At 46.7% G+C, this 1,153,433-nt stretch overlaps 8 protein-coding genes, 7 long non-coding RNA genes and 3 pseudogenes across 33 annotated transcripts; 11 read left to right on the plus strand and 7 right to left on the minus strand.

The window, feature by feature from the left end:
* The first annotated feature begins 51,793 nt into the window (after positions 1 to 51,793).
* SPIDR (scaffold protein involved in DNA repair) lies at positions 51,794 to 389,108 on the plus strand. Of its 2 annotated transcripts, XM_081258205.1 has the most exons (20): positions 51,794 to 52,096; positions 77,424 to 77,579; positions 78,228 to 78,294; positions 83,234 to 83,413; positions 85,904 to 86,061; positions 156,203 to 156,450; positions 172,035 to 172,135; positions 196,493 to 196,706; positions 293,289 to 293,484; positions 294,939 to 295,168; positions 344,858 to 344,998; positions 364,846 to 364,930; positions 365,876 to 366,019; positions 366,111 to 366,170; positions 367,607 to 367,811; positions 369,328 to 369,474; positions 382,568 to 382,661; positions 383,371 to 383,485; positions 383,746 to 383,799; positions 387,837 to 389,108. In XM_081258205.1, exons 1-20 carry the CDS (start codon positions 52,064 to 52,066, stop codon positions 387,999 to 388,001), a joined length of 2,793 nt encoding a protein of 930 aa, XP_081114331.1. In that variant the 5' UTR covers positions 51,794 to 52,063; the 3' UTR covers positions 388,002 to 389,108. The 2 variants fall into 2 exon arrangements, with proteins under 2 accessions (XP_081114331.1, XP_081114332.1); XM_081258206.1 differs by lacking the exon at positions 344,858 to 344,998.
* LOC308629885 (protein FAM136A-like) lies at positions 65,292 to 67,434 on the plus strand (annotated as a pseudogene). Its single transcript has one exon. The product of its transcript is annotated as a protein FAM136A-like (transcript).
* On the plus strand, positions 76,278 to 77,415 carry LOC308629886 (small ribosomal subunit protein eS26-like; annotated as a pseudogene). Its single transcript has one exon. The product of its transcript is annotated as a small ribosomal subunit protein eS26-like (transcript).
* LOC308629887 (mortality factor 4-like protein 1) lies at positions 358,409 to 361,361 on the minus strand (annotated as a pseudogene). Its single transcript has one exon. The product of its transcript is annotated as a mortality factor 4-like protein 1 (transcript).
* Positions 389,109 to 389,247: 139 nt separating the features above from the next.
* Positions 389,248 to 390,344, minus strand: CEBPD (CCAAT enhancer binding protein delta). Its single transcript, XM_081258207.1, has one exon. The coding sequence runs from the start codon at positions 390,290 to 390,292 to the stop codon at positions 389,522 to 389,524; it is 771 nt and encodes a 256-aa protein (XP_081114333.1). The 5' UTR covers positions 390,293 to 390,344; the 3' UTR covers positions 389,248 to 389,521.
* Positions 390,345 to 404,320: 13,976 nt separating this feature from the next.
* PRKDC (protein kinase, DNA-activated, catalytic subunit) lies at positions 404,321 to 568,891 on the minus strand. Of its 9 annotated transcripts, none has more exons than XM_081258465.1 (86): positions 568,731 to 568,891; positions 566,842 to 566,918; positions 566,645 to 566,737; positions 566,277 to 566,351; positions 565,416 to 565,524; positions 564,890 to 565,002; positions 564,699 to 564,798; positions 553,302 to 553,357; positions 553,187 to 553,217; positions 552,543 to 552,700; positions 546,785 to 546,931; positions 545,345 to 545,509; positions 544,504 to 544,672; positions 544,089 to 544,138; positions 543,348 to 543,473; positions 541,917 to 542,066; positions 540,398 to 540,513; positions 539,890 to 540,049; positions 539,112 to 539,198; positions 538,240 to 538,359; positions 537,714 to 537,873; positions 530,586 to 530,692; positions 528,629 to 528,719; positions 527,544 to 527,704; positions 526,730 to 526,882; positions 522,446 to 522,553; positions 519,862 to 520,088; positions 511,752 to 511,846; positions 510,325 to 510,424; positions 509,032 to 509,165; positions 504,955 to 505,206; positions 503,079 to 503,302; positions 502,303 to 502,511; positions 501,872 to 502,004; positions 501,012 to 501,170; positions 500,075 to 500,278; positions 494,346 to 494,531; positions 493,855 to 493,959; positions 492,877 to 493,044; positions 490,026 to 490,153; positions 486,229 to 486,436; positions 482,944 to 483,122; positions 481,615 to 481,783; positions 481,389 to 481,454; positions 480,313 to 480,385; positions 479,194 to 479,342; positions 477,524 to 477,658; positions 477,152 to 477,271; positions 475,148 to 475,291; positions 473,734 to 473,876; positions 473,090 to 473,221; positions 472,021 to 472,132; positions 469,929 to 470,053; positions 469,675 to 469,824; positions 468,660 to 468,833; positions 468,062 to 468,160; positions 466,853 to 467,060; positions 464,661 to 464,832; positions 463,643 to 463,861; positions 460,254 to 460,366; positions 458,505 to 458,636; positions 456,558 to 456,737; positions 454,000 to 454,205; positions 452,008 to 452,146; positions 450,779 to 450,967; positions 449,980 to 450,204; positions 449,112 to 449,220; positions 447,616 to 447,727; positions 427,459 to 427,633; positions 424,574 to 424,748; positions 423,187 to 423,377; positions 422,394 to 422,577; positions 421,810 to 421,970; positions 419,486 to 419,697; positions 418,452 to 418,539; positions 418,221 to 418,364; positions 414,796 to 415,000; positions 413,609 to 413,676; positions 412,854 to 413,074; positions 412,515 to 412,607; positions 410,377 to 410,466; positions 410,122 to 410,193; positions 409,840 to 410,041; positions 409,217 to 409,405; positions 408,486 to 408,625; positions 404,321 to 406,839 (listed from the first exon to the last, which is right to left on the minus strand). In XM_081258465.1, exons 1-86 carry the CDS (start codon positions 568,882 to 568,884, stop codon positions 406,635 to 406,637), a joined length of 12,357 nt encoding a protein of 4,118 aa, XP_081114591.1. In that variant the 5' UTR covers positions 568,885 to 568,891; the 3' UTR covers positions 404,321 to 406,634. The 9 variants fall into 9 exon arrangements, with proteins under 9 accessions (XP_081114591.1, XP_081114587.1, XP_081114586.1 ...); XM_081258461.1 differs by having other exon boundaries at positions 423,187 to 423,380; XM_081258460.1 differs by having other exon boundaries at positions 423,187 to 423,380; positions 510,325 to 510,427.
* Positions 444,432 to 447,595, plus strand: LOC308630072 (myc-associated zinc finger protein-like). The gene is given in 2 exon segments (XM_081258466.1): positions 444,432 to 445,634; positions 445,638 to 447,595. Coding segments are annotated over 2 exon segments (1,377 nt in total). The 5' UTR covers positions 444,432 to 444,497; the 3' UTR covers positions 445,878 to 447,595.
* Positions 568,892 to 570,092: 1,201 nt separating the features above from the next.
* MCM4 (minichromosome maintenance complex component 4) lies at positions 570,093 to 582,181 on the plus strand. Its single transcript, XM_081258875.1, has 17 exons — positions 570,093 to 570,168; positions 570,319 to 570,388; positions 570,513 to 570,602; positions 570,728 to 570,891; positions 570,978 to 571,079; positions 571,916 to 572,011; positions 572,094 to 572,189; positions 573,525 to 573,663; positions 574,622 to 574,842; positions 576,353 to 576,473; positions 576,910 to 577,169; positions 577,514 to 577,879; positions 578,331 to 578,458; positions 579,169 to 579,376; positions 580,193 to 580,421; positions 580,842 to 580,975; positions 581,589 to 582,181. The coding sequence occupies exons 2-17, from the start codon at positions 570,325 to 570,327 to the stop codon at positions 581,679 to 581,681; spliced, it is 2,511 nt and encodes an 836-aa protein (XP_081115001.1). The 5' UTR covers positions 570,093 to 570,168; positions 570,319 to 570,324; the 3' UTR covers positions 581,682 to 582,181.
* Positions 582,182 to 602,568: 20,387 nt separating this feature from the next.
* On the plus strand, positions 602,569 to 633,409 carry UBE2V2 (ubiquitin conjugating enzyme E2 V2). Of its 3 annotated transcripts, none has more exons than XM_081258209.1 (4): positions 602,569 to 602,679; positions 620,699 to 620,847; positions 625,378 to 625,503; positions 632,526 to 633,409. In XM_081258209.1, the coding sequence occupies exons 1-4, from the start codon at positions 602,664 to 602,666 to the stop codon at positions 632,670 to 632,672; spliced, it is 438 nt and encodes a 145-aa protein (XP_081114335.1). In that variant the 5' UTR covers positions 602,569 to 602,663; the 3' UTR covers positions 632,673 to 633,409. The 3 variants fall into 3 exon arrangements, with proteins under 3 accessions (XP_081114335.1, XP_081114336.1, XP_081114334.1); XM_081258210.1 differs by lacking the exon at positions 602,569 to 602,679 and adding an exon at positions 615,684 to 615,708; XM_081258208.1 differs by lacking the exon at positions 602,569 to 602,679 and adding an exon at positions 619,776 to 619,860.
* Positions 633,410 to 652,442: 19,033 nt separating this feature from the next.
* Positions 652,443 to 661,859, plus strand: LOC308604796. 2 transcript variants are annotated; one of them, XR_014013554.1, is made up of 2 exons: positions 652,443 to 660,275; positions 660,489 to 661,859. It is a non-coding gene; the product is annotated as an uncharacterized lncRNA (long non-coding RNA). The 2 variants fall into 2 exon arrangements; XR_014013555.1 differs by having other exon boundaries at positions 660,732 to 661,859.
* A 64,574-nt stretch (positions 661,860 to 726,433) lies between these two features.
* LOC308604795 lies at positions 726,434 to 740,162 on the plus strand. 3 transcript variants are annotated; one of them, XR_014013552.1, is made up of 4 exons: positions 726,436 to 726,559; positions 726,730 to 734,202; positions 735,076 to 735,175; positions 736,295 to 740,162. It is a non-coding gene; the product is annotated as an uncharacterized lncRNA (long non-coding RNA). The 3 variants fall into 3 exon arrangements; XR_014013551.1 differs by having other exon boundaries at positions 726,434 to 726,559; positions 726,730 to 735,175; XR_014013553.1 differs by lacking the exon at positions 735,076 to 735,175 and having other exon boundaries at positions 726,437 to 726,559.
* Positions 740,163 to 823,926: 83,764 nt separating this feature from the next.
* LOC308630096 lies at positions 823,927 to 826,177 on the plus strand. The gene is made up of 3 exons (XR_014017757.1): positions 823,927 to 824,202; positions 824,445 to 824,561; positions 825,442 to 826,177. It is a non-coding gene; the product is annotated as an uncharacterized lncRNA (long non-coding RNA).
* A 22,692-nt stretch (positions 826,178 to 848,869) lies between these two features.
* On the plus strand, positions 848,870 to 853,369 carry LOC308629889. The gene is made up of 3 exons (XR_014017729.1): positions 848,870 to 849,090; positions 851,312 to 851,414; positions 852,181 to 853,369. It is a non-coding gene; the product is annotated as an uncharacterized lncRNA (long non-coding RNA).
* Positions 853,370 to 854,552: 1,183 nt separating this feature from the next.
* Positions 854,553 to 860,649, plus strand: LOC308629890. 2 transcript variants are annotated; one of them, XR_014017731.1, is made up of 3 exons: positions 854,553 to 854,632; positions 857,988 to 858,500; positions 860,306 to 860,649. It is a non-coding gene; the product is annotated as an uncharacterized lncRNA (long non-coding RNA). The 2 variants fall into 2 exon arrangements; XR_014017730.1 differs by having other exon boundaries at positions 857,988 to 860,649.
* Positions 860,650 to 929,393: 68,744 nt separating this feature from the next.
* Positions 929,394 to 939,271, minus strand: CLXN (calaxin). The gene is made up of 6 exons (XM_081258726.1): positions 939,123 to 939,271; positions 934,907 to 935,065; positions 933,862 to 933,966; positions 933,064 to 933,209; positions 932,690 to 932,794; positions 929,394 to 930,007 (listed from the first exon to the last, which is right to left on the minus strand). The coding sequence occupies exons 1-6, from the start codon at positions 939,178 to 939,180 to the stop codon at positions 929,948 to 929,950; spliced, it is 633 nt and encodes a 210-aa protein (XP_081114852.1). The 5' UTR covers positions 939,181 to 939,271; the 3' UTR covers positions 929,394 to 929,947.
* A 99,036-nt stretch (positions 939,272 to 1,038,307) lies between these two features.
* Positions 1,038,308 to 1,041,012, minus strand: LOC308630317. The gene is made up of 2 exons (XR_014017821.1): positions 1,040,600 to 1,041,012; positions 1,038,308 to 1,039,868 (listed from the first exon to the last, which is right to left on the minus strand). It is a non-coding gene; the product is annotated as an uncharacterized lncRNA (long non-coding RNA).
* A 135-nt stretch (positions 1,041,013 to 1,041,147) lies between these two features.
* On the minus strand, positions 1,041,148 to 1,045,563 carry LOC308604832. The gene is made up of 3 exons (XR_014013559.1): positions 1,045,386 to 1,045,563; positions 1,043,579 to 1,043,778; positions 1,041,148 to 1,043,494 (listed from the first exon to the last, which is right to left on the minus strand). It is a non-coding gene; the product is annotated as an uncharacterized lncRNA (long non-coding RNA).
* Positions 1,045,564 to 1,057,875: 12,312 nt separating this feature from the next.
* Positions 1,057,876 to 1,061,484, minus strand: SNAI2 (snail family transcriptional repressor 2). Its single transcript, XM_081258137.1, has 3 exons — positions 1,061,305 to 1,061,484; positions 1,060,074 to 1,060,619; positions 1,057,876 to 1,059,146 (listed from the first exon to the last, which is right to left on the minus strand). Exons 1-3 carry the CDS (start codon positions 1,061,381 to 1,061,383, stop codon positions 1,058,965 to 1,058,967), a joined length of 807 nt encoding a protein of 268 aa, XP_081114263.1. The 5' UTR covers positions 1,061,384 to 1,061,484; the 3' UTR covers positions 1,057,876 to 1,058,964.
* Between the last annotated feature and the right edge of the window lie 91,949 nt (positions 1,061,485 to 1,153,433).

The following is a 1,153,433-nucleotide window of genomic DNA, read 5'->3' on the forward strand; positions in this document are numbered from 1 at the left end:
AAGCTGAGGTTCTGGACTTGGGCATGAGAACAGATGCTGGATTGGGGAAAGCGGCAGATTCCACATCACTGACGGCCCACTGCACAGCTGTGGGATCTGAAGGCCAAGGAAGGAAGGGGCTGATTTAGGGTCAGGGGCTGCAGCCACCCATCCAGTGCTCTTGCTGTCTGGCCACAACAGCAAGAACCTCTTCCTCTTGCAAAAGGCACAGCCCTCCTTGATGTCTCTGGTGGTGGGAGCCCAGGAGTCACACCTGCCCCCTGGCCACATGACTCACCCATCCCCCAAGAACAATACTGCTCATTTATCCAGTCTCCTCCCTCCTTTACAAAGAGCAGAGACTAAATGCTATGGTGGTTAGGAAATTCTTGCTCAATGAAGCAGTGGGAGGCTCAAGGATTATGCCGTATCATGGAATCCATCATTGGCAGCTTTCAGAGACCACATGGGTGCACATGGCTCTCCAAGACCATGCAGCCTCAGTGTCAAACTGTCCACTGGGTGGCCCAGTTGCTCCCGTATCTTTGACTCTTAATGAGTATGAATATCAAAAGTTTGTTACAGCTGGAAGCACAAAGGATTGCAAGGCCATGGTCTGCTGTATATACGGTTGTTGTGTCAGGAGCACACTCAAATGTTTAGATGGTTATTACCTCGCTTGGCAGGCTATGAGCCTGTGAGGGGGAAGCCCTTTTCTCAACCACAAGGATGTTAGTAACTGAAACATCCCAAAGGGCTGTCTGTGCTGCCCAGGTAGCTGTTCAATTGCCCAGCGGCAAGGTCAGCTCAGTAATTGGCCATAGAGACTTGACAGGGACCAGGCTGGCCTGAGCTGGAGGACCACAGATGACTGCCTGGATGGTCAGAGGTCAAGGGCTGTCCTGAGACTTGATGTCTATTGATGCCCACTCAGATGGGACAAAGGATGCCTGCAGTCCCAGGAGGGCCCCAGCAGCCCTCAGGAGGCAGCACCTGGGGGCTGGTAGGTCGCTGCACCAAGTTCTGTATAAATTCATAACATGACCATGGAGTGAGCTCAGTCAGGCCCGTGCTGGACCCGGGCTGCCCAGGCCAAGTGGGGCCAGCACTACTCTTTCCAGTTCTGAGGTAGGAGGAAACCCTGTGGGCTTCTGAGGCCCTAACAGCCGTTGACTGAGGTTGAGGTGGATTTGAAACAGTCGGTGACCCAAGCAGGCGTTTTGTTCTTCTGCTCTCAGGTTCCAGGATGGGGGTAGATAACCAGTGGCCCAGGTGAACCCCACACTCGTGAGTGACCCCGGGCAAGTCCTGTCCATCCTACAGGACTCAGAGGTGTGGGGTTAGGGGGGCCGTGGGCCAGTTGTGCTTAACACTAACCCACTAACCCTAACGCCCAAATCTCTACTGTTCACTCCCTAACCCTAACCTCCTCATCTCTAATCCTAAACCCTAAGGCTCCTAACCCCTAGCCCCTAGATACTCGACCTTGACCTGTAAACTCCTAACCCTTACCCTGACCCTGACTCAGACCATCTAACCTGACCCTCTAACCCTGACCCTCTAGCCTGCATCCTTTAACTCTAATCCCTCAAAACCTGGGCTCAGCTGAGTGGCTCCATCCAGAGGTGAAGCAGGACCTGTCTTTCGGCCCCCACTGCCTCTGCCCTCTCCTCCCCCCAGGAACCAGAAGCCCTGGGTTGTTGGACTCTCCTGACCAGAGGGGCAGCTGCTCCTGGTCTACCTGCGCCCACACTCCCCTCCTCTGGGGCCCTTGGCCTCTGGACTGTCTGACCTTCAGTCCACCTTCAAGAGCCTGGAGACAAATCCAGGTGAGACACCTACTTCATTGGCACAGGTGGGACCTGGTCCCCATCCTCACAGCCCAGCCAGAAAGCTTTGTGCACACTGTCTCATGAGGCTGCCTGTCCCCAGCCAGCTGGAGGGGTTGGGAGTCAGATGGGGAATCGAAGTGTCCTTGAGGTTGGAGTGTGGGCAGGACAGGGTAGGAGGGGCGAGAGGTGAGGTGTCATCATTCCCAAACCAGGCAGGGAGTGTGTGCTGTGTTTGCATTTCGGACAGGGAAGAGTATGTCAGATGGAGGCTCTGAAGTAGCACACCTTGCAGGCCAACCTACTAGGGCAGGTCTTCCCTAAGCCAATGGGTGGCGCAAAACAATGCAACAAACTGTACATATATCCTTATAATGAATCTGGCAACTGGAAATGAAACGTCACAGGTCATGGCAACTGAGACACGAGGAGCCCATCCCGCCCGCCCAGCCTTGCGCAGTCTGGAGGTGGAGCCGGGGTAGGCTGGACAGGCAGCTCCCGGCTAGGGCCTGGGCCGGAGAGCCCCAGGAGGCATGGCAACCCGCAGACCATTTCCAGAGCCCACGGCAGCCGGCAGACGTTCCCTACAGAACAGCCTCGGGCCCTGTGTGTCCACCCTGTACACAGCACGACCCCGTCGACCCCTGGGCCTCATTCACAGCTGTCTGGCCACCCCTCCCCTCACTCCCTGAGTGCCTGAGCCCCCAGGGCCCCCTTGGCCGAGCCTTCTCTGCACACCTGGCTCTCCTGACTATCCCTGCCTCTCTGAGCACACTGTGTCCTTCCCTGGGGTCTGCGGGTCTGGCTAAGGGTTCCCCCTTGACCCCGGGTAGGCACCCCAGCCAACGCTGACGCTTGCCTTTCCTGCAAGATGGCCCCCTCAGTCTCACCAACTCCAAACTGTGTTGCGTTTACTTCTGGGAAAGAGGGAATGAAGAGGAAGCCCCATTCCGGCCTCACACAAGGTGCGTGCTAACCTTGTGGACCCAAGGGACCACCACAAAGAGGCTGGAAGCCTGGCGGAGGCACAGCCCCCACCGTCATCCCTGTTCCTCGGCCCATCTCCTCTCTTCTGCCATCAAACCCCTCAGCCGCCACCAGAGGAAAAATGTGGGCCTAATCCTGTCACTCTGGTTCCAAAACTGTTCTGTCTATAAAACGAACTCAAAGCTAGCTGTCTGGCCACCCTTGCAGCCCCTCTGCGATGCGTCCTCCCCGCGAGCCAGGCACCCAGCCCGTTCCTCTGCCCCCTGCCCCCACCCTCCTCTAGAGCGAGCTCCGTCCACCCCGCTCCTTCAGTTCAGCTCAGCTGCCACCTCCGCTGACCCACCAGCCAGAGGTAACCTCTCCCTCCGCAGACACACCTGGCCTGCAGCTTCTCTGCCCCGCGCCCGGCTGGGCTGAGCAAAGCTGAGAGCACGCGCCTGCTTCACTGTGGACCCCAGGCCCCAGCACGTGGCACAGGCTCAGGGATGTTTACTGGACAGATGGATGACCGTGAGGATGAGCAGGCAGATCACTGACGGTAGTGGGGAGTGATCCTCCTTTTGAGTCTCTACACTTCACCACAAAGTGCTGAGGCCACAGCAAAAGGGAGGGTGGGGGAAGGCAGCACCAGAAAGCAACAACTCCGTGCCTTCATCCCCCCACAGCATGCATGTGTACACACACATGTGCACGTACATGCCCAAGCATACCAGCATTCACACACATGTACACACACACATGAAAAGATGGACTGCAGTCACACACAGGCACACAATCACACGTGCTGCGCATGCAAAAACACGTGCATACACACATGTGCCTGCCTGCACATAAACACACTCACATGCACTCGGGTGTACACAGACCTGTGCACAGACAGCACACACATGCACATGCTTGCGCACACTCACGTAATACACACATACACACAAAAGCTCAGGACATTTCACAAAGTTTGTTTTTGTTTCACCCTCCCCAAGAACGAGGAGACACCAGATGGTCCCTGGGAAACAAAGATGGTCACGGCCCTGCATCTGTCACTGAGGCTCGTTGAAGGCTCAAGCATGCTCTGCCCTGCCCAGTCGTGGGGTACAGACCCAGCCTGCTCAGCTGCCTCAGCCGAGCCTTCCACTGCCCCAGCCGCTCGTGGGAGAAGCAAGTCTGAGTGTCACTTGCAGGTCATGTCTGTGCTACTTCCGGACTGGGGGTCTTGTGTTATCTTGCATGGTATCTTGCTCTGGGCTGAGGCTTACATTTTGCTAACTACTCTTCCATAAGCACTTCACCATATTCCTGAATGCCTATGCCCTCCAGAGGCCCCAGTTCTAGAACCCTGGAGTTGGGAAACAGTCAGCCGTCTCTGTGCACAATCACAAAGCTGCAGTCTGACCCAAGTCCACTTCTTCTATGTCTTAATGCTGCTCCACCTGGGGCTGATTGCAGAGGTGCTGGGTCTACAGTCCATGAAGATCTGGGAGACATGATCCCCCTCTCGCAGGCCTCCACGGACTTGCCTTTGCCTGTTAGTCCAAGTCATGCTCTATACAACATCTCAGTTTTTCTCCTCTAGAAAAAAATATTCCCAGAAGCAGCAGCATCTCTTTAGACCACAGTCAGGATGACCCTCCTGGAATGAGCCTCAATCCTACCTCAACTGGACTATCTCCTGCCCTCTGCCTGACAAGGACCAGGCCTTGGGTGTGGTCAGTCTCCCCTCCAGTCTGACTGGGCCTTCCTGACCAGAGAACCCAGGAATACCCCCCTGAGCCTGTGGACTCAAGCACGTGCTGTGGGAAAATGTGCTGATGCATAAAAAAATGATAGGACTCTCCAAGACCATAAAAAATCACACACAACACAAACCATAAATAACCGCCAGGCTTGTTCTACACTGTGTGAAAACTGTCAATTTTTCACTATACTGGAACACACTCAGAGATGCTCTGGGCCTGGAAGAGCCCCAGGGCCCTGGTGCTGCCCAGACTGGAAAGGGCCTCACAAAGCACCTTCTGGATCCTCACCATGGTGGGATGGGGGATCCAGGGAGAATGCATAAGAAGTGGGTACGGGAGCCCAGCCAAGCTCCCAGGCTTCTGGTGCCTGGAGGGTCAGAAAGTTCCAGAGTATTCCCCTTGCTGAACTTGGATTCAGAGTCCCAGGTGCTCTGTGGGCAGCAGGATCCTCCCATGAGGACACTGACCACCTCCTACAGGCCTCTACCACACAAAGGGTGACCAAACAGAGAGCTGTGCCACAGGGACGCGGGAAGGCCAGGGAGCCTGAGGGAGAGGAGGCGGGAAGCGGCAGCACCCCAGTTGCATGGTCTTCTCGTCCCCGTGGAGCCCCTGCCCTGGTGCACAGTTCACTCCCGGGCTCACCGTGAGTGACGCGCTGAGCAGGCCTTAGTCTTAGCGATGGCCAGATCTCTCGGGCCCTCTGCATCCTGTGTTTGCTGCAGACAGTACACCCTTAGTAACTGCTCAAGTCACGGATCGAGAGGGTCAATGAACGAATGAGCAAGGGAATGAGTGAGCGATGAAGGAACAGAAAAATGGGCAGATGGTGGATCCGCGCTGCCGTGCTGACCCCGAGAACGAAATGTCACAGGTGTGCAAGACTCTCCCACGAAACACAGTCTCCACCGCCTCCTGACCCCAAGCCACTCCCTTAAGGACACGCTTGCTCCACACCCTAAACTGTACCATAGCCCTAGCCCATACCCTAACCCATACCCTAACCCTAACCCTAACCTGCACCCTAACCCATACCCTAACCCTAACCCGTAGCCGTACCCTAACCCATACCCGAATCCTAAAACTAAGGCATACCATACCCTAACCCATACCAACCCTAACCTGTACGCTAACACTAAACCACAACCTAACCCATACCCTAACCCATACTCTAACCCTAACCTAACCCTTACCTAACCCTAACCCTGAACATGACCCTGACCCTAACCCTAAACCTAACCCTAACCCAACACTAACACTAACACTAACCCTAACCCTAACCCGTAACCCTAAACCTAAACCTTACCCTAACCCTAAACCTAACCTTAACGCTATCCTAACACTCACCTTTACCATAAACCTTACCCGTTCGCTAACCCTAACCCTAACCCTAAACCCTAACCCTAACCCGACCCTGACCCTAACCCATACCCCAACCCTAACCCGTGCCCTAACCTTAAACTGTACCCTAACCTGTATCCTAACCCTTATCCATACCCTAAGCCTAACCTGTACCCTAACACATACCCTAAGCCTAAGCCGTAGCCATACCCTAACCTGTACCGTAACCCGTATGATAACCCTAAGCCTACCCTCTTACCCTAACCATCACTGTAACCTTTAAACCCTAACCCCAAAACCCTAGTCTTGACCCTGACCCTGACCCTAACCCTAAACCCTAACTCTGAAAGCCTAAAACCCTAAAACCCTAAACCTAACCCTAAACCCTAAACCTTAATCCCTAACCCTAAACCTAACCCTACCCCAACCCTAACCCTAACTAACCCTACCCATAACTAACACTAACGCTAACCCTAACCCTAACACCTAACCCTGACCCTAAACCTCTAACCCAAAACCTCTATCCATAACCCTAACCCTAACCCTAACCTAACAAAAGCACCGATGCTACTCCTATCTCAGGCCCTGACACTGTCCCTATATAAAGACTTGCTGCTGTCAATATCTATATCCTGACACAATCCTAAGCTTATATCCTGACTCATCTCTTACTGAAGTCCTGAAACTCTCCCTAAGTGAACCTTGATGCTGTTCCTAAGTGAGGCCCCAAGGCTGTCCGTAACAGACACCCCGATAATATCTTTAACCAACACCCTGATGCTGATCCTACAGAGGCACTTGTGGTGCTACTCAGCCTTTCCCGGACACTGTCCCTAGATAAGGCCCTGACGCCGCTTCTAAATAAGACCCTGATGCTCTGAGTAACTAAAGCCCTCAAACTATCCCTTGCTCATTTACTGACATAATCCCTAGCCCTTAACCTGACTTGATCCATAGCTAATGTCCTGCCTCTGATCCGACCTGAAGCCCTAATGCTGTCCCTAACTAAGGCCCTGACTAGTCCTAACTCAGGCCCTGACACGATACCTAACAAAGGCTCTGATGCTACTCCTAACTAAGGCCCTGACACTCTCCGTAACTAAGGCCCTGAACCTACTCCTAACTCAGGACCTGAACATGTCTTTAACTAAGACCCTAATACTGATCCTACAAAGGCCCTGATGCTGCTCTGAAGTCATGACCTGACAGTGTCCCCAGCTAAGGGCCTGACGCTAGGCCTCGCTCAGGCCCTGTCACTCTCCCTAAGTCAGGCTCTCACGCTGTCCCTACCTGAAGCCCTGACATTGGTTCTAAAAATGGCCCTGGTACTGTCAGTAACTAACGTCGTGACACGATCCCTAGATGTTAACCTGACCCTGTCACTAGCTAATGCCCTCCCTCTGATGATAACTAAAGCCCTGATGCTGTGCCTAACTCAGGCCTGAATTTAGTCCCAAGTCCGTGACACTGTCCTTAATTAAGGCCTAGATGCTTCTCCTAGGTCAGGGCTTGATACTGTTCCTAACTAAGGCCCTAACACTATTCCTAACTCAGGTTCTGACACTGTATGTAACAGAAGGCCCTGACGCTAGTCCTAAGGCCCTGACACTACTCCTAACTCAGGCTCTGACGCTAGTCCTAACTAAGGCCCTGACACTGTCCCTAACTAAGGCCCTGACACTACACCTAACTCAGGCCCTCACACGATTCCTTTGAAGGCTCTGATGCTAGTCCTAAGGCCCTGACACTGACCCTAACTAAGGCCCTGCTGCCGTCAATATCTAAAGTCCTGACACTATCCTGAGAATATATTCTAACGAATGTCTTAATAACGTCCTAGAACTCTCCTGATGTAAGCCTTGACGCTGTCCCTAAGTGAGGCCCTGAGGCTGTCCCTAACACAGGCCCTGAGAATGTCTTTAACAAAGACCCTGATGCTCATCCTACAGAGGCAATTGTGCTGCTCCTAAGCCTGGCCTGACACTTTCCCTAGATAAGGCCCTGATGCTGGTCCTAAATAAGGCCCTGATGCTCTGAATAACTAAGGCCTTCAAACTATCCCTCGCTCATTTCCTAACATTTTCCCTAGCCCATAACCTGACTCGATCTGTAGATAATGTCCTGCCTCTTATCCTACCTGAAGCCCTAATGCTATCCCTAACTAAGTCACTGACTACTCCTAACTCAGGCCCTGACACTGGCCCTAACTAAAGCCTTCAAACTACTCCTAACTCAGGTCAGACACTGTCCCTAACAAAGACCCTGACACTACACATAACACAAGCCCTGACATGATGCCTAACAAAGGCTCTCATGCTAGTCTTAACTAAGGCCCTGACACTCTCCCTACCTAAGGCCCTGAACCTACTCCTAACTCAGGCCCTGATCATGTCTTTAACAAAGACCCTAATGCTCATTCTAGAAAGGCCCTAATGCTGCTCCTAAGTCATGCCCTGAGAATGTCCCTAGCTAAGGGCCTGATGCTAGGCCTCACTCAGGCCGTCGCTCTCCTTACGTCAGGCTCTGACGCTGTCCCTACCTGAAGCCCTGACACTGGTTCTAAACAAGGCCCCTGGTACTCTCAGTAACTATGGTATTGACACTATCCCCAGGTCATTTCCTGACACTATACCTAGATATTAACCTAACTCTATCTTTAGCTAAAGTTGAGCCTCTTCTGCCGACTAAAGCCCTGATGCTGTGCCTAAATCAGGCCATGAATTTAGCCCCAAGGCCATGACACTGTCCCTAACTAAGGCCTAGAAGCTGGTCCAACGTCAGGGCCTGATACTGTCCCTAACAAAGGCCCTAACACTATTCCTAACTCAGGCCCTGACACTGTACCTAACAGAAGGCTCTGATGCTACTCCTAACCAAGGCCCTGACACTGTCCCAAACTAAGGCCTAGATGCTGGTCCAAAGTCAGGACCTGATACTGTCTCCATCTAAGGACCTAGCACTATGGCTAACTCAGTCCCTGACACTACCTAACAGAAGGCCCTGACCCCAGTCCTAATTAAGACCCTGACACTGTCCCTAACAAAGGCTCTGATACTAGTCCTAACCAAGGCAATGACACTGCCCCTAAGTAAGGCCTGAGATTACTAATAACTCAGGCCATGACACGATACCTAAGAAAGGCTCTGATGCTGTCCCTAACTAAGGCCCTGACACTACTCTTAACTCAGGCCCTCAAACGATTCCTAACAAAGGCTCTGATGCTAGTCCTAACTAAGGCCCTGACACTGTTCCTAACGAAGGCACTGATGCCACTCCTAACTCAGGCCCTAACACTGTCCCCAATGAAGGGCCTTGTGCAACTCCTAATACAGGCCCTAACACGATACCTAACAAAGGCTCTGATGCTAATCGTACCTAAGGCTCTGACACTGTCCTTAACTAAGGCCTGGACACTACCACTAACTCAGGCCCTGATACTGTCTCTACCTAAGGCCCTGAAACTACACCTACCTCAGGCCATGACAGTGTCCCTAACTAAGGCCCTGACACTACTCCTAACTCTGCCCTGACATTATAACTAACAAAGGCTCTGATGCTAGTTCTAACCAAGGCCCTGTCATTGTCCGAAACAAAGGCGCTGACACTACTCCTAATTCAGGCCCTGACACGGTACCTAACGAAGGCTCTGATGCTAATCCTAACTAAGGCCCTGACACTGACCCTAACTAAGCCCTTGACACTACTCCTAACTAAGGCCCTGATGCTACACCTAACTCAGGCCCTGACACTGTCCTTAACGAAGGCCTTGACACTACTAATAATTCAGGCCCTGACACTTTCCCTAACTGAGGCCCTGACACTACTACTAACTCAGGCCCTGACACGATACCTAACGAAGGCACTGATGGTAACCCTAACTAAGGCCTTGACACTATTCCTAACTAAGGCCCTGATACTACACCTAAAACAGGCCCTGACACTGTTCCTAACAGAGGCCCTGATGCTAGTCCTAAATCAGGCCCTGACACTGTTCCTAACAGAGGCACTGATGCTAGTCCTAAATCAGGCCCTGACACTGTCCCTAATAAAGGCCCTGCTGCTGTCAATATAGAAAGTCCTGACACTATCCTAAGCTTATATCCTGACCAATCTCTTACTAAGTTCCTGAAACTGTCCCTAGGAGAGGCCCTGAGGCTGTCCCTAACAGAGGTCCTGATAATGTCTTTAACAAAGACCCTGATGCTGATCTTACAGAAGTACTGGTGCTACTCCTAAGCCTTGTGTGGACACTGCCCCTAGATAAGGCCCTGACGCAGGTCCTAAATAAGGCCCTGATGCTCTGAATAACTAAGGCCTTCAAACTATCCCTCGCTCATTTCCTGACATCATGCCGAGCCTGTAACCTGACTCAGTCCGTAGCTAATGTCCTGCCTCTTATCCTACCTGAAGCCCTAATGCTGTCCCTAACTAAGGCCCTGACTACTGCTAAATCAGGCCCTGACACTGGCCCTAACTAAAGCCTTCACACTACTCCTATCTCAGGTCCTGACACTGTCCCTAACTAAGGCCCTGACACTACTCATAACTCAGGCCCTGAGACGATACCTAACAAAGGCTCTGATGCTAGTCTTAACTAAGGCCCTGACACTCTCCCTACCTAAGGCCCTGAATGTACTCCTAACTCAGGCCCTGATCATGTCTTTAACTAAGACCCTACTGCTCATCCTACAAAGGCCCCGATGCTGCTCCTAAGTCATGCCCTGAGAGTGTCCCTAGCTAAGGGCCTGATGCTAGGCCTCACTCAGGCCCTGTCGCTTTCCCTAAGACAGGCTCCCAGGCGATCCCTACCTGAACCCCTGACACTGGTTCTAAACAAGGACCTGATACTCTCAGTAACTGTGGTATTCACACTATCCCCAGGTCATTTCCTGACACTATACCTATACCTTAACGTAACCCTGTCTTTAGCTAAAGTTGAGCCTCTTATGCCAACTAAAGGCCTGATGCTGTGCGTAACTCAGGCCCTGACTTAGTCCCAAGGCCTTGACACTGTCCCTAACTAAGGCCTAGATGCTGGTCGAACGTCAGGGCCTGATACTGTCCCTAACAAAGGCCCTAACACTAATCCTAACTCAGGGCCTGACAGTGTACCTAACAGAAGGTCCTGACGTTAGTCCTAACTAAGACCCTGACACTGTCCCTAACAAAGGCTCAGATGCTAGTCCTAACCAAGGCCCTCACACTGTCCCTAACTAAGACCCTGACAGTACTCCTAACTTAGGCCCTGACACGATACCTAACAAAGGTTCTGATGCTATTCCTAACTAAGGTGCTGAAACAGGACCTAACTAAGGCCCTTGACTTAGGAGTAGTGTCAAGGCTTTAGTTAGGGACAGTGTTGAGCCTTAGTTCGGACGAGCATCACAGCCTTTGTTAGGTATCATGTCAAGGCCTGAGTTTGGAGTAGTGTCAGGGCCTTAGTTGGGGACAGTGTCAGGTCCTTAGTTAGGACTAGCAACAGAGCCTTTGTTAGTAATCGTGTGAGGGGCTGAGTTAGGAGCAATGTCAAGGCCTTAGATAGGGACAGTGTGTGTCAGGGCCTTGGTTAGGACTAGCATCAGAGTCTTTGTTAGGTATCATATCAGGGCCTGAGTTAAGAGTAGTATAAGAGCCTTAGTTAGGAACAATGTCATGGCCTGAGTTAGGAGTAGTATCAGGGCGTTATTTAGGGACACTGTCAGGGCCTGAGTTAGCAGTAGTGTCAAAGACTTTGTTAGGGATTGTGTCAGGGCCTCAGTTAGGAATAGTGTCAGGGCCCTAGGTAGGGACAGTATGAGGCCCTGACTTAGGATGAGCATCTAGGCCTTAGTTAGGGACAGTGTCACGGCCTTGGGACTAAAGTCAGGGCCTCAGTTAGGCACAGCATCAGGGCTTTAGTTGGCATAAGAAACTCAACTTTAGCTAAAGAAACGGCTAGGTTAAAGTCTAGGTATAGTATCAGGAAATAACCTAGGGATAGTGTCAAACTTTAGTTACTGAGAGGATCAGGGCCTTGTTCAGAATGAGTGTCAGGGCTTCAGGTAGGGACAGCGTCAGAGCCTGACAGAGAGATGGTCAGAGCATGACTGAGGCCTAGCGTCAGGCCCTTAGCTAGGGACACTGTCAGGGCATGACTCAGGAGCAGCATCAGGGCCTCTGTAGAATCAGCATTACAGTCTTAAGACATGATCAGAGACTGAGTTAGGGAGAGCGTCAGGGCCTCAGTTACGGGTAGCTTCCAGGCCTATGTTAGCGACAACCTCACGGCTTTATTTGGGGACAGCATCAGAGCTGACTTAGGAATAGTGTCAGGACCTTGGTTAGACATGGGTCAGTATATTAGCTCAGTATAGTGTCAGGCCTTTAGTTATTACTATCAGCAGGGCCTACATTAGGGACAGCTTCCGGGCCTTACTTACAGACAGTGTCAGGGCCTTAACAGGACTATTCAGGGCCTTAGTTAGGGACAGCATTAGGGCTTTACGTAGGATGAGAGGCAGGATATTAACTATGAACTGAGTCAGGTTACAGGCTAGGGATAAGGTCAGGAAAGGACCGAGGGACAGTTTGAAGGCCTTAGTTACTGAGAGAACCTGGGCCTTCTTTACGACCAGTGTCATGGCCTTCGGTAGGGACAGTGCCAGGGCAAGGCCTAGGAGGAGCATAAGGGCCTCTGTAGGATCAGCATCAGGGTCTTGGTTAAAGACATTCTCAGGGCCTCACTTAGGGACAAGCTCAGGGCCTCACTTAGGGACAGCGTCAAGGCTCATGTAGGGACAGTTTCAGGACCTTAGTAAGAGATGTGACAGGATATATGCTCAGGAGAGTGTCACAACTTTAGATATTGACGGCAGCAGGGCCTTTGTTAGGGACAGTGTCAGGGCCTGAGTTAGGGACAGTGTCAGGGACTGAGCTAGGGTCAGTGTCAGGGCCTTAGTTAGGATTAGCATCAGAGCCTTCGTTAGGTATCGTGTCTGGGCCTGAGTTAGGAGTAGTGTCAGGGCCTTAGTTATGGACAGTGTCAGGGCCTTAGGAAGGTATAGTGTCAGGGCCTTAGTTCGGACAGTGTCAGGACCTTAGTTAGGACTAGCATCAGAGCCTTTGTTAGGTATCGTGGCAGGGCCTATATTAGGAGTACAACAAGGGCTTTAGTTGGGGACACATTCACGGGTTGTGCTAGGAGTAATGTCAGGGCGTTATTTAGGGAGAGTGTCAGGGCGTGAATTAGGAGTAGTCTCAGGGCCTTAGTTAGGAGTAGCACCAGAGCCTTTCTTAGGAATAGTGTGAGGGCCTGAGTTACGACCAGCATCAGAACCTCTGTTTGGTATCGTGTCACGGCCTGAGTTAGCCGTAGTCTCAGGCTCTACTTAGGGACAGTGTCCGGGCATTGGTTAGGAGCAACAGAGCCTTTGTTACGGACACTGTCAGGACCTTGGTTGGGACTAGTGTCAGAGCCTTCTGTTAGGTACACTGTCAGGGCTTTAGTTAGGAATAGTATTATAGCCTTAGTTAAGGACAGTTATCAGGAGCTGACTTAGAGCATCAAGGCCTTAGTTAGGGACAGTGTCACAGCCTTGGGGCTGAATTCAGGGCCTGAGTTAGGGACAGCATCAGTGCTTTAGTTGCCATAAGAGGCCTGACATTACCTAAAGACAGGGTTAAATTATGATCTAGGTATAGTGTCAGGAAATGACCCAGGTATAGTGTCAACACCTTAGTTACTGAGAGTATCAGGGCCTTGTTTAGAACCAGTGTCAGGGCTTCAGGTAGGGACAGCGTGAGAGCCTGACGTAGGGAGAGCGACAGGGCCTGAGTGAGGCCTAGCATCAGGCCCTTAGCTGGGGACACTGTCAGGTCATGACTCAGGAGAAGCATCACGGCCTCTGTAGGATGAGCATTACGGTCTTAGTTAAAGACATGGGGGCTTCCCTGGTGGTGCAGTGGTTGAGAGTCCGCCTGCCGATGCAGGGGACACGGGTTCGTGCCCCGGTCCGGGAAGATCCCACATGCCATGGAGCGGCTGGGCCCGTGAGCCATGGCCGCTGAGCCTGCGCATCCGGAGCCTGTGCTCCACAACGGGAGAGGCCGGTGTACCGCAAAAAAAAAAAAAAAAAAAAAAGACATGGTCAGGGCCTGAGTTAGGCGGAGCGTCAAGGCCTCAGTTAGGGATAGCTTCAGGGCCTGTCTTAGGGACAGCCTCAGGGATTTAGGGCCAGCATCAGGGCTGACTTAGGGATAGTGTCAGGACCTTGGTTAGAGATGGGTCAGTATATTAGCTCAGGATAGTGTCAGGCCATTAGTTATTGCCGGCAGCAGGGCCTGCATTAGGGACAGCTTCCGGGCCTTACTTACAAACAGTGTCAGGGCCTTACTGATGACTAGTCAGGAACTTAGTTAGGGACAGCATTAGGGCTTCAGGTAGGGTAAGAGGCAGGACATTAACTACGGACTGAGTCAGGTTACGGGCTAGGGATAAAGTCAGGAACGTAGCGAGGGACAGTTTGAAGGCCTTAGTTACTGAGAGAACCTGGGCCTTCTTTAGGACCAGCGTCACAGCCTTCGGTAGGGACAGTGTCAGGGCAAGGCCTAGGAGGAGTATGAGGGCCTCTGTAGGATCAGCATCAGGGTCTTGGTTAAAGACATTCTCAGGGCCTCACTTAAGGACAGGCTCAGGGTCTCACTTAGGGACAGCGTCAAGGCTCACTTAGGGACAGTTTCAGGACCTTAGTAAGAGATGGGACAGGATATATGCTAAGGATACTGTCAAAACTTTAGATATTGACAGCAGCAGGGCGTTTGTTATGGACACTCTAAGGGCCTGAGTTAGGACTAGCATCAGTGCCTCTGTTAGGAACAGTGTCAGGGCCTGTTGTAGATGTAGTATCAGGGCCTTATTTAGGGACAGTGTCAGGGCCTGAGTTAAGTGTAGCTTAAGGGCCTAGTTAGGAATAGTGTCAAGGCCTTAGTCAAGGTCACTGTCACGGCATTAGTTAGGGTTAGCATCAGATCATTTGTTAGGAATAATCTCAGGGCCTGAGTTAGAAGTTGTATCAAGGCCTTAGTAAGGGACAGTGTCAGGGCCTTGGATAGGACGAGCGTCAGAGCCTGTATTATGTAAAATGGCAAGGAAAGTGTTAGGAGGAGAGTCAGGCCCTTAGTTAGGGACACTTTTGGGGTCTTAGTTAGGGACAGTATCACAGCCTGAGTTAGTAGTACTGTCAAGGCCTTAGTTAAGGACAGTGTCACGGCAAGACCTAGGAGGAGCATAAGGGCCTCTGTATGATCAGCATCAGGGGCAGGGTTAGGGGCAGAGGCACGGGCAGAGGCACGGGCAGGGGCAGGGGCCGGGGCCGGGGCCGGAGCAAGTGCTAGGACTAGGGTTAGGGCTAGGGCTTAGGAATACTGTCAAGGCCCTAGTTAGGGTCACTGTCAGGGCCTTAGTTAGGGTTAGCATCAGAGCCTTCATTAGGTATAATGTCAGGGCCTAACTTAGAAGTAGTGTCAGGGCCTTAGTGAGGGACAGTGTCAGGGCCTGAGTTAGGAGTGGAATCAGTGCCTCTCTTAGGAACAGGGTCAGGGTATGCGTTAGCTGTAGTGTCAGGGCCTTAGGTAGGACTAGCATCAGAGCCTTTGTTAGGGACAGTGTCAGGGTCTTGGTTACGACTGGCGTCAGGGCCTTCTGTTTTGTATACTGCCAGGGCCTGACTCAGGCACAGTGTAAGGGACTTTGTTAGGGACAGTATCACGCCCTGATGTTGGACCAGCATCTAGGCCTTAATTAGGGACAGTGTCACGGACTTGGGGCTAAATTCAGGGCATGAGGTAAGTACAGCATGAGGGCTTTAGTTGCCATAAGAGGCTCGACTTTAGCTAAAGAAAGGGTTAAATTATGATCTAGGTGTACTGTCAGGAAATGACCCAGGTATAGTGTCAACACCTTAGTTACTGAGAGTATCAGGGCCTTGTTTAGAACCAGTGTCAGGGCTTCAGGTAGGGACAGCGTGAGAGCCTGACGTAGGGAGAGCGACAGGGCCTGAGTGAGGCCTAGCATCAGGCCCTTAGCTGTGGACACTGTCAGGTCATGACTCAGGAGAAGCATCAGGGCCTCCGTAGGATGAGCATTACGGTCTTAGTTAAAGACATGATCAAGGCCTGAGTTAGGCGGCGCGTCAAGGCCTCACTTAGGGATACCTTCAGGACCTGTGTTAGGGACAGCATCAGAACTTTATTTAGGGCCAGAATAAGGGCTAACTTAGGGATAGTGTCAGGAACTTGGTTAGAGATGGGTCAGTATATTAGCTCAGGATAGTGTCAGGCCTTTAGTTATTGCTGACGGCAGGGCCTGAATTAGGGACAGCTTCCAGGCCTTACGTACAGAGTCAGGGCCTTAGTGATGACTAGTCAGGGCCTTAGTTAGGTACAACATTAGGGCTTCAGGTAGGGTAAGGGGCAGGACATTAACTACGGACTAGGGATAAAGTCAGGAACGGAGCGAGGGACACTTTGAAGGTCTTACTTATCGAGAGCACCTGGGCCTTCTTTAGGACCAGTATCACGGCTTTCAGTAGGGACAGTGTCAGGGCAAGGCCTAGGAGGAGCATAAGGCCCTCTGTAGAATCAGGGGCTGGGGCTAGTGTCAAGCACTTAGTTAGGGTCACTGTTAAGGCCTTAGTTAGGAACAGTATCACGGCCTGAGTTAGTAGTAGTTTCAAGGCGTTAGTTAGGGTCACCGTCAGGGCCTTAGTTAGGTTTAGCATCAGAGCCTTCGTTAGGTATAATGTCAGGGCCGGAGTTAGAAGTAGTGTCAAGCCTTAGTTAGGGACAGTGTCAGGGCCTTAGTTAAGACGAGCGTCAGAGCCTTTGTTATATATAATGGCAGGGCAAGAGTTAGGAGGAGAGTCAGGTCCTTAGGGAAAATGTCAGGTACTTAGTTAGGGACAGTATCATGGCCTGAGTCAGTATTAGTGTCAAGGTCTTAGTTAAGGACAGTGTCAGGGTAAGGCCTAGGAGGAGCATAAGGTCCTCTGTAGGATCAGCATCAGGGGCTGGGGCTGTGGCTGGGTGTGGGGCTGGGGCTGGGGCTGGGGCGAGGGCTTGGGCTGGGGAAGGGGCTGTGGCTGGGGCAGGGGCTGGGGCTAAGACTAGGCCCTTAGTTAGGAATAGTATCAAGCCCTTAGTTAGGTTCACTGTCAGGGCCTTAGTTAGGGTTAGCATCAGAGCCTACGTCAGGTATAACTTCAGCGCCTGAGTTAGAAGTAGTGTCAGGGCTTTAGTGAGGGACAGTATCAAGGCCTTGGTGAGGACGAGCGACAGAGACTTTTTTATGTATAATGGAAGGGCCAGAGTTCGAAGGAGAGTCAAGCCCTTAGTTAGGTACACTATCAGGGCCTTAGTTAGGGACAGTATCACGGCCTGAGTTACTAGTAGTCTCAAGGCCTTAGTTAAACACACTGTCAGGGCAAGGCCTAGGAGGAGCATAAGAGCCTCTGTAGGATCAGCATCAGGGCCTGGGGCTGGGGCTGGGGATGGGGCTGGGGCTAGGGCTTGGGGTGAGGCTGGGCCTGGGGCTGGGGCTGGGGCTGGGGATGGGGATGGGGATGGGGATGGGGCTGGGGATGGGGATGGGGATGGGGCTGGAGCCTGGGCTACGGCTAAGACTGGGCTAGGACTAGGCCTGTAGTTAGGAATAGTGTCAAGGCCTTAGTTGGGGTCACTGTCAGGGCCTTAGTTAGGGTTAGCATCAGAGCCTTCCTTAGGTATAAAGTCCCGGCCTAAGTCAGAAGTAGTGTCAGGGCCTTAGTGAGGGACAGTGTGACGGTCTTCATTAGGTCGAGCGTCAGAGCCTTTTTTATGTAAAATGGCAGAGCCAGAGTTAGGAGGAGAGTCAGGCCCTTAGTTAGGGACACTGTCAGCGCCTTAGTTACGGACAATATTATGGCCTGAGTTAGTAGTAGTGTCAAGGCCTTAGTTAAGGACAGTGTGAGGGTAAGGCCTAGGAGGATCAGAAGGGCCTCTGTAGGAACAGCATCAGGGGCTGGGGCTGGGGCTGCGGCTAGGGCTAGGGGCATAGTTAGGAATAGTGTCAAGGCCTTAGTTAGCGTCACTGTCAGGGTCTTAGTTAGGGTTGGTATCAGAGCCTTCGTTAGGTATAATGGCAGGGCCTGAGTTAGAAGTAGTGTCAGGGCCTTAGTGAGGGACAGTGTCAGGGCCTTGGTTACGACAAGAGTCAGAACCTTTTTTATGTATAATGGCAGGGCCAGAGTTAGGAGGAGAGTCAGGCCCTTAGTTAGGGACACTGTCAGGGCGTTAGTTAGGGACATTATCACAGCCTGAGTTAAGGACAGTGTCAGGGCAAGGCCTAGGAGGAGCATAATGACCTCTGTAGAATCAGGGGCTGGTGCTGGGGCTGGGGCTAAGGCTAGTCCCTTAGTTAGGAATAGTGTCAAGGCCTTAGGCAGGGTCACTGTCAGGGCCTTAGTTAGGGTTAGCATCAGAGCCTTCATTAGGCATAATGTCACTGCCTGAGTTAGAAGTAGTGTCAGGGTCTTAGTGAGGGACCGTGTCTGGGTTTTGATTAGGACGAGCGTCAGAGCCTTTGTTATGTATAATGGCAGGGAAAGTGTTAGGAGGAGAGTCAGGCCCTTAGTTAGGGACACTGTCAGGGCCTTAGGGACAATATTACGGCCTGAGTTAGGAGTAGTGTCAAGGCCTTAGTTAAGGACAGTATCAGGGCAAGGCCTAGTAGGAGGATAAGGGTCTCTGTAGGATCAGCATCAGGGGCTGGGGCTGGGGCCGGGGCTGGGGCTGGGGCTCGGGCTGAGGCTGGGGCTCGGGTTTGGGCGGGGGCTGGGGCTCAGGTTGGGGCTAGGGCTAAGGCTGGGGCTGGGGCTAGGGCCTTAGTTTTGAATAGTCTCAAGGCCTTAGTTAGGGTCACTGTCAGGGCCTTAGTTACGGTTAGCATCAGAGCCTTCGTTAGGTATAACGTCACGGCCTGAGTTACAAGTAGTGTCAGGGACTTATTGAGGGACAGTGTCAGGGCCTTGGTTAGGATGAGCGTCAGAGCCTTTTTTATGTATAATGGCAGGGCCAGAGTTCGGAGGAGAGTCAAGCCCTTAGTTAGGTACACTATCAGGGCCTTAGTTAGGGACAGTATCACGGCCTGAGTTACTAGTAGTCTCAAGGCCTTAGTTAAACACACTGTCAGGGCAAGGCCTAGGAGGAGCAAAAGGGCCTCTGGAGGATCAGCATCAGGGGCTGGGGCTGGGGCTGGAGCTAGGGCTTGGGCTGGGGCTGGGGCTGGGGCTGGGGCTGGGGCTGGGGCTAGGGCTTGGGTTAGTCATGGGGCTAGGATGGGGCTGGTGCTGGGGTTGCAGCTAGGGCTGGGGCTGGGGCTAGGGCTGCGGCTGGGGCTAGGGCAATAGTTAGGAATAGTGTAAAGGCCTTAGTTTGGGTCACTGTCAGGGCCTTAGTTAGGGTTAGCATCAGAGCCTTCGTTAGGTATAATGTCATGACCTGAGTTAGAAGTAGTGTCATGGCCTTAGTGAGGGACAGTGTCTGGGCCTTAGTTAGGACGAGCGTCCTAGCCTTCGTTAGGTATAATGGCAGGTCCAGAGTTAGGAGGAGAGTCAGGCCCTTAGTTAGGGATACTGTCAGGGCCTTAGTTACGGACAGTATCACGGCCTGAGTTAGTAGTAGTGTCAAGGCCTTAGTTAAGGACACTGTCACGGAAATACCTAGGAGGAGCATAAGGGCCTCTGTAGGATCAGCATCTGGAGCAGGGGCAGGGGCTGGCTCTGGGGCTACGGCTGGGGCTGGGGCTAGGGAAAGTGATGGGGCTAGGGCTGGGGCTGCGGCGGGGGCTGGGGCTGGGACTGGGGCTAGGGATGGGGCTGGGGCTAGGGATGGGGCTGGGGCTTGGGCTAGGGCTACGGCCATATTTAGGAATAGTGTCAAGGCCTTAGTTAGCGTCACTGTCAGGGCCTTAGTTAGGATTGGCATCAGAGCCTTCGCTAGGTATAATGTCAGGGCCTGAGTTTGAAGTAGTATCAGGGCCTTAGTGAGGGACAGTGTCAGGGCCTTGGTTAGGACAGCGTCAGAGCCTTTTTTATGTATAATGGCAGGGAAAGTGTTAGGAGGAGAGTCAGGCCCTTAGTTAGGGGCACTTTCAGGGTCTTAGTTAGGGACAGTATCACAGCCTGAGTTAGTAGTAGTGTCAAGGCCTTAGTTAAGCACAGGGTCAGGGCAAGGCCTAGGAGGAGCATAAGGGCCTCTGTAGAATCAGGGGATGGGGGTAGACTGGGGCTGCGGCTGGACTGGGGCTGCGGCGAAGGCTAGGCCTTTAGTTAGGCATAGTATCAAGCCCTTAGTTAGGGTCACTGTCAGGGACTTAATTAGGGTTAGCTTCAGAGCCTACGTTAGGTATAATGTCAGGGCCTGAGTTAGAAGTAGTGTCAGGGCCTTAGTGAGGGACAGTCTCAGGGCCTTGGTTAGGACGAGTGTCAGAGCCTGTTTTATTTATAATGGCAGGGCCAGATTTGGGAGGATAGTCAGGCCCTTAGTTAGGTACACTCTCAGGGCCTTAGTTAGGGACAGTATCATGGCCTAAGTTAGTAGTAGTGTCAAGGCCTTAGTTAAAGACACTATCAGGGCAGGGCCTAGGAGGAGCATAAGAACCTCTGTAGGATCAGCATCAGGGCCTGGGGCTGGGGCTGGGGCTGCGACTGGGGCTGGGCCAGTGGCTGCGGCTGGGGCTGGGGCTGGAGCCAGAGCCGGAGCCTGGGCTACGGCTAAGACTGGGCTAGGACTAGTCCTGTAGTTAGGAATAGTGTCAAGGCCTTAGTTGGGGTCACTGTCAGGGCCTTAGTTAGGGTTAGCATCAGAGCCTTCCTTAGGTATAAAGTCCCGGCCTGAGTCAGAAGTAGTGTCAAGGCCTTAGTGAGGGACAGTGTGACGGTCTTCATTAGGTCGAGCGTCAGAGCCTTTTTTATGTAAAATGGCAGAGCCAGAGTTAGGAGGAGAGTCAGGCCCTTAGTTAGGGACACTGTCAGGGGCTTAGTTAGGGAATATATTACGGCCTGAGTTAGTAGTAGTGTCAAGGCTTTAGTTAAGGACAGTGTCAGGGCAAGGCCTAGGAGGAGCATAAGGGCCTCTGTAGGATCAGGGGCTGCAGCTGGGGCTGGGGCTGGGGCCGGGGCTACGGCCTTAGTTAGGAATATTGTCATGGCCTTAGTTAAGGACAGTGTCAGGGCAAGGCCTAGGAGGAGTATAAGGGCCTCTGTAGGATCAGCATCACGAGCTGGGGCTGGGGCATGGGCTGCGGCTGCGGCTGGGGTTGGGGCTGGGGCTTAGGCTAGGGCTAGGACTAGGGCCTTAGTTAGGAATAGTTTCAAGGCCTTAGTTAGGGTTAGCATCAGAGCCTTCGTTAGGTATAATGTCAGGGCCTGAGTTAGAAGTAGTGTCAGGGCCTTAGCGAGGGACAGTGTCAGAGTCTTGGTTAGGACGGGCATCAGTGCCCTTTTTATATATAATGGCATGGCCAGAGTTAGGAGGAGAGTCAGGCCCTTAGTTAGGGACACTGTCAGGGCCTTAGTTAGGGACAGTATCACGGCCTGAGTTAGGAGAAGTGTCAAGGCCTTAGTTAAGAACAGTGTCAAAGCCTTACCTTCAACTAGCATCAGAGCCTTTGTTTGGTAACATGTCAGGGCCTGATTTAGGAGTAGTGTCAAGGCCTTAATTAGGGTCAGTGTGAGGGGCTTAGTTAGGAGTACTGTCAAGGCCTTAGTTAGGATTAGTGTCAGAGACTTAGTTAGGATTAGCATCAGAGCCTTCATTAGGTATCATGTCAGGGCCTGAGCTTGGAGTAGTGTCAGGGCCTTAGTTAGGGACAGTATCAGAGTCTGAGTTACGACTAGCATCAGAGCCTTGGTTAGGTATTGTGTCATGGCCTGAGTTAGCCGGAGTCTCAGGCCCTACTTAGGGACAGTGTCAGGGCCTTGGTTAGCACTACCATCAGAGCCTTTGTTAGGGACAGTGTCAGGGTCTTGGTTAGGACTGGAGTCCGGGCCTTCTGTTAGGTACACTGTCAGGGCCTGAGTCAGGCATAGGGTTAGGGACTTTGTTAGGGACAGTATCAGGCCCTGATGCTGTCCCTTATAGTCTCAGCTGTCACTAAATAATGCCCCGATCCTGTCCATAACTAAGGCCCTGAATATGTCCCTAAGTGCATCTCTGATGATGTCCTTAACAGCCTGGACTCTCTTCAGGTTATCTCTGAGGCTCTGACACTGGCCCTTCCTAAGGCCTCACCCCGCGGTTGTCCCAGGCTGCTGGGCAGTTTTCTCTTGTCCGCATCTCTGGCCAGCGGCCTGCCATTGGCCACTCTAAGATTCTGCGATGCAGTGGTCCCACGTGGGATGTGCCTGTGTAGGCTCACCTGTGGGAGGAGAGTCATGGCCACTCCGCCCTCCAGGGGACTGCGGCTCAGGGTAGGAATCTCTCAGCCAGTGTCTGGAGAACGGGTTCTGTGTCCTTGTTTGTTGTAAATCCCTTGGAGTTACCTCTAACATTTTTTAAATGGATATCCCCCTCAGGATAATTTGATAATAATTTGATTATATCAATAATCAAATTACTGATAAATAATATAAATTACTTACCACATAAAAATTCAGGAATGACATTATGAGAATGAGCAGGAAAACACTGGATGCCCCCCACCCCCAATGATCTATTACTTGGAGGATTTAAAATTCTAATGAGAAAACACTCACTCTCCTCACCCTCTGGGGCGTCAGCACAAGGCGGGAATCAGCTGCATCCTTTATTTATCCCTCTGATTTTCCAGAACCTTTCCTTCAAGGAGAAATCTCTGGGCTCTGCGGGAGCTGTGAGTGGCGACCATCAGGTAAATCTGAGACTGAAAAGCAAGAGGAAAAGAGATAGAGGAGGAGATGAGAATCGGTGATGGGGAGAAGCAGGGGCATCCCCGTTCAATCGCAGGCCGAGGGTCTGGGTTAATCTCCAACGAAGCTAAGGACCACCAGGATCTGGCCCCACTGGCCTTGTCACCTGGTGTGGGGACTGGGGACAGCCAAACCACCATGGCCACTCTCAGAGAAATAAAGAAGGTGGGAGGGCACCCCGAGAGCCAGATTGAAAATGGTCATGCTGTGAGATAGTAAGATGCCCTTTTCAGAAAAGTGAAGACTGTTCTCTTGGCTCTCAAAGACTTGCAAATACTCTGTGTCCTTCTGGAGGCATGCTGAAGGCTTCAGCCTTTGAGGGCAGTAATGGGAGTGCATCGGGGCTCAACACCATCCAGCACTCACTCACTCCTTGAGGGTGCCGAGGATGACCAGTGACCACCCCTCGGGTGCCGTGGGGCCTGAAATTCCCTGATCACCGAGGACGGGAGGGGCCGCACAGACACTCCACTGGACCACCGGGGGCTTAGCTGGTGGGCTACATACAGTCCTTTATCAGATACATGGTTTGCAAACATCCTGCACCATTTTGGATGGTGGATTATCTTATTCCTTGCTCCTTTTATACACAACTCCTTTTCATTTTGAGGAAGTCTAATTCATCTATTTTGTCTTTTGTTGCTTGTGCTTTTGGTAGATCTAAGATATCATGACCAAATCCAAGGTCATGAAGATTTACTCTCATGTTTTCTTCTACGAGTTTTATAATTTTGGCTCTTGCACCTAGGCCTTTGGTCCACTTTGTGTTGATTTTGTATGTGGGGTGGGGGGAGGTAAGGGTCCAACTTTACTCTTCTGCATGTGGGTATCCAGTTGTTCCACTACCTGTGCTAACTGTTTGGGAGAAAATACCTGCAAATGATGCGACCCACAAGGTCCTAATTCTAAAATATACAAACGGCTCATATAGCTCAAAAAAGAAAAAAAAAGGTCAAAAAATAAGCAGAAGGTCTAAACAGACATTTCTCCAAAGACATACAGATAGCCAATAGGCACATGAAAAGATGCTCCACATCGCTAATTATTAGAGAACGCAAATCAAAACTACAGCGAGTTATCACCTCATAGTGGTCAGAATGGCCATCATTAAAATGTCTAGAAAGAAATGCTGGAAGGGGTGTGGAGAAAAGGGAACCCTACTACACTACTGGTGGGAATGTAAATTGATGCAGCCACTATGGAAAACAGCATGGAGGTTCCTCAAAAACTAAAACTAGAATTACCATATGACCCAGCAATCCCACTCCTGGGCACATATCCAGACAAAACTATAATTCGAAAAGATACACGCACCCCAGCATTCACAGCAGCACTATTCACAATAGCCAAGACGTGGAAGCAACCTGAATGTCCCTCAGCAGATGAATGGATATAGAAGATGTGGTACATATATACAACGGAACATTACTCAGCCATAAAACAGAATGAAATAATGCCATTTGCAGCTACATGGATGGACCTAGAGATTATCATACAAAGTGAAGTAAGTCAGACAGAGAACAACAAATACCATATGATATCACTTATATGTGGATTATAAAATGAGACCCAAATGAACCTATCTACAGAACAAAAACAGACTCACAAATATAGAAAACAGACTTGTGGTTGTCAAGGGGAAGACAGGGGAGAGGGATGGATTGGGAGTTTGGTATTAGTAGATGCAAATTATTAGATATAGGATGGATACGTAAGGTCTTCCTGTACAGCACAGGGAACTGTATTCAATACCCTGTAATGAACCATAATGGAAAAGAATATGAAAAATATGTATATATGTATGTACGTATATTATGAATCACTTTGCTGTGCAGCAGAAATTAACACAACATTGTAGGTTAACTATACTTCAGTATCAATTAGTTTGAAGGCACTTTTATAAATTAGGTCTTAGTTCTCTTGTCCTTTCATCCTGGGACAAATGTATCACAGAAACTAACCTGGATTACTCCCGGATGAACTCATATCACACAGAACTTTAACTGTTGAACAAACCATGAATACCAGTTACACCAGGGGATGTCCTGATCCAATATGAAGTTTGTAAACCTTGTAACAAGCCTGCAGAATCCACTAAATTTGGAAATTCAAACTGAAATGAAGCCACCTATCCCATGACTTCTCCACAACTAGTTATACAACATCAATTGGAAACCATATACAATCAAATGAATGTAGACAGAAACAACTATAGCCTTCCTTTTTTTCCCTTTTAGGTGAAGACGGCATTTAAGGTGATGTCTTGGGCCGTTTCAGGGTGTTACTCCATTTCCTGGGTGTCTGCCATGCACACAGGAGGTACACATGTTAGTTAACTTGTTTGTGCAACTAAATGAAGGTAGTTAATACCACAAAACTGTATACATAAAGTGAATTAAATGCTAAAGTCGTGTTTTGTATTTTTAATGACAATGAAAAAAAAGTGTAGCGCTGATATTTGTTACAAAAATGAACGTTAAAAACATTCTTAGTGAAAAAAGCCATACAGAAAAGGCCCCCTAGATCCCATACTCATCTTGTCTGCTTCAAATCCATCAAGGTTGTCCAAATGAGGGAGAAACTCAGTCATGGTTCCAGAAAAAGAAAACTGGATCAGGATGGAAAAAGACATTTTCATACCGTTCGGACAGTAGGTGAAGGTTGAAGTGGGGCTGAGTATTAAATTATAATGTGGACATCAGGATTTCTTCATTTAGGGGTTATGTGCTGGTGGTGCCTTGGGCAAAACACACTGAGCATTTTGTGTCAAGTGGCAAATGTGAGTACTTTTTGACATTATGGCAACTTTTCTGTACATTTTAAATTACTGGAAAGTAAATTACTTTTCTAGACAACCATGTCAGGATCATGCCAGAAAATGAGAGAAGACAGACATCAAATTTTTCTTACAGAGGCCAAGACTTACCCAGACCACGTTCAACCAAAGTTGTGATACTTATTTCCCTTGTAGGAGTCCGCACGGGATTAAGAGGCACCGTGGGAAGAGTGTATTGGTAGCTACCATGTCGTGGGTCCTGTGGATCACCTGGGGGGCAGTAGAAACGGTGAGATTTTAGTCTTGCAATTGTTCACATTACGTCAAAAAATGTTAAAAAGTAAATTCAGTAAAGTTGCAAAATATGCACTCAATATACACACATCAGTTTCGTTTCTATACACTAATAATGAACCACCAGCAAGAAACATTAAGAAAACAATCCCATTTACAATTCCATCCAAAAACAAAAGAACGAACTATTTAGCAATAAATTTAACCAAGGACACGAAAGACTTATACTCAGAAAACTATAAAGCACTGGTAAAGAAACTGAAGACACAGTAGAAAACAGTATTCCATGCTCATGCGTCAGAAAAATTACTATTATTAAAATGTTTGGGAGAGGGGGAAGATGGCGGAAGAGTAAGACACGCAGATCACCTTCCTCTCCACAGGTACATCAGAAATACAGCTACACGGGGAACCACCCCTACAGAACACCTACTGAATGCTGGCAGAAGACCTCAGACCTCCCAAAAGGCGAGAAACTCCCCACGGGGCTTCCCTGGTGGCGCAGTGGTTCAGAGTCCGCCTGCCGATGCAGGGGACACGGGTTGGTGCCCCGGCCCGGGAAGATCCCACATGCCGCGGAGCGGCTAGGCCCGTGAGCCATGGCCGCTGAGCCTGCGCGTCCGGAGCCTGTGCTCCGCCACGGGAGAGGCCACAACAGTGAGAGGCCCGCGTACCGGAAAAAAAAAAAAAGAAAGAAAGAAACTCCCCACGTACCTGGGTAGGGCAAAAGAAAACAGAATAAACAGAGACAAAAGGATAGGGCCGGGACCTGCACCAGTGGGAGGGAGCCGTGAAGGAGAAACGGTTTCCACACACTAGGAGCCCCTTCGCGGGCGGAGACTGCGGGTGGCGGAGGGGGAAAGCTTCGGAGCCGCGGAGGAGACCGCAGCCACAGGGGTACGGAGGGCCAAGCAGAGAGATTCCCGCACAGAGGACCGGTGCCGACCGCCACTCACCAGCCCGAGAGGCTTGTCTCCTCACCCGCCGGGCGGGCGGGGCTGGGAGCTGAGGCTCGGGCTTCAGTCAGAGCGCGCTGGCAGCGTGAACACAGCCTGAAGGGAATTAGTGCGCCACGGCTGGCCCGGAGGGAGTCCGGGGAAAAGTCTGGAGCTGCCGAAGAGGCAAGAGACTTTTCCTTCCCTCTTTGTTTCCTGGTGCATCAGGAGAGGGGATTCAGAGCGCTGCTGAAAGGAGCTCCAGAGACGGGCGCGAGGCGCGCCTGAAAGCGCGGACCCCAGAGACGGGCGTGGGACGCTGGGGCTGCTGCTGCTGCCGCCACCAAGAAGCCCGTGTGCGAGCGCAGGTCACTCTCCACACCTCCCCTCCCGGGAGCCTGTGCTGCCCGCCACCGCCACGGTCCCGGGCTCCACAGACAACATCCCCGGGAGAACGCACGGGCGCGCCTCGTGCTGACGCAACGTCACGCCGGCCTCCGCCGACGCACGCTCGCCCCGCCTCCGTGCCCCTCCCTCCCCCGCGGCCTGAGGGAGCCAGAGCGCCCGAATCAGCGGCTCCTTTAACCCCGTCCTGTCTGAGCGAAGAACAGACGTCCTCCGGCGACCTACACGCAGAGGCGGGGCCGAATCCAAAGCTGAGCCCCAGGACCTGTGCGAACAAAGGAGAGAAAGGGGAATCTCTCCCAGCAGCCTCAGAAGCAGCGGATTAAAGCTCCGCAATCAACTTGATGTACCCTGCATCTGTGGAATACCTGAATAGACAACGAATCATCCCAAATTGAGGAGGTGGACTTTGAGAGCAAGATTTATGATTTTTTTCCCCTTTCCCTCTTTTTGTGAGTGTGTACGTGTATGCTTCTGTGTGAGATTTTGTCTGTATACCTTTGCTTTCACCATTTGTCCTAGGGTTCTATCCGTCCGTTTTTTTTGGTTTTTGGTTTTTTTACTTAAAAATTTTTTTCTTAATAATTCTTTATTTTAATAACTTTATTTTATTTGACCTTACTCTATTTTCTTTTATCCTCTTTCTTTCTTTCTTTCTTTCTTTCTCCTTTTTCTCCCTTTTATTCTGAGCCGTGTGGATGAAAGGCTCTTGGTGCTGCAGCCAGCAGTCACTGCTGTGCCTCTGAGGTGGGAGAGCCAACTTCAGGACACGGGTCCAAAAGAGACCTCTGAGCTCCACGTAATATCCAACGGCGAAAATCTCCCAGAGATCTCCATCTCAACACCAACACCCAGCTTATCTCAATGACCAGCAAGCTACAGTGCTGGACTCCCTATGCCAAACAACTAGCAAGACAGGAACACAACCCCACCCATTAGCAGAGAGGCTGCCTAAAATCATACGAAGTCCACAGACACCCCAAAACACACCACCAGACGTGGACCTGCCCACCAGAAAGACAAGATCCAGCCTCATCCACCTGAACACAGGCACCCTCCACCAGGAAGCCTACACAACCCACTGAACCAACTTTAGCCACTGGGGACAGACACCAAAAACGACGGGAACTACGAACCTGCAGCCTGCAAAAAGGAGACCCCCCCCCAAACACAGTAAGAGAAGCAAAATGAGAAGACAGAAAAACACACAGCAGATGAAGGAGCAAGATGAAAACCCACCAGACCTAACAAATGAAGAGGAAATAGGCAGTCTCCCTGAAAAAGAATTCAGAATAATGATAGTAAAGATGATCCAACATCTTGGAAATAGAATAGAGAAAATGCAAGAAACAGTTAACAAGGACCTAGAAGAACTAAAGATGAAAAAAGCAACGATGAACAACACAATAAATGAAATTAAAAATACTCTAGAAGGGATCAATAGCAGAATAACTGAGGCAGAAGAACGGATAAGTGACCTGGAAGATAAAATAGTGGAAATAACTACTGCAGAGCAGAATAGAGAAAAAAGAATGAAAAGAACTGAGGACAGTTTCAGAGACCTCTGGGACAACATTAAACGCACCAACATTTGAATTATAGGGGTTCCAGAAGAAGAAGAGAAAAAGAAAGGGACTGAGAAAATATTTGAAGAGATTATAGTTGAAAACTTCCCTAATATGGGAAAGGAAATAGTTAATCAAGTCCAGGAAGCACAGAGAGTACCATACAGGATAAAGCCAAGGAGAAACATGCCAAGACACATATTAATCAAACTGTCAAAAATTAAATGCAAAGAAAACATATTAAAAGCAGCAAGGGAAAAACAACAAATAACACACAAGGGAATCCCCATAAGGTTAACAGCTGATCTTTCAGCAGAAACTCTGCAAGCCAGAAGGGACTGGCAAGACATATTTAAAGTGATGAAGGAGAACAACCTACAGCCAAGATTACTCTACCCAGCAAGGATCTCATTCAGATTGGATGGAGAAATTAAAACCTTCACAGACAAGCAAAAGCTGAGAGAGTTCAGCACCACCAAACCAGCTTTACAACAAATGCTAAAGGATCTTCTCTAGGCAAGAAACACAAGAGAAGGAAAAGACCTATAATAACCAACCCACACACATATGGTCACCTTATCTTTGATAAAGTGGCAGGAATGTACAGTGGAGGAAGGACAGCCTCTTCAATAAGTGGTGCTGGGAAAACTGGATAGGGACATGTAAAAGTAGGAGATTAGATCACTCCCTAACACCATACACAAAAATAAGCTCAAAATGGACTAAAGACCTAAATGTAAGGCCAGAAACTATCAAACTCTTAGAGGAAAACATAGGCAGAACACTCTATGACATAAATCACATCAAGATCCTTTCTGACCCACCACCTAGAGAAATGGAAATAAAAACAAGAATAAACAAATGGGACCTAATGAAACTTCAAAGCTTTTGCACAGCAAAGGAAACCATAAACAAGACCAAAAGACAACCCTCAGAATGGGAGAAAATATTTGCAAATGAAGCAACTGACAAAGGATTAATCTCCAAAATTTACATTAGCTCGTGCAGCTCAATAACAAAAAAACAAACAAACCAATCCAAAAATGGGCAGAAGACCTAGACATTTCTACAAAGAAGATATACAGACTGCCAACAAACACATGAAAGAATGGTCAACACCATTAATCATTAGAGAAATGCAAATCAAAACTACAATGAGATATCATCTCACACCAGTCAGAATGGCCATCATCAAAAAATCTAGAAACAATAAATGCTGGAGAGGGTGTGGAAAAAAGGGAACCCTCTTGCACTGCTGGTGGGAATGTGAATTGGTACAGCCGCTATGGAGAACGGTATGGAGGTTCCTTAAAAAACTACAAATAGAAATACCATATGACCCAGCAATCCCACTACTGGGCATATACCCTGAGAAAACCATAATTCAAAAAGAGACATGTACCAAAATGTTCATAGCAGCCCTATTTACAATAGCCCGGAGATGGAAACAACCTAAGTGTCCATCATCGGATGAATGGATAAAGAAGATGTGGCACATATATACAATGGAATATTACTCAGCCATAAAAAGAAATGAAATTGAGCTATTTGTAATGAGGTGGATAGACCTAGAGTCTGTCATACAGAGTGAAGTAAGTCAGAAAGAGAAAGACAAATACCGTATGCTAACACATATATATGGAATTTAAGAAAAAAAAATGTCATGAAGAACATAGGGGTAAGACAGGAATAAAGACACAGACCTACTAGAGAATGGACTTGAGGAAATGGGGAGGGGGAAGGGTAAGCTGTGACAAAGTGAAAGAGCGGCATGGACATATATACACTACCAAACGTAAGGTAGATAGCTAGTGGGAAGCAGCCTCATAGCACAGGGAGATCAGCTCGGTGCTTTGTGACCGCCTGGAGGGGTGGGATAGGGAGGGTAGGAGGGAGACGCAAAAGGGAGGGGATATGGAAACATATGTATATGTATAACTGATTAAATTTGTTATAAAGCAAAAAATTTAAAAATAAATAAATAAATAAATAAATAACTTTAATAAAAATAAATAAATAAATAAATAAATAAACTACAATGAGATATCATCTCACACCAGTCAGAATGGCCATCATCAAAATATCTAGACACAGTAAATGCTGCAGAGGATGTGGAGAAAAGGGAACACTCTTGCACTGCTGGTGGGAATGTGAATTGGCACAGCCACTATGGTGAACAGTATGGAGGTTCCTTAAAAAACTACAAATAGAACTACCATATGACCCAGCAATCCAACTACTGGGCATATACCCTGAGAAAACCATAATTCAAAAAGAGTCATGTACCAAAATGTTCAATGCAGCTCTATTTACAATAGCCAGGACATTAGGAAGCAACCTAAGTGTCCAACATCAGATGAATGGATAAAGAAGATGTGGCACATATATACAATGGAATATTACTCAGCCACAAAAAGAAACGAAATTGAGCTATTTGTAATGAGGTGGATGGACCTAGAGTCTGTCATACAGAGTGAAGTAAGTCAGAAAGAGAAAGACAAATACCGTATGCTGACACATATATATGGAATTTAAGAAAAAAATGTCATGAAGAACCTAGGGTTAAGACAGGAATAAAGACACAGACCTACTAGAGAATGGACTTGAGGATATGGGGAGGGGGAAGGGTAAGCTGTGACAAAGTGAGAGAGTGGCTTGGACATATATACACTACCAAACGTAAAATAGATAGCTAGTGCGAAGCAGCCACATATCAAGGGAGATCACCTCGGTGCTTTGTAACCACCTAGAGGGGTGGGATAGGGAGGGTGGGCGGGAGGGAGACGCAAGAGGGAAGAGATATGGGAACATATGTATATGTATAACTGATTCACTTTGTTATAAAGCAGAAACTAACACACCATTGTAATGCAATTATACTCCAATAAAGATGTAAAAAAAATGTTTATTGTACCTAAAGTTATCAACAAACAGTGCCAGGAAAACTAGACACCAGACTCCAAAGAACGACAGTGGTCACCATCTACACTGCATATAAAGCTAACTAAAAGCACACAGTATTCCACATTAAACTCTTTCTCTCCTGAGTCCCCTGAAGTTGCACCCCACCCAGCCAGCAGTCAGTTGCACAGGAAGATTCTCCACACTTGCTCATTTTTTCCTCTTGCAGAGTCTCCTCACCAGTGCCTCCTGAGAAAACCCAGCTCCTGTCAGTGTGGACAATGCCTCATGGTCCAGAAACCTAAGCCCTGACAGGAGACAAAGCTCCCGTCTGCTTGTCACAGAGCAAAGTCTGTGGGCAGGGTGCACCTGTGCCCCCAGGGTCAGACAGGTGGGTTTGGCGCCCCCTGTGGGACGTGAGAAAAGTGCCGGGAGTGCCGCACTCACAAACCCAGAGGCCTCATCCGGAAGGCAGTTCTGCTATATATACTAAGTTTGGAAATCCAAACTGAAATGGAGCCAAGTGTCTCACTGTATCTTCTCAAAAATTGGTTAAGGAGCAATTAATTACAAACCATATATAATGAAATGAATGTAGACACAAACTTTACAACTTAAACCAAAATTCACTCAAAATTGCCCATAGACAAATTTAAATTACCAAACTATAAAAATCCTAGACAAAAAAAGATAATCTACATGACTTTAGGTCTGGTGACCTTATTCAGAAAACAGGAAGACAAATCACAAGCTGCAAGAAACTATTTCCAAAACACGTATCTGATAAAGGATTTGTACTCAAATTATGCCAACAACGCCATTAAAATTTAGTAAAGATTGGAACACACAGCTGGCCCAAGAAGATAAACAGGCAGTAAATAAGCATACAAGAATATACTCAAGATGCTGGTGGAATGCATGTACAACCAACTTTGGAAGACAGTTTGGCAGTTTTTTCCAAATCTAAAAAGTCTCACCTTAGGATCCAAGAAGTGTACCTCTTTTATTTAGACAATTGCTTTGAAAAACTGTGTTCAAACCAAAACTAGCATCAAGTAATGCACAGCACCTCTATTCATAACGGTTAAAAACTTAAGATATCAGGATGTCCTTCTGTAGATGAATTCATAAGAAATTAGGGCACATACATGTCAAGGGGAGCAGAATACACCACCCCAAAATATGCCCATTTGACAAAAGGATTATTTTGGACTGGTTAATTTAAGAAACAGCAGACCAAGAAGCATCTTTCAAAACCAAGTAGAGGGCTTCCCTGGTGGCACAGTGGTTGAGAGTCTGCCTGCCGATGTAGGGGACACGGGTTCGTGCCCTAGTCCGGGAAGATCCCACATGCCACGGAGCGGCTGGGCCCATGAGCCATGGCCACTGAGCCTGCACATCTGGAGCCTGTGCTCCGCAACGGGAGAGGCCACAACAGTGAGAGGCCCCCGTACCGCAAAAAAATAAATAAAGTAGAAAATGCTCTTTTAGGAGGTAAATTTACATTTATTAAGGATATCTCCATTTGTAAGGGTATGTCCCTCTTTGGACCAGGAATTGAATGATGACTAAATATTAAGAAAAGCTTGTTGGGACTTCCCTGCTGGTCCAGTGGTTAAGACTCCACACTCCCAATGCAGGGGACCCGGGTTCATTCCCTGGTCAGGGAACAGGATCCCACATGCTGCAATTAAGGGCCTGCATGCCGCCACTAAAGATTACACAGGCCGCAACTAAGACCCAGTGCAGCCAAATAAATAAATGTTTAAAAAAAAAAAAAAAAGCTTGTCAATGAAATAGGCCTGGATGTAAATCTGTGTAACAACCATACCCTTGTTTACTGGGCTTTAACTAATAACATCCCTTAAATGGCTTCCTCCATTCCTTAACATCTTTCTTTTGTTCTCAGCAGAAGATAGCATTTAAGGTAATGGCTTGGGCCATTTCAGGGAGTGACTCAGTTTTCCTGGGTATCTTTCAAGTATACAGGAGGTACGCATGGTATATATTAAACTTCTGATTGTTTTCTCCAGTTCGTCTCTTTTTCATTACAAGGGAGATCTCAATAAAGAACGTAGAAGTGTAGAGGGAAAATTATTGTTCCTCTCATATACATGCAGTGCAATAGTATTCAAAGATGTAAAGGAATGGATCATCAACCCGTGCAAATATATATATATAGATATAGATGCAACTAACACTTACATTGCTAAGTGAAAGAATCCAGTCTGAAGTGCTACACACTGTATGACCTCATTTATATGACATTCTAGAAAAGGTAAAACTGACACTGGTAAACAGTTTAAGGAATATGTGGTTGAAATAGTCCATATGATACTTTAGTGGTGAATACCTGTCACTATGCATTTGTCTACACCCACAGATTTTTACAACCCAACAAGTAATTTACAATCTATTCAAACTTAGCTACTTAGGATATGGGAGTGTCAAAGTCTGGAATACAGAATGTAACAAAGAATCTAACTGATTCAGAAATGTATGGAAAAACTCACTGTTGGTAGTGGGACAAATGGGCTGACCTAAGTTAACTTTGGAAATGTACAGAATCTGTAGGCCAAAGACAAAATGTGCCATGCATACACAGTGGACTCTAAGTTCTTTCCCATGAGGGGTAGTAGCTAACAGTACTGAAACTACTATATCAGTAATCTAATGGAACAAGCACTGAATTTAATAAATGACAAATGGTGGAAGCCAGGTTTCTTACCACTGGAGTGGGATGTTACAGTCAAACAAAGGGAGAAGGTTACGATATCCATGTCATAACAGATCCGGTTGGAGACATTGGTATAAACTATCTTTAGCCTACACATAGTTCCATATGGATATCTTTATAATTATGTGTATATGCATAGGCTGGGATACATGCATGTATTTCTATGTACTGTCAGCTGAGCATATTTAGCTCCCACATGTAAGTTTTTAATACCTTCTCTAATAAAAGGAACAAGGGCTCTTTGAAGAAAGGGCTGATGCTAGGACTGAGACAGTAAATATATGAAGCAGCGTAATCTTAAAATATCAGAAAGTAAAGAAGTACCCAAAATTTTAAAAACCCACAAAAGAAAAATTATGTAAAATGAAAACAGGAGCAAATGGAAAAGGCTCTCAACAGCCAAAGCAAGAATGAACTAAGCAGTCTAATCATGTAGTGCTGGATTCTAACCAAAAGTTTACAATAATCATTCACGTGTCCAAACTGGTAAAAATAAATTACATAGTCTTCGATGAATGGTGTTAAATAGAAATCTCCTATGCGCAAAGCTTCTAAACAATTCATATAGACACTCAGCTGTCCATCAAGGATGTGAAGCTAACACCTCTCTCCTCAAGTGTGGCTTCTGCATTATGACTTCCTCCTAAATAAGACACACAGGATGGACATGGGAAAAAAATTAACCTGTGGGAAAACTTGACAAACACTACTTCAGCTAGGTGACCAAAGTTAAGAATATAAGTGAGAAGTTTCCTTAAGAGCCTGTCCTCTTGATATATAGCGAAGAGGAAGCACTTCACCTCTGTGATCTGCTTTTTCAAAGCCAAGTCTAAACACGACAAAAACACCAAGCAAATCCCAGTGCCCGGCAGTCTATAAAATACCTGACCAGTCCTCCTCCACACTGTCAAGGTCATGGAAACAAGGAGAGTCTGAGCAACTGTCAAAGCCCAGAAGAGACTAAACAGACATGATGACCCCATGTCCTTTGAGACCCTGGAACAAGGAAAGGTATAACAAAGGAACGTGAATAAGGACTTCAGTTAATAGTAAAGTATCAGTATTTGTTCATTATTTGTCATGATTCTGTAGAAAATTAGACAGGAAAAAGTAAACATCAAATAAGAGAAACCTACTGTAACAAACTGGAAACCTAGACTAAAAGGGGGATTTCTTTGTAAAAACACATTACCAAAATGGTCCCTAAATTAAGGAAAACACACAAAGGCCAATTAATCACTGAGGAACCTCTTCCCCTACTGGTTATCCTATCACTGTTCCAGGGTTTCCCTCTCCTGGGACAGGGAAGGAGCAGGGACAGAGATGTCTGGCAGCTCCCCTAGTACATGACCCCACCCAGTGTCTTCACCTCCCCCAGCCACGCCTACCCAGTGAGGACACCTGAGCAAGGGTCAGGGATTATTGATTCAGATGTATCAACCAGGACTTTTTCTTTTCCCAGCGACTGGACACACCTACAGAAGTAAAATAAATTAGTATTTATTGTAAGGGTAGAAATACATTAATACTTGCAAGTGACAAGTTGAAGAATGGGTTTGGACCTGGCAGGTCCAGCGGCTCACACTGTCTCAGTGTGATCTTGCTTCTCTCCAAATCTTTGTCCCGCTCAGTGCCTTTGGGGGACCCCATTCACAGGCACAGTCTCTCTCACTGCCCTTGGGCCAACAGCAGTTCTAGGTTGACAAACACTCACCATCCATTTTCCGAGAAAGAGTTTCTCCTTTTCTTGGATTCCAAAAAGTCATGGGTTTAAATGCCTTTGATCTGGCTTGGGTTACATTCTCATCATTGACCCAACACCAGAAGATGGAAAATGGGACTGGCTAGATGTGGGTTGTAAACACTTCTTCGAGCTGGGTGGAACATGGGGTCATCCTTCTGCAACTGTTTGGCCTGGAAGCAGGTGAGATGTAATACCCAAAGGAAAACTGAGGGACCTGGACCTGAGAACAGATGTTCGCTGGGAGAAAGCAACAGATTCTAAGTCAATGACAGCTCACTGCACAGCACAGAGTCTGACACAGAAGGAAGAAAGGGGTTCACTTAGGGTCAGGGGCTGCAGCTATTTATCCAGTGCTCTTACTGTCCCTCCCAAGACTGCAAGAAGTTCTTTCACTTGCTGAAAAGTCAGGATCATTGGTGGTGGTAAACTCAAGTCTCTTTCCTTGGGCATCAGGTCCTCACATCTCAGAGGCTGGCCCAGAACAGCCCATGTGCCCTCAGAAGACCCACAGACCTCATTCCTGCCCCTGAGAGGTGGGAGCCCGTGAGTTATGCCATCTCCCTGGCCATATTAACTACCCATCCCTGAAAAACAATACTGCTCCTTTTCCAGTTTCTTCTCTCTCCTTTTCTAAGGGAAGAAACCAAATGCTAGGGTGGTAAGGAAACTCTTGTGCAATGAAGTAACGGGAGGCTCAAGAATTATTCCCTGCCATGGAACCCATAATTGGCAGGCTTCCAGAGGCCACATGGATGCATATGGCTCTCCAAGACAATGGCAGTGTCAGTGTAAACCTCCCACTGGGAGGTCCAGGTGCTCCCATATCTTTGATTCTTAATGAATATGCATGTCAAAAGTTTCTAACGACTGAAAAGACAAAGGATTGCAGGGCCATGGTCTGCTGTATGGGTGTTGTGTCAGGGACACACTCCAATGTTTAGAGGATTATTACTTCTCTTGGCAGCCTATGAGGCTGTGAGCGGGAGGCCTTTTTCTCAGCCACATGCATGTTGGTAGTTGAAACTTCTCAAAGGAATGTCTACACTGTCCAGGTAGCTCTTGAATTGCCCAGCATCATGGTCAGCTCCGTAACTGTACGTGAGGGCCTGACAATGTCCAGGCTGGACTGAGCTAGAGGACCACAGATGCCTGCCTGGATAGTCAGAGGTCAAAGGCTGTCCTGCCTGAGACTTGATCATCTATTCATGCCCACTCAGATGGAACAAAGGAGGCCTCCAGGGCCAGGAGGGCCCACCAGCCCTTAAGAAGGCAGCATCTGGGGGCTGGCAGGTCACTGCACCCAGTCCTGTATAAATCCACACGTGTCCACTGAGTGCCCTCCAGTCTGGGCTATGTTGGAACCTGGGGCTGCCCAGGCAGAGTAGGGCCAGCATCACCCTTCCCAGGTAGGAGGGTAGAAGGAAACCATGCATGACTTCTGACACCCTCCCCAATCCTTGACAGAGGTTGAGTTGGATAAGAAACAGTCCGAGACAAGAACAGACATTTCATTCTTCTCTCAGAGCCCAGGACTGGGGGAAGGGAGGCCAGAAAAACAGTTATTGACCTCAGCTCCCTGACTCCTGTTTGACCCTGGGCAAGTCCTATCCATTCTGCAGGCTTCAGAGAGAAGGAGAAGGGAGGGCAATGAGGGCCAACTGTGCTTAAACCTAACTCTAACCTTCACCCTAAGAACCCTGACCTCTAACCGTAACCCCCTAACGACCCTCCCCCCAGACCCCTGAACTCTAATCCCCGACCCTTTAACCACAACCCTCTACCAGGACTCTCCAACAATGACCCATAACCCTAAACCGTGACCCCTGAACCCTCACACTGACTCAACCCCAGGCCTAAAACCTGGCCTAGTGGGTACCGATGGATGACTGTATGAACTCTCAAATAAACCAAGGAATTAAATCTTCCTGACCATGAATTTAGCAATGGTTTCTTAGATTTGACAGTAAAGCCTAAGAAATGAAAGAAAAAAATAGATAAATTGGCTTTCCTCAAAATTACAAACCTTTGTGCATCAAAAGAAGCTATCCAGAAAGGAAGAAGACAGCCCACAGAATGGAAGGCAATACTGGCACATTATATATCTGATAAGGCTCTTTACCTAGAATATACCCAGGACTTTTCCAACTCATCAACAAAAAGACAAACAATAAAATTTTTGAAACAGACAAATGGCTGCATGGACTGCTCTCCAGGCAAGACATACAAACGGTCAACAAGGACATGGAAAGATGTCAAATGTTAGTAGTCATGATGAAAATGCAAATGAAAGCCACAGTGTGATGCCCCTTCACACACACTAGAACAAAAATAAACTTTAAAATCAATTTTAAAATATATAAATAAAAATAACAAAGGTTGGCAACAATGTAGAGAAATTGGAATCCTTAAACGTTACTTGTGGAGATGTACAATGGTGCAGTCTATGTGTACAAAACTTTAGCATTTACTCAAAAATATAAAATATAATTACCATGTGGTTCAACAACTCCACTCCTAGATATATACCAAAAAAATGGAAAACAGGCGTTCAAACAAAAACTTGTACACCAATTATTCATAGCAGCACTGTTAACAACAGCCCAGGGTAGAAAAGATTTAAATGTCCATCAGCAGGTAAATGGATAAGCAAAATAAGGTAGATACACAGCTACATTATTCTGTCATATAAAGGAATAAAGTAAAATTATACAGCCGCTGTGGAAAACTGTATGGTGGCTCCTGAAAAACATGGAAAATGTGTGATCCCTTGATTCCACTCCAGGGTGTACACCCAGAATATTAGAAAGCAAGGACTGGAACAGACATTTGTACCCCATATTCATAGCAATGTTATTCACAATATCCAAAAGGTGGAAGCAACACAACACATCCTTCAACAGATGAATGGACAAGTACAGTGTAGTATATACACAATGGAATATGATTCAACCTTTAAAATTAAGGTAATTCTCACACATGCTACAATGTGGATGAACCTTGAAGTCATTATGCTAAGTGAAACCAGCCAGACACAAAAAAGGACAAACGTTCTATGATTCCACTAGTATGGGGTATCCAGATAAGTCAAACTCAAAGACAAAGTAGAATAAGGTTGCCAGGGGTTGAGATGAGTTCGTGTTTAATGGCTACGGTTTCACATGGGGAAAATGAATTCTGGAGATGAATGGTGAGGATATTTTTACAACAATGTGAATGTAGTTAATGCCATAGAACTGTATACTTACAAATGGTTTAAATGGGGCTTCCTTCGTGGCACAGTGGTTAAGAATCCGCCTGCCAATGCAGGGGACACGGGTTCAAGCGCTGGTCCTGGAAGATCCTGCATGCTGCAGAGCAACTAAGCCCGTGAGCCACAGCTACTGAGCCCTCGTGCTACAACTACTGAAACCCGTGTGCCTAGAGCCCATGCTCCATAACAAGAGAAGCCACTGCAGTGAGAAGCCTGCACACAGCAATGAAGAGTAGCCCCACTCGCCACAACTAAAGAAAGCCTGCGTGCAGCAACAAAGACCCAACACAGCCAAAAAAGAAAAAATAATTTTTTAAAAGCTTTAAAAAAATGGTTTAAATGGTAAATGTTATGTGTTTTTAATCACAATGGGAAAAAATGAATGAAATAATGATCAATGTTACAATGTGGATAAACACTGAAAACATCCTAAGTGAAAGAAGCCATACAGAAAAACCACCCAGATCATGCTCATCTTGTACACTTTAAATCCAGCAAGGTTTTTAAAGTGAGGAAAAGCCCCAGTGATGGTTCCAAGAAAAGAAAACTGGATTCGAATGGAAAAATACATTTCCACAAAGCTGGGGCAGCTGGTGAAAGTTGAAGCAAGTCTGTGGATAGGATTATAATGTGGAAACCATAATTATTCCTCATTATGTGGTTATGTGCTGGTTCCCTGGGAGAGTGGCCCCCCCACTCTCACAGTGTAAACAAACTGGAGTATTTTGTGTATGTGGAAAACTTTATACTGCTTTTAAAGTTTTTTATACACTTGAAATTTACTAGAAAATAAAGTACTTATCAAAACAACCATGTCATACCAAGCCAGAAATACAGACATCAAACTCTGTTATAGAGGCCAAGCCATACCCAGATCCAGTTCACCCACAGTGGTGATGCTAATCACCCTTGTAGGAGTCCACATACTACAAGAGGCACCATGGGAAGATTATATTGGGAACCAGTATGTCTTGGGTGCTGTGGATGACCTGGATGTAGTTGAAACAGTGAGATTTCTGAATTCTAGCTTTCCACATTCAACCACCAAAAACTGTTACAACTAAAAAATGAATTCAGTAAAGCTACAGGATAAAAAAAAGAAAAATCAATGCAAAAAAATCATTTGTGATCCTATACACTGATAATGAACCATCAGAAGAAGAATTTAAAAACAAATTCCACTTACAGTTGCATCCAAAAAGATAACTAGGAGTAAATTTAACCAAGGATGTGAAGGACCTGCACACTGAAAACTGGAAGACACTGATAAAGGAAACTGAACAGACAAAAATAAATGGAAAGGGCTTCCCTGGTGGCGCAGTGGTTGAGAGTCCGCCTGCCGATGCAGGGGACACGGGTTCGTGCCCCTATCCCGGAAGATCCCACATGCCGCGGAGCGGCTGGGCCCGCGAGCCATGGCCACGGAGCCTGTGTGTCCGGAGCCTGTGCTCCGCAACGGGAGAGGCCACAGCAGTGAGAGGCCCGCGTACAGCAAAAAAAAAAATAAATAAAAATAAATAAATAAATAAATAAATGGAAAGATACCCCGTGCTCATGGGTAAAAAGAATATTGTGGAAATATGCATTCTAAGGTGGGACTTCCCTGGCTGTCCAGGGGTTGGGATTCTGCGCGCCCACTGCAGGGGGCATGGGTTCGATCCCTCATTGGGGAACTAAGATCCCGCATCCTGCATGCCACATGGTGTGGCCCCAAATTTTTTTTAATTAAAAAAAATATGCCTCCTAGCCAAATTAATGTACACATTCAATGCAATCCCTACCAAAAGTCCAATGACATTTTCCATAGAAACAGAACAAACAATCTTAAGTTGTGTGTGGAACCACAAAGGACCCAGAAGAGCCAAAGGGACCCTGAGGCAGGAGAATGGGCTGGAGGCATCTCCCTCCCTGACTTCACACTTCATTACAAAGCTACAGTCCCAAAAAGTGTGGAATTGGCACAAAAACAGGCCCACAGACCAGAGGAACAGAGCAGAGAGCCCAGGAATCAACCTACAGGTATGTGGTCAGTTCCTTCACAAGAAAGGAGCCAAGAACATACACCAGGGAAAGGACAGTCCCCTCAATGAACGGTGCTGGGAAAGAACAATACTGCACTCTGTCTACACCACACACAAAAGGGGCCAAAAACCCAGTTTTCCACATCAAGCCCTTCCTCTCCTGGGTCCTCTGAAGACAGACACCCTCAGCGGTCAGCCATGCACAGGAACCTTCTGCTCACTTTTCCTCACCTTTTCCGTCAGTGGCATCACCTCCTGGCAGGTCCTGAGGAGACCAGGCTCCTGTCAGCATGAACTGGACCCCACGGTGTCCCAAAGCTGAAGCCCCAGCGGGTCCTGAGGAGACCCGGCTTCCGTTAGTGTGGACTCGACCCCGGGTGGTCCCGAAGCCCAGCTGTCAGCGTGGACTCGGCCCCCCATGTCCCAGAAGCCAAAGCCCCAGCGGGTCCTGAGGAGACGGGGCTCCTCTCAGCATGAACATGAACAGCGTGATCTGAACAGACGTCCCGCCGAAAAAGATACACAGAGAGTGAAAGTCATACAGAAACAAGCTCAACATCATACCCCATTAGGGAATTACAAATTAAAATCATGAGATATCACAGCACACCTGTTAGGACTGCTAAGCTCCAAAAATAGGACAATACCAATTGCTGGAGGGTGAGGAACAAAAGGAACTCTCCCTCATCGCTGGAGGGATGCATGTGCAGCCACTTTGTAAGACAATTTGGCAGTTTTTTCCAAAGCTAAACAAGTCTCACGTTGGGATCCAACAATCGTGTTTCCAGTATTTAGGCAACTGCTTTGAAAATCTATGTCCAAATGCAAACAAGGGTGCAATTATTCACAGCAGCACTTTCATAATGGCTAAAAACTTGAAGAAATCAGGATATCCTTCAAAAGATGAATGCATAAGCAAATTGGGGTACATCCATGTCAAGGCGAGTAGAATATGCCACCCCAAAATATGTCTCTCTGGCATAAGGATTATTGGCCTGCTTTAAAAAAAAAAAAAAAGGCTTCCCTGGTGGCTCAGTGGTTAATAGTCTGCCTGCCGATTCAGAGGACACAGATTTGAGCCCTGGTCCAGGAAGATCCCACATGCCACAGAGCAACTAAGCCTGTGAGCCACAACTACTGAGCCTGCGCTCTAGAGCCCGCAAGCCACAACTACTGAGCCCGTGTGCCACAACTACTGAGCCCATGTGCCACAACTACTGAAGCCTGCACGCCTAGAGCCTGTGCTCCGTGACAAGAAAAGCCACCACAATGAGAAGCCCACGCACCGCAATGAAGAGTAGCCGCTGCTTGCCACAACCAGAGAAAAGCCTGCATGCAGCAACGAAGACCCAATGCAGCCAAAAATAAAATAATAAATTTATTATTTTTTAATCTCAGAAAACTGAGATTGCCGTATTATGAAGGACATTTACAATAGAGAAATCTCCATTTATAAGGGTATGTCCCTCTTTGCACCAAAAATAGGATAATTAAATCTTAAGTAACTCTTTTCAATGGAGAAGTTCTGACTTAACTGTGCAAACAGTCATACCCTTGTTTACTGAGCTTTGCATGATAACCTGCCATAAGTGGTCTTCCCCCGTTCCCCAGCATCTTTCTTCTGTTTTTAGCTGAAGACGGTATTTAAGGGGATGGTTATGGTCATTTCAGGGAGTGACTCAGTTTCCGTGGTACCCCCCCTGTATTCAGAAGGTATGAATGTTATTAAACTTCTGCTTTTCTCCTGGTAATCTGTCTTTTATTACGGGGGCAGGGGGGACCTCAACCAAGAACCTAGAAAAGTAGAGGGAAAATTGTTTTTCCTCCCATACACCTGCAGTGGAATACTACTCAGCAGAGAGGAATGCACCACCAACCTATGGAAAGACATGGATAAATCTTCAGTATATACTGCTAAGTGAAAGAATCCAGTCTGAGGAGGCTGCACACAGTATGACCGCATTGATGACATTCTGGGAAAGGCAAAGCTACATAGATGATAAGCAGATCATGGGGTAGGGGGTTTGAAGTGTTCCACGTGATACTCTAGGGTGGATACCTGTCACTATGCAGTTGTCTAAGCCCACAGATGTGCACAGCCCAAGGGGCCAATCATAATCTATTCAAATTTAGTTATTTAGGATGTAGGAGTGTTGCAGGATGGAATACATAATGTCACAGAGTCTAACTGTGTTAGAAATATATGGAAACAACTCACTGTAGGGGATGGGGTAAAAGCTGCTGACCTAAGTTACCTTTGGAAATGAATGGAATCTGTAGACTAAAGGCAAAATGGACCGTATATAAACAGTGGGCTTTATTCTACGAAGTTCTTTCCAGGGTGTAGTAGCTAACAATTCTGAAACCTCTGCACATGTAACCTGGAAAGGAGCAATGCACAGATAAATGGCAGATGGTGGGAGCCAGGCTCCTTGCTGTGGGAGCAGGAAGTTACAGATAAGCAAGGGGAGAGCCTCTGCCCTCGTAATCCTGGATCTGGGCTTCCTGGGAGGATGCTGACTGGCTGCGATGTTGACAGATCTTCACGCTGGGAAGACCCTGCAGACATAGGAACTTCACACCCCATCTTTCCACCCATACCTGCTGGAAACACTCAGCCCTCCATAATCAGTCAATTACAGCGTTTAAGACATTCTCACCCCCAGGCAGATAAAGGAGCATGAGGGTCTTGCTTACCACTAAGCTGTCCCAGAATCCAGGCCCTGAGGGTGGAGCCAGGATGGGGGTTCCTGGGCCTCTGAATCCAGGCCCTGGGGGTGGAGCCAGGTTGGGGGTTCCTGGGCCTCTGACCAGAAGGTGAGAGGAGGGAGGAAGACCGGTCCTGAGGACAGAGGTTCCCTCAAGTCTGTGAGCCCAGGAGCCCCAGTGGGGTTCATTCCCAGTGAGGACATGGGCAGGGCCTGCAGTGGTCCTGTGTTTCCCCTGGACCCCTTTGATGAAGCCATGGCAGCACTGGGCCCAGACGTCTCCTGGTGGTGTCTCAAACTCTGACACAGCGGTTTTACAAAGGAACAAGAGAATGGAGCTGAGCCCCTGACGGCCACTCCTTTCTGGCTCTGAGTTGCTTCCACCAGGACCGCAGTCACCTGCACGTAGTCTGCTGTGACCTACCTGCCCCCACTGGCCTTTCCTCTTCCTCCCTGGGATGATTCCCATGACATTTCCAGCCTGGACCGCTCCCCCAGGCCAGACGCCTCTGTCCAGCCACTGCACCCCCATCTCACCTTGGGGGCTAACAGGGCCCTCAGAGGACTGGGATCCCGCAGCTCCCCACACCCAGGAGCAGCCCCACCTTCCCAGGTTCTGAGCCCAGGCACCAGGTGTAACTGAGCCGGACCCTACAGGGCCTTCCCAGGACAGAGCCCTCCCCCACGTCCTCTGCTGTAGGTCCTCTCTGAAGTACCCGGATAACAGTGTCTGATGCACGCTTCCTCAACCACCAAGTGGAAGGAATTAACTACTTGATGATCATGAACAGGTAGCCCCGGAGCTTCTGGGGCCTAAGAATTTATAATGTTAACCGCCTGTTACCTCACCATCAGCCAGAGAATTGTGCACCAGCTGATCACATACCCTGTGACCCCCCTCCTTCACCTGGCCTTTGAAATTGCTTTGCTGAAATCCTTCAGGGAGTTTGGGGTTTTAGAGCACAGGCCACCTGGCCTCCTTGTATTGGCACTTGTACAATTAGAGCTGCACTTTCCTTCACCACACCCGGTGTCAGTAGACTGGCTTTACTGCACTCGGGCAAGCGGACCCACGTTTTGTTAGGTAACACCGGGGTCTCCCAGGCTCCCACCCTCCTTGTGCCCCAGTGACTGTCATCTGCTCCTCCAGAGTCTTGTTGCAGCAAAAGTAGAAATGAAGTTTCCCTTCCCCTGAGAACAAGGAAAACAAAGGGAACAGCGAACAGGCTAGAGAAGAAACATAACCTGGCCTGAAAGAGTTCATCACTCCTTGTTTTACTTTGTCACTCATTTGTAGTAACTAGATTTGTACTTTACAAAGCTAACCTCACTCCCTGACACTATGTATTTTACATTCGGCACCCATCACCCCTGACTCTGTGTGAGTTACATCCCCTGCCTCTCACTCCCTAACCTTATTATGTCCAGCACTTACATTCTATACGCCCCTCATAACAAGTCACCCCCTATAGTTTTTCATTTCAGAAACAAGGTCACCGGCCGATAAACCAGAGGCAAATGGATGCAATTACCAGACTGCTGGACCCCAATTACCGGGCGGCCTGACGCCAGCTATGACTGTTTTGAAACAATGCAAAGGAAAGGAGGAATGCAAGACCTTCACTACTTTGATCCTCATCCCATACCCTGGACTGCGAGAGCCCCACATATAAAATCTTCCCTGATTCTCAAGGAGGGGTGCCCAGTCCTTGAGGTGCTAGCCAGCTGTGTCTTCCCTTCTGCCTGGCAGGAAAATAAAGCCATCTCTCTCTTCCTCCAAAATCCCTGTCTCTGTATTTCTGCTCGGCCTCGGTGCACAGGGAAGCCGATATTTCAACAACAGTCTGTGGCCAGTTCCCGTACTAATTCCCCTCTACACCCACAGCCCTGGCCCAAGCCCGATCTTGTGCCTGGTTCCTCCATCAGGCCTGACAAAGCTCCCTGCCCCACAGTGCGTCTCACATCCCACCCCAACGTGGTCTTTCTGAAGCATAAACGAGACTGTGACCCTCTCCCACCTGTAATCCCCCAAATGTTTCCCCACTTTTGCTAGGGTATCTGCTGGGAGAGACATCTGCCAAGGCCCTGAGGGTCCCCAGCATCCCTACTAGGCTGCTGGCTCCTGGGTTCCCTGACAATGAGCACCTCAGCAGGCCAGAAGACACGGCAGGAAACCCCAGAACTGCTCACCTCCGGAGGGGACTGGCACTGCCACGGCCTGATCAAAGAGAGCAGAGAAGGGCTCCCCTGCTGGGACACAAACTCTGCACGAGTGGCCTCTCCGTGAGCCATTACATCACCTCGTGTGACTTGAGGGAAGGAAGGACCGAGGCACCCTTGGTTCCTAAGGAGGATGGTACAGGCTCAGTCACGTCCCCCCAAATCCACATGCTGAACCCCTAACCCCCAGGACCCAAGGATGTGGCTGTATTTGGAGATGGGATTTTTAAAGAGGTGATCAAGGTAAAAATGAGGTCACTAGGCTGGATCCTAATCCAATAGGATTGATGTCTTACAAGAAGAGATTAGCACACAGATAGGCACAGGGGGAGACCATGTGAGGACCTGGGGAGAAGATGGCTGTCTAAGCACCAGGTAGAGAGGCCTCAGGAGAAATCAGCCTGCAGTCACCTTGATCTCAGCATCCAGGACTGGGAGATAGGTCTGTTATTCAAGCGGCCCAGTCTGTGCTCTTTGTTACGGGGGTCCCGAGCAGACTCACACGCAGGGTAACTCAGGGCTCAGACTGGACAGAGCTCACTCTCCATCTCCCTGTACGTGAGTTACAGGATCCTCAGGGCCTGAGGAGGGGGTCCCTGAGGGGAGGCATGAGATAGAAGATACTAGGCATTAACATGACTGCATTCACGTTAAACGTGCCTGAAGTCCATTCACACGAGATGGTCTTGTCCTGTATGTACATTGGCACCTTCAGTCTGAACTGCAGATCTTTGGCTTCACCACCTCCACTGAGGGCATTAGCTTCACCTGCTGTGGACCGTCTCCTATAGGATTTCCAGAACCACAAAGTGTCGAGGCCTCACAGGCCCCAGAGTCTGTGTGCTACCATCCAGGTGACCCTCACAGCAGAGCTGCACAGCTGCCCATCAGAACCCATTTCCCTTTTTCCTGTTCACGGCTACCCTGAACCTCCCAGCCTTCCCACCCCTTACAGCTGGGACGCAGTGTCTTGTGTTACCAAGGGGAAGGGGTGGAGGTGGTGAGGGCCCTGGCCAGCCTGCATCCTAGGACGGAGGGCATGATGCCCACCTGGTCACCCCATCCTGCTGATTGGAGCCCTCACCTGGAAGCAGGGAGAAGAAACAAGGGGGACAGAGCCTGGGACCTGACCCCCACCTGCCCTGGACTCTCACAACAAGGGAACAGAGACGTCTTGAGCTTCAGCCCAGTTTTGGGAGACACTTTGTTCCAGCAACAAACTTTTGCCTTAAAAGCCAAGGTGCTTTACACACCCCTCCCCAGCTGTCACAGAAAGTCAGGCTTAATCTCATCACACTTTTCTCAAACCCCAGCTCACGCTGAGACCACCTCTCGGGTGATGGTGCTTCAGAGCAGCCCCTTTAAAAGATCCCCGGAGTTCAGCTCTCCCAGCCCTGCCTTCAGTTTAAGGGAGAAGTTTCCTTGACAAACCTGCTCAGTTTCCTTGACAACCAAGCTTCACAATCTCCCAAACTCTCCTCCTTCAGACGTTCCTATTCGAGGCTGGATGAGCCTAAAGTGCCAGTGCTGTCATCATGTGCCAGAGAGCGGCTCCTCCAAGCCCGTAGTTATTGGTTACATGATGCTACTGATGATGAAATCCCAGAAGAGCCAGCTTGGCAGTATAACCATTTCTGGACTCGGCACTGGGTCCCTTTCCACGGACAGAGTGGAGTGGCTGTTTCCACGGGCCCCGTGGTGGAAGAGCTCACCTAATGCAGCCAGGACTTCATCCTTTCCAGGTGATTCCAGGGTCCTCACCCTGCCCAGATCCCACCCACATGGCTGCCATCTGTGCCAGTCTATACGGGACCTTGGTAACCTCCTAAAATGAGGGTTATTTTATACACAGGTAATGGGTTGAATTCTGGCCCCAAAAGATGTGTCCCCCAGAACACATGAACAGGACCATATCTGGGAAAAGCGTCTTTGTATATGTAGTTAAGGATCTTGAGGTGAGGTCATCTTGGGTTAGGGTGGCCCTCAATCCAATTGAGAGAGTCCCTCTGAGAGACAACAGAGGAGAGACAGAGACAGAGAGGAGAAGCCACGTGAACACAGAGGCAGAGACGGGAGGGATGCAGCCGCAATCCTGGGGACGCCTGGAGCCCCCAGAAGCTGGCAAAGGCAGGAAGAACCCTATCCTAGAGCCTTTGGAGAGACTTCTGTCCTGCAACACCTTGATCTCAGATGTCTGGTCTCCAGGACTGGGGGAGGATGAATTCCTGTTGTTTTAAACCACCCAGCTTGTGGTCATTTGTTACAGAAGCCACAGAACGGTCACACAGACCCTACTCTGTAGGATCCCAGAAGTGCGGGTCTCATTAAAGGTCGACAGAGGCTGGATTGCAGAACCCTTAGAGTCAGCATTGCGCCCCAGAAATAGTAAAGCAGAGGCTGGACACCAGAATGTTGAGGGGTCAGTTGGAAGCCCATCCCTAAGGGTGCTGGCTGCACACGGCCTCCCCAGGTTTTTACGCCTGTACATGCTGGGGATAAGTATTTCCATCCTGATTCAGGACCTCTGATGTCACCGTTCACGTTGTTAATTAAGAACCCCATAGTTACACAGATGAAAACCCTATCAGGGCACTTGCTCCAGTGGTAAACAATTCTGAAGTTGGTCAGAGGTGGGGAATCGTCTCCTATGCAGCCAGCAGCCCCCCTGCAAGGAGCGTCCTCATTGCAAAGCTGGGGGACGGTGCTGAGGCGTCTGTGAGTAAACGTGAGCTGAGCCCCAGGCCAGCTGCTGCTGAACTGTTCCCACCCTTCCCAGGTAAAACACCTGAATGTGTGCAAGGACTTGAAAGCCTAGAGGAAGGGCCGTGGAGCCACACCAGCGACAGCACGCAGGGCGACTTGGTGCCTGCAGGCCAGCCAGGGTCGTCCTGGCCCCAGACGCTCTTCTGGAAGCTTTCCATTTCCCTACCTGAGTTATCCCTCCTGTCCCGGCCCCCACTGCTTTTTTCCTTCCTCACCTCTGGCCGGCCTCCGGCTGGCCGGCCAGGTCAGGCTGCCCAGGTCAGCCAATCATCGCCCCTCAGGGGCTCAGAGTTGTAGAAAATGCGCCTTGCTGCACCAGCCAGGTCCAAGGAACAGGTGTGGGGTCCTGAGGGTCAGGATAGACAAGGGGCTGCAACTCTAGCTTGTTTTCTAATCGTTTATTCTGGTCCATGAGTGGGAGACAACTTCAAGAAGACCCTCTCATTAGGAGAGGAGTCAGGGAGAGAAGGGGTGGTGGGTGGAGCCAGGGGCCTGGTGCCCCGGCTGCAGTGGAAGCCTCTGGAAGACCAGGCAGAGGGAGGCCACACAGAGTGATGCCCAAGGTCACAGACCTGTCGGAGCTGCTGTTTGTTAGTTCAGGTCCTGCTCTGAGGTGCTCTGTGTCAGCTCCACCGACAGGTGGGCTGGGGGTGCTCTGCAATGAGGGCTACGTGCACGGTTCCTGTGTGCCCAGCCCTGCCGGGTGCCTGCCCAGGTGAGCTCCGTACGCTGGCAGGGGCCTGACCACGAGAGCCCTGTGGGCTGCTGGGTGCCTGCCCATGTGAGCTCCGTACGCTGGGAGGGGCCTGACCACGGGAGCCCCGTGGGCTGCTGCGTGCCTGCCCAGGTGAGCTCCATACCTTGGGAGGGGCCTGACCACGGGAGCCCCGTGGGCTGCTGCGTGCCTGCCCAGGTGAGCTCCGTACGCTGGGAGGGGCCTGACCACGGGAGCCCCGTGGGCTGCTGGGTACCTGCCCAGGTGACCTCCGTATCCTGGGAGGGGCCTGACCACGGGAGCCCCGTGGGCTGCTGGGTGCCTGCCCAGGTGAGCTCTGTATCTTGGGAGGGACCTGACCACGAGAGCCCCGTGGGCTGCTGGATGCCTGCCCAGGTGAGCTCCGTATCCTGGGAGAGTCCTGACCACGAGAGCCCCGTGTTCTGGGAGGGCGACGTGTGTATGAGCGTCCTCTCTGTACAGCCGGCACAGAGTTGCTTGGCGACTTCCCTGTGGGCAGCGCTGGGATGAGATGAGAACCAGGCCATGCTGCATGTTCCCTGAACCCCTGCCCATCCAGGGTAATGAGGTCAGTAGGCAGGTGCTGGCCATTGTGCTGCGTGAGGGAGGCCCCAAGGGTACCTCTTGTTTCTTCCACCTGACACCACAGACGACCCCCCCACCCCGCCCCGCCCCAGGACAGAGCAGCCAGCCTACCTGGGGCAGGTGGGAGCTCCTGGTGACTCTGCAGGGGAAATGAGAGGGACGGACCAGGCAGGAGGGGGTGGGAGCCCAGGCAGAGCCATGGGGCTCGGGGCCAAGGGTGCCTTTCTGGGTCTGAGCTGGGAGTGGATGTGCAGGTGGTGTGTGTGATCCAGGAAAGCTGCCCTCGGTGACGTGAGGCTGAACCTGCTTCAGAGTGACAAGCCTTCTGGATGATCCTAAAACAGGATAGTGAGACAGATCCTGTTAGAAGAAGGTAAGCGAATCCCCCCAAGAGGAGGCTCTGCGAGCTGGTCCCGGGAGGGGGGTGAAGGGAACAGGTGTGGAAGCTGCGGGGAGTGGGCAGTCCCCCTGGGCGGGCGGCGGGTGCAGACCCCACTCCGTGGCCTCACGTCTGTGCTTCTGGCTGGATTACCTGGCTTCTCGGAGCCTCAGCTTCCCAGTCTGCTCGTGGGGTGATGGTAGCATGGACTGACTAGTGATTTGCTCAGAACAGCGTAGAAAGGGGTCTAGTGGAAATTCCACAGAACACCATCAGTATAGGAATCGCAGGTCCTGTTTCCCGCAGGTCTGTCTGCAGGATCAGTCCGAGCAGACTTGCAGCAGAGCCTGGGGACGGGCTCCGTTTTGTGGGTCCCCCGGTTTCCTGAATCTCGGAAGGAGCAGCTCCAGCGGGCAGTGGCAGGTTCATCCCACACCTGGAAGCATCCAGGCCTCAAGGTCCAGCAGCCCCCGAGCCCTGTGTCTGGGCTCCCAGGAGGCAGAGGGGACAGGCCAGCCTCCTCCTCGGCCCTCTTCCTGCCCAGAACATCCGAGGTCCAGGCCGTTATTAGGGAGAAGAAGCGATTCTGGCGTCTCTGAACTTGAAAACTGCTCTGGATACTAACCCCCTGCTCTCAAGTAGATGGGGAAATAACACCTGTCTCCGGTTATCCACGGCTGCAACCATTCCCTAAGCACCGCTTGCTGAATTCATAGCCCACTTTGGGTTACCGTTTATTTTTATTAAGGCCGGTCCTTGCCTGACAAAGCACACCACGTACGAGCTTTATTTGAAAAACCCCGCGCGGGTTTTTCAGCAGCTCCCTGACCAGGAGCGACGGCGGCGCTGCGGCCAGTCCAGCGCGTGCTCTGCCGGACCCGGGCCCAGTTACAGGCAGGGCGAGCAGCGCAAGACAACCCGGACCTACAGCTGGTGCGGGCGCCCGGTTCCCAGCGGCCACACTCTAGGTCAGTGCCAGGAAGCGTGGGTAGCAGGGAACCCACGCCCCCGAGCGAGCGTCCGCCAATCGCAGAGTGCAGTGCAGCATGGCGCGCTGGGAGGGCGGTGCGTCCGGAGAAGCCCCGCCCCCAGCCCAAGCGTCCGCCAATCGCAGAGCGTGGTGTGTCGCGGCGCGCCGAGTTGGTTCGGCGCCGCGCGGCCTTCCGGCGGCCTGAGGGGGAAGGCACGCTCTGGAGGAGGCGGCGCGCACGAAGATGCCCCGCGGAGGCCAGTCTCATGGCTCAAAGGTAGGCTGTGGGCCTCTGGGCGCCGTCTCCTCGGTCCCCCCACGTCGGCTTCGCCTGCGGGGCGCGGGGCGCGTGTGGCTGGCCCCGGGCTGGTGGGCGGCCGGGGCGTCTGTGGCGTGGACGCAGCCCGCGTTGGAGGCGGGGCGGGAGGGGCCGCCTCCCTGGAGGGCGAGGGTCGCGGCTGCGGGGCGACCGGAGCGGGCGAGCCCGGCCGTGCGGCCCGAGTCTAGCTGGTACTCGCGGGTCTCTGCTGGGCCGCAGCGCGACGGCGGTGTCCTGGGGTCCGGGAGGGCCTGCGTAGCCGCCGCGTCTGCGCCGCGCTGCCTCCCCTGCCCCTTCCGACGCCGGAGCGGGAGTGTCTCGGCCGAGTCGGGCGCGGGGTCCGCCTGGTGACCGCGCTGAGAGCGGCGCAGCTGCGTTCTGAGTGCATTGCGTTTGTCCTGCGTGTGCCCTTTACCTTTTGAAAGCGATTTCTGAGCTCCGCTCTTACCGGCATGCTTGTCTTGTCGTACTGAAAACTGAATGAAAGCAGACACTGACTCCTTTCTTGACTCCTCTTTTCTTACCAAAAAAGTTTCTGAAAAAATAGTCCGCGCACGCTGGTTCAGCCGCCGTCTCACTGCTGTGTCTCCTTGCTCCTGGAATACCATTGGTTGTCACACACGCTGTCAGTTTTGTGACTACCCATTTACGAAGTCCGGGAAGCCCATGACAAACATAACCTAACCCTGATTTCAAAACTACTAAAATGTGAAGAAAGAAAAAACCAAGGAATCAAGGAAGTATGTTAAATTGTTGAAGCCCATGTAACTTGTGAACTTGGTCACTGTACCATTTGACACATTTGCCACTTGATTCTTTTCCTGTATTGCAACTGCTCATTTATTTCTCCTTGCTGCCTTCCTGCCAGGTTCTGACTTCTGACTTTGCGCCTTTTTCCTCACTTTCCAAGTTTGTTCTGGGCAGTCTGACACATTGATGTTAGCTGTCTCTCTGTATGGACGATTTTCAGATGTGTATTTGACCTTTCCCTTGAGCGCGGTTTAAACGCAGTGCACCATGAAGTTGTCATTCTCTCGCCCTTAGTCCCCTGGGCGCCAGCACTTCCTCCTGTGTTGTGCTGGTCTGAGCCTGTTGACACTGATGCTCTCTAATTGGGATTGCAGGGTGCACTTCAGCAGAAACCGTCAGGAGACTTGGAGGAGCAAGGTTCATTCCTCACAGGTCCTGGAGGGTGCATGGTACACCCAAGGACCGCACGGTGAGGTTGGGGGGGGGTGAGACACAGGGAGAGAGGGATGGCACCCCTGGGGTCTGCCTTTATTAGGGTTTGAGGGTTAGGTGTCTAGAGTTTCGGGGATTCATTCTTCGTTGGCTAATTTAAAGCAATAGCAGGGAGGGAGAAGCACGGTCACTCAAACGGTCAGTTATTTAGGTTACCAGGGCTTGTTGAAAGAGGAACTTTCATGGGTGGAGGCAGCCTAGTTCCTTACCTGGTTGTTTTGCAAGTAGCTATGCCATACAGCTGGAGATACTTTTATTCAAGATGGATTTCTTCTAAACCGGATGCCACCTGGCAATCAGATGCTTAATGTCAGGCACTTGCACTACATCCTCACTTAGAAATCTTCATGTTTTTGACTTGATACTCACTTTCCCCCTCGTCATTCTGTCAGTTTTCAAGACCTTATCATAGCACCTGTCATAATCCCTTGAACATATTAGATAACTACCTAATAGATATCTGATGAATGAATGAAAGGAGAACTAGTATAGAAGGTTTGCAAGTATTGTAGGTATGAAGAAACATGGGGAAATACCCTGGTCAGAAGACTTGGGTACGAGTCTCAGCTCTGCAACTAACTAATTTTATAATTCTGGGCAAGCCATGTAGATCTTTCTGGACTCTTAAAATGGAAGTTGATATGTGCCTGAACTAACATGGTAGAATTGGGAATAGTATTGGGAAAGGACTGAGTTGATAAATAAGAAAAGGAAGATGAGACTTAAGTACCTGAAATTGAAAGATGAAGAGGGAAGAGTCAGTGGTGACTCAAAACTTGAACCTGTGAAAAATGCGAAGCTTGGGGAGAGTTCATTGCTTCCTACCTGATGTTAGGATATACAGATACGGGAACCTTAAGGCCCAGGGAGAGATTAGGCTCCAAGTTGCTCCGCGGCTGGGTGTATTTTATTTCTTTCTTCCCTCCTGCCTTTGCCCCCTCACTGTCCTTTCAAGTGCTACGATTCTTATTCCCTCTAAGCTTTGTCTTCTCCCTTTGCTAAATAGCCAAGAACGACCACAGATACTCCCTTTACCTGTCAGTCGCTTACCTTCCGAGATTTCCTGACCCTCCCCTCGCTCTCACAGTTCCTTCTGCCTCCGCAGACTGAATCATAGCTCTCCCCCTTCTCTTTCTCACTGAAAGGAAAACTGTATCTTGGTAAGGTCATAAAAGAGAAATAAAGGAACGCCATATCTTTCTGATGGCACCCTCCTTTTCTACTCCTTCGGGTCCTCATCAGAAAACCTTAGTTTATTTCTGGTGCTTCTTTCATAATGGCAAGGACATAGTAATTTTTAATTAAATGCAGTGTACGTGTCATTTCAAAGAAGTTGTTTCTCTTTCAAGAAAGGGAAACATCGTTTCTTTGAAGCAGGATGGGGAGGAGCCAAGGAGAGAATGAGGACCTGGCTTCTGTCACAGAAGGGGCGAGTATTAGGTAGTAGGACTATTCTTCCTCGGAGACTATGGGGAAGAAGGAGAGCTCAGCAGATGGGAGGTCTGCTGAGCTTTATAGTGGCTTATTTTAACCTTAGGGAAGATGTGACGACCTGCGCCACGATGGTGACAAGGAGAGGTAAAGGCAGGCATGGGTGTGGAACTTGTGTATGTAAGTGTGTGTGTGAGTAGAGGGTTAGGGAATGGTAAGAGTGTTTACCAGCATTGACCAAGGACAGGTAATAAGAAAATATGGGGAGGGCCACTCTCATTTGTGGGTCTTTTCATCCTAGCCTTGTGGGTTGGTGATTGGTAAAGTGAGTTGGTAGAAGGGTAGGAGTCTTAATGCTTGAAAGGAAACACTGACGTAGTTGGCCGTAAGAGTGCAGAATGGCAGGTGAGACATCATGATTAGGAGGAGGCTAGTGGCTGATACCATGACTGGGCTTGAGACTTCGAAGTTCCAGTGATATTCCCAGGTTCTCAACCCGGTCGGAAAGCTCAGCTGCTGTTATGTGCCTTTGTGTGGAAGGTGCACATGACAGTTATTGCTAGACACTTTTGTTAAAGTGAGATAATGCAGAATCAGTGGCTGGAATCTTTATTTCTGGAATTAGACATGCATGGGAGAAAATCCTGACATGTTGCTTACGAGATCTCTGACCAGCACAATATACACAGCATTTCTAAGTTGTAGCTTCTTTGTCTATCAAATGGGGGTAATACCAGTCTTGCAAGGTTGGTATGAGGGTTAAGTGATGAGAACTGCATGAAATGATGTACTGAGCGTATAAGCACTCAATTAACATTAGTGATAATGAAAGCAGTTAATAATAAAACACCATGATAATGAAAGAGATTTCTGGATGAGGACAAAGCTGTTGTTCATCCTCTACTGTTTTGCCTTTTGATTTCTCCGGAATTGCTTCACTCAGTTTGTTGAACAAGGAATAGGAAGAGGGCTTAGTTTTAAAGTTGTTCAGTGGTGGAGAGAGATTCTCTCCTAGTTACCTTGGTAGGAGTACCTTATGGTTCCGGTTTTAGCCCTTGGTAAACCCACTGGATGATTTACCAGTGGCTCTGCTTCTCAGAATTGGACTCCTTAGTACTGATAGCTTAGTCTAGAGGTTGTCGTATCCTTAAAATGGAAGGAAAGGAGAACTAACATTTATTGAAGACTCTTCATAGGTCAGGTACTTCACATATGTATTTCCTGTAAGGGGAAAATATTTTCTTTGAAATCAAAATAATACATGCTTATAGATGAAAGCAGTCGTATGAAAAGATTCTCACGAAAACCAGCAGTTGTTGCCCGGCCCCTTCCTGCACTGAGTCACGTCCCTGAAGGCAATCCCTGCTTAAAATTGAGGTAATCGTAGAATCACAGAACAGTTGTAAGGAATTATAGACATCTCATGTATTCTTCATCCAGTTGGCCACAATGGTAACATTCTGCAAAACTGTAGTACAATATCACCACTAATGTATTGACGTTAATACAACTGTCTTGTTCACATCTCCCCAGATGTGCGTCTGTATACGTGTGTGTGTGTTTAGTTCTATACAATTTTATCACATGTATAGGTTCATGTATCTACTACCACAGTCAAGATACTGAACAGTTTCATCAGCATAGGATCCTTTTTATAATCACACCAACTCCCATTAACTCCCACCCCTAAACCCTGGCAATCATTAGTCTATTCATTATTTAAAAGTTTTTGTCATTCAAAAATGTTATTGGGATAGAATCATACAGTTTATAACCTTTTGACATTGTTTTCCTTATTTTTTTCCCACTCAGCATAAAACTCTTGTCCAAGTTGTGTATATCAGTAGTTTCTTCATTTTTATTGTGGAGTCGTGGTCCATGGAATGGATGTACCACAGTTTCACTTAGCATTTTACCTGTTGAAGTACATCTGGGCTGTTTCCAGTTTCTGGCTATTAGAATTAAGCTGCTGTGAACACTTGTGTACAGGTGTTTTGGGGAACATAGGTTTTTTTTTTTTTTTTTTTTTTTTTTTTTTTTTTGTGGTACGCAGGCCTCTCACTGTTGTGGCCTCTCCCGTCGCGGAGCACAGGCTCCGGACGCGCAGGCTCAGCGGCCACGGCTCACGGGCCCAGCCGCTCCGCGGCACGTGGGATCCTCCCGGACCGGGGCACGAACCCGTGTCCCCTGCATCAGCAGGCGGACTCCCAACCACTGCGCCACCAGGGAAGCCCGGAACATAGGTTTTTATTTCTCTAAGATAAATGCCCAAGAGTGTAATTGCTGGGTCATATCGTAATTTGATGTTTAGTTTTATAAGAAACTAACAAACTTTTCTAGAGTGGCTGTACAATATTACACTGGCAATGTATGAGTGATTCAATTTCACAGATAATAAATTCATGCTTTTAAAGTACAGAATTCAGTGGTTTTAGTATATTCACAAAGTTGTACAAATATTTCTTATTATAGAATATTCTCATCACACTGAAGAGGAACTCCATGGCTGTTAGTAGTCATTCCACATTCTCTCCTTCCCCATCCCCCTGGCAACCATTCAGCTACTTTCCATCTGTATAGATTTGCCTATTCTGGACATTTCATGTAAATGGAATAACATATGGTCTTTTGAGACTGGCTTTTTCACTTAGCCTAACGTTTTCAGGGTTCATCCGTTGTTGTAGATGTATCAGTACTTCATTCCCCTTTATGGTTGAATAATTTTTCATCGTATGGTATACATTAAAAAAATTCCATTCAGCAGTTGATGGATATTTGGATTATTTACACTTTTTGGTTGTTAGGAATGATGCTGCTATGATCATTTGTGTACCAATTTTTGTGAGGATGAAAGTTTTCATTTACCTTGGATGTAAACCTACCAGTGGAATTGATGAGTCATATGGTAATTGTATGCTTAAATTTTGAGGAACTGCCAAACTGTTTTCCAAGTGGTTACATTTTTTAGTCTCACCAGCAAGGAATGAGGATTCTAATTTCTCCGCATGCTTGTCAATACTTGTTATTGCGTTCTTTTGACATTAGCTATCTTAATGGGTAGAAAGTGGTATTTTATTGTTTTGGTTTTGATTTGCGTTTCCCTAATGACTAATTATGTTGAGTATCTTTTCATGTGTTTATTGGTCATTTGTGTATCTTCTTTGAAGAAATGTGTATTCATATTACTTGCCCATGTTTTTTTTTTTTTTAATTTGGCTGTGTTGGATCTTCGTTGCTGCGTGTGGGCTTTCTCTAGTTGTGGCGAGCGGGGGCTACTCTTCGTTGCGGTGTGCGGGCTTCTCATTGCGGCGACTTCTCTTGCTGGGGAGCACAGGCTCTAGGTGCACGGGCTCTAGAGCGCAGGGTCAGTAGTTGTGGCGCACGGGCTTAGTTGCTCCGCGGCATGTGGGATCTTCCCGGACCAGGGCTCGAACCCGTGTCCCCTGCATTGGCAGGCGGATTCTTAACCACTGTGCCACCAAGGAAGCCCTTGCCCGTGTTTTAGTTGGATTTGTCTTTTTATTGTTGAATTGTAAGGGTTCTTTATAAATTCTGTATACAGTTTCCTTACCAGATATGTGGTTTGCAAATATTTTCTCCCATTCTGTGGGCTTGCTTTTCATTTTCTTGATGAGGTCATTTGAAGCACAAATGTTTAAAATTTTTGATGAAGTCCAGTCTTTTTACTTTTTGTTGCTTATGCTTTTGGTGTCATATCTAAGAAATCACTTAGGTCATAAGTCATAAGGGTTTATTCATATGTTTTCTTCTAAGAGTTTCTAGTTTTAGCTCTTACATTTAGGTCTGTGGTTCATTTGGAGTTAATTTTTGTATGTGGTGTAAGGAAAGGGTCTACCTTCATTCTTTTTTTTTTTTTTTTTTTTTTTGCGGTATGCGGGCCTCTCACTGTTGTGGCCTCTCCCGTTGCGGAGCACAGGCTCCGGACGCGCAGGCTCAGTGGCCATGGCTCACGGGCCCAGCTGCTCCGTGGCATGTGGGATCCTCCCGGACCGGGGCACGAACCCGTGTCCCCTGCATCAGCAGGAGGACTCTCAACCACTGTGCCACCAGGGAAGCCCAAGTTGTAGATTTTAATTTCTGTTCTTTTAAGGAGCAAAACCTCTAGAGCATCAGAAAATTCCTATTAAGCAAAGAAAGGCAGCAGAATACAGTGTTGTCTATCTTAAGGATACAACTAAAGCATATATAACCAGAAGATGCAAATAGGGCAGCAGTATATTAAAACAGTTTTGTCAGGTTGCCGGCTTGGTGCCTGGTACATAATTTTGTACTCAGTTTTTGGAATGGACAAATAGTGGAATAGGGTGATGCTTTTAAAAAAATTTATTGTAATGTTAAGACAAATAAAAATGGAGTACTTTTGTAAAGATTGAAACACACATGAACAGTTTCTTAAAAAGTTATGTGTAAGAAAGCTTGTCCAGTTGGTGTAGCTCTAGATTATCTCCTCTTAAAAGCTATGACCGAGAAAAACAGTACATATCATCTACCCAACAACTAATTCATTTATAGAAAGAAGAGAAACATACTTAGTGCCTGAGTTCTGGCCACAATTTTACTAAGATCTCAAAAATATTTATCTTTGAACATTCTGTATAAGTTCCTCCTTATTTTGAACCAGTTTTGTTGAATTCTGCATTCAGTTCTTGTCACTTAGGCATTAAAATAATATAGGTAACAAATGTACACTTATGAGTGTGGAGAAATCCATTAATCAAAGGGAAAACAGTTTTGAGGAGAGGTTAATGAAGAAATCACATTGCAGTAGTTGAAGAATAAAATCTTTGTGTTGACAAATCTCTGTATAAGTATGCTGGGGGAGAGAAGGAGCAAGGGATAGCATGATGGGGTGAGAGAGAGTTTTAAAAAAAGTTAATGAGAAACTTGTGCATGGTTGAATGATGGCCTAAGGGTGGAACAGATTAAGATAGGAAACTTTGGAATCCTGAATGCAGTGTCTCGTGACTGGCATCCTGTTCTTCATGTTGAGGATTTTCTTCTTATAGCCTCAAGCCACTGGGATGTAAGCTTTCTGTTTCTTCCTCAGCCTTTTTAAAAATTCAGTAGAGCCTATAGCATTTTTACTTTTTTACCCAACATTGTGTATTTTACTGCAGCAGAATATTCCAAGCATGTGCAGAGAAGCTTGTTCTGTGTTTAGTTTACCTGTATGGTAAAGCCATACAGGTTGGATTTTTTTTTGGCTGCACTGGGTCTTCGTTGCTGTGCGTGGGCTTTCTCTAGTTGCGGTTAGCGGGGGCTTCTCTTGTTGCATAGCATGGGTTCTAGGCGCTCAGGCTTCAGTAGTTGTGGCGCCCGGGCTCAGTAGTTGTGGCTCGTGGGCTGTAGACCGCAGGCTTAGTAGTTGTGGTGCACGGGCTTAGTTGCTCCGTGGCATGTGGGATCTTCCCAGACCAGGGCTTGAAGCCGTGTCGCCTGCATTGGCAGGCGGATTCTTAACCACTGCACCACCAGGGAAGTCCCTAGAGGTTGGATTTTAATCCAGTGTTCTTGGTGGTGGTTCTCAAACTTTAATAGTGCCTAACTCACCAGGGTGGTTGGTGGGCCTCTCATCACTCAAGATTCTAATTTGAGGTTTGAGTATCTACTATCTCTAAAGGCATACGTGGTGATTCTGATGTGCATTGCCCTTGATTGCATTTTAAAAATTGTGGTCAAATAGAATGAAATTAACTATTTTAACAATTTTTAAGTCTGTGGTCTGTGACATTAAGTACCTTCATGTTGTTCCGAAACTATCACCACCATCCATCTCCAGAACTTTTCATCATCCCAAACTGAAACCCTATACCCATTAAACAACAATTCCTCATTTTCCCCTCCCTGCAACCCCTGGCAACCACCATTTTACTTTATGTCTCTGAGTTTGATGACTTGAGGGACCTAATATAAGTGGAATCATAATTTTTGTCCTTTTGTATCTGGCTTATTTCATTTAGCTTAATGTCTTGAAGGTTCTTCCATGCTGTATCGTGTGTCAGAATTTTTTTCTTTCTTTAAGGCTGAATGTAGTCCGTTGTATGTGTATACCACATTTTGTTTATCATTCATCCATTGATGGACATTTGGGTTGTTTCAACCTTTTGGCTCTTGTGAATGTGGCACTCTGAACATTGTTGTGGAAATGTCTGTTTGAGTCTCTGCTTTCAATTCTTTTGGGTATATGCTGGATCATAGGGTAATTATATTTTTAACTTTTGAGTAGCCACCATACTTTTATCCACAGTGACTGCATCATTAGCATTTCTATCAGAATGTATGAGGGTTTCAGTTTTTCCATACCCTTGCTAGGACTTATTATTTTCTGTTTTAAAAAAAATTTTTTTTAATTTTAACTTTTTTTAATAGTAGTCATTCCTAATGGGTGTGAAGTGGTATCTCATTGTGGTTTTGATTCACAATTCTCTCATGAATAATGATGTTGAGCACCTTTTCATGTGCCTGTTAGCCATATGTATATCTACTTTGGAGAAATGTCTCTTTCAGGTCCTTTGCCCACTTAAAAATTGAGTTGTTGGTCTTTTCGTTGTTGAGTTGTTAGGAGTTCTTTATGTATTTTGGATATTTGTTCCTCATCAGATCTTGGATTGCATCTTAAGAAATGCTGGCTTGGGGTAAGGAGTTTGAATTGTGGAGTCAAACAGCCTTTGTGAACCTTGGCTCGTGTGTAAGTTCCCTTGCATATTAAAACTGCCGGCTACCAATCTAGAGCGATCTACCTCTTTCTTTGGTCTCCCCTTGTCCTCTGTGCATGGGCACCAGTTTCAGACTTCACCTGGGGACTCCTGAGGTCGCAAACCTACAGCGTGTCAGGATTTCTTTCCTTTTTAAGGCTGTGAATAGTTTTTATTTTCATGTACATGCATATTTTGTTTATCCATTCATCCATTGGTGGACATTTGGGTTGTTTCCAGTTTTTAGTTACTGTGAATAATGTTATTTTGAACTTTGACATTTAAACATACATTTGAGGGACTTCCCTGGTGGTCCAGGGGGTACGACTGCACGCTCCCAATCCAGGGGGCCTGGGTTCGATCCCTGGTCGGGGAACTAGATCCTGCATGCATGCCGCAACAAAGAGTTCGCCTGCGGTAACTAAGAAGTCTGTGTGCTGCAACTAAGGAGTCTGCATGTTGCAGTGAAGATCCCACGTGCTGCAACTAAGACCTGGCACAGCCAAAATAAATAAGTAAATATTAAAAAAAAAAAAACCCAAACATCCATTTGAGTCCCAGCTTTCAGTTCTTTTGGGAAATCGAATTGCTCAGAAGTAGAATTGCTAGATCCTATGGTAATTCTATGTTTAATTTTTTGGAGGATCCACTACCATTTTCTATAGCAACTGCATCATTTTGTATTTCTACCAGCAATGCACAGGAGTTCCAGTTTTTTCCATATCCTTGCCAATACTTATTACTTATTTATTTTTTGAGAGTAACTATTATAACGGGTGGGAGTTGGTGTCTCACATTGTGGTTTTGATTTGTGTTTCCCTAATGACTAATGATATCAAGCATCTTTTTATGTGATTGTTGGTCATTTGTATGCCCTCTTTGGAGAAATGTCTATCAGACTTTTACCAAGTTTTAAACTGAGTTGTTGAGTTGTGGGAGTTCTTCATATATCCTGGGTACTAGATTCTTAGTTGGATATGTGATTTGCAAATATTTTCTCCCATTATATGAATTGTCCTTCTACTTTCTGATAATATCTTTTGAAATTCATAAGTTTTAAATATTGATGGTTTAGTTTATTCATTTTTTGTTAACTTGTCCTTTTGTGTTATGTCTGAAACCACTGCTTAGTAACTTCTGTTATTTTTTGTCAGACCCTTGACAGAAATCGTTTGGCCACAGATGTATGAGTTTTTCTGGACTATGAATTCTGTTCCATTGATTGGGTCTATTGTTATGCCCGTACCACACTTCTTTGATTACTGTTATTTTGTAGTAAGTTTTGAAATTGGGATGTGAGTTCCAGTCATGGAACTTTTGTGGTTTTCTCATAGAATCAGGATGAGTTACATGTTTGGTATCAATGTGTGACCATATAGGTGGGTTATTGTCAATCAGGGAACCTCACCTGAGCCTTGGTGTCCAGAGCTTTTACTGGGGCTTTGCTATGGACTGCATATTTGTGTTCTCTATTCCCAACCCCCATTCGTATGTTGAAACCTAATCCTCAATGTGTTAGTATTTGGAGATGGAGTCTTTGAAAAGTAAATAGGTCATGAGGGTGGAGCTCTCATGAATGGGATTAGTGCCCTTATAAAAGAGGTTCCAGAGAGATCCCTCCTCCCTTTAGCATCAGTGAGGAAGTGATCCTTTGCCAGATTTCACCACTAACACTGAATCTGCTGACACCTTGATCTTGGACTTCCCAGCTTCTAGAACTTGAGAAGTGTTTGTTGTTTATAGGCTACCTACTTTATGGCATTTTGTTATAGTAGCCCAAACAGACTAAGGCTCCATTACATAGACATAAATGGCTGATCTCAGTCTTCAGTTCTTCTGTGTGTGACTGAAAGCCTTCACTCTAAATCACACTGTCTTTCTGGTGTCACCAGCCCCCATGCTAACTGTATGGGGTGTGATTAGCCACCACCCTAAATCACATTATTAGACTGTCTGGTGTAACTGAAGCTCTCAGGCAAAGAAAGACACTTCTGTCAGCCATGGAATTCCAAGGGCATAGACATTACTTTCCAGAAGCCAAGGACAAAGGCTAAACTTGTTTGTTTGTTTGTTTTTTGGCCGCTCTGTGCAGCTTACAGGATCTTAGTTCTCTGAGCATAGATCAAACTCAGGCCCCAGCAGTGGAAGCACTGAGTCCTAATCACTGGACCACCAGGGAATTAATTCCCTAGCCTTCCTTTTAGGTGAGGTTAGATTGTTTACTGCATGTTTACTTTTTCAGTCCTTCCCTAATAAGTCTTTTACCCATGGTTGTCTTTTTTTCACACCTTAAGAGCCCATGTTTATAACAAACACAAATCCTCTTCTCAGTCTGCAAATGTCTCTCCCTAATTCACATTCATGTGCCCTCATTTTGAAGTGAATTTGTGATTGCTGCCTTAACTCACAGAGTTACTATAAGGCTTCAATTAGGGAAAGAAATTAAAAAGTGGTTTTTAGAATTAATCTCTGCAACCTTCGTACTGCCTCTGCATGTTTATACTAACTTCTGTTATTTTACGTCTCTGTATTGTGTTTTGTGACAGGTCTAATGATCATATTGATTTCTTGAGGACAGGGTTCATGGTATTTCTCTGTGTTTTCTGTGCTTAAGTGATTACAAGCACTGGTTTGTTGAATTGAGTTTTCAATAATGGTACAAATATATTGAAATTCCATCTGCTTTTAACCACCAGAGTGGCTGCATTTGGTTGTGCAGGTTGAAAACTGCAGTGCGCAGAGGCCCTATACATAGTCACGTCCTGCAAAAGTTGTATATTTATTATGCTACTCTTTTCAGTAGATGGCAATAAAGCATCTTTCCTAATAAAATCAGTACATTATGACAATTTCCAAATATATGGAAGTCCAGTGACTTGAGAAGGGAGTGTTTTTTTCTCATTTGCAGAAAAATGTAGCCCTATTAAGAATATGGTCCTTGGGCTTAAACTAGCTTGAATTTTGATCCTGGCTTTGCTGTTTACAGATACGTGATCTTGAAAAATGTCTTCAACAGTTAGTTTCTTTATCTGTAAAATGGAATTAATACTACTCATTTCACCATAAAATATCACCTAGGATCTATATGAGGTAATAGACATGAAACATTTGCAGTGACGTCTGGCAGCTACTGAATTATCTTAGTCTGTTCAGGCTGCTGTAACAAAAATGCCATAGGCTAATGGTTTATAAACAACACAGATGTGTCACAGCTCTGGAGGCTGGTAAGTTCAAATTTAAGGTGCCAGTACATTCAGTGTTTGTTGAGGGCCCACTTCATGGTTCATAGCCGTCTTCTTTCTGTCCACACATAGTGGATCTCTCTAGTACCTAATATAGGGCACTAATCCCATATAAGGGCACTAATCCCATTCATGAGGGTTCCATCCTTGTGAACTAAGCACCTCCCGAAGTCCTCACCTCCAAGTACCATCACATTGGGGATTAGGTTTCAACATATGAATTATGGGGGGGACACAGATATTCCATCTGTAGCATAAATATTCAGTTTGTGATAGCTAAACGATTGTGCTTCTTTTCATTGGAGCTGGTTTTACTTTAGTAGTGTGTGATTACATAGTTATATCTGAGGTGGTTTACAATTAGGTAAAAGTAATTTATTCAGTTGCATGAGGTCTTAGTTGTGGCAGGTGGGCTCCTTAGTTGCAGCTCGAGGGCTCCTTAGTTGTGGCTTGCCAGCTCCTTAGCTGTGGCATGCAAACTCTTAGTTGTGGTATGCATGTGGGATCTAGTTCCTGGACCAGGGATCGAACCTGGGCCCCCTGCATTGGGAGCGCAGAGTCTTAATCACTGCACCACCAGGGAAGTCCCATAATTAGGTAAAAGTCTTAATTCAGGGGGAGGCAGGCTCGTGCGTGGGAGTCCATGTGGGCACCTGTGTGGCAGGGAGCAGTGCGGGGTCGCTGTGGCGGAGTTGCAGCAGCTCCGGTTGCAGGAGGTGGTGGACTCTATGGTGGTAAGTCTGGAGAGAGAACATCCAGAAGATGCAGGGCCTCATGTTCTGGTGCAGCGCCGCCTGCTGTGAGGGCAGCCAGGAGTCCATGCAGCAAGTGCACCAGTGCATTGAGCGCTGCCATGCACCTCTGGCTCAAGCCCAGGCCCTGGTGACCAACGAGTTGGAGAAGTTCCAGGAGCGCCTGGCCCGGTGCACTATGTATTGCAACGACAAAGCCAAAGATTCAATAGATGTGGGGAGTAAATAGCTTCAGGTGAAGCGGCAGGTGGAGAGTTGCATGACCACGTGTGTGGATGGCCACATGAACCTCATCCCAACCATGACCAAGAAGGTGAAGGAGTGTCTCTCATCCATTGGGAAATAGATGTCTGCTACTGGCCATCGGGGCTGAAGGCAGCAATCTATTTAAAAAGAGGAATGGGGGTTTGGGTTTTCTAAGGAAAGTTTATGAATGAGGAAATTAAGGATGGCAGCAAGTTTAAGGGCTATATCACTTGCCTTTGGACACTGGTTCCTTTGTGTTTGAAACCTAGAAAGTGAAAAAAAAACTGGGGCTAAAATTGGGGTCAGAGATAGCAAGGGAGAGTTTTTGTGAGCCTGAATTTCACGTGGCAAGTGCTTATCCTGGCAACAGGGCGTCTCCCTTGTACCAAATCAGAGCCCTCCAAGGTACCAGATTCTCATAGTACACAGATACCAACAGGCTGGCATGCTTATCTGACCTGATTATTATCCAGTACAGTATGAGGAGAGGTGTTCCTATTCGTTGCCAACCTCCTGTTTACCAGAAGGATCACTACCACATTTTCCACAAACTGGAAATAAAACAAAATCCACGAGGTCACTAATTTAGAATGGGAAAGGGGGCTTCTGGGGCTTTGTTTTGCGTGGCTTTGTCTTATATACAAGGGCATGCAGTTACTTTAAGATGTAGTGTTGATAGAGGTACTTTGGATAAAGCTTTGAAAGGGTGCTTGTAGATACTCATTTCTGACCGTCAGGATGTGGATGCGCATTTCTTAAAATTCTCACACGTGACATCTTTCAGCCTGGAGACCCTGCTAAATTATAAGAAGTGCTGTCACTGGTAGGGGAAGCATGTTGCTGCAAATGGCATTATTTCATACTTTTTTATGACTGAGTAGTATTTCATTGTAATTATATACCACATCTTCTTTATGTATTTATTTGTCAGTGGACATTTGGGTTGCTTCCATGTTTTGGCTGTTGTAAATAGTGCTGCTATGAACACTGGGGTGCATGTATCTTTTTGAATTAGAATTTTCTCTGGATATATGTCGAGGAGTGGGATTGTTGGATCATATGGTAACTCTATTTTTAGTTTTTTAAGGCACCTCTATACTGTTTTCCATAGTGGCTGTACCAATTTACATTCCTGCCAACAATGTAAGAGGGTTCCCTTTTCTCCACACCCCTGCAGCATTTATTATTTGTAGACTTTTTAATGGAATGGCCATTCTGACCAGTGTGAGGTGATACCTTATGGTAGTTTTGATTTGCATTTCTCTGATAATTAGCAACGTTGAGCATCTTTTCATGTGCCTATCGGTCATCTGTATATCTTCTTAGGAGAAATGTTTATTTAGGTCTTCTGACCGTTTTTTTTTTTTTTTTTGATTGGGTTGTTTGGTTTTTCTGTTACTGAGTTATTAAGGCTGATTGTATATTTTGGAAATTAAGCCCTTGTTGGTTGCATCATTTGCAAATATTTTCCCCCTGTCCATAGTTTGTCTTTTCGTTTTGTTTATGGTTTCCTTTGCTGTGCAAAAGCTCATAAGTTTGATTAGGTCCCATTTGTTGATTTTTGTTTTTATTTCTATTGCCTTGGGAGACTGACCTAAGAAAACATTGCTACAGTTTATGTTAGAGAATGTTTTGCGTGTGTTCTCTTGTAGGAGCTTTGTGGTGTCCTATCTTAAGTATTTAAGACATTTTGAGTTCATTTTTGTGTATTGTGTGAGGGAGTGCTTTCACTTATTGGTTTACATGTGGCTGTCCAGCTTAACCAACGTCATTTGCCAAAAAGACTGTCTTTTTTCTGTTGTATGTTCTTGCTTTGTCAAAGATTAAATGACTGTAGGTGTGTGGGTTTAATTCTGGGCTCTCCGTTCTGTTCCACTGATGCATATGTCTGTTTTTGTGGCAGTACCACGCTGTTTGATTACTCTAGTTTTGCAGTATTGTTTGAAGCCTGGCAGGGTTATGCCTCCAGCTTTGTTCTTTTTCCTCAGGATTGCTTTGGCAGTTCTGGGTCTTGCATGATTCCATATAAATTTTAGGATTATTTGTTTTAGTTCTGTGAAGAATGTCACGGGTAATTTGATGGTAATTGCATTAAATCTGTAGATTGTGCTTTGGGTAGTATGGCCGTTTTTTTTTTTTTTTTTTTTTTTCTTTTTGCGGTATGCGGGCCTCTCACTGTTGTGGCCCCTCCCGTTGCGGAGCACAGGCTCCGGATGCGCAGGCCCAGCGGCCATGGCTCACGGGCCCAGCCGCTCCGCGGCATATGGGATCCTCCCAGACCGGGGCACGAACCCGTATCCCCTGCATCGGCAGGCGGACTCTCAACCACTGCGCCACCAGGGAGGCCCAGTATGGCCGTTTTAACGATATTAATTCTTCCAATCCAAGAGCATGGTGTATCTTTCAGTTTCTTTAAATTATCTTCAGCTTTCTTTATCAATGTTTTATAGTTCTCAGTGTTAAGTCTTTCACTTCCTTGGTCAGTTTTATTCTAAGTATTTTATTATTTTTGATGCGATTTTAAAAGGGATTTTTTTTACTTTCCCTTTTTGATATTTCATTGTTAGTATAAAGAAATAGTCAATTCCTGAATGTTAATTTTGTATCCTGCTACCTTGCTGAATTTATCAGTTCTAGTGGTTTTTGTGTGGAGTCTTTAGGGTTTTCTACATATAGTATCATGTCATCTGCATAAAATGACAGTTTTATCTCTTCCCTTCCAGTTTGGTTACCTTTTGTTTCTTTTTCTTGTCTGATTGTTGTGGCTAGGACTTCCAATACTATGTTGAATAGAAGTGGTGAGAGTGGCCATTCTTGTCTTATTCCAGGAATCAGCAGAAAGGCTTTCAACTTTTCACCATTGAGTATTATGTTGGCTCTAGGTTTGTCACAAATAGCTTTTATTAAGTACCTTTTTAACTGATTGTTTTTAAGTTAAAGTCTATTGTAATTTTATTCAGACTTTTCGTCTTCTGAAGAGTAGGCGGGTTAGGCTTGAACTGTAAGTAGAGATTTGGTTAGAGGGCTGTGAGGGAAGGAGGGACAAAGACTTGAACCTGTAGCCTTTGAAGGGGTCTTGCTGATAATCCTGCCTTTGCATGAGAATAAATTTATCACAGTTGGAGTTTATAGGTTGCTGTGCTTCAACTTCTCAACAGTGAGGAAGCAGGAATGGGAAAGAACCAAGGCAAACTCATTGTTTGCTTTTGAGTGGGGAGTGATCAGTAAAATAAAATTGGACCCAGAGTTTGATATATTAGCAGCTGTCATTGTTTTATGTCTTTAAGCCCTTAGATTAAGGGTAATGTCAGTGGAGCCAAGAGTGGTTTTAGGTAGCCTGGCATGGGAACTTGGTTTCTAGCGGAGAAATTTTCCATTTCAGAAAAAAATAAGTTTCAGACTAATGGTATTCTGAGCTGGTGTACAGGGCTAGTGGAAAACAGTTCTGCTTTTCTTTTCAAGTGTTGAAAATTAAATACATCACCATATTTCCAACATTGTTATGTTAAGAAGTTCTGGATTGTTGAGAAGAATGAGAAAAAGAGGGGCTAGATTGCTAGGCATTAGGATTCTAGCATCAGAGTCTTAGAATAGCTGTAGTAAATTAGTCTGGTTTGTTTGAACAGTTTAGGTGTGTGATGACACCAAAACTAGGTGATTATTGTACTGTAAGTTTAAGCCTAATTGTACATTCCAGACATTTACTACTTAACCAAAGTAATCTTAAGTTTGAAAGTATATGAAAATTATACAAAATGTGGCAACTGTTTCCTTTATTTTCTCTGATGACAGAAGAAGAAATGAATTTAAACTGCTACATGATTTAATGCCTTTGTGACCAAAAACTTTAAAACACTGGAATGGCTATGGATTCTTTCCTGAAAAAACTCTTCCATGAGTGGAAAAGATAGTATTGATATGAACTTCCTTAAATGAAGCAATGATTTAGGTGATCCCTAAACTTATTTAGCATATGCTGAAGTTTTTTAGCAGACAAGGGGTAAACCAGCAGGTTCTGGAAGCTAGCACTCCTAGAGTTTGCCACTTGTGGCATGTAAGTTATAAGTGACTCCTGGTTTGGGGGTCACAGAAGACAGAAACCCATGACAATAGCATTCTCTGTTGGGGCAGTGGAGGTGCTATTGGAAGTGCTGACTTCCAACGGAGCGGTTCAAGGACGATGACCGAGGGCTGTGAGAGCACAGGAGGGTTCGAGAAGAAGGCAGAGTCCTTGGGCCACATCCTGAGGGGTCCAGCAGCCAGGCTGCAGAGAGTTGGAGAGACAGCCTGGCAGGGAACAAGGGCAAGGGCAAGGTTGCCTTGAACCGTACAGGCAGTTTTCGGACATTTTGTGACGCTTCGTGAAAATTTATTTTACTTACATGTGTTTTTCTCAGGCGTGTTCTAATACCCTTTATTTTCTTATTTACTAACATCTGTTGTCCCCACATCAGGAGGGTCGGGCTTTCTTAATCGGCATTGCCTGACTGTGAGAAAGGTGAGAAAGCTAGAGCACTGGTTATGGGGGCAGCTCACGGAATAGTGACTTTGACTCTGCAGTAAACTGACCTTTTCCAATGAGTCATTTAATTCCCTTCTTCTTTATTTTTAATGTTTTTTTGAAATATTTATTTGGTTGCGCCAGATCTGAGTTGCGGCAGGTGGGCTCCTTAGTTGGGGCATGTGAACTCTTACTTGTGGCTTGCATGTGGGATCTAGTTCCCTGACCAGGGATAGAACCCGGGCCCCCTGCATTGGGAGCGCAGAGTCTCATCCACTGCGCCACCAAGAAAGTCGCTTCATTCCCTTCTGCTCCTTAAACTGTCTGAGAGGCCGTAGAGTTCTAATCAGTAAGCTGCTTTTTCTTATTTTTCGAGGTTTGAAATATTATAGTTGGTCACTAGATTAAGACAGTATGCTTATGACTCATAGTGTATGAAAATATAAGCATCTTTATAAAAATGTCTGAAGTACGTTCTCATATTAACTCTGCGGAATGTTAATCACCTCTTCTTCTGCCTTCCGTTACGGTGGTCTGTGGTCCTATTGTGTCACAGTATTGTCATTAGTGTCAATCTTATCTTGGTAGTCGTCTTGAGGTAAGTATATTTATTATTCTCCTTTTACTGATACAGAAACTGGATCTTGGGAAGTGTCAGTGTAGCCAGCCAGTAGCTCAGCGGTGACTCAGGCCAGGTCATTCTGACAGCACAGCTTGAAGATGGGAGCTGAAAGGATTCCTGGGCTGCTTGTGAAATTTCCTGGATGTTTCTAAGCTTGAGGAGGATAATAACTCAGGACATTTGGAACTAGGACTAGCCAGGAAAACCAAGGATCTATGGGTAGCCATCACCAAAGTACATTTCTTCCTTTGTTCAGGTCCAAGACAGCTTTCTCCAGGAAACATTCTCTCAATCTATTTTTGAGCTCATTAGCCCAATTTTGGTCTGTTTCTTCCTCCACTCTAATTATATCCTTAGAACCCAAGGTCTTTGAAGATGGAAACTGTCTTTAGCTGTATGCCTTCAGAGGGCTCAGTGAATCATTTCATCTCAGTACGAATATTTACGGAGTATTGTGGTCCAGCTCTTTCAGTAGCTGCTGATTGAAGGCCACCTTCAGCTGGACAGAGGCACAGAAGATTGATGGGTTGGCTTGCAGTTGACAGCATCTGGGCACCTGGGCAGCTCAGGGACCTGACTTACAGTCTGGAGCATGATTTGTGCCTCTTCTTTCTTTCTCAGGTTTCTTCATATTACATGGGACAAGGTGGCTGGCTGCTTTGGGGCCACACCCTTGGCCAAGTTGGGAAGAAGAGAATCTTCTCCAGTGGCCCCACTTAGAAAAGTCCTGGAGAGGGCCTCTGACTGCCTCAACTTGGGTCCCATGGCATCCTTGGACCAGTTACTATGGCCAGGCTGATGTCCTATGATTATCCTTGGCCAGGTTGGGCACCCAAAACTGTGGTGGTGGGAGTGTGTTTTGTCACTAGAAATGTGGATGGATGAGAAGGCTGGGTAGTGAAGTTGCCCTGTAAGCACCTGCTCTGTGGCTGAGTAAACACTGTGGAGAGAGAAATACACATGTTCTAGAGAGCTGTGGCAGGTATTGTTTATGAGGTTAAGTAGATGAAATGGACATGAGTTTAACGCAGCCTGAGGGCTGTGTTTACCCTTAGGTTTATACTTACTGACTTATTTACTTTAGATATTTTAGATTTTGTGACAGGTGTGGTAATAGTCAAGACATTTGCATATTCATTCAAGAGTCATTTAGCGAGTACCTCAGTGGGGAGTGCTGTGCACTGGGGATAAGATGAAGAGGCATGAGACTCCTGCCCTCAGAAGCTCTTATTCTAGGGAAAGGAGTAGATGGGGCAGGAAACAGGCTGTTGTCCCAGAGGGAGGGATTAAGCGGAGGCATTGAGGGATGTTTCATGGAAAAGATGGGCCGGGATCCGTGGCAGAGTTGGAGAGACTCAAAGAAGAGGAGAGGTGATTTCTGGCGAAGAGTTCCATGGATGCAGGTGTGGTGTTGGAAATGCTCCACTTGGCAGCAGCAAGGGGAGTAGAACAGATTGGCTGGGGAAGCAGAAGCGGAGGCTGAAGAGTGCTGTTGAAGGCCAGGATAGTAGGTATCAGAACTTGGGCTCAGGCCCTCGCGTCAGTGAATTTGTGGGAGGGTCTCTGTTGCCACTGCCTGAGCTGCTGGAGGGCAAAGTCTTTCTTGCTCGTCTTGTATCCCTGGGGCCTGGCAGAGTGTCTGCCTGCAGTGGGCACTCAGTACATGTTTACTGACAGACTGAAGATGAGGACATTAGAATTCTGTCTTTTATGTTAAGTTGGAGGGTTCTAGTCCCTAAAGAGTCTGAGTATGGATGAACTCCAGAGAAGCAGAGGACAAGTCAGATGCAACCAAAGCAGTGAGTGACAGGCCTGAGAGACGTTCTGTTGCCAGAGAGAAGGAAAAAACACATGCGCAATAAACTTGATAGGCCAGGCTCTGAGCATCACAGCGCCTACCGACTAGCTGACGTGGTTAAAACTTTACATCTGTTCCTCATATTTGACAGGAACAGATTTGAGAGCCACTGAATCATTGTCTCTGCTTAATGTAGATCAATTTCTGGGTGAAAGAGGGTTGACATCCTTCAAGTATGTGGCTAGAGCCATTGGGATACATTGGGATACATATATTATTCAGATACCCAAGGAAACTTCCTTTTTGGATTGTTAGACGTCTGATTTGTTCCCCAAATTTATTACATGATATCCAAAACAATATTTAGAAATTTTCACTTCTTTCCAAGGGGAGTATCCCACAGATGTATAGTGGAATGCATTTGGTTTTACAGGGAGTAAAGTTTCAAACTGAGGAAATAAACTACATAAGCACGGTGTCCTTGAGAAACGAAAACTTGAGCAGAGTGCCAAGAAGAAGGAGAAGTGGTCTCTGAGGGGCTGACGTGGATGGTAAAGCAGTGAAGCAGAGTTTAACCGTTCTGTGTTTTAATTGGTTGCTTTTTTCTGAAGTATGGTCTATTCAGAGTACAGTCAATCCTCACTTTTCAAAGATTCTGTATTTATGAAATCGCCTACTTGCTCAAATTTATTTGTAGTCCCCAAATCAGTGCTCTTGGTGCTTTTATAGTCATTTGCAGGCATATGTAGAGCAGGGAAAATTTTGAGTCACCTGACACCTATGTTTCCAACCGAGGTCCAAGGCCCCACTCTGTCTGCTTGTTCTAGCTCTCACACTCTCAGCAAGGGCCCTTTTCTTGGTCTTTTTAGTGCCACGTTTTTCACATTTTTGTGCATTGTGTTGGTGATGTCACTGTTTAAAATGGCCCCCAAGCATAGTGCTGAAGTGCTGTCTAGTGTTCCTAAGTGCAGGACATCTGTGATGTGCATTATGGAGAAAGTATGTGTGTTAGATAAGCTTTGTTCAGGCATGAGTTATAGTGCTGTTGGCCATGAGTTCAATGTTAATGAATAAGCTATATATATTAAATAAGGTGTCTTTAATCAGAAACACACAAAAAGTAAGGTTTCACATTGACAGGAACTACGCTGTATTCCCCGAGGAGCAATGGTTCAGTATTTGCCAATTCGTTGTTTTTGGCGACTTTATAGAACATTAACTACTTTGAATAAGGAGAATTGACTGTATTTGTTTCCTATTCTTCTTCCTGGCATCAACCTGGGCTTATATATTTATTTTGTGTGTGTGGCGGGGGCGGGATAACTTTTTATTTTGACAAAATTTCAAACTTACAGGAAACTTGCAAGAATAACATAATGAGGTTCTTTCTAGTGGAACTATAAGTGGGTTAATAGTGTCCCCTGCAAAATTCATGTCCAACTGGAACTTCAAACTTACAGGAAACTTGCAAGAATAACATAATGAGGTTCTTTCTAGTGGAACTATAAGTGGGTTAATAGTGTCCCCTGCAAAATTCATGTCCAACTGGAACTTCAGAATATGACCTTATTTGGAGGTGGGTGTTTGAAGATGTAATTAGTTACTATGAAGTCATACTGCATTAGGGTGGGCCCTAAATCCAGTGACTGGTGTCCTTATAAGAAGCGGAGAGGACACACAGAGATACACACAGGAGAGAATACCATGTGATGATGGAGGTGGAGATTGGTGTGATGCAGCTACAAGCCAAGGAATGCCAAGGATTGCTTAGAGCCACCAGAAACTAGAAAGGGACAAGGAAAGATTCTTCCCTAGAGCCCCCAGAGGGACTAACACGTTCATTTTTGGACTTGAAGCCTCTAGAATTGTGAGAATAAATCTGTTGTCTCAAGCCACTGAGTTTGTGGTAACTTGCTTTGTCAAACCCTAGGAAACTAGTACAGTAACCCTTTATTCTGATTCACCAATTTGTTATTATTGGTCTCTCTGTTTCTCTTCCTCTACATGTGTATATCTATTTTTTTTCTGTACTATTTCAGAGTAATTGAGAGACATAGTGAACCTGTACCCCAAAATGTTTATGTCCTGGGTTAAGGACAGCCCTTACATAAGCGTAGTATAATTACAAAACTAGGAAATTAAAAATTGATGAAATACTGTTACCTAATCAGTCATTTATGCTCAAATTTTATCAGTTGCCTAATAATGATCTGTTTTCCCTGGTCTAAGATCCAGTCCAGGATCATACGTTCATTTTCTTTTCATACCTCCTTAGCCCTTAAGAATCTGGGATAGTTCCTCAGACTTTCTTTGTGTTTCTTGACCTTGCCATTGTTGAGGTGTATAGGCCAGTTATTGTGGGCTTGTCTGATATTTTCTCTGTTTAGATTTAGGGTATGCATTTTTGGTAGTAATACTGTGGAGGTTGTCTTGTATTCTGGTTGTTGCCTCATACTAAGAAGCATTTGATGCTGGTTTACATCAACATTCATGACTTGATTAAGATGGTGTCTGACAGGTTTCTCCACTGTAAAGTTACTGTTTTTACCTTTGGAATTAATAAGTAATTTTGGGGGAGTCATTTTGTGATCATGTATATATCCTCTTCATCCTCAAACTTTTACCCACTAGTTTTAGCATTCATTGATAATTTTCTAAATCCGTCATTTATTTATTTGTTTATATCAATGTAGACTTACAGTCTTATTTTATTCAGTAGGTTATAATCCTTTACTGTCATTATTTATTTGATGCTGGAATGCCCCACATTTGGCCAGTGAGAGCCCCTTCATTCAGGCTCATGTGTCCTTTTTACATGTTCTCATTATTCCTTGGGCACGTTCTCACTCTCTGGCTCAAGATATTTCAGGCTCATTTTGTCCTTCCCTGTCCCATCCCTGTATCACCCACTTGGTTAAAGAGCCGACCTGGGCTGATTTAATGTATTAAAGAGGTATTCTGGAGTTAAAAAAAAAAAAGTGTGTGTGTGTGTGTGTGTGTGTGTGTGTGTGGACTCTGAGTAGGCCAAATGATATTTTCCAATTTCTTTACTGTTCTAGATAACTAAGTGAGCTTTCTCAGAGCTGTCAGATAACTGAATCCTGACAGGTGTATGTGGAGGTTAGCACCTTCTTGAGAAAAGATGCCTCTTCCTCTTGCAGTCCTGCCCCACCATAGGAATTTCTGCATGAGAAGGAACATGCTTAGACCTGTTAAGTATTAAAATACCATCTATGTTATGGCTGGATTTATTTTTATGAATTTGTTCCCTTCTTCCTAGTTAAGAAAGTTTTAATGGTATATTTTAATCTTAATTTATTTTTTTTTAAGTACAGTGGCATTGGATAAGGGATTTTATTTCTGATTAGGTGGTCAGCTCATAGTAGTTGACCTGAATTTGATTCCCAATACAAATCTAAAATTTTCCTTAAAATAAAATGCAAATTAAAAAACTTATAAAGTGAGTATTTGTCTGTCATAGACATTTAAAAAAACAAAACAGGGCTTCCCTGGTGGCACAGTGGTTGAGAGTCTGCCTGCCAATGCGGGGAAAACGGGTTCGAGCCCTGGTCTGGGAAGATCCCACATGCTGCGGAGCAACTAGGCCGGTGAGCCACAGCTACTGAGCGTGTGCGTCTGGAGCCTGTGCTCCGCAAAGAGAGGCCGTGGCAGTGAGAGGCCCGCGCACTGCGATGAAGAGTGGCTCCCACTCGCCGCAACGGCAGAAAGCCCTCGCACAGAAATGAAGACCCAACACAGCCAAACATAATTTAAAAAACAAAACAAAACAAAACAAAAAAACAAAACAAAATAGCTTGAGGAAAGAAGTCAGTGTTGTCACTCTTGCTGGATATAAACTCCTTGGCTCCTTTGGGTCTTCTAGGGTGGAGCCCTTGCCCTTTCTATTTCTGGTGCATTCTCAGGCTGCCTGCTCCCCTTCCTGGTGAACACCAGATGTCTGTGCTCAGTCCTCCTTTGCTCCCTTGCTTCTCTCAGGTTCTTTCCTCTCAGATATGATACCATGCAGAACTTCGGAGTATTCATTGTTTGTCCTCACACGCTTGTATTTTGGAGTTTGTTGTCTAGTTGTGTTGTCCACATGCTTTTGGTTTTGCTATCTCGTGACTCTTTCTTTCTGTGGCGGTTCAGAGACGTTTAAAAACTCTGCCAGTCCTCTCTCGCCTTCTCACTTCCAGGATGACCAAGAAAAGAAGGAACAATGGTCATGCCTAAAAGGGCCACAGACATGTGCAGCCTGTTCGCTGCACAACTGTTCGCGATGTATGCCCAAGGACAAGGCTGTTAAGAAATTCGTCATTTGGAACATAGTAGAGGCCGAAGCTTTCAGTGACATTTCGGAAGCCAGTGTTTTCGATGCGTGTGTGCTTCCCAGACTGTATGTGAAAGTACATAACTGCACGAGTTGTGCCATTCACTGCAAGGCAGTCAGGAATCATTCTCAGAAAGTCTGGAGGGACTAAACACCGTCACCTTGTTTTAGATCTGGGGGTGCTGCCCCACAACCTCCACCAAAGCCCATGTAAGGAGCTAAGTCCTTAAAGACTGAAGAAATACTGTTCTTTGAAAAGACAATAAAATGGAAATTATACTTAAAATAAAATAAAAACTATGCTCTCACCGATGCCATTTCTGGGCTTCCACGGTGTTGTTACTGTATATGTAGTGAAGTTGACTTCACTGTTGTTTTTTTTTCCTTTGAAAACAATTTCTACAGAGAAAAAGAAACTGGGATGTAGAATACCCATCCTTTCCAGGAGAGAGTCCACTGCAGTGCAGACGAGCAGGTCTCAGGACCGTGGGGGCAGAAGCTTCCCTCTCTGAAGCATGGCTCAGGTGTGGAGAAGGATTTCAGGAGACTCCTGAGACTCTGGTAAAGTCATAATATTTTTTTCCCTGAATGCTGAAGGACAAATCTTAGATTCCTGAGAGTTCGGGCCACTGTAATTATATTTCTTCAGAATTCCTTTCCTTATTTTCTTTCAAAACACTGTAATTGGTGTGTTACTTTTTTCTCCTCATCCTTGAATTCCTTAAAAATTGTGGCATAGCAGTATTCACCTTTTTCTGTCATGCAGAACCTTTGTACTTCTTTGTAAGTGAAGGATACGTACTGAAAATGTTCTCAGAAGATGAAACTGTTGAGCATCCTGCTCTTTAAAAGAAGTATATTTATGAAATGCTTATATATTTAGAAACTAATGACAGTGAGATATTCTGGTTAATTTTGGTTTATGTGTCAACTATGAAGTACTCACCATAAGAAGGAGTGCTCACCACTACAGGTTAGACAGCTCAAGGTTGGATAGCTCTCTGTTTAGATTCTGGAAAAATACAAAAATGCACTATAAGTATTTGCTTGGGGAATACTTGTTGGTAAATAAAGGAAAACAGGAATATGTTAAAGGGGTGTAGTATAAATTCTTGAATATTTTATGTAATATTGTTGGTTTTTAGCCCTTGTCACATAAACTACTACATCATCACTAATTATATTATTGTTATCATTATCTGCCTGCAGTCATTAACAGCTGAAAAGAAGACTACTACAGAAAAACACCTTGAATTATCCTCTGGACCCAAGACAGGTAATTTTTTGTTGATTTCTTGGCAGAAAAGGTATAAGGCTAATATATCCTCCTTTGATTTATTTGCTTTCTTTTAAAAAGAAGTTTACATAGTTTGGGTGGACTATATATTCATGGTTAAGAAAACACCCAAACAATGTAAAAAGGTATTTTTTTGAAAAAATCTCTCATCTTTGTCACCATCCACCCCATTTTTTCTGTGTCGTGTAGGTAATTATTAAAATTTTTTGTCTCTTTCCTGGGTTCACTGTTATCAACAGAGCCCAGTAGGTAAGCTCAGGTTCATAGCTGCAGGGTTTTAAAAAGAATCTGATTTGGGAAATAAAATCATGATCTATGATATAAGGACTATACTCCTTAGTCAATGAAATTCTTACTTGGCAAATTAGTTAGGGAAGGCTTTCAGTTACAAATAGTAGGAAGTTGTATTGGAGTGTTTGAAGAGATGGGTTGAATTTATCCCCTGCAACAAGAAGGCCAGGGGGCCAGACTCATTTTGAGTTCTGCTGCCTTATTGTAGGGTTTGTTTTTGCAGTTGTGAGGTAGAAGCTGAATTGTCCAGGCTCAATTCTCAGGAAAAGTATAGGCTTGGAGGATTTTCTCCAAATGAACATTTCCTCTGACAAGGAGTACTCTCCCTAGGACCTCTACCTTTGGCCAGAACCTGTTACATAGGGTCACCTCCACTAAAGAGACAACAGTGAAATTGAGGATTTTAAAACATGTGTGTTGCTGCTCAAAGAAAATTGGGATTTTGTTAGTAAGGAAGAAGAGGGAGTGGATATCAGGGAGGCCACTGGTTCTGCTGCTATACTCAGTTACCCTCTGGGCAGGAAGGGTGAGGGCTTGAGACTTCAGGGATCTCATCTGACCCTGAAGTGGCCTGACTGTATCTTGACTGTGGGGTCTTGAGATAGCAAGCTAAACATGCTGAGCCTCAGTTTCTGCATCTGGAAAATAAGCCTAAGAATTGTGTACCTCATTGTGTTATTGTGAGTTAAAAAAAAAAAACAAACCCCTAGTTCAAAGGTTTACACTTAGTAGGTGCTTAATGGCACCAATTGCTGTTATGTTTGATGGCAAAGAAAGCTATGTGAGAGCCTGCTCAGAGTCCTGCGGAGTGGGGAAGCTTTCTGTGAATAAGAGACTAAACACTTTAAGCTATATTATTCACTAACATTTAAGGGGGTTCTTTTTATGCAATTGAAGAATAAAATTCCCCTAATTTTTTTGATTCATAAAATGCTGTATTATAAAATATCATAGTCTTCTGATGGCACTACAGAATTTAATTTTTAATATTATTAGTGCTGAATGTTGTGATTTTCAAAGATCAATTTAATTCTGATTTCTAAACTGTCATAATGTATGGAAAGAATAGTATAGTTGATCCTTGAATGACTGACATGGGGGGCTGGGGCGCTGACCCTCCACACAGTCAAAAATACGCCTGTAACTAACTTCATAGTCAGCTCTCCTTATCCGCAGTTCTGCATCAGCGGATTCAACCTACTGCGGGCCGTGCCGTACCGTAGTACATGTTTATCGAAAAAAATCTGTGTGTAAGTGGATCTGCGCACTTCAAACCTGTGTTGTTCAAGGGTCGACTAACTGTTATTTTCTTTTACAAATGTGGCCTCTATCTTTTTTTGGAGACTTAAAATTGGTGTAGTCAAATTTACCTTGGGGAGAGAAAGAACTATTAAATAAGCTGCTACCTTGTATTTAATCTCAAAAGGCTCTTTTGAGATGATTTCCCACGCCGATATATTCAACCTAAAACCTACTCTGCAGTGCTGTCTGTTCTGTGGAATGATCAGTAGATTCTCATGGGCCAAAAGAGCTTGTATCCATGTGTAAGTAATTTATTTACAGCATAAGCAGGTTGTTAAGAACAGAAAGTATTGTTAATAATTTAACGGAAGCTTACAAATAGAAATTGATAGACAAGGGGACTCAAGGCATTTCCTAGAACTGGTTCAGTTTAAAAACAGTAACTTCTAACATATTAGTTTAAGACAGGCTATTAACAAAACTTCTAGGATGTGGAAGTAATATTTTTATGAGAGCTGGGAAGCAGAAGTGGGGGAACATACTTTTGCAAAGTGTGCAAAAAAGGGGGAGACTCCATTTCCTTGTTTCCACATCTCTGTTTCCTTACCTGTAAGGCACTGAGAACCAGAGAAGGAAGGGGGAGGAAATGGAGGAGAAGGGAAGGGGTGAGAGAAGTGAGCAAATGAATGTTGGCAAAGGATCTTGCCAGAAGGTTTGAGGGACGTGGAAGAAGATATAAACTTGAAATGAAAAGAGGCTGGAACCTTTGTAGTTAGTGATTTTCTTTAAAAGGCAGAACTTTAAATAAGTGTATTTACCAAGCAAAATGAAACTATGTAATAAAAAGAAGATAGTGTTTATTTTTTTTCTTGAAATACCCTGCAAAATGTGTTCTCAAAATCTTTATTCGTTATGGAGTCAGAAACTCCTTGAGAAGCATTAGTAAATTTTTATGTATGTATTTATTTTATTATTAGTTTTAAAAGTGTCTAGTCAGGTCTTCTGCCCATTTTTTAAAAAAATCTTTATTTTTTTACTGTTATATCTCTTTTTGGCTGCATCAGGTCTTAGTTGTGGCACGTGGGCTCTTCGTTGTGGCACGTGGCCTTCTCTGCAGTGTGGCGTGTGGGTTAGAGTCCGTGGTGTCTGTAGTTTGCGGCATGCAGGCTCTCTCATTGAGGTCCGCGAGCTCAGTGGTTGTGGCACGTGGGCTTAGCTGCCCCACGGCATGTGGGAATCTTAGTTCCCCAGCCAGGGATCAAACCTGCGTCCCCTGCATTGGAAGGCAGATTCTTTACCACTGGACCACCAGGGAAGTCCCGCATTGGTAAATTTTTAAATTATTATTTCTTGATGTGCTTTTCTCCCTGTTGGACCATAGATTTTTTTCAGGGCAGACCCTCTATTGCTCATCTTTATATCTTAGGTGGCTAGGGCTAGGATATGGCTAGGGCTGCCATAATAAAATGCTACAAACTGGGTGTTTTTTTTTTTTTTTTTTTTGCGGTACGCGGGCCTCTCACTGTTGTGGCGTCTCCCATTGCGGAGCACAGGCTCCGGACGCGCAGGCTCAGCGGCCATGGCTCACTGGCCCAGCCACTCCGCGGCATGTGGGATCTTCCCAGACCGGGGCACAAACCCGTGTCCCCTGCATCGGCAGGCGGACTCTCAACCACTGCTCCACCAGGGAAGCCCAAAACTGGGTGTTTTTAACAACAAAAACTTCTTATCTTGCAGTTCTGGAGGCTAGAAGTCTGAAGTGAAGGTATTGGCAGGGTTGCTTCCTTCAGGATGTGCTCCAGGCTTCTTGCCTTGACTTGTAGGTGGCTGTCTTCTTCAAGTGTCTCTTTACTGTGTTTTCGCTCTCTGCATGTATGGTTCTGTGTTCAAATTTCTCCTTTTTACAAGGACAGGTGTCACATTGGATTAGGGCCCACACTAATGATATCACTTTAGACCCTTTCTCCAAATAAGGTCACATTCTTAGATGCTGGGGGTTAGAATTTTAACATATGAATGAGTTTTGGGGGGATACAATTCAGCCTATAACACCAAGTCCTAGCATAGTGCCTAGCACACATTGGTCACCCAGAAATGTTTATAAATACATGGTAACTATTCTCATAGTCTGGCTGATGTTGTTCCTGGAATTTCATTGGAATGAACCTTGATTTCAGGAGCCACCTCTTTTCAGCAAATAAAATGAGTTACTGAGTAATAAATTCCTGGTAGAGGTTAACTATATAAATTATACAGTTAGGTGCCTATAATTTATAGGTTTATGAATTCATTATATAATCTGAAAATAGTGATAACTTTGCTTCCTGTCTTAGACCATTCAGGCTGCTATTGTATATAAGAAAAATACTGTAGACTGGGTGGCTTATAAACAAAAGAAATTTATTTCTCACAGTTCTGGAGGCGGAAAGTCAGGACATTGATCTAGTGTCTGGCGAGGACTCGCTTCCTCGTTCATAGCACCTCCCTGCTGCATCCTCATAGGGTAGAAGAGGCTGGGGATCTCTCTGGGGCTTCTTTTGTAGGGCACTAATTCCATTCATGAGGGCTCCACCCTCATGACCTAATTACCCCCTAAAGGCCACACCTCTTAATACCATAACACTGGGATTTGGCTTCAATATGTGAGTTTTAGGGGAACACAAACATTGAGTCTGTAGCATTCTACTTTTTCCTTTTTGATTTACTTGTCCAGATGCATAATAATGAAAAAGATTGATAATGTCTTTGGCAAGTAAGTACACAGCTTAGTTTTATTAGCTCTTTAAATCAATATGGGTTCTTAGGTTATTGTGAATAGTTTATATTTAATTTTTTATTTTGAAGGATAGACAACTTTAGTAATTCTAGATGTTCATGGAACAACTATTATCTCAAAATAAGTTTCATTAATCAAAGAAGTTTGCTGGTAAGTATTTTAAGCAAACTGCTCTTACCAGGGCTCCTAGTATGGCAAAGGAAGCACACAGAAGCATTCCTATTACAGATAATTATTGGTGTAGTTTGTTTTGTGTTTTTGGTTTTCCTAATGGCTTGATGAAATATTCTATGAAGTTTTATAGTTTTGTAATTATTTGAAGGTTATTTTTGAGTTTTCATTTGTGCTCCAGTCATTTTCCTTGTCTTTTATGACTTTTCTCAATCAGTTTGACTTCTTTTTCTTCTTGTAATTTGGCTTTAATTCAAAGAATCTTAGCCAGGTTGCACATAGACCTTCAGTTCGGAAGATTTGAAGTAAGACATTGCTTTCACTATCATCAGAATTTTGTATATTTGTGACTTCAGCAAAGTAACATGTATAAAACCTCATTTTGATCAATAACCGTATCAATTGGCCATTTTTATATTTTCCCTTTTTCTTTTGCAGAACCTACCACATCTAAGAGTACCAGTGGGCTTACAGCTATAACATGGAGTTCCAGTGGAAGTGATCTGTCAGATGAAGATAAAACAATTTTTAAATCACAGAGAGAGAATGGACATGGTTCTAGAATGGGCAGGTTTTATAGCAGGAATATTTTCTCTCCAGAAGATGGGGCCAGTGAAGGTAAATTGATAATTTTGTAAGAAATTTAGTTTCTGTTATAGATTGGGTTTTAATAATGAAAGAAAGTTACACTCCTTTTCTAATATTGATACTTAGCATTTAAAAAAATATTACTGAGTCCCAGCCTCCCAGCCTTTTAGAAACATTTTCTCATAATATTTATCACAATAACTCTAAGAGATAAGTATTACCAGTATTATTTTTACAGTTAACAACTTAGGCTTGAACATGTTAGAACTGGTTGGATTCCACTTTGGGTCTCTTTGACCAAGCCAGTTCTCTAAAGTACAGGTACACAATAGAGATATTGCAGGTTTGGTTCCCAACCACCGCAATAAAGTGAACGTTGCAGCAAACCGAGTCACATGAATGTTTGGGTTCGCAGTGCACATACAAGTTATGTTTACGTACTACTGTAGTCTGTTAAGTGTGCAGCAGCATTATATCTAAAAAGAAATGTACGTACCCTAATTAAAAGATGCTTTATTGAAGGAAAAATGCTAACCGTCATCGGAGCCTTGATTCAGCAAGTCGTGTATTTTTGCTGGTGGAGGATCTCACTTCAGTGTTGATGGCTACTCACTGAAGGCGGCTGGGGTTGGTGTGGCAGTTTCTTGAAATGAGGCAACAATGAAGTTTGCTGCATCGATCGACTCTTTCTTTCATAAACGATTTCTCTGGAGCTTGCAATGCTGCTCGATAGCATTTTAGCCACAGGAGAACTTCTTTCCAAATTGAAGTCAGTCCTCTCAAACCTTGCTGCTACTTTATCAACTAAGTTTTTGTAATGTTCTAAATCCTTTGTTGCCATTTCAACAGTCTTCACAGCCTCTTCACCAGGAGGAGATTCCATCTCAAGAAATCACTTGCTTTGGGCATTCCTAAGCAGCAGCTCCTCACTTGTTAAGAGTTTTATCCTGAGATTGCAGCAATTCAGTCACATCTTCAGGCTCCACTTCTAGTTCTACTTCTCTTGTCATTTTCACCACATCTGCAGTCCTTCCTCCACTGAAGTCTTGAACCCCTCAAAGTCATCCATGAGGGTCAGAATCCACTTCTTCCAAACTCCTGTTACTGTGGATATTTTGACCTCTTCCCATTGAATGAATCACAGATGTTCTTTTTTTTTTTTTTTTTTTTGGCGATACGTGGGCCTCTCACTGTTGGGGCCTCTCCTGTTGCGGAGCACAGGCTCCGGACGCGCAGGCTCAGCGGCCATGGCTCACGGGCCTAGCCGCTCCACGGCATGTGGGATCTTCCCAGACCAGGGCACGAACCTGTGTCCCCTGCATCGGCCGGTGGACTCTCAACCACTGTGCCACCAGGGAAGCCCCGCAGATGTTCTTAATGGCATCTAGAATGGAGAATCCTTTTCAGAAGGTTTTCAGGTGACTTTGCCCAGATCCATCAGAGGAATCACTGTCAATAGCAGCTATAGCCTTGCAAAATGAACTTCTTAAATAATAAGACTAGAAAGTTAAAATTATTCCTTGATCCATGGGCTGCAGAGTGGATGTTGTGTTAGCAGGCGTGAAAACAACATCCATTCCATTGTACAACATCTTCATCAGAGCTGTTGGGTGACCAGGTGCATTGTCAATGAATATTAATATTTTGAGAGGAATCATTTTTTCTGAGGAGTAGGTCTCAACAGTGGGTTTAAAATATTCAGATGTGCTGTCATCCAGACTTTGTTGTTCTGTTTACAGAGCACAGGCAGAGTAGATTTAGCATATTTCTTAAGCGCTCTAGGATTTTCAGAATGGTCGATGCGCATTGGATCTACTTCAGGTCACCAGCTGTTTTAGCCTGTAACAAGACAGTCAGTCTGTCCTTTGTAGCTTTGAAGCCAGGCATTGACTTCTCCTCTTCAGCTACGAAAGTCCTAGATGGCATCTTCTTCTCGTAGAAGGCTGTTTCATCTGCACTGAAAATCTGTTGTTCATTGTAGCCACCATCATGAATTCTCTTTGCTAGCTCATCTGGATGACCTGGTGCAGCTTCTGCATCAGCACTCACTGCTTGACCTTGCACTTTGATGTCATGGAGATGACTTCCCTCCTTCAGCCTCATGAACCGACCTCTGCCAGCTTTAAAAGGTGCTGTCTTCTGCACCTTCCTCACCTGTATCAGCCTTCGTAGAACTGAGGAGAGTTAGGACCTTGCTCTGGATTAGGCTTTGGGTTAAGGGAATGTTGTTTCTGGTTTGATCTTCTATCCAGACCATTAAAACTTTCTCCATATCAACAATAATGCTGCAGAAACTCTAGAAGAATACAAAAACAACTAATAGAAGTAGTTACCTGAGAATTGGGGTAGGGGTAAGAGTTGGGAGAAATGGGATGTTTATAGATAAGAGTAGGAGTATACTTTCTGCTGTCTTTTAATATATTTTAAAATTGTTGAACAACATGGATCATTTAAAACTGTTGAGGAAGAATAGATGTCAAACACATTAAAGATATTTAAAATTAAAATTGTATTTTTTAGATGATCTCCAGGTTATTGACTGGGAGATAGACAGTGACAGGGAAGATACATGTGATGAATTTGAAGACCCTGAGAGTGTGGCGGAAATATCTGACCGTGCTTCTTGTACAAGCAGTCGTTCTTTGACACCTCCAGAGACTCTACCTGAACTTCCTAAGGTAAGAATGAATTGTTTCCAACTTTCCATTCTGTTTATGGCATTTGTTAGTCACCGCCTTTGGTGTTTTGTTTGCAACTCCTTCCTCAGGGACTACCACTTTTGACTCTGTGGATTATTTTGTTCTTTACCTCCTTTTCTCTAAATAAAATGCTTGTAATGTGCTTTTTTAAAAAATATATATTTATTTTACTTTTGGCTGCCTTGGGTCTTAGTTGCGGCATGTGAGATCTTTTGTTGTGGCGCACCGGCTTCTCTCTGGTTGTGGCGTGCGGGCTCCAGAGTGCATGGGCTCTGTAGTTGTGGCGTGCAGGCTCACTAGTTGCGGCTCGCGGGCTTTAGTTGCCCCGCGGCATATGGGATCTTAGTTCCCTGACCAGGGATCAAACCCGTGTCCCCTGCATTGGAAGGCAGATTGTTAACCATTGGACCACCAGGGAAGTCCCTGTAATGTGCTTTTAAACATGGATAAATACTGAGTACTTCTCTCCTCACCCACTCTCACCTCTGCTACACATGGGACTTTCCCATCCCTCTGTTCCCCCAGGACAGATGTCTCATGGTCTGGTTACATTAGATTCAGCATTATGCAATTCTGAATAATAATATTCATAACAAGACAACTGTTAATTGTGATTTTCCTTCCCAACTTTTCGTTTTTGTTGGAGTTAATCATTTGGGTTTTTGTTTGCCTAGTTTTACTTATCATGAATAAAACTCTTAATTTTACTTATCATGAATAAAACTCTAATTTTTCACCATTGTTCAGTTCTTCCATTAAGATTTTCAGACATAGTAGGCATTCTATTAGTTCTTTAAAAAAAGTTTAAAAAATATTTTATTGAAGTATAGTTGATTTACAGTGTTGTGTTAATTTCTGCTGTATAGCAAAGTGATTCAGTTATATGTATTCTTTTTCATGTTCTTTTCCATTATGGTTTATCACAAGATATTGAATAGAGTTCCCTGTGCTCTATAGTAGGACCTTGTTGTTTATCCATCCTATATGTAATAGTTTGCACCTGCTAATCCCAAACTCCCAATCCTTCCCTCCCCCACCCTCCCCCTTGGCAACCACAGGTCTGTCCTCTATGTTTGTGAGTCTGTTTCTGTTTTGTAGATATGTTCATTTGTGTCATAGTTTGGATTCCACCTATAAGTGGTACCATATGGTATTTGTCTTTGTGTGACTTACTTCACTTAGCATGATAATCTCTAGGTCCATCCATGTAGCTGCAAATGGCATTATTTCATTCTTTCTTATGGCTGAGTAGTATTCCATTGTAATTATATACCACATCTTCTTTATCCTTTCAGCATTCTATTCGTTTTGTTTTTATGGAGAACTGTTTCCCACAACCTCCTAGCCGCTCTGATTTCAACTCAGAGTCCTCTGTGCTTTGTGAATGTAGCCACCCTTGAGTCACCGTTCACAATCTTTTTGGGGAATTCCCTTCACCTCGCTCCTGCATGGAGCAACTTTATCCTGGATTCCTCTTTCTCGGTTGTTACTCTCATTTTGATTGAGCACATCTTCCGGTAGCTTCCAAGAAAGGATTTATGGAAGATAATTTTTTGAGACTTGTCATGTCAGAAGATGCATTCATCACACTTTAATGTGTGATTGAAAATTTATATAGAATTTTAGATTTGAAATTTTTTTTCTTTAGAATTTTGAAGGCATTGCTTCATTGTCTTCTAGTTCCAGAGTTGCTATCAAGAAGCCTGAAGCTCTTCTCACTCTTGATCTTTTAAGTTTTTCTTATTGCTTGTTTTAAACTGATTGATTGTGATATGCCTAGGTGTGGTTTTCTGCTTGGAGTTTGTCAAGCTTCTTGGATCTGTGGTTTGTCTGGGATCCCCAAGTTCACTTCTGGGTTCAGTGATTTGCTAGGAAGACACTCAGAACTTAGCATACAGTCATGCTCACAGCTATGATTTATTACAGTGAAAAGATACAAAAGTAAAATCAGCACTCTTCCAAGAGTCTTTTTCCAGTGGAGTCATACAGGGGATGCCCAACTGCTCCAGCAGTGAGTTTTGACAGTATATGTGCAGTGTTGTCTGCCGGGGGTGCTCATCGGTGACTCAGTGCCAACGGTTTTTATCAGGGGAGCTCTCTGCCTAACATGTGCCAGAATTTCAGTTTTCAGGACAGAAAACAGGTATTCAACATAAGCCATATTGTTTGCACAGTTTAGGCACAGGGAGATACCCTTATCATTTAGGGAATGATGGGAATCATCCTGAAATCTAAGTTCCCAGAGGTAGGCAAGGACCAACATTGTAAGCAGGGCTTTCTAGGGATACCTGTCTCAGGTCTGCTAAGTTAACTCTCCTCTTCACATGGGTTCAAAGGTTTCATCACATTTGGAGAGTTTTTTGCCTTTATTCAACACTTTTTTTTTCTGACTCCCTTTTCCTTTCCTTCTGTGACTCCAATTATATGTATATTAATTAGGCTCCTTGATGTCGTGTCATGTATTATCGACGTTGTGCTCATTTTTTCCCTTCTCTGTTTCATTTTGAGTGGTTTCTATTGCTATACCTTCAAGTTTGATAATCTTTTCTTCCTGTAGTGTCTAATCTGCTGTTAATACTATCCAGTGTATTTGTCAGCTCTAAAAGTTTGATATGTCATTCTATCTTGTCCATGTCTCTCCTTAACACGATCATACATTTGTCTGTGGTTTTTTTTTTTTTTTTTTTGCGGTACGTGGGCCTCTAAGTGTTGTGGCCTCTCCTGTTGCGGAGGACAGGCTCCAGACGCGCAGGCTCAGCAGCCATGGCTCATGGGCCCAGCCGCTCCGCGGCATGTGGGATCCTCCCAGACCGGGGCACGATCCCGTGTCCCCTGCATCGGCTGGCGGACTCTCAGCCACTGCGCCACCAGGGAAGCCCTTGTCTGTGTTTTGAACGTAAAGAGTATAATAGTTGTTTTAATGGCTTTTTCTGTAAATCTGTCATCTGTGTAATTTCTGTGTCTGTTTCTATTGATTGGTATTTGTTTTCATTATGGGTTGTATTTTTCTGCTTCTTTACATGCCCAGAAATTTTTGAGTAGATACCAAATATTTTGAATTCTATGTTGTTGGGTGCTGTATTTTTAAAAAATTTATTTTAATTTTGGCTTTGTTCTGTGGTGCAGTTACCTGGAAACAGTTTCATCCTTTTAGGTGTTGCTTTATGATTTATTAGGTGGGTCTGGGGAAGTACACAGTCTTATATCCCACTACTGAAGCAAGACCTTCCTGAGGTCTGTGTAATTCTCTGAATTATGTGTTTTTTCCAGTCAGGTTAACAGTTACAGTTTCCTGACCCTGTGTGAATAGTGGGCACTGGTCTTCTAATACTTCCCAATGGTTCTTTTGCTGGTCTAGTGTAGCTTCTTCATATGCACATGCTGATCAGTGCTCTGCTGTATCCTTGAGGGGGATGATTGGGGTTCTCTGTGCAACTCTGGCTTTTCTGGTGCTCTGTGCTGTGAACTCCAGCTACTTGTGTCTCCATGGACTCTCAGCTCTGTCTCTTAACTCAGGGAGCTCCCCAGGCTCCACCTCAGTTCTCCCTCCCTACTGTGTGGTTTGGAAATTCTCTCAAGAAAGTAAGCTGGGGCAATTATAGAGCTCAGTTCGTTGTTTCCCAGCTTTCAGGGGTTAGTGTTCTTCTTGCCTGATGTCCCATTCTTGAAAACCATTGTCTTGAAAACCATTGTTGCAAGTATTTTGTCTCTTTTCTTTTCGTTTCTTTTTGGTTGTTTCAGGCAGGAGGATAAATCCATTCCCTGTTATTCCATCATGGCCATCAACCTGATCTTTCCAGGCAGTCCAGCACATGAAAAGATGCTCATCATCATTAGTCATTAGGGACATGCAAATCAAAACCATAATGAGATACTACTATATACCCATTAGTATGGCTGTTATCCATAAATGGGAAAAAAATGTTGAGGATGTGGAGAAATTGGAACCCTTGTGCACTACTGGTGGGAATGTAAAGTGATGCAGCCACTGTGGAAAACAGTTTGGTGGTTTCTCAAAAGTTAAAAATAGAATTACCATATGACCTAGTATTTTGCTTCTGGACATATACCCAAAAGAATTGAAAGCAGGGACTCAGACACTTGTACATTGATGTTCATAGCAGCATTATTCACAATGGCCAAATGGTGGAAACAACCCAGATATCCATCAACAGATGAACGAATAAACAAAATGTGTGTGTATGTATATTGTCTACTAAAAAAATATTCACAGCATAAAAGTTGAGAGTTATATTTTATTCGGCAGGAGTTTTTAGGACTTCAAGCCTGGGAGGCAGCATGTCAGGTAACCCTGAGAGAACTGCTCCGAGGAGGCGAGGGGGGAGCCTGGTTATATTGGAGTTTTGCAACCAAGGGCAGGTGGTTAGAACGTCAAAAGATTATTTTTAATTAAAGAAAACTAGGTATCTCATGTTAAGGAATTTAACACTTTTCTATGTATGGGAAGATGAAAGAGTCTGGGCACGCTGAAATCGTTCCTTTGATGTATACCTCAGCTGTCTGGGGCCAGTATCCTGTGTTTTCATATCCTGAGTTGCCTCAGAGCTCACCACCTCACCATAGGCTGGTGGCTGCAATCACTGATGACTGTGACATCCTTTGTTTACTGATATTCAGTCGGTATTCCATTTCTGAACATGTATGTATATATATGTATATTTTTGTATATATATCTACATATATATATATGTATGTTACTGAACCAAACTTGGGTCCACTTGCCCACGTGTACTAAAGCCAATCTATTGACACTGGCTTGTGGTGAGGGAAAATACAGTGTTTATTGCATGGCGCCCCAACATGGGGCTGAGCAAGGAGAACAGGTGGCTCATGCTCAAAAGACCCAGACTCCCCAAAGGCTTTCGGGGAAAAGTTCTTAAAGACAGGGTGAGCGAGAGGGTTGCAGGGTGCCTGATCAGCTTGTGGACATTTTTCTGATTGGTTGGTGGTAAAGTAATCAGGAGTCACATCAACCTTCTGGTTCCATCCAGTCTGGGGCCTGTGTGCTTATGGTCAGCATGCAGCTCACTTATTCCACCTGGTGGGGGTTTCAGTGTCAGCAGAACAGCTTAAGGACATGGCTCAGCATGTTATCTATAGCTGTTGTGGAAGAACTAAAGGCCCTTCACTTTGTTTAATGGCTAAACTATTATTATTTTATCTTGCTTGACTGTTTTGCTTTGTTTCTCCGTTATCTCACATCTCAAATTAAATTTGTTCTTTGGAACTTGGGGAAGTCCTAGGAGGCTAAAGCTTTCCTACAAACAAGAGGCAGGGTACTCAGCAGGGTCCTGCTCTGTTTCGCGTACAGCAGGCTATTATTCAGCATTCAAAAGGAATGAAATTTTGATACATGGTACAATGTGGATGAAACTTGAAAACATTAAGGTATGTAAATTTTTAAAATTTTTTAATTTTTTTCGCGGTACGTGGGCCTCTCACCTTTGCGGCCTCTCCCGTGGCGGAGCACAGGCTCCGGACGCACAGGCCCAGCGGCCATGGCTCACGGGCCCAGCCACTCCGCGGCATGTGGGTTCCTCCCGGACCGGGGCACGAACCCGCGTCCCCTGCATCGGCAGGCGGACTCCCAACCGCTGTGCCACCAGGGAAGCCCCATGTAAATTTTTTTCTTGGCTTGTTTTTAGGGGAAATATTCTGTCACTTAAGGATATACTTCTCCTTTGAAAGCTGCTGTAAATAACCACTTCTGAAGGACTGTAATGCTGCATGGTAGAGATGCCGGGTGGTAAACTGAGAGTATTTACTAACTCAGCAACCTCTTGCATACAGGTTTTGTAGTGCTTGCAATTCAAGTTTATACCTTGTTAAAATGACAAATTACGGTAGGACACATACGTTTCAGGGTTGCTCTTGAATAATAGAGTTGAGTTATAAGAAGTGAGTGGCAAGCCTCCATAGTTCTCCAAAATGTGAACAGTGTGTCTCTGGGTGGTAGGATTATTGGAGAAGTTTATTTTCTTTTTTGCTATATTTATTTCATAATTTAAAAACAACAAAAACACAACAGTCATTGGCTTTTCCCTCAAGGAAGACAGAGAATCAAATCACGTATAGTGAACATATACTGGGCCTTACATTGTACTAATTGCTTTATGTAAGGGTATTAGTCCCTTTGAGCTGCTGTAGCAAAAATACTACCGACTGGGTGGCTTAAGCAACAGAAAATTATTTCTGACAGTTTTGGAGGCTGGGAAGTTCCACCATCTAGGAGCCAGGAGATACGGTTTCTGTTGAGGATCCATAGCTGTCTTCTCACTGTGTCCTCAAATGATGGAGTGGGCGAGGGGTCTCCCTGGGGCCTTTTAATAAGGGCATTAATCCCATTCAAGAGGGCTACACCTAAAGGCTTCACTTCCAAATACCATCACATTGGGGATTAGGTTTCAACATGCAGTTTATAGCAGTACATTTTCCATTTGAGCCTTAAAACAGTCTTATGAAGTCAATGCTGTTATGCCCAATTTTCAGACAGGAAGCTGTTAGAAAATTATGTGACTGTGACCAAGTTATGTAGTAAACAAGGCAGCTGTGAAACCTTGCAACAGAAGTATTCAGGTGTCGTTTGAATGCCTCAGAATCTACATAGATTGCTTTCTTTCTTTTTTTTTTTTTTTTTTTTTTTTGTGGTACGCGGGCCTCTCACTGTTGTGGCCTCTCCCGTTGCGGAGCACAGGCTCCGGACGCGGAGGCCCAGCAGCCATGGCTCACGGGCCCAGCCGCTCCGCGGCATGTGGGATCCTCCCGGACCGGCGCACGAACCCGTGTCCCCTGCATTGGCAGGCAGACTCTCATCCACTGTGCCACCAGGGAAGCCCTAGATTGCTTTCTTATATTGGAAGAAGCTTGCACATGGGCAGAACTTTGAAAGATATGGTCATAGAAAAGAGAAGATCTTGGCTTACTTTGTATTTAAAAATTCAAGACTTCTCTATGTAGTTTCTCATTAAGTACACTTGTCTTTATTAATAGTCATGTATGTTAAAAATATAACATACTACGTTGTCATTGAAAAGTGACTCCAAAAATGGATTTCTCCAAGCAGGCATTGGGAGGCATTCCTATTATAATGTGGGAATTGTGGTTTGCCTAATCATAGCAGTGTTCTCTATGACCTTAACTCCTGCCTCCTTTTCTTCCTTTTTTTCCTCATACAGGAACAAAGATTCAGTTATTTTCCTTATTTTCTTCAAGCTGCTAACTCTTAAATCTTTTTCTAATGCCCTTGGTGTCCTGAATTCCTTGGGGGTTTCCAGCTGCCTGATGACATCTTTGTGTGGATGTCCTAAAGTTACTGCAAGTCTAAGAGCCTGAAGTCCTGTCCCTCTTCCTTTTAACCCAGGCTCATCCTTTTCATGCGTTTTTGGTCCTAGTTCATCATTTTTCTTTTTCACTGCCTGAATCTATTCATTATCAGGTCATGCAGATTTGGCCTCAAAACCACAGCATCCCCACCACTTCTGCCCTAAATTGGGCCCTTTCATCTGTTGTCCGTTTTGTTTCAGTTGCTTCATAACTGATTTCGTAGCTTACATCTTTTTGTTAGATTCATCTTAGTAAACATTATGACATTATCATTCACTTATTGAAACACTTTCCAATGGTACCCCATTGCCTGAAAGTCAAGGTCCGTGTAACTTGACCTTTACAGTTTAGCCTCAGGCCCTTAAAATGAATGAGGTGGAGTATATACTATATGATTGTCTTTATATAAAATTCTAAAAAGTGCAGATGATTCTATAGTGAGAAAGCAGGTCAGTGGTTTATTGGGAATGAGGGTGGAGGAGATGGATGGATTACAGTGGGACATGAGGAAAGTTCTGGGGGTGATGGAAATGTTTATCTTGATTATGGTAATATTTTCACAGGAGTGTACATATGTCAAAACATTGAATAAATATGTGTAGTTTAGTGTACTTAAGTTTTATACTTCGATAAAATTGATAAAACATTTTGTAAAGTATAAGAAAGATGTAGGTCTATGTGCTGATGAAATAATATTCAAAATACTTTGTTAAATGACAAAAACAGGATATAGAATACTTGTGTAGGAAAATGGAAAGAATGTATGTTTATGTGGACTATCTCTGGATTGAGGAAACTTTTTTCTTGTTTGCTGTTTTGAATTGTGAACCATGTACATATATTGCTTGCATTAAAAAAAATTTTAAAGGACAGTTTACACTTCTGTCCAGAATATAGTGAGAACTTCTACAGAACAGTAAAGAAAAGATAAATAGCCCAATTGAAAATCAGGTGAAGCATAGGAAAGGGAAACCTGAATGACTAATGAGCATGTGAAAAGATGTTCAGTGTCACTAGTTGTATGAAAAGTGCAAATTAAAAATGAGATACTACATTTTCATCAGATTGCCAAAAAAAAAAAAAGTCCGACAGTGCCTAATGTCAGGAGTGTGGATCAGTAGGAATAGTTGCTGTTGGAATGTAAATTGGTACAGCCATTTTGTAATTTGGTAAATTCTAGTAAAGCTGAAGATGTTCATATTTTATCACCCCACAATTTTGTCTTAGATAAATATCCTTAACTTTTTTCAAAATGTGGCTTATGACCCATCATTGGATGCTGTAATTGATTCAATGACTTAAAAATATTGTGGAATAAAATAGACTACATTAGAATGTATGACAGTAAGAGTATTTTTTGTGAAACTTTAGGTTCAGGTTTATTAGTATACATGTGTTGGATCACAATATGAATGTGTTTTACTGTGGTTCTTGACCAAAAAGTTTGAAAGCCACTGTTCAGAGAAATTTTCACATATGCCCGAAGAAGATATGTACAAGAATATATGTCCAAGGACATTTATTTTAGTATTGTTTATAAGAGAAAGAAACGTAGGAAAGTAACCTAATTTTCTGTGCACACATGCAAATTGTGGTACATTTGTATAGTGGAGAGCTGTGGCTACCATTATGGTTAATGCTGAGGAAGTTAGCCAGCTTGCCGAAGGCTATGTGTAGTTTGATGCTACGTTACATGAAGTTTACAAACATGCAGAACAGTAGTACATACTGATAACGGGACAACCTTGGAGAAGAGGGAGGTTTTCGCTAGACCCATTTTTCAAGTCCTAAGGTAAGGTCACTTTGCACCATCATTCCCTACAGTGCAGCTATGGAAATGGGCTTGTACTGTCCTTGTGTTTGTGCTGGGACCATGCTTCCCATGGGCTGGTCCCAGCCATTGACTGAATATGCCAGGGTTGTGACACAGTCGCACAGAACTGCTCGAGGGATGGCTTTGAATTGAAGACAGCATCAGCCAAGCTAAAATCTCCTACAGCTGCGCTGCAGTCAGAGACTCTTCTACCCTGTCCTCTTTCCTTCTCCTCCTCCTTTCATAGTTGTCAGACCTGCGTTGTGGTCTTAAAGTTCTCCTTGACTCCTGCTTTCTCCCTTTTGTCCTTCACAGGTGTTTCCTCCAATAAATCTCTTCTGTAGCTGTTGCTGTCTTGGCATCTACCTTTCAGGAGACTTTAACTCATATATCTGCATACCCTCTGCCCAGTATCTTACAGTCACATCAGCAGTTATTTCCTAATACTTCTCTATACTAATACCTAAAGCCATTCCCTTCTGTTCATTCAATATTTCAAGGAGGTCGGAAGAAGTAAAGTGTGACGTGCAGTTTTGGTAGACTTGCCTCTACTTAACGTTTGTTTGTCTTTGAATTTCTGTAGCAGCGTGCCCTGAGAACATCTGGTGGTGAAGTGGGCCAGTGAGTCTAGGAAGGGGTGGCAGCCAATCAAGGCGTCAGTATCAACAAGTTACCATTGTGGGTAACTTAGTGCTGCTGGAAACCTCTGGAAGCACCAGAATTATCCCACCAGAGGGTCAGGGAAGCTGGGGTATTTATGTACAGATGCCTTCATTCCTTGGCTGAGGGCTGCTCCATGGTGGAGTTGGGAGATAGGAGTTTTTCCTAGTTTTTACAGACTACTGAACAGGTGGAAAAAATGGGTTCCAGCAGCCAGATGAAACCCTGATGCAAAGAAATGGGGGTGTTGGAAGTTGGAAATAGGGCCAGCATCACTGAAGACATAGGGGAGGAGTTGGGCATTGACAGGGTCAGCTACAGTGTTAAAATGAGCCATGCACATTGACTAACATGGAGGGGGAAGACATGCCATAATTAGGAATTTTATAACTATTACTTTGCTCTTCAGAAACAAAACCTCCCTTATATAACTCATGAGGCTATTACTTTTGCCTCTCATGCATCCTTGTAGAAATGGAATATATGGGGGCGGGGAGGATACTTACTCTACAGAAGAACTGTATTTTAACTGAGTGGGAAGCCTTGATTGTAATTCAGGTCTATCTTGAATCCCTTTCCCTGGGCGGAGTGAGGGATGTTTTTGAACTAGGAAACATATGCCTGTAAGCTTGATTCCACCAGTTCTCTGGAATAGAGTTCTACTAGTCCTATGTAAAGGCGACTGAACTCATAACAACAGCAACAGCTAATATTGTGAGTGCTTCTGATGTGGGGCTCTCCTCTAAGTGCTTTGCTGTATACATTAGCTTATTTAAACCTCACAATAACTCCGTGAGGTGGGAGCTATTATCATCCCTGTTTTCCAGATGAGGATTCTAAAGCATGGAGAGATTAAGTAATTTTCCTGTGGTTATAAGTGACTGAACCTAGATTCTAACTCAGGTACTCTGGCTTCAGAGCTGTGGTCCTGACATTGTTACAGTGTCAATTATAGTAGTAGCAATGATAACATTAATAACAATACAATAACCCTGAGTTATTACTATATGCCAGGCACTTTGGTAAGTGCTGATCATGTTGTGTAGATGTAGTTATTAGCCCCATTTTACAGATGAGGGAATCGAGACATGGCCAGTAAATAGCAGAATGAGGTTCCAACTAATGTAGTCTGATCCCAAGTTCTCTTAATTACTTATGTTGTTTTTCTTGCAATATAGAATACTTACATAACTTGGAAGAAAAGCATGATGAAAATCAGAGACCATAACTTCTGTTTGTAATGTTGCCCTTTAGGACATTTGACAAATGTGGTTGATTACTGGTGTCACTTCCTATTGTTCAGTATTGCTGTCTGGGTTTTCAATTTATGTGTCTTCCAAGAACCATTCCTATAGAGGGCAGCAGAGAGGCAGCAGTGGGTTTTCTGTGTAATGCACATTTTTCAGGAAGTGTGAAGAAAATTGGATTTAGGTGAGCTTTGTTATGTAATTCTCTTGTACTTTATGTAGTGAGTCCTATGCAAATACAGGCTTGCAGACTTCATAAATATCAGATAACCCGAGTGAGGTTTGGGTTTTTGTTGAAGATGCGCAGTAGAAGCTGGGTGGCTCAGACAAAATCTGAAAGCTGGAGTTTTAAGAGAAAGCAAATTTGTTTTCCAAATTTGAAATATGGATTCATTGTTATAAAACAGATGTTTTCTTTGTACTCTTAACATTAGGGGCAGAACAGATGATTCAGTGTCTCACAGAATATGGAATATGGAAAAGTTTTAACAAAATTAGAATAAGCAAAATTTTATATTCTTACATGGGAGGATATTTAGAAAGTGATCTGGCAAACTTCAAAAATATTTGTAAATTTAATGAGCATATTTGTAATTCTTTATTTTTTATTTGTTTATATTTGAAAGTTTGAAAGTAATACATTTAATTTCACTTTAATCAGTTTTAATGATGAATTAGAATAAAATGATATGACTAAATATGTACTAATTGTTAATGTCTGAGAACTGTCCAATGTATACAACATGTATAGAGTTGAAAGAATTTAATTAATCAAGATCAAAAGCACACATTTCAGAAACCCTCTCTAAAATATAATTATGTTTGTATAAAAATGACAATTTAGTGCTTGTAAAGGGAAATATATGGAGTTTTTAGTCATGATTTTGTTTGATTATATTTTAAAGATTTCATTGTAGAAACATTACACTTAAGAAACAAATTCATACTCCAGTGTGTTCTTGTGGTAAAAAAAGGAGGACCCTTAGGAGTTGTATTGAGGAGCAGGTATCATTTTTGTTGTTATTTAATATTACAACTTTATGTGCATATATCTATGATCTATCTGTTCATGATCTGATAACATTATAGCATATTTTGGCTTTTATTCTCTTTAAGAAAGTGAGTATGTGCCAATATCATTTGTAGCATCTGTTTCAGAACTTAACATCCTTATTTTTCCACATCTCCCTTCTTAATTGGCGAAACTTGAGCTTATGACATACCAGGACAGGAACTTTGTCTTTTTTTTTTTTTTTTTTTTTTACTATAAATCTTCCTCCTCTTTGGCTGTCACCCTGTCATCCCATTTCCCTTCATTTTCCTTTCATTGCCCAAATTCATCTGTTTTCTGGTATAAGAAGGAGCAGAATAGAAAAAGGACTGCTGTAGGAATTAATATTACACCTGTATAAATTAAAAAATAGTGAGTCATCATAGTGTGACTTTTATAGTCCTCTAGTTTTCTAATTAAAAAAAAAATCCTTAGGAGTTCCACTTTCAGTAATGACGGAGCAGCATGTGTCAGATTACTTTTCTTGCAAATAACAGTGACAAATTCTGGACATACAAAGTGTATTAAATGTATTTTTGAAATAGAGTTTATAAAAATATAAAAAGAATATAAAAATATTTGAAGACACAGTAGAAGGGGAAAACAGCTTGCAGAAACTGGAGGGGTTGACACTTTGAAGATGAGAATGGCAAAAACCAGGAGAGTTTTTCATTTTTCACCGCTTTTTACCCAAGGGCAGGCCCCCATCAGTGTTGTTCAGGGTGGCTAAACTTGGAGAGAAATCACAACACAGAGTTCGGGGTGGCTGCAGGAGCTTAAAAGTTAGAGAGTGTAAAGTAGAACCTCCCAGCGAGAACCACAGATGCTTATAAATCTTACAGGATATAAGAACTACACAGATTTCAGTTGCTTTCCACCACACAGGAGAAAGCAGTGTGCAGAGTGAGTACAGCTGAGTTAACTGCCATTTTAGCAAAAAAGTAAATACTCTTCAGAAGAGCATAATAGAATCCAGAGTCTAGAATAGTCACTAATAATGACCAGGGTACACTCCACATTTATTAGACAAACACAGACACATACACATGTAAACCCAGAAACATGTGACTTATACTTAAGCGAAAAGGCAATTAATTGAGACAGACCCTGATATGACTCATATATTAGAATTAGCAAGTCTTGTAATTCTGTTCTGGGACATAAAGAAAAATATGCACATGATGAATGCACAGACCAAAAAACTCAGCAGAAAAATAGGAATTGGAAAAAAAGAACCAAATGAAAATTCTATAATTAAATGTACAATACCTGAAATAAAAATTCCATTAGATGGGATTACAGAAGATTGGGAAAGAATAAAAGTCAGTGATCTTGATAGATCAGTGGAAATTATTCAATCTGAAAAAGTGTAAAAGGAGATTTTAGAAAATGAGACTAGTCTCAGTGACTGGTAGGACAATGTAAAAAGGTCCAACAACACATTTTTTTCTTTTTTTGGGGGGGGGTACGCAGGCCTCTCACTGTTGTGGCCTCTCCCGTTGCGGAGCACAGGCTCCGGACGCGCAGGCTCAGCGGCCATGGCTCACGGGCCCAGCTGCTCCACAGCATGTGGGATCTTCCTGGACCGGGGCACGAACCCATGTCCCCTCCATCGGCAGGCGGACTCTCAACCACTGTGCCACCAGGGAAGCCCACAACACATGTCTAATGGAGTCCTTGAAGTGGCAGAGAGGAAAAAGTGGAGCAAAAATTTTTGGAAAAATGATGGCTGATAATTTCCCCAAATTGGGGAAAGGCATATATTTACATATTCAAGAAGCTCAGTGAATTTCAAACAAGATAAATACAAGAAAATACATTTAGTCACTTCATAGTCAAGATGTTGAAAATGATAGAGGAAATATCTTGAAAGCATCCTGAGATACAGTGATAACAAATGGTCTCTGACTACTTATCAGAAACAGTGCAGGCCAGCAGGCTACAGAACACGTTTAACGTGCTGGAAAAACAAAAGTCAACCCAAAATTCTATAATCAGTGAAAACAATCATTCAGGAATGAAGGCAGAGACCTTCAAGATGGAGGAGTAAGACGTGGAGATCACCTTCCTCCCCACAAATACATCAGAAATACATCTACATGTGGAACAACTCCTAACAGAACACCTACTGAACCGTGGCAGAAGACCTCAGACTTCCCAAAAGGCAAGAAAATCCCCACATACCTGGGTAGGGCAAAAGAAAAAAGAATAAACAGAGGCAAAAGAATAGGGACGGGACCTGCACTTTGGGGAGGGAGCTGTGAAGGAGGAAAAGTTTCCACACGCTAGCAAGCCCCTTCACTGACGGAGATGGGGATGAGGCAGGGGGAAGCTTCGGAACCATGGAGGAGAACGCAGCCACAGGGGTGCAGAGGGCAAAGCGGAGAGATTCCCACACACAGGATCGGTGCTGACCACCGGCACTCACCAGCCCGAGAGGCTTGTCTGCTCACCTGCTGGGACGGGTGGGGGTTGGGAGCTGAGGCTCGGGCTTTGGAGGTCAGATCCTAGGGAGAGGACTGGGGTTGGATGCGTGAACACAGCCTGAAGAGGGCTAGTGTGCCACAGCTAGCCGGGAGGGAGTCCGGGAAAGAGTCTGGACCTGCCAAAGAGGCAACAGACCATTGTTTCAGGGTGCACGAGGAGAGGGGATTGAGAGCACCACCTAAATGAGCGTGAGCCGTGGCTATCAGTACGGACACCAGAGACGGGCACGAAATGCTAATGCTGCTGCTGCAGCCACCAAGAAGCCTGTGTGCAAGCACAGGTCACATCCACACCTCCCCTCCTGGGAGCCTTTGCAGCCCACCACTGCCAGGGTCCTGTGATCCAGGGACAACTTCCCCGGGAGAACACACGGCATGCCTCAGGCTGTTGCACCATTACATCAGCCTCTGCTGCGGCAGGCTCACCCCACATTCCATACCCCTCCCTCCCCCCAGCCTGAGTGAGCCAGAGCCCTTGAATCAGCCACTCCTTTAACCTAACCCTTCTGTCTGGGTGAAGAACAAACGCCCTCAGGCGACCTGCATGCAGAGGCGGTGCCAAACCCAAAGCTGAACCCCAGGAGCTGTGCAAACAAAGAATAGAAAGGGAAATTTCTCCCAGCAGCCTCAGGAGCAGTGGATTAAATCTCCACAATCAACTTGATGTACCCTGCATCTGTGGAATGCCTGAATAGACAACGAATCATCCCAAAAATGAGGCGGTGGACTTTGGGAGCAACTATAGACTTGGGGTTTGCCTTCTGCATCTAATTCTTTTGTAGTTTTATGTTTACCTTAGTTTAATACTTAGAGCTTATTATCATTGGTAGATTTGTTTACTGATTTGGTTGCTCTCAATTTTATATATATATATATTTTTTTTTTTTTCCTTTTTCTCTTTTTGTGTGTATGTGTATGCTTCTTTATGTGATATTGTCTGTATAGATTTGCTTTTACCATTTGTCCTAGGGTTCTGTCTGTACGTTGTTTTTTTGGGGGGGGGATAGTTTTTAGTGCTTGTTACCATTGGTGGATTTGTTTTTTGGTTTGGTTGCTCTCTTCTTTCATTTTTTAAAATTTTTTATTTTTAACACTATTTTTTAATATTTCATTTTAATAACTTTATTTTATTTTTATTTACTTATTCATTTTTCTTTCTTTCTTTCTTTTTTCCCCCTCCCTTTTCTACTGAGCCATGTGGCTGACAGGGTCTTGGTGCCCTGGCCGGTGTCAGGCTTGAGCCTCTGAGGTGGGAGAGCCGAGTTCAGGACATTGGACTACCAGAGACCTCCCGGGCCCATGTAATATCAATCGGCCAAAGCTCTCCCAGAGAGCTCCATCCCAGTGCTAAGACCCAGCTCCACTCAACAACAAGCAAGCTACAGTGCTGCACACCCTATACCAAACAACTAACAGCCCCACCCATTAGCAGAGCCTGCCTAAAATCATAATAAGTTCAGACACCCCAAAACACATCACCAGACGAGGTCCTGCCCACCAGAAAGACAAGATCCAGCCTCATCCACCAGAACACAGGCACCAGTCCCCTCCACCAGAAAGCCTACACAACCCACTAAACCAGCTTTACCCACTGCGGGCAGACACCAAAAACAATGGGAACTGTGAACCTGCAGCCTGCAAAAAGAAGACCCCAAACACAGTAAGCTGGGCAAAATGAGAGGACAGAGAAATACTCACCAGATGAAGGAGCAAGGTAAAAACCCACCAGACCAAACAAATGAAGAGGAAATAGGCAATCTGCCTGAAAAAGAATTCAGAATAATGATAGTAAAGATGATCCAAACTCTTGGAATTAGAATGGAGAAAATACAAGAAACATTTAACAAGGACCTAGAAGAACTAAAGAGCAAACAAACAATGATGAACAACACAATAAATGAAATTAAAAATTCTCTAGAAGAAACCAGTAGCAGAATAACTGAGTCAGAAGAACAGATAAGTGACCTGGAAGATAAAATAGTGGAAATAACTACTTCAGAGCAGAATAGAGAAAAAAGAATGAAAAGAACTGAGGACAGTCTCAGAGACCTCTGGGACAACATTAAACGCACCAACATTCGAATTATAGGTGTTCCAGAAGAAGAAGAGAAAAAGAAAGGGACTGAGAAAACATTTGGAGAGATTATAGTTGAAAACTTCCCTAATATGGGAAAGGAAATAGTTAATCAAGTCCAGGAAGCACAGAGAGTACCATACAGGATAAAGCCAAGGAGAAACATGCCAAGACACATATTAATCAAACTGTCAAAAATTAAATGCAAAGAAAACATATTAAAAGCAGCAAGGGAAAAACAACAAATAACACACAAGGGAATCCCCATAAGGTTAACAGCTGATCTTTCAGCAGAAACTCTGCAAGCCAGAAGGGACTGGCAGGACATATTTAAAGTGATGAAGGAGAACAACCTACAGCCAAGATTACTCTACCCAGCAAGGATGTCATTCAGATTCGATGGAGAAATTAAAACCTTTACAGAAAAGCAAAAGCTAAGAGAATTCAGTACCACCAAAGCAGCTTTACAACAAATGCTAAAGGAACTTCTCTAGGCAGGAAATACAAGAGAAGGAAAAGGCCTACAATAACAAACCCAAAACAGTTAAGAAGATAGTAATAGAAACATACATATCGATAACTACCCTAAATGTAAATGGATTAAATGCTCCAACCAAAAGACGTAGACTGGCTGAATGGTTACAGAAACAAGACCCATATATATGTTGTCTACAAGAGACCCACTTTAGACCTAGGGACACATACAGACTGAAAGTGAGGGGATGGAAAAATATATTCTATGCAAATGGAAATCAATAAAAGGCTGGAGTAGCAATTCCCATATCAGACAAAATAGACTTTAAAGACTATTACAAGAGACAAGGACGCTACAGAATGATCAAGGGATCAATCCAAGAAGATAAAACAATTGTAAATATTTATGCACCCAAAATAGGAGCACCTCAATACATAAGGCAAATGCTAACAGCCATAAAAGGGGAAATCGACAGTAACACAATCATAGTAGGGGACTTTAACACCCCACTTTCACCAATGGACATACCATCCCAAAGGAAAGTAAATAAGGAAACACAAGCTTTAAGTGATACATTAAACAAGATGGGCTTAATTGATATTTATAGGACATTCCATCCAAAAACAACAGAAATACACTTTCTTCTCAAGTGCTCATGGAACATTCTCCAGGATAGACCATATCTTGCATCACAAATTAAGCCTTGGTAAATTTAAGAAAATGGAAATCATATCAGGTATCTTTTCCGACCACAACACTATAAGACTAGATACCAATTACAGGAAAAAAACTGTAAAAAATGCAAGCACATAGAGGCTAAACAACAAACTACTAGATAACCAAGAGATCACTGAAGAAATCAAAGAGGAAATTTGAAAAATACCTTGAAACAAATAACAGTGAAAACACAATGACCCAAAACCTATGGGATGCAGCAAAAGCAGTTCTAAGAAGGAAGTTTATATAGTAATGCCATCCTACTTCAGGAAACAAGAAACATCTCAAGTAAACAATCTAAGCTTACACCTAAAGCAATTAGAGAAAGAAGAAGAAAAAAAACCCCAATGTTAGCAGAAGGAAAGAAATAATCAGTTCAGAAATAAATGAAAAAGAAATGAAGGAAACAATAGCAAAGAGCAATAAAACTAAAAGCTGGTTCTTTGAGAAGATAAACAAAATTGATAAACCATTAACCAGACTCATCAAGAAAAAAAGGGAGAACACTCAAATCAACAGAATTAGAAATGAAAAAGGAGAAGTTACAACGGACAGTGACTAAATACAAAAGATCATGAGAGATTACTACAAGCAACTGTATGCCAATGAAATGGACAGCCTGGAAGAAATGGACAAATTCTTAAAGAAGCACAAGCTTCTGAGACTGAACCAGGAAGAAATAGAAAATATAAACAGACCAATCACAAGCACTGGTGAAAGAAATTGAAACTGGTATTACAAATCTTCCAACAAACAAAAGTCCTTCATCTGTGACATATTTTTTTACCGTCTCATTTTTCTTTGTTGTTTTTTTTTTTATGAGTGGGATTGTGTTCCTGTCGTACTGTTTGTTTGGCCTGAGGCTTCCAGCACTGGATTTTGTAGGCTATTGGGTAGAGCTGGGTCTTGGTGCTGAGATGAGGAACTCCGTAAGACCTCACTTCAGTGAATATTCCCTGGGGTCTGAGGTTCTCTGTTAGTCCAGTGGTTTGGACTTGGAGCTCCCACTGCAGGAGCTTAGGCCAGCCCTGGGCTTGTGAACCAAGATCCGTCAAGCCGTGTGGGGAGGCAGAAAAAAATAAAATTACCCTAGGAAACTAACAGGTATGTTAGAAAGGATATAAAAATAATAATATAGATGAATCAACAACCGGAAAGTACATCAGTACCACAATAGTAAAAAAAGAGGAGGAGGGAGAAAAAAAAACAAGCGTTGGGGGGAAAGGCCTTCGCTCTGGACGTCGGGGCCTAAGCAAGGGTGAGGTTTGGGCAGTGGGCACGGCCTATGCTTAGGACTCACAGGGCTGGAAAAGACCCTGGGGCCTGTGGGGCTTAGGCTCAAGGAACAGAAGGGGCCCAGGTATGCCCCCCACCCCTGGTCTCAGAGGGCAGGGGACCTCACCTGCGAGCCCAGCAGGCTTCCTGGGCTCGAGTGCTCGGGGCAGATACCCTCCTCTCCTCTCCTGCTCCTCCGGTCTGGGAGGATTCCTTTCGTCTGCCTCTCCTGATCTCCCTGGCCTCCCTCCTATGCGCCCAAGGACCCATGTGGCCTCGAGGGGGCTTTGGAGGGCAGGGTATCTGCCTGGGAGCTCAGCAGGCTCCCTGTGCCTGAGTGGGCAGGGCAGTCGCCCTCTGCTCCTCTCCCATTCCTCCCAGAGGGCCTGTCCTGCCTGCCTCTCCTAATCTTCCCGGCCTCCCTCCTTTGCCCCCAGGACCCACGTGGCCTGGTTGGGGCTTTGGGGGGGTGGGTTACTGGCTTGGGAGCTCAGCACGCTCCCCGGCCCGAGTGGGTCAGACGATTGCCCTCTGCTCCTCTCCCTCTCTTCCCGGAGAGTCCCTTCCACCTGCTTCTGCTGACCTCTCTGGCCTCAGGGACGCAGATCCTGTCTGGCCTCCACTTCTCCCCTGTCAGTCCCCATACGTACTACCTGTTCACTTCGGGGTTCTTCCCATCTCCTTGGGCATCAGAGTCCCCACCCAGTGGCCAGCAGGCGCCCTAGTTTTGGGGAGAAGCTAACTCCTTATTCTTTTTTATAGCTGAGTCGTATTCCATTGTGTGTGTGTGTACCACATCTTCTTTATTCATTCATCTGTTGATGGACACTTTGGTTGTTTACATGTCTTGGCAATTGTAAATAATGCTGCTATGAACATTGGGGTGCATTATCATTTTGCATTAGTATTTCTGTTTTTGGTTTTTTTCGGATATATACCCAGGAGTGGAATTACTGGTCACACAGTAATTCTATTTTTAGTTTTTCTGAAACCTCCATACTGTTTTCCACAGTGGCTGTACCAATTTACATTCCTATGAACAGTGTACAAGGGTTCCCTTTTCTCTACATCCTCGGCAACATTTGTTATTTGTAGACTTATTGATGACGGCTATTCTGATATGCGTGAGGTGATGTTTCATTGTGGTTTTGATTTTCATTTCCCTGATGATTAAGTGATGTTGAGCATCTTTTCATGTGCCTGTTGGCCATCTTCATCACCTTGTAACGAGGACTTTTTAAAAGATCTAGTCAACTTTCAGGTATGCAATACAGTATTTTTAAGTACAGTCACCATGCTCTACATTATATCCCCATGACTTAATTATTTTATTACTGGAAGTTTGTACCTTTGAACTCTGTTTATCCATTTCTCCCTCCCCCTGCTCCCCCTCCTTCAGCCCCTGCCTCTGATAACCACCAGTGTATTCTCTGTATCTGCAGCTTGGATTTTTTTTTGTTCTTGTTGATGCTTTTAAACTCCACATGTAAGTTAGATCCATAGTATTTGTCTTCCTCTAAGTTATTTAACTTACTGCCCTCAAGGTCCATGCATCTTGTTGCAGATGGCCACATTTCATTCTTTTTTAATGGAAGAATAGTATTCTGTTGTATATGTGTGTGTGTATAAACATATCACATCTTTTTAATGTATTCATGCATTGATGGATGCTTAGGTTGTTTCAATATCTTGACCATTGTAAATAATGCTGCAATGAATGGGGCAGGGGGTGTATGTGTGCATATGTCTTCTCAAATTAGTGTTTTTGTTTTCTTTGGATAGATACCCAGAAGTGGGATTGCTGTAACTTTTAATTCCTTTCATGACTTTTTTACTATGTACTTTTTAGCTTCTCAGAGATTTCTCTAAAGCTTAATATGTACATCTTAATTTAGCTGACTCTTTCTCAGGTTATACCAATTTTATTCCAGTGAGATATGGAAACATTACTTCTATATAACTCTATTCTCTTTTACTCTTCTTGTGCTATTATTGTCATACGTATTATATCGGTATATGTTATAAATCCATTAATAAATTGGTATAATTAATGTCTTTTATAGAAGTGGAGAGGAGAGTGTATATTTATAGAGTATTATATGATCTTTCTTAGTTATCATTTTTTGTCCTTTTCATTTGTTCTCATGGAATCACATTACCATCTAGTAACATTTCCTTGGTCATTGCAGCTTTGTTCCCACCTGCCTCCTTTGTATTATTGACAGGTATATTACATTTCTATATGTTATAGGTACAATACAATTATATACATACTATTTTATGCAATTGGTTTTTATATCAGCTAAGAGAAAGAATACACATTATACTTTGAAAAAAAATAGGTAATTACTTTCATTGACACTGTTTTTTTCATGTGGATTTGTGTGGATTCTGAGGTCACTTGCTTTCAGCCTTAAAAGCTTCTGTTAGTATATTTTACAAGGTGAGTCTGATACTGTTCATCAGTTTTTGTTTTCTGGAAATATTTTATTTTGCTTACATTTTTTTTATTAGATATTCATTTTTAATTATTATTTATTTATTTGTTTATTTTTGTCTGTGTTGGGTCCTTGCCTCTGTGCGAGGGCTTTCTCCAGTTGCGGCAAGCTGGGGCCACTCTTCATCGCGGTGCGTGGGCCTCTCACTACCGTGGCCTCTCCCTTTGCGGAGCACAGGCTCCAGATGCGCAGGCTCAGCAGTTGTGGCTCACAGGCCCACTTTCCGCGGCATGTGGGCTCCTCCCAGACCAGGGCTTGAACCCGTGTCCCCTGCATTGGCAGGCAGACTCAACCACTGCGCCACCAGGGAAGCGCCTCACTTACATTTTTGATAGTTATCCTGTAGATAAAAATTTTGGTTGACAGGTTTTTTTTTTGTTTTTGTTTTTTTGTTTTTAACTCAACCTTTGAATATGTCATCTCTCAAAAGTCAACTGTTAATCTTATGAGATTTCCCTTGTACATGACAAGTCATTTTCCTTTTGCTGCTTTTAGGATTTTTTTTTCAACATTTTTATTACGATGTGTCTGGGTGTGGATCCCTTTGTGTTTATCCTACTTGGAGTGTTGAGCTTCTTACATGTGTAGGTTTATGTTTTTAGTTAAATTTGAGAGATTTACGGCCATCACTTGTTGGAATTTTTTTCTGCTGCTCCCTCTCTTTTCTCTCTTTGTATTCCCATTACATGTATTTTGGTACATTTCATGGTATCCCACATTTCTCAGAGAGTATGTTCATTTTTATTTTTTTATCTCTGTTCTTCATATTGCATAATCTCTATTCATCAGTTTCTTCTTCCAGTTTATGTTTGCTATTAAGCTATTCTGGTGAATTTTTCATTTTAGCTATTGAACTTTTCAACCTCAAGATTTCTGTTTGGTTCTTTTGTCATCATACCTATCTTTACACTTAAAAAAATGAGATATAACTGAAAGGCCAAAAATTTACCCATTGAAAATGTACAATTCAGTGATGTTTAGTTATATTTACAAGGTTGTGCAGTTGTCACCACTTTTAATTCCAGAACATTTTTATTATCTCAGAAAGAAAGTTTGCATTGATTAGCAGTCAATCCCATTCCACCCCTTTCACATCCCCTAGAACTTTCTAATCTACATTCAGTCTCCAAGGATTTTCCTATTCTAAACTTTTTGTATAAATGGAGTCATAAATATTTGACCGTTTGTGTCTGGATTTTTTCACTAAGTACAATATTTTCAAGGTTCACTCATGTTGTAGCATTGTCAGTATTTCATTATTTTTTATGGCTGAATAATATTCATTGCACAGATATACCACATCAGTTGATGTGGTTTGACTTTGGGGGGAGCTGTCAGACTGCTTCCATAATGGCTGCACATTTTACATTCCCACCAGCAATTTATGGACACTCCAGTTTCTCCATATCCTTGCCAACACAGCCGTGTCCCTGAACTTTTTTCTTTTTTTAAATTTCTTTAAATAGCCACCCAGATGGGTGTGAAGTGGTATCTCAGTTTGGTTTTTATTTGCACTTCTCTCATGGCTAATGGTTTTGAGCATCATTTCATGTGCTTATTGGCTATTTGTATATCTTTTTTATAATTTCTCTATTCAGTTTCTTTATTCCCTATTTCACTATTCTTTGGAATTTCTATTCAGATCCTTTACCCATTTTTCACTTGGCTTATTTGGGTTTTTACTGTTGAGCTATGAGTTCTATATATTTTGTATATGTAAGTGTTATCAGATACATGATTGGATATTTTCTCCCATATGTGAGTTATCTTTTCACTTCCTTGATACTGTCCTTGGTTGCATAAACGTTTTTATTTTGAGGAAGTTCAGTTTATTTTTTTCTTTGATTCCTTGTGCTTTTTTTGTCATATATAAAAAATTGTGTAATATAGTCATGAAGATTTGCACCTATGTTTTCTTCTTAGAATTTCTATAGTTTTACCTTTTAAATATTGATGTATGATCCTTTTTGAGTAAATTGTTCAGTTGGTGTTAGGTAGGGACAAATTTGTTCTTCATGTGCATATGCAATTGTCCCAGCAACATGTGTTGAAATACTATTCTTTCTCCATTTAAAGGTCATGGTATCACTATCAAAAATCAGTTGACTATATATGTGTGGGTTTTATTCTGGATTTTAAATCCTTTTCCATTGGTCTGTATGTCTATCCTTATGCCAGTTCCATCCTCTCTTGATTAGTGTAGTTTTGTAGTAGACTTTGAAATTGAGAAGTTAGAGTTCCCTAACTCTTTCCCTTTTTCAAGGTTGTCCTGGCTCTTCTGGGTCTGTTGCATCTCCATATGTGTTTTAAACTGAGCTTTTCCATTTCTGTACTCTTCTGCCCCGCTGTTCCCTGGGCAGGAGGGCGTGTTGCCCCATTCCGGTACTGATGTATGGGAGCAGGGGAGCGTTCCACATTGAAAGAGGTTACATCCTAGTCATGATCCACCAGTGACCAGGGCCTGAAGATTTCAGGAGAGGGCATGGTTGGAAGGTGTGTTGCTCTGCTCTTACGCCATGAAATTCCTAACAGTAAATTTCATGTGACCACAAAGTAGATTATCCACACGTTTGCTTACAATGGGTATGACTTGAGGTCTTCAAACAAACAAACAAAATCTAACAACCTTTGAGAGAGTCATTGGAAGTTAGTGTTCACAGGCATTATAATGGAAGAAAAGTGTCATTAGTAGTGATAGAACCGACATTAACTAAATGGCATCAAGGAACCACAGCAGATGTATATTGTTTCAATACGATGTCCTAAGACTGTTGTGAGTAATAGCAGTATTGTTACCTTTCTCTTGGGTGGGCGTTATGAAATTGGTTATGCACATATGACAGTAAAAACCACAGATACGATGTCTGTGTTACACCGTGAAGAATGTTTATGTGCATGATTAGACAATCAATAAACACTAAGTATATGTTTTCTGCCCCATATTCGAAAACTTCATGAAAAAATCACTATAGCTCTCATGGGCCTAAGAATTTTGTAAAATCAATTATTTATTCAGACAGAGGCCTTACAAAAATTATATGCTGAGGACCTTCACATATCCTAGTAGTGGCTCTGCTAAAGCTTACATTAGTAGGTGGAATCCCAGTTGCTGGTGGGATATCAGCCTTGGCATTCTTTTATTCTAATCGATAGCTTACATGGGAATAGGGAATGTTTTCATGAGTAAAGGACAGAGTAATATCAGTTGAGCTTGCATTGTTTTGCTTTAAATAACAATATTATTTATAGTGTATCATCATGGGTGAGTGGGCACTGTGAGGAGTATGAGTGAAAATTTTCCTTAAGTAGATCCGTGAACCTTGTCTCAGTATGAGTGCCTATGAAGGGCCTGAACTGCGTAGAGAAGAGGAACTCTTCTTGTGTTGTGACGTTAATAATTACAACCTTTAATAGATAGGACTTATAGATTTAACACAAATAAACACTAAAGTAGTTTAAAATGTAGTATTTGCTTCTCACTTCTGTTCTAAATATTATTTGTAAGAAATGATTCACCACTCATAATTAATACTGGACTCAAAATCATGGGATTACAGTTTTGGAACCTTAGAGATTTTGTTGGTGCCTTTTTTTTTTTTTAATAAAAAACAAACCAAAAGGGACTTCCCTGGTGGTGCAGTGGTTAAGAATCCGCCTGCCAATGCAGGGGACAAGGGTTCGAGCCCTGGTCTGGGAAGATCCCACATGCCGCAAAGCAGCTAAGTCCATGAGCCACAACTACTGAGCCTGCGAGCCCCAGGTATTGAGCCCACACACCGCAATTACTGAAGCCCGCGCACCTAGAGCCCATGCTCTGCAACAATAGAAGCCACCGCAATAAGAAGCCCATGCACCGTAATGAAGAGTAGCCCCCACTTGCTGCAACTAGAGAAAGCCCGTTCGCAGAAACGAAGACCCAATGCAGCCAAAAGTAAATAAATAAAATAAATTAATTTTTTAAAAAAACCCAAAATATTTGAGATTGGGCTTTGATAAGATTACTCCTTGTGTCTAATTTACCATGGTCCTATTTAGAATTAACCTACCATATTCCTATCAGCTAATCTCTCATGCTCTTACTGAGAACTGATCTACCATGTGCCTATCAAGAACTAATTTACCGTTTCAATTTCAGTGCTTGTGATTGGTCTGTTCATATCTTCTATTTCTTCCTGGTTCGGTCTCGGAAGGTTGTTGAAACTGATTAAAAATCTTCCAGCAGGGCTTCCCTGGTGGCGCAGTGGTTGAGAGTCCACCTGCCGATGCAGGGACACGGGTTCGTGCCCCGCTCCGGGAGGATCCCACATGCCGCGGAGCGGCTGGGCCCGTGAGCCATGGCCGCTGGGCCTGCGCGTCCGGAGCCTGTGCTCCGCAGCGGGAGGGGCCGCATCAGTGAGACGCCTGCATACCGCAAAAAAAAAAAAAAATCTTCCAACAAACCAAAGCCCAGGACCAGAATTGGCTTCACAGGCAAATTCTATCAAACATTTAGAGAAGAGCTAACACCTGTCCTTCTCAAGCTCTTCCAAAATATAGCAGAGGGAGGAACACTCCCAAACTCATTCTATGAGGCCACCATCATTCTGATACCAAAACCAGACAAAGATGTCACAAAGAAAGAAAACTATAGGCCAATATCACTGATGAACATAGATGCAAAAATCCTCAACAAAATACTAGCAAACAGAATCCAACAGCACATTAAAAGGATCATACACCATGGTCAAGTGGGGTTTATCCCAGGAATGCAAGGATTCTTCAGTATACACAAATCAATCAACATGATACACCATATTAACAAATTGAAGGATAAAAACCATATGATCATCTCAATAGATGCAGAGAAAGCTTTTGACAGAGTTCAACACTGATTTATGATAAAAAGCCCTCCAGAAAGTAGGCATAGAGGGAACTTTCCTCAACATAATAAAGGCCTTATATGACAAACCCACAGCCAACATCATCCTCAGTGGTGAAATACTGAAACCATTTCCACTAAGATCAGGAACAAGACAAGGTTGCCCATTCTCACCACTCTTACTCAACATAGTTTTGGAAGTTTTAGCCACAGCAATCAGAGAAGAAAAAGAAATAAAAGGAAACCAAATCGGAAAAGAAGTAAAGCTGTCACTGTTTGCAGATGACATGATACTATACATAGAGAATCCTAAAGATGCTACCAGAAAACTACTAGAGCTAATCAATAAATTTGGTAAAGTAGCAGGATACAAAGTTAATGCACAGAAACCTCTTGCATTCCTATACACTAATGATGAAAAATCTGAAAGTGAAATCAAGAAAACACTCCCATTTACCATTGCAACAAAAAGAATAAAATATCTAGGAATAAACCTACCTAAGGAGACAAAAGACCTGTATGCAGAAAATTGTAAGACACTGGTGAACAAATTAAAGATGGTACAAACAGATGGAGAGATATACCATGTTCTTGGATTGGAAGAATCAACATTGTGAAAATCACTCTACTACCCAAAGCAATCTACAGATTCAATGCAAACCCTATCAAACGACCACTGGGCTTTTTCACAGAACTAGAACAAAAAATTTCACAATTTGTATGGAAACACAAAAGACCCCGAATAGCGAAAGCAATCTTGAGAAAGAAAAACAGAGCTGGAGGAATCGGGTTCCCTGACTTCAGACTATACTACAAAGCTACAGTAATCAAGACAGTATGGTACTGGCACAAAAACAGAAATATAGATCAATGGACTAGGATAGAAATCCCAGAGGTAAACTGACACACATATGGTCACCTTATCTTTGACAAAGGAGGCAAGAATATACAGTGGAGAAAAGACAGCCTATTCAATAAGTGGTGCTGGGAAAACTGGACAGCTACATGTAAAAGAATGAAATTAGAACACTCCCTAACACCATACACAAAAATGAACTCAAAATGGATTAAAGACCTAAATGTAAGGCCAGAAGCTATCAAACTCTTAGAGGAAAACATAGGCAGAAAACTATGACATAAATCACAGCAAGATCCTTTTGGACCCACCTCCTAGAGAAATAGAAATAAAAACAAACATAAACAAATGGGACCTAATGAAACTTCAAAGCTTTTGCACAGCAAAGGAAACCATAAACAAGACCAAAAGACAGCCCTTAGAATGGGAGAAGATATTTGCAAATGAAGCAACTGACAAAGGATTAATCTCCAAAACATACAAGCAACTCATGCAGCTCAATATCAAAAAAACAAACAACCCAATCCAGAAATAGGCAGAAGACCTAAATAGACGTTTCTCCAAAGAAGATATACAGATTGCCAACAAACACATGAAAGAATGGTCAACATCATTAATAATTAGAGAAATGCAAATCAAAACTGCAGTGAGGTATCATCTCACACCAGTCAGAATGGCCATCATCAAAAAATCTACAAACAGGGCTTCCCTGGTGGCGCAATGGATGAGAGTCCGCCTGCCGATGCAGGGGACGCAGGTTCGTGCCCCGGTCTGGGAAGATCCCACATGCCGCGGAGCAGCTGGGCCCTTGAGCCATGGCCGCTGAGCCTGCGCGTCCGGAGCCTGTGCTCCGCAACGGGAGAGGCCACAGCAGTGAGAGGCCCGCGTACCGCAAAAACAAAACAAAACAAAACAAAAAAAAAAAATCTACAAACAAATGCTGGAGAGGGTGTGGAGGAAAGGGAACCCTCTTGCACTGTTGGTGGGAATGTAAATTGGTACAGCCACTATGGAGAGCAGTATGGAGGTTCCTTAAAAAAGTAAAAACAGAACTACCATATGACCCAGCAATCCCACTACTGGGCATATACCCTGAGAAAACCATAATTCAGAAAGAGTCATGTACCAAAATGTTAATTGCAGCTCTATTTGCAATAGGCAGGACATGGAAGCAACCTAAGTGTCCATCAACAGATGAATGGCTAAAGAAGATGTGGCACATATATACAATGGAATATTACTCAGCCATAAAAAGGAACGAAACTGAGTTATTTATAGTGAGGTGGATGGACCTAGAGCCTGTCATACGGAGTGAAGTAAGTCAGAAAGAGAAAAACAAATACCGTATGCTAACACATATATATGGAATCTAAAAAAGAAAAGAAAATGGTCAGGAGAACCTAGGGGCAAGACAGGAATAACGATGCAGACCTAGTAGAGAATGGACTTGAGGATACAGGGAGGGGGAAGGGTAAGCTGGGACAAAGTGAGAAAGTGGAATGGACATATATACACTGCCAAATGTAAAATAGATAGCTAGTGGGAAGCAGCCGCATAGCACAGGGAGATCAGCCCAGTGCTTTGTGACCACCTAGAGCAGTGGGATAGGGAGGGTGGGAGGGAGGGAGATGTAAGAGGGAAGAGATATGGGGACATATGTATATGTACAGCTGATTCACTTTGTTATAAAACAGAAACTAACACACCATTGTAAAGCAGTTATACTCCAATAAAGATGTTAAAAACAACAAAAAAACAAAGTAATTTACCATGTTTCTATGATGGTAGCCCAAGAAAAACAAATATTTGAAGGTGAAAAATTATCCACCATACTTTATATGAAGTTAAGCTATATTTTTCTTAATAATTTCCACACTTTTCTCATTTGTCTGCAGCAGATCAGTAGATCTAATACGGGGGCCTGTGAAAATGGATATTTATTTAAACAACCCACAAAATACAGTCTTTCCCATTTTTTGGACTTATTTAGAGAGATGAAATAAACAACCCATTGTTTTTATTTAAAACAGAACCAAAAAAAAGCTTAAGTTCTATAATTCTTGATGATAACATAACTATTCACATTCTTCTATTGCTGTTTTAATTATTATCCATGGATAAATATAGTCTTTGCATAGTTATAATCTAGTTATGATATTTTATGGGGTTTTTCCCCCAGTTTTTCGTGTTTATCATTTTTATTGATAGTTTTATATTACACCTTCTTTCTTTACTTTACAGCTGGATAAACAGTTTCTAACACAAAGGGGGCTTGATCAGTGAATGCATATGTTTGTGGCATTGTTCTATGTGGCTGGAAGTTCTGAAGGGAAGATAAAACCATGTGTCTCAAAGAAGTTCAGTTTTTGACTTCTTAAAAACATGTGTATTATACATTAATAAAGCAATATTTATTTAACCATTGTTTTCTTATTATAATTAGGAAATTATTATAAAATGTCCGTTTTTCCATGTAGAGTGTAAGTTTTATAACTGGGGAAATTTGTCCTTTTTCATTCAGTACCTTGTTCCCAACCCCAAGTACAGGTATTTGATAAATATTTGCTAAATTATTAAATATTTGTTGGATTGAATTAGCCAGTTTTTTGCTGTTATTAAAAGTGCCTGCATGTAGGTGTGCATGTGTGTATATATACTATATATGCATATATGTGTATATATGAAATACATGCTTATCTTTTTTCTTTTTAATTATTTCCTTAACGGTAAAACCGATGAGAATAGAGACAGGACTGTGAATGAACTTATGCCTTAAAATATTGAACACATTATAAATGTTTTTTGTAACCTCTCCTTGTTTTTTTTTTTTTTTTTCCTGTCATCCATTTGTGTTTTCACATATCTCATTTGGCATCTTGACTATGCTAATAAGTGTTGTCAGAGATGAATGATACACAGACTGTTGTTAGGGAGCTTATGTCAAGTGAGAGATGTAGAAAAATTGACCCAAGCAAGCCCTTAGGAGGAATATTTCATTAGATTGAGAGTGGATTCCAGAGAAGGGGACTTCAGATCCAAGGCAAAGATAAACAGGTAGTAACCAATTGCACATCTTTGACGAAGAATGTGCTGTGTGTTTGCCAGAAGGCAGTGGCCCTCTTACTTTTGATCAACCAAATATTATAGAAGTCTAACTATTTGTATTGAAATTTTGCTCATGAGAAGGATGATTTTGTATAGTTAGGGAGAGATTTCTGCATTCTTATTTTTATGTAGAATAATCTGAATCTTAAAAAAGTTAATGGCGGGGGGGGGGTGCTTCCCTGGTGGCACAGTGGTTGAGAATCTGCCTGCTAATGCAGGGGACACGGGTTCAAGCCCTGGTCTGAGAAGATCCCACATGCCGCGGAGCAGCTAAGCCCGTGCGCCACAACTACTGAGCCTGCGCATCTGGAGCCTGTGCTCCACAACAAGAGAGGCCGCGATAGTGAGAGGCCCGCGCACCGTGATGAAGAGTGGCCCCTGCTTGCCACAACTAGAGAAAGCCCTCGCACAGAAACGAAGACCCAACACAGCCAAAAGTAAATAAATTAATTAATTTAAAAAAAGCATTAAAAAAAAGTTAAAAAAAAAAGTTAAAGGGGCCCACTAATGTATGCTAGTCCCACTTAGGTTAAATCTTAATCATTCCATACCTTCAACAAAGGAAATCTCTGGCTGTAAGAGGGCAAGACCAGGAAGCATCATGGATCAGCCCTATTCCTGAAGATTGGAAGTGGCAGCGTGAATAATTTTCTTTCTTCTTTACATTTTACAGAATGGAGCAATAGTTGTTTTGATAAGTATTTAAAATTTTTTAGTGAACTTGAATTTCTTGTTTACTTTTTTATTTCTTTTGCTTATATTTCTATATACCCATTTGGGGATATATAACATGGAGTAGTTTGCCAGACATTTATGGAGATACTAAAAAAATTATAAGTGCTTTTATAAAAGTATGCGCACTGGGGACACAAAAAGTTGTTTTTCTGTGGGAGTTCTTTTATAATTTTTATATTAGTCAAAGTAATTATTGTTGAGATAAACATTCTATTCTTTTTTTTAAAAAAAATAGAACATTTAAAATCCTTTAATATAGATATGTTACAATTTTTCCAAAGAAAGCAACTTTGACTTAGGGAATAAAAGATTAGCTCCAGTTACATAGCTAATTAGTGGTAGAACCTGATTTGAATCCTGGACTGACTTAAAGCTTCTGCTCATTCGGCTGTGCCTGGTATCTTTTTGCTTATCCCACTTAATTCTCACTATAGTTTCACAAGGTATCTAGTATTATTGTTGTTTTACAGAGAACTAAGCTGAAGACCTGAAAAACAATTAATTTATCTAAGGATTCGGAGCTAGTAGGTGGAAGAGGTAGGATTTAAATTCAGGTCTGTCTGTGTTTGGTATAATAAAAAATATTTCTGGTCCTTGTCCCCAGTTCCTGCTACAAAGCTTTAAAAAGCCTTGGAATTTTGAATGATAGGAGTATCTTTTTTATGCTAATGAGGTAGGCCTCTACATAGCTTTAGGTTGGAGGCTGTTCACCAGCAGGACCACCATGCCTGGAGAGGATTGAGACTTTCAGCTGCCTGACCTTTAGCAGGGCCGGTGATTTAGTCAGTCATTCCTAAGTAACGAAATTCCAGAAAGCTTCTGGACACTGAAGTTAAGGGGCTCCTCCTGGTTAGTGAACACATCAGCATGCTGGGAGGATGTCGGGGCAGAGCCTGCAAACTGCATCTGGGACCCTCCCAGGCTTCTCCTGATGTGTGTCCTTTGTAATAAAACTATAGTTGTTAAGTGTCATACTTTCCCTGAGTTCTGTAAGTTGTTGTAATGAACTATCGCATGTGAGGGGGTTGCAGGAATCCCTGAATTTGTAGTGAGCCAGCTCGGTGACACCTGGGACTAGCAGCTCGTGTCAGGAGTCCAGTCTTGTGGAGGACTAGCCCTCAAGGTGTGGGGTCTGGGCTGTCTTGGGTAGTTAATATCAGAACTGAATTGCAGTGCACCATGTTGGAATAGTGGAGTTGAAACTGTGCTGATATACAGCTTTGCCCTGACATGTTTGCAAACATCATTTCATTGCAAGGCTGTGAAGTAGTGCCGTGTTCCCTTTCCAACTGTAAGTTTTATGTTCTTAAAGATCTCTCACAGGAGAAGAGTTTTTGTTTAAGTAACTTAAAACCTATAGGAAAAACAATACTGGCATGAATTCGGTTGCAATTTAGGGCTTTTTTTTTTTTTTTTTACAACTTTATTGGAGTATATTGCTTCACAATGGTGCAATTTAGGGCTTTTGAGGTATGTAGACATACATGTTTTTTTGTTTATTTTAAAAAACCTTGAAGCAAAATAAAATATTTCACACATTTAAATTAGTATAATAATATGTTTTATAATGCTAAGTTCTGTTTTCTTTTCCATTTTCAAAACTTTCTCAGTTAAAAAATGTTTTACTTTATTACAGGTAATTTTTTTGGAAAGCAGAAATTTATTTTTCTACACGTGAATCTTCATCCCTGGTTTGTTTTTTGTCTAAGTTTTAAATTACTGTTAGCAACAAACTGTTTCCAGAGTCTCCAGTAACTTTTGTCCCTCATATTCCCAACGTAAGGGAATACTGTTATGTGTATCCAGGGAGTTTTTCCAAATTCCTTTTCTAAAGTTACATTGCCACCCATGATAACTTCCTGTCACAGCATATAGAAAGTATCAGTATTATCTCACATGGCTTTATCAGCAGTTCCTATATGAATCTCTTATTCTCCAGTCCCTCCCCACCCCCCTTCTCTATCCTGCCTGCTACCATGGCAAAAAGGACATAAGAAAATCCTTCCTAGAGGTAGGTATACTTTGCTGTATCTTCCTCTGTCATTTCCAGATGGTGTTACCGCTACGTTTTTTGCACTCTGCCTTCTATTTTATCCTCCCCCGCCACCCCATTTCTCGCCCTCCATTCCTATTTCTAATGATCCTGAAAAGGATATTTTATATGAAATTTTGTATTTAGAGAAATTGTTATAGAAGTCTAACTATTTGTACTAAAATTTAGCATAAGGGGCTTTTGCTTAGCTTTGAAGATGTTTCTGTATGTTACTTTCATACAGAATCATGAATCTTAGAGAAGTGAAAGCTCATGGATCCATGATTGATAAGTGGAGGAGGTGTCTGGACAGAGAGAAGATGCACGGTTAGAAACAGAGCAGCCAGCTGCCAGCTCAGGGCTATTTCTTTGGCCTCACTGCTTTCCTCTCTGTAGAATTTCTGCCGTATGTTATCTAATTATGGTGGTAACGTAAGTTAGATTTTCTTCCTCATATTTCTGATTTGTCTTCTGTTGTGCTTTGAAGTAAGTCTGGATTTTGTATTTTTAAAGATAGCTTTTGGTATGCATTGTAAACTCTCTTTCTTACTATTACTTATCTTATGCCCACTGGTATTTCATCATTTACTTATCTTTATTGCAGGTATCTATCTCGGCTGCCTTTCCTTTTCCTCCAGTAGGCTATACTATACTAACATACTTACTGTGGGCATGATCCCTGCATGTGCTTGAAATCTGGTCACATTTTGAAAGAGACGTTTCAGAATATATAGGTAATTTGTAAAAACCATATTTCTCAGTTTCATCTAAAGTTCAGTTGGATTGGAAATTGTTAAGCCATACACACTTCAAGATCATTATCTAGCTGTCCTAACTTTATTGTACTAGTAAATTGATATTAGGAATAATTAAGTGGATGCTATGTTATATGTTGACTTTACACCTAGGAAAAATTTTGAATTGTAGTCTTGTTTTGTTCATTGTTCAGTATGTCTTTTTTTTTTCTTCCTTTAAAAAAATTACCTAATGCAAATACTAGTATTTGAGGAGATAGAGCTCAGCTTTCCTCAGCTGGTTTCCCTAAAAAATTTATCTCCAATATAAAGATGATGGTACTAAAGTTAAGAAACAAATAGGAAAATCAAAGGTTTCCTTATTATTTCTAGTACTTTTGGCTCCAGGTATCTGAGAGTTGGATTTTCTCATATTCAAGAAGAGACTGAGAATCCCTTCATTAGTCTGAGATTTGATTTATCATTCTTGATACCTAGCTCAGAGATTGGCATGTGGTAAATCTTCACCAAATGTTGACTGAATCACGGAATTAATGAAGTTAGAACCAAGTATGTTACAAATCTATCGTGATGGAAACAAATCAGTGGTTGACGAGATTGGGGTAAGGGATTGACTACAAAGGAGAAACGTGAGTTTTCAACGTGAGGGAGCTGTCCTTCCTGCACTGTGGCAATGCATATACAACTCGGCATTTGTTACAACCTATAGAACTGTGAACCCCAAAACGAATTTTACTCTGCACCTTTAAATAAATCAATCAAATAAATCAGGTTGTCAGGGGAACCCAAGACAGAATGCAGACTGTGGTGAATTATGTAACTTCACTCAAAGGTTTGAGGAAGAGGGTACTGATCTAAGTAACTTTGGCTGAATACCCTAAGGCTAAAAACAAAAAGAACTGGATACATACATTGTACTCTAGTCTATGTTTCTTTCTCACAGCTATGACTTAGCAGTTTTGAAAATACTTTGCATGTGTACTGTGTTGAGCACATAAGTAAATATAACTCGTATTGTAGATACTGAGAGCTGGGGGAGAGTGAAGTTACAAATAAGCAGTGGGAAATGCTGACATGAACTCCATGGCTCCGTAATGGAGTTGAGTGTATCAGTTTGAACTTGTGTGCTTTCTTTTTTTTTTAAAAAAAAGTATATATAGATAGGTAGATAGATGCAAGAAAGAAGTATAGAAGTGTGTGTGTTTGTGTGTGTTTGTGTGTGTGTGTGTGTATAATTTCCTGTCTCTTCCACTGAGGGGGCCTAGAAGCAGTGAGCAACAAGTAAACCTAGTGGCCCAGGTCATGGTTTTCAATACTACACTCCAATACAAGGAATCAGGGCTCTTTAGAAAAAAGTGGCTGAATCTGTGGCCAGGGCAGAGAAAACATAAGATGAGCCTGGGGCATCTTTGGTTGTCAGAAAATAAGAAAGTATTCAAAAAAGAGTGTTGGGAGGAATGTCCAAAGGACATATTCAGTCTGTGGCTAAAGCTGGAACAATTGGAGCAGTGAGGTAAGGAATGATAATATTGAATTGTAACCCAAAGAATAAAATAAATATCCATGAGTCCATACTGATACAGATACATGATCGAGTAAATAAATAAATAAATAAATAGTAGAGAAAGAACAACTTAGAAAAGAATTTCAACAAATGTAGAAGGAATGAGGGAAATAGGAAGTCATCTTTAGACCAGAACAATAATAATTGCTGAGGGTAAGATCCATCAGGGAATGTTAAAATCAGTGGGCAAAACTTTATGAGAAACAGGATAAATTTGTATGACTTTAAAATATTTCCCCCCAAATATTTCTTAATTACACAGGGGAAAATAGTACTTCACATGTTGAACCCTGGCAGGCACCCCCTTAACCAAGTGATCAGTGTTACTGACATCGATATCATGTACTCTCTGATGTGTTGAACTGAGGGCCCACCACCACAAAGTTCCTGACTTCTGTCTAATCATGAGAAAATATTATGCAAATCCAAGTTGACTGACATTCTACAAAATACCTGAACAATACTTCTCTAAGGTGCCAAGTTTGAAAGACAAGGAGAGAAGAACCATCACAGATGGGAGGAGAATTGGGAGACATGACAGTTAAATGCTGTGTGCGATCCTGGATTGGATCCTGAAGGCTACATAGAAACTCTTTGTTATTTTTGTAACTCTCCTGTATGTCTAAAGTTTTATCAAAGCAGGAAGTTTAAAAAAAAAAATCCTGCCGTTTAAAACTCTCTTCTTTTAATTGAGGTTGTCATCATCTTTTTAAATTCATGTATATTTTGTAAGCACTGCCCTCACAGATAGGTATATATAGTAGACACGCATGTGTGCACACGTGCACACACACACACAAAAGCAGGGAGGTTCATTTCTCTATCATTCTGTGTAGATGGAATAGTTTCTGAAGGATTATCAGAAGGTCTTTGTATAGAAATTTTATAATTCTTATGCCAAGGCTGTCTAAATTGTTGAAGTGCTTCTCTATAACATGGTGAGAGTATATCCTTATAGCAAATGTATAATATAAATGGTGATTTTATATAAAGTTAACTGATATGGTGTTTTAATTTGTTGGTTAGATGGTCATATCATAGAAATACAGAGTAGAATTGACTTTTTAATTATAGCAAAATTTTAAGCCTAGGCCTACTTCTAGATGCAGTTTTGGTCCATGTATACTTAGTTATCAGTTAGTATCAAGATATTTAGATTAGTTTTAACATTCATCTGAGTCAGTCATATTTGGTTGAAAAAAAGAAGTGTTTATTTGAAGGTAAACCATGCATATTTAAATTCTTTGACTTCCTGGGTTAGTATTAATTACAACTTACTTTAAACATAATTTGAAATAATTATGAACAAATAATTATGTTATAATTTTGAAAAAGTAAGGTTTAAAGTACATTATAGTTTTAAGAGAGTAAGTGTTCAATATTCTTTAACGTTTTACTATGTTGAGAAAAATCATTTGACTATGTAGTTCTGTTTTGATCTGGAGTCTAGGCCATAAAAATATCAGCATCAGAGTTAAAGACCTTATATGCTTGTTTGCTTTGACTTAGACATGGGATATGTGCTGCTGTAAGATGAGAGATCTATAAAAATAGTAAATAATTAAGACTAAAAGCTAAAGGGTTTAAGGGTGAATAAACATCTGTCATTTCGTTGTTGACTTCTGCCAGTGTAGACTGCTGAATGTTTGTGGTTTGAATCTTGTTCACTCTGAGCATTCTAGGACTTGTGTGGGTTTCCCCCATATTAGGAGGTGATTGTGAGCTGCTGTAGTTCACGGTGAGATTGAACTATCCTAATGTTAGACCAAGGATGGCATTTTTGGAGTAGGAGAAAAGGAGGATGGCAAAAACTAAAGGAAGACTAGTGTTTTCTCTGAAAGAAAGTAAATAGACTCGCTGCCACATTGTGTGTTCCTTGCCTTCTCATTTGCATCTTACCTTTGTGGATGAATTAACGTAACCCGTATGGGAATGACATAACTTTGGTACCTCTTAACCTCTTCTGACAGCATCGGGTAAGACGACTGAACCGTGGCCCACATTTTTCTCCAGGGCTTTCTGTGGAAGTGAGTCAATGCATTGTTTCTGGCCTTACTTGCTGTCCCTCCTCCCATTGCCAGTGCCTCAGGGTGCATTGGAATTTTCCAGGTAAATCATTAGAGGAGGAGGCACAGAGGAGGGCCAGGGTGGGGATTCACAGTGTTCTGGGAGGGGCCCAGAGGAAGTGTTAAAAGTGAACCAAATGGAGTAGGAGTTAAAAATTATCTGAATTAAAAATGTACCAAACACTGAAAAGCCCTCATCATATTTAAGTATCTTTTATCATCATATTTTAAAACCGATTAAAATGTGAGCTGAGATTATTTTTAGCGTGGATTTCAACACCTTTCTTTGTGCTTGTGCCAAGAACACAGTGTTCTGTTAAGTCTTCAGTGACGAAGGTTACTGGCTTGCTGCCAGCCAGGGTCAAGTTCATTCAGATAAGTTTCAGTGTAGATTCTAAACTGAGTGAGGAACACTCCTCTGTCTTGGCATGTTAGGTGGGTCTGGAGAATTAGTTGTTTTAAAAACAAGATTATTAATACTTTTGTCTTTCAGGGATGTGGTTTTTATGGCTTCATATACAAACAGTGCTTTTGACACCGATATCACGTTTTTGTCTGTTTATTGACTCTCCGTGTCTGAATTGGTGAAATATCACTGCTCTCTTAACCATACCAGACAAGTATCTAATAGGTGCCGTATGAACTCTACTGTGTCATGTAAGGTGTTGCATTATACTACTGAAGAAAACACATAGTATTCAAAAGGTGCTTTTCTCAGTCACTAATGCAAATTAAAGCTGGAAAAGGTGGATTAGAAGCAAGAAAAATACTATCAAATATCCATCTTTAAGGATTTTATTCATCCTTTCACTCATTGGAATGAATGGTTCTTGCTTAGTTTCTTGGTTTTTTTCTCACTTACAAACTTTGTTTTCCACTGTCAGAAATGCCCTGACCCTGTTGTATTAAAAATGAAGTAAGTATACAGAAAGCTAATGATTAGAGCAGTTTTTTTTAAAATTAATTAATTTATTTATTTGGGGCTGTGTTGGGTCTTCATTTCTGTGCAAGGGCGTTCTCTAGTTGTGGCATGCGGGGGCCACTCTTCATCTCAGTGCGCGGGCCTCTCACTATCGCGGCCTCTCTTGTTGCGGAGCACAGGCTCCAGACGCGCAGGCTTAGTAGTTGTGGCTCACGGGCTTAGTTGCTCCGCGGCATGTGGGATCTTCCCAGACCAGGGCTCGAACCCGTGTCCCCTGCATTAGCAGGCAGATTCTCAACCACTGCACCACCAGGGAAGCCCCGATTAGAGCAGTTTTGCCTGAAAATTATACATTTAAACAATTTTTTTCCAAAACTAATTTGCATATGTGTAAGTGAGTGAGCAAACATATCTTGCCTTATACTAGCTCGCTAGATCCTTGGAAGTTTACTTTTTTTCCTTTTCATTCTAGTATTTAACCAAGGATATGAAGTTTCTGTTGATATTGATAAAGGTTTTAAAGAAGTCTTGCATTACTGTCTGTTGGAATATGTGATTTTGGGGGGTGATGTCTGCTAATATTTCTTTTTTTGTGATTGATCACTGTCTTATTCATAATGCCTTTCTGGAATCTGGCAGGATGCCTTTCCTCAGCTGCTCACCATGCACTGACAGCTTGGCCAGTTAATGGATGACAGTCGCATCACACGTCAGACTTAGGATGATGGGGCATTTAGGTATGGGAACATATTTTATATCAGAAAATAATCAAATGAAGCAAATCATAAATATATGCTTTTACAGGCTTACATTAAGTATTTAAAGCCAAACATGTTAGCAAAAGCTATAATATGAACATCTCTTTCAGGCATTTTTCTGCATGGGTTACTTTCGCTGGGCTTCCAGTAAAGCTTGAACAGAAGAAACTTTTTTTCCCCCATCAAATCTTCCTTTGGCAAAAATACTAATTTATTGCTCTTCCAAGGACCTTTGGACAGTATTAAATGCTGTTAATGTAGATGGAGTATACATAAATTTCTCAGAAAGCCTTAGAATGTTGAATGCTGGAAGGAGTATACTACTTCCTTCCCCTCCTTCCTCAGGAGACATGTCGTAGCGCTAGTCGAAAGCTAGGGTTTGAGTATCACGTCACCACAGTGCCCTTCTTGCTCCCACTGTGTCCTTTGTCATAGCTCCCAGTAAGCACTGCCTTACGCGCCTTCTCCCCAACTGGACTGAAGTTTCCTGAGGGCCTGGATCGTCGTGAACGAGTGAGTAGAGGTAAGACAGGCGGATGGGTAGAGGCAGGGATTGTTTGAAAACACTGCTGGCAAGACTCCTACACTCATGAGTTAAATACCTGCATCTGTGGTGAAGGCAGAACTAAATACAACTGGTTAAACATTCAATTCTCATGAAAATAGAATCGGTGATATTGTATTTTTTATTCTGTATTTATTCCCTTAAATTTCTCTACTTTTATCAGACAAAGTTGAGGGATCAGAGCATGATTTCTCACTCTGAGTATCTGTCATTACTGAAACTTTCATATCATATTGGAGGATACTTAACAAAATATGTGTCCTGATACCATCGGAATTTTTATCTGTGAGAAAAACTAAGTAGAGAAAGATTCTGTACTTAATTAAGGAAAAGAGTTAAAGAAATGAGTGTGTAATAAGCATGCATGATCACATGGCTTGGCCATTTGAAAATGTATTACCAAAATTTCATATGATAATTAAATTCCAAGTGGAGAGCTCATTAACAAAGCTAATGCATCTCGTAGGTTGAACGTGTGGACATGATCCGTATAACGTATGTTTCCAGGAGGAATTGTAATGAAACCGTTCCTGAATGGACAGCACATTTGAGGTGGGTGGGGGCAGGGAAGGCTTGCATCTGATTCCTAAACTAAGACCAGTATATACATAAAGCCCTAGAACACTGGGATGTTGGACTTCAGTTTGTAAAACTTGTACAGGAAGGACATCCGCTAGTATGTGGGTTTCTGACTGGTACACAGAGTCCTAGAGGATCTTGCTTATGCATATTTTTCTCATTCAGTTTCCACAGTGGCCCTGTTGAGGTGGGCATTACTGTCTCTGTTGTGCCTGTGGGAAGATTTGGCTGAGTCTCAAATTAAAACCTTGCCCAGCATTACTCTGCTGGTAAAGGGCAGATGAGGACAACAATGGAATCTTTGATTTAGGTCCTAAGAGAAGAAGAATCTCCTTGTATTCTAATCAGTTTAAGTTGAGTGCTCATGTAAAAGGTTTTGATTCTTAAATAAGTAGGAAATTAAGGAATAGGGGGAAATGTGAATTTATCAACGGGGATTGTAAGGGAACACATTAAACTTTCTATACTAACATGTTTCTTGTTCATCTTTTACTTAGAGTCTTCCATCCAAATTTCTGGGCCTTGACACACCTTGCGATTTGGATCTAAGCGGGGGAAAATCATTCCACTGTGTTTCCACGTCCCAACACCCACTCCCTAGCCACCAGTCAGAACTTGTGCTTGTCTTGCCCGTGTTGGAGACGTCAGCACACTGCTCTGCTTAGTGTGTATCTTATAGTTTTTAAAGATGTCCCACTAGGTTCTAGGGTGTCTACGTGAAAAAAGCACTGAGTGTGGAGGGGTTTAGGAAGGCCAAGAGAAGGAGGACATTTGCCTAAGTCAAACTTCTTTCCTTTATCTTATTTTTACTCCATCATTTCACTTTGGTATGGGCTGCATTCTTTCTGTGGTATGATGGAGCAAGATAGCATTTATTTTCCTCACCATATGATTTCTGCTTCTTTTACTGAGCTGAGCTTCTAAGAAGGAAAGCTCAAAGAGCCTCAAACTCATTTCCATAAATATGTGCCTTTGGTTTTTTTACTTATAAAAAGAGATTTGAAATCTGGAATTTCGAGTTCTGAAAAAAATTTGAGGAGGAAATGAGAAAGAAAGGAAAGGAGATTTCTTATGTGTTGAGGATGTAGTGTTTTTAAGCTGCATTAAGGTTAGTAAATGATATTAGAGGACATTAAATATAAATATGCATATTAAATATAAATATGCGTATTTGTGAGTGTTTACTCACTAAAATGTTCGTGGCTTACACGTATTTTATTCTGACAGTCTTTGCTCTCCACCCTGGTAAGAATTGCCATACTTATTTATCAAATCTGTTAACAAGTAAACTGGGCTTTGGGCAGACCATTTCATTTTATTTTTTAATTTTAAAGAAATAAATATTGAGTGATTATCTTATTTTTTTCCCAAATAACTGTATGTCCAAAATGATAGGTTTACAGGTACGTTCACTCCTGAGTTTGACCCATTTTCCTGTGGTGGCAGGAGACAGGACCTAACACAGATTTTCTTAATTTAAGATTAAGGTTTAAGACTAAGATCTCCTTCTGTCTGCCCCACAGCAGTCTTGTGAAGAGAAGATGATTAAATACATTCACACCTGTGCTCTCTGCAGTTGTCTCTAAATATGGAATGTCATTGGCTTAGATTGTCTCATAAGAATTTCTCAGTTCTAGAGCACTTTCTCACCTTTATATCAGTAGGAAAATTTTAAAGATTTTGTTGTCATGTAATATATTTCTTTCTTTTTTATGGGTTTTTGTCCTGCCCATAGTTATTTATGTTTAAGAAGTTAGGATGGGGCTTCCCTGGTGGCGCAGTGGTTGAGAGTCCACCTGCCGATGCAGGGGACACGGGTTCGTGCCCCGGTTCGGGAAGATCCCACATGCCGCGGAGCGGCTGGGCCCGTGAGCCATGGCCGCTGAGCCTGCGTGTCCGGAGCCTGTGCTCCGCAACGGGAGGGGCCACAGCAGTGAGAGGCCCGCATATGGCAAAAAAAAAAAAAAAAAAAGTTAGAATGTAGGATACACACACACACATACACCTCTTTTTTTTTGAGTTTTCTCTGCATTATTAACTGATAATCACAATAACTTTTTTTCTATAGTCTCTATAGCTGGAGGTAATTAGAATTAATGTTTTTGTATAATTTATTTTCATCTTAAGACATTAACTCTTAGTGTGAGTGGGGTTTCCTGGACATCTGGTAATGAGAATGAGGCATTATACTTCTATAGATTTTTAGTAGAGTTCTGTTTTTATATTATTTGTGGCACATTAGATGAAGAATTCATATCACTTCTGTTATCATTGTGTTGGAACACTGTTAGTCCCAAACGTTGACAGTGGCACAGTCAAGGCGTCTGCTTGTTTGGGAGCCCCAAGTCCCAGTTCTGTGTGTCAGAGCATGTGAAGGAGTCTGAGATGGCCTTCCTTTTTGGCTGTACCCACAGGGGCAAAATCGAAAAGAGAGTTAATGAATACAGTATAGTGATTTTATGTCTTACCTTTTCTTCAAGGATGAAGGTGGGGTATGAATTTGTTTTAATTCTTTCTGTTTTCCTCGAAAATTAACTTAACCGCTGCAGATAAACTTGAGATTAAATCTCAACTTTATGCCTTATAGAGTTTGTATGTGTCCTACAGTTTAGGGTAGAGAGCATCCCACCTCTGAAGAGAGTACAGTAATTGTGGGTGTGTGTGTTTCATGTATTATTTTGTGTCTCAAGAATATATCATAAATGGTAGTTCTCATTTTGGAATGTACCACTAGCTTTCTCCTCCTAGGTATTCTTCCTTCTTCGAAAGATGGATCCTCAGTAATGACAAACCGTAACAGTGTGATCAGGATTGGCTTTCATACTGAATCATATGGACGTATGTATATGTGTAAAACTGTTTGAAAGAGCCTGGAACACTCTTTTTACAGAAATGGAGAGTGGCTTTCCCAGAAAACAGGCAACAAGAATCATTGCTGTGTGGCTGGTTATTTCTCATTAGTCCTTAAGCAGCCAAAGGATATCACTCTCAAATTGTAATTCCGTTTATTCTGCTCATTCTGCTCACCTTGGAGCCTGGAGAAATTTATTCTGCTCACCTTGTTTGCCATTGATTCATCTGTATAGGAACAAGTCCCAGGGTAGGAGGCCTGTGGATGCTTGTGGACCAGGCAAGTGATACAAACCATTAGGGCCCAGAGGGCCTGGCTGAGCACAAGAACTGTTAGTAAGCTCTAGCCAGCTGTTGCCTTGCAGGAGTGTGATTTCAGCACTGCCAGATCCTCTCAGTTTCAAGAGAAGCTATCAATCAGATCTGCCTGTGAAATCTCCCAATTTCTACATGTAGGCAACTAGTTCAAAGAAAAATAAAAACAAAAAGTGAAAAACTCTGTAGGGCAAAAAGCAAAAATGAAAACTTCTCTGCTGGCTGCCAGTTTGCCTCCTGTGCTTTGAAGTATCTTTACAAGTTTGGCTTGTTTAGATTCCACATATAAGTGATACCATGCAGTACTTGTCTTTGTCTGCCTGACTTATTTCACTTAGTGTAATGGCCTCAAGCTCCTTCCATGTTGTCACAAATGGCAAGATTGCATGGTCTTTATTGTGGCATGGGCAGCGTCCTGTGTGCAGTTGCCACTTGTCTGCCCTCGCTGCAGGCCTGTGGCTGTTCTACTGGATGTGCCTTTGCTGTGTACAGCGCAGCGCTTCTAGCAAAAGAAGGAATCCACAAATGTTTGGGCGTGTTACCTCTAAAACTTTTCTTCTGCCAGAGAAGATCAGGTAAACACATATGGGTACTTCTGGAATCATGAAGCTTCTTCTGGAGCATTGAGCTTTACAACTAGCTGTGGATGAATCTGCTCCATTCTGGCAATTACAGAGGTGGCTCTGCCTGGCCTCTTTTGGTACCAGGTTCACACAGTCCACATACCACAGGCAAGGACGGAAGCCTCCTCAATCCCAGAGTTCCCTTCCCCCAATCGGCAAACACTATTGTTAAATTCTTCCAGAGATGTAAGTAAATGTATATGAAGATATGTCCCCTGACCTCTGTAAACAAATGACAGCATACTTGACACATAGCTCTGCACACGAAGTAACACATTTAGCGTGCCCAGACCCTTCCATAGTAGCTCAGGAAGTCTCCTTTTTACCGCTGTGGCACAGTGTCCGCACGTGGTGATACCGTCATCCATTTAGCTATTCCCACGTGGGTGGACTTTCAGATTGTCTCCCATTTTTTACTTATGAAACAAAGCAACCCTTGTGCACATGCAATTTTGCACATGAAAATGCACATTTTTCCAAGTTCTATTTCTCTCCCTACTTTAAAACCTCTTTTGCTATGTGTCCTCGATGTCTAGAAGAAGTAGTTTATTTTCCTAGAATCTTTTTTCCATTTACTCCTATTTTAAGAGTCTTGAATATTATTCAGCGTAAACCTTAAATAAATTGACTTGTCTGCCACTCTGGATTGTTAATCATGCTATTACCTCATTCCTACAGAGACCAGAATGGAGGGCCTACTGTATTAACCTCTGTTTTAAAGATGTTCTTCCAGGCAAGGAGAAATAAAGAGATTATAAAAACAGGTGAAAGATAAGGACTGGAGATGTAGATTGGATCGTGGGGAAAATTGACTTAATTCTCTAGCTTGTATGTGCTGCATAAGATGCTGAGGGATATGGAGAAACACACACACACACGCACGCACGCACGCACGCACACACACACACACACACCCTGTAAAAAACCTGATAGGAGCCAGAGCAAGATAAGGCTAATGCCAGGCGGTATGGGTGAAGAGGTCCTTGAGGCAGGTGGTAGGATGAGAGTGATCAGAAAAGGCTTTGTGGAGCTGACTCCTCAAGGCTAACGCATGTCTGCCTGAGAGAGCAGTGCACAGAGCCTGAGGTGGGACTAGAAGGTGAGGAGTGCAGGCAGCTGACTCTGTGGTGTGGAGTTGGATTACGGGGTTTGAAGTATGAGCTCAGGCCCCAGGGAATGCTAAGTATTGGCCTCTAGCCCTGGCCCCAGGAGCTCCTGTGTCCTTGACTGGGACAGGGGGCTGCTCTGGTTCCCGAGCGGGAGTTCCTGAGTCGGCTGAGTGGGGTGTTGGGGCCTTCCCTGGCGTGTGCAGCGTGGGGCCAGTGTGTGCGTGGACAGGAGGAGAAGAGAAGAAAGTTCCAGGGAGGGGAGTTCAGGTTGGGAGACCAGTGTTTCTAATGGCCCTGTTCTAGACAGAGTATGCTTGGGAATGGAGAGAGCTAGGAGTGTTAAGATTTTATTGATGAATTAGCTTCAGTTCGGCTTGATGTCAAAGAGCACAGAGTAGAAGATAAAATCGCCATGTGCTGAGGCTGATACCCTGGAGCACTGGCTTCCTGCGGGCGCAATGGAAATCTCAGAACGGGTGACTCTGAAGGGGAAGGCTGTTAGTTCAGTTTTATCATGTGAGGTTGAGTGAGATATTCAAATATAAATGTCTCAGGCATTTGTAAAGATGAGTGAATTAGGGATAAAAAAGCAGGAGGCATAGATTTGGGAGTTGTCTATAATTTTTTGGCTTTTGGAATCTCAGGATTGAAAACTAAAATCTTTATATAGAGAGAACCCAAGTACCCAGTTTCTAATCAGTGCCATAAAATTCTTCCTTGATGACAAGTATTTTGATGCCAAGGTTTTGTGTTTTCTTTATAAGTTGTCGTAGGTAGAATTCTAAAATGACCTCTGACATCCTCATTCCCGGCAGTACCCTGCATCATCCCTGCGACGGTGACTAGGATGGTATTTACTCCCATGATTAGGTTTTGTTATGTAGCACAGTGGACTTGAAGACAGGAGTTGATCCTCAGTGGGCCTGACCTGATCCCATGAGCCCTTTAAATCTGGGTCTAGATGTCAGAGACTGAGGAAGTCAGAATTGGAAGCAGGAAAGGGATTTATGTAATATTGCTGGTTCTCAGTTGGAAGAGGCCACAGGGCAAGGTATGTGGCATCATCTAGGAGCTCACAGTGGACCCCGGCCAACAGCCAGCAAGGAAATAGAGACCTCAGTCATAAAGCCAAAAGGACCTGAATTCTGCCAACAAGAAAATGAACATAGAATTGGGTTTTTCTCCAGAGTCTCCAGGGGAGAAGTAAGCCCAGCCATACCTTGATGTCAGCTTTGTGAGCAGAGGACCCAGTTAAAGCGAGCAGGGGACTTCCCTGGCCGTCCAGTGGTTAGGACTCTGTGCTTCCACCGCAGGGGGCGTGGGTTCGATCCCTGGTCAGGGAACTAAGATCCCGCAGGCCATGCAGTGCAGCCACAAGAAAACAAACAAAAAGAACCAAGCAAGACTTCTGGCCTGCAGAACTACTAGCTAATAAGTCTGTGTGACTGCAGTCCCCTGAGTTTGTGGAAACTTGTTACACATGATAGAAAAGTAACATAAAGCTCGTGGACAGCATTCACAGGGCACAGGTAGTGCATGTTGTTACGTAAACCCACACGTTTGAGTGGGAATATGTCAACATAAAGAAGTTAAATATGTCCATGCCTCTCTCTTGCTTTGTCCCAGCTTACCCTTCCCCCTCCCCATATCCTCAAGTCCATTCTCAAGTAGGTCTGTGCCTTTATTCCTGTTTTACCCCTAGGTTCTTCATGACATTTGTTTTTTTCTTAAATTCCATATATATGTGTTAGCATATGGTATTTGTCTTTCTCTTTCTGACTTACTTCACTCTGTATGACAGACTCTAGGTCTATCCACCTCATTACAAATAGCTCAATTTCGTTCCTTTTTATAGCTGAGTAATATTCCATTGTATATATGTGCCACATCTTTATCCATTCATCAGATGATGGACACATATATACACTACCAAACGTAAGGTAGATAGCTAGTGGGAAGCAGCCGCAGAGCACAGGGAGATCAGCTCAGTGCTCTGTGACCGCCTGGAGGGGTGGGATAGGGAGGGTGGGAGGGAGGGAGACGCAAGAGGGAGGGGATATGGGAACATGTGTATATGTACAACTGATTCACTTTGTTATAAAGCAGAAACTAATACACCATTGTGAAGCAATTATACTCCAATAAAGTTGTAAAAAAAAAAAAGTTAACTAGCTGGCAAGAAACTCTGCTGCTGGCATAGCACAGTGAAGGGTCATCTTCACTCTCCCTCCCTCTGGGAGCCCTCGCTGGCCCCCACCCCGGGGTCTGGTTTCGTGCCCTTCTTCCATACCTTATAGCACTTTGTCCTTGCTCCTTCCGTGGCATGTAGCACACTGTTGTAACAGATGATTCCCTGTCCGTAACCAGCCCACGTCTGTCTTCGTGTTTGTGCAGCAGCATCGAGCAGGCAGAGCACTTGTTGTTCGTCAGTGGTTGTGAAGTGAATGAAGGTGAGGAAGGCAGATGGAGATCGTAAGAACACAGTGATTCCAAAGCCAGATTAGAAATTGTGGGATGGTGATATAAGCGGTTATTAACAGAGTCAGGAGGAGTTGAGACGTCGAAAAGGTGGTTTTGTGAGGGAGATCTCACTGTGGAGTGCAGTTCATTTAGAGTGAAACAGTACCAAACAAGATTTCGGAAATTAGGGTAAAAAGCAGGTCCTTGGTGCCTCACATTGTCTTGCAGAGGTGAACATGTTGTGGGTCTTGATAGAAAATCAACGTGGTCACACACTCTAGACAGAGGAAAGAAAGTCACATGTAGTCTTTTATGAAAAACTTAATAGTTTCCTTCTTGTTAATACCACTTAAATATTTTTAAAGCCTATTATTGACTAAAAATATATATGCCATACTGTTTCTTGCTTAATGGTGGAAAAGGTCTGTTCTGTGAATATTTCTAAGCATCAGGAAAAGCATTCTGGACATGGTAAAAAAAAAATTAAAAAGAGATATGGGGGGTGGGATATGAAGTTTCCACTGAGTTTCTGTTGTCTGCAGATGGAGGAGTTAGGAACAACTTCTACCAGAGGTTCCTTAGACCTTATTACGAAAGTTGTATTAAACTCAAAATGATAATTTGTGTTAATTCATTTAATGCCAAAGAACTGACTAGTAGTGTGGTCTTTGTGACTAGGGTACATTTTACAGGCAAGTGGAAATAAACTCTAGAAGTTGCCATTTATTACAGAGACTAGATGCTTATTGTGTGAGGTTTTGTATGTGAAGAGGGCAATGCAGGGCATTGTAAAATGAAGAGGAATGTGACCAGGACTCTTACCGTGTAGGGGCAGATGAGTGAGAGTGGTCTTCCTCTGGCCCTTTAGTCAATATCATCACCAGACGTTTTTCCAGAAGAGCTTTCTGCAAGGAATAGAGGAGAACAGCAGCCCCTAACAGACATGATTTGACTTCTGTGGGTGAACTTTACCCTAAACTGCATTGTCAAAGTTTCAAATTTATAATTAATGATAACCTGAATATACTACGTAAGGTTTTAAATAGATGTGAGACCACAAGTAGTTTCTTCAGTATTTTCTCAAGTTCTTAAGACACTTAATTCTCCCTCTTGACTTCCTCTTCATCTTAGGAACTGCAGTTTCCTTTGTAGGAGCAACTTCTTGCTGGGCACCACTGTCTTTGGCCACTTCTGTCTTGGATGCCCTGTGTTTTCACCCAAAGTCATAACTGCATTGCAACACCAGGCCATTTCATCATCCTGTGAGTTGAGAAAGTCTAGCAGGAAATCACCAGTTGACTGTCCCCAGCACAAGCTTTGTGTTTCTTGGTTGCTGTGTCATGATAGGCAGTTATGAAGGGGATGCTTTGTAGAAAGAACTTCTTTTCTAGGGTATATTTAAGAGTCTCATCATCTGGGGAACAAAATACATGTGGAAAGAAAATATTTTCATCATAGTCTGAAAAAGATCCTGTTCAGGGCTGTTTTCCTGTGGTCATATTAAATTCACTCAAATTTAACAGTGACTCTTTTGGTTTGTCTATCTGCTTTTATGTGTTAAGGTATGTTATGTACACCCTCTGCCCCGCCCACCCCCACCCCCCCCCCCCGGCCATTATATGAGTGTCTTTTCCTTTAATACAATGGAAGGTAATCTCTATTTGTTTTATCTCCTATTCTCTTCTGTTTTCTACACTTCAAGTCTGCTGCGTTCTGTTAATCTCATCTTCTCTGCACAGGAGCTGATTTCACGATTATCTCCTGAAAAGGTGGTTTCCTAGATGTAACAATGGGTCAGAACAGAAGTGGTTAGCCTATCCTATGAGTAGTATCTAAAAATTTGGTTGCGGTCTCCTGGAGGGTCTTTTCGCGTGTGTGACATCTAATTTAGAAAGAAATCTGCTCTCCTCCCAGAGCAGAAGGAACCTCTTTAGTTTCCTTCTCTATTAACTGCAGAAGTGGTGCAAAGTTTATTTCCCCTTTGTTGCTGTTCAGATGGAACAGTTGCACCCAGGGCTCCCAACACTTCAGGGAAAGGTATATAGTGGAAAAAAAATTGATTTCTGCTATTGTTATTTAGAGGTCAGATAAAGAGAAGTTTTCAGTAAGTGAAGTGGTCAGAACTTACTTATCTCATATTCTCTCACAGGAAGTTTCTTTATGCCAGTCTGTACTCTTGGAGCCATGCATACAAAAACCAGGTTAGGCTTTCAAGCTCACAGTCTCAAAGAAGGACAGACATATATACAAATAGTACATAGAAATAGAACTGGGTACAATATGTAGTGGTGGCAAAAAGAAAAGCCCTTTGTGGGTTAGGAAGAACTCCATTGTAGGTACAAGCTAAAGCAATATGGGAACTGTTAATGGTAGACTCGCCGTGGTGGGTGTGTGGGTGCTCACTTCATAATAGATGGTTGGGGTGGGGAGAAGGGTTTCATGGATGATGGATGCTGTAACAAAGTCTTCAGCATTGAATGAGAGTTCGCCAGGTAGAAAAGAAGGAGCAGGGGCATTCCAGGTAAAATAAATAGTATATTAAAGGAAGAAAGAAAAGAAAAGAATTCAGTAATTTGGTGTAGCTGAGTTAGGCCTTTTTATGAAAGAGCAATAGGAAATGAGCTTAGAGAATTAAGATCATGAGGGTACTGAATGCCAAACTGTTTATTTGCCTTTTACTTATGTTTGCAAAAGACAGAGTTCTGCATCCATCAGAACAAAACAAAACTCTCACCTTTCTTGACTGTACTTCCCCTGCAGCTTCTGCCTCATTTCCCAACTCCTGTGTAAAGCAGAACTCCTTGAGACGTGTCTTTATGTTTCTGTCTTTAATATCTCTTCTCTGCCTCTGGTCCAGCTTCTGCCCCTGAGCATGGTGCTGTTCCCCAAGACCGCAGAGTTTCAGTCCAAAGGCAGACTCTTCATTCTCATCCCACATGACTTAGCAGCAGCACTGGTGCTGCTGATCACTTGCTCCTCCTTAAAAACTACAATCAGAGATTTTTTTAAGAGGGAAGAGAAAGAAAACCATTACAGAGTATATATGTTGCTTCATAAAATTGTTGTTTCAGTTGTAGACATACATGTCTTGCCAATTGAAATTTGTGTTGTAGTAAAAAGTTTGAAATTTGCAAAATTAGACAGAGCATGAGGGTTAAGAACGTGGACAGCATGGTTTCAGATGGGCCAGGCTGGGGTTCCAGTTGTCATTGTTCTACCTAGAAGCAACTTAACCTCTTTGGGCCTTCTCTGAAAAAGATTAGGAATAACTCTCTCATAGACATATAGCAAGGATCAAAAGAGATCATGAAAATAAAGCCTCTGGGTTTTCTTCCAAAAAAGCCAAAAGAGATCGGGAGAGCTCCTAAATAGATGGCTCGGTTAGAAATGCTCTGCCTAGAGCTTTCTGGGATGTGGTGGTCATATTTTTATCCCAGCTGCTTGTATCGTTTGCCCTCTGGCTCTGCCGTGCTGACCACAGGACAACTCCCCACAGATGGAGGGCTCCTTATTCCTTCATATTTCTGACCCCTGCTGTTGTCTTTGCTTAGAGTTCACTCTTCTTTCCCAACTCCATCCCTGCCTGTGAAGTATCTACTCAATTTCAAGTCACCTCTTCTGGGAAGACTTTCCCATCAACCTTCCTTGCCCATAAACTTGAGCCCTCGCTCCCTGTGAATCCTCCCATGACCCACATCTACTATAACGCCTATCACTCTTTATGTTACTAATGTTTGCCTTTCTGTTCCTTCTTCTATATTACAGGTTTCTTGAGGCCAAGAAAAATGTTTTATTTATCCTTTGTCCCCAGCCTAGAACAATGCCTGGTACGTGTTATTAATGTTTGTTGAGTGAGTAGGGATAAGAAGGCTTGTAATTTGCTAAGGCAGTGCTGGCCATTGGGATAAGTAAGATAATATACTATTTCTATTCCTAAGAATCTTTTTTTTTTTTAAAGGAGTTCTCATTAGCTACACTCTTTATTTTTTATTTTTGTTTTTAGTTTTGGCTGTGTTGGGTCTTCGTTGCTGTGCACGGGCTTTTTCTAGTTGCAGCAAGCGGGGGCTGCTCTTCGTTGTGGTGCACGGGCTTCTCATTGCGGTGGCTTCTCTTTGTTGCGGAGCACAGGCTCTAGGCGTGAGGGCTTCAGTACTTGTAGCACGCGGGCTCAGTAGTTGTGGCTCGCGGGCTCTAGAGTGCAGACTCAGTAGTTGTGGTGCATGGGCCTAGTTGCTCTGTGGCATGTGGGATCTTCCCAGACCAGGGCTCGAACCCGTGTCCCCTGCATTGGCAGGTGGATTCTTAACCACTACGCCACGAGGGAAGCCCTATTCCTAAGAATCTTATAGTGCTTTTTATATTTCTTCATTTAATTCTCAAGGTAACATTGTGAAGTAGGTATTATTATTCCTCTTTTATAGTTTGAGATATTGAGGCTCAGAATGGTTAAAAAACTTGTCCAGGTTATACCACTAGTAGATACCGAAGCTAGAATTTACAACCGGGTCTCTCTTGTATTTCCCGTATTGCCTAGAGCATTTCTTCATATGTATGTGACAGTGAATTAAGAATTTTTAACTGAGTTAGTGTCAAAAGTGAGCCATTTTGTGCCAGGAACAATAATTTTCCAAATCATATGTGATTTGAAAGAACACAATGTCTAAAATTATTAGCTGGTACTGGGTACTATGCTATGCACAAAGGAGATGAAAAGTAAGAGGTACAACGGCTAGAATTGGAATAAGGGTCTTCGAGAACTTATTCATTAATTATCAAGCTCTAGTGACCTAACTATGGAAAATGGAGGTAAACATGATAGTATTCAGATCGCTGCTATGGCATGTATTCCTGAAATGGTATTATAAAACTTGATTAAAAATCTGCAGCTCATCAGAAAAAGAGTATTTCAAGTAGTATTTCAGATAGTGCTGCTGCTTTTAAAGATAAATGAAGATCACAACCTTCTCATAATCAAAAGGCTTAATTAAAGAAAATCATGTTTGTTAAAAATTCCATAGACTGAAGGTTTGGCCAAGATGGCGGAGTAGGAAGATCCTGAGCTCACCTCCTCCCGCAGGCACTCCAACATTACAACTGTTTTCGGAGCAGCTATCGATGAGGACGATCTAAAGACTAGTGGAAAAGATTTTTCACAGCTAAAGTTAATAGAGATAGAACCACACAAGACTGGTAGGAGGGGTGGAGCCATGGTATAGTCCAGACCCACAGCCCTGGGAGGGCAGCCACAGTCAGGAGGATAATCACAGTTGCAGCGGTTCTCCTCAAGGAGCTCCCCAGCCGGGGGTCCTGCACCAAGAAGGCAAGTCCCCAGAGTGCCTGTCTTTGAGGGACAGTGGGGCTTACTTTTGGGAGAGCCAGAGGGCTGTAGGAAACAGAGACTCTGCTCTTTAAGGGCACACACAAAATCTCACGTGCTCTGAGACCCAGTGCAGGGGCAGTAATTTGAAAGGAGCCTGGGTCAGACCCACTTGCTGATACTGGAGAGCCTCCTGTAGAGGCAGGAGGCAACTGGGATTCCTCCTGGGAACATAGATGCTGGTGGCAGCCATTTTGGGGAGTGCATTCTCCCATGAGGACACTTGGTGCTGGCAAGGGCCGTTTTGGAATCTTCCCTTTAGCCCGTCAGTGCCAGAGGCTTACCCACCCATGAACCTGTCAGCACAAGCCCTGGGACCAAGCAGCAAGCTGCGTGAGGACCCAGTCCTGTCCACCAGCAAGCCCAGGAGTTGGCCTCACCCACTAGTGGGCTAGCACCAGCCCCAGGGCTCCTGGGGCCCAACCCCGCCCACCAGGGAGCTGGCAGCAGCCCCAGGACCCCCCAGGCCATGCAGCCAGTCATGCCAGCACCCAGCCCCAGCTACCAGGATGCTGGCAGCCACTGCCAGTGCAGGACCTGGCAGCCAGCTGGGCCAAGGACCAACTCCACCTACCAGTGTGCCCGCAGTATTCACCTGCCGTAACAGAAGGGCCTATACAGCTCACGTAGGGGCCACCTCTAGAGCATATAGCTCTGGTGACCAGAGGAGGTGTGCTGCAGGGCCCGCCCACAGGACATCTTCAACCTAAGGCCACTCATCCAAGATTAGGGAGCCTAACCAGCCTTTCTACTTAGTACAAAGAAATAAAGGAAAAGAATTAGGCAAAATGGGAAGACAAAGGAAAATGTTCCAAACGAAGGAACCTCGGAAGAACTTAGTGAAGTGGAGATAAGCAATCTACCCAGTTAAGAGTTCAAGGTAATGATTGTAAAGATGCTTACAGAACTGAGGAGAAGAATGGATGGACACAGTGAGTTTAACAAAGAGTTAGAAAATTTAAGGGAGAACCAAGCAGAGTTGAAGAATGTAATAACTGTAATAAAAAATAGGCTAGAAGGAATCAACAGTAGGTTATAGGGTACAGAGGAATGGATGAGTGAACTGGAAGACAGAGTAGTGGAAATCACTCAAGCTGAATAGAAAAAAAAATTTAAATGAGGATAGTTTAAGAGACCTCTGGAACAACATCAAGTGTACTAACATGATACACATTTGCATTATACACATTTGCATTATAGGGGTTTTAGAAGAAGAGAGAGAACTTATTTGAAGAAGTAGTAGCTGAAAACCCTCCTAACCTAGGAAAGGAGAGAGGCATCTAGGTCCTGGAAGCACAGAGTTCCAAACAAGATGAAACCAAAGAGGTCCACACTATAACCCCTAACAATTAAAATGACAAAAAAATAAAGATAGAGAATATTAAAATCAGCAAGTGAAAAGTAACTAGTATGTATAAAGGAACTCCCATAAGATTATAAGTTGAGTTTCAGCATAAATTTGCAGGCCAGAGGAGAATGGCACATATATTCAAAGTGATCAAAGGAAAAAACCTGACAACCGAAGAGTACTCTACCCGGCAAGGTTTTCATTGAGATTTGAAGGAAAGGCAGAGTTTTACAGACAAGCAAAAGCTAATAGAATTCAGCCCCACGAAAACAGTTTTACAAGAAATATTAAAGGTACTTCTCTAAGCAAAAAAAGAAAGGCCACAACTAAAAATATGAAAATTATGAAAGGAAAAAAATTAAAAAAAGATATAAATTGGCCCACTTTGAATATATTTCTGAATTGTTTGGACTTAATTATTTTGCCTTGTTTGTGCAGTTTTGAAGTCTAAGTGTCTAAGTTCTCTTTTGTTTTCCTTCTTTTTATGTCTGTCCAGCAAAAAGAGGATGTTTTCCTGTTTGTCTCCACCTTGGGCCTCTATGTGATAGTTTACTTTTAGATGCGGTCCTCATTTTTAGCTGAGATTTAATCTTCTGATTTGTTCTGGACAACTCATCTTTCGATTGTACCTAATTTAATCAAGGAGACAAGAAAGGCCATTTAAACAGTAGACAACGCCTAATTTTAATAGACGTGGTCAGGCGGATTTGTAGCTAAAACTGGTAGAAAGTTCACAAGGTGTGTAATTCTCTTTATTTTGCTTTGTCTAGTTTAGAAGTTGTATATTTTTCTCTTTTTTGCTTTGGTAAAATAGATCAAGACTTAATAGCTATTAAGAAAACAAACAGGGGCCTCCCTGGTGGTGCAGTGGTTGGGAGTCCGCCTGCCGATGCAGGGGATACGGGTTCGTGCCCTGGTCCGGGAGGATCCCATATGTCGCGGAGCGGCTGGGCCCGTGAGCCATGGCTGCTGAGCCTGCGCATCCGGAGCCTGTGCTCCGCAATGGGAGAGGCCACAACAGTGAGAGGCCTGCGTACCGCGAAAAAAAAAAAAAAAAAAAAAAAAAGAAAACAAACAAAAAAGTTTTTAGAGGCCTTTAAGAAAATAGCTCTAATTGTTTTATGTTTTCAAGCTGTTATAAATTTCTTGTTTAGTTTCTTTTAGGATAGTTGTCATTAAATCAGTAAGCTGTGGATGATGAAGAAAGGAATTTATATAGATTTGGGGCACTTACAAGTATGGTTAAGAGCTTCACACGGTAGAAAAGCTTTTTTGTTTGACCTCATTCGAGGTCATGTATTACCTGAATGGTTAAGGTTCATGTTAATGCTGGTCCAGTGTCTCAGAAATTTGGATTAAATGTTTTTAAGGTAGGACCCTTTCTATAAAAAAGCTCATTTCAAAACCTCTCAGTGATTTTTAGGGGCTTTAATTTTGTTAGGCATACTTAGAGATATTCGTTGAGCAATACTGAATCCAGTTATTGGCTAAATTAAATGTTGTATACTTTGATTGTAAGAACCAGTTGCAGGAAGTTATATGAGGATTCCACAGGAAAAAGATTATCTGTTGCTGGCTCTGAAGCTGGGGGAGGCCATGTGGAAAGTCATGTAGGCTGGCAGCAGCCCCCAGCTGACTGCCAGCAAAAATTCAGGGACCTCAGTCCAAAAACTGCAAGGAACTGAATCTTCCACAACCATGCAAGCTGGGAAGAGGACCCTGAGCTTCACACGAGAAGCAGCCAGCCAGCATCTTGATTTACGCTTGGGGAACTCTGAGTAGAGAACTCAGCCTGCCATTTCTGGACTCTCTAAGTTGGTGGTGATTTGTTACGACACAGTAGAAAACCCAGTGTAGGGGTATGTCAGCCAGTCTAGGGATGCCCAGTGCCAGTGAGCCAGCTTACCCTTGGATTTTCTCTTCATAACTTTTGGTATTATGCTGAGGTCAGAGTGGGTATCAGCAAATACTAATTGAGTTTTAAAATTTATTTCTACTTCCAATTTAGGTGATTTGAATTTTACTTTTATTATAGCATATTAAGGTACATTGAGTGATGAGGAAAGAGTTTTGGTATTCTCCTTTGTTTACTCTTTGTTTTATTATTTTTTAAATCCGTGGTTGTCTTTACCTAGAAAAGAAATTGAGAAAAACCATTTTTATTGAAGCTCAGTTGTTCTGGAATGGGATTGGCAGACTGTAGCTTGCAGGCGACGTCAAGCCCCTTACCTGTCTTTGCAAATGAAGATTGATTGGAACGCAGCCACCCTCACTGGCTTATGTATTGTCTGTGGTGGTTCTCTAAGTCTTGAATATACATTATTAAAAGAAATATATCCAGAGAACTTCACTGGCAGTCCAGTGGTTAAGACTCCACCCTTCCAGTGCAGAGGACGCACATTTGATCCCTCGTCGGGGAACTAAGATCCCACATGCCACACAGTACAGCCAAAAAAAAAAAAAAAAAAATCCAGCCACATCTGATTACCAGGATTGTGTAGACTATTTTGTACCTCTTAAACTCTACTCAAATAATGGAAAGTGTATTAAAATTAATAAAATTCTATAAACTCTGTGTGTCTGAAGTCCCTAAGACCATCCCCAGATTTAGTGATTTGTTGGGAGGAATCACTGGGCTTGGAAGTTGTTATACTTGAGGCTAAGGTTTTTTACAGCAAATGATACCAAGCACAGTCCACAGGGGAGAGGTGTGTCAGGAGCATTTGGGGGAACCAGCCATGAGCTTCCAAGAGTGCTCACCCAGAGGTTGCACAGGACACGCCTAGTCCTCGAGCAATGACTGTAGCAGCACGTGCAGAGTGTAGTAAGCTCACTGGTTCCTGGTGGGGTTTGGTCACACTGGTAACCATGCTTGGTGACTGACTGTAGTGACCAAACCGAGTCCCGCAGAAGGAAAGCAGTGCTCACCATAGATTACATGATTTGCAGAGACCGTCCAGACAGAATAGTACAGTGTGGCCAAGGTACTGAGTGTGCAAAATACTTCTATCAATTTGGATATTCCAAGAGATCAGTTCTCAAGTGCCAGTCAAGGGCCAGTGGGGAAAGCAGCCCTTCTGAGTGCACGTAGTTGGTTCAGCTCAACCGCTGAGTTAACACTCCTGAACACTCCATAGTAAGTGTTCAGAAACATACACAAAATTTTTGCTGGTTGTCAGTGTTCTGCTATACAGTGTTTTATATATATAGTTTCATGTATATATAAAATATTCTGCTAGTTCAACTATATTTCAGATATGTTCTTTTAGTGAATTGATTATTTTGTCAGCATTATCTTTATTTTTCAAGTAAGAAAATCTACATGACTTCATGGATCAAGCCCAGCATAACTTTATAGTATCATGGGTCTTTAAAACTTCACCAAGATAAACATTGTTTTGTTTGAATTTACAGTTTAAACCAAGTATCTTCTTAAGAGTGGACTACTTTGTTGTTTCTAACTTTTAGAGACTGAAACAACCTGGCACTTCTTTTTCATAGTTCATGTTCTTGCATGAACGTTAAAGAGTAATCATTTTCAGAGCCGACTTATTTCCGTAATATTGTTTTAGCTCATTGTGGTCAATAAAATTCCCAACAGTATGTTAAACATTATCTTTTAGTTATTGAAATAATGATGAAATGAGCATTATAAAACATTATACCTTTTAAAATCCTTGATATTAATATAAAGTGCTTGCTGTATCACCTTTATTGACCCTCATGTTATGGAAAAATACACAGGACAAATTTCTTCTTTAGAGAGAATTCATTTTGCCTTCCTTCACTTCATTAGCTGTTGAAATTAAATATGTAGACATATATGTATGTGTATCTGTGTGTATGTGTACATATAAGTTTTCCTCTATTCTTTTGGCTGGCATTATCTTCTAGACAGAGCCTGGTGTAGTGTGTTGAGAATCCTGTGTGGATAGTGGGGATTCCTGAGATTATTCACTTACTTAACTTGTTGTGTGACTCTGGATGACTACATGTAAATCATTTTATCTTCCTCTGTTTCAGTTTACCTAGTTTGCCCTCTTTCATCACGTTACATAAGATGTGGTCAGATGCTACCTGCCTGAAGTCTGATTGGGACCTTTTCAGCTAACCTCTGAAATAATTGCTTTTAATTAATTAATTTATTTATTTATTTATTTTTGGCTGCATTGGGTCTTCATTGCTGCACACAGGCTTTCTCTAGTTGTGGCAAGTTGGGGCTACTCTTTGTTGCGGTGCGCGGGCTTCTCATTGTGGTGGCTTCTATTGTTGCGGAGCATGGGCTCTTGGTGCACGGGCTTCAGTAGTTGCAGCATGTGGGCTCAGTAGTTGTGGCTTGCAGGCTCTAGAGCGCAGGCTCAGTAGTTGTGGTGCATGGGCTTAGTTGCTCTGCAGCATGTGGGATCTTCCTGGACCAGGGCTCAAACCCGTGTCCCCTGCATTGGTAGGCGGATTCTTAACCACTGCACCACCGGGGAAGTTCCTAAAATAATTGCTTTTAGATTTTCTTTACAGTGAGTGTTTTTGGCTTCACTGACTTGTGAACAAGTAGCTAGATACAAATCTCTAAAGAGCAGAATCTATATTTTATTAATCTTTATAGTCCTCCTGCTGTCCAACACTGAGCCTTGCTGTTTCCTGGTTTCAAACCCAAAGCAAACAAGGAGTCTGTGACTTTGATAGTCAATCAGAAATGCAGCTAGGAGCAGACTTGGGCATCACAGGTTTGAGACCAGCCAGCAACCTTGTAAATGGTGGGAAAGGAAACCCATCTGGCATATGCAGAACTGCATACCTCAAAGTCCAAAATAATGGTTATCCATGAGAATAATTGTGAGTTGTCAAGAAAATATGAAATTCTCTTCAGCATATGATATTTTAGAAGATAGAAGTAGAAGAAATTATGGAAAACTACAGCCTCCTCCTAGAGATCACAGTGTGGAAGGATGTATTAAAGGCCCCTGAGAAATCTCAGCACTTAATTTTATTCAACCGTGTTTATTCAAATTGATTTGACTCTGGAGCTCCCTTTTCTCAGAATGCCTGTTAACACCTCCTGGAACCCATGTTTGGAGGGTACACCTTAGGCCCTGTGAGGCTGTGTAGTTGCTTTTCAGTATTCTTGCTTTTGTTTATTCCCTTGTTCCTTAGGGCACTTACCTGGCTTGTTTCCTTTGAAGCCTTCTTTCTACCTTCTCTAGGATCCTCCCTCCATTTCTTCCAACCCATCTCCCCCCGCCCCATTCTGCATTGTGTAGGATTTTATTTTGTTTTGGTTTAGTTTAGTTTTTTTAAATTGAAGTGTGGTTGCTGTACAATATTATATAAGTTACAGGTATACGATGTAGTGATTCACAATTTTTAAACTGTACACTCCATTTATAGTTATCATAAAATATTGGCTGTATTCCCTGTGCTGTACAGTATATCCCTATAGCTTATTTTATACCTAATAGTCTGTGTAGGATTTTAATTCTTTGCCTTGAATAAAAGCAAAGCCTGACTCATAGCCAGCAACAACCTGTGTCTTGCCTCTGGTTCTGTTTGCACAAATGAACAGATTAATCTTTTTGAGTATGCTTTCCTTTTTGCTTCCCTGTTAATTTTGAAGCCCCAGTTTTGAGTGTAGGTTTGAGTTGGATGCCCCTTAGCCTCCAGCTGACAAGGGATACGTGTGCCACCCCTGCCTGGGTCTGCCAGAAGGCCGTGTTGCAGAAAGACGTGGGCTGTGTCTTTTTCTGAACATATTTGAAACAGAGAGAATGGTCAGACAGGTTGTGTCACAGACTGCATCCATATTCCAGTCATATACTGTCTTCCTTGGAGGAAGGGTGCTTTTCTTTCTTCTCCTGTACTCACTCGCCAGGCCATGTGGTCCTGGTTCTGGACGGATCTCTGCTGCGGGGCCCTCCTGTACTTGGGCCTGCAGGCGCTTCTCCACGCTCAGCTGCTGCTCAGTGAACTTGGACTGACCCAGCAGGTTCCTTCTTGAGTGCTGCAGTTTCTCTTTATTGCTCTTTGTCTTAGGATGAGCCTTTGCCCTGCTGTTTCTCATTTCCTCCTTGTGCTCCTCAGAGCAGGCACTTTGGACGTTAAGATGAGGTGGGATGGTGCTTTTGTGAACCCATAAGATGAGGTGGAATGGTGCTTCTGTGAACCCGTGTCGGTATTCTGTCGTTCTCATTGGGCTGGAATTGGAGGTTGGAAACATTTGGTTTGGGGAAGGCAAGCCAAGTGGTTTACAGAGGTGTAACCATGGGTGTAGCTTGTTAAACCTGTTTACCTCAGAAAATATTTTTTTTTTCTTGAATGTGTGAGAAAATCTGTAGCTTTTGTTTCCCTCTTACTAGCTGGCAGTGATTTTCTTTTTTTTTTTTTTTTTTCTTTTTGCGGTATGCGGGCCTCTCACTGTTGTGGCCTCTCCCGTTGCGGAGCACAGGCTCCGGACGCGCAGGCCCAGAGGCCATGGCTCACGGGCCCAGCCGCTCCGCGGCATATGGGATCCTCCCAGACCGGGGCACGAACCCGTATCCCCTGCATCGGCAGGCGGACTCTCAACCACTGCGCCACCAGGGAGGCCCCTGGCAGTGATTTTCATGGATAAAGTTTCAGGCACAAAAAGCTCACCAAGTAAACAGTGAAAGTGTATCTCCTATCAGTAGTTTAAGACTCTGTTGTCTAGAATTTTGTTGCTTTTATTGATTTTTAATCCCAGAAGAAAATAAAATACTGTTAGGAGCTGGGATTCTGATACACTCCTTCCATTCTTGGTGGTTTTGCTGTCCTTTTTCACGCAACCAGTGTAGTTCTTGATAAATAGCCAGTGAACAGCCCACTGTTACTTAAGGAGTGTGTGTGTGTGTGTTTGTGTGTGTGTGTGTGTGTTACGATTCCACGGGAATTTAAAGACCACATGGATAAGGATTCTGGTGTCCCAGCCCCGCCCCCAGTATATCCACTGTACCCAGAATGATTTCTGATATTGACACACAGCAGCATTCAACTACTTTGTTAAACGAATGAATTCCATTTTATAATTATGAGTGGACATGAGGGCATTTGCTAACTAAATTTGTTGGCTTATCAGCTACCAGTACTCTTCATTCCCCTTAATTTTTAAGAGTGGTCTTGGTTTTGGTGGTGTTACTTGTCATGGCTGCAGTGGCGTATCTTCTTCAGCGTATTTGCTGTTGCCCCTACCTTTTAACCTTCTTAAAAATATTCAGTGGTGGTTGTTAGATTTAAAAGCTTCTCAGCTGGCAGGACCTTATACTTCTCTTGTTCTTTCCTTAAAATTCCCCTGACTTCTCATTTGTACTGAGTTGAAGAAAGGGAGGCCGAACCAGGATAAACATGGTGAACTAACTGGTCATAGCCTGGCCCTCGCTGATCCTCCCAGGGCAGGTCTGGGCTGGCCAGTAATTGGGTGGGAAGCCTCGGAGAGCAGAGGCAGTGCTGTCGGGTGTGGCCCTGCCACTTTGCAGGGCTAGCAGGCGCACAAGGTGCTTCCCTGGCCCCACTGGGGACGCCTTCTTGCCTGAGCTGAGACCAGGGCTCGAGGCTTGTGTTTTTGTTTGAGCTGTTTTCTGTCCTGTAATTGGTTATCTCAAGGAATGATTTTAGTTTAGTTACCATGTTCCTTTTGTTTTACCAGCTGGCTGAGTATTTAGCTACAGAGGCATCATCTAAAAATGAAGAGGTTATCATTTATTATTGATATTCCACTGTTGCTCTTGGTGTGACCTTTCTATAAAGTTTAGAATTAAAAGCTTTAAATTCTGAAAGTTAGAGTGGTGTTTCATCTGGCTGATTGGTTTCATTTGCTTTACCCCAGAGGGTCGGTTTAATCTTGCAGCTAACTTCTTAACTTTGTTAGTGGATGCAATTTTTATCCAGGAGGACCCTACACATGTAGACGTTTATACGTGGATTTAGATAAAGATTTGATTTATAGGAATCAGGACGCTTCAGTTCAGGGTAGCTCTTTACTTACAAAACTCTTTCCTGAACATTTCATGAAGAAAATTTGTAGATGGGATTATAGGTAGTAACTTTAGCTTAAAGAGTATCAGATGAATTGCCTAGAACATTATGCTAATTAATTTTTTAAATTAAAAATGTATGATACTTATTTTATTTATTTATTTTTTTGCGGTACGCGGGCCTCTCACTGCTGTGGCCTCTCCCGTTGTGGAGCACAGGCTCCGGACGCGCAGGCTCAGCGGCCACGGCTCACGGGCCCAGCCGCTCCGCGGCATGTGGGATCTTCCCGGACCGGGGCATGAACCCACATCCCCTGCATCGGCAGGCGGACTCTCAACCACTGCGCCACCAGGGAAGCCCTATGATACTTATTTAAAAGCTATTTTTTAAAGAAAAAGACTGATATTGTTGAATATCCACCTATTTAGAAAATTGTAGAATTTTTTTATTCCTGGTTTTCCAGCTGATTACGGCTCACATTTTATCCTTGTGAGCTGTGTGCTTCCCACTTTATCCTTGCTCTCCCCATCGCTCAGATGTTGCGTGCACTGCCAGATAACTGGCAGATTTTAAGGGAGAGACAGTGGGGTCTTCTTATCATCTTGGCTGCACGGTATTATAGATTATTAAAATAAAGAATCCCTAAAAGTAATGGAAGTCGTGGAGCCATTGTGATTCCTACCGTACAGTCTGCAGGAGGTTGTCTACGATGAGGTGGAAGTCATAAATGCACCTTAACTGGGTTCAAGGAGCCCAGAAATTAGAGTGCTGGCGGCCAGCTTGTCCTCATGCGTGTCCTCCATGAGGGCATCTTACAGGTCAATACCTTGGATTGTTTCTTCTCCAGTGGCCTCTTTGCCAAGCAGCTGAATTTCCAGCCTCCTGCTAGGTGGCTCTCTTTGTCTGTGCTAGTCCTGTGATCGTTTAAAACTCCCTGTATTCCAAAGAATTACCTTCTTTCTGCTGTTCTTTGCTCTTGAATGTGTCCTCTATTTCAGTTGGTAGCACCACTATCTTGACTGTCATGAAATTTGGCCTTTCCTAGTGCGTTACTTTAACCAACTGATTCTTTATCTGAAGTATTTTCAGTAGTGCTATTTGATTACCAAACAGTTTTAGAATAATGAATATTAAAGTAGTAGGCTGGAAATGAATGAACACTTGCCAGTGTGCTGAATTACTTTCAGCACATTAAAACACTATAGTAACTGAATTTGCTAGAGCACTTCATCAGTGGGGCTGGGAATGGAAACAAGTCTGAAGGCATGGACTTCATCACTGACTCAGAACAGTCACTGGTACCAAGAAGCCACATTGGAAGGAGGTGAGTGAATTTGCCCCAGTTCATCATTATCCCAAGAAATACATTTAGAACCTGTTTCCCACTGATGACGGGTCATCTGATTTATCTTTTTGTAAGAGAACGTGTGTGCTCTCTACACACACACCCAGTCTGTAGGGTTATGTTGTTACTGTCTCTTGCCTCCCAGGGTGAACTCTAAACTTGCATTTGTCTAGACTTGTCTGTGTATCTTGAATATCCATGGTACTTGGCTGCCTTATGTGCTTTCTCTTCTCTTTTCTCACTTTACCTGTTAAGACTTTTACAGAAATGTCTCCTTTCTCTGATTTCAAGGTCTTTATGGAACTCTGTCTCATTGGATGTTCTCTCTTGCATAACACCTCACACGTAGTGCGTACTTAATACATGTTTGTGTAATGGAACAGTTTCTGTACTTGGAGATACTTAGCAGATGGTTAGTTTTCTTAGATGCAAGTAACAGAAAACAAACGTAGCTAGTTCAATAGGAAAAGTAAATATTTTGGAATCATGCTAATATATCCTGAGGAATCTAAGGTAAAGCTGAAGGGTGAACTGGGCCTCAGGGAGATCTGGGAACCTCACTAGCAGGAACTCACGGATCTTTCCTTTAGAGATTTGTCAGTAGTGTGTCTCAGCTTCTACCTCTCAGACTCTGTATCTCTCAATTCAAGATCTGCAGAATCTGCTTGCCTCAGATCTGGTCAGTTGCCTACCTAAGGCCAATCATAGTAGACACATGACTGTTCAGACATGGGAGACCATCCCTGTGGCTGCTTGGAGGTGGATGGCTGTCCCCCGGTAGAAAGGCAGTTGTTCTCTGAAAGGAGGGGTCAGAAATAAATTGTAACGGATGTCTCCTACAGTGGTATTTCTGACTTCTGGAAACTGAGCCAGTATGGGTTTGGTAGATTGCAGGTGACTTCAGCTGTGGTCCGGTTAGGGTGTTGTCCTTGCCTTTGCTGACTGATTTCATAGGAACTGCTTGCTCATGTCTTAATCTTGTCATTTGTGATACTTAATCACTAATTCAGGAGACTCCTAGTTCTGAAGTTCATTGGGTCAGAGGAGAGAAAAAGAGTCATAATACTAATAATTTTGTTATGTTTTAAACATTAGCAAATTATGATCATAGCTACATAGTCACTCTTTGGTTCTGTGAATTTGACCACTGCAGTATTTTTTCTACTGCAAAGGATCCTAATTTTCTCTTCTGAATTATTTCTGTAAATGGGCTGTAAACCTGAAGAAAGTAATTGTATATGAAAATTTTCAGAGGACACCAGTTGGTTAGCTTTTCCAAAGAAAGCAGGAGAAAATCAGCCTCTCCGTCTGTATCTCTGTGTCTTTCTCTCTCTCTCGTATTTTGCTATGGCAGCCTGAGCAGACCAATACAGAAGGCGGTGCTGAGAAGTGTGGTGCTGCTGTAACAAATATCTTAAAATGTGGAAGTGGCTTTGGAACTGGGTGTGGGTAGAGGCTGGGAGAGTTTTGAGGTGCACAGAGGCAAAAACTGGGATTGCTGTGAAGGGACTGCTAAAGATGATTCTGGTGACAGCTGAGAAAGAAGAGAAATGATTATATTTTTGATACATTTGGTTAAATAATATCATATTAATTTCATCTGTTTCTTTTTATTTTCTTAATATGGCTACTAGAAAATTTAAAATTACATAGCTTTCTTTCATTGGGCAACACTGAAATAGAGCTACATGTACGAACATGGATAAATATAAAAAGATAATATTAATGGAAAAGTAGGTCATTCAGAGTTGTGTTCACAGGATACCGTTTAAACATTTTATATAAAGTTTTGGGCTTCCCTGGTGGCGCGGTGGTCGAGACTCCGCCTGCCGATGCAGGGGACATGGGTTTGTGCCCTGGTCCGGGAAGATCCCACATGCCGCGGAGTGGCTGGGCCCGTGAGCCATGGCCGCTGAGCCTGCGCGTCCGGAGCCTGTGCTCCACAACGGGAGAGGCCACAACAGTGAGAGGCCCGCGTACCGAAAAAAAAAAAATTTTATATAAAGTTTAAAAGCTTGCAAAATAATACTATACAGTATTTATGTGTGTGTGTGGTAGAAAAAGGATAAAAACAGGATGTTAATGAAATGCCAAATTCAGGAGAGAGTTACCTCTAGGAAGGAGGAAAACTAGAACAGGAAGAGAGATATAGGAAATTACAACTGCATCATTAAAAAAACTGAAGAAAAATTTGTATTGTGTTAATATTTGATGAAGGATGATTGGGTAATGAAAACATGTATTTTTTATTATACTTTTCCATGTGCTTAAATTATTTCATAATAAATAGTCAGTATCTCTGATTCTTGAAATATTTCTAGTAGAATTTTTCCATTTAACTAAGCGATGGGAGAGCCAGTGAAGTAACTTGTGCAACTGCAAAACAATAAAATAGCTGCACTGTGATTCAGAACCAAGTCTTTCTTCGTCCAAAACTCATAGCCCTCCTTTCTCATTAATCAGATTCTACAGTATAAAGATAAAATGTAAACTGAAGCTTCTGAACCCACAGGCTCCTCTGACCTGTCTTTGATTCTTCCCTTCTCCTCTCATCCCAGGTACATGCACCTCCGCTTGCCTGCACACAGACACACCATGCACGTGCATTCATGCACACGTGTGCACATGTGCACACCATCTTTGTGAAAGAATGTGAGTTCCTTACTGTCAGGCTGGGGCTAAGACAGCTAGTGTCTGGTGAGCTGTACTTCCTCTCTGTGTCCATGTGAGGAAAGTTCCTCCATGTTCATCAGGATTTCAGGCTTGGGGGAGCAGTTCTAAAATAAAATATGCTGAAGTGTTGCCTCTTGCTCTCTTTTGCTAAAGATATTTGTTATGGCCTTTTGCTTCCTGTTAGAAATGCCTATGTGAAGAATATACATGGTTTCCTTTGCTGACTAAGGCATTAGTTGTCTTTTTGATTGGCTGCTGAAGACATTATTTGTTGTGTTCCTCGTTGTCCTTTACATAGAGATCCTCTTAGGAATCAAAAAAAAAAAAACTTTCCAGAAAATAAGTACAAAATTTAAAACATTTACTAAATGCTTAATGTGTTAGATGTGATTATTTCTCCAAATTGAAGATGAGGAAACAGGCATGGGAAAGTTAAATAAATCGCTTAAGATAACCTGCTGTTGAGGGCAGGGCTGAGCTTGAGATGATGTTGGGGTCATGTCTGTGCAATCTCTTTTTTCTCAAATCCAATCCACTTTTCTGTCTCTTCTCACCTGAATACAGGTTTAATGTTGGTGATATTCGTAAGGTTCCAACCTGAACCTTGTCTTCTTACTTTTACATAATTTCCATGGACAGTCTTTTCTAACTCTCATACCTTCATGCACTGTTTCTGTTCTTATGATTCCTGAACTTGTATCTCCGTGTCATATCCCTTTCTTAAAGCTCCAGACCCATAGAGCCGCTGCCTCTTGGTCAGTTTTACCTCAACTATTTCATAGGTGTTGTAGTATTAACATATCAAAACCATATTTAGTATTAGTAACTATCCCTCTCCGGATATATTAGACATACAATATTTCCTGAATTCCCGTTCTTGATAAATGTACCTCTCTTGCTGCTCAAACCAGGTGCTTGGGGTCTCCTTTGACTCTGCTTTCACTTTCATTTCTAACATCTGGGAGTCCTTAAGTATTGTTATATCTTCTCCTTCCTTATTTTCTTTCTGGTCCACTTATCTCTACTCCCACTTCCCTCACATCTTCTTTATCTCTTGCTTTGATTACGGAAGAGCCTTCTAGCTAGCTGCTTTGCCTACTTGCCCATAGTAGAGTCAGTTCTTCAGAATGTTGTTTGGATGATCATTCCATATCAACATGTGACTTGGTTAGCCCCTGTTAAAACTGCCCGTGGCTCCTCCAGTGCCTCAGAGTAAAGCTGCATGCCCTGCTCTGGTCTGCAAGGTGTTCAGCAGCCCTCTCTCTTCTGCTGCTTGTAGATTTTCCTGCATGTGCTCTGTTCTCTCTGGCCTCATATTTGTGGTCTTCCTGTTCCTAGCCCCGAATGTACTTCCTTCTCTCTCTGCCTAATAACCTACACTTAGCTTTCAGCTTTAGGTGGCAGATCCTGATTCAGGTGGTAGTTCTTTCCTTCTCCCCTTCTCCCTGTGCCCCACCTGGCTTTGTTTTCCTCTTGTTCCCGTAGAGCCTGAACAACACTTCAATTGCAATACTTCCACCGCATTGTTTTATGACTATTTCATTTTGACCTCCCCATCCCCACAAAGCCCTGTGTCCCCTTTGCTTCTGCATGTGAGTCCCCAAAACAGGCCACGTGTAGCTGGTTATTTGTTGACATTTTTCTAGGACAGTGGTTCTCAACTGGGGATGATTTTGTCCCCCAGAGGACATTTGGCAACGCCTGGAGACATTTTGGATAGTCATGACTGGTAGGGCAGGGCCAATACATCTAGTGGGCAGTGGCCAGGGATGCTGCTAGACACCCTGCAATGCACAGGACAGGACCCCACGTTATCCAGTGTGAAATGGCAACAGTGCTGAGGTTGAGAAGCCCTGCGCTAGCAGGAAGCGCAAAACTTGAGAGTACTAAAAGAAAAGAAATTCCATAACAAAAAGATGAAATTAAATTTGGAGTTCTCAAGTAACATATAAAACTTTTCAGGGTTGAGGAACTTAATTTTCAATGTAAACGACCCTGGTTCTTTTTGTGGCCTATTGTTAATATTTATTCGGAAGCTGTGTTTGGGGGAAAACGTGACCCCTGAGCTTATTAATGGGTTAGCAGTATTTAGTAATTAAACACTTCAGTAATGCAGTAATGTAGGCAGTAATGCAGTAATGTAGGCGTGCAACTGAGATTGTGAAAAGGGTAGTGGAACTAAGCTCTTCTTTTGAGAATTTTTTTCATTTACTTTTTCATGTTCTAAATGCACCTGGTAACAGGTGACCTGGTTTTTGGAGGAGGTGTGGGGATGGGTGATGTCCTTTTTAAGCTCTTAAAAAGGTTTTAACTATAAAATCCTCAAAAAAGGCCAAATGTGGTAAACCCTTTGCCTTGTGTGTAGATTAGGAAATGATGAAAACCATAGTGCTAACCAACCTCCACACACGCACACACCCACACCCATGCACACACCGACACCCATGCACACACATATACCCACAAATGATAACCCTCATCCACTTGTATCCTCTTCACTTGTTCTAGCCAAGTGCCTGCTGTAATGCCAGTGACACAGTCCATGCTGACCATCAGTAGAAAGGGCTCCTCATGAGGGTCCCTATAGCTACACTATGAATTGACCGGGTACAGAATCCATTCAACTAAATGTACAATTTACATTTAGTAAATTTAAAATTTAGTGTAGGTATTAAATTAGGAGGGGCTACTGATATAGTGGAAAATTAGAATGTTGAAGGGTAAATTGTTGCTGACATTAGAACAATACGGGACTGACTTGCAAAACCAAGTAATGGAAAAATAAAATACCTACCACACTTGAAAGTTTTAGCATGTGTCTGGGCAAAGACAGCAAACATTACAGAAGAATGTTTTGATTCTTTTCTCCAGGATTGGCTGTTGATATGACTTCTGTTTTATAATCTGGTTTTCAAAAAAAATTCTTACTTATTTGGTAGTTCAGAAATTTGAGTAAAAGAAAGAATAGGAAATGTTAGGAAGAAGACTCAGTGATTCATTCTTTAAGTAGTTCCTGTTGGTATTAGCAGTTTCAAATTAGCCTCTTGAAAATATAATATTGTATTGGAATTGTGTGGGAAAAGTCCATTTTTCGGCTTTAGGTTGGAGACTTCTTTGTTAAATTAAGTGGTTTACACCTGAAGAGGCAATTTTCTTTATAGTTGGCTTTTAACAAATAGTGAATATTATTTACCCCACATTAAAATTCAAAATCTAAACAATACTTTTTTTCCAATAGGTGTTAGATTATAGTGACTAATGGCCATTCAGGTTGGTGTTATGAGTTCAGTTTTTGAGACTGACATATGTGCGGCACATTTCTTTTAGTTTATTGAAGGAAGATTGAGATATTTGTACTGAATTTGGTGGATTCTGTGAGATAGTGCCTGGCTTACAATTGATTTAATCTCTTGTCTTTGGGTATATGGCTTACTTAGTTTGGATTTTGTGTCAAAATAGAAGTTTAAGCTACAGATACTATATCTGCAAAGTTATTTCAATGAATATAGTCATAAGGGAATACAATAATAGGCATGTATAAATGTGAATTTTAATAAAGAGTTCTCCAAATTTAATTGCATTTCTCTTAATTTTTTTTTCAGACAAATCCTACAGAAATTTTAGAGTATTCATCAGATAGTGAAAAAGATGAGTCGGAGAATGTCTTGTTCATTGATTCAGAATCCTCTCACAAATACCACATGGATTTTGGATCAGATGGAAGACAGGTTATGGAGAGACTGATAAACCCGAGGGTAAAATCTACAGAGACCATTTTGCATACACCCCAGAAAGAGAAAAAGCTTCTCAAGACTCCAGAAAATTCAGCAAAGAAGAAGAAGCTTTTAAGGTTAAATTACACCTTTTTAAATACTTTTTTAAAAAAGTTTTTCTCTTTCTTAAAAAGCCCAAATACCTACAATGTTGATTTAAAAATACTTATTTACTTGGGAAGGAAGATTGACAGAATAGAATTATAATTCTGATAAGCAGTTATGGAGTCCTAATTTTTAGAGATTGTTTATGGAATTGTTCATCCTAGTTGAGCATTCACTGTTTCAGTCATAACCAGCTTATGTGACTGTTTTCCTTAATGGAGATTGGTTGTTTGGGTTTATCAAATTTTATTGAGCACCCGTGTTCCAAGTGCTATCTTAGACAATTAAGACAAGTAAAATGACTGTTCCTGTTTTTGCGTAAATTATGTCTAAAAGAGGGAAATAGAAATATAGACTATTGAGATTACTTTTGTGATTGTGGTTGGCCAGGGAAACACTTACAGATGCAAAGACTTATGGGCAAGGATTCATGGGCAAGAAACTGTCTGGTGTGTGTGTGAAGAACCATAGGGGCCAGGCCGTGGAGGGCCCAGCAAGACGTGTGAAGGGGCCTGGTGTTTGCCATGTAGGGGGACATGTCCCAACCCTGTGTTGTACATCATCTCTTTGTGTTTTAAATTAGAACGAAACAGTGAAAACAAAACCCCAGTGAAAGTGAGAAGGAGAACTTGTGGGAAACAGTGCCACAAAAGCTGACTCAGTGGACAGTTTCAAGGAAAAAGGAGTGTAGTAGGAAGTGTAAACATGGCGATGAAGAACACGGTTTTAGATCTGTTTAGGATATGTCTGCGTCAAGGAGGGCAAGTACAATGCACACCAAGGAGAGCCCAATGACACTGTCGGACAGTGTTGGTGGACTGGTGGAGGAGGAGGCGAAGGGCTCGAGTTGTGGAGATGGTGCTGTGACCCCTCTGCTAGAAGCTGGGATTCAAGGCAGGAGAGGGGTGGGGAGCTTAGGTTGCAAGTTTGATCAGGCTTGATTGGGATCCATTGTCTAAAGAGATCGCAGAGAAAAGGTGAGATGGATTTAGAGAATAATAGGGAAAACCCAGTGGAGGCAGAGAGGTTAGGAATAATTACTCTCAGTGTCCAGGAAAGGAAGTGGGAGAGGGAGGCCTGTCTTGAATAAAGGAGTGGAGAGGAGAGTAAAAGGATGTGACCGAGTCTAGTGGGATGGACATAGCATGGTGAGTCAATTGATGCCTGTTCACTGTATTTTTTTTTAACATAAAACAAGACAGAAGGCCTTATGCCCAAAGTGAAGAAGCTACAGCCTCAAATGAATATGGTGATGGTTTGTAATAGTCTCTGGAGAAAACAGGAAAGGAAGCAAATTAAAGGGATTCGAATGTCTTTGTTGAAGTTGATCCTATGCAATTAGAGAAGGTCATGTTCCCAACCCTGTTGGGGGCCTGCTGTGTGCCAAACACTGTTTCATGTCCTGGAGGCACAGCAGTGAACAAAGGCAATGAAAACTCTACCTGTCCTGAGGGGAAGGCTGATGAGGAGCCAAGAAGTAAAGTAGACGTCATGCCAAAAGGAAATAAACTTTACGGAGAAAAAGTAGAAAAAGAGGGACAGATGGCCAGGAGGAAGGGGAGGACGTTTCTATTTTAAACAGGGGATCAGGGAAGCCTCTGAGAATGTGACTTATTGAGCAGCTGGAGGAACAGAGCTGACATTTCCTGAGTTGAGGTAGGAGGGTGGTGAGGGGATCATATGGTTTGGTTTGGTTTTCCTTGGTGGGAATATCATGAGGCTTTTTTTTGGGGAGATGAGTTTATTAGTCTTTTGCTTTCTCTGTACATTGACTGTACAAGTTCTTTTTCACAGTTACCTGGGGTTTGAGTTTTTCATACTTCCAAACAAAAATTGGAGTTTCCCCACTATCTTTGCTGTTTGGCATCAAATGCTTTTATACTTGTATGCATACATTTTGGGGGAGTGTATAAAAGTTTGTATTTGTGTGGTCAATTCTGTAGGTTGGTCGTATTGTGTCAAGTTGTCTCCCAATTACTTTTTTTTTTTTTTTTTTTTTTTTTTTTTTTTTTTGTGGTATGCGGGCCTCTCACTGCTGTGGCCTCTCCCGTTGCGGAGCACAGGCTCCGGACGCGCAGGCCCAGCGGCCATGGCTCACGGGCCCAGCCGCTCCGCGGCATATGGGATCCTCCCAGACCGGGGCACGAACCCGTATCCCCTGCATCGGCAGGCGGACTCTCAACCACTGCGCCACCAGGGAGGCCCCCAATTACTTTTTAAACATAGGAAGTTCTGTATCCTTAGTAATAGTAATCTCCTTTTATACATATTGTGTTATCTTCTTTCAGTTTTATTGAGATTTAATTGACATAGAGCACTGCGTAAGTTCAAGTTCAAGCATAATGACTTGTATATATTGTGAACAGTCATTTACTTGTCTTGTCTTAATTGTGCGGAAGCTTTTTAGTTTGATATTGTTCCACTTGTTTATTTTTTATTATTATTTTTTTGCAGTACGCAGGCCTCCCACTGTTGTGGCCTCTTCCGTTGCGGAGCACAGGCTCCGGACGCGCAGGCTCAGCGGCCATAGCTCACGGGCCTAGCTGCTGCGCGGCATGTGGGATCTTCCCGGACCGGGGCATGAACCCGTGTCCCCTGCATTGGCAGGTGGACTCTCAACCACTGCGCCACCAGGGAAGCCCCTGCTTGTTTATTTTTGATTTTGTTGTTTGTGCTTTAGGTGTCATATCCAAAAAATCATTGCCAAGACCCATGTCGTGGAGCTATTTTCCTTGATTTTCTTGTAGGAGTTTTATGGTGTCAGGTCTTACATTTAAGTCTTTAATCCATTTTGAGTTAATTTTTGTGAATGGTGTAAGATAGGGTCTAGTTTCATTCTTTTGTATGTGAATATCCAGTTTTCCCAGCACCATTTATTGAAGAGACTGTCTTTTCTCAATTGGGTGTTCTTGGCTCCCTTGTCAGATATTAATCGACTGAGTATGCATTTATTTATTTCTGGGCTCTCTTTTCTGTTCCATTGGTCTATGTATCTGTTTTTATGCTGGTACCATACTTTTTTGATTACTATAGCTTTATCTTATAGCTTATCTTGTAATAAGGAAGTGTGATGCTTCCCACTTTGTTCTTTATCAGGATTTCTTTGGCTGTTTGGGGTCTTTTGTGGTTCCATACAAATTTTTGGATTTTCTTTCTACTTCTATTAAAAATTCCACTGGACTCTTCCTAGGAATTGCATTGAATCTATAGACGGCTTTGTGTATTATGGACATTTTAACAGTATTAATTCTTCCAATCCATGAACATGGGATATCTTTCCACTTATTTGTTTTCTCTTCTGTTTCTTTTATCATGATTTTATATATTGAAAATCCTAAAGATTCCACCAAAAAACTGTTAGATCTAATCAACAAATTCAGTAAAGTTGCAGGATACAAAATTAACATACACAAATCAGTAGTGTATCTATAGAGACACTAATAATCCCATTTACAATAGCATCAAAAACCATAAAATACTTAGGAATAATGTCAGCCAAGGAGGTGAAGAAGCTCTACAGTGAAAAGTACAAGACATTGCTGAAAGAAATCATGAGGTTTTTGACTATGTTCAGTTAGACATTATGTATCTGAGTAGGAGTACGAGTCTGGACTTCACATGACAAGGTTGCTGCTGGATGTGAATTTGTAATCTTTAGTGTCCAGATGGTTTTTAGGGCATGAGCTGGGTCATTTCCTAGATCAAATGCACACTGAAAGGAGAATCTGTCACAGAATCTGTGTCTTAGGCACTCTGCAGTGGTTGAGTCACAGAGGAAGAGGCTACTGAGGGAGGAATTAAATCTAAGAGAGCACGAAGTCCTGGAAAGCAGCCAGCTACGACAGATGCTGCTGGGTTTGCACTGTGGAGGACAGGGAATATAGAGCCTTCTCAGTGGAATGGTCAGGCAAAGTCAAATTGCTGTGGATTTAGAGAGAATGGAAGGAGAGAAACTGAAGACAGCATGCATAGAAAATTCATTGTGTGTGTTGCTTTAAGGGATGTAGAGAACTGTTTGCTAATTGAAAGGAATTTGGAGATTGAGATTTCTTTTTTATGAGTGGGAATGAGAGCATATTTTTTTATATATTGATGGGAAAGGTCCTCAGCAGGGGAAAGAGACGATACCTGTTGGAGTTGTGTCTGACTTGGTGAAAGGGGTTTCCAGATGGAGGGGTGTCCTGGGTTAGGAGCACAGTTAGTCCATCCACAGACAGGTGAGAAGGCAGAGTCTCTTCAGGTGCAGGTAGATATATGTGGCAGTGGGAACTCATGCAAGTTCTTGCTGATCACGTCTACTTTCTCGGTGAAATTGGAAGTGTCTTCATCAGCTGAGAGTAAGGAAAAGGAGATGATACTGGAGGAATGAGAAGAGAGAGTAGATGACATGGTCATGCAGTGGGGGAGTGAATTAACTAGGGAATTGCAGTAGGATTGTTTGGCAGGAGTGGTCATCATGAATTGAGTTTGAGACTGACTAGTCAGCATGGATTGAACCGTGGGGCTGCAGATGTGGAACAGAGTGTGGGACTGTCCATTGAGTATGATGAAACCAGTCAGTAAAAGTCCTGAGAGTGGTTGTGATATTGGACCATGAAATCTCGACTGGGTAAGGTCAGAATGAGAACATGCAGGGTGTAGAGCACAGAGATGGGGTTGTACCATCTGGTCGTGGCCTGGGGAGAGGTTGGTCAGACACTTCTGAAGTCACGACACTAGAGGACATGAGCTGAACAGGTAAGAATGACTGGTGCTCAGGAGTGAATTAATGGAGGGAGGCGGTTTGTAACCTTGAGGTTTAGAGGATGACCATGGGCGATGAGTGGCTGAGGTGAGGTGGAGGACACACAGTCTTGGAGGAGAGGACTTCAAGGAATGAGGAGGTTGAGGTATCAGAAGCCTGGCAGGCACTGATGTCAACAAGATTGGTGGCCTGAAGCCAGAAGATAAGGCCTCCAAAGAGTTGCTGGCACAACTGTGGAGGTGCCTTCCCTGGGGTGAAGATGGTCTATGTCCTCTCCTCCCCACCTCCTGGAATATAAGGGAGGTGCAAGATGGCCTGGAATCCTCAGTGAGGAGCAGGACTGCCCCTTCCAGACCCTTCATGCCTGTCAGGTGGAGAGGAGGGAGAAGACAGCTGCTCTTTAAGGTCCCTGCCTCAGGGGAGGAGCAGGAAGGTAAAGAGAATATGCGGAGAGGTTGAGGACACAGGGGTTTTGCTGGCAACTGAAGCAACTCCAGCAATATGCACGTGATTGTTTTCTTCTTGTGATTTCTAAGTGATAACTAAGAGATGTCTACTTTGTGGTTATTCTTTTAAAGTTACTGTGTTGAAATACTAAAAGAGAGGTTGGTGTGATTAGGGTTGTCTGTCTCAGGCATCAAACTGGAAGACTTTCTGTTGACAGTAGGAGGAGCTTTACTGAACTGACCAAAAGGCCCATGATTGGCACAGGATGGCTGTTTGGTGACCTGCTTCAGAAGCAGGGGAAAGGGTTACATGTTTTGGCTCATATGTGTTTAGAGCATCATGTTTTAGAGAGTTAAGAAAATCACTTAGCCTGTTGTCTAGTAATGATTGAAGAAAGAGTTTCGCATTAAGTGTTTGATTTGCTGACGTGAAGTCTTATGAAAATGCTGAGAATACAGACATCTTGATAATTCTCACAGGGAAAGATCACCAACTTTTGTCATAGAAGTTCAACAGGGGGCCTGAGGAAAATAAAACTGCTACTAAGGAAAAAAGCAGGTGTAAGTTACAGATTTTCATTATGTAGCATGAATATAGCAGTGATTAAAAGATTTTTTTTTTTTTAACCTGATAAGGACTAGCTAGCAAGGATCAAGTTAAGTAGTTGGCATTTCAAGGCTGGAGAACACTGGCCCTCTCTCCCTGTGGTTTGCCCCACGGGGAAATGTTAATTCAGTCTCTTTGGGCTTTCTTCCTTGTTTATTTTTATTTTTGATTCATGGCACTGTTTGAGGCATAACTAATGAAAGTCAGTGCAACATTGTTTTGATATTTGAGTTATGTTGTCAATAATAAAGCCATATTACCACAGTCGTACGATCAAGTTTTTTTTCACAGTGTCTATTATATCTGACAGAGAGCAAAACTTGAAAATATTGTATACTATATTTATTTAAATTATTTTTTCTTCACCTAGTTTCTTTACCTAGTATAGCTTATTAAAAATATTATAGGGCTTCCCTGGTGGCGCAGTGGTTGAGAGTCTGCCTGCCGATGCAGGGGACACGGGTTCGTGCCCCGGTCCGGGAAAATCCCACATGCCGCGGAGCGGCTGGGCCCGTGAGCCATGGCCGCTGAGCCTGCGCGTCTGGAGCCTGTGCTCCGCAACGGGAGAGGCCACAACAGTGGGAGGCCTGTGTACTGCAAAAAAAATAAAATAAAAAATAATGATTTTTTTTTCTGGAACTTAGAATGTTTTTGAATCTTTATTCTTTTTCACTTCATGCTTTGTAGAAATGTTTAGCCTTGTTGAATTGATGCCAGTAATCTTTTCAGATACAGTACCAATCTGTTTATTTTATATAAAAGATAATTAGACTATCTTAATTTGGTTAGTGAATTTATCTTTTTTTTCCCACTCCACTGGTGTTTTGGATTTTATCTGTGACTAACTTAGCAGACTATATTGAAAAGAGTTAATTTGGAGGTTCCAGTCCAAGATGGCGGCAAAGGAAGCTCCTGAACTCACTTTCTCCCATAGACATATTGAATCTACAGTTATACTCAAGGCAGTTCCCACTAAAAGAAATCCAGAAATGGAGAGATTGTTATACATCGGGCAAACGAGAAAGTATGCCCATTGAAATGGGTAGGAAAGGCTAAGACATGAGACACCCTTTCACCATAAACCCCACCCCTGGCACAGTGACATACAATCAGTAGGGAACTTGTAACTCCTAGCTTCTCCATGAGGAGCAAAGAGTTTGGATCCAATATCTAGCACCCCAGCTTTTAAGACTTTCACTGGAGGCACTAGCCCCCATAACACCCAGCTCTAAAAGCCAAAGGGGCTTGTGTCCATGAGACCCACGAGACTCTAGCAAACAGAGACATAGTTCTTAATGGGCTTGCTAGGACTCCCCGTCGCTACTCCTCTAGGGCTCAGCACACAGAGCTGACAAAAAACACTCATCTCCCAGTCTTTGCCCAGAAGAGGCCTATTTGCATATGTTAAAAGCTGCTGCCTGAGGATCAGGTTCTACGTTAGCACACATCTAGGGTGCTGACTGCCAGTCTCCTCGGAGACTAGGGAGGCAGCGGGTGCCATCTTCTTGCCCTCCCTCTACAGCACGGTGGGTTGATGGTCTCTCCTAGAAGAGGCTTTTTCACATGTCTGGCATTACCACCCAGAAGAAACACTGCTTGATTGCCTGTCTCTGATGGCCAGCAGGGCTGGCATTTCTGGATCCCACAGGAAAGTAGCAAACAAAGAAGCAGTTCTTTTCTGGCTATTCCCAAAGGGCTCAGCTTAGAGGGAGTAGGCAGAAATGCCTAGCTCCCAGTATGTTCCTTAAATAGGTTTTCCTGCCTACTTTAAAAGCGGCTGACTGAGGGACCAGGTTCCAGTCAGCTTGTATCTAGGTGCTGACTGAGATTCTACCCTTTGGGACACTGATAGGTTTTGGTATACTCTCAACTTCTGGGAGCCACTGAGAACAAAGAAGGCAGCTTGGATGTTCACAAAAGTTTCAGAGAACCAAGAACTCAGGCCAAGCTGAACAATAAGGTTCTCCTAAACACATAGAGTCAAGGAAAATGAAAAATAAGAGGAATATGTTCCAAAAAAAAAAAAGAACAAGGAAAAACTCCAGAAACAGAGCTAATGAAAGAGAGATAAGTGATTTACCTGAAAAGAGTTCAAAATAATAGTCATAAAGATGCTCACTGAGGTTGGCAGAATAATGCATCAACAAAGTGAGAATTGTAAGAGATAGAAGGTAAAGCACCCAACAGAAATCACAAACCTGAAGAATTCAGTAGAGGTGTTCAACAGCAGACTGGATTAAGTGGAAGAATGGATTAGTGAACTCAAAGACAGGGCAGCAGAATTCATCCAAACAGAGGACCAAAAATAGAAAGGAATGAAAAAGACTGAAGATACCTTCAGGGACTTAAAAGACACCATCAAGTGGACCAATATTTGCAGTATAGGGGTCTCAGAAGGAGGAGAGAGAGAGAAACAGGCAGAAAGTTTATTCAGAGAAATAATGGCTGAAAACTTCCCTATTATGGGGAAAGAAACAGACGCCTAGATCCAGGAAGTCCAGAAAGTTCTTAGTATGTTGAATCCAAACAGACCCACACCAAGACACATAAGTAAATAATTAATAGTTAAAGGAGATCATCTTAAAAGCAGCAAGAGAAAATGAACATGTTACGTACCAGGGAACTCCAGTAACACCATCAGTGGATTTTTAGCACAGTGTTGGCAAACAAGAAGGGTATGGCATGATAAATCCAATGTGCTGAAAGGGGGAAAAATGCCAACCAAGAATACTTTACCCAACAAAGTTGTCCTTCAGAGTTGAAGGAGAGATGAAGAGTTTTACAGATATGTAAAAGCTGAAGGAGTTCATTCACACTAATCTAGCCTTATAAGAAATGCTAAGGGACTTCTTCAAGCTGAAAAGAAGAGATGCTAAAGGTAACAGGAAACATGACAGAATAAATCTCACTGGTAAATGTAAATATATAGTTACATTCAGAATATTCTAATGATGTTATGGTGGTGGGTAAATCACTTCTAAATATAGTATGAAGATTAAAAGACAAAAATATTTAAAATAATTATAACTACGATAATTTGTTAATGGATAAATAAGATAAAAGATGTAAATTGTGACATCAAGAACATAAAATGTCATAGTGGGGGAGAGTAAATATATAGAATTCTAGTATGCATTTGAACTTAAGTTGTTTCCAGCTTTAAGTAGACTGTTATAAATATAAGGTGTATTATATAGCTTTGTGGTAACCAGAGTAAAAACCTATAATAGATAACAAAAAAGTTAAAGGAATCAAAACACACCAATATAGAAAATCAACAAATTAAAATGGAAGAGACAAAGAGAAGAAGAAAGGAACAAAGGTGTTACAGAAAGCCAAAAAGCAATTAACAAAATGGCAACAGTAAATCCATATTTATCAGTAATTATTTTAGATATAAGTGGACTAAATTCTCCAATCAAAAGACAAAGAGTAACTGAATAGACTTTTTTAAAAAGAGGCCCAACTAAATGCTGCTTATAAGAGACTCACTTCACCCTTAAGGCCAGAAACAGACTGAAAATGAAGGGATGGAAAAACATATTCCATGAAAATGGAAACCTTAAAGAAAGCAGGGGTAGCTATGCGTGTATCAGAGTGTATAGGCTTTGAACCAAAAACTGTAACAAGAGGCAAGAAAGTCATTTCATAATGATAAAGTCATCATGATGATAAAGTCGTCAATTCATCAAGAGGATATAATAATTGTAAATACTTATTCACCAAGCATAGATATATAATGCAAATTTAACATACCTGAAGGGAGTTAGAAATACAATAATAGTAGGGGACATCAATACCCCACTTTCAACAATGGCTGGATCATCCAGAGAGTCAATAAGGAAACACTGGACTTGGACATACTACATCACATGCATTTAACATACATTTACAGGACATTCCATCCAAAAACAGCAGAATATACATACTTCTTAAAGCACATGAAACATTTCCAGGATAGGTCATATGTTATGCTATAAAACAAGTTTTATTAGGTTTAAGAAGATTGAAATCATGTCAGCCATGTTTTCCGACCACAGTGGTTTGAAACAAAACAATTACAGGAAGGAAGGAAACTGGAAAATTCACAAATAGATGGAGATTAAAAAAACATGCTCCTGAACAACCAGTGGATCAAAAAAGATACCAAAAGAGAAATAAAAAATACCTTGAGACAAATAAAAATGGAAAACCACATACCAGAACTAATATGAAGCAGCAAAAGCAGTTCTAAGAGGGAAGTTCATAGTGTTAAATGCCTACATTAAGGAAAAAAAAAGAAAGATACAAAATGAACAACCTAACTTTACACCTCAAAGAATCAATGTAAAGAAGAACAAATTAAGCCCAAAGTTAGTAGAAGAAAGGAAATAATAAAAATCAGTCGGGAAATATATGATACAGATTGAAAAGACAATAGAAAAGATTAGTGGAAATGATTAATGGTTTTTTGAAAAGCTAAACAAAATAGACAAACCTTTACCTAGATATAACAAAAAAGATAAAAGTCTCAAAACTAGAAATAAGAAGGGAGTCATTACAACTGATATCACATAAATACAAAGGATCATGATAGACTACTATGGACAATTATACACCAACAAATTGGACAACCTAGAAGAAATGGGTAAGTCCTAGAAACATTCAACCTACCAAGACTGAATCAAGATGAAATAAAAAATCTGAACAGACAAACTACTAGTAAGGAGATTGAATCAGTAATCAAAAACCTCACAACAAAGAAAAGTCTCGGAACAGATGGTTTCACTATTTAATTCTGTCTCATTTTCAATGATGAATTAATGCCAATATTTCTCAAACTCTTTCAAAAAATAGAAAAGGAAAGAACACCTCCAAACTCAACACCTCCAAACTCATTTTACATGTCCAGTATTACCCTGATACCAAAACCAGACGGGGACACTTCAAGAAAAGAAAATTACAGGCCAATATCCGTAAAGAACATGGACACAAAAATCCTCAATAAAGTATTGGCAAACCAAGTTCAACATATATTAAACGGATTACATACCATGATCAAGTGGGATTGATTCTAGGGATGCAAGGATTGTTCGGGTCACCTTCCACAAATCAGTCAACATGATACATCATATTAACAAAATGGAGAAAAAAATCATGTGATCATTTCAGTAGATGCAGAAAATGCTTTGACAAATATCAGCATCCACTCATGAAAAAAATTTCAACAAACTGGGTGTTAAGGGAATGTACCACAGCATAATAAAGACCACAAAGTGCAAGCCCACAGCTGATACCATATTTAGCAGTGAAAAGGTCAAAGCTTTTCCTCTAATATCAGGAACAACAAGGATGCCCACTCGTGTCACTTTTATTTAACATAGTACTGAAAATCCAAGCCAGAGTAATTAGGCAAGAAAGAGAAATAAAAGGCATTCAAATATCAGAAGAATTAAAACTTGTTCACAGATGACATGATATTATACAGGAAAACCTAAAGACTCACCAAAAAACTGTTAGAAGTAATAAATGAATTCAGCAAAGGATACAAAAATCAATATAGGCATACTTCATTTTATTATGCTTTGCTTCATTGCGCTTTGCAAATATTGTGCGTTTTTCTTGTTTGTTTTACAAATTGAAGGTTTGTGGCAACCCTGTGTTTCTATGCCATTTTTCTAATAGCATTATTTTAAAATTAAGGTATGTACATTTTTAAGACATAATTGTACACTTAATAGAGTACAGTATACTGTAAACATAATTTTTATATATACAGGGAAACCAGAAAGTTCATGTGATTTGCTTTATTGTGATATTAAATTTATTGTGGTGGTCTGGAACTGAATCCCCAATATCTCTGTATACAAAAATCAGATGCATTTCTATATGCTAACCACAAATCTATCCAAAGTAGAAATTAAGAAAACAATCCTATATACAGTTGCATCAAAAAGAATTAAAATACCTGGGAATAAAGGTAAAAAATATCTCTACACTTAAAATTATAAGACATTGATGAGAAAAATTGAGGAAGACAAAAGTAAATGGAAAGATATTCTGTGCTTATGGATTGAAAGAATTAATATGGTTAAAATGTCTATACTACCCAAAGCCATCTACAGATTGAATGCAATCCCTATCAAAATTCCAGTGGCATTTTTCACAGATATAGAACAAACAGTCCTGAAATTTATGTGGATCCACAAAGACCCCGAATAGCCAAAGCAATCTTGAGCAAGAAAAGCAAAGCTAGAGGCATCACACTTCCTGATTTCAAACTATATTACAAAGCAGTAGTAATCGAAAGACTATGGTATTGGTATAAAACACACATATTTCAATGGAACATAATAGAGAGTCCAGAAATAAACCTGTGTGTATATGGTCAATTAACTTAAGACAATGGAGGCGCAAATATACTATGGATAGATGATAGTCTCTTCGATAAATAGTGTTGGGAAAATTGTACAGCCACATGCAAAAGAATGAAACCGGACCCCTATCTTACACCACACAAAAAAACAACTCAAAATATATTAGACTTTAATGGACGACCTGAAAACATAAAAGTCTTAGATGAAAACATGGGTGGTAATCTCCTTCACCTTGGTCCTGGTGATGAATTTTTGGGATTTAACACCAAAAGCAAAGGCAACAAAAGCAAAAATAAACAAATGGAACTACATCAAACTAAAAGGCTTCTGCACAGCAAAGGAAACGGTCACCAAAATGAAAAAGGCAACCTACAGAATGGAAGAAACTATCTGCAAATCATATCTGATGAGGTTAATATCCAAAATACATAATGAACTCATACAACTCAATAGCAAAAATATCAAAGTCTGATTTTAAAAATGAGCAGAAGAACTGAGTAGACATTTTTCCAAAGAAGACATCCACGTGACCAACAGGTATGTGAAAAGGTGTTCAACATCAGTAATAATCACGGAAATGCAAGTCAAAACTCATTGAGATACCACCTCACGTCTGTCAGAACGGGTATCATTAAAAAGACAAGAGATGACAAGTGTTGACCAGGATGTAGAGAAAAGGGAACCCTTGTGTGCTGTTGGTGGGAGTGTAAATTGCTGCAGCTACTATGGAAAGCAGTACAGAGGTCCTAAGAAAATTAAAAATAGATCTGCCATACTATCCAGCAGTCCCACTTCTGGGAACGTAGTCATACAAAAGGGGTGCAAACTTGTAGTCATAAAGTGAATAAGTTAGGAGGATCTAATGTACACATGGGGTGATGGTTATTCAGAACACTACCTGTACAACTGAAATTTGCTGAGAGTAGAATTTAAATGTTTGCATGAAAAATAAAAAGATAAATATGTGAGGAGGTGGATCTGTCAATTGAGTAAATGGGGGGGGGTCCTGTAACATGCACGCATGTATCCAGTCTCCACAGTGTACACTGTAAATGCTTACAGATTTATTTGTCAAATATATCTCAATAAAATTGAAAAGCAAAAGAAAACAAAAAAAGAGTTAATTTGCATGTATTGTAGCAGAGCCTTCTTGAACCTTTTTTTTTTTTTTTTTAATGTAGGAGAGGTTTTTTACTAAAATTATGATTGTTGACTACAGGTCATGGTGTTTCCATTCTAAGGTGCACCAGCTCAGAATTCCCTGCAGGTATTCTTGGAGCAGAGGTATCCTGTGACCCTATGACTAAAACCAAGGTGGAAATGCAGATTCTCTGTTATGGTTTCAGATGCTCCCGCCTGTGGAGAACTGTTCTGCATTCATTTTTACTCTTGTTTTCTATCTTTCATCCTGTAATTCCTGCAGTTTACTTGTGAGATTCTAGGGCTTGGCATTAACATATACTTCTTTCAGACTGTATATTGTCTTTTTTTTTCCTTCTCTCTAAAGAAATCTCATAAGATTGAAAACCAACATTTGACAAATAATTATCTAAATCATTGTGCAAAGAACACAGTGTTTTGCTTTTTTTCTTGTGTTTAGTATATCGGGTTGGCCAAAAAGTTCGTTCAGGGGTAGGATTAGTTCTTTAAGTAGTACGTATTCTTTTTTTTTTTGCAAACAAACTTTCATTATTCTAGTTCAGTCTTTCACAAACATACTATACAGAGTCTTATATGGTACAAAACAAAGGAAAACATCTCTGTCTATTCAGTTTAACACACCACCAAAATAAAGCAATTAAGACTTTGGGGAATTAAGTAGTAAGTATTCTTGAAGAGGCAGTGGGTACATCGTGCGTCTACGCTTGTACTCTCGGGGCCAGACTGCGTGGCCTGCATCCAGCTGTACCTCAGCAGACGTCTCACCTGCAGTGCTGCACACTCAGTGTCCCTGTCCAGCATCTGTAAAACAAAGATGACGGTGGTACCTCCTTCTGTGGTGGCGTTCAGAGGGGGTGTGTCAATGAGTTACTGCATGTATGACAGGGAGGGCTTGCAGATATATATAAAGTAGAGATTCTTCGGCATATATGTGATTATGATAATGTTTTAAAAATGGCTGTCATATACTGCTTGCACACACATGTATTCAGAAATAATTAGTGCCTGTAGAAAAACAGCCACCTATAGGAAAACAAAGTAGTTGGTAGTGACAATATATGTAATATGTTTTAAAGTAAGATCCTTCAATCATTGTGGAAAGAGCACAGGGTGCAAGTAAAAATCTAACAGAATCAGTAACACCAGTGACTAACATTTCTTGAAGATTTACTAAATGCCATACACTGTTCTCAGTTCTTTTCTGTTTTCAAGAACTGTTTCCTCATCGGGCTAGTTATACAATATTGGAGAAGTTTCTTAACCTCTCTCTAAGCTCTGATTTTATAATGTATGAGGTGGGTATTGATATCTGTTCTTTCTACCTCAAAGGGATATTATTAGAATAAAATGAAATAGTGTAGTGAAATGATCAGTGAACGTAATTTTATGAGGTAATACACTGATAAATTATATAACATATAGTCATAATGGTGGTTAACAGCTGATCTTGATTTCTCTTAAGATCACAGAGAAATCTGTGTTAGAAGCTTCTGACTTCTGAGTATAGGTAGTTTACGAATTTAAGAAAATGTGTGTTTATATGAATTTATAATTTACCTACCTATCTATCTGTTTATCTATCTATCTGTCTAGTCATTGATAGGTCAGGGCTCTCGTGAAGTGCCTGTATGTCCACTGTTAGGAATTGTCTTCCTGTCATATGTGGAAGTTTTCTTCTTTGTATAATGTTGGTATCCTTGCTGTATGTTTATGATTAGTACTCAATTATCTCTGTAGGCCAAGTAATGAGCCCATACCCAAATCCTTATTTGAGTATTCTACCTATCAACAGTGTACAGGTTTTATTCTTGACTACAACTCTGAACCCATTTTACAATTATCTGTTTGCCCATCTGCTGATCAGATTGTAAGGCCCACCATGACATGGCTTGTTGCCTTCTTCGTATCCTTGGCACCTGGTACTTGGCTAGGTAGACAAGGAGACATGTAATCAGGACATATTTATGGAATAAGTAAACTAAGAAAGGATAGTCAGGAAGTTATACTGATCTCAGAGGAGCCCGTATTTCTAAGAATCAGAAAACTGATCTTCCGAGAAATCTTTAAAAAGGAGATTACTAACCTAGAAGGATTTGGCTTCTAGGAAGAGAGTGTATTGCCAAACAAGTTAAAATTTGAATGCTTTATTTGTCCCTGATTGGAGGGTATAAAATATAAATGTACCAACTATTCTGAAGCTTTTCTTTTAACTAAGCTTAATACATTATAATTTGTTGAACAGAGGCGGGCTAGCAGAAAGACTAAATGGCCTGCAGAATCGAGAGAGATCTGCCATTTCTTTGTGGAGACATCAGTATCTTTCTTACCAAAGGACACTTTCAGGTAAGGCTTGCACTGGCATCTGTGAGTAAAGAAAATGCCAGTTAAAGGTATTTTTACATTAAGATATATGAAGTTGATCATCACTGTTTTTACACCTTTTTCTCTAGGTGTCCAAAGATCTGAGCGGGAGGGTTCTACATTACCCCTTTTTCTTGCTCTGTCCCAGTAGCTTTCAGACTTTTGTGACTGTGACTCACAGTAAGCAGTACATCTTACAGCATCTCCCAGTACACACACGACATTCACACACATCACTCTCACACACACACACACACCCCTGAAAGAAACATTTAATAAACAACACTAAGCTCAGTGATGTACCAAAATCCCAGTCTCACTAAATTGGTGCAGGACCCTTCTAATGAGTTGCAACATTACAGTGAATTCACCAAATTGTCAAGCACAGAGCTGAGAGAGTGTCTTCTGGAGGTTGGACTAGAAAAATACCAAGACAAACTAGTGTGCCTGGATCGAAGGGAAAAGATGACCTTTTGTTTGGCTCATTGGCACCAAGTAGCTTATTTGGAATATTCCTTATGTTTTCCCTTCTTTAATTTGGGAATAGAGGGTATTCATGGTATTTAATTATACCATGAATAAAAGACAAAAGCAAAATAAAATGAAAAACCAGAGCCAAAAATTAATCCATTAATTTGAAAATATGAATGTGACCATCTCTAATTTTTCTGTTAGAAGCCTCTATATTTAGGAATTTGGGTTTTGTTTGTCTCTTAGATGAATTTATTTTTCAGATCTGTGAATCCTCCCCTTGATGTCTTATAATAAGTTGTGTCTTTTTCTTTACTTTTGATATAACTCATTATAAACATATATTAGGAAGAACATTTCACTATTTGGTGTTTTGTTTCCTGTGTGGCCTGGCAGAAGAATTTTCTTCTTTCAACATAAGAAAAGTTTTTTCTCGTTTCTATATGTGTATAGCAACTGAATAAATGAGAGAAAAACTTGAAAATATTAAGTAGAGGTAACTCCCTCTCTCCCCAATCCCAAGAACTAAAATTTAGTAAACAGCTGAAATTCAGTGATGGATTTGTTAAAATATTTCTGTAATTAAACTCTCTAATCCTCTTAATTTCCCTGTCAAAAATGAGTATAACTGTAGACCGTTGCCTTATGAACTGTGCTAATAATAAATCAAACTGCATGGGAAGGATGTGCAGCTCTCGGATGACCCTGGGACTTGATAGACTGTGGAAACATGGAAGTACTGTCATTCTGAGGTCGGTTTCACTGCTGCCAGATCTGGAAGTTCAGAAGCAACGGAGAGCAGCAACTCCTCCTCCCCCACTTAGGGTGTGGATGTACCTTTGGGTTTGCACAGTACCACAGTCAGAATCCCATCTTATTTTGTTCAGACTCAAGAGCGTTATTGAGCTTTGGTTAATTTTGAATGACCAGGGCATTGTGTCGGGCTTGATTTTTCCTTCTTCTGATAGGTTTGAGAAATCTAGGAGTTAGTAGTAATTTATGAACCACATCTTGGTTTTTGTTCTGAATATTAAATATAGTATATCTCACTGAGTCTACCTTTATATCCCTCAGATATGAGAAATTATGGTTTACAAAATTAACCTGTAATTGTAATAATTTAGCCTGAGGCCCTTCTTCCCAAGTTTCTCATATTTGAGGAATATTATTTAATTATTCCACAGTTGAGAGGGACATGGAGCCTGCTTACTAACTTGAAATATTTGAGTGGATGTCTTCAACACATCTTTCTGCCTTTTTTTTTTTTTTTTTTTGCGGTACGCGGGCCTCTCACTGTTGTGGCCTCTCCCGTTGCGGAGCACAGGCTCCAGACGCGCAGGCCCAGCGGACATGGCCCACGGGCCCAGCCGCTCCGCGGCATGTGGGATCTTCCCAGACCAGGGCACGAACCCGCGTCCCCCACATCGGCAGGCGGACTCCCAACCACTGCGCCACCAGGGAAGCCCTTTCTGCCTTTTTAAAAAAACCTCTTCATTTGGAGATAATTGTAGATTCACATTAAACTAATGCCATTCTAAGAAATAAAACAGTGGCTTCTTGTGCCCCTCACCTCGTTCCACCAAGGATGACGTTTTTCCTATCTCTAGTACACTGGCACAACCAGGAATTGATCCAGATGCAATTCACCAACCTTATTCAGGTTTTACTAGCTTATATGCACTCGTGTGTGTGTGTTTTGTTTATGTAATTTTATCACCTGGGTAGATTCATGTGCCCATTACCACAGTCAGGATACAGGACACTCATCACCAGGATCCCGCGTGCTCCCTTTTAGCCACCTCTTCCCACCTAATGCCTTGCAACCACCGGTGTGTTCACTATTTCCATACTATTGTCATCTCAGAAATGTTCCGTAAATGAAATAATATGGTATGTAACCTTTGGGGAATTGACTTCTTTTCACTCAACACCATTCCCTTGAGATTTATCCAAGTTTGTGCGTATATCAGCAGTTAGTTCCTCTTACTCTGTGATATGGATGTACCACACTTTGTGTACCTGTGGAGGGACATTTGGACCTTACAAATAAAGGTGCTGTGAACAAGATTTTGAGTGAACAGAGGTGTTTAATTTTCTGGTATAAATGATCAAGGGTGCAGTTGCTGGGTGTTATAGTAAGTGCTTGTCTAGTTTTGTAAGACGTTGCATATTAATATCAAATATTTCAGTGAGTATCTCTAACACATGTTTCTGGCTTTAAGAAAAAAATTTTTTTAACACCTTTAATTTGTGGATTTCAACTCTTCTTTTCTTCCCTCATGGATAGCTTACTTTTCTGGGCTGTTTTGTAACTCTTACTTATAACATTTAATAATCAGTTTTGTTTACCTTGTTAGTACCTTCCAGTACATTTCAATATAAAAGACATACATCTCAAGGTTCTTAAAACTTGAGTAGGGCTTCCCTGGTGGCGCAGTGGTTGAGCGTCCGCCTGCCGATGCAGGGGACACGGGTTCGTGCCCCGGTCCGGGAAGATCCCACATGCCACGGAGCAGCTGGGCCCGTGAGCCATGGCCGCTGAGCCTGCTCATCTGGAGCCTGTGCTCCGCAGTGGGAGAAGCCACAACAGTGAGAGGCCCACGTACCGCAAAAAAAAAAAAAAAAAAAAAAACTTGAGTAAATTTTTATGTGTGCCTATTTTCTTGATTTTTGTTGTAGTTGTTTTTTGTTTTTTTGTGGTATGTGGGCCTCTCACTGTTGTGGCTTCTCCCATTGCGGAGCACAGGCTCCGGATGCGCAGGCTCAATGGCCATGGCTCACGGGCCCAGCTGCTCCGTGGCATGTGGGATCTTCCCGGACCGGGGCACGAACCCGTGTCCCCTGCATTGGCAGGCGGACGCTCAACCACTGCGCCACCAGGGAAGCCCTGTTGTAGTTGTTTTTTGATACACTCAGGAGAGATTGAGCTTTGCTGTTGAAAGAACAGAGAGAAGCATATGTACTGCACATGAAGGCCAATATAGATGTGTGTGTTGGATGAAACAGAAGAGAAGGCAGAGGGTAGACCACTCAGGGCTTGGAGGCCACTATTGGATTTTATTCCAATGTGATGCCTTGCAAATATGCAATTTAAAATATGGCTGTAGAATAGAGAATTGTGATTATAGAAACAAGAGAAAAATATTTCCTAGATTTCTTTTCAGGAACCATTTTATTTCTCTTCTTCCTATTTGAGGGGAAACAGTTTTCCAACACTAGTTTGCCATTTACCTGAATGGCAATGGCCAGTTCCTATTAAGTGATATTCAGAGTATTTCACAAGTTTATCATCTCATTTAATCCTCATAGCTGACCTTCCAGTTAGGTTATCTGATCCTAGTTTAGAGACGGAGAGAATCTGGACAGGCAGGGTCCTGTGTCCTGGCTAGCAGGTGGCAGAGTCAGATTTATATCGAACAGTCTCCCTTGGTGACCCGTGATCGTGGCCTGTCTTGTTCTGGGCACATTGCTGGGAAGGCAGATCCAGGCACTGAGGACACGAGCCCGTGTTGTGCCTGACTTCTGTAGATGTGAGTGTAATGATTCCTTTGTCTGACCTCTGTTTAGTAACAGTGCAACAAATATTTTCACAGTATGTTTGATATTGATGTTTTTAAGACTAATAATAGTTACAGATATTCTTGGATGAAAAAAAAACAGTGAACGGGCTTCCCTGGTGGCGCAGTAGTTGAGAGTCTGCCTGCTAATGCAGGGGACACGGGTTCCAGCCCTGGTCTGGGAGGATCCCACATGCCGCGGAGCAACTAGGCCTGTGAGCCACAGCTACTGAGCCTGCGCATCTGGAGCCTGTGCTCCGCAACAAGAGAGGCCACGATAGTGAGAGGCCCACGCACCGCAATGAAGAGTGGCCCCCGCTTGCCACACTAGAGAAAGCCCTCGCACAGGAATGAAGACCCAACACAGCAAAAATAAATAAATAAAAAGCCAAGCATTTAAAGCCCTTTTGCAAAAAAAAACAAAAAACAGTGAACTTCTTATACTGTTCAGGAAGAGTGTAAAGAGAAAAAAAAGAAAAAAGAAGAAGTGCAACAAAAAAAAAATGATGGGTTTGAAATAAATTATTTTTCACAAAATTTTGGTCGTAGAAGTTCCCTCTAAACTTCAGAAAGAAGAAGGGGGTAGATAAGAAAGGAGGGAAATCAGTGAAGTGCAGCAGCATTTACTGTCATCCAAAGCAGAATTCTCTCTGGATTTCCTTGTTCTTCACCTTGCTGTCATTGAACATGTTGGCAGTCCTCACTGAGTGCGTGTGTGTGAGCACTGGCCTGTGAGGACAGATGTACTTTAGGTTTTTGTGCACGTGTATGTGTTTCAAAAGCAATAAGTGTGTCACCTCGAATTTAGATTGGTGGTATCACAGCAAAGCATGAACCTAGTTATTCACATTGGCATTAGCATTTAATAGCTTTCGGATTAAAAGGATTTTAATTTTTTTTTTTTTTACCATTTTGCCACTGAGTCGTGGTCAGCTGAAACTTTATAAAGTGTAGGCCACAAAATACTGTAAATACCTCTGTCTGTGCCTTTTGCCAGCATTGCTCACCAGCATCCTGATACAACCACATGGGAAATCTTGCGTCCACATACACTGCTAACCAGCCCTTGGGTGTCCCATATAGTTGGCAAACAGCCCCTGTGGGCTCACCTAGATGAAATGCTGAGTTTCCTTAAAATATCAGTAAATTCACACAAGGCTGCCTATCTGCCAGAGAATAATTATTTCCCTATTTTTCCCACTGTGATATTTTCAAAATTATATTCACTACCTTACTGTTTTCCAGTGCCACATTTTATTACACACTCCACTGCCAAAGCTTTTGTTGTTGTTTTGTGGGGTGTTTGCTTTTTATTTGTTGTTGTTTTCTCCTCCAGAGAACAATCTCTAAATTCAGGGGAGGGGAGAATTTGCTGTTTATAATTTCTCCTTGGATTTCTGGGTGCCAGACTTGAAAGTTTTTCTGTGTTTTTTTTTTGCGGTACGTGGGCCTCTCACTGTTGTGGCCTCTCCCGTTGCGGAGCACAGGCTCTGGACGCGCAGGCTCAGCGGCCATGGCTCGCAGGCCCAGCCGCTCCGCGGCATGTGGGATCTTCCCGGACCGGGGCATGAACCCGTGTCCCCTGCATCGGCAGGCGGACTCTCAACCACTGCGCCACCAGGGAAGCCCCAGACTTGAAAGTTTTTCAACCAGGGAAGCCCCAGACTTGAAAGTTTTTCAACCAGGGAAGCCCCAGACTTGAAAGTTTTTCAGAGATGATGCAGGTAGGTGAGATACTGGAGTTTAGACTGATGTAGATAATACAAGTGATGGCTCCCACTGAATGTGCCTCCTGCCAGGCCCTGAGTGAGGAGTGCACACAGCTCTCACAGCAACCCTGCGGAGCTGCACTATGCCTTCCAAATCCTAAAAGTATCCAAACATTTTATTTTCTAGTCCCTAGAGTCAGAGATTATTTGTTAAGTGAAGAAGCCTGATTTGGAGGCAGGAGACAGGGCCAAACTCTTTAAATGTTAAGTTTTTCACTGCTTATTCTTGATAAACAAAGGCTTTTTTTGGGGGGGGGTTGTTTAAGGTCACTTCAATTAGCTAATGAAAAAACACTGATTCTGCTTTAAATTGTATTGTAGCAGGTAAGCAACCAAGCAGTTTCAGAGTGTCTTTTTCTGTGAAATTGTCATGTACATCACTTGTGCAGAGGGACATTTTTTATGTGCCCATATTTCTGTGCTAATTTTAGTTATATGAAATAAATGTTATTCTCCCTCACTGCTAATTTTCTGGTGCTTAGAATCTGGTGGTGGAGATGGGATGGTGGCAAGAGAGAGGCACAGGCAAGGAACTGGACAGTTCATCCTTCGTTTATTCCTTCCACAGGTGTTTATTGACAGCCTGCTGTGTCCCAGACAATGTACACCATGTCACTACACTCATGGAACTTTCATTGTGTTGAGTGAGATAGATGATAAGCAAAGGAAAAATATAGGTACAGGTTGTCACAGTGCAGGATCTGTGAGGCATTGTGGAGGGGCGCTGTGCTGGACAGGCCGCGGAAGAGAGCTTCACATTTACAGTGGATGCCTCCAGTCTCTGTCTAGTTTCCAGGCCAAGATATCAAAGAAATGTGGCTAAAGAGATATGGGACAGTGGTTTTGTTACTTATTAATTTTTGCAAGAAAAATTATAATTTAACAGATTTTGAATAGCCCATATTTTCTTGTTTCTATCTTTTTTCAGTTTTATCGAGAGATATTTTTCAGTTTTCTTGAGATATAATCACTATAAGTGCAAGGTGTAAAGCATAATGATTTGATATACATACATGTATCATCACAAGTTTAATTAATATCTATCATCTCATATACATACAAAAGAAAAGAGTAAGAGAAAATACACTTTTTCCCTTGTGATGAGAACTCTCAGGATCTATTAACAACTTCCCTATATACCACACAGCAGCATTAACTTAGTCACTGTGCTGTACGTCACATCCCTAGTACTTACTTGTCTTAGAACTGGAAGTTTGTGCCTTTGGACCACCTTCCTCCAATTGCCCCTTCCCCCAACCCTGCCTCTAGTGACCGCAAATCTGATCTCTTTTTCTATCAGTTTGGTTTGTTGGTTTTTTTGTTTTGTATGTGTGTTTTTTTAGATTGAAGTGAGATCTCATATAAGTGAGATCATACTGTATTTGTCTTTCTCTGACTTAGCATAATGACTTCAGGGTCAATCCATATTGTTGGAAATGGCAGAACTTCATTCTCTTTTATGCCTGAATAATAACATTCCTCTGTGTGTGTGTGTGTGTGTGTGTGTATGTATGTATGTGATGTATACACACTGGCATAGTTTATATATATGTAGTATATAAATATATGTGTATATCTCACACTTTCTTTATCCATTCATCCATTGATAGACACTTTGGTTATTTCCATATCTTGGCTATTGTCAACAATGCTGCAGTGAACATGAGGGTGCAGCTTTCTCTTTGACATCATGTTTTCATTTCTTTCTGATGTGTTCCCAGAACTGGAATTGCTGGATCATATGGTAGTTCTAGTTTTAATTTTTTGAGGATCCTCCATACTGTTTTCCACAGTGGCTGCACCAGTTTACATTCTCACCAACAGTGCACAAGGGTTCCTTTCTCTCCACATCGTAACCAGCATTTATCTATCTTCTTGATGGTAGCCGTTCTGACAGGTATGGAGTGATAGCCCATTGTGGTTTTGATTTGCATTTCTGTTACGATTAATGGTGTCGAGTATCTTTTCATGTACTTATTGACCTGAATAGCCCATATGTTAAATATTTTTCCACTTGCACAAAATCATTATAATTGAAAGGTTTTTTTTTAAAGGTTATTATTGAAATTCAGTAGGGAGCAGTTTATTTGGTATACATTTTATTCAAGCAGAGAAATATAAAAGTACAATTTAAAGCTTTGGAAAATCTAGGATGCAACAGATTTTTTATTTGAAGAACCTTTACCATGTAAATATTTGCTTTTCTTAAATTATTATTTTGTGTTGAAATATATCACAAAGAAGATAATATAGAAAACATAGACATATACCTTAACAAGTACTTGTAAAGCAAGTATCCCTATAACCATCGCTACTCAATAGAAATAAAGGTTTTCTGTTAATTTCAGGTTTTTTAGTTACTAGAGAAATACAGTGTATTGGTGCCTCATCTCTTTGTTTTTTCATAACAGGTGGCCTTAATATTTTAACTTGTGTGTATTCGTTTTACCTTGTCTCTTATTTCTTTCATTCAAACTTTTATTAAGCAGCAAATGTGGGTTCATCACTGACAGATCTGACTCTGTCATAATCTTATAATTAATTTTTTCTTGCTTATTTAAAATTAATATTAAAGATTTACTCTTTAGAAGGAAACAAAACAGTATTTTACACTTGAAGATGTTTTAATAATGTCTTTAAAATTTTACTTATTGAAGCACATTTTGGAAAATCAGACAAAAGAAACAAAGCCAAAGAGAATAAGGATTACTCTGCCAAGCTCTAAAGGAGAATAACTGCAGTGAGTTCTCCTGGAGAAGGTTGTATTTATACAGTTTCAAGAAAAATTAAAAGATATCATATACTATTCCTTATTCTGATGATTATAATAAAATCTTCAGGATAGTGCTCCTGGGTACTTCTAATGCTTTTAGATTTTCTTCACATTATATAATAGTTTGGAAGTCTTAGTAAATACTATAAAACAAATTGTACAAAAATGTTAACAAAGGTTATCATTGGAAAAGGTGTTGGGACAGGGTCTTAAAAATACGTTCCTCTTATAAAAGAAGAAATTTGTTAAAATCAAATGTATTATTTTCACAATTAGAGAAGGGAGGAGAATGTGAAATGGTAGAGAGTTCCACCCTGACTATAAAATTTATACTTTTGTGTCAGGATGTGAAAAGTTCAATAACGAGGCTGATTTTTCCAGTGAGACAGTTTTCACAAGGCAGAGTGTTAGTTGGCCCTTGCCTCGAGCATAGTTAGCTCTGAGCACTCAGAGGCTTGGTTTCCATCTCCAAGGCCACAGCGGGTTCCCTAGGCACTGCTCCTGGAGCCCTTCTCTCCGTGCATGAACCTTACGTGGGCATCGCTGTGCCCCTGACACACAGGAAGCTTGTAACCTCCAGAGTACCGGCACCCGTGGAGCGGGGCTCACTCGGACTTGTTGGGAATTCGAAGCCAGAAATCTGGCCCCTGCCTCTTTCTCACTGCTTTTCAGGGGCTCCTCTGAGGCCACGGAGCCCCCTGAAATGGGGTCATGTTCCAGACTCCCCACTTGAGTGGTCAGGAGAGGAAGCAGGAACAGCAGGGCAGCCTTTTCTGTACAGCGACAGCAGTGGAGCAGGAAGAGCCAAGACTTCGTGGAGACACGTGTGTCTCCTTACCAGTTACCTAGTTTCTTAATCGCTTTGTTGCGGTACTTTCTCATAATTGAAGAGTGTCTTGGCTTAGGAAATGTTAGGCTGATTCTTTCTACCAAAGCAAGTTAGTTGGTAAACTAAGATCCCTCAATTACTTGAAAAATAATTGTTAAAAGGACATACGGGGAGGACTTCCCTGGTGGCGCAGTGGTTGACAGTCCGCCTGCCGATGCAGGGGACACGGGTTCGTGCCCCGGTCCGGGAGGGTCCCACATGCCGCAGAGCGGCTGGGCCCGTGAGCCATGGCCGCTGAGCCTGCGCGTCCGGAGCCTGTGCTCCGCAACGGGAGAGGCCACAACAGTGAGAGGCCCACAAACCGCAAAAAAAAAAAAAAAAAAGACATACGGTGCTTCCCTGGTGGCGCAGTGGTTGAGAGTCCGCCTGCTGACGCGGGGGACACGTATTCGTGCCCCGGACCGGGAGGGTCCCACATGCCGCAGAGCGGCTGGGCCCGTGAGCCATGGCCACTGGGCCTTCGCGTCCGGAGCCTGTGCTCCGCAATGGGAGAGGCCACAGCATTGAGAGGCCCGCGTACCGCAAAAAAAAAAAAAAAAGACATATGATTTAGTCTAAGTCTTCTAATGTTGAGTGTTTAAAGCTAGGACATGAAGCATGTGGTTAGCTGTTCATTTAATTTGGCTGACTTTTGTCAATATTTTATGCCTTTTAAATCTTTAGTTTCTGTGGGGACACGGGATTGTTTTTTTAACATCTTTATTGGAGTATAATTGCTTCACGATGGTGTTAGTTTCTGCTTTATAACAAAGTGAATCAGCTATACATATACATACGTTCCCATATCTCTTCCCTCTTGCGCCTCCCTCCCTCCACCCTCCTCCCTATCCCACCCCTCTAGGTGGTCACAAAGCACCAAGCTGATCTCCCTGTGCTGTGCGGCTGCTTCCCACTAGCTAGCTATTTTTTACATTTGGTAGTGTATGTAAAGGACATGGGATTTTTGACATAATATGACAAGTTTAAAAACAATGCATGTTTGTTTAGATTTATGAAATGAGAATGACATGAAGCGGGTTGTAGTTTTTTAGTTCAGAGTCTTAGAAAACTCATTTAAAATGTTTTCTTGAACTCCTTGATCTACCTTACTTAACAACCCTTTGCTTCAAGTGAAGGGACACTGCTTGTGACCTACTCAGTGTGGGTCAGCCCCAGGTTGCTGGAGAGGTTTCACGCAGTTCTTTTTCTTAACTTCCCCTTTCCTCTGGGTCAAGGGAGCTGCCTCTGGATTGTCTCCAGCTCCCCTCTGACCAATAAAACCAGAAAGCCAATTAGGGTCTAAGCTTTATTTCCCCCCCTTTTTTTATATCCAGACCCACATTTCGGTACAGCAGTGGTATTTAATATTGTTCTTTGTAGTCGTGAGCAGGAGGAATTCACATTAATACTCTTGAGTTATTTAAGTCAGGAAACAAAATGTGATACTGGTTTGCCCACTGTTAGAGGTGTGATTTCATGTCCCAAATGACTAATTTCCAGTGATCATTTTAAGTATAAGTTAACAGAAGAATACAGAATTCATATGTGACTTTCATAATATCAAGTTATTTCATAACTATGTTAAAAATAATGGTGGGACCTGAGGAACAGAGGAAGGGATACTAATACCAAATTCAACTCTCCAGCTAACGTATCTGTCACCTCTTGGCTGCTTCTGCCACACCCATTTTTAATTCTTTTGAGTTTTTCTACCTAAAAGTATGTAAAATGAGGTTTGGTGAAAAAGCAGAATTAAATGATGCTTTCAGGTTCCCTCTAAATTTATTTAATCTGTGCTTTCTCTGTTTCTTTTTACATGAAAAGAAACATAGTAATTCTACAGGTTGTTTTCTGATAAATCTGAGCTTTAAAAGAATCTTCATTTCTGTTTTCTGTTGTAAATGATCCAAAAGTAAGACTGCACAGTTAGCCCATTCTCAATGAATTATATAGTGGGTAAAACATGGTTCCCGTTGAATTCCACATGTGGTTCAATGAATAAAAATTCATTCATAGAGTTAAATTGGGACCTCATTAATGAGAAAAATTATCTATATGTTCAGAATTCTGGTTTTGACCTTTAGAAAAGTGTTGATATTGGCAAGGCAGGCTTTTCTTTGGCTCGCTCAACCAGTTGTCATTTTTATCCTCCAGCCTAGTTCAGTATCACACTGGCCTTTGTCCGTGCTGTGAAATCTTGTGTGTGTCATCTTAACCTTTTCACCAGTCTAGTTTTCCACACTCCTTCAGCTCATTTTTACTTTCAAAGGGGTTATAATTTCCACTTGGGACGCTGGTGCCTGAAGGAGCCTGCTTGAAAGTGCAAGCCCAGACTTGACTTTCGTTGTCTGCGAGGGAAGATGGTGGGGGAGAGTTGTGGACAGACCAGGCGGCTGCTCCAGTGGCCCAGGAGGCGCGAGTCTTGCTGCAGGAAGGTGGTCTAAGAGTGGGTGGCTGCTTATCTTTCTGAAGAGACTCTGTGGTAAAGTTTTTTGTTAGAAAATAGAAAACTTTTCAGCCTGCAAACAGAATAAGTAAGTCCTTGGATTATTAAAATGCCTTATAAAGTTGGAAACAAATTGGAAACTGCATTTGTATTGTAATAGTGATTTAAAAGAGTAGTCACTTTCAACCCACCCCTTCCATCCAGTGTGACGCTGCTCCATTGCCACCAGTGTGCAGAAGTGCTCATTCCTAATTGCTGTCTTCATGCAGCCTTCACACAGCTGGCTGCCCTTTCTTCAAGGACAGTCTCCCTCATGCTTTGCCTCCTCCCATGTTCATTTTCCTTCTTGGTTTTCTGTTGACTCCTACTTTGTGCTTAGCGTCAACAGGTGTTCCTCAGACTTCTGTCTTGGCCCTCTTCTTGTCCTGTGTCCCCTTCCTGGGTAATCTGGGGTCTCCATGCCACCTCCGCCAGGACTGCTAGGTGGTCTGGTAAGTCTGTCCTGTGGCCTTCCCTGGCCCAGCCTCAGCACTGCCTGCACCTAAGCGTCCTGCAGACCCAGCAGACTCAGCGTGCCCCAGCACCTGCCTGCCCTGGCCCATGAACTGCACAGTCTTAAATTGGGCTTTCTTTTACATTTTTTCAATCCATCCAGTCCCTAGATGCTAGTGATTCTGCCTTAGAACTGTCTCTCAAGTCAGTCTCTCCATTGATCCCATCAATCACTAGTTCAGGCCCCTGTTCCCTTGGGCCTGGATTACTGTGTCAGTCTCCATGTGGTCTCCCTGCCACTGCCCTTTCCTCATTTTCAGACTATCAGAGTCATCATCCTAAGAGGCAAATATGATATCACTTGTCTGCTTTAAAAAATTTCCATTGACTGCCTTTTGTGTCAGAGTAAATATCCATCACTGTTAAAGTCTCTGGTGAGCATACTTGGTCAGGGTCCCAGCCTACCTGACTGGTTATCTCTCACAACCCAACCCCTTGCTGTGCCACCTTGCACCTGTCACAGCGCTACGTACCTCCTTTCTGTATCACCTGTGTCTTTCATGACATATTCTTGACCACTAGGCCTAGTATACTTTTCTTTGTTTGTAGTTATACTTCTGGTATCCTATTGTACTGTAATTATATAAAGTATAGGTAAATCCTAACTCTGCGAAGTGCTACAAGGAAGTGTAGGGCTGACCTAGCAACCTGAGCCATGCCTGGTGACTCAGGATGTGTTTATGAAGTAAATAAATGGTGTCAGTGGTAAATTTTAAAATTCCACGTGACATCAGAGTGCAGAAATGGTCCCAGCTCTGCTGGAAGTGAAGGCCCATGCATGTCACTTGATCTGAGCCTGTTTCTTTACTGAGAAAATTCGGCTTTGTCAACCCTTAGGTGATTGCTGCTTTGGGATTCTGCATTGCCCTTTTACCTGCCCCTGCCCAGTGTTCCCGCGTACAGTCATCCTCAGAGCGCTTCCCCTCAGGGTCCCTGAGTGTTTCACTTGTGATTGCACTCTCTGGTCTCTCCCTGCACACCCTTTGAGAGATGATGACTTTTATGATATCATCTCATTTTAATCCGTAAGTTAATCTCTCTTCTTTTCCCTCTCCTCCCTGTTAGTGTTTGTTACAGTATCCTTGGAAGGAGATAGCGCCTAAGACCAAAATACCTGCTTTTCTTTAGTAGTTGTGAATTCACTGTACTCCTACTGGGACGTGTACTGCTCTGCCTAATTGTAGATGTTGCCTATTTTGACCTAATTTAAATGGACTTAACTGATGAATTAGAAGTTCTTCACTGGAATACCCTTTATTAACAGTTCTTAGAGAGTGAGGGGGTTGAGGGTTGATAGTGGAGGAAGTATCAAGAATGACACGGCAGGACTCCCCTGGTGGTGCAGTGCTTAAGAATCCGCCTGCCAACGCAGGGGTCATGGGTCCAAGCCCTGGTCTAGGAAGATCCCACATGCCACGAAGCAACTAAGCCCGTGCACCACAACTACTGAGCCCGCGTGCCACAGCCGCTGAAGCCTGCACGCCTGGAGCCTGTGCTCCACAACAACCACCACAATGAGAAGCCCGCGCATCACAACGAAGAGTAGCCCCTGTTTGCCGCAACTAGAGAAAGCCCGCGCGCAGCAGCTAAGACCCAACACAGCCAAAGTATAAATAAATAGATAGGTAGATAGATAAATAAATAAATAAGAATAACATGGCAGTAGGGACACCGTGGATTCTATCAGCACATCAGTAAGTGTATCTTCAGTTCTTTTTGCTACAAGATTTACGGTGTGTTGGCCTGGCAGTGGGTATGCTCTTCTCTACAGATGCACGTGCACTTCTGCCCTTCTTCAGGATTGCTTAGAGGAGGGTGGGTATGAGTTCTAAATTCTAGAGGACTCTACTAACAATCCCCGATTAGTAATTTGCTATTTTGTAATTGGGTTCCTAAAATTTTTCTCATCACATTTATTTACTTTTCAGCTGATGTTAAATTTATAAAAATAGAGATATTTAACAGCCATATGACCTTTTTAAGGTACTTTTGGGGTTTTTTTTTGGCTGCATTGGGTCCTCGTCACTGCGTGTGGGCTTTCTCTAGTTGTGGCGAGTGGGGGCTACTCTTCATTGTGGTGCACAGGCTTCTCATTGCGGTGGCTTCTTTTGTTGCAGAGCACGGGCTCTAGGCGCGGAGGCATCAGTAGCTGCGGCACGTGGGCTCAGTAGTTGCAGTATGCAGGTTCTAGGGAATGTGGGCTCAGTAGTTGCAGTATGCAGGTTCTAGGGAATGTGGGCTTCAGTAGTTGTGGTTCACAAGCTCTAGAGCGCAGGTTCAGTAGTTGTGGCACCCGGGCTTAGTTGCTCCGTGGCATGTGGGATCTTCCCGGACCAGCGTTGATATCAAACTCGTGTTCCCTGCATTGGCAGGCAGATTCTTAACCACTACGCCACCAGGGAAGTCCCATACGACCTTTTAAAAGTTGTTTTCAGTGTGATTTTTGGACACCATTTTAATCCTGTTTTCTGAGCCAAAAATATTACCTGCAGTACTATGAAATAAGGTTTTTAAATATGGAAGTTTTTTTAATAAAGAAGACCTTTCTTTGTACTCAGAGTGGAGGGGGCAGTTTGCACACTAGGTGGTCCCATACACACCACACCTTGGAAAAAAAATTGTTTTTTCTTTCTTTCTCTGTATAGCACAGGGAACTTTATTTATTTATTTATTTGCATCTTTATTGGGGTATAATTGCTTTACAATGGTGTGTTAGTTTCTGCTGTATAGCAAAGTGAATCAGCTATACATGTACATATATCCCCATATCCCCTCCCTCTTGCATCTCCCTCCCACCCTCCCTATCCCACCCCTCTAGGTGGTCACAAAGCACGGAGCTGATCTCCCTGTGCTATGCGGCTGCTTCCCGCTAGCTATCTATTTTACATTAACACCTTGGGAAATTTAACGTGTTATAAGCCCCTGTCTCAGCTTGGGCAGCCATGACAAAGTACCACAGACTGGGAGGCTTAAACAGCAGACATTATTGCTTACAGGAGGCTGGAATTCTGAGATCAGGGTGCCTGCATGATCTAGTTCTGGTGAGGGCTCTCTGGCTTATAGGCAGCTGCCATCTAGCTGTGTGCTCATGCAAGGAGAGAGCGAGAGAGAGAGGAAGAAAGAGAAATCCAGCTCCTTGGTGTCTCTTCTCATAGGGACACTAATTCTATCGAATCAGTGCCCCTGTCCTTACGACCTCATTTAACTTTAGTTTCTTCCTTAGAGGCCCCATCTCTAACTATAGGTACACTGGGGGGTTGGGGGGGACTTCAGCATACGAATTTTGAGGGCCAAAAACATTCAGTCTATAACATTCTGCCCTTGGCCTTCCATAATTCATGTCGTCTCACATTCAAAATACATTCTTTCTACCCCAACAGCCCCCAAAGCCTTACTCATCCCAGCATCAACTGTACAGTCCAAAGTTTCATCTAAATATCATCTAAATCAGATAATGGGTGAGACTGATTCATCCTGAAGCAAAATTCCTCAACAACTGTGAGCCTGTGAAACCCGACAAGTTATGTGCTTCCAAATACAATGCTGGGTCAGGTACAGGGTAGACAATCCTGTTCCAAAAAGAAGAGATAGGAAGGAAGAAAGGGGTGATATGTCCCAAGCAAGTCCAAAAACTACCAAGGGAATTTCTAGTAGATTTTAAGGCTCAAAGCCAATGCTCTTTGGTTCTGTGCTCTGGCCTCCAGGTCCACTGGAGGGCAGTGTCGCCCCAGCTCTCTTGGGCCTCACCCAAGGCTCTCTGCAGAGGCGCCACCCCGAGGCAGGGAGGGGCGGCCCTGCCCGCCCAAACCCTAGAGGCAGCCCTACCCTTTGAAACCCAGAGAACATATCAGCCCTGCCCTGGGCCTGTGGGCAGCCCTTATGATCTCTGGATTGCCTTTAGGGTCATCCTTCCCTTTTTTGACGGATGATGCACATTAGCAGAATGGTTCTTTTGCCCTGTAGGAAGTCTAACAGCCTTTCTTCATTTCCTCTGGTTTCTGTCTCCTTCAGTTCAAACTGGCTTTGTTTCTGCTCCTATAATCACATAATCTCTTTATTGAGTGATAGTTTAGCTACACCTTTGGCATCCTCTTCCAAACATGCTCTTTCATTTTTTTGCAGTATGGACAGGCTGAGAATTTTACAAATCTTCCTTTTTGCAGAACAATTCCTTCTTCAGTCCCTCTGTTTTCTCTTGCATTTTATTGTAAGAAGTCAGGAGGACTCAGGCCATACCTTTAACATTTGCTTAGAAATCTCTTATAACTATCTAATCTCACGACTCACATGTTTCATCATCCATACAACACTAAAAAAATTCAGCCAAGCTCTTTGCCATTTTATAATAAAAATTGCTGTCTTAGTTTGGGCTGCTGTAATAAAAATACCATAGACTGGGTGACTTAAACAACAGACATTTATTTCTAATAGTTCTGGAGGCTGGGAAGTCCAAATCCAAGGTACCAGTTGATTTGGTTCCTGGTGAGAGCCTCTTCCTAATTTGTAGACGGCTGCCTTCTGCTGTGTCCTCACATGCTAACAGAGAGATCCTCTCTCTTGTGTCTCTTCTTATAAGGGCACTAACCCCATTCATGAGGGTACCACCTTCTTGGCCTAATTATCTCCAAACGGCCCTACCTCCAGACACAGTCAAATTAGGGATTAGGGTCTCAATATATAGATTTGGGGGGGACATAAACATTCAGTCCATAGCAATCACCTTTCCTCCAGTATCCAATAACTTGTTCCTCATTTCCGTTTGATACCTCACCAGAATCACCTTTAACATCCATATTTCTAGCAAGCACCCCCCAAACTCCTCCAGCCTCTGCCCATTACCCAGTTACAAAGCTGCTTCCACATTTTCAGGTATTTATTATAGCAGCATCCCACTTCATGGTACCAAAATCTGTCTTATTTGGCTTGGGCTGCCATAACAAATTACCATTGATGCGGGGCTTAGACAACAGACATTTATTTTCTCACAGTTCTAGAGGTTGGAAGTTCAAGATTGAGGTGCCACCATTGTCAGTTTCTAGTGAGAGCCCTCTTCGTGGCTTTTAGGCAGCAGCCATCTGGATGTGTGCTCACATGGCCTTTCTTCTGTGCTCAGCAGAGAGATACAGGCATCTCTTGGTGTCTCTTCCTCTAAGGATACTCGCTAATCCTGTCAGGTCAGGGCCCCCCCCTGGTGACCTCATTCAGCCTTACTTACTTTCTTGGGGGCTCCATCTCCAAATACAGCCACACTGTGTGGTTAGGGGTTCAACATATGGATTTAGGGGGGATACAAACATTCGGTCCAGAGTACTCCCTCCTCTGGTTTTGTATGAACTTTGCTTAGGGATCTATTGCCTTCCTGGAGCCTTTGTATGCTTTTTCCTTACTTGGATTTCTTAAAAAATGGGACCTCCTATTGCCCATTCACCCTCTACGGAGCAATACAGGCTACCCCTGCAGAAGAAGTCATGGTGACATGCCTGGTGGTAGCACTGTGACACTGTGACCCCAGGTGGCTGCTCTGCTGAATTCTGTTTGTTCTCATTGCTGGGGACTGTGATGAACAGTACAGCCTCCTGGTTAGTATTATCTAGTCTATTTTTTTTAAGAGTTGGGTTTCGGATTTCTGTTTCATGCTTAGAATGATTGTGGCTTTTGGCCGAGAGTATTTTAAACTGGGTGAAAAGGCCACAAGAACCATGTAGAATCGAGACGTGAAAGCACAGTTGTGTACCGTTCAGTACGCAGCTGTGCTTAAGCAGTGTGTCTGGTCGTCCGTGCCAGATGCGTAAAAGTCGATGGGGGAGCTTAAATGGTCAGCAGTGCTTTTACAGGCCACAGATGTAAATTTCTTCAGAACGTGGCTTTCAGGTATTATAATCTCGACCTCCTGCTTAGAGCGTTATGAATTCTATTGTGAAATTATCTGTGAAATGAACCTCCTGGCAGCTTACAACATTTACTCAGAAACTAAAATTTTGATGTACCAAGAAGCATTAATAATACTTTAATAATGCAGTTAATTAGAGAGTCACTACGTGAATACTCACAGGCACATAACATGGCTGCGTGTTTGGGATCAGTGGTAAAATTAAGCATAGTTGTAACCTTTCAAAAGAAAAGATAGTATAATTGTGTAAAAGTAAGTACAATTCAACTTTCAGTGCATAGTAATGAAAAAAAAACCCAGTGGTACAATACAGTGAATAGAAAAAACATCATTTGGATTTGAGTTTGCACTGTATTGTTTATTTCTTTTTGGAGCGTCACTTGAATTACAGTTTAATTTGCATCCTTTGGGTAAATATCAGAACCAATTGAGGTGACGGAGGTAGGTCAAAACCATCTTGGTTGGCAGTGAAATCAAGAACAGAAAAATAGTCCCCAAAATTCTTTACATCAGTTTGTATTATTCGAGTTCATTCAGCTCATATATATTTTATCGGTATTTATCCAAGTACAGCACAGAGTTCATGATTTAATAGACGAAATTATTCATTTTATGTGTTAAAATCTTGGTACAGTGGTACAGTGATGACATAAAGGAGAGTGATAAACCCTGCTGAATGGAAAAGGAGAATTGTGGTTAGAGAATTTACCTGGGAGATGGTGATGAAATGCTTTCTTAAAGTATGGGTATAGAAACAATTTAAGGATACTTGAGTAGAGCTGTGGAATTTGAGGGTAGAGCAGTGAGAAGTAACTGGTAACAGTGGACAGTTGTCTGGGTTACTCAGTGGTTGGCGCCTGAAGGATTCAGGAACAGAGGTGGCTGTCGTTAAATTTACATGTACAGAGGGTCACTCTGGAGGGCCTTGTGTTAGGGCAGAGTAGTCAGGTACCAGACTGCGGGGGTCAGTTAGGGCCAGGCTGTTGTAATAACTAAGAGGTATCTCAGCCTTAATAAATCCAACACTGATATCATGACACCACTGTTACCCCTGTCCCTCGCCCCTAAAACACACACAGACACACACACACACACACACACACACTCACTCTCTCTCTCTCTCTCTCTCTCTCTCTCTCTCTCTCTCTCTCCCTCTCCTCTGTCTGGACAGGAAGCAGGTGAACTTTAAACTCCCCTGATCTCCATCCCTGACCCTTGCTATTCCTACTCCAATGTGTGTGTGTGTGTGTGTGTGTGTGTGTACATGATGGGTGAGGACTGAGGAAAAATGTATTGGTGGGCACCTGTTGATGATTTGGCCTGAGAAGAGAAAAAGTACCAGTTTAAGAGAATAGTAGGACGGACTTACTTACTTACTTACTTACTTACTTATTTATTTATTTTTTTGCGGTACGCGGGCTTCTCACTGCTGTGGCCTCTCCTGTTGTGGAGCACAGGCTCCAGATGCGCAGGCTCAGTGGCCATGGCTCACGGGCCCAGCCGCTCCGCGGCATATGGGATCTTCCCGGACCGGGGCACGAACCCACGTCCCCTGCATCGGCAGGTGGACTCTCAACCACTGCGTCACCAGGGAAGCCCAGGACATGTATTTTAAATCAAGACGCTTTATGGATTAGCCTGTTAGAATATCTATGAAGATTAAGAGAGTAATAATACCAGGAGGATCCCAAATTACTCTGTGGTCATTGTTTGGATAATGAAGTGGAACAACTTAAAGTTAGTGCAACAATTATGTTATGAAAAGTATTTCATGATAAAAAAATTACAGATGTTTCTGTCTCTATAGGAGGCTGATTTCAGTATTTCTCCCCCCGTACTAACTTGCTTCAACCAGTACTTTCTTTTATAGTTTTTGTTAATTTCTTGTATAGTATTTTTTTGTGTAAGTATTCGTGAGTGTTTTCCTCACAATATATATTAATTCATCAACATAACCCACTGAGGAGGACTGGAATTAACATGCATATAAATGGACCCTAGCCACCTGTATATTTCAAGTAAGTCATTTAAGCCAGGAATCAAAAATATATTTTGTTTTTATATTACTTGCTCGATTCTTTTGTGGCCTCTTGCTCATTTAAAATCAGACTTTTTTTTAGAGTAGTTTGCTGATAAAATAAATCACTCACTCATTCATGCATTCATTCATCAAATGTTAGGCTTTAAGTTAACTATTTGCCATTTTAACTACAGAGTGTTTCATCTGCTTGGCATATGTATGGATAGAAATTACTCGATCCTGTGGTGTATTTCCTCTGTGAATCGTCTGTTCCTGTGTCTTAACCACTTTGGTGCTGTGTTGATATCTGTGCTTTCCATTTGGTCTTCGGGGCACTTCTTCCTCAGCGTTTGGTTTCTGTCAAATTATACTCTTCCTTTTCAGTGTTGAAATCCTGACTGTGCCCAGCCAGCGAGAAGCCTCACTTGAGTCCATTTCTCAACCTGGTGTGCTTTTTCATTTTTTTTTTTTTAACATTTAAACAAGTCCGATGTTTTAGCATAATAAAATAGAGAAAAAAAAGCATCCTCAGTTTCCTGTCTTTAACTGCCATTTACCCTCGAGACACTGCAAGTATAGGACTTGTGAGAATACTCCGTTTTGAGCATAAAATCTGCCAGTAATCCTCTCTAACCTTAAGAAAGTCATATGAGCAACTAACTTGTTCAGTTTTCTTATTTGTCAAAAAGGGAGATTAATATCTTCCTTACCTATTTCATAGGGTTATTGTGGATCAAGTACCATAATAGATTTGAAAATGCCTTGAAAAGTTGGTATTGTGACAGTGACTGATGACAGTGGCAGCCATTATTGTATGGGTGACAGACCAGGCCCTGCACTGTAGGCTTTCTGTTCTCTCTCTCAGTGTTTGCAGTGTTCTTGACTATAGCTGATACTATCTCCATTTAAAAAGGAGGATACTTGTAAGTGTAGGTAAGGTATTTGAGGATTTCAGAGGGAAGGAATAGTAGCCTCTGGCTGAGATTCGGGAGACACTTCCTTGACAACATTAAACGTTGGCTGAGTCTCACAGCATTTATGGAAAACGTTGCCCCACCGTCACAGAATGGCCTTTTATGTTTCCTCCATCTAACTGCAAAACAGCCTTCTTCGTTTGTAAAACCATTATCTCTTGTGCTCAGATTGAAAGCTTGCATTGAATGCGTAACTTGTCTTGGGTTGTCCCAGGCTCTTTCTCCCTCAGAGGAAGAGGAGATTAGCTGCTTACTTTGTGCAGGGAAGGCAGACCACTGGCTTCTCCTCAGGCCTTTGTGGGAGCACGTCCTGTGGGAGGGACTTCACGGTGCTTGGTGGAGAAGTGCTGTTTGCAGCCCTGTGTGCATCCAAGATAGCACTCCCAAACCTGTTTAGTCACCAAGCATGCTGTGGTGATGGTCAAATCACGGTTCATAGTTATTAGGTATTGTCAGGAGTTCTCATAAAAATCTTCAAAGAAACTTCAGTCAGTAGCAGTGTGACTCATCATGGATATATAGGTATTTCTGCTGTAATACTATTTATGTGTTTCTGTAGTGTCTTGCCTTTTGTAAAATCTGTCAGGGTCTATGTGGACTGTAGGGTTGGGGGCAGACTGCTGAAAACCTATATCGCTTTTTAATTTTTTTTATTTGTATTTTTTTGTGGTACGCGGGCCTCTCGCTGTTATGGCCTCTCCCATTGCGGAGCACAGGCTCCGGATGCACAGGCCCAGCGGCCATGGCTCATGGGCCCAGCCGCTCCGCGGCATATGGGATCTTCCCGGACCGGGGCACGAACCCGTGTCCCCTGCATCGGCAGGCGGACTCTCAACCACTGCGCCACCAGGGAAGCCCCTATACCGCTTTTTAATCAGCCGCACATGACAGTAATTGGTTACCCAAAGGGAGAACGGTGCTGCCCAGGCACCACTGGCCGCTTGAACTCCAGCAGGACAGTGGGTGCTGGAGAGCACGGGCCATGGGGCTCTGGACAGTGGCTGCTGCCAGTGGCGGAGGATGGTGTTGGGGGTAACCCCTGAGTACAGGTAAAAGTTTTAAAAATTCCTAAAGTATGTCCAGAAATTTGCCTGTGGCTAGTGCAGTCCCTACCACTAGGACTTTTCCCTTTGCTGCCAGTGAGCTGAACTCCGCCCACTGCATTGCTGCCCTGCCCAGGAAAAACGGGTGTGTTCACCGCAGTGACCCCCACATATCCTGACTTCTTTTCCTGTTCACCAGCTGAGGGTGAGCTACTTTTTATTAAAAAGACACCTGTCGCGGCAGAGCAGGCTGAGTCTTTGCTTCCTAGGCAGCGCTGTTCTTTCCAGTGTGTTTTACTCCCCATAGTGACCAGCCCAGCTGAGCCAGCACAGCTTAGGATGCGCTTGGTCACATCCTTCCCCATTCTGTTTCCTTCTTGCCTTAAGAAACAGTCTCACGATAGACACATACTTAGAAATCATAGTTCCAGATAGTGCTCTGGGGAGATGCCATGACCTTGCTTCATACATGAACGCTTGCTGGTGGCACTCAGAGAGAGGAGGGCGTGGAAAACTTGGGGTCCAGGGGAAAATGACTAGAGAAAAGTGAAAGGGAGAAAGAAATGGAAACGAAATTAAACTATATAACTAAGACGCTGGTACTGTTTAAATGTTAATTTTTATACTCACTGTTAACCAGTTAGCTAAAGTGGTAATGAAAGTCATATTGGTGTCTGTTATTAGCAAGGCACTGTGCCAGACACTTCGGTTTTATCTCATTTAATTCATTTATTTTTTTAACTAAAAAGCAGAGAGTAATAAAAAAAGTGTATTTACTACCTAGAATTAATAACACATATTAATCTTTTGTCATTTTTGCTTCACATATTTTTATAACAAACAATACGGCAGATAAGTTTGAAATCCCCTGGGTTCCCTTCCTGAGTCACACTCCTCTTTCTCGCATGATTCAACAGTTACAACGAGTTTTCTGTGTGTCCTGCTAGTCCATATTTATGTACTTGTATGACATATGTATCTGTAACAATATTTTATTGGTCTTTGTGTTTAAGAAAAATAACATTATGGGTGTTAGGCTGTACGTATCTGTTTACCCCTCTTGTATTTGAGATCTCTCCAAGCTGATATGTACAGATCAGGTCCATTCACATAAGCTTCTGTAGAGTGTCTCTTCCATGAACCCACCACAGTTTACCCATTGGCTATGGACTGGTGCTGCGTTTCCTCCTCTTACAAACAACACTGAGATGTGCAGCCTTGTCCTGATCTCCTGGTGTATGTGACAGAGTTCCTGGGTACATAGCTGGGACTTCCGGGTTATAGGCTATGCACACTCTCAACTTTATTTATCTTATTTAATTCTTAAAAATGTTAATCGAGGCAGGTGGCATGATCCCCAGTTTACACATGAGAAAAATGAGGTGTTGAAATGCTGTGTAACTTGGCCAACTTAATTAATAAGAGACCGAGTGATTGAATCCAGATCGAATTCCACCCATTTAAATCTAGAGCCCTAACTCCCATCAGTCCACAGAAATCCTCAACTTTGAATGTCCACGATCGTTAGAATACTTGCAGCCGGCCAGTCATACTGCATCATTTCAAAGTAGACAATCAAAGCAGGTAATGAGGTGGAGAGGACCCGGTCATACTGCTTTTGTTGTGATTTTTGAAAGGGTTCAAGTTTTGGAGTGAAAACATGCTTTGTGAAGTGATGGATCTGAGTTTTCCGTATGTGCAAGACTGTTTCTTCATGATAGAAAACTGTTTCTTATGTTGCTTAAAATGTATATATTAAATGCAACATACAGGTTATATTGATTTAAAAAAATATGTTATCATGAGCATGTTAGAGTCTGTATTTTACTTTGCAAAGTATCAATATATAGACCATTTTCTCCAGGTGAAGAAAGCTATCTGAAAGTGATTCTCTTTTTCATGGCAATTTTATTCACACTTGGACCATATGTCTTTTAGACTTCATTTTTGCTTTTGCTCTTTTCTTCACCTTCTAGGTATAAAATCTGGTATATTAACTGTGAAAATTCTAGAGCTTCATGAGGAATGCACCATCCAAGTTGCAATGTGTGAGCAGTTATCGGGGCTGCAGGCTGACAGCTCTTCTCAGGGTGGGGGCCCTGGGACTGGCCTGAAGGTTCTCTTCGCCAAGGAGACTGCACGCTGCCTCAGGGGACTTCCACAAGACATCATCCGTATCTACCCTCCCTGGTGAGTGCAGAGAACTGATCCCCACAGTCACCAACTGTGAGTTTGTCTCAAAAGACCTTTTTATCAGGAACATTTTTGTCACTTTATTATACAGTACTGCCAGGGGATGGAGCCAGGATTTGACATAGATTTTATGTAACAGAAGCTCTGAACTGTCTCTGATGGCTCGTTTGTACTTCGGGTAGCAAATTTTTGGTAATTTGGCGCGGGTGGGGAGGTGGTGAGGGAGAAACAAGCACATCAAGATTCCTGCTTAAGTGGTGTGTTGTTATGAAATCTGGCTGTTTTTGTTTTTGTCTTTCTTAGAAATATAATTTTCGTAAGAGTAATTATGTGACAATAGGATAATACACATTAATTTAATACTTCTTTGCTAATTACTTTAGGGGGATAAAAATCACGAATTAAGACATAATAGGGTTTGATCTTCAGGGGCATAAGTGGTCATTAGTGGATCAGAAATTATTTTTGAGGATACCATGTTTGTTTTCTTCTGCATATAGGGTATTAATTTTTACCACCAAAAGAAGAGGGAAGGTTTGAGCAGACTTGTTTTAAGGGCTGTTAATTTTATTGACAGTTTTTAAGTTTCATTCATCTGTTAAATTCTTCGGTTTGAATTCAACTTAAAGATCTTTAAGTTAAACTTCCTCCCCAGAGGAGGGATCTTTTCATTGTGTCCATAGTGACTGATCATCAGTCTCTAATTAAATTCTTCCACAAACAGGCTGAGGATATCAGAGGGTAACTTGCATTACTTTATTTTATTTAAATTTCTAATACATTTTAAAATTGAACAATATAATATACATATAGAATCATACACAGATTATAAGTATACATTTCATCAAGTCATCACAAAGTGAATACATTTCTGTCCAGTCCAAGAAATAGAATGCAGTCCATACCTGAGACTGCAACGCTCTCCCCTTTCCTTCCTCTCCCTCCTGCTCTGGGTGACCATGATCCTGACTTCTGATGCAGTAAACATCTTTGAATGTGGGTTTTGTGCTTCTCAATATATTGTTACCATAATAACTTGTAAAGCTTATAGCTGTTTCCACTGCTGACAGTTTCTCAGCAGTCACGTCAATACCACCGTCAACATTTTTACGACTGCACATTATAATTTCTTTACTCTTTCCATATTCTCAGCATATAGTATATATCCATTGTTTTGCTAACATAAATAACTGTTTAATAGATATTCATATATACGTATTTACATATTTCAGATTATTTCTCAGAGTAGATTTTAGGAACTGTTTTAGTGGATTAAAGGATATACCTTTTTTTTTTTGCTTTTAATTAATTTTTATTGGAGTATATTTGCTTTACAATGTTGTGTTAGTTTCTACTGCACAGCAAAATGAATCAGCTATACATATACATATATCCCCTCCTTTTTGGATTTCCTTCCCATTTAGGTCACAACAGTGCGGTAAGTAGAGTTCCCTGTGCTATATAGTATATTCTCATTAGTTGTCTATTTTATACATAGCATCAATAGTGTGTATGGGTCAATCCCAAAGGGTATACATTTTGTTGTTGCTGTTGCTGCTGTGATTTCTTGATACAGTTAACTGTAAACCTCATAGTAGAGTACCTGCTGCTGGTCAAACTGAATACTTTCTCTTATATTTATTTACTGATGACAGCTTCTCTGTTGCAAATTGTTTTTCTTAACTTTTACTCATACATTCATTGGGGTCTGGGGGATATTCTTATCAATTCATATGTCTGTTTTGTGTAGTAAAACTTTTCTATTTATACAATTATGTTACTTATGATAGCAATTTTGTTTTTTCCTTCCTAATACTTATGCTTCTTTACCTGTTTCATTTCTTATTGCATTGGCTAGAACTTCCAAATCAAAACTTTTTCACTACTGTATTCCCGGTGACTAGAATAATGCTTGGCCTATGGTAGACATTCAGTAACTATATGATTAATGTTGAGTATCAGATAATCATCAAGATGTTGTCAGTCTTGTCATGTTCCCTGTTTGAATGAGAGGATGTATCAATGTATTTCATTGATTTGTACATTCACTAAGAAGCATTTTTTGATGTTTCCTTACTGTATAATAAGCCTTGTGCTAAATACTGGGTAAACAGTATTCACAATGAATGACAAATCATCTCTGCCATTAAGGGGCTCACTTTATGGTGGAAGAGAAAGGTAAAATAAGCATGTGATAAAGACTCTAGGAAGCATAATCATGGAGGTCTGTACAAAGGATGAGAGCAGTGAAGAGGTAAGCATGACTGATAGGTCGGTAGGGGAGACGGAGTGTGTGTGTCCGTGTGTATGTGTACTGGGGAGAGAGCAGACTGAGGTAGCTTCCTGGAGTTGCTGATTCTCTATCTAAGTTGTGAAGGCTAAGTTGGAAGGAGCCAAAGAAGGGGCTGTGAGGGCATTTGCAGTAGAGGAGGCTGAATTAGCAAAGAACAAGAGGCCAGAGTGGCATGGTGTATGCAGGAATATACATAGTGCATATGGATGAAGGGGAATTCCGCAGCAGGCGTGGCAGCAAGTGAGGATGGAGAACATGTGTACAGTGTTAAAGAGCTGGTGTGTTAAATCCTCCCTGCTGTCTAGGAAAGGAAGGATGTGATCTTACCCAGTTTGAAATTTGTGCAGGATAACTTAGAACGAGGCCAGAGTAAAGGCATCCGGGAGACTTTGGGAGTAGCTCAAGTCTGAGGGAAGATGATGACTTGGACTAGGATGGTAAACAGTAGATTCAGTATGTATCTCAGAGTTGGCAGCAACAGGATGTGCTGATGGATTTGATGTGGTTTGTGAAGGAAAGACAAGAAACAAGATTCCTCTGAGTTTCTGGCTTGAGGAAACAAGTGAGTTAGGGCACCATGTAGTAAAATGGGGAGACTTGGGGCAGATTTTGATGACACAGTCAGCAGTACCTCCTTGATACCAGCAATACCTAAAGCCTTGAGTAAACACAAGAGAGACTGTGATGCCCAAAGAGAAACTGTCAGCTGGTCTGGTTTTCAGTGTAACCCACATGTGGTAAGTGCCGAGGTAGAGCCCTCAGGCTCGTTCACAGCTGCTTTTGTTCCTGCTCCATCTCTTTATTTATTTATTTATTTTTATTTTTGCGGTGTGCGGGCCTCCCACTGCTGCGGCCTCTCCCGCTGCGGAGCACAGGCTCCGGACGCGCAGGCCCAGCAGACATGGCTCGTGGGCCCAGCCGCTCCGTGCCATGTGGGATCTTCCCGGACTGGGGCACGAACCCGCGTCCCCTGCATCGGCAGGCGGACTCTCAACCACTGCGCCACCAGGGAAGCCCCCTGCTCCATCTTTGCCACCTGGGATTCTGTGAAATGAAGGAATTGCTAGGAGTAAAGCAGTGCTATAGGTGGAAGGTTTGTTTATAGGGTGAGATTATCTTCCTGTTATGACAGCCAGTCTTTTCCCACCAAAATTACAGAGTGTCTTCAGAGGAAATAAATAGAAAAGAAAACTAATGCAGTGTGAAAATGAAAAAATGAGCACCATGATGGTAATCTGGATAATCTGAAAAACTAGAGGGAGGAAGAGAAAGAAATCTATCATTCATGCTTACATGAGAAAGAAGAAAAAGCAGATGTCAGCTCTTGCTCCTTGGGGCACTTTTCCTTAGGGTCTTCATAGGAATATGACCAAAAGGCTTTGTGCTTAAATAACTTTGGAAAAGGCTGGTTAAATGTGTACTAGTTATTGTATTATAGGAGTGCTTAGAGTATCTAATATGAAAGTGTGCATTATGATTTACAATAGAGGGAAGCAGAAGAAGAGGGGAACATACAAACAAGTGACCACTGTCTTCCTAGTCTAAGAAAGTGGATCAAGAGGGCAGCTAAGGAGAGTGGTGTCTCAAAACATAGCAGAGCAGGGAGTTCCAGGAACCCATACCTCCACCTAAACAGCTGCTGCACAGGCAGGAACCATGTGAAGTAATGACTTTAGAATTCTATGGAGTTGAACATTTGTGGTCTAGGGAAGATTTTGGTAAAGAATACAGGGAGGGGGAAGGGTAAGCTGGGACGAAGTGAGAGAGTGGCATGGACATATATACACTACCAAATGTAAAATAGCTGGTGGGAAGCAGCCGCATAGCACAGGGAGATCAGCTTGGTGCTTTGTGACCACCTAGAGGGGTGGGGACAGGGAGGGTGGGAGAGAGATGTAAGAGGGGGAGGGGATATGGGGATATATGTATATGTATAGCTGAGTTACTTTGTTATAAAGCAGAAACTAACACACCATTGTAAAGCAGTTATACTCTAATAAAGATGTTAAAAAAAATGGGGAATTTCAGCTGCTGATAGCAGCTACTGTCCCACATCACCCATCCCCACAATCCTGGTGCAGAATGCTAGAGCCAGGGTGGGCAGTATATCAGGGTTTGTACTGATTGCTGAATGAAGCTTTGATCACTGAGGCTCTGGCACAGAGACTAGTGGCCATTTTTCCAGCCCCTTCACAGGCTGTAGTGGTTTCCAGGAGAGTTAAAGAGACAGTACATGTCTACCTTCCTGCTGTTTGGAACCAAACATTTAAGTGAATCTTTGTCAGGTCTAGCTGATGACAGAGACAATGAAACAAAAATACCACTTTGCTACACAAGACAAGGAGCACACAACTTACAAAATTGTATGGAAAATTCATAAATGGATGAATCCAGCTCTCAGTAAGTTAAGCTTCAGCAGTCCCTGTGGAATGGAAGAATTAAATTCCCAGAGTTACCCCAAAATAATACTGAAATGTCCAATTTTCAACAAAAATTACAAAATATACAAAGAAACAGGGAAGAATTGGTGCATTCACAGGAAAAAAAAAATTGACATCGCTGAGGAAGCCCAGACATTGGAATTATTAGTCAGACATGTGAAATCAACTGTCTTAAATATTTCCAGTGAGTTAAAGGTTTACTATAGATTAAAAACTAAACGAAATCAGGAAAATAATATGTGAGCAAAATGAAAATATCAGTAAAGATAGAGAAATCATAAAAAGCAAAGAGAAATTCTGGAGCTGAAGAGTACTGGGTTGGCCAAAAAGTTTGTTCAGTTTTTTTCCGTAAGATGGCTCTAGTAGCGCTTAGTTGTCTTTTAACTTCATTCAAAGCAATTTTGTTAGACTGTATGGTGATAGCTGTCATATCAGTGCATTTAAAAAAAAAACTTACCAAAATTGGTGAGTTTTTGTGTAGCCATTTTAATATTGAAGATGGAGAAAAAAAGCAACATTTTTGGCATATTATGCTTTATTATTTCAAGAAAGGTAAAAACGCAAAAAAAGATTTGTGCAGTGTATGGAGAAGGTGCTGTGACTGATTGAACATGTCAAAGGTGGTTTGCGAAGTTTTGTGTTAGAGATTTCTCTCTGGATGATGCTCCGTGGTTGGGTAGACCAGTTGAAGTTGACAGTGATCAAATCAAGACATCAGTTGAGAACAATCAAAGTTATACCACGCAGGAGACGGCCAACATACTCAAAATATCCAAATCAAGTGTTGAAAATCATTTGTACCAGCTTGGTTATGTTAGTCACTTTGATGTTTGGGTTCCACATAAGTTAAACGAAATAAAACATTCTTGACCGTATTTCCACATGCGATTCTCTACTGAAACGTAAGGAAAACGTTCCATTTTTAAAATAAGTAGTGACAGGCAAAGAAAAGTGGATACTGTACAATAATGTGGAACGGAAGAGATAGTGGGGCAAGTGAAATGAACCACCACCAGCCACGCCAAAGCCTGGTCTTCATCCGAAGAAGGTGGTTTTGCTTATGTGGTGGGATTGGAAGGGAGTCCTCTATTATGAGCTCCTTCTGGAAAACCAAACAATTAATTCCAACGAGTACTGCTCCCAATGAGGCCGACTGAAAGCAGCACTCGACAAAAAGTGTCTGGAATTAGTCAACAGAAAATGCATAAGCTTCCATCAGGATAACGCAAAACCTCATGTTTCTTTGATGACCAGGCAAAAACTGTTACAGCTTTGCTGGGCAGTTCTGATTTATCCGCTGTATCCCCCAGACATTGCACCTTCGGGTTTCCATTTATTTTAGTCTCCACAAAATTCTCTTAATGGAAGAAATTTCGATTCTCTGGAAGACTGTAAAAGGCACCTGGAACAGTTCTTTGCTCAAAAAGATAAAAAAGTTTTGGGAGGATGGAATTTGAAGTTGCCTGAAAAATGACAGAAGGTAGTGGAACAAAATGGTGAATACATTGTTAAATAAAGTTCTTGGTGAAAATGAAAAAATGTATCTTTTATTTTTACTTAAAAACCAAAGGAGCTTTTTGGCTAACCCAAATACAATAACTTAAATTTTAAAACTCACTAGAGAGGTTCTACAACAGATTTAAACAAGTGAAACAAAAGATAAGTGAACTTGAAGATAAGACAATTGAACTTATATAGTCTGAGGAACAGAAAGAAAAATGAAAAGACCCTGAGAGACCTGTGGGATATGTCTATCAAATAGAGAAACATGTGCATTATAGGAGTACTAGAAGAAGAGAGGAAACATCAGAAAAAATACTTGAAGAAATAATGGGTGAAACCCCCCTCCCCAGATCTGATGAAAGACATAAATATATGTATCCAGGGAGGTAAGTGATCTCCAAACACAATAAAATAAAAGAGATCCACACCAAGACATATTGTAGTGAAATTGTCAAAATCTAAAGACAAAAACTTTTGAAAGCAGAAATATAAAAGGAACTTGTCATGTACAAGGGATCCTCAATAATATTAAGAGCTGATATCTCATTGAAAACTGTGGGGTCATGGATGTGACTAGAGATTATCATACTAAGTGAGGTTAAGTCAGAGAAAGACATACCAGATGATATCACTTATATGTGGAATCTAGAATATGGCACAAATGAACCTATTTACAAAACAAGCAAACTCACAGACATAGAGAACAGACTTGTGGTTACCAAGGGGGAGGCAGGGTGGGGGAGGGATGGACTGGGAGTTTGGGGTTAGTAGGTGCAAACTGTTACATACAGAATGCATAAACAGGGTCCTACTTTTTAGCACAGGGAACTGTATTCAATATCCTGTGATAAACCATAATGGAAAAGAATATAAAAAAGAATGTATATATGCGTATAACTGAGTCACTTTGTTGTACAGCAGAAATTAACACAGCATTGTAAGTCAACTAGACTTCAATAAAAAAGTAAGTAAAAAGTCTCATTTTGGGCTTCCCTGGTGGCGCAGTGGTTGAGAGTCCGCCTGCCGATGCAGGGGACACGGGTTCGTGCCCCGGTCCGGGAAGATCCCACATGCTGCAGAGCGGCTAGGCCTGTGAGCCATGGCCGCTGAGCCTGCGCGTCCGGAGCCTGTGCTCCGCAGCGGGAGAGGCCACAACGGTGAGAGGCCCGCGTACCGAAAAAAAAAAAAAGTCTCATTTTAAATGGCATTTTATTGATGACTACTAATGCTGAGCCTATGCATACTGTGTTTTTGTATATCATCTTTGAGAATTCCTGGAATAATGCCCACTTATAGGTAATGTGTATCATTTTTATGTATTGTTTGAATTAATCTCCTAACATCTAGTTTAGAATTTTTGCATCTGTATGCATGAGAGAAATTGGCCTACACTGTCCTTTCTTGTAATGTCCCTATTGGTTTCAAAATTATTAGGGCCTTATAAAATAAATTGGGACATGTTTAAAACAAACAAACAAAAAACTGTGGGGTCAGAAAGCAGTTGATGACATATTTAAAACCAGAAAGGAAAAAAAAACAAACCAAACCTGTCAACCAAGAATTATCTCTCTGGTAAAACTACCCTTCAAGAATGAAAGAGAAATTAAGACATTTCCAGATATCAATAGCTGAACGGCATTTATTACCAGTAGACCTACCTTAGGAGAAATACTAAAGGGAGTCCTTCAGGCTGAAACGAAAGGATACTAAACAGCAACTTGAGGACTTCCCTGGTGGTCCAGTGGTTAAGACTTTACCTTCCAATGCAGGGGGTGCGGGTTCGATCCCTGGTCAGAGAGCTATGATCCCACATGCCTCACAGCCAAAAACCAAAACATAAAACAGAAGCAATATTGTAACAAATTCAATAAAGACTTAAAAAAATTAAATGGTCCACATCAAAAAAAAAATCTAAAAAAAAAAAAAAAGAGGCAACTTGAACCCAAGAAAAAATGAAGAACATTGGGAAAAGTAACTACAAAGGTAAATATAAAAGGCAATGTTATTGTATTTTTGGTATTGTTTGTTATGTTCTCTTTCTCCTCTATGATTTAAGAGAAATATTCATATACTTTATAAATCTGTGTTAATGAGAATACAATGTATAAAGATGTAATCTTGGTATTTTCCAAAATAGGTTGTTACACTTTTAAAATAGTAATTGTAATTCTAAGGTAAAAGTTAAGAAAATAACTCAAAAATGTAGACAAAGGGAAAAAATAATTAAAATAGCACAATACCAAAAATAAACCCCACCTAAGTTAAAAAAAGAAAAGCAGTTATGAAGAAACTGAAGAACAAAAAGTAAAACATATAAGGCATACAGAAAACAATAGCTAAATGGTAGAAATAAAACCTTCCTTATCAGTAATCACATTAAATGTAAAACTATGAAACCAAACTATTAAAAGTTAGAGCCTAGCAGATTGGATTTAAAAAAAAAAAAAGAAAAAACCCAGGTTTTATCTATATGCTATCTACAAGAAACTCGATTTGGATATAGGTCACAAAGTGGTTGAAAGTAAAACAAACAAATATATATCTCATACAAATAGTAACTAAAAGAGAACCTGGGCGGATGTATTATTGTCAGGAAAAATAGATTTTAAATTAAAAAAAAAAGGCTATGAGAAATGAAGAAGGATATTATATGTTGGTAAAAGATTCAATATAAGATGTAACAATTCTAAACATACATGTACCTAACAAAGGAGCCCCCAAAATATATGAAGCAAAAATTGAAAGAATTGAAGGGAAAATAGTCAAATCTACAGTAAATAGTTGGAGACTTCAGTATCCCACTTTCAATGATGAACAGAATGAACAGAAGGTCAATAAGGAAATGGAAGACTTGAATGACACAATAAACCAATTAGACCTAACAAGTATGCAGAGAGCACTCTTATCGCAAAACAGCAAAATATATATTCTTCTTAACTGTGCATAGAATGTTCTCCAACTAAACCCAGATGTTAGGCCACAAAAGTTGTTACAGACTGAATTGTGTTCCCTTTAAATGCATATATTGAAGTTCTAACCCCCACCGTACCTCACAATGTGACTATACAGGAAGTCCCCTACATATGACGCATTCGTAAGTCCAGTTTGTTTGTAAGTCCAACAAAGTTAGCCTAGGTATCCAAGTAACACAATCTGCTATATAGTACTGTACTTTAATAGGTTTATAATAGTTTTCACACAAATAACATATCAAAAAACGCAAAAAAGAAAAAACCTTTTTAATCTTACAGTACAGTACCTTGAAAAGTACAGTAGTACAGTACAACAGCTGGCATCCAGGGGCTGGCATCGAGTGAACAGGCAAGAAGAGTTGCTGACTGGAGGAGGGAGAGGCGGTGAAAGATGGTAGAGCTGAAGGATCGTCAATAATAGGAGACGGAGGGCAACCTGCAGTGTCACTCAGGCCTGACATTGGTGGCACAGGTTCTGGTTCCTTGCTGGATTCAATTCTGTCTACCCCCTTGAGAAAACGGTCCAGTGATGTCTGGGTAGCAGCTCTTTTTTTCTCGTCATAGATGACACGGTAGCACTGGATTGCATTCTGAACGGCTGCTGTGACCTTCGTGTACCGTCCCACGTTCGGGTCCTGTGCCTCAAAAACTGACAGTGCCTCCTCAAATAAAGAAAATCCCCTTGCCGTTTCCTGCGTTGCAGATCTCTTCTTAGCACTACCAGCTGCCTCACCGCTGCTTTTACGCTTGCTTCCGGACATCCTGGGTTGAAATAAAGATACTATACCCTATATAGTACTGTTACAGTAAGGCACGCAAAACCACAACCACTTGTAGAGGATGCACCCATATGACAGTGTACACCAGACACATGAACTAACTTACGTGATTGGACATGCAAATGCACGTTAGCATCTTTGAAAGTTTGCAAACTTGAAGGTTCATGTGTAGGGCACTTACTGTACTAATTCCTTGCCCCTTTAGCTCTGTGATGTAGGCTAATTGTAAGTCCAGCCTTCAGGCAGCAACTGGAAAAGTCAGGATATTAGATATGCAGGGGCAAGCTCTTTGATTGCCATGATTCTCCTTTTCCACAGGTGTGACACAGAGCATTAATAGCTATCTCATTGGCTTGTTCAAGGAGATTATGAAAATGTCATGTGTAAGCACCCAGAAGGCTGCCAATAAGTAGTAGCAGCTCAAGAAATGGTATCTGAGGTTGAACTGTAATGATTAAGTTGGAAACACCAGTCAGTGGCATCTGAGTTCCCCACTCGTTGCCTTCTGTTTCTCCTCTCTGTTAGGCACCTCACCCCTCACTTATCTTAACTGCCCATCCCTGGACAATCGCCTCTACCCCAGTACTTCTGATTCTCCACGTACCTAAGTCAGCAGTTCACATTTATTTGTTTATGTATTCTGTCTTGTCCAAAATGGATTTTAAGTGGCCTTAAAAGTATCAGGTTTCACTGAATATGGAAATCTACATGCAAGAGAATCAAGCAAGCAGTGGTAAAGGAGGAGACTTATTCAACACTGAGGCTCAAGGCTCTGCATGCAAACAGATCCAGTACACATAAAAAGTACTGCCACGTCTGGTAGCGATCCCTTAGAAAAGTGTTCTTAGAAGGAAAAGGACACAGCTGTAATATAGAAGTAAAACTAGAAAGTATAGCAAATATAATAACCAGTTGAGTGGGGATTCTTTCTCTTGACATCTGTTTGTGCAAGCTGCCAGCATAAGAGCTCAGTGCTATTCAGTGAGATTGTGGATTGTATAGTGTTTATCGGCTCTCTTATCTTGGGAATGTTTTGAGCATCTGTGAGCATAGTACCTAAATGAGTGAAATGGAGATAAAGATACCTCAAGGGGTATGTTAAACTTAATGAAACAGTGTGTCTGTTACTAGTGTCAGTAAGGTAGTCGCTCAGTGAATTTTAGCTGTTTATTCACATTAATTGCTAGAGCTTTCTACAACACAGATAATTTTTTAAAAAAATCTGTTAGTGATATACTTAATGCAGGAGTACTTTTTAGGATATCTAGAGGAAAGCATAAAAGAGGAATAATTTTAAGCTAATCCTTGTTAACATTATTTCTTTTTGGCTGTCTCTTGATAAGTATTAGGTCGCAATGAGTTTAAAGTTACGCTGCTGACATATTTTCATTCTTTGTTTCACTCAGCGGATATTTTTAGAGTGGCCAGTGCTGGGGATACGATCATGTCAGTACCATAACGGAGTTGCCATTGCAGTAGCGGTGACAGTCCTGTAAGCAGCCAGCCACAGCGTGGTGTGTGGGAGAACGTGCAGAGTCACAATCAGGAGCTCGGGGAGGCAGAGGGAGCCCTGATACAGGCAGCCTCCGGACGGTAGAGCTGCGCACAGGTCTGAAGAGTGAGCAGGAGGGTCCGTCTGGCTAGGATTGGGGGCAGTGACTCCCTCGAGGAGCGTGGAGGAGGCTGATCGTAGAGAGGAAGGTGTGTGGCTGTGGATGAAGCTAGCAGCATCTGGGCCCTGAAGGGCTTGTGCTGTGTGCCAGGTACAGACTTAGTCTGGAAATTAAAGGAGGTAGCGGAGCACTTAATTAGGCCTGCATTTGGAAAATTCACCAGAAATACTGCGAAGAATTAGTTGGAGCAGGGGTGGGGCACTGTGCCTACCGACATGCACACTTCTGAGGAGGTTCTTGCAGTGAGGAGGTGAAGGGCAGCGAAAGGGCTAGCCAGTCCAGACAGCAGCCGTGAGGAGAAGCAGCTGGGCCCTGAGAGTACCAGGAGGATGAGTGGAGGGGAAACAACTCTCTTAGCCTGGAAGTTTGGGTTTTCTAATCTCACAGACGGTAGCACCTGCACAAAGATAGAGAACAGGTGGGACAGACTCAGGATCGTCTCCGTTTCTGGTTAACAGAAATCAGCCAACTGCGTTAAGGTCAGGTGAGCTGAGGGTGATGCAAGTGGGGAGCCTAAGACGTGCGCCTGAACTGAGTGCTCACTCAGCTCTTCCCCTGCTGCTGTAACGAATTACTGTAGACTGGGTGGCTAATGAACAACAGAAATTCCTACTTCAAGAGTTCTGGGGGCTGGAAGTCCAGGTCAGGGCCTGACAGATTCAGTGTCTGGTTAGGACTGTTCCCTGGTTCATCGATGGCCATCTTCTCCCTGTATCCTCACATGGCAGAAGGGGCTGGGGAGCTCTCTGGGGTCTCTTTAACAGGGCTCTAATCTTATTTATGAGGGGTCCACTCTCATGACCTAATCACCTTTCAAAGATCTCACCTCCATCACTTTGGACATTAGGAGGCCATGTGTAAACTTGGGAGGGATACAAACATTCAGCCTACAGCGGCGCCACAGGCATACCTGCAGCAGAACCACGATTGCCCCAGAAAAGACATTCTGGGTGTACTCTCAACACACAGTCACTGTGGATGAAGTCCTTGAGGTTCTACCTGATAAAGTAGTAACATTTCTGAGTGTTACCAAGCACGTATTCCTCCATTAAAAAAGTGATCACAAAAAATACTCATAAAGTGGGATTGCAGTGTGACATCAGATGGACCCACCAAGATAAACTGGCTATAAAATGTACAACTGAATGATTTACCTAAGGTCATCAGCTGTAAACCTGTTGAGTATGGGGAAATATTTACCAAATAAGACAACTTTGGTTTTTCAATAATTGATCTGAAGCCACTTTTAATTAGCAGAGGGAGTAGCTCATCAAGGTCATTCCTAGCTTCTGGTAATAAAATAATATGTGATTTGCTTTTGAATAGTTATTTCTATTTACTTTCGTTGGTGCAACATTCATCTCATCCCAAAGTGGTATAAAGTCAGTGAGATAAAATTTTTAAAAGGATGTGGAACACAGTTTTGTTTTACGTTGCTAGAATGATCTGATCTGTTAGGAGACTGGTTTCTCCTGGCTTTGATGGCCATGTGGGTACAGCTTCTGTCACAGTGTCATAGACAGGTGTCTTTAATGAGCTCTGCAGCACATACCACAACTGACTGAGAGGAGGAAAAGCAATGAGAGCTGCAGTTGATGCTCTTGCTGAGATTTCTCCTCCCGGTGGTACAATTCTTGTGCTGAACAGTGACTAGAAAACAGCCTGAAACTGCCCTGCTCTTCCAGAGCAGGAATGTGAGGGGTCTAGGGCAGTTTGTCAGGAAGGAATTTGGTACAAATTGTAGCCGGAATTTTTAATAAGCTAATAGAATGCAACGTAGGGGAAGTAAGGTTTACCAATTTAAAAAATTGTGCTCAGGAACTGAGCAGCAGGTTTATTCCTAGGTATTTTATTCTTTTTGTTGCAGTGGTAAAGGAGAGTGTTTCCTTAATTTCACTTTCAGATTTTTCATCATTAGTGTACAGGAATGCAAGAGATTTCTATGCATTAATTTTATATCCTGCAACTTTACCAAATTCATTGATTAGCTCTAGTAGTTTTCTGGTGGCATCTTTAGGATTCTCTATGTATAGTATCATGTCATCTGCAAACAGTGACAGTTTTACTTCTTCTTTTCCAATTTGTATTCCTTTTATTTATTCTCTGATTGCCATGGCTAGGACTTCCAAACGATGTTGAATAATAGTGATGAGAGTGGACATCCTTGTCTTGTTCCTGATCTTAGAGGAAGTGCTTTCAGTTTTTCACCATTGAGAATGATGTTTGCTGTGGGTTTGTTGTATATGGCCTTTATTATGTTCAGGTAGGTTCCCTCTACGCCCACTTTCTGGAGAGTTTTTTTATCGTAAATGGGTGTTGAATTTTGTCAGAAGCTTTTTCTGCATCTATTGAGATGATCATATGGTTTTTCTTCTTCAATTTGTTAATATGGTGTATCACATTGATTGATTTGCGTATGTTGAAGAATCCTTGCATCCCTGGGATAAATCCCACTTGATCGTGGTGTATGATCCTTTTAATGTGTTGTTGGATTCTGTTTGCTAGTATTTTGTTGAGGATTTTTGCATCCATATTCATCAGTGATATTGGTCTGTAATTTTCTTTTTTTGTAGTATCTTTGTCTGGTTTTGGTATCAGGGTGATGGTGGCCTCATAAAATGAGTTTGGGAGTGTTCCTTCCTCTGCACTTTTTTGGAAGAGTTTGAGAAGGATGGGTGTTAGCTCTTCTCTAAATGTTTGATAGAATTCACCTGTGAAGCCATCTGGTCCTGAGCTTTTGTTTGTTGGAAGATTTTTAATCACAGTTTCAGTTTTATTACTTGTGATTGGCCTGCTCATATTTTCTATCTCCTCCTGGTTCAGTCTTGGAAGGTTATACCTTTCTAAGAATTTGTCCATTTCTTCCAGATTGTCCATTTATTGGCATAGAGTTGCTTGTAGTAGTCGCTTAGGATGCTTTGTATTTCTGCAGTGTCTGTTGTAACTTCTCCTTTTTCATTTCTAATTTTATTGATTTGAGCCCTCTCCCTCTTTTTCTTGATCAGTCTGGCTAATGGTTTATCAATTTTGTTTATCTTCTCAAAGAACCAGCTTTTAGTTTTATTGATCTTTGCTATTGTTTTCTTTGTTTCTATTTCATTTATTTCTGCTCTGATCTTTATGATTTCTTTCCTTCTGCTAACTTTGAGTTTTGTTTGTTCTTCTTTCTCTAGTTCCTTTAGGTGTAAAGTTAGATTGTTTATTTGAGATTTTTCTTGTTTCTTGAGGTAGGCTTGTATAGCTATACACTTCCCTCTTAGAACTGCTTTTGCTGCATCCCATAGGATTTGGATCGTCGTGTTTTCATTGTCATTTGTCTCTAGGTATTTTTGATTTCCTCTTTGATTTCTTCAGTGATCTCTTGGTTATTTAGTAACGTATTGTTTAGCCTCCATGTGTTTGTGTTTTTTATGTTTTCTTCCCTGTAATTCATTTCTAATCTCATAGCATTGTGTTCAGAAAAGATGTCTGATATGATTTCAATTTTCTTAAACTTACTGATGAAAGAAATTAAAGATGATACCAACAGATGGAGAGATATACCATGTTCTTGGATTGGAAGAATCAATATTGTGAAAATGACTATAGTACCCAAAGCAATCTACAGATTCAGTGCAATCCCTATCAAATTACCAATGGCATTTTTTGTGGAACTAGAACAAAAAATCTTAAAACTTGTATGGAGACACAGAAGACCCCGAATAGCCAAAGCAGTCGAGGGAGAAAAACGGAGCTGGAGGAATCAGACTCCCTGACTTCAGAGTATACCACAAAGCTACAGTAATCAAGACAATATGGTACTGGCACAAAAACAGAAACAGAGAATAATGGAACAAGATAGAAAGCCCAGAGATAAATCCACACACCTATGGTCAACTAATCTGTGACAAAGGAGGCAAGGATATACAATGGAGAAAAGACAGTCTCTTCAGTAAGTGGTGCTGGGAAAACTGGACAGCTACATGTAAAAGAATGAAATTAGAACACTCCCTAACACCATGCACAAAAATAAACTCAAAATGGATTAGAGACCTAAATGTAAGACCGGACACTATAAAACCCTTAGAGGAAAGCATACAAAGAACACTCTTTGACATAAATCACGGCAAGATCTTTTTTGATCCACCTCCTAGAGTAATGGAAATAAAAACAAAAATAAACAAATGGGACCTAATGAAACTTCAGATCTTTTGCACAGCAAGGGAAACCATAAACAAGACGAAAAGACAACCCTCAGAATGGAAGAAAGTATTTGCAAATGAATCAGCAGACAAAGCATTAATCTCCAAAATATATACACAGCTCATGCAGCTCAGTATTTAAAAAAACAGACAACCCAATCCAAAAATGGGCAGAAGACCTAAATAGACATTTCTCCAAAGAAGACATACAGATGACCGAGAAGCACGTGAAAAGCTGCTCAACATCACTAATTATGAGAGAAATGCAAATCAAAACTACAATGAGGTATCACCTCACACCAGTTAGAATGGGCATCATCAGAAAATCTACAAACAGCAAATGCTGGAGAGGGTGTGGAGAAAAGGGAACCGTCTTTCACTGTTGGTGGGAATGTAAATTGATACAGCCACCATGGAGAACAGTATGGAGGTTCCTTAAAAAACGAAAAATAGAATTACCATATGATCCAGCAATCCCACTACTGGGCATATACCCAGAGAAAACCATAATTCAAAAAAACACATACACCCCAGTGTTCACTGCAGCACTATTTACAATAGCCAGGTCATGGAAGCAACCTAAATGCCCATTGACAGATGAATGGATAAAGAAGATGTACATATATACAATGGAATGTTACTCAGCCATAAAAAGGAACGAAATTGAGTCATTTGTTGAGATGTGGATGGATCTAGAGACTGTCATACAGAGTGAAGTAAGTCAGAAAGAGAAAAACAAATATCGTATATTAACGCATATATGTGGAACCTAGAAACATCGTACAGATGTACCGGTTTACAGGGCAGAAATTGAGACCCAGATATAGAGAACAAATGTATGGACCCCAAGAGGGGGAAGTGGCGGGGGGCTGGGGGTGGTGGTGTGATGAATTGGGGGATTGTGATTGACATGTATACACTGATGTGTATAAAATTGATGACTAATAAGAACCTGCTGTATAAAAAAGTAAATTTAAAAAAATTCAAAAAAAATGTGAATTAACAACAAAAAAAAAACTGAGCAGCATTTGGGAAAATGGGTGAAGTCTGTCCAGAGCACTGTGAGAACTGTGCTAGTTTCTTTAGTGTTTGCCATCTAGTTTCTCTTAGTTTGGTTTTTGTTTTGTTTTTTGGGTTTTTTTAATGATGTGTGTTTGTCACCTGGCTTTATTCCAAGGCAGAAAGCTTAAGGTATTTCAAATTCCAAAACATTGTGTCCCACTATGCTTTGAACTTTTAAAGGAATCAGAGTAAAAGGAGAATGTGGCCGTCAGCTTAAACAGGTGAATTCATTTTCATTTGAGGCTCAGGATGGAAGAAGAAGTAAAATAATATCTTGGAGAATTTCTCCCCTTGTTTTACCAGTATTTGCGTTTTGAATCTCCCTAATGAATTAAAATACATCCATTCACTATTAATGGGAGCTGCGTGGTGCCAGATATTGTGCTAGGCAGTGAAGATTCAGAGGTCGAACATAAAAAAAGAGAAGTTGGGTTTAGTATACAAAGCAGAAGATTAGGAAGAAAGTGATTTAAGCAGTTATTTTCTTTAAAATGTTATCAAACAGTGTTCACAGAATTGCTTAAATTCTATATCTAGATACAAACATGATTGTCTCTTAGTGTGAAGGTTAAATATTTGATTAGATGAGTACATCCTAATTTAATAATTCAAGGGGGAAATGTCCAAAATCCCTAGATGTAACAGCATGTGTCATTTTATTAACATGTAAGACTTGTACTTGAAACTCTCCAGTTCTTACAAAGAGGGAATTCTAAGCATTCTGTGCAGTAGTGTTAGTTGTGAGCTGGTGGATGATGTCAAATGTTAAATGGTCAACAGCTTCATTCACGTATTCCTTATTCTTCATTCTTTTTTTTCATTGAAATATGTTTGATGTATAACATTGTATAAACTTAAGATATACATCATGTTGATTTCATACACTTATGTATTGCAGTATGATTGCCATTGTAGCAATAGTTGGCACCTCTGTCACCTCGCATAATTATTCTTTCTTTTTAGTGGTAGGAATAACTAAGTTCAAGTCTCTTAGAAAGTTTGATGATTATAACACCATATGGTTGTCTGTAATCACTGTACTGTGCATTACATCTCAAGGATTTATTTACTAATTGTAAGTTTGTACCCTTAAACAACATCTATCCCACCTACCCACTGTCCCCTGGTAACCACCATTTTACTGTCTGTTTTATGAGTTTGGCTTATTAGACTCCACATGTAATTGATATCATACAGTATTTGTCTTTCTTTGTTTGACTTGTTTCACTTAGTGTAATGTCTTCAGGTTTCGTCCACGTTGTCACAAATGGCAGGATGTTCTTCTTTCTCACGGCTGAATAATATTCCATTGTGTGTGTGTGTGTGTGTGTGTGTGTATGTATATGTACCCACCGTATCTTCCTTATCCATTCATCTGTTGATGGGCACCTGGGTTGTTTCCACGTATTGGCTTTTGTAAATAATGCTGCAGTAAATATGGGAGTGCATATATTTCTTCAATATCATGTTTTAATTTCTTTGGGGTATATACCCAGAAGTGAAATTGCTGGATCATATGGTAGTTCTATCTTGAAGTTTTTGAGGAACCTCCATACTGTTCTCCATAGTGCCTGTACCAATTTACATTCCCACAAATAGTGCAGGAGGGTTCGCTTTTCTCCACACCTTCTCCAGCATTTGTTATTTGTAGACTTTTTAATGATGGCCATTCTGACTGGTGTGAGGTGGTACCTCATTTTAGTTTTGATTTGCATTTCTCTAATAATTATCAGTGATGAACATCTTTTCAGGTGCCTATTGGCCCATCTGTATGTCTTCTTTGGAGAAATGTCTATTTAGGTCTTTGCCCATTTTTTGATTGGGTTTGTTTTTTTGATATTGAGTTGTATGAGCTGTTGTATATTTTGGAAATCATGGGCTTGTCTGATTTTTGAACCGATTTTTAAATTATGTCTTTAGATCTTTGGTCAGTTATTTCCTTTGAAGTAAGCCTTATTATGTGTTGTTTTGTTTTACCTATTAGAAATCCTTATATCATCTAGCACATATTAACTCTACCCCTTTTACTTCCTACTGTTCAACAGATTTAACAGAAAATGGCAGCGTAAAAGATAACCTATGAAGCCAGTCCACACCCCAGACAGGGCAGGGTAATTGCTTCTCCTGATTGAATAAGCCCTGAGTAATACTCCCTGTAGTACCAAGTAGTTCCCCTCTGCCGACCCTCAGCTCCCTGTAGCTGCCACCCTGAAAGCAATCAGCCTAGAGGAAGAGATAGACCATTTAGGATAAGTGGTCACACAAATTACTCCCCAAGGAGGTGAGCAAGAAGCTGAACTCTAAAGACAAGACAAGGGAGTTGATAGACAATACCATTGTTTTTTCTCTACAGAAGAAATTACGTGAAATTTATGTGTGTGTTCCTTTTTCTAAGGAGAGGATCCCTTTACACCCAGTTGTCACGATGGTCTGTGACCCAAAATAAAATCAACAGTTGCTGCTGTAAGGCCATTGAGGCATGTTATAATCATGATCTAAAACCCTTACTCTCCTTCCGATCAGTCCGATGGCTCATGTACATTCTTAGAAGACGTTAGGAGGCTGGTGGGGTAGAGTTGGCGTTTTACCTAGAAAAAGCTCTCAAACCTTCACCCCTCGAACTTGAACCTGGTAAATTACCAAATAGAGCCTCCCACTAAAAATGTTGTTGCTTCTTTACCAAGTTATCAAACTATTTCTGTGATTGTCATTTCCAGAATAATTTGATTCAACTGGTTTTCAAGAATGAATTTATGTGGTTGGAAGTACAGGAGTTTGCCACAAAGGGAAGACAGACTGAATGCCTGGCACATGACCTGACACAAAGAAATCATTAGATAAAAGCGTGGAGAAGAAGTTCCGCTTTCTTTTCACCAAAGTCAGGAGCTGGATAGAAACAGTCGTAGTAATGATAACAGTAACTTTTTTGGTGAGAGCTTATTTGTCTTGTAAGCTCTTTATATACATTAACACTTTGAGGGAAAAGGATGCGTTCCCCCTGCAGCACTCAGTCTGTGGGGTGGGAGGATGGATGTTTGCTTACTGCTCTCTGGAGCTGCTGTGATTGGTTGGTAAGGTTTAAACAAGGTGGCCCAGGTCACCTAGGGTGAGCTCAGCTGCTCTTGTATGTTGTGCCCCCATCACTGGCGCTGCCTCCACCCAGAGCAGAACACGGTAGGAGGGGCCATGACCCTGGCCCCTTTGTCCTCCTGTGCCTCCTGCTGTTGAGTCACTCAAGGCTTGATTGCCTCAGACAGGTGTGGCTGGGAGAGAGACAGTTCTAGACATACAGAAGCCAAGGAGTCAAAACTAGGGGTCAGAAAACTGGTACTAGACACAGTTGTGATCCTTTATTAGAAAAGATTTGCTCTACTGGACAACTATAGAAATTTGAATATGGACAACATTTTAGATTATAGTATTGTAGCAATGTCTAATTTCCTTAATATATTCATTGTTCTGTGGTTTTCCAAAGGAATGACCTTGTTCTTAGGAATGAATACATCCAGTGGTATTTGAAATTAAACGACCATTCAACAAGCTGATTTGAAAGTTTATGTAGAGAGGCAAAAGACCCAGAATAGCCAACACAGTATTGAAGGAGAAGAACAAGGTTGGAGGACTGACACTGCCCGTCATCAAGACTTACTTGAAGAACAAAATCTACAGTAGTCAAGACAGTGTGGTATTGCTGAAAGAGTAGATAGATACATCAATGGAATGGAATAAAGAGCCCGGAAATAGACCCACAGATATATAGTCTAGTGATCTTTGACAGAGGACAAAAGACAATACAGTGGAGCAAAGATAATCTCATCAACAAATGGTGCTGGAACAACTGGAGATACATATGCAAAAAAAATAAATGTAGACACGTGGTTTACATCCTTCTTGAACGTTAACTGAAAACAGAATACAGACTTCTGTAAAATGTACAGACCCCCTAGGAGATGACATAGGAGAAAACGTTGATGACCTGGATGTGGCAGTGACTTTTTAGATGCAACATCAGAGGTACGATCCATGAAAGAAAAAATGGATAAACTGGACATAATTAAAATTAAAAACTTTTGCTCTGTGAGAAACAATATCAAGAGAATGAGAAGATAAACCACAGATTGGGAGAAAATATTTGCAAGTGACAAATCTGATAAAAGACTGTTACCTAAAATTCCAAAGAACTCTTAAAACTCGACAATAAGAACAAAACAAAACAACCTAACTTAAAAATGGGCCGAAGAACTTAAAAGACACCTCACCAGAGAAAATATATACACAGCTGGCAAATAAATACATGAAAAGATGCTGCACATCATGTTGTCAGGGAAGTGCAGATTCAAACAGCAGTGAGACACCACGACATACCTGTTAGACTGGCCAAAGCCCACACACTGACAGCACCAGATGCTGGTGAGGATGTGGAGCAGCGGGAACTCTCCTCATTGCTGGTGGGGATGCAGAATGGTGCAGAGCCCCTGTGGACAGTTTGGCAGTTTCTTACAAAATTAAACATAGCTTGGGCTTCCCTGTTGGCGCAGTGGTTAAGAATCTGCCTGCCAACGCAGGGGACACGGGTTCGAGCCCTGGTCCGGGAAGATCCCACATGCTGCGGAGCAGCTAAGCCCGTGTGCCATGACTACTGAGCCTGCGCTCTAGAGCCCGTGAGCCACAACTACTGAAGCCCGCAAGCCACAACTACTGAAACCCGTGCACCTAGAGCCCGTGCTCCGCAACAAGAGAAGCCACCACAATGAGAAGCCCGCGCACCGCAACGAAGGGTAGCCCCCGCTCGCTACAATTAGAGAAAGCCCGCGCGCAGCAACAAAGACCCAACGCAGCCATAAATAAATAAGTAGGTAAATAAGTAAATGGTCTATTTTTTTAAAAAAAACTTCTATAAAAAAAATTAAACATAGTCTTACCATACAGTCCAGCAGTCATGCTCCATAGTATTGATATTTACCCAAAGGAGTTGAAAACTTATGTCTACGTGAACACCTGCAACTGGATGTTCATAGCAGCTTTATTCATAATTACCAAAACTTGGAAGCAGCCAAGACTTCCTTCAGTAGGTGAATGGATACATAAACTTTGGCTCATCTAGAAAATATAATATTACTCGACACTAAAAGAATATGAACTATCAAGCTATGAACCTTATTGAGGAGGAACCTTAAATGCATATTACTAAGTGAAAGAAGCCAATTAAAAAAGGCTACAGACTGTATAATTCCAATTCTATGACGTTCTGGAAAAGGCAGAAACTGTGGAGGCAGTAAAAAGATCATTGGTTGCCAGGGGTTATGGGAGAAGAGGAGGAGCACAGAAAAGTTTTAGGGCAGTAAAAATGTACCATGTGATGCTGTAACGATGGGTACGTGTCATTCATTATACCTTTGTCTGAATCCATAGGATATGCAACACCAAGAGTGAACCATACTGCAAGGATGATTATGATGTGTCAATGTAGGTTGTAGCAAATGTACCACTTTTGCTGTAGCAAAAGTACCACTCTGTTGTAGCAGATGTACCACTATGTTGGGGGCATGCAGATAATGGGGAAGCTACACATGTGTAGCGGCAGTGAGTATATGGAATGTCTCCGAGCTTTCCCTTCAGTTTTGCTATGACCTAAAAGTGATCTAAAAAAATTAAGTCTTAATAAAAAAATTTTTAATGACCATTATGTCTGTAGTTTACTCTCTGTGGTCGAGCAAAATAATTGTAATAGTAACTAACAACTGCAATGGCAGTAACGTGTATGTGCACATGTATTTGGAAAGGGTGACAAAGCAGCTCTGATGAAAGAAAGGTTCACTGTCCACAAATCTAGGTCAGGAGTGCAAGAGTGCCTTGCATATTTTCTGTAAGTCTGAAAATATTTCAAAGGAAAATATTGAGGCAGAGAGGCTATCATAGAAAGCCACAAAACCTAGTTCCAGAGAGCAAAGAACGTAACTTAGATGGAAGTATGGGAGACTGGGGGTAGCTGCTCAGAGCAGTTTTCTTTGCTGTTTGTCTTGGTGTTCCAGAAGGGCACAGGGCATGGGCTTACAGAGATTTAAAGTAATTTCATATCAAGGTCTCTGAGCATGCAACCACCTGCAGAGACATGGAAAGAAACTAGGCCACAGAAGGCCAGGCAGTATGGGAGGGGGCAAGGCCTCTACCTTTAACCACTGTGACGCCACTCCTGGTTAGTTCCAAGGATCCTTCAAGCCCAGAAGCCCTTGCTCCCTAACCTGGAAAACAAGTAACTACACCCCTGTGCATCAGAGTTGTCCCCTCCCCATGCCACACGTGCAGAAACAGGGCATGATGTGTTACGAGTGGCCCATGCTGCCCACACTGCTACTTGTACTCCTCCCAAGCTATAAAAGCAACATCTTGCAAAACAGATGGGCTTCTCACCAAGGCTCTTCCCTCTGTAGAGGGCTTGGCTTTGAAAACCTGTCAGCTCTTTCATCTCTGAGAAACGGGTCAGCCACAGTGCACTTTAGCCCTGATGAATTCACCTCTTGCACCTGATGATTGGGGGGGGCAGTGGTTAGTATGGAGCCCCAGATCATAAGTGACAAGTGCCCGAGTCCTCACAGACTGTCTCTGCAGGCTGGCTCTGTGATTCCCTTTCTTTTCAACCTTCACTTATTTTTTGACTCCCTGCTTGAGCTGTACAGAGACTTCCAGCTGGTTACCTATTCGCTTTTGGGTCCTTCTTCCTTCAAGCCATTTGTGTCCCACTGCTAGTGTTGCCACAGCCCTGAGATAAATTCTGGAAGCATAGCTTTGGCCACGCTGCCCATCTGCCCAGAAATCTCAGGTAGCTCCTCGAGGTGCACAGGAGTAGAGCCTGCCTCTCAGTGTACAGGTTACGATTCCCTCACTCGCCTTTTCCAAGTGCATTTTCTGTTGCTCTGCTGCTGCTTCTGTGGCCCATTTCATGAACCAATTCAATAGTCCTGGTATTTCCCCCCTCACTCTGCCTGAAGTGTCTTAACTCTTCATTGAAGACATGCTCATGAAGTTTGTTCTGATTCCTTCCAGCTGAATGGGCTCTTTCCAGTGTTGAACCCTTGTGGTTTGTTTGTTTTTTAAAACTAGTGCCTTTCAGGGCTTCCCTGGTGGTGCAGTGGTTGAGAGTCCGCCTGCCGATGCAGGAGACACGGGTTCGTGCCCCGGTCCGGGAAGATCCCACATGCCGCGGAGCGGCTGGGCCCGTGAGCCATGGCCGCTGGGTCTGCGCGTCCGGAGCCTGTGCTCCGCAACGGGAGAGGCCACAACAGTGAGAGGCCTGCGTACCGCAAAACAAAAAAACCAAAAAGCAAAAAAAACCTAGTGCCTTTCATACAACATTTGTCACATTCTCCTTAATTTAAGAGCTGTTACATAGGTTTGTCCTGTCTTCCTACTTTATAGATTGCTAGTGCTTTCAGAGTGGGAATATGGGTATGGCACAGTGCTATGCATAAAACAGATCTTCATTTATAGAATTTGCTATAATTTGGAATGACATTGTAGAAAGACTTATTCCATTTAGGTTTAAAGTTGTTTGTTACTTTTATATCTATAACCAATAAGAAAATCAGAGTTTATGCCACACATACCACTATTAGCTGTTTTAAGATAGTATTTAAAGAGATTTTAAAAATATATTTCCTGGAAAACATTTAAAAAAGAAAATTAATGCTATGGGACTCCAAAATTAGGTTGTTCTTTTAAGTATTGTACTTTATAAACACTTCAGGATCAAACAGGAAAATATTAAATGTGGCCATTTCTTAATAGTAATTTTAAGAAACCTTGCCTTTCTCTTCCTGATACTTTTAAGGCCTATTTATTTTTCAGTATTACTGTAAAATAAAAGGTGAAAACTATGGTACTGGTCCTAGGAGCAGAGGCCTGGAGCCTGGTGAGAGGTCAGCAGGCCCAGTGGTCTCCCCAGTCAGTGTAGGAGTGACGAGGGTCCACTTACTATGCCGAAGATGGCAAAGAAATCCTATTGTTTTTTTCCTCATTGGATTTTAAAATGGTCCATCTAGTGACAACTCTTTAAGAATACTTTTTCATCCAGGAGTTGATATTTTAAGTTTTTGGTCTTTTTTATATTATTTTTGTGGTAAGATTTTGTTCCTTTAGTAGATTGATATTTACTATTTGGAGTTAAAAGCAAAAATCTTTTTTTTTTCCAAGTTAACATAAAGCTTCATTCACTATTAAATAGAACATCCCTTTAAAACAATTTAATGTTCCCTTCAAGAAGCAGACTGGGGAGGAGTAAATTACAGAAGCATTCTTTAAAACTTCATTTTGGAAACAAATACATAAAATGGAAAAGTGTTGTGTATGATAATATATTGATACATGTGTGTCTTGTAGTCAGCTTTTAGGGTAATTCTTACTTATCAGCATCTGCAACTTTGAGAATGATTTTTTCCACGTTCTGTTAGGCTAGCTGTAATTTTGCTCTCTGCCTGGCTATTTCCTGCCTGCTCTGCGATTCCCCACTGAGGGAGGGCCCTTTGGGCCAAGCCTCATCCCGGCGCTGGAACCATGTCCCTCACATGGTCCCTCCTTGACGCCTCAGTGGTGGTGCTCTCCTTTGCCATTTTGCCATTTGTATGTAGCACCAGGTGGATTAGAAGAAGATTCAGGACATGTGTGTCATGGCATCTCTGAGACCAACTGCTTGGGCTCTGTGGTTCATTTTTAGATGGTATTTGCTGTTTGCATTTGCCATTCATTCATTTTCATTCATTCTCAGATGGCTCTGATTTCAGACATGACTTTATTGCTACGTCTCTGCAGTTTCATTTTTTAGTGAAAAAAACTCTCCAAAAGGCTCCTATGGGGGCGGGGAGAGGGGGGACGAATAATAAGGGATGAAGTATTTCTTTGCAGTTTTCCTAATTTTAGAGGTTTTTTTTAGTAAGAATTTAAATTTTCTTTTTAAAGATGTCTTTTAGAATCAGTTGTTTAGTGAGAAGTCCATTTTTAAAAAACACACTTTATTTTTTAGAGCAGTTTAGGGTCCATAGCAGAATTAAGCAGGAGACGCAGGGACTTCCCATTCACCACCTCCCCACACGCCCAGCCTCCCTCATGTCAGTTTTCCCCATCAGAGGGGTGCATTTCTTACAGCGGACAAACCTAGATGGACACACTATCATCTCGCAATGTCCACAGTTCATACTCGGGTTCACTCTGGGTGTTGTACATTCTATAGATTTGAACAAATTTGGAAACTAACAAAATTTTGCAAATTTATATGTATCCATATTTTTAGTGTAGTGTTTTCCAGAGACATAATAGACTCTAATCTATTGTCAGAGTTATCATAAAATGTCTTGTTTTGATGTTTGGACTACTGGTGAAGGACTTATGACCTAGTCAATACTTCCTGTTAGGTTTATATTCCATGCAAATTTTTTTTTTTTTTTTTTTTTTTGCGGTACGCGGGCCTCTCACTGTTGTGGCCTCTCCCATTGTGGAGCACAGGCTCCGGACGCGCAGGCTCAGTGGCCATGGCTCACGGGCCCAGCTGCTCCGCGGCATGTGGGATCTTCCTGGCCCGGGGCACGAACCCGTGTCCCCTGCATCGGCAGACGGACTCTCAACCACTGTGCCACCAGGGAAACCCCATGCAAATATTTTTTTAATTTAATACATGTTAGGGAAAATACTCATATTTTCAAGTTACATTTTTAAAGACTTGTAAGGTAGTGAAAAGTCTTCCCAATACAAGAAGTTATAAATGGGATCTACCCAGGAGCCTAAAAGAGACCTTTTGAACTGAAGAGCAATTTCTAAATTAATTTTTATTAATTTATGAAGGAAATTTACATTTTCTGAGAGGTAGCATTTTAAAATAGAGTATATCAGGGAGTATGTAAATAAATGTTACTGTAAAGAAATTTTTTTTGAATTACATTGAGACTGTGGAAGATTTGCTTAGATTGTCAGTCTTCATGATGACTGAATTTACAAATCACAGTTGACTATCTAATTGGATCACTCCAGACAGAAGGGCCCTCCATAGGCTTCTGGGCTTGAAGAAGTGATGTTGAAAGTCAAAACAAACATTTAGTGGAGTCAGGGGCCAGATGATGTAAATAGAGTCCCTTCCCTGGCCTGGGTATCTTCCCTGGGATTTTGTTGGGTCCTTACTATTTATCTCCCCTCCTCCTCTTGTGAGGATCAAATGAGATTATAGGCCTGAAAATATTTCACAAACTGTGGAGCACAAGTATTTATATTAAGTGGCATGCCACTGTGCGTGGATCTTACGATGGCTGTTGCAGTATGAGGTTAATGGAGACCCTCCTCTCTTCACACAGGTATGCAGGACTTCCCAAGTCCGTGGATTTCTTTCATTTTCACTTGACAGGGTATTTGCTTGCCCTGCTAGTTCTTAGGATTAAAGTGAGATGCATCTTGTTTTTTAGTTCACCTTTGAAAAATTCTTGCATTTTTTAATAGGGTGTTCATTTGCATTATCTGGCCACAACTTATGTTTTCATTCCAGTGAAGGAGAAACGCCGTGGGGCTATGATATTTTTTTCTTTCTTTTTTTTAAAATTTATTTTATTTTTTTGGCTGTGTTGGGTCTTCGTTGCTGCATGCGGGCTTTTCTCTGGTTGTGGTGGGGGGGACTGCTCTTTGTTGCCATGCGCAGGCTTCTCATTGTGGTGGCTTCTCTTGTTGCGGAGCACGCGCTCTAGGCGTGCAGGCTTCAGTAGTTGTGGTACATGGGCTCAGTAGTTGTGGCTCATGGGCTCTAGAGTGTAGGCTCAATAGTTGTGGTGCATGGGCTTAGTTGCTCTGCAGCATGTGGTATCTTCCCGGGCCAGGGCTCGAATCCGTGTCCCCTGCATTGGCAGGTGGATTCTTAACCACTGCGCCACCAGGGAAGCCCGGGCTATGGGTATTCATTGTTACCTTCTCCATTATGAGATGGAGCCATCCCAGGGAATCTGCAACCAACTGTATTTCAGTGACAGTATTTTTCTAAATTTGCTATTTGGAATCTTATCTTGCTATCTTGCATGTATATTACATAGACCAAGGATGTGATCTAGATAGAGAACATGGTAGCAGTCCCACCGCCAAGCACTGTGCGTTTTAGAGCTGATGTGAACCACAAGCATCCTTATAAATGCAGATTGACCCATGTCAAGGAATTGACCTGGCTCTTACCAAATGAGCATTTTATTATATTGTATCCAATTCAGTTGGAACTCATCGTACTGAGAATTTCACCTCACTCTCTTTCCCTGCCCTCTTTGATGGCATAGGCATCATTCACAAGCATTTCAGTAAAACAAGATATAATTTGTAGAGAGGTACCTGAGAACTTCTTTTTTTTTTTTTTAAATTAAGACATAATTAACATGCCATACAACTCACCATCTTAAAGTATACAGCAGTTTCTTAATACGTTCACAGAGTTGCGTGACCGTCACCACAATCAATTTTGGAAAAAATTCATCAAGCTAAAAGGAAATCTCATACCCATTGGCACTCACTTTTCATTTCCCCTAAGTCTCTAGTGCTAGACAACCATTCATTTACTTTCTGTCTCTATGGATTTGCCTTACTGGAAATTGCATATAAATGTAATTATCCAATATATGGTCTTTTGTAAATGGCTTCCTTCACTTAGCATGGTAGCAGGGTTCATCCTTGCAGCATATATCAATACTTCATTGCTTTTTATGGCCAAATAATATCTCATCATATGGATGTACCACATTTTGTTTATCCATTCATCTGTTGATGGACATTTGGGTGTTTATTTTTTGAGTATTATGAATAATGCTACTGTGAATATTTGTGTACACGTGTTTATGCGGACATGTTTTCATTTCTCTTGAGTTTGTACCTAGCAGTAGAATTGCTGAGTCATATAGTAGTTTTATGCTTAAAATTCTGAGGGTCCGCCAAACTATTTTCCATGTGGGCTGCAGCATTTGACTTCTTACCAGCAGGGTGTGAGTGTGCCAGCTTCTCCACCGCCTCACCAGCACCTGCTGCTGTCTTTTGATGAAAGGCATACTACTAAATAGCAAACAGTATTTTGTTGTGGTTTTGATGTGAATTTCCCCAGCGACTAATGATTTTGAGTATCTTTCCATGTGCATCTTTGTCCTTTGTGTATCTTCCTTGGAGAAACGACTATTCATAATGTCCTTTGTGTATTTTTTAGTTGGGTCATTTATCTTTTTATTAGTGAGTTGGGAGAGTTCTCTATATATTCTGTAGTCATGTCTCTTATTAGAGAGATGTTTTACATATATTTTCTCCCATTTTGTGTGTGGTCTTTTCACTTTATGGTGTTCTTTGAGGCAAAAATGTTGTAAATTTTGATCACATCCAATTTTTTATTCTTTTGTCACTTGTGCTTTTGGTGTCATATCTAATAGCCATTGCCCAGTCCAAGGCTATGAAGACTTACTCCTATGTTTTCTTCTCAGAGTTTTTATAGTTTTGGCTCTTACTTTTAGGTCTGTGATCTATTTTGAGTTAACTTTTGTGTATGGATGGTGAAAGAGGCTCATATTCATTCTTTGGCCTGTGGCTATCCAGATGTCCCACCCCAGTTGTTGACGTTTATTTTTTCCCACTGAATTTTCTTGGTACCCTTGTTGAACATCAGTTGACCATAAATATGGATCATTTCTTTTCCATTGATTTATGTGTCCTTTCTTATGCCACTATTGATCTATATGTCTGTCTTTATTCCAGTACCACCCTGTCTTGATTACTATAGTGTAGCTTTGTAGTAAGTTTTGAAGTCAATGTGTGACCCCTCCAACTTTGTTCTTCATTTCAGTGTTGTCTGACTATTGTAGGCCCCTTGCACTTCCATATGAATTTTAGAATCAACTTGTCAATTTCTACCAAAAGGCTGGATGGGTTTTTGCTGAGATTATGTTGAATCTTTAGAGCAATTTGGAGAGCATTGCTATCTTAACAATATTGTCTTCCAATTTATGAATATGAACTGTCTTTCCATTTACTTAAAAATTCTTTAATTTCTCTCAACAGTCCTTTATAGTTTTCCAGGTATAAATTTTGCACTTTCTTTAATTTATCCCTAAATATTTTAATTTTTAATGCTATGGTAAAGGAAACTTTTGTTTTTCATTTCATTTTCACATTGTACATTAGTATTGTGCACAAGTATAATTTTTTTTGTTGACCTTGTATCCTGCAAGCTTGCTGAACTCATTTATTACCCTTAATAGTTTTGTAGAGGAGTCCTTAGAATATACAAGATTATGTCATCTTCAAATAGAGAGTTTTACTTCTTTCTTTCCAATCAGGATGTATTTTTTTTTTCTTTCCCCACTTTCCTTGACTAGAGTCTCTATTATAGAGTTGAATAGAAGTGTCAAGAGCAGACATCTTTGTCCTTTTCTGGCTCTTAGGGTGAAACTCTTCACCATTCAATATGATGTAAGTCATAGGGTTTTTATAGACTCTTTATCAGATTGAGGAAGTTTTCCTATTCCGAGTTTAATGAGTGTTTTTATTGTGAAAATGTGTTGGATTTTGTCAAATGACTTTTCTCTGTCTTTTGAGATGATTGTATGGTTTTTGTCTTTTATTATTTTGATATGGTTGTTTTACATTAATTGATTTTCAGATGTTAAACCAACCTAGCATTCCTGAGATTAAGCCTACTTACTTATGGTATATAATTCTTTTACTATATTGCTGGGTTCAGTTTGCTCATATTTTACTGAGCAGCTTTGCATCTATATTCATAGGTGATATTGGTCTCTAGTTTCTCTTCTTGAAATGTGTTTAATTTTGGTAGGAGGTTACTCATGGCTTAGGAAACCCCCATGCCAGGCCCCCAGGCTCTGGGGGTAGGGGGAAGCAGATACCACCCCAGCCACCACCTGGAATGCCTCATCCTAGACCTCCGGTGGTCATGTTCCTCCCCTCCCAGGGCCTCCATTTGGTTCTCCCTTGGGTTACCCACATCCGTTGCCTCCACATAGTATTCGTAGATCTCTGCCACTGATGCCCCCTCATGGATACTCTGGTCTTCCACGACCCCCACCCTATAGCTACCAGTGGCAGCCCTCCCTCTACCCAGACCCACTCCCTAGCCTCCACTTACCCCTCATGGCCCTCTTCCAGGTCCTCTCCCTCAATAATGTCTCATTCTGTTTTCCCCTGTTATATCCTCCCAATATTTTTTTCAATTCTATGGACCAATGAATGAATAAGCATTTAAATGACACTAGAGAAAATAATTTATGTTGTTGATTTATTGCTGCTGTTCTTACAAAAGGGGAAGGATTGTAATCTAGCCTTTAGAGACAAAGAACAGCCTTAAATTTCCAAAAAGTGGAACATGAAAGCGGAAAAATATCATGAGAATCATTCACCTATAAAATTAAACATTTGGGATAAATTATGCCATCATTCAGGTACAGGTTGAGGGAAATCAATGGAAATCCTAATGATTTCTTTTTACCTGGAATAAATGTGAACTAAAAAAAAAGTTTTAATAAATATGGTGTGCCTACTGATTATCAAATTCACTTCTCACATAACTTGTGTAAATATAAGTATGTAGCTTCACAACATTTGAATCCAAAATGGCAAACAAATTTGACATAGAACAAATCAGAAAGTGAAAATATAGAAGTCATAGTCTGGGAAACCTCATGCTAAACAAAATTATAAAATGATGGTTATTAAGAACTAAGGTAATATTTCAGAATTTACTATATGCTGGGCAGTATTCTAATTCCCTTTAAGGCATTTCATTTATTCAAGAATTCTATGAAGTAAGTATCTAAATTTAACTATTTTACAGGAGAGTAAATGTGGCAAGTAGATTTTAAATTTCTAATCTTAGTTCATTCAAGGAAAGATGAAATTTTGAAGCAAAATAGTGGATTAGGTTTTCTCACGTTTAGAGAGGTGGTTTTTGCTCTGACGAATGATGAGTCTAGATTTCTGTAGGGTCACATTTAGGTGGCAGGCATCTACTGGCCTTATAGATTCAGTTGTAAAGTATTCCCTAATCACTTACTTTCTGGCAGCATTTGTAAAGGGTTGGTATTAACATTTGGTAGAATTTACCAGTGAATCCATCTGGGCCTGGGCTTTTGTTCATAGGAAGTTTTAAAATTACTGACTCAATCTCCTTATTTGTTATAGCTGTTCACATTTTCTGTTTCTACCTGTAAGTTTTGGTAGTTTGTGTCTTTCTGGGAATTTGTTCATATTATTTCATTTGTCTAGTTTATTGTTATAATTGTTCATACTATTCCCTTAGTGTATTCTGTATAATCCCTTTGCTTTCTGTAAAGTTGGTAGTGATTTCCCTGTTTCATTCCTGTTTTTTGCCATTTGAGTCTTCTCTCATTTTTTCATGGTCAGTCTACCTAATGGTTTGTCAGTTTGGTCAGTCTTTCCAAGGAACCATCTTTGGGTTTTGTCAATTTAGTTTATTGTTTTTCCATTCCCTATTTCACTTATTTGTGCCTAATCCTTGCCATTTTCTTCCTTCTGATTGTTTTGGGTTTAGTTTGCTTTTATTTTTGTTTTTTTAATGTGGAAGGTGGGGTTGATTTGTATTCTTGTTAATACAGTTATTCACAAGTAGAAATACTCCTCTGAACTGCTTTACTTACGTTTCATAAGTCTTGCTATGTTGTGCTTTCCATTTCATACCTTTCAAAATATTTTCAAATTTCCCTTGTGATTTCTTCATTGAACTGTTGGTTATTTAGGATTGTGTCGTGGAAAATTCACAAATATGTGGAAATTAAACATGTCTTTGTACTATTGATTTCTAATTTTATTTCATTGTGGTCAAAGAAGTTATTTTGTATGATTTTGATCTTTTTAAGTTTACTGACCACATGGTTTGTCCTGGAGAATGTCTGTGTACACTTGTAAAGAATACATATTCTGTTGTGAAAGCTTTTTATAATTTTTTCATTTAACATAATTAGAAATTTTAATGGCTTAATCTTTCGGTAAGGCTTACTAGGATCATTAGTTCTGCAAGTGTAAAGGCTTGCAGTGTAAATAGTGTAAGTAGACACTGTATGTAAGTACAGTGTTTCCTGGGGTTTTGGAGTATCTTTCTTACAGTCAGTCTGGTCAACAGACACCTGTTGTTCAGGCATCATTCCGTGTCCTAGCTATTGTAAATAGTGCTGCACTGAACCAGGCTAGCAAAGAAACTGCATAAGGCATAGTCTTCATTTGAAGAGCCTGTTCATTATGTTAACTTAACAAAGCGAACTGTGGTAATTACATACAGCACTTCCTTGCTGAAAGAACGCATACATTTGTACAGCACAATGATTTAGAGGTACCCAAAGGAGAGTGAGTAAGCAAGGTGGGTACTGTTTTCTTTTCTGAATTGACTGTAATGTCAAGAATTAACTGTGACTTTCAAGGTTGAAAGAATCTTCTGTATCATTCCACTAGTGAGGAACAAGCATAGTCATTGTCATACGTTCCATCTTGAATAGTTAAGGTCAGCAGTTTTTTTATCAAAGCAACCTGGATTAAATGCACTCATCTATGATTAACACATTGTAATATTCAAATTGTAATTTATAAAGGCAAACCAGAACATTATTGAAAGCTAGCTTTTTTTAAAAAACAGCAATAATTCAAAACAGTGCTTCAGCTGCAATAAATACTTCCAGCGTTTATAAACCTTTCCGTACAGTGTCTAGGAAAATTCCGCATGTTCTGACTAATATAATAAGACCAGATTCCTTGACTATCACTGGAGGCGCATCCTAAACATTCTTTGCTGTGTTCTGGGCTCTTCCTCTGCTGCCTAAGGGAGAAAGTGTTATGTCGACCAGTGGAGGCACGTCTGCCTCACCGACTTCACCTGTGTCGTGAGCGCTCATAGCGTGTGGCCTACTCCATTATCTTTGCTGTGAGCGGGACATAATGAGAAGCATATCTTTTGAAAAAATATTTGTTTATTTATTTATTTTGGCTGCGTCAGGTCTTAGTTTGCATCACACGGCATCTTTCGCTGTGGTGTGTGGGCTCTCCAGTTGTGACATGCGGGCTTAGTTGCCCCACGGCACGTGGGATCTTAGTTCCCCGACCTCGAACCGGCGTCCCCTGCATTGCGAGACAGATTCTTAACCACCGGGCCACCAGGGAAGTCCCGAGAAGAATATCTTTTGTAGCTGTACTTGTATAATTGCCGTGCCCTTACCTAGCTGGTTCATTCAAGTCCCAAATTCAGTGTCTCTTTATTTAGCATTTTGATAGATTCCAGAATAAATAATTTCTCAGCGTGAACCTCATTTAGTGTATTAAAGAAAACACTTGTATTGACCACTAGTAGATTTTTAATTATCATTTAGAAGAGAAGACTTCCATTTTCCTTTAGTAACTTCCAGTATCAGAAATTCTGGCTATTTTATAAGACAAACAACCAAACAAGCATTTATGTGGAGCAGTGAGCACCTTGAAGCTATCTATCCAGGAGATAATCAATAAATGCCTGTTGTCTGATAGAAAGTCATTTTCATAAGACTAAGTACAGGAGATTTGAAGAGCACGTAGCACATCGTTTGTCGGATGCAGGTACTTGGTGACCCACAACGTTGATATGTCACTAAGGGTGGGAGCTCTTAGAAAGTTTGTGACTATTCTATTTCTGAAAATGGATTTATATCATCCGTACGATAAGGTATATGTTTGCTCTAGAGCTGACTGAGAAAATGTCTTACAGTTTTAGGATTGCCTGTGAAAAACACTGTGCCACCCTGGGCCTGTTCTCACTCCTGGTGAGGAAAAGACTGTGGAGGCTCTAGAACCACTTCAGCTTCCTTGCTGGCCATCCGAACGTACTTGGAGAGCAAACAAGCCACTGTTGGCTTCCCCACCCTGCGACTAGAAGAAATATACATGTTACCCCAGAGGTGTATTTATGTGGCTTTTATCACCAGTTCTTTCCACCCTGTCAATGGCTGGTTTGACAGTAAGAAAATAGCACTAATTAGCCAAGAAAACATACAGTGTTCTATGACGGTAGGCATTGCCCCAACTTTAGCCAACTGTGTGTGGTGCCTACCCAGGAGGCTGAGAAAATGTAGCTGGGTCAATGAAAAATTAAAACCTTTTTTGGAAAAAGGAATTAAACCATTTGCACTAATAGTGGAGAATTCAGAAAACAGAGGACATTATATAACACTGTTTCAAAAGCACGGACCTGCCATGACCTAAGTGAAAAAGAAGGTCTAGTGACATAACTAGAATTATGGCCCGGGTTTCCCAGCTGAGAATATTAGCATTTACTCTCTCTGAACCTACAGCTCTTGGTGAATTCCTTTTTTTTTGGCCACACTGTGCAGCCTGCGGGGTCTTACTTCCCCAACCAGGGATCGAACCCATGCCCCCTGCAGTGGAAGCGCAGTGGAATCTATAATTCTGTAACTTGGAGTGAATTGCATGGCTGATAGGCTAATATCACCAACACACCCTATTTAAAATACAGGAAAGGCAGAAGGAATATGATTTAACATGCATAAGTATATAATGACACCCTGAGGAAAGAAGTTTGCATAGGTATGAAGAGTTCTCACTTCCGCAGTGGTTACGGCGCACTCCATGGTCCATTTGCCCTGACAGCCAGAGTCTGGTACCTGGTGTGTTGGATACACTGCACAGGTGCTGGCACAGCATGGCAGCCGAGGAGGCCCAACCAGCGCTGGCTGAATGCATTGTTGTCACTCGTTCCCGACAGAAAGGCCTCCATGTAGTCACCGTGCTGCTGCCCTGTGGCAGGTGACCCCTCAGGGCTGCTGCTGGACCTGGCAAGCTGGACTCTGACAGGTCAGTAGTGGTGTTGTAGCCTTTGCCACCACGATCCTGCCTGTGACCCACCAAACAAGCTCTGGATCTGGCTCTGTAAAGAATCAGACAAGCATTTTTTTTAAAAGTCTTTATTGAATTGGTTACAGTATTGCTTCTGTTTTATGTTTTCGGTTTTTTGGCTGCAAGGCATGTGGGATCTCAGCTCCCCGACCAGGAGTGAACTGCACCTCCTGCCTTGGAAAGCGAAGTCTTAAGCACTAGACCACCAGGGAAGTCCCCAGACAAGTATTTATAGGTGATTTATCATGTTTTCCTGGTTTTTGAGAGTCTCCTCTTTTCCAGGAAGCATTCAGCTGGGACACAGATATTCTCTGTCATTCTTTGTCCTCCTACCGTCTCTCTCTCTCTTTTTTTTTTAATAAAACGTACAAATCTCTTTTATTTTAATTTTAATTTTATTTAATTTTTTATTATTTTTGACTGTATTGGGTCTTCATTGCTGTGCACGGGCTTTCTCTAGTTGTGGCGAGGGGAGGCTACTCTTTGTGGCGGTATGCAGGCTTCTCATTGCAGTGGCTTCTCTTGTTACGGAGCACAGGCTCTAGACGCGTGGTCTTCAGTAGTTGTGGCATGTGGGCCAGTAGTTGTGGCGCATGGGCTCAGTAGTTGTGGCTCACGGGCTCTAGAGCGCAGGCTCAGTAGTTGTGGCGCATGGGCTTAGTTGCTCCGCAACATGTGGGACCTTCCCAGACCAGGGATCGAACCTGTGTCCCCTGCATTGGCAGGCACATTCTCAACCACTGTGCCACCAGGGAAGTCCCCCGACGGTCTCTTTGTCAGCTCTTCCATCATCTCCCTTTCCCCTTTGTGATCATCCGTCTAATCTTTGGTTCTTCATCAAGCAGTTGGGCTTACACTATTACCTGTCTTTGCTACTGGGTCAAATGGACGTTGAGATGTGCCCTCGAGGACTAGTCCCAGCTACCCAGCTAAGCAGTCATGGCCACCCACGAGTCAGTGTGAGCCATACCTCATGCCATCTCTGGCACATTGGACCCAAGATGCACATGAAGCTCTGCTCATCTGTCAGGCCTTTTCTGAGGAGAGCTGCAACGCTATAACACACATATTTCCAGCTGCTACCCCATGTCATATCAGCCCATCTGAAAACTAGGCTTGACTTTTCTCCCTTCAGATTACTTGTCATGCAGACTTTTCCCATGAGGCCATAAGTGTGGGTTGAGGGAAGGATGGTAGGTATGGCAGAAGCAGATAAAGTAAGCATATGTTGCTTCCAGAATCCAACGAGCAATACTATTTGTGCCCCTTTTTTGGTGGTAGTAGATGAAAAGTGCAACATTTTTTCACTTTGGAGGAAATACCTTAAAATGCCCCAGAGTCTAGCACCACTGGAAATTTTACTCAGGGAGCAGCTCCTGAATTTTTCTAGTATTTTTCTTCTATCCACTGGTACACACTTGTATTACCAGCATGTCCTAGGGTACCTTTTATTTCCTGCTAACAGATCCTATCAGTATGATGCCATCTTGTCCTGTGGGGCAGTGAGATGATAATGTTCCTGCAGACTGAGTTATGGTGCAGCACCAGGGTTGACACAGCACCAGGACAACAAGGTGGAAGTACCCTGCTGCCTGCCAGGTGAAAGCAAGTAGCTTTCTGTTTTCTCTGCTGGTTGGAATAGGAAGACACACATGCACATTCACATTTATCTCTCAAATCGGTAGCTGGAAATCAGGTCAGGGAATGGGTTGATTTGCTCAAGTATTGATAGAATCCACAACTGGATCTGCAACAGCAGTGGGACTTGCTCCCTGATTAAGCTTGTGATAATCCGCTGTCGTTCTCAAAGCTTGTCTGTCTTCTGCGGAGGCCCCCCCGCCCGATGCCCACAACAAGAGGTGTGATAGGAATCACCAGCCTGTATCGTTCAGGCCTCCAAGGGTGGTATTAATCTTTGTGATTCCTCAGAAGATGCAGTATTTCTTTCATTGTTATTTTGCAGGGAAGAGTTTTGGATTTCTTTCCAGCTCTTCTGATCACAGCAGTTCTCATTACATGAATCAAGGTGCAAAGGTGGAAGTTCTGCCCATTTCTGAGTATATGTTTCATCTACAAACTCAGAATCTGGGCAGATAATCATAAGAAAAACTCCATTTGTGTTTGTCAGTCATAAAACCTTCAATTTAACCGGTAGAGCACAGAGGTATTAAATCCTCAAGGATCAACATTAGATCAAGGACAGTGTCCAGTAAATCCTGAAAGGTCTAGATTTCCCTTTCTACAATGCACAGTTGTCCCCAAAAATTATACTTCGGGAAAGAGTAGTAAGAAGAGTTAAATGACATGATTATGGTATCAGTGAAGGAGTCTTTCCTAAAGGACCCAGCCACTCTTTGAGTTAGGGGCTCTAGGACGGCTCCTGACTCAGGCTGGGACCCAGAAGAGAGGCCCTGGACATTGTCATGCTTGATCAGACAGGATCTCTGTCACTTACCCTACAGATCGGATGGGAGTTCCTGAGGATTCTCAGCTCTTCTGGTCCTAGATGTCTCTCGTTAACTGTCTTCCACCAAATACCCCTATAGCTCGAATCACACCTTGGGTCCTTTTGGTTCTTCTATGTGCTCTGCCTCTGGATACGTAGCTCCGCTGCCTCAGCTGTTCCTTACCTCGTTGAAATCAGGGAGCCTGTTTCAAGGGCAGCCTCTGCAGTACGGACCTTCTTCCCCACGGCTCCCTGAGGGTAGAGTTAAGAGGTGGGTGAGCAGGACACATGACAGATCTCCTCAGTCTTCCTCTTTCTACCCCTGAGACATTTCTGGCAACTAGATATTCTGATTTCTATTCTGGGCTATTGTTACACCATGCAGAAGGCAGGAAGTTTGAGTTCCTTTGATTTAGGGCTTTTACGGGAGAGTTCCCCTTACAGACAGACACTTGGGCAACTGTAATGAATTCCCAGTTTCATCCTTGGGATGCATTTATTAGTGACATATTACAACATCTAATAGACAGAAGCTAATCAAGTAACTTCCCAGAGTACTTTCTTGTCTGTTTTCTTTTCTCTTCAGATAACCTTCGTGGTATAAGTAGGACTAGATTCTTACAGATGAGGAAACAGATTCAGCAAAGGTAATTAACTTTTCTGGAGGCAGAACTAGGACTAGAACTTACATCCTTCCTTCTTACCTTGTGCTCTTTCTTTCCAACATGGACCTTAATGAGAGGTGGGTAAGTTCACACATGTAATATGGCACACAGGCACACATGCGCCTCTATCCAGGAACTACAGTTTACAGTCATGTTAGATGTTGATTGCTCCTCGTAACAGCATGTATTATTAAGAATATATTTGCAAATACATTAACAAATACTCTTGACAAAAATCTAGGAAGTTACAAATGAAAATTGTAAGAAGATTATGTGTATGTTTGTTTTTTCTCTGTAATATTTACACCTTTCAGTTTCTATCTGTATACAATAATTCTCTCTAGAGAAAATACATCTATTAATTTCTAAAGCATCCTTGACTGGGACTTTCATCTCTTTTTCCTGTGAGAGGGTTTGGAGACAGGTTGTGGGGTTGTTTAATTGAGGAAGTTCTGCTGGTTGAAGCCCAAACTATTTTGTCGTTCACCTTACCCGATCTGCACACTAATGTCTAAGGTGATCGGTCTGCTGGTGATTGTTGTTAAATCACTTTTTTCTTGTTTTTTTCTCCCAAGAAACCAACAAAAATTTTGAATATTAATGGTAAATATACTTCATAAAGCCAGCTCAGTACCCCCCAATCCAACTTAACTATCCATCTTTAAAGCGTAACATGGAGTTCTTAGTGTGATTTAGTGCAGGCCTCAGCTGTTATCTCATTTGAGGGGTTTTGCTGGAGGCTGGAGTTTCCCGACAGCCCTGACCGCAGAGAGGTGGAATGTGGGGCTGACGTCACAGCCGGTCCTGGGAATGTTTTGCATTCCTCTTCCTGGCAGTGGTCAGGTGGCTTCCAGCAAGAATGAAGGATAACAGCTTCCAAAGAAGAAAAAGAGAGAGGAGGAAAAGAACAGTTTATAATCAGACGGTTGTGGGGGAGGCACTTTTATTCTGAGCCAAAACTGAAATTAGAAGCAGATGTCTCACATTCTGATGCTGCACGAATGTTAAATGCATTTTATTAATGACTGTAATAGCTGAGGCATTTGGCTTTTTACTGAACTTAAGTTTTGAAACTCTCTTTAAGAATTGTGGAAAAACAACTTCTCGTAGCTGACATTTTTAACTGCGAAAGCAGCTTTCTGACTGTAAAGGGGGAAAATGGCACACAGAGACATGGGCGCTGTAGTTAATGGACAGGCTGTTTTAAAGTCTGTTAATCTAAAAAATCACTTCTGAAACATAAAATCTCTGTAACCTGTTAATGTATTTTATGTTAATCAAATAATTTCAATCCACTAATTAGGGGAGAGAGATATTCTATTAAAATATCTGCTACAGAAGTTTTTTCCCCCCAAATATTTACACTTCCACTGTTATTTCTGTATATTATGTTACTGGCCAAGTCAGATATTCAAAACAAAACTTAGCAGACCCTTAGTATAATAAACACAGGTCTTCCAAAGTCGTGCAACTCTGCAGTAGTGTGTGCCACAGAAAATTGGACAGTAACTGAGTTCAGTTTTAAACTTAATTTGTGTTTTTCTGTCTTCTAGGTACTGAAGTGCCTTAGTTCAGATAGGTTGTATTGGATTAGCAAATCATGATTTGTCTATGTGTTTTAAAGTAAAATACTTCATTCTTTTTTTTTTTTTTAACAGTGCCTTTCAGTAGATTCTCTCCAGTTTAGGTGAAATGTGTTTGAATACTTCCTGTTATACATTGAAATGGAAAGTTGGCTTCCTGTGTAGGTCATGTTGCTGGTGAGGAATTTCCAGAAATGTGGAGAAGTGCTGACTCATAGTGTACAATGGACTGATCCCACTGCAGTAAGGCTTGAGGGAGTTTTCTGAGCTCCTGGTTGAAGCAAGCAAAATATGCCTGTGTTAATGTGCTACTTTATTTTTAGATGTAGCAGTGGGGGTGGAGGAGAGGCTGTTGGTTGGGGTAAGATCCTTGCTAATAGCTTTAAAATGACTAAAAGTTCTAGGGTTAGGTGTGTGTCTAAATGTGTTTTTCTACAGTCTATTATTGGAGTTTGGAAAACAGGTTGTTTTTGTTATAGTTACCTACCACTGTGCTCTGGGGGGAGGGGTCTTGCCCCACACTTGAACCCCATGCCCTCAGGCTGGGATGGTGACTGGCTGTGGGCTCTGTAAAATGTTAGTGATAGTGGTGCCTGCATTGGAGGGATTGGTCCAGAAAAAGGTCTGTGGTATTGTGTCCTTTATGTCTGTGATCAGGAGTTCCTGAATCTAATGGTAACAGTTTCTTTAAAACTTTAAATATTAGCTGGCAGGAGTTAAGAGAATAACTAGGATTTCTTGCATTTAATGTGCCTGGCTCTGTCCTGGTGGTTTTACATTTGTTAAATTGTCTAAATCTGAAGTTACTGGCTGGGGTTTATTTTTCATTCATTTGGTATGGAGATGTCTGCTAGATTTGGGGGAGAGGGGCTTTCTATAACAAAAATTCACTTCTAAACACAACTAATCTTATAAAGTTAATATATCCCAAATGTATTCATCCATCAATTCCACAGACACTCGCTGAATAACTGCTCTGTGCCAGGCTGGTTCTGCTGGGTGCTGGGTGCTAAGTACTGTAGAAAATGTGCTCCTTGTTCCCTCTTTGAGGGAAGCGGGGTGCTGCAGGCCCAGAGCAGGGAACACGTGTTCATGATTGTGTGCAGCATCCCTTTATGGCTGTTATGGTAGAGTTCTGCAGGTATAGTGAGGCACACGGAAGGGGGATACTCAGATCTGTGCCAAACTCTGTGGGGTTGGTTTCTTTTGATACGATTCTGAGGATGTCAGAGTTGATGGTTGAAAGTAATTTGAGTAGGCAATGCGAAGAAAACAATCTGATAAGGGAGGTGAGGGAAATACTAACGTATGTGTGACAGGTACTAAGACTGCTTAAAAGGAAATTTAATAAACATAAATGATATACTGCAGATCATTTCCTTCGTATATATACATACAGCTCACAAAACAGCATGACTGCCCTTTCTGTCTGAGGTCTGCCTTTCTCACACATTCCTAAAGAGTTTGAATGGCTGTTTGTTAACAAGTAATCATGGAATCATAGAACATGTCTTAAAACTGTTTCCTGTGATTTTGAAGGTTGACAAAAGGAAGAACACGTGTTCTTCCTGTGAGCAGAGCCCCTGCCTTCAGGGAGGCACATGCGGCCCGCAGGGTCGGCCCGCAGGTAAGCCCCACTGAGCAGTCGTTCTGGGCAGCTCTCCTTGTCTCACCTGAACTCCACCCAGTATCACCTTCTGCTAAACAATGCAGAAGGAGTCATTGACCTGTTTTGAGGGGTGCTTATGAGGAATTACGAACAAAATGAAATTCATATTTCAAAATGCAGGTATAGTTCTCTACCTTTCTAAGTGTGTGTTCTCTGATCACGCGGCAGAGAAGACCCTTGCCAACCTCTGCTGGTGGTTGTGTGTAAGAACTGAGTGAGCACCAGCAGGTCGTAGCCATCAGCTCTGATGCTGGAAGTGATGCAGGGGCACCTAGGGCCTGTCACACCATCCACACAGGATCCTCGGGTAATCTACAAAGCCCAGGGCCGGAATAATCACATATATAGGACTTCACATTTAATATGCTTTTTGTCCATTTTTCCCAATTACTCCCTGCAAGTCTAGGTACTAAATTGTGTAAACTACTTTTCTATGCATATCTCGTAAGTGTGTAGAAATTTAATGTTTATTGACTGAATAAATGAAGTTGCTCTACTTTAAGGCAAAAGTACATTTTTTACTCTGTAAACTCTCATGTATATACACACATAATCCATGATACGCTTTTTTTAAAAACTGTGGTAAAATATACATAACATAAAATTTACCATTTTAATATTTTTAGGTATAATCACTGGTATTAAGTACATTCATAACGTGGTACAAGCATCACCAGTATATAGAACTTTTTCATCATCTCAAACAGAAACTCTGTACCCATTAAACAATAATTCCACATTCTGTCTCCCCAGTCACCACCTCCCCATACCCAGCTCCTGGTAACCTCTGTTATACCTTCTGTCTCTGTAAATTTGCCTATTCTAGGTAACTCATATAAGTGCAGTCATACACTGTTTGTCCTTGTGTGTCTGGCTTATCTCACTTAGCATAATATACTCAAAGTTCATCCATGTTGTAGCATGTCAACATTTCATTCCTTTCTAAGGTTGAATAATATGCCGTTGTATGGATGGACCACGTTTTGTTTATTCATTCACCTGTTGATGGACATCGGAGTTCTTTCCACCTTTCAGTTATTGTGAATAATGCTGCTGTGAACATTGATGTACAACTGTGTTTCAGTCCCTGCTTTCAAGTCTTTTGAGTATATATCTAGGAGTGAAAATGGTAGACCATATGGTAATTCTATGTTTAATTTTTTGAGGAACTGTCATAGTTTTCCACAGCAGCTGTACCATGTTGCATTCCCACCAGCAATGCATAAGGGTTCCAGTTTCTTGACATCCTCACCAATATTTGATATTTTCCTTTTTTTTAAAATAGCCATCCCAACAGGTGTGAGGTAGTGTTTCATCCTGGTTTTGATTCACATTTCCTTAATGACTAGTGATGTTGAGCACATGATCCACTTTTAAATTCTGAAATAGCCCCAGTAAACAATTAAAAGTCTGCAGCAAAGATGAAGAGTTCCTCATCAGACCTTCTTTACTCCAATTGCAGCCTCCCCAGCCCACAAACACAGTTTCTTGATGTAATTTGCATCTGTGACTGAAGGCTGTGGCCACTGCTCTCAGGGCTCAGAAAAATAGAAAAGGTTCTTTTCCAATCAGGTAACTGTTGGACAACATGTTCTTTTGCTGCATTTGTATCAAATTCATTAGGTATCCAAAATGATTATGTTCACTTACACTGACTACTTTTCTTAGAAAAACCAAGCTTTTAAAGCTATATGTCGGCATTAAATAATTGGGAAAAAATGGTCTGTGTAGTGAGGACATACTAAAATCATGAAATCAATGAAATGTTTACTTATTTCTCTAGTAATTTTATGGTTTCATTATTTATATTTAATGCTTTATACATTTATATTTAATACTTTAATGTATTTTGGTGTGTGATATGAGGTAAAGATCAATTTTCATATTTTCCAAATAATTTTATCAGCTTCACTTCCTGAATAGTTTTCCTCTGCTGACTCTAAATGCTTCTCTTATCACTCGTTATATTCCTGTGTATCCTAGGACTTATTTCTCTGCTCTGTATTCTGTTGTGTTGTGTTGTGTTGTGTTGAGAGCCTGAAAACCTTGCCATAAATCAGTGCCTTGCTTCTGTGTGTGTGAATAATTTATAAATAGATATGCTTGATTGGGGGACAGAATGTTTTAAAATTTAAAAACAAGGTACACAGTCGATTTCAAAGACAACAACCAAGCTAGTCCATGAACACAACATCTGGCAGATTTTTGAATTTTACTCCTGCCATTGCACTTGAGTCTTGTACTTTCAGCAACACAGATTCATCCCACCCTGCAGGAGGGGTAGTTACTGAAGGACAGCCTGACTTTACTGCAGATACATAACCTCATGCATGGACTTCACTATGGAGGATCTATTGCTTGACACTCACTTTTCTTTGTTTCTCAGTTTTCTTGGGAAACTGTAAAAAGGAATTTTAGAGCAATATGCTTCTTGTAACATACAGGGAGACCTTTTTCTTTTTTTTTCTTTTTTTTTTTTAAAGTACTATATTGATCAACTAGGTCTTTAAGGATCCGTTGGCTTGCTGATGATCATTTTAACATGTGTAAGCCCCAAGAAAGGCAGGGCCCTGTTCAGGTCATCTTTTTACTTCGTATTGATACTGGCAAACGTTCTTTTTAAATTTTTATTGGAGTATAGTTGATTTACAATGTTGTGTTAGTTTTTGCTGTACAGCAAAGTGAATCAGTTATACATATATCCACTCTTATTTAGGTCGTTACAGAGTATTGAGAAGAGTTCCCTGTGCTATACACTACTATATATACTACTATATATGGTGTGTATGTGTCAGTCGCAGTCTCCCAACTTATCCCTCCCCCCATTCCCCCCGGTAACCATACGTTTGAAATTGGCACACATTCTAAGTGTTTGTTTGATATGAATGAAACAAAACTTAAATTGTTGAATTTTGTGCTTATATCAAGCAAGCTGAAGAGTGGTTTGTTCATTTTAGAATTTATCTTGAGAATCTTTGCTCCCTGATTTTTTAGTCTCAGTACTTGGTGCTGGTTCCCACCTCTCCCAGTTTAACCTTTGGCAGCCCAAGACAGCATGTGACAGATGGCATGAAAATTCTTGTTCCTTTGAAAAGAAGCTAATCATATGTCATGCTTCATGTGGGTTATTTCCTTTAATCCCTAATAGAAGTGTCAGGGAGACATTACTATCTTAAATTTGCAGATGGGGAAACTGAAGTCAGGGAGATGAGATAATTTGCTAAATGTCCAGTGCTAGTGAGGCTTGCAGAGCTGTGTGACAGGGCAGGTCAGAGTCCAGAGTGGAATTCTGGTTACCTGGCTTCAGAAAGGCACCCCATCTTTGTCTTAGACTTGCTTTAGTGTTGAGCACACAGAGGGCCTAGGATGTCAAGTTTTCTTGAGCTTCTTGTATTGTAGTCTGTTGATGAGAAGAGAAAATGGTAATGACCTTGAGAAAATTTAAACAAACTGGATGAGGCTCAAAGAGTTTTCTAGGGATGTGGCTGCAGCTTTGCCTTTTCCTGACCTGCTGTGCAATTTCCATATTAATGTGGACGTGGCCTTTGCAAGACTTTGCTGTTTTAGGGGAAAAGGCATGGGTGGCATTTTGAGAATGACTCTTGGATCCAAGCCATCTCCCAGCAGAGAGGCTCCTCAGAGTGGGTGTCACATCAGAGGCAGAGCGCGTAGAATCCAGTAGGGGGGTAGCTGCAGGGACACGGTGAGGGCGACCTCACTCAGTTCTGCTGTGGACATTTGATGAAGTTGCTCTGATGAATAAATAGTAATAACTATCTTCCTTTCCTGACTGCTTTCTCCTTAAGAGCAAGTAATTAAAGCCAGGTATTTCTGTCTTGGGTGCTGTGGAACGTACATTGTTGTAAGTGCAGGAAATACAGAATCTGCGAGGAGGAGTTTAGAGAAAATACCCAGACGTTTTTGTTGTTCTAACAGAGGGGAGATCCATTCTGTATTTGGAAGCATTCCAGTTAGTTTTTGTGGATAGAAATCTAATCGGCAAGATAGGGTAGCATTTTGTGTTAATGAAGGATGCGCCTAGATCTTAGAAATGTATGAGCAGGAGAAGAAGAATTTTAGCCCTAAGAGGATCGTGCTGTTCCTGCCCGCTCCTCCTTAGATAAGCACATGCTTTGACTGTCTGGTCTGTGTGGCACTGTAACACGTGACTGTATGTACCTACGTGTGTTTACTTGCATGGTCTCTGTCCCCAGATTTGTGAGGAAAATAATAATTTAAAAATTCATTTATTTTCCATATATGGTTGTCAGAGGCAGGAAGAGCCGCTGAAGGCTTGTTCAGAGGCAGTGTGGAAGTGCGCGGGCCTGTGCGCTCGGTGGGGGGCTGTTCCCAGCTGCCAGAGTGGCCTTAGGCCGACCAGTCTCCCCTCCACTGTTTGCAGAACTGGCTGGGCTGCAGATGTGTTCATGTCAAAAATCACAAAATACCACTGTGTTGTGTGCACCATATTCTGTTGTTTTCTTTTTTTTAAAAAAAGACAAAACTAGAAAGTATTTATTGAATTTTTAAAACATGATTTAAAAATCCATCTTTATATTATTATTTTTTAATTCTAAAAAGTGTTTTATTTACTGGATGTCCTTGTTTTTGGATAGTTTTTTTTTTTTCTTCCCTCCAGGTAGTAATGTTCTGTTTCTAACAAAGCTCTTTATTACATATTATTTGCGAAATCTACAATAACCTAATGATGTTTCTGCCACATTGTTTTAAAAGCAAGATTTAAAATATAGAATCTTTTAAAGTTTTTTTTGTTTTTGGTTTTTTAAATTTATTTACTTATTTATTTATGGTTGCCTTGGGTCTTTGTTGCTGTGCGCGGGCTTTCCCTAGTTGTGGCAAGCGGGGGCTGCTCTTCGTTGCGATGCGCGGGCTTCTCACTGCGGTGGCTTCTCTTGCTGCAGAGCATGGGCTCTAGGCACGCAGGCTTCTGTAGTTGTGGCGCACGGGCTTAGTTGCTCCATGCATGTGGGATCTTCCCGGACCAGGGCTCAAACCCCTGTCCCCTGCATTCGCAGGGGGATTCTTAACCACTGCGCCACCAGGGAAGTCCCTCTTTTAAGGTTATAAGGCAATTTTTTCTTTCACAATTTGAGCCTTGGTACTAGTTTGGTGTATTTTCACCTAAATTCCATTTTATGAGCTTCCTGGTATTTTATTGAAAACCTGTTTCATTTTATTTGACCCTAACCAGATCAGTAAGATGGAGGCACTGCACACAGGTGGTGTTTGGTAGGATTGTGGCCACAAATGTCAGTTGTGTGGCCTGAGAATCTGGCTTGGGAGTATGGAGATTTGAAAACTGGGCTTAGGGGAAAAGACCTAATGAACACAGAGACTTGGGAGCTGTGGCTTTAACACTTGAGCTGTTGCGACCCCCTTGGTTCAGCCGCCAGCCTCTGCTGGGGTTACCAGTCCAGGGGCTGTTGTCCTTGGACTTCCACTAACTCATAAACATGTTGGTTGGTGCTGCAGATTACATTTGATCCCTGGTGTGAATCAAATTGCACCCAGGTTTGCCACTGTTCTCTCTTTATTACGCCATGCTGTGTAGCCTAAAGATGCCTCTCAGTTTTTCTTGTAATAGTAATAACACCGTAAGTCGACTCAATTGGTTCTGACTTCCTCAGGAAGACAGAAGTGTGGTGTGTGGACACCATCCATAACCTAGTTTCCCAGGGGTTACGGTTTTACTCTTTGACACTATTATGAAGCCTTTGCCAGAATTGTGGGCTGTCTGTTTTCTTGTGTAAAGAGATGGCATCTTGTCCCATGAGACAGCACAGTGAGGGCTGGCACTGGCCTGATTCCCAACCCTGAACCCCAGCAGTGAAAGTCATTTTAGGGATCGGTTCATTGGAATCGACGTCTGAATAGGGTTACCAGATAAAACAGAGGGTGCCCAGGTAAACGTGAATTTCAGGTAAACTACAGGGCATATTCACACTAAAAAATTATTCATCATTTCTCTGAAGTTCACATTTAACTAGCCGTCCTATATTTTATTTGGTAAATCTGGCAACTGTTCACCTGAGGCTGAATTATATAAAATATTAAGAATTCATGCAAAATAATATCCTTGTGGGGATGAGAAACATTGCCCCCTTCTTACTCCTCACTCACACCTTGAAGTTAGGGAAGCCTTTACTCCGTGTTGTCCCTTCTACACCCCCCTCCTGTGCACTCCAGTTAAAATGTTTGTGAGGGGCACTTGGCCCACTGTTTCACATGCCTGGCTTCTGTAGTCAACAATGTCATGTAGCTAAGGCCCAGCCTTGGGCAGCAGGCTGAGGTCCTGCCCTCTCGTGACCCCTCCTGGAACCGCAGACTCAGCACTTGGGTTTGTCCCTGCTCAAGGGCTATCCCTGGCCAGCCAGAGGCACAAGAGACAGGCATGTAAACCTCCTGGCACATTTCAGGGGGTGCCTGGGCCAAAGTAAGTGGGTGTCTTCCTTCCCTCAGGATCTGAGGTCCCGTATTAAGTTATTCAAGTGACACAGAGAACGAGAGGGGGGCTGATATGATGTCAGAGACGGGTCACAGGTTGGAAGGAGGTTGGCGGAATTAAGTAATTATTACTACCTTCTAAGACTTTGATAATCATTATCCAAAGTGGGAAGAGAGAACTCCCGGTCCCTACCAGGGGTGCTGTCTGTGGGAATGCAGATGTTCTGCACAGGGTTTCTAGTATCGTGTGAATAAAGTTTAGTCTTTTACATGGACGTTTTACAGAAGGAAACTTTTATTTCCAAAGGCTGTCATTAAAGGTGTAAAGGCCACGCTGTGAATTAAGGTGACACGCCCTGTTTTGAATTGGATTTCCTGCTAGTTCTGATTGCAGGCATTCTTCCCGGACTAGAGTGAATTCAGTTCCAGTGTTTGCTTGTAAAACTGAATCCAGTCATTGTATTTGTAGTTTGGCTTTCTGCCTGCTATTAAAGTACAGAGCAAACTTCAGCTAGTTACTCCCTATGGTTCTGTGTTCTCCGCAAAGAGCAGGGAAAGGAACGGGGAAAACCCAAAGGGTGACTGAGTTCATTTACATACAGAGCCAGAGGGCAGCTGTGTGCTGCTTCGTCATCACATGCCTCTGTGGAGAATCCTGCTATTCCGTTTACTGGAATAGGAGACAGCCTGAAAACACCCAGGACACAAAAACTGGTCTCTCTCTTTAGGGTTCTCGGGTTAGCATTAGCAGCTGAGGAACGCACTTCTACTGTGTAACAAATATAGGTGAAAAAAATAGAAGGTTTTGTATTTCTCCATCTTTTCAAAGTTTCGTGTATAAAGAAAGAACTATAAGGGAGAGGTCACAAGGCTGGACGGTGGCACTGCTGGTTGGTCCAACCTGACTCTGCCCACTGAGCTGTCCTGGAGGGGCCCCAGATCAACAGACTACCATCTGGATTTGTGGCTAAGATCTGCAGGGCTCACCCCTTCTACCTGGAGTGACAGAAAATATGATTCAGTCTGTTCAGTGTAACTCCAAACAACCCATGATGACACTTGACAAAACTTGCCTGAGTGTGCATTAGAAAGGATTTTTCTTCATTAAACGTGAGGGGATCCAGAAGGACACAAGGGCACCAGCCACCCTGGGTCCCCATAGGACTAAAGTATTTAGAGTCATTCCCCTGAGTTAAACTAAGAACCTCCTAATTTGGGGAAAGGACAGAAAGGGAGGACGGCTGTTCATCTGCTGCTCCAGATCTGCTCCCTCACTGAAGCGGCACCACATGGAGCTGAGATGAGGGGTGTGGAGATGGTGCCCCAGACGTGGTGACACCATGCTGCCCTGGTGACGTTGCAGCTTCTGTATCTCTTGCTGCCCTGAGTGTATTTAATTCTGGTCTGGCCCATCGGGCTAGAGCCAGATTACCTTTTCCTTAGACTTACTTTTCTATAAATGGAAGAGATTTGAGTGTTTAATTGAATAAATATCAGTAAATTATGAGTTTTTTATTAGCGAAGAACTAAGAGCCCTGCTACCTTTCTGCTACTTTGCCAGGTGCTAAGAGAAAATCAGAACATCAGAGACACAGATTTTGGCCACCGGGAGCCTATAGTCTTCTTTTAGATAGAAACCCTAAAACGCAGCAAACTGTCAGCTAGCAGCAGAATGTGGACAAAAAGTAAAAAACCCAGCTTCCTGCTTGGATGTTTTATGGAGATGGTACATTAAACCACATGTGCAGAAATGAAGAAATGGTTGACAAATTTCCCAAAGCTACCGTGGAGTGCTGTAGGGATGGTGCATCCGGATGCCCAGGAAGGATAACGAGATGAGTTTCAAAGGCCAAAGTGAAACAATCAAACACAGGAATTCTGACTTCGTTTCTGGTCGGACATACAAGGAACTTGGAAGTCATCACTCCCATTTTCACAACAAGAAAAAAGCTGAAGAAACAAAATCAACAACTCTTTTAGGTCCAACAGAGAATTGAAGTCATAGGGCGTATACCACTGCCCCCAGAATTAGAGAGACAGACAGGAAGGTGTGGACTCTCAGAAGCGCAGGAGCAAAAACATCCCCTGGAACCAGAGCTGGGGTAGAAGAACCGTACCTGTAGTGGACAGACAGACTGCTGTGGGGACTCAGTGCTTGCGAGTTAAAGACTCCAGGGCCCCTGCCGTGGGTGCAGTTTTGTGAGGTTACCTCCTGGAGTCCTGCCAGGTGCTCACAGTGAAGATCAGAGAAAATTCTCCTCAGGCCCCTGGCACGGAGGGGGAAAGAAACCATTTTGAAAGGCGCCGGGGCACTCTGTGCTTCTTAACAAGTCCTGCCCTCCGGAAACTATTTAACCAGAGCCTCGCCTGCTGGGGTCTTATCAGAGCCCAGCAGACCTGGCAGGGAAGGGAGATACCCAACTCCAGGTTCCTCCAGTCTTCCTGTCTCACCTGAGGGGGCCAGGGAAGCTGAGAAGCTGTTGTGAAGGTCACAGTCCAGAGGCTCAGACTTACTAACAGGCTGAGCCCTAATCATAGGCTCTAGAACATTTTCCCTAACCCCCACACCTCACTACTACTTCAGGGCTCCTGTACAATGTCAGAGGAATAAAACTGAAAGAGCCACACATCTCAGACCTCATTTAAGAAGAAGCCTCGGGACCTCCCTGGTGGTCCAGTGGTTAAGAATCTGCCTCCCAATGCAGGGGACGCAGGTTTGATCCCTGGTCGGGGAACTGAGATCCCACATGCCACGGGGCAACTAAGCCCGCGTGCCACAACTGGAGAGCCCACGTGCTGCAACTACAGAGCCCACATGCTGTGGCGCCCACACACCGCAACTACTGAGCCTGTGTGCTCTGGAGCCTGTGCACTGCAACTAGAGGGAAGCCCGCACACCACAACAAAGAGCCCACGTGCTGCAACAGAAGGTCCTGCCTGCCACAACTAAAACCCGACACAGCCATAATTGAATGAATGAATGAGTGAATGAATGAATATATATATATATTTTAAAAAGAAGAAGAAGCCTCTAGGGAAATGCAAAGACAACAGGGCAGACAAAAACAGCGACACCAGAGAAGGTTTTTGCTTACGATGACTACAGCTACAGCAAGCAGTAAAGATAGTGTAGCTCTTCATCAGGTAAACATAAAGTCTCACGCTGAAGGCCTGCACACCTCAGTTCCTTTGACCCAGGACATCATGTCTGGCTTTCAACAAAAAATTGCAAGGCATTCTAAAAGGCAAAAATCATAGTTTGAAGAAAAACAGAGCAAGCATTAGGACCAGACATAGATGTGGCAGAAATGTTGGAATTAATCAGACTAGGAATGTAAAACAGCTGTGATTAGTATGCTGGGGGCTGTAAAGGAGAAAGTGGACAACATGCAAGAACAGATGGGTAGTGCAAGCTGAGAGATGGAAACTCTAAGAAGGAATCAAAAGGAAATGCTAGGAATCAGAAGCCCTGTAACAGAATGAAGCGTGCCTTTGGTGGGCTCATCAGCCAACTGAAGGTGGCCAAGGAAGCAATCCATGAGCTGGAAGAAACGTCAATAGAACTTCCAAAACTGAAATGCAAAGAGAAAAAAGGAATGATAAAAAGGGAATATAATATTCAAGAACTGTGGGACAGTGCCAAAAGGTGTTTAGGTACAGGTGATGAGAACACCAGAGAAGAAAGACAGAAAGGAAAGAAATATTTGAACCAATGTAATGACTGAGAGTTTTCCAAAATTAGGATAGGCAAACAACTACGGATCCAGGAAGCTCAGAGAACATCGAGCAGGATAAATAAAGCGAAATCTATACCTAAGCATATCATATTCAAATGCAGAAAATCAAAGAAAAAAATCTTGAAAGGGTTCAAAGGGGTAAAAACACTTCACCTATAGAGAAGTAAGGATAAGAATTGCATCAGACTCCTTAGAAATTATGCAAGCAGGAAGAGGGTATAGTGAATTGTTTAAAGTATTGAAAGGAAAAAACACCAATTTCAAATTCTAATCTAACAAAACTATCCTTCAAAAATAAGAAAAAAATATGGGCCTCCCTGGTGGCGCAGTGGTTGAGAGTCCGCCTGCCGATGCAGGGGATACGGGTTCGTGCCCCGGTCTGGGAGGATCCCATATGCCGCGGAGCGGCTGGGCCCGTGAGCCATGGCCGCTGGGCCTGCGCATCCGGAGCCTGTGCTCCGCAACGGGAGAGGCCACAACAGTGAGAGGCCCGCATACCACAAAAAGAAAAAAAAAAAAAAAAAAAAAAAAAAAAAAAAGAAAAAAATAAACACTAACTCAGACAAGCAAAATCTTAGGGAATTTGTTTACATTAGAGCTGCCTTGCCAGAAATGTTAGAAGAAATTCTTCAGAAAGAAGGAAAATGATATAGGTCAGATACTAGGATCTACATAAAGAAAGTAAGAGCATTAGAGAAGGAATAAAGGTTCAATAAAATATATTTCTTAATTCATCTAACCGTTAACAGTTTGTTCCAAACAATAACAGAAAACACGTATTCGGTGATTTTAGCTTATACGTGAGTGAAATGAATGACAGCAGGTGCTATAGAGGACAGGAGGGCGGAACTGGAAACACTGTGTTGTAAGGTATGTGCACCACCCAGAAACCAATGCCGTGTTATCTGAAAGTAGATTGAATGAGTTGGAAATGTATATTGCAGACTCCAGGGTAACCACTGAGGTTTAAAAAGGAAGTATAATTAATATGCTAGAAGAAGAGACAGATGAAGTACCCAGTTAAAACCACAGAAGGCAGAAGGAGCGCAGACAATCATAGAAACAAAGAACAAGAGCAGCAAATAGGAAACTAACAGCTGTGGTAGATATTGATCCTGTACAGGAGGCACTTCAAACAGAAATGGTCTGGGACTTCCCTGGCGGTCCAGTGGTTAAGACTCCGCCTTCCAATGCAGGGGGTGCGGGTTCGATCTCTGGTCGGGGAGCTAAGATCCCACATGCCTCACAGCCAAAAAACCAAAATGTAAAACAGAAGCAATGTTGTAACAAATTCAATAAAGACTTTAAAAAAAAGGGTCCACATTAAAAAAAAAAAACAATCTAAAACAACAAATCAGTGGTCTGAATTCAACAGTTAAAAGACAGAGACTGACAGAGTGGGAAAAAAATAAGATATAAGTATATGTTGTCTATAAGAAACCCACTTTAAATATAAAGACAGATTTAAAGTGAAAGGATGGCACTGTTGGTGGGAATGTAAATTGGTACAGCCACTATGGAAGCAGCATGGAGGCTCCTCAAAAAACTAAAGATAGAAATACCACGCGGTCCAGCAATCGTACTTCTGAAGAAAACAAAAACATGAATTTGAAAAGGTATGTGCACCCCAGTGTTCACTGTAGCATTAGCTACAATGTAGCTAAGACATGGAAGCAGCATAAGTCACCACCAGTGGATGAATGGATAAAGAAGGTGAGTTTATGTGGGAGTGTGTGTGTGTGTGTGTGTGCCGCACACAATGGAATACTCTTCAGCCATAAGAAAAAGAGGAAGTCCTGCCATTTGTGAATACATGGGTGGGCCTTTCAGGCACTGTGCTAAATCAAGTCAGGCAAAGCAAGATAAATACCATATGATTTCACTTATATGTGGAATTTAAAAAGAACGACAAAACAAGCTCATAGAGAGAACAGATTGGTGGTTACCAGAGGCAGGAGGTGGGAATGGGAGAAAAGGATGGGGAGGGTTAAAATTTACAGACTTGCAGTTATAAAGTAAATGAGTCCTGGAGGTGTAATGTACTGGCATGGTGGCTACAGTTAATAACACTCTGCACATTTGAAAATTGCTACAAGAGTAGATCATAAAGTTCTTGTCACAAGAAAAAAAATACTGTAACTATGTATGGTGACCAGTGTTAACTAGACTGATTGTGGTGATGATTTTGCAGTGTATATAAATGTCTAATCTTGTCACACACCTGAAACTAACATAATGTTATATGTCAGTTATACCTCAGTTTTCAAAAAAGTAAATGGATACAAAGAGCTAACACTTTTGAGTAGCTATGTTGATTTCAGACAAAACATTTCAAATTGAGGAAGATTATCAGAGATGAAGAGGAGCATCATATAATTATAAAGAGATCAATTCTGTAAGAAGACATAACACTTCTTAAAAATCAAAATATGTAAGGCAAAAACTGATGGAACTGCAAGGGGAAAGAGAGGAATTCATTGTTACAGAGTTGCTGCAACTTAAATACCTGAGTGATACTCAGGAGAAAGCTCCAGGACCTTTGATGGGAGGGAGCATGGGCCGGCCAGTGATGGAGTGAGAAGGCCTGTGTTTCCAATGGGCAATTCTGAAAGCAGCTTGAGGAATGAGCTAGAGGTGGGCAGAGACCATTGGGAAGACTGTTGTGTGGGACGCCTTGGGGCTGGTATTTAAAGTTGACAACACTCCATCAGGGTTGTTTGGATGAGGAAGAGGAAGGGGTCTAAGACAGTTCCCAGATTCTGCATGGACAGCAGCGTGTTGGTGGGACTGTTAAGCAAGATAGGTAATACTGAGGGCCAGAGAAGACTTCTCATTCCATTTTGACAGGTTCATTTGAAATCCATGTGGTCTAGTCAATTGTTAGAGTCGAATGCACATGAAGTATCCACTCTGGAGATGCAGATCAGCAGGTCGGGCTGGAGCCGAGGGGCACGTGGGGGTGGCAGTTCCGTGGAGTGAGGCTTGTGGGGAGACGTGCAGAGAGGGGAGAGGAAGGAATGAAGGACCTTCAGAGGTGCCAGAGCAGGCGATGGCTGTCCAGTAGCCACGGGAAAGAAAATGGTCAACAGAGAGAGGAAATAAGGAAGTGCCCCTTTAGTTAGGGGTCATTGTGACTGGAGGTGTTTCAGTGGATGCCTCGGGGGAAACTGCACTATTGAAGGTTGAGGCAAACAATTATTCTTTCAAGGAGCTTGGCTAAGAAGAGACCTAAGAAGTGGATGGTGGCTAGCAGAAATCACAGTAAAAAAGGCTTTTTTCTTTCCTTTAACTGGGAGAACCATGGACGTTTTCCCCTGGAGGCAAGAGAACTTTGGATAGGAAGGGATTGAAGATAGAGAAGAGGCAGTGTTACGAGAGAAGGTTGGAGCCAAAGCCGCATTGAGGTGTTTAGTCTTGGACAAGTGTACCGTCTGTTTTCCAAGTCAGGAGGAGGGGGATAGGAGGGCCGTACTTCCTGAGAACAGATGCTATATTTTACTGATCTTTGTATCTCCATCAGCTGTGACGGTGCTTGGAACACGATTGGCGTAAAAGTAATATTTGCTTAATGAATGGGTGGATTGGTTGGGTCTGGAGTTTGTAAGTTGTGGAATTTAGAAACCACGCTTCATCCCCCTGAGATTGGGTGCAGTGCTTTTGCTAAGAGAAAGGGCTTGGGGTTGTGGGGTGAGAAGCTTGAGGGAAATGGTAAAACCCAATAGAGCCTGTGGGGGATTTGCAAAGGGAGCTGACAAGACATAAAAGGAGGTAATTTTGCTACATTGTCTCACTGTGTGACTTTTCTCTAGCACAGTCCAGATGTAAGGACAGAAACAGTAACAAAGGTGAGGGCTGGGTGGGGACTTCGCAGGGAGGAGCAGGGGCTGAGGACCTCCAGCAGAAGTGACTGTCAGAGTCCAGGCAAAGCGAGGAGAGGGAGGCACCAGAAGCAGGCGCTCTGGGGTGGGTGAGCGGCCTCGAGGGCTCTGAGGGGGTGGCGGGGGGCTGCAGAGGTGGGGCGCTAGCACCGCGGTGTGGGCACTTTGACAGCAGCGTTTAGATGGTCATGCGCCTGGCAGTGCGTGAGGATGAACGACTGGATCAGGTGTAAGAACAAAGGTGGGACTCCTGGGCATATACCCTGAGAAAACCATCGTTCAAAATGATTCATGTACCACGGTGTTCACTGCAGCTCTATTTACAATCGCCAGGACATGGGAGCAACCCAGGTGTCCATCGACAGACGAATGGATAAAGAAGACGTGGCACATACATACAATGGACTGTTACTCAGCCATAGAAAGGAACGAAACTGAGTTATTTGTAGTGAGGTGGATGGACCCCAGAGTCTGTCATACAGAGTGAAGTAAGTCAGAAAGAGAAAAGCAAATACCATGTGCTAACTAACACACATATATAGAATCTTTAAAAAAAAATGTTCTGAAGAAGCTAGGGACAGCACAGGAATAAAGATGCAGACGTAGAGAATGGATTTGAGGACACAGGGAGGGGGAAGGGGAAGCTGGGACGAAGCGAGAGAGTGGCGTGGACATATATACACTACCAAACGTAAAAGAGATAGCTAGTGGGAAGCAGCCGCACAGCACAGGGAGATCGGGTCTGTGCCTTGTGTCCACCTAGAGGGGTGGGATAGGGAGGGTGGGAGGGAGATCTAAGAGGGAGGGGATATGGGGATATATGTGTGCATATAGCTGATTCACTTTGTTAGGCAGCAGAAACTAACATACCACTGTAAAGCAATTATACTACAATAAAGATGTTAAAATAAATAAATAAATAAATAAATAAAGGTGGGAAAGTGATTGCAAGGCTGGGAAGAGACCTGACCCCAGAGAAGATTGTGAAGTCCTTCCTCACCTCCCTCCGCCACGCTGTATGATATCTCACCCCACTTCACCCCTGTCACAGGACAAAGGGTCCGATAGTTGTTGAACTTGTCGATTGATTGAAGAAACTATGTACACTGAGGCATTACCTCCACTGTATAGTCACTTTTTATAACCGCAAATTATGAAATGACTAATTATGAAATGCAAGAGCCATGTTCTAGCTGAACTCCCTGCTTTTTAAAAAATGGATTTCTACAAGTCTTAAGGGTCAAAGTGTGAGGAGTTCATGGCAGCTCTTTGGAGATCATTCTGATTCCTGCCCTGCAGTCCAGTGAAGTGGGGTTTGGTATTTTAACAGGCAGTAAGGGCCTTTGCTTTCCTCCTAAAGAAGCCCTTTTTCCCAAGGGAAGCTGTCTGTTGGTGGTTTGATTGTTTATTCTCAGACCTTGAGCCCAGTTAGGACTGTCTGCCAGCAGCTGCATTTTCCCTCCAGGGTGGGGACCCTGTCCGTGCTAGTGCCCTAGACCAACTTCCTCATTATCCTAATCCAGCTTCTAAAGGAAGCAGTTAAAAATTCTGTAGGCCTAAGAGAGAGACTAAGAGGGAGAGGAACGCCTGTGTTTTAGGGACGAGATAAGAATAGAGTCAGAAGAATTGTGCAGAACTAGTGTTCCACACTGACTGCTTCATTCCCCCGGGTTAACGCTTGATCGCAGGTAAATAAACCCCGGGAACTTGTTTGGCTCACTGAATGAGGGACTGTGCTGTGCTGAGATAAGGTTTGAATTTTAAACACTTTTATGGATAATATCATAAAAAGGTCATAAGGATAGCTTACGACCACAATTTTCTAATGAAACAGAGCCAGTAAAATTGTTCTCTAGGTTTCTCCTTTGAGAAAGCCAGCCTTCAGCAGAGGGGAAAGCAAATGTCGGCATTACCCAAAAACCGTTGTGCTGACTTTTTGTATTCAAATAGGGGAAAGAAAGCAGAGGAGTTATTTAAATTTATGTTTAAGTTTTACTTTAAAAAAGTATTCTTAATTAGTATTTCTGTTACTACAGGACGGTTTTTTTGAAAGCTCGCATTCCCAGGGAATGTGTTCAAACAGTGTCACAGTCGTGAGGCTACAGGGAAGTCTTCTGAGCTCTGTTAGTCCCCAGCTCTCCCTGCCCCTGCAGCCGGGCGGGCGTCTGAGGCTTCTCACGGCTGAGGCCGCGAGGCCTGCCGCTGCCGCCGCCTCGGCATCAGGGCCTTCAGAACCAGCGCACCACTCCCAAGGCACACCTCTCACCTGCACGGCTTACGACCGCACCTGGACCACTTGCCACAGTCTATGGCAAGTTTCTTCTGGCCTGTCTTTCCCCTCAGGGTCCCTAGAAAGTAGGTACCTTCAGGTCAGGAACCATCTTAGGAAACTTTGTGTCTGGGAAACAGTAGGTATTCATGAAGTAGTTATTAGGTGAATTAACGGGTAATGGAAATTAATTCTGATGAAATTAAATTAACACTTAACATTTAAATTAATGCTTTTGAAAGAAAATACTACAGACCCATCTTTGTACTGAATTGCATGAATGATGTCATTTAATCTTCACAATAACCCTATGAGTTAGAAACGGGCATTACCCCTTTCTAGTAAGAGAGGAGCTTGCTCAAGCTGGTGCTGCCAATAGCAGGCGACCTGGGCTCCTGTCACAGTACTGTTTTTGAAACAGTTTTAAAGTATAATAAGCAGGAGAATTTTTTATAATACCATACTTAAAGTGATTTTTCTTTACGTTAATGTAAGCAACGTTCAGAATTAGATGTTTGGCAGTTCTTGAACATTTCAGTAAAAGCTCTGAAATGCAGCAATTTTATCTCATTTTTTCACAGTAATTAAAATTATTAGAAAAAAATGCGTTTATGCATATATGTACAGATGCACATGCGTCACATACATACATCTGATCTTAACTGACAGGAGCCCATGCATATTGTAGAAACACCTCTCAAATCAGTTACACTCATGTGTTATATTGGTACAAGGAGCCCTCTTATCAAATGCAGGGCTAGAAAGATCTCAACAGGAAACTGAAGCAAAGTTTTCTTAATTTCTTTAGGAAGAAAATTTCTGTAAGCTTATCATGACTGTCATTTTCTAATGATCAAGGCTATTACAGAGGAATTGCGGGTGGAGTGGGTGGGGTCTCAGATGAGAGTGCGGGTGAGTGCAGACAAGGGGAGGCTCAGGAGACCTCCTGTGAGTGAGAGGAGGGCCGAGTGGTTGGAGGTGAGCAGGGTCCAGGGTTGGGGAAGGCTCACCTTTCCCTTGGAATGCGCAGGACTGTTCTTCTCATTTTCACACAGTGGCCAGCGGCATTTTTTGAAATGTAAATCAGATCATGTCTCTCCCCTGCTTAAAAACCTGGAGGCCTGGAGCTGATGAGAGAAGCACAGGGCAGAGATTTTCAAAGTTTCCTGTGTAAAGATAGTAACTGAAGACTTGCCGGGGGAAGGAGATTGGGAGAGAAAAAGGTTTTGTGGAGACAGCACTTAGGCCTTATCAACAGTGACTTTTGGATGAGAACCTGGATTGCTATCCTTTGTTTTATTCTTATATTTTTTGTACCTTCTTTTAAAAATTTATTTTTAATTAAACCTTCTGTAGTTTGCGATCATTGTAGATTCAGAAGCCGTCGTAAGAAGTAATACAGAGAAATTCAATTTCCCCTAAGGGTAACATCTTACCAAACTACAGTACAGTATAAACCAAGGCTATTGCTGTTGATGCAGTCAAGATGCGGGACAGCTCCAGGACCCTCCTCTTTCTTTTAGGGCCATACCCTCTTTCCTTTTACCCCAGTCCCCTCCTTAACCACTGGCAATTGCTAATCTGTTTTCCATTCTTACTATTTCTCATTTCAACAACATTATATAAATTGAATCATACTTCACTCACATGATTCTCTAGACGTGCATCCAAGTTGTTGCCTGTGTCGATATTTCCTTCCTTTTTACTGCTGAGGGGTCTTCCCTTGTGAGGGTGCACCAGAGTTGTTTATCCACCTGTTCAGGGTATCTGACTCTTGTGAATAAAGCTGTTGTGAACATTGGTATACCAGTTTTTGTGTAAACATATGCATTCATCTCTCTGGGGTGAATACCAGAGTGTAATTATGGGATCTTATAAGTACTTATATGTTTAGCTTTTTTAATAAACTGAAAACTTTTTCAGACTGGCTGTGCCATTGTACATTCCCACCAGCAATGCGTGAGTGGTCCAGTTTCTCCACATCCTCTCCAGTGTATCATGTTGTCACTGTTTTTATTTTAGCCATGTGCATAGTGATAGCTAATGTGGTTTAAATGTGCATTTCACTACTGACACTGAACATCTTTTGATGTGCTTGTTTGCCTCTTGGTGAAATGTATTCGTATCTTTTGCCTGTGTTCCAATTGGAATGTTTTCTATTTACTGTTAAGATTTGAGGCTTCGTCATATGGTCTAGGACTGCAAATCCTTAATCTCAGTTTCTAGTTTATCTTTTCAGCCTCTTAACACGGTCTTTCACAGAACAAAAATTTTTTATCTTAATGAAGTCCAAATTACCAGTTTTCCCGTTTCTGAATTGTGCTTTTCATGTCAAGTTTAACAAGTTTTTGCCTAGCCCTAGATTCCAAATATTTTCTCCTATGTTGTTCTATATTTAATTCAATGATATATTTGGAGTTATTTTTTATATAAGGTATGACACTTATAGTGGAGGTTCTTTTTTTGCCTATGGATGTCTGATTACTTTAGAACCAGTTGTTGAAAGGCTATCTTTTCTCCATTGAATTATTTTTGCACCACTGTCAAAAATAACTTGAACATATGTGTGTGGATCTATTCCTGGGTTCTCTATTATGTTCACTGAGCTGTGTGTATGTCCCTCTGCCAGTACCATACAATCTTGACTATAGAAGCTCTATAATGTCTTGAAATCAGGTAGATCAGTTGTTAGCACTGCATTTTCCTTTTTCAAAACTACTTCAGCTGTTCTAGATAAATATTGCCTTTCCACATAACTTGTAGAATATTTTTTGTCTGTATCTTTGAAAAACCTTGCCGGGATTTCAATAGGATTTATGTTAAACACGTATATCAATTTGGGAAGAGTTGACATCATTACTATATGAAGTCTTTAAATCAGTGAACGTAGTATGTCTCTGCATTTGTTTAATACTTCTTTGATTTCTTTCATCAGCATTTTGTAGCTTCAGCATGTAAGTCTTAAACATGCTTTGTTAGCTTTACACTGAAATATTTCTCTTTTTTTTAGCAATTGTAAATAGTATTATATTTTATGATTTTAGTGTTATTGCTAGTACATAGAAATACAATTAATTTTTGTATGTTGGTTTTGTGTCCTACAGTATTGCTAAACTCATTTATTAGTCCTAGAATTTTTTTGTAAAATCCTTGGGAATTTATACATAGGCAGTCATGTCATCTGCAAGTAGGAACAGTTTGTCTTCCTTTATGATCTGTATGCCTTTTTTTCCTTTCCTTCCCTTATTGCACTGGCTACAACTACTAGTACTATGTTGAAAAAGAGCAGTAAGAGCATACATCCTTGTTCCTAACCTTAACGGAAAACTTTTAGTTTTTCCCCATTAAGTATAATGTTACCTATAGGTTTTTTGTTGATGCTCTTTATCAAGTTGAGGAAGCTTCCCTTTATTTCTACTTTTTTATCCTGAATGAGTGTTGCATCTTTTTATCAGGTGGGTTTTCTGTTGATTTATATGATCATGTGATTTTTCTTCTTTAGCATTTAAAGAAGCATTTAAATGTAGTAAATCATACTGATTGATTTTCAAGTATTGAACCAGCTTTGCATTCCTGGAGTAACCTCATGGGGTGTATGTATTTGTGTGTGTGTGGTGTGTGTGTTTGTGTCTGTGTGTGTGTAAATTTTTTGTTACATATTACTGAATTCTATTTGCTCTTGTTAAGAATTTTTACAGCTGTATTTATAAAGCATAATGGTCTGTAGTTTTCTTTTTTGTGTGTGTGCTGTGTTTGTTTTGTTTGTAGCATCAGGGTGATTCTAGCTTCATGAAATGATTGAGAAGTGTTCCCTCTTCTCTTTTCTGAAAGATCGTGTAGAATAGGTGTTAATTTGTCTTCATACATTTGGTAGAATTCTCCAGTGAAACTCTCCAGATTTAGAGAGGTATTTTGGGGAGTTTTAAAATTACATTTTCAATTTTCTTACTAGTTATAGGTCTATTCAAATAATTATTTCATATTGTCTGAGTTGTAGTAGTTTGTGTTTTCTCAAGGAATTGGTTCATCTCATTGAATCTGTCACATTTATGTGTGTAGAGTTGTGTGTAGTGTTCCCTTCCTCTCCTTTTGATGTCTGCTGAGTTATGTGCAGTCTCCTATTTCATTTCTGATACTGGTAAGTTGTGTCTCCTCTGTTTGTCAGTTTTGCCTAAGAGTTTATTAACTTTATTGATTTTGTCCATGAACCAGTTCTTTGTTTTATTGATTTTCTCTTACTAAAAAATTTCAGCATCATTGATTTCTCTTCTTATCCTGATTATTTCCTCTGCTTGCTTGGGTTTATTTTGCTCTTCTTTTTGTAAGTCATTGAGGAGGGAGTTTTCATTATTGATTTGAAACTTTACTCATGTATGCATTTAATGCTATAAAGTTCCCTCTCAGCACTGCTTTAGCTGCATCTCACCAATTTTGTTGTGTAGTATTTTCATTTTTGTTCAGTAGAGTGTATTTTTCAGTCTCCCTTGAGACTTCCTGTTTAACTCATGGATTTTTTAGAAGTATGTTATTTAGTTTCCAAATGTTTGGAGATTTCCCTGTTATTTTTCTATTATTAATTAGAAGACAGAAGAAGTAGCTTTTGCTTTTTCCTTAAATTAAAATCCAGTAATCAGTATGATAAAGGACAGGTGCATGACACATGAAGTATACAGATTAAGTAAAATTGATAATTAAGTATATATTGCTTAGATATGCTGTGCACATTAACACAAAGAGGGGAAGAATGTAGCTTAAAACATCAATTTTTTATATTATTCTGTTTAACAAAAATGATAAAAAGACTGATTAAAATTATTTTAAGAAACCCACGCCATCCTGTGTATTGAAATATCTTAACTGTACTTTGTGTTTAAATATACATTGCCCAGGTTAAATTTCAAATGCATGAATCCCATAATTTTGATCATTCAGAAATACCAGGTTCCATCTTCCAGCCCTTGGTTTAGAAACGTTAGATAGTCATGATCTAATCTAGGGAACTTATAAGTAAACTAGTGGTATAAGTAGTTTCCTTTTTATTATCTTTTCTCTCTGCTTTGCTCTGACGTTCTCCCACTCTGTCCTTGGGATCATTATTTTATTGTCCTGAAGCACAGATTTCAGAAGACATTGTGTATACACTCTTTTTTTTTTTTGCGGTACGCGGGCCTCTCACTGTTGTGGCCTCTCCCGTTGCGGAACACAGGCTCCAGACGCGCAGGCTCAGCAGCCATGGCTCACGGGCCCAGCCACTCCGTGGCACGTGGGATCTTCCCGGACTGGGGCACGAACCTGCGTCCCCTGCATTGGCAGGCGGACTCTCAACCACTGCACCACCAGGGAAGCCCCTGTGTATGCACTCTTAAGGAACAAAACTAGAAAATGAATCCAGCCATAGCACTCCATTACGTAAAATAACCATTCCGGGGTAAGAAAGACTTGCTGAAGGAATTGAGAAAAATTCATTCCAACATGTATCCGTTGATGCCTACTATGTGCCTAGCACATTTGCATTCCAAATGAGGTGAAAAAAATAGGAGGTGTCATTCCAGTCCCTCACATCACTAAAATCTCATTGGGGGTACGTCCTACAGAAGGAACTGCAGAGATAGGTGCTTGCCTATAGTGATGTGGTCTAGTAATTGGTCCATGAACAGTTTAGTAACATGATAAGAATGTTTTTTTTAAATTTTGTACCCCTGGCAGCTAGAGTATAATAGGGCTCAGATCCTGTCCTCTACACACTGCGTTTGCATGGAGGTGACAATGGCTGGGATTGGGGGTCAGTGCATGTGCACTCTTTGGACTGTATGTGGTCCCATGAAGGGAGACCTTTGGTTTTCTATATATAGCCTGTCTCCTCTCAGTGGACAGTGAGGCATTCTTGAGGGATTGGGTGTCAAGGCACTCTGTGTATGTGAGTTTTTACTACATTTGGTGAAAGTAACAGTAGTGTGGAGAGAACATGACCCCATCACTTAGAGCAAAGCAGTCAGGTACAGTTCTCATCTATCAAGTAAGAACATAACAGCACCCTCTCCACCTTGATAGGGTTGTTATGAGAACTAATAGAGGAATAGAAGCAAAAATCTTAGACAAGCAGAGATGGCTCAGCATGTTCATGAGTTTCACGTGACCACATCCTAAAGCGCCCTGAAGGCCCCACCCGCTCCTGCTGCATTGTCTGTTGTCAGCCAGGGACAGCTTTTGTCTCTGCTAAGCCAGAGGGGACAGCTAATGAAAACAAACCCCTAGGCCTAGTGACCTTGACTGTGATCTGGGGGCAAGCTGACATCCTAGGGAGCTCTGTGTGTGTGTGTGTGTGTGTGTGTCTGTGTCTGAGTCTGGTTCATTCTGCATGATGCTTGTCCCACATGGATTCCCAGCCTGCCTCCACCACTCTGCTCCCACTGGCCTTTGTCCTGGGGAGATACTGGGTATAATCTCGTGCTCTACCTGCAGGATGAGCAGCCTCCCAAGCCAGAACTGTCATCTGGGACCTAGATATTTGGGCTGAAAAATCCTGGCTTTTGTTTTCTGGAGCACATGCATGTTACATAACATATCTGGCCTTCACATTACTTGAAGCATGAAGTCCTCTGGTTAGACATAAACAAATGATGTCCACACTACATGTTGTAATTTAAACCTGTAGGTGAGTGTTTGGGACTAGAAATCACAGGTGGTAGGAATAAAGCTTATTAATTTTAAATTAGAGTTTTTGAATGTCCCCGACTTTGCTCTCTCAACCCAAAGTGTGCACCCTAAAGTATGAATGGGTTGTTTCCCAAAAGTTCCTTTCTTAGAACTTGGACTGCATTTGCCCAAAGAACAGTAATAGAAATCATGTCTCCATTCCCAGGCCAGCTCCCAAAAGTCTATTTCACCCTAATGCATTCTAACATTTTACTGATGATGGAACTTGAGCTTCCCTTACCCACATTTATAACATTATTTCTCTGAGAAAAAGAATTTTGAATCCAAGTTCAGACACTATGGACATAAGTCCATGGGAGTAGGGAGAAAAAGAGGGGAAGGAGAGAATCTGGTATCTGAAGGCTGGCATGTCTTAATAAATTGGAGAAACATTTCTGAACACTGAGACAGGTCTTTATGCCTTCTCTGAGAGGATACCTGTCCAGGCCAGCACTGGTTCTCTGTTCTGAGCTGGTAACAAAAGGGCAGTCTCAGGGAGATGTCAAATGGGCAATGGTGAGGAATAATATCTAAATATTGTCTAAATAATGGCAGATCTGTACATATTTTTGGTTATTTCCTAAATTGGAGGCAGCTGAGAAACTGGTTGTACAATCTTTGATGTATGTTTCTCATTTTTAAAGCATGTTGACTGCATCATTGTCACCATATTTATTTGTAAATAATGGAAGGCGGAACAAACATTGGCTTATTAATAACACTTCCATGTAGCCTGGACGCCACACTACATGACTCTCTTTCAGATTCTTAATTTAGCTTGCTGGCCAGCATGTGTAACCAAACTTTTGAATTCTTTAATTGGTTTAAAGAAGCCAGCTTTATACTTTACTTTGATGCTTCTGTTACTGTGTTGGTACATTTCTAATATTCTTAAAAACAGAAATCTTTAACTTTGACACAAATATTCATATCATGCAAATGTAAAAATTACATTTTGAGCCTTTACGTAACTCCAATTGAACACAAAATATTTTTCCCCCAAAGAGGAAAAGTTCCACAATGTCTTAATTCCGGTAAGATACTAGTAAATAATGAGCAAATTAAGGCTACACTCAGAACTTGTGGATGATTGTTGTCTTTACAAACGCAGTTCTGGATAAGTACAAGCTCTGCTGTTTTTAAACCTAAAGAAGGGTTTGAATTCCACATTAACCTTGTAACAAGCCAGTGAAATATGCACTGGTGTATCTTTGTGCAGTATCTGACCCATGTCTATAGATTCTAATATCCTTTGTGGTTGCTGGTGACGTGGTTTGTTTTAGGCTTTGAGGAATGTTTGCTCTTGTTTATTTCTCTAGTCTGGCACTAGTTTACTCTGGAGTGTTCCTTTAAACAATTAGCTGTATAACGTAAAAGGAAAATAAAAGCAATTTGGGCGTAAAGAGGTGAAAAAAGTCACCTGTGTGAATAGTGGACATTTTAAAATTATACAGTTTTTTGGAATAATAACAATTCAGTACTGAAAAATGTGTTGCATTTAACTACCTATACCTATATTCTAGTGTGCCATCTGACTAAAACTGCATATTATTTTTTTAAATCAATTTTACTCTACCTGGATGTGACTGTCTAACTTAACTTGGCTGTATGCATTCCATTGGAAGCAGGTGCTTTGCACAGCCCAGTTGACCTGAGCCCATTCTTCTTCCTGAGCTTTGGGACCCCATGAGCCATCATCTGGTCGTCCGGCGCCTCTGCTTCCCCATCTATAAAATGTCTGTAGTGGCATAAAGAAACAATTATGTGTTCTTCTAAGTCAGGGTGATCTGACAACTGGGGAGATTTTCTGTGTTCTACGCAGCGGTGGTTGAGAAGACAGGGGTCACAGTACGGGTTGACACAGAAGCATCCCCTGTGCTTGTTTGGAGGGGGTTTAGAGATGAAGCTGGGCGGCAGCAGTATATACTGTTGCATTCATGGGACCTTGTTGCTCCCTTTGTGAAGAAATGAATTGAAGTAAAATACGAAAGAAGTCTTCATAGCAAAAACTATATGGTAGCATCTTATATCTTCCATTTGGGACCCAAATCCAAGGTTTCTCTTTCAGATCAGGTTGACTTTACCAAACACAGAAACTGTGGTTCTTGATTTTATGTAGCCAACTTCTGAAGAATAACATTTAATATAATGTTATTTGTTTAAAAGTAGAATGCTTATTCCCTTTGGGGAAAATAGACACAGATATAACTCTCAAAGTGGTAAAATTTCCTTGCTTATGTTGATAGGCCACACCTGATAAAATTGCAGACGATCTTATCAAAAGTGGTCATTCTTGTTGAGTGCACTAAAGAGTATTTCATAATTTCTCCTGGTATTAACACTCTTTCTTGGACTCTGACGTGCATATGTCAGTGTGAAACTTGACATGTGTTCAACTCTCCTGGTAGGAACTGTTGCTCTTTTACCTTCTTGGGTATTGTTACAATCTTGACTGTCATTTCCAAATCTATCTTTTCACACTTAGTACTGGTAAGCCAAGGGGAAGACCTCCCCACTGGTTGTGCAGATTCTTGGGGCCCAGCATCTTTTCTAGAAGTCTTCAAGTTAGCCACTCAGAGTTCCATTTCTGTGTCTTTAGGGGCTAGGCAACCACGCTTATTCTTCTTTTTCTCATCCAACTTGCAGCTCTTCTTGCATTTAGCAGTTCGCTTGGGATTCTCTCTTCCCTGAAAAGCCTTCCAATTTCAGCCAAGGAGTTCAGACTATATAGGCATTTTGCCAAAAATCTGGGTTTGCTCAGGGACAAATGTTCAAGAAGCCCAGTGTAATTGCTTTTACATATTCCACCAGAATTACAGAATTACACAGCATATTCATATGCCTGTCTGCCTATTAATGATTTTTTTCTTCTTTCTACTTTTCTGATTTTCCCAAGTTATCTACACGGACCATTTATGATTTTTGTGATCAGATAAAACGACTTTTTTTCTTCCTGCTCTCCTGTCCTCCCTTTGTGTGTCTTGGGGTAATCTATCCATTCTTAAGTCTACAGCAACTCCACATTTTACCACTTGAAGAGTTAATATCTGCATGTGTTTTCTTTACTTTTTTAAAAAATTTATTTATTTATTTTTGGCTGCGTTGGGTCTCTGTTGCTGCACACGGGATTTCTCTAGTTGCAGCGAGCGGGGGCTACTCTTCGTGCGGTGCGCGGGCTTCTCATTGCGGTGGCTTCTCTTGTTGCTGAGCACAGGCTCTAGGCATGCCGGCTTCAATAGTTACGGTGCGTGGGCTCTAGAGTGCAGGCTCAGTAGTTGCGGTGCACGGGCTTAGTTGCTCCACAGCATGTGGGATCCTCCCAGAGCAGGGCTCAAACCCGTGTCCCCTGCATTGGCAGGCGGATTCTCGAGCACTGCGCCACCAGGGAAGCCCTCTGCGTGTGTTTTCTTCTAAAGAAATAGGCATTTCACTTTAAATAGTCACTCTGGACTCTGCTGTAAAATGAAACAGCCAATTATTTTGTGTCCAGAGGGTGTCCTTTCTAGGTCTTGCGTTAGATCCACTTAAGGCAGAGTTAGTTCAAACCTAGTTTGTATTCCTGGCTTTGTAATCTTGGTATATTAACCTGTTTCCACCTCCGTTTCTTCACCTTTAAATTTGTGACACTAACAGCACCTCCTTTATAGGATAGGCTTAACAGCTCATCAAGGTGAAGCATGCAGAGTGCCTGGTGCAGTGCCTGGCTGAGGGCAAGTGCTTCATAAAACCTTCGCACTTGGCGGCTTGAACAGTTCATACATTCAGATCCCACTTGAGGTGGCCCCAGGCTGCACGATTAGGGCCTATTAAGTGTTGGTATACCTGCATGGCTGCATATCAAATATAAGTGTTTCTCAGTTCGAGTGTTGTGTTTGTTTTGTAGTTTCCACTTGGAGCATCCAAGCAGAATTACTGTCTCACATCTCGACCTGAGTCCCTACTTTTATCTTTTAACTTTTATACTAGCTTTAAAGGTGATTATTCTACCACTTTGTTTAATTTGGTATCTTAGAGATAATATAGAAAAATGATTTTCATAACTTTAAATATTGAAAAGCTACCTAATTATCCCACTATTATATTAAAACTACATAGATTTTTTTCATTTTCACCTAGTCTTTACTCATTTGTATATTTTTTACTGTTGCAATTAAATTAACCATGCCATATTACATTTTTTACTTAATATTTCATTAAACATTGTATGATTCTATAGTCTTTATATACAGTTTTAATACTTGTATTCCTTCATGTGGCTATCGCATAGATTATTGTTTAACCTCCTGTTAATGTATTAAGGTTTTAGTATTAAATGTTACTAAAAGGAGAATAAAATTTCAAATAGGAAATTCTTTTTTCCATTTGGCTGAAAATTATATAAGCAGTATGTACCAGAATATTATTGATAAGGATCTGATATTTGTACTCATATTTATTTTTTTCTATCTTGAAACTTTTTTCCCCTTCTAATATTAAATGATTTCCTTCTCTGAGTTTTCACATCCATGCACAGGTACAAATAAATCTATTTTCTTTTCCTCCTTGCTGGCTAATATGCAGTTTTAAGTGGGTAGTCGTAGAATTGTAGGACTAGAAAGGACTTGTGGAGTCCAGCTTCTTGCCTCCAGGCAGGGTGATGGTTGCTTGAGGCAGATGAATATCTTTTTTATATCTTGAAAATCTCCTGGGAAAGAGATGTCAGAGCTCTCTGGAGCCATCGTTACATATTTTAAGTCATTTTTCTGCTTTTTTACATTTATCTTAGATCATATTCACTATAGTTTAAGCCACTATCACTTAGTAATAAATTGAGCATCTGCTACATGCAAGAGCCAAATATTATGTGCTGAGAAATATATAAATTAAAGTTGCAGCCCTGAAAGGCTATGCAAGCCACTTTTGGAAATTGAATAGGCTCAAATACCCCAGTAAGGACAGTGGACTTTATTCTGTGTATTGGAGCCATCAAGGATATATTAGTGTAGATGTGACACTATGGAAGTCGTATTTTAATCTGAGGTTCTGGGCAGACAGGTTTCATTTATCACTCACTCAGCAAGTATTTGTAAGACCTGATTTTATTTATACATACCTGGGTATATATAAAGGGAAGACAGAATTTCTTTTCTCCTTCAAAGATTTTAAACACATGACTACATAAATAACTGAAGTGTAAGGCACTGAGTTCCATGCAGGTAATATAGACAGAACAGAGACTGCATTTACTGGTTACAATTAACTCTTGATGGCAGGCTTCCTGGAGAAGGTGGGGATTAAGCTGGTTTGGGAGGATAGGCAGTATGTCTAAAGAATGTGAATTCTGGACTCTGCCATTGCTTCCTACCTAGGAAAAGATTTCCATGCAGATTCCAAATGCCTAGGTGCTCAGAGAAATGGGGAAGTCTGGTAGAAAAGGGCTGGAAATTGGTAAGCTAAGTTACAATCATCACTTTGCCGTTAGTAGACTCTTTGTGTGACCTTTGGACAATTCGCTAACTTCCTTGAAGTTTTGTTTTCTTTTTTTTTTTTTTTTTTTTTTTGGTGTGTGGTATGCGGGCCTCTCACTGTTGTGGCCTCTCCCGTTGCGGAGCACAGGCTCCGGATGCGCAGGCCCAGCGGCCATGGCTCACGGGCCCAGCCGCTCCGCGGCATATGGGATCCTCCCAGACCGGGGCACGAACCCGTATCCCCTGCATCGGCAGGCGGACTCTCAACCACTGCGCCACCAGGGAGGCCCAAGTTTTGTTTTCTTATTTACAGAATGACTAACTCAAACCTGATGACTTATAAGTCAGTTTCTAGCTCTACTGAAGTTCTGTTTGCAAAGTATAGTGGTTATGAGAACGAATCTGACGCTAAACTGCCTTGTGTCCCAGATCAGCCATTTCCTATCTCCTTGATTAGGCTCATTACTCTGCCTCTGTTTCCTCATCTGTAAAATGGGGGGATCCTCATAATACACTCTCACAGAGGGTTGGTATGAAGATGGAGAGTGCTTAGAGTAGTACTTGGCACAGACTAAGTGCTTAGTAAGTATCAGCTAGTTTTGGAGTGAAGTCAGGGCAGATGGCAGAGCAGGAAGCTCCAGGAGTGTGTACCTCCACCAAAACAACAACTGCACTTTCAGAAATGTCTGAGGCAAGTGGTTTGGAACTTTGGGTCTAATAGAACACGTGCAGCATCCAGGGGAGAACTTGATGAAGACGCTGGTAAATTTCAGTAAGTTTTGGTTGAATTCAGCTTTCACACTGTAGCGGCTACCATCCCCTACCCCCAGTCCCATGACAGTCAGCTGTCAGGTGAGAGGCATTCCTCATACAGCTTGCTGGTGCCACGGCAAGCAGTGAGGATTTTGTCCTCCAAAAATGAGGGTTGTGAGTTTTGATTGTTGATTGCTGCTTTTGATCACTGAGGGCATGACAGAGAGGTCAGCCATTGTTTCATCCCACTGTGGGCTGAGGTCAGGCTGTCCAGATATGGGAGGATTTAAGAGACAGAACCTTTTTTTTTTTCCTTTTTTCCCTCCACTCTTGGGAATCAGACATTTAAAGAATCCTTTGGTTAGGTCAGTGGCTGTCTACAGAGATAAATGAAGAGAAACTTTAGTTTCTCATACACAGCAAGAATACACAATTTGCAAAACTAGTTTGGAAGAGTCTAAAAAAGATAGCTCGAGCCCTCAACAAACAAAAGTCATTCCTGAGGAGTGGGAAAATTAGATTTCTAGAGTTACAACAGCATAATACTCATAATATCCAGTTCTAAAGAAAAAACATACAAAGAAACAGGAAAGTGTGACTTCTTCACAGGAAATAAGAATTTGACAGAAACCATCCCTGAGGAAGCACACACACTGGAATTATTAATCAGACTCTTTAAATCAACTGTCTTAAATTTGTTCATTGAGCTACAATAGACCATGAACAAAGAATTAAATAGAATCAGGAAAACAATGTCTGAACAAAATGAAAATATCGATAAAGAGGTAGAAATTATATAAAAGAACCAAACAGAAATTATGGAGCTGGAAAATACAAAACTGAAATGACAAACTCACCAGAGGAATTAAAGAGCACTTTGGAACTGGCAGGGCAAAAGATTAGTGAACTGAAAAGATAAGAAGGTTGAACTTACACAGTCTGAGGAACAGAGAGAAAAAAGAATGAAGAAAAATGAACAGAGCCTAAGGGGCCTGTGAGACACCATCAGGTATAGCAACATACACATTATAGGAATATTGAAAGGAAAAGAGAGAAAGAAAGGGGCAGAGAAACATATCTGAAGGGATAATGACCCAAAACTTTCCAAATCTGAGGAAAGACGTGAATACACATGTTCAAGAGCTCAGTGAACTCCAATCAGGATATACACAGAGAGAGCCACACTGAAACACATTATAGTCAAATTGTCAAAACCCCAAAATAAAGAATTTTTAAAGCATCAAGAGATAAGTGACTTATGTACAAGGGATCCTCAATAAGATTGAGAGCTGATTTCTCATCAGAAATAGTGTTGCCAGGGGCAGTGAGATGACATTTTTAAAGTCCTGGAAGAAAAAAACTGTCTTTCAGGTATATCCTGAAAGATAGTATATCCAGCAAAATTATCTTTTAAGAATGAAGGCGAAATTGAGACATTTCCAAATAAACAAAAGCTGAGGGTGTTCATTACCAGTAGACTTGCTCTATAACAAATGCTAAAGTGGCTCCTTCAGGCTGATATAAAAGGATACTTAAGAGCATCTTGAAACCATAAGAAGAGATGAACACTGGTAAAGGTAACTACATAGGTAAATATAAAAGCCAGTATTTTTGAAACTAATTTAAGATTATTCAAACCAGGTTGTTACATGTTTAAGATGCTAATTGTAATTTCCAAAGTAACTACTAAGAAAATTAAAAATCACAGAACAGGAAAGAAGAGAATTAAAATGATACACTCCAAAAAAATCAACTGAATATTTAAAAAGCAGTAATGGAGGAAATAAAGAATAAAAAAATATATACATAAAAAGAATAAAAAATCATACACATAAAAAGAAGAATAAAAAAACATTTGGAAAACAATTGATAAATGCCAGAAGCAAATCCATCTTTATCAGCAATCACATTAAATGTAAATGAATGAAACTCAACTATTAAAAGGTAGAGATTGGCAGTCTGAATTTTTTTAAAAAAAGGATCCATCTATATATACTGTCTACCAGAGACTCAACTTAGATATTAAAATACAACAGAATTGAAAGTAAAAGGGTGGAATAAGATATTCCATGCAAATAGTAATCAGATGAGAGTGTGGGTGGCTATATTACTGTGAGACAAAGTTGACTTTAAATCAAACAGGTTACAAGAGATAAGGAGAGACATGATATGTTGATAAAAGTTTCAGTACATCAAGAATAGATAACAGTTATAAACATGTGCACCTAAAAAAATGTTCATGGATTGCACAACCGATAATATTATTAAGATGTCAGTACCACCCATAGCTATCCATAGATTCAGTACAATCCTTATCAAAATCCCACTGGTATTTATTTTTTTATAGAAATAGAAAAAAACATCTTAAAATTCATATGGGCCCTGAATAGCCAAAATAATCCTGAAAAAACTAAACTTAGAGGACTCACACTTCTTGGTTTCAGAATTACTGTAAAGCTATAATAATCAAAACAGTGTGATAGTGGCATAAAGGTAGACATATAGACCATGAGTAGAATAGAATATAAAGCCCAAGGTAAACCCTTAAATATATGGTCAGTTGAATTTTGACAAAGGTGCCAAAACCATTCATGTGGAAATGATAGTCTTTTCAACAAACGATGCTGGGAAAACTGGATATCCATATGCAAAAGATTGAAGTTAAAATAGTCAAAGAATATGAATAAATGTTTTTTCAAAGAAGACATGCAAGTGCCAGTAAGAGTAATGGGAATCAGACTACCTCTACTCAGATCTTGGCCCACCACTTATTAGCTGTGTATTCTTAGGCAATTACTGCACTTCTCTGTGTCTCAGGGGGTCTTCTTTGAGGTTAAAGGAGTCAATGAGTTGGGAGGTGTCTGGCACCTAAGAAGCATGAGGAAATGTTGCCTGTGGTTGGTGCTCTTGGTCGCCATCATAAGCTTGGTCACATCGAGGTGCCAGCGTAGGAGTCTGAGCCTTGGTTCCAGTCCTGCCTTTTCACTCATCTGCTCTGCAAATCACAGTCTTCACCTCTAAAATGGAGATAATTCTATGTATCCTACTTTTCTCCCAGGGTAATTATAAGAATCAAATGAGATAATTTAAGGAGAAGTAATTTCTAAAATATTCGTTTAATTAATGTATAAAACATAAACATTATAATAATAAACATTATTATAATTATTAAGCACTACTGTAATTAACATAACAACAATACATGTTATTATTATGGTTTCCCTCTCCTAATAGACTAAGCTTTTTATTGAGTTAATCCTATTCTTATTTGTATCATTTGGTTTACTAATTTCTTGCATAAAATAAGTGCTCAGTAAATGTACTGGAGAAGAATTTAATTGAAATAGTATAAAATTTGAAATTATATAAAATACTTGAAGGTTATTTTGTTTTCCTGAGGTGATGCTGCAGCCTATTTGGAATTAATGTCAATAACCTATTGGGTCTGTTTTGATAAAGATGACTTAGGTAATCTTTACCATTGTATTTATAGCTCATCAGAATGATAGTTTACAACCATAACGTGCAGATATCTTTAACTATAAATTTTAGGGACTAAGAATTCAGTTGATAGATATTATCAATAATAAACTTGTAAAAGAAGATATAAACACTTGTACAATTGATTCCTATATTGTTTCCTTTAAAGATCCACTTTGCAAATGATAACTGTTTTAGAGACAAAAATGAAATAGGAAAAAGACTTCCATTCAGCCGAGTCTGTTCCCTCTTGCACTCTCATATACACGGACTCAGCGTCTCTCCTGGAGCTGGAGCTCTGCCCTCCCGGCCCCCCATAGCCCACTCAACAGAGTCCAGAAAGAGTGGAGCGTTAAACAGTACCCTGTGGACAGAAGGAAATGACCCCATCATTGATGAAAACAAATCCTTATGTGCTTGTCTTTGTATTAGCAAACAAGAACGGTTTAAGTTTGTTAAGTAGAAGATCATTTATATTAATTTTTCAAGTAACAAGTTTAACACAGGTTAGCCTGAAATATAAATGACTTGAGGTTCTATTTAAAATATGTCTAAATTGCAAAGTGGAGCTTCTGCACGGTGAACTTACTGACTGCTTGTCTTGATCATCCCTCTAGGGCTCGCAGAGTGCTGGGTAAGCTTGCACCTGAGGAGACTTGGGAGTGTGGGTGGGTGTTTGTAGCTAAAAGGTATGTTTCAGGCTATGTTACTAACGTTTCAGAACGAAGAGTGGGAAGGGTATGGCACAGTGACTGCTCTGTGGCCGTGTACTCACCTTCAGGTCAGGCATGCTCAGGAGTCCTCTGTGCTGACCTGGGAGCAGCCCTCTGACCCTGCCAAACACTCCCCTGCTCTGCAGCCACGTTTGTGGCACCTGAGACCAGGGCCAGGCAGCTCTCAGGAGGACACATTGTCGGATAGACCAAGTCTGGAGGAAGGTAACAGGAGCAAGTCAGAGGAGAAACAAAGGCCAGGAGGTTTTATCCCCTCCCCTGGATTAATCCTCACTAAGACGGTAGCTTTCAGATAGTTGTAGAGTCTCAAGGGAATTTTTCCTTTTCCTTTTCACAGTCTTACTTTCTAAGGGCCAGAAATTGTATTTTTTTTGTTTCTGGCTCTAGTTACTTTAGTTTTCTCACGGCTGGGTGAAACTCACGTTGGGATACTGTTTGGATTTTAGCAGATGACACACCCTGCTATGGTTTTGCTGTGCCCTGGTTGCTATGTGACATTTTGAGGTTTCTGCCATTCTTGTTTGTCCTAATTTCTTTTCCGTGAAGGTAAGTTGTGCCATTCAAGAGAAGTTGTGCTGCTGCTGCTTCTAAGAATGTTTTGATCCCAGAACATTCTTATTCCTTTTATAATTTAAAGCATGTCCTTTAACCAGTCTTGCACATTTATCTAGTTCAACTGAGGTTGCTTCCATTTGAAGCTAGACTAAGTTCTGTTTATGGTAATAATTAAATCTAGGCTTTGTGATTTTTTGAGGACAGTCTTAATTTATTGATTCACTTATTTTAGTAGTGTCAACTTCAGCTCTTTTGTGATCATTGTCTTCCCAAATTTCTTCAATTGTCATTTAGTGTGAATCCTTTTGGTCTGAATTTAATAAATTTTCTACTGAAATTTTAGTTTGGGACATTTTGTGGATTTTATTTTATTTTTTAATTTAAAAAATATGTGTTTGTTTATTATTTTTTATCATGTGTCTATGCTTTAATCACATGCTATAGATTACTTTAATGACTTGCCTATTTCCAAAGATTGAATGCTTACTTTAATTCTGTATTTGTCAATAATAGATTCCTATCCAATAGAAATTAATCAGTTATAGAGGAAGGTGATGTGTTTTCTGGTTGCTTGTGCCACTTTAATATATTTCTAATACGTAAGGTGTAATCACAATATGCAAATCCCCAACAACAGCTAGGAAAGGTTTTTTTAAATTTAATTTATTTTTTTATATAGCAGGTTCTTATTAGTCATCAATTTTATACACATCAGTGTACACATGTCAATCCCAACCTCCCAGTTCATCCCACCCCCCACCCCACCGCCGCTTTCCCCGCTTGGTGTCCATACGTTTGTTCTCTACATCTGTGTCTCAACTTCTGCCCTGTAAACCGGTTCATCTGTACCATATTTCAAGGTTCCACATATATGTGTTAATATACGATATTTGTTTTTCTCTTTCTGACTTACTTCACTCTGTATGACAGTCTCTGGGTCCATCCACATCTCTACAAATGACCCAATTTCATTCCTTTTTATGGCTGAGTAATATTCCATTGTATATATGTACCACATCTTTATCCATTCGTCTGTTGATGGGCATTTAGGTTGCTTCCGTGACCTGGCTATTGTAAATAGTGCTGCAGTGAACATTGGGGTGCGTGTGTCTTTTTGAATTATGGTTTTCTCTGGGTATATGCCCAGTAGTGGGATTGCTGGATCATATGGTAATTTTATTTTTAGTTTTTTAAGGAATCTCTATACTGTTCTCCATGGTGGCTGTATCAATTTACATTCGCACCAACAGTGCAAGAGGGTTCCCTTTTCTCCCCACCCTCTCCAGCATCTGTTGTTTGTAGATGTTCTGATGATGCCCATTCTAACTGGTGTGAGGTGATACCTCATTGTAGTTTTGATTTGCATTTCTCTAATAATTAGTGATGTTGAGCAGCTTCTCATGTGCTTCTTGGCCATCTGTATGTCTTCTTTGGAGAAATGTCTGTTTAGGTCTTCTGCCCATTTTTGGATTGGGTTTTTTGTTTTTTTAATATTGAGCTGCATGAGCTGTTTATATTTACTTATTTATTTATTTACTTACTTACTTATTTATTTAGGCTGAGCCAGGTCTTAGTTGTGGCACTCAGGGATCTTCGCTGTGGCATGCAGGATCTTTTAGTTGCGGCATGCGTGCAGGATCTAGTTCCCCGACCAGGGGTCAAACCCAGGCCCTTTACGTTGGGAGCTTGGAGTCTTACCCACTGGACCACCAGGGAAGTCCCCATTTTGTGGATTGTACAAAAACATTTTTCAGTTCATTTGGTTTGTTTTTCTCCCTCTTTTCTAGGTATACTCATATACTGTAATCTGTTCATCATATTTTGTGCCATCTCAATTTTTATTTCTCTTTGTGAAATCAGAAGACTGAACCATTAAAATTTTTTTTACATATGAACACTGTCAGCTTTCGTTGGGATGACCTATATTATGTATGTATGGTGAATTAGAATTCCTTTTAAAGAATGCTATTACGTTTCTGCCTTTGTTGGTTTTTAGTGATCTGAATCTAGTTGCAGGTTATTAAGTTATTTGTATGAATAGTTACTGTGATGATTCTTGATAAGGTGGGGTGTTTTGTTTTGTTTTATTTTTTGTGGTACGTGGGCCTCTCACTGTTGTGGCCTCTCCTGTTGCGGAGCACAGGCTCTGCGGCCATGGCTCACGGGCCCAGCCGCTCCACGGCATGTGAGATCTTCCTGGACCGGGGCACGAACCCCGTGTCCCCTGCATTGGCAGGCAGACTCTCAACCACTGCGCCACCAGGGAAGCCCTAAGGTGGGTTTTCTTAATCAACGTTTTATCTCAGTTGGAATAAAAAACCTAGACAACAAGACAAGCTTAGCTGTTTTGACTGCTGTGGTTCTTCAGCTTGTCCTGAGCCAGGTTTTCCTTCAGAGCTTTAGTGAAGGTGACCATAAGGAAAAACCCATTCATTGCTCTGATTCCTGGCTTGTCTTGTCTATTGTGACTTCATCTTTTTGTTTCTAAGTTTCCGTTTTCTTTGAAAGTGGTCTGCATGGTGAGGTTTGTTGTTATAAACATCATACAATTGAAGTAGGCTTTGTTACCTGTGTATTTGGAAAGTCATATGTTTCTGATTAAAAATCATACACCAAAGATTTCTCAATTTTGATAGTAAAAAGGCATCACTTTTTTGTTTGAATAACATTAAGTTGCATTTAAATTATAGTTTTAAATGGTTTGTTACTGGGAAGATACTATTTGAAAGGTTTCTAGAATGGACTAATTTTTATAAATCCAAGATCTTTGAAGAATAATAAACATTGTTAATATAAAGCATTTTAATGTACCAAATACTTTCATATCCATTATTGTCTTAAAATGGTCGAACATAAATGTCATTATCCCCCTCTGCAAGACGAAAAGGATTCTGTTTAGGTGATGCAATCGAGATAATTTGGCTTGTAAGTGACAAAATTGGACTTGGACACAAATCTATAGACTTCACGTTCTTGTTCTACCCACTGTACCAAACTGCTGCTCTGAATAGACAGTTTTTACCTAGAAAGAAGCGTGGAATGGCGTGTTGCGAATTTCTGAAAAAGTGCATATTACTTGCTGACTTGTGACACTGCAGGTGAGATGTGAGGGAGGCTCTGTTAACTCAGTCAGGTGAAGAAAAATGTCAAATTGTGATTTTCTCTGCAGCAATTGAGCTGTGGGCCCAGAGACATTAGGTATCATTTTTATCTTTTTTTTTCTGCTGCATGGAGTGAGATCTTCATTATTAATATGAAGGTGAGAAAGCCCAGCCCTACGTGTCAACAAGTTAAAGCATTGAAATTCCACAGCTCACCAGATGTAATGGAGCTCAAACGAGGAAGTGCTGCTTTCCTACCAGTTCTGGCAAAGCCGGAAGGCTCCACCGAGAAGCTGCCTGCCTCTATGCCAAGTCCTGACAGTGGAGCAGGTGTTCTGTAGGCAGAAAGAGCTCGGTGAAGCCTGCCAGGCGCTTGAGTGAAGATAAGAAGGTGTAATGGTCATGTGTGTTTTTCTAGGAGTAGTAATCCTCAAAGTATGGTGGTGGGACCAGCAGCATCACCTTGGAACCTGTTAAAAATGCAAATTAGGTGGCCCCATCCCAGACCTACTGAATCAGAAACTCTGGGTGTGGGGCCCAACAGTCTGCTTTAACAAGCCTGTGATTCTGATTCATGCTGAAGTTTAAAATGTTCTGTTCTGGAGTCACACGAGGAGATAAAGACTGTAAGATAAAGGTTTAAAACTGGTCTAGGAAAAGTAGTGCTGGCAACGTATGAATACATTTAGTTTTATATTCAGGAGATACCTTATAACTCAGTGCGGAATGATCCTTAAAGATAGAGACCAGTCATAACTGATACTAAGGCATCAGGTTTCTGTCTGCACTATGCACTTCACTTGTTAATGCATATATTTAGATCTTGTTATAAAGATTTCTATTTCTGATTTTCAAGAGACAGAACTGAATAGAGCAGGTAGAATCCTTTACCCAGAAGCCATACCTGTAGGAAGCCCAGCCATAGCATTGTGCTGTGTTACCTAGTGGACTTTAATGAAACAAAGTAGCTGAAAGATGATAGTCTACCTCCTGAGTACTAGACTCACAGCCAACTCTGTAGAGATGATACTGTCATGGCACAAATCTAAACTTAGAGTTAGGTAGACAGACGATAGAATTGGGATGCTGAGGAAGAGATGTGATGAGGGCATGTGGATTCTCAGCTAGTTGGGTTGGATGGGTGGATAGATGGATGGAAGGAAAGATGGATGGATAGATAACAGAGGGATGGAGAGAAGGAAGGAAGGAAAGGAAAGGAGGGAGGGAGGGAGATGACAGAATTGAGATGCTGAGGAAGAGAAGGGATGAGGAACATGTCACCTCGTACTAGTTGGGTCAATTTGGGCGTATTTGAGAGTTACTCATAGGGAAGTGGTCATCGCTTAGTTTATTCAAGTAATGAGGCAGTTTATTGTTAAAGAAAAGATTGATTTAAGTGCTTATTTGTATCTATTAAAGAATACATTTTTATTGTGGAAAAAAGACAATAATGGAAAGAAGAAAATTAAAACTTAACTGTATGTATATAATCCTTTCATTTAAGGATAAATTGCTTAATTTTCTGGTACAGTTCATTCCAGCACTTTCTCCTTACAAGAATATTATATTAATAATATATATGGTCCTACCATCTTGGAATCTCATAGGTCATATAGGCCTGAGTCTGTTTCTCTAATTCAGCAATATAACAGGAGCTCCACCCACAGTGTCATTAAATACATTTTTTTGAATTAGGATTTTTAATGCTATCATTTGTATAGCCTTTTCATGATTTATTTTTCTACTTTTTGTTAGAAAGTTAGATTCTTTGCTATATTTCACTATAATAAATGAGTATGATTAATATTTTAGTGTGTAAGTGTTTTTCTCCACATCTCTGATTATTTCATTGGTATAGATGAAATAACATCTATACCAATAACAGTGACTTTGTCGAGTAAAAGTGTATGAACATTTTTAAGGCCTTTAATTACCCAGTTGTGTATAGAAGTGAATATACTACCATGAACCCAGAGAAAACTAAATTTTTCTAAGATATCTGATCTTCTACTGGAAAAATTGTTAACCTCTAGAGATTTTTAAAATAGCTAATGTATTAGGTACTGTTTTATTTTATTTTTAAATTAAGTTTCTTTTATAAAAATTTTATTTTCTTTCTTTCTTTCTTTCTTTCTTTCTTTCTTTCTTTCTTTCTTTCTTTCTTTCTCTCTTTCTCTCTTTCTTTCTTTCTTTCTTTGCTTGCTCGCTCCAGGTCTTAGTTGCGGCCGGTGGGCTCCTTAGTTGCAGCTCACCGGCTCAGTTGAAGCACGTGTGCTCCTTAGATGAGGCAAGTGAACTCTTAGTTGCAGCATGCGAACTCGTAGTTGCGGCATGCATGTTGGAACTAGTTCTCTGACCAGGGATCGAACCTGCGCCCCCTGCGTTGGTAGCATGGAGTCTTAACCACTGTGTCACCAGGGAAGTCCCTTAAGTACTACTTTAAATAGTAGCTAGTGTGTATGCCAAGCAGTGTATGTACTTGTCTCTTTGTGTGGCTTGTATATTGGAATGTATGTACCTAATCTCGCAGTAACAACATTAGGTAGGCATGATACCCATTTTAGCTATGAAAAAGTTAAAGTTCAGAAATTCAAAGTAATTTGGTGGAGATAAAATAGGCAATAGGTAGCAGAGCTAGAATTTAAACCCAGGTCAGTGTGACATCAGACCGTGCTTCTCCTGCCTTGTTCTCCTCCTTTGCATTTTCTGTTACATTTTGGCAGAAGTTTTGTTACTGAATAAAAGTATGGTATTTGTGCCTTGAAAATAAACGTTACAGATTTTTCCCCTTTAAGTCAGTTAGGGTGGCTGGGAAGAGACTAGCAAACACTATGAAAGGAAAGCCTTAGTGTGAAGGGAAACGGTTCTGCAACCGCACCCCCACCTCCTGCCACAACTCTACTCCCACCCCAGGGGAAAAGCACCTCTGACCTCCTCCCATAGAGAGTCCAGACGGTGCTAAGAGACACCCAGAAGGTGTTGGTGACAAGAAACAGAGACCTGGGGTAAGGAGGTGAGAAACTCACCAACCGAAGCAATGCAAATCAGTCTTTGAAGGTTATCAAACAGTCCTAAGAGTTGGAGGCAGTGCTGGATGAAAACAGGCAAATGTCTTTCAGGGGGACCTTCAAGATGGCAGAGGAGTAAGATGTGGAGGTCACCTTCCTCCCCACAGATACATCAGAAATACTTCTACCTGTGGAGCAACGCCTACAGAACACTCACTGAACGCTGGCAGAAGACCTCAGACTTCCCAAAAGGCAAGAAACTCCCCACGTACCTGACCATGTGGCTGACCGGGTCTTAGTGCTCCTGCCGGGTGTCAGGCCTGAGCCTCTGAGGTGGGAGAGCCAAGTTCAGGACATCGGACCACCGGAGACCTCCCGGCCCCATGTAATATCCATCGGTGAGAGCTCTCCCAGAGATCTCCGTCTCAACACTAAGACCCAGCTCTACCCAATGGCCAGCAAGCTCCAGTGCTGGACACCCCATGCCAAACAACTAGCAAGGCAGGAACACAACCCCACCCATTAGCAGAGAGGCTGTCTAAAATCATACTAAGTTTACAGACTCCCCAAACCCACCACCGGATGCGGCCCTGCCCACCAGAAAGACAAGATCCAGCCCCACCCACCAGAACACAGGCACCAGTCCCCTCCACCAGGAAGCCTACACAACCCACTGAAGCAACCTTACCCACTGGGGGCAGACACCAAAAACAACGGGAACTACAAACCTGCAGCCTGTAAAAAGGAGACCCCAAACACAGTAAGTTAAGCAAAATGAGAAGTCAGAGAAATATGCAGCAGATGAAGGATCAAGGTAGACCCACCAGACCAAACAAATGAAGAGAAAATAAGCCGTCTACCTGAAAAAGAATTCAGAGTAATGATAGTAAAGATCATCCAAAATCTTGGAAGTAGAATGGAGAAAATACAAGAAACATTTAACAAGGACCTAGAAGAAATAAAGAGCAAACTAACATTGATGAACAACACAATAAATGAAATTAAAAGTTCTCTAGAAGGAATCAATAGCAGAGTAACTGAGGCAGAAGAGCGGATAAGTGACCTGGAAGATAAAATAGTGGAAATAACTACTGCAGAGCAGAATAAAGAAAAAAGAATGAAAAGAATTGAGGACAGTCTCAGAGACCTCTGGGACAACATTAAACATACCAACATTTGGATTATAGGGATCCCAGAAGTAGAAGAGAAAAAGAAAGGGACTGAGAACACACTTGAAGAGATTATAGTTGAAAACTTCCCTAACATGGGAAAGGAAATAGTCAAGTCCAGGAAGTGTAGAGAGTCCCATACAGGATAAATCCAAGGAGAAATACGCCAAGACATACTAATCAAACTATGAAAAATTAAATACAAAGAAAAAGTAGTAAAAGCAGCAAGGGAAAAGCAACAAATAACATACAAGGGAATCCCCATAAGGTTAACAGCTGATCTTTCAGCAGAAAGTCTGCAAGCCAGAAGGGAGCAGCAGGACATATTTAGAATGATGAAAGGGAAAAACCTACAACCAAGATTACTGTACCCAACAAGGATTTCATTCAGATTTGACAGAGAAATTAAAACCTTTACAGACAAGCAAAAATTACAAGAATTCAGCACCACCAAAGCAGCTTTACAGCAAATGCTAAAGGAACTTCTCTAGGCAGGAAACACAAGAGAAGGAAAAGACCTACAAAAACAAACCCCCAACAATTAAGAAAATGGTAATAGAAGCAGACATATTGATAATTACCTTAAATGTAAATGGATTAAATGTTCTAACCAAAAGACATAGACTGGCTGAATGGATACAAAAACAATGGGTGGGGTTGTGTTCCTGCCTTGCTAGTTGTTTGGCATGGGGTGTCCAGCACTGGAGCTTGCTGGCCATTGGGTGGAGCTGGGTCTTAGTGTTGAGACAGAGATCTCTGGGATCTTATATTCTGTCTACAAGACACCCACTTCAGACTTAGGGACACATAACGACTGAAAGTGAGGGGATGGAAAAAGATATTCCATGCAACTGGAAATCAAAAGAAAGCTGGAGGGGCTTCCCTGGTGGCGCAGTGGTTGAGAATCTGCCTGCCAATGCAGGGGACACAGGTTCGAGCCCTGGTCTGGGAAGATCCCACATGCCGCAGAGCAACTGGGCCCATGAGCCACAACTACTGAGCCTGCGTGTCTGGAGCCTGTGCTCCACAACAAGAGAGGCCGCGACAGTGAGAGGCCTGCGCACCGCGATGAAGAGTGGCCCCCGCTTGCCACAACTAGAGAAAGCCCTCGCACAGAAACGAAGACCCAACACAGCCAAAAATAAATAAATAAATTTATTAAAAAAAAAAAAAAAAAAAGAAAGCTGGAATAGCAATTCTCATATCAGACAAAATAGACTTTAAAATAAAGAATGTTACAAGAGACATGGAAGGACACTATATAATGATCAAGTGATCCATCCAAGAAGAAAATATAACAATTGAAAATATTTATGCACCCAACACAGGAGCCCGTCAATACATAAGGCAAATACTAACAGCCATAAAAGGGGAAATGGACAGTAGCACAATCATAGTAGGGGACTTTAACACCCCACTTTCACCAATGGACAGTTCATCCAAAATGAAAATAAATAAGGAAACGCAAGCTATAAATGACACATTAAATAAGATGGATTTAATTGATATTTATAGGTCATTCCATCCAAGAACAACAGAATACACATTCTTCTCAAGCTCTCATGGAACATTCTCCAGGATAGATCATATCTTGGGTCACAAATCAAGCCTTGGTAAATTTAAGAAAATTGAAATCGTATCAAGTATCTTTTCCTACCACAACACTGTAAGACTACATATCAATTACAGGGGAAAAATGTAAAAAATACAAGCACATGGAGGCTAAACAATGCACTACCAAATAACCAAGAGATCATTGAAGAAATCAAAGAGGAAATCAAAAAATACCTAGAAACAAATGACAATAAAAACATGACAACCCAAAACCTATGGGATGCAGCAAAAGCAGTTCTAAGAGGAAAGTTTATATCAGTACAGTCCTACTTCAGGAAACAAGAAAAATTTCAAATAACCTAACCTTAAACCTAAAGCAATTAGAGAGAGAAGAAGAAAAAAAACCCCAACATTAGCAGAAGGAAAGAAATCATAAAGATCAGATCAGAAATAAATGAAAAAGAAATGAAGGAAACAGTAGCAAAGATCAGTAAAACTAAAAGCTGGTTCTTTGAGAAGATAAACAAAATTGGTAAACCATATGCCAGACTCATCAAGAAAAAAAGGGAGAAGACTCAAATCAATAGAATTAGAAATGAAAAAGGAAAAGTAACAACTGACACTGCAGAAGTACAAAGGATCATGAGAGATTACTACAAGCAACTATATATGCCAGTAAAATGGACAACCTGGAAGAAATGGATGAATTCTTACAAGAGCACAACCTTCTGAGACTGAACCAGGAAGAAATAGAAAATATGAACAGATGAATGACAAGCACTGAAATTGAAACTGTGATTAAAAACCTTCCAACAAACAAAAGCCCAGGACCTGATGGCTTCACAGGTGAATTCTATCAAACATTTAGAGAAGAGCTAACACCTGTCCTTCTCAAACTCTTCCAAAATATAGCAGAGGGAGGAACACTGCCAAACTCATTCTATGAGGCCACCATCACAGTGATACCAAACCAGACAAAAATGTCACAAAAAAGAAAACTAAAGGCCGTTATCACTGATGAACACAGATGCAAAAATGCTCAGTAAAATACTAGCAAACAGAATCCAACAGCACATTAAAAGGATCATACACCATGATCAAGTGCGATTTATCCCAAGAAGGATTCTTCAATATACACAAATCAGTCAATGTGATACACCATATTAACAAATTGAAGGAGAAAAGACATATGATAATATCAGTAGATGCAGAAAAAGCTTTCGACAGAATTCAACACCCATTTATGATAAAAACTCTCCAGAAAGTAGGCATAGAGGGAACCTACCTCAACATGATAAAGGCCATATACGACAAACCCACAGCCAACATTGTTCTCAATGGTGAAAGACTGAAACCATTTCCTCTAAGATCAGGAATAAGAAAAGGTTGTCCACTCTCACCACTGTTATTCAACATAGTTTTGGAAGTTTTAGCCACAGCAATCCGAGAAGAAAAAGAAATAATAGGAATCCAAATTGGAAAAGAAGAAGTAGAACTGTCACTGTTTGCAGGTGACATGATACTATACATAGAGAATCCTAAAGATGCTACCAGAAAACTACTAGAGCTAATCAATGAATTTGGTAAAGTAGCAGGATGCAAAATTAATGCACAGAAACCTCTTGCATTTCTGCACGCTAACAACGAAACATCTGAAAGAGAAATTAAGCACCCCCATTTGCCACTGCAACAAAAAGAATAAAATACCTAGGAATAAACCTACCTATGGAGACAAAAGACCTGTATGCATAAAACTGGTGAAAGAAATTAAAGAAAGAAAGAAATTAAAGATGATTCTTTCACACTGGTGAAAGAAATTAAAGATGATACAAACAGATGGAGAGATATACCACATGCTGGGATTGGAAGAATCAGTATTGTGAAAATGACTGTACTACCCAAAGCAATCTACAGATTTAGTGCAGTCCCTATCAAAGTACCAACGGCTTTGTTCATAGTAGAACAAAAAATTTCACATTTGTATGGAAACACAAAAGACCCCAAATAGCCAAAGCAATCTTGAGAAAGAAAAACGGAGCTGTAGGAATCAGACACCCTGACTTCAGACTATACTACAAAGCTACAGGAATCAAGACAGTATGGTACTGGCACAGAAGCAGAAATATAGATCAATGGACAGGATAGAAAGCCCAGAGATAAACCCAAGCACATATGGTCACCTTATCTTTGCTAAAGGAGGCAAGAATATACAATGGAGAAAAGACAGCCTTTTCAATAAGTGTTGCTGGGAAAACTGGACAGCTACATGTAAAAGAATGAAATTAGAACAATTCCTAACATCATACACAAAAATAAACAAAATGGATTAAAGACCTAAATGTAAGGCCAGAAACTATCAAACTCTTAGAGGAAAACATAGGCAGGACCCTTTGTGACATAAATCACAGCAAGATCCTTTTTTGACCCACCTCCTAGAGAAATGGAAATAAAAACAAAAGTAAATGGGACCTAATGAAACTTAAAAGCTTTTGCACGTCAGAGGAAACTATAAACAAGACGAAAAGAGAACCGTCAGAATGGGAGAAGATATTTGCAAATGAAGCAACTGACAGAGGATTAATCTCCACAATTTACAAGAAGCTAATGCAGCTCAATATCAGTAAAACAAGCAACCCAATCCAAAAATGGGCAGAAGACCTAAATAGACACTTCTCCAAAGAAGATACACAGTTTGCCAACAAACACATGAAAGAATGCTCAACATCATTAATCATTAGAGAAATGCAAATCAAAACTACAATGAGATATCGTCTCACACCGGTCAGACTGGCCATCATCAAAAAATCTACAAACAATAAATGCTGGAGAGGGTGTGGAGAAAAGGGAACCCTCCTGCACTGTTGGTGGGAATGTAAATTGATACAGCCATCATGGAGAACAGTATGGAGGTTCCTTAAGAAACTAAAAACAGAACTACCACACGACCCAGCAATCCCACTACTGGGCATATACCCTGAGAAAACCATAATTCAAAAAGAGTCATGTGGGCTTCCTTGGTGGTGCAGTGGTTGAGAGTCCGCCAGCCGATGCAGGGGACATGGGTTCGTGCCCTGGTCCGGGAAGATCCCACATGCCGCGGAGTGGCTGGGGCCGTGAGCCATGGCCGCTGAGTGTGCACATCCGGAGCCTGTGATCCGCAACGGGAGAGGCCACAACAGTGAGAGGCCCACGTACCGCAAAAACAAACAAACAAACAAAAAGAGTCATGTACCACAATGTTCATTGCAGCTCTATTTAAAATAGCCAGGACATGGAAGCAATCTACATGTCCATCAACAGATGAATGGATAAAGAAAATGTGGCACATATACACAATGGAATATTACTCAGCCATAAAAAGAAACGAAATTGAGTTATTTGTAGTGAGGTGGATGGACCTGGAGTCTGTCATACAGAGTGAAGTGTCAGAAAGAGAAAAACAGGACTTCCCTGGTGGCACAGTGGTTGAGAATCTGCCTGCTAATGCAGGGGACACGGGTTCGAGCCCTGGTCTGGGAAGATCCCACATGCCGCGGAGCAACTAGGCCCGTGAGCCACAACTACTGAGCCTGCACATCTGGAGCCTGCGCTCCGCAACAAGAGAGGCCACGATAGTGAGAGGCCCGCGCACTGCGATGAAGAGTGGCCCCCGCTCGCCACAACTAGAGAAAAGCTCACACAGAAATGAAGACCCAACACAGCCATAAATAAATAAATAAATAAATAAATAAATAAATAAATAAATAAATAAATAAATAAATAAATAAATAAATTTAAAAAAAAAAGAAAGAGAAAAACAAACACTGTATGCTAACATACATATGTGGAATCAAAGAAAAAAATGGTCATGAAGAACCTAGGAACAAGACGGGAATAAAGACACAGACCTACTAGAGAATGGACTTGAGGACACGGGGAGGGTGAAGGGTAAGCTGGGACGAAGTGAGAGAGTGGCTTGGACATATATACACTACCAAACGTAAAAGAGATAGCTAGTGGGAAGCAGCCGCATAGCACAGGGAGATCGGCTCGGTGCTTTGTGACCACCTAGAGAGGTGGGAGGGAGGGAGACACAAGAGGGAAGAGATATGGGGATATACGTATACATATAATGGATTCACTTTGTTATAAAGTGGAAACTAATATACCACTGTAAAGCAATTATACTACAATAATGATGTTAGTAAGTGAATGAATGAATGAGTGAATGAACCAAAAAAAAACCGACAGTGAGGAACCATCTCACACCAGTCAGAATGGCCATCATGAAAAAATCTACAAATAATAAATGCTGGAGGGGGTGTGGAGAAAAGATAACCCTCTTGCACTGTTGGTGGGAACTTAAATTGATACAGCCACTATGGAGGTTCCTTAAAAAACTAAAAATAGAGCTACCATATGTCACAGCGATCCCACTACTGGACATATACCCTGAGAAAACCATAATTCAAAAAGAGTCATGTATCACAATGTTCATTGCAGCACTATTCACAATAGCCAGGACATGGAAACAACCTAAATGTCCATCAACAGAGGAATGGATAAAGAATATGTGGTACATATACAGAATGGAATATTACGCAGCCATAAAAAGAAATGAAATTGAGTTATTTGTAGTGAAGTGGATGGACCTAGAGTCTGTCATACAGAGTGAAGTAAGTCAGAAAGAGAAAAACAAATACCGTATGCTAACATGTATATATGGAATCCAAAAAAAAAAAAAAAGTACTGAAGAACCTAGGGGCAGGACAGGAATAAAGGCGCAGACGTAGAGAATGGACTTGAGGACACAGGGAGGGGGAAGGGGAAGCTGGGACGAAGTGAGAGAGTGGCATGGACATATATACACTACCAAATGTAAAATAGATAGCTAGTGGGAAGCAGCCGCACAGCACAGGGAGACTGGCTCTGTGCCTTGTGTCCACCTAGAGGGGTGGGATAGGGAGGGTGGGAGGGAGATGCAAGAGGGAGGAGATATGGGGATATATGTATATGTACAGCTGGTTAACTTTGTTATACAGCAGAAACTAACACAACATTGTTAAGTTGTTAAGCAACTATACTCCAGTAAAGATGTTAAAAAAAAAAAAAAAGTAAAGTTTACAGCCACCGCCGGATATGTGATGGTTCTTTCTTTAAATTGCAATTTCCAGTGACCTGTGCCTGAAAAAGGAAATGGTCAAGTCAGAGACTTTTGTTAATCTAGAGAATTAGACTCCTGGTTTATAGAGGAAGTCTATTTCACATTTTATATTCTTCAGTGAATTCATCTTCAGTGTAGTTTGCTGTTCACTTTTGAACGGAAATAAAGTGTTCCTCAACGATGTGTTTATTTGGATAAAAAGGGAATTAGACAAAGTCTACTCTGGGAATTTAAAATAACACACACAGTTATAAATGTCTGTTTTTATCAGTTTTTTTAGATAATGTGGGTATTATTTGGGTAGGAAGCTAAAAGAAACACATTTGAACCCAGGAGATAAATCTTGGCAAATAAGAAGTTGAAAATAAAGGAAATAAAAACCTTAAAAGAAAATAAAAACCTTAAACTTCTTATTTCTGAAATTGGCTTAATTCTTCAGTTTAGAGATATTTTCTAGGACTTATGGTTTTAAATTTTTCTTAGAATAAATGTGACTCTTGGTGAGAGGAGGAGTGCCGTTCACTCTGTAAGTCACTGAGAACATGGGCCGGATAGTTTGGTGTTTTCAAAAATTGACGGCAAACACAGTTAACATTGTCTTGTCACTGACTTGAGTTTCATGCAGGGGTTCAGATGCCGATGTCTGGAGGAGGGAACTCAGATGGTTCAAAGCTTATGCAGTTGCCTCAGAAGTCACTGGGGCATAATAGCCTTTTTCAAATCCAACAAGTTGATCAATCAAGAAGGGTTTACCGAGTAACTAGAATGTGGTTTACTGTCTGCCCTGAGAATCAAAATTCTCAGATAACTGCAGGGAACTTTATGCAGTGCATTCTCTGTGCTGCCCACTGTGGTACTGACCACATCAAATACTAGAAATGTGGCCCCTACAACTCAGGAACCGCATTTTAAGTTTTATTTTATTTCTTTTTATTTAAAATCAGTTAGCCACAAGGGCTGCCTTACAAGCACAGGTGTAGAAGGTGGCTCTGATGTTCTGTTTTCACCAGGGACCTTTTTGCATTAAATTTAACGCCCCTCCATTGCAGCTTGTCACACCGGCCTCCCACATCTCACGCTGTCCTGGTGGCTTCATCTGATCCTGTGGGCCAGCGACCACCGGGCGGTTGTGTCACTCCCTTTCCCTTGCACTGGTCCCTCCAGGAAGGATGCAGGACCTTTCTTGCTGTATCCAAGTGGTGGGTCCCATCCTCCTTCCAAGGAAAAGAACAGACTGGCTTCGTTTTTTAATTCTTTACACAGTTTTTTTCCTATAAGTTAATTTTATTTATTTATTTATTTATGGCTGCATTGGTTCTACTGCAGCACCAATGATGTTTTACTGCACTTAGTTGTTACCTTTGTGTGTGTCCCTGTGTGGACTATAAGCCCTCTCAACTAGCGCCACACGATGGCTTGGCCTCCCCTGTCAGGAAGATGTGTGCACTAGACAGCTTTGTCCTCAGGCCAGTGAAGCTCTGAGTTGAGACTAAATTGTAAACAAAATTGATTAGTTTATCCCAAGTATGTCTTCAGTGGAAAGAAGAATTAAGTCTAGGTTATGATTTTCTGACAACTACAGTTCTTAGTCTGACTTCTTTAGCTAACTAGCCATTAACAGAGGGAAGGAAAGGAAAGAAAGAAAATTCCTTCTATTTGTGTTTGTTTTCTTTAGGTCACTGCATTAATCCCACTAGTCATCTTTGCCACCCACCAAATTTGGACACATTCTTCCTAGACAATAAACAAGCAAATTGATCTGATTTGTGATGTGAAATAAATATTGTTTGTTTTATGAGCTGATAATGGGGTATTTAACACTTTGGCAGTGTTGACAAGTGATAGAAAATGAAAAGATATTTCACTTTGTTTTCCTCTCTGCCCTTGGTGACATTAAAAAAACAGTCTTGTTTCCTGTTTTACCTGCGTTCTGTATATAACACTCTCAGTAAAGAGCAGTGCAAATGGTTCTTCATGAAAGCAGACATTCGGACAAATTGTTGTTTGTATTGAACATACAGGATTCTCTGTTTTTTCTTTTTTTTAAAGTTTCCAAGAGAAACCATAGTGCTTGGACTCCACGGAAGACTGTTACTGTCTAGTTTTTTGTGTATTTTACCATGTGTGTGACTGTCCCACATTGCAGCCCATCCTATTGCCACGGCTGCTGACTTGTCAAGGATGCTCTGAGAGTTTACTAGAAAGTAAACACACACCCTTCAACTTCCTTAACAGAAGAATCACTGTGAGTCCAGCATCATGATGATGTTAACTGGTGTTGTTGGTTGTGATGTGATTTATCAAGTGAGGTTTAACATGTTAGGTTTGTCTTATTTATTTGTTTGTGTGTGTGCGTGTTTGTTCATTTATGGCTTGTTGGGTCTTCGTAGCTGCACGTGGGCTTTCCCTAGTTGCAGCGAGTGGGGGCTACTCTTTGTTGTGGTGCACGGGCTTCTCATTGCGGTGGCTTCTCTTGTTGCGGAGCACAGGCTCTGGGCGCATGGGCTTCAGTAGTTGTGGCACACGGGCTCAGTAGTTGTGGCTCGTGGCCTCTAGAGTGCTGACTCAGTAGTTGTGGCCCACGGGCTTAGTTGCTCTGCAGCCTGTGGGATCTTCCCGGCCCAGGGCTCAAACCCGTGTCCCCTGCATTGACAGGCAGATTCTTAACCTCTGCGCCACTAGGGAAGCCCCTGAGGTTTGTCTTTATTTTTAGTTAGGTCTTCAGAAACACTGGTTAAACTTGTACAATCTTAATCTGAATACGTGCTCTGTAAACTTGCTTTGTGGTCATCACATAACATTTGTGGCAGCAAGCTCAGTGGAGAGGTGGCAGTAGAGTGAGTCCACAGCAGTCAACACTGGCCTGCAGCGTAAAAGAAAGAAAGAGGTCATAGTCCCTAGGAGCAGGACACTGGTGCCATGCATATGGAGGTTGAAAGGCTGGGACGTCCTCGGCCTCCTAACGAAGGAAACAGCATCTGTGTTTCTTCTGCAGAAGCTCAGGGAGGTAGTGCCGAGACCTCTGCTTGTCACATGGAATCTGAGTTGTGGTCATGGCCACCAGGCAGCCCCGCAGGTGCTCCACCATCCCCTTCCCTGTGCCTCCACACACCCTCACCCAGGCAGCCCTCACCTGGTTACCTCTCCTGGGAAACCTTCCCTGTCTCCAGAGGGTCCTCCCTCGGGGTATCACAGAACACCCTTTTCCTTTGCAGTAAACCTGTCCTCTCAGCCTTCTTGTCTCAGACTGGATTCCCAGTCCCCTGCCCCGTGCCTGGCATGTCATAGGTGTTGAGTAAAAACAGCGAAATGAACCAAATGGACTTAGATATGGGTTTTAAGGTCTTTCCCAGATCCACTAGCCTTGCACATCTATTTTGTATAGGTATGTTTTTAATTTGGTTTAACCTTAATAGCCTCAAACAGGACTTTGAATTTGGCAGAACAGAGTTCTAATGTTAGTATGTCTATCTGTAAACTGTAAGGTTCTAAATACACACAGAAATCTTGTGCTATTTTCGTAACTTAGCAGTTAAAATAATATTACTTGATCATATTTTTCAAATTAACTTGAAAGAAAAGGCTGGGCACGTATGATATCTTTCATCCATGCTGCTGTACCAGGACCTTCGCAGTTGAGCCCAGTGGTACCCGATGCTGTGCCCCACTCCTGCCCTCTTGCTTTCTTGAGCCTCTCCTTGCTGACTCTCACTCTGTGTCTAGCTTGCCTCTGTCTCTCCATGTCTCCTAATTGTTATTTCTAGGTTACCATACGTGTAGTCTTTCGGCTTAAAATATTACTATTGCAAATTTGTCTTCTTGGTGGACTGTCCCTTTTAATCATTGTGTGATGTCCCTCTCTATCCCTGATAATTTTCTTCTCTCTAAAGCCTACTTCATCTGATAGTAATTTCAACCATATTTATATTAATGTTACATGATGGGTTTTTCCCCCAGCCTTTTACTTTCATCCTACCTGTGTCTTTTTTTTTTTTTTTTTTGCGGTACGCGGGCCTCTCACTGTTGTGGTCTCTCCCGCTGCGGAGCACAGGCTCCGGACGCGCAGGCTCAGCGGCCACGGCTCACGGGCCCAGCCGCTCCGCGGCATGTGGGATCTTCCCGGACCGGGGCACGAACCCGTGTCCCCTGCATCGGCAGGCGGACTCTCAACCACTGCGCCACCAGGGAAGCCCCCTACGTGTGTCTTTATATTTGAAGTGAATTTCTTGTAGACAGCATAAAGATAGACCATATTTTTTAATCCACTCTGCTAATCTGTCTTTTAATTGCTTTGTTTAGACCATATACACTTAATGTAATTATTGATATATTAGGACTTAAGTCTCCCTTTTTATTTCTCGTTTTCTCTGTGTTGTTCAGTTTTTCATTTCTCTGGGTTTTTCTTTTTTTCCTGGCATTATGTGGGTTGCTTGAACATTTTTTAGAATTTCATTTTAATTTATTTATAACGTTTTTGTGTTGTTATAGCTATGTTATTGGTTGCTCTAGGCATTACATTTTATATGCATAACTTATCATTTTGCCAGTTTGTGTGAAGTGTAGGAACCTTGCCTCTTATGTCCCTTTACTGTCCTCATTTATATGAGTGTCTTAAATATTTCCTCTGCATACATTTAGAACCGTATCAGACAGTGTTATGATTCTTGCTTCAACTCCAAATATAATTTCAAAAGCTCAACAGGAGTAGGAAAGCCTAGTGTATTTACCTGTATCTTTCCATTTTTATTTCTTCTTCCTCACACCTCTTGAGGTTCTGTTCATTGGTTTTTTTTGGTCTGTTTTTTCTTTGTTGTTTATGTTTGGTAATTGCTATTATCTTCATGTTCACTGATCCTTTTCTCTGTCCCCTTCATTCTGCTGTTGAACCCATCCAGTGACTTTTTTTATTTTCATTATTTTATTTCCTAGTTATAAAATTTCCGTTTAAAAAAATCTGTATCTTTGCCAAGACTTTCTGTTTCTTTGCTGAGACTTTCTGTTCTTTCATTTGTCTCGTTGTGCATTTGTAACTGTCACTGAAGCACGTTTGTAATGGCTGCCTTTGAATCTTTGTCAGTAATTCTAATTCTGCGTCATCTTAGCATTGTCATCTAGTCACTGTGTTTTTTCATTCAAGTGAGATTTTTCCTGGTTCTTAGTGTAACAAGTGGTTTTAGATGGTAAGCTGTACATGATGGGTATTATGGTACGAGATCCTGGATCTTATTTAAACCAGTTTTAGGTGGCTTTGTGTGACACTGCTCTTGAGAAGAGACGCTGGGAGGGTGGGGGGCTTCTTATGACCAGGTGGAGGGAGGCGTCAGGATTCCCTTCGTTGTTGCTTCCCGCGAGGCTGCTGCTCACCGCCGTGGAGGAAGGTGGGAGGGCCGGGTTGTGGTGAAAGTACTGACTCTGCTGGGCTGACTGGACCCTGCTCCAAGGGGCGGGGACTGAGGCTTGGTTACGGGAGTGAGGTGTCTCCCCTGTGACAGGGCTGTGAGGGTGAATAATGCCTCGGCTCACACCGGCCCAGCTGGCCTGCACAGACTCCTCATCTCAGCCTGTGGAGGGGCATGTCTGGCCCCCACTTGGGCTTTGCCTGCTGTGTGTGGGAGTAGGTCCCAGCTTTTCTGAGATGTCTGCCAGGGGTAGAGCAGCGACTTCCTAGACGCTTTCTGTCCCACTGGGCCGCCCCTTCCCCGTCCTTCCTTTCCAGGGCGCTTTTGGCTGCACCCATTGCTGTTTCTAGGCTGCAGAAAGGAAGCCCAGGAACGTACTGCGCTGTCTCTCCTTGGGTCCCAGCTGGACAGCCTCCTCCTCTCCCCTTTCAGCTGCTGCTTCTGTTTTGTTTCTGTACAGCATCAGGCACTTCCTTGTGTCTCATGGGAGAAATAGGGGAAAGTGTGTCTACTCCGTCTTCCCATTAACCTTCCTGTTAAGCAGCGCTGCCTGTGTGAGGAATGAGCATTAGGTAGTCTGAGAGGAACCAGGAGCACATTGTCCTATTTCTACTTGAATGTGGGCCATTTCAGTGACTGTGGTCCATTTGGTAGTGAAGATGGAGTTCCTTTGGTGTCTGGTGTCATGTTTTCTGAAAGATGAGAGCTGTGAAGTGTCCGAAGGTCTTTCCTGTAACATTCACTTCAGTGTCGGGCATCTGTGTGCCCCCCTCCAAGTACTTTCCCCGAGGGGCCCTGGGGCCACCGTCCAGCAGCCTGGGAGGCCCCGGGGGAGCTCCAGCTCGAGCACTGCCGCCCCTTCCATCCCCACTCCTGACACAAGACTTGCTCAGAAGAGCAGAGCCAGATGCACTGGCAGCTGCTCTAGGGCTTGTGTCCTTAGCCAGCAAGTCATTGCCCTTCGTGATTTAGCAAGAAGGTGAGGGGAGTCCAGCATTGCAGATAAACTTGTATTTGTATTTCTTTCCCTTTCCAGGCAAAAGCTTATTATCCCAAATGGAAGTTGCCCTGTTATTCTGAATACTTACTTTTGTCAGAAAGTTGTTGCCAAAGAAGATTCAAAAACAACACGTGAAATGCACAGTTGGGACACACCCCTTCCAAGAAGAAGCATCGTTTTGGCCCAGATGTTTAGATTTAAGAGCCTAACAAATAACTCACCTGAAAACCAGGTAAACGATCACTGACTTAGAGGTTTTTTGCTTTGTAGTAATACTGTGTTTAAAGGCTTTGGAATTTATAGAGGTGATTACCTTTGTGTTTGGTCCTTTCCAAATATTCAGCAACTATATATGTAATCTTTAATTTATTAAAATATGAGTTTTCATTTTTTTTCTCTTCTCATAATTGCCTAAGAATTTTATTTAAGCCTCTTTTATTTATTAAAAAAATCATGTTTTTCTTTTTCATAACATCTGTATCCCTTGGGATAAAAAGAGCTGCATAAACTTGAGGTTATACACTGGAGATTGCTTTTTGGAATTTTAGTGGCCCTGAGCCATGGTCATCCACCAAGATGAACTTGGGGAACCACTAAACTTCTCTTGCGGCGGGCACAAAGGACACCCCCGGGACCACTCGGGCTCCAAGTGTCTGACTTCAGTGCGCCTGCCTCAGGGTCGCCTAGTTATCCCAGTCAACGCGGGGGAGCGGAATACTGAGGCTGACAGTGTGAGGGGACATCGGAAAGAAAAGGAAACAGACTTTGAACCTACTTTGTAGGTGTGGAGTTGAGCGGGAGCTCCCTTTGACTGTCACATGTGTCTGGAGAGAATTATGTGAAAAGGAGGGCTGTCTAATCAATTTAATTTAACAGATATAAAGTACAGCTGAAAGCGCATTACTGCTTTAACGTACAGTTTTAGACAGCTATGTGATGTTAAATTCATGAGGTGTGTCTTCGTCTCACGTCAGTGCTAGGGGAGCGGCGGTAGAGCTTAGTGGTGAAGTGTGTGGACTTTGGAACTAGGTGTCTAGTTCGGGTCCTGCCTCAGCCACTTGCTGCTGGGTGACCTTGGGTAAGACACTGAACTCCTGTCTCAGCATTCTCATCTGTCAAACAGTGGTAACGATGCAGCCTGCCTCCTTGGGTTGGGAGGTTAAATGTGTTTGTTACACAGCATCGTATGTAAAGAAAAGGGCTGCAATGTAGGAAGCGCGGAGCACTCTAGAGGTGATGTAATCTTAGTAGGATATTTCCTGGGGTCATAAAGGTGTTGCGTGTTGTTCACAGGAGTGTGCAAAGTGCTGGCACTGCATAATAACCCTAGTCATTCTCTTATTTTGTTTTGTAGTTTGTGCTATTGAGATTGTTACCTCATAAAAGAAAATTTTTTAAATCACCATATAAGGTGTTTTAATAGCAGTACTTTCTCCATGTTTTCAAATCCCCGAGGTGGTCTGTCCTCCTGCCGCTCCCCTGTTCCTCAACTCACCAGGCCTCCTCGGCCACGTTGGTGGCCCGCGTATGGGAGCCCCGCGCCATGGGCGTGCGTCTGTCCTTGTCATTCCTTGAGTGTCCTGCAGTCACACCCGATGCTCAGGGTTCCCCAAGCACATCAGGATTTGGTATGTGGTGTGCCCTCGTGGGTCAGACTGGAATTGTTCCCTTTGCGTGTCTTGCCAGGTTATGTGTGATGGTCACACCACCGTGGGCACAGACTGGACCCTCAGGCACGAACAAGCAGAGCTGGGCTTCCCCGCCCAAGCTCCCCTGAAGGATTCTCTGCTGGATGCAGTCGAAAGCCAAGGAGTTGCCACCTGGTCGGCAGCCGGGGTCCGGGTGGTGGTGCAGAGAGTTTACTCTCTTCGCTGCAGGTGTCAGCAGGCAGATGGCACAGACCCACCTGGAGTTCGGTGAGTGACGAGACACAGGTGCAGGTGCCCAGACTCACCTGGAGAAAGTGGAGGCTCTTCTCAGAGCAGTTTCTTCACTGTATTCACCATGTACATGGGTTGTATTTGTTTGGTTGGTTTTTATTTACATCAGAATTTGGGACACATGGTATGACAGAGGATTTTGTCTATTTGTATAAAAAGTCCTTACTGAAAAAGTTAGTTGCATTTACTTTTACCTTTAATAGTTCATGTTACTGAAAGTAATACAAGCACAATTGGTATTATTATAAGAAAGCCAAGGCATGGTTACATACTTAAAAAGACCACTGCAATAGCTATCAAGTTTTATGTCTTAAAAACCTGAATAAGTAAATGGCAGCTGGTAAATCTGTGGCTCCCAGATGGTGCTCTCTTGGCAGAACTTCTGCTGTGGTGCAGACATTTGTTTACTGCCCTAACCAGTGAGGTGACCGCTGACCACGTAGGAAATATGGCTGGTGGGACCGAGGAACTACATTTTAAATTTTATTTAAGTTGAATTAACTTTATTTTAAAGTTTATGTGGATAGTGGCTGCCTTGGTACACAGGATGGCTAGGTAGCTACGAAAGCAAGAGCAAAACCCGTGATTCAAAGTACTTTGCTCCAACACATTGTGGGAATGGCGTCTTTTCTGCTGAGACTTAGGCTCCTCCTGGTTTTATGTGTTTTCAAGTAGCTATAGACACATTGCTGACTGAGAGTTTATTTATTTATGTCAGACTCTTCTGAGGTTATCTTTCTATGTTAAATTGCCCTCAAAGCAGTAAGGCAGATTTATAACAGAATAGAAATGAAGAGCATAGATTCCAGTTCATCAAACAATCATTTTGTCTCTCTACTATTAGGAGAACACATATTGGAGAAATAGTAATTCACAGTCATCCTATCCTTACAGTGCCTTCTGATGTTTTTCAGAAAGAGCAAGCAGGAAGCACTGCTCTGTTAACTGTGAGTCCTCTTCCAGTGGGCAGCAACTTACTTTAAAGTACCATGAATTTGAACAAGTCCCTTCAGGTGTAGAGTTAGAGAATGTTTCTTTTGGAATTACAGAAAAAATTTATTTTTATTTTGTTTGGAATATGTGTGTGTGTGAAACCATTATATCCATCTTTAGGTTTTAACACGACTTGTAGCTGTCGACCAGTTCTGTGCTAGACTTAAATTTGTGTAACTCTAAATAGGATTACCTGAGACAGCTACAGGTTAGACACAGGTTTGGTCTTGCTTAGCGTTTTTCGCGGTCTGTAGCCGTGCTCGGCTCTAAGGAGGGAATACCGAGTGAGCAGGGCGCGGAGCACCGCTCCAGGGAGGTGGGCCAGCGGGAGCTGAGGCCGCAGGGAGGGGCTCGCGGAGCTGGTGTTGAGCATCGTGCTCCTTGGAGGCCGTCCTCCAGCCCTGCGGTGGCACCTGTTTTACTTGTTGAGCAAAGAGAAGAAATTGGAAGGTAAGCTGCTGCCAGCAGTCGGCGTGGGAGTGCTTTGGGTCCGTGCCTTGTAATACACCCGGGACATATCGAATGAGACTGTGCTCGTGGTGGACTGAAGGCAGGGCAGGCATACCTCAAAAATAAGAAAACAACATTGAGTCATTCAGATGGAATGCGCCTGCGTCGTGGCGGGGGGCTTCTCGTTGCACACGTGAGGCTGTAAACAGAGGCTGGAGGACCTTAGCGCCATTTCACAGGTGAGGAAGTGGGACCTCAGAGAGGTTCTTACTGCTCATAGTCATGCAGGTGGATGAAAGGAAAACATCATGAGGTATAGAATCCCCAAATGACAGTATTGTAGAGAATACGGGAGCTAAAAGAAAGGGAAGAATATTGAGTTAGAACCAAGCTGTGTTTAGAATACAGCTGACCCAGGGGTCAAGTCATCCTGGAAAGCCACTGCAGGAGCTGTGCATGAAAAGGAACTTTTGGACAGAGGCCATAGCGTTTGGCCTTGGGTTTGAGACAAGGCTTCTGAGATGTCTTTGGGGTACAAAAAGGTCTCATTGTATAACTGATCATTAGTTTTTTCTAGATTCATTTGCTATAATAATGATCAGGTTCTCCAGTTTACAAATGACATTAAGATAGAAAGTAACATTACACTTAGCACCCTAGTGATTCTTTGCTGGTGTGTGTAAGGCATCTCCTTGGAGAGTCCCTCAGCAGCATGTGTCCTGGTGTGGACCTTTACACCTGCACGTGCAACACGATACAAGAGGAGACACCATCAGAAGACTTAGGCATATCGCCTAGGTCACCCTTTTCTACTTGAATTCTGCCTGTAACTTCCTGCCCGTCGGTAACTTGGGGGCAGCTGTGCGGTGCACAGAGTCAGTCTTGTCCAGAGGCCCAAGCACAGCGAGCGCAGGAGGGAGATTGAACAGTGAGGGCCGCTCTCCTGCTGTCCCCTGCGTTACCTCACCTGCTTTACCCCAAAGACCTCTCTAGCCAGCAGTGAGCTGAAGACGACTCTGATCACTGTGTATTTTCTACAGTCAGAAATGGCTGCGTCAGAATAAATTAAGGCCTGTGCAAAGAGAGAGAGCGCTGTCTTATGAGACTCTGCTGCCACGGGATTCTCCCTTCCTGCCCAGAGCAGGCCAGGTGCCTCCCGAGGAAGCTGTGGTGACTTTTCTGTCTAACTTGGCACCTTGATCGTATCATCCTAGTGCTCTAGCCATGTCACTTTTATGGGATCAGTAAGAGCTTATCTTCTGGCAGACGGCCCAATTTCTGTCAGCTTTGAAATCAAAAGAAATTTATTTGAAGCCTGCCAATCCTGAAGAGGGGCAGATAGATTCTGTCAAAAGGTTCACATTGGGCTTCCCTGGTGGCGCAGTGGTTGAGAGTCCGCCTGCCGATGCAGGGGACACGAGTTCGTGCCCCGGTCCGGGAGGATCCCACGTGCCGCAGAGCGGCTGGGCCCATGAGCCATGGCCGCTGAGCCTGCACGTCCGGAGCCTGTGCTCCGCAACGGGAGAGGCCACAACAGTGAGAGGCCTGCGTACCGGAAAAAGAAAAAAAAAAAAAAAAAAAGGGTTCATATTCTCTGAGCTGTGAAACATTATCAGAAATACACTTCGGGTTTCAGAAATATAATAAGTAGGAGTCTCTGGTCCGTTGTTCTTCTGGATGACGTCCTTTAACTCAAGCTATTAAAGAAAACATTTCTACTCGGTTTCTCAGGGTGTTATAGGTCAGCGTAACCAACACTAGCTGAAGTTTTATAAACCCCTAAATCAAAGGTAACAAAAAACCAGCCCAGAGGACACTCCCTAAACAGTAAGCAAGGCAGTCTGTTCAGAGCCAAAACACACGTTTATCTAGATCCACTGCATATTGGATGAATATTATATAAATGCATGACTAATAAGACCATAGGCTTTTTTAGCCCAAAGGGAGCACTGGTTTATACTGGAGGAAACTGGGGCCAAGAAAAAGTAAGTGGACTCCCTAGTGACTCCCTCCCTCCTGGCAGAGTGGAATCTAGACCGAACTGCCTTGCTCCCGGTCCATGGGGATCGCCACTAAACATTGCCTTTTTCCCTCCCTTTCTGTGAAACCTTCACTTCCTTTCTCCTTGAGATATTTAACTTAGGGACAAATAATTTAATTTTATCCCTCAGAGATGCACATTCTTTCTAGCCTGTCATTGCAGAAATACTTATTATGGGAGAGAGTTAGTCTTTTGTAAGGGCGTTGAATTCACAGACATGGTCATGCATTTGGACAAAAGCCTGGAGGGGACAGAACCTTCTTACTTAACTGTTTTCTAGTTATCTTGCACTTCAGTTTTATAGAAATTCATTGAGCTGAACTCGGGGGGGAAAAGCACATTTTCCTTCCTCTATACCTTGATGTTATTCTCTTTTCATCTTTTGACCCTTCCTTTAGTCTGTTTTAATATTTCTTCTTTTCACTAAGGAAAAAAAAAAAAAATCCACTGTTGCCCTGGGCCAGACTCTGGGTCTGCATGGTTGACAAAACCAGACATCATTCTGTGCTCATGGGGCATAGTCTGGTGAGGGAGTCCCACACAAAACAATCAAAAACAAATACATTTATGATTTTAAGTTGTGGTCAGTGCTCTGGTAAGGAAAAAGTGGGATACTATGAGAGACCAGTGGAGAAGGGAAAGAATTTACTTTGTGGATTCAAGCGCAGGTGTTCTAAGGCAGTACTATTTAAGTGACACTTGAAAGCTAAGCGGCTGTTAGGTGAAAAGCAGATGAAATAGAGGGAGTGCCCTTGAGAGCTCCAGACAGGAGGGAGATGGTGGAGTGGCCAGCGTGCGTGGGCCATGGGCAGGAGCCAGCCCCAAACAAGGTGTACCCATCTGACAGACACTTCAGCTGTGGGATGGAAAACGGTTTGAGGAAGAGGGGATGTGGAGCAGGGCCCCAGTGGAAGCAGAGAGGCCCGGGAAGAGGCTACTGCTGCATCCAGCACAGCCCAGGCTCCAAGTGTCATGCGGCACCACGGCAAAATGGAGGAATGTTTCTGATGTGTGTGGTGACTTGGTAAAGGATTGAGTGGGGGTAGGGGGGAAGGAAATATTAAGACTTATCCTCAGTTTGAGTGCTTGGTTGAGTGATGGGTCATTACTGAGGTAAGAAAACTGGTTTGGAGGGAAGCTTGAGAATTCAGTTTGGGGCCTGTTTAGTTTGAGATTCCTATGAGACATGCAAGAAAGGATGTCAGATGAAAAGTCTGGATATACAGATCTCACATTCAGAGAAGATTTTAGGTTGGAAGTAAATATCGGGGGGTTTTCAGCCTACAGCTGGTCGGTCTGTATATTTGTACTTGCATTCGTTTTGTTGGCTAATTTGAAGAGGTTACGGTTGTCCATGTGCTAAGTTCCAAAGGCCCTGGAGGGCCTTTAGTGAGAGGCAGATGCCCCAGCCTTCCTCCCTTGACCCCCTTCACAGCTGCTCTGTCCCAGCTGGAAACTGTCTAAAGCCAGGGCAGTGGATGAGATCACATTAGGGAAATCGTAGACACAAAAGAAAGAAGAGATGTAGCGTCAAGATCTAAGGTCCTGTAGCATTAGAGAATGGGTAGGAGAGGGACCACAGAGGAGCCTGGAGAGGAAGGGCTAGTCGTGGCAGGCACTCGGCATTGTGGGATGCCATGTGTGGTAGAGGGCAGCTGACGGGGTGCCTCAGAGAAGCCTAACAAGGTGACGGATGAAGCCATGCGAAGTTCCTGGGTGACTTTATGCACAGGAGTTGCTGGGGGTGGAGGTGGAAGCTAGCTCCCTGGGCATGCAGGAGTGGGTGGGAAGTGGGGAGTGTGGACAGGTTTTGACAACAAAGTTTTGTTGACGCAGAAGGGAGTGAGAATGCCCAGCATTTAACAGCACAGCAGAACTACACTGCAGGCATTCTGTCTCTTGCTTCCAATATTGGGACCATTTTTCTTTCTTCTTTTTTGTTTTTTAATTGAAGTATAGTTGATTTACAATGGCGTTAGCTTCAGGTATACAGCACAGTGATTCAGTTTTGTGTGTATATATTCTTTTCCATATTCTTTTCCATTATGGTTTATTACAAGATACTGAATATAGTTCCCTGTGCTCTACAGTAGGTCCTTGTTGTTTATCTGTTTTCTCTAGTGGTGTGTATCTGTTAATCCCAAATTCCTAATGTATCCCTCCCCCGCTTTCCCCTTTGGTAACCGTAAATTTGTTTTGTATGTCTGTTTGTTTTTGTTTTGTAAATAAGTTCATTTGTATCATTTTTTTTTTAGATTTCAGTATAACCAGTGTTCATAGTGGCACTATTTACAATAGTCAAGACTTGGAAGCAAGCTAAATGTCTGTCAACAGATGAATGGATAAAGAAGGTGTGGTATATGTATACACAATGGAATATTACTCAGCCATAAAATAGAGTGAAATATTGCTATTTACTGCAACGTGGATGGACCTAGAGAATATCATACTAAGTGAAGTAAGTTAGACAGAGCAAGGCAAATACCATTTGTCTTTTGAAAATGCGTTGAGGTAGAGGCAGGTCGTCAGTGGAAGGAGCGGAAGGTCTAGATTCAGACTAGTCTTGGTTCAAATGCTGACTCCCCCACTCAGCAGGGAGACTTGGAGCAGATGATGTTTCCTTATTTGTGAAATTGGAATTACAATACTGTCCATAATACAGGTTCATGATGAGGATTAAATGAGATCACATATGTAAAGCATTTCCCACGGTGCTTCCCATATACTAATAACACTCAGAGGGCGGCTCACTAGCTCTTGAAAAGCAAGCGTGAATACTTTAAAATTGTAAAATAGTGATAAACAACATTGTACAGTAATAGAAACCTAACATAAGCAAAGAAAAGACATCTAGTTACAAATCGGCATTTGTGTTAGTTTTGTGTCTGTTGTCTAGCTGCAGGGAAAGCTTGATTAAAGTGGTTTTACTTCCATGCTTTTGGCCACCCTCACCCTACTCATTAGCAAGGAGTTGAAGCTCATTTACTTTAGAAAACAAACATTTATGTATATTCATGTGTGAACTGTGACCCCTGCCTCTCAGTGATGGAAGTATAGAAGTTCCTCTGTAATAAACACATTTCCAACAATGGCCCGAGTGCCGCGTCCCGTGTTGGACGGTGCTGTTAACTACAGCTGGTCTAGTTTTGTTTTTTATCTGGAACAACTAAAGACATCCCAGACTGCTGATGGTGGAAATGCAGAATGAGGAACGAGCAGGTAGTGGGTGGGATGATTCGAGCCCTTAGTTTGTGTTTGGACAGCAGAGAACAGATTCTTGTCTCCAGCTTGCCAGGGCTCTGTTGAAAAGAAAGTCATCAGCTGTGTGCTCACCAGTCAGGTCTCCAGCTCTTACGAACTTTCACTTTCTTCCTGTTACCTGGTTGGATGATATGCTGGACTCATGTCTCTTTTGTGTGTGTATCAAGATGGAATGGCGTGGTGTTCTTCCTCCAGAGCAGCAATTCATACATGTCAGTGGTGGAAGAGCTCCAAGGGAGGACGGCATTTCCTCCTCATCAGAGGCACACAGGCCGCCCCGCCTGCTCTCCTTTTGCGTCTGCCACACCCACCAGACTGTGCAGTGATTGTATTGACTGACCCGCTCAGCATCACATTGCATAAGGCTGTTATTTTACTTGTACTTTATTTCTTCATATTGTAGAAAAAATGAAATCACTCGTCTTCAATGATTTGAGTATTCTTATCGTGATGCAAAGGTATTATAAGAGGAGAGCATCATTTTTTTAACGTGTCCTCATAAATGATGTCATAGCCCATTCCTTAGGTTTTTCTTAAGGTTTTTCTAGTTAGTCATTAACTCTGTGTTCACGAGTCTTAAATAAACCCTTTACTCTCAGCTTCCCAGCTCTTAACTTTTGCTTATTTCCTCTCTAAAACACCTCTTTTGTGATATCCCAAGGTCATTCAGCCCCATTTTCTTCTGTCCTGTCTTATTGCTGGTAATTCTACTAATTGACATCCAGATCTTTTACATTCTCTGCCATTCCTCCTATTCACATTCTGAATTACTGTGAAGGGTAAAAATAGCATCAAGTCCATGGAATTACAGTTCTAGTCCTCGCTGTTCTTTAATGCGCACACAAACAGGTGTCAAAGTGGGAAGTTGACTGAAAAGAAGCCGAAGGAATCTATCTTACTTCTACCTCTTTTCTTCTTCTTTTTCTTTTTTTTTTTTTTTTTGCGGTACATGGGCCTCTCACTGTTGTGGCCTCTCCCGTTGTGGAGCACAGCCTCCGGACGCACAGGCTCAGCGGCCATGGCTCACGGGCCCAGCCACTCCGCGGCATGTGGGATCTTCCCGGACCGGGGCACGAACCCGTGTCTCCTGCGTCGGCAGGCGGACTCTCAACCACTGCGCCACCAGGGAAGCCCTCCAGCCTCATTTTTACATGTGTGTATCCAGTTGTCCTAGCACTATTTGCTAAAATGACTACTCTTTCTCCATGGAATTTTCTTGGCACCCTTGTCAAAAATCAGTTGACCATACATATAAGTGTTTTGACTCGGAGTTCTCCTCCATTGCTCTATCTGCATGTCTTTATGCCAGCACCACAATGATCTTAATTATCAATACTATACCTTTATAGTATGTTTGGAAATCAGGGAATGTGAGTCCTCTAACTTTATTTTTTCCAAGATTATGTTTGGAATTGTGAGTCTTTTATATTAACACATGAATTTTAGAATCAGTTTGTTAATTTTTATTTATTTTGCAGTAAACCAACTGGGTTTTTGATAGAGCTTGTGTTGAATGTGTGTGTCAATTTGAAGAGAATTGCTGTCTAATCAATACTTAGTCTTTGGATCCATAAACGTGGGATGTCTTCTCATTTAATTAGATCTTTAATTTCTTTCATCAGTGCTTTGTAGCTTTCAGCCTGCAAATCTTGCATTTCTTTTGTTAAATTTATACCTATTTTCTTTTTTTATACTATTGTAAATGCAGTTGCTTCCTTAATTTCACTTCTGATTGTTTATTGCTAATGTGTAGATATGCAAGTGATTTTTATATATTGGCCTGTGTTCTAAAGTCTTGTTGAATTTGCTGTATTCGCTCTCACAGTTTTTAGTGGATTCCTTAGGATTTTTCACACATAAAATTATGCAGTCTTCGAATAAAGATAGTTTTACTTCTTCATTTCCAATCTGGTTGTATCTTATTTCTTTTTCTTTCTTAATTGTCCTGGAAGCGCTTTTAATTGTCTTGAGGCAGAAAAATAGAAATGGCTATTTGAAGCTGTGGTGTTTTCACGGTAGCTCATCTCCCTACTCATTTTCCTCAGTCTCTTGAGGTCCTGTGGAGACTTCACTACCATCTTACGCCACTTGCCTTGTGAAGTCTCTCTTGATTTCCCCCATAGAAATAGTCTCTTCTTCAATGTGGTAGGATGAAAAAAACCCAAATTTTGGAAGCAGACAAACTTGGGTTTGAATCTGAACTCTGCCACCTGCTAGCTCTATGTTCTTGGTTAGAGATCGGTAGACAGGTAGATAGGTAGGCAGGTAGATAGGTAGGCAGGTAGATAGGTAATCTTAACTCTCTTCATTTTCGTAGCAGCCCCATGCAGTTAGCACCGTCACTGTCAGCCTTGCATGGTGGTTTTGAAGATTCAGTGAGATAATATTTATAAAATGCTTGATGCCAAGTAGCCACTCTTAAAACTGTTGGCTTTATGACTATTATGGTCCTTTGTACTGTGGTTAGTTATAGAGGTGTCAGTCTTTAAGGTTGTCAGCTCCTTGCAGGTAAGGATTATGTGTAGGAGTATTTATTATTGCATCTTGTGCAAATATTGTGCCTATTACATATAGCCCTAAATATATTTCAGTTTGATGTATTTCTTTTTGGTATTTATGGTAATTTGTCTTTGTGTATCATTTCTCCCCTTCTAGGTGAAACAAAATGGATCCATTTTCCTACCCTTTATCTCTTTTTTAAGCTTTTATCATTTTATTGGTCTGGTATCAGGTTACAGCTAGCTGATTGAAATTTGAAAGGTTTCAGAGTAGAATCAGAGCTGTGGATAATCTGAAAGCAGTATGTTCATGTTCTTTAAACACTGTATAATACCAACCCCTATCATTGATCCAATTCATATTTGCTTATGAGATTATTTAATGCATATTTAATGAGCTTATTGATAGTATGAAATAGCAGTGAAAGTTCCCTTGTTCTTTTTTTATGTATGAAACCAGTGATACACTTGAAAAAATCAAAAGGAATGGCAACAGCCTAGTGATGTGAGTACAGAAAATTATGAAAATAAAATTTTCACAACAATATGAAGATAGCAAGGGTAATTTTCCAGATTCACAGCCAGATGACTATGCTGTGTGTACCCATAGTTCTAAGTTTGCATCTTAATCTGGCTTTGGTGATTTTCCAGCACCTGTTATCCATCAAGATCAAGAATGGTTTCAAGGTGGCCCTATATAAAAGGCATGGAATTTTCTGCCTGTTCCTGAACTCCTTTCCCTGGAAACTTTTGTTCCTAAAAGCGGCTGGAGACCTCTAATGGTCTGCACCGCCACCCTCCCGTGCCTGCAGCTGTGACCTCGAGCAGTACTGTGGTCACACTAGAACTTTCCTATGAGCCCGGTTGCGGCTCTAATGTGTGCTCTGCGATGACAGCCCAGAGCAGAGCCATGGGAGACAGAGTGACAGCCCGCAACTTGCGGGGGGGGGGGCGGTGTAGGCAGCCAAATGCAAGCACTGAGCACCACGTGCCTCTGCAGCCAAAGATGCACAGACGGGCGAGGTCAAGAGTGAGAGCCAGCTGGGCTGCCGCAGTTCGCTGCCCCTTTCTCCCTGTTCGTGTCTGTCACGTGGACCTGCCTCCCGGCTGCTGCTGGACCCAGAGCGCTTGGGGCAGCCAGCTGGCAGTCTTGGCAGGCTTACCCTCGTTGTGCTCATGGCTTGGCCCTGAAGTTCTAATTAGCTTGAGCCTCCTCAGCCCCATGTGCCACAGAAAACTGCAGCAAACATATCCTCCAAAACCATTCTTTGGAAGAGAGAGACACTGTGATATATGAACAGGGACCCTTGTTTCTTCCAGACCAGTTGGCCTGGCAGTGATATCAATGTTCTGAACCTTCACATTTATTTGCACAGATACAAAAAGAGAGGGACAGATGCAAGGGCATCTAGACAGCTGCTTGTCGTATAGTGAGGACAACGGCCAGGTGTTGTGCGTTCTCTAGTACTTGTCAGTGCTTTTCCGAATCAGCCCATACATACCGTTCTTGAATGTCACTTCTCCCGTTTAACCATCTGAGGTCAAGGACTGTGACTCATCTGGTTTTGGTACAGGACCACGAAGGTAGTGGACATGTAGCAGTATGTGTGGATGGGGAAAAGGAGTGGCGGGTGGGGACCTGAGGACATAGTGTGTGGCTGTGTCCCCTTCTTTACTCAGGACTCACCAGGCTGTGGGGAGGCACCACATGTGCTGTCATTCCTCTAAGGAGACCCACAGGGAGGCTGGTGAGGTCAGAATCGCCGGGAACACTGTGCTTTAGGAAAGGCGGAAGGTGTGACGCTTGGACTCCGGGCCCCTGCAGGGTGGTCAGCGAGTGTAAAGGAGCAGGCGGAGGACAAAGTAGAAGGGCCCTCAGGGAGGAGGCAAGGCGGGAATAAGAGCTGCTCTGGGGTGAGAATGTCCGTAAAGAGAGAAAGAGAGTCCAGTTGAGAACGACCGAAAGATTTCAAAGCATTTGTTGCAATTCCTGCAGCGCTAAGAGAAATCAAGAAGAAATCAAGGAGCCACAGGTAGAAGATGAAAGGATGAAAACCGTATTTAACTAAATGAAACTTAATTAGCTGAGGAGGAAGGGACCCATGATTTGAATTAAAGAAAGAAGAAGGTCTGCGTTGTGCAGGGAAAGCTGGCGGGGTGCGGTGTCCCTTGTCTGGAGTAGCTCTGATTGTCTCACAGATGCTCTGTGGGGTCCTCGGCTGTGTCCTGGCCTGTACTTCCTCTCTCTGCGGTGGAATCTGAACGCAGGTGTCAGAAGTTCCTGCAGGAGGGGACGAGCAGAGAAGACCAGGCTGGTTAAATGTTGGGGAGTGGAAGGAGAAGAGCGAAATAAACGCCAAATTTCCCGATGTCTCATCACTTACACAGCCTTTTGGAAAACTAAGAGGTGGCTTAGGCAGCTTTGCACCTCGAGTCTTTGCCCACAAATAGGTGACAGTGGAACACTGGCTGTGCAGGAGAACCACAGACGTTCTTGGAAGGCCTGTCTTTCTGTGAGCTGTAGAAAAGTGGAAAACTGCACTGACGGCAGAGATACCAGAAAAAAGTTATCTTTAAATCTTTTGCAAGCAAGTAATTCCAATTTTTATTCTGCTCATGAAGGCATCATCTTCTCTTCAGAAAAGATGAGAATGAGAGATTTCCTACGATGATGTACTTTGCACCAGGGTTACTACATTTTTGGTAGCAAGTACATTCATCGTGGTAGACTATCTGCCAATGTTCGTTTATGTTTAAGTTTTGAATTTCTCCCAGGTGCTTCCTAAAGAAGAGTATCTGGTCTGTTTTGGAGGGTGGGTGGAAAGTAGGGGAGAGACTGACCCAAGGATTGAGGTGCAGCAATGAAGCCCCATCCCAGGGGGCTCTTTGCCTTTTTTCCTGGCCATGTGACATCTGCAACTCTCCTGTTCCTTCTGGTTGGAGAGAGCATGCTCAGTTAACATTTAGTAAAAACAACACAAAGAGTGCATATTTGCATAGGGACATGTGTAAATGCCCCCGTAATAAACAGACTACCTGGAAGTTTACATGAGGAGAGGCTGTTTCCATCACTGCCTGGGGAGGAATTTGACATTGTGGGACCGGTACCCTGAATGCCTGTTAGAACAGGTGGATTTTGTGTGTGCACATCACCTTTTCTTTGAAAAGTTTTTTTGATTAAGGTGAAATTCACATAACAAAATTAACCATTTTAAAGTGTACAACTCAGTGATATTTAGTACATTCACAGTGTTGTGCAACCACTATTTCTATTTAGTTCCAACACATTTTTTTTTCTAATGCAGATGGAAACCCTGCACCCATTAGCAGCCCCTCCGCGTAAACCTCCCCAACCCGGCCAGCCCCTGGCAACTGCAGGTCTGCTTTCTGTCTCTACATCTCTACCTGTTCTGGATATGTCATGTAAATGGAGTCATACAGTGTGTGGATTTTTGTGTCTGGTGTCTTTCACTCAGCATCATGTTTTCAAAGTTTGTCCATGATGGAGCCTTTGTCAGTGCTTCTTTCCTTTTTATGGCTGAATAATATTCCATTGTATAGATATATCAAATTTCATTTATCCATTCATCAGCTGATGGGCATTTGGGTTGTTTCCACTGTGGGCTATTATGAATGATGCCACTGTGAACATCTTTCTAGAAGTCTTTCTGTGAACACGTTTTCATTTTTCTTGGGTATATCCCTAGGAGTTGAATTGCTGGGTTATATGGTAATTCTATGTTTAGCTTTTTGAGGAACCACCAGAATATTCTCTGCAGCAGATGCACCATTTCATATTCCCTCCAGCTACATATCAGGGCTGCAATTTCTCCACATCCTCCCTGACACTTGTTATTTTCTTTCTTTTAATAACAACTGTTTTAACTAGTGTGAGGAGATATTTTTACTTCTTCCTTTCCAATGTATTTGTCATCTGTTTCTCGTTCTTACCTAATTGCTCTGGGTAGAATTTCCAGTACAGTGTTAAACACATATAGCAAGAGAAGGTACCTTCATCGTGTTCCTGATCTTAGGGGAACTTCATCTTGCGCCATCAAGTCTGATGTTGTTTGTGGATTTTTCACGTATGTCCCGTGTCAGGTTGAGGAAGTTCCCTTCTGTTCCTAGTTTGTTGAGTGCTTTTATCATAAAAGAGTGTCGGATTTTGTCAAATGCTTTTTCTGCACAGCCTAATCCAACTTTTTTGGGATTACACATCATACGGTAGGGATCAGAGAAGTTTACTAACATGGTGATTCTTAGTAGAGAAGGTGTTGTAACCAAATTATTAAAATAATTGCTTTGAGTCACCAGGTTATGGAACCACTGCTATTCTACTTGATCCTTCTTGGCAATAATATTCTCTGTAATAGGAGTTTACAAACATGCACTTACCTTTGCTTTTTTAAAAATTGATTTTAATACACTTTTTATTTTAGAATAGTTTTAGATTTACAAAGATAATACAGAGAGTTCCACATACCCCATACCCAGTTGCCCCTATTTTTTTTATTGAAGTATAGTTGATTGATAATATTGTATAAGTTTCAGGTGTGATTTCCCCTATTTTTAACATCATATATTATTATGATACAGTATCACATTTATTGAATCAATATTGATACTATTATTATCAACTGAAACTTATACTTTATGCACATTTCTTCCGATTTTCCCTAATGTCCTTTTTCTGTTCTCGGGTCCCATCCACAAACCATACTACATTTAGTTGTCATGTCTTCTTAGGCTACTTCAGACTGTCAGTTTCATAGATCTGCTTTCTTTTGGTGACCTTGCCAGTTGTGAGGATTACTGGCTAGGTATTTTGTAGAATATCCCTTAATTTGTGTTTTTCTGATATTTAGGGTGGTATGAGTTTGGGGAGGAAGATCACAGGTGAAGAGCCGTTTTCCCCACATCATGCCAAGGGCACGTCCTGTCAGCACGACTTATCTCTGCTGTTGCTGACTTGATTACTGGCTGAGGTAGTGTTCATCAGGTCTCTACACTGTAACATTACTTTTTAAAAAATTAACTTACGTTTTAACTCCTGTTTGATAATGTCCTGGGGACAGAGCTAGAGCATTCACTGTACGTCCCTTGGTATCTTAAGAGAGTCTGAAGCAAGAGCATTTGTGACTTTGACAAGCTCAGGGCAGAGTGATGTACGAGCCAGATTCCCAAGTTGTCTTTGAAGTTATTTATTATTCATGTTCATTTATCATTCGTGTCTTGAAGGTACAGAGTTGGGGTTCCTCACCCGCAAACATAGTTGTATGGTGAGAAGAGCATTACTCTGGCCGTCAGAAGACCCGTTATCTCCCTTTAGAAGGTCAGGTGGGAACAGTGGGCCCGTGTTGCCAGGGTATTGTTCGGTTAGGCAACCTTTATCGAGCCTCTTGTGGCACGTCACCCTGCAGGGCAAAAAATGGCATTAACAGGAAAGAAACTAGAGCCCCATCCTAAAATAACTACATGAACAAAAGTCACCTCCGTGCCCAGACTTGCCCTGGATGATCCTCAATGCATGTGGGGTAGGAAACTCTAAGGAGATGAGTGTCATGCCTGTGTCAGGGCATCTGCGCACACACTCTCGGTGCCAGGAGCCTGCGTGGTTGAAGTATGCAGAGCCACGCGTGGTCCTCGGGGCAACTGTAGCATCTTCAGGGTGCGTGACATCCTCAGAGGTTTCCTTTAGGCCACAGTGGACCTTAATGTCACAAGTAAGCTGTAAAAGTTGAGAGTGTGTGATGAAGACAGGAGTTGAAGGCAGGAGATCATGCAGAGTTCAGGCTTTTATGTTTGAGATTTGTGTTTGAATCAGAATTCCTCCCATGTGTCACTTCTGGTTGATTTGTCCAGCTGGGTTTGGTATTTTTTTTAGTTAATAAAATATCTTCCTTTTCTTTATCTTCTGTAGCAGAGGTTTATGTATCAGTGACATCTTTTCTTGTCATCCAGTTCAACCAAAATAATTTAGTTGTTTTTATTTAGTCTTGAAGGAAAACTAAACTGAATTTATTCAAAATCTGAATCACTTGAATTAAAGGTTTTTTTCCCTTCAGGTGCATACATTAACCCAAACCGTAATAAAATACGGCCAAGGATGATAGGCTGGGCAGTGAACATTTTCTAAATTTTAACAGGAGTTAATTTTTCTTTATATATCTGTATTTTTTCATAGTTTAATTTTGTAAACATGTTAGTACTTTTGCAAAAGAATATAAATAAATGTGTTGCTTTTCCATAATTACTTGGGAAGCTATTTAGTACTCTATACAAAGTGTTATTTTTTAAAACCCATATGTATTGTATAGAATTTTTATTTAGTTTAGGTGCTGTTTATTTTGTTGTTTAGTTGGTTTTTGGGGGGTTTTTTTTGTTTTGTTTTGTTTCTTTAAGCATGTTAAGATGTGTTCTGTGGGCCAGACTGTGGTTTGTCTTGGTGAATGTTCCATGTGGGCTTGAAAAGAATGTGTCCTCTGCAGTTGTTAGATGAAGTAGTCTATAGATACCACTTATGTCCAGTTGATTAACAGTGTTGTTGAGTTCAACTATGACCTTGCTGATTTTCTACCAGCTGGATCTGTCCATTTCTGAGAGAGAGGTGGTAAAGGGTCCAGCTGTGATAGTGGATTCATCTGTTTCTCTCTGCAGTTCTGTTTTATCCCATGGAGTTTGATGCTCTGTTGTTAGGCACATACACATTAAGGGTTGTTAGGTCTTCTTGGAGAATTGACCCCTTTATCCTTGTGAAATGTTCTTTGTCTGTAATAACTTTCCTTTGAAGTCTGCTCCGTCCGGAATTAAAGTCGCTTCTCCTGCTCTCTTTATATACGTGTTAGCATGTTGTTTTCAGTATTGTGGTAGCATGATACTATTACTGTGTTATTATGTCAGCATGGAATATTTTTCTTCATCCGTTTACTTTTAATCCACTTTATATTTAAAGTGGTTCTTTTTCTGTCTTTTGTGGCTTAATGGAGTATTTTATATGATAACATTTTCTCTCCTGTTTTTAGCACATCGGTTATGCTTATATTTTTACTTTTTTTAGTGGTTGCCCTAGAGTTTGCAGTATACATTTACAACAAATCCAAGTCCACTTTTAAATAACACGGATCAGTTCTGGGCAGTGTGAGCACCTTATCAGAACAAGACAATCCTGATTCCATCCCCCACCCCATCCCTTGTATCGCTGCTGTCATTCATTTCACTTATGTGTAAACACACACAGGCATGTGTATGTATGCGTAAGAAATATACATAAGCATACATAATCGAATACGTTGTTGCTATTATTATTTCAAACAAACTGTTATCTATTAGATCAATTAAGAATTAATATAAAAGTATTTATTTTTACCTTCACTTATTCTTTCCTCAGTCCTCTTCCTTCATGTAGATCCGAATTTCTGATCTATATCGTTCTCCTTCCCTCTAAAGAACTTCTTGTATCATTTCTTGCCAGACAGGTCTACTGGCAACAGATTGCCCCAGTTTTTGTTTGAGAAAGTCTTTATTTCTCCTTCACTTTTGAAGGATAATTTCACAGGGTACAGAATTCTAGGTTGGTGGGGCTTTTTTCTCTCAACACTTTCAATCTTTCACTCCACTCCCTTCTTGTTTGCATGGTTTCTTAGAAGTCAGGTATAATTCTTACCTTTGTTCCTCTATAGAGAAAGTGGTTTTTTCCTCTGGCTTCTTTCGGGTTTTTTGTTTATTGTTCAGTTTTTGGCATTTATTCCTGCTTGGTGTTCTCTAAACTTCCTGGATCTGTGATTTGGTGTCTGACGTTAATTTGAGTGAGTACTTCAACTGAACGTGGAAATGGAGGTGATGACGGGAGACCCTGGAGGGGTGTCACACAAGCAGATGGAGTGTGGGACTGGGGTTTGGGAGGGGTGGTGATGACATAACGACTCAGAGTCTGTACTGCAAGTTAGCGTCTCAGGCCCCTAGTGTCAGCCCTGCACGTCCAGGGCAAAAACCCTGTCATCCAGCAGAATCGTGCATTGACTAACATTTTCAAGCTATTCAAGGACATGAAAGAAAGGCCGGGGCAACTCCCTGAGTTGTCAGTTGACATTGCAAGTAACCTCATACATTAAAAGACTGGGTTAGGGCTTCCCTGGTGGCGCAGTGGTTGAGAGTCCGCCTGCCGATGCAGGGGACACGGGTTCGTGCCCCGGTCTGGGAAGATCCCACATGCCGCGGAGCGGCTGGGCCTGTGAGCCATGGCTGCTGAGCCTGCGCGTCCGGAGCCTGTGGTCCACAACGGGAGAGGCCACAGCAGTGAGAGGCCTGCGTAGCACAAAAAAAAAAAAAAAAAAAAAAGGCTGGGTTAGGTCAAAACCTGTGATACTATGAAATAATCCAGGCACTGTTTATTTTATTCTTGGCCATGTTCATTTAGCCACACCTAGCAAAGGTAGAGTAGAGAAAGAGTTGTGGGTGCCAGACCCCCAGATTCTTTATGCCACCAGGCAGTGTGGTCTGAGGCAAGCTAAGGATCCTCTGAGCCCCACACAAGTGTCTGTGAGATTAAATGATGGAAGGAATCACCACAGCCCCTTCGAGCACTAACTAAAAGTCTGGGCGTTTTTAGCTGTGTAAAGAATTAGAATAGTGAGCATTTCTTTATCAGATGATTGCTTCCTCTTGGAAAGCAGTCAGTAAGGAATTATTTACATTTACTTAAGAATTTAGAATATCTGATAAAGCATTAATTTATCTCAGATTTGATGATACATTTGCACGACAAAAACTTAAGTACTCATAGTGTGTATGTGTGCTTAAGAAATTGCTCAAAGTACTCTAGCTCTGCTTTTGAAAGTTTTCTCTGCCTCCTATATGTTATAGAGCTAAATTCAAGATCATTCGGAAAATTGGCCTCATGCACTAATAGATCCTGTGGTCCTGCCCTCCCCATCTCTGCTCAGTGGTCCCTGCACACACATCTCTGCACATACTATTCAGTAAACAACTGAGAGAACCAAGCTCAGCCGGTTCATTCACAGAGCGTTTGGAAAGGGCTGTCTGAGCAGCCTTGACACACTGGCTGAAGGGGGGTGAGAGGCAGTGTTGGTGTTTTCATTAGTTCTTTTAATAGCACTGAACCAGCTGTAGCTGGTTAACTCAAGCCTGGGCTCCTATTAGTGTACAGGTCTCTTACGCAGGATAAAGGGCTTCTGATGGAAACAGATTTTGTTTCTCATGATACCACCGACTGTGTTTACGTGAACTCACCCAGTCTGTCATGAGATGTGATTTAAAAGGGTTCCGTTAAAACACAGGAACTCCCGGAGTGCTCTTCAAATCACCCTTGAAAACAAAAATATGGATAGCTTTCCTTATTGAACCAGCCATCCTTCACAGGTCCTGCTTCCCTTGGATGACGCTTTTGAAGAGAGCTAGGATGTTTTCCCATCAGTGTTATAAAAATTGGGTGGAGAAAGTTGTTTTTCCTCTGCCCACAGCAAGGAATCATCATCTTATAGGGGGCAGAGAATAACTTACCCAAGCATGTCTGGATAGGTTAAATAGAAGTGTTTGTATTGCTGTAGGTTTTCAAGGGGTGAACTCTGATGGAAGGCAAGATCTGACTTTTTAGACGTCGTTAACAGCTGGATGGAAATAAATGTGTGTGCGTATATTCATTTCTATCTAGAGGAGTGGAAATGGGAAAGAAAAAACATTTGAATGGAGAGTTGTTTACTGGATTCTTGTGTGCCTTGTTTTGGGGATTAAAGGATAAACCAATTTAGCCAGTGTTCTGAAGTAGCCAAGAATCTGTGAGGCTCAGCTACTTCCTGGATCAGTCTCACCAGAAATTAGAAAATATAGTCTTCTTTTAAACCTGATTTATTGGCAGAAGTGAGCTGAGGCATTTGAAATGATGAAGTCGTGAAAACACAAGGGCTGAGATTCTTCCTGTAACAGTTGTAGCAGCTGCTTGAGGAGACGCAGCCACTCTCACAGGACCCAGAATTGTCCTTGATTCCTCCTGATGCTTTCTTTTTCCCCAGAACAGGGTCTGACAGTCTCAGAGATTCAGTGGTTCCGTTTTTAGGGTGGTGCTAGGGGCTGGACTGTCATCCACCTCACAGGGTTGTTTAGGGGGTTAAATGAAGTAGCAGAGGTGAGGTGCCCGGCTCACGGTGGCACTTCGTTTTGTTCTCATCTTGACAGAGCGGGGCTGGCAAGTGCGGTGTTGTAGGCTGTCCCGGTCCCTCACCTCAGCCTTTGTACTGTGAAAGCAGCTCTGGGCAGGAACGCCGGAACAGATGGGCTGGTCCCAGTGAAACTTTATTTACAAAGACAGGTGGCAGGAAGAATTTGGCCCACAGGCCGTAGTTTGCCAACCCATGATCTATACAAAGAGGCGAATTTCTTTATGTCTTATATTTCCTTTGGAGGATAAAAGAGAATTTTCAGCCAGTGTTTACGATAGTTGTAACTTCCCACAGTGCCCATCAAAATAACACGTGAAGGTGTCAGTATATGCTTACATATTTTTGAACTACATACAAAAAGAATGTGTAAAGTTAAAGTGCTTCATGTATTAATATATTAAGTTTCAGATAAACTAGCTCCTGTCACATGCGGTGAAATGATGTGACTGTAGAAATGTCGGCATTCCTCTGTGTACTTGGCCTTCAGACGCTGAATTACCAAACGGTAGAGGCAGCCTAGCAAACTTAGGAGCCAAAGTAAGGTAAAAACACCCAAACCTTTATACCAGGACTTATGATTTGCGAGTGGGAGAATGAACAAGGGAAAATAGAGAGCCCAAGGAGAAAGTGTAAATCAGAGTATGGGTGGAAGCAGCGCTAATGCAGATTCTGAGAGAAGCAGTGGGGAGTGGGAAGGAGCCCAGGGTTTGTGCTTCCGGCGCCATCCCTGGCGCCCTGCGGTCTCCCGACCCGGGCAGGCGGAGGGCATCGCGGCTTCACTTGCCCTGTGGCGCGCGTGCGGTGCTTCTCGAGCTTCCGCGTCCGCCGGGCCGGGCCGCGGACTCACCTGGCCCACGGGTGGTCCGCGCCCTCCGGGGCAGCGGGACGGGAGGACACGCGGCCGCGTGCCGGGTGCGGGGCGGCGGCAGGTCGCAGAGAAGAGGCGCCCTCTCCTGCGCCTCGTTCTCGTCCCGGCGCTGTGGCCCTGCGCCTGGCCAAACGCTCGCGGCTGAGCCGGCACCACTGGCCCGCCCTTCCGGGGATGGAGACCAGCCCACCGGGTGTGCCCCGTGGGCTCAAAGGCAGGAGAGCAGCGGTCACCGCGCGGGAAGTCACCTGCCGCCCTCAGGGGTCGGCAGGGGTCGCAGCAAGCCTGGAGCCGACCTGGCGTCCCGAGGGGAGGGCCCGAGGCAGGGGAGGTGGGCCCGCGAGTCCCTGGCAGCCTCTGCATGACCCCAGGCCTTGAAACAGTGGGGACAGTGGGGCCAGCAAAGGCCGCGGCCCTTGGCCTCAGGCTTTGAACTTACTCATTACAGTAGATTTGAAGGAAAGTCTTTCCTGGGGTCATACAAACAGTTCTTGAAAATAAGAATTTAGGCTTTTGTCTACAATTACATGGGTCTTACCTCCTCATAATTCTATATTTCATGTGCTAGTTAATGGATTTTTAAAACCACACAAATAGTACTGCATATTTTTAAACCAGAAAGTAGCACAGAAAAGCACTGGATTTAGGAATCATCACAACAGATACAGCAGGGCAAACGGTGAAGGAGTACCTTTGTATCTCAGAAACAGGTTCAGATTTATTTGTTCCGATCATATGAGAAAGGAATGAAGGGCCGATGAAGAATTCTTACTTGAGTTTTCAGGGTTCGCAGCTCCTCAGACATTCAGAGAACCAACATGTGGCTTTCATTTATAATCGTACTTTATTTTCTGGAAGGCCAGTGAAATACAGCTCCTTGATTTATATGAAATTTACTCCGTGACAAGCTAAGCCTTTCTAGTGAGACCAGAATCCAGGATTCAGCCGTTACCTCGGGCTGATCTGAGAGAACTGAAGAGCCAAATGTTTTGTTGCTTTAGATTAGTTAAGTGATGATAACCATGAGCATTTATAATATTATTTTTAAATTGGCCTTGTGAGGTTTTAAGACACAGAACTGAATGTACTGCCAGATATTTTTGCAGGAGTCACAGATGTGAGAGAGAATTCTGCACACACAGCCCCCTCCCCAACACCCAAACAGAACATATTTTGCGTTAAACCCTTTGGAATGGACTATTTTTAGAAAAATGTCAGGGGGGTTAGGAAATGTTTTTTCACGACTTTTTTCATTACATCCCATTAAAAAAGAAAACTTTGCATTTTAATTTAATTGTGAGATGTCCCGTACTGTGACTGATTCTACTGATAGTGAAATGCCAAGTTGAACTACCATCCCATCTGTGTCAAACAAACAGCAGAGTTTTACCTACTCTGAAATTTGAGAGATAACACATGGTACCCAGGCGTGGGCCAGGCTTGGCAGGACTGCACCACAAGCAGGGTTGCTCAACATTGCACTCTGCACTGCTTGTGCTCACAGCCCATCTTGTGCATGAAAGAATGTGACCATGGAAGTGACAGCCTGGTCCATTCATATATTTGTGTACTTTTAACGGATAAAAGCAACATGGTGACATCTATAGAACATTTCAAAATTTGCACTAATAGAAACATTATGCACTGTATAGTCATTTTGTATATTATCTCTAGTCTTTTTTTATAATACGTCTTTCAAGCCGAAATCCTGAAACATTTTGTTCTTAGCCCAAAGAATGTCAGCACACTGTAGGCGTTTTTACTGCCTCTGTGCAACATTTCAATTTGGCTGTGTACACAAGGGAGGAAAAAGGAAACTTGTTTGAGAACCTACAGTATGCCAAGTGCTTGTGTTTTTGTTTGCTTGTTTGGGGGCTATTTAAGCACATAAAATATCCATGCAGTACCTGCCAATGGCACTCTGCACAGCAGTGATGGAAAAGGCCAGCACCTGGGAGAGGTGGGTGTGAGTTTTCCCATTGCTCAGAGGAGACCGCTAACAGGGCAAGAGGCCGGAGACTTGTCTCGGGCAGAGCTAGAACTCAAAACCGAGTCTGTGTGCCTCTGAGCAATTTGCTGTTCTAAATGTAGCAGCCAAGGTATTTCACATTCTGTAGCTACCACTGGTTATAGCATAAGCATGGTTACTCTCACTCACTCTGGTGCAACCTGCACTGGCACTGGCAATAGAAAAACTACAGGTAATATTTTTATTTGAAGTGTGAGCAGTTACTGTCAGCTGTCGGAACAGGTGGCTATAATCTGGTATTTGGAAAATTAACGTTGATAACACTGTTTCTTGATGTCTAGAACATTTTTAAACAAAAAGCCAGTCATGTATGCAGTCATAAAATTGCGTAAACTCTTTGAAGAAGAAAGAAAGTAAAAGTCCCTGAGCATTTCATGTCACCTCTTGCAGCTTCTGGCCATGTGGGTGGCGGTGCTTTTCTTAGGAAAGGGACAATAACAGGGCTAACAGCACCATGAAAACAAGGACAACGCTACTACCTGTTGCTGGACCTCCGTGCCATGCTACCAGATGTGTATGAGATGATTTGAAAGATGGGTTTTTTTTTTTCCTTTTTAAGACTAGACAGGGACATGTTTAAAATAAAAAACAAAACAAAACAAAAACGGTATAAAGATGTGGGAAAGTAGATTTCAAAATGAAGGAAAAAGAGAGAGAAGAAACATCCCTTCTAGTCAGAGATCACTGTGTAGAACTATTTGTATATTAGGACTAAAATGTTACCACTTAGAGCAAACCCAGAAGAGAGAAAACATAGGCCTTGGCTTGAGTGTGTGTGTCCTGTCTTGCCTCCGACGTGTGGATGCGTCTCCCTGACCTTCCTGGGCTGTGTGAGTTAGAGGAGGATGTGGCTGGGAGGCCCGTGCTGTCCTGGGTGAGCAAGCACCATCCCTGACGGGGGTAGGAAGGTGCTGCTGAGACAGATACTCGGCTTCAGGTCTCACTGCTTCTTGTGTCCTGTTGGTCAGGGTTTATGGTGGAAGTAATGGTCATTTTCCTTATTGTACAGCAGAGCCCACAGGTGTATTTGGGGAGTGAATGCTGTATTATGTTCAGTAGAGTTTTTCACATTGTGTTATCTCTGGTAGGTTTTTTGTTTTTTTCTTAATTAGAATTTTTGCTGAGATCATTGGAGAGTCACATGGAGTTATAAGAAGTGATGCAGTGTAGGTTCGTATGTGCTCCACACGATTCCATCGCCACAAAATCCCTTCTGTTGCCCTTTCATAATCACACCCCCTTCCCTCTGTTCCACCTCCCTCCCGCCCCACCCCAGTGCCTGGCAGCCCCCCATCTGTTCTCCCTTTCTATCATGTTCTCCCGTCAAGAATATTATGTAAGTATTGTATAGATGTACAGTGTGTAATCTTTGAGGACTGGCCTTTTTCACGCAGCATGATTCCCTGGGGGTTCGCCTGAGTTGTCTCTGAGTCAGTGGTGTCCGTCCCTTTCTGTTGCTGAGTGTGCTCCTGGCTCTGGACGCCCCGCAGTTTGACCTAGCGTCTCACTGTTGGAGGACTTCAGGGCTGTCATGAACAAAGCATCTGTGAGCGTCCATGTGTACAGGCTTTTGTGTGAACCTGTTTTCGTTTCTCTGGGACAGACGCCCCGGAGTGCAGTTTCTGGGTGGTAGGGCAGTTGCAGGTGCAGTTTGATGAGAAGCTCTCGCACTGTCCCAGGGCGGCTGCAGCGTCTGCCCTCCTGCCAGCCACGTGTGAGGGACCCAGTTTCTGAGCAGTGTCACCCGTGCTTGGCGCTGTCGCTATGTTTTATGCAGCCGTTTTGACTGGTGCTTCTGTGTTGAATTTTAAACCAAGGGTTTTGGATTTTTAATACCTTTTACTTTCTCCGTGTTGGGACATATCTCATGAACTACTTTAACAAGTCTGAGTTTATCTTCTGTGGGTCCCACTGGACTCTAAAGCATCAATATAAGAAATTGTTTCATTCAGGTCTGCATCCCTCACATAGAAAGCAGGGCCAGGCTCAAGTGTGGCTGACGGGAGAGGAGAGGGGACAGAGAGAGAGCTGTCCACTGCCTGCATTCACCAGCACTATCAGCTGATATTCACTAAGCACGTTCAAAGTACACAGCAATACCATGGCTTGAAAAAAGCATAGTGAACTTAAGTTAGAGATGATCTCAGCTAGATTCTCAGCTAGATCCTAGATGCAGAAAACAAAAGAAACTTTTCCACGTACAAAAGTGAGAGAGAAAACTCTTCATGTTCTGAGTCCCTGTAACCCTCCAAGGGAAAACCTCTACTCCTTACCTACCTGAAGTCAGCAGAGGTGTTCACTGCAGGCACTGTTTCTCTTTGAGCGTCATGCTGCCTGCCTGGCGCAGGAGAGCGTGCCCTCACCCGCCCGGGACCTGTGCTGGCGCTGCCAGCTGGATCCTGGTCCTGCAGCGTTGGCTGCCTCGTCTTTCACGAGGTATTATTTGTCGACAGGATTGCAGCCTCTGGTTTCTGCTTTGCAGTTTGTTAGCCACAGAAATGAAATAATGGAGCATTCAACGGCTAGAGGAAAGTTGGCACCATCCATGGGGATAACTAGCAAGTTTCTAGTGAATCTCTTATGTTTCTGGCTGTAAAACTTAAACACCTCGCCCCAGGAAGCATATCTATCACCAGGTAACACTTTACTTGACAAAGTTTGCTCCATCATCGGTTAAAAAGAGCTGCGGAAGAACTCTAAGCAAGCATCAAATATTAAAAAACCAGATTACCCTAAGAAGAGGCTATTTGAGCGAAAATGCCTCTGACCCCTGGGAGGGAGTTAGGAGGCCTGCATGCAGACCCACGTCCCAGGGGGTGAAGATTGGGCAGACACACTCGTTGGCTATCTGTGCGGCCGTGGGCAAGGTAGCCCGTCCACAAAGGGAGCTATTTCCCTGTGCGCATGGAAATTGAGTCAGGAAAGCTTTCTAAGCAATTCGTGAATGCTGTACTGAGAAATGAGGTTAAATCTAAAACTGTAGCAATTTAGAAACATGTACTGTAACAAAAGAGTAAAATAGTCATGCTAGTCAAGAAAAATATTATCCCATTATGCTGTGTGCTTTAAACTTACACAGTGCTGTATGTCAGTTGTATCTCAATAAAACTGGAACAAATAAAGTAAAGCTAAATAAAATGGAAAACTGTTACTCCTTCCCACCCGGCGTAGTGCTGATCACCAAGTCTCTGCTGGAGGCTTCAGCTTTAGGACGACACGACAGTTACCATTGTCCACATAGAGTGAAGCAATGTCTGCCACAGACATATACCACTTTTCGAAAGTATGTAGATGTGATTTTTTTTTTAATTAACTAAAGTTCTTACTTTACTCACATTTCCTTAGATTTTTCCTTAATGTTTTTATTCTACCCCTGGACCCCATCCAGGGACCACATCACATTTAGTGGTCATGCCTCTTTAGCCTCCTCTGGGCTGTGATGGTTTCTCAGACTTTCCCCGTTTTTGATGCCTTGACAGTTTTGAGGGGCACTGGTCAGGTATTTTGAAGAATCCCCTGAACTGGAGTTTATCTGATTACTCAGGATTAGACTGGGGTTTGTGGGTTCAGGGGAGGATGCATGCATTTTCGTCACACCATATCAGGGTGCCTGCCGTCCGCATGACCTGTCACTGTTGGCCTTGATTGCTGGCTGAGGTGGTCTCACTGGGAGGTTACACGTCTCCCCTGCTCACCCTGAAGTCCTTGGAAGGAAGTCAGTCTGTACAGCCGCCCCCTAAGGCGCGAGTTCTGACACCCTCCGTGCCAGGGGAGTAATGATTCAGAGTTCCTCTGCAGAGCAGATTTCTCTTCTCCCTCACTTATTTTTTCAATTATTTAGATCAGTATGGACTCGTGAATTTTTATTTTATATTTGGATTATAATCCAATACTGTTTTACTTACTTTGTTTGCTCAGATTGTTCCAGCTTTGGCCACTGAAGCTCTTTGCGCTGACTCCTTGTCTCTTTGATGTACTCCTGTCATTGTGGGTTTTCGGTTTGGCTTTGCTTTGTTTTCAGCATTTTCTTACTTCCTGACACTACATGATGCTGCAGGCTCATCTTGTTTGTTTCCTGCCCCAGGCCTAGAATCAGCCATATCTCCAAGGAGTTCCTTTTGTTGGAGAATGGTTTTGAGCCACAAAACACAGGAAGGTTAAGAAAATACAAGTTCATTTTAAAGCATTACAGGGTTGCGACCAGCTTCAGTAGTCATGGCCAGATAGAGGCTTCAGAAAGAGGGGTGCTCAGTTCTGGAGTGTTTGATGTGTAGCTCTGACCATGGGCAGGGATTGTCTGTAGCCCAAGGAAAAGGTCCTTCTCTCAAAATTGTTCTCTACATAGAGCTTTCTCTAGCTTTTGTCCTCATTTCTGTCTCTCAGACAGTTTTCAGTGCCACCCTCGGCCTCTCTTTCCGTAGACAACACGTTTCTCACTTAGTGCTGTCACAGGGGTTTCTGGAGGAGCCTCGGTGTCTCTGCTGCGGATCCCGGCAGCCCCCCTCCCTGGTCTGCTTTGCTGGGCCTCTTAGCTACGTGCCAGCGTCACCACGTCCTCGAGCCATTTCAGGGTATTTCTGCACAATAAGGCTCCTCTGAATGGTTTACCGTTTGTTTTATGAGACTCTGGCGCCTAGATGCTATGGTTTCTGTGATCTGTGACTATGGTATTAAAAGAATGTGCATTCTCAAATACTTTTTAAAATATTGTTTGGCTGGATAAAAACTAGGTATTTTAGCTACTGGTTGCCAAATAGTAGGAGCCTTTTTTTTTTAGCATCACAAATACTGTTTTTATGAAAATTTGGGATTCTTAGCTGAGATGTATTTAGTGGTGGTTGTCTAATGAAAATTGTACTAAGCAATAAATAGAAGGAAAGAAAAAATAATCCGGGTACACCCTTCCTTTGTTGTGTGTGTCACTCATTTTCTCAGGATGTGTTTCCATGTAGATATTCTATAGTTCTTGACACGTAAGTAATGTTTTCTCGTAGGGTTTCTCCTAAATCATCCCAGCAATTATATATTAAAAGGCCCAGGTCAAAAAAAATCACGGGGTCTCTGCTCTCAAGGGACTCCTAGTCTAGATACGTGAACTGGTACAGTCCTGATCTCACCTGTCTCTCAGAAACTTACAGTATTCTACAACAGTGAACACAGGTTTGTTTTGTTTATGCTTTTCTTTTTGCCTTTGTGGTGGTCATTCATTTATCCAGGGAAGAGTGTATACCACTCCCTTCCCCCACGATCTACTTCTCGTTGGCATCTGCATAATTGAAGGAGTTAGGCTCCGTGACAAAGGCATCTACTCTGCTTAACATAGACAGAAAGAGGTTTACCACAGGGTTCAGAAAGCTTATAGAAGCTTTGGCAAAAGTGAAGAAACAGACTCTGTGCTGGACCTTTAGGAAAGACTCTCAAAGCAATGCTGAAGACAGGCCACCGTGAGAGCCGCGGCCCCTCCCGCAGCTGCACGTCTGCGCTCCAGCTCTCCACCAACTCCGCAGCCACTCCTGGTGGTGCCTCTTTTCTGCCCTTTGATCCTTCAGAGCAATTGCCCAGACCCTGAGATCTTTGTTAATGTCATGCTTGGCAGCAGAAGTGGCAAAATCAGACCCCTCTGCTTTGACATCCCTTCTGCCTTTGATTGACAGGTCCTAAGTTGCAGGAGGAACTCTAGCTGCAGGGAACCGGAGATGCATAGAGCTTTCTTCCAGCCTCTGGAGTCTAGGAAAGCCCAAAGAAGGGAATTGGAATCCTTCACATCTACCAAAAGAGTTGTAAAGAATCGAAAAGAGAGAAGTAAAAATGTGTGAAAGAAATACAGGCACACCTCGAAGACACTGAAAGTGCAGTTCCAGACCACCACAATAAAGCAGATATCACAATAAAGCAAGTCACATGAATGTTTTGGTCTCCCAGTGCATATAAAAGTTATGTTTACACTGTTGTTTATTAAGTGTGCAACAGCGTTATATCTAAAATAAACAATATACATACCCTAATTAAAAAAGACTTTATTGCAGAAAAAATGCTAACCATCATCTGAGCTTTCATTCAGCAAGTCGTGTATTTTTGCTGGTGGAGGATCTCGCTTCAGTGTTGATGGCTACTCACTGAAGACTGGGGTTGGTGTGGCAGTTTCTTGAAATGAGGCAACAATGAAGTTTACTGCATCGATCGACTCTTTCTTTCATAAACGATTTCTCTGGAGCTTGCAATGCTGCTCGATAGCATTTTAGCCACAGGAGAACTTCTTTCCAAATTGAAGTCAGTCCTCTCAAACCTTGCTGCTGCTTTATCAACTAAGTTTTGGTAATGTTCTAAATCCTTTGTTGCCATTTCAACAGTCTTCACAGCCTCTTCACCAGGAGGAGATTCCATCTCAAGAAATCACTTGCTTTGCGCATCCACAAGCAGCAGCTCCTCACCTGTTAAGAGTTTTATCCTGAGATTGCAGCAATTCAGTCACATCTTCAGGCTCCACTTCTAGTTCTACTTCTCTTGTCATTTTCACCACATCTGCAGTCCTTCCTCCACTGAAGTCTTGAACCCTTCAAAGTCATCCATGAGGGTCAGAATCCACTTCTTCTAAACTCCTGTTACTGTGGATATTTTGACCTCTTCCCATGCATGAATCATGAATGTTCTTAATGGCATCTAGAATAGCGAATCCTTTTCAGAATGTTTGCAGGTGACTTTGCCCAGATCCATCAGAGGAATCACTGTCAATAGCAGCTATAGCCTTGCAAAATGAACTTCTTAAATAATAAGACTAGAAAGTTAAAATTATTCCTTGATCCATGGGCTGCAGAGTGGATGTTGTGTTAGCAGGCGTGAAAACAACATCCATTCCATTGTACAACATCTTCATCAGAGCTGTTGGGTGACCAGGTGCATTGTCAATGAATATTAATATTTTGAGAGGAATCATTTTTTCTGAGGAGTAGGCCTCAACAGTGGGTTTAAAATATTCAGTAAACTATGTTGTAAACAGATGTGCTGTCATCCAGACTTTGTTGTTCTGTTTACAGAGCACAGGCAGAGTAGATTTAGCATAATTCTTAAGCGCTCTAGGATTTTCAGAATGGTCGATGCGCATTGGATCTACTTCAGGTCACCAGCTGTTTTAGCCTGTAACAAGACAGTCAGTCTGTCCTTTGTAGCTTTGAAGCCAGGCATTGACTTCTCCTCTTCAGCTACGAAAGTCCTAGATGGCATCTTCTTCTCGTAGAAGGCTGTTTCATCTGCACTGAAAATCTGTTGTTCATTGTAGCCACCATCATGAATTCTCTTTGCTAGCTCATCTGGATGACCTGGTGCAGCTTCTGCATCAGCACTCACTGCTTGACCTTGCACTTTGATGTCATGGAGATGACTTCCCTCCTTCAGCCTCATGAACCGACCTCTGCTAGCTTTCAACTTCTCTTCTGCACCGTCCTCACCTGTATCAGCCTTTGTAGAATTGAGGAGAGTTAAATCAGCACTAAGTCTGTTTCACTTTCTTACCATTTTGTGTGTTCACTGAAGTAGCACTTTTAATTTCCTTCAAGAACTTTTCCTTTGCATTCACATCTTGGCTGTTCGGCTCAAGAGGCCTAGCTTTTGGCCTATCTTGGCTTTCGACATGCCTTCCTCACTAGGTGTGATCATTTCTAGCGTTTGACTTGAAGTAAGAGATGTGCAACTCTTCCTTTCACTTGAATACTTAGAGGACATTGTAGGGTTATTAACTGGCCTAATTTCAATATTGTTGTATCTCAGGGAAAAGAGAGGCATAAGGAAGGTAGAGAGACCGGGGGAATGGCCGTTGCTGGAGCAGAGTCAGAGCACACATTTGTTGATTAATTTTCCGTCTCGTATGGGTGCAGTTCGTGGCACCCCAAAACAATTACGTTAGTCAACTATCAATGACGACTGATCGCAGATCACCATAGAATAATACAATAGTAAATGAAAAGTGTGAAATATTACGAGAATTACCAAAAAGTGACGCAGAGACACAAAGTGAGCAAATGCTGTTGGAAAGATGGCACTGATAGATTTGCTTGACACTGGGTTGCCACAGACCTTCAGTTTATTTTTAAAAACGCAATATCTGTGAAGCACCATAAAGTAAAGGTCAATAAAACGAGGTCTCCCTGTAGAGGAGAACAACAAAGCACCACAGTCCTAAAATTTCATTTTAGAATGCCATTGCTATGGAATGCAGGGTGGGCAAAAAAAATTCTAGCTTTTAACTTAATGTTCTATCTTTTCAAAAGAATTCAGAGTCCCCAAATTTCTGGATACATTACTTGATAACAAGTATTAAAACTATAAAAATTTGGGATTTCCCTGGCGGTCCAGTGGTTAAGAATCCGCCCCCCAATGCAGGGGACGTGTGTTCGATCCCTGGTCGGGGAACTAAGATCCCACGTGCTGCAGGGCAACTAAGCCTGCGTGCTGCAAGTACTGAGCCCATGTGCTCTGGAGCCTGGGTGCCACAACTAAAGAGAAGCCCATGCGCTGCAACAAAGAGCCCACATGCTGCAACAAAGATCCTGCGTGCCGCAACTAAGACCCAATGCAGCCAAAAAATTAATAAATAAAATAAATTAAATGTTTAAAAAACTAAAATTTTATGCTATAGACTACAACTGTTGAGCTTTGATGTAAACGGGGAATTTAATAAGTAGATGCTGATAATGATAATGGTGGTATGCATAGTTGAGGTGCACTTTAAAAAATTTTTGAAATAAGCAAATCTTAGTTCAGACATATTTCATACATTAAGAAATTAAATAAATAAAATTAATCCGTTTCCGCTTTTCTCTGTGCTACTTGCTGCTCTGGTGCATAAACTTGTGTTATTTCTGAATGTTTTTATAGTCCTGTGATGTCATAAAGTTCATCATAGCTTCTTTCCTGCTTTATATTTGAAGGAATATTCAATTCAACAAATTTACTTGTGTGCCTCTTCTAGATGAGACATTTTTAAAGATTTAATGCTCAGTGGCAGTGGGATTATTAAATAGTTAGTGCTCCAGAGTAATAGTGTTAACGTTTCATAGCTCTTGAAACTCTAGACTAAAATGTGGCGGCACTAAAGCAGACACAGTGGGTGCCATATGTGGCTGAGAGCTGCTAGTCAGTGTTCAGCCTCCGGGGGATAGAAACTAACCCTGCAGGGGAGGGACCGCGGAAGTGGGAACTCCCAGCCCTGGGGCTGTCTCAGCCTCTGCCAGCCCAGCACGTGCAGGACCTGGGGGAGAAGAATGAATTCCCTAAACCGCTTCTAGCTCAGTGGTGAACAGAAATGGGACACCTGCCTGTACTTTGGGGAGATCAAATCCGACCTGACCACAGCCTTTGGGGCGTAAGAGCAGTGGCAGGTCTGCGTGGCAGCGTCAAGCTCAGCGTGGTGTTGTGGCCTACATGGCATGTGCGCGCACGGATCAGCTTCCGTGGCCCTGGCTGAGGAGGCCCCCAGGCGTGCCCGGGTGTGGTGAGCGGTGACCCTGGGGAGGGCCTGTGCCCTGAGCCAGCCCCCTGCTCCACCACTCTCAGCACCTCCTGCAGGGCAGCGTTGTTGCGTCCTCTGAGACTTCTCATGAGCAGTAACTCCTGTGAAATGTTAATGCTTTTCTCATTTTAAAAAAGGTTATTAATAAGAGAGGAAATTCAGTGAAGGTTGAAAAAGCAGCTGTGACTATGTTAGTCTGTTCATGGAAGACTCTAAAAAAAATGTAATTTGGTGGAAGGCAAGTTGTACAAATATTCCCAGGCTTTGTAATTTGGGAAATTATAAAGGTCTTGGAATGTAAGTTATTCATACACGAGGAATCTGGCATATCGAACCTAGAATAGTCTCATTTGTTCTACTTTGTTCTCCTGCAGTGAAAATAACTGCCGCGGTGTCGGTCTTCTCAGCCTGCATCTAACAGAGAGACAGGTGTCAAGGTCTATAAAGGCCTCAAAACGTGGATACTCTGTACACAGCCTGTGGGCGCTTCTCCTAAACAGAGTGCGTTATTGAGTCACATTCAGCCCATATCTACTTACTTGTGATGGAAAATACTAATATGCAGATGATTAATAGATACAATACCCTTTATTTTCTGTTCTGCTTTATGTAGTGTTCTCCATGTTTCTGTACGTGTGATCTTCTGTTTTAGAGAAAGCTGCAACTCCGTAGTTGAAATGTATTTAGTATATTATATACAAAAAAAGCATTTGCCATGAAAACACTTTGAACTGTGTATTCAAAAACATTAATAATGACGAGTGTTATTCGAAATGGAAAGACCTTCCTTCCTGCCCCAAACGGAGGAGTCGGTCGGCTCGATGCTGTCCTGACCTGGTGAGCAATACCGAACACATCCTTTCGGTTTATGAAAGGCTGGTTTTTTCCATGACATGTTTTATTCAACTGTATAAAGTTTGGGGGGTCCTTCATGATAGTCAGTGACATGCAGACGCTTGTTAATCACACTGTTTAAACTCTAAGCACAGTGTCCGTGGAGTTCACATTTCTGGAACCTGTGGGCTCCACCCTCAGTCTGTCCTGGCAGGTCCTTGGCAGTGACTCCTGATAACACCAACGCTGAGTCATGGCCAAGCCAGTGCCATGGGGTCACCGGGGAGCCAGGACCCTGGGGACTACAGCCTCCACTGCTGGCCTCCCTGGCCACCTGCTGGCAAGAGGGTGAGAGCACAGCCAAGCCCAGTGTGGATCTGCACGGAGGCCGAGGTCGCTTCCCTCCTCTTTGTAGTTAAGGGCTCACAGTTGTTTGCTGTTCTTGTGGGAAGTGACACCATGCTGTGTACGGAGGAACCTGGGTGGGGCGTCAAGGTTACCTGGAGTTGCTAGGACAGAAGGGGAGGCCTAGGCCAGAGCCCTTGGAGGAGGGGCCTGAATGAAGAGGCGGAGCCAGCCTGAAAAGCTTCCTGTGCCCCAGGAGCGGAAAGGGAGCTGGCCTGGCGTGGCGGGGCTCTGCGGCCCCAGGGCCCTGACGGTGGAGCCGCCCTGAGGAGGCAGGCGGCTTCCGGGTTCGGGCCTGGGGTGGGTGGGCCTCATCTGTGCTTAGAGAAGAGCGCTTTGGCTGCCCCGGATCACAGGGGATGTGGCGGAGCAGGAACCCAAGGAGGGCTACAAGGCCATTTCAGGAATCCAGACAGGGGAGGCTGTGGTCTGGGCAAGTGTGCTGGTGAGGAAGTGGTGGAAAGTAGAGAGATCCAGGATCTGTTTCAAAGGTGCCGACGGCTGGATGTGCGATGATGGACGGGAGGGGAGTCGGGGACGGTGGCGGGGCTGCTGGTTTGATGGCAGCTTGGTTACAGCGGCGGGTGACCGGGCAGGTGCTGGGTGGAAGTGGAGAGTACCAGTGTGTCCTTGGGATCAAGGTGCCCGTGAAACACTGGGCTGGCGAAACCCAGCTGGATGTGACCGCGCAGCGGGGGAGAGGTGAGGACATGAGAGCCAGGCCCTGTGCCCAGGAGAGAGCTGTCTTCTTTATTCTTCACAAAAACACCATATGATAGGTAACATCTAGCTGTTAGAAGCAGATATTAATGAAAGCCACTTTCTAAAGGTAAAGGGGTTTTCGGGGACTTCCCTGGCAGTCCAGCAGTTAAGGCTCTGCGCTCCCACTGCAGGGGGCGCTGGTTCTGTCCCTGGTTGGGGAACTAAGATCCCGCCTGATGCGCAGTGCAGCAAAAAAAAAAAAAAAATATATATATATATATATATATAGGGATTTTCTCCTTTAATGTAACAGACCAATGAAACAGAAGAGAAAATCCCAAATATATACGGGAATTTCATAAATAATATACATATCTCAAAGCAATGGGGAGAGGTGAACCATGCAGTAAATGGTGTAAGGACAATAGATAAGTCATCTGGGGAAAAAATTGGGCCGGTTTCTTTCAACCCGCACTAGGATAAATTACAAATGGAGCAAAGATTTTAAACATAAAAATTAAAACTGTAATAGTTCAAAAGAAATCGCAGGAAAATTATCTTCAAGTGGAAGTTTTCTAACTGTGACTTAACATCCAAAGGTCCCAAAAGAAAACAGTAATAAATCCTATTAGATCTGCATGGTAAAGTCAAAAGTTAAATGGCAAACTGGGAACATGCCTTTGTAATGTGTAATACAGAGTGTCAGTCTCTCTGATAAACAAAGTGTGCACAGAAATTAATAGAGAAAAATCCTCCAACCCAAGAAGCAAAAGGATATGAACACACAGTTCATAGAAAACAAGAAGCACATGAAAATATGTGTGTCTCATGATAAAAGAAATGCAGATTAACACTTTTATCAAATTTGCAGAAATCCAAAATTTTAGTGACGTCTGTTTGGTGAGGCTGAGGGGAAATGTGCCTTTGCTCTAAATGGTGGAGGGAGAATAAGTTGTCACTACTCGGGGTAGAGAGGCCGTGGGGAGTGTGTGCGTGTGAGTGTGCGTGTGAGTGTACGTGGTGTGCATGAGCAAAAGCATGGATTTTAAGCATGTTATGTCTTTAAGCCAGCACTTCCTCTTCTTGGAATATATCCTACAGGTACACCTGCACACGTATGGAGTACAGGGTTATTCTTTGCCCTGTTGTTTATGATAGCAAATGTGGAAATAGCCTAAATGGTCAGCTCTAGAGGGTTAAAATTAAATCACATACAGTGGGATACTTACTGCATAGCTGTCTATGCTGCTATAAAAAAAAGAATGAGGAATCACTGTGATCTGATACACAAACATCTATGACATTGGTTAAATACAAAAAGTAAGGAGCAGGGCAGTGTTTAAAATGTGCTGTATTCCTTGGAGATATATATATATATATTTATATATATGGTGGTGGGGGAGAGAAAATCGGAAAGGACATGTAAAAAACAACAGTTCATTATCTATGAACTAGGGGGACGGAGGACAAGAATGGGGCGGAAAACTGTCACATACCTCTGTATAATTTTAAATTTTTAATTATATATTAGGAAAATAATAGGACTTTTTATTGGAAACTTTCTTGGAACTTCTAAACATTACAGCTGTTTTGGAAAGCAGTACATAACATATAGCAATGAAGATATATTCTTTAACCCAATAATTCTTAGATATTTAATTCATAAGAAACACAAAAAAAATCACAGATGCACACACTATTCTTCATAGTAGCAATGCCTATAATAATGGAAAATAGAAGCAACCTCAATATTCAGTAAGAGGATGATTATTTAATTATGACGTATTCCGTGATATAATATCAAGCCACTGCATAACATAACGAAGAAGGCCATGTGGAAACATTCATTCAACAGGTATTTTCATGCCTCCTCTGTCACGTATCGTTCTGGGTGTTAGGGACACAGCAATACGTAAGACCAAAAACGAGGAAGTGTATGCACCAATGGAACTTACATTAGATTGGGGAAAACTGGCAGCAATATAAGAAAGTAATAGTGGTTCTGACTTCAAGTAAACCTGGACAAGGGGCTAGTGAAGATCGAGCGGTCGCTACTTTTACAGAAGAATTGAGGAAAGCCTCGCTGAGAAGATAATATTTGAGTGAAAATCCCAAAGGAGGTAAGAGAACAAGCCATGAGGTGTTTGGGGAGAGTGTCCCAGGCAGCGGAGCACGCATGCAAGGCTGTGAGGCAGATGAGGCTGTGTGTTTGCCAGACGGGGGAAGCCAGTGCACGAAGGTCTGGGCGGGCCGTTCCGACGAGGGTCTGGTCACGAGAAGGTCTGGAGAGCTATGGCAGGGCCTTTGATTTTTTTTTTAATGTTTTTTTAATATATATATGGTTGTTCTGTTTATTTATTTATTTTTTAATATTTATTTTGGCTGCGCTGGGTCTTAGTTGCAGCACACGGGATCTTCGTAGCGGCATGTTTAGTTGCGGTGTGCAGAGTCTCAGTTGCAGCATGTGGACTCTTAGCTATGGCATGCATGTGGAATCTAGTTCCCCAGGGATTGAGCCCGGGCCCCCTGCATTGGGAGTATGGAGTCTTACCCCCTGGACCACCAGGGAAGTCCCGGCAGGACCTTTGATTCTATTCTACGTGCAACTCAAAGCCTCCGGAAGGTTTTGTCGGAAGAGGAAGTGCCTGTAAGTGCCATGTGAGAAGCAAGGGGAGCTGTGGATAAAGAGATGGTGTGTCCTGATCAGTCAAGACGTAGAAGGGGCAGGACTGCGTGAAGGATAGGATGTGGAGAGTGGAGGAAAGGGAGGAATCGTAGAAGGATTCGGTGGTTTGGGCCACAAAATAATTGGTGGTACCATGAAAGGAGATAGGAAATGGAAGAGGCTAACAGACTTGGAGAGAGCAAGGAAAATGGTGGGTTTTGTTGTAGACGTGTTGAGTTTAAGGTACCGTGAGTTACAGATGTACAGAGAGAGAGCTAAAATGCACTCTGTGATGTGTAAACTCACAGTTTTCATGATGGCTACATGGATGAATAAACAGATGAATGCGTGCTAACGTGTGAGAGGGTGTGCATGTACCCTTCCCGGCTCTGTCTTCTGCGAGGTCCTGGGACAGTGACGCTGCAGTAGCAATGAGCACGTTTAGGACCCACGTATTAGCTTTTAAATATCTGAGAGAAAGCAGGGCTCCTTGGTGAAATGGCTGATTCCAGGTTGGGACGGGAGAAAATATGAGATGCGCCTTGAACATTTTGTTATGTCAGAAAGAAGGAACGTTCTCAAACAGTGATGGGGACATAGCAAAAGACACAGGAGCCAGCTTGAGAAAAGGCCACCACCAGCCAAATCTGGGACAATCTGAGCATCAAAATGATAGTTATGGATTAGAACCCATTGTATGAGAGTTTGTGAGTCCACACTGTTATTTAAAAAATGAATAAATTGAAAATTTGACAAGGAATAGGATATTTACATGTTTTGAAAGTATCTCCCACACAATGTTTTTTTAATTTCAAAAGGAAAAAGTAACTTACAGTTGAGAAGCCTGACAGGCATTGCCTCAATTAAGTAATCAAACTGAACATCGTCACTAATGGGACCTACTGAAATAGCATGCCAGCTGCTTAGAAGAACACAGCACCACTTCTGTGTTAGCCTTACCAGTAGTAATACATGAGCTGGATCTCATTATGAGAAAATATCAGAGAAACCCAAAGTGAGAGTTTGTGTACCACAAAATTACTGGCCTGTGTCCTTGGAGAATGTCAAGGTCATGAAAGTCAGGGACACCAAGGAGCATTCTGGATCGCAGAGGATTAGACAGGATGGCAGCTAAATGCAGCACGCAGTTCTGAGTTGTCTTCTGCTGCAAAGGGCGCAATGGACACAAACGGGTGAAGCACAAACGGGTCTGAGAGCTAGGAGGAGGGTAGACAGTGTTCATTTCCTCCCCTTTGTGGTCGTGTAGTGGTTATTTATGTAGGAGAATAACATACATAAATAACCTGTTTACTTATTACATACACAAATAACCTACATAAAGAGGTTATTTATGTAGGAGAAAGTCCTTGTTTGTAGGATTGACCCTCGTTTGAGAGTGAGTTGGGGGATAAGTGAGAGAAACAAGACAACAGTCTGCCCAGGGCTGCTGAATTGATTTGGTACATTTTGAGTAAAAACTTTCTTGGCTAAGATCCCTCTTTCCCTTCATTTATCTTGTTCTAATTTAGAACTTCACTAAGACACTGATGATTCAGGGGGAAAAAATGCTTTGTACTGTATTTAGAACTTTTAGTAAATTTGAGATTGTGAGGCCTGTACTTTCTCGAAGACGACAGGAAAGTGGGCTGCGGAGCACCAGCTGGGAGGAGACCACGCTGCGCTTTCAGGTGCTCGTGTGCTCGTCCACAAGCGAGAGCTGGTGTGTGGAGACGGCATAGATGTGTCGGAGGGAGGCTCCTCAGGGTGGGACTGGGCGGTGGGCATCCTGGCGCCCCGCCAGGTGGGACGCTGCGGCTGGGAGGAGAGTCAGGTGTGGCACACAGTCCTGCCACGAGGCAGATTCATACCTGAGGACCTTCCTTCTCTCTGAAATCAAGTTGTCTTCTGAAAGTGATCCCTGTCTGCTCTCTTGAGTACAACAAACTGAGTGTGGTTTAGTCTTTGAAATTGAAATTATGTCACTATCAAATATCCTAAAACAATTTACTGTTGCTCAGTCATGGATGTTGTGTTCTTAGGATTGAGAACTTACAAAATCAACATTGATCTTTGAAAAACAAGAAAGCCTTTCATGGATGCCTTTTGCCAAGGTAGTTTGTGTTTTATTTGGTAAGGTCAGAGCAGGTAGAACATGTACCTCTGCTTCACAAACACAGATGATTTACAAGCTGCTGCATTAGACGGGACTGGTTTCTAGGCCAGTTAGTCAGCTTCTGGTGTGAAACCCTGACTCAGAAGCCCATCATCTAAGAATGAGTAATGCTGTTCCTGCTGCGTCATGAGGCCCGATGCAGGTTGATTGACTCTCAGCTGGCTCCCTCACTTGAACCACAGAACCCTGAGGATATTCCAGACTCTTCTCTTTCCTCCCAAGTCTGCACGTAACTAGTGCCACCCAGATGCACAGGAGGGTCGGATCTGTTGCATACAGTGCAGCCTTAGAGTGTCAGGGCTTCATCCCCCACAGAGAACCCTGGTTGAGAAAGGCTATGATGACTCTTGGTTGGTCAGCATGCCATGTGGCGATCCAGGGAAAGCCATAGGATGTGTGACTTACCTCGGCACTCCCAAAACACGTGCCCCACCTGGGCGCCTTCTTCCTTACTGTGCGCTCAGTCACAGACCCTAGGCTGTTCAGGTTCAGTGGTGGATGGCCGTGGAAAAGTGGGAATACCAAATGACCCTCGTTTGAGAGTGATTAGGGTATAAATGAGAGAAAACAAGACCACAGTCTCCCCAGGGCTGTTCAGTTGATTTGGCACATTTTGAGTAAAAACTTTCTTAGCTAAGATCCTTTTTTCCCTTCGTTTATCTTGTTCTAATTTAGAACTTGACCAGGACACTAAAACTCCTATCCTTTGTAGCAGTGTAAAGATCTCACCTTGTAAATTACCTGTATAAAGCATTTTAATACTGATTGTTGTCCATAAGAGTAGGAACTACTTCTTATACCTTTTGTTCCTACAAAACCTGAATAAATGCCTGTCAATTAATTCAACTTGGCGCACCAAGCACATATTGATCATCTATAATGCACAGCTAAGGGCTGCGATGGGTACATAGGGAATAAAAAGTACGATCCCATCCTCAAGAAACTTCCAGTCAAAAAGGAGAGAGAAAAGATCTACTCAAGTTTTTATAAGATAGAGTAGAATGTGATAGAAACTAAAATAAAGGCAAAAACTAAACCATTTTGCATACAAAGAAACAGGAAGAATTGTTTACACTATGGAATGAGAAAAATCGTTAAAGCAATGGCATTTGAGCTTGACTTTGAAAAATGAGCGTCCTTAGACAAGTGGGGTGGTAGGGAACATCAGATTCGGTTAGAGGAAGTAATGGGAACCAGGTCTCAGGTGGGGCTGAGGCTGCAGGAGCTTGGTCTTGGACTCACACATGCATCCAGAGACACGCAGGAGTCACTGGGGTGCCCTGGAAGGCCCGTGACTAGTTGAGTGACATGACCAACTCTGTCCCTTAAGAAAGATGACTTTAGCAGCAACCTGCAGGAGTGGCTAGAGGGAAGAATGAGGTTAAACGATCAGTTGGGAAACACCTGCCTAATCCATGTAATAAGCAGAACAAGACAGCAAAACGGGAATGAGAAGGACGGATGATGTTAAGAAGACAAATATGGAGCAGATGGATTGGCTGCAGCAACTGGATGCGGAAGAAAGGAAATAAAGATCACGCTCAAGTTTTGGAAGAGAGTGACCGGGAGAATGGTGGGGCCCTGTTACACAAAGAGGGAACACACAGGAAGAGCCACAGGTTTGGACCAGAAGACACAGAGCTTTAGGAGTCCTCTGCAGGATGATGGTAAAGTAATAGAACTAGATTAGAGGAGATTCTGGCCAGTCACCCTTGCCCAGTATTCACTGGACCTAAATAAATACAGCAGCAACTTTAGTCTGTATATCCTGGGAAGAATAGATGCATTTACACAACTCTTTGCTAATGATAGACCAAAACTCCGATTAAATCCTCTCGTTTGGTTTGTTCAGTCTCTTTCTTTCTTTTTAACAACTACACTCCTATACTTCATTATTTTTTTAGATATCATTGGCATGATGTATATGTTCTTTTAAAATTTATAATACCTTATATTTATGGTCAGCTGATTTTGGACAAGGGAGACAGACATTTCAACTGGAAAAGAAGAGTGATTCCAATAGGTAGCCCTGAGACAACTGGATATTCACATTCAAAAGAGTTAAGTTGACCCCTGCCTCACACCATACACAAGAATTAATTCAAAATAGATCATAAGCCTAAACCTAAGAACTAAAACTATAAAACTCAAAAGAAAACATAGGAATATCTTCATAAACATATATATTAGGTAATTGTTCCTTATCTATGGCACCAAAAGCATATATAACAAAAGAAAAATCCATAAATGGGGCTTCATCAAAATAAAAACTTCTGTGCTTCAAAGGACATTGTCAAGAAAGTAATAGACGAGCCAGAGAACAGGAGAAACTTTTTGCAAATCACATATCTGATAAGGGACTTGTGTCCAGAATATATAAAAACTAATACAACTCAATATAAAAAGATAACCCAAATAAAAAAATAGAGGATTTGAATAGACGCTTCTCCAAAGAAGATGGCCGTGAATCACTTGGTATTCAACATCATTAGCCATCTGGGAAATGCAGATCAAAACCACAGCGGCTACCACTTCACACCACTAGGATGGCTGTAATAAAAAAGACAGACAATAATAAGTGTCGACAAGGATTTGGAGAAATTGGAGCCCCTCATACTGGCTGGTAAAATGGTACAGACACTTTGGAAAACAGCCTGGCAGTTCCTCGAAAAGCTAAACATAGCATTACCACATGATCCAGCAATTCTACTCCTAGGTATAAACCCAAGAAAATTGAAAACATGTATCTACATAACTTCTGCACTGACATTCATAGCAGTATTATTTATAAATGCAAAAAAGTGGAAACAACCCAAATGTTCATCACCTGATGGATGGATAAACAAAATGTGACATATCCATACAATGGAATACTATTCAGCAACAAGCAGGAATGCAGTACTGGCACTGCTACAACTTGGATGCAACTTGAAAATGTTATGCTGAGTAAAAGAAGCCAGTCTCAAAAGGCTACAACTTGCATGATTCCACCTATGTGAAATATTCAGAAGAGGCAAATCCGTAGAGACAGAAAGTAGATAAGTGTGTTGCCAGGTACTTGGGGGAGAGGAGAACAGGGAGGCTGCATAACAGGTTGGGGTTTCCTTTTAGGGAAATATTCTGGGACTGGATAGTGCTGGTGGTTGTAGAACATTGTGCATGTACGTAATGCCACCGAGTTATACACTTTAAAATGGTGAAATTGGAAATTTTATGTGTATTTTGCCACAGTATTTTTATTTGGATGAATTTTATGGTATGTAAATTAGGTCTCAATTAAGCTGTTATAAAAATAAAAGGCATAGTAGCTTGATTATTACCAGGGAACTATGCTGAGGGAAAAAATTCAAACCCAAAGATCATATACTAGATGATTCCATTTTTATAACATTTCAAAAGTGGCCAAATTTAGAAATGGAAGACAGATTAGTGGCTTCTAGATGCTGGGGATGGAGGGTAGGGAGACAGAGGGAGGTGCGTGATAAAAGGCAGCCTGAGGGGTCCTTGTGGTGGTGGATACAGGACCCTCCACAGGTGATAAAACTGCACAGCACCACACGCACACACACAAGCCCCAGTGCGGTGGGTGAGACCTGAGCCAGGTGGTGCCTTGCAGCTGTGAGGTGTCTGGTGTGATGCCTTACTGTGTCGGTCAGGGCACACTGTGCCACTGGGGGAAAGGGGCAGAGTGTGTGAGGGTCTCACACCTGCGTGTGAATCTGCACTTGCCTCCGAAAGAAATTTCAATTAACAAAAATGTGTAAGAGTAGCTATGTATCTTTGAAAACTTGTTCTGGAGGCAAACTTGTATGAATGTATAAAGCGTCCTCTTCTGACTTGTCTCGGCCCAGTCAAGTCTTATCTCCAGGAGTGGTAACCACAGTCCGAGTGCAGACGCCACAGTTATGTCCACGTCATTTGTGTCCTCCTTAAAAGACCACGCTTGCAGCAGGGTTTGTTGTTTGGTTAATTTCAGCAATGCAGTATTTTCCAAAAATAAAGAGGAAGTGGAAGTGTGGAAAAGGCCTTTCTCAGGCTTCTTGCCATTCTTTAGTTAAGTTAGTTTTAGCAAAGAACGACTGTTATTCCTTCTTGTTCGCTGGTGTTAGAAAGTTTCCGTGTCACACTTTTATTTTAGCGAAGAGAAAATATGATTTTTTAGATGAATAAAAACCACATTTCTGTGCAGTAGAGATCACCCTGCTAACATCTCATGTTAAAAAGATAAACAGCAGGATTAGCTGTTTACTTTAGGAGCGTGGTCTGCTTGTTTTTCAGGAGGACACAGTGTCCTGCTGTATCTGGTTTCCCGTCTGCACGAGGCTTGGAGCTGGGAAAGGCCCTGCCCCCTCCGCGCTCCCCGCTCTTCTCCCTCTCCTCCCCTTCGGGGTCAGGTCCAAACTCCCCTCCCAGCCTCTCTTCCCCTTTCTCTCTCTCCTGCTTCTTTTTCTCACTTCATCCTCGAATTTCTTCTGTTTCTTCCTTAGATTAGGGCTTAGTAAGGGATTATAACATGGAGAGAAAGATCCTTGTTGATCTTCAGAGGCTGCTTCAGTTGACACTGACCTAGAATAAAACAGCCAGGCCTGACTCTGATTCCGGGAATTCTTGGTGGACTGCTCAGAACTGCTTCCATGACTCGTGTAAACATCCCACATGTCACTTCGTCTGCTTCTCTCTCGGAACACAGGCGTTCACAGACACACACGCACACACACGCGCACACACATACACGCACACACATAGACATGTTCGCCGCTTCTCTCTTGCTTTTCTTAATTTATGTATCTATGATATTGAGCCAGTGAATGAAAGGAGGGAAAGTAAATATTTTTGAAAAGTTGGGGAGGGGCATTTAAAGCTTCAAAGAGGGATTATTGTCTCACTAAAACCCCCTCTGTGAATCAACAGTTTTGTTTTCCTTATTTCTTGTGCTTTGTTCTGGTACTTTCACAGCCTAACAATACATGCATTTTTAGAATTTTTAAAATGTTCTTTAATTAGCATGATGAGGCGTTCAGCTGGAAAGAGAAGGAAGGAAGCATTCTTAAAGATAAACATTAACTGCACGATGGACTTTATACTTCCATCCTGATGTGGCTGGATGGAACCGTGCACCTCTTATGTGTATTGTTTTATGCTGCTGGGCATGTGCTGTGGAGTGTGGTTTCACTTGGCATCAGTTTTAGTCAGTTCTTCCAGCCTCACCCTCGTGGCTCAGAAATGCACGGAGTCGAGGCTCTGCAGCCGAGGGCTCTGGGGCCACGCGAGGTGTTGGTGATTCTCCATTGCTTTACCCAGAGAGGAGCTTTACTTACCGGAGCTGGGTGGTGAGGACGGCACCACGAGGTGGATCACAAGCTGGTGTCGGGAGTGACGACATCACGTCTGTGACAGTGGGCGCTCTGCTGCTTCGAGCACGTTCCCTGACCCCCTTCATGCAGGAGATCAGCCCTTTTACACAGGTGCACACACCTCCTATGGGCTCAGGAGAGCCGACCAGTGACGTGACAGGAGAAAACCACCTTCTTGTCGATTAAGTGTGTTTGTAACAACGTGGATTTGCCTGGTGGGTGAAGGAAACCACGACGCTGAGTGCAGATTAGGTGCAGGCTCTTCGCTAGGTGCCGAGCAGATAAAGTTGCGTGGATTTAAGGGTTCCAGAGCCGAAGCTCCCAGCAGCTGCCCACGTCCCCCAGCCGCAGAGCTCAGGCAGCCCCTCCCAGGCCGCTGCCGCCCAGCACCATGTGCTGTGAAAACCATGAAAGTGGGTGAGGGGTTTTATTTGGTGACGGTCAGTGTTTTAGGCGTGGGTGGAACATCGATCTGAAGTAAGTGGTGTTCGCGTGCCAGACTGCTCCTGCGGGAGGCGGAGCGGTGAACTCGGTCTCATGGAGCGAAGTGGTTCTGAGGCTCTTACTCTTAACCACGAACATCCCGCTTCCTCCCTGGAGGCGTTCTCTCTGTGCTGGTCTAGCGTTGATCTAAGCTGACCACTTCTGAAAACAGCAGTGTCCCTCTCAGGCGAGGCGTGGGATTCCCGGCGCCAGTGATCAGTGTGTGTGGAAAGTCACCTGCAGCCAGAGCCCGAGGCTGCCCATCACCAGCACCCCGGGGTGTGGTGTCGCTGGGTGTCCTTGGCATCCTGGCCGGAGAGTGAACGGATGCACCCAGCCTGCTTCCCAGCGCCGAGACCCCATCTCGTGAGCACCGACCCCTGCCACGATCTTAAAATGTCGGCTCTCCTCGTCTCCATGTGGCTCGGCTGCAGCTCATCCAGTATTTCAGGGATCCTTAGGGACAGTGCTCGTGTCGGCCGGGTGTCCTGCTGGGCTCGGCCACACTGCTACCTCAGGGCGGGGCCCGAGCGCCTCCCGTGTGGAACTGGAACCATCTCACCTGACGCAGGCGAGGCAACTGACGTGGCGTCCAGAGACGGCCCCCGGTGTCGACGGAGGACTGTCAGCCAGGAGCTGGCTGGTGGTGGAGCAGGGCCGGGCCCAGCCCTCCGGGCCCTGCGGCGAGCCCTGTCCTCCACCCGGCCCGTGTCGGTCAGCTCTGTCCTTGACCTCCCGGCTCAAGTCGCTTGGCTGGTCTCTCGATTCCCTGTCTCCTCTACTCTGAAACGAGACCCACGTCTGGGCTGCCCATACCCGGGGCTGCGCTTCATTCTCCACTCCACTCACCTCTTTAGAAATCTTAGGCCAGTGTAGACTCTTCCGGTCCCTCGTCCATCCTCCAAGACCGTGTGCTTCAGTCTCTGCCCTGAAATGTTGCGCTCATGCAGGCTCACCTGCTGACCGAGGCCAACGGGACGCACTTGCATGACGGATGAGGGGCGGGGCGGGGGCCACAGGATGACCTGACAGGCTGGTGCCTGACGATGAGTGTCGGCCCACCCAGCGCTGCCAGAGCTTCTCAGGAAAACAGGAGACGAATTTTATATAAAATCACTTAATTTTTAATGTTTGCTACTAATTTTTAAAAAAAATTTAACACTTTATAAACTAAAGAAAACACATCAGCCAGTGGAACTCAGCCTGTGAGCAGCACTTTGCAGGTCCACTGTTTCCATTGATTAGGGCAGTGGGCTCATGCTGGGACCACGGAGGCTCTGAAAGTTCTCTGTTCAAGCCAGCCTGCTCCCTGTGCCAGCGGTTGTATCTCTGAAACGGAGCATTTGGTCTAACACCTGTTAACGTCCCCATGACTCGCCCGTGGTGGGAGGCAGGGGTGCTGGCTGGACCGGGCCAGCGATTCACCACCTGGGCCCAGGCAGCCCCTCCGCCCACACACAGGGAGCCCCCGGCACAGGCCTTTGCGCACAGCAGAGGCGCCCCTCCAGGGAGATGCCCCGACCTCCTCCCCGTTCCCCATCCCGCCCCTTTACAAGTGCCTCGAGTTTTTAATTTTTCATAAACATAACTTTGATTTTAAATCAGAAGCAATGCATGGAAATACCCACACAGTACATAGTCTTTCCCCTTATTACCACTTTCCCCCTGTCTTCTTTTTCTTTCTTTTGTATTATTTTCCAGCCTTCTTTCAACTTCTCAAACATGGAAAAACTCGTTTCCATCCCAGGTTTTGTGTGTGCTGTGCTCTCTGCTCTAAGTGTGCTTCTTTCAGCCCTGTGTAGGGTGGGCTTCTCTTTCTTCAGGACACAGCTTAAGGATCACCTCTTGTAAGGAGCCTTCCCTAACCACCTGGCCAGGCCATTCCACCCCAGTGCTTTCTCACAGGCTCCCTGTTATTTCCCTCCTATAATCCCACAGCCTGTGATTGTGTGTTTATCTGTGCCAGGCCTTTCCCTAGGGAGGTTCAGAGGGCACCTGCACAGGCCTGGGCCCACATCAGTCCTGTTGTGTTTAGCACATAAATAGACACCCCCAAGGCCAAGGCACTGTTTGGGGTACGTTGACAACCCCGTATGTGCCACTGTTACTCAGAATCTTGTGACACTGATTTTGTGGCTCTGCAGCCCTCTAGACCTCGCTACATCAAGCGCTTCTGTGTCTGACCCAGTAATTTTGTATTTGGCTCATTTCTTGTGTTCAAGCAAATCAAGATGTCTTTTAAGAAAAAAAGAACAACTCACACGTAAGTCTACAAACTCAGAGAGTTTCCAAATACTCTCAAAACTTGTAAATAATGGCTAAAGAGCCATTATATTTTCTTACACGACACATGCTAACTATCCAGAGGATCTTTATTTACACAGTGGATTCTCCCCTTCGCAAACATTTTAACTGGAGAAAGCTATAAAAGACAATCATGTGAAGCCTCTGGAAATTGTCCTAAGGGCATACAGCAAATGGGGAAACATTCCTTCGATGGAATCAAGAAAATCTGATAAATCTCACTAAGAACAGTGAGTCTGTGGCCCTTGAGCCCTGACCCCCCACCACCACCACCAACCACTACTACTCTGAGGCTTTACTCCAGGGAGTGCAGTCAAGGAGACAACCCCCTCCCCTCAACTCCCAGTCCAGGGCACATTTCACTCTGGGAGGGCTGCCCACTAGCATCCCTCATCCTCAGGCCCCTGTTGCAGAAGCTCAACCCCAAGTGTGGTGGGCCAAGAATACTGGCCCAGTTGTCCTACCCCAGCTCACCACAGGGTAGATGCACCACGCGGAGAGGCTAGCCTAGAAGACCAGCCCCAACCCCCCCCCAGCACCCACTCTAGAGCAGAGGTGTCAGTCTGGGCAAAGGGGGCACTGCCCAGAGGGAGACAGGTTATGGCGAAGAAGAAGAGCTCTGTAGGGCTGCCTGAGATGGCGGGAGAATTCCATGCCCAAGAGTGGCCATCTGACCTGCCCAAGGCCACACCTTCACAGGTGTGATTAGGGAGGGGAAATATGAGCTCTGACCAAAGGAGAGGGATGAGGGCAAAAACCTGCACTCCTTGAACTATGAGATCAACCTCCAAGACACACATGTCCAGTGGTAAAGATTAAAAGTCTGACTGGCTAAGGAGGCTCAAGCACAACCTTTCACTAATAAGTGGCTTCGCTGACCTAGGGACAGCCTCTAGGTAGCCATGTGAAAAGATAAAAACAAGAAGACAGTCTGAGCAGAACCATCAGAGACTGCAGCCTGCAGGGAAAAGCTGTTCAGACAGGTCACTGAGCAAGTGAGTAAACTACATCATCAACCCTTGGCGAGAGGAGTCAGGATCCAGAGTTGCCACAATTTACTATCCAGCATGGCCAGTTGTCAACCAAAAACTGCAAGGTTTGCAGAGAAACAGGGACGCATGACCCATACATGAAGGAAAAAGCAGATGATAGAAGCCACTTTTGAAGGGCCCAGATGTTGGACTTAGCAGACAGAGATTTCAAAACAGCCATTATAAATACGTTCAAAGAGTGGAGGGAACCATGTCTCCAGATTACAGTGTGTAGATGACAGAGTCTAATCAAAAGGAGGATATCAGTAAAAAGACACAAACTGGAAAGAACCAAATGGAAACTCTGGAGTTGGAAAGTAAAATAACTGATACGAAGAATTCACTAGAGGCTCAGCAGTGGATGTGAGCTGGAAGAAGAAAGAATCCATGGACTTGGATCTAGAATAATGGAGCTAGTGCAGCCCGAAGGAGAGAAAGACAGAATGAAAAGTGCTCACTTTGACAGCACTTACACCAAAATTGGAACATACAGAGAGTAGCATAGCCCCTGTGCACATGACACTCAAATTTGGGAAGCATTACACATTTGTAAGCCCTTTGTCAAACTTAAAACTCTTCCCCAAGAAAAGAGGATTGTAATTTCAATAGGATGTTAAAACTTAATCTCAAATTGATGACTGCAGAGTATTTTAGCAATTAAAAAAATGCTTGTGAAGACTTTTTAGTAACTCAGTCTTTATGAAGAATTAAAACATACCATGATTATCTCTGCACTATTATGGAAATCTCACAAATGACGAATAAATATTCTAAGGGGAGAAAAAAATGAAGAGCCTCAGAAATGTGGAACACCATTAAGTGCACCAATACACATGTAATGGGAGCGCCAGAAGGGCAGGGGAGTGGGGGAGGGTACAGAAAAGATATTTGGAGTAATAATGGCTGAAAATGGCTCAGATTGGACTGGAAAAGTTTACACATCCAAGAAACTCTATGAACTTGTAGTAGGATAAACCTAAAAAGAGACATACCCAAATACATCATAGTCAAAATGTTGAAAACCAAAGATAAAGTCTTGAAAACACCAAGTGAAAAGTGACTCCTCGTGTAACAAGGGACTTCTCGTTAGAAACAGTGGAAGACTCGAAGGCAGTGGGGCAATATTCAGAATTCTGGAAGAAACAAATAACTTACATCACACTTTCTTTTTGACCTTTAAATCCTGAGGTTAAGTCAGTAGGATTGAACATTAATTTTTCTACTTTAGGCAAATCAGCTCCTCATTTTTGTAAAATCCAAAGGCCACCATTGTTCATCTTCATTTTGAAGTATTCTAGCTTTTCACTTGTTTGATCCAGACCTAATTATAAGCCACAGAACCCCACTTTTTGTGTAAAATTTTCTTTTTCCAGTCAACCATGAGAAATGAGTTTGTACTATATAAATGTCTTATAGCCACAACATATTAAACAATGTCACACATATGGAAATGTTAAGACTAATATCTTTAAGATATAGATAGGACATTCTTCTGGGTACCACCTGCTACGTATCGCTCCTGAACAGACTAAAACCATATGGGCATCAGGTGAGCAGTCAGGGATATTTCCTGGTGTTCTTGGGTATAAAATATCATATTGCAAGAAGAATTGAACATAGTGATAATTGTATGTGATTTCAATATATTTTTTTCTCCATAGGTCTGATGAAGTAAATTTTAGAAAAGTTATTGCTAGCAACATTTTGGTGATAATTTTCAAGGAATACCTATTAATATCTTTGAATATTAGTGTTTGATAAAACATAATTTGAAATGTTTTAAATGGAAATGGATTTCTACAGTGGATTTCTAGTGAAGGAGAAGGAAATTCCGGTCTTGGTACTGAATCAGAAACTGTCTCCTAAAAGAGCAAATGTGGATCCTTTTTTGTAGAGTCTGCCTTCTCGTGCAAGATGCCCTCGGACTCTTCAGTGAGGTGCACTCGGAGGGCGCCGTCCTGAAGGACAAGGAGTTGGAGGGCAAGTCCTGCAGGCTGGCGGGAATGAAGGTTCTGCAAAAGGTCACCAGAGGAAGGTGAGGACACCACAGTAGCATCCAGTTTGCTACAGTAACATCTGTAATTTCATTTTTAAAGACAATAAACTAGGATCCTAGAGTCTGCCTCTAAGACAAGGCCACGAGCTGGGTGGAGCCCTTAAAGTACTTATGGGAGAAAAATTATAATTGACAACAAAAATAATTATGCAGGTTTAGTGATTCACAATTTTATTAAAATTAGGATTAACAATGTCATATATATGTATTTTAATTCTAAAGTTTTTTCTTTATTTTTCCTTAGCTATACTAATAAGGCAGCTTTGCATGAGTCAGTTTATATAAGTGAAAATATAATTTAGTGAAAAGGCATGTTATAAGCTTTAAGCAAAACTCTTAATTTGGCACGTTTTTTGCTTCCATAGCAAGAAAGCTTGTTTTCTGTCAAGTTTCGCGACTCCTCTCGCTAGATGTTGTTTTGGGTGGCGGTGGTACATCGATCCGGCCCCAACGGGGGTTGTTCCATTCCAGTGAGCATCTTAATCTATGAATTAGGGAGCAGAAGAAACCTTTTCAGTGGAACGATCCAGTCATGTAGAGAATTAGTGTAAATGGTGAATTTGGATTTCTCTCATCGTAGCCTCTTTCCTCAAATAGTGTGTAATTTTAGCTGTCTTAATGCTACTGTTTTACTTAGAGCAACGTCTGAGCTTGTAACAGTGCCTGAGGGAGGAGCCCTTGGGAGGAGCCCTTGGGCGTATATACGCTGCTCCTAGTCCAGCGGTCTGCATACCGGCCCTTCCGGCCGGGCTCTGTCTGAACTGTGAGCGCCGCTGGGCATGTGCCGGGCATGTCTCGTGACTGGCAGCCCGCTTTCCCCGGCCCCACCCTGTGCCGCATCTGTCTCTCACGTGGCGCCCTGCTGCTGAGTGGCGGCTCCACCCAGGACCCTGTTTTCCTGAAGGACAGACCCCCTGTGAGCCCTGCATTGATTCATGTACACTCGGCGTAACAAATGCTTCCTTTTGCTTACAGAAGGGAGGCTGTATTACAGTGTAATTGCCTTATGGATTAGGGAGGGAGCTGCCCAGTTATTTGGAAAGCTTAATTGGGTCACATGAACCTTATCGTTTTGAAGGCTGAACCCCATGTAGTTCTCAGTTTCAGAATCACAGGCATCTGGAAAGACCGTGCGTAGTTGTGGTAAGTGAGGTGCAGCTCTGACGTTGGCCTGACGGCATTAACCCCACCAGGGCCGTGTAGACCTCTCTGACGTACATTTAGCACCAGCCTCACACCTGAGCACGCCGGGGTACTGGGGCTCCCCATCTCGGGCGCCTCAGTGGAGCCCCTCCAGCTGGCAGGCGTCCTGGTGTCCTGCAGGCCAGAGGAGTCCACTCCTGGGGACGCACTTCCTGCTGGCGACTGGGGGACCCAACTCCAGGGAAATACTCCTGGGGACTGACAGAGCCAGGAGGGTTCCAGGGGCTTTGCTCTATAAAGTACATGCTTTGCTACCATGATGCTACACAGCGATATGTGTACCTAATGTTTAATCTGGTTTTTGTGGGTTACACTGGAGGCCTTACTACTGTCTACAACATTGCCATAGGAAATGTTTTTTCCACGGGAAATGCACTGACTATTGTGAATAATGCATTTACAAACTTTTGGAACCCATTCCATTTTTAAGTTGGACTAAAATTTGACTAAGTATTGGATACTTTTTTAGGTTGGAATTAATTTCTTTATCCTATGTGTTTAACTTTATTTTAGTGTGCAGCTATCCAAATAAATATTAAGATTGTCTTTTTGTTCTTTTGGAAGCTGTATTTCTTCAAAACAAATTATTAAATAGTTTTGGAATGCTGAATGTTATGATTGCCTATTAGTGACGTCATCCGCTGTCAGTCATCCGTCCACGGCCCAGTAAACACAAACTGTCTCTTTCCCCCCCCCCAATGATTGTGTTTCATAGCAACTCTCATAAACCTTAACAAAATATATTTCTCATAAACCTTAACGAAATACACTTAGTTCCCAGAATTCAAGCTAAAATGATTAATTATAATTATATAATTCCAATATCTAATATAGAAAATTACTTTTTTGCCAGTTGGAAGATAGTTTTACGTTTGGGCTGATCTTAGCTCCCCGGTCTCGTCTGGTCCACAGTCACAGTGACGGAAGTCACTGCTCCCTGTGGCGCTTTGGGTGGACTCGCGACCTTGGGGCTGGACCTGTGCAGGGCGTCCCACCCTGTTCACCTGCCGCCTTGGGAAGAGTTGCAGGAAAACAGCTGTCATGTCTGTCGCATTTCTCTGACCGCTTTTTGGAGTTGTGTGTCCATACTGACTTGTTAGGGTGAGAAGAGTCAGAAAAATATCCTGGATGTAAAGGAAAAGACCATTTTAAAACAACACTGCTGAGGCATGTGCCTCTCCCTGGCTCTCTGCATCCCTGGAGGACTCCAGGCTGTTTGTCCAGGGGCTGAGGCGTGTCCCCTGACCTTTGTCCTCCCAGGTGGCCTCTGCAACAGTTCAGAGGTCAGACAGGCTGAAAACTCACTTTACTTTGCTGTCTTAGTTCTGTGTATGAGCTTTATCTTTTTATTGCTGATTATTATGTGCTCTTGTTTTTATGTGATAGGGTAATACTGAGGGGAAAAAGAAAATTTCTGAAATATCTTAATCCTATAAGTATGGAAAATATAGTTAGCATATTTTTTGCGGGGGAGAGGAACCTCTTGCAGTTCAAAGTCCTGCTAATACTTACGTCCCTACTTGTTAAAACAAAAGCCACTAATCTGTCTAAAATACATTATTAATGCATAAGTGACTGTTTTATTGAGATCTCTTTAAGAGTCACGTACTGGAGAAGACTGTTGCAGAGCATTTAGTCAGCACTCACCGTACACAGCAGAGGGGTCTATCTGAGTGCTGAGAATGACAGGGAAGCAACTAACAAGATCTTTGACCATGAATTGCCTCCTTTTGAACTGGAGACTAGACCTGCCCAGGGATCTGGGGCAGTTGTTGCTTTAAGTGATGGGGCCTTAAATGGCTGGTCTTTTCCTGAAATTGGTAAGATGTTATCTGTGAAGACATAAAAGTAGGATTAGGAGAAAGTATAATTCAGTCATTTATTCGTTAAACATTTAGGAACTCTTTGTGCTATGCCCCTGGCTAGTTGCTGCTGTGCTAGATTTTGGGGATTTATCTGGAACCACAATACACTGAAATAAAAAGTCAGCTAGACAAAGCCTTAAATCCTATTATTAGGGATTCTGCATTGATCCAAGAGAAAATTAGGCCCCTAGGAGTTTCTGAGAGAAGAAAAGAAGAGGTAATAAAAATGAAAATAGAGCTAAGATTATTCTACTCTTGTACTTTTAATAGATTTGAAATAGAAGGAGGGATTGGGCAGGGGTGCAGATTTGGAAACTTCAGCAGTTGAGGGTAGAAGGAAGAACGCATCACCACTGATTTTTAACTTCCAGTAGCTACGGGGGCCAGGGGGGTGGGTGGCGCTCACCTGGGAGCTGTGATGCCAGGAGTGTAAAATAGCCCCTTTCTCCCAGAGCTCATGGACCAGCAGGAGAGCCAGGAGGAGGTCCCGAGAGACACCAACCGGCGAGTGCCAGTTACAGAGCAGCCACTTTGCCTGGCTCAGAGGGCGGGTTCAGATTTGGGAACCCTGGAGAGAACAGGAGGGGCCTGGAGCTGAGGACAGGAGGGCGGGAGGACACGCCCCCTGATCTAGCCATCCACTCACCCCCTGGGGCGGGTCCATCTGGTCAGCTTTGACGATAGAGTGAGGGGTTGGGCACCTCGAGGGGGGTGTATTTCAGAGAATGGTCCGATTAATAGTCACTGTTTAAATGCCAGCTTTTGTTTTAAAGGTAACAGATTAAGTACTGATAAACTTTAAGTTAGAAGCTAGACTTACTTAGCATGCTCACAGACTAACCCCATGGTCAGGAAACAGAAGGCCCTCGAAGCCCCCATGCTGCTCCCCAGCCCGCTGCCCTTAGGGCCCTTGGTCTGGTCCGGGGTGCAGAGCATTCCCCCATTCTCCCGGGCGGCGCCTTTGTCTCTTGCAGCCGCTGCTTTGGGTCCAGTGCTCAGGGCTGTGTGGGATTCTCACAACCTGTGTCCCACCAGAGGGGTATATTGTCATGTAAACTTGAGTGACATTTTAGCAATAACATGCAAAAGTTAACAGTTGTCTGAGGAGCCCTTGGGATGGCTCCCCCAGCTGGCCTGTGCTATGTCCCAGCTGCTCAGCTCTGAGCCCCAGTGGCTTATTGACATGCAGACCTGGTCTTGCCCCTCTGCATGGTGTAGACCATTGTGGATTAGAACGCGTCGTGGCCAGTGTTTCAGGCTGGCCTGCCCATCATAAGGCTCTGTTTCTCGCTCACCATTGTGTTTCCTGCATGTGGCTCAATTCCTGGCACTGGAGAGGCTCATAATAAGTATTTGTGGAATGGACATTCGTCATTTGCTGGGGTTCATCTTAGATTTTCCTCAACAAGATTTGAATGTGTACACTTGTACTTTCCTAGCAGTAATTATTGGTGCTCAATTTTAGTGGGAAGAATAGAGACTAAGTTGGTCCCAAGACCAGTGTCCAGTGCAGGGTGAGGGCCACGCCTTTTGCGCACCTTGGACTCAAGACCCTGGGTCCTCCTCACAAATAAGTCTAGGGGGTAACGCCTGAGGTTGTTGTGAAAGCACTTTATCAAGGATGGGATCTCATCTTATGGAGGAGGGCCTGGAACAGGTGAGGGTGACTGGTCAGAGGTCAGGCTCCGCTGTGACTTTGGGCACCAGGGCGTTGGTCTCCTGGGAGACCCTGTGTGACCCACGTGCGTGGAGGTGCAGCAGAGGGAGTTTTTAGGAATCGCCCGGCACAAGTAGATGCGTGTGGGTTGGGGTCATCATGGAGGAATCATCTCAGTTGCTCTTTTAACAGGAAATAAGCAGTGGTGAGAGTGCTCCTGGGGAAAGAAACTTCAGTGGCAATTTCCTTCCTTTGATTTCCGCTCTTCAAAAAGGCTGCCTCTTAAAGAGACATAATTCTCTTGGGATTTGAGGTCCAGAATCTTTTTTATCATTGCTGTGGTTGGAAATCCTCTTTTAAGGGGACATACTTAAGAATTCTTTCACCATTTTGAAAAATAAAATTGTTGCAGGTAGGTTCACCACCCAGGTTAATGGCAGGAGAGTAAAATGTCACTGAAAGAGAATATGTACTAAATCCTGAAACCAGTGATGCTCAAAGAACCGCCCGAAAAGAACGAAGCACTGACCCGTGTGAAACATGGTGCTGAGTGAAAGAAGCCCACACGAAAGGCCACACGTTGTAGGATCCCGTTTATATGAAACAAACAGAACAGACAAGCCCATGGTGGCCAGGAGGAGGGGAGCAGGGAGTGACCGCTGACGGGCACGGGGTCTGATGGGTTGATGGCTACATTCTGGGGCCAGACAGCACTGTGCATGTGCTAAATGCCGCTGAACTGTGCACTTCAAAATGGTTAATTTTATGTTGTGTGAATTTCACCTCAGTCCTTAAATGTGGGGGGGGGGAATGAACTGACTGCCTAAAAAGTGTTTACACTGAGTTATAAAAACAGCTACAAATGTCTCATAAGTCCAGTTGGAGAATAGTTTCTAAATGGAACATCTGGGCATAATTTCACGTATCTCAAAAGGACCCAACTAGGGAATAGGGGCTCAGAAAGCAAATGCCTATTATTTAACCTTAACCATAAGGGTTATTTTGGGGAAATTAGGACATATGTTTAGTGAAATGGGCACCCCTCTAAATCAGTCATTACCTTTATTGTTCAATGAACAATCCTTAAGAAAACTGTTGTATATCTATCTACCTAATCAGTGATAGAGACATTGACAAAGGGGAAAACCAGCAGATTACAAAAGGCTTGACACACCCACCAAGTTGATCCCAGGAAGAGGAGGAGAGAACAGCAGACCTCCTGAAAGATCCTCTGAATTGTGTAGGCCAAGCGTTAACTGTTGTCAAGATTATTGCCCTAATAGTGTTTCAGAAACTCTCCAATAAAAATAAATTCACCCTGTTGTCAGTTGGGTAAAGAAGTTCTGCTCCGACTGGTCCTTGCATGTCTCTATCAGTCATTCGTTAACACAGCACCTGGGTGTGGACGCAGGGATGAAGTCACAGTTCAGTCTGACTTTCCAGTGGGGAAGCACTGACAGTCTAAGAAGAGTTTTGCTGGAGTGGGTGGGGCTTCGCCGAGAAGGCCTTCAGGGTGTGACTTGTAGGTTCATCTGGTTGCTAGGCAGACACCCATGGAAGAGCACGTTCCCACCCACAAGTTCATTCCTATTATCTTTTGACCAAAAATAGCCTGTCATGCTGGAGCCAAGTGTTATTTAGCCTCATGTCCTCGTGTCCTCCGTAGCAGTTAATAGAGCATTCAGTAAAAACCTGACTAAGAAACGATGAAGTCTGAACCAAAGCAAACGGTCACAGTAGTGCTTGGCCATATAAAAATTCTTTTAGTAGCAATCTCAGAAGTGGCTCAGGTCTACCCCCTTGCTCCACCACCTTCCCCCAGCGACTGGGGGACGGAGTAGAACCCAGTTCACTTGGGGCGATTTGGCTGTGTCCGCCTGGCTGACGCGAGGGGACTTGCTGTTCAGAAGCAAACCCAAAGCTTCTGGAGGGAGCGTCGCTGGTCACTGAACGGAGGCATCAGAGGGGAAGGCGGGGGCCTTGGAACCACTGCCCCTGAGTTGCATCTTGACCCTCAGTCGTCAGCAGGTCACACGTGGAAGCGGCCCTGCACACCCTAAAACACTGCAGTAGTGGTTCTTCCCTCTCTCCTCCTCCTTTGTTTTTCTTTTCTAATTAACTAAAAAGTAAAACTCAGGCCAGCATTGATGTAAGTCTTTCTTGTCTTGTTTTTACAAATAAAACAGGAAGAGAAAGATGAGTAACTTAGAAGAACGATAACTAGAAGTTGGGAGTGTTCCATTTTTTTTCCAGGAAAGAAAATAGATCCAGTTGGAAATTGCTGGCCTTGTCAATTATCTGATAATAATGGGAGAGAATGGGTAATGAAGCAGGTGGAGTTAAACAGTACAGAGAGATTTAGTTAAAACAGGGATCAAAGAAACCAGAAGGAAGATCAGCTGATACAAGAACATAAAAGCACTGCTCCCTGTCCCTCCAGGTTAGTAATTTATCTAGTGAATTTACCTGGCAGCACAGTAAGTCTCTAATTCAGCAAATGGGCAGGATTTTTTTTTTTTTTTTGCTTTTTCATTCATTTCTTCTCTTACAAGTCTCAATACTCCCCCTCTCCCTGCACTCTTCTCACAAAAATCATAATTACCTACCAGTAGGGGACCAGTAGTTTTAAAACTTTTGAACTTTTAAAAAACAGAATCCAAAGAGGAAGCTCCGTGTTAATAACAAACCCATGTGGAGCTATTCTGTTCAAAATTGGGAGGTGGCGTGTCGGGCCACCCAGCCCCGAGCCAGCTCCTAGGGCCACGTGGTTGGAAAGTAAGTACTGAGGACCGATTGCAGCTCTGAACATCGCACACATCAGGACGGTTCTTTGTCTCCCTCTCTCAGGGTAACAGCCTGTGGCAGTAGCCGTTACTGTGAGGGCCCTGGGTCATGTGATTCAGAAGCTAAGTGGGGCGTTCCTTGTTAATCTCAAATATGAAGTGCAAATATTTAATTATGCTTTCATCAAGTGCCTTCTCAAATTTGCAGAATCTTACGCATTTTTATTATAGGTAGAATACTCTTAAATCTTTATAAGTTTGCCAGTGAAATGCCTGTGTTTTCACGTGGGACACGGAAGTGGAAAGAAAAGCAGTTTCCCTGTCACTGTAGCCCCGCTTTCCTTTCCTTCAGCTCTCCAACTAGATGGCAGATCAGGCGGTGGCATTGTTCACTACAGTTCACTACAGGCATCACCCGTGATGCCACCACCAAATTCAAGACAAAATAAATTAGTCTTTATTGAAAAACAAATTATTGTGTTGTTGAAATAAACACCCTGAAGCTCCTGAGACCAAGTAATAACTTGGCTGCACGTCTGTGAGGTGGGCCTGGAGCCCGGTCCATCAGAGTCCAGTGCCTGCATCTTTGGTGCTACAGCCTACATGTAATTACTTCCAGTTTTAGGGGAATTCATTTCTGTAAATTTCCCATTTGCTTTATAGTCATAATCCCCGGCCCTCAAGTCAGAAATCTGACCGTTTCTTGTCAGGGTGTTGATGTTAGATTCTTGGTGTTTTCCATTGTTTTTGTTAAACAACAGCAGTGAGCTGTCTGTGCTGGAATTATCTTGAGTGGCCAGGAGGAGCATCAGATCCATAGGAGATAATCACACTGAGTGCGTCAGGTCTAGTTCGGCATTTTTCTTTTCTGTTTACTTAGACACTTATTAATGAAAATATGACTTCTAAGAAAGATCATTTTCATTACTGTTTTTTTTTTTTTAAAGCAAGATAACTTGCTCCTTTCCCTAGAATCACTAACAGTGAAGAGGATGGTCCCGAAGGCCCCTGGACCTGGACCGGGATCGCATGTTGTGAGCAGCCTCGGATCAGGCATTTCGGCACTCTGTGCACGGGAGGTGGTGGTTCAGCTGCTGCGTTCACTGGTCGCTGCTGTAAACATGAGTCACACAAAGAGTAAAGGGCATTGAATACCCCCCTCTCCACCGGTGTTCATTCCACATCTTTCTCGTGAACCTAGGCATGTCTGTAAACAAAGGAGAAGGGGTGCTTTTCCCTTTGGTATCTTTAAGGGTGTCCCTTTCCAGTTTCTGCCTCTTCGCAGCAACAGACGTCAGTGTGTACGCACCTGTCTCCTTCTTTACGGATCTTTATGGGGAAACGTGACAGACGTATGGGCGATGCCCAGTTGCAGAGTGTAGTGAACGACTGTAGGGCCACCCATGAAGCCACCACCAAATTCAAGGGACAAAATGTGCTGGGTGTCCAGGCATCACCCCCAGCGTGCTCCCCCTGGTGACGCCCCGTCCCCCCAAGATCACTGCTGTCCTCTGGTTTCCTCCATGGTTTTCTTTATAGTTTTCGCCATGGGAACAGCAGGCTGTCTTTGGAAAAGTGCATGAAGGGAGGCTACTTCACGTGTGAGCTCATGGTAATAGAATAGACTGAGGAGGCAGGTCTGTCTCAGGTATCAGAACGCACTGGTGATAGCGTTTGGTCGAAAGTATACGCGTCTGTCAGAAAACCTGGGCTGACAGATTTTATGTGGAATGTGGCTGTTCGTGCTTCCACACTGGTGAGTAGATCACGTGACACTTTTGAAATGATAAGGACCACCTGGGAATGAGACCAGCCTAAGAACTGTCTGCAGTTCCAGATAGCAGCATGCAGCAAGAATTCCTTATTTCCCTTGTAACTGAGTGTGTGTGTGTGTGTGTGTGTGTGTGTGTGTCATTTCCTGCCGAGGTAGAACAGAAATGTGCAAAGAACTTGTTTTATAATACAAAGTTGTGCTAGTTAATATTTTTATATCCTAGATCTTGAGGAAAGAATCTAGATTAGGAAAGACATTTTTTAATATTACTAGCAGATAGCCTACAAAATGTGAGGCCTTCCAAAGTTACAAATTTATCTTTCATAGTTATAAAATAAATTTAAGCAGTGGTTCAAAGGAATAGTGCAGAAGGCTTAATTTCAGGTCTGTGTGTCTTTCCTTTCCTTTCTTCAGTTTCTCTATCTGTTGAATAAAATTTGAAAAATATTGTCCTGAAATTCATTGAACTAGCCTTGGAAAATGTTCAGTAATTCCCCACATCTATAAGGTATTTGTGGGATATTCGTAGCAGAGAGTGGTCTCTGAGGTCAGAATGCCCGACCGACGTGATGCCATCACTGTCTAATTTAGAAACAGTGTCATCACCCCGAAAAGAAACGCCTTCCCCATGGGCAGTCACTCCCCACCCTCCAGCCCCTGGCAGCCACTAATCTGCACTCTGTCTCTGTGAATTTGCATATACTGAACACTTGGTATAAAGGAACCATCCGGGCTTCCCTGGTGGCGCAGTGGTTGAGAGTCCGCCTGCTGATGCAGGGGACATGGGTTCGTGCCCCGGTCCAGGAAGATCCCACATGCCGCGGAGCAGCTAGGCCCGTGAGCCATGGCCACTGAGCCTGCACATCCAGAGCCTGTGCTCTGCAACGGGAGAGGCCACAACAGTGAGGGGCCCTCGTACCACAAAAAAAAATAATAATAAAATAAAAAAAATAATAAAGGAACCATCCTGGCTTCTTCCACTGAGCATCATGTTTTCGAGGTTCATCCAGGTTGTATCGTGTGTCAGTACTTCACTCCTTTTTATGGCTGCCTGATACTCTGTTGTATGGATATGCCAGAGTTATTTATCCATTCATCAGTTGATGCACATTTGGGTTGCTTCCATGTTACTTTCTGGCTGTTATGAACAGTAATACTGCTATGAACATTCACGATGCACATATGGACGTAAGTCTTCAGTTCTCTTGGGTAGATAGCTAGAAGTGGGATTGCTGGGTCTATGCCAAAGTGTTTTCCAAAGTGACTGCCCCATTTTCCTGTCTCACCAGCATATTGATGTAGTTTAGTCACTGATTATCTAATCTCCTCAGGATCTCAAGGTTGCCATGGCTCCCATCAGTTTCCTCATGATCTCCTGGGCCATCTGGTAGTGTCTGCTCTGGCAGCCAAACCTCTGAAGGAAATGCATTTCAGTATCAAGGCAAAAGTTTGTTTAGTTGATTCGAGGTTGTCTCGTGTGTGTATGAGGGTGACATAAAAGGACGTAAGGTGACACAAGCTACCTTCTGGAAGACAGTCGAGGGCACAGAGGGAGGGAGGTAGATGGTAGAGAGTGGATCTTGAGCGGCACTGAGGGTTAGAGATCACTTCCAGACTTCATGGTCTCAGGACCCCTTAATACTCTTCAAAATTACTGACACCCCCAAGGAGATTTTTTTAATGTGGTTATATTGATCAGTAATTACTATATTAGAAAATAAGGGCTTCCCTGGTGGCGCAGTGGTTGAGAGTCCGCCTGCCGAAGCAGGAGACATGGGTTCGTGCCCCAGTCCGGGAAGATCCCACATGCCGCGGAGCGGCTGGGCCCGTGAGCCATGGCCGTTGAGCCTGCACGTCCGGAGCCTGTGCTCCGCAATGGGAGAGGCCACAACAGTGAGAGGCCCGCGTACTGCAAAAAACAAAAAAATAAAACAAAAAAAAACTATATTAGAAAATAAAATGGAAAATTAAATATTTATTAGTTCACCTAAAAATCCTAAAAATAAACCCATTAAATAATAACATAAATAGAATTTTTATGAAAAATATTTTCTAAACCAAGACAACCTTAGTGAGAAGAGTAGCCTTATTTTATGTTTTCTGCAGATCTCTTTAATGTCTGGACTAACAGAAAACGATGGATTGTCATCTCTGCTCTGCATTCAGTCAGTCCTGTATTGTACATAGTGTAGCCTCTAGAAAACTCCACTGTACACTCATGAAAGAAGGGGAAATAAGGTCTCAGGACATAGTTCGGGCCTTGCTGGTCCCTTGAAAGGGTCTTACAGACCCAGGGGTCTCCAGACCCCACTTTCAGAATTCCTGGTCTGAAATATTCCATCTCCAGGTAATCTGTCTTACAAGAAAGCGATGAGTACTACATAACAGTAGGTACAGAGCAATTAGCAACTGCACGAAACAATTTTAGGAACATTTTACACCCAATATAAATGCTTCGTTTAAAAAAAAAAATTCTGAGATCTCTGAGGATGAATTTAACTCAGTGAACAGGTTACATCCCATCTTGAGGGTGACGTCACCATTGTGGTTTAAATCTTCTGCAGCAAATTCCACTCCACCCACACCCAAAAGAAAGTGATTCAGGCAGTCTTAGATTACCCGGTGAAGATTTGGGAGTAGTTAGCTGAGGCCGTATCAGATGGAAAAATAACTCTAAAATAACATAGAAAACAGGCCCGGTGAGCAGGCGTGTCGGGAAACAACCTGGTGAGCTCAGGGAGAGCTCTCCGCCTTGCTTCCTCCCCATGGGCTGCAGCCGGGGACCTGCTTCCAGGCGACACTGGCCGTCGCCCTCGGTACAGGGAGGCTGCACCAGTCTATAAAATCAGTGTGAAATATGTACATTCAGCATCCTTTCGGATAGTGGTGAGGCCAGAGCCCCTGCTCCTTCCCCGTCTATCTGTGATGTTTCTAGAACTCCTCTTGCTGTCGTCCTCAGGCACACTCTGCTCTCGTGGCCTCTTCTTTGCGCCAGGCAGCCCTGCCGTGGCTGCCCCAGGACTAGCCCCGGTCCTCTTCCTCTTGTCAGAGCAACCGAGAGCGTCAGGGGTAAGGGTTAGAGGCTGCCTTTCTCAGCCAGAAGTTCAGCAGTTGATGTGGGGTCTCGGCTCGATTGTTTTCCCTGGAGGGCAAACCTGGGCTCTCGTCTGCCCAGGAGAGACACCTGAATGTGGCATCATTTCAGACACTTATGCTGAATTTGTGAGACTTTTTTTGGAGATGGCCTCAAGTCGGTCTCTTCCCTTTGTGACTCATTTGTGTATTTTCTACTTAGATTTTTACAGCTTCCAGAATATCCCACAAACAACAAAATGCAGGCAACAGAATGGGTTTTCTCATTCTAAGAAATCAGTAACTTTGCTCCAGGTGTCTCTATCTGTGTACTAATCCTTAATAATCTTTGCAGCACTTTTTTCTCTCTTAGGGAGCTGGTAATTATTAAAACAACAAATCAGAAAATGTTTTTGAAGTTAACTACGGTGCTCTGTATTTGTAATTTTTTACTGCAAATGAGTTGGAAAATGTTGTCTTGTTTTGTTTTAATCAATACCCCAAGGCCTTTGCGCATGAACAAGGTATTCAGCCAGCCAGGCTTGTGTCTCAGCCTGTAGAAGGCATGTGTCCCAGACGGCTGGCTGTTTCTAGCTACCTCGTGCTGCTGCACCCCCCCCAGAGAGCCTGTGCTGCTCCCACCCCCCTCAGCCGCTGCGTGCGTAGAAGTGGGAGAATCAGAGTCCTGCAGGGAGCACAGCGGGGCCAGGAGGTTTCAGGGCTCACCTGCAGTGCAGATGAAGGCGTCCGCTGTGTGCCCCATCGGGCTCCAGGCCCCCTAGAGCGAACACCCAGCTCCAGAAGCACGGGGAGCGGGAGCCCCGAGGCCTGGCTGTGAGGAGCAGTATTCCCGCTGACCCGCCACCTCTGTTGCAGTCCCAAGTCTCAAGCAGTCCAGTTAGATTCAAAGAATGTGGTGCGGCCAGCCTCCTCCGGCTCTCCTGGGGGGTCTCCCCAGGTGAAGATGTGCGAGAAGGCACCTCTTAACGCTTGCAGCAGCTGGTCACACTCAGAGGCGGCCTTTGCCTTGGAGAGAGTGGAAGAGCTGAGCCCGCCCTAGAGGAGGCCCTGGGTCCTGGGCCACAGGGACTGCCTTTGGGGGAGTGTGCTCGGCTCCCGCAAGGAGCTGCAGTGTTCGCTCCCTCCAGGGCACTCCAGTCACCAGCCGCGTTTGCCTTCGCAAAGGTCACTTTTCAAGTTTACCCACCTTTCCCACTAGGAAAGTTCTTCTTTAGGTTATTTTTCTAAAAGTCTAAGATTTAGTGAAGGCAGCTGCAGTAAAAAGCCTGTTGACAGATAGATTATGACCTGTTTCTTGAGGAAATTAAGGTATCCTTTTTCCATTATTTGCTCACAAGGTTATATGGAAGACAAAGAGTATTTGAAATTCAGATTCCCAGACTCAGCAAATAGATAATAAAAGTCTGACTCTCTCTCAGTAGTATTCTCCCACTTTCTGAAGTCACCAAAACGGCCAGTCCAGTTGGTAAAAGCAGGCGTTTAGCTTCAAGCAGATGTGCACAGAATGTCAAGGGGTGTGTTTGTTTTTTCTCTGCAAGTCCACCTGGATTAGTAGTTTTTGTTGTCCTGGCCCAGCTTTTCTTTGAGTAGTTTCATCATCGGGCTGGGGGGTGGGGAGAAAGAGGGAAGAAATGAGAGAAATTGGTCTACACGTGATGACCTTTAAGTGTCAGCCTTTTTCTCTTCATCCAGCTTTGCCAGCGTTCTGTCGCCAGCATCACACCCTGACACTCTTCACGTGCCGTTTATCGTATTTGCTGTCCTGGATGTCCTCTCAGAGTTTTTTTTCTATATCAGCGTGTTTAAAAGTGGAAGTTAAATGTTAGATTTTGGTAGGGTACTTTAAAAGTACTAAATAGACTAACCATCACAATAAGGCAAGGAAAAGCAAAAAGACAGAAAGGAAGAAATAAAACTGTCTCTACTTCGGATGACATGATGGTCTATGTCGAAAATCCCAAGGAATCTACAAAAGAAAAAAGAAAATTCCGAAAACTAGTAAGTCAGTTCAGCAAAGTAGCAGCATACAAGATTAACATTCACAAGTCAGTCACATTTCTGTATACTGGCAATGAACCCTTGAAAATCAAAATTAAAAATACAGCATTTACAGTTGCCCAAAAAGGAGTATTTAGGTATAAATCTAACAAAACATGTCAGGACTTGTATGCTGCAAACTACAAAACACTGATTAAAGAAATCAGAGAAGATCTAACTAAATGGAAGGGTGTGCCACATTCATGGAGTGGAAGACTCACCATTGTAAAGATGCTAGTTCTCCCCAAAAGATGGTATAGGCTTGACGCAATACCCATTAAAGTCCCAGCAAAAATTTTTGTAGATATATCCAGGCCTATTCTAAACTTCTTTTTTTTTCTTTTTGAAATTTAAGGAAAAAATTTATTGAAAACCTGAAAAGCAATTTGTAAAATATTGACTTTTCCAGAAAACTGTAGCTACCCAATGCATTGTGTCTATCATGTTAAAACGTGATTAGGGGCTTCCCTGGTGGCGCAGTGGTTGAGAGTCCGCCTGCCGATGCAGGGGACGCGGGTTCGTGCCCTGGTCTGGGAAGATCCCACATGCCGCTGAGCGGCTGGGCCCGTGAGCCATGGCCGCTGAGCCTGCGCGTCCGGAGACTGTGCTCCACAATGGGAGAGGCCACAACAGTGAGGGGCCCACGTACCAAAAAAAAAAAAAAAAAGTGATTAGACACAAATATAAAAACCATGAAACAAGCCACCATTCTTTGACAATCTGAGCAAAGATAAAATGCCTAAGGAACAACATGAATGACTTGCACAGGATGGGCTCTTCACTGTCAGCACCATAAAAAGGGGGGGAGCACAAATGGATGAGCGTTTTCAGTTAGACACGCTGAACTGAACCTTTGGCACTAGGAATCAGAGCATTTTGTCATGTAGCATTAACACATATTATAAAAGTGTGTCGTGTCAAAGGAATAGAACCACCAGCATTCAAACACAGCTTTGTCAGCTAAGCAGTAAAACACTCTACAGTACATCTCTCTCTTGTCCATCATTGAATACACTGGTAGCAACTTTGAAATGGAAAAAGAAAAAAGAAAAGAAGGAGCTGTAACCCCTTTTATTTTCTGTTTAAAATCAATCAGAAAACAAACATCACTTCTGTTATATACTAACGTTTCCAAAGTACATCATTTGTATAGGAGAAGGACTAAGAAACAAAAATGTGTTTACAGAGATCCAAACGCGAGGGCGTATAAGCACCTCACGCAGCTTTCCGCTCATGCTCAGGAGGAGCCACTTCGTGATCACTGGCACTAAACAGAGTTCTTCGCCAGGTGTTCTGGGAAATCGTGGAGATAAGTCAGTAATAAAGCAAGGCTCTTCTCATCCAGAGGTGTAGAGGCCAACATTGCTCCAATACGTACAAACAATCTCAGCAGATGCGGCGCTCCATGCACTTTGGACATGGCTCATCAGGGTGATCTGCGAGGATTTCAGCGTACTGTGGTCTCATATTTGCAGAGCAGCTGAGTGCCCAACATTACACTGAAGTATTCCTTGATCCCTGCCACAGCTTCATTAACAGCATACTCCTTATTTTCTGTGTTTCCTCAAGATTTCTTGTAATTTGCAGAATCCTCTATGGAATCCACATTCTTCTTGTCAGGAGGATAAAAGAGCTGTTTTTGCCAGGTAATTAAGTCCCAGTCTTCAACAAGCCATGGTTTTAGTTCTTCAGGAATCTTTAACTTCGACTCTGTTCATGAATGTTTCCTCATTTTCAACAGTAGAAGCTACTCGGGCCGTTTTCTTGCGAGGAGACTGAGGTGTCTCACTCATACTACCACCATCTCCATTTCCAGGTGTTTTCTGTTTGTTCTTTTTTGTTTTCACTTCAACATTTTTCTGTTGCAAACCAGAAGTCTTCTTTCTAGGGGCAACCCCTCTCATCTTCCCCTCTGCATACTGCTCCTGATTGGCTTTGTTTGGAAATGCAAAGGAACTAGAGTAGATAAAACAGTTTTGAAAAAAGGATAAAATGGGAGGAATCACACCCAAGTTCAAAACTTATGATATGGCTACAAGAAACTGCGGCATTGGTGGAGGGATGACTCTGTGATCAGCGGAGAGAACTTGGGAAGCGGCCTGTGGGATTATGGCCAAATGATTCCTGACCAAGGTGCAAACAAAGCAATTTGGTGGAGGAAGGATGTCTTCAACTAACTGGACATATATGGGCAAAAAATTAATCTCAACCTAAATCTCATACCTCACAATAGATCTTAGGTTTAAATATAAAACATAAAACTATAAAGAAAACCTTTGGGACTTATTGAGTAAAGAGTTCTGAGCTGTGACAACAAAAGCCAGACAAGCTACAGACTGTGAGAAACTCTTTGCAAACCTTACATCGTAGACTGTATAATGAAGTCTCAAAACTCAACAGTAAACACACACACACACACACACACACGCAGTCCAATTAGAAAATGGGCAAAGGACATGAAGAGACATTTCCAAAGAGGACATCACATGGCAAATAAACGCATGGAAAGGTGTTCGACATCACTGTCCTTAAGAAAAAGCACGTCAAGACCACGGTGAGATATTACCATGCTCCTAAACAGCTAAACGTGAAAAACTAAAATGGAAAACAGTGAGAGCATCGGGTGCCAGTGAGGATGGGAAGAAACCATCTCTCATACGTTGCAGGTGGGCGTGTAAGGTGGTGTGGCCCCCCAGGAGCAGAGTTGGCAGTTCCTTTAAAAACTGAACATACTTATCTGAGCAGCTGCACTCCTGGGCATTTATCCAGAGAAACAAATATCTGCATTCACACAAAAATCTGTACCCAAGTGTTTGTAATAGCCACAAACTGGAAACAACCCAGATGTTCCTCAAAGGTGAATGGTAAACAAGCTGTGTCACATCCACACCATGGATAGTACTCAGCAGCAAAAAGGGACAAGCTGCTGATGCCACAGCAGCTTGGATGGATATCAGATACATTGTGCTGAGTGACAAAAGCCAACTCAACATGCCATGCACCACACGACTCTGTTTATGCAAGATTCTCAGAAGTTGTGTGGGTGTGTATGAGACTGTGTGAGTGCTGGTTATTCGTTCACTGAGTCTCCAACCCCTCATGTGGGCTGGCACTTCGGTGCCTACCCTTCAGCGAGCTGTGTGTAAAGAAGCAGGATGTTCCGGGCAGGAGCAGGTGGATGATCCCCAGAAGAGAGGCGCAGCGGGCCCCCAGCGTCCAGCCAGCTGCCTCTGAACCTCAACTGGCCCTGGTCTCCCAGCCCTGTCCAGTCACCCACACAAACAGCTGCTGTCAGGAGAGGGAGAGAGTGAATTTCCCTCGTGTGTCCCCCTTGGCTTACCGCTTTTGTGCTTGATTTGGACCCAGAATCTTGGTGTTGGCTGTAGGCCACGCCCTGCGGGCCACGTTTCTATTGTGTTCGGTGTGAGGGGCTAAAAGACTGTGGGAAGCTTTGAGTCTTGTTCTCCGTGATGCTGAGACCCTCATTCTCAGTTCTGAGTGTTTTGACTTTGTTAACCACTGGATCCTAAGCACTTAAAATAGTACTTGCTCTTAAATGTTGAGAGAAATAAGAATATGTAACATTAATTATTAAGACCACAAGCTTTTTAAAAAGTAAACAACATTATTATATATAAACATTGTTAAGGGACTTCCCTGGAAGTGCAGTGGTTAAGAATCCGCCTGCCAATGCAGGGGACACGGGTTCGAGCCCTGGTCCGGGAAGATCCCACATGCCGCGGAACAACTAAGCCCGTGCGCCACAACTACTGAGCCTGCACTCTAGAGCCTGCAAGCCACAACTACTGAGCCCACACGCCTAGAGCCCGTGCTCCGCAACAAGAGAAGCCACCACAGCGAGAAGCCTGCACACTGCAACGAAGAGTAGCCCCCGCTCGCTGCAACTAGAGAAAGCCACGTGCAGCAACAAAGACCCAACAACGAAGACCCAATGCAGCCAAAAATAAAAATAAATAAATAAATAAATTGATTAAACATTGTTGAAACTTAAGGCAAAGTCTAAGAAGTCTTTGTGATGTATAGTCTTTGTTTTTTTGCAACTAAAACCGGATTTTTAAAATTGTAAAATGTACATTACATAAAATTTTCCACCTTAACCATTTTTAAGTGGCACTAAGTACCTTCACATTGTTGTGCAACCGTCACCACCATCCACCTCCAGAACTTTCTCATCTTCCCAAAGTGAAGCTGTGTCCCCAGGAAACACTAGCTCCCCAACCCCTGTCACCCACTGTCTGTCTCTGTGAATTTGTTTCGTGTAGGGACCTCGTATAAGTGGACTCATACACTATTTGTCTTTATGTGTCTGGCTATATTCTTTATTTTAGATAACGTATTGATACCTTTTTTATTCTATGAGTGGCACATATCTGTTTTGCAAAATATAGGAAATACATAAACCAAAGGAAGAAAATAAACGTCACCTTTAAGTTCTACTCAGATAACCACTAACAACATTTTTTTTATCTTTTAGAGAGGGAGAGACATTATAATTTGTTGTCTGCTTGTCACTTAGCAGGGTATCATGAATATCTTTCCGTGTCCTTAAATATTTTCTGTGTAACCATTTCTCTTCTGCCTCTCTTCCGGGGATCGCCTCATAATTTTTTATAGTTTTTTTTACTGAAGTGTAGTTGATTTACAGGGTTTCAGGTGTACAGCAAAATGATTCAGTTAATACATGTACATATATGTATATATTCTTTTTCAGAGTCTTTTCCATTATAGTTACTACAATATACTGAATATAGTTTCCTGTGCTATACCGTAGGTCCTTGTTGTTTATTTTATATATAATAGTGTGTGTCTGTCAGTCCCACACTCCTAATTTATGCCTCTCCCTTTCCTTTCTGGTAACCGTAAGCTTGTTGTCTATGTCTGTGAGTCTATTTCTGTTGTGTAAATAAGTTCATTTGTATCATTTTTTTTACATTCCACATATAAGTGATATCATATGATATTTGTCCTTCTGTTTGTGACTTACTTCACTTAGTATGTTGATTTCTAGGTCCATCCACATTGCTGCAAATGGCATTATTTCATTCTTTTTTATGGCTGAGTAGTATTCCATTGTCTATGTGCACCACAGCTTCTTTATCCATCGATGGACATTTAAGTTGCTTCCATGTCTTGGCTATTGTAAATTGTGCTGCTGTGAACATTGGGATGCATGTATCTTTTCCAATTAGAGTTTTCTCCAGGTATATCAGATGCATCGTAATTGACTGAACAGTCTCCTTCCTGTTCTTGTGCAGTCAGGTTCCAAGGTCTGTCTGTCTGTGTGCCCCTGACTTCATTGTCCTGAATGGTGGCTCCTTGGCATTTGGCCTGGTGTCTGTGGAGCAGGTCTGCCTGTGAGCAGCTCACTGACCAGGCATCTCTTCTTTTTCCAGGATGACGGAGCTTTTCAGTTTGATTGATACCATGTGGCCTCCAGTGGCGCCTCTGAAAGCACCAGGCCACGGGCCAGCCTTCGAGGTAAGCCCAGCACTGCAGCATCCCCCAACCCCACACCCCCCATCACACCTGCTCTGTGGCCACCAGGCGCTGAACCAGTGCCAGCCTACGGTGCACATCCCCAAGAAGCCCAGGTCCAGAGGGTGGGAGCCGGTACAGAGATCCAGACCCACCCGCCTCACTCACAGGCTGCGGCCTGGCTGCCTTCCACACGGTGCTGCATGCATGCTTCCTGAGGTTACTTTACACGACGCCTCTCAACCCCCATCGTCATGGGCCACTGCGCACTGAGGGTCTCAGCCTCGCAGCGAACAAGAAGCGGGCGGTTTCCCCGCCACCTTTCAGTCAGTAGTAGAACCAACACTTAGTCACCAATTAGAGCAAAAACTCAGTAAACAAAACCCATGGGTATCGGTTCAGCCGCTAGCTCAGCCAGGGGTTTCCCTTTCCTTCCTCATCACATTGCTTATGGCAGTCAGTTGCTCACAGGTAGCAAAATCGACCGATGAAAATGTGCCCCTCCTCCCCGCCCTGAGCCCTGTCCAGCAGGCTGGCAGCGGCTGCTTTGGGCTTTAGTCCCCAAGCTGAGAACTGGGGCTGCCGTGCTTGTGTGGTAGCTGACTTCCTAGCACAGGCCGAGACAGTGGCTCTGTCCTGTGCTAGACCAGCAGCCTAGTGGTCAGGAATGCCATTTCTAGATTACTTCCAGGGAAGAAGTTTCTAAATGGTGTCTTCAGTGTACTCTGAAGAATAAACTTCTAAAATGAAATCTTGAATTGGTAATAAACTCAAAAGCACAGACGTTCTAATGCTTGTTTCCAGAGAGAAACAACATAAGCCGTCTCTTACAGAGCCTTCCAGAGGAACAGCCTGCATCTGTGAATAGAGAGGTCTGTATTAAAGGTAGATTTATATTAATAGTGTATTTGAGCCTTTTAACAATACCTTCGCCTTCATTTTAAACAGGAAGAAACTCATCTGCCTCCTCCTAGCTTCTGTTACATCCTCACTGCTCATCCAAATCTGGGACAAATTGATGCAATTGAAGAAGACTCTATTTCGAAGCTTTACCAGCCTCCGATTCCCCGCTTCTTAAGAGAAATTCTCCAGGTGGCGTCTTTGTTTGTACCCTGGTCTCAGTTACTTTGCTGTGTCCATGAGCTTGGGGAGACATTCCTCTCTGTTTTCAATACCTTTCTAGACTGATGGCCCCTGTACCCGTTGCAGTTTCTATGCCAGAGTGATTTACCAAAGACCACAGGTAATCCATCTCTCTTTTCTCAAAACGTGTCGCATAGCTTATTAAAGGATGATCTCTCTCAGAAACTGCTGCAGTACCAAAAGAGAAAAACACTGTTGAACTTGAGCTGTGTGCACTCTGTGCTGACGCGGTGGTCAGTCCATTCCTTGTGCAGGTGGGGCTGCAGCCCTTGGTGAAGCGCTGGGTGTGCAGCCGCCAGGGGGAACCTGCCCGGCTCTCAGACTGGGCATGTCAGCCCCTGTCTGACACAGGCAGGCTGTAGAAAGGAAGGAGCAGCTGAAGCCTCCTTTCCGGGGTGAAAGTAGGAATCTCAGGATGGAGCTCAGCCATTTCTAGGGTCTCTTTCTTCTACAGTTGGGAGGAACCTGTGGTCGCTGGGAGGTCTCGGGCAGCTCTCCGGGGCAGCCCCCAAGTTAGAGGGCCGAGGCCAGGGGAGGGGTGCTCTCGGTCCACGAGTGCGCGCCCTCAGTCCTGCAGGAGCCTCCACTGGACCTTAACTCAGAGCAGGACAGCCACGTGTCACAGCCACTCCCTGTTCGCTTGTAGGCACTTGAGAGAGAATCGGCACCTGTCCCGGAGCTCAAGGGCTCTCATCTTCCTCACTGTAACTTTCTCTAACTTCCTGTATGTAATCACCCTCCCCACCACGTGAGCGCTCTCCCCCACCCAAGTCACAGCTCCTGGCCATGCCGCCACCTCCTCCGCCCAGTCGTGTCAGCCGCCACATGGGATCCGCAGCCTGACTACAGCATCCACGCCAGCAGCCCCAGCTGAACCTCGTGCCAGCCAGGTTCTCGCAGGCCAGCCCTGCTGGCCCCCTGACAGGGACCCTCCCAGCCACATCCTTGTCCCCATTTGCGTCTACTGGATCCTAATGGCAGAGTGCCGCTATGTCCTACTCACCTCCCAAAGGCCCCATCTCCCCTTACCGTCACATCGCGTCGGAGTGTAGGACTCCAACATACGAACTGGTGGGGCGGGGAGAGGCAGAGGAGGGGGACATAAACATTCAGTTCGTAACTGTTCCTAACCCGTGGGCAGCTTACATCTAGCAGGAGAGCCAGAGTGTGTGTGCTGACGATAAGACAGAGTGACGATCAGCACCCGAGGTGTGCGAGCACATGGCATTGGAAGGAAGCGCATGGCTTCTCCTGGTGGGTCAGAGGCACGCAGAGCGGAGCCGGGGACGGCCAGGTCCCCCCGCAAAGGAGCCCTTAAACCAGCTGCAAGGTGGGAGCTCACAGGGCTCAGCCGTGTCCTGGGGGCTGCTGACCAAGACATGCAAAGGCTATTGCATGTTTTGAAATACTTATTGAAATGATATCAGAAATTGTTAGTGTTAATAATAATCATCTAAGATTATTGCTTTTAAAAAATAATTTTGGCTCTAAGAAAAGCTACCAAGTTAACAGCCTGACTGTGTCTTTGAATTATAGGTAAACAGTTTGCTTCTGGAGCCAAGGGAGATGTGGCTGGTGGTGACCGACGTTACTCTGCAAACACAGGACGAGGGCTCGGGTCTCCCCAAAACCATGCCTGTGCGTGTGGCCCCCTCATGCGTGCTGGGCCAGGAAGTCTGGGACACGCTCTCCGAGGCCACCTCCAAGAGCTTCTTCTTCAGGGATGTTCTCCGGGACCAGGGTATGCTCTCCTCTTACTGACAGCTCTGACGTGGTAACCGAGAGATGCCAGAACATGGCTTTGTGGATTCTTGATGCCTCTGTCTTGCTCTGGAAATGCAGGCCCCATCCCGAAGTCCACTGCGGACAAGACCCCTGTGATGGCCACATGGACAGAACCAGAACCCCCTGCATGCAGTGCCGGCACAGCAGCAGGAGATGCCAGTGGTCACTCAAGGGTGGTCTGTTGGGGTCACACTTTACAGGTGCAGAAGCCACCTGAAGCCACTGCCTGGCGCATCACTTTTTAAAACAAATAAAAAGCTAGAACAGGGCCTCCCTGGTGGCGCAGTGGTTGAGAGTCCGCCTGCCGATGCAGGGGATACGGGTTCGTGCCCCGGTCTGGGAGGATCCCATATGCCGCGGAGCGGCTGGGCCCGTGAGCCATGGCCGCTGGGCCTGCGCATCCGGAGCCTGTGCTCCGCAACGGGAGAGGCCACAACAGTGGGAGGCCCGCATACCGCAAAAAGAAAAAAAAAAAAAAAAAGCTAGAACATTTAAACACATGCTTTCGTCCCTCAGTATCCACCCCTCTGCGGACACCAAGACCTGCAGGTGCTCAGGTCCCTTCTGTAAAATGGTGGTATCTGCATATGAGCTGCACACATCCACCCACATTTTTTTTTAAATAAATTTATTTATTTATTTTTGGCTGCATTGGGTCTTCGTTACTGCGCGCGGGCTTTCTCTAGTTGCGGCGAGCGGGGGCTACTCTTCGTTGCCATGCGTGGGCTTCTCACTGCGGTGGCTTCTCTTGTTGTTGAGCATGGGCTTTAGTAGTTGTGGCACATGGGCTCAGTAGTTGCAGCACACGGGCTCTAGAGTGCAGGCTCAGTAGTCGTGACCCACGGGCTTAGTTGCTCTGCGGCTTGTGGGATCTTCCCGGCCCAGGGCTCGAACCCGTGTCCCTTGCATTGGCAGGCAGATTCTTAACCACTGTGCCACCAGGGAAGCCCTCCCACACTGTAAATCTTCTCCAGATCACTTACGATCCCTAACATGATGTCAGTGCTGTGTAAATACTTGCCGGTGTGCCGCAAATTCAAATTTTGCTTTCTGGAACGTTTTTTCCAAATATTTTCCATCCTCCGTTGTTGGAATCCATGCTGGTTTGAATCTGCAGATGCAGAACCTGCAGATACAGAGACCTAACTGTATGCTTAGATTGGTCAGTACTTTTTTCCAGGAATCAAAGTAGGATCCTGCCTAGACTGTATATTTTTCAGTGTATATAACTTGCATGACATGGAATTTGCCTTTATGAATGGAATTTGAACCTAGTGTTTGTGTGCTCTTACAGCTTAGTGCACAAGGCTTTGGGCTTCCTTTCTGCACGGTGCTGTGTCTCTGGACCCACGGGGGCCACACAGTGGTGCCCTTGGCTCCCCCCGTCCCCCCAGCTCCCATCTCGACTGGCAGGAAAACACGCTTGTTTCAAACCTCAGAGCTGCAATAATCTGAAGTGTCTCTGTTGGCAGGTCATCTTGTTTGTGTTGGACGAACTGTCCTCCTGCTTCCAAAGCCCCAGCTGGGTGTGGCCTCTGGTGCCTGGGAGCTGACAAGCCCTGTGAGGCTGGATGAGCTGGATTCTGTCACTCGGGTCAACTCCATTTGCAGCGTCCAAGGTGGGTAGTCGATTTTGATGGAAGAGGTATTTGTATTTGCTTACGTATCACACTTACCTTATATTCATTTGCTCATTTGTTCATCGAGTATTTGTTGCGTGCCTGACGTTGGATGCATGACAAAGACGTGACCAGATACAGGACGGCAGCCTGCGGTGCTCCGCGTGCCTGTCGCCAGGACCTCACCTGTAGGAGGCACGGGCAGGAGCCCTGAACCGAGATGGCAGGGGAGGGGGGCTGGTCAGGTGCAGGGTGGGGGCAGGAGGAGAGCAGGGCTTACAAAGGCTGCTGACAGGGCAGGTGGATTAGCGCCAGAGGGAAGAGGGAAGAGGCTACAGGGGCATCTGGAGGGGCCGGAGGGGCTGCGGCCTCAGGTAGCACCCAGGGTGGGGGGCGAAACAGGGCACAGAAGTAGATCTGCGGGTGGATTAGTCAGGAGGGAAATTGACAGGTAGGGTAACAAATTCAGTACAGGGGAGCGAGACGTGGATGGAGGGCAGGAATGTCTGTGAAAGTAATTTGCTGAATTAATTTCCAAAAAGTACAGAAATTCCAAAAGTAACATTGAGGGCCTGTCTCTTCCACCCTTGGACCACTAGATTCCTGAACCCCACTGTGTTTTTTTTTGTTTTTTTGTTTTGGTTTGGTTTTTTTTTGTGGTACGCGGGCCTCTCACTGCTGTGGCCTCTCCCGTTGCGGAGCACAGGCTCCGGACGCACAGGTTCAGCGGCCATGGCTCACAGGCCCAGCTGCTCCGCGGCACGTGGGATCTTCCTGGACCGGGGCACGAACCCGCGTCCCCTGCATCGGCAGGCGGACTCTCAACCACTTTGCCCCCCACTGTGGTTTTTATGAACAGCAAAAGCTGTGATGCCACTGGTGCTTGAATCCACAGCCCCTGCGTGCTTGTGAGATTGAGCACATGTTCTTTGTGTTGAGGCCGTTTGGATTTTCCCTTCTTTGCATTTCTTTTTACCGTTAGTACCGAAACATAATTGCTACAGCCTGGTGGTCCTGAAGAAGGCAGGCTCTGTCACCTGTGTCCGGGTCCCCACTTTCTCATCTCTGCAACAGGGATAACAGGACTGACCCCAAAGCCTTGCTGAGGAGTAAATGAGCTGGTGGCGAAGGCGGACATTCAGTGCTCCCTGCTCCGGGCGGCGAGCGGCAGGTGGCTGGCTGGGGGCTGGGGCCTGGAGGCAGTGACGGCAGGGGTGGGGCGCCAGGGCCCTCAGGATTGCTCTGGCCGAGTTGGTCAAGGCCTTCCAGACAGGTGAGGGCACGTGGAGAACGACGGGCAGCCGTGAGAGCTTCGTGTGCTGGCGGAGCGGGGCTGTCGTGGGCAGGCTGGCCCTGTGCTGTTCTGCTGTCCCCGGCCGTGTTAACGAGGTGGGATGGTCAGATTTTTGTCTTAAATGAAGCAATTCTTTCAGCACCACGGATCGATCGACTGTGGTGCAAAGCCGGGCTGGCTGTTGGCAGGAAGATGAGTGCGCTGCTGTTTGGAGGAGCACGGGGGAGGGTGGCTGCGAGTCTGGAGGCCGAGAGGGCCAAACTCGAGCAGTCTCAGGCAGCCTGTCCACAGCCTGTGGTTTCCAGCCGCCCACCGAGAGGCTCCCATCCCCTCACCTCTCTCAGAACGGGGTCGCTCCCGGGTGCAGAGCAGGGAAGGATGAGGAAGCAGCTCCCAAGTGACAGTCCCCACCCCTCCCACTTTGGCCTTAGGAGAGTGCAGACATCGCCACCACCCGAAGCACCATTTTATGAGAAAATGCACCTGAAGAGCTGGCTTCCTGAGGAGGGTTCTTAACCTGCAGCCAGGGGGTAAAAAGAAGAGGAGAATGTGTAGACACTTGTAGGGATAGAGAGAAGACCCGATTTTTCTGAAGACCCTAATATTTTATTTTTTTTTATTTTTTTATTTTTTTTATTTTTCTTTTTTTTTTGCGGTACGCGGGCCTCTCACTGCTGTGGCCTCTCCCGTGGCGGAGCACAGGCTCCGGACGCGCAGGCTCAGCGGCCATGGCTCACGGGCCCAGCCGCTCCGCGGCATGTGGGATCTTCCTGGACCGGGGCACGAACCCGTGTCCCCTGCATCAGCAGGCGGACTCTCAACCGCTGCGCCACCAGGGAAGCCCGAGACCCTAATATTTTAAAAAAATAATAATTTATAGTGAGATTTACAGAACACAAAATTAACCATTTTAAAGTGAGAAACTCAGTGGCCGTTAGTCCATTTATAGGGTTGTGCAACCACCTCCTATTTTACATTTTGGCTTTTGTCATCTGAGTGGCTTTGAAGACAAGTGGCAGTCTAGTTTTCAATCACAGTGTCGTTGAGATGAAACTCACCCTTTTAAAGTGTACAGCTCACTGTTTCTAGTGTGTTCACACAGTTGTGCAGGCACACCCACTAACTGGCCCCAGAGGGGAGCCTGTGTCTGTCAGCAGTCATGCCCCGTCCCCGCCCAGCCCCTGGCTCCCGCTTCTCTACCTTCAGTCTCATGGACACTCATGCGCATGAATCACGCACTGTGTGCTCCTTGGTTTCTGGCTGCTTTCACGCAGCAGAACATTTTCGAGGCATTTCTCAGGCTGCATTCCTTTCTGTGGCTGAATATTCCATTGTATGGGTAGACCCTGTTTTGTTTATCCATTCATCAGTTGATGCACATTTTTTTGATACTGTGATTCATGCTGCTATGAATATTCATGTAAGACCTTTGGGTGGACATCTACTTTCCGTCCTTTGGGTGTATTCCTGTTGTTTCACATGGTGTTCATGTGGGCCACGATCCTAAGTAGAGAACAGCGTCAGAACCAGGAAGAAGCTGTGCTCCCTCTGTAGAAGGTAACCCTTCCAAGGGACAGAACTGAGCCTGAGATTGGGCACCCCCGGCGCAGACAGGATGACCACAGGGCAGTGTCGGGAAGCGTGGCCCACGGTGAGAGATCCAGTGTCCACTGTGGCCTCTCTGGAGAAGGGCAGTGTTGATGGAGGGTCTCTGGCCAGCACCACCCATGGAGTGACGCCTGGGCAGTGGAGGGAGAGCTGGGCCAGCAGAGTCCTCCTCGTGCCCCCAGAGCAGAGCTCTGCGGCAGGTCACATCCCCTGTGCTCCACGTCCTCACCAGCGTTTGGTGTTCTCAGGGCTTTAGATTGTCAGCCATTCTAACAGGTGTGTGATGGTGCCTCATTGCTATTTTAGTTTGCGTTTCCCTGACCACATGTGATGTGGAGCGTCTTTCATGTGCTTAGTTGCCATCTGTATATCTTCTGTGGTGAGGTGTCTGTGAAGGGCTTTGGTCCATTTTTTATTCAGGTTGTTCGTTTTCTTCTTGTTGAGTTTTAAGAGTTTTTTCATATATTTTGGATAACAGTCCTTAGTCAGATAGGTCTTTTGCAAATATTTTTTCCTGTCCTTGGCTTGTCTCTTCATTTTCTTAACAGTGTCTGAAGACCAGTTTTAATTTTAATGAAGTCCAACATCAACTTTTTTTTTTCATGAATTGTGCTTTTAGTGTATCTAAAAACTTGTTGTCCGATCCAGGGTTACCCAGATTTTCTCCTGTTTTCTTCTAGGAGTTCTATAGTTTTGCATTTTACACTTAAGTCTATGATCCATTTTCAGTTAAATTTTGTGAAAGGTGTAAGGTCTTTCTGGATTCATTTTTTTCCCATGTGTTTGTCAGTTGTTCTGTCACTGTTGAAAAGGCTGTCCTTTCTCTATTGAAATGTCAAAGATCAGTCGACTATATTTATGTGGGTCTATTTCTAGGCTCTCTATTCTGTTGTACTGATTTATTTGTTCTTTCGCTGATACAACACTGTCCTGATTATGGTAGCTCTGTTGTGTGTCAGTCCTCCAGCGTTGTTCTTCTTTATTGTCTTGGCTATCCTAGGTCTTTTTGTCTTCCATATAAACTTTAAAATCGGTTTGTTGGGGGCTTCCCTGGTGGCGCAGTGGTTGAGAGTCCGCCTGCCAATGCAGGGAACACGTGTTCGTGCCCCGGTCCAGGAGGATCCCACGTGCCGCGGAGCGGCTGAGCCCGTGGGCCATGGCTGCTGGGCCTGCGCGTCCGGAGCCAGTGCTCCGCAGCAGGAGAGGCCACAGCAGTGAGAGGCCCACGTACCGCAAAAAAAAAAAAAAAAAAAAAAAAAATCGGTTTGTTGGTATCCAAGAATAACTTGCTAGGATTTTGATTGGGACTGTGTTGAATCTGTAGAGCAACTTAGAAAAAATGTACATCTTAACACTGTTGAGTCTTCCTGTACGTAAACATGGAGTATCTCACCGTTGATTTCTTTCAGCAGAGTTTTGTACTTTTCCTCATATAGATCTTGTACATATTTTGCTAAGTATTTCAGTTATTTTAGCTAATGTAAATGGTGTTGTGTGTTTTTAATTTCAAATTCCCTCATTTATTGTTAGTATATAGGAAAGCAATTGACTTTTGTATTTTAACCTTGTATCCTACAACCTAGCTACAAACATGTTTGCAGTTCTAGATTTTTTTGTTGTTGATTCTTTGGGATATTCTACAGAGAAAACTGTCATCTGTGGACAGGACAGTGTTTTTCCTCATTCCCGACCTGTATACATTTTATTTCCTTTTCTGGCCTCTCGCATAAACTGGGACTCCCAGCACCAGGGTGCATAGAAGCAGTGAGAGGGGACTTCCTTGCCCTGTTGCTGATCTTAAGGAGAAAGCATCAACTTTCTTTCTCACCAGTAGGTAATGATGTTAGCTGTAGGGGGTTGGTTTGTTTGTTTGTTGTTTTTTCTGCTAAAGATAATCTCTTTATTCCCCACATTGAAGGAAAAGAACCCTGCTCTTCTCCCACCGCTCTCTTCCTTCCCCTGCAGTTGGTTCTGTGTGTTGCTAAGGTCGATACTGTTCTGTAGCTATAAAGCCTTGCACTTTGTCTACAGGTTGATCCTCAAGGATGAAAATCAATAAATGGTATTTTGGGACTTCCCTGGTGGTCTGGTGGTTAAGACTTCGCCTTCCAGTGCAAGGGGTGTGGGTTCAATCCCTGGTTGGGAAGCTAAGATCCCACATGCCTCATGGCCAAAAAAACAAAACATAAATCAGAAGCAATATTGTAGCAAATTAAATAATGACTTTAAAAATGGTCCACATGAAAAAAATCTTTAAAAATGGTATTTTTATTATTATGACTATATAAATACTTTTAGCTGAATGGGAAACTAGTCTACACACTCTAGTTCCTTTCTTCTATGGTTATTTTCATGGAGTTTTATGTTGACTCTTCTTTTCCTAGCACTGCCTGCCCTACACCCTAATTTTCTCCCAAATCCTCAAAAACGGTGACAAATCTTTGGAGTCATCCTTTTCCTTTGTAATCTCTCTCCTGGAGCCTTCCGTCCCTCTGAACCAATCTTGACTAGTTGCTCTGTTGTCGACTGTTGTCCTGGGCCTCCCTTCTAATGGTTCGATTCATTCTTTCTTAAATCACATAACTTCTTTATTGGTTTATTCTGTCTGTAGATTTTTTGTAAATGTTCTTTACCAAGTTGTGGAAACCCCCTCTATTCCTAGGCTACTGAGAGTTGTGTTTTTTTTTTGTTTTTTTTTTTGCGGTACGCGGGCCTCTCACTGTTGTGGCCTCTCTTGTTGCAGAGCACAGGCTCCGGACACGCAGGCTCAGCGGCCACGGCTCACGGGCCCAGCCGCTCCGTGGCATGTGGGATCCTCCCGGACCGGGGCACGAACCCATGTCCTCTGCATCGGCAGGCGGACTCTCAACCACTGCACCACCAGGGAAGCCCCGAGAGTTTTTATCATGAATGGGTGTCGGATTTGTCCAACACTTTTTCTGCATCTATTGATATGATCATATGATTTTTCTTTAGTCTGTTGATATGATAAATTACAGTAATTGATTTTTTAAATACTGAACCAGCCTTATAAACCTGTAACAAATCCCATTTGGTCATGGTATAATCCTTTTTTTTATATAGTTGGATTAGATTGCTAATATCTTGTTAAGGGCTTTTGTAACTATGTTCATGAGAGATATTGGTCTGTAGTTTTCCTTTCATGATAATGTCTTTATCTGGGTTTGGTACTAGGTGAATGCTGTCCTCAGAGGATGAGTTGGGAAATATTCCTTCTGCTACTGTCTTCATGGAAGAAATTACAGAGTGTTGGTATAATTCCTTTCTTAGATGTTTGATAGAATTTATCAGTGAACCCATCTGGGCCTGGTGCTTTCTGTTTTGGAAGGTTATGAATTATTGATTCAATTGCTTTAATATAGGCTTACCTTGTTTTATTGAGCTTGGTAGATCCTGCATTTTTCACAAATTGAAGTTTTGTGGCAACTCTGTGTCTGTCAAGCAAGTCTTTCAGTGCTATTTTTCAACAGCATTTGCTCACTTTGTGTCTTGGTGTCACGTTTTGGTAATTTGTGCAGTACTTCAGATTTTTTCATTATGATTATGTTTGCTGTAGTGATCTGTGGTCAGTGATGTTTGATGCTACTATTACAAAAACATTATGACTTGCTGAAGGCTCAGATGATGGCTAGCATAGTTTAGCAATTAAGTATTCTTTAATTAAATGGGGTTTTTTAGACATAATGTATTTATTGCACACTTAATAGACTGCAGTATAGTGTAGACATAACTTTTATATGCATTGGGAACCCCCCAAATTCATGTGACTCGCTTTATGGCAGTATTCGCTTTATTGTGGTGAGTGGTCTGGATCCGAGCCCACAGTATCTCTGAGGTGTGCCTGTAGGTCTTGGCCTATTCAGATCACTAGTTTCTTCTTGTGGGAGTTTTTGCAGATTGTGTCTTTCAAGGAATTGGTCCATTTCACCTAAGTTATTGAATTTGGGTGCATAGAGTTATTTCTGACATTCCTTTATTATCCTTTTAATTATTCCTTTATTGTCCTTTATTACTGATCCATGGGATCAGTAATGACAGCCCCTCTTTCATTTCTGATATAAATAATTTGTTTCTTCTTTCTTTTATCCTTGGTTATCCTAGCTAGAAGTTTATTAATTTTTATTGACCTTTTCAAAGAACCAACTTTTGGGTTTCTTGATTTTTTTCTATTGATTTCCTGTTTTCAGTGTCATTGATTTCTGCTCTAATTTTTGTTATTGCTTATGTTCTCCTTACTTTGTGTTTTAGTTTGCTTCTCTTTTTCTTGTTTCTTAAGATGAAAGCTTAGATTATCGATTTTAGATGTTTTCTAATATTTACATTTAGTGCTGTAAACTTCTCTAAGCACTGCTTTTGCTGCATCCCACAAGTTTTGATGTGCTTTTGTTTTCATTTAGTTCAAGGTATTTTAAAATTTCTCTTGAGATTTCTTCTTTGACCCACGTGTTATTTAGAAGTGCATTGTTTAATCTCCAAATATTTGGGGGTTTTCCAGTTATCTTTCTGTTATTGATTTCTGTTTAATTCCATTGTGGTTTAGGAGCATATTTAGTATGATTTTTATACCTTTAAATGTGTTAAGGTGTGTTTTGTGGCCCAGAATGTGGCCTGTATGGATGAATGTCCCATGAGAGCTTGAGAGGAAGGTGTGTCCTTCTCTTGTCGGATGGAGGCGTCTGTAAACATCAGTCAGAACTGGGGATGGTGCTACTCAGTTCAACTATGTCTTTATGATTTTCTGCCTGTGGATCTGTCAGTCACTGGTAAGGGGACTTGAAGTCTCCAAACACAATATATAAAATACAGCCATGGGTCTGTTTCTCTCCTCGCAGTTCTGTCAGTTGGCTTCACGTGGTTTTAGCAGCCTGTTGTTAGGCAGACACACATTAAGGACAGATACGTCTCCTAGGAGAACAGACCCCTTTCCCATGAGGTAATGCCCCTCCTGATCCCTGATGACTTTCCTTGCTCCAAAGTCAGCTGTGTCTGAAATTAATGTAGCTCTCCAGTTTTCTCTTATTAGCATGAGCATAATATACCTTTTTCTATCCCTTTGCTTTTCACCTCTGTGTGTCTTTGTGTTTGAAGCAGATTTCTTGTAGACACCGTAGAGATGGCTCACAGTTTTTGTCCGCTCTGAAGAGTCTCTTTCTTATGTTTAGACCATTCACATTTAAAGTGAATATTTATGTCATTGGGTTAAGATCTATCATACATATATTTGCTTTCTGTTCCTTGCTCTTGTTTCTTTTTCTGTTTTCCACTTTCTTCCTGCCTTTTCTCATCTTTTTTTCCCCCTTGGCTGCACCAGGTGGGATCTTAGTTCCCCAACCAGGGATCAAACCCAGGCCCTCGGCAGTCGAAGCGCCAGGTCCTAACCACTGGATGCCAGGGAAGTCCCTGCCTTTTCTCATCTTAATTGAGCATTCTGTATGATTCCATTTTCTCCTCTCAGTGTGTCAATTATACTTCTAGAAAAAATTTTTAGTAGTTGCCCTAGAGTTTGCAGTGTACACTTAGAACCAGTCCAGTCCACTTTCAGATAACACTGCCTGCTTCAGGGTGTGGCCACATTATCAATCTCTGCCTCAGTCCCTGATAACAGCTGTCATTCACTTCACTTACTCACAAGGCATAACACTGAACCCATCATTGTTACAGATCAGTTTAGAACAACAAAGGTTAAAGATTTTACTTTGCCCTCATTTATTCCTTTTCCAGTGCCCTTCCTTTCCTTTACGTAGGTCCAGTTTCTGACCTGTATCATTTCACTACCTTCATTACCATTTTAACGTTGAGCACTCTGTGGGTCTCTCTGAAGCCGTCCTGCAGGCGTGCAGGTGGGTCAGATGGACAGACGGTTAGCACCGTGCGGCCAGATCCTCCGAGAAGGCCCAGCTAACTAGGGAGGATGAGAAGACGAAGCCCAGCTGCAAAAACCAGGGATTGGCCCAGCCTCCCACACAGGAGCCCCCAGCCAAGGCAGAGGCCATGCAGGAACCAGCTCCCAGATGGACACAGGGACGGGACCCCCTGCCCTCCAGCCAGCCATGGGCTGGCCCAGACTGGATTCCATCAAATCCAGGATAGCCCCTCAGCCGTGCTCTGCCCTGCCCAGCCTGCCCCAGGAGGGCTCTCAGCTGGCCTCAGGGTCTCCCTTGGCCGCCTGGACCTGGCAGGACAGCAGGCGTGTTCCCTGAGCAGAGCTGGGATGGACGCAGGGAGCGGCCTGTGCGTCAGCCACTCACTGAGAGCCAGCGGCACCTGCCAGGAAGACGTCTCCAGGAGGTGACGGCGCCCGCGACCTCCCTCCCCGAAAGTCGGCTCCCAGAGCTGCAGGGACTTCCTTCCAGTCTGTTTTTGGGGACAGTTTTGCAGTTGGTTTTATCTTCCTTGCCCCACTTGACACTTTGTATCTGCCGCTTGCTGGTGGGTGGTGATCTTCCCTGCACTGTGCAGGGGGTGCGGTCACACATGGGGCAGAGTCCTGTCCTCAAAGCGGGTGTCGACCTCGACCTAGAAGAAGGTCCTGAGCCCCAACTTCTTTCAGCCAGAAAGAAGGGCGGGGACAGAGAGCTGGCCGCCCACGAAGGATGGGCCGGAGGGCTTCCGATAGGACCCTCAGGAAGGACCTTTTACAAAGTCGTTTTCATAAACATGTGATTCACCTTCCCAAGCCTCATTACAAGAGGTTTCTGTAAATGAGACAAAGAATGTAAAGGCTTTTAACAGCAAATTGCAGCAATTTGCCAGAATTCTCAAACCCTAACAACAGTTGTTGTTTTCCTTCTGATGCTTCTTTAAGTGAATGTTCTAGATACTAAAGGTTAATAGTACAATTCCCAGCTGTCCCCTGGGTTGCCAGAAGGGATTGCCAGTGGTGTGGAGACCCCAGATGAAATGTATTTCCTCAGCTCGTGCCTTGTTCCCTAATTGGAAGGAAATTGCTTAATCCCATGTAAGTGTGAATGCTGTTAACACCCAAAGATATTCTAGGGTAAAGGGAACTGTGGTTTGTAGCAGTCTTCTTTTTCTTAATTCATTTAGCAGACCTGCCAAGGACTGTGTGAGCCTCTGTGCTGACACCCCCTTGGGTGGGAGCCCTCCCTGCAACCTGCACTCTTGACATTCATGAAGACACGCCTTCGGCTGTATTATAAGCTCTTATTGGCTTGACTTTTCATTGCTTTGACTCAATGTTGATTAGATTTGCAAGAACAATGAAATTAGCTAGGCAGCCTTTTTAAAATCAAGCTGTATTATTTTCATTTTTAAAAAGCCATTCAAGGAAGCATTGCATGAACGCATTTTGATAAACTGAGCCTACCTAGTTCTCGTCATTCTCTTTTATCCTCTACAAATAAGTTTTCTCCTAATGTTTGTTCTAGTGGAGAATGAAATTCTTTGCTCCAAGAGTGTGAAGGATGACTCTTCTATCTTTCTGGAAACTTAGGTCACATCTTCCTTTTTTTCAAAGTCTAATTTCACCACTTTTCAACAAGGATGGTCTGTGATTTGCAGTGAATCTTGATGGTATGTACAATGCTTCACATTCCAAGAAAATCAGACCAACTCAATCCCCTGTTTAAAATTCCTTTCTGGCTTCTCATCCCTTCCAAGACCAAGTCTAGAATCCCCAGCGAGACCCTGGATGGTCCTGGCCTGCCAGCCTGCGGACTTCACAGCGGTCTCACCTGCCTCTTCTTTCTGACTGTTTGGCCTCCAGCCCCACCTCAGGGTGAAGAGTGGGCCTGTGCCTCTCCCTACCTTCAGCCCCTCCTCGGGTCCATTCTTTCGGGAAGTCTCCCCTGACACTTAGGCCAGCCTAGAGGCCTCTCTTTTACACGTCTGAGGGGTCTTTTCCATTTCTCAATTTAGCATTTATTTCATGGTTTTCTTTAATAAACTGATTTTTTTAGAGCAGTTTTAGGTTCACAGCAAAACCGAGCAGAAGGCACAGAGCTTTTCCGTGTTCCCCCACCCCCGCACACACACAGCCTCGCCCGCTGTCAGCATTCCCCCCGGATAGTTGATGACCCTGATCGACACATCATCATCATCCAGAGTGCATAGTTTACAGCAGGGTTCACTCTTGGTGTCATTTTATGGATTTAGACACTTAGGACATGTAGCCATCATGACAGCGTCATACGGAATAGTTTCCCTGGCCTAAAATCCTCTGTGTTCCACCTCTTCAGCCCTCTCTCCCGCTTAATACCCAGAAACCACTGATCTTTTCACCATCTGTATAGTTTTGCTTTTTCCATTATGTCCTGTAGTTGGAATCATACAGTGTGTAGCCTTTTGAGCTTGGCTTTTTTCACTTAGTAATATGCATTTAAGGTCCCTTCGTGTCTTTTCACGGCTTGAGAACTCATTTTTTAAAAATCATTGAATAGGGCTTCCCTGGTGGCGCAGTGGTTGAGAGTCCGCCTGCCGGTGCAGGGGACAGGGGTTCGTGCCCCGGTCCGGGAAGATCCCACATGCCGCGGAGTGGCTGGGCCCGTGAGCCAAGGCCGCTGAGCCTGCGCGTCCGGAGCCTGTGCTCCGCAACGGGAAAGGCCACAACAGTGAGAGACCCGCGTACCGCAAAAAAAAAAAAATCATTGAATAACATTCCACTTCCTAGATGAACCAGAGCTTATGTATCCATTCACCGGTGTTTATGTGGACATACATTTTCAGCTCCTTTGTGTAAATACCAAGGAGCGTGATTGTTTGATTGTATGGTAAGACTGTGTTTAATTTTGTAAGAAGTTGCCAAACTGTCTTCCGAAGTGGCTGCACCATTCTGCATCCCCACCAGCAATGATGAGAGTTCCTGTTGCTCCACATCCTCACCAGCATTCGGTGCTGTCAGTGTGTGGGCTTTGGCCGTTCTCATAGGTGTGTCGCGGTGTCTCATTGCTGTGTTCATTTGCATTTCCCTCAAGACATGATGCTGAACATCTTTTCACATGCTTTTCTGCCGTCTCTGTATCTTCTCTGGTGAGGTGTCTGTTAAAGTCTTTGGCCCAATTTTTAATCAGGTTATTCTGATTCTTATTGTTGAGTTTTGTTGTTGTTGTTGTTGTTTTGGGGGGTGGGGTGGGGCTGTGCTGCGCAGCATATGGGATCTTAGTTTCCCAACCAGGGCTCGAACCCGTGCCCCCTGTATTGGAAAGCGGATTCTTAACCACTGGACCACCAGGGAAGTCCCTTTATTGTTGAGTTTTAAAAGTTCTTAATATATTTTGGATAGCAGTCCTTTTTCAGAGTGTCTTTTGCAGATATTTTCTCCCATATTTCATGATCTTTTTACTTGTTATTTGTTTATCAGCTTTTCCAGCCTGACTGGCATCCATGAAAGTGTAGATTGTGGTATCTACCCTTATGTTCAAAGTGCTATGTGTATATCCCACACTAAAGAGCATTGTATATGTATTTGTTTGTTGAATAAATAAATCACAAACGTTGGAGTAAAAAAGAAATGAGGGAACCAGAGAAATCACATAAGAAGAGATACTGACAAACGAATAAGAATATTTCTCTTTCCGTATCAAAGAAGTGGAACCTAAGCTGTGGAATTCCAGCCTACTGTCCAGGAGGCAAATACTGCATGTGAGCGTCAGTGCAGTGGGTGGGCGTGGACGGCAGGAGTCGGAGGTTCTGTGGGAAGCGCCTCTGAAAGGGGTTCCGCCATCTCTGTGCTCACGCGCTTGGACGCAGTAACTCCACTCTGTGAGCGCATCCTAAGAGAAGGGTCCAGCACAGAAGGAGCCAGGTAGACAAACGCCCACCGCCTCGGGCTAGGGCAGTTTGGAGACCTGGTGTCCAGTCTGGAGAGTGGCCGAGAGAACCGTGACCTAAGGGGACAGCCATGCAGCAGCTTAAGGGCAGGACGAGACGGTGCAGGGATGGGCTGCTTGTCACGGCCTCAGAACATGCACGTTGCAAAAAGGCAAAAATGAAAATACTCGGTTAGGTAGTAATATGCCTGAGCTTTAAAACTTGCTCTTTGTTGTAATTTTGTGCAATAAATGGAAATTATAAAAAGCTTAGGAACATTTATATAAACTCACAAATGAGAAGCAAACCTGGGGCACCTCATGTTACCGTCTGTGACCTGAGGGGCAAAGAGAAGTTGGGGGACAGCCGCCTCTGAGCCCAGGTCTGCTTCCCTGGGCCTAGGCGCTGTGGTCGCCGTGGACGAGAGCACCGCCTGCTCGTGGCCTGCATGTGACCTGTGTGGCGGTGAGAGACTGGAACGGAGGCCGGAAGACAGGTAGGGGCAGCGGCAGCAGCAGCCCGGGACCCCACTGCCTTGTGCTTCGGGCTGGGGGCCAGGCCCAGGGCACACGGAGCGGCCAAGCTGCAGGAGGAGGCCAGGCGCCGTGTTTTCTCTCCTCACGACTGGGGTTCTGCTGTTCCCCGAGGCTCTTCCTGTCTTAAAAGAGAGAAGAGCCAGGTTTCCTCAGCTTCTTTGTTATCAGGCGGGAGAAAAAGAACTCGAGGCTAACATGAACTTGAGACACACTTGGTGACGGCACAGCCGACCTCTGCAAGCAGACATCCCTGCCCAGCCTTACCGCCCCCCATCCCGGGGCCCGTCCTCGGAGCCGGTCCTCCGGCACCCCCGTGACTGTCGGAGGCACGTGCGCAGGGTGTGTCATCACGTTCCTGCCTCTTGACGCCTCACAGGTGGTGGCCTGGACAGGCCTTCCTTGGAAGCAGGAAGGAGCAGAGACACTGCTGGTGGGAGCAGGTTGGCCGGCCCGGCCCTTCCCCTTGTTGGCCGCGTGCTCAGCCGGGGGGCCCCCACTCCGGGCACTGCGACCGCAGAGCCCAGGCTGCTTGGGACCTGTTCCAGGAGCCGGGTTTCTGAGCCCCCCTCTAACACGGCAGGCGGACACTCGCTCGCGCGCAGGGAATGTCTGTGTGTCTGCCCGCCGCCAGGCTCCCGCGCTCTGTGCCTTCTTGTTTCCGAACAACAGGGGCGCCTTCTCCTGTGGGGACTGCTCCCGCGTGGTCACCTCTCCCCTCCTCAGAAGGCACCTGCAGGTCTTCCTGGACTGCCCCTTGCGACCCCAGTGCACAGTGAGGGTCAAGGTAGGAACCAGCGGGAGCTCGTGCATCCACATTCACCTTCTGCATGCCCCCTTCACCCGCGGCCGGGCCAGGGCTGCATCTCCTGCTCTTTTCCTGGGAAAGGGGGCAGGGCTCCCCCGAGGGGCCACAGCCCTCCCCTGTCTGACTTAAGGCTCTGCGATGGAAGCTGGTGGCTTAGAGCCACATGTCAGGTCTCGGTGGGGGATCGTTCCGGGTAAGCGGGGTTGGGGTCCTGACCCCGCCCGTGGCTGTTCTTGCAGCTGCTGCAGCGCAGTATCTCTTCGCTCCTGAGGTTTGCCGCCTGCGAGGACGGGGTAAGTTGGGGCGCCCAGCCCAGGTTTGTGTCCTTACTCTCCTCCCCCGTGTCCCTTGGCTGCAAGGGCCCTCCGTGTGCCATGTGCGAGCTGAGAGTCCGGACTCTCCCGAGACTCGGCTAGGCCTTCTGCTTCCTCTCTGACTCATGCCCGAGTCTGCTAACAAGATCCTTTCCCTTTTGGAATCGAGGTTATTTTCTGATCGGTCTTGCAGTAGACACACGAATCTGTCCCCCAGCTTTGATTATGGTAAGTCGGTCTTGAGGTTTCAAGTTAAACCTCCTGCCATGGTTTCACGTTAATAGGACAATTACCTGAGACGCACATTTTTCTAAATTGCTGGGTATTCTCTAGTCTGAGTGCCTGGAAACTTTTACTGTTATTTCTCAGATCTGCCCTGTTACTGTGGTGAGCTTTGTAAAGAGGTGTGAGGCGTGCTCGCTCCTCAAAGAAAGCACCACCTGAGCACACACGCCACGTGCCTCACCTTTGGCCTCATGAACGAGAGAGGCCTGTCCTTGTCAGAGCCATGTGAAAGCCCCGCAAGTGGCCTGTGGAATCACCGAGCCCTGGAGAGAGTGCCGTGTCTGTGCCCTGCTGGGATCCACATCCAGGTGGCAGACATGGGCCAGCTCGTGAGACTGCTGTGAAAGGGGAGGCTCACACTTGCAGACCTTTCTGATGGGTTCCCAAAGCGAAATGCCAGCTCTGATGCCAGCCCGAATTTGGAGGCTCCCAGGCTGCTCTCCCGGCCGCTTGCCAGTCCTGTCCCAGCCCCTCCTGGGCTTGGGGTGTAGGGGGAGAAGCAGCCCTTAACACTCTTTCATGTGCACCGGATGTCAGAGTTTGGAGTAAATTGGAATGTGGACAAACCTGTGCACAGAACCTTTAAGGATCCCTGGTCTGACTTTGGTTCCAGCTCTGATTCCTGGCCTCACGCATCTCTTGAGAGCAACTCGGTGACCCCCGCAGTGCAAACCTTCGTCCGCGGGGCTGGCGCGTGGTGGGGATTGATGTTTGAACCAGGCTGTAGGAGGGCTTATAGACAAGTGTGCCTGATTGTGTGACAGTACCGTGTAAGTAAGCGTTTGTGGTGGGCCGGGCACCGTGCTGCCCGCTGTCCGCGTGCCGCTTCACCTCCTCCCCAGCATCCCCGTGGGCACAGCCCACGCTGCCTGGGAGGCGTCGGGGCAGGCCTGCGGCACGCTCTCTGCCAGATGCAGAGACACCCGCAGGGCGGGGCCGTCGCTCTGCTCACCACCTGCAGGGTGGCCAGCCCGGGTGGGGCCAGCAGGGGCCTCGTGTGTGGTGTGCTCTCATGGAGTCCTGCGTTTCACGGGTGGTGAGGCCGCGGTTCCTGGGACTGTGGGTGCTTAGGTGACGCTGATGGAGTGGGTTCCAAGGTGGGGCTGCAAACAGGCACTAAAGCCGGCAGATCCGGGTCATCGGAGAACACGTTCCTCTGGAGGGTGCTGGGGGAATGCTGCTTAAGGAGAACCCAGCGAAGCGAACCCAGCAAAGCGCATGGCTGAACGCCCGGGGACGGTGCCCAGAGCACCTGCCGTCCCTGGGCCCCCGGCTCCCAGGAGGGTGGCCCTCAGCCACCTGCTCCATCCGGGGACCTGGCAGGAACCCGCATTCACGTGTCGCTTTGGGTGGAGGCAGGCTGTTCCTCCCCCACAGTAAACTCCCGCTGCTCCTAGAGATGCGAGAGGCGGGCGTGCGGCCCGGTTGGCGAGCGCCTCGGTGACCCTGCATGGCTGCTCTGCTGTCAGAGGCGAGGCCGGTAGGACTGGGGGGCACCGAGCTCCCCACCCCCCGCTACCGCCCCCCGGTCTACGCCCGGTGGGTTCTCAGGCTTTACGCTGACCTGGAGGGAAGCAGACACCTTCCTACCTGTAGGAGAGACCTCCCGGGGACATCGGCCATGAGGCTCATCTGGATTCTGTCGGTTTTCAGGGTGAGAAGGTACATTTGCCAAAATCCAGAGAATCAGATGAGGGAGGACTTTCCACGAGAACCGTGGCTCCACTCCCGGAACAAAATGCGCCACTTCCGGTCCGGCACACACACGTGCCTTCAAAATAGAGGCACATTTTACACACGCGCGTTCATATGACCGGCATGTGTGAGTTTGCTGGTGTGATTGTTTTAACTTCTCCGTCTTAACTTCCCCCAAATATAAGGTATAGTGTAATGTCCATTTATAAACGATACAGTTATTATCGAAAACTGTAGCTGCCAACCCTGACACTTTAAAAAGAGGGTTTCCGCGGACTTTTTTTCCAACGCTGAGGCCCGTGCTTGTACCTGGCCGCCTCGCCCACGCCCACGCGCAGGTGCGGCCCTCAGAGCCGACACAGCGCGTCCAGCATCACGGCGTCCTCCCGCCCCTGGGTGGGAACTGCCCTCCCCGGCGTCACTGTCGCCTTCCTGCCATCGTGGGCTCCATAGAAGCCCTGGGAGTGACCTTGACGTCTTGGCCACGGGAGGCCTCCCCACTGTCCAGTCGCATCCTCTCCCTCCCTCTCTCCGCCTACCTGGGCCGGCGACTCTCAGCCCCGCTTCACCCGGCGTGCCACCAGGAAAGCCGCAGCTCCCTGCAAGCCATGGTGGGGAGGCCGTGCCTGTCTCGTAGGCGGGAAGACAGGCACCACGGTGAGCTGGCTTTAGGGCAGCGTCCACATCCCAGACCCATCTGGACGTTTACTGCTTCAGAATGAGCCGTCTCAAGGCTCGGTGCTTCCACACCGATTCTGCACACAGACCTGCAGTCTGGACGAGGCTCCACGGGTCAGCAGCTGGTGCCCCAAAGCTGGGCTGGTGTCCCAGGAGGCCCTTCAGTCCCCGGCTGGCTGCTGTGCTCCTGTCGGCTGGGACCTTCCCGGGCTCTGGCCAGACACCCACACGGCCTGGACGCCCTCGCAGCATGTGTCTGGGTCCCGAGCCGGGCAGAAGATGGGCCCCGGTCCTGACCGAGCCTGGGACACACTCAGTGCCCCTCCCCTCCCACTCTGTTCACGAGAAGCCAGTTGGCCGCCCAGCCTGGACCCAGGGGGAGGGCAGCGAGGTGCCTGTCAAGGAGCTACAGACATGCCAGCTTTGGCCATGTTGCCTGACACCCGCCCCCCAGCCCCGAGTCCCCTCTGCCAAGACACTAACGGTGGAGGGGCAAGTTAGCAGTGAGCTCAGTCGCCACAGACGCCCATCAAGTGTCTGGCACAGAGGAGGGCTGAGAGGTACTCCTGACGTTACTCTGCAAGTGGCAGCAAAGGAGTTTCCGAAAGAACACGTGACCTTCTAGGGCTTCAGTCTCTGATAAAGACCAATAAACCTCTTTATTTTCAGCCCCACCCCCAAAAGAAACTGTTCTGAGGTGTGATCCACGGAGACCAGGAGGGCACAGCACACCTTCCCAGCCTGCTCACCTGGGGCCCCTGCCGCCCATGGCTCTACATTCCCGTGTAGAAATGAAACTTGCCCACAATTAACCAGTTCCCTAAGATAGCCATCCAACAATGTGAAGGAAGGGCTTTCTGTGGCATAGGAAGAGGTGTTCAGCTCAGTGTAACTGAGATAAATTACAGTGTAACTGTAATTTCTGAGAGAAATGGGATCCTGTTAAGGAGGGAAGTTTGGGGCAAAGGAAGTCCTTTGACCAGAAGTGTTGCTCGAGTGGGGAAGTGGGATGCAGCGGCAGGCGTGATGTGTGCCTCCTGCTGGGACGCAGGGCACGGCCCTTCTCATGTGCTTTCCCCCCAGTTTCTCTCCTAGGACGGCCAGCTGGGAGATGCACGTCCTTGCGCCCACTAACAAACATCGATCACAGATATTTTTAAGGTTCTTCTGTAAAAACTAACTCGGCTACCAGAAAAAAAGCAGTTCCTTCCTTTGCTTTTATTGCAGCCTGTTCTCTCCTCTGGAGAGGGGTCATGGGCCAGGGAAGGGCCTTCTGCTCTGTCTTTGGTGTCCTGAGCCGATGGGAACTGCATGCCCAGGGCTGTTTGCTTTAACCAGCCTGCCTCTTATCCCTGCAGAGTTACGAGGTGAGGAGTGTCCTCGGAAAGGAGGTGGGGCCGATAACCTGTTTCGTCCGGTCCATCACCACCCGCCCGGCCAGCTGCGTGGGATTGGAGGAGGTGGAACTCCTGAGCGAGGGGGGAGCCTCTTCAGCACACCGGTGGCAGCCGCAGGATCCGTGAACTTTACACAGTGGCTGCGAGTGGTGATGGTTCGGTAGTTATTCGTTAACTCTAGGCAGAGTGAATGTACTTTATGATCTTGAAGTGGAACTTCAATTAGGGCAAATGTTAGTAAAATGGCTTTGTAAACTGTAAATCAAAGTACTTCTTTCTGCGATGATATATATTTTTATTGCCTTTCTGCAAATTTAGGAACACGATAGAGCTTAAATAAGCTTGAGGTTTTCATTTTGTATTTGCCTTAGACAATAATATAGTAGAAAAAGTTTTGTTCTACTGTAATTCTAAAGTGTTCAAATTTTACAATGATTCAACGTGTTTTTCTTATATTTCTTTTAACACTTCCCCAAAGAATTACCCTGCCGAGTGTGAACCTTTGTCCTCTATTGTCCTATTACTGCTGCACAGTCTGTGTCCAGCCTAAGCGTTCTGCAGTTCAGTATTTTTTGGAAAATATTCTGGGGAACTATGTCAGAGGTAAAACTGTTTCCCATAATGTAGAGATAAAGTGACTGGCCTGATGATAGCTCCTTACGGAGAGACTGACAGGTCTGGTTAGTCCTGCCGGGCACTGCACAGGATTACGCGGCCGCAGGAGAGCTGGGTAATCGTTCACCTTGTTGGCAGAGATCTGAGTTAAAAGTAAAACCATGGATTAATTATCTCTGGACACTAAAGATTTTGCGTTTCCTCCCTTATGACAGTATAATCATGACAGGCCACGGTTAACTAATTACATAATACAGACGTAGCAGCCAAGAGCAAAGAAGGCTGCCTAGTACCCACTCTCGTGGGGGAAAGGCAACGGCTTTCTTTATTCGTCCAGATTAAGCCTTGAAGCATTACCAGTGCCGGCAAGGCAGCCGCTTTTAAGTAGCTTTGTGACCGTCCTTTCCATCTCCTGTATGACTTGTGTACTTTATGCACTTTGAAAATCTACTTGAAGCTGTCTACAGGACGGAGGAAAGTGAAAGCAAATCCCATGAAAGCCAGAATGAGTGGGACTGGTTTTCGGATAACCTGAGCCCTCCTCTCCCTGCCTCCGACTCGAGGTGGGACCCGCTCCGGCCGGTTTCCGACACGTTTCCGGGGCGCCTTCCACCCGAGCGGGTCTCGCTCGGCAAGTTAACCGGCACGTCCGCAGGTGGAGTTTGGCCTGTTGGAGAAGCAAAGCGACGGTCTTCCAGGAACCCGGCCCCGGGGCGCACACCAGCCAGACGCGCCCTCCCCGGCGCAGGAATCAAGGTGGGTCTAACACGCCTTTATTCTTACAAATACTGTAAAAATCAGTATAAAAAAGTGAGCATGCTCAGTCTTTTCCTCGTATCTACAGTACAAAGGTTTGTCCGAATAGTCTCTTTTACGAATGTACCTTAGCTGCCTCCTCGGGCGTAGGATGCAGAGAAGCTGCCGTCACAGTAACTTAGGGTCCACGCGGCAGCTGTCCGAGTCCCGGCCCAGCCCGGGGGTCCGGCCCGGCGGTTCCAGGCACTGCGGCCGCAGCCCGCACGCCCCCCGCGTCACCGCGCGTCCGCCGCCCCCGCGCCAGGCAAGAAGGGCGCGCCGGGCAGCTGCTTGAAGAAGCGCCGGAGGCCGGCCAGGTCCCGCGTGAGCTGCTCCACGCGCTGCTGTAGCTTCTCGTTCTCGGCCGAAAGCTCCACCAGCTTCTGCTGCATCTCCTGGTTGCGCCGCTTGGCCTTGTCGCGGCTCTTGCGCACGGCGATGTTGTTGCGCTCCCGCCGCTGCCGGTACTCGGGGCTGCCGCGGTCCGGGCCCCGCTTGCCCGCTGCCTTGTCGCGCGCCGCCCCGGGAGCTGAGGGCGCGGGGCTGCGGCGCGGCGGCTCGGGCGACGCGGGCGGCGTGGGCTGCGCGGCGGCCGCCAGGCTCACCACCGTTTGCGCGCACGCGGCCACCTGCGCGGGCAGCAGCGAGCCGGGCGCGTCGCCGTCGCCCCAGTCGGGCTCGCGCTTGAGCGGTCGCGGCGCGGGGCCGGGGCCTGCGGGGCGCGCGGGGCCCCCGGGCAGCAGCTCCAGGGCGCCCGCCTTGTGGTTGCTGTTGAAGAGGTCGGCAAAGAGCTCGTCGTGGCACAGCTCCAGGGTGGGCACGGCGGCCATGGAGTCGATGTAGGCGCTGAAGTCGATAGCGCTCTCGTCGTCGTACATGGCGGGCGCGGCCGGCTCGGCTCCGCGACCCAGCTTCCCCGCGCGGCCGGGCTCGTAGAAGGCGGCGGGCTCCGCAGTCCAGGGCGCGCCGCGCGCCGGGCCGTCCAGGCTGAAGAGCGCGGCGCTCATGGCGGCGTCGGGCCGACGGCGAGCGCGGTCCCCGGGCGGGCCGGGCGCCGCCTTTTCTAGCCGGACTGACGCGCACGCCCCGCCCCGCCCCGGCCGAGGACCGCGGGACCCCCGCCCGCGCGCCTCCCCCGTGCTTCCTGCCCGCCGGCCCGGCCCGCGCAGCGCTGCCGGGAACGACCCTCCCTCGGCCGCGCCTCCTCCTTCCTGCTGGTGGGTCGGGGCCTCCGCGCCCGCGGAGTCGGGGCGGAACCAGAACGGCGCCCGGGCCAGCGCGCGGACTAGGGCCCGGGGGCGCTCCCCCGCGGCTTCAGGGAATTAGGGTCTCGCGGCTTCCCGATCGCGGGGATGGCGTGGTTGGAGACGCTGCCCCGCGGGGTTCCTCCGGGTCCGGGGGGCGCTCTCCAACCCCGCGCGCCTAGGGCCGGGGGAAGCTGGGAACCACGAGTGCGCGAGAGCTCCGCGCCCCCGGAAAGCCCACGAGCGCCCGGGAGCTCCACGCTTAGCGCCCCGCGAGCCCCGCGCCACCGACGCTGCTTCCAGGGACACTAGAGCAGTGCCATCTTGCGGTGATGTCTTACTTCAGTCTTGCCTTTAGTTCCAGGCTCTTTTTTTTAATGCTGTTCAGTGTTCCAACAAGAAGTGCCTTTGGATCCAGAGCAGTGGGGTAGGTCCCCTTTAGGAGAAAAATAAGGTTTATACTAGCGGCTCTGACAAGGTGTTCACTTGCTAGCTCTTCACACCGTGAAATGCAGGAAAAGACTGAACTGGCTTTGTTGGTTAACGTTTCCTACAATTTGGGGTCAGGCATTTCGGGTCACTTCTATTTTTCACATCACCGTCCCTGTTCAGATTTGGTCTCTGTCCACATCCTTTCTCATTTTGTTGCTTCCCAACACCAAGCGCTCCACAAGCTCCACAGTATTCCAGAGGTGACTTCTGATGACGGCACCATGGGATACTGAGTAGGTTTTCTACAAGGACAGACATACTACGGTAGAACTACTCAGGGGCCGTGATGTGGATGTCACACGATTAATTATCTATTAAAGGTAAAACCCAGGAACACGTAGAGTGTGGTTCATGGACACCCAGAGGAAAGACGTCTATTTTGGAAGCCATGAAAACACTACTAAAGCCCTCTCCAGTCAGGGAATGCAAAATAAATACACAGACAACCATATTCTCATGAAAATAATTCAGTGAGATGACTAGTAGATTCAGATGTCAAATTGGGATTGAGCTTGAAAGAGATGCTACGCCCATCTTCTTTTCAGTGTATTAACTAGTAATGATAATGTTTAAAGAGTTTTCTTCCCTTTTACTGAAAAAGAGAAAGGAGAGGTCGTAGACCAACAAAGTAGAGATTTGTTATGACGTTTAACGGCAAGTGAAAGACTATTAAAAATACAATAAAACAATTTAAAGTTTAGCTTCTGTGACAGTTGTCCACAGTCCTTTCTTGAATGTCTCCACTTACTGTCTTTTCCTAATTCTGTTAATTTATCCGAGATAAATACGAAGTTGGTCATGATTCCTCATTGTTAGGAATCTTGAGCCTGTGTTGTTCTGAGGAGAACTGTCTAAAGGAAGCAGTCAAATAAGAAAGTATTCCTTAAAAACGTCGGAGCCTTGGATTCACCCGTGTTTATGAGGACGTTGCTATGTTGAGCTTAGTTGAGTTGTTCAAATGCAGCACTTCATGTGGACTTTCTAAACACATCCGTCCTTTAGAAATTGAGGAGGCTGGACGTGCTCTAGCTGTGGGACACTGTCAGGGTTAGGAAATCGGGCCGGCTCATTCATAACACGAAGGGGCCATACCTCAGTCCTCACGAGGGACCACTTTCGGATGCTTCATACGGTGCAACATATGGGGCAACAACAGTTCTCCACATGAAAGTCTGGAACAGTGAAAATGTTTTTGATCAGTGCCAGTGTCAAGAGGAGGGAAATTGTGACTTTAGCGCCCTCTTCAGATGATGATTCGCAACTATCAGATTAGATACTTTTGTTCGTCTTCTGGCTCAGGAATAATTCTAACTGTATGATATGTTCTCATGTGTTTTGTGTCAGACAATAGTGAGGTTACAAATATAGGCTTTTCGGATAAACCTGGTTTCCAGTATTTTGTGTGTGTGTGTGAAAGGAAATATAAGGGCCAAAATAATAAAGCCCCTGGGTATTAGGGTCACACATCCTCGGCACTGCTAAAGCCTGTGTATTTTACTAAAAACCTACTGTGGTGGGTAGAAAATTCTGCATTCACTTCAGCCTCTGGAATTTAAGAGACAGATCCCCCAGATTACAAAGTAGCCAGAGCTGAAAACAGTTATTTGATTCTGTGAGTCAGGTGTCCAACCTGCCATACACTTGCGCACGTTCCCAGTAATAAAACACAAGGAGGAGCGATTTGCCTTCCCAGCCTGTTATTCCGGTGAAGTGGATTCAGTCTCTCAGGCACACCTGTCAGCCCTGCCACAGCTCACTGGTATTTTGCTAGGAATGGTGCTGAATCTGTAGATTGCCCTGGGTAGTATGGTCATTTTAACAATACTGATTCTTCGAATCTGAGAACAAGGTACATCTTTCCATCTGTTTACGTCATCATCAAATTCTTTCATCAGCGTCTTTTCAGATTATATGCCTTTTGCCTCCTTAGGTAGGTTTATTCCTAAGTATTTTATTCTTTTTGATGTGATGGTAAATGGGATTGTTTCTTTAATTTCTCTGAGATTTCATTGTTAGTGTATAGAACTGTAACAGATTTCCATATATTTATTTTGTATCCTGTAACTTTATCAGATTCTTTGGTGAGCTCTAGTAGTTTTCTGGTGGCATCTTTAGGATTTTCTATGTATAGCATCATGTCATTAGCAAACAGGGACAGTTTTGCTTCTTCCTTTCCTATTTGGATCCTTTCTTTTCTTTTTCTTCTCTGATTGCATTGGGTAGGACTTCCAAAACTATGTTGAATAAAAGTGGTGAGAGTGGGCATCCTTGTCTTGTTCCTCATCTTAGAGGGAATGCTTTCATATTCTCATAGTTGAGTGTGATGTTAGCTGTGGGTTTGTCACATATGGCCTTTATTATGTTGAGGTAGGTTCCCTCTATGCCCGCTTTCTGGAGAGTTTTATCATAAATGGGTGTTGAATTTTATCAAGATCTTTTTATGCATCTACTGAGATGATCATATGGTTTTTATTCTTCAATTTGTTAATGTGGTGTACCACGTTGATTTGTGGATATTGAAAAATCCTTGTATCCCTGGAATAAATCCCACTTGATCATGGTGTATGACCTTTTTAATATATTGTTGAATATGGTTTGCTGGTATTTTGTTGAGAATTTTTGCATCTGTGTTCATCAGTGATACTGGTTTTGTGATGTGTTTGTCTGGTTTTAGTGTCAGGGTGATAGTGGCCTCATAGAATGGGTTCGGAAGTGTTTCTTCCTCTGCAATTGTTCGCAATAGTTTCAGAAGGATAGGTGTTAACTCTTCTCTAAATGTTTGGTAGAATTTGCCTGTGAAGCCATCTGGTCCTGGACTTTTATTTGTTGGGAGTTTTTATTTTTTATTTATTCATTTTCTTAAATTTATTTTTTTGGCTGCATTGGGTCTTTGTTGCTGTGCTAGGGCTTTCTCTAGTTGCGGCGAGTGGGGGCTACTGTTCATTGCAGTGCACAGGCTTGCGGTGGCTTCTCTTGTTGTGGAGCATGGGCTCTAGGCGCACGGGCTTCAGTAGTTGCAGCATGCGGGCTCAGTAGTTGTGGCACGTGGGCCCTAGAGTGCGTGAGCTTCATTAGTCGTGGTGCCTGGGCTCTAGGGCGTGTGGGCTTTAGTAGTTGTGGTTCGTGGGCTCTAGAACACAGGCTCAGTAGTTGTGGCGCATGGGCTTAGTTGCTCCGCGGCATGTGGGCTCTTCCAAGATGAGGGATTGAACACGTGTCCCCTGCATTAACAGGTGGATTCTTAACCACTGGGCCACCAGGGAAGTCCCTGATGAGAGTTTTTAAATCACAGTTTCAATTTCAGTACTTGTGATTGGTCTGTTCGCATTTTCTATTTCTTCCTGGTTCCGTCTTGGGAGAATTTGTCAATTCCGGGTTGTCCATTTTATGGCCGTATATTTGCTCATAGTAGTCTCTTACGATCTTTTCTATTTCTGTGGTGTCAATTGTAACTTCTCTTTTTCATTTCTGATTTTATTGATTTGGGCCCTCTCCCTTTTTTTCTTGAGGAGTCTGGCTAAAGGTTTATCAATTTTGTTTATTTTTTCAGAGAACCAGCTTTTAGTTTCATTGATCTTTTCTGTTCTTTTTCTTTAATATTTTTATTGGAGTATAATTGCTTTACAATGGTGTGTGTGTTAGTTTCTGCTTTATAACAGAGCGAATCAGCTATACATATACATATATCGCCGTATCCCCTCCCTCTTGCATCTCTCCCACCCTCCCTATCCCGCCTCTCTAGGTGGTCACAAAGCACTGAGCTGATCTCCCTGTGCTATGCAGCTGCTTCCCACTAGCTATCTATTTTACGTTTGGTAGTGTATATATGTCCAAGCCACTCTCTCACTTTGTCACAGCTTCCCCTTCCCCCTCCCCGTGTCCTCAGATCCATTCTCTATGTCTGCATCTTTATTCCTGTCCTGCCCCTAGCTTCTTCAGAACCTTTTTTTTTTTAGATTCTATATATATATGTGTTAGTTAGCATACGGTATGTGTTTTTCTCTTTCTTACTTCACTCTGTATGACAGACTCTAGGTCCATCCACCTCACTACAAATAACTCAATTTCATTTCTTTTTATTGCTGAGTTATTCCATTGTATATATATCCCACATCTTCTTTATCCATTCATCTGCTGATGGACACTTAGGTTGCTTCCATATCCTGGCTATTGTAAATAGAGCTGCAGTGAACATTGTGGTACATGACTCTTCTTGCATTATGGTTTTCTCGGGATATATGCCCAGTAGTGGGATTGCTGGGTCATATGGTAGTTCTATTTTTAGTTTCTTAAGGAACCTCCATACTATTCTCCATAGTGGCTGTATCAATTTACATTCCCACCAACAGTGCAAGAGGGTTCCCTTTTCTCCACACCCTCTCCCGCATTTATTGTTTGTAGGTTTTTTGATGATGGCCCTTCTAACTGGTGTGAGGTGACACCTCATTGTAGTTTTGGTTTGCACTTCTCTAATGATCAGTGATGTTGAGCATCCTTTCATTTGTTTGTTGGCAATATGTATACCTTCTTTGGAGAAATGTCTATTTAGGTCTTCTGCCCATTTTTGGATTGGGTTGGGTTTTTTTTTTTTTTTTGATATTGAGCTGCATGAGCTGCTTGTAAATTTTGGAGATTAATTCTTTGTCATTTGCTTCATTTTCAAATATTTTCTCCCATGCTAAGGGTTGTCTTTTCATCTTGTTTATGGTTTCCTTTATTGTGCAAAAGCTGTGCCTATTTCCTCTTCATTTGTTAGGTCTGGTGGGTTTTTATCTTGCTTTTTCACCTGCTGTGTGTTTTTCTGTTTTCTCATTTGGCTTATCTTACTGTGTTTGGGGTCTCCTTTTTGCAGGCTGCAGGTTCATACTTCCCGTTGTTTTTGGTGTCTGCCCCCAGTGGCTAAGGTTGGTTCAGTGGGTTGTGTAGGCTTCCTGGTGGAGGGGACTAGTGCCTGTGTTCTGATGGATGAGGCTGGATCTTGTCTTTCTGTTGGGCAGGACCGCATCCGGTGGTGTGTTTTGGGGTGTCTGTGACCTTATTATGATTTTAGGCAGCCTCTCTGCTAATGGGTGGGGCTGTGTTCCTGCCTTGCTAGTTGTTTGGCATAGGGTGTCCAGCACTGTAGCTTGCTGGTCGTTGAGTGGAGCTAGGTCTTAGTGTTGAGATGGAGATCTCTGGGAGAGCTTTCGCTGTTTGATATTACGTGGAGCTGGGAGGTCTCTTGTGGACCAGTGTCCTGAACTTGGCTCTCCCACCTCAGAGGCACAGGCCTGACGCCCGGCTGGAGCACCAAGACCCTGTCAGACACATGGCTCAGTAAAGGGAGGAAGAAAGAGAGGAAGGGAGGAAGGAGGAAGGAAATAATAAAGTTATTAAAATAAACAATAATTATTAAAAAAATTTTAATAAAAAAAGAAAAAACGGACAGACAGAACCCTAGGCAAATGGTAAAAGCAAACATATACAGATAAAATCACACAAAGAAGCATATACATACACACTCACAAAAAGAGAGAAAGGAAAAAAAAAAAATATATATATATATGTATGTATCGTTGCTCCCAAAGTCCACCTCCTCAATTTGGGATGACTCGTTGTCTATTCACGTGTTCCACAGATGCAGGGTACATCAAGTTGATTATGGGGATTTAATTCGCTGCTCCTGAGGCTGCTGGGAGAGATCTCTCTTTCTCTTCTTTGTTCGCACAGCTCCCGGGGTTCAGCTTTGGATCTGGCCCCGCCTCTGCGTGTAGGTCGCCTGAGGGCGTCTGTTCTTCACTCAGACAGGACAGGGTTTAAGGAGCCGCTGATTCGGGGGCTCTGGCTCACTCAGGCCGGGGTGAGGGAGGGGTACGGGTGCGGGGTGAGCCTGCAGCGGCAGAGGCCAGTGTGACGTTGTACCAGCCTGAGGCGCGCCGTGCGTTCTTCTGGGGAAATTGTCCCTGCATCACGGGACCCTGGCAGTGGCGGGCTGCACAGGCTCCCAGGAGGAGAGGTGTGGATGTGACCTGCGCTCGCCCACAGGCTTCCTGGTGGCGGCAGCAGCAGCCTTAGCGTCTCATGCCCGTCTCTGGTATCTGCACTGATAGCCGTGGCTCGTGCCCATCTCTGGAGCTCGTTTAGGTGGTGCTCTGAACCCCCTCTCCTTGTGCACCCCGAAACAATGGTCTCTTGACTCTTAGGCAGGTCCAGACTTTTTCCCGGACTCCCGGCCAGCCGTGGTGCACTAGCCCCCTTCAGGCTGTGTTCACACCACCAACCCCAGTCTTCTCCCTGGGGTCTGACCTCCGAAGCCTGAGCCTCAGCTCCCAGCCCACGCCCATCCCGGCAGGTGAGCAGACAAGCCTCTTGGGCTGGTGAGTGCTGGTCGGCACCGATCCTCCATTCAGGAATCTCTCCACTCTGCCCTCCACACCCCTGTGGCTGCGCTCTTCTCGATGGCTCTGAAGCTCCCCCCCACAACCCCCATCTCCACCAGTGATGGGGTTTCCTAGTGTGTGGAAACCTTTCCTCCTTCACAGCTCCCTCCCAGAAGTGCAGGTCCCGTCCCTATTCTTTTGTCTCTGTTTTTTCTTATTTCTTTTGCCCTTTGCCCTACCCAGGTATGTGGGGAGTCTCTTGCCTTTTGGGAAGTCTGAGGTCTTCTGCCAGCGTTCAGTAGGTGTTCTGTAGGAGTTGTTCCACGTGTAGATGTATTTCTGATGTATGTGTGGGGAGGAAGGTGATCTCCACGTCTTACTCTTCCACCATCTTGAAGGTCTCTTCTGTTGTTTTCTTCGTCTGTTTCATTTATTTCTGCTCTGATCTTTATGATTTCTTTCCTTCTGCTGACTTGGGTTTTGTTTGTTCTTTCTCTAGTTGCTTTAGGTGTAAGGTTAGGTTGTTTATTTGAGATTTTCCTTGTTCTCTGAGGTAAGCTGTATCACTATAAACTTCCCTCTTAGAACCAATTTTGCTGCATTCCATAGGTTTTGGATCGTTGTATTTTTGCTTTCATTTTTCTGTAGGTATTTTTTTGATTTCCTCTTTAATCTCTTCAGTGATCCATTGGTTGTTTAGCAGCATAGTATTTAGCCTCCACATGTTTGTGTTTTTTGCAATTTTTTTTCTTGTAGTTGATTTCTAGTCTCTATAGTGTTGCGGTTGGAAAAGATGCTTGATATGATTTCAGTTGTCTTAAATTTACCAAGGCTTACTTTGTGGCCTAGCATGTAATCTGTCCTGGAGAATTTTCCATGTGCACTTGAAAAGAATATGTATTCTGCTGCTTTAGGATGGAATGTTCTATATATATCAATTAAATCCATTTGGTCTAATGTGTTATTTAAGGCCTGTGTTTCCTTACTGATTTTTTGTCTGGATGATCTGTCCATTAATATAAGTGGGGTGTTAAAGTCCCCCACTATTATTGTGTTACCATCAATTTCTCCTTTTATGTCTCTTAATATTTGCCTTATATTTAGGTGCTCCCATATATATATACAATTGTTATATCTTCTTGGATGATCCCTTGATCGTTATGTAGTGTCCCTCCTTGTCTCTTGTAACAGTCTTTATTTTAAAGTCGATTTTGTCTGATATAAGTATTACTACTCTGGCTTTCATTTGATTTCCACTTGCATGGAATACCTTTTTCCACTCCCTCACTTTCAGTCTGTATGTGTCTCTAGATCTGAAGTGAGTCTCTTGTAGGCAGAATATCAAGGGGTCTTGTTTTTGTGTCCATCAGCCACTCTGTGTCTTTTAGTTGGAGCATTTACTCTGTTTACATTTAAGGTAATCATCGATATGTGTGTTCTCACTGCCATTTTGTTAATTGTTTTGGATTTGTTTGTGTAGGGTCTTTTTTCCCTTTCTTCTTTCGTTCTCTCTTGTCATTTGATGAGTAGCTTTACTGTTACGTTTGGTTCCCTTTTTCTTTTTTGGGTACATATCTATTATAGATTTTTGGTTTGCAGTTACCATGAGGTTTTGTATAGCAGTCTGTATATATGTATACATGATTGTTTTAAGTTGCTGATGTCTTAATTTCAAATGCATTTTGAAAACCCTGCATTTGTACTCTCCTCCCCTCACAATTACTGTTTTTGCTTGCATATTTTATGTCTCATTGTTTTGTGTATCCCTTAACTGCTTATTGTGGATATAGACAGTCTTACTACTTTTTTCTTTTAACCTCCCTACTAGCTTGGTGTGTGGAGATTTCCTACCTTCACTGTATGTTTGCCTTTACTGGGGAGCTTTTTCATTTCATAATTTTCTTGTTTCTAGTTGGGGCCTTTTCCTTTTCACCCAGAGAAGTTCTTTTAACATTTGTTGTAAAGCTGGTTTGATGGTACGGAACCCTTTTGGCTTTTGATTTCTCCATCAAATCTGAATGAGGGCCTTCCTGGATAGATTATTCTTGGTTGTAGTTTTTCCCCTTTCATCACTTTAAATATATCATGCCCCTCCCTTTTGGCCAGTAGAGTTTCTGCTGAAAAATGGGCTGACAGCCTTATGGGAATTCCCTTGTATGTTATTTCTTATTCTCTTTGTTATTTTTAATATTCTCTTTATCTCTTTGTCGCTTTATTTACAGTCTCTCTTGGTGTCTTACTCTTTGGGTTCATCCTGTGTGGCAGTCTCTGTGCTTCCTGGACTTGGGTGACTTGTTCCTTTCCCAGGTTAGGGATGTTTTCAGCTATTACGTCTTAAACGTATGTTCTCAGGCCCTTTCTCTTATTTCCTTCTGGGGCCTCTATAATGCAAGTATTAGTGTGTTTGATGTTGTCCCAGAGGTTTCTCAAACTGTCATTTCTTTTCATACTTTTTTTTTTTTCTGTTCAGTGGCAGTGATTTCCACTACTCTGTCTTCCAGCTCCCTGATTTGTTCTTCTGTACTATTGATTTCTTCCAGTGTATTTTTCGTTTCAGTTATCATATTCTCCATCTGTTTGGTTACTCTTTATGTTTTCTAACTCTTTGCTCAAAACTTCTAATTTCTCACTCTGTGCATTCTTTCCCCAAATTCTTTGATCTTTATGGTTCTTACTCTGAACCGTTTCTTGGGTAGATTGCCTGTCTCCACATCACTTTTCTTCTGGGCTTTTTATCTTGTTCCTTCATCTGGAACATATTCCTCTGCTACCTCATTTTGTCTAAGTTGCTATTTGTATTTTTATGTTCGTGGTAGGTTACTTACATTTCTCAACCTTGGAGAAGTGGCCCTCTGTAGGAGACATCTTGTGCGTCCCAGCAGTGCACTGTCCGCCCATTACCTGTATGTTCTAAGGGTTCCCCCTAAGAGGGCTGCGTGGGTCCTTCTGTTATGGTGGGCTATGTGGGTGATCTGGTGGGCTTGGTTGGCCCCTAGCCTGGTTGGTTGCCAGGACCTGCCTTGTGTAGATGCTGCTGGCTGCTGTTTAGCAGGGCCTGGTCATGAGGCAGCTGGCTACAGAACCCTAAGGGGCCCTGAGGCTAGTGCTGGCTCAGTGATGGGTACAGTCAGAGTCACAAAGATTTGGGCCTGCCCATTGGAAATGGGCAGAGTTTCACCCAGTGGTAGGTGAACTCAGGTCCTGGAGTTCATGCTGGACTATTGGGGGGGGGGGTGCTCCTGGTTCCTCACACAGTTAAGTATGCAGTGCAGGGTATGCATTGGCCTGTTGGTGGACAGGGCTGGGGCCAGTTGGTCTCAGAGTATGGTCTGGCCTGCTGTGGGCAGGCTGGGTCTGCAGGATTGAGGTTTTCTTTTGTCTGCCCCGTGGTGGGTAAGGCTGGTCAAGAGGCTGGTGCAGGCTTCCTGGAGAGAAGGCCTAGTGCCTGCCTGCTGGTGGTGGAGCTGGGTCTTGGCCCTCTGGTGGGCAGGGCCATGGTTAGGCATGGCTGTGGACTCAGGAAGTCTTCAGGCAACCTGTCTGATGGGTGGGGCTATGTGCCCGCCCAGTTAGTTAGTTGTTTGGCCTGAGGTGTCCCAGCACTGGAGCCTACAGGCTGTTGGGGCCAGGTCTTGGTGCTATTGAGCCAAGACAGCAACCACCAGCAGCAATTCACATGGCAGAATGTTCCCAAATGTCTGCCACCAGTGTCTGTGTCCCCATGGTGAGCCACATCCGCCCCCCACCTCTCCAAGACCAGCAGTTTGGTCTGACCCAGGGTCCTATCCAATTACTGCTTTTGCCCTGGTTCCTGGTATGTGTGAGATTTCATGTGTGCCTTTAAGAATGAAGTCTCTGTTTTCCCCAGTTCTGTGGGGCTCCCAAAACTAAGCCCCTCTGGTCTTCAAAGCCAAATGCTCTGGGGCTTGTCTTCCTAGTGCAGGACCCCTGGGCTGGGGAGCCTGATGTAGGGCTCAGAACTCTCACTCCTGTGGGAGAACCTCTGTAATATAATTATTCTCCAGTTTGTGGGTCACCCACCCAGGTGTGTGGGATTTGATTATATTCGTGAGTCTGTACCTCCTATCCATCTATCTCATTGTGGTTCCTTCTTTGTCTTTAGTTGTAGAAGATCTTTTTTGGTAGCTTCCATTCTTTTTCATCATTGGTGGTTCTGCAGATAGTTGTGATTCTGGAGTGCTCCTGAGAGGAGGTGGGCTCAGGGTCTTTGTACTCTGCCATCTCGGCCACTCCCTCTACTGTAGTTTTTTGGTTTGTAGTTTCCGTGGTGTTCATACATGATGACCCATAACTATACTTATTTTAAACAAGTAGTCCTTTTAAAGTTCATATGCATTCTAAAACATCTACATTTTTTACATCCTTCCCCCACACTTTGTTTTTGTTTTTTTTAAGATTTTTTATTTATTATATTTTTATTTTTGGCTGTGTCAGGTCTTAGTTGTGGCATGTGGGATCTTCATTGAGGCATGTGGTGTCTTTTGTGTGGCACACGGGCTCTTTGTTGTGGTGCGTGGGCTTCTCTCTACTTGTAGCATGCAGGTTTTCTCTCTCTAGTCGTGGCGTGCCGGCTGCAGGGTGCATTGGCTCTGTAGTTGTGATGTGCGGGCTCCAGAGCCCATGGGTTCTGTAGTTGGTGGCATGTGGGCTCCAGTTGAGGCATGCGAGCTCAGTAGTTGTGGCATGTGGGCTTAGTTGCACAGTGGCACGTGGGATCTTAATTCCCTGACCAGGGATCAAACCCGCATCTCCTGCATTGTAAGCGGATTCTTTACCACTGGACCACCAGGGAAGTCCCAACACTTTGTGTTTTTGATGCCATATTTAACATCTTTTTATCTCTTTACTGATTATTGTAGTTATACTTGATTTTACAAGTTTTTGTCTTTTAATCTTTGTACTAGCTTATTTAAGTGATTGATCCTCAGCCTGTAATATATATTTGCCTTCATTAGTGGGATTTTTCCTTTCCTATAGATACTTACTCTTGTTATAGCCTTTTCTTTCCCACTTAGAGAAGACCCTTTAACATTTCTTTTAGGGTTGCTTAGAATTGGTGTACTTTTTTAGTTTCTGCTTCTCTGGGAGGTGCTTTATCTCTCCTTCTGTTCTAAATGATAATGTTGCTGGGTAGAGTGTCCTAGGTTGAAGGTTTTTCCCTTTCAGCACTTTAAATATATCATGCCATTCCCTTCTGGCCGAAGTTTCTACAGAAAAATCAGCTGATAGCCTTATGGTGGTTCCCTTGTATATGCCTCTTTTTTTCTTGCTGCCTTTAGATCTCTCTCTTTAATTAATTCCATTTCAATTATGATGTCTTGGCATCAATCTATTTGTGTTCATCTTATTTGACATGCACTGTGCTTCCCATAACTGATTATGTTTCATTTCTCAGGCTTGTGAAGTTTTCAGCCATAATTTTATTAAGTGCATTTTTTACCCCTTTCTCTCGCGGACTTCAGGGGTGTGCCCTGTATAATGTAAATGTTGGAAACACTTGATGTTATCCTAAAGTCCCTTTCAGGTTTTTCTGTTTGTTGTTCTGATTGGGTTATTTCCATCTTCCAGCTCACTTATGCATTCTTGTGTATCACCTAATCTGCTGTTTATCCCTTCTGTTTTACCTTATTCTCATTTTTTAAAATAATTTTCTAGTTCCTTGTTAAAATTCTGTGTTCATCTCTTCTTTTTCCTAATTCAGTTAGCATTCTCTTTTTTTATTGGTTATCTGTTTCATACACACATCAGTGTATATATGTCCATCCCAATCTCCCGGTTTATCCCACCACCACACACACTCTGCTTTCCCCCCTTGGTGTCCATACGTTCTCTACGTCTGTGTCTCTATTTCTGCCCTGCAAACCGGTTCATCTACACCATTTTTCTAGATTCCACATATATGCGTTCATATACAGTTATTTGTTTTGCTTTTTCTGACTTCACTGTGTATGACAGTCTCTAGGTCCATCCACGTCTCTACAAATGACCCAATTTCGTTCCTTTTTAGGGCTGAGTAATATTCCATTGTATATATGTACCACATCTTCCTAATCCATTTGCCGTCAATGGGCAGTTAGGTTGCTTCCATGACCCGACTATTGTAAATACTGCTGCAGTGAATATTGGGGTGCATGTGTCTTTGTGAATTATGCTTTTCTCTGGGTATATGCCCAGTAGTGGGATTGCTGCATCCTATGGTAGTTCTATTTTGTTTTTTAAGGAACCCTCCATGCTGTTCTCCATAGTGGCTGTATCAATTTACATTCCCACCAACAGTGCAAGAGGGTTCCCTTTTCTCCACACCCTCTCCAGCATTTGTTGTTTGTAGATTTTCTGATGATGCCCATTCTAACTGGTGTGAGGTGATACCTCACTGTAGTTTTGATTTGCATTTCTCTAATAATTAGTGGTGTTGAGCAGCTTTTCATGTGCCTCTTGGCCATCTGTATGTCTTCTTTGGAGAAAGCTGCCTCTTGGCCATATGTATGTCTTCTTTGGAGAAAACTCTATTTAGGTCTTCTGCCCGTTTTTGGATTGCGGATGTTGTTTTTTTTTTTTAATATTGAGCTTCATGAGCTGTGTATATATTTTGGAGGTTAATGCTTTGTCCGTTGATTCATCTGCAGATATTTTCTCCCGTTCGTAGGGCTGTCTTTTTCTCTTCAACATATAGTATCGGGCTTCCCTGGTGGCGCAGTGGTTAAGAATCCACCTGCCAATGCAGGGGACGCGGGTTCGAGCCCTGGCCTGGAAAGATCCCACATGCCACGGAGCAACTAAGCCTGTGCGCCACAACTACTGAGCCTGCGCTCTAGAGCCCACGAGCCACAGCTACTGAGCCCATGCGCCTAGAGCCCAGGCTCGCCACAACCAGAGAAAAGCCTGTGTGCAGCAACGAAGACCCAACGCAGCCATAGTATCAATTGTTGTAATATACAACTTTAATAGACAAAGGAGAAAAAACACAGGTTCATCTCAACTGATGCAAAAAAAGTATTTGACAAAATTCAACACCGTTTCACGATAAAAACACACAGCAGACTAAGACTAGAAGGGAACTTCCTCAGCACGACAAAGGACATTGCTGAAAACCCACAGATGACATCATACTCACTGGTGAAAGATGAAAACGCTCCCCTGAGATCAGAAACAACACAAGGATGCCCACTTTCACCACTGCTATTCAACAATGTACGGGATGTTCTAGCCAGAGCAATCAGGCAAGAAAAAAGAAAAGATAATTCAAATTGGAAAAGCAGAAGTAAAACTATCTCTATCACAAACATGATCCTTATACAAAAAGTCCCAAAGATAACACAAAATAAGTACTAGAGCCAATAAATTAATCCAGCAAAGTTTCAAGAGAAAAGATCACCACACAAAGGCAGTTGTGTTCCTCTACGCCAGCAATGACAATCCAAACAGGAAATTGGGAAACTATGTAAATACATAATATCTACAAATGTACAGCAGCATCCAAAAGAATACCTAAGAATAAATTTAAACAAGGAAACTGAAAAGTAGAAACATCAAAAACTAGTAAAAATTACAAAAAAACACTGCTGGAAGAAATTAAAGACAAATAAAAGGAAAGACACTGTGTTCATGGACTGGAAGCCTTAATATTGTTAAATAGCAAAACTACCTAAAGCCATCTACAGATTCAGTGCAATCCCTATCAAAATTCCAATGGTCTTGCTTTTTTGAAAAGCCAGTCCTTAAATTCAATTTCATGATGTTCAAAGAGAATAAGTACACCCCCCCATAGCTGTGTTGTCACTTTAATGTACAGAAAATATTCCAAAGTTCACAAAAATACCCATCTTAGCAGAAGTTACTGGTCATTAGTTAATAAACAGCACTTCAAAAATTCTTGCAAGTTGATGAAATAGTTTTTATTTTAGAAAGTGTTTAAAGTTTACATCTTTACTCTTTCCCCACGATTTTATTTTGTTGATTGGAAGCTGTGTGTAGGCATCCCGTCCTAAGGAAACTTAGAATGTTTTTTTTTCTTTTAAATGTTTCAGCTACGCTGCGCGGCATGCTGGATGTCTCAGTTCCCCGACCAGGGATCAAACCCACGCCCCCTGCGTTGGAAGCACGGAGTCTTAACCATTGGACCACTGGGGAAGTCCCCATAAACGTTTTTTATTAATGCCATAATGCATTCAACCTGTATCTATCAGAATAAGTTTGTCAAGTAATCAAATGAAATAATTATAAGATGAAATGTGTGCTTGTGAAACTGCATAAAAGCTATACACTACTTCGGGAAAAAAACTTTAAATGTTCCTTAGTCTTTAGATTTACTATTTCCCAAAATCATACAAGAGTTTCTAACTAGAAATGTTTGAAGAAACAGTAACAAAAAGCTCAAAGCCAACCTGAAATCGGCTCCAGGTGGGGATGACCGGGGTGGGGACAGAGGTTCTTTGAGTGGAGAGGAAGCTGTTTCTGTAACTTGATCTGGCTGCACTAGGATGCATGTTTTATCTCCAAATAAGGATTCATTTCAAACAGGGATTTCTTTTATTTTCCTAGAACCTGAATGCTTAGTGCTATCCCTACTTTCAGACTTGGAATTTCTGAAGCTTTCCTGAGTCTGGGATGCAAAGCTCTTTCATCCACCTTCCCGTTGTGATCAGAGTAGCAAAAGTGAGTGCTAAGACCAAGGTTTTTCCCTCTCCTAAATACTTTCTCTTCTAGAGAGCAGTTCTATCATACAATGTCAAAACTAGAAGAGAAAAATGAAAGGGAAAAACCTACAAAAATATCCTAAAATGTCAAATACAATCATTTCTAAATATAATAAGCCATAATCATAGCCTGACCTGTTCTTATTCCTGTGCTGCTAATATGACTCTCACAAAGTCTCCGGGACGAAGTCTTCCGGGTGTGATTCCCACGGCACCGTGAGGCACGATCGCAAAATGCTCACGTGCACGATGAACTACGACAGCTCTTGGTCCACTCACAGCACTCGCCATCTGCTACGGTCTTGATTCCGTGTTTGCACGAGTCTGCACTTCTACAACCATTTTAACCCTGTGACCTAATCTTTGATTATGGCCTAGTCATTCACCCATGCCAGCATTCACTTCTTCAACACGACCTTGATTAAACCCGCGATACAACTCTAGTGCTTCAGGACGATGAGCCCACTGATCGCTTGGATCAAAGTTTAGGACACTCTCTCCACACGCGTGCCCCTTCTCTGCTGACTCCCCGGGACCTCACATCCAGGGCTCCCACCCTTCCCAAGTTCTGCCGAGGATGTTGGGGTCTGTTGCCTGGTCAATCAAGCACTTCACCTGGGCCTCTTCTGAAAGTCCACTGCCTGGCTCCTGGGCACGAACGTTGTGATCTCTGCTTCCTTGTGCTACAGCAACGTAATGCTCAAAGGCAGGCGCCTTCTCATGGCCCAGAAGTAACTCATCACTGGAAAAAAGATTAAACAAACATGAAGACACAAACCACGCATTATTTTTCCTGTCCAAACCAGACGTTCCCTCTCACCACGCATAATATTTTGTTGCTCATAACCTTAAAGCCAAGAGATTCAATCTGCAGGAAAACAGAACATGATGGATGCTGGGAACGCCTGCCTTCACGTGTTTGTTTGGACTCACTTTTACTTCGCTTGGGTTAGTACCCAGAATGGAACGCAGGGTCCTATGGCACCCCCCATTTAACTCTGAGGAACTGCCACACCTCCCCACAGTGGCTGCACCATTTTACCCTCCCAGCAGAAACATCCGAGGGCTCCGACTTCTCCAGCCCTCACCAACAACTTGCTATATTCCGTTTTTTGATTCCAACAATTCTAGTGGGTGTGAAGTGGAATCCCACTTGCATTTATCTGGTGACTAATGATGGTCAGGATCTTTCCATGTGCTTATTGGCCATTTGTGTATCTTCTTTAGAGCAATGTCTGTTCAGGTACTATGGTCATTTTTTAATTGGGTGGTCTTTTATTATTCAGCGGTAAGAGTTTTTTATGTATTCTATACACAAGTCCCTTAGCAGCTGTATGACTTTCAAATGTTTTCTCCCATTCTGTGGGCTGTATTTTTACTTTCCTGATGGTAAGCACGGAAGTTTTCAATTTTGATGAATTTATGTTTTTTCCTTTTCTTGTTTGTGCTTTTACCGTTATACTTAAGAGTGCTAAATTGTCACTGCCAAATCCCAGGTCCTAAAGATTTACCCCTGTGTTTCTTCCTAAGTATTTTACAGTTTTAGCTCTTACAGTTGGGTCTTTGATCCACTTTGAATTAACTTTGTATGTGGTGGGAGGTGGGGGTTCCACCTTCACTCCTTTACCATTTGTTGGAAAGACCACCGAATGGTCTTGGCACCTTTGTCAAAAAACAACTGACCACAGACAGCCTTTTACTGTTAATTAATGGGAAAGTCCAACTTTTTTTCCTTCTTGTGAATCATTTCTACAAATTCCTGTTTGTTTTAGACCTCAACCAGAAAAATGTGAAAGCTAAGTTAAAGGTAACCCGATTTAGGGGGCTTCCCTGGTGGCGCAGTGGTTGAGAGTCCGCCTGCCGATGCAGGGGACACGGGTTCGTGCCCCAGTCCGGGAAGATCCCACATGCCGCGGAGCGGCTGGGCCCGTGTGCCAGGGCCGCTGAGCCTGCGCGTCCGGAGCCTGTGCTCCGCAATGGGAGAGGCCAAAACAGTGAGAGGCCCGAGTACCGCAAAAAAAAAAACGAACAAAAAAGGTAACCCGATTTGCACACTTGTTAATGAGCCACCACTGTGCTCTCTGCACCTCGGGGCTATGCCGCCAGGGTCCCATTTGTCCTGAAAAAGGACAAGAGTAAGTTTAAAACCTAAATCTCCTCGGGCAGGTAAAGATATCCATGCATCAGTCTAGGAATGCGGTGCAGGGACCCCAGGCAGACTGGGAAGGGCTCCCGAGTTAGGACCTTACAGGGCGGTGGAGAGGCCGTGGCCCTCCATCTGTCAGTGCCGACACCACAGGCCGAGGATAAACATATGGTGTTCAGTGATTCTTCCGGAAACGTCAGCGTGTTGGTGTGTGTTTGTTTCTTCCACAAATAACATCTTACCAGGTAATAACTGCTGGATTGGCACCTGCTAACTTTCTCTTAGCGTGATGTATCTTCTGCCGGGGGTACCAGTTTTTTTCAGTTACATTTATTTCTTGAATCCATGATCCTCCTTTTCTTAGCATTTTCTGTTCAAAATTCTGAAGGAAAGGAACATGATTTTTTTTCTCTGCTTAACAGCATACATGATCACATTCACACAGATTCAACAAGTAACGATCTTAAAATAAGCAGAATCTCTAACTGGGGTGGGCGCCGCATCTTTTTATGCAAACTCTCATGGCAGCACAAATAACAGTGACTACGACCGTAGGGTCTGACCCTTAGGCTTCAAGTATCCCTCCCTGTGGAGGGTGCCGTTGCTATGCTCCCTTTTGGGGGGCAGTATTGTGAAGAACCCTTGAGGTTTAAGAAAGCACTCTCCGTCTTTATGATCAAGGAAGACCCTGTGTGGAACAGATTTTAAACTAAAACTTGTCTCAGAGAAACCAAACCCACCATCACCAAAGGGTTAAAAATACTCTCAAGTCAGTTTCCTCCAAATAAAAGGAACGTCTCATCTGATTTTCAAGCCAAGCCAAATGATCCCAAGTGTTCATTCTGAGAAAGTGCTGTACAAAACAGTAAGTATTTTAGTAATAAACGCAACATGACACATTCCCACCAGGTAACAGGAGGTGCGGGTCAATCACAGGCTGTAACAAAGGCACGAAGTGCAGAGACCACCGCACCTTCCAGTCAAAGGACGGCTCCTTCACAAACACGTCCATGGCCGTGGTGAGCAGGTCTGGGCGCGCGCGGAAAGCCCTGAGGGCACACACCATGGTGCTGCCCACGAGCCCCGTTTCTTTCAGTGGTAGCATCAGGGTGATGAACTGGCGAGTCAGACGGAAAGGCATCAGCTCAGGGACCGGCAGAAACTACGGGGAAAAGGACGTGTGAGAAGCAGTGGACACGAGGGAGGGCCCTTCCACGGCTGTCACTTGTGCGTGGGGAGCACGCCAGCTACTGCCACATGGATGTGAAGTCACTGTGCCCAGGAGCAACGACACGGAGACGGAGACTCGGAGCTTGATGTCAGGGAGGGTGTGCTTCACATCCACACAGCATGTTCTCAGGACGGGGCTTCGTAGAACCTCCTGCCCTTTTACAGGAGCACGTTTCTCTCAGCTCCGATGATCTCACTGATCTATCAGCACAGCTTCCACAACCTGTCTGCACAGGCTGAAACACAGCTCAGATTTTCCCTTTGTGCAAGAATGACAACTTCAACGACCGCGCAAAGCAACTGTTTCCAGAGTGGCCGCAAAGCCCAAGGGCAACTCCAGCCCAGAGCAGAGAAGGGCACACTCACCTGGGTGGCCGATCCAAAAGCATGTCCGAAGTCGATCCCGATCACGCCGCCCGTCTCCAAGCTCACCAAGAAGTTGTTCAGATGCCTGTCTCCGATGCCCAAGATCCAGTGGCTGATGCACAGGAGCGCGTGGGAGCTGGCAGAGTGGTTGCGGAGAGCCAGGAAGGCCTCGGGGCCGGTGCTCATCTTCAGGAAGGCCCGCCTGCAGGGGGACAGTCGTGTGGCCTCTGCCCTCTGACCCCGCCCCCCAGCCCCCGTGAGCAAGGTCGGGGATGCTCTTACTTTAAGAGATCGGCCGGCACTTTACTTTCTCTTTTTCGAAAAGATGTGACTGTTTCAGCGCGACTGGCTCCCCTATGATGTAATAATAGGAAACGTCCGGTCAGAACTTCTCAGGACTTGAAATTTAAAACTCTTTGTGATATTGAAGCTGGAATATCAGACAACTAGATTTTGATGATCTGAGGCAACACTTGCTAAGAAGCAAAAGTGAATACGCAACTGTGAGAAGAATGAACCGCTCGGTGCAACACATACTTGAACATGAGCGCGTAGGCCCCAGGGTCACACCTTCCCGACATCCTCCTCAGCCAGTCTCTATACTCAGACGCTGGTGCCCGGGGGTCACTAACAAGTAGGGAGAGAGAGCAGCATTAGGAAGATGTCCAGGGTTGCTGATTTCAGAGGCAAACGTCACCAGGAATTCACTGAAAAGTAGTGAAGAGTCAGGGAAAATAAACACGACTTTAATCATATTTAATATCAGCAGTGAACTCCTGCTACTCTGGGTCTAGGATTTCCACACACCATTATCCATTCTTAATCACTCCTCAAGAACCATGGCTATCTCCTGTGCAAAAGTTCAGGCGTAGAACCACCAGATACTATAAATGTCCCACTTCACACACAGGAACAAGATGAGCTGACGACGCAGGCATATGGTCCCACACGCCTGACCCTGGGCGGGACCCCTCGCAGCAGGACAGCACCACGTGCAACTTGTTTCAAGCAGGTAAGTCACTAAAGAAGCAAAATGACCACAGCTACTTGTTGAAGACAGCCTGTCTGCTTCCGTCATTAAACACTGCTGCGCTTTTTTTTTTTAAACCCTTTCCAGTATGCAGACGCAGACAAAATCCACAATAAGTGCCAAAAAGTATCTTCTTAAATGACGATGGGTTTGAATTGAATTTGAAAAGCTTGTTTTCACTAATGCTTCACAGGCAAATGGCAGTGTGGGGACAGGTGGAAACACTGTGTTACTTGTATGTTTAGCCACTTTTGCATTTGCATCAAAAGTTTTAACAAGTTTTCCTTAAAAAAAAAAAATAATAATCACTAAAGACAGAACAACTTCACAACATGTTACTTAGTAGTTAAATCCCTCAAGGTGAATCTTTTCTGAGTTGCTACTAATTTCACAAAGAGACCATTCCATTTCCATCTAAATTCTCTCCTAGTTTCAACCGGATAAAAGTCTTTAGGTTGGAAAACTGCAACATGTAAATTAAGAAAAAAACAGCAATGATCTTAGGAATGGGGGCTGGAAGTGCCTTGTTTTAAAAAGGTAGTGGTAAGTAATATATACAATTCCATATGTGAAAAGCACTTTATACTCCTTGGACACCTGTGTTTACCGGATGCCTTTCACTCTCTCCCATCTTACAAGCGGGAGGTGGGGTCGGGGGCCGTGGGAACCGGGAAGGTCACTTGCGCGAGTGGCTCGGGCCCCGTGTGCGTCAGCACAAGCACAAGCGAGAGGGAGGACTCCTGGCCCCAGGGTGCCGTTCCTGCAGGGGCAGCAGGAACAACTTTAGGCAAAAGACTCAAGTGAATGGAATCAGCAGGTGGTAAACACTGCGCCACATAGCAACGACTGCCCAGGAATACAAGTGTGACCGATGAGAACACGCCCCCGCGCAGGCGCTCTCAGCAAGGGGCAGGAGTCCAGGGAGGAGGAGTGGGCCCTGAGGCTACTGACACCGTCTCCTCGCTCGCCAGCCTCTCCTCGCCCGCCAGCCTAACGCTGGTCCCCCAAACGTGCCAACCCCTGCTTCAACACGGCTGTAAGCCATGCTGTCCTTAGTTTTCTTTACAGAAACAAGAACAAATGTTTTTAAAAACTTCCTGATTGAAAAGTAACATGCTCATCGTAGGAAACCTGGAAAATAAAAAAGGATAAAAACAGAAAGCACCTGTATCATGACCTGGACCTACTCGCCCACCTGCACCCCCTACATGCCGGGGTGGCCTCACCTCTCCAGCCTCAGCTGCCTCGTCTGTACAGAGGTGACGACAACACTCACCTTGTTGGTTTTTGTAAGAAATAAATGACTTCACGCAGGTTCACAGGAAAGGTATAATTAAAGGTTAGCTGCTAACCTTACTGTTTTATTTTCTTCAAAGAGTCTTTCCTTCCCCAAAGTTAATCCTTTTTAAAAAAAATTGTGATAAAACATATGCAACTACTGTTTAGAACCCTGGACTCCATTTCCTTTGCTCACCCATCGAGAGGCAGATTAAAGTGCAGGCCAGGTTGCGGCCAAGGGCGCCAATGAAAGGGCCTGAAAATTCAGGTCCCTCGAGGCGGGGTGGAGGAGCCCCGCCGGGGGAGGTGACCTGTGGGCTGGGGCGGCCGGGCAGGGCCGGGGCAGGGCCCTGGGACTCCAGGTCACCTGGTGTAGGCCGCCTTCTCCTCCCGTGACATGCTGCTCAGAAGGAGTTCCTTCAAGGTGCAGGTGCTTTCGATCCATTCAATTAGCCCCAACCTGAAAGGCGAGAGCAGTCATGAACGCCCCTGCCCTCGCCCCTCCAGAACACAGTTCTTCCCTCACTTTCTCCACGAGAATGAACGTCACGGGCTGAGCAGCGTCTGTGCTGTTGGCCTCTGTGCCGTGACACCTAGAACCTGAACCGTCACGGGACCCCTCCCTTCCCCTTCCCGACAAAACCAAGCAGGCGCTTCTGGTCCTGTGACCGCTGCACCCCCATCGCCCGCAGGGGGCTCCGCGTACCTGGAGGTCATGGGCACCACGCGGTAGGTCGTCACCTGCAGGCCCCTCTGGCCACAGGCGGCGTCGCGGGCGAGCACCCCGTTCATGACCTGGAGCAGCTGGTGGACGCGCTGGTCCTGCCGTAGGTCCTCCCCGCCCTTCACCAGGAAGGGGTACTCCCGCTCGTCGTGCCCGCGGACCACGATGCGTGTCGGTCTCCTGAGTGAGGCCATCACTTTCACCTTTAAAGGTCAAACGAAATAGCATTTTCAGGAACAGCTGAGAGACCGAGGTGGGCCCGGGTCTCATCACCAGAGGGGAGACGAGGCCTGGGGCACGCCCTCCGGGGACACAGGAGGGCAACAGAGCAAAGGACAAGCGAGGGCACCGAGTCTCCTGGTCCCTGTTCCCGCCCGGCTGCAGTGCCAAGAGGTGCCAGGTTCCCGGTGACAAGTGAAGTGCTTATAAACATGCGTCCTCGGGAACAAGCCACACACGACATGTCCACTTCCTACAGGCACTTAAGACTCATACGTTTGTAACAGACACACACACACACACACACACACACACACACACACATGGAGTTTATTCTTCAAGTTTACTAGGTCCTTAAACATGACTGATGTTGAAAGACTGGAAACATTACATTAAGGTCAGTAAATCCCCATCAGAAAACTTGTAACACAACCCTCAGAGAACCCCGTGCGCTTGAGACCGACATGGGGAGTGAGCTGCCTCTCCTGGAACCTGAGGAGCTAACGCCCAGCACCTACCCGCTCATCGAAGCCGGCGATGCGGGCGTGGTACTCGGGCACCGGCTTCCCTCTGCCGTCGTACTGACCTGGGACAAACCACAGAAGCCTGACTCAGAGGCTGCGCCCTGCACTTAAAACACACCCACTGGTCTAACAGGAGGGGAGTTTTAACTCGAAGTTTTCATTGGACGTATTTTTTTAAATACTGCAGTTTCTCAGTTTGACAGGCTAGTGGACGCCGGTTCCCATTCGGGTGGAGCAGACAAAGGCAAACAGGGACGGCAGCGCCCCAGGCGAGCACCCGTGCTGTTTCCAGCGGAGTCAAGCTGCACATGAGAAGGCTCTGTTTTCGGTGGTTTTCTTGAAACTCATGGTATGTGATGCACAGCTGTTAATAATAACAAAGGAAAGTGTTTCTCCAAATCCCTTTCTCCCACTGGAATAAGGACCTAAGTGACCACAGTGAAGCACCTGGTCTGGCAAATTCCACGGTGAAGACAGGGCGGCTCCTCAGTGCCGCTCTAGCGTCCCTCCTGCCGGCACATCATGTGCCATCATCCCGCTGCTTTAGGTGGGACCAGCGCACACCCCACAAAGCAGTGTGCAGGCACACCGCGTTTTACTGCACTTCTCAGATGCTGCAGTTCTTACAAATGGAAGGTTTGTGGCAACCGAGTTGTCAGGAGACGGTTAGCATTTTTTAGCAATAAAGTGTTTTTTGATTCAGGTACGTACATTGCTTTTTAGACACGATGCTACTGCACGTTAACAGACTCCAGTATACTGTAAATATAACTGTTATGTGCACTGGGAAACCACCTGCTTTAATTTGTTTTGCTGCGGTGGTCTGGAACTGAACCCGCAGCATCTCTGAGGTTGCCTGTATTTTATTTCTGAAGAAAAGTTATTCAGGGGCAATGCGCGGGTAGGTTCAGAGGACATTCATTACCAGCTACCGTTATTAGTATGTGGACATCTGAGCACTTGTCTTAACCAGGAATATGACTAGACATTTAATAAGCATACTATTCATAGTAATTATAGATTTTCCTAATGATGAAAAATATGTGGAATTTAAAATTCTTTTTAAAAAAAGAAAACTGTCAAGATCCCGATTTCACCATCTTAGAATCACAAGTTCCCGCTCCGGCACGATTCTCCTCAAAGCACGCTTCTGCCTCCCCCCGCCCCCGAGGTGAACTCACCAGGAACCTCTAGCTCATCCCTGAGGAATTCCGCCCTGAAGTTGCTCATCCAGGGCGAGCATTCCTTCAGGTTCCCTGGTGCCTTCGAGCCCCTGCTCATCCTCCGGAGCAGCGAGCTGGTGATGCTGCAGAAGTCCTGGAGCTTCATGCCAGGGAGCTTAGAGCCTCCTCTCCCAAAGTGTTTATCAAATTCTTTCCCAAAAGCCTGAAATTAATGATAATTTACCTTAAATATTAATGTGTAGTTGAACTTCTGAAAAAGTTCTAGGCTCACGAATCTTTATAATAAACAGGTGCTCAAGTTGTACTGTTTTTTTCTGTGCTTTTAATTGATAGTTTCACTCTCCTTGAATGTTTCAACACTCTTAAAGCACAGTAGCCTGCCTTTTGTTTTTGTCTATGTGCGCCTTTGAGAAGATGGAAAGGATGACAGTCAGCGGTGACTTCTGGGCATAAATTCTTAATAAGGGCTTTAAACACTTGGGAAAATCCTTTAACCTCTGTGTCCGTTGTACAGCTGCTGATCTGCACCATCATGACAACGGGAGTAATTAGGAACAAAGTACAAAATAAAGGACATAATTCAATGGAAACGAACAGCCCAGGGACTGCCCTGTTGGCACGGTCGTTAAGAATCCGCCTGCCAATGCAGGGGACACAGGTTCGAGCCCTGGTCCGGGAAGATCCCACACGCCGCGGAGCATCTAAGCCCGTGAGCCACAACAACTGAGCCTGCGCTCTAGAGCCAGTGCTCCACAACAAGAGAAGCCACTGCAATGAGAAGCCCGTGCACCACAACGAAGAGTAGCCCCCGCTCGCCACAACTCGAGAAAGCCCGCACGCAGCAACGAAGACCCAAACACAGCCAAAAATAAATAAACAAATAAATTTAAAAAAAATGAACAGCCCGAAGTTCTTCCTCGGAGCAAAGAGAAAAACATAAGAAAAAAACACTCTCCGTTACTGAGGGTCTTTCAAGCCATTATTTTGGATCAAGAACCAGTATAAATAGCATTTGGCTAAGTTGTATTTTTAGAAGCGATTATTATTAGAAGTTCCCTATCTTGGAATATATCAAATCATTCTTTGTATTAGTTTCTACTCAAATATTTATTTAAATTATAATCCTGATATCAAAATTAAAAAAACAAAAAACAAAACTCCAGAGTACTACTAACGGTGACCTAATAGTTGTCAAGATTCACCTGATCATCTTTAATTAGAAATGTTTTCCCATATGTAGAACTAACCCCACATCATGAGCCTGGTATAAATGAAATATAAGCTCTGTTTTAGACAATCCACTACAGGAAAGTTAACATATATAAAACACAGTTCTTCCTTGGTCTATAAATGGACTGAAAGTATAGAAACAATCTGCAACCCTTAGAATGCAGGGAAAGATCAATCCGCATCTCCCAGCATAACCAGCACTAACACTGATCCAAATAGCATGATGCCCCTAAGGGCCCCCTAGAGTGAAACCTGAGGCAGTTCTGTTTTAGTGGATTCATATTTTAATTAACCGACGCAAATTATGTGCTGGTTTGGTACGAAGCAGAAAGTTCCGGATGGACTGTCTCACGTACTAGGAAGCAAGCTCCGGACAAACCACGGCTGCAGCTGTGGGGAGGTTTCTGCGCGGCTCAGCCCTGCTGGGCGGTGGGCTGAGCTTGGCCGGGACAAAGCCCGCCAGGCTGCGGTTTCCAGGGCAGGGCCACCGGGCAGGCCCCCGCACCCGCCTCCGCAGGAAGCTCACGGCGACCACTCTGCTGCCCTTTCGGTCGGCCCTGGGCCGGCCACGCGCTTAGCACAAGCGGCGTGGCTCGGAACAAGGCCTGGCGAGCCCCAGACCCTGTGGCCGATGTCACACGTCAACCCTGCTGAGGCCGCCATCCCTGCTGCCCGCCCGCTGCCCGCCGGGGCTGCTCCTGCGCTGTGACGGCGGAGGCTGGTGCGGCCCCAGCTGGGGACAGGGCAGACGCAAGCGCCTTCCCACCGACGGTTCCGGCTGTGGCCGCGGGCCCGCCACCCTTCAGTACCTTCTCGGGACATGGGTTTCCCGCCGGGGACCTGCAGTCACTGGGCAGCAGTGCTGTGAGGCCGACCTGACAGGACATGGGGTCGAACACACGTCATAAAATGCAGTACGTGCCGAGGTTTAGGGTTTTATTGTCACTTGAGACACAGCCCGGGACACATTAGGCAGCAGGTTGTCCTGTCTGTTCCCACATTCAGACCGTGAACGGAAGCTCCCCGAAGCAGGGACGACTCCCCCAGCCCTCCCTCTGGAGGTCAGAACCGTCCCCCGCCCGCGCATCCAGACAGCGACGCCAGCGGCGGGCTCCGCGGGCAGAGGTGAGTGGAGTCAGCCCTGCCCCCGAGTCTGACTCAGGACGGCGCCCCGGAGTCACAGGAGCGTCGCTCAGCGGATGAGGGACACACAGGCTGTGGAGCAACCCCCAGCGCCCAGAGGGGAGGCACTGACACGCGTGCCGCCGAGTGAAAGAAGCCGGGCCCCGCGGGACTTGTCCACGCGGAAGGTCGGGCAGGTGAGCCCCCGGGGGCCGGCAGGGAGGGGCGGGGCGGGGCTGCTCTAGGGAGCAGCGGGAAAACAGCGAACCCTCGGGCACCGCACACTGTGACTGCGTGGGCGGCAGGGTGTGTGACCTACGTCTCACTGAAGCACTCGGTACACCCGCAAGGGACAAAGACGCTCCTGTGCACCAGAGACGTGCGACTGGTGAGCACCCGGGCTCCTACACACTCGAAAGCTTCTTGAGGTTTCGTGAAAAATTGTCAAAACGAACTCAGCGTGACAAACGCAGGAGAGGTGCACACAGGTGCTTTAGGCAGCGGAGGGTGGAGGCCCACCCCCGTCCCAGGGGGGCGGGGGTGGGGGTGGGAGGGGCCAGGCGGGGGCAGGCGGGGAGCGAGGCGGGCGTTCTCTCCCCTCCAAGTCTGGAGCAACTTTGAAACTAGAGCTCACGCTGACGCCACAGTTCTGTGCACACAGCACCTGTCAGGCGGCCCCGTGAGCTCTCGGAGCCTCGGAGAGAGCTAAGTGCTCACAAAATGGTTACAACCTGCGGCAGATACACACGTTTTCCTGGTCCGATACCCAAATCACTCTGAGAATTAAAAACATTAAACTACACATAACCTTCACATCTAAGAATCTGGCCATGAAGAACAGAATGTAATAGAAACCCTGAGGTTTCATCTGTGCCCCACTTGCCACTGTCTGACCTAAAAATACACTGTCAATATCTAACAGAAAGACACAGATCTAAGGAAAGTTTACAAATTCCACAGACATTTTAAAACCAGAAGTATTAAAAAACCCAGCAAATAGAAGCCCTCATCTGCACAACGACTCTGTGATCACCAAGCGGCTGCCGCCGCCCCCCACCCCCACCCCGTACCTCGATAAACCTCCTTCGAAAACTCCCGAGACCCGGAGCCTGTGGGTCTCCCAAGGCTGCGTACATTCTCTCATACATCCTCTCAATGTTCTTCTTATTTACAGGGTTCTTTTCTAGTTCAACCTTGACGTCTTCCGTCCAGTCCTATGCAGAAAAAAAGACACGTCAAGCTGGACTGCAGGCAGGTTGCATTGAGCCCGTGTCTTACGTGCGGGAAGCGGTTAACGCTACCTTAAAGAGCATCTCAGGGCTGGAGAGCTGCTCCAGGGCGTTAATGAAGTCCTGAACCACTCCTTCTCGATCTAACTTAGCTTTAATCCTACAAAAAATTACCAGGTTTAGGTGCTCAAACATCTTCCAAAGATCAAGGCCTATAGTTTTTATGTATGTATAATTATATTTAGATATAAAACAATACATGACCAACTACACAGCCTAGGGAAGGAGCAATTTAAACATTATCTCCAGAACAGATGAAGCACGAAGTGTGCCCTGTATCAAGAGATGGGGTGAAAGCAAATCCTCGACAGTTTGGCGCCCACGACCTAAAGTTCAAAGGGCCTCTGCTTCTCAACAAACTTTCCACGTCTCTCTCTCCTTTCTTTCTTTCTAAGGAAGCGATCACGCTGCAGCTGCCTCTGCTGAGACACAGGAGGGCACCACAGGGTGGGTGGGTTGCACGGCTGGCCCATCGGTGAGCCGGGACAAGGGCTGTGCCCCCCAGCCTTGTCCCGCGGAAGCAAAACGCTCTGAATAATGAGGCAAATCAGCTCTTGACAGAGAAGGGCAACTACAATGCCGTGCATTTACCAAGTATCCTTTCTAAAGTAAAACACTGCTGCCGGCTCTGGCAACTGTCCTCACTCACAAATCAACTGAAGAAGTGAAAAGGACGACACCTGGGCAGTTTACTGACTTAATGAAGACGGGGGGGCTTCCCGGAGATTTTAAATGACAGAACAATTTCAAGAACGGATTCCAAAAAGCATCTCATCTAGTCCCTCTCAACCAACAGATTACTAATGGTGAGCATAACCGTCTCATGAATAACATTTTAAGATGAACTGTGTTTACAAAAGGAAATAAATTCTACGGCAAATAACACACCAGGGCAGAGGCACCCAACAAACAGACATCTAGGCCTCCTGCCCTCCATGGCAGCTCTAATTCATCTGAGGACACACATAAGTGTCCCTGTGTCTGCTTTGACCACAGACGTTTTGAAAACCTTTCAGTGTTGGTGGACCTAATTTTTCTTGTGTCACCTGGCCACAAAGTCCTTGTTCTTATGGCCAGCAGAAGTGTCTCTGAAGGAATAGCTTTCACTGCTTATCGTGAACGGGTACACGACGGCCTGCGGGTAGTGGTCGGCGATGTCCGCCACAGTGCGCTGGACAGCAACCCCCTCCTCCTTGTCCAGCAAGGCCACCATGTGGCTGATCCAGCCGATGAACTGCCAGCAAGGAATGGAAGAAATCTGAAACAGAGAGCCAGGATTTAGTAACGAGTGAGACATGCAACGTTCTTCCCTTACAGAAGTACTGTGTGTCCAATATCAAAGTACAGCTGTATTTGCTACCGTCAGTATAAAAACAGACAGACGTGTAGACAGAAAGTCTTCTCAGCCCTCTCGGTTCCGACCCACTGGGAACCATCGATACTTCCGGGCCTTTTCAGGGCGTGTGCACGTGGACCCTTTCTTCAGAAGAATGGAATCGGAGACTTGCTGTTGCTGGTTTTTCTTAGATCTACCTCATTCCTTTTAACAGCTGTACCACATTCCGCTTCATTTCACAAGTGCTCTATGATGAACTTTTAGGGTATCTGCAATTTTTGCTATCCAGATACTCCTACAATGCAAAACAAACCCTGTATGTTTATCTCTTTGTACTTGTGCTATATACCCACAGGAGAAATTCCTAAATGAGTTCCTAAATTCCTTCTTACTTTTAATGTGAACCTTAACAACTGTAAAAAACATTGCTAAATTTCCCTCCAAGAAGATTTTTCAAATTTCCACTTCTAAAAGTGTAGTAGATTGACCACTTTCCAAAATCCTTTTCGACACTGGACGCGATTCATTTTTAAAATCTATTGTCAATCTGACAATCTTTAAAATCTACTTTCAATCTGGGAAGTGAACGATCCCTAAGTTTACTTTGCGTGTCTCATCATTAGTGAGACTGAGCCGTCAGCATTTCCCTGCATTACGTGCTTTAACTGCACGTGCGTCGCCCCTTGCTACGAGTCTGTCTGTTGCGGACAGTGGAGACGCCTGCTCTCCGTCTCCAGTATGTGTTGCAAGTATTTTTCTCCCGGTTTTTTTTTTTTTTTTTGCAGTACGTGGGCCTCTCACTGCTGTGGCCTCTTCCGTTGTGGAGCACAGGCTCCGGACGCGCAGGCTCAGCGGCCATGGCTCACGGGCCCACCCGCTCTGCGGCATGTGGGATCTTCCCGGACCGGGGCACGAACCCGTGTCCCCTGCATCGACAGGCAGACTCTCAACCGCTGCACCACCAGGGAAGCCCTTTCTTAACTTTGTATATGGCATTTTTTTAATGATAGAAGCGTCAAATTATTTTCCTCTATAGCTCCTGGTTTTTGTCTCTTAACTTCAAGACCATTTTCAAATTTTGCTCAGGTTTTCCTCTAATGCTTTTCCAGGTGTTTATTTCAAGATAAACTCTGCTGCGCTTGGAATGCTGGTATAAAGTCAGGAAGGACAGGAGGCTTGGGGGCCCTCAGTGCAAGGCCAGCTGCCCATCTCAAGGGTCATGACAACATCGACCCACCACTCCGTTCGTTTCCACACAAACTCAAAATGCTATTTTTATTATAAACAAGTATGATTTGGGGGAAAAAAAGAACCATAACTTACTGAAATATTTCTTTACTTATCTTCGAGGAAAATGCATGTGTACTGCATTTCATACTGAATTTACTTTAATCTCCTGCGTAGGACCTACTGAAAACCCTCACCCAAGCGCACAGAGAACTGACTGCGGGCTCGGCGACCAGCACTGTCTACAGACGTGCTGTGCACCCTTTCTGAACTATTACGTCATCAGCTCAAAGCTTGGCCCCGTCTTCCAGTTAAACATCCACAGATGTTGCTAAGGAGCCTTTCTGATAACGCTCCCCTTTTTCCCCGACACGGCCCCAGTGGAAAGGCCAGCACAGGGTGAGAGCAGGCAAGCGGCACGTGCAGCAGGAGCCCTGGGGGTTCCCGAGCCGTGGAGCGTGGGGCGATGGCACCTGAAACGCCCCCCTTTCTCGCTGCTCAACAGTTACCTGAGCATAAGGCCCCCGGACGTGCAGACGCAGCTCAGCCCTGAGGGGCAGCCAGCTCCGGGGTGGAGGACTCACCTCCTCCCGTCTCGGTCTTTGTTCAGACGCGGACTTCGTGTCACCACCACCCACAGGGGAAAGTGGGTGCGTGGGAACACTCCCTTACATGGTTTTAAATGACATATGTTGTTGGGATGGAGCAAAACTCGGTGGTTAGGACAAGCCATTATTAACACACGCACCCCACACAACACATCCGTTAGTTCGGTCAAGTCCCCTTTGCCAGAAGGAAGACACTGACCTCTCTGGTCATCAGGCTCAGGGTCTCCTCTGGATACTGCTCGACAATCTGGAGGAGTCTGGGGAACTTCAGCCTGGCCTCGCTGGAGTGTAACTTCAGAGCTTTCAGCATTTTGTCCACCACGAGGGCTGGATACGTGTGCAGTTCTGCAGCATCCAGGACTACCGGGGACAGGAGAGGAGAGATGTGGTCACTACCCACACACAGACACGAGAGGTAGACCCAGCGCTGGCTGCTCTCCCCGGGCTTCCTGTCTAACAGCTACTGCAGCTCAGCAGACGGTCTCAGACCGCGGGTAAGAGCTCCTCTCTGACGGTGACCTCTGCTACCGGGTGAAGCAGTTTGCTTCCTGGGCTGGAAAACGAGGAGCGGCCGCAGGAGCTGGTCAGACAGGCGTCAGGAAAGCAGACAGAGGGAGGGACGGAGACGCCCAACTCCGGTCCCACACCAGCCGTGGGGCGTGGCCGTGTCACGGCCTCTTAAACGGACAAGCCATCTCTTAGAACACATGCCACTGAAAAACACACAGGAGAGCACAGGACCTGCAAGGCCCTACATCTCCGGCGGGCACGCGAGGGGCTCACCAGGGGGGCCCTCCTCCTGCTTGCGGAGTCGCTGGTCACAAAACTCCACCAGCGCTAGGTAAGCCGCCACCAGCCCGCACTCAGGCTCCTGGCCCCGCGCCGAGCGCCCGGCCTCCTCCTGTGCTGCTGTCCGCACGGCCTCGGAAAGGTGGTGGAACGCCCTCTGGTACAGGCCTGCCGCAACCTGGAACGCAGAGACCCCGGCAGGCTGTGAGCGGGACCAAGCTTCCTGAAGACCCTGCCCCCCCGGGACCCGTCAGCCACCGGTAAACAGAAAGCCGCTCGAGGGCAGAGCCAGGTCTGCCTGGACTGGGAAAGAGACGCCAGCCCCACGCCATCTCGGCGCCTGAACACCAGCGCGGGGCAGGGCTCAGGAAGGGCTGCAGGCTGGGGACACGAGTGACGTGGGGACTCAAGGATGCACAGAACCACCCGAGAAGCGCCAGCAAAGCAGGTGCTACACAAAAGAGCAGAAAAGCTGATTATTCCCACAAGCTAGCGGGGCGTCTGAATGGCAACCGGTGGTGAGATTCCACTAACAAAATTCATGGGAGAACCATCCACATCAAGCCAACACAGACTTCTCATTATTAACACTAAAAGAAGGGTGTCTTTCAAATAAACAGGAAACACAGGGAATAGGTCATTTTTCCAATAAGAAACCTGACTGCATGTAACTGTCAAATGTGTCTTGAAAACAGAAAGCGAGACTTGTCATTTCTTTCCTGTAGCAGAGGCTGCGCGGTCGAGACAAACACACGACACGGAGAGCTCAGGCTCCCAGCATCACTACCTTCTCTGCATCCTCTGAACTGGATCCTGAGAGCTCCACGACGCTCCTGGCCTTGCTCTCCTCAATCCCAGCAAGGCAGGTGGGCTCACTGCTGAGAGCGTCGGCCATGATCCTGTACGTTGTGCCCACGAGAATGTTATGGTCACGGGAAGCCACAACGTTTCTGCTTAAGTAGCTTGATGTGTTCTCACCTGCTGGGTTACACACACGCACACACACGATTTTTTGGGAACTGAGTGAGTGATGTAAGTTACAAAGAAGATATTCATAGTGTTCAAAGGTTGTTTTCTATTAAGAAACTAAAAGAAATCTTGAAGGTATAAGAAACTGACTTCAAACGCTGGTTCCAGAATCTCTTGAACTCACGTTAATGCAAAATGTTCTTTGTCCCCAGCGACCACAGTCTACCGAGGCTTGACAATTAGAACCACATGAACTTTCATTGAAGCACTGCCCTTCTGCATTCTGTCCAAGCACTTCTCTGTGTTAACAGAGAACAGAAAGGGCGCTTCCTAATGCATTCGTGCATGTACATCAGGAACCCAGATTTCTAAACTGATGCTGTGACCTTCAGCTGATAAAGCAACAGAGACCACCGCAGCCCAAGGTCTAGTACTGTGTCCAGCCATGTGGCTCTGGGCAAGCCTACAGCACGCAGAGGTCGAGAAGAGAAAGGGCCACCACCCAGCAAGTCCTGCACCCACACCACCTGCTCCTCCAGGAGACGCTTACTTCACAAGGCTGGGACCGACGGCAGCCAGTTATTATCACGAGAACCGAGCACCACCTTCAGAGCAGCAAACTCCTCCTCCCCCTCGCTCCCCAGAAAAGCCTATCAAAATAGCTGAGCGCTCATGGCGTCATTTTCCAATCCTGGGATCAACGTGCAAAGTGCTTCCCCATCCTGCTCAAGAGTCGGGCTCGGGACCAGCGGGAGGCCACAGGAAAGCCCTGCCGTGCACCTGGGACGTGCACACGAGACCCGGGACCCACACACGGGGTTCCCCCTCAGCCTTACGGGCCACATCATCACAGACAGAAGAACTGAAGAGGAAAAAGGCTCTCATGGTTAATTTTTTTAGGCATTTCTTGTATGTAAACATAAAGTTTTCAAAATAATTAAACTGTTACACCCAAAATTTGGCTAAGTCTTAAAGAAAACATTTTAAAATTTCAGCTTTAGTTTACAGCTGAAGCAATAAAAGCTCCAGAAGTCATACTCGGTAGTATCAGCAGGACTCACAGTACCTGGGCTCCACATGTTTAATAACTATTTAATAGAAGTTTTACAAACTTAACTCCCAACTGTCAGGTAAAGCAGCACAAAGGATACTGCGAGAAGACACACAGCCACAACACACGCTGTGGGAGGAGAAGAGCCTCGTACCCAGAAGGGGCACCGTCCTCAGCGCCGTGCAGAGCCGCTCGGGCGGGCGCTGGGCCCGGGCCCGGCCGTGGCTGAGCCGGCAGTAGCTGTGCACCCACTTCACGAGCCAGTCCTCCCGTGCTTTTGACTCTCTGTGCAGCTCCTTCAGCAGTTTCAAGGCAAGCGAGAAATTATTCTACACGGCAGAAGGGAGAAAGCAGAAAGATGACACAGGAGGATAATGAGAAGTCAAGGCGCTGTACAAGAGGAGCTTCTCACTGGCCTGCAGTGACCCATCACCTTAGCTTTATCGCGGGGACAGACACACAGTCCAGAGTCTCCGGGACACTCACGCAGCGGGGCACCCACGGCTGCCGTCTGATTCCAGGACTCTGTCGTCCGCCAAGAAACCCTCCATCCACAGGCATTTGCTCCCTTCCCCCAGCCCCCAGCGACCACAACCTTCTGCCCCGGGTCTGCCTATTCTGGACACTTCCTATCCAGGGAGTCAGAAGGTGTGTTCTGACTTTGTGTCTGGTGGTGTGTATCACAACTCCACTCCTTGCTGGGGCTGCGTAACATGCTCCTGCATGCATACACCGCAGTTTACTGATCTATTTCTCTACTGATGAACTTTCGGGTTGTTGCCGCCTTTTGGCTAGTTTGAATAATGCTCTTTTTTCTAATTTCAATGAACACAAAGAATCTGTATACAGATTTCTGTGTGGACGTTAAGTTTTCATTTCTCTTGGGTATATACCGAGGAGGGGAACTGCTGGGTCAAATGGTAACCCTCTGGCTTTTGGAGGAGCTGCCAGACTGATCTCCATGGTGGCTGCACTGCTCACCTCCCTGCACAGAGGGCCGTCCCTCTACCCCAGCCGTCCTGGGGGTGCAGCGGGACCGCGCTGTGGTCTGACCTACATCCTCCTGAGGACTTGTGGTGCTGGCTGTCTTTTCTTTCCTTCTTTCTCTCTCTCTCTCCCTCTCTTTCTTTCCTTCTTTCGCCATGCCACACGGCTTGCGGGATCTTAGTTCCCCAACCAGGGATCGAACCCGTGCTCCCTGCAGTGGAAGTGTGGAGTCCTAACCACTGTACCGCCAGGGAAGTCCCCTGAGTGTCTTTTCATGTGCGTACTGGCCACTTGTGTATCTTCTTGTGAGAAATGTCTATTCAGACCCTTTGCCTGTTTTCTCGCTGGGTCGTTTGACTTTCTGTTGTTTGGTTGTATAGTTATTTATGTATTCTGGATAAGCGGACCCTTACCAGATACATGGTTTCCAAATATTTTCTCCCATCATATGGGTTGTCTCTTCACTTTCTTGAGTGTGCCATTTGAGGCACAGAAGTTTTTAGTTTTAATATAGTTTCTCTGTTTTTTATTTAGTTGGTTGTTTGGGGATGTCTTTTACATCTAATTCTCTGCTGAGCTTCAAGGACACTGACATCAGTCCTGTGCGTCCTTGTTACGACCCTTCCAACCCCTCAGGCCAAAGGTCCAGTCACCCTCGTCATTCCTGCAGTCTCTGGCCTTATTACATTTGCGTATAAGAGTGTACATTTCAGGGCCTCCCTGGTGGCGCAGTGGTTGAGAGTCCGCCTGCCGATGCAGGGGATACGGGTTCGTGCCCCGGTTTGGGAGGATCCCATATGCCGCGGAGCGGCTGGGCCCGTGAGCCATGGCCGCTGGGCCTGCGCATCCGGAGCCTGTGCTCCGCAACGGGAGAGGCCACAACAGTGAGAGGCCCGCATACCGCAAAAAGAAAAAAAAAAAAAAAGAGTGTACATTTCACACAGTTCTCATCCCCACCAGCACGTCCAAGACCTTCGATGACCTCCTAGTCTCCAGTCCCTAGTTCTGGGCCACAAGCTCCACAATCCACCTCAAACCAGCATCACGAGACAAGCCGTCCGCCCACAGCGGCCTCCACAATTCCCAGTTTCTCCCCTTGGGATTCAGAAGTTTAAACATATCTCCGTACCTTCCTCTCCTACCACCCCCAAACGCCCCCCACCTCCATGGAGCCCTTCTGCCCCCTCTCCTCGTGCCCTGCACCCAGCAGCGGGGAGCACCCACTGCACCCCCCCCATGCTTCCCTCACTTCCTGCTGAGAGGCCACATGCACCGCCTTGGCCCCAGGCCCCGGCCACTCCCTGCTGCACCCGGAGCTGAGGGGATGGAGGGAGAAATGGGCAGGGCCTCCTCGGTGGAGTATCTGAGAGCACGTGAAGGCCAGCCCCTCCAGGACTGAATGCAGGGGACTGACAAGAGTTGTTACTTCCTTCATTCACTTCGGCTGCTGTTATTGGAAATACAAAAATTCCTGATACAAGACGCATCTCAAAGGAAAACCTATAAATGAGCCTTTAAACCCACAAAACAGAAATATTAATTATTTGTACGAGAATAATATTCTTTGCTTTATAATAGCAATCAATATAGGGCCAGTAAAACAGCAAGCTCCCCTAGTATATCTAAATATGGTTTAATTACATGAAAAATATAATTTAATACACTTGAAATGCTTATATGCGACTTTTAAGCAAACCGCACTTGTATCAAGAAAGGATCTTATTATCAAATGATAGATTTCCACAAACTTAACCTAAATATAATTTGTTACTACCTGGCAAGCATTCATTTTGTTAAACAAGAGAAAACCTGTATTAGATTTATTTTCTTTGTAAGTAAAGCAGAGAATAATCATTTTGAAATGATTAACAAGTGTATAATAAACTTTAGAGGCTTTCTGGAAAATTTTAAGTAAGTATTTCTTCAAGTGTACTTCCTCATAGAGGAAAAAAAAAAACTAACTACTCAATTATCCCTAAGCTTCAGATTTTAAAGAAAAGCTAAGTTTAAAGAACGCCAGTTTTGGACCGCCTGTGACCCGGCTGAGCCCACCTGCTTCCGTGCGCTCTCCACCATCTGCAGCCTCATGGAGAACTTGCAGCTCACGATCAGAGACCGAGCATCTTCCTCCAGAGCCTGCACGCCCATCCCGTCCGCATCCTCACTCACACCACCATCGTCCGGAAGGAGAGCGAGCTTCTCCTCTATTTTGCTGAGAAAGAAACATCTACATGAAACAAAGAAAAATAAGAATTAATGCCGGACTCATAAAAGAAATCTCTGACATTCAGGAAGCTGCTGGATAGCATTCAGACAGAAACTCTACAGTTGTTAAAATTTTGCTCATTTTTTAGACTATAAATGTACACTCTCAGAACTGGACTTAACCCCCATTTTAATTAACCAGCTCTTGGAAGATCACTGAGGCTATTTCAACACAGTTTTCCAGACAGCATCTACTGCTTCCACCTCCACAAAGTAAAGTATTAACACTCACAACCTGCTCTCTTAACAAATGGACAGCACACCCTGTGCTGAGTCAAAACCACTTTTCTCCGTTTATCTCCACATCTAAGGTCTGCATCACATACGTGGACAGTGTCAAGCAGCAGACAGGCTACCACCACTGAGAACAATGGCTGTGTCATATGTACGGCCAGAAGCTTATTCTCATCTGTATCGTGATTTACATATTTGACTTGGTTCCCATGATTTTAGTTTCATTACTTTCATTGTCAGTAACACGGACAAAGGACCTGAACATACAAAATTCACCCCAATTAATAATCAACTAACTTTCTGTGCATCTGCAGACTAATTTCAATTCTCTTAGAAACACTGTGGCCAGATAAACTAGCGAGTCTCACATCTCTCTTGCTTATTTTTTTCAGTTTTTCCCAACATGCAGCCTCTCCAGCCACGGATCTGCTCCTGTGCTCCTGACCCCATGACCACCATGCAAGTGCCCCCTTCCCAAGAGCTAAACAAGTGAAGGTGGTGGACCCTGGGTGCTGGGTAAACACCTGGAGAAGCAACGCGTGAACAGGAATGTCACCCTGCAGCGTGAATGAGGGCCTGGGCTCCCAGAAAGGGGGGCAGCAGGTGAGGAGGACACGCCATCACCAGCGAGAAGAGTACATTCCACTCCACACGGCAGAGTAGCCAGGAAGTCCCAGAGGGAGGGCACCGGTGAAACAAACGTGGTACCCGGCATGCTCTTGTGTCAGCCCTCGGAGGAAGGAGCCCAGAAAGAGCCATCCTGGTAGAAGTGACAGAGCCCTGGCTCTGGTGAGGCCGCAGGGGGCGCCGCAGCTGCCCTTCCGCTAGCGACGGGGTAGCGTGCAATCACAACCACCCCGGGGTCTGAGGGTAAAGAAGAGGCGGCCACCTTCAAGGATGCGGAAACCAGAAAAAGGTCCTGCCACTGCGGTGAGTGTCCTGCTTTTCTGTCTTCTCCCAGTTCTGCCACAAGGACAACCACGACGTGGAGTGTGGCAGCCTGAGTATGAAGACTCTGAAAGAAGCAAACCCTGTTGTATTGTGCCTGGAGGAACCAAAGGCTGCAGAGGGAACCCTGCAGGGGACAGACCGGAGAAGGGAGCTCCGAACAGGAAGCCACGTGGGCCGTGGCTACCCCACGACGGGTGCGTGTGCAGGACTGAACTGACACCTGAGCCAGCAGAAAGCGAGAGCCCAGGTGCAAGTCTCAGGGGCCGGCTGCTGCAGGGTCAGAACAGCCCACGGCCCCTGGGAGCTGTAAAGGAGCTCAGTCTGCACACTTTCTAGGACACAAGCCAAAATTCACTGAAATCCAAAGAACCAAGAAAATGTGCCTGTTTTCAGTGAAAAGGACAGTAAGCAGATGTCGACTCTGAGATGACCAATAGGTTGGCAAAGGTCATACGAGGACCTTTAAACAGCTATTTTAACCATCTCTAAGAGGTTAAGAAAAATACACATGGAATAAACGAAAAAGTAGGTATCTCAGCAGAGAGGGAGTGTAAAAAGAGCCAAATAGAAATTTTACTGAAAAGTACCCAAAATAAAACATTCACTAGACAGACTTAAAAGAGGAAACAACAGTGAGTTTGAAGACACATCAGTAGAAATGATCTAATCTGAAGAATAAAGAGAACAAAGACTGAATAAAAGTGAACCTGTGGGACAATGTCAAAAGGTCTAATATATGTGTAATTGGCATCCCACAGAGAAAAATTGGGGCAAAAAAAATACTTGAAAAAACAATAACAGAAAATTCCCCAAATTTGGTGACATATATGTACAGATTCAAGAAGCTTGGTGAAGCTCAAACTGGATAAATTCAAAGAAAACCATACACAGACACATCATAATTAAACTGCTGATAACCAACAATAAAAAAAAAAACAATCTTGACACCAGCCCCCAAATATGACATATTACATATTGGGGAACAACCATTTGAGCAAGCATGACCTTCCCTTCAGAAACATAGAGGACAAATGATCCCCCAGTACTCTATACCCTGAGAAAATATTCTTCAGGAATGAAGTGAAATAAAGACACCTCAGACAAAGGAAAAGCAAGAGAATTCATCACAGGCAGACCTGAATTCCAAGAACTGCTAAAGGAAAATCTTCAGCTGAAGGGAAATATTAGAGGAAAACTTGGATCTTTAAAAACAAATAATGAGCATCAAAAATGGTGAGTGTAGAGACCTCCCTGGCAGTCCAGTGGTTAAGACTCTGCCCTTCCACTGCAGGGGGCACGGGTTCAATCCTGGTCGGGGAACTAAGATCCCACATGCCATGCAGCATGGCCCCCCCACAAAAAAAAAGGAAAGGAAAGGAAAGGAAAAAAGAGAGAAAAAAAAAGAAAGAAAAGAAATGGTGAGTATAAAAGACTGTTCCTTGTAAGTTCTGAATCATGTTAGACTATTTAAAGCAAAAATATATTATCTGTTAATATTTTCACTGTTACTTCATATATATACATATGAAGTACACACGTCAGTATGTCTTTACTGCAACATAAGCTAAAGTGCACATTTCATCAGGAAGACACAGTAATTATCAACATGTATGTACCTAATAACTGGTTATTAGGCAAAACAGACAATTCCACAATCACAGTAGGAGGTTTTGAAATCCCAATCTCAGCAGCAGATGGAACTAAACTAAAAAAATCACTAAAGACATGGAAGATCTGAAAAACACAATTGACCACCTCGATCTAAATGAAAATTATAAACATTATGCCCAAGAACTGCAGAATACACAGGATTTTCAAGTGCGCGTGGTATATTTACTAAAGTAGACCATATGCTTGGTCATAAAACAAGTCTCAATAAATTTAAAAAGGCTGAAACCATACAGTGTGTGTTCATAACCACAAGGAGTTAATCCAGAAATCAATAAATAAGAGACACAGACACTCACTTCTAACTATTTCATGGATCAAAAACCGTGCGCCACAACTACTCAGCCTGCGCTCTAGAGCCCGCGAGCCACATCTACGGAAGCCCGCGAGCCACATCTACTGAAGCCCGCGCACCTCGAGCCTGTGCTCCGCAACAAGAGAAGCCACCGCAACGAGAAGCCCGCGCACCGCAAAGAAGAGTAGCCCCCGCTCGCCACAACTAGAGAAAGCCCTTGCGCAGCAACGAAGACCCAACACAGCCAAAAATAAACAAATTTTTTTTAAAAAGCAACATATTACATCATGAACACAGCAAAGACAAGTGATGTCACCACACCACAAACAGCAAAAATGAGTGACATCATCCAGATTGTGACACAGGTCGTTCTCGACCTCAGTCCCCCTCACAGGAAAACCAACCAACAACATTCAAGGACAAGGCAGCACTGGGAAAATCCCACAACATGGGACTGAGGTGAAAACAGCCCCACACCCTGGGGACTGGGAGGGACCCCACTTGAAGGGTGCGAGAGGCAGCCGCACTGGGACTGCAGCCAGGGCGCCCGAGCCTACGGTTTCTCCAGTGGGAAGAGGAAAGCCCAGGGCTGTGGGTCTCACCTGCCAGGTATCGCGGGGCTCAGGGTATGACAGAAGATGGGGTGGGGCTTACAGCTACCAGGGCTGGGATCCTGCCAGGCAGTCCCAGCAGAGCCCGAGCAGAAATACTAACCAGTGGCTTCGCGTGCCTGAGCCGACACGGTGGCCCAGTGTGACCAGGGAGCTGGGAAGGGCGCGTGTCTGCCCGATTCAGGACCCAAACAACGAGCCTTGCTGGCCTGGAGCGTGTTCTGCCCTCTGCCTGGGCAGGGAGCTAATTCACAGCCCCACCCACCTGACTGGGAAACCCAGCCGGAGCTCGGGGTACCTGCGTAGCCCACCCGGGGACCCCGCTCACAGCAGCACAGGATCAGAGCACCTGCCGGTGGACAGAGCCAGGACGCTGTCCCAGCAGGCCAGGGAGCTGGGCTCACGGTTCTGCTCCATTTGGTTCCCAAACGAGAGTCTGGCCAGCCGGGGGCGTGCGTGGTGGCCCCTCGCGCACGGGCAGGGAAACCAACCTGCCGAAGAACCTTCAGCTCACCTAGCCGGGGAACCTCACCAGAGCACGTGGGGAAATGCCACAGCCCAGTGCACAGTGGTGCTGGAGCCTCTCCCTTCCCGTCTGCAGAGTCAAACCGGTGGCCTGCCTAGCCAGGGAATTAGCTGTGCGGTCCCGCCTGATCTGGGTCCCCGAACGATGAGTTATGCTGGCCCTGGGGCCAGCTTGGCTGCCTCCCCCAACCCCCCGGGGCAGTACCCCACCTACTACTGAGCATGGCACCCAGTCCCGACCACCTAGGAAGCCTGACCAGAGAATGCAGGCAACACAGAGCCATGCTACAGCTGTGTTGGGGCAGGACCCCAGTCCTACCCAACTGTCTGGGCCAGTGGCACCCCGACCCCCAACCTCAGAGCTCAGGCAGCAGCCTCACCCCAAATATACAACAGCAGGTCCCACCTGCCCAGGGAAGCTATCAGCTGACACGTCCAGAGCCCCAGGCTGAGCTGACTGGTGAAAGACTATCTCTGCAAAGTCTGAACAAGACCATTTACTCAGATGCGTAGATACCAACATAGTGAACCAAGGATCACGAAAAATCAGCTAACTATGATGCCACCAAAGGAAACTAATAAAGCTCCATACCTGAGCCTAAAGAAATGGAGATGTGTGAACTGTCGGACAAGAATTCAGAATAATCCACTTAAAGAAGTTAGTGAACTACAAGAAAGCACAGACAACTAAGTAAAATTAAGAAAACAATACATGAACAAAATGAGAAGTTTAACAAAAAGACAAAAACCATCAAAAAACAAAAACAGGAATCCTGGAACTGAAGAATTCAACAGAGAGCTTCAAAAGCAGATTCGACCATGGGGCAGATTCAATTAAATTATCCAGTCAGGGGAGCAAAAGAAAACAGAATGGAAGATCGGGGAAGATGGCGGAAGAGTAAGACGCGAAGACGCGGAGATCACCTTCCTCCCCACAGATACACCAGAAATTCATCTACACGTGGAACAACTCCTACAGAACACCTACTGAACGCTGGCAGAAGACCTCAGCCCCCGCCCCCCAAAGGCAAGAAACTCCCCACGTACCTGGGTAGGGCAAAAGAAAACAGAATAAACGGAGACAAAAGGATAGGGCCGGGACCTGCACCAGTGGGAGGGAGCCGTGAAGGAGAAACGGTTTCCACACACTAGGAGCCCCTTCGCGGGCGGAGACTGCGGGTGGCGGAGGGGGAAAGCTTCGGAGCCGCGGAGGAGACCGCAGCCACAGGGGTACGGAGGGCCAAGCAGAGAGATTCCCGCACAGAGGACCGGTGCCGACCGCCACTCACCAGCCCGAGAGGCTTGTCTCCTCACCCGCCGGGGCGGGCGGGGCTGGGAGCTGAGGCTCGGGCTTCAGTCAGGGCGCGCTGGCGGCGTGAACACAGCCTGAAGGGAGTTAGTGCGCCAAGGCCGGCCGGGAGGGAGTCCGGGGAAAAGTCTGGAGCTGCCGAAGAGGCAAGAGACTTTTCCTTCCCTCTTTGTTTCCTGGTGCGTCAGGAGAGGGGATTCAGAGCGCTGCTGAAAGGAGGCTCCAGAGACGGGCGCGAGGCGCGCCTGAAAGCGCGGACCCCAGAGACGGGCGTGGGACGCTGGGGCTGCTGCTGCCGCCACCAAGAAGCCCGTGTGCGACCGCAGGTCACTCTCCACACCTCCCCTCCCGGGAGCCTGTGCTGCCCGCCACCGCCACGGTCCCGGGCTCCACAGACAACATCCCCGGGAGAACGCACGGGCGCGCCTCGTGCTGACGCAACGTCACGCCGGCCTCCGCCGACGCACGCTCGCCCCGCCCCCGTGCCCCTCCCTCCCCCGCGGCCTGAGGGAGCCAGAGCGCCCGAATCAGCGGCTCCTTTAACCCCGTCCTGTCTGAGCGAAGAACAGACGTCCTCCGGCGACCTACACGCAGAGGCGGGGCCGAATCCAAAGCTGAGCCCCGGGAGCTGTGCGAACGAAGAAGGCAAAGGGGAATCTCTCCCAGCAGCCTCAGAAGCAGCGGATTAAAGCTCCGCAATCAACTTGATGTACCCTGCATCTCTGGAATACCTGAATAGACAACGAATCATCCCAAATTGAGGAGGTGGACTTTGAGAACAAGATTTAAGATTTTTTCCCCTTTTCCTCTTTTTACAACGAATTATTCCAAATTGAGGAGGTGGACTTTGAGAGCAAGATTTACGATTTTTCCCCCTTATTCTCTTTTTGTCAATGTGTATGTGTATGCTTCCATGTGAGATTTTCTCTGTATAGCTTTGCTTCCACCATTTGTCCCAGGGTTCTATCCGTCAGTTTTTTGTTTTTTAATAATTACTTTTCTATTTTAATAACGCTACTATATTTTATCATACTTTATTCTATTTTGCTTTATCTTCTTTTTTCCTACCTTCCCTTCCTCCCTCCCCCCTTTCTTTCCTTCCTTCCTCCCTCCCTTTCTTCCTTTCTCTTTTTCTTACCTTCCTCTCTCCCTTTTTCTTCCTTCCTTCCTTTCTTTCCTTCTTTCTTTCTCTCTTTCTTCTATTAATTCTTTCTTTCTACTTTTTCTCCCTTTTATTCTGAGCCGGGTAGATGAAAGGCTCTTGGTGCTGCAGCCAGGAGTCAGTGCTGTGCCTCTGAAGTGGGAGAGCCAACTTCAGGACACGGGTCCACAAGAGACCTCCCAGCTCCACGTAATATCAAACGGCGAAAATCTCCCAGAGATCTTCATCTCAACACCAGCACCCAGCTTCACTCAACGACGAGCAAGCTACAGTGCTGGTCACCCTATGCCAAGCAACTAGCAAGGCAGGAACACAACCCCACCCATTAGCAGAGAGGCTGCCTAAAAACATAATAAGTCCAAGACACCCCAAAACACACCACCAGACGTGGACCTGCCCACCAGAAAGACAAGATCGAGCCTCAACCACCAGAACACAGGCACTAGTCCCCCCCACCAGGAAGCCTACACAACCTACTGAAACAATCTTAGCCACTGGGGACAGACACCAAAAACAACGGGAACTACGAATCTGCAGCCTGCAAAAAGGAGACCCCAAACACAGTAAGATAAGCAAAATGAGAAAACAGAAAAACACACAGCAGGAGAAGGAGCAAGATAAAAACCTACCAGACCTAACAAATAAAGAGGTAATAGGCAGTCTACCTGAAAAAGAATTCAGAATAATGATAGTAAAGATGATCCAAGATTCTATTTCCAAGATCCAAAATCTTGGAAATAGAATAGACAAAATGCAAGAAACAGTTAACAAGGACCTAGAAGAACTAAAGATGAATCAAGCATCGATTAAAAACACAATAAATGAAATGAAAAATACTCTAGATGGGATCAATAGCAGAATAACTGAGGCAGAAGAATGGATAAGTGACCTGGAAGATAAAATAGTGGAAATAACTGATGCAGAGCAAAATAAAGAAAAAAGAATGAAAAGAACAGAGGACAGTCTCAGAGACCTCTGGGACAACATTAAACCCACCAAGATTCGAATTATAGGGGTTCCAGAAGAAGAAGAGAAAAAGAAAGGGACTGAGAAAATACTTGAAGAGATTATAGATGAAAACTTCCCTAATATGGGAAAGGAAATAGTTAATCAAGTCCAGGAGGCACAGAGAGTCCCATACAGAATAAATCCAAGGAGAAATACGCCAAGACACATATTAATCAAACTGTCAAAAATTAAACGCAAAGAAATCATATTAAAAGCAGCAAGGGAAAAACAACAAATAACACACAAGGGAATCCCCATCAGGTTAACAGCTGATCTCTCAGCAGAAACTCTACAAGCCAGAAGGGAGTGGCAGGACATAATTAAAGTGATGAAGGAGAGAAACCTGCAACCAAGATTACTCTACCCAGCAAGGATCTCATTCAGATTTGATGGAGAAATTAAAACCTTTACAGACAAGCAAAAGCTGAGAGAGTTCAGCACCACCAAACCAGCTTTATAACAAATGCTAAAGGAACTTCTCTAGGCAACAAACACAACAGAAGGAATATACCTACAATAACGAACCCAAAGCAATTAAGGAAATGGGAATAGGAACATACATATCGATAATTACCTTAAATGTAAATGGATTAAATGCTCCCACCAAAAGACACAGACTGGCTGAATGGATACAAAAACAAGACCCATATATATGCTGTCTACAAGAGACTCACTTCAGACCTAGAGACACATACAGATTGAAAGTAAGGGGATGGAAAAAGATATTCCATGCAAATGGAAATCAAAAGAAAGCTGGAGTAGCAATTCTCATATCAGACAAAATAGACTTTAAAATAAAGACTATTAGAAGAGACAAAGAAGGACACTACATAATGATCAAGGGATCGATCCAAGAAGAAGATATAACAATTGTAAATATTTATGCACCTAACATAGGAGCACCTCAAGACATAAGGCAAATACTAACAGCCATAAAAGGAGAAATCGACAGTAACACATTCATAGTAGGGGACTTTAACACCCCACTTTCACCAATGGACAGATCATCCAAAATGAAAATAAATAAGGAAACACAAGCTTTAAATGATACATTAAACAAGATGGACTTAATTGATATTTATAGGACATTCCATCCAAAAACAACAGAATACACATTTTTCTCAAGTGCTCATGGAACATTCTCCAGGATAGATCATATCTTGGGTCACAAATCAAGCCTTGGTAAATTTAGGAAAATTGAAATTGTATCAAGTATCTTTTCCGACCACAATGCTATGAGACTAGACATCAATTACAGGAAAAGATCTGTAAAAAATACAAACACATGGAGGCTAAACAATACACTACTCAATAACGAAGTGATCACTGAAGAAATCAAAGAGGAAATCAAAAAATACCTAGAAACAAATGACAGTGGAGACACGATGACCCAAAACCTATGGGACGCAGCAAAAGCAGTTCTAAGGGGGAAGTTTATAGCAATACAATCCCACCTTAAGAAATAGGAAACATCTCGAGTAAACAACCTGACCCTGCACCTAAAGCAATTAGAGAAAGAAGAAGAAAAACCCCCCAAAGTTAGCAGAAGGAAAGAAATCATAAAGATCAGATCAGAAATAAATGAAAAAGAAATGAAGGAAACGATAGCAAAGATCAATAAAACTAAAAGCTGGTTCTTTGAGAAGATAAACAAAATTGACAAACCATTAGCCAGACTCATCAAGAAAAAAAGGGAGAAGACTCAAATCAATAGAATTAGAAATGAAAAAGGAGAAGTAACAACTGACACTGCAGAAATACAAAAGATCATGAGAGATTGCTACAAGCAACTCTATGCCAATAAAATGGACAACCTGGAAGAAATGGACAAATTCTTAGAAATGCACAACCTGCCAAGGCTGAATCAGGAAGAAATAGAAAATATGAACAGACCAATCACAAGCACTGAAATTGAAACTGTGATTAAAAATCTTCCAACGAACAAAAGCCCAGGACCAGATGGCTTCACAGGTGAATTCTATCAAGCATTTAGAGAAGAGCTAACACCTATCCTTCTCAAACTCTTCCAAAATATAGCAGAGGGAGGAACACTCCCAAACTCATTCTACGAGGCCACCATCACCTTGATACCAAAACCAGACAAAGATGTCACAAAGAAAACTACAGACCAATATCACTGATGAACATAGATGCAAAAATCCTCAACAAAATACTAGCAAACAGAATCCAACAGCACATTAAAAGGATCATACACCATGATCAAGTGGGGTTTATTCCAGCAATGCAAGGATTCTTCAATATATGCAAATCAATCAACGTGATACACCATATTAACAAATTGAAGGAGAAAAACCGTATGATCATCTCTATCAATGCAGAGAAAGCTTTTGACAAAATTCAACACCCATTTATGATAAAAACCCTGCAGAAAGTAGGCATAGAGGAAACTTTCCTCAACGTAATAAAGGCCATATATGACAAACCCACAGCCAACATCGTCCTCAATGGTGAAAAACTGAAACCATTTCAACTACAATCAGGAACAAGACAAGGCTGCCCACTCTCACCACTCTTATTCAACGTAGTTTTGGAAGTTTTAGCCACAGCAATCAGAGAAGAAAAGGAAATAAAAGAAATCCAAATTGGAAAAGAAGAAGTAAAGCTGTCACTGTTTGCAGACGACATGATACTATACATAGAGAATCCTAAAGATGCTACCAGAAAACTACTAGAGCTAATCAATGAATTTGGTAAAGTAGCAGGATACAAAATTAATGCACAGAAATCTCTGGCATTCCTGTACACTAATGATGAAAAATCTGAAAGTGAAATCAAGAAAACACTCCCAATTACCATTGCAACAAAAAGAATAAAATATCTAGTAATAAACCTACCTAAGGAGACAAAAGACCTGTATGCAGAAAACTATAAGACACTGATGAAAGAAATTAAAGATGATACAAATAGATGGAGAGATATACCATGTTCCTGGATTGAAAGAATCAATATTGTGAAAATGACTCTACTACCCAAAGCAATCTACAGATTCAATGCAATCCCTATCAAACTACCACTGGCATTTTTCACAGAACTAGAACAAAAAATTTCAAAATTTGGTTGGAAAAACAAAAGACCCCGAATAGCCAAAGCAATCTTGAGAATGAAAAACGGAGCTGGAGGAATCAGGCTCCCTGACTTCAGACTATACTACAAAGCTACAGTAATCAAGACAGTGTGGTACTGGCACAAAAACAGAGAGAGAGATCAATGGAACAGGATAGAAAGCCCAGAGATAAACCCACGTACATATGGTCACCTTATCTTTGATAAAGGAGGCAGGAATGTACAGTGGAGAAAGGACAGCCTCTTCAATAAGTGGTGCTGGGAAAACTGGACAGGGACATGTAAAAGTATGAGATTAGATCACTCCCTAACACCATACACAAAAATAAGCTCAAAATGGATTAAAGACCTAAATGTAAGGCCAGAAACTATCAAACTCTTAGAAGAAAACATAGACAGAACACTCTATGACATAAATCACAGCAAGATCCTTTTGGACCCACCTCCTAGAGAAATGGAAATAAAAACAAAGATAAACAAATGGGACCTAATGAAACTTCAAAGCTTTTGCACAGCGAAGGAAACCATAAACAAGACCAAAAGACAACCCTCAGAATGGGAGAAAATATTTGCAAGTGAAGCAACTGACAAAGGATTAATCTCCAAAATTTATAAGCAGCTCATGCAGCTCAATAGCAAAAAAACAAACAACCCAATCCAAAAACGGGCAGAAGACCTAAATAGACATTTCTCCAAAGAAGATATACAGACTGCCAACAAACACATGAAAGAATGCTCAACATCATTAATCATTAGAGAAATGCAAATCAAAACTACAATGAGATATCATCTCACACCAGTCAGAATGGCCATCATCAAAAAATCTAGAAACAATAAATGCTGGAGAGGGTGTGGAAAAAAGGGAACACTCTTGCACTGCTGGTGGGAATGTGAATTGGTACAGCCACTATGGATAACAGTTTGGATGTTTCTTAAAACATGACAAATAGAACTACCATATGACCCAGTAATCCCACTACGGGGCATATACCCTGAGAAATCCATAATTCAAAAAAGTCATGTACCAAAATATTCATTGCAGCTCTATTTAAAATAGCCCGGAGATGGAAACACCCTAAGTGTCCATCATCGGATGAATGGATAAAGAAGATGTGGCACATATATACAATGGAATATTACTCAGCCATAAAAAGAAACAAAATTGAGCTATTTGTAATGAGATTGATGGACCTAGAGTCTGTCATACAGAGTGAAGTAAGTCAGAAAGAGAAAGACAAATACCGTATGCTAACACATATATATGGAATTTAAGAAAAAAAAATGTCATGAAGAACCTAGGGGTAAAACAGGAATAAAGACACAGACCTACTTGAGAATGGACTTGAGGATATGGGGAGGGGGAAGGGTAAGCTGTGACAAAGCGAGAGAGAGGCATGGACATATATACAGTACCAAACTTAAGTTAGATAGATAGTGGGAAGCAGCCACATAGCACACGGAGATCAGCTCGGTGCTTTGTGACCGCCTGTAGGGGTGGGATAGGGAGGGAGGGAGGGAGACGCAAGAGGGAAGGGATGTGGGAACAGATGTATATGTATGACTGATTCACACTGTTATAAAGCAGAAACTAATAATAAAAAAAAGAAAACAGAATGAAAAAGAGTGTAGCAGAGCATAAGATAAACTACACACCCATTAAAAAAATCCCAGGAGAAGAGATAAAGAAAAAGACAAAGTACATTTAAAGCAATAATGGTTGAAAACTTCCCTAACCTGAGGAGAGAAATGGACACCCCGATCCTTGACTCCCAAAAGACCCCAACAATGCAGGGGGCCGGGTTTCGATCCCTGGTCAGGGAACTAGGTCCCACGTGCTTGTGGCAATTAAGAGTTCACGTGCCACAACTAAGGAGCCTGAGAGCCACAACTAAGGAGCCCACGTGCTGCCACTAAGGATCCCCCAAGCTGCAACTAAGAAGCCTGCCTGCCATAACTAAGGAGCCTGCCTGCCGCCACTAAGGAGCCCACCTGCGGCAACGAAGACCCGGTGCAACCAAATAAATAAATAAATATTTGGAGGGGGGGAAAAGAAAAGAGCCCAAGTAGGTTGAATCCAAATAGGGGTACACCGAGACACATTACAACTGAAGTGTCCAAAGTCCAAGACAAAGTCTTTTGGAAGCAGCAAGAGAAAGGTGACACGTCACGCAAGGGAACCCTCCCACCCCCCACCCAGTAAGACTATAGGTGAAGTCTTCAAAAGAAACATTTCAGGACAGGAGAGAATGGGGTGATACATTCAAAATATTGAAAGAAAAAAAGAACTGTCAACCAAGAATACTGTATCTGGCAAAGCTGTCCTTCAGAAATGAAGAAGAGATAAACAAAAGCTGAGGGGGTCCATTACCAGACCTGCCTGCCTTACAAGAAAGCTAAAGGGAGTTCTTCAAGCAGAACTGTGATGCTAATTAACATCACAGAAACAGACGAAGTTAGTATATAACTCACTGGTAATGGTAAATATAAAACCAAAGTCAAATTCTCTAATTTCGCAGTGGTGGTATGTAATTCACTGACAACTCTAGTTTAAAACCTAAAAAACAAATATATTAAATATAACCATAACTTCAATAATCTGGTATTGGATGCATGATATAAAAATATGTAAACTGTAACATCAATAATCTAAAATGTAAGAGGAATGAGGACACAAAAGCATAAAGTTTAAGAATGTTATCACAGTTAAGCTGTTATCAGCTTAAAATCAGGTGTTATAAGATAGTTTATGTAAGCCTTGTGGTAAACACAAAGGAAAAAACTGTAGTCGTCACACAAAAGATCACGATAAAGAAGTCAAAGCACACCAAACAAAAAGTCATCCATCAAATCACACAAAAAGAGAACAGGATAAGCAACAAGGGGTAATGAACCCATAAAACTGTCAGAGAACAATTAACAAAATGGCAACAGTAAGCCTTACCTACTGATAATTACTTCAAATGTAAATGGTTTAGATTCTCCAGGCGATTAAAAAAAACAAGATCCAGGGAGTTACCTCGGGGTCCAGTGGTTAGGACCCCCGGCACTTTCACTGCCGTAGCCCAGGTTCAACCCCTGGTCAGGGAACAAAGACCCTACAAGCCACGAGGCACGGCCGGGGGGGGGGGGGGGGGGGGGAAGATCTCCAACGATACGCTGCCTACAATACACTCACTTTCGCTCTGAAGACACACCGACAAGGGTGGGAGAGATATTTCAAGCAAATGGTAACCTAAAAAAAGCAGGGGTAGCTATACTATACCAGACAAAACAGATTTTAATCTAACAATGGTAAAAAGATACAAGGAAGTTCATTACATGATGATAAAGGGGCCAACTGCCAATCTGTCAAGAAAATACAACGACTGTAAATATTTATGCACTCAACAACGAAGCACCTAAGTATATAAAGCAAATACTAATAGAAATAAAAGGAGAAATAAACAGCAATACAATAATAGTTGGGGGTTTTAATACCACTGTCAACAATGGACAGATCATCCAGACAGAAAATCAACAAGGAAACAGCAGATTTGAACAATATTATAGACAAAATGGACCTAATAGACACACACACATACAATAAAACAGAAAAACAACACGATCAATTAAATAGATGCAGAAAAAGCATTTGACAAAATTCAACACCATTCATGATAAAACAAAACTTTCAGAAAATCAGTATATGAACAGCAAATAACCAGAAAATACAATGAAAAAAACCCCCTCCGTTCACAACAGTGCTGAAAAAACCATACATACTTAGGAGCAAATCTAACAAAAGACAGCTAAGATCTGCAGATGGAAAAAATACAAAACTTTGAAATTAAAGAGGACCTAGGGGCTTCCCTGGTGGCGCAGTGGTTGAGAGTCCGCCTGCCGATGCAGGGGACACAGGTTCGTGCCCCGGTCCGGGAAGATCCCACATGCTGCGGAGCGGCTGGGCCCATGAGCCATGGCCGCTGAGCCTGTGCATCCGGAGCCTGTGCTCCACAACGGGAGGGGCCACGGCAGTGAGAGGCCCGCGTACCGCAAAAAAAAAAAAAAAAAAAAGAGGACCTAAATAAACAGAGAGACATTACCACATTCATGAATTGGAGAACTCTACACTGTTAAGACGCAATTCCCAAAGTTGATCTAGAGCCAAGAAAATCCCAAACTCTGTTTTTCTTTTTTCTCTGGTAGAAATTTGATAAGCAAATACTAAAATGTATATGTAAATGTAAGCAACCTAAAATAAACAAAGCAGTTTTCACAAAGGAAACAAAGTTGGAGAACTCACCCTATCTGATTTAAGACTTACTATAAAGCATCAGTAATGAAGACAGTTTGATATTGTGAAAAGAGATGCATATAAATCAAGGAACTGAACAGAGCATTCAAAAACAGACCCATAGACATAACCGTCACTGATTTTCAGAAAAGGTGCCAAGGCAATTCAGTGATACAAAGTAAGACTTCTGAACAAATGGGACTAGACAACTAGATATCCATATGGAAAAAGTGAACATGTATCCCTACCTCATAACATCTACAAGAATTATCTTCCACTTGGGGCTTCCCTGGTGGCGCAGTGGTTGAGAGTCCGCCTGCCGATGCAGGGGACGCGGGTTCGTGCCCCAGTCCGGGAGGATCCCACATGCCGCGCAGCAGCTGGGCCCGTGAGCCATGGCCGCTGGGCCTGCGCGTCCAGAGCCTGTGCTCCACAACGGGAGAGGCCGCGACAGTGAGAGGCCCGCGTACCACAAAAAAAAAAAAATTATCTTCCACTGGATCATAGACCTAAATGCAAGAACTAAAACTACAACATTTCTAGAAGGATAATTTTGCAAGATGAGCCTGGAGGGACTTCCCTGGTGGCACAGTGGTTAAGACCCCGTGCTCCCAATGCAGGGGGCTCGAGGTTTGATCCCTGGTCAGGGAACTAGATCCCACATGCATGCTGCAACTAAGGAGCTGGCAAGCCACAACTAAGGAGCCCACCTGCCGCAATAAGACCCAGCACAAGGCTGGTCTGGGCTAAAGTCATCCACAGACACAGAACACGGAGGAGTAGGTCTCATCAGAAGCAGGATACAGGCATGTCTCAAAGCATCTCCCACACTGCTTGTTAGTTGTAAAGGAACAAACAGGGCTTGAACACCAGAAAGACCAGACATAGCATTAACCAGGCAATCAACACTGCTACCATCAGTAAAAGGCAGGTGGACACTCTGTTTCCAGATGTGATACCACAGGACAAATACTCCACTTAAGTGGTATTCTGGCTATGGGTATTTCACCTGAAGATAATCATGAGGATACACAGCCAAACCCAAACTGAAGAAAATTCCTCAGAAGTGTCAGTGTCATGAAAGATGGCTGAGGAACTGTTCCAGATTAGGGGAGACCAAAAAGATACATCGATTAAATGTGTACATGACTCTGCACTGGATCCTGTCTTCAAAGACAAATTGCTTTAAAGGACGTTAATGGGACAACTGACAGAACTGAAATTAAGGCTGCAGATCAAAATGAAAACAGAGAAGTTACTACTGTACTGTGGTTCTAAGAATATACTCTTTTTCTTAGGAAAGGTACACCGATAAAGAGGTAAAGAAATAGATGTATGCCCCCCACCCCCTCCCCGAGGGGCCGGCTGGGCGCGCGCGCGGCGGGGGCCGAGGCTGCTCCCTCGCTCCCCCCACCCCGCCCCGCCAGGCTCCAACCGCTGCCGCCGCCCGCCGCCGCCCGGGCCCCCGCCCCCGGCCCCCGGCCCGCGGGGCCTCCCGCCCCCACCCAGGGGCGTCGCCGCCGCCATCTCCGCTGCGCTCCGCGGCCCGCCAGGCGCCCTCCTTCCCTCCCTCCCGCCGGCCGGGGTGCGCGGGCGGCGGCGCGGCCCAGCCCGGCCGGCCGGGGGCGGCGCCCCGAGCCCGGGCCCCGCGCGGCAAGCGCCCCCGGCCCCCGCTGAGCCCCGGGGACCCTGCCGTGGCCGAGGCCATGTTCCCCGTGTTCCCTTGCACGCTGCTGCCCCCGCCCTTCCCCGTGCTGGGCCTGGACTCCCGGGGGGTGGGCGGCCTCATGAACTCCTTCCCGCCACCTCAGGGTCACGCTCAGAACCCCCTGCAGGTCGGGGCTGAGCTCCAGTCCCGCTTCTTTGCCCCCCAGGGCTGCGCCCAGAGTCCATTCCAGGCCGCGCCGGCGCCCCCACCCACGTCCCAGGCCCCGGCGGCCGAGCCCCTCCAGGTGGACTTGCTCCCGGTTCTTGCCGCCGCCCAGGAGTCCGCCGCCGCGGCCCCCGCCGCCGTTGCTGCTGCGCCCCCGGCCCCGGCCGCCGCCTCCACTGTGGACACAGCGGCTCTGAAGCAGCCCCCAGCGCCCCCTCCGCCGCCCCCTCCGGTGTCGGCGCCCGCCGCTGAGGCCACGCCCCCTGTCTCTGCCGCCACCATCGCCGCAGCCGCGGCCACCGCCGTCATCGCCCCAACCTCGACGGTCGCCGTGGCCCCGGTCGCATCTGCCTTGGGGAAGAAGACAAAGAGCAAGGGGCCCTACATCTGTGCCCTGTGCGCCAAGGAGTTCAAGAACGGCTACAATCTCCGGAGGCACGAGGCCATCCACACGGGAGCCAAAGCCGGCCGGGTCCCTTCGGGTGCTATGAAGATGCCCACCATGGTGCCCCTGAGCCTCCTGAGCGTGCCCCAGCTGAGCGGAGCCGGCGGGGGAGGGGGAGAAGCGGGTGCCGGCGGCAGAGCGGCCGCCGGTGGCGTGGTGACCACGACCGCCTCGGGCAAGCGCATCCGGAAGAACCACGCCTGCGAGATGCGCGGCAAGGCTTTCCGCGACGTCTACCACCTGGACCCACACAAGCTGTCGCACTCGGACGAGAAGCCCGACCAGTGCCCGGTGTGCCAGCAGGGCTTCAAGCGCAAGGACCGCATGAGCTACCACGTGCGCTCACACGACGGCGCTGTGCACGAGCCCGACAACTGCTCCCACTGCGGCCAGAGCTCCTCCCGGCCGGCTCAGCTCAACGGTCACGTCAGACAAGTGCACTCGACAGAACGGCCCTTCAAGTGTGAGAAATGTGAGGCAGCTTTTGCTACGAAGGATCGGCTGCGGGCCCACACAGTACGACACTAGGAGAAGGTGCCATGTCATGTGTGTGGCAAGCTGTTGAGCTCGGCTTATATTTCGGACCACATGAAGGTGCACAGCCAGGGCCCTCACCATGTCTGTGAGCCCTGCAACAAAGGTACAGGTGAGGTCTGTCCAATGGCGGCGGCGGCGGCAGTGGCAGCCCCTCCCACAGCTGTGGGCTCCCTCTCGGGGGCCGAGGGGGTGCCTGTGAGCTCTCAGCCACTTCCCTCCCAGCCCTGGTGAGCTCCAAGTTGGTGGGGGGAAGAGGGGAGAATGGAGGAAAGTCCCTTGGTACCATCTCCTCTTACCCTCTCTCTTCCCACCAATTCCTCACTATTTCCCCCATCAACCAAGGAGCCTCCAGAAGGAAAGGAGGAAGAAGTGTTTTTCTTAGGGGAATTCGCTGGGTTTTAATGATTTGTTTCTCCTGCTCCTCTCTTCTATCAGACCTGACCCCACACACACCTGTCCCCTCAGTTGTGTTGAGGCCCCCTGGACAGTGGACAGGAGTGGCCACTGCCCTCACCCCCTCTCCTCTCTGTAATCCCCTGCCCTGCCCTTCCAGGGATTTGTGAGCCTTTCCCTCGATGGTCCTTCTTGCTCTCCTCCTTCCAATGTCCCCCTACTGTCTGCTGCCCCTCCCTGGGGAGTTGGTGCTTTTTTTTTTTTTTTTCCATGGGGAGGGAGGAGAGGAAGAAGGGAAATCAAAGATTCTGTCCCAGAGAGGGGGAAAGGTGAGATTTGAGGAGGGGCAGAAACAGGGAAGGCAGAGATTATACCTTCATAAGGTGGGGTGGTTTGGGGTCAGGCCCTAAACATCATCCTGCTTGAGAATCTGTCAGGGGAAAACAAGTCAAGGGGAGCAAAAGAAGGAGCCACTAGGGCCAGAGGCAGGACAAGAGATGGAATCTTAGGGGGCCAGGGTAAATGGGGGGGATCCAGGGACCAGAGGTGCTTCCTGGGGGTGGGGGGAATGCAGCCACAGTGTCTCCCCCTTCCCTCTTCCACCCCAGCTCCATCCCTGGCCTTTTCTTTTCATCCCTCCCCCTGCGACAGAAGCTGTGGCCCTGGCCATGTCATCGTGTTCCTGTGTCCCCTGCATGTTCCCCACCCTTCACCCCCTCCTTTTGCGCGGACCCCATTACAATAAATTTTTAATTAAAAAAAAAAAGAAATAGATGTATGCAACTCACCCTCAAATGGTTCCGAAAATAAATATATGTACGTGGAGAGAAAGAAAAAAATGCTAACGCGGCAACATGTTAAAAAATGTTTAAAAAAAAAAGTGTATCTGGGTAAAATGTACACAAGGAGAGTTCTACTTTTCTTGTAACCTTTTTTATAAGTAAGAACTTGTCTCAAAATAAAAAGTAAAACAAGTTTGAAAAATAAAAAGTGTAAAAAGTAAAATTTTAAAAAGCTGTAGTATCAGAGGAAACAGGGTCCAACGGCAAGAATGCCAAACGTGGGATCACAGTCCTTCAGTCCTACTGACTGTGTGTTTTTGAATAAAATAACTCACAACCGCTCTGGCTCTATTACCTCTTCTCCGACACATATAGTTAATACCTGCCTAGGATTACCCAGGGCCGTTACAGGTGAGGAAAAGAAGCTCAGACCCGGCGAAGTGATGAATACAGCACGTAACAGAGCTGGGAGGCAGGAGGTGGGAGTGTCAAAAATCCAGGTTAAAATAACAGAAGAAGAAGTTGTTAAGCAGTATCTTCTTTGCTGCCATGTTACTCGCCCACATTCAGCCCTGAGACAGGAGCAGAGGGAACGCCCCTGCCTCCTCTCCCCGCCCAGCACAGAACGGACAAGGGGACAAAGACGCACGGAGAGTACTGTCAGAACCGCCTCAGTGGAAACTGACCCATGAGGCTCAGACCCCACATTTGTCTAAGCCACAGTTTGGGAGAAAAGCTATTCTGGCAACTTCAAAAGAGAATCCACATTCAACTCAGAAGGCTCAACGTCTCACCGATTCGTGATGATGTCATCCCAGACGCTCATGGGGTCCATTTTAGCATCCGGATATCTACTTGTCCAGGTTTTCAGAAGCCTCTTAAGGGGAAGGTGAGATGACAAATTGCCTAAAAATAATATCAGAGTGTGACTATGTCCACGGCTCAGTGACCAGACCACCTCACAATGCGCAGCTGTCAAGTTTCTTGTCCAAATTTAAACGTTTTGTCTTATCTTTCACAACAACCTACCATATTTTAAATATTCTGGCATTAAAACTCAATTTCTTCGGGCCATAAAGGGAAGATGAGGAAATAAACATACACAATTTTTACATTTAGCACAGGTCCACAATCCTCCATCCACGATTCCAAAATCTAAAAAGCACTGAAAACTGATATGTTTTTCACACAGTTGCAGCCAATTTTCCTGTTTGCAAAATCGGATCTGAATCATCACAGGGCAACTTACAGTCTGTTTACGCCACTCGTGGGGACACCCACCCAGGCGGTGGACAGGCATCAGTCGTGAGCTGACGGGCCACTGCACACAAGGCCCAACCCAGTATGCACACAAGGTCTCCAGTGATAACCCCCAAACGACCTGGCCTCGAGGGCTTCGGAAAAGGGATTCATGATAATCCTCATGAAATTTAAATTTCACACTGCTAATGTTTAAAGCTTTGGTTTTCTTTCAGCTTAAATCACAGTCCTGCGCTCAAAATCTGGATCCTTCATGTATTAGCTTAGGCAAGTTATTTAATCTCTGATGCCCTATAAATCGAGAAGAAAGGATCTACATCTCATAAGGCTGTTATAAAAACTAGATAATATAGAGGAAAGAGATCAACATAGCTCCTGGGATAATACATCATTAATAATAATGTACTTGAAACATCATTCTCCAAATTTAAAACAGAGAACAGCTAGGTAGATAGTTCTGAATACCAATTCTTATTAGTACTCTGAAAAGCCTACAAAACTGAAATTCAGATTTACAGTCAAGACGTTACCTCTGACTCTGGGTGGCCTCCCAACAGCAGCAGGATAAAACCTACTCGTCGGCAGCAGAAAGGCCTTCCAGGTCCGGGCATTGCCGCCCTCGGCCTCATCTTAGCAGCTGGCACCCAGGACAGAAGCTCTGGCACCTCAGGGTCAGGCCGGCCCTCTGCAAGCCCCTCTCTCCCGACCACGCCCAACTCGGGGTCCTGCCGGCCAGGTGCTGTCATCCCAGTTTCTCAAGGGGCCCTGGACCTGCCTCTGCCTCTGCCTCCGCGGGTGCCATGTGTCAGACCACTACTCCTTGGAAGCTTCTCCAGTGCCCAGAATCGCGCTTGACCATGTTAAACACTTACTTCAACAATCCCAAATATATACATTTGTAGAATAAACTCAAGGCAGTTTCTAACCCATACAGTAAGCAACACGTACTATCACTGGGCAAAAAGATCAGAAGCCAAAACTCTTCAGCGATTATAAAAGAAAACACAGGTGGGTATAAATTGAACATTACCTGGTTTGCTAATAAAGCTGATGAACTCCTGAATTTCTATGAAAGTCTGCACAGACTGCAACTTGGTGAGTCTACTTCTGTGTAAGAGGACATCAATACTAGAATAATTCTGGAAAGAAGTTAGTGAGCATTGGTTACAAGTCAATTTACTGCATTAGATTTTAACACAGTGCTCAACATGAAACAGCAGCTACCCTATAAACGCATCAGTTACACAGGACCTCTCAGAGTGGTTACTAATTAGGTCATGGGAGCAATTAACAAACGGTCTAATTTTCTTGTTTAATTTAGGTTTTCAATTGCATTTCAGTTCAACAAAATCAATAAAAGCAATACAATCGGGGACCGTTGCCTCTATTTGCCACCAATTCTTAAAAATCACAACATCCTATAATGTAAAACTGCCAACCACAGAAGCCAATTTTTCTTCGATAAACTTCGAGTGTACTATTCAACCTCAAACACATTTGAAAAGTAGAATAAAGACAGTGAACGTCCATATATGGCAACGACAAACGTTCACAGACTCTACACAAGACACGGCTTTCACAACAGAACGAGCCGACACCAAAGGAAGAACACAGAGCCGGGGCTGGCAGAGCCTGCTCTCAGGCGCTCGTCCACAGTGAGAGAAAGAAAACCCCAAGGGGACACAAAACGTGGAACTTTCTAAAACAGAGAAAGGCATTAAAAGGCCTCAGGACCAAGGCCGGTGTGCACAGGCCTCAGGGGAACCAGGACGCGAGGAGGGTTGGGCCCGTCACGTGGTTGGTCGGGGGAACCTGCTGCTGTGATTCTCACCCAGGAGTTTACCGATGTCAGAAAACGTCACAGAGACGGCACATTCCCGGCTGGGATGTCATATTACCTGCAAAAACATCTGAATGCAGTTTCTGATGTAATACTCGGCCCTGTCAACGTCATCTTGCAGGAGGTAGAGGAGACTCAGCTCCTGGCTGTAGCGGAGCTCGAGCAGGGCCCTCCGCAGCTCCGAGGTCACCGCCTCGTCCACGAAGGTCAGCAGGGCCTGGTCACCCTCCCCACGGAGCAGGGACTTGAGCCTGCTGCGGATCATGTGTGGCAGGCAGGTCTCCTGAGGAGCAAGAATCTCATCACCACGGCATCTCTGGTGTCATTTTATAGGTCCAGGTGCCAAAGTGATGGTGCTTAATGCTTCAAATGTTAAAGCACCTAAGGCTACAAATTTTAAAACAAGTTCATCTAAAGTGGTTCACTTTATAACCACAAAATACAAAGGAACACGGTCTACAGAAAATGGCAACTACTTGTAGCTGAAAGACAACTGGACGTCTGGTACAAAGTGACGGACCTCCAGGCACGGCCGAGGACAGCAGTGAGGACGGGCCAGGAGGGCCCAGTGAGACTGCAACGCCGCGCAGACACAACAGGAACTGTTCTCCCGGTGGTCACGCCAGGGATGCTGACATTCATTTTTAAAGGCCTCCGCTTATTCCGAAAGGTTGAGCTAAAAGCGGTGAGTGGTTTAACAATATTATGCAGTTTGGGGTGTGTCAGGTCGTATAAATACCCCAATGCTGCACAACTACTGCCCTGTTTTTAAACACTTCTAAACAAAGTCACTAATGAGAGCACACCTGACCATCTAAAACATTTATTTCTGTGACCTCAGAAATGACCCCACACACCTGATAGAAGGGTTCACTCCACATCTTGCTGAGATCTGGGGCACCCTCGCCGTCAGCACTGGCCGTGGAGCAGTACGCCAGCGATTTCCATTCGGCAAGCTGGTTGTAACACTCCAGGGATGCTAGTTCCCAGAAGTCCTTCTCGGCTTCCGTGGGCTCACCGTCTGCCCACTCTTGTTTATTGAGGGCCTGGTAAGATTATTTTACAAAGTTGGGAACAGTACAAATGAAAACATATGCACTGCAGGTTGTGTAACATTCGTACTAAGAACAACCATTTTCAGATTTATGACAAGGGGAGAAAAAAGGGAAAACAGAGTAACTTGAGTGGAATCTAATAGTCAAATGAGTATTAAAAACTCCAGCCAAGGGCTTCCCTGGTGGCGCAGTGGTTGGGAGTCCACCTGCCGATGCAGGGGACGCGGGTTCGTGCCCTGGACTGGAGAGTTCCCACGTGCCGCGGAGCGGCTGGGCCCGTGAGCCATGGCTGCTGAGCCTGCGCGTCAGGAGCCTGTGCTCCGCAGTGGGAGAGACCACAGCAGTTAGACGCCTGCGTACCGGGAAAAAAAAAAAAAAAACGCCAGCCAAGAGGGAGCCACGTCTCTGGGAAACTTAACAATGAAGCCGGTGAATAAGCTGAACACTTTAAATGACCCATAAAATTTGATGTAAATACTGTAGATTATTTACTACTTACAGAGTTCTTAGAATGAAAATTAGAAAATAAGACATTTACAGAAAATTGCAGAAGATTCCACCACCTGGATCTCTCACACAGGCCACAGACCTGAACTCCAAGTATGTACCTGCTACACACCCACACTTGGCCACTGGTAGCTCAAACACAAACCTGAACTTCAGTCATCTTCCCAAAACCAACTCTTACCTACCTCTTTATAGATTTTTTACTTACTGAATGAAAACAATCTACTCAAATGGAAATTACATAATAGTACCAGACACTGAAGTAACATCTTACAATTTTATCGTACTTGGTAAAACATGCTTTCTTTTATTCAGTGATGTTTTCTTAAAAAGAGTAAGGGGTAACAACAATACTTAGCTCACACTCGGTTATTATGAAACCATTTTCTGATACTAACCTTTGTGTAAATTCTAAGGAATAAAGCTGAAATATTTGAAGCTCTAAATTCTAAAGCTAACAATTTTCCCATTCAGAGAATAAAAGTGTTTAAGCAACTAACATACTTGCTAGAGATCAACTTTACCTCATTATACAGCCGCGCAGCTTCAGAATAATCACTTCTCGCTTCCGCTAATAAAGCGTCCTGTGTGACCTGCTTTGTTCCTATCTCACTGCTGAAAATACCACGCAGGGTGTCATACTCTCCAATCGACCTGTACAGCCTATAAAACAAACCAAAAAAAAAAAAAAGTCCAAATCAATGAATGCCCCAGTATTTTTAAAGTCTTTACTCTAATGAAATGATATTAAATCGAGATGTCATACGTTATAATTAACCAAAAAAGATACGTTATTCTTGTTTTGTAAAAATATAAAATCTTTAAAATTTTGAAGTTACCATTAAGTTTTACTACTTTAGCCGTACAGAAGGCAGAAGTTATTCTACAGCGCGTTTAAAGTAAAATCTGAAAATTATAGGTTTACAATGCGTAAGTTGACTCATTAAATGAGCCTGTTCTGTGTTAATTCATGGCTGAGACACCACTCTTACCTGTGGTAACCTATCTGGAATCCTTGTCTAGCCCTAAAATTTGGAATGTAGTCAAGAACCCCAAAGCAGGTAAATTAGTTCTGGTCCTAGAGATGCCACGTTTTACTCCACGTTCTATGGCCTTCTCGATTCTACTGACAGCCTGGATACGGGCTAGAGCATTCATCTCTGACGTTAACATAAACCTGATGGTCCGTCAGCCAAGCTCCCCCTTTAAGGTAGTCTCAAGTGTTCAGTAAGTTCGTTCCCTTCTCCCTAGAGACTTCTTCCCACCTTTTGAGTCTCCACACAAATGTCCTCTCTTCCTAACCCTGCAGTCGCCTGACCACCAAGCTGAGGACCACTTCCCTCCTAGTCTTCCTGAATTTGGTACTTCCCTGGGTATGACATGTGTTTATTACATCAAAAAAGCCCCATGGGTTCTCTTTCAGAGCCCACTGACTCCAAATTTAGACCAAAAAAATCTAATAGCTATAGCTCTCTTACTGCCCTGCTCATGGGGAGTTAAAGGTAACAAATCAGAGGCAGAGGTAGGGAGGTGGGAAAATAGCCCACAGCCCAGGAGTCCAAGAGGAGACGAAGCTACAAGCATTTTACAGGAATTCAGAAAACACACCAGCCTCAGGTCCACCCTACACTGGCCCCTGGTCCCTGGACCACATATGCTGTACCGTGGTCAAAACAATGATTTGGGACTTCCCTGGTGGTCCAGTGGCAAAGACCCCGCGCTCCCAACGCACGGGGCCCGTATTCGACCCCTGGTCCGGGAACTAGATCCCACATGCATGCCGCAACTAAGAGTGGGTTCGCATGCCACAACTAAAGAACCCGCACACTACAAGGAAGACCTGGCAAAGCCAAATGAACAATTAAAAATAAATAAATAGTTTTAAAAATTCTGTTTGAAAGGAATGCACAAACATAATATAAAAAGTGTGAGGAAGCATTAATAAAGCTAGAAAAAGAAAGTGTTTAAAAGTTTAGGCCCTTAAAAGCTGTGTGCTTCATTTATCCAGACAACACCCAAGACCCGAGACTCTGCCCCCTGAGACTCCCAAGCGCACAAGGCGTCACTACTGCCCATGGCCACGCCAGACCCAAGAGGGTAAGGATGCCCGCGGGCAGAAGCAGCCCCCGCAGAGGCCCTTCCTCCTGCCCACGGTGCTGCCCGCGCTGCTGGCGGGGTCTAACCCGCGCTGTGCCGCACTCGGCACCCCGCGCAGCGCCTCACTACCACCACGGCGCTCAGTTCAGAGACAGGAGCGACCGTGCGACAGCGGTGAGGCAAGAGCCCCCGCTCTCACTCCCACTTACACCCAGAACCCAAAGGCCTAAAACCCAGCGTTACAGAAAAGAAGCGCCAGTCAAATTTCACCCGAATCCAGCATCCTCAGAATTAGGCGCTGGCTTTCTCATGATAAAGCCTCACGTAACCGAAACAGAATTTGTTTTTCCCAAATAAACGAAGTAACTGTATCAGATATATCGGCCTCGGCCCCAGGGGGGGTCGGGGCCCGGGCGTACCTGGCGAGCTCCATCCATCTGCCGACGGCGGCAGGGAGGCCGGGCCTGCCCCGAGCGCGCTTGGCGGGAGGCTCCTGGGGTAGCAGGTGCAGCAGCGCTTCCTCCAGCAGGTGGATGGCCCCCGGCTGCTGCAGGCCCGCCAGGCCGGCGCTGCCGACCACGGCCGGGTCCAGGCTCAGCAGGTCGGCGTGTCGGCAGCTGACCTCCTGCGAAGACAGACACAGCGGCCCTCTAGCCCACGGCTCCCCTCTAGCCCACGGCTCCCCAGCCACCTCTGCCAGCGAGGACCTCGTTCTGCTAAGCACGAAGGTCTGACGTTCGTGGTCGAGAAAGCACAAGCTCCTCTGCGTGATTCTGTTAAGCTTTCCCCCACTTGCTCAGAGGAGGAAATGATCCCTCCTTCCTGCACACTTCCAATCCAGGATTAATTTAGAGCAACAAAGCCACTAGTGGACAGTGAGGCTTTTACGCATTGGCTGTGCATCCAGACCACAAGCGCAGTTTCCCGGAACGTGTACCCTGAAGAGACGAGGAGAGCATCTGAGACACGCAGATCTCACACCAGTCACTGCAGAGCAGGTGCGCGCACCCCCACTACCCGGCAGCCCCCTCACGTCTCCCCACCCCGGGGGCGCACGTGCTCAGCAACACGGAATGGAGGGCTTCGGGAACCATCGTGTTGGCCTTTGCTTTGTAACTCTCAATTTGAGAGCTCTGTACACGTAAAAGTAACGGAAAGTGAGCCCCAAACCAATAGAGATAACAGTATGGCTACTAGGACAGCATCTCATGACGACAGACCTGCGTCTGCATAGACATCTGGAAGGGCACCTGCCTCCCGCCCTGCGAAGCTGCTGGGCCCAGAACCCTCACTGGGACTGACTGGCTACCACCGAGCCAACTTGCATTCAACACCAGGAGTCTTGGAAGAACACAGATTCTCCAAAGCAAGCAAACAAACAAAAATGCTTGTCACTCTTAGCAGGAACTAGTGGTACAGGAAAGAAAATCCAAATAAAATTCTATTTCCATTAACAACATAGCAGAACTTCCCTGCTGGCGCAGTGGTTAAAAATCCGCCTGCCAATGCAGGGGACACGGGTTCGAGCCCTGGTCCGGGAGGATCCCACGTGCCGCGGAGCAACTAAGCCCATGCGCCACAACTACTCAGCCTGCGCTCTAGAGCCCGTGAGCCACAACTACTGAAGCCTGTGTGCTCCAGGGCCTGCATGCTACAACTACTAAAGCCTGCACGCCTACAGCCTGTGCTCCGCAACAAGAGAAGCCACTGCAACGAGAAGCCCGCGCACCACAACTACTGAGCCTGCCTCTAGAGCCTACACGCCACAACTACTGAGCCCGCGCACAACTACTGAGCCCACGTGCCACAACTACTGAAGCCCGCGCACCTAGAGCCCGTGCTCCACAAGAGAAGCCACCACAATGAGAAGCCCGCGCACCTCAACCAAGAGTAGCTCCCCGCTCGCCACAACCTGAGAAAGCCCGCGCGCAACAACGAAGACCCAACGCAGCCAAAAATAAATAAAATTAAATCTTTAAAAAACAAAATCGCTTCGGGATAAAATGTAAAGAGAAACTTATTTTGAAATACTGGCTGATTCAATATAATTTCTCAAGCCTTGTCTTTGGCATCACCAGGAGAAAACCAATGGAGGAATTCTACTAGTAAATTATAAACCAATAAAAATAGAGTATATAAAAAGAAACTGTATCAACAGTTTCACGCTACATCTAAAAATTACAAAGTAAGAATACTAAGTACTTCATCTCCAGGAATTATTACCCAATCAGTTTGCAAACCAAAGCTACTGATAAATAACACTAAAGAATGTAATTTTTAAATTACTCCAGGGAGGTAACTAGTTACAAAAATACTGAAATGAATCCAAAGGATTTTCTATTAGGGACTTTTGTAACGATCCATGGTTTGAACGGCAAAGAAAACATTTCTTACGTGAAAGAGTAATCTTCCAGTGTGTTTAGTGCTTACAAAAGTCCGTCTACACTAGTTCTCTGCTCGAAGAGCACAGCCTTCAAAGCCTTCTCTGAGGGCGGCCTCGCAGCGCCCGTGACGGTGCACAGCCTACCCGGGCCGAGAGGCGGCCTGCCTCTCCTCAGCCTGCACCACCCCGGGCTTCTGCATCACTTGGCCCTCGTGCACCTCCGCCTCTGCCTGTTTACCACCTGACCCGAGCCCGCCTGTGCCTCCGTCCCCTGCCCACAGCCAGGCACGGGCTGCACCCACATCCCCAGAGGCCAGCAGGAGGACTGGGCGCCACACGACACGCAGGTGTGAGCAGAACACTGAGGGGACTGGCTGGTTCAAGACCTGAACAATTTTATATCAAGTTTGATTTCATTACTCCATCATATATGTTTTTTTTTTAATACAAATAAATTGCGTCTAACCATCTGGGAAGAAGCGGCCCCATCACAGGACATCTGCTCTGTTAAAACCCTCGTTTCAACTAAGAAGCCAACGGAGTCGCTAGATGCCGGCATGTGAAGGGTGGGAGACAGTGCACATGCGGCCTCACCTGGATACAGGACACGAACGGCGGGAAGAAGAGGAAGGTGGTGCTGAGCAAGTGAGTGAAGTCCTGCAGCAGCTTCTGGGTGGCGCCACGCCTCTCAGACTCAGTCCTGTGCTTGTCCATCTCCTTCAGGATCCCGGAGCACAGGCTGCTGAAGAGCTGCTTCGCGATGAGCGGATCCCTCTGTAGGACATTCCGGAGGAGGACAGACCCGGGTGACTCACCCACAGCACTGGAGCCGAACCTGAACACACAAACTGCTGCCCACACGGCCACGGCACGTCCCGACTCCACGCCGACAGCCGCAGTCATCGACGGGGAGGATTCGGAACTTAACCCAACACATCTGTTTGACACATCTTATAAAAGGCACGATGGCACGGATTCCGGACCCAGAGTACAGACTCAGAAGCTGGCTCAAGTCCTGCGTGAGTCTGGACCCGCGGGTCCCTGCCCCGGGCCAGGGGGACACAGGGCCGTCCCTGGGGACTGACAGCAGCCTGGAGACATTGGAAAACGGCCCTGAGCTTAGACGACAGGCCAGAGCCCCATCACCGTGGCCATTTAATCCCTTGGCGTCAGCAGGAGCCGCCTCCGTCCCGCGTGGTGGGTGGCCAGGCTGATGGACATAGCCCGTCCCTCCCGCTGTCCCCGGGCACAGACCCCAGTGCTGAGAACGGCTCCCAGCAGGCAGCGTCTACATTTTTAAAATGAAGGCACGAAAGCAAGAAAAAATAAAAATTTTAAATTATTTTGTTTGATAAAAGCTGTGTCTGAATAAAACTATAATTTGATTTTTCTTTATTTTATGTTGTTCATTACTCTATTTTAGGTGATGTATTTGTCTTATAAAAAGACATAATGGTTCTTATATAAAATTTTAGAAAATACGCATCAGGAAACAAGAAGAAAATAAATTTATAAATATCGCCCGTCGTTACACTTCACAGAGATGGTTACTGCCAGATGGGCCTCTCACTCTGTTACGTGGGGTCCACTTAGTCTGTCAGGGGGCTTCCACGTCTATACCCACTGACTCTTGTGTACAAATTCCTTCCTCTACACGTGAATCTGCACGTGGGACAAGCGGCCCAGAACCTCACACACACACACACAACAGTGCCGCACGGGACGTGGTGGGACCCACGCGTCCGCGATCCGGTCACCACACGGGGGGCTCGCTCAGGTGCTCCGGTGACGTGAGCCGTCCCCACGGAGGGAAGCTGGGGGAGGGGACACAGGACTTGGGCTATTTCTGCAAAGTCCTGTCACTCTATAATTATTTGAACAAAAATCTTACCAAGCAGTAATGGGCTACACAGACATAATCTATTACTATAATCAACATTAGGACTGCCACTTAAGTGCAATAAAATATAAGGCATCATGTTTCAGTACCTAGCATAATCATATATTACATGATGTATGTGATACCCTTCGATTTTAAACATGACTTCAATTAAAGCCAAAGAAACCTTAATCAGACTTTCAAGGGATAAATATCCTGTTTCTGTCAGCGAATTCAGCGAGAAAACTTCATTCACTCCCAATACACTTATCCCCTAATGACTGAGAAAAATATCCCCAGTCCTCAGCTAACAAGAGAATTACCAGAGAAGGACACTGATCCCACGGACACCCTCTTGATCCTCCCCCAAAAGAGGATTTTGTATAATCAATGATTTAAGTGACTTAGCAACTTACACACTGTTTCATTCCCACTGACAGTACTGGTGAGAAAAACAGACTCAGTGTGTGACTGGCACACAGAGACACTGGGCCCAGAGCGAAGTGTCTCGATGGTCCCGTGTCAGGGTCTCACGGAGCCAGGAAGCCGCACAGCCACAACTTGGGACGAGGCCCTTCACTGAGCCCCCGAGTGGGACAGATCAGCACCCCTGCCCTGCACAGAGGCAGCCCTGCGAGCACGAGGCAGGTTCCAGCACCGACCTGGGCCACAGCCTGCAAGGGGGTGATCAGGCTGCTGTGCGGAATCTGGATGTCAGGAAGGTCTCCACGACGGTAACTTCTGTACAGGACGACGTGGGCCTCGTGCTTCATTTTTAACTCACTCTTCATCTCCTATGGTTGTCAGCAGAGGAGGAGGATTAGAATTCTCAGTTAAGGCACCAGCGGCGTGTGAGCTATGACACTGTCAGCGCCCACCGCTGACAGAAGAGTGAATCAGGGACTTCCCTGGTGGTCCAGCGGTTAAGACTTTGCCTTCCAATGCAGGGGGTGTGGGTTCGATCCCTGGTCCCACATGCCTCGTGGCCAAAAAACCAAAACAGAAAACAGAAGCAATATTGTCACGAATTCAATAAAGACTTTAAAAATGGTCCTCATCCAAAAATCTCTTTCAAAACAAAAAGTGAATCGATGACAATTTCTAACCAAGACGGTTTAGTCACTACGCTTTACCAGTCTGGCAATGATAAATCCAGAACAAAAACCACTGTCAGATGAGCAGTGAAGATCATTAAAATATTTATTACAAAGAAACCTGAGTTTCTCTGAAATCAGAGAACTTGATTTAAAACTTTTTAAAGCCATAAACGAGAGGCTGTGTTTCCAGTCCATTGCTCTTAGGACAAACCTCGCAACGAGCCCCACCCCGCCGGCCCTGCTCTCCTCACGCGGGGCCCGTGTGACGCTGCCGGGAACGTACCTCTGCAGCTGCTCCCTCCGCAGGGACCATCTCTGCGGAGCCCCCCACCCCAGCCTCTTTAACCGGCTCCCCAGCGTGCTCATCTCCTGGTTAGTTTCCGGCGCTGCCCCTGCTTTCTGTCTGCTGTACGCACCAGACCACAGCTCTGCCAGCAAGCACTCAGGTGACACGCCCCCAGCACCCCCAGCTGGCGAGCGCGCCCAACAGGGAGCGCGGGCCATCCCCGCCCTCTCCCTGAGACCCTCGAGGGTCAGCCCGGTGCCTAGGCCCCCAAGCCCGCTCCTGGCTCCCCGGAAGCCCGGGCAGGATTCAGGCTGAACGAGGGCCTCGCAGCTCAAATGCCTCCAGTGGAACGGGGCTGGCGACAGGCGTGAAGTGTTGCATTAGTTGTGCTGGTGAGAGGGAGGCGAAAGCATGTTTTCTCTCCACGGGGGATCCAGGGGAACCGTTCGACCACCCCCCGCTCAAATGTGAAAGCTAAGTGGCTGAGGATGTAAGCTGAGTTAGAACAAGACAGGGCTTTCACTCACAATCTGGCCCTGTAACAGCTGGTCACCATCACTGATCCGTATCTCGCACTGGAGCCAGGGCTACACAAACTCTCCTGTCACGTCCACATGTTGAGGAACGTCCAGCCACCGGTTCATGCCACACGTGTGGCTGCAGCAGGCAGCTCAGCCCTGGCCGTTCTCCTCGCCCACCCCCGTGGCACCTCCAGCAGCGTACCCCCTGCTCACAACGGCTTGCTGGTCCCGAGCTGGGTCAGGGCTCCGGCCTCGGCGCCGAGAGGGGCTGAAGCTGGGAGGTGGGACCCCAGGGGGACAGGCGGTCCCGTCTCCACCACGTGGAGAAAGCCCGTCTGTCCAGAGAGAGCAGCCCCTGAGGGGAGGGCGGACCGGAGCAGCTCAGGGGACCCCCGGCGGGCTGCCACCACAGTCAGGCTCTAGACCGACAGGGAGCCTGTGTCCTTGGCACACGTCCTCTGACAGAAAACAGCTATTTCTGATCAAATGCTAGAAACAGACACAAACCTTCTCTCGCTTTTGCTCAGCCACACCTTTCCTGGCATAAATCAAACTCAGTTTTTCTCGGTCCTTTAGAAACCGTCTGCGTAATCGCAGTATTTCGGCCCGACTGTCTGGACCTGAAGATCAGAAAACAGGCTGGTTATTCGCGGCAGACTTTGTCCTCCTCCCCAGAATCCCTGACACGAAAGCGAGGCTGTCTCTGAGCTCCATCTTTTACCTCCCCTTCGTTTTGTTCTCAAAACAAAGCCCGCACAGGAAACCTCTGACCACTTCGCGAAGCTGGCGAACAGAAAGTTGTGCCCCCTCGGTGCCGACCGAGAGCCGTGCGGAGAGAACCGGCAGAGGCCAGACAGCACCCGGGGACAGCGGAGGGGGCTCGGGGACGCAAGGCTGGGGCAGAAACCCTGGGGGTCGTGAGGACTGCTGGAACCCAGGGCCGCCCCGGCACCAGGCCTGCAGGCAGGAGGGTGGAGATCTGGCCTCTAGGGGACCAACCAGCACAAAAGGGGGGCTTCTGTGCCATGGTGGAGGCCAGTCAGCACACACCCATCGCCCTGGCTGGAACACAGCAAAAATCCGAAAGTCACCAGTCGCTTGAGGAAAGCTTCAAATAGGAAAAACAAAACCAAACTACAGCAAAACAGCAAAAGCTGAAAGCAGGCCGTCTAGGAAAGAAATTCAAAAAATGATCACTTATCAGAAAGAGCAGAGTAGATATTGCAACAGTGGACGGATGGGATGTTCAGAGACCAAAAAGGCTCATGGAAACTAAAAACAGGATGTCATCACTTGAAAGCATAGGTTAGAAGATAAGGTTAAAGACATGTCCCAGAATAGAGAACAAAAAGAGTAAAAATAGGGACTTCCCTGGTGGTCCAGTGGTAAAGAATCCACCTTCCAAGGCAGGGGACGCGGGTTTGATCCCTGGTCGGGGAGCTCAGATCCTACATGCCGGGGGGGTGGGGGCAACTAAGCCCATGCGCTGCAGCTAGTGAGCCCACGCGCCTCAACAAGAGATCCCGCGTGCCTCAACGTCCCACGTGCCACAACTAAGACCCAACGCGGCCAAAATTTTAAAATAAACTAACTAAATAAATAAAATATATTTTTTAAACAGGGTAAAAACAGAAAATTAGAAGGATAATCCATTAGATCTGATAGAGTCCAACAGAATCCCAAAAAGAGAAAACTGACACTTGGAAATCATCATCAAAGTCACCCACGGGAGAGGAGGGAACCCTTTTCCTAATGGAAAAGAACATGAAGAACAACGTATGTACATATATATGCGTAACTGAATCACTTTGCTGTACAGTAGAAATTAATGCAACGTTGTAAATCAACTATACTTCAATAGATTTTTTTTAAAAATAAATAAAATAAAATGTCTAGAGCAATGAAAAACAAAACAAACAAACAAACAAAATCACCCAAGCCAAAATATTCCAGAACCGGAAAACAGGAGTTAGCAGCCTGAAAGGGCCTTCCTTAAGCCCAGGAAAATGGACTAAAACAGACCTGCACCTAAGGACCTTTTTGTGACGTTTCCTAAAACTGGTCTTAAAGAGAAGATCCTAAGAGCATCCGCAGAGTAAAGACCCTGTCCTCACAAAGGACCATGACGAGGCCACACCAGGTTCCTCAGAGCCCAGAGCTCTGTCCCCACAAGCACCAGTGCCTGCAAAGCAGTGACTAGCATCGCGTCACAAGAGCCGCCGCGGTGACCCCTACCCTGGAAGGTCTCCAGGGAGGTGCCCCCCAGAAAGGAGGACCAGACCGAGGAAGGACAGTCCGGGGCTAGCAGCCTGGATGCAGCACTCGGAGGCTCAAGGGAGATTTCACATAGACAACAGCTGTGCAACTCAGAGGAAACTAGGGGACAAATATGTAGAAAGCCAAACATCTAAAGAAAATAGTCATGTACACAAGAAGCTGCTCCTGTAACTTTGTTTGAAATAATGAGCTAAAAGAAGAAATAAAAAAAAAAAGGAAAGGGGAAAAAAAGAAAAAAAAAAAAAACCTAAATGTCCATAAACAGAATATTGACAGTCTCTTGTATATTCATTCTACTGAATCCTATGCAATGATTTAAGATAAACTTGTGCCAAGTGTATCAATATGGATAAACAATATTAAACAAAAAATGTGCATGTAAAAAATAGAAACATTTTATAATATTTTATAAAGCATGCAGAGCAATGCCTTACTATTTTTATGAATATAAGTTATGAATAAAAGTACATAAGTTATCTGTGGAAATGATCTACACAAAATTCAGGATTGAAGATTACCTCTGGGAAGGTTATAGAGGGGAGTGAAATACAATTTGGGACAGTTTTTGTTTAGGGTTTTTTTTTTAACTGAAATAATTGTGGCAGAAGTTTAATTTGGTAAAGCCTGGCTGTGGGTACAGGGATGTCAAATATATTATTTTTATTTTGTCTATATCTGAAATATTTCATAATTATAAAAATATAAATATGAAAAGAAGTCTGTTCGTTTAGAAATCTGAATGGCTGACACCTGGCAAATAAAGTTGGTAGAAGTAAAAAAAAAGAAAAAGAAAACAGCCATACACTCAATACCCTGTGATAGACCATAACGGAAAAGAATATAAAAAAAGAATATCTCTGTGTGTGTAAGCGAGTCACTGTGCCGTACAGCAGAGACTGGTACAACACTGTGAATCAACTGCACTTCAATAAAAAAGAAAGAAAATAGCCATTAATGCCCAGGAAAAATTACTGCACAAGAAAGGAAAACAGGCCCACGTGACCCCAGCTCAGGCGTGAACTGCTCAGGCACGTGGGCAAGCCCAGGGCTAGGGCAGGCGCTTCCCACGAGTCGGTGTGGGGTGGGCGAGGGCCGGGGATGCAGAGCCAGAGAGAGTGACTGAGACCCAAAGGAAAGGGGCAATAAAAACGCCGACCGGAGCTGTAGAAGCCGCACCACAGACCCGGCTGACAGCAGACGCCGTCGCTTCCCGCGAGTCTGGGGCGGCTGGCCTGTCTGCTGGCTCCTCACTTGAGCCGGGGCTCCTCCCAGAGACCCGACCCCACCCCACCCCCCGTCAGCCTCCTTACCTGCCCCCGCCCCGGCCCCGAGCTGACCGTCTGTGTCTTCACTCCCCGCCACCCAGGCCTGGCCTGACCCCTCTCCACCCCACCTGGACCTCAACTCTCTGAGGCTCAGCCTCCCCATCCTACCTCCTCTCGTGACCCCTAAACTTCCAGAAAGTCACTAAGCGACGGGGCTGAGCCCACTTTACTCAACCGCTTTCTGGACCCCGAACCGTGCTTCCACAGTGCTGGGCGCCACGCAGGGCCCGGGACGCGGGGACGGCCACAGGTTCGTGGAGGCGCGCGTTGCAACACACCTCGGCGACCACCTACCTTTTGCTCTATTATCCACCTCGTCCCCTGGGAGGCCCAGCCTTTTCTTCCCGAAGTCGGGTCCCACTGACTTCGGGGCTGCCCCGCGCAACCTCTCAGGCCTCTTGTGGGCAAACAGCAAGGACGAGGATGAGGATGAGGACTCGGTGGCGGGGGCCGAGCCGTCCCCCAGCGGGTCGAGGCTGCCCCCCATCAGCCAGTAGGAGGAGCCTCTTCCCCCTGCAAACAGGCGTGACAGGCGCGTCAGGGCAGCGGGGACACGCCACTCGGGAGCAGGGGCCACCGCCTGGCAGCAGCGACCGAGATGGGAGCTCGCCAGGTCCCCGCAGGAAGACCCGGGCGGCGGGCTCCCGTGTCCTCAACGTGAGAAGCGGGAGACGTGTCACCTGCTCCTAAGAACGATACTTTATGTCTGCGACAAGGTACTAAGGTCCGTGATTTCTAGCATCAGTGTCATAAAAGTTCTACACTAACTGTCCAAATCACTCCTATTTCTAGAACCAACAGAATGTGAAGAAATCACATGAAGGAAAAAGCACTGAAGAATTTACATAAAACCAGTTGGGGATTTCACTCTACAACTTGTACTTTGCTGATCAAAGGAAACAGCTGACTCATTTGAGAAAGAAACTACAAACACAGTAGATGAATTTGGTTTAGCTCTGCTTTGCTTCTGAGGTAACAAGGGGTTTAAACGTGATGCACTAAACGAAACCAAGACATACGCGTACGAAGACTTTCCCTGCTTGCTCCAATCAGAAATAACCCTTTTCTTCCCTTTCTTCACTGTGGTGGACACAGGACGCCCATCGGACTCCACGCTTCTAAGCGCCCAGCGTGCCTGCTGGCTAAGCAGCCGTCCCCACCTCCACCCCCAGGACTGTCCCCACGGGACTCCTGCCCCCGCCCACCCCCCGAGTCTGCCCTCCAGGAACTCAGCCCCCCTCCTCCTTCACGTCTTCTGAGGGGGGGGCGGGCTGCTGCCCCGACAGCCGGCGCCCCGCCGCAGAGGCGTTACCTGCACTCTGTGTGGGTGTGAAGTCGAGTTGCTGCTGGGTGGCCCGGACCTGCCCGGCCCGCGCCCGCCGAGCCGAGAGGGGCCCGTCCTGCGTCTGGGAGGCCTGGGTCTCGAGGAACATCGGGGTGAGGACGGCGCTCCGAGAGCGCCAGTCGGGGTCAACAGAAAACTCCTGCACATGAGAGTTTCAGGTGAAGCGGTGGCCCTTCTCAGCAACACTCAAATGTTTTATTTAAAATCTAATGGTCCCATCAGCACATACGTACTATAACTTCGTGTGTCTCTGTGAGAAGTAGCTGAAGAACCTTTTCAAACTGAGTTTTAACGGAACACTTATCTGCCAACTACACAAGCCCATCCGTACTGGGGAGGAAAAAACCCTTTTCTACTCCTCCACATTCTGCATCCAGAGGCTCAGGAAACGCCTCAGCTCCTCTGAGCACCCAGCCCCCACCCGGCGCCCAGACCGCCAGGCGCTGAGGACACGGGGGTGGCAGCGCGGGCTCTGCTCCAGGAGCTCTGAGTCAACGTGCAAATCGCCACCGGGGCTGCTGGGCCGAAGTGCCAACGGGCATCTACGGGGGTGGCGGGAGGGGAGAGAGGAGCAGCTCCGTGGAGGCTATGCGGACGAGTGTGCGCCGCGTGCAGGGTGATGCACAGGCAGGCGTCTCAGGAAGAATGTGCATGGATTCCAAATAAAATCAGGAAGCCAGCACACTGGTCGTCAGGGAAACGCCCACCAAACCACAGCGAGACATCACCTCGCACCTGTCAGGATGGCTGTCATCAGAAGGGGGCCCTGTGCACTGCTGTTAGGGCTGTAAGCTGGTGTAGCCACTGTGGAAAACAGCGTGGAGGTTCCTTAGGAAACTAAAAATATAACTACCATACGATCCAGCAATTCCACACCTGAGTATTTATCCAAAGAGAACGAAAACACTAATTTGAAAAGATACAGGCACCCTGGGACTTCCCTGGTGGCACAGTGGTTAAGAATCTGCCGGCCAGTGCAGGGAACACGGGTTTGAGCCCTGGTCCAGGAAGATCCCACATGCCACGGAGCAACTAAGCCCACAAGCCACAGCTACTGAGCCCGCGCACCACAACTACTGAAGCCCGTGGGCCTAGAGCCCGTGCTCTGCAACAAGAGAAACCACCGCAACGAGAAGCCCGCGCACCACAACGAAGAGTAGCCCCCCCTCACTGCAACTAGAGAAAGCCCACACGCAGCAACAAAGACCCAACGCAGCAAAAAAAAAAAAAAAAAAAAAAAAAGGGCTTCCCTGGTGGCACAGTGGTTGAGAGTCCGCCTGCTGATGCAGGGGACATGGGTTTGTGCCCCAGTCTGGGAGGATCCCATCATGCCGCGGAGCGGCTAGGCCTGTGAGCCATGGCCACTGAGCCTGCGCGTCTGGAGCCCGTGCTCCACAACGGGAGAGGCCACAACAGTAAGAGGCCTGCGTACCGCAAAAAAAAAAAAAAGATATATGCACCCTAATGTTCATAGCAGCACTATTTTCAATAGCCTAGACATAGGAACAACCTAAGGGTCCATCAACAGATGAATGGATAAAGATGTGGTGTACGTACACACACACACACACACACAATGGAATACTGCTCAGCCCTGAAAAACAATGACATCCTGCCATTTGCCACCAACATGGATGGACCTTGAAGGCTACAATGAAATAAGTCAGAGAGAAAGACAAATACTGTATGGTCTTATTCATATGTAGAATCTGGAACAAAAAGCAAACCATGCTTATAGAAACAGAGAACAGACTGGTGGTGGCGAGGGGTAGGGGGTGGGAGAAATGGGTAAGGAGGTCAACAGATACAAACCTGCAGTTATAAAAGAAGGAAGTCCTGGGGTGCAGTGTACACATGGTGACTACTGTTAACAACCCTGTGCTGCGTATTTGAAAGCTGCTGAGAGTAGAGCTTGCAAGTTCTCATCACAGGAAGAAAATGTGTAACTGGGAGGTGACGGATGTTAACTGGATTTATTGTGGTGGTGACTTTGTAATACATACAAATACCGAATCATTACCTCGTACACCTGAAACTAAGCCAATGCTATACATCATTTATACCTCAATTAAAGAAAAAAGAAAGGCGTTTAACACTAGTGGACAATGTCTGCTGAGCAACAGGCAGGGAAAGCTCAGATCACAGGGGAGAGAGCTCACCTGAAACTCACACTCCGACAGAGGGTGCTCAAACACGGGACTGCGGAAGTCGGGGCTCATGCTGGTCATTTCAAGCAGAAAATCTGTTGCTAAACTTAAGAAGTGCACTTCTATCTTAGGAGAATATAAGGAATTTAGGGCCAGCAAGCGGTCCAAGGTGTTTGACGGCAACCTAGTTTCGTGGCTCCAGAAGTTCCGAATCATTAATCTGAAGGGCAGAGAGGAAAGAAGAGAAGGAGGCCTGTACGTGTGCCCGGCAGGGAAGGCATCTCCTCCCCTGCCCAGAGCTCAACGCAGGGCAACCATACGCAAAACTGTGTCAACAGGGTAAGCTGACTTACAAACAATGTATGTGCTGAAGGGGAGAAATACTCCAAAATGTTAGCATTATTTAGCCAAGAGGTGAGAAACTAGGTGATGTTATTCTCATCTCTCTTACGTGGGAAGTTCTCAAAGATGAGAATGCAACATTAGATATTTTGAAACGGAGAAAACACTGAAAGAGATTACATACATAGTCCTTCACTGCCTGGCTAATAAGACAGTTCACTCCAAAAGTTAGTGCCATAGAATATTCAAAACATGAATATAAAATATTCAAATTATTCTGGTTAAAAACCAGATTAGGCTTTATAATTTGTGAAGGTTTAAGAAATCCAAATAAAATTTTTAGAAGCTTAATGAATTAAAAATTCCAGCACAGTTAAAAGCTAGTTGATACACAGAATCATACGAAAAAGTCTACACTGCTCCTTATGCAATGTAATGTAATTAGCCCTCAGGGAGAACAACTGTCCTTCTCTCTCCACGTGTGATTACACTGTAGCATCCTCCAATTTCTAAGGTTTCAAACATGTCATCCCATACTGATACGTAGAGTGAGATCTCACTCTGGGTTAAACGGGAAACAATAACCCACTTTTTATTACAGATTTCTCATCTTGAAATGCTGTACGTCACAGCACAGCAGAGAGAGTGTGAACCCACACCACTTTTTCAAGGCTTTTATGTTAAAGTAATGTGTCAGGATTTTTAGGTCTTAATGTGATTTGAAATACATTTTTATTACACATTATGGAAACAAGAGGCAGAGAAAACGCTGATACTGCAAATGTGCTTCCAACACCTCTGAAAGACCCCACACTGGCCAAGAAAGAGAACCCCTGAGTGTGCCCGCCCAGCCCAGCTGTTGCAGGAAGGGGCACATACTGAAGGCCAGGATTCTCGTCGGTCAATCCTTGGATCAACACGTCTTTCGCCAACTTGAATACTTCCTGGGAGTCATCATCTGCCTGACTCTCTGGATCCCTGAGAAAAGTACAAAATGACAAATCCATTAATGCTCCTTCTGTTGCTTTTGTTCAACCCCAAGAGCACTGTCCAAAATTGAAGTAACAAAACCTGCCTCTTCCCGCGAACTTCCACCCACCCTCCGGCGCCTGCACGCTGACGCGGGCGCTTGGTGCGGCTGGGGGAACAGGGCCACAGAGGCCCCACGAGGAGTGGCGTGGTCACAGCCCCGAAGGAGGAAACATCCCAGCAGCCCCTCTCCTTAATCTTGTCAGACTGTAAAGGGAACTATGGAAACTAGTTACACTTTCAGCTCACCCCATAATACCACGCTCGGAGTATTTCCCACAGGTAACACAAAATCAACTAAGGATATATTTCAATACGCTAAACTTGTTTCACTTATTGATGACATATTTTTAAATGCTTTATCATTCATCTTAATTGTTCCAGACTGCTGAAGGCCCCCAGACGGTCCCCCGAAGACAGCGCCGTCAAGTGTCAGAGCGGAGCTCACCGGTAGTTGTCGTAAACCCACATGAGGACGCTGTACATCTGCTCCCGGCACAGAGCGGAGGGGTGAGACAGGAACTCCGCCACGGGGCTCAGGAGTCCCCGGAGCTCCACGGGCTTCAACCTTGCCAGCAGCTTGTAAATTATGTCCAAACACACTTTCTGTCTCTCGTCGTCTCTACAGTAAGAGGGATTTTTAAAAGCACACAAATTCGACAGTTGTTATTACTAGACTTTCAGATACGACAGGTAACTTTTTCTTTTTTGTGCTGTTATTTCAAAATATGATATTATAGGTAATACTACACTTACATAAAAATTACATTCTTGAAAATAATTATCGCAAGCTAGATTATTAAAAGTAAATTAACAACGTGGTATCTTGCCTGGATCCTAGAATAGAAAAAGGACGTCAGTGAGGAAACTGCTGAATCCAAATAAAGTCCAGTCTTGTTAACAGAAATGTACTAATGTTAACTTCTTGGTTTTGACAAATTCACCGTGATTATGTAAGACGGGGAACCTGGGTGAAAGGTGTGTGGGAATCCTACGTACTATCTTTTACCTTTTCTGTAAAAATAAAATTACTCCAAAATAAAAAGTTCATTTTTAAAACCCGGCAATGTCAAACAAAATAAGCTTAACAGAAGGGATGTTATGACTTTAAAAAATGACTTCAAGTGCTAGTCAGGCACTGGCATGTCAAGCAGGGGGTTAAGTGCAGCCTGGGTCCTGATAGGGGGCACACCTGCTTCCTCGTGTGTCTTCCTCCTTAAATAAGCGCCAGCTAAATGCTCTATACACAGCAGATACTTAGTAAGCACTGAATGCAGAAAATCAGGACACAAGGACACAGTTCGTCACTATGTAAAAACGTGCACACAGGCAAGACGAGAAAAGACGCAGACGCAGAGGGAACACACACTCACTTCGCGACAACCTACAAGTGCCGTGAGTGGAGGGCAACAGCTGAGCAAAGGGACATTTTACGAGCCAGCTGCATCCGAGGACGCACTCACCTGTGCCTCATGAGCTGCGCAAAACCCCTGCTCTCTAACTGCAGGTACAGGTCCGCCGTCTCCTCTGCACGACACAGCACCACCTCCAGGCAGAGCGTCTTCATCACGCCGTGGGCCCGTGGCAGCAGGAGAAGCACAGAGCTCATGAACCTGGGCAGCGGGCAAGGCCGGTGAGCAGAGGTGGCGCTGACCCCCACCACCGCCCCCCATTCCCCCCGCCAAGGCAGGAGCAGGGAGGCGGCGCTGACCCCCACCTGTCGGCAAGAGGAGGGAAGTTCTTGGCGGCTCTGTTCAAGCACATGATAAATTTGTCCTCTGCCGTGTGCTGATGCTGCTTCAACTGCTTTACCACCAGTTCACACACAGACTCCTCCAGCGTCTGAAAGATTAAGCTTTGTCTCAAATACACACCAGGTGGGAACTTCGGTTAAGTACAGCGTCACAAAGTGGAGGCCCCGGGGGGCTCTGAGCACTGGGCACCTCCAGAGGCTCGGGGGCTGTGGCCACACGCCAGGCATCAGAACGATCAAGATTATACTTCCTTCTGACACCAGAACGCTGCCAGTAAGTCATTTGAGAAGCTGAATGAAAACCAGTGACTCAGCGGTGCTTAGTGTTCACGCCTCTGGTCAAACCAGCGCCCTGCTCATCTCCCTGCACCTGCCTTCCCCCGCCACAGGTCCCCGGCTCCCCCAGAGCCTGTGCCCACCAGGGAGCAAGTGCCCAGCCACAGAACACGGGACCCTGACGGCACGGAACAACGAGGGAGCACAAGGGGTGCTTGGGACCGGAGCCCACGGTCCAGGGGCCAGGCTGGTCAGTGGTCAGAACACGAGTGACCCCTACTTCTGTGTTCCATTCTGCTTTCCAAACTTCTACACTAAATCAATGCCATTTTATATTCAGAAAAGAACTATGTAAAACAAGAGGGTTTATCATTCCCATTAAGTTGAAATTTTAGTCATGAGAGATTAAGCCTGGGCTCTGCCGTAACGTGCTCCACCCATGGTGAAAATTAGGCATATTATGTAAATTGAAACCCACCATTAAAGGACATTAGAATCCTATCGTTACAAGATTGTGAATTTGAATACGTTTTTATTTTACAAAAATAGCTAGTAGGGCTTCCCTGGTGGTGCAGTGGTTGAGAGTCCGCCTGCCGATGCAGGGGACACGGGTTCGTGCCCCGGTCCGGGAAGATCCCACATGCTGCGGAGCGGCTGAGGCCGTGAGCCGTGGCCGCTGAGCCTGCGCTCCGCAACGGGAGAGGCCACAACAGTGAGAGGCCCGCGTACCGCAAAAAAAAAAAAAAAAAAAAGCTAGTAGTCCCGAAAATAAATTATAAGTGAAGTTTGATTTTCTTGGGGGGGGGGCATTCTATTTCCTTTTAGCTTTATTTAATTTTGCTAAATCCAAATAAATGCCTTACTGGTGAAATGGCCAGGGATCCAATACACTGTGGGCGGCCTTGGTGCCCTCAGGACCCCCTGGCTTCTCCCAAGCCGCTCCTCGCCCTGGCTCCTTGCAGGAGGGGAGGGGACTGGAGACAGGAATCTGGGGATCATGAGCACAGGCAGTTCTCAAGCCGTGAGGCCGGGCGAGAAGACACGGGAGCGAAGGAGAGGGCAGAGAGAGTCCTGCAAGCAGTGACAAAGGGCCAAGGACTGGTCCAGCGTGCCATACTGGGCAGGCTGCAACCCGGCGTCTTGTCACCGTGGGGGACCAGCTCTGCAGGCCCCAGCACACTAAGCCACGGGGGACAGCCACAAGGCAGTAAGTTACAGCCTGCCATTCCCATACACAGCCCACACGGTTCTATGCACGTCTTAATGATAACTTATGGAGAATGTGTGCTGTGCTTAGAGATGCCACCAGGCCCTTCTCACAGTCGTGCAGAGTGGGCAGGGCAGAGATGGAGAGCCCTTCCCTGAGAAGCCCTCTCCTACCCAACAGCTACATTACGTCCAAAAGTACAAGGGGAGGGCTCTACCCGTTTACTTCGCCGGAACCACAGCAAGGCTCTACCAGGGCAGCTTCTCCAAAAGGGACTCCTGAGGCCAAGTTCAGAGGAGTGAAGGCTGCTTACATACTCATATCCTGATTTTTACAATAGAAAGAAAGTTACCACCTTTACATGCTTTGCCAAGTTTCCAAGAGTCCGAAATAAAAAAAAAATCACGTCTTTTTAAAAAACTGAGCACTGTATATAGTAGGAAAGAGAGTAAAATAGTAATAAATCCAGAATGCCCACTTTGGTTTCCTAGTGTAGAGGATACAAGTATCAAGGGCCATGTCAAGTCAAAACTAAACAAGAGGTGTTTATGTAAAAGTGCACAGCACACTCACCTTTTCTCTCCCGGTAAGGTATCGAAGAACAAGTCCCAGCACTTCTGCTGCTGCCGCATACACCTCTTTATATTTGACAAAGGACATGTTACTGACCAAAGGTTGGAAGTATCTACGACAAATGTAGAAAGTAAATAAGCATAAAACCACCCATCCCGTTTTCTGACAGAAGCGTATCACGACTTTACTCCCCATGCCCAGAGATGAATGGCACCTGGACAGGGCCCAGACCACCTGTGCAGCTCCAGGTGCAGACGCGCAAAAGCTCTGACACGGCCGTGGAGGCTTGGCCTGCAGGGCCTGCAGTGAAATCAGCTGCGACCTGAGATCTGACCCCGTTAGAGGCGTCTATACCACAGGAGAAGGACATGCAGAGACTCGGGGGCGGGGGGGATGCTCCCCAGACTCATGACAGCAGGACGTGAACTCAGAGAAGTCTCTTGTCCAAAAGTTAACCACTTCCCGTTGACCCTGTGTTGGGCCGCACGTCCATCCGCGACACCAGGCGACCGGCGCCCCCAGTGCCGCCGAGGATGACCCTGGAGGACCAACGGGATAGCAAGAACTTCCAAAGAGACGGGAAACGTTGGCAGACATGAACTCGACCAAGCAGCCGGCTCTGCACGGACCCCAGCTCCTCTCTGTGAAGTTAGGACTGTCCTGCTAAAGCCCCTCCACATGGCCCCCCCGGGTGATGAGGAGCCGGAGGCTGCAGCTGTGGCAGAGACACAGCAAAGGGCAGCAGGGCCCAGCCACCTGCTTCGTGGTCATGACCCTGACGTGAATGCTCTCCAGAGCTCATGCTGCTTTCAGGAATGAAGGGCGAAAACGTCACTTTAGAAAATAACAAAAAGAGTTAACACTTTGTCTGCCAAAACTACGTGAAAAAATGACACTAATTTTTAAAAACTCACTTCCCTCATTCACTCCACTAATGTATTTCTTTGAAATATTTTTAACATGGGTCCTAGTCCTTAAATTTATCAACATTAAACAATATTCCAGTCTCCAGTCCGATTCAGGTACACTCTAACCAAAAAAAGAAACAAACCGAAAACATCATACTTACTTTATACTTTCTATGCCACATTTTGGGTCGTATGGAGGCAAGTCATTGGCCATTACAATGCCTAATAATTGAATTCCTATGGAATTGTCTTTAGAATTAGGATCTTTACTGGAAAACTTTTCAAACATTAATCTGAAACGTGAGCATAAAGGAACAGTATAACTTGTCATACATAAGAAGCCGGAAGACAAACATAAAACTTTCTATGGCTGATTTTCAGGGTAAGAAATACTTCTCCTTTTCCCGCCCTCTTTGTTCACACCCAGGTTACTCTGCCTTTGCAACACAGGCACTGCTACGTTTCTTACAATCTAATTACTGGTCCTAATCCCCCCTCGGTTGACAGTAAAACCTTCCGGCAGTTTTAGTTTGCCCCAGGTTGTGCCCGGCAGGAATCACCCCTGGGGGGCAGTGAAGGGCGGGGCAAACCCCACACCTGCAGACGACGGCCGCCCAGAGGTGCTTCTGCTAAGGAACGCGGAGCCTGCATTATTAGTGGCAACGTTCCACCTTACCTGGAGATTCCACTTCGGATCACATTCCTCCTTCTACCCGTTCAAGTAATTTTCACTGTAATCAACGCGCACAACATGCTAGGTGTAAAAGATCTTTAAACGATATTGCAAAATCTAGTAAATTTATACCTGTAAGGGATGGATAAACAATCCTTCCAGCACTCAACAAGCGTCTTTATAATTTCAAGGTTATGTCGAAACACAGCTCTTTTTTGATGAAAAACGTGTTTCATTAGAAAATGAAGCAATCGATTTGCTAACAGTTCATCCCCCTAAAAAGGCACAGAAATTCTGTGTAAATACGGAGCACTGCATTCTGGGAAAGCAGTTTGTGACCCGAAAGTCCATTTATAAAAGAAAGCTGGCATTCAACGAGGAGTCTGCTTCCTGGTTAAAAGCCACCTGTGCGACTGTAACACAAAGGCTTTATCTAGCGGGCCTCCACCCAACAGGCGGAGAGGCCGCCAGGGCCCTGCAGCACCCCTGCCCCCGCCAGACACTCATACCCTCCTCAGGGCCTCTGCTGGGACCTCCCTACGGGGAGGGAGGGGAGGACCCTGAAGATGTCCGCCCCCCACTACATTCCTCCCAGCCCCAGGGTCCCACCAAACTGCTGGAGCCTTTCCGCTGGGGCTCCCTCTACCGTGAGATGACACCCACATCTGTGCTGGCCCCCTGACCCTTGACTGGGGAGGCTGTTCCATGGGGTACACGGAACGGGTGTCAGAAGACGTGCTTCCTCTGGTTTCAGCCTCTTGCTCAGACTACTGCAACGAGTGGTGAAAGGTTCACTGTGACTTTCACCTTGGCTGTTGCTCTAATCAGTTATCCTGACACCTGGCAGCTCACTCTCCTAGCCCAGATGAACGCCTGACATCTGAATCAACCTCTTCCAATGGCTCCTCAGTTAGGCTTGGTTTGTTGCGAAATGAGACGGGCACATCCCGACACAAACACATGGGACAGCTCTGTGGACACATATTATGTTGAATAAGGGCCATCCCAGGACATCTTTCCACGAGAACCCTGGACACTATTAGTGCTGACGTCTTTAAGCCAGCGGGCAGAGCTCCAGCACACAGACCCACGCTGCGTCAGGACTGGCCGGTGCCCTTCTCCAGGGGCACTTCCTTAGCAATCTCAGCTGTCACAGGCCACCGTCACACTCTGGGAGTAGGGAGGCTGGCAAGACGAATGCCAGAGGCTCACGACCTCAGTCAGAGGAGACGTTTTCAGAACCTCACGCTCTGGGTCTACAGACGTTTATTTTACACGTACTTTTAATAAACCAATGATCAGTTTCCAAGTTCCTAGCAAGTTAAAGCAATAAGCACAACAGCACAAACACCCAATAGCTTAAATCTAAAAGCAAGGCTGGGGGCCTTAACGAAAGCAGACACAGCTGAGGGAGTAACACGAGGCCGCCTGGAGCAGCAGCAGCACAGACAGGCGTGATCCTGGCTGGAAACACCGAGGATGGACAGGAGCCTGGACCACACCCAGCGCTGCTCAGGGGGAGGGCACCAGACGCATCTGCTCTCACCACAGGAGTTGCTACTCCCGTCCACGAAAGAACCGTGGCCACGATCTCAACCACCAGGTAGTGGATCCCGCCCCCAACGCTGTTTTCAGAGACCACCAGCTGCAGCAGGGGGCCGATCCAGTGCTTCGCGTGAGGCCGGAAGACCTAGGCGAGAGTTCAAAGGTCACATGTCACGGGAATGCCCTGAGTAACCAAGATGTGAGTTCAGGAACATCATTCTATGTTACGACTCGACCTAAATTCAAAACAGGTGTAAATGCCAACAAGCATGCTGCTTAATTCTATTAGATTCTCAGCTGAAGTCTATCCTCACGGGTCCTGAAACCACAGCTCAAAGGAAACGGATTCTTACTGATCTGCTCTTTGCTTAAAACCCTTCTGCTGTACCTACGCTCGGAAAAATAAAAACGAAGGCATTCTACACCAACCTCTCCCCATCTGAGCAACATGCAGCCCTGGCGGATCCTACTTTTACCAGCTGCAAATGCACAGGGGAAATTAGAAAGGAGAATATAAAAATTAGGTGCATGAGGCCAATTTGTTTATTCCTTTCTTCCCACGCTGTGGAAGTCATTCTACTACATACTACACATGCCCAAGATCTCTGAAATCCAAAGCATCTCCATACACTAAATTCCATCTAACCTATTTCAGAAACTGCAGACTGAAGTGTAACTCAGACTATCAACCTTCTTCCCCTCTGCCACCGTCTTTCTCCAAATGTTTTCTCCTCTCTCTCACAGCTTAAATCTGTGTGGTTGCACATCGTTTCTGATCATGGACTCCATAGGTTAAAAGAGTTTACACTCTCCACGTATGTCTACTGGTTTATTTATAAATTTTAAATATAAACTTCTTTCCTATATTATTAAACTGTAAGAAAAGGATAAATTTAAGGCTCAAGTTTTAAAAACAGCTGTAAACACAAGTTCTCATCTTTCGTTCCACAGGACAATGGGCCCCCGCCGTTCCTGAGCTCTGGGAGTGCGCGATGCTGCAGGGCCACCTGCAGTGATTCCAGAGGCACCTCAAGCCACACGTGTGAGCGCAGCTCAGCAGCCCGCTTATCGAACCAAACACCAGACACCAGCTCCCTTCTGCCAGCCATCAAGTCAGCACCTACAGCAACACCAGCTGGAAATCATGTGTGAACCCCAAGTATTGTGGGCTGAACTGTGAGCCCCAAAAGGATGCTGAGGTCCTCCTAACTCCCCGTATCTGTAAATGTGACCTTATTCAGAAACGGGGTCTTGGAAGATCGTCGAGTTAAAAAGAAAGTCATTAGGGTGGGCCTTAACCCTAAGTAACAGTGTCCTTACGAAAAGGGAACTTTTACACATGGGACAGGTGTGTACACCGAGAGAGAAGACCATCCACAGGCCAAGAAATGCCCACGGCCCACAGCAGCTGGGAGAGGCCCAGTCACAGCTTCAGCAGGAACCACCCAGCCGACACCCTGGCCTCGGGCTTCTGGCTCCAGCGCATCGTGGTTTCTGTTGCCTGAGCCCCAGCAGCTAGAAATCAAGTGTGACCCCGAGGAAGGGGCCCTGCTGCAGCCCCAGGCCAGGCCTCTTCTCCGCTCGAGGGCCTTGAGGGGCTTGCCGTCTGCTGCCCGGGAGCGCTCTCCTCCCAGCCCCCTTCAGCAGCTCCCTCGGCCTTTGCCCAGCCCCCTCTCCAACGGATTAACACAGCAACGATGTGAGTCACCAGGAATCCTTCCCCACTTGCTTTGCTGCTGTGAACCAGGAAGGCTGCAGCCATGAGAAAACCGCCAGCACGTACACTTCCTAACACAGGTCACTTCTAACTCAAAAGAAGTTAATTTACGTGTTTTACAAGAAAATGATAGAAGAATGACGCTGCGCAAATAACACAAGTTGGCAAACTGATTCAGAGAATAACACCATGCTCTGACCCTTTACATCTTTCTTCACTGTGGGTTTTTTTTTTTAAGTAGATGCATGTAATTGCAAAGAATTTTTAAAGAAATCATAAATTACTTACTTCCTCTGTATTAATAACAAGCTTGGCTAAGAAGAGACGGATATTTAATGATACTGATGGATTTCCTAGTTTGTCGTGAAGAAATTTCATCCATGGAGGAAGATTTCTTGGCACTGAACCCTGAAATAATACACTCAAAATTACTTCAGTAAGGAAGTGGAACAAAACAGCTTCGTATTCTGACACTATGAGACAACAATGACAGGGCAGGAGACGAGTGACAAGACATCACGTGTGTCTGAGAAGGAATCCGGTTTAGGCTTCGATGTGAACCGCTCGCTCTCAGCGTGACAGGGCGAGCGGCGGTGAGCAAGACCGGGAAGAGCAGCGCGCCTGTGAACCCACACTGCAGCCCCGGCTCAGCCCAGGCACCTCTGCTGGCTGAGCGGCCCGCAGCCTCTGCATGTGCCGGACCAGGGCCGCCACAGGGGCCATGCACTCGTGCCGATTGAGCTCGTCCATCTCCAGCTCCAGCACGTCGCCTGGGACCTCGGGGTCTGGACGCTCCTGGGGAGGGAGAGGCTGGTGAGGTGGCGGTCCCCAGCGCGCTGCTCCGAGGAGGGCACTCACACGCAGGGGACCTCATGTCTCCTCGTGTCCTCGGGAAGTACCCCCTCCCCCGCCCCCGGCCGCACGGCTCTCCTCCAAGACCGCACTCAGGTCAGGGTGTCACTGCAGACACCGCTGCTTCGGACCACGTTCAGCCGTGTGCGTCCCGGCGGGCCCAGACCCTCTACATCTTGAGAGCCGCAGCCTGCGTCATTCATCGTTGCCACTTTATGTAGAAAGCAGAGCTACTGAAGTAGAATTATAGAATAAATTTTTACCGATTTTTCTCAGTACTCTGAAAAACTTTGTAAACTCCTTAATTTGCCTTAAAATTTCAATCAATAATAGAACAAAACTTTTAAAACATTCTTGATCCTTTTTAAGAAAAAAGGGCAGGAATAATCATTTTATAAGTGTGATGCTGAACTGAGGTTTTACATACACGTATGGTGTATTTCACACACACACAACTGATCTAGGTGGCTCCTAGCACAGATCGCTTCCAGGAAAGAACAGCTTAAGAAACGCTGAGAGCACAGTTTTGGATAAAGGTCAGCCTGGGCTACTAAATGCTTGTGGAGAGTGAGCAGAAAAAGGAATAAAAAAGGCCCTAGTGAAGTCCGTCATTCTGTCTGCCCTGGTGGCAGTAACTACTCCAGAATATCTCCTCCCAAGACGGACAGCCCTGGACACGTACTCCTCTCACAACCTCCGTGCCTGTGGTGTTTGGCCCCAGGCGATGGGTAACGTCTACAAACTAGGGCAGAAGAGAGAGGCGGGGTGTCACGGGTTAGCGACAGCAGGCTCAACTCAGCACCGAACAGTAACCGACACACAACCAGGGTCACGGGAGATGAGAGACAGGCGCACCCAGCAAGCCCCCCGGAGAGGCGGGAAGGGAGCGCGTGGCCACGGGCGGCCGTACCTGGGCCCACTCAGCACGTGGGCGGCCAGAGCCACCGCCGCACCAGGGGCCGCTCACGGGGCGGGCCGCCTGCAGAGCTGGGATGGGACGGGGCAGGGGGAGGGGAGAGGGTCCTCTCTGAAAGAATGACCAGCGTGAGGTCAGCCCAAGCTAGAAACGGAGTACTGTGCCGGGAAAGCGGCTCCGTGAGCTGTGGACGACCCCGTGAGCTGCTGGACCCCAGAAGAGAGCCTGAGCTCAACCTCTCAAAGCAGCCGTCAGACCCAGTGTACCCCCTGCCCGTCACTGGAGCCCGCCCTTCAGGGAGGAGGCTCTGCTCAGGCCGGGGACGCTGCCAGCAAACACCCCTCCGGGGTGGGGCAGGGGGGGACAACAGTCAGCCAGCGCGGTCAGCTCTCTCGGGAGGGCCTCACGTGGCTCTGATGCAAACAATGACCTGAACGCGGGAGGAGCCCGGCTAACGTGAACCCGCCCTGCGTGCTGGCGGGGTCAGATGCTGCACCCCAGGACGAGAGGCTGGGGCCCCGCCGCCCCCCCTCCCTCCCAGACAACAACATTCGGTAATCACCCGTCTCCAGAAATGGCGGGCGGTAGACTGAGGGTCTTGGGAGCCATACGAGTAGCTCTGAACTCCAGTGCAAAAGTCGAACTGACTCATTTCCTCACTCAGGCTACTGTCTGCCAGATACGACAAGGAAGACATATAACACGGGCCGCCTGAAGTGAAAAGAGAAGGAACTACATTTACTCAAGCTAGTAAGAAATGGGTTTCTCTACGCTCAAGTGATACCTGGATACCTGCATCGAAGGCGTTCATCAAACCTGTGGCTCTCACTCACCACCTGGATCCACAAGCAAAAAGGGCCTGGGGGGACCTCCTTGCACTCTGTCCCCACTGAGCAGTGACTCTCTGTCGCAAACAAAGGCATGAAGTCGAACTAGATCCAATTTTTGGATGTGATGCTAACAGAACTTCTTGCACTGAAAATTCTGATGATATATACTCTGCCCATAAAGCCTAACATAAATGCTGCAAGAGATACTACTGAAAAATAACTAATTCAAAGTATGTAAGGAACTTAGAAAACTGGTCCAAATTTTATCCTCAAATCAAGAAGAAAAAAAAAAACCTATGAAGAAAATTAAGCAAAAAATTGAAACCAGGAGCGTGTGGAGGGAGAGAGGGCTGATTCTAAACAGGGAGGCTAGGAGAACTTCCTTCAGAGGAAGGGGCCATGCTGGCCTCTGGGGCCGAGATTAGTCCGCCTGGGGGAACAGCACAGCAAACGCCCTGGGGCGCAGAGAGCAGACAGGGGGTATAGCGGGGAGGTGGGAGCTGATGGGAGGTTTGGAGAGGAGTGGCAGGACGGGACTGTACTTTCACACAGGGTTCTGAAAGTATCTAAATAACACACAAACATAATCCAAAAACAAGCAAATAAATGCAGGCCAATCTTGCTTTTGTTAAAAAAGCGTACCACATCTGAGCCCCCTCTGGCCACCTTGAGATGTTTCTGTGCTGTTAAAGTTTAACTAACTGCATTTCTTTCAAAGCACTATTCCATTTGCCACTTGAAAATAAAAATTTTCAAATTCAGTTTCAACGTTGGGGTATTTAAAGTATTATCTATTTATATAACAAATACCAACTACTGGAATCTTTCTCATCATTTTGAAAACGTCCTACCTGAGTCCCCATTTGCTGCTTCCCTGGCTTCTCTCCTAATTTCAATGTACCTCTTCTTTCTTTCCATAGGAACCTATTAGGCAGAAACAGACACTTTAAGACTTCTTAGAATCGTGGTCACATATTTTCTATTTTAGTAGCAATCTGGCAAAAATCACAAATATTAACTTTTAAGCAAAAACTTTAACCAAACTTAAAAGCACTGAAAACCCCCTACAAAGACAGGCGGGCACCCTTCAGGAAGGCCCCCTCCCCCCAGCTGGGTGCCAGGAGCTGGTCTGCACCCCTCTAGCCACAGGCCTGGGGACCCGCCGTCTGCACTTATGAGCCTCAGCTCCCTGGACTGCACAGTCTCAACAGGTCACAGCACATCACGGCCGCAGCGGAGTTCACAAGTAATGCACGGTTAAGTGTCTGAAGGCTTAACAGACGTGTGTGTTTATCATTTCATGTCTTTAGTTCTTTGAACACAGGCCTAGAAAAATCTTCCCAGTCTTGTTCCAAAAGGGCTCAAGGCGGGAAGCCAGCACTGGCCTGAACCTGTGAGCCACCAGGCAGACTACGAGGGGTGGAGGGCAGAACGCCAGCCCGCCCCCCCAGCCCCCACTCGCTCTGCCCAGCGTCCCGCCCACCGGGCTGCGAAAGGCTGCAGCCCCCCCGCCTCCGCTGAGCTTGACTGAGCCTGAGCTTGGCTCCTTTGCCAGAGCATCTCCCCCGCAAGACATCTGCTCCCGGTGCCCGTGATGGGCCGAGCCTCCCACCAGGGCCCCCAGGGCCTAACCCTGTAGCGGGGTGGATCTCAACATCACTGACCAGAGGAACTTCAGAAAACCACTTAAGGGACGTGTCCTAAGAGCTCCTTTCAGTGGCATTTTCTCTCCTTTACAAGTTGAGGGAAAACCCGAGTCATGACCAATTTTTTGTTGTTGCCTGAGATTGTATCTCCGGTCAAACTGTAAGAAACTGCCAGTGTTTACAGTTCACAGCAGACTTGAGTTCAGCGCAACGTGTGTGTTTCTCTACAAGCAATTGCTAAGTGTTCGTAGCCTGGAAACACCACGAAAAATTTCACTCACCTCCACTTCTATGGGAAACGTGTAGCAGCGCTTCAGGTCTATCAGATTTTCAAAAATGAGCAAGTTCTGTGAATGCAAAGCCCCACGTGAAGATGCCTGAGTGCCAGGTGGAGATGCTGGGCGCTGACGCCACCCCGGGGTCCCACCCTCCGCGTCCGCATGCAGGGCTGGAGGAGCACACCCACCGCGGCCCGGGGGGCGCGGCCAGCAGTCGGGAGGGGCCTACCTTCTCCGGCTTCTCACTGAATAGGAAGCCCTGGTAAAACTTGAGCTCGGTGAAGACACAGCGGATGGCGGCGATGGCGCAGTTGTAGGCGGCACAGTGGTACAGCCGCCTGCGCTCCAGCAGCTGGGCCTCCCCTGCCATGTTCTCCGTGAAGGCGTCGTGGCACAGCCTGCGGGCGGCCGGGCGAGTGTCAGTCCGTCCAGCGGGGTGATCCGGCCCCACGGGCGCCCACACCCACACCTACCGGGGCTCCAAGAAGCCGGGTGGGCGGCGGCCCAGCCTGAGGGGCAGGGGAAGCAGCATGCGGGCACCGTGAGGGCGTGGGGGGGGGGAGCAGCGGCGGAGGCAGGGGTGGCTGCCACACCCAGGAGTCCGGTCTCGCCCTGCCAGCTGCGGCCAGCCACCGTGAGCACGTTGAGCACGGTGCGGTCAGAACACAGCCACCCCGCACCTACGCTGCTGCCGGCTGCTCCACGGGGCCCAGGAAGCCAGAGCGGTTACCGCCCAGCCCGCGAGGGGAGAAGCCTGCCGGCCCCTGCTACTAGGACGCGGTCCCTCTGAAGGGCTTCAGGCTGGGAAACAAAACAATCAGGTTCCTGTAACATATGGATCTGGCAGCGGGGCTGAGAGCGGCAGGCCTCGGGGCAGGGAGACTCATTACGCAGGAGGCCACTGCCGCGCTTCACCAGCAACCCCAGTGCCACACGAGCCACTGGTTCCAGGAGCCCCGGGGACACAATCCACCAGCTCTGGGGCCGGCAGGGTGTATGCAGAGGTTGAAGAGATTCAGAAGGAAAAATAACACGACCCCCAAGATGCTCATGGTGACGACGTCACCCACTGAAGAGGACACGCGAGGAGAGGGTCGGCGGAGCTGAAGGACCTGGCACGCCGGCGCCCAGCACTCAGAGGAGCCGCACCAGACGGCCGGCTTCAGAGGAAACGTATCTGACTGCTCTGTGCGTTACGAAACGTCTGCTTAGAAGTATGTGACACTCCTTTAATTTCGAATGACAGAAAAAATACAATACACTAAATCCCTCCTTACTGTGAACCACAGCACTAGAAACATATCAAGCTACTGAGGGAGAAAAGACAGTAGGAAAAAACAGTAAAAGAAAAAGAACTTTACTCTGTATAGAAGATGTGTATAGGACAGAACGTTACCCAATAACATGCTGAATTAAAGTCCATCTACGTAGTCTGTACGTAGGAAAACTATAGAAATTCAGCGTCTAAACATTTATTCACATTATACACATGCGTAAAAATATACGCATTAAAAATAGTAACAAATTAAATACAATCCGAAATTAAGTAAACCCTTACTTGATGAGGGTCTTTGTAAGCTCATTTCCTTCTGGGACACCTGAGCCGTGGAACACCTGATTGATTTTAGATTCCTTGGAGTGAACATCACCTTTCGGAAGACGAGAGTACATCACATCAAGCAGCTTATAGTAGCCCATCTTCTTGGTGATTTGAGTATCAAAGGAAGATTCATTCAGCTAAGAAAAGATAACATGAAAAATATTTTACTGAATAAATCAAATTTAATACTCAACGCCCTTTACCCTGAAAATAATTTTAACAAAGATGTTAAACCACTTCAACAAGAGGTAGCCCAAGAGCTAAAACGTGGATGTAAGTGTTGATGTGTTCTATTTAGCGTGGCAGCAAATACTGACTTCACCTCAGTGAAACTCATTTGGGACTTCTGGCCTCCAAAGCTGTGAGAGGATAAACTTTTGTTCTAGGCCACCGAGCTTATGGTAATTTATTACGGCAGGTTAAGTAAACTAATACACATTTTGGTACCAAGAGTTGGAGCTCTACTGCAACAAATGAAAAAAATACGTTAAGTGGCTTTGGAATTGAGCAGAGGGTAGAGGTAGAAAAAAATTTTGCCATGCATGACAGAAAAGGCCTAGCTTGCCCTGTAGAGACCACTGTTAGGAAATATCAATGTTGAAGGCACTGCTGGCAAGGACTCAGAAGGAAGTGAACAGAAAGCCAATGTTGTCTTAGGGAATGCCCATCACCATAAACATATTTTTATTAGAAATATGGACATTAGGGCTTCCCTAGTGGCGCACTGGTTGAGAATCTGCCTGCCAATGCAGGGGACACAGGTTCGAGCCCTGGTCTGGGAAGATCCCACATGCCGCAGAGCAACTAGGCCCATGAGCCACAACTACTGAGCCTGCGTGTCTGGAGCTTGTGCTCCACAACAAGAGAGGCCGCGATAGTGAGAGGCCCGCGCACTGCAATGAAGAGTGGCCCCCGCTCGCCGTAACTAGAGAAAGCCCTCGCACAGAAACGAAGACCCAACACAGCCAAAAATAAATAAATAAATAAAATTTAAAAAAAAAAAAAAAAAAAAAAAAAAAAAGAAATATGGACATTAAAGTAGTTGCTGGTGAGGTCTCAAAAGGAAATAAGTACCAAATTTTTGGAAACTGGAGGATAGAGGATCCTTGTTAGGCGGCTAACAAGAAAGCTTAGCTGAACAGTGTTCTGAAGTTGTGCAGAAAGCAGAACTTGCAGGCTATGCACTTGAATACTGAGCTGAGAGGATTTCCAAGTAAATTTGCTGGAGGTACTGCCTGGCTTCTTCTTTGCTGCTTATAATAGAATGTGAGGTGTGAGAAATTAATTGAGACAAAACGGTCAAGCAAAAAGAGCCAGAACTTGATGATCTGGGAAATTCTCAGCCCATGCAGACTGTAGAAGACGCTAGCGTCAGGAGACCGGCTCTTAGGAAAGCATGCTTCGGCGAGAAGCCTGAGGGTATGGCTGAAGAAACGAAGCCTGTGGCTCACGGCTGCACTCGGCCACCTCACAAAAGCCACGCACAGGGAAGGGACTCTCCTATCTCACGGAGGGAATCTCCAGGATGAGCATGAAAGAGACAGAAGGTTTCTGAAAATGTTATACCAGCTGAACTGAAAGGGACAGAGACAAAATGAAATGGAAAGAAGGATGTTGTACTCCCAAAATTCTACAGGCAAGAAACAGACAAAACTACTCCGCTGCAAACCACCGCTGACCTTCAAGAAAAGAGAAGAATGACTCCAAGGACGGAGTCTCTGGCCCAGAAGCCAGAGCACCAGGCCCCAGAGCATTACTCCCGGGTCTTGAAACCTAATGGATCTGCCCAGCCAGATGTGAAAAGTGCTTGAGAAAACAAGACTCCTTCCTTCCAGTTTCTCCTATTTGGAACAGGAATGTCTGTAATGATCATCCTATGCCTGTCCCACCACTGTGTTCTGGAAGCAAATAATCTGTCTTCTAGTTTCACAGGTCCACAAATGGAGAGAGTTTGGCCCCAAGATGGATCATACCCAAAACCCACCCATATCTGGTTTATATGATTTAGATGATGAGATTTGGGACTTTGTGGCAATAATATTTAGATGAGCTTTTGGACTTAAAAGTTGATGTTGTAATGGGTTTAGACTGTGTCAGGCTGAATAACAGCCCCAAAAAGATACCCACATTCCAATGCCTCAGACCTGTGACTGTTACCTTGTACAACAGAAGGGATGAGACAGATGAAATGAAGCGAAGGATCCTGAGAAGATTATCCAAGTGGGCCCGAAATACAATCGTATTTACAGGCAGGAGACAGAGAGAGATCAGACAGAACTGAGGAAGCTGGAAGCACCTAAATGTCCGTCGACAGAGGAGTGGATAAAGAAGCTGAAGCTGTGGTGCACAGATATGATGGAATACTACTCAGCCACGAAAAGAATGAAATAATGCCATTTGCAGCAACATGGATGGACCCAGACATAATCATACTAAGTGAAGTCAAAGACAAACACCATATGTATCACTTATATGTAGAATCTAAAATATGACACAAATGAACTTAGTTACAAAACAGAAACAGACTCACAGACAGACAGAACAGACCTGTAGTTACCAAGGGGGAGGGGAGGCGGAGCAGATAAATTAGGAGTTTGGGATTAGCAGATACAAACCACTACACACAAAACAGATAAACAACAAGGACCTACTGTATAGCACAGGAAACATTCACTACCTTGTAATAAACCACAATGGAAAAGAATTGGAAAAAGAACAGACACACGTACATGTGTAACTGAATCACAATGGTACACACCTGAAACTAACACAACACTGTAAGTCAACTACACTTCAAAAAAAAGAAGAAAAATAGCGGACTGTTTAAAAAAGAGGAGGACGAGGAGGAGGACGAAGCTAAGTGACCCGAGAAGCACGGGGAGGCACAATGTGGCCACAAGCCGAGGGTGCTGGTGCCTCTAGAGGCTGGCGGAGTGAGCACCGTCTCCTCCCCAGAACCTCCGGAGCAAGTGCAGCCCCAGGAAACGGTTTCTGATTTCTGGCCTCCAGAGCTATGAGAAAATAAAGGCCTGTGGTTCTAAGCCACATCTGTGGTCCTTTGTGTCAGCAGCCTGAGGAAACTAACGCAGACATCACATGCCTGCAGGCTGAGACCAGGACGTGGAGGCAACGCTCCCTGAGCTACAGACGCCCCTGACGGAACACATGGCAGTTTCTAACGACACTGACCACGGAGATCTGTCAACTCTTATCAACATTCAATTTAATAACAGACTGTGATACCTTTAGAAATCTGGACTTCAACACATCAATGGCATCCACCACAATTTTGCTAAAGAAGTCTCTCAAAGCATTCAGGTCACAGTGCCACAACAGAGTGATGAGCACTCGGTCCACAGTCGCTTGGCGGGTGATGCTGGGAAGTTGGTCGTCCCTCCTGAACATCCTGTACACACTGTCCAGAAGGCCTAACTGTGTGGCACATGAACTCCTAAGAAAAAAAGAAAATTACACGCACGTTCAGGCTTTCAACAAATATTTCATGACGGCCTACTACATTACAAGCAAAGTAAACGCCAATGACTATAAATCAGAAAAATACCTTTAAAGATTGTATGTATAAAAACCAGGAAATACAAGAAGCATTTGTACATAAGTCATGTTACTTTACTCATCCCCAGAAATCCTCATGCCTATTTAGGCATTAGGAAAAATAATTTTTTTCATTTACTTTCAATATGGCCTTTCTGGGAGGCTTTGGAAGAGACTCAGCCTCGACACCATTATGTATCCCAGAACCTGAAACTCATGAATCCTGATCAGACAATTCCAGCCTCTTCCTCAGTAATGAACCACCATTCTTCCTACTTGCCAGGCAGAGATAATTCAGCTGGCCCTTTGTCTTCTCATCTGCGTAATATGGTATATGAATGATCACCTATACGATTCCGTCTATAAATCTGTTTATTAAGAATAGCGTTAGGGCTTCCCTGGTGGCGCAGTGGTTGAGAGTCCGCCTGCCGATGCAGGGGACACGGGTTCGTGCCCCAGTCCGGGAAGATCCCACATGCCGTGGAGCGGCTGGGCCCGTGAGCCATGGCCGCTGAGCCTGCGCGTCCGGAGCCTGTGCTCCGCAATGGGAGAGGCCACAACAGTGAGAGGCCCGCGTACCGCAAAAAAAAAAAAGAATAGCGTTAGCTTCCCCGCCTATAAAACTAAGAGGTTAGGACTGAAGATCATTAAACTCCTTTCCAGTTCTGAAATCTCGATGCTCAGAAGTTAGCTGTGACCCAGAGCAAACGGACTGGATTTGACGGTGACTCAGTCACAACACTTTGTGGTTGCAGGACACCACGAGGTCTGCACGGGCTCCGCAACCCGCATCTGGACACGGCCCTGGAGTCCAGGTCTCTCAAGGAGCATCCTGCTGCAAGCACAGTGGAGGTGCACAGCCCTCACACAGAAACCGAAAGGAAAGGGGAGGAAGAGGAAAGGAGCATAAATGGGCCAACAGGTGGTTTACTGAAAAATAAAGGCAAAGGAGCCTTTAATATAGGAATATAGGTTCCATGGTACTCATAATAAAAGAAATACAAAGTAGAGCAACACTGAGAAATCCTTTCTCACCTATTAACGCTGGAAAAAATCCAAACGTTTGACAATATACTCCATTGGCAAGACTGTGATGAAACACATGTTTATCCACTGCGGGAAGGAATGCAAACAATACAGCCTCCAAAAGGGGATGTGGTGATATCTAGCAAAGTCACAAATGCATTTACCTTTTCACTCACATTCACAAATCCACTCCAAAGCTACACTGGCCAAATACAACATGACGTGCACAGGGCTGTTCACTGGGCCATTATTCTTATCAGCAAAAGACTGACCAAAAGCCCACCAGTAGGGGCTGCTTCAAAATACTTGGTACTTCCACACAGTGAATAATTACACAGTTGTTTTTTTTGTTTTTTTTGTTTTTTTTTTGCGGTACGCGGGCCTCTCACTGTTGTGGCCTCTCCCGCTGCGGAGCACAGGCTCCAGACGCACAGGCTCAGCGGCCATGGCTCACGGACCCAGCTGCTCCGCGGCATGTGGGATCGTCCCGGACCGGGGCACGAACCCGCGTCCCCTGCATCGGCAGGCGGACTCTCAACCACTGCGCCACCAGGGAAGCCCCACAGTTGTTTAAAAAAAAAAAAAAGGAAAGCAGAAGATCTCTACGTGCTGATTCAGCATGATCTGTAGAAAACATGAAGTCGAAACAAAGGTGAAAGGGCAGGAGACGACAGGAGAGGGAAGACAGAAGCCAGGCTCCTGGATGCAGCGCGTCACGTTCTTCTCACGCTCGAATCACGTGTGTAGTTTACATATTCAGTAAGAAAATGAAGTCAAAAAACCCACAAAAACTTCTAAGATCTGAAAATGAATTAAAGCATACCGAATGAATTGGTATAATAACTGCACATTGAAAAACACTCTCAAGTGATTCTGGAACACAAAATTTCACTGTATATCCTCAGAGAATATATTCTAAGTAAATTACAAATAAAATTAAAAATGTTAACTTCATCCAGCTATGAGTATTCTTAGTAGTAATACTGGTAGTGTTAGTTTTGAAAATATTTTATGTGTATTATAGGATAAAGCAATTAAATACTGGTGAAATGTTATTAAAAACAACACTGAACAGAAAAAAATTAAAATCTACAATGTAAGGGAAAAATAATAAAAGTAATAAAAAAACCCATAACGTTAAGATTGAAAGGAAAGTATCAGGATATTTTTCTTTTCCTTAAAACAAACAAAACTATTCCCCAGTACGGCACTAACCAGTAGCAGTGCCATAACCCAGCAGCACTCAGTTCACCGAGGACCCAGCCTGCGGTCTCGAGGCGCCGTTTCACAGGGCTCTAGAGAAACGGCTTGACTCTGGGTCAAGGTCAGCCTGAGGTGATCTGCTGAGCCAGAAGACACGTAAAAGACATCAGAGATTAAGGAAGGCTGCCCAAGAACCTAGGAGCCAGGCACCATGGACTCCCACTGCCACAGATGGGACGGTGTGAACATAAAAAAGAATAACAACTGCCACTGATTGAAATTTACTTCTGTTTTGTTTTTAAAAGTTCTAAAAATGAAAAATATTAACTAATTTTCACAGAGACAACTGTAGCACTGGAGTAAGTTTTAGAACTGGGATGTGAAAAATCCTCCAATTTGGTCTCTCTTTTTCAAAGCTGTTTTGGCTGTTAGGGGTATTTTGCATCTCCATATACATGTTAGGAATTGCTAGTCAATTCCTGTACCCACACAATGAGGCTTGCTGGCAGCTGGATACGGAGTGCATTAAACCTAGCGATTTGAGTAGAACTGCCAAGTTAACAATATTGAATCCTCCAACTCTTAAGCATGGACTCTCTCTCCATTTACTCAGATCTTTAATGTTTTAATTTCCTTCAGCAATAGGCTGTAATTTTTGGTGTACAAGTCTTGTGCTTCTTGTGTTAAATTTATTCCCAAGTGTTTTGTTCTTTTTGGTGCTATTACGAATGGTATTACATTTGTAATTATAGTGTCAAATGTTCTCTGCTCATGAACAGAGCTACCACTGACGTTAGAATACGTATCCTGAATCCGACAAATTTTCTATAATTGCTTATTGGTTCTAACAATTTCTTGTAGATCTTCAGGATTCTCTACCTTGTGCCACCTGTGAGTAAAAACAGTTTTACTTCTTCCTTTCCAAGTTGACTGCCTTTTATTTCTTTTGCTTGCCTGACTGCAATGGCTAGAACCTCCAGGACTATGTTGGCTAGAAAAGAACAGACGTCCTCGCCTTGTTCCCAACTCTGGAGGAAAATTCAGCCTTTCACTATTAAATATTTTGTTGGCTACTGGTTTTTCATAGATGACCTTTTGCAAGTTTTATCATCAATGAGTAAATGAGCACTGGATTTTGTCAAAAATGTATCTGCATCTACTGAAATAATCCACTCATCGTTTTCAAGAACAGAAATGATAATCTCCCACAGAAACAAAACACATATGGTTCCTGGAATCCCAGACTAGGAATGACTTACTTTCTGGCTATCTTCCTGAAAGTGGATTGAAATAATTCTTCCATAACATGCTGTTGTTCCCGACAAAGAATTTCTGTCATCAACTCCAACAAGACGGGACTCTGAGATAACTCCAATGCATCCAGAAGCTACAGAAGAAACACACACCAATAATAATGATGATAATAATAATTGCATTGGATTTTTTTTGACAGTTCAAATAAAAAGGGAAAGCAAATTATAACAATTTCACAAGGATTAACAAATGCTAATATACGTCATTTTTGCAGCTATGGAATGCCTGGCCATGTAACAATGTTCGTTAACTATTTGAGTTTTGATTCTCTGTTTTGCAGATATTCTTCCTCTAACCGTGTGTGGGGTCCTCCCTTCACCTCCACGAGGCCTCTCCTCGGCTCCGGGCCCTCCGGGGGCGGCAGCGTGCACCCTTCACACCAGCCTCACTGTGCAGCACACACACTCCAGGCTGTGGGTCGTGTTCTCATCTCGCCTCCCATCTTCCATCTCCATGTCCTTCTGCGCTGCTCTCCAGGAGACAGCTGCAACCTCACCTTCCATGTGGGGAAGGTATTTTAATCTTTCTTTTGTGTAATGTCATCTCCAAGCGCGCGTTCTTACTCTAGTTCACGCACTGGATATACTGTCTCTCTGCTCTGAGGCTGCTCCGAACAGTCTCTTCCACGTTCTTATCTCGACTTGTTGTCTCTGTTCCCTCTGAGTTCCTTTCTCCTGTTGGTTTACATCTTTCTTAGACTGGAAGCTTTCTTCAAAGGTGCCGCGACTGTCTGCACTTGCATTTACGTTAAGGGAAAGTACTAAAGATCTACTCAGAACCTTTGTGGACGTGACAACCATCTGCTGGCAGATTGCTGGGGAGCAGGAAACTCAGATGGTACCGGCAGGATGGTGCAGAAAGAACACACCATTCGACAGAGAATCGGGAGGTTACCACGTCAACCAGGCCACCAGACGCGAGGTCGCTCACAAGGGGACGTGCACGACACCTGCCTCCAGGTATGGGGCTGTTGCCAAAAAGGTTAGCCTGAATCTCACGGCCAAGCTTGAAGCCTAACTTCCAGTTTAGAGGAAACACAGAGGGTGAGGAAAGCCAAAACGCACCTCAAGGAAGCAATCAGACAAATGGGACAGCATCCAAGAGATGTGCTAGGGTTACTTCCAAAACCCAGTGTCGCAGAGAAATAAAAGGGATGGGGGTGAAGTAGTCCTAGATTTAAAGACACCAGAGACATGACATTCGAGCCAATCGTTAATTAGATCCTGGTTTGAAAAATCCAGCCAAACACAGGGACATCTGGAGAAACATGACCGTGGACGAAACAGCACAGGGTCTGAGGGCAGCGAGAATTTTCTTGGGCCTGGTATCAGCGTGGTGCCTGCCTCTCAGGAACTGCAGCTGAAACATTCAGGAGTGAAGCACCAGGATGTCTGCAGCTAACTCGCAAGTGTTTCAGCGCACGCACGCACACACACACACACACACACACACACACCCCACCCCCCCCAAATATGACAAAAAGTTAACTGCTGAATACAATGGTTATATGGATGCCTGTTTACTATTCTTCCAACTTCCCTGTATGTTTGAAAGAAATAAGTCATATGAGGGTGGGGAGGAGCGAACCCATGTGGATGGGTGGTTTGTAAACGGCCTTTCCGTGTGGCTGCGTGGCTTCTGTACAGGATGGTGACTGGGTCCCACAGACCAGAGACCCAGCAATGAGCTGGAAACCTTTTAAGGCTAGACTTAGAATCACAAGCATCACTTCCACTGCATTATTTTCTTGTTACTAGTGAGTCTTTAAGGACAACCCATACGCAACAGGAGAAAAATCAGACTACATTGCTCAAAACGTATGACGTCTCTTTTCCCCATGTGACGGAAAGTCACACCATAAGAACATGTGGGATGGGATACACTGGTGCAGCCATCCTTGGAGAGTATGTGTATCTCTACCCTGGCACTTATTCAGTGTGTTTTAATCATCGTTTCTTCCTTGCTTTACTATAAGCTCCTGGAAAACAGAGACAGTGTCTTCATTATTCTTGAGCCCAGGGTTCAGGCCATCATGAGAATGGGCGACCAGCACCCACCCTCCCTCCAATGGTGATTCTCTCGTTTCTCCTACTAGCTGGCCCCTGAGTTTTAGCCGAGTATACTGCTGCCCAAAATAAGAACATTCACAGTCTCGCTCGCTTGTATGTGATGAGTGGGGTGTCAGCAGAATACGTGCAAGGTCTGGATTAAGCCCTTAAAGGAAAGGGATGCTCTCTCCTGCCCTCTCCTCCCTCCTGTTGGCTAGAAGGGACAAGACAGGAGCTGGATCAGCCAACCTGGTCAAGGTAGATGCTACGTGCGGGGGACGACAGAGAAGAAGGTAAAGGAGACGGGGTCCCTGTAGAGGATCTAGAACTGTACAGGAGGGAGAGAACCTAGCTCCTTGGCTAAGCCCCCGGTATTGCGGGAAGTCATGCTGTATACAAACGAAGTGATAACCACTAGATATTTCTCAAATGACCACCAGTCAACTAAATTTCAGAAACTGCACCATATAGGTGATATTCTATTTCTTAGCTCTCTTCGGTATTATTCTTCAAAGCTTATACATTACACGTAAAATATTTCACAATTTTTAAATGGGGGAAAAATTAGCCCCAAAGGATTCAGATACGCATCAGCCCCCACAGACAACAAGCTTTCAAAATGAGTTAAAATGAATCCTTCAAGTTAGAACACTCTCTGACTCTGAATATTTCACTTACTTCTTTTCACCAAGAAATGTGACAGGAAACAAGCAGTGCTTAATTTTAGTTGCAACTACTAAAAACTAACCTTTTTCATACAGTCTGCGTAGTTATTGTACCGCAGAGTCCCCGGGGGAAACTCTTCAGACTTCATGGGGAAATGAGAAACAATGAGCTTCCCAAGAACGTGTTTCAGCTCCTGCAGGTGGTCCCCAGTGAGCCTGGTGAAGAACGGGAGCAGAAGCACAGCCTGGCCCTGCAGAGCGAGCGCAACAGGAGACTGGCTTAGGGATGCCATACAACGAGTGCAATGACTGCTTTCTAAAGACTGAGCCAAGAAAGCACCACACGTGTGGATTCCGAGCCCACTTCAGGACACCTCCTCGGCAGCATCAAACCCACCAGCAAGACGCGTCCCGGCCCTCAGCTTCCACTCTCGGGCTCGCGGGCTGAGCCAGGGCTGTCCCGTGTGAGCACAGGACAGGGCAGCGCGACTCTGCGTGTGGATCTCCTCTGCACACGCAGCCTCTACTAGAAGTGTGCTGCCTGAGTTCTGTGAGGGAAGACTATCGTAAACACCCTACGGGGCGATTGCGGAACTCAGGGCTTCAGAGCAGGCAAGTGTGCTTCCCTCCTCCCTTGGGTAGTAGTAGGTCAGTTCCCAGACCTCCTCGTGTTGAGAAATGTGAAACCTGATTAATCACACAGAGCAGAAAATTCCAAAGAAATACCCTCATGTTCCACTACAAAGATGGTTTTCATGAAGGCCACACTTTACTGGAGTGTAAAATCTAATTATTACAGGACTTTAAAATTACAAAATCTGTTAAGTTCTTGACCCTAAAAGTAAGCCAGATATTTTCTGTTATCAATTAAGAGAAAGATGACTGAGGGCCACAGACGCTAGTGACGGGTACCCGGGCGTCACTGTGCTGGTCCCTCTGCTTCTGAATATGTCTGAAATGTTCCATAATAAGAAAACAGAAAATATCACAAATACACAAAAATACAGAACAGGAAAAAAAATGGAGAACATAATCTGAAAAAAATCTTTTTAACCACTTACCTTTAAATGTAAACCCAAATTTGGATCAGCAAGTAGACTAACATATGTTGTAAAAACTTCTGGGAATGCACTGTGATTTGTATTAAAAGATACAGATGAATCAATCTAAAGGAGGGAAAATGAAAACACATTTCTACATTATGCCTCTAATTGCCTTTAATACATTTTTCAGTTTTTTACATTTCAGAAATGACCTATACATGTTCTTGGGCGCCAACAGCATTTCAACAATTCCTGTTCTGAAATATTTTAAAACTATCCACTAAGACAATGCATGTAAAGCTACACTGAGAAGATAAAGAGTAAGAAATGAAAATGAGAATAAAAGATAATCATGTAAAATAATGGAAAAGTATAAAATATAAAGTAATCAGTAATTGTCCAAGTTATTTTTTATTTGTCAAACCAATGAGCTTTTCAAGAAACCTCCATCAAATTTTTAAAGACACAAGCAACAGACACAACTACATTTTCAAGGTATCTCAAAATACCTGCAGAATTTTTGCCAGTAAGGTCAGCACGGCCATTTTGCTGTCCGGGGCAGCGTCCCTGGCCCACCACGGGCCGCAGCTCCTCCAGCTCTGCAGTATGGTACCCGCCAGTTTCAGGCCTTGGTGCTTCTGACTGGCTCGGTCCCGGAAGCTCTGATCCAACAGACCGTTCAGAACAGCACTCACCTGCGACAGCAGGCGGTGAAGCAAGGAAAACTCTTAACATCAAGGCTGACACACACGCAACAGAATTTACTGTCATTTTTCACAGCTATTCTTGGAAAATGAAGATGCTATTCCTAGAATAGCTGTTTACTTCACAACTCCTCATATCTGAAAACAGCACTTTAACATGTGAATTTTCCCACAAAGGCATACAGTGGTCCCCTATGACATAATGCTTAAACCGCTACCTGTTGTCTTCCTGGTCAGGGCCATTCTCCATGGCGGGGAAATCAGCTCTCTCTGGTCACCGTCACCACCAGATGCACTCATGCATGCACACACACACAGGCATGCACACAGGGACACGCACAGAGGGACACACACGCTTGGAAACAGCACACACACACATGCACACAGGGACACGCACAGAGTGAAACAAACACATGCACACGCACGCAGGGACACACGGACACGGGCACGCAAGGGCACAGGGAGGTACATGCACATCTCCTGTCCTACTGCCTTCCCAACAGTGATCTCCTATATTCGGTTAGATTAATTCAATATTCCTGCTGTTGTGACAGGTAGCTCCGCTCACAGATGATCCGAGCTGAGTACTAGCACACATTTCCTTCCTCACATAACGTTTTGATCTCTCTGAAGTGAGTACTTGACGCTTGAACAACTCGGGTTTGAACTGCGTGGGTGCACTTAACGTGGAAACGCACACTACAGCACCGCACGGTCTGCAGGAGGGGGATCCGTGGACACGAGGCCCGACTGTACAGACAGTTGTACGTGGACGTTCGCCTGGCAGAGGGACAGCGCCCCAGCCCCACCCCCGCTTAGCTGTTCTCAACGTGACTGTCACTGTTGTCATCAAACTCTCCCAAATTCACTACGTCTCCTCTAGACATGCAAACGCATCAGGGAGGCTGTGAGCCATCTCTGGGGCGCCACCTCGGGTGGGTCAGGGACACCGGTCTGGGTCTTGAGTGGAGGTCACCGCCCCCCCCACCCCCAGGAGACTCGTCGGCAAACTTCCCGGACCCCACGCCCTGCTTTTTCCTGGCTTCTGCTCCATCTCGGTGGAGAACTTCCCCTGGCAGCTTCCCAGCAAGAGGAGCACAGGACACAGACCCCCATGGGGACCTGGCACACCTGAAACACCTGCACTCGGCTCTCACTCATAATCGAGAATCCTTCCCACTCAGATGGGAAGTATTCTTTCTGAAACTGTGCAAGAAATCTGGCTCACTGTCTCCCAGGCTGCACTCTGCTGTTGCAAAGACAACTGTCATCCAGGTTCCTGATCCTTTTGAAAGACCTTTGGGTTTTTTCTCTTGTAGAAACTTTTCAGGATCTTCTCTCCTGGGGAACCCCCAAGGTTTCAAATTTTCAAGAAGTCTGCTCCGTGTGGAGCTGTTTCCCCATACAAGGCACCAGACATTCGACAGCCTTTTCCATCTGGAACTCAGAATGGTCATTCCTAAAACGTTACCCATGAAGCCTCTACTTGGCTCGTCCTCTGTCAGGGGCGGAGGCCATGGAGCTGGACCTTGTAGATAGATTCCAAGTTTCCTCATCGTTTCTCCATTTTCTGATTTGTAACCTTACTCTATTCTCCATGACAGTTCCTGAATTTTATCTTCCAAATCCACTTCATTCTTAATTTGTGATGCCTATGTTTAATTCACAAATTTTCTTTCTTGTTCTCTGATGTTCTTTCTCAGTAGCGATCCTTGTTTCATGGATACAGTATCTTCTCTCACCTCTCTGAAGTTTCTTTCTTTTTACATCCCCATCTCACTGAATAATCTGTTTCAAGTGCTTTTTTCCTTCCTGTCCTTTCAGAAGCCCTTTCCTTGAGTGCCTGGTGCTTCACAGTGGTCAGTACCCACTGAGGAACTGAAAGAATCATAAGCAGCAGGCAGGGCTCACCAGCAGTGAGGACCACTGGAAGCGGACCTGGTTGGGCTGGGGTGACGGTACCTTGATTTTCTCTTAGGCTTTTCAGAACAGTCTGAAATCCTGCCTGAGGGTATATCTAGCTGACTGTGTTCTGAGAGCCAAATTGAAGAAAATGGCCTAAAGCCTCAAGGTTCAGAACTTGGACAGGCTTTCGCTTAATTCCCCAAAGGTATCCTTACATCACAAAGGATCATAAAAAAGACCACTAGGAACAATTATACACCAACAAACTGGACAACGTGGAAGAAACAAATAAATTCCTAGAAACAAACAACCTACCAAGACTGAATCATGGAGAAATAATCTGAACAGACCAATTACTAGTAAGGAGACTGAATCAGTAATCAAAACATCCCAACAAACAAAAGTCCAGAATCATATGGCTTCAATAGTGAATTCTACCAAACAATCAAAGAAAAACTAACACCTTCTCAAATTCTGCCAAAGAAGTTGGGGGGGGGGGGCACGGAGGAAGCACTTTCAAACTCATTTTACTTGGCCAGCCAGCATCACCCTGACACCAAAACCAGACGAGGACACCTCAAGAAAAGAAAATTACAGGGAAATATCCCTGAGGAACACAGATGCAAATATACTCAACAAAATATTAGCAAACCAAATTCAGTAGTACATTAAAAGGATCACACACCAAGACCAAGTGGGATTTATTCCAGGGATGCAAGGATGGTTCAGTATCTGCAAATCAATCAAGATGATACACCACATTAACAAAACAAAGGCTAAAAATCATTGGATCATCTCAACAGATGGAGAAAAACCATTTGACGAAACTCAACATCCATTCATGATAAAAACTCTCAACAAACGGGTATAGAGGGAATGTACCTCAGCATAATAAAGGCCATATATGACAAGTCCACAGCTAACATCATACTCAACAGTGGAAAGCTGTAAGCATTTCCTCTAAGATCAGGAAAAAGACTAGGATGCCCACTCTCGCCACTTTCATTCAACATAATACTGGAAGTTCTAGTCACAGCAGTCAGACAAGAAAAAGAAATAAAAGGTATCCCTTCACTCAGAAAAAACAAAACAGTCTCTATCTGGAGATGATATGATATATAGAAAACCCTCAAGACCACCAAAAAACTGTTAAAACTAATCTAAAAATTTAGTGAAGATACAGAATACAAAACCAATATACAATTATAACATTCTACATAATAGTATGAATACATAATAGTTCTCAAAAAGATTTGAGAGCATGAATAAATGTTTGAATAAATTGAGAGACATACTATAGAAAACGTGGCTTAATTTTTTTAAAGAGGTCACCTTGGTTTAAATATGTTCTATACACATTGTATCACCACTCAAAATCCCTGTATGTTGTGGAGAGGGCTGTAGGAAACTTGGCAAAATGATTCTAAATTTCACTTTAAAGAAAATGTGCAAGTATAGCTTGAAGAATTCTGAAAAACAAAAATACTAAAAAGGAACACTGTGTTACCAGATGTTAAAGTGTATCTTACAATTGCTGAAATTAAAACAATGTGGTACTGGCTGAAAAATAGATAGGTAAGTAACAAATTAAACGACCTCCGACCTAAATTTGTATAGAGATTCGGATCTGAAAAAGTTAGAAACTTGAATTAATGAGGAAAATATCCATTTGTGAATGAATGTTTGTCCAGTATATATCTATTTAGGAAAAAGTATCATTTCTACAGTGCTGTTTGCATTACTTCCATCTGTTTAAAAAAGAAATTATAAAAGTAACAGAAGAAAACATGGGCAGATAGATTTTAGGGATAATATTGGGATGGAGAAAGCCTTTCTAAGTATGACATGAAAAACAGAGCAACTGAAAAGAAGACTGGTATCTTCTTTAACTATAAAAAACCAAATACTTCTGTATGGAATAAACACTCCAACTGAGAAAGACAAATGGTCAGGAGGAAAAAGGACTTTCTGCATACATGACAGACAGAGGTCTGCTACACTTAGTATACAAAAATTTTACAAATTGATAAGAAAATACATCCCAAGAGAAAAATGGGCAGAACACAAAAATACGGCATACACCAGAAACACGTTGGCTATTAAAAAAAAATCCGTGGGAAACCAAGATCAGAAGAATTGAGGAACTAACGTTAAACTTGGGGATAAAAGTACAAAGTGGAATTCTCACCAGTGGGGTAGTACAGTGCTTTTGCTATGGTTCAAAGCATTTCAAACTTCACATGTTGCTTAAAGAAATACTTGGGTTATATACTGTGATTCTAATCTTCACTAAAGGTGTTTCTTTAGAAAAAAGGTATCTTTACCCTCAACTATGCCCAGGGTCCCCCAGACAAGAGGGTCTGCGCCTCCAGCCTCCTGCGCCCCCCAAGGACAGGGCGAGCCCGCGGGAGCCGGCTAAGTCACCCGATCCCCCACTGCTCCAGGCCGCCTGCACACCAAGGCCCCACTGCAGCCTTCTCAGACTGTGAAGTCTGTCACTGCTTGTCCTTTTGCTTCCTAGCTTCCAAAATGTTGTCACTTTTGTCTTTTCTCCTTTTCTGTATCCTTTAAGACTGTGCTTTCAAAAAAACCAAAAACCAAAAAACCAAACAACACTTTAGAGGGATCTAGGGAGGGGTGGAGATAAATGAGTATGGTTTCTTCCCCATAACTCTGAACAGTTTACAAGCTCGAAATGCTGTATTTCCTGAGTGTTGTGGGTCTACTGCAATTTTATTTCTAACTTCTAAAAATACAAATTTCTAGTGCAATCTACCACAAAATCTTCCCCTACAAGAGACAACTAGCACTGCTTGGAATAAAAGCTTATTAACTCAGCAGGAAATTATGCCTCTCCCTTAGAATGATCATCCCAACAGTTAACAATTTTTGATTGTCTACCTACCAGGTGACATTTCAAAATTTTGTGTTTAGCAAACGAGTCAACTATATACTAAACACTGATCTGGAATTCCTTGGTGCAGTGGTTAAGAATCCACCTGCCAATGCAGGGGACATGGGTTCAAGCCCTGGTCCGGGAAGATCCCACACGCCGCGTAACAACTAAGCCCGTGCGCCACAACTACTCAGCCTGCGCTCTAGAGCCCGTGCACCACAACTACTGAAGCCCGCGCGCCTAGAGCCCGTGCTCCGCAACGAGAGGCCACCGCAGTTGAGAAGCTCGTGCACTGCAACAACGAGTAGCTCCCACTCGCCACAACTAGAGAAAGCCCACATGCAGCAATGAAGACCCAACACAGCCAAAAATAAATAAATAAATAAATTTATTTTAAAAAATACTGATCTGCACAGGTTCAATCTGAGGGGGCGAAGGGACTAGAGCAGGAACACGTGGGAAATGAGGACTCAGCCTCGAGACCATGGAAGCCATGAACAGGGAGGATTGCGGCACATCCAGACCAGCCGCGGCCGGTGGGGATGAAAAGGCAGGCCGGCCTTTCCAGGGATGGAACCCGGACCCCCCTCCATTTGAATGCGAAGTCTTAACCACTGGACCAGCAGGGAAGTCCCTCACTTTGGTTTACTGATGTATTATTTCAGGCATATGGCAACCCTTTTATAAGCATTACTAAAGAAAATATACTTTATTAAAAGGAAAAATACATTACCATTTTGGGATTATCCACAGATGATTTCATGAGCTCCAATACAGCAACATCTAAATTTTTCAACAGTTCAGTGTTGATTGTTTCTGAGAACAAGCTGTAGAAATACTGTCCGTGAGAGAAGCTGATAATGTTCCTCTGGGACCCTCCTGAGGATGGCATGGACACCACCGCTGTGCCCAGGAGAAGACCCACCAGGTGCTCACACTGCAAAGAGGAAACGAGAAGGGCTGTGGCACATGACTCCCTGGGCGGCTGTTAACTCTGACAGCGGAGAACAGAATCTGCAGGGGCCTGGTCCCGGGAGGCCTGGGTTGGGCTCACTGTAGACATTCAACATGGCTCCACTTTCCAGGTTTTACTTTGGGTAAGAACTCTTTCCCTGACTCACATGTCTCACAGTGTTCCACAGAATCTCGTGGTTGTTGCTTTGAGGGGAGAGTCCAGGAAGGGTGAGGACTGTTTGCACTGAGTGGAGAAAGGGGCACGAAGGGGAGGTGGGTGGACTGGGGAACCACAGCTAGAGAGACTGTCTGAGGCCAGCCCTGCACAGCTCAGAAGGCCCTGAGCACTTTGTGGGGCATCTGGAATGCTCCTCCAGGGCCTCTCCCACATCAGCCTCTGAAGAGTTGCCAAGCATGGGGGAAGCAGAGGCCACTGTGTCAACACAGGTCAGCTTTGCAGTCAAAAATTGCTCTCTGCCTGAAGGCCTTTTGGAAGTAAACTGGGATGGACAAAACTTCAGCTTAAGAAGGTCATTCTACTCCTTTTATATTAAAAATAAAAAAAAAACTTTTAGAAAGTCATCTCTCGCAAATCAGTTAAAGTCCTCATGCAGCTAAGAAGTTGCCCAGCTAAATTCCCGTTTTCAGAGACGCTGCGAGTGAGTGACGCCTGACATCACTGGGACAGCACACGTGCACACAGCTGTTTTCCCTACCAGTCCTCCACAAGCAAAGGCCAACTCCAGGAGTCCACTGGCGAGCCGCTGGCAGCTGGGGTCCAGCGAGGGCAGGCACTGCCCTTCGACTCCAGGCGCGATGCTTTTATAAACCAGGGAGAGAAGCTTCGTGCCGAGAGAATGCTGCTGACCTGCAGACTAGAGTACAGCAACACTGAAACACCCAACAGTGAGGTGTGACATAGAAAAACACAGCCTCACACTTTTCATTAATACAATCCATGTTCACCAACACTGACCACTGCCTTCCAACTGTCAGGGACATTTTCACTGACCTCTGACTCCTGGCCACACAGGCACAATAGCAGTTAGTGCCTAAAGGTCTTCAGAAGGTGCTGGAAATATTCAAGTGTCCTTTACTTTCATTTTACATTAATAAACTTTTACACTTAGTGTCATATTTACACTCTAGGCAACACTGCCACGTCTGGAGCAAGTATTTCTCTAATTCCTATCTCGGCATGCTCTGTACATTAAGGGATATTTTATTTTTTTATTTTTATTTTTTTTTTTTAAAGGGTAATCAGATATTTTATTTTATTTTATTTATTTTTATTTTTTTGCGGTACGCGGGCCTCTCACTGCTGTGGCCTCTCCCGCTGCGGAGCACAGGCTCCAGACGCGCAGGCTCAGCGGCCATGGCCCACGGGCCCAGCCTCTCCGCGGCATGCGGGATCCTCCCAGACCGGGGCACGAACCCATGTCCCCTGCATCGGCAGGCGGACTCTCAACCACTGCGCCACCAGGGAAGCCCTAAGGGATATTTTAAAAGGCTATAAATAAATCGACAAACTAGCATAATGAGCTAAGAGAAATGTAAAACAAACTGGCACAGTTACCTGCGATGGTGCTATAACATGCAGAAAGCCAGCCCTGTGAAGCTGCTTACAAGCCGACACAACAGACGCCAGCTTGGCCCTACTGACGTGAGCGTCCAGGCCATAAAGGTCAACAGCGCAGAGCTCCTCAATGCTGGCCGTGCAGGGAAAACAAAAGGAAACCAGGTGAGTGCCGGTCTCATGAGGTCAGAGCACACTGAAGACTGTGTGCGTCCTGCTGCAATGGATTTACTAGCTTCCCGGTGCCCCAGTCCACCGCAAGGTCCTGGACAGCAAACCCAGGTTAAGCAAACTAGGGTGCGTGCCAATGCCACAGGGACGACTCGGGGCCACCTGCAGGCCATCTGCTGCCCTGAGAGCTAAGCCGTGGAGGGGTCTCTGCGCCCCACCCTCACCCCCACCCCGTCCCGAGGCCGCCCTGGAAGCCCCACCTCCATGTCGTGACCTCCTCCCTGAGGCACGCCTCCAGCGCAGCACGGTGCTGGGACGTCTTCAGGACCTTCAGAAGGCCCACGCACACACTGGGGAGGTGGTCCATCACCGGGAAGTCCCCGACGTTGAAGCCCACGCTCGAGGGCGCACACAGCGTTCTCACCAGGAGCTTCGTAAGGTCTGCGCTGCACGAATCCTTCCCGAGGAGCTGCACAGACACACCCATCGGTCAGCGTCGGGACTTTCACCGCAGTGGACGGCCCAGCAGCCGGGAAGGATGGGGCGGGGCTCAGACAGCACACAGCTCAGGCTCTGCAGTCCCTAGGTCTCCGCCGCGTGGACCTGACTGCCGTCACGGCGGGAGAGCAACCATGGACCACACGGGGACAGGAGGGCCCGGAGGTGCCCCACAGAAACCTTCACAGGGTGGCGCCGTGGGCTTCCAGCCCTGCAGAGGCAGGGCCTGGCGCATAGTAGGCGCTGAGCAGGCACTGACGGGATGGGGGTCTCAGCCTCACAGACACATTTACAGATGCTGGCTGATGCGCATGTTGTCAGGCAGATGCTTGATCACAGCATAACACACAGTAGCCAATAAACATCTAGAAAAACTGTGTTTTTTATCTGCACAGTGAGAATCTGAAGCACATGCAGAGTTTTATCATTATTTTCAAGAAGAGACAACTCCTATAGCAAGGGAAAGTTCTAAGAAGGCTAGAACCACCAGTGGGTAGCCAAGCACAGGCCCCTTGATCAGGGCAGCGGGCGGGCCTACCTTCCAGCTGTCAGGGGAGGTGCCAAGCAGCGTTGTGGAGAACTCCAGGACCCGGACCACCACTGTGCATTTGCTGTAATTGTATCTTTCTCCCTCCTGTGGGCTGGGTCTGTCACTTGTGGCCCCGGCACCAAAGCACTTTTCTGCCGCCGTGATATCATGCAGAGCAATGCTTTCTAAGAAGAAAGCCACTGCTTTCCAAAGTGAAGACTGTGTTTCAGCACCTAGAAAAAATTGCATTAAAATGTTAACATACGCTTCCTTCTAAACCCACTAAGATTAATGTAAAGTTCCATCTTTAAGTATAGGTGTGATATACTTTCAGCCAAAATTTTTAAAGTTTTAATAAAAGCCGAATAAAACAGCACTTATTTCTTCTCATTTCAAAACACCACCTGAACAGAACTCAACTGCAGACTCGTACAGTAAGAACACACCTACGGAAGGTTAGGTCTTGGCTCTCAAACACTACCATGGGACCATAAATTAACATGATCTTTATGAACGGCTATTTGCCAAATGTACTAAAAGCTTAAAAAAACGTGCACACCAATTTCTATCAAAGGTTTAAAAGCTCATATGCTTTGACCCAGCACTGAAATTTTATCCTCGGGAAACAATGGCAGAATTGCAAAGACGTGCTTTGAGAATGTTAACTTTAGCCATTGTTTCTAATAATAAACAACTAGGAACAACCAAAATGTCCTTCAGAGGGCAACAGAGAGACACGCCATGGCAGTGGCCTTTAAGCAGGAGGCTGTGACTGACGTTTTATGGGATCAATTTCAGATCAACTCCCTAACGGGGTTCTCCCGAAACTTGCAAGTGTAAGACACGCTCCGCCACAGGAAGGACGGACACGCTGTTCTCCGCTCCGCAATCCGAGCACAGCTCACCATTCTGGGGTAAAGGCAGGGGACATGTGACAACAATGGTGCACAAGCCAAGGGAGTGAACAAAGGTGGAGGCTGATTAGGTCCTCTAGGGTGATGGCTTCCAGGTCTTTGTTCTCCTTAGATTTAGGAAGGCGATCAAACTGTCAACTGACAGGTCATTATGTATTTAAAGAACTGGGAGAAAATGTGTTCAGAACTGCATTCTCAAACACCAGGGACCCTGAACCCAACAGGCCAGGGGCCGTCTGACTCCTCTCAACCCTGTCACCTCTGACAGGACTGCGGAGAGAACAGCAGGCCCTCTGCTCAGACGCCGCCCCGGCTGGAACGGAGGCCCCCGCACAAACAGTCATGCAAAGAACACAGCCAGTTCTGAGGGCAAGTCTGAGGCTCCGCCCATGGGATGCGGTGGTGGTGGGGGGTTTGGCCCAGGAGAACCGCCAGAAGACTCAGCCAGCTGCTCCGAGAACCCTGAAGCAGAGAGCGCACCTGTCAGGCGACAGCCGGATCCAGGTGCTGCTTCCCAGAGGACACCATTCCCAGAGTCAGCGCCTCCCCGCGTGGGCCACCAGGGTCCCCAGGGGAACAGAGCCTGCCCAGCACTCACATTCCACCCGCCTGATGTCCTTTGCAAACAACACCGTCACTACCGCACTACAACAGAGAAGTTCCAGGGACAGAAAGATGCAAGAAAACTAAAGACTCGCTACGCAGAGACATGGCACAAGATCACAGAGGGCCTCAGGAAAACCTCAGAAGGTTACTTCACACAAGGGTCACTGAGAACCTGTGAACAGGGCAAGAAAGCAGCACAGACTCCGGGCAGGGAGTCCCCCCACCCTCACTGTGAGCTCTGAGACGCAGGCAGACCTGAAGAAATGACACCCTGTGATCCTGTCCAACCAAAACCCCACCCATCTTGGCCCCAGCATGGTTCCAGGCAGAACCGGACGGTGCTGACCCAGGGAGGCTCTACCCACCCAGGAGCTGGGCAGCACCAAGGGTCCCTGCGCCCAGGAAGGTATTGTAGCACTCCAGCGCAGCCAGCAGCGCGTCCATCCACTGCAGCGTGGCACGCAGGCTGAACGGCCCGCGCAGCTGGAGGAGGGTGGGCTGGGCGAGGATGCCGGCTGGTGGATCGCAGGCTCCTCCCCCCTCAAATGCGTTTATGAGGAAGGAAATGCCTTCCTTCTGGATCAGGTCTCTCAGCCACAGGGAAGGGGATTTGTTGCCTTAAAAGAGAAATAAGATTAAAACACACATATAAATCACTTTCATGTAGTTAAAAACCACTTGATCTAATCACTGCACCTGATTAAAAACAGCATCTCCCAATCATAAAAAATAAAAATTAAAAGTCTGCTATGTTAAAAATGTAATCAGACCAGAACCAGACAGGCAATATCACAATATTTCAAATAGAGTTTTCCATAAATGTCCCACATAAACGACCTACCAGTGCACTGAAATTCCAAAATGATCCAGGATAGTCTTATTTTAACCGCAGCACTCACAACTTGCTCACTGTACTGTCAAGAAAGTATTTCCACCAAAAGCCATTCTCTTCAGTTTCTTTAAACACTATTAACATAGTCGGATACCATTTGAATACCTATAAACTTCATACTCTTTCTCTTGCCTTTTTTCTTAAAAGTCATTACTGTTTTTAAGGAATAAACAGAGCAGTCAGACACTCCAGCCCCTCTGCCTGTGCCGCCGGCGGCCACGGGGACCAGGCCTCGTCAGCCTGCTTCCTCGTCCACAGTGAGACGCACACAGTATCTACTTCTGAGGCTGTCACCAAGGTGAAGTGAACTGAAGCAGTTAATATCTGAAAAAGTGCTTAGAATATAGCATCTACCACATGGTAAGTGCCATGCTTATTAAATAAAAGAGTCAAATGATCTGCTTTTGAAAAGATATTTTTCTTTTAGGTATTAATCATTTTCTAAGTTAAAGAAAAAAACATTAAAGTGTATTTTGTATGCTCTGAAATCAGTGGCTGTGAAAAGGTCAAGTCATTCTGACTCTAATGAAGTTACAGAAGGATCCAAAACAGTAATATAATTCTGATGCAAAAGAAGAATTGGGGACTTCCTTGGTGGCCCAGTGGTTAAGAATCCACCTGCCAATGCAGGGGATGCGGGTTCGAGCCCTGGTCCGGGAAGATCCCATGTGCTGCGGAGCAACTAAGCCCGTGAGCCACAACTACTGAGCCTGCGTTCTGGAGCCCATGTGCCACAACTACTGAGCCTGCGCTCTAGAGCCCGTGAGCCACAACTACTGCGCCTGCGCTCTAGAGCCCGTGAGCCACAACTACTGAAGCCCGTGCGCCTAGAGCCCGTGCGGCGCAACAGGAGAAGCCACCGCAACGAGAAGCCCACACACCACAACGAAGAGTAGCCCCTGCTCTCCACAACTAGAGAAAGCCCGCGTGCAGCAACAAAGACCCAATGTAGCCAAAAATAAATAAATAAATAAATAAATTTTTTTAAAAAAAGAAGAAATGTTTTTTTTACTGTGTCAAAAATACCTCTCACAAGCTATATAAGTAAAAGACAGTACCATGTTTTCAGGGTTTTAGGAAGAAATATTAAACATTCCATTATTTTCACTAAGAAGAAATGAATAAAACTGTAACCATGAGTGAAGAACACTACTATATTTAAATTCTACATCGAGTGCTAGCTGAGAGCGGCAGAAGAGGACGTGCAGAAAGGAAGGACCTGGGGAGACAGGTCTAGAGGGAAGCAAGACAGGTCGAGGATGCGGGGTGGGGAGGCCCTCCCCACCATGAGGTGGTCTCTGTCTCTCTGCCTCTCCACCCAACCCGCCCCCACTCCCCGGTGTCGGCATCGGAAGGCCCTGACACGCAGTGGGGACAAACCTGCACCTGTCATTACGTCCCATGGAGCCGGGTGTCCACATACCTGGCCCGACCATGGACAGGGTACGACTGCAGGACACGGGACCTTAAAACTCACAGGGGCAAAGACAAAGAGGAGGGCGAACAACCCCCTGGAAGACACAGAAGCGGTGAGTCATGGAGGTGGCAGGGCAAGGCTCCCCAGCACTCCGCATCCTGTGCTCATGAACAAAGGCCATCCCGAGGGGTGGAGCGCTACTATTTCACTGGAAGTCTACGAGGTCCCTGCAGCAGGCAGCTAGGAAGGAGAGCAGTGGAAACGTCTGCCATCAGCCAGGCTGACGCCGCTGGAAATCGGGGGCCTGCAGCAAGCAGTCCTTCCTCAGAAGAGTCTGGGCCTCAGTTTCCTTTAAAAATAAGAAGATGCCCCGCCCTCCATCCCATCCACTCTTCACGGACTTCATTGTGAGAAGGACAACATGTAAAACAAACTTGTCAACTAACAGCAGTAAGCATATATAAAATACTAATAATGTTTTAAAAACAATTCTCTAAATTAAACACTACAAATACACATTTTTACCATATACATAAACTTATAGTATAGTAGATACTTACATACTATGTATTTATATAGTATATGTAACGCACAGTATAACTACAATCACAACACACAGATTGCAGACTCCATAGCATTTAACAGCACGCATTCCACAGTACAGGCCATATTCGAGCATGACGACTGCAGCACGCGTCTCAGTCTCCGAGCGGCACACAGTCATTCCCACCTCCTGCCCCTGGAGCAGCCCCACGGAGGCCCCCCACGCCCCTGCTCAAGAGACCCAGCTCACGGTCCACTGTGTGATGGTACCTCCTCACCCAGCTGCACACGCCACAGCACGCCCTGGCTCTGGACTAGTGCCCGGTGCACGTGAAGGGGAGCCAGGGCCTGAGTCTGTCCTGGGGCACAGCGTCCTCACACCGGAGCTACCAATACATTTATTCCTGAGAAATGTAGAAATTACCTCAAGTCTCTTAAGTACAGTTTAATGGTTTAGTACAGTAACTACTGAAAAGCACAGGTCCATCGCTTTCCTTTAACACCAAATGATCTGAGATCATTCAGACTTAGGAGTCTGGCAATTCCTTATTAATTACAGGCCAAAACGAACAACTGCATTACTTCATTAACTTTTTTTTTTTATATATAATTGGTTTTTTAAAATTGATATTTGGCTGTGTTGAGTCTTTGCTGCTGCACATGGCTTGCTCTAGTTGTGGCGAGCGGGGGCTACTCTTCATTGCGGTGCGCGGGCTTCTCATTGTGGTGGCTTCTCTTGTTGAGGAGCACGGGCTCTAGGCACAAGGTCTTCAGTAGTTGCGGCACATGGGCTCAGTAGTTGTGACTCGCGGGCTCCAGAGTGCAGGCTCAGTAGTTGTGGCGCACGGGCTTACCTGCTCCGCAGCATGTGGGATCTTCCTGGACCAGGGCTTGAACCCGTGTCCCCTGCACTGGCAGGCAGATTCTTAACCACTGCGCCACCAGGGAAGTCCCGCTTCATTAGCTATTAATAAGATTTCTAAACCTTAACTGAATATTGTGTTAACTACTATGGTCATCCAATCCTTCCTTCTTTCTTTTTTTTTTTTTTTCTGCGATACTCGGGCCTCTCACTGTTGTGGCCTCTGCCATTGCAGAGCACAGGCTCCGGACGCGCAGGCTCAGCGGCCATGGCTCATGGGCCCAGCCGCTCCACGGCATGTGGGATCCTCCCGGACGGGGGCACGAACCCGCGTCCCCTGCATCGGCAGGTGGACTCTCAACCACTGCGCCACCAGGGAAGCCCCTTCCTTCTTTCTTTGAAGTGGGACAGAAAAGCAAAGATGCTGTGGAATAAAAGGTACTAGGAAATTCTAAGTTCACCTCTTCTGTATCGTCTAACAACAAAACAGCATTTTTTTCTTTCCTTCTATAAATCTTTGAGAAATGTACAGCCATAATTTATCACCTGTCTTACAAATTATCTATAATGATTATTTTTGGTACTTATTCTTTGTATTTATTAGAACGTACTTATTTTTTGTATTTACTAGAACACGTTACATTTATCTAAATAATGGAAATGTTTTATATAAGTGTATCTCTAAACTACTGGCAAAAGTCATTTATAGGGCATAAAGATCATCATACCTGGCAACAAAGGAACAAACTTATAAAAGAGTTCTATGGATTTGTGTCGACATTCTGTCTGGGGCCTCCCACAATTGGCGAAAAGCCACTGGACCACGTCTGATAAACACAAGGGTGCCGTAGGTGGAAAGCCTCTGCATGGAGAATACACTGTATTTAATATTCACACTCCAACATTCAGCATTTAGCTGACCCCAGAGTCTAAAAACCATAAATTCAATTTTGCTACCCTGATACATGCAGAAACCATATTTAAAGGCATTCAATTTACTTTTAGTGTATTATCATTAGAATACAATCAAAATGTCACAGGTGAAATAGGTTCTAAATGTTGCTTACCTTTTATTTTTTTAATTGAGGGAAAAAGTAAAAAGCATTTCTTAAAAGATCAGCACCAAGTATTTTCATGTTTCCTTTTCAATGCACTTTAAAATGAAAGGGGGTTTAAGTTCTGAAGTAATGCTTCTCAAACTGTGGTCCCTGGACCAGCTACATCAGTATTAGCTTGGCAGAAAGGCAAATTCTCAGCCCCACCCTAAACCTACTGAAGCCAATTCCAGAGCAAGGCCCAGCGACCTGAACTGTATGTAGCCAGACCTCAAGGTAATGCTACTGCTCAAGTGTGAGCATGAATGACCTGGAGAGATGTCATACTCAGCGGCAGAATCTGGAAGAATCAATTTTAAAACCACAGAGGGAGTATTAATGTAAAACCACAGAGGGAGTATCAATGTCCGGTCTACAGGCTATGCTTCTCCAGAGTGATGGGCGCCAGCAGACACCAGAGCCCCAGACCCCTGCACAGACCTGGGGGAAGAGGCATGGCACACCCACACCCCGCCTGAGAAGGAGACCTTGCCGGGATGGAAATGGGAGCAAAGACTGGAAACCACTGGGCAATAAGCCAGCCTTGGTTTTGAGTGGCTTCATTTCATAATCTGTAACCTCATTCTGTCAAAATCCTACTATTTCAATATTTTAGTTCTTACATTTGAAACCTACTACATAACAAACAGCTCATGCATATTCCAAGCAAATAATTCCACACCAAATTCATATTCAAAATTAGTGCAGACAAATGTCTCAGTTACAAAACTGATTTTCAAATTGTATCCACTATCCCAACCAAGATGACACCTTAAACAAAGCACTTTCAAACATAAAGCTTTTAAGTTACTTTGGAAAACTGACTCTTTGTACTTTCACAAATTCCTCCTAGATTCTCCTGTGTTAACTGAGAATTAGTTTTATGTTAGGGGGAAAGAAAAAGAAAAAGGAAGCAACATCACCTACCGGGGACAGCGTCGCTTTTTTGCTTTGTTTAAAGAAACGTGCTTCTTCTCGACGATGCGGCCCAGGTGATCGATAGCATCGCAGCATTGCTGAACTGTACCTGCTCTCAACACAAACAGAAATTGCTGAAGGAGATCTACAGCTGATCATCATTTACAAAGCAGTACTACAGGCTTATTGGCCTAGCTTTGTCATTAAAAAGGTGATTTTACAAAAGAGTATTTTTCATCCCTCAAAATACAACACTGCACATCCAAATACAAAACCCACGTTTAAGACCGCAGGACAGCAAGGCACAGCCTTGCGTACAGGTCTGAGATGGAAAGGCTCTGCAGGTGTTAAAAAACCCACAAAGCAGGCCAGAGCCCGTGCACCCCACTGAAGGCTATTATTTCAGGGGGTCAGTTCCTTGACCCGCACTCTTCTCATGTAGGTTAAACTATATTATAGTTAATAATACAGACACTGCAGGAGGAGAAGAGAAATAAAATAGTAAAACCATCTACAGGCGTCTAGGGTTATTCAGGAAAGGAGCCTCACACAGCCTATTTTGACCTCTGTTACCAAGGAAGTTTTCTTTCTACACTTTTTAACTATGGCAGTGATTTTTAAAAGAGTAAAATTTCACTTGTTGAGAAAATTCACCTATATATGATGTCAAGATAAGGCCATTTTAAGCTAATGACAGCTGACGACAGGACTGAATTTTAAGTGTTTTTGCTCATTAGTAGGGCTATCACCATGGAGGACAACAGAGCTTCAATCTGTCAAGAAATGAGAGACACCACCATCTGGCAAGTGAGAGGGGATCTCCACAGCACCCGCTGCGAGAGCCACATCAGGGTCCACGTGCCCCGGGCCAGACCCCATGCAGACTGAGCGGGCAGATCACCGAGAAGTCTCCAGCCCCAGAACTCCTGGACAGTCCTGATAGCTTCCGGACGGAATTTAACTGCAAAGACGATCATTTGTTACTCTCTTTGCCACTTCAGCCTATTTCTTAGTATTTTAAAATGACGTCTTAATTACTGTCAAATTAGCCTTATTACAATCTTGTAAGGAAACCTACTTTCTACCTTCTAGCTGTCATTAGTGAATTCAGAGACAAGGGCCAGCTTTCTTTGGCTCGTGCCAGCCGTGCGCTTTCACTGGACCTTCACAGCAGGGCTGCCCCACCTGCCCTGGCCAGGATCCCTGACCAACCAGGGGTCAAGATGAGTGGACGCCAGGGGACACGGCGAGTCATAGAGGAGGCACTGAAGCCTCTTGTACCAAGCGGGTTTGCGGCAGCAGAGGGCCCCACCTCCCCTTTACTTATCACCCTAAACGGGGATGTGAGGAGAAGGCAGCACCTTACGAGGGGGTGACCCAGGCCCCCGCATGGACAGGCTCGCTGCGCACACACAGAAAGCCCAAGTGGGACCTACCCAAGGACCTCTCATCCGCATGTGCTAAGGCCAGGCTTTCCACGTATGTAACCAAGGCTTCAAACACGAACTGTTCTACCAGAGACTCTTCCTCCCTGCAAAATAAAGAATACTGAGCCTTACCTGAGAAGACAATAAAACAGAAACAATGAAGGGAAAAAGTTATGTTATTAAAGAATACATACCTTAATGAAATTTGTCTTTAAAAACGCCACAAATTTTTTAAAACATAAAACAACCTAAAACACTTCTGAAAGAAGAAAACCTGGTCAAAAACAGACCCAAGAGGCACAGGCTTTTTACTATTACAAGCACCCTCCTCCACCTGTGGACCTGCTCACAGCACATAACCTAAAACCTAAAGCCACTGTTCTGACCACACTCCACACACCTCATCAAAATTACATGTAGCAGAAAAGAAGACCTGGTACTACGTTCACATTTTTTTAAATGAAGGAATTTTTAAAGTTCTCTACCTATCCAAAAGTAAGTTAACATCAACAGTCATCTCTGGGCCTTTTACAAGCATATCCGCCACATGTGAACAACTACCTGGACCACCAATGTCTGTGCACCATCCACTGACGTCACACTCACGGGTAGGCCACAGGCACAGGCCAGCCTCTCCCTGGAAAATCTGTCCCTCAGCGACACAGGACAGTGAATGATTAAGCACACGACGCCAGGCAGGGGCACTAAGGCTCATGGGCGTTCTAGCCGTGTGACCAAGTGCAGGGTCACTGCTCCACCTCTGAGAGGTGGTGATTTCCTGAAACAGGACCAGAGTGAGGAACCAGCAGATGCCAGAGGGTGGGGAGGACTGAGAACAAGACCGCATGCCGCTGTTTGGTTTGGGAGGAATATCACCCTAGTTTTTTAAATCTGAATCCTAGAAGGGGACCCACAAGCTCCATGTGTCCGCCACGACACCCCACCACACACCCAGATGTGACACTGACACTAAAGGGCATCACGCTGTGGGCCACAAAGGCAGATGGAACACAGGAGTCGGAGCGAGGGGCCAAGGCTCACCCAGAAGAGTGATGTGTGCGGCCAGACCACAGAGGTGGGGTTGGGGTCAGAGTCCCAGGCTGGCTACAGTAGCTTGTATCTTAGATGCAAAAACCACTTGAAGTAGCGAGGAGGAAATGACATGACCAAATGATACTCCAAATCCACGATCCCCAAGGAAAGCTCTCCAAAACAGTTCGTGAGCTTGCAGGATGGAAGCACCTGAACTTGTACTTGCATCACTCAACACACAAGCCCTCGAACACGGTTCCCTCGGGCATCATTTCTCAAAGCCACCCGAAATGTAGTCCAGCAAATCCCAGTGTCCGAGAAAGACGGCAACAGGGGAAAGGGAACAAGGCCCAACAGGACGGAGGGGGAAGCGCACGGGCGCACAGTCGGGTCAGACAGGGTGGGCGAGTGGGGCGGAGAGGAGCTCTCCACCCCGACAGACCCAGAGGAGCCGGGCCCAATGACCCCCTGCGTGACGCTGCCCTCCAGCCCAGGTTCAGCCTGGACTGCCGACTGCACTCGCTGACCCCACAAGAGAATTCTGCTCTGACCTGCTTCTGACACCCAAGTCAGGCCACTGGGGTCTCAGAAGCAGAAACTAAAGGGCAGTCCACATTCTTGGACGGTACTTCTCCCCAGTGTCAGCTGTGGGTCCACTTCACACATTTCTAGAGAGCTCGGCTTCCCAGGACTAACGATGGACTCTGTCAACCTAATTCCTTGGACCAGGCTCCTGTCCTCTGAGAAGCTGAAGCCAGTCTCTGTTCAGCAGAGTTTCCCAGGATCCTTTACCTGACAGTGAAAACACTGATCCAACCTCACCTGGCCATGTCTATGCCTAACAGCTGCTTTCCAAAACCAAGAGCACACCGATTAGGGTACATACCAATATATAGAGAATGAAGCAAAAAAGCAAAGCAAGGGAACAAGTAACATCAAAGTCAGGAGAAGGATTAATTTAGGGCAGGGCAGATCTAAAATACTGATAACGCTCGATTTCTAAACCTAGGTGGTCAATATGCAGGAACATGTTACTGTTATTATTATACAAACTTTACACATTTTAGGGTTTTCAAATTGAGGCATAACCAACATACGTTGCATCAGCTTCAGGTGCACAACACAGCAGTTCGCTATTTGTACATGTTACAAAACCATCACTGCAAGCCTAGTCAACATTGGTCACCACACCTACTTACAAAATGCTGTGCCTTGTGATAAGAACTTTTAATATCTTCTCTCTCAGCAACTTCCATATATAGGATACAGTGTTATTAACTGTAGTCATCATGCTGTGCATTACACCACCAGGACTCACTTCTTTTATAACTTAAACTTTGTAGCTTTTGAGCCCCTTCACCCATTTCTCTGAGCCCCCAGCCCCTAGCTTTGGCAACCACCAATCTGTTCTCTGCATCGATGACCTTGTTTGTTTGTTTGCTGTTGTTGTTTATAATTTAATATATAAGTGAGATCATACAGTATTTGTCTTATTCTGTCTGACTTGTTTTACTTAGCATAATGCCCTCTAGGTCCATCCATGTTGTCACAAATGGCATGATTTCCTTCTTTTTTATGGCTGAGTAATATTCGCGCGCGCGCGCGCGCGCGCGCGTGCGTGCGTGCGTGCGTGTGTGTGTGTGTGTGTGTGTGTGTGTGTGTGTGTCAGATCTTCTATATCCATTCATCTCACAATAGGCACTAAGGTTGCTTCCATGTCTTGGCTATTACAAATAATGCTGCAATGAACATGGGGGTGCATAAATCTTCTCAAATTAGTGTTTTCATTTTCTTCGAATACCCAGGAGTGGAATTGCTGGATCGTATGGTAGTTCTATTTTTAATTTTTTGAGGAACCTCCACACTATTTTCCACAGTGGCTGCATGAATTTACATTCCCATCAACAGTGCATGAGGGTTCCCTTTTCTCCACACCCTCACTAGCATTTGGTATTTGTAGACTTTTTGATGATGGCCCTTCTGACCAGTGTGAGGTGATACCTCATTGTGGTTTTGATCTGCATTTCCCTGATGATTAGTGATGTTAAGCATCTTTTCACGTACCTGTTGGCCATTTCTATGTCTTTTTTGGGAAAATGTCTTGTCAGATATTCTGCTCATTTTTTTAATCAGATTTTTTGCCATTGAGCTCTATATATATTTTGGATATTAACCCTTTATTAGATATATGATTTGCAACTATATTCTCCCATTCAGTAGGTTGCCTTTTCATTTTGTTGACCGTTTGCTGTGCAGAAGTTTTTAGTTGGATGTAATCCCACTTGTTTATTTTTGCTTTTGGTGTCCGATTCAAAAAATCATCCCTAAGACCTGTGTCAGGAAGCTTACCAGACCTATGTCAGGGAGCTTACCACCTATGTTTTCTTCTAGGAGTTTTATGGTTTCAGGTCTTACATTCAAATCTTTACTCCATTTTGAGTTATAGTTTTTGTGAATGGTGTAAGACAGGGGTCCAGTTCTCCCAACACCATTTATTGAAGAGGCTGTCTTTCTCCACTGTGTATTCCTGGCTCCTCTGTCGTGAAATTAATTGACCATATGTGTGTGGGTTTATTTCTGGGCATTCTGTTCTGTTCCAATGATCTATGTGACTGTATTTCTGCCAACACCATGTTGTTTTGATTACTATAACTTTGTATAGTAGTTGGAAATCAGGAAGTGTGATGCTTCCAGCCTTGTTCTTTTTCAGGACTGCTTTGACTTTTCGGGGTCTTTGTGGTTCCACACAAATTTTAGGACTGTTTGCCCTATTTCTGTGAAAAAAGCCATTGGAATTTTGATAGGGATTGCACTGAATCTGAAGATTGTTTTGGGTAGTATGGAAATTTTAACAATATTAATTCTTCCAATCCATGAGCACAGAGTATCTTTCTATTAATTGGTGTCTTATTCAATCTCTGTCATCAATGTCTTACAGTTGTCAGTGTACAGGTCTTTCACCCACTTGGTTAAATTTATCCCTAGGTATTTTATTCCTCTTGATACAGCTGTAAATGAGATTGTTTTCTTTTTTTCTTTTTTTTTTTTTTTTTTGGCTGTGTTGGGTCTTCTTTGTTGCTGCGCGTGGGCTTTCTCTATCTGCGGTAAGCGGGACTATTCTCCGTTGCGGTGTGCAGGCTTCTCATTGCAGTGGCTTCTCTTGTTGCAGAGCACAGGCTGTAGGCGTGAAGGCTTCAGTAGTTGCAGCACGCAGGCCCTAGAGCACACAGGCTTCAGTAGTTGTGGCTCACGGGCTCTAGAGCACAGGCTCAGTAGTTGTGGTGCACAGGCTTAGTTGCACCACAGCACGTGGGATCTTCCCGGACCAGGGCTTGAACCCGTGTCCCCTGCATTGGTAGGTGGATTCTTAACCACTGTGCCACTGGGGAAGTCCTGAGACTGTTTTCTTAATTTCACTTTCTGATTGTTCATTATGAGTACATGGACAGGCAACAGACTTTTGTATACTGATTTTGTATCCTGCAATTTTACTGAGTTTATCAGTTCTAACAGTTTTATTGGTGGAGTCTTTAGGGTTTTCTATCTGTAATATCATGTCATCTGCAAATAGTGACAGTTTTACATGTTTTTAAACATTCTTCTATACACACAGGTTTCACAATTTAAAAAACGAAAAGGAAAAACGTATCAAAATACCAAGGGCATTTTTCACAGAACTAGAATAATTTAAAATTTTGTATGGAAATACAAAAGACACCAAATAAGCCAAAACAATCTTGAGAAAGAATAACAGAGCTGGAGGAATCTCGCTCCCTGACTTTAAACTATACTGTACGGTAATCAAAACAGCATGGTATTAGCACAAAACAGATGTATAGATCAATGGAACAGAGTAGAGAGCCCAGAAATAAGACCACGCACTTATGGTCAATTAATCTATGACAAAGGAGGCAAGAATATACAATGCAGAAAAGACAGTCTCTTCAATAACTGGTGCTGGGAAAACCGGACAGCTACATGTAGAAGAATGAAATTAGAACATTCATTCTCTAACGGCATACAAAAAAATAAACTCAAAATGGATTAAACACCTAAACGTACGACTGGAAACCTTAAAACTCCTAGAAGAAAACATAGGAAGAACACTCTCTGACATAAATTGTAGCAATATTTTCTGTCTCCTAAAGCAAAGAAAACAAAAGCAAAAAGAAACAAAGGAGGCCTAATTAAACCTAAAAACTTCTGCACAGCAAAGGAAACCATCAACAAAACAAAATGACAACCTACTGAATGGGAGAAAATATCTGCAAATGATAAGATGAATATAGGGCTAATATCCAAAATATACAAACAGCTCAAACAGCTCAGTATCAAAAAAACAAAGACCTGAATAGACATTTTTGCAAAGAAGACACACAGATGGCCAACAGGCACATGAAAAGATGCTCAACATCATTAATCATCAGGGAAGTACAATCAAAACCACAAGGACATGTCACCTCACACGTGGCAGATGACCATCATCAAAAAGACCACAAATAACAAGTATTGGCAAGGATGTGGAGAAAAGTGCACCTCATGCTCTGTGCGTGGGAATGTAAGTTAGTGCAGCCACTGTGGAGAACAGTGTGGAGATTCCTCAAAAAACTAAAAATAGAGCTACCATACAACCCAACAATTCCATTCCTGGGAATTTATCCAAAAAACCCAAAAACACTTACTTGAAAAACTACATGCACCCCACTGTTCATAGCAGCACTATTCACAATTGCCAAGACATGGAAACAACCTAAGTGTCCACCAACAGATGAATGGATAAAGAAGATGTGGTAAGGAACTTCCCTGGCAGTCCAGTGGTTAGGACTCCATGCTTCCACTGCAGGGGGCACAGGTTAGATCCCCGGTCAGGCCAGATAAATAAATAAATAAATAAATAAAAGATGTGGTAAATATATACAATGAATGTTACTCAGCCATAAAAAAGAATGAAATAATTCCATTTGCAGCTACATGGATGGACCTACAGAGTATTATGCTTAGTGAAATACACCAGACTAATACTGTATGATACCACTTGTATGAGAACTCTAAAAAATAAAACGTATGTATATAACAAAACAGAACCAGACTCACAGATATAAAGAACAAATTAGTGGTTACCAGAGGGAAGGAGGAGGGGCAAAATAGGGGTAGGGGACTTAGAGACACAAACTACTATGCATAAAACAGATAAGCAACAAGGATATAATGTACAGCACAGGAAAACAGCTAATATTTTATAATAACTATAAATGGAACATAACCTTTAAAAATTGTGAATCACTACACTGTACACCTGAAACACACATTTTACATCAACTATACCTCAACTAAAAAAATCAACACAGTGGCTTCAAACTCCAGTCGATTTTCATACAAACGTGCGCATGCCCACACACACGCAGAGACAGATTCCTATCCATCCAGCTATCCTCTCTCTATCCATCTACCACCAATCTATCCATCCATCCATCTAAAATCTATCTACTTATCATCCACCTACCTCTCCAACCATCATCCACCCATCCATCATCCACCCATCCATCATCCACCCATCCATCATCCATCCACTTATCCACCCATCCATCATCCACCCATCCATCATCCATCCATCCATCATCCACCCATCATCCACCCATCATCCATCCATCATCCATCCATCATCTATCCACCCATCCATCCAACTAAAATCTATCTGCTTATCATCCACCTACCTCTCCATCCATCATCCATCCCTCCATCATCCATCCATCATCTCTCTTATTTTCACAACTGCTCCCCTCATCACTATCCCACCTGCCATTTCCTGAGAGAAGCTATTCTAACCAAATGAGGTCAGATTCCTCATTATAAGGTTCCTTAGTAATCATGTACCACTACTTAATTTTTTTTTTCCCCATGCTGCACAGTAGTGGGATCTTAGTTCCCCGACCAGGTATTAAACCCGGGCAGCCAGCGATGAAAGCGCAGTGTCCTAACCACTGGACCGCCAGGGAATTCCCTGTACCGCTACTTAAAAGCACTAATTCCAGCTACAAATTTTACCTTTATCTCTGTGATTGGTTGAATATTATCTACCTGTCTTTTTTAAATGCAGCCCTCACGAAGGGCTACACCTTTGTATCTCCAGCATTCGGCACGGTGCCTGGCATGTAACAGTCTGACCTAGCGAACAGTACTAAATGAACAAACGAACAAACACTACTACAACCTTAGGTCAAGGACTACCTTGTCCTTGGACTGTGAAACCACCCTGTCACTGGTGTCCTGGCCCTCAGACCCACTCCCCACACAGCTACTGGCAGGTGAGTTTTGGGAGGAGTCTAACCGTGCCGCTCCCTGCTCCCACTATCCAGGACTTGCCATCTCTGGACGTGGCCTTCACATCTTAACTCCACAAAGAGAGGCTCCTGGCCAGTCTCATTTCGCTCCCTTCCAAACCTCAAACTCCACAGCAAGGAGGAGAAAATGACTTGTCTCCTTACATGCTGTCCTCTTATCTCTGCCCTGTCCCTCTGACCTGAAATGCTTGGGCCAGTTTCCACTCATCCCCTAAGCCTCATCCCAAGTATAAATGGTACAGGAGGCCAAGAGGTACAGGAGGCCAGGAGGTACAGGAAACCTCCCCTAACCTACTCACACCATGTCAGACACTCCTCTTCTGTGCTTCAAAAGACTGTGTATTATGGCTGTTGTTGCACTTTCCAGACTGTGTACTATTACGCTTCAATGTAGATCTCAACACGTTCTGAGCCTCTTCTTGAATGCAAACATCATTTTAATTCATTATTTAATCCCCAGAAAATAGCACAGCATCCAGCATGTTAACTATTTACTAAATGCTTGATATATGACTACATGGATACATAAATAGTGAGTCACTTTACAAAATCACTATTGAAAATTTAAAGATCTTAGACCGCATGCCATAACGAAAAGACCCCACAGGCCCCAACAAAGATCCCATTTGCTGCAACTAAGACCCAACACAGCCGAAAGAAGAAAAGGAAAATAAATAAATATTTTTTTTAAAAAAGAAGAAAATTTAAAGATCTTTACACTCTTCCCTGTAAGGTAACTTACGCACCTGAATTCCCTGTAGATATTATTAAAAGCAAGTGATGCTCCCAGTCTCTTAAAAGCATTGGGGTGAAGTGCAAAGCTATACAGTCGCTTGAAAAGTGATTTGGTGTTTACTGGACTGTTTTCCTGCTGCTGCGGTGTTGTCTGCTTAATGGACCATTTGAGGAATTCTTGAATACACCGACCACAAAAATCTCTTAAAGTACTGTCAAAGGGGTCCACAATTCCATCCTGAAACAAAGCATAAAATGACAACTGAATACCTTGGTCTGCCTCTGAGCATAAATGAAGTATGTTATGAAAATTAATTTAGAGCACTACTAAGGAAAAAAACAGACACTAGTCAAACCAATCTGACTGTCTAGAATCTAGACTCTAATAACAAATTCCTTTTGACATAATGAAAAGTTTCTTCTAAACAAATTAAGAAACTGAAAAATACACGAAAAAAGAGAATACTTTAATTGTACAGCAACAAAGCAGACTTTCCTTCCCCTGAAGAAACACAATGATTATATCCTAAAAACTTCTGTTGTTGATTCTACCTCATAACATTATCTGAAATGCTTTATTTATTGAGGATAAATAGAATAAGACCCTTGCAAGTTTCAAGGAAACTGTAATGCTACACAAAGAAAAATCACAGAGATGTGGTTCTAAAAGTAGAACCTTCTATCAGAGCAGTGCCCAGAAAGGCACAGTCTCTAAATACTTGAAAAAACAGCTAAGAAAATTTGAGTGCTTTTGTTTCTCTCTTAGATCCACACAGGAAAAGTTTAACTTGAGAAAGTACACGGAAACTGAAATAAGGGGATTCTTTCTAACATGCCTGGTTCCTTGCTACATGCAAAATCTTTGATCACAGCGCGAGTTAGAATTCACGGAGGTGAAGAAACGGGCAGAGGAGTGGACAGCAGGGACACAAGTGTGCTGGAGCACACCAGCCTCCACCTCTGCCGTCACCTTTTTTCTTTCCGTAAACTCTCTCATGTTACGTTTCCATTCCCAACTGGTTTTTTCCTGAAGCCCTGACTTAAGCTACCTTCAAGGATCAAAAGGGGAAAAGGAACAGCCAAGATAGAAACTTTAGAACAGAAACATTAGAATAAATCCGTCTGAATGAAATAAGCCACAAGCTAAATTTAATTAAATGGATGTCATAGGCAGCTTTCACACTAGACACTGCAGGGAATTAAACCACAGGTACAATGATGTCATCATCCTAATTACAAATGTTCAGTAACTCCCACTGCCCACAAGTGGCAGCCAGTTAGGCAACCTCTGAGAGGGAAAGGAGCTGTGTTAGTAACTACACACACAACCGGGGCAACAGGGGCAACAGGGACAACAGGGCTGGCCTGGGCAAACTGCAACAAAGAGTGGCCCTATGTGCAACGACACACCTCATTTCAAACTTAACAGAAAGTGACCCACAGATTCAAACAAATCAGTCTGCAAAAACATGGATTAAAGGATGTTTGTCTGCACAAACTTGTTATGTGCTCAACTGGGCATTTTTTTAAAAAAATTAGTTATCTATTTTTGGCTGTGTTGGGTCTTTGTTGCTGCACACGGGCTTTCTCTAGTTGTGGCGAGCGGGGGCTACTCTTCCTTGAGACACGCGGGCTTCTCGTTGCGGTGGCTTCTCTTGTTGCGAAGCATGGGCTCTAGGCACTCGGGCTTCAGTAGTTGTGGCTCGTGGGCTCTAGAGCGCAGGCTCAGTAGTTGTGGCGCACGGGCTTAGTTGCTCTACGGCACGTGGGATCTTCCTGGACCAGGGCTTGAACCCGTGTCCCCTGCATTGGCAGGCGGATTCTTAACCACTGCGCCACCAGGGAGGTCCCTCAACTGGGGATTTTGATTCCAAAGTCAGTAATATGCCAAAACAAAAGTATAGGTTGAAATAATAGGTAAATATCAATTAAGATGATATTTAAAGAAATCAAATGTAGTTATTTGCACGAGTTCAGAGTATTAAAATCAAATCAGCGTGGAAAGACAGTAGGGCTTTAGCCGACCTCACGGCCTCTGCCCGCAGTGAGCCAGTGACCCCACCCTCACAAGTCCACCTGTGCTGTCTCAGGACAGTTCTATGTACGTGGTGAACTGCGATGTCTAGGGGCTTTGAGTTGCTGAATCTGAATGCAGGAGGAAACAGGACCAGCTCAAAAAATTCCTTTTACTCTGAACTAGTATATATTATAGTTAAAAAAAAAAAAAAAAAGAGGATACTGCAACTCTGATAGAAGTCCAAGAACATTCTTATTCACCCTTTCCACCCTCGTCACCCACACCCACACCCACACACACACACACAGCCTTAATGTAGATGAAGTCTGTCAAATTTATAACCATCCTCCCAAAAGGAACAAAACAAAAACATCCATTTGCCTGTAGCTATTTAGAAGTATCACTTAATAAACATAGCACCTTGTTCATTAAATGCCATCTCACCAAAATAAAAGAGATGATCCAATCTAGCTAGATGTTACATTTTGATACCTTGACAGGTAGCTTTTCTTAAAGTTCTGAGTATTGATCACATATAACCAGTTGATGGGAACGGCAGGAAAAGAACCATTACTCACCAGTATTGTTTCTAGTAAGGCAACAGTGTCCTGACTTTCAAATTTCTTATTGTTGGTGAACCAGTGAATCAGCTGCATAACTAGAGGTTCATACAGTTGCCTCGGCACCTGAAGGAGTAATAACATCAGAATTTACTTTTTTCATGTAAATTTTGTATCAGAGAGAGTTCCATTTATATGACAGGGGCAAAATTAAGCGTAATATTACTGTGGTTATATTAGTTTCCTTCTCTAGTTAAATTCTGTGATGAACGTGGTCTAACTTCTTCCTAAGAGTCTGGCAAAGAAAAATACGCATCCCCAAACTTACTGTTCCTCTAACGAGGAGGGCAATTAGGGTGACAGTGATGGTTTTGATCATTCACCCTGATTAACCTGATCCTGAGTTGAACAGAAGGCATTCTGTTCACACCCCCGTGGGGACAAAGCAGAAGCCAGGTCAGCGTCCTCTGCATACAGACATCCAGGCTGTATCACAGAACAAGAGAAGAAGAGGCACTTCCCCCTCGGCTGCCAAAAGAAGGGAAACTAGTCTTTACTCCTTGGAGATGCGGGTTCTCACCCTAACCTTCTCAAATGTAAATACAGTCTCTCCAGGGCCCAGAGAGCGCTGTGGGTGTCTGGCTCCTACAATCCAGGGTGGCTCCCAGGCCTGGAGAGAAGTTTTACTGTCCTTTTGGATCAGAGCAATTTCCTGAGACAAATGGTTATGCATCTAACCCTCATTCTCTATGAAGAGTAAATGTTCACAGCCCGAGTGAAGGGGAACATTCCTGATCTTCACGTCTCATAAGGCTGGCTGTACAGGAGCACTGAGAAATCCAGGGGAGTTCTACTTCCCCGCTGATACTCAGCTTAAGAACAAAGCACGTGGTACGGACACCACATCAAAAATCACGTGAGGGAGGTCCCTGGCAGTCCAGTGGGGGACCATGTGCTTCCACTGCAGGGGGTGTGGGTTCCATCCCTGGTCAGGGAACTAGGATCCCACATAACGCCTGCTGTGGCCAAAAAATAAAATAAAATTTAAAAAAAAAAAAAAAAAAAAAAAATCACGTGAAATGTCTGGGGCTCAGACCAAACAAGTTCTCTTGCACCTGTGTATTTCTCCAAAAAATATCTTTCTAAACTTTGAAGCAACTTTTTGACTTAAAGTAAAAGAATCTTACCTTTCAGTTTGGAAATTTAACCTGGTCTTAAAGCATCACTTTTTTTTTTCCCCCAAAAAAAGAATTATTTTGTATTCTTAGAACATAAATTATATATATGTACACACACACCATTTACAGAAAATGTAGAAAACCATCCAACTACAATCCTACATCCAAAAGGTAACCACTGTTAACATTCTAAACCACTGTTACCTCAGTATATTTTATTTATACACATTTAAATATATGTATACACGTGTGTAAAAATATACACTTTTGTAACCACTTTTCTGCCCCTTAATTTTGAATACTTTTCATGTAAATACATAAGCTATATCAGTATCTTTATTAGATGCCTGCTATCTCATATATGGATAAACCATGATTCAGTTACCCAATCCTGTTGTTAGAAATGCAGTATGTCTGTCTTATACACACCACTCTGAACACCTCTCTGGACAAGGGCTGCTGTCCACACTCCCACCTGCCAGGACTCACCAGCCCCTTTCCCTACAAGCTTGGCAGCACTAAACACTGCCAATTTTTAAAATATTTGACAACTGCTGCAATCCATACCATTTTAATTTGATTTCCTTGTTTACTAAAAAGGTTGAATATTTAAAACATATTTAATTGGCCATATGTACTTCTGTGTTCAAGAGCTGCCCATTTTTGTTCTTTATCCATTTGCCCATTTTAAAATCTTAGTATCTTCAGCACAATGTGGGAAAAAAAAAATTTTCCCTACATCATGTGTATGTCAAAACTGTGGGTTTGTGCCATTCAGTGGTTTTAAATACTTATAGAGTCAGAACTATCAATACTCTAACAGTTTTCTTCCACAGATCTCCCTTCAATACCTTGTATGAAAATTTCCCTTTCTACACAAACTGTATGGAAAGACACCTATAATGTAATGATAAAATCCAACCAAGTAGCAGAAATCACATTTTACATAAAAGAAAGCATTTTTGAATGCTATAATCCTTTTTATCTGTAAAACAAAATTTATATGTATGCTTATAAAAATTTATATAAAATTTATACGTATGCTATGTTTTACAAAGATCTAGGAGTATTTTCACCAAACTTTCGGCAGAGGATACAGTGGCTTTTCCTGAGGAATAATGGTGGGAAAGGGGTGATGACGTGGAGATTCACTTTTAGCATCATATGTTTCTATATTAATTAGTATATTTTACCAATGAAAAAGACCCTCCCAATCCAAAGATACATGCAGACATGCTATAATTCATCACATTTTTCTATAATATTTTTAGAATTTATTTTTCCTTCTAGATCTTTTTAATTTGAAATTAACCTCTCATATGTTAGTCAAATGCTATAATAGAATTTATTAAATGTTCCATTTCTCACTAACTTAAAAAAGCCCCTTTTACCACACATACAATATTTATGTGTACACATGGGTCCACTTGCCAACTGCCAGACAGTCCCACGGACATATCTGTGCACAAGTTCAACCCCATTATAATTAACGTGGCTTCTTCTTAGTATCTGTTAGGGCAAGATACCCTTCAGTACCTGACCCTGCCAAAATTTTTCTTGGTTAGGCTCTAGCAATTATTCTTCCAGATTACTTTTGACGTTCAAAACGAAATTAATTCCGGGATTTTTGCTGGAACGATACCAAACTTACTGAACGATTTGGAAAGAGCTCGAATTTTTTCAATATTGATCCTTTTTTTTTTTGGCCACGCCGCCCAGCTTGCGGGATCTCAGTTCCCCGACCAGGGATCAAACCTGGGCTATCTGAAGTGGAAGCACCAAGTCCTAACCACTGGACTGCCAGGGCATTCCCTCAATATTGATTCTTCAGGTACACATCACTTTCATTTTATATTCATAAAATATGTTTGCCTGGCATATTAAAGTCTATTCCTAGACGTTTTATTTTACTTCATTTTATTTTTTACACTGCGCCATGCAGCTTGCAGGATCTCAGTTCCCCAACCAGGGACTGAACCTGGGCCACAGCAGTGAAAGCTCAGAATCCTATCCACTAGGCCGAACTCCCCCAGACGTTTTATTATTATTACATTTTTTGATGCTGTTATGAATGCTATGTTGTAAACATATTTTCCAAGTGGTCAATGCTACAATAGAATATGAGACATATTAGAACACTGATATATGAGAATTCTATTTTGTAATTCATCAGCTTTCTCCTTTATTAATTCTTAGATTTATCAGTTGATAGATACTCTGGGCTTTCCATATTTTTTTTAAACTATATTCAAAATAATAATTTTTTTCCTTCCTTTCTCTGATGTCCCTGACCTCAGGGACCTCGTGGCCTGATGAGAGACCCAGAGGCTAACCAGCGCAAATAACTTACGAAACACAGACGACCAAAGCACAAGGCAGCATCACTGCGTCATGGCTGGGCAGGATTTGGCTGTGATATTCAGGTAAACATTCTTCATCATTTTTTTAAAGACAAAATTAAACTATTCCTGATTTACCAAAACAAAATAGCTTCTTGGCCTATATGAAGAGAATCGCTGCTTATGAAACCTATTTCTGTGGTAAATTTCCAGTTTTACCCCAAAATCCTATTTAATCATGGTGCATCTTAAGGCACTGCTGGATTGTATTTGTTCACATATATACTGAAGGATATTCCATCTGTACTTATAAGTGAGTTTTTCATTTAGTTTTCTTTTTTATGTGTGCACCCTTATATCAGGGTTCTGCCAGCTTCATAAAATAAAGAATTTGTCTTCCGTGTCCCAGCAGCACAGGAGAATTCTGTCCAAAAAGCCACGAGGAAGAGATGACCTGCTGACATCTCCAAGCGCCCCCGACTGCTGGCCACGGCCCCTCCTCTCTTCTTCACCCCTAAGTGACAGAGCCGGTAGCAAAATCAGCCTTAGGGGCTAGACTCTCGTAATTAATTCCTTAATTACTTAATTAATTACTCTCATCACTTAATTCCTTAGGGCCCATCCCTGAGGAATTAAGCCGGAGTCGGAAGGGCAGGAGCCAGGTAGCAGGTTTTCCAAGACCGCAGAGTGGTCCCAACGTGCAGCAAGCTCTGACCGCCACTGAACTAGACAGGACTGTGTAAAAAAATTCTGTAACTGTTTCAAATTCAAAGTCATGCACTTACCTGATCTACATCACATGCCAGTCGAAGCAGCACAGGAAAAGTGCGCTTATAGAGCTGGTACATGGGTGGGGGGCCCAGGCCACTGTCAGGCATCTGAGTGGCTTTTCCCAGCATAAACATGACAATGCTGTGCAGAAGCTCACAGGCCGCAACCTGAAACAGGCCAGGGGTCCAACAAAGGTTAAGAGCATTTTGAAATGCTACACTATGTAGCCCTTTAAAAAGGAAAACTTCTGCAGCAGATAACTATCCCACCCAAAAATAAGTGAACTGGAAGTGGCACTTCTTGTTGTATAAAATTCATGCTTCCGTTCACTTTGATCTGGAGCCAACAGTGAAGAACTGAGATTTAAAAGATTTAGACATCAGGACTAATACATTCGTAAGAAACATATTTCCATGCTGCCGTATCACAGAACTCTGCTTCATGTGTTAGCACATTTTCAACTGTCACTTTCAGTAAATATATTTTTAAAGCACAAATTTTGGAAATGTACAGATTAATATAAAGATTTGAGATTATCTGTTTCTAATCTCCCAGGTTGAAGAGATAATCAAGTACAGACTAAAAATCACTTTTCAACACCCTCTGTACTATTTTCTATTATGAAGAGTTCTGGTATATTAATGTTTTGCCAGGTTATCATCTATTATTCAGATAATTTATGTTTAACTTCCATTTTCCAAGGACACATACTTCTGATAACTGAACAGTTTCCTGATTACTATACTAGAGAAAATACAAAATCCGTGAAACACAATATGTGTTTCCTAACGAATACACGTCTAACCACAGCAGGTGATCAGTGAGTACTTTGGTTTGTCTGTCGGCGGCCGAGAGCGCCAGCTCCGTGACGCGTGGCAGGAATGGGTCCAGGTGGATGATGGGCTTCATGTCCGCGAAGGGCACCGCGAAGCCGAGCCTCCTCTCTCTGTCCCAGGCCACACAGCGTCTGGCCCTCTCCTCGGGGGACACTGCTGTCAGAGAGATGCAGAGCGCTTTCGGTCAGTCCCTCCTCGCTCCAGGACAGCCCCTGGCTCACCCCTTCCTGCTCTGTTTACCACACGTGTACAAACCACCACGCACTGTTTCTGAATTTGACTTAAAGGCAAACCATTTTTAAACAAGTCTAATAGTCTGGAATGTTTAATTTCCAATTTCAGTAAGAGTTACTCTTCTGTGGAAAAATGATAAATGCACAATACTTCAATTAAGTATCTCCTCTTTATAACACTTATTTTCCTAATACAGGCTCTGACTTCTGAAATGCCAAAATCACCAATACACTTAATATGAAATTTTAAAGGTAAAAATACCAATTTTTACTAATCAAAAATGCTAATTCCGGGCTTCCCTGGTGGTGCAGTGGCTGAGAGTCCGCCTGCCGATGCAGGGGGACACAGGTTCGTGCCCCACTCCGGAAAGATCCCACATGCCACAGAACGGCTGGGCCCGTAAGCCATGGCCACTGAGCCTGCGCGTCCGGAGCCTGCGCTCCGCAACGGGAGAGGCCACAACAGTGAGAGGCCCGCGTACCACACACAGAAAAAAAAAAAAAAGCTAATTCCGATCAAAAACAACTTAAATTATCCAAATATTAAGGATATCAGGTTAAAAAAGATAACTTTGAACTCCTGACACAATGTTTAATATAAAGGTGCATCAAGCTAGATCCTGCTTCATAAAGGAAAAGACACCAGACCCCAGTGAGCGAGCACAAAGAACCCCACAGGCTGCATGGCACAGTGGAAGTATTCACTCCATCAGGCAAAACATGGCTCTTCATAATCTTACCTGAAAACACATAAATGACATATAGGAGCAAATATCAGAACACACCATGACCTGTATGCATCCAAATACACCCATGGGGTTAATGTGCTTTAAGGAAAGGTCACCTGTTATGAGGTTTTTGCTGATCTGTCCCCCAAGACGGCCAAGCACTTGCACGACCTGAACCCGTATTTCTTCTAAGGACAGCGCTTCATGCTGCAAACATGGTGACAAGTTAAACATTAGAGAGTCATGAGCTGAAAGAAAACTGCTCTACGACCCTCTCCATTGTTGACGCCTCCAATGGCTCGTTATATCCTACACGGCACTGCAGTTAATTTTATTGCAAATTCATGAAAAGAAGCCACATCTCTTCCAATTTTGCAGTTCGCTGTCTGTTTCCTAGACCATCGGTTCCAAAGTTTTGGCAAGAGCCTTTACACCCTTAAAAAATACTGAGGCTTCCCAAAGAACTTCTATTTATGTAGGTGGTATTTACCAGTATTTATCATAAGTTGAAACTTAGATATTATTTAAATAGTTATCATTTACTTTAAAAACAATGAACCCACGACATGTTAACAAATGATACACTTTTAGGAAAAGTAACGATATATTCCAAATAAACAACCTCAGGCAAGTGGTACTGTTTCCCATTTTCAAATTTGTGACAGACTTGTTGTTGGGCTGTAACTGGGAAAGGAAGAGTATTTTAATAGTCTTTCTAGATAACTGGGGTTTTTCTCTGATACGGCTCCAAAACTGAAGTGGAAGTTTCTTAAAGGTTAGTCACAAAGTGGAATCTGAAACCACATCAGTGAAGATTATGTAGTCACTACATTAAAATCCATGGGCTTCTCTTGCTCTCTGTGGATTTTCACCCACACACGATTTGGGAACATAATGTACTATTCATCTGAAAACAATGGTTCCCTGGGTCATGCAGATCTTCCACATGTTGATGCATTTCACTGTACGTATGAAAATATCACAGCTGTTAAGTACTGAGAAGCTGCCCAGCTCATGATGGTTACAAGTCTTCCAAAATTTTAATTTTCACTTAAAAGCTTGAATTTTATCATTGGCAACCAATACTCTCAGAAGTTTTCTTTGAAGTGACAGGCTCGCTCTCTGTCTTGGAGAAAACGCCTGCCAGACACTGAGCAGCCAGGCTGTCTACCCCAGTAACAACGGCGTTCACAAGGGAAGGGCTGCTCGGTGCACCCCTGAGGACAACCGCCAGCACCCCTGCTCCAGCACACGGGATGGCACACAACGTGTGCTCAAGAGTCGAGGCTTAAGGAGGCGCTAGGGAACCAACGCACCACCCACCACTGCACAGTGCAAACGTCGACGTGTGAAAATACTGACAGTTCTGGCCTTGCACCCGGGGACCCCAGGGTCCACCTAGGTAGGGAAACGGGGTCCTGTGTCTGTAAAGAAATGTGCAAAACTAGAGGCACGCTCAAGTAACTTTTACCTTCCTTTACTTATATGTGATAAAATAATTTAAAACCTTTAGACACCATTTCTAGTTTCACCCAGGTCTCCCAATCAAAAGCTGTCAAAAATATCAAGATGGGAGGAATTTTCCCTAGAGCCTGCAATATCAGTTCTAGATATTAAAAGTTTTTCAAATTTCCTTTTTCACATCATACTTAAAAATATTTTCCCTACACTAACTCAATTTTCTCTATTTACATCATTTTTATCTGTCACATTATGTGCTACATCTAAAAAACTGGTCTCAAGAAATTATCACTGGAAAAAAACCATAAAAACTGCCATGAACTGAACTGGACAATATGTATTTCAGATTTAATCAGTAAGTGAGTTAATCTTACATATCCATAATATCACTACTCCAATTGCTTATTCCAAACAAGAAAACAAGACGATAAACCCGTTAACACAGTTTACATTTTTACTGCTAAATATATATGGAAATTATTTCTATATTGTACACTGATATGTAAGAACTAGTAAGAACTAATAGTTTAAACGAAGACGTTTACTCTTCACAAGCATTAGAATCTGACCTCTCCATTATTTAAGGTACAGAAAACACCAGGGACTTCTTACCGATGAAGCGCTCTTCGTCCTGTTCAGGTGCTTTAACGCATCTCCAGTGAAGCCTTTCTGGGCAGCCCGAGAGAGTGCCGACACTTCCCAGTTATTCCTGGTCTCATCTATCAACAGCAAACAAAAGTCAATTTTAAACAGCACTCACTCATTTATTTAATTAATACAAGGGAAAACACACTACGCTGCTATAGAGAGACATTGAAATCCTAATTTAAAGGGAGATTAAAAATGAAATTTCTAGAACAACAATATTAACAGTGTTGTCTTAGTTTTAGATACCACTGCTGACTAAAAGAAACATGGTTCCTTGGCGAAGTGGCTGACTCCCAGTCTGGGTAGACTGTGCTGGTGAGAAGCGCCAGGAGGGGGCACTGCTCGGGGAGGGGCACGCTCCCACGAGTCCCACACAAGTCACATCGGGGACAGGCTGAGCACAGACATCAGTGGGAGCAGGAAAGGGCTGGACCCGCTGAGAATATAAGAATCCACAAGTCCCTCCTGACAGGCAGAAATAATGGGTGAAAAAAGTTATTTCTCACCGTAGAGTGCCAACTAGATAAAAGGAATCATGGAGCTGGAACATCGCCACTGTGCCACTTTTACAGTAATAATCAACTCAGAAGAATCACCAATGGACAGACACTAAAACCGTCACGGTGTGACATCCCTGGGAATCAGAACACTTACAGCAGTGAAGGAGCTGCTATTCGACCATCATTAACTTCTACAGAGCTTGCAAGTTTAGCACAAAACTTTCCCTCCCGAACCACTTCATGGTAAGGTACCAATCTGACGCCACCACCCCTGAATGGTGTGGGTCCTAAAGGACCCGGTCCTACATGACAGCCACGCTACTACCCAGAGCAGGACAGAGTGTGTCCTAAAGGACCCTGTCCTACGTGACAGCCACACTACAACCCGGATGAGGATGCTGAGCTGCAGACGTGGCCCACATTCACCCCCACCCCCAGTCAGGCTCCAGTCGGCCCTAACAACGTCTTAGCTTAGAACCACAGGTTACACTTAGTTGTCTTGTCTTTTTCATCTCCTTTAAGTGAAACAGTTCTTCAGTTTCCTGGAGTTTCATGACTTGGACATTTACAAAATTAGATGCCTCCATCTGGGTCTGTCTAATGCTTTCTCAGGACTGCGTTCAGGTTATAGAAACCATTTGTAGCGTCTTGCTAGTCCTTTATTAATAAAACCTTTGGCACCTGCTCACTTTCTCTCAGTGGAGTCACACTTACTTCTCCCAGTGCTGAGACAGCCTGGGAGGACCCTCACAGGGGCTATAACCCCAGCACGCCTCTCCTGGCCCCCAGAAGTGAGACCCGCTGACTCCCCTCTGCTTTCTGTTTCTCTAGTTCCCCTTCCACCTGTGAGTCTGCGGTGCAGGTTTGCTCACACTCCATGAGCTAGGCCCCGGGTGGGAACAATCACTAAGAACTGGGGTTTTGGTCTTGGACCTTCTGCAGGTGGATAATAGAAATCTACCCTCTGGTGGCCCCAGATGAAAAGAGGATCTGGTTTTTATTTAGTCTTTATTAAAATGTTTTGGAGCTCAAATTAGTTAAGAATCTTGTACACTGGGAAAAACAACTCTCTGATACGTGGACTGGTCAAGTGTTTTATCTGTGTCTATGACTCAAACTGCAGAACTGAAGCCATAAACCCTCATGTGTCTGTGTGTCACCTAAGCCTTGAATTGAGAACAACCTGACTTCTTGTGAGTGTGCTGTTCTCCTGTATTTGGAAAGTATTAAGAAATTAGATTATTAAGTCTCTTAAAGGAGCTGTTCTTATTTATACAGATAAATAAGCTTATATAAAATGAATATTCCTAAACTTATCTGAAAATAAAAAAATTGGACTTATAATGCTTTAAATGTGCCAAACTTTAAAAAAATGCTATAGTCACTAACTCAGAAGCATTTCAGAAATCCACATTCACATAATAAAGGCACATCTTCGGCAAATGAGACAAATTTCATGATTTCCGTTTACATAAATGTGTTTTCCTATCAGAGTTAAGTACAATACAAGCATACATCTTATTCTACCTGGGTTTGTTTTTCCTATACTTATTTATATACTTATTATACTTATTCAGGCTTACAAAGGCAATAAGCTAACATCACCTCTCATTACATTGTTATTATGGTACAAGACACACAAAATAACACCACCAACCATCTGCAGAATTTTTTCTTCATCACAAACAGCCCTACATAACTTTTTTTTTTTTTTTTTTTTTGCGGTATGCGGGCCTCTCACCGTTGTGGCCTCTCCCGTTGCGGAGCACAGGCTCCGGACGTGCAGGCTCAGCGGCCATGGCTCACGGGCCCAGCCACTCCGCGGCATGTGGGATCCTCCCGGACGGGGGCACGAACCCGTGTCCCCTGCATCGGCAGGAGGACTCTCAACCACTGTGCCACCAGGGAAGCCCCCTACGTAACTTTTAAGATCATGATAAATGCAGTAAGTTTATGTTCAACTAAACTGAATCACTGGACAAACTTTTTACTTCCCCAGTAATTACGTTTTGTAGCATGTCAACTGGAAGATAATTTCTATGGTCTGCAGCCTTGAAACCTTGGACTGAGTTAATTAGTAAATAATCACTGGATATCCACGTAATTTCTAAGTAAAACAGAATACCGAAACACTGATTGCTAAGCATTTTTTTTTTCTTTCTTTTTTTTTTTGGCTATGCTGCGCAGCTGGTGGGATCTTAGTTCCCCAACTGGGAATTGAACCCAGGCCCCCTGCAGTGGAAGCGCCAAGTCCTAACCACTGGACTGCCAGGGAAGTCCCACTAAGCATCATTTCTAAGTCTGCGTGCTTCTGTTTCCTGCTTTCTAGGCCACGAGGAGATGAGGCATGCTGTGTGTGTGGTGCCATGCGGGATGGATGCGGCTGCAGGCGGGTGTCACGTGTGCTCACAAGCTCCGAGCCTGAGAAACTCCAAGACCTCAGCAGACACTTCTCAGAACCGTCCACTCCACGTTTTCTCAGTCCAAGAGAAGTTTGGCAGCGAGTTGTAACTGAGAAGCGGATGACGCTGCAGTAGAAGAGGGCGTGCTTCTGACTTCCAAGGAGGGTGAGCTGCTCTGCTGCTCACGAAGCAGCGAGTCTTGGCTTCTGGGTGTCCGGCCGTCTTTCCACAACTGGGACTTACTAACAGCTCACAGATTTTTGCTTTTGTGGGTTACAACTAGCAACAGTCAGCATACTGGAAGCAGAACCTACTTTTGTAAAGACCTACTGATCTATTTGAAGACCGCATGTTAACACACACGACATCTTAGTATTCCTCTGAAAACAGTTGGATCTTATGGACTCCCTGGGAGACCCACTGTTTCACGTTGTGTCCGTGGGTCCCAGAACATGACAAAATTTGGAAAGTGTAACACCTGAGTCTGAGAAGAGGCTATGAAACGGGTTACATTCTTAGCAAAGTTCACTCAGTCTTAAAGGACGTGCTTCTCTGCCTTACTGATCAATGCCTTTGTCTGTAATGGGCAAAGTTACTCTACTTTCTGTGGAATCCACAAGGGAGCAAGGCTTGAGTCTTACTTATCAGAAGCACTTTGAGCGAAAGGCTCAGGCCTTGCACCTCTGTCACGAGCGGCACAGAGCGGCACAGGGCTCTCAGCAAAGCACATAAGGAGGCATGCTGTCCACTGGCTCCACTGCTGGCCAGCAGGCTGACGACCGTCTGCCAGGGTCTCCACTGTAAAGCTGCCATCTGCACCCTTGGTGAGTAACATGCGTTGTGGGGTGAGGTAGGCAGGATTTTAAGGTAGCCCCATGACCCTCCCCGGTGTTATACCCCCGTGACTGTGTTCCCTTACACAACAAAGGCAGGTCTAATCTAATCACACGAGCCTCTTAAAAGCAGAGTTTCCTCCAGCGGATGCAGGAGGAAGGGGCACAGACTCAGAGCCTGAGGATTCAAGGCGCACCGCTAGCTGTGAAGGCGGACGGCCAAAGGCAAGGGGCGGGTGAAGCCGGGACCACCAGCCAGCAAGGAAACGGGGTCTCGGACGCCGCCGACACCCTGCAGGAACCTGAGGGCCCTCCCGAGTGCCCGGAGAAGGGCCAGGCCGGCCCAGCTGGCCCCGCGCAGAGGAGCGGCTAAGCCCGCCTAGGCTTCTGACCCAAAGGACGGGGAAACGACAGATGGTGCTGCAGCCGCTGGCCCTGTGGTGACTTGTTACACAGCGAGAAGAAGCACAGGACGAGGCTTTCCGTTTACTCGCTGACTTGTAACTGTACACACGCAAGAGCCCTACACGATTCAGTGGATCACGATCTCTTTCTGGGAAAATCTGCCTTGATGCTCAGATTATCCCAAGTTGGCCCGTGACATTTCCCATCATTCTTTGAACACTTCCTTGATTTCTGCATGTTTCAGAAAACACAATATTCTAGGTTCCTCTTGTACTTCCCCTGTCCAGGCTAGAAGCAGCCATTTCTCCAAAGCCACAACCTGGGCACTGGTTTGCTCGTTGCTACAAAGGTACCACTAGCCCCAGGCAGCCCCTTCCAATGGACAGAAGGACAACAGGTGTGCACGTTCCACGTTCCACTTCACCCACCCACACACATGTGCGGGCGCCTGTGCACGTGTGCAGAAGCAGTGAGGCCCAGGACGGGAGGCAGGGTCCTGAGCTCACGCCCAGCCCGATCCCCGAGGCCCTTTAGCTCTCTCTCTCTCCCCTCATTGTCCTTGATCCAGTTGTTAATGTGGCCGACGTCCCGTATGCCGCCCTCCTCGCCTGCCTGGACACCCTGACCCACCGGGGGGCCCCCGGTGCCCACCCTCCTCAGCACCAACCACTGGAGAAGGACCTCACGGGACTGACCTCACTGGGAAGACAGCCACTTGCAATCAGAGAACAGAGCAGCTCCCGCTAACCACAGGCCCATGGGCATGTCCATGACGGCACCACCTGCCATCGGTCCTGGGAGCCCCTCAGGTGAGAGGACATCAGACAAGCCCAGCTGGAAGGACCTCCTCCCAGATCACGGCCCGCAACCTTCAACAACATCAACGTCACGAGAACTGTCCCATACTAAAGGACACCCAGAAGCACGACAACTAAACGCAAGGCCCGGACTGAATTCTGGCCCCGGAAAAACGCAGCTGAAAGCAGAGCTACGAAGGAAGTTAATGGGGCAGCCGAGCAATGTGCACACGGGCTGCAGAGGAGGAGAGTGAGGGATCCATGTCACCCTTCCTGACCTTGACCACGACGACGCTGTGGTCATGCACAGGAAACACACTTCGCAGTATTCAGGCATACGTGTCTGTGATGCCTGCAACTTACTCACAAAAGGTTCGGGAAAAAACATCACGTATAAACACACACATGTATTATCACACAATACAGAGAAAGCACATACAGTGACAAAGCAAGTGGGACAAAATGTAACTGCCAAACCTGCATAAAGAGCAGATAGGAGTTCTTTTCACTATTAATGCAACTGCTCTGGAAGTTTAATATCATATCAAATAAAACATTACTAAAAACAGTCTTTCGGGTTATGGATTTTCTGTTGTTAGTTTACCACTCTCTGCTTTGCCCTATGTTTTCCCTACCTCCCAATCACCTGGAGAACGACGACTTATCAATAACTAAATTCTCTGCTTGAAGGATCACAGTAACGTCCCACATTAACTGAAAAGAAATACAAACCTTTCCAATGAGCTAACAGAACTAAATTCAAAAAAGCAAATGAAAGGACCACAAAGACATCTGCTAACAGACATATTCAATTCCTTCAACCACGTCCACGTGTTTTCAGTGAACTACTCAAACAGCAGCACTCCTTATAAGAAGTGAACTTCAAAAGCCTAAAGATACAAACATCAACTAGTTTTTTTTTCCCTCTAAATACTTATCCCAAAACTGTGACTCTTTCTTCATGAACTCTGAATATGCATCGAGGTGTCATAAAAACCAGACACAGTGAATGGAATCTGTCAGACACTTTTCATTTACGGTTTCTAAACCAACAGTATTTAAGCTGAACAATAAAATAATGATTTACGTAGATGGAATTTTATGAATTAACACTTGATTTTCTACTTTGCTGGCAGGGGCATTTCAATTCTTACCAATATTTCAGGGTACTTCTCCAACATGAACCCTTCTTTTTAATCATCTGATCACAATGTCCATTTCCATTCTGGTTCAAGGAAATCTGACCCTCCTCAATTCTACGTACTACTTTTCTTGGCTAGTACAACTTTGGCCTGGGGACTTCCCCGGTGACACAGTGGTTAGGAATCCACCTGCCAACGAAGGGGACACGGGTCGAGCCCTGGTCTGGGAAGATCCCACATGCCGCAGAGCAACTAAGCCCGTGCGCCACAACTACTGAGCCTGTGCTCTAGAGCCCACGAGCCACAACTACTGAAGCCCCCGCGCCTAGAGCCCGTGCTCTGCAACAAGAGAAGCCACTGCAATGAGAAGTCCGCACACCGCAACGAAGGGTAGCTACTGCTCGCTGCAACTAGAGAAAGCCCGCACACAGCAATGAAGACCCAACGCAGCCAAAAATAAATTAATTAATTTTTTAAAAACCTCCAATCCATTAAAAAAAAAAATTTTTTTTGCCTGGCCAGATGAATTTTTTCTTTGAATCTTTTCCCAAACCTACTTCTTGTATGACAATTCTTCTGAACATTAGTACTAAATCAGTTGTATCTGAAAAACCGATAAAAAATCAGGTGAGATTAGGTCAAAATATAAAATTACTATTGGATTTCCTTATAGTTTTAATTCCTGTTTGATTTGTCAAACAAAAGTTTCTTTGCAAGGCAGTGTGTTAGAATCTATAAGGAGTTCAAGATATTTAAGACTGATCTCTTGCCCTTGAAGATTTTATAAATCTTGGTAGGATACAAGTGACTAAAATAAAATGCAGGTTTAATACCTCAGTTATACTTATGTCCCAATTATATTGAAATGAATTGGGGAGATCACAAAAATATCAAACATATTTTGAATATGTTGGGTTCAAATTTCAGAAGTTGCAAAAATGCAAATATGTAGTCTTATTATAGTTATTACATTGCCATTTTAAGATACACGTCAAAATTCTTCTAAACCTTACCTGATAAGGCTGAAGTTTTCAGATATCCATCAAGGCTGGGTAAAATGTCCTTATAATAGGGCTGAATTACATGTTTGCCAATGTAAACTGACCATTCTTCTAAGGCATTCAGGCCGATTTCTGCCAATGGGGTATAGCTCAGGCCCAGTTTAAAAGCCATCTGTATGTGAGTACAAACAAGGTAATGAAACACAAGGAATATGAGATTCAAAGAGGGTTTCTAACGGTAAGCCTTTCCTCTGCCGGAACCAGACAGGCTGGAGGGAAGGGTACACTGAGGCCCTCTCAGGAAGGCCTGCCAGGGGTGTCACTGCACACCTGCAGCACAGGGAGGGCTGAATCCTCACCCCCCACCCCCAGGGGCCCTCAGAGAGGCCCAGCCAGGGTCCCTCCCCAAAGCTGCTCAGTGGCAGAAGCAGAACATGAACCGGGGTGTCTGACGGGTGAGCGCCTGCTGTGACTGCCATGCTTTCCAGGAAACAGGACACTGCACGAGAGATGCGTCTGCTCAGGGCGATGCACCCACCTGCAAGGCAGGGACATAGGCTCTGACATCAAGTGCGATGATGTCATGTGGCAGGGAGAGGACAAAGGTCAAACAGGAGGCCAGGAGTTCATCTTTGTACTGCTTCATTTTAACTGACACCTTAGCAAGAAAGACGACAAGAACATCAGTGCTGCGCATCTGAAGAGAGCCTTCGATTTCACAATCAACTATGAGATACCCTATTCGCAAATAGGGAAAATGATCACGGGGCCTTTATCTGAAACAGCCGCGTTCATTTAAGAATTAAGCACTGATTTCCAGGAAAAGTTCATTTGTTGAGTACTTAATTCCGATTATGTGGAAGAGCTAAAGAATCTATTAACTTTGAGTTGTCATCACTCAATCTTAAGAAACCTCAGGGGACTCTGGAAGCACAAAGATTTCCTCTGTTAGTGATTTTAACCCCTTAATCCCCACATGGATTAAGCAGCCCATTTTTAAGTAATTAGATCATTTATGATCATTAGGATTTTTTCAACATACATTTTCTTAAACATCTTTATTGCAGTATAATTGCTCTACAATGGTGTGTTAGTTTGTGCTGTATAACAAAGTTAATCAGCTATACGTATACAAATATCCCCATATCCCCTCCTTCTTGCGTCTCCCTCCCACACCCCAATCACCCCCGCTAGGTGGTCACAAAGCACCAAGCCGATCTCCCTGTGCTGTGCGGCTGCTTCCCACTAGCTATCTCTTTTACGTTTGGTAGTGTATATATGTCCATGCCACTCTCTCACTTCGTCCCAGCTTCCCCTTCCCCCTCCCCGTGTCCTCAAATCCATTCTCTACGTCTTACATTCATTTTTAAATAACCCATGACAAAACTGGATAAATCATTTGAAAATTACCTCTTTACCAAATTTTGCAAACAAAGCAAAGCAAAAAGACTTTTCTGGGTCCTCAGGAGACTGTTTCTGACTCTTTGGACCAACACCCTGTCAAATAAAACGGAATTAGTTCAGTGAATGATAACCAGGTAATCCTGTGTCCTAATCCGGCAGTTCCCAGCCTTCCTTCCAAGGGGAACCATTTTCATGTTGCTCAGGCCTCATGCAGAGGGGAAGGGAAATCAGCCCTGAAAACGTTTCAGGCGGAGGCCAGCGAGAAACCGAGTGGGAGGTGGGAGGGGCTTGCCGGTCAAGACCCAAGGCCTAAGTCTGCTCCCTGTCCCGGTGTTCTGATGCGCACACCTGTGGGCTGAGACACTGCTTGCGCCCAGGGCCCCCGGACACAAACCCAGTTACTCTCCAACCTCACGGGCCACCAGATCCCCTGGGCGGCCTGGGCAAAGGCTGCTAAGAAGCGGCCCAGAGCTTCTGACGAGGTGAGCCTGGAAAGGGCACGAGTGATGCTAGTGATGCCGGTCCCAGCACCCCATCAGAACCCCTGCAGAGCCAACGTAATCAGCCAGGTGTTGTGAATCAGAACAGAAAATGCTACTGGTTAAACTTGAAAGAGTGTCATCCAATTGCCACTCACATTATCAGTCTGTCAAAGCAGAGCTAATAAAATGAGTGGACTTTACAACTGCAATATGCTGCCATGTCGCATTTTGGAAGGCATTTATACACACTCACGCAACCTAAGGAACACAGGACTATTCAGTGTCCTTCAACAAACACGTACCTCAAGGTATTTTATTTTCTTGGCATTTCTCACAGCAATAGATAGCAATTTGTAGAAACCACTAATGAATGGCAACCGTGTAGACTGCAGAATTAATTCGTAGGCAAAGGAGCATACCCATGGCTCAAAAAATTCTACATGTTTCTCAGGAAGAATCTCCCTGTAAAAACAAATGTAAAGCTCAATGTAGAAATTCTCATCATATACTATTTTTATTCAGCTTTGAAATTATAAGCGACATAATCAAAACCAAATCATAATCTATGATTCCATTATATATCATTTTCAGGTATATCTATATTCCTTGTTTTCCCCACCTGAGGATCTTTTAAATGTATTTTTTTTTAAGAAAGATAAATCTCAGCTGCTACATTTAAATAGATTTTAAGTTTCATACAAGCAATTTCAGATTTTAAGTCCTACTATTTCATTTCTTATATCTACATTCCTATATTACAGCCAATAATTGATAATTTCCACTCTTAAGCAAATAGCATTTCTTAAATACCTGCAAAATTCCACCAGGTTGATGAAAGCTGAAAAATCTTTAGGTTTAGCCGGATGCAAGTTAGCAGCTGGATCTGAAGTCGGGCTCACCCAAACACCAGCAGCTTCATTTTCATCCTTAAAAATTATTGGTACCAAAAAAACACTGTAACATTCAATCATTCAACAAATGACACAACAAGTGACTCCACAGCCAAGTCCTGAGTCTTTGAGGAAGGAATGCAAAAGTGAGGAGGTACAGACGGGCCTCGGAAGCTCACAGTAGGATCAAAATGACGGGACCCAGAGAACACGCAGCACGGGAAGCCACAGGGGACACTGACGGGGGCATAAAGGTGCACACACAGAAAGACAGGGTAGGTGGGGACTATAACTTCTGCACAGGAGCAGTGGTACTGGACAGAGGCAGAATCTCATAACATAGAAAGGATCAGTAATGACGTGTAGGTTTCAAAATGAGAAACAGAGGAATGGTTACTATTATTAGGTAATACAAAAATACTAACATATTCACTTTGTGTTTCAGATTCAGGTGGAAATGTCAAGGGCAGGCTGGAGTCTAGACCTACTTGGGAAACGCTAACCTCAGAGGCGACAGCTGACCCGGCGGACAGTGCAAGGGGCGCAGAAGACACAGAGACTAGGACACGTGCTCCAAGAGCAGGTGTGTGGCCAACAGTCTCAGGGAGTCCCTATGGGCATGTTTGCTTATGAAATTACTTTAGACGTGAATAAATAAGAAGCCGTAAAGAGCAACAGACCACCCCCCAGTGTCCCCTTCAACCTGTGTAAAAGCATCACGAGTGCAGCCAGGTTGACGAGGCCCAGGGCCCACCTCTGCCCCTGCAGGAACCCCTGACCCAGTGGCCTCAGGCTCGGCCGCGGAAGCCAACAGGCAAAGTCGACTGAGGGAAGCACGGGCTCAGCAGTGAACTGAGTGTGTTCCACAGAGCCCACGCCCACTGACTTGAGCCTCATCACCTGAGTGCCTCGTGATGAGGCCTCCTCAGAGCGGACAGCAGCTCTGAACCAGCAGTTTCACGCTGGGTCCCACCTCTGAGCCAGCCAGGGAGACAGTGCAAGACCACAGGAGCAGGGGGTCTTCCCTGTCCGCCCTGGCCTACCTTCTACGGACTCCAGAGCACAGAGCTTGGAGTCTCCCCGGGTATCAACCAGAGGAACGTCAGGTTTCCCGATCCTACTGCAAAAGGCCGCCTCTACACTAAGCAAGACTTGACTCTGCTATTGCTGAGGAATGAGGAACAATCCTCGTAACAACTTTTTCCAAAGAGTTGCTTTAACTTATTAAACATATAAACTACTATCTAGTAGTTCTGAATAATCTAGAACAGAATATTTTCTACACATTAGGCAATGCAAATAAAAAAGTATCAATGACACGTATTAATGCTGATAAACCAATTTCCTGCGATCTCTACAAGTGTGAGATTTGCTCATACTGCAGCACGCAGAGTTAGCACAAAAAGGATGCAAAATTATTACTGACAAGATCTTCTAACCTCTTGTTCCCCAACACTCTTTTTCAGTGTAAGATCCAATTTCTCGATAATCTTCAAAACTGATTTTACAAATTCATCATAGAGCAAACGATTCAGACTTGGAAGAGAAGAATTCACAAAGAGAAATGCTTCATCTGCTAAAAGAGAATCCTTAAAATAAAGAAAATAATAAATGTCAACATACTGTGCAAAAAAGTATCAGTACCAGTATTAAATAAGCATTATGATACATAAAGATGTATACGTATATTCAGGTATTATGGAAACTCCTGTGTAAACTATAGCAGATTTACCTCAAAGTTTTCAAGCTGGAAAATGTAGATTCCTTCCTAAATTATTAAGACAATACCCTTTCAGTTAGACACGACTTACGCAGTCATGTAACAAACACAAACAGTAGTAAATGAGAAGACTTAGGCCAATCCTTGTCAAAGTATTTACCACATTAATGGGTGAGTGTGTGTGTGTGTGTACACACATCGGTATACTATACATGTTGTGTCTATGTGCACATGCACATGCATGTACATATGCACATATACACGTGTGCACATATAAATACGCATGTACTCACACATACATGCATGCATACATATGTATAAATATATATCTATTCTCAGAATGGATTTAAAGTATTATAATCTATTATTTCTTTAAAACTGAAATATTGTACCATTCCAAAAATACGGACCAATTACTCTGCCTTTACTCAAATAGTCTATGAAACTTAACCTCAAAATGTATCTAACATCACATATAAGAAAACATATTTTAGGTAAAATTATTAAGATTGCTATACTATTTTGCCTCAATAAGAAAAACTCCTAAGATTTTTCACAGGATAGGAACCATCTATTGACAAACACTGCTTTTCCTAGGCTATGAATGCTTTGTCAAAGACTATGTTAAACGGTGGCCAGAACGTGGCTTAGAGCAGACACCACTGAAACACCTGCCAGAAACGTAGGAGGCGTGATTCTAACCGTGAGAAACAGCCGTGCACCCATCTCCTTCGTACCTACTACATCAACCTTCAGCTTTAGCAAATAAAAAGAGCACATCTCTCCCGTGGTGATAACACTGCCTGCCATGTTCTTTTTATCCACCAGCCTGGGTCTGTTTGAAAGAACAACTCTGCACCAATTACACTATGTATGCTGCTTCTTAAGCTAAAATGAGGACTCAGCTATGGTAATTCATTAATTTTAAATGAGTTCTATGATTTTGTTCCTTTTGATTTTTTTCAAATCTCACTTTAACTATCCTAACTTACACTGTTTTCATTTTTCATTACCTGAAATACTTAAAAAAAAAAAAACCCTATTGAAAGTTAGTAAAATATACTTCTGAAATAATTCTTAGGTGTAAAACTATGGAGACTAATAAAGAGGAACTAAGGTACTTGTGTGGCTTTAAAATGGTCGTTTTTACCATCATCTGGTCACAGCTCAGGAGATTTCTAAAAAGATCCAAATAGTCTTTGTACGTGGGCACTCGCCATTTGCCGGTTCTAACTTCCCCTGACACACGGTAGTCCTCAGACTCAGGCTCAGCACCCTGGTGGGAAGACAAACATCCAACATTGAGGACAGATCAGAGAACGAGCAGCACTGCTGCACTTTCACTTTCCGATGTCAGAATTCTCTAAGCTACAACAGTCACCAGCTGGAGACTCTTAATTTGTTTGAGGAAGATAGTATATTATGAAAGCATAATAAAAAAGCTGGAAAAATCACCATTTTCTAACTAGGACTAAAACAGTGATGCACTAACAAGTATTTCAAAACAATATCCAAGGTATGTGTTATATGAATAATTTACCTCAACTTCTTATACAGATCTCTCATCTCATCCTATTTCCTGTTAACTTAAAGTAACTAAGACATGCCTCCCATAATATACCTAAGTATTTTGTCCTACAGCTTAGCTTCAAGAGAAAAAGATCCCTTTTTGTAAAAATGTATGTATAGCAGTAAGGTTATGTTTAAGGATGTCTCATAACCATCACCGGAAAAAGTACTTAGGTATTACAGCCTATACTTTTCAAAATGTAGCTAATGGCTAATAACAAAAAAGCCACTTTTGTATATTTACAGACTAAAAACTCCAGCAACATCTTTAGCTTTCAAGATGACAGAAGACTAACTTTCAAATCATACATTCAGAATTTACCTTTTGAAGGATCACTGGTTTAGAACATATTCTGATTAAACCTTGATGCACTATAAAAAGAAAATGAAAACAAAAAAGAAAAATACACTGAAAAATATAACCACTCAATAAAAATGACAGCCATTATCTTTTTGAACATAACTTACCTCTCAAATTTTTCTCTAAGTTTGGTAATATCTTTTAATTTTTTTCTTTAGTTTTAAATTTTAGACTATTAAGATTCAAAAGCAAAAGAAAGGAAAAAAATTCAAAAAATGGATAGAAAAAGGATATTTTGGTCCACTGAAATACTAGGAGTTCTCCAAGAGGCATCAAAAGATACAAAAGAATTTGGCAACCAGATGTTCTTTATATCAAACAACATGTTAAGTATTACCCATTCATCGTCCTCAAAACAAGTGAATTCCAAACTCACCCATGGTACTAATGCAATTCCAGAGAACTGGTCCTTTTTCTGCCAAGGCCAGGAAAACTTTCACTATGGCTTTGCAACACACCAACTGCATTTTTGGACTGTACTGGGGGAAACTGTCTATCTGCACGACCACGAGGTGCTCCAGAACTGGCATGTGCACCTCAGGAACCTGCCAGAAAGGAGAGCACACGAACAGCTAGGGCAGGCAATGAATAACTACAGGGACCATACAGACAGTCACAGTAAACACGACTCCATTAGACACGTATCAGATGAATGAAAAACCAGGATTATTACCTATTCTGCTAACTTATTGCTGTGATTGTCTAAAAAAAAATCAGAGTAACTGTCTAAATGATACTTAAGGTGCAATTCTACCCCAAGCAGCAATCTTAATCTTTTAGAAAAGATACAAAGTAACAAATAATTTTTCCTACTTTGGGAACAAAAAGTCAAGTTGCATGACAAAAACCGTACCGATACAACATACTACCTAAAAATGTCACCTTGGGGACTTCCCTGGTGCTCCAGTGGATAAGACTCCATGCTCCCAATGCAGGGGGCCCAGGTTCAATCTCTAGTCGGGGAACTAGACCCTACAGGCATGCCACAACTAGGGAGCCCGCCTGCTACAACTAAGGAGCCCACGTGCCACAACTAAGACCTGGTGCAACCCAATAAATAAATATAAATAAATAAAGATATTAGGGGAAAAAAAGGTCACCTTGACCTCAATGTGCCCGTACTGAATGCATCTTAACCTGCTACATTATCAAATTACCTGAAGAACTGAGGTAAAATAGTCAAAATTGTGCTCCGTTTAATCAACTATCTCACTCACCGTATCAAGGTGAAGCAAGACACTGGCAACAGACTGGAGGAAGCTGGGCATCTGGTAGACGTGGTCCTCGGCCGTGTCCGTCTCGGTGAGGAACAGCTGCCGGCAGCGCTGAACAAGCTCCACGAACATGAAGCCAACGTCTTCTGCGTTTATAACCTTGCAAGGCTTTAGGGAAAGAAAACAAGCCTCTGTCAACCTTACCAACCTCAAAATAATGGTGTTTAAGGTGTCGTGTTAAGCCATGTTGTTATAAACTGAATGTTAACAAGCTTTTTAATGGAGAGGAAATACAGATATAAAATACAGTGTATGTCCTAAAGATGCTTTCTGAAAAATCTGTAAGTACATTCTGAACAGTTATTAACACACAACACACCTATTGAATCCTGTGTTCTAGGCACTGGGAAGATGGAAGTCATCAAAGAGAACTGGGTGCAGGCCCTGCCCAGAGGCCACTCGCCCAGAGGAAGAGGCACAGCACACGGCAGCCGGAGGCACCTTCCTCACTCACACCCCCGGCTGTGCCGTCCTCCGCCCGGCCGCGTGCTCCTGAGGCCCCTGAGACTTCGGCTCGAGTCCCTCCTCCAGGAGACTCTGGCCGCTGTATCTCTGCCGCGTCCTCTCCCTTCCTCCCTGTTGGTCATGTTCTGGCTACACTACGGCACCACAACAAACAAGTCCAAGCTGGCCAGACCTCAGGGTCTGAAGCTGTGAAGCCCAGGCTCTCGGTCACCTCTGAGCCTTCTCACACAGTTTCTTCTGCCCTGAGTACACTGAAAGGAGCCGCAGAGACAAGTGGAGATACAGGTTTATCTTTAAGGGGAAAGGATCATCTGCAAACAAATGAGGAAGCATGAGGGAAGGAGTGAGGAGTGGTGTGGAGGGCTGGAAACAGACCCCCAGACCCTACAACAGGGAAGCAGCCGGGGAGGCAGATCTGCACAGAGGCAGGGAGTGACGTCCTCTGTCGAGTGGGAGCACCCACGGCGGTGCTCCACGCCCCTACACAGACCTCACGCAGGCGCAGGGGCTCTAGCTAGCGTGCCAAGTGTCACCACCAAACTGCGCCTCGTCAACAATGGGCAGCGCGGCAGCAGGAAAAACGTGGTGTTTCTCGTCTTCGGGTCGGAGTTATGTCTTGGTTCTGTCAACTGTTCACTGTGTGCCCTTTCACGAGTTACCTAATTTCTCTGGGCCTCAGTTTCCTCACCTGTAAAGTGGAATCATATTCCTAAAAGCTTGTGGGAGAGTTATGGGTATTTGAGATAATACACATACAGAATCCTAGTACACAGCAGGCACTGAAAAAAACAAGTTAATGACAAAGCAAGTAAGAACAATATTTTCACAAGTGTGAGATGCTATTCAAAATACAATAAAGTACATTCCTTTAAACACTCAAGTGAAACTAAGAAGACAAGAGTACATTAATGGGCATACCCCTGCAAACAGTCCATATCCACGAACAGCGATGGACAAGTCCTTGCTGTTTGCGTCCACGTTCCTGATGATGCCATAGAACTGCTCCATGAAGTACCGCAGCTTACTCCTGTGCGTCTCTGCGTCGTTCGCTACCATAAAAGAAAGCTGCAATGGCATAATGTTTACTTTAGAGACATTTCTAGGAAAACAAAGGAATCTCTCCAAATGTGAAAAGGCTAGAACTGCTGAATAAGACATTAGCAATGTGTTGTCACAGTTCCACAGCTGCTTTTACTCATAAAGAACCATTTCTTCCATCTGTTGCTTAGTCTCCAACAGGTTCAGAAAAGGTACTTTCTCAAGTAAGCCTTTATTATATGTGACGCTTTTTTTTCCCTAGAGAAAGGGGCTGAAAGAGACCAGGTAGATGCAGGAAGACGTTTGCACAAAACACAGGCTCCGGACGAAAGCTCCCTGATGAAGCAGAAGGCATCTTTAGACTCATCTGTGACTCATGGTGACACAGAGCTGGGCAGCCCAGTGGCCGGTGAGTTCAGTCACCAACAGACTGGGACCCACAGGAGGGACCACGGGGACGGCTCAAAACTAAAAATCAGAAGGAAAGACAAGTGTCTTATATAGTTTTCTGAGTACAGGTCTTTTACCTCCTTAGGTAGGTTTATTGCTCCTTAGGTAGGTACTTTATTCTTTTTGTTGCAATGCTGAATGGTATTGTTTCCTTCATTTCTCTTTCTGATATTTTGTTGTTACTGTATAGGAATGCAAAAGATTTCTGTGCATTAATTTTGTATCCTACAACTTCACCAAATTCATTGATTAGCTCTAGTAGTTTTCTGGTGGCATATTTAGGATTATCTATGTATAGTATCATGTCATCTGCAAACAGTGACAGTTTTACTTCTTCTTTTCCAATTTATATACCTTTTATTTCTTTTTCTTCTCTGACTGCTGTACCTAGGACTTCCAAAACTATGTTGAATAATAGTGGCGAGTGAACATCCTTGTCTTGTTCCTGAGCTTATAGGAAATGCTTTCAGTTTTTCACCATTGAGAATCATGTTTGCTGGGGGTTTGTCATATATGGCCTCTATTATGTTGAAGTAGGTACCCTCTACACCCACTTTCTGGAGAGTTTTTATCATAAATAGGTGTTGAATTTTGTCAAAATCTTTTTCTGCATCTACTGAGATGATCATATGGTTTTTATTCTTCAATTTGTTAATATGGTTTATCACATTGATTGATTTGCGCATATTGAAAAATCCTTGCATCCCTGGGATAAATCCCACTTGATCATGGTGTAGGACACAAAAAGATGTAGAGATATACCATGTTCTTGGATTGGAAGAATCAATATTGTGAAAACGACTATACTACCCAAAGCATTCTACAGATTCAGTGCAATTCCTATCAAATTGCCAGTGGCATTTTTTACAAAATTAGAACAAAAAAATCTTAAAATCTGTATGGAGACACAAAAGACCCCGAAGAGCCGAAGCAGTCTTGAGGGGAAAAAACGGAGCTGGAGGAATCAGACTCCCGGACTTCACACTATACTACAAAGCTACAGTAATCAAGACAACATGATACTGGCACAAAAACAGAAATACAGATCAACGAAACAGGATAGAAAGCCCAGAGATAAACCCACACACCTATGGTCAACTAATCTATGACAAAAGAGGCAAGAATATACAATGGAGAAAAGACAGTCTCTTCAATAAGTGGTGCTGGGAAAACTGGACAGCCACGTGCATAAGAATGAAATTAGAACACTCCCTAACACCATACACAAAAATAAACTTGAAATGGATTAAAGACCTAAATGTAAGACCAGACACTATAAAACTCTTGGAGGAAAACATAGGAAGAATACTCTTTGACATAAATCACAGCAAGATCTTTATTGACCCACCTCCTGGAGTAATGGAAATAAAAACAAAAATAAACAAAAGAGACCTAATGAAACTTAAAAGCTTTTGCACAGCAAAGGAAACTATAAACAAGACAAAAAGACAACCCTCAGAATGGGAGAAAATATTTGCAAACGAATCAATGCACAAAGGATTAATCTCCAAAATATATACACAGCTCATGCAGCTCAATATTAAAAAAACAAACAACCCAATCCAAAAATGGGCAGAAGACCTAAACAAACATTTCTCCAAAGAAGAGATATACAGATTGCCAACAAACACATGAAAGAATGCTCAACATCATTAATCATTAGAGAAATGCAAATCAAAACTACAGTGAGGTATCATCTCACACCAGTCAGAATGGCCATCATCAAAAAAAGTACAAACAATAAATGCTGGAGAGGGTGAGGAGAAAAGGGAACCCTCCTGCACTGTTGGTGGGAATATAAATTGATACAGTCACTATGGAAAACAGTATGGAGGTTCCTTAAAAAACTAAAAATAGGGCTTCCCTGGTGGCACAGTGGTTGAGAGTCCTCCTGCCGATGCAGGGGACACGGGATCGTGCCCCGGTCCGGGAAGATCCCACATGCCGTGGAGCGGCTGGGCCCGTGATCCATGGCTGCTGAGCCTGCACGTCCGGAGCCTGTGCCCCGCAACGGGAGAGGCCAAAACAGTGAGAGGCCCGCGTACTGCAAAAAAAAAAAAAAACTAAAAATAAAACTACCATATGACCCAGCAATCCCACTACTGGGCATATACCCTAAGAAAACCATAATTCAGAAAGAGTCATGTACCAAAATGTTCATTGCAGCACTATTTACAATAGACAGGACATGGAAGCAACCTAAGTGTCCATCAACAGATGAATGGATAAAGAAGATGTGGCACATATATACAATGGACTATTACTCAGCCATAAAAAGAAACGAAATTGAGTTATTTGTAGTGAGGTGGATGGACCTAGAGTCTGTCATACAGGGTGAAGTAAGTCAGAAAAAGAAAAACAAATACCGTATGCTAACACATATATATGGAATCTAAAAAAAGAAAAATGGTCATGAAGAACCTAGGGACAAGACGGGAATAAAGGCACAGACCTTCTAGAGAATGGACTTGAGGATACGGGGAGGGGGAAGGGTAAGCTGGGACAAAGTGAGAGAGTGGCATGGACATATATACACTACCAAATGTAAAATAGATAGCTAGCGGGAAGCAGCCGCATAGCACTGGGAGATCAGCTCGGTGTTTTGTGATCACCTAGAGGGGTGGGATAGGGAGGTTGGGAGGGAAGGAGATGCAAGAGGGAAGAGACATGGGGATATATGTATATGTATAACTGATTCACTTTATTATAAAGCAGAAACTAACACACCATTGTTAAGCAATTATACTCCAATAAAGATGTTAAAACCTTAAAAAAAAAAAAAAAAAAGAAAATGTACAAACAACAAATGCTGGAGAGGGGGTGTGGAGAAAAGGAAACCCTCTTGCACCGTTGGTGGGAATGTAAATTGATACAGCCACTATGGAGAACAGTATGGAGGTTCCTTAAAAAACTAAAAATAGAATTACCATATGACCCAGCAATCCCACTACTGGGCACATACCCAGAGACAAAACCATAATTCAAAAAGACACATGCACCCCAATGTTCACTGCAGCACTACTGACAATAGCCAGGTCATGGAAGCAACCTAAATGCCCATCGACAGACGAATGGATAAAAAAGATGTGGTACGAATATACAGTGGAATATTACTCAGCCATAAAGAGGAACGAAATTGGTCATTTGTAGCATTGTGGATGGACCTAGAGACTGCCATACAGAGTGAAATAAGTCAGAAAGAGAAAAACAAATATCATATATAAACACATATATGTGCAATCTAGAAAAATGGTACAGATGAACTAGTTTGCAAGGCAGCAATAGACACAGAGAACAAACGTATGGACACCAAGGCGGGAAAGCGGGGTGGGTGGTGGTGGTGGTGGTGTGATGAACTGGGAGATTGGAACTGATATATACACCAATATGTATAAAATAGATAACTAATAAGAACCTGCTGTATAAAAAATAAAATAAAATTCAAAAAAATAAAAGCTCAGACACTCAAGATGAATCTAATTCATTTCTCTCTCTCTCTCTCCAGTGTAAAATAAGTCACTTTGTTCTCCACAATTTCTCACTCTTAAAATGCCTTAAAAAAAAATGCTCATTCAATAGGCAAAACAATAATGGAAAGAAGAGTGAAATTGGAAGACATCCACTACCTAATTTCAGGACTTAATATAAAGCTGGAGTCATCAACACAGTGAGGTACTGCCGTAAGGACAGACAGAAAGACAAATGGAACAACAGTCCACAAATAAACCTCCACACATGTAGTCAACCGCTTTGTGACCACGGTGCCCAGGTAAGTCAATGGGGAAAGAAGTCTTCAACAAATGGTGCTCGAATCAAAAAAAGGGGGAAAAATTAACTTCAAACGTTACTGTACGTGATACACAAAAACTAACTCAAAACGCGTTATAAACCTAAACGTAAATGTTAAAACTGTGAACTACAAAACTCCTTGTGGAAAACTAGGAGAAAATCTCTGCAACCACGGGATTAGGTAAAGTTTTCTTAGGGTATAGAAAAGAGGACCAATTGGAAAACTGGTAAATTGGACTTAAACTTTAAAAGTCCTGCTCTTCAAAAGATACAGTTAAGAAAAAGACAAGGGAAGCCACAGAGAAAAACTATTTGCACTATTTTTAGAAAAGGGTTTGTCTCCTAATTGTATAAGAAACATTTACAGCTCATTAATAAAATGACATACAACCTGATTTCAACGCAAGCAAAAGATCTGAAGGAACACGTCACAAAACAAGACATAAGAATGGCAAACCACTACAGGAAAAAAAGATCATCAACAGTCACCATGGAAATTCAAATAAAATCACAGTAGGGTAACACTGTACACCCATCAGAGGGGCTGAAATTATGTCTGCTCCAGAGCCACGAGAACAGTTGGCAAGGGTGCTGCTCAGCAATGTCCTCAGCTGGTCCCGTTACAAGAGCCCCCGCAGCCCAACCCCTGGTAGCCACGCGTCTGCTGCTGCATCTGGGACTCTATTTCTGTTTTGTGGATGGGTTCATTTGTACCCTTTTTTTAGATTCCACATGTAAGTGCTATCTTATGAAAAAATAAAATAAAATAAAGCAGTAAACGCCCCAAGAGTCCCTACAGGAGCTGTGGGATATGCCTGCAGCAGGACAGCAGCTGTGCCCCAGGTGCGTGAGGGCTCCCAATGCCGCTCTTCAGAATTTCCATCAGTGCCGCCCCAGCCAGTCTCATTCCCGCCACCAGCCCACCCTTGGGTGTTTCCAGCTGCCACTGGGCGCTCAGAACCACAGCACCTGCTCCTTGGCCAATGGAGACACCCAGCCACCTGCAGGCTCCCCCTGCATCCACACCCCAGCTGGACGGAAAGACCCCAGGGCAGGTGGGCTCATCTCAGTCACGAAGCCACGGAGACACAAGCATCTTGTCTTAACATGGCAGCTGATGCTGACCCCCACCCTCACTGGGCCACCGGCTCCAGGGAGCCCTGGCCTCCCAGCCGTCCCTCCCTGCCACCACGTCTTCCATCTAGCCTTGGCTCTGAGGCCCTGATCCGATCTGGCATCTTCTGAGGTTTCTTCCAGACCTGCCCATGCGGCTGATGGATAAGCATGCTTTTTCTTTAAGTACCATGGAAACTAATGGATCAACCTGTATTTACTTTTCAAACGTTCATGCACAAGACTGGAATTTAATTTTTTGCATAGAAAGAATTTTAAACAGTACCTGTTTCAGGAAAGATTCCAGAGCTGAATATGCAGCTTTTTTCAATTCCATATTTGTGTGGCTACACCATTTCGACAGTATTTCAAATAAGGAAACGTAGTTGTCCAGGAGGCAGGTGCTAAACTGAGATGCATGCAGGGTAAATATGGACAAGCCAGCTGCAAATGCAAAATACATCACATTTGAAATAAGACAACAAAGGGCGGAACAAAGAGCTAAGAAAAAGCTTCAGGCACACGTCAAGTTAAAACTGTGCTCACAAAGGAGGCTCCAGCACCCTCACTCTAGTGACCCAGTGGTGCCCCGAGACCTCTGCTGCCCCCATCCTCCATCTCATCGACAGGCCCGTGACTCCCAAAACAAAGGTCGGAAGTAGGATCAGGGTTTATTCAGATAAAGTCAGAATCAAACAATCTGGATCCCCTGAGAGTTGCTCTGAGAGTTGCTCTGAAGAGATTTTTTCTGCAATCATGTGATCTAAGTGTGACCATCTCAACCAGCGCCCAAGAGGCCCCGTCGTAACCGCATGGGAGGCCTCACAGGTGTCATTGCACTGACTTTCACTCACAGTTTAAGCAAACGTTCACTCAATGCATTAACTTAATAATCTGAAACATTCCACCTCATTAAATATAGGATCTTACCCAAAGGCACCGCGTATCTCTTCAGATCAATCTATTAAAAAAAAAAATTTACCATCAATGTTTGACAATCACAAGGCTCAGCTGAACAAGAATTAAGAGGAATATTAAATCTTACCTGAGGACAGATTGCCTTTAGTGCAAAATCAAAAATCTCCCTTGAAGTCTGGGGATCTGGGGAAAAACAGAAAGCAGCCGCTGTCACACAGCATAATCGTATCATCTGACCGAGCTCACAAGGTCTTAAAACTAACAGCTCTGTTTCAGACAGCACGGCCCCCTCCTCCCTCTCCTGTCTTCATCCGACGGACCCTTAAACACTCTGTCCCGCGTGCGCTCTGACAGCGACTGGCGCTGCCTGTGCCGAGCTGGACTCTGCTCTGGTCTCTTGGCATCAGCCGCCTCCAGAGGGGCCTCCCTCAGGCATCCTGCAGGCCTCTGCGCCCAGGCTCCCGAGCTGACCCTGCCCACACACACAGCTGTACATATCCTATCTCGGGAGACTGCCAAGGCCATGTCCTGAGGTCTCCTTTCTCCCACAGGATCCAGTCCTACGTGGTGCATGCACGCTAAGTGTGGATGCTGCACAGCGGCCACAGCTAGATACGTCCGGGACGAAAAGCCAGGTTCTGGCCTGCAGCTCAATAACCAGTGGACGGACTTCAGCTGCTCACTGCCACCAAGAACCATGGCTCTCGGCGCTGCACTAAAGCACACCTCAGCCAAAGCAGGCAGGCAGACCTCGTAAACATCAAGGCCCAGACCTGTTCGTCACAGAAAAATTACAGCGCGGAAGCCCCTCTCACACTGACCCCGCGTTCTGTGCGACCTCACCCCTCCCCAGCGCTCTGCAGCAGGCAGCCCAGCTCTCATGAACCCGACCACAGCCGGCAGCCTGGACGCCCGGAAACCCACTGCTCCCGCTGCCTGGAACATCCTCCCCAGCCCCTCCCCAACAGGCCCCTCGCCACCCTGCAGGCCTTTGCCTCTCGTCACCTCCCCAAAAAGAACCGTGGGCTGTGCACCTCCTCCATCTCTCCATGCTCAAGATTCCCACTCACAGTACCCGGCGTGCGTGCACAAATGAACCCTGAAATCTGCAGAGCTTGTGCTCCTCGTCTGTCTTCTCACCACACTGAGCTCGCGATGGCAGGAACCCAGGGATTCCCATCTCTGAGCCCAGCACCCAATCCATCACTCTTCAGACAGAAGACACCCGGCAAAGACATGCTCTATGAACAAACGTATTAGTTCTGAGTATTACCGCCTGAAGACACATAATCACAGCGTGACCATAAACTGCAAATTTTAGCCTCAGACCAAGGCTTAAATCCCAGTCCTGCCACGTGCTGGTTACATTAGTTTCCTGTCGCTGCTGTAACCAATTATCACAAACTCAGGAGCTTAAAACAACACAAACTTATTACCACACAGTTCTGGAGGTGAGAAATCTGAAATCAAGATCACAGGTACAAGTAGAAAACTCTCTGAAAATGCCCTGAGGACCAGCAGGACAGAACTTGCACAGCTGAAGGCAGAAAGCAGCCACGCAGACGGGCCGGCGCAGTGTGGCCTGCTCCCCCAGCAATGCGACTGCAGGGTCCGGACCCACATCGGGCTCCCCAGCTGGAGACCCTGTACCCGCAAGACAAGCCCCCAGAACATCCGGGAGAGCCAGGGGACTGCAAGGAACGAGAGCCGCTCCCCCCGAGGCCCAGCACAGGGGCTGCAGCTCGAAAAGCACCTGGGTCTCCTCTCCCATGAAGGAGTGGCATGGACTCACTCCAAATCGTGTGCCAAAGGGGTAGGGCTCTGCTGGCACGTTCTCAGGGTCCCCAGGGGCTGGCGAGCACCAGATGCTGGCTGTGGGGGGGGGGGGGGCTATGGGAGCCCTGTCCTCCACCGAGCTGGCCGGGTACTGCCAGCCCCTTTCTCACTCCCCATCTTACCCGTCACAGCCCCGCTCACCCCACCCGGTTTCAGCTGCAGACCCACCACGGCCCGCGCTCCTCCCAAGCAGCCCACGCCCCACCAGTCCTGGTGCGTGCCCTCTGCCGGCACCAGAGCCCCTCCAAATCCACCCCTGCCTGGCCAGACACCTCTGGCCAGCACCAGCATCCCCCAACGTGGCTCCTGCCCCAAGGGCTGGCCGCACACACCGGAGCACCAGCAACAGCTGTATCCGGGCCTCAGAGCCCAGCGCACACAGTAGCACACGGGAGGCCAGCCTGGCCTGGCCACACAGGGGACGCTCCTGGGGCACCCGGCTCCAATGCAGTCTGGGGGCACTGCACTACCGGGCCCCACAGGGCACCTTCTATACCAAGACCAGGAAATGCAGCTGACCTACCAAATACACAGAAACAAACACACAGAATCAGGCAAGATGAGGAGCCAAAGGAACACGTTCCCTCCTGCACTGCCGACGGGAAAGTAAACTGCTGCAGCCACTGAGGAAAACTGTGAGGAGTTCCCCAAAAACTCAAAAATAAAACTACCACGTGATCGAACTACAATCCTGCAGCCTATGGAAGGAAAACCACATTCACAGAAAGATAGACAAAATGAAAAGGCAGATAACTTTGTACCAGATGAAGAAACAAGACAAAACCCCAGGAAAACCACTAAATGAAATGGAGATAGGCAACCTTCCAAAATAAAAATTCAAAATAATGACAGTGAATATGATCCAGGACCTCAGGAAAAGAATGGAGGCAAAGATGGAGAAGATGCAAGAAATGTTTAACAAAGATGTAGAGCAATTAAAGAACAGATACCTAAAAGAATTAAAGAACAAACAGAGATGAAGAATACAGTAAGTGAAATGAAAAAAACACTAGAAGGAATCAATAGCAGAATAACTGAGGCAGAAGAATGGATAAGTGATCTGGAAGACAAAACGGTGGAATTCACTGCCACAGAACAGAATAAAGACAAAAGAATGAAAAGAAATGAAGACAGCCTAAGAGACCTCTGGGACAACATTAAATGCACCAACATTCACATTAAAGGGATCCCAGAAGGAGAAGAGAGAAAGAAAGGACCCGAGAAAATATCTGAAGAGATTGTAGTCGAAAACACCCCTAGCATCAAAAAGGAAACAGCCACCCAAGTCCAGGAAACGCAGAGTCCCAGGAAGGATAAACCCAAGGAGAAACATGCCAAGAAACATAGTAATCAAATGGACAAAACTTAAAGACAAAAAAAATTACTGAAAGCAACAAGGGAAACCAACAAATAACATACAAAGGAACTCCCATAAGGTTAACATCTGATTTCTCAGCAGAAACTCTACAAGCCAGAAGGGAGTGGCATGATATATTTACAGTGATGAAAAGGAAGAACCTACAACCAAGATTACTCTACCCGACAAGGATCTCATTCAGATTCGACTGAGAAATCAAAAGCTTTACAGACAAGCAAAAGCTAAGAGAATTCAGCACCACCAAACCAGCTCTACAACAAATGCTACAGGAATTTCTCTAAGTGGGAAACACAAAAGAAAAAGACCTACAAAAACAAACCCACAACAATTAAGAAAACGGTAATAAGAACATGCGTACCAATAATTACCTTAAATGTGAATGGATTAAATGCTCCAACCAAAAGACACAGGCTTGCTAAACAGATACGAAAACAAGATCCATATATATGCTGTCTACAAGAGACCCACTTCAGACGTAGGGACACATACAGACTGAAAGTGAGCGGATGTAAAAAGATATTCCATGCAAACGGAAATCAAAAGAAAACTGGGGGGGCTTCCCTGGTGGTGCAGTGGTTGGGAGCCCGCCTGCCGATGCAGGGGACACGGGTTCGTGCCCCGGTCCGGGAAGATCCCACATGCCGCGGAGCGGCTGGACCCGAGCCATGGCCGCTGAGCCTGCGCGTCCAGAGCCTGTGCTCCGCAACGGGAGAGGCCACAACAGCGCGAGGCCCACATACCGCAAAAAAAAAAAAAGAAAGAAAACTGGGGCAGCAATACTCATATCAGATAAAATAGACTTTAAAATAAAGAATGTTACAAGAGACAAGGAAGGACACTACATAATGATCAAGGAAATCAAACCAAGAAAAAGATATAACAATTATAAATATATATGCACCCAACATAGGAGCAGCTCAATACATATGGCAAATGCTAAATAACAACCATGAAAGGAGAAATCGACAATATCACAGTAATAGTAGGGGACTTTAACACCCCACTTACACCAGTGGACAGATCAAACAAAAAATAAATAAGGAAATACAAGCTTTAAATGATACATTAAACAAGAGGGACTTAATTGATATTTATAGGACATTTCATCCAAAAACAGCAGATTACACTTTCTTCTCAAGTGCACACGTAACATTCTCCAGGATAGATCACATCTTGCGTCACAAATCAAGCCTCGGTAAATTTAAGAAAACTGAAATAATATGAAGCATCTTTTCTGACCACAACACTATGAGATTAGAAATCAATTACAGGGAAAAAAAAAACAGAAAAAACACAAACACATGGAGGCTGAACAATACATTACTAAATAACCAAGAGATCACTGAAGAAATCAAAGAGGAAATCAAAAAATACCTAGAGACAAATGACAATGAAAACACGACGATCCAAAACCTATGGAATGCAGCTAAAGCAGTTCTAAGAGGGAAGTTTATAGCAATACAGTCTTACCTCAGGAAACAAGAAAATTTTCAAATAAACAATCTAAACTTACACCTAAAGGAACTAGAGAAAGAACAAACAGAACCCAAAGTTAGTAGAAGGAAAGAAATCATAAAGATCAGAGCAGAAATAAATGAAACAGAAACAAAGAAAACAATAATAAAGACCAAGAAAACTAAAAGCTGGTTCTTTGAGAAGATAAACAAAATTGATAAACCTTTAGCCAGACTCATCAAAAAAAAGAAGGAGAAAGACTCAAATCAATAAATTAGAAATGAAAAAGCAGAAGTTACAACAGACACGGCAGAAATACAAAGCATCATAAGAGACTACTACGAGCAACTCTATGCCAATAAAATGGACAACCTGGAAGAAATGGACAAATTCTTAGAAAGGTATAACCTTCCAAGACTGAACCAAGAGGCAACAGAAAATACGAACAGACCAATCACAAGTAATGAAACTGAAACTGTGATTAAAAATCTTCCAACAAACAAAAGTCCAGGACCAGATGGCTTCACAGGTGAATTCTATCAAACATTTAGAGAAAAGCTAACACCCATCCTTCTCAAACTCTTCCAAAAAATTGCAGAGGGAGGAATACTCCCAAACTCATTCTACGAGGCCACCATCACCCTGATACCAAAACCGGACAAAGACCAATATCACCGATGAATATAAATGCAAAAATCCTCAACAAAATACTAGCAAACAGAATCCAAGAACATATTAAAAGGATCATACACCATGATCAAGTGGGGTTTATCCCAGGGATGCAAGGATTCTTCAATATACGCAAATCAATCAATGCGATACACCATATCAACAAATTGAAGAATAAAAACCAAATGATCATCTCAATAGATGCAGACAAAGCTTGTAACAAAATTCAACAACAATTTATGATAAAAACTCTCCAGAAAGTGGGCATAGAGGGAACCTACCTCAACATAATAAAGGCCATATATGACAAACCCACAGCAAACAGCTTTCTCAATGGTGAAAAACTGAAAGCATTTCCTATAAGATCAGGAACAAGACAAGGATGTCCACTCTCACCACTATTATTCAACATAATTTTGGAAGTCCTAGCCATGGCAATAAGAAAAAATAAATAAAAGGAATACAAATTGGAAAAGAAAAAGTAAACTGTCACTGTTTGCAGATGACATGATACTATACATAGAGAATCCTAAAGATGCTACCAGAAAACTACTAGAGCTAATCAACGAATTTGGTAAAGTTGCAGGATATAAAATTAATATACAGAAATCTCTTGCATTCCTATACACTAACAACGAAAGATCAGACAGAGAAATCAAGGAAACAATACCACTCACCACTGCAACAAAAAGAATAAAATACCTAGGAATGAACCTACCTAAGGAGGTAAAAGACCTGTACTCAGAAAACTATAAGACACTGATGAAAGAAATAAAAGATGACACAAACAGATGGAGACATATATCACGTTCTTGGATTAGAAGAATCAATATTGTGAAAATGACTACTACCCAAAGCAATCTACAGATTCAATGCAATCCCTATCAAATTACCAGTGGCATTTTTTATAAAACTAGAACAAAAAATATTAAAATTTGTATGGAGACACAAAAGACCCCGAATAGCCGAAGCAGTCTTGAGGGGAAAAAAACTGAGCAGGAGGAATCAGACTCCCAGACTTCACACTATACTACAAAGCTACAGTAATCAAGACTATATGGTACTGGCACAAAAACAGAAATATAGATCAATGGAACAAGATAAAAAGCACAGAGATAAACCCATGCACCTATGGTCCACTAATCTATGACAAAGGAGGCAAGAATATACAACGGAGAAAAGACAGGCCTCTTCAATAAGTGGTGCTGGGAAAACTGGACAGCTACATGTAAAAGAATGAAATTAGAACACTTCCTAACACCATATACACAAATAAACTCAAATGGATTAGAGGGCTTCCCTGGTGGCGCAGTGGTTGACAGTCCGCCTGCCAATGCAGGGGACGCGGGTTCGTGCCCCGGTCCGGGAGGATCCCACATGCCGCGCAGCGGCTGGGCCCATGGGCCATGGCCGCTGGGCCTGCGCGTCCGGAGCCTGTGCTCCACAACAGGAGAGGCCACAGCAGTGAGAGGCCCGCGTACAGCAAAAACAAAACAAAACAAAACAAAACAAAACGATCAGAGACCTAAATGTAAAACCAGACACTATAAAACTCTTAGAGAAAAAAATAGGAAGAACACTCTTTGACATAAATCACAGCAAGATCTTTTTTGATCCACCTCCTAGAGTAATGGAAGTAAAAACAAAAATAAACAAATGGGGCGTAATGAAACTTAAAAGCTTTTGCAAAACAAAGGAACCTACAAACAAGATGAAAAGACAACCCTCAGAATAGGAGAAAATATTTGCAAACGAATCAACAGACAAAGCATTAATCTCCAAAATATATAAACAGCTCATGAAGCTCAATCTTAAAAAAACAAACAACCCAATCCAAAAATGGGCAGAAGACCTAAATGAATATTTCTCCAGCGAAGACATACAGATGGCCAAGAGGCACATGAAAAGCTGCTCAATATCACTAATTATTAGAGAAATGCATATCAAAACCACAATGAGGTATCACCTCACACCAGTTAGAATGGGCACCATCAGAAAATCTACAAACAACAAATGCTGATGAGGGTGTGGAGAAAAGGGAACCCTCTTGCACTGTTGGTGGGAATGTAAATTGATACAGCCACTGTGGAGAACAGTATGGAGGTGTCTTAAAAACTGAAAACAGAATTACCATATGAACCAGCATTCCCACTACTGGGCATATACCCAGAGAAAGCCATAATTCAAAAAGACACTTGCCCCGCAATGTTCACTGCAGCACTACTTACAATAGCCAGGTCATGGAAGCAACCTAAATGCTCATCGACAGACAAATGGATAAAGAAGATGTGTTACATATATATGAAATATTACTCAGCCATACAAAGGAATGAAATTGGGTCATTTGTAGAGACGTCGATGGATCTAGAAACTGTCATACAGAGTGAAGTAAGTCAGAAAGAGAAAAACAAATATAGTATATTAATGCATATATGTGAACCTAGAAAAATGGTACAAATGAACCGGTTTGCAGGGCAGAAAGAGATAAAGACATAGAGAACAAACATACGGACACCAAGGGGAGAAGGTGGCAGGGGGGTGGTGGTGGTGGGATGAATTGGGAGACTGGGATTGACATATATACACCAATATGTATAAAATAGATAACTAACAAGAACCTGCTGTATAAAAAAATAAAATTAAATTCAAAAATTCCAAAAAAATTAACCACCACAGGTTCCAGCAATTTCACTTCTGTGTATTTACCCAAAGAAAACAAAAATACTAATTAGAAAAAATATATGCACTCCAGTGTTCAAAACAGCATTATTTACAACAGCAAAATATGGAAGCAATCTAAGTGCCCATGGATAAATGGATGGATAAAAAAAATGTGGTGAATATTTTTGTATATATACATATTTGTAGGAATACTGTTCAGCCGTAAGAAACCAAGAAGTCTTGCCATCTGCAACTACATGGATGGGCCTAGAGAGTATTATGCTAAGTGAAGTAAGTCACACAGAAAGACAAACACCACGTATTTGTCTCACTTATATGTGGAATCTAAAAAACAGATGAACAAACAAAACAGAAACAGACAGATACAGAGAGCAAACTGCATGTTGCCAGAGAGAATGGAGGTGGGAGGATGAGTGAAACAGGTGAAGGAGATTAAGAGCCCCAAACTTCGCATTGTGAAGTAAGTCAGTCACGAGGATGTGACACACAGCATGGGGAATATAGTCAATAATATCATAGTAACTTCGTCTGGTGACATATGGTTACTAGACTCGTCGAGGTGATCATTTCCAAAGGTATTTCATCCTCAGATCACTATGCTGTATGCCTGAAACTAACATAATATTGCATTGCAACTATACTTCATTTAAAAAAATAAAATAGGGAACTCCCTGACGGTTCAGTGGTTAGGACTCGGCACTTTCACTGCCAGGGCCCGAGTTCAATCCCTGGTCAGGGAACTTAAATCCTGCAAGCCATGAGGCACGGCCGGGAAAGAGGAAAAAAAAAAAGGAAAAAGTAAAATAAAATAACATAAAGTCAAGGTGTCATCAGGGTGTGTTCTTTTCTAGAGGCTTTCAGGGCTGCCTTCTCCTGACTCTAGAGGCTGCTCGCTCTCCTTGGCTCCGGGCCCCTTCTCCATCCTCAAAGCCAGCTTCTCCTGTCACAGGGACCATGCAGCCTCCCTCACCCCCGTTTAAGTACTTTTGTGATCATACTGGGCCCACCTGGATAACCTCATCTCACAGTCAGGTGATGAGCAACCTTAATCCCGTCTGCCACCTGACTCCCCTTTGTGATATAACCTAAGTCACAGGTGCTGGGATTAGAATGAGGACGTCTTTGGAAGCCATTATTCTGCCTACCTTGCTACTTGAGTGACTTTGGAGAAGTTACTTAGTTCTAGTTTTCTAATGTATGAAACAAAGATATTATCACCTACCTTAGTGAGTTATTACAGGAATTTTCCTTGCAGTATGAATAGAATAATCTTTAGCACACAGTAAGTAAGCAGTAAGTGCTATTATTTTTCTTGTTCGCCAAACGTCAATTAATATAGGAAGCAAGGACAAAAAGAAATAAGCAACTTACCTGCCACCATGGTCAAGTGACAAAAAAAACAGACAACCTCGCAGATTAAAAATACGTCACAGAAAGTGCTGTCACAGAGAGGACTACAGAATCCCAAGGAAGTGACCCACACAGGGGGAGCACAAAGGCTTCAGAAAACAGATCTTTGAGCAGGAACGTGAAAGGGTGGGAAGCCGGCCACAGCCATGGATCAAAGAGAGGAGACCGAGGAAGGGAAAGCAGGTGGAGCTGCGCCAGTGTTCCTGGTCAGAGGCAACAAAGACGGGGTGAAGAGGAACAGCAGCAGTTTCGGAAGCATCCGAAACTGCTGTTTTCACAGGCCAGAATCACTGGACACTGGCCATTTCTTAAGTTCCGATTTAATGAAAGCAAACACATGCTGGAGGGAGAAAAATTTGGCAATTATCTGAACAAAACACAGTAAGGAAGGGCAAACCGATTGTTTTCTTGTGAAGAATTTATGGGGTTAAACGTTTTATTTGTCTTGTAAAAAGAAATGACTTTCCTAATGCTTACAATGCTGTCATAGCTAGATTATCCTCTGAACTTTTAATTCTGAGATACTAGAGAAGAACACTACTGACGGCTACGTAGAAACTTGTATTAAACAGAGTTTAAAATCAACAGGTGAGGATTTCCAGCGTAAGAAGTACAAAATGCTAATGAAGGAAATCAAAGAGGACCTAAACAAGCGAAGAGGTACACTGTGCTCGTGGATTGGAAGATTCAACGTGGTAGAGATATCAACTCTCCCCAAACTGTTCTACCAGTTTAGCACAACGACCATCAAAATATAAGCAAGGTTTCTCAGACACAGACCAACTTATTCTAAGACTGACGTGGAAAAGCACAGACTTTATAATACCAAAATCATTTTTAAAAGGAAGAATAAAATGCGAGGACTTAACGGCACCCGACATTTAAGGCTCACTATATAGTTATATCAAAAAGATAGTGTGCTGTTGGCAGGAGAACAGACACACAGACCAACAGAACACAGAACCAAGGATTGACCCACACCAACTATTTTCTACACAGGCACACAACGATTCAGTAACCTGGCAATAGATCTCCTGGAGATGGCACCAAAATCACAGGCAACCAAAGAAAAAACAGATTAACTGGACTTCATCAAAATAAACAACTTTTGCACATCAAATGGCACAGTCAACAGAGTGAAAAGGTAATTCATGGAATAGGAGAAAATATTGGCAAATCATGTATCTGACAAGGAACTGATATGCAGAATATACAAATAACCCCTACAACTCAGTAACAAAAAGTCAAATGATCTGACTTTTTAAATGGGCAAAGAACTTGAATAGACATCTCTCCCAAGAAGAGAGAGGGGGTGCAACAGGCACTTGTGAAAAAACTCAACACCATCAGCCATCAGGGAGATGCAGTGAGATACCACCTCACACCCACTACCATGGCTACGATCAAACAACAGAAAACAACAAGTACTGGTGAGGATGCGGAGAAACTGTGCATTGTTGGTGGGAACGTAAATTAGTGCAGCCCCTGTGGAAAACACTAAGGCGATTACTCAAAAAATTAAATATAGAACTACCACATGGTCCAACAAGCCCACTTCTGGGGATATACCCCCAAAATGAAAGCAGGGACTCCAGGTATTTGCACACCCATTTTCCGGCAGCATTATTCACAACAGTCAAAAAGTAGAAGCAACCCAAGTGCTCACTGAGAGGGGAGGGGGAGGAGGGGAGGGAGGAGGGGAGGAGGGAGCAGGGGGAGGGGGCTGTGGCCATAAAAGGGGAGCATGAAGGATCCTCCTGGCGATGGGCTGCTCAGTATCCTGGCTGCCATGGTGCGTACACAAGTCCACACCTGGTAAAACTGCACAAAACTAAACCCAGGACACAAATGTGTTCACATGAAGCACGTGGAATCTGAGCAAGGTCCACAGATTTTATCAGGCTGTGCTACCGTGCTACAGCTATGACAGACATCATCAGGAGACACGGGGTGAGGGACCCATGGAATCTCTCTATTGCCTCTCCCAGCCACATGTGAATCCACAACTGGTATAAAAGTTCAAAAAAATACACAGTAATTCATTTTAGACCAGTAGTTTTTGAATAAAGAAACTCAAGTGCCATCAAGCGATACCTTCTTCCATGGATTTAGTGAAGTTACACAGAAGCGAAGCCAGTCCCTTCAGACACCCTGCCAGAACTGGAAGTTTGGGCTCTCTCACTGTTGATGTCATCTGAAAGGAGAGTTTTAACCAGATATCATTAAAAGAGAAAAATTCACCAGATATATGTAAGCAGAAAAGAAGATCATAAAGTTTATCATACCTGGGTCTTAAGTTCACCCAGAAAAGCCCGGAAGAGTTTATCTGAATTATTTACCATCTCACTAGGATGAACTTCGCCTAATACTCCTAGGAGCTCATATATCTTTTCTAAAACTGAAAAATAAATTTTAGACAAATTTAGGCCTAAAATCACTTAGATAAATTAAACAAAAATGCACAAATAAGAAAATGAAAGGATGTTCAGTTCAAAATAATTTCACGATAAGCCACACAAAATATCTAGTTTTATGTACTGAATCTTCCGTGATGTTTTATGCAAATTTATTATAAACTAAATTACATTTGACACGCGTTGTGAGTTTTCTATTTAAAGAAATCTTTTGTAAAGATTAAAATTTTTGTAAGACTTCACACATTGTTTCCTGTCTCCATTTTGGTTTGTTTTCAGTAAAAAGAATTCATCTGTGAAGCATATAAATACCTTGGCAGAGAAAGCCTAAGTCTGACACTAATCATTTTTTAATTTGTTAAAATATTTTTTTAAATAACATTTAAATACAGCTCACCTGTATCTGGTATTTTTGTTTTCAATGCAAGTTCTCCATAGAACTTGCTAAATAACTCTCCAACTCTAAATTCATCCATGAGGCTCGAACTTCTCAAAGTCTGAAGTAACTGAAAGAACACAAGGTAGCCGAGTGCACAAGACAGCAGCAAAAAGGTTTCCATCTACCACACCTGCTCACACACACACTTCCACACCCACGTGTCTCTAGGGCACTCACCCTCCACTTCTCAGGGCTCTTATCCAGCCACGTTATTTGGGAGGACGGGTTGAGGTGGGTGGTGGAAAAGCAGGGGCTACAAAGGGGAATGGGAGGTAGACCTAATATCACCTTCCCACGAATACTACACTAGGACTAGACACGTGTTCTCAGAGACATATTAAGACAAGGACCAACAAGACCCAAAGCAATTCTAAGAGAGACACACCTAAACAGATACCTAGATGACAGTAAGCCCAATGACCACTTACATACAACACACAGACCCATCCCAGTGTAAGGTTTTAGGAAAACATTCAAAGACACAATGAGATGAGCTCTGGCAATTCTTAGCAGCGTTTAGGTTTTCACAGTAAGGGTAATAGGGTAATGGAGGGGCAGCCAATTCCTTATACTCCGCGCTACCTTCCCCCTCATACCTCCCACAACCGAACTTCTCCCTCTGCTACCCAGAAGGGTGTGAGGGCAAAATACCAAGGTTGTTATTGGGTGGGTGATGGTTGGGAAACATGCATCTTCTCCACACATCAATGTGATTCTACAACGTCTCTCACACAAAACATAACCCAGAACTCCAATTTTCAGTTCAAGAGATACATTTAATAGAAAATACATGCACTTAGAAATATTTTTTTTAATTACCTTAATAAGAAGTTCTAGGGCTGGAATTTTACATTTAGCAGCTTTATCTTTTGTATAAACACTGGTACAAGTATTCTGGTTTTAAAAGGAGACATATCAAAATCATCAATAAGACCTTAGTTCTTATAACTAAGACTTAACAGCTAAAACTATGCCTGGGAGGAGCGATACCAGTATATATTACAATTTAATAGTTTTCCACAAGGGCCTTAGCTCATTAAATTTTTTAAAAAATAGCCACTTAATTTCTAACACAATCAAGCAAAAATAAACTCCCCAACAAGAAGGGCAGAAATAAAATTAAGTAACTTATATCATAAGTTAAAAGGGACATTGGTATATAACGAGGTATGTTTTTTCCTCCTTACCTTAATATCGAGAGAATAATGTGTGATCTTCTGGCCAATTTTCTCTAAGAAAACACATAAAAACTTTAGGGCTTCTTCTCTACAATCACGAAACTATAATAAAAGAAATAAACATTACAGAAACACGGCTAAGAAAAAAAGTCACCTCAACGTGAAGGAATATACTAGAAGAGCAAAGTGAAAAATCTTCAACTTACTTCATCAACGCTAAGTGATTTCCGAACAAATACAAGCAAACCAAAATCTTTGGAAAAAACTAAGGAAGTGTGTAATGCTGGAAAAAACAAACAGACAAAACAAATTAAGAGAGCTGCCAAGGTACTCCATAAACCCACCCTAAAGGTGCTGCTTGTTTTGCAATTCAGCCTCTTAAGTGATAAAGCACTAGCCTAAGGCTGCCGTATTTTGGAAAATGGGAAATTCTAGATGTTCCACAGCAATGAGGTAGGCCGAACAATGGCCCCAAAGATGCCAGAACCCTAATTCCTAGTGTCACACCTGTGAATATGCTAACTTTACATGGCAAATGAAAATCAGGTTGCTAATCAGCTGACCTTAAACTGGTGAGTGTCCCGGGCCATCAGGTGGGCCCAATGCAATCACAAGGGCCCTCACAAGTGGAAGAGGGAGGAAGGAGAGGGAGTACAGGAAAGCAGGACAGATTCCAAGCATGTCACTTGACCCTCTGCTGCTGGCTTTGAAGATGAAGGGGGAGGGGGGCAGCGTAATCCAAGAAATGCAGGGGTCTTCTAGAAGCAAGGAACGCCAGCAAGGAAAAAGGGACCTCAATGCTGCAACTGCGAGGAACTGAAGTCTGCTAACAACCTAAATGAAAAAGGAAAAGAATTCTCCCTCAGAGCCTTCAGAAAAGGAAAGTGGCCCTGCCTGCTGCCTTGATTTCAGCTTTATGAGACCCGTGCTGGGCTTCCAACCACACAACTATAAGACTGACAAACCTGCGCTGTTGTAAACACCAAGCCAGTAGTATGTTTCAGCACCAAAAGAAAACTAGTACACTTTCAAGTGAAAGGACACACCCTGGATATGCAGAGTGAACCTGGAACTGCTTTACGAAAAGTTACTAAAGGAACAAAACTGAACTCCGAGAACTCAGACTAGAAAACACTTAACACAATGACGCTGCTGTTTGGTCATTAATTTCCCCATTAATACACCCCTGACAACATATAGGTACTGCACAGCATCTTCTTCAAGACTTTGCTTACAGTATCACTCCACCTTATTCAACAATGACTTTTTCAGGAAGAAAATCTCATCTACCTTCTAATTAAGCGGACACAACATGAAGAGTCTGCATACTTGCGGCTTTAAAAGGGAATAACACTGGGACTTCCCTGGTGGCGCAGTGGTCAAGCATCCGCCTACCGACGCGGGTTCGAGCCCTGGGCCGGCCCGTGCGCCACAACTACTGAGCCTGCGCTCTAGAGCCCGCGCGTCTAGAGCCCGTGCTCCACAACAAAAGCCACCGCAGTGAGAAGCCCGTGAACCGCAACGAAGAGTAGCCCCCGCTCGCTGCAACTACAGAAAGCCCGCGCGCAGCAACAACGAAGACCCAATGCAGCCAAAAATAAATGAAATAAAAAATTTAAAAAAGATTCACTTTCCCCTTTAAAAAAAAAAGGGAATATCACAGATGTTTTCACGCGATGACGCATTTAAAAATGCTGAAATGAGGCACTTTTGCTGCAAAAGGAAAAGTTCTCATCCAGGCATAGCTAAAGAGTTAAAAGAATAGCATGGCTTGCTTCTCAAAAGAAGGAACAGCAAACACAGGGGTTTGGAAAAGGTGCTGGTGGGTTTAGGCGACACTGAGGTGGAAGAAAATACTCTCCTCTCGTTGTCCCTCCCCGCCACGGATAGCAATGATACCAAATTCGGGTCATTTTCACCACCTTTGGTTTTAAGATACCTTTCCTCTGCTGTTAAGAAAAGAGGCAGCTGACAAACCACTTTTACACACATCACGAATTCCGACCAGCGCGTTCAAGCACCGCCCGAGGCGCCCACGCCGGACCCGCAAGGGCTGCCGGGCTACGGGCTGTCGGAAGCCCGGAGCCGTACCCACCCAGCAGCGCAGGGCCGGAGCTCAGCACGCACTCCTGCCCCAGGCCCCGCAGCAGCTGACAACTGGCCACCGCCGCTCCGCAGCGGTCGGCCGCAGACAAGGACTCCTGTAACTGAAGCAGAGCACGCCGAACGCCAGAGCCCGCGTCCGCCATGACGCCCAGCAACAATCTGCGCGTGCGCACACGCCACCCGGGCCGCAAGTGCCTAGGGGAACTTGGCGGGGGGCGGGACTTCCGGCGCGTGCACACAGCTGCCGGGCCCGGAAGTGCCCCTGAGGCAACGGGGCGGAGTTCTGCGAGGGGCGGGGCCTTAGCGGGCTGAAGGGAGCGGGGTCCTCGGCGAGTACGCACATCGGACCCGGGCGCAGAAGTGCCCCGGGGGCGAGCGCGGGCGCGGGTGCTGGAACCTTGTCGAAGACCATCGCGGAGGGAGTCCTCCCTGCAGGATCAACGGCTTAGACGTGCATTAAAATAGAGGTCGGGGGCTTCCCTGGTGGCGCAGTGGTTAAGAATCCGCCTGCCAGTGCAGGGGACGCGGGTTCGTGCTCCGGTCCGGGAAGATCCCACATGCCGCGGAGCGGCTAGGCCCGTGCACTACAACTACTGAGCCTGCGCGTCTGGAGCCTGTGCTCTGCAACGGGAGAGGCCGCGACAGTGAGAGGCCCGCTCTCCGCAACTGGAGAAAGCCCTCGCACAGAAACGAGGACCCAACACAGCCAAAAATAAATATAAAAAATAAATGCTGAGACTTTCCTAATGAATTAAACTCTTAAAAAAAAGAGATAGAGGCAGGCTTATGAATGTGTGTCCCACAGTACACTTAGCACAACACGTCAAAACTCGGGGAGAATCAGGAATCCAACCGCTCGACCTCCGGAAATAGATGCGGAGGACAGGTGGCGAATTGGAGTTGACCGAGTGCCCGAGGCAGAACGGCTCGGGTCAGGAGCCACAGCTAGCCCTTGATAAGGAGGGCGGGGGGGGGGGGTGGGTGTGTGTGTGTGTGTGTGTGTGTGTGTGTGTGTGTGTGTGTGTGTGTGTGTGTGTGTGTGTGTGTGTGTGTGTGTGTGTGTGTGTGTGTGTGTGTGTGTGTGTGTGTGTGTCGTTTGGAATCCCAAGGGACACAGGAGCGGCTCCTCCTTAGGCACGCCCTGTAGAGGCCGGCCTCCCCAGATTTCCCGCGAAATCGCATTCCGACTTCGGACAAGACCACCGGAGCGGGGGAGCCCCGAGCGAGTTGTGCGTAGGTGTCCCGCGAGGCGCGAGGCGCGGGACGGCCTTCCGGTTCCCCCTGCCGCTGCACAGTGGTGCCTCCCGAAAGCGGGGCTGCGCGAGGGCGCTGCTGCGATTGGTGGGCCGCCGCTGGGGGCGGTAACAACGGTGCCGCCGGCGGGAAACCTGGCCCCTGCCGAAGCGGAGCAGGAGCGCGACCCTTAGGTGGGGCTGGGTGCGGCCGGCGCGGAAGGCGGGGGTCTGCCGGGGTCGGCGGTGCTGGGGGGAGGGCCGAGGGGCAGGGGGCCGGAGCGAGGGGAGAGGGGCGGGGGTCTTAAGGGAGCGTCCCCGCGAGCCTGCGTCCCTGTCGCGCAGCCCGCCATGTCGTCCCCGGCGTCCACTCCGAGCCGCCGCGGCTCCCGGCGGGCCGCACCCGCTCAGCCACGTGAGTGTCCGCGTGCGGCCGTGCCCCGCGGGGTCCTCGGGGAGGCAGGGCGGGCGGTGCCGTGTCAGCCCCATCCGGCCCCAGCGCCGCCCGCGCCGACGCCGCCGTGCCCATTCCCCCACAGGCCAGGACCCGCTGTCGTCGGGAGAGCCTCAGCCGCTGCCCGCGTCACCCGGCGCCGAGCACCGCAGCCCGCCCCGCGCGCCGCCCCCAGGTGCGCTGCCCGCTTGGGCATCGGGAGCCCGCCGTGCCGGGGGGCCCGGGGGGGGCCGGGCGGGGGGGGAGCGGACGCCCCGCAGGGGTCCTCGCCGCGCTCACCCCCGTGGACGCGGTCCCCAGGGGCCCCCTTGGACCTGGACGTGAGCTCGCCGCTGACCTACGGCACCCCCAGCTCGCGGGTGGAGGGCACCCCGAGGAGCGGCGTGCGCGGCACGCCCGTGCGGCAGAGGCCCGACCTGGGCTCGGCGCGGAAAGGGCTGCAGGTGGACCTGCACTCGGACGGGGTGAGTGCGGGGCCGCCCGGGGCGCGGTGGGCTGCGCGAGGTGGGCCGTCCCCCGTGAACCTGCTCCTGTCGCCTTTCCTGTGCAGCCGGCCGCAGAGGATATAGTGGCGAGCGAGCAGTCTTTGGGCCAAAAACTCGTGATTTGGGGAACAGATGTAAATGTGGCAACGTGCAAAGAAAACTTTCAGGTGAGGTTTCATTCCTCGGGGCTCCGGAGATGTGGGGGAAAGTACTTGTCACCTCCATCCACGTGGCCCCGGTATTTAGGAGTAGATCTTCACGTGGCTCAGAGTTGGTGGTGTCTTTTTCAGTTTTTAGGAAAAAGAAAAACAGCTATGCTTGTCTCCAAATTCTGACACCGTTCCTAGTTTCCTTTTTTTGAAGTGTAGTTGACTTACAGTAATGTGGTAGTTTCAGGTGTACAGCAAAGTGATGTACAGCAAAGTGATTCGGTTATATTTCTTTTTCTGAATATGTTCCATTATAGGTTATTATAAGATTTTTAATGTAATTCCTCGTGCTGTACAGTAAATTCTTGTTGCTTTTCTAATTTACGGCTGGTAGTTTGTGTCTGTTAATCCCATACTTCTAATTGATCCCTCCTTCCCTCCCTCCCTCTCCCCCACTTTGGTAACCATAAGTTTGTTTCCTGTGTCTGTGAGTCTGTTTTGTATATGGATTCATTTGTGTTACTTTTTAGATTCCATGCAAAAATGATACATAGTATTTGTCTTCATCTGACTTATGTCACTAAGCATAATATTGTCTAGGTGCACCCATGTTGCTGCAGATGGCAAATTTCATTCTTTTTTATGGTTGAGTAATATTCCATTATGTGTATACATATATAAATCTGTATGTATCACACGTTCTTAAGCCAGTTGTCTATAAATGGGCACTTGGGCTGTTTCCAGGTCTTAGCTAACTTGAAAAGATACGTGGCCCCCAGCATTCATAACTTTTATTTTGAGTAGTTGCTGGTTCCTAACTGCATTAAGCTTACTGTTTCTCTCCCCACGCTAAGAGATTTCTTCAGCGTTTCATCGATCCTCTGGCTAGAGAAGAAGAAAGCGTTGGCACAGACATTACTGAGCCCCTGTACATGCAGCGACTTGGGGAGGTAATTAAATACACTAACCTGAAAATTCAAACTAGGGGTTGAAATGGTTAGCAGGATATAACTTGTATGTTCTGCCCTGTAGATTAACGTTATTGGCGAGCCGTTTTTAAACGTAAACTGTGAACATATAAGATCATTCGACACAAATCTATACAGACAGCTCATCTGCTACCCACAGGTAAGAATTTGCCCTTGAACTTGGGGGACTGCAGTAAACATCTAGAAGATCTGCAGGGTTTCTGGACATTAGGGTTTCCTTAGTAACAGAGAATATGCCACCAAAGCACCTTTTGGGGAGCGGGGGTTGCCGCATGGCATGTGGGATCTTAGTTCCCCACCCAAGGATCAAACCCATGCCCTCTGCAGTGGAAGTGAGGAGTCCTGACCACTGGACCGCCAGGGAAGTCCCCCAAAACCTCTTAAAACCATGTTCTGTCTTTTTGAAGATGAACACTTTTCCACACGTTAACATTAGAAATCGGGGGTGTTATTGTTGACAGCATGTCATCGTTTGGTTGGCAGCGTTTCTTAGTACATAAAACAGTGGTGACTCATGATTGACAGCTTGTTGGGTTTGATGACTTAAAACATATTAAACGAAAACACTTACACACACCTGCCTTCCCTAACAGGTTGTGTTAACCATACTGCAGTCTTCTCCGGGCTTAAGGTCAGGCTTTATCAACAAAGCATCAGCTACACTGATTATAGCTTTAGGCTTTGGAGGCAGGCAGACTTGGTTTTAAATCTTGATTTTGCTGCTTAATAGCTGTGTAACCTTGGTCCAGTTCCTCAGCTTCCCAGAGGCTGTTTCCTTATCTGCAAAATGGGGAACAGGTGTTAACAAATTGGAATAATTGTGATTTAACCCATTTTGGTATCATTCTGTTGTGGAAGAAAAGTAAGACATGAAGGTATGAGCTTCTGTTGCCAATTAAAAGCGTACAATCATGCCAGCACATCCTGAAGGCACGATTATATGTCTTATCTCATTTTTTTTAAGTTTATTTATTTATTTTTGGCTGCATTGAGTCTTCATTGCTACGCGTGGGCTTTTTCTCTAGTTGCGGCGAGCGGGGGCTACTCTTGGTTGCAGTGCGCAGGCTTCTCACTGCGGTGGCTCCTCTTGCTGTGGAGCATGGGCTCTAGGCGTGCAGGCTTCAGTAGTTGTGGCCCACGGGCTCAGTAGTTGTGGCTCGCGGGCTCTAGAGCGCAGGCTCAGTAGTTGTGCATGGGCTTAGTTGCTCCGTGGCACGTGGGATCTTCCCGGACCAGGGCTCGAACCCATGTCCATGTCTCATCTCATTTAACTCTAGTGAGAAGATGCAGAGGTGAGAGGTTTCAGTGTGCCCAAGGGTTTACAAATAGCATGTGTGATTTTATAGGGTAATGCTTTTGGATTATGCCGTATTCTTTTTGTTTTTATGCCTTGCTAACATGAATTGCTTTATTAGATTTAACCCTAAGAGAAAAATACAAACACAGCTTGGCACCGTTATACTTGCTTTTAAAGGAAGTTATCCCAACTTTCGACATGGCTGTCAACGAGATCTTCTTTGACCACTATCCTGACTCAATCTTAGAACATCAGATTCAAGTAAGACCGTTCAATGCATTGAAGACTAAGAATATGAGGAACCTGAATCCAGAAGGTAATATTTTTTTCCAGTTTACTAAGATATAGTTGACATATAGAAGATAACATTTGTAACAGCAAGAAAGTATGTTACGTGAAAGTCACTTCATCAAGGAACTTTAAAAGAATTGGTGACAGTGATGGTGGTTGACTGTGAGTTGACAGAAACCAGTTGCAGGTTCAGTTACCCCCTATGCTTATGGATCCACCATACCTTTTTTAACTAAACTGAAATTATATAAAAGATGCTGTAACTCTTGATACTTTTCTGTCTTAAGATGAACTTATCCAATTATGATAGTTTTACAGTTATTTTACTAAGAAGGCACTCTCAGAATCAAAGTAGAAGACAAATATAAAATACGATCCCTGCCCTGAAGTATAAGGAGGAAGTCTAGTTTGGAAAGTAAGAGGAGAGACAGAAGAACAGAGCAGGAGTGTCTCAACCCAGGGAGAGACCGAGCATGCTGGGCCCCAGTGGGAGGAGTTTGTGGTGAAAGATTTGGAAAGCAGACCTGAAACATTCTATTGTGTTATTTATTTGGGGAAATGCTGTATCAGGGGCCCCAGTTACTAGTGGGACAGGTAAGTCTCTGAACCCTCCACGTATACTGGGCGTGGCTATGGAGAAGATTATCACGAGGGTGTGGGCTGTGACAGCCACTTCACAGGTCCGGTTGTCCCCAGGCAGCCTCGGGTCGGCCTAGCTCGGCAAGGGTCAGTAGACTTAAGGGGTTGAGAGGGAGCAGACTGGTCACAGGAGGGGCATCCCAGGCCAGAGCTGAGGGTACCCAGCAAGATGTTCGTGCTCTGGCCGTAGCGTCTCCCTGTGACCCCCGCCATCCCAGCACCTCCATTCCTCCAGTGAGGTTCTCCCGGGCTGGACAGCAGAGCCAGACCCGCCCCAGCTGGCCTCCAGCTTGTGGAGGCCCACGCCCAGCCGGGACGAGCCGCCCTCTCTCCCCGCCTTGCAGACATCGACCAGCTCATCGCCATTAGCGGCATGGTGATCAGGACGTCCCAGCTGATTCCGGAGATGCAGGAGGCCTTCTTCCAGTGCCAGGTGTGCGCCCACACGGCCCGGGTGGAGATAGACCGCGGTCGCATCGCTGAGCCCTGCGTGTGCGAGCGCTGCCACACCAGCCACAGCATGGCGCTCATCCACAACCGCTCCGTCTTCTCCGACAAGCAAATGGTGCGTGGCCCCCGCCCCCCTCCACGTGCCCCATCCCGATTCTGCCCCAGCCGGGTCCTCAAAAGCCGAGTGTAACTTGTCCACTCAAGCAGCCCTGAAACCATGCTTCCTGGTGGGTTGAGCAGCTTCATTCCTTCTCGGAGAGCAGGTGTGTTAGAGGGCGAAGCTGGGCACTTGGCATGCCTGAGGCCCCAGCCTTGGGCCAGCAGCACAGCTGCACCGCCCACGGGCACCTGGGCGCTGTGTTCCACACTTGTCGTAGGGGAGGAGTGCATTCTCCAACTGAACATCTTAAGTTCAGTGTCATTCGTGATTTATGAAGTCAAATTTAACACAAGATGCTTCTACGGGAAATACTTAAGATTGTAGGATATAAGACTGTATACAACATTAAGAACAGTAAGCACCGTTTGATTAAATTCTGTCGTTTGGCAATTCTGCCACTGGTAAAGAATGGGCTGAGAAGTTTTGCCAAAGTTTTTCTCACAAACTATTGCCTAGGGAGTTTGACCTTACAGCCCTCTATTCATGAAAAATTTTAAGATGCAGATCAAAATGCCAGAGAAAGGCAGAAAACCATTTATTTACTGCAATTGTAATGGTATAAAGTATGCATAAGGAGTGAAGTTTTTTTTATTTGTTTTAATGTTTAAGCAATCTTAACTTTTAAGTGGAGAGAATGAGTTCAAAGTATAGGACAAGAGATAGTTTCCCTTATTAGGAGTCACTAGGAGAACACTAACGCGTGTGAAAAGCATCCACTCCCTTGCTGATGGAAGGGTCATCGAGTTGAGTAGCTTTCTCCTCACGTGGGCACCAATTCCTGGGCCTGGATGCTCCCAAGGCTCTGCCCGCAGACTCGCTGCCGTCCTTCCGGCTCCTCCAGCCTGCCTCGGGGCCCTTGCGCTTGCTGTCCTGTCCCTGAGAGCACGTGGCCCCTCCCTGACAGCCTCTCCTCTGCCCGGTGGTCACCTGGTTTGAGAATGGCCTTCCCTGCCCTTGATGGTGGGAAGCGCAGCCTCCACCCCCGCCCCTTGCTCCCTCCTGTCTTCTACCACCGCGCCTGGCACTGCCAGGACTGTGTGTCCCTCCACTCTGGGGCAGAGTCCCCAGCACCCGGGACGGAGCTTGGCAGCTGCTCGGCAGATGCTGTGGGTGAGTCGATGTCACCAGGAGGACAGGCAAGAGTGGGAGGCACGGTGACCTGAAGGGGGGGTGCTTCTCCACCCAGAAGTGCACTGGGAGCAGCGTCCAGAAGGAACTAGAAACGCAGGCCGACGCGGATGCAGATGTGCCCGCCACAGCCTTAAGACGGGGAAAAACAGCCCTGGCATCCCCGCCCTCATACGGGGCAGCCTCTACACGAACAGCCGCCTCAGAACGTGCGTCAGGCTGGGTTTCCAGAGGTGGAAACAGCGAGGTCCCAGGGGCAGCAGAGGCACTGCTGTCGGAGTGGCTGGGTGGGCAGGGCTCTGGGCCTGTCCTGAGGCGTCTTCTCCCGCCCTCTCAGATCAAGCTCCAGGAGTCCCCTGAGGACATGCCCGCGGGGCAGACGCCACACACGGTCATCCTCGCCGCTCACAACGACCTCGTGGACAAGGTCCAGCCTGGGGACAGAGTGCACGTCACAGGTGAGGGGCTCCAGAGTCAGCCCTGTGACCTGGTCGGGGGTGCCTGGCCTGGGGCTGCTGTTTCCAGCGCCTGCCTTTGACCTCTGACACGGCCCCTGCCCAGACGGTAGGCTGTCTCCCTGTTACTGTCTGAAATAATTTGTGAGCGGCCTTCAGTATTTGAGCTCTTTGGGTTTCCTTCCTTTCTAGGTTTTTGGTACGGGATTTAGGTACTTTCTTTCAGGTAGTTATTGACAATTCCTTACATTCGGTTTAAGAGAAATGAAACTTCTGTTTCAAACTGCGATGCATCGAACACAGACGCGAGCAGGTGGCGTGTGGAGGCAGTGGTCCCGGGTCAACCTCGCTGGCTCTGCTCGGAGCCCCCCAGAGCCCCGCCTCCCCCGTGCTCCAGGCCGAGGTCCGGCAGGTGAGAGTGTGTCCTCTGTGCCCTCAGGCATCTACCGAGCGGTCCCCATTCGCGTCAATCCCAGAGTGAGCAACGTGAAGTCTGTCTACAAAACCCACATTGACGTCATTCACTATCGGAAAACCGACTCGAGGCGTCTGCACGGCCTCGACGAAGAAGCAGAGCAGAAGCTTTTTTCAGAGAAGCGTGTGGAATCGCTCAAGGAGCTTTCCAGAAAACCAGACATTTATGAGAGACTCGCTTCCGCCTTGGCTCCGAGCATCTATGAGCACGAAGATATAAAGAAGGTAACTGACTGATGTGCTTCTCCCTTGCGGCTGGGCTTGAGAGCTCTCGGGTCGGACAGTGTGGATGCCCCGGAAAGGCTGGGGCCTCGGCCCATTGGGCCGAGCAGGGCCCGCCGCCTGCCGTGGCTGTTGGTGACGAGAATGGTCCGCATCCTCGTCTCGTTTCCAGGCACAGAAGCTGCCCGGGGTGGGTGGGGTCCGGGCACCTATGGCATCCGTGCCCCAGGGCTGACGCGCAGCCCCTCCCGTCCTCTGATCTCTTCACTGTCACCCTTTGTCCATCTGACTGCATCTCAGCTGCCAGCGGCAGGTGAGCACTGAGACCTGTCTGTCCGCCCATCCAGGGAATCCTGCTTCAGCTCTTCGGCGGGACGAGAAAGGATTTCAGCCACACAGGAAGGGGCAAGTTCCGCGCCGAGATCAACATCCTGCTTTGTGGGGACCCAGGGACCAGCAAGTCCCAGCTGCTGCAGTACGTGTACAACCTGGTCCCCCGGGGCCAGTACACGTCCGGGAAGGGCTCCAGCGCCGTGGGCCTCACCGCCTACGTCATGAAGGACCCTGAGACGCGGCAGCTCGTGCTGCAGACTGGCGCCCTGGTGCTGAGCGACAATGGCATCTGCTGCATCGATGAGTTCGACAAGATGAACGAGAGCACACGCTCCGTCCTGCACGAGGTCATGGAGCAGCAGACGCTCTCCATCGCCAAGGTCAGTCGCCCGTTCTGTCCCGGCGTGGACACAGTTGGGGTGTCGGGGGGCTTGAACCTCAGCATCTGTGGAACCTGCAGCTTGGGAAACTGGCCGACACTTCTGTTAGGTCCCAGCTCAGTCTGAGTATTTTCCACAGGATCCTCTTTCCTCCTTTGCGCTGTCCTAACCCTCTAATGTGTGGCGCTCGTAGAACTTGAGTTTGTCCTAATGCAAGGGGTTTGGTTACTGAAAAAGACACAGTCGCAGCAAACGTTCATCTACAGCTCGGTCCTTGGCCTGACTTAGCGCTCAGGGCTGTCCCTAGTGGGACGCCTGTGCAGAAGTCACCTGTGCCGGGTGACGTGGCTCGTGGTGACGCCAGATCCCTGGCAGAGGGCACACAGGCGGAGGTGGCTCAGTTCCTGCCAGCCTCGGGGCGAGGTTTCTAACCACACTGTCCCTCCGCCAGGCTGGGATTATTTGTCAGCTTAACGCCCGCACCTCCATCCTGGCAGCCGCAAACCCTGTCGAGTCTCAGTGGAATCCGAAAAAAACCACCATTGAGAATATCCAGCTGCCCCACACACTGTTGTCAAGGTACGAAAACACGTTTTCATAGAATAGATGGTCTCACTTTGCTCATCTGTGGAATGTTCAGGGTGAGCTTGAGAAGGAAATACAAGGCAGAACCCAGCTAATGTCATAAACTCTTCAGGCCAACGCAAAGTCTGCACATCTGCATGGTCACGAGTTTTCCAGGCAAGGACGGTGTGTTTTTCTGCCCACCTTGATGTGTACTCGTTTTTTGGAGCAATTAGGGCCTTTCACCTTCATCCTTTCAGAAACCCGCCTCTCGCTGCTCTCGGCCTTAAAGCCGCTGTAGAGAATCAACAAAGTGCAGAGAGCGGTTTTACACAGTAGATAAGGGTCTGAAAATTAAACTTGTGGAAGGGGAGTCATGTGGTCCATACTTTTTCTCAAAGGTAGATATGTTTAGATTTTGATTACTTGACTGTTCCAGCAGATAGTTTCTTCTCCCCAAAAGAGTTGAATATATTTTCATTCACATCTTCCAGTCTTCAGAATTACAGCAGCGTTTCCCTTGGGAGCATCTTGCTTCTGGCTCAGCTTTCAGTGCTCAGTATTCCCGGGCAGAAGGGGCCTGCGGGGCAGGGGCAGGGGAACTGGAGGCCCGGGCTCCTCAGGCCGCCTGGGCAGGACACGCCTCCCTCCCTTGCAGGCCCAGGGGTCCACTCACAGGTACGTGGGTGTCCCAGCTGGGAAAACTGTTTACGATGTTTTCTCAGGTTTGACTTGATCTTCCTCATGCTGGACCCTCAGGACGAAGCGTACGACCGGCGTCTGGCTCACCACCTGGTGTCCCTGTACTTCCGGAGTGAGGAGCAGGCACAGGAGGAGGTCATGGACATGGCAGTGCTCAGGGACTACATCGCCTACGCGCACAGTGCCGTCCTGCCGCGGCTGAGCCAGGACGCCAGCCAGGCACTCATCGAGGTACCTGCGGCCAAAAGCGCAGCTGGGTGCCACTCAGCCTCTAAAACAGCCTCTGAAACTTCTATAACTGTCTTCCCTCCTGTGTTGCAAAATCGAGTTTTCCAAATGTAGAAAGGGGAAAAGGATTCATTTCTACACATTGTGCACACTCTTTTTGTATTTAAATACTTATAAGCACAGTGTGTTTAAGACCAGGACACCTGAGTTGAAATATAGGTGATGCTACTTAGTGACTTTGTAATTCTGGTTTCTGGGCTGCATTTGCTCGTTTCTAAAAAATTAAGTATTTTATGTACACTTCTTAGAACCTTTTAAGTGGGCAGCAGTGCATGATGACACATACGCAGTAGACATTGTGACACTAAGAAGGTGCCTGGTGCTTTGATGGGCTTTACATCCTGACAAAGCCCTGAAGATGCTCAAGTGAAAGTTACAAGTGATAACGTCTCTGTCCTCTTGAAGGAATTACGTCATCCGTGTATGGGTGTAGACAGTTTACCTCTTGCGTGTTGCCCCACTAATCCTCGGCCTGCTCCTCGCAGGGGTGTAAACGAACAGACCAGAGTCCTCAGCCGCCCTTCCCAACGCCGCGTCCTCTGGGTGCCGGGCTGCGTACACCCTTGCTGCCCAGTCCCGTCCTAAAGCTGCACCCGTGCCTCCCCCAGATGAGGCTCGAGGCCCAAGGCTGGACCCGCTCTCGCTCCCCTCAGGACCTACCTGCCCAGGGGGTTATTTAACGGGAGCCCAACTGGCCAGAGTCCAGGCGCGACCCTGAGGTCATCGTGTGAGGAGTTGGCGTGTCCCCTGTCTCGCCAGGCTTACGTGGACATGAGGAAGGTCGGCAGCAGCCGAGGGATGGTGTCCGCATACCCCCGGCAGCTGGAATCGCTGACCCGCTTGGCCGAAGCCCACGCAAAGGTGCGGTTTTCCAGCAAGGTGGAGGCGATCGACGTGGAGGAAGCCAAGCGCCTGCACCGGGAGGCCCTGAAGCAGTCGGCGACCGACCCGCGGACGGGCATCGTGGACATCTCCATCCTCACCACAGGTGGGGCTGCGCGGGCCGGGGGCGCCGCCTTTCCCTGGGCGGGCCCTCTGAGCACGTGACAGGGGTGCTGAGGAGGTGGATGTTGGTGCACCTGACCTGGTCCTGTCCTGCCCGCCCTCCGGGCACCGCGCCCCTGGAGGAGCGGTTCGGTTCTTCCCCAGTGAGCGCGGCCCCGCTTCTGTGCGCATTGCCTGGACTGTCTCAGTGGAAAGGAGCAGCTATAAATAAGCTCTTCAGAAACTGGGAACAGAATTCAGAACTTGCTACAACTGTCCCCCAACCTTATTTGGTGACGTGACTAAACAGTTTTTTTTTTTTAAAGAGTATAGTTGATTTATGACTAAAGAAATATTAGTGGAAGTTTGAAACACTTTTGCTTCCTTAGAGCAAAAACGTCTTCACTTATTTCTTTTAAATCAGGAATGAGTGCCACCTCTCGTAAACGGAAAGAAGAGTTAGCTGAAGCTTTGAAAAAGCTTATTTTATCCAAGGGCAAAATGCCAGCCCTGAAATACCAGCAACTTTTTGAAGATATTCGGGGACAGTCTGATATAGTAAGTGTTTATGTGTATATTTTGTTTAATAGAGTTTTCTTTTCCCTTGATGCTGCTTTAAAGTTTTTTTCTATTTTTTTTCCTTCGTTTGTAGTTTAAGTAATAAATTGTTTAAGTAGTTACAGATAAAGAAGAGAAGTGAGGTCACCACCCACCATCAGGGAATGATCGCGATGAGAATTTTGTTGGGCTTTCAGTTTTCTGTGTGGATGTGGATGCATGGTTTTGAGCCATGTCAGTTAGTACTCTTAGCTTCATCTGTGATGCAGAATCCACTTCGTGACTCGCTCACTTTATCTCACGCCTCCCCCGCCATTTACTTAACCATTTGGTGGGCACTTAGAGCGTTTGCAGCCTCTCCTGCTGTTACAAGGAAAGCTGAGTTCATGGCAAGAGCCCTGCTGGTCAGGTCCAGTCTTGCCTGCTTCCCTAACGCCCTCCCTCCCTGGCCCTTGGCAGGAAACGTTTGCCACTCCCAAGACGGAGCGTTAAGACGTGTGTACAGCCACCAGGAAGGAAGGAGACTCTGGGGGTTCTTTAACTTGGAATTGTGTCTCTAAGTGGGGAGGGCAGCTCCACGTGTAAAGTTCTTTTTCTCTTCTCTTCCCCAAAGGCAATTACCAAGGATATGTTTGAAGAAGCGCTGCGTGCCTTGGCGGATGATGACTTCCTGACGGTAACTGGGAAGACGGTGCGCCTGCTCTGAAGCCCCACGAGGAGCGCTGGTCACTGCCCTGCCGCCGGCGGGAGAAAGAGCCTCAAAGTCATTACTTGGCTGCATAAAAATGTTCTAACCTGGGTTCAGTTTTCCTAGGGAGGCGTATGTGTTCATCTTTTTAACATTTTAAGTAAAGAGCACTGTGCCAGTTTATGAGCATGGTATAGTACGACTGTTTTCTTCAAGTGCCGTTTCTTTAACACCAGGTTTGAGCTGTGTGTAGGTACAGACAGCAGGGTGCGATCTTCTCTGGAGACAGCGGTCTGGGTCATGGTTTTGTGCTGGACTTTGTCGTGGCCGTTGGAGATGCTCGGGTGCTCCTGTCCCTCCTGTGGGGAGGTGCACGGCCATCGCTGTCCCCACTGAGTCCTCAAAGCTTGTTCTCTCGGCTACATGAGGCTGGAAATGATGGGGTTCCATGTCACTGCTTTCTACTGCTTCACCCTAATATGTAAAACTTTTTCCTCAATAAATGATAGAATAAGTAATACTTGGTTATCAGGCATTATTTTTCATTAAGAAAAAAGCTTTAATAAACACTGCTTTCATGGAAATTCATGACAGTGAGTACTTTGTGTAAGTCATAAACTCACTAAGATATAATACATTTCATCTTATTCAAAAGTTATTTCAATTCTAGCAGTCATTCTCATAAAACCACCATAGGCTGAAATCTCAGGTGGAGATACTATGGTAACAAGTAATCCCTGGAACATTCAAGTCTCCATGAGTTTGGCCTTTTTTAGAATCAACATTCATTAGCAAAGCATTCACGGAAAGTGATAGATCTAACTGAGTGTTTGAACAGCCTTAAAATGCTAACGTGGGCGTGGGATTCAGAGGTCATCTGAGCAGCTCCGGTGGTCCCCATTCTGTCCTGGGGGTCACAGTGCCTCGGCGGCAGTCAGGCTGGGGCATCAGAAGGTGTGAGAGACGAGTCTGAAATGAAAACCACTGAATCTTCTGAGTAGAACTCTGTCCGGTGTGTTTGGACGCTGCTCACGCTTCCAGAATTGGGCAGAGAAGGGAGACCGTTGGGGAGAGGAGTCTGAGGCCACACGCTCAGCGGTTCCCAGCCCGAGGTGCTCAAGGTGGCTGGTTCTCAGGCCACTGACGAGCTGTGGACAGCACACACTACACCGGGGCCCACAGTGTGCCGGGCGTTGTGAGGCCAAGTTCCCTGAGCCAACTGGGAAATGTCCCAGGGCCACGGCGAGAGCTGACCTTCCCCCTAAACTGCATTCTCAGTAAGGTCACAATAAGAATGCCTTCTTGCACAATTACAAGCTAAGTGAAAGAGCACTGCTGCAGACCTCCCAGGTGGTCCAGTGGCTAAGACTCCCAGGTTCCCAATGCAGGGGGCCCGGGTTCGATCCCTGGTTGGGGAATTGGATCCCACATGCATGCCGCAACTGAAGATTCCCACACACGGCAAACGAAGATCCCGCTTGTCACAACTAACACCTGGCGCAGCCAAAATAAATACTAAAAACCCCAAAACAAACAGCATTGCTGCCATCAGGTTCTGGAGCTGCTTCCTTTACACAGTTCTGTAGATCATAGACAAGTGATACAGGAAATAAAGACAGGCTTTCCCCAAACTGAACCCTCCGCCTGCAGTCATGGCTAGAACATAGGAAGTTAAGTGACGAGTGTGTTCAGTACCCAAACCTTCTGGGGCGCTCCTATCTGTTGACTAAGATGCTTTCCCCCTGAGGTAACATAGTATTGATATTTTTCTAAACCTTGTAATTCAATACTAACATGGAACTTACGGCGGCAAATAAAGTTTGATTTTAAGGGAATTTGAGTCTAATGAACATAATGAGGCTTCCGTTAAGGTGGATCTAAATTTATTCAATTGGGCGCATTTCCGGTCACTTGTGTAATTGCGCCGTGGTCTGGGGGTCTCCGAGAGCCAGGAGGGGCTCATCCTGTCAGGGCAGAGCCGACGGATGCCTGTTGGGTGTCTGTAGGCAGCGGAGCAGGAGAGGAAGAGGGTGAGTCACGGGAGAGCTCTGCTCTCACCCCTGTTCCGAGAGCTGCTCCCTTGGAGGCTGAGCCTCCACACTTACCCTCAGGAGTATCGGGGCAGGAAAGACGGCACCTTCCCGTTCGTAGAAGGTGGTTTGTTGGCACAGATGTGGGCTGCCCAGGCCAGATCCTGGCTCGTCTTCCTCCCAATCTTCAGTGCTTACGACTGGCATGTGGTCAGTGCCCGACCACGTTCCTGTGAACAAAGTAAGTAGAATGTAGGTTTTTCTTATGAGGACAATACAATTTAGCTCAACTCCTACAAATATATGTTTTAAATGTTACAGTATAATGTAATTGCATTTGAATTTTTCCCTCCAATTTTGACCCTGAAAGATACCCAGATTTGCTAGTTGGAACAGCCTTACGTGATTTACACACATACACAAGCCATTGTGTATTTATCCATCATAAATATAACCAACTCCACCCGAGGAATCAAACATCAGCAAGATTGAAGAAACCCAGAAGGTAATGACTCACTCTTAGCACAAGGTTAGGAAATGTTTAGTTTAAGAAAGTGCTGTTACTTATTAAATTTGAGATAATTTCTTAAAATGCCTCTACAATTTAATTTTTAAAACTTTTTGAAATGTTTCAGGCTTACAAAAAAGTTGTAAGGTTAGTAAAATTCCCATTTACCTTTCACTCAAATTCCTTTGTTACATTTCCTCGAACCTGCTTTTATCATTATCTATAAAGTTTTTTTAATTATTTGAGACTAAGTTATAGACAGGATGCCCCTTTACTTATAAATACTTCCTAAAAACCATGTATATCCTAAAACCAGTAACCTTACTTTATATAATAACCACAGAATAATTTTATAATGATCGAAAAATTAAGGGATTTCCCTGGCTGTCCAGTGGTTAAGAATCATGCTTCCACTGCAGGGGGCACGGGTTCGATCCCTAGTTGGGGAACTAAGATCCCGCATACCGCGTGGTGGCACGGCAAAAAAACATAAAATAAAATAAATTTTTTAAAAAAATTAATAGTTACCCAATCTACAGACATTCAGATTTCATCAATTATCTCAATGATGCTCATAGCAAAACTAAAAAATACATGTTTCTGCTTCAGGATCACAAGCCACATTTTTTAGAATTATTTATTTATTTACTTATTTATTTGTTTGCACTGGGTCTTAGTTGTGGCAGGTGGGCTCCTCAGTTGAGGCTCGAGGTCTCCTTTGTTGCGGCATGCATGCAGGATCTAGTTCCCTGACCAGGGCTCGAACCCAGGCCCCCTGCACTGGGACCATGGAGTCTTACCCACTGCATCACCAGGGAGGCCCTACAAGTTGCCCTCCTCAGCTGCCCGCTGCTGCCTGGGCCCCTCCAGGGCTTCCTACAACACCTGCCCCATGATCTGAGCTGCAACCCTTTCCTAAAGGGGCCCCTCCCTAACCACCTGCCCTAAAGAACGGAGCCAGCGGCCACCTCTGCCGCTCTTATTCTGTTACCCTGCTTGCTTTTCAGCACTTATCATGGTGGGAAATTGTCTCATATATGTATTTGTTTAAGAGTTTGCTGTTAGTCTGCTTCCATTAGCACAGAAGCTCCATGAAGGCAGGGACTTTTTCCAAGGCAACTACAAATTTTCCAGATAAAAAGAGAAATCTATAAAACCTCATGGGCCCCATGATCATTGCAGCATTATTCACAGTAGCCAAGACATGGAAACAACCTATGTGTCCATTGATGGATGAATGGATAAAAAAGATGTGAAATTATATATATATATATATTTATTTATATTTTTATATATGTAACTATACACACAATGGAATATTATTCATCCATAAAAAGGAAGGAAATCCTGCAATTTGTGACAACATGGATGGACCTAGAGGGTATTACGCTAAGTGAAATAAGTCAGACAGAGAAAGACTAATGCTGTTATGATCTCACTTACATGTGGAATCTAAAAACAAAAAACCTCAGGGCTGTTTATCCTTTGGATTCTCCTCTCACTGCTCTCTGTCTATTGTTGCAAATGGAAAGTTATAAACTTTAAAATCTGCTTCCCTTTCTTCCCAGGCTTTATCAGCCTCTGCAGAGACGGAGCAATGGACTCCGTGTTTTATTTAACAAACACGCCTCACACAGCCCACGTGCCGTGTTCTCCCCTCTCAGCAGCTCCGCGGGGCAGTGCTGCTCCATTTCACAGGCACATCTCTTTGGCCCCCGAACTGGGAGGGCTGGAGGAAGACACCGGTCCAGCTCGTTCCCCCGTGAAAGAGAATCAGCTGATGCAGCCACCTCCCCTTTGTGGTGTCTCCTCGCGCTGAGGGCTGAAATGCAGGGCCGATCTCTGCAAGGGTAGGAGGCTGTCTTCCGGGAAGGGGCAGCCTTCCGCAGCGTTTGTTCCAGAACCACCTGGGAGCAGTGAGACAGGTGGGCCCTGCTTTGCCCCAACAGAACAGCATCAGCCTTTACATGGAAACATCTGATTCGGTGATGTTTTCTGCTCATAACATTTAGCAGTCCCTGACTTCCCTCCTGCTGCTCAGATGCCTGGGCTTCTGGCACAGACTCTTCGATTTTCAGTGGGATTTCACAGGCAAAGTGTGTGATCTGATGGCTTGAAGTACTGTGAACCCTAAACACACAATCTCACAAAAATGAAAACAGTCTTTGCTTAGTTGGAAAATTATATTGTAACATAATATTATATAACATATAGAGCATCCGTGCTAAGGCTTCCTATAAGCTATCTGCTGTGATTATTTCAAACAGGGTTTACAGTAAAAGATCCCTGAAAACGACTTCTACCTGATCAGATACATTCTGAACTTCTGAGCAACCAGAGGGCCAAGCTCAAGCTCAGCGATGTGTATTTTAAGTGTATGAAACCTCTTCCCCCTGAACCGTGGAACTTTGGAAAGGGGTAAAGCGCTAGAGAATAATGACTTAATTGGCAACACGCTCCTCCTCAGGACTTTTGGCATTATTATAGCAAAACCACATTGGACTCAGGAATAAACTTTAATGACTGATTCTTACAAGACTCCTGTAAATTAAAAAAGGATACAGTAAAGGCAGGCAGAGAAGTAAAACTTATGGTCACAGCAGAAAGCTTCAGCACCAGGCACAGCCCGTCCTTGGTTACTCACTCAGTAACCGTCGCCAAGCGTTTATAACATTGCTCCTTGTGACCCTAGCCAATCCTCCCAGCTGCTCTGTCCCCGAACCTAAACTTGCCGAATTATCCCAGCTTGCACTGTAACTCTGGACTTTGCTGTCAAAATGCAAACTACCTGGAAGGACTTATACATCAAAACACTGTCAAATGTGAAATTTTGCTCAGAATGAATTTGTAAGTGAGAAGGGCCTTCAGAAGAAAAGATGACAGGTTGGCGAATTATCAAGCGTGTGAAACACTCTGCTCACTTATTCTCAGTATCAGATTTCCAGATTGTAGATAATCCTACGTAAACTCAACTTCTCATGGATAAAGAACAGACAGTTCCATGAAATAGGCTTTGGCTGTGGGGTCCAGGTGCTTTCCAAACTGTTGATTTTACACATTAATGATTCTTTTAGAACAAGGTTAATGTCATGGTAAACTATTCTGTTGCTTAATTAGTAGCTGTTATTAAAGAAAATAGAACTTTATCCACCAAGGAAACACTGATTCATGTTGTTGATAAGCCTGTTTGTTTAAAATAATAATATTTTGCTTTTACGTCTTGTGCCCTCTGCATATTAATAACTAGATATGAAGGTTGCACAGATATATCAAAATTTTTATTGAGGTACAGTTGATTTACAATATTATGTTAGCTTCAGGTGCACAACATAGTGATTCACAATTTTTAGAGGTTATGCTCCATTTATAGTTATTATAAAATACTGGCTATATTCCTGTGCTGTACAGTATAATGTTAGCCTATTTATTTACACATAGTAGTTTATGCCTCTAACTCCTCCATAACCTCTACCATGCCCCCCTCACTGGTAACCACTGGTTTGTTCTCTACATCTGTGAGTCTGTTTCTTTTTTTGTTATATACACTAGTTTGTTTTACTTTTTAGAGTCATATAAATATCATACAGTATTTGTCTTTCTCTGACTTATTTCACTCAGCATAAAACCCTCCAGCTCCATCCATGTTGCTGCAAATGGCAAGGTTTCATTCTTTTTCATAGCTGAGTAATACTCAATTGTCTGTTGATAGACACTTAGGTTGTTTCCATATCTTGGCTATTGTAAACAATGCTGTAGTGAATATTGGGGTGCATGTATCTTTTTCAATTAGTGTTTTTTTTTCAGGATATGTACCTGGGAGTGGAATTGCAGCATCATATGGCAGCTCTATGTTTAGTTTTTTGAGGCACCTCCATACTGTTTTCCACAGCGGCTGCACCAAGTTGCATTCCTACCAACAGTGCACGAGGGTTTCTTTTCTCCACATCCTCACCAGCACTTGGCCGTTTGTTGTCTTTTTGATGACAACCATTCTGACAGGTGTGAGGTGGTACCTCATTGTGCTTTTGATTGCATTTCCCGGATGATTAACGATGTAGAGCATCTTCTCATGTGCCTGTTGGCCATCTGTATGTCTTCTTTGGAAAAATGTCTCAGATAAACTTAAGATGAAATATACATCAAAGAGGAGCAAAATAGAATTTTGTCCACTTTGTCCAACTCCAACGCCACTTAGGAGCAGAGCTCTTTGCCCCTGAATTTCAGAAAATGCTACAGACGGAGAAGCAGCAGCTGATCCATGTGGGCAGTGAGGCACTCTCCTTCCCTGCCTCTAAGGGTAGAGCAGCATCTCTTCCTGCAGAAACAGCTTCCTGTTTGTGGGACCTACCACGTGCAGTCCTTCAGTGACTCCCAAAGCTGCTTAGTAGAACCTTCATTCCTCAGGCTGGCAGGGGCCCGTGTCCAGCTCCCCAGCTGCTGTGGGCTGAATGTTGAGTCCCCCTAAAATTCCTACATTGAAGCCTAATGCCCAAAGTGATGGTATTAGCGGGCGGGCATATGGGAGGTTATTGCAGGGCCCCACAATAGGAGTAGTGCCCTCATAACAGAGAGCGACCATCCCGAGAGGATACAGTCGGTTTTCCGCAACCCTGGGAGAGGGCTCTCACCAGCCCCTGAACCTGCTGGTGCCACGATCCTGGACTTCCCAGCCCCCAGAACCATGAGAAATAAACTTGTGTCGCGTATAAGCCACCCAGTCTCTGACACTTTATTTTTTGATAGCAGCCCAAGTGGACGAAGGTGCCAACCTTCCTCCAGCTGCCCCCCATTCACCTCTGGGTGTGTCATGCTCCCCCTCACTCGGTGCTTCTGCACAAAATGCCTTCTCTGACCAACTCCCACCTGTTCTACAAGATCAGGAACCTTCTCCGGTCCTCCCACTGCCCTGCACCCTCCTCTCTGGGACGTTTGCTCTGCAGCACCATGCTTTCTGTACCTGCTGCTGTGGGTCTCATCTTTCCTCCCCAGGACCCAGTGCAGGGTCTGAGTGCTTGATGGAAGTGGAATAAATACATAAATACGACTGGAATGCACTTGTAGTCCCATGAGCTCTTACTGAAATCCACTGTATGGAATATAAATAAAGCTCCTTGCTGTTGGTAAGATTTTTTTAAAGATATAATCAAGACACTGAGACAGATAAAATGACAGTGTCAAAGGTTTTAACTTACTAGTTAATCAGAGCATCAATAAGAAATTACGACTGGGTCAAGTGAACAATGGAAGAAAATTGGTATTAATTTATAAACTGAAGCAAAATGGGACTATACACAGGGAATAATCTATGGGAATCACTGGACACAATTTGTATTTCTATGGACAAAAATCATGGCCATTGTTATCAGTTTTTTACAAATTAATGAGTTGTAAAATAGCTCAAAGACAGCAAAAAGAGCAGAGAACCTGCAGAATCACGTCACCCAGACAACATGTTTCCCTCACATACACCCAGTGCGCTTCTCAGTTCATTTCAAAGTCTTTTACAATTTTTCCTTTTACTTCTTTAAGTCTGAAACTGTCAGAAGCATTAAAAAATTTCAAGTGTTGGGACTTCCCTGGTGGTCCAGTGGCTAGGACTCCGCACTCCCAAAGCAGGGGGCCCAGATATGATCCCAGATCAGGGAACTAGATCTCACATGCATGCCACAACTATGAGCCCATGTGCCACAACTACAAGCCTGCATGCCACAACTACAAGCCCGTGTGCCACAACTACAAGCCTGCATGCCACAACTACAAGCCCACGTGCCACAACTACGAGCCCGCATGCCGCAAGTAAAAAAAAAGAATGATCCTACAAACGGCAATGAAGATCCCACATGCCACAAATAAGACCCAGTGCAGTCAAATAAATAAATGAATATTTTTTTAAAAAAGAAGTACAACAGCATAGTACAAGGATTATACACCATGACTAAGTGGGTTATATTCCAGGAATGCAAAGTTTGTTCACATAATACACCACATTAATAGAATGAAGGAAAAAAATCACATTGTAATCCCTATTCATGCAGTGAAAGCATTTGACAAAATTTAACACCTTCCATGATAAAAAAATTTCAAGTGTTTTATAAATGGCAAGAGCAGAGAGACAGTAATTGAAACACCTATTTCAACCATCAGAAGATACACTTAGTTCTGAAAATAGCGTGTGAAAAAAGTACTTTAGATCAAGGTGGAAAAGGGAAGAGTGAAGTCACTGTAAGTTCAGAAATATCTAAAATAATTAGACATATATGCATACACATTAGCACTATGAAAATCATTTATGAACTGGAAATAATCTAAAATATGTTTCATAAATCCTGCTGACATATCTTCAAGCATAAAATTATGGTTTGAATGGTAAAGAGGCTCTGTGCAAACCAACATGATGAGTGTCCTCGACCGTGCACGTTGAATCCTTAGACAGACAACAGGCAGGAGACGTCATTTCTGCTCAAAATTAGAACACAGTCCAGCGACCTCAAATGAGCATTCACGGCCTCCTGACTTGCCAACAAACAGACTATTCAGTTAGTTCTAGGGTTGTAAGTATTCTGTATGTGTGGTGGCTGTGTTTGCTGTCAGCCTGGTCAAGCTGGAACTGTTTCCTGGAATTCCGTTCCCTGGATTGTCTGGGCTGGGCTGGCCCAGGAGGTGTCTGCCGGAGACCAAGGGGCAGTAAGAGAGCAGCCGTTCCGTCAGCAGGTGCACTCCCCCCGGGCCCAGAGCTGCCTGCTCACCTGTGGGCGGAGGAAGGCCCCTCCCCCAGGAGCAGCTGCGAGCACAGCCCCGATGGCAAGGGCACCGCCTTCCCTGCAGGTCCTGGCGACGCCCGTCCGCCCAGGCTGCTCTGCTGTCTGCTGACCTGCAGGGACACCACTGTATTTCCATCTTAAGGCTAAGTCTTCCAATCCATGAGCATGGGCTGGCTTTCCATTTATGCACGTCTTCTTTAGTTTCTTTCAGCAATGTTTTCAACACTGTTCAGTGTACAAGCTTTTCTCCTCCTTGGTTAAATTTATTCCTATTTCTTATGCCATTATAAATGAAATGGTTTTCATAATTTCCATCACAAATGGTTCACTGTTAGTGTATAGAAATGCAACTGACTTTTGTGTGTTGATTTTGTATACTGCCACTTTGCTGAATTAGGTTCTTAGTTCCAAAAGTTTTTTTTTTGTGTGTGGAAGTTTTAGGATTTTCTACAAGATCATGTCATCAGCAAACAGAGATAATTTTATTTCTTCTTTTCCAATTTGGATAAGTTTTATCCCTTTTTCTTGCCTAACTGTTCTAAAACTTCCAATAATGCATTAAATGGAAGTGGCAAAGTGAGCAACCTTATTGCTGATCTTATGGGAAAAGCTTTCAGTCCTTCACCACTGAGAATGTTGTTAGCTATAGGTTTTTCATATGTGGCCTTTATGATCTTGAGGAAGTTTCCTTCTATTTCTAGTTTTTTGAGTGTTTTTATCATGGAAGGTGTCAAATTTTGTCAAATGCTTTCACTGCATGAATAGGGATTACAATGTGATTTTTTCTCTTCATTCTATTAATGTGGTGTATTATGTGAACAAACTTTGCATTCCTGGAATATAACCCACTTAGTCATGGTGTATAATCCTTGTACTATGCTGCTGATTTCAGCTTATGGTATTTTGTTGAGAATTTTTGCATCAATATCCATAAGGGATATTGGTCTGCCGTTTCCTCTTCTTGCAGTGTCTTTGTCTGGCTTTGGTATCGTGTAATGCTGACGTCACAGAATGCATTAGAAAGTGTTCCCTCCTCTTTAATTTTTGGGAAGCATTTGAGAGGATCAGCATTAATTCTTTAGATGTTTGGTAAAATTCACCAGTGAAGCCATCTGATCCAGGGCTTTTCTTTGTTAGGAAATTTTTTATTACTGCTTCAATCTTCTTACTGGTTACAGGTTTATTCAGATTTTCTATTTCTTCATAATTCAGTTTCAGGAGATTGTGTGTTTCTAACAATCTGCCATTTCCTCTAGGTTATCTCATTTGTTAGTGTACAATTGTTCATAGCAGTCTCTTACAATCCTTTCTTATTTCTGTATGATCATTAGTTATATCCCCACTTTTATTTCTGATTTTAGTCATTTGAGTCTTCTTTCTTCCTTAGTCAGTCTAGCTAAAGTTTTCTCAGTTTTGTTTATCTTCTCAAAGAGCCATCTTCATATTTCATTGATTTTATTGTCTTCCTAGTCTCTATTTTATTTTCCTACACCCTAATCCTTATTTTTTTTTCCTGTTTCTTTCCTTCTGTTAGCTTTGGGCTTAGTTTCCACTTCTTTTGCTAGTTCCTTAAGCTGTATAATTGGGTTATTAATCTGAGATCTTTCTTCTTTTTTAATGTATGTGTTTACAGCTATACATTTCCCTCTTTACACTGCTTTCACTGCATCCCGTAAGTTTTGCTATACTGTATTCTCGGGAAATTAGAAAATTTCCCTTGTGATTGCTCTTTTGACACAGTTTGTTTGAGAGTGTATTGTTTAATTTCTATATATTTGTGAATTATCCAGTTTTCCTTCTGTTAATGATTTGTTTCATTTCATTGTGATAAGATACTCAGCATGATTCCAATCTTTTAAAAATTTGTTTGACTTATTTTGTGACAGACATTCTATCCTGCAGACTGTTCCATGTGCATTTGAGAAAACCGTGGGTGATGCTGTTGTTGAGTGAAGTGTCCAACTCGTCCACAGTATTGTTCAGTCTTCTATTTCTTTCCTGATCTTTTGCTTGGTGGTTGTATCCATTATCAGAAGTGGTGTACTGAAGACTCCAACTGTTATACAGAACTGTTTATTTCTGCTTTTAAGACACAAAGGAGGAGCTAGTGATGTAAGCTTGATGTCCAAAGAATGAGGAAGAAGGTGGCCTTCTCCCCCTCCCCACTTTTCCTTTGATGGTAAAAATGTAGCTCACTTAGTTCTTGGGGTGGAGCCCTCTTGCCTGCCCACTTGTAGCCTTCACAAGTGTCCTATACTAATCAGATCCACTGCTTAACTCCCACTCTGTCCCTCACTGAATTCTTTCTGTGCTGAGACATAAAGAACCTGAGCTGCATTAATTCCTGAGACCAGTTGTGTGGTTTCAGCTGGAATGAGAAGACTGATGATTAATATTCCCAAAACATCACCCTGTTACCTCATCACCAGTCAGAAGAATGTCCATGAGCTGATCCCACACCCTGCAACCCTCACCCCTCATGTTGCCTTAAAAACCCTTCCCTGAAAGTCCTCAGGGAGTTTGGGTCCTTTGAGCACTAGCTGCCTGTTCTCCTTGCTTGGCACCTGCGAGTAAACACTGTACTTTCCTTCACCACAACCAGGTAGATTGGCTTTGCTGCACATCAGGTGAGCAAAACAGAGTTCGGTTCGGTAACATGAGGATTAATTTACGCTGATTATTTTTTTAAATATTTTCTTTATTTTTTTGGCTGTGTTGGGTCTTAGTTGCAGCACGTGGGATCTTTGTTGAGGCATGTGAGATCTTTCGTTGTGGGGTGCAGGTTTTCTCTCTCTAGTTGTGGTGTGCAGGCTCCAGGGCGCATGGGCTCTGTAGTTGTGGTGTGCAGCCTCCAGAGCACATGGGCTCTGTAATTTGCAGCACGCAGGCTCTCTCACTGAGGCGCGCAAGCTCAGTAGTTGTGGTGCGTGGGATTAGTTGCCCTGCAGCATGTCGGATCTTAGTTCCCTGACCAGGGATTGAACCCGTGTCCCCTGTATTGGGAGGCAGATTCGTTACCACTGGACCACCAGGGAAGTCCCTAGGATGATTATTTTTAAGGCCCAAAAGACTCAGGAAGAACCTCTGGCCTTTCCCCTAACTGCCTAAAAATATAGATAGAGGAACTTGTTCTAGGAAGAGTCCTGGAAGCAGACAAATGTCCAAAATTAAGAGAATGGCTTGATAATGTGATAAATATTTTAAAGCCTTTAAAATCATAATTATGAAGATTGAGTGGAAAAATATTTTTTACTGAAAGTAGTAAATAACATATAGAATATAAGAGGAATTATAAAAATGTTTATCTGAAAGGTGTATAAGAAAGTAGGGACTTTCCTGGTGGCACAGTGGTTAAGACTCTGCGCTCCAAATTCAGGGGGCCCGTGTTTGATCCCTGGTCAGGGAACTAGATCCTGCATGCATGCTGCAGCTAAGAGTTCACATGCCACAACTAAGGAGCCAGCGAGCCACAACTAAGGAGCCCGCCTGCCGCAACTAAGACCTGGTGCAACCAAATTAAAAAAAAAAAAGAAACTAAAAGTGGATGTGTTAAAGAAATAGTCATGAATAAATTATAACAGATTAACAAAATATTTTATGTTGTTATCTTTTTTCTTTAAAAAAGAAAAAGGGGGCTTCCCTGGTGGTGCAGTGGTTGAGAATCCACCTGCCAAAGCAGGGGACACGGATTCGTGCACCAGTCCGGGAAGATAGCACATGCTGTGGAGCAGCTGGGCCCATGAGCCATGGCCGCTGAGCCTGCACGTCCGGAGCCTGTGCTCCGCAACAGGAGAGGCCACAACAGTGAGAGGCCCATGTACCGCAAAAAAAAAAAAAAAAAGAAAGAAAAAGGAATTTAGATATCTAGGAAATTTATGACTTTATGTCAGATCCTCCCTCTCAAGGAGTTCTATGTAACCCCGAGTCATCTCCCTAATTTTAGCATATGCAGTTCACATTATTTCAGTGGTTGTCCGTTCTTCCCAGCTATGGACTTAAAACTTCAAATATTACCAATGTTCCTCAGAGTTCCCTTCATAGAAAAAAAACCCCCAAAAAACAAGGGAGTAACAACAAATTACATCTGTATTATCTTGGTTTTCATTATCTCCTGTTTATTTAGATTTAAGAATGCTCCAGCTGCTGAATGTGAGGAAGAAGAATGGACCCACTGAATGTGGACTTAACACCATGACAACCAGTCAGTATTCTAACAGGAGGAGGAGAATTGAGAGAGCCGACACATTAATCTTGGCACTGTGGTGAAAACGCTTACTTACAGGGTTCTGGGCTTGAACAGTCAGCTCTCAGTACACAGTGAATAATGAGTCTACTTTCACCCTACCACTTTGTCTGCCGGGACACTTCAGAAAGGATGCGCTATGTCCGGGGATGGCTGGAATGGACAGCAGAAATTTGTAGTCCTTCCCCTGGGAGGTTGCTCTAGCAGAGCATAGCCAGCAATAATCCCTGTCCAAATCCCAGGTGATGGGATTGATCAGCCTGACTGAGAACAGGGGGGCCTCTAGAGGTACTGGCAAGAGACTGCAAGAAGCGGGTAGGGATGATGTTCAGCTGAGATGTACTGGGAGGAAAAGAGGTCCAAGTAGAAGCAATGGCCAGTGACAAGACCCTGGAGTGGTTGTGAATCTTCATTGTTGGAGGGATAGTGAGGAAGCACATGGGTTGGGTATGAAAGAGCGAAGGGGAGAGAAGTAGGAGGTGAAGATGGGAGATAAGGGAGCAGGCGTGGGAACAGACCATGTAGAGCCTTCCAGGCCATTGCAAGAACTTCAGCTGAGTACGACGAAAGCCACTGGAGAATTTAAAAAAAAAAAAAAAAAAAAAATATATATATATATATATATATATATATATATTTTAGAGCAGTCTAGGTTCATAGCAAAACTGAGTGATTTCCCATATACGTCCCTGCCCCACACATGCATAGTGTCCCCCATTATCAACACCCGACCAGATGGTATATTTGTTACAACAAACCTACACTGACGCATCATAATCACCCAAAGCCCATAGTTTATATTATGGTTCACTCTCTGTGTTGTACATTCCATGGGCTTGGACAAATGTATAATGACGTATCCACCATTATAACATCATACAGAGTAGGTCCACTGCCCTAAAAGTCCTCTGTGCTCTGCGTACTCAATCCTCCCTCTCCCGTAACTCCTAGCAACCACTGATCTTTTTATTGTCTCCACAGTTGTGACTTTTCCAGAATGTCATATAGTATGTAGCCTTTTTCAGATTAGCTTCTTTCACTTAATATACAGTATTATGCATTTGTTTCTTCCCTGTCTTTTCATGACTTCATAGCTCATTTTTTAAAGCACTGAATAAATACTCCACTATCTGCATACTGTACATCACAGTTTATGTATCCATTCACCTACTAACATCTTGGCTGCTTCCAAGTTTTGGCAATCATGAATAAAGCTACTATAAACATTAATGTGTACGTTTTGAGTGAATATAAATTTTCAACTCCTTTGGGTAAATATCAAGGAGCAAAACTGCTGGATTATATAGGAAGAGTATATTTAGTTTTGTAAGAAGCTGCCAAACTGCTTCCAAAGTGACTGTACCATTTTACAATTTTTATTTATTTATTTATTTACTTACTTGGCTGCATCGGGTCCTAGTTGTGTCATGTGGGCTCTTTGTTGCTGTGTGTGGGATCTTCCTTGCTGCACGCAGGATCTTTAGTTGCGGCATGCGAACTCTTAGTTGCATCATGTGGGATCTAGTTCCCCAACCGGGGATCAAACCCCGGCCCCCTGCGATGGCAGCACGGAGTCTTAACCACTGCACCACCAGGGAACTGCCTAAAGTTCCCTGCCAACTTTGCTCTTTTCCCCGGCTGCACCATTTTTCATCCTCACCAGCAACAAATAAGAATTCCTGTGGCTCCACATCCTCACTGGCATTTGGTGCTGTCAATGCTCTGGGTTTGGCCATTCTAATAGGTGTGTAGCAATATCTCTTTGCTGTTTTAGTTTGCCTTTCCCTGATGACAAATGTTCAGCATCTTTTCATGTGCTATTTGCCATCAGTATTTCTTCTTTGGTGAGGTGTCTGCTAAAGTCTTTGGCTCACCTTTCAGATTGTTTGTTTTCTTATTGTTGAGTTTTAAAAGTTCTTATAATTTGATAAGAGTCCCTTATGAGATGGGTCTTTTATAAATATTTCTCCTGTCTGTGGCTTGTCTTTTCATTCTCTTGACAGTGTTTTTTTGCAAAGCAGAAAATTTTAATTTAAGTCCAGTTTATCAGTTCTTTCATGGATGGTACCTTCAGTGTCCTATCTAAAAAGTCCTTGCCAAGCCCAAGGTCATCTAGGCTTTTTCCTATGTTAACTTCTAGGAATTTCATGGTATTGCATTATATACTTCAGTCTGTGATCCATTTCAAGTTAATATTTGTGAAGGGCATAAAGTCTGTGTCTAGATTCTTTTTTTTTTTTTTTTTGCATCTGGATGTTCAGTTGCTCAAGTATCATTTGCTGAAAAGACTACCTTTGCTCCATTGTATTGCCTTTGCTGTCTGTCAAAGATCAGTTGACTCTATTTATATAGGTCTATTTATGGACTCTCTATTCTGTTCCATTTATCAATTCTTTCACCAATACGATTTTGTCTTGGTCACTGTAGCTTCGTAGCAAGTCTTGAATTCAAACAGGGTCAGTCCTCCAAACTTGCTCTTTTTCTTTAATATTGCGTTGGCTACCCTGGGTGTTTGCCTCTCTGTATAAACTTTAGAATCAGGATACATACTGGGATTTTGATTGGGATCACATTGAATCTATAATTTGGAAAGAACTGACATCCTGATGATATTGAGTTTTCCTATCCATGAACATGAAATATCTCTCCATTTATTTATTTCTTCTTTGATTTTGTTTATCAGAGTTTTGTAAGTTTACTCAGATCTTATATGTAGTTAGGTTTGTAACTAAGTAATTTGGGGGGTGCTTATATTAGTACTGTTTTTAATTTCAAACTCCACTTGATCATTGCTGATACATAGGAAAGTGATAGACTTTTGTTTGATAACTTTGTATCCTGCAACCTTGCTATAATTGCTTATTAGTTCCAGATTTTCTTGATTCTTTCATATTTTCTACATAGGAAATCATGTCATTGGCAAACAAATAAGTTTCTTTCTTCTCCAGTACAGTGTTGAAAAGGAGTGGTAAGAAGGGGCATCCTTGTCTTGTTCTTGATCTTAGTGGAAAATCTAGTTTGTTACCTTTATCATGTCAGCTGTTGGCTTTTTGCAGATATTCTTCATCAGGTTGAGGAAGTCCCCTCTATTCCTATTTTACTGATAGCTTTTGTCATGAATGAGTGTTGGATTTTATCATATGCTTTTCTGTATCTATTGATATGATCATGTGGCTTTTGTTCATAACCTATTGATATGATGAATTACATTGATTTTTGAATGTTGAAATAGCTTTGCATCCCTGAGATAAATCCCACTTGGTTATGGTGTGCAATTCTTTTTATACATTGTTGAATTCTATTTGCTAATATTTTGTTGAGGATTTTTGCATCTATGTTGAAGAGATAGATTGGTTTGTAGTTTTCTTTTCTTATAATGTCTTTGGTTTTGCTAGTAGGGTAATGCTGACCTCACAGAATGAGGTAGGAAGTATTCCCTCTGTTCTATCTTCTGAAAGTTTGTAGAGAATTGGTATAATTTTTTCCTTAAATGTCTGATAGAATTTACCAGTGAAATTGGTGGGCCTGGTGTTTTCTGTTTTGGAAGGTTACCGATTGTTGATTTATCTTCTTTAGTGTATAGGTCTATAATATATAGAGAGATCTATTCATACTATTTTGTCTGTGAGCTTTGGCAAATTGTATCTTTCAAGGAATTGGTCCATTTCACCTGGGTTGTCAAATTTGGGGCATAGATTTGTTCATAGTCTTCCTTTATTATCCTTTTAATGTCAACAGGATTTGTAGTGATGTGCCCTCTTTCATTTCTGGTATTAGTAATATGTGTTTTCTGTCTTGTTAGCCTGGCTAGAGGCTTATTGATCTTATTGATCTTTTCAAAGAATCAGCTTTTGGTTTTGTTGATTTTCTCTATGGATTTCCTGTTTTCAATTTCATTGCTTTCTACTCCTAATTTTTATTATTTCTTTACTTCTGCTTACTTTGGATTTAATTGGCTCTTTTTCTGGTTTCCTAAGGTGGAAGCTTAGATGACTGATTTCACTTCTCTCTTCTTTTCTGACATTGCATACAATGCTCAAAATTTCCCTCTAAGTACTGCTTTCACTGTATCCCACAAATTTTGACAAGTTCTGTTTTCATTTTTAAAAAAGCTTTATAGCAATCCCGGGAATTCCCTGGCATTCCAGTGGTTAGGACTCGGCACTTTCACTGCCAGGGCCTGGGTTCAATCCCTGGCCAGGGCACTGAGATCCCACAAGCCTCACAGCATTGCCAAAAAAAAAAAAAAAAAAAAAAGCTTTATACCAATCCCTATCAAAATACTAATGGCATTTTTCACAGAACTAGAATAATTCTAAAATTTGTATGGAATCAAAAAAAGACCCTGAATAACCAAAGCAATCTTGAGAAAGAAGAACAGAGCTGGAGACATCACACTCCTAGACTTCAGAGCTACATTAATCAAAACAGTATGATGCTATCATTCAGTCCTCACACATCAGTTGCTGATGAGGCAACTAAGATCTACAGAGGGCTGCACAGTTAGATAATGAAGACAGGATTAGTCCAGGTCTAACAATTTCCATTAAATGAGCTGTGTGGAAACACCAGTGTATGCGAGTGAGGTTTCCCTTTCTCCTGGACTGTCATCTGTCTCCCTGGTTTCCTCCTTTGTCCCTAACCCAGGGTCCACAAGGTAAAGGCACTTACAAACACCACTGGCTTACCAGTAGGCTGATGTACAGATGCTTCTGCCAAAACAGTGAGTCCAAAATAAACTTTTTGACAAAACAAACACACAACAAAAACAGTATGAAATGAGCACAAAGACAGGCACATAGAACCATGGGACAGAACGGAGAGCCCAGAAATAAACCATGCACTTGTGGTCAATTAACCTACAACAAAGAAGGTAAGAATATAACTGATTACTGTTATTGTACATTAGCTAATCTTACAAATACTGAGTAACCATTACCATGCATCAAAAACCTTCACTGACTCCCAAAAATGTGTAGACTGAATTACACACTTCTAAATGACACCCGAAGCAAAGATGAAATCTCAAGAGAAATTTACAAAGTTTTTTTTTAATTGAGGTATAGCTGATTTACAATATTATATTAGTTTCAGGTGTACAACATAGTGATTCTAAATTTGTACATTATACTCCATTTAAAGTTATTATAAAACATTGGGTGTATTCCCTGTCCTGTACAATATTTGTACCTCCTAATCTCCTCCATCTTGTCTCTCCTCCTTCCTTCTCACCACTGGTAACCACTAGTTTGTTCTCTACATGTGAGAGTCTGTTTCTACTTTGTTACATTCATTCCTTTGTTTCATACTTTAGATTCCACACGCAAGTGAAAACATCAGAATATGTCTTTCTCTGTCTCACTTCACTTAGCATAATACCCCCCAGGTCCAACCATGTAGTTGACAACGCTAAAATTTCATTCTTTTTAACGGCTGAGTAATATTCCATTGTGTATATATATTCCACGTCTTCTTTATCCACTCATCTGCTGATGGGCACTTAGGTTGCTTCCACACCTTGGCTACTGTAAGAGAGTGTATTAGTTTCCTGCTGCTGTAGAACAAATGATGCCAAAATGTAGTGGCCGAAAACAGCAAACATTTGTTACCTCATTTTCGGGGGGTCAGGATTCAGGCAACCTTTACCTGGGGTCCTCTGCCTCAAGGACTCTAGCAGAGTGGCCCTTAAGGTGTTGGCCTGGGCCCAAGTGTCACCTGAAGACCTGAGTGGGGCGGATCTGCTTTCGAGCCCACCCCGCCATGTTTGTTGACAGGATTCAGCTCCTCAGGCTGTTGAACTGAATGCTTCACTTCCTCAAGGTTAGTTATTGCCCAGAGGCTGATGTTCCTCGCCATGTGGGCTTCTCTGTAAGGTAGCTGTCAGGATGAGAGCTGACTTCCCTCAGAGGGAGCAAGAGAGCAAGGTATGCAAGCTAGCAGTCGTTTCGTGTTTTGTTTTTTTCGGGGGCCTCACCACGCGGCTTGTGGGATGATCTTAGTTCCCCCACCCAGGATCCAACCCGGGCCCTGGGCAGTGGAAGTGCCGGGTCCTAACCCCTGGACCACCAGGGAAGCCCTTGCAATGTAGTCTTCTTAAACAAAATCTCAGAAGCAATACCCCACTCTTCTGTCTTATTTTATTCTTTCTTTTAAAATTGATTTTTACTGGCATAGAGTCACTTTACAGTGTTGTTGGTTCCTTGCTGCACAGCAAAGTCAGTCATAGGTACACGGATACCCACTCTTGCTCAGATTTCCGTAAGACATGGGCCGCTTCACGAATTTGCGTGCATCCTGGCAGGGGCCACGCTAATCCTCCCTTCTCCGGTCCAATCTTAGGGTATGTGCCGCCGCAGTGGGCACTGCCTTATCTTATTCACTGGAAGCTGGTCAGTTAACACAGCTCCCACAAAAGGCAGAGGGATATTAAAGAGCAAGGCATGAGGCCAAGAGAGGGCCACCGGGAGCCGCGGCAGAGGCTTCCGATCGCAGAGAGCGAACCGAACAGCGCCCGTTTGGCCGCTTCATTTTTAGGGGGCGTGGCTGGGACCAAGCACTGACACCCCCTCCACGTTCAGAACCGAGCGGAGGGTCTGTCTCCTCCCCAAGCCTCCGCAGAGTGCAAGGGACAGGTAAACAGGGGCGCAGGACGGAAAGCAGCAGCCCACCCAGCAGGCCCACTGCCCGGCCGCAGAACGAGCCCCACTCATGCGGGCCGGGGCGGGGAGAGGTCCGCGCGCCCTGGGGACGTCGTGGACTTGGGGGTCGTCCCGGTCGTCCCCGCGGCCGCCCAAGCCTCGTGGGCACCTCCGCCGTCCGGACGCAGTGATGCTCCCCAATCACTCACAAGCGGAAGGAACTTTCTAGACTCAGACACAGACTTCAATCACGTTTCTCTCGCGTTCCTATCTCAAAAGAAAGCACGAACAAGGTGGTTTAATTCTAAGGGCTCCTTAAACTTTTTGTCACTCCTTGAATTATTTTCGACGGAACCGTCAACGCCCCTGTCTGGTCAGGGCCTCATTTCCACACGAACTTCGTCGAACTCCACACAGATGCCACCCTCCCCCGCGACCGAGGACGGCCCTCTGGGCGGCGCTAGCGCACCTGCTCCGACGCACACCTATGACGTCAGAGCCCGCGCGGGCTCTAGGAGCACGTTCCCCTCCCGGAGCATTCTGGCCTCGCGCTCTTCCTCTCCGTCACGGGGACTGACTCAAGTCTGTTCCATAAGCTTAACCTGCACCCTTGCACTCTGATTTTGCGGCACCGTCCCAGGAAGCCGGAAGCAGGAAGCCGGAAGCAGGAAGCCGGAAGCCTCGGGGCGGGTCTGCGGTGACGCGCCGGAAGCTGGGGGGCGGGAGCCTGGGGCCGGAAGCTGCGGGGCGGGCGGCGGCGCTCCCGGAGGTAGCGAGGACGTCGCGTGCGTCCGGTCGGTGCGTCGGGCTGCAGGAGAAGATGGCGGTTTCCACAGGTCAGTACCCTGCCGGGCCGCCTGCTTTTCCATCCCAACCCGCGCTGCGCCTCTGCGCGTAGCTGGCGGCCGGCCTGGCGGTGTGGGAGAAGCCGGAGTACGGGCCCTCGGCCGCCGGACTTTCCGCGGAGCGCGGCCGGAGCAGGGAGGGTCCTGGCGGCCGTCGGGGCGGCGGTCGTGCCCGCGCGTCGGCTGCGCGCCTGGGGGCTGGGCTGGGCCGGGCCGGCTGGGCCGGGGCTCTGGCGGGCGGTGCGGGAGCGAGGAGGGGAGCCCGGGCGGGCCGCGTCCACCTGGGCGCGCGAGGCCTCGCGTGGGGGGTCCTGGATGGAGCGGGTCCGACCCCCCGGTTCGCCCTGACGTGGGCGGAGGACACGGCCGTTCTTACCGACTGAATGAATGCGTGTGGTCTTTCTTTCGCTGGAGTGAAAAACTGAGGTGCAGACTAAATAGAAGCAAGGAGCGAGGTGAACGCTAATTGAAGAAAAAGCGGTTTCTTAGATTAGCTGGTCGGCTCCTCTCGTACTGAATACAGTTTTGGTTTTCTCTGAGCACAGACGTAGAAATTCGGTATTAACACTGAGGTTTTAGAAATTTGACCATTACAGTATGTTAAAGGGGCACAGTTTTATTACTTAAAACGTTAATACGTATGGTCTTTAATTTTTCTAATCATTATTGAACCGTGGCTGTGGAACAGTGTGGTTTTTGTATTTCATGCCATCATTGCATAATAACACGAATTTTCAAGTCTCTGTATACTTAAGTGGAAGGCTTCGGTGTATGTTGTGATGGGTACTTTTAAGGTAGTGCCATTCTACCTTCATTTTAATGAAGAATTGCGTCTTTTGTATCGCATCTTTATTACGTACAGGTGTCAGGATAAGCTGTTTAACGATTTTAGCGTTGGGGAGCTATTTCGGTACACTTGGGGTCAGAGCTAACTAGTAAAGCGTGGATGATTTAAAAAGTGACATTTTAGTATTAAAACTTTACTGTCCTTGCTGTTTGAAATTGAGTGTGCTTGTGCATTAAAACTCCATGTCTTTTTAAGAGTTGTGCTTCGTACCTGAAGGTTCTTGAAAATTTAGTAATAAAGTGGTGTGTTTCAATTTGATTGATAGGCTTCATTTTGTGGATTTCATTTTTTTTATTTAAACACGATTTTTCTCCCCTCTAACGTTGTACATGTGAGAGAGTGTCGAAATATTTTGAAAAGACCAATGATTAGATTATGTTAATGGCAGGTGCTCTTTGTTAACCACAGTGAGTCATTTTTGGAAGTTGACTATGAATTATAAAGAGGTTGGTGAGAGATTACTAGCACGTTTATTGTACATTGGAAGCCTGTATTTTCTAGTTTATATTTTAGCATTCTAATTGTTACATTTACGCTGCTTTTAAATTTATGAGATTCGAAACCTGAGCATAATCAGAAAGAATATCTTTTAGGCAGTTAGTTGATGTTTTCTTAAATCACTGAAAATTTTTTTTTTTTTTAAAGAAGATGTTGGGGGGTAGGAATTTATTTATTTATTTATTTTTGCTGTGTTGGGTCTTCGTTTCTGTGCGAGGGCTTTCTCTAGTTGTGGCAAGCGGGGGCCACTCTTCATCGCGGTGCGCGGGCCTCTCACTATAGCGGCCTCTCTCGTTGCGGAGCACAGGCTCCAGACGCGCAGGCTCAGTAGTTGTGGCTCACGGGCCTAGTCGCTCTGCGGCATGTGGGATCTTCCCAGACCAGGGCTCGAACCCGTGTCCCCTGCATTAGCAGGCAGACTCTCAACCACTGCGCCACCAGGGAAGCCCAAATCACTGAAATTTGTTTTGAAACTGTTGTTAAAAATTGCCTTGGCGAATTTCATGTACCGTTTATTCCTTTTCTGTGCTTTACAACATTGACACTGTCATCCAGCTTGGGCAGAGAGGAGTGCAGAAGCAGTTTTGGACTATGTTTCGAAACTATTTTTAAATTATATTTTCTCTTAGTTCTACTTTTGTATTGTTCGCCTCTTGGTAGCAAGAGAGGGAAACAGTACCCGTGTATTTGAGAAATAAATGTAATAAAGCTTGAAATTTTAAAATTAGGGTGTACCGTACATGTTTTTTATTTAAGCCAAAATAATCTTGATAAAAATAGCTATTTAATAGTCCAAAAAGAAAAAAAACACCTGACAGGTATTTTTTTAAACTTTAACTAAAGCATTATATTTTAATTTGCATTACCTAAATCGTATGCTTTTAGTCTTTCTGTTACTGGAAGAAAAATTGGCAGGAAGAATTCTAACTAGACTGAGATCTCTAAGCTGACCGATACTTTGCCATACCATTTGGTCCTCTTTGTTTTGCAGTTGAGTAAACTGAGGCCTGAGGAAATATAAGGTTTTACATAGTTGGTTAGCAGTAGAGTCCAGATCAGAATCCAGGTTTTTTACTCTCAGTTTAGTGCTTTTTCCATCATGAGCAACTATGAATTTGGAATAATCCTGAAATCAGGAATCTTACTTCCTTTTAGGCTTGAGAGTGGCTTTCATACTTCTCTTCCTAGCAGAATCCTTGTTTCAGACTGTCAGATGCTTCTCGTGGACGGAAGTAGGGCTGTGGTGGAGACCCCACTGACTAGGTTCCCCTTTCCCAAGAGACAGTCACCTCTGGGGGTCAAGATGATTTCATAGGACACGGCTTAAGAAACACGACTCTTTGGGATAGAAATTTGTTAGTATATTTAGTACCTGTGATTCAAAAATTTAATCACATCTCAGCACTAATAGAAGTATTAATGTTAGATTAAAGAGTGTGGTAGGTCTACGTAAGCCATATAGGAGGAAAACGACCACAGTGAAGCCTAATTACCTTTTTCAGAAGCGGGAAGCATTATGTATACTGGAACAGGAACTGGGCTGGCCTTGTTTTAATTTCCCTGCTGCCCTGGTAGATGGCCGTGCTAGGTGTGCAGTGAGTCTCATAAGCCTTGCTTTTCTGTCCCTTCTATGAAAAGTCTGGACTACATGATTTTGTTTCTTTTCTGCATCTTCAGGATGAAGATTTGTGGATATGGGCAGAACTTGGGAGTAGTACTAGAAGAAGAGGTTTGCAGGTGTGAATCATAGAACCTGGAAATTAAACAGTGCAAGAGCCGAACTGTAATAGTCCAGGGTATTTCCCTCTTGAGACTTTCATAACAGGCCTGGGAGATTTGTCTATGTGAGTTCGGAACCTGGGTGCTCTTGACATATGTTTGCTCTTGATAATATCGTCCGTCAGGCAATACAACCTTACTATCAGCAGTCCTCCCTTTGCATGGTAGTTTGGGTGGCAAACCGAAGCTGTTCAAAGCAATCTTAGTAAGTGAGAAAAATTATGATTATTCTGTGACCTTTGAATATGTTTGCTGAAACACTGAAAAATTTCTGGGGTTACAAGCATATAGGAAAAATGGAAAAAATAGTAAAACTAACATTTGTTTAGTACACTGTAGTTTAAACGTGAGAGATTAAGAATTAGAGTGTTTTTGTTTATAAAACGCTTGTCAAGAGTAGTTCGAACAATGCTTGCCTTATCTTTTTATCGTATAGCTTATGTGGAACAAGCATCTTTTCTGTGCTTTGGTGAATTGTCATACTCCTGAATTTGGATCTGCTTCCAGTATTTTGTCATTTGTGCTTTCAGTGTTAGGAAATATCTCGGAGAGTTTCTTTATTGTGAAGTTTTTCACTTCCTCTGGGACACAGTCATCCTTTTCCTACATCTCCTTTCCTCATTTATGTCAATAAGCTCATGTTCACAGAATTCCTCTGCCTGCTCTTCCGGAGTCTCTCCGACGTTCCCACGGTCAAATTTCTTCTGTGACTCTCTTTACATTTGTTCAAATTTCACTTCCCGTGTTGCCAGTTCTTGTTTCTTTGCTGGGCTTTCATCTTTGTTGGCTATTTTTATGGACTGTCACTGGTGGACAAGGAGGCAGCTCTATTCCATGCTTTGCTCTCTGTTAACTGAGTAAGAGATGTGCAGTGAGCCCTCACCTACACGCTGAAAGCTGTGAAGTGCTGGCTGCTGGTCGGGACTGCTCGTCTGTCACTCACATGGTGACCTGTGGACTGAGGAGCTAGCCGCCACGTGTGAGCTCTGTGCGGTCGCTCATTGTCTGCGTACCGTGGAGACTGGAGTCTGAACCTTGTTGTTGGGGGACTGGTGTCTCACTAAACCGTGGTAACTGAAAGTTACCACGTGTGGAAAACCATGAAAAACGGAGATTGCTATGTGGAAACATCCACTTAGCAAGTATTTGGGGAGATGTTTGACGCAAAACTTCAAAATGGATGTGAGGTATGTAGACTAGAACAAATGGAATGAAATCTAGTGTTCAAAAGTTTATTTCAGGGGCTTCCCTGGTGGCGCAGTAGTTGAGAGTCCGCCTGCCGATGCAGGGGACACAGGTTCGTGCCCCGGTCCGGGAAGATCCCACATGCCGCGGAGCGGCCGGGCCCGTGAGCCACGGCCGCTGAGCCTGCGCTTCCGGAGCCTGTGCTCCGCAGCGGGAGAGGCCACAACAGTGAGAGGCCCGCGTACAAAAAAGTTTGTTTCAAAAGTAGTTAACTGTTTTAAAAGAGCAAATGTATTTATAAGTAAATCTTTGCGATATTATTGTAAGACGGGACTTCAGGACTGGGTTTGGAAGTGTATTCTTGTTTACACAGTCTTTGCTGACTTGTGTAAGAGCAGATGTTATTTTCAGTTTAAGTTGGAACTCAGCAAAGTTTGAAACTACAGAAGGGGAGAGAGGTCCTTATGGCTTGTATAGGTCCTTATACATATATTGGAATAGTAGTGCTCATGGAAAGTACATTATGAATCATTTAGGCTCTAAGCAAAGTATATTTTATAGATGAGCACTATCTAGATATGAAATGTCTTTCACAAGATTACTTAGCTAGATGCTGAGTCCAGAGCTAGTTTCTTGATTTCAGGTTCTTTGATGCTGCTTCTGTATCACGCTGTATTCTGTAAACTTTTTGGTTGCTTCATGTAAGTGGAATCATACAGCATTTGTCTTTTTCTTTGTGACTCATTTCTCAGCATAATACTCTCTAGGTCCATCCGTGTTGTCGCAAATGGCAAGATTTCATTCTTTTTTATGGCTGAATGGTATTACAGTGTATTTGTGTGTGTGTGTGTGCGCGCACACACGTGTGTGCACCTTCCAGATCATCTTTATCCATTCATGTATTGATGGGAACTTACGTGGCTTTCATATCTTGGCTATTGTGCATAATGCTGCAATGAACATAAGGGTGCATATATCTTTTTGAAATAGTGCTTTTGTTCTCTTCGGATAAACAGCCAGGAGTAGAGTTGCTGAATTGAATGGTAATTCTAGTTTTAATTTTTTGAGAAACCTCCATACTGTTTCCCATAGTGGCCGCAGCAATTTACATTCCCACCAACAGTGCACAAGGGTTCCCTTTTCTCCACATTCTTGCCAACTTGTTTTTTGTTGTCTTTTTGATGACAGCAATTCTGACAGGTGTGAGGTGGTATCTCATTGTGGTTTTGATTTGCATTTCCCTGATGATTAGTGATGTTGAGCATCATCTTTTCATGTGCCTGTTGGCCATCTGTGTGTCTTTGGAAAGATGTCTTATTCATATCCTCTGCCCATTTTTTAAATCAGGTTGCTTTTTTGGATGTTGAGTTGTATGAGTTCTTTGTATATTTTGGATATTAATCCATTATCAGATGTAGTGTTTGCAAATGTCTTCTCCCATTCTATAGGCTTCCTTTTTGTTATGTTGAGAGTTTCCTTCACTGTGCAAAGCTTTTAGTTTGATGTAGTCTCATTTGCTTATTTTTGCTTTTTTTCCCCTTGCCTGAGGAGACATCCAAAAAATTATTGCTAAGACTGATGTCAAAGAGCATACTGCCTAAGTTTTCTTCTAGAAATTTTAAGGCTTCAGGTGTTACATTTAAGCCGTTGATGGATCTTGAGTCTACTTTTGTGTGTGGTGTGAGGGAGTAGTCCAGTTTGATTTTTGTGCGTGTAGCTGTCCGGTTTCCCCAGCACCGTTTATTGAAGTCACTGTCTTCATTGTATGTTCTTGTCTCCTTTGTTGTAGATTAATTGCCCACATAAGTGTGGGTTCATTTCTGGTTTGCCCGTCTTAAAAAATTTGCGTTATTTGTCTCTTTATTGTTGAGTAGTAAGAGTTCTTATATATTCTAGATACAGGTTCCTTATTAGATGCACGGTTTGTAAATATTTTCTCTCATTCTATAGGTTTTTTTATTTTCTTGATGGTATCCTTTGAAACCCCGAAGTTTTAAATTTTGATAAAGTCCAATTTATCTATTTTTTCTACTTTATTAAGATGAAAAGTCTGGCTTTTGGTATGTACTTCATCGTCTATCTGACTCTTTGTTTTAAAAACATCATGTTGACATGTGTAAGTTCTAAGTGATGATCTGGTTATGATTATTATCCAGGATTACCACATGACAGAGGGTAGGGGTCTCAGCCCTGCCTTGCCAGGTGTGAGGTTTAACATTAACAGAGTTACATAGCCAGATAGCAGGCATGCTTCAAGCAGTTTATTCGTTGTATAAGTATGTAATTATGCCATAAATTTTTTTCAGTCTAGTGACTGGAATGTTATTGAAAAGTACCAACGATGCATAGCTTGGTTTACTGTTTGTTATTCATGGTAGTGTCACCTGCTAACTAAATTATCAGTTACAGCTTACTAAACAGTATTGATGTAAGTGGTTGTTTCCTGAGAGGATATACTTAAGTTATTGAAAAGTTTTGTTCACCCTGCCAGCAGTGACTTGGCAGGATATTTCCTTTGCTTCTAACTGCAGCTCCCTGGTGTCACAGGAGAGCCCCTGTACCCTGTAGGTGGTCTCCGTCAGAGGGAGGTGTGCCAGTCCTCACTCCACTTGGAAGTCCCTGCTGGAGAGGAAGCAGAGTATGTTGTGGTTCACCTAGCTTTCTGCCACTCCCGAGTTTATTCTCAGGGAGGCATTCCTTCTAGTTCTGAAGTAAACATTGCTCGCAGGTTTCCTGGAGAATATTAAGGAACTCTGTTCTCCCTGGTTAGTCTGCCTCATTGAGATATCAGTAGTGTGTCTGAGCAAAATCTCTTGTGGTAGCTTATTGCATTTGAATGCGTCTGCCTACATGGTTGTCCTCACCCATCACCACCGCCAAGATGCTGGGGAAAGGATTCTGTGTTCAGAATCGGCATCACCGGCTTCAGGACTGGCCCATAAGTGTAGACAGAAAGGTTGAAAGTAAGCGTCTGCTGTAAACGCACCACGTGTTTATTGAGTGGCTCCCATGTTGTCATTTCCTTATGGTGCAGTTTATATGTGAGTGATTTAATAATGAGAAAACAAATGGCTCAAGTAAAATCTAGCTTTCCCCCTTTGTGTATTATAATGTTTTACTTTTAAATTTTGTTTTGAGTTTACTTTTCTGAAGTGAAGCGGTACTAAAAGGATATTTTGTGTTCAAATACTTTCATTAAATAAACACATGAAGCTGCATATTTTCTCCTTACCTGAGTTAGTATACAGCACATAGACTGTAAGAAGAGTTGCAGAATTTTGGGAGAGTGGCTGGGGACAGAGTGGTTTTGGCTGTCACCTAAAGAGTACCAGTAGCATGATTCACATTCTACTGCACATAATGCAGCTTCCATACCACGGGTTTGAGGCACTTTGCAAATCCTCTAATCCAGAGGATTTGTGTTTGAAGGTATAGTACAGATGCTTCAGATGTACGTTTGATTTGAAATTTTTTTCAGATTTATTTTCATCTGCCATACTTCATCAATTCTAAGACAAATTTTAATATCTGAAATGGATATATGGCTTCAAACAGTGATTTATTCCTATGATTTGGGGGCTGACTGTGTGGTTTTGCCGGTCTCCCTTCACCTGATGGTGGGCTGGGCCTTGTGCCCAGGCGCCTTGGTTCTAGTCCGCGTGGCCACTCCAGGTGCCCTGTTTGGACTTCCTCGCATGTCAGTAGTGTCTGGGAGGTCAGAATTTACTTGGTGGTTGGCTTCCAAGAAAACCAAACAGAAGCTATAGGGCTCTGATGAGGCTCTTCCCAGCCCAGAACCGCACCAGCATCGCGTTCTATCGAAACAAGTGGCAAGGCCAGCCCAGAGTCAGGGCGAGGGGAGTAGCCCTGGCCTCTGACCAGGAGGGCGTGTGCCTGGAGACAGGAGACAGGTTGTTCACAGCTGGCTCTGAGGCCGGCTACACTCCGTGTGCTTTGTTCTTGAGGGTGGATTTCACAGACTGGAGTATAAATCAAAGTGTATAAATATTTAAAAATTCTTGTTATATTTTGTCAAATTCCCTCTTCAGCAAGGTGTAGTCAATTTCCAGTGATGTGTAAGGATGGCTAAATGTAGTTTATCCACTGTCTTGCCAGCGTTGTGTTTACTGTGCTTTTAATTTTATTTTTTGATGGGAGTACAGTAATGTCATTTTTTTTTTTAAGCTGCATGTTTTTCTTATTTTCTCTTTTGGTTCATTTTCTTGTTGGATTATCAGTTGTATTTCATATCTATGAAATACATATTATCCATTTACTACTTCGGTGTAACTGGTTATTGATATTATAGGGTTTTGATATTTTAAAAATCAACTTAAAATTTTTATACCTTATGTTTATTACTTTTTCCCTTCTGCTTTTTTTTTTTTTTTGACTTCTTAAGATAGGGTCATGTCTGATGTTCTGAAACAGTCCTCCAAATGGAATTCAAGAATCCTAAACTTGGGAGGAGCTTTAGGAATAACATGGTTCTGCAAGGGTTCTGAGGCTGAGGATGGAGGTGGGGCAGAGACCTGGGGACAGGGTTTTTCCTTTCTCTCCAGTCCAGCCGGACCCCTCCTGAAGTAGGCTTCTATGTGCGGGTCAGTGAGCTGGGTTGGGGTAGGCTCATGTAGTTTAGTCCTGCATTTTACATCAAAGTACGCAGAGTGTAAGAAAAAGACACTTTGCCCAAAGTCACCTTTCTAGTTTCGTGGTAGAGCAAAACTACTACTTCAGGAAACTTTCCTGTTGCTTTTGTCATATAAGTGCTTCTCATACGCTGTGATTTCTGTGTCTTGCTGGCCTGATACGCTGTTGGCTCCATGAGGGCTGGGACTGGGACTGTCAGTGTGAGATCCCACGGCCTAGCACACTTTCTAGCTCGTGCTTGATGTTTAGTTTTGGTTATTGGAAATAAATAAAATCACAGAATTACAACAATAAAACGAACCACGTTTTTCTTAGTGGAGGCGTTTAACGTTTTTTCCCTGATTGCTCTTTCATCACAGCTGATGTTGTTCTCTCCTCTGCCCTCCTGTCCTTGAAGTCTGTGCTTAAACCCCTCCCTTGGTCTTCACCGCCGCAGGTGAACTCTGAATTTGCAAGCACACCTGTCCTTCCAGGCAGTTCCTGGCTCTTTGCTCATTTATCCTCAACTGCTATCCCCAAACATTGCCTTCCATTCTCTCCTTGTTTGGGTACTGTTTCTCCTTTTCTTTTTAGATGAAAGATTTTTAAACACCAGAAAAATGCATGAATACACATGCACCCACCCCCAGCTCTCTCAAATGCTAATAAATTATTCTTGCTTCAGGTTTTCTGGTTTTTTTTTTTTTTTTTTGGTTTTTTTTTTTTGCGGTACGCGGGCCTCTCACTGTTGTGGCCTCTCTGGTTGCGGAGCACAGGCTCCGGACGCGCAGGCTCAGCGGCCATGGCTCACGGGCCCAGCCACTCCGCGGCATGTGGGATCTTCCCGGACCGGGGCACGAACCCGCGTCCCCTGCATCAGCAGGCGGACTCCCAACCACTGCGCCACCAGGGAAGCCCACGTTTTCTGTTTTTTGAAGAAACGAAACATTACCAGGACCCTTCCAAGTACTAGGCCCCTTTCTCTTTGCCCAGAGGTGATCACTATCCTGATTAAGGAGTATATTCCACAAACATTTTTATACCTTTGCTAGATATGTATGTACTCAGGAAGAGTATAGTAAAGGTCTGTTAATACATAGCTTTTTTTTTTTCTTGGTTTATTTTTTCTTTTTAATTATGGTAAAGTGTATGTAACACACAGCTTACTGTCTTAACTGCCTCTGTACAGTTCAGCAACATCATGTATTCACTTTGTTGTGCAGCCAATCTCCAGATCCTTTTCACCTTGTAAAACTGCAACTGTACACTTATTAAACAACATGTTTGTAAAATTTTAGCATTGATCGATGCTTGTAGCTCTAATTCTTTCATTTTAATTGCAACAGTATTCTGTCATGGATTATACCATGTGATGCTTAGGTTGTTTCTAAATTTTCACGATTAGAAATCATGGTAAGTGAGCGTTCCTACCTTCCTCCAACCCTTTGTCAGGATCTCCATGAATGTTACCAGTTTCCTCCCAGAGTTGTACCAGTTTATGCCAACCTCAGCAGTGAATGAGCCTCCATCTCTACATCTTCGTCAAACCAAGTATTGCCAGACTTAATATTTTTCAGTCTGGTGGAGAGTCATTATGGTTTAATTCACGTTTCCCCTGATTACTGTTGAGGTTGAGAACCCTTTTTATACGTTTATTGTACATCCCTGTTCCCACTCCTGTGAACCTCCTTATTCACTGTTTTGTTTTCCTTGTTGAATCATAGGATGAATTCTTTGTATATTTTGGATGCTGACATTTTCTGGTTATGTTACTCATAACAGTTTGTGGCTTTTTTGTCAAGTTGGTTTTTAAATTTTAGTCAAGTTTATCAATCTTTTGGTTTGTGCTTTTTTTTTTTAAAAGAAATCCTTTCTTATATCCCAAGGTCGGAGGATATCATATATTTTTCTAAAGTCTTATGTTTTGCTCTCCACATTTAGGCATTTAATATGCCTAGGATTGATTTTCATGTATGCTGTGAGATAGGGATCTAATTTATTTTTCCATGTGGATAAAATTTTCTAACATCATTTACTGAACAGTCCAGTCCATTCCTTCCCTATTTCTTTGTTTTGAAATAATTTCAGATTTAAAGAAAAGTTACATGAACAGTATGAGGAAATCCTACCCCATGCTGATATTTAAGATTTTTGCATGTGCTTGCGTGTATACTCTTTCTTTCCCTCTTCCCCCCCACCTCCACACAGACACACTTTTTTTAATGAACCATTTGAGAATAAGTTATAGACATGTCCCTCTTCGCTGCTAAATACTTCGCTGTGTATGTACTGAAATCCGGGATGTTCTCTTACTTGACAATATAATTATCAAAATCAAGAAATTAACTTTGATACCGAACTTATATCTCTGGGCCCTGTTCAGACTGCCAGTTTTCCGCTAATGTTCTTTAAAGCAAAATAATAACGTATATATTTTTCTGCTACATGATTCAAGATCGGTCCTCTTTTAGTGTGGATTCCTGCTGACTTTTTTTTTTTTGATGTGGACCATTTTTTCAAGTTTTTATTGAATTTATTGCAGTATTGCTTCTGTTTTATGTTTTGGTTTTTTGGCCACAAGGCGTGTGGGATCCTAGCTCCGACCAGGGACCGAACCCGCACCCCCTGCTTTGGAAGGCGAAGTCTCAACCTCTGGATTGCCAGGAAAGTCCCCCTGCTGACTCTTTTTTTTTTTTTTTTTTGTGGTACGTGGGCCTCTCACTGCTGTGGCCTCTCCCGTTGCGGAGCACAGGCTCCGGACGCGCAGGCCCAGCAGCCATGGCTCACGGGCCCAGCCACTCCGCGGCACGCGGGATCCTCCCGGACCGGGGCACGAACCCGTGTCCCCTGCATCGGCAGGCGGACTCCCAACCACTGCGCCGCCAGGGAAGCCCGCCCTGCTGACTCTTAATGCTGCCTTTATTACATATCCTGTTTTCATACATGTATCTGTTTGGGGGCTTTCTTTTTCATTAGTCTGTTTGTCGATTCTTGCACTGACTTCACGTTATCTTAATTACTTTCTTTGGCTGATGGGGAAGTCTTAATATCTAGGGAAGTTATCCCCTCTGTTTTCTTTTTCTTTAAAAGTTTTCTCCAAACTCCTGCCCCTTAAGTTTTCCATAAGAATATTAGGACTCTTTGTCCTGTTCCAAGAACAATGCTATTGGAATTTCAGTTTAAATTACAAGAATCTGTGGATTAGTTTGAGGATAACTTATGCATTTGCAGTGAGTTTCTCATGTAGGCAGATTGCTCTGTTTATTCAGTTTTTTGACATTCTTTGCTTATGTTTTTTAATATTCTCCACTGATGTCCTGAATATTTTCACCTACTCTCCCCCTGAATGGTTACTTTTATGTTGCGTCTGGAGAGTTTCTTCTTCAAGGAGACCTTCCTTGTCCGTTCTTTGGGGTTGGTTGTCCTTCCTAGGTGTCCCCAGAGGATGTTTTACTTTGTGTTGTGCTATCTCTTTAACTGTCCTCCTCTCATAGACTGTAAACTTCTTGAGGGCAAACAAAGGTTTTGGTCCTCCTGGTGTCAAGTGCCTAGCATAGTAACTACATCCAGTAGTCAGAGGTTTATTGAGTGAAGGGATGAGTTAATGTAGAAGTAATGGATATGGTCAAATAGGTCTCCCAGTGCTTTGCTGTCTAATGCGTGTTCCTCTACATGCGGTGTTTTCCTGATTTTGTTTCATCCCATTAAGGAAGAAAAGAATGTTAAAACCAAACAAATATTCGAGTCTTAAATTTCTGAAAAATTAGAAAATATTATTCACAGAGAGCTTTAATAAATGCTTCTGTTAATATATAATTTTAAGCAATGCAAAATCAGAAGGTAAGTCCCTGTTTCTTAGACTTGAATTTTAAAACTTTCTTTATGATGTTTTTGTTTATATAGTGAATTTCAACAATGTGTATGTTTTGAAAAATATGTATTTTAAGTCGTACCCATTCTGAAGTTTCTCTTTCTTTTTTATTTTCTGAAGTATGCAGTATACAGTAATGGAAAGAGTTGTACTCATGCTGAGAAATGTGAATTTCACTTTTGACTCAGCTACTGGCTTGCCATGACCTTGAGTGAGTTACTTCATGTCTTTGATCTTTGTGAAAATGTGGATGTATCTGCCCATCATACCTCAAAAGATATTTCCCTTATTCAGGTAGATGACTGTATGGGAAAGTACTTTGAAAAATATAAAATGACAGTTATATCATTTCCCTGGGTAGGGAAACATTTTCCTTCGCGCACACCCAGATGTGTGATATATGGAAAGGCTCTTTTTTTTTTTTTTTTTTTTTTTTTTTGCGGTACGCAGGCCTCTCACTGTTGTGGCCTCTCCCGTTGCGGAGCACAGGCTCCGGACGCGCAGGATCAGCGGCCATGGACCACGGGCCCAGCCGCTCTGCGGCATGTGGGATCCTCCCGGACCGGGGCACGAACCAGTGTCCCCTGCATCGGCAGGCGGACTCTCAACCACTGCGCCACCAGGGAAGCCCTGGAAAGGCTCTTTTTACCAGCGTTCGGAGCAGGATTTATTTTTGGCAGTTGCCCCCACAGCTGGTCATGACGTGTTCCTCCTCCCATCAGATTTGCAGGGCCAGGGATGTGCATGCCATCCGGGACTGAGGGGAGGGAGTGAGAGTAATGGCGGGCGGCTTGGGCTTTGGGACTTGTTCCCTCCTCGCCTCCCCCACTCGCTCTCCATGTTGTTAGGGTAAACCTTGCGAAATCACTTTCTGTTGATCACAGAGATGCCTGAACATCAGCAGTTTCACTCATGTGGCCCAACCTAGTAGTTTAAGCCTTAATTTTCTTACTTAGTGAAATGGTGATGTTAAAACAACATAAGGTAAAATTTAATGCTTCTGCCTGTAAAGCTTTTAGCAAATGTCTGTCACATAGGAGGTGCTCAATAAATATGTCCATTTTAACTAAGTCAGCCTGCTGGGAGTTTGCGGGGACTCCGAACTCCCAGAGTGGGACGGGAAGCAAGCACTCAGATTACAGGTGGGACTGTTCAGGAGTTCCATGTTAGCAGCGTGCCCCCTCAGGTGTGTCGAAGGGTGACAGAAGCCCAAGCGCCTAAGAGAACTCTGCGGGGGCAGTTACGCAGCCTGGCCGGCCCATAAGCTGGGCGCCCCAACACTCCCTCCCCTAACCTACTACCGCCACTCTGGGTGTGTAGTGTGGGAGAGCCGGGTGTTCGTGAGGACCAGCTAGCTACGTAGGGCTGGAAAGCAGATAAGATGGAAGAAATTCATTCTGTTCGTATGGGGGTTTTCCTTTCATTTCTGTAGGTGATGATGATTCCCCTGGTCAAATAGTGTGAAAGGGTGTCCAGTGAAGTCCTGCCCACCCCGTTCCCCGACATGACTAATATTATTCACCAGGACATTTTTAAAAATGGTACTTGATTATGCTTATATAGAAACATGTTTGTAAGTGAGGAAACGAGCAAGTTACAAAATTATGAATCATGATATCATTTGGGAAAAAACACAGAAACATATATTACTATATATGGAAAGTAATCTCAAAAGAAATACACTGAAATGTTCATATTTATTTTTGGGTTTTCTACATCCCAGAGTGTAGAACTGGAATTCACCTGGCCCTCTTCAAAACTATACCACCTCATCTTTTTTTTGTCTTTAGTGTTATCAGAGGTTTCTTAATTTAGATGGTTGGTTGCAAAGTGATGTTTTGCTGTCATTTCTTACGTTTATGTGGATAGACTGACAGATTTATTACTGTTTAAGGTTTTATTTGGGCTTTTTTCCTTATAACTGAAAAAGGTAAAAATATTTATGAGTTATAATTGGGAAATCCATGTTCCTAATAAACAGCATTTCAAGACTCATTCTAGTTTTTATTTAGCAGTGTTTACGCCTTTACTTTTGGTATTGTGGGAATTAAAGTTACATTATTAGGAATCGGATAGCCTTGAGATTAAAAACTGGAAGCATGTTTTCTAGGTTGTTTGCATTCAGCATTTTGCTTTTGAATAATATTAATTTGGGTCTTACCTCTTATGAATTGGAGGTTCATTGTAATGTAGTAAGGAGGAGACTAGATTAGTGGATGCCTGGAGACTTGGGTTTTTGACTTGGTTTGGTAACTAACTGGTAGTTAAGTGACTTTTAGGATTATCACCTAACTTTTCCTGGTGAGAATTTTCTTTTCTCTAAAGCGTTAGGTTTTGGACTGGATGTTCTCTGAGGTTTTTTTTTTCTTTTAATGAAGATCCCAGACGAAGGGATTAAAGTATTTAAAACTATTAAACAACAACAGTAATAACAACAACATGCACACATACACACACATAGGAAAAAAGCAAGCAGAACTAATAGAAGAAGGCTCAGACATGGCAAGAGATCCAGAGGGCAGCTTATGTACACACTGCAACACTCACAGACCAACATCCCCATCTCGTGGTGTTTTCTCTTCACAGACATTAGTGGTTGGGTGAAATAAAACCAGAGTACTCTAGCCCTGAATTTAAAAATATAGCTCACTGCTGTTTGTTTTGAGTCTTGTACTTTAAAAGCAAAATAATCTTAGCTGCTATAATCTTTTAAACGTTAACATTGCCAATAACTGATCCATTAATCTTAGAACTGTTTCCCCAAAATGCAGCACAGAGAAATGGTGAAAAGTTTAGCAGTCACTAGGTTTATCGCTTTTATGGCACTTATGTAAAAAGAAACATTACTTTTACATTGTTTACTTTGTAGTTTTGGATGTGCATAAAGCTCACCTGACTGAATTGTCTATAAAAAGGAGGCAACAAAATTCAACACAAATTGAGAATTTTTCTTGGGGAATGACTTCATAATGGTAAGGGTAATCAGGGTCCTTTAAGAAGCCTTTAGAAAGCAAGTCAGTAGCAATAGATGGTGGAGATTCTGACTGTGCAGCTGCAGGGAATAGCAGTTGTCCCAGTGTTATGTGCATAGAAACAGCTCAGGGGACTGTTTCCTGGGGGCCAACCTTCAGGACTGTACAGAGAGCTTGAATTCTCCCAAAACGTAGATGGAGATGAATGGAAGTTTTTTGTAATTTTACTTAATATGGACACTAAAATGGTCATAGTCAACATTTATTCTGTTTACGATAGATTACCTTGTTGAGTTTTCACAGTGGTTCTTTGGAACAGAAGCCACCGTGGTCTCACTTTTATAGATGAGACAACGGGGCCGGGGCCCCTGTCTGGGGGGCAGGAGCTGGCCTTGGGCAGCGCCCACCATGCTGCCAGGATGGCTCGCTGCATAACCCAACGCTTAAGAGAGTGACTTCGGTCTAGAAACTGGGCTTTAATACTGGATCTGCCACTGGTAACTGTGTGACCTTGGGTGGGTCACTTACTCTTTCAAACTTCAGTTTCCATAACGGTAAAATGAGTGCTTTTAGGATCAAATGGGATAATTTATTTAAAATAGCACACAGTGTACGCTGAACAAATGGTTATTGCTAGTTATTGTAGTTGTAATAATGAGTACTCTTGCTTTTGTGATTTATAACAGTCCCATGTTTCTGTGGCCCAAGATTTTCAAGACTTTTTTATGAAGCACAGTACATAAAGTGGCTAGTTTTTTTAAAATAATTTATTTTATTTTGGGCTGCATTGGGTCTTCATTGCGGTGCGCAGGCTTCTCATTGCAGTGGCTTCTCTTGTTGCGGAGCACGGGCTGTAGGCGCATGGGCTTCGGTAGTTGTGGCTCGCAGGCTCAGTAGTTGTGGCGCACGGGCTTAGTTGCTCTGCGGCATGTGGGATCTTCTGGACCAGGGATCGAACCCATGTCCCCTGCATTGGCAGGCGGATTCTTGACCACTGCACCACCAGGGAAGCCCCATGGCTAGTGTTTTTAGGTTACAGTACTTACTGGCTTTCCATTATTTGTCCAGAAGCATTACTACAAATTAGTAACTGAAAGAGATGTTTTAGTTTCAGCAAGAGAGGTAAGTTATACAAAATGACAGTCGCTTTAAAAGAGACGTCACTTTCTTTCCTGCCTCATGATTGTGTGTGTGCTTGCATGTGAGAGGGAGGGAGGGAGGGAGGGAGAGAGGGAGAGAGGCGGTGCTCCAGAGCCAGAAGGAGAGGGTCCTGATTTTTTTCAAGACTTGTGCAGTGGGGCTGGAGGGTGTTTCATGCTAGATGCTGTTGAGAACACGGAAAACCACAGGGTCCATCCTCTGGAGAGGCCAGGCCAGTGATCCTAGGACAGGTTGTGATAAAGTGCACAAATCATGGTTGGTTCCAGGGGTTGGAGGTCAGAATGGTGGCAAAGACCAGGTTCAGTGAGAGTGAGGGAGTAGGGACTGTGCAAGGCTGGGGGTTCTAGGCAGAGAGGAACATTTCTGTGTTAAGATTTTAGAAATAAGTAGAATGAGGAGGTCTAAAGAAGTGGAGGTGTGAGAAAGGCTGTTGGATCGTGAAACTGTTGCTGGGTTGGGCCCAGAGGAGAAGGACGTGTCTTAGGAAACATCCACCAGGAGGCTGGCTCTCCAGCCTCCAGCCCGCTGACGGGGGAGACGGGGCCCCCTGGTTATTAGGCAGCCAGCAGACTGGCTCAGGACCGAGGGTGGGGTCAGCATTTTCAAAAATAGTACCTCTTAGTGCATTTTTACAGATGGAACATAATTCTCTTCTCTGAAGATTACTGGAGAGTATATGCTAATGAAATGGAGCTTTTATGGGCTTTCTGGTCACGCCTGTTTATTCGATGTAGTGTTCTTGGCTGAGGAACAGGAATCTCAATTATGGAAAAATAATCACTTACGATGACTCCCTTATGATTGATTTATGTCAGTTTAAAACTGATTGATTAGGAATTTATATACATGTTCTGTACTGCTGTTAATGTTTGGAACAGTGCTTTCTTTAGCGTTTTCATTTTGAAGGGTTTTTAGAGTCAGCATTTTTGGGGGCAGAATGCTTTTTAAAGGGAATTTTGTCTTTGGGAAATAATTTTTAAAGGTTAATTTGGGAAAAGCTGAATTTGAATGTGTGTAGTCCTTATAATTATGAGCTTTTTACATTTACATTGACATTCTTTTGTATAGGCGTTAAAGTTCCTCGTAATTTTCGCTTGTTGGAAGAACTTGAAGAAGGACAAAAAGGAGTAGGCGATGGTACGGTTAGCTGGGGCCTTGAAGATGATGAAGACATGACACTTACAAGGTGGACAGGCATGATTATTGGGCCACCAAGGGTCAGTGCTATACATTACATATTTTTTTCTATTAATATTTATTGTCACTTTAGAGTAAGCATTTTATTTTATGATATTGATATTAAAATAAATAATTATGATCACTTTAACTGAAACACTTCCTCACCTTTTACTTATTTTGTATACATTTATTGATGCTTGATTTTCTGGAGGATTGGGGGGGAAAGACTGATAGGATCATTGCTGCCAAAGTGTTTGCAGTTGAGTAGAGGAGAAGAAATGAACACAAATGATAGATTCTGAATATGGCAGAGAAAGTTCACTGCGGGACTTTAGAATATGTTTCTTCTAGCTGGAATAATTGAGGAAAGCTGAACAGTGGAGGAAGTTGCCTTTGGAATGAGCCTTAAAGGACTGGCTGGTAGGATTTCAGAAGGTGGTGATGGGGATGGAGAACATTCCAGATAGAGAGGAGAAAAGGTGAGGAAACGGAGGGGTATTTGGGAAGAGCGAACAGTGTGTTTTGATGTACATGTTACTAACCCGCTGTGTGTGTCATCAGGGTTTCTAAATTGGTTTGTGTTGAGTGCACATTGCTGTTGGCCAATGACAGTTGACTCGCCATGGAAATGTTCTGGCCTCCATGTTTTCATCTATAAAATATGTAGACAAGGCTGATTCTTGCATATTTTCTAGCATTGCTGGCAACAGACCTGTTGTTTTATTCTTAGGTCTTTCTCAAGTTTATGACTTTCTATTTTTACTCAAAATCTTTTTCAGACTGGGAAATTCTTTTCTGCATTGCATTCCTTACTCAAAGGCCCCATTTACTGCGCACCCTGCAGTGACTCTTGGAAATATGTGTTGTGTGTTTTTTGACTTGTTGGAAAGAACACAAATATGAAGTTTTTTTTAGTCTTTGGTTTTGTATACTGTTTGCTGCCTGTGATGGGAGCTTTCAACTGTTTTGCTGTTAGGTAGAGTTTAGATTTCCTCTTTATTTTTTATAAAAGAAAAATGGTCAGGTAATTAGCAATGTTAACTTTAGAGAATGAATTAATGTATGTTTTGCATTTTCTGGTATTCCTTTGCAGAATTCGTGCACTCTGCTAAACTAACAAGTTCCCTCTTCCCTCCAGTGCTCTGATTTTTCCATAAGACATGTGAGGAAGGAAATAAAATCCTGATGGTTAGAATTCTTGATGTTTTATTAACTTGGTATTTGTAATGAAAAACTTGATTTTCACTGCCTGTGAACAGTATCTCCATGGTCTTTCTGGTAAAAGTAAGTGCTTATAATTTATGAGCATTCTTAGCTAATGAACAGCTTGAAGATTGGACAGTCTGAACTGGGTGGAGTATACATTAGAAATGATTTACACTTGGTTTTTCTCTAGTCACTACCTCTAAGAGACTTTAAACTTTAAGAGTGTTTTGGAGTTTGTGCATAAGACCCCCCATGATTTTGTGGGCTGCCCTGTAACCTAGTTCACAAGTCTCTCTCACCCGGTTGGGGTCATCAGCAGGACCCCCAAACTAGCTGTTCCCTGGTGTCACTGAACCACAGGAAGCTCGCTGGGTTGCTGTGCCCAGCGGGAGCCAAGGCTGCTGTAGGGTCGGATGGGGCTAGGCCTGCTTGCAGAGGGCGCAGAGACAGGATGCTGCCCCCTGCCACTTTCTGCTGGGGGTGTTGGGGGGGTTGTCTTGGAGCCCCTTCCCCTTCCTGTGGAGCAGGAGGCCCCCCTGAGAGGTCCTTCCAGCCAGGCTTCCCCGCCTGCTGAGGCCTGGGGGGCTGTGTGAGCGTGGGCGGTCCCAGCACTCATTCAGCTATTCAGCTGCCTTTTAATAAAACCTGCAGGGGCGGCATCTCGGCTTAGTTGGTTTTTCTTTGGAAGGTGCCAGATTCAGAACAATTTTGTCCCCAGCGTTAGGGTAATAGGAGAATTCCTACCTCAGCATTCTGTTACTTGGTTAGTTGTTTCTCAGTTTTTTATATGTTTTTTATGTTTTTCCACTATTTATTTGGATTTATATAATTAGCGATTTTGTTTTCCATATATGTTTGTGTATTAAATTTTCTAAGCAGTATTTTTTAGCATTAGATGTTTAGTAACATTTCCAAGTTTTCTTATATGTATACTTACTTTAGAGGTTTTGAGAATTAAATGAATTAATAATTAGATAATAAGAGAGTATCTGTAGTACATAATTAATAAACATTAGTTCCTTTTACTACTCTCTTTTCTGTCACTCTTTTGTTAGACAACAGAAAGACTTGGCTGTTAATTTAAAATCCAGGGGTGATGAAATTAATCCAAGGTACCAAAAGTTAGGATGTTTAATCATTGTAGGCTAGCTTAGATTGAGGTATAATTTGCATATAGTGAAATGCATAGATATTACCATGATTTTCGACAAATGGAGCTTGTTACCCGCACCCATGTCGAGATACAGAACGTGTCTGTGCCGCCAGAAATTCCCTGTGCCCCTGCCCTGCCCTGCCCCAGTCACTACTCCCTACCCCCTAGAGTAGTCTTGTGTGTTGTAGGACTTTGTACCAGTGGAATCGTGCAGTGTGTGTGCTTAGAGGCCCGCTTCTTTTGACTTGGCATATAATGTCTCGGGATAGCTGTGTTGTTCCATGAAGTGGGTAGTGGTGTGTTTCACAGAGATGCCACAACGTGCTTATCGCTTCTCCTGATCGCAGCACTCCCTGGCCATTACAAGTAAAGCTGCTATGATTACAAGTCTTCTTGTGAACATAGGTTTGTTTCCATTTCTCTTGGATAAAATGCCTAGGAATGGAATTCCTACGTGGTAGGGGAGGTGTGTGCTTATTTATCTTTATAAGAAAATGCCATATTGTTTCCAAAATGGTTATACCATTCCCTACAACCAGCAAAGTATGAGAGTTCTAGTTGTTTCCATGTACTTTGAGTATTTTTAACAGTATGGAATTTCTCAGGGGCTATTTCAGAAAAAATTTTTTCCTTTTATTTCTTTTTTTATTGAAGTGTAGTTGATTTACAATGTTGTGTTAGTTTCAGGTGCACAGCAAAGTGATTCAGTTATACATACATACGTATCGATTTTTTTTCGATTCTTTTCACTTGTAGGTTATTATGAAATATTGAGTATCATTTTCCCTGTGCTCTACAATAGGTCCTTGTTGGTTATCTATTTTATGTGTACTAGTGTGTATCTGTTAACCCCAAACTCCTAATTTACCCCTCCCCCTGCCACTTTCCCCTTTGGTGACCATAAGTTTGCTTTTTATGTCTGTGAGTCTGTTTCTGTTTTGTATATAAGTTCATTTGTATCATTTTAAACAAATTATTATTATTTTTAACGCAAGTTTTCTAGAGAGGCTGATGTGCATGTGAGTGGAGAACGACAGACCAGATGATTTCCTTGACCTTTAGTCCTGTTTAAACCTCTCCAGGTCCTGGGCATATTATTAATATATGTTTGCTGTTAAACTTGGATGAGTTTTATCCAGCTGTTTCTTTTTTAAAATATTGAAATATTTAATAATATATGTATAAGATTGTTGTATACATCGTAAATTACGGTAGTTTAATAACCCAGACCTGACCTCCACTTGGGAGAACTCTTACTTAAGGGAGAGGAAGCTGTGGATCAGTTGGGGTAAGTGAAGTCTATAGATGGTTAACTTTTGTTTTCCCATGTTTATACAGGAATCAACAGGTATTAAATTTGTCACTGCCATTTATTTTTTTACTTTCTTGTTTTAATTGCACACTAATACGTTTACCGAGTGAACAGAAGCCATAAGGATAAAGAAGAGTTAATTATAGGCATGAAAGTAAGCCTTGAAAAATCGAAAAGCATTAAGTCTGGTAGCTTTAAAATGGCTGTTTTATAATATGGTAATGTTCAACTTCTCGATTAAGAAACCCTGTTTTTAAATGATGTGGAAAAATAAAAGTTGGCTATTGTATCTCTGAATTTAGATAATGGAATGTAATGGACCAGAAAATTAATGAAGTAGTAACGTAAATGTAACTAATAAGAGGCATGAATTAATTGTTCTAGTGCTGGACAATGGTATAATATGACATTTATACCAGAAGATATATTGATTGCTGTATAACTGGGGTAACCATATAATTTATTGTCCAGCCAGACCCTTTTGAGAATGAAATGAAGTATTATTAATAATTAATACAGGAGCAGTAAGAATAAACAGAATTGTCCTGGAAAAATGGGAACCTTTATATATGTGTGACACAGGTCAAGCCACAATATGGACTTCTGAGTAAAATCTGAATTTAAGTGGTCTGTTTTTTCCTTTTAATTTGTTATAGGCATTGACTGTACCACAAAAGCAAGTTCTGATCATTTTGATATTACTTTGTAGAATTATTTAATTTTATAAAATCTCTACTTTTAAGTGTGCTTGCTGCCTTTTTTCTAACCATATAAATCAAATAAATTTGTAGAAAAGTAAATTCTTGATCATGCAAGTGGTGATATTAAGTACATTTATATTGTACTTTCCCTCTTGATTAGCACTTCAATATTATTATTATTATTTTTGCCTTCCAGACAAATTATGAAAACAGAATATATAGCCTGAAAGTAGAATGTGGACCTAAATACCCAGAAGCACCTCCATCAGTTAGATTTGTAACCAAAATTAATATGAATGGAATAAATAATTCCAGTGGAATGGTAAGTTAAAATAGTCATTTTATTCTTACATAACCTGTAAATATATAGTCAGGAGAATGTTAAAGCAACAACAAAAAAAGGACCTTTGTTTAGCGGACAGTCTAAAACAGTTTGTCTCATGGTGTTTTTCTCTTTTGAATGGACCTTTCCTTAAGAACCTTTATGTACTAGCCTAGATAGAGATGAGGGTTTTATTAATTGCTTCAGTAGTCATATTTCAGCTGAATCCTTACTTGGTGATAAGATAGTCATTGTTTCTCTTTGAATTAACATTTTTCTTTAGGGTTAAGGTATATTGGTGAGATTAAAAGGATGAATATTCATGAAGAGGAGGTTTTTCTTTGAGGAACAAGTATGTCTGTACGGGAACAGACAGTCGTAGTTGAGCATGGTTGTTTAAAGCAAATAAATCAAAATGATGTGCTCTACCTGACTCACGGAAGTGAGCAGAAATAATTTCCAATAGGAGTCTGAGGTTCATACGAGTATTAGAACTTGAAGTGCAGGCTCTTGAGGTGCCGTGTTGAGAGCACCCTCGCATGCAGAATACATGTTAGGAAGCATGATAACGTGATGATAGTGGCATGAACATCATCTGTCATAGGAACAGAACGTTACCTTAACTTCTGTGTGCGCCTACTCATCCCGTCCCTGTGTTCCCTTTCCCCAGCAATGGTAATTAACATCTGGAGCATTTCTTTTATGTTCTCTCACTTTTTCCTTATAGTTTTAGCCCAGGTATCACATCTGTACAGCTAGCCTTCCTTCCTCCCTCCCTCTTTCCTGCTCTTCCGTCCATCATCCATCCCAAACCATGAGTTTATACCATCATCTCCAGTTCTGTTCTAACACTGCAGGGTGTTTTTCAGGTTTCATCCTTTCTATGCTTGTAGTTCTTGCCTTCAGCCGTGAGAAACCTGCCTTCTGTTGCCCAGTGTGTTGACCTGCATGTGCTCATTCCCCTGTGTGAAAGCACACTTCCAGCAGCAGGCTGGGTCCTGGACACAAAGCTGGCTGTCCGGCCGCCACCCCACCCCAGGGCCCCAGGTGGGCTGGCTCCTCCCTGCTGGGTGCACCGGACAAAAGCATGACCCTGACTGGAGGAGCGCTATTGGGCATCTCAGCCCTGGACCTGCTGGGCCACTCCCATACCTCCCTGCGTGTGGTGCGCCAGCTGGTGCTGGGCCCTGAGAGTCCTCCCTGCCCTGCCTGCTAGGGCATCAGTCCATGGACATTTATTGCACAGCGTGTTGATGCGTTCAGGTGTAATAATCATCTGATCTTGTGGTTTCTATCTTTACACGTGTTTCTTGTTTCTTGCCTACTTTTGAAATGGCCGTTCTCAATTCTTTTCATTGTTTCTGTTCTTCCAGTGGTTATTCTAGAAATTACAGCGCGCATACTTAACTATTTCTGTGTCAAGTAATATAAGAGATGTGATGGAAGCAGGATTATGAAACAGTTTGAATTTACAGAAGGGATATTGTTTAGGGAATTTCTTTTATGACATACAACTTTGCCTTTATGAGGAAGATATTTTTGTGAAATTTCTTTACCAGGAATAGCTGTTCTTCACAACTGCTGGTTTGTTTTCATATTATAAACTCTGCAAATTAGGTAATTCATAGTGAGTTCTACATTGTTGTGGGAACTAGGAAATTCAGGATTAAATTTCAGACCTGCCTTACGAGCTTACCTGATCTCATTTTGGACATTATGCGTCCTTCTCTGCCTCTCCTCCTTAAACCCTCTAGCATTAAGGTCTGTTAGTCTTTGTTGAAAATGTAACTCGAGTCCGGTCTTACTTTTCTCCTTACATTGCCACTGAGTGAACGTTAGCCATAATCTCTTTTCTGGGCCCTGCACAGCCTCTCTGATTCTCCTGCTTTACCTCCCCCAGTCTTTACAAAGCAAGAAGCGGGGGGATCTTTCTGAGGCACAGGTTGTGTCCTGTTGCTTCTGTGCTTTAAAACCCTGCAGTGGCCTCAGCCACACGTGCACACTCTCTGCCCTGCACACCTTTCCTTTGGCCTCAAGACCGTTGCACTTCCTGTTCTTCCTGGGGGGACATCCTTACGGACTCTTTCTTCACTTCCCTGTGTAAGTGTCACTCTCAGAGAGTTCTGTCCAGACTCCCAGTCTGAACTGTGTCTGTTTTGTTACTCTGCTACAGTCACTCTTTTATTCTTCCCCTTTGTAGCAGTTACTATAAATTATCATTTTTCTCTTTGTTTTTATTTTTGGCGTTTTTAAAAGAATTGTTTCTAACACGCAGGCAGGTTTTAGAGAATGATGTAACCAACACCCTCCACTTACCCTCCTCAAATCTTAACATTTTTGTCTTACTTGTAACAGGTCTTTTTTTAAAGAAAGACTGCATTATACAGAGTTAACTTTGTGCCTTTCCCAGTTTCCCCTTCCTCTTTCCTCAGAGGTGGCTCCATCTCAGATTTGGCATTTATCATTTCCATGCATGGTTGTGTTTTTACTGTGCACATTTGTGTATGCTTCTGTGTTGTATCCCTTTTGTGTGGACTCATGTGAGTGACTTTTGAACTTCATCCATGCTATGTCATACAGATTAGAATGTTCCTTTTTATTGTGTAATATTCCATTTTTCATTTGCTGGGGATTTAGGTTGTTTTCAGTTTTCACTGAAAAGATTGCTACAGTGAACATTGTTATACAAGTATTCTTATACCCTAGAACACACTTCTCAGGACTGGGTGTTCGTGGGTTCCAGTAGGTTATGGATCAATATTTTTATAAAGTACAATGAAAGTGAATTACTAGCAAAATGAAATTAAGAAGAAAATCTAAGCTCAGATTTTTTAAGATAAAAGTTTCTCTGTCAAATTGCTGTAGAACTCTCTACTCTGAATTTCTGTGTTTATCTTGTGGTGGACCAGTAAAAATCAGTGCAAGGCCTTGGGCTGTTCCGTGAAAGGTGCTTTCAGTGGCCCTGCTCTAGGGCATTCACCTAGAAGTAGGATGTCTGCTGAGGTGGGGTCTCGGTGGGGCTTGTCTTCAGCTTGACTGACGTCTGCCCGGGCCCTCCCAGGGTTGTCCATGTCTGTCCTGCTCACTGTGTGTAAGTGCCTGTGACTGTCCATCCCCACCAACGCTTCATATAGTCAGGCTGCAGTGGGGACCTGGAAGCAGAGAAATTAAGTCCTGGTTTAATTATTGGAGCATAGGTGTGTGTATAGAGTGACTGGATTAGGCATCAGGTTTTCTTTTGATTGATATTCATTGTGGTTTGATTTGCATTCCCCTGGTTAGGCACCTTTTCACCTGCTTATTGGCCATATTTTTTTACCCTCTTTGGAGAAATGTCTATTCAGAACCGTCTAAAACGACAAGGATTTATTGTCTCACAGTCTTTGTGGGCTGGGACTGTGGCCCAGGGCCTCTCACAGGGCTGCAGCCCACATGCCAGCCTGTGCTGTGGTCTCTGCTGAAAGCTCGGCTGAGGAAGGGTGCAGCTCCAGCCTCACTCACGTACGTGTTGGCAGTAGTCAGTTCTCAGTCAGGCTTCAGTTCCTTATACGCTATAGCCAGAGGCCACAGAGCAGTTCACAGCACAGCAGCTGGTTTCCGTCTGCAAAGCAGGGGAGTGAAAGCAAGAAAGAGCAGGATGGAAGCCGGAGTATTTTTGTAGCTTAACGTCAGAAGTCATATCCCAGTGTTCTGTCCAGCCCACACTCCAGGGAGGGGTCACATAGGACGTGAAGGTCAGGAGTTGAAGATCTTTGGGAACCATCACAAAAGTACCATAACCCGGGGGTGGTTTGGCAGCAGAGATTATTTCTCACAGGCTGGAGTCTGGGAAGTCTGAGATCAGGGTGCCCACGTGGTCGGGTTCTGGTGAGGACCCTCATTCTGGGCTGCAGAGGACTGACTTCTTGCTGGGTCTTCACAGGGAGGACAGAGCAAGTTCCAGTCTCATTCTCTCCTAATCCCATCGTGGTGGCGCCACCCTTGGGTCCTCACCTAAACCTATTGATAATTACTTCCCAAGGTCCTCAGCTCCTGGTACCTTCCCGTGGTGGTTAGGGTTTCAGTGCATGAGTTTTGGGGGACACAGACATGCAGTCCATAACAGCTGTCTACCACGATCCACTTTGCCCACATTTTAATTGAGATATTTAGCCTTTATTATTAAGTTCTAAGAGTTCTTAATTTACTGAACAAGAGCCCCTTGTCAGGTATATGATTTGCATGAATTTTGTTTCATTCTGTGGGTTGTCTCTGTTTTCTTGATGTTTTCAACACAAAAATTAAAAAAAATTTATATAGCCAATTTATCTACTTTTTGTTTTGTTGAAAGTATTTAGTTGTTATATCTAACAAACCATTGTCAAATCCAACGTCACAGAGATTTACTCCTGTTTTTTTCTAAGAGTTTTATTGTTTCAGCTGTTAATTTAGGCCTTTGATCCGTTTTGAGTTAAGGGTCCAGCTTCATTCCTTTGCACGTGAATGTCCAGTTGTCCCAACACCATCTATTTTTTTTTTTTTTCTTTTTGCGGTATGCGGGCCTCTCACTGTTGTGGCCTCTCCCGTTGCGGAGCACAGGCTCCGGACGCGCAGGCCCAGCGGCCATGGCTCACGGGCCCAGCCGCTCCGCGGCATATGGGATCCTCCCAGACCGGGGCACGAACCCGCATCCCCTGCATCGGCAGGCGGACTCTCAACCACTGCGCCACCAGGGAGGCCCCCAACACCATCTATTGAAGAGACTGTCCTTTCCCCATGGTTGACACGCTTGTCAGAGATCTTTTGACTGTACGTGCATGGATTTACTTCTGGGTTCTCAGTTGTATTCCATTCCATTGATCTGGGTTCTCAGTTGTATTCCATTCCATTGTTCTCTATGTCCATCCTTGTGTGAGCACCACCCTTGGTTTTTGTTTTTGTTTTTGTTTGGTTTGGTTTGCTTTTTTGTTTTGACCACCTGCGTGGCATGCGGGATCCTAGTTCACTGACCAGGGATCGAGCCCGTGCCCCCTGCAATGGAAGTGCAGTGTCTTAACCACTGGACCGCCAGGGAAGTCCCACACCCTTCTTGATTACTGTAGCTTTGTAGTAAGTGTTCTTTTTCATATTGTTTCGGCTATTCTGGTTCCTTGCATTTCCATATGAATTAAAGGATCAGTTTGTCCAGCTCTGCAAAAAAGAAAAGAAAGGGCAGTTGAAATTTTGATAGGGATTGTGTGAAATCTGTAGATCAATTTGAGGAGTATTGTCAACGACATTAAGTCTTCTGATCCATGTACATGGGATGTCTTTGTCAACAGTTTTTTTATAGTATTCAGTGTACATGGCCTACACGTCTGTTTCTTATCCTATTGTAAATGGCATTGTTTCCTTGAGTTGATTTTCAGATCATTCATTGCAAGCACACAGGTGAGGTTTTGTTTGTGGATCCTGTACCCTGCAGCCTTGCTCTACTTGTTTATTCCCTCCAGCAGTTCCTTTAATGGCTGCCTTAGGATCTGTGTACAAGGCCATGGCATCTGTGCATAGAGATGGTTTCACTTCTTTCTTTTCAAAACCTTTAGTTTCATCTTCTTGCCTAGTTGCCTGGCCAGAGCCTCCAGTTCAGTGTTGAGTAGTAGTGATGGCAGCAGATGTCCTTGTCTTGTCTTAGGAGGAAAGCTTTCAGTCCTTCACTATTGAGTGTGCTGTTAGCTGAATATTTTTTATAGGTGCTCTTTATTGGGTTGATATACCTAGTTTGTTGAGTGTTTTTATCATGAAAGGTTGTTGGATTTTGTCAAAGCTTTTTTGTGTCTATTGAGATAATCATGGTTTTTGCTCTCTGTTCTGTTAATATGGTGTATAACGTTGATTGATTTTTATATAGTGAACCAACCTTGCCCTTCTGGGATAAGTCCCACTTGGTTATGGTGCATAATCAAATTCTTTATATGTTGCTCAAGGTCAGCCATAGGTGAGAGTTAATGGCCTTCTCAGGTCTTTTGAGCCTGTACAGCCCTGCACATGTGTGTCTTCTAGATTCACAGGCGTGTGTTGGAACTTTTCAAAGCCTCACTGGACATCTCGTTTCCCAGCTTCCCTGTGAAGTATTTGGTCACCTTCCTGCTTTCCTCTTACCACCTCCTCGCCCAGCAGAGGTGTTAAACAGTTTAAGCAATTTCTTTAATTTAAAAAAAATTTTATTTTTTATTGAAGTATATAGTCGATTTACAGTATTAGATTTGTTTCAGATGTACAACATAGTGATTCAGTATTGTTATAAATTATACTACACTTAAAGTTATTACAATATAATGGTTATCTTTCCCTGTGTTGTATAGTACATCCTTGTTGCTTATTTTGTACATAGCAGTTTGTGTCTGCGAGGTGTCACACAATTGACACTGGTTATTTTTGGCAAACAGCAGGTGGAGGAGTGGGCCAGGGACTAGGTGGTCCTCCGTGGGTGAGTTCTGAGGTCAAAGAGAAACCCTGTGGGAGGGGTTTTCCAGGGAACTGCCAGGCAGGCCAAGCGATGGCAGGTACCTGGGGGTGAGGCTTTGAAGGAGCTCCAGCCCCATCCTCCCAGGTCAGAGAACACACGGGAGAGAGAGATCTGAAAGCAGAGGTCAAGGTCCGCGGTTCTTCCCTTAATCCTGGTGGAGGTCATTTTCCAGACTTTGGGTCGTGGCACTGGAAATGGAGAGAAACCTCTGACCTTATCAAGAAGGGATTGGTACATATGTTTACGTGTAGTCATTTTATGTAACATTTGTTTATTTCTGATGACCGAAGTTCACTACACGTTTACAGAAAAGCACCACACAAAAGGGACACAAATTTTTAGGAAACACCTGTTGAAGAAGGAATATTTTCCCTAAGGATTATATGAACCAGTAGTTTCATAATGTTCACTCTGTGAAAATAGAGCCAGGCTATGAATTTTTAAAAGTACTTCTTATCAAAGTGTGTCTAGTAAGTCGGTGCCAGACCCCTTTAAACTTGGCAGTTAATTTTACTCTTTTCCCCCCTCCTTTCAGGTGGATGCACGGAGCATACCAGTGTTAGCAAAATGGCAAAATTCATACAGCATTAAAGTTGTACTTCAAGAGCTAAGACGTCTAATGATGTCCAAAGAAAATATGAAGCTTCCACAGCCACCAGAAGGACAAACATACAACAATTAATTTTAGGGGATTTAAAACTTGTCTTAAATCAACAACCTTCTATTCATGTTAATGTCTTGATTAAATATCACAATGCAAAATACCCACACATTAAGTAAGATAATTCCAGCTGGTAAACATGACCTGGACATCTGTAAGAGTATATTTAATACATGTACACCCATTATGTTTTCAGGTAACAGGAGGAGAATTCAGCACAGTTTTTTTTCTTGTTAAGGCGCTGTCATTTACACATGAACCTGAAGTACTCAGAGTGGAGCTCAGGTTTCCAGGTGGAAGAACAGTGAGAAGTGTCAGATGGCTGTGCAAGCAGATGTGTTTCTGAAGAGAAAGCTCAAGAAGGAAAACCCAGAACGGCGTGCTCTTGCTTAGTGAAAGAGCTTCCGTTGAAATTGTCTAAAATAGCAGGTACAATGAATATTGTCACAAGATGTGTTCATTTTTGAAGCGGTATAGGTGCTGACTACTAGTAGTATCAAAAACACGTTCAGGATTGTTTTGATACCTGTATTTATAATAAAATTGTTGTGGGGAGGTGGACGGATTTCCGTTACAAGCTGTTCCTGGGTGTTCCATGTACCAGACGCGGTGAAGAGTTGTTTACAGTCTTTGTTGGACAAACCATGCATTTACATTTAAATGAAATCAACAAAAAGGAAATAGATGTATGGATATGTGATTTTGAGATTAACGTTCGTCTTCAATTGTAAATAAAATGTGGAATGTGTCCTCAGAAACTGTGCCGTTTCTGTTATATTGCTGTGGTGTGTGTACAGTAACTTGCTGAGGTAGCAGACATTGGAATTCTTGTAGCCTCCCCTACACACACCTTGTATTACTCTATATTGTGTACTTGTTGCAAATCGGAATGTGTGGAGTATTTAACAGTACAGAGTACCTAATAAGTTTAATTTCTTGTTAGGAGAAGGAGGAATCCCAGGTATTATGTTTTGAATTTGATTTCACCAGAAATATTGTTAAGAAAGATGTTTGAGTTCTAGCAGTTTTTATAGAATTAAAGATTGCAAATTATCCAAATATACGTTCCAATTTTTCTTCATAATATCTGCCCCCAATGCTCTTAGCACTAAGAGCATTTTTTTCACTTTTTTTGTTTTGTTCACTTATCCTTTGCTTTGGCAGCTACATAATTCTGAATTGAAAGTCCATCTGTGCTCTGCTTTTACCAGAGTGACTTGAGGCTTTCGGTTGCCTTTTTTTCATCTCAGAGCGCTTGGGTGTACTACTTTGTTGAAAATACTTCTCTCTTATAGGTTCTGTTTTCTGAAGAAAATAGTAAGGTGGTCATGTAACAAGGACAGATTTCTCAACCCTGACATGTTTTTATCAAGTGCATTCAAAGTTAAAGCTCTGAGCTACCTTTTCTTGGCCAGTAATACTTTAAAGTCAGTGGCAGTTTATCTAAATTTACTAATTTCAATATGGCTTTTTTTTTTTTTTTTTTTTGCGGTACGCGGGCCTCTCACTGTTGTGGCTTCTCCCGTTGCGGAGCACAGGCTCTGGACGCGCAGGCCCAGCGGCCATGGCTCATGGGCCCAGCCGCTCCTCGGCATGTGGGATCCTCCCGGACCGGGGCATGAACCCGTGTCCCCTGCATCGGCAGGCAGACTCTCAACCACTGCGCCACCAGGGAAGCCCTCAATATGGCTTTAAAGTGACACATAGAGAATGTATACATACAAATTAGTGCATGTGTAATTTATTAAAATAGGTTTGAAATGAACTATTACCTTGGCATACATTCTTAAACATTTTAAGTGGTTGAGATTAAGTGGAATTACACTGATATCCTGTGTGTGAGTGGTGCTTCCTGACAGTCTAAATCGGTCTCTAGTGACCCCTTCCCCACTGGGAGAGTGTGTGGACGCGGATAACCATCTGAATGCTGTACATTGTTTCTACAATGGTGGGCTGAGACCCTGGGCACGTTGACCTCTGGTTCATTCTCCTTTCCCCGCACCCACTGTTGTGAAGGACTTCCCCCCGCCCAGGTGTGTGTTGCCTTCAAAATTTGTTTGAAAGGCTAGCAGGTGAGACTCTAGGGGATGATCATGTATTAATAAAGATTACAAAAGTAAAATATTTGTCCTGTTAGGTCAGTGTTATGCTTTAATGGTTTTAATTACTAATTTTCAGAATCCCTCATTTAAAAAATATTTTTTCTAGTATTTTAAAGTAATGGCATTTGTTGTTGCAGGTTTATGCGTGACTTTTCAGGATTTGGGAACATAAACATTTATAAGAGGTGGTCAATGGTATTTGAGTCTTTTGGGTATAAAATTTTTTTTTAATTATAATTTTAAATTATCTTTTTAAAAGAATTGATCACACTTCAAATTTGAGTAAGTGCTTGGGGAGTGAAATAGTTTGACTTGCATACGGTTAATTAGTCTGGATTACTTAATACCAATTCATTAATTTAACTACTTCCCACTAAGTATATGTTGTTATTGATAAATATGCATGAAATTCATATTATTTTGAAAATTTAGAGTACATGGCTGGAAAATATTAATGTGTTTCCCACCCTGGATTTGGTGTGTGACCATGTGGGCAGCTCTGGAAGACGCATCATGACGTATAGACTTTGGTCAAAGCTGTGTGTACTCTTCTCGTGGGTACACAGCCGTGATTGCATGTACACGTTAAAGAGCGTAAGTGCGGATGATACTGTCTAGTGTCAGGAATAACAGTTTGGGGAGTTACTTAAGGAATTTTTTTCCCCAGATTTCCTCAGTAAGTATATTTTTTAGACATATATGTGTAGCATTATAGTATAATTAATTGCTGGGAAGGATCTAAAAGGCACTGGTTTCACTTTTCTGAGAAGTAACAATATGATTTTCCAGTAACAACTTGATTGGCTTTTGGTTGTGTTCACAAAAAGATTCCAGCTCCGAAGATTTTGGAAAGCATTTGTATTTTGTATATAAAACAAACATTATGAAAAGCAGTGGATGCAGCGCCTTACAGGCTTGATCGGAGCGCTAGCCGTTAATTCCTACCCGGTACTGTGTTTATTGACAAGCAACATGTATGGAAATAGAATATCTTTTATGCTAAAATTAATACGCCTCTTTGAAGTTACTGAACAGTAGATGGAAATCTTATAGATCATACTGAAAATGTTGGTTATTTTAAAAGTATAGTGGAATACTGAAAATAAAAGATACACCATAAGTATTTTCTGAAGAGAAAATTATTGAAGGTATTTGATGACACAGAAGATAAATGACAAGTCAAAACTGTCATCCTGTGAAATAAGGGAGTTTGAGGGAATCATGGAGTGAGTATGTGATTTTAAAGAATCACTGGATATGAAGAGGTTGCCCACTGTGTTTACGTACATCTCTAATGGGACATTCTCACCTAAAAAATTCCTAAAGGTCCTCTGCATTTCATTTTCACATGTAATCTAAAGATCAGTACAAGACTTTTTCTGCACCTTCATTTATGAAATCAGTGATAAAAGCCAGATAGATTTCACTTTCTTAACTTAGAACCACTCCAGGAATCATCCTTCCTCCAGCGTGTAGCTGACCGGATACCGTGTAAGGGCTGTGCAGTGACCCCTCTGCTCCAGATGCGGACTTCCCGTGTGGAGTCTTCTATCTTGTCTTAGTTGAGTACTGAGCAGCTGCTTACATCTGTCTGAGATTTTGGCAGCCAAAAGATGATACAAAAGTAAAGGTAATATTCCACCTCCAAAGGAAGACTCATCTCTGGCACTGAGAAACCAATAGCAGTGAGAAACCCCGTGGTCAGTAAAGAAGCAAATCTTTGAATTCATTGAGAGTGAAAACTGTTCCTTGTTTGTTCAGTGCAGTTGAGTAATTAAAATATTGTTCAGAGATTATGGGGAAACACTAAACAATTGAGTGTGTGTGTTCTTCCTTCATCTGATATAATAGCTTTTTTTTTTAAACAGGCTTTTAACAATAGATAATTTTACAGAGTAATCTGGAAAATTAACAGTGTAGTATAAAGTGAGGTTTCGACAGGACACCTACATTAAAATGTAGTAAAATTAGTTATAATACTTAATGTCATGTTTTTTGGGTCCGAAGACTCTTCCAATCAACAAACATGGTAATTGTGAATGCTTTATTACACAGGGTGAGATTTTATAGCCTTTGTAGTTTGTCAGCCCTTAATTTGAGGGAAAAAGGTAGATTTTCTCCACAGTGGATAACTGACAAAGAGAAATGTATTGTTTTACTGCTTCTCAAGCCACAATGTCCAAATAAGTAGTGACTGCCACATGTCCAGATTTATATCCACTATCATAAATTATCTTTTTATTTCTGTAATTTAAAAAAATCATCTTAATACTCAAGTAAAAGTAATTGAGTTCACAAGAAAAGTAAAATATCTAAATGCCTGGGTTTCTTAATCTTGAGTAACATACGGACTTCTTTAAGGAGAAAAATAATTCTTTTGGACTCAGTATTGTCTTGAATTATTTTTGTTAAAACATTGTTTAATGCATAAAATTGTATTAATGCAAATGTATAAACTTCTTAGCCCTATAAAATTATAAAGCAAATTAACACAATTACATAGTAATTAAAATGTAAAAGACTTTAAAATTGAGGATGTTTTATTGAATGACTCTCTACTTGAAATGTAAATATTTTCATCTCTTTTTGGCTTTTTGTTGTTGCCATGTCTATACTAGAGTGTGCGGCTGGACCTCAGATTTTTCTTACCTTTTTTCTCTTGACACGTGGTACAAAAAACCTTTGTTGTGTTATCTGACCTTCATTTGGTATAAATACAGTTCCCGCATTAGGTCCCCCTCTGTTCTGTTCTGTTAACCAGAGAACTAAAATTCCTGAGTCTTGCTTCAACTTTGAGACCACAGTTGTCTTAAACCCTTGATTCTTGAGAATTGCTGTGATACTCACTTTGCTGTGTTTGTGGCCCTGTATAGAAATAAGAATGATCTATGATTGGTGATGGTAGGTAAGCTGATATATTAGTAAGATCATTTTAAATTTGGGTGACACATTTTAGTCCGTTAGGTTTTAAAGCTTAGTGCAGAGAGGTGCTGAATAAATACATTTATTGGTTTAGAAAATAAACTGCGGTTGAAAGTGGCTCCTCTCTCCGTTTGTGCCTCTGTACTGTCCATCGTCCTCTGGCGAATCCCCCTCACCTGTAATCTCTGTAGCTCCCTTCTATCAGCCTATGGCCACTGCTGTTCTTATGTTCTGTTTCTCTTGAGTGGATCCCTTTAAACCCCTTTTCGCCATCATTCTGGATGTGGTCCCCTCACATCAGTCCCAGCCATGAATTTGAAGACTGCTTATGAGAGGTAGCTTGCGCGTTTGCTGTGCTCTGGCTCCTTCCTGCCTGTGCCCTTTGTTTACCACGTTTGCCCTCACTACCTGGGTCCTCTCCAACCTTCTCTATCCCCGATTTGCAGATCTTCTCCTCACCTGTCACCGTTGTCCTCCTTGACACAGTGTCCTTGTGTGTGATATTTTTGCTTCCTTTGCCTCTGAGAGTTGATGTCCAAGCTGCGCATCACAGTAATAAAATTTTAATATTATTTATAAATGTATTCTCAGCATTTAATATTCTTTGAATTTAAAAAAATATCCCCAGAGTATATTTTTTGAAGCTAAACATCAGAAATAGGGTGTTTTCTTTTTTGAGATATTTAAGGTTATTAGAAATACGACTTCTGAAAGCAGTGTATTTGGCTACAAAGAAGTGTTAGAATCATTTATTTGTATTAAAAATTATTAAAATAACTGCCAGAAACTAGGTGACTTTTTATGCGATGCAGATTTTACTGAGTTCTGCTCAGCAGGCAGGTCGGGGTGTGTTTTTCAGCCCTCCCTGTGTTAAGTCTTTGTGAGACTGCTTCTTTAGGACATAAAGGTAGACAGTACCACGGAGGTGATAGGTAGGCGCCAGTTCTGTCAGCCTTGGTGACCGAGTGGGTGACAGAGTCTGTGGTCCTCCTCTGGGGCTCCCCACTGGCAGAACCCAGGCGCCGTTAGCAGTGAGGTTCTAAGCCGAACCGGGTCTGTAAATTGATCAACGAAGAGCAGCAGAGAGGAAGCTGATGGAAATACTAGGGCCCTGTGCCCTTCAGTTCCTTCTGAGAAGGTCATGCTTACCCCATAGTTGTGGTGTCACGAAACAATATGAATGGTTTTAATCACAATCAGAATGATTAAGCAATAAGTGGTAGCTTTTAAAAATGTTATTAATCTAAGAACATTCACTTAAATTATGTCAAGATATGCATTTGCATCAGGTCTGTCCTCGTGTAAAGCGGGGGCTAACTTTCCAAGAGGTTACGTGAGGTTATATAGGAGGCTTCATTAAGCCGCTTGTGCTTTCTGGACGAAGTTAATTTCTGCTCATTGTTGAAGGCAGACAGATGGGCTTCTGGGTGCTAGTGAGACCTGGCATGCCTGGCACCCCTCCCCCATCCCAGCTGGGTGCAGTGGCCCTGGTGGATCCACCCCTGGATGGGCACCACTCCTGCCCTCTCACAGTCATGCGTGTTATCAGTGCATTTACGATTGTTTGCATCGTTGTTCTGACTAGTGCACGTTACAGGTGGACCTGGAGGTGGTGCTGGTGTAGTTCATTCACGCACTCATCTCACACAGGTGGGGTATACACCTCGCTGGCCCACCAGAAACACACACCTCGACCTGAATCTTAGAGTAGCCCTGCAGAGGCTGGACAGTCCCCCTTTGAGCTGACTTGGTGTGAAATGCTGCCGGGCTCCTTACGGGGGTGGGGTGGTGGTGACCAACACCTCAGTTGGATCCTCTCGTGCCCCCAGGGAGGGTGCTTCCTGGAGCTGAAGCTCTGCTGCTCCTGGTGGCCTGCTGCATCCTAGCCTGGAGGAGTGGGGCCCAGGGCCAGCAGAGCCAGGAGAGGAGGTTCTGTCATACCTACACGTTCCTTGTTAAGTCGAGATGTAAATGACATGCCATAAAATTCACCTTTTAAACTGTTCAGCCCAGTGGTTTTTACCATATCCACAAGATTGTACAAACATCACCACTAATTCTAGAACATTCCAGAATGATGGCTATTTGGGCTCTTTCCATATTTTGGCTGTGATAAGTAATGCTGTTACAAACATTTGTATATAAGTTTATATGAGGACGTATGTTTTCATTTCTCTTGGAATTGCCAAGTCATAAGGTAACTGTGTTTAGTCATTTGAGGAACTACCTGGCTGTTTTCCAAAGTAGTTGTGCCATTTTACATCTCTACCAGCATCCTCACCAACACATTATTGTTTGTCTTTGATTCTAGCCATCCTAGTAGGTGTAAAGTGGTATTTCGTTGCGGTTTTTCCCAGTCGCTAATGATGCTGAGCATCTTTTTACAAGATCACTGGCTATTTGTGTATTTTCTTTAGAGAAATGTCTACTCAGGTCCTTTGCCCATATAAAAAATTGGTTTATTTGTAGTTTTATTGTTGAGTTGTAAGAGGTCTTGTATATTCTGGATATTAGACCTGTATCAGATACATGGTTTGCAAATATCTTCTCCTGTTCTCTGGTCTGTCTTTTCACGTTTTTTAAAAATTTATTCATTTACTTACTTTTGGCTGTATTTTTGATCTTTGTTGCTGTGCGCGGGCTTTCTCTCATTGCGGCGAGCAGGGGCTACTCTTCATTGCGGTGCACGGGCTTCTCGTTGCGGTGGCTTCTCTTGCTGCGGAGCACGGGCTCTAGGCTCGCAGGCTTCAGTAGTTGTGGCTCACAGGTTCCAGAGTGCAGGCTCAGTAGTTGTGGCGCACGGGCTCAGTAGTTGTGGCTCGTAGCCTCTAGAGCGCAGACTCAGTAGTTGTGGCACACGGGCTTAGTTGCTCCGTGGCATGTGGGATCTTCCCAGACCAGGGCTTGAACCCGTCTCCCCTGCATTGGCAGGCGGATTCTTAACCACTGTGCCACCAGGGAAGCCCCTCTTTTCACTTTTTTTTTGATACTGTTTCTTTGATGCACAGATTTTAAAATTTTTATGCAACATAATTTTTGTTTTTTCTTTGGTTACTTGTAATTTTGATATTATGTCTAAGAAATCATTGTCTAGTCCAAGGTCATTGTGATGGTTAGTTGTGTTAGCTGGGCTAGGCCGTAGTAACCAGTTACTAAATCAAACACTAATCTGGGTTCTTTCAAGATATTTTGTAGATGTGATTAACATCTACAATCGTTGACGTTAAGTAGAGGAACTTGCCCTCAATAATGTGACGAGACCTCATCCAGTCAATTGAAGGCCTCAAGAGCAAAAACTGAGGTTTCCTGGAGGAAAGTAAGTTCTGCTTCAAGACTATAGTGTCAAGTCCTGCCTGAATTTCCCGCCTGCTAGCCTGTCCCCACAATTACTTAAGCCAATTCCTTAAAATAAATATCTATCTCTGTGTCTTTTTCTTTCTTTATCTGCCTATCATTTATGTATGATCTGTTGGTTCGTTCTGATATAGTGACAAAAATTTACATGTGTGTTTTCTTCTAAGAATTTATACTTTTAGCTTTTACATTTAGGCCTTTGATCTGTTTTGAGTTAATTTTTGTATGTGGTGTGAGGGAGGAGTCCAGATGCATTCTTTTGCACGTATATATATCCAGTCATCTTAGCACCATTTGTTGAATGGTCTTGTACCCTTGTCAAAAATCAATTGACCATATTTATATATGGGTTTATTTCTGGACTCTCAATGCTGTCCCCTTGATCTATGTGTCTCACCTTAATGCCAGTACCACACTTGGTTACTCTAGTTTTATAGTAAGTTTTGGAATCAAGAAGTATGAGTCCTCCAAGTATGTTCTTCTTTTTCAAGATTGTTTTGGCTATTCTCGGTCTTGTCCATTTTCAAATGTGCAGGTCTTTCACCTCGTTGGTCAAATTTATTCCTAGATATTTTCGTTTTTGATGCAATTGTAAATGAGATTATTTTCTTAATTTCTCTTTCTGATTAAGTATTAGTGTATAGAAACGCAGCTGATTTTTATATATTGATTTTGCATCCTGCAGTTTTACTGAATTTGTTGATTAGTTCAAACAGTTCTTTTGGTGGGACCTTTAAGGTTTTCTATGCATAATAGCATGTCATCTGCAAGTGCAGTTGTACTTCTTTCTTTCTGACTTGGATACCTTCCAGTTCTTTTTTTGCCTAATTGCTCTGGCTAGGACTTTCAGTTCTATGTTGAATAAAACTGGTAAAAGTAGACACCCTTGTCTTGTTTCCGATCTTAAAGGAAAAGCTTCAGCTTTTCACTGTTGAGTGTTATGTTAGCTGTGGGCTTGCATTTTATGGCCTTTACTATTCAATATGTTGAGGTATATCCACTCTGTATCCACTTTGCTTAGAGTCTTGTATTTGCAATCTTGCTGAATTTATTAGTGAGGATAGGTTTTTGGTGTAAAATTTTTAAGGGTTTTCTGTATGTAGAATTGTGTCATCTGCAAATAGAGGTTGTCATCCTTATTTTCCAATCTGGATGTCTTTGATTTCTATTTCTTCCCTAATTACTCTTCCGTTATCTTTTGCAGTCATAATTTCTAGTCCAAGATTCCTAGATATTTTTTTCTTCCTTTTATTTTTTAAATTAAGTTTTATTAGAGTATAGTTGCTTTACAATGTTGTGTTAGTTTCTGCTGTATAGCAAATTGAATCGGCTATACGTATACACATATCCCCTTTTTTGGATTTCCTTCCCATTTAGGTCAGCACAGAGCAGTGAGTAGAGTTCCCTGTGTAATACAGTATGTATGTTCCCATGAGTTGTCTATTTTATACATAGTATCAATAGTGTATATGTGTCAATCCCTATCTCCCAGTTCATCCCCCCCACCCTCCACCTTCCCCCTTGTTATCCATACATTTGTTCTCTATGGCTGTGTCTCTATTTCTGCTTTGCAAATAAGATCATCTATACCATTTTTCTAGATTCCACATATATGCGTTGGTATGATATTTTTCTCTTTCTGACTTACTTCACTCTGTATGACAGTCTCTAGGTCTATCCACGTCTCTGCAAATGGCCCAATTTCATTTCTTTTTGTGGCTGATTAATATTCCATTGTATCTATGTACCACATCTTTATCCATTCCTCTGTTGATGGACATTTAGGTTGCTGTCCTGGCTATTGTAAATAGTGCTGCAGTAAACATTGGGGTTGCATGTGTCTTTGAATTATGGTTTTCTTTGGGTATATGCCCAGTAGTGGGATTGCTGGGTTGTATGGTAGTTCTATTTTTAGTTCTTTAAGGAACCTCCATACTGTTCTCCATAGTGGCTGTATCAACTTACATTCCCATTTTCATCTTTTTTTTAAAAATTTTTATTTCATTTTATTTATTTGGCTGTGTCAGGTCTTAGTTGCGGCACGCAGGATCTTCATCGTGGCATGCGAGATCTTTTGTTGTGGCACATGGGCTTCCCTCTAATTGTGGCGCTTGGGCTTAGTTCCCCTGCGGCATGTGGCATCTTAGTTCCCCGACCAGGGATCGAACCCGTGTCCCCTGCATTGTAAGGTAGATTCTGAACCACTGGACCACCAGGGAAGTCTCTCTTCCTTTTCTTATTAAAAAATATATTTTTTTGGAGACCTAGATTTTACTGTAAGCAGTTACAGCGATTGTCAGGTTTTGTACCAATTATTTCTAGCAGTACAATTCATTATGAATTGGATAAAAGACCAGTTTGTATTTATGTTTTAACTAATCCAAGGGAGAGTATTCTTGAAATGCTGTGTTATCCAGAACTGGACCATGGGATTTTGTTCCTTCAGTCCTCAGTATACTTCTGAGCAGTGCATACTAACTTTCCATGAACTTGGTGGAGCTAATAAACTGTGGAGATCCGGTTGTTTCTAGGAGTCCAGTCAGTCTGAAAAAGCTACATACTGTGTGATCCCAACTGTATGGCCTCTGGTAAAGGCAAACAGTAAAAAGGTGAGTGGTTGCCAAGGGACTGGGGAGTGGCAGGGAGGTAGAGGGACGCCTAGGCGGAGCACAGGAGGTTTTCAGGGCAGTCATACTGTCCGTACAGGTGAAGCCACGTCATTGTGTGCTTGTCAAAGGCCATGGAATGTACAACACACAGAGTGAACCCTCATGTAAACTATGGACTTTAGTAAGTAATAATTAGGAGTGGTTCATCAGTTGTAGCAGATGTGCCACACTACCTAAGGCAAGATGCTAGTAATAGGAGAAACTGCAGGGGGAGAGGAAGTACACGGGTATTGTCTGTACATAAAAATGTCCTAAAATTAGAGAAGAGAGGTTGCAGGGGAAAAAATCAAGTGTTTATTATCTATAGTAAGATAAAAATAATAAAACCAAATCTTGAGAGTAATTTTTTGAGATCCTTGTAATATATGTGAGATTGATGTCTGGGAACTTCACAGGTGAAGTCAGCAGTGGTGGAGACGTACGTATTTTGTGGGTATGTTTTAATTTGTATGTGAAGGTGTGGATTTTCTGAGTCACCGAGTGCAGCAGATCTGCACCCTTGGCCACCACGGCAGCTCCTTGGCAGGGAGCCAGTCAGGCTCGCACAGTCTGAGGCCACAACCAGGGGTGTGGGGTCCTCTGCACACCCCCAGCTGCATGTCCCCAGAGCCCAAGGCAGGAGTCCTGTACGAACCCTGCCCCTTGGGTGGTAGGCTGCAGAGGAAGGCGTGAGGTTACTGCTGAAGCCAGAGCTGACTGGGTTCTGGAATTGGGAATTGGCAGAGACAGTAAGAATATAGAGGCAGGTAGCACGCTATACTGCTTGTCACGGTTAATAGCCTGGGCACTGTTGACCTTAGTGGGGAGTGGGGAGTGAATTGGCAGTGCTCAGGGTGAAGGGCCACTTAGAGAAAACCTGTTTTCTCTGTCCTGGTGGAGATTGTAACAGCTGACAGTGACCACACTGACTTGAGAATAAGGCTGATGCAAGGCTCCCAGAGAGAAATCATCTTGACATAACCCATCTTCATGTGTTACTTTCCAGAAAAGCTGCTCTGCTGTTTACAGGCACATGTGTTACCTTGGCCCTCTGGGAGCAAAAATTCGTACACTTGACCAGAGGAGTTTTGCTAGTAGGCAGTTTTCTAAGAGAAATAGGACATTTGTTTATTTGTTTTACTGTTTAGCTAAATAAAAGCTGACAATTTGCAAACAGCAAAGTTGTTTCGTATCAGATACTTTATAGTTGTAAAAATGTGCCGACGTGTTTTATTACAATTGTCTGTCGTCATGTAGCACAGTAGAAATCAGGGAAGGGAGTCCAGACTGGGCAAAGCCAGTGTGTGTGTAAGAAACAAGGTGTCCTGAAAGATTAATTACAGGCCAAATTCACATCCTCAGAGCATTTAGAGGCATTCCCTTTTTGACTTTGAAGGAGCATGGGTACCAACCTAGGTACCTGGAGCCCGGCTCACTTCCTTCCTAGCTCTGAGTTTGCTGGCGGAAGATCGAGGTGGATTCAACAGGGGAGCAGGGTGGGAATATGAAAGGTGAAGCCAGCCTTTTCCAGAGTGGAATGGGCCCAGTGGGCGCCCCAAAGTGTCTGGTTGACCTTGTCAAGGGTGGTGTTGCAGCTGGAAGACTGACCTTTCTGATCAGAAGCCCATGTTGCCGGTCCCATGTACAGCTCTCACCCACCACAGTGGATGCTGTCTGCATGCACCCACTGTCTGCACTGAGGTGATGGCAGGCTAGCTGACTATTCCGTCTGCTTGGGTGTTTGGGCGATGTTCTCTGCTGGGCATTAACCTGTGATCAGTGATCTTCACGCCTTGTGCCCGCTCCCAGAGGTCCATCCACACGCCTCTCCTGACCCCTTGTCTGTGACCTCCCGTTGTGCTTCTGCCAGGCTCGTCACCGGCCAGCGGGGCCCTTTGTCACTTCCCATAATCTTTTCAACAGAAGGTTCTGGAATGATTGGTTATCCTTATGCAAAACTTCAAACCATACCTCACACCATAGAAGACAGTTAATTCAAAATGGATCATAGAACGTAAAAACTATCAAACTTTCAGAAGAAAAAAATAGGAGAAAATCTTTAACTTTTGGGGGGACTAGGCAAAGTTTTCTTAGATAACAAACCAAAAGCAGGATCCATAGAACAGAAGTTAAGAACTGAACTTCACTGAAATGAATAGCTTAGGCTTTTTGGAAGACTCTGTTAGAGAATGAAAAGACCAGCCATAGACTGGAAGAAAATATTTGCAAGTCACACATCTAATTGTGGTCCCTCAAAGATGTCTATGTCCTCATCCCCCAAACTTGTGAAGATGTAATGTTACAAGGGGAGTCAGGTTGCAGATGGGATTAAGGTTGCTCATCAGCTGACCATGAGATGAGGTTATCCAGGTGGGCCCAGTGTGATCACAAGCATACTTAAACGTGGATGAGGGAGGCAACACGGTCCCTGTGACGGGAGAAGCTGGCTTTGAGGATGGAGAAGGGGACCGAAGCCAAGGAGAGTGAGCAGCCTCTAGAAGCTGGAAAAAATAAGAAGATGGCTCCCTTAGAGCCTGCAGGAAACCTTAATTAAGCCCTCTTGAAACCTTAATTTTAGCCAAACAGTGAGACATTTCAGGCTTCTAACCTACAGAACTGTAAGATAATAAATTTGTGTTGTTTTAAGCCCCTAAGTTTGTGGTGATTTTGACAATAATTGGGAACTAATAAACTGATATAAGACGTTAGTCCAGAAAATATATAGAGCTCAAAACTTGACAATAAGAAAACAACCCAATAAAACAGGCAAAAACTGAACAGACACTTCAGTAACAAATACAGATGGCAAATAAGTACATGATAAGATGGTCAACATCATTAATCATTAGGGAAATGCAGATAAAAACCAAATTGAGATACCGCTGTACACCTATGAACGTCTTGAATTAAGACGCCCCAGGTGTTGGGGCGCATGTCGGTGAACTGGAGTTCTCATACGTTGCTGGTGGGTTTGTAAAATGGTGCATCTACTTCTGAAAATAGCTTGGCAGTTTCTTAAAAAGTTAAACACACGTCTGCTATCTGACCTAGCGTTCCCATCCCTAGGTATGTACTCAAGGCAATGAAAAGCATATGTCCATGCAAAGACATGAATACTCATAGAATATTTATAAGAGTCAAAAGCTGGAAACACCCAAATGTGTATCGTCAAGGGAATGGGTGAACAAACTGTGATAACACCCATACGGTGGAATGCTGTTCAGCAATAAAAACGAATTTCAAAATAATTAGGCTGAGTGAAAGAAGACAAAGAGTACATATCATATTTTATTATATGAGGTTCTAGAAAATGCACTAATCTATCTTAACTACAGACCAACGGTTGCCTCGTGACTGGAGCATGAAGGAACTTGGGGATAATAGATGTATTATCTTGATTGTGGGGTGGTTTCATGTACATACATGTGAGATTTACCAACTCTAACAACTCAAATGTGTGCTGTTTAATTTTATCCTCAATAAAGCTGTGAAAAAGGGGATGCAGAAAGGTTGAAAATAAAAGGAGGAAGACAATGCAAACAGTATACAAAGACAACTTGCTGAAGATAAAGCAACCTGATCACTAGGAAACATCAACATCCTACATTTATACCCAGTTAAACATAGCCTTGAAATAGGCACAGAAAAAAATTACAGAAAATTATAGCTCTTTACGAAAAAAAAAAAAAAAGACATTCACACTAACGTATATCTCTCCCTGCAACTGATAGCACAGGCCACTAAGTTTATGGAATATTTGAACATGACTAGCAAATGACCTAAAGGGCAAATGTAGAAAAATGCACCCACCAACTGCAGAATAAACACTCCTTGGAAGCACCTCTTTGCCACTGAGTGTGCTCTTTGAGCACCATGGAAATCATAACAAAATGATAGCCAGAAAATGATGAGATTAGACACTAGGTAATACTTGTGTAAATAACTGATGGGTGAATGGAAAAATCACAATGGAAATTGGAAATATTTTGAATTGAGTGATGACTAAAATACTACAAGTTAAATCTGTGGGATGAAGCAAAAATATTGCTAAGAAGAAAATATAGATTTAAAACATTTAAATTATGAATGGGTGAAATTTGATCATCTCAGCATTCATCTGAAGAAGTCATAGAAAGTAAAATTAAACTTAAGGAAAGAGGGGAGGAAATAAAGATAAAAATAGAAGTCAATAAATGAGAAAATAGAACCAACAAATCTAAGTTTGGTTCATTGTTAAGATGTCTAAAATTGGCAAGTCCTCATCAAGACATAAAAGGGAAGGCACAAATATCAGAAATCAAAAATCACTAGAGATCATGTGGATAAAGAAGATGATAAGGGATTTATGAACAACTTCATGCCAAGAAATTTGAAAACAGAGATAAAAAATTTCTTTAAAAATACCTTGATATCTTCCCCACATTATCTCCAGAAATCAAATAGATTGTAGATTTAAATATGAAAGCCACACAAATCTTGGGATAGGAAATGATTTCTTAAACTTTACACAAAAAACCATCCTTAAGGTAAGAGATTGAGGATTCTGGTTTATTAAAAGATACCATTAAGAAAATGAAAAGGCTGGCCATCAAAAAGTCCACAAATAATAAATGCTGGAGGGGGTGTGGAGAAAAAGGAACCCTCCTACAATGTTGGTGGGGATGTAAATGCCACTATTGAAAACAGTATGGAGGTTCCTTAAAAAACTAAAAGTAGAGTTACCATATGATCCATCAGTCCCCACTCCTGGGCATATATCTAGAAAAGACGAAAAAGCTAATTTGAAAAGATACAGGCACCCCAATGTTGATAGCAGCACTAAATAAATAGTCAAGACATTGAAGCAACCCAAGTGTCCTTCGACAGATGAACGGACAAAGAAGATGTAGCTAAATAAATAAATAGAATAGAACTGCCATAAAAAAGAATGAATTATTGCCATTTGCAGCAACATGGATGGACCTAGAGATTATCATACCAAGTGAAGTAAGTCAGAGAAAGACAAATATGATATCACTTATATGTGGAATCTAAAAAATAATGCAAATGAATTTATTTACAAAACAGAAACAGACAGACATAAAAAACATGTTTACCAAAGGAGAAGGGCAGGAGAGGGATAAATTAGGAGTTTGGGATCAACAGATACACACTACTATATAAAATAGATAAAAAGGATTTACTGTATAGCACGGAACTATATTCAGTATCTTTTAATAGCCTGTAATGGAAAAGAATAAAAATATATATATATATATAACCGAGTCACTATGTTGTACACCTGAAACACAATATTGTAAATGAACTATACTTCAATTAAAAAAAAAAAGGCAAACTGAGTAGATGTTTGCATTGCAAATACTTAGAAAAAGAACTCAAGTCTATAAGTAAAAATCCTATCAAATCAGTAAGAAAAAGACAACCCAATAGAAAAATGGGTATTAATCAACAAGTCACAAAAGAGGACATCCAAATGGCCAAGAAAGTTATGAAAAGGTGCTCAATGAGTTATCACTGATACTACCAGAGTGGTCAAAATTAAAAAGGGTGAGGTTGCAAAGCTCCTGGAAGTCTTACCTGCTGAGGGCGGAAACCTGCTGAGGGCAGAAGCGTGAACAGTCCCACTGGAAACTGCTTGGCATCATCTATTGAAGTCAAGGCTACACCTACCCCAGGTCCCAGTTACTCATTCCTAAATATAAACCCAACAGCCGGGGAACAGGAAGGGGGGGAGGTGTGCATGGAGGCTGAGCCCTGGGCAGAAAGCACCCTGTGGTACTTTCCTCCAAACTGTGCTCGGCACACACAAGAGTGTGGATGAAGATACAAAAGTGTCGAATGAGGGAAGCAGGCCAGGAGTTCACATACTGTGTGATTCTATTTATGTTGTTCAAAAAAGAAAAAAAAAACCCAGCAAAACTGACCTGTATTGTTTGACTCGTGATTATGTGGTAAAACTCTAAAGAAAAGCATGAACCTGGTTGTCATGTAGGTCAAGAGAAGGTCATTGTGAACGGAGAAGTGATAATTCACTGAGTTGTAATGTTTGTTTTGTGTACTTTCTGTTTTTGATGTTTCACAATAGAAAAGGCTTTTTGAAAAAGCCTCCAAAGGGTTTTACTCAATTAAGAATTTACTTAATTCTGCACAGGTGCAAACACGTCGGCGTCCGTAGTTGAGCGCTGCGTCTACGACAGCAAACGTGCCTGTCCTGGTGGGCGAAGGATGGTGTGTGGTCACTGTCACGGGACGGTTTTCCCTAGGAGGCCATGGAGGCTGAGCAGGAGTCGTCGCTGGGAGCTCGAGGGGGTGCAGGTGCGAGGCCGAGCCCTCACTGCCGCCTGCATGTATTCAGCAGGCGTTCACGAGAGGCTGTGGATACAGATGGTGCCGTGGCGCCGAGCGAGGGGCGGGCGGGCGCGGCAGAGGGTCTTGGGCATTTCCTGCCCGTGTCCCCGGCCCGGTCGGTCGTTGTGCCTCAGCGCGGCCCAGGCTGGGAGGGGAGGCCCACGTCGGGTCCAGGCCCAGCCGATGCTCCAGAAGAGCGGCCAGGAGGTGGGGGCCGGCTGCTCCGGTGCCCGTGACCTGAAGTTTGATTGAGGGGACGCTGATCAGGGTGACTCCCCGTGGCTTAGACCAGGGCCCAGAGGAAGCGTTGTGCTGAGAGCCGGCTCTGCCGGTGTTCTCCAGGCTTGTGCGACCTAAAGGTCTTGAGCTGCTTCCGCAGATGTTTTGCAGTCAGGTGCCCTGCCGAGAAGCTTTATTTCTTCCAAATAGGGACAAACACCAAGTGAAGTCAGTGCTTTTGGGTATGGGGGTGAGGTGGACACAGATAATTAAATGCAAAACAGGGATCACTACGTGTATTAACTGCCACGGCTTAAAGGGATCTCAAGGAATAAAAGGATTTTTTAGTACTATTCTTCCAAGGAAAGAATTTGTAGTAATTTAATCATGTTCTGAAATGGTAATTTGAGCCCACTCAGGAGACATCAAACTCATTTTAACAAATCCATTTATTAAATATTAGTACATGGTTTATAAACACCATTCTATATTTAGAAAATAAAAACAAAACACGGGCTCGTTAGAGACGCAGAGAAGATCCTTTCTTGTTGTGTTTACATACTTTTAAAGCCACATAAGTGTATTTAAAAGGCTACTATTGTGCGTTATTTGCTTTTCCATGTCAGACCGTACTGGTGCAGCCCGTTCTGTAAGGGGCTCGATGCTCTCAACACACATTCAGGTCGAGTTTTCATTCTCTCCATTGCTGGCAAAGCTGCAGAGTAAATCCGTGCAGGTACCTTCACGTGTGTGTGTGGCTGTGGAAGGGGCTCCCGTGGAAGTTCATGTCTCAGCAGGATGGACCTGAGTCCCTCATAAGTGGGGTCTTTGGGCTCCTCTTCATGGCTGTCACCCTGGGGGTTTCTTCTGGGTATTCCCCTTTTTTTTTTTTTTTTTTTTAATCCTTTGCTTGTGTGTGTGTGTGTGTCTTTTTTTCATAGTGATTTGTGGGAACTGTTTATAAACTTATGGCTGCTAATCCACTGGATTGGCGGCCCTCCCTCTGCTGGCGTCTGGTCGTCCACCAGACCTTAGCTGTGTGTCCAGCCCAGCATTTCTATTCCTCTCCGACCTCCTGGTCCCCACTGTCGCCCGGGTTACCCCTCACACGGAGGATGGAGCGGGTGGTGGCTCTCCGGTTCCCACTTCCCAGGGCTGGCCCTTCCAGCCAAGGAGCTCTGTTCTCACACTGTTAGTTTGGTCACATTGTGGCTAAATGTTTGGGTGAGGAATAAATCCTACTTTGACTTGAATGCGGACTCCTTTGTGGGAGGCCTGTGTCTGGCATGTCTCAGGCTCCGCGAGCCGGAGAAGATGGGTCAGGTGATGGGTGTTGTCTTCGCTCTCCGTGGGGGCCCCGTCCAGGAGGACCCCCAGCCCCTGAACTCTGTCCAGGTTTGGGTTTCATCTCCTTGAGGACCAGGGTCCCTGGGCCTGGAAGCAGAGCAGGACTCGGGCCGTCGAGGGCGGATCCACAGACTCACCAGCGGCCCTTCCTCCCTCTCCACGTGGCCTCTGAGTTCAGGATTAACCCGCATGCTGTCCTCTCCGCGGACACCGCTGGGCGTCTGGGGCACCGGTGATGCCGCCGCCTGAGGCCCGAGACCCCCCGCCCCACGCTATACCTTCTGAGGAAAATGTCCTTTTTAGAATTCATAAACACCATTTTGGTCTCTTTTTGCTTTTTAATGGGGGTTACAAGAAATATGGCGTAAAGCTGGGAGCACCGCAGGGTTAGGCCTGGCGCGGGGGTCCCGGCACCTGTGGACGCTGGGGCCCTGGGGACCGGGTGAGGCCTTCCCGCCCGCGCACCTGCCACCTGAGCCCGGGGGGGCGGGTGGTGACAGCTCTCGGGCAGGGGGGCCCCGTTTAGTGCTGTGACTTGGAGAGCCTGACTCATCCCCCAGCGTCCCTGGGAGGTGCAAGGACACGGCAAGGTCACTCTGTCTTCACCACCGCCCCTGGGGCTCAGGAGTTGGAATCCAAGCTGGGGGAGTTCTCGGGCCCAGGTTTCCCGTCCTGGTGACCGGTCCCTGGGCTGAAGGCCGAGCCGAGGTCACAAGGATGGCCCCGCGGCGAGGGCGGTGACTAGGAACCAGCTGCAATAGGGGCGAGGTTTTCCGAAGTTCTCAGGGCACCTGTTCCCACATCCAGACTTTCTGCGTTTTCTCTCAGGCTTGTGTGGAGCCGACAGAAACACGAAGTCTCAGGAACAGGCTTCAAAGTATGACGTGAATGAAACATGCCTTGTTTTCACAACTCTCTTAGTTCTTGTCATGGTAAATATTTGAGGGAACTGTTTTTTCAAACTGAGTTTCATCACATCTGGAAGTGGATTTCTTCTGTGTGTTAGGGGGCTCTTAGGATCAAGCTGCTTGGAGAATGTGGAGGATAAAGGAGATTTGCTGGAGTGGTGGGACGGTGAGTTGAAAGGTACTTTCATCCATGTTGGTTTTATTAGGGCAGGACTAATAATACTGAGGGCTTGAGAAATCTCGTTTTTCTTCTGTTTTAAAGTCAAGTGCTTTGTCTTGGCTGCATCAGGTGAGAATGTAAAGCATCCCCCAGAGTCTCCCTGATCCCCATTCTCCACATCATCTGTAACATGTTTATTTAATACTTAACAAAATATGTCTAAATAGAAAAATGTCACTTTCATCGCATAACAAGTACTTGAGACTTTTTCTATTAGGTTACATTTGGTATTAATGTTTGTTAAGGTCTGTTTGTCTCTTAATATGAAGTTGTGCTGTACTGGAATGTATTCCATAGAGGGGGTAGGATTTTCAGCAATAATTTAACCCTCTTCTTAAGGCCTGTATGACATTGTGTTAACTGACAGATTCATTTTTGTATCAGAAAAGTGACAATATTGATGTGCTTTTAAAATACTTTATGTATGATTTTAAAAATCGAACTCATTATTTTCCAAATTACCACAGGAAAGAACACTTTGTGATCCGGACTCATCAGTCAGCGCTTGGATTTCAGGGACTTTTCTTGAGTTGGGGGAGAGGTATTTGTGTTTTGTTGACATGGACGTTCCTTTGAATATTTTACTGCATTTGACAAACTCACACATTGTGAAGTTGTCCGTCCTCTGCAAACACCCCACTTCCCCAAAGGGTTTTACCAGAACGTTCCCACTTCCCAGCATGCGAATACGTGGGAGGGGATGAGCAGAGAACATTTTATATCGAGGAATGATTTCTTCAGTGTTTTATTCCTGAACGTGAGGCTTTTCTCTGTGTTACCTACACACTCCCTGGCTCCACAGGGCTGTCTGGGTGTCAGTGCAGGATAGAACCCTGTGCCTGGACGCACGTCCAGCTCTGTCCTGTGTCCACTGGACCAGGAAAGAAAGTGGGGACACACAGAGCACCGCTGGGCAGTGGGGGCACTGTGGACCCTCAGACTCTGCAGCCCTTTACGCCCGCCAGTGCCCTTGGCTGAAGAAGGCTCCCCTATGGCCTCGATGTAAGTGGAATAGAAGCTAGTCTTTGTCTGTCTGAAGATTCTGAGGTTGAGTGTTAAATTCCTGGGTAAAAATGATGGAGACTGTCCGACGGGAAAGCGTGTCTACACGTCCGCAGCAGCAGCAGCGACAGCGCAGGAGTTGGGATCCTCTTCGTCCTTCTCTGGGTCACGTGAAGGGGGAGCAGCTTAGGCATCGCGAACAGCACTCTCGTTTCTCGGGTGAGGAAGGACAGTCCTGCGTTTCACAGATACAGTGTTTTAAATGAATTATTCCCTTTTAGGGGAATGTCGGGTGGCTGGAGCCCTTTGCCCTTAAACAAGGCCATGGGCCCCTCGGCCGACACCCTGCCCTCCCCGCCCCCTGGCCTCAAGGAACAGGCCTCCCTGTCCGGCTGCTCTGCTTGCTAAGGCCTCTGCGTCTGGATTCCGACCCTCCGTCTAGGGAGACAGCTTTTCTAGAACAGCAGGATGTTGACAGTCGAGTTCTCACAGAGCAAGCATCCTCTGGACACCAAGGGTCCTGTGAGCAGTTCTAGTCTGTGGGCTTGGTCCGCAAGGCTGCAGGCACCGCTGGGAAGTGCCCACGACCCCCGGGGACCCCTCGTAGGCCCAGTTCTGTGCCCTGGATTGAGACTGGGAAAGAGTCCAGAGCCACGTTAGAGAACTTTCGATTCTTCTCTTAAGTCCCAACTTTCAGTCCCCAGGAAGCATTCTTAGGACCTGGGCTCAACCTGGGCCCAAGACCAGAGGGCTCGGGAAGTTGCCTCGGGTGTCTGCCTCGGCCCTGGCGCGTTTTGTTGTTGCTGGAGATACTCACTGTATCAGACACATCCCCATCGTGTCTCTGCTTCACAGCACAGCCTGGGCTCCAGGGCTTCTGCTGGCAGCTTGGGGTGCCCTGGGCTGTGCAGCCACCAGCCCCGGGGTGGGCCCACGGGCAGTGACCCCCAGGCAGGGCCAGTGCGGGTCAGGCCACCGCGTGGAGGCCAGGGCCGACGTCACCCCCGGACACCCGTTGGCCTGAGGGGCTGGGTGGTCGTTTAGCGTTGGCAGTCTGGTCTGAGAGCGGTGACCCCGGGCGACGCCCTCAGGCCCACCCTGTGGAAGCAGCGTGGCACACACGGTGTCTGTGGAGGGCTCTGAGGCCCCCGGGGGACAGAGCCTCCAGACTAACCGGCCTCGGCACTTCTGCTCTCAGGAGCGTTTCCCCGGCAGTGATGCTCAGACTCCGGGATGGACCCCTTTCCCGTGCAGGGACGCTGACCTAGCGTGTTTGCATCGAGTGAACACATGGGAGGCCCGTGGGTGCTTCCGGAAAAGTGTTTGTCGTTTTCAGTTTTGCTATGGAGTCTCTGCCCCTGGAGAACCGCCACCCTGTCCTGGGTGGGGCTGTCAGTCCACAGGACCTGGTGGAAACAGAACCAGGCGTCTAAAGGGGGGTGAGTTCTGTGTTTGTTTACGTGGTTGGCTGATTTCAGTGTTCAGAGTCACCATTTTCGGTTGTGTTTTTAGAAAGCTTCAAGGTGTTTACTTGATTCAAAGGGAGATTTCAGCGAATGCTGTCACCATGGTGAAATCAGGGACCTTTTCTCTGCTTTGTCATCTTTTTACAGAAGTCACCCTGTAAAGTTTATTGAGCTGTTTCTGCCCAGGAATAGCTGTTCGGTTTAAGCTCCGGTCCTGTTGGTGTAGCCCTTGGCTGGGAGTCCCTCGGGACATGGCCACGTTGGGGGCCGGGGGGTCTCGGAGCTGGTGGCCCTGCCCCTCCTCGTGCCGTGGAGAGGGCTGTCACTCCTGGTTAGAGGAGTCGGGTGACGAGCTTTTCCCCCGTGTGGGATGGGCTCCTCTCCGGTGCCAGCAGCGCTTGCAGGGGGACCGTGTGCGTGGCCGTGACTTTGGGGGTGGTGGTTTGCCCCTGGACTCCCCGTTCCCTTTGAGGACTCGGGTCCCCGACGCATCTGTGCTCAGGTGTCTCCCTCGTGACCCTAAACTTTGCAGGGACCAAGGTCTGGTCTGTCAGGCGTGTTGCAGGCTGGACTCCACCTTGTGGGTCTGCCTGCCCGCCCCCCGGGAGCAAGTTGTGGGGAGACGTCTGCACTGCCTGCACCAGGCCGCTGTCCTCCCCCGGCTTTGAGTCATCAGCAGAGGGCAGTACCTACCCTCATAAAGAATGAAGGACCCAGTTCTGCAGGAAAGGCAGCCCATTCCACATGGACACAGATGCATCCACATGGAGCTGGGGTGTTGCTGGTCTCACCTGCTCAAAAAATACCCTGCGGTTACACTCACTGTGCAAACCTGCGGACGTGGGCCTCTCCTCGCTAACCCTGTCCGCAGCTGTGGAGGGACGCCACTGTGTCTCTGCATAGAAACATGGATGGAGCGCAGAGGGACCACACCAGTGTGTCTGAAGGTGGTCCTGAGGTGAAACAGGAGGGTCCTGGTAAGTGAAGACTCTTACTCTCTCTACAGGGTGGCTCAGACAAGTAGAGACCTGGGGGCCACCCGCCCAGCCTGCTGGTGGCCAGGCTCTGAGGTCGGAGTGGGATCGGCTGGGGTGATGGGGGGACACCAGCCGCCATGGGGACTAAGCAGGCGCCGTGCCGGTCGCTCTGCCTTCTCCACGCTTAGGACGACGCATGCCCTCCTGTCCGGACGCTGGTCCCGGTGGCTGTGAGGGGACAGGACCGCCCAGGCTCTGAGGGGCGCTTGGGGGCCCTGACCCGTCGGCCTTCACCCTCGCCTCTGTTCCAGTAACGCTCCTCACCGGGCTCTCAGTTCTCTTTCTTCCACGTGTGAAAGATGCCCAGAGCTGGGGGAGGGGAGGGTCCCTGACCCGCTGGGCATCTCAGCTCTGCAGCTGAGCTGTCGTCAGCGTGGAAACCGGGGACACTTCCTTCCTGTCCTGTTAGCCACGCTGCAGGGCCCCGGCCCGCGGGTCTGAGAGGCCAGCGCTCAGGTGGGCCTCGCAGGAGCCCTTCGGGGGCCAGCCTGGCCGCACCGAGTTCCCCATCGGGAGTGGCTCCGGGGTCTGGGAGCCGCCCTGCCCGCTGCGTCCCTGCCCCTGAGCCGGGCTGAGCACCGCCCACGGGGACAGGCCTGGCTTCCTGCGTGACGGACACGCCGTGAGGCCAAGAGTCAGCCAGTCATGTGACATCATCACTCACCCACATGTACACGGACGTACCTGTTTTTTCCCTGAGAGGACATTTATGTCTTCTTGTCTGAAGCCCAAGTGTGCCCGGGGCTCTCACACCATTTCATAAACCGGACTAGTTCCCTCCGTCTCCTGCACATGCTCCCCTGTGTTAATTCAGTTCCCAGACGTGAGAGTCAGGGCACGGCCCCGCCCGGGTGACACGGCCCCAGGCGCCCGGCCTGCCCCCACAGCTGTCCGCACACCTCCGTGTGTCGTCCACACTGCCTGCTGAGCACGGAGCGAGGTTTTCATTGGTATCTTTTCACATGGAAAAAATAATGAATTTGTCTCCGATCTTTCAAAAATGCCTGAGCTTCTTAAGCAACTGACACACCCTTTGGGCCTCTGTGCTTTTATGTGCAAAATGAGGAGATGGGCTTCAAATCTTCTTGGGAACCAGGGGTTCAGTACCTCCCTGGAAGGGCTGTGGGGAGCAGGGCTGAGCACCCAGGGCCCAGAGAAATCCTGCGTTTGCCTCTTCACACTTGAGCATCCAAGATGTTTCCTTGGAGGAAGGAAAGTGACTAGGTGATTTCTGACATTGTATCAACATGCAATTAAAATGCTTTCTTAAAAAATCGAGGTGAAGTTATGCAACATAAAATTAACCATTTAAAAGTGGACATTCAGTTGCATTTAGTACATTCACAATGTTGTGCAGCCACCACCTCTACTTAGTCCCCAAATATTTTAATCACCCCAGAGAAAACCCAGCCCACCAGCAGGCACTCTCCATTGCCCTGGCAACCACCCATGCACTTTCTGCCCCTGTGCCTTCCTTCACCTGCTCTGGATGTTTCGTATAACTGGGGTCATGCTGTTTGAGGCCTTCTGTGTCTGACTTCCTTCCCTTGGCATCATGTTCAGGGTTCATCCGTGCTGTGCTGTGTCAGTAGGTTATTTCCTTTATGGCTGAGTAATAGTCCACCGTATGGACGGACCACGTTTGTTATCCATCCGTCCATCGAGGGGACTTTGGGCTGCTTCCATCTTTTGATTATTGACAGTGCTGCTGTGAACACGTGTGCACAGGAACGTCTGCCCGTTTCCAGTTCTTTGGGGGCATCAGAATTGCAGTTTGCAAGTGAGTCCCTTGAAGGAGGGAACTGCAAATTTTGCCAGGTGGATCGCCCAGTGCAGGACGAGCCCTTCTCCACTTGCCTGGTGCGTCCTCTTTCCTTGATCTTTAATCCACATCTACTTCAATCTCACTACTTCATTGGTCCTTCTTGGAAGGATCCTTTTGTGTTTCCAGTTACCAAAATTTGCTGTCTTGTAGAAGTGCTCCTCTTAGCAGATGTATTTCCACCAAATGCCTCACATTTCTAGTCTCATTTGGAACTGTTTAAAGACAGTGATACCACCTAAGTCACTCTGGCCAGAGTGTTGGACACACAGACCTCTGTCCCTCCCAGCTTCGGACACTCCATCTTGCTTTCTTCTGGTAACTTGACCTTATTGTTCTTCTAAACAATGAAAAAAAAAGGGGGGGCTCAACAAATCTGGTGACTATTTGGACACTGAGTTTCAAGTTTCAGAAGCTCCCTTGGTTTCCTGTTTGGTCAGCTTGGAGGCCACCGAGGCAGAATAGAAACAACTGTTACAGACGCTCTTTCACATATTTATGGACAATTGTTTCTTGAGAGAGAATTGGAACCTCTCGGATGCACTCGTACCGGCTGGATTTACTCTGTCCCGTCCTCCGTTCTTCTCTTAAGAGAGAAGTGGGAGAGGAGAGAGGAAGACTCGAGGACCCGGGGCTGCTGCCCTGAGAAGGTCAGGCGCTCTGAGGGTCTGGACCGGATACACAGCGGATTCACAGCCTGTCTGTTCAAGTGCTGCCTGTGGTCCCCACCAGACGGGAGAGGCGTCAGCAGCTACTTTCACGAGAGGTCGGAGGGTAAATGGCCGAGAAAGGCCGCCTGACAGACCCCGGACCCCTGTGCCCATGCAGAGCAGATCAGGGAGGCCTGGGGAGGCCCGGAGCTAAGAGGGGTATTTTCCCGCTGGAGACCCAGCTGGGCCGTTAGGAGGGCAAGGCTTTAGGACCCAAAGCTCCGGGAGGTTCCCCCGCCCTCAGCTGGGAAAGGCCCGGCAGGGAAGAGTGAGGGGCGGGGCAGTGGGGGGCGGCCAGAAACAGACTCCTGGGCCCTAAACTAACTGTAGGCCTCTTCCCCGCTGCAGCCTTGTCACCTGCAGCCCCTCGAGCTGGCGAAGAGCCAATGGGGGGGCTGGAGATGGAGCCTCGCAGTCAGTTGCCCACGGAGGCGGAGGGGGCCGGAGGAGGGTGGTCCTCACCCGCCGTGTTCTGTCTCGGGGCGCTGCCCCATTCCTGGTCCTCTCACCGGGGTCAGCAGGCCCTTCTGGGTGCTTTCTGCTCTGTGCCCACCGTCTTCCCCAGCACCCAGCCTGGGGCAGGAGGCTGAGAAAGAACCCGAACCACTGTTGTGTGGGTCCAGGTGTCCCAGGGGGTTGCTTCCTTTCTACACCTTTCAGAGTCTTTTGTTTGTTTTACGGATAACGCCCAAGATTTGGGGCTTTCCTTAGTGGGAGGAATAGGAAAAAGTATGGCTACTCCTTCTTTCTGAACGAGGAAGTCTTAGAAAAGGATTTTTAAAAACTGAATTTGTACCCAAAAGTCTGACTAATCTCTGCCATGAATTATGATTATCTACCTGTAGATTATTTGGAATTTTCTATGTAGACAACTCTTATCATCTGTACATATGAATAATCGTTGTTTTGTCCTTCCTTTCTACTTCTCTTACCTTTCTCTTTTTCCAGCTGTGCTGTGCTGTCTAGGATTTCTAGTTTGATGTGGTAGGGCGGGCAGATCTTAGTTCCGATCTTCAATTAAGTATCGATTAGGTATCTTGTATGCTGTAGGTTTTTTGAAGAGACCCTTTATTGGATCGAGAAGTTTCTAGCATGTTAAGAGTTTTATTTTGTTTTAAAATCATGAATAGATACTGTTTTGTCCAAAGTTTCCCCAGCACTTGTAGAGATGCTCACATGACATTCTGTTATTGGTTGATGTGGTGAATTACATCAATTGATTCTCTAATAATACGTCAATCCTACACTATAGTTATAAACCCATATTATCTTTTATGTGAAGTAGTTTGTGTAACCTTTGAATTTTTTATCCCTTTAATGTTTGCTAGAGCTTGCTGGTAAAAACTTACAGGTCTGGTGTTTTCACTATGAGAAGACTTTGAACTGTTCTTTCAATTTCTCTCTGCAGGCCACGTGGGGTGAATCTGATGGAGACGCTCACGTCGCTTTTCACTTCAGACGTCCAGCCCTGAGAAGCTCTGCCCACTCTCCCAAAGCTCGTGTGAAAACACAGAATAGGGTAAGTGCTGGAAACGGAAGCGTTACCTCTGCGTGACCCCTCTTGGTTTCCTCTACTGGGGGCAGAGCTTGACTGAGGTAAGGGCTGACCTCCCTTTCCTAGTCAACTTCTGTAACCTAGCAATGTGCGTTCCAATGGTGCTTTTGTTCTAAGAAAATTCTACCAGAGCAGAAAAGTTTGAGTTCTCAATACTATAATTTCTTTTCATTTCAGGGGTTCCTAACTTCTTTCAAATTCAGAACTGCTTTGAGAGTTTTATCAGCTATGGGCTGCTTCCTAGAAAAAACGCACACACATACACAAAATTCTGCATAGCAGGATTGATCACTGCTGTGGCTCCAAGGCGGCTGTGTGTTTCCTGTGCTCCCCCTTTCTCAGCGTAGTGAGGTTTTATTTCACTTTGGCATGCAGCATGTGTTAAGGGGGAAGATAGATTTTTAGGTCATGCGTTCATAGGTCTCTGGGCCCTGAGAAGCCACACCTGGACCCGATGGCAAGGATGTCACCCAGGGGTGCTAGACTTAAAGCTGATGGGGTGACAGGTGAGTCCTCAGGGCCGCTGTCCCATGGGGAGGAGCTGCAGTATTCCCTCTGTTGGAACGGGGTGGGTGTGGGTACCACGCATCCCCTGGCTGTTACTCTGTATTCCTGCTTGTTAGATATGCTAGTTTTCCTCCCTGCAAGCCTCTCACGGTGGGAAGTTACACGTCACTGCATTTGTAAGATCAGGAGTGGGCGTGTGATGTGCTCTAGCCAGTGAAGTGAGGACCGAAGTGCCCCCAGACAGACGCTTTTGCAGCTGGCCTGGGATCACCCCCCTTATTCTTTGCCACGAAGTTGGACGTGCTTTGGATGGTGGGCTCCGCTGGCCTCAGTTCTGGGGCAGGATGGTGTGGAGCACGGCTGCAGCCAGTTCATCCCTAGACGAACATGTGGCTGTTACTGAAAGCCACCGGGATTTGGGGCTGTTTATTGCTGCAGGAACATTTGTTTTTTACGAATGACACATCCTTCTTCTTCAATATCCAAGTCACTGCATTTCCAACTTTCCCGCCATGCTCTGCGCTCTGGGGACAGATCTCTGATCTCCCCTGACTGCCATCCACCAGGCTTCCTTTCCTTCAGCCGATGGGAGGCGCCGGCAGGATGTTGAGGGGCAGAGACGAGAGCTCGGGCGTGTGGTCCCGGCTCCCTCCTTGCCCGGCGAGGCTGGAGACGCCTGTGTTTCTCCCCCTAAGACCTCGGCAGCCTGGTCACTGTGCCCTCCCCTTGTCTTCCGAGCCCGAGGAAGCGGCCTCCTGCTCTGCTGTGTCCGGTCACATCTCCTCGTTCCCCTTCGCCTCATCTCTTCACGGAGCTCTCCTGAGTCGTCCCCGAGCCCCGCCGGGCAGCTCGGGGCGGGCGGAGCAGGTGGGAGCGAGGGCCGAGGCCACCCTCACTCCCGGGAAGGGCGTCCGCGACGCCACCCCTGTCGGCGGAAGGGCCGGCTCCGACGGCATCGTCGTCGTGTGTATGTTATACCCCTGAGGACGTTTACTGCAGCGATGAAATAACCACAAATAAACGTTTGCCTGGAATTTGCAATCATTCTCGTGGTGTTCTGAGTCCTGAAAAAGGGTCATTATCCCAAATTCTCAGGAAAGGAAACTGCCAATTTGGGAACTTAATGACACGCAAGGCCACCTAGAGTGCCCGCGCGTGGGCAGTGTTTACCGCCGTGGGAGCAGAATTCCTGACCTGCCTGCTGGCCCCCCACGTCCCGTCTGCTCCCGGAACCTGTCAGTGTGATGAGGTTTCACCCCCTCGGTTGTCTTCTGTTACGTGGCACAGTGGACCTTGAAATGAGGAGACTGGATGATCTGGGTGGTCCAGAGCGCACCAGCCCTGGGGCAGGGGCCTCGTCAGGCTGGAGGTGCTGGGGTACCTATGCTGCTGGCTTCGGGGGCCTGGAGAGGGGCCGCCCCCCTCGTGGGTGCTGGGCCGACTGGGGACCAGTGAACCCACAGACACGGAGGGCAGCCTTCGGCAAGGAGCAGCCTGAAGGGAAGGAGGCCCGTCGTCCTTTCGGACTCGGGACTCTCCTCCGGGAAACGAGCCTCCGTGGCCCCCGCTCCCCACTCGGAGCCACTTGGGGCGTGGCACCCGCCCGTGAAGAAGCCCGACAGGGGGAGCCGCACGCTGAGAAACTGCGGCGCACCTGGCCTCTGGGTCGGACAGGGTGTGCAGCCTCCTGTCCTGAGCTCTGAGCTCCGAGCCCTCGCTCAGCGGGGTCCAGGCTGTCGTCCCTTTGTTGCCGCGATGGGGCCTTCAGCAGGGAGAGGCTGAGCCTCGCTTCAGCCGGTTCTCGTGAGAGAGGCTCGCTGTCTACACTGGCGAAGTCACTCGGAAGTCTGCGTCCTGCAGACGGCGGGTGGATTTGTTAGATTCTGGAACTTGGCATTTCTAACTTTTCCGGCTCAATAGCGGTTTGCGCTGTTTGTGCACGTGGCTGTTTTGGATCCCGTGCTGTGTCAAAGGAAGGGGCTCGTTTGAATCATTTGTTCGGATTCGTGTGTGTTGTCTGGTTGGTGGCAGGTCTTTTAAAGACGGTCTAATGCACACACGGAGGCCTTGGACACGGCCCAGGCACGTGAGAAGTTAAAACTCCAGAGTAAAAACAAACAGAAGTGTGACTGTGTCAGATGTACGAGTGGGATTTCGGGCGGAGTTATTGGCCTGCTCTGTGGAAGCACGTGTGGGCTGCTGGCTGTGAAGAGGAGCCTTGCCAGATGGCAGTCACGTCGGGCCGGTTACCAAACAGGAGTGAACCGCGCACGTCGGTTTGATCTACCAAAGCAGTTTGCAGTGATAAAGTGTTTTCTTTTCTTTCGAAAAAGTAACGAAAGCCATGTCACCCCCAGAATACTATGATTTGGCTAATCTCTCCCAACTTTCTTGACTGTTCTTGGGAAGGAGAGCTCTTCTCTTGAAAGACCCCCTTTCCTGCATGAAGCCCGGATAAACTGCCACCATCAGTGAAAGCACAAAAGCACTTTACAAAGAAGCTGCCTTGGAGGGCCGCTGGTGGGGACGCGGTCATTCCCCAGCCCCTCCTCTGTGCAGGGCAACCGGCCGTCTCCCCAGCCACATTTTCTAGTAGGAGAAGGAGATTCCAGGCCACAGGAAAGCTGACAGGGTTGGGAAACCAGTGGTGGACTTGTAGCAAGTCTTGGAAATACATTTATATCCTGGAAACGTTTCTGTTCACTGAAACTCTTTCAAAATGATGTGGCTCAAAGGCTGCCACACACGTGTAATTGGATGTAGGGAAACCAGTCCTGGGACCATATAGGACTGTCAAGGAGTCAGTTCTGACGGCGCGTGCTTCTCAGGTGGAGGCCCGGAAACTTTAAAAGGTGCTGAAGAAACTGTGTGGTGTTTGCATAACCTTGGGGTCGTGAAACGTTTGCTAAGCGAAACACAAAACCCAAAAACCGTCCAGGAATTGACGGACAGGTCTGACCGACAAAAACAAAACAAACCCCAAACACAAAGCACTGCTTATTAGTGAGAAACAGCACAAAGTTAAAACACCAGCCAAAGAGCAAGAGAAAATATTTGCCACACACAGTACAGAAAGAGAGTTACAGTCGTAATGTTCAAAGCGTTCACACAAACCAATCAGAAAAGGGCAAATAACAGAAGGAAGGGCAAGATCAACTCCCGAAAAAAAAAAAAAACTAATGACCCACAAATACTGAAAAGATGCTTAAGCTTCCAAATAATTAGGGAACTGCAAATTAAAAATTGAGCATGATGCCATGTTTCACTGGTTAGATTGGTGGAAATTAAGAAGATAGAAATTATATCTGGGGTTGGTGGGGACACACATATCCTGGCCATCACAATTTCGCAGGATCTAGAAAAAATTAAAAATGTACCTTTTTGACCCAGCCATCCCATGTTTGTAATACAGCTTGTGTGAGTACTTGCATATGGACACAAGATGAACAAAAAATTAACTGTACCCTGCAGGGTTACACAGTGAAAATTGGAATCAACCTCAATGTCCGTTAGAGAACAGTAAGCAGTTTTTAGTGCATACATATATCTTATGAAATATTATGGGGCACTGCAAAATGTAAATTAGAGAGATAGATGCAAACAGAGAAAAGTCTCTACTGTATATTCAGTGAAATTCTTATTTACCTCAAAAACAGCACCCAAAACTCTAATGCACAAAGGATCTGGCAGCTGTAGGCACTCAGTAATTGTTGAATGAAATGTGTGTCAGTGGCCGGTGGGCAGCTGGGTGCTCACGGCCGCCACCCAGGGATGGGGGGGGACACTTCACACCGCATGCACTTCTGTGGTCCTCACGTTTCTGCTGTGAACGTTTTAAAAGAAGTTGTGCCCTCCCAGTGAAGTGCTTTCACTGCAAAGATGGCTGCGTCAGTGTGCAATATTAAGTTGTCTTTTTGGTAGCTTTCTAAAGTAATGGTGCCAGCGAGCTCTGAGCAAGTGTTATTTCCCGTACTGTCGGTTGGGAAAGGAGCCTCGGAGCTGGAAGGGTCGGGCTTCGGGCGCTGGTTCCTACTGTCTCCCCTTCCGGCCCTGCTCCCAGAGTCCCCTGAGGTCGTTTGGCTAAGATTCCCGACAACTTCCCGGCCCCTGGCAGTGGCACGGGAGCTTCGAAGCAGGATCGTCGGCTGCCTGTCTGTTCTTCTCGAAACCTTCTCTTGCCGTCCTCAAAAGCCCACACCCTGGTTCCTCTCTCTCTGCTGCGTTTCCTGTCCCTTTGCTGCTACTCTTCTCCTGCTCCTTGGGTGTTAGTTTTCTTTAGGATTTGTGTTCAGACTTCTCTTACTTTCTGTGTTCTCTACACCCTTCCTGCATGACCCCATCCACTCTCATGGCTTAAATCCAATCTACGTGCTATGTTTCCAGCCCAAACTGTTCTGAGCGCCAAGCCTGGGCCTCCAGCTGCAACCGGCCGCCGTCACGTGGGTATGTCAGAAGTATGTCAGATTCAGCGTTTTCAGAATCAGATTCATTTTCTCCGAACCTGGACCAGGGCTCCCTTCTGTAAGCCCTGCTTTATGACGGGCAGCCCCCTCTGTCTGTTCAGAAACCTGGAATTTGCCCTCGATTCGTCCCTTCTGTTGCATGTCGCATCCAGTGGGAGATGAAGCCCAGCCCAGCCTTCGTGACTAACGGCTTGTGAACCAGCCTATGCTGTGCTCTCTGATCCCAAAGCCACCGCCTTGGTTTAGGCCACATTCTTGGCCTGGACAGCGGAACAGTTTTCTAAACCTTCCCTCTGCCTCTGGTCTTGTTTCTCGGGAATCCTTTTACTGCAGTGGATGATGCTCCTTCCCCAAATCCATAGGTAGCTTTTCACTTGTTTTAGGACGAAGCACAAGGCTCGCCCCGCCGGGCATCTACATCTACTGCCACCCGCGCTCTCTGCCGTGTCTTCGTTACCCCCTCACCTACACGCAGAAAATACTGCGGCTCCCTGACCGGCCATGTTCTCGGGCCACCCTTATTCATCCAAGGAGGCTTGTTGAACAATTGCTAAGCGCCAGGCTCTCATCCTCGAGCAGCCAGAGGGGAGCGAGACCCGGGACCACCGCACCCGCCCCACGGGCAGGGCACTCAGATCCTCGGAGGTGAGGGTGGGGAGAGGACAGCGGGTACAGACAGGCGGGGAGCCGAGAGGACGAGGGCAAACGAGTGTGCGCGTGCGTGTCAGCGGTTCCAGGTGCTGCTGAGATGCACGGTCTGCGGCCACAGATAACAGGCCACAGCGCTGGGGGTCCCAAGGCTGCAGGTGACCTTAAGGTTCTCCGTGGAGAAGTGGGGTGCGGGGCAGAGAGTGGACGTGAGCAAGCCCACACAGTGTGCAGGTCCGGGTCCGTCTGGGATGCAGCGCCCGGTGACGTGAAGAAGACACCTCATGGGGAAAGCTGGGAGGGAGAGGCCTGGCGGGTCCTGGGAGACGGGCCGAGGTCGGGGAGGCGGTCCATCTGCGGAGGTTTCCAGCTCCCCACCCTCGTGGAACTGCTTGTAATCATCCTGTAAACCCCGTTAGGCATTGCTGCCCCAGAAGCCTTTCTGGGCCCTTCCAGGCCCCTCCCTGAGCTTCGCACACCTCTCACAGCGCCTGTCACAGCGCCTGACAGCGCCTGGGCGTCCCCAGCCTGGCTTCGGGCAGTCACCGGGTGCTCACGTGTGTGCAGTGACCTCACCTCTGTTTCTCATGAGACCCTGAACTCCTTGGGGCCGGGGCCGTGCTCACTGCAAACCCATTTGCTGCCCAGACACCGGGTTGGCTGGATGGGGAGTGCACGGTGGGTGGGCCCGCGCTCTGAGCGAGCGCCCGGGGTCCCCACCGCACAGACGGTGTGTTTGCCCTCCGCACTGCCTCCGCTTAGGCAGGGCAGGTGTTCGCAGGGCGCCCGTGGCTCCTGTTGGCTCCTCCCGCCCTTTGTGACATGACTTAGTCGGTCATTTGTGCTCTGCCCTCATGTTCCCAAGTTATTCTCGTGTGAATGCCCCTCCCGCACTTCACCTGGCCTCCCTGGGATGTCTCCAGCTTTGCTACGCCTTTCTTGGCGTGCACAGCGTGGGCAGTAGAGAGGCAGGTGTGTGAGGGTGTTGTGCAAGGTTGAGATTTCGCCTTGGGTACGTTCTGGAGAGATTGGTCAAAGCAGCAACTTGTAAATGAATTATGCTGAGTGTATCTATTTAACGAAGGCAACCTGCAGGACCCTCTGACCCTGCAGGGACCAGAGGCACGCCCTCAGCCTCCTAAAACGGGATCACGTCTCTGCTGGCCCACGGTATCCTGAAGGTTGCTCTTCGCGCCCAGTTTTCTGATGTCGTGGAGGCCCCTGCTGTGATCCCGAGGTGCCAGCTCGGCCAAGTGAAGACAAAGAGACATTTCAGTAAAGCCTCCAGACATTTACTTAGACTCAAAACTGCTTCTCCAAATTCGCGCACTGTGTAACCCTGCAGATCTTCAAATGTATTTCTGTCACTGGCTCCCATAAGCCTGTGTTGTAACTTCTCCCCTTCTCCTGGGGAAGGAGTTAGGAAGGGCTTAGGGATCTTCTTTGCCCCTTCCAGACAACTGCCCAAATATTTTGACTCTCACAGATGAAATCAGTTTTAAATTGTGCTTCTCCTGAGGCTCGTTTGGAAGAAGACACAGCAGTTCTGAGAAACCAGCGGTAGGGATGCCAAGTTGCCCTGTTTCCCTGGCCGCGGCTTCGGCTTCCTCGCCTTGGGGTCGGTGAGAACCAAGCCCGTCTCCGCGGCCTGGAGAGGCTGATCCAGCCCCTGGCCTTGCCCACCTGAGGCCTCACCTCGCCCGGCACCCTGGCTTCTGTTCGCTGGCAGCGGTCCGGGTGCAGGCCGAACGTCTCTGCGGAGCCCGGGTTCCGCCACCACTTCTGTCCTTCCCAGGGTGCCCGGCCCTCCTGGCTGGGGGCACCTGGATGGCAGGGCTGCGTCCGGCTCTGGCTGGTCACACACGAGCAGAGGAGGTCAGAGCCGCCAGGACGGAGCGGCCGAGCAAAGGAGCAGAGACCTGACCTGGAGGCCGGACGGCCCTGGGGGGCTGCTGGGGGCAACGGTCTTGCAGGAAGTCTGCTGACGTGCAGGAAAGGGGAGGGAGGCCTCGCGGTGCCCGAGGTGTGGCCACCCGGTGCCCGACACAGGCAGGACACGTGTCCTCACACCCCAGACACACCTCTCGCCGAGAGAGGAACACACCAAAGCCCGGAAAGGTTAGGTGCTGTGCCAGGGGCGGTGGCAGGACTGGAGGACAGACCCGTCCAGGCCCCCCGGGAGCCCTTTTCCCGTCTCACCCCTGCGCTTCACGTCTCTTGGTTGAGTCCTGACGAAAGAGTAAAATGAAGTGTTTTGATTAAAATTTCTCATGAATGTCTTTCGACAACAAAATAATTTAAGTGTGAACACGAGCGGTCTCGTGGGTGAGCCTCTGCAGGCTGGGGGCCGTGGCACCGTCCCTGGGGCTGCTCTGCGCCCGTCCCCTGGGCTTAGTGCTGGGAACAAGGCGGGAAGGTCACTGTTCACTGTCTCCTTGGGGCAGGTCCGGAAGCGGGTCCTGGGTGCTGGGTGCTGGCACAGAGTTGGAGGGTTGGCAGCACATACCAAGAGCATATCAAGAAGCAAAAGTAAAAGCACTTCAGTGTGTTTTGTGTGGTGTTTCCACTGTTGTGGTAAGAACACAATACACGAGCAGTTATGAGCTACAAAATGCAGATTGTGTAATTTCTGTGGTTCCACATATGAATTAAATGCTCCTGTATTTGCAGGTAAAACTGGTATTCCACAATAAAAGGTAAGCAGTAAAATTTATGTGAATGATCAAAATTGTAATGTTTGTTTACCTAGAATAACTTTAAATAGTAAATAACAAACATCATGACTAGTCAAGAGGGAGACTGTGGACAAAGGAAAAAGTTGCCTATTTTAGTTCCTTTCGTGGCATTTCCCTTTTTCACCGGGGGGCTGCCCAGTATGGAGCTGGCCCTGAGTGGACGGGTTTGCGGAAGGAAGAGGAAGCGTTTATGTTTTGTTTGTGGACATGTTGATTTTGAACTTGTGCAGTCTGGATTTTAGGAAAAAAGGTCTAGATTTAGGAGCCAGCAACAGTACAGTTGGCAGTCAGGACCACGGGCTGGGATTATCCAGACCCCCTGTGGAGGGTGTGAGCCCGAGGCGGTGGTGCAGGAGCCGGACGCTGCCCTGGTGCGTGGCCCACGGAGCAGACAGCGCGGGCAGCTGGAGAGCGAGCCGGGGTCGCCCTGAGAGGCCGCCGGTTTTCTGTCCAAGACTGGACTCTGCTCTAGTCTTTTAAGCAGGAAAAGAAGGAGCCCTGAGTACCCATGGCCTGAGTAAAGTATCGCCCACCCATTCCAGGCAAGGAAGTAACTTCCTTCAGTCACCTGGAAGTGGCCAGACAGGAGAACATCAGCAGTTGTTATTATAAATTCATTTGTTGCTGGACACTTAGGACGTTTCCACGTCTTGGCTGTTGTGAATAACGCTGCTGTGAAACTGGGGGTGCGTGTATCTCTTTGAGATACTGATTTCATTTCCTTTGGATAAATACCCAAGAGTGCAGTTGCTGGACAGTATGGTAGATCTGCTTTTAATTTTTTGAGGAACCTCCACACTGTTTTCCATAGCAGCTGCACCAGTTTACATTCCCAAAAACAGTGCACAAGGGTTCCTGTTTTTCCACATTCTTACCAATACTTGTTATTTGTGGTTAACAGGTGTGAGGTGATATCTCATTGTGGTTTTCATTTGCGTTTCCCTGGTGATGAGTGATGCTGAGCACCTTTTCATATACTTGTTGGCTATTTGTGTGTCTTCTGTGGAAAAATGTCTATCCAGTTCCTTTGCTCTTTTTTAAATCAGGCTGTTTAAACATTTTTTTGGTAATTGAGTTGTATGAGTACCATATACATTTTGGATATTAACTTTTCATTAGATATATGGTTTGCAAATGTTTTATCCCATTCTTTTTTTTTTTTTTTTTTTTTTTTTTTTGCGGTACGCGGGCCTCTCACTGTTGTGGCCTCTCCCGTTGTGGAGCACAGGCTCCGGATGCGCAGGCTCAGCAGCCATGGTTCACGGGCCCAGCTGCTCCGCGGCATGTGGGATCCTCCCGGACTGGGTCATGAAACCGCGTCCCCTGCATCGGCAGGCGGACTCCCAACCACTGTGCCACCAGGGAAGCCCTCTCCCATTCTTTATGTTGCCTTTTCATTTTGTAGATGGCTTCCCTTGCTTTGCTGAAGCTTTTTAGTTTGAATTGGTCCAACTTGTTTATTTTTGCTTTTGTTGCCTGTGCTTTTGGTGTCATATCAAAAAAATCATTACCAATACCAAGACCAGTTTCAAGCTTTTAACTTATGTTTTCTTCTAGGAGTTTTCAGATTTCAGGTTCTACATTCAGGGGTCTTTAACACATTTTTGAGTTAATTTTGTGTATGGTGTCAGATAGTGGTCCAGTTTCATTCTTTTTCATTTGCATGTGAATATCCAGTTTCCCCAACCCCATTTATTGAAGAGGGTACCCTTTCTGCATTGTGTATTCTTGGCACCTTTGTTAACAATTAACTGACCATGTAAGTGTGGGTTTATTTCTGCGCTCTCTATTCTGTTGCATTGGTCTATGTGTTTTTATGCCAGTACCGTACTGTTTTGACTAATATAGCTTTGTAAGATGAATGGATAAAGAAAAGGTGGTATATGTACACATTCAACGGAATATTGTTCAGGAATAAAAAATAAGGAAATCCTGCCATTTGCAACAACATGGATGGACTTGGAAGACATTACTCTAAGTGATATAAGCCAGAGGCAGAAAGACAAATATTTTTTTTGATCTAACTTATATGTAGAATCTAAAAAAGTCTAACTCATAGAAGCAGGGAGCAGAATGGTGGATGCCAGCGACAGGGGATGAGGAAAAAGGGCACAAACTTTCAGTTATAAGATGAATAAGTTTTGAGGCTCTAATATAAAACATGATGACTGTATTTGATAACACAAAAAATTGAAATTTACTGAGAGTAGAACTTAAATGTTTTCACTGGAAAAAAAAACATATGTGAGGTGATGGATGCGTTAAGTAGCCTTACTGTAATAATCATTTCACGATGTATACATATGTCATCACATTGTACACCTTAAATATATAGAATTTTTATTTGTCCATTATTCCTCAATAAAGCTGGAAAAAATATGAAATGCTTAAAATACACATAAATAAGCCACAAAGTTTTATAAATCTAAAATGATGTCATACCATAGCACAATTAAACAATGATTTCATGCTTGTGGAACATGTTGTTATGAACAAACAGTCTATTAGGCAGAAAGCTTCTTCCCCCTCACTTGACTGAGGACGAATTGGAGCCCCCCCCCAGGAATGAACTGATGTCTGTAAAACTCGACCCAGCACAGGGCTTGGCCCATGACACATGCTCAATAAATGGCAGTTACTTTTGAGTGACTTGCACAGGGTTACATGATTATCAGTGCAAGACAGGGCTGGAGCCAGGCACCCCGTTTCTGTGCCGGGCAGCATGACCTTCCTGGTTTGCTGAGGCTGAAAGGGAAAACGAGGTTGAGAAATCATGATGAGTAATACATTAACTGCACACTTTAGAGATGGCCAGGGACTCTTATTTGGAGCATAGAGGTTAGGGACACAGACTCCAGAATCAGATTTTCTGAGCTTAAGTCCTGACTCTGTTGCTTCCTGGCTATATGTTGTTGGGAAAGTTACTAAACCTCTCTAGGATCAAGTAGATCATCTTTATAACAAGGATAGTAATAGCACCTACTTCAACAGATGAGAGAGGTAATACTTGGAAAGTTCCTAGAGATATTCTTCAGCACAGAATAAGGAAATAATGAATGCTAGTCATTGTTGTTATTATATTCATTATTTCTTTTGTTCCTTACCCCCTCCAGTGAGATAGGCAGGGTGTGTATTGTCGCTCTCATTTTGCAGGTGGTTACATAACTTGCTCCAGGTCGTGAGGCCATAAAGGAAGGGCAGTCTCCTGTGCCACAGATAGTTTGGTGTTTGACTCTCTAAAGACAAGAGATAGATGGTTTGTCTCACTAAGGTGAGAGTAAATGCAAAGCGTCCAGTGTTGAGTTTCCTCCTCTTCCAGGAGCCATGCCCTCCCCGGGCCACGAGTTCCAGTTTCTCTCAAGCTGGGGGCACTTTCTGCTCATCACGTTGTTCCTGCCAGACTCAGTCGTGAAACTAGTGCCATAAGTTATACCGTGAAAAGTGGTATTGTAGTCAGATAATTTGGGAAATAGAGCTCCAAGATTCCTATCTAGAAATTCTAACAGTGCGTGTCAGTAAACCATAGGTTGAAAGTCATGTGGAATTTCATTAAATGTGGGGTTTCTCCGAGTTACTTGTCCCCAGGACTCTGTTCCATGTTACGTCTGTGTTATTATCCTGCTAAACTAGTGCTGAGTGGCGTACACCTTGGGAGAAGCAGTAGGCCTGATTCACCTCATGTGCTAGAACCCAGATGTGCGTGTTCATCCAACCGGCCATTCATTCTGTGAAAGGTTATGGCCAGTCTACCACGTGCTAGGCCCTGTTCTAGACACCGGGAATGCTGCTGGGTGATGCAGGCATAGTCCCCGATGGTAGGACACTCACAGCCTCATGGGCTTTCCAGGCACTAGTAAGTAATCAAATAGAGTAAATGTACAATTAGAAACTTAGATCAGAATTACAGAGAACTATGTCCTATGGTAATGCTCCACAAAGGAAGTCCATATATTTGAGGGGGCAGGGGAGAGTTTTGGGAAGAGCGAGCCTTCTGGGCAAGAGAGGAACGTGGGCAGAGGAAGGCTGGTGGGGGCCACGGTGACCAGAGCACCAGGGTGAGGTGGTGGCACTTGGGGTTGGGTGGGGCACATCAGAGTCACCTGGAAGGCCTTTAAAGTTCCTGATGTCCAGGCACTGCTCCAGACCAGTTAAATCCATCTTTAGAGGTGGGATCCTGGCAGAGATATTTTTTCAAAGCTTCCCAGGGACGTCTGCTTCCAGGAAGGTGAGTAGATGCACTTTCCTCCATTATTCCTCCTGCTAATTGCAACTGGGTATTTCAAAGGTGGCCTGATGACGAGTCAGGGCCTCCTCTGTGGCCCAGTGGTCGGGAGCACCCTCCCTTGGTGTGGTGGAGACAGTGAGCCAGAACTCCCATCCCTCCAACAGCAGTGAGGACCCCTGCCCGCCGTGGGTGTCCGTGGTAACCAGGTAGGGAGCCTGGGCTTCTAACTTTGTCTCCCAGCAATCGGACAGCACCCCGCACTGGCCCTCCTCCCCGGCTGGGATGGGGTCAGAGACACCCGGCTTAAGTAGAGGCTCCCACAGGACCCAGGGGCTTCAGTAAAACATCATTCATCGTACCAGCTACCAGATGATCTCAAAGTGAATGAAAAATCAATATATGGCAAAACCAAGATGATAAATGTGTTAGAGTTATCTGTCAGGTGATGCCAGCAAGATGGGGGACTGGGAATCCTGCCAACTCCGCCCCGCGCCCCACCCATCCAGACACACGGATTCAGCAGCACACGGGCAAATTCCCTTTTAAGAAATCTGGAAACTCATTGAGAGGCTTCTGCACCCTGGACAAGTATGAAATTGGCCACCTCAAAGCTGGTGGGAAAGTTTGAGACATCCTCGGGCCATCATCCCTCCCTGAGCCCTGTGCTGTGCAGGAAGAAGAGACCCCCAGCTCCCAGCTGCTTCCCGCAGGGGGAGGCCTGGCGCGGAGGTCCAGCTTTCCTGGGGCTGCCGGGCCTGGCTCCTGTCCTGCCTGCCTGGGAGTGTTGATGGGACCAGCATGCTCCAGCTGCCTGGGTGCTCGTGAGAAAAAGGTTTGGGTTAGCATGAAGGTTCCAGAGGCCCCCAGAGTCTCTGGCCCGGCTGGTGGCCGAGGGTCCTCTCTGTGCTCTGGGTGCGGTCAGGCCGCGAAGACCAGGAGAGGCGGCTGTTTTTTCTAATTCCAGATACCAACCAGGAGAGTCAAGGAAAGTGGAGAAACAGGGACATGTGTCCCCAACAAAGGACCCAGATAAATCTTGCCGTCCGTAGCAGAGCCGTACCAGAAGGTATTCTCACAAAGCAGCTCTAGGGTCTCCTGAGCCCCCTGAGTGGTGTGGGAGGCTGGCGGGAGTGAGGACCCTCCGGCACTCACAGAGGATGCTCAGCGGCCGCCCTCCTCTCGCCGACAGCATTTTGATAACCAGCTCTCGCCAGTGGTTTAATGAATAAGACGAATGACTTAATTACTCACGCAGTTCTCATCCAAGCTGTTACTTTTAAAATGGGGAGAAATCCACTTTTACCGTAAATTCGATAAATGGGGACATCAGCCTCTGGAACTATTGTGGAATTTTTCCTGCACATTTCACGTGAAGCACAACAGGAAAGATTTAAAGATAAATAGTGGGACTAGCCTTGTTCTGAGTTGGCTGGGTTCCTGTCTTCCCCGTACTCTGAGCCTCCACTTGACTCTGAAAAATAGAAATTATAATACTTGTTCTATGTACAGGATGGTTGTGAAGGTCAAATAAGATAACACGTGTGAAAATGCTTTGCAAACTATAAAAGTCATCTGCAGAGTCAGCTTGCAATATCAGATCCCAGTTTACATCTTGCATTTCCTTTTCCTTTTCTGTTATTTACTTTCAAAGAATATGTCTGGAAGCGTATCAGTCATAGAGCACGCTCAGGTTCTCAAATTCAGATGCATTTATTTTCTCATCATGCGGAGAAATGGCATCTGATCCTTTACTTTCGCTGAGACGGTGCCAGAGGGGAGCTGCCCCTGCTGTGTGTCTTCACCGAGGGACGCAGTGTGTGCAGTAGGGGCTGTGAAGAGTGATGGGGTCAGAGCCAGCCTGCAGGAACCCCTGGGCTGATTCGGGAATTTAGTGCAGAAGCATGTTGGGCTGGATGGGGGAAGGGAGGATGGGAGGTTGTGTGTGTGTGTGTGGTGCATGCGTATGTGTGCATGTGTGTGCGCGTGGTGTGTGTGTGTGTGAGGTGTGCATATGTGAGCGTGTGGCTGTGTGTGGTGTGTACTTGTATGTGTATCCCTGGGCATGTGGTGTGGTGTGTGTGGTATTGGTGGTGGACATGATCCTGAAACTTAATTGAGCACTGAGACCTTAAGGCTCAGGTACCCAGATTCGTTTCCAGAAGGGTCTCCGTGATGGGCACGCACGCCTCTGCCACCTGGGCCCTTGGCAGCCCCAGCACGTTGCCTTGGTGACTTTCACCGCATCAATAACTACCGTACAGGGTCGGGTGCCCCACAAGCCCAGGGCTGCCCAGGGAAGATGCCCAGGTCTCTGGGGGCATCAGGAAGGCTGCTCAGGGCAGGACCCCCACCCCGGGGAGGAGCTGGTCCCGTGGTGACAGTCACTCCACCTCGAGGCATGTGGGGAAGGGCGAGGAGGGGAAAGGGGGCCGGGTCCGCAGGCAGCAGCGGTGAGGCTGGCCTGCGGCGGCAGCGCCGCCGGGTCGTGGGACAGAGGGAACGAGCAGAGGGGAGGGTGGGCGGCCCAGCCCGGGGTCCTGCGCTTGGGAGATGGAGGCTGGAGCCCAGCTCAGAGGCTGCGTTATCAAAACACCCTTAAACTGCTCCATTGCCCAACTATTTAATTTATGTTTGCTAATCCGCGTTCTAAATCTCCTTCTTTCTGGTGGGGAAGCTTTGAACAGACAGAAACCATTTGTTCAGTCCTGCGGCACTGGATACAGGGCCCTGGGGAGACGGCAGCCTCAGTGACTTGAACGCTCACTGCAGTTAATGCAGCATGTTGCCTCCTGCAGTGTTTGGTGAAGTATTGAGGTTGGTTGGATAGTTTTCTCTGGCTGAAAGGGTTGTGGCTCTTAGGTCCCACCTAGGTTCCTGATGTCCTTATGAAAATGCACGAGAGTTTACTGTACAGCTGCTAATTTTTTAATCAAAAGACTTTGTTTTTATTTTGTTATTTAAAATAGAAAAAGCAGTTCGATCCCTTGTGGCCTTTTTGCCAAACATAACTTGTTTCCAAACTGCTATGATCTTGGAGCTGAACTACCACAAACAGTGTTTGGAACCAGTAAACAGTATTTATTTTTAGCTTTTAAACAGCCAAATAGTTTGCCCTCAATTTTCAGAGGAAAAAAATTCCCTTCTGGGCTGAAGCTCTGTGCTTCGTGTCTCTGTGCCTGACTGTTCCCGTCCAGGTTCCAAATCATGGAAACAGAGGTTCCTAGTGATTCAGCCTTAATAACAGTGCTGGTGCTTATGAAATACCAGTTTCTGAAATTACAGCGAAGGATGTAGTTAGACTTGCCAAGTTTAGACAAGCCCATGAGACCACAGCCACAGCACATGGTGTGAGCCGCACTGGGTCAGGGCAGCACCCCTCTGGTCGGGGTCCGTGCAGGCGTGCTGTCCGTGATGCTGGGTGCGTGGACTTGCACAAACAGGACCATTGGTCAAAGGAGAAGCACTGCATGTCCTGAGCAGTCCTGAGCACTGTGGTCTAGACCCGTCCACGCATGTCCATCCTTCAGCCATGAGAGTGGGTGGGGACTGCAGGCTGATTTATTTGGGGATGGATGAGGCTGCGTTTACTCATGGGTGAGTTACCCCATCTCTCTGAGCCTTGGTTTTCTCATTTGTAAAAGTAATAATAGTACCTGCCTCATAGGGCTGTTGTGAAAAACAAAGTGTAAGTCTCTCCGGAAAGTATCAGGCACATATGCAACTATAAATTGTTTAGTATTTTTATTTCTGTTGTATTACACATCTTTTAGTTCAGGCTAGTGTATTTATTTCTTGAAGGCATCATGCAGAAGACAAGGAAGATCATTATTTTGAGTTTTAATGGTTCTGCTGGCCTCTTACATGATTCAAAGAAACTTCTTAGCATCTCTGGTTCAACTTCAGCACCTGCCACATCATCTTGTCTGGCATTTGGGCTGTGAGCGTCAGTCAGGATCCTGAGGGCTCTCCTGCAGGACGGCCCCAGCTCTTCTCAGTTCTAGCACCAGGGCTTGGTACCAAGCATGGGCATCTCCTCAGAGGCACCAGAAGGAGAGCCGTCTGGGAGGTTCTCATCAGATGCAGAGGAGCAGGGACCCAGCAACGCCGCTGGGGTTTCCACGGCCACTTCCTGTTGTGACCGGGAGGCCTCAGCGTGCTGGCGTGCCCTGCAGGAAATGCAAGGGACTGAGGTCAGGACCCACGCCCGCTGTCTGCCAGGGCCTGGGTGACTGCTGAGGCCTGGCCTCCTGCTGGCCCCTGGGCTGCAGGTCTCGGCCCAAACGTCGGAGCCTCTGATGCTGCCGCGGGCAGGGGCCCAGAGGCAGGGCGGGTGCGGTTACTGCAGTCACCCAGGTCCTCCTCTCCCGGAGCCTTTAACTACCCGGGAACAGTCTCAGGGAGCTGCTAGGACTCTGTTGCTGCGGCTGCAGCTCCAGCAGGAGGTGCCCCGGGCAGCGTGTCAGCCGCTGGGCAGGATGACATGGCCAAGGCCAAAGTCGCACAGCTCGCGGTGGGGAAGCCATGACTGGCCAGGCCTTGAGCGAGGTGGCCGGGACCACCTGCTGGGGGAAGCCCCGTCCCTCGTGGTCCGAGCTCTGGGTCTAGGGCTGCCCGGCCCTGGGCGCAGAGGCGTCTGTGGGAGGGTGGCCTTCGTGTCTCAAGTGAGCATGGCTGTGCACTGGTGATATACAAACTCTGGCTTTGCTTCCTATTTCCCCTTTTCCTGCTCTTGAAAACAAGAGTAAAGTATGTCTAAAGACAAGGATTTCATCCTGGCAGAGTCCACCGTGATCACCCGAGTTCCGCGGTGGAGGTGAGGACCGGACCCTGATTTTCAGAGTCAACAGAGTGCGTGTGTCTGAACGCACGTGTGCATGCGTGTGCACGGTGTGTGTGTGTGCATGTGTGCGTGCACATGGTGTAATGTGTGAACACTTGTGTGAACGTGTATGCATGTGCATGGGTGTAATGTGTGTGCACGCGTGTGTGTGTGTGCATGGTGTAAAGTTTGAGTTGTTGCCTGGCCCCTGTGGTGGTTCACGTTATGTGTACCTTAATACAGCCAAGCTGAGGCGCGTGGGTCTGCGGGGCTGTGATGTAGTGGCATCTGGGTCGGATAAACAGACCATGGGAAGGAGAACAGCTGGAGTTTGGGAAGACAGACCTCTTGAAATTGGGTGGGAGAAGCCACTTTAGAAACCCCTGTGGAGCCCCTGGTCACGTCCCAGGCCCCCCTGTCCTCTGGGACCTCTGTCAGCAGTGCATCAGGTACTCCTTTGTCTGTGTACCTGTGTGCACGGTTTCCCCAACATTTTTTTTCTGCCTTGAGTTACATGAAATCTCATCCTGTTCTAGATTTTTCACAGGTGTATCTACATCTTTCTCTTCAAGTCCTTGGAAACTAGTCATGTATGTCAGGAATGTCTCTGATTGGCCATGACCCTTTCTGTCCCTCTTCTTCAATGCACAATTATTTCTGTCGCTTTCTGAGATTAGCTCCTGTGAATAAAGGGTCTCTTGTGTAAAAGCAGAGTATTTATCTGAAGAAAACAGATAAATGGTCCCGCCGGACCATCGGTGTTTTACGGAGTCTGCGGTCTTGCTCTGGACGTGCAAGGCTCGTGCCGTCTTAGTCCTAGCCTGGGAAAGGGAGTAGTATTCGGTTTCTGCTTCTGGTTCGGACCCTCCTCAGCTCCAGCGCAAACTCCTGAGCAACTGCAGAAGTGCGTGCGCCGTGCTGTGGCCGGGGTCCCGCTCCCCCTCCGGCCTTGCCCGCCCGCAGGCCCCTTGGCTGAGGGCGGGGCGGGGCGGGGCGGGGGTGGGAGGGGCCTCGGTCTGCCCTGGCCCCGCCCCGTGCCCTCTTTCTGGAGGACGATGTCCCGGATTGAGATTCCGTGTTGACGGCATGTGAGGTTAGAACTGGCCGTCGTTACGAAGGCTGAGCGGCCCCTTCTGCTCGTGCCCCTTCCTGTGCCTGCGACTGAACATCGGATTCCAAGGCCTTGCTCCTGCCAGACCTTTAGGGCTGAGGATTTGCCGGAATTTTCCGCGCGCCCCTCTTCCAGAGCCCGCGCCCTCCCCTGTCCCTCCTGCAGGGGCTGTGGAGCCGGCGGTGGGCAAGGGCACTCCCGCCAGCCCCCCCTTCCCACAGCGACTCTGGGTGACAGCCGAGATGACCCACTGTGCAGTACAGCCGATGGCATGTGAAATGATTCTGTACCATTATTTATTCTCGTCGTGGGAAAATAGTTACGTTTGTTTCAGGAAGGCCTTGACATCTCTTTCAAATTAATTTTTGTCTTTTATGCAGAAGACTCTATTTTTGTTTTCAGTAAAGGCTTAAACTGGAGCTCATAGCTTGGCTCTTTGCTGTGACATTTGAGACTTGAGAAGTATAAATATTTTTCAAGGATATAACCAAGATAAGAAGAGTGCAGTTAAATGCACCATTAATGCTAGGAATAAAAAAAACTAGAGAGAAAAACACTTAATGAATTTTCTAACTGTTTTTGGTGACATGTGTCTAAAGAGCTTTTTTTCAGCCTTGACTTGTTTTATTACATTTGATTTAGTTAAGGCTGCATATTTAGCCTAACCAAACTGGGGGAACAAAAAAACACTGCAAAGGACATGATGAAGAAAATGATTTTTTATAAAGCAGGCTTGAGGGACTTCCCTGGTGGTCCAGTGGTAAGGAATCCACCTTCCAATTCAGGGGACGTAGGTTCGATCCCTGGTTGGGGAATTAAGATCGCACATGCCGCAGGGCAACTAAGCCTGTGTGCCACAACTACTGAGCTCGCACGCCTCAATGAGAGAGACCACATGCCACAAACTACAGAACCCATGTGCCCTGGAGCTCACGTGCCACAACTTCAGAGCCTGCATGCTGCAACTACTGAGCCCGTGTGCTCTGGAACCCAGGTGCCACAACTAGAGAGAGAAAGCCTGCACGCCACAACTAGAGAGGAGCCTGAGAGCCACAACTATAGAGAAAACCTGAGCAGACTGCGTGCCGTAACGAAAAGATCCCTCATGCCTCAACAAAGATCCCGTGTGCTGCAACTAAGACCAGATGCAGCTAAAAAAAAAAAAAAAAAAAAAAAGAAGAAAAGAAAAGCAGGCTTGAATAAAAAAAAAAGAACAAAATAATGTAATTTGAAGCAACACAGATGGACCTATAGATTCTCATACTGAGTGAAGTAAGTCAGATAAAGACAAATATCATATCGCTTATATGTGGAATCTATAAAAAGGGTACAAGTGAACTTATTTACAAAATAGAAATAGAGTCACAGATGTAGAAAACAAACTTATGGTTACCGGGGGTAAGGCTGGGAGAGGGATAAATTGGGAGATTGGGATTGACATATACACACTACCATATATAAAATAGATAACTAATAAGGACCTCCTGTATAGCACAGGGAACTCTACTCAATACTCTGTAATGACCCATATGGGAAAAGAATCTAAAAAAGAGTGGCTATATGTATATGTATAACTGATGCACTTTGCTGCACACCTGACACTAACAATATTGTAAATCAACTATACCCCAATAAAAATAAAATAAAATAAAATTGGACTTTCGACTAAAAGAAAAAAAAAGCAGGCTTGAAAAAATTCATTATAAGAGAAGTTTTAATGCATAAGAGTTTGCTTTGATGCAAAGATCTATTACAATTTTTTAAAAATAGAAAGTGGTTATTACATTGTATGTTCATAATAAAGAATTCAAAGGCTACCAATGAACAGAGAATTAACTAGGTCAAACCAAAAAAGCAGTCAACGTGGTTCTGTTCCCAAGGTCCAGGAAATCTGAGAGAACCACTTATGACAGCTTTCCATTTTGTGGTCTTTCAGCTTAACCTCAAATTACAGCTCAGAACCAACATGGAAAGTAGAGCAAGATGGCTAGGAGGAGGGGAAGGGGAAAAATTAGGAATAACAACTACCATATTCTTGCAACTTATACTATTGAAAAGTTTTATGAATAATCAGGAAAACCAGGATAGAATCTGAAAAACTTTTTAAAAAGTATTTCTCAAAATGTTTATTTTATGCTATAGAGTTAATTATTGTGGCATATTATCACAGTTTCCCACTGCCGCTGTAACAGATTATCACAAACTGAGTGGTTTCAAACAACACAGATTCTCTTACATTTATATATGTCAGAAGCCAACAGGGGTCTTCCTGGGCATCCCATCTGGGAAGAGCTGTGCGTTTTGAGGGTAGTTTTTAGTCTATTTTTCATTCATTCATTCTTCCCCCACATTGATCAGAGATGTTCTGTGTGCCAGGCACCACGTTACCATGGGTTCTGGAAGCACCGAGATGAATGGGATATACTCGAGGACCATTGCCTGTTGATGGGGCCTGTGAACACATTATTTCCCTGGAGCTTGCAATAAATATTTGTTGAACCCTTGTTCTGTGCTCAGCACTGCTCTAGGTGTTGGGGATACAGCAGAGAACAAAATGGACATTTAACGTTTCTGTCTTCATAGAACTTACATTCTAGTCAGCAGTTACAACGTGAGGCCACAGGACACTGCCAGGTTGCCTGCTTCTGTCAGGAGGGGTTTCACAGAGGAGGCATCTCAACTTAAATGATTAGTAGGTCTGCCTTCTGTCTCTATATTTGGCCATTCTGGACATTTCCTATAAATAGAATCATACAATATGTGTTCTCCTATGGCAGGCTTCTTTCCTGGAGCATATAGTGCTTCAGAGGTTCCTTTATGCTGTGGCATGGTGCTTCATTCCTTTTTATGGCCGAATAATATTGTATAGATTCACCACAGTTTTGTTTATCCATTCATGAGTTAGTGAGCGTTTGGTCTGGTTGCACATTTTGGCTATTTTGCTACTGCTGCTATGAATATTCCTGTACAAGTTTTTGTGTGGGTATATTTTCAGTTTTTGTGGGTATACACCAAGAGTGGAACTGCTGGGTCATGTGGTAATTCTATGCTTAGCATTTTGGGGAACTGCCAGACTGTTTTCCAAACTGGCCGCACCATTTTGCATTTGTACCAGCAATGCACTGAGACCCCAGTTTCTCCACATCCTTGACAACACTTGTGATTGTCTGTCTTTTTGATTTTAGCCATCCTAGTGGGTGTGTCATGGTATCTCATTGTGGTTTGATTTGCATTTCCCTAATGACTGATGATGTTGGATACCTTTTCATGTGCTAATTGGCCATTTGCATTTTCACTTTGGAGAAAGATCTATTCAAATCCTTTGCCCATTTTGAAAATTGGGTTATTCATCAACTTATTATTGCATTATAAAAGTTTTTGTATACTCTGGATACATGTCCCTTATCAGATATATGATTTGCAAATGTTTTCTCTCAGTCTGTGGGTTGTCTTTTCACTTTCTTGATGGTGTCATTCAAAGTACAAAATTTGTTGATTTTGGTGAAGTCCAGTTTAGCTATCTTCTCTTTTCCCAGTTGTGCTTTTGATGTCAGACCTAAGAAATTACTGCTCTATTCAAGATTATGATGATTTACTTTGATGTTTTAAAAGTTCTATAGCATAATCTCTCATATTTAGGTCTGTGGTTCACTTGAGGTAGTTTTTGGTGGATGGTGTGAGATATGTCCTATTATTTTACCTAACATACTACATGATTTACTTGATTATTATGTTTATTGTGTATTGTCCCTGTTTGAATAGATGCTTTCCCATAGTAACTGCTTTTCTCCTCTTGTTGCTGTTAGATCCTTAGAACCTAGAACATTGCTTAAAGTAAGTGCTCAGTGAGTATATATTTAATTTCTAAGAGACAATCTATGGGTAACAACATGGTATTTTAGAAGAGTGGCTAGTAATTGTGCCAGGAAGGAGAGTCTGGCTGTAGTGAGAGGTTCTTATGAAGACCATTTGTGGCTCACTGAAGGGATCTATCTTGAACAGGAATCAGCAACTCAGACAAAGCCCCGGTGGAGGTACAGATTTCTGGAGGGTAAACTTGTTTGGGGAACAGGGCTTTTATCTGATGGATTCTTTGTTGCACGTTTGTTTGAGTTTTTTTGTTATTTGAGTTTTTATGGATTCATTAATACATACATGGATGGAGAGAGTAAGAGTATGGTACTCATCTTACTATACCGTACAGTTTCTTGGAAATTCTCAGAGGGGTATCTCCTTTAACTATAACTGGCAACCGTAGAACCCTGAAAACTGGGTGTTTTTCAAAAGACCCAGGGGATGGTGTGCAAATTTTTCAGTTTTCCAGAGATGGACAATTAACGATTAAAGTTGATCTATGACATTTAGCAGCTATTTTCTGTGTGTAAGGATGTTGAGGAGAGGCTCCTAGGGATAGAGAGGGGAGAGGTACATGTTCTCTGCCCTCAAAGAGCTCAGTCTCTCGTGAGAAATATCTGCTACTGTGATGCCATGCAAGGTTTGCTTATGCACAGAGGAGGTATAGAACGTTATTGGTATTTATAGGATGAAGAAATACAGTCTCGGAAGGAACTCGAGAAAGCTTTCTGGAAAGTTCTTCTTTGAGATGAACTTTGAAGAATGAGTAGAGTCACCTCCACAAAGTGGTGAAGAAGCAGGTGTGACGGTCGGGACGCAGCAGGGCCGGCGTGCGCAGACGCCTGTGTGTGTGTGTGTGAGATGAGTGTGTGTGTGTGAGATGCCTGTGTGTGTGTGAGACGCTTGTGTGTGTGTGAGATGCCTGTGTGTGTGTGTGAGATGACTGTGTGTGTGTGTGTGAGATGACTGTGTGTGTGTGAGACGCCTGTGTGTGTGTGAGATGCCTGTGTGTGTGTGAGATGACTGTGTGTGTGTGTGTGAGATGCCTGTGTGTGTGTGTGTGTGTGAGATGACTGTGTGTGAGATGCCTGTGTGTGTGTGATGCCTGTGTGTGTGTGTGAGATGACTGTGTGTGTGTGAGATGCCTGTGTGTGTATGAGATGCCTGTGTGTGTGTGTGAGAGAGATGCCTGCATGTGTGACACTTGGGATGCCGGCCACTGTCACATGCTAGGAATCACTTTTAAATTTTAGCCGGATGTTAACGGTTTTCTAGGAAGTTGCCTTCCTTAGAGATGAGACCTCGGGTCTTGTCAGAGAACTGTTGGAAGGAGTATGTTGATGGGGACTCACAAATGTCTTAGGATGAAGACCCTCGAGCAGCCCTTGAGGATCCCAAAACCGACGTCCAGCTGAAGAAGCCACGCTTCCCGGGGGAGGTGTCCTAGCCTGGCCCTCCTGGCCCTGTCCCCAGGGGCTTCCGGGTCCCTCGTGAAGGTTCTGCCCCCGCGTGTGTTATGTGGAAAGCAGGGACCCCTGAAGGGCCCGCGGGCGGGGTTCACATCAGCACCTCTTCTGCTCATTCCTGTGTCCCTGCTCGGACTCCCCCGGCGGCAGGAGCGGGCAGCAGGCGTCTGACCGCAGGTAGGAAGCTCGACTCTGCGAGGGGCCTGGGCGGAGAGGGGAGCCAGCCCGCAGGGGAGGGTGGGGCTGGAAGGAGGTGACGAAGGACAGGTGCCCAGGGCGGGGCTGTGGTGGCGTCGGGGGTGGGCAGCGGGCTGCAGTCCCCGAGGCCGGCCACCCTCCCCAGCTACGCGGCCTGCGGCTGCTCCAGCCCTAGTCCAAGGGGAGTGAGTCGGTCACTTTTCAGCTTCCTCTGACTGCTATGTCCTAGACCACCGTGTGATGGCCTCCTCTCTTGGGATTGAAGGCAAACAGCGGGGCGGGCACAGCACACGGCCTTGAAGTACCCGTGGTGGGCACCCCAACGTGGTCAGCGCTTATCCGGGTGGGGGGCTCCCTCTGACCCCGGACTCCTATCCCGGGGCTCCCTGTGTTTTCTGGTACCTTCTCACGTCTGCAGAACGTGTAAGGAAGAACTTCTCTTGCGAATAATCTTCCTTTAAAAATAGCTTGTATGTTAGGGTTCCCTGAAAGCTAGGTGCGTTTCCTTTCCTTTTCCTTTTGATGAAGGAGCGGACTGGGACAGCACCAGAGAACAGGAAACGCTACAGTTCTGAGGGGCTGGGAGGGCATACGGTGGCTGTTCAAAATTTAGAATATTGGTCACCAAATCTGAAGGCTTTACTGTAAATGGTGTATAAATATGCAACTTAATAGAGTTGAAACTGGGGACTGAGGGCTTAAGGGAATTCCAGGTAAGGTAATTCCTTCTTGGTGGAATGTCGTATGAATGTTCACAGCCACCTTCAAGAAGCTATCTCACCCTGTAGTCTCCCTCCAAAGACAATAATAATTTCCAGTCAGCAGAGCAGTGATTTAAAATATGATATATAAATAAGTCATTACAAGCTAGACCAAGATCGCTGGCTGAAATGCACGTTTCCTTAAGAAAATAGACTGGGAAAACTTTAAATAAAATACTTAACAGTCTTTTTAATGTTTTAATTATTGGTTTGGTGCCAGTTTTTTTTTCACTAGACAAAAATTCAACCGTTAAAAATATGGCACCAGGGCTGTGCCTGGATGCTGGCCAGTAAATGTTGACAGGGCACCACCGACGGGGCAGTGCGCCCAGTGTGATTATGAGCGCGTTGCCTTGGCTTTGCGTTTTGAGGAGTGTTTCGGGGCTGTCTCAGCCTTAGCTCCCCTCCCCCTTCCCCCGTTCTCTCTGCTCCCCCCTCCCCCGTTCTTCCACGTGTTTGTTGAGTAGTCACCACATCAGAGCAAGGCAGGTAAGGCCCCGCCTCCTTGGAGCTTACCTTCTGGAGAGTGAGAGAGAAAATTAGGTCAAGAAGTACATTCCAGGGCTTCCCTGGTGGCGCAGTGGTTGAGAGTCCGCCTGCCGATGCAGGGGACACAGGTTCGTGCCCCGGTCTGGGAAGATCCCACACGCTGCAGAGAGGCTGGGCCCGTGAGCCATGGCCACTGAGTCTGCACGTCTAGAGCCTGTGCTCCGCAACGGGAGAGGCCACAGCAGTGAGAGGCCTGTGTACCGCAAAAAAAAAAAGAAAAAAGTACATTCCAGGGCTTCCCTGGTGGCGCAGTGGTTGAGAATCTGCCTGCTAATGCAGGGGACACAGGTTTGAGCCCTGGTCTGGGAGGATCCCACATGCCGTGGAGCAACTAGGCCCGTGAGCCACAACTACTGAGCCTGCGCCTCTGGAGCCTGTGCCCCGCAACGAGAGAGGCCGCGGTAGTGAGAGGCCCGCGCACCGCGATGAAGAGTGGCCTCCACTTGCCACAACTAGAGAAAGCCCTCGCACAGAAACGAAGACCCAACACAGCAAAAATAAATAAATAAATAAATTTAAAAAAAAAGAAGTACATTCCAGAGAGCGAGTGATGCTCTGATGACAAGGGGTGAGAGAGAGGAATGGGAGCTCCCCCAGGTAAGCGGTTTGGGAATCATCCTGGTGGAATGTCCTGGAAGGGTTTCAAGGCTGCCCAGGCTGCCCCGCGAACAAGGCGTGGTCCGCGTGAGGACACAGCCCCCCCCACCCCCGATTTCTCCCCTGCTCTTCCTGCCACAGAGCCTGGCTTACTTCGGGGACAGGTGTGTCCTTTCCCAGGTGGTGGAGGCCCCTGTAGGTTTCCTGGTCGAGACGTGGTACAGTTATCATCCCCACTCGACGCTGAGGAAACTGAGACTCGGGGACACCAACTCCCACCCAGACAGCCGGGCTCCAGGGCGGCCGTGTCCACCCTCCGCCTCGGTCCCTTCACTCTTCAGATTCCTGACGCCCGGTCGCCGCAGGGTCCTTTGCGCTGGCGCTTCTCCTGTGCTTACGTGTGGTGACTGTTCGGGACCGAACGGGAACAAAACCACGTCTAAGCGTCTGCAGACGTTCTCAGACCCGTTACCCCAGAATCGGTGCGGCTGGACCGTGCAGGACTGGGGTGGGAGGGGGCGGGTGATGGGAAGCCCGCGTTCCCAGGGTGATGTGGAGGGAAGTTGTGTGCAAATCCGAGACCTGAGTCAGCAGCTGTGCGATTCTGCCCCGCGTTCAGAGGGTGTGCTGGTGGGTGACCCGTGGGCCCGCGTGATGAGCCGCGTGTGCTCTGGACGGGGCGGAAGGCAGGGCGGGGCCGTGTTTCTGCAGGATCTGCCACATCTGGGTCCTCCTGCGTCACAGAGCTGTGGGAATTGGGGTGACTGAAGTCTCCAGATCCAGAGCCTGACAAGCCAGAGGCCCACAGCCCCTGTCGGCACCTGGACGTTTGCACCCTTCGCCTCCCTTAAGAAAAGTTGGTGTCGTGCTATCTCTGAACCACACACTGTGGGCTGCACTACACTGGATGATCATAAAACATCGCCTGGCCAGTGTGGCTGCTGTCCGGGGTGGGATGCACTCTCACTCAGCCCGGGGGATTTATCCAAAGGTTGTGTTAAACGTCCTCTGAACAGGACTGAGGTGGGTCCACAAGTCATCTGATTGAGGGGGGCCTGGTCTTGTAGCTGCTGCTTTGAGCTGAGCACACAGCAAAGTTGTTTGGGGGCATTTTATTTAAAAATGGAAATCTCGGGGAGGGTCATGCCCACATTTCCCCCCCAGTCACTCAGGCCAAGCGTGTCCCTATTCACACAGGGCAGGTGCGCCCTGGGTCAGCTGCTTGCTTTGGGTGGAGTCTAGGCCCCTCCCCACTTAACGCACAGCCTTGGTTATGAAGGTCAGCACCGAGGCAGCACGTCTGGACCGAGTTAGCGAGGCTCCCGACGTGGTCAGCGCTCACTCGTCAAGTCCCCGAGGAAGGAGGAGGCGTCCTTCTCTTGTCGCCAGTTTGGTTATTATTTACTGCCTGCTCTTCAGGTGTCAGACTCTGGTGACACGAAAGCACAATTTCCATGATCTGCCCCGTGGGTGGATGTCTTTAATCGATATGAGAGATTTCCGAGTTTGTTTAGGGGCATTTCAGAGCTTTTGCTTTGTCCACTTGATGTTTTTTTTTTTTTTTTTTTTTGCGGTAGGCGGGCCTCTCACTGTTGTGGCCTCTCCCCTTGCAGAGCACAGGCTCCGGACGCGCAGGCTCAGCAGCCATGGCTCACAGGCCTAGCCGCTCTGCGGCATGTGGGATCTTCCCAGACCGGGGCACGAACCCGTGTCCCCTGCATCGGCAGGCGGACTCTCAACCACTGCGCCACCAGGGAAGCCCACTTGATGTTTTTTTGAAAGAAATTTATTTATTTATTTATTTGGTTGCACTGGGTCTTAGTTGTGGCTATCAGTCTCCTTAGTTGTGGCATGCGAACTCTTAGTTGTGGCTTGCATGTGGGATCTAGTTTCCTGACCAGGGATCGAACCCAGGCCCCCTGCATTGGGAGCGCGGAGTCTTATCCACTGTGCCACCAGGGAAGTCCCCACTTGATTTTTTATTAGTGCAGAATATGAAATCTTTGGCTGGTCTCAATATTTGAATTAAGGAAGTTTTCACGTTGCATAAAGGACTGAAAAAAATCTAAAAGAGCCTAAATGCCTTTAAAAATGGCTTCCTAATATTATATGAAGACGTATGAGCTCCTTTAGTGAAGGTGTTTTAGGTGAGCAATTTCGTAATTTGTCTTCTCCAAAGTAATAATTTCAGAAGAAGGTAAGTGAACTTATTTTCTGAACATTGGGCTATCTAAACATGCTCCAGTGATGGAAACCCAGGACAGAAGTGAGAGCTGGCATCTGCCTATCTAGGACACAGCTGAGAGGGACACAGGCTAGTGTGGACAGAGGCAGGAAGGTCTCAGGTCCTGCTCACCATATGCAGGGGACGCCGGCAGCCGCTGCTTGATGCCGTGTCTGGCTCAGGACACCATGAGTCATCCAGATACAGCAGTTACCCCTTGGGCCCGAGTGGACGGCCCAGCACTTCCGGGGATTCCTTTGGGTTATTCAGTTCCAGTTTCCCCTTTTCTTGGTTTAACTTTTAAAATCAATTTTTTTATTACAAGTAATAATTCCTTTTAACAGTTTTAGATTATGTATTCACTCATCACATTAAAAAAAGAACTCAAAATTCTTTGCCAGGCAAGACATGTTTGTATTTTATAGCTTTTGTTATTGTGGTAGAAAATGCGTAACATTAAGTTTGCCATCTTAACCACTTTTAAATGTTCGGTTCAGTAGTGTTAAGTATATTCACAATATTGTGCAACAGATCTCCAGAACGTCTTCGTCTTGCAGAACAAACGCTGCCCCGCTAAACACTCCGCTCCCCCAGCCCCGGCACCCACCGTTCTGCTTTCTGTTCCTATGAACTGGCCGCTTTGCAGACTTCACATAAATGGAAACGTACAGCAACTGTGCTTTTGTGTCTGGCTTATGTCACTGAGCATGGTGTCCTCAAGGTCCATCCACGCTGCGGTGTGTGTCGGAATTCCCTTCTTTTCTAAGGCTGAGCAATACGCTGCCGTGTGTTCAGACCACATTTCTTTAATCTGCTGCCCGCACCCGCCTCTTGGGATGGGCACAGCTGTGCAGGCATCTCTGTAGCGGTCAGGAGGCTGAGAAGCCGTGGTGCGTGCTAGGGCCAGTTTTGTCTGTGGACCGTTTTCATGCCCGTTCAGTTCAGTTACGTCTTATTAACAAAAAAGTCAGCTTCTTGAGGACATTTGGTGCGGAGCGGTCAGTCTAAGTCCCCTAGATGCTTTCCCCAAACAGATCAAGTCAAGGAAGCTGTGCTTGGGGACAGGAACTCGAGGACCAGGGCTGGCTCTGAGCAGTGGGTGGAGGACCACGCTCCACGGCTGTGACACGAGGGCAGGGCGCGGGCGCCTCCACTCCCGGGCCGCTTGTCTCGCTGGTGGTGTCAGGCGTTGGCCCGTCCACTGCCCATGGGCGTCTCGCTCTGGTGCTCCTGGGTTTCACTGGGCCCTCTGGTAACGAACATGGTATTGTCCCTACCGCTGGCGGTCTGCCTGCAGCAATTCCCAGGAGTTTATTCCCGGCTTGCGCTGTGTTTGTAAACATGGACCACTCCAAGGGGGTCACCCTGCGTGGAGAGGATGTGTTTATGCAGGTCATTGGGTGGCGTGTGCTGGAACCGCTTGCCTTTCCTGAGCCCTGGAGCTCAGCTTGGCTGGCTTGTCCCTGGGTTTCACTTCCTGGTTGTCTGAATACTAAGTTGCTTTTTACGGCAGAATTAAGATATGTCTAAATGTTCGCAAAGCCCATTGTTTGGAGAGTTTTGGGTAGGAGAGCGACTTCTCTGTTTCTTTCTGTAATTTAATATTTTTCAGGCCACATGGTCTTGGGGTAGAAGTGGTCACAAGGAGAGAAACTCAGAGAAACTTCCTATATATTTTCCACACAATTACGGTGTGGGTTCTAGTTCATCCCCAATTCCCCAGCTGTTTCTGGGGGTCTCGTGGGCTGGGGTGCTGTGCTCTGAGCAGCTGAGCTGTCATTTCCCAGTTTCCTGCTCTGGTTTAGGGAGTTCCTCCCTCAGAGGTCCTGGGCCTGGGGCGTTTCTGGGCCCCTCCATCCAGCCTGCCCCAGACGGTTGTGGCCCACATGCCACGTGTAATATTAAAGTTATAAATCAAGGCAACAGACAGGTACCAAATGTACATGTTCTATTGTTTTATCCTGATAAATGTCTTCATAATGACAAAATAAAAATATATGTAAAGCTACAATCCTTATATGACTGAAAGCAAAATATCAAGGATGAATTTATTATTCCACATAATAATATGTGGAATAATAATTATTATTATGTATGGGTGTTCTGTAGATGTTTGAATGAATAATCAAATAAAACATAAACAATTAATACATAGCACAGGGTTTCCCTGGTGGCGCAGTGATTAAGAATCTGCCTGCCAGTGCAGGGAACGTGGGTTCGAGCTCTGGTCCGGGAAGATCCCACATGCCGCGGAGCAACTAAGGCCATGTGCCACATCTACTGAGCCTGTGCTCTAGAGCCCATGAGCCACAACTACTGAGCCCATGTGCCACAACTACTGAGCCTGTGCTCTAGAGCCTGCGAGCCACAACTACTGAGCCCATGTGCTGCAACTACTGAAGGCCACGTGCTCTAGAGCCCATGCTCTGCAACAAGAGAAGCCACTGCAATGAGAAGCCTGTGCACTGCAACGAAGAGTAGCCCCCGCTCACCGCAACTAGAGAAAGACCTTGCGCAGCAACAAATACCCAATGCAGCCAAAAATAAATAAAATAAATAAATAAATAAAAATTTTAAAAAAGAACACTGATTTTAAATATATATATATATATATATAGCACATAAAATTTATTTTCTCTTGCCTAATTTCAGCTAAATCACGAATTATATAGATCTAATAAAAATTTTTACATAATTTGTGTTCAATTGACAGTAATGCTCTAAATGATTAAAATGGAAATATTTTATAAAAATATAAATTAAAACAAGTGTAAAATTATTAAAAATTAATATTTTCATGTTTTTGAAAAATCTTTTTTCTTTTAAAATATTAAAATTAAAGTGCAAATTTTAAAAATGAATATTCGTCTTAAAGTTATTGAAATAAAACTGAAAATTTAAATTTAATTTTAAAAAGCCTGATGATGTCTTACATAATTTTTGTCATATTTGTATTTTCATGAACATGAAACAATTTGTATTTCTAGCATTAAATGTCATCTCGTTGCCGATGTAAAGAATTGGTATTATGCTCGTGTGTTGTGTCTAGACCAACATACATAAGTTTACGAGTAACTTAAATGGTTTAAGATTGTGAGCTGTTTCTCAGTCACTGTGGTTTCTCAGCAGTGGTTGTGAGTACCGTGCTGACATGTGGAGCCCTCAGGATCTGTGAATAGACACCATAAGAAAAGCAAGAGAAGGGGCTCTTGGCGACCTGGGTGCCGCTGGGAATCTCTGCTATGTAAGGGTCTGCTGCGTTTAAGCTGAGGCAGGATTGAAAAGGTAGGTTAACTTTCCACACGTGTGTAAAGCGTTCTCACATCCAAGCGTCCCCCCTGTGTGCAAGGGCAGCATCCCCCCCCGACCCCAAGCTGAGGGCAGCGGTCCAACCCGCAGACCGGCACAGCACCTGGACACAGCTGCCCATCGTGCTGAGGATGGTGGGCTGGAGCTGGGGAAGTGGCGACTGGGTCTGGCGGCACCGCATCCCTGGGGGACGGTGCTGGGCTGGACCTCATGTGAACGATGTGCCCTCGGCGCTCCTCCTTCTTCAGTTTGTTGTTTGCTGTTCACGATGGGCAGAGGTGGGTGCAGGCCCCTCTTGCCTGGTCTAGCTCCTGAGCTCTCGGTCTGAGGCTGTGCCAGAGTGGGGGAGGGTCTCCCTCCTTGACTGGTGTTTCATTCCTTTATAGACCAGCATGGACATGTGCCCTTGATGTCCTGAGGGAGTCGGACGAAACAGCTTTCGTTTCTACTTGGTCTGTGTTTCATTCCTCTCTCCCTGGGAGTCAGACACGAGCTGGGGAGCGGAGTGGAGGTGCTCTGAGTAGCGTACATCGCCGTGCTGTCTGTACTCAAAGAAAGCTCACCTTCAACATGTACTCGCTGGATTTGGGCCACCGCTGTGGACCTTGACTCTCTCCTCTCTTAAGAAGAAATCTTTCTTGGGCATCTTGACTCCTCATGCAAATATCCCCCATGGGCTCCTCCATCTGTCTTCCCAAAATACACTAGACACGCACCCTCGAACTGCCTGATATGTCGCATCACATTTATATGCTGTTATAGCAATGGAAACGAGAGAGCATATAAACCAGCAGTTTGGCGTCCATGTAATATTGCTTTAATAAAATTCGTTAGAATTCTTAGCTTTGGGGAAATTTTCACTGTCTTTCTTTTTTCCTAGTGAAGGGATCTTTAAATTCAGTATTAAGACTTAATATGTGCTATTTTATTTAATTTTCATGTTATCCCTGCAAGATAGTTGTTGTCTTCTCTACTTTTTTTTTTTAGATGAGAAAATGAGTTTTATAGAAATTAAGTAATTTGCTATTAGTAAGTGCCAACATCAATATTTGAATACTGGTCTGTTTGATTTCAAAGTCTTTGTTTTTTGTGATAAACTACTTCCTGGTTTTCACTGCTGCAAGTAAAATTCTATTTAAAAATTTTAAATGGGAACCAAAATTATTTCTTATGATGGAATTTGGGGAATGGGTGAGCATCTATAATTATCACCTTTGATGCTTAGTGCTTCTGGCATCTGCAAGGCTGTTGACATCTGTTGGCTGTTTTCCCTGGGGAGATATCATGGCTTGGGAACCTTAGTTTATGATTCATTAAAAACCAAAATAGCCATAATACAGGGTTCTGATTATGGGATAGATGCTGGTGAGAACATTAAGAGGACAGGACAGAAGACTGGGAGAACATGATGATCGGTTGACTGTGCTATTCTTTTATTTTATTTTTATTTTATATATATATATATATATATATATATATATATATATTTATTTATTTATTTATTTATTGGCTGTGTTGGGCCTTCATTGCTGTGCGCGGCAAGCGGGGGCTACTCTTCCTTGCGGTGCCTGGGCTTCTCATTGTGGTGGCTTCTCTTGTTGTGGAGCACGGGCTGTAGGCACGTGGGCTGCAGAAGTTGTGGCATGTGGGCTCAGTAGTTGTGGCTTGTGGGCTCTAGAGTGCAGGCTCAGTAGTTGTGGCACACGGGCTTAGTTGCTCCGCAGCATGTGGGATCTTCCTGGACCAGGGCTCGAACCCATGTCCCCTGCATTGGCAGGCAGATTCTTAACCACTGCACCACCAGGGAAGTCTCCGTGCTATTCTTTTAAAACTCTAAATAGAGACTTGAAGAACAGTGAAGGGTTTGCTTATTTGGTTGTGGATGACAGGAAGCTGGTGGAGATATAGGTCATGTTGGATGAGATCATCTGAAAGGTAGTGTGATGAAAATCCAATAGGCCAAATAAGTAAATTGGTAAATATTGTACTTTGTTTCAAAAGGTCACTACACTAGAAGAAGTTCAAGAAATGTGAACAAAAGTGGTAAAATAAAAACAAGGACTGGGAGAGGGGTTACTACTAGCAAAATGGTGGTCTGAGAAGCTCTGAGCTTTTGCTTCCCCATGGAAACACTGAAAGAAACAAACAGAAACTGTCTCAACCAGCTTTGTCAGGGCTCTGGAAAACAGTCAGTTTACAGCCACCAAGCAAACACCCAGTCAAGAAAAAGCCACATTCAAAGTGGTCAGGAAGTTTTGTGGTGTTCTTACTTACTCTTACCTGACTCCTTCCCTCGGGTGGTGGCAGGTTTGAAGCTGCAGCAGCCTAGTTCCCAGGTCCCTTCCTTAAACTGGAGGGAGGAGAGCAGACTTTACTGGGAAATTACTGTTTGTCTATTCTAAACTGGGGGATACCTAAAAGACTAATGCAAGGTGCTCATCTGTTTTGCCTAACTCAGAACTTAGAAGGAAAAACTGTGGGCAGTGCCCCCAACAGCTACACAGGTTCACAGATGCCTAGGGCAAGACATACAGTAGACAATCTAGGGCCTGGGGGAGAAGGTGGAGTGAGACTCTGGAAATTAGGGCATTCAAAAGCAGCTGTGTGTGTAGGAGCATTAGAAATCCAAATGCATACCTTGGCAAGATGCATGTTCAAAAAAGACACGAGAAGACATTAAGCTTTCACCTTAGGCTGATTCCTAGGCTCAAAGCAAGCCTGACTGAGTGTTGAAGGAGCTCCCCAGACAGGGCCAACTGATAAAGACTTGTGACATTCAAGGAAGACTCTCACATTAGCTGAACACAGTGTAAAGGACAGACTCCAGTGATCACACGGGACAAAGACTAGTCTTTGCAAAAATAGTTTGGGAAAGTCTCAAAACTAATGGTCTACTACAAGGATCAACAAACAAAAAAATTCCTGGAGAAGGAGGTCAATTTTATTTCCAGAGATACTACACTGTAATATTAAAGGGCCCATTTTTTAAGAAAAAAATCACAAGGCATACAAAGAAACAGGAAAACATGGCATGTTCAGAGGGAAAACATTGACAAAAACTGTCTCTGAGGAAGCTCAAACATTGGACTTACTAGACAAAGACTTTAAAAAACTCTCCTAAATGTGCTCAAAGACCTAGAGGAAAACATGGAAAAAGAACTGAAAGAAATCAGGAAAATGATGTGTGAACAAAATGAGAATATCCACAAGGAAGTAGAAATTATAAAAAAGACCAAACAGAAATACCGGAGGTAAAAAGTACAATAAATGAAACGAAAAATTTACTGCAGGAGTTCAATAATAGATTTGAACAGGCAGAAGAATCAGTGAACTTGAAATAGGACAACTAAAATTATGGAGTCTGAGGAACAGGCAGAAAATAGAATTTTAAAAAGTGAACAGAATCTAAGGGATTTATGTGATACTATAAGCAGACCACTGTTTGCATTATGGGAGTCCCCAAATGAGAGAGTGAGAGAGAGAGACTACTTGAAGAAATAATGGCCAAACTCCCCAAGTTTAATGAAAGATGTGAATCTACAAGTAAGAGAGCTCAATAACTCTGAGTTAGATAAACTCAGAGTGACTCACGTGGAGATACACTGTAATCAAACTGTCAAAAGACATGGCAAAGACTATCTTGAAAGCCTCAAGAAGAAAGCGACTCATTACGTACAAGGCATCCTCCATAAGATGATCAGCCTATTTCTCAGAAGACACTTTGGAGGTCAGAAGGCAGTGGGATGATAAAGTGCTGAAAGAGAACTGTCAACCAAGAATTCTCTGGTAAAACTGTCCTTCCAAATGGGCAAGAAACTAACACATTCCCACACAAACAAAAGCTAAGGAGGTTCATTACAACTAGACCTGCCCTACCAGCAATGCTGATGGGATCTCTCAGGTTGAAATGCAAGGATGTTTGACAGTAAATAGTAGTCACAGGAAGATATAAAGATCTCTGGTACAGGTAAATACATGGCAAATGTGGACACAAGTATTACTGTAATTTTGGTTTATAACTCCACTTTTTATTTTCTACAGGGTTTAGAAGATAAATACATAAGAATAAAAATCTATGTAAGTTGTCACATGATGTATAAAGATGTAGTTTATGACCTCACTAATCTGGAACTGTGTGGGGTAGAGTTTCTGTATGTGATTGAAGTTGCTTCCAAAATTTCAGATTTGATTGTCATCACTTTAGGGTACTAAATGTGATCTCCATGGTAACCACAAAGAAAACATCATAAAATATACACAAAATGAATTGAGAAAAGAATCAAACTGTCACTACAAAGAATCAGCTAAGCATAAAAGGCAGTAATGGAGGAAATGGGGGACAAAAAGTGACATGAGGTATACAGGAACAAATGGCAAAATGGCAGAAGTAAGTCTTTCCTTATCAGCAGTGACTTAAAATTTAAATGGACTAAACTTTCCAAACAGAAGGCAGAGATTGGCAGGATGAATTTAAAAAGACAGAAACATGATCCAACTACACGCTCCCTTCCTGAGACTCACTTTGGCTCTAAGGCCACACATAGGTTGAATGTGAAAGGATGGAGTGGGGTCAGCATCATGGCAGCATGGGTCATTCCTTTCTTCTCTCCCCTTTGATTTACAATTAACTGGACACCCATGACTGAGCCTAACCAGCACATTACCCCAGGACACCTGGAAGCTTCTACCCACCTGTGCAAATGAAAGTCAGCAGACAGGCCTCAGTGGGGCTGTGGCTCCAAGGGAGTGGGTGCGCCTGCCCCACTGCCACATGGCACGATGGGGAAAGGCAGCCTCGGAGTGTAGACCTGGGCAGGCGTCTGTGGCTGACAGAGGATCCCTGGGGGTCCAGCCTGCCGATGGGAAGTCGGGCCCCCCTTCAGGGCAGGGTAGAGATGGGCTTTGAGGGAGAGGGGGTGGAGGAGCTCACCCCGTCAGCTTCCCCCCACAGGGTGACCCCCCCACAGGGTGACCCCCCCACAGGGTGACGCTGCAAGGTGTCAGCGGTGACCTCTCTGGCCGAGAAGGTGGAAAGCGTGAGTGACCGTCTGGCTGACCCAGATGTGGGGCTGCAGCTGGGGGGACCTGTTTCTCTCCTGCAGCACCTGGGTTTCTGAGGAGGGACGTCTGACTGGGGACGGAGAGAGGAAAGAGAGGCGAGAGAGACAATATCAAATGGCACTGAAGGGGCGTGTCTCCTGCTCTCTGCTCCGGGATTCTGGCAGGAGGTCCACCCACTGGACCTCTGGCAGTGCCCTACTCGAGGGTCCCCTACTGGGCCCGTGGGGACCCCCAAAGCCCAGTACCAAGTCCACTCCTATCCCCACTCTATGCCAGCTCCTGTGCACCATCCTCAGTGTATCCGCGGAGCTCCTCCAGGAGAAGCTGCAAACCTGAGCTATAGCGCCACCTTCTGGGACACAAAAGAAAGGGTTCTAATTGCCAGCCTGTCGAATTGAGAGAAACAGAGTAAATATAGAGCCTTAACTAAGAAAGGTGTCTGCTACTTCAAATGCGAAAGTAGAGGCACATATAGTCAAGCACTATGAAAAATCAAGATAATGTGGTATTAGGAAAAGAAAATGATGGGACTTCCCTGGTGGCACAGTGGCTAAGAATCCACCTGCCAATGCAGGAGACACAGGTTCAAGCCCTGGTCCAGGAAGATCCCACATGCCGCGGAGCAACTAAGCCTGTGCGCCACAACTACTGAGCCTGTGTGCCACAACTACTGAAGCCTGCACACCTAGAGCCCACGAGCCACAACTACTGAGCTTGTGCACCTAAATCCTATGCTCCACAACAAAGAGAAGCCACTGCAATGAGAAGCCTGCGCACAGCAACGAAGAGTAGCCCCCGCTCGCCGCAACTAGAGAAAGCCCGTGAGCATCAACAAAGACCCAACACAGCCATAAATAAATAAATAAATAAATAAATAAAAGAAAAAGAAACTGATAATTCTTCAGCAACTGAACTCAAGGGTTAGAATATTGCAATCTACCTGATAAAGAATTCAAAATAGCTGTTATTAAGAAATCCCATGAGCAACAAGAAAACTCAGAGAGGCAATTCAGTGAACTCAGGAATAAAATCAACAGAGGGTATCTTTACCAAAGACATTGGAATTAATAAAAAAGAACCAAACAGAAATTCTGGAGCTGAAGAATTCAGTGAATGAGATGGAAGGGATAGCTGAGAGCTTCCCAAGCCTGGCGAGGAATTAGACGGCTCAGTGCGAGCCCATTAAGCTGGTAGAACACCTTACTACCGCAATACAAAAAGACCGTCTCATTAGACACATTCTAATGAAACTCAAAAAGTCAGTGATAAAGAAAGAAGCTCGAAGGCAGCCAGTGAGAAAAAGAAAGTAACCTACACACGAGCCCCTATTAGGCCAGGAGCAGATTTCTCAGCAGAAACCCCACAGGCCAGAAGAGAGTGGAATGACTCAGAGTTGAAAGATAAAAGTTGCTTAACCATGGATACTTTACCAGGCAATGTTCTTTTTCAGATATGAGGAGAAATAAAGGTTCTCCCAGAGAACAAAAGCTGAGGGAGCTCACCACCACTAGACCTGCCCTGCAAGAAAGGCTGAAAGGAGTTTTTCAAGCTAAAATGAAAAGACACTGATCAGTGACATAAAAACACATGAAAGTACACAACACTGCAGTATAGGTGAAAAATAGGCCTTCAGAATTAGAAAACTGTAATTCTATGTTAGAATGGTGTGTTAACCACTCAACTATTATATAAAGATTAAAGAAACAGCATGAAAAATAACTACGGCTACTGTAATTTGTTAATGAATTCACAGCATAAAAAGATGTAAGTTGTGACATCAAAAAATATAAAAGGGTAAGAGTAAAAGGGTGGAGCCTTTATAGGTGAGTGCAGATGAATTGCTCTCAGCACAAAATGGAGGGCTTTACCTATGAGGTGTTTTATGGTAACCACAGAGCCATGCCGGCCGAGCCTCCCCAGGGGGCCACCTCCGGGTCCCGCCTCACGTCCCCGTGGATGGACCCGTGGACAGACCCATGGACAGACCCACAGGTGGACTCTGCCACTGAGTCAGGGCAGCAGCTGGAAGCCTCGTGGGCGCTCCCTGCCCCACCCCAGGGAGAAGCACCCCCGTGCCCGGGCCTCCTGCCCCGGGGGCTCTGGGTCTGTCTCCACCTGCTTCGGGGCGGCGGTGAGACCAGCGTCAGCGGGGACAGGACAGTCGCCGTCAGCTGTATAGTCGCCCGGCGCCCACATTCCAGCCTCACGGAGCAGGCCGGAAAGGGCCCTCTGCCGTCCTCCTCCCTGGCCACCCCACCTCGGTGTGGGCAGTGGGCTCCATGCTGGGCTACACCCGCGTAGGAATGGCCGCAGGGAATGACTGATTACAAGGCCGGACCCTGGAGCCTCGGGCCACACATTTGAACTTGTCTCCTTCTGAGCAGCTCCTCATTCCCGACTTCCTGGGATTTAGTGTTTGCCTTTCAGCCACCGTTGCCGGGGTGGATAGGTGCTTGGGGTGACAGCTGTCAGTCCTCCTAGCTGACAAATGCGCGCATGCATGTATACACAGTGCGCATGTGCGTGCAGAGCCCCACGTGCACGTGCACACACGTGTGGCCGGGCCCGCGGCTCCGGAGCCGCCCTCGGTGTGGCCGGCCTCCAGCACCCTCCGCGTCTCGCTGCTCCGATGCGCCCGAGCGCACGGCCGTTCCGGCGAGGGGGCAGCGTGCTGAGGACGCGCAGGTGGCGGCTGCTTCTCACAGTGGACCCAGCCTGGGTCTTTCAGGGGCGACGTCAGAGCGAGCTTCGCCGGCTGCGGGCTCGTCGGAGGCCCGGGGATGGATGAAGACCTTCCGCAGCAGCAGGACACGTGCCCGGGAGGTGATGCCTGGTCCTGTCCCAATTTCAGGCTCCGAGGCCAGCGATGGGTGTGGCTGTGACTGTAGCTGAGCGCCTGACACGTGTAGTGGAACTTCTGGAACCGATCCAGGTTCAGGGTCTGGCTGGTGAGGCCTCTGAACAGGCAGGTTTTCTTAATCAGCTGGAGGTGCACTTGACAGAAGTACCAGAAGTTCAGTCAGTCACCACGGGACAGCGTCTGCTTTTCCCTTTTCTCAAGGCGTCCAGAGAGAGGCAGTCTGGGGCTGGCGTGGGCGCTGCGTCCTCGGCTCGTCCGTCCCCAGCCCCGCCCAGTGTGCGGTTTTTGTCCTGATTCCAAGGATGCCGGCTGCATATCCAGACATCCCTTCTGTGCTCCCGGCAAGAGGGAAGAGCAAGCGAGGAGGGCAGGAGGTGTTTGCCAGCTGGGGCCCCCTTTTCTTAGGAAAATGATGGCTTTATTAGAAGGGCCACTGAGTGGAATTCCATCTAATCACCCTGACAGGTCCCAGCCGTCCCGGCTGCAAAACGCTCTTCTGTTAGGACGGAAGGACAGAAAGGATGGTGGTGAATTCCAGCAGGTTCCTGACACATCCGTTAAATGCAGGCGCTGACCCAGGGAGTGGCCGCCTGTCATTTCACGTGTCAATTACACAATGACGTAAATATATCAGCTATACATTACATATAATACTCTTCTGTGAGGATCCTCTAGGAAGCGCTAGTGACTGAAAATCTTTGCCCACCTCAGTGGGCCGGGCTGGGGGCTCCACGGGAGAGAGGGGCAGGGCTCTCGGATGAGTAGGCAGGGCCGTTTTGGCAGAGACTGGGTGAGCATTGCCCCTGGTCCAGAGAAGGGGAGGTGGGCACGGCTTCGGGGGCTGGTGATTATTCCTGAGGCTCTAAAAAATGCAGCCATAAAGTTACTCAGTTTTCCTTCTGGCACAACCTAGCGATGGAGATGATATCGTTAAATACGTGGCCTTACAGGTTTCCAGGTGAAAATGCATTTGGACGAGCAGACAGAGGTTTGGGAATTGTCATCGACTATGTCGTTGCTGGTCACTCAGCAGCCAGACCAGATCTAAGCCTAGGTCTTTGGATTCTAAATTCAGGCCCCACTTCCATCCCAAGTGCCTCCTGCTTTAATTCACCCCTCTTGTCCTGCATCTCCGTTTAATCCTTTAGGATTGGGAATTTGGAGCAGTTCTGAGAGAGAAAACGGCAAAGAGGAGGGCATTTTGTAACTCGGGGAGAGGCTGCCCTCTGCGTGGCAGCCCTGGGGCCCGGGTGCTCGTGCCCCCGGCTTCCCTCTGAGCCCCCCGCCCCTTCGTCTTCACATGCGTCGCTCCTTTTGAAAAAATATTCAGTGTTCATTGTAAGGTCATATTTTGCATGTTGTGCATATTTTGTGTATCTGTCTAGAGAGAAGCTCAGGTAAGGAAATCAGTTAGACAAGATCCCATTGTTTAGAAATAATCACTCAATTTGTTGACTGAACACTAAAATCTTCCTGTGTGTATATAAAATATGCAAATGCAGGCAGATAGATATTCACATACATAAGGTTATACCGTATTAGGTCTTGTTTCCTAGTTTTTCATACACCAACATGGCATGGACCTCCATCGGTGCCCACGGAGCAGCTCTGCGCCATGAGTTTCTGGTGGTCGGGAGCCGAGCTGCCTGCTGCTTGGACCGGTTCCCGCACACCGGGTCCTGACTCGCCTGGGCGTGGACGCACCTGCCCGCCCGTCCACCGGGCAGCGAGCAGGGGTGGACCATGAGGGCCGTGGGCAGTGCAGCCGTTAGCAGTGGCAGTGAGGGCAGAGGTTCTCACGGACGCCTGGGACGCCGAGTCCCGACCACACTGGGTAGCTTTCCCTCCGGGGAGGGCGAGGGCCACAGTCCTAAAGTAAATGGAAGAGACTGGAGTTTAGAAAACATGACAGAGTTGAAAACTTAAAGCTGGATCACACAGGAACATCCCTTAGAAAAGAGCTGTTGGGACCGGGAGGTGTGTTTACATTTCCGCAGCCGTTTACGGTTTGGAGTCCTCCCGAGGCTTAATCCGGCCGGGGGTCGGGGGTGCCCCGGGCAGCACTGTCGGGATGGGGCCTCTGCCGACGGACATGGGGGCGCGTTGGGCCCTGAGAACCCGCGTTCACGTGTCCGCTTCCGTTCAGTGTTTGTTTCAGGCTGACGTCAATACCATGCCTGGAGCTTGGGCCCCTGACATCGACACGTGCCGCATCCCTGCTTTTCCTGTGGGTTGAAAAGCCACTGCAAACACAGCGCAGGGGCTCGGTTCATAGAGGCCGGAGCAGGCGTGGGGAAGCCGGCGGGCCGGCCGAGGAGCGCCCTCCCCGCCCCCGGCAGCAGGGAGGGACCCCCTCGCCTGGGCCCTGGGACCTCGGGATGGTCCTGGGTGGAGAGGAAGCCGGTTGCTGCCTGCAAACCTTCGTTCGTAAGCATTTCTGGTAAAGGGCTTTCCGAAGAAAAGATCTGAGTCTCCAGAGCTCACTGAATTGGTTGTGGTTTCTTTCTTCATTCTGGTGAAGTTTCAGTGTCATTTCGTATTTGTAACTGTGTATTCTTTTTCTTAAGGAACGGTCCCCACCTGCCTAAGATTCTGATCCCACAGAACCTGGAGCCCAGTGGCACGCGATGTTTGGCCAGTGCCATCCGTGCACGCCGGCCGGTGCCCCTCGGGCCCCTTGGGGTCTGGCACGGGGTCGCACATGGTGGGGAGCAGCCCATGTGCGCTGCTCGAGAAGATGAGCCCCCAGGACCCTCTCCCTGAGCCTCGCCGGGTGCCCTCTGCTCTGGTGAAGCGTTTGCTCAGGAAAAGGGAGGATGGAGGGGGCAGTGTCGGGGGCTCCTGCCGGAGCTCAGGCCGAGGGCAGTGGGGACACTGCGGCAGTGGCCTTGGCCCCTGAGCTGAGGGGCTGGGTGCTCACAGCTGCCAGCGCTTGAAGGGCCGACCTCTCCTGTGGCTCAGCCTTTCGGGTCACAGATCAGAAAACAGGTCCCGAGAGGTCACTGCCGGCTGGGGGCCAGGCAGTCGGAAGCACGAGGGGTGGCGTGGGTGCCGGACAACGAGGACGAGCCCCCGCTTGTGGATTTCAGCGTTTATGTGGCAGCCCCGGGGATGCCGGGGGCCCCGGGGGCGGGTGTGCGTGCCACACACGGGCCAGGTGGGTCTCCTGGTGCCCCTGTGCCCCTGTGCGCCTTGCCCCGGCCCGCCCTCCCAGCCACGTGAAGACGCGTTGTCCTCGGTCCTATTTTCCGGCCACGATGCCGAGGCTCAGAGTCCGGCGCGTGAGCCCAAGTGGCAGGGCTGGAAGCTGCGGCCTCGGCCGTGTCCCCAGCTCCCGCCTCACTCACTGTGGCCCCAGGAGCACCCCTCCCCTTGAGATGCAGTTATCGCGATGACTCGTGTCAGAAAGGAACCCGCTGAAGGAGGCCCTCTCAGGCCCGCTGCTGAGAAGCACTGGCTCTCACTGAGTGGCCTGGTCGGTTTGGGCTGGGGAGCCTGTGATCAGAAATATATCACGGCGTGTAGTGTGATGATAAGTGAGCTATTTTAGGTAAATGTTTTCTAGCTACTCAGTGTGATCCAAGCAGCTCCTTCTTCGCAAGAATTGGCAGGGCACAAAGGCATTTCCAGTGTTCATCTTCCCTTTAAATAAGGTTAAAAATATTTTCTGAAATTTTTACTTGGAGGCCAAGAAATAATTCCAGCTGTAGTAGAAAAAGGTCTTTTCTCCCTCCCGGGTCTGTCTTCATGAGAAGACTTCTGGGGCTTCTGAAGCTGGGGAGCCTGACTGGGCCTCAAGCCGGGCCGGGCTGTCAGGGGACCCGCAGCAGGGCCTCTGTGCGGCCTGAGGCTCACCTGCGATTTGTGTAAGATTGCGCGCTTTCCGTAAGAATGATGATGCCTGTGAGTAGCAGCCCCTGGCTTGTGCTTAAAGCGCCTGCACCCTCTGTCAGGACAGCGACACGAGTGGACTCCTCCAGGAGTCCTTCCGTCTTCTGGAAGCTTCTGGGCTGTGTGGTGTCGTCTTAGACCTCCAGCTGGCGCTTTGGGCGGACAACGCAGAGGGGGCATTTGAGACATTCTTAGGGCCTCGGTTCCACCTGGTCAGCCGTCAGGGCCCCCGTGGGAAGTCTGGCTCTGGTGGCAGGAGAGATATTTCGGGTTCTGCCGTCTCCCCGGAGTGTGGTACGGAGGGGCCTCTCTGTGTTGGTCTGGTCACCATGGTAGCCGGCCGCCCCCACATCTGGACATCTGGAACTCGTCACCCAAGAAGAGATAGAGCTTTTGGACGTTTCCGAGATGGTAATCTGGTGAGTAATCCGTCCTCTGGAACCGTGGCTAATCTTGACTGCGAAGTGATCAGGTTTGATCTTCTTACTGAGGAGACGTGAATTCGGCCCCCGAGTGGGAGGGAGTTCTGTGCTGGTGGACCCTCTGGGCACGGCCCTCCGCCTGCCCCTCTGGGTCTGGCCTGCGGGGCGGTGGTCCCACAGCTCCAAGCTGGTCTGGGACGCCGGGTGACTCGTCTGTTCTGGTCCCAGACAGCGGCCTGTGGTGTGGACGGAGTAGCCAGGGCAGTGGGCTCGTCCTCACCCTGACGTTCCGAGGCCTGTGACGGGTGTGAATCAACTGCTTCGGGTCTGTTCCCTCTTTTGTGAACTGAGGGGCTTGAAGTATCTTCTGAGTTCATTTCTAACTACAAGTCTGTGTGCCTGATGAGGTGCCCTGTTCTGGAAGATTTTTGCTCAGTCAGTGTGATCTGCAGGAAAGCAGTAACTTGTTAAGCATTCTTCCTGTGCTGTCACTGGGCCAGGGAATCTTCTGGGGTCCAGGTGACACAGTTAGACTGAGCACCAGACGGTCTGAACCCGTGTCTCGGCAGTGCTGGAGGGGCCTGAGGACTGGGGGTCTCTCCCGCAGCCCGAGCATCTGCCTCCTGGTCCTGTGGGTGAACTGGGCCCCCGCCGAGCACCAGACGCCTCAACTTCGCAGCCCCACCCGTGTCCAGGGGCATCTGGGCACGTCTCTCCCACAGAACCTGCTCAGTAGGTCGACTTTCGAGGTCTCATCAAGTTGTGTCCCACGTGAGCCAGGCTGTCCCCTTCCTTCAGGAGGGGCTGTGAGTAGGACACACAGTGGGGAACGGGAGAACCTGCGGTGAGCAGAGCACAGAGCCGTCATACAGCGCAGGCAGGAGGGTCGTGCAGGACAGCCGAGCACAGCCCCGTGCACGAGGACAGGACGGCGTAGAACAGTGGCCCGTGGCTCGGCGCCGCACTGTGTGCGAGGGCCACATATACTGTGCTGCACTGCATGGGGCTGTACTGCCCCGCAGGACGCTGCCCGCACTGCACTGCAGTGTGCCGTGATGCACCAGCTTCCACCGTGCTGTGTCGTCCGGGACCATCTGGGCGGTGTACGCTGCGTCGTGCTGGATTGTGCCGCACTGTATACACTGCACTACGCCGTGTGGCACTGGACCGCAGTGTCCTGCACCGCACTTTGCTGTGCTCTGCAGCTGTGCAGCATTACAGTAGACAGTGTAGCAGAGCGGAGAGTCCCGTACGGTCCAGGACAGTGTAGCAAAGTGCAGTTATTATATCGTCCAGGACAGGAGAGCACAGCTCACACAGGAAGTGCAGTGTGTGTGTGTGACACATCTCAACAGTGCACAGCGCAGTGTGTTCTCTCACGGCTCCCTCTCTCTCACGGCTGCATTAGCCAGTGAACCGGGTTCCTCCTACTGGACCCCCAGGCTGCTCGTATGAAGAGCCCAGTCTGTGTGTGTCTGCATGTATGTGTGATGGTTCCCCTGCACCCTGTTTCCCGAATGAGCACGAGGGCCTGGGGTCAGAAGGGCCTTCCTGGAAACCTCTCCAGCCTGGGTGCCTCATGACGGGGGGCAGCTGGTGGGGTCCCGGGGCCGGAGAGGGTGCCCCATGGCCCAGCACGCATGGCCACGTCCCACTCGGAGAACCTCAGTGGCCCCCTTGGCAGGCCAGGCCCGTCCCGTCCTGTGCGGCCACGGGCGACAGCCTGGGGTGCAGGGAGGCCAGATCTGCCATGTCAGCAGCTCCTCATCCGTCTGCTGAGAGCAAAGCCAGCTCTCAAGCAAACATTTCCTGCGCGGACCGTGTGTTTGTTATACTTCCCTCGTCTGTTTATGAAGGCTGTGTCAGCCACACTGATTTACATAAACACTGCCGGGCTGGGGGTGGGTGTCCCCCCACGAGCAGCTGAGCACAAACAGCATTCTGCGGCTCTTATTCTTACTGTCTAAACACAGCAGATGTTGCTGAAATGACCCAACAAGGAAAAACAACAAAGGAGACCATTTCAAGGGGGCTTTTGATTAAAATGCATTCCAGATTGACAAAATGTTACGATATTAATGGAATCGATCAGTTAAATGTCATAGTTGGCTCCTACAGAAAGCAAGCCTGATGCAAACTTTTGCAGCTTCCAGACCGTAAATGCCCGGGATGAGCGCCGCGCAGCTGTAAGCGAACCAGCTCTGTCAAGTGCCCTGCCCTCACCTATTTAGTTGTTTCTTTGCACGTCCTGCACTGCTGCCCTGGGGCAGCCTCCGTCCTGGGCTCAATGGGGACGCAGAGCCCTGCCTGCGCCGGGGAGTCCCTTTGCCTTCCTTCCTCTGGGCCAGGCGGGTCCACGGGTATAAGATGTGGTCTTGCCCCCAGTGGGGCGCATGGCTAATTTGGAACTTCTCACTGATGTGATTCTGAGAATCAGGTGTTACAGTCCGAGGGGCTGCGGTTGGAGATGGTAGACAAGGGTCGGACCAATCCCTCGAGCTTTACTTTGGCCACCAGGGAATATCTTTCAAAGAGTGTTGGCAAAACCCTGCCATCGAGTCATTTCAGTCAGCAGAGGAGCAGCAGGGTTAACCCTTCCATCGTGAGGGACGACGTAATCCGCTTGAAGGTTGAGAGCGAGCCTCTGTACCATGGGTCCCAGGAAGCAGCGAAGTGGAATACTTGGATTCAGAGAAGGAGCCCTTGGCATGAGCTGGGGATGCCATGGGGACACTGGGCTGGTGACCCCTGGTGGCGGCAGACCACCTAGTGCAAGGACCGCTGAGGTCCTTCCTGGGCTTCTGTGTCTGGGAGTGGCCTGAGCTGGAGACCTCCGGCCGCTGCAGGTCAGGGCTGGCTGGGGATGGCCTCGCGTCCTGGTGTCGCTGTGTTTGCATCCTGTGTGCAGACAGGGCTTCTTGCTGCCGCTTGGGTTGTTGTGTCCAGATTTGAAATTGGGCTGCTTTTAAAACTTAAACTCTGCCAAGCTCTTAAAACAGAGCTTATCACACAGGAAATACCCTGTACCTGTGGCTGCGGTCTCTGAGTTTGCTTCTCACCACGTCACTCAATCACGTTTGTCACTGTGGATCAGCACGGTCGGGAAGGCAGGGTCAGCCCGGCATCTGTCTGAAGTCCTTCCAGCCGCAGAGGGCGTGGGGCTCGGTCTGGGGGCAGAGACCAGCACCTAGATACGTGGAACCTTTGCAAAACGAGACTGGAAGGGAAATAGGATTAATTCCTTTGGCTCAGGCCTCATAAAGATGGTGGTGGGAACAGGACTCCTTATAGGTTAAAGGTTAGCCTATAACCTTTCTATAAGTTAATTCTATGGAATTTGGTGTTTGGTACAGTGGCACATTCGGGTCCATTTTGTAGTGGAGAAATAAAGACCAGAGAGGCTAAGTGACTTTTCCAAGGTCATGCAGGCTGGGTTTGGCTCCTGCCCATACTGCCTTTTTCAGTGGACTGTGTGTGATCTCTGCTCCACTGCTGAGAAGAAAGACTATGGTATTTATCCCAAGCACACAGTTGGTTCAGTAGCTTTATGGAATGTTTATGAAGGATGAATAATTTCCAGCCAGAGGAAAGAGTAAGGAAGCAGTAAAAATGGCAAAATTCTTTTTTTTCCTGTATTCCCATTAGACTTTGGGCACTGATGAATTGTCATTAACTTTTTTAAAATTGAACTTCTTATTTTGAGATAATTGTAGGTTCACATGCACCCTTTACCCAGTTTCCCCCAGTGGTGACATCTTGCAAAACTATAGAGCAATGTCGCACCCAAGATATTGACATTGATGCAAAATACAGAACGTCTCCATTGCCACAAAGACCCCTTGTCTCTCCATTTATAGCCGCATCTACAACCTTCCCCTATGCACTCACCTGAAAGGCGGTAACCACCCATCTGTTCTCTGTTTGCATAATTTTGTCATCAAGAATGTTATATAAATGGAATCATATGGTGTGTAACATGTCTCCACTCTGAATTATTTCTAGGGGTTCATACAGGTTGCTGTGTGCCCGAGTAGCTCATTCCCTTTTATGGCTGAGGATTATTCCGTGATGTGAAAGGACCACATTTCCCTGGACTGTTCACCCAATGAATGACACCGGGGTTACTTCCATGTTGGCTATTATAGATAAAGGTGTACATTTCTGTACGCTTGTACATTTCTCTAGAATGAATGCCCAGGAGAGCAACTAAGTCATATGGTGGTTGCATGTTTAGTTTTGACGACAAATGAAATTACAATGGAGCCACCAGTTCAGACGTACACACATTGAGTCGGGTGGCCGTTGGGGATCTGCTCTCAGACAGGTCTCTGCCCCACTGAGAAGCTGAACTTTCTCTGAACTGCACCAGGTCCAAGGACACCACCAGCTGTATTCAGAACAGCACCTGCCAGCTGCAACCTTATGGTCTCAAGGTGACTTGTGACTATGCAGCCATTTCAGACCCCACCCGACACTTGCTTGACAAGCCTTACTTCTTATCAGCTCCAGTTATAGCGCTTTTTTTTTTTATGCGGTACGCGGGCCTCTCACTGTTGTGGCCTCTCCCGTTGCGGAGCACAGGCTCCAGATGCACAGGCTCAGCGGCCATGGCTCACAGGCCCAGCCATTCCGTGGCACGTGGAATCCTCCCGGACCGGGGCACGAACCCCTGTCCCCTGCATCGGCAGGTGGACTCTCAACCACTGTGCCACCAAGGGAAGGCCCCAGTTATAACTCTTGATAAACAACTCATGGAACCAACTGTATCCTTGCAGTGTTTCCTTTATAAGCCTCCCCCATTTTGAAGTCAGGGGAACACAATTCAAGTGCTTCTTTTTTTAAAATTAATTTTTATTGGAGTATAGTTGATTTACAATGTTGTATTAGTTTCAGGTGTACAGCAAAGTGAATCAGTTATGCACACACATATATCCACTCTTTTTTAGATTCTATTCCCATATAGGTCAGTATTGAGTAGAGTTCCCTGTGCTGTACAGTAGGTCCTTATTAGTTCTCTATTTATATGTCAATCCCAGTCTCCCAGTCTTGAACCTGTGTCTTCCAGGCTGCAGTCCTAATAAATCTCAGAGAAACACCTCTTTATTTCAATCAGGTCTCCATTTCTCAGATCTTGGCTAACAGTTTTTATTGTCAAACTCCTTTCCAGAGTGACTATCGTTTTATGTCTCACCAGCAACGTGTCAGTGGTCCAGTTTCTTGATACTCTTCCCAGCATTTAGCGTTATCGCTATTTAAAAAAAAAATTTTTTTAGCCATTCTGATAGGTGTGTAAAGCTGTCTCATTATAGTTGTTTTTTTAAAAATATATATTTATTTATTTGGCTGTGGCGGGTCTCAGTTGCAGTACATGGGATCTTCATTGTGGCATGTGGGATCTTTAGTTGCAGCATGTGGACTCTTAATTGCGGCATGCCTGTGTTCCCCAACCAAGGATTGAACCCGGGCCCCCTGCATTGGGAGCATGGAGTCTTACCCACTGGACCACCAGGGAAGTTCCCCTCATTATACCTTGCATTTCCCTGCTTACTAATGATGTAGAGCATTGTTTTCATGTGCTTATTTGCCGCCTTTGTATCTTCTTCAGTGAAATGTCTCTGTGTCTTTTGTGCATGTTCTGATGGATTTAAAATTTTTCTTTCTTCTTTTTACTGCTAAATTTTGGAGCTTTAATATTCTTTCTCTATTCTTTATATACCCTTTGTCAGATATGTAGTTTGCAAATATTTTCTCCCAGTCTATAACTTGATTTTTCATTCTCTTATCAGTGTCTTTCACAGAGAAAAAGTTTTAAATTTTGATGCAGTCCAATTTAACATTGTTTAAATTGACCATGCTTTCATTGGTGCCCAAAGTCTAATTGGAATACAGGGGAAAAAATTGACCATGCTTTCATTATTTTTGTTTGGTTTCTGTTTGTTCTCTCTGTTTTTTATTTCTCTGTTTTGTTTTTGCTTCCTTCCTGTGGGCTACCTGAACATTTTTTAGAATTCTATTTTGATTATCTGTAGTGTTTTTGAGTGTATCTCTTTCTATAGCATTTTAACTGTTTTTCACTGTGTATTACATTTTATAACTTATCACAATTTACTGGTGCTGTCATTTTGCCAGTGGAGTGACTTGTGGAAATCTGCTTCCAATCCTTTCATCTTCCCATTTTTATAACACAATTATCTTAAACATTTCCTCTTCATACATTTAGAACCACATCAGACTGTTATAATTTTTGCTTCAATTGCATGATATAATATAATATAATATAATATAATATAATATAATAATATAATATACTCAAGAGAAGAAAAGGTTGTTGTGTTTTCCCATATTTGTGCTTAATGTGTTCTTTCTTCCTTCCTGATGTCCCAAGATTCCTTCTTTTATCATTTCCTTTCTGTTCAGAGAAATTCATTTAGCCATTCTTTCAGGGCAGGGCTGCTGATGACAATTTGTCTTAGTTTTCTTTCATCTGAGGGTTTTTGGTTTCCCTTCCATTCCTCAAGAACGTTTCACTGGATATAGAATTCCATTTGACAGTTTTTTTAATTTCAGTTCTTGAATCATTTTGTGCCATTTACTCTGGCTCCTCTGGTTTCTGATGAGAAATCTATGATCATTTGGATTCCTTCCCACTATTGGTGAGGTGTGTTTTTTTCTGGATTCTTTCAAGGATTTTCTTTGCCTTAGTTTTCAGAAGTTTAATGATGAGATGTCTTGGGTTTATTTTGTTTGGGATTTGCTTAGCTTCTTGTATCTGTAGGCTATGTCTTCCGCAAAATTTAAGACATTTTCAGCCATTTTCTTTGGGTATTTTTCAGGCCCACCCACTTTCTCCTCTGCTTCTGAGACTCCAGTGACACACATGTGAGACTTTTTGCTATAGTCTGAGGCTCTTACCTTTTTTCCAGTCCATTTTCTCTGTTGTTCAGATTGGGTAAATTCTACTGATCTGGCCTCTAGTTCACTGATTCTTTCCTCCGTTCCTTCCAGTTTGCTGTTGAGCACGTTCATTGAGTTTTTTAATTTCAGTTACATTTTTCAGGTCGAAAATTTCCATTTGGTTCTTCTTTCTTCTATTTCTTGCTGTGACTTTCTATCTCTTTGCTGAGACTCTATTTTTAATTGTTTCGAGCATGTTTATATTTGCTCATTGAAGTATTTTTATGTTGGCTGCTTTAAAGTCTTTGCCAGAGAATTCTAACGTGTGTCATCTCAGTGTTGGCATCTATAGATTGACTTTCTTCATTCAATTTGAGATCCTTCTGGTTCTTGGTGTGATGAGAGAATTTAGATTGGAGCCTGAACACTGGTTATTATGTTCGAGCCCTTTGGTTGTTGTGTGTTTCCTCTGACACTGGTCCAGTGGGGGCAGGAGGGTGCTTCCTCATTATTGTCAGGTGGGGTGATGTCCTGCATCCCCACTCACTCTCCCTTGACACTGAGGGACATCCCCTTATTGCTCTGGGAGAGGCCCAGCTCCCCTGGGCCTCCATGGGTGTGTCTCCGGCTGTGAGGGGTGGGACTTCCCTCCCCATGCCCTGCCTTGACACCACAGCAGGGGTGACTCCATTACTGCTGGGCTGTGGTGAAAGTCCTACTGTCCCCTGGACCTCTTCTGGCACTAACCCACCTGGCAGAGGGAAGGTCCCTGGGACTGCAGGTCGGGGTGGAGGTCCAGGCTCCCCATGTGGCCTCCACTGACACCAACCTGGGGGCTGAGGTCCTGGGGTATCTCCTGGCAGCCAGGAGTGGGGAGCGTAGGCTCCTGACAGCCTAGGAGGGGGAGTGTAGGTCCTGCCTAGGCTTTTGCTGGCATGGTATTGTGGAGGGACCATAGATTTTCCTGTGGTGCTTGGCTGGAACACAGTGGTGATTTTCTAAAAGTTCTCTTTCTTGCTGGGCTGCCCTTTGCCTGGCCCTTTGCCCAGAAAGAGCAGCTTCTGCGGAGGCTTCTTTGTCTGCGTCCGTTGGCATTTCCAGGTCACCAGCTTCTTTAGCTCCAACTCTGTGACATATGAGGCAGAGAGCAAAGCCAGGGACTCGGCGTGGTCATCCCTCAGGCCCCGAGGTCGCCGGCCAGTCTGGCCTCTCCTCTCACTTCTCAGTGTCTTATATTTAACGCCCAGTGTTTCCCTCATACTTAGTGGGAGCAGGAGAGGAAAGCCCACCTACTCCGTCTTCCCAGGAGCAGACGTCCTGTCATTAACGTTGAAATGTCTTTGCCAAATAATATAAACAGCAAGTGGAAAGCAGAAAGTCTGGGACTTTGTATGCAAATTCGTCACCACAGTCTAACAAGATCCACCTCCAGAGAGGACTTTGGATTCCTTTCTGGTTGCTTGTGGTGCTGAGGGTGCTGACGTTCTCTGGCTGTAGGCACTGAATTTCCACAGACTTAATTTATGTTGGGTTATTCTGGGACCCTTGCATTGAATTTCATCAGGATGGCCAAGGTGGACAAAAGTGAATACAGAATCTGCAGCAAAGGGTGGTGACTTTCTGGGGCAGGGAGCCCAGGCCGTCAAGGCTCCAGGAAGGGCAGGGTCTGAGTTTTGAGCACAGAGATTTCCTAGTTCACATCATCAAACAGAGATGGGCTTAAGTGGCTGTTGCTGGAAGAGACGCATTAGTGGATTTCCTGTGGCACCTCGTAATGAGCAGTGAACTTGAGCCTGCTCAAAGGAGAGCGTGGTCCTGGCTGGCAGACCGGCCCAGTGTTCAGGGAATCACTATAGTGACAGATGCGGTTATAAAGTATACAGAGGAAAGCGATTAGTAAGTGCCCTCAGATGATGAAGTGTTGCCAGATTTCTCGTGAGACAGGGAAGTGGTGTGAAGACAAGGGCACCTCCTGACGACTCTCGTAACAAGCTCTTGGACCCGACTTTTCCATTTGTGAGTTGTTTCTAACGGGGCATAGAAATGGAAACTATTTTTGGATCCAAACGCTAGACAGATTTAGGAGTCCAGAATTCGTAAAAGCAAGACTAAGAGCTGGTTCAAGTAACAGTAGAAACATAGATTATTTTAAAAGTCACCAATCCATCCGACCCGCAACAAACACTCTGCTTCAAACCACCACCTCCTTCACTCTGATGCTTCACCAATCAAAAAACGTATAGTTGGCACATAAATGTCCCGAAGGCCCCAGTCCAAGCTGGCTCTGCTCACTCGTGACATGGAATAAGGCTTTCTGGAGCCACAGGCTCCCCTGATGTTCCAGGGCCTGGCCAGGGTCTGGCCCAGAGTAGGTGCTCAGTGGTGTTTATGAAGTGAATTGGCTGTGCTGGTACCTTTCCTCTATGTCCCTAAATCAATAGGAAGGTTAGAGTCTGTTTATATTTGGCTCTTGAAATTGGGTTGGCCTTCAGATGAGTAAAGACGTTTATTCAAGTTCAAGATTCTAGGTTTACTTTGCAGATAAGATCTGAGCTTTGGAAATGACCTTGCATTATGGGATGTTATGGCTTGGTCTTAGAAGGACATTAAACCATGAACAATCCAGTGTATGTATAACTAGTGGTCCCTTCTAGGCTGGATGTGTGTCACTGCTTTCGGTGGCACATTAGACACTGTGTTAAGTCCTATTTCAGCATCTTCTTGTATAATGTGCCTTATGGTTTAAGTTGAGTTGTGTGTGTGGACATAAGTGGCCCTCTTTGTGGGTCAGTTGGAATTGGGTTCCACTGTGGACAAGGGGGCCATGCGGTCTGATTAACCGCACAGAGGGTTGTGAACGTGTCTCACGGCTGCACCTTCTGTGAAGGAGGCTGAGGACAGGGAGTGTTTGTAACTTGGCATGTTGCTACCCCCAGTGATATGGGATTATGCTGATAAAAAAGAAAAGAGGATGATCCTCGGTGGGCAGTCTGCATTTTCTGCCACTTCCGCAGTGTGTGTTTATGTGCACGTGTACACTGTCTGCGCTGGATTCCTTTCTTACTGCTTCTCAGGGTTCGTGCTGTGCGGGGCTCTGGTGGGACATCTCTGAATTTGCTTTTGTGATCAACCAAGACGGGAACATTAACTTGTTTCTACAGTTGTACATCAACATCAGACTGAAAAACGGTCCTAGAGATATGTGTTCTCAGAGAAACTGGACCTACCGCACTCGATGCTGCATCCCAGCTCACGCAGATCAGAAGGGAGGTGGTGGGGACCAGGAAACACGGTCCACGCTGGTGCACATGGGGCCTCCTCCGACTCTAGGCTGCAGGGACGTGACCTTGTCCCGGGGGTGGCGGTGCGCGGGACCCGTACATGGGAAGGGATCTGAAAACAAGGGCCTGACCAGGGCGCGCTCAGGGCTGGTGCTCCTGCCTCTGGAGTGAGGTTTCCTTGTCTTTCTGAATCCTCCCCCCAACCCCTCCTGACAGTGGCTTCTTTACCCCTTTCCTGTATCTGATCTCATGGAGACCATATGTGTGAGCATTTAAGCCCAAAGGAACGAGGTATCAAGAAAGTGGTCCCGCACCCCATCCCAGATCTCTAAGTTCTGCTGGTACTGTCCAGTCCAGTCCCATGTTCCTCGGTGATGAGAGAATCTGCTGTGCTCACCAGCTGTCTCCTCCGTTTCCATGTCCTGCACCTTCCGTATGAAGTGGGGTGGCTCAGGATGTCTGCCACAGCTGAATAGAAAGCATTTGTTGAAGTTGGCTACTTAAATCAAATAATCTCTTCTTTGTAAGTATAAGGCATGTGAAGACAGGCCATTGTGCTTTTATAGATTTCAGATTTGTATGTTAGACGAGAATCTATATTTTTAAATTGCTATGATGGAAAAAATAACTGCTAATATTGTTGAACACTGAAAAATCTGTCAGTTGAAAGCTTTACATGTGTTTGCAAACAGCCTCCGAACGTATTGGCTTAAACCAGAGGTTACGAGCCTCTGGATTGGGGCCCGGCACGGCTGGTCTCGGGGTGGCTTGCTCGTGTGTCCGAGGTCCGCTGGTCCAGGAGGGGTCCACGCGGATGTCTGCGGTTGATCAGCTGATGGCCAGGGCCATGAGGCAGCGAGGCCGGCCGCGGCGTGTTCCCAGGGCAGCGAGCGACGGGGCTTCTGGGGGGAGACGAAGGTGCTCCTCCCACCACTTTCTATTGGCTGGAAAGTCACAGGGCAGCCCAGATGCAGGAGGGAGCCGCCACCTCCTGGAGAGGGGGCTGCAGAGACACAGTGCGAAGGCCGATGTCCCGGGAGGGGCGGCCGATTGTCACGTTTTTGCATCTACTGCACACGGGTAAGGTCTCTCAATCCGACCATCCTATGAGGAGCACCACTCTTATCCCCGTTTTACACACAAGGAAACGAAGGCTTACAGGGTGAAGTGAGTTGAAGTTTGTTCCAGATCCCACCTCTGAAAAATGGCAGAGCCGGGACTCCCACTCGGGCGTTCTTGTTCCAGAACCCCGTCCCTCAGCTGTTCCCTCCAGCTTTAAGCTATGTATCGAGGCCGAGGGCGGCTCAGCTTGGGCTCACCGTCACAGAGAGAATCCAGGTGGCAACGCACAAGTCCTGCCGGCGTCAACACCTGCCCGTTGGAAAGGGTCTTAGGAAACTAGGTGGCACGGAGGGTGAGCTGCGCATGGCTCGCTGGGACATGGGGACACAGCCATGTCCCTCCAGGAGCATGTCCAGGAGGAGCACCAGGTGCAGTGAGCACGGCTGGGTCCTGAGAGCCAAAACCGCGACCGATTCAAATCCCAAGGATCCCAAACCTGTGTCACCCAACGGATGTGCTCCGAGACAGTTCTGCGTGTTGGTGGCGGGCCTGGTGACACCCGTGGGCGCAGATGGGGCTTGAGAAGTAAACTGTCACTGGTAGCCAAGCCCGGACCCTGAGAGCAGAGCGGACCTGCTGAGGAAAGGGGGGTGAAAGGGTGGCCGTCTCCCCGGGGAGGCGGCCACCTGCCACCCTGTGTGTCTGGTCAGGGCCAGTGAGGCTTCTGGTGAGGCCACCTGGTTTCGCAAAGGTCCTGAGACTCAGAAACACGAGGATAGGAAGTCTCCGGCGTCTTGGAGAAAACAAGCAAAAGGATGGCTCTGTCTTTAGGGTGCCCGCGAGGCCAGCACAGCCCACCTGAAACGCACAGAAGGGGGAAGGAAGCGTCCTCCCTCAGCCCCGGCTCTGCGCTGGCCCTGGGGGGCCTGGAGCCCCAGGATGAGGGTGCGGGCGTGGTGGTCGGGAGGGGGAGGGGCGTGGTGGGGCCGAGCGGTGTCACCCCACCCGTCTGGGAGAGGACGAGCCGTGACCTTCGCAGAACGGTGACTGGCGGACAGGCGGGGTCATCGGTGTGGCCGTTTGTGTCCTGGGAGGACTGAGGACATCCCGGCCGGTGGCCACCAGGTGCCGACAGGCAGTCGTGCCGAGACCTCTCCACACTTGGCGGCTGGAAGCACCTGAGGTTTCCAGCGGGGCTCCCGCGGGTGCCAGGCGGCCCGGGCAGGGCGAGAGGATGCAGACGAGGCGCGGGGGGCCCTGTGCTCCGTGACACCCCCTGCCCCCGCCCCGCGTGCCTGACCTGCCCTCAACCTGAGACGGCTCTGGAGGGAGTGACTTTCTCAAACTTCTTTTGACTCAGATGAAACAACCTCCCTCCAGTTGTTCCCGGGCCGCAGGTGACCCGGGAGGGCGGGATGGGCTGGCGGCTGAGCCTGTGGACAAGACACGGTGGCAGACACGACGAAGTGGATCAGACTCGCCAGGCCAGATCCTGGGCATCAATTGGGGCAGGAGGTGTGGGGAGGGCTTGGCCCGGGGGAGCGTGAGCCCCAGGTGGGAGCCAGCCCCGGAGCCGGGGCATGCTGCACACTTTGCCCGCCGAGGGCTCAAGCTGCCCGGTGCCGCGGGGCCTTTTCCTTTCCCCCAGCACCGTCTGTGGGCACAAGGTTCTCTATCTACCGAGCGCTCAGTAAGAACTCCTGTGCAGTTCTTAAGAAAATCGGGACCTGAACTGTTAGCGTTGCTATTTTTGTCTTAGTAACACCATGTCTTCAATGCCCAGCACTCTCACCTGGAGAAGCGCTACAACAGATGAACGCACACAGAGCTCTGCCGACCGCAGCGTGTTGGGAGCTGGGTCAGTGTAGATGGACCAGGAAACCCTGGCGCTCAGGGGAACTTGTAGCCAAAGGGAAGCTAGAGATGAAAATGAAGCTTCTCTGAGGAAAGGAACTTACTCACCATGAATTTCCCTGTAGCATCACTTGACAAAGTATATCACCGAAGCCGGAAAAGTGGGTGGAGAGGTGAACCCCAAAGGCGTCAGAAAGCAGAGCCCGTGGCAATGTGAGTTTGGGGAGTGTTGGGTTGAGCAGATTGGGTTCATTTTCTGTGGACACTCCCGCCCTCAGGGGCATCGCCCCTTTTGGGAGGGGACGTGGGATATGGCCCCGGGCCAGGGATGAGTGTAGGGGTACTGGGTCAGCCCGTCTGCTTAAGTCCAGGGTCTCCGGCCTCTGAGCTAGGTGGCCTTAGACAAGTGCTTTGATCCGAGCTCCGGTTTCCTTGTCTGGGAAAGGAGCTCAGTCGCAGCACTTACTTACGAAGGTAAGGTTGTGGGGAATTACTCCCTGCCTGGAGGTGGTTGAAGGCCTCGGTACAAAGTGCCCTGAGGGGTGAGTGCTGAGTGGTGCGCACTCTCCAGAGCTCCGTGAGTGGACGCCGCGCTGGCCCCAGCTAGAGAGCTGGGTGTGGTTGGTCTGGGGAGGGGGGCTCAGGAGTGTCCGTTGCTGGCCGGGGAGGGCCAATTGGTGTGTGGTGGCCCTGGGCGCTTCACTGTAACGAGATGGGTGAGCCTGGGGAGGAATCAGGACAGAGGGTTCCTTCCTCCAGACACACTGAGCTGACCCTCCCTGGGCTGTTCGGTCAGAGAGCCTGTAAATTCCTTGCAGCTTAAGTAAGTCTGAGTAAGGCTTTCTGTTTCTGGCCGTGAGCGCCTTCGAGGATGGAGTGCTGGGGCAGAGTGGCTGGAGGGGTGCTGGGTGCTGGCAGTGGCCGGGCACAAACACAGCCTGGCTCCCAGGTGGGGACACATGACCTCCGTCCACCACTTGACCTCTCTGCTTCTTAGTGCCCTCAAGGACAAAAGGGGGGAATCCACATCTTCCCCAACCTCACGGTTAGAGGAGGTACAGCGGAGAGAAGGGGTGTGAAAACACTCGGGAAGCAATCAAGTGTTCTGTAAATGCAGGGCAGACACATTTATAGAATAGTGGAAACTTGACCACTTGATTTAAAGCCGGTGGTACATGATTTTTGGCTAATGCTAAAATAAGAACGTAAAAGCCAGCTGTCAAAATATTATAATTGGTTTCCGCCTAAACCTAAGGCTTTAAATTCTGTGATGCTGTAAGTTTCAGGGCTTATCTGTGGATTTCTGCCATTCTGGAATACCGTATCCTATTTAAAATTCTATAGTCCTGAGTATTTCAAAAGAGGCTCTGGAAAGTATTCATGTATAAACAAGGAACTTCACTGCTGGTACTTTTATTTCATGCTTTAAATTTCCAAACTTTGTAAAATATTAGTCCTCATTTACAATCGACCAAATGGACCAGGTACTATTTGATAAAAGGTAGTGACATATTTACGTCAAGTTTTAAAGAGAAATAAATAGTTAACGAACAGCGTGGTAGAAAGTTTTAAAAAGGAAAAAGCATCTACAAAAAACAGGAAGAAATTATGCAATGACTTTAATGAAATTGGAACTTTAAATTATTAGCAGGAATAATGATCCCGTCTTTGGTGAGGAAGACAGTTAGTTCTCCATGGGTTTTGTGCTTCTACATGTCTTGCCAGGACACTAAGAACCAGGCCTGGCTGTCCTCCAGCTGGGCCATTTCTCTGCGTTGTCCATGCGAGTAACCTCAGCAGTGGGGCGGGATCTCCCTCCAGGACCGAGAGGGGGCCGTGCCGGGTGGGGCCCTACACCCAGTGGCTTCAGCTGCCACAGAAGCCAGCACGTGTAAGACATCCTTCCCCCACCCCTGTGGTCCCGGGGTCTCGGGGGCTGCAACTGGGCTGCTGGCCGCATCCCGGGTGTTAGAGCCGGTGTCTCTGACCCCAGAACTCAGGTCTTCTCAGCATCCCTGGGACGGAAACTTCTAAGGAGGTGAAACAGCTGTCCCTGACTCTCCACAGGTCTTGACAGTTTCCGCGACTTTGTGTTTGGTTGATTTCCATGAAGAATTCCTCATGCAGGATTCAGGCTTGTGGCGTCTGTGGGTTCCTGGCACGGGAAACCAGCAGAGGGAGCCCCGCTGATGCCTGAGCCTCCCTGGTGGTGCCGGGCCCGCGCCTCGCACATGCAGTTGTCCCGCTGAGGGAGACGTGGGCAGGGAACACTGGCCTCATTGACTTGGGCTTCAGGGCATCAAAGGTAAGAATGTCACATTTTCCAAGGGGACCTCCCAGAAGGAGGAAGCCAGGGAACGTGCACGACCAACACAGGAGCAGCTCAGAGTGGTGTTTTATCAATAAAGGGTTGTTCTGAAGTTGATAGCACCCGACTTGTGAAAGGAGAAGTCCTGAATATAATAGAATATTTATCTTTGGAACGCCAGAGCTTTCTCTTTCCTTTGACACCCTGCATGCTGTTAAGAAATGAGGTCCTGACTTGGGAATTATCTGACATTTACTACGTCTAAGAACTTCAAAAGGGAAACACGAGCAGGTCCGTGCACTTTGCTTTGACGTCTTCTTGTCTGTACCATCACCTTTCAGCTCTTCAGGTGACGAGCGCGTCCGGAGCTGACCATCTGCCTGAGGCGAGGCCGGTTTCCTGGGAACAAGTCTCAGCATCAGTATGTGACAATCTCAGAACCTTCTGTTTGTTTCTATAATAAACCTTCGCTAGGTGGAAGCACAAAAGAAATACGTTCATTAAAATAAAGGAGAAATAGTTAACAACAGTTCAGAATTGCATTTAAAAATTGCCATATGGAGGGAAACCCAGCGGAATATTATCAGTGATAAGGATGGTGACGGTGACAATTATTTCAACAGTGTCTGTTGTCACTTGGATTTTCTTCTGAAGCCCGGGAGTCAGGTAGATTGTGCAGTGACATTACTCAGCCTCCAAAACCGGCTTTTCACTTCTATCGTGAAGCAGCAACATGACCTGGTGGCTGTAACAAAGTGGTCTCTTTGCCTGTGTGCCTTTTCATTTTATCATTAGCTTTAATTTCCCCCTTTACTTACCATGACTACCATCTTGTGTAAAAATACAGGACTCACATGGTAGAAGAATACGAGAAATAAGAAAATACAGCCGGTCCCTAGGCAGGCTCTGCTCTTGGAAGATTTGTCAGAGGAAGTGATGTCACTCAACTCTAATTTTCCCGCACACACAGTGTTATGAATAAAGGATTATTTCCCTAGAAGAGGGCCTGTGCCTAAGTTTAAAGGAATACCTTAAATTCCCTATAGACTCAAAAGCATAGAGCTTTCAGAGGCCCAGGCAGATCAGTCAAGGACGGCAGTTCACAGCTGCTTGTATATTGTTCATTGTTGTTTGACTTGTTCAGGTAGGGCTGCAGCATCCCCAGGAGAGAGGCTGGTCTTAATCCAGGAACTTTAGGAAACCCTGGGCGGGGCTGGTGGTCGAGCTACGGAGTGGGCGGTGTGACCACCAAGAAGAGTCACGAGGTGCCCTGAGCCCTGGGCTGCTCAGCGAGGGGCAGAATTAGGAGTGAGTTGTTGGAGGGTCTGGGGAGGCCGATGTTGGTTTTACAAAGACCCCCAGAGGGAGTTGGGCCGCGCAGATGTGGAGGGTCAAGGAGACAGAGAGGCCCCTCTCCTGGGTGGAGAATCCTCTGGAAAACTCCTGACTGCACGGCGAGCGTCCTGCAAACACGCTAAGTTACCACCACGTTGGTGGTGCTGTGCTGGCTCCTCCCAGTGAGATACACAGGGATGCGGGGCTGCCCTTGGGGCTCTCAGGATGCCTCCTCCTGGTGAGCCACTGTGATTTGACATGAGGTTTTTTTCTCTCCACCACTTTGCTCCAACAGTTTCTGATATTTTCCACTCCTCGTAGTTTTGTGACCCAAAAGATACGTTTCCCTGACGGTAGAAACTGTGTATCAGAAATTTGGCTTTTGTATTTTACCCCCAGCCACTTGCCATGGGACACACACACAAATGTTGTGACATTGGGAAAGTGCAGGTGAGCGCAAAGTCACACGGCCCCCTGGGGATGGGGGACCGGCCTGGAGGCAGCCACAGGACTTGCGTGGCCAGTCTGAATTCCGAATTGGGTGCTTTGAGGTCCGGGTTGGGCTAGTTCAGAGGCGTCGTGACCCCGGCCGGGGTGGGGGCGGATCTCGGAAAGCCTCCCGCCTGGGGCTCAGCCACCCCGGCTGCACGACCGTAAACCACACGAAGGGCACCACGGAGCCTTATTTATTGGCTCGTGTTTTGGGAAGAAAGGCCCAGAGCCTGGAAGTCAGCGGTGAGACGACGACCTCATGACGGCGTTTATCATTTCAGGTTGGGCTGGCTCCTCCTAACTCCCGGGGCACAGGGAGGACTGTCCATCTGGGGGAGTCTCCCCTTCCCCCTGAAGCTGGATTACCGGTGGCGCGAGGCACGCGGCTTCCCGGGGGTGCCGGAGGGGGGAATAAAGATGCACGTGACTCCCATTTCACTTTATTCTCACCCCTTCCTCTCCCTCGGAGTTGAGTGGGTTAATTTTTACGGGGCTCCGGCTGGGTCCGGCTGGCACGTGGGCCCTCCCAGTGGCCTCCACGCAGGACCCTGGGGTGAGAACCATCTCAGGACCCTGCCCCCAGCGCCTCCTTTGGGGCCAGAAATTCCCATCGTACCCAAGCCTCTGGGTTCAAGCTTTCAAGGGCTCCATTAACATGTATTATCAGTTTATTTGAGAGACGTGACATATAGAATTCTTAACATTTAGCAAAGATTAACTGAGCGCATCAGTCTGCCCTGGGAAGGTTGAGCAAAAGGGCCTGGTGAGTGTCCGTGGGGGACGCAGCTCTGCCCACGGGCGCATCCGTGTGCTGATGGACGGACACACGAGTGCTCATGTGTGAACGTGTGGGCGGGTGCCTGCGTGTGAATGCATGCATGCGTGCATATTGTGTGTACATGTGTGCATGCGTGTGTGTGCACAAGTGCATGCATGTGTGCATGGGTGTGAGTGTATGTGTGTGCCTGTGCCTGCAGGTGAGCGTGTGCGTGTGTGAGTACTCGTGTGTGCACGTGGGTGTGTACGGAGCAGTTGAGGCAGGTGGGAGTGATGGGGATGGAAGTGGTTCTAGGCTACAAAAGGCTTGAGATGTTTGATGCAAGTTAGGACTTGAGGGATTAAAAAAATCATAAATATACAGTTTTAAACAAAATCCAGAAAGTCAGAAAGTGGTGCGAGAGTAACCTTGGTGACCACCTGACCCCCCGGGCTGCACTCTAGATACGGGAGAATTCCAGGGCTCTAGACGCTCCCATGGCCTTTATTTATTTTTTCCCAGAGTGAAGGCTGGTCTTGGCTCGGGGGACATGAGCAGCCCCCGGCCGCGGGGGGAGCATTCCTCCTCCTCTGCGGCTGCGGCTTCCCTGCCTTCACAGTTCCTCTCCCTGTCTCACAGCAGCTGCATCGTTAAACTAACCCGGCGCCTGGAAAGAAGAATCAATCTACTCTGAGATTAATGATAATGCGCTTGAATTTACATAACACGTCAAGTCAGGAGGGATCCCGAGGTGCCTCGCGCACCCTGCCCCCGCGGCCCCAGGGCGGGGGTATGCCGACTTCTGTTTACTTCGGGGCCACAGCAGCGCGAGTCCAGACTCGACGGCCAAGGAGGACGAGATGCTCGACAGACTTCGGTCGTGGTTAAGCGTTCGCAGCACGCCAGCTCAGCAGCTTAGAAGATGTTCTTGTGCCTCAGTTTTGCAGATGAGGGTGGAGGCCCTGGAGTGCCACACGGGAGACCACGACCTCTCTGCAGGAAGGTCGCAGCCTGGCCTTTGTGGCCACAAAGAGCTGCTGCACAGCCCCGGGTGATGGGCGGGCAGGAGACCGCCCCCGGCTGGCCCTCCCCTGCTCCCCTGGTCAGGCACGCAGCTTTCTGCTGTTTCCCCGACTCACCATGTCCAGCTGCTCTGGGGCGGTGCATTCTGTTCTCTGCCTGGGGTTGTTTTGCCCAGAACTCACCCTCCACATGTCCCCTGGGCCACCAGCCAAATGTCAGCTCGGTAGGAGGGCCTCCCCGACACCTGACCTCAGAGCTGGGAGCGAACTGAAATTATCTGGCTGCTACTGGTACACTGTGGTCCGCCTGCCCCACTAGAGCAGACAGGAGTGAGGGCTTCTGTGCCCTCCCTGCTGTGGCCCCAGTGCCTGGAACGGGTCTGAGGCATAGTAAGTGCTGGGTGCCTCGCCTTTGCTGGAGGGACGTGTGTGAGGTGACAGGCCCTAGTCCGATGACACATTACTGGAGTAAATCGATTTTGTCTCAGAGAGGCCTGGCTTAGTTTAGGGTGTCTTGTTGTCGGGCCCTCAAAAGATGGAACCTCTCCTTTTCTTTCCCTTTGAGGAGTCGTTCTGATGTTTGCCGGGCGTGGGCAGGTGAGATAGGCCAGCCGCTCTGACGGGCTGGGGCAGCCAGCTCCCGACCCTGTTCGGAACCCCCCTCCACCCCAGACGGGGTCAGCCATGTGGCGCGGTATCCAGCCCAGAGCTCCGGACAACAGGGCGGACAGGCGGAGGACACATGCAAGCAGGTGGGCGGTGCTGTATGGGGCTGTGCAGGTGCAGGGGGTCCTGGGGCGGCTCCATGATCCCCGCTGGGAAAAGGGGAGGGGGCTCCAGGCTGGGGGACAGCAGGAGGAGACAGGAACCCAGTGGCGCTTGAGCACGCAGCGGGCAGGCTCTGGGTCCCTGCCGTCGAGAGGTGCGGAGGGGGTTCCACACCCTGGGCTGTGATCTCGTGAGCGTGGGAATCGTACGGAAGACCTCCCAGGAGCACCCAGGGCGCGCAGGAAAGAGGCCGGTGATGCGCTCTCTGCGAAGTCTTCCCTGAGTCACTGTTGAGTCGGTGCCCCAGGACACAGCGTGGAGGTGTGTGTGCTCGCGTGTGAGCGGGAACGGCTCACTCTCCGGGAAAAGCAGAGGACGGAGTCCCTCTCACCCTCAGAGCGCCTGGCGGACGACACCCTCCTGCGGTCTGCCCACGCGACCCCCTCTGGAAGAAGAGTTCATCCGCCTGCTTCCCTGGAAATGCGCTCCTGGACCCCGCGCTCTGAGATGATGCCGGCTGCGTTGACATCACGGGGAGATGCACGCCTAGCTGTTTCTCTGCCCTGGGATACCTCTTGCGGGGGGGCAAGGTCACGTGCAATGGGATGCTTCTCAACAAATAAAACCCTTCGGAGCAAAGTGAGGGTGTCCAGCTGTCCACAGGAGGGTGCGCTGGGCCAGTGAGGGGAGGTGGCCTGGAGGAGAGGTGGGAGACAGGCCCTGCTCAAGGTCACAGCGTGGGGGGCCGCCCCTCGTCTGCCTCTGTAAGCCCCGCATCTGAGCCGAAGCAGAGCCCCTCTCTCCAGCAAAGGTATTTCTTGATTACGTTGGTGAAAGGGACTCCGGCTGCGTCAGGAAAGTGCTCTTTGTAATCCAGCCGTCTCTCCTCTGGGCTCGGCTGCCTCGGGTTTTACTCTGGACGGGCAGCCCCTGCAGGCACGCCTCGTCCTCGGCCTCGTCCTGGTGCGCTGGCCGCGTAGCGGTGCGTAGGTGTTCAGTCCCTGCTGGGTGGTGAGCCTGCTTCCTGTGTTCTCAGCACTAGGACGAGGGTGGGAGTGGGCACAGCTGGCCCCCATTTGAAACACGTTGGTCTGGAGGCTGCAGGTAGCGTGTCTCTTTGACTCACTGGTCATCTCAGGGGAAGGACTGAGATGGAAAATTTTTATTGGTCCTGTCTTCAGTCAGTTTTTCCTGCTTATTTTTTGTCTCTTTTTCTCCCTTAAATAAGGATATACTCTTCATATCTTATCATGAAATAGTTTGATGTGCTCATGACTGGTAGGCATGTAACTAAGTCTCACGCAGCAGTAGTCATTCTTAGAGTGATTTGAAAGATAATCCTGGACTCAGGATGTTGGATGCTGCAGATCACGGGCACAGTGGGCGCGTGGTTACGTTTCCCAGTGACTCTCTTTCCTTCCTAAAGACCAGCAGCCCTCAAAACCGGGATCAGGGACGCGCAAGGCTCCAGAGCACCATCTATATTCAAGCACAAGCAGATCAGCTCTCAGATGCAGATGGGAGCTTTCCTGGGACATCACCCAGCTGTGTATGGATACAGGAACTTGACGGTTCACTGCATGGTTTTCACTCTGATTTTTATACGCCAAGTATCCATAAGTCACGTTAGTGAGTTGGTGGTAAAAAATGAGTTTTCTACATTTCTTGACTTTTGTATGTTTGAATTGTGACTATGTGATGAATATTCTTATCCATATGGAGAAATATCGAGAATTCTGCCTGTGGTAACTGGGCACGTGTATGCAAACTTTCTGACACACCAAGTAATAAATCTCTGTGCAAATTGAAACTGCGTGAAGCGTGCTCTAAGGCTCGGGTTGTATTTCCGCATTTTTACTCAGTGTTGTGACTCTGTCCTGGTGGGAGGTGCGCCGTCCTCAGCTCTGCCAGGTTCCTCAAGCCGTCCTCAGCTCTGCCAGGTTCCTGGCGTTGAGGCTGCACGTGGAGATGCTGGTCAGTGTGGGGAAAGGTCCCCTCTGACAAGGGCAGCGCTGGGCGGTGAGAGGAACGCAGCGCCCAGCCCCGCTGACTGTGGGGCGGATCCTGCCTCCCCGCTCCCCGATCCCACCAGCCCGCCCACCCGCCTGCTCTGAGCGGAGGCTCGCTGCCTGCGGCGAACCTATTTTGCAAACAGTACCTGGGGGAAAAGCCAGACGCGCCCAGGTCCTGCAGCGCGAGACGCAGAGCACAGGCTGCCCGCAGCCCTTTTCTTAGCGCTCGGGGGTTGCCCAGGCTGCACGTAGGCTTTCCGAAATTTCTTTCCCGCTCCTCATCCAGAAAAACGTGTGTCTGTCAGGGTGGGTACCGCCCAGGGCCGCCAGATGTCACTGCCACCAACCGGCTTCGCTCCGGGTGAGCGGGGCGCCAGGCGGGGCTGGAGCGCTTCCTGCGCGGCTTCGCGGGTGGACGCTTCGGGGACCGAGCGCCGGGGGGCGCCCCGCACCTGCCCCCGCGCGCCTCACCTGCCCGCGCGCCCCGCACCTGCCCCCGCGCCCGCCCCTCGCATTCGAGTCCCACCGCCAGTTTCCACTTTGCAGGAACGAAAGGCGGTGCGGGGGGGCGGGGTAGTCAGTGAAGGGATAAGGCTCGTTCTTCCTCCACAGTCGGAAGGCTGAAGGCGCGGTGCCCTGGGTGGGGCCGTGGGCAGGTCCAGGGGTGGGTGCAGTGAAGCAGGGGGGCCTTAGAAGCGACAGCTAGTGTCACACAGCTGCAGGAGGCACACGGCTCCCAGGGGAAGCCTTAGAAGGAATAAGGTGAGGAACGACCAATCTTTTGGAAACACCTTCCCTTGGGACAAAGGTGGCGCCTCCAGGGAAGAGCGCTGTTGCCCTGGATGGTTGCAGGGGTTGCATGGGCCAGGGTTTGAATTAATTTTTCTGATAATTGTTTACATTTCCTGACTAAATTCAATTTCTTTCTGTAGTGTCACACAAGTTTAGTATTTGCTCCTGTTGTGTATGTACAAACGCCCGCAGCTCGTACTGGAAGCGGTAGTTTGTGTGGGGGAGCGAACAGCCACTTCAGTCCAGCTGCGTTGGAAGGCTCAGAGCTGCCAGGCGGCCAGAGAGGGACGGCGGCAGTAAAGCAGCAGCTCTGCATTTCCGTCCACGCGCTTGGTACCGAGGGGGACGCTCGCCGTGTTTGGGACCAAGGGTGGCGACTTCCTGTCTGTGATCTCCGGACCGCGAGGAAAGCCCGTCAGCCTGCTGGAGTGGCTCTTTCCCTTGGGAGCAAGCCTTTTGCTGAGGAGGAAGGAGACCCTTTTCTCCTGCCTGCCCCGCTGGGAGAGCAGGCCCCTGGCTCACGAGGCTTCTTTCTCCCATGAGCACAGGTGGAACGATTCCTTTTTTCCCGGTTCTGCTTGAAGGAGTTAGTTAGTCGGATGACAGGATTCAGAGGTTTTACCCACGGTCGGTGCCTGAGCTGTGGCTAAGATGGTCTAAGTGGGCGGAGAGGATGCCACAGGGAGAGGCGCCCTGGCCCGGAACGAGGCTGTGGAGTAGCTCGCTGGACGGGGAACAGCAACAGCGGGGCTCAGGGATTAGTAAGCGCGGGGCGCTGACCACAGCCAGATGATGCTTGAGGCTGGGGACACAGCAGTGCCCAAAGCAGACCGAGTCGCGGGCCTCCGTGGACTGCGTCTTCTGTGGGAAGAGACACACGAGCCACGTAGGCGATGATAATGAGACACATCAGGGAGAGATGAAGCGGGAAGGGGCGGGAGTGTGGATGCTCCGGTCAGGGACAGTGTCCCCGTGGGACTTGAGGGAGTCGGCCCTGGAGGTGGCCTTGGGACCGCGCGGCCCAGGCGCCGAGGCAGGAGCCCGCTGGTATCCCCGGGGGACCGCAGGAGGCCGAGATGGGGAGGCCGCCCAGATGGCTGCAAGCTCGCCGTGGTGCAGGCTCACTGGCTGTCACCCTGCTGAGACGGGCTCCGCAAAGGGCTGTGATGCTCTGGCTTTGGCTTTAAAACGTTAAAGTCATGGTGAGAACAGTCAAGGAGACAAAGGCCAAGGACGCTGGCAAGGAGGCTGTGGCAATGGCCCAGGTGTGAGATGGTCAAACCGGGAGGTGGTGCTGATAAGTGGTCGCTCTCCGGACGTATTTGGGCTGAATGTGGGCCGGGCCGGCCAGGACCAGCTCGAGAGGGTGGGTGGTGAGAAATTCAGGAGCTCTGGCCCCAGAGGTTAAGCATCAGGGCTTGAATTCGTCCCGGGTGGGAGTATTTACGCCACGGAAAAGAGCAAACCTACAAATCCAGGCGCTTTCCTCTCGGAGGGTGGGGCTCTTGGTCCGTCGTGGCGTGAGAGGGCAGGTGGCCGCCCAGGACCGCAGTCACCAGAGGGGTGAGGCCGAAGAGCCCACGGGTGCGGGGCTCAGATGATGCAGGTAGCTCGTCACGGGATAACCGCCCTTCCGTTCAGGTTGATGCCATCCTTTCTTGTCCAGGATTAAGAGCCAGCCCCGGTGCTGGGCCCACTTGCCCTCTCCTTGACGCGCCAGCGAGAGCCGGACCGTAGTTCTCCCAGCAGGGCAGCCGGTGCAGCCGGCCCACGGGGGCATCTCTACCAACGCCCCCTCCGCGCACATTCTCACTCGCCTCTCGCCCTCCTCCATCCGACCCCGTCCTCCCGAGGGCACCAGTGCATCTAACGCTCCGCTCCCCGGCATTGCGGAGAATACCGCCCCGTGCCCCGCACAGCCCAGAGGGAGCGGTTTTGGCGCTGTCTGTGATTTGACTCGGACGCATCTGGTTTTCTCGGTTCACCCTCTTTGTCACCGTGACGCCAAGGTTAAGTTCTCGTCAGGCTGTACGGGCGGGCAGGCTTCAGCGTCCAGGACAGCCCCGCTGCCCGGTCTCACGGGCAGGGCTGCAGCAACTCGGCGCGCGCAGCCTCCCTGTGGAGCTGACAGAAACACACTGGAAGTTCTACAAGAGCCGACTTTTCTGTGAAGTGTCCAGAACTTTCACCTGCTAGGCGGTCTGGCGCCATCCATGGGGCCTTTGCAGCCCGAGCAGGAGCTCAGAGGTGCAGATCTGCAGGGAGGCGGCCAGGCCAGGAGCCGTGGGGTCCAGGCGCTGACCCCGTCTGGCCTTGACTCACTCGTGGACAGAAAAACCGTCTGAGGATTTTGTGGGGATCGGGTACTGTGGGCCCGTGAGCTGCCCTTCCGGGGAGCCCTGGCTGCTGGTCCTCCTCCCTCGAGGAGTGTTTGAGGAGGTGTGGGCGCACTCTTGATTTTCCTGATGCTGGGAGAGTGTTACTGCCAGTAGGGGGTGGGCCGGGGTGGGGACACGGGGCCCTGCCCGCTGCTCCTTCAGCAGGAGCCCAGGCCCCCGCGGAGGGCACGGGAGTGGGACCCTGTGCACCGGCGCGGCGACAACTCTGCAGCGAGGGATGAGGACTGAAGGGTCCTGGCGCCTCCCCTGGTCTCTCGGGGGGAGGGGGCCTGTGCTTGGATCTCTGGGTGGTCATGGTCGGGCGGCTTAACCCCTCGGGCCTCCATGACGGCTGCACAGCCAAGAGGTCGACACACGCTCCCGAGGCCCAGCCTGTTGGGGCTTCTGAGTGGATGCAGGACGGAGGGCCAAGAATCCTCTTGGTGGGGCGGGAGGTGGGGCAGCTGCGGGTTCTTGCGGAGCCGACTCCAGGGACTCTCGAGGGAGCCGGGGGCCGGGCGGCTGTGCCCTCGGTCGGGGGGACTGGCCCTCCGTGGGGTGGACGGCAGCCCCAGCACTTGCGGGCAGGGATTCCAGCTCGTCTGAGTGGACACTTGGGCCCCGAGAGGAAATCTGCTCGAGCGTCTCGGGGGCCTGGGCTCTGCCGTGACCTCCGATGGTTCACAGGAGCGCTGAGCACGCTGAGCCCCGGCCGTCTCTGAGCTGCCCTGGGAGCCCTTCTGCCTGGCGTGCAACCGGGGTGATGGTTTGCTCTGTGTCAGCGTGACTGGGCCCCGGGGCCCCAGGTACCCGGTCAAACCCTGTTCTGAGTGTTCCTGGGGGGGTGTGTGTTTGGAGAGGTTAACATTTGAATCCTTTGAGTAAGCAGATGGCTCTTCCCGAGGGTGGACCTCGTCAATCAGTAGAAAGAATAGAACAGAGGGCCGGCCTCCCCCGAGCAAGAGAAAATTCTCCTGCCTGGTGGCCTTTGGGTGTGGGGGGGTCTTCCCTTCCTTGTTCCCCATTGGTTTCGGCCTGTGGACTTGCACTGGGACATCAGCTGCCTGCTCTGCAGGTTTGGGACTCGCCAGCGACTGTAGTCACATGAGCCAATTGCTTATAATTAATCTCTCTCGTTGTTAATATATATTAGTACCAGCATCGACATCGATACACGTATCGATACGTAGAGCAGATGTAGGTGCAGACAGCCTCCTGGCTCGGTCTCCTCGAATTCCCTGACGGATACAGTGTTCCGCTATCTCGCACGCGGGGGCCCCGTAGGGGGTGGGAGGCCGATGTGTGAAGTCCGTGGGGCCCTCAGCCCGGAATGGCAGAAGCTGTTTTCAGGGCTTCACAGAGGGAGTGAGCTGCCAGCTGAATAGAGTAACCGCCCCGGCGGTGCCGTGCGCGGTCCACAGGGCCAAGTCCCCCTCCTCCCCGCGACAGGGGCGCGATGAAGGCCACACCCCTCGGGTCGCCTTCCCTTGCTCGACAGAGAGGTCCTGGGTGGGGGGCACGCAGGTTCATCTGTGTGTGCAGGCTCGGGGCTTTTGAAAGAAAGATTCTGGAAAAATATTTTGTGTTATTGCCACTATCATTACTGGGTTTAATTCCTCCTGTATTTAAAGAAAAGAGGGCATAGGATTCAATGATGTACATGTTTTTGGCAAAAGCACTTAAAACTTCCCCCTTAAATTGAAACTAGCTTTCAGACTTCTCAGGTCAGAATATAATTACTCTGGACAAAACCCCACTTGCTCTGCCTGACCCACCACCTCTTGAGTTAAGCCCGGCGAATCTGGAGGTCGATGCAGCTGCAGGAAAGGTCACCTGGAGCCGCTGGCCCCTTGCACTTATGCAGAACCTGTCATGCAGCCGGTAGCGAAGCTGCCTGCAGCCCGCGCACACGTAGATCCCCCCACCCCAGTCAACGGCAGCGTCTCTCAGGCACCGCGTGACCAGAACACCACCCCACAGTCTCCTGGTTGAGAGAGGACAGGGAAGACTGTTTTCTCCATTTCGAACAGCCATCAATTCTCTGATTCTCTGACACCAGCTGGGCCAACAACTCAGTTCTGATGCCAATTCCTGTAGCGCGAGCAGACCCCACGGGTAGGGGCTCAGTCCCACCAGAGCCCCCAGTGCAGACACAGGTTCAAAGGTGGCGCCCAGGCCCCCTCACTTCTGCCTGGACGACTTCAGATTTGGTGTTTCTGGCCACACTTGCCTCCTGAAATTGCCCAGGGCCTCACCAGAGTCACCTCATTAGCATACATTTAGCTTTGCTCCAAAGGGCCTTGTTATGAATAACGAAAGACGCTCCCATCACTCAGGAAATTCCAAGGGTTTTCAGAGCTCTGTGCCAGGAGCCTGGCAGGAGACCAGATGTGTGTTTCCTATTATACACCCAAACGAAGGCCGTTTCCCTTGCCCAGCACTGGTCACGACAGAATGAGGCCAGAGCCCTGGGGTGAGCAGGTCACTGCTCAGGGGAGGGGCTCTGGGGGGCCGTAAATGGCTTCCTCACGTTTTCTCGTCCCGCAGAACGTAAGCTCTGTATCTGCACTGACCAATAAGATTTCTGTGAAGATGAAGTGTTCCTGTACGGCAGCCACTGACCACGTGTGGTCACTGAGCACTGGACGTGTGGCTGGTGCACTACGATGTTATTATTTATTAGGATGACCGATTTATTTAATTCCAATCAGTTCAAGCCCCTGTAGCTCGTGGATGTGTTATAAAGCTCTACACACAGACCCTCTGGAAATGACCAGAGACCTCACGGGGAGGGGACGTCTCCCCTGGGTCAGGACCAGCTCCTTGCCCCTCATCTCTTACCTCCCTCCCTGGAACTGTAACCCAAAGTGAAGAGATGCTGGCATCCCTGGGCGTGCTAAGTGTTGGACCCATCCATCCACCCATCCATTTATCCATCCATCCATTTATCCATCCATCCATTTATCCACCCATCCATTTATCCACCCATCCATTTATCCATCCATCCATTTATCCATCCACCCATTTATCCACCCATCCATTTATCCATCCATCCATTTATCCACCCATCCATTTATCCACCTATCCATTTATCCATCCATTCATTTATCCATCCATCCATTTATCCATCCATCCATCCATCCACCCATCCATCCACCTTTGATATATGGATGGGTAAATGGATGGATGGATAAATGGATCCATCTTTCTTTTTTTTTTTTTTTTAATAAATTTATTTATTTTATTTATTTATTTTTGGCTGTGTTGGGTCTTCGTTGCTGTGCACGGGCCTTCTCCAGTTGTGGGTCGCAGGCTCCAGAGCACAGGCTCAGGAGCTGTGGCGCGCGGGCCCAGCCGCTCCACGGCATGTGGGATCCCCCCCGACCAGGGCTCGAACCCGTGTCCCCTGCACCGGCAGGCAGACTCCCAACCACTGCGCCACCAGGGAAGTCCCGGATCCATCTTTCAAATATTTCTTGAGCATATTCAACACTTGGTCACATTCATCACTTTTCCAGGTACGTGAAGCTTTTTATTTAGAGTCACCAGCAATTCTTGGTATAGATACAGAATCAGATTTTGTATGAGAGCAGAGTTAATTACTAACATTATGTGTACAAGTTCTCCTCCCCAAAGAGATGCCAATGGAGAGGGTGAGTCCAAGTGGGTGGAGGTAGGCGAGAAACAGGGTGAAGTGATGACTCCAAGTGTTAAATGTGTGAAGGGCCCTCCCTGAGCGAGGTGGCGGCTGCCTCCAGCGTGGAGTCCTGTACCTGCAGCCTGAGTAATGAGGTTCTCCCTCCACAGAGGAATGGGTGACTCTTGCCAAAGAGAGTGTGTCGGTGACGGAGGGCAGATTTAAGGAGCCGAGTTGCTTCCCCCAAGTGGAAGCGTGGGTTAGAAGTGGCCGAGCAGGGGCCCTGGCGTGGAGTTCAGGAGGTGGACTGAGATGGAAACCTCAGAGCAGTGAACACGGAGACAGAAGAAGCCGTCAGACAGAGTTGGGCCACAGCACCAAGTGAGGCGACAGGCAGCCCTGGCCGGGGTCCCCTCCCGTCGGAGGTGTTTCTCCAGGGAGGAGCGGCTCAGAGGTCAGAAGGAGGCGGGCCAGGTCTGGGAGGGCTGGGGGAGCATTGCCCAGGGACTGTATGGAGTAGGCACTTGCTGTGAGCCTGAGCCGGCTCCCCCCTGCCTGGCCGGGAACGGGGCCTTGTGGGGCGGGAACAGCTCTTCCCAGGAGGAGAGAAGCCGGATGCAAGTGTAGCTGCACATTTTGTTCTGTGTGGTGGCCGGCGCTGGCCCAGGTCTAAATGCGTCGCGAGAAGGTGCTGGGTCAGGGCCCTTTGTGGGCGTCTTACTCTGTTCCTGCTGCTGCAACAAGTTAGCGCAGACGGGGGTCTTGTAGACAGCAGAAACTTATCGCTCGCAGCCTGGAGGCTGGACGTCCACGGATAGATATTACATCTAATGTACTAAATACATACCAGAGATATTTGTAAGTATATATAAAAATATATAACATTTGGAATGGAATACATATATATCTCCAAGCAAAATGCACTTCTCTCTGTATAAGAAAAAGAGTTGGGTGTACGGGTGACTCTGCAACTCTGCACGTTGCCTGGAAAGGGTTTGTCTGGAGTGGAATTCATGGATCCTTACATTTGCATAAATTTTTTTGGTCTGACTTTTTCTAAACCTTTACAAGTTTACATAAGTATTTTGATCTAACTACCTTGAAGTCCCACTGTCATCAGAATGCCTGCAGTCCCAGCTCCCCACCCCAGGCCCCGAGTAACTCCCCTCAGGCTGGGGAGCCCTCCTGTCCCTCCACCGCGTGCAGGCAGAGCTGGGGTGCGGAAGTGGGGGCAGGACGCATCAGGCCTCGGGGCTGCGACCCCAGCAAGAGGGCTGGGCTTCAGTGCCCAGATCTGGACGGATGGCAAGGGCAGGGGCGGGGAGCCTGTGCGCGAGAGGTTGGGGTTTGGACCCACAGGCAGGTGGCGGCAGGTGTGCAGCTGAGCTCCCGGCTGGTGCTGGGCCCCAGCTCCTGGGAACAGATGGCCACAGGGAGTGGTCTCCGGGGGAGGAGGGGTCTGCAAGGGCAGAGGCTCAGTCTTTCCTGGGGGCCAGGTTCTCAGCCTCTGATTCCTGACTTTCACAATCATGCTTCTTTTCTCACACGAAGGCTTTTCAAGTTGATTTCCATCCAAGAGGGAATGAAGGCAATTAATGGTAATTTAGCAAAATGTTTAACTTCGCGAGTGGGAGTGGGGTTTTCACGCTGGGGCTCCTGCTGGTTTCGGGGGTGGACTTCTGCCTGTCTGCACACACGCGCTTCACGCGCTTCTGGCCAGCCCACAGGTGCCTGCAGGACGAAACTTGTGCCTCGTTGATATTAACTGGGGGAGAATGCCTGGCTCCTCAAGGAATGTTTACTTGGGGGTCGGCTTGACTCTTTTTCCAGCAAACGGGGAAATGGGGGATGTGGGATGGCCCAGGCAGCTGAGGTCGGGGGCTCCTGAGGCTGCGGTCCAGGCCCTCTGCCAGCACAGGGTGGGGCTGCATCTCGCTCCCAGGGAACCCAGGCCAGCGCTTTGTCAGCACCTGGTGGGGAAGAGCCATTGATTCGGCTCTGCCTTTGTGGGTGGCCTGTCCCACAGGGTCCTGTCCCATCCACGGCCAAAGCCGATGTGAGTAAAACACGCCAGCGCGGCTGTAGGAGAGGAGGCCAGGCGGCCTCTGGGGTCCCCGCCACAGCGTGGGACCACGGCTTCCCGGGGTGGAGGTGGCCCCCTTCCCCGGCATGGGGGCCTTGCCCTGGGCCTGGCCTGGACCTGCGCTTCTGGGAAGGGCCCTGTGAGGCCTGAGCATTGACCGGCAGGGGAGCATGAGGGCCAGGAGCCCCTTCCCCCGACATGCTCGCTGTGGCTGGAAATTCCTCTGGGGAAGAATCCTTTCCAAGGAGCCCCGTTTGGAGCCCTCAGGCTTCCTCTGGTAACTGATGAGACATTGGTTACCGGATCTGCCCCTCAGGGTTTGGAGTGTTCATGAAAAGGTTTTATTCTCAACCTTAAAATTCTAAAACAGTCGCTAATTTTGTTTCAGGAAGCTTATGACTTTGAAGGATGAAGAGTCTTTTCTAAGAGACGTGTGTCTGTGTGATCTGAGCACGTTGTGATCTTTCTGGACCTGAGATCACACTTCTGTAAGGAAGGAACCGTCCCAGATCCCTGCTTAGGTAAACCGGGCCCGGATGTTGTGAACGCGTCTGCAGTTAGAGAGACGGAGCACGTGACACTGCAGGAGAGAGGCTGACGGAGGGCCGCACAGAGTATAAACGGCGGGGGTCAGGTGCTCTGAGAGCTTCGCTGACGAGGGTCGGGAGCCTGGAAAGATGAGCAGCAAAGAAAACAAACAGAAAAAGCTCTGCTCTGGCTGGGCAGGATTCACGCCTCCCCTCTGCGCTCGGTCTGTGTGGCCTCAGGGCAGGGCTGCACCTCTCTGATCCTGACGCCCAGGGCTGGCGGCTCAGGGTTGTCAGGGGGCTCAGAGCAGTTATGAGGGTGTTGGGCTCACGGAAGGGGCCCCTACTTTTGCTAACGAGGTTTTCACCAGCCACATCCTGGTTCGCAGCAGTTTGGGTGACCCTTCCCTTAATGCAGGCTCAGTCCCGGCTCCGGATCCGGAAGCGGATCCTGGAAGACAGTGGAGGGCAGTCTGGCTCGCAGGTCAGGGGGGACCACGGCCATGGTCCTCAGTCCCAGGAGAAGCCCATGACTGCACAACACTGTGAGAAACAAACAACCTGCTTCTTTTCTATTGGCTCTGAAGTCTGTGTGGATTTCGACAAAAGCACTAAATTTGAAAAAAAAAAAGAGGCACATTATATATTTTCAGGGTTTCAATGATTTACACATTTTTTTTAAAGGATTTAAGAAAGGTTCTGTTTTAAGGTGACCTTGGTTGGCTTCATCGTCTCAAATGTTTCTGGTCTGAACGCAGCTTGAAAAACACAGCATAGTCTGTAAAACCTTCGGTGCCTGTCAGTCACCCCCCACCAACCTGGCCCGGAGCCCAGGACCCTGCATCGCCCTCCCCTTGGCCTCCACAGCCGGCCTGGAGCCGCTGAGGTCAGAGCCTCTCGCAGGTGGCCTTGCCATCCTCGCAGGCCCCTGAGTCTCCCCGGGGGCAGGGCCTCAGGGCAGGGGTAAAGCTACCTACGATTTCTTCCTTCTGCCCTCTAGACCTCTGCCGCTACTCTGTGGGTTCATACTTTGCAAACGTACAAAATAATTTAATCATCACATACTGCTTATTTTAACAGAAGTATTTGAAGTTGCCTAGGTTACAGCTCACATACGACAGGACCATTAAAACAAGGGTAAAGAAGAAGCCAGAGGATGGGAAGGAGGCCATCGCCATAATCGGAGACACTTGCTGCTCTAAAGCCTTAACTCAACTTTGAAACCGCTGGCAACCTGGGTAGATAGAGAGAGAGAAAAAGTAAATAAAACACTGTGAGTCACGTGCTTTCCAACATATCATGAATAAATACAAGGAGACCAGTTTGAATCTTGACTTGCGTCCTCTCAGCTCTGAGAGCAATATGCCACATGTGTCTCTATATAGAGCATGTTGATCACGTCCTGTGTGAGTCTTCATGGAGATGATACAAGTGTTTCAGGGACTTTATTCTTCATATATCACTCTCTTACATTTTCCTTTGTCCCATTGAGAAGAGATGAGTGTGACCCTGGGGCCACCTGATGCGTGAGCACAGCCCTGGTCCCCACCCGCCGATCTGCCCGGCACTGTCTGCTCCATTGCTTCACTGAGCAGGGTCTGCGATCGTCCCAACCTCTGATGGAGCTCCTCTGCCGTGTGGGATGCACCCTGTGTTGCAGCAGATGATCCCCAGAAGTGCAGCCCATCAGCCACACCTGCACCGTGGGACCCACGAGTCCCGGCGCCCCCAACCTCGTGGTGCCAGCCCCAGGCAGGGGTGAGGCCGGGGGGTGTCTGTCTGGGCGGGGCGGCAGGAGATCTGTTTGACGAGGGCACAGCCTGGCCCATCCACGGTGCGACCACCAAGAGGGCTGACTTTCTCAAAAAGCTGTGATTTATGAGAATTCAGATTTTAGTGGTGAACTCTGCTCTTGTGGATCCAGGGATAGTGGGCTCACTTATTTTTTTTTTTTTTCATATGACAAAACCCGTTCTCTACTTTGAAGGGATCCAGCCACCTGGTCCAAGGGAGCCGGTGAGCTGTTTAGAATAATTAAAAACACTCTGCGTGGTGTGAGCTGCCTGACCCCCTGGCTGTCTGCCTGTCCCCAGCGCCCCTTTTCTGACCAGGCCCGCATGAGGACAGCGGCTCACTAAGCCCACGCGGACTTGCCTGCCCTCTGGGTTCCCTGGGTGGGTGGCTCACAAAGTCAGCTCTGTGCTCTGGAAACACCGCCGCTTCACTGAGGGGCTGAGGGGCTCCCTAAGGCAGCTGCTGGCCACGCACCAGGCCTGCCAGGGAGGAGGGATGGGAGGCCGCGTGTGCAAGGCCCTGACCTTGAACCTCGGGTTTGGTCGGCTGTGACTGACCACTGTGGTTCATGCCCGACACGGGCCTCCTGACATGCCCTCCGGAAATGGGACCCTGCTTCTGGGGATGCCGCAGGGAGTGTGTGGGACTGGATGCTTCGGTGAAGACAGCACCAGCCACAGGAAGGCTGACCTCCACAACCCCCAGGGTCTGCCTGATGGCCAGGCCACCTCTAAAGCCAGCTGTCCCCTGAGACACGTGGGGTCTGCCGTGGGCGAGCGGCCTGCTCCCAGGGTCTCTCCATGTGTCTGGAGCTGCTGCACCTTTGCAGAGGAAAGCCATCCTCTATACCATCCCTGGCCAGCCCTTTCGATAAAACTTTTACTGGGGTAAATATTTTAGGTTTTTCGAGCCAAGAGACAACTTTGAGGATATTATATAACTGCTTATATAAGATGAGAGAAACAAATGTCTACGATTTTTTTTATTGACAAAATTCAAAATATAATCGTTGTGTACAATATTTTATAAGAAGGTCTGCTAACGAGAAGAACAGAGTTCTTTTGTGGGAGGATAACATTTCACTTGATGAGCTCACGGTCGGGGTTCTCTGTCACCAAAATCGATGGCAAGTGTCCATCTATTTATGCAGACCTGGGATGAGATTTCACATATTTGGCCTTTGAAAACGTCTTTTCACACAGTCACTGCCAAATATTGATATTAATCCATGAGCACATGACTTTAATTGAACATATTCATTACTTGGAATGCATTTATTGAATTCAATTAAGTTCTTCTCTTGATTATGCTTTTATATTGCAGATTTATCACTTCCTATTGAAGTTGAGCGGAAGGCTCTCAGTTGCATAGTTTAATAGGTTTTTTAAAAAAATTAATTAATCAATTAATTAATTAATTAATTTTGGCTGCGTTGGGTCTTTGTTGCTGCACGCAGGCTTTCTCTACTTGTGGCGAGCGAGGGCTACTCTTCGTTGCAGTGCGCAGGCTTCTCTGCGGTGGCCTCTCTTGTTGCAGAGCAGGGGCTCTAAGCACATGGGCTCCAGTAGCTGTGGCACATGGGCTCAGCATTTGTGGCACACGGTCCCTAGAGCACAGGCTCAGTAGTTGTGGCACACATGGCTAGTTGCTCGCAGCACCGCAGCATGTGGGATCTTCCCGGACCAGGGCTCGAACCCGTGTCCCCTGCATTGGCAGGCGGGTTCTTAACCACTGAGCCAACAAAGAAGCCCTAATAGGTTTTTTAAAAGAAAATTATTTAATGAATATTTTCAAACGTCACACAAAAATAAAGAAAATAATATAACAAACCATATTTATCTAGATTCTAAAATGATCAAAACTTTGCCATGTTTCCTTCACTTATCATTTCCTTTCTTTTTCCTTTTCCTTTTCTTTTTAAAACATTTGGGAGCAAATCCGAAGCATCATGTCATTTTAATTCCTATGTATTTCAGTATTCATCTATAAAAAATATGGCCCTTGTGTGGCTATTCTTTTAAACCAGGAATAACAGAAATACTTTAAATTAGAAAACATTATTTTCCTCTCTTGATATCAGTAATGTGGAGATTAAAGCAAGATCACAGTAGTTAAGAAATGAATGAAGCTATATTTCCCTTGCATATCTGAGTGTATAAAGAATCAGTCCCGTTACCTTTATATGTCTTTTTAAAAATATTTTTTTATTTTGAAATAATTATAGATTCACAGGAAGTTGCATGGAAATGTAGAGATATTTCCCGCACCCTTGATCCAGCCTCCTCCGATGCTATCTTTATGCATAAATACAGTACAACGTCAAACCCAGGAAGTCGTTGTGGGAACCATCTGTGAAGCTTATTCAGATTTCATTTGTTACATACACACTTGCGTGTGGGTATGTGTGTTTGAATCTGTGCAATTTGATCATGTGTGTAGCTTTGTGTAACCACCACCACAATCAAGATATCATCTTGTGTCATCACTGCAAGGCTCTCTTGTGCTATCCCATGATAGGCACAGCTACATGTCCATTTCTATCTCTAATCCTTAGCGACCACCATTCTCCCTCTCTGTAATTATTTCACAAATTTTATATAAATGGGTTCATGCAATATGTATTTTTTTGAGACTGGCTTTTTTTACTCAGCATAATGTCTTTGAGGTTCATTCTAACTGAGTGGATTAATGGTTTGTTCTCTTTATTGTGGATCAGTATCCCACAGTATTGATGTACTGCAGTTCATTGAACCACTCATCCATTGAAGGATATTTGGATAGTGTTGAGTTTTGGACTACTATGAATAAAGCTGCGATGATTATTCACGTGCAAGTTTCTGTGTGAAAATAAATTTTCATTGTTCTTGGATACATGCCCAAGAATGTGCTTTGGGTCATGTGGTAATTTCACTTTTAGGTTCAAAAGGAACTGCCAACGTGTTTTCCAGAGTGGCCATACCATTTTACATTCCCACCAACAATGCATCAGTGACCCAGGTTCTCTGTATCTTTGCCAGCATTTGATGTTCACACCATTTTTATTGAGTCTTCTGAGAAGTATGTAGTGATATCTCATGTTTTTACTTTGCATTTCTCTAGTGGCTAATGGTGATGAAAAACTTTTCATGGGCCTATTCACCATCTGTATGACCTCTTCGGTGAAATGTTTCTTCATGTCTATTGAAGAAAACATTCCTATTGGAAATGTCTAATTTTCTAATTGGATATTTCATTTTATTTAAGTTGAGGCTTGAGAGTTCTTTAGATAATTTAGGTACCAGTCCTTTGTTGATGATATGTTTTGTAAATATTTTCTCCCTTCTGTAGCTTGTCTTTTCATCCTTTTAACAGAATCTTCTGCAGAGCAAAGGTTTGAAATTTTGATGAGGTCTATTTTATCAATTATGATTCCTTTTACACATGACACTGTTGGGGTTAAGGGTAAGACAACTTTGCCTAGCATAAGGTCCTCCAAAATTTCCCCTAGAAGTTTTATAGTCCTATATTTTATATTTAAGTCCATGATCCATTCTAAGTTGACTTTTGTGTAAGGTGTTATGTTTTTGCCTATAGATGTCTAAATATTCCAGCAATATTTGTTGAAAAGGCTTTCCTGGGACTTCCCTGGTGGTTCAGTGGTTAAGAATCTGCCTGCCAATGCAGGGGACATAGGTTTGATCCCTGGTCCGGGAAGATCCCACATGTCACAAAGCAATTAAGGCCGTGCACCACAACTACTGAGCCTGCGCTCTAGAGCCTGTGCTCCACAACAAGAGAAGCCACCGCAATGAGAAACCCATGCACCGCAACGAAGAGTAGCCCCCACTCGCCACAACTAGGGAAAGCCTGCGCACAGCAACAAAGACCCAACGCAGTCAATAAATAAATAAATAAAATTAATGAAAAAAAAAGAAAAGAAAAATTAAAAAAAAAAGGCTTTCCTTCCCTTGTTGAATTGTTTTTGCTCCTTTGCCAAGCATCAACTAGGAGTATTAGTGTGAATTTATTTCTGTGTTCTCTATTCTGTCTCACTGATGTATGTGTCTGTCCCTCGGCCAACAGCACACTGTCTTGATTGCTGTGGCTGTAGAGTGGTCCCTAACATGGGGAAGAGTGATTCCTCTTACTTTATTCTACTTTTTGAAAATGAATTTGGCTCTTCTAGAACCAATCCTTGTTTGAATAATTTTGTCTATCTCTAAAACAAACCTTTCTGAGATTTTGTCGAAATTGCATTAAACCTGTATATAAATTTAGGAAAATTGACAACTTCTCTATGTTGAGTCCTTTAGTCTATGAACACAATATGTCTATTCAAGTATTTATGACTTTTTAAATTTCTTTCATCATTGCTTTGCAATTTTCATCATAACCCTATTCATGTTTTGTTGGATTTGTAGCTACATGTTTAATTTTCTTTGAAGATATTATAATTGGCAGTGTTTTTAAATTTTTGATTTTAATTTGTTTGTTTTCAGTAGATAAAGGTGAAACTGATTTTTGTGTGCTGACTTTGTATCCTGAAAGCTTATCAAAACTCACTTATTAGTTCTATGAGTTCTCTTGGTAGATTCCTTAGGATATTTACATAGGCAGTCATGTCATCTGCAAATAGACACAGTTTTATTTCTTCCTTTCCAATCTGTACATCTTCTATTTCTTTGTCTTGCCTTTTTGCATTGGCTGGAATGTGCAAAACTATGTTAAATGAGTGCTGAGATGAGGCATCCTGCATTGCTTCTGATCTTAGAGGGAAAGTGCTCAGTTTTTCAATAAGTATGATGTTAGTTGTAATATTCTACAGCTCTATCAGTTTCTGAGAGTGTGTGTTGTGGTCCCCAACTATAATTAGTTTATTTTTTTCTTTCAGCTCTATTAGTTGAAGCTCTGGTGTTTCATGTATACAGGTTTAGAATTTCTATATATTCTTGAAGGATTGATGTAATGTTCCTCTTTTTACCCTAGTAATTTTCTTTGCTATGAAATCTACTTTATCTGTTATTAATGTAAGCTTTCCTATTTCTTAAAAATTCATGTTGTATCATATGTCTTTTCCTATTTTTTTTACATCTTTATTGGAGTAGAATTGCTTTACAATGGTGTGTTTCTGCTTTATAACAAAGTGAATCAGCTATACATATACATATATGCCCGTATCTCTTCCATCTCCTATCCTTTTAATTTAAACATACCTATGTTGTTATGTTTCAAGAGAGTGTGTTGTACTCATTTATTTGGGTCATGTTTCTTTTTTTTTTAATCCAACATGTCAACCTGTGTGCTTTTCTTGGTGTATTTAGATGATTTACATTTAAAGTAACTATTGGGACTTCCCTGGTAGCACAGTGGTGAAGACTCTGCACTCCCAATGCAGGGGGCCTATGTTCAATCACTGGTCAGGGAACTAGATCGCACATGCATGCCGCAACTAAGAGTTTGCATGCTGAGCCCGCCTGCCACAACTAAGGAGTCCTTGAGCCACAACTGAAGGACCTACGAGCTGCAACTAAGGAGCCCACCTGCCACAACAAAGGCCCGGCACAGCCAAAAAAAAAAATTATTAATATGGAAGGGCTTAGGTCTGCTCTTTATTATTTCTTTCCTGTTTATTCTCTCTGTTTCTCACTTCTTTTGAGTTATTGCTTTCCTATGTCTAATTTTAACATTTTTTAGAATTCCGTGTTGACCTCTTTATAACATTTTTTTATTTATAACATTTTTGAGCATATAACTATGTACAGTGTTATTTCTTTTCTTTTCTTTTTTTTTTAAAAAGCATGCTTATTGCCAGAAGAGAGACATTTTATTTTTGATTCTCTGATTATTTATTTACTTATTTATTCTTGGCTGCATTGGGTCTTAGTTGCGGCATGTGGGATCTTTCATTGCAGCATGCGAGCTTCTCTCTAGTTGCGGTGTGCAGGCTTAGTTGCTCCGTGGCATGTGGCATCTTGGTTCACTGACCAGCGATCGAACCCGCGTCCCCTGCATTGGAAGGCTGGTTCTTAACTACTGGACCACCAGGGAAGTCCCTAGAGTGTTATTTCTGATTGTTCTATGTATTATCGTATACTCATGTGACATCACTGCTTTCTTGTATTGACATTTTATCACTTTGAATGAAGCATAGACCTTACTTCAGTTAAGGTCCCTTTTCTTTCTCCAGTTTTAAAATATATTTGGCTTAAATATTTCTTTACATACATTAGCACCATATCAAATGGTATTATAAATTTTGCTTCAATCACAAAATATGATTAAAGTAACTCATCAAAGAATAGTCTATCATATTTACTTTTATTTTCAGTCTTTCTATTGCTCCTTTTTTTCCCTGAAATTTCCAGCCTTCTTTTATTATCATTCTCTTTACTTTTGTAGAGCTTCATTTTGCCAGTCTTTAAAATAGGTCTGCTGGTAACAAATTATCTTAGTTTTCCTTTCTCTAAGAATTTTTTATTTCCTCTTCATTCTTTAAGTGTAGTTTACTCAGATATAAGATTCTAGTTGACAGTTCTTTCCTCTCAGCACTCGAAAATTGTTGTGCTTCTCCTTTCTGGTTTCCTAGGTTTCAGATGAGAAATCTGCTGCTATAAATTCTTGTTCTTTCATAAGTAATGTGTCATTTCTCTCTGGCGGTTTTTAAGACTTTGTCTTTAATTTTCAGAAATTCCATTTTGATGTACTTGTGTGGATTTCTTTGGGTTTATTACATTTAGGTTTCTCTCATCTTCTTGAATCTATAGTTTTATGTATTTTACCAAATTTGGAAAGTTTTTAGTCCCACATTCCTACCTCCCCTCCTTTGGGACTCTAACAATATAAATGTTGAATCTTTTAGTATCCCACAGACTCCAATAATCTGTTCATTTTTGAAACCTATTTTTTCTCTGTTCAGATTGAGTAAATTCTAATGATTTGTCTTCAAGTTCACTGAGTGTATTATCTCATTTCACCATTCAACTATTGAGTTTATCAACTAGTTTCAACATTTTGATTATTGTGTTTTTCTTTTCTGCTATTTCCATTTAATTCTTTTTTTATAACTTCATTTCTTTGCTGAGAATGTCTACGTTTGCATTTGTTTCAGGAGATTGTTTAGCAGGTAGTTTTCTGTTTAGGGTTAGCACATGGTACTGGCCTACTGGTTCCAACATCCATTCACCTTTCAGAACGCTCGCTGTGCTCCTCTGGTCTGACATTCTTCTGGCACCGCTGGGGTCCCTTTCAATCCCTGTTGGTGTTGCCCACAGGGATGGACAGCATTCTTCTGGGTTGCCTTGTGTTGCTGGGGCAGGAGCTCAGGAGCAGCTGGAGCGAGATTCCTCATGCAGTTGGGGGAGGGCTGGCCCTGCAGGTGGGCTGGCCTACCTGCCAGTGACCCGGCTTGGGGAGAGGAACTTGGGTTTCCTCTTTCCCAGGCCTCTGGCTAAAGAGAGAAGTGAGAAATGTTCTTCGTCCTTGCCTCTTGGCGGTTCTAAGTTGCAGTCTTCTCTGGCCCCTTGGTCCGAGACCTATGGCAGATAAAGGGAGCCTGGGGAATCATATTGCTTTTCCTCAAGTCTCCAAGTCTCCAGTCAGCCCCTTTCTTTCTTTCCAGGCTTTAGGGTCCCTCTATCATTCTCTGTTGATAATTTCCAGGGTTATTTAGTTGCAGTTAGAGGACATAGCAGAGAAAAGTAGGCTTACACCATCCTGTTCCAGACCCAGAAAGCCTAAGTTGATTTTGTAATATGGAAACTTCCTTTACACTTGCAACATGAATTGCTGCCATGGCTGTAGTGAGAGTTGAGAAGATGCACCTCCCTGGCGATACGTGTGGGAATGGAGATTGTTTCTTGTTTTAAATTTTAACAACACAGAAAGTGTATAAAGCACCTTGACACTACTTGTGATTCCAACAACGTTAGCTGTTGATGAAATGACTTTACCGCATTAAAAGTGTGACATATAAGCACCGTTTTGCTTTGTAACTTTAGGTTGAATTTATTTAGAAACATTATTAAACCTGCAGCAAGAGCTAGTTTTCAAGATTGTTCAGCATTTGATAACAGTGTTTGTGGATGGTTCTTGCAACCATTAAGAAACTCAAGGACCCTTCCTGGCTTGAGCCCCAAGTCAGGCAGAGGCCCTTTTTTGTCTATTTCTGCTCGACAGCCTCATTTTCCCAGTGGTGCTGCTGGATGGTTGACAGGTCTCTGGGGATCAGAAGCCCTGGGTGTAAGGTCTGTTGGTTTCCACGGTGGGAAACCCCCTGCATGGCTGCTCTAATCTCCCAGCGTGTTGTCACGCAGGAGGGCCATGAAGAGGTGGGCAGAGTAATCTGTCCCGGGCGGGAGAGGGAGCTGGCTTCAGCAAACTGTTGACCGAGACCCTCCAAGGAAACCTGGCTTCCGTGCCACACACATCAAACAGCTGCCGTGGGCATCGTACTTCGAGGGCTGTTCACTTGCAGTCTGCCTCACCTTTATAAAACATGCACACATATGGGAAAGCTGCTTTCTGCATGATTTCATTTTAATAGAACAGAACAGGGGAAGAAATAAATCAGATTTTTACTTTTCTGCGTTGGGCCTGAAAAACTGGCTTAACCGATCCCCCAGTCTTCTTTATCTGCCAATATTTACTTTTGGAAGGACGAGCTCTGCACCCCGTGCGGTAGACAGTACCACCTATTAAGCAACATTTCCTCATGGTATTTACAGAGACATTAGCCTGGTTTGGGTTCCGAAAAAATGGCAAGTCTTCTTTTAAATGTCTTTTGTGGAGGCATTCGTGAATATATCAAAGTGATAAAGAAATCTGCTTCTTTGAAAGTTAGCGTTACTCAGTCAACCGTGTGCTCCCCTGCCCATGAATAGAGATGCTCGTGGCGGCTCTGGAACATGCTTGCTGTGACCCGCACTCTCCAAACCTTCCCATTTTCGGTCCCCACGCCACCCACCCCGGCCATCCACCCTCCGTGCTCCTGCCTGGTGGTCTGCACGTTTCACGGAACAGGCCCCTCTGGGCTCTGGGTTTTGTGGGTCCTGCTATGCCCACTGCCCGCGCCTGCCCTCTGGGTTGGTGGAGGCCAGCTGGACTGGTGCCTGCCAGCCCAGATCAAAGGTGGTTATGGTCTCGTGCCACTGGGGCCACCGTTCAGAGGCTCGAATCCACATCAGGGTCTCTGAGTTCTGAGACCAGTTCCAGCGTGGGAGGGGGTTCCTCACACCCACCAGCAATGCTCAGACACCAGCCGGAGGTCCTACAACTCAACTCAGTTCTGACACCACCTCCCCAGAGACAGAATCGGGGCCCATAACTTGAGGCCCCCAAGGCAGCCCCTCTCCACCTCAGGTGCCAGTCTCAGTGCAGGGTGTCACCTGTGCTTTTGACCCACTGGCTGTAAATACAAGTCAAGGGCTCCCAGGACCTCCTTCTCCGTCCCCGTTAACTGTGTGTTAACCCGCGGGGCCCGAGACAAAGCTGGCTGGCCCAGAGCTGTCCACCCCCCTCTCTTATTTTATTATTTCTTTTATTACTTCCCTGCGTTTACATTAGGATGAGTGTGCCACAGCCTGCTTCCCCGTAGACACAGCCATGGAGGAAGCTAACTGTACAGGCCAAGAGGTTGGGATCTGCTGCTGGCCGGGGAGCAGGGTCACCCCAGGCTGGGGGCCCCGAGCAAAGAGGACGAACGATCCCCCCGCCCCAAACTGCGACCACCGCAGCTGCACAGACGGGGCGGCTTCTAAAGGCTTCGGAATCTCCTCTTACGGGATCTCTGGCCTTTAGACCTGCTGTCACTCCGGCTTTCCCGGGACAGGACGGGGCTGCCGCTCCCCAGGGGTGAAGGCAGAGGGTTTCTGGGCCCGCAGCCGCTCTGGGTCCACTCGACTCTCCACGGTCGCCCCCTCATCCCGTCAAGGCCCCTTCACACCCCGTCCTGAGATCAGCTCTGGAGGAAGAGTCTGGGGTTGTCAAAGTAGCCCCCAGGGCGTGGGGTCCAGATGGGGCTGCCGGGGGGTCCAGGAGGGAGGCTGGGGGCCAGGCTGAGCCATGTGTGGGCACGTGGCCCTGTCAGAGCCCGGCACGTGGGACCCTTGGTGCTATTTGAGGTGTAGGAGGCTTTACCCAGGAATCCTCCCCTTGACCAGACATTCCTTTAACAAGACACAAAGCTTTCATTTCATAATTGGAGATAAAAATCTGAAAATGCAAATACTTGGAGAATTACTGCCCTGGCCTGAAGGGGTTTGAGTTCCAGAATAAATATGTTGCTTTAATTTTAGAAAGGAGTTAGGAAGCAGGAAGCCCGTGGAGACAGGAGAGGGCAGGAGGGAGAAGCCTTTCAGAGGGAAGGAGGTGGGGTCGGGCCTGAGCTAAGTGCCCGTTTCTGCCCAAACCCCTGCTTTTCTAGACCTGCTCCCGGCCAACGGGAGCTGTGATTCAGGCTGTGTGGTGCTGGGCCGCCTCGGGACCAGGGTCACCGCGGGACTGGACTCTCTGCCACGAGAAGCCTCTGAGAAAAGTGCTTCTCGGTAGAAAAGGCCCCCAGGGGTACTAACAGTGAGGTTAGGTGCAAGGGAAAGATAGACACGCGGGCAGCGCATGTCAGAGCAACTACAGGGCCGTGGGTGGAGTTTGGGGCGTCTGGCCAAAGGGGGGGCTGACTCTCAGCCACCCAAGGGGAGCGGTTCGTGCTGAGAAGTGCCTGGGGAGGCGGCCGGGGGCTTTCAGGGAGTTGCAGCTGGCCGCAGCGCACAGCCTCTCGGGGGCTGGAAGACGGGGCGGCGCGGCCTGCATCCCGGCTGCGGGGGCAGCTGTAGGAACGCCGGCCCCCGCAGGGCCGCCTCGACGCCCCGCCCCCGACGCTGGGGAGGCCGAGGCTGAGGCCAGAGCAGAGGTTTCTAAGGCGCCCAGGGAAACAAACACAGAGGCCCGGCCGACGTGCCCCTGATCAGGGCCCCTCGGGATGGCAGAATCACGGACCTCGGGACCAGGCTGGTCGCTGCGGGCGGCAACACCCCGGAAAGAAACTAAAGACACATGGTGCACGGGGAATCATATTTTTCTCAGACAGCATTTAACGTCAAAGAAAGTGGGGAAAAAATAGGACCAGATTAGTCTGATGCAGCACATTCTCTTGTCGTGATTGTTTCGGTTTCCTGGACTCCTCTTGGGAGGCTGTTCTTATTTGGGACAGGATGCTAAATGCTGTCACTTAGGATTCATGTCACAACAGGAACCTAAGTTCTCATCCGACCCAGCTTCTCCCACCAGACAGAGTAACATGTGTTTCTCATAAAGTTGTACATATTTATCAAATATGTAAATTAACAAATAAATACCATACCCACCGTGTATTATATAAATGTGTATCAAATATTTTATATCCGATAGAGAACTCTCTCAGCAGAAAGTGGGGAGAGGGTGGTGCCCACACCAGGACCCGGGTCTGGGTCGGAGGACCCCGTCCCGTCCCCGGTCCAGGCTGCTGGCCACTGGTTCCCTTGTCAGTGGGGGGTGGCTGGGACAGGTCACACAGACCTCGAGTAGTCAGGATGTGCAGAGGGCAGGTGGGCGTGTGATCTCTGAGAGGCCCCAGCCCACCCGAGGAGTCCCACACCTGTTACTATCCACAGGGGGGAGCCTAGTGGGAAGGCTGACATAGTGCTTGAGATGGATGACCCACCGGTTAGGGTTGGTGTCGGGTCTGTTGGTAACTCGTAAGTAAACACAGAGTTCGATCCAGTCATCTGTGACCATTTCCTGATCAGTCCCCTCTGCACACTGCTGCTAAGGATTTCCTCCCCGGGGGAGCGCAGCCCCTGCCCCCCAGGCCTCGCTAAACGCTGTCAGGAACCCCAGCCCTGCCCAGCCCCCTCTCCCCATTCCGTGGGTTTTCTCAGCCACTGCGGTCTGTTCTGCGTCATGGAACTCACATCTCAGAGTGAAGCCGTGATGAACCCCACCCAGTGCTCACAACAGCCGCTTCTGTTCCAAAGGCTTTTCAAACGTTAACTTGCTCCACCTGCACGAAGCTCTGCAGGATGACGCCCTTATCACACTCCTTCTGCGGATGAAGGGAGAGGGCCCACCGCCTCAGGGTCAGAGCCACGAAGCAAAGCAGGGCGCCTGGCCAGCCCCCCTCCTGGGCTCACATCGAGGATGAGTGGCCCCGGGGAGGTAGGCGGCTCCTGGCTGCACGGCAGAGCGACCCCAGAAGACTCTGAAAATGAAACATCCCGGGCCTCCAGCTGAGAGCCTGACTTAGTGGATCAGGGAATTTCATCAACATCCCTACTGTGTGCCCAGGACCGTGCTCTCTGCAGCACGATTCTGGGTGCACATGTGCGCAGACGGCCCAGCGGAGGCCTCGACCGCAGAGCCTCAGATGAGTCTGCGTCTGCAGATCAGATGACAAGCCACAGCCAAGAGCTGTCACCGATCTTATCAGATATGGAAAGTTTCGACAATGGTGGGTGACTAATTTTAGGGAAATTTATTGTAATTTCAAAGGAAAGCTTCTAAGCAGAAGGGCACTTTCTTCCCACGCTCGAGCTTCCACGTTCGTCACCGGCCTGGTTACTGAATCCACATGCAGGGCGGGTGTGCCCGGCGTCCTCACTCCAGAGCTCTCTCGCCTAGTGGGGAAGTGGCTTCAGAGTCACTTAAATCCGTTCCCTCACCGACACTTAAATCCATTCGCTCACCGAGCATCTCATCTCAGTCGGATTCAAACTCTTTTCCCCAGGGCAGCAGCCGGTGCGCTCGGCGGCCTGGCCTCCCCAGCGCGTGAGGGTTCTCACTCCCCGCCACCCCGCCAGAGCTGGACAAGACATTTAATGTAAATTCCTGCTCCCGGCATGTTTCCAGAGTTCACATCTTTCTCTCTAACATCAGAGTAAAACCCCAAAAGCAAAAAATTCCCAGGGTAGCAACTACCCGCGATTAATTCCCCCTTTCTGTTGGCCGTTCTCTCTGCCTCCAAGGGTTAAGTATGTGGAGGGAAGCGTTGCTAGACTTTGTGTCTGTGCTTGGTGGGAACCATTAAATTACCGCTGGATGTTTTTGATTATACTACACATCAGTGCCTCGGCCGGCGGCCTGGAAGCCACATGTGCCCGCCGGCCGGCCCGCACCCCCCGCCCCTGCCCACGCTGGCTTGCGGGGGCCCCTCTGTGGCACCGAAACGCCGAGAATGGAGCTGGTGCCGGCCCAGGGAGAGGAAACGGCAGTAAAATCCAGAGCCACGCGGCTTCCTGGAGCCGGGACGCTGGGGTTGGCTTAACTGCTCTGAAATGAATAAGATTCGGGGGCTTTTCAAGAAGTCCCGGAGGTATCCTTGCCAAGCCTCAAACATCAGATTGAATTACAGTTCCTGATCCCGCCCTCTCCCCGAGCTGGTCTGCTCTTTCCTCCTGGAGGTTTGTCCTCGGCTCCGGGCCTGGGAGGAGGGAGGTGCTCAGGAGGGGCAGCTGAGGGCGCCCAGCACGTGGAGGCGCTCGGGAGGGGGCGTCGCCGGGGCCCCGGGGCTGCCCTGCCCCTGGGGCAGCATCCACGTCATCCATCAGAGTCTCAGGGGCGTCTTCGAAAGAACTGAGAGGCACCGATAGAGAAAACAGAAGTACGATCACACCCTTAGTGGTGCTCCTGGGGGAGCGGCTGGCTTTAGGAAGTGACGGAAGGGGCACAGGGAGGGTCTGAGCTCACTCGGGACCCGCCTGCCTCACTGAGTAACCGGCAGGGAAGCCGGGCCGAGGGCAGAGAGGACGCAGCGTGAGAAGCAGCGCTGAGTCGTGCAGGGAGCCCTGGCCGCGATCAGTGCAAGGGATTGTTGGGGGCAGGCAGGGGAAGAGCCCCCCACACTCGGGGGGATGGTGCTGCCCCAGCTCACAGGGTGGGCGCTTCCCAGGCCAGGCCCAGGGGACCAGGCTCACCTCCTCCCGGCCTCCCGAACGCTTCAGACTTTAGGCTCCTTTGCTGCCTCGTGGAATGGGGTCCTGGCGTGGCTCTGAAGGCCCAGGCCCCGGGGCAGGGGGCGGGCACCTGAGGATGCGTCCCTGCTGTGTGATGGAGACTCAGAGTCTTCCAAGCATTTATAGGGAAAGAGAGCACTGAGATCTGTTTTGAGGACACTGGCAAGAAAAGTGATAGGAAGACAGAATCTCTGCCACCTGAGGTGAAATCAAGGCTCCTGGAGCCGTCAAGGTCAAGATGTAAGGAAGACAGGGTGAGTCCACGGGGCACGAGCCACTGTCGCGGCATGGGCTGTTCTGGGAGTGGTGTCCTTCCTGCACGCACGCTGTTGACCGAGCTCGCGGCCTCTCCTGTGGTGGGAGAATCACTGGTGCTTGGTGGTGGCTCTGCAACACGTGCGCCCTCGCCCGGGGACGGTCGTCTTGTCTCCCCTGTCCTCCTGCCTGATCTCTGGCTCTGCTCACCTTTGTAACCATGGGTTTGCCCCAGTGGGCCGCGAGGTCCCTTATGGTTTTGTTGTTGGTGGAGTTGTCACCGTGATGGCAGCAGGAGGGTCCAGGAGGGTCCAGGAGGGTCCAGGTTCAGCACACGCTGCCCTGCTTCCGTGCAGACACAGGACACAGGACCACGGTCGTCACGGGATGACGACTGATCCCAGGGCACAGCGTGGTTGTGAGGGTGAGGGCAGCAGTTGAACCGCACATGAGGGAAAGCACTGGGGTGAGTGTGTGTGTGGGTGGACGAAGCTTATAGGGTGACCCGGGTGCAGGAGGAACACTCACATCACCGCCCCTGTTCCCGGCCTGTGCCACGTGGGTGAGGCTGCACCCACATGGCTCCCTCTGGGGACACAGGCTGATGAGCTCCTGGAGCACAGCTTCACTCCTGCCCACGTGGCCAGAAAGGGTCTCTGTGTCATCCCCCTGCAGCAGGGGGAAGAGCCAAAGGTGCCACCTGCTCCCTGGGGCTCCCAGTGGGCCTTTCACACACGTTGTTCAATGTAAACGGCACAAAAATTTCCTAGAGGATAATTATTATTCTCATTCTTTTAAATGATGGCACTAAAGCCCAGACGTGTATTAGTGAGCATCAACTGTTGTAACAATTAAGCCACTGAATGTATAAAGGTTTAAAAATGACAAAGGTTTATTTCTCATCTGTTTAAATCCCAAATGGGTGTTCCTTCTCGAGGGAACTCTCTTCCAAGCCACACTTCAGAGACGTGGCTCTCTTTACTTGGGACCTGCCATTTTCTTTTAAGGTGCTTTTAAGGCCCTTAGGGTGAGATTGATTTAAAATTTGGTGAAAATGGCATTTTAGACCTGGAATGAACCATAGCAACAAAGAGTCCAAACTCCATATTTTATTGATTAAGAAACAGGCACTTAAGGAGACTGAAAGATTGACCAAGGTCTCAGAATTAGGTTTTATAAAAATCAGCTCCTCGAAGCAGGAGGCACCACACTTCCTGATTTCAAGCTATACTGTAAAGCTATAGTAATCAAAACAGTATGGTATTGGCATAAAAACAGTCACATAGATCAATGAGACAGAATTGAGAGCCTGGAAATAAACTCAAGCATATAAAGTCAATTAATATTTGACAAGGGAGCCAAGAATACTCACTGGAGAAGAGACAGTCTCTTTGATAAATGGTGCTGGGAAAATTGGATATTCACATGCAAAAGAATGAAACTAGACCTCAATCTTACACCAGTCACAAAAATTTACTTGAAATGGATTAAAGACTTAAACATAAGACTCAAAACTGTGAAACTCCTAGAAGAAAACACAGGGAAAGATCTCCTTGACATGGGTCTTGGTAATGACTTCTTGAAGATCACACCTAAATCAGAAGCAACAAAATAAAAAAAGAAACAAGTGGGACTACATCAAACTAAAGAGCTTCTGCACAGCAAAGGAAACCATCAACAAAGTAAAAACACAGCCTATGAAACGGGAAAAATATTTGCAAACCATATATCCAATAAGAGTTAATATCCAAAATATATAACGAACTCATACATCTCAATAGCATCAAACCAAATCATCCAATTTAAAAATGGGCAGAGGATCTGAATAGACATTTTTGCAAAGAAGACATGCAGATGGCCAGCAGGTACCTGCCCAGATGCCAACATCACTAACCACTAGGGAAGTGCAAATCAAGACCACGATGAGCTATCACCTGACACCTGTCAGGATGGCTATCACCAGAGAGACAAGGAATAAAAAGGTTGGCGAGGAAGTGGAGAAAAGGGAAGTCTTGTACAACTTTGGTGGGAATGTAAATTGGTGAAGTGACTGTGGAAAACAGTGTGGAGGTTCCTCAAAAGTGAAAAATAGTACTACCATATGATTCAACAATTCCACTTCTGGGTATTTATCCAAAGGAAATAGAAACAATAAGATAAAAATATATAAGCACCCCCATGTTCATTGTAACATTATTTACAACTGCCAAGACATGGAAGCTACCCAAGTGTCCACCGGTGGATGAATGGATAAAGAAGGATTTATATATATATATATATATATATATATATATATATATATATATATATATAACAGTGGGATACTACTCAGCTATAAAAAATAGGAAATCCTACCATTTGCTACAAGATGGATGGACCTTGAGGGCATGATGCCCAGTGAGACAAGTCAGAGAAAGGCAAATGCTATGTGATGTTTCTTATACGTGGAATTTTAAAACAACAACAGCGACGATGACAACCCCCAACCCACCAAGCTGATAGAAAAAGAGATGAGATTGGTGGTCACCAGAGGTGGGGGGGAGGTGGAGGAAGGTGGTCCAAATGTACCAGCTTTAGTTCCAAGGTGAATAAGGACCAGGCACGTGATGCCAGCACGGGCACTACAATTAGGGCTGCTCTGTGGTGTACAGGAAGGTGAGAGGGGAAACCCTAACAGTTCTCGCCACAAGGAGAAAGTTTTTCTTTTCTCTTTATTGTATCTGTAGGGGATGATGGACTTTAGCTGAAGGAACTGTGATCATTTCACAGTGTATGTAAGTCAAACCATTGTGCTGTACACCTTAAACATATACCGTGATGTATGTCAATTATTTCTCAGTAAAACTGGAAAAATAATCCTCTCGGATACCATTAAAAAATAAGAGTCTTAGGTCTCTTTTTTAAAAAAAATAAATTTATTTATTTATTTTATTTTTGGCTGCGTTGGGTCTTTGTTGCTGCACGCGGGCTTTCTCTAGTTGCGGTGAGTGAGGGCTACTCTTCGGTGCGGTGCGCGGGCTTCTTATTGCTGTGGCTTCTCTTGTTGCGGAGGACGGGCTCTAGGCGCGCAGGCTTCAGCAGTTGTGGCACATGGGCTTCAGTAGTTGTGGCACACAGGCTTCGTAGCTGTGGCGCACGGGCTTAGTTGCTCCCTGGCATGTGGGATCTTCCCAGACCAGGGATCGAACCCAAGTCCCCTGCACTGGCAGGCGGATTCTTAACCACTGCGCCACCAGGAAAGTCCTTAGGTCTCTTTTTTAAAAAAAAATCAGTTCATGCATTTGGTTCTACAGATGCTAGTGAAAATTTGCTGAATGGGCCAAAATATAGATAAGATTTTTTCCTTCCTCAGTAAATTAAAAAACAGAGAAACCACAAATTCAAATCAGCTCCTCTTTGTAGACCTAAAGTGTGGGTTCAGAGCTCCTCAGGACGGTGTGAATATCCCATAAGGAAGGGCACTGCACGAGGCTGAAGCTGGCGACGATTTTCAGGAAGAAAACGGGGGGTGCTCTCGCCTCCCTAAATCTTCACCTTTCAAAATAGAGCTTCAGAGGACGGTGAAGGAGAGGAGCTCGGTGCTTCTAAACAGAAAACAAGTGAAAAGATGAGTCACGGCGGTGCTGGTGCAAAGGCTGCACGCAGGGAGGGATGAAGGCGTGACGGGCTGAATCCCACCCTCTGATTCACGTCCCGCTGAAGCCGGTCCGCTCCTCGGGAGATTACAGCCCAGGCTCGCCGTCTCCACCACGGAATGCGTGCTCGCTCTCCAGCTGGACTTGAGCACGTGGTGCGGGTGACAGCGGCCCAGGGCCGGGAGTGACCAGAACAAAGGTCAGGTCGTGGCCTCCAAGCACCAAGTCTATTTTTTATCCACACTCTCAACACCCACTTCCTACCATCAAACAAAAGGAAGAAGAAAGAATACCACAGCTCAGAACCTTCACAACAGCAGCGTGCGATACCCACTAAAGCCCTGGAAACCGTCATCACCGCCGTCACCGCACTGAGGACCAGTGTCTCCCTGCCAGGGCCCGTGTGGCAGGGCAGCCCTCCTGAAATCCGGCCTCGTGCTCAGAAGGCTGTCACCAAAGCGGATGTGTGCTTACTTTACTGGTGCAGACAGAAAGGCTGGTTTGCAGAATGATTTTTTTAAGTGAGAGAAGTAATTTGTAAGAGGAACAGTCATTGCTTTGAGCACGACTTTTGTTGTCATTTGTTGTGGTTGTCAAATCTACAGAAGTGCACAAACTTGCGAAAACCCATGTTGAACTCTCTTGGAGAATGCACAGTCTTCCAGAAACCCCCTGTGTTTCCCTTTCCGCTAGGTGACAAATGGTCCTGCAGCTTCGGTTGGCAGAGGGGAGTGTACGTCTGAAGTTTGAAGCACTTGATTCTTATCAGTTGTGTAGAGCAAAGTGGAAATAAATTACATGGATCTCAAGCAACTTAGTTTCCTGAGTTCTCTGGAGACTTGAGTGATTTCAGTGGAAATCTGAGGCTCTCCAGCCCAGCAAAGGCAAGAAGCAGACACACCACGGCTGAGACGGAGAAGCCCAAGTACAATGGAGTGTTTAGAGGGCTCTCTTTAGACAACACCAAAATTTCATTCTCATGTTTAGATCAGCTTCCTGGTAAAGGCAGCTGCTTTGCCGACAGTGAAGTCAGAGTAAAAAACATGTAGAGAGCAGGTGAGACACAGGGCATCTTTCTATTCAACTGTAAAAGTTTGGTGACCGATTGCCTTGCTTTACTTACTTTTTACGATTTTATTTGGTTGGTGATATTATTTTCCTGGGGCTTGTTACAGTAAATGTACAATAGTTTTTGTTTCTTTGGAGAATAAAATGCAAAACCCTCAGTTTCTAGACAGGAAAAAACAGGACGGCAGCAAAAGGCTGAGGTGCCATTTGATCCTCACGGGCTGGCAGCTTGTGGACAGAGTGCCCGGCATGGGGCGGGTGCTGTTTCTGTCTCCACCCACCCCCACCAACTTCTCCCAAACTGTACAAGCTTCAGAGGAATCCCTGGACCTAAGGGACCAAGTCCTGGGGGCTCGGCAGTGGGGTGAAACTCTGGGAAAACCTCACAACAGGGCAGGCGGCCACGTCCAGAAACAGCTCCACGGGGAGAGGGCTACGGGGATGTTTTCTAATGTTGTCACAGACTTGGAATCAGCAAAACATGTCCTTTAAAGCACATAATCTCTGGCTGCTGTGCTGTTTTTCATACAAAAACATTTTTATATGAAAAACTTCCTTTAATAAAAAAAGTTACATATTTTCTCCAATAGGGCAAACAAGTAGCTAAGGTGTGAACAGCAACAAACCCATATTTATTTTAAGAACTTAATTCCCTGATTGCATTTTCCTTCCACTTCTCTTCACTTTCCTCCTTCTATTATAAAAGGACATCCATGATGACCGCCTGGGTATGTTTTTTTTTTTTTTAAAAAGATCCTTTTGCCTTAAATTCCATTAGTTTTTGAACCTCTGGAATTTCACAAGAGGTGTCAAATTCAGCTGACCCCAAACTTTTCACTTGAACAGAAATAGAGCCTGGAGGAGAAAGCCCTGCTGTGTGCGGGGTACACGACCCATAAGAAGAATGACAAGAGGATATTTTAAACGATCTTGTCCAAGCCCGGGGCTCTCGGGTTCTGCTTTACCTCTGAGAGGGGGCAGACAGGACTGTGTTTAGGTTTGCTGTGGCTGCTTCACCATCATCAAAAACCAAACCTGACACAAGTTTCTTATTTACTAACAACGCTTTCACCTTTTTTCTTCTCTTCATCTGGTCTGTGGTCGGTTGCTGTGCATTCCTTCCTTCAGCCCTTAATCTGGGCCGACGGTGTGTGTGTGTGTGTGTGCGTGTGTGTGTGCGCACACATGGTGAACAAGACAGATCCTACCCGCGTGTGTGTATGTGTGTGCACCCCACGACGGATCGGACCGGCTGCGGTTGGCACGCCGTGCCTGCCGACGAGCAGGGATGCAGGCCGGCGCTCCAGGGCGGATGCGGCTGCTCCGACAGCCTTTTGCGACCCTTGCTTGGAGGACGCTTTCCGGTCTGAGGCGTCTGCTCAGAACGACCCGGGATGTGTCTGCTGCTTGGCCCGGCGCTTCTCGGCGATACCGGGGGCGTGGAGGACAGGCTTCCTCCCTCGGGGCCACAGGGACGGAAAGCTGCCTCGGTCCTCTGGAGCCGTCCGGCATCACGGGGGCCTGGCGGGGGGGAGGGTGGCGCGCCGTGTGGGAAGCTCTGCGCCGAGGCCGCGAGCGGGTGCCCGGGGAGCACACCTGGTGGGACGGCGAGCGGGTGCCCGGGGGGCACACCTGGTGGGACGGCGAGCGGGTGCCCGGGGGGCACACCTGGTGGGACCGAGGAGGGGCGGGGTGAACTGGCCACAGGCGTCTGGGCACGCTTAGCGGGGGAGCTGCAGGGGCTTGAGCGGCGGGCGGCCCATCCTCCGGCAGAGCGGCCTCCGCAGCAGGCTCAGCACGTGTGCTTTTCACCAAAGTGGCCCGGGGGCGGGGGCTTTGAAAGGGCAGTTTCAGGGGTGTACAGGCGGAGCGGGGGGCAGGACAGCGCAGTCAGTTCTGACCGTCGTCTTGAAATCGGGGATGTGGTGGTCTGATCAGCGTCACCTTGGCTGTTTTAAGTACAGTTAACCCTTAGTTCCAGGAGTTGTTCCCATTGCTCTGAGGCCAGTTCTCAGAATCGTGTGAAGCGGGGCAGCTTAGGGCATGGCTTCAATCTGGACATCATGCAGTCATCCTCCTCCACCTGGCGGGGGCTTCAGTATCTGCAAAACGGCTCACAGGATGCGGCTCAGAATATGATCTACAGCCCTTAAAGCAGAACTAAAGGCCCCTGGCTGTGCTTAATGACTGAACTGTGATTGTTTGGTCTCCTTTGACTGTTTTCCTTCGTTTCTGCATTTTCTCACTTCTCGGATTAAACGTACTCTTTGGCTAAAGATTTTCCGCGGAGGACGTAATGCTGGGGACAAGGACCGTGGGGCCCTGCTCGGTTCATGGGGACTCTGCCCCTCAGGTTCTCCAGCCAAGATCTGGCGCCCTGTGACGTGGGTGCTTGGAGGTGCCTGGTCGTATGGCCCTGTTGCTGCTGCTCCTGGGAGATGCTGGGCAGCTGAAGGTGGGCCACGTCGGCTGCTTGTTCCCAGAGCCACCTGCCCCGTGAACTGGGACACAGTTAGTGGATAACGGGGTCCTTCCCCATCCTAATTCAGACGTTCCGCTATGAGCCTTAAGAGCTGGGCTGAGCTAGTCCAAATATCACTGTTTACCTGACCTAGTTAAACGGCTTGTTTTTTTAAAGGAGGAACTGAATTCAAAGCTCTTCACCCCAGAATCACTGCACGTGAGGCGGGGAGTGACCTTCGGACTCCTTCTCGCTTTGTTCTGCAGGAGAGCCGTGCACCACGGTGGCCAGAGCACAGGTGGCAACCCACAGCCCCGGGGTCTGGGTCTCAGGTCTTAGCTGTGTGAGCACCAAAGCATCTGCCATCTGTTTCTTTCTTTCTACAAAGGGAATCGAGGCACTGACCCTGGCTGCTCTAATGACCGCACGAGGCAGTGGGAGGGCCTGGCGCTGGCATCATTGCCACAGGATTACCATCTCTGGCACACGCGAGTCTGTGGCCCCGTCTGGGCTCAGAGAGACGGGTGCAGAGCTGGCCTGGCCGCTCTGTGCTGTGTGCCCTGGAAGACGCCCTCAGGTCCTGCCCTTGGTGCTGTGATGGGACCAGATCACGGCCCGTTTTAAAAAACTCAAGACCTGACATGATTTTGAAGCCAGGCTCTGCCCTGTCCTGTGAGACCCGTGGAATGTCCTGTGAGGTCTCGGCTTCCTCTTCTGTAAAATGGGGATCACTGCAGCCTCTTCCTGGGGGTTTGGCAGGTGTGGACCATTCCTGGGGCGGCCAGAGTCACTGTCTTTCCGGCAGTGTCCCCATCGTCACCGGTGGGGCTCTGGGAGCCCCTGGCTCCTGGGGCATCAGCGCTCAGCTTCCTCGGGCTCCACAGGGCCACAGTCTTAATCGGTTGGTCACTCTGTCACTTGGGCGCTGCCGCGGTTCCCGCCCCCTCCCGCCCCATAGGCAGGAGGCCAGTCCCGGCCTCTCCTTCTTGGGTCCTGGCTCCTGACCAGGTGCTCAATAAATATTTGGTGAACGATGAATATGGAGGGAAAAGCCACTCCTGCTGCTTTTCTGGACTGTCCTCCATGCTGTAGCCTTGGGTCCATATCCCAGGCACTGGCTACCTGGCCCTCAGGCCTGGGGCCCCTGACGTGAGGTGGCCACAGCTGTCCCACCGTTCCAGTGATCTTCCTCTCTTGTTAGGACGTGGTACGGGAATCTCACTGGCATGTTATTGTTCTCTTAATCACTACATCATAACTCTAATGCCTTTTCCAAAGGGAGAAATTTTGTTTTTCACGGGCTGTGTCTGTATAAACGTGTGTATTGACATAAATGCACTGAAGTTAAAGTTAAATCAGTTATTAAAAACGTACAAAAGCTCAGGTATGCCAGCTTGTATTCAGCCTTTAGAAGGTCTGCAAACTGAGGTGATGGGCTCTGTTCGCAGCTCACATAGCCGGGCTGCAGAGACGGCCCGTGGAAAAGCTCCTGAAAAAAATGTTAGGGCCTTTCTACTGGTGGGAAAAGGAGTGTGGACCCAGGAAGCCAGTGTGCATGCTCCCCTACCCACTCTCCCTGGAGCCCTCCTGCGCCCCCCAAAGGTCCCGCTCCCCACGTCCGCGGGCAACTGGAGGCCTGGCCAGTCACCCCACCTTCCCAGCACCCGGGGGACCTGGGATGTGACACACCGGCCTCACCCCGGAAGACCAACACCTTCGCTCCCGGGCTCAGGGCTTCCCACGCGGCTGCTGCGCACCTGACCTGACGCTCACCTGTGAGCGCCGCGGCGCGGGCCTCCCTCCCCTCCCCGCTCCGCCCGGGTGAGCCCCCCACGCTGTCCCCCTGCGCCGGTCCCGTCGTCCGCCGGCGCCCCACAGCCGGGGGCCAGGGCCCCGCCGGCCGCCCCCCACCTGCCCCGGGACCGCCGCCCGGCCGGCCGTGTCGCTGGCGCCGAAGCGCTCATGCCTCTTGCACTCTGATGACTTGTGTGAACAGCTCATTTAGCGCCGCGGCCACGCGTGCCCGCGCTGCCTCCGCCCCCGTGGGCGCTGCAACCCGCGCTTTTACGAGACCCTTTCAAGGGATCGCAGGCCCGGCCTCCCCCTCCGCCCGGCCCCTCCGCAGGCCTATCTGCGCTGCGATCTTGAGTCCTTGCAGGAAAGGAGCTATTTCTGGCCACCGGTCACTCCACCCAGGGCACTGGTCTCATCTAAGATTTACGGTGCTTTCCTGTGTGTGCCTGGGGATTAGGAAATCTGTTTGCTGCCACAGCAGACGCCTGGCTGCTGTCATGACATACTTGGCAGACTTTTTTAGCACAGTAATTTCCATAGAATGTTGAGACACACATACAGGATATTTCTGATGCCCAGGGACAGACACATGCAACATCCCCTTCGTCCCTGGGATCTGACGTCTCCCAGGTTCCTCTGAGATGCTTCTTGGTGCTAACGCGGCGTCCGTGTCAGGAGCCTGTGTTTTGGGTTTGGGCCCCTTCCTGAGTTCTAACAGGGGAGGGTGCCTGCAGCTGGGGGACGGGGTGGCCCCTCCAGAGAACGGCAGAGAAGAGGCCTTTGACATCTGTCGGAGTTCTCTAAACTCTAGCTCTTCTCTCCTTTTGAAGAATTCCATGTCCCCCTTGCTTAGATTTCTAATATAGACGATGTTCTAGAATAATAGTAATACTCAGGCTTCTGCTTACAGAGAGGATGCCAGTCCCCGCGTGCAGAAAACGTGGAACGGGCGGACCTGGCGTGGGGCGGGAACTTGTGAGCTGCGCTTGTGGACTCAGAAAGGGGCCCCAGATGAGTTCAAGCAGAGGGCTCGGGGGCGAGCGGTGGGGACCTCGGGGAGGGCAGGTCTTTTCTGGGGCGGTTTAGTGCAACCTGGGGGTTCCCATCTGCATCCCCACCAGCCCAGAGTAGCTCAGACCAGGATCACCTGGATGGGGCCCGAATTCCTGCCTCTTCTGGCGACTCACTGCATCTTGGGGGGCTGGAAGCTGGCCCCTCCTGCGCCCCGGGAGACCAGCCCCTTCAGCAGTGAACCCCCTTGCGGGGTGGGCCTGGGGGCACGATCACCACCGTGTGCTTCTTTCTGCTGGCCGGTCATCTCCATGTTCTCTGACCACTTATCCACTCAAACCGAATGTCCCACCATGAGGTCACCTACCATTTGGCGAAAAACCCTGATTGTCCCCCCAAAATGAGTGTCTTTGGGGCGACCCCAGCCTCTGAGGAGAGAGACAGAGGTGCCTGCTTCTCTGTGACGATGTAAACATGTTCCTGAGCCCAAGCTCGTGTCCCGTGACTCCTGCCTGACTAGAGGCGGCTCAGCACCCACCAGTGGCCTCGGGGTCACCGTCAGTGACCTGGTCCTGCTTCCTGGTAAGTTCTCAAGAGCTTTGGGCAAAACTGCCCCGTCAGCTCCGTCTCTGGGGCCCCGAGCCACCCTCTCTGCCCCTGCTTCCCACTCGGCCTCTTGACTGGAGGCCGCCTCCTTTGCAGGTGCCTCCAAGGTGGAGCTGCTTGATCCTCACGCCAGGCCGTGTTTCTAACCAAGGAGTCATCTACAAGTGGCCGAATGGCTGTCATCTACAGTGTCACCTGCTGAGAGCCTGGTGGTCTGTGCTCCTTGTATTGGGGACATAGCCGGGCAAACACTGGTGGGGTCTCTGGCCTGATGGGCGGGGGTCCAAGCTCCCAGGACCACCCAGCTCCTGCCTCCGGGGGTGAACGCTTGGAGTCCCTTTCATGGCCCCTCGCGTTTATTTTTCATGCTCTGTCAAGGCCTATTGGTTCTTTCTAACCCATTCTTCCTTTTTTGCCCTCCTTCTCCAGCCGCCTTGGTCTGAATTCCTAACTGCTTCTCATCTCTTCACACCGCCCTCCCCCGTAACTCCCATCCCCTCTCCCCCGGCTGCTGGATGACTTCTCAGAAAAGGCAGATACGATCAACTTAACTATTTGGTCAGCAAGCGTATACTGAGCACCTACTGTATGCCGGACACAGGGAAAAGTGCTGGGGCTGCAGAGAGAAGGATCCAGCCTTAGAGACGCCCAGAACTCACTGTCTCCTCCACAGCGACCTGGACTAAAACACAGAGTGAGCAGCAGTCACTGAGACAGAAAAGCTGTTCCCTCTCATCTGCCAGATTAAACGCACGTTCACCTTGGACCCCGAGCTCCCGCCACCTGGGCCCAGCCTGGCTTCCCGGCTTCCTCTGATCTGCTTCCTGTCCCACGGCCACCCCGCACTCCTGTCTCTTCCTGAGCGGCCGCCTTTCCTGCCATTCCGCTTCTGCCTTTTCTCTGTGTCTGCGATGCCCCACCCTGACCGCCACCATCAGTTCAAGTTCTGTCTCACCTCTAAACCGGAGCTTGTATTCAGAATCCCCCCACCTGTCTTTCTCAGACCTCCTGGCCTTTCGTTTGGGTCTCCTCCACGACATCATTAGGCACCGTCAGCGCTGGAGGCGAGTCCCCTGTGCACCCGCATGCCGTGGGCTCCCTAAGCGCCGGGCCCCGTTCCTCATCGGGCAGGGCCTTCGAGGGAATGGCTGATTCCGGGGCGAGGCTCACGGAGGGAGGAACCGTCTCTGGGGCTGGTGGGGGGCTCACATCCAGGGTCCTTTCCAAGAAGAGGGTTTTGGACAGGACCCAGTGTCCGAGAGAAGACAGGGCAGTACAGCTGGAATGAGAGGCTGGTGCCTCTAACTGAGCGTATTTCCAGTGAGAATTCAGATATGGTTGTGTCTGGGACCCCAGAAGAAAAAGATCTTATTTTAAGTGGGTAAAGGGAAAGACTCAACCCTGGTCTCAGATAGACCAGGAGAACAGACCAGCCCAGAAGGACAGTGACCCCAGCACTGAAGGGAATTGATGACTGGGTGACTTCTGGAAGTCGGCTGAATTCTTTTAACCATTTACCCGAGTAAGGCAGTGTGGTCTTTTGCAATCTCTACTGTGTGCAATATGTGTCCTGGCTTTTCGTCTCGCTCTTGGAGAAGGAGAGGTGGTAGAAGCCTGGGCCCCGGGGAGAACTGCGGAGGGCGACACTGGAAAGGCTGGAGGTCACGGGGTCAGAGGAGCGCAGAGGCGACCTCCTCACAGGTGGCGGGGGAACCGGGTCCTCAGGACCTTTTAGGACGCATTTGGTTGCAAGTAATTGAAAGCCCACCTCAAAGTGGCGGGAAGAGTAAAGACAGGCATTTCTCATACTCTGAAAGGCCAAGGCAAGGGGTCCCAGTGTGGCAACTCCATTCCCTGGGCTTGACCCCGAACGGCAGCCAATCTGGGTGCCCACCTGGATGAGAGGCTGCAGGAGGGCTTCCAGGGCCACCACGGACACGGGACAGGGGGACGGGATGACTCAGGGCCCCCTCCTGGGGAATCAGGAGGGGTCTGGTCCCCGAGTGCCACGTCTGCCGGGTGGGCTCCTGTCGAGGGGAGGGCTTTGGGAGGCACCACCCAGGACATCATGCTCGGGAGCCACATGATGGTCAACAACCCACTGAACACGTTGGTTGAGATTTAAGTGCTTCAAGGACAGACCTTGACTTTCTGGAAACCACGCACGGTGTCTTAGGCGGTGCTGACTGCCGGGGGTGCTGGTTCTCTCTGGTCACAACTGCCTCGGCCCCTCCCCCTGTCCCGTTCCCCTCGACGCCCTGTCACCCTTCCTCTTCCTGTCCCGTCTGTGTCTTCTCTTTCTCCCACAGACGTACAAGCCTCAGGCACTGAAGCAGCATTTTAATTCTGCGTGGAAGCCGACTGTTAGAAGAACTGGCAGGTGTGTTTTCCATTCCTGTCCTTTCTCGGGACCAGCTACTCTTTCTTGAGCAAACACGCTGGACCTCGTACATCCACAGCCTCATCCACGTCTGGCAGCAGGTCCGTGAAGGGACTGCTCGGTGACTTGTCTAAAATCATACAGTTTGTCAGGGTCCTGGCTTCAAACCCTGTGTTTTTATCTTTTACAACCTTCTGCCAAAGCCTGTCTCGCTGAGGGGACGCTAACACCGCACAGTTTCTTGTCGCCAGCGTGGGCGGCTGACAGGGGTGGGTTGGCGCCTGCAGCCCAGCAACGAGGCCCCGGTGTCTTCTAGCTGCTCCTCGGTCACAGATTCAGCGCAGGCTGTCCTGGCACAGGGTGCTCTGTGCAGGTTGGGAGAGATCGGGGGCCCCCTGTGCTGCTGGCCTGTTTCTGCACGTGGGTAGAGACACCACGGCCTGCCACAGAGGTGGGTGTCCTCAGGGCTGGGCGTCCAGGGCCCGCACACCACCATCGGGAGGGAGGGCGAGGTGCCCAGGACTTTGTGGCTGATGAGCAGAGAAAGCAGGGAAGGGGCCCATGGCTGTGCCCCAGGCCGGCAGAGACGTGGGGCTGGGCCCTGCGGTGCTGTCCCCGGAGGCCGGCCCGGTCACCGTGCTGGGATAAACAGCTGTCCACGCCATGCACTTATCTGCACACAGAGGGAGGGAGGCCTTGGGTGGGCGGAGCCAGACCTGCAGGCGGGTGGCTAGGAGCTGCCCAGAGGGCTGGCCTGTGGGAGGAGGCGGGACCACTGGGGGCCTGGGAGCCGCTGGCCCTGGCCCAAGACGCCATAGGGGTGACTCCCGAGATGAGTGGGGCCTCCGCGTCGCGTGGGCGCAGGGAGGGTCCTGCTGCTCTTCCTCTGGGCTGCGTGACTTGCACGAGGTGAAGGCTAAACTGCCTCTGGTTCAATCTGTATGAAGATAAACCACCGTTCCCAGGAAGCCTCACAAGGGGCGGAGGCAGTGGCGAGGGCCCCGTGGAGGCTTTGGGACGCTGCTGGCCTCCTGCAGGCACCAGGCTCCCCCGGGGACACCGCCCGGGCTCCGGGCTCCAGGCCTCACTCTGCGGCCAGTACAGGCCCTCCCAAGCGTGCCTCACCAGACGGTGCCCCCGGGGCCTGTGTTTCCTCTTGGGCATGCCGTCCCCCGTCCCTCTGCTTCCTGGGGTGAGGCCCCCCGTGCCCCCCCGGGGCTCCTGCAGCCGGCACTTGGGGGACCCACACCCCAGCCACTCACTGTCACAACCACTGGCCGAGCCGCCTGCCGTGCCTGGACATCACACCCCGTGCCCTGCATGGAGCCTGGCCTGTCGTTCTCAGAACCCTCTGGATGCAGAGACCCCGGGGGTCTCCGCGGAGGCTGTATACGTGGCCCAGCTGCACGGTGTCCCCTGCTATGTCCTCAACCCCCACACGGTCCCCTTGGGTCCACGGCCGCCTGCCGTGATGGCTGTGGTGGCGGCAGCGTCAGTGAGCAATGCGGTGAGATCAGAGGCGCAGGAAACGCTGACCAACGCGGGCAGAGCCGGCGGGGTCTGGACAGGCGGGGACCCGCTGTCTTCTCAGGGACCTCAGCTGGCTTCGCGCGGGGACTGGCGCACTCACTTCTTCTCCAGGCTGGTGGTGCATCTGGGCCTGGAGGTCTGTGTGCAGGTGCTCCCGGGCAGTGCTGTCTGCATGGGAAACCGCTGTCCCAAGCTCAGGGCCACCAGGCAGCCTGTGCTGTGTGTGTGTGACCTGCGCCCCGGCTGGGCGCCAAGGCCTCGCCTGGCCTGGGGGCGCCCCCAGGAGTCTCATCCCCAGCTGCTGTCGGGAGTCTGACTCACTGGAGAAGCAGGAACCTGGGTGCACCTGCCTCTCGGGGGGCTCCTCCCAGTGTCCTCATCTGGGCCAGGTCAGGCCGCACCTCCTTGGTGCAGGGCTGAGGCCGCAATCTCAAGTGGTCATTCCCAAAGGACACCTACAAATGTCTAGGAACGTCTAGGAAGGTCTAGGAAGAAATGAACATTTACAGTGAGAAAACTTACAGGATCGTGATGTAGAAAAATTGGAATTCGTTTCAAAGTTGAATTTGGTTTAAGAACACAAGGGAAGAAAGAGGAATGACAATCTCTCTCTGTCTCTTTGCCGTCTCTCTCTCCCTGCACACACAGACATACAAATCCTACCCTCGAGTGCGCGCACGCACACACTCCCATACATCCACACACGGACACAGACAGCTCCCCGTTGCAGACCAGGCTGTGTGAGCGCTCACACCAGCCTTGGTGGTGAAGCCATGAGATGCTGTGCCCTCAGAGGCCACAAGGATTGCAGAAGGATGTGTGTGAGTACCTCACGCGTTCTTGTGACCTTGTAAGGTTTATGGAAATGGAAACCACAGTCGAAAACCCAACGTCACACACATTCCTCCTTCCTTTTCTCCTTTTGAATAAATTCTTAGAACGTTTCATGGAGTAACTAAGAAAATAAATGATTTCAATTTTATTTCCAGGAGGACACAAAGCAGAGTGCACAGCAGGGGCTGTCCAGGCTACATGGGATGTGCCTGGGGGATCCGGCCGCCTCCCGGGCCAGAACTCTGAGACGAGGCTCTGCAATATCTTTTGTCTATGACCGTTTTGGGCAACTGTGTGGATCCTCTGTCACTTGCCCATGTGACAGCTTCATTCATTAGTCCACTCCTGTAAGACGGTCAGCTGTGCATGCTCTACCGGGCTTCCTATTCAAAGTGGACCCTCTGCTGGAGTGAAGATGGCTGTGTATTTGGGGACAAAACCTTCCAAGAAAGCCAACAGTGAAGTGTTTGGTGTCTAAGGATCTCCTGCTTAGTGGTCTCCGCTGGGAAAGCCTCTCTGGCCATGCTGCCGGAGAGGGTCACGTGAGAACTGGTCCATGAGGGACTGCTCCACTCCTGGGCCTACCTGGACACAAACCAGATTGAGGAGGCTGGGCCCCCGCCCTGGCAGTAGATGGTGCGCGCATTCACTCGAGGAGCATTCAGTGAGTCACTGCTGGCCCAGCGCTCTGGCGTAAACGGTGAATCCGAAGCACGCGGCCGATGGACCAAAGTCAGTCCTTTTCAAACATAGCCGCCCTGTGCCGTGAGGCTGGGCTCGCAGGGCCCAGGCCTGCTGGGGCGGCCCCTCTTCCATCCAGGTCACTCTGATCCGGGCTCTGGCCTCCAGAGCTTGGTCCTCAGGGCAAGAGCCAGATGGGAACTCCGTACCTGACTGACTCAGTGCGGGCGTCAGCCAGGGCGCTGCATCCAGGACCGGCTTCGGGCAGGAATCCTCACGAGGGCCCGGCGAGCTCCGTCCTCGGCCGAGGCTCTGGGGCTGGAAGGCCTGGCATTTCCTGGGTCCGTTCACCAAGGGACTTGGCCGTCGGCTCACACTGAGGGCCCCTCCTGTGCAGAAGGGCTGGAGGTTGGAGACGCGGTGCGCGCCCGAGCGCTCTCAGCTCTGGGGGAGGTTGGTCTGCTCGCCTGACCCGAGTTCAGTGGCTTGTCGCTTATTTTATCTCCCCAAACAAAACAAATTTCTCTCCATTTTGTCCGATTTCCTACCAGATAGAATCTTTTGTTTTCACTTGCGGCCTCGACGGCTTCCAAGAATTTTTTCTTCTCCAGCCGCCCAGGGTTCCCGGCCTGTGGGCCGGCTCCAGCTGAGGGTGGGGATTCCCTCCTCTTCCTTCCCGGCTTTGTCCGGCTTCCTGCAGCCGGCGCGGGGCCTCGGCGTCTGGGGCGCGGCCGCACGTGCTCCAGCCCTGTGGAGGGGGTGCGGGAGGCCTCCTCTGATCCCTGCCCTCTGCCCAGCCTGGCCGGAGCAGGTTGGCGCCACAGGACCTCGCTCGGACTGCAGCGTCACCTGCTGCGGGAGGGAGCTCCATCCAATTTTAGGGGGCTGCCCGGGAAGATACCCAAGAAAACTAGTTTAGGAGCCGCAGCTTTGTTCCAGAGTCTTTTCAAACAGAGAGAAGGTTTCTCCCTTACAGTCCTTCCTCCAGGCTGAGTTTTCATCCTAAACGAAATCTAATCGACTTGGGAACAAAAATCTTAAAACTCGACATGGTGACCGTCTTAACCACCAGCATCAAGTTTGAGGAAGGTGCCTTAGGACGGGAGCTGGGACCCGGCACCCCTTGGCCCTGACCGTTCATCCATTCAAACAGCACTGACTTCATTCCCGCTGATGTCGGGCCAGAGCGTGAGGATCTTACAGAGAGAGAAAGAGATACAGTCGCTAGCCCTGTGGGCTGCTGTCCAGCGGGGAAGACAACGTACTGAATAAGAAAAACCAGGCTCGGCCCAGGTCCTCCATCGAGGGCTGGAGAGCGAGTCCTCAAGGCTCCACAGCCTCACGCTCTGGCCTGAGTGCCCGGGGCCGCCGTGGACACGTGCACAGATGCACAGGACACCCAGCCATGTCCAGGGACACTTTACTTACAGAAGTGAGTGGCAGGTGGGTTTACACTGTGGGTTGGTGCTTTGCCAACCCCGATCAAAACAACACAAGGCAGCTGAAAGAAGCAGGACGTGTGTGCAGTCTGAGCACATAGAAAGGAATTTGATACTTTGCAGATCTGGGTGATGGGAAGAAAGTAAGTAAAGAGGGAGAAAAGAGCATCTGATTCAGGACGTGTTCCGAGGTGAAGCTGGACTCTTGTCTCTATTCCGGGAATAATGGAGCGTGTCTCGTTGGGAAGCTCAGCACAGGTGTGTCTGGGGCCTCCCTGCTGGCCGTGCTGTGGGCCTGGGTGGGCGCTGGGAGGCCAGTGCTGCTGTCCTGGGGGTGGTGGCAACAGTGGACAAAGGTCATGGCTGTGCAGGTGGATGGAGGATCAAACCCAGGCAATTCTCAGCATCAAATCATCAAGATCTGGGTGAGGGCGCAGGAGGTGTAGGATGACCCCCGGGGCCTGGCCTGCCCGGCGGGTGTGTCCGTTCTGAGACAGAAAACAGAAGGGGGGCGTGGAGAGCGGGGAGGCCTTGAGGTCCGTACGGGGATGCTGAGTTGGGCGGCTTCTGTTTATCCAAGGAGGCAAGAATGCGGGAGGAGGGGGCCCCAGGAGGCCGCCCCCGACATCCTGTTCCAAGGTGGCTCCACCTGTACTTGGGACACTCGCCCCCTCCAGACTCCTCCCCCTGCACGCAGAGTGTGACCCAGTGACAGTAACAGACTGAGACATCCCACCAGTGTGACCGAAACCCCCAATCCTCGCCTCTGCCATGGTTTCTTATTAGAAAATGGCTTTTGACATATATTTTGGGGAGGTTTGGCCTTTTGGGGTCAATCTCAGGCACCGTCGGTTTCTGGGATAAGAGAGTGACAGGAAGACAGGCATCAGCCACGTGGTGTTTAGGACCCGAAAGGCGGCATGACCTCCCTTGACCAAGGAGGCTGCTGAGACCCCCCATGCACTCCATCCTTTCACACTGAGGTCTGAATTCTGACCTGTTCAGAGGCTCAGCCTTCGGACACGATCTCTTCCCGCAGTCTCCTCCACCTGGGAGCCCTCCAGCACCTGCACTGCAAATGGGACAGCATTCCAGGCGCCCTCCAGCCAGATCAAGTGAGGGTGGCCCCGCGACCTGTGATGGGCTCCACGGGGGCCCCAGGCGGACCCCTGAGGTGTCAGTCTGCAGGTGCGGTGTTGGGGGCAGGGGCTGGAGCCACCTGGGAGGGGTGGGGTGTGTGTGTGTGTTTGTGTGGTGACGTGGACCACTGAAAACACAGTACTTGCTTAAAAAACAGGAACTGCAACAAGAAACACCCCACCATCCACACACAGAGAATAGACGTGCATAAAAAACACAAAATGCACTTTGTAAGAACACATTCGAGTAAGAAGAAATGCATTTTAGAGACACTGTGTTTGAAGGGAAAGGGGATGGGAGTGGGCAGGGGATACAGTGGGATTTAATAATCCCAGCCGCGGGGCCTCGCATGGACCCAGGATGCTAATGTGCCGAGAAGAGGAACACGACTGACTCCGCCCTCCCCGCCGGACGCTGGAGAAACCCGTCCAGGCTTTTCTCCCGGGAATCTAATCCTTGCAGCAGGTGCTGGCGAGGATGTGGTGTGCTGTCCGTGGGAGCGTAAAACGATGCAGCTGCTGTGGAAAACAGTGTGGAGGTGCCTCAAAAATTAAAGGTGGAATCACCATTTCTGTGGATCCAGCTACCCCGCTTCCGGAGATTTGCCCCTAAGAACCGAAAGCAGGGTCTTGAACAGAGGCTCCGCCCGCCACTGCGTCCACAGCAGCACGGTTCACAGGCGCCAAGCGGGGAGGAACCCCCCGCCCGTTCGGGACGAGCAGAACGGGGTCGATACGGGCGACGGAGCACCCCTCAGCCCAGACAGGAGGGGAGTGTGACACGGGCTACAACACGACGCCCCTCGGGGATGAGGGTGAAACAAGCCAGGCACAGAGGGACAAATACTGTGTAATTCCACTTACGGGAGGTCCCTAGAGTAAAAAACCCAGAGCCAGGAAGTGGGGCGGGGGTGAGGGCTGCTGGGGAGGGGAAGGGAGTGTTTCCTGGGGACACGGCTTCACTCTGGGAAGATGAGAAAGTCCTGGAGGTGGATGGTGGTGACGGCTGCACAACAGCGTGAAGGTACTTAGTGCCACGGGGCTGTGCACTTAACCTGGTTAAAATGGTGGACTTTACATCCTCTGTATGTAAAACACTTGAACAAAAAGGCCTAACCCGAGCGTGCTTTACTGTTCCGGTGACGGCGTCTGGTCACCGTCCCCGCAGATCCCACCGGATCCCAGGCCCCGAGTGACTGGTGGCCCCTTTGCCTGGAACTCATTCGGGTCTGAGTGTGGATGCTGCTCGCCGCAGCTGGGCAGGCAGCCCCCACCCTCTCCACTCCCCTGGGGCTCACGGACACTCCCGGTCCCAGCTGGCACCCCAGAGCGGGACCCCCGGTGGCCGTCAGTAGGCGTCCTCTGTCGCAGGGCTGTTTTATTTTCTGAGGAAGCTCAGACATTCAGCTGTTTAGGATGATAATAATCTTGCTTTTTGATAAATTCTCAGGGGAAAAAAATAATTCTGGCTATTTCTTTTCAACTTGGAATTTCTTTTGAAACGTAGCCTCTGTAGCTGGCCCTGCTCCTCTGTGTGGGGAGAACCGTTTCACATCCGTCAGGCTCTGTGCTGCGCTCCACTGGGACCGAGTGATTTATAAAGAACAGCCTGCAGCTCTGGGGCCTCCTCCGCGGAAGTGTCCAGAATAAGGAGGCTGTTCTCCCCGAGGACCACGTGGGCACGGCATCCGCTCTCCTCCCTCCCCTACAGATTGGGACCAAGCCCCTGGGAGGGGCCGTCCTGGGGGGATGATGAAGAGAGTTGAAAGGAAGCCAAGATTCAAATTAGCAGGAGCCCCGTCCCTGGTCGCTGCCTTTGTCCAGCCTGTGCCCAGCAGGGCCTGGGGGCCGAGGCTGCGCCCGCCTGCGTGGAAGAAGCTCCACTCCCGGAGGCTGTAATGGGGCGGCCTCGTTTCCAGGCTGCGCACCGACTGGGCTGCTCCAGGGCTGCCTGCTCCCACACCCACGCCTCTGGGTGAACCCCAGGGACACTCGTGGCTGTGTTGAGGGCCCGGGGCCCCTCTCCCCACTTTGCGATGGCACCTGGCTTGGGCCCTCCTTCCCTGAGACCCTGTGCCGCATCTCAGAGGTGAGAGCAGAAGCCACTCGCCCTCCTGTGTCCTCCCGTCACCCGCCAGCAGCCGGGTGGCCAGGGATCCTGAACTGGCTGCAGCTCGGGGGTGCGGCAGGCACCCGCCCCCCCGGCTCTCATCTCTGCGGCCAAAGCCAGCAATGAACGGCCCTGCTGGCCGCAGAAGGTCTTCGGCTTCAGCTAATTTGTGTCCTGTTTTGAACACAAGGGAACCGAGGATCGCCAGGCCTGGCAGTTTTGAAAGAAGACTTTCTTTCCATTTTGGCAACTTGTCTGTTTAAAGACACTGCACTCTTGCTATTGGATGGGAAATAACTTCACAAAAGCGCTTCTACTGGGTCAATGAGACCCAGCCTGGTCCTCCACCGCCCACCTCTCAACAACAGAATTGGCCTCATCGATTTTCCCTTGGCCTCGGGTGTTAATTGTCACAAGGTCAAATATAAACTCTCTGGGGGACCCTGGCCTTGTAGGGATTTGACTGAAGATCAGAAACAAATTGCAGCGAAGTGCGAACTCCGGGCCGCAGCACCAAGGCTGGGCATCACGGGCGCCATCTCTGCCGCGGGGCGGCTGGCGCCTGGGCGGCTCGGCTGGGCGGCCTGTCCGTCCTCGGGCCGTGTTTTCCTTGAGGGGGTGGGAGGCCGGGGGAGGGGGGTGTTGCCCTTTGCCTCATGATTTATACTCGGTCGGAGGAGCCCGGTTGTGCTTTCTTCCGGCTGGAATGTCTCTGATGCTGTTTCACTGCGAGGCCATCGGCTGGGCCACTGCAGAATGGCCCCAGGGACGCGGCGACCTCCCAGTCGGGTCATTTGTTCAGCAGAATTCTAAGCGTCTCTCTAACATCTGGGTCCTATTAATACCTTCAGAATATTGCCGTCAGCTTCGGGAAATCAGGAGATGCTTGGAGACAGGCTCAGCCCCAAATCCTGGGGTAGTTTTGACTCTTTCCCTTGCGATTCTTTTGGGTTTTGTGGGTGCATTCTCCCCCGCTCCCTGCTCTGTCCTGTCTCCTCTGCCGTCACACAGGTGGATATTCACCTCCCTTGGTGAACCCAGGGCCAGCTGGAGGCCCGCAGTGGACGGTGGATCTGTGAGAACACAGAGAGGACAGGCTGCAGCACAGACACCCCGGCTGCACATGCCGGGGGGTGGGCAGGAGAAGGGCTGCCCTGCAAGGGCCCTGGAGCGTTGGGCTTCCAAGCCCCCATGGTTTACCGGCCTGCTGCGGGCCCTGGCCTGTCCTCCGAGGGCTGGAAGGCTGACAGGAAGGAAGGAGGGAGGGAGGAAAGGGCTTGAAGAGTTGGGTGCAGAGAAGTGATGGAAGTGAGGAGAATTTCTTAAAGAAAAGCAAAAACCTTTTGCAATGTCTGGTCAGATGGAAACAAACTTGCATCAGTGAAAAGTGTGGTGTCCGGGGCAGGGTCTGCACGGAGACCTCAGGGGTTCGCTGGGGGGCAGGGTGCAGGGTCCTGGGTGGGAAGTCAGGGGAGAAAAGGGTGAACCTGTGAATCCCACGAAGTGAATTAATCCACGGAGCCCCTTGTGGGCAGTCCCTGTGCGCAGACACAAGCCAGGCGTGATCGACCTGCAGGACCCAGGTTCCAGGAGGTTCTGTCTGCCGAGTGCAGGCTGCCGGCTGGGCCAGGAGAGCCGCCAGGCCCCAACTGAAAACAATCTGTCTGTAATTATTTTTATTTATTTATTTTTTTTTTTTGCGGTACGCGGGCCTCTCACTGCTGTGGCCTCTCCCGTTGCGGAGCACAGGCTCCGGACACGCAGGCTCAGCGGCCATGGCTCACGGGCCCAGCCGCTCCGTGGCATGTGGGATCCTCCCGGAACGGGGCACGAACCTGTGTCCCCTGCACTGGCAGGAGGACTCTCAACCACTGTGCCACCAGGGAAGCCCGTGTCTGTAATTATCTCAAAGGGGTAGAAGATAAGTCTCTGCCTCTGGAAAGTACTGGGGACAATTCTGCCGACACACGCTGCGTCACTTGAAATTCTAATTCTCAGGGCTCGACCGGAGAATTGCAAGTCTGCGTAAAACTGAGGAGCAGTTTTCTCGTAAGTTCAGAGGAACGCCAGACTCAGACAAGGACGGCTCTCCCCAGCCCAGCACCCTGGACCAGGTCCGGGCAGCGCCCTGCCCAGCCTCAGACAGCCTGCTGCCCCGTGGCCCAGCCGGGACCTCAGACCCGCCCTCCACCAGCGTCTGTCCTGGGAGCAAAAGCTTAAAAACCCCATCCACCGCGTGTTTGGGTTTATAACTTCTTTGCCTTTGTCAAAATTATGCAAAATCGCTCGGAGGACAAATAAGCAAATACAACTAACTGGGCAGGTCCTTGGGTCAGGAAATTCCTGAGCTCACGTGTCTGCTGGGAGGAGGGTCCCCAAAGGACGCTCTCCCACACGCTGCATCCAGGCCCTGCTTTCGCCGGCTACAGCCCCACGCCCCGCGGCTGTGCTGGGCCATGTCTGCAGGCTGGACGCCCCACTCGGAACCGGCAGATGTTCGGTGTCCCAGCAGCAGGCGACCCTCTGCTCACTTCCTCCCGGCGGGATGAGCCTACTGCCGGCATCTACTGCTCGCTCGGCGGGTTTTAGATGAGACTGAGATTCCTCCCCCATCCCTTCCAAGAGGCCGACCCTGGCTCAAGCTGTTTCCAGGCCAGGAGCTCCTGGTCTGGCGGGTGGTGCAGGTGAAGCGGAGAAGCAGCAGGGACACCCATCACCTCGTGTGGTTTCCTGATCTTGGCACCTGAGGAAGCCCTCCCGCTCCCTCAGGGTCCTTCCACCATGGAGAAGACAAGACAAGCCTACAAGATTAAAAGGCAGCTTGTGTTCATTTGCAAAATGGACAAATTCTGAGCAGGATCCCTGCAAAGCTGCGTTGGCACAGAGGATGTTCTGCTGGGACAGAGGTGGCCCATTTCTTCCATGTGTGGTGGCTACCCCGTGACTCTGCCTGGAATATGTGGGTCTGCGGTCCCAGCTGAGGAGCTCCCTGGGCTGAAACCCCGGGTGTCCACTCCCGTGAGCAGCTGGGGGGCGGCAAACAAACATTAGCAGGAGCTCACGGGGGCTGCTGCTTTGGGTGTGGCCCCGTTCGATTCTCACAACACTGTGCTGTGCCCATTTCGCTGACCAGGACACCGAGGCTCAGAAAGGTCAGGTTGGCGGCTCGAAGGTCACCTGGGAGCAGGTGTAGCTGGGATTCGAAATGAGACCTCCAAGACCACAAGGCTGTGCTTTGTGCAGACAGGCGTCCACAGAGTTCTCCAGAGCAGGGGCTGGGAATGGCGCACGTGGGAGTTCAGGAGTTGTTGCGTTTTGCTCTTTGAGAGAATTGGGCTGTTTTTCACGTGCTCTCCTTCCTGCCACGTGATTTCTCTTGGTCAACGGCCCCTGTCCCCCTGGACACGACCCCTATGACACGGCTGCTCCAGGCCCCGCACGCGCTCGGCCAGGCAGGGCTGCGGGGCGACTGCGGCTTCCACCCCCGACACACGTGCAAAGACAGAACTGGGTCAGAAAGCGCCAGTGCTCGCCGTCCAGGGCGTGAGCTGGACAGGGGTTCGGCCAGGATTCCTCACCAGGTGGGCTGGCTGCTTCCTGGTCGCTGCTGAAGTGACCCATCTCGTGAGTCTTAAGGTCCATGGGTGTGTGTCTGTGGTCCTTTAACTGTGAGTCTGGACCATCCTGTAGGGGAGCCTCTCACCTTGGCCCGTCTGAGCTTTGAGCTTGCTGTCTGTTCCAGTCACACACCGGCGGGCAGCTCTGCGCGGTCACGGGCCGGGGGTGGGGCGGACAGGCCTGCGGGCTCCTCCGCATCTCCGAGGCCAGTCTCAGGGGGGACCCCTTCCTGGCCCCGCCCAGCAGGCCCGGGTGATGCTGGCTGCCAGGTCCGCGGGCAGCTGTCCTGCAGGGACCTATTAATAGCCGGTTTCCAGTACGTTCCCTGTAAAGTTGGGCCTCATTTTTAGCAGCTCCCCGTTACTCACAATTCTAGGAAAAGTTCCCTTTGACCGTCTTCCTGCCAGCGGACAGCTCAGCCCCCGCCCCTGCGCTCAGGGAGGGCGGCCCCTCCACGGGCTCCTCCCGGGGGCACAGTCTGCCTGGGAGCCGCCTGGTTGAGCATCTGGGGGTGGTGCCGGCTGGAGCCGGGCCTGCCCTGCCCAAGGTCACGTGGACTCCCCTGGAGTCCGGCTCATCGCACCTTCAGGCCCATCTGGAGACCAGCCCCTGACCCACCCAGTGGCCGCCCCCCGTAGCTCCCTGGCCTGCTCCCCACCTGACAGAAGCAGGCTCTTAAGGCATAAACCGGGTTAAGTCCCATTCAAATCAACAGCTCCCAGGGCCTGGCAACTTGTGCTGAGCAAGATTGGCCTCTGTGACGCCATGTCCAGCCGCGCGGACCTCACCCCTGCTCTGGAGCCCGGCCCGGCTCCCCTGCTGTTCCCTCCGTCTGGGGAGTTATCCCTCCACACAGCTGGGGTCTTTCTGGGCTCTGCTCTCAGGTCCCCTCTGAGAGAAGCCCCGGGACCCCCTGAAGCACAGGAGTGGCCCTCGGCCCTGGCACCCCTGCGCCTGCTGCCGGGCATCTGGCTTTGCCATCCCGGCTCCCTGACACCACTGCATGCAAGCCCTCAAGGCGAGCCAGGGTCCCGCTGGGTCCCCAGGACACAGAGCTGTGCCTGCCCAGAGTAAGCGCACTAGACATTTGATCCGGGGACGGTTGATGAGTGCGCAGGAATGTGCCCGCGGGGAGGAGGAGGGCAGTGTTTGCAGAGGGGCTGAGGCAAGTGTGGGCTTTACACACAAGCTGCCCCGAGGCAAGGCTTCCCGGCTCCACCCTCGTGCGACAGGACTTCCCTGGATTTGTCTTTGGTTTGCGTCGTGATGGGCTCTCATTAAAGGAGAGGACAGGGTCCCTCAGGAGCACGGAGCAGGTCACACCCTGGAGCTGACAGGGAGGAGGGTGAGTCCCCGACGTCTACGACGGCATCAGCCGAGCACCAGACGCCGAGTCAGACGCAAATCAATCTAACACAGGTTTTAGGGGGCAGGGGACCCTGGTTTACTTCTAGCTCTGCTCTTGGGCCCCCAGATCCCCAGAAGGACTGAAGGACAGGAAACGTGGCGTCAGTAACTTGGTGTTACCGTCAGAGGGACCAGAGGCCGTGAGGCAGCTGTGCCTGTCACCGGCACCGCTCACGGCCAAGCCACGGGCTGCAACGCGAGGACACCGAGGGCGGTTTTCCCAAGTCCCCCTCCAGCCCGAGCCCCCTGGGGCTGGAGCCACCGGCTGCCTGGGACGCTCTTCCCTGACTGCGAGGGAAGGGACACCAGCATGGTCATCGGGGTCCTCGTCTCCGTGCCAAGGTGAGTCAGCATCGTCCCGCACGCTCTTGAGAAGGGATGAGTTTCTGTATCAAGACAACACCTTCTCTTTTCAGGCAGCTAAAAGTGATCAACATTAGAACGTCTTAAAAATACTGAATAAAACCTTAGTGCTTGTGCTCAATGCTCCTGTTTTTCTTTCTGGGTTAGCGAAGAGCAAGCTTGTTTGCTCTCTTACTAATACACTCGTTGCAGCTTTGTTGGGCCAACTCCCAAGTCTTTTGCTGGGAGCGCAGATTGCTACGGAGTTTAGGAGTTAGTAATAAAACGGCCATAGCGAGACGGGATGGGGTCCAGGGCGCTAGGACAACACTCGCCTTTTCTTCCAGGGCGTCACCTTTCTGACTTCGGCTCCACGTCACGTGGACAAGGCTCTGGGGTTGAGTCAGGGGGAGCTGCCCACGGACGGAAGGCACAGACTGGGGACTGTCCGAGCACTTGCGTAGCCCCCAACGTGGACGTCCTCCTGCTGCGTTGAGGAAGGAGATCCTCGCCCGGCGTGGCGGGGGGCGGGGGCAGCGCTGCCCCAGTGTCCGGGGGGCGTCTCTGCGGACTCTGCAGGAGCTGAGGGCCGCTTTCCAGGCCTCCCAGGGCTATGGCTGGGTTGTCAGCTTAGCGGTGAAATGATGAGTGGTCGGGGACGAGGAACAAGAGAACAGGGGCCATTCGAGGCCCCTCCTTCAGCTCCTTCCCTTTCTCTTTCTCCCTCCTTTCCAGAAACGGACCACAACCAGCGATAGCTGAAGGCCCAAACTGAACTTGCTGCAGGGGCGGCTTCTCCCTGAGAACCACATGTTCCCGGGGCGTCTGGGCCCACGGAGCAGCGTTTGCCAGGCTGGACGAGAGTCGTTTGTGCTGCCGGCAGCCCCCGCGGCATCTGATTTCCCCCTGGTGGGAGCCCAGCACCCCCAAGAGGGCCGTCGTCCACCTGGGGGGCTGGTGCCCTGCGCTTGGGAGAGCCCATCCTCGGAGCTCCATCACTGATGTGGCGGTCGGTCCGCCAGGATGCTGGCCCGGAGCGCTCAGGCCTCGTGGGGACTCATGGCCCGGGTTCCGCCTGCTGAGACTCCCGGAGTCTGTGGGGCATCCCCAGCTCTCGGCCGACACACCAGGAGCCCCGACAGGAAACAAACAAGGCCACAGGCGAGGACGGGCACTCTGGCTCCTTGTCTCCTGCTTTTAGGACAAGATGAGAGGCGTCTCTTCTGCCAACGCTGATTCTGGCCCAAGGGACCCAAAGCTGCCGCTGGAATCAGACTCAGATGCAACGGCCGCTGCTGACGCTGCCTTGACAGACGGCTGAGGCCGGTGAGGGAAGACCCTGGGCACTGAGTGATGGGCCAACGGGGCTTCACATCAGCACCGATCCCCTTATGAGTCGCCCACCCCTGTACTTGTGTCCCTTTCCTCCTCCTTCCCCTAGAACTTGGACACTTGGGCTCTGGAGCCAGCAGATGTGGCTTTGACCCCAACGTGGCCTTGTCGCCTTGGGCTGCTCTGCCCACCTCTCCAAGCCCCGGTTTCCTCACGAGTAACCTGCAGCAACACCAGTGCCCCTCCCTCATGGCTAGGCGAGGCCGTCCCTGTAAATGTTCAGCACAGGCCAGGCACGTGCCAAGCATACAGTAAACATTGACTCGAGCCTAGTTTGGGGGCCTTCACCTAAATCCACTTTGAGAAATCTGAGCAACGATAAGCAACTTTCAAGGCACAAAGAAAAGTCACAGTCAGGATGTATCAGCTGTTCCTCATTGTAGGAAAAATGGAGAAGTTGCCAAATGAAATGCCATTTATCCAGAATCATAATGAATAAACTTCTAGGAAAGTGATTTTTTGGAAGGTGGAGATTAAAAAAAATTTTTAATAAATAAATTAATTAATTTATTTATTTTTGGCTGTGTTGAGTCTTAGTTTCTGTGCAGGGGCTTTCTCTAGCTGTGGCAAGCGGGGGCCACTCTTCATCGCGGTGCACGGGCCTCTCACTATCGCGGCCTCTCCTGTTGCGGAGCACAGGCTCCAGACACGCAGGATCAGTAGTTGTGGTGCAAGGGCCCAGTTGCTCCGCGGCATGTGGGATCTTCCCAGAGCTGGGCTCGAACCTGTGTCCCCTGCATTGGCAGGCAGATTCTCAACCACTGCGCCACCAGGGAAGCCCTGGAAGGTGGAGATTTTAGCTGTTTATATAGCAACTTTGCATTTGAACGTTTTTGGTGACGAGCTTTCTGAAATATGCTGTCCAGTTTCCTGCCTTCTTATGCAGAGTGTCTGGGCCACAGTCTGTCCGTTTCCTTCTGTCCGGGCGTGTCACCGTTATGTGCCTTTCACTGCTCTGTGATTGGATGGAGGTGGTGTGGAGTGCAGGGCTTGCTGCAAGCTCCGCTCACCTCCCCGCTTTTCCTCGAGGCGAGCTCCACCCACCTGCTCTGAGCGGCCTGGGCTCGCGCTTGTACCTCCAACTCTCCTTCCAGACGCGGCAGGTGAGCCTGCGTTGCCCCCAGCGCTGTGACACACAGGAGGGCCCTGCAGAAGCAGGAAGATGTGAGGTCCTCTGGGGGGACTGCAGACATTTGGGAGATGCGAGGACGCAGGTCTCTGGGCCACGGACATTGTGCTTTCCTCTTTTGCATCATTTTTTGTGTTTGTTTGTTTGTTTTTTGTGGTACGCAGGCCTCTCACTGTTGTGGCCTCTCCCGCTGCGGAGCACAGGCTCCGGACGCGCAGGCTCAGCGGCCATGGCTCGCAGGCCCAGCCGCTCCGTAGCATGTGGGATCTTCCCGGACCGGGGCGCGAACCCGTGTCCCCTGCATCGGCAGGCGGACTCTCAACCACTGCGCCACCAGGGAAGCCCTGCATCATTTTTAACCTTATATTTTCCAATTTTAATTTACTTCTTATCTTTCTTCACAAACACTTGGGGGGCACTAAACCTTCACTAAATGATGTGCTCTCAGGGTCTCTGGGGGCAGGGACGGTTCGTCCTCGCACCTGTGGGTGGACGTGACAAACAGAGTCAGGACTTGAAGCGTTCTGGACCAGTCTTCTTGCAGGGGTTCTCTGGGCCAGAGCAGCACTTACTTCGGCTCAGCCACACGAACACTTGACCCAAGGGTGACAGGCATGAGGGACTCTGACGTTTCCTCCAAATACGAACTGAGGGGTGAATCTGGGGGAGCTGAATCGGCCTTGTCCAGGGCTCTGTCTGCTCCCACATTGTTCAAACTCAAGGATGTTCAGAAAAAGTCATAGGAGCAGCACCAACATTTTGTACTTAAAATAGGATCACGTGTGTAATTACTGCAGAGTTTCTGCATGTGTTTGATTTCTGACCCCTAGAATGGCCCATATAGTAACTGTTAATAAAACATTAAATTCTAAACACTGGAAGCATGAGTAAAATGCTCATATATAAGGAAGACGCTTTGCCAGGAGGGGCTAGTCCACGATGGTGGCCCAGGAAGTCCCTGGGCTCAGCTCCTCCACGGACCCCCCCAGACCTGCAGCTTCATGGGGAACAATTCCCTCTGAAGCTGACCCGGGAGCAGCTCTTCCCTAGCGAGGGGTACAAGGACCCCTCGAGGCAGGCAGCCGAGGCAGGGCCTGTGTCTCGTCAGAAGCCCCACAAGGGGCTTGGCCGCCGCACACGGGGAGGCCCTGCACGAACCTGTGGCTTCCCCAAGAGACGTGAGGGGCTTGCGCCCCATGCCAGGCACCCTGGCCCTCGGGACCTGCATGCAGAGACGAGCCCTGAAGACACCTGACCGGGCTTTCGTGCAGGGACCCGAGGGCTGTGGGGAGCAGAGACCCCCTCACCCAGGACCAGCGCACGAGCAGCTGTCGGAAGAGCGCCTGGTCCATATGTGAAGGGGGGTCATTGCTGAGCTCAGTGTCTGCCGACAGGCCAGCTGGAACTCTCTCCAGGGATGGAGGCGCCACAGGGCACTTGCACCCTGAGCCTTCCCTCTGCTCCACGATGGCCGGAGGGACCACGCTGTCCACACCGGGATGCTCCTTGATTGCCTGGCTCTGGGGGCCGGGGGGTGACATTCCTGGGTCCCACGGCACTGGAACAATCAAAGAGATAGTTCCTGGCAGGCTCCCACCCCCGGGCACTGCACACAGCCCCGTCTTCCTGTGAAAAAGGCCTGTTTACTTGTCCTGGAGCTTCAGCCTGAGGGGCTTCACTTTGGCCACCATGTAGGAGCTGAGAGGGGCCCCCATCCGTGTGCTCTCCCTTGGCCTCGCTGCAGCTCACGGTGCCTCCCAGACTGGAGCCCTGATTGTCCCACCTGTTCCCAGGGAACACTCCAGATCTCCTGGCCTGGAGGCCAGCAGAGTTTCCACCTGCGATCCAACACAGACGCCTGGATTTGCAGCCTTTAAAAGCTGCTGCCTGAGAAACTGGCTTCTAATCGGCTTGAAACTATGTGCTGACTGAGATCCTCCCCTTGGACACTGAGAGGTCTGGGCACAGCCCTGATGCCTGGACCTGTCAAGAATAAACCAGGCTACTTAGACAATCACACAGGTTCAAGAAACAACCAAGAGCTGGGCAAAGTTCATCCCCCACATGAGCCACTCCTTCAAGACTGGGAGACGTGGCTGTTCTGTCTACTATGTAGAAACAAACAGAGAGACGATCAGAATGAGGAAACAGGGGAATATGTTCCAAATGAAGGAACAAGATAAAACCTTAGAAAAACCTTTAATGAAATGGAGATAAGTAATTTACCTGATAAAAATTTTGAAGTAATGGTCATAAAGATGCTCACGAAACTCAGGAGAAGAACGGGTGACATTGTGAGAACTTCAATAAAGAGTGAGAAAATATAAGAAAGTGCCACAGAGAAGTCACAGAACTTGATAATACCATAACTGAACTGAAAAAATACACCAGAGGAGCTCAACAGCAGACTAGATGAAGCAGAAGACGTGACCAGTAAACGTGAAGGAAGGGCAGTGGAACTCACCCAATCAGAGCAGCAAAAAGAAAGAAGAAAATAAAAAGTGAAGACAACTTAAGGGGCTTACAGGACAGCAGCAAGTGGAATAATGTTCATATTCTAGGAGCCCCAGAAGATGAAGAGAGAGAGAAAAAGGGTAGAAAATTATTTTAAGAAATAATGGCTGAAAATTTCCCTAACCTGGGGAAGGAAATAGATATCTAGGTACCAGAAGCACAGAGTTTCAAAAAATGAACACAAAGAGACCCACAAGGCACATTATAAGTAAAATGTCAAAAGTTAAAGATAGAGAATCTTAAAAGCATGTAAGAGAAAAACAACTAGTTACATACAAGGGGACCCCCATAAAGCTATAAGTAGATTTTTCAGCAGAAACTTTGTAGGCCAAGAAAGGTGACAAGATATATTCAAAGAAAAAAGCTCCCAGCCATGAATTCTCTACCTAGCAAGGTTATCACTCAAAATTGAAGGAGAGATAAAGAGTTTTCTAGACAAGCAAAAACTAAAGGAGTTCATCACCACTAAGCCAACTTTACAGGAAATGTTAAAGGGAATTCTTCAAGCTGAAAAGAAAGGGCATTAATTAAATACAAGAAATACATGAAATTAAAAATCTCACTGGTAAATATACACTAAAGGAAGTTTACCATCACTTATAAAGCTAGTATGAAGGTTAAAAGACAAGAGTAGTAAAAACAACTATAACTATAATAATTAATTAAGGAATCCACAAAATAAAAAGATGTAAAATGTGACATCAAAAACATTAAAATGGGGTGGGGAGGAGTAAAAATGTAGAGTTTTAGAATAAGTTCAAGCTTAAATTGCTATCAACTAAAAATAGACTGTTATACATATAGGCTGTTATATGTAAGCCTCATGGTGACCACAAGGTAAAAGCCTGTAGTAGATACACCAAAGATAATGAGAAACTTCACTTTTAGAACTGCTTTTGCTGCTTCCCATAAATTTTGGTATGTTGTGTTTTCATTTTCACTTTCATTTGTCTCAAGATATTTTTCCTCTTTTCATTTCTTCTCTGACCCAGGGGTTGTTCAGGAGCACATTGTTTCATCTGCACATATTTGTGAATTTTCTAGTTTTCTTCTTATAATTGATTTCTAGTTTCATAGCACTGTGGTCAGAAAAGATGCTTGATATGATTTCAGTCTTATTTTTTAAGACCTGTTTTGTGACCTAACACATAATCTATCCCAGAGAATGTTCCATTTGTCCTTGAAAGAATGTGAATTCTGTCGATATTGAATGGAATGTTCTGCAAATGTCTATTAGGTCTTTCTGATCTAATGTGTAGTTTAAATCTTACTGATTTTCTGTCTGGGTGACCTAGCTATTGTTGAAAGGGGGTATTGACATCCCCTATTATTATTGTACTTCTGTGTATTGCTCCCTTCATATCAATTAAAAGTTGCTTTTTATATTTAGGTGCCCCTATGTTGGATGCATAAATGTTTAGCAAAGGTATATCCTATTGACGAATTGACCCCTTTATTATGACCTTCCTATATAATGACCTTCTTTGTCTCTCGTTACAGTCTTTGGTTTTAAAGTCTGTTTTGTCTGATATAAGTATAGTTACCCCTGCTTTATATTGGTTTCCATTGCAATCAGTTCTGTGATTTCTGTTTGGTTCTTTTTTATATTTCCTGTCTCTTTGTTTGAAATTCTCACTTTGCTCATCATGCATTGGTCTCCTGATCTTGATAAGCATCTTTATGATAGTTTTCTTTTTTTTTTTTTTTTGCAGTACGCAGGCCTCTCACTGTTGTGGCCTCTCCCGCTGTGGAGCACAGGCTCTGGATGCACAGGCCCAGCGGCCATGGCTCACGGGCCCAGCCGCTCCACGGCATGTGGGATCCTGCCAGACCAGGGCACGAACCCACGTCCCCTGCATCGGCAGGCGGACTCTCAACCACTGCGCCACCAGGGAAGTCCTATGATAGTTATTTTGAAGTCTCTATCAGGTAAATCACTTATCTCCATTTCATTAAGATCTGTTTCTGGATATTTATGTTGTTCTTCTGTTTGAAACACATTTCTCTTTTCTTCATGTTCCTTGACTCTGTGTTGGTTTCTGCTCACTAGATAAAGCAGCCACCCCTCCCAGTCTTGACAGAATGGTCTAGTGTAGGAATTGAATTTCATCAGTGAACTCAGCCCAAGCTCTTGTCTGCCTCTCAAACCTTTGTGATTGTCCTAGCCACCTTCTTTATTCTCAGTCACTCCCAATAGTTGAGGGGGTGCCAAGACCCACTGGTGTCGCCAAGGAGAGGACCACATTCCGTGCCTAGACACAAGCTGACTGGGAACCAGACCCTCCGGCAGCAGCTGGGAATGTCCATAGTTGAGCCCCTTCTGGGCAGCAAGTGGAAGGTGGGCATTTTGGGCTGCTTCCTCTGCACTGTACCCTGGGATGTGGCTGTGGGGAGTGGAGGCGGCCCTGTACCAATAACTGCTTCTTTGTTACTGTCTGTGGGGCTCCTGAATGGAAGCCCCATTTCCACCAGGCCCAGGGGATCGGAGGCCCATCTCTGGGGCAGCCGCAAACCCTGAGGTGTCAGACATGTGTACAAACTCCTTCCAGGGAGACACTGAGGTCTTGGTGGGGAGGGCGGGGAGGTGTCTGATGCTTCCCTGTTTCTGGGGAGGTTCGTAGCAGCCAGTCCCTATATGATGTCTAATTAGAAGCTTGACAAGTGTGCAGATGAGTCCCTTTCAGGGAAACACTGGGACACGGGTGTTTCTGTCAGCTGAGCCCTGGGGGGACAGCTCTGGTGAGTGCTCACATGCAGTCAATTACTCCTTCCTTGTTTGTTACCGTCTTAACGATGCAATCCTCACCGCCTTCAGAGCAGGTGTTTTTGGGGCCCGCCCCTTGGTGGGAGTCTTAAAAGTTGGGGTTCTAAATCTGGGGTCCAAACACTTCCCTGCTCAGAAGGAGCTGGGCACTGGGGTCACCTCCTGATGTCACAGCCTGTGCTACGGGGGTTCGTGGCATCTCAGCCTTTCCTACACATCTCAGTGTCGGTGTTTCTTATTTGAGTGATGACAGGAATCGCTCGGCTGGTTTCTGTGTTTGATTCAGAGGAAGTTACTCCGTGTATAGCTATTCCTTCAGTGGGCCTATGGGAGCAGGGCGCTCAGGAGGCTCCGTGTTATTTATCACTTTGGTCAAACCCCTAATGTTCTTATACTAAACAGGGGTTACTTCTCCCTTCAAGGGGCTCACCTGTGAAGCTGGTGCCCATGGAGACCACCTGCCCCCTGGGCCCCATAGGACAGCATATGTGTGGAACGATTTCTTGTGTGTTTTACTTAAGGTCTTTCCCTTGTGAGTTTTGGAGTATTTGTGGATAAGTGCAAGCCTGATGGGCCCTTTATGTTTCAATGATGCAAATAGCTGAGAAAGAAGGGCTGCGGCCGAGAAGCAGATGAAAACCTGCAGACAAAGGGGGTTGAATAGTCAATCCTTCCTCATAATTTCCCAAGCTAAGTAATGAGTGAGAGATAAACGTAGTGTGCAAACAGTGAAAACCAAATGAGATTTGAGATTCCTGCCCCTCTGATTTAATAATAAGTAATCCAAGCAGTTATCATTTGGGGGAGTAATGAAGTGACACTGTAAAAATAAACGCTTTCTCCAGCCAGAGTCCTTTGTCCCCAGGCCACTGCGGTGAGGGCAGGGCTGCTGCCTGAGCTTCCAAGGGGTCTGCCACGCCTGGGAAATGACAACCTTCCAGCAAGGAAGGAGATCCTTTCAGCTTCAGCATCCCCGTGAGGACAAGAAACTCGGAAAGCATTAGACACTCTATGTCCCTAGGGGCTAGGAATCTGTGTCCAAAATCACCCCCAGGTCTTTTTTTTTAAAGCTCTTTTGAAAATGAAGAATAGGGCTTCCCTGGTGGCTCAGTGGTTAAGAATCTGCCTGCCAATGCAGGGGAAACGGGTTCGAGCCTTGGGCCGGGAAGATCCCATGTGCCGCGGAGCAACTAAGCCCGTGCGCCACAACTGCTGAGCCTGCACTCTAGAGCCCGCGAGTCACAATTACTGAGCCCATGTGCTGCAGCTACTGAAGCCCATGCACCTAGAGCCCATGCTCCACAACAAGAGAAGCCACCACAATGAGAAGCCCACGCACCGCAACGAAGAGTAGCCACTGCTCGCTGCAACTAGAGAAAGCCCGCACACAGCAACAAAGACCCAACACAGCCAAAAATAAATAAATAAAAATTTAAAAAACAGAAAATGAAGAATAGATTTGCTTTTATTTTTCACTTATTACTATTTTTGTCTATGAAAGTGACTTTCTGAATGAAGATTCTGTGTCAAGTGTAGTTACGAGTCAAATTCCACATCATGTCCTGTCGTTAGCTTACCCTGCAAGGTTCAGGCGACTTTGGAACATGACAAAGCCCCTGGATCCAGGTTTGCTTTCTCCTACCTGTGTCCTGCCCCATGATCCTGTGTCCTGGCCAGGAAACAGCTCTGATGGCACCGCAGGCTGTCCTGGGAATTCAGCTGAGCCTCCAGCCCAGCCAGACCTGTGTGGAGGCCCAGGGATGTTAATCCACGCAGGCCGGCTGTCAGCAGATACAGAGCAAAAGCCGAATGCAGTTGTTTCCTAATGGCTCCTCCAAAGCTATCCCTGGGAAAATGAAACAGTGACCATTCTCATCTTGAGAAATAAGTATCTCTGCTTCCTGACAGTGAAACACAACCACCAAAACTGTGCTGTTGGAACTGTGGTTAAACAGAAAGTACTCCTTCTTTCATGGGCCTCTTCCCCTGCTGCAGGGCACAGTCCATGGCTGTAATTTCTTTCAGGAGGGACAATTTGTCCAATTAATGCAATCCGATTAGGATAGAAGAATTTGCCACTGCCATTAACAAGTACTGTTTAAATTAGCTGAGCCTTTACTTTCCATACAGCTCCCGTATTTATACGTCATCCACAGTTTACAGATTCGGGAACTGAGGGTCAGGCGGGCTGGGAGGCTGGGAGGCAACAGAGGTGGGGTTTGAACCCCTGGCTCGGTCACACCGTCACATTCCTTTGAGGGAGCCAGGAACTCAGGGGCTCGAGGGTCAGCCCTGGGCAGTGCCCACAGCTCAGAGCCTCCGGGCGGGGGGCCGGAGCCACAGGTCCGCCAGGTGACCTGGCAGCGCAGTGACCTGGGAATGCGTTAGCGCCTTCCAATTTTGCTCAAACCTGAGAAGAAGACGTACACCCCAGACGAGGCCGAGTCCAGTGCGTTTTGTCAGTTCTTTCCAGAGCATATCCTTCTGTCACTTGCACACGTGGTGTTTAACAAGTGCTCAGGAGCACAGGCTCGACGCCGCTCCGCACTGTGCTTCAGGCTGTGGAGGTGGTAAGGCCGCGTGCTGGGTGTCAGGCTGGGGACGGGGTGTGGGCAGGGTCAGGGCCGCAGAGGGTGAGGACCAAGTGGACGCCCCGCAGGCTGTGGGTCGGGAGTGGAAGGACAGCTAGGCGGGGGGTTCTTTCAGGAGGAGCTGGTGACGGAGCGGATGCGGGACCGAGGGCAGCGGCCACGGGGCCTCCCAAGCTCTGGCTGCCGAGGTCAGGAAGCTCTTTGGATGGGGTCACGGGCGGGGCGGGGCCGCGGGCCTCGGGGCACGGGGCGGGGCCGAGGCGCGCAGGGCCGGGGGGCGGGGGGGGCGGCGCATGTCCAGGAGCCGCTGTGTATGAGGTCCTGGAGCTCCGCCTTCAGATGCAAGTTAACGGTCTCACACTCCGCCCTTCTCAGTCAGGACAGCAAATAAAGCATGAGTGGGTGGACCAGGTGTGGACCAGGTGTGGAGGGTCTAGATCAGAGCCCCCTCCACTGCTTTGTGATGCTGAGAAGCGCGGGCGCCGACCGCGTCTCCGCACGGTGTGTCCCGCGCGACCGCCCCGTCAGGCACTTCGGTGGCCACCGAGGCCTCTACTGGAGGGAAATCCTCTTGTTCCCGCACTCGGACATGCTGACAGCTCTGCGTCCCCGTCCCCATCCTCACGCCAGGAGCCACGAGCCTGTGCCTGCTTTCCTGTCGACCACACGGCCTTAGAGGGAGCCCGTGGGTGGTTAGAGACGAGGACACTCCCATCTGCGCAGCACCTCATCTGTGACCTTAGGATCTGCCTTAAAACTGAGAACTAGTAAAAAACAAAACGAAACAAGGCCTGGCAGCAAATGCCCAGCTGGACGAAGAGGGAGAGAGAAGGCGACCCAGCCGAGTCTGGCCCCAGCAGCGACTGCTCTGTGAGCCAGGCCCCCTTCCCTGGCCCGGTTCTCCTGGAAGCTGGTTCCCGTCCTTCCCTGGAGGAGGAGACTGCCCACCGCGGGCAGGGCGGCGGGGGATCCCGCTGAGCCTCCTGCTGCTTGGCTGGTGGCCCCGGCAGGGAGCCCCCCCCCCCCCCCCCCGCCGCTTCACCGCCGTTTGCAGGGAGATAAGCTGCCTTTTGTTAAGATGCAGGGGTGAGGATTTTGTTTAAAGGCGCTTTGTGAGAAACTGGTTTTGGTTTTCCTGCGAATGTTTGTCCACGTCCAGGGTGTGCTCCGTGGCACAGAGGAGGGCCCCGAAGAGCAGATCACAGTTACAGCCATGAAATGAGCTAACCTCGGGTCAAGAAGTGTAAATAAATATCCAGGCCCATGGCCTAGACCAGCCCTGAAACGACTGAATTACATATAAAGACTTCATTCAAGCCTTTCAGGACAAGATTGCAAAACCCCAAGTTTGCAGAGCCGCGAGGGGAGTCCAGTAAACAAACCCTGGGACAGCACGGGCCCCGCGGCCCCCGCCTGCCTGACCACTGGCCTCAGCTGGTTCCCAGTCCACAGCAGTGTCCAGGGTTTAGAACAAGATGTTTGGAGAAAGAATAAGACACTGATTTTAATCATCCTGGGGGAAGGCAGGCGTCTGGGAAGAACAGGCGGGGGCGATGCTGCTTCTCCCACAGCCTGCCCTGATATCCGGGTGTTGGCTGTCTGGCTGCCCCCCAGGCTCAGAGTCTGGACGTGCCTGTCCACCCCAGGCCGGTGGTTTCCAGAGACCCTCTAAGTCGCCACTGGTTGAGATGTTTTGCTGGGAGACGCCAGAGGACAGGACTCAGAGATTCTCACGGAGTTTGGGTGAATCTTAGAAATTAGGACAGGACGTTTGAGGATTGGGTGGCAGGAAGAGGAAAATGAGGATTTAAAGTATCTTGGGTCGAGTCATTGTGTTTGCTTAGGATTTGGGGTCACATCTTTAATCATAAGGACAAGCTCTGTTCCAAGGACTTGGTCGGGGTTCAGTGTCTCAGGAATGACTTTGTAAATGTTGACGGGGCGGGAAAGAAATGGTTCTGGGAAAAGGCCCATAAATGAGTCTGTCACTGGACGTAAAGCGCATATGTGGTTCATCCAGGGTCCTTCATCCAGGGGACCCCTCATGGGTGCCGACCCCTCCCCTCCTGGGCCTCTGTGGATGATGACCCCTCCCCTGTTTCCCCGGAGAACTGTGTCCTGTGCTGCTCGCGGGTGCCCTGGGCAGCAGCTCAGCCTCAAGCGGGATGAGGGGGTGTTTCAGTCCACGTCACCCTCGGGGGAGCAGCACTGGGGTCAGAGCCCACTGGGCTGCTGACATTAACAGCTGAGGGGTATGTCCTTGAAGTGAAATTAGAGAGAGAACTAAGGATGTTCTGATCCACGTTTTAAGAATTAGAGACCGTGCTTTGAGACATCCACACAGAGCCTGCTGCCGGTCACGGGGCGTCCCACTTCCTGAAAGGTTGTAACTCACGGCTTCTCGAAACACCGTTTTTGCATTTCTAATTTACTTCTCAACCGTCGATTTTGGAAAACAATATTGGAGAGAGAAATTTAAATTGATGTAAAGTATGGAAGAGTTTGTGTCTAAAGATTTGTGTTGCCACGTGCATACGTATTTAAGTGAAATTTAAGGCATTATCTGTGTGTCTGTCCATCGGTCTGCCCATCTGTTTGTCCGTCTGGCTGTCTGTGTCACATACATATGCTCAAATGCATTTGTAAAATATAATTGTCAACCATTTAAATACAACCAAACAATTTCACCAGTCACAGGAAAAAATGAGAAAGAGCGAAAGACATTTTTAAAGTAAACTTTTTATTTAGGAGCAATTTGGAACTTAGCCAGAGTTGCACCAAGGCCCCGTTCAAACGTGTCCAAGTGTCACAACAACACCCTTTACTGGGAAGGTGTGGAACCCAGGCCCACTTCATCCCCGTCATGGCTGTTCACCAACTTTGATCTGGAACAGTGTCTCTGTGTTTCCTTGACTTTTGTGGCCTTGACATTAAAAAAAAAAATACTGCTAGTAATTTTCTAGAATTCCCCTCCGTTTGGGATGATCCAGAGTTCCCTCATGATTAGACCTGGTTTGTACATATTTTGACCAGAATACCAAAGCAATGATCTTATCAGGGGGCAATCGATGTTGATTTTTCTCGATACCAGTGACACTGAATTTGACCACGTAGTTAAGAAGCTCTATGCCAGCTTCCTTCCTTCTGGTTCTCTTTGTAGCAATAAGTATTTGGCGTGGAGATGCCTTTGAAACTACTTAAAGTCTCATGCCTCACGCACTGATGTTTCTTGCCAGAATAGCTGACAGGCGAGGTGTATTTTTATTTCTTCCTGCATTTAGTAGCTGCTGTTCTGCTGCAAGGGAGAACTTCCTCTTTCATGTAAGGTTTTTATTACTAAGGTGAGACCACACGGACTCCTGTTTCAGTCCGAGGGCTGTAGTTCATCACCATCACTTTTTTTCTGATGTTAAGATTGGCCCCCGTTTGGCCACTGAGAGCCCCGTCAAGGCGGCTTCCGTGTCCTTACAAACGTCCGCACTTCCTGCTCACCTTGTGCTTTCCCGGCCCTGCCCCCACCCAGCCGCGTCTCCAGGGGGCCTGGTGCTTTCAGGTGGAGAATTACATTTGGGGCCAAGAGCTGGGATTGGGGGTCGTCCTTGTCAGCAGGGGTGACAGTGTGCAGACCCTTTTTGTGGGTGGCGTCATAGAGCCTCCACACATACGTGTGTGTGCGTGTGCACATCGTACCCTTCCTGCGTTTGTCGGCTTGGAAACCACGAGCTATGCTCATGCCTCACCTTTCAGGTTTATGAGCCGTGTCTACACTGATAAACCGTCTCAATGAAAACTTCACACAATGTGATGAAAAACTTGTCACCCAGTAAAGAAACCCTCTCATGGGTGTCATGGGTGGGAAGTTTAAGATGGAGAAGTTCATGACAGAGTTTTTCTCCTGTTTTTGGTTACATTATGTACATTGAAACATTACTGTGGTTAGACAGTTAGGGCGTGGTTGCTGTGGGGAGGAGGGTCGTTTGTGGGGGTGTCTCGAGAAAGGGGGGGTCTGGAGTCTGTGGGGCAGGGGACGGCGAGCAGGGCCAGACCTGAAGGACCTTGGGGTATGCTCGGGGTTTCTGTGGAAACACATTTGTCTCCGCAGTGTTTATGATTTTAGGGATTTTATGATCTAATTTGCTAACACCGTCGGGAGGTAGCAGGTGTCACGTACACACACAGGAGAGGGGAAGCCCTTTCTGAATCACAGACACGCGAACTTACTACACGGAGAGAGAGAGACAGCTTAGAGCTTCGGTCCGAAGTTCAGTCTGGAATCAAGGGCAAACGCAGACCTTCAAATCCCGCTGGTCCACACTGGAGAACTGTCGGCTCCCAGCGGGTGGGGTCCTTCCCGGCCACCCTGAGCACAACATTGGGTGCTAGGCCCCCTTTTGGGTCCCTGGACCACCTGTCAGGATGGACACCAAGAGCCCTGAAGCCCGTGACCTGGGGGGCGTGGGGGTTCGGGGACACGAGAGGTCGGATCCAGGTCGAGAAGCTGGAACTGGGGGGCAGGGTCACGGGACAGTCAGGGGGCGATTCCACACGGGCTGGAGCAGCAAGGAGGCAGGAGGGTGGGTATCTGTGGAGGCAGGTGGACATGGTCCTGGTGTGAGAAGGGGGCAGGTCTCACCAAGGCCCCAGGGGAGGAAGGAGGAGAGGCGGCTCCAATCAGGACACGGGGCACCGTCGTGGATCCACGTCCTAGAACACAAAAGCGGGAGGCATTTCTCAGGGGCCTCCAGGAGATAATGCCTGACACTGTCATTATCTGCCAAACAAGGAAGATGTGTTAAAAGCAGAAATCATCTTCATGCTAAGTCAAGACTTCAACATATTTTTTCATTGGTCCTTGAATTCTTTGCGATGTTATAAACTACTTGTGATTAATCCTCTTATGTGAGAATAGAAACAGAATTTGAAAAAGTACCCACTGAATCTGGAGCAGCAGTTTCTCTGTTGAAACAATATTTTCATTTATTGAGAAATTTGTTGCCTTGAATGAAAGGATCACAATTTGATGCAAAGCTGTGACTCCCTATTGCTAGATCTGGAGTCAGCCCTTCTTTTGGGTAATGAGAGTCTGACCTGCTTTACATCATCCCAAAGAGACCCCACACACCCCAGCACTCAGCACAGCTCAGACCTTCAAAGGAAAACCACATCTCGTAGTATGTACATTTCTGGGCATACATTTAGCTATTCAGAAGTAAACCTGACTTTGTAAGTAGCAAGGTCATTTTTCCACAATATAACTTCCCTAGCAGAAAGCTTTTCATCATTATTTTTCCTTAAGGGATTTCATAACCAGATTAAATTATAGAAATTTTGATTTTAGGCAGCTGAAACTTTTTTGGAAAAAGCTGCCAAATATTTTTACATTAGAGGAACTCACAGGGAGAGACATGGAAGGATGAATTCTGGGAAAAGGACCATCTGAGGGCAATTTCTAGGTTTAGAAAGGGAAAGCATTTGTGAACCATTCGACCCATGAGCAGCACTGAAACTATTCAGGAATAGTTTCTCCACTGACATTCGTGTGCCAATGAGGGGCAGTAAGTGCCCTTGCCCAGAGGCTGTCACCAGAGTTACAAATGGCCATCGTGGAGTATGGGAAGCCCTGACCCAGCCAGCTCCATTCTCGTGGCCTCCCTGGAGGGCTGGCACAATCCTCAGAGCTCTGTGGGACCAGCATCATCATTTCAGTAAGGATGCAGAGCCTCAGGGCTTGGAGGGAACCCGGCCCAAGTTCCTGGGCTCAGTGCAGGCGTCAGGGTACAGCTTGTTACTCCCAGCCCAGAGCTCCTCCCACCCCTGGGAGTTTGCCTGTGGGAGGGAGACCTCTGATGTTTGAAATGAGACATTGTAACTGAAGATTTAAAGGAAAATTTGAAGTAATGAAGAAAGAGATCTCTGCCTTTCCCAGTGAGTGGGACAGACAGCAGACACTAGAGCAGAGAAGCAGGGATGGTGTTTCTTTATCTAGAAGAAGCGTGGCTCACTAACGCCCAAGAGGCGAAGTCACCTGGCCAGCTGGGTGGCAGGTGTGGCAGGTGTGAGGGTGCAGACACTGTAGACCCTGCGCTGCCTGCTTGTCGTAACCACAGACCTTGGTGAGGCGTGGGGAGGCCAGGTGCAGATCAGGGAGGGAGTGGGGGTTTACAGTCTGGACGGAGCTCCTGTGCCGTGACTTGGTGGCAAGGACCCGGCCGGGCAGAGCAGCAGCCTTAGGGTGGCAGGTGTGATGACTGCAGTGGGCTGTGGGTGCAGGGGGTGTCCAGGCTGGCCCTGGGGGGTGAGGGTGGGCGGAGTGGCCCCGGGCGTGAGAGCCCCTTAGAGAGGGATCGGGGGTGGGTGTACCTGGCGTTAGGCTGACCTCAGAACAGGGTGCAGCACGCTGGGGACGCAGTCCTGTGTGGCCCTGGCTGTTCCCCCTGCAACGCCCTCAAGTGCAGCCGGATTACACCACCTGCTACCTCCCTCCCGCTCCTCCTCGTGAGTCCAGAGCGGCCAGACGTCCCAGCGGTGCCCAGGACCCTGCACGGCCGCAGCGCCCTTCAATGTGTGGAGGGGGCTTCATGCGGCTCGCAGCTGTAACTGCGGGAAGGAGGTGGAGGTTTGGGTCTCAGCAAAAGGCTAAAGGACATTGTTTGGCCGATTCTTACCTGCTTTGTCCCTCTCTCTTTTGCACTTGTCCTACAAAACTGGCGGCGAATCTACAGTGTGTAGGCAGAAGAATCACCTTCCAAGTGGTTGTGATGGGGATGGTGGCCCTGAGTCCCGCCGCCTTGGGACCAGTGTGAGCGAGGCCATCGCTGGTCTTCCTAGGGGTGCAGGGTGGACAGGAAGTGCCCCCAGACTCTTCCAGGGAAGGAACCGGGCAGACGGCTGAACACCTACCTGGGTCTTGGCAGCCCTCAGGTAACGGGGAACTAAAACCTCTTGTTCCCTCTCTAGACGCTTCCTTATAAAACTTTGTTACCTCTCGTGTTGGCTGATCATTGATGGTCGGAGAAAACCTTCACGGACACAACCAACCCAGTGTTGGCCCTGAGCTGTTAGGATTTCAGAACTTCCTGCAGCGCCCTTTCCAAGGGGTTCTCAGCAGAGCCTGTGACCTGACTGTGGTCAGTTAGACTCCCTTGTTCGTGCATGCCCGCTTTTTATTTTTCTTTACATGTGCGCGGGGAGGGGCACAAGGCCAGGCCGTGCAGGCTCCCCTCCCCCCGTCCCTCCCCCTCCAGCTGACACTTCCTCTTTCCCTGTGAATATATTTTTCTTAGTATTACTTTCCATTTAGATTCTTCATTAAAAAAATTTTTTTCTTTTTCTTTCTTTTAAAAATGTATCTTTCCCTTGACTCTTCTGGAGTACTTTACAGAGGAAAGCCAGGGAAACAGCAACATCTGTCAACAGGTCTTGAATTCTGAAGAATTTAGTTTTCTTTCTTTCCTAAAATTTTATTGAAAGGACAATAGCAAAGCTGATGATTTATTAGAAAAATACACGAATCACTTTTGGTGAAGGTTCCCATAGTTTCCTGCTTGATGAAGCTGTGGGGCGAAGCTCTGCAGAGGAGAATGTTTTGTTAGTAACCGAGATTCAGAGTTAAAGGGCTGAGTTGATCCTGAGGAAATCCAGCTTTATTTTTCCGCCTTCTCCCCACCCCCCATGAAGAGTTCATTCATTATAGGACTTCTTTGTAAAGTGATCTTTGTGTTCTTTTGAGCTTGAAATTATACTCGAATGTTCTTCTGGAATGTTTTCATTTTCCTTTAAAATAATAAATTTATTGACTCTCTGGAACTAAACTAAATTAGGCAGCATGGCTGGGGGTCGGGGGAGGGGCAGGGGGGCAAGCTGGATGTCGCGCCTGCCCTGGGGTTGTTGCCATAGCGAAGGGCCCTGCTCTGGCCGGTGCTGCTTGGATGGGCTGCTTCAAACACCCCAAATCTCCCTCAGCAGCTGTGACGTGGCCTAGTCCACCCTTTACCCTCTGATGCTTTAGCTTTTTCCTCTGCGAAATGGGGATAAGAATGATATCTATCCAACAGGATTGTTGGACCCGTAATAATGCATCTAATGAGTGCTCAGAGCTCACGGCTGTTTATTAAAGTGTGGCGGGGGTGCACCTACACGGTTCACCAGGGAGCCACGCCTGTCACGGCGGGAAAATATGGCCTGTTCCATTCCATTCCAAGGTTATGCTGTTTCCACAAAGCCAAGGTCTGGCCGAGATGAGATCTTTTGCTGTGTGTGAAGGTAGAAAACAACAGGGAACCTGAGGATCATGCTTGTGGTGAAGGGAGGGGCTGCCTTCAAAATGTCCTACATCACCTGTGTGACCTGCATCACCTACATCACCTCCATCTCCTGCAACACCTGTGTGGTCCCCTGGCAGCCCAGCTGGCCCCTGAGGGGGTTCATGCCCCACTGGGTGAATCCAGATGCTCTAGCCTGGGGTTGGAGTTGCTCGGCAGGGCCAGGTGTGTCCACGCCTGAGTCGCCATGGCCGGGGCTGGCCGAGGTCCTCCCCTCCATGGACAGCATGTTGCATGTCTCCAGCAGCGTACCTTACCGGAAACTCCTCTCTGTCGTGCCTCTTCTCCGGAGACACCCGAACGTCAGAGGGTGAGGGATCAATCTGTTTAAATTCACCCTCTAGTGTACACAGAGATTAAATAGTGCACAGAATGTACACTGGACTTTGCAGCTAAAATAAATTTTAATATTTACAATGTTTGTCATGAAAGTTAGGATATAGGAATATTATGAAAGCAAAGGTTAAACATCTTCAACATCAGCTTCTGTGCCTCTTTGCAAATGAGGTTCTGTTACAAGCTGACAACTTTACAGCTGCTCCTGTGAGCCGCCCATCGCCCCTGGATGACTTCTCTCAAGGCACCATTTGCCTCTGACCCCGATGCTCTGTGGGTGCCTCATTACTCACTGGGCTACACCTCGGCCACTGTGATGTCACTTTTAGGTCCCATTCTCAGGAGGTGTGGCCTAATTGGGAAGACAAGTAAGTGAGCTTGGTGACACAGAAGTATTACAGGAACAAAGATCGGGGAAATGGTGGACACCACCGGGAGGGGACCACGAGGGCGACGTGCCGGGAGCTGGGGGTGGAGTTTGGGGCAGGGACGCTGGCGAGGGGGCCATACCATTCCCGTCCCCACATCGTTCTGCCCACTAGTGTGACATCTTGTCCAGTGACAGGTGCAGGACACAGGAAGGGACCTGTTGGTGCCAGCACCCTGATCCTACCCAGTACCTGAGACTGAGCAGTACGGCCCTGATGCCCCTGGCTTCTCGGGAGGGGCAGGAGGCCAGGTCAATGTGGAGAGGCTGTGCTTTGTTCCCTCCTGCCGGGAAGATTAAAGGGCAAGATAAATGCTGCAGTTCTCAAGGCCACGAACCCACCACCTGTTGTTAACACAGTTCCACCCCTGAGCTTCCAGTCAATGTTCCCGACTTCGGCGGCCAATGGAATGTGTCATCAACATGGGAACCATGTTTTGTGTTTTATTGTAATGAGAAAACCTTCTGTTTCCCCAGAGAGTCCCAGGGAAACTGGCAGAGATACTGTCTGTCTTTCCATTTGTGTGTCATCTTCAATTTCTTTCTTTAGTGTTTCATCAGTTTTCCTAGTACAGGTCTTTTACCACCTTAGTTAGATTTATTCCCAGGTATTTTATTCTTTTTGATGCAACTGTAAATGGGATTATTTTCTTAATTTCTCTTTCTGATAGTTCATTGTTAGTGTATAGAAACACAACAGATTTCTTGATATTAAATTTGTATCCTGCAACTTTACCAAATTCATTGACGAGTCCTGATAGTTTTTTGGTGACATCTTTGGGATTTTCTATATATAGTAAGTACCATGTCATCTGCAAACAGTGACAGTTTTAATTCTTCCTTTCCAATTTGGATTCCTTTTATTTCTTTTTCTTCTCTGATTGCTATGGCTGGGACTCCCAATACTAATTTGAATAACAGTGGCCCACTGTCATCACTTTTACTCCATATCACTGGAAGTTCTAGCCACAGCAGCCAGACAAGACAGGTTTTCTGTCAAGTTGTTTTCCAAAAAGCTGCCACCATTTTACAATCCCACAGGTAGTGTGCGAGGTCCAAATTCTCCACATCCTCACCTACACTTGTCATTGTCTGCCTTATTGATTTACCATCTTTGTGGGTGTGAGTGTGAAATGATATCTCATTATGATTTCAATTTATATTTTTCTTATGACTAATGATGTTGAGCATCTTTTTTTTTACATGTGCTTATTGGCTGTTTGCTTATTTTCTTAAGAGGAATACCTATTCAAACTTGTCTTGTTACTATTTAGATTCGAGAGTTCCCGACTTCAGCTGCCAATGGACCATCTCATCAACTTGGACACCATGTTATGTAAGTAAATATATATAACTCCTTGATATAAGTGCCTTATCACATTCAGGATTTGGAAATATTTTCTCTCTCTGTGGGCTGTCTTTTCACTTTTTGGCACACAAATGCTTTTGAAGCACAAGAGTTTTCAATTTTGATGAAGTTCAATATACCTATTTTTTCTTTGTCACTCATGCTTTTGGTATTATATCCAAGTCACAGACGTCACAAGGAAAGAAAGGAACCACATGCCTAACCCAAGGTCATGAAGATTTGCTCCTATGTTTTATTCTAGGAGTTGTGTAGTGTTAGCGCTCACGTGTAGGTCTGTGATCCATTCTGGGACGATTTTTGTGTGTTGTGATGTAGAGATCCCAGTCCATTTTTTTCATGCATATATTCAGTTCCAGCAGCAGTTGTTGAAAGGACTATTTATTCCCCCATTTAATTGTCTTGGCACCATGTCAAAAAACAATTGACCAAAAAAACCCACAAAAACCCAAAAAGCCCAAAACCCAATTGACCATAGTTGTATGGGTCAAATTTTGCTTCAATTCTATTCCATTATTCTATATGTCTACTATGCCAATATCACACTTGCTTCGTTATTGTAGCTTTGCAGTAAGTTTTAAAATCAGGAAGTGTGATACTTTTAACTTTGTTCTACTTTTTCAATACTGTTTTGGCTATATTGCACCCCTTGCTTTGACATATACATTTTATGGTGAACTTGTCAATTTCTTCAAGAATCAAGCCGGGATTTTGTTGGGTATTGCAGTGAGTCTACAGGTCCATCATTTTACTTTAAATTTATTGGTATTTTTGAATCTAAAGTGTGTCTCTTGCAGGCAGCATATAATTGGATCATGTTTTCTTTTTAATTCACTCTACCGGTGTCTTTCTTATGATTGGCATGTTTAATCTATTTGCATTTAATGTAGTTAATAATAAGGTAGACTTTATAGCTTCCATTTTGCTATTTATTTTCTTTATGTGTTATGTGCTTTTTGCTTTTTCTCCATTAATTTTAATTATTAACACAGTTTAAAACCACTTAGTCCAGAAATATACCAACTTAATTTCAATAGAATACAAAACCTTTGCTCCAATATAACTGTATATCTTCCACTCTCCTTTGTGCTATTACTGTCATATAAATTACATCTTTATGCATTACAAGCCCATCAATACCTTTTGGTAATTATTGCTTTATACAATTCTCTTTTAAATCATATGGTGAAGAAAAGAGTTACAAACAAAAATATATTTACACTGTCTTTTTTTGTTGTTTTTTTAAAATGTATTTATTTTTTGGCTGTGTTGGGTCTTTGTTGCTGTGCACGGACTTTCTCTAGTTGCGGCGAGCAGGGGATGCTCTTTGTTGCAGTGCACGGGCTTCTCACTGCGGTGGCTTCTCCTGTTGCAGAGCACGGGCTTTAGGCGCACGGGTTTCAGTAGTTGTGGCTCGCGGGCTCTAGAGCACAGGCTCAGTAGTTGTGGCACACGGGCTTAGTTGCTCCGCGGCATTGGGATCTTCCCGGACCAGGGCTTGAACCCGTGTCCCCTGCATTGGCAGGCGGATTCTTTACCACTGCACCACCAGGGAAGTCCCTACAATGTCTTTTATATTTACCAGTGTAGTTGACTTTTAATGTGCTCTTTTTTTCTTAATATGCCTTTGAGTTACTGTCTCATGTCTTTTCATTTCAGCTTGAAACACTTCTTTTAGTATTTCTTGTAAGGCAGGACTGCTAGTGACAAATTCTCTCAGTTATTTTTTATCTGGGAATGTCTTAATTTCTCCTTCATTTTTGAGGAATAGTTTTGCAGATGGAATTGAGTTTGCTAACTAGCTGATCTTAAAAAGCTTTGTTCTGAGTTGTCTGTGTGGGCCCCATGTAATCACACAGGTCGTTAAAAGTGGGTGAGGAGTAAAGAGAAGGTTGCGTGAGCCAAGGCTGAGGGCAGCCTGACCACAGATGGTCCCTAGATCCTGCAGAGAGAAATGCAGTGCTGCCACCTTCTTGATTTTAACCCAGTGAGACCCGTGTCAAACTTCTGACCCGCAGAAATGTAAGATGATAAATTTGTGCAGTTTTAAGGCACTGGGTATGTGGTAATTTATTACAGAAGCAATAAGAAACGAATACAAGGGAGACTGGAATAGGCCAAGTTAAAATGCCACAAAGCTCACTGTTTTTACTGAAATTCAGCCATTTTTCTTGAATAAACACTCCTTGGATTGTTGTAATCCTTTGGATAATTTCCAGAGTTCTGAAAAGGTTGAGTTTGCACTTTTTCCCTGTGTTCTTGTTGCTTTTATGAAAGAGTGGATCTTTGGAGGTTCCTGTTGGCCTTTCCATAATTGCTTTTATCAGGACAACAGTTTTAAAGTGGTGTTTGTTGAAGTGCTAGGAGGTCTGCAGGAAGTTTACAAAGGGCATTCGTTATAGGAGGTAAAGGATGATCAAGTGAGACTCCAGGCCTTCATCCAAAAACTTTAACTTAAAGCAACTCTGTTTTTTTTTTTTTTTTTTTCTTTTTGCGGTACGTGGGCCTCTCACTGTTGTGGCCTCTCCCATTGCGGAGCACAGGCTCCAGATGCGCAGGCTCAGCGGCCATGGCTCACGGGCCCAGCCGCTCCGCGGCATGTGGGATCTTCCTGGACCGGGGCACGAACCCGTGTCCCCTGCATCAGCAGGCGAACCCCCAACCACTGCGCCACCAGGGAAGCCCCAGCAACTCTGTTTTTATCTGTGGAATACATTGGGCTTCCAGTTAAATTTTGTTTGAGCAGTTTTATGTTAATTGAAAACAAACAAACAAATTTGAAAACCTTGCTCTATCCTCTTTCCCCATCTTTTCACTCACTCCTTGTAACCACAAATGAGGCATGTTAAAAAGTCGTAGGACGATCACTTCCTCTGTGGTGGCTGAGCTAGCTCACCGTGAGCTCTAAGCAGAGTTGCTGACAGCTGGTTCCAGATATGGGGATGCGGACACAAACAGGGCATCCCATGGAACTAGGATGTGCTGGGGTGAGAAATACCGACCTGAGTTGAAGAGGCGAGATAATAACATGAGAAAAACAACAGCTCGGGAACAATGGTCACGTCCTACAAAATTCTAAAACAGAGTCACTCACACGTGGACTGTTAGGGTTGATGGGTCCACAGAGATCATGTGGTCCAGCCCCCAGTTTGCAGAGCGAGGTGTGTGTTTTTAAGTACATAATGAGTGGTGGTTTAACACAGCTCCATGAATTCCTGGAAAGATTACAAAGAACCAGGGCAGAGTCCATGGTGAGGTGGAGAGCCTGCAGCTGAGGGGTCTCAGGCAGGACAGGAGGCCTGAAGGCACTGCTCTGGAAGCAGATGTCTGTGACCAGGAGAAATATGGGACTGTGACATTGTGGTCCATGAATTTCACCCTCAAACCTATTTAAATTCCATTTCTAATCAGCAGCTGTGTGACCTTGGGGCAACATAATTTAACATCTCTGAGACTTGCTTTACGATTCTGAAAAGAAAACAATACTTGTCTCTCAGGAGTAGGTGGGATAACACATATACACCTGGGCTGGGCACACAGTAGGGCTTCCTTTTCCTGTTGGATGATGTTTTGGTCACAAATCCAGTCGCCGAAACCAGTGTCTACTAGAAGAAGTGATATATAAATCTACAGAGGTGAAGTGACATCATTGATGGTATCTATATATCTAGCCACTCCGTTCAGGTAATGATTTCTGGATGGATTTCAGAGGAGTCTTTTATTTTCGTAAGAATTAAGAGTTTGACTATCTGAAAATATCACTGAAATAAGGTGTAAAAAAAAATCAATATGCCAATGATTCTCCTTCTCAACATGAGCCCAGTTGGTTGGCTGGCTGATCCGTCCTGTGCTTATAGGGCTTCTAAACTGTGCCCCGCACCACCTTAGGGACATCTGGCAACGTACGGAGACACTTTTGGTTGTCACGGCAGGGCAGGGGGTGATCCTTCAGTGCTCAGGGCAGCCCCTCAGCAAGGAATTCACTGGTCTGGAGCATCAGTAGTGCTGCTGTGAAGAAACCCAACCCCAGGGTCACCTAAGTTAATGGGACTGAGCGCCTGTATCACACGGTCCTCTTTGCTCCAACCCCCAGACCTTTCCATCTGCAGCATCTTGAGCTCTCTGGACACCTGGGGCGTCTATCTAACGCTCTGCGCCTCCGCCCTCCTGCAGCAGGTTGCTGAATTGGCTCATTAATTGACTTCGATTGTCTAGACAGCAAAACACCTCCTCGGGCCAGACCCACAGCCCCGTTAGGACTGGCGGCAGGTCACCATCCCGTCAGCTTCTCTGTCCTCAGCTGGTATAACACGATGGGGGTGGCTGGCTGGGGTAGGGAGGGGCCAGAGTCCTTGTCATCAGGGCCACAGGTCATAGGGAAGGGGTGGCTAGTGATGAGGGGTTACTTTCTTCCTTTCCTGCGACACCTTCTCCTCCCAGCAGACGGAGACGAGCGAGGAACCGGATCTTTAGCAGGTCTGGCACGTCCGTTCCGTGTCCCAGGTCAGCGCCTGCTGGGGCAGAAGCTCCATGACGCGCCCGCGTCCCACATGGACACTGGGGGCCGGCGGGGGCCATGGGCAGGGAGACGCCGACCTCGAGGAGCTGGGGGTAGGAGCTGAGGGGAGGGGAGGTCAGGCCGCGCGCTGCAGGAACGTCCCCGTCGGGGAGTCGTGCGAGGACATCGCCCCCGTCCCCCGAGGGGCCCCCGGGCAGGCAGGCGCGGGGCATCTGAAGAGCACAGGGGCCCGGCCCGGTGGTGCCCAGGACCTCGTCCGTCCCGTTCCCCAACGGCGGAGGGGCGCAGAGGCAGGAGGGAGCCGCTCAGACGACACACGTGGGCCCAGCCTGCGGGTCTCCCGCGGCCGCGACTCCCAAGGCTTCCGATTCCCGGCGGCGGCACCGCCCAGCTCCCCGCGCGCAGGCGCCGCTGCGTCTCAGCAGGACGGGGTCTCCGAGCCGCAGCAGGAGGGTGTCGCCGCCCTCGCCCCACCGAGGAGCGGGGGCTGCCCCGGAGCGAAGACGGGTGGGGTCTGTCCGCTGCAGGGGGCGGGGCTTCGGCTGGGCTCTGCAACAGGATTGCTGGATTGAATTAAAGATCAGCAAAGCGAGGGGCTGAGCGCGCGCCCCTCCCCCGCCTCACCTGTCTGGGTGGCGGCCGAGGGGGGCGATGCCCTTCTCTGCAGAACCTCCCGCTCCGCCTGTCTCGCCCTCACCCCCACTGTTCCCTGAAACAGGCCCGCGAGGAGCCCCCTCCCAGGACATTCCAGGGAATGTCCTGCTTTTGAAGGAATTTTAAGATTTCCTGTAATTCCATCCAGCTATAAACCTGCTTCCCCATGGAAACTATGGCACCAGAAAAAGCTTCTTTATCTGGACAACAGAAAGCCTCGGACTCCCCAGGGGACGCGGCTTCTCTTTCAGTTGTAGGGGTCACAGGGGACGTGAACTTGGTTAAGAACCACCAAACAGAGCAAGGTTCTCTCAGGAGGAGAAAGTCCAAGAGAACAGCTGCCTGTTCACAGCAAATGCGTTCCCGAGAGATTGTCTCAAAGAAGAACGCAAAGTATTATTTTCTGGCATGAAGCCTTTGGACCACTGCCCAGATTTTCCGTAAAAGGTGTTTCTTTTTCAGCCTTAATCATTAGAACGGGAAGCAGGTCTATTAGCAGCTCGTAGAGTTATTGACACCGAGGCGACCTGCGACTCCTCCTTTCAGCCTAGAGGACGTGTCCCTGACTTGGGAGTCCGACGTTCTAGGATGGGGGATCGAGGTGGGTAAACCTTAGCTCTTCCGAAGAGCAGACACCAGGGCGTTGGGAAGGATCTAAGGGGACCCTCACTCTGTCTCCAAACGCACAAGACCCACAGGGAACCTTGTTGAAAACGTGGGCCCCGGGATGCCACCCGCCTCGAGACTCCGGGTCACGTCGTCTGCTGAGATGCTCTGGGATTCGTGTTTTGAACAAGCTCCCAGGCGGTACAGAGCCACCCAAGGAGGAGCCTGGAAGGCCCACGGCCTCACCTTGCTTTACGTGGACATTGCTGTGGGCCGGGAGGCCAGGCCATCGTGAGGGGACAATCTATCCTCAGACCGGTGTGCTGCTCATTGTTTCATCCTGACTCCCAGGAAGATTCCGTCTCATTTGTATTTTGAGGAGAAGAAGCTTAAAGCAGAATTCGAAGAAAGTTCCCAAGCTGGTAACTTTGCAAAGAAGAAGAATTTTTTAAACGTAACTGTGATGCACCGATTGAAGGTCTTCATTGATTCCTTGCAGGTTGGCAGGAGAGACGGGGTGGGGGGACTGTACCCCACCCACTGCGGGGCGGCCTTGGGGCCCCTCGGAGGCTGCATCCTGGACCTACTAACCTGTCCGGCCGGCACAGAGCCCGTCGGGGGACCACCCTCCAGACTCCCCCAGAGGCAGGCCTGTTGCTGAAGTGCTGCCGTTGGTGGTGGAGTCAAGACCCTGACTGGGCTCAGGATGGGCTTTGTACCCACCTTTCTGTTCTGAAATGACTTTTCTCCCCCCTGGTTTGGTGTTAATTCTGAAAATCGACATTTTCAACAGCAGAGGACGAAACAGGAAGAACAAAATATAAACAATTACCACACTGGGTAAAGACGTTATTCTGGCGAGGCCTTAAATCAGAAGTTATCATTTTTAGAAAGCTGAGAAAAGTGGCTTTGACGGGAGAAGTTAACAGCAGTTTAGTTCGTTCCCCTCCTGAAGGCTCAGTCAAAACCTGCGGGACGTCGACTGTGTGAACACTGGTGCCCCTGATGAACCGGAGCGTCCACCGGCCAAAGAGCAGGAGTGGCCAGGCCCCCGGAAGGAGCCTGCGAGGGTCTCTCCGTCCCCGCCGGGTCCCACAGCAGACCGCCCCGCTTCTCACGGGAGGCTGGATCTTTCCAGAGCGACCACCTGCTGGGCCGGCCTCCCTCTCAGCCCCGTCAGCCTGGGCTCGGGATGCAGGGCCCGACGAGGCTGCTGCTCTGATTTGCGCCCAGCGGCCAGGGACGGGGGCGCCGTGCCTGCCCCCTCCGTTTGCTGCGGTAACGCTTTGCTAACAGCCAGTATCTCGAAGCGTGGCGGAGCCGAGATTCGAGAATGATTCATAAAACGAATCCCAGACCGGGGCCGGTTCCCGTGGGAGTCCTACGCTGTGTGGGAAAGTGCGGGGTGCCGGGCAGGGAGGGGTGTGAGGACCGGGCGGCAGCGAGGTCCAGACCCTTTCTCGGCCGTCCTTGAATCTTATCATCAAAGACGTTGGGGAACGTCCAAGCTGGGTATATCCAACACGTATCACACATCCAACATGTTGCAAGACAGGCAAACGGAGGGGCATTGGGAGCATTGTGGCAATCCATCCCTTAGAGGCAGCTGTGTGCTTTAAGAATGAGTTTTTAAAGTTGCCATCAGGATGTGCCAGAAAACGGGCAGGGGTGGAAATTTGTTTTATTTTATATTAAACATTTTTTATATTGAAAATATATTTCACATTTAAATTTCAGCTGTTTAGTTTTTAATGTGAGGTTTGGAAACCTAGCTGGTAGTTCTTTGAATAAAGATAATTTCTTGAGCTCCTAATTTCAGATTTGCTTTGACTTTGTTGTAATGCATGTGTTGGCAGAAATAACAGATGTTGATTAACTTTTATAAGAGAAATTAAACTGATTTTGCTTTCCTCTAAAAGGCTTAGAATGATATTAAAACGTGGCTTAAAATCCTCTGCACTTAAATAATAATACTTTATTGTCAGTGGAGATCACGGCCTGGATCTGTCATATGCAGCTGGCTTTTGTTTTAAATTAATTTTGATTATGAGCTATGTGGGAAAGATCTAATATTTTTTTCTCTATCTACTGTTCTGAATCCATCTTACTGACACTCCATAAATAAAACTGAATGGTGGGCCAATACCAGTGGAATTGCCATGTAAAACAATCCCAGATCTCCTCTTACCTTAGCCTGGTTCCAGGGATAAATATCCTGATTCAGGTCCAAGTCTGTTCGCTTCTTTTTTGTGGCAACAGACTCTTCACACATACATTTAAAGCACGAGGTGTTTATTTATGTTAAGGTTTTGGGGAGTGTGTGGACTTGGGGGTCCCACTTGGCCCTGGGAGGGGTCCTCAGGGGAGCAGAGGGCAGCTCAGTCCACCCCTCGGCCTACAGTCCTCGCCACACAGCAGATGCCCAGTGATATTTGTAGAGCAGTTAGATGTAATGGTTGATGATTTCGTCCTGCAATCTGTCAGGTGATGAAGAAGTCGGGAACTTTGGGAAAAGGGGCTTAGTGAGCAGGCGGCTGGGGGCTCAGGTCTCTGCCTCCAGCGCCCCCCTCCCAGGCGCCCCCCTAGGGGAGGATTTCAAAGCGCTATTGAAGCCAACCTTAGTCTCTTTCTCTTTAAATAGCATGTACATATATGTGTATGTATACAGGTATGTATATAACATATGTGTAATGAAATAATATGTCCTATTTACGTATTGCCTCTTGGAAAAGCCCACCATGAGGGACACAAGAGAAGTCAGGTGGTACAGCAGCCAAGGACCTGCTTTCTTTTAGGCCCCAGATTCTTTGGTTGAGGCTCATTAAAAAAATCCAAATGGATGACTTGGTTACTTTAGAAACCTAACAAGGCTTAGGTAGCCTGCTCCTATGATCCTACTTTTCAAAAAAAAAAATGCTCTAAAGAAAATAGAATGGTCTAACCATCAAGTTTTTTGTTGTGTTGCTATGTGTTTTTTCATTTTATGAAACAGTATTAAATGTGATTGCTTTTATGCACTGCGATTAATCAGGCATCTTGCCCCAATAAATGTCATTCCTCAGGACGGACTCAGGCTGCGAGCCCAGCTTCCCTGCCTGTCGATAGCGTGAGAATGTTTCCCAGGGTGTTGGGCTGGGAGCCTCACCTGCTGTGCGCGCGTCACCTGGTGGCCGAGTCCCAGAGGCGGGGGAACCTGTTTATCGGGTGAGCTTCTCGGCAGGTGTGGACCGTGCTTTTCCCACGAAGCCGGCCCGGTCTGTGCAGATAGATAATTAGTTCACGGGGTTGAATTTGGCTTCGGCACCTGCCAGGCTTTGAGCTCTCGCTTCCCGAGGGCCGTGTGGCCACCTCGGACTCCGGGGCCTCTTGTCCTGGGATCAGATGCAGCGGAGGCTCTGTTCCCCGTGACTGTTTACAAACTCACAGATCCAAACACCTACCAGAAACATCCTGCGGAGGATGGAGCCAGGATGAGACGAAGGCCTCTGCCCTCCCGGGGCGTCCGTGCTGCTCCAAGTAGGGGCCCGGCCTCAGGTGGTCCCAGCCTGTGCACGTGTGAGGCTGTCCTCGTGGTCCGTGAGGCATCCGTTTGTCCTGTGAAAATGCAGAAGAGTGTGGGGAGAACGCCCCGTTTGGGGAGCCTTTTTGCTCTCTTCCAAACTCGCGTCGCTGGGACAAAGGGTCAGCTCTGGGTCGTTGGGGCCTCTGAGCTGGCCCGTGATGGAGAGGACGTGCCTTTGCCTTGAGAACCCACACTTCTGGGGCTTCCAGGGGGTCTCAGCGAGAAAGACGCCGCCCAGCGCCAGCCGGAATGCCCCATCCCAGACACAGTCGGCCTCCGGCGGTTGGGGCCCTGGCTGCCCTGGGCTGAGGGGTGCAGGTGGGGAGGGCGGAGCCTCTGGGGCCTCGCGGGGCCTCGCGGGCACTCGGGCTGCTAGTGCGTTTGGTTATTATGTTCGAACGTGTGTTGGAGAAAAGGACCCAAGTGAGATAACGTGATGCCTCTGCAGGGTAACGTCGGCTGAAACCCTTTTTGTCTGTAGAATGTGAATTCCTTCATCCTCCGGCTTTCCTGTGGTGGCTACGTGATCTGTGTACACTGGTCGGGTCCCAACAAGCTGGCTGAGAAGTAGCCTGGGACAGACCCCTCCTCAAACAAACCAAGTGTGTGGGGGCTTGGGTCCTTATCTTGTTTTGTTTTGGTTACACTGTGTTCTGTTTTTTAATAGCTGTGCTCTTGTGAGAAAAGCTGACATTTACTGAGATCCTGGACTTCTACAAAGCACCATTAAATGAATTATCTTATTAAAATCTCATAAGGAAACCCATGGAATAAGTACTTTTTAATTTCCCTGTTCTACGAGTGAAGGAACCTAGGCTAAGGGACTTAGATGGCCCAAGGCCACAGAGCCGACGCGTCTGGGCCAGACCCCACGTCGGGCTCAGCTCCCAGGGGCTCAGGCTGGGCCAGCCAGTCAACGAGGGGGGGCTGCCCAGTGACGACTTGGCTGGTTGGTGCCTCCCGGCCTCCTTTTCTACTCAAACAAAATAAATTTCAAACAGATATATTTTGGGTGTATTTGCTGCACATTTTTTTCCTCTTTGTATTTATCTTCATTTCTTCGTGAGACCCTGATGGGAGAGGCTGATTCCTGGTGAGAAGGAGCCCGTGCCCGGAGCAGCATGTCCTGAAACCTCGGGTTTGGTTTTCCCGGGAGCGGGTGCAGAAGCCTTGCTCTGGGGCGGCTGCAGCTGCAGAATTGTCCCCCGTCCCCCTTTTCCTGTCCCCTCCCCGCCAAACACACTTGCTGAAGCCCTAACTCCCGGGTGACGGCATGTGGACATAACTTCCCCCTGGAGATGGTCTCTCCAGATGCATCACATGGGGGTGAGGCTTCAACAGTGGGCTTGGAGGAGGGACACACATTCAGTCCATAGCGATGCTCCTTAGGCTCTAAGTAAGTGGCTTTTTGAGGATCTGGGTTGGGTTTAGTAAGTCTTGCTCAACAAACATGTATGAAGCAGTCCACATGCCAGGCGAGGTATCGGGTAGCAGGCAGACGAGAGGAGAAGGCCGGTCCTCCCCAAGCTCATCCCCAGCGGTGGCCCCGTCGGACCACAGGCAGAGCTCGCCTCAGGCAGGTCAGTGATTCCCGGCCCCCCAAGCCCTGCCTACCCTCTGGAGAGGAGCTGGTCATCTGTCCTTTTATCGAAGAGGCCCGGGTGGTTTGGGCCCACGCGTGTGGGGTGTTTTCAGGCTGACTTAGGGTTAGGGTCAGCATCCTTCGATGAGTCCTGTAGTTTTAATCACGAGCCACGTGTCAGGGCAGAGCCCTCAGCACAGAAACAGGAAGCCCGGATTTACTTACGCGTCCGCTGTGTGACTCGGGCCAAGGACTGAATCAGCCCGAACATCTGTGTCCTCACGTGTTAAGTGGGGCCAGAACACCTATCAGGAGGTAGTTTATGAGTCAAGTGGGGCCTGACGCCCAAAGAGCCATCCCCGTGGTCTCAGGTCAGCCCTGGGCACCAGCCCTGGTGCGAGGAACGGGGTCTAGAAAGAAAACGTCTGTTCTTGTTTTACCTTCCCGCTTTCCTGGTAGACTAGTCACAAATGGGGTGCTGAGAGCAGATGTCATTTGGTGATACTCAGCATAGGTCTGCCAACCCTTAGAGGCTCAACTGAAATCCTGTGAAATACTTTCTCGTTCGATTTCACTTTTCCTATTAAATGTTACGTGGGTAGGAACTCAAAGCAAAGGATGGAAAAGCCAGATGGGCTGTTTAAAATCCTTGGAGCTCAGAAATGCCTTTGTCCTCAAAACAAAGATTTTTCTAGACCGTTGGTTAACAGAGATAGGGCCTTTGAGTATTTTGAACAGTTTGAAGGAAATCAGCCCCATAAATTTACTTTCTCTCAACAAAACAGATTTGCTAACTCAGTTTTCCGTATAAACCTATTCCCGCAAGAGTTAATGTCTTCTGTTTCTTCTGAAAGCAAGCAATTCTACCATCAGTAAAGTAAAAATGGGATTTTCGCACAGAGTCAGCAGCTTGTACATGTGGACCAATGGACTCCCATGTCCAGGGGGCTGTGGGCATAGCTCTCTGACCCGAGCTCCTGGGCCTGGCTGGCAGGAGGGTCAGGGCTGCTGGTGTCTGGGGTGAGAGGGGCAGGTCGCACCCCTCAAGGCACATTTGAACGAGTCCTAAACTCGCCCCTGGTCAGAGGGCATGTGCAGGGGAGACACCAGCCCTAAGCAGGCCTGCTTGGGGTTCATAGAACAGCAGAGGGTACACATAAGATGGGCACACAAAGTCGTATAACTCTGAAGTCCCAGCTGCACCGATGCACAGACACGACAAGAGCGCAGGGCTGTGCTCTGGGATGGAGACCCCCAGGAGGGCCTGGGCTGGGTCAGGGGCCCCCAGCCTCTCGGCCCAGCTGGGCCGGGGTCTGCTGTTGCATCCGGCACGTCCAGACCAGTGGGGCGCAGCCGGCACTCCCTGGCTTCTGACCGTGCGTCTCCACCGGTGGCCCTGGAGTTGGCCGGGACTTGTACGGGAGGCTGCCCGGCAGATCCCGGGGGCTGTTTTGCCGCTGCTGTTTCCAGGAGAGCAGGCGGGCAGGTGCACGTGCCCCTGGATGGTTCCAGGCCCTTGGGGCCCGTGGAACCTGCTGGTCCGCGTCAGGCTCTCCTGGCTCAGTCCGACCCGGCTGGGCCACGTGGCCCTGGTGACACCACAGCAGCACCTCCAGAGGGTTGCCCCCTGACCCCCTGACCTGCGGCAGAGGGGGCGGTCGTGGTCCTGGGGGACCTGGGACAGCTGTGTTCGGGAGTGTCTGCACCTCTGGCCCGTGTCACCCCCCCCAAGCCTGTTTCCCAGCCCAGGTCGGGGTCGGGGAGGGGTACACAGGGGGACCCCGCTGCCATCCACATCCTTCAACCCCCAGTTCACACGGGGTCCCCCGGCCCTGACCCCACCTTTCCGGGAGTGGCAGCAGGGGTCCTCCACCTGCACGGCCTCGGCCACTGGGGACGCAGGGACCTGGGGACACTAGCCGTGGGGAGATGGCTCCCGGAGAAGCTAGAGAGAGCCATCGGTTTTATGACAAACCTGAGGGAAAGTTGGCCGTTTTCCCCTTAAACAGGCTTCACCGGTGACCCTGAGCTGAGCGTCTCTTGGGGCACTTTCTCGCTCTCTCTGTTTTTGAACAATGAATCCTCGCCGACCCTGTTCAGGGCACAGGCCGCTGCTGCAGCCTGTCGCTGTCCAGGCCACCTCCCCGGGGCCCGACCCGCGGGCAGCACCACAGTCCCCTGCTCCCCTCTTGCGGGAGGTGTCTGAGGCCACGGGGTGGTGGGAGGCCCCGGGGGCGGCCAGGTGGGCTCCCCCGACCCCAGCTGCCTGAGGTCTCCAAAGACGCTGCCTGGCCCCGGGCCCTCCCTCACACAGCCTTGCGGTTTGAGGACAGCTGCGTTTTATTTAAACTTTAAATATAACTTCCCTTATGAACTGAAAGGGAAGGGATGAAGCAGTGCAGTAGGTTTGAGTGCCGGCGTCGGGGGGCAGTGAGAGTGACCAGCATGCTCCCTGGAACCCAGTCCTGGAGGCCCCGTGGAGCAGAAGTTCCCCCCGCCCCCACAAAACCCACTTCCCCGAGGTTTCCAGCAGGTGGCTTGGGACCTTGGGGTCACCGTGGGCTGCGCCTGCTCTGAGAGGTGCCTCCGGGCCCTGAGGCGGGAGAAGGCGAGGCCGGGGTGCTGGGCTCGTCCCCGGGGACCCCATCCTGATCTTCAGAGCCATTGTGACACCTCCACGTGGTACTTCAAATATTACTGGGGTCAAACTCTGGTGAGACACAAGGATTTTTGTTAGTTTCCCCTGAATACAGTCTTCAACGTTTCAGTTGATGAGACAAACTCTAAATTGCCTAATGCAACTTACCTAACACAAATTTTCTATCATGTGACAAAAATGAAAGAGAATGAAGAATTCCAATTTGCATATACAAACACATAACATTTACATAATATGTTTTTACAGTATATTAGACATTACAGAAAACTTACAATATAGAAACTCTTGATAAGAAAAAAATATTATGACTTATTTTACCTTAGGGATTGAAAGATTAGGGTTCTTTTCACCTGCCTTGATTCGTCTAAAAGGCCTTGTACCCAAGAGCACAAAAGACACCGGAGTCTGAAGCCAACCCCTCGTGAAATTGCTGGATGAGCTCAGTCTCCAAATCAGACACGCTCAGGAGGCCCCCTGAGGTGGAACCAAAAGTGAGAATTTCCCCCCAGCTCCCTGTCTCCTCCTCCTTTGTATTAAGTATCATTTAAAACCATCAGCAGCTTTTCTGGGCAACAAGTCAGCACGAAGCAGAAGGAGCCGTTTGGGAACCAGGGGAGGAAAACGTCCCTGTGATTCCTCCTTCGTCCTCACCAGGAGAAGCCAGTCTCTGAAGTGTCACTGTGTCACCGAGCCCCTCCCCACACGCGGCCCTGGGGCCCCAGGGCCTGACCTTTGAAGGGAGCATGGTGGCATGGGGAGCAGGGTGTGGTAGCAACCCTTCCCAGGGTCGCGGAAGGACGAGTCAGAGGACGGGACAGCGGGCAGCGCAGACGTGTCTCAGAGGAAAGGCTGTTTCCAGCAGGTGTCGGTGCCCCTGCCTTGATGCGCAGGGGAACACAGTCTGCCTTTGTGAAGGGGGAACACTGCACCTTTATGCAGACCCGCCGGTCCAGAAGTCTGAGATGTATGGAAACAGCGAGGGATTTAAACGAGAAGAAGAAGCCGCAGCCCCGGGGCCCGGCGGCAGGTGCAGGGCTGTGGGCTCCTTGCCCCCCATGGCCGGGAGGCCTGCCTCCTGGGGGTTGGCCCTCTGCAGGACCTCATCTGACCCTCTGTATTGGGTTCAAGACCCAGGCAGGGGCCAGGGCCCCACTGGGAAAGGGCAGGCTCGCTGTCCAGAAGCAGAGTAGGGGTGCAGGGTCTTTGGGGGCCTTGAAGGGCTGCATTTGGGTCGCAGCCACTCCTGGAGCCCACGCTCTGAGCCTGTATCTCCCTGGGCCTCAGCTTGACACAAAGGAGGGCCGCTGGGTGAGGTGGACCCAGGTGACGGCCCCACCAGAGCTGCTCGGGTGAGTTGCTGGGCTCAGAGTCCGACGGCCTGGGTGTGGACACCGGCACCAGCCATGCCCTCTCAGGTCAGGAACCTACCCTTTCTGCACCTTAGTTTCTCGCCTGTGACCTGGCATGGTTTGAGCGCCCGCCTCACCCGTTGCCGTGAGGATGAAATGAGCAAATGCTGTGGCACAGCTGGAGCAGTGGGTCTAGAACAGTGAACGGGAACAAAGGAGGAGGATTCCAGGGCCCGGCTGCGGGGCAGGACGCCAGGCGCCGGGGGTGTGTTGGGGGAAGTGGGGCTCAAGCCCCGAACAGGGGGAAGATGCAGACGCTGAGCAGCTAATCAGAGGAAGGCGTCCGCCAGGGCTCAGGGCACGTGGGGCAAAGCCATGCCAGGAGCCCCCTGGACTCAGGGTTGTCACAGCGACTCTCGCCCAGGGTCCAGGAAGCGGTCATGATGGGAAAGACACGACTATCTCGTGACCCAGCTCAGCACACAGCTGTACGTGCTGGTGTGATGATGAGCAAAACTCAGGAAGTGAAATTCATGGAGAAATTAAAATACTTTAGTGTGATCAATAGCTTCGATAAGTCATTTAAAAATCCCTCTAAAAGAGCAAATGAGCCAAGTTCCCTCTTCCGCTTCACCATCGACACCTCCTGTTCCAGCCTCACTTCACAGGAGAGAAAGTATTTGCTGAAACTGAGTTTTCTCTGAAAGTCAAGTCCTAATGAAAAATGTACACAGGACACAGAAGCAGCATTTATTCGTTTCCACTCAGGTTTCTAAGTCTTGGGCGAATGTTTTCTTTTAACTCAGAGGAATGTATACTGCCTTGGAAAAAAATGTAAATGATGTCACTTTGCAGAATTTTTCAAAACATTGGAATTCTGCATGTGAGCGATTTTCTTAGGTTTTAGGTGAGAGCAAATCAACAACGAAAGACTTTAGGTACCTGATGTATTTCTTCAGCTCCCTGTTAAAAGTGTAGCATGTTCCGGGCGGGGTCAAGGTCCAGAGGAGAGGAGGGTCTGTGTGTGTCTCGGGTCGGGAGGGCCACCAGGCTGGGCTGTGGATGCTGTGGTGGTGCATAGCCTCGGGCCCTCAGCCCTACTGGGGCTTCACCCGATGGCCTGGCCATCAGATGGGCCGTTTCCTTGCTGTGTGACCTGTGCCCGACCTCAACGTTCTGTTCTCACCTGTAACGTCAGAGGTGACGGTGTCCGCTGCCCCATAAGGTCCCTATGGGCTTAAGGAGGTGATGTGGGCCAACTGCCCTGGACGACAGCAGGCTGTGGTCCTGGAGGAGCTCGTCTCGGCCGAGGGCAGGGAGTGGACCTGTCCACCCACGGTGGGGGAGACCCTTAAGGCCACTTGAGACCCACTGACGGGTCAAGGCCACTGGCAAATGGCCCACTGGAGATGCGCCGTGGGAGACTCAGGGCTTGGGGTGAGTCCTGGAGACACAGAGGACCACACGGAGGTGGAGTCTTGCGGCCTGGGTGCTGCCCAGTGGCTCAGAGATGCGCACGCTGATGCAGCGCTCACGGGAGAGCAAGCCCGCAAGCCTGGGGCTTCCGAGCACCCTGCACCCTCCCTTGGGAGCGGGGAGCGGTGGAGGGAAACCTGGGAACAGGGAAGCTGACGTCCTCGCTCGCTGTTGCCGGTGGGCTTGGATCCCTGCGCGCACGGCTCCCCTTTCACGGAGCTGTCACCATTTCAAGGTGCTAATTAAGGTTTTACGAGTAGACGCGTTGGCCCTGAAGCCCTAGGGTAAAGCGCTGTCTGCGGGGAACCCACGTCCTGGTTCAGACTTGGCTGCTCGGCCGCAGGCTGCCCTGCCCCAAGGCCCAGGGCACCTTGGAGTCCACGTGCTGTTTCCATCCAATCAAAGCAGCCGAGGGCGGGAGGTGGGTGGAGCCTCCGTGGCACAGCTGCCCCTGAACCGGCACGGCAGGGCGGGCGGCAGTCCTCCCGTGGGGGACACGTGCTCTGCCGAGGGCCCGGGGGGCCTGTGCTTATGCGCCCACGGCGCTCACACCCGCCTGCCTTCTGAGGTGATCCGTGGGTTCAGTCTGTCTGGGAGTCTGGGTCTCCTGTTTTCCTGCCTGTTTCCTACAACTCTGAGCATCGTTGGGGAGGTCAAGTGAAACCCTCCTGCGGATGGCTTAGTTCCAGCATTTTGCACTATTTTCTTTGCATTGTGACTGCAGGAAGTGGGCTTTGGGCCTCTGTGTGCTCATGCCAGAAGGCAAGTTGGCTGAGCTGTGTTTATAGGTCGTCTAATGGCTCTAGAAAAGTCTTTCGGGGGAAGGGGAAGTGGCAGTAAGGTGGCATTGTTATCGATGGCATCTTTGTGGACTAAAGCTCCAGGGGAAACCACAACACTGACCGCATGGGCGGGCCCGCGGACCACAGACCGAGAATAGACAGCCGACCGCTTCCTGACACGGCGGTTTGCCTCCTGGGGCTGTACAGGGGGGTGGGGGGGGGCGCAGCCATGGCCAGAAGGGCAGGATCCACCTGGGCTTCCGCCTGCGCAAGCATGCTTGCTGACACCTGGGTCTCAGATTCCTCACGGGAGCCGCCGTGCGTGCCCAGCGGGAAAGAAGGTTCTGGGGCCCCGTCTCACCCACACTTCCAACCCAGAGAAGGAGGAGGCAGCCGGCTGCACAGGAAGAGCCCTCCGGAGACTTCCCTCCGTCAGGAAGTCGTCCACTCTGTTCCATTCCCGTCGGGACCCAGCGCGTAGGATACAGGTGCCGCCCCTGCTGCCTGCAACTGATCTGTCGCCCTCAAGCGTGGGGCAGGGTGAGAGCGATGCTTCCCCTTGATCCGAACACTAGCTCAGCGTCTCTGTGCAGTCAGATTCGGCGCGAGGCGGGGGCTCACTTCTCAGCAGCCTCGCTCAGTGGATTCCTTTCTCGTCTCTGCTCCCGGGAGGGGTCCTTTCCCAGCGGCGGAGATGCTGCCCCGGGCAGACCCCAGCCCCGGAGGAGGAGGTGAGGTGCCCCGGCCTGGCTCCCAGGTCCGTTTCCTTTTCCACTGTGGCACACAGAGGCATTAGGAGTAAAACTCTGAAGCTGGTTGCTTTCAAATAAAGAGGGTTCAAAGCCTGTCGGCTGTGGAAATCCACGCTCACTCATGTGAGCTGTCTCCCCCCGGATGACTGGCCCCCCATCAGGCTTTCAAGGCCCACGGGGCATCTCCCCCATGGTAAGAGTTTGAGGACCAGGCATTCGTTGTGAGTGAGGCGGGGAGCATTGTCAAGAGCACAGCTGGCTTACAAACACCTGCCCTCCCTTCACATCCTGCATGCAGGTACAAGTGAAGCTTTCAGCAAGCACAGGTCTATTTCCCAACAGCTGCAACAGGTAAAAACGGGCAGAATTTCCTGGCATAACTTGCCCCCTAATTGTCCTTCTAGCTGATACCTGCTCTGAGTTGCTCCAGGTGGATTTAGGATAAAGCCCTTCTATGATCCTCCAACTACGAGGCATTCCAGCGGGCTTGCTTTTAAGCTTGGTGGTTGCACAGACCATACAGAGGGAATCAGAGAGTCACAGGCCAAGTTGGAGGAGGCTTCCCAACACCCCGGGCAGAACAGGTGTATGCAAAGGTGGCTCTGACTTCCAGGAGACAGTGCCCCGGACCTGCAGGTCACAGCACGCAGCGAGATTTTCAAGAGTGAGGTGTAAAATTCCAGAGGTTTGGGTTCAGTTCAGATAAGCACCTACACGTTTGCATCTTTGGTTGAAACCTGCCTGAAACGTCTCAAACAGCCGGTTAAGTTGGGCTGGAAACCTCGCAGGAGCTCCATTTCTCCTGAGGCTTTTGGTGTTTCCTGTAAGAGTCAGCCCAGAACAGCCTTTCCAAGTCTGAGCCAAAGATGGAAAAGTCATGAAGCAGCGTCTCACTTTCTATTGTCTTGTGTTCAGAGGCTGTGCTCACTGGAGGGTCGGGGTGCTTTGTGCAGAGAGGAAGTCATAGCTCAGCCCGCAGGCTCCTGGCTGGGCTGGGAGGGGGCCCTCGCTTCCCCCAGGCCTCCCTGCCACGTGGTTATTTCCATTCTGAGAAAGGGAAAAAGTGGCAGGGCTGTGCAGCAGACCCTGATCGGAGAAGTCGAGGGAATGACGGTGCTGGGCTGGGAGTCGGACTGATTTCCTGGAGACCCAGCACCTCCGGGCAGCTGGAGCGGACCGCGAGTCAGCCGTCAGGGCCGCGGAGCGCAGCTCCTGGTTACTGTACGAGGGAGGGAGGATGACAGAAGGGACGCGAGTGACGGCACAGCTGCTTCATCAGGAGCAAGGCTGTCGGTTCCGCCAGGAAGAGAGGCCCCATGTGCTTGGCCTGCTGCTCCTGAGACCAGTGCAGGAGGCGGAGCTCCTGGGTGAGATGCCCACGCTGTCCGGCTTTCTCTGCAGACAGTGTGGCCGTCTGTGCCTTGGTGGTGGGTCCTCGTCCGCTCCCTGTCCCTCCCCTCCCCCAGCCAGCAAGTCCTCCAGCGTTTCCTGGGTGTTCTCAGCAGCATCTTCTGGCGCTCATTTTAATACAGCATCAAAGCAATTTGGAGAGATGTTCCTCAGAGGCTGCGGTGGACCACAACCCCGCCCCCTGGGCTCTCCACTCTGGTCCGGTCCTTCTGAGGCGCCCGTGGCGGGGTCTGGTGGCCTGTAGGGAGGCACGGCACTGCCACGGAGGGTGGGTGGCATGTCCCTCCTGCCCTTGGGGAAACCTGCAGCCTGGGGAGAACTGGGGTGGCGCCCGGGGCTCCCTGGAGGCACAGGTTGGGCTGCTGTTCCAGCTCAGGGTCAGGGGTCTTCACCGCCTCCTGGGGGACACTGGGACCCTGCTGCAGGGAGATGGTGGCCCCAAGAGGCGTGTGTACCTGAGGACTGCGCTGTGGCATCTGAAGCCAGGGATGTGGCACGTTGCGGTGTTTGAAGAGAAGACACAGCATGTGACTTTAGTTACTGCCCCGCCCAGCTGCAGCCGGGCCACACTCTCCCACGCTGACCCTGTGACGGGCTGGGGCCCCATGCCCACCCCGGCCTCTGGGCAGCAGGATGTCAGAGCTCGGCGTGTGAGAATCAACAGCAGTTCTCAGGGGGGATGGGGGCAGGAGGAGGACAGGAGGGGCCAGGGGTGCAGGGACAGAGGCCTTCCTCTGCGCGATGGGCTGGTGTGAATTTGTGAGCAAAAGTCGTGAGTTTTCAGAATTCATACAAACCCCAGAGGCACAGATGGTGAAACGTCTCCCGTAAAGCGTGCTCTTTCTCTCCAGTTTCTCGGGGGCTGGAGAGGGTGGGAAGGGAGTCAGAGGCTCCTGAGGTCAGGGTCTGGGCGGCAGTGACCAGGGCTGGCTGGGGTCCAGGCTCGGCCATCGGGGACGCTCTGTGCCTGGACTCGGGGGGTCGTCCTGACTGATTCCGTGCCCTGGGGGGACGCTGACCCACCGCGGAGCAGACGCGTGTCCTGGGGTCGCCGTGGGCTGTGGCCTCTGCTGCCAGATGGAATCAACACCCGGCGCTTTGCCGACAGTGGGAACGCTCAGCCCCCATGAGGAAGCCGTGCGGGCTCTGAGGCTGGACTCTGTGAGGCTGGTCCTCGGCTTCGCGGAGAACTTGGATGCGCAAACAGACCCACAGGTTTTGGTCAATGGCTATCAGTAAGAGTAAAAGCCGCTCTGATTTTCGTTGGCGCGGACCAGCCGTTCAGTAGGTGCTGAGCCTGTGTCATTTTGGGTCTCTGGATAAAATGAGTGAGGCTGGGCCTGCCTGTAATTCCCACGTTGCTCGGGGTCCACAGGGCGGGGGGCAGCGGGCTGGGAAGGCACTGCCTGACCCCCCTCGCTTTCTAAAGCGCTGTTTGTTTACCCTTCACACATGGGTCTGTGCTGAGGCAGCCAGAGTGCGGTCTCGCTTCTTTTTGCTGGAGAGTAAAAAGGGCCGACATCTCATGTTTATTATTGTGGAATTTTTCTCAGCAAAGCTGAAGAAATACATCAAGATAGTTTGCTCTCAGGGGACAGAGTTCAGACGTTTCACAACATATAAATAATTGTCCTTAACGCAAGCCACTTATTCTATGTCATCTTTGTTTATGGAGAGTTTTCCTTATTGAATGATAAAACGACTAATGCTCAGTGTGTGGACTCCATGTCCAATCCTAGATTCTTGACCTACCCTCCCGGGTCTTGGGGCTGAGATAATTCCTTGAAGGTGGTGACAAGATCTTTGCTGAGCCCGCTGTGTGCCCACAGCACACTGCAGGGCCCAGGTCAGGACAGGCCAGCGATGCCCACCTGGGCTGGCCCTCAGCACGTCCGGACCCTGAACTCGGGTAACAGCTATTCCACTGTGCCACTTGAATTTGAAAGCCGATGGGCCCCCAAGGAGTATACGCCGTGAATTACTTTCTCCTGGAGACCCTTAATCCCAGGTCTTTTAAAACTTACTGGCCATTTAGTCCCTGACTTGGAGCTTCTGTTAGTTTTTCTCACACTTTCTGGAAAAAGGCTATGCCGTGGCCACTCTTGCCTCCCAGATTCCCGTGTCTCACAACGCCCAGAGGCGAGTCTGAACCGGCAGAGTCTCCGTGTCAGAGGCAGGCCTGTTCCCCCAGAATTCACATGTTCTCTCCGAAGATGTGCAGTACCTCTATGAGTCAGCAATTTTGCAAAAGTCATAATTTAATTGAACAATGTTGACTTTGGTTGCCCTACCCACATAAAATGAAAATTTTCTGAGCTCTGAAACGATTTTGGAGGTGATTTCCTCGTTGCCTTATTTCACTAACCTTTCAGACTCAGATTTGGCACGGAGGAGGGTGCCCCGAAATGCAGTGCTTCAGGCACAAGGAAACCCAGGAGGCATCACTAAGCGTTTAGGGTCTACAGGCTCCGGGTTTTAAACAACCGATTACTTAGAAATGTTGTGGAACCGATCAGACTTGGTTCCACTGTCGCCAGCTCCCTGTCGTGTCCCTGCCTTATCCTGGTGTCCTCTGGAAACATGGAGCAAACTGCCCAACTCCCAGGACTGGTCTGCAGCACCACCTAGTGCACAGTAGGTGCTCAGTATGGGCACACAGTAGGTGCTCAGCGTGGGCACATGGTAGGCATCCGGCAGGGCCCATCTGCCCCGCTGCGCCGTTTACGCCCTGCCCTTTCTGCCCTCCCCGTGTTCCACCAGATCTAGGAAGTCAGGTCCCTCCACCGTCAGTCCCAGCGTGCTCACAGTCAGCAGACTTTTCCTCCGAGAAGGAAGGGAGAACGGGGACCGTTGGATCCCGAGGTTTGGGACAAGGCTGCAGGGAGCAGAGGTGGGCCAGGCTGAATTTCCTGACGGGGCCCCTGAGCAGGGACCCTGCACCTAATCCACAGCCCGGGAAGTCGGGGGCTCTGAGGTCTGTGCCTGGCTGGCTGATCTGGGGACAGAAGCCGGCTGACGGCGAGAGAACGGGAGTGTCCAGCCCCCAGGTTTAATAGGAGCAAGGGGCTCAGAGGCTCAGGGGGCTGGAGGGTTGGGGGGATTTGTCCTGAGAGACCCTGAGAGGGCCCAGAGACCCGCTTTCCCCACGACGTGAGGAGTGGGCTTGTGAGGGGACCCCAGCATCCTTGAAGTCCCCACGATGGGTCCTCTCTAAGGCTGGGTCTCGCAGAGGGGACTGCAGCCCCTCCATTGGGAAACCTACATGTAAGGGAGAAACTGGACCTGGGACCTCGGAGCCAAGGGGGGTGCATCACCCGGTGCAGCGGAGCCCAAGCGGCAGTCAGAGCAGGTCGAATCTGTGGGCCTGGGTGCCCTGCGCTTCTGGACGTGAACGGGGGGGAGGGGGATGCCAACTGAACTCCCCCCTGATCTATGTAGGTTTTCCCACTCGAGCTGGCCGGGCGCCCAGGCACACGGGGCCACCAGCCCTCTGGGTCACCCGTGGTGGCCGTGCCACCATCCTGCCGCACGAGGCCCCTCCCGGCTCCATCCCCCCTGCCCCCTCCGGGTGCGCCACGGGGTCACTTGTCCTGGGTTGGCTCTGACTGTGCACCTGCCCTCTGGGGGTCTCCTCCTTTCTCTTCTTGCTCCGTTACTTTCACAGCGGGTGTCACCATCTGACATGCTGTGCACGCTTCCTGGTATTGACCACAGACTCTTCGCTCGAGGAAGGTAGGATTCTTGTTTTGTTCACTGCTCTAAACAGTGCCAGATACGCACGAGGTCCACGAGTAAATGGAGAAATCCTCACCTGTAGTGGTGATTCCTCTCAACCAGAGAACAAAGGCTCTTTCCTTTAAAAAAGAATATCCCAGGCTTTTCCCTAGAGATTAGCTTCTCGTGTAGGACAGTCTTTGTCTCTTTTCTTTCTTTAGCCTTTAGTAGGTCTTTGGTCCCAGCTCTCAGGGAACCAAAATGCAGACATCGGCAAAGAAGGAGGGCACATGGGGCTCAGAATGGCTGTTATCTCAGAGTTGAGGGCTAGCAAGTGCTGGCGACGATGTGGGCAAAGGCGAACCCTGGGTGCTGCTGGTGGTAATGTCAGTGGTGCAGCCACTGTGGAAACAGTACGGAGGATCCTCAAAGAATTAAAACTAGAACTACCATATGACCCAGCAATTCCACTCCTGAGTTATCCTAAGGAAATGAAAACACCCACTCAAAAATATATCTCTTCATCGCAGCATCATTTACAATAGTCAAGACAGGGAAACAACCTAAGTGTCATAGATAGATGAATCAATAAAGAAGATGTGATACGCGCACACACACACACACACACACACACACACTGAAATATTACTCAGCCAGAAAAAGAATGAAATCTTGCCACTTGCGACATCGTGATTGGATCTTGAGGGTGTGATGCTAAGTGAAATAAGTCAGAGACAAAGACAAATACTGTGTGATCTCACTTACATGTGGAATCTAAAAACAAAACAAAACCAAAACCCCAAAACCACCACCCAAAAAAAAGGAAAACCAAGCTGATAGAAAAAGAGATGAGATTGGTGTTCACCAGAGGCGGGGGGCACGTGGGAAGGTGGTCCAAATGTACCAGCTTCAGTTCCAAGGTGAATAAGGACCAGGCACGTGATGCCAGCACGGGCACTACGGTTAGGGCTGCTCTGTGGTGTACAGGAAGGTGAGAGGGGAAACCCTAACAGTTCTCATCACAAGGAGAAAGTATTCTTTTCTTTTTCTTTTTTTGGTATCTCTATGAAATGATAGATGTTAAGTAATTGGTAATTATTTCCCAGTATATGAACGTCATGTCACTACTCTGTGCACCTTAACCTTACATGGTGCTGTATGTCAGTCATATCTCACTAAAACTGGAAAAAAAACAAGATGAATATAGCAAAGCTTTGTAACTCTTTGTTTCTAGGGGTATTTCCTGGTGATACCTAACCTATTAACACTTGTTAAAAATCATCCCCATCGCACAAAGTTTCAGCTATGTCTCTATACACTAACAATAAACGATCTGCAAAAGAAAATTCTATTTATAATGGCATCAGCAAGAATCAAATTACTTAGGGAAAACTTAACTAAGGAGGTGAAAGTCTTGTACACTGAAAACTGCAAAATACTGCTAGAGGAAATTAAAGAAGTCAGAAACAAATGGAAAGGTTCTGTGTTCATGGGTTAGGAGACAATATTATTAAAGTAACAATTTATTGTTAATAAGTCGAATAATATATGTCAATTCTACCCAAAGTATACAATGCAATCTCTATCAAACTCCCAGTAACTTTGCAGAATGAATAAACAAAATGGGGAATATACACTCGCTGGACTATGATTCAGCCATAAAAAGGAATGAAATCCTGACATGTACTATGGCATGGATGAAGCTCGAAGACATTTTGTTGGGTGAAATAAGCCGATATTTGTAGAAAACACAAATATTTTATAATTTCATGTATAGGAAATATCTAGAAGAAACAAACTCACAGAGACAGAAAGCAGAGGGTGGGTGCCAGGGTCTGGAGGAGGGGGAGGGGGGGCTCGTGTTTGCCGGGCACAGAGGGGCAGTTTGGGGAGATTGGAAGTCCTGGGAACGGAGGTTGGTGACGGCTGCACAACAGCGTGAATGTGCTTCATGCGCCTGAGCCGGGCACTTAAAAGCTGTAAGTTTTCTGTGTTGTGTGTTTAACCACAATTAGAAAGAAATCATCTTGTCCCTGCATGGGAACCATGAGACCCATGTGTAGGGAGTTCCACCCATGACCGCTGGGAAGTGGGTCCACATGGAGCCCCGGCACACGGGCTGCTGCAGGGGAGCCCCGGGGCTGCTGGAGCCTCGGCCGTTCTAAATAAAGCAGATTCACTCAAGGGAAAAAAATGAGCTGCAATTGCAGAAAATTTTCCTGAACACACGATTACTGTATTAAGTTCCCCCCAACCATGAGCTCTTATTACGTGAGTCCTTTGCCCACGTCTGGAACTCTATCTTGTGGTCAAAAGGGGAAAATTTTGTTAAACGTTTGAGGCTATATATTGCATATAGGGAGAAAGAGGCCAACTTTTAAGAAGGGTCTCAAATCACTTAAAAAGTCACTATTCCTCACCCTCAGAGAGACTGGGCAGAAATCGCCGAGTGGCTTTGACCGAGGCCCCCTCTTTCCCCGGGGAGCTCCGTTTCAAACCGCTTGGCCTCAGGGCTGCAGAGTGGGCGGGGCTTATAAACATCCAAATTGCAGCAGCGTGTGCTGAATGATTGCTTCCCCTCTGTGATAATAATGGCAGGCCTGCTGTCAAGCCGGGCTCCGTGGGGGATTGGAAGTGCTTCTCACAAGGGAAACGCCTCCAGCCAGGGCCTTCAGAGTGCCATTCCCATGTACTCGCTGGAACCTTCCGGAAACCGCATTCCTCTTCGGTTGGGTTGAGCAATGTGATCTCTCCCAGCCAGAACGCTTCCCAGACCACCTCGTCGCGGCCTGGGAACGGAATGTGACCAGGACGGGTTAACTCGCTGGGGCTCAGGGCTCCATTCCAGGCTGGGCCTGCAAGAGAGGAAAGGAAGGATTTTTCTCCTGAGAACAGTGTGGCAGGCCCCAGCATATTTCAAAGGATTCAAACTCTCTAATCTGGGGACTAGGGGCTGGATTTAGGAAGACAATGACATCACCTCTCCCACAGAGCGGCTGGAGTTGGCCTGGATTTTAGGTGAGGCGGCATTTGACAAATGTCAGAAACATCCACAGGACTCTTGCTCTCACGTTTGGAAATGGTCAGACCAAAGGAAAGTAACTGAGAAAGAGTGAGACGGTAACCCCGTGTTTTAAAATGCAATGGGAGAAAAAGGGAGGGAGGGAGGGAGAAAAAGAATACTTTTTGAGATACGAGGTAGGGATTTTGAATATTATATGGTTTTGGATAAATGACTTTATTTATTTTAAACAATGCAGTGAAGCGAGTCTCCATCCCATCCCATGCCATGGCAGACGATGCCTAGCAGGGCCCGGCACCAGGACCAGGGGCTCGGTGGGCGAGCCTATGATTCTGGGTTGTTCTCATGTACTTTGGTGAGTGTACGTGGGGAAGTTTCATAAGATGGAGGAGTGACAGTTCAAAGACGGGTGGTCTCTGAAGGTCAGAGGTACCACAGGTTTTATTTTTTCAGGCATATATTTGATCCAACTTCTATACGGTGTCAATTACAATTATTTCTCCCTGGACTGAATCTGTAAGCTGAAATTATGTTGGTTGTCAAAGATTTCTAGCCCAGAAGTCATGGAGAAAGCCCCGTTAGGGCCTGACATCCCCTGCGGTTGGTATTTTGACTTTGTGATCCGCTTCCTAGAATAATACCTGGAGACAGGCAGGACGTCTGTGTGTAGAGTGACCGAGTCCAGCATGGGCCGGAAAGAACACGGCAGAGGGCAGCTGCTTTAGCCGCCGGCTTGGTCGGGTTTCCGCACAGGTTTTCCTCTATGATTTGGAGTTAACCATTATTTATATTTACTCATGTCTCTCAGTGTCTCGGTCAGGCATGCTTCCTGCATTTTTCTGGCTTCATTTCCCATCTTTTTAAAGTAAGTCCTTTGGCCGTTATTTCAGCGAAGGCCCATGACCTCATCTGAAAAAGCCTGTAGTTTAGCTACGTGTAGAATTCGGGCCAATCACTTGCTCACAACACCTTGAAGATGGGACCCTGTCCACTTCTGGTGTCTTTCTTCTGAGGAATGTGCTCCTGTTGCAGCATCTCTTCTCCGTGGCTACTTTGGACAATTTCTTCCTCTCCTTCGTCTTTTGAACATGGCGAAGCGTGGATTTCTTGTTAACCTTTCTGGGTGGATGTGGTGAGATTCTTCCCCCTGAGTGTTTTCCTTTGGAGTTGAAAGCTCTCGGGGACCTTCTCTGTAAAATACTGTCTTACCTCTACTCTCCATGCCTTCCCCCCAGCCTCCTCTGATCTCGTTTTATCAGCGGAGAGATGGCATCCAGATGCATCAGATGAAACACAACCCGACTGCAGCCCGAATGAGGGAGAGGCAGTCATTCTTTCTCGTGTGACGGAGTGTCTGGAAGACGGCAGGCCCATCCCGTTTCGCTTTCTGCTTCATCCTTCATGTGTTTGGAGATGCCAGCTCCGGCTGTGTCCACAGCCACATGGGAGGAGCTGGGAGGAGAATCCTGGGACCTTCGGCTGGCAGTCCTGCTTCTCATTGGACAGAGCTGGCCCCTAGGTCACCGCTTCGCTGAGGGAGGCAGGAGGGCACTTCCAGCTGGGCACGTTGTGACCCCGACAGATGAGGACCCTGTGAGTAAGGACAGCAGAATGGGAACTGTGTCTGCAACAAGCAAACCGTCCCAGGTGCGTCAGGGTCTGGACTCCAACTCGGGGCTGACGACGCTGCTGTATACGACCGTCTCCTTCCATCTCTCGGTCCTGGGTGACGTCCTCGGACACGAATTCTAGCTCACCAATTCTTCCTTCACCCCCCTCTAGCGTGGCTTAACCATGAATTCTACGTTTTCATTCCTGTTTTCTTTTCCCCAAGAGTTCTTTCAAATCTACCTACTCTTCTTTTAAAGTATCTTATTTCTCTGTGGCTTCTATTCTTTCTTTGAAATTTTAACACTATTTTTACAATTTTAAAAGATTTATTCCATAAGTTACTTGAGAAGATTGTTGTATCACTTCAGGTCTGCTGACTTGCTGTGATAAATACTTTCTCGTGTGTCATGAGACCCTCCCTACGAGGAGCTTCTCTCTCCTGCCACCTGTGTGGTCTCGATGGAAGGCTTGCCCCTCTGAGCAGCCTTGTGCTTCTTGAGCCCTCAGGTTCTTGGACGTGTGGACCCCACACCACAAAGGCCCTGTCACGAGGTCTTGTGGAACACCAGAGTCCAGGCTGCGGTGTGGGGCTGGGCGGGCTTGCAGCTCATTTGGGCCCCTGTTTAGGGGCCCCCAATCCCCTCACATTGCCCCCCGCCCGTGAGGATCTGAGTCAACTGGGGCACAGAGGCTGGGAGGTTCTCAGGGAGAAAAAGTGCCGCAGGACATGGATCCAGTGGTGTATTCTGGGGAACAAAGTAAAGATGAGGGATGTGGAGCTGCAAACCAGAGGGGGTCAGGACACTCCCTCGTTTAGGCCCTACACTCGGGACCAAGTTCCTGAACCGCCTCCTGCAGGGAGACATCTCAGGGAAGCACAAGGAATGAAAAATGAGGAACGTTTCGTCACCGTGACTTCCCTGTGTCTCTCCGAGCCCGGGACGGTCCCTCACCCCCGCCTCTGCCCTCTGGCCACCCCCGTGTCTGAGGCACCTGCTGGTGTGCAAACACACAGCAAGTCAGCACGACAGGACCAGAGGGCTTGGGGGCCTGGGAGGGGCCTTGGCTTTCACGGAGCCCTTCGTGGGGACGGTACCCGGGCTGTGCCTGCAAAGACAAGCCCTGCTCCCACGCGCTTCCTTAGCCCCTGCTGGCCTTCAGCCTGGACATCTGCTGACTTCTTTTTTTTTTTTTTTTTTTTTTTACAGAAAGGAGATACAAAATCTTTTTCTTTTAATGTTTACACATAATATCTACAGAATTTATCCTATCTGTCTTGAATGACTTGAAAAGCAAAGCAGCTGGTGCCCTCCTGGGTTGTGTTACTCACTCTGGTTCTCTTCACCAGAAGAATCTCTGAGTCACTTAGCTCATGTCCTTTTTGCTTTGTATCATGCAGATGTGGAAGCATCTTTGAGAGAGAGAGAGAGAGAGAGAGAGAGAGAGAGAGAAGGAAGGAAGAAAGAGAAAGAGAAAGGAAGGAAGAGAGGAGAGACGGAGGGAGGGAGGAAGTTTCCACATTCAGAACAGCTGAATCCTTCCTGCTCCCCCCGTCCCTCCGTATCCATCACGTAACTAATAAACAAGGTGACGCTTAGATCTCTCACGATTTCCTAGAAAACAAAGTGGGCATCCCTGTTAAGCACCGCCCCCCCGGGGGTAGCCCTGAGGTCCTTGCCGGCAGTGAGTACTGACTCTGCACGTGAGCAGGGGCCTCACTTTGTCACCCCACGTGTGTCTTCAGGAGCTGCTAGATCTGCAGTAGAGACGAGGGAAGTTCGAGGTGGAGACGAGGGGGATTTGAGCTGAGGTGTGGGCAATGCTCACGGGGCCCCGAGGCTGCTCAGAGGGACCTGGTTCCAGGCGTCTGTCCCCAGGGGCGTCCTGGCTTCAGGAGGCCAGGTGGGTTCCCTGGCTCATCGGGGAATCTGGTGGAACGTGGTCATTCGTGTGGCTCAAAGGCTCCACTGATCCCTCTGCCTGAGAAAGAACAAACCCGCCCTAATCACCTGGACCTAGAAGCAGGAGCTCCTGGAAGGAGAAAAGCAAAAGGCTGTCGTCCTTCACTCCCAGGAGAAAATCGTTGTCAGTCCCTTTCTCCTCTTTCACTCTCTTTTTTCCTGGGATCGTCCGCAGGCGAGCACATTTTAAGTCCCCTTGGCCAGAGGGCAATGGGACCTTTTCAGTGTGGCTGGGGGGAGAAACGGCAGCAGCCGAGCAAGCCTGAGAGTCTGCTAGTGGAGGAGGTGGAAACGAACACGGACGCGATGGCAGCTTCCCCTCCGTCTCCCCCCCACCTGTTCAACAACCCAACCAATTTTTTAAAGGAAAAATTGGCAATTCACAAAGGAAAAGTTTCATGTGCCTTCCCCCTGCCCCGGGAATGTAAGGTTCAGAGCCATCTTTGCCCGATGTGCATGTGTCATGATGGGTTTCCTAGAAGACAGAGGGCAGGGGCTGTGTCGTCTGCTGGGAGAAGAAATAATTCACGCTCCTGCAGCCACCTGGATGGACCCGGCGGGCATTGTGCTCAGAGAGGTAAGTCAGACAGAAGGACAAGCACCCTGTGATCTCACGTATACGTGGAACCTAAAACACACAGCAAACTGGCGAACGTGACAAAACAGAAGCGGACTCCCAGATATTTATTCTCCTTAGAGAATAAGCCAGTGGCTCCCAGCAGGGAGATGGCGATGGGCAATACAGGGCTAGGAAAGCTAAGAGGTGCAAACACTATGTACGAAATAAACAAGCTCCAAGGACACACTGCACAACAATATGGGGAATACAGCCAGTATTTTATAATAACTGTACGTGGAGTAAAATCTTTAAAAGCTGTGAATCACTGTCTTGTACAGCGGTAACTTACATAGCGCTGTACGTCAACTACACGCCGATGAGAACAACCCTCACCCTCTAGCTCCTCGGCCTTGGAAGGGTGTAGACTCCAGGCTTCACGGGAGGAGCATCGCCATGTAAATGGGAGACGCACGGCCGAGGAGACTCCCAGATGAAAGGACGGTGAAACAGGAAATTCTAGCGCAAAGCTCTGTTCTCAAGCCCCATTGAAGGAAAACAGCCCAGTTAATGAGAGAGCTGAGCCTGCTTCATCCTGTATTTATCTTGGCCAGACACCAGTCCTCTTCTCTGCAGAGATCGGAGGAATCTGGGGAACTCCAGTTACGGGCTGAGGCCCCGTCGGATGGCCGAGGCCACGCTGGGCCCAGCCTCTGTTCACAGTTCATGAAACAATTTCTTCCACATTCAATATTTTCATTTCGTGGTCCTTGAAAATGAAGTATGTTTTAATATAATTCTAGGCCTCAAATTCAACAGATATGTTCTCAGTCTACAACGAAGGCATTGGATTCTCCATGGAGCTGGTTGTAAGCAAGCATGTCCTTTACTGCACTTTAAAACATATGACTTCTCTCTACCGAAGGGTGGCCAGTAAGCCCTCACTCCCAGTGGTTCACTGAGCTGTCTTATTTACCACGATGTCAAAGTGCTCAGAAGTACCACGTTGGACCAAAGGAAGAAGAAACAATATTGTATCTTCAAAAAGTTTTTATATGCGATGCAACGTCGGTCCACATCTCAAGCCTCCTGAAGGGCAGGTAGCAAACCACATTCCTGCGATCCTGTGATAAATGGGGCTGTGAGTTAGGGAACAAAAGAATTTTCCTGAAGTCACATAATGGGAGCTCTGCCACTAGAATTTCCTGTTTCATTTCACATATTTCAAGCCCAAGGGGAGAGCCAGTCCCCCAGCACACAGATGACTTGTGCAGAGGAAATTTTGTCTATAAATACGATCCTTTAGAGTTTTCCTCTCAGTTCTTGGTTTCTGCGTTTTTGTTACCAAACAATATAGAGATCAGTGGACAGAAAGTGTTGGTGACAAGAAGGCTGATTTTGGTCGTGTGACGCAGCCCTGCACGGGCCCAGGCTGCCTGAGGACGAAGGCCAGCTCGCAGGAACCTATGAGTGTCCACAACACCATGCCCGGGGCGTCAGTGCGGGCGCCGTCCTCTGACACTGATGACAGCACCATGTCAGGGGAGGCCCTGGGGGGTTGACGCCACAGAGGCGGTGGGGGACGAGCTGAACAGGGCACATGGTGCTTGTGCTCACGGGCCAGCCCGGGTGCCCCTGCCGTCCCTGTGTCCTTCGTGTCCCGGGGATGCTGGGCCGATCCTGCTTCCGTCCCAGCCTTCGTCCCCCTGTGAGCGCAGAAGGAGGGGTTAGCGATGACGGGGCCAAGCGCCAGCCCGGCCCCAGGGACCGGAGGGCTGGGCAGGCCGGGTGGGTGTCCTGCAGAGGCGCTGGACAGTGGGCAGGCCGGGTGGGTGCCCAGGCAACCTGCTGGGGAAGCCGGGGTGCCCCAGCACTGTGGGTACTGGCCCCAATCCCCCAACTCAGAGCGAGGCCCTGGCTACCGGGGGCTGGCAGGACACAGTGCAGCATTCTGGGGAGAGTTCGGGTTTGGACTTTGGCCGCTTTCAATCTGGTCTCTGCCGTGGCAGTCTGTCCGAGTCTCCTTTGTAAATGGGGCTGACAGTGACGACCCCACGGGGTCGCTTGGACATGAAAGAGATGTGGGAAAGCCCAGCTTGCACAAGCGTCCTGTGAACACTGTACCCTCCCCATGGTTGGGGGTGGGGTCTGCTGGTGCTTGGCAAGGGTCTTGGCCTAGGGGGGACCAGAGTCCAGCAGGGCTGGGGGGTCAGGACCGACGTGGCCCGCGGGTGGTCCTTCCCGCCCTGACCTCCTTGCTAACCCTGCAAGGCCAGCATGGTCCTCGGGACCCGTGTGGAGGCTGTCCTGATGGGGGAGGGCATGGCTGGCAGCAAATGCTGGTCTGGGGGCCGTGCGGTTAGTGCTGAGTGTGGAGTTGGGACCCTCCCGGGAACCGAAGGGCCCACGATCAGGGAGGGGAGGGGAGGGTCCTGTCAGCCTCCCTTCTCGGTGCCTGGAAATGCTCAGAGGCGCTGGTCTCTGGGTCCACAGCCCTGGGTTCCCATCACCTCGTAGCATCGTCTTTGGTGCAGACTCTCCCTGGAAGCGCGCGACCCTTTTAAATGTCATGTGCGGTTTCTCCAGAGACGGGCTGCGCAACGCCCTTTCCAGCTAATGACGAGGTTGAAGATGCCATCGCACGGCACGAGGACACATCTGCTCGGCCCGCAGGGCACAGCCTTCACCTGCAGCCCCGAGAGAGGAGCAGGTGGGGGCCGGCTGCTCCCTCACTTGTCACATCCTCCTGTTTGTGCCCATACGGCCCTCCTCCTCCCCGTAGGATCTGTTTCGCGCATGTTTACGGTCTCCCCACCTCCACTGGGGCGCAAGCTCTGTCCTACAACGTAAGAGGCATTTTCTGTTGTAGTCAATGCTCAGACAGGTACCCTGTCCAAAGGAGGAGCTCGACAAACATTAGCTGAATTTAAGTGGTTTGTGATGATCACTAGACACACAGAGGTGAAGTGCAGCAAGGCATTGATCACCTAGGTGTCTAGGTTCAGGAACAAGAGTCCTCCAGAAGAGGCCTCTGAATCTAGAAGTGAAAAGTGCTCAGTGTCTGAAGTTCAGGAAGAAGCTCTGTGCACGTGAAGCTTGACAGCGGGCAACTGGCTTCCAGGGGCAGGAACGTGCTGAAGCAGGTGTTGGGTCTGCTTCAGGTGGGGGTCAAGTCGGCAGAGGGGTCTCCAAAACACACAGGATTGGGGGTGACTTCAGCTTGTGCCCTGGGCTCCTGGGTGGGAGGCCCGGCTGGACAGGACGTGAGGGTTGGCTTCCTCCCCCTCCCCCGGGGGCTGCTCAGCTGTTGCATTTTGTCCTGAAGAGGAAAAGTGGTGCTGCCTTCAAAGTCCCACAGGAAGATGTTTCTGTTTTAATGTTTTAATATTACACTTTCACTAAGTTCCTTAGACAGCTCGCGTGGATTATTTCCTGCTTATAGGCGATTGCATTAGGAATATGGCTGCCTTTCCAAGAGAGACCCACACATTTTTATCTTGTCACAAGGCTCTGAGTGTCTGGCGCGCACGTGGCTGCTCTTATTTTTAAGTGCTTTTTTGTGAGAACACGAAGAGCAGTGTTCCCTGGAGAACAGGATGTTGCGGAGCCCGCTTCTACCGCGTTAGCTAACGCTGCGCTTGCAGACCTCGTAAGAGAGTCATCAGCAGGTGTTGGGAGCTGCACACACATATGTGATTCTGCTTTATTTCTGGCGACAGAGCACAGTCGGAAGCGCAGGTGACATTGGAGGACACGGCCGAGGTAGGTCACGTGCCATCGTGGGCCGGGTGACGGCTCCGACCCGGTGCAGACAGGTTAGTTCCGGGGTGTCTCCTAACCGTGCCGCCCTGGTTTCCACATTTGTGACCCAGGGAAGCCGAGTGTCTGATTGTGACGCAGCGTGGCTGCAGTCAGTCGAGGGGCTGGACAGAGAGACCTGGGACCGACCTGTGTGACAGTTACGTTTGTTCCTGGATTTTGACGCAAAGCACGTCCTCCCCTTTGATGCAATTGTGGCCACAACCCCGAGGGGCCTGCATCTCACTTCCAAGGCCAACTTGGTGGGAAGTGGATTTGGAACCCGCCCCTCAGAGCCCCTTTGAATCCTTCTTTCTCAAAACACAGGCTTAAGGCACAAATTAAACGTGGTGCGGCCCGGGGCTGTCCCCTCAGAAGGAAATAAATGCGCTCTTCATCAGAAGATGGCAAAGCCTAGGCTTCCTAGCACGCAGACGACATCCCGGAGGTCGCGCATCCCGGCTAGGACACGTCGGCACGCGGGGCGGGCTCCTCCGAGGGAGGGACGGGCTTTGCCGGCCTCTTGCCCACTCCAGGCCTCACGGTGCGTCCAGGGAGCAGCTCCGACCCGACGGTGGACCCGCGAGAGGGACGCCCTGTTTTCTCCCATGATGCACATCTCCGTCTGGCTGATCTCTCAGCCGACTCCGCAGGTTCACAGAGAGGAAACCAGATGGAACCTTCCTGATTTAACTGTGGAGCAAGCGTGGCCTCACCTCCTCTTCCAGGGAGCCCGTCCAGCACGGGGCTGACGGAGGAGAGACACCGGCCTGGCTGAGGTCCCGCTCCCCGCACCCTGGGTGGCGCTGTCCTTCAGTCCCCTGGTCTGTGACAGGCCGTCAGGCAGGTGCGGGGCTGGTGAGTCTGGGGCATGCGGCACATGCTCCGTTAACCTGGGCGGGTCACAGGCGAGGAAAGGGCTCAGGATGCGAAATGATGGCCAGAATCACAGACTGGGCAGCTGGGCCCCCGTCCTCGTCCTAAACGCGGTGCCAGGCTCCCGGCAGGACCTTGACGCTGCGAGCAGGACCCGCGGTCGCCGTGTCAGGCCTGTCGTTCATTCCGGCCTCAGTCCTGGAGTCTTTGCAGCTGAGCCAGAGTCAAAGGCAGACACAGATGGACGTGGTAAGGGGGGAAATGCCTCCCTTTGTACCCCATATAAAACTCACCAAGATAAAACACGTTTATTAAAATCACATGTCTATATCTCTCACTAAGCACTAACTCACTCTGAGGGTGAGTTCACAGTTCCTCGGGCTCGTGTCTGGAGGGTCTGGGCCCCTGCCCCACCCCTCGAGGTGCACGGGGCTCCCGTCCGGGTCAGCGGGCCTGGCAGCTGTTTTCTCAGCCCCGAAGTCGTAGCCTCCACGCCGGTCTCTCCCCCCCTGGAAGCTATGAGGTCGGGGAAGGTCAAGGTGGGGCTCGGCCCTGTGCTGGGAGCGCCCTGGCCTCCGCCCACCAGGTGCCGGCAGTACCCCTGGGCCTGGCGGGGACAAAATGTGTCCAGACTTTGCTAAGATTCCCGGGGCAAAGTCACCCAGAACTGAGAGCCCTGTGTTCAGAGTTTGGGGTCCCTGGCCTTTCCAGGGAGATTGGGGCGGAGGCCCAGCCTGGTGTGCAGGTGTGGGGAGGGTACAAGCGTGTATTTCAACACAAACAGAACCCACAGTGCCACATTGCCTGCACAGTTGTTCACGTTGTCTGGAACACGGCTAATGTAGTGGGTTTGCAGTGATCTTGCGCATCCACGGGCGTGTGGGACGCTGTTCTCAGTTTTGTGTGTAAACACATCTAGTCCTTAGCCGTGTCACCACCACCTCTCTAGAAAGAAGCTTTGCAGAAGAGGAGGATGACGGGTGTGGGGGAGGCCGTGTCCCTCACGGCCCCCAGTGCCCTGGTGTGGTTTCCCTGCAGCCTGGGGCATGTCTGCAGGGCTGGGCCCACCTCCCTCCCCGGCTCCCGGGCACAAACAGGACGAAGAATGGGCACGAGGTGGGAAGAGGAGGAGGACAGGTACTCCCAGAATCAAAGCGCCGCCCGGGGTCCCTGTGCCAGCGCCAGGTCTCTGGAATGTGTGTCCCTGTGTGTCTGTGTCCATGTGTGTGCATGTGTGTCTATGTGTCTGTGTTGATATGTGTGTGTGTCTGTGTGTGCGTGTCTGTGTCCGTGTGTGTCTGTGTGTCTCTCTCAGTGTGTGTGTCTGTGTGTGTGTCCATGTGTGTCTGTGTGTATATGTGTGTGTGTCTGTGTGTGTGTGTCTCTCTGTGTGTCCATGTGTGTGTGTACACGCGTGTGCGTGGTTTGGACCTGGCTGTGTAGGTTCCGGGCAGGCCTTCCCGTGCCCTCTGGGATCCAGAACAGAAAAGTGCCCTTGGGAGCCACACGTAACTCGCTGGGAGACACAGCTGCTTTGTGGAGCTCGTTTCAACTGGGTTTTGTTTTGAATCTACAAGTTCATTCACATCCAATGACAGCAAATTCATAGATTGTGATGTCATGCGGATTGAAACCAAAGGGCTGGAGAGGATGCTTTCTGCCAGATGTGCTCCTGGCTGCAGGAGGCCCCTCCCCAGCTTCTTGGCTTTGCTCTTGGGCAGGGCTCCGGGCTGCACTTAGAGCCTCACTTCCCTGGACGGGTTCTTCTCTATTTGACGGCCCTCCAGCCCAAGGCAGCCCTTGGTGACTACTCACACTGATAGCATCAATTTATTGTCACACTGAAAAGGGAATGTGTCCTTCCAGGTCTAGAGACACCTACATCGTCTGGGGCGGGTGGGGGGACGATGGGGGGAGCTGGTAGAGCAGGAGCTCAGGGACGTGGCTCATCGCTTATGGTTTTAAAGTCTTCCTCAGCCTGCAGGGGCAGCCCCCTCCCCGGCCCCGGCACTGACATCCTCTGGCTCCTCAGCAGATTGCCGGCCTCTTCTCGTCACCGTGGATGGGGCTGTACTTCAGTGGCCCAGCGTCAGCATCCTTCATTTAGGCAGCTAAAGGAAGGATGTGCTCGAGGCCGGTTTACGGCTGGGGTGGGGGCACTCTGGGCCTCAGGCCATTTTGCTACAAGAAGGGGACTTCGAACCCCGAGGACGGGAGGGCGTGCGCCCCACACCCCCGAGTCCACGGCTAGCCTGGACGTCCATGCTGCGCTCTGCGGACAGCACCACCCCCTCTTGGGCCTGCCTTGGGACCACGGTCACATCTGATTTCCAGTGCGGAGTATTTTACGGCCAGAGAAAACCAGAGCCCGCCTCCCCCTGGTGTGATTCCCAAAGAACACCAATGTGTGGGTGTGTGAGCTCAACCACCAGACACACGGGGTGGGATTGCATGATCCCATTAAAATACCAACAGAGAAGTGGCTTAAGAGTCAGACCCACTTCACGGGTGTCTCAGGGGGGCACCAGTGAGCTGAGCTCCTGGGAGACCCAGCTGCACTCGCTCTCCGCACGCGGGGCCTCGCTGCCTGGAACCCCCGGCCGGCTGGTCCCCTGCTCGCAGGGACCGTGGACGGCGTCCCTGTGCTTCTGCTCCGGTGCTGACCGTCTGCGCTAAACGGCTTGTCCTCCCGTTGTCACGTTTCAGAACCCGACCTTCTCCTGGAAGACGGGACTTCTTGGGACCTGCCTGCACGTTCAGCTCTTGGATTGATGACGGACTTGATGACGTGCTGGTGAAAACCTGCTGAGAAAAGAATGAAGAGAGAAGCGAGGATGAGACCCTCCCGTGAGAGAGCGTCCTGACCGCTCCCGCCAGGGTCTCCGTGTGAAGAGCCGGGTTGTGATGAGCCCGAGCGACCCGGGCACAGCGGAGACGGGGGGGATCTTCCAGACACAAAACAGCACGATGGATGACGGTGCCGTGGTCCAATCAGAGCACATCTTCCGCCTCCTCCTCTTTCTCCCCGGCTCCTGTTTTCCGCTTCTTCCCGCAGGAAAGACGGCGCTCAGCCTTTCGAGAACTCAGCTTTATTAGCAGACAGCTCTTGCGCTCCTGCCCTGTAAGGTGCACACCACGTACTCCGTGGGAGGCTGAACACCGTACAATCTCAGGAAAGTTACACGAAGACTCGCGCCTCAAGCTGTGTGTCCACTCGCTCACTCACACCTCCGACGCCCGTGTCAGCCGCCCGCTGGGCCAGGAGCTGTCACAGGCCCCGAAGACACACAGCTCCATGATTCGAGGCTCTGGTAACTAGCCATCTGTCCATTTTCCAGGCAGAAAGCCCTCTCCACCTGGGAGGCCGAGCAGAGTCCACGAGGGCTGTTTGCAGGTCTGGGCCCGTTAGGAAAGCAGCAAGGGATGGCAGGGGCCCGGGGAGGTGGGGGGCAGACGACCCTCAGCCGCAGCCCCCGGCCAGCAGGAGGGCAGGAGCCCGGCTCCGGGAGTGGGGCGGGTGGGGCATTCGGAAGGGCCCCCTGGTCACGGTGGCAGGGTGACCGGCCTGGGGACGTATACCTGCCAGTGCGGCCCTGGCCTGGTGACCCCAGAGGCAGAGGGGGTGGAACTGGGCTGAGCGGACGTCCGATTGGAGGATGGAGAAGAAGCTGCAGGGGCGCCCAGGTGTTTCATTTGGCTGAGAAGAGACTGAAAATAGTGGGGAGACAAGAGGATGGAGAGATTCTGAGGGCAAAGCTCTTGAGTTTGAAGTGCCCTGAGACGTCGGGAGTCACGGCAGCTCAACGGGGCCGGAGTCCTGGGAGGGAAGGCGAGGGGAGACCAGCTGCTACCAACAAGTGGGCGTGGGCCACGGTCCCTGGGGAGACCGGGGCATCCCTGGGGAGGCTGGGAGGTCCCTGGGGAGGCCGGGGTGGGGGGTCCCTGAGGAGGCCATGGGTCACTGGGGAGGGTGATAGACTTGCTTTGATTTTAAGGTTTGCCTAGAATTTACCTACTGAGAACAGGGAGAAGTTTAAGCCTCCATCTAGGAGTCAGGATCCATAGAAGGACCACTGTCCAGGGCAAGATCTCAGAGAGGCTGCCCCCCCAGGACACAGAGTCCCCACCCCAGGACACAGAATCCACCCCAAAATAAAGTGCCCCCCAGGATATAGTCCCCCCAGGACACAGAGTCCCCCCCCTTCCAGGGCACCGAGCCCCCCCAGGGCACAGAGTCCTCCTACCCAGGGCACAGAACCCCCCCAGGTCACAGAGTTCCCCCTGGAGCGGGGATCTGGCTGCAGGTGAGGCTGTGATGGACAGGCCGTGGTGCTGAGGCTGCCGTGGCCCCACATGCCTCAACCGTGGGCAGGGCTGCCGCCCAGAGGTCTGTGATGGAAATCAGAGCAGACCCCTGAGAAGAGGAGGGAGTTAACCGGCTCTGAGCCTCGGGTCTGTGTCCTAGAGAGAGTAGTGTCAGTAGCTACTGGAGGGTCCAGTGGGCTGAGTGAGCTGAGTTTGGGAAGGAAGAGAATGCATTTGCTTGTCAAGGTCCTGCATTTGCAACGATGTCTCTTTGCACCTGGAATAAAGCACCTGGGGCCCCAGGAAATGTCAAGATCCCAGCTTTAGGTTTAAAGTCTTCAGTGTGAGCGGTTACACAAGATAATTGTGGAAGAGGACAGTTGAGGGGGGCAGAGACCAAGATCTTAGCCTCAGGGTCCGACCACCATCAGGCAGGAGGCGAACGAGAACCTTTAAAGGAAGGGTTGGGCCCGCAGGAAGTGGCGTCGGGCAGAAACGGAGGTGGGGTGATGGCCAGCTCCACACACAGAGACATAACAGCAGGCAGCACAGGCTTGCCAGCCAAAGTGCGGTGTTATGTTTGAGTCCTGACTTCAGAGGAGACACAATCATCCCCTGGGAACCCCGAGCTGTGGGTGAAGCCAGCCGAGCAGGCAGGGCAGACAGGGACCAGCTCACGGGATTCTCCCATGAGGTTGTCTGGTAACCTTTCCACCGATGGACGTCAAAGCTCTGTGTTAGGAAGGGAAAGTCCTGCTGCCTAAGGAGTTTTTACTCTTTTAGTTTCTATCTCAGATGAAGGCACAGATAGAAGCAAGTTCCTTTCTTTAACTTCCGGGGTAATCCAGGGGTGCCCCGGACACACGCATGGAGGATGTTTTGAGCTGAGGGATAGGGCATGTTCTTGGTGATTCTATGAGAATTCTTCATCTCTTGTCTGGTTTAATGTTATTTTAAAATACTGTTTGTGTTTAATCATTTTTTTGAGATCTTGCTACCAGAGTTTAAAAATCTGCTGCTACAAGCCAAGATAATTTGCTCGTATAATTGTTTTTGAAGCAGATCTTATGCAAGACATTTTGTGCTGGTAAAGCTGAGCTGTGCATCTGCTGACTTGTGGCCAGACACCAAGAAGGACCCCAGCTGATTAGCAAAGTTGCACCCTTGCCAGGGACTGGATCTGAGGCCCATGTGGCCGTCCTCATGACTCAGAGGAGGTGGGACTCAGCACTCGTGGGCGGCAGGGCTGGCGGGGCGCCGGCTCTCTGCTGCTGAGATAAGCAGTTCCTCTCTGGCCGGCAACATGTGCCCCCAGTCCCCGGGAAGGGGGCCCAGCTTCCTCTCCAGCACCCCTCCTCCCTGGCCCACTTCGTGGAGGCTCTTCCCTGGAAGAAGCACCGTCCACCCTGGGCTTTTGCTGCAGCCTTACCACTGGGGCCACCCTAACTCCTCATCATTGGGTTGAGTCTGGAGCAGGGACAATAAAATTACTGAAGGAGGCCTGGGGGGCTCACCCAGACCCCTCTCAGCTTGTGATGTTACAAGTTCTTGGAGTCGTGAATCTGGCAAAAAGCAGGGGAAAAAAGAGATTTTAATCAGAACTACCATCAAGTTAAAAACAGTTTTCACCAAGCATGGCCACAGTCTGCTTGAAGCTGGTGGCTGGTAGGGACTTGTGCGAAAAAGAAACTGGATCCTGTCTTCTTTTTATTATAACTCGGCAGCGTGGACTGTGTAGGCGGCCGGCGATCAGAAATAAATGTCTGACTTGGATTCCGCACAACTGGGTCCTGCTCCAAGACACACTGCCTGCCCACTGGCCCAGCTCAGGTCCTGCAGGCACAGCAGAGGGGTGCAGTTTGGGGACTGGCCGCAGGGTCCCTCCAGGGCGGCGCTGGGAACCTGCTGGTGTGCAGGTCCCCCTGGTGAGCAGGCGGCCTGCTCCATTGTATTCCAGGAGCACCACCACAGCACATCTAGTTTCTTTCATTTTTTTTTCTGGGGCATTTTATTCTTTTATTCCTCCTGCTCCGCCTCTTTCTCTTTCCCTTGTTTTTACAATCTCCCTGTAATGACTAATTGGCAGTGTTTCCCGGCTTTTTTTTTATGTTTCTCTTGCTCTGGTTACAAGTCGTACTAACCCAGCAATATCCACAGGGACCAATAGACAGCCAACATTCCCAGTGATATACTGCTCTCCCTCTTCTTTAAAGTGTAGCACATTTACAAGGAAATGCACACGGCACGGGGCCCACTCCCGGGGTCGCCTGAGCTGCGCGCCCGCCGTCCCTGCTCTGCGCCCCCCTCCGCGCTCCCCCTCCCCGCGCGCCCGCGGTCCCTCCTCCGCGCGCCGCCTCCGTGCGCCCGCGGGGCCGCCTCGGTGCCCGTTTACTGCGCGCAGCAGCCACTCTGGAGCCGCCGCACATCTGGATGAAGTCAGGCCCGCGCCCGGGCCGGCGCCCAGCCAGTCCCCACCCGCTGGATTTCCTGATGTAAACAGAGCAAGAACACAGCAACTCTGCTGAATGTGTCATGCAGCGCTCTTTATCTGCTTGGGGTCAAAACGGAGACTTGGAAAAACAGAAGTGTTGCTTTGAATTTAAACAGCTAAGAACCAGAGCCGAGACTGGTCTGCAGGGGGGAGGGCCAGCGCCTCCAGACCCACCTCCCGCTTGTGTGCCTACTTGTTCCACTTTATGGTGATTTGGGGCTAATTTCATTATCTACAGCCAAATTGGAAACAAGATGCTGTTTCTGTTAATGGTGCCGAAGGCATGTGTGAGTCTCTGTGCAGCGGGGAGAACGTTCCGACTGCCTCCCCAGCCCCACCCGCGGCCCCGGGAGCCCGCCGGCCCGCACTGCTCTGAAAGCGCGTTAAGACGCAGATTTTCCCAGGCGGAAGCCCCCTGCCCCGTTTCTGAGAGAACGGCGTTGTTGCTTTCTGTCGCTGAGCGCCGGCCAAGAATGCATTTCCTTCCTGGGTTCCCAGAAAGGCTCAGGGCTTGGGGCTGAAAGGACAGTTTTCCGACGCTGCACAGCGGGATGGATGTGCTTCCTCTCCCGGTTTCTCCAGGAGGGAACTGCTCGCCTTACGCTGTTGTCTGTGCCAGGGTGTCTGGCTGGGGTCCTCATCTTCTCCCAGAGCTTTTGGTTCCTTCTCTCCTTCTCTGGCAGGGGATGAAGACTTAAGGATTTGGGGTTCTGAACGTTCATTAACAAGAAATCAGCCAACTATGAACCATGCCAAAGTCATTTTGAAAAGATGGTAAAGAAGGAAAATAGAAAATGATGGCAGAGCTTGTGTTGTCATCACCAGCAATTAAAATGAAATGTAGCCGGTTTCCACCTCAGTCCCGAACCATTTCAGCTGCAGCATATGAAGATCTCCATCCTGGCCCTGAAGCAGGGACTCGTTTTGCAAAAGTCTTTCGGTGGAACCGAGGAGGGGCCTGCTGGCATGTCTGAGGGCAGAGCTGGCGGTGGGGATGCGAGCAGGCTGGACGAGGCTGGGGGCTGTCTGGGTAGGATTCCTCAGAGCAGCTTCGTGGGGAGGTTTGTCTAAATGTTTGAGGTCATTGGGCCCAGATGGCTGGACGTCAGGGCACTGGAATGTTGAAGGAGCCTCTGGTGCATCACTGTGCTTTGAATAGGCTACCAGGGCACTCCTTTTCCTCCCACAGACTGTATCTTGACGAAGTTGCCAGAAATTGGGCCAAGACTCGTGGAGAGAACCGAGGTCCAATTTGGCAAGGTGGCTGTTAGCGGCTCTGCCTGGTGGTTTGGTAAGGAGAGGGGCCAAAACCCAGAGTGAAAATGAGGTTCGTTTAGAGCCTCCAAAGGCAAATGTAGGGTTTGCCCCACTCCTGTGCTCTCTTTATATGTTGAAATGCCGAGGGTAGGGATCTCCGGTGACTTCCTGCGATCCCGGGGGTGTCCTGGGTTGAAGAGGTCTGGCCGGCAGTGCAGGACCTCTCAGTATAAAACAATTGCTTCTCCCTTTTCACACCATTGGAGTTTTACAGAAGTACCACGGGACAGGTAGCAGGTTCAAAAGAGAAGAGACCAGCACGGCCCCTCGGTTACTTACCTACTCCAGCCTCATCTCTGATGTGGGATAACGAAATCTGCTTCTCCAGGCCAGTGGATGTTAAACTAGGGAATGCATGTGAGGGCCTGTATCAGTGCCTGTTAACCAGGGTTACCACACAAAAACTTGCAGGGAGACTTTTATCCTGCAATTCTATTTTGTGTTTCTGCCTTTTTACTTCCTGACTATTACAGACACGGGACTTGAGAAGACATTTTGACCTCTTGTCCTTGAAGAGATTTCTTCAAAATCCATTCCAAACACCCATCTTGCATTTTCTAGGAGCTCCTTGATTTCAAACAGTTCGTTCCATCATCAAACCCGTCGTCAGACCGTGCATCCTGATTCTTAGAGCCGGGACCAGTTCACTGTAAGCATAACCTTGTCTGTGTGATGGGCTGGAGGTCTTCATCGAGCCCGTGGAGCTGCCTGATCACGTTCGTCACACCCTCCTGCTGTGCACACGGGCCAGCAGGGACCTGTGTGTGCGGCGCCTGTGTGTGTGTGTGCCCGTCGAGGCCAAACGCTCAGCACGGACACTCTCACGGCCACAGGTTTTTTTCTTTAATTGAAGTTTTTTATTAAGATGGTTGCAGACTCATGCGAAGCTGAGGGAGGCCGTGTACTCTTTACCTAGTTTCCCTCAACGGTAACATTTTGCAAAACTACAGAAGGATACTCAGCTCGGACATGGATATCGACACAACTCACTTACTGCACTCCTGTGACTTGCACTCAGCGTGTGTTTATTTGTGCTACACGTAGTTTTATCCCGTGTGTGGGTCCTGTGGACACCACTGCAGTCCGATGCTAAAACAGTTCCATCAACACAGGGCCCCCTCCCTCTCTCCCTGCCCTCCCCCTCCTCCTGTCCCAATCTTTGGCAACCACTAATCTGTTCTCTATTTCTAAAATTCTGCCATATGTATGATCTTTTTGGGATTGCTTTTCTCACTCAGTGTAATTCCTTGGCGATTCATCCAAGTTGTTACATGTATCAATAATTTGTTCCTTTTTATTGCTGAAGAATATTCCATGGAATGACTGTTCTGCAGTTTTTTATCCATTCACCTGCTGAAGGACATCTGGGCTGATTCCAGTTTTGGGCTATTACAAATAAAACTGGTATAATATTTCTGTACAGGTTTTTGTGTGAACATAAGTTTTCATTTCTCTGGTAAAAATGTCCAAAAGGACCATTGATGACTTGTATGGTAGTTCAATGCTTAATTTCATAAGAAACTGCCAAATTGTTCTCAAGACTGGCTGTACCATTTTACATTCCTGCCAGCGATGTGTGAATGACTCTGAGTTTCTCCCCATCCTGGCCAACATTTTAGCGTTCTGATAAATGTGTGTCACCTCATTGTGGTTTAAATGTTCATTTCCCTAATGGTTAGTGATGTTGACTATCTTTTCATGTGCTTGTTTGCCATGTGCATATGCTCTTCAGTGAAATGTCTCTATGCTTTGTGCTCATTTTCTAATTGCATTGTTATTTTTTTACTGTTAGGTTTTGAAAATTCTTTCCATATTCTAGATACTGGTCCTTTGTCACATGCCAGATCTGCCAATGCCTCGTCCCCATCTGTAGCTCAGCTTTCCATCCTCTTCACATGGACTTTCACAGAACAAAAATTTTTAATTTTGATGAGGTCCAGTGTACCAAATCTTCCTTTTATGGCTGTGCTTTTGGTCAAGTCTAAGAACTCGTTGCCTAACCTTAGATCCTGAAGATTTTCTCCTATGTCTTTTTATAAAAGTTTTATAGTTGTGCATTTTACACTTAAGTCTATGATCGAGTTTGAATTAACTTCTGTATGAGTCCCCTCCCCTCCTGTCCAGTTTCATCAGCACCACTTCTTGAGAAGGCCAGCTTTCCTTCATTGAATTACTTTTGCACCTTTGTCAAAACTCAGCTGAGAATATTTATCTGGCTCTATTTCTGTGCTCTCTCTTCTGTTCCATTGATCCATGCGTCTTTCCCTCTGCCAATACCACACTGTGATTTCTGTAGCTGTGTTATAAGACTTGATGTCAGATAAAGTGCTTCCTGCCTTCTTCTTCTTCTTTTTTAAGATTATTTTACCTTTGCCTGTGCCTTTCTATAACAATTTTAGAACAAGGTTGTCTATCTACAAAAAGTCTTGCTAGATTTGGATAGGAATTGCATTAAACCTATGGACTCATTTGGGGACTTGACATCTTTACTATGTTGAATTTTCCAATCCATGAACATGGTATGTCTCTCCATTTATTTGTCTTCTTTTATTGATTTCATTAGCATTTTTAATTTTAAGCATACCCTTTCTGTACATGTTTTGTTAAGTATATATCTAAGTATTGCATTTTCTTTGCAGTGATTACAAATGGTAATTTGTTTTAAATTTAGTTAATTAATGTTCATTGTTACTATGTAGAAATGTGATTGCTTTTTGTGGGCTGATCTTGTATCCTGTGACCTTGCCGAACTTACTTTTTACTTCTAGGAATTTTTTTGTAGATTCTTTTGGATTTCTACAATAGACAGTCATGTCATCTACAAATACAGTTTAACTCTTCCTTCCTAATATGTATATCTTTTATTTTTCTTGCTATTGCAGAGGCAGAACTTCCAGTGCTATGCTGAATGCAAGTGGTAGAGCCTTGCCTTAGTCCTGATTTTAGTGGGAAAACATTCATTCTTTCATCATTAAGAATGATGTTAGCTGTAGATGCTAGATGCTCTTTATCATGTGTAGATAATTTCCCTCTATTTCTAACTTCCCTCTATCTTTATCATAAATGAGTGTAATGTTTTATCAAATGCTTTCTCTGCATCAAGTAATATGATTGTTTTTCTTTTGCTTGTTGACATGGTAGAATATATTAATTGATTTTCAAATACTGACTAGCCTTGCATACTTGGAATGATCCCACTTGGTCACTTTGTATCATTCTTTCTATACATTATTGGATTTAATTTGCTGATATTTCAGTGAGATTTTTTTATGTCTAAGTTCATTAGATATACTGATCTATAGTTTTATTTATTTTCACTATATTTGTCTAGTTTTGGTTTCAGGATAATACTGGTATCAGAAAATGAGTTGGGAAGTGTTTCTTCCTTTTTCATTGTCTGGAAGAGATTGTGTACGATTAGTTTTAATTTTTCTTTAAGTGTTTGGTAGAATTCTTCCTAGTGAAACCATTTGTGAGGGAGATTGCTTTTTTTGTGTGTGTGTGGTGCAGCTTTTTAATTGTGAATTCAGTCTTTAATGGTTATAAGATTATTCAGATTGCCTATTTTGTCTTGGATGACTTTCAGTGGTTTATAGTTTTCAAGGTCTATTTCTTCTAAGTCATAATATTTATTTATATAAATTTGTTTAACAGTATTCCCTTATTATCTTTTAAATGACCACAGGATCTGTATTAATATCCCCTGTTTGTGATTTGTGTCTTCACTCTATTTTTGTCAGTCTTGCTATATAGGTTTGTCAGTTTTATTAGTTTTTTTCATCAAACTAACTTTTTATTTCATTGATTTTCTCTGTGTTTTCCTATTTTCAATTTCATTGATTTCTGTTTTTATATTATTTCCTTCCTCTTCTTTCTTCCTTTCTTTCTTTCTTTCTTGCTTGCTTGCTTGCTTGCTTTCTTTCCTTCCTTCCTTCTTTCTTCCTTCCTTCCTTCCTTCCTTCTCTCTTTCTTCTTTCCTTCCTTCCTTCTCTTTCCCTAGATTCTTGAGGTAGAAGCTTAGGCATTTTCTGGTTTCTAATGTAAGTATTTAGTGCTCTATATTTCCCTCTCATCACTGCTTTAACTGCATCCTACTATTTTGAAATACTGTGTTTTGGTTTTCATTCTGTTCTATGTTTTTAAAAATAATTTCCTTTAAGACTTGTTTTGACCCATGGATTAGTTAGAAGTTTTTTTTTTTGAGATTTCCCTGTTGTCTTTGTGTTATTGATTTCTAGTTTGTTTCTATTGGGGTGAAAGAATAGACTCTGTATGATTTTAGTTCTTCTAAATTTGATTTTTTTTCCCAACATATGGATTATCTTGGTGAATGTTCCATGTACATATAAAAATTTGTATTCTACTGTTGTTATGTAGTTTGTTCTATAGAAGTCAGTTAGATCGTGGTAGACTTTATTGATCAGATCCTGTATATCCTTTCAGAATTTCTGCCCAGTGTTACTACCATCTGCTGAAACTGTCGACCGTGTCTCTGGATTAGTGCATTTCCCCCTTCAGTTCTATCAATTGTTGTCTCATATATTTTGAGGCTCTGTTGTTTGCTGCAAATGTAATTAGTATTATTATTTTTTCCTGGTAGATTGATCTTCTTATCAATATATCGTGTCTTTGTCTCTAGTAACTTCCTTTGCTCTGAAGTCTACATTATCAGATATTAATAGAGCTACTACTGCTTTAAAAAATGTTTATATGTCAATAGTTTTTTCTTTCAACCTGCCTATGTCATTAAATAAGAGAGGTTTTTTATTAAGCAGTGTACAGTTGGAACATGTTTATTTTTCCAGTCTGCTAATCTATATCTTTTGATTAGCGTATTTGGACAATTTACATTTAAGGTGGTTATTGGTATGTAAGTGCTTAAAAGGACCATTTTATTATTTGTTTTCTCCAGCTCTTGATCCTCTGTTTCTTTCTTCCTTTTTTTTCTGGTACATTAGCACTGTTGTAGCATCCAAACTTGATTTATCTTTATTATTTTACTGTGCCTCTGTGTATAGTTTTTGTAGTGGTTGTTCTGGGTATTCAAATACACATATGTGACTTATAGCGGTTGACTGGTATCAATATTTTACCATTTTCAGTAGTGGAAACATCACTTCCATTTAGTCCCTTTTTCCTTCCTTGCTTTTAAATATTGTTTTCTTATGACTCAGAATGTGTTATGATTTCTGTTTTCTTATCAAACATAATTTATAAAACTCATTAGGAAAAGGATAATCTGTTTTATGTACCCATTTCTACTCTTTCTGTTGCTCCTTCTTGCTTCCTGATTCTTTCTTCTTCTTTCTTCTGTCATTTCCTATCTGTGTGAAGTACCTTCTTTAGCCAGTTTTTAAGGGTAGGCCTGTTAATAACAAATTATTTAATTTTCCTATATTTGTTTTTATTTCTCTTCCATCCCTGAAGGAAAATTTTGCTGGGTACGGAATTAATGGCTCACAATTCTTTTCTTTTGCCCTTTAAAAATATGATTTGAGGTTTGTTCAGCTTTTTGGATCTGTAGGCTTGTGTTCTTTGACAGATTTGTGAAGTTTTCAGTTATTATTTCTTTAAATATTCTTCAGCCACCTCCCTCCCTCCCCATCTTTTTTCCTGTGGGACTTTGTTGATATGAATGCTGGGTCTTTTGTCTCACAGGACCTTGAGGCTCTGTTCACTTTTTGTTTTTTAATCTGTTTTTTCTCTATCGTTCATTTTGGGTGAATTCTATTGTTCTGTCCTAAAGTTCACTGATTCAATCCTCTTTATCCCTGCTTTACTATTGAGCCCATCAAGCTAATTTTCATTTCTATTATTCTGTTTTTCAGTTGTATCATTTCCATTTGGTTTTTTTTTTATAACTGAATTATCAGTTTTTTTGGTTTTGTTTTGTTTTAATTTCTTAATTTCTTTATTTTATTTATTTTTTGGCTGCGTTGGGTCTTCATTGCTGCAGGCGGGCTTTCTCTAGTTGCGGCGAGTGGGGGCTACTCTTCGTTGTGGTGCGTGGGCTTCTCATTGTGGTGGCTTCTCTTGTTGCAGAGCATGGGCTCTAGGTGTGCAGGCTTCAGTAGTTGCTGCATGTGGGCTCAGTAGTTGTGGCTCACGGGCTTAGTTGCTCTGTGGCATGTGCGATCTTCCCAGACCAGGGATTGAACCCGTGTCCCTTGCATTGGCAGGCAGATTCTTAACCACTGCGGCACCAGGGAATTCCACTTGGTTCTTTTTTTATAACCTTTTTTTCTTTTCCGAGACTTGTTTTTTCATTTGTTTCAAGAGAATTTGTAATTGATTGTTGAAATATTTTGATGACTGTTTTAAAGTCGTCGTGAGATGATTCTATTTTCCGATCAATATCATTGTTAGCATCAGTCTACTGGCTTTTCCCCTTCAAGTTGTGTTTTCCTGGTTCTTGATGTGACAGGTGAGTTGAAGTTGCATCCCGGATGTTTTGTCTGTTACACAAGGAGTCTCCGGGCACCATTTAAGCCTTAGTTTCAGCAGACAATTGTGCTTTTAGGTTTGCCACAGAGTCTTACACTACTTTTGTGGACTGAGGCTCCAATGGCAGTTTCATTTTCGGAGTCTTTGCAGTGTTGCTTGGCGAGGTGCATGGGGATCTGTCGGCAGGGCTGCCATGAGGGGTCAAGGCATCACCCACACACACTGAAGCCTCAGGACGTCTCCTACTGTCATTATTGTGTGAATTTTTCTTCCAAAGTGTAATATGTTATATGTGTCCTACACTCAACCGCCTAGTAGATATTAAGAAAACTCTCTTTCTTCACCTTGTTCAATATAAAGAAATATAAACAAAAGTGCTAATCCTTCCTTCCATGCTCGACTGGACTATCTGGTGGGAGAAGTCCCTGGGCTGGCCGGCCCTGAGGTTGGGAACCGGGGTTTTGAGGCTGACCGGCGAGCAGGGCCAGACAAGGGGGAACGGACAACTGAGGATAACGTAACAGGATTATGCAGGGCGTGGGGTCCGACTCTCCCCATTAACTCCTCACCTCGGAGGCTGTCCCGACGCTCTTGGATAAGGTGGGAGCCAGGTGGAACTCAGCTCAGGTACCTGGATGTTGGAGAAAGTTGGGAGAAAAATTGAAAATACATACACTAGAACATGAGTTATAGTGGGATGGGCATTCCATTCTTAGTTATGCCATCTTATCACTGTGCCAGGGAGACACGGAGGCTGTCCTACTGCTTCAAGCCCAGTGAATTACTAATTCTGCCTGGTTGCAGAAAGATCAGAAACCACAAATCAGAAAATAACAAAGTTTAATGGAAGTAGTGGGAGATTAGATCAAATAGTAACAACCTCACATCCTGCCTAAGAGAAGTATTGACTGCAGCATCTTTTCTCACAGGTTCTGCTCTCAGAACCGCGTCCTGCCGGGCCCAGTGGACGGTGGGGGCCTGTCCTCAGGGGAGTGGAGGAAGGGGCTTCACACTGTGGGTTTGCCAGCAACGATCCACGAGTGCGGGCAACTGGCAACTCACTAAAGGCAGGGCAGATGGGCCATCTGTGAAAGGGGGCAGATTCTGCCCCGCTGGTAAGGATTCAGAGTTTCTTTAGTAAAAGTATTAGTAACAGCTAAACGAGGCCACATGTAAAGCCCTGACCCAAGATGCTCAGTAGATGACGTAAGGTCCTCACTGTTGCTGTTTTTGCTGGTGACTCAGCTGCTTCCCACGAGGAGGGAGGGGAGCTCTTCCTGTCTTTCCCGCAGGTGCCCGGCTGCACCCGAGCAGGGGATGAGGAAGGGCCCTTGGGGCTCTGTTTGTGACCATTCCCTGGAGGAAGGCACTTCCTGCTCTATTGGTGACTGAAGCCTTGTAAATGCTCCCGCGGCTTGAGAGGCGGAGGCGGCGTGAGGGACTCCTCTGAGCCTCTTTGTCATCACGATGGGATGACGTGTAGGCTTCAGACGCGAGCGTCCGGGCGCTGCGAGCTCGTGGACGGGTGAGTGGGGCAGTCCCGACTTCCACGCCTCCCCATGGCTCAGGGTAGACTCACCGGCTGTGTGCGTTGGCCAAACCCGGAGGAGCCCTGGGTGGTCGAGGACAGGCCCACCCGTGCATCCTCAGGGCCCGGCTCAGGTATGGCTCGAAACTCAGGAGAAGGCAGAAGACGCAGTTTGTCCTGGGAGTATCCCGGGGTGGCTGGCAACCACGGTCTTCTCTCTGAACCCCGGAGGCTCCTGGGGTCGAACCCGAGGAGGAAGCGCCTCTCGCCCTCGGGCTGCAGCCTGGCATGGGGCCCAGAGATGCCGCTCACAGCGTGAGGCGAGGGACGCACAGCTGCGGCGGCTGGTCCCCGCGGCCCTGGGGCCGAGGGCCGTTGCTGGGGGCGGGGTGCCCGCGTTCAGCAGCCCCGCGTCCATCCTGGTGAGGAAGGAGCCCTGGACTTACAGACCGGGCCCAATGGCGGGCCTGGGCCACCTGGCTCGGGGCGTCCGTTCGGGTGACCCCCGCTCTACTCACTCAGCCAGCCTCTCCCTTTGTGGGTTCCTTGCATTTGGAGGCGGTTCTGGGGCAGTTAGCCGGGCTCGGAGCACGAGTCCTGGGTCCTGGGTGTGGACCGAGGCCCCTCACTGCCTAACGGCCCCGCCTCGGAAACTCCAGCTTCAGCCACCAGAAAGAGGAATTGGGGGGGGGGAAATTTGTAAAATTGTCTGGCACCGAGGAAGTGCTCAATGAAAGCAAATTAACTGTTTTGACTCTGCCAACCCCCAGTGTTGATACAAGTTCTTCTAGAAGTTTAATTCCGAACTCCTGTTGAATAGTATGTTTCTCACCTCTATAGGTTATCATATTGTTTGTATGTTATTCACAACAGTTTCTTATTTGAGATGCTCCGCCCACCCTCTGTCCAAACACAGAACTGAAGCCAGCATGATTTCGTGCTAGTCTGCTGATTGCAGAGGATAGTTTTATTTTTCCAGGAATCTCTTGCCCAAGCAAATGGCCTGACTGTTCCTCCCGGGAGCTTCCATGGAAGTGCCCACAGTCTCGCCCCGAGGGTCAGAGATCCCTCTCTGAAAGGCCTGGTCCTGCTGGGCCATTTATGGACAAATCCCACGTGGTCTCTCATCCTCACCGTCCCTGACCTAGGGACCAGGTCACACCTTCATTCACACCTGGGGACCCGGCCCTCTGGCCAAAGGACTCAGCTGGCCAGGCCAGGCCAGCCTACCTGTCACCTTTGGCCTCCTTCACAGACACACGCCTCCCGGGCTGGGGTCTCAAGGGGTCTGCAGCCTCCTTCCCTGGACGGTGGGGAAGCTCCGGGGGCCAGGCCGGGGGCCCAGCCCGAGTCTGACTTGGGCTCTCCTCTCCTGGGCCTTCAGAGGCCCCCCTGCTGGCGCCCCATCTTCCTGTCCGTGGCTGTGACCCCAGAGCCCCCAGATCGGGGAAGGGCTGCTTCCCAGCCTCCCTGAGGGTTTTTCTCATGAAGCTCGTGGGCTGCAGACCCTTCTCAGGCTGGCGGCCACAGGGCAGGTGTCCTGTAGGTGCTGGCGTGTCCCATCCCCACTAGCCTGCTCTCAGGAAGTTTCTCTTCCATCAGGAGGGACGTGCTGGCCCCACAGAGGTCGCCCAGGCTTCCTCCTCATGGCTTCTCACGGGGAAACACCGCATCTTCATGCCAGAGGACTTCTGCTCCTCGCGGCTCCTGAGGGGAGGTGTGGGTCGGGCTGGGATCCTTGGCGCCTGCCTGACATGACCTGATTCTCTGACACGTGTTCAGCTGTTACTCAGGTGGCCTTTCTTGCAAAGATGCAAGCATCCACACTGTCCTTCCTCTGTCTGTCTCTCTGTCCCTCTCTTTCTCTGTATTTTCCCGAGTCATGTGCCATCAGGTAGCTATTAGGAAATCTGCTTGAGGACATTTGAGTTTTAGGAAAGCAGGCCCTTCTCAATTGTCATGAGTTTTATTTGGGTTACATAACTTTTACTTGGGTCTTGGCCAAAGATCGCTTTTATTGGGAATAAGTTACTACCGCTAAGTACTACTTTCCTAATCCTTTTGGATATTTAAGAATCTTTATCAGAAGCAAACGGGACACCAGTAACTTTTGGTCCTTTCCCAATAAAATAACTTTGTCCGATTGTAGCAAGAATTTATTTCAGTGTTAGGACAAATTTTAATTGTGTCCTTTATAATTCACTTATTTGTCCCTCAGAGGGGGTGATGGCCTGCAAGGACGTGTCACTAACTCAGATGTGGAAAACGTCTCCAGGTTTCGGGACAAAGGCATTTCCCACCATGTTGGCATCAGAACTAAGGTGGGAATTTCAAGATGGGGTGACACCAGGGAGGTCTTTGCTGGGCTTCTAGGATGCACGTAAGGGCCATGTGAGCTCACCAGCTGTGACCCGACATCACAAACAGTGCATCCACCCAACAAAAACAAATCTCTGCTTTTGGAAACATCCTAAGTTATAGAAGCTCCGTGACATTGAAAGCGAATAAAAATTCTTTAAAGAATGCAAAAGGAAATCAATTTTCTTCCAAATAAGATCTTACATGATATCATCTAAGCATGTTGAGTTGGGTTGTTCTCCTTGGCAATGGAATTAATTTTATTTTTAAAAATTTGTGGTTTATCTCTGGACCCCTTTCTGTCAGTTCAGGGTATCATCCCTTTGATTTCTACAGAATTTCTAAGATTCTTCATTTCCAATTCCAGGAATTCTGGTTTTATTGTTGTAGAACAAAACAGCATTTGATGGATTTTTTTTTTAAAGAAATATACGACCCATACTGCGTTCTTTACCCTCATGAGTACATTCTTAGTACTTTGAGTTAAATGGCTGGGACTCTCTGAGGTGGAGGAAGCGGGGGCCCAGGCCAGCTGTGCCCGGGGTCACTCCTGCGGTGCAGGGTCAGAGGCCTGTTTCCCCGCCCACGCACTCACCACCCATGGGGGATTAGATGTGGTGTCTGGCTGAGTCCTTGGCTACACTCTTTAACAGCAGAGCCCCTGTGCTAGTTGCTGAATGTAGGGCACCCCAGAAGGTTTACATTGACTATGTGACCATCATACACTAGGTGTATTGCTGAGAGCGAGGTCTGATTCATCAGCAGAGGCGTGGAGTCAGAAGCCTTTTCTCGGCGGCTTTGGACGGTCGCTTCAAAGGCAGCGTGACTGAGCAGCATTGAAAGGTGCAGCTCCAAACGGCCGGACTGGGAGTTTGAAAGTACTGTCCCCGCGGGACGGTGCCTGTTCAGATACATTCGACTGCTCTGTGACCAGTGTTGGATGGACTGTACCCACGTCCCTGTCTTTACCCACAGCCCCGTCGGGCACAAGCTGAAGTGATGCTCTGACTGCAATTCCATCTTTCCTGCTCCAGTGAAGGGGCAAATTCGGCCACGCTGCCCACCTGGAGGTGAAGATGAAAAGGAGGTACGCTGGTGCACAGCCCCTGGAATCCCGATTCCAGCAGGAGTGCCGGACAGAGGCTGAGTGCGCTGGGGCCTCTGCTGGGGCCACGTCCACTCGGCTGTGGGTCAGGGTGCTTGGCTCTGCCAGGGTCTTTGCCTTGCAAGAGGCCCCTGTGGCTCCGCGTCCCTCCCCGCTGGCGGCCGTTGGCTTTCTGGGTGGGGCTGGCGCCCCGGCAGCCCGAGAGGCGGCCAGGTGGGTGCGGCCGGTGACTTCTGTCTGGGAGGACACGGCATAACTGCACAGCGGGACAGGCTTTTGGCAAAGCAGAGGGAGGGGTGGCGTGGAGGGGTGAACGCTCAGGACCAAACGTAGTGGAAAGGATGTGCTTATCACCCACACTTCACAGCCCTGACTGCATCCTCACGTCTAAGCTGGGGGCTGACAAACGCTCCATTGTGCGGGAATTTGGGTTAAGTCACCGTGGGCAGCTGACTTGGCTTCAGGACGTGGAAATGGCATTTCTCACCTCCTCCACACTGGTCTTTTCAGTTGCTTGCCAAGTTTAAGGGGAAAAAAAATCCCTTAATTCTGGTTAGAAGTGTTTCAAACGTTACATAAAGAGGCGCTTGGCTGGTTAACTGGCTAACTTCTGCCTGAGTTTCATCTCAGGAAGCATCTGAGCGAGCTCCCTAGAGGGCAGCGCTGCTAGTAAGCGCTGTGACTTAAAGCCCCTCTGCATGCTCAGGCCTCGGCAGGCCTGCTTTACAGCCTCGCTATTCTGCCTAAGAACCACCAGCGTATAAAAATTACAAACACATTGTGTTTGCTGAAATATTCTGGTCTACGTTCGAAAAGGAGCAATAAATTCCAGTTTGAAAAATAAAGTTCTCTGAAGGAGATAGTTCTTTTCCTGTGTTTTAGGTTCCGCACTTTGGCCTCAAGTGAAGCTCAGAGTCACGCTGGCACGTGGGAAAAGCCAGCTCGCACATGCGGTGTGACACTTCTGATCCTAACACGTTAACTGTTTTCATTTGTCTGTGAAATTAGGAAATGCCGTGCCACTTTCTAATGTTATCACTAGCTCTTTTTTTTTTTTTGGCTTCATATTTATGATTGTGTAGACAGAGAGAACAAATTCCACTCTCTGCTAACCATCTAGAGACCACGTTGAGATTTTAAACTATGAAAGTAGCTTTCAGTTTAGCCTGGTACTTGCAATTTGCAGGAAGAGTTGTGTGCCCTGTTCTGGTGAATTCAGGGGGAGCCACGATGGTGGGTCTCGGTGCTTTGTGGTTGGGAACACAATTCCACGCCTGGCCTCAGAGCACAAGTGGAAAATTTCTGCCTATAAAGAGGGTGGTCCCCTTGGAGGATGCCGCGTGACTGCCTCAAGTCGCAGGGTAAGCTCACCAGGTGCTGGGGTGAACCGCGCTGTGTCGGGGGAATTCTCTCCGGCTGCTGACGCTTTGTGTCTGGGGCAGAGCCTGCCCCGGTGACGATGTGCCGGGATGCTCTAGCTGTGACGGACCCCGTGCTTTCTGATACTCCTGAGTATGGGGCAGGGGGCTGCTGTGTTTACACTCCGGGCACCTGTCTCTCGGGGACCTGCCCAGCGACGCCCTGGAAGCTGCTCTGGAGTCACACCCTCCCAAGGGGCCGACTTCACCAGAGACTGTGAGGCTGGGGTGCGGCTGGTCCTCAGCCCCGCCTGCCCCTCCCCTCTTCTCCCCTCCCCCTCCTCTCCCCCTCCCCGCCCCGTTCACCCTCCCCCTCCTCCCCCCTCCCCCTCCTCCCCCCCTCCCCACTCCTCCCCTCTCCCCTCCCCCTGCCCCGTTCACCCTCCCAGTCAGGAGTTCATTCCCTCTAACTCATTTGCTTGCTCTTTCGTTTAAAGCATGATTTGTTTTCTTAAGAATTCCTTCTATAATGCTTGCAGCCTTGTGGCTAAAGCATCAGTCAGTGACTGCCGTGTGGAAAACTAGCGAAGGTAATTAAAGACACACGAGTTTGTATTCTTTCCTTATAAAGACCAAATTATCCAGGCCCCTCTCTTTAGATTCCCTGCATTTTTCCTGCGGAGCGGAATGTTACACTGCAGCTCTGCAGGGCCTTCCGGTGAGTCGGGCCTGGGCCGGGGCCTGGGCGGGTGGATGGACCCCTGGGTACCCGCGTCCTGTCAGTTCAGATAAACTGCTAGGTCCTAGTCCCAGATCCCGCATCTTCAAAGCGCAGTGTCGGGTTACATTTTATAAGTAGAAAGTCAGATTCAAAGACTCGCAGAAGATAACACAGTCTTAACTCAGACACTTAAAGACGTGCTTTTGATATTTATATGCTTTATTTTCACAGGCGATCTCTGTAGGTCAGGGATTTAAATCCGGGAGGGTTCCCGCCTGAGCCAGCGTGGATTCTAGCTGGGAATTCACGGGCTCGGCCTTGCCACCCTCAGGGGCTCTGGGTCGGCCTGGGGACCCTGCAACTCGGAGCCCGTCCCCTCGTGGGAGCCACTGCAGGGCCTGCGGGGTGAGCTCATCTGAGCAAAGGCGCCTGAGGCGTCTTTACTGAAACCCCATTTCACCCCAGCCCCCGGCTGGCCTCTCCACCCGGGACAGAGACTGTTCTGTGGCCGAAGGGTCTCCCAGGGCAGACTTTGTTCAGTTGGACGGATTCGGACTCCAGCCCAGCCCCTCCTTTTGGATCCTTGATCGGTGTAATGGGGTTGGATTGTGTGGTCCATCCTCTTCCAGAGAATCATGAGGCATTTCCCAGAACACTTGCTAAGACGAGCTGCCCCCTTAGCACTGCCGTGGGCTAGAGACAGAAGGGGGGGGCGGGAACCCCGCCAAGCCCCTCCTCCCGTGGGCCCAGCCGGCTCTGATGCCCAGGGAGCCTGCCCCGCCCTCTCCTCCCCCGGCCCCCGCCCTCATTAGGGAAATGCCGTGTTTTCTTTGCATTCCACCCCCGCCTTGTCCATCTGAGCATTTTGGAAATCTGTCGGGGACTGTGGCAGATGGGGCTGAGCGCTGTGAGGGGAAGAAAAGTAAAGCGAGTTAGTAAGTGTCAAGGAACTCATTGTCTGCGCTCCACCTGTTGTTACTCTGTTCCCAATCAACCTGCTAGCCAGGCTGGAGCCTGCGGCCATCTGGAAGCTGTGCTCTGTTTATAAACTTGGCACACGGAGCAGCACTCCCGGGCCTGACCTCCCACACGGATCTGGAAACAATTAGAGCAAGATGACAGGCAGGCGGGAACGGCCCAGGGAGGGAGGGCGGCCGGGAGGCCTGGGTCCCGGCGGGAGCCGCCCGCCAGGGGCTGGGGAGAGGGGTGCTGGGGTGTGCGGGGCCAGGGTGGGTAGGGAGGCCTGGGTGGGGGAGGGAGCCCGGGGCGGGGGGTAGGGCTGGGAGCCCGCCAGCGGCTGTTTGCAGCCCCCCTGCCCCCAGCCCGCCCCTCACTGGGAGCTCGGAAGCAGCCCATCGCGGACGCAGAGCATCAGGCCTTTCTGGTCCTCGTGAGAAAAACGTTGCACAGTCTCAGGTCATTTTTTAATTTCAGAAACACGTTCTTGAAAAGCACTTTTTAACCACAGGAAGTTTAAGCGGTGTGCAATTTTGCCGCGGAAAAACTAAGAGATGCTCAAAGTGCAGGGGGCCGTTCTTTAACGGGGCGACCCTGGCAGGCTCCCTGTTGGGAGCTTCGAGTCCGGGAGCCGATTCAGGCTGGAGTCTGGGCCTCGCGAGATGAATGAGTCTCTTCCTCTTCACTCAAGAAACACGTTTTTTTCTCTCTCTTTGCCCCGCAGTTTTGAAATGTGATTCCCGGCTCTGAGTGGATGCTCTTTTCACTCTCAGCTGGGTCTCTAACTCCTGAAACATTCATGTGTGGGAGCTGCTGGCAAGCCAGTCACTGGCACAATTAACAAGCTCCTGGTTGGCCAGACGGCCTTGAGGAGGGGAGGTCCCGGCTGGGGGGCTCTGCCGAGCAGCTGGCACCAGGAGACGTGGCCTCTCCTCTGGCCTCAGGGCCTGCTTCCGCAGCACAGAATCGCCTGGTCTCCCTGGATCCCGGGCCCCGAGGGCGTTCGCTAAGATCTCTGAAAATCGATCCACCCTGGAGGCGGTGTCAGCCCACACCCAGGCCCCCTCTCCTCTCCGCCTGCAGACCGTCCCAGGCCCCCTCTCCTCTCCACCTGCAGACCGCCCCAGGCCCCCTCTCCTCTCCACCTGCAGACCGTCCCAGGCCCCCTCTCCTCTCCGCCTGCAGACCGTCCCAGGCCCCCTCTCCTCTCCGCCTGCAGACCGTCCCAGGCCCCCTCTCCTCTCCACCTGCAGACCGCCCCCGCCATCCACTCTCCCTGCGCTGTCTCCTTTGCATAAGCGTGTTCTTTCGCACGCCCTGCTTCTGAACCGCTGTAGGACGTGCACTGTCCCACGATGTGAAAAGACCATCCCGTGAGGCCCTGAGCGGAGTGCCCTGCTGCCCAAGGGCTGCATCTCCGGGCAGGCTCCATAAGGCCCTGGAGACGGCCGATCTCATAAGCCAATTTTAGACTCTGAGTCTTGCTGCAAATGGATTCATTTGAACTATAATATAAAATACTGTGTTTATTTAACCCCTGTAAGCCGATCTCCTTGGTCTTTGTGAACTGGCTGGGCAGCTAAGGACCCACATTCCTTCCACAGTTAATAAAACTCCATATTTTTCTCTGTATTCATAAATTTAATCACACTCAGACCCACTTAATCTACATTAGTTTTTGAAACTTTACCTATAGATGAAAAAACACAGCACTGCCCTCACCCCAACATGCAACATAATCGTCATTTTTAGGGTAAAAGACATAAATTGGAAATTTTGCCAGTTTTTTCCTCAGAAATCATCCCGTATCTCTGCAATTTTCTGACCTGGGGATCATAGAGATGTAAATTGACCTGGTTACAATTCTTCCCAAGAAATACATTTACACTTTAAGTGCCTATATTTGTTCAACTTTATTAAAACAAAACAAAACACCCACCCCAACCAAAACAAACAAACAAACAAACAAAACCAACCAACCAAACATAAAAACCCAAGCCAGATCTAACTAACTTCATGCAGGACCCTTTGTAAATTCTTCACGACGCTTGCGTGTACCTGGGGAGAAACACCTTCTCAGAGACTGGAGGAGGTGGGCTGCCCATGGCCACCGCGATGCTTCTTTCTGCTTCCTCTGCCCTCTCAGGGTGGATTTTGAAAATTAATAACATTTCTGTAAATCGTTTTGCTCTTTTTGATAGAAATAAATGCGGCTTCTCAGCATGAGAGCCTGGTCACCCAGCCAGCAGCCGACACCCCCTGCACTGAGGCCTTTCCTTGTCCGGAATCTTCTCCAAACAACAGTTATTCAAATGGTGCCTTAAAACCATCTTCCTGCTTGTAATTAGGAACACCAAGCGCCCTCTTCGTTAAAGTGTTTATTTTCGTTTTGCAGCGTGGTCGTCTGTCCTTCCCGTCTGAGTCCTTTGGGAGTCCGAGTCATTCCCGCTGCACAGATGTGTCTGTCAGCCGCCCTCCTGGCTACATCTTCTTGCACTACTTGCCTTCACCCTGATCTCAGTTCTGAAAGAGACGTCTTTTTTCCTGCCAAAATGAAAAACAAACAAACAAAATGAAACCCGGACATATATTCTAGAGAGTTATTTTTTTTGATTTGATTGTTTCTTGAAATTTATAATACATTCTTACGATAACACTTCCCTTGAATATTTGGTCCAAGGAAGCATTTAAGAAAGAGAGTTTTTGCAGTTTTCTCCTCTAGAATTAGCTGGTTTTCAAGTATCTGCTGGATCTGCAGAGGGAAGTGGCTCTGAAGCGAACTCTCTTCCCCAGACGCGCAGGTGAGCAGTGGGGACTAAACTTCTAAAGCTGCGACCAAGCTTCTGTCTAGAACCTGGACCACGTTCTGGGCCTGTCGCATTTTCCCAGAGACGTTGCAGGGAGAAAGGTGGGTCCTGTTCCCTGTATGTCCTGCGTGGTCTCTAGGGGCTGTTTAGCCTTGAGATCATTTGACGGAGGATGATTTTAAGGCACATGTTCCGTAAGTCGTGCGTTCGTTCCTCGGCTGGGGTGTGAAGCGGTGACCGGGCCTCTGCCCGGATGGACTGGACGTGGCCTGGGTCATCGCCGTGCCGGCCGTGCAGCCCCCTTAGACTTGCTTGTGATGCTGATGAAGACGTCCGAGGGCTTGTGTAAGGGTGGTCGGGGCCTGGCTGGCACTGAGCGCCAGGGACACCCCAGACGAGGGGGGGTGCCAGTGGTTACAGCAGGTGCAGCAGAGCCGTGTGAAGATGCTGACACAATGACTAGTGTGTCTCCTTGTCTGCCCTTCCGGAGAGTCCACGTCACGTCTGTGTGTCTGCACCACCTGTTGTGGTCCCAGCACGTGACCTGGGGAAGCGCAGGCATTTACTGGGTATATATATGTGCTCCAGGGACAAACGAATGGAAGGTCAGGTAATAGAAACTGGGGAGCATCTTACAGCAAAAGCAGCAGGGGAAGGCTGGGTGTCCTGGAGGGACCATGCGTTCAAGTAATAACCCCCTGCCCCAACAAAGGAGCTGAAACACAGTCACGGATGCTACTTTCTTTGGAAGCAGAGTCAGGCCCACTGCTCGTCGTGGGGTTGCACCAGGGGTTTTGTAACCGGACGAGTTTCCCAGATGTATTGTCACATCTACAAGCCTTACAACCTTAGAAGACGCTGCTTTAGATTCTGCAGGAAAAGAGCAGGCCCTGAACGAGAAGACGTCTTGTTTTTGACAGTCATATCCAAATTTTATTTGGCAACTTAATTTGCTGAAAGCCAAGCTTTGTGGAGCGCATGGTAGGGGGGATCCCATAAGTTCTAACTTCCTCAGTGCATCAAGGGTGGACGGCTCAGAGCTCAGGGAGTTGCCCACAGTGAGGACGGTCAGGGTGCGGCAGCTCCCAGGAAAAGAGGGACCTCGCCCGGAGGTGAGGTAGCCTGGAGGCTGTGGGCTGGGTTTTTCTTGGAGCCCAGGGCCTCCCTCAGGTCGGCGGTTTTGGACATCCCCCCATGAGCAGAAGCCTGCACAGCACATCCACGGGGATACGGGTGCTGTCCCCGGACTGGCTGAGTCTTGCTGGAGGAGGGAGGGGGGGTGGGCAAGACCAGAAGGACTGACACCCCCACCCCGAGCCCCAGTCATCCAGTTGGGAATATTTTGAACAACCCTGGTGGAGATTTGCGTCAGCGGTCACGGACAGTACCGTCTGCACTGCCCTGCCCACTGCTCCGGCCCAGAGAGTGGTTCTCGCAGGGCAGGGATGGGCCAGCATGTAGGGGGGCTGCTCAGAGAACAAAGGCCACGTCCAATCTCCTGGGGAAACGCTGGATGCATCTCTGTGGGAACCAGCGAGGCCGCGACCGGCCCAGCGATTCCCCTGGTCTGGTGCCCTCCTTGGGGCCACAGGCAGGCTCCCAGCATCCTCGTGCATTTCCAGTCTGTTTTCCCTACCCCTCCTTTATCAGGCCAATCATGGCTTAGATTATGTGTGTTTGAACTTCTGGAGTTGGGTGGGCATCTGCTCAGAGCCCGCCTCTCTCACAAGCCACAGTCCCTTTGGGAGAAACGGCTCCAGTTCCCTGCCCTCCCCGAGAAGGTGGCTGCATTGTTTGCCACGTGACTCTAGTTTTCCCACTGAACGGTGGATCTGTGTCCCCACTGTCTGTGTCTGGGCTGTCCAGTGACTTGCTTTGGTCTAATAGAATGTGTGCAATGTCCCAGTTCCAGGCCCAGCCCTCAGGGGTCTTGTGTGCATCCGCTCTCTGTCTTGGGACCCTGCCTTTGCCGTGAAGAAAAGGCCAGGCTGACCCACCGGAGCACAGGAGGCTACGAGGAGCTGCGCCGAGCCTGCCCGGCCCAGGGGCCCCTCAGCCGACCGGCAGTGACGACCAATTAGGAGCCCAAGTTGAGTCAGCTGAACTCTGCCCACGTCAGCAGTGTTCCAGCCACTCTGTACACCCACGACAAATGTGACTTGTTGCCTTTTGAAAGCACCACGTTTTGGGGTGGCTTGTCAGGCAGCGATAGCTGAGCGGTACAGTCAATAAACATCTTTTGCGGCTAAATCAGAAGGATCCTTCTTTCAGTCCTTGTAGCAGAGACTGTTATGGGTGCCCTTTTCATCACGAAGTACAGCAGACGGTCCTCTCACCTCCTGGGCCACGTGACTGATTCCAGCTCGTGGGATGAAGGCAGGAGGAATGTGGGCTCACCCACGCTTTCGGCCCCTGGGCTGGATGGAGGGGACACAGCAACCCGAGTGGCCACATGGAGGGTGGCTGCTCCTCGGGGGTGTCTGCCACAGGCGGGGTGTGAGCAGGACGCTGACTCGGACTGTGCCAAGTCGCCGAGCCCCGGGGTCTGTTGAGCAGCTGGAGCTGCCCCCCTCCCCGACCCTGACCTCCTGGAACCTTGGGAGGCTCCCCCTCCTTGGTCACCCCCCCACCCCCTTGTTTCCGGGCCCGTACGCTGCAGTTTCCCCTGACACACGTGTTGGTGCGTCTCCATCACTCTCAAGGAGATAAGGTCCAGAGGCCTTTGTGTGCCTTCCTGGACCATTTCCTGACTGCCCGCCTGACCCTGTGGCCACCGCAGCCCTCGCACTCGTGTGTTTGCAGGAACGCTCTCCTTCACTCTGACGGCTCTGTTCGCTGTTTCTCTGCTCAAAATACTCTTTCTACTTTTGCTACCACTTTGGGTCGGGTCTGTCACCCATTTCAAGAACCTGGCCCTGAGGTCGGGTGAAGAGCCGCCCGCAGGCTCCTGTGTCTGTCCCCATCAGAGGACTTCCTGCTGTCACGGCCCCGATCTTTCACCAGCCGACCCCAGGCTCTAGCTGGGTCAGCCCGTGTGCTCGCCATGCGTCCAAGTGTACACACGGGCGCTGGTCCCATGGCCACTCGGATCATCTTGGGCGGGGGGAGTGCATCAGTGGGTGAGCCTTGTAGGAATGGGGAGCAAGAGTGCGTGACGTCCAGAACCAGACTCACCTTCAGTACCTGTAACTAATGAGGAAGGCGGCCACAAAGGTGACCTTGCCTGATCCTCCTCGGAGCTTCTCTGCACTTGGTCCCTCTGACGATCACTGGGCTACTGACGGTTATAGGAAGGGAACAGCCCTCTTCCCAATGGTGTTTCCTTCTATTATCATTAGTGATGAAAATTGGATATATTTCACATATTACAGTGCAGGATTTGATGTTGTTTTTATGTGAACATAACTGTTCTGTAAAACCTCAAGCATTTTTCTCTGCTAGAATTGGCAGATGAGAGGTTATATAAACTTGTGGCCAGTGGAGAGGTTCCCAAAACATCGCTGTTGAAGCAGAGGGAGCAGAGGGCAGGGACGTGGGTGTCCGGATTCCTCCTGCAGGTGGAGGAGGCCTGCTTGCGTCTGGTCTTTATTACAGGGCTGCTCTCCACCCGCAGGAGAGCTCAGGAGGGTCAGGCGTTCTGCCCAAGGTCACACAGCAACTTGGGCCTGACTCTGTGTCTGAGAGCAGGTGTGGTTGTCTTTGCCAGGACCCACCCCTCCATCTCTTGCACACCCTGTGCTCCTGGACATGGGGACGGACCCCTGCTCACTCACCCTGATCAGCCTGGTGGTGACCACATGCCCAGAGGGTCCGGAGGGACGGCGTTGGCGCCTGTCCTGTGGGGGGGACCGTCCAGGCATCTGCCTCCCTGTGTGAGCCTGTCCTGCCTGTGTGCTGCCGCCCTGATTTCTGACCCCGCGGGGAGTGTCCGGGCACAGGGAATGGGGGTGGGGCGGGGGTCCTGCCATCTCCGATGACAACGAGAGCAGTGGGGACCGATTGAGGGCTTCCTGCGCTTCCAGCGCGTCACCCGAACAACCTCATCTAATCCCTGGGGGCACCACCAGGCAGGGGCAGGAGGTACGGGGGTTCCAGGACCCCCCCAGAGCCCCTGCCCTGCCGCTCCCCTCCAGGTACCTGTCCGGGGGGGGGCTGTGTCAGCGTTGACCCCCAGACGGGTCCTGTGCGTGGAGCCCGCCCCCCGATGCCGGCTACTTCATCTCCTCTGGAGACCACGTCTCACACCCTGTTGGGGGCGGGTGTGTCGGCTGGAAGACACGGCAGGAGGCGGGACTGATCACACGTGGAGTAAGGGACACGTCCTCGTGACCACAGGCACGTGTGCTGGTGTCCAGTCATTGGCTTTTACACCTAAATTCCTCACCACGTGTCTCTGTGTTAACTTGCCTGTGTCAGTCACAGGCAGCGAAGGCTTGGGAGGCGGAGGGTAGGCAGGCAGGGCCGCCCCCGGACCACACCCATCCCACACGGGGAGGGCGTGGCCCCACCGCCATCCTTCCACTCTCAGCAGGCGACCCCATGCCCCACACGTCCTGTGCAGAGTTAGCTCAGATCCTGCAGAGTTTTCCTTCTGCTTTTCAGCCACAGAACGTGAGGCGGAGGCCAGGAGCTGCCTGTCGGCCCACGGGGTTTGGGGGAGGCCTGGATGCTGTTTGCAGAGAAGGGAGGAGGCCAGGCCAGCTCTCGGGCTGCCCGCAGGCCCTGGCAGCCAGCGGCCTGGGCCCCGCCTGCCCAGCCGCCCGGCCGCCCTGTGTGTGTGACTGCGGCGTGCGAGCTACTGGGATGGGCCCGGCTCCTCCCTGGGGATGGGCCTGACCCGAAGTCTCTCATCACTCGGCAGGACAGCCTAGTGGCTACTCACATGGGCTCAGGGCCCCTGGGCACCAAGCGGGTGACCTCGAGGAGTGGTGCTTTCCAAGGCTGGGCTTAGTCCGAGTATCCGCGCTGGCTCTTGGTCATGGTGGGGTCCGCAGAGAGAGCAGGGGCCACGGCTATGAGGAAACAGGACACGCTGGGCCTGACTCAGCCCCCGAGAGGCTGCTGCGAGGGTCCAGGAGGGCACAGTGGCATTGTGCATGGGGGCTGTTGCTGGAGATGGCGAGGTACCTGACCATGGATGTTTCTGGAAGATGTAGCCGGCAGACTTTGCCAATGGAGTCGTCGTGGACGATGAGATTGGAGAAACCAGGGTGACCAGGGCGAGGCTGGGGGATGGGCCGTTCCCAGTAGGCTGCGTCAGGGCCCCAGTGAGAGCTTAGTAGGAATGGGGTGCGTGGATCTGGGGTTTGGGGAGGGGTGGGGCTGGAGGTACCACTCTCACCATGGAATAGTTTTAAGGACAGGTAGACGGACTGGTAGGTGTGCGTCCTGCCTTTGCTCAGGCATCTGCAATCAGACATCAGTCCAACTGACTTCAACTGTGCAGTCATCGAGCATCTACTACATGCAGTAATATTCCGGTAGCCCCCAAACTACTATGGAATGAAGTTACATATGAGTAACTTATAACGTAACTCTTCTGTTCATAAAAATAGCTTTACTTGAAACCCAAAAGTATCTTAGCAGTCTCGGTAAGGTGGGAAGTTTTCTCATCATGTAAACGTGACACACACACGCACACAGGACAGCCCACCGCCGAGGTCTTCCCAGCAGCCGGGGAGGTAGGGCGTGAGCAGGACGACCAGCCACACGCACGGGGACAAAGCGAGGGCCTGGGGTCGGGAGCGCTGCCTTGGGAGCGACCTGGCACCAGTGGAGCTGGACTGGCCTGGCTCTTCCCCCTGCGCTCGGATGCTCTTTACTGATAAAAATGAATAGGTGATTTTCACCAAAACAGAGAGGCCGGCCGGCCCCATAGGAAGCTGGGCCATCACGTGGGCATGAGTTCTGGGTCACAGATGTTTCCACAAAGAATATGTTTTTAAACCTTTTATTTTGGGATGATTAAAGAGTCACGTGCAGTTGTGAGATAAAAAGCAGAAAATCCGTGCCCCTTTTACCCCGCCTCCCCGGGGTAACACCCCGTGACACTATGGACCCACAACTCCACGTCACAACCTAAATACTGAGTTTGTACAGCTACTGATGTACCCATCACCAGGGTTTGTTTATCTCTGTTTATCCCATCACCAGGATCCCTGGGCTTCCCTTTGGGGTCACCGCCACCCCTACCCCTGGCAACGACCATCTCTTTTCCGTGTCTGTATGTTATACGACATGTATGGGACGTGTTCTCACTGAGCGTAATTCCGTGAGGCCCGTCCTCCTTGTCTGGATCTGCGCATCCTTTTAGTCTGAGCGCCTTCCGCAGTCTGGATGGAGCACCTTTTCGGCAACCACTCATCTGCTGAAGGACACCTGAGTTTGCTCCTGTTTTGGGCTATGACAAAGAAAGCCTCTGTAAACATTCATGTACCAGTTTTCATGTGGACAGAAGCTTTCTAGGATTGAAAAAAGAAATCCTTTAAAATTCCTGAATAAATGTGGATGGGGCCCCCAGGGCACTACGGGAGGAGCGGGGAACCTGTCCAGGAGGGTCTACCTGGAGAGGCGCCCTCACAGTGAGCGGCCCCGTGAGCGCGTGGCTCTCAGTTTCTCTTCCAGCTGCCGAGACACCCGGCCCCGGTGTCACCTGCGGACAGTCGGCCTGCGCTCCCAGGGCCCACGGGGAGAGCCGGCGGCTGAAGAGGCTCTTATTTCTTACTGCTCTGAGCTGGCGCTGTCTTCAGAGTGCCCTCAGTATGACAGAATCAAGTTATCACCCGAGAAAATAGTTCCTATCTTTCCTGTGGCTCAAAAATTTGAAATGTATCAATTTGAAATAGTAAAACATTGGGGACATGGCCTTTTGGGTTCTGCTATATTTGTAACAAAAGGGTCGTATTGTTTTATTATTATATTATTTTATAGTCACACCTGAGGCAAAGCATCCTTCTCTGCCCTGATGATGGCATTCAGATGGGATGACCCTCACTGCTGCTCAGACCACGAGGTGAGTGTCAGCATCATTCTCATTTCACAGGTGACATGGAGTCACTTTCTGAGTCACAGAGCTGGAGCAGGTGGGGGTGAGCCAGACCTGGGCAGCTTAAGGAGAGTCCAGGGAAGCCTTCCATCCCTATGATGCCAGCCGGGACTTGCCTTTTGGATCCAGTGGCGGGGTTCGCTGTGCAGGCGCTGCTGGGTGGCTGGTGTTCACCCGGCATCAGGATCAGCCCCCTCCTGCTTTAGGACCAGGGTCATCTCTCAGTAGCTGTCCTGAAAGCACAGCTACTTAAATATATACTGATACACAGAGCTCTTTGTCTGCCGAAAGGATATGAAAGTCAAAATACTTTTCCTGGAGCCGTTTGGTGGGTCAGCGTGGAGCACATTGTGTCTCAGGACATGGTTCAGAGCTGCTTCCTCTCCCCTCCTGCCCCCATGCTGACCGCACGCTTTCCTTCCCACTCACAGGAGGTGCTTCCTGCACGACCCGCTGCTGCCCGTGGCATCCCCACTGCGTCCTCCTCCCGAGAGGGTTCCCGGGCCCCCCCTCAGGGGACTGCTTTTCTTGGAAATGGTTTCAACCTCGATTCTTGCTTCCCTGTTAGTCTGTTGTGTTGAGAGGATGGCAAGGAAGGCCTGGAGGGTGGGGTTCTGCTCTTCGGATGCTGCACGGCCTCAGTTCCAAGGACTCTTTGCATTTTTCCTCATCTGTTTGGGGCAGCAGGTACCTCTGCCCTGACCCGCATTACGATGGGCAGCTTTTGGCAGCCACAGGCCAGTGCTTGCGAGGGACCCTCCTGTCCCCAAGCCGGGACACGGGCAGCGGAGACCATCCTCTCCTCGCCTCGCGGTTTGGTGGCGGCGGAGCACACCCACGTGGCCTTTCCACGCCGCCCTGCACGCTGGGCACTCTCACCCCTGACTTCTGCACAGAGGTGAGTAAACGGTCAGTGTTCGTCGGTAGAAATCAGCTACTTTCCACCCTGAGATGTGGCCTCAGGAGAATAAATACCCTTTATTTCCAGATCGTAAGAGAATGGGTCCCTCCTGCATGGGAGGAATTTAGGACCCTGTCCTGGAGGACAAGGCGGCAGCTAACCCCCCATGCTGCTCTTCACACGGTCTCTTGGAGACTCTTTTATCCCCGACTGTCCCGGGTGTGTCAGCGCTGAGCCTGGACACGGTTCTAACGCGGAGAACGTTAAAAAAAAAGTTCTTGGCCAGATTAGTTTCCCAAATCCCTCTTTCCACGATTGAGAATAGTTTTGCTTTAACAAGCATTCTCTGCTCACGGCTCTGCTTCTCATCTGGCCCAGCCTCCCATGAAGTCATAACGTTGTGATATGGCAGCGGTTACCAAGATGGAAATGATTATGATATCGCAGGGGCGGCAAGCGTGCCCGAAGCGGCCAAGGCCGCTGTGCCCTCAGCCGCATCCCTCCCGTCTTCCCAGCCTGTCTTTGTCCGGAGCAGCTCGGGAAAGTTGCTCAGCCTCCCTTGATTCGGTTCTTGCAGTTTGACGGTTGTGGCCTCAAAAGTTTGGACGACGGTTTCTGGACCAGCTGTTATCTGTCGTCTCTGGGGATTCTGGGCTCCCTCTGGGAACGGGATGAGACAAGCCTTTCTGGGACACCTTTCAAGTAGGGAAACTGGAGCACATGCTCTGAGGGAAGCCAGCTGCAGGAAATCTGGCAGAGGTGGCCGTGTGCTTTGCTGAGAACAGGAACGGGGCCTGGCCGTGTACTTGGGTGAGTTGGAGCGGAAGGACAACCAGGAAGAAAGCAGGAGGGCGTTTCTGTATTTGAGACTAACCTTGGGGGAAAGGCCGCAGAGGAAGAAGACCATGGCCACCAAACAGTCAAGGCATTAAACTTTTTAGGAGATCGTTTAGCTCAACAAATTTAACCTGTTGGACGATAGTCCTTAAAAGAAAACAAAAGACGAGGTTTTCCCAATGAAGTAACAAGCACCGTAAGGCGTTGCCGCTCTTACTGCTCTAACCCGATCTCTTCCCACCATCGCCCTGGGCGACTGAAAACCAAAGCAGGCTGCTCTTCTCCTGGCCCCTGGCGTCTCCTTGCTCGAAGCCCCTTCGGTGGGTCTCCCTCCCGCCTCCTGGGCGAGGGGGCTGGGAGCCCACTGCTGCCTGTGCTCAGCCAGCAAGGCAGGTTGTCCCAGCCACCCGGTAGAGCCACAGGGCCACTTTCACATGAGGCTATTGCCCTGTACACACCCTGCAGCTGTCTGAGACTTTCACAGAAATATCCAACTTGTTACCTACCGACTCCAGTTGGATGAGAGAGGGTTTGGGACCACTGTGGACACACATTTGCTTCTCAGGTGTCCTCTGAAGAGAACGCACAACCTGCAAGTTTGAGCTGTGTTTTATTCGGGGACCTTCCTGAGGACATAAGCTTGGGAAGCAGCCTCTCAGTAGGTGGGAGGGACCGCTCCAAAGAGGTCAGGGAGGAGCCAGGATGTAGAGGAGTCTTTGGTGAAAGAAATCTAGTCAAACAGCAAAAGATATCTGCACATCACTGAAAACAGACATCCCCGGTTAAGGATTTTAGTGCTTTTCTAGGTAGGGGAAGGTGCAAGAGTCTGGGCTCATTGGAATTATTCTTGAGATGTGCATCTTCACTTTCTAGGGCCAGTATCCAGAGCACAGAATGCTTCCTGTTTTTCTCCATCCTGGATTCCCCTCGGGAATTCACGTACCTTTGGGGGCCCGACAGCAGGCAATGCGTGGTGTTTACCAGAAGGGCAGGCAACAGTCTTTGTCTGCACAGGTAAAGGGACATCAACAAGACTGTAGGACAGGAGTTTTGGGGGCATCAGGCCTGGGTTGGGATGTTTGATGACTGTCCCCATGGAAAGTTCTTTAAACCATACCATGAAGGCACGTGGGGAGAGTTACACTCATTTCCCCTCACATAAGAATGAGTTTGGAGAAAATAACAGCCGTGGCATGAGAAAACTGAAACATTGTTCAAGGACGCGGCAGATCTGTTTTCTGCATTTTCCTGTTGGCATATTTCGATTCACATAGGCGGGGGGTTAAGATGCTACCCTGTTGCCTGTGGGCTTGCGTTTACTGAGTCCCCTGCCTTGGCACTGGGGGGCCTCCTGGGGTGCAGGAGGTCAGGGTCTGAGGGTTGTGAGTTACGAACCTTACTTCATGCTAATGGATCATTTGTAGCCTCCGTAGAGAAGACTCACGTTGTCCACATGAGTGGACATAACTATGGCTCCACATTGAACTTGGGTGGGAGAAGCTGACCAGGAGACCAGCCCTCAGCATGGCTCACAGGCCTGGCTAAGTTTGGGAACTGCTGATGGGGGGCAGGCTGTCTCCGTCCTGGAGCTGCTGGGGCACGTGTGGTGAGGGAGCCTGACCGCTGCTGTGGTTTATGTGCTTGGTGTCTTCCTGAATATCCGTCTGCCGTGAACAAGTGGATTTGATTTCCACTTTGAAAGACACTCCCTGTGTCAGAAATCATTGTTGCTTCCCATTCGGTGCCCCCGAGGGTCAAATTGAATTTCTCCTGGGAGAGGGAGAGTTTGAACCATCCGAGTATTTTCTGCCTGCTGGTCCTGAAGCCTTCAAGGACAGGGATGCTGTGACGGCCAGCCTGTCCTTCCCAAGGCATGTTGATGGCCAGATGGGAGGTGGCCAGAGGTTGTGGAAAAGCCCCAAATGGCAGAAATGCAGTTGGGGGTCCGATCACGGTGGTGGGAGTGATTTCACAGCCGGTGGCCGGCCTCTCCTTGCTCAGCTCTTCCCGTAGCTGTGGGGACACCTGGCGGGAACACGACACGGGCTGGTATTGAGGCTATGCTCTTCCTGAGTGAACAGAGACAAGAGTGGATTTCGCCTTGAATTCAGCCTCCAGGGCTGGGCTGGGCTGGTGGGCCAGCCCGTCTCGGGGGCAGAGGTCCGGGCGTCAGTGTCTGCCGGGCACCCAGGGGCTGGACCTGCCGTCCCTGCCCATGTGGAGTTCCCAAGGCCGCCCTTTATGCCTTCGGGGCATTTCTCCTCTCCCTCAGAGTAGCGTGTGGCCACCCCGTGCCGCACCATTGGCCCCGGGTGGAGCCACCCCTGCGCCCGTGGGGGCTGGGCACTCGGAGAAGCCCTGCGGATGAGCCCGGCTTCTCCGAGGACCCCAGGCTGCCGGCTGGCTGGATGCAGAGCCCGAGGTGAGTGTCACTCCCTGGGGCTGGACACGCAGTTCAGTGTCCGGAGACAGAAAGCGCAAAGTGACCTGTTCTTATGCAGCAGATAGTCCGCTGCTCAGGCTGAGGTGTTCGTGCTTTTAATGCCTCGCTGTTTTACACCATTCGACGTCCACCTTCCCAGTGAGAAGCCACGGCCTGTATTCAGCCATTTCTTCCCGTGGTCACAGGCGAGACGACCAGTTGACCGAGGATGGATGTGGTTAGAAGGGCTCGTCTGCCATGTGGCTTCTGGGGAAAGGCCGTGCGTTGCTCACCTCCGTGGGGGCGTTGGGACCCCAGACGGTAGGAACGCAGGCCCTCCAGCTCTCGTGCGTCCGCGGTGGTTGTGGAAGCCGCGCTGTGAATCTCCGCTGCGCGCACGCTCTCTGGCCCTGCTCCAGGCCCACTTCTCTTCCATCCCTCCCCGTCCACACAGGCAAGTGCACAGATACGCAGTGGAGGTCGGCACCCGGCAGTGACCTCTGACCTCACTTTAGTAAATCCCTGGCCTGGGAGGGCGCTGGTGCCTCACGTGGGTCCGTCTCCTGCCCGGTGCTCGGCCGCACCTGCTCAGGACAGTGTCCCACACGGGCTGTCTTTCCAGTTCTTTTTTCTTCCTAAAAATATATTTTAAGCATCTCATCCTTTAAATCTCAGGGGAGTAGCAGTTACATTTTTTCACATTGTGCACGTCTTAGTTTGTGCTCCAGCTGTGGACGATCTCAGAAAAGAGCACCACGTCCTCCAGACGAGCCTGAGCCTTTGTCACCCCCCCACCCACTGGCTGCTGTCCTGAAATTACTGCTCCGCGGGTGTCAGGTTCCCGTAGCACCAGTCACTCTGGGAGGGGTGTGCCTTGTTTTCTCTCTTTTCAGAGATGACTTACACACCCGGGAGCAGCTCACCAGGACGTTAAAGACCATCCTTCTGGTGTCATCAGCTCATCACCCACCCACTACCACCTTGTTTGGTTTTCTTTCCTAGAAAGCAGCCAGGGGTGGGCAGCCAGCCGTGGCCCCGTGAGCGAGTGGGTGTCCACGCTGGGGTCCCGGCTGCCGGCACAGTCACCCTCCCGCAGCCCGTCCCCAGAGCCCCGTGTCCCCGGCAGGCGCCCACCTCTGTGCGTCCACTGCATCAGATCTGACAGGGTCTCGGTCGGGGTCAGGGTCTCAGGGCTGACCCGGGGACACCTGAGCGCGTTCGTGCGAAGGTCCGGACCAGACGCTGGCGCGCGTGCCGCCCGAGGAGGTGCGACGTGACGCCGGGAGCCATCGGTGCCTCCGCGTCGTTCCTGCACGGCACCTCCCACCTGTCCTAACGGGCTGCATACACGCCCCGACCGCGTGTGCTGTCGGTCCCACTGGAAGTTCAGTCCCACCGGGGAGAGGTCTTGTCTCTTTGGCCATGGTGCCCAACAGCATAAACCACGGCAGGCGCCCGGCACGGCTCTGGACAGAACAGATCCACACGGTGCCAGGACCAGAGGGAAGGACCAGGCGACTCTGAACAGGGTCCAGGCAGAGGCCGGAGGACGGTTTTCTCAGGCGAGGGCAGCGCCTGGACGTCGTAGGTTGTGTGTTGAGACTTCTGGGGACGGGCGGGGCCTGGGGGGCTTTTCAGAGTCAGTTCTGGGGGGACGTTGGCAACACCTTCAGCGTTAGCTGGAGACACAGAAGCTGGACCAAAGCCCCCAGGAGTTCACGCCTGAGAGGAGCCAGGGGTGCGGGCGCAGCGAGACCCCAGGAGAAAGATGTCGCCGTCCGTTCAGGCCTGCATCGCGCCTGGGGCGGGCACGGGGGTCACGTGGCTCAGACAGGCTGCCCCCACCCCCGGTGCTTATGGCCGACGTGGGAGAAATAGGTCAGTTACAGCCAATGACTGAGACGCAGCTCGAGAAGAACGTCTCCTAATTCCGCTGAAACTCTGGCCCCTCCTCCCAGAAGATGCACCTGTGAATGTGGATTTGCAGGCTATACGGGATTTCAGGGCCTCGGCCACATCCTGAAGGGTGTCCGGGCACCTCGGGGCTGTGACGATGCAGCTTAATTCACGCTCCAAAGGCGCGGAGCAGCCCTGGGTCTCAGAGCCTCCTCGGGGCAGAGGGGAGGCCTGGTCGGAAGAGTTCGCCGCGACCGTCCAGGAGCCGCCCTGGGGGTGGAGACTGTGGGGCGTCCGGGGGAAACGGCCTCGGTGGCAGGGGCTCCACCGCCCATGAAGGACGCCTCTGCGGACGGCAGTCTGTTGGGCCCACCCGGTTCTTGGGGGCTGCTCGCCCACGGTCTCCCCTTCCAGGCGCCGGGCTGGCTCCCTGGAGACCCCAGGGCAGCATCTCAGGCCCGGCTGTCCCGCGCTGCCTCTGCCTACCCTGCGTTCCCGGCCTGGCTCACGTGCCCACTACGTAGAGGGGCCCAGCCAGGCGTCACCTAGAAGCCCCCGTTCGTCCCCGGCCGTCCTCAGAGCCCACCCACAGCCCGCCTGCGCTCTTGGCGTGTCCACCAGGACACCTGACGGGAATTGCAGAGGTGGTTCCCCCACCCCCGGAATTCCCATTTCAGGAAATGAGACCACCACCCACTCAGTCCACTCGAGCAGAGACAATAGGGCAGCCGTGAGCCCTTCCGTCCCCGCCCTGTGCGTCCAGCCGCTGACCGACCCATTTCCTCTCCCTGCCGGTCCTCCCGCGCGTCCTCACCGCCCGTCCCCTGCTGTCCGCGGGCTCACCCCGCCGGGCCGGGCCTGGCCGGCCCCCGCCCCCGCCCCGGGGTCTCCCTGCTTCCCTCCGGCATCCACACCTCACGTCCGCACCCTGCAGAGGGACCTTCCGAAAACCTCCCTGATCACAGACCCCGCAGTCGGCCCACGTTTCCTGACGGCCCTCGGCCTCCTTGGTGGCCTTTGTCCTGGCTTCCGAGCTCGGCACAGCCCCCGCTTCCCTGCCCAACCGCACGCCCGTTTCCTTCCCCGGAGCATCAGCTGGTCCACCTTGGCCCCCGACGGTCCTGCTCTGCCCGGCCCTTCGTGTCCCCAGGAGCCGCCTCCTGGGAGCACTGCTCCGAGCCCCCGGGGCCCCCGTTTGTGCTCTGCCCGGCAGCTCAGCACGTTCGTTCTTGCTGATTCTGCTCCGTTAGCGTCTGCTCCCCGACGAGCATCCGCGCACGCGGTCCTACGCCAGCCTGGCCCCGGGACGGCACCTGGCCTTTCTAGAAGGGATGGCGAACGCCCCCCAGAAGCCCACGTGCCCACCTGCTCACCGGCTGCAGCAGGCGGCTCCCGTGGCTAGTCGGCTGGAGCCCGAGGCCTCTGAGGAACCGGCTCCTGGGCCCCCAGGACCAGGCCCCACATGGCCATGCGGTGGTGGCTGGCGTGGGCTGCAGGGTCCACACCGCCACCAGTGGGTCCGGGGGGGAGGCAGGCAGTGTCTGTCTCCTCTGCCCCCCAGCAGTCAGGACGCACTCCAGAGAGCCCAGGAGAAGCCCCCCTGGCCCCAGTCCACTTTGTGAGCAGGGGTTTACATCTGGAGCTTGTTCCCCACTGGGGTGAAGTGCTGACAAGGGAAGACCCGCGTTTGAAACTGGGCGCCAGCCCTGTGTGTGTGCTCCTGTGCATGTGTGCATGTGCGTGCATGTGTGTATATGGGTCCATGCATATGTGCTCCTGTGCACGTGTGCATGCCTGTATGCATGTGCGTATATGTGTCTATACATGTGTGCATGTGTGCTCCTGTGTATGCTTGTGTGCATACGAGTGTGCATATGTCCATGCATGTGTGCACGTGTGTTCGTGTGTATGCATGAGTGCACACGAGTGTGCATGTGTGTTTATATGTCCATGTGTGTGCACGTGTGCTCGTGTGTATGCATGTGTGTGTATATGTGTCCGTGTGTGTGTACATGTGCTCATGTGTATGCATGTGTGTGAGTGTGCACACGTGTGCCACGTGATGGGTGAGGACTGCGGGGAGGGAAGGGGCGTGGACAGCACAGCAAGCAGGGCTCTGGGCACTGAGGGGGGCCAGGCCTTGGCGACGGGCGTCTGTGGGCGTCTGTGGGAGCCCGGGGAGGACATGGGGGGAGGGGGGAGGGAGGGATGGCATAGATCCTGTCCTCCCCCCTCCCGCATAGCTGCCTCCAGCTCCACCCCCCTTCCCCCTGGCTTCATGATCCCCAGGCAAATGCTTGATGCTTTGTCTACCGCCTCCTCTCCTTCTCCATGGACTTTATTCGATTTTATTAATCACACCCCTGGAATGTAATTTACAGTAACTCATTGACTCAGATCTTATCAAACATGGCACATTCTAACTTCACAGGTGTTGAAAGGTGATATTATAATAAGGTGCAGTTTAGAGCCCGCGAGGCGGAGTGGAGAGGTCTGGGGTGGAGACCGAGGGCTGCCCACTCACTCTGACCGGTGGTGAAGCCTCCAGGTGGGGTCTGCTGGCAGCAATGGACGGAAGGGCCCAGAGTCTCATAGGCGAAAGGCTTTTGCCACCAGTGGGCTCTTTAGAATGTCCACTGAGCAGAGAAGTTTCCGGGGGCTCCCAGGTTGTTCCAAAAGCAAGATCAGGTTTCACCGTATCCCCTGGCATCTCCTGTCCATGTGGATCTCGCACAGTCTGGTCACTGAGCCACCCCCGGTGCCCTGCACAGTCGTAGACTCAACCGTCTGTCTCTCTAGAGAGCCCTGATCCTGTCCTGGAGATGGCATTTAAGGCCGAGGTCTGGGGCCACTGGGGAACCTCTGCTTCTAACCCCTCTGCCCCCAGAGCAGGGAGAGTTGTCTGCAGTGACCCACGTACACGTGCTTGTCTGTAAGTGTGGCTGTGGGTGACCAGCTGTATCGTACAGAGCAGAATGGGAGCTCCTGCTGGCCTGTCCAACTCCCACCCCCGTCTCCTGCAGCCTCCTGAGATCCAGGTTCCCACCATCTGCCGCCGGGCTCCTTAGCTGTTCTCCCCACACTGGATCCACCAAACTCCTGCAGACGCTTTGGCCTCAGCGTTTGTGTCTTCCCAGCTCTTTCTCCTTCTCTTTGGCCCTGATTCCAGCCTCTTTCAAATCAAGCACCTCACCCACTCGTACTCCCCCTGTTTCCCGTGACGCGCTCATGAGACTGTTCACTTCTCCAGCCTCTTTGACACTCCCTTCTGCCCCCCAAGCTTGTGGCCCTGGAGCTCTCTGTCCAGTGCAGACCCCCAGCCATGGCGACTGCGGAGCCCTGACACATGGCTGATCCAAACGGAGATGCTCTGTGGGTGTAAAGATGGTAAAATGCCTCATTTGTAATTTTTATATTGGTTACATGTTGAAATGGTAATATTTTAGATACATGGGGTGAATAACATTTAAAGCTGATTTCACCTATTTTGTCGTAGCCTTTTAGTGTGGCTACTGGAAAGCTTAGGTTACACCCGTGGCTTGTGTTGTGGCTCACGTGAGATTCTGCTGGACAGAGCTGCGTCCATCAGGCTGGGCACGTCGGCCACCTCCTCCTTTGACACTTCCGTTCTCGGTACCCCCTCTGCTCGAAACACACTCCCATCCTCTATTTATTTATTTACTTTGGCCTAAATTGCTTATCTTTCTAGGTTAGGTCAAGTAACCCCCGTCTGAGTTTCCAGAGATTGTGAGCTTACCTTCATCATAGCACTTACAGCACAAAGTATTTTAGCATGTTTGTCTTTCCTGCGAACAGGAACAGGGATTGTTTTGTTTATTTTTATCTCTCACACCTGCTGCATGTACCTGACAGGCAGCAGTACGTGCTGCAGAGCTGAATTGTGGGGTACAGCCCCGGGTCTTAAGTAGGAAGCGGGCAGCCTGCTATCACTTGGGAGGTCGTAAAAGTTAAACACCGAAGCAATTGAACTTTACTATGATATTAGCTCTGACGTGTAAATACATACACACTGACTCATGAAAAATCAGTGAGAATTGATGATCCAGTGCATGGACTAAGGTGTAGGTCTTGTTTACTTAATAAGTAAGTCAGGCACCACATTTGTTGAGAATCTACATTGTACCCGGGGCACTTACTGGTGGATTTCACCTACTTTGCAATCCTTCTGCTTAGAGCTGTAGTCAATTGTGTGGGCTGATTATTCCTTAAGATAATCTTAATTCCTTTATTATGTAAAGCCTAGTTGCTATTATTTAATAACTATGTAATAAAATTTGGAATTCTTGGTGAGGTGAATGTCCAAACATATGAAAAATATTTAAGCATGCAAAGCTGGTATTTTGTTCAAAGTCCCAGACTGCTAGGTGTGCACGGGAGTCTGCTACAAGGTGGGCCTCGCCGCCACTGGGTCTCCTGTGATGCAACTTTGCTTCTCTCCTGCCCATCCTTCTGCTTGACCTTTGGACGAGCCCCTCCAGCTTTCTGATGGGGAGGCTGCCTTCCCCCACTCCTGTCCTTTTGGGGGCAGCCTTGATTTGGGGGGATAAGAACCTCAGACCTCCCCCATCACCATATGTTGTTTGGGGATGGGCAGGGGGCCCGAGTGTGGCCCGTGCACATCTGACCCCGAACTGGCATCACAAACTCTAGGGTCAGCTTGGGGCATCTTCGGCTGCTGTCCTTGCTGTTTATGCTGCATTGAGTTGGGTTTCTGTCACCTGCATTCAAAGAAGGCCCGTGTCCTTCAAGCACAGGGACAGGGTCACAGGCAGACAGCAGAGCAGTCAAGTCTCAGGTTTGCAGACTTGGGCAGTGTCCTCATCTTTAAACGGGGAGCAATCACAGAAGCTGCTTCACGGGTTTTCCATGGGGGGTTAAAGGAGCCGATGGGTATAGGTGCTCAGCAATGCTGGCTGCAGAGGTGACGACGGTGGTGACGTTCTGATCACTCCTAGGGCCAGTCACTCCTAGGGTCTTTGAAGACCCCGAATTTCCTGGTCCAACGTGGAGACTGCTGAAGCGTCAGGCATGTCTTTTATAGTTTTCTGTCCCCAAGCACCCCCGTACGCCGAGAATCAAGGCCGACAGCCCGTCAGCACGTAGGTCTGGAAGTTCACGCACACCGTGGGTCGAGGCTCAGATGGCCAACAGTACAATCTTTAAAGTCCCTATGATGATTCTCTCTGCAAAATCCGAGCCCAGAGCGATATTTTAGTCATACGGACCACCTTCTGAAGATACTGCATTGTAAAGTCTCACAAGTGACCGATGGTTCTGGCCTCGGTAACGAAAGGTTTATATATAAAGTGCCAGGTGGGTTTTGGGCATGTGAAGTCCAGACTTTCTCCTTTTGCAGGGTCCCACCCTGAAGACAGGCAGACGCTCCCTGCCTGTGGATGGGTGACGAAGGTTGGCATCCTCTTTGGGTGTGAGGTCTCTGCAGTACTGGGGGCTGGTGCAGCACAGGGATGAAGGACATTTTTGCTTCAAAGCGTCCACAGTTAAACAACAGCCACCTTATCACAGGGGAGGCCCGGGGACAGACTCCAGGCAAGGAGCTGTGAAACGCGCCCTTTGGAGACAGAACCGTTGCATCGTCCCTGCCGACGGCAACCTGAACGAAAGCTCCAGAAACCGCTTGGTTTGAGAAAGACCAGCCCCCTCCACAAAGCTGCTGAACTGCCTCTTTGTCTTAAGTCTGTCGTCTTGATAAAGCTAAGCAGGAATTCAGACTTTTCGAGAGTTTCGTGTTTTTATCTTTCGAGTGATTGGAAGCCCTCTGGAGTGTATGCCTGGCCTTGTTCTTTGAAGCCTCCACGAAGCCTTTCCTCTGCTTATCTCCCTGGGAAATGTCAGCTGGATTTCTCTGGGCTCTGGGATCCCTCAATGTCCACCCGGCACCAGGCAGAATGTCCCGCGCTGCGGGCTCTGAGCTCTGCTCTTAATCCTGTGGGGCTGGGAGCGCCAGCCCTGAGGGGCCGTGGCCGCATCCCGTGGCTCCGGGCCGTCCCTGGGTTTGGACCTGGACTGACGTGGCAGCAACGTCCTGTGACCCCCTCTTTCCTCGGCTGCGAGGTGGGCACCTGGCAGACGTGCTGGACACAGCTCCCGATGGCAGGGCCAGCCCGCTCCCCAGACGAGGCTTTAGGGACATTTCCTGATGGGCAGAAACAAAGGGGGACGGAAAGAAAATACACACAGGGGAGTTGAGACTTTGGCCAAGGACAGGTGCTCTTCTCAGAGTGAGCAGGAGACAGCCACCATTTCCCCTTGAACCTGCAGTGACGCAGACACTGGTGCATCTTTCGCTTTCCAGACCAGGAGTGCGTCTTCTCCCCCCGTGGAAATGTGAGCAGAGAGCGGCCGGGCAGGAGTCCCCAGGTCCGCGCAGCCCCGCGTGTTTCTGTGTGCAGGACACAAGTTACCTTACTCCTATGCACCTCATGCTGAAAGTTAATTCACTTTATCAGATTCTGTGTTCTGCTTTTTTTTAAAATACAACCGTTGGGACAGAAATTACATTTGCTCAAGCTCTGAATTCATTTAAACTTTACGAAGAAAGTCTAGAACTAAAGTGAGAATAAAATTACAGAGTTTTAAAATTCTTAAGACAGTAGAGCAAATAGGGGATGTCCTGGAAGCTGGGCCCCTGGTTTCTGAGACAGAAACCAACTTAGGGAAGAATGAATGACAACAATTCTACATGATTCAGATGAACGACCCTTGGTGTGAGAAGGCTGATGAATGAGCCTTGATTTTAGTGAGTGCCTAAAGCATGAATGCGGTCCGCTGGGTGAAGCCCCAAACGCAGGAGGTTTCAAGTGCAGAGGGAAGGCTGCTGCTGTCTGTTTTACACTTGATTGCTCCCTGGTTTTCTTTTCTTTTTTTTTCCAAACCAGATTACTTTTGCATCCTTACTTGACTCGCAGTTATGGTAACAATGTTTGCAAAAATACAATTTTCATTTTATAGAATACTTCCACATATATTATTTACTTAATTCTTATAGGGGTTGTATAATGCAGGTAGTTTCAATCTTATTTTACAGATTAAAAGCCAGATTCAAAGAAAAGCGCAGGTTAAAAGCCCAAGACAGAGTCACAGACTCTTCACTTTCTGTTCTGGTCACATGATTCAGTTGTTCAAGACCTCCGTTTCCGCATCTGTAAGGTGGGCATCATGACAGTGCTTTCATCCTGGGCAGCTTAGGGGCAGTGAACCAGACAAGCGGCTGCCTGGCCGTCCTTGTCCACACGCATCACCGTCCTTTAAGAAGATGCCCTGCACGACTTCCAGGTCCAAGGCTGGGCTCCTTCCGGCGAGGTGCTTCCCCCCGACCCCCCGCTTCCCTGTCCTGGACCCTGGGGCCCACCTTCCTCTTCCTCTGCCCTGGGAGAGGGTGTGTGTATCTGGGACGGCCACACCCCTCTGGAGACTTCTGCTGCGAATAACTTGTGGGATAGACCCCACAGGCAGCAAGGCAGGGTTCTGAACACAGGCGGCGACTTTAGGACTCGGGGTCCCTCCGGTGGGCTTGGCCCTGTGTCCCACCTCAGGGGGCCCCTGGGGCTTGTCTCGCCCTGTGGGTGGGTGGGCTTCCCATTGCATCTGTGTCCTGGCCCTGGGGGGAGCCCAGGCCTGGGTGGGGGGCAGAGAGCATCATCACCTGGACATGTTTATGTGGAAACGATTTCAACTCCTATCCACTGGCTTATTTCCTCACAGGTGAGGACGGGGCACAGGGACACCTTAGCAGCCGAATGATCACATTTCATTTGGGGCCTGGTCTCAAAAGGGATCCATTTCCGCTGACGTCAGAGGAGGAAGTCAGGGAAACGGGGAGCACTCGATGCACACCCCTGCCTGTCTGTCCCTCAGGGTCCTCGCGTGGATTGCACAAGGCTGCTCCCAGGGCAGACGCAGCTCATCTGCGGTTTCTGGAACCTTCCCCCTCCCAGCCCATCTCTCCCAGGACTCAGCTCTGCATGGGTGCTGTTTGCACAAGCTGCCTGCCTTCCACACGGAGGGAGGTTAAAGCTGGGTCACGGGAGGGGCTGGGCCTTAAACCCGCTTGCATCAGAGCAGTGCCGTCCCCAAAGAGGGGAGGAGAGCGGTCATCTGACCTTCCTGATGCCCAGGGAGAACGGCGGGAGGTGGAGGCTGACGAGCCTCGCGCCTCCAGACTCGGCTCAGGCCTGTCCAGTCCCCGAGTGGGGGGGCTCGTGTGCTCAAGCTGGTGTGCGGGCTGAGAGGCCCCAAGACCCCTTCTCCTGCCCAGCCCTCGCCCCAGCCTGACCCTTAGGCAGCAACGACGGCCCTCTGGCTGTCTGTCCCTACATTGTCCACCTTGGCCCCAAGCCTGGGGTGGGAGCTTTGAACGTCCAGCTGTCGGCATGGTGCCCGGCCCACAGCTCGTCCTGGAAGCTGTGGACAGGAGGAGTGTGTCCGGCCAAGTGACCGACAGGTGGCCCAGGGGGGTGAGGTCGCCTGGCTGGTGTGGGAGGGACCCTGGGGGCAGGTAGGAAGGGGCTGGCGCAGGCGCAGCCATTTCTCCGGGGACCTGGTCCCCTCTTCCTCGGGAAGGTGACAAGAAGAAGGTGCGGCAGGTGCTCGTCACTCGAGGTGTCCCTTCCGCTGCCCCCCGGCCCACCACTAATCCCCACACAGACCCCTGTGAGCTTTGGTGGCACCCTGGCATCCTCAGGACCGCATCTGGGCCATGGGGAGTGCACGTGTGTGTACGTGCAGGGGTAGGTACATGAGGCGAGGCCATGGGACAAGGGGAAAGTCGCAAAACTGGTGAGTTTTCACTTCTGATTCCTCCGCTTTCCTCTGACTCTGGGCTATTCTTGGGGGTGCAGGTGTCCCTCTGCTCTGGCGGGACTGTGGCCCCTGGAGCCTTGGGTCAGGAAGGTTCCCTGTCTCTCCTGGATCTGGCCCACTTGGTGCCCTGGGAGCCTGTGTGGGAACAGGGGCCCCGCTGGGTGAGTTGTCCCCCCGATTTTCCCTCCATCAGGGTTGACGTGTCCACCACACGTGTGATTCTGAGAGCTCTGTCCTCTGCTGTGTAAGCAGCCGACATGTGGTGCACATTTACACAGAGAATTTGCACAAAGGCTTGGAAGACGAAGCTTGGGTTTTGCATGTGGATTGCTTTTCTGATGTTGTAGGCATGTGACTCGGGCATCTGCTGTTATATTTAGAAGGTGATGCCATGTTTGCAGGACCCTCTGCAATAGGGTGGCTGTAAGGAGGCGCGTCCAGGGGGAGGTGGTGGAGTCTTAGGACACGGGTGAGGACAGTGGGACACACTGGCGGTGGTCCTGGGTCCTGAGGAAGCACCACAGCTGATCCCCTCCTGCCCCTGATGGGACGCCCGAATCATCTTGACTCTAAGTTCCTTTCCCTCCAGTTTCAACTTCCACTCTTTCTTGCTGGTTTCAGGTGGTCAGTAGCAGAGATCCAAAATTCATCCCAGAAACGCCAGGAAAAAAGCTGGGGGTGCTCACTGGCCAGTTCATCACCATCTGGTCATGGCAAGGCTGCGGGCGAGGGGTGCAGGTCCAGGACCCTCTCAGACTTCAGGATTCACTGAAAAGTTTAAAATCACACGAGAAGGCTGCTTATGGGAAAAGCCTGTCCCACGCCGACGCTGGCTCAAGCCAGGAGCCGAGGGGAGCCGGGCATGGGGGGCGGCTGCTCCTCTGTGCTCCGGGTCCTCCTCACACACACTCGGTGGGGCAGGGGTGTCCCGGACACTGTGCTTCTGAGAACAGACACAGGAGGCAGGGCGGGTGCTGCGCTGTTGTGGAATCCACAATAGAGGATGCTGTGTTGACTGCTAAGTCTGTGGACTGCGGTCCTGCAGGCAGGAAGGGGCTTCCTCTACCCCTGGTGGGGTCGGGGAGTGGTCCACACCTTGTGATGACGGATAAAGGGTTTCCCCCTCCTCCCTCCCTCCTGCCCGGAGCCCGGGGGAGGGTGGCCGGAGAGGGAGTCCCGGGGCTGCAGGTGGTGGGACTTTATCTGCTTCCTGAGTCAAGGACAGCAGGTGGCCTCCTCCTGCACAGATACTGGAACCCAAATATTTCTTTTTAAGGAAAGCTTTCAAAGCGAAGCAGATCTGCTTCCGTCCCCCCGAAGGCCGGCGCCCTGTGTGCGTTTGTTACAGACTTTAGTCCCACAGCCTCACACCAGCAGCACAACCCCTCGATTTGTTTTGGCTCAAAGTTCCTCCTCAGTCAATAGTCTGAATCTTGGCAAAGAAAAGGGAGCTGGAGTCCAAGCCCTACGATTCGGAGTTTGCCACGGGAGGAGATGTGAGGTCTGTGTGCACACCATGTGCATGCGAGTGTGCGTGCGCGTGTGAGGGTGCCCACTTACCTACTGCCTTTCAAACAGCTCTGGAAACTGGGTTAGAAAATGCTTACTTTGAATATCTTCAGGGGGACGTGGGGGAACAAGATGAGGAAGGACCGGGTGTCTATACTGGCTGCAGCAGGAGTGACCCTTGCATCAGGCTGGCGGGACTGGGCCCCCCAGAGCAGGGGGACTGAGGCGTCGAGGGCAGAGGAGGTCCACACCCTCTGGGGTCCTCCACTCCTGCCATCAGCTCTCCAAGTCCCGCTGTCACCTGCTGACCTCTGCGCCGGTCAGACGCTGATAGGGACACGACTGCAGCCGATACTGGAGTGGTTCCCTGAGCACTCGATTCAGCCACCGGATACAGGAGAGCAGAGACACTGTGGATGCACTCGCCACTGGGATGGAAGTCGGCGACGCTGGTCCAGACCTGCCTTCATGAGGACCAGCGGCTCAGCCAGACTCAGGTACCGAGGCCGTGCAGAAAGGCGTTTGATGGAGAATTGATGGTGTGACAATTATGAAGGCCTTTGCTTTTTAGTGCCTCAAGTTATCAGCAAACTTTTATTATCTGGACTGTTTGCATATGCCAAAATACCTCTGAGGGAGCAAAACAGAACTTGCAAAGAGCTGAGGTTTGGTGCGAAATTACTAAAAGTGAAAAATACTTGGGAATTTTAGAAGACCCATCAGAAAGTGGTCCTGTAACAACTGGTTTTATAAACTACCTTTGATCAGAAAGAAATAAGTATACAGAAATCCCAAGAATAAATTCGTTGTTTTGAAATAATTTAAGGTCTCCATACCTACTTCTAAAATGTATCCAAAGACAAGAAACAATGTCCTCCAGTGAGATGAGAGGGTCAGGAAGGAATTCAAAACACCCGTGGCTGAGTAGACCCACTAAAATCAAAGTATAAAGTGAATAATAAAATTACTATTACTTGCATTCCACTTTAAAGTTAAACATTCTTTAACATGCAAGTAGACTTGGCTCCTGAAACCAAAATTAAGTGACGGACCCACTTCTCTTCCTTTGTGTAGCTGTTTTTGGTGGTGCTTATTCTTTTTGACTGTAAAAAAGTAACATGTACTATTGAAAGTTTAGGAAAAACAGCATCAAAAGTAAGTTCAAATTCACTTCATGATTTTGAGAAAATGCACATTAGTCACACTCGGGGGATATTAATTCTGGACACACACACACACGCGCATTTTATTTGTGTCGAACCGTGAACAAGCGTGTGTATGTCTAACTATGGAATAGGAGTCGTGCTTTGTCCACTACATCACGGCACAGTGTTTCCTGGGTCACTAGATCCTGCTGAAGGTCGGGAGTGGGAAGTGGAGAGTCAGGACTCTGGTTTGTGGTGAGACGGAGGCCAAGCCCCCCCTCCCCGCTGCTCTGCGTCCCCTGCGTCCCAGTGTCCTTGTGACGGGGCCTTGTCCGTGGAAGTTGTGAAGACGCAGTGTGGGTGGGCGTGAGAGGCTCAGACCAAGCCTTGGACACTTGGTCTTGACACTTGGCTACGGCGACAGGGTCAGGGGGCTGCACCAGGCCCACCGTACTGCACGTGCATCGTTCACTTTTCCTTCTCCAAACCCCTCTCGGTTTCTGATATTTTTCTCTAAAACAAACAACACGCTCATTGCTTTGTTTTCTTTACTGACCCAGAATGGATTCTTGGATGTGAAATTTTTGCATCAAAATATATGACCCTTGAAAGGCTCTGTGTTTTTCTAAACTGATAATTTTCCAGGAAGCTTCCCCTTTCGTGACGATGGTCTCTCAACCCTGTGATGGCAATTGTGTGATAGTGTGTTTAGTGGCTCTGAAACCCTGAGCAGAAACGGGCTTAGTCTGTCTCCGGTGGGTCGCGCTCCTGGACCGAGGACTGTCCTGAGCCCTCGGGACAGTGTTTGTTGATCCAGTGAGCTGGATCCCGGGTCATCATAAGGGGAATGGTTTAGATGTGCTGGAAAGAAGGTCACTTCCAGAACTGCTGGGGATGAGTTAGTTCAGAAAGAGCCTGAGTTGAGAACGACCTCTTGGCTTCCGCTCCCCCCGGCGGCCCCTCCCGGCTGGGCCCCCGTCTGTCCCACCTGCTCCGTTCCTTCTGCCAGGACCCCGAGAACCTCTCTGTCCAAAGCAGTAGCCAGAATAAGGTATTCAGCTTCAGTCCATGTGCCTAGTGACCACATGAGTCTAAGGCTACCGCCTGGACAGAGGACATTGCCACCAGTGCAGGAGCTCACCTGGACCGTCACAGGGATGCTCCAGGTGTCACCTCCTCCGGGGAGCTGGCCCGGGTCCTGCCTTTTCTTAGCTCCCTGCATTTTCTCTTATGACATTCATGACAATCTGAATTAGCCATTTATCTTTTTGTTTTTGATCCCTTCTCGAGAACATAAACTCCCCGAGGTCAGGAATTATGTTCACCTTATTTGTGGCTGTATCTACACCTCACCTAGTCCCTAGTGCGCAGTGGATTCTCAAGGGGGGCGTGGAGGAGAGACAGGAGGGAGGGGGAGGGGGAGACGGAGCGCGGTTGGCGTGGGCCCTGGGCGGCAGCCTGCGGGCGGTGACGTTTCCTCCTGGCTCTGTGGCTGCAGCTGCTGATGTGGGCAGAGGGCAGATGGTGGGGGAGGAAGGAGCAGGCTCCCGGCTCCCGAGGAGCTGGATCCACGCCTGCGCGGCTCGGCTGGGTGGGAATCTGCATGTCGGAGTGACGTGGCTGGGACTCGGGAAGCACGCGCCCTCATCACGAGGAAGAGCCGCAGGAGACGGGAGGGGCTCCGGACGCCCCGTGACCCCTCCCTCCCCTGGGGCTCCTGAGCAGTGTGGCACTGTTACCTGAACACAGACGGCACCTGGACCTGTGGATGGTGTGGCTGTGAACAGGGTGGGGACGAGGTACCGCCTGCACCGAGGCCTGCTCTCAGCCGCCCGGAAGCCTCCTTGGCCTCAGACCGCCAGGCCTGGCCGTCAGGGCGGCGGAGAGGCAGCCTGCGTGGGTGGGGACGGCTCTTCAGACGGACGTGTGCCCAGGGCAGGTGTGGGGCTGGGCGCTGGACCCGGGGTGGGCGGGGCAGGGGGCCCGGCAGGCACGCCCACCACCCCGTCTGGACCCCTCCCTGCGCTGGAGCTCTCGGCACCAGGGCCGTGCGGCTGGTCAGCCGGCCTCGTGCCCAGAGAGCCACCGTCACGGCGGAATCCCCCGCGCGGGCTTTGACCGCGCGCAGCGCCCACTCTCCCGCGGCTGCAGGCGCCCCGGCCCACCGTGGGCAGCGCGACGGCCCTGGGACTGTGTCCCTCATTCCCACCCAGCGTTAAGCCACGTTTCTTCATGCTCTACCCCTTGGGGGGTTTTCTTTCCTTAATAAATGTGTCTCAGAACTCTACCAAACGGCCTCTGAAACCTCGGGAAAGTGGGAGCAGGCTGTCGGGGGCCCCTCTGTGTCCCCCGCCCAGGTGAGACCCTGCCACCCCCATGCCCAGGTCCCCAGATGGGGAGGAGCTCCCGGGCAAAACTCTTTTCCAGTAAAAAAATCTATGTTTTTTCCTTTGGGTTACCTTCACCATATTTTATCTGCATGAATATTAACCTGGCCTCAGGGTAGAAGTCCTGGGACCCTGCCCGTACCCGCATCCCCTGGGGACACGGGGACAGGGAGGGACGGGGCGGGGGGAGCTCCAACCAGGCTCACCCCCAGGCCCCTGACGCGGCCGTCACAATCCAAGATGTATTTCACATCCGTTAATGTGTTTTCTATGCATTTATTTGTCCTACATCATTTATTGTGTCCAATCTGTCTCAGACATTGTACTAAACTACAGGAAATCAAAGAAACACAAACTCTTCACATCCTCCTAAGCGGACAAGCTAACGCTACAGCCACTGGTAAGAGGCAGCAACGAGAGGACCCAGAACGCGTGTGAATGTAGCGTCCGCGCGTGGGCCACGCATGGGCCAGAGGCTCAGGCAGAACCTTCGAGACAGAAACGGCTGGAAGAGCCAGTGCTTTGTCTGCTGCCGGGTCGGAGGACAGAAAAATGTCACTCGGAGACAAACCAGGGACGTCCCCAAGGTCAGACACAGTGATGAGGCATCTTTTGAAGTGAAGAATGATTGTCCGTCCACGCCCGTGCCCCCCACTCTGTGAGTTCATGGTTTTAAAATCAATTTGCACAAGCAGGAGAACATGGTGCATGTGTGTGGACATGTGTGCGTGCGTGTGCATGGATATATGTGTGGACATGTGCGTGTGTGTGTGGACATGTGCGTGGACACGTGTGCGTGCATGTACACGTGTGTGGACATGTGTGTGGGCACGTGTGTGTGTGTGTGCGTGCATGTGTGTGTACACAGGCTGTTGGTCCAGTGAGACAAGACCGTCCGCACAGCAAACCAAGGCGGCTACGCTTAGGGTTTTAGGGAAACCACTCCTCAGGCTTTGCCACTGCACTCACTGAGCTCGAATCCCAGTCATGTGGCCTTAAGTAAAGTTCCTACTCTTTTCTGGCCTCAGTTCCTCATCTGTAACCATGAAAAAGAAGCCACGACTTCCCTCTAGGTCTGCTGTGGATGTTCTGTGCTCTGCAGGGCGTGGCGCTGACAGCGGCTGCTTGCTGGATGCACCAGTGCGCAGTGAGGTGCCGGAACCACTTCCTGGGGGGCTCAGTGGGTGTGATGACAGCCTGTGTCCTCCTCCTAAATCCGCAGACGCCTGGCCGTGTGCGGGAAGACCCTCCTCAGGGCAGCCACGCCGCCTTTGAACCCGGCAGACAAGTGAGCGTGAGATCAAGCCCCTGAGACTTGACCCGCGAGCTCCCCCAGCAGGCGGCTCCCTTCCGGGGGTGTGGAGCGGCCCCCAGCCCCATCCCTGTGGCTCTGGGGACGCGTGATGATGGGGTGGGGCAGAGCTGGGGGCCTGGCCCCCGAGGGGTCACCGCCGCCTATGACACATCTCCCCAGGTCCCCGCACCGAGTCCTCCGGACCTGCGTCTAGAGCTTCACCGTGTCACACGTGGCACCAGCCACAAGTGGCTACTTGCGTTCAAGTCACTTAGCATTACAGCAGACCAGTGCTTAGGTCCTGGATCATTCGGGCCGCAAGTCCAGCGCTCGGCAGCTGGTGACCAGCGGCCAGCACGCGGGGCAGCACAGGGCGAGCCCCAAGCCCGCTCGGGGAGGCCTGCGGTCGCACCTGTGGGACCAGCGCCCGCGCTCGAGGTCAGCGTGATGAAGGCGGCCCGGCGCGGGCCGCGCAGGGCCCAACCGCCTCCTGCTTGCGAAGGTCACTCGGTGCTTCTGAACCCCCTTTCGTCTTCTCCTGAGTGCCCGCGAGACACCCTAGTGGAAAGTGAGCTGCGGAAGTACACCTGCAGGTGGGGCAGAGGCCGGGCCCTCGGCCAAGGGCAGAGCCCGCGGAGGCCGCAGGAGGGGCCGGGCCTGGGCCAGCGGCTCCGGGGCTGAGCCTCCCTCCTCCCTGTGAGGCTGGCAACTGTGACAGCTGTGAGTCTCGCATGCAGTGGGGATGGAGCAGGGAACCCTGTCATCACCTGGGAGACACCGCAGGACGGCGGCCCCCGGCGCTCACCTGCTGAGGGAGGCTGGCCGGCTTCAGCTTCCTTTCCTCACCAGAGGTGTGTGTAGGGCGGCACCCACACCCAGCACTGGACGGTCACACAGTCAGCGAGGCTCCTTCCCTGAAGAAAAACAAATCACTGCCGCTCATCTGAGGAAGGGGAAAAGGAGGGAAGGAAAGATTCTTGAGGGAAGAAAGCAGAAACACAAACACCTCAAATCTAGGATTCAGTGAACGTTATTCAATTGTGCACCATCTTGTATTCTATATCCCTAAAATTCTTAATAAACATACTTTTGAGATGTAAGTGATTTTCAGGGGCAGGGGGTTAAACCTTCATCTGAAGAGTGTCTTGTAGCTTCCTTCAAATGGACACACCTAGTTGTATATGAAGGTGTTTTAGTTCCTGGGAAATGCTGGGTCCTGGTACTGGTTTACACAACATGAAAAAGAGCTCCAGTGTTTAAATACCGTTTCTCTGAAATTGCAGGAAACTTAACTTTTGAGACACAGTCAGAAGGAATGTATCAGTGGGGGAGGGGAATATGTACATACATGTATTTATCTTTAGATAGATAAATAAATATTTGTTATCTCTCTCTCTCTCTATTTCCCTGGTATTTCTGTTTGGTAATCATTCACTGAACATTTATTACCTAACTGAACTCTTTGGTGGACCCCAGAGGGATTGCACTGGATGGTGAGTAAACTCAGAAGTTCAAGGCAGCGTCCACTGCCATAGGGCCTTGGTGTCAGAACCTCACCTGTAAAAGAGTGATTCTCAGATTTTGGTAAACACAGAAGCGCAAAGGCACACAGTCAATCAATCAGCATCATGCAGAAACCCAGGCTGGGACCTGTCTCTGTTATAGTTTCCAGAAGGTTCTGCTGCACTAGTGAATTTCAGGAATCACTGCTCTCTGTGGTCAGGTGACTCATTTCAGGGATCTGAAAAGACCAGGGCTCCGTCATCTTTTCCTTCTTTTGCCTAAATTTCCCCCACAGGCCAACATCTCACAGTCCCCTGAGTGTGCTGAAGTACAGTGGGTGAGGGGCAGGGGTCTAAGGATGGGCCGTCCATGGGCAGCGGTGGAGGGAGAGGGTGGGGCAGGCCAGGGTGTGTCTGGATCACGCTCAGGACCAGCGCGGTCCCTGGGGTCCAGCTGGGTTTCCACGGATCTGCAGAGATCACAGGAGAATCCCCCTGCCCTGGGAGCACACGTCACAGCCCTGAGGGGTCCCAGTGCGCCCCGGGAACCCGAGGCCTGGCGGAGGACCGTGTGGGAATATGACCTTCCCTTCTAGACTGGAACCTTCCAGGCTGGGGGGCTGGGCATGGGGGTGGGTCTTGAACTGGAGAAGCTCTGAGGCAGCTCTTGAGGGCGGACACGTGTTTCTCTGGCTCTTCCTCCTCAGCCTGGCTCTCGCTCTGGGGGTGGGGGGGCGACCTCTTAGCCTCCCGTCCACCGTGGTTAGGAGGGTGGTAGGCAGCACCTCTGTGACCCCAGCGCTTGCAGCCCTGGGCTCAGGCCAGGCGTGTCATAGGAGGTGAGGGCATCTATATTATTCACAGTAGAAAGACCAACAAGTGTTTATCTTTTGAAGGTAAGCGGAAGAAAGAGGCTGCAGGTATATGTGGAAGACAAAACAACCTGGTTTGCTATGAGGGTTCAACGGTGCCTTGGAACTGATGCCTTTGCCTAACCATCCGGGACGGTGATGAAACACTTACCCTTCTCCTGGGCTCCTGGTCCCAGGTGGCAAAGGAGATGGGAATTTGTCCACCTTGTGCTCCTGGGTCCCTCCCCCTCTGGAGAGAAGCCTCACACGAGGGGCTGGGGTCCCTCCTCTTCCTCCTAAGTGGCTTGAGCCCCGACGAGAGGTGACAGAATTGCCCAGGGGGGTACGGGCCAGGGCAGCTCTGCTGTTTCGGCACCAGCGTATTCTGGGCGGCCAGGGCTGCCCTGGCTGTGGAGAGAAGGGGACAAGAGGCACCTGGTGAGTTTACCTGGGCAGTGTGACCGATCCGATTCGCCGCAGGCTTGGGGAGAGAGGACGCTGGAAGCAGAGCAGGCGAACACGTCTGGGGACGCTCGCCGCCCACGAGAGGTGAGGTGGTGCGGAAACCACGGTGCTTACTGCCAGCAGGCGCCCCTAAGCCCGTGCCCCCAACCTGCTCCGCTGCCTTCACCCTCAGCTCAGGGACTGGCCTGGGGGGCCTGTACATCCCCGTCCCCTCCCCCAGTGAGGCTTCCTGCCGAAGGGGGCGGCATCACCAGTGGAGCGACGGGAGGTGCTTTGACCCTTCCCAACTCTCAGGTCCTGGGGTGCTGACGCAAACCCACCGCAGGGCATCATCTGGGCTGCGCGTCCTCAGGTCACCTGCGTGGACAGTTCTTGTGTGATGAGTGACCCGGACTAGCCCGCTGCCTGTCGTTACGCTCCTGACGCTGCGTGTTAACTGCCTCACCCCTCTTCCTCGGGGACTGCTGGCTTGCTAGGGCTAAATTCCCACGTTTTACACCTGGTTTCAGAAGTCGTTGGTGAGTTTCCTAACCCCATGGACACACCACCGAGTTGGGGTCAGAGGTGTGTCCCGAGGGGCGTGCTGTGACCCCGTGGAATGGGTTCTGCAGCCGTGAGGGAGACGCTTCAAGGCCCGAACCGAAGTTTGTGTGCCGTAACCTTGCACTTTACTTTCCAGATGAGGATTTCTGGGACGAAGGAAATACAGGCAGTATCCGCCATGACTTGACCCTTGGAGCTGTGTCGTCTGAAGAGATCCGAGTCTAGTGTGACATTCTCGCTGATGGTGAAACAAAGTCTGAAGCGAATAGATGCTTAATCATATTAACCAACTGATCATTATTAATTAAGGATATTGATAAGAAATACTAAATAATAATAAATACAAAATAATTGATATTGGTAATAAATAACATGCTAAGCACTGTCCTTTTGAAAATAATTGTTCTTTTCATAAACTTTTTATTTTAGAAAGATCTAGTCTTAAGTTTACAGAAAAGTTTCCAGCTGGGTCCCGATGATCCCGTAGACCTGCACGCAGCGCCCCATCACTAACACTTGAGCTGATATTGACACGTTCTTCTCTGAAGCCCGTACTTTATTCAGGTTCCCTTAGCTTTTGCGTAAAGCCCTCCCATCTACAAAACCCCAGTCGCTCAGACTCCCCTTATTTGGTGACAGCGACAGCTCTGGGGAGGGCTGGTCAGGTATTTTTTGTAGACTGTCCCTCTTTCTGGATTTGTCGGGTGTCTTTCTCATGATTAGGCTGGGGTTGTGGATTTTGGGAGGAAGACACAGCAGGAAAGGGCCCATCCTGTCCCGTAACACCAAGGGCACACCTGCGGGATGACGGACCGGCCGCCCCTGAGGTTGAGCTGACTGCATGGGCGGGGTGGGGGGGTGTCTTTGTCAGGTTCTCTGCTGTGAGGTTAACTCCCCGGGTTCTGCACTTTCCATCCTGCGCTCTCTGGAGGGAACTCACTCTGCAAAGCCCACCGGGAAAGGACAGGGATCTACCCCACCCCACTGAGGGGGAGGTACCTGCATAAATTCCTGGCAATTCTTGTCTATCAGGCATTCATCTGTTCTCCACTTATTTAGACCTGCAATCACTTTTTTACATCATTAGGGGGTCATGGACGTTTGGTTTCTGCTTTGAGTTGTTCTGTGGTTTGAATCATTCTGGCCACTGGGACGCTCCACGGGCTCCTGTGTTTCTTTCTTCATAGCCCGTCATTATGTCTTTTGTGCTGTTTGTCGTTGTTTTCTCACTTCGCATGTCCTTACTCTCTGGGACACAAGAAGCTCGTGGCCTCGAGGCAGCATTTCTGACATCTCTGGCTCTTTCACTGGGATGTGAGAAACCAAGGTCTGGGATCTAGGTGCATCGGGTGCTCCTGGGGGGTTACTGCTTCCAAACCCTCAGCTGCAGAGTAAGGTGTGATTGTGTAGTAACCCATGTCTGCAGACACGCATATTTCTATATGAAATGGTCTGCATCTCGTTAAGCTAAACATAAGCCCACACTTAGGTCTCAGTCGGTCATCCTTTACCATATGGAACATTCTAGGCTTCTCCCCTTGCTTGTCCAGTGGTGGGAAACCAGCCCCACATCTGCCACCCGCACTGTTCAGCTCCAGGCTCTGCGTGTAGCGGTTTCAGAGCTGTTAACCCATCTGGGCTTCACTTCATCAACCAGAGCTCAGTTCTGTAACCAGAGAGTGTCTTTTACATTTTGTCTTACAGTCTCTGCTCATTAATTAGGTGAATTATGTGAGCGCCACTTTTTCCTATGCTCCTTTCACTGAAGTTGTGTTATACGTTCATAAAACACTTAGATTTTGGGGGTCACATTCTGTATTTTGCCCCGAGATTCCCTGACCTCCTAAAGAGATTTTTCAAAATTCGCATAAACATTGCCATGTGAATGTTCACTCTTGGTGCTATCAAATTCTGTGGGTTTTGATAAGTGGAGAGGATCGTATACCCGCCAACATGGCACCATGGAGAATTCGTTCTCCACCTCACAGCACCCCTCCCAGGATCCACAGGCTCACCTTCCTATGGTTCCTCCTCCCAAACAGCTGGGATGACTGATTTGCTTTCTGGGGCTGTAGGATCACTGCCTTCGAATTGCATGTAAAAGGAACTCCAAAGTCTACAGAGTTTTCAACCTGGCTTTTTTCACTTAGAAACCTGAGTTTCATCCATGTTGCTGTGTGGGTTGATACTTCGTTTCTTTTTATCACCGAAAAGTATTCCCTTGGGTGTTTGCACCACGGTCTGTTTATCCACTCACCTTTGAGGAACATCTTGGCTGCTTCCATTTTTGGCGATTATGGTTAAAGCTGCTGTACATGCTTGTGTGCAGGTTTTTGTGGGCATAATTTTCAATTCAGTAGGAGAACAATTGCTGGATTGTACATAACACTGTGTTTACTTTTATACGAAATTGCCAGCTATCTTCCACCGCGGCTGCGTCGCTTGCATCCCTGCCTCTGGGACGTGGAATTCTTGTTGCTCCACAACCTCACCCCGAGTTGTTACTGTTAGTTTTTGCTTCTTGGATTTTTTCTGGGTTTTAACCATTTAAATATGTGTTTCGTTCCTGCTTTAATTTTCAGTTTTCTAATGAAAAAAGATATAGAACATCTCTCCAGCACTTATTTGCCATTTGAGTATCTTCTTTGGTGAAGTGTTCAGTTGTTTGTTTGTTTATTGTTGAATTTTAAGAGTTCTTTGTGTACTTCGGATACAGTCGTCTATCAGACATGCATTTTGCAAAGATTTTCTCCTCATCTGTGGCTTGACTTGTTATTCCCTCAACAGAGTATTTTGCAGAGAAAAGGTAATTAATGTTGATAAAGTTCAGTTTAAAAAATTCTTGTTTCATGAATCATCTTGCATGTCTATTGGGTTTTGCCTCATGTATGTTAAAGCCCTTTTACTAGGTCCATAAGTATTTGGGATTGCAGTGTTCCCTCGATGAACTGAGTGACTGAAGAACATTCTTTATCATTTCTTGTGAGGCAAATTGGTTGGTGATGAGTTCTTTCAGCTTTTGTAGGTCTTAAAAGTCTTTATTTAGCCTTTATTTTTGAAAGGTTGCCCTCCCCTCCCCTGAATAGAATTCTACGTTGACAGTCTTTTGTTTCAGTGTTTTAAATATGTTGCTTCACTGTCTTTTGCTTGCATTGCTTTTGGTTAGAAATCTGCTCTCATACTTATCTTTGGTCCTCAAAGTAACATGCCTTTTTTTTTCTTTCTCAGTGTTTTGAAGATTTTTTCTTTATCAGACAGCTGGGGGGCAGGTGGCAGCTGGGCCTTGGTCCTAGTGGCCACACATGGCCACGGGAGCTGGGGCATCTTGCGATCCGTGGCCTTTAAATTCAGTGAGTCGTGGTGTATGCAGTGCACGTGGAGCACCAGCTTAGTCGCAAGGAGGAAACGCTCACTCCCCCGGGACTGGAGAGGAGCCCGAGAGAACCGGGGGTGAAGCTGCTGGGCTGCGGGTGTGGGTGCAGAGCTGTGCCCGTTCTCCCCGTTTCTTCACACTGCCTCCAGGGATGCCATTTGGTTTAACTGTATGATGTTGGAAACTAAATATCCCATGTAAAATTGGAGTCTCTTTCATCCCTTTTAAAATGTTGAATTTTGAACCTCTAGCATCCAGTCTGCAATCTGTAAATACTATTTCCTAACAAAGGAGACCAGAGTTTCTTGGAGGATCAGCTGATTCCAGGTCTGGGACAGGAAGAGCATGAGGTGAGGCCAGAACACGTTGTCACTGAGGAAATCAAGGACATAAAGTCCCCTGGGATTGTATTGAGGGGCCCAGGGTCCAACCTGAAGATGGATGGTTCTTGGGTGGTTTGGGGTAGTAACTGTGACAGATCGGACCTTACCAGGTATGGCTCACGCCTTCTCCCCGACACCTGGGTTGTGACAGAAAGTCCTCCTTGTTCACTCAGCGGCTGAGCTTATTCCCCATCCTCTCTTGCCACCTGTGTCCCCAGATTAGCCCAAGAGCCCTGAAGGCGGGGATCCGTCACTGGACCCTACATAGTCACTCAACAAATATGAACTGAATGATAAGTAAGTGCACAGAATAAGCCAGGGTGCCCCGAGACAGTGACACCGAAGGGTCGAGGGGCTCTCACTCTTCCTTCAGGTCAGGGGACCCCTGGAGAATGTCAAGGAGAAGAAATCCTTTCCCTGCAGAAACAGTCACACGTTTACAGCACAAACACAAAGCTCCCTCTGCACCCACGGAAGGGTCAGGACTCACTGTGATCCGTTCCCAGCATGGACCCACCAGCCACTTTCATAAAACAAGATTGACTGTGGCAGAGGTTTCCTACCCAATCAAGCTGACACATTAAAAAATTACCAAAAGAGAAAGAACCTTTGGAACCGAATCTTTTATGGTACGATTAGAAAGCATTTTATAAAAATGTCATACTTTACCTTATGTATTCCATAGTTTTGTCACATTTTGATGGATAGGTTAAAACTTGGAGTCTCTTTAAGTAACAAAAATCCCCACTGATCTAGTGTCTTTATTTTTTTGCAATAAGATTTACTTAATTAAGCCTAAAGTTAAAATATGAATGCTTGTCCAGAAAGTTTTAGCAAGTTCCATTTCAGCAAGGTTTTTTTAAGCTACAAAATGGTCATGTCTTCAGTACATTTGTAGCCAGCTTTTCAACACACACTTAGAAAAAGGGTGTGGTGCAACCCCCTAAGAGAAGCAGACTCATTCAGTCTCAATACACCCCATTCCTACTCTTTCACCCACATCTTGCTCAGCTTTTTCCTTTTTCTTTTGCATCCGATGGTTTATTGCTTAATTTTGATCTTGAGGTGTCAGCTGTGTCTGACAGCTGAGTCTTTCCATGTGCAAAACTGAAAGTGTATCTTGTTGCCAGGTTTGTACTCACAGGACTTTATCTACTGAATACATTCTAGCTGCTGTTAACTGCTATGGAAGTGACATCAGAGAGAAGGGGCTTATTCACATCCCAGAGACTCAAAGTAGGATGATTACACGGAGCCGGATGACCCTTTGGGTGTCTGCGCAACACCCAGCAGCTGGGCCCTCGGGTTTACATTTCATTTACATCAAAGGCCTGGCCAAACCCAGAGTGATGTTCCCGGATGGATGGCTATCCTTTGATAAGGGCGTGTGGGGCATGTCCTTGGCTGTTACAAAGGTCACGTGGGGGTTCAGTGTGGTTTTATGGAAGAAAATTGTATTAGAACATTAGAGGACGTGGTTTCAAGTCACATTAGAAGATTGTGACTTTTCCAGTTAAAGCTGGCGAATGCTTTGGGCGGCCCTGAACCCAGGTGGGAGGTGCTGCTTCCATGACCCGTTCACGCAGAACAGTGACCTTGACCTTCACCCACTCAGTGTCCAGGTCACTTGTGTTGGGTCCTCTGTCACAGCGTCACCTACAGACAGGCCCGGGAAGACGCACAATGTGTTGAAGGAGAAAACTCAGCACGGTGATGTCCCGTTGCTCTTTTGTTTGGGGGCGGTGGGGGGAGGTCAGATCAGCGAGATCCGCCCCCCCCCACAACCAGTGTCTGAGGCTGTCGTGTGTTGGGGGGAGGACGGAAGCCGGTACGAGACACCTACCTACGCATGGCTGCCTTTGACAGAGGGGGAGGGTCTCCTGAGCCTCACGACCGTGTCTGGGCCCGGGGGTTATTCCCCCCGTCCCCCGACTTGTCCGTCCTGCTCTTAGAGGCAAACTTTGAATCTGCACGAGATTAGCGACGTGCAGTCCGAGCACTGAGCCACGAGGGTTGTGTTCTGGCTGTTTCTCTCATGCTGCACCTCCGTGCTGGGCCCAGCAGTGCGGCCCCTCACTTAGTGCCTCTGCCCTCCGGCCCTGCAATGCTATGGGAAAGGACCAACATTCTTCCCGTTATTTTAATTTTTTCTTTCATGTTCAGCATGATGATTATGTTAGCTTTCGTTTTGCCTTTGCAAAATGAGCCTTTCTGTTTTCCTTCAAGGAAGATGTGTTACAGTTGGAAGTAAACTGATTTCTCATCATGTCGCCTTTCTTTTGAGACGGGGGACTGTGGAAATTTTGTTATTTATTTGCTTGGGCAACCTTCAGTGTTTCCTCTTCCCCCCGTGTCTCCCACAGAGAAGGCTGACAAACTCTAGGGAAAAGACACATAAAACTTTTAACATTAAATTTCTGAGTTTTTCCCCCTACGCTTAAAAATCTTAGGATTGTTATTCTTCCTGGGTTGATGGCCAAATAGTTCTTTAAAATTATAGCCTTTGCTTCCTGTTTTCCAGGGTTATCTGAAATCAACTCCTCAAATATAGACCAGTTGCAAAACACGGGCTTAAATTAGTCGGCTCGGGGCCCAGGGACGGTACTGTCCCAGGCAGGTGGCCCCGCTCGTGTGCGCAGCTGCCGGACCACGCGGAACGGCCCGTGACCTGCCGAGGGCTGCGTCTCTGGTTCTGAAGCTACAGCCGACTCCCCCCACCTGGAAGGGGGGCATCCCCTCCTTCCTTGACAGTCGTCCTGTCTGAGTACCAAGAAGGAGGACGTGGGAGTCCCTTCCATGTGTTCCCTGTGACACGACCCTCCCTGGGCTGGAGGCGTCCTGGGGGTCCCCTCCGTGATGTGTGTTCTTGGGGCCTCCTGCTGTGTTGGTGCCGTGGGCAGGACACGTTTCTATGTCACTAGACGCCCCCATGCACAGTCTCAGTCCCTGTCCGAATACAGTAGCTGAACAAGTTCCTGTGCTGACGATGCCAGGGATGAGGGGGAGAAGTGGCCGCGTGCAGGGGAAGCCTGAGGACGCGGTTGGGAGTAAAGCCGGTGCTCTGACCTGTCTCTATAGCCAGACACTGAAGAGCCAGCCGGTTACCTTCCTCCATTGGACACGAGAGCACTGGCGGGCTGGCGGAGTGGACGGGCCCACAGCACTCGGGGCAGCTCCCTTCCCTGATCGCGGGGCCGCTGGTCCAGCTGCAGATGGACGTCGCCGACCAGGGACGGAAATGCACCTGTGGCCTGGCGAGCTCCTCGCTGGCTGGTCTGCAGGGCTCGGCTGCTCTGTGCCACAGGCCGCGTGCACCTGGCTGGGTGGTCCTCAAACCAGACCCCGCCTGCCCATCACCAGGCTCAGGGCTCGGCGTGATGTGTGGAGGGTCCACTGGGCTGCTGCCTACCCAGCACCCCTCAGCCTGGACACCCTGCCCCCAGAGGGGTGTCCATGTCCCTCACGCTCACAGAGCTGTGTGTGTCACCATGAGCCATCTGCAGCGGGGCTCTCGGCTGACTCTGGGAGATGGCGCTCAGCTGGGGACTGTTGGCGAGGCCAATGGCCGTGCCGGTGGCCCGATGGCCGTGTCGGTGACCTGGTGGCCCGATGGCCGTGCCGGTGACCCGATGACCTGAGCACCCCGACTCTGCCCCTCGGTGCCCAGCGGTGACATCTTCACTTATTTCCATGATCTTGGAATCTAGCAACGAAACGCTTGTGTCCAAGTCTTTGCTTCCAACCCCTGGTTCACTTCTGGCTGACAGTCTCAGGCCAGGAAGCCAGCAATAAACTCCCACGGTTCTGGGGGCCGCTTGGCCGTGGACATGCCTGGCCCGCCCTGAGACGCGGCCTCCCGTGACTGGGGTCAGCAGGAGCTGGCTGCCCCCGAGGGCTGCCGGGAGGAGGAGGCATCTCCTTCCCTCCGTCTCCCTCTCGCCTGCCGGCCTTAGTGCTGCCTCTCAGATCCCAGCCCAGTGGGACTCGGGGCCTAGGCAGGCGAGGCTGGGAGGGCCTCGCGGAAGAATTAGGAAGCCCTTGTCACCTCTCATCACTTTTAAGCAGTCCATTTCCCTGGAAACTCACGCATGTTGGACCAGACAAGCTGTCAGCCTCTGAGGGGCCTTTCTCTGATGTGCACGGCCTCTCCCCTGTTTACTTAGACCCTGCCCGACGGTCAGATTCTGTCAGACCCAGTGGTTCACGGGTTGTCTGCAAACCCTGCCACTCCCCTCAGGGGCATCATTGAAAGAAATAATGGTGAGAAAACACTCAAGGATGTGCAGGTTGACTGACCCCACAACCGGGAGGGAAGGGGGCTGTGGCGTCCGGGCCGAGCCGCCCTGCCACCCTGGGACCGGCCTTCTTCTGCAGCTGGAGGGGGGCATCCAGCGTCTGGGAAGAGAAGCAGGCCATCTGCCGTGTTTACACGGAGACGGGAGGCCCACGCAAAGGAGCACGTGTGTCTGGAAAGAGAAAGAGTCGCTTCTGAGTACCACGGCAGCGCCGCTAGAGCTAAAAGGTCTGGCAGAGTTTCCGTTATAAACTCACTTTCAGGGGTTTAAAACTCTGCCGTAAAGACTTCAGGCTGGAGCTTGGCACCCCGGGTGCACCTGGGAACAGAGCCCTCTCCCTGCCGTGTCCTGGCAGCCCAGCTCCTGCTCCGCTCCCAGCCTGTCTGCATCCCGGGGAGCCAGGGGCAGGCCAGAGCCCCCAGGGCAGGGAGAGGGCTCCGGAGCCCGGGAAGGAGAGTCTGGCCAGCAGCCCTTTACTGGATGTGAAGCTTGGTCTGCATACGACGCTTTCTCAGACGGTGTAAGTGGCTCCTGGGATCCCAGGGACTAAGGTCCAGACACCACTGGACATGGACGTAGGTGGGAAAATGCAATTAGCCCCAAAGGCTGGTGTCTGGGAGCTGACACTTGGTGCAGCCAGCGCCTCCGCGGCCCGTCCCCAGCAAGGCTGCCGCCCCAAGAGACTAAGCTCACCGAGGAGAGCAGTGCTTTGTCTTTGATCCAGAAAGTGAACGATCAAAACAAAACTAGCAAATTCGGCGCAGGGTTACCGGAAAATGATCAGAATACGAGCAGAGCGTTTCCAGAGTTAATTGTAGGCTGACAAAGCAAATTTTGAGGGAAATGTCTTTCTCTCATTTAATAAGAGCAGCATGTGGGGAATTTAATCAACACTCATGTTTGATGGGCATCAGCCTAAACTGAGGGCCAGTCTGATGGTGAGCGAAACCTCGACTGGTCTCCGGGACCAGCCTCTCTCCGGGTGGGGCCCCCGGGCCCTGCAGGTGACCTGCCAGGACCCCTGAGGTTGTGCTAGTGTGTGAGCCCGCATCTCTTCGGTCCCAACAACTTCTGCTCTCCCGTCATTAGATCATCTCCGCTTCGGTCACATTCCTGCACCAGCTACAAACGCCTGCCTTTTCCTTGAGCAACAGGCTGTCACCAGAGACATCCTGAATAGTTACGGAAGAAGAAAGGTCCATCAGACAATAGATCAGGAAGGTTAACAGAACCTAGAAAATAGAGCCGAGAGCTTTGTGAACGGTGAACTGGAGGCCGTGCCCAGCTGGACGGATGCTCTGCCGGGAGGTGAGGATCCCGTCCATCCACGTGTTCAGCGGCCGTGGTGAGTGGTCGGGGTGAGTCCAAAGGTTAAGGAAAGGCCTCAGTCCTCAGTCACGGATCGTGCTGGTCTCCAGCTAGTGTCACCTCAGCATCACTGTGTCGTTCCTACACGGGTCGATTCAATCTTACCAAAGGGAAAATGACTAGCAATCACCACTTACTCAATTTTGTCAGAAACAGGCCTTGACTGATGTGCAGGACACAGGCTGAGCTCCCTAAGGAAGCAAGTCACTGAGAAAACTGGCCCTTCAGTCTCAGCTGAGCCCAGAGCCTAAGAAAGTAAGAAACAAGAGGTGGGTCTGCTCTCCACAGCCCCGGCCTCAGTGTGGATCCCAGGGAGCAGTGAGGGCTGGAGATGTTGTTTTAATTGCACGTTTACCTTCCTCCCAGGGCGCGTAAACCAGGTGAGGTTCAAAACAGTGAAATTCACAGTTCCCTTCCAGGCCAGGGCATGATGGTCGGATGAATCAGAATATTTTAAAAGAAAATAGTTCATTGAAACACCCTCCTTATCTCATCAGGCATAAGGCTTTCTGGAGCAGTGAGACGTTGGTCGAGTGTCTGCTTAGTTTTGTTTTGGAGACAAGTAGACACCCAAGGGGGGGCCCTGGGGAGTTGGCCGGACCCTCCCCTCCGACGACGCCTCCCGCACAGGGGCGGCTTCCTTGCCCTTCTCTCTGCTCTGCAGGCCCCTCATCATCCTGTAGGGACCATGGGCAGCAAGACCCATAAAGGCACAGTAACTGTTACTTACAAGAGAACCAACAAGCCAGCGAACAAGGAGATGCCAGCCCTCGCCGGGGTGCTCGGGCACTTTACAGCTTGAACTGTTTCCTACCCCGGTGTTAGAGGGTAGGCCTTGAAGAGACCCAGCAGTTTGCAGACCCTGCCCTGATTCGGAAAGACAGCAGCACTGCACTTCCTTTGCAATTAACGCTTGGTTGAGAAGCTTGTTGCTCATTCTGAATGAATACTCTTCAAGAGGGACATTAGAAACCTTTTATTTCATCTTTAAGTCTCACAGACTTATATCAGCTCCTTGCAGCCAGTAATCCTTTTCTCCCAGATTAAACGGGACATATGTGCGTTACTCAGCAGAGCGGCCTTCTATGAGCGGGAGATTAACAGCTTTCAAACAACGCCTGCATTGATTTTGCCTCTTATTGACGTTGCTGATTAAGCTCAGTCACCATTGGTTTCTTTTTCTGTTTGGCTTTAATCCTGAAGTGTCCAGGGCCTCAGGCCATCCACAGTGGGGAAGATCCACTTAGGATGTTGTTTTTTTTTTTTTTTTTTTTTTTTGCAGTACGCGGGCCTCTCACTGCTGTGGCCTCTCCCGTTGCGGAGCAAAGGCTTCAGACGCGCAGGCTCAGCGGCCATGGCTCACGGGCCTGGCACGAACCCGTGTCCCCCGCATCGGCAGGTGGACTCTCAACCACTGCACCACCAGGGAAGCCCAGGATGGTTTTTAAATACATTTTTTCTTGTTAAGTCGCCAAGCTGGGCACAGGGTGGGCAGTTTTATGGGGGGTAAAGTTTTAACAGTTGTACACCTGCGTCCAGTCATGGGTAGTGACTTCTCTCCGAGTAGGATGGCGGGGTGGGGAGAGCCGTCTTGCTTTCAGGTAGAACTGAGTGACTTTGGGACTGGATAAGAGTCCACATTTTTCACCCAAGAGCTGGGAGGGTGAGGAGGGGATGGGTGGGACATCCCAGTGCTTGACCAGAAGGGGCTTGTGGGTGTCAAGTTCCCACAGCGTTTTCTTTTCAATTTTAATCATTCTTATTTCTACTACACAATACGTCCCGTTTCACTTTGAGAACTGACCTGTAATTCTGTAATAAAGTAAAGCCCTTGTCCCAGGAAGGTGGCCTTGATTCCCAGAGCCCACCCCAAGCCCCCAGGGGCTGTGTCCCCTGCTCAGGACCCCAGCCTGTAACACAAGGGTCGCTCCACCCCCCGCTTGGCAGCCGTGGCTCAGCACCGCCCTGGATCCCTCTCGTGACACCCGGACGCTCTGGTCCCCACAGGGCAGGTGGCCCTGCAGCACGCCGGCTCCACCAAGGCCGCCAAGCAGTTATCTCCAGGGGCAGGTCCCCGGCGCCCAGGGGATGGTTCTCACGCTGGTGCCAGCGCTTCCTTTTATCTGGAGATGACTGTCTGCCACTGTTCTCCCGGGCGTCACCTCCCCCTGTCCCAGCACTGACTGGTGGCCATGTCACCTGTTCGCCTGTCTCTCCCCGACACACAGGCTCCCAGGCACTGACTGCACCTTGGGTAGTCACAGTCCCTCTGCAGTTAATTTTGTGCGGGTTTCTCTCCACCACTGCCACACAGCCATCCTGTGCCCAATCCTTTGTGGTCACTGTCACTTGTCCAAGATGCAGTGTGCCTTTGTGGAGCAGGTGCGGAAGGGACTTCTGGGCGGGACGGGATGTGGGAGCTGGGTCCCATGTCAGTGATGGAGGCGCTGGACCTGGAAGGTTGAGTTCAGGTGCTCGGGCCCTGGGGAGCTCTAGGCTGCGTTGCGCGGACATTGTCGATAACTATCTCAGCAGAGTTGGCCGCGCCCGTGAGCTTTGTTTTCTCCTCTTCTCGAACCCACGCCTAAGTAGGGCAGACGCTCAGTTGGTTCAGCTGCATCTCTAGGAAGAAATGGTCCACACACAGCTACATAAAATTACAAAATAATGCTTTAATTTTTCAGCTATAAAATGTAAATTGCTTCCCTGGGAATCAGAGTTGAGATTAAGGATTGCATATTGCTTAAATATTGTGTTGTACCAGGAATGTTTAATAATAGCTAATAGTAGTTATCATTTATTTAGCCCCCCTTTTTTTGGTGGGGTGGGACTTTTTTCTTTTTAACATCTTTATTGGAGTATAATTGCTTTACAATGGTGTGTTAGTTTCTGCTTTATAACAAAGTGAATTAGCTATACATATACATATGTCCCCATATCTCTTCCCTCTTGCACCTCCCTCCCTCCCACCCTCCCTACCCCACCCCTCTAGGTGGTCACAAAGCACCAAGATGATCTCCCAGTGCTATGCAGCTGCTTCCCACTAGCTATCTATTTTACGTTTGGTAGTGTATATATGTCCATGCCACTCTCTCACTTTGTCACAGCTTACCCTTCCCTCTCCCCATATTCTCAAGTCCATTCTCTGGTAGGTCTGTGTCTTTATTCCCATCTTGCCCCTAGGTTCTTCATGACCTTTTTTTTTTTTTTTTTTTAGATTCCATATATATGTGTTAGCATACGGTATTTGTTTTTCTCTTTCTGACTTACTTCACTCTGTATGACAGACTCTAGGTCCATCCACCTCACTACAAATAACTCAAGTTCGTTTCTTTTTATGGCCGAGTAATATTCCATTGTATATATGTGCCACATCTTCTTTATCCATTCATCTGTTGATGGACACTTAGGTTGCTTCCATATCCTGGCTATTGTAAATAGAGCTGCAATGAACATTGTGGTACATGAATCTTTTTGAATTATGGTTTGCTCAGGGTATATGCCCAGTAGTGGGATTGCTGGGTCGTATGGTAGTTCTATTTTTAGCTTTTTAAGGAACCTCCATACTGTTCTCCATAGTGGCTGTATCAGTTTACATTCCCACCAACAGTGCAGGAGGGTTCCCTTTTCTCCCCACCTTCTCCAGCATTTATTGTTTGTAGATTTTTTGATGATGGCCATTCTGACTGGTGTGAGATGATATCTCATTCTAGTTTTGATTTGCATTTCTCTAATGAGTAAAGATGTTGAGCATCCTTTCATGTGTTTGTTGGCAGTCTGTATATCTTCTTTCGAGAAATGCCTATTTAGGTCTTCTGCCCATTTTTGGATTGGGTTGCTTGTTTTTTGATATTGAGCTGCACGAGCTGCTTGTAAATTTTGGAGATTAATCCTTTGTCAGTTGCTTCATTTGCAAATATTTTCTCCCATTCTGAGGGTTGTCTTTTTGTCTTGTTTATGGTTTCCTTCGCCGTGCAAAAGCTTTTAAGTTTCACTAGGTCCCATTTGTTTATTTTTGTTTTTATCCATTTCTCTAGGAGGTGGGTCAAAAAGAATCTTGCTGTGATTTATGTCATAGAGTGTTCTGCCTATGTCTTCCTCTAAGAGTTTGATAGGGTCTGGCCTTACATTTAGGTCTTTCATTTATTTTGAGTTTATTTTTGTGTATGGTGTTAGGGAGTGTTCTAATTTCATTCTTTTACATGTAGCTGTCCAGTTTTCCCAGCACCACTTATTGAAGAGGCTGTCTTTTCTCCACTGTATATTCTTGCCTCTTTTATCAAGGATAAGGTGACCATATGTGCGTGGGTTTATCTCTGGGCTTTCTATCCTGTTCCATTGATCTATATTTCTGTTTTTGTGCCAGTACCATACTGTCTTGATTACTGTAGCTTTGTAGTATAGTCTGAAGTCAGGGAGCCTGATTCCGCCATTTTTCTTTCTCAAGATTACTCTGGTTATTCGGGGTCTTTTGTGTTTCCATACAAATTGTGGAATTTTTTGTTCTAGTTCTGTGAAAAATGCCAGTGGTAGTTTGATAGGGATTGCATTGAATCTGTAGATTGTTTTGGGTAGTATAATCATTTTCACAATGTTGATTCTTCCAATCCAAGAACATGGTATATCTCTCCATCTATTTGTATCATCTTTAATTTCTTTCATCGGTGTCTTATAATTTTCTGTATACAGGTCTTTTGTCTCCTTAGGTAGGTTTATTCCTAGATATTTTATTATTTTTTTGTTGCAATGGTAAATGGGAGTGCTTTCCTAATTTCACTTTCAGATTCTTCATCATTAGTGTATAGGAATGCAAGAGATTTCTGTGCATTAGTTTTGTATCCTGCTACTTTACCAAATTCATTGATTAGCTCTAGTAGTTTTCTGGTAGCATCTTTAGGACTCTCTATGTATAATATCATGTCATCTGCAAACAGTGACAGCTTTACTTCTTCTTTTCCAATTTTGATTCCTTTTATTTTTCTTCTCTAATTGTTGTGGCTAAAACTTCCAAAACTATGTTGAATAATAGTGGTGAGAGTGGGCAACCTTGTCTTGTTCCTGATCTTAGTGGAAATGGTTTCAGTTTTTCACCACTGAGTATGATGTTGGCTGTGGGTTTGTCATATATGGCCTTTATTATGTTGAGGAAAGTTCCCTCTTTGCCTACTTTCTGGAGGGTTTTTATCATAAATGGGTGTTGAATTTTGTCAAAAGCTTTCTCTGCATCTACTGAGATGATCATATGGTTTTTCTCCTTCAATTTGTTAATATGGTGTATCACATTGATTGACTTGCATATATTGATGAATCCTTGCATTCCTGGGATAAACCCCACTTGATCATGGTTGTTGATCCTTTTACTGTACTGTTGGTTCTGTTTGCTAGCATTTTGTTGAGGATTTTTGCATCTATGTTCATCAGTGATATTGGTCTGTAGTTTTCTTTGTGACATCTTTGTCTGGTTTTGGTATCAAGGTGATGGTGGCCTCATAGAATGAGTTTGGGAGTGTTCCTCCCTCTGCTATAGTTTGGAAGAGTTTGAGAAGGATAGGTGGTAGCTCTTCTCTAAATGCTTGATAGAATTTGCCTGTGAGGCCATCTGGTCCTGGGCTTTTGTTTGTTGGAAGATTTTTAATCACAGTTTCAATTTCAGTGCTTGTGATTCGTCTGTTCATATTTTCTATTTCTTCCTGGTTCCATCTCAGAAGGTTGTGCATTTCTAAGAATTTGTCTATTTTTTCCAGGTTGTCCATTTTATTGGCATATAGTTGCTTGTAGTAATCTCTCACGATCCTTTGTATTTCTGCAGTGTCAGTTGTTACTTCTCCTTTTTCATTTCTAATTCTATTGATTTGAGTCTTCTCCCTTTTTTGCTTGATGAGTCTGGCTAATGGTTGATCAATTTTGTTTATGTGTGTACGTTACCTGAGGGCCTCTGTTCTTCACTCAGACAGGACGGGGTTAAGGGAGCAGCTGATTAGGGGGCTCTGGCTCCCTCAGGCCGGGGGGAGGTGGGGTACGGATGCGGGGCGAGCCTGCAGCGGCAGAGGCCAGTGTGACGTTGCACCAGCCCGAGGTGCGCCGTGCGTTCTCCTGGGGAAGCCGTCCCTGGATCCCGGGACCCCGGCAGCGACGGGTTGCACAGGCTCCCAGAAGGCGGGCATGGACCGTGACCTGCGCTCGCACACAGGCTTCTTGGTGGCGGCAGCAGCAGCCCCAGCGTCCCACGCCCGTCTCTGGGGTCCGCGCTTTCAGCTGCGGCTCGCGCCCGTCTCTGGAGCTCCTTTAAGCAGCGCTCTGAATCCCCTCTCCTCGCGCACCAGGAAACAAAGAGGGAAGAAAAAGTCTCTTGCCTCTTCGGCAGCTCCAGACTTTTCCCAGGACTCCCTCCCGGCCAGCCGTGGCGCACTAACCCCCTTCAGGCTGTGTTCACGCCACCAGCGCTCCGACCGAAGCCCAAGCCTCAGCTCCCAGCCCCGCCCGCCCCGGCGGCCGAGCAGACAAGCCTCTTGGGCTGGTGAGTGCCGGTCGGCACCGATCCTCCGTGCGGGAATCTCTCCGCTTTGCCCTCCGCACCTCTGTGGCTGCGCTCTCCCCCGCGGCTCCGAAGCTTCCCCGCCTCCGCCACTCGCAGTCTCTCCCCGCGAAGGGGCTCCTAGTGTGTGGAAACCTTTCCTCCTTCACGGCTCCCTCCCCCTGGTGCAGGTCCCGGCCCTATCCTATTGTCTCTGTTTATTCTGTTTTCTTTTGCCCTACCCAGGTACGTGGGGAGTTTCTTGCGTTTCGGGAGGTCTGAGGTCTTCTGCCAGCATTCAGTGGGTGTTCTGTAGGGGTTGTTCCACGTGTAGATGTATTTCTGGTGTATCTGTGGGGAGGAAGGTGATCTCCGCGTCTTACTCTTCCGCCATCTTGAAGCTCCTCTCCCGGGTGGGACTTTTTATCTCATTTTTTACATGAGAAAATTGAGGCTTTTTCTGGGTAGAAACTGCTTAATTAACTCTTTGCCCAGAATGGTGCTTGGCATATGTAAGGTGCTCAGTAAGGTAGTTCAACAAAGGCTGGGATTTTTAATCACTGTTGATCCTGATCTACTGTAAGAATTGAATTTTTTTCCCCTTGAAGTCTGCCTATGTCTCCAGATAGATAGCCTCTTTGTAACATCTCAGGCCCTGGTTCTTAGAATAGAAATCCAGTGTTGATCTTCAAGTTTTATGAATGATATGTAAAAAGTAGAGAAGATTATCAAAGAAAATCATAAGGTAATTTGAATATTAGTAATCTGAATATTGGAATGTAGGTTGAGCTAATTGGAGTTGTTTTAACCTAAAGGAGGAAAGGCTAAGGTTGCTTTCAAATATATGGATAACGAAGTAATTTATTTTTTGCAGAAAGCAGATTAAAAGAGAGAAGAACAGATCAAAAATTAAAACAGATTGTTTAAGAAAATCTAGTGGAATCTTCAACCTGGGCCCTAAGAAGAGAAGATACGCGATGGTTTGTCATTCTCATGAGGCCATTCTGAGGTCTGTTCCAATACTAGAATTTGACGATAGTTTCTGGTGAAGTAGTTTTTGCAGAAGAACAAATACAGTTTTCTTACATGAGGGTCACAGGCGATGATAGGTATTTGGTGGCTTGAAGACACAACCACAGTTACGTTAGTAACAGTGGAAACGTACACTTTTCTTCCCCGAGTCATAAAAGCTGGCAAGCTGCCAAGTACCTGTCGCTGAGGAGGGAAGCTGATCCCAGGGCTCACTCCGTGCCGATGGTGCCGGTTCCTACAGACACAGAGGGCGCTTCCCCCGCATGGCTCCTGGGCTGTCACATCCAGTCCTGGGCGGAAACAAAGACGGGCACTGTTTGTTGATTCCTCTGCATCATCAAATGGCCAGGGGCCAGAAGGCGGCCCTGGTGAGCACGAGGAAAGGTCTCTGGTAAATACTCCCCTTCCCTACCCTGTTCCGACAACAGCGCTCGCTGCGTTACGATGGGGACACTCAGATGAAGAAGGTGTGCGGTCTGAACTGCTTTGAGTTTGTCCGAGGAGTGCCACAAAAGTAAGCCCTTGCTTCGTTTGTAAACACTTAAACAATTGATAACAAACGTTAAAACAAAATACCTACCGTAAAATGTACAGAAATCACCCACAATTTCAATATCTCATAACATTGTCTTTTTTAAAAGAACTTTAATGTCAGATATTACGTTCTGAAGAAAAAAAGGTAATAAAATAGCTCAGTGTTGGAGAAAGATTGCATAGACACTCAATGGATATGGATGTGCATGTTTCAGGGCGAGAGAGACTCTGGCCAGTGTTGTGTCCTGCTCTCACCAGCTTCCTGGGCTGGGTGGGTGGCCACCCTCCAACCTCGGCTGCTGCTGGGCTCACCCAGGCACCGGGGCCGTGACAGAAGGTGAGTGGATGAGGAGCCATCAGGGGACGGAGAGCCGTCCAGATCCAGGCTGGCCTAAGGTTACACGGAGGCGGCACAGCTGGCTCTCAGCATCTGTCCCAGGGGATTCACAGACCACCTTTGACTAAAGAAACAGGGACAAGACAGAGCGCCTGGCACGTGGTGCTGGGGAGTGACTTACACAGAGTATAACATGTAAGGAGAAAAACTCAAGGTCTCATACAAATACGTTTCCATTTAGGCTCAATTTCTTTACATAATTGCCTTTCTTGTCGAGGCATGTGAAGAAGTCACTGTTTTTCTTTACCGATTAGGGATCTGAAGTTACAATGCGTCAATAGTTTTTAGGGACAAGTATATTATCTGGTGCTCACTCCACTTCTTTCCTCCCTAAAAGCCAAAGCCCTGGAACAGATGTTACTCAGATTTTTCCAAAATGTAAATAAGTGACCCCTGGAGAAGGAGAAAATCATAGCATGGAAAGTTTTCACGGAAAATGCTTTGTTTTTCAGAAAATTATACATGAAGGAAGATGATAAATGGGATTTACGGTGAAAATATTTATGCAACTTTATAACATTCTCTTCCCGGCAGTACCACAATAATGCTGATTTATCCTTTTGCAGTTTTTGCTTTTGTGATTTTGGTCATCAGACACTACTCTGTGATCATTTGTTTCTGGCTTGAAACTCTGTTTTACTTTATATTAAAAGACTTGAAAAAAATCTCTTTCTTCTCACCATATTCCTGTTTTCATGACTACATAAGATGTTTTTTAAAAAAGTACCAGTATTTCTGGAAGTTGTACAGTGTTTTCAATTGCACACTTAGGAAGCAATTATTGTTTTGGGAGAGGATTTGAAGCTTAAACTACCTTAATATTTGCCAGTAGGTTTTCAAATCTATTAATTCACTAAAAGCCTTAGATATTATTTCCTCCTTCCTGAACATATAATTTTATTATTATTATTTTTAAAATATTTATTTATTTATTTATTTGGCTGCACTGGGTCTTAGTTGCGGCATGTGGGATCTTTTTTTTTTTTTTTTTTTTTTTCAGTTGCGACCTGCAGGATCTAGTTCCCGGACCGGGGATCGAACCGGGGCCCCCTGAACTGGGAGCATGGAGTCTTAACCACTGGCCCACCAGGGAAGTCCCCTGAGCATATAATTTTAAACTGTAGTCAAACTCGTGTTCTCCATAACCTGCCAGTGAGCATGTGTGTCAGCATCTTACCTGTGGAGAGATGCTGGCTTGTAAAAAATTCCAAGGGAAATAGGAACTCGGAAAGACAAGACGTGGTGAGGGAACCTGTGACTAATCTGTAGCAAAGTGAGTCTGATAGTTTGAGCTAACTTGCGTCTGTCCTCCCACTGCCCTGAGAGTTGGGCCACCAGGAGACGAAGACAGTGGGTCCAATCAGGAGGCAAGAACTCAGCGCTGGACCCTGACCATGCCGCCCTCACTGTGGGTGGTGTGCACCTCTTGGGGGTGAAGTTGGAGGGACGGAGGGGAAGTAAAAGAAAGATGCAGAGGTACAAGAAGGGAGGAACCAGTGCAAACGAGCTTCAGATCACGCTGGCCGTTCCGGGTCTCGCTGACCTCGGCAGACTCGGAGAGTCATATTTTATGTAGATGAACCTTTTCAACTTCTCCTGCATCTCAGGAACAGGAAAATGTTTTTCCTTGAGGCTTGGTCAAGGCATTCTTTATATTCCTCAAAGTTTTATCGTATTAATAGATGTCTTGTGGTGTGCTTGAGTTAATCTTGATACTGTATTTTTCATTATTAAAGAAAAAGGCATCTTTAGTTTTTGTCTGAACGTTTGACCCTCTGGCCTCTGATGCGGAAGCTTTCCTGACGCAGTCTGTACACAGCCCCGCTATATTTTAGAAGTAGAATAGCATAACTAATTGAGTGTATGGGAAGTCACCTGCATCAAATATCATTATTAAACTGGATGGAGCGCCCTGGGTGCCCCTTTATTGGTGGATTCCTGTGGGGGGTGGGTCACCCTGGTGGTGAGGCCACATCTGCACCAGGCAGACATCATGGTGATATCCTTGTCCTGACCTCACTTTCCCATTCCTTATTGAGGGTTTTATTGATTTAGAAAAGCACACTCAGATGGAGTTAAAGATAAAGCGAGGGGATGGAAACACACTGCTCAGAGCTGCTCTCGTGATGACGGGTGGGACGGGGCAGCTCCCCACACGTCGGGTGGCCCTGGGCCCTCGTCCCCCCGTGCAGCCCCGGGAGCCCCGGTGAGGTCGCGGGGACCCCGGTCACCTGCCTCTCAGGCTGAGAGCACTCGCCGGACAGTAACAGGCAACACTCCTGATCACAAACCCCCTCTCAAAGATTGCTTTTGCTGACTTTTCCTGGGATCTGGCATCTGTGGACAGATGTGACCGTGGGCTGGCGTCTTCCTACTGGCGCTGCCTCGGGCGGCCGAGGGGAGTGATGGCGGGGGAGCACGACTTCACCTGTTCTTGGGCGGCGATGTGGCTTCTCTCCAGACTGGACAGCAGGTGGACATGGGAGGAGCAGGCCCTCCACGTGTCCTGCTTGTCAGACACGCGCTTTCAGGTCTCGTTTGCATCATAAATGCTTTCTTCCTCCTTTTCTTCACCTGGGACTCAAGCCCTGCTCTGTGATGTTTGCTGCTGTCCGTGGTGTCAGCGCCCCAGCTTGGAGCAGCCCATTCACCCACGAGACGCGAGTGAGCTCAGAGCTGGACTCTGAGCCTGGGAGCCGCTGGCCTGCCACCCGCCACCTGCTGTGATCCACACGCGGCCTCAGGCACGCTGGGCGCAGTGAAACGGAATAAAATATTTAGGAAGTGATGATTTTTTGAGTTCTTATTATTGTTGCATTGAATATAATTTATTCAGGTGTACGTTTATATAATTTAAGAACTTCAATCATGGTAAAACTTAACAAGCAGCTAAAATCTCCTGAAGATCTAACACGAGTTCCCTGCGAGTCTCCCTGAGCTGGTCCGAGCCCTCCACTGCTCCTGGCAAGGCGTGTGCTTTCCACGGATACGGTTAGTCACCCAGCTGAGTCTGGTGACTGGCTCAACAATTAAAATTAAGTGTAAGTACGGGTTTAGAAAAGCCTTTTAGAATGGAAATATTTTATTTGCAGTGTCTCCTGACAAGATCAGCCCCTTACATTCCTTTCATGGAATCACCTTTGAAACTCATGATGTCTGTGGTGACTTTTATTGAAATATAGCAAAACCAGTATACATGTTGCAATGGTGAGCCAGTTGATTGACCGAGTTACTAATGTTGGACATTGTGAATTGCATATTGACAGTGAGCATGGAATTACTCAAAATGTGGACAGTGAATCCACTGGTCTGGGGACTGGGCCGCTCTAAATTCTTGTAAAGTAACCAGTATTATTCTGATCATTTCTGTCTAAAAGGATGATAGTCTATCATCAAGATACTGTGTTACCCAGACTTAAACCATGTAACAAAGGTAAAACCAATCCTGGGGTTAATATATAAAGTAGAACTTGGACCCACAATTATTGAATAAATACCAGTCACTGGATGAATTCAGATGTGAAGGCAAGACAGAAAATGTAATGAGTGTGAAATCTTTGAGCCTCTAGGTTACTTTTAAAAGTGTCTAGGGGATTCTCTAATGATTCAAGTGAAGCCAACAGAAAATAGTTCTTTCAATACCTGCTTTTCGTTCTGCTCCCTTAAAGAACTTTGCTCCCCGATCCTGAGCTAGGACCATGTGCTCCCTTGTGGGTGGCACAGCTGGCTGGCACACATTTGTGTGACTTTCCAGAAGACAGGGAGTAAAGAGTGAATAGGTAAAGTGTACAAAGCAGATGGACCACTGGAGGTGTGGCTGGAGGAGAGACAAAGGGGAGCCCCGTGTCTGGGGCAGAACTCCCCACCAACCTGGCCGGGGCCGGGCGGGCTCCGCGCCCTCGGGAGCCCACGTATGGAGCATGGATGGGGCGTCACTCCTTCACCACGTGACCACCCGGTCAGCTGTGCAAAGGTCCTGCACAGTGAGATTTAAATACCTACCTGACTTTTTAGGCAAAGGTAAAGAATTTTCTCCCTAACTTAAATCTCTTTTTTCCCCACACGATCCACTTGTATTTATAAAATTGGGTCTCACCTTTACCAGCAGTGTGGAAAGCACCGGGCAGGTTTTCCCTGGGCTAGTTGGTCTGTTGGGAAGAGCTGGGACCCGGGAACTGTTCCCTTTGAACCCGAGGAGTTGACACAGGGGACAATGTGCACCGTGGACGGTTATTGAGTCCGAGGCACTGTCCGCCTGCAGCTCCATCCCCGAGAAGCCCACTGCCCCATCCACAGGATACAGGGCTTCCGCGTCCTTCCAGGAAATCGCAGCCTCCTTTCCTGGGTCTGCACATGCACATAAGCACACACTCCAGTGCCTGTCACGGGAAGGAAACGTGGAACCTTTGCAGGAATGACGTTCCGTTCCACAGCAAGCGACTCCTTGCTCTGGGCCCGACTGCCAACCTCCCCTTCAGCCTGAGACAAAACCCACAAATCTAAACACTGGCACCAAGCTCGGGCACCCAGCACGCGCAGGTCTCCGAAGCCCTCCAGGGTCATCTCATGGGGCAGTGGCCACATTTCAACACATTTCATTCAATGACTGTGGTTTTTAAGTGGGACTAATAAAAAGAAAGTTTGATTCCTTAAATTCGGGCCAAACGTAGAATTAAAAACCTTCCCATGAAAACAGCATGAAGGTATAAAAACAGTGTCAAAGGAACTAAAACAGAGCAGAGAAAATGCTATCAGAAAAAGATACACTGCTAACATCAGTGGTAACACAGATGAGAGCTAACAGCAGGCGCTGTGCTGAGGACACACCAAACCGCGTGTATCACTGACTCTCCCCAGAAAACAATCCTGGCAGCTCAATTCCATCTTCCCCAAGGTGGAGGCCCTGGGGGGAGAGGAGATGCAGGCGGAGGGAGGGTCCTGGAGACGCGGCCTTGGGCCCGGGCAGCTGTTTCAAGGCTCTTTCCAGGTGTGTCACCTTCTTTCTGTCCTCAGGAAGGGGCTACAACAGACCGTCCTCTGGTGCAGAGCTGGCCCCCTGCCAACCTGCTGGTTGTTCATATTTTGATAGTTACTTAATTTTTTTAATTGTGTTTGCTAATTTTTTAATCAATGTACTTCCAGAGTCTTCTTGAGTTCTGCAGGTTTTCTCAAGTTCCTGTCCCTCTTCCTGAGCTAAGAACCAGGTCTTGGACTCCATTCCTGCCTAGATTTTCTTTTACGTCTCCACGTGGAAAAAAAGAGCAAAGCATGGAAGCCAGGAACCCCTCACTAAGTCTGATTCTCCATGACGTGCTGCTGTGGAGCGACCCCCATCCCCCGTCCACTCCCGGGTGCCCCGCGTGGCAGCGGGTCTCAGCTCTGTTCAAACAGAATCTGCGCTCCCCTCGTGATTATGGCAGGGTTTTTTTCACTTAAAAAAGCCCGAGAAGCGTTCGCTGCAGTTTTGTGGGAGATGCTCCTTCTGCGTTGGCGGCGGTGAGAAGAGAAGCTGGGGAAGCTGCTGTGAGCAAGCAGGCAGGGACTTTGTCAGGAGGACGGTTTCTGCAGAGAAGCCTCATCTTTCCAGGCCTCTCTTTCCAGCAGGTTGCTTATTAAAGAGACAGGTGTGTGTGTGCGTGTGCACCTGTACAGGCATGTGCGTGTATGTGTGTGCACGTGTATAGGAAACAAACTAAGCCTTGGAGACGCCGCTTCCAGGAAACCTCCTTGCTGTGCTTGGTGCCGAGAGAAAGTGACCTCTGATTACCTCTCCCGCAGATTTTTTCAGCTCCCAGTGTCTAAGTGCCGGTAATAATGATGCAGCCAGTTTCTCAGCCTTTGAACTCTCCACAGCCCTTTGTGTTTTCCTGGCTGCTCCTCGCCCGGCGGGAGAGAAGAATGCGGGCAGGCTGGTGCCTGCTCCGGGCGCTGAGGTCTGTGCAATGGCAGCCACGCTGCGCAGACCCTTCTCTGTGGTTTTCCTGGTGGCGGCAGCAAGAAGCTGGACGGGTTTCTGGGTCCATCTTGCTCTCAGTCAAATGAATGATTCCCTTCCAGCCCTGTAGGTTTGCAGGAAGTTCCCGACGCCGGCTCTGGGTCTGGATGGGAGCTGTCCATCTGTGTGAGGCTGGGCAGCCCATCCCTCTGATCCGGGGGCCAGCTCTGCCTGGTCCGTCCGGGAGCTGGGAGCGTGCGCTCTCTGCCTTGCTGCCCCGCCCCCCAGACACCTCCAGTCACCTGGGCTCTGATGTCCTAGGACACATGGGGAATGCTCCTGGCAGGAGCTGCTGCTGCTTTTGACGTGTCCTTGTGGCCAGGCCTGGTGGGCCGATGGCCGGGAGACATGACTTTATAACATCTGGTGTCATCTTTGCCGGGTGGGAACGAATGGCTGCGCTGGAATAATTAAGCCTTTGTACCAGAGCACACGCTGCACCATTAAAACACACCTAATGATCCAGCGCACGTTTCCAAGCCCCGGTCACCCCAGAAGCTGCAGCGCTTGGGAAGCTCTGTGTCTCTTGCCCTTGAGCCGGACCCCTCCCAGTGGCCGTCCACGCTCCCACGTGGTTGACTGTGAATGTTGTCGATCTTACGAAGCTGCAGTGACTCCAGGCCAGCGCTGGGACCCTGTCCATGGGCGTCTCCCCCCGTGGGCCTTGCAGCTGAGGTCTGACCTGTCCGTGCCTCGGTTTACTCACCATTAATCATCCCGTCTGCCCATCCACTTCTGGGAAGGCTGTAAGATCACACGAAGTCGTGGGTGTAAAAGTGATTTGCAAAGTATAAAAATGCCACTCAAATAATAAAAATCCCGCAGGTGCTGGGGTCAGGGCACGGGGTCAGGGAACCAGACCCGCCGACGGTGACCGAGCGTGTGGAGCCTCAGCGAACAATTCGGGGAACAGGCTTTGTTTCCTGCTGCCGAGGGACCTGTGTAAGGAACGTAGGTCCTGGGTGCTTGGGACGTCAGCATCCTCAGACCAGCGGTCGGTGCGCCCTCCTCACCAACACACGCTGGACGCCTGTTACCTGGACGGCAGGTGCCTGTCGGTGCTGAAACCGGTGAATACCAGCCCCTCACAGCCCTGCGTCCACCAGGCAGCGCCAAATTGGGGGTCAGGGCAGAGGTGGAGTCAGGGATCCCTGCTCACTGTCACTTTCAGTTTTGGTTCTTACTGATGCCTCTAGGGTCGGGGATCGTATTTGACGCATAGCATCGCGGACGGCTTGACCCTCCGCGGACAGAGGGAAGGTGGGTGAGCCTGGAGGATGGCTCACTGCCAGTGCCGATGTGAGTCACACTTCGGGGTGTGCCCAGGACGCCCTATCGTTTTGCAGTGTGCTCTGTACCCATAGTACCTGGGATGCGCATGCGTGTTGACTGTCATTGTAGGAAAACCCCAGATCAACCTCAGATGCAACGTGGTCTTCAGGGAGCTGGTGGCCGCCTTGCACTGCAGGTGGACGTGGTGGAGGTGACTTCCTCACACGCATCAACTCCTGAATGAAGATGTGGCTGGTTCTCCCATTTGGAGTTTGAAGCCTGTAGGGAAGGACCCAAATGGGTTTGGTTTTCTTTAGATCATAGCAATACTCTGCGTGCTCCGACTTACCGAGGATCCAGACAACTCACTACCCTCTGCAAGCCCTGCCAGGCTGCTTCTAGAACCTTCATACCAGGTGAGAGATTAACTAACAGTCACTTACTGGCATGGCGTTGCAGGGGTTACATTTTGTCCTTGGGGAGCCTGTCTTTGGTCGAGTGTGGACACACACCGGCAGGAACTTGAACTCTGACGGGTTGCAGGTGACGGGGTAATGGGGGCCCCCGGAGTTTCCCGAGAGACCCGGCCAGAAGCAGGTCTGGGGAGTGGAATGACCCAGGTGGAGCAAGGGCGAGGCGGGAAGAGAGTGGACGGCAAGGTCAGACCCAGCTGGTGACCTGGGAGCACAGGCGGCAGTAGGATGCGGTGGCAGAGGTCTGCACGGCGTGGAAGGTGACGTGCGACGGGGCGCGGTCGGAGAGGCAGGCCCTCGGGAGGCCGCGTGCGGAGGTTGGAACAGGCGAGGTGAAGACTCCGGAGGAGGGGGGGTGGCGCTGCTCCCCGAGAGGGCGAGAGGCTGGCAGAGACGGACCTTCCACACGAACGTCTGTCATTCCTGGGGCAGGAGATCTGGATTCTGGGAACACTGGGGGAAACGTTAGAGTCCCCCGGGGTCCGCGAGTTTGGTCTGAGAACAGTCTTCACGCATCCGTCACGTCACTGGGGCTGGTCACCCTCCAGATGAGGACGCTGCCATGAATTCCGGGCCCAGGGAAGTCAGCTGGCAGATGAGGGCAAAGCTGAGGGGTGGGCCAGGCAGCGGCTCGGGGCTGACCCCTCTGCAGAAACCGGGGAGCTCCACAGGGAAGGGAGGCGAGGAGGTGTGAGGCCCCGCAGGCCCCCAGGGTGACAGCTCCAGGGGCCCCTCGTCCTGGCAAAGTCCTGCCGGGCGGCCTTTCGGGGGCACCAAGTTGCCAGAACACCTTCTAACCGGCCACAACAGTGCCTGTTTCTGAGAGAGTAACACACCCGCCAAAAAGGGAGGCTGTTCTCAGGACGTGTGACTTTTACCAGGCGATTTCCTATCTTGTGGACCTGCACATTCTCTGCTTTTAAAAGTTAAGATTTTGTGGCTAGCCGCATGCTGAAAACTTGTGAGTTTGAAGCCCTTGACCTTATAACTTTACCCGGGGCCTGAAGATCAGTGGGATCGTCGCCCTGGCGGAATAAATCTTGCAGGGCCCTCCCGCCAGGGGCTCGGCGTTTAAGTTTCATAAGGATGTTAGTTTCTTAGCAGATTGTCCTAGGTTGTTCTAGTCCATAGAATAATCTTTATTGAGCTCAAATCATACTTACTATGTACTTTAATTGGAGTCTATTTACTTTTGCTCCATTTTTGAAGATATATTCCATGTAATAATCTTACACTGTGAAGGTCAAATAGAGGCACTGAATCAGCTAGTATTCTTCTCTGGGCAAAGACATACGTACTCATCCTAGTGAATTTTCCAGGTACCCAAGTGTCCCTGGTTTACTGCTTTTTGTCTCTGAGGGACCATTTTTTAATAGATTTTTAAAAAAATTATTTATTTATTTATGGCTGCATTGGGTCTTTGTTGCTGCACGCGGGCTTTCTCTAGTTGCAGCGAGCGGGGGCTACTCTTCGTTGAGGTGTGTGGGCTGCTCATTACGGTGGCTTCTCTTGTCGTGGAGCACGGGCTGTAGGTGCGTGGGCTTCAGTGGTTGTGGCACACAGTCTCAGTAGTTGTGGCTTGCGGGCTCTAGAGTGCAGGCTCAGTAGTTGTGGCGCATGGGCTTAGTTGCTCCATGGCATGTGGGATCTTCCCAGACCAGAGATAGAACCCGTGTCCCCTGCATCGGCAGGTGGATTCTTAACCACTGTGCCACCAGGGAAGTCCATGAGTGACCATTTTTAGTTTTGTTTGGTGACCACCATGAAAGGTCACTGCTGACACCCCTGAAATGATGGGCAGAATTAACCACTGACCTCTGCTCCTGATCTCCAGTGAGTTGTGGGCCGTCAGGGCTTCCTTGGACCTCAAGGAGATAATTCTGCCCTACTTTATGCTGTTGGGTACGTACTGGTGTCCCAACGACTTTCTCAGGACTCAGCGTCACCCTGGGCACACAAACTCACACAGAAAGAGGTTTTCCAACAGCGCAGGCCTTGGGATTCAGTCATCGACTCATTCAGCAAATATTTATTAAGTGCCAACTCTCTGAAAAGCCAGGAGGACAAGAGTGAATAAGACTTGTGAGATCTGTGTGTTCATGGACCTACATTCTTGTAGAATGAAAAAAACATAAGATACTTAAATAGAAAATTAGAGAAAAGCAGAGATGGGCAGTGCGGTGCTGTGCGGCGCGCTAAGCCCTGGCTTCCCTTCGGGGGTGCCGAGGGGGGTTAGTAACTAGTGCAGCTGCAGCCACGAGGTGGCTGGTGGGACACTGCCTTCTAGGTTTTCATCCCTCTACTTAGCTCTCCGTCTCCCATTTTCTCACAGCATAACTGATAGAAATGGTAAATCCTGTCTGAGGATCAAGGCCTTTTGGAGGCAGCAGGGGGCTGGATGAGCACGTGCGTCAGGGACAGGGGTCTCTGTCTGCTTTCCGATGTCACATCAGGGAGAGGAGAGCCCTCCCCGAGGGCTGAGCGGCCCTTCAACAAAGAACCACGAGTCTCCCCCGGGGTGGGTGGGTGGGTGTGAACGTGTGGTGGCTCCTGGGCCCGCCAAGGGGACTCGGGTGGCAGCTGGAGGCTCTGGGGCTTCTGAGCACGGGGCCAGGATGCTGGGGGAGCCGCGTGCCCAAGGTGGACGGGAGGGTGCCGGTGCGAGGGCTGGGCGGGCAGCGCCGGGGGTCCAGAGACGCCTCTGCTGAGAGGAGCCCCGGGGCCCCCTCCGCCCGTGCCCCGTCCGGGAGCCGCCGCGGGCGTCACCCCCGCTGCACCCCGGGACTGCGGGCAGAGGGCGCTTGGCTGTTCGGCAGCCGCGTGGCTTTCCTGCAGACCCGGGACGTGTCCCGACCGCACCTGCAGGGCTCCCGTCCCGGGGCCGCGGCACTGGCTGCGCTGCACCTGCCGTGGGTGCGCCTGCCGCGGGGCCGCATACCTGGCGCTGGGCTGCAGGCCCCGGCCTGCTCTGCATCCTGCTCTGCCCGCGGTGGCGAGACGCTGCACGGCCAGGATTTCCTCCCCGGCACGGCGAGGGGGGCTCCCCCTCTGCCTCCCCCCTGCGTGGCCATCGTGACCTCGCCGTCGCTTTCTGCTGCCGTCAGCTCCTCTGCTTATCGCGGCTTCTCAAGAGCAAACTGATGACGATGCCCGTTGGCTCTAACTGCTCAGACCCTAGGGGTGGCCCTGGAGGAGGGGACACGACCGTCAGGGAAACAGGGCTTTGCTGAGGCTCTTTGGGGGCAGCTGGTCCTGCTTTCCTACCAGAAGCAACACACAAGCGTTATGTAAAGTCAAGTGCTCTTTGCTCCTGGACCTTGAACATTTTGGTAATTTTTCTGGGCTCTGAGAGACATCTCCAGGGATGGGCTTGCTCAGGGCGACCGGGAGAGGGATGCTGAGAAGCAAGAACAGCACACACCCGGGGGCAGCGTGCAGGGATGGGAGGGGAGCGGGGACTCCGCTGAGGCTCCGAGGCCACTCCGAGCGCCATCCACCGCCTGCCTCATGGACCAGGATTTGGCTGCAGGGTCTTCCATCGTCCTGCTTCTGTGATGTGCCACCAGTGACAGGGCAGCGGGAAGGCTTTCTGCTGATGACAGTGCACCTGCCACGAGCTCTTCCGACCACAGCAGTGGCCGACGTGCACAGAGTGTTCGCCGGCGGCGGGAGTTTAACATTGCGTTTCCTGGTTGGAATTTTTCATGTAGGCGTTTGTACGTCCTTCGCGCTCGGTGGATTTGTTGGGGCTGCCGGGCGCTGGACCCCGCGGTGTTGGGGGGGCGGGAGCCGGGGCGGAGCTGTGGAGGAAGTGTCCTATTTCACCCCTTTCTCCAAACGTCCTCTTGCTGGGAACCCCTCCCACAGGGACCCTGTGTGTGTACGTGTGTGTGTTTGCGTGTGTGCGTGCTGTGTGTGTGCGCACGCGTGTGGCTGGGCCATGTGGTGGGGGCCATGCAGGCCGACGAGGCCGGAGGGGGTGAAGGTTAACACCATGATGAGTGTCTTGGGGGAGGAGCATTTTCTTGCGGGATTAAATCTCGGCCGGAGGACACAGCAAGCGCAGGGCCCTGTTGCTGGGCTCCCACGGGAGGTCGGGACAGTGTGGGGTTGTGCAGACACACGAGGGGCTTCTGGGGCGTCTGCGGAGGCCCCCGGCCTCTCTGTGCTCATTTGTGGCTGCACCTGTGGGTGAGTGGCCACTGGGCCACCTCGTCCATGTGGCACTCTATTGGGGTGAAACCTCCCAGTGTCGGGTTTACTGGCAGCCCCTCGAGGGCATAGCAGCTCCACCCTCCCCCGTCATAAGCCCCCATCCCCCCACCTTCCAGTCTATCAGGACCATCCTCTTCGCTGTGTCTTTATTTTTGGCTGCGTTGGGTCTTTGTTGCTGTGCACGGGCTTTCTCTAGTTGCGGTGAGCGGGGGCTACTCTTTGTTGCAGTGAGTGGGCTTCTCATTGAGGTGGCCTCTCTTGTTGCGGAGCACGGTCTCTAGGCTCACAGGCTTTAGTAGTTGTGGCTCGCGGGCTCAGTAGTTGTGGCTCATGGGCTCTAGAGTGCAGGCTCAGTTGTTGTGGCGCATGGGCTTAGTTGCTCCGCAGCATGTGGGATCTTCCTGGACCAGGGCTCAAACCCGTGTCCCCTGCATTGGCAGGAGGATTCTTAACCACTGTGCAGGGAAGTCCCTTCACTGTGTCTTGACAAATAATTTCTGGCTGCAGTCGATGCCGTTTTGCTTTGTAAAAAATGCCTTTATGTGTGCGTAAAATTAGGTTAACATCTGGATGACTGTCCCCCACCCACATTTTCTTGTTGCTGTTCTTTTAGGCCCCCTGCAATCAAATCAAACCTCAGTTTTCACTTCTCCAGGCCAAATACACGATTCCTTTTGCTGCCTGTGGCGTGTTGTGAAATCCCCCCGGGGCCCCACTGGTCTCCAGGCGTGAAGCCGAGCGAGCTGCCCACGCCTCGTGCGTCACTGTGGGACCAGCCCGGCGCGTGCAGCTGCGCGTCTGCATCCTAAGCAGCTTCCTGAGCTGTGGCCGCACCGGGGGCCATGCAGATGCTGCGCAGCCTCATTCCCCTTGCAGGCAGAGGGGCCGCCTCCCTCAGACCGGCGTTCGCTGGACCCTGGATGAGCCCCCGGGCCCCGCACATGGCTCCCCCCACGGCCAGGCGCTCTGTCGTGCTCACCTGGGCCACTGCCTGTCACTCCTGCTGGCGCCGAGGGGCACGTCCGCCCGAGAGCTCTGTGCCACCTGCCCTGGGTTACGAGCTGTGTGCCCGGGGTGGGGGGCCTGGACCCCACTGAGCCAGGCGGCCCCGCCCTGCTCCCCGGGGCCTGTGCTCAGCCGCTCCTTCATGTCCCCCGGGACACGCATGTCCCCACCTGCCTGGCGGCTCCTGCGGTCCCTCCCCTGTTCTCATCACTCAGTCCTTCCCTCCTGCCTCCCCCTCCCCCATTCACCCTGCCCCCCGTGGGCTCTGGAGGACGGCTGTGCCCCCCCGCCCCCGACCTGTTCACACTTTTCAGGGTTGAGGATTCTTCCAAGCAGAGGAATTCAAGGGACCAGCTCAGGACGACCCTGTTGTTTGTGAGCCTCGCCGCACGGGCTTGGCTTGTCCATCCTCTCTGAGGTCGGCAGCCCCGGGTCCTCGCGGGGCAGCACCTCCACCCAGGGGTAGAGCCACTTCTACGGGATGGCCTCGAGGGTGGAGGCTGAGCCCCAGCCCCCAAGGCTATGTGCCCCGCGCCCTCACCCTCTCCTGGGGGGGACATGGAGAAAGGCGGGAGGGGATGACTCTACTCACACCTGGAGGTGCCACCAGGATGCCAGGTGAGGGCACAGCAGGCGGGACCGAGGGCGAGGGTGCCAGCGTCTGAGGGAGGAGGCCTGCTGGGGGAGTGCAGGTGCATGTGCGTGAACAGGCATGCCTACACACACAGACACACGTGACACGCAGACCACGTACACACAGACACATATGCACACACGCATACGCAAGACCACAGCTCACACTGGGACCAGAGACAAGCGCTCAGACCCGCTCAGCAGTGACAGGCTCGGAGGTCAACGGCAGGCGCAGGAGGCTGTCCCTGGACGTCACCTGTCACCTGTGTGCTCCTGGGACACGACAGTGCTGCTGAGGAGGGAGCTTGGGGAAGGAGAGCGTATCACCGTGTCGCTGAGTCACACGCGGGGAAGGCATTTTCCCTCCTGTCCGAGGACGCCACTTCCCCCAACACCGGCTCCTCCAGGCACCCCCCCGAGACGCCCACCCCTGGAGGGGCCCCTGCGAGTGGGTCTGCCTGCTGAGGGTGACCGAGGAGCCTCAGCCTCACTGCCCCTCCCGAGAGCCCGGCGGGTCCAAGTCCCTGACACGCAGCCAAAGCACCAAACCTTCCTTCATGGGAAGTTTTCTGCGCAGCTGAATCCAGGGCCGACCTGGACGGAGTGTCTGTCCTGTGCCCGGTGCCCTCCGTGTGCACCCTGTCTTCCCCCTACCTGGGTACCCACGCCCTGCGGGCAGGCATCCCTGTGGCCCCCACTGTGTGCATGGGGTGAAGTGAGGCCCAGAGGGACCTGGGGCCCCGGGACCGGGTGCGCAGGGGGGCTCCTGCCCGGTGCCTGACCAGAAGCGCATCTGCTGACCCTGGGGACGCAGGGGAGCCCCAGGGCTGGCAGGGCGGGGGCTCAGGGCCCCTCCAGCTCACCTGCGCCCCCCGCCCAGGCCCAGGCGCAGGGCTGCACCGCCTGCAGCTCCGTGTACTCTGGGAGAAAAACCTCAGATCACAACCTCTGGATCCTGGGGTCCCAGAATCGTCCCGATTCAGATTTTCTGTGACTACTCACCCCATCTGTACCTGAGGGACGTGACCGCCTGGCATTCCTCCCCCGCAGCAGCAGGTCCCGACATGGCTCGCTTGGAGCAGCCGCCCCGGGTGGACCGCAGGCACCAGGATCACAGGGGGCGGGTGGGGCCGCCGGGAGACGGTCACCCGACGGGGATGCCGCCCACCACCCCCGCCCTGCGTGGGTGCCCCTCTGCCCACCTGCCCAGGTGCGGTCCGCCGCCGGGAGCTCAGGGGAGGCGTGGCGTCAGAGGAGAGACACAAGAAGAGCGTGAGGCCTCCGCGGCCTGCAGGCCACAGGGCGCGGGGCCTGTGAGGGGCCGGCTCTGCCCAGCCCGCCTGCTGCCCCCTCTGCCCGCCATGCCTGCCCCTGTCCTGGGCCTCTCCCGACACGGCGGGCACAGGGCTCGGCGGCCCCGAGCTGGGCCACTCGGGTGGTTTGAAGGCCCGGCGGCTCCGGCCGCCTCGTCCTCACTCGCTGCCTTTGGGCGCTGTCTTCTTTGCGCCCACACCTCCCTTACCAGCCACTCCGTCCTGCCGGGGCCCTGGACCCAGCCCTGGAGCAATTCCGCAGCCTCAGAGCCCCGTGGGATTTTAAACAGTGTAAGGTGCCCTGGCCATGCCCGCACCCCGCCCCTAGAGTCTAGCAGCCTCACCCCGGGGCTGGGAGCCCCCCTACCAAGCGCTGGGAGCCTGAAGACGTCCCGCGCCTCCATTTCTGCCTCCTGTCCCCAGCTGTACTCGGTAGTTGCTTATTTGCAAAACGGCCTCTGATTACAGGTCTGGATCGGGGCTGAGTGGCCCTTCAACAAAGAACCACGAGTCCCCCCCGGGGTGGGTGGGTGGGTGTGAACGTGCGGTGGCTCCTGGGCCCGCCAAGGGGACTCGGGTGGCAGCTGGAGGCTCTGGGGCTTCTGAGCACGGGGCCAGGATGCTGGGGGAGCCGCGTGCCCAAGGTGGACGGGAGGGTGCCGGTGTGAGGGCTGGGCGGGCAGCGCCGGGGGTCCAGAGACGCCTCTGCTGAGAGGAGCCCCGGGGCCCCCTCCGCCCGTGCCCCGTCCGGGAGCCGCCGCGGGCGTCACCCCCGCTGCACCCCGGGACTGCGGGCAGAGGGCGCTTGGCTGTTCGGCAGCCGCGTGGCTTTCCTGCAGACCCGGGACGTGTCCCGACCGCACCTGCAGGGCTCCCGTCCCGGGGCCGCGGCACTGGCTGCGCTGCACCTGCCGTGGGTGCGCCTGCCGCGGGGCCGCATACCTGGCGCTGGGCTGCAGGCCCCGGCCTGCTCTGCATCCTGCTCTGCCCGCGGTGGCGAGACTCTGCACGGCCAGGATTTCCTACCCGGCACGGCGAGGGGGGGACGTGCTGCCCCTTAACTCTCCATCTTACCTGTTTTCTTTAAAACAAATTCTCACTGTGAAAACGGTGCTCCCAGTCCGGGAATGCCCTCCTCCCGCCCCCCCTCCTCCCGGCCCTCCTCTCCCTCCATCGCCCCCTCCCCACCTCCTTCTTTCCGAGACAACAGCGGCTCCGATTTCCTGGACTCTGTGCTCCCTGCAAGTGGGGCAGTGGGACTCTTCTCACCTGGCTTGTGGTCTGCAGACACCGGACCTGGGGCACCGTGCACAAATCAGCAGGAGGGTTTTCAGAGTCCTTGGCAAGAAGGAGGTGCTTCCACTTCCCCGCTGAGGACTGACCCTAGTTTCTAGGGCTGCTGTGTTCCTTCCTGAATTTTACGAGTCAAAATCAGCACCAAGTCATATATAGAAATTCAAGGAGGCAAGAAACCTGTTCTGCACTTAGTCAAATTTACACTGTCCCGTTTAGGAACATGGCAAGCAGACCCAGGTATGAACTTGGCTGGTTCGAGCTCCCATAACTTGGACGCAAGCTCATGTTTACTCAGTGGGCTTTTAGGCTCTTGTGCTTTCATGCAAACCCTACATCCTGTTAATTCCTCTGTAATATTTCAGCACCTTAGAGACGGCACAACAAGCACATTGAGCTTTGAGTGTGGTTTGTCAGGAAGAGACGTTAGCGGGACGGTGCTGACTGCTTTGGGGTTAGTGGCATCTTGGGGTGAGAGGAAAATTCAAGGGACTCGAATGTTCCTCTTGAAGGGAATAAACTACTGTATGTTTCTGTGAGTCTGTGATGAGGGTGGTGTGTGTGTGTGTGTGTGTGTGTGTGTGTGTTAACAGGGGGGCAATTTCGTTAAAACAAGACTCCAAGAGTGTCATGTTAATGAAAATCATAGTGATGCTTCCACTGGAGTTTTATCCTGGCTTCATGAGATTCATTTCTCTAAATACATTAGATTATTGAAGGTGTTTCTAGAGACATCCTTCATCTACCTTTGGCTTCATCACTTAAGTGAGGCCCCACATTTGTCCACAGGGAGTGCCCAGAGCTGGGTTCTTCAAGTCAAGGCTGCCTGTATTTTTTTATATAAATTTATTTATTTATTTGATTTGATTTTTGGCTGTGTTGGGTCTTTGTTGCTGCGCGCGGGCTTTCTCTCCTTGTGGTGAGCAGGGGCTACTCTTCGTTGCGGTGCACAGCTTTCTCATTGCAGTGGCTTCTCTTGTTGCGGAGCATGGGCTCTAGGCACGCGGGCTTCAGTAGTTGTGGCTCACAGGCTCAGTACTTGTGGCACGCAGGCGCAGTAGTTGTGCATCGTGGGCTCTAGAGCGCAGGCTCAGTAGCTGTGGCGCAGGGGCTTAGTTGCTCCGCGGTATGTGGGATCCTCCCGGACCAGGACTAGGACCCGTGTCCCCTGCGTTGGCGGGCGGATTCTTAACCACTGCCCCATCAGGGAAGCCCTGCCTGTGTTCTTATTTATTCATCACCTACGAGCCCCTGGTGAGAACACTGGCCCTCATGTCCACCACATACCTTTATTAATCTCGTATTCATATCACACTTTACAGTTTACCAAACGGCACCGTAGGCTTATTCTTACTCATTCTCAAAGACCCTGTGAGGTGAAATGGAGGCAGACAGAGTAGGCGCTTTTCCCACTTTATGTGAGCTGCACTTGTGGGGTAATCTGTAGCCTGTGCGCAGGGTGACCATAGGCCCAGCTTTGCCAGGACAGCCCCGATCGCATTGGCCTGAGGGGACCACAGCTTCCCCTCTCAATCTCGATGCACGGTGCACACTCTGGCCCCCACCGTCCACAAATCACTCTGCACTTCTGTCAGATGTTCAAGTCCACGTGGCCCGTGTCGGGCCGTCAGAGCAGGACCGCAGTCGGGGCCTGGCACAAACCTGCCCTTCCCCACGGCTGGGGTCCTTGGGCTGCTTCCTGGCACTTGGCGAGAGCCCCGTCACCACTTCTGCGTTTGCTGCTGGATCCCGTGTCCTCGGCTCCTTGGCATCTGCTTCTCCACATGGAAATCTCTCTGACGCTGCCCTGGCCTCGGTGAGGGGTCCAGCCCTCCCCATCCCAGAGGGCTTCTGCCGTCCCCCCAGCAGCCCGCAGTGGCCTCACCTCTCCTCCCACCCCCCTTTGTGTGTGGCTGCCCTCGTGGCTGGGAGGGGCCCAGCCTAGTGTCCTGACTGCTCCTGGTTCCGGAAACGGGCGCCTTTACATGCAAATTGGAAATTCCATGAAAGAAAGAACATTCCCAGGTGTTTCTGACATGAAGAGCCCTGGAGAGGCTCAGCGGTCCCACCTGTGCGCCTAAACCACGTGGCGGCCCGGCCTCCAGGAAGCCTCTGCAGGGAGCTGTCCTCGGTCACCCTGAGCGGCAAGAAGACTAGATGTCCCCGTCCACGACCGTGAGGAAAGGCCTTTACCGTTTGAACCAGGCAAGGGCTGCGTGTGGCCTGGCTCTGTACCACTTGGGCGCGTGGAGGAAGTTTCTTGACTTCCCTAAACCCTGACTTCCTCCATTGGAGGGACAGTGGATCTCGGATGAGATGAGAGGTCATGCCCTTGGTTGCCCCCAGGACCGAGTGGGAAGCGTGGGGTGATTGCGTAGCATTTAGCGTGACACCTCAAGCAAAAGTGCTTGTTGGGGTTTTGTATGGTGTGTCACTGAGGTCACAGGGACTGTCTTATTCCTCTTCTGACTCCGTTGTATCTAAAGGTTATTAGGGACCAGATGGTTGTCATTAGTCTCTGGACGGGCCTGAGCTCCAGGCTGACCGCTCCCATGAGGAGGTGGTGGCTCGGCCCCTGCTGCCACTGGAGAGAGGTCGTGCCCATCCCTCTGCCTGATCTGTCCCTGCTCGCCGCCCTGGGCTCTGAGCCACTGTGCCCTCTTCCACACCAGACTTGGGGGTGGGGACAGGAAACGGGTGCGCAAGGCCCGGGGCAGGATGACCTGGATGCCACCCAGTTTTGTCAAACGCCCTCTGGGTGGACAGCCTCTCCCGCAGGGGTGCCGAGTCCGGCCAGGCAGCAGGAAGTGGAGACAGACAGGGGATGCGGGTCTCGGGGGAGGAGCGTTTTCCTGGTGGATTCGGTGGGCGGCACAGGGCACAGGAAGCCACGCTTAGGACGTGGGGACCTTGAGCAGTGCACGCCTGTGGGGAGGCGATGTGGAGTCTCCAGGCTGTCCCCAGCCCGGCCGCCCCTCCTCTTGCTGGGAAGCGGGCACCTCCTGGCTGGCTCTCAGGTGTGTTTGGGGACGGCTCCTCCTTCAGTGGAGACCGAGACTGGCGACACTTCAGGAGGTCCTGTGATCCACCTGGATGGAGCGCCGCCCCTGAGGTGGGGGACGCACGCGACTTCTGCCCTTTCTGGGCATTGCCAGGCGATTGCACAGTCAGTGCACCGTAACGAACGCTAGTCTGGGGACAAGTCTATTCCGTTATGTATCTTTTATAGCAGCCCCATGTGAACCCTGACAACTGGGAGGGTTGGGGGCGGTGAGAAAACACATCAGGGAAGGTGCACCTGGAGGAACCTTCTCTAGACACGGCTGTCTTTACAGTTTCCGAGAGTATGCGATGGGAATTCCCTTGAACAATCTCCTTTCATTCAGAGTGACATAACTCTTGCTGGGCCGGGGGGAGGGGCCGTCACAGGGATGCCCGGTGCTGGGGGGACGGCAGGGGCATCGCAGGGCGCGGAGCCCTCATCCACATTGCGGACCAGGCGAGGCCAGGGGCTGACTTAGACTTAGGCTGGGTTACCACCCCCCTTCCCGGCTTAGCCCGAGGTGGGACTCATGAATGTTTTGGATGATTTTATAATGCAGGCAATTGCAGGCTTGGCTTCTCACAAGTGCAATCTTGTTCCCAAAGATATTTGCAGGTTAAGAATGCAGGACTACCAGTTTTCAGTGATAGCTTTCAAATCCTGTAGTTGAAAAACAAAAGGATTGTTTCCCAAACAGAATCTCTCTGTGCTGCGTGGAGGCCACGCAGCCCCCCAGAGGGGCCTCCCAGGGCGCGGGGGTGGGGTGGGCGGGAGGGGAGGGAAGCCCCTCTTAGAGGAGCCAGTGAGAGGAAGGCTGCGTTCAACTCTCCAGGTTATGACCGCTTCCCGCAGCCCGACCCCGCCGCCCCGAGGCAGGCGCAGTGCCGAGCGGGCAGGACGGGCTGAGCCTGGGCGGAGGTCGGCAGTGGGGCCCAGCGCGGAGCACGAGGACACAGGGGTCCTCAGAGGGACGCGGGTACTCGGATGAGCTGCCCTGGAGTCGAGTGACTCCTTGGTGCTAAAGTCCTCTGAGTCACCACAGTGGTGGCATGAAGAGAGGCCGGGACTCTCGAGCAAGGTGCAGGCGGAGGCGGCTGGGGCAGGTCTGGAAGAGGGGCAGGGGGCAGGGCGTGCGCTGAGCTGCCCGGGAGGCTGTGGCTTCTCCCCCAGGTGCTGGCACCCTCTTCAGTTCCACCGCAACTACGGAGAATTGTTTTAAAGGTTTTTTTAGTTTTAAATAAAGTAATAAAACAGGGTTATCCACGTGGAAGTCAATTTGTACCCAACCTACAACAAGACGTTTAGGGACAGACGCAAAGCATTAGTTCTTTGCATCAGGAGTTCAAATCACCGTCAGTCAGGGCCCACGCGTTGGCAAAGAAGTTAAAAGACGGTGCGGCACAGGGACGGGGTCTGCGTTGGCCCAGCCGGCCTTCCCGGAGAGTGTGAGGTCACATGCGCTGGAAATCTCAAAATGATGCAGGCCTGAAAGCCAGCATTCCTACTTCTACAAAGTTACCCCAAGTAAGTAAGCGATGATGCATGTGAAGAGATTTATCTACAAGGCCAGTTCATTTCGGGAAGTATTTGTAACAGCAAAAATATGGGAATATCCAAATGCGAACGGCAGGGAAAGAGCCTCACAAGCCCTTCTCTCTCAAGCTGCCACCTGATGCCCAGGGGCACCCGCTGGAGAGTGGGGGGCAGGGGGAAGGCAGGGCTGTCTTCAGGGCTTCCTGGCCAGTGGGCGCAGAGTGATGTGACCCCAGACGAGGGGCTGCACAAGGGGAGTCCCAGGTGTGGGGGGAATGCACTGAGGGGCAGGGCGGGGGATGGGGACCAAGAATGGGGTCCAGGTGGAGACACAGCAGAGCCAGGCAGAGAGGGAGCTCCGCATGTGCCGGCAAGGGAGGCACCCGGCTGACTCCAGAGGGAAGCTGAGAGCTGCACCCAGGCCTCGGCCCTCAGATCCAGGGAAGAGCACGTCCCGCCTCCGCCCACCCACAGATGGGTTCGCCTCCTGGTGTCTCGTGGTACTGTCCATCCCTGATGTTTACCCAGGGCCGCTCTGGGCAGCGGGCTGTGCCCTCAGACGCCTCCAACAGTAGCACAGATCGTATGAAGACAGGTTCCGTGTCTCTGAATCTCCCTCAGGGCCCAGCAGAAAGACGTTTCAATGCTAAATGCCAGAATCATTGTGCTCTGGATGCCATCTTGATTATTTACTGCTCCAAAGGAAATTCAGTAGTTTCGGTGATTTTTTTATTTAACATCTTTATTGGAGTATAATTGCTTTACAATGGTGTGTTAGTTTCTGCTTTATAACAAAGTGAATCAGCTATATGCATACATATATCCCCGTGGGATAGGGAGGGTGGGAGGAAGAGACAAGAGTTTCAGTGATTTTTAAACATGTGCCCAGCATCTTTCTGACGTGAGGAAAATAACTCATGATGATATAGTCTCTCTATTCATTTCATTCATACAAACATTTTATGACAGTTATGTGTCAACAGACAGTCTAGGTGATAACCTGTCTCTGCAGTGTTCACTCATCTGGCCAAACCCAACCACAGCTAATAAGGAACTCCTTGTCTTCGTCTAGCTTAGTGGCATCTTACACCAAAGTTGAATGATATATGTCAGTCAGCCCTGACCCCTCTCACCAAACACGCAATTCACCATCACCTTCTGAGCTAAGCAGGAAAAATACACAACACGGATGAGCCTCTTTTTCTACTCACTTGAGACAACAAGACATTTAGGAATTCACACCTCATTGAATTCATTTGGATCTTTGAATACTTGGGCTTCAAATTCTTTCTGGCTCTGCAAAATGAAAGTGCTCAAATTAGTACAGACTTTCAAAAAAATAAACAAAAAATGTTCCTTAGGCCTCCTAACATCCGAAGAGACAGGCAGTGACCGAGGAGGAGTGGCGTCGGGGACCTGGGGGGGCTGCGTGTTCACCCGCAGGCGCGGACTCCGCTCCAGCCCAGCGCTGGTTCTGGGCCCGCAGGGTGGGCGAGACCACATGGCCTGGCTCCCAGGAGCCCCCGCCATGAGCTTAGGCTCTTGGCCAGAAGCTGGGAGCTCAGCTCACTGCAGTGGGGGCTGCAGGAGTGCGTGCGCGTCGGGGGTCCAGGGGGCTCAGCACGGCGAGGGAGATGCCTCCTGGAGCGGGAGGCTCTGGACGGAGAGCTGGGGGTGGGGGAGGGACGAGGTCGAGTAAGACAAGAACCCAAGGGCCTACCACCTGGGCTTTCTCAACAAGGCGGGGGTGACCTCGGCAAGAGCTGTTGCAAGAGGGGGCGGGAAGAAGCGATGGTCGTGTAGGTCATAAATATGGACAATTCGTCCAAGATGCTTGGCTGTGACAAAACAAGCCTTGGACAGGAAATGAAAGCAGGTGTGGAATTAGGGGAAGTTCTCTCCTTTTCTTCCCTCCCTCCCTCCATTCCTTCCCTTTTGTTTGTCAGATGTGACAGGTTTAGGTCTTTAAATTCTGGTGGGAAGGTTTTAGTAGTGAGGAAGGAGGTTGAAGATGTAGGGTAAAGATGAAGGTAAATGATAGAGTTTCTGAGGAGATGGAAGGACATAGATCCAGGACTCTCCATCAGGCACTTCTGAGATCTCTCCAACCACCCACCCACCCATCTATCCACCTGTCCATCCACCCGTCCACCCATCCACCCATCCATCCACCCATCCACCTGTCCACCCATCTACCCATGCACCCACCCACACATCCATCCACCCACCCATCCATCCACCCATCCATCCATCCATCCATCCATCCATCCATCCATCCATCCATCCATCCACTCAACATTTACTAGGGACCCACCATGTGCTACACAGTACATGTGAGGAAATATGGTGAAAACCCTCCAAGTTCCTGCCTTAGGGACCTACATCTACACGTCGAGACAGACAATAGTGAGTAAATACGTTCTGTGTGATGATAAGAACTATGAAGAAAAGGAAGCAGGGTCGGGGATGGAGGAGAAGTGAAGATGACCAACAGCCTCTGAGCAGAGACTGAACGAGGCGAGGTCTGGGGGAAACGTTCTGGGCAGCGGTCACGGTGAGCACAAGGGCACCAGGGAGGCAGGGTAGGTGGCCGGGGGGGCTCCAGGGGAAGAGAGGACAGGACACAGCAGGAGACGTGGCTGGAAAGAGAGAAAGGGGCCTCGTGCAGACTTCAGGGCCCACTGGGGAGGGGCTCGAGCCCAAGAAGGGCATGAGAGCCTTTGTGTTCTTACATGTACTGGATATTGTGGAGGACAGTCAGTAGGGGAACAGCAGTGGAAGCATGACCTGGGCTGGGTGACTGATGACAGCGACTTGATGGAGGCTGGTGGCCAACAGACGTGGGAGAAGAGATTATATTCAAGGGCTTATTTTGAAAGAGTAGCGGAAAGTGTTACAAGAGAGAGGTTAAGGATGACTCCTAGGGTTTTGACTGAACACCTGAGTGTGTGGGGTGTCACTTACTGAGTTAGGGGAGGCTGGGGGAGGGGCAAGTTTGGGGGGAAATCCAGAGTTTATTGAGATCATCTACTCTGTATGTTAAGAAGGCAGCTGGAGAGACAGACTGGAGATTGGGGTGGGTGGGTATAGGGTAATATCTATATATCGCATCACTCCATCTGCCTAAAATCTTCCAACAACTCCTCACGACCTTCAAGAAAAACCAGCTCCGAGCTCCACGGACGTGGCCCTCTGTGTCTTCCAGCCTCATCACCAGTCTCGTGACCCCAGAGGCTCTTCTAATACAGGTTCCTTTGTATCCCCCCCACTTCCCTCGCTCATGCATGTCATTCTCTCTGCTTGGGCCCTTCTCCCCCTTGTGCATCTGGCCGACCGCTGTGTCCGCAAAGACCCAGGGACACTTCCTTGTCCCTCCAGTGATCGCCCCATCTCCCTGCAGCCGGTTTCCATGCTCCTTCTTGACTACACATACCTCCCTGAGCTCCAGCACCAGGGCCCCGGTGAACTAGGACAAGTTGCCTAAACCCTCCTGGCCTCGGTTTCCTCATTTGTACAATGACGACAATAGTACTGCCTACTTCATAAGGTTGTCAGGCGATGGAGTGAAACCACACAGGCACAGCGCTTTTGGCACTGCTGGCAGAGATGGAGCATTGCTCCAGGCACTAACTAGTGTAATAATAACGGTTATCACACTGTTGTGTGATTAGTTTCATGTTGGCTTTTCCCTGCTCTTGAGTGCAGCCCTGGAGCTTTTCATCCGGGTTTCTGGCCCACATTACGCTTCAATAATCGTTTCTTACAGGAAAAAACAAGTCAGTGAATGAAAAAGTCGCACCTGGCTACACTAGTACAATGACATGAACCAGCCCCTTTTCCTAGGCGGCCTTTCTCTTTTTAGAAGCTGTTCTCTGCGGGCGAACGTGAGTCATCTGACCACTTGCCAAACCAAGAAGTCCTGGGCTGTGGCTCCTACATGACATTTTGGTCACTGTTCTGTGAACGTAGTGCCGTTACCTTTGGGTCAGGAAGACACGGTCCAAACGCTTCCAGCAGAAGAGTCTCCTCCCTCACAGCCTGTTCATAGTCTGCGAAGGACAGCTTCCCGTCGTGGTCGTGGTCCTGGGGGCGACCGGCCACACCGCAGTTAACATGGAAAACACAACACAAACACACACTGTCTTCTCATGGCCCAGTGTTCACAAAGAAGACGTCAGAAAAGTATGAGGCTAAGTACTGAAATTGAAAGAAACTGTCATATTATGATAAAGGAGCACAGTCCGAGTGCTGTCTTTCACCAGGCAGGAAACTGAGAGTTACTCTAATCTGAATTCTTATTTCTACCCCATATCTGTGGATTTCACGAGAAAACTCTAAATTACCCATCGTACCATTTTCTTCAGGATTATTTCCACCAAGTCTTTGATTCCTTCGTCCTCCTCGGACGGCTGCTTCAGGAGGTTATTCTTCAGCATGTGGAACATCTCCTCCTTCGAGATGAAGCCGTCGCCGTTCAAGTCAAACACGTCAAAGCAATCTTCAAGAAAGAAGTACGAATGTGCTGCGGCCAGGAAGGCAGCCTTGGCTCTGATGGTGTTCAAGGCCCAGGGCGCCAGTGGTGTTTTTATCAAGCCTCGGGCCTCAGTGCAATCAATTCCCCTAATAAACGCCTGATGTCTGCTTACTGAATAGACTCAACAATCCTCAGAAAGTTTCCTACACTTAGCTTCAAAGAGCAGGCCAAGGGACGACAACTTACCATTCTCATCGTGAAAGCCTTGGAAAACGGATTGAAATGTGCCTCTTAAACAGAGTTCATTGGGATGAATTAGGAATTAGCTAAGAATCAGAAACTCGAATCGATGCTGTATGATGACAATTTGAGTAACAAAATATGTACAACACTTAATACCTAAACACATGTGTACGTGGTCAGCATGTGCACTACACGCCTGTGTGGTCTTGCTTGGCATGGATTCCGCCTCAGAATTTCTTGAGTTGCCTTTTTATTAATTTTTTTCAACCCTTATTATTGACCTGAACTTGCTCCATAAAAGAGGCTGATGGGAATTCACACCAAGCAAACAGCAGACAAACCCAGCCACTGGCTGGGCTGGAGGACATTGATTTACATTCTTCAGATGTACTTATCATAACGTATAAACCAATAGGATAAGATGAAGTCTTACATTTCATTTTTTCTTCCAGAGTTCCTCGAAGAAACACTGATAATCCATAAACCCACTCTGATACAGTTATGCAACCATCATTGTCTTTGTCAAACCCTCGGAATACTAAAAAAAAAAGAGAGAAGTGAAATATGACACTTGTGCTGCGTTTCTATTCTCAGTGATGGACCCGCACGGGCACTACACACTTTTGAAATTTAGGCAAAACTTCACGACCATATGGTCCCATGTACTCATTTGATAAAGGAGGAAACTAAGATGTCATAACATTGGAAAACTCTTTTACTTAAGCTTTCACATTTTCCCTTATACTTTGTGGGAACAAGTAAATTCTGAATATCTAAATACATGAATCAACAATGAACATATACACATATAGGGACATTAAATTTGTTGATATATGAACATAAAACATATAATTTTATATTTTGTTACCCAAGAAAAGTACTGCTATTACATGATAGATAAGATTATATCTTTTTTGTGTGTGTGTGTGGTACACGGGCCTCTCACTGTTGTGGCCTCTCCCGTTGTGGAGCACAGGCTCCAGACGCACAGGCTCAGTGGCCATGGCTCACGGGCCCAGCCGCTCCGCGGCATGTGGGATCCTCCCGGACGGGGGCACGAACCCGCGTCCCCTGCATCGGCAGGCGGAGTCTCAACTACTGCGCCACCAGGGAAGCCCTATATCTTAATTTTTATTGGAATACTCTTGATGATGTAAGGAAATTTAAATGTCCTTTTAAAACTATTATTTATTATTCTATTTACTAAGTAGAAATCTAAATAGTTTTGGTTTTCTGATGTAAAGAAAGGAAACCTAGTTATTCAAGTTGACTTTGTCCTCTTCCTAAATACACAAAGAGAGTGGTCTCTATCTTCTTCCCTACCATGCTTCCCTATGAATATAAAAATTAAATTTTTATGTTCAAATGGATTTGGGAACACAGAACATGAAGCTTCCCACCCAGAGTTTGTCCAAACTCCAAACTGATTTTCCCAGTTATTGCTGGATTTGGCCCGTCTAGACACTGACGTCGCTCACCTCTGTCCATGATCATGTCGTCCGTCATCCCAAATGTCAGGTGCAGGATGTTCCGAAAGGCGCTCCGATCCAGCCCGACGACCACGCCCTGCCGCTCTGTCACAACACCCACCACGTGATAGAAAAGAGTGATAAGGCATTTCACTTCCAATTCATTAACTGTGAAAGAATGAAACTGAGATATAACAAAAACGCCTTTGAATCTTTAATGTCCAACCTAAACTTTGCACAAATGAGTTTTGTAGACAAACAACGCTGGAATCATCAATGGGCAGCTGTCAACAGCAGACGATCCTCCTTTGAGATTCGTGACCCTCAGGTTAACAGAGGGTGGTCACTACCCAGAAGTTCCCACTGAAGTAAGGGCAGCAGCCTTCCCTCCAAACAGATGTAGGTGCAGAGTCACATGTAGAAAAAGGACGATAACATTAGCCAGGTCACCTGAATGCGGATTGTGGGGTCTGATTCTAAGAAACCATGGTGATGTTAAAAATGGTAACTTTCCCCCAGCATTTTGATTATAGGCATTCGTAAGATTTACAGTTTAACTTTTCCCTGGAAATAGATACCAGCCTCCCCCAAACCAGGCAATAACTTTCATCTCACATTAGCCTTCGTGAAGCCGTGAGCCAGATTTTGGAAATCAGAGTCGCCTATTTTCCAATAAAGAAGGATTTAAGCATATTCTAGCACCCAGTAAGGTTCTCGCTGTGAGGGATGGAAATTAACAGGCATCCATGCTGCAGCACTTTGGAGGGAGGACTTTTTTGTCTAAAGGGTGTGCACACACATGCATGCTTGCATACACACGACTGCATAGAGGGCGGTGCTGTAAACACTGAGCTAATTGTGTCCCCATCGGCTGTCCAAGGTGTGTAGGTAGAAGGATTAGTGTCTGGCATTAAGAACATAAAGGTGAGTTTAAATATGAAGTAAAGGTGGAAGATGGGGAAAATCTTATTTCAAAACAAGACAAAATTAAGGTCGAGTATTTTTAAAAACCAGGATGGAAGCTGTGTGATTTAAGGGAAAACAGCCCAAAGAAATGGATAAATCCCACCTCAGCTTGCAGGCCAGGATAGGCTTGAGGGCGATTTCCAGTTTGGGGTGCCACAATTTAAGACCAACATTCAAAACGTTGGAAAACAAATGATTTAGTAAATAAATTGATAAATAGTAGAAAATAATGTAATGGCTATAATTTTAAAAAGAGCCTTTACTTGCCACAGAAAACGGTATGAATGGTATGTCACTTCTTCTTCAAAAAATTACACACAGAAATACTACATAATCCAGTGATTCCACTTCTGGGTATTTGCCCCAAAGGATTGAAAGCAGGGACTCTGATACTTGTACACCATTATTCATAGCAGCAGTCGTCACAACAGCCAGAATGTGGGAGCAATCCAGGTGTCCATGGGTGGATGAGTGGATGAATAAGATGTGGTCCATCCATACAATGGACTATGATTCAGCTTTAAAAAGGGAGGAAATTGTGACTCATGCTACAACTTGCCTGACTCTTGACTACATCATGCTGAGTGAAACAAGCCAGATGAAAAAGGACAAATATTATATGATTTCACTTATATGATGTACCCAGAGTGGTGAAATTCATAGAGACAAAAAGTAGACAGTGGGTGCCAGGGGCTGTGGGAGGGAGAAGTGGGGAGCAACAGTTTAGTGGGGACAGAGTCTCAGGTGGAGAGATGAGAAAGTTCTGGACATGGATGGTGGTGACGGCTGCACAATGTGAATGTACTTGGTGCCACTGAGTGGTGCACTGAACATAACTAAAGTGGTAAAGTTTATGTTATGTACATTGAACCACAATAAAAAACTCTAAAAATAAAAAGTGATGTTAATGGTTGGGGAAGAAAAACTTGCATGAAGAATGATGCAGTCTGATCACATATATGAAATGCTAGCTGAGGGGATGCTGATTAGCCATTTTTCCTTCTCAGCTGAAATAAAAATGAAAGAGTATTAGCTTAATTTATTCCCCAAAAGATCCAAGATGGGTAATTTTTCCATAGGAAAAATTCTCTTGCTGAAATGTTTCTTATATCATGCCACAACTAAAAGATCCACGTGCCGCAACTAAGACCCAGCGCAGCCAAATAAATAAATAAATATTGAACAAAAAAAGAATACAATACTAAATGAAATTAAGGAAATTTGAGAATAGATTTTCATCTTTTTGGATTGGTGTAAGTCTGCTGTGCAGATCAGATCTGCAGAATGGTGGATTAACTAGACAACCATTTAAGATACTTTCTTCTTTGATTCTACAAACTCTATCCATTTCATCTTGGTGGGATTATCACCTGGCAACTAAAAGGAAATCTGACTTTAGAAGAAAGGTCCTCTGTTTAAAGAAACTTAAAATTATTATAACGCCCATGATTAGTCACTATTTCTATAGAATTTAACTAGTAATCATCAAGGTTCTTACGGCTCACTTTAAAAATTTTATGTAGGACAAAAATCAAAAGAGTTGACTGGTTTTCTTGCCATGTTTTCACTTATCTTTTCCTTTTATAAATTTATTTTATTTATTTTATTTTTGGCTGCATTGGGTCTTCATTGCTGTGTGCAGGTTTTCTCTAGTTGCAGCGAGCAGGGGCTACTCTTCGTTGCAGTGCACAGGCTTCTCATTTCAGTGGCTTCTCTTGTTGTGGAGCACGGGCTGTAGGTGCGCGGGCTCTAGGTGTGTGGGCTCTAGGTGCGTGGGCTTCAGTAGTCATGGCGCGAGGGCTCAGTAGTTGTGGCTCGCAGGCTCTAGAGCACAGGCTCAGTAGTTGTGGTGCACGGGCTTAGTTGCTCCACATGTGGTATCTTCCCGGACCAGGGCTCAAACCAGTGTCGCCTGCATTGGCAGGCGGATTCTTAACCACTGAGCCACCAGGGAAGCCCTCACTTACCTTTTAATGTGTTCACAGAATATCTGCAATACATTGAAAACTCACTTGAACAGGAACTAAATCAAATTCAGTGTTCGTTGTGTATAGCAGTTATTGCATTGTTTATTTAAAATGTTTACTAGATGTTTAAGATCTGGCCTTTTCCCAGAAATGAAAGTATTTTAAGAAAAACAACAGGACAAAACTCTCATCAGATTATAATAACCCAAATAATATCTTATAGAATGACTTTTTTTAGATGTTTAAGATGCTTATTCACAGCCTAACTTTTATTTCCAGCACCATCCTGACAGGATTTCCTACCACTCATCATATTAGATACTAAGTATGATTAGAAGGCACTAGATCTCATAATCTCTAGAACTACATCAAAACATGTTTGTTCTTTCTTTGCACAGTGGGAGTCGTCTTGGGATTATGGCTTCTATTTTTTTCAAAGGGGCAGTAGTTTTGCAATCAGCACTCAACTTCTAAGATTGCTCATCAGATATCTCCCTCATCTAAGCCATATCCATAGCTTCCTTGCCCACGCAGTCCTGTTTTTCAGTCCGAATATAATTTTAAAGTTACCTGTGAAATTCTAGGACCACTTTTCAGAATATGTGTGAGAGGGGAGCAGATGTCTTCAATAGGTGTCCATCTTGCCACCTGCCAAGTCCAATCCTTTACTTTGCTGGAAAGTTGGGTCTAGAGTTGGGAACAGATTCTTTACCATGTTTTTAGCTTTGTTGAGCTCCTTGGTTTCCAGGCACATTTCCTTGCTCTGAGATACAGGTTTCTGTGCCACTTCACCGTATCTGTCCTAAGGATGTTCAACCACTGATAACCATTTTCCCTTATAGATCTCTTGGTAGTTCCCCAAACTTGGACCTTGTCAGTTGATTTGCTCTAAGAAGAGCTGTTGGTTGGGCTACTTTTCTTGAGTTCGGTGGTTTTTAGTGCTTGTTTTCCACCTGTGTCTGAAGCTAAATCCACATGTGTCTCCAGGGTATATAAATCACGTTTCTATAACATAAGGGTAAGTTAAGAGAAGGTTTGAGAAGCAAGTATGTGCATGTGTGCGGGTACAGCACTAGATACCTGGATACCTGGAAATGCGACTTAAGATCATGGGTGCCGGGGGTGCCCGCCCCAAGGAGTTGATGCTGGTGTTCCCTTCCAGACTTCTCTTTAGGGTCGGGCGTTGAGAGGGCTCCGAATGCGCTCAGGCTCTGCAGGCGGGACACTAGCACCGGGCAGGACAGGACCTGGCCCAGGAGTCTCTGCACACCCGGCACCTGATTCTTACTTACAATGCTTGCAATTTTTAGTTAAGGAGTCCGTCAGCTTCTGAAGCTTCTTGCGGTTCATGCCGGCCGCTCAGGGAACCGGGCCGCGGCCCGTGTCCAGTGGGGCGGCTGCCGGGACCCTCGCGAGGTCTGGGCCTGGGGCTGCCGGCGAGTCTCCCCTGTGCGCGTGCGCAGGTCCTAACACGCCGACGTGGCCATGGCAACGGCTAGGCGGCTGCCGATTGGCTGCCTGGCTGAGGCGGGCGAGGTCCTAACCTGCGGCGTGGCCATGGCAACGCCTGGGCGGCAGCTGATTGGCTCCCGGGCCGGCACTGTCTCCCTGGGAGGGCCGGCCAGGCGCGCTGGGACCGCGTTCCGACTGTGACGTCGGCGGGTGACCCTCCAGGTGTGGCTGGCTCGAGTTCACAGCCCCTTTAATGAGATGCACCGTGAGTCCTCAGGGCTGAATTCTGTGGGCATGTCTTGGGTGGTGAGCGCGACACCAGAGAGGCTTCAGATCCTCAGGGAGGCCTGGGAACTCGGGGGTTGCAGGAATGAGCACGTGTGGTCCAGACGACGGCTTTTCGGGTGCGGGAGGGTGAGGGGCTCGCTCTCAGGTTGCCAGTCCTTTTGCCAGGAGGGAGTCTGCCACAGGATATCTTCAAGTTTTTGGTGATGTTACAGAGAGCAAGAGGCGCTTGGACTAGTTCCCCGCCCCCCCCCCCCATTCATTCTTGAGGTGGGGCTGGAGGCTGTCTGTGGAGTCTGGGGAGAGCCCCTGGCAACTTTTAAGCTGGTTAAAGAGGCAACCTCCCCAATAAAGACGAGCTGACAGCTGACACTAGCTCTGGGGTACAGCCTGACCTTGCTTTTCTGGAAAATATCCCAGTAAAATGGATATTCTACTTATTTGAGAGACAGGTTCTTTGACTGCAAACAAAGGCTAGTCCTTACATCTTTACTATGAGAGGACTTTCTGCTCTTAACACAGATGAAACACCCTCTTTGAATTAAGACAGCGATAACATGCGTTAGTTCAGCCAGGAGCAAAACACCTACAATATTCTCCAACATGTCACTTGTTGCGCTTCCGAAGGCAAAATACTTTTGAATACAAATTATTCTATAGTGTGTGTACTGTCATTGTTAAACTGAAAGCAGAAAAATTCTGCCAACCGTATGTAACAACCTCACATGAGGTCTCTGATTCTCTTTCCTTGTTTCATTTGTTTGTTGAACGGAGGACTGGGACGCCGTTTGAATCCAGGGTCGAGGATGCTTGGGGAAGGCGGGCAGGCACTGTATTATCCTGAAGCAAACTGCCTGAGAACTGTTAACTAATGTGAAGTAATAGTGAATGTGCGACTGCAACAGTTAGCGGTTAAGTGGTATTCCTGTTCGTGCCCTTGTCCGGCAGGTGCGGCGTTTCTAACAGGGAACAAACGGGGATGGATGTATTCTGATACATGCACTGCGAGACCTTAGTGATTTGTCAGATGCCAGAGCCGTGGCAAATATTTAGCCCTTAGAGATTGTTGGGGTGCTCGTTATAAAGACAAGCAGCCAAAAGCGTGGCTGTCAGGGGCTAAGAAGAGGAGCCACGGGCCACTCCCGTCCCTACCAGGTGTGCTGAACAGACTCCCTGCTGGCGTGTCTGGGGAGCAGCCTCCACGGGTAGGAGCACCTCGCTGGGCGAGTTCAGGCGTCCGGGCAGACCTCATGCACTGGAAGCTTCTCGAGCACCTTTGGGGAGCAAATCCGTTCTTCATAAGCTTCAGGCCTGGGCCCCGCCATCTGTGTTCCCTTAAAGTGGAAAAGCTAATGAAAGGGCAGTGCCACAGAAGGCTGATTAAGAGTCAGGTCTGTTCTAGCAGCAGAGATCCTGCACCTGCCGGGAGACCTTGGTGACGCGTCCTATTCCCAGCCCCCCTTCCCCCAGGTCTTTCTTCTATGTTATTCTTTTAGCCAAAACTTTACAAATTCACCATAGCATCTCTCTTGTGTCTCTGAGAGCATTGTGGAACTGGCCTCACCATACGGTCTTGCAAACCTTTCTCAGGGAAAGCAGGTATTTACTAGGGGCGTCTTTTGTCCACATACTGGCAAACCTCAGAGCGTTCTCTACATTCTTGTGACATTCTGAACTTAATATTTTTAGACCTTAGAATGAGCTGTGGGCCTGACGGAGTCTGCTGAGTGCATCTCAGAGCCGGTTGTAGTTTCTGTCCATAGGTTTAGTTGCTTGTGTGGAGGAGATGCAGCATTGCGTTCCAAGGGCTTTCTCCAAGAGAGGCAATTAGGCCTCAACAGTTACCTCATATCAAATCAATCAGTAATAGAATAATCAAAAACTGGGCTGAGTTTGTGCTGTGCATGAAGTGATTATAGAACTTTCCAGAGTTCAAGCAGCTTTGAGATGGATGCTTTTGTGAATACAAAAGTACGTTAAAGTGACTATGAAAGCTATAACTGCTTCCTTTAATTTTGTGTGCAAACAGTTTTCTCTTAGACTCACAATTAATTGGAATTTTGCCATAATAAAGAGCTTGGACGTTGAATTGATGAAAGTGTTTCCTTCAATGTGGACCTTTTATGATGGAGGTGTTTGGAAGCTGTGGGAAATGACATCACAGAATTGATTTCCAAGTATGTTACAAGTCTATTATGAAATTACTTTAATGAAAGGAAAATATAAAGGTTAGTTATCTACATAATTTATATTCATTTGTACCAGTTTTATGTTATAGGGCGAGTAATGGGAAGTTCTGTGGGGACTTGAGCCAACCTTTCGGGCAGGTGACCCTCCTCTGGTCTCTCACCGCTTTCTCTCCCTCCGCCGCTCCCCCAGCCCCCCTGACAGCACGGGGCGTCTCCCTCCAGGACTGCTGCCAGGCCTTCACCCCGTGCCCTGAGGCACCTCTTCAGAGGCCACATCCCTCCTGCCCCTGTCCTCCTCCTTTGCCTCGGGACTGCCCTTCCAGCGCTTGCCACGACGAGCGAGGACTCTCTTTCTCTGATCTCTCCTCCCCACTGGACTGTGAATTACATGATCCCTCTCTCCCCGTATTTGTGTCTGTTTTATCTCTGAATCCCTCTGTCTGTCACCTGTCTGTCGTCCTTCTGCGTTTGCCAGCACAGCCCAGGCTCCGTGGTCCACACTCAGGGAGAGAAGTCGCCTGAGCGGGAGGAACCCAGAGCCCCTTCCTCCGCAGCCCCCGTCCTGGAGACCCCTGTGAATGCACAGCAGGGCCTTTAAAGGGCTGGGGAGCGAAGAAGACATTTTCCGAGTATCCACACCAAACACTCACTGCTCTTAACACATCTCTAGGTAATTTTTGGGAACCTTAAGCAAGTGACTGGTGGGGAAGGCAGATACCCGAGGTCTGCTGAGGTTGGGCCCCTCACGTCTTACATATGCTTCTGATGCTGGAAGCTACGGAGTGGCCTGTGGTAAATACTTACTCTGACAGCAGTTATCAGTCAGCAGGTTGAGTAAGGGAGCTGACCCTCCAAGCCTCTTGGAGCTGCCCATGACGTCCCGAGGAACCCACTGGGCTCCCTCCTGTGGCCCGTTGGGTCCCGGGCCCAGAGCCTGGCTCTGGCCACTGTGCTGTCCCCAGGGACTTGGGACCTGCCCAGGGCTCCCGTGCACCCAGTCCTCCCAGCACTCAGGATTGTCATCCTTCTTGAGTTTGGTCATTAGTGGGTGTATAGTGCAGACTCCTTGTGATTTTCATTTGCGTTTCCTTATGACTCCTGAATTGAATTTCTTTTTAATATTAGGTTGTAAGTATTCTTTATGTATTAGGAATGGAATACTGTTATCAGAATAAAGTCTGTGACTTTTATTCTTTTACTAGTGGCCTTTGAAAAGCAAAAGTTTTGAGTTTTGATGAAGTTCAATCTACCACAGTTTAATTCTATGGTTCATGCTTTTTGTGTGCTACTTAAAAATATTTTCCTAATCCAAAGCCATAAAGACTTTTTTCCTGTATTTTTTATGTGGTTTATGGTTTTATCTCTTACATTTAGACCGCTGGTTTCCTTCAGTTAATTTTTGTATGTGTCTGAGGTAAGGGTTAGTGTTCCTTATTTTTCATATGGGTATCTGATTTATATAAAAGACTATTCATTTTCCATTGAATTATTCTGGCATTTTTGTCAAATAGTTATATAGTGTGGGCTTAGTTTTGGACTATCTATTCTGTTCCATTGATCACTGTGGCTGTTCTTTTGCCAGTATCACACTGTGTTCATTTCTGTAATTCTATAGTGAATCTTCAAATCAGGTGGTGTAAATTCTGTAATGTTGTTCTTTTTCAAAATTGTTTTGATTAATTAACATTGTTTTCATTTCATATGACTTTTAGAATCAGCTTGTCAATTTCCAAAGAAACAAAATCCTGCTGAGGGGTTGCATCACATCTATATAGCAATTTGGGTAGAATTGACGTCTTCACTAAGGTATTGATTTTTCTGATCCATGGGCATGGTACATCTCTCCATTTATGTAGGTCTTCATTAGTTTCTCTCAGCATTGTTTTGAGGTTTTAAGTGTACACATCGGAGCGTGTGTACATGTATTCATAGTATTTTTGATGCTAATATAAATGCAATGTTTAATATTGCAATTGTTCTTTGATAGTACATAAAATATAATTGATATTTGTACACTGATCTTGTATGCTGGAAACATGCTACACTCATATATTCTTCTTCTAGATTTTTTCTAGATTATTTAAGATTTTCTACCTTGATGATCGTGTTCTCTACAAATAAAGGGATTTTTACTTCTTCTTTTCCCATCTGTATGCCTTTTAAAATCAGTATCGGGCACGCTCCCTCCAGCCCAGGGAACAAAGCAAGGTCCTGCTTTTGCCCCCTTCCAGCGTGAAGCTGAAGGGCAGTGGGGAGAGCGGACCCTCGCTTTGCTTCCTGTGTTGGAGGGAAGGTGCCCATTGTTTCTCATCACACGTGCTGTTTGCTGTCGATTTCTCACAGATGTCCTACATCAGATTAGGAAGCGGCCATCCATTCCAAATTTCCTGAGCGTGTTTGTCATCAGTGGGTTGTTGAGTTTTTACTGCTCATCCACCCCTCCCCCTGCCGGAAGTGGCACCAGCATCTGTTAGTTGAGCTGCACATCACAGAAAATGCAGGCAAAGCTGGAATGCCTGTCTTTGAGGAAACTAGATGACTCACAGCTCATCCTGGACCTTGAGAGTGTTTGCATTCTCTGCGGTGTTCTGAACAGTAAGCGTCAGTGCAGCACAAAAGGGTCCACGTGTCCCCACCCTCCCTCGTTGTGAATTACTGTCAAAGTTCCATAGCATTTGAAGTCTCCGTTTTTGTAGAGTTGACTACACTACTGACTTGGGTCACTTTGACTTAACGTCCTCACTGAAGCCTACAAATGACTGACTTACTTGTCTGGTGCTGTCTCTGTAGCCTTACTCGGGGGTTTTTGTTTTGTTTTTTCACTGTGGTCAGAGCTTCACAGCTTCACACTTTATTTTCAATCGAACAGTCTTTTTATTTACTACTTCCTTTTGTGTGAGAATATACTTTCTTTGGCATCTCTATTATTTAGGGACTCAGCATTTTGCTCTTGAAACACGGTTGATCAAGCACCATAAGCTTAGACGTGTTAGACATACAGGGTGATGGTGAGCAGCGTACCCTTAATATTCCTCCTGGTCCTGTGGGGAGACCACCCTCCTCAGCCCTTCGCATCAAGACAGGACCATATCACCGGGTCCTGGCCAGCGGGACGCGGGCAGAAGTGAGAGGGGCTGGCCCGGCCTGGCCACACCACTGATCTCTGCGTGGTCCCCTTCGAGCAGCTGGGCAGGGGGTGGGGTACACGTTGCAGGAGCCTGGGGCTCCGCGGTAAATGCTTGGAGGACAGACACTCCTTAGAGCGTCCTGGTCAGGGGCACCTTGTGTGGACACTGAGTGAGTGGAAGATCTTCACTGCTCTATAGCATTGGAGCTTGGGGTCGCATGTTACGGATCGCCTACCCTGAGCAATACATACCGTCCAGCAAAGTGGGGCAGCCAGTCCCCCGACTGGAACGGGGTACACTCTGTCTTTAATGCCTCAAACGAACATAGCTATTTTATGTGCATCTTCCAGTTGCGTTTGCTGAAGAATGAATGATTTATAATCTTGACATACTGTCTCCAGAAAGAGCAAGTGTTGCCCCAAAGGTATTTGGCCTTTTTTCTCTTACTATGAAGCAATAGACCCCAAGTGAGATTTACAAATATTTCTCATTAAGTTAATTAAAAATAAAGTACTATGTTGAGTATGCCCAACCCTTAAATATCTTAAAAAATTGTAAATATTATTCTCTCCATGGTACGCGCTTATTTTTAATTGTCTTACTGCTCATGCTGTCATTAGTTTATATTGTAAATCACAGTGCACTCTCAGTTCAAGCTTCCTCTCCAATGATTCATTTGTCATCTCATAAATGGGATCATCTTTCTAGTTTATAAATGTGTGTTTCTTTGTGGCCAGCTTCTTGCAGATCTGACTAGATGGTCCTACTCTCGGTGGGAGAACTCCACGGGAGGGGGCCGGGCTTCTCTGTTCCCTGCTCGTGGCTTGTGCCTTTTGTGTCACTGTTACCCTCAAATCGGGGTTTCTGCGAAGAAATGATTTCAACCTACTTGTCCTTTCTTTCAGGGCTAGTTCAGTCAAAACCAGAGAATTTAACCCCAAACTGCGCTTAACCAGGCACACGTTTAAGGGCAATGCCCATGACACTCTGGAAGCAGAGAAACGAATAAAGGGTCACATCCTCTCCCGCACATCTCAGAATACTGCTCTTAGGACACGCATGTGACTGTCCTCCAAACAGGAGAGCACATGGCCTTGAGAGCCTGCCCTGGAATACACGTTGTCACTTAAACAACAGCAACAAAAACTCATTCTAATGATAACTCACGGTGAGACAGTTGTTTCTCTCAGTGATTTGTGAGAGCTGCTGCTCCTTTCCCTTGTTCCTCTCGATGCTCTGAGTGTCACACCTGAGCATGTGGCCTCGCCTGTTACTTCAGACCGAAAACAGAGGTCATCCTTCATGAACCTTCTAAATTTTCACCTCTTCCCCAGCGACCGTCAGGGAGTCCACCTACCCTTGCTTCCTGTGTCAGCAGAGGAAGTGTTTTCTCTCGGACAAGAAGAAGAATCTTTATAGTGTTTCCGAACAGCACACCAAATTCCCTTCAGTTTTTTTAGCTTGACTTCACGTGTCCTTTTCAATGACGTCCTTGAAACTTTGGAAATAGGTGTTCCGTGTTTTTCATCCCCATTGTTTCTGAGCATCTGCCTACCTTGAACTGTGTTGTTTTCTGTGAGGTGATATCACGTCCTGTGCTGGAGAGAGATCCACTGAAACAATAAAGAGTCCCAGCGAGAGCCCCACTTATAATGACATCAGGCGACATGTCAGACTTCGGTTCCAGTTTGTAGATAATTAGTTTCCTACAATTTTCTGGCTGTTCGGCATCACTTTTTAGGGCTCAGTGGCGTTCAGCCTCAAGATGGGAAGAACCTTCACTTTCTCTTTTACATCCCACACTGGGTTTTACACCGAGTAGAAATAGCACAGTTTGCTATGCTCGGAGGGTTAGAGCCAACGGATTCTTTCCTTTGATAAGATTTTACACATTTGAATCCACTTTGTTCAGGGAGCGCTTAGGAGGAATCAAATACACCCTTCTCCTCCTCCTTCTCCTTTGTTCATCCCTGGTGAAATCAGCTCCTGACTGAGGTCAAGTTCTGCCCCGGCAGGTCTCCTGGAGCTCACGCGACTGTTTGGGACTCGCTGTAGGCAAAGGGCTCAAGGACCAAGCCTGGTGTTGCTTCTGATCCTTTCCCCCAGAGTCTCCAGCATTCGCCCATCAACTGACTCCATGTCAGTGAGACTTCACGACTGTGGTACCTTTTTGGATTCCCCTGAAACAGAACCATTCAGTTCAGACCTGGGAGCCTAGGAAACGAAGTGTGACTAACACTGATCTTACAGCATGCGGTCAATGAGACGACTGTCTTAGGAGAGACAGGCTAAATCCCCGACTAAGCAGCATTGTCTTATCATCACCGTGGCACTGATGGACTGGTTTTCTGAGGAAGGCAATGCTGCATTTGAGAAGCCGGTTTTGTGGCTGGAAATGTGGATGCTGCTGAGATTAGGGATGGGATGGGACCAGCAGGAACTGGGGAGATGAGAGGAGACGTCAGTCTCAGAAGAAAGAGAGCGATTCAGGTTGTCTCCTTGCGGTTGGTGGAGGGCTGCTCAGTAAGAGGTCCTCAGGGATCAGCCGGGCTCTGGCACATTCATTTCTCATTCAGCCTGAGGACTGAGATGTGGCCTCTCTTCAGTGGTCAGAGAACCTTGCATATAAACAAAAGTGAGCCAGCTTGCAGAGCCTTTTACATTGATTCAATGCTGAAGTGTTTCTTCTTGTTCTGGAAATCAAGTTCTTAAATGTCTCTGTTTCAAAGTCTTGTTTCAGTCGTGGATGTTTATCATTACGTGTGTGTGTCCACATAATCCAGTAATAGAGGGTCAAGTCAGTCCTTATTTAGATTTAAAAATGGTTCATTTCCCCACTTCCTTTTTATGAGCAAAGCTCTAGGTCATGGAGAAATGCAGTGCAGGGAAGGGACTCAGAAACGCCCTTGGTGATGCCAGGGTCCTGGTCCCGACTTTGCAGAAGGTCTGGTGTGAGGCTTTGCCGTGAAGACAATGCCAGCTCTAGTAGGAGAACTGTTGAGTTTCGTATAAACACATCTATTTTGAGGCGCTTTCGGAGTTATTCTCTTAAGAGTTGCTGAAAACTTGCCCTTTGATGAGAACCGCAAAGGGCAGTCTCTGCTCCCACCAGGGGGTGTCCTCTCCAGCTGGCCCTGGGCGCCCTCACCGTCTCCCTCTCACGACAGGGCCCCGGCTTTCCTTCCAAGTGGGCGGTGGGTTGAACCTGGCTGGTCCCCCCTTCCCCTGCCACCTCTGACTTGCTGGGTCATCTCTGGGACAGAACTGCTTGGACGCGGGCCCTGGTCCTTTTCCTCTGAGGCCGCAGCCTTCTGAGCTTGCTGGGTCTTTGTGAGGCATCGCACAGATGTGTTTACATTTACAGCAGCGTTGGAAAGAGAGAAACTGTGAAACAGTCCCAATGTTGCCTCTAAGATGGTCACGAAATGCCTAGGTTTATTTTTCTCCTGGGCTCACTCAGAGAAGCGCAGATTTCCCCCAACCCACGTGCCCTGAGCTGGGGCTCGGTGCCTCCTTTGTCTGGCCCGGGTCACAGCCACGTTCCTACAGCCTCTGGACCCCAGTCTGCTTCCCAGTCATTACTTTATTCCCTCCTCAGCGGTACCCTCGGAAGCATTTCCTGATCTTCTGGGGGGAGAAGCCCATGATCAGAATAATGCACAAACCAGCCAACCGGAGGCAGGGTCGGACCTGAGCCAGGACTGCTCTGCATCCGTTCCGCTGTCCCTCGGGCCACAGCTCTGTCATCCCGACTTCCTGCCGGACGCAAGGTCGGAGGCTCGCGTCCCCTCTGCTGACCTCAGCTGGCCCCTGGGTGGTGTGGACCCGTCAGCCACTCCTTCACGGCTCAGCTGAGCCTGGGAGGCCCCCCAGAAAGTGGTGCATGCACAGCACCCGTCTCTCCTCTTTACTGTTGGTTCTGACGTCAGTTATTTTGATACAAGTTCCTCAAGAATGACTCCTGAGAAATCAGTCCATCTCTGACGGAGTCTCCTATTGGGGTCAGGTCTCTTCGAGACATCCCCATGGTGACAGGCTTGCAACTCACAAGGCTGCTGGCCAGCCCCAGGCCTCGGCCTCCCCTGTGGGTGGGAACGGCCGTATTTGTGTCGCCCCAGGGTCTGTGACATAAGATGCCCCGGGGGGTTCATGTGTCCTTTTCTAGGAGCTGGGATGGAGAGTCTTCCTGTTGCCCGGACCCAGCTCTGTGGAGACGGAGGGGAATTCAGACGGAGGGTCTCAGTCTCTGAAGGGTCCCGTGGAGCAGGGCTGCCCGCGGCTGGGATATCACCTCGGATCCGAGGGAAGCCACCGTGTCTGATTTAACCCGGCGGGTTGTTTCTGGGTCTCTGCCAGCTCAGCGTGCGGGTGGTGCTCTAAGACCTGCAGGAGACCAGCCACGAGTCACACGTGCGCCGTGTGAGAGCCTGACAGGCACCAGGGGTCAGGGGAGAGGCCTCCTGGGAAAAGAGGCCCCAGGGAACAGGGAAGGCATCTGGAGGACACTGCAGAGAGGGACAGCGGCGGCCGAGGCCCAGGCCTCTAGGGAGCGCTGCCCGGGGGCCGCGGGTGACAACAGGGCTGGGCCAGCTGTGCCCACGACACCTTGCCCACGTCGCCATGGCTGAGAGCCACAGCCAGCTGTCAGCTCCCAGGTCTGCGTTTGGTGATCTGGGCTCGGCTCAGCTCAGCACCCTCCCTCGTTCGGAAGAGCCGGAATGGGCACCGCTGCCCCCAGGCCGTGGCCCGACCCCCAGCTCCGGCCACCCTGTCACAGCAGGTCCGCGACAGCACAGACCCAGAGGAGAAGTGGCACCTCTTTCCAGGGGACTTGGCCCTGCGGGGAGGGAGGAGGCAGGCTGGTGGCTTCCAGGGACCCCGCGGGATGTGGTCCCGTGGGGCTCGGCCACGCACGTGAGGAAACCCCCGAGGGCGAGGGGCGCTAGGCGGCCTGGGTGACTCTCACATACGGGGCGCTGGGCGGCTGCCCTCCCCCAGGACCGTGTTCAGGGCTGAGACCCTTTCGGCCGCGTCCCGGGGCGCAGACCCGATCACCGGGCGCGAGACTGATTCCCACGCCGCCCTGGGACCCCCTGGGACCGTGTGGCTGCAGGATCCATGAGGTCACACCGTCGCCCTGGGGACACGCTCACTTCCTCCCTCTGTGGGCTGGTGCGGAGAGAGGAACTGCTGAAAATAACCGGGAGGGAGGTCACGGAGGGAGAGCCGGCAGGCGGTCCCCGTGCCTTTACCAATGTGGACTTTCTCGGGCTTGAGGAAGTACTTTGTTTCAAAAATAGCTGGTGCTTTTCCAGGAGGAGCCTTGGAGCTGAGCGGTCCCCTTCGCCTGTGAGGCATCGCTCCTGCGGCCGGGCTGCCTCGGTCCTGCCCTGCGCTGCCCAGATATTTGTGCCTGGGGCAGGGGACAGGGACCAGCAGGAAGGGAGAGCCCTTCCTCTCCTGGAGGTGGAATCAAGGGTGCTGAGCATCTGGAAACACAGCCAAGGGCCTGGACAAGTCGGTTAAGGATAAAGATTTCCTGAGAACAAATTCTGAGCTTGACTAATCGGAGTTTTCCAGCACTTATAACCAGGGAAGCGTGTTTTAACAGGTAGAAGCCTGGAGGTGGAGGGTAAGCACCAGAAAGGTGGCAGGAAACATCTACATCTTGCTTTCAGGAACGAGCCACGGTTATTCAGTACTGACCGTGTGCCAGACAGCACTCTTGGCATTTTATCTGTTTTACAGCATCCGACCTCAGGTGAGCCCTGGGCGGTAGGTTGTTTTCCCCTCTGAGCTGCACTGGAGGAAGCTGAGGCCCGGAGAGGTGTGGTTGCTTCACGCTGGGGGCAAAGGGTGAGCTTCACCTCACAGTGGCTTTGAGTCCTTTCCAAGTGCACTGGTGGCTGTTCCTGTGCCACATGCGCCTGTACCTGTGCATGTGTGCACGTGGATGCGTGTGTGTGTGCATGATGCACACTTGTATGATGTTTTTGATGGGCACGCATATGCCGGCATGACTGCAGTCACAGTTTCACTGGATTTCCCGTCCCCAGGGGCCACTTGTTCTCTGATGCTGGTGCCTCGTGTGTCACTTGCCATTTCTTATTGGCCTGTGGTCTCTGGAAAGCCTTTCCCCTGGAAGACGGATGTGGTGGATGGTGCCTTCTGGGTAGAGAATGCCGTCTCCACAGGATGCACTGTGGAGTGTTTCCAGCGTGGGAGCTCGCAATGCAGCTCGGGTCCTGCTGCAAGGCTGCGCTGTAGAGGCTTTGACTTCTCGGCCGAGGGCAGATTTAGTTTATGTTATTATATGCCTTGTCAAGCAGACTCCTTCCTGCCAGAGAAGTTCAAGGCAAAGACCAGAATCTGAAACGTAAACATCTATTTGTGAGGGTACATGAGCATAGTTGATTACTTTGTATGCTTTATCACATTTTATATGATGTTTTAGACTTGACCTCACTTCGTTGCAAGGAATCCTCTTTTCTCAAACAGATCAAAAATTCATTGGTGTTTATAGCAAAACCTCATCGAGGCAGGCTGCCCCATGTCACATATCCTATGCAGTTACAATTTAAATTTCTAAAGATATGAAGAATTATTTGCTTAAAATGAATAACACACCCAAGGCTTGGGGCTACATAGATGCGTTTCTGTGCTCAGTTATGCTTTACGTGCTAATTACAGCACAGACTTAGTTCTCCATTAATATCCTCCAACCTTTTAATGGTTCAGATTACTACATGTGCAATTCCTGAAAGATCTGACAGGAAAGCGCTTTAAAGTTTATTATAATCCAAAATGTTTGTGTTTTGTATCTTACCCCTGCCTGTGGCCTCATCAGTGCCCTTCATATGCCTGCTTTGGAATGCGTATCAGATTCTATATTAATTATTTTCTTCTTTATCTGCTTTCTCATAAACACTGTGATTCTGGCAGTTATTCAAAAGGCCTTGAACTGTCCTTCCAGATGCTGGGGGACTCAGGGATCCTGCATCTTCTTGGCCCGTGGCAGTTGCTCAGACTTGGCTATTCATTCTGCCTGGAGGTGTAATTTGGTGCTTCTATTTTCCAGAATAGATTTTATACAGTCTATGTTAATTCTTCTATAAAGGTTTGGTAGCATTCTTCAGGGAAACTATCTGTGCCTGCAGATTAACTTTTGGGGATGCTTTTAGTTACAAATTGGATTTCCTTAATAGTTAAGGAATAGTTGCCTTAAAAAGCTACTCAAATTCCATATGTCATAATGTGTAAGTTGTGGTCGTTTGTGCTTTTCAAGGAATCAGTCCACTCATCTAAGTTGTCACACTTATGTGTGTAGACTTGTCCATGTTACTCCCTTATTATCATTTTCATGTCTGCAGGATCTGTAGTAACATCCCCATTTCATGCCTGATTGGTAACTTGTGACCTCTCTCTCTCTCTTTTATTTTTTGTAAGTCTTATAGGAGGTTTGTCAGGGTTGTTGATCTTTTTTTTTAAAAAAAACCTTCTTATTTCATGGGTGTTCTCTATTGTTTTCATGCTTCTAATTTCATTGGTTTCTGTCCTTTTCCTTCCATTTGCTTAGTTTACTTTGCCAGGTTCTCGAGGTGGAAGCTTAGATCATTGATTTGGAAATTTCCCTCTTTTCTGAGGTAAGCATTTAGTGCGATGAATGTCCCTCCCAGCGCTGCTTTAGCCACACCCCACACATTTTATTATGTGGCATTTTCATGCAGTTCAATGGACATTTTATTTCTCCTGAGACTTCCTCTTTGACCCATGGACTATTTAAAAGTGCAGTGGTTAGTTTCCAAGTGTTTGGAGGTTATTTTCCATTTTGGATTTCTAGTTTGGCTCCATTGTGGGCAGCAAGCATTCTGTATGATTTTAATTCTGTTAGATTTGTTGATTTTGTTTTCTGACCAAGATATGGTCTCTCTTGATGTGTTGAGTAGATCCTGTAGGTTGATGGTGCTGCTGAGTACTTCCATGTTCTTGGTGGTTTTCTGAATAGCTGTTCCATCAAGTGCAGAGAGAGGCATGTTGAAGTCTCCAAATACTGTTGTGGGGTTGCTCTTTCTCCTTTCAGTTCTATCAGGCTTGTTTCACAAATTATGCAGTCCTGTTGTTTGGTGCATACACATTTGGGATTGCTGTGTCTTCTTGGAGGCCTGACCCCTTTATCATATTGCACTATTCCTCTCTGTCACTGGTCATTTTCTTTGCTCTGACATCTCCATTAGCTGATATGAATATAGCTTTTGATAGCTCCTTTCTTTTGATTAATGTTTGCATGATACATCTTTTTCTATATCGTTTCTTGAAGGCAATATATAGTTGTGTCACAATTTTCAATCCACTGGGCCAAACTTTGCCTCTTAAGTGCTATATTTACATCATTTCACTTAATGTAATTATTAATTGTTATGGCTTAAAACTACCATTTCATTTTTCTTTTCTACTTATGTATATTTTTCCTTTTCTCTGTGTCATTTTTTCTGGCTTTCTCTGGGTTAGTTGAACACATTTTGGAGTTCCATTTTGATTTATCTCAGTGTTTTTAAATGTATTGCTTTCTGTAAGTTGTTGTTATTGTTGTTTTAATCCCTGCCTACTGGTGTCAATATTTTCCAGTTTGAATAAAGTTTGGAAACTTTACCTCCCTTTATATCCCATTTATAACCTCGTTTAAAATACAATTGTATTATATATTTTCTCTACATACTTTTAGAGCCACATCAGAAAGTATTAGAACTTTTTGTTTTAACCATCAAGGGTAATTTAGAAAACTCAGTAGGAGAAGGATATGTATTGTCTAGATACATATTTTTACTCTTTGCATTGTTCTCATTTCCTGCTCTTCCAAGTTTCCCTCTTTCAGAAATTCCTTTCTGTCTAGAGAACTTCACTTAGCTATTCTGTTGGGTTAGTTCTGCTAGCAGCAATTTTTTTCTTCCTCTGAGAAAGTCTTTGAATTCCCTTCATTCTTGAAGGGTATTTTATGAGTGTAGGAATCTAGGTTGATAGTTCTTTTACATCTTAAAAAATATTGTGGACTCTAATTTCTGGAGAGAACTTCACTCTCATTCAAATTGTTTTTCCCCTAGAGAAAAAGTGTTCTTTCTCCTGCTATTTTCAAGATTTTTTAATTTGTCTTCACATTTTAGTAATGTGAATATGATGTTTCTTGGAATGGATGTCTTAAGGCTTATCCTGTTTGGGATTTTCTCAGCTTCTTGAATCTGTAGGATTATGTCTTTTGCCAAATTTGGAGATTTTGGAGTCATTATTTCATTGAATAGTTTTCCAGACACTTTCTTCCCCCTTTCTTTCAGGGACTCATGCCATGAATGTGAGAATTTTCTTTTAAATCCACCTACAGTTCCCTGTGACTTTGTTCATCTTTCTTTTATCTTTTTCTTTTCTTTTTTCTACTTTTTTTGGTATTGTTCAGATTGGGTAATTTCTGTTGTTTAATGTCCAGTTAATGGATTCTTCCTTTGTCCTCATGTTGTTGGGTCCATGTGCTGAGTTAAATTTTTTTTTCAGTTATTGTATTTTTCTCTTCTAAATTTCCCTTTTGTTTTACTTTGTATCTTCTATTTGCTAAGACTTTCTGTTCTTTCATTTGTTTCCAGTGTGTTTGTACTTGCTCATTGAAGCATGTTTATGGTGGCTGCTTAAAAATCTTTGTCAGATAATTCTAACATCTTGGCATGTTGGTGTTGGTGTCTGTTGACTGTCTTTTTTTTCAGGTTGAAATTTTCTTGATTCTTGGTATAATGAGTGATTTTCAACTGAAATTTGGACATTTTGGGTATTATGTTATGAGATCTGAATTTTATTTAAACCTTCCATTTTAGCTGACTTCCTCTGCATCACTCCAACAGGGGGAAGGGGCCTCTGCCTGGGTCCTGCCAGATGAGGGTAGAAGTTCAGTGTCCCCCCTTGGCCTTCACTGGCACCTTCACTGGCACCAAGGGAGGAAGGGCTCCTTGTACAGCTGGTTAAATGTGGGAGTCTGGCTCCCACTAGGCCTCCAGTGACACCAGCCTGGCCTGGATGCTGAGGGTACCTTGTTACTGCTCCTCACTTGGCTACACTGGCATCACCCTACTAGGGAGTGGGGGGATCTTTATACCCCCATTCAGGATGCAATTCCCAGCCCACTCATTACTCGGCCTTTTGTGACACACCGTGGCAAGGTGTCTAGGGCATCTCATTACACTTGGATGGAACGGGGAGCAGGCCCCTCCCTGTGCCTTTACTGGTGGGGTTGGGGCCACAGTTTTCCTCTGGCATTTGGCAAGAGTGGAGCACTAGTCTAGACACTTTCCTTATTGACAGGCTGCCCCTTTTCCAGCCCCTTGGCTGGAGATGGCAGGCTTTTCTTGGGGCTTTTGTGGTTTGTGCCTGTTCACACTTCTGGGTGGCCGGTTCTTCAGCTCCAGGGCTGGGATACAAGGCAAAAAGGAAACCCATGGAATTCGCCACCGTTTCCCTTGGGTCCTGAGTTCTTGAGCGGCCCACTTTCTCCTCTCTACCTTTAGGTTTGTGTTGTATATACTGTTTATTTTTATTTGTACTTAGCAGGAAGAAAAGGGAAAAACATGTCTATTACATCTTTCTGGAAGCAGAAGTCCAATGGAAGGCTGCTAGACTTTTAGTTTCTATTTTAAAAATTTTACAAGCATCTTACTTATAGAAAGTTTTTAGGACTCAGTATGTTTGTGTGGTTTTCATAAAATGGCAACTCTCTTTTTCACACCCATATTTCCTCTGTGTGTATATTTAATATCATGCTATGTAATGCATATAGTATTATATTACATAATGTATTATTCTATATGTATTACATAAATTTAATGTATTATATACATTATAATACATAGTATATAATTATAATATGTTATACATTAATTATATAATACATAGCTGTATTACTTTATATAATCTATATGTATTTTATGTAATATATATGCCATTACATATATTTACATTATTGTGTATTATATATAGCAAACTGAGTCACCAACAAGCAAATTTTGAGTCCTCCTTTGCCCGAGCTAGGAGCTGGGTGTCACGGAGTATGAGAGGCTGTTTGTTTGCCGGGAGGCTGTACCAATTGTCACAGACGTGTGTTTTCTCGCAGTTCTGGAGGCGGGAGTCTGAGATAAAGGGTTGGCAGGGCAGGTTTCTCCTGGGCTCGTGGCCGGCCGTGTCCTCCTGCATGTTCACACGTCTCCCTCCGTGTGTCTGGGTCCGAATCTCGTCTTCTTACAAGGACACGGCTCATGTTGTGTCGGGACCCACCCCGGTGACCCCACTCTACCTTAATCATCTCTTCAAAGGCCCGTCTCCAGGTCATCCCCTTTGAGGTCCTGGGGTCAGGACTTTAGCACTGAGTGTCCAGGGCACCCCCTTCGGCCCCTGACGGGAGCCTGGAACACAGACAGCACAGGGAAGGCCTCAGCCCAGCCCGCCCACTGCTCCTGACCTGGACGCGGCGGCCAGGCCCGGGCTGCAGACAGCCTCCTGGCAGAGGTGGCCATCAGGGCCGGGACTCGAGGGAGGCCGGGCCGTCGTCACGAAGGGGCGAATTCCAGGCTGGAAGGGGCCTCTGCTCTCACTTGGTTCCACTTCCTGCTCCAAACAAACCACGACTTCTAACCTCCAGAGAAGGGAGCCGAGCCCCCAGGGGGTGTCCGCACTACGGCGAGGGCTTCTGGAGTCCTTGCCCGTCCAGCAGCGCTCACGAGACTGTTTCATGAAAGAATGATGGCTTCTTTTCACAGATTTTTAAGGAAATCGATTCTTACATTTTAATGAAAGAGAAAACAAATGATATGGTACATTTCAATAGACCTTCGTGTTAAGAATTCACATATCCTGGAGATATATTCTTGGTTGGTTTTTTTAATTGTTGTTTTTTATACTTAACATATGCTCTGAGATTTACCAGTTGAATCTTCTTTGACCTCAAAAACCCATGTAAACCAAGACTCTGAGCACGAACTGCTTTTCTTCCTCCCCACTTCAAACAAATACACATCTTCTGTTGAATTCCAACAGCCCAGTGGATTCTCCGAGCAGCAGTTGGTAGGAAAAAAAGAGCGGCATGAAAGCCTCCTACCAGACATGTTTAGCAAATGCTTTCTTATTTTAATTTCATTATGATTTATTGAAGCGTTCAAAGTTTGTCCTGGCGATGGGTCCCAGCCACTCCAGCCCAGGAGATATGTGTCCTTGCTGACTCCCCCTGCATTTGGCAACCTGGTCGTGGCTCAGTTTTACTGCCCACCCCGCCCCCACCAAGGAAATAAGAGCACTGTGTATTCTAGGAAAAAAACACTCCTTTCAGAGTCTCCTCCTCCTGCGGCCTGTGCAGCGCGGGTGCTCTTGGGGGCCGGGAACAGAGTGGCCTTCTGTGGGCCACCAGCCGCAGACTGGCTGTCTGCGTGGGGAGTTCCTGCTGCTCCGGCCCAGCTGCCAGGCCCCTCCTGCTTGGCTAGGGAGCTGAACTGGCAACTCGGGAGCCCAGAGCAGGAAGAAAGGGGCTTTCACTCCCTCCCTGATTGGACACGCAGCCCGGCCCCTGGACGCGTGCTTCCCTGACGGCTCTCCGAGCAGCAGTGGAGCAGCGGGCCTTCCTCCTGAACCAGCTGCCTGTGGAAGCAGAACCCAGAGGCGGGGCCGTGGCTGGGGGAATGTGCGCGTGCCTCGTCCTCGCTGGGGGCTCTGGGCGCCGGTGGGGCCTTGTTCACCTTGGGTCTGCACGGTCCACCCCGGAGCCTCGGCCTGGTTTCCAGGGCTGGCCACCTGCGTGAGGATGCGGGGATGCATGGATGCAGGGATGCATGGGGATAGGGGGATACAAGGATGCGGGGATGTGGGCCCTGAACGTGGCCCTGCTCCATCTCCATGCCTGGGGCTGGGGATGAAGCCCCGCCAGCCCCTCTGCAGATGCCCAGCTCTGGGACTTGACCGCAACCCCGATGGCTGTGACTCTGATCTGCTACTGGTGATTAGCTGGCAGCTCCCCGGATTCTAAGGAGCTGGTGGGACCTGCATCAGAGCCTACCTCGCTCCTTAGAACCGTCAAGGCCCCCAAGCCCTGACCCGGCAGGAGCTGCCTCTCACTGGTGCTGGTTCGGAAGCCTCGGGAAGGGCATGTCTTGAAAACTCCAGGTGTGGTTCTGGAAGCATTTATTTGGTGAATTCTAGTGTTCCGTGTGGCTCTGATGCATGGGTGACTGGGAAGGAAAGGGCCAGAAGAAGAATACTGAGTCCAGCCTTGTGTCTTCCTACTTGTGACGACACCGGAGCCCCACGGGGTGTGACCTCCGTTCCCACGGGACCCTCTCTGTCTGGACCTGAGGCCGGAGGAGGAACCAGAGGCAGGACCCTCAGCATGAGGGCTGAGCACCTTCGTGGCTCAGCTAACAGTGCACCCCAAGGAGTCTTTATCCTGCCAGCCTGAGAGACCTAAATTCCAAAATTCTCTGCAGAGCCTGACACCTTGAGTGTTGAAAACACCTTTGTTAAATTGAGTTCTTCCCCTAATCTCGTTCACGCACGCTCTGGGGAGGCACCCACGTCACATGTGCTGGATGTTTCTCTTACCTTCACGTGGAGATGAGGTTGTGTCTTGGGCAGGAGCCTCATTGTTGGATGTGAATAAGCACATATGATGTTCACTGGTCAAATTTTAGTGGGAAACAGAGTCATTTATACCTGCCCTTGAATGCCCAGGCAAAAATAAAAGAGGCAGAAAAGGTGGCCCTGACCAGGCATGTTACTGGTGAGGCCCACTGGTACGTGGGGACCCTAGACCTAGGGCATCTTGGCTCAAGTGTTTCACTTATTTATTCATATTCTCTTTGTTTATTTGCATATTGCTTATGTGACTTGTTTGTTTAGGGGAGTTGGGCTGAGCTAATAATGAATTCGAATTATTTATTTAGGGATAGATTGGTTGAATTATTAGCTTATTTATATGATGCCTCTCTGCTTCACTCAGAAAATTGGGAATTCATTCTGAAACTGGGAAAACATTAAGTCTTTACTTCTCAGAAATGCTGTGATTCTTGTTTGCAAAAGAACAAACTAAACCAAACAATCAAAAAAACCTGCCCTGATTGTGACCAGAGGAGAAGTGTGGAGAGAGGAGGAGGCGCTTTTGCTTTCAGGATAAATTAGACACACTTTTCCTGTTCCTCCCACAAAATACAGCTGAAATCGATGGGCTTTAAATGTCTAATACATGAAGGGAGACTGAAAGTTGGAGACAGGCGGGTGGACAGATAGGGACTTGGCATCAAGTCTTGAGAGCATCAAGGGGCAGGGGCCCCTGGTTTCCCTTCTCCTTGTATCCCAGACCTGGGGCAGAATAATCCAGAACCTGAGATGCAGATGAGGATCAGGGATGAGAGCCTTGCAGAACAGACAGCTTTTAGAGGACAACCACTGATTCCGCCCACACCCACACACAGCAGCAAACGCTGAGGAGGGTGTCCAGTTGGAGGGGCCAGTTCTGAGTCATCAGAGTCCCAGGAGGACTGGGAAGCAGGGCAGGATGGAGGAGAAAGAGTGAAAATGTGAAAATACAGTGTGTTTTCCTTCTCTTATTGAGTTCTCCAAATTGTATTTGACAGTCTAAGCAAAAGTTATAAAACTTCTGGATATGGCATTAAATGTGAGAAGAAGAAATATTTAAGATGATTATATTTTTAGTGAGGGAGGAAAGGGGATATAAAAATGATGTGACCTTTTTACACGTCACTCAAAAGTAAAACATCTACCCCGGGAGACTGCGGGAATTTCTATATGCCCTCCACTGAAGGACATACAAAGGGATACACTCCCATTGGAATTCTAAAATTAGGTTTAAGTGACCTACAGGAAGGCAGAAAAGGGAAAAAAGAGAAAAGAAAAACAGAATAAACTGAAAGAAATAAAATGACAGGCTTAAGGCTTAACAATTCAATAATTGCATTCAATTTAAATGATCTAAGTGCATGAATTAAAAGAGATTGGCACAGTGATCTTTAAATGATCTAATTATATAATCCCTGCAAGAAACTCATTTCAAATGGGTGATATAGGTAAATAGAAAGAAAAAAGATGTATCATGCAAACATTAATCAAAAGGAGCTATCAAAGCTATATTCATATCAGTTAATGGAGATGTCAGAGCAAAGAAAATGACCAGTGACAGAGAGGAATAGTGCAATATGATAAAGGGGTCAGGCCACCAAGAAGACACAGCAATTCCAAACGTGTAAGCACCAAACAACAGGGCTGCATAATTTGTGAAACAAACCTGATAGAACTGAAGGGAGAAACAGCAACCCCACAACTGTGTTTGGAGACTTCAACATGCCTCTCTCTGCACTTGATGGAACAGCTATTCAGAAAACCACCAAGAACATGGAAGTACTCAGCAGCACCATCAACCTACAGGATCTACTCAACACATCAAGAGAGACCATATCTTGGTCAGAAAACAAAATCAACAAATCTAACAGAATTAAAATCATACAGAATGCTTGCTGCCCACAATGGAGCCAAACTAGAAATCCAAAATGGAAAATAACCTCCAAACACTTGGAAAGTAACCAGTGTACTTTCAAATAGTCCATGGGTCAAAGAGGAAGTCTCAGGAGAAATAAAATGTCCATTGAACTGCATGAAAATGCCACATAATAAAATGTGTGGGGTGTGGCTAAAGCAGCACTGGGAGGGACATTCATAGCACTAAATGCTTACCTCAGAAAAGAGGGAAATTTCCAAGTCAATGATCTAAGCTTCCACCTCGAGAACCTGGCAAAGTAAACTAAGCAAATGGAAGGAAAAGGACAGAAACCAATGAAATTAGAAGCACGAAAACAATAAAGAAAACCCATGAAATGAGAAGGTTTTTCTTTGAAAAGATCAACAATCCTGACAAACCTCTAATAAGTCTTACCAAAAAGAGAGAGAGAGAGAGGGCACAAATTACCAATATCAGGCATGAAATGGGGATATTACTACAGATCCTGCAGACATCAGGATGATAATAAGGGAGTAACATGGACAAGTCTACACACATAAATGTGACAACGTAGATGAATGGACTGATTCCTTGAAAAGCACAAACGACCACAACTTACCGTTTATGACATATGGAATCTGAATAGCCTTTCAACTATTAAAGAAATCCAATTTCTAACTAAAAGCATCCCCAAAAGGTAATCTTCAGGCATAAATAGTTTCCCTGAGGAATGCTACCAAACCTTTAGAGAAGAATTAACATTAATTGTTTAAACTCTATTCTGGAAAATAGAGGAGGAAAAAATTCTTCCCAATTCATCATACTTAGATCAAAACCAGACAAAACAGTACAACAAAAGGAAACTACAGACCCATATCCTTCTTGGATACAGACTCAAAAATCCTCAACAAAATTGTAGTAAATAAAATCAGAATTACATAAAATGAATTTTACACCGTAACATAGTGGAGAGGCAAAGCTGGTTCAGTATTCAAAAATAGATCTGGATTATACACCATATTAACAGGTTAAAGCAGGAAAATCACGTGATATATTAGTTGATATATTTAGAAAAAGTGGTGGTTTTGTGCTTTGGTTTTCCAAGATGTTGCATTGGAGCGACTGCCTAAAGGTGCACGAGAACCTCCACGTTATTCCTCAGAACTGCTTGTGAATCGACACCTATTTCAAAATAAATATTGGCATTTAGTCAAAAACTGGTATTCTGATCAGTGCCAGTCCTTCAAACTCTGCTTTCTGGAGAAGCTTGGACTCACGTGTCCGGTGCAGGGACCTTGGCCGCAGGGACAGTGCATGTTTTCTGAGTCATTAGGGAGCTTTTGTGTGCAAGTTAACCCTTGATTCAACCCTCATGCGATAAGAATTCCAGAGGTCAGCTGCACTGACACTGCAGGTGTACCAGTATCCAGGCTGTTTCCTTCCCCCTGATCGTTCTCAGCATCCGTGTGACAGTGTCCCTCCTGAGCTGTCAGGTCCGAGGGAGTCGAGGGCTGGTACCCCCTCTCCTTGTCTTTCTCTTAGGAGACAAACTTCTGTTTCCAGAAGCTGCCCCCGACCTCCACCCAGTGGCCGCTATGGGGTCATGAGCCCTTGCCGGATTAGGCCAGCGGCCGTGTGAAGGAGGGTGGATGTCAGAAATGCCTCCTGGGTAGGCCAAGGAGGAGCTTGACTAGAGAGGGCCTTCCCCGGCCATGGCCCCGGTGCGCGCGAAGTGCCTTGCCTTTGGGCCTGCAGCAGCTTCGTGGGTGAGCAGGTGGACCGCCCAGTTTAGGGAGGAGAGTGAGTGTCACCATGGGCAATGCAACAGCCTCCTGGGGCCAGTGAGTGCAGGGCTGGGGTGTGAAGAGAATTTAAAAGCAGAACCGTCTTTGCTTTCAAAAGCTTCACTTTTGACAGGGGTTATTTTGTGGATCTGCACTGTCCAAGTAGCTGTTTTATTATATTAATTAGTTTGTTTGTTACTTATTATTTAACGGAAGGTAAGGCTTTCGGCCAGTGGGACTACTTGCTCTGGAGTTGGGATGGCGTTCAGATGCCTGGCCGGGTCCTGGGACGCTCAGCTGTTCTGAACCCAGGCTTGTCCTCTGGCCCGTGAGTAGCCCGGCAGCATGGGCACGGGGGCAGGAGTCTGGCCGGGGCTACCTGCTCTGCGGAATCTCCATTTCCCTCATGGTCTTTGAGATTTGTGGGCAGGGCCCTGACCACCCACGGATTCCCACACAGAGGTCCCTTTGTGGGCAAATAGCTAGTTATTTATAACTGTGGTCACAGATTTCTCAAAGAAGAATGCCAAGCTGTAGGACCCCTGTCTGTAAGAGAGAAAGAAAACTGGGAAGCATGGGAAATGTGGTGAAAATCATTTCCTTACACTGCATGTTAAGCAGAATATTGCATTTTATTCCACCTGTATCCCAAGCATTACCTGTCTTAGAGATCCCCGAGGAGTTGCTGGTCGGTTGGTTTTTTCATGGTATGCAGTAGGCACTCAATAAATGTTTGCCAGGCAGCTTGGGGGTGGGCCTGGCATTTTTCTTATGGCACCTAGTTATTATGGGGACTCAGAAGTGCAGACACTGCAGACTAACCATCATTTAAAAGCAGCAAAACCCAAAGTTAACCCAGTTTTCTCTTATTATGCTCTTCAAAGCAGTTCTGGTTTGGCATGAGCATCTGTTATGGGAAAGGGTTTGGATGAAATCGTATTTTATCCGTAATTCTCCCCCATCTTAGGTTTGCAGGCAGGGCCCCCAATCCCTGTGGGTCTCTGCCAGCCTAGCCTAAATAGGGCCTATTGTAGGTTTAAAACATGCATCAGAGCTTCAAATACAAGAGGAGCAGGAGAGATGCTTCTAAATTCTCATCAGTGTCTAAATACATTTCAGTTTTTTAAAAATAAATATAATGTGCGTGTGCATGTGTGCGTGTGTACGTGTGTGTGTGAGCTTGTGCGTGCATGCGTGCACCTGAGGCAGGGGCGGAAAGGAGAGCCCCGAGACTTTCTGTCGTTGGATCAGTCACCATTCCGTGTACCTGGTGATTCAAATATCACAGCACGACCCGGAGGGCGAACGCTCACGTCAACTTCACAGCAGTTTCTTTCTGAAAGTTTTCATACAAGGAAAAGTTGTTTAAGGCTGAGCCAGGTTGCCCAGCATATTATGTATTTCTTCAGTTTTATTTATTTGTTTTGAATTTCATAGCTCCAGGGACCTCAGGCACTGGGCTAATTCCTAAGAAGGCCCAGTGTGTTTCTCTGAGGGTTATTTCATGGTGGGAGAAGATTCTTAATAAATGGCGCACTCTGTGAAGTGTCTGTGTTGTTGATGGGCATTGAATAGTATTTTCACCCTCCTCAAAACTTGTTTCTCGTTTCAAAGCTACAGGTCAGGCGATGTGCCTGATTCTCTCATCTTTTCACTCCTCTCCTTCCTTCTCAGGTTAACACACAGGGGCCTTTGTCTTTGTCCTGTTGGTTCTTATCAGCACCTTAATTATTTAAATGAGAACCAGCAGTGTTATCAGGAAGGGACTTGTCAGGGCGTAATTCTTGAGGCAAACCAAGGAACGACAAACACTTCAAACACTTCAGGATCGTGGCCTAAGACTAATTTTACACAAAGAAGTGTTTCTAGTCAAAGAATAGAAAAGGTATGTGTATGTATTTTCAAAGACACGTGATTGTTTTTAAGATTTAAAAATAATTTTAAATTAATCTATAAAAGGACAGTGGTTCCATTTTACAAATACAGAGTGTGGGCAGCGTGATGTCATGTAACTTGCGGAAGGTCAGACCTGCACCAGCCCTGAGGGGCGGCCGCTGGGACTGTGTCCCCCTGCACCTGCCAGGACCCTGACCTCCTCAGGTCTGCTGCCCTCTGTGTAGAACACCGAGTCCCTGACTTTGTCCTAAGAGCTGTCACTTCTACCGTAGGGACATTTATTACAAAGGCCCACATTGCACCCAGAGCACAGCCTGGGCTTCAGATGCCGCCTGAGCCCAGGTGACCAGCTTCCGTCCACAGCCCGCCCCGTCCACCCAGTACCTGGGAATCTGTGCCACCAGTGGCTCCCACCTGCTTGTGTTCCGCCTGCTTTTCTGCTGTGACACACAGAGCCCTCTGTCATCGGGAAGGCTGAGCTGCTGTGGAAGCTTCCCTGCCCGAGTCCTCAGCTGCAGAGCAGGGGAGCTGCTCCTCAGACTTGGGGTCACTCACGGAGTGACCAGCACAGGACCTGGAGCCCAGTGAGTGACTGACACACAGCCCGTCGCTCCTGGAGGCTCTCAGCTCACCACGAAAAGAAACGCTTCAGGCGGTGACATTCCATTCCAGAGATAATGCAATTCAAGTTCTAAACGTTTTCAAACTTCTCAGCATCAGTAGCCTCTTTATTGCCAAACAAAAACATTACACACGGAAAAGTATGAAATTGAAAGACCATAGCCAATAAAAACGACAATTTGTATGTCATTATTCAATAGTTTCGAAAGATGCTATCATTTTAACAGTCAGTGTTTAAAAATATCTTTCTATATACAGAGAACTCAGTTTTCCTAGAGGTTTTAATAGGACCCATAACTACAGTTTCTTCCTAATGTGGCTTCATTAGCTACGTTTTTGTCAACTTATAGATGATGTTTTCTAAATTATCATAAATTCTTAAAATTGTTTCTTCTCTTGTATGTACGTCAGAAGTTTAGCAAAATAATGCATATTCAGGTTTGTGTGTGTGTGAATTTGTATAAAAATGCCAGGAAGGAGACATCTGTGTGTGTGTGCCCTTTTGAATTGTAAAGATGTCACATGAGCTTAAACCTCAAACTAACTCAACAGGTGTTATAACTTTTGGATTTTTCGGAACTCTGACTGCATTTGTAAGCCACCTGATCCATCATTATACTCATTACAACATCCCAGTAGAAGCTTTAATAAGCTCTTTATAACCTGACTCATTTCTTTCTTAAGGGCTATGCAGCCAACCTGAACAATCCTACAAACTCATTTTGACGAGGTTTGAATTTTGTATACATTTTCGATAATATTAAGCCATGTCTTCTTTGCACATTAAAAAAGTGTTTTAAAAACTTTTTACACACCCCAGGCAGATACCCTGGAACTATTTTGCAAACTTTCACAGTACAAATTGCCTCGAGGACTAGGTGTTTCTCCTCCCATCTTTGGGTATGTTTTGCCATTTTTCTTGCCATTGACTTGGCTGGAAAGCCAGCATCCAGCCTTTCATTTCACATGTTGTCACTGTGGTCCACAACAGCAAACATTTAATTTAGTTAATTTGATGCAGTTAATTTCATATTAAGCTAATCAATAGCATCATGTCTGTTTTTATAATGTCTCTTAAATATTGTTTTTAACCAGCAATTTATTACTAGTTTCAAAAGGAATTATTTTGCACCCAAATTTACAACACATTTCTTTTTTCTTCCTTGCTGGTAAGTATTTATTTATTTATTTATTGGAGTTTAGTTGATTTACAATGCTGTGTTAGTTTCAGGTGTACAGCAAAGTGAGTCAGTTATACATAAACATATATCCATTCTTTTTTAGATTCTTTTCCCATGTAGGTTATTACAGAGTATTGAATAGAGTTCCCTGTGCTTTACAGTAGGTCCTTATTAGTTACCTATTTTATATATAGTAGTGTGTATATGTTAATCCCAATCTCCTTATTTTTCCCTACCCCGTTTCACCTTTGGTAACCATAAGTTTGTTTTCTACATCTGTGACTTGATTTATGTTTTGTAAATAAGTTCATTTGTACCATTTTTTTTAGATTCCACATATAAGCGATATCATATATTTGTCTTTCTCTTTTTACTTCACTTAGTATGATAATCTCTAGGTCCATCCATGTTGCTGCAAATGGCACTATTTCGTTCTATTTTATGGGTGAATAATATTCCATTGTATATGTGTACCATATCTTCTTTATCCATTCATCTGTTGATGGAAATTTAGGTTGCTCCATGTCTTGGCTATTGTAAATAGTGCTGCTATGGACATTGGGGTGCATGTATCATTTCGAATTATGGTTTTCTCCAGATATCTGCCCAGGAGTGGGATTGCTAGATCACATGGTAGTTCTATTTTTAATTTTTCACAATACATTTCATGAATATAATATAGGCAAAATGCAAAGCTGGCAATAAGCATTAAAAGTGCCTTTCATTTGATCTTGATTTACTTTAGAAGGTTGTGTGCTGGCTGGTTATTACACAGACCGTTGCTGAGAACATGCCTGGAGAATTTTTCACTCCTGAGAGCAGCAGGGCGAGGACGTGGGCTCTCAGTGCCTGGGTGTCTTCCTGGTGGGCAAGTGGGCAGTGGGGCTGAGCTGGGCAGGGACTGAGGGCCTCCAGGGGCCCAGGGCAACCCACCAGGGTCCCCAGCATAACCTACCAGGGTCCCAGGGCAATGCACCAAGGAAATGCACAGTTTGAAAATTGTAACTGGAGTATATCAATTTGTTTCAACATCTCAGCTAAGAAAAACAACTGGTTCTACTGGAATCAGTAAAGGCTGGGGCATCAGATCCAGGTTCAAATCCTGCCTCTGTCACTTCTAAATACAACGAAATGTTTATATTATTATAATTGTTTTAGTTGGTGGATTGCATTTACCAGCCAGCCCATCCGAAATTTACAGGGTTTGGAGTATCAAATGAAGGCTGGCTATTCCAAAAATAATAATAATAATACATAAAGTTAGAGTGGTTCGTTATTAGTAAAGAGAACTTTTGATTTTATTAATAACCAGGTCTCTCTAAGTATAACTGCTTCTTGTAGATACTTTGTCTTAAGACAAGCATTTAAGTTGTTTACATTTTGTGGGTTATTTTCTTTCCATTTTAGACTTGAGTTTATCATAGAAACAGAGCTAGAATGGTGGTTACTAGGGACCAGGAAAGTAGGGGAACAGAGAGAGGCTGGTAAAGGGCATAAACTTCCAGCTACAAGCAGAATAATTTCTGAGGATTGAATGTAAAGTGTGGTGACTACCGTTGATCACGGTTTTGTATCATTGAAATTTGCTGAGAGAGCAGAACTTAAAAGTCCTCACACACGAAGATAAACATGAGGTGACGCTTGTTAGTTAACCATGTGCCGGAAGTCCTTTCACAGTGTACACGTGTATCAAATCACCACAGTGTACACTTTCAGTACCTTACAAGTGTATTAATTGTACCTCAATAAAGCTGAAATGTAAAAAAAGACAAGTTTAAACATCAAAAGAGAGATGAGCAGTATTGAAGCTCCTTCAAAGAATCGATGTTTGACATGAGATCCTCACTTTACAGAATGGCTCGTAAACATCAGCTAGAGCAGGAGGCATCTCTTTCAATTATTCCAAAAATTGTCTTCTTTGTTGTTTTTGCTCTTTGCTTCAAAACTCTGTCCTCTGGACCGACCATGGTAAAGAGCACCAGGGAACAGACCAGCCCTGGGGACTGGCTGGACGAGAAGGCCTTCCCTGGACACGGCTCGGTCCCAAAATTCACGGGAAACTTTGGTTTCTCTCACCTCTGTCACCCCCTCTCTCTTTCTTCAAGTGCTACAGTAAATACTTTAAGCCCTGTGTCCTTCCTTCTCAAGTTCACCAAGTTCCCACAATTTGTCACCTTCTGTGCTTTTTTTGCTGTTGACCTTTGTCTCCTGGACTTGGGAACAAGAATCTAGGAACTCGAAGAAAGAACACAGATACGTTATTTTGCATCTTTCATTTTTAAAAAACCCTCAAAACATAATCTACTCTGTTGTTACCTTAAAAGTTTAAGGTGCAGTTACTATAATTGAATTTATGTAATTTAACTTAATCAATAGATTGGTTTTTCAAAACGTAGTCCGTCTAAGTGGCATGTGGTCTGCAAGGCACTAAAGGAAATGGACATTTATCTTTCAAATGCTGTGTACTGTTCCCCTGTAACGGCTGAGGAGTGGCCCCGGGCAGGGCTCCTGCGGCAGTGTTTAATGCCTGGGCCCTCAGATATACCTCTTCTACTACGCGGCAGAAGAAATACTGGAAAATTCACGTCTAGTTTTGGGGGGACTATGAAATGGAAACTGTGTCTAACCGTTCCTCTTATTCAACCACAAAGGGTGTGGATCACTATTTCATAACGGTCTGTTTGTTGGGTCAGAATCCCGTCTCCGGCAAGGGAAACATAAAATAAGAGCCATGGAGCGTAGCCACGGAGTTGATGTGTTTATTCTGTGTAATACAATCAGTTCAACAAGAATTTTGAGCTGTTTTGTAAAATGTGGCCACTGTTTTCTTCTATTCCAAGTCTTCACTTCGGGGCTCTGTTTCCCCTCTAGCTGGGGTGGGGATGGAGTCTCTGCCGGGGGACCTTGGGCGCGTCACAGTGCTGTCCGAGGCTCTGAGCCCCTTCCCAGTTTTCCATGTATTCGTGCGCCTTTGCGCGTCTGCCCTGTCTTGCGGCAGCGGGCACCCTGGCCTCTGCGGTCGCCACCGCTGCCCCCAGAACAGTTTCTCCTGCATTTTCTCAATCCTGGAATGAATCCAGGGGGCCCTGGGAGCCCTGAGAGCCGCCGTCCTCACAGCCGCTGCTCTCTCAAAATCAGAAAAGCTCCCCACGGCCACACCCCACACCTGGCGCTGCCACTGCTGCGCCTGGCAGGAGCCCCCAGTGTCCCCTTCGGAAGCTCCCCCTGCCCAGCCCGCCCGCTCCCTGCAGCTGTGCTCCGGGTCCGAGCTGGCATGGCTTCCCCAGGCCACGCTGTGCCGGGCCGCCTGGGGTCCGCTGGTCCCGCGGAGCTGCGCCCCTACCCCGGCAGCCAAAGTGCCCCACGTGGAGGACGCTGGGAGCACCGCCCTGACCACCGGAGCAGGCAGAGTTCCTGGTAATTCGGTCCATCTGTCTCTTTTCTTACAGTGAACGTACGCATTTGGAATAATCCGATGGTCTGCTTTCTTGCTGAGATTAGATCTGCTGAGGTGATGGGTGGCTCTCGGTGTAGTCTGGATTTTCCAGGTGGTGGATAAGGAGACTCCAGGCGCTGTGGAGTCTGGCAGTTTGGTGGACGGGATGGTACTGGCAGGTGCCAGAGGCGCTGAGGGCTGGGCTGTGGCTACGGGGCGTGAAGGAGGCTGCCAACCCCCTGAGGTCAGGGAAAGAGGGCAGCAGGTCCCGCTTTTTCTCCAAGCCCCCCACCTCCCCGGGGGACCCAGCTGCCAGGGAAAGTCAGGGGTCCAGGAGCTCGGTTAGGTCATGCAGTTGTGGCCTTTCCCGAGCCACGATGTCTGTCCTTCGAAGGTGAAACAGCAAAGGGAGTGGAGGCCTGGATGGAAGGCAGCTCTGCTGCTCCGGGAGCGGGGCCCAAAGGATTCGCTAGCTCGAGGGGACAAGCATCTCAGCTAGAAAGGAAATGTACAGTTAGAGGTTTGCCTGGCGAGTCCTCTTACAGTGGGAAGCACATTTATTTCACGCTCAGGATTTCTCATCTTACTGTCCGCAGAGACTTCTCACAATGACCTGATGTAATCGTGGCCATCCCTCCCTAGCGTGTTGGCGCCTGGAGTGCAGTTGCGCACAGAATCATGTGTTGACTTATGCGTTCTCTCCAGATTTCTCATTTGACAAACTCTCGCTTACAAAAAGACTATTCTTTTGCCCAAAGAGCCAGATAATCTTCGAAATACCACATTTTCTGTCCTAATCATAGACAATCGGTCTTCAGGAAGAGGCAAGAGAAATTAATGAAGACTTTACTTGTTTCCCAGATATAGACACATACTTAGGGCTTTGCAGCGTTCAAGGACGCAATGCCTGGCAGCAGTGTGTGCGTCGTAAGCGTAACCCTGAGTTGCTTTCATGCCAGGGCTCTCTTCCAAGTCATTGTGTGTTGACCATCCATCCTGCTTCATATTTGTTCTGCTAGTTTTAAAGCAACATCCTCCTTGGAACATGCACTCGAAAATTTAAAAGTCAAAGGACATGTGCAAAGGAGAAAGCAGCTGATCTGGATTGTCATAAGGAAAACAGCATGCACGTCACAGCCATGATATGGGCAGAGGCTGGGGGCCTGGGTTGAAAATGTGACCTGCACGTTCTGAGTGTGAATTCAGGCTCTCAGCCAGGGAAGGCAGTATCGCAGCCTCAACCTGTATCCCAGGACAGGTGTGCGTGAATCTTCTCGCTCGGGGCAGGGGGTGCTACAAAAGCAGTTTTCTTCTCTATGGAGACTTAAAAAAAGAGGCAAATTTTCTCCCCTTGTCACAGAAAGACACTGCTGACATGTGACTTTTGGAATTAGGACCCAGAAGAATGAACAGAGGTCAAATGAATGGAACTGGAAGATTCCATTCTGGCCTTTTTGCTGCCTGAGCCATTAAAACAAATCCTTTTTTCTTAAAATTATTTGCAATAATCCACTGACTTCATGGAAGTTCAGCTGCTCACAGGCTTTATGGTGCTGTAAGAAAACAAGTTCATCACCTTCCTCCTTCAATATCACCACATTTCCAGGGTCTTGTTTTCTTTTTTCCAAAAGGTGCCTCCAGAGTGACCCAGGCAGAGATGTTTGTACTTTGCTATGTCACGTGCAGTCTCTCTTTAGCTCTGTGGTGCATTGTTACTTTCGAATGCAATACGTTGTAATTTCCTGCCTAATTCAAGTTTTATGAACTTCTTTCAGTCTTACTCTTTTGTTTCTCAGATATTTCTAGTGTTTCTCAAATAAATAATGTTAGAAAAAGAGAGCATGTGCAAACTTAGCGCATTTACTGTCGCTGTGGTACGCTCCTGCTGCAAGTGCAGCTCTTAGCCCTGGAGCAGCTTCTCTTTCTCGTCTGGAGAGAAAACCTGAAAATCTCCAGGTCTGAGAAACTTCAGGTCAAACATTTAAGAAAGAGTCTCCATAAATATATTTTCTCAAAGCTCTTTATACATTTTTGAGGGAACCATTTCTTTCAGTCACTAAGGCAGACTTTGTTCAAAGCTCCTCATAATTTTTCAAGACAAGCAAATCGCTTTCATAGCCACGGAGGGAGCTCCCGGAAAGGCCTCTGACTTGGAGAGTATCACAGGGGTTTACTTGGCGCCGGTTGAGGGCTCTGGTTTTAGGTGGACTCAGGCAGGGAAGCCGGATTCATCCCAGGTGCTCACTCTCCCTCTACCTGTCCGCCACCTGTGTAGCAGCGGTATTTCGTTGTTGGTTCATTATTTCACCTGGTTCCAGTGGGGGCTAAGGCGGACAGGCAGCCCTTGGCAGGGCAGGTGGAGGGGCCCGATGGGCTGGCCTCTTGTGCCCTGCTCACTGGCGATCACTTCTCAGACCTGGGCTGGACTGGACTCTTGGCTGAAGCCACCGAAAGGGCACAAACCTAAGAAGCCAGTGATGAGAAAACGAGTCCAGCCTGGCAGATGGCAGCAGCCATGGTGGAGATGGACTGAGTCCCTGTGACCTGCCGCCGTCTCTCAGCCATGGGACCATGGAGCTCAGGCTGGGAGAAAAGGCTGCTCAGACATTGATTTTGCTTTTCTCCCCAGTATTTTTTTCTGCTTTTTCACATTGTGGATTTAATTCAGGGGAAACACATGTAAAAGTTCCATGAGATAATTTATTATACAATATGCAAAGCAGATACTATGTTCTTTTTCTTGCTAAAGCGCTTGCATCTCTTATCTAGACTCATTGAAGATCCTATGCAGTGTAATAAGTAATTACTTTTTAAGAATCTACAAGTGATCGTCTATAACTGCATAGTTGCACATATGTACATGTATGTACATAGAGTTAATATCTGCATGCGTGTAATTTCAAGGAAGAAGAATCTTCTAATCACATTTATAAATTGAAGGCAGTAAAAGTTGTTTAGCTAAGTTATCAGAGTGTCTGCCTCACCATACAGGAACCACTTCAGAAGGACTTATGAAATGAATAAATATAGTCACCGGTGGGGATGAGACAAAGCATAAGCATTTATGTTTTCAATTGAAATTTTTCTGTGGTGTTTATTTGATGACATAGGAAAGCTTTTATGCTAGAATAAACAGTTAAGGGGGTATATTTGCAGGAAGAAAAACAATTCTACTTATTAAATGATTTCCAAGGGTCTAGAATCTCACAGGATAAAAAACATAGAGACTGTTATTCAAGAAAGACACCCACACCCTCTAAGTTATGTGTTTGCTGAACAGCTTCTTTCTGACATTAAGACAAAATAAAGCAAAAAACACGTGTAACAAAAGAAAGCTGAAAAGCAGGCAGACGGAGAACAAAACGCCACCTGTTACTTAGGGAGCTGTTGCTGTGCGTTTAGCCCAGAGCACGTCTGCTGAGCTTGACTGCATGCGACAAAAATTAGAAAGATGCAGTTTTACTGCCTTCCTGGTGTACTTTGTATAAATGTGCTACTTTTGTTGGAATCTCAAGATTATGCATGAAAAGGAACCTAAAATATGAATGAAAAGGTTTGACCTGGAGGCCTGCCTGGCACAGGGCTTAATGCCTTCAAGCATGAATGAGACACTTACCGAGTGATGGAAGGAAGGAGCGGCCGGGCTGCCCCTCTTTCACTCCGTCCACCTGCTGCCCCTGCGTGTGGACGTCACCCCTGCAGCCCCCCACCAAGCCTGGCGGTCATCCTGGGCGTCTGCGTCTTCGAACCCTCTGCCACCTTCAGGTTCCCCCAGAGACTTCCTCCCCTCCCATTGCCCAGCCTGGTCGGGAGCTGCTGTGATGCTTTCCTGCAGAGCACAGATCATACTTTGCAGTGATGCACTGAGGTCCGTGTTATTCGAATAATGCCATTTTACTAGCATGCGAGTCTCATGAAGGCAGGATGCTTTGCTCTCTCTTGTATCTCTGGCACTTAGCACAGAGCTAGGCACGTAGATCGTGCTCAATACGTATTTAAGAACGAACAAATGAATAAGATTGTTGTACCATTAGGGTCAAATTACAGTGGCCCGAGGTTCTTGCTTTCCCAGGCCCCTGGCAGATCTACCTGAGCTCGTGGGTCTTAGCCCTCAAGTCTGTAAAAAATATCGACTGAAAAACAAGCTACAGGGCTTCCCTGGTGGTGCAGTGGTTAAGAATCTGCCTGCCAATACAGGGGACACGGGTTCGAGCCCTGGTCCTGGAAGATCCCACATGCCGCGGAGCAACTAAGCCCGTGCGCCGCAACTACTGAGCCTGCACTCTAGAGCCGGTGAGCCACAACTACTGAGCCCATGAGCCACAACTACTGAGCCTGTGCTCTAGAGCCCGTGAGCCACAGCTACTGAGCCCACGTGCCACAACTGCTGAAGCCTGCGTGCCTAGAGCCCATGCTCTGCAATAAGAGAAGCCACCGCAATAAGCCCGCGCACCACAAAGAAGAGTAGCCCCCGCTCGCCGCAACTAGAGAAAGCCCGTGCGCGGCAATGAAGACCCAATGCAGCCAAAAATAAAATAAATAAAATAAATAAATTTATTAAAAAAAAACAAGCTACAACTAACACCATACTTAGTGGTGAAACATTAAATGCCTTCTCCCAACGATTGAGACTAACATGAGGATATCTACTCTCATTACTTATATTCAACGTATTATTGGAGGTTGTAGCCAGTGCAGCAAGAAATATAAACATAAGGCGTAGATCGGAAAGGAAGACGTAAAATTATTTCATTTGCGGGTGATGTGGTGGTGGTTTACACAGATATGCTAAAGCTTCTCTGGGCCCCATAGTGAGGGCAGCAGGGTCACAGGATAATGCCTGCTCTTCTTGTGTTTTTTTGTTTTTATTTTATTTTATTGTTTAGTTTCTGCTTTATAACAAAGTGAATCAGTCATACATATACATCTGTTCCCACATCCCTTCCCTCATGCATCTCCCTCCCTCCCACCCTCCCCATCCCACCCCTCCAGGCGGTCACAAAGCACCGAGCTGATCTCCCTGTGCTCTGCGGCTGCAGAGCACAATGCCTGCTTTTCAAAAAGCAATTACATTATATACCAGTAGCAAAGAACTGGAAAACAGAACACAAATATCCCGTGTACAACAGCAACACACCAAATACGACACAAGAACAAGTTTAGGAAAAGGCACACATGAATCCACCGCCGAGAGAAATGACAGAAGCCCTAAGTAAATGGAGAATAATGCTCATGTTCATTGATTGGAGGACATTCTGTTGTTGATTTTCCTCAAGTTGATGTAGCGATCACACAATCACAATCAAAATCTCAGGGGGCACTTTTCAAAAGAAATAGATCAGCTGATTCTAAAATATATTTGGGAAAACAAAGCACCTAAGAAAATCAACACAAAGCTGACAAATGAAAACCATTGGAAGAGTTAACACTGTCTGATATGATTTTTCCTATAGCTCTGTATTAATCATGGTGGTGCGCTATTGGCTTAAGAGTAGACTAATAGATCAGTGAAGAGAACAGAGAATTCAGGAATGGATCCGCCTGTACATGTCAACTGATGTTTGACAGAGATGTCGAGAATATTCAATGGGGAGGGGGCTCCTGCAGGGCTGGGCAGTTTTCTTCCCTTTCACCCAGTTCAGCCTGCCCCCAAGCACTGATGCCAGCCGTTGGGCTGCCTGGGAGATTTGGACTGGAGGCAAAGCGAAACGTCAGACCTGTTTCCGTTATGTTCTCCTTCCGTGTTGCTGACTAGGGCAGGTCTGGGAGTGCTGGTTGCCCCTCTAACAGGGTCATAAGCAGAGGCCAGGATGTGTTATTCTTTTCCTTTTTCTAAAATTCATCAGATTCTGACAGTTTTATTTATTTATTTATTTTATTAAAATGTTTTTATTGAAGTAGAGTTGATTTACAATGCTGTGTTAGTTTCAGGTGTATAGCAGAGTGATTCAGGTATACATATATATATATATATTTTTTCAGATTCTTTTCCATAATAGGTTATTGCAAAATACTGAGTATCACTCCCTGTGCTATAGATTCTGAGAGGTCTGACCTTATAGCTTTCCTGTCTGGGCTGTGTATGCCCGTTCCATGTGCTTCCATGACCCCAAGCTGCTCCTTTTGGTGAAAATCCTTATGTTCCTGCTTCCTCTGAAAAAATCACCCTGATTATATTTCTCTAAATACAACTTTATTTATCCTGCTTTCTTTTTAAAAAACTATTTTTTTTTCCTCAACGCAACTCAAAATATCATGTCTGTCAAATCCACATGATCCAGAGTCAAGGCTGGCATCTACTGTATTCACTGCTTTGCCCCCAGCACCTCGAGGGGAGGCTGCCTCCCCGACGTCTCCTCTCCTGGTCACTCACCCGCTCCCTCACCCGTCACCAGCGAGTCCATTCCACCCTCACTGTGCACACACCCCCTTGCCCATGTGGCGACGGTGTGCCTGTCTTTGTGCAGAATCTCAGTTTCCTCGGAATATACCAAGCCGTGATGACTTTGTTAGAAGGCACCTGCCGTTGTGTAAACAGTTAATGAGTTTTCACTGAAGGAAGGCAGGCAGGCAGACTACTCAGCCGATGCCACCAACGCTGCCCGTGGAAAAGCCCTGGTGTCCTGTCCTGTGTGTAGGACGAGCTGGCAGCCTCTCTTTTCCTCCTTTAGAGGCCAGGTCTAGGCTCCTCTGGGGTCAGTGGCAGGCTCCCCAGTAACCCCGAGAGCCTGGCACGGTGTGGAATTGCCCAGAGGTCAATGCCAGCGGTGCAGCCCTGGAGTCAGCCTGTCACGCATGGGGAGAAGGAAGGATGACCATCTTCCAGGGAGCACGGGGACCTGTGGGGAGACCCGCCGGGTGAGGAAGAGTGACAGGCACTCAGTAGCGAGCTAACGTCTCCTGAGATGCTGATGAAGCCTACTGAAAAGTAATTAGCGGCTTCTGAAGCAGCTTTGGCTACTCTCCCATGTAGCCCGTTAGATTGAAAAGTGAGGATATTCACCCATTGTTGACTCACCAAAATGGTAATTTCGTATACTTTACCCTAATTTTTACTTTTTATTTTTAAACATATTTGTAAATCAACTTATTGATTGTAATTTATGGATTGATTGAAGTAGAGTTGATTTACAATATTCTATTAGTTTACCCTAATCTTTACTTTTCAGGGGTGAAACGACTCACAGAGTACCTGAGCTATTTTAAGGCTTAAAGTATAAAAGTCCCTTTATCTTAGAAAGAAAAAAAAAAAGAGAAGGAAAGAAAAGATGAAAAGAAAGGATGAAAGTGAATTTTTAGAGCAGGAGGGAGCTCTGGTCCTTTTCCTGCGTGTGGTTTGGAGCGAGCTTTGAGCTGAGGCAGGAAGTTCAAGCTCAGGCTCTAGGGATGGGGGCACACACGGGTTCCCTGCTTTCCCTGCCGCCCGCCTGGGCCCCAGCGTCCAGGAGGATGTGTGTCCTGTCTTCACATCTGAACTGTTTCCTCGAGTCTAGGGGCCCGAGCAGGGTGGCTTGGAGTGGGCAGAAATGCCAGGCCAGCCAGGAACCGGGTGGCGGCGGGGCCTGGGTGTGTCCGGCATGTTCCCTGATGGCTCCTGACACGGGGCCTGGTCTCGGTGGGTTACCCTGAACTGTGCCATCCTGGCTCACCCTGCAATTTCCTTTTTGAGTCACTTTTCAGCTCAGAATGAATCACGCTCCTCCCTGCTTTCTCAGCCTTTCATGCCTGCAGGCTCCGTGGCCAGTGGGAGGGAGAGAGTTTTCTGTGCGAGGAGAGCAGTACGTCCAGGAGCCCCTTCTTCAGCTGCCAGCCGTCCAGGCCCCTGTGCACACGCCGTCCATGCACGGGGGTCAGCCTCGGGACAGTGCAGGGGCGGGTGGCCCAGCAGGCTCTGGGCGGGCAGGAGCACGCCCCTTCCCGTCTGCGCTTTTCTCTTGACTGAAAAAGTCAGAAGCTCGTCCCCTGGGCTGTGTGAGAGGAGCTTTCAGTGTCCTTGTGCCCCCGGGTGCTGGCTCTGCTCTGTCATCAGAAAAACGAGATGTCCCTAAAGTCAGTGGTCACTGGATTTGACCACAGGAATCTCCAAAAGCCTTGTCCATTTTCTCATAGTTTTAAAAAGTATATACTTACGAAGAATTTGGCTTTGAGTTGTTGCGTTCAGCTGCCTTTCTTTTATTCTGTTTCTTTCAGCTTTTAGCCCACAGACACTGGTCAAAACTAAAATTGCTGTTTGTACAGGGCAACTGCAGACAGGGATGCTCGCGGCCGGGGAGCACAGAGGGCTCTTTGTGGGTCCCGGGCTCGGGTGGGTGTGACAGGGCGGTGGAGCCGGGATGGGCCCGGCCCTGGCTCGGCCCGCGGCAGCTCTTCCAGAGCCAGCGTCCTCAGGGAGCAGGGCCGGGGCCTCGGGCCTGAGAGAGGATGTGACTCATCCTTGGATCTGGAAGCTGGTGCCTCTGCCCTGTTGTTTGGCCAGTTCACGGGCTTTGGGGCTTCCCGGGGGAGCCGTCGGTGCTGAGAGGGAAGTGTTCTCGTGCTCTCGGCTCCGGCTTTCTCCTCCGAGTAACTGGGGACCCCCAGGAGGAAGGCAGCCTGCAGCTGCTGTGGGGGAGCAGGGCACAGAGTGTCCAGGCCAGGGTCCCTCTCCTTTCCCACCCCCCGATGACATTCTTTGGGTCCTGGGGGATGCTCCATTTGGGCAGGTCTCCAGGGGGTCGTGTGCTGAGCGTGGGGCGGGCTGACCCCCAGGTGGGAAAGCCCGGGACGCAGTGCCCCGCGGACTCTGAGTCTCGCTTCCAGCGCCTGTGCCCCGCAGCAGGCCCTCCGTGACCCCAGCGCCGGAGGCAGAGTGGATGCACGATCGCTGGGCTGGACGGGACCTCCAGGGAGGTCCTGCTCTCCTCCCTGCCCCTCATTCTTCGAGCCTGACTTCCTTTCCAGTTATTTCCATCCCCCCCTCCTTTGCCGGTTGTTGAGATCTTAACCATTTTCCAAAGACCATCTACTTCACAAGACTGTCTCCATCGCTCGGGTCAATGCGATCTCGTATTTGTTTCTTCCCCTTGGCGCCCAGGGTGGCCGTGCTCGCATGGGGGCAGGTGCGCCGCAGTCAGCTAGGTGAGGCCCCACGTACCCACCTCCTCTGTTGCTTGGAGCACAGGGAAGAGCTCCATCAGTGGGCATCCAGGTGCCGGCCCGGGTGGGAGCATCCCGAGGCCCGGCCCCAAGGGAAGACCAGATTTTAGCGGCAAAGAGGCAGCTCAGAGGCAAAACGAGCCTCAGGGCGCTAAGAGAGAGGGACCAGATGCTAAAGTGGCCTCCTGGCCGGAGGTGGGTTGCTCACACACACACACACACGTGAACACACGGCCCCCAGGCTCCTCCCTGGCTCTGAGATCCATGGTGGAAGACCCCTGTGTAGGAGGCACATGGGTCCAGCTGAGTGTCACCCGCTGGGATCTGGGATCTGCCATTTATCTTGAAAGGCCAACACGATAGAGGCCTGGCCCCCTGAACTTTGGGGGGCCCGACAGCAGGGGCACCGAGTGGAACAAAGGGCCTCCAGACGTGTGTGGGGGCTGTGTTTTGTCCACCTGGTGTCACGTTCCGCCCGCAGCAGGACAGACAGATGCCCGGCCAGGTGAGGAGATGCAATCTGCTCCCCCTGGTGCGTCTGTACCTGGATCGCGTGATGGGAGCAGATGCTGAGGCAACACGGCCTCAGGTGCAGAACAAGGGGGAAAGCCCAGACCCTGGAGCAAGTGCTACAGAGCCCAGGGCCTCCAGGGGTGGCTCGGTTTTCTAAGTGATGGATCTGAACTTTCTCGTGGCATAAACCCTCATCTGAGGGGCACTGTGTGTAAGAGGAAGCCTGGGCGGACCTTGGCGTCCGCAGGCGGATGGCCCCTCACGACCCCTAGTCTTTGCATCCTCCTCGCGCCAGGGGTCTGCACTGAGGCTGCCCCGCTCACCCTGATGCTGATGCTGATACTGATGCTGCGGGCGGTGCCTGGCCGGACCCCACTGGCAGACGGCCTCGGTCAGGCAGGGCTGGGGGCCTATGATTCCTCAGGCATCTCACCAGCACAGGAGGCCTGAATTTGCTCCTGAAGGGAGCCCACGGTTGCATCCCGTGAGGGGTTTCACACCCTACCCTTTCCCTCGAGACGGCCCAGTGTCAACTGTACTGAACAGCCCTCGGGATCAGAGTTCAAAAGTTCCCTGATTGTCTCTCTAGTTGCTTTAATTCAAAAATTATTATTTAGCCTCCTCTGTCGCTAGTCAGCACACCGTATGCTTAGGTGAAACGGCTTGCCTCTTGCATAATTTAAAAATATGAATGAAATTATTGAAAATAAGAAGCTGTTCCCGAGGTAAACCCTGGCCTCCAGCAGCTGCTGGGAGCCCTCAGCGGGGAGAGTCCAGCTCCTCAGAGGCGCTGCGTCCGGTCCCAGCAGGAGCGCGGCCGCTGCCTTCTGCCCTGCCTGTCCTGCTTCTGTTTATGAGGGTCATCGCTCTGCTGCAATGGACCGGCCCGTCCTTCCACCGTGAATGTCCCCTGGTTCACGTAAAGGCTGCGCTCAGGGCATGAGGCTGCTCAAGCCTCCCTTCCTTGCTGCTCCTGAGGGCGTGCTCTTAGGAGCTGCTTAAGATTTTTAAATTAAAATTCTTATTCGTATGATTGTAGACTCACATTGTAGGCCTCTTCCAGTTTCCCTCAACTTATAACATTTTGCAAACTATAGTTCTGTGACATCACAACCAGGGTAGTGACGTTGATACAACCCACCAATCCTATTCAGATTTCTCCAGTTTTACTTCTACTCGTGTATGTGTGTGTCTGTCTGTCTGTATGTGCAGGTGTGCATGGTGTGCGTGTGCATGTATGTATGGGTGTATATGTGTGTATGTGTGTGTATATGTGGCTATATACGTGTATGTATGTATGTATGTATGTATATGCATGTGTATGAGTGTGTGTTTAGGTCAGGTTCAAAAAGGTCACACCCATGAATAGAGAGATGACATGAGCAAGAATAAATATAAAAGAAGGACAGGACATATAATGTCAGATTTAAAGATGACATATGCACCAAGGGAAGAAAACAGGAAAAACGTCAGACAGAGCCCTTAAACAAATATGTGAAGACAAAGTGGCTTATGAACTGCACTTACTGGCGTCCACCAGTGCCAGACTGTATTTCTATTAATTCTGCAGTGGGTTTACGTCATCACCCCCATTTTTCAGAGCAGAAGATGGAGGCCGGGAGAGCCAGGTCTCCTGCCCGTCGGCAGTTAAGTGGCCCGGGTTCACTTCGAGCCCAGTTCTGATGCTCTAATGCGCTTATAAAGCTGCCCTCTAAGAATCAGAAGAGCCGTAAGGAGAAGCTCAGCCAGACTTCAAGTCCTCTGTGGTCACCTCGTCATCCTTACCTCTCCCCAGCCCCTGATATGTTTACTGTCTCCATAGTTTTTACCTTTCCCAGGATGTCATATTGTTGGAATCATACCGTGTGTAGTCTTTTCAAATTGGCTTCTTTCCTCTATGTCTTGCCATGGCTTGAGAGCGCCTTTCTTTTCAGCGCTGAATCACATTCCATTGTGTGGACGTCCATGGTTTATTTATCTCCTCACCTCCTGAAGTTCAGTGAACATCCATCATCTCGTACAGAGCGAAAAAACAGTACTTTTTTTTTTTCCTGTGATGAGAACTCTTAGGATTTACTTTCTTGACAGTTTTCATGTTCCATACGGCAGTGTTAACTGTAATCACCACGCTGTGCATCCCCCGTCCTTATTCATCGTATAACTGGGCGTTCGTGCCCTTTGACCACCTTCCTTCAATTACCCTCCCCCCACTCCCACCCCTGATAACCACAGATCTGAGGTTCAGATCTCTTTTTCTATGGATTTGGTTTGTCTTTCTTTTCTTCCATTTTTTCAAGATTCCACATATAAATGAGATCATACAGTGTCTGTCTTTTTCTGTCTGACATTTCATTTAGCATAAAACCCTCAAGGTCCATCTGTGTTGTCACAAATAGCAGGATTTCTTTTTGTATGGCTGAATAATATTCTGACACACACTATCGTCTATCTATCTATCTATCTCACATCTTCTTTGTCCATTCATCTGTTGATGGACATTTAGGTTATTTCCATGTCTCGGCTATTGTGATTCATTTTGAGTTAATTTTCATGATGGTTATAAAGTCTGTGTCTGGAATCTTGTTTTTTTTTTTTTTTTTGCACATGGATGTCCAGTTGTTCCAGGACCATTTGTGAAAAGACTATCTTTTCTCACTGAATTGTCTTTGCCCCTTTGTCAAGGATCAGTTGACTACATTTATGTGGGTCTATTTCTGGGCTCTCTAACCTGTTCCAATTCATCTATTTGCCTGTTCTTTCACCCATACCACACTGTCTTGATTACTGTAGCTTCACAGTAAATCTTGAAGTCAGGTAGTGTCTATTCCCAGACTTTGCTCTCCTTCTGCACTGAGGTGTTATTTCAGATCTTGTGTCTTTTCATATAAACTTTAGAGTCAGTCTGTGAATATCCACAAAATAACTTGTTGGAATTTTGTTTGGGATTGTATTTGGCATGGCCTTTTTCAAGTGCTGAAAAAGAGAATTGTCATCTGCAAATTCTATATCAACCAAGACTGCTCTTCAAGAATGAAAGCACATGTTCAGATATATCAAGACATATTTGGAAGAAGTAAAAACTAGAAGAATATGTTTCCAAAATACAGTGGCCACAACCACTATGGAAAACAGTCTGGAGGCTCTTCAAACATGTAAAAATAGAACTACCTTAAGACCTAGCAATCCCACTTGTTGGTGTAAACCCAAAGGAAATGAAAATGGTGTTTCAAAGAGGTATCTGTGCTCTCAGGTTCATTGCAGCATTATTCACAATAGGCAAGATATGGAAACAACCTCAGTGCAGCCAGTGGATGGATAGATAAAGAAGATGTGGTGTCTATACAATAGAACATCAGCCATGAGAAAGAAGGAAATCCTGGCTTTTGCCACAGCATGCAAGGACCTTGAGGACGTTATGCTAAGTGCAATAAAACCGACAGAGAAAGACAAATACTGTGTGATATCACTTATACGTGGAATCTGAAAAAGCTACACTCACAGAAATAGAGTCTAGAATAGTGGTTTCCAGGGAGTGGGGTTGGGGTGAATGGGGAGATGTAGGTCAAAGTGTACAAACTTCTAGTTTGAAGGTGAATAAGTTCTGGGGATCTAGTGTACAGCACAGGGATCATAGTTAAGGATACTGTATTATAGACTTGAAAGTTTCTAAGAGAGTAGATCTTTAATGCTCTCACCACAGAAGAGAAATGGTAGTTATGAAACATGATGGAGGTGATGGCTGGCACTATGGTGGTTATCATTTTGCCACATGTAAGTGCATCAAATCAACACGTTCTACACCTGAAATGTATGCAATGTTATATGTTAATTATGTCTCAGTAAACTGGGGGAAAAAGGCATATCTTGAAGCATAAAACCAGAAGAATATGTTTTCAAAAGACATATCCTAAGGAACGACTATTAGGAAATTCTCTAAACAGAAAGGAAATGATAAGGAAGGAATCTTGGGACATCAGGAAGGAAAGTAGAGCATGGTAAGAGCAAAACTATGGGTAAATCTATGGGTAAATACTATAGACTTTCCTTCTCATCTTGAATTTTGTAAATTGTGTTTGATGGTTGAAGCGAAAACTTTACCACTATCTTATGTGGTTCTAATTTTATGTAGAGTACATGCATCAGATAATTAAATTGTGGAAATTAACACACCATTGTAAGTCAACTATACTTCAGTAAAATTTAAGAAAATAATTAAATTGTAAACGTGGGGGGATAAATGGAAGTGACGTGAAGCAAGCTTTCTCCACATCACGGAACTGGGGAGGTAATGACACCAGCGAACTGGGACAGTGTACAATATGATACCTGCAATGACCATTAAATAGATACACTCAAAGCCACTAAAGATAAATAAAACTGGATTCCTAAAAAATGCCCAAGTAACCCAGAGGAACTCAGGAAAAAGAAAACAGAGAAACGGACTGTTGTGGACTGAGTGTTTGTGTCCCCGCCGGCCCCAAATTCATACGTTGAGATCTAATCCACACCGTAATGGTATTTGGAGGTGGGGCCTCTAGCAGGAAATGAAGTCATGGCTGTGGGGACTCCTGGTGGGATTAGTGCCCTTGTAAGAAGAGGCAGACAACCTGTTCCCTCCGCTCCTCCCTGGTAGGCACACAGAGGGTCCTCATTGGAAGGTCACCATGCTGGCACCCTGCTTTTGGCCTCCCAGCCTCCAGAACTGTGAGAAGTAAACAAACAAATAAGCCACCCAGCCTATGGTACTTTGTTATACCAGCCTGAACCTACTAAAACACAGATAGTCACCAATGACAACAGATAACCAGAGAGAACAAACAGAAAACAGAAAATAAAATGTCAGACTTACCCTTAGAACAGAAATTACATTACAGTTGATTGGTCTAAGTACACCAAAGACAGACATTGGCAACATAGATGAAAAAACATGACCAAACTACACACTGGATACAAGAAACCTTCTTCAAATATAACAATATAGGCAGGTTGAAAGTAAAATGATAGTAAAGATATATCATGCAAATATTATTTGAAAGAAATGAGGTTATATTAGTGACAGATATTATACTAATATCAGATTATATTATATTACTATCAGATATATCAGACTTCAGAACAAAGAAAATTACCTGAGGTAGAGGGAGTCATTATATGACAGAAGAACCAGTCCACCAGGAACACATCTCAATTCTGAATTTGTTTTCAATTTCACCAGTGTTGCTAATAATCACACAGTGTGTCTTTTTCTTGTCAAAGAGAACTGAAACCCTTTTATCTTCTCTCTCTTTCTCTCTCTCTCTCTCTCTATATATATATATATATATATATATATATACACACATATGTATATATGTAGTCTTCTATATATGTATCAGGATAAACCTGTTTTTTTTATGAAGGAAGTAGGCATAAATATTAGATCAGTTATCTATATATACTTAGTGTGTTTAAATAATTTTGAGCTCTGGTTTTACATCTTTAGAAAATGATATTGTTTCTGTAGACCAGCATTTTTTTTTTTGGTTCCAAGTATTAGTATAAGATATTTCTACTACTTCAATCCTGTATGGGGATATGGTATGTACATGCACACACTCTCACACACACATATTGGAGAATTCTTTGAGTTCCATGGTTGCTACCAAGATCCAGGGTCCAAGACCACATGGGGTCTATATTATGCTGGCCAAATGGATTGCTGGCTCTGACAGTAAGAAGATTGACTTTTAAAGAGAAAGACGTCAAAAGACATGTGATCCCCTTCTCTCAAAACATGCTGAATATTGTTAGTGCACAAGGGATGAACGGAAACGAGTTTCAGGACTGATTTACCTTCAGTCTTTCTAGAAAAAGAGACATTTAGGCCATATTTGAATTGAAGTTAAATCAGCCCCCACTCTCAAAACTCATTCATCACACACATACACACACACACACACACACACACACATTTTTATCCTCTTAACAAAGATTTATACACCATAAGCCTTCTTACCTAACAACTAATCTTGTCATAGTTTCCTAGTCATTTATTTGTGGATCATGGATCAGGATGTCTTGATGAAAAATTGAAGCTTGACTCGAAGTATTTGAATCAATAAAGGAACAGGCATCAAAGAGAATGTTGATACCTGATGTCATTGCAATTTTATGTAATTTTCCTCCTAAATGCCACTAATAACTTGGTAAGTATGTCATATTATGTGATGACAATGACATTCTTACTTTCATTAAAATCAACCAAACTTCTTTATTATAGAATTGTCATAATATTGCCATTTTTGTTTTTATTTTTACCTCTTAATCTCCCTCACCTGTTTCTCTCCTCCCCTCTCCCCTCTGGGAACTACCTGTCTCTTCTCTGTAGGTCTCTGTTTCTGCTCTGTTATGTTTGCTTGTTGGTTTTATTTCTTAGATTCCACATGTAAGTGAGATCATACAGTATTTGTCTTTCTCTCTGACTTATTTCACTCAGCATAATACCCTCTAGGTCCAACCATGTTGTTGCAAATGGCAAGATTTCAGTCTTTTTTATGGCTGAGTAATATTCCATTGTGTATTTATACACCACATCTTCTTTATCCATTCATCCATTGATGGACACTTAGGTTGCTCCCATGTCTTGGCTATTATAAATAATGCTGCCATAGGGGTCCATGTATCTTTTCAAATTAGTATTTTCATTTTCTTTGGAAAAATACCCAGAAGAGGAACTGCTGGATCATATGGTAGCTCTATTTTTAATTTTTTGAGGAACCTCCACACCGTTTTCCACAGCGGCTGCACCAATTTACATTCCCACCCATAATGCACGAAGGTTCTCCTTTCTCCATACCCTCGGCAACATTTGTTGTTTGTTGTCTTTTGATGACAATCATTCTGACAGGTGTGAGGTGGTGTCTCATTGTGCTTTTGACTTGCATTTCCCCTGATGATGATGTTGAGCATCTTCTCATGGGTCTGTTGCCATCTGTGTGTCATCTTTGGAAAGATGTCTATTCAGGTCCTATGCCCACTTTTAACATGTGTTCTGTACACGGTTCACTAACAACAAACTATCAGAAAGAGGAGTCAAGAAAACAATCCCATTTACAATTGCATTGACGGGAAAAAGTTACCCAGGAATAAATCTAACTAAGGCAGTAAAAACCTGTACTTGGAAAAGTATAAGACACTGATGAAAGAAATTGAAGGCCACCCTAATGGAAAGATACACTGCACTCAGTATTGGCATTTATTATTGATATTAAAATGTGAGAAGAAACAAAACTGGAAGGAATATTTCTTTCATCTTTTGAAGAGAAAGGTGGTATTAACCTGCAGAACAGCCCAGAGTTGGAGTTGACGTCAAGAGCCCCTTCCCCCTCCCCCTTGTGTGACCTTGACCTTGTGCAGGTCACCTGACCCTGTAGGTGACAGTGACGGTGCTGAGGACGCAGACAGGACAACCATGAGGACTGAGAGAGGCCGCGCAGCCCTTGTCACCAGATTTATCTCTGCTTTGAGACGTGCGAAAACTGGTCCTTCTTTCACCTATTTCTACCCAAGCAACTATGGTGGCAAAACCCCTTACTTTATGTTTTTTCTTTCTGTATTACTGACCTTGATTTTTCACCATTTTTACCTAATTCAGGGTAGCTTTACCTGATTTTATTCCAGCTTTCTGTAGACTTGTAATTTTCATTTCCGGTTTTGCTTACCTATTCTTCATCTTCTTGGCTTCACCATGCATTTAATGGCTACCTTACTGGAAACAGAACAATCGGCCAGGGAATGGTAAAGTGGATCGGTCAAGCAGTTTAGAGACTGGCTTTCCACTGCATTACCCTGGTATAATATCAGATTTTCTCAAGACACGTAACACTTCCATTTTATGGACTATTGAAAACGTGCTTGCACTCATCCAGTTTCCTGCGTCCTCTCGTGCAGGCACGTCGAGCCATCCATCATGCTCTGCGGACGTTCCCGGGTGGAAAGGCTCGTGGGCACTCGGGGACATCCATCAGGCCATCAAGGGTGAGGATCAGGTTGGGGAGATGAGGGCCTGACGCCCTCCGCTTTGTAGCAGGGTATGACTTCTCACGGTGTAACAACACACATTCATCCTGGGATGAATTTAACTCTGCTCTTTGTAGCAAAGGGGAAGGATAACTGTGGCGTGCCCCTCGCGTCTCTGGTTCCCAGACAAGGATGAGGCTGGCAGCTCGGGCGGGACTGTGGTTTCCTGGCCCCTTTACCTCGACTCTAGGGAATAACAGGCACGTGGTGTCTTATTCACACTCCGTCATCCAGGTTGTAGCAGGAGATTTCTTCCGTAGAGACAGCTCCTGGAGGAGCCCTGACCCATCAGCCGCCCTCTGGAAGAGCTGAGTGAGCGGAGAGTGACCTGCCGGCTGGAAGGCTCCTAGGTGAGCCATCGGGACCCTCCGACGCCTGCACCGGGGTGGTGCACGGTGGCCCTTGGTATGTGTGTGCTCCATGGACGGAGACGGATTTACTGGTGTGCAGCACCCAGCGTGGTGCTGGCTGCTGGGGCCGCACGTGCCTTTCCTGCGTGTCCCTGAGGAGTCTGACGACTGGAGTGGAATTAGGGTCCAGGGGCCAGGGACCTGTTCATCCTCTCCAAGAAGCTCATCAGAAAGGTGGAACAATGTGGATTGTCTGAGATCTTCAACTTTCAAAGCCTCCCGTCCTCAGCAAGGTCAAGCGAGGCTGTGACAGGCACCGGCACCTCCAGCTGGCCCGGCACCCGCCAGTGCTGTCCACACCTCCCCGGGAAAGGTGTCCTGGGAGGAGAGGGCAGAATTGGCTGCGTGGCCTACAGCCCTCTCCCGTTCCCCTCAGCCCTTCCCTGCCTGGAACAGGGAAGTGGTCCCAGAGGTGTTGAGTCATCACAAGGTGCTGCTGTGCAGGGGCGGAGGGTGCAGGCGGCCCAGCGGTATGGATCCCACCCTTTTCCCGTGAGAAGTAAGTTCATGTTTGCGTGGCCAGCTTGCTTTGTCTTTCTCTTCCTTGCAGTCAGACGCCTTCCTAAGTGTACAAGCGTCCTGCCTAAGCTGCTGCTTGCCCTCCCGTTCATGCTATCTTACTGCAGTGCAGATGATGTGAGTTGTGCGTGTGCATATACACTCACTGCCCTCCATCCTGCTGCAGGGTTCCCAGTGTGGACAATGTGGGCTGTGCAGAGCCCCTGCCCAGTGGTGTCTGGTGGCACTGCCGGCCACTCTGGCCTTGTTTCTGGGCCGTTGGCCCATCTCAGGCGATGTCTTCACACACTCCTCTGCCCTCTTGGAGCGGCTTCTTCCCGCCCCTCTCGCCCCCGCCCAGCCAGCACTTTGTGGCCTGGCCGACTCCTGATTCCCCGGAGCCTCAGTTTCCCTGTTGCTGTCAGGAAACACAGACACAGAGCTCCCCGTGACCCTCGCTTTAAACTCTCACAGCAACCTTTATTTTCCTTCAACACGTTCATCGTAGTTATAAGCAAATAATCCTTTGGGTTGTGGAAAGGTGATTTTTTTCCCTTGTGCTTGGCTGCAAGAGAGCATGGGACACGTGTTTTCATGGGTGTGTTTGTCTGGCACGTGGCAGGGCACAGGGCACGTGAGGGGGACTTGATAAGTGCATCAACCCGGGAGGAGGAGTGGATCAGCTCGTGTGCAGTGAGCTCGGCCACGTGTTTCTTAAACGCAGGGACCACTGGGTGGACCTAAGAGCAGGAAGCCACTGCGAGTCACTCGGGCTGTGACGTTCCTAGTCTGCCCCCAACGGGGCAGCTGACCTCGCCAGAGGCCGGCAGCCCGGGCACAGGGACGGGGCTCTGGCGGCAGGGAGGCCAGGGAGCTTCACGGTGCAGTGGAGGAACACTAGACCCGTGCAGGTTCTCACGTGCTCACCTTGCACCCGGTGGCCCCCCTCCCTCCTGCTTCCTTGCTGAAGCCTCCACAGCTGGGGCCGCCGTCTGCACCCTTGGCTCAGCTGGCAGGAGGGCTGCGGGGCCGCTTCAGGGCCACCACCGTGATTTACACCACCACACACTCGTTCCATCTTCTGGGGAAAATGGGACAGGATGAGACATAAAGGAACATTATCTCCCGAAGGTGGACTCCATTTCTTTAACCATTCATAAGTGTCAAAAAATAACTTACGACCCCTCGGGGGCTGGTATTATATTTCAGTGACTTTCCAGCTGTGACTGCTGCGTACATTCTAGAGCATCCCTCTTCCCCATGGGCACACCCTGTGCACGCACAGCGGTGGCAATGCAGCCACAGCCAGCTGTGTCCGCGAGCGGCCAGGGCGGCGGGACACCATCACGCCGGGTGAGTGTCAGCACACACTGCACGGGGTGAGGAAACTGTCCCGTTCGTGTTGTTCTTGTGATTGATTAAATCTGGCTTTTGTGAGCCCATAAAAAGTGAGGCAGTCGGGGGACTCTGGGCTCGGTGCAAATGTGAACTACCTCTGGCAGGTGCTTTCACCCCTGAGAAGTCTGCCCATTACCATGCGGGACGGCCATCCTGTGATGCCATGATGCTCTGTCTGGGCCCCAGTGACAGAGAACGGGGCCTGGGAGCATCCACACAGGCGTGGGGACCATGGCAGGTCCTCTGTTTCCCCACGTGCCGGAGCCGTCAGGGAAGCACGAGATAAGACACAATTATATGTTGATTCGTTATTGAAAGAGACCCAAGAGTGTAGTTACCGACTGTGTTTTTGTTTTTGTTTTTTTTTTTTTTTGCGTTACGCGGGCCTCTCACTGTTGTGGCCTCTCCCCTTGCGGAGCGCAGGCTCCGGACGCACAGGCTCAGCGGCCATGGCTCACGGGCCTAGCCGCTCCGCGGCATGTGGGATCCTCCCGGACCGGGGCACGAACCCGTGTCCCCTGCATCTGCAGGCGGACTCTCAACGACTGCGCCACCAGGGAAGCCCCCGACTGTCTTTTTTATTATGGTACGGCAGGATCGTTTAGCCTTATTATATCAGCTAATTAGAAGTTGTCTTACGTTTTCTGCAGGGGCAGCCCCAGAGAGTGCCCGGCCTGGATGCGGGACCCCAGGGGAGGCCTGGGGGTGTGGAGGGGTGGGGAGGGCGCAGTGTGCCCGGACGAGGGTGAGGCACGGTATTCAAGGGGAGTCCAGAGAACAGACAACTCTCCTCAAACCTGGTAGTCAAGATAAATAATAGTTAACACAATATTAAAAAAAAATTCATGTACGCAAACTACGGCACGCTGGCCAGTCGCCTGTTTCTGTAAATAAAGTTTACTTGGAGCCCCAGGGCTGGGAGGAGGGGGAGGCAGGACCCTGAAGAGGCAAGATGGGAGCCTGCCTTTATGCTAAGTAAAGAGAAAAACGGTTTCTTACATTGTCTGCTCTGATGGTGTTGGAAACAGGGGCTCTTCTGAAATGTTTGTAATTTATTTTAAGACAATCATGGGACAGAATCCAGAGCCCAGAAGTAAACCCAAGCGTATGTAGACACTAATAGTTGATACGGGAGACAAGAATACTCCGTGGAGAAAAGACAGTCTCTTCTGTAGATGGTGCTAGGAAAATTGGATATTCACATGTAAAAGAATGACCCCATCTTACACAAAAATTAACTCAAAATGGATTAAAGACTTAAATGTAAGACTCGACACCATGAAACTCAGAAGAAGACATAGGAAAAAAATCTTCTTGACATGGGTCTTGGTCATGATTTCTTGGAAATCACACCTAAATCACAAGCAACAAAATAAAAAAGAAACAAGTGGTACTACATGAAACTAAAAAGCTTCCGCACAGCAAAGGAAGCCATCAACAACGTAAAAAGACAGCCTACCAAATGGGAAAAATAGTTGCAAACCATATATTTGATATGGGATCATATCCAACATATATAAAGAACTCATACAACTCAATAGCGACAAGTGAAATAATCCAATTACAAAATGGGCAGAAGATCGGAAGAGACATTCTTCCAGAGGAGGCATGCAGATGGCCAGCAGGTACCTGCAAAGATGCTCAACATCACTAACCACTAGGGAAGTGCAAATCAAGACCACGATGAGCTATCACCTGACACCTGTCAGGATGGTTTTCGTCAAAAAGACAAGGAGTAACAGGGGTTGGCGAGGAAGTGGAGAAAAGGGGAGTCTTGTACAACTTCGGTGGGAATGTAAATTGGTGCAGCGACTGTGGAAAACAGTGTGGAGGTTCCTCAAAAAGTTAAAAATAGAGCTACCTTAGAAGCCAGCAGCCCCACTTTGGGGTATTTATCCAAAGGAAAGGAAAGCACTAAGTCGAAAATATATACTCACCCTGATGTTCACTGCAGCACTATTTACAATAGCCAAGACATACAAACAGCCTAAGTGTCCCTCAATGGATGAATGGATAAAGAGGGTGTGTAAAGAGCATGTACACAACGGGACACTGTCCCGCCACGAGACAAAAGGAAATATTGCTCTTTGTCACAGCATGGATGGACCTTGAGGGAATTGTGTGAAACTAAGTGAAATAAGTCAGAGAGAAAGACAAATACTGTGTGACATCACTATATGTAGAATCTAAAAATAAATAAATAAATAAATACCCTGCCAAACTGCTAGTGAGATGAGATTTGCAGTCACCAGAGGCAGGGGTGAGGAGAGGGGTAAAATTGGAGGAAGGTGGTCAGAATGAACAGACGTCCGGTTACGAGAAGAATAGGATGAAGGCTGTGATGCCCAGTGCGGCGACTGTAGTTTGCACTGCCCTATGGTGTACAGGAAAGCTGCTAAGAGAGTAGATCCTAAGAGTTCTCATCACAAGGAGAAATGTATTTTTTCTTTTTCTTCTTTTTTTGTGCTGTATGAGATGACGGCTGTTCAGTAAACTTATCGTGATGATCATTTCACAATATATGTAAGTCAGGTCATCACGCTGTACACCTCAAACTTACACAGCGGTGCACATCAACGATTTCTCAGTAAAACTGGAAAAAGTAAGATAAAAAGGAAATCTGTCCTGTCCCCACATCTAGCCCCTTCTCTGCGCAAAGCGTCAGACCCAGTCCTCTCCTCTGTCAGCCCCGCCAGCCCTCCCCGTGCCCTGAGCGACCCCAGGAGGCCCGGGCCCATCTGAGCATGCGCACCGGCAGGCTTGTGTCCTGAATCTCTGAAAGCTCCACATCTTATCTAACTTTCACAGAACACGAAATATCACGTGGCTGTGAACTTGGGTCTGAGCCACAGCCCTGGCGTTAGGGATTCCACGCCGTGACAGAGAGAGAGCATTCCACCATGAACACGTGGATTCTGAGCAGATGCGGGAACAGCTGACCCGGGAGCCCTGGCTCCAAGCAGGTGGCGGATGCTCCGGACGCAGGGAGCCCGGTCGGGGGCGCAGTGAGAGCAGCAGGCCAGGCCGGGCAGCGCCGGGCGGCTGAGTCCACGCCTGCAAGCCGCTCCCCAGTGGAGCCCGGCCAGGGCGGATGGCTGCCAGACAGCCGGGCGGATGAGTCAGCCCCGGAAATAATCCGGCTGGGACCCAGTGGGACAGCAGAGAACAGAAGGGAGTCAGGAGCAACAGGTGGGCCGGCCCTCAAGAAGGGTTCAGGCACCCACAGCAGGTGGCGGGGAGATGAGGGCGGGGGGATGGGCACGTGGTGGGACCCCGGAAGGGGGATGGGCAGGCGGAGGGGGTGGGCAGGTGGGCGGGCCCAGCGGGTGTGGGACCTGCAGGCTTTCCTCGTGATTCTGGCTGCAGGCGCCGTCCCGGCACGTGAGGGCCAGTTGGGCCAAAGTGCACCTTGTTCTTCCAGGTTATTGATCTGCTTTTAAAGGAAGGGGCTTGGGACGCGGGACCGATATTCACTTTAAATTAACAGTTTAGGGCTTCTCTGGGTGATTTTCAAAGCGTCAAAGGGAAGCGCAGAAGCTCAAGTTGTTCCAAAGAATGATGGCGCAGCAGAAGAGCATAGGAAGGGCGGCCTGGACGGCGGCGGGGGTGGGCACTGCGCGCAGGTGCGCTGGCCGCTGGGCAGGGCCGGGACCGTCCCGCACGGGCTGGAGCTCAGGTGAGCACTCGGGTCTGCCTTCCACCCCTGCACCTGGGGCCGAGCGGCTGCACGTGGCTAAGGCCCCCAGGCTCCCTCTGGGGGAGGAGTGGCCCCTCCTGGCCCCATCGGGCAGGTCCTGCCTCGTCCTGGGGGGCGCGGGGCTGGGCAGGAGTTCGGGTCACACGGCCCTCAGCGGTGCGGTCTGCTCCGCCCCTGGAGCCCTTCCACGACCTGCTCAGCCCTGACTATGGGGCAAGAGTTGGTCTGCACCCGAGTCGGCGTTTGTTCAGGCTTGTGACCTGCGTGAGCTCCCCTGTCCTGGGCTGACTCCGTCTCTGCGCTGAGGTCGGGGCAGAGGAAGGGCTGGAGGTACTGGAGAGAAACCCTTTCCGGATGCCCCGCCCCGGCCCGGAGGTGGTGCTGGTGCTCCTTCCTCCGCCTCGAGCTCCATCCGCGTCAGCACATGGCCCCAGGGGGCGGTCCAGGCCCCTCTGCGTCCCTGTTGTAGCGTTCCCAGCGCTGCCCGGGGGGCGGGGGGAGACAGGGTGAGGACGGTGGGAGAGCTGGTCCTGGGGTCGGGAGAAGGGGAGCGGCAGGAAGGGATGAGGCTGGGCGCGCACGTCCGCCCGAGGTGTGTGTTCTCTCTTCCAGATGCCCCGAGTCTGTGTTATCCCCGTGGTGCCAGGCGAGGGCTCCAGCTCAGGCCTCGCTGACCGAACGGTTTGAAGGATGTTGCAGTCCAAAGGAGGCCACTTTTCCAAGGAAGAACGAGGGGACTTGGGTGGCCAGCAGCGTCTGCAGTCAGGGGTGTCAGAAGTGGCACCCGGGGGGCTTCCCTGGTGGCGCAGTGGTTGAGGGTCTGCCTGCCAATGCAGGGGACATGGGTTCGAGCGCTGGTGTGGGAGGATCCCACATGCCGCGGAGCAACTAGGCTTGTGAGCCACAACTACTAAGCCTGCGCGTCTGGAGCCTGTGCTCCGCAAGAGAAGCCGCGATAGTGAGAGGCCCGCGTACCACGATGAAGAGTGGCCCCTGCTCGCCGCAACTGGAGAAAGCTCGCGCGCAGCAACGAAGACCCAACGCAGCCAAAAATAAATAAATAAATAAATAAATAAATAAATAAATTTATTTTTAAAAAAAGAAATGGCAGCTGGACCAGGACTCCAGGGAAGCTCTGGACAGAGGCCGGGCCTGGGTGGCCCAGAGGGAGGAGTGGCCCGCGGGGCTTGGCCGGGGCGCGGGCAGGCCAGAGCCATTTCCTGGAGCAGCGCTGGGCCAGCTCCGTCTCAGGCCCGCCTGCAGATCCAAGTTTGCATTTTAACGGAACACAGGCCATCTCCTCCAGCACGCAGTCCTCGAGGTCCCTGTCCTCTTCACGGGCTGTCCTTTTCATGCGTTCTGTCCTGCGTCTGCCTTGTAGTTGCTCCTTGGACCCGTCCTGGTGATGAGTGAGCTCAGCGAGGTGGTGGAGCGTCCATCCTCTTTCTTTGCTTTTCCCGCGTGAGGAGCAGTTGACGTTCAGCTTGGGCCCGCGCGGCTCTGCGTGACTTTCCCCAGGTGATCGTGGCTGGGCTTGTGGGATATCGGAGAAGGATGGAGAAAGACAGAAAATCCGTGGGGAGCCCCGAGGTGCGTTCTGTGCTGCGATGCCGGCGGCGGCGCCACTTCTGTCCCTGAAGCCGCGGAAGGTGTTACAGAACCTCTTCCTCCCGTCTTGTTCCCGCCTGCTACCGGCCTAGTCCGTGTCGGCCGCAGCATCTTTCCACTTATGACCCCTCGTCCTGCAGCCGGTGGAAGGGGTTTGATGGAATTCGTCTTCCTTGGTGTTTTGAAGGTTTCCGCCCTTTCCCGTCTTGTTTCCTGTTCTGGGTCCACATCTCTCCCCGCTTTTTGTCTTCGGCATCTTCTGGGCAGTTTTCGGCACTTCGTCTTCGCTTCCCGGTCTTAGCGTGACGGCGCACGGGGTGGGGGGGGTGTTCAGGGAGACTTCGGGGGGGAAAACGCTGGAAAACGGAGACGAGCATCGGGAGGGACGAGGCGTGACCACCGCGGGTGGCAGAGGACGGGACGGCCTTCCCGGTTTGCCACGTCTGGTCGCAGAGTCACGTCGGGGTCCCGTGGGCCGTGGGCTCAGCCCCGGGTGAGGTGGGGGCCTGGCACCTGCCGCCGACTCCATCTCCAACCGTAAGAAACACAAATTTTTAATTAGAACTGCATTAAGTCATGATCCTTGTGGGGGAAAAATATCCTACTTTTGATTTTCATACATTTTCCAGAAGCTTAATTATAAGGAGTGTTAGCTCTTCAGGAAAAAACTTAGTAAACATTTGAAAACATACCGAGTTTGCTTCCAAAGGCCCGGATGGAAGAGGCACGGACGTCAGCTCATCCTGATGGCCTCTCCCGCCCCTGGGGGCCCATCCGAGATTTCCACCTTCTCGGTGCTCCGGGGGGCAACCTGGAGAGAGGAGGCCTGCTAGACCAACTTATAAAATCTGGATCCGCTTTACTGATCGATGAGTTTAAGGATTTTCTGATCATCTGCGGCGAGCGTTGAGACCGTGTTTTCACACCAGTGGTGGGTGGTGACTCGTGCAGGCACACGGGGGCGGCTCCAGGATGACAGCTGGCTGAGCTTTATTCCACAGGGACACCGCGTGGGTCCACCTGGAGCGCAGCTCAAGCCAAAGTGGAGGGAGAGCCAGGTGTGGCTGTGCCTGGGAGCCAAGCCCTACGTTCACACGTGTCCGTGAGCTTCGGACTGGAGCGGGCAAGCTTCCTTACCACCACACCTGGCGACAGGGCACAGGAAAAGCTACACCTTGTCACACAGCTGGGAGGTGGCAGCACGTGCAGGTGCAGGACGTGGACCCGGCAGCGGGCACCTGGTCACCCCTGACCGCAGGGGGTCTCTGTTAGACTCCTGGCAGTTACGACACAGTGACTTCCCGGGCCGACCTTGATGCCAGAAATGTTCAAAATAAAGGGTCTGGAAGAGCCAGAATTTGATTTTAAAAGACCCGTGAAATCCAGTGGAGAGCACTGAGCGGGGACCTAAACGCCCCTAGACTTTTTCTCCGCCTGCCCACAGTGAGCTTTCATAATAAACAAGTGTATATAGCAGTGCTGTTCCATAATTTTACCTTAAGGTCTTAAATATATTTTGTGTAAGGATGCACATGAAAGGCACCTTGACCGAGGAAGGTGACCTAGTGGAGGGTCCGTGAGGAAAGGGGTGGAGGCGCTGTGCAGGCGTGTCGTCTTGCGTGGGCGTGGGTACCTGCAGGACTGCTGTGCTTCTGCCGCCTGAGATGGGGGAACCGACCGGCTGTGCCCCGTCACCCCTCCCCTCCTGGCACCGAATGCACGTGTCTGTCCACGCAGGACAGAGAAACACCCCCCGACCCAGGGCACCTGCCTGCAGAGTGACGAGGCCATGCTGAAGGGCCCCCGGCAGGATAATCCCCCGCAGAGCGACATCCCCGCTTCCTCTCCTGAGCCCGCTGCTGCCAGAGGAGATGCTGGGTTACGCAGAGGTTCGGTACGATGTCCTGACACCTTGCTCTGAAGGCTCACTGGCCCCTGGCCACTCCAGGTGGCTGGGAGGACGTGTCAGGCGGGAACAGGCATTTACTGCAAGTCAGCGAGGGTGATGAAGACGGAAACATGGGCGGAAAGGGGCTGCACGACATGGAGGAGAATGATTTTGCCTGCTCCGGAGTCTGCAGAGTGGCCCCGGTAGGCGGGGACAGTGGCCCCAGCAAAGCCCTTTCTGGGAAAATGTCCCGTCCTCTCCAGAGTCACCGGCATGCCGGCGGGTCTCAGAACAGTGCCCTGGCCAGCGCCCAGCCTTGTGGCTGGACCAGCAACGTGGCTGTGACCTCCTGTGCATTTGTACTAGGTCCCACTGACTTGCCATCCAAGATCGGGCTTTAAAATGTATTTTTACATAATATCATCCAATCACTGTCTTCTTAAAGGTATGCGGCATCAAAGAATGCCATTGACTATGTGATTTATAGCGTGACATTGAAAAAATGCAAATATATTTGTACCTCTATTACTGGTTTGCTCTTTTCCTTTACTCATAACGAGGGGTTCCGGGGGTAATTGAGGGGGTGTCTGAACAAGAGACGGACCTCAAGGGAAGCAGAGTTTTCTCGATAACCAGAAATATTAGAACTTGGATCTTGGATTAATTATCTGAATCTTTTGAAAAATTATCGTTTTGATTCCTCATCTGAAAATCCTGAAATTCTACGGTCTCTTGAGGGTGTGAATCAAATAAGCAAAATGAAGTGGGTAAAACTCTTTGGATTTCTTGGGAAGAGAGGGCTGGGGAGGGCCTTCTTCCTGAAGACTCAGCTCCTCGGGGAGGGGGGCAGCCCCGATTCACAGCTGCCCTGAACCTGCCCCCCAGCTGTTCATGCTGGAAATGGTATGAACTAGCAACACTCAGATTTGTAACCTGGGGACTCGGGGGTGGGGGGTTAATCCTGTCCCTTGAGGGCTGCAGACACACCTTTTTCTCATCTCCTAGCTTCCTTTACATTTAAGAGAAGATCACCATGTGCTTCTTTAAAGGAACCCTGGTCCAGACGATGTAGCAGGTTCCCATTTTGTGGCATCCTTCTCTGAGGCTCCTGTATCCCCAGTCACCATTTTATCTCTAACCTGATGACTTGATGCCAAACTTCCTAAAATGTGGCTTTACTCCCAGAATTTCAATGCAGTTAAGGCACTTAATATCTCTTAACTCCGTTTCTACCATCTTCTTGTTCATCTGTTTTTGCCAGTATTTAGGAATAACAAAGGGTAATTTGAATAAGTGGTGCTTAGTGTATACACATTCAGGGGAGGAAAAGTGGAAAATAAATAGAACATGGACAAGATGTGAGAGGAACAGAAACATCATTCTTTACCTCATGTGACAGGTTTGACACCAGCGGCATCAGTGTGAGGCCTTGGACCAAGGTCTTGGATTCAAGGTTCTGTCTGCAGTTTCTAGACATTTGGATAGGTTTTACGATGTTATACTCTTCAAGGAATCAGGTCAAATTTCTTTCTGTGCCACAGAGTCTGTAGGGGAGCAGTTTATTCCCAAATACTTGCAGAGTGCCCAAGACAGCCTTTTTTTTTACATCTTAGAGTTGGCATTTTTATCTTAGAGACGGGTATGTTGAGGAAGAACAGAGGAAAATCCAGCTGAGTGACCTTTGTACGAGAGTGTAGAGCCTGTGTTAGAAGGAGATACATATACGTAAAACTATAAATACACATGGTTTTTTAAGTTTATGCCATTGTTTCGTTTGTGTGGATTTTCCACATACATGATCATGTCAGCTGTGAACAGGGTGGCCTTATTTCTTCCTTCCTAATCTGGACTTATTTCCCCAAGCCCTTGGGGTCAGGCTGGCTGGAGCTGGCTGGATTTGGGTCTTTCCCTCCCCCGGGGCAGTTAGTCTCTGATAAACCCCAGCTGGTTAGACTCTGGTTAACTAGTTTTTCTTGAGGCCAGGCCTTGTTGAGAACAGAGTGCCCTGGTGTTTTTCAGAGAGCTTTCGCCTCCCGCTGCCAGAAGCCCAGGGGACTTTTTTCTGATTTTTACCGTGGGAACCCGGCCAGGATTCCACAACATCGTGAGGCCTGGGGCTGGGCCCCCCTGGAGCGTTAACTCTCAGACTTGCCCACGTGGGGCCCCGGCTGTCCTTTCCTTGCGGTCCAGGTCCTACTCTGGACCCACGGCAGTGTCTGCTCCTGTGCTCTGGGCCGGGAAAGGATGACCACCATGCCGCCTGGACTCGCGCCAATCCCGTGTACCCCCAAGGGATCCATGAGTTCTTGCCATCCTTCAGTCTGTTCGGGTTGTCACTTGTCCTGAGGATGGAGCCATGACTTCCAAGGTCCTCACGTGGGAACCAGAAGCTGGGAGGCCCGGGAGGGGTTTTTACGTGAATTCCTGTAGCTGGTTAGTTCTCTGGACCTCACCCAGGTGACGCTCCCCTCCCCCAGGATTTCCAGGTGTGTGTCAAGTGCAGGACTGGATCTTTCCCCACGGAAGCATGAAAACAAGTTCAGTTAACACAATGCTGAGCACACGTTCCTTCCTTCCTTCCTCCACCCGTGGAATGTGGCTCCTAAGTGCAGGCGCCGTTCTGGGTTCTGGAATAATTGTGAGCAAGACAAACAAAACTGTTTGCCCTCCAGAGGTGTCCCCGGTGGGTGACGAGCAGTGATCACAGCGAATAAGGAAACACAGAGTGTGTTAGGTATGACACCTGCTACGAAGCAGAATGAAACACAGGGAGAAGAGCAGGTTGGAGACGAGGGCTGTTTGGACAAGCCAGCCAGTGACACCCGTGTCCACAGGATGGCTCAAGCCGCTTCTGAGAGCACGGAGGGGAGTGGGTGTGGATGGGGGGAGATTGGTCATGAGGCTCATGACTGGTACCGAGACAGCCGGTGTAGCTTGGAGCAGCGCGGAAGCAGGGAAGGCTGCAGGATGAGGACACACTCTGGACGAGCGCTGGTGGTGAGGATGGTCGTCAGGGATGCAGCCACCGGCAGCGGCAAAGCCGTGCAGGTAGGATGGGCAGGGACGGACTGCCTGTTGCTCACCTGCTCAGGTGGAGGCTGCATGGCGATCAGAACTTTGGAGAATTCTGCCCTTAAACAGCCGTCCAGTCACGCAGACCCGTGGACAGCAGGCCTCTCCTTGGATCCGCATGCAGGATCATTTCAGATGACGTGACCAGCCGGGGTCAGGATGCCCCTCCGGACACCGGCTTCAGCGTGAGTTCTCCCCGCAGGGCTGAGCTCCAGGGCGTAGCTGTCATCTTCCTGCTCCGCGTGCCCTGCTGTCCTCAGCGTCCGCCCAGGACCAGCAGATCTGGCTGGTTCTGAGTCCTGGTGCCAACGAGGCTGCAGCCTTTTCCCTCCTTTTAGAGGGACTGGTGGGAGGGGCACTGGTCCCCAGGGCATTGTGTCAGCTTGAGTGACGAGCCCGGGGGATGGTGACCTCAGAGGAGGCCCCTGTGCTTGCCGGCTTGGACTGGGGTGATTACACCATGGGCACGTCTGGGGTTGTCGCAGCTGGTGAGGGCTGGTGCTAGAGCACAGAGGCTGAGGATGCTGGTCCCCCTGAGATGCAGGACAGCCCCCTTGAAGCATTACCTGCCCCAAAGGCCAGAAGGGACGAACCTGAGAAAATCAGGGCTGACCTGAGACGAGGTCCCTGCTTACCGCCTCAGAGGACAGACGGACACCTGAGGCTAGATCCTGTCTGGGAGAAGGAGGGCGGAAGGGGGGCACCCCCGTCTCCTACAGGCCTTCCTGCTGCTCCTGGCCACGCAGTCGTCACTTCTCTCCAGACCACTGGGCAGCCTCCGTTAGGCCCCCCTTATACCCACCCCATAGGTGCCCGACGTCCACTTAGGAGGCAGGGGGAGACTCCCTCAGATGCAGCTGAGAGACACCACATAGCCTTCCTTTGCAACTTCGAGCTTGGTTTAATGTCTACTGTGGAAAAGTGCAAGAGAGAGACTTGGACCTTCAGCGCCTAGGGCATCTGTAGATGTTCCCAGGGGGATTCTCTCCAATCCAGGGCACCCAGTCAAATTCCCGAGGGCTGATTTTGACCCATCCCTCGCTGGGTGTGACTCCACCAAAACCAGGAAACAACTGCTGCCTGTGGTGCATGGTGCCTGGGGAGCTCTGGGGAACAGTGGGGTGACCGACTTCACCTCCTCCTCATCGCTTAAAGGTTAAAACCTGTAAATGGCAAGACTTTTCTTTCTTTCTCTTTCTGCTTATTTTTGAAGTGATGCCATGATGGGCACGCGGGGCCTGGGAGAGGCTGCTGGCTGGAGGCCGAGGGCGTCTCTGATGCAAACCTGAGGGCCTCCAGCGCCTCACGCCCCTCTGCAAACATCAGCGCATGTCCAGGGCCATGTGCCCTTGTTGGCTGGCTCTCTGTGGTTGTACTTGCTCACTCTCAACTGTGTTTTCTGTCCTGCTGCAGGCACGGGGCTCTTACTAGCCGAAATGGAAGGAAACTGTTTAGTAAGCGTTTCTACCCCGGTTCTTCCAGAAGCACTTTGCATCTCTGCGCTATTAGCTCGAATTCAGCTGAAGTCATCTGCCATCGGGGTTATTTTCCTGTTAACTCAAGAGAAACCCAACACTCCGGGCCCCTCTGGGTTCTACACACCCCACTCCTGTGCTCCATGTTTAAAAATGTCAGATAAATGGTCCCGAGATCAAGAGAAATCAGCTGATGAAAACAACTCGATTTTGGTGCATCAATCTGTATGAATGACACAGAGAAAGATACTAGACTTGAACATTTCTTTCCAGGATTTCATGATTCTTCCCTTTTTCATTTCCTAGGAATTCTCATCATGCTTCTCACTACCATAAAGTCATGATAATCGTTCTCATAGAAATGAGGTTTTATATCCAGGTCAGCCAAAACTCCCAAGTCAGTTGTAAATGCAGATGTTGGCCAAATCGTAATAGATACAAAAATAATTCGAAGGCGAAGGATAAGGTCTCAAAGACAGAAAAGAGGAGTGCAGAGAACACAGTGCGCAAGAAGGGAAGACTTCTGGAGATTCTGTGCGAGCTGTGTCTCCCGTCGTCACATCCTGGGTTTCCAACATCTGGAGGAAAGCTACTTTTCAGAGATTTATGTCTCTCTCCCTTTCTTCCTCTCTCTCTCTGTCTCCTTATATATATATATATATATATATATATATATATATATATATATATATAAAGAATTTAAAAGGACTTGAGATGACACTTTCTTTAAATAGTTGTATTTGTTACTTTGGACTTGAAAAGAAGTGCAGCCCTAAGCAGGACTGGACAGCATCTTGCAACAGGTGTCAGAGGCCGTAAAGGGAGAAGGTTCACAGCAGTCTGATGGGCAGCGCGGGGCCCCATCGGGAAAGAACAGGGAGGAATTGTTTAAAATCCCAAGAAAAAAAATAAACATACCTATCTCAGGGGACTCAGGGCAAGTATTTCATTAGCTTTTTCTGGTCAAAAATATTACTTCTCACTCGATTTCATTTCCACCACTTCATTTTTGTTCAACGTTGAAAGCAAACCAGTGCTTCTCGGTGTAGAGAACTGCAGTAGAGTTGTAAGTCCCTGGATCCTGAAACACTGCAGGCGGATTTCTCCTCCGATGAACTGTTCAGAAGAACACTGACACCTCACCAGGACTCAGCGGGTCCCCGTGAGCCCCGAGGGCATCAGAGCCGCGGACGAGGGCTCTCTGACCCTCAAACTGTCATGTGATCACTGGATCAAGGAAATCCTTCAAAGAGACATTCATTTAATAGCTGTAATTACAATTTAAAATGCAATAACACTGGGATAGTTTTCTAAGAGACTGAAGCATATGCTAAATTAATTGCATACATTGTAAGACTCTGAGTGCAGACTTTTATGTAAAATCCCAGTGCTAGGAATGTTGGTGTGATGGCGGACAGATGCAAAGAAAAACGGCATAATGTCTTTCATTGAAGGAAGGTGGGTCCAGCAGGCTCAGGCTTGGGGAGGGGCCGCAGGGACCTGGCAGAAAGAGACCCCCCCTTTCTGCTCTGTCCTGGGACAGCGTCCCACCCAGAGGCGGGTGGACGGGAGTAAAGGCCGGAGGTAAAGGCAGGAGGTCTGCACAGGCCAGCTGTCCGCCCCTTTCAGCCCCCAGTGTGCTGTCCACCTTGGCTGGGAAAATAAAGCCTCAAAATGGCTGGAAATGAACACTTGGCCATCGAGTTGAATGAGAACTCTGCTGAAACATTGCCATTTTCCTCAATAATGGAGATTCCAAGTTATAATAAATGACTTTCCATTGCATACGTCAGTGGGAATGCACTGGTAGAGACTGGGTACAATAAATAAGCAACTGAGGAGGGTCGTTTCACAGTCAGGCCCCAAACTGAAGAACTGTTTCACCAGACTGCAGTTCCGTTCTGTGCAGACATTGTAGATTTGTGCAAATTATGATTGATAAAATATGCTGAATGAGACACCTTCAAATCTGTGTAAACCAAGCACATTACGAAAAGAAAGTTTTGGGGAGTTTTGAAATTGTCTTTGTGAGCAATGAGTAATGACAGGAAAAGGAAGATGGCGGTTGGCAGGAAATACCCTCATTTGCCCGGTGATTTTTCTCTTTGGTTTGGCTTGAAATATTTCCTTAATGTTACCTATAAGATGTTAGAAAATATCTACGTCTGCTTAAATTTAGACTTATTCATGTGTTCTTTTTCAGTTTCCATGAGAGTCTGTGTATGTAGAAAAATGCATGTTTTCCTAAACATGCGTCACACCTGCTCTCTCCACGAGGTCTGTTTCTCAGTGATCTGCTTTAACTACGAGGCTAAAAGTGGGAGGTTTCAGAGCAAGAGACTCAAAATTTCCTCCTCTTGACCTTGTCCCTTGACGAAGGCCTTCGTGGTCTCTCTACCAACCAGCATCCTTGTCTGGTCCTTAGAACATCACATGGTTCACATTAGGACTCTTGACAACGTTCCTAAAGCCTGAGAACTCTTAGCCCTGGGTGTTTCTCTGAAAAGCAATACACAGCCACCTCCCAGAAAGGCCCTTAGTAACTTGGGGCAAAACTGAGCTCAGATAGGGACCACTCCCTCTGTCTCTACCAGGCCAGATGCCACTGGGGAGCCTGAGCCAGTTCTGATGCAGAAAAGTGAGACCCCTGAGGACAGTTCCCCCCTCCCCAACTGAGCTTTTAATCGCTGTTACCCAGGGTCACCCAGCAAAAGGCAACCGCTTCCCCTCAGATACTGCACACTTCCCTCTCCGTGGACCCTCCCCTTCTGGCATAACCCCTCTCAAGGTTTTACACATGCTGTCTATAAATCTTGTTTTATTAGTTACAATAACTAACATGTTTTTACTTTAATTGAATTTTTTATAGAGATAATTATAGATTCAAATCTGGCTGCAAGAAACAGTACAGAGAGATCCTTTCCACACATTTGTTTTTCCCCAATGGTACCATTTTGGGAACTATAGTCTCTTATCCCAAGCAGGAGAGAGTGACGTGGATGCAGTCACCCATCTCACTTCCACTTCCCGGCTTCACCCGGGTTCCTGGTGTGTGTGCGTTGGGCTCCGTCCCATCCTATCACTTGTGCGGCTTCTCAGCCCCACTCCTACCTGCCCACTGCGGTCACGGACCCACACAACCCCTCCTGTGGCTCTCACAGAGCCCGCATGGCACCCACCGCCTCCTGCACTCCCCACCTCTGGCTTAGCCTGGGAAACAGCCATGTGTCGCACATTTTTCAGGGCTATAAAAATGGAATATATAAATGGCTTGTGCACACGGGTTGTATGACAGCTGAAGGTCCGGTTTTATAGGAAGCCGCCATGCTGTGTCCCGAGTGGCTGCACGCCCTCATGTTCCACTAGCAAAGTGTGAGGGGAGGACCCTCCCTGGAGTTTGGTGTTGTCACTATTTTTTATTTTAGCCATTCTGGTAGGTGACCTCTTACTATGGTTTTAATGTGCATTTCCCTGAGGGTTAGTGATGGGCTGATTTACGACCTGTAGATGGTCTTCAGTGGAATGTCTGTTCACGTCTTTCACCCAAACAATTTGGATTGTTCTCTTTAACGTTGAGTTTTGAGAGCTTTTTGTATATTCTGGATACAATCCGTTGTGGGTTATGTGTCAACATTGCTTCCCAGGCTTTACCTTACTGTTGCCAGCTCGCTCCTGGCTGATTGTAACTCACCTTACAAGCTGAGTTAAGCATGACCTCTCCAGAGAAGGCTTCCCTGACCCTCCAGGCTGGGGAGGTGCCACTTCTCAGGGCTCTCCTGATGCCGTGCCCACCGTGGTCTCTGAGCCCTGCCGACGTGGCCGGCTCCCCCAGGGCTGGTACCACAGCTGTCATCCCCGTCGTGGCAGTTGCTACACTCTTGTAATTAATTGCCTGTTTATTCGCTTATTTCATCACTTAGATTATAAACTTTCCGAAGGCAGAAATTATGATTGACTCATTCCTATATCCCCAGAACTCTTTAACTATTAGTAATCTTTGTTGAATGGCTAACTGAATTAATATAACCTCTCATTCAGTTTTTTTCTTCCCTTTCAAACTTCTAATGTCTTTTCCTGATTTCTTCTTTTCTTTTCGAATCTATTTCCTTTTATTTTCTCGTTACTGAATAAGGAATTCAAGAGAAGAATGAGATAGATATTTTTTTGAAAACCGTTCTTCCTGTAGGAACTTGATTCAGGGAATGTATTCCCTAAAGATATACTTCCATTTACACACAACGATCAGTGTTCGCACCGTTCAGATAGGAAAGCTGGATTCCACAGAAGACGTTCTCGGGGACAGTGACCCAGGTGGGAAGGGGGTCTGTGAAGACACACAGCCACGCGTCCATGTCAGATGTGGATGTGACGTAAGTCCGTTTACTCAGAAGTACTTGCTGAGCACCTTGGTAAAGTGGAGGTTAGAAAGAAAACAAACATATACATTGTCTACTAATGACACTTATAATGACTAAGTCAACTTCAAGCAAGTTTTACAGTCATATTCTTCAAATATACATAAAGTCGGGTTAATTTCTCACCACTTTACATAAATTATGCCCAGAGGTCTAATAGGCTAGTTCTTACTAAGACATAGCTAAGAAAAGCAATGAAAGAAAACAAGGTTCTCTCACACAATAAGTAAGTTGAAACGATAAACTTAAGCTGTCCTTTGTTTTCCTCAGGAAGGTCAAGGAGTGATGATTTGAATCTCCTCTCTCGTGTCACTTCAATATTCCCTTTATCTGTGGAGGTGTTCTGGGAAATGACTGTAGCCAGTCATGTAGGGCACTCGAGGATGGTTTGTGCTACTTTAGTGATTGGTAAGCTTCAGGGGAGGACCCTGGCCAAGAACTCTGAAGGCCATCACCTCCCGGCCTCCGGACGTGCTGGGGCAGTGGGTCCAGGAGGCCCGAAGCCAGCTCTGGTCAGATGGGACACAGTCCCAGAATCCAGGGCTCCAGCCGGTGGTGTGGGCCCTCGGGGACCTCCCAGCCCCATCCTCCCGCCCGTCAGCTGAGTGTCATTAAACACTGACGGGGAGCCGAGCTCTCCAGGGTGGCGGCCTTGGAGGGGGTGTTCATGCTGCCCACGTGAGGCCCTGTCGGCCGGTGCCCCGCCCCTACACGAACTGTCGACTGTTCTGAATTAAACTCACGCATAATGTTCCGTAGACACTTAGGGACCCCAGACAAAGTCGAGTTTGGGGGACTCGTCTCTTGATTTTGAAGTTGGAAGCATTTTGCAAACGTAATTTAAAACTGCAAGAAGCAGGCGATCCCTTCCTAACAAGCCTGAAGCTGTGCTGCTCCGGGGGACGCAAGATTCCACTAATGACAGAGGAATTCTGGCATCGCTTGCGGTATTTTTCAGATTTTTGGACTTAGAGCAAATTCCTAACAATTTGCTAACCTATGGATTGTTTGCATCCTGCTGTTCAGGAGAGAAATCCCTCCAGAGCACTGTCCCTGGCCGTCCGGGCCCCGTGGACACGGCGTGGTGTTTGTCATCACCGCCTTCCTTCCAAGGGCCCGGGTCCAGTCCCCCAGAGTTTGCCTGGCCGGGCGCTGGTCGCCCCACCTGTCGCCCGGAGGCGTCCTTGGAGAGAAGCTGTCAGTCCACCTGCCCCTCCCCCCAATCCTCCCGGTAATTCACCTCCTAACCCAGCAAGAAAGGGCCTGAACCAACCGCCAGACATGTCTGCAGGTCATGGCACCTGTCCTAACACAGGCTTTGAAACGATTCCCTGACACAGGGTTCCCAGGCTGGAACACAGCCAAGTGACTAAATTCATATAATTTAAAGAGCAGCGTGAATGACTAACTGCAGCAGAGGTCTGAAGACAACAGCCCTCACCGAGCTGCAAAGTCCAATGAGTCTCCACTTCCTGGGTGAGTGAAATGAGCAGCCTCGGGCAGGGCTAGCCTCCTGCCGCTGGGCTCTGAGAAGCATCAGGAAGGTCTGGTGACAGGGGCCCAGGGCTTCCCGGCCACACGGGCACCTTCCTCCAGGGAATCACCACCCTATCAGGATCTGCTCAATGGCTTTTCCCGCCCAGCGATCGTAAAATAGCTGAGAATTATTTTCTAAAGCGTTTAGGTGGAATTGAGCATAAGTCATTCTCGTGCTTTTAAAGGATAATAAGCGATTAGATTTTATGTTGGACGTCGGGCTATTGTCACCCCGAGGTGCCCCCTGCTTGGGCACCCGAAGCTTGTGCATTCTGACTCGCGTTCCCATCTGCTATAGAAGGCCTTTCATTTTCCCAAAGTAGGCTTCCCTCCCCTTGTCAGGCAGGTTGAGACTTTCCCCTTCTCCGTTCCCCAAAGGCCTTGCAGGTACCACGTGGCAACACTAGAATGGCACCTTCCCCTGTGCCCTCCCACCCACCGAGGAGGGATTTGGTATCTGCAACCATCAGCAGTGTTCAAACACTGAAGAGAGGGAAAACGCCGACATCCAATCCTTAAATACTGATACTCACTTGTTAATTCTACCTAGATTTCATAGTCTTTAAACTTCAAACCTAGAGAATCAGAATAGACTCCCAAAGAAGACATACAGATGGCCAACAGGCACATAAAAAGATGCTCAACAGTAATCATCATGGAAATGCAATCAAAACCACAATGACATATCACCTCACACTTGTCAGAATGGTTGTCATCAAAAAGACAATAAATAACAAGTGTAGGTGAGGATGTGGACTTGTGCACTGTTGGTGGGAATGTAAACTGGTGCAGCCACTGTGGAAAACAGTGTGGAGGTTCCTCAAAAAGTTAAAACTAGAACTACCATACTGTCCAGCAATTCCACGCCAGGTATTCATCCAAAGGAAATGAAAACACTATCTCAAAGAGATGTCTGTATCTTTGTGTTCCTTGCAGCGTTATTCACAATAGCCAAGGTATGGGGACAACCTAAATAAATACTTCCTAAAGTGAAAATGAAAAAATTTGGAAGCATAACTTTTACACAGAAGTCATTTTATGAGCTGCAAAGCGAGTTCACCACGGGACCACTGACCTCTAAGACTGTAGATTGAATTTGAAGTCATCTCCTACTTATGTAGTACTTTCATAACATCTCAAACACATTAGGAGAATGAAATTTAAATGGAATCAAAGCTTCAGTGATCACTCAGCTGTTTTAATACATCTAAACAACGTGCTCCTTCATTCCTGTTAACAGAAGGGTGAAGGCTGGCTGCTTGGTTTGGGCCTCGGAGGAGGGGTGTTGCCCCAGCTGAGAAGCAGGGGCTGTGAGCAGAGCGAAAGGGGGCGGGGTCTGGTTTTGGACTCGTTAGCTTCGAGGTCTCTGCAGGCACGTGCTCTGGGTGGTCGGGGCCCCAGCTGGTTGGGGTGGAGCTGGCCGCAGCCCAAGGAGACAGACAGGCGCCTGGGGGCTTTGTCAAGACAGAGCGGACAGAACAGAGACTCGCGTTGGAATTTGCATACACTGAGGAATTTGACATGGACGTGGAAAACAATTCACTTTCCACAGACTGCGCTGTCCATGAAGAAAGGAAACTGAAAGAGCGTCAGGAGTTTATTTGTCGAAAGTGGACGCTGGTGTCCTGGATTCACTCCCTGGGTGACAGTTCTAACCTCCCCGCAGGTCCAGCTCGTTGTGCGAACTCACCGGTGTGTGGCCAAGACGAGATCTCCGTCAACCTGTGCCTTTAATCAGGGATATACTGCGGGGTTTCTGGGGGAAACTGAAAGAGCGAAGGTGGAGACTGTAATATTTTAAACACATCAAAAAACTAGGCCTAGGGATCTCACTGATGGTCTCAATATTCTGCTTCCTCTGAGCAAGGAAGCAATTCGCTAATCCCTCAGTGGCTCATTAATGTAACAAGAAATCTAAACTTGACATTGCAGAGAAAAAAAGGCATTTTTAAAGGAACCACAGATATCATGCTTTTTATAACACTGGATTTACCTGCTAATATATTGTTTAAAATCTTTATGTCTGTCCATGGGAGAGATTGGTCTGAAAATTGCAACACGTTTGTGGGGTTTTGGTATGAGATTTATGCTGGTCTCATAAGATGAGTTGACCGCTAGTCTCTGTTCTCTATTCTTTGAGAAAGTTTATGTAAAAACTGATGTTATTGCTCCCTGAAACATTGGGAAGAAATTACCGGTAAGTGGAATAACCATGCAGCCTCAACTTGGGCCCTACCTGGTTCTTTGCACTGAAGGAATTTGCCTAATTTCTGTGAGCCTCTATCTCCGTATCTGCAAAGTTGATTTGATACCTAGTCGATTTCTGTTTAGACTCGTTGTGGAGATAATAAGTCCCTCTTGCTTTCCCTTACCTGTGTAAGCTTGCAAAGTGCCACGGAAATATGTCATAAACCTCTGTGAGGTCCTTGACAGTGTTGTTGCTTTTTTTAAAACACATCTTTATTGGAGTATAATTGCTTTAAAATGGTGTGTTGGTTTCTGCTGTATAATGAAATGAATCAGCTATACGTATACATATGTCCCCGTATCCCCTCCCTCTTGCGTCTCCCTCCCACCCTCCCTATCCCACCCCTCTAGGTGGACACAAGGCACAGACCCGATCTCCCTGTGCTGTGCGGCTGCTTCCCACTAGCTATCTCTTTTACGTTTGTTAGTGTATCTGTGTCCACGCCACTCTCTCACTTCGTCCCGGCTTCCCCTTCCCCCTCCCCGTGTCCTCAAGTCCACTCTCCACGTCTGCGTCTTTATTCCCTGACAGTGTTTTACACAAGAAGGCAAGCGAGTAGAGAGCACAGGTCAGAAAGTCAACTCAAAATCTACGGAGGGAAATGCGTCCTCGGAAGGAGATAAACAGGAGTCGAAAGGGACCCTTGGCAGCAGTCGGCTGAGGACGCCGATGGCCTCCTTGCAGGGAACCGAGCCGGGTCCCCAGTGTCCTGCCAGGTTCCTGAAGCCGGCGCCATCCCCTCCCTCCGAGAAAGGGACCCGTGGGGACGCGTCCAGCCTCTGCGGCCCTCACGGGTGCTGAGCTGTCTGTCCCTCGGGGTCTGCGTGGAGGTGACCACACGACCACCGGCTGCTTCCTCTTTTGTGACTCTCCTCTTTTTTTTGACTCGACTTCCTACCCTCTCAGCATGTGTTGGGGTCACATCCCAAGTAAACTCCACGCCCCACACCCGACTCTGGGTCCGCCTCTGCGGGACCCGGGGTAGGATGTGCGCCCGCCCAGGGCAGTGCCGCCTCGGGCTGGGGACAGGGCGCCCCACGTGGCCTTGCCGGCCGGCTCAGGACTTCCTACTCTCTGCTCCGAGGCCACCCGAATAAAGGCGGCCGACTTGGGTGAAGCCTTGGTTGTTAAGGGATGTTTAGATTGAGCTCAGACCTGATTTCAGTTGGAGTGCTCCATCTTTAAACAAATAACAGCTGAAAAATTTCCAAACGGATTGTTTTCAATAACTTGTAAACTATATCTCACAAATGCAGTTTGCAAAGGAATTTGCTAAACAGAGGTCTCTTTTGTTACCTCGGGAAAAGCATAGAGTTCACTCTGTAGAGTGTAAGATCTGTGAAATCGAAGCCCCCCCACCCCAAGTTTCCCTGCAAAGAGCTGCCCTTTTCACCAGCTGGCCGTGATTCAGCCTGAGAGGGATTATTCCAGAAAGCACGTGCTGGAGGGGCGAGGCTGCGGGGAGCGTGTCGAGGATATCCGCTCACTCAGTTGTTCATCTGTTCACAGGGCATTAACCGAACTCCGAGTGTATGAAAGGTTTGGTTTCACTCAAATTGTGGGAAGATGGTGTGACGTAGTTTTGGGGACTCAGCTGGTTTGATTTATGTTGTCTGTTTTGTTTCGTTCTGTCTTATTTTCTGACCCACTAGTAAGCTGACTTGGAGGACCAGTCGTCCTACAATTTGTCGCTGGACCGGACAGGAGAAGGGGGGCCCTTGGCCCACCAGTGAGTGAGAGGGACCCTGCTGCAGGGCTGCCCCTTCCATTCGGGGTGCGTGTGCCTGCGTGTATGCACGGTGTCCTTCTGTGGCAGGATGGCATGGCACAGCAAGCCATGTACGAGTTCTCGTGAGTTTGGGGCTGGGGTTGACAGGATGTGGTTGGTGCCCTGCAGGCCAGGCCACCAGACTAGACTGGGGGGCCACCTGGCTGTCCCTGGTGCAGGGGTGCAGGGGCTGGGACAACGGCCAGCCCGGCTCACAGCCCGGGAGGTGGCAGCTTGTCCCCAGACAGGCCTGGCAGTTCTGCAGGGGCCCTGCCACGCTGGACGCTGGGGCCAGCAGCGTCCTGAGAGTTGTCAGCCATGGGTGATGGGGAGGGAGAGCCCTGGCAGGTCTTGTCCTAACAGTTACATGTTTGTCTGGGACTCATGACTCAGAGAGTAGAACAATTACGAGGTCTCATCCGCCCAAAAGAGTGTCAAAAGTGCTCTCCTTTAAGGGGCAGCAACTGCAAATAGTAAGGGCCGCACCAGAGAGCTCTCTCTCTCTCTCTCTCTGTTTTTTCTGGGGGGTGGTGCTGCGAACTTGGCCAGAATTGTTGGGCACCTGTTACCATGAGGGTGCACATTACAAAAGGTTTTCCTCTCTGACCTCTGGAAAGATAGTATCTGTTGATAATACAGAGTTTCTGGAAGCATCTAGATCATTCATTTGAAGAACAAGATATGATTTACAGCATCAGTTGGACATGAGCAAGATATGTAAGAATGTTAGAATTTTTATTCCTGTACATTTTTCCTTTTAAAGGTGAATAAGGAAGTCTCACTGTTCTAAGGGAAAGAACAATGTTTGCTTTCAGTCATTTGATAAAATCACTTGATTCCTTTTTCAGTGCTGAGCTAGACAACATGCCAAGAAACGTAATTAACTGAATCAAGGGACACAAAGGGAAAGAATAAACATTTGTTCTGAGCAGGTGTTACGCAAATCTGGACGCGCGCTGTCCACCAGGCGGGCGTGATGCGTCTTGTTGAGGTGGGTGCAAGGAACAGACTGTGGGTCACCTCGAGAATGCTGCCGTGCTCACACTCCAAAAACTGCAAGTATTTTCAAGGTATCACTCTTGGGCTGTGTGCGTAGCGGCAGCATAGCTAGACTTGGAATGGAAATAAACCCTTAGCACACAAGTACGTGTTAGTAAGGCCCAAACGTGTTGTCGTGTGTTTATTTGGTTTTAAGTCAGTGTGTGTGTGTGTGTGTGTGTGTGTGTGTGCTCGTAGGATTTGAGGTTGCCTGACAACCTTTGGAGATACAGATTTTTTCCAGCACGTTCTGTAGCCGTGCTCGTTCTAAGCAATGGCTTGCTTTCTTAAACAGGTGCCTTTCTGTTGGTTGTGCTGGAAGTTGGGCCCGGAGGACCTCAGCGCAACTGCTCTGCCCTGCAGGGGTTACGTCTAGGCTTTTCCTTGCAGGACATTTTGTGTGCAGACCTTGTGTTGGAGAGCAGTGCGCACAGGACCAGGCTCCTGGTTCCTGAGGGCCGGGGGGGCTGCCTCCCGATGCCCCGCGTGAAGGAGGCCTCACGACTTGGCGTCGGAGCTGCCCTTGGCCCCGGATGAGTCGACGGGACCCAGCAGAGTGTTTTGAGCGGACCCCATGTTTTTGTCCCGGTCGACTATGAAGTATTCATTTCAGGACAGAGTGCCTTGCTCCTAACCATCCCTTTCCAAAATATCTCTTAGCGTTTGGCAGGCGGTTATTACTGACTCGGGGCCTTCATAAGAACGTTGTCACTGACCAGGGTGAGTCCCAGATGGAACCGAAGCGTATTTCAGCATCGTCTTCCTTCCGAGAGAAGCTGGACAGCCTAGCACACGCATGTGGACAGCAGCTTGAGAGTTGAGCCCAGGAGGGAGCGGGGGTCCCGGCGGCCGCATCCCGTGCCTGGCCCCTGACACAGCCTCTCCCTGGGCAGGTACCACCCGGGTCCCTCACCCAGGGTTTAACACTTCAGGTGCTGGATGTGACGAGCAGCTTCCCCCTTTACTCGCTGAGGAATTGCAACAAGCTTTTAGCCTCACCTATGCCTCTGCGTCCTTATCTGAAAAATGGGTAAGATGTCAGCATCCAGCTGATAGGATGGGAAGTACAGTAGAACACACTCAGGAAGGCCTGGTTATGAATAGTATTTATATCGTTATTCTAGGGAGAAATGTAGGGTGATGACTGATACTGGGCTGCAAACACATTCAGTAAATAGATAATCCCCGACTCACGATGATGTGACTTAGGACTTTTTGACTTTATGATGGTGTGAAAGTGATGGACATTCAGTAGAAACCGTACTTCAAGTTTTGATCTTTTCCAGGGTTAGTGACGTTCTGTGGATGCTCTCACGTGAAGCTGGGCGGCGGCAGCCACGGCTCCCAGGCAGCCCGCGGCCACTTCGGATTCTCTGAGCACAGTTCACGCAGCCGAGCTGAGCTACGATGTCCAGGAGGTCGGGCAGTCAGTGCATTTCTGACTTAGAGTGTTTTCAACCTTTGATGGGTCGATCGAGATGTAACCTCTTCGTTAGTTGAGGAAGATCTGTACAATTAATTATGACCTTTTCCAAAGCTCACTCTGCACTGTCAATCTTTAGATCTTGTAATAGATAACATTTAAGTTCAAATGTGCATTTATAATTTAAAAAATACTTCATATTGATGGGACAACATATAATAACTTTCAGATGATTAGACGATTCTGCTTGATTTAATAGATTTAAAACTATACATAAATCTTACATTCTATCAGTCTGAAATGTTAATGCCTAGTCAGAGGAAATTCAGAGAGATTTGCACATGAACTAATCTAAAATTTAATTGTCGTGAAAGATAAGATATACTAGTTGGAACTAATACTAACTACACATGTACGGTTAGTACTCCACTGATATTAACTATACTAATACTAAATTCCATTGGAGGATTAAAAGATAAAAGTAAGAACGAGGGCTTCCCTGGTGGCGCAGTGGTTGAGAGTCCGCCTGCCGATGCAGGGGACGCGGGTTCGTGCCCCGGTCCGGGAAGATCCCACATGCCGCGGAGCAGCTGGGCCCGTGAGCCATGGCCGCTGAGCCTGCGCGTCCGGAGCCTGTGCTCCGCAACGGGAGAGGCCACAACAGTGAGAGGCCCGTGTACCGCAAAAAAACCCCAAAAACAGGGCTTCCCTGGTGGCGCAGTGGTTGAGAGTCCGCCTGCCGATGCAGGGGACGCGGGTTCGTGCCCCGGTCCGGGAAGACCCCACATGCCACAGAGTGGCTGGGCCCGTGAGCCATGGCCGCTGAGCCTGCGCGTCCGGAGCCTGTGCTCCGCAACGGGAGAGGCCACAACAGTGAGAGGCCCGCGCACCGCAAAAAAAAAAAAAAAAAAAAAAAAACCCCAAAACAAACAAACAAACAAACAAAAAAAGTTAGTATGAATACTTTGACACCAGAAATTATTTTCTTTTCCTTTCTCCTTCTGGAGTCCTGAAAACTCTGGATTGACTTCTTTATATAGAAATAATCTTAACTCCTGGAGGCGATGGAAATTGCAGCACAAACCTGAGACGCGGAAGGTGAGGGGACACAGTTTGAAGCAGCAGAGAGGGTACAGCTTCCGTGTCCCCGAGGCCGCAGCACACGGAGGGCAGAGGCGGGGAGAGGAGTACAGGAGATGATAAGGTCTGTGGGGCACACCGGCCGCTACCAACAGGAGCTCAGTGAGTGTGCCCGGATGGGAAGCGGGTGTGTGAGGAGGGGGCAGAACAGCCCGCGATCTCTGCCGGATGGACAGAGCCCAGGGCTTCAGGTCAGCAGGCGCACGGATGATGTGGACCCAGGTGTGGGAGAGGAAACCTGCAGGTGAGAGCCCCGACCTGACAGACTCTCCCGGCTGTCGTCATAGAAAGCACTGCTTTCCAAACCATTGTCATTGCTACTGCTTACTTGTAGGTGTATGTTTATACCTGGATGGTCACCATGAAGTGAAACAACAGCAATTCACATAAGAGGATGTGAATTAAGAGGAATTAAGTTGTAGGCTTTTTTCTCGTGGGTTCTGGGTTGTGTAAGGGTCTTACTTTATAATTCCCACACATTGACTCTTATAATGACAAAAATCTACTATGGGGATTAAATCAGTGTGGGACATATACGGTAGATTTCAGAAGAACCCAGTTCCTCGATCTTTAAATATATATTCAAATTTAATACGAGAAGGGGGGACCCTCTATTCTGACAGCCTCCCAGTTATGGGGTGGGAACTTCTACTGTGTAGAAAAGACATTAGATTAATGGGTGACATTTTTTCTCTCTCTATTTCCTTTCCTCTAACTCCTCTGTCATGGAGATGCTGACAGGATATAGTGATGTCTTGTGATGGGAAACAACCAGGGCTAACGTTATCTCTCCTCCTGAAACACAACAGAAAAATCTCACCGTGGAGTCTTTCAGAGCAGAGCTTTGGGGCCGTGTCCGCGCAGCAGAGAATGTGACCCCTGGGGGGGATTTCCAGCCCGGGGACATAACAGTGCTGAACCCCTGCCCTGCGGGCGACCAGGGCCACAGGGCACCCGGGTGATAAGACAGTCGCTCTGCACAGAGCTCTCTCTTCTGTACCCACCTCTGGAATGTCCCCTGTCACCCTTTGCGCTCTTTGCTTGGAGAATTTTGAACCCAGAGCAATTTCCTTTTAGCGGAAGTTCCCTGAACCCCCCTCTCTCTTTCGCTCCTGAGTTGCTTCCTGAGGCAGAGGTGGGGACACTCTGGCCACGTGTGTTCCTGTCTCGTTGCCCCCCTCAGGGCCAGCAGCTTCTACCCACAGCTTTTAAAATAAATTCTCATTAATGTTTTGATAGAAACTCCAAAAGGAGGAGGTTCGTGTCACCAGCAGAGAACATCCATATTTGGCGAAGGAAATAGTTGGATTTTTCTTTTTAAAAATTGTTTTGATGGTCTAGCGGAAAACATGTTACTATCTTAAGAGAATTCATTGTCTTTTTCATATCATGGGCTAGTTTTGTTAAAGCACGACGTGTATCAGGGTTTTTTCTTCCTGATATGACACCGTTGTTAAAAGCACAGCCTGCAGGTCTGCATGGATCTGAGTTTGGTTCCTGGAGCACCTGCTTATGTCTTGTGTGAACGTGGGCAAGTCACTTCCATTCTCAAATGGGATGATAAGAGATGTTATCCTGCTGGATTTTAGGAAATTAAACAAGGTCACATCTATAAATTGTTAAGCACAGAACATCATAAGCTGCAATACATGTGAGATAACCACAACAAAACAGGTTTTACTTTCCTGCCTTTTCAATAATAACCTGTATCTCCACGACGATGCTTCATAATGACAAGCATTGTCATTATGTTGCTTCTTTGCCTCCAGAGCAAGTTACCATGACATCACTCATCTCTCCCTTTTATCTCTTGCGGTGACAAGCTACAGCCAGAAAACCTGAGATATTGTCCATTGATTTCTGATAGTCCAGGATAAAGGGCCAAGGGGTCAGCACAAAGCCCAAGGCCCGGGGACAGCACACGGTGTGCGGGTCTCTGGGACCACGGACCATGGACCACAGATGGCAGCCTGATTTCTCCCACCAACACGCCCAGCCCGGACACCCCACGCTGCCCCAGGGCACAGAGGGCTCAGGGCACTCAGGCCAGGCCCGCCTGCCTCAGCTACAATCAAGCCTGCTTCCAGCGTGGCCCTGGGGGCAGAGGGACTTGGCGAGGCCGGGCCAGCTTCCTTGGGGGACTATTGTGGTGAGGAAGCCGCGGTCCCCCCCTGCCCCGGGCACAGGACATGTTCCACCCGCCGACAGCACCCTGGTTGCAGCCGCACCGAGAATCTGCACAGGGACATCTTGTTTAAGGTCTCAGTGATGCCCCGGGAGGTTTGAAGAGAGTGGCCGTGATGTGCTTTCTCCACCCAGGCTCTGTATCCACCAAGGGAAATGGCATTTGACATTTACCAGCATAAAGATTTGTTCAAGAAATAGCTGGAAAAAAATGAGACGTGAGGGCGGCGCTGAAGTCCATGCAAAGATGATGTTGGCGGCAGGCTGGGGGCCCGGGGTCTCCCTGCAGCGGGTGGCTCAGTCCAGCCCCTGCTCTCCACCCTCATCCCGCTCGCAGCACCGTCAGGGCACTGCCCTCCCGGGATCTCCACACCCCCCTGCACCCACCTGCGTGAGGGGAGAGGAGGGCACGTCCCCCTCAGAGCTGCCCAGGCTCTGGGCGGGCGGCCCCACCCCTGTCCTTCTGTCTTTCTGTCCCTCCCTCTGCACATGTCAGGCACCTCTGGAGACTCGCATGGGGCTGCTTGAGGCCATAGGAGTGTGTGTGTGTGCACGTGTCTGTGTATGCATGTGTGTCGTGTATGCGTACAGATGTGCTTACATGTGCATGTGTCATGCATGCATGAATATGTGTTTACATATGCACGTGCATGCATGTGTCATGTATGTATGCACACATGCGCTTGCACATTGCCACACGCGCATATGTATGCATGTACTTACATGTGCATGTGTGCGTGTATGCGTGTGTGCATGTTTACACGTGCATGTGTGTGCACGCACGTTTGCATATGCACGTGTGCATACGTTTTTACGTGTGTGTTTACATGTGCGTGCATGCATATTTACACGTGCATGTACGCGTGTGTGTTGTGTGCATTCATGTATATGTGTTTACGTGTGCACGTGTGTATGCGTGCATGTATGCCTGGGGAGGGCCCACATGCCGTGTCCATGACAGAGGGGCTCTGGGCGGATGTGCTGGGCTGAGGCCGTGGCAGCCCCTTTGCTGCATCTCCCGGTCCTGCTTTAGCTGCTTCCATCCTGACTCCTTTCCTGGAGGAAAGGTGGAGCCTGAAGTCTCAGATTCCTTGTGGGCAACAGAGCAGGGCTCTTTAAACAGGTGACACGGCATCACCATTCAAACCAACAACAGGGGATGATGGTCCTGCCGTGACATCAGCGCATTGGAGGAGGGTCCGGGAGGGAGGACCCGGCCACTGGGGGGTGGCATCCCACCCTCAGGGGCCAGCTTCCTGCCGCAATCCCGGGGCCAGAGCCAGGCCCAGCCATGACCACACCCGCTTCCCACCTGGAGGATCAGGTGACAGGTGACTGTTCTTCTCCTCTCTGGCCTTCACAGGGGCCTGCATTCCTGAGCACTGTGTCACCTCCCGGGCCAGGTAGGGTGGCCGCCCTGCTCTGTCTGGGCTGAGTCAGCGCTGGGCCCGCCCTGTGGCCTCCTGTCCCTGCCAGGCAGACTCAGGTGTGAAGACCTGGGGGTTCAGGTGAGCTCTCTGAGAAGGACCAAAATCTGCCCCCTTGGACTCTGATGACAGTCTTTAAAGTTTCAGAGGACATTAACATAAAATGCCAGTGATCTTTCATGCAAATCTGTTTGAGGGTCGATGGTCCGTACATGCCTTCTGGGAAGTTGGGGTCCTGGGGGCCCTCCACGTCCTGGCAGCCCCTCTCTCAACGACTGTGTGAAAGCAGCAGGTGCACTGTGTCCCCCCAGAAGGAGCTGACGGTGGGACCACCCCATTGCTCTGAGCTCTGATCGTCAGCGAGCTGCTCCTCATCTTTCCTGGGGGGCGTTTTCCGGGGTCTTCCCGCTGGATGGCCCACCACTGTCAAAACCAGGCTCAGCATCCACGACCTACCGCGTCCTTTCCTTTCCCAGACACCCGGTCCATGAGAAGATGCTGCCTGCTGCCCGGAGGGACCAGAAGCCTTCTTTATTGCTGTGTCTGGGCAGTGCCCTGATCACACAGAAGCAAAGGCAACGGTAGGAAAGGGAGGGCTGCAAGGACCAGCCTTTCAAATGGCTACACAAGAAATGTCCCACTGCCCCAGTGTGGCATCCAGGCCCTGCACTGCCTGGTCACCTGTCCCCCACCTTCCAGCCCCCGTGTCCCCCACCTTCCAACCCACCTGTTCCCCCCTTTCCAGCCCAGCTGTCCCCTACCTTCCGGCCCACCTGTCCCCCACCTTCCAGCCCACCTGTCCCCCACCTTCCAGCCCACCTGTTACCCCCCTTCCAGCCCACCTGTCCCCCACCTTCCAGCCCACCTGTTACCCCCTTCCAGCCCACCTGTTACCCCCCCTTCCAGCCCACCTGTCCCCCACCTTCCAGCCCACCTGTTACCCCCTTCCAGCCCACCTGTCCCCCACCTTCCAGCCCACCTGTCACACCCCTTCCAGCCCACCTGTTACCCCCCCTTCCAGCCCACCTGTCCCCCACCTTCCAGCCCACCTGTTACCCCCTTTCCAGCCCACCTGTCACCCCCCTTCCAGCCCACCTGTCCCCCACATTCCAGCCCACCTGTTACCCCCTTCCAGCCCACCTGTTACCCCCCCTTCCAGCCCACCTGTCCCCCACCTTCCAGCCCACCTGTTACCCCCCTTCCAGCCCACCTGTTACCCCCCTTCCAGCCCACTGTCACCCCCCTTCCAGCCCACGTGTCCCCCACCTTCCAGCCCACCTGTTACCCCCCCTTCCAGCCCACCTGTCCCCCACCTTCCAGCCCACCTGTTACCCCCCCTTCCAGCCCACCTGTTACCCCCCTTCCAGCCCACCTGTTACCCCCCTTCCAGCCCACCTGTCCCCCCCTTCCAGCCCACCTGTTACCCCCCTTCCAGCCCACCTGTTACCCCCCCTTCCAGCCCACCTCTCACGTCCCTGCACCCTCTTCCATCCACTCTGCTCCGTTCTGCTGTCTGAAACCCTTCCCACCACATCTTGGTCACGTCCCTCTTAACCGTCTGAGACGTTGTCTTAATAGTCTTTATTATTTAGAGCAGATTTAGATTCACATCAAAATTGAAAGGAAGGTGCAGAGATTTCCCAGGTACCTCCCACCTCCTCCATCCCCCCCGACCACATTATCCCCCAGTGTCAACATCCCCCCCAGGTGGTACATCTGTTACAATCCATTGACAGGTCATCATCACCCAGATCTGTAGTTTACACTACACGAGGGTTCACTCTCGGTGGTGCACAGTCCAGAGCTGAAACACCATGACTCGGGATGTGCTTCAGGGCACCTCGGCTGTCATCGGGGCTGAGTGTCAGCAAGTGTTTGTTAGTTTGACTTTACTCCGCCTGCCTGCACCTTCCCCACACCTCCTGCGGTTTCTCCTTCCACACACAGTTTTGTCCCTTGGGCCATCCAGATCTTAATCCCTTCCGTTGCCCCATCACACTCTGTAGATGAACTCTCCAGTGTGGTGGCCACTTGCCATAGGTGCTATCTCATTCCAAATAAATTAAAATTGAATTAAATCAACAATTTATCTCCTCAGTGGGACCAGCTACATTTCATGTGGTCAACGAGTATGCGTGTAACGGCTACCACATTGGTCAGGTCATTCGCATCATTGAAGAAACTTCTATGGGGCAGCTTGCCATATATATACATATATATTTTAATTTATTTATTTTATTATTTGTTTATTTATTTATTTTTGGCTGTGTTGGGTCTTTGTTGCTGTACGCAGTTTTTCTCTAGTTGTGGCGAGCGGGGCTACTCTTCGTTTTGGTGTGTGGGCTTCTCACTACGGTGGCTTCTCTTGCTGTGGAGCTCGGGCTCTAGGTGCGCAGGCTTCAGTACTTGTGGCTCACGGACTCTAGGCGCGCAGGCTCAATAGTCGTGGCTCACGGGCTTAGTTGCTCCGCAGCATGTAGGATCTTCCTGGACCAGGACTCGAACCCATGTCCCCTAGCATTGGCAGGCGGATTCTTAACCTCTGCACCACCAGGGAAGCCCAGGTTGTCATATATTTAAAGGTCACTATATATCATGATCTCTTAGAGGTGGAAGACAGATCAAAGTTTCCACATTCACCACCCTAGACAATGCATTTTAATATATTCACTTTCCTTTTTAATGTTACATAGTCAATAGATTGCCTGACAGCAGAATTTTTCTGGTGAGAGAGTGACCCTTCAATTTTGGTAGCATTTTCTTTTTCTTTTTTTTCTTCTTCTTGTTTATCAAACTAAGTGAAGAGTGTTAAAACCTAAACGGTGTTTGTGCATTAAGTCCATACTTTAGAACAGATGAAAGTTCTCTCCTAAAAAATGGGAAGACCAAATAAGAGCAGAGGCCATGGACAGATGCCTGGGCTTTGGGGTTGGAGAGGAAAGTTCAGACATGTTTATTATCAGTTTGTAATTATTTGACTGCTGCTTTCACAGAGAAGTAGAAAGTGGCCCCCTTTTAAAGGAAGATGTAATTCACTGCAAGTTCTAAACTATACCAAACAGAAACAGCTGTGTCCATATGTTGCTTAAAAATTATTTTCTAAGTAATGACACTAAAATTAAACTTTATGTTGGAAAGAAACCCACAGATGACTGAGGACCCTGGGCTTCCTCCACGCAGAGATGCCTTTGATTCTGAAAGAGCCACGAGGTGGGGAAGGTGCTCGTGTTGGCCACGATACCATCAGCCTTCCAGAGGTGGGAGATCATGGTGGTCAGTCAGTGCAGAGCAAAGGGGATGGGTCTTCTTACTGGCAGTATCGCCAGCCTGACAGACCCCCTTACTGCAGGGGAAAGTCAGTAAATTTCTGAAAACTAGCTAGCACTCTTCTCATATTTGACATCTGAAGAGTTAGGAGACTGGGGTCATTTTTTGTAGTTTTTCTTAATTAAGATTAAAGTTACTTTCCTTGGGCTTTTGTACTGGATTTGCTGCTTGTACGGGGAGGCTGGCTTTAGGAAGCACTGATCAACTGTGCTCAAAGGAGTGGATTCTTCGCCCCGTCTGCAAAGTGCTCCCCCCAGGTCATATGGGAATAAACAGGTTTCGGTTGAGCAGAAAAATGGCCAGGATGTGATGTCATCTCTCCCTTTCACATCAGTGGCCCGGCAGCCACTTATATTTTCTGTGGTTCCGCAGGAGCCTTACGAGGACCAGCAGACCCGAGGTTACGTCACATGTGGTTACTTAATGGATGATAATTTGTAGGGTTCGCAGGGCAAGAGCTTCACATGAATATTGAAGCCCAGCTTTTTTCTTTTACTTTTTTTTGAGGTTACCAGTCCAGGGACTTGGTATTTCCAGACATACTTAATCCCGTCTTTTCTATTCCTGCCCGATTCACACACAGACGGTACGTTTAGCCTCTGCTGGCAGTAAATCGGCTCCTTTTGGCGTTTCCAGATCGTCTCAGAGGAGGACGGAGACAGAGGCATAGAGACCTGGTTTCCCAGGAAAACAGCAAAAACACGTAAGAATCAGCAAAGAAAATCCGCCCAGAACAGCTGCTCCTCCAGGGGTCCTCGCTTCCACCAGTGATGTGTCATAAGCAGCAACTTTGCTGAGACAAAATCATTATTCACAGAGTTTTAATCACTGGGATTTCGCAGTTGATGAACTCATCGTGATCTCAAAGCTGAGACGCGAGTTGGTCATTTAAAGTCAGGGTTCTTTTCCTCGTGGAAATGAGGTTGCTGGTGGGCCCAGCGTAGCCCTCGGCGGAGCAGGCCTGGGCTCCCAGCTGCGCCCAGGGCCCCGCTGCTAGGGAGCATCCCTCCTCTGAGCGCCAGGCCGGCAGTGGACTGGGGTGGGAAAGGGGGACCAGACGGGGGTCCTGAGGCCAGTCCCCTTCCAAGCGCTCCCAGAGCCGGATCCTGGGGAGGGGACCGTGGCGGGCTCCCTGAGGGCACTGACTTTTGGGTGGGTCTTGCCTGAATTGTTCCCTCCCTGAAATGAGCTCCTAGGCCGGGTGGCCCAGGCCCCTGGGGGAAGAGCCAGCGTCCCCAAATCCCTCTCTGTCCCCTCCTGTCCCTCCCATGCCTCCGGCACTCCCTCAGAGCATCCTCTGAAGCAGGCGGGGGAGGGGTGGACCCTGGCATCACACATCCCTCCCGCCGACCCCGGCCACAAAGACTAAGAAAGCGTTAGAGAGAAAAGATGAAAACGAGATTATTTGCTAGAAAGTTAAGGCAAAATCCTTATCCAGGGTAAATGAGAAGCATATTTTAAGACTACAGCTACCGAAATTCTACAAAGAGTGTTCCTTGTCATACTCTGATTGATTAGAAACCAATGTGATGACCATGCACTGACTGATCGCGTGCAGAAGGGATGCTCTATACTTTCTTACACGTCACTTTCTCTACAAGGGATGCCTTGGCTCTTCCAGGTAAGAGTGGAAATGATTCCAGGTATGAAGGTTTCCAGGCAGCTCTCTGAGACCACGAGCAGGACAGGGAGGTCCCTGAGATGGGAGTCCACCATTGGTCAGACGTCCAATGTGGGTGCGGACTGGCTGGGCCACCACCCTCGGGCTTGTGTGAGAAGAGGGTCCTGAGTCTGCCTGTCACGATGAGGCAGGAGTCCACACCCACGACCTGACTGGGGGCAGGTGAGAAGGTGGGGTTTACAAGGGCCAACCGACACCCTGGCCTGCTTGGCCGTTCTCTACGGGCTGCAGCCCATGTGAGTGGACGGACAGGAGAAGGCTGTGTGTGCTTAGAAATGCGCTTACGTTTTCCCGTTTCCTTTATAACTGGCTTTCCGGACGAAATCCACCCGCACTGTGGAGGAGAAGCAGGGAGGGGGCTCGGGGCCCCTCCCCAAAGGAGGAGACCCAGGTGTGCTTATTTCCCCCGGGATGACACAGGCCGAAGGAGTGGCAGAAGTCCTGCCGACACCAAGAGGCCAGGGTGGGGCTCGCCTTCCTGCCCGCTGCCCCAGCGGAGACACCGTCAGAGCGGTGCCCGCCCGTGCGCTGTGCCTTCACAGGGCGGAGACCCCTTCCCCGCCTAGAGGCACGTGGGACCTCGCAGACCCTCCGACAGGCGTGCAGACCCGGCAGTTCTCTGCAGGTCCAGCGCAGGAACCGCTCCGGCACCTGCACACGGCGGGCCGCACGTTCAGCCACGAGCTACCACTCACCCCGGGACACGTCCCCTCCTTAGGGACAGTGACAGCCAGGCAGCAGCAGCTGGGCTGTCTTGCCACAGTGCTTGTTGGCCTGGGACGCGTCCTTTGTCCCAGAATCCCTGAGGCCCTTCCCATGCGAGGGTCCCTTCTGTACCCTCAGCCGCCCCAGAGGGGTCGGGGCACCAGTCGCCCCAGACAGACCAACCAGACCAAACGAAGGCCACAGGGGCTCTGAGCTTAAACTGTCCTTGGAGCCACAACCTAGGACCTACTCAGGACCTGCTGGAATGCAGGGCTTGAACAGGACCCAGAGACTCCCAGTACCACAGACAAAATTCCAGGGAACAATCCAAATTCACCTGTCACACAAGAACCAAGAAACGTCACAAACCGAGGGAGAAAGGACGACCGACAGGGGCCGACACCGAGCAGAGCCCGACGTGGGGAGCAGCTGAGGAGAGATTTAACGTTGTCGCCCTGAAGGCGCTTCATGGGCAAGTTCAAATCCCTCTGAAGCTGAGGAAAGGCAGACATGGAAATTCTAGAAACAAAGAGAAGTTCTAAGTGGAAATTAGAAAGCCGAAAAGTACCACCAGCAAGGTCAAACCTCACTGAGTGGGCTGAGTAGCAGCATGGAGGTGACAGAGGGTAGAACCACTGGACTTAGTGACAGATCAATAGTATTTGCCCATCTGCTCAGAGGAGAGAAAACAAATAGAAAAAATGGAGAGAGTCTCGGGAACCAGAGAGGAAAGAGCAAAAGGTCCAACATCCATATTATCCGGGCCCCAGAAGGAGAGGAGGAGAGTGGGGCTGGGAGAGTTTCAAAGCAATAACACTGCAAACTTCCCAAATGTGAAAAGTGAAAGACATAAACCTACATTTTCAAAAAGCTGAGAAAACCTGAAATCGGAGGGATGCGTGGAAACCAATGCCAGGACAGATCACGTTATCAGTTTATATCACGTTAAACTGCTGAAAACAAAAAGCAAAGAAAAGAGTCCTGAAAGCCGCCAGAGGGAAAAACCAATTGGCACGAGAGCAGATTTCTGATCCGAAGTCCTGGAGGCCAAGGGAAGCTGCACAACCTCCTGTAATTGCTGAGAGAAAGGACTGGAGACTACAGTTTCTGTTATCTGCCAAAATGTCTTTCAGGAATGAAGGAGGATGGGAAGAAAACTCAGAGCACGTGTTGCTCAGAGCACGTGTTGCTAGCAAACCAGTCCCTCGAGAGTGGACACCGAACGTTTCCCAAGCAGAAGGGAAACGGTATTCAGAAATACTCAGAGCTTTAGAAGGAGGAGGTGAACCTCAGAATGGGTAAAAATGGAGGTAAATGGAGTAGACACTTCTTGTGATTTATCTAAATCATACGTAATGATCGAGGCAAATTTTATCAAACCGTCTGACAGGTTGAAGTAACACCTACGAGAATTGCATTGAAAGAGTGAGTGAGTCAAGGGGCCTGAGTGGAAGTGTGGCTTCCCCACTTCCCTGGAATTGGTAAATTGTTGCCTCTGGCTGTGGCTGAGATAGCTTACCCGTGCAGATCGTGAGACTTGACGGGCACCCCTGAGAAAGACGTACAAGACAAAATCCTAAAAGTCACTCTGAAGAAATCAAGAGGAATTGATAAATTAGGCTTAGTCAAAATTAAGAACTTTTTTTCTCTATCAAAGACCCTGTGAAAAGCAATAAGAGACAGGATAACAATTTTGGGAAAACATTTACCACAAATGTTAGTATCTCGAATCGATGAAGAACTCTCAAAGCTCAACAGTAAAAACATAACTAATCTGATTAGACAATTGGCAGAAGATATGAAAACACTGATTCAGCGAAGACAAATTTGCACATGACAAGATGTCCCACATCACTAGCTATTGTGGAAATAAAACCAAAGTGAGGTTCCCTACGAACGCGTTAGAGCGGCTAGAACACACGCCTGTAAGGATGTGGAGAGGCTGGGCCCTCATGCATCGCTGGTGGGAAAGTCCAGCAGCGCAGCCCCTCTGGAAACAGTGTAGCAGCTTCTTATAAAACTAAGCTTTCAACTACCAGGCCGCCCAGCAATGGCGCTCTTGGAGAAATGAAAACTTTTATCCACACAAAATCTGTACCTGAATGTTTATAGCAACTTTACCTGCAATAGCTGAAAACAGGAACAACCCAGATGTCCTTCAATGGGTGAATGATTAAACACACCATGGTCCGTCTATACTGTGGAATTCTACTCAGCCATGGAGGAGAATGAGCCACTGGTACATAGAATAGCTTGGATGGATACCCAGGGAATTGTGCTGAGTGAAAAAAGGCTAATCCCAGCAGATTACACACTGTGTGATTCTATTCCTAAAACTTTCCTGAAATGGCAAATGTATGGAGATAGAGAACATGTTAGTGATGGCAATGGGCCAGGGTAGGGGCAGGTGGGGTGCGTATACAGATAACACAGTGACGGTGTCCCTTCAGTGATGGAATGTCTGTGTCTACACTATACTGATGTCAGCATCCTGGTCCTGACACAGTATCTCAGTTTTGCACAGTATCTCACCTTTGGAAGAAACTGAGCCAAGTGTCCATGGGAACTTTCTGTATTATTTTTACAACTGCACGTGAATCTACAATTATGCAAAATATTTAAGAAAAAAGCTAGACCCAAATTTAATCCCAACTTAATAAAATTAATGAACCAAAAGGTTCTAATGCCAGGAAACATCTGGCTACTATTTGCATCTTCTGATAAAATTTGAATGCTTAAATTAATTTTCAAGCTGGTCGTATATAGCAACACATTAAGACTTGATTGCTGTTTAGAAAACTACATTTTGTTTATAGTTTTTATATTAATAACTCATCCACTTGGGCAATATGCCACGTGAAAATTACACCTACAAGACAACACTTAGAACAAGAATGGAAACAGTTAAACGTATCAAACTGTGCTTAGGGTGGTCAGTAGAATAAATATTGGGGTCTGAATTTCTTTTTTTTACAAGAGAAACACTTTAAATAAAATAGGAAATTTAATTCGATTTGGAAAATATGTAAATTTTCAGTCAGATCCATGCTGTTTAAAGCAAAAGTAAGGATTCACTGGAAGCATTTTTTCCTGCTTTGGCCCCATGACATTCAGTTAAAAACACGATACACAGTATGTGGCAGTCTCGGAATCCAATGTGCTATTTCTTTAAGCAACATAACGCACGGGAGAAGGTTTGGCTAGTTGACAGTAAACCGAGGTAACAGTCAGTATAGTTTTGTTTATCGATGGAAACAGAAAACTTAAAGTGATCATTCAGTTGATGGAGTTTAATTAGTGTCTGAGGCTCAAGTTTAGCTCTGGTCACTCCTTCAACCTTATTGGTCAAGAGTGGCTGTACTTGGGATCACACCATCCTCAGGCCCAGGGGTGGGCAGACAGGGGCTCACCCTCAAATGTCCAGCATTTCCAAGCTCATGTCAGCAATTTGTGTCACACACACACACACACACACACACACACACACACACACAAAGTCATCTCGGCCGACTTTCCCCAGCTCCACCAACCATTTGAAGACCATGGCTACCGTAATTGAAAAGAACAGACTGGATATATCAACTCAATGGGTTTTTATTCTAAACTGAGCAGTTAGCATATTATTCCAACCTCTTGTAGGGAAGAAGAAAGCTATTTTTATATATAACTGTTACTGTTATAACTGTTGTATAACTGTTACTGTTGACTCTTATCCATAATGTCTTTGCCCAGGAGGACTCAAACGCTCAAGGAGAACAATCCATAGCAAGTTACAAGCAAATCCAGCTGGCGAGTCTCACTGATTAACCAGGACCTCACCAAGGAAGTTTCCTCAACTCAGCAGCCAAGATTTAAAAAGAAAAAATATGTATACATAGCACAAATTCTTGCAGTATAGAATAAATATTATTTTAAAAATCATTTAGAATTTACCCCTTTAGCTCCACTCCCAAATGCATTAACTTTGAACCAAAATCATTAAACCTTCCAAAGTGATACATAAGCTAAAGATAATAAGAATTGGAGTGATCTGTAGTCATATGCATCGGGGGATTTTTCCTGAGTTTTTAGTGTACACTGACTTGGAAAGAAAGGAGAAGGGCCACCCAAGGAAGCATTTTCACGTTTAGACCCAACTTGTCTATCGGCTTTTCTATCCAACATTCGTTCTTAATATTTCATCTTTAATATAAAGAATAGTTTTGACGACTTCAGGCCCCGCTATGAGTTTTTGTCTCCGCACCCTCTCCTGACCCACTATTTCATGTTATCATAAGAGGTGAAACAAGTGAAGTAATTGATGAGGTGTCTGGACATCCTCCTCTGTCCATGACTGCATCTCAGTGCTCAACACCTGCTCAGGAGAAGCCAAGGGACAGAGACGGAGGGGCTTTGTCGGGGTCACTGGCTACTCTCAGTGTTTGGAAAGCAGCATGGGTCCCAAGACCATCTTCTGATATTCGCCGCTGAGCCCACAATTATTTTACACGGAAAATGTTCACGTGGTGCCCTGGCTTTGGGGTCTGGGGGCACACATGAGGGGCCTGTCCCCACCACCAGGCGTCTGCAGCACAGGTGACATGACGGCCCATCAAGAACGCATCCCACACCCTGGGTCTTGAAGACAATGGAAAAATGGTCAAAACTCCCATAAGTTGCAAGGAACGCTACTTTTCCTTTTAATCTTCCCACCCATTCTTCAAAGGGAGATGGTGGTGATGACCTGACCAGAAAGGATGCCGAAACCTCAGGGGTCCCCAGGGCCAGGCATGCAGCAGGCACCAGTGACGGAGGTTGGAGTGACACCCCGGGAAGGTCGGGCCTCAGGGGCCGGGAGCACACGCCGCTCTGAAAACTCTTTCAGTGACGTTTCGTAACAGTGTAGAGTCCAAGCAAATCGTGACTCCGAACAAGATTTCATGTGCGGCCCTCACACGACCAAATCTTGATCCCTGTTTTAAGCAAAAACAGAGCAGAGAACAATTTCACCCCTTCACTCACTCTCCCCACGAGGCAGCCGTGTATCAGCACCAGCACTTTTACATTTAATCCGAACAAAGTCTGAGAATGAAATATCGCAGTCCCCCTTCTACTGACACGGAAACCAAGGCTTACAGGTAGATGCGTGGCCTCGGTCCTACAGCGAGGAAGGAAGAGCTCAGCCAGCTCAGCCTCCACGTTCGGGGCTCTTGGAGCTCTGCCCTCAGCTCCACAAAGAGCGGCATCAGAGCAGGTGACTTGGGCCTCAGCCAGCACAGGACTCAGCGGCCCGCAGGCACTGACCTGCTGCTTTTAAAGGGGGCGGTCTCAGCGGGGGACTGGGTCCTTGGGGTCCTGAACCAGAACCAGATGGCACTGAGCTCCCACCCCCAGCCCAGCTGCCTGGAAGTCAGGCACGTATTTATCCCTCAGCATCTCATGCATAGGTGAGGGCCTTGGTCCAGGGCAGCCCCTGGACCCGCTGCCACCTGGCCACGACCTCTGCATCCTTTGAAGAGCTGTGGGTACGGCCTGGACTGCTCCTGGGGTGCCAACCAGGATCAACTTTGCGTGATGTTTGGTCCATGATTTTCTACCTCAACACTGAGTGCTAGAGTCCAGGGGACCCAGGATGGGGTCTGAATTCTGCTCTTTACTTGCTGTGCGACTTCGGACAATTTAGTCAAATACTTCAAATCTTGATGTTCTCAGGTAAAGTGGGCCTAGTTATATTTCCGACTTCCTTGGATTGTCGTAAGGGTGAAATGAGATAATGCTTATCGTTCCTGGACCCAGGGCAAGGACAACCCAGTGCGGGGACCACCCAGAACAGGAACTAGCTCAGGTAGAGTTTTCTGTAAACTTGATTAATACTAACAAGCATCAATATCATGGATTTTATTTCACAGCACATTCGGATCAAAGCCGGTCTAATTTAAGACCTACCTGCATCTATTCCATTTCGTAAGTAAAAGAAAATAAACCTGAATTGTATTAAGCATCTCACAGAAAAATGGTATCAGACATAAAAATTATTAACGCAGCGAGTTCTTGTTTTCGCTCCACGAATCTTAGTTTGCACACTCAGGCCTCAACATTCTCTATTCCGACAGCGTTTGCTCCTTGACAGATACGCCCATCACCCCAGCCCCTACCTCTGCTGCCATGTGGGCTTCTCCCTGTGTGTCCGTCTGTGTCCAAATGTCCCTCTTCTTATAAAGACACCAGGCATATTGGATTAGATCCTACATGACCCAGAAAGACCTCATCTTAACTTGATTACATCTGCAAAGACCCTGTTTCCACCAAGGTCCCAACCACAGTATCAGCATTAGGACGGGCACACATCTTCCTGGGGTCACAGCTCGACCCACAAGAAGCAGACGCCCGACTCCTCTTGGCCTCTAGAAACTGCCATTTCCCCTGAAGTGTACCGTGTTAGGTGTTGATACAGACATGCCTTCTTTCTTCTTTTATTATTAATGTCGCATGGCCTATCTTTTCCCATCTTTTAACTTTCACACACCCAGGTTGTTGTATTTGGAGTGAATTTTTAATTATTAATCTGGGGGCTTACAATGATGAAGGTTTATTCGTCATTCATCAGACGTCTGGCTGGGGGCTGCCTGGGGCGTTGCTCCGTGGGCTCCACGCAGCACAGGGCACGTGGTCATCAGCATGAGACAGGCCCGGAGACGCACTGGCCACTTCTCTGCACGGTGCCTGGCTGATGCACGCGCGTCCGAACAGCAACAAGATTGGATGGTCTCATCCCTGCCCTGTTGGCTGCAGAGCAGCTGTGCTGTGCTCTCCACGTCGTCTCCATCCTGGGGTCTGGGCTGAAGGAGCAGCCTCTCCCGACACCTACACTCCACCACTCCAGGCCTGGATGTTGCAGCGAGCTGACATCTCATCTCTTGCCCCGCCCCTGGACGTCTCTATCCAGTTTCTCGGGATAATTCCAGGGCTGTTGGCCCTCTGTGCTCTCCAGGCCTGGTCAGTGTGTCGAGCAGCCCTTCTCTGTGATGGGGAGCTTGGCGGGTTCTCTGAGAATCCTCTGTAGGTCTCTCTCCCCTGCTGTTCGCTGGATGTGAATGGACACGGCTCTGTTTCGGTGAGTGGCTGGATCTCTCTGCAGCAGCACGGGCAGGCAGTGGACCATCTCCTGGCATCCTGCTGAGGCTCCACCGGCCCGGCAGGCCGCCTTCCACCCAGGAGACAGGACCCCGGACCAGCTGCCTCCTCACAAAGCCTATACCTGCTCTGGGGAAACCACTGGCAGCCTCGCCCCAGAACATTCTGGAGGCGTGAGGAGAATGTCTTGTAGACGGCATATTTTTGGATTCTCTCTGTATCCTTTCTTGCCAATTCTGTCTTTTGTTGGGACCCTCAGGACCCCTAAGGGCTGTCATTGATGTGTAGGGCTCGATGTGCCATTTCATTTGTTTCTCATTCCTTGGTTTGCCTTCTCTTGACTTTCTGTGGGTCACAGAACACTTACAGGACTCCATTTTGATTTATTTATAGTGCTCTTGAGAGTGTGTTAATTGCTTTAGGTATCACTGTACACATAACAGATCACGCCCACTGGCATTGTTCTTTCACCACCAAGGTGAAGTGTAGACACTAGGCTTCCACGTGGGTCACATCCACTGGCCTCCGCACTTTCACCAAACAGTTGTCTTCAGTATCACCTCCACACAGCCCCTCGGCGCCATATCAGACGGAGTTAACAAACACGATTTAGGACCCCTGTGTTTACTCAGTCCAATGGCTTTCTTCCCTTTCTGGTGTTTCGAGCAGTCCAGTACTGCCGTACTGTCTAGAGAACTTTCTTTACCTGTTCTTCAGGGCTGTTTGCTAGCAGTCGTTTCCTTATGTTAGAGAAAACCTAAGTTGTTTCCCCTTCAGTCCTGAAGGCTGCTTTCACTGGACATTGAATTCACGGTTCACATTTATTTTTTTCTGGTACTAAAAAAGGTTGTGTCCATTCCTCTGACCCCCATGGTTCTGGACAAGAAGTCCACTGTCATGGAAACGCTGATACTTTGTAGACACTATTCCGTCCTCTGCCAGCATCCACATTGTTTCATTCCTCTAATCTTCAGCAATTTAACGTGATCTGTCCTGGCATTGGTTTCCACGCATCCCTCCGATTTCAGGTTTTCTCAGCTTTTTGAAAATGTAGGTTTATGTCTTTCACTTTTCACATTTGGGAAGTTTGCAGTGTTATTGCTTTGAAACTCTCCCAGCCCCACTCTCCTCCTCTCCTTCTGGGGCCCGGATAATATGGATGTTGGACCTTTTGCTCTTTCCTCTCTGGTTCCCGAGACTCTCTCCATTTTTTCTATTTGTTTTCTCTCCTCTGAGCAGATGGGCAAATACTATTGATCTGTCACTAAGTCCAGTGGTTCTACCCTCTGTCACCTCCATGCTGCTACTCAGCCCACTCAGTGAGGTTTGACCTTGCTGGTGGTACTTTTCGGCTTTCTAATTTCCACTTAGAACTTCTCTTTGTTTCTAGAATTTCCATGTCTGCCTTTCCTCAGCTTCAGAGGGATTTGAACTTGCCCATGAAGCGCCTTCAGGGCGACAACGTTAAATCTCTCCTCAGCTGCTCCCCACATCGGGCTCTGCTCGGTGTCGGCCCCTGTCGGTCGTCCTTTCTCCCTCGGTTTGTGACGTTTCTTGGTTCTTGTGTGACAGGTGAATTTGGATTGTTCCCTGGAATTTTGTCTGTGGTACTGGGAGTCTCTGGGTCCTGTTCAAGCCCTGCATTCCAGCAGGTCCTGAGTAGGTCCTAGGTTGTGGCTCCAAGGACAGTTTAAGCTCAGAGCCCCTGTGGCCTTCGTTTGGTCTGGTTGGTCTGTCTGGGGCGACTGGTGCCCCGATGCCTCTGGGGTGGCTGAGGGTGCAGAAGGGGCCCCCACACGGGATGGGCCCAGGGACAGGGCCCTGGTGGCGAAGGAAGCCCGATCCCTGCTCAGTCCTGTGGCCCCTCCCAGCCCCACAGGCAGGATGGGATGTGGAAGACCAAACGCCCTTTTGGCCAACTGGAAACGCAGACACGGATGGGGAGAAAGCGGTGTGTCCTCTGTTGGTGTTTGCCTGCCCTGGAGGACATGTTTCCCAAACTCTTCTCCGTCGTTTGGCCACCCCCTTCCAGGTTCTTAGCCGGGAGAAACCGGCCCTTCCTGGAATTCCTTCTGTGCTGCTGGTGGTCCTGTACTGCAGGCCTCAGCAGCACCCTTTCTCAGAGGCTTGGGAGGCAGTGAGGGGACCCAGGGGACTCCTTCCGTGTTGCCCTCGGGTCCTGAGCTCCTGGGCCGAATTCTGTCTTCCTTTCACCTCTCAGAGTCCTCATAGGCTTGTTTTTTGTGTAATGGCTTGTTTTTACTGGTGGGAGGGAGGGCCTGGTAGGAACAGGGCTTCTCCCTGTCTCTCTCTCTCGGCCTCAGAACCACTGACATCCTTGGGGCTGTTTTGTCCTGTTTTGCTCTGATAACCAACTATCCTGACATCCTTTGAGATGCCCTTTGCTCAGGTAACTGGGCAACGGCGCTCGCATCTGGGAGGTGCGTGGCTGTGTTGGGGTCAGGTGGGGAGCCGTTCATCCTGAGGTCTTTCTGGGGGGAGCAGATGCTTCCTGTCTGCCAAGTGCTGGCTGCAGGGAGATCTCATTAATGGAGGGAAACGAAGCCCTGACCACACACAGCTCACGAAGCGCTCATGCAAACCAAGAGTGTGACCAGATGCAGCCGGCAAATAGTGAGTGGGGAAGAAAATCAGCAGGAAGGGGGCTTTGGGCTCGGGCATCTCCTGAGTGCTGGAGAGGACGACGTGTGGCTGAGTTGCGTAAAAGGAAAATGCATGTTCTGCCCTCTGGTACTAGGTCTGTGTCACTGAGCACAGCGGCTCCAAGCCCTTTGAGACTCAGGAAGAGAGAGACGCTTACACAGGACCGTCTGGTAAGGACACACTATGCACTTGGGACAAAGTGAAATAACCAAGCACGGGGAGCTCGAGTCCCTAACCCAGGCGCTGTCTCCCTCCGGCTGTCACTTGTCACTGGTCCTCCCCGGGCTGAGGCTGTCCCTCTACAGGGAGCCCCTCCGTGGGGCAGAAGAGGAGGAAAGCTAAGTGAAGCGCAGACACTGACACGGCGACGGACGGATGCCCGTTGGGCTTGTCGAGGGCTCTCTCACCTCTCCCAGCTTTCAGCAGCGTTGCCTGTTGAAGTCCTCAGGCATGTCCCCAGTGGTCTGGGCTTAGACACCGCACAGGACATGAGGACACAGGAGAGAGTGCTGGTGCCCGCATGAGCTGGACACGGGACCTAAGCCCAGCTCAGGCTGTCATCGTGGAACCTTGGGTACCACACCATCTCTGCCTCAAGGTTCATCTTCCATATCATTTTCACACATGTGAAAGGATGCTAACCGTATGTTCACTTTTGGTGGCCTTTAAAAGTTTATTGAACTGTAAAACACCACACAAGCAGGGAACCAGGAACAATTTTATAACATTATCAACACAGTGTTAATTTGTTTATCATCTGCTATATTTTAGCAGCCGGTGTAAACGTGACACCTCTGCTGTCCAGGAGGACAGCCCCTCCCTGAGGACCCTGCATAAGTCAGGTCACATGCTGTTCTCCGGGGTTCCTTACATCACTTCTTCCCAGTACGAATCATCACAACCTGAGTTTACCTTACTTGTGCATTTTTGTCCTGACATTTCCGCGTGTGGCTTCTGCACGCGGGAGATGAGTCATTTATCTTTTACTGCCCTGCCCCTGTGCTTCCACCAGCACAGGACACACGGGAACTTCAGGGTTAATTGTGGAATAGGCGGGTAGATCCATGGGTCCTCCAGGGTGTCTGAGGGGGTAACCATCCCGAGCCTGGTCGGTCGATTCCGACACCGAGACCCAGCTTTAGTCGCCCTCAGAAGGGAGTGGGGCGGAAGACCCTGAGGACTGTCGAGTCCCGTGGGTTCAGCTGCCGATACACAAGCGTATCTGTGTTAAATGTTGACTATTTGCCCTCGCTCGCCCGTCTTTGCACTTTCGGATTAGTGTCCCTCATGCCACTCTCCAAGCCCCAAGCTTTGAACTTTGCCATCAAATTACTGCACTTCCTGTGAATCCTCTGGTCAGTCAGCTCCGGTCCTGGAAGACTTTACAGCCTGGACCACTGTTCCTCCTTCTCCGTCCACAGCGCTGGCTGTTCCTGCCGGCTTCAGGGTCCACACGGGTGCTGACTTGCTGCTGGGCCTCCCGGGTCCCCTGTGATCCTGCGTCCAGGCCACCTGCCGGGACACCCCCCTCACCCAGGTCTTGTCACCCCCCTCCCCGTGCTCCCACCTGCCTGTCTGTCTCCCCAGCACATGCCGCCCAAGATTCCCCAGCCTGGGAGTTCTGTGACGCCCGGGACCCGAACGCCAGGGACCCTGTGGTGTGTTACTGTAGCCCACCTTCCCCACGTCCTCTCCTCCTTCCTGCCCGCTTGAGCTGCGGGACCACCACCATCACTCCTCACCCCCTGCCCTCCTTCCGCCAGCGTGCCCCCTTCGGCCAGAGCCCAAGCCTGTGCCCAGCCGGCACCGGGCACCGAGTGTGGCAGCCACCACTTTAGGGGGTTCATACGGACGAGAAATCAGATCGCGTTTCTCCAGATGAAGGTTTTACACCTTTTCCTCTTTCTTCAAATCGTCAACCCCTCATTCTCAGCTGATGGCTTTGTTTTCTTGTTCACTGAGCAGAGAAGACATCCACTTGCTTCCACCCCTGTGTCCGCCAAGCTGCCTGTTCCCTCCGGCCTCTGGTTACCGGGGGTGACCCTCCTGCGCGACAGTAACCCTTCGGTCCCCACCCACCCCGCCTCCGGACTCTCTGCTCACACAGTTTGACCTCTGCGGCCGTGGTCTTCTCACGTTACCTGAGTTTGCTCTGGTTGAGGTCCTCACCCCCCGGTGTCCCCGTCCCCAGGGCTCTGGGGGACCGTGGCTCCAGGCCCCGCCCCTGGGGCCCGACCGGCCGCCCCCCCCTGTCTGCTTTCTGCCTCTTCGTCTTCCATCAGCTGATCCTAGCGTGGGTTTGGTCGCAAACAATTCAGAAAGTGGCATTCCCTTGGGTGCCGAATGGATCCAACAAGAGGTTTTATAAAATACTCATTAAAAAGTAGTGACCGCCCCCATTTCGCACACAGTGCACTGACCACACCCAGGATCTGCAACTCGTCAGCAGTGCCAAGCTGTCATTTTGAAAGTCCCTGGAAAATGGTATTTTATTTGGTTTATCATAATCCCAGAAATACTTGTGCTCTAAAATAACAGGCCTACACTATCTAAAAAATCGCCTTATTGCACCTATAGCCAGTGCTTGGAAATCACTCAGAATTCCTGCAGTGATTTTAATGATTAACCTCGCAGTATCTGTGATGCACATTTGCTGTGATCGTTTGATTTCAAAGCTGGGAAAGGAGCGGCCTCAGGAGGATTCAACGCCGCCTCTGTTCTTCAGGTGGCCTTTCCTGAAAGTGAGAATGACTGATTTTATGTCATGCTGGGTACAAGTTACCAGAGAGTAAAGCAAATGCTACTATGAGCATAAATGTCACTAAGCATAGTGGCCACAGTGTGTTTATTGCATGCAGGCCACCTTACATGCATCTCTAATTCTCATAATGACTGCGCAAAGATAGTCATTTTTATGCTTAGTAAACAAGGTTTTGGGGAGAGTCAGTTACCTGCACAGCAGCTAACGAGTGCTCAGACCGCAGCTCCAACCCGTGCATTTCTGACTCACTCCCGCTGTCCACACCCCAGCCGGCTCTTCCTTCCCAGCAAATCAACCAACCAATCAGCCAAAATCTACTGAATTGCTGATGTGATCCAAACACCATGTCAGACTCTTGGGATAAAAAACGACGACTACAGTTTCACTTGATCTCTCAATGAATTCTCACTCCAGTGGAGGACACACATGAAAAATAATAATTTCATTAAAATATCCACGTTCAAAAAAGGATACAGTACGGTGGTGGCTCAAAGAGGATCACAGGTGGACAAGAAGAGGCGCGAGGAGGGTCCAGGGAGACCAGCTGCGGAGGGGAGGGGCCAGCCTCGCAGGACGAAGGGGCCCGAGAGGCGGCGAGTGGGCGGGGGCGGGCGGCGCACGGCGGTGGGAGCAAGCCTGGCCCACGTGGAACGGGCTGGGGTGCCCCGCCCCGTCCCCGCCTGTGACCAGAGGCATCTTCCTCCTCGTGCTTCAGTTTCCTCATCTGTCCAGCGGGGGCTGTGAACAACGGCGCCCACCTCACAGGCCGACACAAAGATAAGCGAGGATCTGTAACTCCCTTGGAAGGGGCACATGGCACTTCGAGCAGACAGCTTGGATTGAAAGGGTCTTGGAGGTCTGCAGAGGAGCTGCAGAGGCTCTGTGGGCTGGGCACAAGCACTCAGACTTGGACCTGGAAGAAAGGGGAGCCACGGAAGGGTTTATGCAGCGGGCTCAGGGCTCAGCCCTGCGTGTAGAAGACGGCAGGCCCGGGCGCTGGGGGTGGGTGTGGGCTGCGGGCCTTCCCAGCGCCCACCCGGGAGGCTGCGCCCATCGTTACTTAATTGAGAGTCTCCTCTTTTTGTAAATGCCCAAGTTTCCCCAAAATGGCCAGTTTAAAGGACGGCAGCCGTTTGGATGTGTGGACTTAAACATAGTCTCGTTATTGCAGCCACTTCGCGGACCCGTGTGGTTTCATGCCTCTCTCTCAACATCTGGAAAGGAAAGCCTGCCCGAAGACATCGTTTGCCCTATTAGAAACCTCCGCGGGCCTCAGAGTGTAGCAGAGAATTCAGTCACGTCCACGCTGAGACAGTATAAGAACCTCTCTTTCATAGTGATGCACTTCAATGGAAAAATATATTCGTCAAGGAAAAGTTTGCTTCTTAAGTAAGTTACACTCGGCTTAGTTTTTAAAGTCAATTCTCAAACGAGTGTCCTGGTTCTTCTGGGTCTGTAAGCCCGAGTTGCTCTATGTCTTTCTTTTAACAGGGACCACTTTCAGAAAAAGTTTGGTATTACCTACAAAAAATGTCTCCCCTTTGCATATACACCCCCCAGAAATGCATCCACACGGCAGCGAGAGATTTGTTCAAGAATATTCATAGCGACGGCGTTTGTAGTAGGTCCTGATTGGAAATAACTCAAAAGTCCGTTAGAGCAAAATGGATATGTATTTTGTGGGATCTGCATGCCGTGAGGTCTTAAAAAGCACTGAAATAGAATGAACAATAGCTACATTCAGGAGTGGGGTGAATCACAAACTGAATGTTGAAATAAGGAAGGCAGACACACACCAGAGAATATATACAGTATGATTCTATTTATATAAAGTAACAAACCAGGCAAACAAACTGGTGTTATAAATGTGCATTGCGGTTACTTTTCGTGAGAAGGGAGGTCATCGTGATTGGACAAATCACAGCGGGAGTTTCGGGCTTCTTGCTCTGCTCGGGGTCTGGATCTAGGCAGTGGTCACGTGGGTTTTCAGTCCGTCCTCCCCTCGGACTCTGTCTCTCTCTGTGTCTCCCTCCATCTTCATCCCCATCCCCACCCCGGTCCCCATCTCCATCTCCATATCTTATCTACATCTTTATCTGTCTCTGTATCCATATCTATAGCTGTGTTTTCACTCTTCTGTGCTTTATTTCAACATGTTTTTAAAGATAACATTCTAGTGATTTTATGCACATTTTTTAAGATTGTGAAAATGAAACCTGTATACACAGTGTTAGAAGATTAGAGACAAGTCGTAACTACTGAGCTCAAAGAATATTTTAACTTGACAGTTCAACTTAAATTGTCAGCTCTCGATTGGTTGTAATGTACTGTAATTATACAAGAACTTTAGAATTGTCATAGTTCAGCATTAGACTCCATCTCCTTTATTTCTTAGGCAACATTCTTTAAATAGAAAACAAATTCCGTAAACTGCTGGTGACTCATTACATTTTAAGTAAATGAACTAAAAAATATGAAAACGTCCATCGCTCAGAGCTGAGACATATGAACTCTTTCTGTGTATGCAGGTCCTAAGTGTTAAGTTAATATAGAGATCTCCAGTGTATACAGTGGTACATGGACGTCTATGATGTCTACACTGTGGTGACAAGGGTTTGTGTTGCTCAGGTCACAATTACATCAAAGTTGCCCGCCCATCACAAGTTTGGGGCTAGTCTTATACCGTTTGTAATCTAAGCCAAATTAATCACATCTAGAAAGGATGAGAGGACTTGAATTTTGTGATCAGTTTTACACACACACACACACACACACACAGAGGAAAATCATCTCCAAATAAATGTACACGTGATTTAAACACGAGCGTTTGTCCAGGCATGAAAAGATTTAGGCTGTGGCATAGATAAAAAACCCATAAAGTTTCTATCCAATCCATGTTTTAAAATGCAGGCTTCACTATAAACAGCGTTTGTCTCCTAAACGGATTTGGTTTGCTCGAGAGTTCTCAGAGTGCCACATCTGGACCACTTTTGGTGTTACTGATCTTTTTTATAGCCATTTTGAGAGGTGGAGAATAGTATCTCACTGAGTGGTTAGTTTTGTGCTTTTAGTTTTTAAACATGTATTATGGAAATTTTTAAGCATACACTAAAGTAGAGAAAACAGTATAATGAACTCGATTTTCCCAGCATGCAGCTTCAACAATGTTCAGTATGTTGCCCATTGTATTTCCTGTGTGCCCCTCCTCTTCGCCTGCCCGGGTTGCTGTCCCAGACCTCAGGACCGCCACCCTTCAGCTCCGGCATACGAGGCACCCTGTGCTCACGGCTGCTTCTGCCTCATGTCCTGAGTAATCCACTACGTGTTCTGTGAAAATGCTCCAACACGAACAACTTCAGACCTGTATGCATTTGTAGGAAAATACAAATCAAGGAACTTTAGAAGCCTCCCAAAATATTGATTCTTAAATTTTTTTTCACATTAATAGAAAGTGTTTCTGGATTTTTGCTTGGTAACTTGGTTGCTAAGTTCAGCATGCCATTTGTCATGGTCTTCACACAGAGCTGATAGATTTTAAAAATTGACTCTTTTTTTTCTAGGATAAAAGTGAATGATGAACATTTTACAGCATGGAAATAACAAATTACCCATGGCTCCCTTTGGAAATATCCAGTGTTCGCTCTTTATTATGTTTCCCTTCAATTTTTTCTGTGAATGCATTTTACATAGTTAAGATCAGACTTCGTGTTCTAATATTTTTCAAAACTTGGATAATACCCAAGTTCTCTCTTTTAAAGGAAAAATGTGAGCAACCCACGATGTGCAGAGCCCCCAAACCGGGGACCTAAACCTAATTATTTAAAAAACTAATTTGAGAGTAATTTACTTTAGAAACTAAAATTTTACCCTATGAATGTATCTTTCAAGCCAAAATTTCACTACGACAAAGAAGTTTTTATAAGAGCGAGCATATGTTTTTAGACTATAATCAGAAGTGAACTTCACTGAAGGGTCCCGGGATCAGCCAAGCGCACTTTGGAAGACACTGGACGAGCCGCCGGGTAACTCATCACAGATGATTAAACTTTATCTCCACCTTGAACCTGACCTTCTCCTCAAGTAAACTCTTACCCAGGCAGAAAACACGGCAAAGTGCCCTGTCCCGGGGCCGGGGGTGGGTCAGTGGAGGACCACGCCAGGAGGTGATGCCCCGCTGGGTCGTGCAGGGGCGGGGCTGCCGGTCGGGAAAGGCCGGTGGTGGACCAGGCTGGCCGAGGTCAGCGCCTGGGGCGGCGCCATCAGACAGCCCGGGCGCGGGGCGAGGTGGGGCTGGGCACCCGCTGGCAGGCGAGGCGTCCCGCACTTTCCTCTGAGCGGACGCAGCGGCTGACTAGCTTCGCGAGAGCGTGGTGGCCCCCGGCAGGGGTGGTGAGGGCGCTCCCCCCAGAGACCCGCCCCGCCGGGCCCGGCCCGGCCGGGCGGGCGGTTGGAGTCACCCCCGCCCCGGGGCGTCCACGGCGCTCCGCGGAAGCGCAGTAGCAGAGCCGGGCCGGGGCGGGGCGGGGCCCGCGCGCCTCCTTCCCAGCCGCTGCCCCGAGCGAGGGGCGGAGCCGCGTGAGCTCGCGAGAACTCAGGATCGCGGTAGCCTCCGCGGTGAGGAAGCTCTGGGCCCCAAGGCAAGATCCCTTCCGTAGCGTGGGGCTGCGGCAGCGGCGGGCAGGGCGGTCTTCCCTCGTGGGTGGGTCACTGGTCACTCCGGCTCAAGCACACGGCCGTTGTAGTGGGGGAAGCAACGGGCGGGCCTGAAGAGCGAGCAGCTGGCTTCGCACAACGCCTCCCGCGTCGCGGGCGCCCCTGGGCCCTTGCTGTCGGGGGCCGCCAGTCTGGCACGTGCTGGAGCCGGGCTGCACAGCTCCTGGGGACAGAACCCCTAGTTTGAACGAGCGGCGCATTCCTCACCATTTTCAAGGTTGTTTGCCTCTGAAGACTTTGAAAGGACCCTCTGTTGGGTCACGGGGGTGACTCGGTGTAAACGCCGTGCCGGGCTCAGCAGTGTGGCCTCATCTTCCCGGGCCGTCCTCCTGATGGCGTCAAAGCAGAGCCGGGAACAGCGTGGCCGTTGGGAACGGGCCTGCCTCGGGCCCCGGGCCGCCCGGCGGGAGTACACCGGCCGTCCCGGGGCGGGGGTCTCGTTGGTTCCGCGTGCCTGTCAGAAGAGCTCCCGTCCATCCGCAGGCCTCGGGTGGGGGGGCTCCTACCCCACCGCCCACACCAGCTCTGTGGGCCCGTCCTGGGATGATGGCCGTCCCCACAGAGAGGTTGTAAAGGGGCACAGGCACCGTGGAACACAGCGTGGGGCGCCTCAGTCGTTACAAACAGGCCTCCCACGCCGTCCAGCAGCTCCACGCCTAGGCGCATGCGCAAAGGAGACGGAACCCTCTCCCTCAGAAAGTGTGTCTGCCGCACCCCGTGTTCCCAACAGCCTGTGTGGAAATACCTGAGTCTGCTGGCAGATGATGGGCACAGAAGGGGCGGTACATAGATATCATGGAGGATTCTCAGCCATGTAAAGGATGATGCGCACAGAAGGGGTGGTATGTATAGTTCATGGAATATTCTCAGCCATGTAAAGGAAGGAAACCTTGTCATCTGCGATAGCATAGAAGAACCTTGAGGACATTATGCTCAGTGAAATAAGTCAGAGAAAGACAAATACCTACGATCTCACTTATATGTGGAATCTAAACAAAACAAAACGAATAAAACACCAAACTCAGAGAAAAAGAGATCAGACTTGTGGTCACCAGAGGTAAGAGGTGGAAGGAGGGGGTTGGATGAAGGTGGTCAAAAGGCACAAACTTCCAGTTACAAGATAAAATAGTTCTAGGGAAGCGATGTCCCACACGATAAACAGAATTAACACTGCTCTGTGTTATATACGAAAGTTGAGAAGAGGGTAGATCCCAAGAGTCCTCGTCACAAGGAGAAAGTATTTTTCCTCTTCTTTCTTTCCTTTTTATTGTATCTATATGAGGCGAGGGATGTTAGCTAACCCTACTGTGATCATTTCACAACGTGTGTGAATCAAACCATCAGGCTGAACGCCTTGAGCATATGCTGAACGTATACAGTAATGGACATCAGCTATTTCTCAATGAAACAGAAAAAAGGGCTGCTGTGTTGTAAAGCTCTGCAGCCACACGTGGTGCTAACGTGGCAGGGATGCTGGAGCCGAGGGAGGGGCCGAGGCACTACCCCCCTCCACCCCCACCCCCCATTTCCACCTCCCACTGAGAGGCGTGAGGGAAAGGAGCACATGGGCCCCAGTGTAGCCAAGTGCAGATTCACATGGGACCGGGACCAGGGAGCCTCTGCGGACGTGGATCTGCAGTCAGACGTCCCTCTGCAAAGACGTGTCCCGAGAACAGTCATGTCACGTGTGCAAACGCACTGACCCCTCATCAGCCCATCACCTTGTTCTTGCTTCTTGTCAGTGGAGAGGTTCGTTGAGATGTGTAATTCAACATCAGACGCAAAGATAAGGTATAAGGACAAGCCCACTAGCTTTGGGGCTCTGCAAACTAAGGAAGATCATTTCTAAATAGTAATCTTGCCACTATTTATATTGAAAAAAAGCGCATTCTAAAGAATAAAGGCAGCTATGCGCTGGATAATCTTTCCGTTAGGTAAACAGTGTATTAGGTTTAGGGTGAAAATATCAGGATGGACATGCAGTCTGCTTCTGTAGAAAACGAAGGTAGAACACAGCTTCTTTTTAACGAGTTGCAGACACAAATATGGTTGTTACGATATTGCACTTTGATGGTTCTCTTGCTTTGTAGGGTTATGAGTTGATCCATGTCACGTGACTCCATGTAGAAAGTGACCTGTGCAAACAGGCTCCCAAGGGGCCGGGTGTAGCTCCGTGCAGTGTCCTGGCATCCGTATTCTGTGCAGAGCTCACTCTGAAGGCGATCAATGGAATGCAGGACAGCCTCCGAGCCTAGATGCCTGGTGAGAACCGTGCTGGTTGAAAGTTTAGGAAGTTACTGAAGGGTTTTATCAGAATGTGGACTGGAGGAGGGGATAAGTTGAAGAGGAGAGATTTACCTCTGAGGTTGTGTTCTGCCCTCCTTGGTGTCACCGTGTTCCCAGGCGCTGCCTCAAAGCAGCTTTAACATGGTCCCACATCAGCCTGTTACTCTCAGGGCACCTTTCAAAGTGAGAGTCACAAAGGAGATGTCCCACCTGCGTTCGGTTCACAGAGATTGCAGCCAGTTGGCCAGTTTGATTCCGCAACTAACAATTTCCTAGGAAAAAAAAGAGCCATGTTAGTATGTAAGAACAGTTGTCCTGTTAAAACACTGATGGCCACAGGAATCTTCGGAAAGCAAATGTTAATTCTCTCGGAGTAGTAATTGCAGGGGTTTGTCTGTGTATCATTCACTTATTAGGTTTAGAAAAGTATCTCCCAGGAGGGATGGATACCCAACAGGGGCTGGAAACTCCCTACGACACTTAAGTCTGGGGCTATGACAGAAAAGCCCGTGAAGGTCTTTTTGCTTTTACAGCTAGGATTTTAGCAGGTTTATCTCTGGCTCAGTCTTTTTTAGAGTGTAAAAAAAATATTTCACAAGTGAATCTAAGTATCTACCAATCTATTTCTAGTTCTAAAATGCTATCAAATTTCCTATAGATACATAGATACAGTTAAATTATTTGTCTTTTACCATCTAACAAATGAAAGCCTGATGTGAAAAGAGGAGGTGAAGTAAGGCTTCTCCGTCTGCATATGAAGACTAGCCTTGGCACAAAATTCCTTTCCCTTTAAAAGTTTCCTGGGGCAGGTCTCTCCTCCCTCCAGCTTCGTGTGGCCAGGCGGGCAGGAGCTAGGAGACCACAGGCAGGTGGCCGTTCACTTCTGTCTTTGGTGGAGTCCCAAGCCCCACAGGGTGCAGGGGTCCAGGAAAAAATGTAAAACCAGCCACCCAAGTCGAATGGAAAATTTCAGGAGGGTAGAAAACCATCAGGATGCGGACAGTCGACAGCTGAGGTGATGGCTCAGAATGATCTTTCGGTTTACCTGTTTACCCAGAGCATTTTACCCATTCCTTAAGAAAAAGAAGAAAAACTCACAAGAAAAAAAAATCAGTTGTTGATCTATTTGACAGACTGGATAGAGTATCAATTTGTTTAACTTACATCCATAGATTTAGCACGACCTGTGTGAGCCGTGTGACACAATCTCGAAAGTTTCTTTTTTCCACTCCTTGTTCTTTGTGTCCTTTCTCAGAAATCATTAAAATGCCCATAATTACAAGGAAGTGGAAGCCACTATAGAACTAGAAATTGACAGGAGGGTAAATATTCAGATTCATTTGAGAAATATTAGTTCCCAGCGAGGAAGAGACACCCGTCATTCAGTTGCTGTGCTCTGTCATTCTGCTGAGGGATGCAGGAGGTGATGGCAGGATGTCAACAGAGCTTCTGTGTTGGATTCTTGGGCTGCAGAGAGTGCCCAGGTACCGGCATTTACTCTTATTGACCTCATGGCTGGAAACGACCCAACGTAAATGTACATGGGTTACTCACATCCCTCCCCTCCCCCTAGCCTCACGTGGGCCCTGAGTTACTGTCCCTCCTCCCCACCTTCCCAGCACCCCTCTTCCTGCAGGCAGTGGTCAGATAGGTCAGGGGTTGTTCTCCCTGAGGTCTTTCCCCGGGGAGAGCAGGGGCCGGCAGCCTACAGGACATCTCATCTGGCAGTGACCATGACGCAGAGAGGCCGTGGGGTGTCCAGATCTCTGGTGTAAGAACTCCTGTCCAATACAGTAAAGAAACCACAAGAAGATTCAGTCTACAGCATCGACGGGCCTGGGACCAGAGGAGTCTTTGAGAAGTATCTGAAGACACCTACTTTCTGGAGCACAGTTTGGGGGCCAGGAGATGGTGTCAGTTTTGCCCGATGAACTCCAGGGGGGTGTCTGAAAAGAAGGGCAGGCAGCATCCGGGCCCGTTTCAAGGAGAGTCTTTCTCACTTGTTTCTCACACAGCTGGCTCTTCAATGACTAAGGTTTTCTTTGAAGAAAGGTTTCCTTGACCAAAAAAAAAAAAAAGATTCTAGAAATATTTGTGGATGCTTGGGACTGAATCTCAATGTCAGCTATTTTTTCCCCCTGGCTTTGCTGCTCCTCAGACTTTCTTATGGTATTTTTGGAATGAAACCACAGATTCAGACTCCAGTGTGAAATCTCAAAGCCAAAATCGTCTGATATTTTTTTCCCACAAGTGCGTTAGAACCACAGCAAATGAAAGGACTCCTCTTAGCAGGAGATGACCGAGGTAGCGGGACAGAATGTGAGGAGGATGACGGTAGCTCGATGCCCCAGGGAGTTTGTTAGCTGAGCACCAGGCTGTCCTGGGCAGAGCTTGGTGCCCTGAATCCCCTGAGAGGGGCACCTGCAGGCACAGGAGCTGCAGTTCTGTGAAAATGCATTGCTGTCTCCCCATAAGGAGGAAGCATGGAAAGCTGTGATTTTTAATCACAGGCCCAAGAAGACAATCAAGTGTGAAATTAGAACATCAGCCTAAAACCTTGTGTTGATACTGCATTATCCTAAATATGCAGACCACATGCATGCATTATTAGGCATAGGTCTAAATTAGTATTCGAATTTAGCAAAGGGAAACCAACAACGGCTGGTCAGTGTGCCTGCCCAGGGCCCCTGCCTGCCCTGGTCCTCACCGTTCTCCCGGCCTGAGTTACCCCGGAAGCTCACCACTGGGCCTGGTGGGAGGGGTAGTTAAGAGAACTCCCGGTAGAATGCTACAAAATCTGTTTTTTTCTTTATTTTTCCTTAAAAAGTTTTTTTTCTTCTTTAGTTCCTTTCTCTATAACTTGCTCTGGGCAAAATCCTCTCGTCAGGCTGTGGGATCCATTCAAAATGAGCAGCAGAAATGACAACTTATCTTTATTTCAACATGGAAATGTGGTTTCTCCAGATGTTTCTAATGTTCCAAATAGGGATTTTCAAAGACTGAACGTTGCATCAAGGCTGCCAGCCTGAGAGACTCTACACAGCGAAGGCGCTTCTGCAACACACACACACACACATACGCACACGCACGCACACACACACGCGCCCATACATGCACACGTGCTTACACACACACACATACACACATGCACGCACATGCACACGTGTGCACACCCACACATGTACACGCCCCAGAAATGTAGATAGGAACTTAGATCTGTGAGCAAGTAGAGATGATCTGAGGAAGACACACTTTTTCTTCCTGGATGTAGTTCGACACAGACACTGAGCAGCTGCATTTTTTGAAGAACCATTAAGTGCACGAAAGAGCCTTAAACAATCCAGAGCATGTAGTGCTGGGTGAATCATCCCGAAAGCTGGTTTCCGAGACCACAGAAGGCAGGGGGACAAGCTGGGAGAGGCGTAGAGAGCCTGCAGCACACCACAGGAAAGTCCCATCTGTGGTTCCGCCCCCGCATGTATGGGGGAAGGAAAAGATGGCAAGAGGGAAAGGCTGGAGACAGGGAGATGGAGCAGGCACACCGGGCTGGAAACATGGCTTTAGTTAGAGTTGTTTGTCGTTGTTTAATCATGATGAACTTTTCTGCCGGGGGCAGACCTGCAAACGGTGACCAGAGCGTGAGGGTTTGAAAAATGGACTGAGGTCGTGACAACTGGCTTCCCTGCCCCACGGGAGACAGCTGCCGATTGTACATCGATGTTCATGTGTGATCTGCGCTGCTTTGGCTTTAAGGTGTCTTAGAATACATTTCAGGGCTTACAGTGAGAAGCTAAGTTATTCTCACAATCACCAGAGCACGGCTACCTTGGGACAAAATAGTCCTCCATTCAGTAAAAACTTTCTGCTCATCTATTCGGCCCCAGGAACATGCAGGGTGTTGGGAGGTAAAAATGTGGTCCCAGTGTCGACCCTTAAAGAATTCACAGTCCAGTGAGGAGACGGGCACAGTGGCAAACAACTGTCACGTGAATTGTGTGCGGTGTGCCGTGGGGATAAGAACCCCGTGCAGGTCTGGGAAAGTCAGAGGAAGCTCTTTGGAAGAGGAGGCAGTTGAACTGGGTTCCAAGAACATGTGGGAATGAGCCAGATGGACACAAGGTAGGAGGGGGACCAGCGGCAGGAGGTACAGGACGTTCCAGAGTTTAGTCTGTTTAGGAAACTATAGGAAACTGTTCAGTATTTCTGGAGCACACAAATATAACATCAATCATTTATTTATTGAGCAATCAATAAAAGCTTATGGGTTTGGGTAGTATCGTATGTTCAGAAGTTGCCTTTGGTGTCACGTGCTGAGGAAAGTTTTTCATTTTCGTGACTGTATTTTGCTATATCAGAGGCAGATAGAGAGCCTTCTCTGCCACCCTTTCCCCTGGTTAAAGAGCAGGGTGGGCTCTTCCCATGAGAGCACGGCAAAGACATGATTGCTCATTCAATGAACTCATGTTTCCCCTGGAGTTGGGCCAGTGGGCCAGAATTGCTCTCATATTAATTTTTCCTCATTCATGAGGATGGAGCCTAAAGCCACAGCCATATCAGATAGTCCCAGTTAGAGGGGTCCAGGTTTGGATCAGAATTACTTGAATGTCCCTACATGGTCCCCAAGTAGACAGTTTCTGGATTTTCTAAGATTCAATGATCTTGGGGTACAGGATCTCCCATCCTCTTTCGGTGAGTTGGGACATGAATAACCCATCAGGAAACAAATTATCCAACATGGTTGATGAATTGGCCATGGTGTTTTTGTATTAGAAATGTCAGTTTCCTGGGATCTCCTTATATATATTTAGTAAAAGCTATTTGTGACGGCATGAATTAAATATGAATTAAACAGCAGCTCATCACTTCTTCATGGTCTTCTGAGTGTTTACTTATTACTTGACAAAATACAATGTTGTGATTACTAGATATAAAAAGCTCGTTTGGCCAAGAAGAAACAGTATTGACATGTTGATATGGTTTGCTGAGCCTTTCTTTTAGCTGATGTTTTCTACAGATTCATCTGGGGTTTGGATCCCACTGTGTTTGCTGGGATTCATGGTTGATAATGTTGAGCATTGGCTAATCTCAATGTAAAAGCCATGAATAGTTTTATTTTTTTATTTTTTTAAAGATTTATTTTATTCAGGTATAGTTGATTTACAATATTGTGTTAATTTCTACTGTACAGCAAAGTGATTCTGTTATACATATATATATATACACATTGTTTTCCATATTCTTTTCTTTATTTTTAACCTGTTATGGGAAAGAGAGTAAAACAGGGACCTGAATAGGTACAAGTCACATTGTTTCTTCTTTTGTGAACAATAAGGATTCGAGGATGTCACTTCACTGGATTAACCAGGTTAGCTTTTAGGAAAAAGCCAAAATGGACACCAAGGAGCATAGTATGTCAAACTCCAGGTAGGTTTGCTGCCAGTGGTCGGCTCAGCTGCACTGGTGAAGGGTGTGCTTGGCTTGGGAGGAGCTTGGAGTAAAGCCCGTGGCCCGTGGGGCCTGTCGACCATCTCCAGCGGGCCAGCCCCCAGCCCTGCCTTCTCCTGGTTGGGGTTTTCTGGCGCCGGAAATGAATAAGGACTTTCTGAAGATGGAGTCATCTTCGGTGCCACGGCAGCCGCGCACGTGCTTCACTTCCAACCAAAGTGTCAGTATGTGCTGGTAACTCACTGCCCTTGTGAGGCGTCCAGCAAAGGTGGGGGAGGGCTGTCAGGTGGAATTCACACATTTGTGAAAAAAATAAGTGAGAAACCCATTTCTAATCTTCCTTTTCAACTCTGCTTCAAAATACTTCTCTCCTGCACATCATTTTAATCCTCCTGATTGAATGAAAACGACTTTGGTTTCAAAAATCACTTTATCTTTGGCATAGACCCAGATAACAGGTAAAGCACACGGAGAGAAAACACAAGAGGGAGAGTCAAACTCGGTCACAGTGTTCTGTCCTTTGATTTTCCAAAGTGTTTCTTTCTTTCCTGTTTGCAGAAGTCATCTATTCTCATATATAAGTGTGCACATTATATAAAGGCATTATACAGGAGGGGAAAAGTTTCAAAGTTCTTGCCAAGCTCATTGGATGAAGAGCTTTTTGTATGTTTTTGTGGTTTTGAAGCCTGAGAAACATCATCTTGACTTCTCAGCTTCTGGCATTATTGTGGGTGGGACTTTGAGGCTGGTGGGCCACTAGCTGTAGACCGATCCGTGATGATAAAAGGGTAGGTGCTCTGATCACACCCCTCTAAGGGGTCTTTATTAACAGTGACAAGAGCAGGTGAGAAAGGCTGATGAAGAGGGAGGAGTGTCTCTAACAGACCCAGAGAGAATCACGTTCTCATTGACTTTCTTCTTCAAGTTCAACTCGAAGAAAAAAATGTGCTGAATCCGCTGTGCGCTCCTTACCCACCCGGACTCAGGAACAGTCCACGCTGCAGCGAGGCCACATGTGGAGCCTGGACAGCTGGGCCCAGAGTCCCGGAAGCCCCACCACGCTCTGTGCTTGGACCTCAGACCAGAACGGCCTCGATTACACTGGGGCTGTGGCCGTCAGTTCTTTTTAAAAAGTCATAACACTGATGTTTGTGTTGCCCAACGTCAATTTCCGAAGGACAAATGAAAATGCAGCCCCTTCCTTGTTTAAGATCTGAAATTGAAGAAAGAGAATGGCTGTCTTTAAAATGGATCAGGACACCTCCCTGGAAAGTCGCCTGGGCTGTTCCATGTTGGCAGGAGAGAGGACCAGGCTGGCGTCCCCTGACGAGGCTCCCGCCCTGGGTCCTGCCAGCACCCTAGCAGCAGCTCCAGCCCGGAGGCCTCCAGATTTTCCTAAATTGTAAAAATCCAAAAGTTACACTTTAGAATCGCCTTTTCTTCTAATTCTTTTTTATTGCTTTTTTATTGCCTCAGGAAAACAGTAACACAAAAGATCCTTTACATCTTTGATTTAAAACACAGAATCTATGAGGGGCTTGTCTGGCTGGGTTCATGGAGGGAAATCTGTAGCTGATCAGTGTTTATCTCACCAGTAAAAGCCCAATTATTCCAAACAAGTTCATTCATTGTAGCTTATAAACGCAAGAAAATGATTTAAAAATACTAATACATGGGGCTTCCCTGGTGGCGCAGTGGTTGAGAGTCCGCCTGCCGATGCAGGGGACACGGGTTCATGCCCTGGTCCGGGAGGATCCCACATGCCGCAGAGCGGCTGGGCCCGTGAGCCATGGCCGCTGAGCCTGCGTGTCCGGAGCCTGTGCTCTGCAACGGGAGAGGCCACAACAGTGAGAGGCCCGCGTACCGCAAAAAAAAAAAAAAACCTAATACATGGGAAAAAGATGGCTAGATTCTCACCCAGTATAATTTTATAAGGAAATCTTTGCAGCTATGGCAGCTATCATTTTCTTTCTCTTTCACTTCGTAAAATCGTCGTTATTGTGCAGGGAAGCTCTGTTCCCGCCCCTCCTCCCCTCTGAATTTTATACCGTATCTTTTCAGTTTAATTTCAAACTCTTTGAAAGCCGCTATGCTGTAAAGGAATTTATAAAGAATTTGGAATCATTCAGAACAAGTGTGTGCTGTTTCCTTTTCGATTTTTTCACTGGGAGGTCTTCTTCAACAGCCCTTTCTGTCCAGTGCCTAGTCCCTGGATTGCTTGGCAAATAGGAGGCTGCAGTGAACGACGGTGAGGAAGAGGAAGGTTCTGAACTCGTCCACGGACTGCAGCAGCTGGGCCTCCACCCCCCTCCCTTCCTGGGACCCTGCTCTCCTCAGAGGTGGTCCCAGACCACCTGTACCAGCCTCACCTGGGAGAAATGCAAGTTCTTGGGTCCCCTGCCAACCCTCTAATGCCGAGCTCTGGGGGTGGGACCAGCAGTTTGTGTTTCCACCAACCTCTGGCTGATTCAGATGCTCTCTCAAGTCTGAGAACCACTAAGCAGCCTGTGCTCCCCCAACCCTGCCACGGCCCCTGGAGCTTCCTTCCACTCTGTCCACCTCACCCCTGATGCTGGCGAGACACGGGCTGGGCCCCTCCGTCTGTCGGTCTTCAGGACACGCAGAGGCTGGAAGGGCCTCTAGTCCCCCCGGGGCTATGGCAGATCCAGATATCACCCCCATTCCTGCTGCAGGAGACGGGAATGGGGGCCGTGGTCAGCATGCTTCAGTGGGGGACCAGGTGTGCGTTTTAGGCCTGGACTCAGCAGAATGCCTTTACCCACAGTGTGTATAACTTACGATTGCGACCAGGGCAGAGAAGCAAAGCCCGACGCGCACGTGGGACAAGCACAACTGGAGAAAGGCAGAACCGCGCAGCTCCACGGGCGTGCTAACACCCAGGCAACCTCTCTGCCTCTGCCCCTGGGTCAGCCCGCGGTGTCCGACCCACCATCGGGGGGCAGACCTCCTAGCAACCAAGCAAAGCTCAGGTTAAGCAAGATGGGGCTGTCTGGCCCCGACTGATGGCCACCTTGAAGAGGATGCCCACACTGGGCCAGTGTAGCACCTAGTGATGCTTTATGGCATTTTGCATGGTATCACCCCCCAAACCTGACATTGGTTCTTACCTATTTTTTTAGGTAATTCCTGCTGAATTTGCCCTGTTATAATTCAAACCTTTACTTCATTTAGATTCTATAGGCTTAGGACGTCGTGATCTCCATTCTATGTTGTTTTGACAAATATGGTTTTAAAACAAGTTTATTCTATAAAATAAGAGAACCCAAGGTGATCAGTACATTGTCAAGAATATGAAATTTCTTCACCAAACAGTACTTAACATAAGAAATAGGGAATCCTTCATTACACATACAGCTACCCTTGAACAATGTGGGTGGAGGTGAGGGGTGCTGAACGCCCCACAGGTGAAAAATCTGTGTGTAACTTCACAGGTGGCCCCAGTACCTGTGGACTCAACCAGCCACAGATCGTACGGTGCTGTAGTGTTTAGTGAAAAATATTCACTTATAAATGGACCCGTACAGTTCAAACCCGTGTGATTCAAGGATCAGCTGATTCTTATTACAGGTTATTCATTCCACAATATACACTTAGGAAGTAAAACGACCCTCAATTTAATTATCTATCACCCTTTTATCGTATTTTGGATAAGTTTGGTTATTATAAAAGAAAAACATTTAAGAGAGGAAAGAGTTACTTGTCATCAGTTCAGAGAAAATAATTTTCTCCTAAAAATGTCTATTTGCAATTTTACATAAATATTAACAAGTAATACAGAATTAACTAAAAATGACATAGTAAAGGTAACTAGAGAAAACTAGAGAAAAAAATCCATCAATTAATTTCCACTTGGCAGAAAGTCAAATACTTTTCAAAGATACAAGGTAATCAGGCAGGAAAAGCCTCCACAGCTGCTCCCTGAGGTGGCCACGGGCAACCCGGGAGGAGGCCCAGGGGAGCTGCTGGGTGCTGAGGGAGCCCAGGCTGGAACACACCTCTCATTGGGGACCACCCCCAGGTCAGCCTTGCCAGTGTGGTTGCTTTTCTCCCTTTGGGGTGAAATCACATCTAGAAGCCTCTCTGCAGAGAGCAGGGTGCAGCCTTGGGGTGTGAGTGGAAGTAGCCTGTGTGTGTTTCTGGGCCCAAAGGTGGATGAGGACTGGGCAAGATGAAGCCATAGTCAGAGAGTTAGAGCATCACTCGCTGTGCAGATCAGGGGGCAGGTGGGTGGTATGGGCAGGGTGGCCGGGAGGAGAGGCGCCGCTTCGGTGGACATCGGCGGCATCCTGCCTCTGCCGCCCTCAGCTTGTGTGGAGAGGGGGCGGGCCGGGAGCTGAGCGTGGTCACAGCCTGGCTCCTCGGGGTGAGGTTCCAGGATCAGCCTCATGTCCATCACCTGGAAGCTGCCTCGAAATGCAGACTCTCAGGCCCGCTCCAGACCCCCCACTGAGACCCAGGGGTGACCCCCAGCAGACGGAGGTCTGACAGGTGGGACTCTGATGGACCTCGGGGCCTGCAGCTCCGCGAGATTGTGTGGCCCAAGTGGTGGCCTCTTTCACCGTCTTTTCTGCTAGATATAAATAAAAGCGCCACATATCACCAGAGAGCACTAACCCTCTACGCATCTGATGGGTCACTCAGAAGAATTATAATGACCATTCGCTGTCTTTGTTAAGAGTGTCTCGCTATTTCACCTCATTTGAGTCTTTCCTTCCCACTTTTTAGAACCAGCCCTTGCTCCCTCCTGGCTACGTAGGGGCACAAGTCCTTCCCTGGGAGGGCGGGTGTGGGGAGGTAAGTTACAGCCCAGAATAAACCCCTGGAGAAAGTCATCCATCCTTCCCTGCCACCCTAACTGTCCCTCGGCCGTTGTCTAAGGAAACTAGTTAGTGATAACTCACAAATCATCTCTACAGATCATCTTCCCAAGCAACTGGCCGAGAGGATTATAAGCACAGGAACCTAATTAAGTGAGGGAGCGCCCAGAACATATAAACGCACTGTCTCCTGCTGGCAGAAGACCTTCCACTCACGGCTATAAATACCTCGCCAGCTCCTCTGGGGTCCCAGGACGGGGATGTGGTGCCATTTCCTCCGCTGAAGCACACATTGTCTGGGGCCTGGACGAGGGCCAGGGCGGAAGGGTTGCCATGCTCGCTGCTTTTGACGTGCACCCGCCCACAGGGTAGTGATTACTTCCTGGACGCCCGAGGGGCCGGCCCCTCGCTTTGCACATAGCTCCAGCCCTGTGCTCGTGGACACATGTTTACCCCTGAAAATTAAACCAGAGGGTTTCCCCTCCACCTGTGTCTGTCTCAGGTGAGCAGAATGCTTCTGTTCTCCATCTGCCTCTGGTGAGAAGATAAGAATGGGAGAAAAGCCGTCTCATTGGAGACCTCTTGCTTCCCGTGATAGAACACGCATTCTTAAGTGAGTTTTGCTCACAGTGTTTCCCGTATCTAAACCAGGGGCAACTCCTCGGAAGTGGATCTTAGCCAGAAAAGCCTTAGACTTTTCACAATTATAACTGCCTCATTACCCCAGAGTGTCCACATTTTAGTGGTGAAAGAAATGGTGCTTGACTTGGAAGCCTTTCTCGTCTGGGGAGATAAAAGCCGGGGTGAGGAACGTGGGTATATGAGGGAACGGCCGTGGCCTTCAGAAGATGAAGTGTTAATGGCCCAGGATGGAGGCCAGCTGCCTCTCAGCTCGGGTGAGAGAGGAAACGGGCTTGCAGGGCCCCAGGAGGGCGCAGGGGAGCCGTCGGGGAGTGGGGCCTGCCGGCGGCCCTGGAGGAAAGGGGCCAGCGGGGCTTCTCGAACAGAGCCGGGAGATCGTTAGACGTGGTTGGGTAATTCCTGAATTACACCGGCTCCTAAAGGCAGCCCCGCACTGTTTAATCTGGGGGCCATATCATTTTGGTCTTCTCAGCGGCCTCTGCTGTGTGCCTGTGTCGTGGTGGCCGTGGCCTGTGTGGCACAGCGGGCCCTTCTCCCAACGAGCAGCGGAAGAAGCAGGGTCTTGGGAGCCGGAAGAATCTGGGTTTGGATTTCAGTTTTGCAGCTCAAGGCCTCTGCTACCCTGGCTCCATTTTCCAAACCCTCTGAGTTCAGTCTCTTTACCCGTAAAAGACCAGCAGCACCGAGAAAGCGTGGCCGTTGGATGTGACCCAGGTGAGGTGGTATCCAGCTCGGGAGCAGGTGTAGCTCAGCGCTGAGTGATAGCATGATGGGCTTGACCTTGTGCTGTATGAGGCCTGTCCGTGCCCGGCACTGTCAGTCCTGAGTTGGGACGCTAAGGATCCTGTCCTCTTATACACTTTAGGAAACAGGGCACTGAGGGGTTAAGTAAGTTGCATAAGGACATAAAGCCGATAATACAAACATATATGTTGCTTTTAAAAGCTGGAGCTCTTCCTACTGTACCACCCTGTCTCATATTATAGGAAACAAATTCCAGACACTGAGTAGGCTTATTAGAACACGTCCCTATTACTAAAACCACAGTTTTCAAAGCTCCGGCTCTCAGAATGTCTATCAAACCTGGTCCATGTGCACTGCATTTGCCCTTTATTCACTGTTTGGAGCATCCTCCCTATTGGCAGGAGGATGTCATCACTAAGTTAGAAGACACACCAGCATATTTGCTTAGAGGATCTCTCAAAAATTATCAAGACTCTTTGCAATAAAGGGGAATATGTTACATTTATTTTAGATCTGCAGGCTATTTTTCACCAATTTCTATTATTTTATTCATTTATTCATTCAGCAAACATGTGTTGATGTCTGTGTTCCAGAAGATGTGCTGGTTATTGGGAATTTGTGCTTTAAGATGTTCTGTCTAGGGCTTCCCTGGTGGCGCAGTGGTTGAGAGTCCGCCTGCCGATGCAGGGGACACCAGGTTCCCTGGTCCGGGAAGATCCCACATGCCGCGGAGCGATTAAGCCCATGCACCACAACTACTGAGCCCACGTGCCACAGCTACTGAAGCCCACATGCCTAGAGCCCGTGCTCCACAACAAGAGAAGCCACCACAGTGAGAAGCCTGCGCACCACAATGAAGAGCAGCCCCTGCTCGCCGCAACTAGAGAAAGCCTGCACACAGCAACAAAGACCCAATGAAGCCAAAAATAAATAAAAAATTAAATCTTAAAAAAAAACTGCCACGCAGTGAGATAAGCACCGCATTGTAAATGATATAAATCTCTCAGAAAGAGTGAATTTGGAAAAGTATTCAAAGTATGTGACATCTGAGCCACGTCTTATATATTAGAGGACGTGTAGTCAAAGACCTTGTGAAAATGCTTAAAAATCTAAAAAATGACTGAGCTGTATTTATAGAAAATCTTAGTATCTGATTGATGTCCCATAATTCAAACTCATGTGACCTTAATGAAAGTAGAATATTTAAATCATGAATGAAGTGAGAATGGTGAGGACAGAGCAGAAATATATTGCAAAAATATTACCACTAATGCTTCACTAGGAAATTAAACAAATGAACAGACTTTTCCCTTTAGAAAATTATCTGTTTGTGTTTTGGACACAAAGAAACGACTTGCCTGTAGCTCTACTGATGAGGAAAGGAAAGTGGGCAGATGTGGTTCCTGGGAGGATGAACCAGATGTCTGCAGGGATGTGACTCACCCACACGTGTCCCTTGTGGGATATTTCTACATTTTACCTGGCCTGCAAACTTCCAGGTGTCATTTATATGCCATATACACTAATTAAAGCCGTCTTTTTTTTTTACTTTAGATTGTCCCAGACAAGCTACCAGCCATTTCTTTTACATTTATAAATTGGTCTCCAAATAATTTTGTCTTTGAGATATATACCCTGAGATATGAAAAAAATTAAACATAGAGTATTAAATTGAGGGTTTTTTTTAGTCAAATACACACTCCTTATATATGTTGACTAAAATTTAAATGTAACACATAGTGGAATGTGTGTGAACATTAAGGGAATATATTGGTATTGCTAACATCTTTGAGATACTAGTTCTGGCTTTTATTTGTATCACAAGAACATTAGAAGGAAAAATAATTCTCCAAGTTCTGAGCAAACCAGAGAGAAGTGATTAATAGTAGCAGAACTAACCTCACCACAGGTTTGGAGTTTGGGTTTAAACACACAGCTTGGTGGTTGTCACAGTGCCTGCGACACTTGGTTAGCATCTTGACTTGTGAGTTCGTCCACCGCGTTTGGTAAGCATGTGCTTGTATGTGGTCTGGCTGGTCCTGCCCTGTTTGATTCAGTGCACACTGGGTGTGGGTGGTGCCTCTTCAAAATACCATAAAGGGAAACTTAGCTCTGCACTGCTCAGACTGCAGCTTATCTCATCCCACTAGACGTGGGGTTTTCTTTGCATGGTTTAATCTTCCAACTTGTGTAATTTATAATAAATCCACTTTTTCCTGATCTTTTCAAGCAGAAGTTCTATTTTTCTTCTTATATATCATTAAATATTTCTTTTAAAATCCTTAAACTGTTCTAGTGGCCTATGTGACAAGCACTGATTACAACGAGTAATTGTAATCTGATGTCATAAAGCCAAAACAATCAAGTCATCAAGAAGAAAAAGTTTTGAAAAATATTCTTGACTATTAATAAGGTGAATATTTTTAGCACTCAGAAAGCGTGATTTTTGTTAAAGAGATAACGCTAACAAACTCCCATTAGGATGCTGTCTTTCTGAACGTAACAGTATTATCTTAAGAGTAAAGAAAAAATACTGACTGATTGCTTTGCTATAATCAAACACATAAAACAACACTGCACATACATCATGAACACTATTCACGTTTTCTCTTATTAACAAAAGAAACAATTCTTCATGCAGCTGTTTGGTGGTACTAATCATGAAGTAAGTAAAGTCTCTGAAAGTATACAAACAATAGATTTTAAATCAAAAATGTTTATTGTAAAAAAGAACCTTGAAAATTGTTTTTTAAAAAAGAAACGTGAATTTCACAAGTCTTCAGGTTGTTTATAGGCATTAGCTATAGACAACTTCTCACTTTCATACAAAACTCATTCAATCATATAAAAATAAACACAAATTTACATGGACTCATCAACTATACAATTAATTAAAAAGGCAGTTGCAAAGAGTGCTGTGTGGATTGCATTTCTTGTATGCGTTTAAAATAGTTTAAGTACATCACAGAGTTTCTAAAAATCCTTTGTTGCACTTATTCCCATTGTTAGAAAATCATTAAAATTTAAAAAATTAAAATTTTTAGAAAATTATCAAAAATTCTTTAAAAAAGTATGACATGGAGCATGCACCAGGAATGTTCAAAGCTAGTCTTTCCCGTCTCCCCCAAGGCACATACTATTTATTGGCAAAAAAAAAGAACAAAAAACCCCACTTTTAATACATTCTCCTGTGTTTTTTCTTCTTGTTCTGTCTTCCTCTCTCCCCCCTCTCTCCCCCTCCCTCCCTCCCTTAAAAACACAGTTTAAAGTATGACCAGTAATCAAAACAGGCTTTAGCTCAAGGATGGTGACCTGACATCAGACATGTAATAAAGTAAACTTGGAATACTTTATAAGGCACCTGAGATAGGGTCTGGCAGATTCTCTTCCTATAGGAAATTCTATTACAAATTCCATTACAAGGCAACACTGTTCTTTTCAGTGAAATGATTTGGCAGCGATGTAAATCTTTGCATTCTTTCTTAGTAAGAAAAGATGCACAATGTGCTTTTTGCTTCATCTCTGAAGAGAAAGATTCTTGTCTTTTATCCTCTCCATCTAGCTGTCAGTAAATATATAGTAATTTTAAACTTCACATGGAAAGGATTAACTTGACACACATGGATGCCCGTGCTCTTGAAGCTGTGTGTGTGTGTGTGTGTGTGTGTGTGTGTGTATACATATTCTTTGGTCGGTAAGCACAAGAGAAAATGCCTTTGGACTTTTACTTGTCATTCGGAGGCGGAGTGAAGAAATGCCTTCTGCTTGAGTAAACATGGGTTGTGTCACTCAGTGTGCCACACAGCAGCCAGATTCCTCGTGTTTGTGCAGAAGAGACATTCGGGAGAAGGTTTTGGAGCAGTTCTTGCACTGGTATTTCTTGACGTCCGAGTGTGTCTGCAGATGAGCCCTCAGATTTGACCTGTCTGCAAAGGCCCTGCTGCAGTGAGAGCAGGAGAAAGGCTTCTCCCCTGGGGGGTGGGACGGGGGGGCGGGGGGAGAAAGAAAGACAGTCAGTGTTTTCAGAGGAAACGCAAAGCCAGATAACGTTTATGAGTAACCACCACATTTAGCCCAAAGCGTGAGAAACAGCCAGACTTGATTCAAATCCCCCAGAATAGATACTTGTTTTAATGTCTGGCCCTTTAAGACAAATGTGACTGTTGCATTAAAAAAAAAATCAAATTAAAAAAAATTTAAGAATATGATTCCTGCCACCAGTCACGCAGACATAATTCCTGTGGTCCCAGGGCTTCGCTTGTCCAGGCTCTCGGCTTCAGCAGGTGCAGCTAACGGCCAGCTCCTCCCCAAATTTCCCAACCTTTCCCCTTTTCCCTCCTTTCGTGTTATGACAAAGCCTGGATAAATGCCTCGACTCCCTGAAGGGTAATTTTGTGCTAGGAATAGAAAATTCGGCAGCAAAAACAAAACAAAAGCAAACAACAGAAAGCAAATTCAGCTCTAACTATCCAGCTTGCTGTGGGGTGAGAGCACAGCAAGAAGGAAACTATCCAAAACCCCAAACCCAAAACCTTCATCTCTCTGTCCCCCTGATCAATTGATTGGGGGAGCAACATTTGTACTTGTTGGTTACTGGGAGCCATTTCACAGAACACACATTCAAGCACATCTTTCCTGATTTGCTAACTGATCTTTGAGACCAAACCTCCTGCATCTACTTTCCAAAGTCTAAATGCTTGTTTGCGGTCCCGGGAGCAGAGGGTGTTAGCAAGCAATGGAGCCCTTGGTGCTCTGACGATCTTTCGAGTCGTCAGGCAGTAGCTAAAAATGATCATCCATCATTAAAAGCCCTGTGTCGCCACTTAATGCAAATCCGACAACCAGCCCAGAGCTTCCTTCGGTCCATCAGTAACATCCCTGACTAGGTTTTCTCTTACCAGTGTGAGTTCTAATGTGCCCTTGAAGTAACCAGGGTCTGGAGAACGCCTTGCCGCAGATCTTGCAGACACAAGGTAACGTGTGGGTCCGGATGTGCATCTTGAGGGCGCCCAGGCTCACATACTCCTTGTCACAGTATTTGCAGCTGAAAGACTTCCTTGACTGGGCGTCACAGTGCAGCTGCTTGTGTTTGCCCAGCCCAGAGAAGGTCGAATAGGTTTTACTGCATAAATTGCACTGAAACTTTTCAGCTTCGATGGCATGGGGGTCTGAAAGCTTGGACTGTAGTCTTTCCTCTTCATCGCTAATGGGGCTTTCGGAGCCGCTGTGGTCCTTGGAAGAAGTGTCAGATGGCGGAGGGGGACTCACTCGCCCCAAGGATGCGGGGTATCCCGACAGAGGAGAGAGGCCGGTGGGCAGCGGGGCGTGGAAGGGAGCTGCTGTGGTCCACACGGTGATGGGGCTGTAGGCTCCCGAGCTGAGGATCTCCGGCTGGGGGATGACAGGCACAGGGTAGCCCTCATAGAGATACGGGGAGATAATCACTGGGGAGGAGAGAGGAGGGGAGAGGAGAGTGAGCTGAAACGTAGCTTCAAAAACGCACGAAGAAGCTGCTTGGCAACACGCGCAGGGCGTGCGTATGAGAAAGACTCTGTAAGAGGCGCAGGCGCTGGGAGGACATTTCTTTTCCACCGTTGCTGCTCGCGGCCACTGTCCTTAAGGCACATCTGTGTCCCCGGCGCACTGCGGTCAGCGAGCGCAGCCCAGCGAGGGGAAAACCTACCCACTCTTTTTAGAGATACAGAAAAGCTCTCTTCCATTTTATGCGTGGGCTGGTCGCAGGGCTTACGCCTGTGAGTACAAAGATCGGCGTAAATCACGCCGCTTTCTGCAGGAAAGGAGCCTTATTACATGGGGGAAAAAGCAGTAATTCAACGTTTACGCAGCGCTTCACCCACCCTCCACGTACTCATTATGCAAGTATGTACACGCTCTGGAACAGGACGACGGACGAGCCGAAGGAAGTTCTCCTGGCCAGTTCAGAGTCTGAAAGTTTTGAATTAAACCTGAGCCTGGATGATCAGAGGAATGACCGCTCGTTCGCGACCCTGTTTCGAGGCAAACAGCTCGGTCTCCAGCTCCTTTGTAACAGAAGCTGAGCGGACGCGCGCCCCTGCATTTACCTATTTATAGATAGATGGAGATGCAGACATCGGGCCCCCCCTTTACCTGTGTGCGTGTCTAGCTCGCTGTAGTTGGGTTTCTTGGAGGCGTTGAAATGCTTCTTGACCAGGAATGAGCGCGGCATCCTGGCGGCGGCGCGGGGCGCGGGGCGCGGGGCTCGGGGCGCGCGGTCCTACAGCATCGCGGCCCCGGCAGGTGCGCGTGCGGCGCCGCCAGGTCGCGGGCTCCTCGCGGACTGAGCCCGCGGTGGCAGCGGGGAGGCCTTTTTTTCCTCTCTTTGGCGAGAAGGGTCCAATCACAGCCGAGAGGTTCAGATTTCAGCTCCTCCCTCTGGGACAGCTGTGAACAGAGGAAGAATCTGTTGTCAGACTAAGTTATTCTGGTTCCAAATGGGCTGTGCCCCGGATTTCAGTGGAGAGGAAAAAAGTGCTCGAGTCTTCTCAGGAGAGGTCATTTTCCTCCTTGAGCGCTAAGCCGGGCGTCCGTGCTCCGGGCGCGCCGGGTCCGCCTGGCCGGGCCTGGCTTCCAGATGTGGGCTCCGCGCTGGCCGGGGAGGCCGGCCCCCGGGCCCTGGAGAGGTCCGGCTGGCCCGGGGACGGAACGGTTCGCTCCTGGCTTTTGAAAAGGGAAGGTAGCGGCGAGGACAAAGCCCCAGTGAGTGAGCGGCGACCCCGCAGGGGGCTTCCCGGGGCCTCGCGCTGAGGATGCGCTTCGCGTCCCGGAGGCTCTGCCGAGCCGGACGCGGCGCTTCCTCGGGAAATGGAGCGGCCGTGTCACCATGTTAGCCTCGGTGCCTGAAAGAAGCGCTTTGTAGCCCCTGAAGGACCCGCGTTCGGGGAGAAGCGGCGGCACCGCAGGGATGAGAGGGAAGGATAGGTGGATCTTAACGTCTCCACAAAGGCATCTGACAAGAGCTTGTATCTTTTCAGGCATCACTATGTTTTTTATGGAAAAAAAAAGCGTGAATGGGCCCTTAGAGACAATTGTTTCAAACATTTACCTGCTTTTATATGGTGCTGTTTTTTTCCAGTATAAAGTCATCAAACTTCATGTCTGCTGCTCCCCTGCATGGTGTTTTTAAAGAAAGGGTGCTTTCATGAGTACTGCCTGGTTAAGCTTTGAAGCTAGCCTAGTAACCAGCAAAAATACCTTGATTTTGTGTATGGTATTCAATCGGAAAATACGCTAAGGTGGCTCATTGTAAAAATGACATTTCAACCGTATTTTCAAACATCTCTGTCCCTTCCAGATTTTCTCCCCATCTTTTGCTTAGAGATTAAGGAAAGAACAAATCTGCAGCCAGACCACCCGACTCCTGATTCGAACAGGTGCCAGGAGAAAAAAAAAAAAAGTGAAAAAATAACAGTGTGCAGTCAAGACTTGTAAGAGGGAAGCGCGTGGCAGGCCGCATAACTTGTTCATCTCGGGGTGAGGCAGCCGTGTGCGGGGCGGGGCGGGCGCTCCCGATGCAGGAGCCCATTTTCAATGATTCCCCCCCCCTCTTTTTCTCCCAACAGTCACTAGTTTAAATGCCAGAGAAAGGAATTTAGACGAATCTTTACGTTAAAAGGAACGGTGTTCGTAGGCGCCAGGAAAATGTGAATATGCCTCAGATTTCTCCACCAACGATAAACTGGAGGGTCCCTCAGAGCACGGTTTCTGAGCCTCTGCTTTGGGGAGGGGCTGCTTCAGACCCGGGCCTGGTTTACTGGGGCAGGGGCCCTGCTCGCCCCCTTGTGTTAGAGGCGCGACCCCCTCGGGAAAACGCAGCTGCCACGTGCTCTCCCGTCTTCACTGAGCTGCAGGTAGAGCCTGCTCACAGCACAAGGGCTGCGAAGGGCATCCGGTGTTTGTTTGTTGGTAATTCCAGCACGAGATAACCTGCTAACGTTGTGTATTCAAACAATCCATTTTAAAAGCTGAGCAGCAATTCACTCCGCTAGGAAACCCCTGGAAGCTGGGTTACAGACGCCTCATCCCGCGGACACCAGGCAGAGTCGGGAAGCGTTCTGCGCCCGCCGGCGAGGAGTAGGGGTGTCGGGACCGTCTGAGGAGCATCCTTACGGAGGTCTGCGGGCCCCCGTGAGGTGGGGCTGCGCTCAGGTGAGTCAGGGCACAGGTGCTCCGCTCACACACCCACCGAGGGGCCAGCGGCGCCAGGCAAAGCAGTGAGGATGGGAGGATGGAGGCGGGCTGCCGGGACCCCCCACCAAAGAACAGGACCCCCTAACAAGGAACCCGCTGCGGGGCTCTGCTCACACCTGTGAAGGGTCCCCTCCTGTCGGCCAGCACCTGGCCTCGGTCACTGGCTAAAGACGCTCTGGCCCAGGCATGGACCCTGGGCTTAAATATGTCACTGGGGCAGCACACACCCAAGTGGGTTTGGTTCTGCAAGAAAGCAGTCCTGGGTGGATGGCTCAGGCTCTTGGGAAGAGCGAGGAGAGACACTGGGACTGAGATGTTACTGGGCCTGCGGTGTGTGTGGAGGGAGCTGGGGGCACAGGTGAGGCCCCCAGCAAGGGGCACATGTCAGCCTTTCGTGGAGCAGACACGTGAGGGGAGAAGGGACGGCCTGGGGGCAGCTTCTAGGCTCCCAGGCCCGACTCCCCCCAGGATCGCGGTTCTTCTGGAGGAAGTGGGCCCTTAAAAATACCCCTCCCTGCGACTGAGCCCGCCGTGGTGGGGGGGGCCTCGCCTTCCCTGTGGTCTGTGGGGCGCGTGGGACCTTGGAAGCCCACGTGATCTAGTTCCTTAATTGTCGGGAAGGCTATTAGGATGGGCCCTGCTGTGACCTACCTGACAGTCTCTTTGCTCTGTTTTCTGAAGATGCTGACAGAGGTGACTTGTAGACAGCTTTGTAAAGGACAGGTCAGTGACCTCACGGCAGGGCCAGTCCTTCCCCGCAGGCTCCCCGTGCTGGTGGGTCTTCTCCTGGACCCCGTCTTTTCCATGAAAGACATATCCTTGCCTCGCCAGATTGGGGAATAAATTAGATTCATGAGGTTTGGGAATGCACCTCCGGTTTGTTTACTTTGCACAGGGATTTGTGTACATGTAGGTACGTAGGTATGTGGGAAGCAGTGCAGATCTGACTGAGTTTAGGAAACAAGTCCGGCACCAGAGGAAACCATGCTGGGCCGAGGCAGAGAACGGGCTCCCGAGACGGTGGTGAGTCTTCTGGCTTCAGTTTGTGGCCGGCACCCTGGAGCGGGCGGGGGAGGGATAATCTCCCTTGAAAGATATGCAGTCATGGAATGTAGTTGGTTTGACTGTGCTGTCTGGAGAATATGATCGTGCTAGCTAATTTCTTAACTACTTAGATAGTAACAAAGTGGCTGTGATATGGAACTTTGAAGTTTGAATGACAAAGGCGTGAGGCCACTCATGGTTTGGCACGTACCTGTGTTTGTACACAGATGTGTATGTATTTGTAGTCCTAATTCATAATTTAACTCAGCTTCAGATAAAGTCAACCAGCCCCTGAAAGAGAAATAAATATTTCCTTGGGTACCTGGGCATCTCTGTCTGTAAATTATGTTCGATACTCTTCCCTTATATCTTTTCCAATGATATGGGGACAAATATTTCCCAATGCAGAAGGGGAAATAATCAGAGTGAGCGTAGGATTCTGCTAATAGGTTCTGAGCTCCATGACTTCCTCTGGGGATGTGGATAAAACTCACGTACACACGTATGTCTGCTCAGCGAGGTCAGCATGAGCCTCTGTGTGTGTGTGTGTGTGTGTGTGTGTGTGTGACAGAGAGAGAACCGGTGTGAAGAACACCGGGAAGGCGAGCTGTCAGCGTGTGCTGTGAGGTGTGACGGTGCTCGTTCTTCCTGGGTGTCTCACAGCCGCGGGTTCTGTGTGTGTCCGCCTGGCTCCAATGTGGTGAGGTCAGGAGGGGTGCACATCTAACACCGAACACAAAGCCTTGCTGAACGCGGGAGCAGCTTTTAATGAGATGTACTGAATATTTTGTGTCGAATAACTTGTATGCAGCACCTCGTCTCTAGGCACGGTTTTCGAACCCCCTTTGCCTCTGGTGGCTGCACTGCAGTTAACGTGCCATTCAAGGTCAAAGACATCCATGCTCGCAGCGTCCTATCCGTACCTGCGGACGGGGCAGTTAAGAGGAGCAGGAAAGACGGCAGAGAACACGCTGGGGCTCCAGGATCTGTGGGCGCAGAGAGACACCTACTGGTGGAGTTGGGAAGACTCCCGGTTTCCTTTCTGACCTTCCTTTTCCATAATTCTCTGACAAGGCTGCCACCTCGGGGAAGGTGGACGCTTGGTCTGCACACCCAGGGCCTGAACCGAACCCCATTTTGCAGTTGCCCCAATTTCAGGCGAACATTATTTAAACCCTGAGTTTTTAATCTGTTCTTAATTAACAGTGACTTATTTGTGTTTGTAGAAACGCAGGTGACATTTACAAACGCACTATGCCGCTTAAAGGATGGTGAGTGAGGGGGGAAGACTTTCATCGGTCTGGGCCGTCGTGAGGAAAGCATCGTATTGGAAACTCAGGGGCACCTCGGATGGTTGTTCGCTGGGCCCCTGATGACCCACAGGCAGAGGCTCAAAGGCGGGAACGAGCATCCCAGGGCATCCAATAGCCACGAGGGGGCGGATTCCCACTGTGCATCCTTCTTGGCTGGGCACTCCGCTACCCACCGGGTCTGCTAAGTGGGCGAGACCCTGAGGCCAGGCAGTCTGTGGAGTGGAGGGTGATATACAGGCCGCGGTTCTAGAAGGTTCCATGTGAGCTGCCCACCATGCTGGGCACTCCATACGCACGGCTCAGTTAATCCCCCAAAGTAGCCAGCCCTGCAGGGGCAGGTGAGGAGATGGAGATGCAGGGGTCAGGTCACACTGCTAATAGGGAACTGGGGCAGGAGGGTGGGCACTTGTCTCTAATCTGCTTAACTTCAGGTCCTACCTACTCCACTGCTCAGTTGCAACTTAATTTCTATCACAGGACTGAGTCAGGCTCATTACCAGCTGCAGAGCACGAAGAGTGCCTTCCCACATTCTTCCTCACTAGGGAATGTTTATAATCTTCCCATTTATCATCTTCCTGTGTCCGTTCCACCCACCGCAGTCTGAGCTGTGTGTCTCCCTTTTTTCCTAAGTCACACCAACGTCACAGTTGCTTCATTTCAAACTTGATATCATTTACCCCAGGCCTTGGGTGTGGCTTCTGGGAAGACATTGGACCAGAGCCCTGAGCACTTAGCTAAGGAGCTGCCGTGGTCTTTGCCCAAAAAGGAGACAACACTGATCATTATTCTTATCCTATAAGCATCATGTGGCTTTCAAAACTGGAAGTGAGTGGAAGGGACTCCAGTCTTTAATGGGATTTTGTTGGGGAAATAAACCCACCCGTAAAGAAGCAGTGTTTCCAGCTATAATGGGGGTGCCCCACAGCCGGGAAGTCCTCTTTCTCTCCATAAGTGTGCGCGCACATGAGTGACACGCCTGCCTTGCTCACAGCGTGGGGCGCTGCCGTGTCGTGGACATGTCTTCCTTGTACACGCATGGGCAGGTTGGTCTGCAGTCGCTTACAAGAAGGACTGAGGCGCTTCCTCGGGGAGAACAGGGACCTGGGCCCGCAGTGGGAGCCTGTAAGAAACCCTGGGTCCCCAGGAAGGCTTCTGACCGCAGCCAGTGCCAGCCAGGCCGCAGGAGAAGTGGGGGAGCCTGGCGGGTGGACCTGGAAAGGGACGGACTGGGAGGCCCTGGGCTCTTGAGGGAGGCGGAGCTGCTTTGGACCCCCAGCGCAGAGCAATTGAGGAGGTGTGAACCCCCTTCCTGGGTCTTCCCGAGGACCCCACGGTGTCCATGCCTGAAGGGGTCCGGGCACCGGCTCCAGTGGGGGCCCAGTGGGAGTGCGGGCGCAGCCGGGGAACGAGGGTCTACCGGCTGCTCTGGTACCCAGCGAGGAGCAAGAGTGCCCTGGGGGCCGAAGTTGTCCCCAGCAGAGGCGGCCGCGGTGGAGGGCCTAGGGGCCGGACAGACAGGCTCGGGGAGCCGGAGGAAGAGCTGCCCAAGTCCCCCAGACACCCACCCTGGCCCTGCAGAGCACAGAGTAGGTCCGCAGAATGCCTTCCAGGTGCTCAGGTCCTGGATCAGTGCCGGTGTCGCTGCCATACTGAGCAGGCAGGGGGCAGTCTGTGAGTGTCACTGCCCGCCCGCCCCTGTGCCCAGATGCCCTGGCTTAGCCCCGGACCCGAGTCGCCCAGACATCCACCTGGATATTCACGCCCAATCCTTTCAAAGAGCAGACTTTTCAAGGTGATCAGAGAAGCGAAGTCTGCATCACGCTCTGCTCACGATCTTCGCCCCGACGGAGCCCTGGGCCCACCTCCCGGTGAGCCAGTTCCCAGAAGCACGTGCCTGTCAGATCACTCGGTTGACACGAGGGTCCCGCCAGCGTCCCTGACACCGGTCTTATGCGCCAGGACGGTGGCCGTCACCAGCCAGGCAGACCTGGGCACACTGTCTTCAAGCCCCTGGGAAAGACATGTAGAGCCTTGTGGGCACTTGGATCCACTGCTGACCAACTATGTGGCCTGGATGGAAACCTCACGTCATATGCTGTGATTTTTCAAAGTAGACATTTTCTTAAGTTACACCTGTTTCGAAAGAAACACACACATACCAGGGGCAGAGCAGTCTTTTCTAAACGGGCTCTGTGACCTGTCTTTAAAAGTAAAAGCCTTATCTTAAAGCCGGCATCATCAGGGGAAGTAAGCCCTGTGGTGCTCACTCATCCTCTTCAGACCTCGGATGTAAACCTCTCACTGGCACTATGGAATGACCGGTCCCCGTCACCCACTGTCAGGGGAGGTGCTGGTCCAGTTCACGGGCAGCAGGAGAGCGTTAGCATCTATTATTAACTAGTATTAACACTGAAGCCTCCTTACTGCAACTCTCCCGGCGGCTAGAGACCATCCAAGGCCTCTTAGGAGCTGGGTGGGTGGGGTTCTGCCCTCCACCCCCAGGGCAGCCACACGGACCCAGACTCTACTGGGGGGGATACATCACGAGGCAGAGGCACTGTGCAACCATTCAAAGGTGATCATGGGTGGACGTCAAGGGCGTGAGAGTAATCCCGAGATGCCACCTTGTCTCGAACCTTTGGAATTACGATGTTGATGCTGAGTGATGACCCAGAACCAGGAGCTGTGCTTCGGAAAGGGTGACGGGAACTGTGGCTAGAGAGGAAGCGGAGGCGGGGTCTCAGCCGTCAGGGCAGAGCCTCGGGGATGGGGAACTGCGCGCGCCCTTTGACTCTGGCCGGGAAGGTGAGGAGAGGTGTGAACCTTCTCGGCCTCCCAGGGGATGAGGCCTGACCCTACTGCTTCCCGGGGTAAAGCCCTGGCAGGCAGCCTCCACGGCGCTGGGGGACAGGCCACCTTCTGCTGGGAAATGTAAGCCAGCAGCCTTTGCAGACTCTCCTCGAAAGCCTCTAAAGGCGTCAAAGTTCTCTACTTCAAAACGCTGGTGAAATTAGTGTCCTGTCCTCTGCTGCCCTCTCCATCCTGGGAAACGGTCCAGTTTCATGCCTCTGCACGGGCATCCCCTGCCTATTTAATGTTGGTTTCATCCTTACCCTCGCATACATCAGGACAGATGTCCCCGTGCTTCGCGGAGACCGTGCGAAACAGCAGGTTCCGCTTAAAATGGCAAATGCACCCTCCACCCCAGGAGAGACCCTCACTCATGGAAAGGGGGGTACAGAAGGTACGGGATGTCTTGGTTTCAGTAGTTTTAGACCAAAGTGCAAAGGGACACGTGGATCCCACACACTGGAACATCCTCCACCTGAGGGAGAACTTACACAAGAAGGACCACAGCTCAACCTGGTTCTCCCGACGCCCGGTTTTCAGTTTTCTCTTTGTGGTCGACTGAAAGGTGGCTCCCCTTGGCTCTAAGCTACATTCGGGGAGCTCTGGAAATGGCCTAGTGGGTCTCCCCAGTTGGTGATACTCCCTGGTGTCAGCGAACTTGGGGATGAGGGTGGTCCCAGAGGTGTGGACGCGGTCCCGCTTCCCACCACAAAGCACCCGACAAACCTGTGCCTTTACAGGAACAGCCACTGGCCACGTGAGCCAGGGCACATCCTCCCATCGACGGGACCCCCCTCCGCCCAGTCCCTCCTGGGGGGACCGTCGGGCACCTGCAACTGTGCTGACTTCCCCGGGTACAGCACAAATCTCCCTTGTTTCCAAAGATGATGGTCAGGGTTTGTCAAGTTGCAGTAAGGAAGAAAAGGACACAGGTCCCTGGTAGCCACGATCTTTAAACACACAGGCTGAGGCGAGGCCCCCTGAAACAGGAGGGCTCAGAGCCAGTGGTCCACGTCGTTCCCACGACATGGATCCAAGTCACCCGTGTGTCAGGATAGAGACTCTGCACTGGAGGAAGGTCACCCTGAGCCCCAGGGAAGGCCCTGACTTGACACAACAATGTTGAAAATCAACATGGGTGACACCCCAGGATTAAGTGTCGGATGGAAGAGGGTGGGTGGTGTGCATGGAAGGTCCCCAGGACACAGAACCCAGGGAGGCCCTCCCTGGAGAAGCCTGCAGGGAGGATGGCAGGGTGGGACCCCTCCCACAGGGAGTGGAAACCTAGCCACTGTAGGCGGTACAGGGAAGCTAAATGCACTGCTCAGCTGATTGCAGAGAACAAGTTTGGAAGCTGGTCCTATGTACTGTGTATTGTCTTTTGAGGGTGGGATTTTGCTGCTTTTTTTTTTTTTCTTTGTACTTGGAATGAAATGTTGGCTATTTCCATCAGCAGTGAGTCAATGGATTCCAAAGTGACCTTAAAAAATAATAATCTGGAAATTATAGGAAATGTTATGCTCATCATCATCATTTTCCCATAAGAACATTTGAATTTGTATGTTTTCAGGCTATTTCACCAGATACACCTACAATCAGCTCAGGCAGATGAACCATTCAAACGAAGTATCAGCATGATCGCTGGTATGTTTGGGTGAGGAAAGGCTCAGTTTTTGACTTGAAAAGGACGATTGGCCTCCCTGGTGGCGCAGTGGTTGAGAGTCCGCCTGCCGATGCAGGGGATACGGGTTCGTGCCCCGGTCTGGGAGGATCCCATATGCCGCGGAGCGGCTGGGCCCGTGAGCCATGGCCTCTGGGCCTGCGCGTCCAGAGCCTGTGCTCCGCAACGGGAGAGGCCACAACAGTGAGAGGCCCGCATACCGCAAAAAGAAAAAAAAAAAAAAAAAAAAAAAGGACGATTAAAGATGATTCATTATAAACCCTTTGTTTTTAGGGGGATTATATTTTCTTAAGCTGTGTCAGCCTGGGGAGAAAAAGGGGTTTGAATAGAAGCACTTGAAGAGTGGGTCTCCTGCTTTGTCTCCCCAGCTGTGTAGACAGGCTTCCTCTTGGGGAGTCCAGCTCCTGCCCGGAGTCCTGGGGCGCCTTCTTGCGTCTCTGTCTTGGTGGCCGTGGCCATGCCTCCGGTGTCCACTGAGGCTGCTGACACGCCTGCAGGTTGTGGAAGCCATGGCACAACTCCCTGGACGCCCCCGGCTCCCCTCCTGTCTGAGCCAGATGTGTCCCGTTAGACGGCGTCCAGCCTCCTCCAGTCCCAGCCCCGAACCTGGCCTTATCTCCGCTGCACAGATGACACAGTACTGGACACAGCAGCCCCGGGCCTGGAGTTCCCCGCAGCCTCCCGTTTTCCATGCTCTTGACCCAGGCCCTAGAGGTGAGGGCGCGGGGGCTGCTCAGAGGACAAGCACCTGACACACGCGGTGCCCAGCGCCAAATGGCCTTTTCTCCAGCGCACTGCACCAGCGCCTGCAGGTTCGCACTCTTCAGTTCTCTGTTCCCTGGAGGCTTCTGGTCGTGGATGCAAACAGACACCTGGAGGCATCTCTCCCGCCAGCAGGCAATTCCTGGTGATTGAGCGCCAAGATGGACAGAGCCCAGGGCCCTGAGTCCCGCCTGCCGTCCTCCCTTCCTCCCTCCCTTCTTTCCTTCCCTCCTCCCTCTATCCCTCATCCCTCCCCATCTTTCTTTCCTTCCTTCTCTTTCTTTTTCTTTCTTTCTTTCTTTCTTTCTTTCTTTCTTTCTTTCTTTCTTTCTTTCTTTCTTTCTTTCTTTCTTTCTCTTTCTCTCTCTCTTTCTTTCCCTCCCTCCCTCCCTCTCTCCCTTCCTTCCTTCCTTCCCTCCTTCCCTCCATCCCTCCCTATCTCTCTCCCCTTCTCCCTTTCTTTCTTTCTTTCTTTCTTTCTTTCTTTCTTTCTTTCTCTTTCTTTCTTTCTTTCTCTCTTTCTTTCTTTGTCTCTCTTTCTTTCTTTCTTTCTTTCTCTTTCTCTCTTTCTTTTTTTCTTCCTTCTTTCATTCTTTCACTTTCTTTCTTATGGATTTTATATCCTCATAAGAACCTGTGTATATATACATGCATATGTATTCTTTTTTTTAATAAGCACTTACTGAGTGCCTACCTTTAGCCAAGAATTGCACTAACTATATTTGTGAATCTTATTTAAATCTCCTAACAACTCTCTAGGACAGGTATATTTTACTACTTCACAGCTGATGACATTGAGAACTAGACTTCATACACATGGCCGCTGTTCTAAGTCTACTGGTTTGTATACTGCATGTTAGCAGAATGACCATTTATTGACCTCCAAGTATTTGGAAATCAGACAATAACAGCCCTCGTGCAGACTGGGGTAACTGTGTTTGGTTAAGAGTGTAATAAAGAATAATATGACCCAGCCTGAGTGCCCATTAAATTATGCAGTTTTTGAGTTCAAAAATGACTGTGGATTCTGAAGTTCAATAGGTCTGGATTTGAATAATGACTAGTGTTACATACTAGGTGAGTGGCCTCGAGCTAGTTATTTAATTCCCATTTACTCTTTGGAGAAATGAGAATATTGATGATTATCTCTCAGAGCTGTTGTAAGGACTTGAGATGGTGCATGTAAGGTGCTCACATAGTATTCAGCACATAGCAGTAATAACAAGGATGATCCTTTATTAAGTGCTTACCATGAGCTAGATATTGTGCGAAGCAATTCAGCAGGTTTTATTTTGTTGAATCCTCTCCTAATCCCTTTAATCTCATCCTGATGAAGTCAGGATAAAACCCATTTTGCACATGGGTTGCCCAACAACCCATTGGTCCCGTAGGCAAGACTCGAATCCAGTTAGTCTGACACGCCCTGTGCTTCTCCTACCATGAGACCTGCTATGGAGCAGTCGAATGAACGACCGCTGCTGTTGTTAGAGCTCACAGTGAAACACGCTTAGAAAGGACATCATTTTTTGTTATAAAAACATTTTTAAAAGGAACTATGCTGGCCGTTCAAAAATCCAGCCACAGCAGTTTTGTTTTAGAAACACGATCGTTGACCTTTTGGTGCCATGACTCTAGGGTGACCCTGGGTTACTTTTGGTTCTGTTTTGAAGCATCTCCTGACAGGCTGGGGCAGAAGTAGTTCTGGGGCTTCTTTTAAAGAAGGTCCTGCCTCCATTCCCACTGCCTTGGGTTCTCAGGTTGGTGTTGTTCTTACTGCACAAGAGGGCAGTGGATCTGAGCCAAGGAAAGCTATGGAGACCTCTGTCATTTCCCAGCCAAACCTGAACAGTACAGTAGATCCTTGTTACTATATGACTCATCCACGGATTTGGATATATTGCTGGTCAAGCTAAGTCTTCCAAACATAACAAGGATACCTGCCAAAGTCTCAAATAATATGGTTAGTCTATGATTCAATTATTAGTCCTATTTATTGGGACTGGAGGTGTTACAGCCCTGAATGCATTGCTGGAATAGAGTTTTGTACACTGTAATAAATAAGGTGGAGGGGGTAAGGGAGGGATAAATTTAATTTCCCCTTTGCTCTTACTTTCAAGGATGGAATTTATACATTCTACATGAAGAGGTGTGTGGGGCTTTACAAAACTTGATGGATATATTAGTTCCTTACTTACTCAACCAATATGGATTAGATGGCCAACGTGTGCAGGGCCAGGTGTGAACAGTGGGGAACAACAGTGAGCAGAGCTGATGGATCCCTGATCTCATGGGGCTTACGGTTTAGAGGGGGAGGGGTATCTCTTACCACTAAAGCATGAACTACAGATGAGGGCAGTTGTGGTGGGTGAAGGATGCTGCAAGATTATTTAGCAGGAAATCAGACCTTCTTGGGAGTCGAGATACTTCTCTGCTGAGGTGATGTTTGAACTGAGTTCAGAGGGTTGAGGGGTGCCAGCTAAGTGAGACAGGGGAGGGGAGGAGGACATTCTGGAAGGACTAATAAATGGCGGGGAGCAGACTGAACATCCAAAAACCAAAAGAAGCCCCTGTGTTGGGGGAAGGGACACAAGAAAAAGCTGCAGATGAAGCTGAGTCTAGGGCCGTTGTCCCGAAAGGATCATCTCTGTTCTGAGATAAATGGAACAGCATTGGAGGAAATTTGTGTGTAAGTATGTAGGTTGACATTTCAATAGACTATAAAATGGTCTTATGTCTAGAAATAAGCCACCTTGCCAGCAGGCTAGCTTGATTAAAAATAAAAAGTAAAAGCCGCCACCCTGACTTCTCTCTTCCACCCGCGTTTGTTTCTCTGTGTTGTTGGACATTCTGTCTGTGAGAGACGTCTTCCCAGCATCACTCATTGAAGAGGCTGTTCTTTCCCCATTGTACATTCTTGGTTTCTCCATCATAAATTAATTGACCATATACGCGTTTGTTTATTTCTGGACTCTTTACTCTGTTCCATTGATATATGTGTCTGTCTTTTATGCCAATACCATGTTGTTTGGATTACTATATATTTAGAATATAGTTTGAAATCAAGGAGTGTGATACCGCAAGCTTTGTTCTTCTTTCTCAGGATTGCTTTAGCTATTCAGGGTCTTTTGTGGTTCTATACAAATTTTACGATTGTTTTTTCTCTTCCTGTGAAGAATGCCATTGGAATTTTGATATTAATTGAACTGAATCTATAGATTGCTTTGGATAATATGGGCATTTTAACAGTATTAATTCTCCTAATCCATGGACATGGAATGTCTTTCAATTGCTTTCATCAGTGTCTTATAGTTCTCATTGTACAGGTCTTTTACCTTGTTAGTTAAACTTATTCCCAGATATTTTATTCTTTTATTTATTTATTTATTTATTTATTGTGGTACACGGGCCTCTCACTGTTGTGGCCTCTCCTGTTGTGGAGCACAGGCTCCGGACGTGCAGGCTTAGCGGCCATGGCTCATGGGCCCAGCCGCTCCACGGCATGTGGGATCCTCCTGGACTGGGGCGCAAACCCGTGTCCCCTGCATCGGCAGGCAGACTCTCAACCACTGCACCACCAGGGAAGCCCCAGTTTTTGCTTTTTTAAAAGAACAGTTTATTGAGGTTTATATTTTACATCTTATAAAATTCAGCCATTCAAGGACTTTTAATAATCTTGCTGAGTGCTGCAGCCTCCACCAGAAATCAGGCTTACAGCATTTCTACACCCCCAGTAAGGTCTCTCGTGCTCCTGCTTTTGCACCCGCAGCTCCAGGCAACCTCCAATCTGCTTTCTGTCTCTAAGTTTTCCTTTCATGGGCATTTCGTATACAGGGAACCACACCATAGGCTGACTCTTGTATTTGCTTCCGTCACTTCACATTACTGTCTCTGAGGTTCATCAATCTCGTAGCATGTGTCAGTACTTCATTCCTTTTTTTTTTTTTTTCCAGTACACAGGTCTCTCACTGTTGTGGCTTCTCCCATTGCGGAGCACAGGCTCCGATGCACAGGCTCAGCGGCCATGGCTCACGGGCCCAGCCGCTCCACAGCATGTGGGATCTTCCTGGACCTGGGCACGAACCCGTGTCCCCTGCATTGGCAGGCGGACTCTCAACCTCTGCGCCACCAGGGAAGCCCTACTTCATTCCTTTTTATTGCCAGATAATATTTCATTGTAAAGATACAACAAATTATTTAGCCTTCATCAATATGCTAATGGAGAACAGCTTAGATTACTGTTTTGGGAATGATCTTCTTTTCTAATATGGGCATTTAAAGCTAGACTAGAGAGCTAAGCCCTGTTTCAGCTGTTTATCATAAATGCTGGTATGTTGTATTGTATTTTCATTCAGATCTACGTTGTAAGTTCGTTCACCTGTGTGTGGTGTGTGTTGTTTAGCAATCTGTTGTTTAATTTCCAAATATTTGTGCTTTCCCTAAATTACCTTCACTTTTTGATTTCTAATTTAACTCCATGTGGTCAGAGAATATACTTTGTGTGATTTCAGTCCTTTTACCTTTATTGGGACTTGGTTTATGGCCAAGTCTATGGTCTGTCTACTCTGCGACTATTCCATGTGCACTTGAAAACAATCTGTTCTAAGGTGTCTGTTCCTTCAAGCTGGGGTTCCTCTGCTATAACTTTTCCAACTGTTAATTTTGCTGTGTGTGGGACAGTGTCCTGTTCCTTGTGTGTCTTAAAATGTCTTGGTGAAAACTGGACGTTTAGATATGTCAACTGAAAAAAAAGCATAACCTAAAAGTTGAGAAGTATGTTTTATTCAGTGGGCTTTCTGAGGACTATAGCCCAGAAGGCAGCCTCTCGCTAGCTCTGAGCGTCGGCTCGAAGAGGTCAGGGAGGAACCAGGCATCTCAGGTTTTCTGTGCACGGGAAGATGCAGGAGTCCGGGCTCACTGAAATCAGTCCTCTGATCTGCACCTCAGCTCCCTGGGGCCAGTGTCCTGTGCTCTCCTGTCCTGCTGGTCAGCAGATGGGGAACAGAAGGAGGAAGAAATCAGGTGCTGCTTTCCTCCCTTCCCGGCTCCAGGGTGGGCTCCAGGATCGTGCCCCCTGCAGCGTCTGGGCCACGTCCCCCAGAGCCCAGCTCCTTCCCTGGGTCACTGTCTCTGTCTCTTCCCGTCCCTTCAACCCTGAGAGAGGTGACCTCTCCCTGCTCTTGCTGGCCTCTGTGCCTCATCACCCCGGCTGGTCCTTCCCTCCGATCGTGTCCCTGTGAAGGGTCCCCACCTTTGAGTATCTTCATTTGAACTTTGGGGTGAAACCCACTTTCTGCTGGGGCCTCGACTCTTTCAACCTCTGTTTGTGGGCCCCTCTGTCTTGCTCCCCAGCTAAGATGTTCTCGAAGCAGAGGACTTACCTACCTTCCAGGGTAGACTGGATCAGACTGCGGTAAGAAAAATGATAGTGCATTTAAAAAATACTAAATATCAGTAGCTTAAACACACAGGCTTATTTCCTGCTTATGCTAAATGCCATTTTGAGGAACCATCTGGAGGCGGGTAGAGAGGGGTGTCTTTACTTCTTATGCACGTTCAGGGTCCGGCTGCAGGACAGAGCAGGGGAAGGAGAGCCCGGGAGGCAGGGGGCTGGCAGAAGGAGTGTTCTGGCCTGGGAAGGACCTGGACTAGTCACGAGGCCCCACCCAGCTGGAAAGGGGCAGGACATCCCTGGGGGCCGAGAGCCAGGGTGTCCAGTAAGCAGCACTAATTACTGAATCCGCCCTGTCTCCACGTATTCAGTTCACTGTCAGTCCCCAAAACAGAATATTCTGCCCCCTTCCTAAGGGGCATGCCCCAAACGTCCGTCCTGGCCCATGTCTCATCGAGGTCAAGGCTGTCTGGACAGTGGCTGGAAGCCTCCCGGGTGTCTGGAGGGGATTCCCAATTCACCTGCAGACCAGTGAACTGCCCTCGAGTACCTGGTGCACTGTGGTGGCACAAGGGACAGGAAACATGACAACAAGCACTTTTATGACCCATTTGAAAGAAAGCAGAATGGGGACGCATGTGGTCACTGACGCCCGCCCAGGGACGGGGGATCTTCAATTCCTCTCCCGGCAACGCCTTGGTCTCTGTATCCCAGCCTCCCCATGGGACAGTCTTCTTTTGCCGTTACCTTCTTGGCTACATCTGAACGGGACATTAGGGCACATTTCCTCCTTGGGGACTGAGCAGCTTTCTGGGTGTCTTGCCCATGGACGGTTCGGAACCAATGTCCTTTAATCCTGCAGGGTCACATTCGCTTTTGGTCCTGGGTGATTGTTCCTTCAGGCGGTGAAGCTCTCAGAGACTTGGGGAGATGATGACATATCTGATTTCCATCAGCTCTGCATGTTGGCAACCACGCCCGTGTCTTTTCTGGACACGCTTTTAAGATCTGCTGTGTTTCCCTGCTTCCTGGACCTTTGTCTTTCGCTTTCTCAACTGAGCCACAGTTACTTATGATCTTATTTCCCTGAGACATTTTGTCCACTTAAGAAGATTTATTTGGTGCCAACGTTTTCATTGGTCATCACTCTAAACACCTCACTCCGTCCTGATATTAACAGCTCATGTGGCATCTATGCATTGACATAGTTTTGTATAATGTTCACAATCTGGGTTTGTCAGCAGATTCTGAGAACATTTTTGGTAGGAGTGCTGCAGAGGGGATTTGCAGCCATCCAGTGGCAGCCAATCAGGGGATATAACACACCCGTTTGTCTCATTAGTGATACTGAGTTTGATCACTTGATAATCATGTCGCCATTTAAAAAACCCCTTTCTCACTATGTGGGCATCTGTAGGGGGCTCTTTGTGCAGAGGGCAGGGAAAGGAAAATGTCTTCCATCTACTCTCCTGGGTTCAATGACTGGGGACGGCAAATCAAACTGATATAAGACAGATTAACAATAGAGGAAAAAAGCTAGTTTTAATTACGTGTGTGCACAAACAGTAAGCGACTGGAGCTTGGGGCCTTTTGTGGCATCTGAGGCTGCACAAAGGAGAGGCATTTTGGACTCTGGTTGGGGAAGAGAGGTCAGTTACAGGATGGGGTCAGGAAATGCGTGATACACAAGAATTTTTTTGTAAGGTTTGTTATGCAGATTTAAGCGTGTGTTTTCCATTCCTAAGAGTTGCTAAGAGTAATCTTGCTCCTTGGTATAGAAGTAGGAGCACCTTTACACACGGAAACATCCTTTATAAATGTGAATATCCCTTAAAAAAGGAAACTTAGGCTCTGTTTTCAGAGCTTCTCTTGCATCTGCTGTTTCTCAAAATAATCAGCTTAAAATAATCCTAATGCCAAAGAGACATATTTTAGGGGACATATTCTGGTCCCCTTCACGGGGGGCCATTCTTGATTAAAGGAGAGCAAAAATATCCACGCATATGTGAGCGTGTGACTTCACATGTACATCCTTCATGGATGAGGGGTAGTGAGCTGGTGGGTGTGGGTCATCCTGGCTGCAGTGACAGCTCTCAGCTGGCCAGCCTGGGGATTTTGTGACAGGGCAGGGGCTCACGAGAGGAGATTTAGGTGCACAAGTGCTTTCCAAGGCTCTGCCTGGGTGTAGTTTGCTACGATCTCATACAACATGATATATCTAATCATGTCAACACTAATATTAAATATGAATGGAGTAAACAATCCAATCCAAAGACAGAGATTGCCAGAAAGGATAAGAAAATACTTAACTGTGCTCTCTAAAGAAGACACCCTTCAGATTCAAACATGTGTAGAGGTTGGAATATAAAAGATGGGAAAAAATATGTGATGCAAACAGCACCCATAAAAAAACTGGAGTGGCTACACAACTATCAGACAAAATAGACTTTAAAACAAAAACAGATGTTACTAGATATAAAGAAGGAAATTTTATTATAGAAGTGGTCAATCCATGCAGAAGTTATAGGAATTATAAATATATATGTACCTACCAATAGAGCCTTTATAGATGAAGTAAAAGCACTTGACAAAATCCAACGCCTTATTATGATGAAGACATGCCACAAACTAGACATGGATGGGATTTTCCTCAACACAATAAAGGAAATCTATTAAAAAAAAACCCACAGCTAACATACTTAATGATGAAAGAATGGATGTTTTTCCCGTAAGATCAGGAGCAATACAAGGGTGTCCACTCTCCTCACTTCTGTTCAACGTTATATGGAGGTTCTGGCCAGGAAATTAGGTGAGAACAAGGCATCAAGATTAGAAAGGAAGAATTAAAACTATCTCTACTTTGAGATGACATGATCTTTCTCCTAAAAAATATCCTAAGGAGTCCACTACAAAGTGATTACAACTAGTAAACATGTTTGGCAAGCATGCAGGATACAAGATCAATATACAAATATCAGTTGTATTTCTATAGTCTGTCTGTGAACCATTTGAAAATGAAGTTAACTTCATATTAGCATCAAAATGAATAAAATACTTGAGAATAAATAAACAAATGAAAGACCTACAAAACGTTTACTCTGAAAATTACAAAACATTTTTGAAAAAAAGAAAATCCCTCAATAAATGGACAGGTATTTTACTGTGAAACCATTAAAAGTAATATCTATTTGCATGATATATCTAAGCAAATGTCTGGGGACAGAAGGTACACTTCCTAGGGCTGGAGGGCTTGAGGGTCGGGGGTGACGGGTAATGAGAAGGGATGGTTGGGGACAGTGCTATAAAGTGGACCATGGTGGTGGCTGCACAACCCTGTGAATACGCTAAAAATCATTAAACAGTACACTTTGCATGGATGAATTGTGTGACATAGGAATTACATCTCCCTAAAGCTACTATGCATTTTTTCTATATTATAAAAAAAGATCACTCTAAACTAAAAAATTTTAGTAAGGAAGTGTTATGTATAAATTAAAAAAACTATTGAATATTTATATATAGGGTTATAAACTCATGCTGGGAACATGCTTATTTTATTTAAAATGGTCTTGAAAATTTGAAAAATATAGGAAACTTAAAATAAGGATGATGAACATAACTTGTAATTTCTCTCTTCTCTCATGCTCTGCACTTTCCAAAATAAACTAGGAACCAGGATCAGGGATGCTATTCCATCTCAGGGTGTCAATGTCTGAATTATTTTTTCTAAATACATAAATAGATTTAGGAACAAATGGAAATCTCAACTGATACCGAAAAAAAGCACTTGAGAAAATCAACACGTTACTATGATAGAAACTCAGGACAGACTGGGCTAGAGGGAGGTCTCTTCACCCTGGTAACCATCATCCATGGGAAACCACAGCTGACGGCGTACCTGATGGCAAATGACTAAGGGCTTCCCCTAAGAACAAGGATGCAGGGCCTGAAAATGAGTTTTCTTAGCACCCTGACACGGCTGACCCACAGAGCTGCATTTGGCAACTTCCATAAGATGAGAAAAGAGTAGAATTTCTCGATTTCACTATTGAGCCACAGTGTTGATTCTGATTGTAATTTATTCACAACCTACTAAGTTCTGTCAGGATTTAAATTATGTCCTAAGAGAAGGGCAGATGTACTCAGATGGAGACTTCGTCATGTGTTTCTGCGTTTCATCCCATGGGGCCCCTGCGACCGGCATGGGAAGCTTCCCTCGGGGTCCAGCCGGCCCGAAGTTCCTTCAACCACTGGACATGGCCAAAGGAATCAATTCCAATCTGATTTGCTTCCAGTTAAAATACGTTTTGTTTTTGTTTTTGTTTTTTAGTTTATTTTGAACTTTAAAAATCTTCCTACAGGATCAAGGCTGTGTTACAAATGCAAATATCACAAATATCACACCCAGGCAGGTGCTGTAGGTCTGGTGTCCAGGGACCAGAGCCACTTAGGTTCAGATGGAGTATATGCAGTCCTTCCGACTGTTGGGTTTAATCCTGGTACATCGTTGCTTTTGAGGGTTGTTCAAGGTAGACTGAAAGAATAGTGAAATCTCCGCTGGTACATCACATCGGGAGGGGTGTGAGTTTTGTATAGAAAGAATGGGCTCCCCAAACACTTTGCAAATTATTTTCAGCTTATCAGCTGGACGCACGGCAGGGTTAGCAAAACCGCCAGCCCTGGAGTTTCCCTGTTTGCCTTTTAAGCAAATAAGTAACTACCAAGTGGGTTTCAGCTGGATGTCACTACTGTGACGAAGGCTGTCCCAAGTGTTTAATATGAAATCATCTGTCCTTCAAAAGGCTGGAGAACAGTAACATTTTAAAAGTAACCATTTTCCTTTTACATTTTGGTGTATTTATTCTTTTATTTTGTTGTAATCTTTTGATGTATTAAGAAATCCTAAATTAATTGATTCCGATGTTAGGCAGCCTGGTGATATCATGTTTTCTGGATGTATTGTTTTTTGTTTATTTATTTGATGTTTTGTTAAAGGCTAAAAAATACCAGCTTTTAATGTTTTCCCCTAAAGCTAATAGTTTTACTGGGGATTCTTAGAAAAGAAAAAAATGCTACAGTCTATTATATTTATAAAAGATAAACTGTATTACATTTTTTAAAGCATTGACATTTTTGGAAAAATCTTGGAAATGGAGAAAAAATCTGTTACATTGTTATTAGCAGTCTAACAGAGCCTTTGCTCAAATTTTATTTTATTAATTTTCAAACTTCTTTCTATGCACAATTTATACATGTTGAAATAATAATGTCTAGGCAGAATTGTGTTCTGCTCTTTTCTTTAGCATTGCATCCTAAGGATTTTCCTGTTATTCACTCATCCTCAGGATCATAATTATAAATAAGTACACAATATTCCATCATGCGGACAGATCCTAATGTGTTTTAATATCTTCTGTCTGTGGACATTTTGTTCTTTCCAGATGTTCACTATTACAAATGATGCTACAATAAATATGTTTTATGATGTAGAAAGTAGTCCTGGAAGTAAAATTATTAGGCCACAGGCTATAAACATTTTCATGGCTCATGATACAAATGTCAAAATTCCAGATACCAATCTGAAGCCATTTGTGTTCAGAGATGCAGTTTGTGGGCAAGTTCCTGCAGCCACACCCTCGTCCATGCGGGACAGTGTTGTTTTACTGCTGATGCTTCTTTAGTATACAAAAAATGCATATCACGGTTTAAATTTTTATCAGACTCATTTAAGATGTCCAAGGCCATCAGCTAGTAGCAGAGTCGAGAATAGAACCCAGGTGTTTTTGATCACAGGGCTTATTTTATTGAAAACCATGCTGTATTTCTTCTGTGATCATTTCTATCCTCATGGATGAAATTGAAATAATAAACCTCGCCAGGCTGTGATAAGATGCACGAGGTAATATGTGTGGGGCTTTAGGGAGGGTTTAGGGCATGGAAATCCCTCAAACGATGGCATTCATTATTATTTTTGTGTGCAGCCCACTCTCATGAATATGTATATTTTCAATTTTCTCTATTTGTTCCAAAGAAGATTAGAAGCCCTTTGTTATAGATCTTTTATTTTTTTTATTAAAAAAATTTTTTTAACATCTTGATCGGAGTATAGTTGCTTTACAATGGTGCATCAGTTTCTGCTGTATAACAAAGTGAATCAGCTATATGTATACATATATCCCCATATCTCCTCCCTCTTGCGTCTCCCTCCCACCATCCCTATCCCACCCCTCTAGGTGGTCACTAAGCACTGAGCTGATCTCATTCTTTACATCCGCGTCTTTATTGCTGTCCTGCCCCTAGGTTCTGCATAACCATTTCGTTTTTAGAGTCCATATATATGTGTTAACTATGCAATGGAGCCAATGTTTATTGAATGTCTGCTCAGTGACCTTTCCCTGGAGACCTCAGACTCCACGGCTGGGCCACGTGCTTCTGTATCCTACACTTTCCCTCCATGTGAGAGCCCTGCCTCCTGCCCATGTGAAGTGAAAATATGAACAGACCAATCACAAACACTGAAATTGAAACTGTGATTAAAAATCTTCCAACAAACAAAAGCCCAGGACCAGATGGCTTCACAGGTGAATTCTATCAAACATTTAGAGAAGAGCTAACATGTATCCTTCTCAAACTCTTCCGAAATATAGCAGAGGGAGGAACACTCCCAAACTCATTCTACAAGGTCACCATCACCCTGATACCAAAACCAGGCAAAGATTTCACAAAAAAAGAAAACTACAGGCCAATATCGCTGATGAACATAGATGCAAAAATCCTCAACAAAATGCTAGCAAACAGAATCCAACAGCACATTAAAGGGATCATACACCATGATCAAGTGGGGTTTTTATCCCAGGAATGCAAGGATTCTTCAATATATGCAAATCAATCAATGTGATACACCATATTAACAAACTGAAGGAGAAAAACCTTATGATCATCTCAATAGATGGAGAAAAAGCTTTTGACAAAATTCAACACCCATTTTTGATAAAAATCCTCCAAAAAGTAGGCATAGAGAGAACTTACGTCAACATAATAAAGGCCATATATGACAAACCCACAGCCAGCGTCATTCTCAGTGGTGAAAAACTGAAACCATTTCCTCTAAGATCAGGAGCAAGACAAGGGTGCCCACTCTCACCGCTATTATTCAACATAGTTTTGGAAGTTTTAGCCACAGCAATCAGAGAAGAAAAGAAATAAAAGGAATCCAAATTGGAAAAGAAGAAGTAAAACTGTCAATGTTTGCAGAAGACATGATACTATACATACAGAATCCTAAAGATGCTACCAGAAAACTACTAGAGCTAATCAATGGATTTGGTAAAGTTGCAGGATACAAAATTAATGCACAGAAATCTCTTGAATTCCTATACACTAATTATCAAAAATCTGAAAGAGAAATTAAGGAAACACTCCCATTTACCATTGCAACAAAAACAACAAAAATACCTAGGAATAAACCTACCTAAGGAGACAAAAGACCTGTATGCAGAAAACTATAAGACACTGTTGAAAGAAATTAAAGATGACACAAACAGATGGAGAGATATACCATGTTCTTTGATTGGAAGAATTAACATTGTGAAAATGACTATACTACCGAAAGCAATCTACAGATTCAAGGCAATCCCTGTCAAACTACCAATGGCATTTTTCACAGAACTAGAACAAAAAATTTCACAATTTGTATGGAAACACAAAAGACTCTGAATAGCCAAAGCAATCTTGAGAAAGAAAAACGGAGCTGGAGGGATCAGGCTCCCAGACTTCAGACTATACTACAAAGCTATGGTAATCAAGACAGTATGTTACTGGCACAAAAATAGAAATATAGATCAATGGAACAGGATAGAAAGCCCAGAGATAAGCCCACACACATATGGTCACCTTATTTTTGATAAAGGATGCAAGAATATACAATGGAGAAAAGACAGCCTCTTCAATAAATGGTGCTGGGAAAACTGGACAGCTAGATGTAAAAGAATGAAATTAGAACACTCCCTAACACCATACACAAAAATAAACTCTAAGTGGATTAAAGAGCTAAATGTAAGGCCAGACACTATAAAACTCTTAGAGGAAAACATAGGCAGGACACTCTATGACATAAATCACAGCAAGATCCTTTTTGACCCACCTCCTAGAGAAATGGAAATAAAAACAAAAATAAACAAATAGGACCCAATGAAGCTTAAAAGCTTTTGCACAGCAAAGGAAACCATAAACAAGACCAAAAGACAACTCTCAGAATGGGAGAAAATCTTTGCAAATGAAGCAACTGACAAAGGATTAATCTCCACAATTTACAAGCAGCTCATGCAGCTCAATATCAAAAAAACAAGCAACCCAATCCAAAAATGGGCAGAAGACCTAAATAGACATTTCTCCAAAGAAGATATACAGATTGCCAACAAACACATGAAAGGATGCTCAACATCACTAATCATTAGAGAAATGCAAATCAAAACTACAATGAGGTATCACCTCACACCAGTCAGAGTGGCCATCATCAAAAAATCTACAAACCATAAATGCTGGAGAGGGTTGGGAGAAAAAGGAACCCTCTTGCACTGTTGGTGGGAATGTAAATTTATAAAGCCACTATGGAGAACAGCATGGAGGTTCCTTAAAAAACAAAAAACAGAATTACCATATGACCCAGCAATCCCACTACTGGGCACATACCCTGAGAAAACCATAATTCAAAAAGACACATGCACCCCAATGTTCATTGAAGCACTATTTACAATAGCCAGGTCATGGAAGCAACCTAAGTGTCCATCGACAGATGAATGGATAAAGAAGATGTGGCACATATATACAATGGAATATTACTCAGCCATAAAACAAAATGAAACTGAGTTATTTGTAGTGAGGTGGATGGACCTAGAGTCTGTTATACAGAGTGAAGTAAGTCAGAAAGAGAAAAACAAATACTGTATGCTAACACACATATATGGAATCTAAAAAATAAAAAAGTTTCTGAAGAACATAGTGGCAGGACAGGAATAAAGACGCAGATGTAGATAATGGACTTGAGGACACGGGGAGGGGGAAGGGTAAGTTGGGACGAAGTGAGAGAGTGGCATGGACATATATACACTACCAACTGTAAAACAGATAGCTAGTGGGAAGCAGCCGCATAGCACAGGGAGATCAGGTCAGTGCTTTGTGATCACCTAGAGGGGTGGGATAGGGAGGGTGGGTGGGAGACGCAAGAGGGAGGGGGTATGGGGATATATGTATATGTATAGCTGATTCATTTCATTATACAGCAGAAACTAACACAACAATGTAAAGCAACTATACTCCAATAAAGATGTTAAAAAAACAAAAACAAAACCAAAAAACCCCCTCACCTTCCAAAGCAGTTTCCATGGAACCAAACAAAGAATAAGAAAGGATGCATATATACTCAGCTGATTTCGGAGACAATGTCTTAAGTCCATAGTTTTATATTTTGTTTCAGTGAGAACTCTTTTAATATGTTGACTAGGAAAAGCATTTGGGCCGGATACAGACCCCAGAATATGCTAAAATCTCTCCCCTTGCGGCCATCATGTGTTAAAAGATATTCATTCACTAACAAATATTATTGAGAGTCCAATACGTGCCAGTGTTTGAAGGTACATCGGTGAGAGCTGTTGCTCAGAGAAGAAGGAAGAGAGAGGAAGGGACAGCCTGTGAACCCGAGCTGCACCCACTAGGAGGCTGGGTGACCCGCGGGCAGCGTCTTGCTCCATGAAATATGTGTTATTAGGCACATGGTGTAAGGATCCTGTGTCACCTGCGGTTTGAAGATGAGGACACTGAAGCTGAGTTACAGGAAATATTTGCCCGAGGTCGTGTTTTCAGAAAGCAAGCTGACCTACGAGTTTCAAATCCCAGCTGCCCGTCACTTTCTCTTTCAACTGTCCCGTGACATCCTTATCGAACTCTAAATCGGTGAATTAAATCTCCATCCTTTTTGGTGGATGCAATCCATCTGGAGAATTAGTGGAATATAGGGCACATCTTGGTGATAGACCTTATCTTATAATTATATAAAATGTATAAAATTTTTTGTATCTGAAAATATATTAAATGGAAAATAAAAAACATGAAGTAAAAAAGCGATTTAAAATATATGTGTCATTTGGGGGCAGTTCTTCCATTGCACATATTTTGTTATTTTAACTTTACATCAGTGACATTTTGATAAAAAATATCCTAAGAAATATACTAAAGATTGCCTTTAAGTAAGTAGCCCTGCTTAAAAATTAAAGAAATAAAAAGATAAAAATTAAAAAATTGAGAGTTTTGTTTATTGGAAAGCGAATGTCAGAAAAAACCGTCATTCACTAGGGGAACAAAAGTTTATTTTCTGGGGAATGTTGGGTTCTTCACAGACTCTGCAGGTTCACATCCATTTTTAATGTCAGGCACACAGTGGCCAGCAGAGGGCGGTATGGGTCTACAATTAGTCCAAAACCATTAAAAATTAAGGGAAAATATTCTCACTCCCTTAATCCAAAAATCTATGCTGTAGTAGGTGAAATCTTTAAAAATATTTGTATTATATATATTGGGATCCATGATATTTGATTACTTTATTAGGACAATGTATAGGAAATTTTTTTTTATAAACATGGATAATCTGTGTTTTAGGAAATGAGTGAGCTTGAAGCAAATGCTCTCCTTGATTTCTACAAGACAAAATCCACTTTAATCTGGCTTTCAGGGCTTTAAGAGGCTTTAATTCCTGACTATTTCTGATAAAGTATATTTCTATGAACAAAACAGTTTTGCGTTTGGTGATTCTAAGCTAAGCAAGTGTGTCGAAGGTTATAGAGAAGAAAACTGTCATAATGTCATTTTACTTTTGAAGAAAAGAAGGAAGAAAACAAGAGGAACTTGCTCTTTGTGGTGATTCCCGCTTAGGCCCTGTGAGGGGAGGATGGGCCGTCGCCCTGGGGTCTGCCTGGGGCTGCAGCTCTGCTGCAGTAGCGTCCGTCACCAGCCCCTGGAGGCCCTTCACTTCACCCACTCAGCCCCAACATCCGGAACTATGTCCTGAGCACAGACACACGTGGCAGCGGCCAGGATTCACCAATAAACAAAAACGGACCTGCCGGCCTGTATGACTCCATCCTCAAGCCCCTCTAGGTATCACTTTCCTAAAGGTGCCGGGCTCACCGGACTCCTAAGGAAGCTCTACCACAAGCCCCACTTTTGGCCAAAAGAGACACACAGCTGAGTCCCCAGCCAACCACACTGGTCATTCCAGCTGCTAACAAGGTAAACATCTTTCCCTAAGAGTAACTCCCGGGAGAACAAGCAAACAAGTAACATCCCCAAACACAGCGCTCTCACGGGCTGAGACTGACTCAGAATCCGGCGGCCCAGGGTGCGTGACGGGCTTGCGGGCAGGAGGGCGGGGAGCGGGCTCTGGTTCCGGGCTGCGTGTCCTACCCGTCGTGGGACTTCGTGGGACTTCAGCCCAGTTCTTTACCAACCCATTCCGGGCTTCCTCCTGTGCGGTGAGGGGATAACAGAGAATCTGCGTCTGGGGCTGTTGTGAGGCTCACCTTCACCCGAAGCATTAAGGCCCTCAGCTGGTAGACAGCAGGCGCTCAATGGGAGTAAACTGTATACTCGCTGTACATAGCTGTTGTCAGGCACCGATTATGTGCTGGGGAAAAGGTTGGATAAACAGGAAATAACAAGAGCATTTTCACCTTCGCCAGGTGTCCGTGAATCCTCACCACTGCTTCTGTAAAATTAAGAGTGATTTGAAAACACAAATTCCCCAGAGTAGCGACTCCTAACATCTTCCACGAATGTGTGCTCTTTTCTGCTCCACAGCGGCGTCTAGAAACCTGTTTGCTGTCAGAAATTGCACACTTGCTGCATCAGGGTCTTCCCTGAGGACCCCGTCTTCCCTGGAGGGTGTGTCCCCGATTCCACACCTCTCAACCCACCTCCCCACTCTGTCCTATCGCTAGGGGTCCTGGCTCCGGTGCTGCGCCGAGCGTGGATTCTGGCTGGGGCTTGGTCTGCCCCGGGTCTCCTAGAAGAGGACAAGGCGTTTGTAGAAACAAAGCTCGTGCTCTGCATTCCCTGCAGCTTCAGACTTTGGATGTGGTCTGTTTCCCTAGAAGCATCGGGATCCTTCCAAAGGCTTTGGGGTGACAGGCTTGTCACCACCTTTGACACCCGACCTGCTGCCCTCTTTGCCCTCTGACCTGGACTTCCATGGGTCTGTGGACCCTCCTTTATCTCTCAACTTACCTGATGGGACTGTCGCCGTGCACCTTTCTGGAGAGGACCTGCTGCTCCAGAAGCTTCCCAGCAAGGTGACCGGGCCTCTGCCCTGTGATGCTTGTCCCTGAAACCTGCTTCGTCTCCGCGGCAACCGTCCAAGCACCCCTTCCCTCTCCCCTGCTGTCCTCCCTGCCCGCCCCCACCCAGGCTGACCTATGTTTCCTGGGCTCCCGTCTCTCTGTATGTCTGGTTGGAATGGTGCTTACACACGTGTGTACATTTACCCAAACTCATCCATTATGCACTTAAGGTATGTGCATTCCACTGTACATACATTTTACCTCAATACAAAGTAATGAAACTGAAAATAACAAAAACAATGAACATGCATCATTTCAACTTTCCCAACTATAACTGTTAAAATTTTGAAACAGTTTTGAAAACATAATTATGTTCTTGAGCTTAGTTTTGATTGGAGTGGAAGGTCTTCAAAATATCCTACAGGAGGGACAGGAAGGAAATGACTATTTCTTAGCATTTATGCACCAAGTACCGTGGTGGAACTTTTACGTACACAATCACTAGTCATGTTTGCAGTAACCCAGGGCAGTTCCTTTGCTGACCCTCCACCCACAGATGAGAGGTAGCGTCATGATGAGGTCACCTGCCAGAGACCAGCCAGCCAACGAGGGAACATTGGAATTCCACCTCACATCCCATCTCCTTTCCACGACACCAACTCCAGCTCCTTCCTGCTCCAAATAAGCCAGAGTTGTCGGAATCCTGTGTTCCAAGAGAAACTCATTTTTGAGAAAAAATATGTCTCCTTACATCCTTCTAGGACTCCTTTTCTCTCTCTTTGTACCACCGTGGAACATTAATCTACCTGATCTCCTTGACAGATGTGGAGCCACACTGAAGACGTTTGGGAGAAGCTAAGACCAGAACATTCAAGATAATGCACCGTCATCATTCAGGAAGCAGGTGTCACATGGATGTCAATGGATTCTCCCAGCTTTCCTCCTAATTTTCTAGGGCAGGTGCCTTTCGTCCAGCGCGTTCTTTGAATGTTGGTGCTGGTGTCGTTTGTGTGCATCTTTCCAGCCCTGGCTGGAGGCCTGTTACCCAGTCTCCTGAAGGTGCCCTGTGTGCTCCAGGCACCTCCATACAAATATGTTTAAAACTGAACTCATTGAATTTTCCTAAAATGAGATGGTTTCTTTGTGTTTTCTATTTGGGAAACGTCTCGTCCCATGAGCCATCCTGGGCTCTGTGGTCCATTGGTTTCTGAGCCCCAGAAACTTCACTCGTTAAAAAGCTCTCATATTACTTCCCTCCTGAACACCCCCATCGCTGTTCTCATTTCCCTATTGAGCCCCCACTAAGCCTCGCATGGACCTCCGGGCACAGCCGTCAGTGGCATCTGTACTGCAAACTCGTGGTTTCTGTTTTGAAGCCATTGACACATCCTCTTTCTTCCCACGTTTCTTTTACTTTGCTCCTCAAAAGCAACATCTGTAAAACTTTCCTCTACTGCGCTGCTTGCTCAGAGCCCTTCGGCTGGATTTCTAAGTGTTGACAGAGTTGCCCTGAGCTCAGCCCTCCACACCCTTTGCGCCTCTCCGCACACACGTGGCCAGGTAACCTCCGGCAGGCTCTTGGTGTGAAGTACCTCTTCCATGAGTAACATCCTGAACTAGCATCTCCAGCCCCAGCTCTGGCTCTGTCCTGAGCTCTGAATGACTGTGTCCCTCTCCAGTCGATTGTGCAAGAGGCATTTCAGATCTGTCCAGACTAGAATGGGTGGTCTCTACCTCTGTCACACTGGACACCAAACTCGATGTGCTGTGATTCTACTCAAGTTCAGTCAATGGCATCACCAGTCACTCAGATGGAAAATCTTGGAGTCGTTCTGGTTTCTTAAATAATTTATTCCCTATGAATTTGATCAGTTCTACCTTTAAAATATGATGTCTGATCATATCTTTGTGCCCAGGCTCTGATCATCTCTTCCTTGAGATGTGCAGTAATCTCTTGACTTGTCCATTTTCTTCCGCTTTGACAGCTTCAGTCTTTAGCCCACAGGAGAATGGCTAGAAACATCTTTTAAACATGAAAATCAGATATGATGTGCATCTGTTGAAAACCTATAAATAGCTCCCCATTATGTTCAAAATAAAACATGACCGATGTCCTTAGGAGTCCAGTGAGTGTTCCTGTACCTGGCACCTCTCACTCTCCCAAGGTGTTTCCCATCACGCGTCTCCCTCTCTTACCCACTGAGTCCACACCTGGCCTTTTCTTCTGTTTCCAGCCATGGTCCCCCATCAGAGCTGCCTCGCTTGCTGTGCTTGTCTGGGATTTTCCTCACACTGACGCCAGGCACGAGCTTGTTCCTTCATTCAGACTCTGCCCAATGCGCCTTCCTCAGAGAGGCTGCTTCTCACTGCTTTACCTAAATGAGCTTCCCCCTAACCTTCTTTCTGCTTTATTTTATCTGCAGTGTGTTTCCCTACTAGAAATCACATTAACTTATTTCCTCACTAGAGTCCATGAGATCAAGGATATTGTCTTGGTTACCTTATGTGTCAGCATGATGAGACGCTTGCTACATAGGATACACTCAAAAAAACACCTTAGAATGAGTGAATGGGTTGATCATCACTGCTGTCTGTGCAGTAAGCAACCCCGAAGTTCAGTGGGTGCTGAGAATTCACAGAGTGTTAGCTTTCACCCGCTCGTAGAACAATATCCATGAAAAACTGATGTCCATGAATGGTAAACACCAGATGTCTACTGAAAATGCAATTGTGATTTCAACCCCTACCTTCCATTCTACTGTAGATAGAGAAGTGACACCTAGTTAAGCCTCAGGAGTCTTCACTGAGTCCACAGGGTTCTTGGAAGTAAAAATAGCAGCCTAGTGCCTCACACATAGCAACCACTCTGTAAACAGCTGTGACACTGAGGTACTGGTTGGAAAACTGGTTCTCATCTTAGTCTGTCATTTGATGATGACATTTGACTTCTAATTTCTAGATTGTAAAATTAATTCATCAATGTTTTTCAGGATTTGGTAATTGTTACCTGTAAACTCAGTATTAGAACTTTGCCTTTTCCTCCCAACTTTTTGAAAGTTCTTGAGTTATTGAGTGGTTAGCACTTCTTGCTAAAATGATAGGTGTGGTCTAAAACCCTGCCGACCCCAAGCAGACATTTGCTATGTATGTTCTGAAGGGAAAAAATACTAGTGCTTACCAACATATGCGTGGTTTTAATTCATGGACATTCTTTATTGTGGCTCTTGAAAGGGTTACAAAGTGCTTCATTTTATGATCTCAGTTCTGGATGAAATATTCATAAACTTTTTTATGAGTCTGAATGAACGCTTGTGAATTTTGGACAATGAGCTTTCATCAACATTCACTGAAAAATCATAAACACTTCATCCTTTGTATGGAAATTTTAATTAGTTAAAAGTTAAAACAAACTCAGAGTGCTCCCATTAGAGACAGAAGAATGGCTTCTGCTCTATTTATTGTAAACTCATTATTGATTATATTTTATAAACTAGTATCAGTGAATTGTGCTGATCGCAAAAGCCCTGCGGAAAAGATGTCCTGATTCTGTTAGCAATTCTAGATAAAATCTCAAATCAAAGATACTTCAGTGTAGATGCTTTACCAAAGGGCTACATTCACCAAGGACGTAAAATTGCTACCAAGGTGGACTGTTTTTTAATGATCAGGGGAAGTTAGTTCTACAGAAGCTCACTGAAGGGAGCCCTTCACCTCTCATATGGTTATTTACTCTGTAACTCAACTCTAGTAGACATATCCCCCTGGAGATTTGCTAAAGGAGGCTACATAGTTCATGATCTTTCACAGATGTCTAATGTACAGTTAGAGACTCATTTTAAAGTACAAGGAGAACACTAACTGGGTTGAATTGCTAACAAGGGGTATCTTGTGTCATGTTTTTCAAATGCATACACCAACTTAAAGATTTTTATATGTAATACTTTGAAGGGTATTTAAAATTGAATAGCCCTATTCTCACAAGAAGAAATAAAGACACAGATGAGATGCATGCTCTCTTGCTTACCCAGCACAATTAGACAAAATCCAGACCTAAATGGACTCACTCATTAGCCTTCTTTCCCAATAGATACAAGTGAAAATTATCCATCATGGGAAATAAATACAAGGAAATTTGTCTTGGTTTATGTGATTAACTAAAGGGACGTTAAACCTGGGACCTACCTGTGGTTTCTGACTTTCAATCCTGAAATCTAGATCACATTCCTTCCCAATTCTGTGAAATATAAATAGCCTTACTAAAAAAGATGAACGATTTATAATTGTTATATCATGCATCCTATATTACAGTTTTTGATGTCATATTCAAATTCTGTGTTCAGACATTCCTTGCTGCTTGAGGGGGCTCTTTGAAACATGTGGAGGTGAAGCCAGTGGACGACTCTTGAGGTACCAGTTGATGCCTGCACCATCTTGGAGCAGCTCACCGGAGGTATTTAATCAACCTTACTGAGCATATTAGATGTGCAGTCAAAGAAGAATGTGTTTTAATGACGGGTTATGCAGTCTGAACACAAGTATGACAGAGATTGGGGCCCTTTATTCCCCTGGCTTCATACCTTACAGTTAGCATGTGGCTTCCAATGGGGTATCTAAAAAGTTACTTCAGCTACAAAGGTTTTGTCCTTTCATCACATGAGAAGGAGCTAGAAAAGAAAAACATTTTTCTAATGTAATAAAGAGTCTTAAAGAAATCGAAGCCTCAGGAACCTCTTTATTCCAGGAAATTCCCTTCATGGGCTCCAGGCCGAGACACCCCCTCTGCATCTCCTCACATGATGAACCAAGGGTCTTCACCCTGAGCTTTTGTGCATGAGATGATCTCCACCTGTTGGACCATAAATAACCTTGGGGATATTCCTTCATCCCCTCACCGTGTCTCGTTGCACAGTCGGGGTAATGATGTCGACAGAACAGCTATTATTGCGGCTCCGTCAGAAATGGACACGGTCCCGAGAACAGTGTCTGTCACCTGCTTTGAGTTGCATGAAGACGGTGCAGACTCTATTTCCTGTCTCACTTTGACCCCTACACTTGCCCTCCTCCCCCACTGTTGCCCTCCTGTTCCCGGGTCCAGGTATATCCCATGCTGCTGGGGGATGGGAGAGAGGGCAGAATGAAATAGAGGGAAAACGCTAACAACTTTGGCCCTAAATAAAGTGTGGTTAAGGGTAGAGTGGTCACGAGGGAATGAGTCAGTGAGAGCAAAGGGGCCGTGACAAGTGACACACGTCCACTGGTAATCAGCAATGAGTGTGGATTCATGAAGGAGTCCAGAGTTTACCTTTGAGTTCAGTATTATAGATGCAAAACTAGAAGTTGTGCCATAGATTGAAGCAATTCTGTTTTCAGCAAAAGTTTCACCAATATTTCCCGAGATTGCAGGTAACACTATTGTTTTACAAACGTTTACTAAATAAGCACCTATAAGTCCACAATCTCTGCATGTTTTTGTGATTGAGGGCGTGCGTTTAAACACCTATAGATGTAATACTTTAGAAAAACACCCTATGACGCACATAACATTAACTGCTTGCGCCTTTCCGTATTTAATTATTTATAAATTGCCTTGATCTTGATTACATAAAACTATGTTATAATGTCATGATGGATTTGCAATGCAAGTACGTTTTCTATGGCTCCTGGCAACAGCTTGGGAAAGTTCTGCCAACGGTACTTTTTTGCTCCCCTTCCTTTCTGGTGATGAAATTCATCAAAATACTTTGCCTTCCTTGGCTGAAATTCAAAATCCACTTGAGCTTTGGATCATCTGATAAAAGTTAATACTTCATCTGAAAGTTCAACAGAGTTTATTCTCATAAGAGAAAAAAGAAAACAGATGAGAAGGGAAAAAACACCATATTTGGAAACTATATCCTCAATGAGGCATGAAGAGTGAAAAGTAAAATAAAATAAATACCAGTTAAAACCATTCTTTCTTCTTATGTGTGATTCTCAGAATTAAAATGTTTATTTCAAGTAAAGAATACACAATCTAATACTTTCAACATGCTGTGTTCATTTGGGCCCTTTGATAATTACTATGAGATGATTAAAATTGTATCTTTTGTCTCTACCTCTAAAACTCATTGCTTCTCTGGTTTTAATTCTAAATAAGAAACTGTTTTGTCTGAGTTTAGTTGAAGGATCAGTGAAAAAATGACTGCAGTGTATGAAATTTTATGTCAGAAACTATGTATATTCTACTCCAGCAATAGCATGCCCAGATTTATGGGTAAAGATACATCAAAATTGATATAATTCAGGATATTCAATTAAAGAGATCATTCATTCCATGTCTGAAATTAAAATTTTAGTGTTCAGCAGACGCTTTGTGTTTGAAATCTCACTTCACCTGGTAAGTTGTCTGAGTGATCTCGTGACGTAATTGATGAGATCGATGGTGTGAACAGGTGATGCTCAAGGCTTCCTTCTGCCTCAGAAATGTCCCCATGTGGGTCTCAGTGTCTGCTACCCAGGGAACCCAGCCAAGGGCAGGATGCCAGCAGGGCTGGGATTTCAGAGCTGGACCACCCTTCAGCTGGCCGGCAGCTGTCTGGACCCCGTCTTTGGTGATGGGTGGAGCTCCCACATCACCTGGGAAACTCCAGCAGGTTGATATGGGCTGAACTGTGTTCTCCCAGAATGCACATGTTGAAGTTCTAACCCCCCAGGACCTCAGAGTGTGACTGCATTTGGAGACGGGGTCTTTAAAGAAGTAACTAAGTTCAAATGTTGTCTTTAGGATGGGACCCTCATCCAGTATGAATGAGTTCTTATAAGAGAGCCGATTAGGACACAGGCACACATGGAGGAAGAGCCTGTGAAGACACGGAGAGAAGCCAGCTGTCTACAAACCAAGGAGAGAGGCCTCAGAAGGAACCAATGCTGCCCCCAGAACTGGGAGAAAATAAAACATAAATTTCTATTGTTTAAGCCACCCTGTCTGTGGTGCGTTGTTACAGCAAGTCCAGCAGACTGAGACCTAGGGCAACTGTTACAGCCTCTACCAGTGAGGACCTGGTCGGGGGGCAGTGTGGAAGGTGATGCTCTAGCATCCCTGGCAGCCGATTGTTGGACCTCGGGGTGAGCTGACCGTAGCCGGATGTCATCCATATGTTGGGGAAACTCTGTGAAAGGAGGAGGGTTACTATTAACCAGTGTAAGTGGGATGGTAACAGGCAGCATGTGAAGGGTGTATCATCTTCTGCAACTGCCAGGCAGAGGGAGCTGAGGTGGCCAGGGGTAGGATGCTGGTGGCCCCGGGTCCACAGCCCTTCTCTGGCATCACTAGACTCCGATGCTGTGAACTGTAAGCTCATCCTTCAGAGACTCAGGTAGGTTTCTTTTCCCAGGAAAACTCGCAGGAGGAAGGTGAGCGGGATGAAGGGTGATTCCTGCCACGGGCGGCACCCACGCAGACCGTGTGCCTTTGTGAAGCACCTGCTGCAAGTGTTCATTTGCAGCTTTCGTTGTCAGAGGTGCCCAGTGTGTTTCATGTGGCACGTTCAATGACCTGGATGTTACTGCGTGTTTGAGATCCCTGACGTGCCGTGTGCACACGCAGACATTTCATATTTCATGGCTGCAGCCGGAATGAGGCAGAGGTGGTGGAGTTGCCCGGGTCTGCTCTCACGCTGCACACTTGGTCAACCGTCTGACAGTGCAGCGTGGTAGGAAATCATCTACCAGCAAAACTCTCTTTCTCGCCATGAATTTCCATGCTCTACAGAGCAGCAATTGGATATCTATCTACTACTTCATCCACCGTCAATAAACCCAGAAGGAGTAATAGTGTCTCCCATGTGATAAATAGGTCACCTTTCAGAGAGGCTGCCGTTGACTTTAATTAGTACTTATTCTTTCTTAAACCTGCCTTTCTCTTCCCTTAGTGAGGCGTCCGTTAGGTTTGAAGGGTGTCCTCAGAGTCGGGCTCTCTTCTTGTTATGATCGAAGAAAAATGTTTGCATAACTTAATTCTAGGACAAAAGACTTAGTGAAAATGTGGATGGACCTCATTTTAGTACTGAGCTATTGAAAAATGACGTGACTCAGAAAACAATTGGGTAAAAATTAGTCTCCTTATGTCATGCTTATGGTGTGGAAATCTGAGCCCTGTTATAGCATTTTAATTATTAGCCAAGGATGTAATTCTCATTACCATGCACAGGAGCAATAATACACTGGTTTTATCAGATTTTCAGAACACAAACTACTGTATGTGTCAGGTTTTGTACTGGGTGTTGCTAAAGGGAAAATGAACAGGGTACTCCCTATCTTTGAGAAACTCGCATTCTAACAAATAACTCAATAAAATGTGAGTGGTGTTACAATAGAAAGTTACAAAAACTGGGGTCAGGTGGGTAAAACCTTGGTGCCACCAGCCAGGAGAGGGGCGTGGCGTAGTGGACGGGGTGGTGCAGAGCTGGTGAGGGAAATGAGAGTCATCTCCCACTGAAAAGGAACGCACGACCCCACAGTACAAACGTTACGAAGAAATCCAATGGCAAGAGACTCAGCCAACAGATCAACAACCGTGACAGAAAGTACATCTGTAAAACTAGGAAAAAAATAACGCAGCTAAAGGGGGCTTATAAGTTATTTCTAAACTGAAACAGAACAGCTAGTTGAAAACAAAGACGTGTAAGGAGATACCTTCTGATTACTTACAAAAAAGCTGGTGCTGCAATATTAATATTAGACCAATGAGAATCTAGGGCATAACCCCTTAGTGCTGATAAAGGAAGGTGAAAGCCAAGATTCACCGATAAGCTATGACCTCAAGATTCTGTGCGCACCTTCCCACATGGCTGCAAAATACAGGAGGCCAAAATGGACAGAATCAGAAACTGGGAGGGCAGGGGGTAACACACTGCTAAGTGTACAGATTATTTGTTTAACATAGTTAAGTAACACAATCAAATAGACACAACATCATGACTGTGCAGTAAATGAAGAATATTCGCTCTTATTGATACACACAAAGCCACTTCCAAAAATTATTTCAAAGAATGAATAAAAAGTTAACATTCTCTCTTGACAATACAGTGGATTTAGGAATCATCAATTAAAAGATAATTTAGAAAATTTATATGTTTGGAAAAGAAAAGCATCCCTAGATAATTCAAATATTCAAGAAATGTCATAACGGCAGTTACAAAATATCTTGAAATAAATAGGAAGAAGAATAATCGTACAGTAAGTAAAAGGAAGAAGAATAAAAGCAAGACAGAAAATGATAAAATATAAAACCAAAGAACAAAAGAGAGGTAGTTCTTTGAAAGAACTAACTTAATAGAGAAACCACTAGAAAACTAATCAAGATAAAAGATGAAAAGGCAGAAGTCACTTATACTGGCAACAGGGAGAAGCCAGAACCAGATGAAGCAGGTATTTAAAAAAAGCCACGACGGCAAACTCAGACGAATGGTCTGAACAAATGGGGACCTAGCTGAGTCGAGTAATTTTGTAAACATCGCCAAAATTGATTTCAACGGGTAAAACCAACAGCCACCAAAGAAGCTGAAACAGCAGTTGACAGCATCCTCATGTCAGTGTCAAGGGAGCCACAGCTTGACCCCTCGGTAAATTGAGTCTGTGAAATGGCAAAACAGGTCAAATAAGGACCATTACTAAAGCAGAACAGAAACTCAGCTTTTGTATGAACCAATAGTATTGGCAGAGCGTCCTCGAGTTGCTAGTTTCTCCATCTGTCCCCGATCATTCTCGCTGGAATCTCTCGCCCGCTGTCCATCGGGGCGACAGTGACGGTCTTCCCGGGAAGCCCCCCAGCTCCCCTGAGCTCTTCCCTGTCCTCTGAGACCCTGTGCCTCGGCCCAGCATCCCGGTGTCTGTGACGCCGTCCAGTTCCCCGGCTGGCCTGGCAGCCTGCCGCTGGCGTCCCCCGCAGAGCCCAGAGGGGTGCTGTCCCCAGAGGGGCTACTACCCACCCCACCCCCGTCAGACCAGCAGAGCTGAGCCGCGACCGTCCAGAGCCGAGGGCAGCGCCACATCTGGGGCCTGCTGGGCCCAGGCCCACCTGGCAGGCTGGCACGGTCAAGGGCGGGCGGGCGTGCAGGGCGCCTCCGGCTCCGCCTGCGGGGGCCCGGTGCCCACCTGCGTGTGCTCGCAGCCCCACTTTCTGCCTTGCAGACGGTTAACACCCCTTCCCCTGCCGGGCAGCGGGTCTGTCCCGGACCTCGGCCAATCGGCCTTTCCACGGCGTGCCTTTTCTGAAGAAGCTTTAGAACCACGTTTACTGCAAAGAAAGGTTGGAGAAGGCAGGCGGGTGAGTGATTGTCACAGCTGTGTTCACACTTGTTCTCTGACCTTTAGTGTTTCAGGTGGAGCAAGCTGTAGGCGTTGTTATGGTACTTGGTTATGTATTTTTTCTTGCCTTTGCAAAGGAATTGCGTTTTTGTTCATTGCAATGTATTTTATTGCAATTTTGTGTGAACTCTTTAATTCTCTTTATGAGATTTATTACATGATAAATTTTGCTGCTTTACACACACACACACACACACACACACACACACACACACACACACACTACTCATGGGAAAAGGGAAAGGAAATTTCAGCATTTCGTCCCTGCTCCTATTTTGCAGGCTGCTGGTCACCACCTCACTGGCTCCTGCTCAGGGGACAGTGGCATCGGTGCCTTCCACTGGATGCCTTCTGGCCCCAAACCAGTATTATCGAAGTAAGTTGTACCAGGACCGGAGGGTACCCCCAGAGAATATGATCTGAGGTGATGTTTGTGGGATATTATTAACCTACGTATCATGTCCTGCTCAGAACTTAAGGGAGAAGAATGACAATTATTTGTGACAGTGAAGAAAATAGGAGTAGACCTCATCAGAGACCTATCCAAATCAATATGGTCAAGCCTCATTGCTTTGCTTTAACTATGTTACATTACATCCATGAAACCACTGACACATAAATAAGTGACAATAAGCTTATATTTCATAATTATGTTTTAATTTCATGTACCTTGCATTTAATAGGATGTGTTAAAAACTGAAAATTTCACATAAATAAAATATTCATTTCTTAGAAAAGAACAGTCACATGACTGCCTCAAAGATTTTCTCATTTCCATTTTCTGCTGTGGATAACAGGTCAGCTTCTACCTGGACAGTTTTATTTTTATTTATCTATCCATCTGTGATTATTTATAGCTAAATAGAAAATTGTAACTTCTTAAAGAAACTTTAGAAATTTCATAAAATGAAACAATCATTTCAGAACCAAATTATCATTTAAGGGATGTATGCCAGCATGTAGAAAACTCTTATTTCAAGGGCTGTTTGTAGATAAGAGTTGGACACATTTATTGATTTATTCTTTTCACGGACAATAAATTTACATCCTTAGAAATTATTTTTATATCCTGATCTTTTAAAAGACTTACAGGTTTAAAATACAAGTATGATATGACAAATAAAATGTATATATTGTACAAGTTAGTGTATATAATATACAAGAAATATTCCTAATATAATACAATAATATTCATTCTTCATTTTGTGCTTCCTAAGATTTTGATTTTGATGACATTTATAATATATTTTAAATTCTACATTTAATCTGTGGAGAGAGAGAGTTGTCCACCATGGAAAGAAATTTACTTTATTAATACAAATGTAATACACATTATTCTGGAAGACTTTTAATAGGCTGATAATTGAATCAGATTTTCAATTCATGAATTCATGATCAGGATTAAATGATTTCAAACCATGCTACTTGAGTGTTTATATATAAAAATTAGTGTTTGTTGGCTTGTTGTTTACTTGCTTGTTTATTATCATCTGTTTCTTACAGAAGCCAGTGTTTCTTCAGGCACCTCTTTAACTGGCTCTGATTCTGTTCACTTCGCAGATGATGACAAATCCCAGCAAGGTATGTCATTTATTTCTTATCAGCATCACCCTCATTATTTCCCTTCATTTTTCATCTCTCAAATGTGTTTGATAAGGGAGTAATGTGAATTTTATTTGATAGGGTTACCTGAAGTGGCAGAATCCACCTGGTGGTTTAAATCCTTTTTCCAGTCTGAACAAGCAGAGAAGACGAGTCTGCTTGTGGGTAAGTTTTAGCCTTTTCTGATAAGGATATTTCCTTTTCAGAATAGAAGAATACATGTCATAATTATCATGATAACCAATAAGGATAAAACCTAGTTGTCTCCTGGAAGGTAGTGAAGGCTTTGATACGAAGCGTACTTGAGGGTAAAGGTGGGGAAACAGTTTCTCCCTCCTTCTGGTTAAGCATCAGTCAGATCAGAGCACACTTTTTAATTCTACCTGTAGAGAAAAAACTGAAAACTCATATGCCGATTTTTATCATGGTTTAGTGGGAATGGATCGGGAATCAGAGGCAAGGTTCTCAACTTGTTTTTCCAATACCTACAGGAATAAATAACAATTATCTACTCCAATAAAAGGAATCACAGCTCCTCGGGGAAATGGCTGATCCCAGGACAGGTAAGAAACAGTAAGAGACAAGCCTGGACATTTCATGAGGCCAAAAAGATAGAAATGCCCCCGAGATGATGGGGATGTGTGAAAATGACACAGGAACGAACTGGGTAAATCTGGGACTATTTCAGCAGTAAAATAATGATAATAATAGACAATTGCCTGTAGAATAAAATAAAGTCCGTTAATCTATTTAGATATAAAAAATACTTGAATGAACAAATACATGAGAGAGAAGGAAAAGCTCTTTCTTGCAGCGGGATTCCAATTTATAAACGTAGAAGGAATGATGGAGAATCGTTATATGACAAACACACCAGCAACAGTTGTTCCAGGCAAGAATTACCCCAGGGCTCTAAAATAAATAGGCACAAATGCGAGAAACAAGATATCACAGGCTCTCAGAGTATCTCCCCATAAAGTACCTAAGAATCACAAAGGGGAAAAATAGTAACTTTCTAACGGAAAAACCTGTCAGACGAGCCTCAACAAAAACAAACAGAAAACAGTGAGCTAGTTGCTGGCTGTCCTAGACAATGCTGCTAGGTCCCACTGCTGGTCAGGACTGGCCTCTGTCTGGGTGCCAGTTACCAGCCAGAAGGTGGAATTTGTGCGTTGGTACACAACACGTTTTGAACTCTATCATACTGAATAGCACAGTTGTTATTCTAATAGTTTTTCAAAAGTGACTGTGTTGTTTTTTACACCCTTTACTAATGACTAGCTACTAATTGGGGTAAAAAGAGTAAATAACAACGCAGTCCATAGATTCTAATGTTAAAACATTAGTGTTTTGATACATTTTCCACAGAATCAACTAAAGACGGTACTTTGTAAAATCAAAGTAAGGCCAGTTGTTGAAAAGATGTATTCTTTACTCTATCAAGTATAGTGTTTGAATTATTTAGGTAAGTGTTTCATTTATTTTTCTGGTTTACCTCAATTGTAAAGACAACTTACAAAGAAGCATTTCTCAGCTAATCACCTTTGACTTGCAATTCAGTGGGCATTGTTGTAACAGCTGACTCTTCTAGGCAAAGAATTACTGTTCTTTGTCTTCTATGTAACAGCTAATGGGTGATTCTGACAAGCCAGAAGACCACAAGTGGAGGCCCTGCCCCTGTGAACTGCAGCCTTCAGCACCTAAGCTACTGCCGGTGACTCTTCTCCTCTTCAAGGAGATGACAGCTGCAGCTCCCTGCTGGACGGCTCACTTAGGAAAGAAGATCACCGCAGCCACCCCGATGGCTAAAGATCAGGCGTTCTCCTCGACGGCGAGACCGTTCCTGCTACCAGCATCAGCTGCACAGGGAATACTGGAAAAGCCTTTGAAAACACGTGCCCTTCAAACGCAGCGATTTGTGCAGAGTAACTTTCTCATTACCCATATTATTCTTCAAAAATTTTTAAACATTAAAAGTTGTGTTTAAATTTTCAAAAAATTTAAGTTAAGCACTCTTTGCATCTGTTGATTGATTGATTATGCCTTAAAACTGAAGCATCTATGCCTAACATAAGGGCTTTTAAGGGCATTGGATTCAGAAATGTAAAAAAGAGTTGCAAAAATTGTATTTTTAATCATGGACATCGGAAATAGAAAACATATCCATAAGTACATTACCTATTAAATACATTACTGTACATAACTGGTTATTGTGTAGACTTTAAAACTCATGATTTGAAATTATATTTAACAACATGGAAAATCATGAAGATACAAAGTTGGATGAAAAAAGCATGATCATCTCTATACGGTGTGATTTTACTTGTATTTAGAAAGTATGTATGCTTAAGAATAGATTGGAAGGAAATATATCAAAATGGTAACAATGGCTATTTCTGGAAATGGGATTTTGGGTGATTTTCATTTTCTTCTTTATATTTTTTCTGTATCTTTTCACATTTCCTAACATGAGCAGGTTTTTGTGTACAATTAGAAGGCAATACATGTTATTACATACAGGAGACCTGGAATACATTTTCTGAGTGTGAATCTTCCTTACATTGGGCAGAGTATTCCCTACTTTCCTCAGTATTGGGTAGATAGGGCCAAAGGAGTTTCAGCTGAAAAATTTCTGATACTTCTTGCAAATATTTTTCAATGTAAGATGCCAGGCTTAGGAATTAAGGGTGCTAAGTTCCCTCAGAGGTTGACCTCCCTACAGGCTCATGGGGCTGATGTCACACTAAACACCTGTAGGGAACATGTGATTGTTGGTGAAGCCGTCTTTCTGCCCAACCACAGAACCACACAGCCACGGCAGGACCGGCATCCTTACTGATGGGCACTAGTCTTTACCGCTCCTTCCAGACGGGACGTGCGTTCCTTCTATGTCACGTTCCTCCATCACTTTGCTGTCAACCAAGGGACTCAAACATCCTTTTGGTCCAGGAGTATATCGTTGTTGACATGTTACTGCTCTTCTGCTGGCTACTTGCCTTTACACTTTTTATATATTTGTAGAGGCTGATTAAACCTTTGGACTATATACCTGATTTGGGTTTAGTCGAAAATCAAATTTCAGTGATTGAAGACTGAATTTTTCCAAAGTGAGAGAAAAATATGGTGAAACAAAATGGTAAATTGTGGGAGGTTTAGTTTTATAAGATTATTAACAAATTCATTTTTTCTTAATCACTTGATATATGTGTGAACAGATGGCTTGATTAGTTTATTTGATGAATTTCCCAAAATAGGTTATCAAGTTGGTATTTACTTTGTTTACTCAGAAAGATACTATTTGTTAAATTACATTTTTTGCCTATGTGTCTGTAGTATTTTGAACGTATCAAAAGTATTGCTTTTATATTTGTTTAGACTAGTGTTACTGTTACTGAAAATTATTACTGTTTAAAATAGTTGAATTTTACATAAGGTTTTAAATCAAACATTCTATCATGAGCATATATATTTATCAAGCATTTTAGAGTGGTGAACACATCTATATACATATATATGTGAGGATATATAGATGCCAGATAGATAGACAGATAGATATCAATAGACAGATATGAATACTGAAAAAATATAAGGAATCTTTCCAAAAAATAATGTTAAAGTGAACTCTTATATAATGATTAAAAAATTGAAAAGATTGCTTTTGCTATTCCAGAGTTTCTGCAAAATTAGTGTGATAGAAATAAAGAGAATAAAATGTCTTCTAGGTAAATTCTAGTTAATTGCTTCTAAAGTAATTTTCTCACAGTTCAGACACTTTGGGGCTGTCTTTAAAAAGTACCTCAGACGTAAGTCTCAGCATACCTGTTGTTTTAGTTAAAATATCTCCTGCCTGGCTTTGCTGCCTTTTGGGAAGATAATAAATAGTGAAGGTACATATGTTATAGGGGTGTCCATGTGATTTGAGATGTGCTATGATCATTCTATGATTTATGAAATGTTATTTGACTTGGCCTGGATGTTGGTATTAAATGCAACAAGGTTTTGACAATTTCTTCTCAGTTTCTGTGAAATTATATGTTGAGATTCTGCTAATTTTTTTTTGAGAAATGGTTTGGATAGCAGGTTCCACGTTATTGGCCCCATGTCCTTTACAGATAAAGCCACCGACAGCCAATTCTTCAATTCTCTCTAGAGTAAAAGTCCTCCAGCGGGAACTTAGGCCTATGCAATGCTTTGTACATTTTATAGAAGTTAGGGTTGTAGGAAACAAAATTGCAGAATGCCATTGGGCTATTAGAGAGTGAGGATAAATAATTGTTCATGTTGAACAGGGTAGAGCTAAACTTCTAACTCATGGAAATTCAAGAAATGGAAGGAGTCGTAATCAATGCCCCACCCTCACCCCAATGACGTCCTCTAAAGCCTCACACCAAGTCCTGTAGTTTCTCCTTCCTTGGAGGCCGGCAACATCATTCATCAGCCCGCACACACAGCGAACTATCCTCGAGAGCTTCCCTTACGTCCAATCTGGCACCAGGTCCTTTCGATCTTATTCGGTATGTTTCCAAGATCTATCTACTTATTTCCTTTCCCACCATCACTACCTGAAGCCAAACTTTCATCGTTTCTCCCGAGGGCACTGCCACGACGTCCTAAGTGGTCTACCTACGTACGCCCTTTTGAAATCTCTCCAATGGAGAGTCACCTACAGATTAGTCACAATCATCTTCACAAAACACAAATCTACTAACTCTCCCCCGGGAACACGCACACAGACACACTCACATGTCCACAACATTTGATGACTCTATTACGCTCGGGATAAAGTCACAACTCACAAATCCGCGCACGTTCTAGCCATGCAGATCCCCAGCAGCCCCTCCAGCGCCCTGTGGTCCAGCCCCATCAGTCATCCTTCTGTACTACCTGGGCACCATCTTCCCTCCTGCACTGGGGCGTCCACAGCCTCCACTCTGTCCTCTTAATTGACGTCCACTCATCCTTTAAAGCTTAGCTCAAAAGCCTCTTCCTCAGAGAAAACTTCTCCGATCTACTTAACTAAATTAGGTTTTCCATTATAGGCTCTGATAGCCCGTGTCTATCTCCTTCCCAGCCCTTACCACAGTTATAGTTTTACATGCATCTAGTTATTTCTTTTCTCCATGGCACTATATGTCTTCCCCACTGTACCATAAGCTACCCGAGGACAAGGGTCACATCTGCTCTACCCGACGTTTTATCCCCAGCTTCTGACATAACAATGAATATTTGTCAGATGATTGACACTGCTTCTTCGGCTAGAGCTCCCCTTTCCCCAAGAAGCATCACATGTCAGGAGAGAAGAGTAAACACTAAATCAATACAGAATATAGTTTCCCCATAGTGGTAAGTGCTGTAAAGGAGGTAAAACAAGGCATTTTGTTGAAGAGTGACTGGGACAGGACAGAGGTGGAGGCCCGGCTGCTTTGATTGGTGTAGTTGGGAAAGGACACACGGAGAAGGTGCTGAGCGAGGCGGAAACGTCCGGCTTTGCGAAAAGTATTCCAGGTGGGAACCAGAGGCGACGTACCACGCTCTCCATGGTGTGTCCGGTCCCCTGTGACACTGTGGTCAGGGGACAACTGCTTTGGAAGAGCTTGGTATTTTCCATGTGGAGGTCAAATTGCCTACAGTGTTTGTTTCCAACCAAACTCAGGATGAGAAATGGTGGGGCTCGGAGTTATGGGCTTCCTTCTTAAAGAAATCCGTGATCTATGAATGAATTGTCCAAAAGCACACTGTGTAGCAGCAGCATGAAGTAAGGTCACCCAATGCCTTGCCCCACGAGGTTCTTCATAAATAATTTTCTTCCCACCTCTCATACCAGATGAATACATAAATTGCTATTATTTAAGTTTTTTCTAGTTTCTCTTCAAAACATAACCTTAGAGCTATTTTGTATCAAAGAACTAGAAAAAGAGAGTGCTACACAATTACTCTCCTTCCTCAATAGATTAGAAAGAATGTGTTTTAGTTTTGCTGTCTGAAAATTTTGTTCTTGTTACAGTATAACTATTTGGTTCTCAAAAGGTTGGGGGGGACGGTATGATGTGTTGCTAATATAGACAGTGCTTCAGACAACTTTTATTCAGCCTTTACATACACTTAAAATAAATTCCTGGGGGCTTACCTGGTGGCGCAGTGGTTGGGAGTCCGCCTGCCGATGCAGGGGACACGGGTTCGTGTCCCGGTCCAGGAAGATCAAATATGCCACGGAGTGGCTGGGCCGGTGAGCCATGGCTGCTGAGCCTGCGCGTCCGGAGCCTGTGCTCCGCAACGGGAGAGGCCACAACAGTGAGAGGCCCGCGTACCGCACACACACACACAAAATAATAAATAAATAAATAAATAAATAAATTCCTTATAACAAATATGTATTTCATTTATTCAGAAAAAAATGATCTGTATTATATATATTTGTTATATAGTTATATGTAGAAGAGGTGGAATACAGAAGTTTTGCTTCATCATTTTAAAATTAGATATATTAAAAGTTATTTGCCGGGCTTCCCTGGTGGCGCAGTGGTTGAGAGTCCGCCTGCCGATGCAGGGGACACGGGTTCGTGCCCCTATCCCGGAAGATCCCACATGCCGCGCAGTGGCTGGGCCCGCGAGCCATGGCCGCGGAGCCTGTGTGTCCGGAGCCTGTGCTCCGCAACGGGAGAGGCCACAGCAGTGAGAGGCCCGCGTACAGCAAAAAAAAAAAAAAAAAAAAAAAAAAAAAAAAAAAAAAAGTTATTTGCCTCCAGGTTGTAAGGACAAAATATATTAAATCCTTTGTGCTATAGTAATTATTTGATTGAGAGACAACTGGAGTGTGAGGTTCATAAATATTTTATCCTTTTTACATGCTTAGTGGAGGTTTTTGAATTAATAAATGAATGGTTACTACTAGAGCTATGATTTGTATGTCAACTCACTGCAGAGGTTAGGATTTTGAAATTCCTTTGCAAGGAAGAGTGACAAACATTCTATTTTCAAATAAACTATCTTTGAAAATATTTGTGCAGTGTTACAAAGCTCTTTGAGGGAGCTATCCACCTTCAGATTTCAAGCTAAATTTCACCATGAAAAGAAAAGACAGTGGAAGGCCACCAAGTAGAATGATCACATTACTTTGTCCTTTGTCATCCCAGATGGATTCCAACACCCGTCCATCTTCTGGTACTGCTGATGCTGCTTCGCAGCCTGGAAGGAGACCATGTGGCACAGAGCATCCTTCCTCGGAGCTGCATCTGTGACCATGGTGCACAGAGCATCCTTCCTCGGAGCTGCATCAGGTTCAGGGCGGTCCCTGAGGTGGGAGCACATCTGAGTGTGCCTGATGGTGAATCTAAGAGCTGAAAGGGGCCTGAATTCTGGACCCCATGGGGGTTGGATCCCAAATTGAAGGCAAAGTAGGCTTCATTCAGGGCAGTGCTCTCAGACCAGAAGACAAATCTGGGCATCTACAGGGCTGAATTAAGTTTTCTCAAACATATTTAAAAAGTTAATTGCTGTTCAAGTATTTTCCTTTTGAAACCACCTTTTAACACTATTCCATACTCCTCCTCCTTTTGAAACTCTAGAAAATATTAAATTTCAAAATTCTAGAAAATATTACATTTCAGTATTTAGAAAACATTGAATTTAATATTCTAGAAAATATTAAATTTCAATGTATCGTCTCTCTCCTGCTAATTATTATAATTAGTTATTTACAGTGCTTCTGTGAAGCACTGTGTTTCTTCAAATAGCAATGACAACTTCTCTGATGCTGAATAATTAAAAGGACAGGTGACAGACAGAAAAGCTGGGCATATATTACAAAAGTATAAAGACATCGTAAGACCCTTGGTTATTGCCTGAAAAGGAAGCAATTTATTTTAGCAAAGCTGCAGCCCTGCAACTCTCAAAATTTGGTATGTCTAAGAATCATGAGGGGAGTTCGATAAAATGCAGATACCAGGGCCCCATCTCCAGAAATCCAAAGTCAAGGGTCCTGAGCTGAGGCCTGGGAATTTACTCTTTGCTGAGGGCTCCTGGCCACTTGTATCTGATATGAGGAGTAGCGTTTTATTAGATTGGCATAAACTGCAACCATCCCTCTCCCCAAACTCAGGAAGCAAGCTACTATGTTTAGCTGTAGTGGTCGTTTTAGTGTGAAGAACTCAATGGCCTGGGAGAGCATGTGGGTGATTCTGGAAACAAGATCGTGTAACATGGAGAAGTTATTTCATATGAGAAGGGTTAGGAGTTGAACACGCATAACCAGTCGACTTCAGCTTTCGGAAGGAGAGCTGGAGCTTGGAAGGACTTTCCACTTGGGGAGAGAGTTTTATTCTACATCCTCAAACGGTAATGATTACCAAAAACTCCTAATTTTAAATTAAACTTCACTGCTTGCTTTTCAGTCCCTAATTCACCCACGACCTATGTTAGAGATAAATGCAATTTAAAAGAAGGATAATTTTTCTCAATTTATCTCCATTGCACACCTGTCATATAAATTGCTCATTATGCTTCTTTGATAATAATTTTTTGTCTGTTTTCTGTGATTCTGTGACAGCACTACAGCTGACAAAATAAGTATCAGGAAACCCATCTCTAAAATCCGTTAATTTTCAAAAATTGCGGTACTTGAATGAAATCATTGTAGATTTCTCTGTAATGGGATGGGTGCCCATTGCTGCCTGCAAGAGTGGGTTGGGCCACAGATTTTCTATGCTGTTTGGCTGCAGTACAGAGATTATTGTCAAACCTTCCATCTGGCCAGCAGACCCCTTTCCTGGTCTTCTGACCTGATCAAGCAGATTTTCCTGGGGCTTTTTGTTTATTTGTTTATCCCCATTGGTGTTTCCTGGCCGCTGTTCCCTCCAGTATTCAGTTTAGGATATATTAGGGAAAAAGAAAACCAAGGGAACTCACCTCTGTGTCCTTCCTTGCATCTGAGGGCCCCAGCCATTCCTCTCTTAGAGACTCTGGTGCTTTTTCAATATATAATGTCAGGGATTTTAGTTTTACTTCATGGGAGGAATACATCTATTCCATTAGAAGTCTTTCTCTCTGTACTTTTGTCTCCAGCAATTTTCTACTTTTGCTTTTTATGTCTCCATATGAAGTTTGAAAATCTTGCCTTTTCCCCCTTAATTTTTCCAAAATGTTGGTGCTCTTCCATTGTGACTGCATAACTTTCAAGATTAACTTAGGGAGAACATTCATTCCTGTTGAATTAATTATTTCCCCCAAGATTAAGTGTGCTTTTCCACTGCTCAAGGCTTCATTTGCATCTCAGCTTTGTCTCAAAATTTTCCTCACATTGAGCTACACTTTGGGGGTTGGTTGTGTTCCTGGATGTTTTATAATGTGTTTCCTTCCATCTCCTCTAAATGCTTGTGTTTAGTGTGCTGCAGACTAATGATTTCTGTATATTAATTTTCTATCTAGGTACGTTATGAATTCTCTTGTCACTTATAATAGTATTTCAGTTGATTTTTTAATTAACAATAAACAGTCATATAACCTGCAAATAAATTATTATTTTACCTTCTACCTTCTGGTTTTTGTATCCCATTCCTTCCTCATGTCCCGTTGTGTTGGCTGGTATATCCAGAGCAGTGCCAAATAACACGACCTTCACAGCTGAATGGCACAAGCTGGGGAGAGGATCTTTCACACTGTGTCCTTGAAAACACACTGACTTGCAACACAAGAACCCTTGGAGTGGCGATCAGGAAGCTTGATGGGCCTGTGATGGAAGTGTGCCAAATGCTTTCTCACTAAGAGGGGAAAAAGCAAGAGATAGCCTTTCAGGAAAGCATGTCTGTATTTAATTGCTTTTTTAAAAGAAAAATGGATGCTGATGGTTTAAGTGCATTTCAAAATCCATGGAGTTAATTTTAATCCATGAGCGTATGACTCAGTTCATTTAATTATAAAATTGATCTATAATTTTCTTCTCTTGTGATATCATTTTGGAGTCTTAATGTTGGCCTTATGTCTTGTAAAGAATTTGTAATATTCTTTCTTTTGCTAAGTTCTGGAAAAGGTTAAAAGTGTTGGCATGATCTTTTCCCTAACGATTTGGTGTAATTATCCAGTAATACAACCAGAAAGTGCAGCTTTTCAGAAACCACGTGAGGTTGCCAGGGGGCAGCTCTCAGAACAGTTTCTGCATGTCTATCCTCACTTCATCATCCTTACCCAGTTCATACAGGTCATCACATTTATTTGCAGACAATTGATCAAAATAATCTCTTGGAATTCTTTTTTTTAAATTAATTTATTTTATTTATTTATTTTTGGCTGTGTTGGGTCTTCGTTGCTGCACGCGGGCTTTCTCTAGTTGTGGTGAGTGGGGGCTACTCCTTGTTGAGGTGCGTGGGCTTCTCATTGTGGAGGCTTCTCTTGTTGTGGAGCGCGGGCTCTAGGCACGCAGGCTCAGTAGTTGTGGCTCGCGGACTCTAGAGTGCAGGCTCAGTAGTTGTGGCGCACGGGCTTATTTGCTCCGTGGCATGTGGGATCTTCCCAGACCAGGGCTCAAACCCCTGTCCCCTGCACTGGCAGGCGGGTTCTTAACCACTGCGCCACCAGGGAAGTCCTCTTGGAATTCTTTTAATTTGCAGGGTTGTCATGCTCTCTCCATCATAATATGTCTTATTTTTAAGTATTTTATCCTTGTTTTCTTCTTATCTATCTGGATGGTAGACATTTGTATATTTTGTTGTTTATCACAAATAACCAGCTTGCATTAGGATTTTTAGTCCTACCCTTTCTATGATGATCTTGAATTCATAAATATTTTCACTTGTATTAACTATTGTTTTGACTTCCTTGCATTTATTTTGTTGTTCTGTTATTTAAAAAAAATCTTCTGTTGGCACGTAGCTTATTTATTTTCATTCCATATGAAAATTTTAAATACTGTGAGTATTATTTTTAAATAAATTTATTTATTTATTTATTTATTTATGCCTGCGTTGGGTCTTCATTGCTGTGAGCAACTGTGCAACGTATTGCTTTCATTTTTCTATTGCAGCATAAACGTTACCACAAGTTTGGCAGTTAGAGCAGCACAAACTTAGGACGTCCCAGTTTTCTGGGGCAGGGGTCTCGGCAGCTTGGCAGGTCCAGTGTCAGGGTCTCACAGGTGGGCCATCCGCACTTCTGGAATCCTCCAAGCTGATGGAGACGCTTGCCAGAACTAGGGTCCTGTGGCTACAGGACGGCGGGGCCCCGTCCTGAAGCCACCTGTAGGCTGTGGCTCCATTTCCTGATGCCTGGCTCCTGACAGCCCGTGAGCCTCACCCGCTTTGGGCCCCATGCTCCTCGCCCTGCGCAAGTGGACACAAGAGTCCTCACTCAGTCCCGCCCTCATCACAACAAGGCCCTGGTCCGTCTCCTTCCTGGCTCTCTGAGGCTCTTTCCCACCAGCTGGGGATGCTTGTCCCGTTGAGAAAGGCTCTTGGTGACCAAAGGCTCGATGACGTGGGTAATTGATAAATCTTTTCCTACCCTTGTGGTGGGTGTCATCTTGTGACTGATGGGGGCCTCCATCCTACTGGTCCAGGTGGTGACAGAGGGTGCTGTTAGCAGGTTGCTGAGTCAATGACCACTGCTGGGTTCTTTTTGATCCTGCTTTGGCAGTGGACAGGCTCTGCCGTCTAAGGTGGTTTGTGCCTTGAGCGGGCGGTGCTGCATTGGTCCAGCCCTTCCAACCCCCTATCGTAGCTTTAGCCCACTTATGTTGGGGGGTTCAGTAATCCACTGGGATTTACGGACAGAAGTATGGAACCAGGACCCTCCTCCAAGAAGCCCTGAGTCACGTCTCCTGGTCTAGAACTGTCTGTGTGTCTGTGCAATTTGACTGGGATGTGGGGTAGTTTGCGGTTACACGTTATTTGGTCAAACATTATTCTGGCTGATCCGTGAGGGTGTTTCTGGATGAGATGAACATTTTAATTGATAGACTGAGTGAAGCATTTGCCTCTCTCCCATGTGTGTGGCCTCACCTAACACACTGAGGGCCTGAGTGGAACAAAGGGCCGAGAAAGAAAGAATCCTCTCCCCTGCCCTGACCTCAGATGCTGGTCTTTTCCTGCCTTCAGACTCTGACTCACATGGGAATGTACGCCGTGGCCTCTGGGGCCTCCAGCCGACCCACCTGCAGGTCCTGGGACTTCTCAGCCTCCGTATCCAGGGGGCCAATTCCTTATTATAAGGAAATAGATATTATAAATCCTTTGCTTCTTCTTTTTTTTTTTTGGCTGTGTTGGGTCTTAGCTGAGGCACGCAGGATGTTCGTTGAGGCATGTGGGATCTTTCCACTGCGGCCCATGGGCTCCTTTGTAGTTGCAGCACATGGGCTCAGTAGTTGTGGCGTGCGGGCTTTGTTGCCCCTCAGCATGTGGGATCTTAGTTCCCTGACCAGGGATCAAACCCATGCCCCCTGCATTGGAAGGTAGATTCTCTACCTCTGGACCACCAAGGAAGTCCCATAAATCCTTTGCTTCTGTTTCTCTGTGGAGCTCTGACCAGTACATGGCTTTCAACAGGCTCAGGGGAAAACTCTTACCATGGGACCAGCTGCTTGTGTGTCTTAACCTGGTGTTGGCCTGTCAACACAGTGAGCAGGGGACAGACTACGCTCTGTGGAAGGTACTGGGGGGTGGCTTGTGAAAGGGCGTCCTTTCTGGGACCCTAAATGCCTCTGCAATGGCCAGTGCCTGTGTCCTGACCCTCAGGGTTACAGGGTCACAGAAACAGCCTTGGCATCCTGTGGTGCAGCCAAGGGGTTCATTCAAGGCTGACTCAAGCCCAGGGTCCTTTAACCCTATAAAGTACCCACTGCCTTTGGGGACACCTCTAACCTTGATGACACTCATTTGAGGTTCTGGTTGAGTAGAGAGAAATCCTCCTGAAATATACCAGTAACTACAACAGAAAAATTTAAGAGGGAAGAAAGAACAATGAAAGAAAGGATGACACCTGGGTTCAGCAAGGAAAGCAAAATATACTGCAACAGGTCCACACTTTGACTCAGTTAGAAACACAAAACTTATTAAAAGTCTTTGCTGAAAAGATCAAAAGCCTCTTCCGGGTTCCTGCGCCCCCGCCCCCCGTGACGCCGATTCTGAATGAGATTTAATACGTGGTCCGATGCATCCAGCCTTCCTTCTGGGTCCACTTCAGTGCTCAGACTTACGGCGCCCCCTATAACTTTACGGGAGCTCCTGAATACAAAGTAGAAGACAAAGAGGATGCTCATCCTAACCATCAGGACAGTCCCCGTGGTTATGACATGCATGCCCCTGAAATCCCCCAGAGTGGGCATGGATGCTCCCATGCAGTGAGTAATGAATAAAAATTAAACTAAGTCTTTGGCTGGAAAGAACACAGGAGCCTTACAGTGGCGCACCGTAACCTCAGCACTGCAGCCCCTCGGGAAGGCCTCAAACACAGTGTTATTGAACTACTGACTGGGGTCCGTCAGCGAGGGAAGCTGTTCTGCTCCCACTGCATCTCTTGGCCTCCCAGAGGCAGCCGCCTTCACCACTGAGCACACACCTGCGTGGTACCCACGGGAGCCCCCAGCTGGCACGGTGTTGCAGCAAGGTCCTACCTGCATCCACTGTTCAGGCAAGCAAATAAAAGGAGCTCATTGTCACCGTAAAGTGCCCTTTGTAACAGATATTTGTTTTCGTATTTCCAATTCTGAATTCGATCACTTATTTTATTAAGGTTACAATACCTGTATTTTTGTTTGTTTTCATTTGTCTGGAATGTTTTTTGTGCAAACTTTTTGAGTTTCTTTGTTTTATGGCTATTGCTTATCTACCACTTAAAGTTAGATTTTACTTTGAATTCCAATTTGTCTTTTAGCATATGAGCTTAGCTCATTTACATTTTTCTTTTTCTTTTCTTTTTTTTTTGTGGTACGCGGGCCTCTCACTGTTGTGGCCTCTCCCCTTGCGGAGCACAGGCTCTGGACGCGCAGGTTCAGCGGCTATGTCTGGGCCACGGGCCCAGCCACTCCGTGGCATGTGGGATCTCCCCGGACCGTGGCACGAACCCGTGTCCCCTGAATTGGCAGGCAGACTCTCAACCACTGCGCCACCAGGGAAGCCCTACATTTGTTTATATACAGTAGATATGTTCGATGTCATTTCTTAGCTTACATGTTGGGCTGTGACTCCTATTTTCATAGATTTTAAAATAAATTTTACATCAGTCTGGCTCACTGGATTTTCTTCTTTAAAATTCTGCTCTGTATTACTCCTTGCTCTAACGGTTAGCTAAGGCAATCACAACTTTTACTGATGCTGTTTAGATAATACCTATTTGTTTTCTACTCTATACAATGATGGAATTCATATAAATCTTCCTTAGTTAAAACCCTTGGGGCCACATGTTCAGAATTCAAAATTTTTAGAAGTTTAGAATGATGGCATAATGCTTACCTATGCATTACATACCAACATACAGAACTGAGCACGTTAATATTACAGCATGATCACACAGTGCAGAAAAAATGAGATTATAAATGGCATCCCATTCAGATCAAGTTTTGAACTGAATGATTATCTAAATAAGTTAGTATCTTGAGAATCAGGAATTAAGAATTTCAGAAAAAGGATTGTAGACCTTTGTACAATATCTTCTTCTGTTCTTCCCACCAAATGTATTTAACTGATTATGCTATTTTTCTTTTGTTTATCTTTATAACGTCAAATATACCTATATTTCTACCATAGGCTTAGCAGCATTTAACTATATCTCTGTCAGTCAGCTATTTTTAAACATTGAGAAAACCAGAGCTATGCAGAAACTGCTACATTCTTTCTCTTTCCAATTTTAGCCATTTTATATCATTTCTACATTGCTAAGATTTACAATTTTTACATTTTTTTTTCTGTAACCATAATTACCATATTTATTTCAGATTTTAGTCAAACAATTCACGTACTCAATTCTCAATGCTGGAATTTTGCCATAATAACTTAATTCACTAATTGGTTGGCTGAGGTTCATTCTCTGATAGTTTCCTGAAGATTAACTTGTAGGAAAAATGTTCCCTGGGCACTCGCATGTTTTGTTTTTAACTCCAGCTTTGTACTTCCACTATTGTTTGGCTGTGCTTGAAATTCTTGGACCATTTTCCTTTCCCTGAGGACTCTGGCCATTGCTCTGAGGTAGCCTAGGCTTGAAGAATGTATGTATAGCTGAATCCTGCCTTTCTCTTTCTTTATAAGAAGGGTAACATTTTATGTAACTGTTCAAATTACTGTTTTTAAGTAAATTCATGAAGATATTTTACTGTTGCTTGTTTTGTGTCATTTTACTCTCCTACATATACAGGGTTTATTTTAAATGTAAAGATTCCAGTAGTTCTTTACATCTGGAGATTGTTTTCTCATGGTTTATGAAATCGTGTTCTTGTTTCATTGTTCTAGGTCTTCCCTTGGACACACATGTATATTTGAGTTCCATTTTCCCCATTATTTTCATATTTTCTCATAATGCTTTTCCAAGATCAAAATATAACTTATATACCGTAAAATCTTCCCTTTTAAATTGTACAGTGAATTTTAGTATATTGACAAAGTTGTGTGACCATCACCACTCTCTAGTTCTAATTTCGTCACCCCCAAAATAAACCCTATACATGTTAGCATTCATCTCTCCTCACCCCGTCCAGCCAGACCTTGGTACCTACAAATCTACCCTCTGTCTCGATGGATTTGCTTATTGTGGGCGTTATAAATGAGGAATACAATATATGAAATTTTGTGTCTAGCTTCTTTTACTTATCATAATGTTTTAAAGATTCTTCTATATGGTTAGATGTATTTGTACTTTCTTCCTTTTTATGGCTGAATGTTACTCTATTTATGCATGGACATACCAGTTTGTTTATTCATTCATCAGTTGATGCACATTTGGGCTGTTTACACTTTTTGATTATGAAAACACTACTATGAACATGCATGTACACATTTTTGTGCAAACATATGTTTTCATTTCTCTTGCTCACATACATAGTAATAGAATTGCTGGATCGTATGATAACCCTATGTGAAGTGGTATCTCATTATAGTTTTGATTTGCATTTCCCTAAAGACTAATGATGTCGACCATCTATTCACATGCTTATTGGCCATTTTTGTATTGTTTTTGGAGAAATTTCTATTTAACTTCTTTATACACTTTTAATTGAGTTGTCTTTTTTTTATTGCTGAGTTGTGGCGTCCTTTATATATTTTGGTTACTAAGATTTGCAAATATATTCTCCCATTCTGTAGGTTGTCTTTTTACTTTGTTGATAATATCCTTTGAAACACAAAAGTTTTATTTTAATAAAGTCCAATTTATCTTTAAAATGCTTTCTTGTTGCTAGTGGTTTTGGTGTCACATGTAAGAGATCATTGCATGATGAAGATTTATACCTGTGCTTCTTCTAAGAGCTGTGTGTCTTCTCAGGTCTTTCCTGGGCATGTGCTCTTATACACACAGCCTTCTAGCCTCCCAGGGACATGGCAAAGATTTTCAAACATCTATAAACCCCTCTTTCCCCAGCTTTTCCTTTTAAGCTTTTTGGTGTTACTCTATTTTTCCCCCAACTATTATTCACTGCCTCTGGTGGCTGCAATATTAAACAATTGCTTCTGATTCTTTTTGTCAAACAACTCCAAGGAAACTACTTCACACTGGATGACGCCCTGCAGGGCAAGCTCTGAATCAGATCAACAGCCTTGGAAATAGGGTCCTCCAGAGAACCATCAGACAATTAAAATAATCCCAATTCTTTGGAAATTCAGCTTTGAAGGAGCTCAAAGCCTGTTGTCTCTTCTCTAGTCACTGCAAGGTTGATGGTTTTCCCCACGATGGCGGGTGTTTTCAAGGCTTGTACAGACCCAGGGAGAGGAATATGGGAATAAACTGCCACAAGTTCACATTCTTACCAATATTCAGTTTTTTTTTTTAAAATAAATGTTCTAGAGTGTTGCAAGCCTTTGGTTAATTTCCAAAGTTCTGAAAAAGTTGATTGGATCATTTTTGTGATTTTCCCATTGCTTTCACGAAAATGAGTATTTTGGGAACTCCCTAATCTGCCATTTTCACTGACCTCACTGCCTTTGTTCCATGTAATGTGTTTGTTGCCATTTCATTTGCTTGCCTCTCTTTTTCTTGCCCTCCATGTTTCTTGCTGTTTTTGTCATTTTTACTCTCCTTTAAACTGTAACTAATTTGGTCTTGATTACCATAATGATTTTAATTTTTTCTTTCACCTGTGTTGATTTTGTTTCATCTCTTTTGTTAAATCTCTTAGCATCCTCAGCTCTTTTATCTGCTTTTTGATGCTGCTACAGAGGGTATATTTTCTTTTCTTTCTTTTTCCTTTCCTTTCCTCTTTCTTCTTTCTTTCACTTTTATTCGTGTCAATATATTTGGTCAAAAATTTCATCTGTTCTTTGGTAACATTTTTACTGGTGTTTATACTCTTAGACTACAATTTGTTTACAATACTCCTTTATTTCTTGTAGAATATTTCAGATATTCTGAGCTTGTTCCTTTATATATTCTTACTCACTTTTGAACAAAGTAAGTTATTTCTAAACAATTTTTTTTGGTTCATTTTTGGGGGCTTTTGGGCAAGAGCTTCATGTGTGAATTGTGTGCTCTGGGCAAACAGGAATTCTCCTTTATTCACCAGGTTTCGTATACGTGTGTGTGAGTCCTTAAAGCCATATTCTCCAACTTAAAATTCTCCCTGCAGCACTGTTTGTGATACAAAGTATCTCTCCTCCACCCACGTTGTACCAGCATATTGTTCTTTCAAAATATGGCCTTTCCAAGTGATCTTTCCTTTGTCTGTCTCTGCTTTTTGAGACTCTGCACTAAAGATCAGGGACCTAATCCTTATCAGCCTCACATCTATGACAGTTATTATTACAGTCAACATTTGCTGGTCTTGGACCCCAGTCTGCAACATTTCTCAGGCACAGCGGTGATCAGCTGACTTTTTCTGAAATTCCTGGCACTCTTCTGAGTGTCTCCATGCACTTCTATTTCATCTTCACTAGTTTTTACTTTTTACCTTTCTTTCCTCGTTTCTTTGTGGTCCCTGTGTTTAAAAGTCTCTTAATTTTACTGGAGATTGCTTATTCAGTTCTGTTGTTTCTCTGTCTTGTTTACCTTAGACAAATTCTGGGAGGACTATTGTAAGAGCATGACTTCCTGTTGCCACTTTAAAACTGGCATTTCCATTCCCAGCTCATCTTAACTTCATATACAACCGGAACAAGGATAATTAATTTTAGAATTTTCAATAAACATATGCATTTGCAATAAACATATGCAATATCATCACACTAGAATGCGTGCTTAGAATACGGTTCACCACAGGATTAATTAACTGGAATTATCTGCTTAAAATATTTTGCTAGGTCCCTTAGGACCAATGATAATTATTTATATAACATCTTTTCCAGGATAGAAGTTAAGGTTGCAATTAGACATTAAGTGGTTTACATGAAGATAAAACATAGAAATCTAAGCTTATAGCACAATTTGGCTTTGGATTTATAAATTTATAAATTCAGAATGCAGGTGTTGAATTTTCACCTTTAACACAATCCACGTAACTTGGAAGAATTTTCTGAACTTTAAATCTCACTTCTCAAATCTTCAGGATAGGAATAATTAAAAACAAACACCAAAACTATCATTTGGGTTTATTGTAATGATGTGCTGAAATAATGTACATAAAGCTTCCAACACAGTGGCTGGCATGTAATAAATACTTCATGCATGTTAGTTGATTTATAGTTAGCTATTTTAATATATGTAGAACATACATAATAAGAGCATGTTCTAACCAAGTGGATTAATTAGCTCAAGAGATTTTTAGGTATAGAGTTTTCTATTTTTTTAATGGAAATATTTTTTAAATGTCATAAAATATTCTGAATATTTGAAGGAAGGCAATAGTGCTTTATTTCTTGCTGAGGCATTGCTCATGTATCCTTTGATCTCCATAGCAACCCAATGAGGTACGCAGATCAGATGGGAAGAGAAATAGTAGGAATACTAATATATTTCCCCATTTCTCTGTATAAAGCAGCTTGTGCTGATGAGCCCTTACCAACATCACCTGAAGCTGGAGTCAACGTGGTGAAGAGGAGAATATTCTTGCTTTGGAGGCAGACAGACCCAGACCTGGATTTTTCAGTCATAGCTCTGAGACCTTCAGCAGGTTTCCTGACACTTCTCCAGTGGTAACAAGACCATCTCATCCCAAAGATTGTTCTGGAGATTGAGAAAACTATCAGTTACTTCCCCTTATTCCTCTGTGTTTTGAGCTGTTGATGGTTCCAAGGCAAACACATTTAAGTGATTATTTTCTTTACTGCCCCTAAGACTAGAGAAGCCATAGTTGAAGTGATCTAAGGTTAGATGGATAGTGTCAGAAAATGTTAAGAGTAGTTCAATACTTTTTAAATGTTATTGGTAATGCAGCCTGGGAGCTTCCTGAAGGGTGTTCACTCTTTCATGCCAGTCTCAAGAGCTGGGTGGTGTCTAGTGAATGCTGTGGAATTAATACACTTGTGTGTAAGGGCCAAGGTTCACTCAAGGTCATGACTAGGTTGATGAAGCACAACTCCCAGGTGCTTCTACGTAGACGTTGAGCCTGGTGGGTGGTGGGTTTCACCTTGGAATAGCTGTTGGTTGCTTCTGTGTGGGCACGGGGAGGAAGGAGGGAGTTCCTGGGCTTGTTTCCTATGGCTCCCTGACTAATTACCACAAACTGGTGGTTTAAAACAACACAGACTTATACACTTATGGTTCTAGGGGTCAGAGTTCCAGAGCTAAAATCAAGAGGCTGGCAGGACTGTATTCCCTCTGGAGGCTCTGGGGAAGAATGTGTTCCTTGCTCTTTCAGCTCCTAGAGGTGCCCCATGCTTCAGCCCTGGCTGCCTTTCCCTGTGTCCAAACAGCAGCAAAGTGTTGAGGACTCACTAGGTATCATCTGCTCTCCCTCTCTGCGTTCCGCTTCCAAGCGTCAGGACCCTTGTGATCACATTAAAACCACGCAAATAATCCAGGACAATTTCCCATCTCCAGGTATTTAACTGAATCACATCTGCAAAGTCTCTTTCTGCCACTAAAGTCGGCTATTTGCAGGTCCCAGGGATCAGGATGTGAAGATCTTTAGGGGTCATTATCCTGCCTACCACAGAGCTCGCTGGCAAAGATGAATTACCTTAGAACATAGTCTGGGAGCAAGGTTAGGGCATTTTTGGCTCAATGGCAAGTATGGCCAGCTGCCTCTCCCTGCTTCTTGGGAGACCCTCATTTATTTTCCTCCAAACAAAAGCTGTCCTGATCAAGCTCTGAACCTCATCATACACTTAAGAATCTGTGCTGGTGACACCCCTCACATTCCAATGTATTTCTTCCAGTGGCCCAGATTTACCAAGTGGTTTATGCTTAAAGGGAGTTTAAAGGCAGTTGGAAGCAATTACTTCCTTGCAGTACTTTTCAGGAATATAATACCTTGAAAAAAAAGAGGGGAGGGGTGGTTCTAGGGAAAAGAATGGTCTTTTAGGGTGGAGTCTTCTGTGGCATGGTCTACCTTACTGTAATAAGCATCTCTCACCGAGTTCTGGATGGCTTGTCAATTACCCTGTAAATTTAGCATCTTGCAGAGTGCCAATCCCCCATGGAAAACTGTCAATCAAGACAAGTGTGCCAGCTGTGCTTCTACATGCCTCCTTCTCAGGTTGGCACTTCCCAGTGATTAAATATTGTCATAGCTGAGGATCTCTCAGCACTGAGTGTTCAAGTAACCGGGTAGGAAGCAAGCGCTTTCAGGATTCCTGGGAGAGTCTAAGACCCGGCATCAGCTTCTCTGCATGAAAAGCTGTCCAGAGCACACAGTTAAAGTACCATGTTTTCCTTTCTGTGCATATGCCTTAGACCCTTTCAACCTCCTTCCTACTCGTATTTCATTTCGTATGTATGTAGCGTCCATGTATGTATATGTGTATTTCACTGAGTCTGCTCAGACCTGCTCACACACACACACACACACACACACAGCCATTCTCTCTCACTTTAAAAAGCAGTGCTTTTAAGGTCTCACTCCTTTTGCTTTACATCATAAAAAAACAAGGTCAGGTTCAGCTTCCTGTGGAATGAAGCATTTCTTTTCCCCTTATGTTAGGATCAACACCAAGAATTCAAGGAGATTGGCGTTTAAGGCAGTTAGTTTGGATGCAAATAGTAAACTCTATATGAGGCTAGTAATCACGTTTGTTTGTTTAGTGTCAGAGAATAAAGGAGCCAAGAGAAAACCAAACTGCTTTCCAGCGAGTAAGTTAACCCAATGGTTCTGCTTAATCTATCAAGAAAGACAAACGGTCTTACTCTGATCTGTTGCTTCTTTTTGCCAAAATGAGTTAACAATCCAATTACAAATCATCTGAAGTCAGTTTAAATGTGCTTTGCAAATGAAGTCAACACACTTTCAGTTTTGGGGGCGTTACAGGTACTCATTACATCCAGACGGCTTTGGACTATAACGACTGCTAACCTGTTTTATCTTAACCAGCCTTAAAATTATTAAAAGGAAAATTTCAAGGAATCTAAGAAAATCAAACTAAAAAAGCAGAACTTAAAATGGTGGTTACAGGGAGTTGTAGTGTGGGGCAAGAGGAGAGATGCTTTTAAGAGGACAAACTTGCAATGGGTAGTAAATAAGCCCTAGACATCTAGTGCACAGCATAGTGAATACAGACAGCAATACTGTATTATAATCATCAAACTTGCCAAGAGAATAGACCTTAATTGTTCCCACCACAAAAAAACTGATAATTATGTTACTTGATAGAAGTACTAATTACCGCTACAGTGGTAATCGTACTATTATATATATATGTATCAAATCAACATGGTATGCACCTTAAACTTACCCAACATTTTATGTCAAATGTATTTCAATAAAAAACAAATTGAAAAAATGTCAAGTCATTTTTCAATTTTTCCCTCCTTCTAGCAGAATTTATTTCCCTTTTTATAAAAACCTGAAAATTCCCCTTGTCTTTTCTTTCCCTTTCTTTTTCTTCCTTCCTCCCTCCCTCCCTCCCTCCCTCCTTTTCTTTCTCTCTCTCTTTCTTTCTCTCTTCCTTTCTTCCTTCCTTCCTTCCTTCCTTTCTTTCTCTCTCTCTCTCTCTCTCTCTCTCTTTCCCTCCCTCCCTCCCTCTCTTTCTTTCTTTACCACCTACTCTAAGCTGTGCATTGTATTAGCTTCTGAGAATAGAGAACTGAAGATATAACTTCAGCCTTTCAGGAGCTCCTATTCCAACTATCAGTGGAGACAAAGGTTGAAAAACTAAGTCAGGCTACGGTGATTAATTTTACATGTGAACTTGACTGGATCACAGATATTTGGCTAAACAGTATTTCTGAGTGTGTCTGTGTCCTGGATGAAGTTGGCATTTGAATTGGTGGACTAAGTAAAAGGTTGCCTTCTCAATGTGGGTGGGCCTCGTCCAATCTGCTGAAGGCCCGAATGAAACGAAAAGACAGAGGAAGGGAGAATTCGGCCTTTACTTACTGACTGTGAAGCTGCCATTGGTGCCCCTGGTTTTCAGGCCTTTGGACTCAAAATGAATTACACTCTGCCTTTCCTGGGTCACCAGCTTGCAGAAAGCAGACTGTGGGACTGCTCACCCTCCATAATTGCAGGAGCCAATTCCTTATAATAAACCTCTTCACAATAAATCAAATCTATCTATCATCTATCTATCATCTATCTATCATCTATCTATCTATCTATCTATCTATCTATCTATCTATCTATCTATCTATCCTAGAGCAGTAGGAATAAATCAAAGACCCTCCTTATTTTTAACTTCCACCTTGAGTTTTAGCCTGCACGGAACATCTTCTCATGTTGTCTTCACATCTCAAGTCTTGCTTCTCAGTGTGGAGGCTTGGCCTCTTCTGTTTCCTCCTCTGAGGGAAGCCATTCTTCAGTCTGTCCCCACCTGCCTGTTCTTTACACCTGTTCTCACGGGTCCATCCCCTCTTCTGGACTCTGTAATCTGAGCAGCACTTTTCCAAGCTTCTCTGGGACAAGACAGTTGAAGGAGGGCTTTGACCTTCCAAACAAAGTCCCAGTGGGATGCTTCTGCCAGCAGGAGGGGACACACCACTTCCTTAGCTCCTGGCAGGGAATAAATGGATTAAATGCATTTACACATGTTCCCTACACACCAGTCTGAGTATCATTGTTGATCTGCAGACACAGGACAGTTCACACACAGATTATTAAAGGAAAAATTTACTGAATGATCTTCAGAGATTCCAAGGCTCTATGTATAAAATAAACAACAAAGACCTACTGTATAGTACAGGGAACTATATTCAATATCTTATAATAACTTATAATGGAAAAGGAACTGAAAAATCACTTTGCTGCACACCTGAAACTAACATAACATTGTAAAGCAGTTATTCTTCAATTTTAAAAGTATATGAAAAAATATTTTCATTCAGTATAACACTTGCTACTCTTTTCTTGCTTCCAGACAAGGATCTGAACCACTTGGCTGCATGAGAAACAAGACCTAAAACTTTCCTCTGTGAACTAATTAAAACACCACTGCTTAGGGAGCATCTTTAATTTCACAAAGACCCGGTAGAAGCTCAGAAAGTTCAGAGTTTTTCCTGAGGTGGGAGCCCGCCCACCTTCTCTATCAGTTTATGTCATTTTCATTTCTTCCTCTCTCCAGGCCGGAGAGTCTGGCAGCTAAAAGGGTTAATAATACCACTGCCCAGATTCAACCTTCAGAAGCCAGGGAGAGGGGGTGGTGAAATGGTGATTTTCTTTATTTTAATGTAAGTGAAACACTTGATGTTACTAGTTTGTTTGAACTTTTCCAGGCTGTTTACAGATAAACACTTTTTCTTTGGTAATGAATCTTGGAATAATTATATATTTCATCACTGTTACACATTACACACAGTGGGGTACCACTTTTATAGGATATAATATGAAGGATGACTCCTGGGGTTCCTGTATGTATTATATTATATAATCATTTATTTAAACATATTCATGTAGTTAAAAATGTATATTTAAAACATAAATAAGTAACAGTGGCAACATTCTTGGGGACATTTGTTAGGCATTAACATTTAATAGTCTTCAGGGTTTTATTTCAGTTTTTGCTGTTTACTCTGATTTGTTTGTGTTATAAAACTCCAAGTATTTCATAAAAGCATTGATCATGGGCCCTACTTCAGCTATTTTCAATATTTTAAAAATTACAGAATATGCTCAAGCCAAAAGCTGCTTTGATATCTAGAGTTTGTATATTGCCAAAAATAACAGCAGATATGATCATCTAGGTTGGAGAAGCTCTGGAAAAGATGAAGCCACCAAGCACAGACGAATTGTTAAGGGCAGTTTACGACACAAGATTGTGTGATACCACAAGTTTTTTAAAAAATGGACGTAAGGGCATGGAGCACTGGGCAGAAGCTGTGTTCTGTTAACTTTCGTTAAGATGTTGCACTAGTCCTTGAACTTTTCTGGTCCACATTCTCCATTTAGTAAAAGGCAGAGTTCACGTTTTAATCTCCAGTGTCTCTTTTATTCTTAGCTTCTCAGGGTCGTGGGTAGCTCTCCTGGGTGGAGAGTTTTGTGGATATAGCCTGGAGTAGCTCATGGGAACAGGGGTAGGGGAACCTTCTCTCTGGGAAGAATGGGGATGGAGAAAGGGGTTAGGGAGGAAGGGTTGTAGATCCAAAGGAGTGGACGTGTTAGGAGTCAAAGCATTGACTAGACATGGGCGGAAGTATACAGGGAGAGAAGGGACCCAGTAAATGAAATCCATTTCTGAGGTAGGAATTAAATAAGAAGAGACATGAAGGAGTCAGTGTACAAGGTTCAAGTTAATTCTAGAGCAGTTTTGACTTGGAGCTGAGCCCTTGAGTAACTATCTCATAGTGACTTCAGATGCAAAAGTGAAGGATTGGCACATAAATTTCAAAGTATCTAAGAATCACAAAGACTACTTATTAATAGAGGATGTTTCAGGATCCCAGGAGCAGGGATTCGGATTCAGCAGACCCAGGGTTAGACTCAGGAATCTTTTCACATGACATCACATAATATTATATGTTGAGTTTAGAGAGAGGAAATTAGAGGAACCATTAGGGCTGACTCATGGGAGTATGAAATGCCCTTTGACCCAAAGCTGCTGAAGTGCTACTCATGGTTGTCATCATAACTTTAGTATTTAATGACACATACTCGGTTCTGTCCATATACACATAGCTCTGTAATAGTCTCTGTACTTCTTTAAAAGATGGTAACATTGTCCAAATAAGTTAGAATGGGGAGACATTTCATAAAGGTAAAGCAAAAATCAAATCATTATTTTAATATCCTTTGACAAAGTCTCACATATCAAAATGACATTATTCTCTCAAACTTTGTAACTAAATTAGCATGAACCAGTGTCACTGAGACACCTGTAAACACTCCTCACTGTTTCAATACCATTCTTCATCTTGTTTTTAGAATGCATTGTTACTGGAGCATTTACTAAAGCGCTGCCATACTCACGTGTATCTCTGAAATGACTTTATTTTTACGAAATAGTTATTTCTGGAATTAAAATCATGTGAAATAAAGTAAGAGATAAACTCAAATGACTTCAGGATTCAGCTGGTCCAATTTAGCAAATATGAGTTGATTTCTAACGGTATGAGGGAAAGATGTGCTAAACACAAAACAAAACAAAAAACACTGCTGGGCTCAAGTGCCCTCCTTCTTATCCTCTAGCCCAGAGAGTGAACCATAAAAGTATCACTTCTACCGATGACTTGAAGAATGCAAGGCTGGTGATCCCTGTCACGTCCTATTCAATTTCCTGTACGTCTCCTGCAAAGGTCAGGTGAGTCCCGGTGGAAGATTGAACAGTTGCCATAGTCAAAGCCACTGCAGGAACACGCTGTGTCGCTGAGGGAGCCTCTGATTTGTGCTGCTGATCTGGCCATCTTCTCAGTACTCATTACCAATGGTAACATTGATGGAGTGCAGTTTTCACCTGAGAAGGGTAAACATTCTGTTACAATAGACTGAAGAGATGTCAATCATTCTGACATCCGCAGGAAGCCCTGCTGGTTCATGGACATTTTGCTAAATGGACATGGTGAGCAGGAAGTGTTAGGTCCTGTGAATGCCTCAGAAAGCATGCAAGTCAACAAGTAAACCCCATTAAGATGCAAACACTTCATTAGTGAAGATTAGAAGTGCAAAGATCTTAGGCAATTTAGGATAACCCTCTGAGGCAGGGGATGGCAAATTACAGCTCACAGGCAAGACTCTTATTTGGTGAATAAAGTTTTATTGGAACACAGCCATGCTCATTAACACATCATCTATGGCTCCGTTCAAGCTGTAGGAGCAGAGTTAAATAGTCGTGGCAGAGAACACAGAGCCCACAATAGTAAAATATGTATTATGTGGTCCTGTAAGAAAATTTGCTGGACATTCCTATAAGATAAATGACAGCTAGTTGTACCTGACATCCGCATTGGTATGAAATATTCAAAGCATTTAGAGAGCTTCTTTGGAATTTAGAGGTAGCATACAATGCATTTGGAAACATGGCTCTGGGCTGTTTGTCAGAAGATATAAAAAGATTCAAGTTTTAGGAGGAGCTCAAAACAAGAATGGGCCCGATAGCAGGTCTGGGTTGCAATGCAAACTTTTCTGCCCCTTGCGTCATGACAGTAGGCAGAAGACCCAAAGGTAAATCTAGAAATTCACCTTTGATGGATAGTGATGCTTTGTGCAGCTCTGATAGAACAATTAGCGGGAGCTCTGGAACTTTTTCAAAAGTAGCTGCTGCCACCATGCTACCGAAACTTGTGAAGACTGAAACATGGCTGGGTAGCCCAAGGAGAAGTGCAGGTGGAGCTAACCCTCATGAAGTGGATATTATCGGATCCAACAATCCATAAGCTTGAGTAGGTGTGGTGATAATCCATCACATGATGGATTAGGAACATTGGGGTCTGGCCCATGCGGATCTAGTGCCACATTTCCTCTGATGTACTTTCAAATCATAACCACAGCAACAGACAACTATCAACTGTATTTCCATATACAGGAAATGAACAATCTGAAAATGAAATTAAGTAAACAATTTGGGGACGGGGTCAGAGAAAATAACAAGCACGTCTTATAATAAGTGTGAGGAGAAAAGAATACATTACTCTCAAAATCTTTTGGACAAAAAAAAATTCTTTGAGTAAGAAGCGCTTGCAGATGCTTTTTTGTTGTGGTGATGCTTTGTTAGCTCTACTGAAAGCTGAGATAATTCACACGATGCCTATAAAAGAGCTGAGAAATGAGAAACGGCTTTCTTTGAATAAAATTTAGGTGTCAAAATTTACACATGATGAGTGGAAGTCATGTTTATTTGGACATTTGTCAGGAAGGAAGAAACACTGCTAAGGTGAAATGGTTAAACATTGATTTTTCAAATCCAGGCACTTTTTGAGTAAAAAATTTTAACGATAATATTAACAGATAATTGGGAATCAATAGTTATATCAATTGTTTCCGACTACATCTTGCAAAAATGGTGTTCCAAGTCATGTCCTAAAAAAATGTATTTTCAAATCCAGTTAAAAGGTAGAGATACTTCTGCTGGAATTCACCCATGATTTCAAATTCATTGTAAACAGAGAAAACATTTCTCTCCTAAGGACTAAATAATTCCAAACTAATGACGCAATATTCTTTGTATCTCAATTATACATGTTTTAAATTTTACTTTATTTAAGTGTATTTATTTTTAGAGTTTTGTTGAAGAATAACTGGTATATAATATACTGCACATACTTAAGATGAACAATTTGATGACCACTGACATGTCTATTTGTCATTGAAACCATCACTTCGATCAGGCGAGTGAAGGTAACCATCAGGTAACCATTTCTGTCACCATAGATTAACTTGCATTTTCTCAGTTTATGAACATGGGATCATAAAATATGTACTCCTTTTAGGGGGAGGGGCCCTGGGTTTTTTCATTCATTATCATTAACTTAAGCTGTGTCCATATTGTTGAGTGAATCCATAATTCATTTTATTTTATTGCTGAGTGATATTCTTTTGTATGAATTCACTGCAGTTTGTTTATTCATTCACCTGCTGGTGGGCCCCTGAGTTGTTTTCAATTTGGGGCTGTTGCTCTAATAAATAAAGCTGCTATGAATATTTCTGTACAAATGTATTTTCCATCCTTTTGGATAAATGCCCAGGAGCAGAATGGCTGGATCATGTGGTAGGTGACTAACTTTTTAAAGGAATTTCTAACTTGGTTTCCAAAGTGGCTGTAACACTTTGCATCCCCACCAGCTCTGTGTGAGATATCCCCTTCCTCATTTGTATGGTCAGACTTTGAACACTGGCCCTTCTAGTGAGTATGTAGTTGTATCACATTTTGGTTTTCATTTGTATAATGACTAAGGATGATCAGCATCTTTTCATGTGCTTATTTGTCATCCATATATCTTTTAAACTCTAGTATTATTCATATATTTTGTGTATTTTCATGGGTTGTTTATTTTTCTTTGAAATTTGAGAGGATATATATATGTGTATATATATGTTTTTCTGAATACAAATCTTTAATAAGATATATCTGTTACATATATTTTTTTCAGTCCATGGCTTTTCTTTTCATTCTCTTAAGTGTCTTTTAAAGAGTAGAAGTTACTAAGTGTAATGAAGTCCAATTTATCCATTGTTTCATTTTGTGGGTTGTGTCTTGGTGTACTTTCTAAAAAAAATTTGCCAACTCCAGGTCATACATAATTTATCCCATATTTTCTTGTGAAAAGCTTTATAGTTCTTGGTTTTGCATTTTGTCCTATGATAATATTCTGGACATCAGTAATTAAGAGGATGTTTTGGCAAAATAGTCAAGTTTTCCTGACCTTTGATTTAATTTAAGATACTTCTGGAAATGACTGGTAAATGCTGCCTATTACAGGCTTGGTTTTAGAAATACTGACCCTTAGATAGTGTAGCATTGGAATACTGACCCTTAGATAGTGTAGCATTGGGTTTGGTTTGTTGTTCTTATTTTTTTAATAAATAAAATAAAGCAACCTAAAACATACTTAACTGCTTTAGGTTGCTGTGAGTATAACTGAACTAGTCAGGCAAAAACTTGCTAGGCTTATGAAAATAAACATTCTCCGAAGGAAAAATAATCCAAAGAAAGGCAATCAAAATTACATCAATATCAATATCATAGATGCTTCTATGATTTAATTAAAACAGAGCTAATCTATTTTATTCAGTTATACCAAATATTAAAGGGACCAGAATGATCCAAGTTGTACCAATAACTTCTTATTAACTTACTAATTTCTAAAATTTTGCTTAATGTAGTAGTAATGTACTCTTTTTAAAATGAAATAGTCCACAGAGAAAAAAATAAATAAGGTCACCTTCTATTACATTCTAGGTGCAAATATGGACTTGGGGTAAAAAAAAAATCATCTAACATGGAAAGAAAGAGACTGAATAATGTAAATGAAAATATAAAACCCAAATCGAGACCAAGGGACTAAAGTTTCACAAAATTCATAATTTTATGAAATGTGATACTACATGGAATTCTGCTGGTTAATCAGACCAATTTTTTCTTTAGCTTTATTTTTTAAATTATCCTTTAATTGCCTTAGTAGAAGGCATTTCGTATCATTATAAAGTTAATTAACTTTTAGTATCACGTAATTCAAAAATAGATGGCATTCTTTGCTTGCAGGAATATATTCCACGTAGTTGGAAAAATAGTAAAAAACACAGTTCAACTTCCACTCCTCCTTTCCAGTCCACATAGGGGATTATTTTTGGGGTTTCTAGTTTATCAACTCCTATTTAAAAATCAAAGGCATCAACAGTATCCTGTATGGTGGTGACTGGGGCCGTCTCTGGCATCATTTCCATCTTAGAAAGCATCAGAGCCTTCAGATCCAAGTGCCTATGCTTCCCTTGGCACTCGGCCATCGTCACCCTGGAAGAGAAGGTCGTCCAGCTTGTTTCACTTAGACTTTGAGGAAACAACGTGTTCACCTAGAAGTTTTAGGCAACATGGGCAATTCTCTGCATGATGTGGCTTGAGCCACCTTTGCCACATTGACTCAATGGTTGTAGGACCAAAGCCCCAGAATGAGGGCAAAGCACAACTGGGCATGGTGCTCAGTGGGCTCCAAACCTTGTTCCTCAGACCACAGTCACACCTGGAGGATTATCAGAAGCGCAGACCCTCAGACCTCTCCCCACATCTAACAAGTCGAATCTGAATCTGCACTGCCCAGGATCTGCTCTATAACCTGTGTGGAGTGTTCTCACAGGCAAATGAATGGAAGGAGAAATTTCTTTCTGAGACCCTTCTGGCTTTATTAGGGGAGGTAGAAGCTATCTTTCTGTGACTCTTTCAGTGAGTCAGAAGCTGCTCAGTGTTTTCAAGGACCACTGGGCAGCAGTGGGGTTACAGACTTGGGGCGACAGCCAACATCTGTCGGGACTGTGGACTCTGAGCCTGCGCCCGTCCTCCTTCCTATGCAGCAGCCCGCTCCACGCCACCCAAGAGAGAAAAGTGGGGTTATTTAACCAAGAAATTCTTCCATTGCAATCTTTAATTAACTTGGAATATTTTCTCCCCCTTTAAGGGGAAAAAGTCTAGTTATTTTCTTCAATCTATTTGCAGAGCATGTTTATATTTAATATAACTTAATATGTTAAATTTATATTTAATATAATTATAATTAATATAATTATAAATATAACAATTTATTTAATACACCATAGATATTTAAAGTATACCTTCATCATCTGACAAATTCCTACATGTATTTGTGTCTATTTTCAGATGCTCAAGGATGTTGTGCCATTTATGGGCCGAGTCCTGGACCACTATCAAGACCACTACCATGAAGTCTGTACGATTTTGCTTTTTTTTTTTTTTTTTTTTTGGCGGTACGCGGGCCTCTCACTGTTGTGGCCTCTCCCATTGTGGAGCACAGGCTCTGGATGCGCAGGCTCAGCAGCCATGGCTCACAGGCCCAGCCGCTCCGTGGCATGTGGGATCCTCCCGGACCAGGGCACGAACCCATGTCCCCTGCATCAGCAGGAGGACTCTCAACCACTGCGCCACCAGGGAAGCCCCGATTTTGCATCTAATGTGTCAGCACCAGCCTCATTCTCCTTCACTCTCATTTCTCTTCTTTTGTAAACGAGTAACTTTCGTATTATTTTATTAAGGCTTTCTCTCTCATAAAAATCCTATAGGAATTGCACTGTATTTTTATAAATCAGTTGGGGAAAAATGTGACATTTTACAATATCAGGTCTGTGTACTTGAAAACAAGATAAGTCTTTCCATTTATGAAAATTTCATTTATGGTCCACGAAGGGGTTTCAAAGTTTCCTAGTTTTAGGGACTCTAAACTTGATTGTTAAGGTTTTTCAAGATTTCTATTTTATGTGATGGTACTATAAATTACATATTTTCTTCCATTATATTTTCTAATCAGTTATTGGTTTTATAAAGAAAAGCCTTATATCTATATATTAACTTTGTGATCAGTCAACTTACCAAAATGTCTTCTTATTTCAAATTTTTGGTTGCTATTTCGAATTTGCTGGTCATATTACGTTATCAATTAAAAATATTATTTTTAGTTTTATTAAAAGAAACTTCCTTATATTAATGTTGAAATCATTAGTAAAAATCACAGCTTAAAGTCCCAATTTCCAAAGCTAAAATTTAGTCCAACAAACTAATCACAAAGACTAAAATGTGTGAGTGTGTTTGTATACATGTGTGTTTGTATGTGTGTGGGGACAGAGGTTAAGCAATTCCGTAACTGCTTTAATACCTAAAAACAATAAGCAACATTACAAGTGATTCTTAAATAGAAAGGGTGTGAGGAAGTTTGAAAATTCTCCTGATTTCTGTGCTAGGTGGAGCTCTCCGTGTTCAAAGCAGTGGGGCTTAGGCATGTAAGTGTCTTAATGGATACAGTGCTCCTGTTACTTTTTGGGATATCAAACCACCTGGTGGTTTTAAAACAAGAGGAACAAAGTTCATTGACACTCTTATCTAGAGATGGGGTCTGTGTTCCCTTCCTGGAATCTGGGCTCTGTGACTGCTTGAGTCAGAGGATACAGCAAAGTGTCACTGTGCCTATTTCCAAGGCCAAGGTTAACGAAGCTGGTAGCTTCTACCTGCTGTCTCTTGGTGTGTCAACTCTTGTGACTTAGCCCAGATCACACAGAGAGGCCACATGAAGAAAGGGCTCCAGCCACCAGGCCCAGCAGATGGACGTGGACCCCTGTCTGATGGGAGTAAGGAGGCCTTCAAGGAGACTCCACCCTCAGATGCAAAAATGTGAGGACCCTGACTGAGCCCAGTCAACCTCCAGGAACATGAGACACAAAGATAAAATGATTATTGTTCAAAGCCCCTAGGTTTGGCGGGGGTGATCTGTTAATCATCAAGAAATAACAGGGAAGGGCTTCCCTGGTGGCGCAGTGGTTGAGAGTTCGCCTGCCAATGCAGGGGGCATGGGTTCGTGCCCCGGTCTGGGAAGATCCCACATGCTGCGGAGCGGCTGGGCCAGTGAGCCATGGCTGCTGAGCCTGCACTGTGCTCCACAATGGGAAAGGCCACAACAGTGAGAGGCCCATGTACTGCAAAAAAAAAAAAAAAAAGAAATAACAGGGAAAAGTTAGTGCCTGTAATAGGGATGCTGCTGTAACAAAAACCTAACACATGTGGCATTCACCTTGGGATTCAGAGTGGGCACACTCGGAGACAGTCTTGAGAGACTATTAGCCTGAGTCCAAATGGCCTGGAGAAGGCTGTCTGTAATGGCTAATGAAAAGTAAGAAAATGTTTTTTGCAAGAAGAGGGAAAGGGTCCCCTTGTCACATAGTGTTGGGAAGTTTGTCAATGCTCTCACCTGCAACTGTGTGGAAAGCAGGAAATACCCCTAAGGAGGTCAAAGATTTAGCTGTGCAGAATATTGCTGGTTTCTTCTAGATGCCTGTTGTAAATTTAGAGAGAAGAGAGATGAGCTAAAAAAGGAAAATTTAGGCTTCAAGCAAAATTAAAATCTTTTAAAGGATTCAGGATTTGAAGGGTTCAGAGATAGTGCTCTTTTGTTATTCCCAGTCTATCCAAATGGCAAAACAAATCTCATATTAAGAAATTGCTTTGGGAAAAAAATAAAACAGAAGGTGAGTCTATAAGACCACTTTTTAAACCTCAGAGAGATTTAAGGCAGCACCTGATCAAAGCTTTCAGAAAGACAAAGGCCTCTGAAGGACCTCATGTGTGTGCCTCATGATCTTCTGTTTAAAAATACACTTGTAAGCACATTAGGAGGAGCTTTACGGGAGCTCAAAGTAGAGAAGGCACATCTCAAAGCAATTTGTCCTTGGACTTTTGTTCTATTGGCATAAACCCCAATACAATTAATAGAAAATTCACACAATTTCTAAGAGAATTGTTCTGATGGAAACTCCACTGCCTTGAACTTAAAAGCACAGGGAAGGTGCAAAGTGCAGAGAGGCCTTTGGAGCCCCAGCTGTTGATGGTCAGGAAGCAGGATGTGACTCCCAGAGAGAGACAGAAACAGAAAGAGACAGAGCCTAAGAAAGTCACATCACGCAGTCCTGGGCCCTAATCAAACCCTGGTTTGATTAGGTCTTTGAACTAATCAAGCTGGAGGCCCTTGAGCTCCAGACATGTTGACAATGAGGTGCTCCTATGAGGCCTCCAGAAAGAGCAATTCTAAAAGTGGATTTAAAAAAAACATTTAAAGATGCTGGAGAGCATCCAAGAGAAAAAAAAAAGAAAGAAAGAAAGAAAGAAAGAAAGAAAGCCAAAGCAGTGTTTATTCTCAGAAGTGCACGTGGAGGGAGTCAGAGCTGTGAGTTTCTGGCTTTTTGGTGTAAGGCTGCTCCCAGGGCTCAGGCCTCTGGGCCAAGAAAACTGCAGCTCGCCGTCCAACGCTGGGAAAACAGTTAACATTTAAAGAGCAAGTATTAGCAGTGAGAGACCGTGTATGGCCTGAAGGTTGAACTTGCTCAGAGGCGCAGAGGCGCTTCCAGGGGGCCCAACAAAGAAGAGCCAGAAGCCAGGGCAAAATGCAACGTAAAATACAGTAACAGAAGGCTTTTGATTTTGCTGTTTTAAAATCAACTTTATTGAGGTATAATATAAAACAAGAATATGTTCTATTTTAAATATAGCTCATCAACTTTAACAAATGTACACAGTCTAAATCACTACCATCGACAAGATATGCAACATTTCCACCCGCCCAACTTCCTGTTCCTCCTTTACACTCAATGCCTCCCCTATGCCCACAAGGTCCTGGCCAGGTCTGATCTGCTTTATGTCACCATTGCTTTGTTTTTTTCTAAATTTCACAGATATACCATCATACATGGTTAGTATTTTGGGGGTGTGGCTTCTGTAAGTTACTGTGATCCTTTTGAGATTAATGCGTGTCGTTGACTGTGTCAGTAGTTCATTCTTTTTATTCCTGTGTGTTTGTGTGCTGACATTTACTTACCCATTCATCAGTCTATAAGACACTGGTGTTTTTTCCAGCTTTCTCTCATTTGAATAAACATTTGGGTACAAGTCATTACATGGGCATGTTTTTATATCTCTCGGGTGAGTGGCTAGGAGTGTGAATACTGGGTGGCATGGAAAGTGTAGATCTAACTTTATAAAAACACAGCAACACAAGATGAACCACTACCACCACCTACCAAACTGCTTTCTCAAGTTGCTGGACCCTCTGGAATTCTCACAAGCAATATACTAGAATTCCCGTTGCCCCACATTTTTGCCAACACTTGGTATTGTCAGGGCTTTTTTAGTCATTGTAATAAGTATTTAATTGAATCTCACTGTGGTTTTAATTGTATTTCCCTTATGACTAATGATGTTGTATATTTTTTCATGGACTTCTTGTCCATTTGCATACCTTCTATGATGACGTGTCTATTCAAACCTATTACACATTGAAAAATTTTTTTGATTTTTTTTTGGAGGGGAGAGGATAAATGTACTAAAACTAATATAGAAATAACTTCCTGCTCTAATGATAGCTGTGCTTTTTACAGTGAGTACTTGGGATGTATAAAAATGTTAAAGTAATCTTTTTCAAGTAGAAAATATAAATATGTTAAACATTTTGAGCTGAACAAAGTCACCCAGGCTTAAACCTGTGCTTGTCACACTCCACTTGTAACTTTTCTACTGGATCCAAAGCCAATTGCCATGGACAGCGGCCTTTATCTGCTCAGTTCATATTGTTCAGTTCATGTTGGGAAGGGGCTTGGCCTGACTTATTGCCATGTTTTCATCATCTTTGTTTAATAACGGTGGTCAATCCGCCATGTTTTGCTGCTAGGAAAGTAATTGGAGATTGAAAACAAAATTAACAACAATCCCAAAGTATCTTCAGAGCCCTTAGTACTTCACCCTGGGAGGTGGCAGTCCCCAGAGGGGAGGAGAGTCTGGAGCACAGGGAGCTCTGGACCCTCCCATCCTCCTGGGGCAGTGGGGTCACTGCCTGGGCCAGAGCAGGAGTCCCGCAGCCACCTCCCTGGAGGAGGGGACCCGTGTGGCATGAGGAGGGCAGAGAGGGGCTGGGGCCTGCGTGGTGGGTGAGGGCACGGGGAGGAGGCTGGAGCTTGGTGCGTGCACAGGGCAGGTGTCCGGGTACACGGGTCTGAGTGGAGAGACTGGTGAGCAATGCACGGAGTGAGGAATGAACATTCATATGGGGCTACTGGACATCGCACAGAGAGAGGAGAATGCTTTCTGTTATTCTTATTTTTTAAAATTTTTATTTTAGATTGGAATATAGTTGATTTACAATGTTGTGTTAGTTTCAGGTATACAGCAAAGTGGTTCACTTATACATATACATGCATCTATTCTTTTTCAAATTCTTTTCCCGTTTAGGTTATTAGAGAATATTGAGTAGAGTTCCCTGTGCTGTACCGTAGTAGGTCCTTGTTGGTTATCTATTTTATATATACTAGTGTGTATATGTCAATGGACTGGGCTTCTTCAAATGCAAATTTATGAAGAGACTGAACCCTGTGGAGTTTGGCAATTAACGTGGGTGATGAGCAAGATGAACTATTTTGTTTCTCTTTTCCTGGTCCCTAAACACTATCAGCGTTCTCACTTGTTTCAACCAGCACCAATATATGCTTATATATATATTTTTCTATCTCTTTTAGATCTTAATTTCTCCACTGAATTTAAAGTGTGTACATCCCAATCCTGCCAACCATGTTTTGCTTTTACTCACTGCAGACGTGTCATCTGACCCACAGCTGGATGGAAGGCAGCATTTCACACTGGAGCTGTTCTTCCTCTGAGGCTCTGTCCCGGTCAGCGGGTCCCCATCGGCCGTCTGCCGAGGCCAGAATTCAAGGGATTTCTTCACCTCCGACCTCAGCCAGTCACCACATCTCCCCGGCTTTACTTCCAAGCCTCCCATCGCCTGTTCTCAACCTTTCGTGTCCAGGCCCTGCCCCCGCCTCCCCCAGATACCTCGCCTGGCTCTGTCCTCCTAAAACCTCCCACCTTGGACAAGTGACAATCTTTCTGCGCCTCATTTTTAAAAATCTATAAAAAACAGAGACCGTTTACTCTAGTTTTCCTTGAAGGTCCTGGCTGGTACGTGTTCTTTCCGCATAACTATTAAACGGCACCCCCTTCCCCTCTCAAATGCATGGTACCTGGTGCTGTCATTCTAAGCACTGATAGTTCAAGTAAAGGACTTAGAGCTGCACCGGGCAAACAGCAAGCGCTCTGCAAACGTCGCCTGTTACAATCACAAGGGATTCTCACAATGTCAGCCTCTCCTGCCAGGCTTGCTCCCACCTGAGGTTCTAGGAGGTGCCATTCCTGCACACATCTTGATCCACCTCCAACCTCCCCCCCACCGTCCCCCCACCCCCATCCACACACACACACACACACACACACACACACACACACACTCAGGTAATACCGAGTCATCCTTAAACCCGCAGGCATCTTCTCTAGGATGGACTCCAGGGATGCTTTTTATGTGCTGCCTTTGCCTGCACATCTCTTTTGGAGATCACTGTGTTCTCTCTGTGTCTACTCCAGTCGATATTAGCTCCTTAAAGAGGGTGACTGAGCTTTGTTTCCTTTGGGGGCCCATGGCCTTGCACGAGTGCTGACCGCAGACCTGCTGCTGAACTGGCCCCAGCGTTTGTCCTCTGCGCTGAGGAAGCAGTCGGCACCTCCCCTGAGCACAGGGGCAGCACGCGTGCGATTCTTCCCCATCCCCTGCCTCTGACTAGGAGTTTCCCTGGCAACCCATCTTTATGCGGTCCTCTAACTTCCCCATTCCACCTCAGAACGTCTAATTTATTTTCAAAGACTTGGCTTCATGGCTAAAAACTGCAGGAGTCTGCCAATTTTAGACCCTCAAATTTGCAAGAACCACCTAAAAAGGGCCAGTTTGTTTTTATTTTTTCGTTTTAAAATACACTAAAACACAATCTGAAACAGAACCTAGAATGGTTTCTTTAAAGAGCATGTACCACTTAATGGGAATGAATTTGTTCTTTTAACTGAGATTGCCTGAGTTCACTGGGGGCTTGAACCAAGAGAAAGAACTGGGAAGCAAGAGAAAGAACTGCTCTAGCTGACATGAGCTTTATTTCCTATTGTGACAGAGAAAGTCTCTCGCCTTTAATTTTTCTGTCTAATACAATGTGCTCTGAGCTCCCCTCTCCTGCTGATCTGATCGGGAATTCTGTGTCATCATTTAATTTGGAATTGCCTTCTTCTTCCTGCTCAATTCCCCGTGGTCATCTGAAGGGGACCCTACCTGCTCTATAACATTCAGGAACTTTGGTCCAAGGATGGTCGTCACGGGTGTTACACTCTTGGAGAAGGTGGCCGCCTGCTCTTGGGTCAGCTTTGGGGAGAAGGGCCTTTCCCAGCTTCTTGGGCTGGGTGTTTTATTTATTTATTTATTTATTTTTTTTATTTATTTTTTTTTTTGCGGTACGCGGGCCTCTCACTGTTGTGGCCTCTCCCATTGCGGAGCACAGACTCCGGACGCGCAGTCTCAGCGGCCATGGCTCCCGCGCCCAGCCGCTCTGCAGCATGTGGGATCTTCCTGGACCGGGGCACGAACCCGTGTTCCCTGCATCGGCAGGCGGACTCTCAACCACTGTGCCACCAGGGAAGCCCGGGCTGGGTGTTTTAAATTAATCCACAGAAATGAACTTTTAAGGCTCTTGCCTCTCCTGCATCCCGAAGTTGTGTGGCGGGTAGACTCTGTGATGAAAAACAGTAGCCTCTGTCACCTTCCTAATACTGGGAGAAACTGCCTCAGGTAGCTACACGCCCCTCCCCCCTCTTCTCCCCCTAATTCTAAACTTCTTACCTTTAGGACAATTCAGTTCTTTCTGAAAACAAGAGTTCTTCACTCTGAAGGGGGTTATGGAAAGAAAGTTCTAGAAATCCACATCTCAAGGCTGTTATATTGAAATCTCTCCTCACCCTCGGGTTGGGGAGGGGAGAAAAGGGCCCACGGAAAGACACAATATTCATTTTTCAATTCTTTCTGATATTTCTATGTCAGGAGAGATTAGTATTGTACTGAGATACTAAACATCAGTCACATGATTACTTACTGAACACACGTGCCAGTGGTTTCCTTAACTATTTTATTTTACTTGTATCTTATTTAAGGTACATAACAAACTAAAGAAAGCGCTTATTTTGCTGGTGAATAAACTGAGATTTTAAGAGGTAAAATTGGCAAGACATCACAGGTAGTTGTCACTGGTCAATCCAGGATTTAAATAATGGCTTTCCAATTTGAACTCTTATAAATGTAAACACTGTGGTACGTAGAAGTCTGTTGAACTTGGAAGTAACATATGTTTGTGTGTATGAAGTGAGTGTCGAGTGGTGGGGTAATAGCACAGCCAGCCCTCCCTATGGAGTTTCCATCTGTGGTTGGCTGAATCGCGGATGTGGAGCTCGAGGGTACCGAGGGCCGGCTGTGTTCACTGGACTCCACCGCTTTATGCAAGGGACTTGAGCGCCTGTGGATTTTGGCATCCCGGGGGTCCTGGAATCGATCCCCCGTGGATACTGAGGGTGGACTGCCATGATGTCTGCACATTCCCCAGGCAAAGGCTTTCCCTCTTTTAGTGCTGAAGACAGTGAAATTTGAGAAGGGGAATTTCCATTTCAGATACACTGTTTATATGTTTCTCAGCATCTTTCCCAGAATCTTGGGTATTATAAGCGTTCAGTGCTTATATACGTGCATAAACAATATTTTTATTGAGGAAGCTTATCTTCACAAGTAAAAGTTACATTAAATGGTGGTAAAATGATAGAATTTCAGATTACTTGGATCTCAACAGAGACAGAGTTTTAATGGAAAGAGTAGATTTTTTTTTTTTTTGCGGTACGTGGGCCTCTCACTGTTGTGGCCTCTCCCGCTGGGGAGCACAGGCTCCGGAAGCACAGGCTCAGCGGCCATGGCTCACGGGCCCAGCCGCTCCGCAGCATGTGGGATCCTCCCGGACCGGGGCACGAACCCGTGTCCCCTGCATCGGCAGGTGGACCCTCAACCACTGTGCCACCCGGGAAGCCCAGAGCAGATGGTTTAAATCTACTTCTCTGGCTCAGCTACTAGGTAACCACATCCGAATTACTTTGTAGTTCTGAATTAAATTTCCAACTCTGTGGAATGGAATAAATAATTCTTGTCTATTAAGTGTTGTGAGGATTTAATGCTCAGTCCGTGTAAGCTGGATGTATGACCAGGGTCTGGGTAGCTGCTTTTATCTTTTCCTGTTCCTCCTGTCTTCCCAACTATTGTGCTCACAGGCAATCACATCTGGCCACTTGTAATCAAATAAATTCACAAAATAATCTGGGCCTTCATGTAGTTTTTCAAGGTGCCTGCATCTTCTGATAGCACATTGTCAGTACATGAATTCTACCTGCCCTTAGCCAACCCCCAATCACTTACGACTGAAGGCACTTTGGTTAGATTCTGGGAGGAATTCCAAGAAAACTGCAGGCCAGGGTCTTGCTGTCTGATGGCAAATCACCTGATAGCTGAAGGAGGGTAATTTATTTCAATAGCAAAAAGTACATAAGAGAAGTGGATGGAGTTGAAGCTAGTTGCCTATAAAGTGCCAAAATAGCTCACAACACAGAGAGAAAAGAGTCCCATTTGAAGTTTCACTCATGGTTTTGGGGGAAGGACGGCCTTCCAGCTGGGTCTTGTCTTGAGGGAGAGGTCAGAAAAAAAAGTTATAAAAAAAATGTAAAAAGGATAAAGGATAAATATATCTGTTATTGCTGAGCTAAAATATTCTCTATAAAAATCAACTTTAAAAGACCAGGTAATTGCCAGAAATTAACCTCTGTACTCACACGTTTCACATTATCCCATTCAACACTGAATCCTTTTCCAGTGATCATAGATTCTGCCTACAGTGAATTTATTGGGCATATGATCTAGACTCGTCCACCGCCCCAAACTAGACCCACAGGCCTGAAAACACCCTCTGTGATGCATAAATACATCCTATGGGGTATTCCTGTAGGAGTAAAAATAATCAAGCTAAATTTCCTTGAAGCCAATATTGACATCGAGTTTTCTAGACGCAGGATGTGTGGGAGGGGCTGGAAGGAGTAAAGAAGCAGGATGGGAAAGAACAGTGACCCCAGCACAGATGTGTCCCCAGCAGAGTCTGCCTTGTCCCGAGGCGGGTGGACCAGGTCAGAGCGGGTTGGGCGCATAATATAGTGTAATGTGATGTGAATAATACGAAGATCCCGCCTTGAGCAAAGTGGGTCAGACTTGGAAACACAGCATCATCAGCTGTGGTGCCCCGGGGTGTGAGGGGGCCTCTGACGTACGTGCCCAGGTTTTTGGGGTGGATGGGCTCCCCTCAACAGTGGTGACTGTCCAAGTAGGGCTATGTCCGGATCTGAGCAGCCCGGCCATGCGGGCCCAGGAAGGATCTGGACGGATTCCAGCAGCCTCCGTCGCGGTCCCCTCCTCCAGCCTCTCGGGACCACCTGCCCCTCACATTAGGTTCACTCTCTCCAGGGAGAACCCGCCCAGGATTTCAGGGCACAGAGGCCAGGGCCTCCCAGGAAGAAAGTCTGGGGCATCCCTTGCCTTCACCCCAGGTTTCTCTTCTTCCATCTGAGCCAGAGCCTCATCCTGGAGGGTCAGAGCCTCTGATGAACATGCACTTGCTGGCTGGGGTTGCTGCACTTGCCCAGTCAAAACAGGGCCCAGGAGGACCCAGAGATGCCAGAGTGCACAACTCCTCTGCCTTCTTGCAAATGGCTGTGAGTGACTGGTCCTCTCAGTGTGGAAGGAGAGGCATGAAATCAGCGCATCACCAAATGGCCTTTGGTCTCCTCTGCTAATTTACTCTGGAAAACCTATGCCATCCAGTGTCTGAGCAGCAGTGGATTGTGATGATTTACTGTCACCTGCCCTCTTCCATCTCTAGTAGAAACTATCTCATGATTTGCTGTGTTTTCTGATGAGAAAATGGTAAAGAGTTCATTAAGCATTCGTGGTGAGATCTTAAGGTATACCAGCCTTAATATCTTAACCAAGCAGTAAATGAGATAAAAGGGACAAAATAAAACTGAAAGATAATATCACTCAGGTTGATTTCCTGATTTTACATATTTTAGAGATTACCCATGTATCATGCCCTGTATATTTCATAGACTATGACAGCAAAATTTAATTGCTTAAAATGCTTATAAAAATCTGTGCTAACGTATTAAGTCATTTTGTTGGGGCTTCTTGACAACACATTTCCTACTGGAAACATGTTCATGTTCTTTAAATCTCTGGGGAGAAAGTTACAGTCTTGCTCTGAGAGTTTGTCCTGTGCTCTGCTCGTTCCAGGGGTTAATGTAGCTCGTAGGAGGGCCAGGGAGCATTTACATCAATGCCATCGTGGAGATGAAGTGTAACAGCAGTAAAACAGCATATGTACTGTGATCAGACAGTACAGCAGGGACAGCAGCTGCTATTTCAATTCCAGAGAATATTTAGCAGAGGAAATAATGCAAACGTTGATCCTGATAAGAACCCGTGAGGACAATAAACACAGGTATTACTTGTGTTAGAAACGGAAACTTTGATGAATTAAGGTGTTGACTGACAGCCTACAAACGACAAGTCACAGAATTTTAGAGTCGATGTCTGTATCTTCTATGAAGAAACTGAGGTCAAGCTGGATCAAGTTTTGTACCAAAGCAAAAAGACTAGCTAATAGGAAGATGAGATGTTCTGGTTTACTAGTGCTAGTTTGCCCGCTATCTCTCCTTAGCAAGAGGTGGGCTCACGATGCTGCAGCGATCACAGGTGAGACCGTTCCCTTATCAACCTGCCACTGGGCTGGTTTTCAGCCATGACCATGAACAAGTAATTTGGGCCAAAATCTCTTTTAGACTTAATTCTTAAACAACTTTACTTAGGATGTCTGGCATATGATAAATGTCACGTGTTTAAAATGTACCATTTGATAGGTTTTGATACGTGTGGAACTGTGAAAGCATCATCGTCTTCAAGATAACAAATGTCACAGCCATCATCCCCAGGAGTCCTCCTGGCCTTTGGTGGTCTCCTCTTCTTGTCTCTCCTTGGGTCCCCCTCCCCATTCCCACCACTTTAGATAAGTTGGCATTTTCTAGAATTTTATGTAGAGAGTACAATATGTATTCTTTTTGTTTGTTTGCTTGTTTGGCTTCTTTAACTAAACAATTATTTTAGGTTTGGTCTCTGAAGTTGCTTGTTTAATGAATTTTTCCTTCTTACTGCTGAGTAGTATTCCACTGTATGAATATACAGCAATTTATTTATCCATTCACATGTTGAGAGGCATTTGGGTAGTTTCCAGTTTTTGGTGATTATAAATTAAATGGCTTTGGACCTTTGTCTACAGGTCTTTGTATGTCTACACAATTTAATTTTTCTTGGGTAAACACCTAAAGGCAGAAAGACTGGGTTATGCTGTGGGAGTGTGTTGAATATTGTAAGACAATGTCACTTTTTTGGAAGCGGTCATACCCTTCATGGTCCCACCAGCAGAATGTGCATGCCTCATACCCTTGACAGCATTTCTTGTGGTGACTGAGGTTTTAGGCATCCTCATGGGGTTAGAGGTATCTCACTGTGCATGTTCAACATACTTTCATGTGTTCTTTGCAATCCGTATGTCTTTTCTCATGAAGGACCTATTCAAATATTTTCTTCATTTAAAAAAATTATGTTGGTTTTTTCTTTGTATTGAGTTTTGAGAGTTTTAAAATATATTTTGAATACAAGTTCTTTATCCTACAGGCATATTTTGGAGACACTGAGGGTTTGGTTCCAGACCACCACAATGAAGTGAATATGGAGATAAAGAGAGTCACGTGAATTTTTTGGTTTCCCAGTGCACTTAAAGTTACACTTACACTATACTGTAGTCTATTAAGTGTGCAATAGCATTATCTCTAAAAAATGTGCAGACCTTAATTAAGAATACTTTATTACTAAAAAATGCTAACCATCATCTGACAGTACAAGGTTGCCACACACCTTTGCTTTGTAAGAAATGTAATACCTGTGAAGCACCATAAAGTAGAGTGTAAAATACAGAATGTAAGATATTTTTAATGTCACACAACAGTGAAACATTATAGCTTCAGTAATTCAACTGTATAATGAATATTTATTGTCTACGATGTGTTACACAACTTGAATTGCTAAGATGAGTAGAAAAGTAGTGTAATTGAGCATTTATAGATATTACTATAGAAATATATATTGCACGTATTGATGCTACAAAACCTAGATGGAACCAGGCAGTTTATTTTATAAAAAGAAATAAAAACAAATGAAAGTTACCTTGACTGGAAAGAAGGCAGTAAAACTATCTCCATCTGCAGCTGCTATGATCTTGTACAGGTAAAATCCCAAGGCAACCACACACAAACAAAAACAGCTACGAGAGTCAATAAGGGTGTAGGATACTCAGTCAATATACAAAACTCAGTTGTACTTTTATACACTAGCAATACGAAATTTTAATCAAGGAAATGTTTTCATTTACAATAGCCTCAAAAATAATAAGATACTTAAGAGTAAGTTGAACAAAACAAGTGCAAACTGTGTCCACCTAGACGCCCTTGTGCGGGGGAGGGAGTGATGTAAGCTTTAGGAGGACTTTCATCTTGTAGACACACGAGGAAGATGCTTACGGCTGCAGGGAAGCTATTTACTCCTCGGGGGTTTTAAGAGCAATTCGTTCATCTGAAATATAGATAGAATGTTTCTATTTGATATAAATATGTAAATTAATTAAAGTGAGATGTTAATGTTCCCAATTTTCACGTACGTACTTTTGTCTGAGAGTATTATAAGGTTCTACTAAGTTCCCACAGCACTCAGAAAAGAAAAAAATCACCCATGATGATTATTGGATACTTAGAACTTCCAGGTTCAAATGTGACAAAAATCACTTAAAAAATAAAAAAGACATAGTGAGGCCTTGAATTTTTTAGTTTTCTTTTGTTATTGCTTCAAATTCTAAGATCCAAACTTTGCTTCCTGATTGATAAAGGCTAAAAACAATTAAGATAGATTCTTTTAGAGCATATTATAGCATCACTGCCTCTGAATGGATTTCAAATGAAATGTCTCAAATACAGGGGTTATCTTAGTATAGACAGATGTTGATATTTCATAATATCAAGCTCTATGGTACATTTAATTCACTTTGTATGATAGTGGAAAAGTTATGACATTTCATCTGTTTTATAAATAATTTCCCACAAGCTGAGAACCATTTATGGTAATAAGTAAATATACACATACATATGTAATAAAAGCTATCTGATATTGTCTGGGAATAATACTTCCTAAAGAGCCATCTTTCAGAATGAACAGGGATTTTCCCCTTTAAGCTCTGAAAACAAAATAAGTAAAAACTCAAGTAACCCAACCATATTTAGAAAAAGTTTTCTAAAATTATTTCATAGTTCTCTGACTCCTTATGTCACAGAAAGCTCTTAAAATTTTGTCCTCATAAGAAATGTAAATTATTATGTTTTGAGCTTAAACAAATTAATACTTCAAGTATTATTAGAAGTAACTATCAAAACAAATCCACATAGAATCAGACCAAACTCTGGTAGCACTTTTTCAATAAAGTATGTGGACTTTGTGGCCTGAATGTTTACTTTTCATAATCTTTTCCCTACTTCCAGATTTCTAACTGCATTTCTAATGGGCCAGCTGGCTCAATGGCTCAGGTGTCTGCCCTTTGGGAGCTGTAGGTGACCACCCAGCCTCCCCAAATAGTGGGCTGCTCCATCCATAGCATCGGCGTGAGGAAGGTCCCAGCACTCAAAAAGCTCCTCATTTTTTCCCCAGCTCCTGTTAATATTTTTAAATTATTGTTTCATAGAGAAACTAGCTACAGTGAAAAATGTTAACACCAAATTATCGAGTTTATGAGCATGGAGTGGGAATAAAATCACTTTGGAGCAAATGTAAATATAAAAATTTGGGGGAATACCTTAGACTTGGATTAAAAACCTAACTGCTGACTTGCCCTGCTTGGAGCATTCTCACATGGTTGAGAACTTGATATGTAATTGCTCCAAACACATAGCACAGGGCTCCAGACACAACAGGCTTTTGAAAGCAGCCCAGTGCACAGGAAAGTCATATGCTCTCAGGGGCAGGTCTGGGAATCCTCAATGGAAGTTTTAAAGGATGGAGATGTGGGCTCCAGGAAGAAAGGAAATTCTAAGGACAGATATACGGTAACAAGTGAGTAAAACATTTGGGAAGACGTGGGAGTTGGGGACAGTAACTGTTGAACAAGGCTCCAGGTCGGGGGCTTGCTTCTTTTCCCGGGGATCTCTGACCAACTTTCCACCGATACCCCGTAGGGCATCAACAGAGAGAATCCATCTCCACGTGTTTGGCAGGTACCAATGGCTTTTCTCCCAGGAGCCCTGGAGAACACCTGTTAATAGCTAAGGAGGTGGCCCGGTAACGGGAGTTCTAGTAACACACAAACCAACAAACAAAAACAGATGATGGAGATTCTGTCTATAAATTTATACCTAGAACATTTGCAGACAGAAAAACTGAGAATTCGCTGCAATTAAAATAAGGCTAAAGTCAAAGATGTGACCACGTTAATGCAACATCTGTGGAACATAGGGACTGTTTGACAAACTCTTCTCTCTAAGAGTTTCAACAGGTCCTGAATAGGATGGGGCAAGACTGACCACATCACCGCCTATAGCATATGGATAGAGATGCATTTATATGTAGTCAGTTCACCTGTGGGCTCAGGCATTTGAGACTGATCTCTTCTGGAAAACTGTGGTCTGAGCTGTGGTGTCAGATGGGCAAGTAGGTGAGCAGGTGTCTACAGGTGGAGGCTGGATGGCCCTGCTCCCATCCTGGGGGACGTGGTTTTCCTCCTGTGGATTGCAGATGGTCCTCTCCCTTCAATGTTTGTGGAGGTGAGAAGCCAGGGAAAGTGAGGAGCCAGGATGAACAGTTCTTTCCCAGCCTTTCCCAGCCCCGTGAGGTGCCTTGTGGGAAAGGATAAATGATGCTGTGCTCAAGGATTCTAGTCTCTGTGATCCCTTACAGCTTCTGTACAAATCTTTGCATTGGAGAGGACATGGAGTTGGGGAAGAATCAAAGCTATTTCCAGAACGTTAGGAATAAACTAAAGAAGTATGAGTTTCAGGGTGATTTTTTTCTTTTTAGGTAGAAGATACATAGAAAATTTCCAGACAAGGTAAGCACACTGGGCGTTCTGACCTACTTCTTTGCAAAACACACACAGCCCTGCATAATTAGACTGCAGGGCGCCCGGTGACCTTGCAGAAGGTTCTCAGAAGCAGCTTGGGAACTGATTACTTCCTGACCCAAATGAGTGCCCTGGTTCCTTTAGTCTTCACAGAATTCTTAGCCAGGCTGCTCAACAAATGAATGCGGATGGTGGTGATGCCAGGACTGAGGATCCACGAGCCGAGTGCCCACTGACCTCCAGTCCTACACCTATTAACACCCTGCGGGCCCCAGAATTGCGCTCAGGCTTACTTATCTGTATCTTAATCAGGAGGGTTTTGAACACACTAAAGCAAGATCTAAGTGCTCATAACCATCTGGCTCAGGAGAGGATTTAAAAAGCACAGATGGCATCACTGGAGAACAGTTATGGGCCAAGCCTGTGTCACCACGTATAAGGTAAGTGGAGGTTCAGAGCAGGGAGAGGCCCTGCGGGCTGAGCCCTTGCAGGTACTGCAGACCCTCCCTGGGTCAGCCTCCCCTGATTCTCACGCCCCAGGGACTGGCCCACGCTTCTCCATAGTAAGCAGATTGTACTGCCCAGTGGATTTGTTCGGGTTAACCTGCCGTGAAGATCTGGGCCACTGAATTCTTTTCTTTCGTTGTGTCCTTTACCCCTTCAAGTGCTCTATCAGGTCAGTAGAGGAGACGGTGCACTGAAGAGGGTCCAGTGAGGGCCCCAGGCTCACACACATCCCCCCAACCCCAGTGTCAGCAGGACAGTGAGACCCAGGTCTGCCCGCCCCAGTCCCACCCTGCCTTCTCTCAAAGCCTCTAATCATCTGTCTCCTTTGGGCCTGAATCAAGTCCTTGCTCATCTAAGGAGCTTTTCTACAACTGCTGATGAGGGTGCACCCGACTTTGTCTCCAGGCTTTAAACTTTCCTGCTGGGAGGTCTTGGATAATCACTATTCTATTCTGAGATGCCGTTTGTCACTATAAAATAGTGACATAAAATAGGTAAATGAAGAAAAAATAAAGAACCCAGTCATTGTTAAATGGATACCTTGTTGTCACAGTGAAAAATAAAGGTGGAATCACAATTGTAAAATCCATGTCCCATTTTGCATTTCCAAAGTAGCTCTCAATTATATTCAAGTTGCCAGGATCCAAGTCATGGAGATGGAATTAAAGAACAAAAAAGTATGGGAAAAAAAGAAGGGAAAAATGTGAAAGTAAACGATTTGTGCAGAATTTTGGAAGGGAGCTTCTTTTCCTAGCCATGATCACAAAACTTGGGGGTCCCCCCCAGCCCCATGGATAACAGTAAAAATTTAACATTGTACTAACGCATTTAAGATCTTTTGTTACTTGACCTCAACTTTCTTTGACTTTTCTCTCATTCTATACCTTTTATCTCAGAGTGTTCACTGCTCCCCAAACACCCAGTTTCTCCCTTCTCTGCCTTTTATACCCTCTGTTCTCACCCTGCGAATATTTGCTCTCCATCTCAGTTTATAATCTCCAATCACACTTGCAAAGTGTTGTCCAATTTTAAATCCTAGACCATTCTTTTTAGGGGAATTAACCTTACTCTGGCTAATGTCTTGATTCAAGCACTCTCAAAATAAGTAACAGAAACTGATTTGAACAAAATCAAAACCAGGGACTTTATTAGAGAAATAGTGGACATCTGAGAAAATGCAGCCAGATCTTAGAAAAGAGCCAGAAATCTGAAATTATGAGTCAGGGACACAGGTGTGCTCTCTCCATTTCTCTTGTCCACTTCTTTTTCCTTGGCTAGAATTTTCAGCAATAAAATGTCGGTTTTATATATCTTTTTGAAGTCTAGTTGATTTACAACACTTTATTAGTGTCACGTGTATGGCACAGAGACTCAGCATTTCTACAGATTATGGTCCATTGCAAGTTCTTACAGGACAATGGCTGTAACCTCTGTGCTGTCCAGGGTCCCCTGTCCACGTTCCATGGCTACTGCTCTGTCCACAGCACGGTGACAAGGCAGCAGTTGATCACGTCATCGCTCCTGTTGTCGCATCTCTGTCAAGAGATCAGTTCACACTGTGTCTGAAGTCTCTTAGTTCTAATTTCAACTCCCAAAGAAAGGACTGTAATTTGGGTCAAGTCCAATCAGCTGTTACCATGGGTACAGGTCACAGTGCAGACACACATTTCTTTGGGGGATGGTAGTTACTGTTGGTACAGGACGGAAAAGCTGCCCCAGGTTCTTCAGTGGAGAGGTCTTCTTTTCTTTCTCTTCTAAACCACAAAAAGCTGATTTAGAATAAGGTTTCTTCTGGTTTCTAGAATGGCGATACTGATAGGAGGAGAACTTGATGGTTTAGTGCTTGTCATTGCTGTAGTTCTCACTGCGGTGGCAACCTCTGATCTCATTACTGCCACCACAGTTTTGCCTTTTCCAGAAGCTCATCTAGTTGGAATCACACAGTCTGGACCCTTTTCAGACTGGCTGCTTGCACTCAGTAACATGCATTTAAGTTTCCTCTATGTCTTTTCATGGTTTGATGACTCATGTCTTTTCAGTGTTGAATAATGATCCGTTGTCTGGATGAACCACAGTGTATCCATTCACCTACTGAAGGGCATGTTGGTTGCTTCCAAGTTTTGGTGTTATCAATAAAGCCACTACAAACATCCACGTGCAGGTTTCTGTGTGGACATAAGTTTTCAGTTCATTTGGATAAATACCGAGGAGCACGACTGCTGGGTCATATGGTGAGAATATGTTTAATTTCTTGAGAAACCACCAAACTGTCTCCCAAAGTGGCCACACCGTACTGCATTCCCATCAGCAGTGGAATTCCCATGAGTTCCTGTTGCTCCACATCCTCACCAGCATTTGGTGTTGTCAGTGCTCTGGGTTTTGGCCATTCTCATACGTGTGTTGTGGTATCTCATTGTTTTCATTTGCATTTCCCTGATGACATATGATGCTTATTTGCCATCAGTATATCTTCTCTGGTGAGATGTCTGTGAAGGTCTTTGGCTCATTTTCAAATCTGGTTGTTGGTTTTCTTATTGTTGAATTTCAAGTGTCCTTTGTATATTTTAGAAAACAGTCCTTTGCCAGATATCTTTTGCAAATATTTTTTCTCATCTGTGGCTTGCCTTTTAAGTCTCTTGATATTGTCTTTCACAGAGCAGAAGTTTTTAATTTTGATAAAGCCCAGCTTATTAATTCTTTCTTTCATCGGTCTTGTCTTTGACATTATATCTAAAATGGTATCACCATATCCAAGGTCATCTAGGTTTTCTCCTATGTTATCTTCTGGGAATTTTATAGTTTTGTGTTTCACATTTAAGTCTATGATCCATTTTGGATTAATTTTTGTAAGGGGCATAAAGTCTGTGTCTATATTCTTTTTTTTTTTTAATATGTGGATGTCCAGTTGACTATATTTATATGGAAGGATATTTTTCTGGACTCTCTTTTCTGTTTCATTGGCCTATTTGTTTGCTCTTTTACCTATACCATGATAAGTAACTTTTACGTATTTAAACATGTAGATGTATTTCAAAGATGTATATACAATACAGAGAAAAATAGCTGATCTTGTTTAATTTTGAAGGTGACTTGAGGTAATTAAAGCAGTTTTTTTTTTTTTTTTTTTTTCTTTTTTTCTTTTTTTTTGTGGTATGCGGGCCTCTCACTGTTGTGGCCTCTCCCGTTGCGGAGCACAGGCTCCGGACGCGCAGGCCCAGCGGCCACAGCTTACGGGCCCAGCCGCTCCGCGGCATATGGGATCCTCCCAGACCGGGGCACGAACCCGTATCCCCTGCATCGGCAGGCGGACTCTCAACCACTGCGCCACCAGGGAGGCCCATTAAAGCAGTTTTGAGAGCTTCAGTTTTTTTTTTTTTTTTGTATTATAAAGCTTTACCTGAAATAAAGCATGATATTCTCTCCTCCATATTCTGGATCATTATTTAAAAGTGTGATACTAGGGGAGCATGCAGATGCTTGTTGAAGATGGAATCCTTCCTCCCTATGTCCCATGGAATATTCGCTTTATCAATCCATTCCTAAATATGAATAGGCTACTTAGGCAGGGAGTGAATTATTAAGCTGCAGTAATTTGTTTTCATCACATGGTAGGTAAGTAAATCCTCTTCTAAAAATTATGCAAAGTAATCATACTGCTGTCCTAGAGCATGTAGTGTGTGTGGTGTTCATACATAGGCATGTGACACACAGGGAAGCCATGGTGACACATTTCATAGTTTGTAACTTTAAAATATTAAAAAAATTATATGTTTTAAATATAAAAAATGTCAGATTTCAAAACGAGACCTGACCCTAGGATTTATGTTGGTAACTGAGCAAGAATCTTCCTTAGGAAAGGGCAGCTCAAATTGCTAAGAATGAATCTTGATATCAGGTTCATCATGGGTTGAAAAGAATTAGGTTGTTAATGTTCCTACTTCTAACGGTACCTGTGATTTACAAAACTTACAAAATGTTCCGTGTCGGGTGTAAGTCCTTTAAATATATTATTTCCAACACCTCCATCGGTCTTGCAAGTGGCTCCATTAATCTTTATTTTACAAAAAGGAAGTGGAGGCTTGGAAAGGCTTAATGATTTGCCTGTCTCATCAGATGAACAAGCCTGATGCTCAATTCCATTCTGCTGGTGTCTGGTCGGAGCTGGGAGTCCACCCACACCCAGGTCTCCATCACCTGTGTGTCTCCAAGTGCAGAGTGACTTCGGAATTGCACAGGGCCAATCTCCTTTCATTTTTGTGGACAGCCCTGTGAGACCAGGAGTCTCTCCCTACCCCACCGTCCAGGGACCACAGCACCTTCTGCTCCAGGTCCACCAGTAGAGTTGAGTTGACCAACAAGGCAGCCTTGGTCACATTGATGCACCTTGACTGTCCACAGGTGTTAGGAAGGATAGGATACTTCAGAACATGTGTCCCTGTTCCTTACAAGTCCCCTGGATGTGCCTCGGGTGGTCACATCTTCCAATCCATCTGCCACAGTTCAGGTGGGTGACTTCCTGTGACCAAAGCAGAGGTGCCTTCCGCAGCTTAGAACCACTGGAGTACTTAACGCTCCTGCATTTTCTAGATCATTTGGGATCGATAATAGTGACATAAAAGTTCTGGGAGTTTTACAAGGGCTTCCCTGGTGGTGCAGTGGTTGAGAGTCCACCTGCCGATGCAGGGGACACAGATTCGTGCCCTGGTCCAGGAAGATCCCACATGCCGCGGAGCGGCTGGGCCTGTGAGCCATGGCTGCTGAGCCTGCGTGTCCGGAGCCTGTGCTCCACAACGGGAGAGGCCACAACAGTGAGAGGCCCGCGTACCGCAAAAAAAAAAAAAAAAAAAAAAAAAAAAGTTCTGGGAGTTTTATGAATAAGAAGCTAATTAAAATTTCATCCTGTGCTTACCTTGTATGTTCCGTAGACTATCCTTTAATTATAAATCATCATCACAGACTAACTTAGGTGTCCATGCATCTTACATTATTAGTGATTTCCTAACCTTTCACGTGCTTTCATAGTGTCGGTGTTATAAGAGCATTTTATGTAGACATTTTGTTTTAAAATGCATTCTTTTATTTATCCAACAGATGTCTACTGAACATCTATTTTGTTCTAAGCCCATAGTTCAGACTGCGGGGAACAGACACACCCAGGATAACCCACTTTTGACTCCAAGTTTCTGTGGGCACCTCTGCTCTTATCCA

Source organism: Mesoplodon bidens (genome assembly GCF_964165515.1).
Source record: "Mesoplodon bidens genome assembly, chromosome: 16".
Taxonomy (NCBI): Eukaryota; Metazoa; Chordata; class Mammalia; order Artiodactyla; family Ziphiidae; genus Mesoplodon; species Mesoplodon bidens.

Bases quoted from the DNA above. Each gene is read 5' to 3' on its own strand.
- CLXN (XM_081258726.1), bottom strand. From the start codon at position 939,180: ATGAACCGCAAGAAGCTTCAGAAGCTGACGGACTCCTTAACTAAAAAT. The intron at 935,066-939,122 runs GTAAGTAAGAAT...ATTCTTTCACAG, and splicing joins AACTAAAAATTGCAAGCATT to TTAATGAATTGGAAGTGAAA. The intron at 932,795-933,063 runs GTACGATGGGTA...GGTCGCCCCCAG, and splicing joins AAATAATCCTGAAGAAAATG to GACCACGACCACGACGGGAA.
- SNAI2 (XM_081258137.1), bottom strand. From the start codon at position 1,061,383: ATGCCGCGCTCATTCCTGGTCAAGAAGCATTTCAACGCCTCCAAGAAA. The intron at 1,060,620-1,061,304 runs GTAAAGGGGGGG...TCTCCTCCCCAG, and splicing joins CGAGCTAGACACGCACACAG to TGATTATCTCCCCGTATCTC. The intron at 1,059,147-1,060,073 runs GTAAGAGAAAAC...CCCACCCCCCAG, and splicing joins GCACATTAGAACTCACACTG to GGGAGAAGCCTTTCTCCTGC.
- MCM4 (XM_081258875.1), top strand. From the start codon at position 570,325: ATGTCGTCCCCGGCGTCCACTCCGAGCCGCCGCGGCTCCCGGCGGGCC. The intron at 572,190-573,524 runs GTAAGAATTTGC...TTGCTTTTAAAG, and splicing joins AGCTCATCTGCTACCCACAG to GAAGTTATCCCAACTTTCGA. The intron at 579,377-580,192 runs GTACCTGCGGCC...CTGTCTCGCCAG, and splicing joins CCAGCCAGGCACTCATCGAG to GCTTACGTGGACATGAGGAA.
- UBE2V2 (XM_081258208.1), top strand. From the start codon at position 619,791: ATGCTGTTGAGAACACGGAAAACCACAGGGTCCATCCTCTGGAGAGGC. The intron at 619,861-620,698 runs GTTGTGATAAAG...TCTTTTGTATAG, and splicing joins GGCCAGTGATCCTAGGACAG to GCGTTAAAGTTCCTCGTAAT. The intron at 620,848-625,377 runs GTCAGTGCTATA...TTTGCCTTCCAG, and splicing joins TGATTATTGGGCCACCAAGG to ACAAATTATGAAAACAGAAT.
- SPIDR (XM_081258205.1), top strand. From the start codon at position 52,064: ATGCCCCGCGGAGGCCAGTCTCATGGCTCAAAG. The intron at 295,169-344,857 runs GTGAGTGACGAG...CCTTTTTTGTAG, and splicing joins ACAGACCCACCTGGAGTTCG to AGTCTGCCTTCTCGTGCAAG. The intron at 382,662-383,370 runs GTAGGGGCAGCG...TCCGAACAACAG, and splicing joins GAACGGAGGCCGGAAGACAG to GGGCGCCTTCTCCTGTGGGG.
- PRKDC (XM_081258457.1), bottom strand. From the start codon at position 568,884: ATGGCGGACGCGGGCTCTGGCGTTCGGCGTGCTCTGCTTCAGTTACAG. The intron at 542,067-543,347 runs GTAAAAACGACC...CTTTATTTTAAG, and splicing joins TGAGCTGTGACCAGATGATG to GATTCTCTTTTAGCAGATGA. The intron at 464,833-466,852 runs GTGAGCTCTCTC...TCTCATGTGCAG, and splicing joins TGTCGGAGTGTGAGTTTCAG to GAGTTTTCTGTTGACCCCGA.
- CEBPD (XM_081258207.1), bottom strand. From the start codon at position 390,292: ATGAGCGCCGCGCTCTTCAGCCTGGACGGCCCGGCGCGCGGCGCGCCC.